General features: G+C 36.7%; 1 protein-coding gene, 4 long non-coding RNA genes and 2 pseudogenes across 9 annotated transcripts in view; 3 read left to right on the forward strand and 4 right to left on the reverse strand.

Annotated features, from left to right (window-relative positions):
• Nucleotides 1-42465, reverse strand: part of LOC107976911 (uncharacterized) — a 97879-nt gene extending 55414 nt beyond the window's left edge. For 2 of the 3 annotated variants that reach the window (XR_010146792.1, XR_010146791.1), the window contains exons 1-4: nt 42331-42465; nt 41132-41279; nt 30925-31151; nt 17178-17347 (exon numbers count right to left, since the gene is read on the reverse strand). This is a non-coding gene — a long non-coding RNA (uncharacterized LOC107976911). Of the gene's footprint in view, nt 1-17177; nt 17348-20203; nt 20624-30924; nt 31152-41131; nt 41280-42330 lie in introns of those variants that run through there. The other variant, XR_008537671.2, reaches the window with a different exon arrangement.
• A 16150-nt stretch (nt 42466-58615) lies between these two features.
• Nucleotides 58616-629174, reverse strand: LOC107966900 (uncharacterized). Of its 3 annotated transcripts, XR_008537675.2 has the most exons (10): nt 628720-629174; nt 541497-541611; nt 536997-537090; nt 435057-435104; nt 386733-386869; nt 367396-367505; nt 282795-282935; nt 210413-210572; nt 208042-208152; nt 58616-61465 (listed from the first exon to the last, which is right to left on the reverse strand). It is a non-coding gene; the product is annotated as an uncharacterized LOC107966900 (long non-coding RNA). The 3 variants fall into 3 exon arrangements; XR_008537673.2 differs by lacking the exon at nt 386733-386869; XR_008537674.2 differs by lacking the exons at nt 58616-61465; nt 386733-386869 and adding an exon at nt 194981-195132.
• LOC100611760 (heat shock protein HSP 90-beta-like) lies at nt 472783-475303 on the reverse strand (annotated as a pseudogene).
• On the forward strand, nt 516051-530080 carry LOC134807097 (uncharacterized). Its single transcript, XR_010146734.1, has 3 exons — nt 516051-516195; nt 517911-518036; nt 529799-530080. It is a non-coding gene; the product is annotated as an uncharacterized LOC134807097 (long non-coding RNA).
• Nucleotides 629175-739997: 110823 nt separating the features above from the next.
• LOC134807218 (protein GVQW1-like) lies at nt 739998-743600 on the reverse strand (annotated as a pseudogene).
• A 69628-nt stretch (nt 743601-813228) lies between these two features.
• On the forward strand, nt 813229-818024 carry LOC104008096 (uncharacterized). The gene is made up of 4 exons (XR_682535.1): nt 813229-813305; nt 813797-813975; nt 816160-816271; nt 817818-818024. It is a non-coding gene; the product is annotated as an uncharacterized LOC104008096 (long non-coding RNA).
• A 110160-nt stretch (nt 818025-928184) lies between these two features.
• On the forward strand, nt 928185-928634 carry LOC735372 (elongin-C-like). Its single transcript, XM_054660597.2, has one exon. The coding sequence runs from the start codon at nt 928212-928214 to the stop codon at nt 928557-928559; it is 348 nt and encodes a 115-aa protein (XP_054516572.1). The 5' UTR covers nt 928185-928211; the 3' UTR covers nt 928560-928634.
• Nucleotides 928635-1153433: the final 224799 nt, after the last annotated feature.

Below are 1153433 nucleotides of genomic sequence, written 5' to 3' on the forward strand. Positions count from 1 at the left end.
AGATTGGACACTACTGCCACATTAAAAATTTCATATTAAGTCAAGCTCTATTTTTTCTTAATGTGTATAGCACATTGGAAGTTTATCACAACAAAATCATTACAAAACTTTACCATCTTTATCTATGCTTCTAACTGAAGCTACATCAAACAAATACAATCTCCCCAGCCCTCTACATGCACATTTCCTTCTCTGTTTTAATATGGAATCTGATGCTGGATTTTTGCCAAAAAGGCTTATGAGAGAGATAAACATTTACCCTTAGTCATAATACCTATTATAACTCTATGGTAGAAATTTAGAGCAGAGTTTAGATGCAAAAAATATATACTTTTTTTTCTAGTTTTTAAAGCCTACATTTCCCCCCCAATTTGAAAACCAGCTTTTTAAATCTTTTAATCTTCTTCTGACCATTGGTCTTATAAAGGGGATCTCCAAAATTTACTGTTTCATAAGAAGCAAAATTGTTTGCAAAGCAGAATTTTTTGATAGAAAATTAATATCAACCTTCCAACATAAAATTTTTAAATCAAATACTAAGATATTAATTTGCATATTGTTTATCAGCATTTGTAGAAATGATACCCTAAATAAATTGATCAAAATATGGTGCTAAATTTAACGGTTGATGTTATAGAAAAAAATCTATGTGCATTTAATGATTGATATTTCCTATTGTCTATAGATTGGATGGCTCTCTGTCATTAACAAGTAGGTAAAACAGTTCAACTGGGTCTGTGTTTTAACTCACTAAACTAAATCTAATTCATGGCTGTGGTTTAGATAAAATAACAGATTTCTTATAAAGAATACTCTTCAGAATTATTTTACAATTGTTCTTATCAATAATAAAATTTATTTCCACAGAATGAAAAGCCTTTGAAATGAATTATCTTTCACTGGGGAAGTCCCTACGTGAGATACAGGACACTAAGGACTCACAGGTAACTTCATAATGTGGAAGTTCATTTCTTTAAAAAGAAAGAAAGGACGAGAAAAACAAAGTCAGTCTTTACTCACAAACACATCAGATACCAGGCATAGAAATGATGTTGGAAACTTTTTACATTTAAAAAATACGTGCAAAGTTGAAATGTGGCACTACTAGAATATTTCTTTCAATTATTTCTCCTTTTAAAAAATACAGAATTTACACACCATAACAAGTTCCTACAGCTTCTGTTACCCCAGAAATAAGGGTCAGAGATTTTGTTTCATATGAGTGGATCCCATGTCAAGTGTTAATGCCTCAGATAGTAGGTCACATATGATATCTATAGCCATTAATTGAGGAGTTAAACCAGCCTATTTTGTATGTCAGATTTTCAATCCTGATTATCTAGCATTTACAAATTCAGATGTACTCTATTACACTGAAGCTATGAAATGCTTTTTCTTAACTTCCTAAAAAGGGTTAAAGGACACTCATCTAAGAAACAACTTACTCTCTATTTGTGATTATTCTCCTCTTAGTCACGATGATTCAAATGATTAATTCCACATGCTGTTTTCAGAAGTAAAAATAACTCTATGAATATAAAAAAAAGTCTATTATCAAATACTACTCTGATTTTGGTCCAGTGTGTTTATCTATCCTCGCCCCCAGTTAGCTTCTCTGTACAGTATTAATACTGTTGCCTAAATAGGACAGTACTATATTATTTTAATAGACTATTGCCCTCTCCCCTTTTTGGCATTTTTTTGAGAATAGTTTGGAAAAGCCTATCATCTTGTGCTACAGGCTGTCGCTCCACAAAACATCACCAAAAGCACAAGAATCGACTAAGCAAGTATTTAAGTATTTAGCACCAAAGACATTACCTAGACATTTTGGGAAGGAGGATGCAGCAAAGACATTGGAGTGTTTCTTTTTCTTTTTCTTTCTTTTTTTTTTTTTTTTTTTTTTTTTTTGAGATGTAGTCTTGCTCTGTTCCCCAGGCTGGAGTGCAGTGGCACGATCTCGGCTCACTGCAAACTCTGCTTCCCAGGTCACGCCATTCTCCTGCCTCAGCCTCCCGAGTAGCTGGGACTACAGGCGCCCGCCACCACACCCGGCTAATTTCTTGTATTTTTAGTAGGGATGTGGTTTCACCCTGTTAGCCAGGATGGTCTCGATCTCCTGACCTCGTGATCCGCCCTCCTTGGCCTCCCAAAGTGCTGGGATTGCAGGTGTGAGTCACTGCACCCAGCTGACATTGGAGCATTTCTTAGCTTTCCCCTGAGTTAATAATGAGTCAGTTGGGGAATATTGTACCAACTCGTGCTATTTCTTCGGGACATTTTCCATTCAGGAGAACTGTAAAGCAACAGAATAAAAATAGCAACTAAAATGATGGCCACAGGTGATTTAGATGGTGATAGAGGGTAATCTGAGTGGCCTAGACCTGAAAAATAGACATAGGTTTTAGGGAGCCTCTGGATTTTTTTTTCTTTTCTTTTTCTCCTTTTTTGCACAACTGTATTTGTGTATCAGAAAGACTGCTCTGGAAGGAATATGAAGAATTAGCTAAAGGAGGAGAGAGTTTATTGTGTAGGCATGATAAGACACGTGTCTGACCTCAAGCAGCAGAGTGGGCTAGAGAAGAATATTATATTGACAAGTGAGATAGAGTTCATAGGATGTAATAATTGATTGGATATAAGAAGGCACGTGGAAAAATGGAGAATTCATATTGCATGACCTTCTCATTGGGGGAACTAGGTAAATGGTAGCAGCACTCACGCACCCAAAAATAAGGAGATAACCCATCTAGCACAAGCATTTCCATCTTAAGGTTTCCTTTCACATTCAGTCATTCATTTAACTGGACCCCAAACATACTCCAATTGTCAATCAACTTGGTATTTGACTGGTTCTATCTGATTAACTGTCTTCATTTGATTAAGTTCTTGTCTCTCCAACATTTCGTCTTACAAAATAATTCTCGATTGTGACCTCTGCATTTCTCAGATATGTGGCTTTGCATCATTTTTTCTCATTTTCTTCACTTTTCCCCTTAATTAATTAAAATTTGATTACTATCTCCTGTTGTTATGTCTGCTTCCCTTGATAAACATTTCCCTCCATGTTGGACATAATGTTGCTAAGAGGGACCAACACAGAGGAGAACAAGTTTTGTTTTGTATTAGCATGGGCATTTGAGACAATTTCAAACCCACATGGAGGCCCAGCATGGTGGCTCACGCCTGTAATCCCAGCTACTCGGGAGGCTGAGGCAAGAGAATCCCTTGAACCCTGGAGGCTGAGGTTGCAATGAGCCGAGATCACACCACTGAACTCCAGCCTGGGCAACAAGAGCGAAACTCCATCTAAAAAAAGAAAAAAAAAATCATATGGAGTTGTGTCCTTCAATTCAATGATCATTAAACTAGCTCCCTCTTACATACAGTGCCCCGGGCTGAAACATGACACAATAATGAACACGACAGAGTCTCCTCTGATAGATCATGGTCTTTTTGAGGCTACAGCTACATAAACTGATCATTTCAATGTAACAGGTCCAGACTATGTAGTATTGGAAAATTGGTGGGGAGGAGAGAAGGCATTCTAGAGACAGCAGAGAGAAGAGATCAGATGACACTTCCAGGGGAGATGTCCCTACTTTGAGAGTTGCAAGATTATGTAGGAATTGGTCAGAGATGTGGCTAAAAGGAACATAAATTTAAGAGAGTTTGATTTAAGGATGAGAGATACTTACAGAGGTGTGGCACAGGAGGAAGCAGAGGAAATTGATGGAGTACGGTTGCAGAGGAGACAGAAGGAAAAGAAACATGAAAACAGATTAACTTGGTAGAGAAGTAAGAACACATTGTACCAAGATGAACAGAGTTCAGAATAAGTGGAGAAGCCAAAGCATGTATGTGGGGGGGGAGGCAGATTTTAGGAGAGTTTCCTTAATTATAGTTTTTATATTCTCTTTGAGATTGTTCATCCTTAATAATGGGGAGGGGTTTGGAGCATTTCTAACACAAGGGAAGATCGCTGGCTAAGAGGAAGAGGGGTAGATGGTTAGGTCCTTTGAGGAGGAGAGGTCTGGGTTGTCATCAGTGATAGGGAAAAAGGCAGTTATCGAACCAGGACATAAAACAAAACTGTTGAGCTCTAGCATGACCTTCCCCCAAACGCCATGCCTCATTGATTAGCGGTGGCACAAATTGGAAGGCTGAGTGATTTCCTTGAAAAAGGGTCAGCTGTCTAAAGGTGGGAATAGAAATCACAGATAGTTTGATTTACCCATAGTTAGAGGATTGCATAAAATATAAAAAGATAAGGGGAAAAGGAATCAAGCACTTAAAAATAAAGCGGGAATCGAGATATTGGAGCTATATACTAGGGACTTGATCATAAGAGCAAGGAAAAGTCCATTTTCTACTGTTTTTGCACAGAAACAAAATAGGTCTAGGAGGGTTAATTCATTGATTACTCCTCTAAGAAGCTAAATAATAACAACTAAAGTATCCTCTGGATGTTACAGGATAGCTCTTAGAAACTGTCAGAATTAAATATACAGGCAGAAATTGTCTCTTCAGTCATGTTTTAACTCTGAGGAAGCTGGAACCAGGGTAAGTCCTCGGACTTAGAGTTCAGAGAATTAATTACATCAGAAAACAAGCAAATAAAACAGAGATATGATAATAGAAATGCTTGTTATTTTGACTATTATTAAAGTTATTTGACTATTATTAATGTTATTTGTGAGCATCTCTTATCATTGCAATTAATTTCTGAAGGCAGATTTTTGCCTGATTCATTTTGGAAATATAAATTGTACAAAAATGGCTCACAAAATAAATGTCTTATAAAAATGTTCAACAAACTATTCTTCAAATAAATAATTAATGACTCATTCATTTATTAAAGTAATAGGAGCCACGAAATATGTTCAATGAAATATTCCTGAATGTTGTTGATTATCCATCAAGACATTCTTGAACAAATACAGGCATAAATGAATGAAGAAATATTTGGCATATGCATCATTTATAAGCTATTCAGTTCTTCTAGAATTAGAACTACTTGTTATTTGTTTGCTTTCTTTTAAAACCAGATAATAAATTCTATGTGTATTTTCCAAGTTTGATTATCATGACACTTTTGGATAAACAATTATAATAAACATATTTTTACACGGAACACACATATATCAGGCAATTACTAAACTGGACATTGCCATTTCCCAAAGAAACAACAGTGCTATGCTTCTCTGAATACAGGTGTACTTAATAGGAACAGACTAGAGACCTTACTGATTTATAAAGAATAATTAACTTTGACATCTAAGCATTGGTTAGATTATGAAAGTTAATCTCTATTTTTTATGATTTAGAATGTAGTTATGTATGGTGGTTGGTACAGGTAGCTCCTCGCAAATAATATTCCAGGCTAGTTAGACAAATTTAGAGAATAAAATGATGTAGATTAAAATGTGTATATTGACACAATTATCCTCACAGGATACTGCTGAGGGGAGAGGCACTTCTCCAGGAAGCCCTCTGGAAAGTTAATGGATCCAATCTTCTGGATTCTAATTCATTAGGTAAAAATATTTAGGACGAGGAGAGTAAAACGAAGGACTGAGTGCTTAGCATGAACTCTTTGCATTTTCTTTAATAGTATTGTACTCAGAACTTCAGGAAAAGCCTGCTTTCCCAGGATTGCATGGTTTAAACAGCTAATCACAATCCTTTTTAAAGTGTTATTTGATGATCTTTTAAAAAATTATTTACTTGACTTTACTTTTGTATTTTATACAGTTGACAATATTATGCTTCTCGCCATTGTTAGATTCTGTAATACTGTGGGGTGGTGGGGGTGTGTGTGTTTACTGTGCCAAGCACAATATTGTCACTATGGATATAGTCACTATGGATATATTTTATTACGTCCATTGATATTTTATTTACGTCATGGAGTTGTGATCTGTTATAATAGATCTGTGAAGCCACATCCCTGAAGAGAGAATCTGGGACCAAGAGACAGGTCTGGTATACCAATTACATATCACACTATCTCTCTTATTTTATTGTATTATATTTTAAATTCTGGGGTACATGTGCAGTATGTGCAGGTGTCTTTCATAGGTAAACGTGTGCCATGGTGACTTGCTGCACCTATCAACCCATCACCTACGTATTAAGCCCAGCATGCATTAGCTATTTTTCCGGATGTTCTACCTACCCTCACCCCCACCAACAGGCCCCAGTGTGTGTTGTTCTCCTTCCTTTGTCTATGTGTTCACATTGTTCAGTTCCCACTTATAAGTGAGAACACCATCTCTTTTTTACCCTACTTTCTCAATTCATGAACTTGTCTCCTTCATCATAAAAAAAAAACTAAAAGCAATATCACCTGAATTTTACCAATAATCCTCAATTCTGTCTCCATTTGCATGCTGTTTGTGGTGGTGTGCTCCCTCGATTAGTCTTTCTCTCTCCTGGATCACATGCTTCTTCTTTTCTCCTAAATTTTTCTCATTCCTAAGCCAAAAATACTCCACCTTGAAAACAAGGAAACGCCAATACCAAACTAAAATACTAAGCCTTCTTAGCTCCAAAGTCCCTTCAGGAAATTTTATTTCTTTTTTTCTCTTCGGAGACAAACTTCTTGAACCCTTAATGCACGCTGGCTCCATGCATCTATCTTGCACACCCTGTTCTTTTACTTCAGCATGCAATGGCTGTCATAGCTCCACTGAAACTGTTCTCATAATGACTCCTAAATGTCTATGTGCGGTACGGACTTCTCTTCTGAATTTCAAATTCAATTATCTAATTGCTCACCTATCATCTAAATAATGTAGTATAAGGAGAGGTGGTATAAACGAAGTATTTAAAGATAAGGAGACAGAGTAAGCAAGTAAAATTATACCTTCGCCATTTCTTAGTTATGTGGATTTGATTGTTTTTACTTAATATTTTTGGGCTTCGGTTGTCTCATATATACAATGGAGATAGTAATAGTAGCAAAGTTATTGTCATAATAAAATATTTTAATTCAAAGTGATTAAAACTCTCACTGGCACACAGTGAAAAACATGATGAATATTAACTATTCTTTTTTTATTATCCATAGGCATGTCCAGTTAGCATGTCCAAAACCCAGTGCTTGATTTTTAGTCTTCGGATATTTGCAGCCACTCAATATCTCCCTCCTCTTAGTAAGTGGTTCATACCATCCACCCAGGAGGTCAATCTAAAATCTAGGCTTCCCCTTTATATTCTCTTGTTCCCTCCTCTCCTCTATCTAAAGGTCATTCCAGGGTACTGTCTTATATCCCTACTTCTTCCTGCTCTGTCTTATATCCCTACTTCTTCCTGACACGTTTTCCAGCAAGCCATCATCTGTGGACTGGCCATTTAGCTTCCAAACCTATCTCATTCCAATTAATTCTCCCCATTGCATGAAGGGTAATTTTATGAGAATGTAAAATGCCTCCTCCTAGCTGAAAACCTAGAATGTGGTTCCATTGCACATAGGACAAAATCAATTCCCTAGCCAAGGACTATGAAATCAGTAGCTCCTGGCCTCAAGCTTCCACTATTCCAGGCCAGTTTTGCTCTCCATCACCATACCCTCATCAGTTGACTTTCAGGATGGCCTCCACCTGCACTGGCAGACTCCAAATTCCAAATGCCCCGGAGGTAACAACAGAAACACTTTCCCCAATGTCTGTACACACAGAGATGAGGCATCTGGAAATTCCTTGAGAATGCTTCAGTCAGGACATTTTCTTCTTAGTTTTATGACCTGAGAGATCTGTCAGTGAAGTATGCCCCTGATGTCCCTTGGGATTTTTAAAGCTCTTAATATGATTATGAATTCTTATAGAACTCAGCAAGCATTTTGCCATGAACACTTTGGCCTTAAGACTTTAAATTTGTTTTTCTATGACCTCTTAACCCAAGCCATCTGTTTCATGTTTATTTGTCCAAAGTAAGATGATGCTTCTTCAATAATCACTTTATTTTCTCAATTTTGCATCTTTCATCTCCTCTTTCTGCCCCATTAAAAATACATTATAAAAATGAAAAATTGATATTTTATTTATGTCCATTAAAAAAATGTTGAATGCCAATGTCCATTGCATTTTCCTTTGGCACGATTGGCTTGAAATGTTTTGCTAATGTGTTGGATGTTATGGGCAACCCTCCTCACTTCATGCCCACATAGAACTTCTAATCCAAATCCCCTATATATGTAGGGTGTAAGGTTCACTTAATGGCTGGGTTTACATTGCTTCTCAATACTTTCCTTTGGGAATAGTATTTTTCTGAAACCACATCTCTAACCTTCACATTCCCAGTGAAAAATAACAGATGCCATGTGATATTCATGTCATTGGAGAAAGGGAGAGAGCACAAGGATAAATGCTCAAGGATATCGATTTAATTTTTCCAGCCATACTTGTTCCACCCCCTCCTTATCTCTGATAGAATGCTATTCTTCCAGTAGCCTTAAAAGCTTTAAAAATTGCCACCCATTGAAACGGAACAATTCCAACTACAACCAGGACTAGTAGGTAGAAATGTCCTCTGTGTGTGGATTAAGTCCTTTTATAGAAAAAATGCTTGAAAATGGTTCTAGTATACCATAAATCAAAGGCTACACATGTGACTACAAATAAATATTCCTCATGGATATTTTATTTGCTTTGACGTTGCCTATCAGTTGCTTGTGCATACTTTCTTAGGATCTTGCATCAAGAAAATGTTATTTGGTGTGGCTATCCTTTACAACACCTTGTGAATTAATTTAGGCAACATGCAACATAACATGAAAGAAATTACATCTCATTAGAACTTCAGTCCATTTAGGACCATGAACAGGTACAAGATTCATAAACAAAATATTCTCCATACCCCAAACTTATTTTTAGGATACAGGTTCATGTCTAAAGCAAACTGTGTTGTAGCTAAATTGGTGATTTTATATTCAGGAATCTGATACGTTAAATAAATTGATTTTTATGACATGCATGTATGAAGACTAATTGACCATACATTGCTAGATTACCACAGAAACATGGCATCTGCTTGAAAAGTCATCAATTAAGAAAATTCAAGAAGTCTTAATGCTTTAATCTGTTCTGTGGTCACTTTTCTTTTAAAGGGCTTATGTATATCAGTATTTAATTAAAGAACTAGGTTGCTCACGTAGAGACTTGACCATATTAGTTATATCCTCTCAAGCTAGAAACCACAGAGGAGTATTTTCCCCCTGCTGGATGGGTTTAGGTTTGGTTTAACTTCAGCATACAGTTCCACGCACAAATTCCTGCCTCTTATGAATTGACCAGCCTGGGAAACTTAACAAAATATTATTAACCTTTGCATAAAGTCCTTTTTCTATATTTTTAACCTCCTAAATCATAACATCTCAACATAGGAAGGAAACGGAAGTTCACAGAACAGCTTCAGGGAACAGAGCAGAATCACTGAAAACAAAGAATACAGACTCACTAAGTTCAGATGGACACAGTGGAAGGCTTGGAGACCCTGGAATAGCAGCCCATATATTTCTAGACACCATTTTCCCCAATAGCTTGGCTGGGAGAAAGCTGTAGCCAGAAAAATAAGAGAAGATTATAAACTCTCTTCCTGAAATGAACTTGACTTCTGGGAGAAATAGCTAAAACTTTTCACAAAATTCAAAGGGGATTGTCTATAGGGGCACCCAAAGGGAGACCTTTGTGCTCACAGAGGACAAGCCTCTCTCTAGGAGTGATTTTATATTATTGAAGAGAATGCTTTCTCTGCTGTTCACTCCCAGGCCCCTAATTTGTTATTCAAGATCCAGTATCTTGTTGATATGTGGGTTTGAGGTAAGTTTCCCAGAGCCTTGGTCACACAGCAGCATCGTATTACCACACCAGAGATAAGGATCATTCCAAGTCTGTGTGTCAGCTTCTATGGTTCTGTTATCTTTCTAACTATGGAAAGGTGTGTTAGAGCCACACAAATAACAGTCAATGAGAACAAAAGTCATAGTGTTAGGAATTTGCCAACTCTAAGGATTGCTCAAGTGGAATAAGTATATTCAAGTGGAATATGCTTTGTATACAAAGCAAACAATAATAGTCCTATTCAATATCTCTGTACAGCTTAATAAAAAGATGAAAAATGTAGGGTGATACATTTGGGGGAAAGGTATTAGAAGTTTTCAGAGTTTCACTTAATTTTCTAATAGAGGAATGAAGATTTTGAATTCCATTTTTATAAAGATCAGTTTTTCACCTAGGGCGAATGATATAAATCTTCATTGCTTTGGGACTTCTATTTCCCAATTAGACTTTATAAGGACTTAGACACTGAAATAATGACTAACGTTAAATCTTCAGCAAATGCATAGCAAATGTTGCATAAACTACTGCGTCCAATAGTATAGGGACTGGCTGTCAGAATTTATAAAGTAAGCTGTTAATAAGCCAATAATTTTCTTGTCTGATTGACATGTCCATCATAATTCAGTTATCTAAGGAAACAGACCACGTGGGATGCATAATCTCACTGACAAAGAGGAGGAGTTGGGGACTAAGCATAGCACACAGGTTTCCCTTTGACTTTCTACTTGACCTTATATTTAATAGAAAGGGCTTTAAACCAACATAGTTGTGAAACATATTGCTGCTGCCTACCAACACGGAGATAAAGGAAGTTTATGTGAATCAATGGATTGTTTTATCCTGATTAATATGATTATTAAAACATTATTAAATGGACATTCAGTAGTAATAGCAAACCCATGCAGCAATAGCTATTTCCTTTGGGCTTTCAGCAAGTATTTAATATTTAATATCCCTGCTGTAGTGCTTATCACAATTTATTATCACTATTTCATTGTGCATACTCTCTACCCAAGGAGAGGTCCTTGAGGTCAGGGACATATCCCTTTTGGTAGTCCTGTCATCTGACACAGTATCTAGTATGCAGTAATTGCTCATTTAACATTGAATGAAAGAAGAGCGAAAATAAGAACTACAGAGCAAGATTACTTGAGGTTTTTTGTTGTTGTTATCCCGAATATTAAATAATGCCAGATTTTTATTGAAGGGGAACAGAAATCTGTCTGTGCATCATTGATTTTCTAGTTTCGGTACTTATGTCAAAATACTAGGTGAAAAGTCGATTGCCAGAGTAAATTTTGTTTCGTGCAAGTTAGAAAGGAAATAACCATTCTGTAGAAAGCCTGCTTTATCAACATTTCTAAGCGAACTTGTAGGGCAAAGTGACCGGGTATATTTAGATAAATTTTTGGCAGGCATACCAACTATTGAAGGTTTACCCTGACTATCATTTCTTAATACTGTGTAGAAACATTGGATCTGGTATACTTATGATTCCCCAAATTTTAGCTACATCACTAGAGGAAGGTCGGAGTCACTGGATCCCAAGTATGTGAGTACAATGTGCAGAAGCTTACAGAAAATATAAAATTATAGTTCAACCTTCAAAAATTATAGTTTCAAAGAGTCAGCAGTGGAACACAAAGCTAGCATTTGACTCAAAGTCCCAATTTCTTATCTTCATACTCAAGAAACTTAACGTTTTCACCAAGTCCCACTTACTGCATGCTATCTCGTCATTCTTTCCCTTATGAAGACTCACATTCTCAAGCCAAATTATTCTCTGTCCCCTTAAACTTCCACCCTTATGGTCATTTCTGTTTTATCTGCTTGGTACTGTCTTCTTTAATATTTCTACATGGCCAACTTCTTCTATTCCTTTGTAAAATGTAAATTGGATGCTCCTATTTTGCTACTTGCCTCAGTATAAAAAATTTTGATGCCTTCTGAATACCCTAATTACTTGCACAGTGTTCAACAATGCACAGTTACTACCTATTTAATCCCCAGCACTTCTTCCTGTTCAGGTAGTAAACCCTTTGAGACAAGTAGTAGCTACTTTTAAATCATCTCATTGCCTCCCAAAGTGGGGTTTTTTTATATGTGGTTGATGTAAGGAAATGTATATAAATATATATTTATATTAGTGTATATATAATAGAAGTAATATAAATATTTATGGAATGAATATCATTTAAAAACTAAGATGGAATGTGAAAAGTATAGGAAATAGAACTGTAAGGTAACACAATAATTAGGATCCCAGATACAAATATATAATGGTTTCTGTATCTCAGTAACATAGAAAAGTTATGTAATGAAGATGACAATGAGTGAAGATCAGGAGAGGTTTGCTCATCTTACATCTGGGAATGAATAAGGGTGCCCCGAAAAGCTGTATGGAAAAGGTAAGTTTTCTGCTGGCTTTTAAAGCAGACAAGCATTGTTTATTATACTTATATGGAATACTTACCACCATCGGAGGTTATACAAACTTTTAAACTAACTGTATTAGGTAGATTTCAGATTATCAACAGCTTTACTATGCAAAGGACTAACTTGATTGGCAGATTTAATTTTTTAGAATAATCAATTTTCCTGAAGACAGAATTCCTTCCTTGTTTCTGTTACTGTATTTAGTGACCAACTCCTGCTGAGAATTACAACCTTCTCATTACATATATTTCTATGAGTATGAGTTCATTCATTTAAGCAGTTTTGTGATAGTGAACTTTTTTACTATAATATGTTGAATGCTTATGGATCTAAAATAAACCAAATTTTAGAGATCTAACCAAAGTTATTTTTAGAAAAAAAAATATTATAAATGTAAAATAGTTGCATTGTATTTTTATAGCTATGCTTTCTGCCAAATCACTAAGATATATTAATTTTTTAAAAGGGAAGTGTGGTTATAACAAACAAGAAATGCCAGCAACTTAAAAATAACTTTTTTAGTAACAGAAAACCCAGGTCTCTTTAACCAACATTATAGGGGTTAGAAAAGGAATGCCAGTTATGCACTAAGGTTTACATATTTTCAAATGTAGCAGTAAAGATGAATGCTATTAATAATTATATGTTATCTTGTGCCATCAGAAAGAAAACAAATGTCTTATAAAAACCATGCTAAAAACACATACAAATTTTATGCTATTTTCACAATGCTCAACTGTATCTTTTTTTTTTTTAGTGAAGCCTTAAGACTGCATATTTAAAGTAATGAAGTTTAGTAATTTATCTAAATAACTTAGTTCTTAATCATCCAGGAAGTAATGGTAAAATATTTAATATATTTATGTGAAGTGGTTAGGCAATTTTAAGTCTATAAATCTAATGCTATACAGATGTTACTATATCTATTCTATTAAATATAAATCTATTTATATGCAACAAAAAATAAGTTTAACATTGACCATTACATAGAAAACACCATTATATAATAAATAGGCAGCCAGGATACTTCATGTATAAAAATCCATGAAATTTGTTAAGCTATTGGATATTTTTTCTCACACTAATCAGATACTTATTTAAGTAGCTTATTTTGTGTAATTTTTTTAAGAATGGTCCTCTGAGTCCAGTGTGAAGTCAGGTTCATTTGACAATATAATAATTGGATTTGCTTATTATGTTCCTGGTCATTCCTGCCACAGTAGACTCCTTTGTACAAGCAACATTAATCATTTAAAAAAGCTGAAAGTTAGAAAGTTAATTAAAGGATTTATTACAGACTCTTAATTTGTCCTAATGAATTGAACCACCATGAAACTTTATTAATTGCAGTTGAGGAATAACACCTGGATATTTTTCCTCATGCCTTTGGTCTAATAAAATCTGTTATCTCTGATTAAATATGTCAGTTTCTTTGAATTATGAAAGAAGGAAAATGGGATTTTATTCATACAGAAGGTGGAGAAAAGTGGGACAAGGAGCTCAGCAGGTGATATTTCAGCTTTAATTCTAAGTCACAAGACCATGAAGAATGATGTGAACTTGAGAAGTATACACCTTAACTCACCCTGAATAGAAATACATGGTATTTGTGCCAAATTAAAATCCATATGGTTATTTTCTTTAAAATCTTCCATATTATCTACATGTAGGGGATAATTTTCCTTAAATTTCAAATTTGATATATTGAATGACCACATATGCTTTGAAAAAATGAAACCAAGAAAAGGAAACTCTTTACATCATGAAGAGATATAAAAATTATTTGCCTCAATTAGATTTAGTAGGACAATGAAATGTGAGAGCCTGGGGAACATTGCACGGTCCTGAATTTGCTGTATTTAGTTTATATGATAAAATGAAAAGTAGACTCTGATGTTTCTGGGGTGAATTCAGAGCTCTGAAGTTTAACGAGTATTTGGAATAAAAATCGCATTCTTTCAAACAGAGAGAGTAAAGGAGTGGATTGAAGCATGGGGCCATTAACTCAGCCTTTACTTCTCAGAGCCTGGGAGAGTCTGATCATATGTATTCAGACATCCGTGTAAGAACATGTGAGGTTGTGAAGCAACACAACAGGCATACATCAGACTCTGACGCACAATCATATTGAGACCTGGGCATATGAAAAATGTGTAGAAGTCATTATTCACCTTTCTGTATTGTGCCTACTCAAATATCTACCCATCCATCTATCCACGTATCCAACAAGTGTCTCTACTACAACCACGGGCCATGAAGAAAGAGGCCTCTGAAATTCTGGAATATCAGATATCAGGCTAAGTCTCCTATTTGCAGGGTGACTTCCTAGACCTGTGGGAAAATACGCGCACACACACACACACACACACACACACACACACACACACACACACATATAGACAGAGTCTCGCTCTGTTGTTCAGGCTGGAGTGCAGTGGTCCGATCTCGGCTCACTGCAACCTCCGCCCCGCCTCCCCCACCCCCGCCCCCGCCCCAGTTCAAGCCATTCTCCTGCCTCAGCCTCCTGAGTAGCTGGGATTACAGGAGCGCGCCACCATGCCTGGCTAATTTTTTGTATTTTAGTAGAGACGGGGTTTCACCATGATGGTCAGGCTGGTCTCAAAAACACCTGACTTCGTGATCCACCCGCCTCAGCCTCCCAAAGTGCTGGGATTACAGGCGTAAGCCACCACACCCAGCCGGGAAAATATATTTTCAATACAAGGTGGGAATTGCAAAGAATACTAACTTCTGGGATATAGCCTAAGTGAGCAGAGGGATTATTTTGAGTTGGAAATAAGTAGGAAACTGTTTAATGGTTGGAGAAGAGGGATGCTTTTTATTGAGTGAAATGTATCCATTGGGTGCTTTATTGGCAGTAAAACATGAGTAATAATTCTTACCAGCAATATGGTCATTAGTGTTAAAAGAGATCATGTGTGCAGACTAGGTAGGACTAGCCAACACGATGCCAGAAGAAGTGGGGAGTCAGACGAGAATGGACTAATGCCCAGGGTGGGTTATGTAATCCCCTGACTCCCTGCTGCTGCATCCTCTGCAACCCTTTACTTGCTCCCAACCTCGTCACAATGCTGTTTTGCATAGAGCTATTGCAAAACGTGATTATTAAATTCTTCATTCAGGTACATAAGTTTCAATACATAGTGATTAAACATCTACTCTATGCTTGTTGGGCACATGTATATCTTCTTTTGAAAAGTGTCTGTTTATGTCCTTTGTCCTCTTTTTAATGGGGTTGTATTTCTTTCATAAATTTAAGTTCCCTATAGATGCTGGATGTTAGACCTTTTTCAGACACATTGTTTACAAATATTTTCTCCCATTCTGTAGGTTTTCTGTTTACTCTGTTGATAGTTTATTTCGGCATGCAGAAGCTCTTAAGTTGAATTAGATCCCATTTGTCAATTTTTGCTTTTGTTGCGATTACTTTTGGTGTCTTTATCATAAAATCTACCATAAAGACAAATGCACATGAATGTTCATTGCAGCACTGTTCACCATAGCAAAGACATGGAATCAATCTAATGCTCATCAAGAATAGATTGGATAAAGAAAATATGGTACACATACACCATGGAATACTATGCAGACATAACAAGGAATGAGATCATGTCCTTTGCAGGGACATGGATGGAGGTGGGAGCCATTATCTTCAGCAAACAAACACAGGAACAGAAAACCAAATACCACATGTTCTCACTTATAAGTGGGAGCTAAATGATGAGAACACATGAACACAAAGAAGGGAACAACAGACACTGAGGACTACTCGAAGGTGGAGGGTGGGAGGAGGGAGAGGAGCAGAAAAAAATAACTATTGGGTACTAGGCTTAGTACATGGGTGATGAAATAATCTGTACAACAAACCCCTATGACATGCATTTACCTTTGTAACAAACCTGCACATGTACCCTCTGAAACTAAAATAAATGTTAAAAAATAAAAAGTAAAAATAAATAAACACTGACTGTATTTTAAGTTGTAGGAACACTAAGACGAATGAATGAGACATTGTTTCTACCCTCCCCAAATGACAGACTCGGAACTTATTCTGTAGATGTGCAGCCTGGGGTGAGAATGTGGATGAGGGATGAACAAAGAGGGCACAGAAGCTAGGGGAGGCAGTTGTGGAGCACAGTATTACATTCTATTATATTCCGTGTATATACAGGTGAAACTGATATCTCTAGGTGGCTGTTGACTGAAATGCAAAGTTTAACAAACTCTACATGCAATATATTCTCTTTTTTTCTAAAAGAACTCACTTATTTAGGAGCACAGTTTCTTCTCAGGTAGATGGGTGGAGTTCTTTTTGCATCCTTACAACTCTCAGAAAAGAAAATTCTCAAGCCACCCTAATCATTAGGCTTTGCTTATGCATGAAAAAAAATGAGATGATAAATAAATGAATTATCTAACTGACAAAAGCCTTTTAGCCATTTCAGATATTCATTTAGAATTACCTGATATGAGACTTCAACAGCCATTTTTGGTGCCAGCATTATATATTACACACAAACACACACACACAAATCATACACACACCCCCACACACCCACACATCATATATACATACATAAGTGAACTGCCTCTCTACGTGTATATGCATGTATATACACATATGTGTGCTTGTGAATGGTTATATACATGAAACCAGAAATTAGAAAAGTGATTCCTCTAAAATCTAATTAAGGACAATCCATGGGGTTCAATTGTAAAGCCCTGGAGAAAAAAAAAAGAGAGAGAGAGAAGAAATGTAAGCAATTTCACTTGATCTTGACCTTGAGTGTAATTGTTTCTTACAATATGTGAACACATGAGTACAAATTATTTTACAGATCAAGCAAGAGGAGAAAAGAATAAGAGTTATGGACTAACCTGAGGAAATATATGGTGTGTAGATGGAGCAGGGAAAATACGAGGACATCAATTGAGTAGGAAAATGCCAACATCGATAGGGATTGGGCAGGATGAAGTGTGTTGCAGGATCGCAGCCACTAATCAAGGATACAGTCCCTGGTGACTTGCTTTTCTTCCCTGTCGAATTTCTGCAAGAAGAGGAAGTTTCAATAACTCAAATCCATACAGCTCATCACTGCTTCCTTTCAGACAGGAAATAATCTGGATAAAAAGGATCCTGAAACACTGGCCTCCTCGATGCTTGCAGAGAATCACTGGCCTCTCCTATTCTGTGATTTGGATGTGACTAGGAGTAATAAAATGGATTTAGTGTGCAAATGCCTCCATCAGCTTCTCCCTTTTTCCCATAGGAGTATTATCAAAAGTTCTTAAATTCTTTTAAATATATAATAAAAATTGTTTTTGTAAATCAGCATAGGTCTTTACTATTCTGGTGCAGGTTTTTCTTCTCATATTCTCAACTCATGCTTACCCTTAGAGATAATGAAGACTACTTTGACACTGAATTCTTTTTTCATTGTTTTTATATATTAAATTTGTCTCTTCAAATAGATTATAAGCAGCTTGAAGCTCAGAATCATTTCCTCAGTTTGGCAACCGATTACTGAACATTCTCAGCTTCTCATGTCTTGTACTTGGCATTACGGCAGAGGCTCCTCAAATAAATAAGATGCTGCTGTAGTTCTCATAATGCCTACCTATATTGATTCTCTTTTGCTAGTTATTTTACAAATGTATTAGAAAAAATTATTTGGTTAATTGCTAGCACACCTATATTGTGGATCAGTAGTCAGTATTTGATGAATCTTAATAAAACATTTTAAAGAAACTACCCAGATAAGTGATAATAATAAACTGGGTGTCCTTATCTCTTGAGATATTATAAATAAGTCTTCACTGTTTGATTTCCTTTGACACCAACTAAGAGTTCCTGATTCTGAGCAAATGAATAATTATTTCTATATTTTGTATGAAGCCTTGCCCTTCTTACAGCAGTATTTTCTCCCTAAATTAAATAATGAGTTTTGCAGGTGTCTTTTATTTTTTCTAGAATGGATATAAATTCTAATATGACGTATACATTCATCAGAAACAAAATTATTGTTTGTAGATACCATATTTTCTTTAGGCACTCCTCCGTCAATGAACTTTTAAGTTACTTCAGTGTCTTGGCTATTGTGAATAATGCTGTGATGACTGTGGGAGTGCAGATATCATTTTAATATTCTGCTTTCAATTCCTTTGGAGATTATATGTATATACATATATATCCAGAAGTGAGTTCGCTGAATCATAGGGTGGTTGTTTTTCAGTTTTTGAGGACCCTCTATAATGTTTTCTATAGCAGCTGCACCACTTTCCCACCAATGATGTACAAGAGTCCACTTTTCTCTAAATCCTTATCAACACTTGCTTTCTTTTGTTATTGTTTGTTTTTCATAATAGCCATTACAACGGGTATGAGGTGATACCTCATTGTGGTTTTGGTTTGCATTCCCTGGATGATTAGTGATGTTGACGATCTCTTCGTATACCTGTTGGCCATTTGTATGTTTGGAGAAATGTCTATTGAAATCCTTTTCGCATTTCTTAATTGGGCTATTTGGTTTTTTGCTGTTCAGTTGTAGGAGTTCCTTATGTATTTTAAATATTAATTACTTATTAAATATAAGGTTTGTAAATATTTTCTCTCATTCCATAGTTTGTTTCTTCATTCTGCTGATTGTTTCCTTTGCTGTGCAGAAGCTGTTTAGTTTGACGGAGTCTCATGTGTGTATGTTTGCTTTTGTCAACTATGCTTGCTTTGGTCAACTATGCTTTTGGGGTCGCATGCAAGAAATCATTGCCAACATCAGTGTCAAAAAACTTTTTTCTATGTTTTCTTCTTAATATTTTCATTTCAGGTCTCAAGTTTTAGTCTTCAATTGATTTTGAGTTGATTTGTGTGTATAGTGTAAGATAAGGATCCAATTTCATTCTTTTGCATGTGAATATTCAGTTTTTCAATACCGTTCACTGAAGACATTGCTTTCCCCATTGATATTCTTGCTGCCCTTGTTGAAGACGAGTTGAGCATATACGTATGGTTTTATTTCTGGACTCTCTATTCAGTTCCATTGGTCTATATGTCTGCTTTTTATATGCAATAAAATATTATCCAGCTTTAATAAAGCAGAAAATTCTGCCATTTTCTTTTTTGTTTGTTTTGTTTTTGTTGTTATTGTTGTTGTTTTAGTATTTATTGATCATTCTTGGGTGTTTCTCGGAGAGGGGGATTTGGCAGGGTCATAGGACAATAATGGAGGGAAGGTCAGCAGATAAACATGTGAACAAAGGTCTCTGGTTTTCCTAGGCAGAGGACCCTGCAGCCTTCCGCAGTGTTTGTGTCCCTGGGTACTTGAGATTAGGGAGTGGTGATGACTCTTAAGGAGCATGCTGCCTTCAAGCATCTGTTTAACAAAGCACATCTTGCACCGCCCTTAATCCATTTAACCCTGAGTGGACACAGCACATATTTCAGAGAGCACGGGGTTGGGGGTAAGGTTATAGATTAACAGCATCCCAAGGCAGAAGAATTTTTCTTAGTACAGAACAAAATGGAGTCTCCTATGTCTACTTCTTTCTACACAGACACAGTAACAATCTGATTTCTCTTTCTTTTCCCCACATTTCCCCCTTTTCTATTCCACAAAACCGCCATCGTCATCATGGCCCGTTCTCAATGAGCTGTTGGGTACACCTCCCAGACAGCATGGCGGCCGGGCAGAGGGGCTCCTCACTTCCCAGGCCAGGCGGCCGGGCAGAGGCCCCCCCCCCCCCCCCCCCCGCCTCCCGGACTGGGCGGCTCCTGCCCCCCCCACCTCCCTCCCGGACGGGGCGGCTGGCGGGGCGGGGGTTGCCCCCCACCTCCCAGACGGGGCGGCTGCCGGGAGGAGGGGCTCCTCACTTCCCAGACGGGGCGGCCGGGCAGAGACGCTCCTCACCTCCCAGACGGGGTGGCGGTCGGGCAGAGACACTCCTCAGTTCCCAGACGGGGTCGCGACCAGGCAGAGGCGCTCCTCACGTCCCAGACGGGGTGGCGGGGCAGAGGCGCTCCTCACTTCTCAGACGATGGGCGGCCGCGCAGAGACGCTCGTCACTTCCCAGACCGGATGGCGGCCGGGAAGAGGCACTCCTCACTTCCCAGACTGGGCAGCCGGGCAGAGGGTCTCCTCACATCCCAGACGATAGGCGGCCAGGCAGAGACGCTCCTCACTTCCCAGACGGGGTGGCAGCCGGGCAGAAGCTGCAATCTCGGCACTTTGGGAGGCCAAGGCAGGCGGCTGGGAGGTGGAGGTTGTAGCGAGCCGAGATCACGCCACTGCACTCCAGCAAAAACCAGTCAGGCATGGCGGCACGCGCCTGCAATCCCAGGCAGGCTGAGGCAGGAGAATCAGGCAGGGAGGCTGCAGTGAGCCCAGATGGCGGCAGTACAGTCCAGCCTCGGCTCGGCAACAGAAGAAGACCGTGGAGAGAGAGGGAGAGGGAGAGGGAGAGGGAGACCGTGGAGAGAGAGGGAGAGGGAGAGGGAGACCGTGGAGAGAGAGGGAGAGGGAGAGGGAGACCGTGGAGAGAGAGGGAGAGAGAGGGAGAGGGAGAGGGAGACCCTGGAGAGAGAGGGAGAGAGAGGGAGAGGGAGAGGGAGAGCTGAACTTTGAAAACAGAAAGTAACTGCCAAAAGGGATTATTTAGGGCACAGATTCCCCCCTTTCATTATCCTTTAGGTCCTCAGTGGTGAGGGCAGGGGACAGGAGAGGAATTCTGCCGTTTTCAGTAACATGAATGAACCTGGAGTACATTCATCAAGTGAAATAATTGAGAGCCAGAAAACAAATAATAACTGATGCCACTTATGTGAGGAATCTAAAATAGTCAAACTTACAGAAGCAGAGCAGGAAATGGTGGTTGTCCAGGGTTGGGGAGAATGTGGAGTTATTAGTCAAGGGGCACAAAGTTTCAGCTATGCAAGATGCCTGAGACCTAGACATCGACTCTATAGCACAGTGTTTATAGTTAACAATACTGTACTGTATACCAAAATTTTTTTTATGAGGGTAGATCTTATGTTAAGTGTCATCACAAAAAAAAATAGTAATATTAAATAAAGACAGTCTTGGGTGCGATGACTCATGCCTATAATCCCAGCACTTTGGGAGGCTGAGGCGGAGGGATCACATGAGGTCAGGAGTTTGAGATTAGCCTGGCCAACCTGGTGAAACCCCGTCTCTACTAATAATACAACAATTATCCAGGTGTGGTGGTGCATGCCAGTAATTCCAGCCACTCAGGAGGCTGAGGCAGGAGAATTGCTTGAACCTGGGAGGAAGAGGTTGCAGTGAGCCGAGCTCGTGCACTCCAGCCTGGGCGACAAGAGTGAAACTCCATTTCAATAAATAAATAAATAAACTTTGGGAGGTAATGGATACGCTTATTGCATAGATTGTGGTGATAGTTTAATGAGTGTCTACTTTTCCCCAAGCTCATCAAGTTGTGTTCATTAAATATGTACAGCATTTTGTGTGTCAATCATACATCAATACAGTTGTTTGAAAAAGGAAACAAAACAATTAATCTTTAAGCTGACTATCAAGTTTCCAAATCCATTTATCTATTGGAAATTATCCCAATTAATTAACTAAAGAGTTGGCAGATTAAGAAGAAAAGCTACTCAATGTTAGCTGGAGCTGTTTTCTTGGAAAGCAGTTAAACTGTTTCTATCTAATGAAGGGAATCGTCTTGATCTTAACCATATCATTTTTTCCCTCGGTCTCTCTTAGAGTTTCACACTTGTTCTCCAGCTATCTTTTATGGTCCAAGGTCAAGGGCCAATTTTCAGGACAATGTTCCATGTCATGACCCATCCACCACCACCACCACCACCACCACCTTCTCCTGAAATCAGAGTAGTTCAGGTAGTCCTAGTTAATTGATTTGATGAATATCTTTGCATTGCCAAAATGTAATCAGTGCTTGGCATTTAGCAGGTGAAACCTAGAGGTTAGCTGAGTTCTTCCCAGTGGAAATCTATTTGAATCAGATTCAACCTCCCATTACGTAGCCTGGGAGGATATATACTTTAAACCAAAGCTCTCCAGGAATTTTTCTTGTTATAAGGTGAATAGTTCACCTGCCTGGCTTCTGTAGCCATGGATACACTCTCAGTTTTTTCCTGTGCTCTTTTAGGGGCAAACCCCTGCCTTCTCACCAGTCTCTACCAGAAGTTATTCAAATTAAACGTCTTATTGTTTTCATACTTTAATTGAAGATATGGACAGTCACAAAATGGGTTTCTTTGCACACCCACCATAGCCACTTGTAACTACAAAGATGTTCTTCTCTTTGTTCTTTTTCCTACTCCGGATCAAGTAAGTTTCTATCCTCATTTAGTAGTTTCCTTGTCTGAAAAATTGGTAGTAGCTAATAACTACATTTTAAAGTGCTATCTGTCACAGCACAGAAGAAAGATTATGTAGTATTCTGGATAATAGCATAGACTTGGATCCAGATTGTTTTAATTTAAGTCCAGAGCCTGTCATTTACTTGCTGTGTGACATTGGGTAGTCTGCTTAACCTCTCTGTGTCTCACCTGTAAAACAACTTCAGGGATTGTCAGGAAGATTAAATGGATTAAAGTACATATAATGCATATGATAGCATCTGGCTTACAATAAGTGCCACAAAAGTATTTACTATTATTACTGCTATTAACATAAACAGACTTATTAAAGTGTCTTCCAAACTCAAATAGTTGAATTAAAAGGGAATCTAATGCAAGCTGCTAAGAAAATATTTTTTCTGAATGTCAACTATAGAAATTCAAAACATACTTAATGAATAACTAGCTATTACTAACTGGCTTATAATATGCCTTGACTGAAAATGATGAGGCGTCTGTCATTAGACAGTTTTAAGATATTTATGAACTGACACTGATGAGATTTGGTCTCATTTCATCATTTATGGCATATTATCTCATTTATTTGTGGTGTGTGTATGTGTGTGTGTGTGTGTGTGTGTGTGTGTTATATGTAACCAAATGCATTTTTCTCTAGAGTGCATTTACCTGAATATATCTTCCCTGCATATTTTTCTTTTTATGTTTATTACAACCCTGCAAATACTTAGGACATGTGCTAACTTTCACTAGAACCACATGGACACTGATATTAATAATGTGTCCATAGTCACAAATCCACATTGGTAATAGGGTTGTGGGCAAAACCTATTTCCAAGGGACTCCACGACTAATTAATATATATGTGTGTGTGTGTGTGTGTGTGTGTGTGTATTTGAGATGGAGTCTCACTCTTGTCGCAAAGGCTGGAGTGCAGCGGCATGATCTCGGCACACTGCAACCTCCACCTCCTGTGTTCAAGTGATTCTTCTTCCTCAGCCTCTTGAGTAGCTGGGATTACAGGCGTGTACCACCACACCTGGCTAATTTTTGTATTTTTAGTAGAGACAGGGTTTTGCCATGTTGGACAGGCTGATCTTGAACTCCTGACCTCAGGTGATCCACTCACGTCGGCCTCCCAAAGTGCTAGGATTACAGGCGTTAGTCACTGCACCTGGCCTTCACGTCTAATTTTTAAAATAAGATCATGCTTCTAGCCAGTTCCTGTCTTTTGTCTATGACTCTAAGAAAGGAATATTAAGCATGTCACAAAGAATAGAATGTGTTTTACTCATAGAGTAATGCTATTGGAGTACATAACAGAGAATATAAATTTGGTGTAATTTTTAATAGGGCTATTAAAATCATTTAAAGTAATATTTTATCTTATTAAAATCTCAAAATACATACTTTATCAAAATAAAAAATAAACTTTCTTTGACCCAGCAATCAAGTATAGTGAAATCTTTATGCAAAGTGATCTTCATTGCAGCTTTGATTTTAAGAGCAAAAGGCAATGTTATGTAGCTATTCAAAAGAATGTAACAGATCTGTAGGAAGTAACACAGAGATTTACTGATAATATGCTAAGCAAAAATGATTTCTGCAGAACAGCATGTACAGTATTATTTTATAGTTTTAAAAAGAATAAAAAGTATGTAAAATACACATGAATATTTATGTAGGGGAGTGAGGGAGGGTAAGCATCTGTGTGAAGGTTCATGCCTAACCTTTAAACACAGAGACTATCCAGAAACGGGTTAACTATAGAAGAGAGGGGAAGTAGAAAACTTTACTTTTTTTGTTAACGTGCTTTACGGTATTTGAATTTTCAAAAATAAGCATGTATTAATTTTATAATCAAACATAAAGCTTCAAGCACACACTATGTTAAATGTGTTTGATAAATCCAGTGTTCAGGGTTATAATGCTTGCTTAGACTAACTGGTTTCACATGGGTACCTGTGACCAGCGTAAGGTCATTGCTAGGCAAAAACACTGTAATTTCTAGAAACAAATAGAACGTTCTACATACAACAAAAAATGTAAGTCATAGCATTTTGGAGATAATGCTGAATCTCATCAGGCACAGTCAACCAAAACCAGGTTCATTTCATTCCCAGAATTTCATCTACATTTGCCAGAGATTTTAAATTGAATAATGGACTGACTGTGCGTGAATGAAATGCATGCATTTCTTTTATATTTCTGAAATAGCAATACAGGCTGAGACCCCAGCGGGGGAGCAGGGGAGCTGGGGGTCTGGGCAACAGTAGAGGAATGGTGTTGTGTGAGATAGGGACTTAATGAGATAAGGGAATATGTATTTTTGTGAGGGGAAAAAACTTCATAACATTTTTCATATGAAACATACACAAGAATAATGGAATAGATTATATCTTATGAAATGTGGCCTACAGTAAGTTACTGTTGCATGTCTTCCTTCCATAGAAAAGGAATGAATTGGAGACATTCACTTATAATGAAAATTGTCTGTATTTTTCTCAATTGAGAGAGTTCATTGAGACTTCATAGAATAGTTTTATTACATATTACATAGGAAGGAAAAAACACAATTTTTTTGTTCCAATAACAACCTTTTATCTAGCTCGACAATGCACTTCCACGGCAGCTGGATCAAAAAAAAGAGACTGCTGCAATTCAGAGTCAAAGTGGAGTTTCTTTTCGAAGTGGTCGTCAACAGCTTTTAGCAAATGAAGGAAGGGCATATCTTTCCGGGGAAAATGAAGCACCCCTTTCTTTGGCCCAAATGATGGTGAAGCTTCTTTTGTTTATTGGTGATGTTTTTTTTTTCTTTTGGTTTTTGTTTGCTGGTTTTTGTTTTTTGTTTTTTGTTTTTTTTCCCAACTGTTCGTTAAAAAGAAGAAAATGAGAGAGAGGACAAAAATGTGAACGTTATGCTATTTAGTGGTCATGCTCTAGAGGTTTTGAAAAAATAGCCATCAGCAGATGCATCAAGATATGACAGGGTTGCACATTAACTATTTTCCTGTCATACCAAGAATTCTGGAATCTTGTATTTTATTGCAAGCTGTCATCTCACCCACATTTTCAAGGTGACCTCAAGTCTTCTAGGTTCTCCTTCTCAAACAATTCTCATGTTTCTAGATTTGAGCTCTTCTAAACACCTCTGAGTATGACCTGAAAAAGTTATTTCTCCTTAAAATATGTCCGACAACTTCTCCTATGACTATCCTGTTTAAACATTCAAAATGACAGTATTTCCACTAAAACCACCTCTTTAACTGATGTTCGAACTTGAATGTGGATTCTCCTTTTGTAACATGGACGTATAGTAGATATCAGTGTGTCTGCTGCTTCTGTTTGTTGCTAAGGTTCATAGGGCATGTTCTCTTTTCCAATACTTTTTCATGAAATACATTTTGTGATTTTTGTCATTGTTCCTTTGTCCAGGGATTCTTTAGGACAATTGTTTAAAATCTAAGCAGTTAAAGCCCGACATTTTGGCTCACGCCTATAATCCCAGCACTTTGGGAAGCCAAGGTGGTGGATCACTTGAGGTCAGGAGTTCGAGACCAGCCTGGCCAACATGGTGAAATCCAATCTCTACTAAAAATACAAAAATTAGCTGGGCATGGTGCCACATGCCTGAATCCCAGCTACTTGGGAGGCTGAGGCAGGAGAATCACTTGAACCTAGGAGGCAGAGTTTGCAGTGAGCCAAGATCATGCCACTGCACTCCAGCCTGGGCAACAGAGCAAGACTCCATCTCAAATGATAATAATAACAATAATAATAATAATATCTAAGCAGCTAAGAAGTTTTAATTTATTTTTGTTGTTTATTTCTGATATCTGGAATTTTATTCAGATTATGTGGGTGGTACGTCTGTACATTTTTAGAATGTATTGAAGTTATCTTTGAACCTAAGCCTATGAGCAACTCTTGCAAATCTTCCATTGCTCTAAAAAAATACAAACTCCTTCTTTGGTTTTAAGTTTTATATGTAAATATTTATTATATCAAGCTTGTTGGTGATATTATTTAAACCTTATTTGACCTTACTTATGTTTTTAAATCTGTTTATTAATAAAGAAACACATTGAAGCTTCTTCTTCTAGTATTATTATTATTATTATTATTATTATTATTTTCTTTAATTTTTACTTTAAGGATACACAGGCAGGATGTGCGGGTTTGTTACATAGGTAAATGTGAGCCATGGTGGTTTACTGCACAGATCATCCCATCACCTAGGTATTAAGCCTAGCATCCATTAGCTATTCTTTCTGATGCTCTCTCTCCCCCAACAACCCCAGACAGAGCCCAGTGTGCGTTGTTCCCCACCATGTGTCCATGTGTTCTCATCATTCAGTCCCCACTTATAAGTGTGAATATGTGGTGTTTGGTTTTCTGTTCCTGTGTTAGTTTGCTGAGGATAAGGGCTCCTACATCCATCCATGTCCCTGCGAAGGACATGATTCCATTCCTTTTTATGGCTGCATAGTATTCCATGGTATAGATGTCCCACATTTTATTTATCCAGTATATCATTTTAGAGTTAAATTCTCCATCAATCTCAAGATGATTTTCCACATCTATTTTGCTTTATGTTGTTTGATACATAAAATTTGTGCCATTTAGTGACTTTGTGGTCATGGTGAGTGGTAGTGATTATTATATGTGATGAGTTTCTTGGTCCTGCTTGATGTTTCGGGCATACATTCTGCCACCGGACTTTTAATTTTCTGCCACTGCATGAGTCTCTTTATTTACATTTACTAATATAACCTATTCCAATCCTTACTTAAAACTTTGGGGGGTCTGGGACTTGAACTGCAGATAAGTGGCTTAATTATAACCTTGGTTCATGACACACCTATATTACCCATTCTAAAGCAAAACAAAACAAACAACAACAACCAAAAAAGCCTTACTAAAGCAAAAAGAACCTGAAAAACTACCCAGCAAATGATTCCCCAGATGCTGCGTTCACTTTCTTTTTCTCACACTCCTCTTTCTCCTCTTACTCTTCATGGTTCTCCTTCACACTGCTTCTCTTTCCCCCAAAGATTTCCATCTCTTTTGTCTCTATGTTTTGGCTTTGTGTTGTGAGGATTTATTTAACTTTCTCTTGTAGGCCACCAACTTGACAATGATATTGTACCAGTTCCTCTATTACACTTTCAAATTTTTAAATTTCTTCTTACCTTTCCAGGAGGTTTTGTTTTTGTTTTTGCATGTGATCTAAGTCTATCCACTTGAGATGTCTCATTTCCGGTTTTCTTGGTCAAAAGTATCTGACTCTTCAATTCATTCTCCTTCTGTTGGATCTACCAGCTGCCCCAGGTGACAGAGACCCTTAAGTATGTTGCTGTTTTCCTTTGTCTATTCACTGTTTTCTGCTCCTCCACCACCCGCAGACATCAGGTTGCTTGTGTTTCCAGGAAGTGGACCCTTGTCGAGTGGTAGAAAGCTAACAGTTCTGTTCTCTGTAGACCGATGAAGCACTTCCTGGTGAAACATTTCTGCTGTTGGAATGAAGTTCCCAGTTTACCCTAGATCAAGCCTGTGCCTTCTGCTTTTTTTTTTTTTTTTTTTAATTTTAAAGGTAGAGGTCAGTTTACCACTCTAGTTTTTCTGTAGTTCCATGGAGATTAAAGTGATCCTAGAATCACCCCCAGGACAGCACACAACTACTGGACACGTGAGGCCATTACCTAAGGACACCAGAGATTCTGTAGGTAGCCATCAAATCCCAGAGAGGGAAGCCATCTTGCTGCCCAGGATGATTTGCCAAGAGGCCAGTTGAAAAGATCACAGTGTTCCTAGGAAGATCACGCAAAACCTGAGATCTTAGTTGGGAAGGCTAAATGACAGTCTGTTTTCATGACACAAAAGGAAAATATCACTAAATAATACTATGGCCTTCCTCTCATGCCAACTCAGAAGGCATTTTCACTCCCATCTCTAGGCCTTTCCAGATCTGGTCTCCTGTGAATACAAACTCTCTTTATATTTTATCTCTGACTTATAATGCAAGCTCCTTAAGGCCAAGAGTGTTTTATCTTTGACTATGTTATGTACAAGACTGATCACAGAGCTAGAGCTAATTGGTGGTTTTATATCATCATGATCATTACTATATTAAGTGTAGGTGTATATTAACCTGACAATTCAAATTTATAGGCTAGATAAATGGAGAATATTTGCTCATTTCATAAAAGTGGTTTGCCCAGGGCTTATTAAATCTCACATTCTTAAAAACATTTTATCAACGTAGAATAGGACTTTTCAACAATACACATTTTGTAAAGTGGAAAATGCAATCTAAGCTGGATTTTTAAAAAGAAAAGTTTTCATTGTGAGATTCCCGTTTATGATTGAAATCTCCCAGCGTTATGTTCAAACAGATTCCATCTTATGGGGTCTCTTGAGTATTCTTCCATCTTTATAATTTAATGGAGTGAGAAACTTCTCCCACAAACATCCTGCACTCTAGGCCTGTAGTCTAATCTCATGCTCCAATTTGCATCCTTTCTTTGCTCTATTAATTGAAATTAAAATAAAACGTGCTCTTTACTGCTGCTGATCTTATAGGTATACATTATAAATTGATAAACAATTTGTAAGAATTCATTTTAATCAAATAATGTATTAGTCTCTCAGCAAAATCCTTTTTTTAAAAAAAATGTTTTATCTTCATCTCAGGGTTTCCTAGAGTCCTTCTTTCGGTCCCTCTGTCATAAGAAATTTTGGATTCTTTTTCACTGGATGCAGATATCTCATTCAACTTGTTTTTGTTTGGTTTTAGTTGGTTTGGTTTGATTATTTACGTCATAGCAGATGTCTGACACTTGATCAACTGTTAGACATATTTTATTGCAAGAAGTACCATTACATGGTGTTACTAAGCAAGAAAAATTACTGTCAATTAAACTGTGAGACATCACTAAGATGGGCCCTGATTTCAAAGATGTTAAAATGTTAAAGTATAGGTGGTCTACAAGTGAAGAAATATGGAAATAAGTATTTTGTGGCTTCTGATGCAGAAACAAAGAACTCCTTTTTTTTTTTTTTTTTTTTTTTGAGACAGAGTCTCGCTCTGTCACCCAGGCTGGAGTGCAGTGGCATGATCTCAGCTCACTGCAACCTCCGCCTCCCGGGTTCAAGCAATTCTCTGCCTCAGCCTCCCAAGTAGCTGGGATTTCAGTCCCCCACCACCATGCCTGGCTAATTTTTTTTTTTTTTTTGTATTTTTAGTGGAGATGGGGTTTAACCATCTTGGCCAGGCTGGTCTTGAACTCCTGACTTTGTGATCTACCCACCTTGGCCTCCCAAAGTGCTGAGATTACAGGCGTGAGCCACCGTGCCCAGCCCAAAGAACTCCTTTTATGTTTGCAGAGCAACGATCAGTTTGATCCCTGCCACTTTCCTTTTCAACCTTCCTGAATTTCTAGAATAGCCTTATCACAACAGGGAGCACATAGCAATGCCTATTCCCACCACCTGTGGGTCCTAGTAAATCTGGTTCCCTGAAACAGGGCTAATCCTGGCAATGTCCTTACAAGTCACCATTTTCCCATATTGACCACAACACTGAATCTTTCTTGAATGACTCTATTTTCCCATCTGGCCTGATAGCCCCTCACTAAACCTGAAAACTGTGCAAAACCTAACCTGGCTTGATGGAAGACCTGAAATTTTGTGGGGTTCTTTCTAGTTCTTTCAGTATGGCAGCTGGGAAGAATCCTGTCCCTTGTACTTCACCTATGCTGTTCTTAAGAGAACCATTTGTTGCCCCAGTCTTCCTATGTCCTACTTTCCTCCTCCTCGGACATCAGTGCCTACTGTCATCAAGGCTGTGACCACTATCTCCTCTGGAGATACATTTACCTGCTGGATTTCCTATACTTAACCTGCTGGATTTCCACATCAGCAGTCAACTCTTCTTGATAGTGGTACCTGAATCTTGCAATAGTCCCCAGAATGCTTGGCTGTGTATTTCTGGAATTCTTTTGAGAGATGGGGTCTTAGTATGTTGCCCAGGCTGGACTTGGACTCCTGGCCTCAAGCCATCCTTCTACCTCAACATCCCAAGTAAGTGGGATTACAGGTGTAATCCTGTGCCCAGCTTGCAGTTCTAGATTTAAAACGAGTTGGCTGTTTTGATGATCTGGAGCTATAATGATCAGCATAACCACAATAATGCCTCTCCCAGACCCATCCACACAAGGTACTAAACTAGCATCCAAAACTCGATATAAATAAAATAAATAAATAACTCACCTTTCCCACACATTTTCAGACTCCAGGGCCATAGTCTCCTCTAGTTAATGTTGTAATGTTTTATATTCAAAACTCAGCTGCCACCACCGAATTATCTCTAATTGGCTTAGATTGAGGTGGTCCATGGATGTCATTGTAATCCCTGACTGGACTTGTGGGTGTCCCTTCTCTCTGTCTTCTGCCTTGGCCTATGAAGTACTGCTGGAACAATGGTTTTCTCTGGGCCTCTGTGAGAAAAGGGAGGAAAAGGAAAAGAAAGACAGAGCTATGAGAGCAACCATTCCTTTGCTTCTTAAACCAGACTTCATAGAATGGAAAATGGGGTGAACACAGTTTTGTCGAAATGAAGTCTGTCACTCTCATTTGGAGTCCATAACTCAGAGTAGAAGAAAGGCTTCATAAGGCAGTAAAAGACCTAGTTTAAAACTGGTAGTTGGTCTGCTTATTTCTCTGATACTCAATTAACCCATTGTAAACTAGGGAAGACTATCTTTCCTGTGTGGACATTCTAGCACAAGAAAGGATGCAAATAAAAATGGCATCATCAATGCAGAAGAATGCTGTGAACTTTAAGACATTACACACCTGTAAAGGAAAGTAATTCATCATTTGAATAAAAATGATCTTGTCACATATTGTTTATTCTCCACCTCCTTTCTTTCTACCCTGGACCCGACACTCTGAACATTGCTGCCAGCTTTGGTGACCTTGCCTCTAGGTGAAGGTGCCTGCATACATACTGTATTCACAGACTGAACACTTGTCCCTGAAGGGCTGGGTTTAAGATAGAAAGAGATGTAAAAAATGGTGGAAATGCCCAAATGTAGAAGGCAAGTTTGAAGCTTCTGCATCTAGTTTGATTTGAGATTAAATGGGGTGCTGTTGATCTACATACCTTCCCTCGCCACACTTAATTTTGAAATGCACTTCAGATCTCATGCTATTCTACAACCTGAACAATAAAACCATGCTGTTTGTAAACAAAGCATTTCACGTATAAGAAACAGGCCCATTGTGCATTTTTTTTCATTTTATCCACATTTTCCCATAAAATCTATTTGTATGCCCACTTTTCAGACTGTTTCATTGCATGATATTTAAGCAATGGTCAATCCTATTTGTGCTACATTTATGGGGATCCTTGAATTTCCAAAAGTAAAGAGGAGAATCTGCTGTTTAGCTAAGAAATCTGTTCAACTTAATACAGATTTTATACCTTCTCTTAAATCCCAGACTGAGCTCTTCTTTTCCAATTCTTCAGAAATGAAGAAGCCCTTATTTCTGAAAAATTTATGGATGCAGTGCATCTCTCTATCATTAAAGGCAGACAGCATCTTTCAGATATAATGGGAATATGAGTCATCACCCTAAAACCTGATCTGGTCCTAATTCAATTAAATCATTACATTCTTGTCTTTCACTGATTTTCTTGCCTACGGAAAGCCATGCAATGAATGTGTTAAATGGCTATTTTTAAATAGTACGTGCATTCAAAGAAGGAGAAAAAACACACACACACCATTTAATGCTAAAAAGGGAAATAAATTACTGTTTTTTTTTTTTTTAACAAATGGCTGGGAGGGTTATAATGTATTAGTTTTTTTTTTTTTCCAGAGGTAATCTTAGATGTGGAGTGAATGAAGTGAAGTCTGTTATCAATCCATAACATCTGCCGCAGTGTCAAGCGATGAAATGGGTGACTCCGGAGCCCAAGACAGCTGGGACGGCTTTCTTAATGCAGGAGGGTATTGTGCAAACAAACAGGCCCTGATACGGTCTATGGTTGTCACAATTATTCAGGCTGGTGATACATCTTCCCGTATTAGCTGCTTGAGCAGCCCTATTTCTTTTAAAAGTAAACTACTGTATAACAATCACCATCCTGGCCTGTAAGTCAGTGAGCACAAATAGAATAAATACCCAAAATAAAAATAAATATAAATTAAAATTTATCGCCAGAGCAATAAACTGTAAAACAGATGCAGGATGAAACAAAACAAGACAAAACACCTGGAGGAGAGGCTGTGGAGAGAATGAGCAAACACAAATCCCAAACCTTACTCACAACAAAACAAAACTCTGAATGAGTAGCAATTTTCCTTACACTTTACAGTGTTAGGGGTTCAAGTGTCTTTCAAGCTAAAAATAAAAACACTGTTTGGGGCATCTAATTTTAATTCATTCTTCTTTTGAGGTTTGTGACCAACATTGTGGGAATGGTAATTACAAATGAGGAGGCCTAAGTATTAAGCATGAGCAAAAGTTCTCTAAAATTAGGAAATGACCTAATTCAGTAATGTATGTACATAAATCTGTAGCTAAAGGAGATGCTGAATTTAATTACAAACAGAATCTTGGTTTCATCTAGCTTTCTAGAAGGCACAGAAATGTTCTGATTCTCGTTCGTAAATTTGTCTTTCTAACACATCAGGAGCCTGGATTTCCAGCTGAAATACAACACCGTGCATTCTCCAATGTATAGCCTAGCTTTGGGTCAAAAATCTAGGGCCTGCTGCAAGAATTACTGTGCACTCAAGTTCTCTGCACACTGAGCACTAACTAAGGTTCATTGGAAAGGAGACTCTTGTGAGGCCTTGAAGCACATCCATTCACACCTAATAATTGTACAGATATGAAAAGTAACATCAGAGAAGTAAAGATTTTTCTAGGAGGCCATTTAGGTTTTGCTCTGTGCTTTATTCTATCACATTAGGCTGCCTTATTCTCTGTTATCTGCATATCTATGGTAGTATTAAAAGTAAGCCATTTTCAGTTTGTGTTAACAAGATGGATGTCTGAAAACTAAATACAACTGGAAAATTCAATCCAAGTTACTGAAGTTTGACTGAGATATATTGATTCTTAAAAAACAAGATAATAAACTCTAAATATCCAATGAAATATTTTTATTTTTAATTTTACGAGGTGTGTACTGGTATAAATTTTGTAACACACATTTTTTAGTGTGTATACATTCTTGATTAAGTCAAGCCCAAGTGCCATGAAAGCTCAAAAATACACAAATCAGTGTGTCTGTAAAGAAGGGTTTATATCTTAATCATTATTGTATTTTTCTCAACACCTCACACAATGCTCACAAATAACAGTTGTTAAATGCTGTTTCAACTTAAGTATCTCTGTTGCCTTTATGTAAGCAAAAATAAGCTCAGTTTCTTAGAAATCACGTGTCAACATCGTGGAATATTTCCTCTCTGATAATGGGACATCATTGCTTAGTCATTCATTCATTCATTTGAGAAGTGTTTGTTGACCATTCTTGTCTGGTCTATTCAGTTCTCCACATCAGAGATAAAACAGACAACCAGCGAACAAGGAAGAAATAGCACCTGCCTTCAAGAAGCTTACAGTCTATCAGAAAAGAATGACATTGAGCTAGTAATTCTAAGTATTACAAAGGAGAAATTTAGGCAGCCACATCTGTATGTAGAAGGAAACTCAACCTGGTTTGGGAGGCAGTGCTATGAAGCCATAGGCCAATTCTCCAAGGAACTACTTGCATTTAAGTTAAGGTGCACAGGCCAATTCTCCAAAGAACTTGCATTTAAGCTAAGGTGCCATAAAACATTTCGAGGTAACAAATGGGAAAAAAATAGACCACACCTAGATACTAATGCTGCCTGTCCTGTTCTTTCATTGAGGAAAGAAAAGCCAAATTAATGCCCAGTTTCAAGTAGAAATATATTTTTGGTTTTGGAAAGAGAGTGTTGGGTTTGGTCACATACAAAAAAAAAAAAAAAGAAAGTCAAGGAAGAAATCACCTGTCGGGTTTAGATATGTAGAGTCAGAAGGATGTAATCCTAGACAAAGAGAAAGGCATGGACATTGGCAAGAAAAAGCACGGGGAGTTCACAAAACGTGTAGGGCTGATCTCCAGCCAGGAGCGCACATTTGTTGTTTAGTGTTTGGTGTCTATTTTGATTGGTTCAAAAAGACTTTGCTGAAATGGCATCTTTCCTGTGGAGGCACCCCAGTCCCACTAATGCTTCTCCTTCCCAAAACACTTACTTAATTCTTCTCATAGCACTTTTATTTTTATAACAGATGTTGTAATTTACTCATTGATTATCCTATTTACTCTCTGTATTTTCCCATTGGAATAAAAGTAAGGGAAGGATCTGCATCTGTTTTGTGTGTTGATGTATTCTGAGCTTCTAGACAGTCCCTGACTTACAGTAGCTACTATAAAAAATTATCGAATTGAACCTAGGGGACCTGACATGTTTTGCTCCATAATTCAGTGGTTCATTGCTGTTGTCCGCCAGGTCAGTCTGACTTGCTGTAGCATATAGATTCCAGCTGGTGGAAGGTATAGCTTTTCCTAAAGCCCTGGGCTGGAAATGGTACAAGTCCTTTGCCTTCAAATTTTATTGTCAAGAACTCAATCACATAACCACACTTAACTGCAAGTGAGGATAGAAAATGCAAAAACCACCAGGTGTGGTGGCTCACGTCTGTAATCTCAGCTCTTAGGGAGGCAGAGGTGGGAGAATAGCTTGAGTCCAGGAGTTTGAGACTTGCCTGGGCAATATAGCATGACTCTATTCTCCCCACAAAGGAAAAAAAAAAACAAGTGTAGCTCCCCTCAAAAGCAACAACCTCCCCAACTTTAAAAAAAAAGAAAGAAAATGCAAAAAGCATATATCCCCAAAGAAAGGAGAGTGTATTTTGATGGACAATTGAGAGTTTCTCTTACTTTGACCATACAACCAAATCACTGAAGGGAAGGTCTCTTCTTCAAAGTGTTACTGCTTCTTTCAACCAAGGCAGAGGTGTTTGTGAGAAAAAAAATCAAGTACATTCCTTTGCCAATATTAGAATGTAACTGAAGGCATTATCCATCAATATTTTGTAAGTATTACAGAAGCAAAATTATGGAAGAGTAGCACATTGGCCTCATTAAAATATTTCAATAGTTAATTATATGCTATATATTTAAGCATTACATACCTCAGATATATTTGTATTGTCAAGAGATCAATCATCAAGTTAATAAATTATGCAACTTAATTTTAAGTATGATTAGCCTAAATTATTTTTAATAATTAAAAATTACAAACTTGGAAACAACATATTTAGAAAGTTACACGAAAAAATTTAAAACCTAATTTCTTTTTCATTGATTCAGTAAAGTTCCCATCATCTCATTTATAGAAATTAGTATTCTAACTACGCTTATCTTTTTAGTTTACAAAGCTAACAATCAAATTGTTACATTTTATACGTCCAGAAGAGCTAAGAGAGCATTTCTTGCCCTCTTAGAATGAGAGGGGAATTCCCACTTAATGAGTGACAAATGTGTGTCAGTAAATCATATGCATGTTGATTTTCCAAATAGCTTGTGAGAGGGGCTTTGGATCTAGGTTAGTCTAAATCCAAAACCAAAGGAAGTTATTCTAAAGAGGCCCACAATTTATTAATTCATTTATTCATATTACTTATTAGACACCCATGTATAAATGTCTAAGTGCTGAGGGGCAGAAACCTTGTCTGTCTTGTTAGCAATGATAGTCTCACTGCCTTAAACATTGCTAACAGGATTATGCATTCAAAAAAATCTTTGTTGAATGAATGAATGAATGAGTGAATGCATGCTTAATGGTTGAAAATTTACTGTGGGCAAATCATTGTGCTGGCTGCTCATAATACTGTGCTTGGGGTAAAACCTTGAGGATATTATATGAGGTCCCTTAAGTCTCTCTCTCTCTGTCTCTCTTTCTTTCTTTTGATTTGAATCCTATACTTCTCCTATGACAAGTCTGATTAAAAAAAAAAACAGTTTTTCAGGATCTAAACATTCAGGAAGTTCCTCTGGTATTTGTAATTCTTTAATGGCGCAATATTTTCTAGACCACTAGAAATGGTGCAATATTTTCTAGACCACTATTTATTTACATAACTAACTCATTGCATATAGCTCATTTAAAAATACCTTTTCAGAGGGAGGTGATGAAAATGGAATTGGGTACTTCAAGGAATCTCAACTAAATGATTATTTTTTAAAGGCAAACTTGGCCTTTTGCATTAGTATTTGAATCATTCAATTTCTATATCTGAAAATGCATTTGCAAGCTTGAGAAGATATGCCTTGGTCTGCTGTTTTTCAAACAATGATTGAGAATCAACAGAGCGGTTAAATCAATTGTGTAGGTAAAAACTAGGTTTTGCAATGAAAGACAATATATTAGAATAAAATGAAATGAAATGACCAATATCAAACTACACTACTCAACAAAGGTATAAGTCTTGCTTTATAAAACATTTTTATGTATGAATGTGTATGTTGAGTCAAGATATAATCTTCATGTTTAGAAACAGAATAATTTGAAAAATATCTCTCATGTAGGCATTGATAATTGATGGTAGTTTGAGAGAATAATTATTTTTCTTCTAAAAGGTCAGGATACTAGCGTTATGGTCTATGGAGGTCAATGACTTGGCAAAGACCTCTTTCTGGTGTGCAGTGATAATGGAAGCCACAATGTAATTGACATTATTCAAAATAGCTCCTGCAGGTGATTTCTTCCTTGACTTTTTTTCATATGCGGCCAAACCCAACACTCTCTTTCCAAAACCAGAAACATATTTTTTACTTGAAACTGGGCATAAATTTGGCTTTTCTTTCCTCAATGAAAAAGGAGGCCATACAGCATCAGTATCTCGGTATGGTCTATTTTTTTTTTTCCCCCATTTGTTACCACAAAAGGTCTTATGGCACTGTCTACATTGGTTGCCCTCCTAGCTTCTCATCATAGACACCTTTGTCAACAGAAATGACTGATTATTCAGGGTATTTAGAACTGGCTGGAATTTGCCAAACTGGGTTTCAAACACAGGTCAAAAATCTATACATGGCCAAAAAAGGCACTCCCATTTATATTCCATTCTTCACTTTTTAGTTGGTTTTGGTCAAAAAGAAAAATTGCTTTAACCATATTCCTATTTGTTCTGAATCTATCTGGGGCTAGATATAAATGACACCTATTTTAAAAGTTAGTTCATGGTGTAAAAGAAACGAGATTTCTCCTTCTCTTTCACAATATGGCTCCTTGCCTTATATTTCATTGCTGGACATAATTATTACATCATTTAGGTCTTAATGCAATGCCTATGTTGCTAAATTGTGATAGCAAGCCACTGATAAAGTCCTTTGGTTAGTCACAGACAGCTTCTGTAGATGTCAGCTTGTATTCACCACTGGTGCCTTTAAGCAATTGAGTTCTTCAGTAACTTTGTATACTCCCTCAGTTAATTAGGGGCTCACACAATCTGGGGACTCACTTGAGCTGATGGATGTCAGTACCCTCTCAGGATGCTAAACAGATGACTCCACAAATTCTGAAGGTGCTTGAGGTGATGCTAGCAGATGTATCTATAGCTATTTTCTAATTTTCACTAGGAAATCCACAGAACCACATATGTTGACTTGAGGGGTCCCAAATTCTCTTCTACCAAAAACTTTGCCCCCCCAACAGTGCAACATGGTTACCACTGTAACTCTATTAGAGATTTACTTCTATGAGTTAGGTATTTATTCCCTAGGTACCACACAATAAAATGGAATTATTTGAAAAAGTGTTAACAATTTATAAAGCATTATCATCTCAATAAGAAGGTACTTGTTTTATTATCTCCTAGGAGGAAGTCCAGTGGTGACTTTATGGAATAAGAACATGTTTTTAGAAAAAAGAAAAAAAAAAGATGGCTTTGGCTCCAGTCCTAGAGATGCAACTTTCTGGCTATGGTACAGGTAAAGTCACCTGGACCTTCTGTTGGTCAGGGGATAGTAAATCCATTTGTTCTAGTCACCTTACAAACAGGGCAGTTGTATGAAATAAGGAAATCAGGACAGTTGCAGAAATGGACATTCCATGATGACCAAGAAAACAGTCTCTGAACCAGAAATGCTTGGGTTCAGGTCCTACCAAGCCACTGCTGATGGAGTGACCTGCTTGTTAACTTCTCTGTGCTCAGTCTCCTGATCGTTAAAATGGGAATGACAATAGTAACTAACGATACAAAGGTGATTGTAAGGGATGAATGAATTCTATGTGAGTCCCTTGGAACAGTGCCTATGACACGGTGTGTGCCACAAAATTGCTAGCTGTTATTAAGTGGGCTTTGAGAAGTGAACATTTAGAAATAATGTAGAAGATCTCATAACAGCTGGGCCTCAGAGTCCCACATGAAGATGAAACAAACTTCATAAACTTGGATGGAGCAAGTATAAACTACCAAACATAATACAAATAAATGTAAATTTTCCTTCGAAGTTAACATATTTATTTTATTATAACTAAATAATAAAAATATATACTTACAATAAATATTAAAAAATAAGTAACTGACTCAGTTATTTCAATAATGCTGCCATTGCTCAAAATATATATATATATATACATATGTATATATATATATATATTTTTTGAGACAGTTTTGCTCTTATTGCCCAGGCTAGAGTACAGTGGCAGAATCTCGGCTCAGTACAACCTCCACCTTCCGGTTTCAAGCGATTCTCCTGCCTCAGCCTCCCAAGTAGCTGGGATTACAGGCACCCACCACCACGCCCAGCTAATTTTTTTTGTATTTTTAGTAGAGATGGGGTTTCACCATGCTGGTCAGGCTAGTCTCGAACTACTGACCTCGTGATCCACCTGCCTCAGCCTCCCAAAGTGCTGGGATTACAGACGTGAGCCACCTCGCCCGGCCTGCTCAAAATATTTTTAGAACTCTTTTCTTGAATTGTCTTCAGTCAGTTTTTGAGCTATCCAAGGAGATCAGTGGTTTTTTGTATGTCAAAGAGATATCTGCATTTCCACATTCATCGCAGCATTATTCAGATCAGACAAGATATTGAATCGACCTAAATGTCCATCAGTGAATAAATGGAGAAAGAAAATGTAGTATGTACATATATAATGGAATACTATTTATCCTTAAAAAGAAGGAAATTCTATCATTTGTAACATGAATGAACCTGGAAGATAATATGTTTAATGAAAAAGCCAGACACACAAGGACAAATATTGTATAATCTCACTTATATGTGGAATTTTAGAAAGTTGAACTTGACCGGTATGGTGGCTCATGCCTGTAATCCCAGCACTTTGTGAGGCCGAGGCAGGCAGATCACGAGGTCAGAAGTTCGAGACCAGCCTGGCCAATATGGTGAAACCCCGTCTCTACTAAAAATACAAAAAATTAGCCACGCGTGGTGGCACACACCTGTAGTCCCAGCTACTCAGGAGGCTGAGGCAGGAGAATTGATTGAACCCAGCAGGCGGAGGTTTCAGTGAGCCGAGATTGTGCCACTGCACTCCAGCCTGGGTGACAGAGCGGGACTCTGTCTCAAAAAAAATAAGAAAGTTGAACTCATCGAAGCAGAGAGTAAAATGATAGTTACCAGGGTCTGTGGGGAGAGGGGCAGGGAGACTGGAGAGATGTGAGTCAAAGGGTACAATGTTTTAGTTAGACAGGAGGAAGAAGTTCAAGAGATCTATTGTACAACATGGTGATTACAGCTAATAAAAATATATTGTATATTTGAAAATTGCTAAGAGATTAGATTTTAAACATTCTCATCACAAACAAATAATACTTATGCCAGGTAAAGCATATGTTACATGGCTTGATTTAGCCATTCCACAATGTATGTATCTGTTAGAACATGTTGTACACCATATATACAATTTTTACTTTCAATTAAAAATAAAAAAGAAAAGAAAATCAGCGATATAATTTAATGATCATACATTATTTCATTGTACTTTTAAAAAATTAATCAGTTGGTATTCCTGTTCTGAGCATTTTTAGGTTGGAATTAAGTCTACCAAATTCGTGCTTTTTATTCCAATGGAAAAGATGTCTTCTGTCTCCAAAGGATTCATTTCACCCATGATTGAACAGCTTTTCAGTACAAGTCCAGATTAAATAAATACTTTAGGTTTTGGGGACTGCACTGTCTTGTCTCAAATACTCAACTCCACTGCCACATAGTGAAAGCAGTCAGAGACAATATGTAAATGAATGAGGATGGCTGAGGGCCAATAAAACTTTATTTCAAAAACAGGTGGCTGGCTGAATTTTGCAGCTCAGCTGTAGTTAGCCAACCTCTGATTTAACCTCTGTGATATTGAGGAGATAATCTGTCTAACATTCAGAATGAGCATTAAATGATGCAGCTTTATACCTGACACATTGTCGGCACTCAACAAATGTCTTTCTTCCCTTCCCAGCAGCTGTGGTTGTAGTAGAAATCACATGTGCTTGCATCCAGAAAACTGTTCAAGTTATGGCACGAATTAACTTCGTAATTCTCTGAGTTTCAGACCTGTCATCTGAAAAAATCAGGCCAACTTTTATCTCCTTTTGAGCTCATATAAAATTTAAATATGACAAAATATGCAAAATTTATGCCACAGAGAATGTACCAAAGATCAACTGTTACAAACTCTCTCTGGGGATTTCCATTTCAAAGTGTTGTTAGAAACCTTGAAACCCAAAGGGCAGATAAATCACTCATTATTTCTCATCAAAAGTAGCAGATTTTGGAATTCTCAATGGTGTTTTTGGTAGAAATCAGGCTCCATGAGAATATATATTTAGGTGTCCCTTTTTTTAATTCTCATAGAACTTTAGAACCAAAACCAACTGTCAAGATGAGCCCATCGTTCTCATTTTACAGGTAAGGAAACTGAGACTCCAAGAGATTAAATGACATGCCCAAAGTCACTCAGCAACTCGGGAAGGGTTCAGACCAGGACTCCATGCTCAGGACTCTCAGTGTAGGAATTTCATACTATAACATGAAGTCACTCTACTATAACTTGAAGTCACCCTACTATAACTGGAAGTCACCCACTTCAGTGGTTTTCATGCTGAGTAAGCTTGAAACAAGTTCTGCACTCTTTAGGCCATCTGGTTATCCATGATCAGATTAGCAAATGCAGAATTACTTAACCTGCTTATATTGCAAAGGAAATGGCTCTGGCCAATCACAGAGTAGGACATTCAGTAAACAGGAAGGGTTTCCCATTGCACCTCCACTGTATCAAATGAGGTATTCGGAGGACAGACTGGCTGACATTCATTGCTTGGGATAGGGTTTCAGTGACATTACTGAACTTGTGCACCTGCATTCCACAGGATCACACCTTGGAGGGCCCATGACACTATTCTTCCCTGCTGATATAACCTAGAAAATGTCACTGTACAAACTATACGGCATATATGGCATTTTGAACACACTGAACAATGACATGACATTTTGAGCTGCTAAAAGCAGAGCTACATGGTGTCTACACTGCACATATCCTAAATAACACCCCTCCCTTGTTCTGCCCTTTCCCTTTCTTTTGGTTATCAATCGTCTTTACCTCCATTACTTACCAAATTTTCCATTTTGTCCCTTAATAAGCTCAACTTTGCTGGAGTTTTTTTAACTGCAAGGTGAGAGCCTCATGATCGCTATAGCATTTTGAATGCACTTTTTCTTCTGCTTCTCTTTCTTCGTTGTTACTTTTCATATAAACAGAAACATAAGTCAGGATTCTCTTCAATCAATCTTCAAACAAGGAAAGATCTTTTGGTTGCTACAATTAGAGTCTTTATCATTTCATTTGAGAGTTAGTATGTATAGATACATATGTATTAGCTACTTAGGACTAAGACATATTTTGCCATTGCCAGCCTATCCTAAGTGCGTACTATATATCTTGCATGTTAAGGGACATCTCTATAAATAAGAGTTTTTAGAAGTATAGTTTTTAAAATGCTGAATGTGTACATTTCTTTATTTTTAAAACTCATCTTTATTTAATTAAACTCATAACATTTAGAGTCCATGGTAATTGAAATGGCTGATAATAAAGTACATTTTCTACATATATATATTATATATATGTTGTATATGAAAACATTTTCTGCCTGCTTTCACATTTTTTATTAAAATATTCTGTTGATTATATTCCCAATAAAAATCAAATGCGTAGCTATGTATATTTTGCAAGGAGAGCAGGGAAATGCACCTTCCTTTCTCACTTACGCTTTCAGAAGATCCAGTATGTTCTAAATATTGGCCCTAATTGACATGTGGTTGAAGAGTTAATAGAAATGTAGAACCTTTGTTACCATTTTATGTCACCTCATATTTTTCCATATGCAAAACTATTTCTGAAAATTTGGAGCTGGAAGGCACTGTGACGCATGTCACTGGAATGACTTGTGGTGAGGCCAAGCTGCCACTTCATCACGGGCTCCCATCCCAACCCACATTTTCCATTAGGATGTTTCCATCAGGATCAAGTTCCTCTTCAGGGATAAGAGCCGACCATCTTGTCTTCCTGTTCTTCATAAAGGCAGCTTGAGAAAGCCCATAATCAGCGGAGTCATCAGTAGCTGACTGAGTTCCTCCTAAATGTATTGGTAAAAGAAAGATCTGTGGGTCATTTTAGTCATTCACTCTGATACCTCCCTATCACAGTGGCTTCTTCTCCCACCTCTCTCTACTCATGTATTTAATATGCATAATATCTGGTACCATTTCAACTTTATTGAAAGGTTTTATGATTATACTCTTGCCCTAAATTTGAAATCAAAATTTTCAATATGTGCAAGAGTACAGAATGAAAGAGGATTTATTGAGATAAATCCAAACGGAAGAAAAAATACATTAATTCAAGTATGCAAATAAACAGGAACATTTTGGGTTTCGGTGATCTAACAAATGTTCTCAATAATTCATTTCAGTATGTAAAGAAGTTTTAAAGGAAAGAAAGGACAAAGTATGGGTATAATTTTCATGAATTCATTCTCATCATTCAAAAGTGATTCTTTCTCTTCTACTCCCCTTGAACCATTATCTAAAGGCTGTCTGCAACCTAAACCTCTAAAAACACCAGTAATTTTAGTGTCAGTATCTACATGTTAAAACTTGTTTTGGTCTAATAATTTGAGATATATTATGGTTCTATTATTCGTAATTTTGGTAGCTTTTTTGTTCTATTAATTTACATATGAAAACATGTTATATGTTTAAGATTTTTATTTTGATATAGATCATTTATTTTATTCAAAACATAATTTAAAATAAAAATACTTTCATATTGCCTTGATCTAACATTCAAGAAGATACATTTGTTATCTTCTTGATAACAAATCTTCTGGTTGAATAATAACCAGAAAGGACAAAAGTTTGAAAACAGAAAATGGTGGGAAATAAATCTTACCAAATCAAAAAAGCCCCAGTTTAATTTTATAAAGAATGAAGACATAAGGCAAAGGCAAATAACCACTCTAATTTAAAATTATATTTCAATTAGCACTTTGTAAAGTATCTTAACTTGCTTTGTCTGACTTGGAAATGAGACAAAAGTTTCTGAAAGAGCAGGCTCTGAAAATATTTATGAATAAGAAAATAAAAGAAAAAAGAACAATTGAAAGCCAATAGGTGCTAAAAAATAAAAAAAGAGAAACATTATAAAACACCTTTTCAAAGGTCTTCTAATGTACAATATTTAAATACAAACAGTAACTAGTGTTACACCAGCTGCTCTCGGGTTTGCAAAATATATCAAAGTACAGCATATTGGAATGAGTCCTGAGTTTCCATTTACTTTATCTATCCAGACACATCAATTCTTTTTACTCCAGCCTGATAAAGTGGAACTGCCGCAGACAAATGAGCTAGTAGAGCTGACATAATGTGTTTGTCACAAAGAAGCGCTGGATAAAAAAGCATGACTTTGATCCTCAATGAGGTTACTATTTTACAGTACCCTGAATTTAACTCTAACCTGATGCCTTGAGTCACCGTTCACTGTTTATTGGCCAAAATTGATTCTCATTTCGTCTCTAACTGTTAAAGGACTGGCTCCTGCAATCCTTATATGAGTAAAATCTCCTATCAACCAAAAATAATACTAATAATAATCATGGGAAATTAAAAGCAAAAACTTGATTGATGATCTCTGTGTGACATTATAAAAACTACCCTGAGTTGGGGACTAGAGGTAAGCAAGCAGGTTGACGACCACTTATCACAAACCCAAGGTGTAATGTTATTATTTTAAAGGAAATTTGATTTGTATTTAAGCAATAATACATACCAGATAATTTCTAGATAATTATTTATGTCTGAATTTAAATGTATCTATTGAGCAAATCAGATACATATATATTTATGTGTATGTGTCTATATGTAATTCTATTCTTTCTTTTTATAAAGACTCAAATATTTCTGAAAACAAAGCTTTTGTTTTGAGTTCTGAATAACATGAAACATTTGCCTATTATACCCCTGGGCTCCTTTATCCAAGCAAATTAATTCAATGGTTTTTCTTTCATTCATCAAACAAATAAAAAATACCATAGGTAGAATCTGTCACTTGTAAACAGACATAGAAAAGAATAAAACAAGGGGTTCCTAGAGACCAATCCTCCAAGCAGATGAGTAAACATTGCCTTGAACAGTCATAATGGGGGAAAACGATTCTTTCTCTGATACCTGATACTGCAGCCTCACACATTTCTTTTCTTCTTCTATTATTATTATTATTTTTTTTAGTTTGTGGATCATTAGCCCAACAAATGAAGAAGTGAATTGTGATGAATGAAAATTAGTACTGTGAATCCAAATTACTGCATTAAACCCAGGCTGGCCATAAATTACATGTTAACATAAGTTGATACAAGTAAGACAGAAAATACTGTCCCTGACAGTGATCTTTAACAATTAAAATATATTTCTTCAACTCAATATTTGGCTGCAATATACTAAAGAAGTTATGATATTCTCATATTGCAAAGTTATATTTAGATTCTACGCAGGGTTCATTATTCCTCACAAATAACGTGCTCACTCATGGTCTCTTAAGTAGATTTTTTGCGGTATATCTTTTGGATTGACTATTATTGATGCACAGCAGTGTTTACAAAATACATCTCCATCCCTTTTCATGATGACTTGAGTTACAGCCATATTTTAAGCCATCCATTAAGCTCTTTTTGTACCCTGCAAATTCATCAGTGGTCTCAATGTCCTACCTACTGGACACACCTGAGTAAGCAGTAGTAGAGCAGAGATGTAGAGGTGAATGAGATCTATTAGGTAAGCAGAGATCAGAAGGACCAGAGAAGCTATAGTACTAAAGAGAAGTCAGGTTTACTGTACAGAGGAGACTTCACTGCTTCAAGCCAAGAAAATCTGGTAACATAGAACATGTCCCTCTGTGCGTACTTTTACCCACAATCAATTGGTGAGATTTGGTCAGCTGATGATTTCCTAAAAGTTCCGTCTGTCCACGTCATCCATGCAGTAGCACAAGATTCATTTTGATCTAATGTCTGAAGCAAGTTCAGATAATAAGATGATGACAAGATCTGAAAGATCAGGCTGGGCGCGGCGGCTCACGCCTGTAATCCCAGCACTTTGGGAGGCCGAGGAGGGCGGATCACCTAAGGTCAGGAGTTCATGACTTTAGTAGAGACAGGTGAAACCCTGTCTCTACTAAAAATACAAAAACTAGCCGGGCGTGGTGGCAGGTGCCTGTAATTCCAGCTACTTAGGAGGCTGAGGCAGGATAATCGCTTGAGCCCAGGAGGCGGAGGTTGCAGTGAGCCGATATCGTGCCATTGCACTCCAGCCTGGGAGACAAGAGTGAAACTCTGTCTCAAAAACAAAAAAACAAACAAACAAAAAATCTGAAAAATCACGTGAAAACTATGCCAAAGAGTTTTGGGAACTTAAAGAAATGCAGAAGTCGGTGTTTGTTGCTGTCCAAGTTCTTTGAGTGTATGTGAGCAAGAGATGCCACTATTTTCCACTGATATTACCTGCATCCAGACTGACGCTAAAGGCTGAGATAAACACAAGCATGCATCCACTGCCCCCATGCAAGTCCTACTCAGTACTAAAGATGGACGCTTGGTAAAAGCCAGATACAAAACATTGCTGCCTTCTGTTAGCCTGGCAGCACATTGACTAAAGATGTTCTGATTGCCCGTGGGGTAGAACAATGAAACAATGAAGCCAGTACGTGCAGAAGCATGTAGGAGGAAGACTTGGGTCCAATGAGGCAACAAACTGCATGCCCAACACATGCTCCAGGGCACTGTGCTAATGCCCAACTTTCCATCTGGTTGAGTGAGTTAGGTCCAGTAAATGAATTCCTTCCAGCTTCTCATGCAGTTCCATCTTTGTCCCCTATTGAGGAACAAAAACATCCTGTTGGTAAAAGCCACTTTCAGTGGTTCAGTGGGTAAAGCTTCTCCAGGCTGGATTTGGGAGTCTGAAATTGTTGGGAAGACTGAAATGGTTGTTCCTAGAAATTTAACACAACTCTGTCATGCCGGCTATCAAGTAGAGATAATAAAACACCGTCTTAAAGAAACTTCTGAGATGAATCGATATTCTTTTAATTTTATAACATTTAAGATTGAGGTCAAGAGACAATATGCAATATTCCTCAAGTTACTCAGCTAAGAAGTGGAAGGGCATGTATATGAACCTAGGTTCTCTTGTACCTACCAAGTTCATCACTTCTGCCATATTTCCTAGCATTCAGCCAAGACAAACTACCAGACATAATCTGGGAGGCCAAAAGGGTGTGAACAGCAGAGAGGGCTTGAAACAATGGAGAAATTCATTCATCTTTATGGTGACGCTATTGTTGAGATCAGCAGTAAGCCAAACAACAAATTTCACTTGTACAGAATGTGAAGAGGTTATTTGTTAATTTGACTCCTTCTCTCTAATGTGGAAATTATATATATATATATATATATATAATTTAGAGACAGGGCCTCACTCTGTTGCTCAGGCTGGAGTGCAGAGGTGCATTCATAACTCATTGCAGCCTCGAACTCCTGGCCTCAAGTGATCCTCCCACCTTGGCCTCCTATAGTGCTGGGGAGATGTGAGCCACTGTGTGAGCCGAAATTACAGATGTGAGCCACCATGCCCCAAATCTTAACATTAATAGAAGGATCATCTCAAAGAAAGTGAGAAACTATGAGGGCATATCAAACTAAAAAACAAAATCTGTGTTCTTTTTAAATTTATATATTCATTGAAAAATATAATTAGGCTCAGTTGAACCTAATAGGCATAGAAAAGATAATAAGAATATGAAAATGCCTTACCTTCAGGAACTCCAAATTCAGGGAAATATTGAATGATAAATGTGACTGAACCAATTCAACAGTTTTAGAGTGAAGTCTGACATCCAGTGGCCTCTCAAAATACTACATTTTTATTGGAGAACATAGATTTTTCCCTTGATTGCCATGCTTGTGTTGCCAATTCTCCACGTAGTATTAGAAAATACTTTATAGAATCTGATCACAGTAGTTAGAAATCATAGAGATTAATGTGTTAAGCCGTTATTCTAGCAGTCAGATGATATTGATAATTGTGATTTGAGTTTATCTAAGGCAATTGTAAGATCCTTTTTTTGACAGTGTTCTCAAACTCTATGTCAAGGAAATGCTTCAGGGATAAAATTGTCACACAATGAAACACTTTATTATATCAGTGACTAAACTCAATGTTCACAGCTTTCATTTTGTGGTACTCAGTGACATGCATAATTCCAGTGACGTTTCACCACTGTCATTCAAGTTCCTAAACCAGAAGAAATGGTGCAATTTAGTTCTGGTGTGGTTAATGAGGCTTAAATGATGAGAAGGGCCCTGTAAACACGGGAACAGGTGTTGCATAAAGTTCTGCAACAAGGGCCAAGACTGCAGCACCCTCCATCTTATATAAATAAATAGAAATGCCTGATGCCATTTCTATACCCCAGATGATACCAGGTCTTGCAGAAAGGTACACTCGCATTTAACCAAAACTTTTTGTCTTGTCCTTTCAAACCAATCACAAGACATACCAAACACTCTAATTTCCCTCCAAGATAGTATTTTTGTGACAAAAAAAATTATTTAACCCTTAAATATGCTTCTTTGTTTTAGATGATTCTTATGATTCTTTTATAAAATTACATATTAGAAACTTTTTTATGTTAAAATGAGTGGATAATGTTAAAAGCATTTTTTAAGGACTATCATGACATACACATATTTACTTTTGAAATCTGCTCATTATACATTGACTTTCACTTAACACAGAAATGATCTCAAAGGTTTTGGATCTCTGTGTACTTAACTCTACATAGCACATGTTTGTCATAAAGCCCTGGGGGAAGAGGAAGCAAGTTGATTAAACATAAATTGTGGCCGACAGTGACATCTTGTGGATGAAGTGATTATGAATTTAACTAAAGTTTCTAAAAGTGGAAATAGAAGTAAACTTTATCATATAAATGTGTTAGGTTCACAATGTTTACTTTCAAGTTGGTTACTTGAGATTTAAAATAATGTGTGTGCACAGAAACAATGTTGCATGTGGAGGTTAAATTTCAAAGGCTCAGAAAATCCTATCTAACTCCCAAGTACATGAAATATGGTTCAAGTTCAAGAGCTTAGTCTTAGAGTTGAACGTCATATTACAGAACTATTTCAACCCAATCATGTTACGGATGAGGAAACTAAGACCACCCCCCACCAAGAGATTAAGTGACTTCACAATAGTCTTGGGGCTACATAATGATCATTTAAGGCTAGAATGAATTTACAGCTAGAATGAATATCTCAGAGTCATCACCAGGATCTTTCTATTACATTTTACTACCTGATACATAGTACACCCTGGAGTATTTTATACTACGGACAGTCTAAACCCCATAATGCATCTATGAGGAAATGAAATCAAGGCTCCAGAGTATAATGCTAAGAATATCTCTTTAGTCGGCTTGGGCGTTACATCCCAGATGGAGTGATCAACAGTCTCTCACCACTTTTACTAATCACCACTTTTACTAAGGCTGAGAAAAGACTTCCATTTCTAAATCATTGGAGTTGACTCCCAAGGAAAGTGGCTCAAGCTGAGTGGAGACTGGAGAAATAGAATTTAAAAAAGACATAAGATTCAAGGATTTTGCTTGAGTTACTGAGGCTTCATATAGTTAGAAACCACATAGATCATTTCTGATGCCTGCCCATTCATTCTTCAAAGATACCCACTTCCTCACTCCACCAGTAAAAACAAAACAGCTCTAAAAGAATTGATCCATTGATTATTAATTGTTCCATTAGAACACTTGGAAATGTTGGCTGGCCCATAGAGAAAGGGAAAATACCCAGACACTCTAACAAGTCCTTGGTGGCAACAGGATTGCATCCTGATGTTAACGTATCTCTTCTTTCCCAAATTTCCATTTTATTTCTACAACCTGTTGTATTTTGATTTTGGGCTCCATCAATCTAGAATAATTGCTTTCACCAAAGTCTTCAATGTCCTCCTATGAGGGCAAATTCAGTGATCTGATCCCCTGCAGTCTTCTCCTCTGTTTTCCTCTTACAATAATGATGCTCTTGGAAGAATGTCTTTCAGTTTTTCTATCTTAAAGTCCTCCTATGATCATGCCTTTTTTGGGCAGTCTACTTATGGTGACTGAATAGAGGAAGTTGGGGAGAAGGTAAAGCTCCAGCTCTTTTAGCCATCTTGGCCTGTGGTAGGGCAACTCCAAAGGACACTGCTCTTTCCAGAACGCTCCACTGAGTTACCCAAAGCTTGGTTGAGTCTGCATCTTAGTTCATCTTTTCTCTTTGCCCGACGCTGCTTCCTCTCCCTCCTTTTCACATGTGGTAATTACTAGTAAGTATTTGGTAGATTATTCCACTTAACAGGTAAGATTAAAGAAAAATAATAGAAAAACCACTAAACCCAGATTTAAACTTGGCCTATAGCGGTCTGCTGATACGGTTGGGCTCTGTGTCCCCACTCAAATCTCATCTCAAACTGTAATCCCCATGTGTTGAGGGAGAGACATGGTGGGAGGTAATTGGATCATGGGGGCCATTTCCCCATGCTGTTCTTATGACAGTGAATGAGTTCTCAGGACAGCTGATGGTTTTAAAGGGTGGCACTTCCTCTCTTTCTCTCTCTCTCTCCCTCCATTCCTCCCTTTCCTGCTCTCCCTCCCTCCCTCCCTTCCTTCCTTTCTCCCTCTGTCTCCTGCCACCATGTGAACAAGGTCCTTGCTTCCCCTTTGCCTTCCTCAGTGATTGGAAGTTTTCTTAGGCCTCCCTAGCTATGCTGAACTGTGAGTCAATTAAACCTTTTTTCTTCGTAAGTTACCCATTCTCAGGTAGTTCTTTACCACAGTGTGAAAATGGGCTAATACATCTGCCTAGGTACCTAATCCTGTGTATCAATTCACCTCTGCAGATTCAGACTTGGCACATGCTCTAAATTTAATCTTATTCCCATAAGAGAGAATGTAAGGAAATGAAGTTATTCAGGTGGTTCAGCTTCTGATCACTACTACTACTTACCAGGGCTGCTTTGATCTTCACACCTGGTTCTAACAACTGCGTGCCTGCTTTTCTTTCTGTAACAATGTTCTAATCTTCATAGAACAAAAGCAATATTTAAGCCACTGATTTTTTCTTATATAAGTAATCTGTGCATTAATGCATCTTGATACCCCAATACGTTTAATACTGTCACCTGGCATTTTTCACATTGCTAATCCTTGAAACAGAATTACTGTTGCAGTATCCCAGTATGGTAATTGGAGATATATTTGATTGGTGCAAAAGTAATTGCAGTTTTTGCCCTTACTTTCAACATTGGCAGCACTTTACTTTTGTACCACCCTAAACACAAACCTGGCACCTGGCATTTCTGTACCTGACTCTGGCTAATTCCATATTACTCGTTTTCCACTCTGCTCTTCCATTGCCCTGCTGTACTCAATCCCTGCTGGGCTGCCTAAGGCTATTCTCTATATGAGTCTAACTTCAAGTCCCCCCATGAAATGTAGCCAGATTTGCTTCCATAGAGGTGTATTCCTTAACAGACCTAGCCACTTACCCCCAAAATATGGCATAAGCTCTAAATATATTTTCCTCTTCTAATGCACCTTTTGTGCCACACTACAATTTAGTCAGCAAATTTCTTCGAAAAAAAATTTTTTTTTTGGCGGGGGGTGTTAACTTTTGTTTTTTGTTTTGTTTTGTTTGCTTTCCTTTGCTTTGCCTTTAAAAGATATTTACAAAGAGCAGCAGAGACCTCTACTGGCAATTCAGGTTAATTCCCTTAAATGCTCATATAATATAACTTGCTGACTTTACTTTCTTCTGTATTGGTTAGTAAGTGGCATTTAGTTTGATCAATGCCATAGTAAATGCAAGCCTGGATTTATGTAGTGTCTTAAGGAAAAAAGGGATTTTACTCCGAATGCCTAGTGCAGAAACAAATATTCACTTTAAAGAAAAAGAAAACTAATAAAAGAAAGCATATATAGTAGATAACTGACAGTTTATAGATAACACAGGCAAAGCCAATGTGCTTCTCCCTATGGACAATTCAAGAATGAAAGATGATTCCAGCGTAACATGCCATCAAAGGGCAAAGTGGATTTACCCTGAATCCAACGAATGCTTACCCGATGTTCCGGTTTTTTGATGCAGCAAAATTTGGACCATTGACAAAGATTATTATCAGTGAATTTGATGAGGTGCACAAAAGATAGTTATGCATAGTTAATATAGTTTCATGAGCGATACATAGTTTTGCCAATAGAACCACTTGACTTTCTAGCAGTCTGCGTTCATACTTCAGATATACCTACTGATATTTTGAAAAGAAAAAAATGGCCCTCAGATCCATAGAGATGTCTGGCTTTGATACAGATTTGGTGGTGGCAGGAGGAAGTCTCTCACAAGGAAAGAAGTGCTTCAAAAACTATAAGGAGAACAGAGAACCTCAAACATGTTGAGCAAAATATTTCAAGGTTCATATAGTGAGTTGGAAGTTGGTTAGTATGTTTCAAAAGAAGACATGCATGCGGCCAAGGATCATATGAAAAAAAGCTCAATGTCACTGACCATTAGAGAAATGCAAATCAAAACCACAAGGAGATACCATCTCACACCAGTCATAATGGCTACTATTAACAAGTCAAAAAAATACAGATTCTGGTGGGGTTGTGAAGAAAAAGGAATGTTTATACACTGTTGGTGAGAGTAAAAATGAGTTTAACCATTTTGGAAAACATTGTGGCGATTCCTCAAAGACCTAAAGAAATAAATACCATTTGACCCAGCAATCCCATTATTGGGTATACACCCAAAGGAATACAAATCGTCCTATTATTAGGACACACATACACATATATTTATTGCAGCACTATTCACAACACAGAATCAACATAAATGTCCATCAATGATAGACTGGATAAAGAAAATGTGGTATATATACACTATGGGATACTATGCAGCCATAAAAAAGAATGAGATCATGTCCTTTGAAGAGACATGGATGCAGCTGAGGCCTTCATCCTTAGCAACTCACACAGGAACAGAAAACCAAATACCACATGTTTTCATGTATACCTGGGAGCTAAATGATGAGAACGTATGGACACACAGAGGGGAATAACACACACTAGGGCCTTTCAGAGGGTGGAGGTGGGAGGAAGGAGAGGATCAGGAAAAATAACGAATGGGTACTAGGCTTAATACCTGGGTGATGAAATAATCTGTACAGCAAACCCCCATGACACAAGTTTACCTGTGTAACAAATCTGCACATGTACCCCTGAACTTAAAATACAAGTTTAAAAAAAAGAAAGTTGGTGAGTGTGTCTTTTAAAATTTTTGAGGAAAGAATATGTGTTTTATATGGTCAATGATCTCTATGATGTGATACTCCATGTACTGCTCCGTACTGAGCCTTGAGCAGTCCCAGACTGCCTTCTACTTTCCATACCTCAATTCTGCCTGATAACTTTTTCAAAGGCATACATATGGGTATGTGGGATTAGAAAACATTGGTTTCTGAACCTTAATCTACTGCTAATACATTTTTCTCCTTGGTCTATCAGCATATAAATTACTTAAAATTTTGAACCCTATTTTGTCATTATCTAACTAGTGACACTCGCTAACTAGTGGCAAAATAACATTCTGAGTAGAAACTCCATCACCTTACATGACTGATGTTTATTATATAATGTGACCTGATCATAATGACGTGTGATAGGAAAAACACTTATTTTTTAGGGACAGTCACTGCCATCATAGATGTTGCCATTAGTATGCTTCTAAGAAGCATTGTTAATCAAGTGGCAACATAAGATATTGGAAAAATTATGGGCTTGGGTATCTATCCTAGCTCCACGTCTTACTTGCTGCATGGCTTAATTACTGAATTTTAGTATCCTCCTCTGTAGAGTAAGAAACATGGATGTTAAAGACACAAGCTACGTGAAGCATAGAAATTGAAGGAGTACTTTATTCATGGCTATAAAATTAATATTAAACAGACTATTTTCAAATTTTATGGATTTAGTATTAGAGGGGTTGGCATAAATGTCACTTTTGATTTGGCCGAGATATTAAAGTATTTATTTATCTAATCAATAGTTATTATTGCAAATAGAAACAAAGTAGTTATCTTTCACTGCTGCCCAAGGCAAGAAGTTAAGCTACTCCTATAGTGTAATTTAAATTTGTAAATTACATTGACTGCTACAATAAATTCCCCAAATCCTGGGACACTTACAAAAAAAAAAAAGGATAAATGGATAAAAAGCTATGATACTCGAGAATAAATATCAGTGTAACTTTTTTGAGAGGTCTGCCTTTCAGAAATTGCAAACAAATTCTAATGATACTCATCTATTTCAAAGAGAAATGACATGAAAAATCTCATAAAATGTTTCACAAATATATTACGTATTAATATCAGTTCTCATTTCCACATAAGTATAATCTTGAAAGTACTCTTACACAAGATACCATATTCTAGTCACATAACATGTCTGTGAGTTTGGCAAAGCAAAATGATTATCCACATAGCACAGTAAAACTGCTGACTGGAGCTGGGGCTTATTTGCTCCTATTCCAATCCCTTTCCAATGTACCACAATGTCTTCTTCAACAGATAAACATCCATGTATTGCTAACAAATAGGGGACCACGGCCCCTATGAATCAATTTCTGCAGTTGATGTTGAGTGGGGACAGGGAAGCTATGGAAGCTCCTCCATGCGCCAATTAGCTAATACCCAGTGAGTCTCTTGGCTAAATCGACTCTGATACCAGAGTAAAAGTCTAGCAAGAACAACTCTGGTGGGGTAAGTGAGAAGGCACAGAACTGCCAGGAGGAGGTTAAAACCAAGAAAAAATGTTCTTGTATTGACCAGAAATATACTCACTTCAACATCTTCCTGATTCTGTCAAAATGAGGATTTGCTGCTGAACTTGGGGTTGACTCACTGTGGGATGATTTTCAGGGCCTCTATTCCCATCAGTAGATTATTTCTTGATGTGCCAATATTTATTCTGTTGTTGGAGGAATTACCTGTAGCTGGTTGTCTCCATTTGATGCTTATCAGGAAGGATTTGGGCCAACATCGTCTGTGCAAGGCTCAGGAGAGAAACCTGCATCTTTCTGTTCTCAGACAAGCCATCGCTGGCGGCTTCCAGGGCTGTTCATTGCATTGGTTTCTGTTCTTCACACTGTCTCATTCATGGCAGTTGAGACATAACCTGCAAAGGAAACTCAAAGAGTATTTGAAGACATTAATGTTCTCTAATCTTGAGGTATTTACAGTTTAAACCTCACAATCTTGCGGGAAGGGAGTGAACTGTCACATCTTTGACATGTTTCAACCCTTTAAGGTTGAATGTGAACATCCCGAAAGGCAGTCTATTCAACTTCCTAATTGATCAAAATTATTTGGAAAATTAGAAGAGCAGAATATGTTAAAGGCTTCTGACTGGTGGATCCCTGACTAAGGCAAAACTACAGCTCAAAATGATGAAATACAAAACTGATTTCTTTTCATCAATATATTTAGTGATTACTGAAATCTCACTTGGCTCCCAGCATTATTTGGTTATATAGACAATATTAAACTGTTCCTATTGCCATGGCGTAGTAGCAATAGACTTAGATTCCAAAAATTTTGGGATCTAGTTCAGTTTGCTGTTCGTTAAATATGCAACCTGTGACCCTTAGTGTGAGTGTATATGCATTGAAATAGAGTGCTGTCATTATAAGCCAGTACGTTTAATTATATGAATGAGCCAGTGTATGTCATTATAAACGAGTATATTTCTCATCAATACAAGAACACTTTTTTCTTGGTTTTTACCTCCTGATGGCAGTTCTGTGCCTTCCAATTTACCCTATAAGTTCTCTCCTTAGTGTTCCTACATTATATTTAAGGATAAAAGACTAAAACCATTGTGAATAGTTTAAAGATCCAATTGTTGATAAGAGGATATGAGAGATGTAGATTTAAAAGGCATCTACTTATAAAAGTTAAAGACACAAGATTAAATTATGTTATCTTTCAGAAACCATTTTCCTGTTGTCAACAAATATTTGTTAAGCACTTACTCAGCCAGGCATTGGACTGGACTCTCAGATACTGTCAGAAACGAGACCAAACCCCTCAATTCATGGAGCTGCAAGTATATAGGGTGCAAGAGAAAACAGCTAAAGAGAGAATTCAGTTGAGTCACTGTCCAACCATGATTCCTCTTATTGAAAATACTGTCTTTCTCTTTTCAGTGGTTCTCAGTCTTGACTGCACATCAGAATCATGGGAAGAGTTTTTACATTTCAAAGACTGAGGCTATTCCTCCAGAGCAGCCTGAAACTAGGACAAAACCCATGCCCTGAATTTTTGAAACTCACTCTAGGTTATTCCAGAGTGCAGCTAAGGTCAAGAACCAATTATCTGTAGCTTAGCACAGTGTCTGCCATATAGTAGGCACTCAGTCACGAAGAAAATTATTGTTGAATATATTAAAATAGATAACTTTCCCAGATATTCCTATCAAATATAGTTACAATTGATTCCTTTTGTCTACACTCAATTTGTATGAAGTTAAAAAGTAAACCTCTCACAAACGATAGTTAAAACAGAAAATGGTATTACTTTTAATTGTGACATAATGCTATTTATAAAAATGAAACACAAAGGTAGACACACATGTACGTATGTAAATACACTCACATATGAAACCGTGATTCCTCATATTCTCTAATTATGTATCACTGACAAACAAAAGAATATTCTTGAAGCTCAGCAAAAAATAATTATGGTGGACAATTTTATTTTTCATCCCATCTAAATATCCATGTCCTGGATGGAAATAATCACGAGAAAGATTATTATTAAATGTTCTATTCATTGGATAATTAACTAAAGTTGTAAGTTAAATTTACCCTTGAACTTTGCCTTTGGCTTTTATGCAGTGATATTAAATTGTTCTGAATACAATTTTGGTTGCCACTATTGATTAACTTCAGGTGAATGTATCTGGAAAAATGATCCACATGGGTGCTTTAATCTCTAAGTCATGGATGAAGAACCAGCAAAATTATTAACAATCCTAGCATTTATATGTTAAAATATACTATTTTTGATAGTGGTATTTGTGAGTCGATAGTATTTAAAACCTGTTAAATTGAAACCAAATATTTGAAGAAACTGTGAGTATATTAGCTACAAAAATATGTACATCAAAACACAGTATTATCAAGGTAAGAAATCAGGATTTGGATAAATAAGCTTTTAATTATATGAAACAAAGTAAAGGCCAGGTGCAGTGGCTCATGTCTATAATCCCAGCACTTTGGGAGGCTGAGACAAGTGGATCACTTGAGGCCAGGAGTTTGAGACCAGCCTGGCCAACGTGGAGAAACCCTGTTTCTATAAAAAACACAAAAATTAGCTAGGCGTGGTGGTGCACACCTGTAATCCCAGCTACCCAGGGGGCTCAGACAGGAGAATCCCTTGAACCTGGGGGGTGGAGGTTGCAGTGAGCCAAGATCGTGCCACTGCACTTCAGCCTGGGCAGAGTGAGACTCTGTCTCAAAAAAAAAAAAAAAAAAAAAAAAAAGTACATAGAAAAATGTACTACTTATTTTGAATAATTTTCTGTGGTCAATTTGCTTCTGTTTCTTCTGTCAGAAGAGAGGAGTACGCATTTTCTCATGCCTTTAAAAAGCATGTGACCTTTGTTTTAATTTAGAAGGGATCCCAGAAAAGGCATAAGAACTTTACCAAAATCTCTTAGTGTCGTTCTTTCGGGAATACAGCTACTACAATATAAGGCATGATACTTTGCACAGAAGTGCTTAGTAAATATTTACTGAATATACAGTCTTTCCTTAAATTAGCATGGTCTTTGCCTTAAGAATGTAAACTGGTTAATGATTCTTTAATAATCATAAGCATCTGGATTGTGTTTCTGCTAATTTTTTTCACTTCCTCAAAAGCCAGTGAATTTTAGAAATGGTACTATGTTTCAAAACTAGTTAATTAAAATAATCTCAGATACCATAGTATTTTAGGAGTTAGTTTATTAGGGGAGGAAGGATATTGTATTGTATAGACATGACCAGTCCTTCTTTTTTAAAGTTACCCCACCCCGAGCCTAAACATTCTAGTTTTTCATTTTCTTTACCTGCAAAAGAGGCATGATGGTATTTATTTTAAATATCATTATAAAGGCAAAATTTCGTAAATTTTTTCACTAATTTTACATTCTATAATTACTCTGCTTTTCTAATAAGCAGGGTTTTTTTTTTTCAAATAATAGATTGTAGGACAAATTTCATCCTGATAGCTCAAGAAAGTATGCTGAGTGGGATGAATTAAACACATAAACACATTAAGGGTAACAGAAGTTAGGTTTCTTACTGTCAGTAGAGGGAGCTGCAAACATGGAACAGAGGGAAATTCAATTTTGTGAGGTTGGACAGGAATTGGAATATTGATGTGATCTCACCTGTTTTACTGTTTATGGATATGTAAAGAAATAAATATAGATTTAAACATATATAATACACATGTTTGCAAAACATGGAGAAAAGATGTAGTAATACCTTAGCTATTAATATGTTAGAAGGATAATAAATATCTTTTTCACACTCACATTTTGAACCATCTTTGAAGGACAAGGGTGTTTGGCAAATGGACATCAATATGTTACCTTTGTTACCAATAAAGCTGTAGAAGAATGTGGCTTATCTGCATGACAAAACCGGGCTTCCAGCTCTGGTGGCACAGCAGGCAATGACTACCCCATTCAGCCATAAACCAAGCTAGAAGCCCTAAGACTTGCCCCCTCCTCACTGCTGAGTAGCAGGGTGGCACCAACTGTGCTTTCTGAGAGTGGGCAGATTCCAAAGAGAAAAGGAAAAAGGGGACGCGTTACAACTCACTCATCATATCAATCATTTCTTCCCAGGAGAAGCCTTAGGAAGCCCAACTGTTCACCTGACAGATGACCTACCATGGTATAAACACAGGAAAAGGAAAGGAGGTGACTAGATATAAAGTATAATAGCTTCACTGGAAATGGTAAGGTGGTTCTCCTTGCTGGTGCTGGGGAGACATTGAAGGTGGCTAGGATGGTATTGACTCACTATACAAGCAGCAGTGAGATAAATGCAATCAATGACATGGGTTTCTGTTGCAGCTAAGCAATGTGTTTGGAATCTTGAATCCCTGATATATGAATTAGAGACACTTAAGAGATTTTTAATGTAAAAAAGAAAATTCAACATAAACAGAGAAGAAATACAGATGAGGCTTAAAGTGAAGGACAAACCAATGTATTTAGCATTTTCATCTTTTAATTTCTTAAGAGTAAACATATTGTATTGACTAAACTATGTTATAAAAATCTTGCTTATTTAAAATTCATGCAAATAAAGTAGTCGTTCTATAATTTTAAGGGGAGCATGGATAGATTGATATTTTGAGGACCATCTGGCCCATCATCTCCTAAAAATTCCTAAAGTGGCACCACCATGTCCCTAGCATCAGTTGCATGAATTTTAAGCCAACTGCCTAGTAATGATGAGAACATTCCAACGAAGCTTGCCTTTTGAATATAATGTGTTAATTGAAGTAAAAATACAGTCACTGTGAATATACAGATTAATCTACAATAACTAAATAAGGGATTTAGATAACAAATGAAAAAAAACTAAATGAAAAACTTCCTATCAGCTTAATATTTCCTTTAATGTTCCTAACAAGACAAAAATTTTATTTGAAAATAAAAAAGAGGCCTTCTTGGGTCATTTTTTCCCCTAATATTCTTTCTCGTGCTTTGGCAGAGTTGACGGTATGTAACCAAGAGCATATTCTTGATTGAAAAGGTCTCTGGCTTCCTTTTGAGTTCAACTAAAAGAATTTGCATGTGAATCGTTCAGAGGCACTAATGCAATCCTGCAGAAGATTTTTTATAACTATATCTTTCCTTGACTTCTATGGAATAAAGAAAGTTATAAAAATCTTATTCCAAGGAAATCAATGAATTATTTTTCAAGCAACAATTCACCACTGAAAAGATCTCCTTTTTAGTGCAAACTTAATAATCATCCTTTCTGATTCCCTTTCTTGCTTTCCCTATGAGTCTATGCATTTAAATTGTTAGGCATAGCTGAGTTTAGGTGAGAAAGAAAGAAACTTCTAGCAATAAATCTTGGTTCCCTCAAATGCTTCCAATCTTCTTGGTTAAAATCTGCAATATGCCTTATCAAAAAAGGGAGTTTTGGATTTTCCCCTTACATTTATATAAATAGTTTAAACATAATTCTTTTCTTAGAATAAACACTTCTTCCTATTCTGGGCCATGGGTGCATCTATATGTTCAATGCGTGACATTTAATCTCAAATCAGTGTGTATATTTTATTTTCTATAACATAGACTATATTAATACTCTCTCTTAAAAATATTGTTCTTGGGTATCTAAATGTAAGTAAAACTGCTTGTTTTAAAATGCTTATTGTTCCATGGGCTATACTGTAAAACTGAGTAGGTTAGATAACTACTGTGCCTTAATTTATTAAACAGTAGACTATTTTGTGTCCTATCTCTCCTAAGCTATACAGACATTCTCACCAGGGCTTCCCTGCTCTCAAATCTTTGCATATTACATTCTTCATTTAAATGCAGTATCTGTCTTTTTATCAAAAATTGTGTGCTGGCTATTTGTACTTTTGTATCCCTTTCACAATAAGAAGAAATAAACTGGAAACTGATGCACAGCCTTCTCTTGCTCTGGACCCCACTCAAACCTGCCAGCCTTAACAAATGAATGGGTCAGAACCACATTCTGTTTGTGGTATATCCTACCTCCAAAATATATAGAGACTCACAAAGTGCTGTGTAATTTTCTTAGTGGCAGATGTGAATTGCTATTACTTGCCCTTTACCTTAGAGGTGACACCCTGGCATACACCAAACCATTGGCCTCTTATGAACCTCATTAATTGACAGGCCTCCTCCTGGTATGCACTTGCTACACCAAGGCTTCTCGGGTCCTCACCACTCTCTATTCACCAAGTCCAGTTGCATGATGTTGTGGGCAGAGCAGACCAGTGTAATATTCTTAGGAAAGTCAAGCTGCCTCAGGTTCCTGGTATCTGAGTATTACAGAAAGGCCAAGAGTTAAAATGGTTTTCAGGGAAGAGAGTTAATGCATGTTGCTCAGTAAAGTACAATGTTTGATCTTTTCTGCACGTGAAAGTAACTTTCATCAGATCAATAGTGCATGAAGTGATATAGGCTTATTGATCAGCAATAGTACCAGGTGCAATAAGGGAAACCATCTGGATTATTTCACAGTAGCTCACCATCATTTACCACGTTCCAATTGCTTCTTTTTAAGGTCTGCATGGGGGTATGTTAAATGAGGATATGGTGAGGCTCACCACCCCAGCATCTATCCATACTTCTGTGGTAGTGCTGACCTCTGTTCACATCTACATTAGTTCATTCTCATGCTGGTATAAAGAACTGCCTGAAACTGGGTAATTTGTAAAGGAAAGAGGTTTAATTGACTCACAGTTCTGCATGGCTGGGGAGGTCTTGGGGAACTTAAAATCATGGTGGAAGGGGAAGCAAACACGTCGTTTTCCACATGGTGGCAGGAGAGAGAAGTGCCAAGCAAAGGGGAAAAGCCCCTTATTAAACCATCAGATCTCATGAGAACTCACTATCACTATCACTAAATGCCCCCATGATTCAATTATCTCCCACTGGGTCCCTCCACAACACATAATGATTATGGGAACTACAATTCAAGATGAGATTTGGGTGGAGAAACAGCCAAACCACATAAACATCCTTAGGTTTTCTGAGGTATAATGTTGCTTCTAATTTACAACTTTGACTAGACTAGGAGAGATTTTTCTTCATGGACTTCCACTTGGCCCTATTAAAATAATGGCTCTTGCTCTTGTAGGTCAGAGAACCACAACATTTGGATCAGAAGGAAGCAGCCACAGGTGGGTCTATAGCCACAGGTGGGTCTGTAGGACCATTTTGAGACAGACTTTGGTTTAAACTCTCCTTATTACCTCCCTAAACCTACCCCCACTCTTGCAAAAATAACTTGAAGATATGTTTGTTCCCTTGCTTTCAATCCAGCTCAGTTCCCATATTTAATATTCCTCAGAAGTCTGACAATTCTCATTTTCCCTTGGTTATTCTATAAATAACACAGACCCTATTAGTGAAAGATCAGAGGGATATTTAAAGACAGTATTTGCAGGGACCTTCAATGTAGCAACTGGCCTACTTTTTAATTAAAGGGCTTCAGATCTGTGAGTGGAATTAGATGTGGATCCTGATAGAAAGATGGCAATATTCTATTGTGGCAGCTGATATAAGCCATCTACTCACCAGATCTTGATTTTTAAAAATATACAAATTAAGTATCATTCTAGCTTATTGTCCATTTGTCTCATGCCTAAAAATGCAGTGATGTATTAGCTATCACCACAGATCGTCTGCAGGTAAAGATGCCTTGGCTGCCAATCACATCTTCAAGCTACCCTGGTATTTACAGCTGCTTTGCCTCTGAAAGTCCACTGTTGCCATTCGGTACCTTGTCATGCTAGTATCCTGTCATCCTCATTGAGATCATAGAGCCCAGTTTCATGTAGCATTTTCCACCAAGAACTCTAGTCACAGAGATTCGTCACCTCTCAAAGATGGTTAAAGGAATGTCCCCTGGGTCTTCTGAGGAAACACAGCTGCATAGTGTGTTCAAAGGGCTTAGTCGATCAACCGTCCTAATTAATCCACTTCTCTGAACCCCTAGAACCCTTCCTTAAGGCTATGCAGAAGAAGTTGTGGCATCGTCACCTTACTTACTTCAGTCCATCACTATGTTCAACATTCAAAAAACCATCATTGCATCGCCAGCTTTGAACTGTCTCAACTATCTTGTCAGAACCCTTCATCTCAATTCATGGCTGAACACATCATCATCAATGAGTTCCCATATGATTCTGCCAGGTGTCCTAACAAAATAGAATCTGAGGTCACTTATGCCAAGACTTTATGAGTTGTGCCATTCCAGAGAAGCAGGAGTGTGAGGAGGAGAATGGATGGGAATATGTTACTGAGCTAGCCACCGCTTTGTAATAAGCCAACTGCTTGAAGTTGCAGGACATCTTCAGAAACGCCATCTAAAACTACTCCTGTGAATCTCCTGTCTGGGGTGGAGGGAGGAAGGGGAGGTTTATCTCCAAGGTTTTACTTCTCATTGCTCAAATTTTGCACTGTAAGATTTTAACTTCCCTGTATGTGTGGGTTACACAGGCATGGTCACCCGGTGAGTGTCAAAGTAAGAGGAAAGCGACACATGGCATGGGTGAGGCAAACGCTGTTGAGTCTGCCTGTGAATGACAATATGGGTCCTTGGCAGCCTTGGTCTACTGCAGGTATAGTCATTGACCTGCTCCCATGACCATGAGAACCACATAAACTTTTGAAGATAACATTGACCAGAGTCATAGCAAGTGTGTAGATCTGGGGTGACACATAAAATGAATCCCATAAGATATCTAAAGCTACCTTGTTTTTGTTTTTGATATTAATGACCTCTGTGTTTTAGCTATGTATTTGTCTTATTTGTCTTCCCCAACACTCTAGAAAGAAGGCATGAACTTCAGCAATTTTACCTCCTCTGGTACCCCCAACATCTAGAACAGGCATGCTACTCAGTAGGAATTGAATAAAACTGCACCAAGCAAAGGAACAGTAATTTTTAAATTGCTGAAGAAAAGATTTTTTCAACATAGATTGGGGAACTACCTAAACTATTATTCAAGAAAAGGGTCATGGCAAAAACATTTTAAACAAAAAATAAAATTGAGTTTCTGATCAACAGGACTTCATGAAAGGAACTTCAAAAGAATATTAGGCAAGGCAGAAAATAATCCCAGAACAAGAGTCTGATATGTTAGTTGGAATGATTAAAAAAAAAAAGATAATAGTAAATAGTTAAGTAAACTATAATAAATATTGATTATGCATTAATAATGTTTTCTAATTTGAAGTGAATAAATATGGATGAATTAACACAAAGTAGAACCTAAATTTTTTTAAATAATATATAACTTAGAAGGAAGCAACTGGCTTTACAAAGGTTTAATCTCCTGAAGTTTTCTGAAAAATTATAGAGATAATGAGTAATATTACATTTAATACATATGTACATGCTACAACTTAAGGGAAATTCAAATATAAAAGATGTAGCATGTATAACTTCAAAACAGTGGAGAGAATAAATGGACTAAAAAAATCCAATCCATGAGAAAGTAAAGAGAAGAAAAAATAGGAAGCTTGAGAAAACAGGAAAAATAGAAAAAAAGAAGATGGTAGGATAGATATATAAGTAATTTTAACACCTGGAAACAGCATAAACTAGCTAATTACAGTAATCAATATTTAAGTTGGATTTAAAAATTAAAATACGATAGAATATTATTTAGCAACAAAAAGGAATGAAATAATGACACCTGTTACGACAAAGATGAACCACAAAAAACGTGTTAAATGAGAGAAGTTGGCTACAAAACCCCGTAGAATATTGTATGATTTCTTTTTTTTAATTATTTTTGAGAAGGAGTCTCACTCTGTCACCCAGGCTGGAGTGTAGTGGCGCGATCTTGGCTCACTGCAACCTCTGCCTCCCGGGGTCAAGCGATTGTCCTGCCTCAGCCTCCCAAGTAGCTGGGATTACAAGCGCCCACCACCAAGCCCAGCTAATTTTTGTATTTTTAGTAGAGATGGGGTTTCACCATATGGGCCAGGTCTCAAAGTCCTGACCTCAGGTAATTCGTCCCCCTTGGCCTCCCAAAGTGTTGGGATTAAGGCGTGAGCCACCGCACCCAGCCTGTATGATTTCATTTATATGAAGTGTCCAGAATAGGGAAATCTATAAAGAAAGACAGTGGATTTGCTGTTACCAGGAGCTTGAGAAGGGTGGTGGCAATGAGGAATGGCCGCTGACAACTAGGCCTCTTTGTGGGATGAAAAAAATGTTCTAAAATTATATTATCGAGTTGGTTGAAAAACTCCTAATATATATAAAAAAATCATTAAACTGTACACTTTAAATAAGCAAACTCTATGTTGTGTAAATTATATATCAATAAAAGATATTAAAATTTCAACTAAATGCTATTTTTAAGACCCTGCCAAGCCAAAGAAACACACTAAGTAAAAGAATGCATTCTTCAAAATAGACTTTGTATCAAAAAGAATTATTAGGGCTACAAAGTGTCACTAAATTTGAAATAAAGATCAGTTCTCCAGGACCAAATAACTATTCTAAATATATGCACCTCTTAAGAGACCCTCCAAATAACTATACATAAAATTGACAGAAATTCAAGGAAGAATTGACAAAATCACCAACAAGTGGGAAATTTTAACAAAACATCTTATTAATAGAAAGATATAATGACAATAATTGGTTATCACATATGAGATTTTAAACAACAAAGTTATGAAGCTGAAACAAAGAGCAGAAGCAATGAATATATATATATACACATACATGCACATATACTATATATATCATATATAGACATACATATATAATATATGTGCACATACATGTGTATATTCATAATATATATAATACACATAGGATGTGTGTGTGTGTGAGATACATACCATAAGTGATGATAGGGAAAAATTAGGAGTACTCTAAGGTACTATACTATACATGAAGCAGTATAGTGGTATTTGAGTGGATTCAGATAAGCTGAAAACTAGTTATCTGTATCTGTAATAATTTATAACTATATCTATAGTTAATCTATCTACTGATTAAAATACACACATACATTAACTTACTCACTGAGCTTAGAGGCCCTAAAGGCAATGACACCCTGTAGCAATATGCATATTAGTCATCAAGATCTTGGTTTCTAATAATAATAAAAGTGGATTTTGGTTATATTGCTACAACACTATATGTTTACTAAAAATTGTACACTTATAATGATCAAAGTTTATGGCATGTACATTTTACTCAATAAAGCTTTTTTTTTTTAATGAGGTATTCCATTTAATAGTGCACTAAATATGGCCTGGCTAAGATTGGATTTTTAATTAAGAAGGGTGAACATCAGCATAAAACAATAACAAATTACATCAAAAGCTTAGTCTAAGGGAGTTAGTAAATATACAGTTTAAGATCAACTTTAATGGAGAATTTGGAACCCAGAAGAAATGCAGAAATTCAGAGTAATAAATGGAGGAAAACATCACAGCTGACAAAATTCGTGAGCACGTTATGTGTTTAAACATAAATAATCTGTGTATAAGTAGATTTAATACGTGTAAAAAAACATACTAAGTAAAATAATGCATTCTTCAAAATAGGCTTTGAATCAAAAAGAATTGTTATGTAAATAACATAAACCAGCTAACTACAAGTAACAATGATGTTGCTAGGTGATGTCTTGCATGTGGGGACAGATGAAAGTGGGGGTCTGGAGTCAGAAACACCACTCAACTTGCTGGAAGGATGACCCTCAGGGGACACGATTGTGCGCACCATCAATGCTCAGAGTAGACCTGCGCCCATGAGAGTACATCAAAAACACATTCCCGACCAGAATGTGGGACGGATGGATAATAGCCCAGAACCAGATGGCAAGTCAGGGCTACAGTTCTGAAGGTAGAATATTGGAAACTTGGATACATTGTGGAATCCAAGGCAAAGACTAAGAATAGAAGTATTCTGGGGAGAGGCTATGTGTGTGCCACGGAGAGGAAGTGGAATATGTATTTCAGAATGTGTGACAATGCCCTTGAGTGAAAGTTAGTATAATAGATGAGTTATCTGAAATCTACACTATGATGGTTCTATTGTCCTATTCTTTCTTCAATAAAAAGAGAGAGACTTTTCCCATTAAGAACAAAGCTTTATATAGAAGACATATTTTTCTTCCCATAATCATTGACTTCTTGTTTTACATGACATATTCAGACAATAGTCAGCTTAACCACTTTTTTTCTATTAGGAAGAATATAATCTCTTCTTGAATATAATCAAGAGAACAAAAATAGTATTACTGGAGTGTTTGGGTATACCTTGTTCAGTGCATTCCAACAGAGACATCTGACAAGTCAGAGAGAAATCCTATTAAGAAATAAGAAGATAGTTGGCTTGTTATAGGATAGCAGCTATATGTGCTTATTAAGCAGCATTCCCCAAAGGTAATAATCTGACAGTTCCTTAATATCACAAAATTTCCCGTACATTTCCTCATTTCTCTATATTTCTCAGAAAATACAGCAACTAAAGGACCCTTCCTCCCTCCCTCCCTCACTGTCTTTCTTTTTCTTTTTCTTTCTTTTTCTCTTTCTTTCTCTCTCTTTCTCTCTCTCTTTCTCTCTCTCTGTCTTTTCTTTCTTTCTTTCTTTCCTTCCTTCTTTCTTTCTCTTTCTTTCTTTCCTTCTTTCTTTCTTTCTTTCTTTCTTTCTTTCTTTCTTTCTTTCTTTCTTTCTTTCTTTCTCTCTCCCTCTCTCTCTTTCTCTCTCTTTCTTTCTTTCCTTCCTTCCTTCCTTCCTTCCTGCCTGCCTGCCTGCCTTCCTTCCTTCCTTCTTTCTTCTTTGTGAGCAAGTGTGTTTGTGATGATGATTCAGCTCAGGAACCCATGGTATAAAAGCAAAGAGTTACTTAGAAGATTTTGTAAATGAAGTCCCTTTGTACTTTGGAGAATATAAGATTTCAGTCACTTAGAAAGCAAGCTATTAATAAAATACGAAGAAAAATAACACTGGCCTCTACAAGTAGAGCGTGACTGAGCATTCTATTTTTCTGCTGTGAACCACACAGATCTAGGAGCACAGACTTTGAAATAGTGAATCTTCACAAAGAGAGGCCCCCAGTAGAAGCGACTCTTTTATTTTATTATGTTGGCCTGGGTTCTGAGTGCATGGTTTGAAAGAATACACATGGAGTAGTTCTTCCCCTGGTACAGTGAAGAAAAGTAGCTAATATTCAATGAAAACAGTTTTCAGAGGATCTTAGAGACATGAATATTTAGGTTTACAGTGTTGTCACAGTTGTTCCAATATAATAAAATAAATATAAAAGTCAGTGTTAAAGTGGCATTGGTGGTGTTGGACCGCTGGTGGTATATTAAAGGCCTGTAATAGGGGTTTCCCACCAAGCAATCTCCCTCATGTAACTACAGCATGCTGCTGTCACATGTGAATAAATTAAGTAGTCTTTAAATGTTTTAAAGTTTGTTCTTTCTCAGTGTGTGTTTCTGACTATACACTACTTGGGAAGTAGCCACCTAGAATAACAATTCATTTAATCTATTTTAATTTCTCTAAGTTTCAATATGGGAACTTGGTCCGATTCCTTAGTAATTGTGTAGAATTTGTTCAAATGATATTATCTTATCAAATTAAAGCAATGGGCCTCTGCTGTTTTCAATACAAGGTAACATGTGTAATGACTGCTCTAAGACATTGGATGGGCTGTAAGCACACACGTGCAGTGCAGATGGAAAAATATAATTACCTGGTGTTTATGAAGAAGATAGTGTTGTAAATTAATTTTGAGCCCAAATAATCTAGCCCTGTTTTTATTATTTTCCATGGTGTCTTTTTATCTATCAACTAGGAAAACATCAATAAACCTTGAAAATAATTGGAGATGATTTTTGTCTTTCTTCTTTCTAATGAGCAAGAAATAACAAAATTATCGAACCTCAGATTTTACCTGCTTTTTCTTATTACCTTATTATTTTAAAACCCTGACTGCTTGCATTGATTGCTAAATTACTGGATATGGATTCCTGTTTGTGATTGGTATTTCCTTGTTGTGAAAACTTCAGACTAAATCAATGAAATAAATGATTTTACATGGCTGTTTAGTATTTCAGTAGAGACGGGGGAGGGATAAAACTCTTAAGAACTAACACATATTAAATATGGAGAATTGGAATATTGTTTATCTAAAGGAAGGAAAAGGTGAGTTCAAAAGCTAAGTCTCAAAGTTAATGAGAAATACATCATTTACAAGCTCCTTAATGAGACTTCCATAGATTTTGCTGTGGGCTTGTCTTGAACAATAACTCATCATTCGGCTCAGAGAACATTTTGCATACCAGTATTTTAATAGAATTTATGTAAGACAAAAATTTTAAGTAAACTGTGGAAAAAGATGTCAGAATAAATACACATTTTTAATAATGAAGTCTATAATGAAGTATTAATCAATAATTGAATTTTAAAGATTATGTTGTATTTATTATCCAATGTTTTAAAGAACAGATGGAAGCAAAGGCAAATAGGGAAATACTTGGTTATGCATTCAACAGCCAGACCTCCAAGAACGTTGTTTATCAAGTCCTAGATTAGGCAGCTAGAGAAGAAGAGGCTGAGACTTCGCAAGGATTAGTCATGATGTGCACCTGGCTGAGGATAGACCATGGCCCCTGTCTCTTAGGAGTTGTTACATGAAGTTCTCCACTCCTAAACCACTTTCCAGATAAACTTAAATCTCAACATATTCCTCAAGTTTAGCTTGGGTCTTCTCTGCATGGCTGGTAAATCTGAACTTAACCAATTAGCTTGAAATATCTTTGAACAGAATGTGGGCCCTTTTATCTCTAAATTCTAGTTCAGATGATCCTGGAAGTAGGTCATGACATTGATCATCATCTTCATGAATGTTCCATTCTCACTTGATCTGCCTCTGTCATGGGCTCAGGACAGCCATATCCCAATACAACGGGCTGGGCTGGTGTCTTTCTTATTGTCAGGTAATTCTATATCACTTAAAAAGGTCTATTCCTGTTTCTTAACATTCTGTTATTTTCTGTAAGATTCTCATTTCTTGGTCTTCTGTTAATTACTGTAACTGTTAAGACTTGTTTCTCACTTAGACTTTAAACAGAGTTTTTGAATAATTTTAAGCATATAAAATTAATATAAACACAATGAATGCCCATATATCCTTCACTTAACTCATAAATCACTAACAATTTGCCACATTTTTATTCTCTCTAGCCCCCCTCTACACATGCACACATGTACATTATATATAACCATAAATACATAGATGCACACATACAAATATGGATATATACTTTTTCTGAAATATATTTAGAAACTTGATGCAGGCATTAAGCTGCCTCCCTCAGAATACAGCTCTTCAGTGCTTAAGAATAATAGCATTCTTCTCCTCTACTTAAGAAAATGAATAATAATTCAATACTGACTTAACAATACATGTGATACTCAATTTTTTCCAACTATCAAAATGTCTTTGATATATGTTTTTAATCCAGATTCAATTAAGATTTATACATCACCTTTGGTTTTTAAGTTTCTTTAGTTTCTTTTAATCTAGAAAAATCCCCTGAGCTACACTCTGAACTTTCTTGATTCATCTGAGTGATTAAATTCAAACTAAATATAATTTTATTGCAAAAACATTAAATAGGTGATATTATATACTTTTTGTAGCATCACATCAGGAAGAATATAATGATAGTTTGTCTCATCGTGGGTGATGCTAAATATGATGACTTGTTTAAGGCACCGTTCACGGCATCATTTCTGCGTAAAAGTGTATTTTTCCTCTGGTATTTGTGTACTTGGTACCTGGTAATTATTCCAGAGAGGAAGTGCTTTAAGGAATAATATTTGAGATAATGATATTAACATATTCTCCATTTTTTTATGTAATTGTTTTAAAATTCATTGGTGTTTGGATTTGGGATAAAAGGAAATAACCCCCAAATGTTTATTTGAGGTGGAAATAAATTCGTTTGTGTTGCGATATGGCTATCCTGAGCCCAAGACAGAAGCAGATCAGTGAGAATGGGAGCATTCATAAAAGCGTTGATCAATGTCATGACCCACTTTCAGGGTCACCTGAACTGGAATTTAGAGATAAAAGCGCACACATTCTGTTCAAAGACATATCAAACTAATTTGTTCAATTAAGATTTATCAGCCATGCAGAGAAGACCCAAATAGAGTTAGATGATTGTCTAACTTCATTTTTTGATGCCATTTTTCAATGAAGAATAAAAACTCATTTTTACTCTTTCACTTGCTTTCTCTCTCTCACTTCTATTTGGTACCATCCTAGATTCAATTATTATTGTTATTATTATTCATACAAATGATGCTTTTGATTGCCAGCTCCAATAATTGAGGAGTCCAGCCGGGTGCGGTGGCTCACGCCTGTAATCCCAGCACTTTGGGAGGCCGAGGCGGGCAGATCACCTGAGGTCGGGAGTTCGAGATCAGCCTGACCAATACAGAGAAAACCCATCTCTACTAAAAATACAAAATTACCCAAGCGTGATGGCGCATGCCTGTAATCCCAGCGACTCAGGAGGCTGAGGCAGGAGAATCGCTTGAACCTGGCAGGTGGAGGTTGCGGTGAGCCAAGATCACGCCACTGCACTCCAGCCTGGGCAACCAAGAGTGAAACTCCGTCTCAAAAATAAATAAATAAATAAATAAATAAATAAATAAATAAATAAATAAATAAAGGAGTCCTGGCACAGCAGGACTGAAACTGGCTTTAGGCACAGCAGCGTCATTAGATGCCCATACATGAAGGGTCACTTGTAAGGCACAGTTAGACAATGGAGCATTCAATATCAGCAGAATTTACTGTCTCTTCTTCCATGGAGCTACTTTCTCCTGTGACGCCATGATTTCCATGCTTTCAAGCAGATTTCAGTCATTCTAGGCTATCCCATCCTATCAGCAACCTGCTGAACAAAGTTGCCACTTTAACAAAATAACAATGCCAAGTCCTGGCATGGAGTCTCTTTGGCTCTCATTGGCCTGACTTGGTTATGTGACCATCCAACTCAAACTGACTTCAGCAAACTAAAAATAATTTTGGTACTGCAGATAATAATAATGTAAAAAGGAAATAACTGTGTGTGTGTGTGTGTGTGTGCAATTTATTGTTTATTGAGTCACACATTTAAAAAGTCAAGGGAAAAATCCAGTTTCAGGTAAGGCATCATGCACCCTGTCTCTCTATGTTTTATTAAATTTACTGTAGTAAAACTGTATATTTTACTAAATTTACATAATATTTTACTAAATGAGCCTGTGATTTCTTGGTGTCAATTGCAATTTTCCAGGAGTCTGTCCCTGCACAAATATAAGGTCAATAGTGAATTGATGTCCCCAATTTTCACTTAAGTATTACAACATTTTGATAACTTAAACTGTTATCATATTTATGTTGTATGAAACAGTTTACCTTGAATTGTATGCCATCAGATTTTCCTATTACTAGGTCCTCTCTTTTTGTAACTTTTGTATGATATCTTTGTTCCTTTGTTTACTTTTAATATTCTATTAAATACTTTATCATACAAATAGAATATAGCTGGACTTATTTTATGCAGTATGAGAATATTATATTTTTCTTAATGTAGAAATTTAACCATTCACAAGTATTTTGAATACTTACATGTTTGCATTTATTCTTGTCTATTTATTGTATTATTTTCCATTTATCATGATTTATAGATCCTCATATAGGGAATGGTATACTAATAGTAAATATTTTACTAAATGAGCAGAAGTTGGAATATGATAAAAACATATAATTGTCAGGTAAAAAAAAATAAGGAAGTTTTTTTTTCCTTTATTTTATTCCAGTGGTTGGAGGAACTAAATCTTGTTTTCATTGTTAGAATGCTGACAGAACTTAACCAAACATACTTTGAGATTTTTCAAGATCTTAATAAAATAATGAGTATATGTAACTCTCTATGTTGAACAAGGCAATGATATTTGAGTATCATTCCACTGCAACTTTTATTAATCATGTTTTGGTTAAACATATGAGTTTGTGGCTACAGATAATTCATATTTTGCATCAGAAAGCAATCCTATTTGAATAATTTCAGTAATCTTCACACCTACATTGTAAATACTTTTTTAAGATTTAATCATTGGTTTGACTATTTATTGCCTCTCATGTCTCTTAAATTCCATTTCTTCTTCTCTTGTATACTTTTGTTTCATTTATCTCCAGTGCATTTTTGATAACAAAGCTTTGTTGGTGACAACAATTTTGAGTCCTTTCATGCTTTATGATAAATGATACCTTTGCCCTCAACTTAAATGATAATTTTTGTGGACAAAATGTCTCGCTCCTAATATTTTTTTTCCACAGAATTAGAAAAGAAGTCAATATCTTTTGTTAGCATCTATATTTTCAACGGACAAATTTGAGGCTAACACTTCTGATTTTTTTGTACATCCTTTGAGTTCAGAAACTTAAGAAACATTTAAGTGTCTACATTTTTTGTTGTTGCTCAAAGGGCCACTTTAGTCTCAAGATTTGTTCTATTACTCAGTTCATAGAAATTCTTCAACAAATTATTAATTCAGTCACAATTATCACTTCTCATCCCACAATTCAATAACCTCATTATATATATATATATAAAATATTATATATACATATATACAATTTTTTTCCTTGTTTTTACTAAGACCTTTGCTATTGGTTACTGGATCTGCTCAATGTGTTCTCCACAGCTTCTCACTTTTATCTCACTTGTTGGGTCCCCATTTTTCTATATTCTGGGAGATTTCTTTGACTCTTTCTTGCACAATGCTAATTCTGTCTTCAGTCATGCCCTTTGACAGAGAGCTGGCTGCTGACTGCAGCTCATTGTCTGAGTGGCTCAACAGGGAGGTTTCCCCTGATGGTGTTTGGGTGAGGAGAGGGAAAGGAAGGTGGAGAAGTGCATAACTTTCATTAGAAGAGACCTTTACATTCGTCATGGAGAATTTCATTGTGTTTCATTGATAACCAGGGTTGTCTTCCTTTTCCCCCACTTCATACTATTTCAGAATTTTAGAATGTACTTCTCTTTTGTCCTTCTTAATCGCCCACTCCCAGACCCCACTTTCAGAATGCCTCCTTCTCCCACAGGCATTTTCTTTTGCTTAAAGAGATATTTTCAGTGCCTTAGTCTGAGGACAAACTCTACATCTCACCATTCTGTATGAACAGTAAGGAGGAGCATGGCTGACCCAGCTGCATGGCCAATAGTCCTTTACATGATCATCCTTGTAGCTACCCTCTGATCAACATGCCTTCCTTGCACTTTTAACCATTCCTCGGAGTTCCTCCAAGGCTTGTTGAGTGCTTCATGAAGAACAGCTCCTATCTCTGCAATGGTTCTTTTCTTTGTTGGTGTTGGCCTATTGTTTTCACAACTCGCTTCTGCCTTAGCCAATCTCATCTGCTCCCTGTCGTCCATCAATTCTTTCAAATATGTTAATAAACTTTTCCTCTTCTTCTTACAGATCTGTTATTGATTCACATGTTTTCTTGTACATTTTCTGTTTTACGTTTTTTTTTTTTTCACCAAAATCTTTGAAGGGGAGGTAAACAGTGACACTCAGTCTCCCGCATTGAAGACCGAGGTTAGCAAGCCTTCTGGATTGGCTGAATCAACTTCAGTTACAACCCCATTCTCCATCTCTTTCTACTACTGAAGTTCTAAAATCTAAAAAACTACAACTTTAAACTCCGTTGCAGTTAGAAGTGGCTATGTGACTCAGTTCTGGACAAGGACATATAAGCAGAAATCTCACAGGAGGGTTTTTGTTCATCAATTAAGAAGGAAAGCCTTGGCCGGGCGTGGTGGCTCATGCCTGTAATCCCAGCACTTTTGGGGGCTGAGGCAGGAGGATTACAAGGTCAAGAAATTGAGACCATCATGGCCAACATGGTGAAACCCCATCTCAACTAAAAATACAAATATTAGCTGGGTGTGGGTGGCACGCACTTGTAGTCCCAGCAACTGGGGAGGCTGGAGCAGGAGAATAGCTTGAACCCAGGAGGTGGAGGTTGCAGTGAGCTAAGATCGCGCTACTGCACCCCAGCCTGGTGACTGAGCGAGACTCTGTCTCAAAAAAAAAAAAAAAAAAAAAAAAAAAAAAAAAAAAAAAAAAGAAAAGAAAGCCTTTTGTCTTTTTCATTCCCCCTTCCACCTTTGCATTTTTCCTTTCTCTTTTTATCTGGTAACCTTCAGAGAGCCAGCACAGGACCTAAACCAATGTTCTAAGGATGGTGGAGTATAAATAGAGAAATGCTCTCAGACTCTGATGGTGTTGGTGAAGAGTGGAATCAATACGAACAATACTTTATCCAGAGGTTTTTTTCTTTTTAAGAGAGGACCCTATTTTTTAAAGCTACTCGTAGACAGATTTTTAAAAATTACCAAAAGCTTAATGCAACCTCAGTAAGGCTTATTTCTTTCTCAGCAAAGCACAACATGTTACAATAGTCAAAGGGACTCTATAACCTTGAGTGGATTACTAAACCACCTATGTTTATTTCTGCTTACAGATTTAATGATAATAGAATATGTCATTGAAATAGATCCCATTGATGAATAAATATTAATGATCAATAAAACATTATTAACTTAATATTGTTAAATTAAAATTTAGATAGTACTATTCCCCAGGTTGGTTTATAGATTCGACACAATCTCTATCAAAATCCCTTCAAACTTCTTTGCAGAAATTGACAGGCTGATTAAAATTCTTATGGAAATGCAAAAGACCCAGAATGGCCAAAACAATCGTGAAAAGAGAGAATGATGTTGAAATTATGCTTTCTGATTTCAAAATTTACTACAAAGCTACATTAATTGAGGCAGTGTGGAATTGGCATAAGAACATATAAAGTAATTATTAATATCACCATGCCACACATCTTTAAAACAACTGGAACTTACTGACACATTTAAATAGAAACAATGCTCAAATTCAAGCAACCCAGGACTTTTTAGTAAAACTTGAATATGAGCTTGGGGAAGAAGCCACCTTATTGCTTCTGTTTATAAGCTGGGCTCTTTCTTGCCTCATCATGTTGTCCAGGTGATACTCCTAGTTGCAAAGAACTTAGAATTGGAAGGTAACTTTCTTCACAGGAGCTTTTCATAAAAGTTAACACGTTAACATTGTAACATGACATATACCAAATAACAATGAAAAGAACACTGCTTGCTGGGCATGGTGGCTCATGCCTGTAATTCCAGCACTTTGGGAGGGGATCACCTGAGGTCAGGAGTTCGAGATCAGCCTGGCCAAAATGGAGAAACCCCGTCTCTACTGAAAATACAAAAATTAGCTGGGCGTCATGGCGGGCACCTGTGATCCCAGCTACTCAGGAGTCTGAGGCGGAAGAATGGTTTGAATCTGGGAAGCGGAGGTTGCAGTGAGCCGAGATCGCACCATTGCACTCTAGCCTGGGCGGTAAGAGTGAAACTCCATCTCAAACAAAAACAAAAACAAAAACAAAAACAAAAACAAAAAAGCAGTGATGAACTTGAAGTTTGACGTCAAGATCCACTTTGGGTGGTAGTTGGAGTGTTGCTAGAGGGCTTTGATGCACAGTAACAGAGTGCTGCAGTAAGTATTCTAGGCAGAGTAAAAACGATGTGGAAAGTTTAATTTGAGAAATGTTAAAATATAAGCTACTTTTAACGTGCCTGCTATTTAGGCACGTTAAATATAAGTCACTAAAAAAACATGGTCTGAATACAGACACAGGTATTATGGTACATATATCCAGAATGGTTACTAGTTTTAGCAGAGCTTCTGCAAATGAGGGTGCTGAGCTACTTTGGATACACAGTTCTGGACATGTTGCACTTGCAGGATATCTGAGAAGTCTCTGTTCTATTGAATTGGTAGGATGGGTCTCTAAACTTGGCCTCAGTGAGGCTAAACAGCTCTTGTTTGGATCAAAAGGAATGGCTTCACATATGTAGAGGATTTATATGGTTTGGATATTTGTCCCCTCCAAATCCTATTTTGAAAAGTGATTCTCAAGGTTAGAAGTGAGGCCTGGTGGGAGGTGTTTGGGTCATGGGGGCGGATTCTTCATGTACATCTTCGTGTCTTCCCCATGGTAATGAGCAAGTTCTCTCTCTTTTACTTCATGCTAGAGCTGGTCTTTAAAGGAGACTGGCGTTTTCTACTCCTCCTTTCACCATGTGATGTGCCTTCTCCCCCTTCACCTTCAGCCATGATTAGAAACTTCTTGAGGCCTCACCAGGAGCTGAGCAGATACCAGCACCATGCTTCCTGTACAGCCTGCAGAACCATGAGTCTTTATATATTTCCCAGTCTCAGGTATTCCTTTGTAGCGATGCAAACAGGCTAAGAAAAGGGCGTGCAGGAAACTTCAAGGTGGCAATTGAGGGTTAGAACGTAACATCATGATCATATGAATAGTATTTTTTGATGGGTGTATCGATATCAAGATACAAATAAAATTTTGTAGGCAGATATCACCTCTTAGTATAATAACCCTGAAATTTATTTGAGAAAGCCAAATAGTAAAAAAAATAAAAATAGTGTTACTATAGTTCTAGGGAAGTGTGGTTTGGTGGGAACAGCATATGACTTGTCATTGGAGCGCTGTGGGTGTACACCTGCTTCCAACCTCAATCGTGTCCATGCAGAAAGGTCATCGTTTTGCTTCCCTGTGGTATTTGAAGGAATTGTTTCATTGCAAGCTATGAAACCCGACTGTTAGAATCCTAAGGCGAAAACAGTAGTGCATGGCCCAGGCACCACACTTCAGGAAGAATAAGGAGAGTCCTTGTCTGAATGGTGACTCTAGGATCCTGAAACTGGGTTCCACGAGTGCCTGTACGCTGCCTTTTTTCAGTGATTTTCTCTGCAGGGTGGCTTTATTCTGTACACTAACTTCACCATATTGGGGAACACACGACTATGAGACACTCTGGATTGATGCTTGTACGGCTTAAGAGCAAAGAAAAAACCCTGTCTCTACTGAAAATACGAAAATTAGCTGGGCGTCTTGGCGGGCACCTGTGATCCCAGCTACTCAGGAGTCTGAGATGGGAGAATCGCTTGAACCTGGGAGGTGTTTTAATTAACTATATTTCAAAATCTCCAGGGATCTTCTGAGTAGATCAGCTTGGGTCACGTGCCCCACAAGCTCCTGCTCCTGCCGGTCATATGAGGCAGGTGGATCAGGCCAGTTTGGGTGTTAAGGTGACCCCTGTGGCCAGAAAGGCAGCATTATGTGATTATTCTACCTCCGGTGGGGGAGAGGGGAAGGGAGAGGAGACAAAACAATGCATAGATTATAGATATTATTTTTATTAGGTCTAATAATAATATGAAGTTAATAGCACTTTTCAGAAAGCTGAGTAAGGGAGATTATGTGAAGGGGCTTTGAAATCTGTAATTCATCGTATTGCTGAGATGGTTATTCTAATATTCATAGGTACTTAAAATAGAGCAGTCACCTTTACTACCACTAGATGGCAGTCAAGTATAATTAGCCTATCAAAATGCTGACTACGCAGTTTCTAAAAATAAGTCTAGAATGAAATCCATTTTTAAGTGGCCTTGAATGAGCCAGAAGGTGAAATGTAAAGCAGTTTAAAGAAAAGTAGCTCATACCTGGAAAATAATATGATATTTCTTGGCTTCAATTGTTTTCTCAAATTCATTCATTCACTCGTTCAAGAAACCTGTGTGCTAAATGGCCACTTTTTTCTTGTTTACTCTTTTTATAAAAAACAGTATTATTAATATATCATTTACACATCATGAAGTTCACCCATTTCAAATGTACGATTTAATAGGTTTCGTATATACAGAGTCGTGCAACCATCACCACAATTGAACTTTAGAACATTTTTGTCACCCCCCAAAAGAATCCTTGTCCTTGTGTCCAGGCACCCCCTCCATCCCAGCCCTAGGTCACCAACAGTCAATTTTCTTTCTCTAGAGATTTTTCAGTTCTAGGCAGGTGTCTTATTTATTTATTTTTATGTTTATTTATTTTTTTGAGACGGAGTCTCGCTGTGTCGCCCAGGCTGGAGTGCAGTGGTACCATCTCGGCTCACTGCAAGCTCCACCTCCCGGGTACACGCCTTTCTCACAGGCGCCCGCCACCACGCCCGGCTAATTTTTTTTTCTTTCTTTTTTTTTTCTTTTTCTTTTCTTTCTTTCTTTCTTTCTTTCTTTCTTTTTTTTTTTTTTTTTTTTTGTATTTTTAGTAGAGACGGGATTTCACCGTGTTAGCCAGGATGGTCTCGATCTCGTGACCTCGTGATCCGCCCACCTCGGCCTCCCAAAGTTCTGGGATTACAGGTGTGAGCCACCGCGCCGGGCCGCAGGTGTCTTATTTTTAACCAGAGAATATAGAGTTTGAGTTTTCTGTTGGACAAATCAACATACAGCCGGCATTTCTCACAGAGTGATGTGGTTAATGTATATGTGTTCTTATCTGATCATTCATTTATTCACTCACTTACTTATTTTGTGCACCTGTAATATATACTAAGGTGCTGATTCTTTGCCAAAGTAGTAAAGTCTGTGCCTTACTGGAAGCTCAGAATGGGTTCCTTGGAGTTGTATGGAGAAGACACCAAAGGGCTGGATTCTGCATTCTCATTGGTTATGTGTTCCAGACAGGTGGGATCTAGCACAAATCTGTGCTTTGAATAATGACACTAATAATGATTAGCATGTATTGAAATATACTGTGGCATACTTGGCAGTGCTCTAAGAGCTTATAGTATTGTGTTTAGCCATATTTAAAAATATATTACATATTAATATCAATCTCAGAAAGCTGCTTGAATCAGATAAAACAAATGAATGAGTTTTGAAAGCTCTGATAAACCATGATATGTTATACCATTACTCTAAATTAATTATACATGTTCAACCTCTATAACTTTAGAGATGATGAAAGTGACGTTTGGGTTTATACAGCTAAGAAATTGAAGGGTCTCTAAGCCCTAAGCATAACCATATAAACTCATCAAAACTCATGCAGTGCATGGAGTGTAAGTTTTATGCTTGTTATTTCAGTTCTCTTATAATAACGAACATGTAATAAGTACTAAATACCTATTTTTAGAATAATTGCATATTTTTGTTCTATACACATTCCACTTCGAAGACTATTGTTTTTTACCTAGTTTTTATCTTTTGTTTCTCACAGCACTTTTTTAAGGAATCTTTGGCAGCTAGGTAAAGAAAGGGGTGCTCTAAATGAAAAAGTTCTTTCTGTTTCTTTCTTTTTTTGACGAAATCTTGCTCTGTCACCCAGGCTGGAGTGCAGTGGCACGGTCTCGGCTCACTGCAACTTCCCCCTCCCAAGGTCAAGCTCTCCTTATGCCTCAGCCTCCCAAGTAACAGGGACTACAGGCATGCGCCACCACGCCTGGCTAATTTTTGTATTTTTAGTAGAGACAGGGTTTTGCCGTGTTGGCCAGGCTGGTCTCGAACTCTTGGCCCACCCACCAATCACACGGGTGATTCGCCCATCTCGGCCTCCCAAAGTGCTGGGATTACTGGCATGAGCCACCGTGCTGGGCCTTTAAATGAAAAACTTCAAAAAAGATATCTCATATTAAAATTCTTTGAGGAAGCAAAACTAGACTCTTTAATATGAAAAATTAGTAATTTGAAAAAAATGGACTGTTTAACAAGTGGATGTTGACAATGTAGTTACTTCTGAAATGTTCAAGATGTACATGAAAGCACAAAGTCTACAGAGAAAAAGAGGTGGTAAACAGACAGCTAAAACAGTACGACAACCTCAAGTTGTTTGTGAAATACAGAGAGGGAAGATCTATGTGGGGTTGAGTGTGAATTAGGAATATGAGTTGGAAGAGTGTTCCTGGAAAACAGGGCCCCTGGGCAAAGTTTTGATGGGCAAATAGAAGTTAGTTGAAGGATGGAGTGAGATTTGAGACTCATTCAAACAGAAATAGAGCGTCCATGAAGATTCAAGTGTGGGAGAGGCATCATGCCTCCTGGGGAGTGAGGTGCAGAGATGGAAGTAAGTTTGGAAAGGCAGGAGAATCCAAGTCATGGAGCGCTTCTTACACTATGCTTTTAGAAACAAAGAGAAACCACTGAAAGACTTCAAACAGCAGTGAGATAGATTCCCATGTATTTTTCAGAAAGGCAAAGTTATGGACTGAATGTGCCTTCTCATCCCGATTCGAATGTTGAAATCAAATCCCCAAAGTGATGGTATTAGGAGGTGGGACCTTTGGGAGGTGATTACGTCATGAAGGTGGAGTCCTCCTGAATGGGACTACTGCTCTTATAAGAAGAGGCCAGAGCTAGCTCACTCTCTTTCCACCATGCAAAGACACAAGGAGAACAGGCAGTCTGCAACCTGGAGCAGTGCTCACACCGGAACCTGCACCTCAGTTGCACCATCTCTAAAGTTATAGAGGTGGAACATGTGTAATTCATTTAGAGTAATGGTATAATGTATCATGGTTTATCAGAGCTTTCAAAACTCATTTTTTTATCTGATTCAAGCAGCTTTCTGAGATTGATATTCATATGTAATATATTTTTAAAATAAGGCTAAACACAACACTATAAGCTCTTAGAGCATTGCCAAGTATGCCACAGTATGTTTCAATACATGCTAATCATTATTAGTGTCATTATTCAAAGCACAGATTTGTGCTAGATCCCAACTGTCTGGAACACATAACCATTCCAGCACACTGCTCTCTGACTTACAGCCTCCAGAACTGTGAGAAATAAATTGCTGCTGTTGATAACCCATTCCGTTTATGATATTTTATTATAGTCACTCAAGATGATGAAGACAGGCAGCTCTAGGGAACACTAGGAGAACAAAATTGAAGGGACCCAATGAAGACAGGGTAGCCAATGAAGATATTGTTATGGTATTTTTAGGGAGAAAGTGTGCATACTTGAATCAAAACATAAACCTATGGAATAAAAATTTAATGACTGAGGACAAACAACACAGGTAGAATTGGCTAAACTTTGTGACTCATTGAACATGGGACATGAGATAAAATGAAGATTCCAAGCTAACACCCGAGAGTTTTGCTTGTTCTACTGGGCAGAAGTTTATACCATTAACCAATACAGGGAATATGTGAGAACAAAACTGGTTCTAGAGGGGCTAGGTAGAGATGACATTGGATGGGATAAATTTGAATTGCCACTGGAATATCCAAATGGAAATATGCTGCTAGAAATTTGATATTAAGGCATTAAGGTGGGAGATAAATTTTGGCTGAAGATAAACTTTTCAGAGATATGTGCATATCAACAATAGCTGAAGTAATAGAGTAGATAAGGCCTATTCGAATACCTTTCCTCATTCATCTTCCTGGCAAACTCCTTGTCATAAGTCTTGGTTCTGCTGCACTTCTTCTATAAAGTCTTTCCTGCCTCTTTAATCAGGCATAGGTCTGTGAGCGTACATGGCGCCCACGCATTTGATACGGTCCAGCAGAGCAGTCATCACCTTGAACTGAAATCGTTTGCTTACATGTCTGTGAGTCTACTGAACTATGAGCAAAGGGAACATAGCTTTTTATATTTTTATTCCCAAACTTCTTCAAGCCTAGCAGAGTTTCTGGCACATAATAGGCATTCGAAAATATATTTAGAATAAATGTTACTCACTAACCTCACACCTGTTAGAAAGGCTATTATCAAAAAGACAAAAGTAACAAACGTGGGCGAGGATATGGAGAAAAGAAAACCATCGTACACTCTTGGTGGGAATGTAAATTAGCACAGCTATTATGGAAAACATTATGGAGGTTCCTCAAAAATTAAAAATAGAACTACCATATGATCCAGCAATTCTACTTCTGGGTTCATTTCCAAAGAAAATGAAGTCAGTATGTCAAAGAGAGTTCTGCTCTCTCACTTTTGCTGCAGCCTTATTCTCAATAGCCAAGATATAGAAATATGGAATCAACCTAAGTACACACCATCCACCAGTGGACGAATGGATAAAGGAATTGTGATTATCACATCTGTATCACATATGTCCGCAGACCCCAGCCTTTTTGGAACCTGGGACTGGTTTCATGGAAGACAATTTTTCCACGAATCAGCGGGTGATGTAGGGGGATGGTTTCAGGATGATTCAAGCTCATTACATTTATTGTGCACTTTATTTCTATTATTATTACATTGTAACATATAAGGAAATAATTCTACAACTCACCATGATGTAGAATCAGTGGGAGCCCTGAGCTTCTTTTCCTGCAACTAGACGGTCCCATCTCGGGGTGATGGGAGACAGTGACAGATCATCAGGCATTAGATTCTCATAAGGACCGTGCAACCTAGATCCTTCACATGTGCAGTTTCCAATAGGGTTCACGCTCCTATGAGAATCTAATGCTGCTGCTGATCTGACAGGAAGTGGAGCTTGGGCAGTAATGTGAGCAATGGGGAGAGGCTGTAAGTACAGACGAAGCTTTGCTCGCTCATCCACTGCTCACCTCTTGCTGTGCAGCCCAGTTCCTAACAGGTCATGCACTGGTACCAGTCCATGGCCCAGGGTGTTGGGAACCCCTGATATATATGATACATGTGTGAGATATATATATCATACATGTAGTGTGTGTGTGTGTGTATAAAATAGAGCACTATTCATTGTCTAAAAAGAAGGAACTCCTACCACTTATGACAACAAGTATGAACCTACAGGGCATTATGCTAGTGACATAAGCCAGGCACAGAAAAATACTGCATGATCTCACTTCTATGTGAAATCTAAAAGAGTAGAACTCATAGAAACAGAGAGGTGAACGGTGGTTGTCAGGGATGTGGAGGAGGGGTGAAAAATTGGGGAGATATTGGTCAACGGGAGCAAAGCTTCAGTTACGCAGGGGAAATAATTTCTGGAGATCCACTGTATAGCATGATGACAACAGCTAATAATAATGTATTGTATCTTTGAAAATTTCTAACAGAGTAGATCTTAAATGTATTCACCCACAACAAAAGCAACTACCTGAAGTGATGGATGTGTTCATTAATTTGATTGGGGTAATCATTGAATGAGGTATATGTAAATCAAATATCATGTTATACACTTTAAATATATTCAATATTATGTCAATTATACTTCAACAAAGCTGAAAAAAGAGAAATGTGCCTAGAACTAATCTTTCTTAACCCAAATCCAATCATTGTTAGAATATAAAATGTGACACTGTGGAAGATAGTCTATTTATAGGCTTTGACACATGTACTTTACGATACCATATATTCTGATGTCAAAGGTCTTGTTTTAAAGTCAGTAGGTGCTTAAAATCCTTAGACTTCTAAATCATTAAAGGAAATTAGGCGCTTTTAAATGGTTAATGAAGATGTTTATGTGCAACTATTGTGATTTGCTCCCTTGACCTTTTACATTTGTTTTATTGTGGATCATTAAAAGGATCTCAAGCAATGCTTTCAAAAACTCTAAGCACTGTTAGCATAATGACTTAGATCATTACTTATGATTTTATCTTTCCATTGAGAAATCTTTGAAATAAACCAAGTTCTTAAAATATTGCCAGCTTGTCTAGAAATACAACTCTTAAGATACCTTGTGATATATTAACTGCTTTTCGTTAGTTTGGTTGCTGGCAAGAATGCAGGATAAACTAGATGCAATTTTAATAAGGAACAGAGAAACTTGATCATTTTTATTCATGGTATTAAGAAAGACTAATGATTATAAATGAAATTGACAAGTGTGATATTTAACATAACAGATATAAGAAGAATGATATTAAAATGCCCTCAAAACACAAGACAGCCTCTGTAGTTACATAAGGAGACTGCAGAGGGTTTGAAGTCCTAGATTTTTCTGATGGTCTTGTCATCTGCGTGGAAAAAGTGCTTTGAAATTCTTGGATGAGAATTTTCAAGTTATAAAGTTAGAATATTTTGCATCTGAGGAGCCATATGATGTGTTTATTTTAGCAATGGTCCTTCAAACTCTCTCAGAAAATTGTGTTTTACTTACTTTTTTCCCTTTGCCCCCTTAGAATAGATAGTTCATAGCAGCATCAAATAAACCAAACTTATCACTTGCTACCTTTTTCCGTATTGTTAACACAGCGGATCTGCATGGTGATGGAGGTTCTGCATATTATTTCAGTTTGCAGTCTGGCTTTTGCTTTCATACCATTCCAACTCATCTGTTCTTAATACTTCCCCATGTGGTAATAGGAGTGGAGCCTGGTGTTGAGGGAAACATACAAAGCTTGTCTGCATCTGTGATTGTCAGTCTCAGGCCATGTAGGAAAGAGTGGACTACTCAAATATGATAACTGAAGAGATCACATGGAAAAATCTATCTGGAAAGGAGTGGGCAGTTTAAGGAAATCAATTTGCAGAAACTGCTGCATCACCCAGGTGTTAATAATATCAGGGAGCCATTATAACCTCAAGACATGGAGATACAAAGTGGAGAAAAGAGTTCCTTGAATGACCTCATTCGAATAACTATGGCCTTAGGTGAAAGAATGCCAAGCTGTCACAGCAGCAAAGGTGCTGAGGGAGTAATCACCCCAACTTTGTTCCCTTGTATTCTCTGGTCTGCTGCCAGGATCCATTGTTGACTGAATCCACCTAAACACAGAGGAGAAAGGAATTCACCGACGCGGTCAACAAAGTCAGAGTGTAACGAGAACGGCAGAGATGGAATCTGGAGGGCACATGGGGGAATAGCTAGCGCATGTATGTACTGGCATGTATGAATGCTAAGATGCATTTCACTTTAAGATTTAGTGATGATTATGTCAGTCAGAGTCCCTCCAGAGAAAAAAGACCCAGTAAAATGGATGGATGGATGGGTGAACAGATAGATAGACAACAGATGATGGATGGGTAGATGTGTAGATATGTGGAAGAGGGATAGGTAGATGAATGGAGCTAGGGTCTGAATGTTTATGTCCCTCACAAATACACATGTTGAAATCTAATCATCAATGTCATGGTATTAGGAGGTGCATCATTGGGAAGTGATACGGTCATGAGGGCAGAATCATCGTGAATGGGGCTAGTATTCTTGTAAAAAATACTGCAGAAGCTCCTTTTCCCCTTCTACCATATGAGGTCACACAGAGAGAAGGTTCCATCTGTGAACTAGGAAGCAAACCTTCACCAGATGCCAAATCTGTTGACTCCTTGATCTTAGATAGTCCAGGCTCCAGAACTATGAGAAATAAAGTTCTGTTGTTTATAAGATACCTAGTTTACGGTATTTTGTTATAGTAGCCTAAACAGATTAAGACAGATGGGTAGAGAAATAGAAATAGAGATATAGAACAATGATAGATAGATAGATAGATAGATAGATAGATAGATAGATAGATAGACAGACATAGAGAGAGAGAGACACAGAGAGATTGATAGATATTGAAAGAAATTGGCTTACATGATTGTGAGAGTTGCCTAGGCAAGTCCAAAATTTATATGGCAGGCAATTACCATGGATAAGACAGAGACACTTGGGGAGGAGATGAAGCTATTATCCACGAATGGAATTCCTTCTTCCTCAGGGAAGTATCAGTTCTGCAAATAAGGCTTCCTTCGAGGAGGACCAAGACAACTAAACACAATCACCAGCCTCAAAAAAGCTTATCTTCCAAGGGGGATAGAGCAAAGGACTCAACAATTAAAACAGGATGTGGTGAGTGTCATGGCAGAGATAAGCCTGGCATGCAACAGAAACACTGAGAATGGGTAACTAAATTTGGCCTGAGTCTGCACTTCTTGGAGGAATCCATATACAGTATTCCCCCCTTCTTTTAGTTCCCTTTGTGTTGCTAAAAAGGAACACTGGCACTGGGTAATTTATACAGAGGCTTATTTTGACTCATGGTTCTATAGAGTATATAAGAAGCCTGGGGCCAGCATCTGCCTGGGTGACAGAGACAGACTGTCTCAAAAACAAAACAAAACAAAAAAACAGAAAAGAAAGAAAAAAGATATTCTGCTGTGTGACATAAATAGAACAAAATAATTAACAGTAATAATAACAATATTGTTAAGCTCTAAATAATGTAAGGAAACTCAACAGCACAAAAGAAGGGTCTACAAAATAACCAGAACCACTAGCTGCTATTGAAGATCCATGACAGAATGTGCAAATCATTCAAGAGAAGCCACTAAAATGATTTGCTGGCTTTAGAGTAAAGAAGACAAAACACTAATAAATCCTTTCAATAGATTCAAAAATAATTTGTAATTTACAACTGTTTCTGTTGAAAACTGTTAGACTTGGGATAATGGATACTTTCTTAATGACATATGTTAGAAAACAGCAGCAAAAATAATAATAATGACAGATAGGTTTCCAATACAATCAGAAATAAAAAATAGTAGAGGAGGAAGAGAAAAAAATGTCTCTATATTTAGACTTAAAAAGGCATGACAATCAATAGAAAAATAATGAAAAATTATAGATGAGTTTGAGTGTGACTGGATGCCAGAATAACATACAGAAATTAATGATTCTCAATGTATTAGTGATCGCAATTTTGTAAAAATAAAAGAAATAAGATTCCTTTCTCAAAATACATAAAGTATCTAGGATTAAACCTAGGAAGAAAAGAATACAGTTTAAAGAAAGAAAGCTATAACATTTTACTGATAGATTAAAAAAGTAATTTAAGAGCAAGAAACACTGTTTCTGAGTGAAAGTTTTAACATTGTAAACAGCATTGAAGCTTTTCATTAGGAACACAACAGGGTGGCTAGTCAATAATAACTGAATTGTATATTTTAAAATAAAAAGCATAATTGGATTGTTTGTAACTCAAAGGATAAATCCTTGATGGGTACCCCATTCTCCATGAAGTGCTTATTTCATATTTTATACCTATATCCAAACATCCAATGTATCACACAAATATATACATCTACTATGTACCCACAAAAATTAAAAAAGAGACATATCAACCTTCGAAAAAAAAAAGAGAGAAAAGTTTCCATATTACAAAGAGCAAATTTCCTTTAAAATTAATCCATATATTCAATCTAACCACCATCAAAATCTCTAAGGGATATTTGAAATGAAATTTTACAGGTTGATTCTGCAGTTCAATCTGGAATGATAATATGTAAATAAATATCAGATGAATTAAACTTAAAAAATGAAAACATTTATTAGACAGAAAATATTAGAACATAAAATGTATCTTTGCCATATTGCATTAGAAAATTCCTCCCTAAATAAGACACTAAATCCAGAAGCCATAAAGACTAATGACAGATAGGACTACGTATAAATATGAAACATCTCCATAAATGGGTTTTGAGGCACAAAGACATGTAGGAAGATTTGTTGGCTATTTAATATGTAAAGAGGTGGCATCCTACTGAGAACCACTCACTTTGGTAGTCCAGGTAGCTAGCAACAGGCACCCCGGCAGACTCCTGTGATTCCAGTTCTTTCTGGTTTCCTGAAGGCTAGTTCTTGGCATCAGGGGTCTTTATTGCCCAGTCATTCTAATGGTTTTGCAAATATCGACTTCTCCATCAAATTCCTTCCTTTTTAACATACCAGGATTATTTCTATTGGTCTGATTGATCCTGATTAATATGAATTTTCTGTGAAGAGAGAGAGACTCACATTTATCCTATTCTCCATCTCAGCAACTTTATAGGACATGAGTGTCATGCTGATAAATGGCGGCTGAGAGGCTGCACCCTCCACTCTGCTTTTCCTCTTTTTCTCCTAAGCAGGATGGCTAATTCCACCCATACGTTCACTTCCATCTTTATCTCCAGCCCCTTCTCATGACATCACCTTATCACACATAGAATAGTACTCAAAGTCTGTCTAGGTCCACTCCAGAGCCCTTCCACGGTACAGTTAATTACCTGGCTCTCCCAAAATATTGATCTTAAAATCACTACTTAGCAGAATTCTCACAGTTTATTTTCTGTGATGTGTGTGCTTGGTTTTTGTAAGCATTAGCTAATAAGCACATGATTCAAATTACAGTTTTTTCTGATACTTCTTTACTTTTTTTTTTTTTTACCTTTGGCTTATAGTTTTACTCTTTTCCATTATTAGGAATTAGGACAGAAAAAGAGACAGGAGAGAGAGAGAAAAAAAAGAAAGAGAGATACGAGAAAGAGAGAGGTAAGAGAGAAGAAAGAGAGGTAATTATTTTCCTTAATTTTTAGATGCCATTTTTGATGGCATGTCACCATTACAAAAAGAGCCCTTTGCTAGACAGAATTCAGAAAACACTCATAGACCTCATTTGATATATCTCTCATCGATAAAGCCTATGTTTCTATTTCACCTCATCAAGAAATCCTAGTAAATTGTAAGCTCATTTCTCATCTTTTATCTTTTTTCCTCCTTCTCCTGCTGGGAAAGCCTTCTAAGTCATTTGAGGATAACAAGTAATAAAAATCTAGTTATTTGATGAAGAACAGTCCATTGGAATGCCAGGCATAGTAGGTCAATAATTACTCAGAAGTAAACAAATTGACTTACTTTCAAACATAGAAGAAGCAAAAGAAAATTTTCTGCAAATTATAAAGAGGGAATATATTATCCTAATTATCCTTCCAAAACATAATGCTGGAAAATAAGTATCTCTTCAGTTGCCATTGTTGGCAATGCAGAAATCTCAAAACAATAGCCTGCATTTTAAACGTGTTCTGTATGTATTATTGATACCTTCCTATTATCTAAAGTACATACGTGAATTATGATATAGAAAGCAAACCTTTTGCCCAACATTAGCTTTTTTTCCCACCTAAAGATAAAAGCCTACAGAATTAAAGGCTATCACATAGCAACCAGCAGAGAGCAGTAGAGAACTTCTCGAGTGCCTGCTGCTAAGCTCTTTGTTTCTGCTGTTTTAACTTTGTGTATAGAACAATCATTGAGCTGTCAGGCTAAATTAGCACAGAAATTCATGGAATCTGTTCAGTCCCAACCACCTCCTTTTCCCAAAAATTGTTCTGCAGTTTACTGTAGCACATTAAGTTATGAAAGGGATATTTGCATGTTCTAAATTAATTTGATGGAAAATATGAAAAGCCAAAGAAAAGCAACATGGCCTTTGAAATTGCTTACATTATTCATATGGGAAATTCTTTAGCATAGGATGGTTCTAAGCTATGATCAAGTGGTGCTAACCCAAGCTTTCTTCTTTAGTGACTTGGCATTTAATATTATGTATGTATGTATTTTGGACTAAGCCTCTTCCGATAAAATCAAGTAGAAAATGAAAACCATCCTAACTGACTTCCCTTTAACATAGTTTTGCATGGCATGATATATTTCAGAGCGGTGTTCTAGGTAAGGAGAGGAAAAAACACAAAAAAGTCAGTCTTAAAAATCCTCAAGTCATTCAAAGACCATGCTGCCCTTGTTCGTATACACATTATTTGCACTGAATCTCCTGTAACACTCTGGTAAGAAATTACTAAAGAAATTTTAAATCCATTTTATTCATTAAATAAAAATAATATCTTATTCTGTCATAATTCTATTCAATTCAATTCCCATCAAATCAATGAAATTAAAGTTATTGTGCTGCTGTTCTGATTAGGCCACAAACTTTTCAGGGTTCTATAATTTTTTTTTTTTTTAAGATGGAGTTGTGCTCTTTTTGCCCAGGCTGGAGTGCAATGGCACAATCTCGGCTCACTACAACCTCCACCTCCTGGGGTTCAAGTGATTCTCCTGCCTCAGCCTCCTGAGTAGCTGGGACTATAGGCGCATACTACCATGCCCAGCTAATTTTGTATTTTTAGTAGAGATGGGGTTTCACCATGTTGGCCAGGCTGGTCTTGAACTCCTGACCTCCAGTAATCCACCTGCCTTGGCCTCCCAAAGTACTGGGATTACAAGAGTGAGCCACTGCACCCGGCCAGAGTTCTATAATTCTTATGTGTATTATTGAGGGGTAGAGAGAACATTGGCTAAAATATTTGAAAATTGCTTGTGGCTTTGATCTGGATACTTAATGTGGTGTGCTGCTGAAAGTTTTATTGCATCTTGAGATACTTGAATGTAAGCAACAGAAAACAACTTTAGCCAATTTAGACAATTAATATTTATTTAAAAGAATACTTCATAGCTCATAAAATCTCTGAGAGGCCTGGAGACCTACCTGGTCTTAGAGCACAAGGAGTCAGGAACCGCACCTGCAGGTATACTATAAACTGGTTTCATGAACACACCTTAGGAATGATATCATAGGCATCAACAATGCGCAGGTTGGAGTGCTGAAAGAGAGCTGCTGTCCTTGCTGTCTACAGAAACCAGCGCTACCTTCTTCTACTGCCGCCATCCTTGACAGAACGGATTTGGTACATTTATGCCTCCCTGCACCTCTAGCTTCTGTTTCAAAGACTGAGGTTGGCCTATTGATGACTACAGCCTAGAACATGTTCCCATATCTTCCCTACAGGGGAAGAGGGGGAGTGAACATTTTGACTGATGCTGCCCTGGTGGTTAGTAGGCTTTGCTACCTCAGGTGCTAATTCATCACAGGTGAAAAGGGTATTCGCATCAGGTGACAGGAGCAATGGCATAGATCTACAACATATACTCCTCAGCAGCTGAAATTCATTTAGCACAGATCTATACATTTCGTACTGGGTTCCAGTAATAATGTAGTTGCTGAGGATACAACCATGAACAGTACAGATCAAGATACTTGCCACTGTGGAGTTTACATTCAGGCAGGGGAGGAAATACTAAAACAAGAGACCACATAAATTAATAAATTATAGAGTTTTGTTGGATAGTTAAAAAATAAATTATAATGATTAAAGTACCTTTAGAGAGAGATGTTGGGGGAGAGAGAGAAGGGAAGGTAGGTGGAAAGATGCTTTCACCTAACCAAACCTATCCCTTATAAAAATAAATCATTCCCTCATCAGGGTCAACTCAAAAGTCTCCTAGGATAGCATAAACAAATCCAAGTTAAGGATTTCTAGTTATGGCCACTTCTTTATTTCAATTATGATTCAGATTCCCTATTCTGTAATGTTATTGGTCCATAGGTCATCATTTTCCTTCAGTAGCTTTTCTTTTCTTTTTTTTTTTTAGACGGAGTCTTACTCTGTAGCCCAGGCTGGAGTGCAGTGGCACGATCTTGGCTCACTGCAACCTCCACCTCCCAGGCTCAAGAGATTCTTCTGACTCAGCTAGGACTACAGGCATGTGCCACCTCACCCAGCTAATTTTTGTATTTTTAGTAGAGACAGGGTTTCACCGTATTGACCAGGTTGGTCTCAAACTCCTGACCTCAGGTGATCCGCTTGCCTTGGCCTCCCAAAGTGCTGGGTTTATAGGCCTGAGCCACTGCACCCTGCCCCTTCATTAGCTTTTTAATGTCTACAAGATCAGTGGTAATGGTTCCTCTTTGATTTCTAATATTGTAATGCATGTCTTCTCTCTGGCTTTTGTTAGTGTCACTAAAGGTTTAAAATTTTTATTTATCTTTTCATAGAGCAACATTAGGTTTCATTGATTTTCTCTATTGTTTTTCACTCTTTAATTTCATTGATTCTGCTTGAATTTCCATTTGGGCTGCAACTTCAAATATACTTCAAATATACATTCTCTACATTCCAAAAATGGAGGGGTAGGCTATTGATTTAAACCTTTCTTCTTTTCCAATGCATGCAGTGCATGCTATACATTTCCCTCTAAGCACTGCTTTTGCTGCATCTCACAAATATTGATGTTTTATGTTCATTTTTATTTAGTCCAAATAGTTACAAATTTATCTTGAGATTTCTTTGACCCATGTGTTAGAAGTGTGTTATTGAATATTCAAGTATTAATAGTTTGGGATTTTCCAGCTATCTTTCTGTGATTGTTTTCCAGTTTAATTCCATTGTGGTTTGGGAGCAGACACTGTATGATTTCTATTGTTTTAAACTTGTTGAGGTGTGTTTTATGGACCAGGATGTGGTCTATCTTGAGGAATGTTAATGTGAACTCGAGAAGAATGTGTGTTCTGCTGATATTGGATACAGTATTCTATAAATATCAACTAGATCTAGTTGATTAATAGTGCTGTTCATATCGTACACATCCTTTCTGACTTCTGTCTGCCTGATCTATTATTTAGACAGAGGGTTAAATTCTCCAGCTGTAACAGTGGATTTTCCTGTTTCTCTTTTGAGTTTTGCTAGTCTTTGTCTCATGAATTTTAATATTTGCTCTCTTGTTAAGTGCTTAGAGCTTTAAGACTGTTAAATCTTCTTAAATTGATAACTTTATCACTATGTAATCCTCTCCTTTATCTGCAACCATCTTCCTTGATGTGGCATTTGATTTGTCTGCAAGTCATTTTGCTACTACAGTTTCCCTTTGACTACTGTTAGTGCGATACATCCTTTTTTATCTCTTTAAACCATATATGTCTACATGTCTAAAGCAGACTTCTTGTAGAAAACAAAGAATTAGGGCCTTTAAAAACAATTACTCTGTCTTTTAATCAGTGCACATAGAACATTCACATTTGAAGTGATTATTGATATACTTGGGCCAATATCTACTATGTTTGTAACTGTTTTCTATTTATGTGCTTGTTCTTTGTTTCTATTTTTGTCTTCTCTTTTTCTGCATTCTTTGATTTTAATTGACCATTTTATATGATTCCATTGTCTCATGTATTTGTTCATGTATTTGCTCTGTCGTTAAGTGTTTAGAGCTTTAAGATGGTTGAATCTTCTTGGAAAATTGATGACTTTATCACTATATAGTTTCTCCTTTCTCAACATATTAATTACGCCTCTTTGAAACAATTTTTTAGTTGTTGATCTAGAGTTTGCAATATACATCTATAACTAATCTAAGTCAAATATCTCTATCCTATTTCATGGGTAATGTCAGCATCACCAAACAAAGTGGTCCCAAATACTCTTCCTCTTTTCCTTATAACATTGCTTTCATTTATTTTGTTTATCTATAAGTAAAAATTACCTAATATATTTTTTGCTATAATTTATTTGGAACAGTTTCCTATTATATCAAGTAATAAAAAATTAAATGATTTTATTTTACCATTATTAATTCCTTCTTTGATGATCTTTTACTTAAAAAAAATGTAAATTCCTATTCTATATTATTTTACTTCTTCCTGAAGAACTTCATTTCTTGCAGGGTAAGTCTTCTGATCATGAATTCCCTCAATTTTCATATGCCTCAGAAAGATTTTATTTCTCCTTCACTTTTAAAGAATAATTTTACTGGGTATGAAATTCTAGATTTTTTTTCTTTCAACACATAAAAAATTCACTTCCATTCTCTTCTTGATTGCAGAATTTCTGATGAGAAGTCCAATGTAATATTTTTCTTGTTCCACTATAGGTAAGACTTTTTCCCTCTGACTTCTTTCGACATTATTACATTTTGTTTGTTTTCCTACAGTTTGAATAGGATATGCCTACGTGTAGATTTTTGTTATCTGTCTTTCTTGGTGTTTGATATGGTTTGGCTGTGTCCCCACCCAAATTTCATCTTGAATTATAGCTCCCATAATTCCCACATGTTGTGAGAGGGACCCAGTGTGGGGTAAATGAATCATGGCGGCAGTTTCCCCCATACTGTCCTCCTGGTAGTGAATAAGTCTCATGAGATCTGATGGTTTTATAAGGGGAAACCCCTTTCACTTGGTTCTCATTTTCTATCCTGCCTGCTGCCATGTAAGATGTCCCCGTCACCTTCCACCATGATTGTGAGGCCTCCCCAGCCACGTGGAACTGTGAGTCCATTAAACCTTTTTTTCTTTATAAATTACCCAGCCTCAGGTATGTCTTTATCAGCAGCATGAGAACAGACTAACACAGTGTTCTCTGAGCTTCCTGGATCTGTGGTTTGATGTCTGTCATTAGTTTTAGTACATTCTTTGCTATTATTACTTTAAATATTTCATCTTCTCCTTTCCCTATGTCTTCTCTTTCTATTATTAGCGTTATGTTTATTTACATCATTTGCAATTGTTCTATAGCTCTTGGATATTTATTTTTTTCTTTATTTTTTCTATTTGTGTTTTAGTCTTAAAAGTTTCTATTAGAATATCTTCAAGGTCAATTATTTTCTCTTTGGCCTTGTGCAGTTCACAGCTGAGCCCATGGAAGGTATTCCTTTTTTCTTTATTTACCATAGTCTGATGTGTACAATTTTTTTCCTAATTCTTTCTTAGAGTTTCCATTCCTCTTCTGACATTACCCACCTGTTCTTTCATGTTTTCTACTTTTTCACTGGATTTCTTAACATACCAATGTTTGTTATTTAAAAGTATATATTTAATAATTCAAAATCTGATTTGTATCTCAGTCTGTTTCTGATGCTTTGTCTCTTCAGACTGTGTTTTTTAAATTGCCTTATAATTTTACTTGAAAGCTGGATATACTATATTGGGTAATAGAAGGTATATAAGCCTTAGTTGGAGGTTTTATGTTAATCCAGCCAGAAGCTCAGCTCTGTCTAATGTTCGCTTACAACTGTAGGTAACAGAGGCTTCCATTTATATTATCGATTTTTTTCTTTCTGTAGTTGCCAGTTGTCTATGTTTTCCTAAGAACTTTCTTAAATAGATTGTCTTTTAGCTCCCTCGGCTTTAATACATTTTCATTTTATTGAAGCCCTACTGATGTGGTGTTAGCAGGAAGGGGAGTAGACATATTCTATAAACTTATGATTAAATCTGGTTTTAGTAGCCAGGAGTGTCTGGACTGTGATCTTCAGAAGTGTTTATTATTCTTTTTCCTCCCTTCTCCTAGTAGAGACGGAAAAGCTATAGGGGCCTGGTGTTCAGTACTTTGCTTTTCCAGGTAGATAAGGCTCTGATAAAGTTGTTTTCCTTTGGGAAATAGACTTTTGTTCAGACAAACACTCTGGGCATAATTCCAAATGGTTTCTTTCCTCTCTCTCTCCTGAAAGCAGAGGAGGTTCTTCTCAGATATTCAACATGGGAGGCCAGTGGAATTACTGGAGCTAAAACCCACACAACTGTAAAACCCCCAAGACTGGAGCCAATCCATGTCCAAGCGAATGTACACTCAGCCCCTAGAAATTTGTCAAAATTATCATTACATTTTCCTATTAGTCTCTTCTCACATTGCTATAAAGAACTACTTGAGATTGGGTAACTTATAAAGAAAAGAGGTTTAATTGGTTCACAGTACCACAGGCTGTACAGGAAGCATGCTGGGAGGCCTCAGGAAACTTAATCATGGTGGAAGGTGAAAGGAAAGTGAGTACATTTACATCGGTGGAGAAGGAAGAAGAGAGAGAAGGGGGAGATGCCACACACTTTTCAACAACCAGATCCCATGAGAACTCACTCACTATCATGAGAACAGCAAGGGGAACATCCATCCCCATGATCCAATCACCTCCCACCAGGCCCCTCCTCCCACACTGGGGATTAAAATTTGACATGAGATTTGGCTGGGGACACGGATCCAAATCATGTAATCATGTCAATTTTCCTATCAGTTTATGGCTCTAGGGCTTCTGCTCCAGGTGAACTGATTTGTTGCTATTCTCTGTAACCTGTCCCTTCAGATTTTGAAGTAGCGTTTACCCTGTAACCTCAATTAACCTCGATTCTTTTTTTTTTTTTAACTTTTCTTTTTTTTTTTTTTTGGAGACACAGTTACACTCTGTCACCCAGGCTGGAGTGCAGTGGCACGATCTTGGCTCACTGCAACCTCTGCTTCCTGGGTTTAAGCAATTCTTGTGCCTCAGCCTTCCAAGTAGCTGAGATTACAGGTGTGCGCCACCATGCCTGGCTAATTTTGTAATTTTAGTAGGGACAGGATTTCACCATGTTGGTCAGGCTGGTCTTGAACTCCTGGCCTCAAGTAGTCCACCCACCTTGGCCTCCCAAAGTGCTGGGATTACAGGCATGAGCCACTGCACCTGGCCTTAGTGGTTAAACAGGAAAAACCTGCCAAAATAATGCTGAGTATGGGCCAGGCGCGGTAGCTCATGCCTGTAATCCCAGCACTTTGGCGGGCTGAGGCAGGCAGATCATCTAAGGTCAAGAGTTCAAGACCAGCCTGGCCAACATGGTGAAACCCCATCTCTACTAAAAGTATAAAAATTAGCCGGGCATGCTGGTGGGAGCCTATAATCCCACCTACTCAGGAGGCTGAGACAGGAGAATCGCTTGAATGGGGGAGGCAGAAGTTGCAGTCAGCTATTGTGCCACTGTACTCCAGCCTGGGTGACAAGAGTGAGACTCTGTCTCAAAACAAACAAACAAACAAAACCAAAAACAATGCTGAGTATCTCACGGTCTCTCTAGAATGGTTAAAGACCAGGTTTTGAGACTCTGCAGCCAAGGGTATGCCCAGGTTACATGCATAACTGGTCCCCTGAAGACAATGCCACTGCTGGGAGGGGTGCACCTCCCAACAGCACTGGTGTTGGTACTGATGCTGACGCCTCTGTCTCTGGAAACTGCTTTCACCTCCATCACAAGTGACTCTTTATGGTTTCTGGTTCTGTGTGTCACTAGCTTGATTCAAAATTGTGGGCAAGTGGGTTTGATAAGTTCAGCCAGATCCTATGCCCATACTTCAGCTGCAAGGGTAGATGGGAAATCACCTTTGTCATTTTCAACTTCTAAAGTGGGAAGCAGGCTCTGTCTTATGAGCTGGAGAGCTTTTCAAATACAGGAGGGAGTTCAGATGCCTGGGATCTCAAAACAAACAGAATTTCACTCCGACTGGTCGATTCACACCTGTCATGTTGACTCTCTTATGTTACAGTAAGTTTGTTAAATAATGGTTTTGCATTTCTTCAGAGTTCAAATAATCCTGGTAACCATTAACTGGCATCAGATGATAACTTCAGGATTAAAGTAGGAAGCTTACAGGGATGCACTGAGTATCACTAGTGGCAGGCTTTGCTTTTGAACAATTCTGAACAGACATTTATTTTTTATGTTTGTAATTTTTTGTTGTTGATCTCTTGCAGCTTTGACAAAATCTGTGATATTGTCCTAATTGTTATTTATTTAGTACATGAAGAGGTAGGCTTATCTAGTGTTCTATTCATTCAAAGAGATCTAACTGGAATTAGTTGAATCACAACTTATTGAGAAATTATTCCACTATCAAGCATCACCTGGCCTTGTTTTATTTACTTATTTTTTTGCCTGCCACTGGTATTACAAAGTACTAAGTTACCCAAACGCTTTAGCTTATCACACAAAGCCTTGAACTATCTCTCCTCAACCTCATTTTTTCAAACTCATCTCTTTCCAATATTTCTGTTCACCCTGCATCCTACATTCTAGCCACACAAAAAACATGGCTTTCTGCTTCTAGCCATTTCCTTCTGATGGACCCTTCTCTCCCACCTCTTTCCACCAATAATAGTTTATTTTTCTTGTATACACAACACCTTCCTATTCCATTTATCTAAAGTAAGGTGTTATGGATAGAATTGTGTCTCCCCAAAATCTGTATGTTGGCATTCTAACCCCCAATGTGACTATGCTTGGAGATAAGGTCTTTAGAGAGATAATGAAGGCTAAAGGAGTTTGCAAGGGTGAGACTTAATCTGAAGGACCAGTGTCTGTATAAGAAGAGGAGAAGACACCACCTCTCCTTCTCTCTTCAGGCGTGCACAGAAGGGCCATTTGAGGACACAGCAAGAAGGCAGCTGTCTGCAAGCTAAAAACAGAGCCCTCTTCAGAAACCAAATCTACTAGCACCTTGATCTGGTACTTCTAGCCTCCAGAACTGTGAGGAAATAAGAGCCTGTTGTTTAAGCCACACAGTCTATGGCATTTTGTCATGGAAGTCCTGACAGACTAGTTACATAAAGTAAGGTGATAAAAAGAATTCCATGAACAAAAATGAGAAGTGACCAAAGATGCAGGAAGAAAACTGGGGGAGGATGCTTGACATATACTAAAAGTGAGATTAAACTTTCAAAAAACAAGCATCAAGTAGACCAAGAAGTAAAGATAGATAAGAATTAAAACTTTAGTGGAGATTTGTATACAGGAGCTTACTAGTGACCTGGGTGAGAGCAGTTTTAATGAATGGTAGGTTTTGGAAACCATCTATAGAAGTTTGAAGAATAAAGATTAAGGGAGGAAATACTAGGATAGTGGATAATTCATTTAAGATGTTTTGATGGAAATGGAGATATGTTGGTAAGTGGTGAGAAAGATACATGTAGGTGTAAAAATAAGAATGTTTAAAAAATAATATTTCAGTTTGCAGAAATCAACCCTACTGTTTTTTTCAAGGTTTATCTTAAACATCTGTTCTTTGTTGATGAGTTACTTTCTCCATGTGCCTCATGCAATCCCCCATAGACTGTAAATTTTTTCACTCTTTATTGGATTCATGTGCTTGTTTGATTTTCCCCAATTAAATAATAATCTCTTTGAGGAAAGAAAAACCATCCTATTTATCTTTGGGACCCTATTGTTGGCAAATGTTATAATGTATGGTCTATATAAGTTTGTAGAATTAAACAATTCATCAGGGTAAGTGCTGAGATGATATGACTGGGGCACTGCTGCCTCTGGTACAGTCTCGTGAAAAAAGTGTAGATGTTGACATTTCCATTTAACAGTACACAGCACCCAACTCCCTACTTACAACCTATTTTGGAACCACTTATGTCTTCTGTAGCTACATTTAAATACTTATATTTGACTTACAGGAAATGTTGAAAAGTCACAGAACTTTGAGCTTGCTTTTATAAAGGAGGTATGGAACACTGGCTTCCCAAATATCACCAACACAACACATTGGTAACACCAAGTTGAACTCACTGCCTGTGTTGCAAGGGATAATAGTATCTCTACTGAGCATTGGCCATGTATTGGTACAGGGGAGACAAGGTAAGAATTTATTAAGAATTGGAAGTTTGGTTTAAGGCAAATCTTTCAATAAGGGGATTTAAGAATGAGAGACAAAAACTGATATATATGGCCAGGCGCAGTGGCTCACACCTGTAATCCCAGCACTTTGGGAGGCCGAGGTGGGCGGATCACGAGGTCAGGAGATCAAGACCATCCTGGCTAACACGGTGAAACCCCGTCTCTACTAAAAATACAAAAAAATTAGCCGGGCGTGGTGGCGGGTGCCTGTAGTCCCAGGTACTCAGGAGGCTGAGGCAGGAGAATGGCATGAACCTGGGAGGCGGCGCTTGCAGTGAGCCAAGATAGCGCCACTGCTGTCCGGCCTGGGCGAAAGAGCGAAACTCTGTCAAAAAATAAAAAAAAAATAAAAAAAATTAAAAAATAAACAAAGAAACTGATATATATATATATATGTATTCTGATATATATATGTGTGACATATGTATATATACATATATATCAGAATTTGTCTACAGGGAATAATAAAGGGTTTGTTTTTGTTTAGGTTGAAATGAAAGGATACCACAAAGTGAATCAAAACCAAACAAAGAAATAAAAAGTCCTAGTAAGTGTAAATACGTGGGCAAATATAAAATATGTTTTTGTTTGTAACACATTTCTTCTCTACCCGATTTGTAGGACAAGTGGATAAAGCAATAATTATAAAATAGATTTTCAACAATTGATTTTCAACAGTGATGCCAAGACACTTCCATGGGAAAACAACCGTCTTTTCAACAAATGGTCCTGGGACAACTGGATATTAACATTCATATGGATGAATTTGGGCTCCTAATTTACAGTATATACAAAAGTTAGGTCAAAAGTATACCATAAACCTTAATGTAAGAGACAAAACTATAAAACTCAGAAGAAAACATAGGAGTAAATCTTCATGAACTTGAATTAGGCAAGGTGTCCTACGTCAAAGAACATCATCATAAAGGTAGATTGACAACTCACAGAATGGAAGAAAATCTTTGCAAGTAGATCAATAAGGGATTTGAATCTGGAATATACAAAAAGTTCTTAAAGTGCAACAATAAATAGATGATTAAAAATAACAGTATTGGCTGGGTGCAGTGGCTCACACCTGTAACTTTAGCACTTTGGGAAATCAAGGAAGGTGGATCACTTGAGCCTAGGAGTTTGAGACCTGGACAATGTAGTGAGACCCCATTTCTACAAAATAAAACAAAAACTAGCTGGGCATGGTGGCATGCTCCTATAGTCCCAGCTACTCAGGGGGCTGAGGTGGGAGGATCGTTTGAGCCCAGGAGGTGGAGGTTGCCGTAAGCCAAGATCATGCCACTACACTGCAGCCTGGGAGACAGAGTGAGACCCTGTCTCAAAATTAATTAATTAATTTAATTAAAAATAGGCAAATATTTGGATGGCTATTTCTTTGAAAAAGATACACTAATGACCAATAAGCACATGAAAAGATGTTCAGCTTCATTAGACATTAGGGAAGTGCAAGTCAGATCCACCATGAAATACTGTATCATAACCACTAAGATGGCTAAAATTAAAAAAAAAAAATAGACAACAATAAGTGTTGACAAGGAGGTGGAGAAAGCGGAACACTTGTACATATTACTGATGTGTTTATAAATGTTACAAGCACTTTGGGAGACAGTTTGACAATCAGAGAGTTATCATTTGATCCATTAATTGGTAACTCATAAATATATTCCCCAAATAATTGAAAACATATGTCACACAAACTTGTGGATGAATACTCATAAGCATAATGTGTAAGCATTACTTATAATAGGCAAAAGTTAGAAGCAACTCAAATGTCCATCACTGATGGATGGAGATATAAAATATAGTATATAGATGCAATGGGATATTATATGGTTTTGGAAACAGATGACATCCTCATACATGATCATGGATAAACCCTGAAAATATGCTAAGTGAAATAAACCAGTAACAGCAGTCACATATTTTATAATTCCAGTTATTGGGATGGCCACAATGAGGAGAATATTTTTAAAACTAGATAATGTAGTTACATGACTCCATAAATGTACTAAAAGTCACCATATTGTACACATTAAACAATAGACGTTATAGTATAATAATTATAATTAAATTAAAGCTGCTTACTTCAACAAAAAATACATTAGCTTGATAAAAATTAATGTACTTTGATAAAATGTTCGTATTAAGTACATCAGGTAGGGACACATCCACCTGAATAACAAGTAATGTGATAGAGAATGTGAATTCCCAAGATCCCTGATAAATTCCTTTAGCTAAAGAATTCTTTATTGACTCTAACTTTTGGAAGTATCAGAGAAACCAGATAGAATGTGCACCACAATTCACAAAAGCTTTTCCAGAATTTTAACATGCCTCCTGAGTTGCCACAGAACATGTGAAACTCAAGGTAGTAGCTATATTTTCTAGAAGAGATGGTTAAGATCACTGGCAGGTCTGTTTTTGAAGACAGGTTGAACAACCTGAAGTCACTTGACATTCATTCAAATTTTTGAGCAGAACTCTGGTAAATACTGTTAGTTAGGAAACAGATGACATATTAACTCTACCCTCAATGCTCTTTAAGTCCAGTGGGAAAGAAGATACACCTCTAAATGAACAAATGCAAAACACACTGCCCTAAATTTCTTGGTGGAAGTATATATCTGGCTTAGTAGAAACACAGAGATCAACATATCAGCTCTGTATGGCTGAGTCAGAGGATGCTTTACAGGAGTCAGTCCAAATTTGAATTCAAGCAAAAGAAAGGGCAAGGGTTACAAATGGGCTACTTCGGGTAGATGGGACACACCATGGGAAATGTGCTGCAGTACAGATTTACTGCTTTCGACAGCAGTAGAGCACAGTGCTTCAGTGTGCAGACTCACTAGTATCCTGGCGTCTTTACCACATGATTGTGTGTCCTTTAGCAGAATGCATCAATCCTCTATGCCTATGTTTCTTCATCTGTAAAGTAGGGCCAATGCTAGCACTTATCTCATAGAGTTGCAATGAAAATTCAATTATTTAATGCACAGAAATCAGTTGGAATAGAACCCAACACATAATATTAATAAATGCTCAATAAATGCTAGTCAGAAGCTGTTACTGACTTCCCCTCTCTTTCTGGACTGTGAGATGACTACCTGACTTCTTAGAGCTAACCACTAATTCAAGAGAACACCCTGGCCGGACATGGTGAGGTTCACGCCTGTAATCCCAGCACTTTGGGAGGCCAAGACAGGTGGATCACAAGGTCAAGAGTTGGAGACCATCCTGGCCAACATGGTGAAACCCTGTCTCTACTAAAAATACAAAAATTAGCTGGGTGTGGTGGCACAAGCATGTAGTCCCAGTTACTCAGGAGGCTGAGGCAGGAGAATCGCTTAAACCTGGGAGGTGGAGGTTGCAGTGAGCTGAGATTGCACCACTGCACTCCAGCCTGGGCGACAGAGTGAGACGCCAGCTCAAAAAAAAAAAAAAAGAAAAAAAAAAGAGAGAGAGAGAGAACACTCTTTGGCACAAAACAAAATTTCAGGTGTATATATTGCATACTTTTTAGGTAAAGTTGCCACTTTAGTCTTTATTTTTCTGGATTTCTTGCCCTCTCCTTCCTTATCCCACACTCCTGGATATTTCGGTATCAGGTAGGCTATAATTAAGATAAGAAGGGCACTAACTTACTCTTGGGAGCCAGGGAAATTTTACTTCAATGTAAGGATGAAAATAATATGCTTGTAATTAAAAACATGTGTTAGAGAATGGAAATGATTTTTGGGTAAGCAAGTGAGAATACTATGTTCTGAGAAACTAGAAATTGACAAGAATTATAGATGTCACTCTCATTTGTTTATGTCCAATCAGAAAATCAGCCCAAAGGAATTAAATGGGTATTAGAATTGCCACAAATCTTTGGATTCCTTAAGAGGTTTGGAAGATACTTCAAATACAGAAATTCGGATGGTCTAAGTTCTTTTTCCCTTTTTTATTTATTTATTTATTTTTATTTTTTTGAGACCGAGTCTCGCTCTGTCACCTAGGCTGGAGTGCAGTGTTGTGATCTCACTGCAACCTCCGTCTCCCAGGTTCAAGCTATTCTCCCACCTCAGCCTTCAGAGTAGCTGGGATTACAGGTGCCCACCACTACGCCCAGCTAATTTTTGTATTTTTAGGAGAGATGGGGTTTTATCAGGTTGGCCAGACTGGTCTCAAACTCCTGACCTCAGGTGATCCGCCTGCCTTAGCCTCCCAAAGTGTCAGCTGTGAGCCACTGTGCCTGGCTGGGCTCTAAGTTCTTTAATAACTACTGAACTCTACACAGATTGAGAAGCTTAGATCAGTAGAGATATTCATTGTTCGATGACTTCCAGCTGTGCTGGAATTTGTGCTGACATTTTAGTTTTCAAGTTAAAGAGGCTAATTTCAGGCGAAAGTGGGTCTTAAGTATATTCACATGAGGCAATGTTTACAGGAATCATAGGAGAAAAATATACTGCTGGCTATTAAAAATTTGTAAGCATTTCCAAACAGCTGGAAGTGAAAAAAAAAAGAATATCCCTACCAACTCAAGCGTCTCCAACTTGAATATCCCTACCAAGAATATCCCTAGCAACTCAAGCATCTGGATGCTGTCCAGTGTTATTAAAGGACTGTGGAACTTCGGAATCCTTATATGTGAACATTTGTTCCAAACCACGGAAACAATCCAAAGAGTAGTGGCTATGCTAGTGCCCGTTTAATTCAACAGTGTTAAGAAGTTACATGGTATGTGCTAAACATGCACGAAGAAAACATGAGTAAGAAACAAATTTCACCCTTGAGAAGCTACCAGTCCTCGCTAAAAACTGGTGACAAAAAAGGATCAATTGCTTTGCATCTTCTTTGTAAGCAAGGACATGGGCAATTAATACAATTAATTCACTTGTATGTATTAATTGATTGTTTTCAGTCAACAGTCTTGCACTCTGTAGTCTTTTATCCTCCCTTTCCTCTAGTCACCACTATTCTACCATCTCTCTTCTACTTCTATGAGAACAACTGTTTAGATTCCACGTATGAGTGAGATCATTAAGTATTATTTTTAATTTGAAAGAGGGACTTAGAAAAATACAAAACCTCTACCTACTGAATAACCCACTAAGTAACCAGAGAAGGTTACTTTTCCATTTTTGAAACTTACTCTTCATCACTAAATTTTGTATCCATTTCCAAAGTTAAATGAACAGACAACCACCAAAAAAAAAAAACAAAAAAACAAAAAAAATGTTAGCAATCTGCCAGTTCATTCAAAAAGGTTACTTTTCCATTTTTAAAACTTACTCTTCATCACTAAATTTTATATCCATTTTCAAAGTTAAATGAACAGATAACAACCACAAAACAACATTTTAGCAATCTGCCAATTCATTCAAAACAGGTATCTGTCAGCATGCAAGTGACAAGGCCAGCTGGCAAACTAAAATTATATCCACTCAATTGTTATTCTGCCACAATGAGAAAAATGGTCTAAAATAACCTAATTATCTGTCTTGTGAATTTTTATTATTTCAAAAATTTTGGGTGACAGCCACTAGAAAAAAATATAAACTATAGTTGACTCTGGAACAACACAGTTTTGGACTGCACGGGTCTGCTTATACGTGGATTTTCTTTCACCTCTGCCATCCCTGATACAAGACCAACGCCTGGCTTTCTCCCTCTCCTTGCCCCATTCAATATGAAGATGACGAGGATAAAAACCTTTATGATGATCCAGTTCCACTGGATAAATAGCAAATATATCTTCTCTTATTTATGATTGATTTGCTTAATAACATTTTCTCTTCTCTAGCTTACTTTATTGTAAGAATACAGTGTATATACATGTAATATACAAAATATGTATGAATTGTTTGTTTTCAGTCAACAGCCTTGCATCTTACAGTATTTTACCCTCCCCATTCTCTGGTAACCACTATTCTATATTCTCCTTTCTACTTGTATGAGAAGAACTTTTTAGATTCCACATGTGAGTGAGATCATTAAGTATTATTTTTAATTTGAAAGAATGACTTAGAAAAATACTTGACCTTTACCTACTTAATTCTTGTTTCCACAATTCTGTGGTTTCAAAGATAACTGTTAACTTGGCTCCTTCTAAATGCACCACTGAATAAGCACTCATTATCAGTGACTATAATCCTAACAGGAAGATTGCTCATTTAAACCCATTGCAAAAGTCAGTAGAAGTTAATAGTTTATATTTGGTCATAGAAACTTTTATAGTGACTGAAGATTTATAGTCATACTGATGTGATTCAAATTCTGATTCCCAGAATCCCCTGTGCCTTTCAGCCCCTGTCTTTCCATTATTCTACCTCTTCCCAAACATTCTTTGGAATAAACTTTTCCTGGGCACTGGGAATATTAAAAGAAACAAGGAGAGGCTAGGCGCGGTGGCTCATGCCTATAACCCCAGCACTTTGGGGGGATGAGGTGGGCGGATCACGAGGTCAGGAGTTCGAGACCAGCCTGGCCAACATGGCAAAACCTCATCTGTGCTAAAAATACAAAAATTAGCCCAGTGTGGTGGTGCGCACCTGTAATCACAGCTACTTGGGAGGCTGAGGCAGGAGAATCACTTGAGCCCGGGAGGTGGAGGTTGCAGTGAACTGAGATCACACCACTGCACTCCAGCCTGGGCGACAGGGTGAGATTCTGTCTCAAAAAAAAAAAAAAAAGAAAAAAAAGATATAGGGGAAGCTTGATGACAGCGTGGTCTCTGAAACTAGTTTCCTTAGGTTCAAATTCCAGTATGAATGACAATATAGATACGTATGTGCGTGCATATATACGTATACACATATATATTTAAATATGTATTTAGTATATTTTCTGAATAACTATATGATACATGTATATGTTTGATATGTTTGTATAAATGCATGTACATTTATATATAATGTATATATCTGAGATAGTTATCACATATATGTAATACATATATCTATTGCAATATATACAAATATATATCTCTAAGTGATATAATATGTACATACATAGATATGTACATAGATATATATCACTGTATATGCATATATTCACATGTAGATGATATTTAACTATCACTATATATACATATATTCACATATGTATCCAAATAATATCTCTCTCTCTATATATATGTATGTGTGTGTGATTTATCAATTATTACAATAGATGGCTTCTAATAATTTTATAATTAATACTAACTGTTAATATCAAACATTTCACACACAAAAGTAAGACCTGCATAATGAGGGCTAAGAGTAGTACTAAATAAAGAGATACATAAAACTACTAGATATTTTAAATTCAAAGGTGAAAAACTCCTTGGAGCTATATTATTTTATTACATTGGTGACACAGCAATTTCCAGGTTTGAGTGAATTTCTAAACTACAGAAACTTACCTCCAGATAAGCACTGTTTAGAATTTTTTTTTTTTTTTTTGGTAAACTCTCTACTTATCTCCAGGTAAGCACTGTTTAGATTTTTTTTTATAAACTCGCTAAAGCATTTTATTTGCAAACTAAAGTGATATAGAAAAATTGTTGTCAATAATTGCTTCTATGGGATGTCAGCAAATTTAATTCATTTCTCCACACAGGCTTATAAACCCAGCTTTTGTATGTGATATGTTAGATCTAGGAAGGTAGAAACAAATAAAATCACAAATAACTTTAAAGAACTTAAGTGGAAAAATTGTCTGTTTATGATTCCCTTATTTTCCCTTTTCTCCCCTTAGACACGCTGGTTCTCTCTCTCTCTCTCCCTGTCTCCTTTTATTTTTATTTTTTCTTTGAGATAGAGTCTCACTCTGTTACCCAGGCTGGTGTGCAGTGGCGGGATCTCAGCTCACTGCAGCCTCTGCCTCCCGGGTTCAAGCGATTCTCCTACCTCAGCCACACAAGTAACTGGGATTACAGTCATGCGCCACCACGCCTGGCTAATTTCTGTATTTTTAGTAGAGGTAGAGTTTCACCATATTGGCCAGGCTGGTCTCAAACTCCTGACCTCAAGTGATCCAACCAGCCTCTCTAAATGCTGGAATTACAGGTGTGAGCCACCGCTGGTTCTCACTCTTCTATTTCTATCCTGCAGGATCACTTAATCGTCTCTTTTGCCTGCATCTGCTTTGAAAATATACACTTAAAGGTTTTATTTTATTCAGTGGAGGAAAGTGAGTTGCTCAGAGCATCAGGGGGAAATGTTACAGAAGAAAGAAGTACCTAGAACTTCAGGCCAACTCATTCAGTACCTCCTTACCATTGGCCTTGGCATCACGAATACTGTTTAGAGGATAAGAAAAGAATCATATAAAACACATATCTGTCATCTCTAAGCGTAATTTTCTGACGTAGGTGATTTTCCCAATGGTTCTAAGACAGATGAGACAATACATACCTTCATAATTGTATCATTTAGAGGAATATACTATAATTCAAAAGCATAAGGGACCTTAGGAGATGAGAAATAACTGACCCAGATTTTCAGCACAGAATTACCAATGACCTGGACGGGTATTTCCTTTGAGTTTTGAGTACTATTTTCTTTTTTGGAAAGTGATGAGCAAATTCATCAACATTTGAAGTGAGGAGAAATAATATACATTGGGAAGAGTTCCTTATATACACTTAAAATATATTAAAATTGACCTTCCTGTAGAGTCTTCAGGATGAATTAAATACTTGGTCATGCCTTACTGGCAGAGAAAATGGTGGTTCAATATGGAATGTTAATTGGGAACTGAAATCTGTTTAATGACCTTCTTTCCCCATCACTATTCAGAGTGAAAGCCTCTCTTATATCTGCATTATTCTCGTGAGCAATTCAGTCAATGAGATACACTGTAAACCTACTCTTCTATGTACTTTTTTGGAGTTCTCCAAGCCATTTGGAGGCTGAGTGATCAATTTCAGAAAGCTTACATAGAAAATCTCCTTGGGTATTTTTCTTAAGTTTTGAATAATTTTCAAATGGAGACAGAAGATCAGAAGAAGCCTGACTTTTATTTTCCACTAGTAAAGCTGACCACTAGATGATTCTTATCAAACTCAGTCTTGATATTTGATATTTTAGATCTTAAGCACTTTTGCTATCTCGGAAATGTTATGACAATGGGCTTAGAAGCTGGCCATGCCCCTGTCAGTATCACTACTGTTATTTTACATCTATTTAAGCCTCACAACAAATGCGTTTCTGAAAGGGAAAAAGTTTTAACTTTTTGAGATACTGGATATCATGGCTTAAGATACTCTGATAATCCAGAATTCTGAAATATACCTTATTCTGAATTGATTAGTAATTATCACTAGTCCTTACTAGATGACATGTATATAAATCAAGTTTGCATTTAAGTAACATCCTACCCAATATCACAATTATTGTAACAACTGACTCATTATAAAATATGCACTATTTTGCCCCATCCCCATGAACTTTTATTGTTTCAGAAGATTCAATGTCTGCTAATTTTGGGGGAACACTATTTGGGGAAATCTCCTTGGTAATCTACAGCAGGAGTCCCCAATCCCTGGCCCATGGCCTATTGGGAAATGGGCCACACTGCCAGAGGTGAGTGGCAGGCAAGAGAGCATTACCGCCTGAGCTTTGCCTCCTGTCAGATCAGCAGTGGCATGAGATTCTGATAGGAGCAGAGCGCTTATGTGAACTGCACACACGAGGGATCTAGGTTGCACACACTTTTTGGGAATCTAATGCCTGATGATCTGAGGTGGAACAGTTTCATCCTGAAATCATTACCCTCCCCCAACCCGCCCCCATCCGTGGAGAAATTATCTTCCATGAAACCACTTCCTGGTGCAAAACAGGTTGGGGACTGCTGCTCTACAGAGCCAGTTCGTAGTAAGAAATATTTTGAAGAAAATACTTCCTTTTAGGGAGATAAAAGAGAAGAGAAGGGACTCAACCAGTCTTACAACAAAAAAGAAACAACATTGTAAGTCATTAACACTTTAAAATGGATTAATTTCATGTGTTATTCAATGCATAAGGATTCATATACACAATTTGTCATTGATTGGAGAAACCTATCAAAATATGTATCTAGGACAGAGAAGAGAGCCAGGCATGGCAGGTTGACCTACTAGTTCTCATTAATTGAATGCATCTATGGTAGAATTTCAGATTCTGCATAACCTGGCTGGGAAACTGTTTTTTATAAACTTGCTTTGACTTTGCTCATCTTAAAACAATTAGCTTCCTAATTGTAGGACTGACTTACATATTTTTCTTATGACACCCAGACAATTTTTTCTTCTTCTAGATTCTAGCCTTTGACATTGGACTCTTGGAATTGGAGAAGACATAAGTAGATCAATAAGTTGGGGATCTTTCTGTTAAAAATAGGAAAACTCTATTCTAACCAACCTATTTAAATGTCTCCTGGACTGGATGCATTGCTCCCCTGATACTAACAATCCTACTGACTCTACTTTTCCCTTTTCCATAGTATTTGCCACCTTTTAATATGATAGAACATATTATTATTAATGACATATTATTATGTCTATATTATTTAGTGGATGCCGCCTTCCACTGGAATGCAAACTTAACAAGTGTGGTACCTAGAAATGAACTACTCTCATCTGTAAGATAGGTACAATAATCATGACCAAATGAGCTTATATTTGTAAAGCCTCTGAAAAATGTCTGCCCATAATAAGTGCCATTGAAGAAACTGCTGCAATAACGTAAGTAAATAAATAGCTCTTTACAAAGAGACATTCTTCTTTAGGGAGAACTAAAATGAGAGAATGGGTGTCCAAGAGGACAAGTTCATGCTCACCCGGTGATGAGAGTTTGATTGCAGAATAAGGCTAGACAAAGGGAAGCTGAACATGACCAAAGCCATGTGACATCGTATGATCCTCGAATCTCACAGTATCTATGTATCTATAATCAGATACATCCCTAGACTTTCCAGGTATGAAAATCAATCTTTTATTCTTCTTTTTCATTAAGTTGTTTTGATTTGATGTCTTTCTTTTTCATTAAGGTGTTTTGATTTGATGTCTTGTCACCTGCAACCCCTAAAACCCTGAGTAATACATAAACCTACCGCTGCTATGCTGCTATCTGAAGTTTTAATTTTTTATTATTATTATTATTATTATTATTGAGACAGGGTCTCTCTCTGTCACCCAGGCTGGAGTGCAGTGGCGGATCACGGCTCACTGCAACTGCTGCCTCTGGGTTCAAAGGATCCTTATGCCTCAGCCTCCTGAGTAGCTGGGATTACAGGCGCCTCCCACCACTCCTGGCTAATTTTGTATTTTTAGTAGAGATGGGGTTTTGCCATGCTGGCCAGGCTGGTCTCGAACTCTTGACCTCAAGCGAGCCACCCGCCTCAGACTCCCAAAGTGCTGGGATTACAGGTGTGAGCCACTGCACCGGCCTGAAATTTTAATTTTATATGCCATTTGTGGGCATGTATTTATTCTAATTTCTTTCTCCATCAAATATTTGTTGAATAAATGCTGTAAACCGGCTATATTGAATAAGTTAGATATGAGCACTGCCAATATAGAGCTTATAGTCTAGTGAAGAAGAGACGGGCTAAATGATTCTGATAATTACTTTAAAAGAATAAGCACAGCATCAGAAAATAAGGGCAGGATATTCACTGAAGATGTATCAGAGGAAGTCTTCTCTGAGCAAATGTTTTTTATGCTACATATAAAATTATAAGAAGGAAGCAGGGGCCAGGCGCGGTGGCTCACACTGGTAATCCCAGCACTTTGGGAGGCTGAGGCAGGAGGATCACCTGAGGTCAGGAGTTCGGGGCCAGCCTGGCCAACATGGCAAAACCCTGTCTCTACTAAAAATTCAAAAATTAGCTGGGTGGGGTGGTGCAAACCTGTAACCCCAGCTACTTGGGAGGCTGAGACAGAGGTATCGCTTGAACCCAGGAGGTGGAGTTTGCAGTGAGCTGAGATTGAGCCACTACACTCCAGCCTGGGTGACAGACCAAGATTCCATTTCAAAAAAAAAAAAAAGAAAGAAGGAAGGAAGGAAGCAATCAGGTAAATGTAGGTGAAAGGACATTCTAGGCTGAGAAGCAAAACATTAGTGAAGCCCTGAGATATAATCAATCTTGGTGTGTTCAAAGGTTTGAAAGAAGGCTGCATTAGTTTAAGCCTAAGTGAGCATTTTGGGGAGTTAGGCAATAGGAAGGTTGAATGAGGTAACAGAGAGAGATGCTCCGTAACAGGCCTTAGAATTTACCAAGGAGACAGGAGGTCAGTGGTGATGGGAAAGAGACAGAAGTGATGCTTTTGAGAGCACATGTGCTTCACCTTGGAAAGAACTGGAGAAATGAGCTTCTATTAAAACTGAACAAAGGGGAAGAATAATGTGGAAACAGAGAGGGGAGTCTGATAACGGAATGCCAACTGAGTGCTTTTAAAAGTTTCTCAATGGCCGGGCATGGTGGCTCACGCCTGTAATCCCAGCACTTTGGGAGGCCGAGGGGGGCGGATCACCTGAGGTCAGGAGTTTGAGACCAGCCTGGCTGACATGGTGAAACCCCGTTTCTACTAGAAATACAAAAAATTAGCCAGGCATCGTGGTGCGCGCCTGTAATCCCAGCTACTCAAGAGGCTGAGGCAGGTGAATCACTTGAACCCAGGAGGCGGAGGTTGCAGTAAACCGAGATTGAGTCATTGCACTCCAGCTTGGGCAAAACTCCATCTCAAGAAAAAAAAAAAAAAAGTTTCTCAGTAAAATAGGGGACACATTTATCCACAGACCCCCAGTCCAGAGACTGTATTGGATATTTTGGATTGGAGACTTTAAACAATGCTTACATTTGTTAAGATCCTCTTGGGAGTGTTCTTGGTAATCAATGAGAAGTGTACCATGCGCTTGCTATGGTATGCCCCTGTTTAAAAGTGTGTGCCACTGAAGGCATCTTGCAAACATTAGCATTGATAGCATAAATAAGTTATACCCCAAATACTACAAGGCATTTTTTTTCTTAAATAGTATATTCACAGTTACTTTGGAAACGATTTAGCTTTTTTGACTCAGATTGTTATAGCATGCATAGCAAATGAACCTAGCATGTAAATAGCATCCAATGTATTCATGACATGATACATTTCCAAAGATATACACAACAGTTCTAACAATGCTTTTGATTTAAGAAATGCTTGGAAACTTGCTTATATAACAATTGTGCCTATTTTGTGTGATTTCCCCACTGAGTTACATCTGTATCTCTACCAGCAAACCACATCCAACCACCTCCATAATTATTAAGTGCATGTGATATACACATACAGGCATCTGGATGTCTTCTTTGAATTTAATTATTTTACAAGAGGAAAATATTTTACAATTTCCCTATTTTTTTTTTTTTGAGACGGAGTCTCGCTCTGTCACCAGGCTGGAGTGCAGTGGCGTGATCTCAGCTCACTGCAGCCTCTGCCTCCCTGGTTTAAGGGATTCTCTCACCTCACCCTCCTGAGAAGCTGGGACTACAGGCGCACACCACCACGCCCAGCTAATTTTTGTAGCTTTTAGTAGAGATGAGGTTTCACCATGCTGGCCAGGATGGTCTCAATCTCTTGACCTCATGATCTGTCTGCCTCGGCCTCCCAGATTTCCATATTTTTTGAAACCATCTGAAACATTTCAGGAACTTTTCTTCTATAAGTATTGATCATGCTTTCTTTCTCCCATACTAACCTGGAGGAGTCTGGTGGAAAACCCTTTCAAATTAGCCTGTTGAATTAGCAGTAGACAATCTTCATATATATATATATACACACACACACACATATATCAGGTATACATATATATGTATATATCTGTGTATATATATGTGTGTGTATATATATATGTGTATACGTGTGTGTGTGTGTGTATATATATATATATATATATATATATATACACACACACATACATGCACACACCTGTGAAAGAGTTACCAGCACTGACTTGGATTGTAGGATGGGCACTAAGAGCCGAATCTGAAAGACAAAGTAAATGAGCCAACTAAAATTTTATAGGGCTGTTTTCTCCTTGGTAGACTGACCCCGCTCATCTCCTCCTAAATGCCAATTAATCCCTTGCTTTCCTTGCTCTATTTTCTAGAAAATACTTGACATGGTGAAAATATTGTATAAAGATTAAATTGTTACCTCTCCTAGGAATTCTGGTACTTCACGAGGATGTGAGAAGACTCTGAAAAAAATAATACACTGCTCGTGATAGGTAACAGGTCTTCACAGTAGGATTTTAAACAGAAGACTCAGGAGGCAGGTAGTTTTCTTTTGTAAGCCCATTGCCTAGACACTGCACACCAGCCTGGCTCTGTTGAAGTAATAAGCAGAGGCAAACTACATCTGAAGATTCTCTGTTTTTTTCCTCTCCCCTCTTCCCTCTCCTGCTCTCCCTGCTACGGTTTGATTGTGTCCCCACCCAAATCTCATCTTGAATTATAGCTCCCATAATTCGCATGTGTCATGGGAACGACCTGGTGGGAGGTAATTGAATCATCGGGGCGGGTCTTTTTGTGCTGTTCTCGTGATAGTGAATAAGTCTCACAAGATCTGATGGTTTTATAAAGGGGAGTTCCCCTACACACGCTCTCTTGCCTGCCTCCATTTAAGACGTGTCTTTGCTCCTCATTCGCCTTTTGCCATGATTGTGAGGCCTCCCCAGACATGTGGAACTATGAGTCAATTAAACCTCCTTTCTTTATAAATTACCCAGCCTTGAGTATGTCTTTATTAGCCATGTGAGAACAGACTAATACATTCCCTCTTTCCTTATTTCTCTTTCTTCCTTTCTTATTTCTTTTTCCTTTTTGCCTCTCCTCCTCTTCCCATACCTTCCCATTCCTTCATTATTTATTTATTTCTCTTCTTATTTTTCTTCCTCTTCCTCCTCCTCTTCTTCTTCTTCTTCTCCTTCTTCTCCTTATTCTCCTTCTTCTCCTTCTTCTTCTTCTCCTTCTCCTTCTTCTTCTTTCTCCTTCTCCTTCTTCCTCTTCTTCTTATTTTGTTGTTTAAGAGACAAAAAAAAGTCAGTGTCTCAGGCTGGGTGCTGTGGCTCATGTCTGTAAATCCAGCACTTTGGGAGGCCAAGGTGGGTGGATCATTTTAGGTCAGGACCTAAAATTAGTCAAGACCAGTCTGGCCAACATGGAGAAACCCTGCCTCTACTAAAAATACAAAAATTAGCCAGGCGTGGTGGCATGAGCCTGTAGTCCCAGATACTCAGGAAGCTGAGGCAGGAGAATCACTTGAACCCGGGAGGTGGAGGCTGCAGTGAGTGGAAATCACAGCACTGCACTCCAGCCTGAGTGACAGTGAGACTCTCTCAAAAAAAAAAAAAGTCAGTGGCTACAAACCAAGTAGAGTTGGCCAGTTTGGTCTTTATAACACAGGAAATGTTGATTACATAATGCATCTTATTGTAATAGAGTTATTTGAAAGCATTTATCAAAATTCATTCAGATTTTTATTTTCCTGAATGCTTAGCACGTAGAATTGCTCTCAGCATAGTAAGTGATGAAAAATATTTTTCAAAGAATTTGAAGATATTTCTGTTGTTTTATAGAGTCAATACAAAATGATGATTATTCTAATTCATTGGGTTTATGATTTTTGTCCTATAGGTAATGTTGCATTTTCATTTCCTTTATTGTTTAAATCTACAATTTATTGTTGAGTATCTACTTTGTGTTAGCCCCTGTGTTCAGTGTTGGGGATACAAACTTTCTTTAAAAAGACAGTTTCTTTTTTGAAGGTACTCACTGTCTAGTGAATGGGACAGATGAGTGAGTATATATTAATATATGGTGGAGATATGAGGTAGGTACTGGACAAATTAGATCACAGAAAAAAGAAATTTGTTTCAGACCAGAAAAGACCATGTAAGTAATTAAGTGCATAGCAGCCTAATGAGATACCAAGTGCACCATAGTCAGTTCAAGCTGCTATAACAAATTGCCACAGACTGGGTGGATTAAACAGCTAAAATTTATTTCTTATAGCTCTTGAGACTAGGAGGCTAGGAGGTTCAAGATCAAGTTTCCAGCCAATTTGGTGCATGGTGAGAGCCCTTTTCCTGTTGGGCAGCGGGGTGCCTTGGTGGAGAGAGTAGAGTCTGGTCTAGTCATCCTTTTAAGGGCACCTACCTTATCATGGAGACTCCACCCTCCTGACTTATCTAAGCTTAATTAGCCCCAAAGGCCACCTCCCTCCCCAAACACTATCACCTTGAGGATTAAGGCTTCTATATCTGAATTTCATGGGGACAAAAACATTCATTCTACAGCAATGTGCAAAATTTTAGAGGCAAGAAAGAATGGGATATTTGAAAATAGTTATAATAATAGTTATAATAATCTGGATTATATGGATTTCATGGACAGGATACAAAAATGATGCTGGTACCATCAACAGTTAATTAGATGATTTTATCATGGTATGTTCACACAGCAGAATACTATATAGTCACAGTTCTCAAATTCTAACCAGGCATAGTAATCCCATGAACAACTTGATAAAACACAGATTCCTGGGCCCCACTTCAAGAGATTCTGATTCAGCAGGTCTGGGGTGGGACCTAGGCATTTGCATTTCTAACAAGATCTTATATAATGCTGCAGCAGGCCCAGAGACCATGCTTTGGGTAGCATACCCAAAATAGTAATCCATAGTAATGTGCATGAATGAACTACAATATGGATGCATCTCAGAAATGTGATGTTGAGTCAGAGAGCAGCCAGGCACTAAAGAGCACAGTTGGTATCATTCTACTTATATAAAGTTCAAAAGTAGACAAAGTTAATCTATGCCATTAAAAGTCAAGATAATGATTACCTTTGGGATGAGCAGGTGGTGAGACTGTATAAGGTACCAGAGAAACTACTTGGCCTTTGGTAATGCTTTGTATCTTTATTTGAGTGCTAGCTACATGCCTGCATGCAGTTTTAAAATATTCGTAAATCTGTATTCATTTTTTGCAATTTATTCATCGTATGTAATATTTAACAAGAAACAATGATGAAAGAGTAGGCAGAACCCAATACACAAGTTACTGGGCACTTGTCTCGTTCTAGATGCCATTACAGACATTGTCAGTGATCCAGTAATAAAAATGACATAGTTATCACCTTCAAATAAATCACAGTTTAATCGGAGAACACAACACTTTAATAAGAAAGATTATGATTTATGACAAAAAATGGTATCAAGTGCTGCAGAGTTTCAAAGGAGAGAAATAGAACTTCTGGTTTAGGAGATCAGCATAGATTATAATGAGGCAATAGTAGTGGAAATGGATCTTGGAATGATGCGTAGATTTCACAATTGATTTGGCTGCATATTTAAAACCATTTTTTCTCTATCCAGGGTCTTTTAACCAAGTCCTCATGTTTCGTTCAAGTGGCATCTCTATAGGTCTTTTATTATATACTCAAGCTTCAACTGACTCTGCTAGTAGTCACTCTCAAGATGAATTTCATATAGCCTATGTTGCCAATAGTTTCAATGGGACTATTTCAAATATAACCTTCAAATTTGGTGAAAATCTACCACTTTTACATGATGCAATGGCTGAAACAATACAAAAAAAATTGGCAAATAAAACCAAAGTGCATTTTACTAATACAGGCAATGGGCTGAGGTATATTCCTGCAGCCTATGTTCAAGGGCACAAAAATTTATTCCTTATTTTATTTTACAAAAATATGACCAGTTATATTGTTAAATACAGCTCAGCTGAGACTACATTGATAGAAAATGACAGAAGAAAAATGCTACAATAATAAATTGTCAACAGTAGAGATGGCCCAAATACGAATATAAAAACATTCAAATTAGGAAAACTCCATGAATAACTTAAAGTCCAAAAACTATATCTCATTGTCCTTTTAAATTAAAGTTCATGGAAATTTACAACAGTGCACAGTACAGTCCCAAACTACCTCATATTCTGCTCAAGCACAGGTGGGAACCTCACTTAGATATGTGGATGTATTAGTTGCTGTAGCATTACACATCCGTGTAAGAAATGGATGAGAGTTCCACTGTTTCTGCATTCTTGCCAGTACTTGGTATTGTTAGCATTTTTTATTGTAGCCATTCTAACAGCCATGTTATCATATCTTGTTTTGTTTTGATTCGTTAGCATTTTCCTAATGATTAGTTATGCTAAGCATCTTTTCACGCACGTGTCTGTTATATTGTCTTTGATGAAATACCTATTCATTTTCAATGTTTAACTGAGCTGCATGATTTTATTAGTGATTTTTAAGAGTTTTAAAATCTATGCTAGTTTAAGTACTTTGTCAGATATGTATCTTATAAGTATTTTTTCCCAATTTGGGGCTTTTGTCTCCATTTTCTTAAAATTATCTTTCACAGAACAAAAGTTTTAAATTTGGATGAAGTTCAATGTGTTAATTAATTTTATTATATGAATTTAAGAAAGCTTTGTCTAAGCCAGGCCCATATAGATTTACACAAAGATGTTCCTAGAAGTTTTTGTAGTTTTAAGATTTCCATTTAACACTATAACAGTTCTTGAATTAATCTTTGGATAAGGTAAAAATATGAATAAATATTCTATTTTTGCATATGTATTTCTAATTGTTCTAGCACCATTTTTTGGAAGACTATTTTTCTTCACTGAATTTCTTTGACATTTTAGTCAAAAGCCAATTGGTCATACATATGGGTCTAATTTTAGAATTTCTACTCTGATTCATTGATTTATATCTCTACTGCTTAGTCAATACCTCATGTATCATAAATTTTAAGCAGTATTAATTATATCACCACTATTATAAATGTAAAACCATTGGCTATATCTCAATATCAAACATGATTACTGATTACTTCAGTCTAGAAATCAGTGTGAGTGCTGAATTTTGTTCTTTTTCAAAATTGCGTTTGTCTATCCTATTAGCTTTATATAATTTACAGTCTATTTCTACTAAAGATTTTATCTCTACAAAATTCATTATCTATTTCTGCCAAAAGTTCTGCTGTGGTTTTGAAGAGAATTTTGTTGAATCTATTTCAAAGCTCCGTTGAAGTTTAAGGAAACTTAGTATCTAAAAATTATTGAGTCTTATATGAAAATATGTGTGTGTGTGTGTCTGCATGCACAAGCATGTGTGTATGTATAAACTACCCACATATGTGTCATATTTATTCATTGGTTTTATAGTTATAAAGAGATCAATTGGTTTTATAGTTATAAAGAGATCAATTGGTTTTATACTTATAAAGAGATCAATTAATCAGTCTTGTACAGGGTTGCTTAGATTAATTTCTAAATATTTTATATTTTATATTGTTACAATTGGTACTATTTTTAATTATTTCAATTTGATTGTTCATTTCCAGTGTACAGAAATATAACTGATTATGTTCTGTTGTTCTTGTGTCCTGTGGCTTTGCTAAAGTCACTTATCAAGTATAGTAGCTTTTTGTAGATTCCTTGATATGTTCTATGTATACAATAATGACACCCAAGAATAGAAAAAGTTTATTTCTTAGTTTTCAGTCTATACATTTTCTATTTCTTTTTCTTGCCTTGTATCATTGGCTGGGAACCCACAAAATGATCTTGAATAGAAGTAGTGAGAATGAATATCTTGCTGTTTCTGAACCACAGGGAGTATGACATTAATTGTAGATTTTTTGCAGATGTCTTTTATTAGGTAAAGGGAGTTAATTTCGATGCCTAGTTTGCTGAGAATTTCTATACGTGTTCTGTTGTTAACATTTAATTGTTAATATGCTAAATTTTGTCAAATTATTTTTCTGTATCTATTGAGACAATGATACAGATTTTTCTTATTAGTCTGTTGGTATGATGATGCATATTAATTGACTGCAGTGTTAAACCAGTCTTGCATTCCCGGGATAAATCTCACTCAATAATTATGGATATTGCTTGATATGATTTGCCAATATTTTCTTGACGATTTTGGCTCTAAGATCATGAAGGATACTGTTCTATAGTTCTATTTTCTTTTTATTTTATTTTATTTTATTATTATTATACTTTAAGTTTTAGGGTACATGTGCACAATGTGCAGGTTAGTTACATATGTATACATGCGCCATGCTGGTGTGCTGCACCCATTAACTCATCATTTAGCATTAGGTATATCTCCTAAAGCTATCCCTCCCCCTCCCCCCACCCCACAACAGTCCCCAGAGTGTGATGTTCCCCTTCCTGTGTCCATGTGTTCTCATTGTTTAATTCCCACCTATGAGTGAGAATATGCGGTGTTTGCTTTTTTGTTCTTGTGATAGTTTACTGAAAATGATGATTTCCAATTTCATCCATGTCCCTACAAAGGACATGAACTCATCATTTTTTATGGCTGCATAGTATTCCATGGTGTATATGTGCCACATTTTCTTAATCCAGTCTATCATTGTTGGACATTTGGCTTGGTTCCAAGTCTTTGCTATTGTGAATAGTGCCACAATAAACATACGTGTGCATATGTCTTTATAGCAGCATGATTCATAGTCCTTTGGGTATATACCCAGTAATGGGATGGCTGGGTCAAATGGTATTTCTAGTTCTAGATCCCTGAGGAATTGCCACACTGATTTCCACAATGGTTGAACTAGTTTACAGTCCCACCAACAGTGGAAAAGTGTTCCTATTTCTCCACATCCTCTCCAATACCTGTTGTTTCCTGACTTTTTAATGATTGCCATTCTAACTGGTGTGAGATGGTATCTCATTGTGGTTTTGATTTGCATTTATCTGATAGCCAGTGATGGTGAGCATTTTTTCATGTGTTTTTTGGCTGCATAAATGTCTTCTTTTGAGAAGTGTCTGTTCATGTCCTTCGCCCACTTTTTGATGGGGAAGTTCTGGCCAGGGCAATTAGGCAGGAGAAGGAAATAAAGGGTATTCAATTAGGAAAAGAGGAAGTCAAATTGTCCCTGTTTGCAGATGACATGATTGTATATCTAGAAAACCCCATCGTCTCAGCTCAAAATCTCCTTAAGCTGATAAGCAACTTCAGCAAAGTCTCAGGATACAAAATCAATGTACAAAAATCACAAGCATTCTTATACACCAATAACAGACAAACAAAGAGCCAAATCATGAGTGAACTCCCATTCACAATTGCTTCAAAGAGAATAAAATACCTAGGAATCCAACTTACAAGGGATGTGAAGGACCTCTTCAAGGAGAACTACAAACCACTGCTCAATGAAATAAAAGAGGATACAAACAAATGGAAGAACATTCCATGCTCATGGGTAGGAAGAATCAATATCGTGAAAATGGCCATACTGCCCAAGGTAATTTATAGATTCAATGCCATCCCCATCAAGCTACCAATGACTTTCTTCACAGAATTGGAAAAAACTACTTTAAAGTTCATATGGAACCAAAAAAGAGCCCACATCGCCAAGTCAATCCTAAGCCAAAAGAACAAAGCTGGAGGCACCACACTACCTGACTTCAAACTATACTACAAGGCTACAGTAACCAAAACAGCAGGGTACTAGTACCAAAACAGAGACATAGATCAACGGAACAGAACAGAGCCCTCAGAAATAATGCCACATATCTAAAACTATCTGATCTTTGACAAACCTGAGAAAAAAAAGCAATGGGGAAAGGATTCCCTATTTAATGAATGGTGCTGGGAAAACTGGCTAGCCATATGTAGAAAGCTGAAACTGGGTCCCTTCCTTACATCTTATACAAAAATTAATTCAAGATGGATTAAAGACTTAAATGTTAGACCTAAAACCATAAAAACCCTAGAAGAAAACCTAGGCATTACCATTCAGGACATAGGCATGGGCAAGGACTTCATGTCTAAAACACCAAAAGCAATGGCAACAAAAGCCAAAATTGACAAATGGGATCTAATTAAACTAAAGAGCTTCTGCACAGCAAAAGAAACTACCATCAGAGTAAACAGGCAACCTACAAAATGGGAGAAAATTTTCGCAACCTACTCATCTGACAAAGGGCTAATATCCAGAATCTACAATGAACTCAAACAAATTTGCAAGAAAAAAAAGTTCTCTTTTCTTAAAATGTCTTTGTCTGGTTTTGGTATCTGTGCTTTCACGGTCTCAGGAAATGAAATACTTTCCCCTATCTGCTATTTTTTGAAGGATTTTGTATACAACTGATATTGTTTTCCTTACATGATTGATACTATTAAATCATTGAAGCCATTTAGGCCTAGATCCTCTTTATTAGATTTCGTTTTGTTGCTTGTTTGTCTTTTAGAAGTTTGATTGTGATCTATTTAGACAGATTTCTTTGGGTTTGCCTTGTTTGGATTTATTTTAGCTTCTTGAAAGCGTCTATAAGTTTATATCTCAAGACCACTTTGAGAAATTTTCAGCCATTATTTCTTCATATGTATTTTAGTTCCATACTCTTTTTTTCTCTCCTTTCTAAGGTAAGTCCTTTAACATGATTAAGATAATTTGTTATTTGTATAAAACGATGATATCATAGCAATCTGCATTTTTATTACAATTTTCACATGTTCTGATCATACATAAGACATATTTGTTCTTACTACATTCTGTGCTTTTTTTCCCCTCACAGCTTTATTGAGATATAATTTATGTACCATAAACATCACCCACTTAAAGAGTACAACTTAATGGTTTTCAGTATATTCACAGATACACACAACCATCACCATGGTTAGTTGTACAGCACTTTCATCACCCTGAAAAGAAACTCTGTACCTTGCAGCAAGCATGTCCTACCACCTAGTTTTCCCACCCTCTGCCCTAAGCAACTACTAATCTACTTTCTGGTTCTACAGATTCCCTGTTCTGGACATTTCATATGAACGGAATCACATGATTCTTTTGCGATTGACTCCTTCGACTTAACACATTACTTGAAACAAAGATGTTAGCTACCATCAGTGTACTTTATGTAAAGTAACAGGAATAAAAGGAAGAAAGACAAAAAAACAGCTAAGACTTAGCCTCTGCATTTTCTACTCTGTAGCTGTTTCAGAGACTAACCAATATAGACAGTACCATTTCAAGTTAGATCTTTTGGATTGAAAATTTAGATCATATTGATAGCTAAATAACCCCAAGTATTCAATATGCTAACAGAAGACAAAAGTGTTACAGAATATTATAACCTGGTAAAATTTCTACATAAAAATCAAAATATTAAATGATATCAGAGGGAAAAGCTGACCTATAATGTAATTGTTACTGCGACCTCAACTGATCCTTTTTGGAGCTCTGGAAAGAAAGTTAGCAAGTAGCTCATTTGTTAGCCAGGCAAGAAAAGTGGTTGACCTGTGGTAATTCAATTAAACCCTGTTTGATTGAAGCAGATGAAGAAATGTGTCGACATTTTGAAACAAACAAACAGAGAAGACTACAGATACTCCTTGACTTGCAATGAAGTTATTCCCCAATAAACTTACTGCAAATTGATAATATCTTATGATGAGTTTATCAGGACATAACCCCTTGTAAGTCCATGAGCATAATAAATGCATACCACTTTTACACCATCATAAAGTAAGAAAAAATTGTAAGTTGAACTATCCTAAGCCAGGGACCATCTGTACTAGCCTTAGTAGATTTTAAATGTTCTTATCACAAAAAAATACTAAGTATGTGAGCTAATGCATATGTTAATCTGCTATAATTAGCCATTCCACAATGTATACATATATCAAACCATCATGTTGTACACCATAAATATATACAACTTTTATTTGCCAATTCAAAAAACTAGTAGTTTTTCTGCAAGAATAGTTGCTCCAAAGTTGAAACAGTGGGAGCAACGTTAATCATCAATTAAAAAACAAGGCAAACAATTGTGAGTGGTTGTCCTTGGTTCTTGATAAACGGACAGATGTGACTAATACTGTTCAGTTGTCATTGTGTATTAGAGTCAATGCTGAGTTTGAATTGGCTGAAGAATTCGCCTCTATGAGTAGTCTGCATGGAACAACTACAGGCAAGAATATTTAGAGACGTTGATAAAACACTCATTCAATAGAACCTGAAGTGAAATCATCTAAGATGCATCACAATTGATGGTGGTGAATGTACATGGTGTAGAAAAAGGCATAGTTGGAAAAATTTACAAAGCTTGTGAAAATGTAACGAGTGTAAGGCTTGCCATTATTCATGGTAGCATTCATTAGCAGATACTTTGCAGAAGACATTTATCTATCAACATATTATTAAAAAGTAGTGTCAATATTGAAATTTAGTCACATTCATGGACTTAGCCATTGTGAATTCTGTAAACTTTTGACAGAAAAAGTTGAATACACTAAATTGTTCTACCATCTATACAGGCAATTTGATGGCTTAAGCAGAGGCAAAGTTTTATTGTGGATTTTTTTTTAGCTTGAAGCCAAAACTGAAACTTATCTTAACAAGAACTGCCCTTGATCAATATTAATGAACACCAAATGTTTTGGGAAATTAGCTTTTGCTGCACACTTGATTATGTTTCTTGATTAACTCAACCCCAAATTACAATGGAAAACTGAGCTTATATGTGAAACTTATACTACAGTAAAGTCATTTCAACAACAATCATTGTTTGAATCATGATGTCATACATTTCTTGTGCTATCAAAAGTTAAAACAAGAAATGAGATCTTTATTTCTACACAAATTTGCATAGAATATATTTTCTGAGCTGAAACTAGAGTTTCAGCGCATATTTTGGCCTCAATGAAAATGCAAAGAGAATTTCCATAATTTACAATCTACTTAGGTGTGAAATTGAGAAACTTTCACCTAATGTTCAGTTGGGACAGATTAATATGCAATGTAAAGCCATGCCAAAACACCAGTATCAAGCAGGAATCTAGAATTTTATCAATGCCCTGAAATTGATGCATATGCTCAGTTAAGATCGTATGCTTATCAAATGATATGAGTATTTGGCTGTAAATATCTGCATGAAGACATTTTCAAAGATAAAATATGTAAAATCTCATTACAAATCACTATTAACTGATGAACATTTCCAACAGATTTTGATTATAGAGAACATTAACTCTGAACTCCAGTTAACATGTTATCTCCTTCAAAAATAATTCCATTCTTCACATTAGTGGATCTGTATTAGCAAAAAATTGTACTGAAATATTATTACTACAATTAGAGTACTATCCATAAAATTTTGTGGAAATTTATTTCTCCCTTCTTAGGTATGTACATAAGAAGCGAGAAATGTACATATATAAGAAGACATAAATAAATAAATTTCCACAAAATTTATTTTGTCTCTTCAAAAGATAACAACAAATTTTGTCAATCAACAAATTGATTTCGTTTTTGAGGTTTCATCTTTAAAACAATGGCTAATACATAAATGGATATCTTGAGCAAGCTTTGGAATGGCCAGTATAAGAGGCTGCCCATTGAGTGGATTATTCTGTTGACTTCATTATGGACAGTCTTCACAAAGCAGATGTCCTGTGCTTCTGTTTCTAGTGGTTTATCTATAAACTACTCCTATAGACCACCTTGTTATCCTATTTCATTTTTTTCTAGTTTTTTGCTAGATTTGCAGCCTTAATAAGTTGCGACTACTCATGCATCAGGTACGTGCATCAAGCCATCTCTTATTTTACATGAAATAGAACCATATACTGACCTAATATAAGCACATAGGAGGGTTTTCTTTCACTGCTGCTTCCAGGGCCCCTCTTAATTAACAACACCTTTTGCTTGGTGCCTGTAAACAGTGCAGATCTAAATGCAGCACAGAGCTACAAATCCCTTAACAAGTCATAGAAAACTCACTGCAAGGTAAGAGATGTGTTGAAAGAGAGCCAGAAAGGTGGCAGGAGCAAGTACCAAGACCATCAGAGCCATCTGTGCTCTGTTTGGATCTCTGGTAAATGTATTTCCATTCTGCAATTAAATTCTCCTATAAACATTCAATTTTACGGTTCAGCAGACTAGGTAACATCCAGATAAAGATGGATAGTTCAAGTCATATAATCAGTGGGGTTGCATGGCCAGCAGCTATGAGCTTCCCAAGAGGTTTGGTTAGCATAATATTGTCCATGTAAGGGACCAGCATGATGTCCTGCAGGACAATAAGACAATCAGTGCCTCTTCAGAGTAAACTGTGACACAGGGTAAGAGAGTTTACCAAGTTTTGAGGAAAGACAATGAAAGAAATATTGTTCCACTCTCTAGAAAGTTAACCGCTTCTGATAACCTTTGTTAAAAGTGACATGGGAGATAAAGCAACCAAGTAACTGTACATCTATTCCCATAGTCTATGTTGAATTCTTTAAATTAAGACTACAAATAGAATTATAGCTGCAATGGGAAACATCAGCTGATAACGATTTTTCATGATCATTCCCCCAAATCTTAACAACCTTTTCACTGGACAAACATGGTCAATGGGGCTGCTTTATGAATCACAGTCACTACCTCTCTCAATTGTCTGATGGTCGCGTAAATCTCAACAGCTCTGCCAAGTCTAGGGTATTATGGTTTCATAACACAGTGAGCAGGGAAGGCGATTTGAGGACCTTCCACTTGGCCCTTTCTAAGACAATCCTCACTCTGTGGGTTATGTCTCACAGCAGTGATTTTGCCAGCTATTAATTGTATCTATTCTCCTAGTATATTTTGGGGCTGGAGAAATGATTGTAGGATGGGCATGTTACAAATGTTAGACATGATCTCAGGCCAAAGCTACACTCATCCTTTTAACTCCATAAACCCCACAGTGGCATTTATGGTCTAGAGTAATGAGTATCAGTTCAGAAATGGTATCTAACAGCTAGAATAGCCGCACAATTCATCGCATAAACCAGGATGCCTTTTAGAGTGAAGACGACATTGACTGGACCAATGCTGTGACAATGGGCATACAGGAGGGCCACCCCTGAGCAGCTGCAGCTTGTGGCTACTCTACTGATAGACAGGCAATCTGGATACTTCCCTTTCCTCTGGACGCAGTTATCCTGATAAATGGGTGCGGTTCCCTGTGGCAATATAGTATTAGGTTGGTGCAAAAGTCATTATGGTTTTGTCATTACTTTCAAGGGCAAAAGCTGCAATGACTTGTGCACCAATTTAATAGAATTTTTGCCAAAGAATCTGTCTCCTTATCAAGGGAGGAAGTGCTAGTTTTGTTACCTGGATTAGAACTGTAAACTGAATAAGAGCAATCACAATCCCACATAGGAAGCTAAGGTGCTTCTGCCCACTAAACAAATAAATAAAGTAAGCAAACACTAACAACAATGAATATTAACAAACAATGCACGTGTGTGTGTGTGTGTATGTGTGTTTGCCCAAAGTATACTTCAAGAGCTGCTCATATATTTTCCCTCCAGGAGCTCAGTGGTTAATTAGCAATCACTACAGATTTTGAAAGCCAGAACAGTCTGAATACCACTGTATCAGCATGGCTTATTGTAGAAATGGAAAATTGTCTGTTGTTTGAGCACCCCCACATTAGCCCTCTATTATTAAATCTAGGCCCTCATTATTTCCACTGAGATGAGAATTTAAATCCCACCATAACCTGTGGACTACAGAGGACAGGTCCCACTACAAAGCTGGATAAGGATGCTGGCGCTCCCCAGTACCGAGGCATTTCTTAATGCCTGTTAAGGGATGGTCCTTCAAGTATTCATTGCAAAGGGGTAAGTTAAGAGAATGGCTGAGCAGGTTGCGAACAATGTATCCTTTCTGTCATTCCCAAATCCCTGGATCTTCAGATTCCTTCCATGAAAGCATGCCAGGGGAACATCAGGATTTACACTCCTTCATTGTAAAGCATATTCAGATGCAGGCTTTAATTAATCCATCCAGCAGACGATTGTCATTGCCAAGTACTCAATAAATTTCCATTTTTAAGGTAGCTCAAATACATTAGGAAACATGTCCTAATCCAAGTCTTACAGTTCACTCTTGTTGCTCTAACACTTTCTGAGTGAAATCCGATGGATTTTTCCAAATTCTTGCCAAAACAAAATGGCGAGATCCTACAACTCCTTCAGTGTTCTTTTGCCAGATGAATCCTTTTGTTTCTGGGGGAGGGGTGGCTATGTGGAGATCTCAGTCCCTTTGTGGGCCTGAAGATAATGAGGTTTAATGAGTTTTGTTCCTATGATAATCATTAAGTATCTCAGCAATAGTCATTGTAAAGTTTTGAAAAGGAGTTTTGTTCTTCTAGTGGGGAAAGAGCCCGAGGTGGACAATAACCTCTGCTAGCAAGGGATATTTTGGAATTTCACAGTTTTTAGTATCTTCTATGTCTTCTAAAATGATCCCATTTCATGACTCAGTGACTCAATCCCTCCCAATTTGTGTCCATAATTTAACCTAATGCTGGGTCTGACCCGCAGACCCTGCCAAACGACGGATGAAAAAACTGTACGTAGACACAGGTTTTTTGCCTGGCTGCGTGGCTAGGGGACCGGGCTGCCCCCAGACACCGAGGAGGGTGCTGTAAAGAGTTAGCAGCCGCAGCCTCGACCAGCCCTGCGGGCATTTATTCAGTACAGATTTAATGTCAAAGGCTTTGAGTCAACACACTTGTGGGTAATTAACATGGTGGCCCCCCCACCCCCGCCCCCCACTCCGCGCCAGTGAGCAGTCTTGTGCACGGATGATTAAAGGCCTAAGTAAACTAACTTAACTTATCTAGATCAATTTCTTTACATCCCCTTGTTATCTCACCTAAGCTTTCAGGCACCAGATAAGAGAATCTGGCTGCCTTCTGCCAAACCATTTCCTGAAGCTTTTGTAAAACCTCCCAGCCTTCCAAGAAGGTTTGCATTTTTCTACAATTTTTCCCACCACCCTGACCGAACTCCTACAACCTAAGATACTAGATGAGTTGATGATTGATGCTGACACCCTATGACACTCACAGTTGAGGTCTGTTACAACTGATCATTGGCCCTACCTGCTTTGCAAGATCAAATATGCCATGGAGACTGCTGCTCGCCCACGTGTGGTCTGCATGGGACATTCATGGTCTTCCATTAACTCTTCCCTTGTGTACATGCTCTCAGGCCTTCTGAAGCTGCCAGCAAATTCTGCAATCTTTACAATCACTGTTGTCAGCATTGTGATTAATACTGGTCACTTGATCTCTAGACATCTCGCCCTTCTCTTGTGCTCATTCCTCTGTCACAGTGGAGATGACTTGAAGTAATTGTGTTGTCACCACATGCCCAGGTTTCAATTTGACCCCAGGGAAACAGTTGTTCATGCCCTCCTCACATATGTCAGCATCCCAATTCTTGACATATGGGAGGGTCTATTTCCGGAGGCAATGTCTGGTAACAGTTATTGTACAAGTCATATTCCCAGCAGAGACAGCATTTTCACTTTTAAGTGGGTAGGTTTAATAAGGAACTATTTTCAAAGTAATGTGCAGGATTTAAAGAAACCAAAAAGTGATAGACCACTCCTCGGGATGGCAACCCCCAGGCCTCCTGATGAGAGTGATGGCCTTGGTTGGAGGAAGTACAATCATCTCATGCTACCCAGCTTGCTGGGTGTGATGGTTAATATTAGGTGTCAACTTGAGTGGATTGAGGGATGCCTTGATGGCTCGTGAAGTGTTGTTTCTGGGTGTGCCTGTGAGGGTGTTGCCAGAGGAGACTGACATGTCGGTCAGTGGACTGAGAGGGGAAGACCTATCCACAATGTGGGTAGGTGCCATCCAACTGGCTGCCAGCGTGGCTGGAACAAAGCAGGGGGCAGAAGGTGGATAAGTTTGCTTGCTAAGTCTTGTGGCTCTCTTTCTTCTTCCCATGCTGGACGCTTGCTTCCTCCCCTCCTGCCCTTGGACATCAGAATCCAGGTTCTTTGGCCCTTGGACTCTGGGACTTGCACCTTTGGCCTCAGACTGAGGGCTACACCATCAGCTTCCCTGGTTTTGAGGCTTTCAGACTTGTATTGAGCCATGCTATCAGTTTCTCTCTTTTCCCAGCTTGCGGACTGCCTATCCTTATAATGGTGTGAGCCAATTCTCCCTAGTAAACTTCCTCTTATATATACATATATCCTGTTGGTTCTGTCCCTCTGGAGAACCCTGACTAACACAAAGAGGATGCAGGAAACATGGCAAACTCACTCTCCTCCTACCTTCTTCTTTCCTGCAAGGGGCCCATTGATTAAGTCCAACTGAAAGCTAGAAGCATGAAGCATGTGGATGCCATCTGCATAAGTCTGCATCCACGCATCAAGGAAGGAAGAGTGGAACTGGATCTGGAGAGGTAAATGACAATATTGCTATCCAGTGCAGATGCTTTCTGTATTGCTTGTGACACAAAAACACACGATTCACCTGATTATTGTGAAAATCTAACACAATTTTAAAAATCATTCAGAAAGTTCTAAAATGAAAACTCCTTTCCTCCCCTCACCAAGTCCACTCTGAAGAAAGAAATCTTTGTAGAGTTTCTATAATTTAGTTTTTCTGACTCTAACTTTTGATGATATATTTAACTATGTTAGATGAAGTTCATCTGAATCATTCTCCTCATATAATTCTATGAAAATGTGGGTGAAATACCATCATTTGAATACTGCTGAGATTAAATGCATGAAGCTAAGCATATGGGAGGGTGGTGGTGTTAAATGTCAGAACTAAGGAGAAAACTTAAGTCCTGACCATTAAGTGTGAGTGCCGAAGCTGTGGTGGTTTAATCAGACTGAGATATGCATCCTAACCTTTAAGAGAATGAGTTTTTAATGCTGAATAGGAACAGAAACAGGGACCTTAAACCACTATGACACAATAATAAGGAGCTGGGACCACTGTAAAAAGTCTGGGCTTTGAGAGAACTGCCCATTTCATCCATATGGATGAGAACAGCTCTGTGCACTGCCCCAGTGAACTGGAGTGAAGCTTTCTCCACCAAGGGCTCTGAATGAGAAAAATCATCTCCCATTATAAGAGCCAGAGTGCATGCTGGACATAAGAATGGCTTCCACATTATACTAACTTGGGTGTGTGGGAATCCCAGCTTGAGAAATTAATGCACAAACTGATTCCAGACTGGGTAATCTTCTGCAGAAAGCTTACAAAGGCCAAATTGTTCCCTAGGGACTTTCTACAATATGAATTGCATGAGGATCCTACATAGGAAAAAAAATACACTAAAGATTCAATCAGGAATAATCATTACAAACTACAAGAGCTGGTGATGTATAATAAGTTAGAATCAGCAGAGACACAAAACAGGAGGATTAGGACCCCAATGAATAAGAAAGAACACAATGCAAGCATCTGTTTCTTTTGGGGTGTGCAAGATCAAACACACCATGGAGCTGTGGTCTGAATGGGACATCTATGGTCTTCCATTAGCTCTTTCCTTGTGTACATGCTCTCATGTCCTCTGAAGCTGCCAGCCGATTCTGTAATTTTTACAATCACTGTTGTCAGAATTGCAATTAGTACTACAGTCACTTGATCTCTAGACAACTCACCCTCCTCTTGTGGTCATTCCTCTGTCACAGTGGAGACAACTTGAGTAATTGCATTGTCACCACATGCCCCGGTTTCAATTTGATCCCGGAAAGAAAGTTGTTCATACCCTCCTCACATATGGCAGCAGACCAATTCTAGACATAGGTGAGGGTCCTAAACAGGAGAATTAGGACCCCAAGAAAATAAGAAAGATCAAAATGCAAGAGTCTGTTTCTGTTAGGGTGACTATCATTTTCCTGGACATGATTTTTCCAGGAGGTGTCTCTGGGGTGAGTCACACTTACTGTTCATGCCCTCAGATCAAAGCTCTTTCTCCTGTTTATTTGATCCAGGCACCTCTACATAGACCCCTCTACTTCTGCCCTTCGGAATCTCTTCTGCCTCTGAAGGGCATCTTCTGCCACTATGCTCCATTCGTTTCTCCCAGGCTACAGTCATTAAGGGGCACAACCTCATTAACCCACTTTTAAAAGGCGTTCAAATTTTCTGGCCCCCTTGTGAGACCTGCCACCTGCATTCCCTGGACTTGCTCCCACCCAGGATTTCTGCATTTTATCTTTTCACCTCCTACCCCCAGTGCCTGGGGAAGTGTGGGGATAGTTTTGAGCACTACCATGGCTAGGAGGTTTCCAGAATTCCTGCTCTTCCTGGCACTCCATTGGCTGCTTCCCATCATTATTTCTTGCCAGATTCTGCCTCATTTTCAGCAGCACTTATGCATAATTTGGAATTTTTAGTGATATCTCTTCCATTGTTTCACTGATAATTTTTTTTTCTTCTTACTTTTTTCTGACAACTTACTTGCCTGATAAACGATCAAATTTATGGCTAAATACCTATATTTACCACTGCCTCCTTACAGATATCAGGGAGGCCGACACCAATGTCTTTGATTCAATCAAGTGACTTTTAGAAGAAACTCATCTCTTAGGACCACATGGATATATCCAGTTTCTTAAGCTGAAGAAAAGTCTGCTGACTGTGTCAGAAAATGGGAAAGACAATTTAATTTGCATATATATAAAACCATACATTGACAAGAAACAAGTCAAACTCAATGAAACATCTATATCTAGGGTTACTCAGGCAATACTATTATCAGCTTAAAGAAAGAAGTCTTTCACAACACCATGTATTGTTAGAATTTTTTTAAAAGGTAAAAAGATTCCTGGGAAGTCTCAATGCAGTTTGATAAATAAAGAATCAAAAGGAGTAATTGCATTACTGATTAGCTTCTATTTAGAATGCAGTTTGCAGAGCTACTTAAGGTTTTGGAAGTAGAGAATGTTATTTTGATGACAGGCTGAAGAACAAGACAGTCTTAAGGATTTGAGCTTTGTAGGAAAGGAAATTGATTTTTAAGAACCGAGGTGATCAAAGGATCTGACAATTTGGAATGCAATACATTTTTCATGAAGAAGCAACATAATATGAGAAATTTAGAAGGATATGAGAATAAGTATTCAGGAATTCAGGAAAAAATTAAAAAGGAAGTCTCTAAATAAATAGAATATTTAGAGTTTAAGAGAGAGTAATTGTGTGATAGATGAATACATTTAAAAATGGAGAATAACACATGGGAGATAAGTAAAGGAAATAAACCTGATAACATGTTTTGTTATACTAAGTGACTGTGTTCTGCCATTCCTTATGTTGTTAGCATATACCTCAGGAGAATGGCAAGCTGAGTATCTTTGCGTTATGCAGAAAAAACATGTGTTTCCCAATGCAAGCATATTAATGAATAAATTACTACTATGTAGAGATATATTTTATAGGAAGTCACTGGAAGATCTCAGTGCTTGTCTTGGCTACAAAACATTTCTTCTGATTCCATATAAAACCTTCAGAGCATAATATATCTATGCTAATATTTTCCTTAAAAATCAGTGACGTGGCTTGTTGATTTTTATCACATTTTATACTGTACTTCAAGAATGAATTCTGTAATGTGAGTCCTCCTGTGTTAATATAAAAGAAAGATGAAAAGACTTTACTGTTCCAATTCTGCAACTCAGATATGTCTTCCAAAAATAGATCTTGGGGTCAAAATACCACTAACTATATAGTTCTCTTTCAAACAAACAAACAAACAAATAGCACCATATTCTAGAGAAATAAATGCCTTAGGGCTATCTCAGGAAACTGAGGTAGAAGCGAGGAATAATATACAGCACATTTAAAATTCATTAACCTCTTTAAATGAAAGAACTGGGTTCTGGAAAAGACATATGCTTGTCAACTCAGCAAGGAACTTGTTGCAATATAAAAGGAGATTGCTTGCATTTTTAAATTAAACTTATGAACTATATTACCAATATATTTGATGGTTACAATTGGGTTCAAATACACATTCTGCCACAGCTATAAGGAAAACCAATGCAAGAGAAAGGAAAACCTTTCATTTAAAATTTTTGCTTGACTAGAAATAGTGTATCTGTTGACTTAAGGGCTAAACATGGTTCGTTAAACTATAGCCATGCATCACTTCATGATGGGTACACGTTCTTAAAAATGCATGGTTAGGCGATTGCATCACTGTGTGAACATCATAGAGTGCACTTTAATGCAAACCTAGATGGTAGAGCCTACTACACACCTAGGCTATATGGCATAGCCTATTGCTCCTGGGCTACAAACATGTACAGCATGTTACTGAACTAAATACTGCAGTCCATTGTAATACAGTGGTGAGTATTTGTCTATCTAAACATATTTAAACATAGAAAAGGTAAAGTACAAAATGCAGTGTTATTATATAATCTTACAGGACAGCCATTGCCTATGTGGTCCATTGTTGATGAAACATCCTTATGTGGTGCATCGCCATTTATATACATTTAAGCCAGACTCCATTCCAGAATGAATGTAGCTTAAAATTCAGATCTACTTGTCTAGCATTATCTCTAATTAATTTTCCTCATACACGCTATTATTTGTCCAACTGCACCACTTACCCAGCTTAGAGCACATTCTGCATTCCGTAGCCTCCGTGGATTGCTCATCTTGTTCCCGCTGCTTGGACCACTAATCTTTCCTTCATTGCTCTGCCCATTAGCACTCAAGGATAAGTAAACTTTACGGTCCACCTGGTGCAAACCTCACTTCCCCCTTGAAGTCTTCATGGATAATCCCTAGAAGCAAATATCTTGTTCTATTTCAGGCTCCCATTTCATTTCATTTGAATTTATCACAACAGGTGATTAATTTTTGCTTGTTTTATAGGACATTGTGGGCATCTTATTTCCTATGCCAATTGGCATAAAATTTCATGGAAACAGTTTAGCCTTAGTCATCTTTATTTCCCCCACAGGCATATAGAGAAAAGATCGCATGTAGTGGGCACTCAGTTGGTAATTGCTGAAATGGTGAAGGTCACCACTTTGTCAAGAATAGAATCAATACGAATATCAGAATTTTCTAACTCTTATATGAGAACTGCTCCATAACATAGGTTTTTAAATTTTTGGTTGATTAAAACTTATGTGTATATATACGCACATATATATACCTAAACACAAATATATATGCACAATATATAGTTACATACATACATATATGTACATATATATGCATATATTTTTTAATATAGGTATATATTTATATTTTACTATATTTATAAAATATATGTATATATTTAACATAAATATATATACAAATATATTTAACATAAATATATACAAATATATTTAACATAAATATATACAAATATATTTAACATAAATATATACACATATAAATGATATATAAATATTTATATAAACATACATATATATTTAAACTACATGAATATTTAGTGGGAACAATACATTTTGCTGCCATGAGGAAAAAAATAAAAAACTCATTTATGATTCTTTACTCAGACTGATGAAGACTATATATAGTCTCTCTTTCTTTCTAAATGTTGCAAAGAAATCACCCACAGAATATAGCATTTTTATAGCTTGAAACTTGAGATTGTGTTAATTAGTGGAAATAAGAATTATCAAGACTTTGTATTTTAATAGCATTTACTTTATTAGTGTATCATTTTTCTCAACAATAAATTAACAAGCAGAGAGGGAGGCAGAACCCTCTAGAAATAAAATATGAATTAGAACAGCAGAAAGAAAGGGAGAAAATGGGAGTGGAGAAAAAATAAAGAAATCAACAATGCAATATATAAATGTTGAAATATCTTGAGTGAATACTAAAATATCAAGAATAAAATAATCCAGACTAATAGCCACTCTGGGGATCTTCTCCTTTCAAACTTTTGAAATGTTTTATCATAGCAAAATGGTTCCCTTAATTGCCAAGAGATAATGATAATTACAAATATTCAAGAGTTTCATTATTAACAGTAATGTTCACATAAGTTGAATGCAAGGCCAACGGAAAAGTCTCAGGGACTTTGCTCTCTTGTCTTGATAAAATTAGATTTTTCTGAATCATGTGAGACACCTGATGCCTGACACATCAACTGAGTCCTGACGCAATGAAAAGAGTTCTTATTCACCTGTCTAAATGCAGACAAATAGTAAAATACGAAATTCGAGGTGCGAGGAAAGTCTGGAAGAAAAGCACTTCTTTCTCTTTACTTTGAAAAGGTGGTGCACTTAGAAAATAAAAAAATAGGTGCTTTGTAGGAAAAGGCGTGCTGTGGAAACTACATTATCGGTATTCATAGAACTTCTTTAGTGGATTCGCTTCAAGTAGTTGTGAAATTGAGCTCATGCTTCAAGGCAGCGAGGAGTATGTGCTAAACCATTGATTTGTGCCTAATAGCAGTTGGATTCTCATGGAGGCAACTTTTCTCACCTCCTCCCTTTTTCTTTCGATTCTGAATGTCTGGAGCTTCCACACATAAGGGGTTGGAGGGAACTGCCCCTACTGCAGACCCTTGGTAGTGGACTCTTCCTACAGCAACATATAAGACGCTTATGGTCCAGGTGTTCAGATGCAACACAAGAGAAGTCTTGTCTTAGTTTTCTGCATCAGATTTATATAATTGTAGTGAAAATATTTTTACAATTAAAATTGTTGAGGAGAACCATTAATCAATAGAGTATGGAAGCTAATATTCACCCTGACATTTCATGGTGTTTTACTTTGCAGTGCATTCTTACCGACCTTTGTCATTTGTTAATCATAAAACTCTGATAGACAAGTATTGATCTTCACCTTTGGCAGATTAGAAAAGTGAGCTTTAGAGAGGACTGGACAGTACAAATGGAAATATATTATCAGGAATCCAGCCACCATTCAAACTTAGGGGTCCTGATCTAGGGTTTTCTTCTACTACATTATGGCTTTGGAGATATTTGATTAATGTGACTAATGAAAATATGAAGTCCAGGTAGTTGTGGGCATGTTGAATTTTACCTTTTTTTCTTTTCTACTCTTAACAAAATGCACTCTATTTTCTATGCAGTGGCAGGAAAAAAAATTTTGGAGAAGGCAAGTAAATTGTACTGCTATTCCCACTTCTTTCTCTGTCATACTTATAGAATTAAAAATTCCTAACAGGTTTAGCCTCAGCTAGATATTATACACAAACATATGATATATTATATAATATATATACATATATAATGTACATGTATATTATATATCTATATGATATATAATATATATTTCATTATATATACATATATATTTCATTGCATCAGGACCCAGTTGTGTCATACATCAGGTGCCTCACATGCTTAAAAACAATCTATATATTTTGTATATTATTTATATATTATATATTACATATTGCATATGTTGCATATATTATGTATATTTATATCATGTATAATATATTATACATTATTTTTATATATTATGCATATACAATATACGTATATACATATATACAACTATATATATTACAGATAATGTATTGTATTGTGATATGTGTATAGTATATATACACATATAATATATAACATACATATTATATTATAGATAATATATTGTGTTATATACACAGAATATATACATAATATATAATACATTATTTATATAAATATACATAATATATAATATACATAATATATAATATATGTATGTACATATATACAATATACACATATTATAGAGAATATATTGTATTATACATCATATAGCATATGATGTATAATACAGTAATATATTATTATATAAAAATAGATAATTTATCTATTTATATAAAATATATACATATTTATGCTAGAGCTTGCAATTTGTTGAATTTTTGTGTGAGTGAAAAATCAGACCTTGGCAATGACCTTGAGCAGTAGGATATAAATAACTCTCACATGCTTAGCATTCCAATAATGGAACACTAGGCATAAATGCATAAGACTAACCCACCTGCTTATGTGGGTTAGTCTTATTGTGTTATTCGTATTATAGGGAATCCACTTTTTATGTACAACCATGATTGTATAGTATGTATATATTATACTATATATTATTCTTATAATGTATAATATATATTGTATATGTATATAGTATACATATATTATATATATATATATATATTATTCTTACAAGGCTATGTGTTTAATTTTATTCCATAACAATGAGAAGTTAACTCCAACACTTATTTTACAGGTAAGAAAATGGAACTGAAGTAATTTAGCTCATCAGCAAAGATCACATAATTAGTAACTGAGGCGGGTAATTTGGCTCGCAAGTTGGTTTGTTTGTTTCAGAACATCATGCTTACGTAGTCTGTCCCCTGTGTTTCTCCAGGTAACTACTATGCAGTTTCCTCCTAGTTTATGACCCTCCAGAGAATGCCCTTTAGCTCTGTAGAGCCCCAGTGTAGAATGCAATTGCATGATACTCTAAAGAGCTTTGCTTGCAGGAAATCATCTTTCTCTATTTTATGTTTTGTGTCCTTATATTTCCTTCAAATACAGTATCTGACATAGTTATTAAGACAAAACTCCTTAAGCTGAATCATACTAGGTGTGGATAATGTGTTACTATTCTTCTGACAGGGAATTCATTTTTTATGTGCAACTATTATTGGAGAATTTTGGACAAATGCTTAAGGCAGAAGGGCCCTCAATTTGTATGGTTGCACTTTTCTTCATGTGTTAAAATTGTTCTTTCTCCACATTTTAACTGGTGGGTACTTGAGTCACTCATTTTGATGGGCCTCAAAGGAGAGCCAGGGGAGGGACTTGTGCTGGAGACTGAATCTAAGAAAGTCCAGTGAGGTAGAAGCTACAGTGTTAGTTTTTTGAGGACATCAAAAAACTGAGTTGGAGCAGGGCAAGTCTCACCCAGGTTACAAGTTCAAAAGGCATAAGCAGACTTGAAAATAGGGAAAACAGAGTGGGTAGAAATAGAAAAGAATAATAGCATGGTTTTAAACACTGTTAGCAGCTTCCTAGGGAGTTTCTGAGACAGGAGTGGGAATATCGACGACTTGCATTTATTAGTTAGTTTGCATTTGTTGAAAGAAGGTTAAGAATATAGCATATGGCTTGTATAGAGCCTGCTAAATGCTGTAATGAAATATATATATTCCAAGTGGGATTTAAAAAATTTGATTAAAACTAGAGATTCTAGTGATCTTAGGAAACTCTTTCCCTAATATCAATGTATCCATCGTACATTCTTAGACAAAAAGTGAGTTAGCTTTGGCATATTTAGACAGAGAGTAACAAAGATAGGGTGAATTGAGTAGAGAAAATAAAAGCAATGTACTCCAATATTTAGATTTGTGTTTTTCAAAGATTATTTCTCTATGAATTATTTGTGTGTCTGCTGATGGCGAATGTGTTATTGGAAGCACTGGGATTTCTTTCATGATGGTTTCTTTTCTAAAATGGTAAAATACAACCATCAGCCATGGAGACCATCTTCACCTCTCCATTAAAGTGATAAAGTCATATTAGACTGATGGTAAGGTTTTTACTTGACAGGAATGAAATTCTGTAATTTCTTTTATATTTTCAGGAGAGAGATACAAATCATATTAAAAGCCCAGAGAAAAGAGTCACTATCATCCAGCTACATGAACAGAGCATTCTCGGGTAAAATCAGTGTAAGTTTCTAAACAAAAGATATTGACCAAAAGCAGTGATAAGTTTCTTTATGTCTAGAAAGCAATTATGACTTTCATTTGAATGGCATGTTGTCATAAATCATTCTTTGTGTTTGTCCAGGATGCCCCAAGAGCCATACATTAATTTTGGTCTTAGCCCAGGACAACTGCACATGCAAGTGTGGAACACATGCCAATAGTTTAATACAAAAATCGATGTGTGCTTTTCATAGAAAATATCAGACACATTAGCCAAATCTTTTGCAGAAGTATATATTCTTTTGCAGATTCTTCATTACTTATTAAATCTCCTGTGTTAGCCAGAAGCAAAAGGGAGTAGGAGTTTAGACAACTTTGGCTGCAAGATTTTCCCACAGGGGCATTCATGAGACTGGGAAGCAATTGAACTTTAACAAAAAGAAAATAATTTTATTGTCTAAGATGGAACCCAGTGTTCCTTAGAAATTTTAAGGGGAAAGAAATAGATGTGGGAGAGAGGATTCAGAGATTCATTGAACAGGGGTGGCGGGGTGGGGAGGGAGACAATAAACAAGGAAAATGCAGAAAGTAAGAAAAAGATGAAGGAAAAGGAACACAAATATCTAGAAATATATTACACTTAATATTTCATCTGGACCACCATTTTCCTCCATTTATTCATTTTTCCTTATTATTTGATCAGATTATCATTTTCTTCTTACCTACTGGAGTCACTATCTAGTTATGGCTCATTTGGAGTGAACAGTAAACAGATCTTAATTCTGCCATTTTGTAAAGACCTTAGTCCCTTGAATCTAACCTTCTTCTTACAAAGTCAGTATATATATCCATTTTCGTAGACTGGAGTAAAGCCAGCCTACATTCTCACACATGGAATTTAAGGAAAGAAAGAGTTTCATGAGAAAAGAAATAATCAACACAGCCCAGAGGTCAAGGAAGTCAAGAAGAAAAATACCCACTGCAGTATCTAGATGGTTAAGAATGGAAAACGTTTACCAAATTATTCCAACAGATTTAGTGAGTTTAGAAGCCTTATTTAGTGAATTGAAAGTTTATTAAAATTTTGTACACCCAAAACCAAACAAATATAATTAAAAAACAAACAAATTAAAAAATATTTTGTCAGGTCAGGCGTGGTGGCTCATACCTGTAATCCCAGCACTTTGGGATGCCAAGACAGGTGGATCAGTTGAGGTCAGGGGTTCGAGGCCAGCCTGGCCAACATGGTGAAATCCAATTTCTACCAAAAATACAAAAATTAGCCGGGCATGGTAGAGCACACCTCTAGTCCCAGCTACTCTGGAGGCTGAGGCATGAGAATCACTTGAACCTAGGAGGTGGAGGCTTTTGTGAGGCTGAGATTGCCCCACTGCACTCCAGCCTGGATGACAGAGTGAGACCCTCTCAAAAAAAAAAAAAAAATCGTCACAAAATACGTAAGCAAATAACAAATTGTAGATAGTATCCGTTAGCAGCAGAAGATATCCGAGTCATGTGGCACCAATGTATGTTTGTGGTGGTGAATCCCTACGGGTCTGCATGCAGCCTCAATTCTTGCCCCCTCGGAAGAAGGAATTTGACTGAGGGGCGTAAGGCAGAGAGATTGAGGCAAGTTTTACAGCAAGAGTCAAAGTTTACTAAAAAGCTTTAGAGCAGAAATGAAAGGGAGTAAAGTACACTTGGAGGTGAACCAAGAGGGCAACTTGAGAGAGCAAGTGCCCAGTTTGACCTTTTGACTTGGGGTTTTATAGGCACGCTTCCAGGGTCTTGCATCCCTTTTCCCCTGATTCTTTCCTTGGGTTGGGCTCTCTGCATGCGCAGTGGCCTGCTAGCCCTCAGGAGGTGAACATGCCCAGTGTGTTTACTGGAGTTGTACACATACTCACTTAAGGCTTTCTTCCCTTCCCAGCTGAATGTTCCTAGCAGCTCATATACAAGTTAAACTCCACCATTTTGTCTCTTAATGCACATAGTTGAGCCCACCTTCCCAACTCCTGAATCTTCTCAGGAAGCTGCTTATCACTAGCTTCAGGTGTTTTCTATTTGCTGGGGGCCTGCCTTTCCCTGGCACTGGCTGTGACCAATTATTATTTTAGAGAGACAATTAACAACTGCCTGACCATCACCAGATCATCTCCTGACATTCCTGGTGTGGCAAGGGGGAGCCATCTCCAGCCCTGATTATGCCTGACTAGCTACATACTATAATATATCCATATGTCTTTCATGATTCGATGAGATAAAAGAGAAGGGAATTTAAAATTTTTCTAAGAAGAATTAGGAAAAATGAAAAAATGCACAGGTTTATTTTTGCAGGACTGAGAGACAGTTATGGAAATCAAAAGGTGTTTGTATCTGTTAATCATTAATAGATTGCCTCTATTCAGACAAATAGGTCTACAGATGAAACACTATATAAACGTATAAAAGATTAAAGATATTAATTTAATTAACATTTTATTAATCAAATTAATATTAATATAATGTAAAGTTTTCTGAGTTGCTCACATGTAACAATTTATTGAAGACCTGTTGGTTTTAGATACTGTTATGCTAAATCATTCTTGTGACAACATCATACAATTTTGTTTTCTGAGAAAAATGTGGTTCATTTTTTCTACATGGGAATGACAGTATTTTATTGCTTGGTTTGCCATTAAACATGCTTTCTTAATGGGCTATCAACTTCCCATTCAGTCTAGGTAGATTTAATTTTCAGTGCCCTCAGCACTCTAATATTCTGACTTTTCTTCAAAGGAAACAGGAGCAAATATTGCATTCTCAATATGCCTTGCACTTTGATCAAAATCTTTCAACCTGACAGATTGAATATACAGACACCAACCAAATGAAATATGACAATACATCTCTCACCTAGGTAAGAAGCCCAGAAGGCCAAACCCCAAGTTCTGCTTCAGTCATCCCTAAACAGTCAAGACTTAATCAATGATGACCACCTACCACTTAAGACAAACTAGAAAAAGCCAAATATGCTCTCCAGCCAATCACATAAGATAACCTGTTTCTCCTTAAGCCAACCTCAGCTTCTCCACACCAACAACCTCCAGCCACAGCATAGCTGAAGCCTTCTCTTCCCCCCAACCCACTATAAATCTTTCCCACACCCCTCTGTGCTTGGAAGCATTGGGCAAACAAAAGTGTTGGTGGCCAACTCCCTTGTCATAGCAAGCCCTGAATCAAGATTGTATTCTCAACTGGATGGGCTTCACTTACTTCCACAAATGTATCCTTAAGGCTATATTAAAAACAAATACATAAACAGGCCGGGGGCAGTGGCTCACACCTGTAATCCCAGCACTTTGGGAGGCTGAGGCAGGTGGATCACCTGAGGTCAGGAGTTTGAGACCAGCCTGGACAACATGATGAAACCCCCATCTCTACTGAAAATACAAAAATTAGCTGGGCGTGGTGGTGGGCGTGTGTAATCTCAGCTACTTGGAAGGCTGAGGCAGGAGAATCACTTGAACCCAGGAGGTGGAGGTTGCAGTGTGCTGTTTGCGCCATTGCATTCTAGCCTGGGTGAGAGGAGTAAAACTCCATCTCAAAAATAAATAAATACATAAATAAAAACTTGCTGAAGATAGAATTACTTCCTCCTACTCCCCTGGTTTCTGTAAGTATGGACTTTTCCATTTTGCCATTTTCTTTCTTCAACCTGTGGAAAAGGAACATGTTACATGATTGATGACAATAGAGATTAGTGCCAGTTTCCTATTTAAGTGGACTTCAGCTATCAAAAGTCATAAGCATGGGGTTTTGAGAATGTCTCTTCTTCTTACAGACTAAATCAGAAAGGTAATGATCTTGGCTAGTAGGCTTGTGTATTAATCAGCTCAGACTACTATAAGGTGCCACAGACTGGGTGACTTACTAAACAACATGAATTTATCTCTCACTCTTCTGGATGCTGGAAGTCCCAAGATCAGGGTGCCAGCCTGGTTATGGTCAAGTTCTGGTAAGGGCTGTCATCAGGTTGCAGGTGGTCACGTTCTTGTTATACCCTCACAAGCAGGAAAGAGGACCAGGTAGTTCTCCGGGGTCTCTATCATATAGATACTAATCCCATTCACAAAGGCTCCACCCTCATGACCTGATCATTGCTCAAAGACCTCACCTCCTAATACCATTACATTAGGGGTTAGGATTTCCACACAGGAATTTGGGAGGAGGACACAAACATTCAGTCCATCACAATCTACAAACTCCAAATTTCCTTGGTGCAAGCATTCAGTGAGTGCTAACTGGAGGGTAAGGGTGTCTTTAAACCTAGAATTCATAAGCAAGTATAGAAGTGTTTTTGGATTCTATCTGCCTAATCATTTGGATGTAGGGAAGATTTTGAGATACATATAAGCACCAGCAATGGGTCCCCCTATTTCATTTTGTTCTATTTTCTGACATTTAAAAAAAAAGAGAGAGAGAGAGATGACTTCATCTTTCTCTGCTTCACAGAACAGCCAATTCTGACCATTATAAATCCTGTTGGGTTCATAAGAAGTTTCAGCTTTGTTGAATAAGCTCTGTTATTCATTTTTTCTCCCAAATGCTTTGATTTTTAAAAATGTGTTCTCACTTTTTTATTCTTTGTAATTTTACAAATTTATAAATTTTGCATCTTCAGTGTGTGGGTGTATGCAAATTAGCTTAATGTGCTTCTTAATTTTCACACTGTTTGCTGCTGTGTTCCTGCTAGGCTGCTAAAACCAGCTTGGGAAAATGTCATTGCTGTTACCTGGGTATTAAGGAAATTATTATTTTTGTCATTCTCTTGTAAGAAAAATAGTCATGTTTTAACAAAACAATAACATGTCTTGTGTTATTTGACTTTGGACCACTGGGTTAGCATGGATGTGCCCAGAGGAACACCAAGCCCATGAGTCCAGCGATGCTCCAGGGACCAGGCAGTGGGGTCTGTGTGTGTGGATAAAAATGTCAAGCCCATGACAGGCATCTTCATATGAGAACAGATTTATTTACTTTGTCTGAGACTTGAGGACATTTTTGTTCTTTCTCATAGTTAATCCCTTTAATATTGATTGGTTGGATTGATTGATCCAGTTTCTGGAAATATATCTAATGACGTATGGAATGATGAGGCAAAAAACAAAAGGGACGATGTTTTATTTCCATGTCAGGCTAATTTGAGAGTTCTCTCTTAAGTGAGGGGAGTGCTTACAAATGATGCCAAAGGTGTAAGTTGCCGGTGAATTTTGCTAGATGATTATGGGAGCATGTTCCTAATGTTCTCACAGTATTTTTTTCCCCCAGAAACCAAACAAAAAGAAATAATGAGGGAAGCAAAAGTATATTTTTAGTGAGACTCTGAGTTGGAGAAAATCTACAAATTTCAAATAATATATGACTACTGCCAAAACCTCTGAGGCCAGAAAACCCCATGTGGGAAGCAGTGACAGTCCTGCCAGGAAGGAGTGGGAGTCATGAGGGGGTGTAGAGGGTGCAAATTTGTTTGTTTCTTGGAACAAATGCTTAACTAGTGCTTATTATGTTCCTGGGATTTTTCTAAGTGACTTACAAAGATGACCTCATTTAAACCTCATAACAACCCTATCAGGTACTATCTTATCTACATATTACAGGTAAACAAAAGGTGAAGTACAGAGAGTCAATGGCGATCACAGAGACTGACAATGAAGATTCCCTTTAAATGAGAGGGCACATGGACAAAACCAATGGCTGTGGAGAGAGAAAAGATACAGAAAGTGCCCAGAGAAACCCAGAGTTGTGCCTGCAGAAAGTACACTTTGTAAGGATATGCAAGTTACCTAGGTAAACAGTTACTGTGCGTGGGTAGCAAGGGCTACAGAATCCATGTGGCTGTACCAGCTGTCAAAGTTCTCCTGAGTCTGGTAGGTTCTGGGAGTCAGAAGAGATGAGGAAGTTACACAAAGCAGGTGGAACTATGAGTGGAGAGTCCCTTGCTGTAGCAACAAATTCCTGACCCCTGTCTTCTCCAAAGGACGTGTCTGCTAATAGTTTTCTAAAAATCCAGTTCATTCAGAATTAAGCAGTGAAACAAGAAAAAAATAAGCACAGTACAATAAAATTGTAAAAGAAAAGTTAAATTGAGCTCAAAAACTTTAAATCTACTATCAGTAGACACACAATAGATGAATATTGTTACCAAAATTTCAGTATGAAGTAAAGAAAAAAACTTTAATGAAGCAATCAAACATATACATAAAAGAACAAAAGTTAAAGACCAGATAACAAGAAAAAGGAGAAAACCAAAAACCAAAAACCAAACCAAACCAAAACAAAAACCTCAGGAAAGGAATTAAAAAAATAACAGTTTACAAATAAAGATGAAATAACAAGCATAGAATGGAATAGATATCATAGGTGTACATAGTGAGTAAAGGAACAAACGAAGGAAACATAACAACAAAAAAAACAGAACTAGAGAAAGTGTGTATAGATAACGAGCACCCAAAGGAGGAATTCTCCCCCAATTGTAGTTTAAATTGTATTTAAACTACAAAAACTTACAAAAGGAGGTTGATAAGCAAAATTAAAAACCAGTTTGTAAAATTTTAAGCAAAATTGAATGACAAATATTGGAACGATACCTATAAGAAAATCAAGGAAATAAATGGTAAGTCAAAGTTTTATTTTCAGACAAAATTTTAGTTAAATTTAATTATACTGTCTAACAGATTTGAATTTTAACAACTCTGTGACTATTCTTCCACTGAGCTCATTGTGAGAAAACACCAGAGGAGAAATTCCTACCAACCAAGAACCGACAGAGAAAACTACAGCAAAGACCCAGTGGTGGGAGCTGAGTATATTTAACTGTAGGTCAATACAAAAATAGAAACCAGAGCCAAATAATCAGAATGAAAATAAGTGTTGTAAACTACAAGAATGTAGAAATGATAGAAGTAACAAAATCATGACAACAGGAGAGAAGATACAAAGTAAAATAAGCCCAGTATTACCTTAATTCTAGTAGCTACAATTAAAATATTTAATTTCTAAATGGCATAGTCTCTACTTTTCTCTCAATCATAGAAACAGGAGTATTAGAATCTCTGTTCACAAGAGTAGATTTGACTATTTCTTATTTTAGTTCTGTCCGATTTTCATTTATATATTGTAAAGGTATACTATTGGATACACACAAATTCAGTATTGTTATGACTTTTTGATAGATTCTTTTATCATTGTTAAATATCCCTCTTTATCTATAATGTTAATTCTGATCTCTTAGTCCACTGTCTCTGATAATAACTGAGCCACTCCAGCTTTCTTATGGCTTGCATATCTACCTTTTCATTATTTTACTCGTATTAAATAAAATTTCTACAGTTTTATACATAAAGCACGTCTCTCACAAGCAGTAGACTTGAGTCTTGCTCATTTAGCCAATGTGACAAACTCTCTCTTTTAATTCAAGAGCGTAGTCTACTTATATTTAATGTAATTATTGATGTTGTTGTGTATAAGTTCAACCAAAATATTCTTTTCCTACATTTCCAATTTTTCTTTCTTTCTCTTTTCCTCCTTTGTGGAGTTCTTTGGATTAATTCAGTATTTTATGTTTCATTTTATCTCCTCTGGCTTTTTGACTCCATATCTTTATATTTTAGTGTTTTCTTAAGACATTATTATATGAATCCGTAACTTATCACTGTCCACTTCCAAATAATATCATATCAATATAAGTATAATTGAAGAAGTTTAAACATGATACTTCCATTTACCCCCTCATTGTTGTCATACATTTTAGTTTCATACATGTGCAATCTTTATAATTTATTATTAGTTTTTGCTTTAGTCAATCATCATTTAAAGATAATAAATGAGAAAAATGCCTTTTACATTTAAAATTGCCAGTGTTCTTTATTTTTTTATTTCATATTTCTTTCTTTATTTATTTATTCATTTCTGAGATGGAGTCTCACTCGGTCACCTATGCTGGAGTGCAGTGTTGCAATCTCAGCTCACTGCAACCTCGACCTCCCAGGTTCAAGCAATTGTCCTGCCTCAGCCTCCTGAGAAGCTGGGACTACAGCATGCGCCACCGCACCCCGCTAAATTTTTATATTTTTCACTGAGATGGAGTTTCACCATGTTGGTCAGGCTGGTCTCAAACTCCTGACCTCAGGTGATCAACCTGCCTCAGCCTCCCAAAGTGCTGGGATTACAGTCGTGAGCCACCACACCCAGCTGCCAGTGTTCTTTAGCCCTTCATGTAGATCCACATGTCAGCCTGGTATCAGTCTGAGAGATGCTTTCTCTAGTATTTCTGTTAGGGAAGATCGCTGAAGATTAATTCTCTTGGTGTTTATTGAACTTAAAGTGTTTCTGTTTTTGCCTTCATTTTTGAAATTGAATTCTGAGTTGAGAGAGTTGTTTTGTTTTGACATTTTAAAGATGCCAATCTGTATTGTCTTTTCACTTGAATTTGTGATAGCAAGATGGAGGTAATTTGTATTATTGTTGTGCTACATATAATGTGCCTTTAAAATTCCATTTGACTATATTTAAATTTAAGTATTTACAAATATTTCATTGTCAAATTGGTTTCAGTAGTTTGCCAATGAAGTGCCTACATATTGTTTTGTTTGCATTAATTGCTCTAAGAGTTCCTGTTTGTGAGCTCTATGAAGATACTGTGTTTCATTTAGGACTATTCCAAATGATTTTATATCAATAAATAATTATTTGTTGAGTGCTTTGTAGGTTCTTGGCACTATTTCTAGGATTGCAACTCATATACAGTGACTATTAAACATTATCCCTATCTTTAAGGATCTCACAGTCTTACTGGGAAATAAGACACATACACTGAAAGCAGTGCATTGCAAATATTACTGCATAAATTATCAGATGTTACTGCATTTGGAGTGCTTAGCATTTATTTATGAATCCCAAGAGATAGCAAAACATTCTTCCTTGTCAGTGAAGGTTAGGAGAAGGGAAACGGTAACCGCTGTTATTGGTATTGTTCTTTTTTTTTTCTAGATTCATGTAACCATTACCAGCAATAGATGTAGGAGAGTGCAAGCCACTGTATTTTCTTTCTTTGTGCTAAAAATCATCTCTACCATCAGCATTAAAATAATAAGAAAATAAAATGAAATAAGATTCAAATAAATTAAGTAAAATAAAATAGAGTGTTTGCCTTTGTCTGCTGATCCCAAGTGCGGCCCACGAGTCCCTCTAGCCTCCCACTGCGAAGTGTTGAGCCAGTCCTGACCAGGGAATAATGTGAATCAGCTGCTTTACCTTCTGCAGGTAATTGATCTTGCTGTCAGTTTTGTGAGTGTGCATTAAGACCCAGCCTGCAGTGTACGAATGCATCTGCTAGGTTGCAGCCATTCAACTCCTTTAGTGTTTTAGCTGAACCCATTTCACTGGGCGTCTACTTTGTCTCATCTGCCCAGAACTAAAGTCTCTCCCTAGACCTTGAGCCTCCTCTGAATCCTAACTTGCTCTGTACCATCATTCCCTCCCTTCTTTTGGCAGAGGTTGGGGGGCTTTTTCCAAAAGAAAGGGATTATGAAAGATGCAATTTGCCTTTATCTAAAATTTTCACACATTCTGATAATTTATGTCATGGCGATGATAAGGTAGAATCAGAATCATTTGAATTCAAGGTTATCTTAACAAGGCTAGTATGTATATTGTTAATTGTGGTTTCCCCAACAATATCTCAACAACTGGACAAATCACTCTGAACACGCATGCTCATTTTGAAGTTTTTATATCTTTATTTACGATTTTTAAAATTCCTCATAGGAAACAAAATTTCCCAATTAGAGAAAACTCTTTTATATACTCAAAGAACATCTTAGCGGACCTGAGACCCCAATTTCTCATACTCCAATTCCCCACAGGGTAACATAATGAGGGTCAGATGTCCCTGTACCCAAACCATAAAATTATGAGACCCAGAAGCCATGAAGAGCACCTGGCACATCTGTCTCTTCTCCAAGGAGAGAGAGAGAGAGAGAGAGAGAGAGAGAGAGAGAGAGAGAGAGAGAGATTTTTGCTTTGCAATGTAAATAGATGCTTTCTGGGACAGTAGAGGAGAAGGTCTGTTAAGTTTTATTACTCTTAGGATGTAATCAGAGACCTTAGAGATAAGCCTTTATGTTCTTTCTTTTCTTTTTTATTTTTTATTTTTGAGATGGAGTCTTGCTCTGTCGCCCAGGCTGGAGTGCAGTGGCTATGATCTCAGCTCACTGCAACCTCCGCCTCCTGGGTTCAAGCAATTCTTCTGCCTCAGCCTCCTGAATAGATGGGACTACAGGTGCATGCCACCATGTCTGGCTAATTTTTGTATTTTTAGTAAAGACAGGGTTTTACCATATTGGCCAGGCTGGTCTCGAACTCCTGACTCTGTGATCTGCTCGCCTTGGCCTCCCAAAGTGCTGGGGCCTTTTTGTTCTTTTGAGGCAATCTATTACATCTAACTTCCATGGCATATTTATCATTCAATTATCCTTTTACCAAGGTTTTGTTTTGTCTTGTTTCCTTTTTTCATTTTTATTTTTATTTTACTTTAAGTTCTAGGGTACATGTGCATAATGTGAAGGCTTGTTACACAGATATACATGTGCCATGTTGATTTGCTACACCCATTAACTCATCATTTGCATTAGGTATTTCCTTTCAAAGAAGACAAGATGGGAAATATTCAGGGAATATCATTTCTTCTCAACAACATCAAGGTCAAACTGATTTGCATGTACAGCTAGTCCCTGGCTTACAATGGCTTGGCTTAAGATTTTCCAACTTTATAACTGTGTAGAATAGAAACACACATTCAGTGAAAATCATACTTCTCTGATGGTGCTTGGCAGTGGCAGTGAGCCACAGGTCCCAGTCAGCCACTCCTTTTCGACTTAGGATATTTTCAATTTATGAAGGGTTTATCAGGACATAACCCCTTCACGCACGATAGAGCATCTGTACTCCCCAAACTGCCAGCATTACATCTCTCCTACTGTCTTGGACATCCTTCCTTATCTACCAACTTATATATCACCTGTCAATCATTACTACTCTCTTTGCATAATTTGCATTATGCAAATGCACATGGTTTCTATGCTTTCTTCATTTCTCCCATGTCTTAACTGTCCGGTCTGAGTTCCCTCTCTCTTTATCTAGGATCCAGCACTGGTCTCATCAGGGTAGATTTCTCAAAGTCCAGAGTGTCTCATCCTCAAAGCTACCAGGGTTAAAACATGCAAGCCTTCAGACAGGCCCTCAAAACCACGTATCTAACATGGAATGCCAAAGAATTATGAAGGGAATGGAGGAAAAACAAAAGAAAGCTTTCATAAGGCTATAACCTAAATTACATGTAAATGGGCGCAATGGCTGGGCATGGTGGGTGGTGGCTCATGCCTGTAATCCTAGCACTTTGGGAGGCTGAGGCGCTCTCTCTCTCTCTCTCTCTCTCTCTCTCTCTCTCTCTCTCTCTCCCTCTCTCTCTCCCTCATTGGAGAAGAGACAGATGTGCCATGTGGGCGGCAAGCCATCCAGGTGCCGAGGCAAGAGACCGAGGGCATGAGTTGTTCCAGTATAATAAAATATATAAAACAACAAGAGTTATACTAGATCTAGATCATAGACATGATTATATATGAATATCATTAATCATTAGTTTGTAGCAATTACTCTTTATTCCTATATTGTAATAATCCTCGCTCTATAATCATAACCTAGGAAAAACCAGGCCATACAGAGATAGGAGCTGAGGGGACATGGTGAGAAGTCACCAGAAGACGAGTGTGAGCCTTCTGTTATGCCCGGACAGGGCCACCAGAGGGCTCCTTGGTCTAGCGGTAACGCCAGCGTCTGGGAAGATGCCCGTTGCCAAGCGGACGGTGGTATAGCAGTAGCGTCAGTGCCAAGGGAAAACACCTGCTACTTAGCCGACTGGGAAAGGGAGTCTCCCTTTCCCTGGGGGAGTTTAGAGAAGACTCTACTCCTCCACCTCTTGTGGACAGGGCTGCCTGCAGTTATCTGGAGGCCTAACCATCTCCCTGTGATGCTGTGCTTCAGTGGTCACGCTCCCAGTTCGCTTTCAGGTTCCATCCTGTACACCTGGCTCTGCCTTTTAGATAGCAGTAGCAAAATTAGTGAAAGTACTAAAAGTCTCTGATACGCAGAAATAATGGCGTAAGCTGTCTTCTCTCTCTCCCTCTCTCTCTCTCTGCCTGGGCTGCCAGGCAGGGAAGGGCCCCCTGTCCAGTGGACACGTGACTCACGTGACCTTGTTAATCATTGGAGATGACTCACACTCCTTACCCTGCCCCTTTTGCCTTGTATCCAATAAATAACGTCGCAGCCTGGCATTCAGGGCTACTACCAGTCTCCACGTCTTGGTGGTAGTGGTCCCCAGGGCCCAGCTGTCTTTTCTTTTACCTCTTTGTCTTGTGTCTTTATTTCTACAATCTCATGTCTCCACACAGGGGGAGAAAACCCACGGACCCTGTGGGGCTAGACCCTACAGTGCCAGGTGCTCTGTATGGCTTCTGGGTCTTATAATTTTATGGTTCTTCCCCTGTGGAACAGGGATATCTGACCCTCATTATTTTACCCTGTGGGGAATTGGAGTGTGAGAAATTGGGGACTCAGGGCTGCTAAGATGCTCTTTGAGTATATAAAAGAGTTTTCTCGAATTGGGAGATTTTGTTTCCTATTAGGATTTTCCCATTAGGATTTTAAAAAATCATTCATAAAAATATAAATCTTTAAAATGAGCATGCATGTTCACTTGAGGTTAGGAGTTCAAGACCAGCCTGGGTAACATAATGAAACCTCATCTCTACTAAAAATACAAAATTTAGCAAGGCGTGGTGGTGCATGTCTGTAATTCCAGCTACCTGGGAGTCTGAGGCAGGAGAATTACTTGAACCCAGGAGGTGGAGGCTGCAGTGAGTGGAGATCACGCCATTGCACTGCAGCTGGATGACAAAGCGAGATCCTGTCTCAAAAAATATAAATAAAAATAAAATAAATGGATATGATGGACCAAATGTTTGTGTGCCCTCAAAATTTATATGTTGAAATCTGAATCTCCAATGTGATGCTCTTGGAGGTGGGGTCTTTGTGATTTGATCAGATCATGTGGGTAGGGTGCTTGTCAGTGGAATTAGTGCCCTTTATAAAAGAAACCCTAGAAAGCTTTTCTGCCCTCTGTTCAGCACGTGAGAGTAAAACAAGAGGACTGGAGCCTGCAACTCGAAGAGGGCCCTCACCAGAATCTGACCACATGGGAGCCCTGATCTTGGGTAACCAACCTCCAGAACTGTGAGATATACATTTCCACTGCTTATAAGCCACCCAGTTTATGCTACTTTGCTGTGGCAACCCAGACTAGCTAAGACAATAGGTAAACTGAAAAGTAAAGCAAGTTATCGTATTTGGTTAATTGTGGACAAAGTATATTGTGTGGCTCACTGGAAGACTATAATAGCATTTGTAATATTTTTATGTGGACAAATGTTGAGTTTTGGTTTCCAAACAACATTAAATATACTGTAGAATGCAATGTTATTGGATTTTTGGGACTTGTAATTTATATAAGCTTAGAAACCACAGCAATTAATTTTCTAATATGAAGAAGTAGTAAGAGGAAAATGCCACATCATATTAGTGTCTGGATAAGTCTTCTTGTCATTAAATACATACATACCAGCATGCATAAGTGTAATTTATTTATGAAATTAGAAAATGCAAACCTGGCAGAAAGCTAACAAAACAGTGAAAGCTACTGTCTCCTTTTTCAAACTCACATACAGCATCTGTCTCTTGCCTTCATTCTCTCTTTTTCTACATCTAAATGTGTGTGTGTAAATTATTTTACATACTATTTGGTACTTGAAAAAAATTACACATGTGTGTGTGTGTGTTTGAGCGGAGTACTTTTATATCAACTGTACCTTGTTACACATTTCTTTTTAAGTGGATACAGGGGTAATATTAATGCAATATAATTTCATTATAGTTTATATCATAATTTATATAACAAAAGAACTATTGGTGAATATATCAGTTGTTTTCTTATTTTTTACAGTATGTTTACAATCAATATCTTTATACTTTGATAGAGGCATTAGTTGAAATTTTCAGCAATAAGATTTTCAGGTAAAGTGGCAATTGCATTTTATAATGTTCACATATTTTTTCAGATTTCCCTCCATAGTATGCAGTAATAGTTACATATTTTCCCAAACACTCACAAAAAACCATGGAGAAGTTAGACAACAGGACTTGATGAGGGACAAATGGCCTTGGATATGGGTGATACTGAGGCCTTTAAGGAAGATATGAACATGATACAATAATTAAATGTTTATGCACATGACTGCCTACGCATAATCACAAATGGAATATCAAACTTTAAATATTAAAAAAGTAATTGTTAACATAAGGGAGGAGATTGAAAAGATTTCACATTTTACACTACTGTAGTGCTTAATTTTTTAGGTGTGTATGCAGTAATCTTACCCTATAAAAATAATTATAGTGATGTAAAAATACGCACTAAAAAAGGCAAGAAAATGGAACAATATGAAAGACAATTTTGAACAGCTGCATCATCAACAGAAGGGCAGATCAGAAAACAAAACTATTCTTTATGAAGAAAAATTGGCTTAATTGGGTAGAATAAATAATGAGACAATATTTAATTTAAAAAAAATTAAAAATTGCATAGCTATGCAGATTCAAAGGGCTTCCTATGTCCAGAAAATTCCAGTCAGGAGAAACACACTCAAATTGTTTTTAATTACAGAGAGAAAGTAAAAATCCTACTGGCATCCAGTAGATATAAAACAAACAAATAAAAATAATGAAAATCTAAAGCAATAAAGATCCTATGAAGGAATGCAAACTAGCCTACTTCACATTTCTCCTTTGCACCTTTTTATGTAGATTATACCAACTTTTGCATAATTCTTTAGGAATAACAGTATTTTTTCTTAGGCAACTAAAATTCTTAGTTGAACAAGGACAGTACAAACACAATTCAAGGTTAGTTTCTTTTCTATAAGTATCTGTTTATGATTCAAAGTTAATAAGAAAAAATACAATTTAAGTCGAAGGATAGGATACAGTGGCTGTGAAGCAAATGGTAATAAGCACGGAGTTCACCTAAGAAAAATGTTAAGTATAAATAATTACTGAAGAATCTACTTTAGCTAATGGATGCTGGGCTTAATACCTGGATGATGGGATGATCTGTGCAACAAACCACCATGGCACATGTTTATTTAAGTAATAAACGTTCACATCCTGCACATGTACCCTTGAAATTAAACAAAAGTTTGAAATAAAAATATATTTTAATACAAAATATAAACAGTAAAACTTCCTGGTAAAATTTAAAAAGGATATTGTAAAAATTACCTTTTGTAAAAATTTTATCTTGAATTTTCAAATGATATTGGCAAGGGCAATGTTGCAGGATGCTTGAAAAGAAAGAAACAAAATACAGTATATTTCTCCTCTTCAAAATGGAAAACTTAAGCCTGGCATGGTGAGTCACATCTGTAATCCCAGCAGTTTGGGAGATTGATGAAGGAGCATCACTTGAGCTTAGGATTTTTACACCACCCTGGGCAACATAGTGGTAACTTTTCTCTACCAAAAAAAAAAAAAAAAAATTAGCCAGGTGTGGCAGCATGTGCCGGCATTCCCAGTTTGGGAGGCTGAGGCGGGAGGATTGTTTGAGGTTGGGAGTTCGCCACTGCAGTGAGCCATGACCGTGCCACTGCACGCTAGCCACTAACAAAATGAGACATTGTCTCACAAACAAAAACCAAAACAACAAGAAATAACAACAATGAAGGAAAACTTCACAAATATACAATGTCACTATTGACATTAATGAACAGAAAAGATAGAAACAATACATCTTACTCTTAAATAGCATAAATACAATGTTACATTGTTATAGGTATGTAACTTGACAATCCTAATATATCGCCAAAAATACTGGATGCAAATGAAGGAATAAAATTATACACTCAAAAGATGACAAGAAAACAAAGAACAGTTAAAACAATAAAATGAAAGCAAGAAAGCAAAATAAACAGAATGGCAAAAAGAATAAACATATTAGTTAATAATGAATATGAATTAACAGAACACTTTGCTATGTGAAATACTGTTACTTGTATTGAAAACCAGTACCTAACTAAATGCCAATTTTAGGAGACCTACTCAACAATGCAACGCCAAACAATTATTGGAAGGTAAACCCTTTGGTTATATAGACCTATTTTACATTATCTTCACTTCTTTATGACATCCTGGAAATAATTTAAAAGTTATAAATATACAACAGCAAAAGGAAGAGGTAATAAAAGGACAGGAGATTTTTAACACATTTATGGAGGAAGGGAAGTAGAGGACTGGCAATAAAAGAAGCAGAAAGTGGAAGCTGGATCCTAGACACAGAGTTCCAAGCCGGATTCTAGATACAGAGCACCTCATTGGGATTCTAGATACAGAGCGCCTGAGTGGGATTCTAGATGCAGAGGGTCTCAGAAGATCCTAGACACGGAGCGCCTCAGCGGATCCTAGATACAGAGCACCTCAGCGGATACTAGATACAGAGCACCTCAGCGGATACTAGATACAGAGCACCTCAGCGGATACTAGATACAGAGCACCTCAGCGGATACTAGATACAGAGCACCTCAGCGGATACTAGATACAGAGCACCTCAGCGGGATTCTAGACACAGAGCATCTCAGCGGTATTCCAGACACAGAGCGCCTCAGCAGGATTCTAGACACAGAATGCCAAGCCAGATTCTAGATAAAGAGCTCCTCAGTGGGATCCCAGACACAGAGCGCCTCAGCGAAGTCGTAGACAATAGAGCGCCCCAGCGGGATCCTGCACACAGAGTGCCTCAGCGGAGTCCTAGACACAGAGCGCCCCAGCGGGGTCCTACACACAGAGCGCCCCAGCGGGGTCCTACACACAGAGCGCCTCAGCGGAGTCCTAGACACAGAGCGCCCCAGCGGGGTCCTACACACAGAGCGCCTCAGCAGAGTCCTAGACACAGAGCGCCTCAGTGGGGTGCTACACACAGAGACATCAGCGGGGTCCTAGACACAGAGCGTCTCAGACGGATCCTGGACACAGAGCGCCTCAAAGGAGTCCTGGACGAAGAGCGACTCAAAGGAGTCCTAGACACAGAGCGCCTCAGCGGGGTCATACACACAGAGGGCCTCAGGGGGGGTCCTACACACGGAGCGCCTCAACGGAGTCCTAGACACAGAGCGCCTCAGCCGGATCCTAGATACAGAGCGCCTCAGCAGACTCCTCGACGCAGAGCGCCTCAGCGGGATCCTACACAGAGAGCGCCCCAGCGGGGTGCTACACAGAGAGCGCCTCAGCGGTGTCCTAGACACAGAGCGCCTCAGCGGGATCCTAGACACAGAGCGCCTCAGCGGGGTCCTACTCACAGAGGCCTCAGAGGGGTCCTACACACAGAGCGCCTCAGCGGGATCCTACACACTGAGTGACTCAGCGGAGTCCTAGACACAGAACGCCTCAGCGGGGTCCTACAAACAGAGCGCCCCAGCGGGAGCCTACACACAGAGCGCCTCAGCCGGATCCTAGACACAGAGCGCCTCAAAAGGGTCCTAGACACAGAGCGCCTCAGACGGATCCGAGACAGAGAGCGCCTCAACGGAGTCCTAGACACAGAGCGTCTCAGCGGGATCCTACACACAGAGCGCCTCAGCCGGATCCTACACACAGAGCGCCTCAGCCGGATCCTAGACACAGAGCGACTCAACGGAGTCCTAGACACAGAGCGCCCCAGCGGGGTCCTAGACATAGAGCGCCTCCCCGAGGTGCTAAACATAGAGAGCCCCAGAGGGGTCCTACACACAGAGCGCCCCAGCGGGGTCCTACATACAGGCCGCCTCAGCTAAGTCCTGGACACACAGCGCCTCAGTGGGGTGCTACACACAGAGACATCAGCGGGGTCCTAGACACAGAGCGTCTCAGACGGATCCTGGACACAGAGCGCCTCAAAGGAGTCCTGGACAAAGAGCGACTCAAAGGAGTCCCAGACACAGAGCGCCTCAGCGGGGTGCTACACACAGAGCGCCTCAGCGGAGACCTAGACACAGAGTGCCTCAGCAGGGTCCTACACACAGAGCGCCTCAGGGGGGTCCTACACACGGAGCGCCTCAACGGAGTCCTAGACACGGAGCGCCTCAGCGGGGTCCTACACACAGAGCGCCTCAGCGGGATCCTACACACTGAGTGACTCAGCGGAGTCCTAGACACAGAGCGCCTCAGCGGGGTCCTAGACACACAGCGCCTCAGCCGGATCCTAGACACAGAGCGCCTCAGGAGGGTCCTACACACGCAGCGCCTCAGAGGAGTACTAGACACAGAGCGCCTCAGCAGGGTCCTACACACAGAGCGCCTCAGGGGGGGTCCTACACACGGAGCGCCTCAACCGAGTCCTAGACACAGAGCGCCTCAGCGGGGTCCTAGACATAGAGCGCCTCAGTGGGGTGCTACACACAGAGACATCAGCGGGGTCCTAGACACAGAGCGTCTCAGACGGATCCTGGACAAACAGCAACTCAAAGGAGTCCTGGACACAGAGCGCCTCAGCGGGGTGCTACACACAGAGCGCCTCAGCAGGGTCCTACACACGGAGCGCCTCAACCGAGTCCTAGACACAGAGCGCCTCAGCGGGGTCCTACACAAAGAGCGCCTCAGCGGATCCTAGATGCAGAGCTCCTCAGCGGGTTCCTAGATGCAGAGCCCCTCAGCAGGATCCTGGTTGCAGATGGCCTCAGCGGGATCCTAGATACGGAGCGCCGCAGCGGGGTCCTAGACATACAGCGCTTCCGCGAGGTGCTAAACATAGAGAGCCCCAGAGGGGTCCTACACACAGAGCGCCCCAGCGGGGTCCTACACACAGAGCGCCTCAGCAGAGTCCTAGACACAGAGCGCCTCAGCGGGGTGCCACACACAGAGACATCAGCGGGGTCCTGGACACAGAGCGCCTCAGCCGGATCCTAGACATAGAGCGCCTCAAGGGAGTCCTGGACACAGAGGGACTCACCGGGATCCTACCAGCCTTAGCGTCTCAGCGGGGTGCTAGATACAGAGTGCCTCAACGGAGTCCTAGACACAAGCCTCAACGGAGTCCTAGACACAGAGCGCCTCAGCGGAGTCCTAGACACAGAGCGCCTCAGCGGAGTCCTACACACAGAGCGCCTCAGCGGGAAATACTACACACTGAGAGCCTCAGCGGAGTCCTAGACACAGCGCCTCAGCGGAGTCCTAGACACAGAGCGCCTCAGCGGGGTCCTAGACACAGAGCGCCCCAGCGGGGTCCTAGACACAGAGCGCCCCAGCGGGGTCCTAGACACAGAGCGCCCCAGAGGGATCCTACACACTGAGAGCCTCAGCGGAGTCCTAGACACAGAGCGCCTCAGCCGGATCCTAGACACAGAGCGCCTCCGCGGGGTCCTACACACAGAGAGCCTCAGCGGGGTCCTAGACACAGAGGGCCCAGCGGGATCCTACACACTGAGCGCCTCAGCGGGGTCCTAGACACAGAGCGCCTCAGCCGGATCCTAGATACAGAGCGCCTCAGCTGACTCCTCGACACAGAGCGCCTCAGCGGGATCCTACACAGAGAGCGCCTCAGCGGTGTCCTAGACACAGAGCGCCTCAGCCGGATCCTAGACACAGAGCGCCTCAGCGGGGTCCTACACACAGAGGCCTCAGAGGGGTCCTACACACAGAGCGCCTCAGCGGGATCCTACACACTGAGTGACTCAAAAGGGTCCTAGACACAGAGCGCCTCAAAGGAGTCCTAGACACAGAGCGCCTCAGCGGGATCCTACACACTGAGCGCCTCAACGGAGTCCTAGACACAGAGCGTCTCAGCGGGATACTACACACAGAGCGCCTCAGCCGGATCCTAGACACAGATTGCCGCAGCGGGGTCCTACACACAGAGCGCCTCAGCGGATCCTAGATGCAGAGCCCGTCAGTGGGTTCCTAGATGCAGAGTCCCTCAGCGGGATCCTGGTTGTGGAGCGCCTCAGCGGGATTCTAGATGCAGAGCGCCTGAGTAGGATTCTAGACACAGAGCGCCTCAGCCTGGTCCTACACACAGAGCGCCTCAGCGGGATCCTGGTTGGAGAGCGCCTCAGCGGGGTCGTACACACAGAGCGCCTCAGCGGGATCCTAGATACAGAGCGGCTCAGCGGGATTCTCGATACAGAGCCCCTCAGCGAATCCCAGATACACAGCGCCTGAGTGGTATTCTAGATATAGAGCACCTCAGCGGATCCTAGATACAGAGCGCCTTAGCTGGGTTCTGGACATAGAGTGCCTTAGCAGGAAACAGATATGAAGCCCTGTCACAGAGGTCTTTGCTATGTTAGGATTGCTTAGGAAAAGGGAAGTGGCAGTGAGGTGTTTGGCAGGACACTGGAATTCCATAGGAATCTCCATAAGGAGGAGTGCATGCCCTGCCTTTCCTGGACACAGTCCACACAGTTAGCTGTTAACTTCATAGAACAAAAGAAACAAAACCCACATTCATTAAAACAAACAAACTAGTAATAAAGATAAGGAAACCCCAAACAGGAAGATCTATCTCTGAAAAAAAATAGTTTCAAAATCTGTGGAGAATCACCATAGCCCTGTGGTAAAACTTATGAATTGTGGTCTGTTCCTTGTACATGAGAGTCCAAATCCTCTTTTATAATTGGCATAGAAAAAATGTATTTGCCAACTAAATGGCTGTATATTGCTTATCTGAGGCCAAATAAACTACACAGCAAAGATGTCAGATCTGGCACAGTAGTTGTGCCTGAAGTTATCATGAAGTGAGTTTGCAATGGTTAACAGTCATCAACTCAGACCATGTGTCCAACATAACATTCTTCTTTTTCAGTGTAAAGGAAATAGCTATTGGTTATTTGGGGGAAACTTCCATGTTTACTTACTACAACATTGCAGTCCTTCCTACTACAGATCCAGCTACCTCTTCTGTTAACTACCTTCATGTTTGAAAATTGGCTTAGATCCACCCTCAGTATCCTGGTTCATGCTTGATTTCTTCTGCTGGTGTACTTTGAATAGTGGTATAGACAAAACTGTGTACCCTCCCAAAATGTGTATGTTGAAGCCCTAGCCCCCAGTGTGACAGTATTCGGTGATAGGGCCTTTAAGAAGGTAATTAAGGTTAAATGAGGTCACAAGGGTGGGGCCCTGATTAAATAGGACTGATGTCTTTATAAGAAGAGGCAGAGACACCAGACAGCTCTTGTTCTCTTTCTGTCTTTGATTGAGTCTAGAACCAAGGCCATGTGAGAACACAGCAAGATGGCCTCATGGTAGCAGGGATGGAGGTTATGCATGGGATCAGCAACATGGACTGCCACTCACCAAGGCTGACCTGGCTATGGCCATGGTTGAGTGCCCAATTTGCCAGCAGCAGAGACCAACACTGAGCCCTCAATATGGCACCATTCCTCGGGGTGATCAGCCAGCTACCTGGTGGCAGGTTGGTTATATGGGACCTCTTCCATCATGGAAAGGGCAGAGGTCTGTCCTCACCGGAACAGACACTTACTCTGGCTGTGGGTTTGCCTATCCTGTATGCAATGCTTCTGCCAAGACTACCATCTGTGGACTCACGGAATGGCTTATCCACCATCATGGTATTCCACACAGCATTGCCTGACCAAGGCACTCACTTTACGGCTAAAAAAGTGCAGCAGTGCACTCATGCTTATGGAATTCACTGGTCTTATCATGTTCCCCATCATCCTGAAGCAGCTGGATTGATAGAATGGTGGAATGGCCTTTTGAAGTCACAATCACAATGTCAACTAGGTGACAAAGCTTTGCCGGGCTGGGGCAAAGTTCTCCAGAATGCCGTGCATACTCTGAATCAGTGTCCAATATATGGTACTCTTTCTCCCATAGCCAGGATTCACGGGTCTAGGAATCAAGGTGCAGAAGGAGAAGTGGCACCTCTCACCATCACCCCTAGTGATCCACTAGCAAAGTTTTTGCTTCCTGTTCCTGCGACATTATGTTCTGCTGGCCTAGAGGTCTTAGTTCCAGAGGGAGGAATGCGGCTACCAGGAAACACAACAATGATTCCATTAAACTGGAAGTTAATATTGCTACCTGGACACTTTGGGCTCCTCCTACCTTTAAGTCAACAGGCTAAGAAGAGAGTTACAGTATTGTCTGAGGTGATTGACCCAGACTTTCAAGATGAAATCAGTCTACTATGCCATAAAGGATGTAAGGAAGAGTATGCATTAAATACAGGAGATCCACTAGGGCATCTCTTAGTATTACCATGCCCTGTGATTAAGATCAATGAGAAACTACAATAGCCCAATCCAGGTAGTACTATAAACAGTCCAGATCCTTCAGGAACGAAGGTTTGGGTCACTCCACTAGGAAAACAACAAAAAACAAAAAAAACAAAAACACTCGACTTGCTGAGGTGCTTGCTGAAGGCAAAGGGAACAGAGAACGGGTAGTAGAAGAAGGTAGTCATTGATACCAGCTACAACCACGTGACCTGCTGCAGAAACAAGGACTGTAACTGTTATGAGTAGTTCCTCCTTCTTTTGTTAAAAACATGTTTGTGCATGTATATGCTTGTACTGAGAAAATATCTTCATTTTATTTTGTTTTCCTTTATCATGTGACATAAGATTTATTAACTTCACATCAGCATTTAAGTATTGTTAACTTTATGTAATAGCATTTGGGTTGGTGATTGGTGAATTTCCAGTTGAATGAAGGATAGTTGTATTATGTTAGGCATAATTATGATCTTATTATTGTCTTTATTTGCAGATTATGTGTGATCTTAGGTGTATGGGTTCAAGCTGACAAGGAGTGCACTTGTGATGGTTAATACTGAGTGTCAACTTGATTGGATTGAAGGATGCAAAGTATTGGTCCTGGGTGTGTCTGTGAGGGTGTTGCCAAAGGAGATTAACATTTGAGTCAGTGGGCTGGGGAAGGCAGATCCACCCTTAGTCTAGTGGGCACAATCTAATCAGCTGCCAGCGAATATAAAGCAGGCAGAAAAATGTGAAGAGGTGAGACGGGCCTAGCCTCCCGGCCTACATCTTTCTCCCATGCTGGATGCTTCCTTCCCTCAAACATCGAGCTCCAAGTTCTTCAGTTTTGAGATTCAGACTGGCTCTCCTTGCTCCTCAAGCTTGCTGACGGCCTATTGTGGAACCTTGTGATCATGTAAGTTAATACTTAATAAACTCCCATATAGATAGATAGATAGATTTCATTGATCTTCAAAAACAAAACAATTACAGTAAATGTGCCTTGATTAGATTTTGATTTGAGAAACATATTTCAAAAAGTAACTTTAATATGGGTATTTGGTGATATAAAGGTGATGCGTCAATGACTATGAAAATAGAATTTAGTTATTTAGAAAACATCCTTTTTGTGTTTTTGATACTGAAATATTTAAAGGTGAAATGACATGATACCTATTATTTGTTGTAAAAAATACTACCAAAATTTGAAAGATAAAAAAGTAAGACAAAAGTAAGCTCTTGGAAGCTGACTGGTATATTGAAGAGTTTTTCTTTCCCCTCAAATTTTGGATACTTGAAAATTTTTATACTAGAAAAATGTGATAAATGAATTAGATAACATAGAGCCAAAATGATTTAAAATATTTTTATAATTGACTAGTGGAGGAAATAAAACTGGGTTATGTCTGCTGAAAAAAGTAGGGAGGGAAATGAAGAGGGTGTGGCCAGTCAGCATGCCCACTCCTCTGCCCATGACATTTGCTTCAAAGATGGGAAACTAATTTAACCTACATCAACTTAAACGTCCCTTTCCAAGGAAAACTGCTCTCTTCCAACCAGGCTGTTAAACTAAGAAGATAGATATCTCTGCCACTATTCATCTTCCCTACAACTCTGAAGAATGAAAAAATACACAAGTCATCAGAACTGAGACTAAAAGATAAAATGAGTCCTGCCATTTTCCCCTGAATCCCTGGATTCTAACACACCTAAAATTACTGTCCCCATATATTTTCTAGTTTTGTTTTTGGTAGTTTTGTTTAAGGTAGTTTAAATTAACTTAGACTACTCCATCACTGGCAACTGTGGAAGACTCAACAATAACTTGACAAAAAAAATTAGCAAAGTGAGTTAAGTGCTCATAAATAGAATGAAATATAACTCATGCAAGATGATTATTTATATCAATGTAGAGATTGATAACTAGACACATAGAGATAGTAGGTAAGGTTCTAGTTCTAGATTATACCAAATATTGGAGTTGGAATCTCTGTGCTTTTTAGATTATAGATCTAAAATATTCTTGATTATGGAATATTTTATTTGTGTTGTATTGACTTTTTAAAATTTTCAACATAATTTTTATTTTAGAAATATAAATTTTTAATATTGAAAAATTTTAAATTACAGGCATACATTGTTTGATTTTACTTTGCTTGATTATACTTTGCACATACTTCATTTCTTACAATTGGTAAGTCTGTGACAACCTTGCATGGAACAAGTCTATTGACATCATTTTTCCAAAGCATGTGCTGACTTTGGGTCTCTGTGTCACATTTTGGTAACTCTTGAATATTTCAAACCTTTCCATTATTATTATATATGTTATATTTTATATTATTATATCATATTGTTATACATTTTTCATATTATTACATCTGCTATGTTGTTTTAGGGCACCACGAACCATGCCCATAAAAGACGGCAAACTTATAAATGTGTGTGTTTTGACTGCTCCACCACCTAGAAATTTTCCCATTTCTCTCCTTGTCTTTGGGCCTCCCTATTTCCTCAGCTACAGTGACATTAAAGTTAAGCCTATTAATAACCTTATAATGGCCTCTAAGCGTTCAAGCAAAAGGAAGATTTGCATATCTCTCATTTTAAGTCAAAAGCTAGATGATTAAGCTTAGTGAGAAAGGCATATTCAAAGCTGAGACAAGCTAAAAGCTAGGCCTCTCATGCCAGTTAGCCAAGTTGTGAATGTAAAGGAGAAGTTCTTGAAGGTAATTAAGTGCTACTCCATTGAACACACAAATGATAAGAAAGGAAAATAGCCTTATGGCTGATATGAAGAAAGTTTTAGTGGTCTGAGTAGATGATCAAGCCAGCGGCAACGTTCCTTTCAGTCAAAGTCTGGTCCAGAGCAAAGCCCTAACTCTCTTCCATTCTATGAAGGCTGAGAGAGGTGAGAAAGCTGCAGAAGGGAATTTTGAAGGTAGCAGAGGCTGTTTCATGAGGTTTAAGGAAAGAAGCTGTCTCCATAACAAAAAAGTGCAAGGCAAAGCAGCAAGTGCTGATGGAGAAGCTGCAACAAGCTATCCAGAAGATCAAGCTAAGATCTTTGAAGGTGGCTACTCTAAAGAACAGATTTTCAATGTATGAAAGGGCCTTCTATTGTAAAAAGATGCCATCTAGGACTTTTATAGCTAGAGAGAAATCAATGCCTGGCTTCAAAGCTTCAAAGGACAGGCTGACTCTCCTGCTAGAGACTAATGCAGCTGGTGACTTTCAGCTGAAGCCCATGCTCATTTATCATCTTGAAATTCCCAGGGTTCTTAAGAATTACACTAGGCCGGGCGCGGTGGCTCACGCCTGTAATCCTAGCACTTTGGGAGGCCGAGACGGGCGGATCACGAGGTCAGGAGATCGAGACCATCTTGGCTAACACGGTGAAACCCCGTTTCTACTAAAAATACAAAAACTTAGCCGGGTGTGTTGGCGGGCGCCTGTAGTCCCAGCTACTTGGGAGGCTGAGGCAGGAGAATGGCATGAACCTGGGAGGCAGAGCTTGCAGTGAGCCGAGATCGCGCCACTGCACTCCAACCTGGGAGACACAGCGAGACTCCGTCTCAAAAAAAAAAAAAAAAAAAGAATTACACTAAATCTACTCTGCCTATGCTCTGGAACAACAAAGCCTGAATTATGTCATTTCTGTTTATAGTGTGGGTTACTGAATATTTAAAGCCCACTGTTGAGGCCTACTACTCAGATAAAATATTCCTTTCAAGACACTATTGCTCATTGACAATGCACCTGGTCACCCAAGAGCTCTGATGGAAATCTGCAAATAAATTACTGTTATTTTCATGCCTGATAACACATTTATCTATAGCCCATGGATCAGGGGTAACTTCAACTTTCAAGTTATATTATTTAAGAAATACATTATATAAGGCTGTAGCTGCCATAGACAGTGATTCCTCTGATGAATATGTGCAGTATAAATTGAACACTTTCTGGAAAGAATTCACAATTCTAGATGCCATTAAGAACATTTGTGATTCATGGGAGGAGGTCAAAATATCAATGTAAACAGGAGTTTAGAAGAAGTTGATTCCAACCCTCACAGATGATGTTGAGGGCTTCAGGATGCCACTGGAGAAAGTAACTGCAAATATGGTGGTAATGGCAGAACTAGAAATAGAAGTGGAGCCTGAAGATGTGACTGAATTGCTGCAATGTCATGATAAAACTTGAATAGATTAGGAGTCACTTGTTATGACTGAGGAAAGAAAAAGTCGTTTGCTGAGATGGAATCTACTGCTGGTAAAGATGCTGTAAACACTGATTAAGTGACAACGAACAATTTAGAATATTATACTAAATGTAATTAGTAAAGCAGAAGTAGGTTTTGAGAGAATTTACTCCAATTTTGAAAGACATTCTATTGTGGGTAAAGTGCTATCGAACAGCATCTAATGGTACAGAGAAATCTTTTTTCATGAAAGAAGTCAGTCAATGTATCAAACTTCATTGTTATTTTGTTTTAAGAAATTGCCACAGTTACCCTGAACCTCAGCAAATGCCACCCTGATCAGTCAGCAGCCGTCAACACTAAGGCAAGACCCCCCAACAACCAGCAAACAGATTATGACTTGCTGAAAGCTCATATGATAAGTAGTATTTTCTAGCAACTCATTATTTTAAAATTAAGGTGTATATGATGTTTTTTAGGCATAACGCTATTGCACATTTAATAGACTTCAGTAGAGTGTAAACATGATTTTTATATGCACTGGGAAAACAGATACTTGTGTCACTCACTTTATTGCAATATTCATTTTATTGAAGTGGTCTGGAAGCAAACTTGCAATATATTTTGAAGTATGCTTGTATGTAGATTCTTAATATTTTGAAAATACGTTCTTTTGAAAGGTGTACACACATTTATATATTAAAGTGGACATTATGGAGCGTATTCAAGTCTTTAAATATATTGTACGAGTTAAATAAATTCCACATTTTTTTTTTGAGACGGAGTTTTGCTCTCATTGCCCAGGCTGGAGTGCACTGGTGCGATCTCAGTTCACTGCAACCTCCGCCTCCTGGGTTCAAGCGATTCTCCTGCCTCAGCCTCCTGAGTAGCTGGGATTACAGGTGCGCACCACCACACCCAGCTAATTTTTGTATTTTTAGTGGAGCCGGGGTTTCACCATGTTTGTCAACCTGGTCTCAAACACCTGACCTCATGATCCACCTGCCTCGGCCTCCCAAAGTGCTGGGATTACAGGCGTGAGCCACCGCGCCTGGCCCCACTTTCTTTATTGAACCTTTTCTTCTGAACTCCAAACTCATACTGGGCTGTGTGCTCCACATCTTAGCATGGCTGTCTTAGGTACACTTACTATGTTTGAAGCTCCTGATATTCCCTTCTCTCTGAAACTGCTCTTCTTGTCTTTCTGACCTCAGCTTTCCATCCTTTGTTATTCAGAAAAAGCCTTGGTGTCCTCTTTGAGTTATTTCTTTTCTTCAGTAATCCCATTTCCTTCTTCAGGTAGCCCTTTGATGAGACCTCAAACATGTATCAGAAATCTGGAGACGGCCTCTCATCTCATCTTCTACCACTCACTCCAAGTCAAGCTACTTTAATCTTTTACCTGGATCATTACAAACGTCTCCTTGTTTTAATCCTTTTCCCCACACGGTCTCTTCTCCAAACATTAGCAAGAGAAATCCTTTCAAAATCTAAGTCATATCAATTTGGAATACACCAATGGTGTGCCAGATGAAAAATCGAAGTCATCACAGTGACCTCCAAGGCTCTAGAAGATTTGACTCTTCCACGATCTCTCCCTGTCTTCACTCTTCCAACTAGACTTGCCTCCAATATTCAAATGTCCTCTCTTGCCTCAGGGCCTTTGCACTGACTGTTTCCTTTGCCTGATATTCACATATCTCTTTTCCCTCCTTCAATCTTCACTCATATGTCACCAATCCAGTGAAGCCCATTACAATCAACCTTTTAAAAATTTTAACCACACCACTAGCATTGCCAATATACCCTACCTGTGTTTTTTTATTAGTATTCATCAACTTAATATGAAACACATAGTTTTTACTTCCATGAGAGCAGAAACGTACCTACATTTTTTTTTCCACTGATTTCTCTTAAGTGTGAAAACAATATCAGTAGATAAGCAGTAGACACTTGGTATATCCACAAATATTTATGAAAAGAATGTATGAAGAAAATATCCAGTATTAAAGGCAAGAAGAATATAAACCCTGGTAAGCATTTTGGGAGTTCCTAGGAGAAATGTACTGTATTAACTGAGGATCAAGATAACATTTTATAAAATTTGCTTCATCAATTAAGTGAGTCTAGATAAAGTGTAAGTTATTTTTGTGATTATTGAATGCAAATAATTCCATGCTATTTATGTGAAACATGACACATCATTAATGGGGAGGAAATGAGAGAAAAAGGGAACTGGAAAATATTTTACCCAGAGGACTTTTTATGGAAATCTTCTTCCAAAGAAAAGAGCTGAAATATGTGTCCCTGAAGAAAAGCAAGATTCAAGATTGAAAGTAAGAAGTATGAGTCCAGTTGGAGAGCTGTGCTAACTCTATATTATATTAAGATCTTTCACATAATCAATATTAAAGGAGTTCCAGAGAAATGAATAAAAATCAAACTGTGGGATGAAGGTCTCTTAAATTTAATCTCTTGAGTGTATAATAGAGACCTCATGGTAAATGTAGTTTTAATTTTAAAAGGCTGTTAGTAGCTACTTAATAGAAGAGGAGAAGTAACAAGAGCAGTCTCTTGGTGCTCAACTCTCTCCTGCCATATTACCCACAAATGTGCTATACAAATAAGGAGCATTGCCTCGAAATAATGTTTGAAAATAGTTACAAAAATAGTTGTTGACCTTTGCTGCTTTCAAGGTGGTCTATTTTGCAGCCCAATTATAATAGTAAAAAAAAAATGAAAGAATTGGCACAGGGCTTTTATATTAGTTGCAGATTTTTTCATGCTGGAAATAAATAAAGGGCTGGCATATTTGTTGAGTGTGCTGACTAGAACTCACAAACCAGATTAATGATCTGTATTTTAAATGAACATGTGCCCCAAGTTCTGTTGTGTCCTGTGTCTGTGTTTGGTCACTATTAATGCAATATGGATGATTAAACTCACTTGCTGAATAGAAAGTTATATATGAAATCAGTGAGATGAGCTTTTGCATTTACTGACAGTATCAAGTAAATCTGTAAAGCTGAAAATTTTGAGAAATTTTGAATATGACCAAAGATAATTGTAGAAAAATTGTCAACCCCGTACATGATTCTAGCACTAAGCTTAGCAAACATAAATTTTAAACTTTCTTCCAAACTGGAAAATATATGGTTAAGAGGTTTTTACATTCATCAACATATTTTTATACCAAATAATCCTTGTATTTTGTATCTTATGGGCAGATGGGTTATCACAATTAAAGCTGAAATAACAAACTACAAGGTTGGCATGAAATTTTTAAAATTTACTAACAAATAATGAGCATTTTTAATATGGTATAAACATTTTTAGTTATTTTGACTTGAAAATTGGTTCCATGCATGAATTCATGCTTGTGAGTATGTTCCTACAAATATGTATACGGGAGAGAGAATCAATTAATATGCAGAGGGAGGCATAAAGTTCCAGGAATTATCTATATTGTGCAGTCATCTATTTTGAAGCAAGTAATTATCAAACACTTTTCATGAGTAATTGTGAGCAATATAATATTGGATATTCAAAGCAAACAAACAAAAACACCTAGCTTTGAGGTCCTGGTTGAGTACTGTTGTCTTTCAAGTGAAGGAACAAGACAATTTCATTTTAAAGACCAAGTAAAAGGTAAATATATGTGATGAGTGCTATGAGTGTAGAAGCGACTTTTGAATAGCTAAGAAAGAAAAGGAATTTATTTCATGCCCTCATATCTAGTGATGCAGAATCTTCCCTAAAGGCATTTTGTCTTAATCACATGCAAAAATCATCTTAGACATCCACATATGCACTTATCATTAGCATATATAAAGAACCACGCAAACATGCTAACTAAAAGCATTTACATTATTTGCAGACTACATTTATACTGCATAAAGTGCCAGTTATTTTACAATATTAACTCCTATGAAACCTGGGATAATTTCTGTGACTTAACTTTTCTTTACGTGTGTCTTACAAAATGTTCATACATATTTGCAGGGAATATAAATGTGTAACACACACATTAGGTGTATGTAATATTTCAGTGTTATTTTGAACTTTACATAAGAATATCTATGTTTAAGTATATAGAAAGTTGATGTAATTTGTGGCTACTGAAGGGAGCACCAAAATTATAAAAAGTCTTTTTTTTAGCAATTTAATAGAATTTTGTTGTTATATTGTTACAATGGAAGCAAAAGCTTTTCCATCTTGAAAACTTAGTAGCTATGTGACCAATGTGACTTATGTTAACTTTTCTTTGAATTTTAGTTTCCTTTTGAAATTTGAGGATACCTACTCATAGATATGAAAAAGAAGATTAAATGGGAAAATGTTTATAGCGCACTACATCACAGGGTCTTACACAAATTACCTTCTCTATAAATGGTAATTATTATTTTTTCCAATTAATTTTCTAATGGTTTCATTATAACTTGAGAAATTAACTTTGAAGTCTTTTAAAAGCTGGCATTTAAAGCTTTTAAAAGCTGGCATTCAAGTGGTCTTTATTGAATTTACACTAAGCTAAGTGTTGGGTGAACTTAGGAGAGGGGATAAGGTGAAGAGGAGATGAGGTACTTTGCTTTTATTTTTGAAAATTCACTTTTAGTGGGAGGAAATACTATTGTATTCATCCATATTTATGAAAAATAAATTGAACATTTAATACTGCATTAAAGCAATTGTAAATCAGTAAAATAATTATGAAGGTCTTTGCTTTTATAGAGAAATATTCTCAGAGGAGAAAAAAGAGTAAGTTCAATTGGCACAAGATGAGTTTTCTAAGAAGCTTTCAAACTCTGCTCTCCAAAGTCCTTCTATGTAGTAAGGTCACAACCAAAATAGTTTTAATTTTACATATTCTTTAGTTAGCACATTAAGCATGTTAGAGATAGATCTTTATATCCTGCATGTAGAGTGTAAGCACGTTCTGGATTTTGTACATAATTGGTATGCCAGGGATTCATTTATGGAACTCATTGAAAATGTTTTAATGTATGAAGTATTTAAAAGATGTGAAGAGTATTTTTAATGTTTGAATTTATTGCATATTTGGTCAAAGTTATGTTTATATTTAGAATTGGAGAGAACATGAGTGACGGAAAATTTGAAAAATGCACAATTAACGTGTAATTTTAAAACATGTTTTAATCCTGAAATCAAATTTAATTTTTAAAAATAATTACCTAGTTGGAAGGCCAGAGGTAAAAATATGTTTGATGTTCGAGAAATTTGATGTCTCAATCTGATCATAAAATGCAGTGAATCCATCTTCTCCTTCTGACCAACCGAAGTAACAGGGACTATATAAAATATCTGATATATAACTTTTCAAACACTGGAAAATAGTCAATGAAGCATTATGATCTCTGAGAGAAGGGAAACAAAATGAGTCCAACCACTGTAGGAGCTTACAGCTAGCAGGTGCTTACAAGTTTTAGTACAGGAAGGAAAAATGTAAAGAGAGCCCAGAGATCTCACTGAATCGAGGAGGCAGAGACCAGCATATGAGGAAAAGAAGGTAGCTGAAATTCTGGACAGAGAAAAAAACAGGAGGGAGCTGAGAAGGAGAGAGAGAGAATGAGAGAGAGAGAGATCCAGAAATCTGCAAAGGGGTTCCCTTAAGAATATTGGGCTGCATATTAATTTGCATATGTATAAGGAGAAATTACATGAGGCTGGGCAGGCATCACCAAAAGTAGATACTCCTTTATGTAGATCTTTTCCATCTGACATCTGCCTGAAGAATTTTCCTTTAACATCTCCTGAAGTCAAAGTCTACTGCCAATGAATTCTTTCAGTTTGCAAATATTTTCTCCCAGGGGATGGATTGTCTTTTCATTTTCTTAGCAGTAAATTGTGAGGATGATACATGTTTAATTTGGAATAAGTTTAATTTAACACATTTTTACATTTTTGTCTTTTTGTTGTTGTTGTCTTTGTTATTGTTGTTGTTTTTTGAGACAAGAGTTTCACTCTGTCACCCAGGCTGTTGTGCAGTGGCGTGATTTCAGCTCACTACAACTTCCACCTCCCGGGTTCAAAAGATTCTCCTGCCTCAGCCTCCAGGGTAGCTGGGATGACAGGCACGTGCCACCACACTTGGCATTTTTGCATTTTTGGTAGAGACGAGGTTTCGCCATGTTGGCCAGGCTGGTCTCAAACTCCTGACTTCAGGTGATCCGCCTGCCTCGGCCTCCCAAAGTGCTGCGATTACAGTCATGAGCCACTGTGACAGGCCTTGTTTTTAACAAATAAATCTTTGTTTTAAGAAATCTTTGGGCTGCACAAAACTATGAACATTTCTCCTGATTTCTTCTAATAGTTTTACAGTTTTAGGTCTGATTCAATTCAAGCATATTTTAGGGTATAGAGTGAGAAAAATGTATATTTTTAGCATACAGTTTTCTAATTGTTCCAGCATCATTTGCTGAAAAGCTCATTCTTTTTCCCACAAATTATCTTGTTCCTTTGTTAAACTTATCATATATGTATGGGTCTGTTTCTGTTTTCTATATTCTGTTCTTTAAACATTTATCAGTTCTTATGTCTGTTCTTAACAATATTGATCTATCTTTATTGCTATAGTTTTGTTGCCTTAAAATTGGTCACAATTTCCCCCTTATCGTTATTTTTTAATATCTGCACTATCTGCAGTGATGTCTTAACTTTTGTTTCCAATATTGGCAATTTCTATTTTTTTCTTTTTGTTCTTGCAGTCTGCTTAGCTATTCATTGATTTATTGATATAAGTTTAAAACCAGCTATTGATTTTTTGTTATTGTTTTTATTTTATTCACTTATTTATTGATCTTTATTATTACCTTTCTGCAATTTATTTTAGATTTAACTTGCTTAAACATAACTTTTCTCATTTTAAATTTAGAACATTGATGTAATAGAATTTTCATACTTCCTAGTAACATTCTTTAATGCAGAAAAATTCCCAGAACCCACAAAGAAATAGGTTTAGTTTGTGTTCTGACCAACGACAGTGGAAAGTTCGTAACACCTGGAGCATCATTTAGAATTCTCACCCTCGTACTGAGGCTCATTTAGCCCTGGACTAAAGCATACTCGGGCTTCACTCTAAGAAAGCCTGAAAGTGAGCTAGAAAGGACCCCACTGATTCTGAGTAAACTGCAAGCCAGTATAAAAGTTAAACGCTAGGTAAAGAACCACAGCGCAATCCAGAACATAAAGCTTACAGTATTCCGGCCTTATTTTAAAAAGTACCAAGGTTAAAAAGAAGTAGGAAAATTTGACCCACAACCAAAAGAAAAATTATTAATATAAACAAATTCACAAAGGAAGATTATGGAACTCAAAGAGAAATATGTTAAAACAGCTATTATGAATACGTTTTGCATGCTCAAGACGGTAGATGAAAACATGACTATAATGAGAAGAAAAACTGGGTCTATTGCAAAACGAACAGAACTCATAGAGATAAAAGATACACTATTCAAAATGCAAAGGCAATGAATGAGATTAACAACACATTAAACAATGCAACAATGCAGGAGAAAAATTAATGTACTTCATGACAGCTTCACACAATTTTTAATACATTGTATTTTTGTTCCATTAACAATATTTTCTAATTTCTTTTATGACATCTTCTTTGACCCAGGGGTTATTTAATTTCCAAATGTTAGGACATTTTATATCTGTTTTTCAATTATTAATATCTACTCTTATTTCCTTGTGGTCAAAAGATATACTTTGTCTTAAACCCTTTTTAATTTACTAAGACTTGCTCGATGGTCTAGAATACAGTTTAGATTAATGCATATTTCATGTGTAGTGGTAAAAATGTATACTCTGCTGTTTTAGGTAGAATGATTTGTAAATATCAATTAGGTCAAGTTGATTGAATATGTTACAGTTTATACAACTGCAATCTTTCTATCTCCTTATTCTATAAATTACTATAGAAGAGTGTTTAATTCTCCAACTACAATTGTGCATCTGTTTATTTTTCCTTTCTGGTGTGAGTTTTTGCTTCGTTTATTTTGAAGCTCTTTTATTAGTTTAATAAATAATTAGGAATGTTCTGTCTTTTGATAAATTGATCTATTTTTCTAAATGTTCCATTGTATTCATAGTAATAGTCCTTGTTCATGCATATTACTTCTATCTCCTAAAGCCCCACACAATTTTATTAATTTTGCCTTAAAGATCTAATTATTTATTAAAGAGCTTCAAAAAATAAGAAAAATACATTTTACATTTTATAGTACATAAAACGTGTAAAATACATAAAATTTATGGTAAATAAATGTGTATAAAATACACATTTATAGAAGGTTGAGAGGACAGATAAATATCTGAGGAAATAAGAGCCAAACATTCTCAAATATAATGAAAATCATAAACCTACAGACTTACCAGGCTCAATAAATCTTGAGCATAAGAAACTCCCCTAAATCATGACATGTCATAATCAAATACGAAAATACCAATGATAAAGAAAAAATCTTAAAAGCAGCCAAAAGAAATACACATATTGAGAGGAACTAAAATAAGAATGGCAGCAGATTTCATGTCAAAAGTTATTCAAAATAGGATATAATGAAATGGCTCCTTGAGTTATGAAAAATTGTCACTCTAGGTTTTCTTTAGTAAGAATATCTTTCAAAAATGAAAGACAAAAATGTTACCATACACATTAATAAGATAGGCTTCACAGATCTGCTATCACTTTTTTAAAATAAAAATATTATCAAATAAAAATAAAATATTATCAAATAGATATTTATAAATCTATCTATCAATAGATAGATAGATAGATAGATAGATAGATAGATAGATACATAGATACATAGATACATAGATATAGATATGTGCCAAGACCAGCTTGGTCGGAGAGACCCTAACCCAGTGGCACTTAGAGGAATTAAAGACACACACACAGAAATATAGAGGTGTGAAGTGGGAAATCAGGGGTCTCACAGCCTTCAGAGCTGAGAGCCTCAAACAGAGATTTACCCACATATTTATTAACAGCAAGCCAGTCATTAGCATTGTTTCTATAGATATTAGATTAACTAAAAATATCCCTTATGGGAAATGAAGGGACGGGCCGAAATAAAGGGATGGGTTGGGCTAGTTATCTGCAGCAGGAGCATGTCTTTAAGGCACAGATCACTCATGCTATTGTTTGTGGTTTAAGAAAGCCTTTAAGTGGTTTTCCACCCTGGGTGGGCCAGGTGTTCATTGCCCTCATTCCAGTAAACCCACAACCTTCCAGTGTGGGCATTATGGCCATCATGAACCTGTCACAGTGCTGCAGAGATTTTGTTTATGGCCAGTTTTGGGACCAGTTTTTGGACAAATTTTGGGGGGCCTGTTCCCAACAGATATGAATCAGTTTTTTCCTGCAGCTGTTTAGTAAACAATTGTCCCATAGCATTAGCAATATACTTAATCCCTATTGGCAAGTACTAAGACAAGATTGAGGTCATAAAATATATACAAATATCTCACCTCTTCTGCGATTCCATCTTTGATTCTTTATATTGTTATTTAAATCCTTGTGCCTAGTTTCCTTAATTTCCTTTTTAGCAAAGGCATCACTACAATCACCTGCAGTTGCTGACTTCACCTTGATTTCCCTCTAAAGACTGTAAGCTTTGTGCCCCACTGTTTATCCACCTCCTTCACTGTGTTCTTCTGTCTGTGCCTCTTCAAAAGTTCAGGGATCTGGAGGACTACAATGATGGAGAAGACACTCTCTTTCTGCCTTCCAGCTACCTAGAACCCGATATTCCCTGTCAGAACTGCACTGAACCTGTTTCCACAACCTGAACAGATCTCTTCCCTAGGTTTGTCTGCTTGGGGTCAGAATACCTCAGTGTACACACTCCGAGGACCAAGAGATATTTAGAGTAAGGGTCTTTGTAGGAATGTGGAAATGACTCCATGAGTTGCAGGATGGAATGGTGGCTAGGATTCAGGTGGTCTGCATTGGCCATTAAATTCTGATAAGAAAGTCTGGGTATTATATGGAATCCTGGCTTCCTGAATTCTTTGGAGGGAATATTTTTCAAGATAAGGGGATAATCCTTATTTCCATTAGTCTGATGTATAACTTTAAATACTTACACATACAGTTTGTGGGCCTCCATTTGTACGCTTGTTTTGAATGCCTCAAATGCTAGGGATAGGCCTGATGGAGAATGTGTCACATTCAGTTATCAGTAATGTTTAGCTTGGTGTTTATTGCACTATTAATGTTAAATATTTGCTGAATAAATGAAACAACTAATAAATAATATAGCTTTAAGACTGTCTCCCTGAAAGAGTTTGCAACCTAAGGAGAATGATAACATGTGGGTTGTGGAATTCAATTACAATGCATACTATAATACATGCTGTATGAAAGATGTTAAGTCCTTTCTGAAATTGAGGTCATTTAGCCAGTATTATCAGGATTCCCTTTTAATTATTTTTAAAAATATATTACTGAATATTTTATCTTTAAGTAGTGAAATCTTAAAAGTATTTTACATGGAAATTTAATTTAAATTCTAGGGAATTAGGTTTTACTGCCTTCTTAAATACAGACTAACACTGTACACATATATTGTAACCTTTTCTTCAGAAATAGATTCCTCTTTAGGAACAGTCTTCATTGCTTTGTGAGTTGTATTTGGGTAATCTGAGCAGTTTTTGAGTTCTCCATAATTTACTTTGCTGACATAAATAATATCTTTTCTTGGATGCTGCTTCTAATTTTCTGTGACTGAGGAAGGCCAATAATAATTCTTCAACGATTAAAACAGAAAGGAGACAGTGGAGGAAACTTAGTCTAATCTCCCCAGCTTTTTAAAAAGCATCTGGGGACTAGCAGCGCTTGTGAATACCTACAGGTGTGTTTGTTTCCTGTTAGGATTCAGGCTCTCACCACAGATAGGGTTGGCAGAAAACTAAACCCTAGATGAATAGGATTTTGGCATATAACAGTGAAATTAATTTCAGGTAGGAAATGGATCTAAGTACTCTGCATTCTCACCCAAGAGCATCTAATATTTTAAATCAAAACCAAATCCAAAGTAAAAACAAAAACACAAAAAGCTAAGAATAATTCAGAGGTGTGTGTTTTAGAACATAGCACATTCATGGAAACATTGAGTCACGGTAAGGCCAACAGATAAGAAGACGATTGCCATCAGAAGGTTTATTACTCACAGTTCCTAAGAGGAGAGAACATGCCACACCATGAGGGGCCACCTGGGGGAGCACCAGGGTGGGTCAGGAGGCAGAGGGAGCAGGGATGCTGCAGACAAGAACCTTTATTGTGTTTTCAGTGGGAAGAATCAGGTGAGGCAAGGTGAGCAGGTTCAGATTTGCTGGTTTGTTCTCCCAGGGTATAGGAGCAGTCCCTGGTTGTCTAGTGTCTGACCTGGAGTGAATAGAGCAAGGGATGGTGGTCTAGAGTGCAAGAGTCTAACAAAGGCAGTGGCTGGGGTATGGGCTCTGGTTGTTTGAGATGTAAAGCACACCTGGGAGAAGGAGGCCACTTGTCCAGGGAGGGAGTTGCAGGGGAAGTGACAGGGGAGCAGTAGGACGAGGCAAAGTGGTATGGTTTGGTTCTGTGTTCCCACCTATGTCTCACCTTGAATTGTAATAATCCCCATGTGTCAAGGGCAGGGCCAGGTGGAGATAATTGAATCATGGGGGTGGTTTCCCCCATACTGTTCTTGTGGTAATGATTAAGTCTCATGAGATCTGATGGTTTTATAAGTAAGAGTCCCTCTGCACAAGCATTCTCTTGCCTGCCACCATGTAAAACGTGCCTTTGCTCCTCATTTGCTTTCTGCCATGATTGTGAGGCCTCCCCAGCCATATGTCAGTGCACTAAACTTCTTTCCTTTATAAATTACCCAGTCTTAGGTATATCTTTAATAACAGCATAAGAACACACTAATACACAAAGTGACACAGGTATACATTGTGGCATCGTCTGGAGCAAAATGTGTCCAGCACATGTAGGGCACATGTTGAAGCATCAAGTTTCCGGGAGCTAGAAACATGGTTAATACCACATAGAAGAACATCTTGGGCTTGTGATGAGATTTGAAATGTGAAGGATGTGGAGGAAATGTTTTCATTGATCTATCTGGGATGACACCAAGAGCTTTTCCCACAGAGTTTACAACTAATTCAGAATCTGTCAGTTTAAGAGCAGAGTATTGAAATTTTTCCTTCTAAGATGTATTGTAGCTCATACACATCCAGGGTGAGTTGTCTTTTCTTAAATTTTTATCTTTCTTGCAAGTATGTTTTGTAGTTCTCACTATTTATCCCTACAATAACCAAATTAAAGACATTTTGATGTTACCTTCAAAATGTCTTTCTTTTGTTCTTAATCCTTGATAGATTTATTTAATAGACTCATAGCTAATTATTCATAATTCTATTTTATTTTTACCCTATACTTCCTTGTGCTTTGGTCCAGTGCAAATATAATATTCAATTTCCATTAGTATTTCATTTTCAGATTGTCTTAGGGAATTTTGTAAGAAAAGATAGAAATCCCTAATATTGAGACATCAGAGATACATCAATTTTAATGTATTATTTCATATTTGGACAAAAGGACTGTCTTTTATCTATGACGGTATTAGATAATTTTGTAGTGTTCTCAAAATTTGAAAAATGATTATTTTAAAATTGTACTGTATTATTCTTTTATTTGTAAAAAGACAGAATTAAGATAAATTATACATTTTTGTGAGCAAGAAACCCTTATATGCAACAAAGAGGCAAATAGGTATACTCCTAAGATATACTTAGTAAAACCATGCTTATGATATCTGGAATATAGAAAACTCGAAAAGTCCACCTAATTATCTCAATAAAACATGTAAAATATTTAAATACCTAAATAAATGTTTTCCACAATTATGAGAGACTAATTTCAATTCATAATTTTATCATTAAATGTCTTTACAGAGTGTGCTAGACATTGGTGAATTTCAAAGAACAAAAATAACAAAGATCCAACAATATAATCAGGAACATTTCATAGATTTTACCCAATAAAATGTTTAAAAGTTAAAATGTTTTTATAACATTTTAATGTTTGAGATAGAGTTTCTATGTGGACAGAAATGAGCATCCTGAAAGAAAACAGAAATGTAGTACAGTTGTTTTTAAAAATGGCATCATTAGAGGGCACTATTGAATGCCTTGTAGGAATTGCAAACTTGAACATATAGCCAAGACCAAAAATTTTATGGCATAAAACTGTATCTTTAGCTATTCTTGATGACATAATATAAATAGATTTAGAAATTATAAACTTTTGTCATCAAACTAGAAAAGGAAAGAAGGAAGAGAGGGAAGGAGGGAAGGAGGAAAGTGTATGGGATGAATCACATTAACTTTAAAGTTGAGAAGCAGGAAAGGGAACAATAGAGGCCTTAATTTGAAAGCATAAAATTTAGGATTATCAAAATGCTGAAGGAACTGAACTAAAGCTAGAAGGAGAAAAAGCCAAAGGCACTTTATCTTTAATTTTAGATTATCAGTATTGTTTAAGTTAGATTTGGAATGTTTAAACCTTGATGAAACAACATCAAACGATCACGTGAATGCCCAGATGCAGCATAGTCTTGTAAAGAAAACACCATAATATTCTTTAAAAAGTTTTGATTTACTTATTCAGTCAGGCAGCATTTATGTATTTACTTAGAACTACGCTGGGTACCGAGAAATTGTAAATTAAAGAGCTCTTGGTTCCAGTGTTTAAGACATATAGAGCCTTTTTGTTTGTTTGCTTGCTTTAGAGTATTAACTAAAACAACTATATAAAAGTATTATGATAGCCATTATAATTTTCTCTAGTGACTAAATACTTTGATAAAGAGTATAATCTTTAAAACTCTATAAGGTGATATTGTTAAGTAGAACTAGAAACTAGAAAGCTCCTGCAGGTATTTAGACAAATCACTACTTTATTTCTTCATACGAAAATCACGTAACTATAATCATTCATGGACATATTGAAAAAAATCTATAAAACAATGGAGATCATTAAGTACAGTTTTAGATAAAGCAAAAATGTGAATATTTCAGTATTTCTGTCACAGAGACATTCTGTACATGATACACCTTAAAAAATAACTTATGGACAAGTATTTCACTTCCTAATCTATCATGTATTTCTTGTGTAGGAATGGGCATAATTCTCAATATCCAAGTATTTTACATGCATATGCATTCTGATGTGCACTTTCCATGGATTGACGGTTTTTGTGTTTTGTTTTGCTTCCCCTACCCACCATCCTTTTGAGTTCTTCTGTTTTCATAAGTCTTAACTTTCTACTCCTCATTCTTTTATTTGCTTGGTTAGGTAAATTATTAAACTTTTGCTGGTGCCTAGTGAGGAGAATCTGTTGAACATATTTAGCTTAATTTTATCTACGGCAATAGCATATATTTCATTTTTGCAGCTTAATAAATAATGTGAATTATAGGAATATTCCTTTACACATACTGGATGCAACTACTGCTCTATAGGCACTTTTATGGGATCATTTGATTATGTCTCCTCAACAGGTCATGTTGCTATTCCAAAATTAAGTGGGGAGACTATGGGAGAGATTATGACGGAAGGTTCTTTTTTCTTATGTTCAGAAAAATTGATTTTCCTTCTCTCTAACTGTATTTTTGTACCCATTAGTGATCCCCTCTTTATCACCCCCTTACCATCACCCTTCCCAGCCTCTGGCAACCATCATCCTACTCTCTATCTCCATCAGTTCAATTTTAATGATCTCATATTTGGTAGCACAATAGGGTGACTATAGTTAACAATAATGTGTTGAAGGTTTTAAAATAACTAAAAGAGTGAAATTTGAATGTTCAAAACACAAAGAAATGATAAGTGCTTGAGGTGAATATCTCAGCTACCCTGATTTGATCACTATACATTGTATGCTTGTATCAAAATATCACATATGCCCCATAAATATGCTAACTATTATGTATCCATAATAATAATAAAAAGAAATAAAACTCGATTTTCCAGTCAGATTGTTAGAAAGAACATAAATAGCCACAAAGTCTTTGTGGAAATAATGACAGCGTATACCTGTACTGAAAATGTGTATTTTAAGAAAATACACACATATTGGACTCAGGATAGACCTGCAGTGTAGTTTGGTGTATTAGTCTGTTCTCATGCTGCTAATAAAGCCATACCCGAGGCTGGGTAATTTATAAAGGAAAGAGGTTTAATGAACTCACAGTTCCATGTGGCTGAGGAGGCCTCACAATCATGGCAGAGGGCGAAGGAGGAGAAAAGTCACGTCTTACATGGTGGCAGGCATTAGATCGTGTGCAGGGGAACTGCCCTTTATAAAACCATCAGATCTTGTGTGATTTATTCACTATCATGAGAACAGTGTGGGGGAAACCATCCCCTTGATTCAATTATCTCCACCTGGCCCCACACTTAACATGCGGGGATTATTACAATTCAAGGTGAGATTTGGGTGGGGACACAGCTCTACCCTGAATTAACTGCATGGTCTAGAAACATTTGCTTGTGGTGCCCGAGACTGTTACATTATGGCATGATAGGATATGATCTCTGAGGCCCCTTGTAAACATTTTCTCTGCTTCCAAACACTTTTTGCACAATGGAAGATACAGTAGCCAAGATGTAAGAGCCCAGAAGGTCCATGTCTTAAATCAAGTAGCCACCATCAATTTAATTAACATTTATAAAGTGTTAATCATATGTCAGGAGTACTAACCTTTTACACTCACTGAGAGAATTGGGTAGAAAACTATTTCTGTGTGTGTGCGTGTGTGTGTGTGTATCTGAAAGTATATAAATATAATTTTTAATTGATTTTCTTTTTGGATAGTAGGATTAAGGGTTATTTTTACTTTATTTGTACATTTTCTATATATTTTAGCTTTTCTACATTAAGCATATTTATCTTTATAATAAGAAAAACAACTTTTTAATATTTAAAAATAAACCATCAACGTAATTTCTTTCAGTAACATTAAGGTCATTAAAATAAAGTAAGTAAAGGACACACTGTCCAAAACAGAAATTTTGGTTTTGATTTAAAATTTTGGTTTCTATTAAGCCCTGAGATTTTAGGTCCAACTAATTTACATGATTGGTATAACTGCTTTGGTAATGAGGGTTCTGGATTTTTAAGTTAAAGATGGTTCAAAGGTTAATTACTTCTTTATGTGTGTTGTCAATGGATAATTACTTTTCTTCTAAAGAAAGTCCTTAAGGCCAAAAGTCAGCCTTTATTTCTCCAGTGAATATGATTTTTTGTTATATAAGATCTGTAGAAAATAAGGTTAGTAAAGACTTATTTAATGAAGGTGTTTTTAAGCAAATGGATTACAGTTACATTCACAGACAAGGCTACCTTGTTAGCATTTGATTAAATGCTTCAATAATCTTTCCATGGTAATGTTTTTCAAAGGAGGTAACTACTAATAGCAGCTGCACATTTATTGTTAATGTGTTGTTAAATTGATACAGAAAAGCAATATTGATGTAATAACTCTTATTCATGCATTCTCTCTCAACAGTACATTTATAATAAATTAAGCTAGTTGACATTCAAAAAGCAAATAATCTAATATTAATTGTGAATTCTTTAATATGCCAAAACCAATTTTTGTTTAATTTTAAATAACATTTTCAATGTTTAATTCAAAATTACTTAAATTTTACCTTCCCACAAAAATGTTTATATTTATTCTCCTTATAAAAAATGTTAAATTCTCTAGTCTAGCTTTTTAAATGAGTACAATTAAAGCCTTCATCAGAAGAAATGAAATTTGCATAAACATACATGCCTTAATAGCCTTTAGTACTGAAACAGAAATTACTCTTTGTCTTGATGTACTGATAACTTGTAGCACAATTATTACATTGCTCTAATGTCCTTATAACTAGATGTTTGTTATTCATCTTTTGTTCAAGTTCATTTTGTTTGTGAACAATGCATTTTAGCACTATCCAATAATTTATTTCAAATTTGTGTTAATTATAGGAATTTAATTCTTACATACTTACTAATCTCCACAAAGTAGAACAGTAAATTTATTCAAATTAATGTGACTTAGAGTAAGCCTACTTAAATCTGCTAGAAACAAGTGTATAGATTTTTTTCAGTGTACATGCAATATTAACTTATTGATTTTATATAATCCTTATTGGATTCTATGTCCCTGGAATTGTGGTGAAGAAGAATAAGACATAGTGAAAAGTACAGTGCTTCGTTATTTAAACAGAGAATCAATCTCTCTTTCTCTTTACATAGCCACAATTACAAAGAATTGCTTATTCTTGCTTATGAAAAAGCAATGAAGCTCACCATCCCTCTGACAAAAATTGTCTCTGAAAATTAGTACCACGTATCCTTTAGTCATAGGAATAAGAGACACTGGACTATGAATTTTGTTTAAAAACAAACAATCTTCTATGCACCTCTTACTTAGTTTTACATAAATAACTCACTCAACCATTAAACTTGGTGGACTGTTACCAAGCAGAAAGTGTCAAGAACATATTGGAAATACACAGATAAGCAAATAGTGTCAGTCTTACACTTTATTTTTAAAATCTCCCACTTATCTCTAGACAATTGACAGAACAATTAAAACTTGTTATAAGGCCTCAAGATGTACGTATGCTTGTTCTTCTGATAGGATAAGAGTATCTGTGAGGTTACATTTTTCTCTGCAATAGGTCAAAACAATAACAATGACATAACACAGACAAAAATGTAAAGATACATTTACAGAAAAGGATACGTGTTTGCTTTGTTAAGAATTCAGGAATATGCTAAATTCTCATCAAAAGAAGCACTGATCTACACGAAGACAGTGTTTTTAGTGTGCGTCTTTGTATGAGAAAATGTGCAAGATATAGTAGGTGGAAGGATGTTCTACAAAACAACGTAGAATAAATCCACTCTGATTTTACAACAAACTTGTTACTTCTGCAGCTATTGACACTATCCCTTCTAAATGGTAGTGCAAATATAAAAATGAAAATTAGAAAAATCAAATAAGGGTCAAATTGTTTAATTATTTATCAGTGGGGCATGGAATTTCCTGAGGGAACTTCCAGATTTTTGCAAATATTAAGAATTTCATTACACAAGTAAGATTTTTTGGGTTATAACCGCTGTAAAATATGTAGACGAAACTACCATATAAGCAGACATTTATGCTGTTTTCATTTTATCTACTATTATATATAATGCTACGATAAATATCTTTCTTTGTGCCTCCTTGCACACATGTATGAGTGTTTTTCTAGCATATATATCCTAAATTCCATCTTTAGGTCACAATATATATGTATTTGAAATTTTACATTATTCTGTCAAATTACCAATCAAAATAACCACAATTATTTCTTTTTACAGGCTGTCTATGAAAATTCTCATGTCCCTACTATCGTTACCAATACAAACTATTATTAGTAAGCTTTAAAATTTTGCTAATTTGATATGTGAAAAAAATGGTATATGATTTTGCTTTTCTCTTTTGATAATTCATAATTGTGACCTACTTTGAAAATGATGAGTATGTATTATTTTGGAATCATCAAAAATTATAATAAATAACTGCCATTGACTGTGACAAATTAGGCAAATTTTATTTTTTTAATTCTAATAATGGTTTTACTATTTTAGATAACTTAATGGTTTAGTCTTTTATCGCATGAAATCAGATTCTTGACTATCTACAATGGTCTTTAAATGCATCCTGATTGAGCAAAATTAGATGTCTGACATTGACTTCTGGGTTTGGAGAATTGTTTCAGGATGCCTCAAAGCTCTTTAATATTTTAGAATTTCTCTATAAATTTATCAAAGGCCAGAGTTTAAAATAAACTAATAAACTAACTCATCTGTTTCCCCCAACAAAAAGGCAAACCGTAAATCTGAGATCTGTATATCAGAGTGCTTCAGTTGGCTTCAGAGTAGGTGTTCAGAGAAAATTTAGCATCACAACTTAGTCCAGATTCCATAGATTCAACCAGAGAAGTCGAATTGGTAGGATATATATATATCCTGATCAATATACACACACGCTCATGCACATATATATGTGTTTGTACACATACACATATTAAGAGATTTATTACAAGAAACTGTCTTACACAGTTATTAGGAGCCGGATAAGCAAGACCAACTCCATAGAGATGGCCAGGAAGGAATGATCACTAGCAGCAGGAACTCCAGGGACATGAGTCAAAGAAAGCTGTTGTTCATAGACAAAATTTTTTCTTTCTCTTGAGTATTCCTAGCCTTGCTTTCAAGGCCTTCCAACTGATTAATTCAGGCCCAGTTTGACTTGTCAGCATATTCTTCTTTATACAAAACCAGCCAATTAGAAACTTTAATTACATTTGCAAATTCCCTTTTATTTCAGCACCTAAAGTTGGTTTGATTGTGGATCGTAGCCCAGCCAATTTTACACACCATGCCATGACCCCTTTCCTTTTGAACCTACAATTAACTTACAAATATGATTCTTTCTGGCTCAAACTGACCTATCCTTTAGGAACTATTGATTGTAAAATTCTATGGGTCAGTGGGACAGATAGTGGAGGGGAGGCCTTCATTCACCTTTCATTTAAACTGTGTTTCAAGGTCCTCATTAACATATTGAAAGTGAGTAATTATCCAGTTGATATTCTGCATGGAGAGTAAGAAGGCTCTAAGCACAATTATTTCAAAATTGAATATTATTAACTATTAACAGAGGTTGTTAATAAGCATATGAAATTGCAGGAAATTTTCCTTTCCGTACCAATGATAAGAATTCAATTTCTCAAGTAATATCTGAATGCTTTATGCTTTTTAATTGACAGATGGGAGAAATTTGGTGTATAAATCTGATGCGATTATGAAAGCTCATATTTGATATGGCATCAGATACATTTATTTTCCATATAAATGAGAAATTGCTATTTATATTTAGCAGTGGTTATGCTGGTTTTCCATCTTTGATCAGGAAGAAAGGGACCTATCATGGTCTAAGTTTTGTGACCTCATCAGGCAACTCTGGATGTTTAAAAACAACCTGATCCCTGAAGTCAGAGTGTGAGAGTTAGAGATGGGGGAAACATCTCATGGTGGATCTGACCATTTTGAATAATGTAATTTAGGTTTGAGGATTTTGCTTTCCCCCCCCAATTCCACACTCTTCTCAATTAGTGACTTTATAATTTGAAATCATTTTGAATTCACTGAGTACATCCATTCCCCACCACCTGCATTCTAGATAAATAGCCTCTGTAAAGATGATGATATGGTGTTATTGTAATAAATTTGAAATAGGCCTTGATGCAGAATTCTTCGTAGGGAAGGGGGGAAATAAACTATGATAAAATCCCAAATCACATATTGATTAGATATATTTTAAAATAAGTGACATATCGTCCTAATTCTGTAAAGCAGACCCTATCAGTTACTTCCAAATGATTTTGGAGGACTTTCCATTGTACCACATTGCCTGTTCAATTAGATGCTTAACCACTGAATTAGTGGGATTATTTTTTCTTCATAAACTTTAGCCCAGGGAACAAATACTTTTAAGGTCAAAATCATCGTGGCTATAATCATTTTGAAGCTTCAGTAGTTTCTGTGTTTGTATGTAGGAAAGACCCAAAACAGTTAAAATATTGACTCTTCTTGTCGTCACCATTAGAGAAAGTTGTCCTTCCATGTATATGAGAGTGTGGGTTAAGTGCTTCATTTTTAATGAGTATGTCAATCCTTCTTTCAATTTGATTTTTGAAGTTTTTAGTTTTGCCGTTAATGGGAACATGGAGGGCCTGCAATTGATATACATACAGGCAATATAACTACCATTTGTATTCCTAATCAAATCTCCCTAAATGCTTGTTTTATGTGAAAAAAATTAATATTATTCCCTGAAAAGCAAACCAGCCATCCATTTTTTTTATATACTCTAGTGTAATCTGTGTTGCATTGACTCTTTTCTACACCACAATTCCAAGACCTGAATTCCTTGTGAAAGCTTCCTCTTGTGATTGGGGGAAAGGTTGGATCAGAAATAAAAAAATCAAGCATAGTCAACTATCTGATCAACATCCATGTAGCATCTGACACACATAGTCGTTCGGAAAGATGCCTAGCAGAAGAGAGACTGAAGTAGTAGGTATTTAGTAGATCTTCTGGCCACCTGGGCAGATTCTTTGGATTTGCTTGTGTCCACAAAGCACCTCTCTCTCTCTACAGACACCAGGGCTTCCCAGTCACTATTACTGCCCCTGTAGCGTAGCACTGCTATGTTCTTCCCAGTTCTTTCATCTCTTCCCTGAGCTAAAGTCATGGGACTTCTCGGGTGCTAACATTGTGCCCTGATTTTTGCAACTAATGAAAATTATTTTTCTTCTTTATGTTACACTTTGCTACAGAGGTTCCAAAATGAGACTCTGCTCCAATGCATTACAGAATTATTCCTTATTACCTTTCCAATCTTCTCTCTAATCCTGTTTGCTACCAAGACATACAAGTTAAGAGAAGACGATTATTTCCACACCTCAAAAATGAGTATAGTGGTGGATGGGGTGCACAGTGGAAATATGTTCTATTCAGATTTCCCTCTCCCCATAGATAACTAAACTTTGGTCCGTAGACCAAAATTTTATGTTTTTTTTTATGATTTTCCATTGTAAGAAGGTATAGTTTTAAAACTCTGTTTTTCATGCAAATAAGATTCCAGTGACCCTGCTCCCTTCGTATTGTCAGATTTGTTTGACACTCACTCATGGACATAGTTTAGGTTCAAGCTATGTCCTAAACTATGCTTGATTTTATTCCTTGGTCAAGTGAGACCCCCAGAGAATTTACTTATTTGACCTTAGAAAATGAATGTTTCTCAATCATCAGCTCTTCTCCATGCATCCATCCACCTCATTTGTCCTTACAGAAAAATGGAACCTCAAAGTCAGAAATACAGAATTTGCTACTGTGCCTCTTTTAAAGTTGTGATTGAGATTTGTCTGACATCTCACTTATTATTTGCCCTCTTTAATAAAACCTGGTTATGCATGTAGGGCCATTTCTTTCTCTCATGCATCTGAATCAAAACAAACAGATAAACAAAACTTAACCTCTAAGAAAATTCAATTCTGTAACACTTATTGGAACAAATGACCTTTGTATCAGATTGGTGCAAAAGTAATAGTGGTGTTTGCCTAAGAATTGATCATCTTCCTAAGAATTGATCATCTTCCTATCTTTGCTAGGAAAGTTGATATAGCATTTCTGGCTGATCTTTAGTTAATATGTAAAATCATTTTGCATAGTTTCTCTAAATTAACATACTAAATTCTACTGCCTCATGTTATTGTCTATGCCTATGCTCCACATCTTTTCTCTATCTTCTTTTCTCTTTTTATTCATTCCCATTGAATGTGTTGCATATATTTTTATAAATCATCTAAGATCATTTTGGAAAGTAGTGGAGTAGGATTAAATTTAATTTCATATACAAAATTACATAATGTTTTAATGTAAAGGGGACTAGACTGGCCAATCCCTGCAGCTTCATAGAAAGTGGATAGTGTGGTGACCTCAGATTCCTGCTAAAGACCTAGGGATCTTAGCAGAAGACATAACAATTTTATATCTGGAGTGTGGGTCCAGGAATAAAATGTTATGCAGAAGAGTTAAAATATATTTTATTTTCTGTGTTTGTTAGTGTTTTATTTTACACATAAAAGAGATTAACTACTGCTATTGAAGCAGCCTCATTGTCTGAGGTATTGCCCAGAGCTCCTTGTCTCACAACCAAGAAAAATAAGGAGCGTGGACACTAAGGGTGAGGTTGGCGTGAAAGTTTCATAAGAGAAGGAGAAAAGTTCTCCACAGTGGAGAGGGGGACATGAAAGAGGATTTCCAACCATGAGGCTTAGTCCGGGGTTTTTACGGACTGGAAGGGGAGGAATGTGCTGACTGGTCTGCAGGCTGTTTTGGAGAAAGCAGCACTGAGAAAGAGGTATGATAGTGTAAAGAGCCAGTTGGAGGCGGAGGTGAAGGCTTGGCCTGGGGTCAATCAGCAGCTGAAGAAAAAGCTTGGCTGGGACCTTCACTAGGGATGAATCAGGGGCTAAAGTGATGATTCACTCCATGTAAATGAAGACTTAGCCTGCAGCCAATTACAAAAAGGTAGACATATGTAAAATAGATGAAAAGTAAGAGACCAATAGGTGAAAAATAAGGAACTAAGGCATGCCAAGGAGAGATAAATGTGTCCAAAAAAGGGTGGAATGTGTTGATCAGGGTTCACAGAATAAGCATTTCCATTCAAGGACATGGGCTCTTTCTTATCTGGGACCTGCAGTTTGATTTTCAGGCTGTTCTTTGTTTGGAGGAGTTTTACCAATGATCCATCCCAACTGGCTTCCTGAGACTGGCTTCTTACTGTGTTCTCTCTTACTATGAACTCTTTTTTTCCAGAAAACATGTCTGTGTAAAGCTGGGTTTTTTAGTTTTTGTTTTGTTTGGTTGTGTTATTTTATATTTCAACTCAAACAATATATTGCAACAGATTAGATACAGGAATAGATTATCCTCTATTATGATATACATGAAAGATATTTGAAAAAACAAACAATTACAGTATTTATTAATATTTTCTGCTTAAAAAATTAAATTTTATAAAATACATTATGATAATTTACAATGGATTTATTATTATTGTACAAAGATAAATAAAGATGTTTTAATTTTTTTGTTTTAATTTATAATGGAGTAAATATTGATAGACAAAGCTTACATAAACAAAAGCTCCTTGGGTGTCTCAATATTTTTAAAGAGTATAAAAGGCCTTTCAGCAAAATGTAGGAACCGCTGTGTCATATATTGTTGCTTTAAATGAGTCATTTATATATTCATCCATTTGACATTTTAAAATTTTACCTGTGTACTCATCAACTACAGAGTTTGTGTCTCTTACATCTTAGTATCATACATAATGCCTATCACGGGGTATGTGTGTGTGTGTGTGTGTGTGTGTGTGTGTGTGTGTGTGTTTGTATTGTCATTGTATCAGGCATGTAAGTAGAAAATGTGTATTGAATTAAAATTATATCAAATTCACCCATACATCAAATATTAATTCAGTGCTCACAATGTGCTAGTTGATGTTCCAGGTATCTGACTTAAAGAAAAGAGATATAAAACCACTTAAAGAAAAGAGATATAAATTCTGGCATTAATGAAACATAATGTAGCAGCAATTTGGCCTTGTTTTCATTTTAAAAGGATTATGGACCTGAAGATACTTAAGAAAGTATCTTCAGAGGTATCTTCTCCATATCTTAAGAAAGCATTTAATAAGTGGAAAAGTTGTGAAAAACAGAGAGAGAATTTGGTCAAATGGCTTTGTAATTGGTTAAATGAAGAGAGCTAGAAATTGATGAGTAGTCCATCTGCTTCACCCAGCATGAAGACATTTTAGAAGCAGATCTTGGGGCTCCTTCCTAAACTCATCTTATTTAACAATTATGATCATGTACAAGTCAGCAAAGAGCAGTGATTAATGAGCCTGGCCTCTGAAGAAAGGTATCCTGGGTGAAATTAAACTGTGCAACTTATAACTTTGGGCAAGTCACATTCCTTCTCTGTCCCTCAATTTCCTCATTTGTAATATGGGGTTAAGAATAGTATACACCTACCACAAAGGGTTGTTTTAAGGATTAAATGAATTATTATTTCTAGACATTACATAAGTGTATGTTCTACTAATTTACAGAAAGTAAATGGTTAGAAGCATATAAATATTTATTATTTATTTAGATATCTGGGAAATTATTATTTCTTAAAATGGCTGTATTAAAAGGATATGATAAGCCATTAAACCTGAAAAAAGTCTAGGTAATACAGGGGAAACAATATTGAGAGAAAGTCCTGTGCTGAAAGAAACTACTGCAATTATACTATGAGCTTTCTGCCAATTATTACAGGTACTTTTCAAAATTTTAGATGACATAAAGCTAGGAGAGACAGCAAGTTGGGTAACAGAATCTAAAACAGTCTGTATAGTTTTGCATATTGGGTCAAATCTGGTAGGATTAAATTTAACATAGAAAAAAATGTAAGTCTTAAAACTTGGAATCCTAAAAGAAGCAATATATATTTCATAATGTAATTGATTGTAGGCTCTGTATAAGACAATTAATAAGTTATCAAAAAAAAACTTACAGGAATGTAGTGTCTTGATCAATTAAAATAATAGTACAACTTTACAGTGGTCAGTCAATCCCTATGCTAATTTCAGGAGACCATTGTACAAGTAGGGCAGAGTTCAGCAAAACAAGTATGAGACCGAGTTGATTTGAAACTCTTCCATTAGGAACTGAGGAATAATAGAAATAGTAATTTACCTTAACTGCGTACCATTCAGTAATCTCAACACATCCACATGCTCTGACACTCAGCAGAGCACTCAGCTGCAATACTCAATTGGGTTGGAAGCCATAACCCCAGATATCCCTGGCTTCTTCCTGACCTCTTCCCAATTCTATTTATTGGCTTAATCAAAGGCATTCCTAAGTCCCATCTTTTTCTTAATTATTTTTTGTTTACAGCATTTAGTTTCTGGGTTCTAATCATTCTGAGACTTTAACAGGATGTGTCCTCTGGAGCTCCTCCTTTCAACCAGGAGAAGTGGAATTTCATTCCTAGTGAACTCTAAAGTGTGACTCCATTTTCCCCAAGGTATAAATTTGGATAAGATAATAGTGGTAACCCCTGAAAGCAAACCTACAACTAAAGGTAGAAGAGTAATGGAGGAGGAAGAGTTTTGATTAAGAACAACTTCCTAAGATCTGAAAACACCTGAGATTAGAGTGAACCTTGTCGGAACAACTGACTTTCCCATTTCTACAGATATTTCAGAAGTTTGTTCTTTCACTTGTGGAATTCTTGAAGCAACAATTTAAAAATCATACAGTAAATTATACAGTCTTTTTTCTGAGCTATTTTCAAAACTTGCGAATGTGTGATTTTACGGGAATTTTTAGAAAGAATTATATGCAACAGATCATGTTGGTTATAATTGTGAGGATCAGAAAATAGAGCTGAAGGTTTACATATAATACGACATGAATATGAGCTATATTTTGGTTGGTTAAGTAAAGTATGGAAAATTATCTTAACAATTCAAGGAAGAGACTGAGATTCACCCAGGTAACTGAAACAGAGTGCATTCTTTATATTAATGATCTAGATAAATGCTTCATTTTCCACTCATTTCTCTGTGTCAAAACATAACTTTATCTTTAACTTGGAATATTTTATATTTATTCATTTTGTTAGGTAGAAATTGATAACATAGTCTTCCAGAAGCAGGTTGTTAAAAGTAATGAAATTGCTTTTAATAAGACAATACATAAATTTAAAGTATCAAAGAGAAGTTAGTCTATTAATACATAAATATGTCATACAAAATTTTATTTTATGTATCATGACCATAAAATGAAATTTATTTTTTTCTCTTTTATCAGCTTAATTAAGAAGTCTCTAACCAAGCTAATATATTAAACAACATTAAGACTAAAATTAAGTAAAAATATTTGATGCCATATATGATTAAAACATGAATTATGCAGAACTACAAAATAAAAAAGCACTAGGAATGGGTTTCTTGAAGTATCTTTCATACCACCTGAAAAGGTTGGTTTTTCTAACATTAAATTTAGAAATGGATTGAACATGTTTGGCAAAAGAGTGAGTCTCTGTCACAAAAAAAACAAAAAAGCAAAAAAACTTTTGGCTAAAGTGTGTGAATGTTCACTTGCTCTCTCTGAAGTATAAAACAACAATTGATGCCAGGATATATTCTATGTGTCAGATTCATTCTGCTTTTAACGTTAGTATTGAGCTCACATAACATTATAATTTTTTTGGTATGCGCACATTTTAAGTCTTTAACTGTGATGACTTTAGAAGAAACATGAATAGAAGCCTTGCCTGTGACAGAGTCTAGAGAACAGCCATTATGTTTCTGTATACAGCATGCACACCTCTATTGAAAGCACTAGTATATGGCTAAACACTTCTATTCTTCTCTGAATCTCCTCCTTGTTTGCAAAATAACAATCTGGCTATTATTAATCAATCTTTGTTGCTAATAAGATTTATATTTCAACCTATGCTATCAACCCTGTTCTGCCTAAAATGCATCCCTACTCTTTTCTAGATACTGAAAGATAGTTTTCTCTTTGGTAGAGCTCAATAGCTTCAGTTCGTTTCTTCATTCAACATGTATCGACAGCCTATATTTTCTAATAAAGCCAAGCACTTTATTAGAAACTGAAGAGACTGTGATCACAGCAATGGCTAATTTTATATGTCAGCCTGATAGAGCTGTAGGGCCAAGATTTGGTTCAGTATCATTATTATATATCATTATTCTGGGTGTTTCTGTGATGTTGGAGGAGATATGCATTTAAATCAGTAGACTTAGAGTAAAACACATTGCCCTCCATAATATGGATGGGCTTTTTCTAATCAGCTGAAGGCCTAACTAGAACAAAAGGCTGGCCTCCCCAAGGAAGAAGGAACCTTCCTACAGATGGCCATCAGACTTCATTCGCAACATTGGCTCTTCCTGGTTCTACAGCAGATGGCCTTTGGACTCAAACTGCAATTCTTTCTTTCTTATGTCTTCAGCCTGATGGCCTAACCTCATCAGATATTCGTCTTATAAGCTTGCACAAGTGTGTAAGCCAACCCCTTAAAATAAATCTGTTCATTTATATCTACAGGCACACACACACACACACACACAAACACACCCACACACAAAATTGGTTCCGTGTCTCTGGAGAACCCTGACTACTACAGGAACCAGAACATGGTCACATAACCCAAATCTTACGGGGTTGGAGAAGACTTCCTCAAGGGCACGGGCCTTGAAATGTGTTCCCAGACATTAAGGAGCTTACTAGTCAGCAGTAGTGACAAATACATTGGTCAATAAATGTAATGAAGAGTGGAAAAGTATAATAATGGATATATACATGTGGATAGAATGATGTATGAAAGTGTAGAAATCTACAGAGATTGGGAGTGATGTTGCTGAAGAGAAGCTGCTAAAGCTTTGTCTTAAAACCAACTAAGACTTTAAGTCCATGGAGAAGCACTTAGTCCTTGTAAGAAAAGGTAGCATCCTGAACCAGGGAAAACAGGATTGACAACACAGACTTGAAGATCAATTAATGATTGTTCTGCTAGAAAATTCAAGGTGGATGAGAAGCAAGTCATGAGTTAAAGGTAGTGGCCCATCAAGCCAGGAGCCCAGCTAAACAGCACACACTCTCTCAACCATACAATGTACCAGACAGGAAAACTCCATTTTAAAGCAATTGCCCTAGTATGCAATATTCCCTTCTTACTCAACTCTATTCTCATCACTTGAGGTCAGGGGTTCCAGACCAGCCTGGCCAACATGGAGAAACCCCATCTCTACTAAAAATTAGCTGGGCATGGTGGTGCAAGCCTGTAATCCCAGCTACATGAGAGGCTAAGGCAGAAGAATCACTTAAACTCAGGAGGCAGAGGTTGCAGTGAGCCGAGATCGCGCCACTGCACTCCAGTCTGGGTTAAAGAGCAAGACTCCAACTCAAAAATAAAATAAAATAAAAAGAATCTAGGCCCCTGCCTCCAGCTTCTTTATCATGGACACTCAGCTATCTTTTCTCTGGTATTTGCCCATTCTTCATTACCCTCCACACATATCTTGACTGGTCCTAGTATGTCAAAGGCTATAGACAATCATGCATTGATTTTTATGTAGTCGACTTGCTTTTCTGGATACTGCTTATGTGTCGAGTCTTTTGTGATATAATTAAGAAGTTGCAGAGTAAACAAAGCAATGGTTCCCATCCTCCATGTCCGTAACAGTATAGTGAATGTTAAAGCCTAAAAAAGAGACGAGGAAGCTTACAGTCATGATGATCAGAACTCGGTTTATTTCTATTTTGATCTATTATCAGAGATGATCTATAGACTAGAACTTTTTGCACTAATGGTAAAGCTAATTATATTCCACTAAATACAAGGAAATAATTCAGAATGAAATAATTAAAATCACTGCAACATAAAAATCAATAGCCTGCCAAACAGGGAAAAAATGCTGTTTAACAGAATTTCCATTTCTAAAGTAAATATTAGAGTTAGAGTCATAAGTTAAGATGATTTATTGTAAAATAACAGCAAGAATAAGTACACTTTGGAGCAATTCTATAAGTAATGTCACAGAATCACCTTCATGAACTAACTAATTAGCTCATTAAAGCATTCCATCTCACTGAGAAGCAGTTCTCCTTGAAGGCTGTCAGCTGTGTGATTGAGTGACATGCAAAATCTCTTGGCATTTTATGGATACGTGATCCTTGGCATTCAATAATAAAACTGCTCTTCTCTGTTTGTAGAAGAAGAGCATTCAATTTTCATGGAAATGTCAGATAGATTATATTGTTTTCTTCTATTTATTTTTATTGTTTTGGTCTGGGATATATTTGAAAGCCTGTCAATGGTGTCCTTTGCAGTTGCTTCAAGAGCCGTAAAACAATTGGTACAATTTGAAAATGCTGATTTATTGTTGATGCCAAAATATAGACATGTTTTTGAATAAGAAATCATGTGAGATTCATAAATTTCCAGTTGAAGATTAATCATTTCAACTTTTGAGTATTTTTCTTTTTATGTTAATTTCTCTAAACTTCTAATAAAATCTTAGAGGTAGATTCTTCATATATAGAAAAATGAAATAGGGTCTCTGAATACATTGTATAGCCTACATATTTGCATGTAATAGTTATTCCATAAATGCTTAATGAGAAATGGAAAAATTGTAGTAATTGCTTAATTAACATATTAATATTTTGAGAATTCCCTTTGCCTAAATTGCTGTCTGATATCGTTCCAATAATTCTAAATGCATTCTCTGTGGAATTTTTTTTGAACTTCAAGCTCACTTGATTTCTACCTTATTTTCTCCAATATTGCACTATTTAACACTTGATCATGATTAATATTAACAAATATTTACCTATATGTCTTAACATTCATTTGAGTTCTAATATATGTAAGTGCAGCGAGGGTTAATATTACAGAAAGGAGGGAGGGAAGGTGAAAAAAAAGTAAAAGCAAAAAAAAGAGTGAGAATGGTAAACATCTATTAAACTTCAGCTGAAATGAAAGGAGGCTCATCAATTATTTATCAAGTCATACATATATTCAACTGTAAATGTTTGTAAACCTACCAGATGCTAGAGTGTAGAGGAAGATACTGATGCCTAAATACTATAGCAGGTGTTAGCAACATTTATAAGTATAGGATGCTATAGGAATATAGAGGAGAGTCACATAACCCAAGTCTATTGGGTTAAAGAAGACTTTCTCAAGGGCATGATGCCTTGAAATGTGTTAACCAGAGGAATATTCGTGAAGGGCTATGACAGAGATTGTTAATTGCATTCAACCTCTAGTTTCTCTTTTACATTTAGTAATGAACTCCTTGGCATTGCATCAACTTTATCAGGGCACATGGCCACCCAGATAAAGACTATGATTCCCAGCTAGAGGTTGCCTACATGGTTAAATTCTCGTTAATGCAATATGAATAGAAATGATGTATTCACCATCTACGCCACTTCCTCAAACAGATGAAATGTGCATGTGATTGTGAACCAGCTTTGACTATAAGGTCAACCACATGTCCTAGGAAATGACAAAACAATATACAAGGAATTCAAGAGGATCTGAAGGATAAGGTCTAAGTACAGGTGCTGTGGGAAAATAGAAGGAGACCATGGCCCAGTTTTGTTGGGGTATGGATTGCTTCTACATTCATCCATTAAGTTGTTCATAATATTTTCTTATTATCCTTTTAATGTCTGCAGGATCTGAGTGAAGTTCCTTCTTTAATTTCTGATATTGGTTATTTTTGTCTTCTATCTTCTCTATTGATCAGTCTGGCTACAAGCTTATCAATTTCATTTTTTAAAAATGAGATTTTGGTATGATTTATTAATTTTCTCTATTGTTTTTCTGTTTACAGTCATTGATTTCCATTTATCTTTATTTTCTTCCTTCTGCTCACTTTGGGCTTAATTTACTCTTCTTTCTCTATTATCTTAAGGGGTAAAATTAGATAACTGGTTTGAAAACTTTTTTACTTAAAATGTAATCCTTTAATTCAATAAACTGCACTTTAGGGACACCTTTACTTTTTTTTGTCCCATAGATTTTGATAAGTTGAGATTCCATTTTTAAACAAAGTGTTTTCTAATGTTTTTGTGACTTCTTCTTCGACACATTTGTTATTTAGAAGTCCCTTGTTTGATTTATAAATATTTGAAAAATTTTCCAAGGTCCTTCAATAACTAATTTATAGTTTAAGTCCATTGTGATCAGAGAATATACTGTATAACTTTATTTCTTTTACATTAGCATGAGGATTATATATTACAAGAATAGAGTGTAGCTTGGCAAGTGTTCTATGTATACTTAAAAAAATACGTATTGTGCTGTTGTTGCATGGACTATACCTTAAATATCAATAAGTAAAGATAGTTACTAGTGTTTTTCAGGTATTCTATATGCTTTTTGATCTTTTTTCTACTTTTTTAATGATTACAAGAAGAAAAGTATTGAAATCCCCAACTATAATAATTACTCTATTTTTCTTTTCAGTTTTATCAGTTTTTAATTTAGGTATTTTAAAAGTTTGTAGTTTGGTGAATACACATTTAGGATTATGTCTTCTAGGTGAATTGATGCTTTATTTATCAAAAGATGTCCCTCTTTAACCCCATTAATATCCCCTGTTTTAATGTATTTTGTCTGATATTAATTTAGCCATTCCAGGTATTTTACATTATTGTTTACATTATATATCTATTTAAATATTTTGTTTTTTTGTGTTATCTGTATCTTATATTTAATGTATGTTTCTTAAAGACAGCATAGAGTTTAGTCTTGCATTTCTGCCCCAAATCCAGTATGCCTGTTTTTTAATGAGGCTGTTTCAATTCTTTGTAGTTAATATAATTAGCAATATAATTGGATCTAAATCTACCATCTTGCTGCTTTCTATTTATTCCACCTGTTCTTTGTTCTTTTTCTCTCTGCCTATTTTTACAATATTACCTATTTTTTTAGTATTTTAATTCATCTTTATTGACTTAATTAGTTATAACTATAACCACAATTATTTTAGTAATTTATTTAGCATTTACAATATGTCTTTATCACAGTCTACTTATTATTAATAGTTATATCACTTAATGTCTCATATAGGAACCTTCCAAGGTGATCCTCCCAGTTCAGCCTTTCCATTCTTTGTATTACAATTTTTACACATTTTACTTTGATAAATATTTAGTGCTATTATAACTTGTTACTATTATGCTTCAAGTCAAGAGTCAGCTTGCTTATTTTCTGTAAAAGGCCAGATAGAAAAATATTTTTGGCTTTTTGAGCCATAATGTCTCTGTCACTACTCAACTTTTATGTTATGGGTGAACACAGCCACAGATAATAAGTGACTGGGTATGGCTATATCCAAACAAACATTATTCATTAAAATAGTTAGGGGCTGCTTTACAGTCAGATGTAAGCAATCTTATTTATTGAAGCAAATCTGCTCTCCCCAAAATTTTCTCAAGTTTTCTTTTTTTTTGAAAAATATTTTTTGCCTTGATACTTGAAAGATACTTCTTCCCCCCCGCCCAATATAGAATTATAAGCTGTCTGTTTGTTTTTTTTTTTTTCTTATTCAATAGTTTGAACTAGTTACTCATTTTTCTCTGGCTTGTGTATTTTCTAACAAGAGTATGGTATAATTCTTACATTTTTCTCTCTGTAAATAATTCTTCCTTCCTTCCTCCTCCCCTCTCTTCCTTTTTTTCCTTTCTGCCTGTCCCTTCCCCCTTCCTCTTCCTCTCTCTCCCTGTCTTTCTTTTCCTTTCAGTTCTTCAAGATTTTCTTTTTGTCTTTCAATTTTTAGGACTTTGGCAATAATATATATTTTTGTCTTTATCATGCTTTGGGCATTCTGAATTTTTTTAGATCCAGGAATTGAGGTATTTGCTTAATTTTGGAAAAATTTTGGCCATTATCTCTTCAATTGTTACTTCCATTATCCACCCACTCCCCAGCCTCTTCTTCTGCATCTGTGATTATGTTCTCATTAGACCATTGGCTGTTGTCCCATCATTCTTGGTAGCTGTGGTTTTTTTCACCATATTTTTTGGTTTGTGTTTTTGTTTGACCTTTTTCTTCATGGTTTTGTCTAGCAGTATTGCTATATCTAAAGAAAAGCCTCTCAACTTTTCTGTCATTTTTTTTTAAATCACCTGTTATTCCATTTGATACTTTCTTAGTTTTCATTTCTCTGCTGAAATTTCCTGCATTGTCCACCTTTTCCAACAGATATCATTTGCATGGTTGCCACTTTTCCTCTTTTTGTTCTACCAAAGGTAAAACCATTTTTGTGATCTGTTTATCCTGGAAGAGACTTGTTCCTTGTTGGAATTAATTTTTTCTGAATTACTTTAGACCTCAGCTAGCTTCAAGAAAAGTTATGATTTTGTAGATCATCTAGTTTTATTCTTGTAGTTAGTGTTAGAGTAATATTCTCTTGTATTTTTTCATATCCTATGTGGAGCCAAAGACCTTCTGAAGTGTTTGAATTATTTCTGAAGGATAGTCTTTCTTTCACATTTTATGTTCCTTCTTTTCAAAGAGCTTATTAAGATTTTTGTATCTCTTGGAATCTTTCTTGACTTTTGGTCTACTTTCTGTGAGATCTTCTTTAATTTGTCTTCTAACTATATTGCTGAATTATTTTTCAATTTCTGCAGTGTTATTTTAATTTTTAATGGCTTTACCCTGTTCTCTAAATTTTGTTTGTGTAGTTTACTTTTTTAGACGTTAATATTTTAATGTGATAAAACAATTTATTGTACTTATTTTGAAAATTTCCTCTGTGAATTGTCTTTGGTTTCTCTACATTCTCTTTTTATGCATGTTTTAATTTTTAAGTACTTTATCAAATTTACATTTCCATCTTTAAGAATGAGGCACTGAAATGCTGACAGAGAGCTCAGATGGTCAAGAACAGAAGGGGGTTGTGGGTGGTCTCACAGTTCATAATATAGCACTTCCACTTTCAACCATGGCTAGTGGTCCAAGTCCAGAGCCTCTGTTGTTAAACGGCTACATAGATTAAATATTTAGTCCTTTTTTGGGATGAACAGAATAGTGTTCTTGTTGACAGGGTAGGAAAAGAGATCTTACACACTAATTGTTTCTCCTAAAGTCTTCTAACTAATCCTTGCACTTTCAGCCCCAATCCACATTTTAGCCATCAATGGCAATTACATTCCAACTTGTGGGCCTCTGAGGTTCTTGGATACACATCAGCTTGCTTGATCTTTTGACTTAATCTCTTGGAGTCTCTTGTTGATTTCCCTTTCCTCACTCTTTCTAAGTCAGGTTCCAGTCATCCATTGAGTTCACAGTTTCCACCATCTTGTGGACATTTCTTGCTGTCATTTCTCATTCTCTTTGACTTTGTGGTTTCATGCATTTTTGAACGTTGTTTCACTGTGATAGAAGTGAACTTTTTGAGTGGAGGTAAAAGTATAGATGTTCAAAATGCAACGAAATTGGTCCTCCAGAGCTGGAATTCCAAAGCAAGGCAAGGGATCCCAGACTTTGTGTTCCTTCATCAGCTGGCCACTGCCCAAGTGTGGCCCTCTGGAAGAGGACACAACCTTGAATGAGGCAGTGCTCTAAGGCTGAGGGAGATTCCCAGTGAGCAGCATGCTAGGGCAGTCAATAGACCCTAATCCCCACAGGTGGGAGATAGGTGCATCATCCTCAAGAAAAATTGGGGTTTCATTGCTGACATCCATCACAGTGTTTATAGCTCCAGGCCCCGTGTCATCTGCATGTTTATTCTTACTCTTTTTCCATTGAAGATAGTACAAGAGGCCCCAATAAATCAAACAGTTTTTAATGCTTGCCAGAAAAGGAGACAGCTGCTTGCAAAATTCATGTATGCTTCCCTTTTAGGCTTAGATATACTGTATATAAAACCAGTCCAATCACCAAAGATCAGCTTCCTTTGTCTTTGAACTGGGGCCAAAGAAGTTAAGAAGTTTCCCAATATAGGCCCTTTGTAGTCAGCCGCTTTCCCTAGAGCTTTGGCTGCAGGCAACTATTGGACTCCTTTATTCAATGTAATGTCATTTGCTTATTCCAGAATTTCAAATAAATGGAATCTTTCAATAATTCTTTATTTTGCTTGTTATCACTCAGCTTAATATTTTAAAGATTCATGCATGCTGTTGGGTATATGTGGAATTTATTTATTTTTTATTGCTGAAGAGGATTCTATTTTGTGGATATACTTGATATGGTTTGGCTGTGTCCCCACCCAAATCTCATCTTGAATTGTAACTACCATAAATTTCTCATGTTATAGGAGGGACCTAGTGTGAGATAATTGAATCATGGGGGTGATTTTCCCCATACTGTTCTCATGGTAGTGAATAAGTGTCATGAGAGCTGATGGTTTTATAAAGGGAAACCCCTTTCATTTGGCTCTCACCCTTCCCTTGTATGCTGCTATGTGAGAAGTGCCTTTCACCTTCCACCATGATTGTGAGGCCTCCCCAGTCACATGGAACTGTGAAACCTCTTTCTTTTGTAAATTGCCCAGTCTTGGGTATGTCTTTATCAGCAGCATAAAAACGGACGAATACAATACTGCAACGTGCTTATCAATTGGGCTGAGGAAAAGCATTGAGTTCTTTCCAGTTTGGGGATGTTATGAATAAAGCTGTTATTACCAATGTTGCATGAGTAGTACATGGTTATTATTTACTACTCTTCTCAGTAAAATACCTTTGTGCTCCCTCACAGCCAGCTACTTTTTTTTTTTTTTTACCATCTCTTAAGAAATATCTAAGCATTTAGAAGAATGAGCTTTGCACTTCAGGCATGCACAGATGAGGGAAACATTTTACTGTAAGGATCTGGATGGTAAATATTTTAGGGGTTTCAGTCCACAGGGTATCAGTTGCAACAACTGAGCTCTGCTGTCACAGCACAAAAACAGGCACAGAAAATACATAAACAACTGACTGTGTGGCTAGGGCCAAAAAAAAAAGCTTATTTATATAAGCAGGAAATGGGCAGAATTTAATCCAGGAGCTACAGTTTGCTGTTCTTATTTAAAATTGCAAAATATTCCTTGACTTACAGTGCAATTATAATAGTGTTTTCATTTGTTAAGTATTCCCAGAATCATGAATTGGACAATAAATAGATGTTAGGAAATGAATGCTGGACTCTACTGTGCAATGATAATTTCAGAGTGCAAAAATCCACTGTATCCATACCAACTGAGAGAATGGGTTCCTCAAGTAAACATGTTTGTCTCCTCTCTTGCCTAACTACGCCTCCTGTTCAAGTTGTTATTGTATACTGCAGCAGTGAAGGAATATTTCTAACTTTGACAAGGATACAACTCATGAACTTTTATGGCATTAAAACTCAGCTCCCTTCAATTTTAAGGACATAGCCCAAGAGATGTGGAGAAGCATTTCCCTGGGGTCTAAACATTGTTTTCTTCAAGAGCAGGTATTTGTGGTCACCTTTGTCCTCTGCCAGGACTGCTCAATGTGTGCCTAGAGACAGAGGAGGGCATGTCTTCTTTAATACATCTGTTGTTTGGGTGTCTGTGTTATGCAGAGTTTTCTATAATGATGGGGCTCAGGGCAGAAGATTCCTGTTGCTTGGGTCTAAATGCAGTACTAATAAAATCAGAATCATCTTAAAGAACATAAATCAGGCCATTGTTCTTTGCTGCTGAATGTCTCCCAGTAGATTTCCATTGCATTTAAAATGAAATCCACTCTCCTTTCCCTGGCACGCAGGCTAACTGTGTGCTGAAACTTGCTGGTTCTTGTAAATTAATCTGACCTCACTGTCTCCCAGCCCACCATCTTCTAGCCTGCTGGCTTTCCTCTTCTGTCTTGAAGAAATGGAGGAGGAAAAATAATCTTGGCTTTCTATGGGAGAAATATTTCTCCTCTTTTCATTTCTATATTTCAGGACATATGATAGTGTCTTGCAGACATAGGTTGTCAAATAAGTTTTTTTAAGTGAAAGATATTTTACAAAAGCAAAGGAAGGAGGGAAGTTTTCCATGGTGATGATATAGTTTGAGCGTATTCTTGGTGGTGTGAAATTTATGTGAGGTTTTAAGGAATGACTTGCAAGGTTAAAATAATGAGATTTATAAGAAGGATATGTTATATTTTAAGGTAATTAGTGATGGTTTCATCAAAAAGATGGAAGAATCTATGATATTTACATTCTTGTGGATGTCTCAGAATTGTATGGTGTTTTGCAGTTTCCAAGTACTTTCACATATGAAATCTCATTTATGCGAGATCCCTGTTTTTCTAGCTTAATGCAGGCCAGGGATGCATAAAAACTTAATTAGAGACAGAAGGAAAATAATTTCTTTTTCCAAGGATCCATATGTGTGCAATGAAAGAACAAAAGGAAGTTTTGTTTTTAAGAATCATCCTAGACCTTGCATTTTTATTCATTTCTGACAATGGAAAAGTGGCTATAGCTGCCAACTCAACAGTCTTTCCAAGTAAGCCCTTGAGTAAGAAGCCAAATGTCTTGTCTGTGAAAAAAAAATATATATATCGGCAGTTAGGCATCTGAATGCCACCTCCAGAAAACAAGGAAATGAACATGTGTGCATTTGATTTAACACTTTAAAATGTGGTCTCTCACATTGCTCTCCCAAGACTCATCACCCTGTATTTTGAGAGTACCTCTGAGTACCAGGGTTCATGCCAATCTCACAACTAAATACATACAAGTGCACTTAATTGTGATTAAAAACAATCACTCAGTCTATGTAGATAACTAAAGTTTTTTTTTTTCTTAGTAGTATATTTTCAATATTTCTAAACTGGCCAGGAGATCACTTTAAAATGAACCAGGCACAGCTTGCAAAATGCCATTACTACTCTCAGGACAAACTAATGAGCAAAGAAAATAGGAATTTCATTGGTTATGTGGGAAATCATTCTATATGCCAGGAAACATATTTATTTAGTATATGTACAGTGTATGAGCTTAATATAACCATTTGATTGAACAAACTATTTACCTAAGTCAACCTTACCATTTCCTCCCTCCACTTCTTAACAGTAGATTTCATCTAATCCTCATGCAAAAAAGTGGGTAATATCAACATTTATTAATAATTATTTTATTGGTTACAATGTTCTATACGTTCTTTGGTCTTTTGAAACTGTCTTTAGCTCTTACTCACTGTCATCCACGGGAATTGCACCACTAAGTTTTAGAAACTGTAGTTTTAACTGGAACATTTTTATTCAAACTTCCTATGGTCACCTGATAATATTAAAACTCTGTGACCTTAAAACTAGAAGGACTTCCAATAGCCATAATTAGATATTACATTAAATCATTATTAATCTCTGCATTCTCTATAAAATGTTTCATTTTCATACAGTTGAAACATAGATTTTCCTTTCTGTAAATTACAGAATTTGCTACCTGTATCATGCACAGGTGAGGCCTTATTATCTATGATCTATATCTGAGCATCTTTGTACCCATCCCCCTTACACAGCTACACAAAATTGAAAACCTATGCAACTTCTTATTAACTTTCTCCTCTGACCTGCTAACATCATCCCTTCTAATCTTAGCAGCACTGGTGATGAATATGTTTTCATACTTTCCTCCATTTTTACATAGTTTGTATGCAAATAATATTTATTATTAAATCAATAACTAACAATGTGTAACTACTTGTTGTGGGAAGTCAGGGACCCCGAATGGAGGGACCGGCTGAAGCCGTGGCAGAAGAATATAAATTGTGAAGATTTCATGGAAATTTATCAGTTCCCAAAATTAATACTTTTATAATTTCTTATGCCTGTCTTTACTGCAATCTCTGAATATAAATTGTGAAGATTTCATGGACAATTGTCACTTCCCTAATAATACTCTTATAATTTCTTATGTCTGTCTTTACTTTAATCTCTTAATCCCATTATCTTCATAAACTGAGAATGTACGTCACCTCAGGAACACTATTGTACAAATTGATTGTAAAACATGTGTGTTTGAAAAATATGAAATCAGTGCACCCTGAAAAAGAATAGAATAACAGCGATTTTCAGGGAACAAGGGAAGATAACCATAAGATCTGACTGCCTGTGGGGTCGGGCAGAATACAGCCATATTTTTCTTCTTGCAGACAGCCTATAAATGGACATGTGAGTAGGAGAGATATCACTGAATTATTTTCCCAGCAAGGAATATGAATAATTAATACCCTAGGGAACTAATGCATTCCTAGGGGGAGGTCTATAAATGGCCGCTCTGGGAGTGTCTGCCTTATGTGATTGAGATAAGAACTGAAATATGCCCTGGTGTCCTGCAGTATCCTCAGGCTTACTAGGATTGAGATATTCCAGCCTGGTAAATTCTAGTCAGACCGGTTCTCTGCTCTTGAATCCTGTTTCCTGTTAAGATGTTTATCAAGACAATACGTGCACAGCAGGACATAGACCCTCATCAGTAATTCTAATTTTGGCTTTGCCTTGTGATCTTTATCACCCTTTGGAGCATGTGATCTTTGTGACTTGCTCCCTGTTCGTACACCCCCTCCCTTTTAAAATCCCTAATAAAAACTTGCTGGTTTTGTGGCTCAGGGTCATCATCACAGTCCTACCAATATGTGATGTCACCCCTGGAGGCCCAACTGTAAAACTCCTCTCTTTGTACTCTTTCTGTTTATTTCTCAGGCTGGCCAACACTTATGGAAAATAGAAAGAATCTACATTGAAATATTGGGGGCTGGCTCCCCCGATAACTAGTGTTGGTTTTTCATATTCAATTCTAAGTTCTGAGAAGCAACGAACTACATCAATCTAATTATACAATGGTTGGCCCATTCTTACCACAGTTCTTGGTACGTACAAAGCAAGTTAGCTAAAAATATTGGTAACATTGTATTCTGGGAATCAATCTATGTATTTTGCCTCAGTTAATTCAGTTAATATTTAGAAAACACTTTTGAGACAGGCTGTTATTATCCTTATTTTATGACCTTAAAAGAATAAAGTGGGCCTGGTGCAGTGGCTCACGCCTATAATCCTAGCGCTTTGGGAGGCCAAGGTGGGTGGATCACCTGAGGTCAGGAGTTCGAGACCAGCCTGGTTAATATGGTGAAATCCCATCTCTACTAATAATACAAAAATTAGCCAGGCATGCTGTCAGGCACCTGTAATCCCATCTACTAGGCTGAGGCAGGAGAATTGCTTAAACCTGGGAGGTGGAGTTTGTAGTGAGCTGAGATAGTGCCATTGCACTCCAGCCTGGGCAACAGAGAGAGACAGTCCCAAAAATAAAAAAATAAAAAAAATGTAGAAACTGAAGAAAAAATTAAGTAATTTGATCAAGACCTCAAAACTGTTTCGTGGAAGGTTCATGAGATATAATGTGTTCTTCATAAATACTGTAATGAACTAATAAATTGTGAAAAATTGCATAAGAAGGTGAAGATAGCTAATTTTGCAATAAATGTGTATAGCTTATAAGTATACATATGTATTCCTTGAACAATGAAGTCTTTCAAAATTAATAGATTACTTACGATGACAATTTGCTGTCTGTAGAATATTGATACGTTCTATTTAGTCTACAGGTAAGAATTTTACCTTCAACTCATCATCAAAATAGGTTAATATAAATAATATAAATTAAAAAACAAATGATTTTGCTCTCTGTATAAGAATCAGACTATGGCAGAGAGATAGTATTAACTGGTGACCCATAATTATAATTTGTACTTTGTAAAATTTTCCTGGAAATGGGAGAAAACTGATTGCCACCTCTAAAAATTCTCCTGCCCTATTATTGTGAATATTTGGAAGGCCTCTTTTTTCTAGGCTTTTTAGACACTCCAAGATCTAATTCAATTTCAAGATTCAATCCAAGATGTACAAAACAAAACAAAGAAATTCTGAATTTATATTGGAGCTATGAAATATTATGCAGAAGCCCTTGTTTCTGTACAGTATAATAATCAATCAATTTCTTCCTAAAGCAGAGGCAACTAACTGCATTTTTCTTTGCAGAAATATGGCATCCTCAATCTGATATTAGAGATTCAGAAACCATAGTTCCATGAATTTGAGTGTCTCACCCAATGTCAATAACTCCTTAGATCAAGTCTGGATAACTAATGTCTTTCCCAATTGTATTTCATAATTTTATTGTCATTTTTTGTAGCTATTAATTTCAGTGATCCATCATTAATATAATTATATTTGAGAATGTAAAAATGTTATATCACTTTACCTGGAGAGCTCTTTAACTTCTTCCAGCTTAAATACTGCCAAAATAATAAATAGGGAATATGAAATACTATTTACTTAAATGGTCTCATGTATATTGTGCTGGGATACACAATATAAAAATATCGCTTGCAGCTGCCACTGTATACACAGGTGATCACATGAATTAGATCTTGGTAGAAACATTTGTTTGGAAGTGCTGTGTGTAGGAAGCTGAGAATTCAAGGGGAAGAAAGTTCTGTTCTTTTTTGCTTTACTCCCAGACTGCTTCTGCCCTTAGCAGTGCCTCTGTTCATCAGCACCAGTGAGTTCACAAACCAGTTCTTTCAATAGAAAAATCATCAATCATAAAAACAAGCAAGAGCCCCTCAAATGCTTGTCACTGTCTTACCTTCTGCTATCGTGGGAGAGAACCGACTCCACTTAGAGATGCAATAATCAGCAACTTTCCTTTGTGGAGCAGATGGTGTTGACAGAGCTTGTTCACAATGGTTGGGTATCACTGCAAATTAAGAACAGAGTCCTTTCTATCTGTTATGCTGCTTTTTGTTTGTTTGTTTTTTATTTTACCGTGAGTTCTCTATTATGTTGCAGGCATGAAACTGAACAGCAATTATAGTTCATTTGTGCTCACAGAATGCTATAATAGAATGCTAGTGTTCTAGATATGAAATTCCATGCTTTACAGAAAATAGACTTAAACTCTAGAATAGTGCCACTTTTTTACTGATTATATTCAAGGGCTCCGCTTTGCCAATAGGAGAGTTTTTTTCAGTTAACTGAGGCTTATTCTTTTAAAAATAATACTAAATCTACTCTTACTTTAAATAAAATATTCCTAAAGTATTACAACATTCCTGGAATTAACAAATGAAATGTATAATGTATTGTGAGTTGGGGTTTAAGTCATGAACAGGTAACATTTTACTAGTTTGAAAATCATGATGTCCTTTGGGGCTACACAGATGTATGAGCTGTTCCTGTCAATTCCTAATGTTCCTAGATTGGTATACATGTTTAGTTGTTTAATTTGCTTTTTTTTTTAGTGTATCAATGTGTAATTGACATACTACAAACTACATATATTTAAAGGGAACAATTCAATAAGTTTGACCCACCATATACTGTTGTGAAACCATCAGCATGATCACGAAAATGAAATCAATCACCCTGAACAGTTTCGTCATGCCCTCCTGCCTTTCCTTCTCAAACAACCACCCATCCCCAGACAACCAGTGATCCACTTTTCCCTACTATAGATGAGTTTGTAGTTCTTAAAAAAATATAGAAATTGAACCATGCAGCATGTATATGTTTTAGTCTGGCTTATTTAGCACAATTATTTCAAGATTCATCCACATTGTAGAGCATGTCTGCTATTTATTCATTTTAATTGCTGAGTATTCCATTGTATTAGCTTTGTGCAAAAATAATTGTGGTTTTTGATCATTTGTGTATGTCTTTTTGTGAACATAGGCTTTTATTTCTCTTGGGTAAATATGCAGAAATGGAATGAATATGATTGATATATTTGCGAGATATCATAAAACCATTTGATATTTTCTAAATATTTTTTCATATTCTACTTAATCTAGAGGCTGGCTACTAAAATTATTTGCTTTTACCATCATTGTATTTTGGCTTTAATATTTAAGTAGTGATTAGAATTTAAGTTGAACTGTAGGAATTTAAAATATTTGTAAATATCTCCTGCTATATTCAAGACAAATATGTGCAAAATTATCTTAATTTGTCAAAATTTTTATTTCAAATTACTTTGACTTAGAATCTACAAAATCTCCAATATATATTTTAAATACGTTTTAAAATTTAAGGCATTTATTTTAGAATGATGAATTCAAAATCAACCTAGTTTAAATCTATAAACACATTTCATTTGAGAGAACTCAATATGTGATCTTTAGGTGATGAAATTATAGATACCATTCTTATAATAGCTCTATGATTCTTTGTTTGCATAAAAGTAATTTCAAAAAGAAACTGACTCTAAGGGATATAAAGAAATACTAGTGAACTTTCCCCTAACAGTTCACAATCATTTTGAGGTATTGTTCTTAAATATATTAACAATAGTTATTAGTTTGATCAAAAAATATCTCATAGTGGATCCACTGAGGATTCCTTAATATTCTTTACTTTTATGTAAAGCATTTGGCAAAATTTATTTGGATTATAATCAAGATTTAGAGTCTGAAGTTTTAAGCTGACAGAGACTCCAGAGTTCATTTAGTCTAGTCTCTTCATTTTACAAATGATTATGGTAAAGGGGCTCAAAATCAAATGATTAATTGGTAGCAGTTTGTTTTCACACATGGCACGTGGTGTTTGGCATTGAAAACTTGTGTTCTGATCGCATATTCTCTTTGAACTCTGTTTTTCTCACATACAAAGTAGGTGATGGGGGGTATGTATGTTCATATCCCTTTTGGCTTTAAAATCTGTAAGACTCAAGAGAGTAAAGTACCTTATTATATTTTCTGGTCTTTGATGAATTTTCATATATGAGAATGATAATCCCTTTGTATAACTGTGAGATAACTTATTATTTTATAAATCCACCAGATATTTAATAGGTAGTTAAAATATGAAAGGCATTATGTTAGATACTAAGAACCATTTCACAGCACTCTGAAATCATATTGAATCAAATAACTTTTATAATATCATTAATATTATTTTTTTCAATTTAGCATCTGGACCTCTATCTGAATGAGTATTTACATAAAGCATGTTATACAAACCTTAAAAATGTGGGGCTGCCCTTCTGAATCAACTGTGATATTTGTTCTTTCAGTTTCCCTGTTGCTCCTGTGGCTTTCCTTGAGTCATCTGCAGAGAATCTTTCTCTGGAATACATTGGATGCAGTTGTATCTTATGCATTGGTTTTATGACAAGGGGATCTGTGGTCAAAACAAGATAAGAAATTTCACCATAGAAAAGGAGGTGGGACAAGAGCTCTGTTCTCTTCATTGATTTCAAATCCTGTAAATATTTTATTAAATTATACCACTCTCAGGACAATCTTCGTATCTCACAGCTTTTGACAATGAGATAGATTTTTTAGCATGTATATTCTTTACATAATTCATTATATTTTGTAGGATTTTTAAGCCATGAAAGAAACTAAGTGAGTTAAAAATATGTATGTAAAATAGTTTTGCATAATATTCATTGGTGTGCAGAATCTCTGCTTTGGTGTTAAACCTACAACACCATTATAAAATAATACGTCTTTTGAAACAGTCTCATCTAGCCTACTGAAGATAACTTTGCCTATAGAGTTGAAAAATTAATACATAAATGACCTTTAACACAAATAATGTTCAACTGATTCCACATTCATGAACAATTCAGCTATTTATTCCACGGGACTTGTTCATGATTAAAGAAATTCAATTCTAATATCGGAACAGAAATCTTGTCACACAACTTCTACCCATTCTTTTCATGGGTTACACATATTCTCCCAAGTGATATCCTAATGGCACATGTAAAATATAGAAAACAGAGACTCTATAATTGTTATTGAGAGATGATTATTTAAATTTATGCCAAACATTTTAAATCTGAGAGTTACCAAGCCATTTATATTTTCATATGTTTCATCTGTATCTGAGATAACTCAAAACCAGTTATGAAAATATATGTCCTAAGGAACAGCCTCCAATAAGCATTTCTCTTCCACTCTGAGGTGATACAGAATGGTCCGAGAGAATGGTATCTTCCTTAAGAAAGAAATAGAAAAATGTTCTAACCATTAAGTGGTTTTTCATATTCTTTAATAACAAACAAAACAAAACAAATGATGCTCATTTTCAAAACAGAGTATAATACACATACAATAAGTCGAATAAAACTATAGCTACAGCTTAATGAATTATCCCAAAGTAGTCATTCATATAACCATCACCAAGATCAAGAAGAAAATACAGATTTTTGCCACCACTCCAAAGAATTCTTTCTATTGTCTCCTTCCCATCTCTATGCCCTGCTGTGAATAAAAGTACTCACTACCCTGGGTTAGCGCAGTGACACGGCTCATGCCTGTAATCCCAGCATTTTGGGAAGCTGAAGCAGGTGGATCACTTGAGGTCAGCAGTTTGAGACCACCCTGGGCAACATAGTGAAACCCCGTCTCTACTAAAAATACAAAAATTTGCCGGGCATGGTGGCGGGCACCCGTAATCCTAGCTACTCAGGAGGCTGAGACAGGAGAATTACTTGAACCCAGGAGGCAGAGGTTACAGTGAGCCAAGACTGTGCAACTGCCCTCCAACCTAGGTGATGGAGCAAGACCCTGTCTCAAAAAAAATAAAGAAAAAAAAGTAACCACTAACCTGACTTTTATGGTAGCTACCTCATTGCTTTCTCTCTTCTCAAGGTTTTTAGTTTTACTATATACACGTGTCTCTTCACACTACAATTTAATAATGTCTGTTTTATCTTTGTATAAATGGGACCATTCTGTGTATTATATTCTCTATTACTTCTTCCACTCAACATTATGTTTGTGGAACAAACCACATTTTTGGTTGTAGCATATTTCATTCAGTCTTCACATCTGCATATTATTATACTGCTGAATCAAGCATGATATATTTGACAGGGTACTAGGTTTGTTTCTCATTGTTAGCTGTTATGAGAGATGCATCATAAACATTCTTGTGTGTGTGCCCTTGGGGCACATGCCCATGTATTTCTGTTAGATATGACCCAGGAATAGAATTGATGATTATAAGCTAATGCAGATTTCATCATATGTAGACAATGCCTAATCATTTTCCCAAGTTGATGCACATTAAGTATGCATGTTCTCATTTATGCACATTCTGGCTAAACACAACACTTGTTTGTCTTATACTTAGACATCCTGTTGTGTATATAGTCATATATCATTCTGGAGTAAATTTGCAATTACATAATGCCTAATGAACATAAGCACCATTTTGTCTTTATTGGACATTGTATTAGCCTCTTTTGCAAGGTATCCATTCTAATTTCAGTACTCTTCCTGCGAGATTATTTTTCTGCATGTTATTGACTGGAAGCATCTCTTCATATTATGGACATGAGTATTTGTCAAGTATTTATAAGGCATATAAATAATTCCAGCAAAACTGTAACATGTTCTTAACATGTTCTTTTATTCCTTTAATAGTGTCTTACTAATTTTTAATTTCTCCAGATTTTCAATCTTTTCTTCTATGGTCAGTTCTTCTTGCATTCTATTTAATGTACCTTTCTACATCTCCTATGTTCTCTTCTAAAGTTCTGTTTTTATGCTTGCATGTCTAGATTTTTAACTCTAGAGTGAAAGTTCCTGTATGATGTGATACAGGAAATAATTTTGTTAATTTCTATTTGGGTGTCAATTTTCTATAGAATCATTGATTGAAAATACCACCCATTTTTGACTACTCTGCTTGGTGAATTTTGATTGTTTGTGAGTATGAGTTTTGGAGTCTTTATTCTTTCATTTTTAAATTTATATTTTATTCTTTATACCATATCACAAACTCTCAATTAATATAGTATAGTTTTTTTAAAATCCTCATATTTTTTGTCTTAAATTCAAAAGTGTCTTGACCATTTTTGGCATGTTCTTCTTCTATATAAAGTTTATATTGATCATGTCACTTTCCACAAAAACCTAATTGGATTTTATTAAGATAACATTAAATAAATATGTAATTTGGAAATACTTAACTTTTTTTGAGACAGAATCTTGCCCTGTCACCCATACTGAAGTATAGTGGCATGATCACCCAAGTACATTTTTTATAGAGACAGGGTCTCACATGTTGCTCAGGCTGGTCTTGAACTCATGGCCTCAAGTGATCCTCCCACCTCAGCCTCCCAAAGTGCTAGGATTACAGATGTGCACCACTGTGTCCAGCTAAATTGACATTTTATAATATTGAGTCTTCCAATCCACACACATGAAACATTCCTCTATTTATTTTAATCTTTAATTTTTCTCAAAAAAGTTTTGTAATTATCTGCATAGATGTTTTGCCCATATTTGGTTACATTTATACATTGATATTTGACATTTCTGACTTAATTTTTAAATTTATTTCATTTTATTTTTACTCTGTTTTAACTGCTAATCTAGTAAATGTGTAAAAATAGTGACCTTATATTCAGCGTAATTGCTACACTTATTAATTATAACTTATGTATTAATTTCTGAATTTTATGTTAATACAAAGATTTTTAATATTGCCTTCCTAATTCTTACAATTTGAATCAATGTCTAATAGCAGCGACTGAGACCTCTGGTTCAGTCTTGAGTAGCTGTAGTGTTAATGTTCTTTTTTGTCTCATTTTTTTTCTCAAAATGAGTTTTCAATATGTCGATCTCAATTATGCTGCTCGCAGAAAGCTTTTTACATTTAACTTTTATTAAGATTTATTAATAAAGTCCCACAGTAATCCTGGTTTGCAAAGAGTTTCTATTTTGATTGTATCTTGAATTTATCTTGGCCTCTATTGACTGGATCATATATTTTTATCACTTTTTCTGATGATGTAGTGGTTACTTCACCTGATATTTTAAAAAAAAATACTAAATCAAACATCTGAGGATTCCTCTAATAAAGCCTCTTTTGCTTAAATACACTAATATTTTTATAAAGAAATAATTTATTTATTGTTAAATATTTTGTATTGGAGCTTTGCTTTTATTTTCATGAGGAGATTAGCCTGGGATTTTCCAGTTCATATGTCCTTTTCAGGTTTTGGTATTCCTATTGTGTTGAATTCATAAATGAGTTGTGTGTGTGTGTATATATAAATATCTACCTACCTATTTATTTATCCATCCATCCATCTATCTATATTTGGAGAGATGAGTGCAGTAGGCAGAATAATGGCTCCCTAATAGCGTCCATGCTCTAATCCTTGGAACCTCTGACTAATGTTACTTTGTAAGGAAAGGGTGACTTTGAAGATGTGATCAAGGTTGAGGACCATGAAATGAGAGAAGTCAGCCAAGATTATTCAGGTGAATTTAATATGACTACATAAATCCTCAAAAGTAAAGAACCTATACTAACCGCAAAGAGTAAGAAAGATGGGAGCACAGGTGGAAGGAGACACGTCTTTGCTGGTTTTAAAGATGAAAGAAAGTGACATCAGCCAGGCAATATGGGCAGGCTCTTACAGCTGAGAAGGGCAAGGAAGTATGTTCCTCCCTAGAGCATCAGGGAAGAAACTTAGCCCTGCTTGATTTTTAACTCATGAGGCATGCATCAGAATTCTGACCCACAGAACAGTAAGACAATATATTTATGCTGTTTAAAGACACTGAATTTGTGATAATTTTTATGGCAGCAATGGAAAACTAATACAATAGGCATTACTTTAAAAATATATATTAGCTAGGATTCACTAATGAGAATGGGTCTGAAATTTTCTTTGCAGAAAGTTCCATAATGATTTATTAAATTTACGTTATAGATACAGAATTCTTTCGATTTTCTGCTTCAATGGATGTGAATCTTGGAAATTTATATTTTTGTGATTCTTAGTGTATTTCATGCACATTTAAAAATTGATTGATACAAAGCTAATCATAATGTATTCTTATGGTCTTCTACATTTCTATGGCATCAATTTATATCTTTACTTCATTGTTAATATTAAAGTCACTAAAGAAATTTCCAAAAATTTGTTTCACTTTTAATTTTTAAAATGATCCAAAACATATTTTAAAATTATTATTGTCAAGCTATAATTTATCTCAATGTTGGTAAGTATAACTTATCTACTTGCTATCTATCTGCTATAATACACATAATATGTTAATATAATAGCAAAGATTATGTGACTTCAACATTTTTAAACACAGTAACAAATTCTTAAAATATCTGATCTTCTCAATATAGACCAAAACACTATTTAATATTCACATATATTCATGGTAATGATCCTTAGCAAACAAGAACTAGAGGAAAAATGATTTGATCTGATGAGTGTACATAATTTGTAAAATGTTGAAAACATTCCTTTTAAGATTGAGAAGTAAACAAAGATATTCATGACCACCACTTTAATTCAATATTATACTGATGGTCCCAGCAAGAGAACATAAGAAAATAAATAAATAAATAACATAGTAAGTGTAGTGAAATTAAAATGGGCATTATTCATGGATAATATAATTGTAAATATAAGACACTTGGAAATGACAAATAAATGTTGAGGAAATTTTGCAAGGTAGTTTGATACAGAAAAAAATCAATTTTAAAAAAACACTATATCAAATCAAATTAATTTTTAATAAAATTTAAGTGAAATTTGAAATATACCATTAAAACATTAACAAAAGGGGTTGGGGGGAGAAAGGGACCAATAGGCAGAGCACAAAGGATTTTTAGGGCAGTGGAACTAGTCTATATGACACTATGATGGGGTATACATGTAATGACATATTTGTCAAAACCCAGAGAATATACAATACCTAGAGTGAACCCTAATTTGAACCATGAACACTGGGTGATAATGATGTGTCAATGTACATTTATCAATTAAAACAAACGGGCCATTCTGCTGGGGGTATTTATAATGGAAGAGGCTATGCATGTGCTTAGGCAGCAAGGATATGGGAAATCTCTGTACCTCCATCTCAATTTTGCTGTAAACCTAGAACTGCTCTTAAAAATGAAAATATTAAAAATTAACATAAGTGCAAAATATCTACAAAGCAATTTAAAAAACATTATAAATTTTTAAAAAATCTAAATAAATAGAAAAATATATACTGTTTTCATGACTTTGAAGGCCTGGAATTGGTAAATAAGAATCAGACTAACATTGATATGTAATTTCAATATATTTCTATCATGTTTGGTCTATGTATATGTACAACAAATTTGAGTAGTGATGTAGAAAATATAATGAATAAAGAATCACTAAGCCATTCTTAAAGAAGACAACATGGGATATAGATATAAAGGCTTACCTAAAGCCATATAAAGATATTGCGGTTTTAATGCAAGGATAGAAAAATAGACAAATTTTTAAGGGGCTATTTACAGATGGATATATAAATGGATCATTGATTTATGAAGAAAAAGCACAGCAGATGTGAGGAAAGAATGGTTATTGCAGTAAATGGTGTTGCATGGCCATTTGGCAATCCATACAAGAACACTGTGAGAGAAAAAAATTCCTTTCGTTCATGCCATACACTAAGTCAATTTCAGATTAATTTTTCATTAAAGTGTGAAAGGTAATCATAAGCTCAAAAAGTTGATAAAAACAAAACTGAGGCCAGGCATGGTGGCTCATGCCTGTAATCCCAGCACTTTGAGAGGCTGAGGCGGGTGGATCACGAGGTCAGGAGATCAAGACCATCCTGGCTAACACGGTGAAAACCCGTCTCTACTAAAAATACAAAAAATTAGCCGGGTGTGGTGGCGGGTGCCTGTAGTCCCAGCTACTCAGGAGGCTGAGGCAGGAAAATGGCGTGAATCCGGGAAGTGGAGCCTGCAGTGAGCTGAGATCACGCCACTGCACTCCAGGCTGGGCGACAGAGCAAGACTCCATCAATTAAAAAAAAAAAAAAAAAAAAGAAAGCAAAAGTGAGAGATGAAACATTATACTAGTATCAGACAAAGTAGACTTTAAGACAAAAAAGTGTCAATTCAGAAGTCATAAAATTATAAATATATATGCATGTAGCATTATATCCCCAAAATACATGAAGTAAAAACTGACAAATTTGATGGGAAAACTCATGCTGCTAAGGAAACATCTATAAAAACCCACATCTATCACTATACTTCAAGGTTAAAGACTAAAACATTTCCCCTAAGAAAGAACAAGATGAGAAAGAGGACAAGCGTGCCTGCTCTGACTACTTCTATTCAATATTGTACTGGAGGCTCTAGCAACTGGCAATTCAGCAAGAAAAAGAAATAAAGGGTACCCAGATCAGAAATGAAAAAGTTTACTTGTCTCTATTTACAGATGACACAATTTTACATTCAGAAAGCCCTAAAGAATCCACATATAACAACTTAGAACTAAAAAACAAAGTTCAGCAAGGTTGCACAATACATGATTAAAAGGCAACTGTAAGCTATATTTCTCTATATTAGAATTAGCAATTATAAATTGAAGTTAATGAATTACTTTCATTTGCAATAGCATCAAAAAGAACTAAATACTTATGAATAACCTAACAAAATAATGCAAGACTTGTACTCCAAACATCTAAATATTATAAAAAAAAAGATAACTGAAAGAAATTATAGGAGCCCATGATGGAATGGACTCCTATAATGGAGGGATGGATGGATGGAAAAGACATCCCATATTCATGAATTGAAAGATTTAATATTGTTAAGATGGTAATATTCCACAAATTGGTCTACAGATCATTTTCAATGTCACACTCACCAAAAATCTTAGCTACCCATTTTCTCACAAATTGACCAGCTGATCTAAAAACTTATATGAAGATTCAAGGAATCTAGAATAATCAAAAGAAACTCGATGTATAAGAATAGCCAGAAATTTCACACTTTATGATTTCAAAAGTTATAACAAAGAAGCAGTAATCAAGACAGTGTGGTACTGGCATAAGAATCAATATAAGAATCAATAAAATAGAACTGAGATTCCAGAAATAAACTCTTATATTTATTGCTAATTAATTTTTGACAAGTGTGCCAAAATAATCCAATAGGAAAATAAAAACCTTCTCAATAAATGATTATTAGACAATTGAATATTTATATGCAAAAGAATAAAATTGGGCCCTTACCCACACCATATACAACAATTAATTCAAAATGGATTAAAGACAATGTGAGAGCTAAAAATATAAGGTTTATAGAAGGAAATATAGGTCTAAGTCTTCATGACCTTGAATTAGGCAATTGTTTCTTTGACATGCAACAAAATAAAAAATAAATAAGTTGTACTTCACAGATATTAAAAACTTCCATGTTTCAAAGACCACCATCAAGAAAAAGAAAAGAAAACCTACAGAAGAAAATATTTGTAAGTTACATATCTGAAAAAGTTTATATCCATAATATATAAAGAACTCTTATAGCTCAACAATAAAAGACAACCCAATAAAAATTGGCAAAGGATTTCAATTCATATTTCTCTATAGAAGATATGTAAATGGCAAATAAATACAAAAACAAATGTTACACATGATTAACACTAGGAACATGTAAATCCAAATCACAATGAGATACCACTTCACACCCATTAGAATGGCTCTAGTGAAAAATACAGACAACAACAAGTGTTGACAGATATATGGAGAAAATGGAACTCATATATTACTATGGGAATGAAAAATTGTGTGGCCCCTTGGGTAAATGGTTTTGCGGTTTCTCAAAAAGTTAAAACATAGCAGTAACACACGACACAGTATTTCACCTTCTATATATATCCCTGAGAGAAGTGATAATATTGGCCACACAAATGTTCTTAGCAGCATCATTCATAAATCCAAAGGTGAAAACAATCCAGATGCTCATCAATGGATAAATGGATAAATTGATAAACACAATTTGGCATATCCATAAAACTGAATATAATTCAACCACTAATAGAAATGAAGTAGTGATACATACTACAACATGGATGAAACTTGGAAACATTATGCTAAATGAAAGAATCAAAGCACAGAAATCCGCATCTTGAATCCTTCCATTAATATTAGTTTCCCAGAATAGGCAAATCTATAGAGACAGAAAGTAGATAAGTGGTTTCCAGGGGTTGGGGCGGGGGGTGGGAAGGAGGAAAGAAGGGAGAGTAACTGCTAATATGTATGAAATTTCTTTCTGAGGTGATGAAACATTCTAAAATAAGATAGTGGTAATGTTTTTAAAGTCTTGTAAATATACTAAAACCAACTAAGTTTTACACTTTAAAAAATAAATTTTATGCTAAGTTAATTATATTTCAATTTTAAAATAAAAGTCTTTGGGATTTCACAGAGGGAAAGTTTTTGTTTGTTTATTAATAATGCATATAAAGCACTATTCAGACAGGTAAAGAATAGTGAAATGGACTAAATAAAGGTAAGAACCCCTGTTCATCAAACACTAAGTACACTTTCAGTGTGGTTACCCTATTTATTTGAATTACAAATTAATTTAATATGTTCCAATTTTCTTTTATTTTAATATTCGGTTAAGCTATAAACTCATTGAGGTCGTTTATTTAATTTTGCTTTAGTTTTGCTTCCTCAAGTCTCTGTAAGAAATAATAATTGAAAGCTAAAATTTGTGAAATAATAATCATTTCATTAACAGTAGCTTATGTTTTTGAGCAATTATTCTTTCCAAAGCTTTCTGAGCTTCTATGTCCATTTTAGACATGAGAGAAATGAAATCTAAAACTTAAAGTAGCTTTCCACATTCACAGAGTCTGTTAAGTGGCAGTCAAGATTTAAATCTCAGTTGTCTCATACTTCAGTCTGTTCTCTTAACTACTCTGCTACAATTTGATGAGTTAGAATTGATTAGGATTCTGTACTCCTTATGGTAGAAAAATAAAATGAAAAAAGCTAAAATAGGAAAATTGATTTGTACCCTGATGGGATTTAATTTGACATGCTCTAAGCATTTGCATGATGGTAGACTTGACTGTTTATGTATATACATCTGTGAATGTGAATGGCTATAAATATAGAAGTAGAAAGCCTCTTTCTCCCTTTTGGTTTTGGTCATGTGGCTTTGCTCTAAAACCAGGTAAAACATTGGCAATATGCAATATAGCTTAGTATTAGCAACTAGAAATCGCTTGGTAAAAATGAGTGGATCAATGACAATATTCACACATTAAATATCTGTTTACAATTCACATGCAGTGTGTACTGACCACACACTGATTTTTCCTAATACATTTTGAACAAATATAAGTGAATTCCTATTTGAATATATACATATAAAACAAAATATGAAGGCCTTTGACGACATACCAGGTGCAAATTTTTTTAAGTGGAGTATTTTATGTTTGAATATAGAACTAAAGTAGAAGTTTCAGGGTTAGTTTTTTAAAAAAGTAAAATTTTAACTGAAAGTCAGCCATTTTCTTTAAAAACATTTCAGTTTTTAAGAGATTCAATTGTTTTTGAATTAGCTGATGAAAAATGCCATGCAAATCGAAGTATCATTAGCACTGCTCATTATTCTGCTTTAACTCTCATATTATATAATCCTGAATATGTTACTTAAATATAGGTGACCTTGTGGAAAATTCAGTATCAGGTTTTATATCAAGGGTTCAATGTTGTGGGTATTGCTTTTAGTAGAGAAATCAACTCCTGTGGAAAAATTAAAAAAAAAAAAAAAAAGGATGAGTATTCTCAGTCATTCTTTGCCTTTCTCAAACTTCTTTCCCTAAGGCAAAGTGTGAACCACACTTTCAGCTCTAAGAGCTATTACTAATTCATAGGACTTCCATTTACTCTTTTAACCAAGGATTGATAGTAATGCTGCTAATGAAATGTCCTGACCAGCTGTGGCTAAATTACTTGACATCGCTTCTATTTACCTAGCCAGCTTCCGAAAGAACACCAAGAAATAGTCATCATTCCAGCAGTTACCCTTAGGACTCTATACTATATTTCTAAGTTAGGTTGGCCAATGCGTCAGCATAGAGACCTGGTGATTTCATTTAATAAAGGAAATCAGCTTTAAATATGGGTGGACATTTTTTTCTGTTTGCACCAAGCTCTTAATGTTTCACAAGTGCTGTAGTGTGCTAGCTACTTAATTATTCCAAATTTCAAGTTATTATCTATGAAGTATATAAGTCTGATTTATTATCTGCTTCCTAAATTTTTATGAGACTTGTTAGCAGAACTCCATTATATCTGACTGACTCCCTGATGTCAAGAAGCCATTCTTGTGAAAATATTTAACATAAAAATGAGCCAACAAATCATGGAAATGGCTCTGCTAAACAGGAAAAACACGGTGAGATGTAAAATATTGTTTAGGACACAACTGCAAATATTATGTCAATTTTAAAGCAACTATGTAAACACCCTATAAAGGAGCTACTTATGATGAAAGCAATATTCTCCAGCTCCTTGGTATCTCATTATGAGCTAATTTTTCCTTTCTTTGCTCCCACTAGCGTTTCAATGATGAGTTCATTGGATTAAGGACGTTACATGGCCAGTTTAAGATCACGTGGTAATTCCAAAGAAAGATATGATATGACTCTGCCTAAAGTCCCCTTAAGCAAAAGAATTAAAGTCATGAAGGACGTCCCATCAACCACTTTTGATAAAAGTTTCAACCATGGCTAGGTAAATGAGCATTCCTAGGATAAAAAGCCTTCAGAGTAGGCTTCTCTATCATTTTTATTTTTCCTTTCATATTTTCTGAGATAATCCACCATTGTATTGCATAAGTTAGTGATAATAGTAATAATGATAGTACAATAAGAATAAGAGTAATGCTGATGTATTTTTTAAGATTCCAAAAGAATGGAGGAAATACATTCTGAATTAGCATAATATTCTTGCAGTTTTCTGAAAATGTATACATTAGAAAAGCAGTTTGGTGTCTCCTATGACTGCTTAACACAAACTTATCTATCCCTTTGTTTTTAATTAGCACGACTCATATTAGAGTCTTGGATAAGGGCCTAGATAATTTGTTCATAGTAGCTTTTAGGTTGCCATATGAGTAAAACTGAATAAGGGTGAAACTTCACAAGTGGATAATACAGGCAAGCAGCTGCTCTCTTTCTCCACAACAGAATGGGGGCTATTTAAGGAGGAAATATTTTATGGTTAAAAAAAAAATCCTAGGGAAGGAAAAAAAATAAATTTTCTTGGACATTTAAATTTTAAATCTTCTTCAAAAAATATTTCTAGCTTAGTTTCAATGCACAAGTACTGCAAAATTCCTTTATTGAGAAAACCAAGTACGACCTTTTCAGAGCATCTACCTCTTTTTGTCTTCTCATAACACAATGCAAGAGCTTTAACTTTAATCCAATATTTGAGATACAATGAATGAGGAAACTAAAAGAGAAAACGGGGCACTGTATTTTAGGGTATGAGTCACTTCTCAAATTTTCAAATATAGGTGTGAGTGTTTTTAAAAAAATTACCTCCTGGTTGAATGCAAATCTCAGAGAATGTACTATCACTCACCAACCACCGAGCTACAGATAGCAGGGCCACATGCAATCTCTTTTGAACTATTTTAAACTTAAAAGAAAGAAGAAACCCTGTAGAATTATACCAGTGTTGACCTAGTTTTACATGTAGGTTATTCCATTTTGAAAATAGAAACTTTGATGTAAGAATGATAGTGTCATTCATACTATATACCTTCTGTGAGAGACCTTGGAGCAGAGGTTATGTGAAAGTTATGACCCAGTCATGGGCAAAACTAAAATGAAATGCATGTTAACTGTTAAAGCTAGGATTTAGCTGAACTTTCACTTGTGGGAAAAGCTTTTCAAATTGTCTGATGACAGGAATAGGGAACACAACCCCCTCTTCTTTTAATAGATACAGCATGGATGAAGTTAGGTTGCGTGTTCTCGAAGTGTTAGTAGATTTGTCAAGGGATGAACTTCTGACTTTGTGTCATTTAAGACAAAAAATTATTTAAATAGATTTCTGTTCAATAAATATTTTTCTTTGTTCATAAAATGTACATCATACATATTTTACTCACATTTAATTTTATCTTAGGGAAATATATATGTACCAATAATTTCCCCCAGATTACCAAACATTTTAATGCATGTAATAATGAACAACTAATAAAAAAAAGTCAATAGAAAGTCAATGGTTAGTTATAAGGGATATAGTTTTAGACTGTAAAACATCAGATTGATTTCAATGTGTAAAGCCAAGAGCTTAAATCTAGAATACATGTAGATAGATCACTTCCCAATTATTTGGGAGGGAGAAGGGTGGTGAGCTGAGAAATGCACGGATAGACTGGATCTTTTAGTCTACGTTCTTTTAAGGCACATTTTAACTTCACAAAATTAAAATATGTGGTTATCTCTACATAAATTTCTCATCTTAGTGAGTTATGTTAATCAATGTTTTGAGAAAGCACTAATTACATAAAATAAACAACTATACTTTTTATATCATTTGAAATTTAGTTACTACCCTGTTCACTGGGTACTTATTTTACATGACATTGTAGAATAGCATTGTGTACCCTACGGTTTTTCTTTCTAACATTTCTTTCCATCTCTTTCTTCCTTTGCAATAGGTTTCCAGATGCCATATGCTTAACTGATTGATCTTAATGTAGCCTGGTGATCACATTCTCTCTGGAGGTGATTGATTTACCATGGAATGTGGCCCTATCTGGCAATAAGTCATGAATGTTAAGAATGTGGCTGGTGTTGGAAACGGTATTCTCACCAATTAAAAGAAAGAAGATAAGGCCTGTCTTTTTTTCTGCTCAATATTAATGTATCTGCATTTACACCTAGAATTTTGGCAGCTATCTTTCAAACAGGAGGAAGTTAGCAAAAGGCAGTCAACAACACCGATCATGGACAATGTAAAATGAAAGAGATGTGGCTTCCTGTGATGGCATTGAACAATTGAATTAACCAGCCCTGTAGGCACTCTGCCTCAGCTCCTTTTAAGTGTAAAAATAAGTCCTTCCACTATTGAAACAGTTTACATCTAGAATTTCTATTATTTCAAATTAAGGCATCATAAGTTATTAACAGTGATTTTAGCAGCCTAGCCATAAACACATTACAATGATTACTTCTGGATGATATCCAGATGGCAAATACACATATAAAAAGATACTCCATACCATATATCATTAGGAAAATGCAAGTTTAAACAAGGAGACCCCAGTACACGCCCAACAGAATGGTCAAAATCCAGAACACTGACAACACCAACTGCTGGTGTGGATATGGAGCAACAGAAAATCTCATTCATTGCTGGTGGAAAGGCTAAATGATACTGCCACTTTGGAAGACAGGTCAGTGCTTTCCTATAAAACTAAACATATTTTGTCATACAGTTCAGCAACCATGCTCCTTGTAATTTACCCAAAAAGAGTTGAAAACTTTCATCTACACAAAAACCTGAAGACAGATATTTACAGCATCTTTCTTCATAATTGCCAAAACTTGGGAGCAACCCAGATGTCCTTTGGTTGGTGAATGGATAAATAAACTGTGGTCCACCCAGACAATGGATGGATCTCTCCCTTCAGCTGATAACGTTAATCCAATATTTGAGATATAATGAGTAAGAAAATAAAATGAGAAAATGGTGCACTATATATTTTAGGGTATAAGCTACACATCTTAAAATTTCAAACATAAATAGGAGAGCTTTAAAATTACTTCTAGATAGGAATGTAAATCTCAGAGAGTATACCAAAGAAATGGGCTATCAAGCCATCAGAAGACATGGAGAAAACTTAACAGAGTAATATGTATTCAGTGGGTAAGATAATGTAACATGTATTCAATGGGTAAGATACTAAGCGAAAAAAAAGCCAGTTTGAAAAGACTGCATACTGTATGATTCCAACTGTATGATTCCATACTGTACGATTCCAACACTCTGGAAAGGCAAAACTATGGAGAGAGTAAAAAGATCAGTGGTTTCCAGGGGGTAGGGAAAGGACAGGATGAACAGTTGGAACACAGGATGTTTAGGATCGTAAAACTAGTCTGTATGACACTATAATGGTAGATACATATCATGATACATTTGGTCAAATTCATGGCATCTACACCAGCAATAATGAGTCCTAATGTAAACTATAGACTCTAGGTGAAAATCATGTGCCAATGCAGGTTTATCAGTTGTGCAAATGCGACACTCTGGTGGAGGATGTTGACAGTGGGACAGGCTGTGCATACATAGGGAAAGAAGCATAAGGGAAATCTCTGTAGCTTCTGCCCCATTTTTCTGTGAACTTCTCTAGAAATAAAGTTTATTAAAAGACAAATACAAACAGTCCTCCATTTTTATGGTTTATACATCTGTCAGTTCAACGAACCATGATCGAAAATATTCCAGAAACAAAGAATTAACAGGTACTGACTTTTTTTTGGTCATTATTCCCTAAAAATACACTATTACTATTTACATAGCATTTACCTTGTACTATAAGTAATCTACAGATGATTTCCAATATATGCAAGGATGTGCATAGGTTCTATGCAATACTACAATATTTTATATAAGAGATTTGAGTGTCTGTGGATTTTGGTATCTGTAGTCCTGGAACAAATCCCCTATGAACACCAAGGGATGGCTGAACTGTATAATCTCACTTATATGAGGTATTTATAGTAGTAACATTCATAGAGACAGAAAATAGTGCAAAAGTCACCAGGGGGTGAGGGGAGGGGAGAATTAGGGGTTTATTGTTAAATGGGAAAAGAGTTTCAGTTTTTCAAGATAAAACGAGATATGGGAAATGCTTGCACAATAATGTGAATACACTTAGCATTACTGAACTGTGCACCTAAAATGGTTAAGATAAATTTGATGTTATGTGTATTTTACTACAATTAGAAATTATATATATATAATTTGTATATATAATTGTATTTATTTACATATAATTGTAATTATATATAATTGTGTATATATATAATTTGAAACATTACTTCTGTTCAGTTTTCTTCTGCATTTTAGGGGTAAGTACTCTCAAGCATACTACTTGTAAAAGCTGTGATTTTTGAATGGTTATGCTGGTAAAATTCCAATTTTTCTTTTATGTTAATTTTTATCCATGCACCTGCAGGCAGGCATAACATGGCCCTATAAGTGAAATAGGCCAGTTCTTAAGTCAAGAGTTTCTTAGAAAATGACTAATATTGTAGATTTCAGATGATGTATTTCTGCATGTTGGAGAGAGATTCCCATGATACAGCACTGTAAAATTACTGACCCAAAAATAATAAAAATGCCTTATTTTATATAAGGTGTCACAACAGTATGGTACTTTCTAAAAGGCAGAATCATACCATATCAATCTTCCATGTCTCCAATGGGTGTTTAGGCAGTACACTACAATAAGATGATTGAGGAGCAACTACATATACTGTTTTACAGAACCTAGGGAGGCCTAGAAATGCCAGCAGACTGAGATCTGAGAAAGATTCAAATTGTCTGTGGGTAACAAAAGGTGCCTCAACAGAGGAGAGAAATTTAGTCTTTCAGGGAACAAAGTGAAAACATTTGCTATCATAAAAAGAAGTTAATAGGCTTAGATTTAATATTTCTTTAAATGTAAATTTCACTAAAATGGTTACTTTATCACCTAAGCGTATTTTAATATGTTAAGCCAATTACTTTTTCTGGGCATTCAAGAGACGGTTAAACGCCTTTAATCACAATATGTTGGAAACAATTAAATGATGGTATATTCCAGATAACTCAGCATGTGCTTGCACTCAGAATACGTAATTTAGAATATAAAACCAAAACAAACAAAAAAGCCTGTTTTACTTATGGGAATTTGAATATATACTCTATATTTATAACCTCGTAGTATATATTTGGTTCCAGTTTGAGCTTGCGGGTTTAATGACACCTTGTAAAAAATAAATAAATAAATAAAGAGAGAAAAGAAAAAAAACAGGAATACATCCAGATAGGCTGAGTACAATGGTTTAGGAGAGATAATTGAAATATAATGCATTCTTACACCTATTTCAGCTTGCGCATTAGTTCTTGGTCTATATCCATCCTTTCTCAATTTCTCTCTCTCTCTCTCTCTTTCTCTATCTGTCTCTCTTGGTTTCTCTCTTCTTTCCTTAAATTCCACCAAAAGAAGCAGTTATATGATAACGTTATTTTTCTCACGATGACATGGAAATTATTTTTCTGTGCTTATTTTGATAACAAGTCAAGATTTTTTATTCACAGATGTCAAAATATATAAAATACACATTGCACCATCTGGACAAGGCTGCACACTTGTAATACACGATTTTGGGAAATAGTATGTCAGTCCTCTACGTTCTAAAGTTTCCTCTGTTTAAAATAAACCCTTGCCTTTGAATTAAGTTATGATGAAAATCTAAAACACCTAGACATTCTCAAGGCCTAGGCCTAGGTAATTTAGCTAGCATGCCTAAGTCAAATCACTTCTACCTAGCATGTAAGATGTTATCATCTTACTTTAGGGTTTTGGCTTAAAAGGTTTTATTTCTACATCAAGCTCAATTGATTCTCTGTCCTAATTTTTTCTAAGGCAGATTGCATAGATTGCAATGATGTCAGTCAAAGCTGATTGGGGTTTTTCTCCTTTTAAAATACCTGGACACGTTTTAATAGAATTTTTACGTAATGTACATCCTAACTAAACCTCTTGTAAAGCATCAAAACAACTTGGAAATTGTAAGCTCTTTTATATGTCTGTTGAGCATCTATTATGTATCATTGCAAAGTTCCATGAATGAGAAATACTAAAATATGGGATATAATCTCTGATCTCAGGCTGGGGCATCAAACACACAGGTAAACAACTGATAAAATACAATATGGCCAGTCAGTAGAGCATGGGAGTTAAAAGTAATGTTTTGACCTTGGCAGTCTTGGATTTGAGTTGAAGTTCTGATACTTATCTAGTCACCTAACCTCAGTTTATTTACCTTTTTTTTAAAAAAGCGACAAATATTTGTTGTAATTAGGAAGATTATAGGTATAAAATACTTAACACAGTATCAGCCACAGTATAGAACTCTATGCCCACCTCGTTATTAATACTATAAGCAGTATTATGATTAAGGCATGCATAAAAGGCTATGGGGGAAGAGAATAGGATGTTAGTGTTTCCCAATTTGGAAATATTAAACTACTAGAACTTTGGATGCGAGCAGGGAAGACTCTTCAGAGGAGGTAAGAGTAAAACTTTTCAGGAAAGACTCTTCAGGGGAGGTAACAGTAAGACTTTTCAACACCCCTGTTGCTTTGCAACTTGAGCAGTTCTAGACATTGCTAATTGTTCTCATTTCTAAGTTATTGTTATATAACAAAATGTATATAACAATTATTATATAACAAAATGTATACAACAGTTTTTGTTATATACAGAAAAAAACCTCACAAGCCTAGAAGTAACCATTAATTGTCTTTACTGAGTTATGAATGAAAGTTTAACCCTTACTGGGTCTTGGAGTCGTTTTACTCGCAGAGGTAATTTCCATGCTATTTTATAAATATATATTTCCTAGTAACTAAATATGATTTTATACTTAGTTCAGAAAACTGTATTTAGAAGTGTACAAACTGGAAATAATTCTCTGGAATGTGATAGCCTTCAGCATCCCTTTCTCAGGCAAAGGCCTTTAAATACATTTCAAAGAACACAAAACTTACGTGGATTGGATAGATTTATGATTACGTGTAATCCTCCTCAGTGGAATTTCTGTGGCATTAACTTCTTTGATGTAACTATCATTTCCATCTCTATCTTTCTCTAAATATGACTGAATGTTTTAATGCAAGTTTAAAAGCTACATTTTTAGGATAGACATCAAATGAGAGGTACAAAAAATTACATTAAAACACAGATTATTTTTAGCAGAATAGAGATGTGATAAAAAGAATAATTGTCTTGAAAAGGGAAGTCTTTAAAAGCACACTTATTAGTTTCCTACTGTTACTGTAACACATTACTACAAATTTAGTGGTTTAAAACAAGACAGGTACCTGGTTTTAATATCTGGAGTCAATAGCTCTAGAAAGGGGTCCCCCTCAGGAAGTTGTAGTCATTACTAGAGAAACAGTTTCATAATCCAATTTTTTTTGAGTGTCTAATGCAAAGCATATGTATATAAGGGTGCTTGCACCAATATACATTGAAAAACATTTATTTTGTAAGTCAAGTATAAGTGCTCTATCTACACTTTATTTCCTATACATATTTGCATATTTTATATATAGAGAGAGAGAGTACATAGGCCTGCAGCAATTATTTACCTATTTATTGTCTAATTGATAATACCTTGTACATTGCTAAGCAGAGCACCCTAGGGACTTAATATATTGCATTTTTATATTAGTGACTAAGAACAAGAACATTCAATACTAAGCTAGATCCAACAACAAAAAAAATGTTAAAGATATTTGCATTTTCCAAATGGGGATATATAAAAGAGCCCATGAATATACTGCAGAGTTCAAAATAATTTCATAATATTTATCAGCTAAAATATATCTTGAACCAAGATATTCTTCCCAGGGCAATCATGAGAAAATTACTTTTTATTCATTTGAGAAAGTATTCTCAATAGGGCAAATGAAGAATGACATCTACCATTGACATCAAATGCTAAAGAAATGATCAGTAGAGAATTCTATAAAGACAGATCGGTTTCTCCTTTGAGTATATCCAACTGATTAAGCTTATAAATTCAAGTGAATATTACTTTTGTTTCTGGAATATATCTGAATTCCAAATTAAAAACTACATCTCAAAGGTAGTAGATATATATTAAATAACCTACTTTCCATCCAAAGACAAGATGGTACTCAACAAAATTTCATGTGTAATGGTACTCCAATTTTGTTCTGATTCTTTTAAAGTATTCTTGGATGATTTTGTCACTGAAAATGTTTGCCAACAATAGAATATAGCAAAATCAGGAGATACTCAAAAGACAGTTATTAATCACTTAATACCAACAATAATGAGTTGTAACACTTTTTGAATATTTGCATTGTACTACTGATGAGAGATTTTATTGATGGTTTTTATGTAGGAAAGTAGTACACAGAAAGAACACAAGAATGAAAAGCCTATGTGTTTAGCTACAAAATGTGAATTGAGTGTCACAGTTCATGAACAACTGAAGAACTACCTAAGGTTAAAGTGGGTGAGAAAGGGCAGATTTACTTGAACAGGTCAGCCATTATTTGTTTTGTATATTGGGCTGTTTTATAAAAAAGTGTTTAAAAACCCATTGATTTAAAATAATATCATTTTCTATTAGCAGGGCCTGGAATATATTGATGAATTAATGCTATGAACTTGCAGTTTCTACAGTGATAACTTTTGTGATACATGTCTACGTTTCTATCGTGTAAAAGTCTAAACGTAGAAGAGGGTCTTTTGCAGATGGATGGTTCCACCCTGCTAATAATTCCAAGATGTCTGCTGTGGTTCATGTCATTCCCCACCATCAGAAGAGAAAAAGAAAAATCCAGGGCAAACACCTTTAAGAAGATGACTCTGGAATTGCACACATTATATTCACACATATTCCATTGGTCCAAACTTAGTCATATGACAGCACCTGGCTAAAAGGGAGTCTGAGAAGTGTGGTTTGCACTAGTGGTGGCTACGTGCCCAGTTAAAACTCAAGGTTTCTTTTCTTAGAGAAAAACACAAGGCATTCATTTTCTTCAGGACACAAATTGGACTTACAAAGTTCTTTTTTTTTTCCCTGAGGAATCATGGCTCCTCTGTTGTATGCAAGAGGGTTGGGAATAAGCATGGGGGTCATTAGAATAACTGCAGCTTGTGAGGGAATTCTACACCAAAGTAGATACAATTAAAGGTTGGGTATCAGAAAAAAAAAGAAATACGTATTTTTCCAGTTGATAAGTAAAACAGTCTTGTTTTCATATGAACTGGAAATAAATCTGTGACTTGAATTTTGTCAAAATTGAAATATAAAATAATTTAAGTATAATATTTTCTTTTCTGCAAAAAATAAAAATGAAACCAATATTACATTATTAATTAATATTACAAATTACAATGAAAATGATAAATACTCATAATCTCATATTGTGGTTTGGTTTCAATTTACATAGCTGCAGGTAAGTATGCCATGGCAGTGCCTCAGGTAAAGATCGTAAAGCTTTTGAAAAACAATGTTAGTATGAGACATGGCACAGGAATACCTCATTTTATTGTGCTTTGCTTAGTTGAGCTTTACAGATATGGCATTTTTTACAAATAGAAGGTTTTTGATAACCATGCCTCAAGAAAGTCTGTCAGCACCATGCATTTAACAGTATTACTATTTTGTGTAACTGTGTCAAATATTCCAAACTTTTTCATTATTATTATATCTATTAAGGTAATTTTTAACAAGTGATCTTTGATGTAATTAGTGGAATCGTTTTGGGGCTTCATGAATGTGCCCATATGAGACTGTGAACTTAATCCGTGAATGTTGTGTGGGTTCTCACTGCTCCAATGACTGGATGCCCTCCATCTCTCTCCCTCTCCTGGGAACACCCTATTCTCTGAAACACAACCAGTTCATAACCCTGCAATGGTCTGTAAGGGTTCAAGTGAAAGGAAGAGTCGCACATTACTGACTTTAAATCCAAAGCCAGAAATGATTAAGCTCAATGAGGATGACATCTTGAAAGCTGAGACACACTGAAGGCTAGGCTTCTTGCTCCAGTTAGCCCCAAACAGTTACTGAAAAGAGGTCAGGAGGTCGAGATCACCCTGGCCAACATGGTGAAAGCCCGTCTCTACTAAAAATACAAAAATTACCAGGGCATGGTGGCATGTACCTGTAATCCCAGCTACTCCAGAGGCTGAGGCACAAGAATTGCTTGAACCGGGAGGCAGAGGTGGTAGTAAGCTGAGACTGCCACTGCACTTCAGCCTGGGTGACAGAATGAGACCCCGCCTCACAAAAAAAAATACAAAGTTCTTGGAGGAAATTAAATGTGCTACTCCAGTGAACATATGAATGGTTAAAAAACAAAAAAGTAAAACAATCTTATTGTAGTTATAGAGAAAGTTTGAGTGGTCTAGATAGACAACCAAGCCAGCTGCAATAGTCCTTTAAGCCAAAGCTGAATTCATAGCAAAGCCTTCACTCAATTCTCTGAAGGCTGAGAGAGCTAAGGTAGCTGACAAAGAAAAGTTTGAAATGAGCAGTGCTTGGTTCATGAGGTTGAGGGAAAGAAGCCATCTCTACAACATAAAAGTAGAAGTGAAGCAGCAAGCCCTGATGGAGAGGCTGCAGCAAATTATCCAGATGATCTAGCTAAGATAATTATTGTGGGTGGCTACAACTATACAACAGATTTTCAATGTAGACATAATAGCATTCTATTGGAAGAAGATGCCATCTAGGACTTTCATAGCTAGCAAGAAATTGATGCCTGTCTTCAAACTTTAATGGCTGACTCTCTCAATAAAGGGTAATACATTTGGCGACTTTAAAATGAAACCAATGCTCTTTTGTCATTCTGCAAATCCTAGGGCCCTTAAGAATTATGCTAAATATACTTTTCCTGTGCTCTATAAACAGAAAAACAAAGCATAAATTAAAACACATGTTTATAATATGGTTTACTAACCATTTTTAAGGCCACTGCTAAAATCTACTGCTCAGAAAAAAAAAAAAAAGACTTCTTTTAAAATATACTGATCATTGGCTATGCACCTTGTCACTTAAGAGTTCCGATGGAAATGTATAAGAAGATTAATGACATTTTCATGTCTGTTAAAACAATGTCCATTCTGCATCCCATGTATCAAGCAGTCATTTTGATTTTCAAGTCTTATTATTTAAGACATACATTTTGTAAGCCTACACTACAGCTGCCATAGATAGTGATTCTCCTGATGCATGTGAGCAAAGTAAATCAAAAACATTCTGGAAAGGATTCAACACACTAGATGCCATTAAAAACATTAGTGATTCGTGAGAAGAGGTCAAAATATCAACATTAACAGGAGTTCGGAAGAAATGAATTCCAACCTTCATGTATGATTTTGAATGGTTCAAGATTTCAGTGGAAGACAGATTAGAGAAATGCAAGTCAAAACCACAATGAGATACCATCTCACGCCACTCAGAATGGCAATTATTAAAAAGTCAAGAAACAACAGATGCTGGTGAGGTTGCAGAGAAATAGAAACACTTTTACACTGTTGATGGGAATGAAATTAGTTCAACCATTGTGGAAGACGGTGTGGCAATTCCTCAAAGATCTAGAACCAGAAATACCATTTGACTTGGCAATCCCATTACTGGGTATATGCCCAAAGGAATATAAATCATTCTATTACAAAGATATATGCGTGCATATGTTCATTGCAGCACTATTCACAATAGCAAAAACATGGAATCAACCCAAATGCCCATCAACGATAGACTGGATAAAGAAAATGTGGTACATATATACCATGGAATACTATGCAGCCGTAAAAAGGAATGAGATCATGTCCTTTGCAAGGACATGGATGAAGCTGGAAGCCATTATCCTCAGCAAACTAATGCAGGAGCAGAAAACCAAACACTGCATGTTCTCACTTATAAGTGGGAGCTGAACAATGAGAACACATGGACACAGGGAGGGGAACAGCACACACTGGGGCCTGTTGGGGGCTGGGGTGGTGGGAGCGAGAGCATTAGGAAAAATAGCTAATGTGTGCTGGGCTTAATATCTAGGCGATGGGTTGATAGGTTGCAAATTACCATGGCATACCTTTATCTATGTAACAAACCTTCACATCCTGCATTTGTACCCCAGAACTTAAAATAAAAAAAAAATTAAAATTACAAAAAGATTTCAGTGGACAAGGTAATTGCAGATGTGGTAGAAATAGCAAGAGAACTAGAATTGGAAGTGGAGCCTGAATATGTGATTGAATTGCTGCAATCTTATAATCAAACTAGAATTAATGAGGAGCTGCTTCTTATGAATGAGCAAAGAATGTGATTTCTTGGTATGGCTTCTACTCCTGATGAAGAGGCTGTGGACATTGTTGAAATGAAAATAATCAATTCAGAATATAATGCAAACTTAGTAGATAAAGCAGCATTAGGGTTTGAGAGGAGTGACTCCAACTTTGATATACATTTTATAGTGCTCAAAGAGCATCACGTACTACAAAGAAATCTTTAGTAAAAAGAAGAGTCAATTGATGCAGGAAAATGTATTATTGTCTTATTTTAAGAAATTGCTGGTCACCAGAAGTTACCACCTTGATCACTCAGCCTCCATCAACATCAAGACAAGAACCTTCCCCCAGCAAAAAAGACTACAACTTGCTAAAGGCTCAGATGATCATTAGCATTTTTTAGCAATACAGTACTTCAAAAGTATGTATATTGTTTGTTAGACATAATGTTATTGCACACTTAATAGACTACAGTGTAATATAAACATATATTTTATATGCATTGGAAACCAAAAATTAGTGTTACTGGTTTTATTGCAATGTTCATTTTATTATGGTGGTCTGAAAATAAAGACACATTATCTCCGAGATGTGTCCGTATTAGTATAAGACATTACTGGAAAATGCCCAGTGGGTTACACCCTAATATTTCAAAAACTCTTGTTCAATGAGCTCTAATTCTTTGTTTTTTTTATTATACTTTAAGTTTTAGGGTACATGTGCACAACGTGCAGGTTTGCTACATATATATACATGTGCCATGTTGGTGGGCTGCACCCATTAACTCCTCATTTAACATTAGGTATATCTCCTAATGCTATCCCTCCCCACTCCCCCCACACCGCACCACAGGCCCTGGTGTGTGATGTTCCCCTTCCTGTGTCCATGTGTTCTCATTGTACAATTCCCACCTAAGAGTGAGAACATGTGGTGTTTAGTTTTTTTGTCCTTGTGATACTTTGCTGAGAATGATGGTTTCAAGCTTCATCCATGTCCCTGCAAAGGACATGAACTCATCATTTTTATGGCTGCATAGTATTCCACGGTGTATATGTGCCACATTTTCTTAATCCAGTCTATCATTGTTGGACATTTGGGTTGGTTCCAAGTCTTTGCTATTGTGAATAGTGCCGCAATAAACATATGTGTGCATGTGTCTTTATAGCAGCATGATTTATAATCCTTTGGGCATATACCCAGTAATGGGATGGTATTTCTAGTTCTAGATCCCTGAGGAATTGCCACACTGACTTCCACAATGGTTGAACTAGTTGACAGTCCCACCAACAGTGTAAAAGTGTTCCTATTTCTCCACATCCTCTCCAGCACCTGTTGTTTCCTGACTTTTTAATGATCGCCATTCTAACTGGTGTGAGATGGTATCTCATTGTGGTTTTGATTTGCATTTCTCTGATGGCCAGTGATGATGAGCATTTTTTCATGTGTTTTTTGGCTGCATAAATGTCTTCTTTTGAGAAGTGTCTGTTCATATCCTTTGCCCACTTGTTGATGGGGTTGTTTGTTTTTTTCTTGTAAATTTGTTTGAGTTCATTGTAGATTCTGGATATTAGCCCTTTGTCAGATGAGTAGATTGCAAAAATTTTCTCCCATGTTGTAGGTTGCCTGTTCACTCTGATGGTAGTTTCTTTTGCTGTGCAGAAGCTCTTTAGTTTAATTAGATCCCATTTGTCAATTTTGGCTTTTGTTGCCACTGCTTTTGGTGTTTTAGACATGAAGTCCTTGCCCATGCCTATGTCCTGAATGGTATTGCTTAGGTTTTCTTCTAAGGTTTTTATGGTTTTAGGTCTAACATGTAAGTCTTTAATCCATCTTGAATTAATTTTTGTATAAGGTGTAAGGAAGGGATCCAGTTTCAGCTTTCTACATATGGCTAGCCAGTTTTCCCAGCACCATTTATTAAATAGGGAATCCTTTCCCCATTTCTTGTTTTTGTCAGGTTTGTCAAAGATCAGATAGTTGTAGACATGCAGCATTATTTCTGAGGGCTCTGTTCTGCTCCGTTGGTCTATATCTCTGTTTTGGTACCAGTACCATGCTGTTTTAATTACTGTAGCCTTGTAGTATAGTTTGAAGTCAGGTAGCATGATGCCTCCAGCTTTGTTCTTTTGGCTGAAGATTGACTTGGCAATGAAGGCTGTTTTTGGGTTCCTTGTGAACTTTAAAGTAGCTTTTTCCAATTCTGTGAAGAAAGTCATTGGTAGCTTGATGGGGATGGCATTGAATCTGTAAATTACCTTGGGCAGTATGGCCATTTTCACGATATTGATTCTTGCTACCCATGAGCATAGAATGTTCTTCCATTTGTTTGTATCCTCTTTTATTTCATTGAGCAGTGGTTTGTAGTTCTCCTTGAAGAGGTCCTTCACATCCCTTGTAAGTTGGATTCCTAGGTATTTTATTCTCTTTGAAGCAATTGTGAACAGGAGTTCACACATGATTTGGGTCTCTGTTTGAAAACCACATGATTATCTCAATAGATGCAGAAAAGGCCTTTGACAAAATTCAATAGCCCTTCATGCTAAAAACTCTCAATAAATTAGGTATTGATGGGACATATCTCAAAATAATAAGAGCTATTTATGACAAACCCACAGCCAATATCATACGGAATGGGCAAAAACTGGAAGCATTCACTTTGAAAACTGGCACAAGACAGGGGTGCCCTCTCTCACCACTCCTATTCAACATAGTGTTGGAAGTTCTGGGCAGGGCAATCAGGCAGGAGAAAGAAATAAAGGGTATTCAATTAGGAAAAGAGGAAGTCAAATTGTCCCTGTTTGCAGATGACATGATTGTATATCTAGAAAACCCCATCGTCTCAGCCCAAAATCTCCTTAAGCTGATAGGCAACTTCAGCAATGTCTCATTATACAAAATAAATGTGCAAAAATCACAAGCATTCTTATACACCAACAACGAGCTCTAATTCTTAGGATTTGTTTTCTGGGCAGAAACTCCTGAAAAGCTTTCGTCTGTGTATTTTCTTGGTACATTAATATTCAAAATACACAAAATTGATAAAAACTAAATAACTTTAAATTTAGTGATCAGTTAATTTTTAAGTTTATTACCAATTTTTAATTCAATAAATTAAAAATTCATAAAATCCACATTTAAACATTTAACCTATTAATTCCAACTGCTAAAATGGGTATTTTTCCCTTCTCAAGTAGTTTTAGGCTTGTCAGACAAAGATTTCAAAGCAGCAATTACAAACATATTTAAAAATTATGTAAAGCAGGCCAAAAGACAAAGAAAAACAGAAAACCTCTAAAACTGAAGAGAAAAGCAACTCTTTACATATAGGTAAACTGCAACGTGAATACCATGTAGCTTCTCAGAGATACAATGGATGTTTGAAAGCAGTGGAGTATTATAGTCAAAGCATTGAAAGAAAACTACTTCAAGCAATAATTCTACACCCAACAAAACCATCTATCAACAGTGAAGGCAAAACAAAGACTTTCTAAGATGAACAAAGACTGATATTATTTGTTCTTAATCTGCCTTACTAGAAGTAGTAGGAAAAGTCCTTCTATATGAAAGAAAATAACATCAGTCAGTAATTCTAATTCAATAAAAAGTACCAGAAAGGGTAATTATGCAGAAATTTTGAAAGACAGAATGAATATATATTTTTTCTTTTATCCTGACTGGTTTAAAAGACAATTGCATAAAGGAAGAATTATTATATAATACTATATTGTTGAGTTTATAATATACAGATATATATGAAACAGGAAAAATTTGAGAAAAAGAATAAGGTTAAATTGTATCAAAGTTTTATGTTTTGCTGGAACTAAGTTACTACTTATATATAACAGGATGATAAATTCAGTTGCTTATTATAATTACTAGCATAACCACTATGAAAATAACTCAAAATTGTCTAGTAAATAATCAGAAATGAAAAAACATGGTACATTAAAAGAAGGCAGTAATGAAGGAACAGAAAAGCACACACAAAAATTTTTTTTTAATTAAGGAGACATTTAGAAAGCAAGTTGCAAAAGAGCAGATGTAAATCCACTCATATCAATTATTACATTTAATGGAAATGAATTAACCACTAAAAAGCAGAGACAAGGCTACAGTAACTAAAACAGCATGGTACTGGTACCAAAACAGATATATAGACCAATGGAGCAGAACAGAGGCCTCAGAAATAATGCCACATATCTACAATCATCTGATCTTTGACAAACCTGACAAAAACAAGCAATGAGGAAAGGATTCGCTATTTAATAAATGGTGTTGGGAAAACTGGCTAGCCATATGCAGAAAACTGAAACTGGATTTTCGAAAAGTAAGGACAAAGGATTCAAAAAAGGATTTTTGAAAAGTAAGGACAAAGTTGAAGGATAAATACCATTTTTAAGACTCATTATAAAGCTATAATGCAAGAGTGATATCATAAAAAAGATACATATTGAAAAGTGAAACAGAAAGGAAAGCCCAGAAATAAACTCCCAAGATAGAGTCAACTGATTTTTGACAAAGGTAAAAAAAAAAAATCAATAATATTAGCATTGCTCAAATATTGGACATCCACGTAGAAACAAAAATAATAATATCACTGTTGTATACTTCACAATCATTACAAATTAAAGCAAATGCATATCGTAGTCTTAAGTCTGAAACGTAAATAATAAAAGTTTTAGAATAAAACGGAAAAGAAAATTTGCCTAACTTTGGGCTAAGACTTATTAGATACAACCTAAAAGTACAATATCTTAAAAAATGGATAAAATAAAATTTGTAAAATCAAAGACATTTGCTATCTAAAATACACTATCAAGGAAATGAAAAGACAAGTCACAGACTGGGAGAATATAAATGTACAAGTCACATTTCCTGCAAAGGTCTTGAATCCAGACTATAGAAATAATGCTTAAAGCTCAACAATAAGAAAATAATAACTATTGTGTACTGGGCTTAATACCTGGGTGATGAAATAATATGCACACCAAACTCCCATGACACATGTTTACCTTTGTAACAAACCTTCTCATGTACCCAAACCTAAAATAAAAGTTAAAATAATAATAATAATTTTATAAAACACAAAATCAGTGAAACACAATAAAACAAAGAACAATAAAATAAGGTATGCCTGTTAAAAAAAGAAAGAAAAGAAATCAAATAGCCCTTAATTATAGGCAAAATATCTGAATAGACATTTTATGATATAATGTAAACAGATGTCAAATAAACACATTAAATATGCTCGATGCCATTTATTATTAGAGAAATATAAATTATAATCACAATGACACATTGCTACATCAAAATTTAAATGTCTAAAATTCCAAAACACTGGCAATCCCAAATGCTGTTTAGGTAGTAGAATATTTGAAACTTTCATGCCTCCCTGGTGGAGATATGAAATAATATAGCTACTTTAGCAAACAATTTGGAAGTTTCTTATAAACACCTGCCATATGACTCAGCATCATGTTCCTAAGTATTAACCTTAGAGAATTGAAAATTCCTGTTCAAATGAAAATCTGTACACAAATATATTTAGCATTTTATTCATAATTGTCAACCATTACAAATAACCTAGATGTCATCTTCAATTGGAAAATAGAAAAACTATAGTAAATTCATACAATAGAATTCTATTCCATGATAAAAATGAACTATGGATTTAGGCAGCAACAATATGGATAAATTTTTAGTGTGTTTTGCTAAGTGAAAGAAGGCAGACTGAAATGGCTGCATAGTATCTAATTCCATATACAAGGAACTTTCGAAAAGGCAAAACTATAAGAAAATAATTGTTAAAGTGTTTAAGTGTTAGTTATATGGTATCTATCTATGTATCTATGTATCTGTCTACCTATTTTAGCAATGTAGAGTGAAATATAAAGTGTGATATCAGTAACAAAAAGGTTAAGAGGGGCAATATTAGAAGTATATTATTGTAAGATTCTTATACTCAGTAATATACTACATGACAGAAAACTGACAAAGATGTGTACTATAAACCCTAAAGCAATCACTAAAATAACAAAGCACTAAAATACAGCTAAAAGCCAACTAAAGAAAATAATACATAACATTTGTTTAATTCAAAAGAAAGAAAAGGGTTTATAGAACACAAGTGGCAGATAGAAAACAGGAAAATAACAGATCTCAAGGTAATCAGGTAATTGCCAGAAAGCCTGTATGAGGATCTCCATAGAAAACAACTACTGAACTAGTTAAAATCACTGGACAATGTTTTAAATTATCTGGAACCTGACCAAAGGGAATAAAGCAAATCAAGAAACATTTATTCAAGATAATCCTCTAAACCTTATTAAAGACAGTGGGGGGCTGTGGCATTTGAACCAAAGGCTTCCTCCATTCCTCCAACTCAGAGTTGCAGAAGTATATTCCAGAGGGACACAGTTCCAATCCCTCCTCCAGAGTCTGCTCTGTAATATAGTCTCCATGTACGGAAATCAGGGGAGTTGGGGCTTCCAAACTTTCCTCCAGGTCTGAATTGTGTATGATGTATTCCAGTGGGACCAGAAGGCCTTTGGAACACATTGAGGAGGAATCCATGTTCAAGCACAAAGTCACAAACAACAAGGTCATAATGCAAGCAATCAGAGAATTCTAACAGCTCCAAGATTCTAGTAGAAGCAAACGAAGTGACAGAGTAACAAGAACACTAAACACAGAGATACATGGAAAGAGACAATTGAAGAGGACCTACTAAGTTCACACTCACCTCTAGTGTTCTGGAAGGCTGTGCACATGTGCTATACTGCAGTCACTTAAGAGCAACAAGAGAGGATAAAAGAGAGGGTACCTGTGAGCTACTCATTCATAGCCAAACACAGGGAGGAACTGTAGACTCCATGAGATATAATTAAATATTTTTTCTTTACTATCAACCCATTTTTTAAAATAAAAGCATAATGCAATAACTTTAAAATGATATCATTGGGACTGTAACATATAGAAATATAATATATTGAACATGATAGCCAAAAGGAGGAGGAGAGTAATGAGAACATGGTGGGGCAAAAAGCCAATGCCATATGGAAAAAGATAATGAGAGTAGGAAATGGTAAATAAGAATATTGACATAAACATTATGTAAAATATTTTCTTCTTTCTTCTCTTAGCTTCTTTAAAAGCCATGAGATGATAAAAAGCAATAATTATAACACTACATCAGGATTGTAACATATATAGATATAATATATGTGCTAACAGTAGCACAAATATGGGTGGAGAGAATAGAACTATATTGGAGTAAAATTGTCACATTTCTCTAGAATAAAGGTCCCATAAATCTGAAGTAGATTCTTATGAGTTAATATGCATGTTGAAAACTCTACAGCTGTCACTAAAGCTAACTCAAAAAACAAAGTACGGTAGAAAATATCTACTTATTGCAAATGAGGGAAGTAAAGGCGCTACAGAGGAAAAAATGTGAATAAGACAGAAAACAAAGAGCAAAATGGCAGCTATAAATACACCAATATTAATTATAACATGAAACGTATAAGTAGACGAATAATCCAACAAAAGCCAGAGATCATCATACCAAAGTATAAAACAACACCAATAAGCTGTCTAAAAGGTAAACTCTTGAAATTTAAAGATTTAGGCCAGGTGCAATGGCTCATGCCTGTAATCCCAGCACTTTGGGAGGCCAAGGTGGGCAGGTCTCTTGAGGTCAGGAGTTCGAGATCAGCCTGGCCAACATGGTGAAACTCTGTCTCTACTAAAAACACCAAAAAAAAAAAAAAAAAAAATTAGCCAGGCATGGCGGCGAGCACCTGTAATCCTAGCTACCTGGGAGGCTGAGGTGCGAGAATCACTTGAACCCGGGAGGCTGAAGTTGTAGTGAGCCGAGATTTCACCAGGGCATTCCAGGCTGGACAACAGAGCAAGACTCCATCTCAAACTAAAAAAAATAACATTTAAATACGTTGAAAGTGAAAAGATGAGATGGAAGGATGTAAGCTTGATGCAAACAGAAAGCATAAGAGAGTGAGAGTAGCTACATTATTATCAGACAAAATAAGTTTTAAGACAGAAATGTTTCTAGAAACAAAGTGGGTCATTGTATAATTAAAGGATCAGTCCCTCTGAATAATATAACCATTGAAAACATGTATGTGATAGACAACATAGTCTCCAAAAAGATAGATCAAAATTGATAGTTGTTTTTAAAAAGGAGACTTTCAAAAATAACTGTTGGAGATTTCAGTAACCTACTCTGAATGATGGAAACACGTACTAGACTTAAGATAAACAAAGACATATAAGACTTGAACAACACTATAGACCTAAAACATACCTAAAGAACATTCCAACCAACACCATCAAATGCACATTCTTCTCAAGTGCACATGAAAGATTCCCCAGGACCACCATGCCATAAAACTGAAATTGCACAAAATATATTATCCTAGATAATATATTTAAAACAATTAAAACTAGAAATCGGCAAGCAAAGGGTTTGGGGGAAATTTCCAAATATATGGAATTTGAAGAACATACTTCTAAATAGCCAAGGTGTCAAGAAAAAAATTACGGGAAATATTAGAAAATACTCTGGGGCCAGGTGCAGCGGCTCATGCCTGTAATCTCAGCAATTTGGGAAGCCAAGGTGGGCGGATCACATGAGGTCAGGAGTTTCAGACCAGCCTGACCAACATGGTGAAACCCGGTCTCTAACAAAAATACAAAAATTAGCCAGGTGTGGTGGCACACACCTGTAATCCCAGCTACTTGGGAGGCTGAGACAGGAGAATCGCTTGAACGAGGGAGGTGGAGACTGCAGTGAGCCAAGATCGCACCACTGCACTCCAGTCTGGGCAACAGAGCAAGACTCCTTTGGGATAAGTTAAAATAATGCATAACACCACAATTTATATGCATTTGAAAATTCTGTTGTTGGTTTCTTATAGTTGTCAATTAGTTTAAAATAGGTAACAACGTTAAAGTCTTCTATATCTGTGTCATTCTGCGTCTTCTGAGAATTATTTGTGAAGACAGAATTAATTGAATATTTATTGGGGAAAGTACATATAAAAGATAAAGGGGGAGGGACAGGAGAAGTTGAGGAGAGCTTTCAGAGGACAGTACAGCTCTCAGAATAAAGAGAGAGAGAAAAAAATAAAGAAAGGAGATTGGGTGGAGTGAGCCTCAGATCACCACACCGTTCTGAGAAAGCTCAGTCCAAGTTAATGGATAATTATTGAAAAGCGCTTGCCAATTAGAGACTTCCTCCGCTGGGCAAGAACAACCCTCTTCAGTACCCTGATCATGTCAGTCATTTACTACCGGCACCCTGGGAGAAATGTGGCCATGACGCTAATCCAACAGTGGACCTGCAGAAGCATCGGCTGGCGAGCATAAGTCAATGTTTTTCACACAGGTTCTCTTGAGTGGCACTCCATCTCCACTAGGATGTGATTACTGGTTTGTACTCTCCTTATTCTACCAGTTACTCAGAAAGAAGTGTTGAAACATACAGATAAAATTGCAGGGTTTTCAAAAATTTCTCGTATCGGGTTTGCTTCATATATTTTGAAGTTCTATTATTGGGTGTACTTACAAGTGGAACTCGTATGTCTTCTTGATACATGGAAACACTTATAGTTTTGAAATGTTTTTCTTTATTCCTTGTCCTGCAGTTTTCTTTTCAGATATTAGTGCTTGATATTGTAGTGTTTACATGACATATCTGTTGCAATACTTTTCTCCTTTATTCTATGTTTATATCTGTTTTTTTTTCCCCTAGGAGATGTATAATTTGGTCTTGCTTTATTATCCTGGTGGATAATTTCTGTCTTTTACTTGGGATGTTAGACAATTTCTATTCAAATCAATGATCAAAATGATTTGGCTTATGTCTACCATCTTCCTAATTATATTCCATTCATCCCATCTGTTCTTTATTTTTTTCACCTTTCCTGCCTTCTTAGGGATTAATTATGTTATTCCATTTTACAACCACTATTGGCTTATTAGCTATACATCTAAGTTTATTATTTTATGGGATGCTCTCAGATACACAATATGCATTTTTTACATATTACAGCCTGCCTTCAATTGATATTATAATTTTTCACATGTAATATAAATATCTACAACTCTTTTCTTCATTTTCTTCCTCCAATCCTCTATGCTATTTTGGTCATTTATTTTATTTGTATGTCTATTTTAAGTTCATTATTTATTTTTGGTGTTTTGCATTAGAATGCTTATTAATTTTTAAAGAAAAATTTAAATCGCATTTCTGGTATCCATCATCCTTTTTGAAGTTCTAAGTTTCCACCTACCACCAGTTTCCTCTACTTTCAACAATTTCCATTTTAGTTTCTTATAATACATTAGTGTTGAACACAAATTATGTCAACTTTTGTTGATAAACGTGTTGCATTTCGTCTTCAATTTTTAAATATATTTTCACTGCACTTACATTTTGAAGTTAACTTTTTAAAGAATTCTTGCCCTTTAAAGATTTAGTACAGTTGTGCTGGCTTTCATTATTTCTATCAAAAAATCTTTGATTTTCCTTATATGTTCTGTAATATAATGAGAGTTTTCCTCTAGGCTGTTTATAGGAAATTCTCTTAGTCACTATTTAGAATTTATCTTGGGGTGTGTGTGTGTGTGTGTGCATGTATTTGCGTTGCTTTTCTGTGGGTGTTTCTGTTTTTTTGTTGTGGTGGTGTATCTGTGTTGTGTCTGTGTGTGCGTAAGTGCTTATTATGCCAGGAGTTTGTTGAACTTCTTAAACTGGTGAGCTTATATTTTTTATCAAATTTGATACATTTGTAGTCATTAATTTTTCAAATTAATTTTTCCCCTCTTGCACATCATTTTTCTCTTTTCTTGTACTTCAATTACACATGTATACAACAACTTGATACTCATTTTACTAAGGTTCTCTCTCTTTTTTTTTTTTCAGGTTTTCCCCCACCATGCTTCATTGTCAATAGTTTCTGTTGGTGTTCTTCAGGTTCACTAATCTTCCTTCTAATTTATCTCATCTTATATTAGCCTTATCCAGTCACCTTTCCAGTATAGACATTGTGTTTTCTATCTCAAAAATTTTTAAATTTTTTCATATCATGCGTTTCTTTCTTCTCATTTCCTCCAAATTACTGAACATAATATAATTACTGTTTTAACATTCTTTCATGCAAATTCTACCACTTCTGTTTCAAGGGATTGCGTTTCCATTTAGTGATTTTTCTCATGATTCTAGATCATATTTTTTCTCATCTTTTATCATGTCTAGTAATTTTTTTATTGGATGTTGTACATTGTAATTTTATGCTGTGGGGTCTTTGGATATTATTGTCAGCCTTATAGAATGTTTTCCTTTGTCTTGATAAGTTCTTAAATAAATTGGAGCCCTGTTAGATCAATTTGAAACTTGCCTTCTATGCTTATTTTTGCAGGTCTACTGTGGTCTTTACTCTAGGGATAGTTCTGCCCTATTACTAAGAAATTGTTCTTTGTGGGATATCTACTGAATACTTTGAGCGAACAAAAAGAGCACTTCCCTCTTGCTGGTGAGAAAACTAATGAGTCATAGCTTTGAGTTAGCTCTAGGGGACTTGCAGAAGTTCTTTCTTAAACCTCATGGAATTCTTTTTTAAACATCATGTATTTGTACATTTTTAATATTCTTTATACTTATGGAAATGCCTAGTAGATTTATGAGATTCTTTTTCTGCATGATCTCTCCTCTACAGAATTTCACCTTGTACACTTCTGTCACTTCAGCATTCATGAATTCCAATTTCTGCGTCCTCAATGCAATGAAACTGCTGGGCCTTACAATGGGACTGTCCATCCTTGTACTGTCGTTCATAATGTGCCTCCAGCAGAAGGGTGATTTTATGGCTTACCTTATTTGGTTCCCCTTTTTAAGGGATAATAATCTGTCCGGTCTATTTTTCAATGTCTGAAAAGGTTGTTTTATATAGTTGCTTGGGGTTTCTAGTTTTATAATGTGAGGGGCTAAAATTGGCCTCTGTTATTCTATCATGACTAGAAGAGGAATTCTGGTATTATTTTTAATAAGCAAATACTGGATTCAAATTAAATGTTCATGAATAGAGGACTGGTTTTAAATGACTGTGGTGCAGCCTACCTGTGAAATTACAGATATCACTTAAAAGAATACAATGGGGCATAAATGTATTTGTATTTTTTTCTACCCAATACATCTTCTTAAGTAAAAAATATCACTGTACATTAATATAACAGTAAAAATATTACTGCACATTAATACATAATACTATATAAACCACTATACATAGTTAACATATATTTAGATATATAAATATATGTATGTATATGTTTAACTACCTTTCTGAAAGAAGGTCCACAATTCCTGAGATGACTGTTGGGATTGGGTAAAAATGGCCTGGATGGTTATAAATAAGGAATTTCCAAGTTTTGTATTATATACATTGGTATTTTATAATATAAGCATTCCTATATTCCTTATAAAATGTAAAAAGTGAAGTAGATTATTTATTCATTAGATTAACCTTGTTTGTGGATAAACTTAAGGACCATTTTGATATTATTACAATATGAAAGGTATGCCTGAAGTATAGTGCAATAATTATTTCTGTAGTTTATAATAGTACTGTATCATCATTACAGTACTAAAATCCCAAAATCTTAGCCATATACAAAACTTATTGCATATTTTTAAGATAACTTTTCATTAAATCTTGTTTCATTTTTCTTTTATTTCCGAATTGTTTTGTTTCCTAGCAGAGTACTACTCAGCATATATCAATGTTCACAAGTAATTGCTTCTGGGTGCTATAAACATTTCTATAGATTATGAATTTTTGAAGAAACATCTATGATTAAAGTTTATAACGGTACTTTAGTTCATTATCTTTAAGGCATTTACCATAAGTGTCTGATGGCACAGATAAAGGTGTCTACTTAGAGTTATTTCTGTTTTATATATTAGGAATGTAAATCTGCAGAAGCTGAATGAGTTTCAAAGTTTTATAACAAACTGTTGCATTTAAAGAGACATTTATGTTCTGGAGTGGAAAATGATTGCACTGATGTTTTTATCAAACACCCTGATAGTTTTATAAGGTAGTCTGACCAACCTATAAAGTACTGCCTTCAATCCATACAACTGATATTAGAGGGAGAATAGCCTCTTCTATATACTTAGCAATAAAAGGAAATGTTCAAGTTGTCTCTTTGTGAATTCCTCAATAACTTCAAACAATTCATGTGGTTTTATACAATCTTCCCAACCTTCCTATTTTTATTCTACAAAACTATGTTGTTGAAAATGCTTCAGGCAGAATATAGCCTAGAATATAACCCTTAGATAAAATGTATACATATACCTATGGTCACGTTCCTTGTAAAGAGAGCTATTTTACTCCATAAACCACCATTATAGAATATTATACCACTATAAGCAAAAACTCAAAATAATGAGAAGAGGTTAAAAATCTCTCTCTATTCATTCATTATTTTTTCATGCAGTTAAAAAAATGAAAAGACTCACTAAAAATTTGCATAGTATCATGCTAATAATTAGGTCCTGAGAGTACCAAGAGAGACATAAATATATAAACATGTAATTATAAGAGAATATTAAGTTATAAAAAATATACAGGAATGTAGAGAAGGGAAAAGTCACGTCTATCTAAATGAATCATAGGGACAAAATATACATGCCGAAATGGGAACAATCAGTGGGAATGTGGCAGAACAAACTACATGTGGAAGAGAATGGTATTAGACACAACTAGGAAAAGAGTTGACTTTGTCTTGCATATGTGCAAATGATAATAATATACATCCACAAACATAAGTGCAACAGTTTAAGGAACTGTGGGACACCCTCTAAACCCACGCCAGCCTCTATCCTTACACATTCTTGCTGGGCTTTTTTCTCTGAGACAGGACAAAGAAAAGGACAGCCCTTGCAATAGTCATAGCCCAACACAGCTGCTTCCAGAAATCCCATTCATTCTTAATATCCAACTATACTTAAGACTATTCTGATATTTGTTTGATATTCAATGATGAAAATAAACTCTTTCTCCACCGAGTTTGCACTTTACTTGTATCCATTACTTGGTAGGTAGCATATTCTGCTTTACATTACAATTATTTTCGTTTCTATTTTATGTCTCATAAAAAAATACAGCTTTCCTCTGTGATGGCTAAACCTGTCTTTTATGTAATATTAGTTTAAATATTTGTTTAATTTAATTTTTTTCACTGACTCTTAGGATATAAGGTGATTTACTGCAATTCATTACAGACTTTCAATAAGTGAATTAAGGTACGGATGGTTACATTAAACATCAAATAAGATAACGTACATTAGGTTACAAAATTAAAGCTCTAGATATTTCGGAAACATATCTACTACCTTTTTTTCCTTGAGAGTGAGCTCCTCCTCTATAATCCATGTATATTCCTGGGTATCAGAAAATAATCTGTCATTTACCATGTTATTTTCTTAAATCATTGAATTACATGGGGACCTTTTGGAAGTCTTGTGTTTTTCTTTGATATCAATAGTCTACTATGATCTTTTTTTATTAGCCGGATGTCATTGAGTTAAGAGAAACATCATCAGTCCTGTCAGCAAGGAAGGAATATGATAAGTGTCTGCAGAGTTCTCATTCTAGAAATTCTCTGTCTCCACTGAAAACAATGGGGCTTCCTGAAATTTGACAAGACCCATTCTTCAAGTTATGAAAAAATAATCAAAAGATCAATGGGAGCACACCAGGCACCATTTTTCTGAATTGAATTGACATTTTACTGTCAATCAATCTTCTGCTTGGGGCACGAAGTTTCACCAAACTAGATAAACCACTGAGGCCCTCTTTGGAATCCATGTAGTACATGACGCTAGACTGATGAAGATGTGACTATAAGTTTCCAGAGATTACACTTATTTTCTAATGTTTCAAATACAAAATTTGACTGGGGTTTGCTATTCCCTGTATGAAATTGCTTTTTTGTCTGTCTACTTAGGGAGACTAATAGTGATGATGATATTCACATCAACAACAAAAACAAATCAAATTGTGTGTAAAATGCACATATCACTCTAAGTAAGAGCCAAAAAAAAAAAATGTGCAAAATGAGATGTTGCATTAGCACGAGGTCAATGAAATAACCGCGGAGAGTCCAGGGGAAACATCAGCAGCCAATGGCCAATTCTATTTGAAGCTGCTTTATTGGTTAGGTACAGTGGCTCACACCTGCAATCCCAGCAATTTGGGAAGCCAAGGCAGGAGGATTGCTTGAGTCCAAGAGTTCAAGGTTGCAGTGAGCCATGATTACGCCACTGCACTCCAGCCAGGGAGACACAGCGAGACCTTGTCTCAAAACAAACGAACAAATAAAACCCAAACAAATAAGCAAAAAAAGAAGTTGCTTAATTGTAAGACAAATTATAACAGAATTTCTCTGTTTATAACCTTAAAAAAAGGTGGGGAGAAATGTATAAATCACTGAAGAATAAATTTATTTCTCATAGCGAATACAGTTTATACTTCTCAATATTCATTATTAATTGTTCTCATTCTATCCCTGGAGATATAGCCTACTTTACCAAAAATCTAAGCTTATAGTTTTTTTAAAAAAATACAGTGAAATATATTATTGCAATTTTGGAAGAACTAAACACTTTCATGGTTTAAAATCCTATTCAGCTTTGATTATTAGGATTACATTCTCTTCCACCATCAATTCTTTTGATATCTCAATTCTGAGGGCTATTTGGGTCATGTGTTAATATTCTTATATGCCTCCATAGCTCTTAGCATTGGATACTTATAAGTTATATAATAAAAGCTTCTTGATTACATCCAAAATATTACTCCACTTGATGTTGTGGTGTAGGATAGAGTGAAAATAAACCATATCTGTGAGACATGAAAACAAAGTTCTTGCTCCACATCATCTATCCATGGCTGTCTATGAGATCTTGAGAAAATTATTTTGTCTTCCCAGTCAAAGAAATGAATGAGAGAGCAGGGGGAGATTTCAAGGTATCTTTTATCTCTAAAATGTTATATTTCTTATCCTTCGATAATATCCAGATTTCTTAAAGACCTTAAAAATGTAGAAAGTTATTTATTGTCATGAAAACACTACTGACTTCTCTTGAACTTCACGTACTATTGCAAAATCTGGATATCTGGATCCATCTCCAAGCCTTATAAAACAGAAACAGTAGATATCAGAGCAGGTATAGAACAATGATTTGTTAGGGTAAAGCTTCAAACCATGATATTATAGACATTCAGGAAATTTAGGGAGTGTGTGTGTGTGTGTGTGTGTGTCTGTGTGTCTGTGTGTGTGTGTGTCTGTGTTTAAAATGCATGGAGGTGCCATGTAGTAGCAACTGTGCATTCTGGGAGCTTTTTGGGTGGGCAGTAAAAGGGTTGATTGGGCTCCTCTTGTCACTCTTTTCAGAAGTTATTCTAAACTGTAACTTATTTTTAAATTACAACTTCTCCAACTCAGAATACCATATGCTGGGTTCCGGGATTTCTTTCTTCCTTCGTTCTATTTTCTTCTCTTGACAGCCTATTTTCTGTTTCTCTCCAAGGACTTATCCAGATTTGCTCCTTGTTTAAAAATTTTATTGCTTCTTTTATATTCATTCAATTATTATATTTTTCTTAAAACTTAACACAAAAGAATGTTTAATCTTTGTTTCCTCCACCCCTCTGGTAGCACACCAAACCTGTGGCAGAGTTGAGTGAGAATTGTGTTATTGTTTTGATTTGGCCACATCTCTCTTTTGGATCAAGTTATAATTTCCCACTTTTTTATTTTGGAAAAAAAATGAAGTTCCCAAGAACAATTCTATGAGAGGAAAAATAAAAGCTTTTCCTCAGCAAAACTTATAAGAAGGAAAAAAGATCCTTCAGATTTGTCTAAAGAGAATATGTATCTATCCATATGTGACCAAGGTATATGAAAGTGTGTGTGTGTGCTTTGGCTGCAATACTCACACACATTTGTATGAATTCACTCTTCATGGTTTTTTCATGGAACAAGAGTTTAGAATGAAGGTTATAACATACATAGAAAGCAATAAAAGCAACAAAATTTTCTTTTATCATAAGCTTACAAGCTTGTAGAGTGGTCAAGATAAATATATGTGAAATGTTAAATAACTAGGTCATCGTTCTCAAATACATGGATTGGACATTCAGAGCAATCCAATTTTCTTATTCACTATGAAATATTTTTCTATGTAAAGAAATGTAAAGATATATCACTAGGTTAATAACTGCATAGTCTTCCATCATATGTGTGTGTATATATATAATCATTTTAGCTTTTGTTGCACATGAGCAATTGTAAAATACAGCTATGCATGACATAATGATGCTTCAATCAACAAAGTATGCGTAAAATTATAACACTATATTTTTCTGCACTTTTTCTATGTTTAGGTATGTATAGGTATACCAACACTTATCATTCCATTACAATGCCTGCAGTATTCAATACAGTCATGCTGAAGGTTTGTAGTCTGGAACTATAGGCTCTATCATGTAGCCTAGGTGTGTAATAGGCTCTGCTATCTAGGTTTGTGTAAGGAAACTGTGATGTTTGCACAATGATGAAATCATCTAACAATGCATTTCTCAGACTATGTCCCACTGTTAAGCGACATGTGACTGTATTTGCAATTACTAACAGCTCTGCAATTAACCTACATATACTAGAATCAGTGGCAGCAGGAACTATAGCAGACATTATCAGTGCTTTATCCGTATTCCTTGGAGACACACCATGTCTGGTCAGTCCAGCCAAACTTCCAACTGCCAACACTTGTGATTCTTTGCCTAAAAGTTCTCTCAGGCTTCGGGAGCCTGCTCTAAGTGTGCATTGAGCATTCTGGAAGTTCCAGGGCATATCATCCCTCCGGGTGATGACAGGTTTCATAGATGATAGCACTCCAGTCCTTCATGCCTTATATGAGTCAGTCAATCTGAAGCCAATATACTGCATATGACCAAGAATTCTGCAATGGGAATGAACTCCAGTTGTCCATAGTGGTAAATTGCTTGGTAACTTTATATATATATTTTTATTTTTATTATTGTTATTACCTTTTTAGAGGCAGGGTCTCCCTTTGTCACCCAGGCTGGAGAGCAATAGTGAAATCATAGCTCACTGCAACCTTAAACTCTTGGGCTCAAGCAATCTCCCCACCTGAACCTCCCCAGTAGCTGGGGACCACTGATGTTCACCACCATGCCTGGCTAATTAAAAAAAAAAAATTTAGAGATGGGATCTTGCCATGTTGCCCAGGCTGGTCTCAAACTTCTGGCCTCAAGTGATTCTCCCACCTTAGCCTCACAAAGTGCTAGGATTACAGGAGGTGTGAGCCACCACACCTGGCCTACTTGTTAACTTTTGTTTTTTGCTTTTTTGAGATAGAGTTTCACTCTTGTCGTCCAGGCTGGAGTGCAACGGTGGGATCTCTGCTCACCGCAACCTCTGCCTCCCAGGTTCAAGCAATTCTCCTGTCTCAGCCTCCCAGGTAGCTGGGATTACAGGCATGCGCCACCATGCCCAGTTAATTTTATATTTTTAGTAGAGACAGGATTTCACCATGTTGGTCAGGCTGGTCTCAAACTCCCGACCTCAGGTGATTCACCCATCTTGGCCTCCCGAAGGGCTCGGATTACAGGCGTGAGCCACAGTAACTTGAACTTGGTAACTTTATTGGCCTCCTTTTCAATCTCACTTTACTTTGCTATCAATGGCTTTTTTTTTTTTCTGGGATCACTTTACTAATGAACTATTTTAATTGTGTCTTGCCATCTACTTTTAATGGAATCCAGAAATGTCTATCATTGTAAACTCAGGCTAAATGTACGGACATCACGTCTTGTGTCATGTGTCTCTGACACAGACAGGCCACAAGTTATATCCGACAGGGACACCTAATTACAAATAGGAACTCTAAAAATTATTTTTGCAAACCTATCTTTTATCCCACAATTCTTTTTCTTAGTGTTACTTTTTTTTTTCTTTCTTGGAATCAATAGCAAAAATGCAGGATGGAAGAATGTTAGAGTTTTCAAGTCAATGCTAGTTTCTAAACAGCATCAATTTGGATTATGTTTTCACTGTCAGCCTCAAATCTGAGAGGGAAGAGCAGAAGCATGAGATAAATACACCACTCATCCCCTCATTTTATCACTTTTTCTTTAATTTTTTTAAAGAATTTTCTTCCCTTTCCATTTTTATTTTTTGCTTATTCAAAAGTGCCTGCGCTTTCAGGAGCATCTCTAACACCAATATTCCGTAGAAATATAATGTGAGCTACATATGGGATTTAAAATTTTCTAGCAGCTGCATTTTAAAAATAAAAAGGTAAAATTAATATTAACGTGTTTAATTTAACCCAACATAATCAAAGATTGTCATATTAACACACAATGTAAATATAGGTATTTACATTCTTTTTGATGTCATTCAAGCCTGCTGTTCATTTTTCACTTATAGTGCATCTCAATTTGGATTAGCTGTGGGTCAGATGCTTCATAGCTACTGTAGCTAATTGCTGCCCTATTGGACAGCACGGCTCTAGAACACTTCTGCGAAACTACCAGAACCTTCTTCATTATCTCTTACTGTGCTTATTTTTTTTCTAAGCATGTATTGTCTCCCAAGAGAATGATAGCAGCAATAAATATGATACCTCTCTATAGGAGGCTTATGAAGAATGCTCACATAAATTACCTAGGAGAGGTACCAGGCTTCACTCTCCTATTTTATTCTCCACTGAGCTGTACAATTAGTGGGTGTTCAAGAAACACTTGATGAAAAAATTAAGTGGTGCATTTCAGCAGACGGACTGGTATGCATGGAGACGAGTGAGATGATCTAAACATGCCTTGCTGACAATAAGATAATAGCCCGCCTGAATAGGGCTGTGGAAAAGCACTTTTCATTTAACTAAAGGAATAAAGAGAAAAATAACTTATTTTTGTCTAGTGGTTTGCATTTCCTGTGCAGGATATATAGCTATAGATACAGATACAGATACAGATATAGATATAGATATAGATAGATATTAGAAACATAAAGAACACAGCTGAATGTGGATTTCCATGAATGTCGGGGATTCACTGGGGGATCTCTTTGTATTTTCATATATTTTCCTTTGGACCAAGGAAAGGTAGATTATGAGGCTGAATGAGGGTTTTTATTGACATGGTGCCTTCTCCTATGACTCTGGATATGTATATATATATATATTCGTATATATACACACACACACATATATATTTGGTGACACATATATATGTATACATATATGTGTATACACACGTACGTATATGTGTATATATGTGTATACACACGTACGTATATGTGTATATATGTGTATATATGTGTATACACACGTACGTATATGTGTATATATGTGTATACACACGTACGTATATGTGTATATATGTGTATACACATGTACGTATATGTGTATATATGTGTATATACACGTACGTATATGTGTATATGTATAGACAGAGAGAGAGAAGTTAAGAGCAATATATGTTTTTCTACATTCATAATTAAGGACACTGACTGAGTTTCAGGGAGTTAAAATGACTTATTCAAGATCCCAGAGCTGGTCAACAGTGGAGGCAAAACTGAGATCTGACTTCTGCCCTATTCTGCCCACCCTCTTGCACCCCTGTTTTAAAAACAAATAGTACATCACCATTATGCCTTTTTAAGGATGTTTCATATGGCCGGCAATTTAAAGTACATGGGTCACATTTTTTAATAGAGCAAAGTGAATGACATCAAGAATACACACAAACTCTCCATATATTTCCAATCAGTGGATCTAAGACCTATAAAATTGTTCTTTTTTGTATTAGTCTGAAGCGTATGGAAAGGAAATTCTTTAGGGAAACATTAACATCCTTTGCTTCTATCATCTAGCACTTCCTCTAGAATTAAGCAAACAACAACACAAACACACTGGCGAGCGCGTGCGCACACACACACACACACCCCACAAACAAAACCAATACATTGTCTGGCCTTACTTATTCATCTTAGTTAAAGATGAATTGCTTATTCATCTTAGTTAAGCAAGCAGTGCTTGCTTAATTGCTATTCTGAAGCAAAAAATGTGGACGTTTCTGGTACTGTGATTACTTCAGCTATTGTTCAAGAAGCACTGAAATTGTTACCCTGAATCTTCACGTCCACATTTTCGCATGTTGTAATTTTAGAGTCACTCAAATTCTCTAATGATCTGATAATGTAGTGTAGTTCACATGTAAATATCAGGTTGCCAGAGCAGAAACTCTACTGTTGAAAAATTATATACCAACAGAACAATTATAACATTTCTATGGAAGAAAGGCCCACATTTTATTTCTAAATTACCCTTGCAACACTTCTTAAAGATTACTTGTTAAGTAAGCAATGCACATCATGATAACAAACATGCGTATATTCAAATAAACATTTACCAGTGGCATATCTGTGAACAAAAGTAAACCTTCAACAATTTGTTGTTGTCAAAGTTTGCTTCCTTATAATCTGGCATTAATTGAATCATGAATCTTTTAATGTACAAGCTGCTATAATTCATTGGTATCGGATTCATTTAAAATTGTCTTGCAAAAAAAGGAAGGAAATAAATTAGCAATAAATATAATCTATGTCTATCTGTGTTCACTAATCAACTGCTATGGCTAGGTGTGAACTTTTACATAAGTTATTTCCTCCTAATTAGAAAAGGAGAGTGGAGAGAGAGAGAGAGAGAATTAGGAAGAAAAATAATTTCTAACATATAATTTGTCTATTGAAAAACTGGTAACAGAGTACAAGTGTAGCTTACTTTATTTTTATGGGATAATACCAGTATTGATATTCTTTACCTTACTTATTTTATTTTTCTTGTCTCCCTCCTACTGTGGTATGTTTAGTTAGAAAATAAATTGGTTTAAAACTTCTGAACTTTGCATTAGAGTTATATTGAAGGCAACAACTCCAATGGGCAAACAGACGTGACTGTGCTTTGTCATTATGCTGTCATCAAAAAATAAAAACTCCACTCCTTTTTATTCATCATTCAGTCATGACAATGGGATTGTGGGAACGAGGCAGTTCCATTTACTGATCTTGCATGTAGCTGCTGCTGTCGTTGCAAACAAGGGAGAAGAGCATGCTGATAAAGCCCTGCTGTTGTCTATGGGTAACATTCTTGTTCTACAGATGCCATAATGATGGTAGGATGTTCTTTATTTTAGTGGAATTAAATCATACTTTCTGTGTCAAAAGGGAAAGGTGAAGTCATCCATGGGGTGAATCACCAAAATCCTAGAAAGAAGCGTGCCTCTCAGAGGAGAGGTGGCTTGCGGTGTGGGAATTGTCCTTAATTGACCTAGGCCGGGCGCGGTGGCTCATGCCTGTAATCCCAGCACTTTGGGAGACAGAGGCAGGCAGATCATGAGGTCAGGAGTTCGAGACCAGCTTGACCAACATGGTGAAACCCCATCTCTACTAAAAATACAAAAAAATTAGTCAGGTGTGGTGGCGCACGCCTGTAACCCCAGCTACTCGGGAGGCTGAGGCAGGAGAATCACTTGAACCCAGGAGGTGGAGGTTACAGTGAGCTGAAATTGCACCACTGCACTCCAGGATGGGTGACAGAGTGAGACTCCATCTCAAAAACAACAACAACAACAACAACAACAACAAAAAACAGTGACCTAAACATGAATGGAGTAATTCACAATTATTTTATTTTACAAATATTTACAAAGATACAGTGTGACAAGTAGTTCGTACTTGAACCTGGGCCTTAAAGAAAGCTGGTTTGGGGGCCAGTTGAGGTTTGTGGTTTCAATCACAGCAGAAAATCTCAGAGGAAGCAAACTGAAGGGAAAGGAATTCTGGGTCATGTGGCCCTGCCCCCTGCCAGCCTGCAGTGTCCTCGCTCCCCTGCCAGCCTGCAGTGTTCTTGCCCCCTGCCAGCTTGCAATGTCCTCTTTATGCTAAACTCTTAGAGGCTTTGGCTGTGTTGCTGTTTTATAGGGAAGGCATATCTCTCATAAAAATAAATGGCAGACTGAAGGGACTGTTGGTGTTCATTTGAAAAGAACACAATATACTACCCAGTATTCTTGGGATAAGTGTAACTTCCCTGTGTTCATGATGTAATCTTCTAGAAAATTAGTTATCATGTAGTATTTGGTTTTCTGTTACTACATTAGTTAGCTAAGGACAGTGGCCTCCAGCTCCATCCATGTCCCTGCAAAGGACACATTCTCGTTCCTTTTTATGGCTGCATAGTATTCCATGGTGTATATGCAACCACATTTTCTTTATCCAGTCTATCACTGGTGGGCATTTAGGTTGATTCCCTGTCTTTGCTATTGTGCATAGTGCTGCAGTGATCATATGCATGCATGTGTCTTTGTAATAGAATGATTTCTATTCCTTTGGGTATATACTCAGTAATGGGATTGCTGGGTCAAATGGTATTTCTTTCTTTAGGTCTCTGAGGAATCTCCACTCTTATAACTGGGAAGTAAATGATGAGAACACACGGACACACAGAGGGGAACAACACACACTGGGGCCTACTGGAGGTTGGAGGCTGAGAGGAGGGAGAGGATCAGAAAAAATAACTAATGGGTACTAGGCTTAATACCTGGGTGATAAAATAATCTGTAAAACCAACCCCCATGACACAGGTTTGCCTATGTAACAAACCTTCACCTGCACCCCTGAACTTAAAATAATGTTTTAAAAATTAGTAGTCATTAAAACAAATCTATATGTTGCTATAGAAATTCTCAGAAAAGAAACATTTAACCTTTGCATTTATTTTTGAGAAGTGGAGCAATGTATGCCTTCTCCCTATCTGATTATTTCCTCTTGGACATATTTCTCATGATAGCTATAGAGCCAAACTAGCAGACGGATTTTCTTTAGAAAGGTTCCTATATGACAATCCCCTGTTCTGTGAAGCATTATCATTTCCACTTCCTAAATAGCCTCCCAGTTGGGTTTGTTTTTATTCAGAAGCACCCGATCAGCTTTCTAGAGGTAGCATGTAAGTGATTTGGAATGTTTCTACCCTCATGTTTGTCCCTAAACTGACGGATTTCCCTCCTGTGGTTAATGGAAAATGGATCCAGAGTTCATGAGCTAATTTGAATTTTTCCTTTTTCCTTTCACATCCATGTTTTAAGTCTGTGGAGGAACTGAAGGCTCGTGGCCAAATGTCAGCACTATTTCAGTGAATAAGAGTGTTTAGTGAAACTATTCCAAACAGCCTATTTCTTTGCCAACCCAATAAAGCATCAAAAAGGCCTCTGGTAACTATAGCAACATAACCACAAGCTGCTCAATTTTCAACACTATTTTTTATATCCCATTCCCCCTCCATTTTGCAGAAAATCAGAAGCTAATGGGACGCAGCTGCCTTCATTTTGGTTTGCTTAGAAAGCTAAATTTAAATTGTGTCTTGCTTTATTCATTTAATTAATAGTGCATCAGGTTTCAACATACAAGCACAATTTATCTGAAGCCTTAAGATTCATGGAGAACACACAACAGAAGAATTTTAGTATAAGACATGCAGGCAAAAGATATCCAACCAGCACTTTGAATTAGTTCATTAAAAATCACTCACAAATAAAACACCTTAATGTATAACAGATGACATGGCATTAGTTGAATAGTGATTAAGATCTAACTAGGCACCAGTTAAAAAGAGAAAATCACATTGATAAAACAGGTAGTTGGGCATGAAGATACTGAAATCAGCTGTCTGGTCTCATATTATAATTTGCTAACTGTAACTATTGTTCCTTATGTCAAAGTAACAGGTTAAATAGTGTTATATCTATCTATCTGTCTATCGTCTATCTATATCTATCTATCTATCTATTGAGTCTCTCTGTATAGTAGCATTCCTCTTTAACTCTCAAATTTAGTGTGAAAGATCCATTTACTTTAGGAACCACTTTAGTACAGAAAATCTATAGAGTTCATAAATTCAAGATTTGGAGTTCTGAATATCTATTGCTTTTGATTTATGTGGCATTTATTATTAATTGTATTTATCATCATCAAAAGGACTGTATCTAAGACACCTAACTCTGGCAAGAACTGTGCACCAAGTAAAAACTCATTTTCTCTAATCATACAATCATTCTTTTATGTTTCGTTTGCTCATCTACCTACTCAAATAGTTATTGAGCAGTTATTAGGTGTGCAGCTAGATATTGCAGATATGGGCGTGCCATAAAATACAAGTTCTATATGTAGACATGTAAAAATAATTGAATAGAGTTTGATAGGTGTTACAAAATATGTTATGCAAAGTATATAATGCAGATGGACCATATTTTGAGAATACATATTTTGCGAATTATAGGGAAGGAAATGAGCAACTTCCCCTGTGAAGGAAAGGGCAGATGAGGAGACGTACTTTAGAGGTATTGATGTTGAAACTGCACCTGAAGCAAGAGTAACAGCTCTTTGGTTGTGCAGCAGTTGCAAAGTGACGGTGGCAAAAAATACGTTAAAAGTGAGAAATTGCAGATTGTGTCTTTGGGGTTGTCCTAAACCTCCATTAATGTCAAAGGATGCCCTATTGTCTGAAAATCTGAAAGGGGTTTTGATCTGAAGAAATTTCCAGGAATTGGGTGCACATCTGTTCAGCAATCCTAATTTGAAAAAGAAACTAATAATTATTATGTATCCTGCATGTATCAGAACAACGCTAAACCCTTTAACAATAACTATGCCTTATCTCAACAGCATTATTTTTAGCTTCATTTGACTTGTAAGGAAGCTGAGATTCCTTACCTCAAACAAAAGGTTAGGGAAATTGTTCAAACCTTGCAAGGGGCAGAGACAGTGTTTACAATTGTTCAAACTTCGCAAGGGGCAGAGACAGGCATGTCTACCTGTCTTCAAAATGAATGCTCTCCAAACAATCATTCCAATGAAGCGGTGTCATTGACTGAGACAAATACTTGAGGCTCGTTGTCTTATGCCAAGGAAATCGAGGATGCAGACACAAAAGAAGTGAGTTTTGGTGTGGAGGTTTAATAGGTGAGCGAAAAGCAAAAAGCTCTCTCTGCTACAGAGAGGGAGGGGATCCACAGTGGGTCTTCTGGTTCCGTGGTGAAATGCACGGGGGGGTTTATAGACCAGCTTGAGGAGACGGTATCTGATTTACTTAGAGCCCAAAAGATTGGTTGGACCAGGTGCCATTTACATAGCACACAAAGAGGCTGGCCATCTCACCCTAATCTTTTATCATGCAGATAGAGTCTGTACCTGGCCATTGTCATGTTGCCTGCCTTTTTATTGCACACATAGTTACAAAAAAAAGGGAAGAGGGAACCTCCATGTTGAATATACCTGGCTTCCAGGTGTCCCTTTTCTATTGGCACAGCTCTGGCATTTGCCTATGCAAGCTTCCAGCTTGCTTATCTATGTCTGCAGCTCAATTTTACAGCCTGCTATTTGTTAGAAAGGAAATGATTTGGGGGCTGCTTTTTATTAAAAAGAAACCTTATCGAGGACTCTCTTACCCTCACTATCAACCTAAATAATTTCTTTTTTAGCTCCTATATCAACAAAGCCAATGTCCTAAAGATCAGAGCTTTAGACACAAAGGAAGGCCAATGAATAAGAAGAAATCAGTGGGAAAGGGATTAAGAATAGCAGTCCCACCTTGATGGCACTCTCAGGCAAGAGGCCCTCTCTTTCTGATGCTGTCAGGTAAGAAATATACAGAAAGGCCGTGAGACAAAGACCTCTCTATTGACAGGCTATTTGATAAGCTCAGGCTTAAAAAAAAATTGTGTTTTTCTTTGTGGTTTTAACCTTGACCAAGTTAACCGATTCATTATATGTGGGTCCTGCAATGCACTGTGCCTTTGAACCCACTTCCGTTCAACGTTCTAGTAACATTGTGGCAAAGGACGTGGTCCCCTAGCTCCTGTACCATCCTGTAATCATGGCTATTTTGGAACCATAGGGGCAGAAAGGAGGTGAGCCCTTTCTTCCTCATCATAAGAGTCACAGATGATACCCCTATAACAAAAACAGGTTAACAAGAGAAAAGCATAACAAATGTATTTGATCATAATTTTATGTGACATGAGAGCCTTTGGAATGAAGAGAACTAAAGATATAGACAAAACTGTCAATTTGTATGTTTAGGTTCAGTGAAGAAAGGACATCCATATCCATGTAGAAATGTGATTGAACTAAAGGGGTATGGATGATCTAATGCAGTAGACGGAAGGGAGTAACCCAGCAGGGACTGCCTGTCTAGATTCTTCTTGGCCTCTCTGAGCAGCATTCCTTCCTCCTGGGTATGGGGCAGGATCCCTCTGGAATAAGTCAAAGAATTTCTTTATGGCCAGCTCTTAGGTAGAAATGCAGGGAAAGGTTCAAGTAATATTTCTGGGTTTTGTGGCTGGCTTCGGGAAGGAGGAATTCCAGTTACTACTAACATGATCCACCTTGGGGAAGAGAGATTCTAGTTTCTAGGGCATACAGGGAGTTTCAATATGATTTTCAGAACTTGGACACTTAGAGGAACATTTATACAAGCCCACTTGGTTTTAATCTTGAATCTGAAGTGGTGGATTAAGACACAGGAAGATCGCAAGGTTCAGACATCAGGCAGCCATTGCATGGAGTCTAGAAGAAGACAGATGTTGGAATCCAGGAACGTTTCCTGCATGAGAGCCTGGAAAGGGGTCCTCTGATGTAGCCACCATTTGCAGGTATGAAAGGCAAGCAGCTGATTTGTATCAGTCAACAAGCAGAGGGGCCATAGCATGAGTTTGGGTTATGGATGGGATACGTGTTCTCAGAGGCAAAACAGAGAAAGAGCTAAGGACAACAAGGCTGAGTTATTAGAAGGCCACCCCTAGCAGTATTGGCATAGTAAGCCAGTTTCCGAGATAGGCACTCAGGCTTCGGATAACAGAATAGGAATACAGTTAAGTGGCTTGAGGTAATGGGTGAAAATTAAGGTCTTAGGAACAACAATTATGGTCTTAGGAAGAGACCAGATTCCAGGTGTGTAAGGCTCCGTATAAGCTGGCTCTAAGTCCAGGAATGCCTGCTAACAGTATGTGGTAGCAAGATACTTCAGAATACCATATATGTTTCTTTTTTCTGGCTACTGGGAGAACTGGCTTCCACTCAAGCCTCCTCGGTGGTATAGATAGCAGTGAGCCAAGTGTTCTGAGGTTCCTTTTACTTGGTAGATCCCTAACTCCGTGTAGAATCAGTTGATGACTGAAATTCAGGACTGGCTTCGTATAGGACTAAGAAAGCAGGGCCAGGCGTGGTGGCTCATGCCTGTAATCCCAGCACATTGGAGGCCAAGGCAGGCGGATCACCTAAGGTCAGGAGTTCGAGATCAGCCTGGCCAACCTGGTAAAACCCCATCTCTATTAAAAATACAAAAATTAGCCAGCATGGTGGTGCGTGCCTGTAGTCCCACCTACTCAGGAGGCTGAGGCATGAGAGTCACTTGAACCCAGGAGGAGGAGGTTGCAGTGAGATGAGATTGTGCCACTGCACTCCAGCCTGGGCGACAGTGCAAGACTCCATCTCAAAAAACAGAACAAAACAAAACAAAAAAAGAAAACAGTGGTGTGGGGCATGTCCACTGACTTAGATCTTTCTTCTGATCCATATCCTGAAAGCACTTAATTGCTGGGTTAAGGATCCATTAAGTGAGGAGCCCTCACCCTGCCTGCCATGTCATTCTCACGGATGCTTGATCTTCATCGGGGCTTTGATATGAGGTCACTGGTAAGAAAACCAGTGCTACCTATATATTTCCTGCCTCAAGACAAAACTAGTCCTAGATTCTGGAAATTAGAAGGGCGGATCCAGTAGGTCTAATTTTCAAAGGTAAGAGGAATGCAGCAGTATGACACCAAACAGATTATCACACCTTCATCAGGATAAGATAAATGCTTCTGACATTTTTATCGTGTTTTCTTCTCCAAGGTAATGACATCCTATGCTGCTGGGATTTTGTTTTGTTGGATCTTGTGTTTTTCTTTGTATTTTTCCCTTTGGTTTGAATGTTCATTGAAAATAAAACTTTCAACATTTTCAGCTCCACAAACCTTCCTTCTTAGATGTGCCTCTGGGAATAAAATGATTTATCTAAAGTTATTTGATTCTTTGGTCACACACATTGGCAACTTCCCATCAAGTAGTTTATATGTTGCTATGTGAAACAGAAGAGGCCCCGTGATACTCATATTTAGATACCTTTCAGCATTTGAAATTGATTTTGTCATGACTAAAATAATCTAATTATTTTGAGTGTCTTAAAAATAGAGTGCAGATTCATGTATGATGCATATTTCAAAAATGATATTTGATGTCTTTTCTATCCTTTTTTTGAAAGGAGCATAGAGAGACTGGGGCATAGGGTCATTCAAATGGACTGATACCAGAAAAGGGGGAAAGATGTGGTTTCTTCAAGGAAGTGACTCCTCAGAGCATCCAGAAGAGAAAGATGAGAGAAGGTCAGAATCAAAGAAATCAAACCTGTTATTAGGTCCAGAAGAAGAGCTCCTGACAACAGAATCTGATATCAAAAGATGAGAAACTGGGTTAATGGTGACCAGAGCAAGAAGCAAGAAACAGAAACAAGAATGAAATAAGAGTGTCCAGCATTCTCAGAGATTCCCTTTCATAGGTGAAACTTGCTTGGTGCTTGCATGCCTAATTTTAAAGCCAGGGAAGCCAGTTTTCTCACATTTATAATGTAAATGTGATAGTATTTTTGCCTTGTGATTAGATTTCAGGTAAGCATGAGAAGGTAGTCATGAATTAGTGTCTTTCTTTTCTCCTTCCTAATAACATGACTTTCTCACTATTTGTTTTACTGAATTAAGTTTTCTAAACTTAGCAAAACCAAGAAACTTCTAGTTCAGATTTCACTTACATTTTCTTTTAATACAACCATCAGAGCAATTTCCAAGAAGCATAATCTGACTTAATGATATTATAATAGTTAGCAAAGTATCTAGATATTAGGCACAGAAAACAGGCTCATTGAATAAACAAATGAACTTGCAACTATATCAGGTTTTAAGTGACTTAAACGGTAGTCAGAGATTTGGCTTCATTAGGCAGATACAGTGTTTATGTGCTACATAGCTCTTGCTTTTATTTGTAAGTCTGTTGAATCAACAAATGTGCTGAAGAAGAGAATAAACATATTGAAATAAATTAATGACTAGGGTCAAACCATTCCATCATTCAAAAGCACACAAAACTAAAATAGATGCAACACCTATTAGGTGCCCACTGTGTGTCAGTTTATGCCTGAATATGTGTGTTAACACTTATATCTTACAACCTTGAGGTAATTGTTATGATATTATTTTCATGTTATGGATGAGGAAATTAAAATGGTGACACAGAGCAGTGAGGCCACTTGCCTTACCAACTAGCACGTGGCAGGAGCAGGTTAGAGTTCCCGTTCCCACGTCTCCTCCCCTCTGTGATGCTGCAGATGTGGGCTGCCCCTGTCTGGAGTCTGTTTCAACCCAGAGCCGAACAGAAGCCAATCCAGTGCCAGGATGCAGACCTCCAAAATGGCTTCCAGCGCTAGAAACACTAACGAACCATATAGAATTTGCTGAAGATTTAGAAGGCAAGGTGGAGGAGAGGCTTTGTTTTTTTATTTTTTCCCTCACAGCAAATTACCTTGCAAACCTCCTTGGATGCCTTTCTTCATCCAAGGATCTGGCCACATTGCTGAACTGATTGGGGCAAGAAGCTGAGTCATGGTTTTCCCTTCCCCTTTTGAGTTCCTGCCTCATGTCACTGACAAGTGCAGCTCCCAGATCCAATCCCGCTCCAAGCTCTCCCAATTTACCATTTTCTCATATGAGGGCATTGCACTCTATCCCAACTCCTCCAAACTTGCTTGGGCCCTCAAAATGGGCCTTTAGTTACTGGAAGCCACTGTCCTCTAAGGATGGTAATATGTTATTTTAAAGAAGAAAGAAGGAAGGAAGAGAGGGAGGGAGGGAGGGAGGGAGGAAAGAGGGAAGGAAGGAAGGAGGGAAGGAAGGAAGGAAGGGGAGTGGACGGGAGGGGAGGGGAGAGAGGAGAGAGGGAGGGAAGGAAGGGAGGAGGAAAGAAAGAAGGGAGGAGGAAAGAAAGGAAGGAGAAGGAGGAAAGGAAGAAATGAAGCAAGGAAGAAAGGAAGGAGAAAGAGAAAGAAAGGAAAGAGAGAAAGAAAAAGAGAGAGAATGAAAGAGAGGTTTTTTTTTTTTCTGATACTAATAAGTACTACTTATGCCAAATCAAACAATGCATAAAGGCCCTAAATTATTTCATATAAATTTGGGGGCTGGGGAGGTGGTTGTAAAGAAACGAACACAAGGCATATTTTCTGCATTGTCAAAGTGAATGCCATTGGAAAGGCAGATATAAACCCCTTTTAAAAAGCGCTGAAGGAAGAAATTTCCCTGACACACCAGCAGGCCTCTGTGAGCTCATACCGTTCTTCCTTAATTGGCTCGGCCAAGAAGCCACTTGCAAATGCAGAGCAGGGTCAGACAGACTCACGTTGGACTTTAGTCATTTTGCAGTGACTTGATCAGGGAAGGAAATCCTAGCATAACTAGCTCATTTCTGAGAGAGACACAGTGGTCCTAATTCCTTAAATGATTTTTGGAGTGTTCAGCAAGGCAAACAGGACATAGGATTACACATTTCTAAACAGTCATCCTATTTGCTGTCACTGTGTGATGGCAGGACATCAAGCTGAATTTACTTTGGCTCAACCAAAGTATCAAAGGATTCCAGAGGAGTAGGCCAAGTAGGCCGTGGCAATGGCTTCATTAGTAAGTTTAGGTAGGTGCTTATGTGTGATTGAATCCTGTCTCAGGATAGATATAGATTAAATATGAAATCAGGTCTACAGGCCTAGGTTAAAGCCAGCACCCTCGGAGTAACTAGATGGGATATCAGAAGAGGGCAAAGCCAATGCCCATTTCTATACACGAAGCTGTTATAAGAAGGGAGACGGGATCTGTTGAGACATTGCCTTAGCTGCTATATCAGTCAAGTCCTGCAAGGAGGCAGTGACCACAAAGTCATTTGTACAGGAAAAGTTTGATATGAAGAACTGTTAACTATTTAGAGGAATTGCCAAATGGAAATAACAGAGAATGCCTAAGACTAGCCTACAGTTGAGGGAGAATGCCTGTTATGGACTGAATTGTGTCTTCCCAATACGCATATGTTGAAGCCCCAGCCCCCTCAACGTGACTGTATTTGGAGACAGGACCTCTATGGAGGCCAATAAGTTTACTTTTTATTTTATTATTATTTTATTTACTTCATTTTGCTGAGACAGAGTTTTGCTCTGTCGCCCAGGCTGGAATGCAATGGGGCGATCTCGCCTCACTGCAACCTCCCCCTCCTGGGTTCAAGTGATTCTCCTGCCTCAGTCTCCCAAGTAGGTGGGATGACAGGTGCCTGCCACCACGCCTGGCTAATTTTTTTTTTAATTTTTAGTAGGCACGGGGTTTCACCATGTTGGCCAGGCTGGTCTCGAACTTCTGACTTCAGGTGATCCACCCACCTCAGCCTCCCAAAGTGCTGGGATTACAGGCGTAAGCCACTGTGCCCAGCCGAGGCCAGTAAGTTTCAATGGATTCATAAGGGCAGGGCCCTAATCCAGTATGACTGGTGTGCTATCCTTAAAGGAAGAGGAGCTTAGGACACAGAACACATGCACAGGAGGAAGGCCCTGGGAGAACGCAGAGAGAAGGAAGTCATCTGCAAGTCAGGGAGAAAGCTGTTCTCAGAAACTGTTTACTGGCACCTTGTTCATGGGCTTTTGGCCTCCAGAACCATGAGAAAATAAATGTATGTTGTTGAAGCCACCTTGTCTGTGGAATTTTGCTATGGCAGCTCAAGCCAACTAACAGAGTTTCCATGGAAAGAATAAACAGGAAAAGCGAGCATCCCCCACCCCCATGACTGGGAATGCCCAGGAGAGAAGGTGTGCGGCCCACTGAACATGAAGGAGTTTGCTGGGTTGTTCTGGGCCACAGCTGGTACTTATCTGATGGCCAAGGCTGGTGGTGGTCAGAGAACAGCCAGTAACATTCACCAGGGGCCACTGGGAACGGCGAATTACTGTTGCAATTCTTGGGAAATTGGCTGGGTCATCTGTACAACTTACTGGGAAGGCACCATGGGCATCCCCTGGGAAACCACCAATAGGGGCATCTGTGGAACGTGTGAAGCCACTAACAGTTCCACTGAAGCCACTAACAACAGTTCCACTGAAGGCACTAACAACAGTTCCACTGAAGCCACTAACAGTTCCACTGAAGCCACTAACATCAGTTCCACTGAAGTCACTAACAACAGTTCCACTGAAGCCACTAACAGTTCCACTGAAGCCACTAACAACAGTTCCACTGAAGTCACTAACAACAGTTCCACTGAAGCCACTAACAGTTCCACTGAAGCCACTAACAACAGTTCCACTGAAGTCACTAACAACAGTTCCACTGAAGCTACTAACAGTTCCACTGAAGCCACTAACAGTTCCACTGATGCCAAACGCAGAGAGCTCCACAGGCATCCTGTGCACCAGCTCAGCACCACAGAGCAAGGAGAAAGAAAAGCACGGGTAAACCAGAAGCCCCTTTCTCCTCAGTATCCTTCCAACACCCTCCATGGCATCCTGCCAGCTGTCAAGGGAGAAAGCTTCTGATATTGCCAGCAGAAAATCAAGGGTGGATGAGGAGCCAAGGAGCAATACATTGATAAGAGGCACACCTTCTGTAAATCTCATGAACAGATCATTTTCTTACTTGCATTCAGGTAGCATGTTCCAGATTCTGGACAGATTATTTTCATCATACACATAGACGCACCTGTTCCTTCAATGGACTGCCCTGACCCAGTGGGTGTGTCAGAATTTAAGCTCTGCCATTCCCCAAATTAAGTAGATGATCTTCAGCTCTGCCCACAGCTATGCAGGAGGCTCCACACTAGATAATCCCAGGTGTATTTATTCTGTCTCTCAAGTTTCTGGAAAATTTTATCAGCCTTGATCTACCCTCTACTCCACTAGAGATTTAATCTGGAAATTTATAACTGAAATATTTTCATAGTTTTTCAAGGCCCTAACATCGTTTTATATACATACATGTGTGCACGTGTGTGTGCACACACATACACCCCTTTTAAATTTAGCTTCTCCTTTCCTGCTCAATAATCCAAATGATTTGGGACATAAGAAAAGCTCCAGCACAAAGCACCTCTGCTTTGTTTTTAATTTTAATTTTTATTTTAATAGTTTTTGGAATACAAGTGCTTTTTGGTTTCAGGGATAAGTTCTTCAGTGGTGATGTCTGAGATTTTAGTGCACTGGTCACCCGAGCAGTGTACATTATGCCCAATATGTAGTCTTTTATCCCTCATTCCCCTCCAAATCTTCCCCCCAGAATCTCCAAAGTCCATTATATCATTCTTATGCTTTTTCATCCTCATAGCTTAGCTTCCACTTATAAGTCAAAATATATGATGTTTGCTTTTCCATTCGTGAGTTACTTCACTTAGAATAATACCTCCAGCTCCATCCAAGTTGCTGCAAAAGACATTATTTCATTCCTTTTTTTGGCTGAGTAGTATTCCATGGCATATATACGCCACATTTGCTTTAACCATTCATTGGTTGAAGGGCACTAAGGTTGGTTCCATATTTTTGCAATCTATAATGCCTGTTTAAATTTTCTTCCTTGGTGATTGTTCATAGGTATCGGTCACCAACCCATCTCAAGTTCTATCATTGCTGAAAGTCTGTCTTGGTAGATAACCTTCAGTTTATCTACCAGGTTATATATATTGGGGGCCTCAGAATGACATGTATCTCTTCTTTGACAATATCACTTAAGGCCATCCTTTCTTTCCAAACTTTTGATGACTATGTCAGAAATAAAATATTCTCAATAGTCATCTTATTCATAAAAGGAAGAAACCTTGGTTCCCATCACCATAAATGTCTCTTACCTCTTTGCCACCATTCATGAAATGTAAACATAATTGATGTTTTAAGTTAATTATGTTAATTAACATGTTGTGAATGCAACTTTCCTTTTATATTTTGGTGGTTAATTTAGTCTTTGGTGGTTAAAAACATAGGCAAAACAGATAGATGGAACATATTAAATCATCCAGGCTGGAGTCAAGATGGCCGAATAGGAACAGCTCGGGTCTACAGCCATCAGCATGAGTGACGCAGAAGACGGGTGATTTCTGCATTTCCATCTGAGGTACTGGGTTCATCTCAATAGGGAGTGCCAGACAGTGGGCGCAGGACAGTGGGTGCGGCACACCGTGCACAAGCCGAAGCAGGGCAAGGCATTGCCTCATTCAGGAAGCGCAAGGGGTCAGGGAGTTCCCTTTCCTAGTCAAAGAAAGGGGTGACAGATGGCACCTGGAAAATCAGGTCACTCCCACCCTAATACTGCGCTTTTGCGATGGGCTTAAAAAATGGCGCACCAGGAGATTATATCCCGCACCTGGCTCAGAGGGTCCTACGCCCATGGAGTCTCGCTGATTGCTAGCACAGCAGTCTGAGATCAAACTGCAAGGCGGCAGCGAGGTTGGGGGAGGGGTGCCCACCATTGCCCAGACTTGCTTAGGTAAAAAAAGCAGCCGGGAAGCTCGAACTGGGTGGAGCCCACCACAGCTCAAGGAGGCCTGCCTGCCTCTGTAGGCTCCACCTCTGGGAGCAGGGCACAGACAAACAAAAAGACAGCAGTAACCTCTGCAGACTTAAATGTCCCTGTCTGACAGCTTTGAAGAGAGCAGTGGTTCTCCCAGCACATAGCTGGAGATCTGAGAACGGGCAGACTGCCTCCTCAAGTGGGTCCCTGACCCCTGACCCCCGAGCAGCCTAACTGGGAGGCACCCCCCAGTAGGGGCAAATTGACACCTCACATGGCCGGGTACTTCTCTGAGACAAAACTTCCAAAGGAACGATCACACAGCAGCATTCGCGGTTCACGAAAATCTGCTCTTCTGCAGCCACCGCTGCTGGTACCCAGGCAAACAGGGTCTGGAGTGGACCTCTAGCAAACTCCAACAGACCTGCAGCTGAGGGTCCTGTCTGCTAGAAGGAAAACTAACAAACAGAAAGGATATCCACACCAAAAACCCATCTGTACATTACCATCATCAAAGACCAAAAGTAGATAAAACCACAAAGATGGGGAAAAACACAGCAGAAAAACTGGAAACTCTAAAAAGCAGAGCGCCTCTCCTCCTCCCAAGGAACGCAGCTCCTCACCAGCAACGAAACAAAGCTGGACAGAGAATGACTTTGACGAGTGGAGAGAAGAAGGCTTCAGACGATCAAACTACTCCGAGCTACAGGAGGAAATTCAAACCAAAGGCAAAGAAGTTGAAAACTTTGAAAAAAATTTAGACAAATGTACAACTCGAATAACCAATACAGAGAAGTGCTTAAAGGAGCTGATGGAGCTGAAAACCAAGGCTCGAGAACTACGTGAAGAATGCAGAAGCCTCAGGAGCCAATGCGATCAACTGGAAGAAAGGGTATCAGTGATGGAAGATGAAATGAATGAAATGAAGCGAGAAGGGAAGTTTAGAGAAAAAAGAATAAAAAGAAAGGAACAAAGCCTCCAAGAAATATGGGAATATGTGAAAAGACCAAATCTACATCTGATTGGTGTACCTGAAACTGATGGGGAGAATGGAACCAAGTTGGAAAACACTCTGCAGGATATTATCCAGGAGAACTTCCCCAATCTAGCAAGGCAGGCCAACATTCAGATTCAGGAAATACAGACAACGCCACAAAGATACTCCTCGAGAAGAGCAACTCCAAGACACGTAATTGTCAGATTCACCAAAGTTGAAATGAAGGAAAAAATGTTAAGGGCAGCCAGAGAGAAAGGTCGGGTTACCAACAAAGGGAAGCCCATCAGACTAACAGCGGATATCTTGGCAGGAATTCTACAAGCCAGAAGAGAGTGGAGGCCAATATTCAACATTCTTAAAGAAAAGAATTTTCAACCCAGAATTTCATACCCAGCCAAACTAAGCTTCATAAGTGAAGGAGAAATAAAATACTTTACAGACAAGCAAATGCTGAGAGATTTTGTCACCACCAGGCCTGCCCTAAAACAGCTCCTGCAGGAAGCACTAAACATGGAAAGGAACAACCAGTACCAGCCACTGCAAAATCATGACAAATTGTAAAGACCATTGAGGCTTGGAAGAAACTGCATCAACTAACGAGCAAAATAACCAACTAACATCATAATGACAGGATCAAATTCACACATAACAATATTAATTTTAAATGTAAATGGACTAAATGCTCCAATTAAAAGACATAGACTGGCAAACTGGATAAAGAGTCAAGACCCATCAGTGTACTGTATTCAGGAAACCCATCTCAAATGCAGAGACACACATAGGCTCAAAATAAAAGGATGGAGGAAGACCTACCAAGCAAATGGAAAACAAAAAAAGGCAGGGGTTGCAATCCTAGTCTCTGATAAAACAGACTTTAAACCAACAAAGATCAAAAGAGACAAAGAAGGCCATTACATAATGGTAAAGGGATCAATTCAACAAGAAGAGCTAACTATCCTAAATATATATGCACCCAATACAGGAGCACCCAGAGTCATAAAGCAAGTCCTGAGTGACCTACAGAGAGACTTCAACTCCCACACAATAATAATGGGAGACTTTAACACTCCACTGTCAACATTAGACAGATCAACGAGACAGAAAGGTAACAAGGATACCCAGGAATTGAACTCAGCTCTGCACCAAGCGGACCTAATAGACATCTACAGAACTCTCCACTCCAAATCAACAGAATATACATTTTTTTCAGCACCACACCACACTTATTCCAAAATTGACCACATACTTGGAAGTAAAGCTCTCCTCAGCAAATGTAAAAACTCAGAAATTCCAACAAACTGTCTCTCAGAACACAGTGCAATCAAACTAGAACTCAGGATTAAGAAACTCACTCAAAACTGCTCAATTACATGGAAACTGAACAACCTGCTCCTGAATGACTACTGGGTACATAACAAAATGAAGGCAGGAATAAAGATGTTCTTTGAAATCAACGAGAACAAAGACACAACACACCAGAATCTCTGGGACACATTCAAAGCAGTGTGTAGAGGGAAATTTATAGCACTAAATGCCCACAAGAGAAAGCAGGAAAGATCCAAAATTGACACCCTAACATCACAATTAAAAGAACTAGAAAAGCAAGAGCAAACACATTCAAAAGCTAGCAGAAGGCAAGAAATAACTAAAATCAGAGCAGAACTGAAGGAAATAGAGATACAAAAAACCCTTCAAAACATTAATGAATCCAGGAGCTGGTTTTTTGAAAGGATCAACAAAATTGATAGACTGCTAGCAAGACTAATGAAGAAAACAGAGAAGAATCAAATAGACGCAATAAAAAATGATAAAGGGGATATCACCACCGATCCCACAGAAATACAAACTACCATCAGAGAATACTACAAACACCTCTACGCAAATAAACTAGAAAATCTAGAAGAAATGGATAAATTCCTCGACACATACACTCTCCCAAGACTAAACCAGGAAGAAGTTGAATCTCTGAATAGACCCATAACAGGCTCTGAAATTGTGGCAATAATCAATAGCTTACCAACCAAAAAGAGTACAGAACTAGATGGATTCACAGCCGAATTCTACCAGAGGTACAAGGAGGAACTGGTACCATTCCTTCTGAAACTATTCCAATCAATAGAAAAAGAGGGAATCCTCCCTAACTCATTTTATGAGGCCAGCATCATCCTGATACCAAAGCCTTGTAGAGACACAACCAAAAAAGAGAATTTTAGACCAATATCCTTGATGAACATTGATGCAAAAATCCTAAATAAAATACTGGCAAACTGAATCCAGCAGCACATCAAAAAGCTTATCCACCATGATCAAGTGGGCTTCATCCCTGGGATGCAAGGCTGGTTCAATATACGCAAATCAATAAATGTAATCCAGCCTATAAACAGAACCAAAGACAAAAACCACATGATTATCTCAATAGATGCAGAAAAGGCCTTTGACAAAATCCAACAACCCTTCATGCTAAAAACTCTCAATAAATTAGGTATTGATGGGACGTATCTCAAAATAATAAGAGCTATCTATGACAAACCCACAGCCAATATCATACTGAATGGACAAAAACTGGAAGCATTCCCTTTGAAAACTGGCACAAGACAGGGATGCCCTCTCTCACCACTCCTATTCAACATAGTGTTGGAAGTTCTGGCCAGGGCAATTAGGCAGGAGAAGGAAATAAAGGGTATTCAATTAGGAAAAGAGGAAGTCAAATTGTCCCTGTTTGCAGATAACATGATTGTATATCTAGAAAACCCCATTGTCTCAGCCCAAAATCTCCTTAAGCTGATAAGCAACTTCAGCAAAGTCTCAGGATACAAAATCAATGTACAAAAATCACAAGCATTCTTATACACCAATAACAGACAAACAGAGAGCCAAATCATGAGTGAACTCCCATTCACAATTGCTTCAAAGAGAATAAAATACCTAGGAATCCAACTTACAAGGGACGTGAAGGACCTCTTCAAGGAGAACTACAAACCACTGCTCAATGAAATAAAAGAGGATATAAACAAATGGAAGAACATTCCATGCTGATGGGTAGCAAGAATCAATATCGTGAACATGGCCATACTGCCCAAGGTAATTTATAGATTCAATGCCATCCCCATCAAGCTACCAATGACTTTCTTCACAGAATTGGAAAAAACTACTTTAAAGTTCATATGGCACCAAAAAAAGAGCCCGCATCGCCAAGTCAATCCTAAGCCAAAAGAACAAAGTTGGAGGCATCACGCTACCTGACTTCAAACTATACTACAAGGCTACAGTAACCAAAACAGCATGGTACTGGTACCAAAACAGAGATATAGATCAATGAAACAGAACAGAGCCCTCAGAAATAACACCTCATATCTACAACTATCTGATCTTTGACAAACCTGAGAAAAACAAGAAATGGGGAAAGGATTCCCTATTTAATAAATGGTGCTGGGAAAACTGGCTAGCCATATGTAGAAAGCTGAAACTGGAACCCTTCCTTACACCTTATACAAAAATTAATTCAAGATGGATTAAAGACTTAAACGTTAGACCTAAAACCATAAAAACCCTAGAAGAAAACCTAGGCATTACCATTCAGGACATAGGCATGGGCAAGGACTTCATGCCTAAAACACCAAAAGCAATGGCAACAAAAGCCAAAATTGACAAATGGGATCTAATTAAACTAAACAGTTTCTGCACAGCAAAAGAAACTACCATCAGAGTGAACAGGAAACCTACAAAATGGGAAAAGATTTTCGCAACCTACTCATCTGACAAAGGGCTAATATCCAGAATCTATAATGAACTCAAACAAATTTACAAGAAAAAAAAAAACAACCCCATCAAAAAGTGGGCAAAGGATATGAACAGACACTTCTCAAAAGAAGGCATTTATGCAGCCAAAAAACACATGAAAAAATGCTCACCATCACTGGCCATCAGAGAAATGCAAATCAAAACCACAATGAGATACCATCTCACACCAGTTAGAATGGCAATCATTAAAAAGTCAGGAAACAACAGGTGCTGGAGAGGATGTGGAGAAATAGGAACACTTTTACACTGTTGCTGGGACTGTAAACTAGTTCAACCATTGTGGAAGTCAGTGTGGCGTTTCCTCAGGGATCTAGAACTAGAAATACCATTTGACCCAGCCATCCCATTACTGGGTATATACCCAAAGGACTATAAATCATGGTGCTATAAAGACACATGCACACGTATGTTTATTGCGGCACTATTCACAATAGCAAAGACTTGGAACCAAGCCAAATGTCCAACAATGATAGACTGGATTAAGAAAATGTGGCACATATACACCATAGAATACTATGCAGCCATAAAAAATGATGAGTTCATGTCCTTTGTAGGGACATGGATGAAATTGGAAATCATCATTCTCAGTAAACTATTGCAAGAAGAAAAAACCAAACACCGCATATTCTCACTCATAGGTGGGAATTGAACAATGAGATCACATGGACACAGGAAGGGGAACATCACACTCTCGGGACTGTTGTCGGGTTGGGGGAGTGGGGAGGGATAGCTTTAGGGATATACCTAATGCTAAATGACGAGTTAATGGGTGCAGCACACCAGCATGGCACATGTATACATATGTAACTAACCTGCACATTGTGCACATGTACCCTAAAACTTAAGGTATAATAATAATAAAATAAAATTACAAAAAAGAAAAAAGCCCTTTTATTAAAAGAAGGTATTTGACAATTAAAAAAAGATAAAATAAAATAAAATAAAATAAAAAATCACCCAAAGTATCCATTTCCTCTTATTAGCTAATGGCTTGCAGAAAAAAATAAGAGATTAATTTTTGAAGGGCATTTTTCAAGGGTGTCTTGGATCCTTTCATGGACATTTTATGGTTTTGTTTTATGGTTAAAGATGTAATACACTTGCGGTTAAAATTTCGAATATTTTTTTGTATGAAGTTTCTCTAAATGCTTGCATTTTGCCCTAAAGACTCAGCATGAAACAATGTCTGTTGTTGAAACTCCTTTGAATGTCTGAAAAACACCATTAGCACTGGCTCTCATCTACTCATCAAGCAGATGTGGATGCACACTGCACTCTCTTTGAGCTAGGTTCTTCCAAGGTCTTGTTAAAGCTGCATGAGGGCCATCTGAAGCCCAAAGGGGAAAAAGCCTTATGTGAAGCTTGGTACCATCTATAAATGGACAGAAAACAGAAGGTTTTGAAATTGCGCTAAACAACAGGTTTATAAGTGAGGATGCTACTGCACTACTGCTGAGAAAGGAACATTTACCAGGTTGCCTTTGATGAGACCAGGATATTTGTAAAGCCATTTTTACTGCAAAAGCACCTGACCCAATAAAGAACTACAGTTCATAGTAAATACTCAGCCCCCATTCTGAGAGTGTCAGCATTTCTGTTGACTTAAAAATACACTTACCCTATGAGTTCCTCCCAGAGGACCCATGACGCCTAGCTGGTAGCAGAAATCTACACAGTAAAGGCAGCATCCAAGGCAACAGTAATTGTACAATATCATCTCTTGAACTCTCAAATAAAGTAGAAGACAAGAATACTTGTTCTGTTCAAATTAATGCTCTTGCTCTGGACTTTCTATTAAGGCTAAGCCTCTGAGCAGTGGTCTGCTATGTGTTTTGAACCTTGTTTTCCATTAGCAGCCATAAAAATAATTATTTAGAAACATCAAATATTTGCAATGCCTTGATCTGTCAAGCAACAGCATGAAATGTAACAATGGCTGTTGAATCTTTTCAAAGCACTTGGACAGAAGGTTGTTTTCCACTCTTGCTGTGTGTGTGTTAAATATAAATGAATTGTGGTTTATTTTCATTCATGCTGTTTATTTACATACATGTGCCCCATGCCAGCTACCTGATCAAGTGCTCCTGTATGAACCTGGATTCAGAGTCTACAAGTAAGGCTGGTCAGTATTAGGAAAACTGTCAAGTCAGTCATTCCAGTGTGAATGATACCTTTCTGAAATCCAGGTGTTTGCAGATAGTTAGCCAAGCTCTTCTGCTACTTGATTTACTTTTTCCTGATACCAATAGATTTAGCAAAAATGTTTTTGCTGCAGTTAGGAAATGTTTACCCATATACTTGTGTCATCAAATTATGTAAATTTGAAACTTTGAAAAAATATCTTTGAAAGCATCATTAATTTCCTAGCTTGAGTGTAAGAGGAGACCTAGACCATTCTGAATGATTCTGGTTCAATAATGTAGAATGTTTATTTTTGCGTTGAGATGGAGTTTAAAGAGTTATTTATTATTTATTTATTTATTTATTTATTTTTTGAGATGGAATCGCACTCTGTCACCCAGGCTGGAGTGCAGTGGTGCAATCTCTGCTCACTGCAACCTTCACCTCCCAGGTTCAAGCAATTCTCCTGCCTCAGCCTCCTGATTAGCTAGGATTACAGGTGTGTACAGCTAATTTTTTGTATTTTTTAATAGAGATGGGGTTTCACCATGTTAGCCAGGATGGTCTTGATCTCCTGACCTTGTGATGCACCTGTCTTGCCCTCCCAAAGTGCTGGGATTACAGGCGTGAGCCACCGCGCCCAGTCTATAGAGTTATTTTACTTTTCATATGTAATATACTGTTGGGAGTTCAAACATGAAGATTAAATGGCACAGACTGATCAGTGTTACATAATAGAGTCCCCACTGCCTATTCTATATGGTACAGATAGAAATAATTTCATATGTTTGGTGCAAAAAAAGACAGTGAGGAAAAGTTATGTATCTTTGAAAAAATATTTTATATGTATGGAATAGAGTCAATTTGAGTAAGAAAAAAATGATACGTCAAAGCACAAACACCTTTAGAAATTAATGATTTATGGATCTGGAAAAGACACAGCTAAAATTTCCCCTCTGTCATAAAGATTATGTTTATTACCAGGTGTAAATGATTTCTTTCTATTTTTGAGGTTCTGACATTTTTGATATGTCTTATATTATAGCTGTTTATGAATGTCTGCTTATTTTGATGAGGCCTTTTTAAAGTATTAAGTTTCACTTATTCAGCCATTCAGCCCATAATTTTTGAATGCCAACTTTATACACAGTGCTAGACATATGGCGGAAAATAAAGACGGTTAATTATGGCTCCTGCCCTTAGTACCTGTTTAAATCATTTTTTGGAGAGTACTTTTTGTTTACTCCCCTGAAAATGTAGCATAAATAGATACTGATAAACTCCAAAGGATAAAAATAATAAATGGACACACCTATTTTTATATGAATATTACTGTCTTAGTCCATTTGGGTTCCTATAACGAAATGCCTGAAACTGGGCAATGAATAAAGAACATAAATTTATTTCTTCACAGTTCGATAAACTGGAAATCCAAAATGAGGATGCCAGCAGGCTTAGTGTCTTGCGGGGGTGCTGCTCTCTGCTTCCAAGGTGGCACCTAGAAAGCCACCTTGGAAGGTGTCCTCCTAAGTTGGAAAGGACAGAGGGCAAATGGTGTCTTCCTAAGTTGGAAGGGACAGACAGCAAAAGGGGCTGAACTCACTCCTGCAAGTCCTTTCAAAAGGGCACTAATCCCACCTCTACTCACCTAAAGGCCCCACCTCATAAAACTGTTGCGCTGGGGATTAAATTTCAACATGAATTTTGGAGGAGGCACAAGCATTCAAGCCATAGCTATTACTCTCTGCATACCTCTCTCCACTCACCTCACCACTCCTGAGAAGTCTAGGGTTAGGGCCAGCACCTGTCCCAGAAAGGTGCCCAGGTCTTCTCCCGAATCTGTTCTTATTACCCAACCTCTTTGACATTCGCATCATATTTGGGCATTTGATATTTGCTTTTATTATATTTATTGTGGGTGGCTGTTCACAAAGTAATTCTCTCTTTATTCTAATTTAATTCTACAAGTTCTCTTCATTGCATTATTAGAGATTCAGTTAAGATGCACTTTCTCTGCCAGTTCATCTTGGTACCTAAACAGGTAGAGCAAACCACAGGTCATTCTGTTGGAAGAGAATGTATTAACCTGTGAACTTGAATAGCTTTTGTTTTTCTTACTGGGAAGGAAAGTCAAATATCCTTCATTATTATGTTCAGTCTGCACCCATCTCTCTGCTTTGTTCCCAACAAAATTTGAAATTTTGACTTTATGTTCTAATTTACATTTCATAGTTCCAGAATTTTCTATATTTATAACTTACTATATGTTTCTTACACTTTTATTCAAATAAGTTTCAAAATGAGAAACTGATTGTGTAAATCTGCACTATTTGCATGTTATTTAACCACTGTGCCTCAGCTCTAACCATCTCTAACAGGAAATTATTTTGCATTCCTCTTTTATGGGGCAGTTTGTTTGTTTAAAGTTAATAAATTTAAAATTCTTAAAATATTATCTGATACATTCTAAGCATTTAAAATGTTAGTTACACTTTATTATCGTTACTAATTTTTAATTAAATACCCCTTTAAGGGATAAAACAACTCAACAAGTAAAAGAAAATAACCCCACTAAAAACTGGGCAAAGGACATGAATGGATATTTATCAAAAGAAGAAATATAAGTGGCCAAGAAACACATGAAAAATGCACAGTATCAGTAAAAATCAGACAAATGCAAATTAAAAGCACAATGAGATACTATCTCACATCAGTTAGAATGACTATTATTAAAAAGTCAAAAGACAACAGATGTTGGTGGGGATGCGGAGAAAAGGGAAGGCTTACACATTGTTGTTGGGAATTTAAATTAGTTCAACCTCTATGGAAGACACTATGGAGATCTCTCAAAGGATAAAAAATAGAATTGCCATTTGACTCAGCAATTCCACGACTGGGTATTTACCCAAAGGAAAATAAATCACTATATAAAAAAGATGCCTGTTCTCATATGTTCATTGCATTACTGTTCACAATAGCAAAGTCATGGAACCAACCTAAGTGTCCATCAATAGTTGACTGGATAAAGAAACTGTGGTCTATATAAACCAAATAATACTATTCAGCCATGAAAAAGAATGAAGTCATGTCCTTTGCAGCATCATGAATGAAGCTGGAGGCCATCATTCTAAGTGAACTAACTCTGAAACAGAGAATTAAATAAGCAATGTTCTCACTTATAAGTGGGAGCTAAACAATGGATACAAAGAGACATAAAAATGGAAATAATAGACACTGGGGACTCCAAAAGAGTTAGGAAGTGGGTGAGGATTGAAAAATTACATATGGGATGCAATGTTCACAATTTGGGTAATAGGTATACTAGAAGCCCAATTCCAACCAGTACACAATATACCCACATAAGAAACATCCACCTGTACTCTCTGAATCCAAAATAAAATAAAATTGAAGAAAACATAAAACAGGATAATAAGTTTGTTAAATTGAAAAAAATACTAGTTCATAAATTAATAAGTTTAATAATGGTCTTCTCATTACTATTATATACTTTCTCTATTTTTACCTTATAAATATAATGCTTTATTGATTCTTTCTCCAAATATTTATTTAACGGTTATTTTATACCAGTTACTTACTTTCTAGATGCTAGGTAAAAAGAAAAGAATAAATAAGGCCAGGTAAAATCGCTGGCTACATGGAGCTTACATTCTTGATTTTGAATGATACAAGTATCTTTTTCGGATAAAAAGAATGATTTTACTTGTTCAAAAATGATGTTTTAGCAAGACCAAAGTAAATAACAAAAAACATGAAAGAAATACATTTTAAAGGTAAACAATGTCATCTGCCTTTTGGGTAGGACCCATGCAAACATGACCAGAGGTCACTCCCACTACGCATATTGCTTATTTTAAAAAAACAAACAACAAACAACAAACAAACAACAACAACAAAACAACCCTGGCTTATTTCACCTGCTGAATCCGTGGTTTTCAAACAGTTGTCTTACCAGCGACATCAACGTCATCTGGAAACTTGGTAGAAATGCAAATTCTAGGGCCCCACCACAGACCTGCTGAATTTGAAACACTGGTGATGGGACCCAGCAATCTGTGTTTACAAGAGCCCTTCAGGTGATTTGGATGAAGTAGCAGAGGGCACAGTCAGGGAAGTGAGGCAAGGTGGAGAAGCTCAGCTTACCAAAATGAAAATCAGCTGGCATGACTGATGCTCGCAATTACCATTTCTATATAGAGACGCAGTTTGCAAAGTCATATAATTTTATACTAGTCAATTTTTACAACAGTTGCTATGTTATTGTATTAGTCTGTTCTCACACTGCTATAAAGACATACTGGAGACTTGGTAATTTATAAAGGAAAGAGATTTAGTTGACTCACAGTTCCATATGGCTGGGGAGACCTCAGGAAACTTACAATCATGGTAGAGGGTGAGAGAGAAGCAAAGGCACGTCTTAATGGCAGCAGGTGAGAGAGAGTGTGAGAGAGCACAGGAAAAACTACCATTTATTATATAAAACCATCGGATCTCATGAGAACTCACTCACTATCATGAGAACAGCATGGGGGAAACTGCCCCTATAATCCAATCACTTCCCACCAGGTTCCTCCCTTAACACCTGGGGATTACAATTCAAGATAAGATTTGGGTGGGGACTTAAGGCTAAACCATATCAGTTATGAAATATGTTTATTTTGAAGATGAGAAAAACTGAGAACTTTACATGTTAATTAAGTGGCAGAGTAAGGAAGGAACACAGGAATCCTGGCTGACTCTCACATTATTCTTTCCATTAAAACACATACTGTGGAAGGTTATTACCTATATGATCAAGCCTTCTAATGAGGTTTCCTTGCAAATCTCTAAGCTAACTGCAGTGGATTGAACATTTGTGTTTTCCCAAATTGATATGTTGAAATTCTAATACCCAAGGTGATGGTATTAAGAGGTGGAGCCTCTAAGAGGTCATTAAACCAGGAGGGTAGAATTCCCATGAATGGGATTAGTGCCCATATGGAAAGAACTCCAAGAGGTCTTACACCCTCTTTCTATCATGTGAGGATACAAGAAGACAGCCATCTGCAACCCAGAAGAAGGCCTTCATCACAGCCTGACCATGTGGGCAGCCTGATCTCAGATTTGCAGCCTCTAGAGCTGTCAGAAATAAGTTTCTGTTGTTTAAAAGCTACCCAGTTTACAGTACTTTGTTATATCAGCCAGAGCTAAGATACTAACTACAGTCTAAGCCCAAATATGATTTTCTTTTTTTTTCTCTTTGAAGAACTCTGAGATTCTAAAAACAAACAAACAAACAAACAAACAAAAACCAAAAAAAACCAAGAAATTGAAAGTGAATCTAAAATTTAATTCAAAATATCAAAGTAATATGCAAAACATTTTCAAAAATCGCTGTGTCATGTTATAATTGGCATCACCCTTTCCTTAAGACAATTGTAACGTATAAGAAAAAAGTACATGGCATCCCCAGGAGGCTTATCTAGTAGATCAGGGCTCTTATTGGTACAACCCATGGAACATGGCATAAGCTTCATGGTTTTTTATGATCTAGGCTCAAAAGTCACATGAGGTCACTTCCGTCACATTCTATGGGTCACTTCTGGCATACTCTATTGGTTAAAACAGTCCAAGCCTGTTTTGATTTAAAGGGAAAGAAAACTGTCTTTATGTCTTAATGGCAGGAGTACCAAAGCTTGTGTAGTGATGTCTTCACTGACCTCAAGCTGCCATAGTCCAACTTTTGAGCACAAATTATTTCCATTTCTCCCTTTTGCAAAACATACTTACTCCCCACTAAGATCCTCAAAGGTCTCCTTCCATTCCAAGCTCAGGCCCAAGGTCCAAGATATTTTAATCTGCATCAGATCCAGGTGGGGCTCATCCCTTCTGGTTCAATTGCTCAGGTATGTCTTCTCTTGGTTTAAAGGCCTATTAACCAAAAAAACAAGTTATTTGCTTTCCATATACTCAACACAAAATGGAGGGCTAGGCAAGCTTTTGTACAACAGCAATACCTAATTCAATTCAAAGCGAGGAAACAGGCCACACATGGCAGTCCCTGGCCTGTAGCAATATTAAACCCAGCAGAACACTCATCAATTACCTCCGTTTAGGGCCCCATATTGCACCGAGTTAGAACCCTGTGACTGCAGGGTCTGTATTCTAATCCTTTGTTTCACCTTCTGAGACATGCTTTCTTTCTCGTAAGAAATAACCCATGTTCACAGATGCAGTTTTTTCAGCCTGTCTCCTGCTCATAAAAATTTAGAGGTCTCAATATTCATTTCAGTTGGGCTGTTCTCTGTCTCTTTTAATCTAACCTGGTAAAATTTCTAAAACTTTATAGGCGTCTTATGAAACAATAATCTACTCCATTAGAAGAAGCCACACCCACACATTTGTTTTGGGTATGTCCTTCTCTACCTTCACTATTTCTGATGCGTTTTTAGGACAATATCCTTCAGATTTTTAGAATCCCTATTGTTTACCGGTGAGGGCCTGCCCAGGCACAGCCATCATACATTTACAAGGCCCCTGGCTTCCTGAAAGTATCTTCATGCGACGGCCTTGGATCTTTGTAAAATCTGAATAAAGGCTTGTATAGTCATAGCCATGGATTAATTTTAATATTTGCCCCAGACTGTTTCCAAGCTTTAAGTTCAGTTCGCTAACAGGAAAGACTGCCACGGATGCTTTACAATGTCCTGCAAATTCTATTAGAAAACTACAAAATGTGTTCTTTTCTTTGATGCTCTCCATTGGCACTGGTCATTGACAGTGAGCAGAAGCTAGATAGCATTTTCAGTATTCTGCCTGGAAGTCCCCTTAGCTAGACTCCAAGTCTATTCAGTACATTCAGTATTTTCCACATTACCAGAGGTGACAGTTTTAGTGTCTTGCTCAAAATTTCAGAGAAAGTAAATTTGCCCCGGAACTACAATGAAGATTACTCTGAGACCATCACCCCAGTGTCTGAGCCCCTCAGTGAACTCCAGCACTTGTTTTCTTGGCTATTTAATCAGGTGTCACTGTCAGGCGTCCTTAAAGATGGAAATTAGATAGTAGAGATTTAAGTAATCACTGCATTTCTAATTGGAATGAAGATGGTTTTTAACTTTTGCTTGAATCCAGAATCATAACATATATTGGCCCTTTTACTGGTTATCTGTGGTTAAGAAGGTATACCTCAGAATGGCTGGGGAATTTATCCTGCATGTGTATACCTTTGCACAAGCTGATTGTGGAACAGACCATTGCTCTTTGCCTTTGCTTTCCAGTTTAGTTACTTTGTTTTCTTTCTTTCTTTTCTTTTCTTTTTTTTTTTTTTTTGAGACAGAGTCTTGCTCTGTCATCCAGGCTGGAGTGTTGGCCAGGCTGGTCTCGAACTCCTGAGCTCAAGTGATCTGTCTGCCTCAGCAGTGGTGCCATCTCGGCTCAATGCAATCTGCGCCTCCCAGATTCAAGAGATTCTCATGCCTCAGCCTCCCAGGTAGCTGGGATTATAGGCACACACCACCATGCCCAGCTAATTTTTCTATTTTTCGTAGATACGGGGTTTCACTATGTTGGCCAGGCTATTCTCAAAATCCTGAGCTCAAGTGATCCAGCTGCCTCAACCTTCCAAAGTGCTGGGATTACAGGCATGAGCCACTTCATCCAGCTCAGTTTAGTTTAAATTATAACTTAATTTTTTCTTTGCCTTGTGGTTTAGTTACAATTATAACTACTATAGATTTAACGAACTTTTAATCTTGTTAAGCCATGCTGGACTCTTATAAAAATACTTTTGGAAAAATTGCTTCTATATTTTAACTAACACAAACACCGTCGTGATATTCCTATAATCAGTCTCACATCACCTCCCTCAGGTTGTTGGCCTCATTTTAATGCTACTTTTAAACAAAAGGTATTTGATTTCTCTTCCTCTTGGCTACCCTTTGCCTAACCCCTAATTTAAAACTGCCAGTTCCTTACATTCATCACTTAAAAAGAAATGCATTATCAGGTAAGAAACTTGCTCACTATAAAAGTGCAGAAACACTTTTTGCTTCATCTTTATTACTGTGGCATGTATGTCTGATTAGTGTCCAGTACTGGTTTTTATAAAGCTCCATGAGAAACAGCACATTTTAAAAAAATTATCCAAGATATTAAACAATATGGATAACATATTTCTTACTCTCCAAATGTAAGTGTGAATCTACTTTATCTGAAAGAAGACAGACTATAATTTAGCAGGTTAGTAGGTGGTCATACAGTAGTAGCATGAATGGGGAGTCATTTTTAGGACACTCGTTTTTGCACAGAAACATGGTGCGGGCCTAGGACGAAATGCATACTTTGTAGGAAAATCAAGCATTGGAAAGTACAAATCTTTGTAGCAGCCTGTTAACCTGTTTGCTGACTTCATTCTTAAACCCTACCAATCCACTGATGTTGGTGTGATCCTTGTTATGCAAATCAGGTCATGCCATTCTCCTAGTAAAAATATGCTAATAGCTGCTCACTCTACTCAAGAGAAAGTCTTTAACTGCTTATTAGTACTCTTGAGATCTGTATCATCTACTGTCCATGCCCCTCTGCTGACACTTCTATTTTTAACTACCTGTTTTTACTCCCCACCACTTGTAACCCTGCCCATGAAAGCGAAAGTGACCTATTTTCAGTATTGTTCAAACAGCTGCATGTCTCCCTTTGGGCCTTTGCATATGCTATTCTTCTTGCCTGGATCCTTCCTCCAACCTACCCTACTTTCAATCATGTTCATGTAATTGGGAGGATTGCTTGAGCCCTGGAGGTAGAGGCGTTGGTGAGCTATGATTGCACCACTGCACTCCAGCCTGAGTGAGAGAGTGAGATACTGTCTCAAAAAACAAACAAACAAAAAAATCCTGTCATTACCTCACATCATGTCTAAAACAACTCAAAATTGGTCAAAGATCTAAATGTAAATTTTCATGACCTTGAACCAGGCAATGATTTTTTAGCAATGAACATCAAAAGCACAAAAAACAATGAAAGAAAAATATTCAGGCATGACTTCATCAAAGTTTAAACTTTTTATCCTTCAAAACACACAATCAGTAAAGTAAAAGGCCACACAGAATGGAACAAATGTACAAATCCTTTATTAGATAAGAGACTAGATTCCAGAACATATTGAGAACTTCTACAACTCAAGGATATAATTTACAAATAAAAATTTAAAAATGACCAAAGGACTTAAGTAGACATTTCTCCAAAGATGATATACAAGTAGCTAATACACAAAAGAAAAGATGATTAACATTATGAGTTATTAGGAAATACACATCAAAACAGCATAATTGAAATTGTAAACCTGTGGAGAAACAGATCCCTTGATACCCGTCTTCCCAGCCCCTGTAAACCACCATTCTTTTCTCTGCTTCTATGAATTTGACAATTTTAAATACTTCATATAATCAAAGCATGCAATACAGTCCTTCTGTGATGGATTTATTTACTTAGGATAATGTCCTCCAGGTTGATCCATGTTGTAACAAATGGCAGTGTTTTCTTCTTTTCAAAGCATGAATACTATTCCATTACATGTCTGTATACATCATATTTTGTTTATTCATCTGTTAATGATATTTGGGTTGTTTCCATATTTTGGCTATTGTGAACAATGCTGCAATGAACACAGAAGTACAGACATCTCTTGAAGATCCTAATGTTAATTCTTTGAATATATGCCCAGAGGTGGGATTCCCGGATCATATGGTAGTCCTGTTTTTAATTTTGAGGAACTTTCAGACTGTTTCCCATAATGGCTGAAACATTTTACATTCTTACCCACAGCATACAACAAGAGTTCCAATTTCTTGCTAATGCTTGTTATCTTTCAGTTTTCTTTTTCTTTTTTGATGACAGTCATCCTAACAGCTGTGAGGTAATACCTCATTTTTCATTCTTGTTTTAATTTACATTTCCATCATTATCAGTGATGTTGAGCACTTTTCCATATGCCTGTTGGTCATTTGTGTATCTTCCTTGGAGAAATGTCCATTCAGGTCCTTTGCTGTTTTGTAATCGAATTAGATTTGTATTCTTTTTTTTTTTTCTAATGAGATTTAGGAGTTTCTTAAAAGAGTCGACTTAATGTCATGTGAATTATACTTCAATTGTTAAAAATTAAAAATTACTTCATAATCTTTTTTTTTCTTATAAACAGGAGGTTGCTAGTGGGATTTAAAGGTCTCATGTAGAATAAATTTTAAAAATTAACTTCAGTAATAATGCTTTCCACTTTCTCTACTAAATTTACTTGACCCTTCTTTATTAAAAATTAAGTACTAAAAGTGTGTAGGGCCATAAGAAAAGAAAAATAGGAAGTGCCCTGAATAAAAGCACTCAGCTGAAGGGGCAACTGGGAGCTCAAACCCAAGCTACTGCCCATTTCCAAGCCACACACCCTTGAATTTGCCAAAAGTAAGAGGTGCTGCTTTACAATTTGCACAAAGGTGCTATGTGATCTAGCATTAAAATTGACATAAATCATGCAGGAGAAAGAGAGAAAGAGACAGATGCTGTTTTGATATCATTTTAATTTTCATTTTAATGCAAAGAGAAATATTATGTCAAACTTAATGGCAAATAAGAGCAGGAGACTCTCTAAATAATAATATGTATTCAGGAGTGGGCATTTCGATGGTAATAAATACGCCATAGTAAACTATGTGCATAGTGAGGGAGTTAAAGGAAGAGAAAGGCTTTTAACGAAAAAACAAGAAGGGTTACACAAGTGCTTCAAATCAATTATCCTTGGCTATAAATGTCAAGAACAAAGGTGACATCAGTCCAATGTTGGACAGGCAGTTCCTGGGCAGATGTCCTCATAGAATTATGCATATACACACACATATATGTACGTATGTATATATATGGACATATATGTATATATGTATACATATATACATAATATGATATGTATATATATATAATTCCTCTTGGATTATATATATATACACATAATATGTACATATGTCTACATATATGTACATATATACACACACATCCTGTGCATGGTTGTGCATGGTTGTGGTTTCTGCAGAGTCTTTTGTGATAGTTCAAGTGTGAGAACCCACCCTTCATGGCCTTCCTCAGCTTCATTTGTTAGGGCTTCACACTAGTGACTCCATTTTGATTCTGACAACTTTTACATTTCCCCGTTTTGATCAAGTTCTTTCTCCAAAGCATTGTTGATCAATCAACTTTGAGTTAGCTTTTAATTGTCCCTTGTTACCAGGATGGACCTCTTTAAGTTTGTTGGCCAGTTCCACATGAGAGGAAGTAACTGGGAACTAGAAATGAGTGTCAAAACCCACTTATTACAGTTGAGCAAAAAGGAATATCTCCAGGAAGTGGCTCTTAGGCTAAGTGTACCTGGAGTCCCTTGTTATGTTCAATTTTTGTTTGTTCCATAGATACTGGCTATCACATCAAAGTGCTGGACCAGCCTTATTCTGTTAGGACTTCTACTTCTGCAGACGTACAAGGAAGAGGTTAAAAGTTTTGAAAAAGGAAATACGAAGTTAAATTAACAGTAATGTGTTTTTGAGTCATGAACCTAAGCTTAACTCCATACATTAAATGATCATGGGGAATTAGGTAAGACCTGTTGTAACCACGTGGCCTGTCTTCTTATTTTATGTATCTGGGTCTCAAATTCCCCAGAGGAATTTATCCAGGTACAGGATGTAGTGTTAGCAATAGCATAGATACTTTCTTATTTAACCAATACATAATATACAGAAATTATATCACTTAGTATCTCATGATTGGGTTGGATTAAAGCAAAGATTGTTCTAAAAAGGAACCAATAGTACCTCTGAAGAAAAAGATACGTTAGAGATGTTGCCACAGTTATTCACCATGTAAGTAAAGTATTAAAGGATCCCCTAAGTCACGTAAAGATCTAGGTTTGGCATGATTCAACATTATGTCAAGATATCCTCAGAAGTTACTGATTATGAAATTTTAATTCCACCATTGTCTTTCCAAGTAAAAACTATAGGCATTAAGTGGGATAAGGGTAGAGTATTATAATATGAAGTCTTTTTTTCGTATCTTGGGAAAAGCTCTCTACAGTGTGAAAACGTCAGCTTCTTACCCTGACTTGCAGTTTGAATGTCTCTGGTAATAGCATCAGGCAATTTGGTGAACTTTCTGTGTGGCTCATGTATCAAGCATGAGACTTGTGTCTTAAAATTCATCTAGTGTTACCTTAGAGGGCTTTAGGATCAGAGCAATTCTGCCTTTTAGTTCCATGGAAGAAAGTTGGAATGGAGTTTCTCAGAAGAATTTAGGATCCAGTCCAGTCTACAGATTGATAAAAATAACTCAAAAGCAATGTAAAAGTCTACAATCCAATAGCAGGTGTACCATAGTGTTTCTTTAGTAACATAATTTTCTCTACACAGTCATCACAATTTCTACCAAAGTTAACAGTAAGGCAAATTTGCTTGTAAAATAAGCTAAGTGTTATCAAATTTTGCCTGATCATTTACACAAGTGCAGAAAGAATAGTGATTTGACTACGTAGGAGTCTCAGGTTTAAAAACCTCTTGAGGCAGCAAAGCCAAACCAAGGCAGGCTTTAAATTTTGCCAGCAGGGCCTATGAGCAATTTAAATACGGCATTCCCATCAAAATCTAAGTGATACAGGAATGTTTTCAATATTATCTTATTAAAAAAAAAGCAGACTCTTATCAAACTTATTCAAAAACTGTATTGTCATAAATATAAGGATACTCATTGATAGTTTCCAAATTTTGAAGGGATTAAGTTGGGAGAAAAAGTAAATGTTTTTATGTTTGTTCACAAAAGCATACTTTCCCAAATTCTTGTAAACACTAGATAGTTTTTTTTATTTTATTTTTCTTTTAATTTTACTTATTTAAGTCCTGGGATACATGTGCAGAATATGCAGGTTTGTTAAATAGGTATACAGGTGCCATGGTGGTTTGCTGCACCTATCAACCTGTCACCTAGGTTTTAAGCCCCACATGCATTAGGTATTTGTCCTAATGCTCTCCCTCCCCTTCCCCCCACCCCCAACAGGCCCCAGTGTGTGTTGTTTCCCTCCCTAAGTCCATGTGTTCTCATTGTTCAACTCCCACTTATGAGTGAGAACATATGGTGTTTGGTTTTCTGTTCCTGTGTTACTTTGTTGAGGATGATGGTTTCCAGTTTCATCCATCTTCCTGCAAAAGACATGAATTAATTCTTTTTATGGCTGCATAGTATTCTATGGTATATATATGCTACATTTTCTTTATCCAGTATATCATTGATGGACATTTGGGTTGGTTCCAAGTCTTTGCTATTGTGAATAGTGCTGCAATAAACAGATGTGTGCATGTGTCTTTACAGCAGAGTGATTTATAATCCTTTGGGTATATACTCAGTGATGAGATTGCTGGGTCAAATGGTATTTCTGGTTCTATATCCTTGAGGAATCACCACACTGTCTTTCACAATGGTTGAACTAATTTACACTGCCACCAACAGTGTAAAAGCATTCCTATTTCTCCACATCCTCCCCAGCATCTGTTGTTTCCTGACTTTCTAATAATCACCATTCTAACTGGAGTGATATGGTATCTCATTGTGGTTTTGATCTGCATTTCTCTAATGACCAATGGAACAGAACAGAGAACTCAGATATAACACCACACATCTACAACCATCTGATCTTCAACAAACCTAACAAAAACAAGCAATGGGGAAAGGATTCCCTATTTAATAAATGGTGCTAGGAAAACTGGCTAGCCATATGCTGAAAACAGAAACTGGACCCCTTTCTTACATCTTATACAAAAATTAACTCAAGATGGATTAAAGACTTAAACGTAAAACCTAAAACCATAAAAACCCTAGAAGAAAACCTAGGCAATACCATTCAGGACATAGGCGTGGGCAAAGACTTCATGACTAAAACACCAAGAGCAATAGCAACAAAAGCCAAAATTGACAAATGGGATCTAATTAAACTAAAGAGCTTCTGCACAGCAAAAGAAACTATCATCAGAGTGAACAGGCAACCTACAGAATGGGAGAAAATTTTTTCAATCTATCCATCTGACAAAGGTGTAATATCTGGAATCTACAAGGAACTTAAGCAAATTTACAAGAAAAAAAATAACCAATCAAAAAGTGGGTGAAGGATATGAACAGACACTTCTCAAAAGAAGACATTTATGTGGCCAACAAACATATGAAAAAAAGCTAATCACCACTGGTCATTAGAGAAATACGAGATTGTTTAAGAGAAACTTTTCTTAAATCTGAAAAACAAAAGCTTTAAGTAAAGAACCAACAATATTTCAAATTAAAACCATACAACCAATATTTGTATTAGTTATTCAATCTCATGTATTACATTTTCATTCTGCTTGATCTTGTTTAGTAGTTTCACAAATTCATCAGTAGCTTCATTAGTGTTCTGGAAAATTTTTACTTACTTCATTGATCTTAAAGTTATTAAAACCCTGTATTCAAGAGTACTTGTTAGACTTTTTCTCATGAATTTGATTACAGGTTTCTTTAGTGAGAAGTCAAAAGTGTTGATGACAAAGACTTATTAATAGAATAGCCATAGTTAAAATTCTGATGGACGTTCATTATAACTAGCAATTGACAAGGAAATTTGGTTATTTCCATGGCATACAATATTTTCATATGACCACCAAAATTATGACTAATGTTATTAGATTTCTTTGAAGTTATATAATTTTTAAAATACTTATTAATAGTATACCCAAGAATGTAACTGAAAGAAGATCCAGAATCACTTGTCATTTGACCACACTTCCCATACAGTTTAACACATCAAAGAAGCCTACTTATTTCATATCTCTATAAAATGAGAGGTACTTCCTTTGAAGTTCTCTGGACCCAACTAGAAAGTATCAAAGTTAATGCTGGTCGAAAAGACTTAATCTAGAACTTTAATACTAGAGAAGCTGCCACAGGTGTCAACAGTTTAAAACAACTGATTGAAACAGTATCACATGTCATTATGAAATAATTGTCATCACTTAATCAGAGTGATAATCAAAAGATTTCAAAACCAATACAGAAAGTTACACAGAACATTTTTGAAACTCATTTTTCCTAAGTAATCAATAAAAACCAATAAATACAATTTGAAACACATGAAGTTACACTGATGAAACAGAACATATTTTTTCTTAAGCCAGTTACATAAAAGCTAAAGAAAAGCCCCTGCTGTGTGACTGCTTCTTCTTATGAAAAATGCACTGAGATAACTGGGAAGTTAAACCTGATGAAAATCTGCGTGAACTTAATCAGACATAGGAAGAGTGTATGTCCAAGGTTATGAGTATACACCACATAAAAGAGGAATGTGAACAAGAAAACTAGTAACTTGTGAAGCGGAATACGTGGCTCTTAGGAAAAGTACAGAAAGTTTTATGATTACATGGAACAATTCAGACATGTCAAGAAAAGCAAAGAGTACAGAATCAAGTGTACTGGAGAAATAAATATTCTCTACACTGTAAAGCTGCAGTTTAGAAGATGTTTGGAAATTTAAAGAAACAGATTCCAAAATTAATCAAAACCACTCACAAATTTTACTAAGATCAGATCAATACTTCAAGGAAATCCTCTTGTTCTAAGCTAAGGGGACAACATATTAGTTTTGTGTCAGTATATTTTTAATATCAAAGCTCAATGTTTAGAAAATTTGTAATTCCCTTCTAATTATAGCCAACTTAATCACACACAAAATTTCTTTCACAAATTCATTTTTCATAAACCTTTTGTGACTTACTTAGACCTTTAGTTTTGTCCTATACTGCTTCTTTTTTTGTTTTGTTTTGTTTTGTTTTTTTCAGACGGAGTCTTGCACTGCCGCCAGGCTGGAGTGCAGTGGTGCAATCTCGGCTCACTGCAATCACTGCCCCTAGGTTCAAGCAATTCTCCTGCCTCAGCCTCTCCAGTAGCTGGGATTACAGGCATGTGCCACCACCCTCAGCTAATTTTTGTGTTTTTAGTAGAGACGGGGTTTCACCATGTTGGCCAGGATGGTCTGGATCTCCTGACCTCGTGATCCACCCACCTCGGTCTCCCAAAGTGCTGGGATTACAGGCGTGAGCCACTATGCCCTGCATATACTTCCTTTTTCTTAAATAACCAGTCATTTTACGTGACGACAAAAAATCTAGCAAATAAGATTATTTCTCATACAAAGGTATTCTCTTTTTTTGTTATACCTTTGTATACGGAATGACATATATAGATATAAAAATTAGAATTTTTGACTCTCAGAAACCTTAATTTCTACTGAAAACTTTAAATATTTTAAATTGTCACATATCAGTATTCTGTAGATGAGAACAGTCTTATAATTTTTAGAGATATATTTCTGCATTCTATAATGTTTATATATATTCATGGACTCAAACACATTATCTTTCTATAAAAAATTAAGAAGCCAAGAAAAAATTTATATTTATTTTAAGCAATGTATGTTTTATTAGTTTATTTCATTTGTGAATAACTCATTTAATGAGTATCCATCATTAACATAACTTTAAGATTTCAAATGGCATTAAAAGTTTATTAATAAAAGTTTATCCTATTAACATTTACCTAGTTTAGGTATTTAACAAAATTATACCTAGTTTAGTTATGAAAACTAAGATATTAAACAAAGCTACTCATTATTTCAAGCTGTCTTTTGGTTAACCATTTTTAGAGCCTGTGAATATCAGGTATTCACTTAAGAAACAAAGTTAAACAGATGGGAATTTTGCTGATAACTCAGAAGACACAGCTGTTTTTAGTAAACCAACAATATAAATTTTTTTTATAAAAGTGTTACACAAATATCATTTTGCTTTTAATAAAGCTGCATTTATAGTTTTATAATCTGTATGTCAAACTTTGACAGCTTAAAACATCAATCAGGGACAATTATAATCATGTCTGACCAGTAAATCCAGGCAAAAATGTATGCTGACAATTCTGAGGACATTTCTATTTTTATGTTATCAACAAATTTAAAACAAGCTAATTTATCCAAAATTAATTCACATAAACTAAAAGACATTTGGTGTAAGTACTAAATATTTTAACAATTAAATGTGTACCCATGTATTTAAGCCAATTTAAGTAGAATTTCTTAAGGGACCTCTGGTAAACTAAGTAGAGATTCTACCATGTAGACACAATGTACAACATATAGTCACATGCATAACAACACCTAAACACACACACACACACACACACACACACACACAGATAGCTTTTATTTTAAAGTTTTATCCAAAAGACATTAACAAATAGCAATATATATTTACCGGTTTATAAAATAACAGCTGAGTCCAAAAATTATATTTTTGACAAAATGAGACCTGTTCACACGGCTAATTTTATTTGCTCTGATAATAATCCTTTGAAGACTGTTGACCAAAATTTCAGGTAAATCAGTTTGATTGGAAAAACAAATTCTTTTCCTTTTTTTCCCCTTTTTTTCAGTTTTCAATTAGTTGAGGGGTTAAATTTTCAAATATTTACATTTTAGCTAGGACTGATTGAATTGCATAAAGAAACCAGTATCTCCAAGAAGTCTCAAATTTTTAGTAAGAAATCTTTCTTTTGTTTGCTAGTCCAGTTGGCTTAATTAGTCAGTGCAGGTGAGGAGGCATTTTAGAAAAGTGTTTTAAAGATTTTTTAAGGGTTTTTTTTTGGCTCCTGCATGGCAGACAAAGCAATTTTTTTTATGCCGGACAGAGTTATATTATTGTCTTGAGCTCAAGATTTTGACTTATTTGATCTGAAAGCCTAACTTTTATAAACATACTAGTTATTTTCTTTTTAGAATATCAATCCTTCGGTTAACTGTTCTATCACCCTAAGCAGTTGGTAGTTAGGCAAACCTAAATTTACATTTCCAAAAGGGATGACTCAGGTGTTTAGGGTTTTGGTTGCCATGGAGCTGTTGTAATTTGTAAAGCCATTAATTTGAAAGCCCTTTAAGATATTTTTTTTCCCCTATCTTGGCTGGAGTGATATAAGCAGTGAGTTTATCTTAATATCAGTAGAAAAGTCAGCAGATTCAAAGTAGGCAGGAAACAAATAGAGAGATAGAGGACTTCGAAGACTACATGTTAACCCTATAGTTGTAGTTTCTAATTCAAGTCAGAAAATCAAGCTTGAGGAGTTTGAATATTCCCCACGATGCTCTTTCATTTAAAAACACGCACAAGGAAAAGCCATGTCACTGGCTGGATTCCCAGAGGGCTTGACATGCTTCAGAATTTTGAGAGTCCCAGTCTATTTCTTGTTAATATCCCCAGAGCAAACAAAATCCTATAAATCTTGTCAGGGAATGTCAGGAGTTTGGAACAGCGTCTTAGACTGTGGTGACCCACCCTAGTGGGTTTTAATTAGCCATTCTGCACCCACAATTTAGAATGTTTATTTTTTGCTCTTGGAAGATTTTCATAAATGAGCAGGGAAAAAAAAAGTAAAAGACACGAATTATTTACAGGTATACATAATCAACTAAAAATAAAACCAAAATAAGTGTGCTCACAGAAATGTTAATACAGGTATGCAGACCAAACAAAAAAAATTAAATTACACATGCAGAAAGAGCTAAAAGTTAATTCACCAGAAAATACATGCCTCACAGACAGAATATAAATTCTGTAGAAGCCACAGTACTCAAACCAAAAGGAAACTTTTTATACCAAAAAGCGTTGCTAATAAATACATAAACTAATGTCTATAGCCGCAAGAGGGATGCAAGATCCTTTACTTAAGGCAACCTTATAACAGAAACAGATCCCAAATAAAGAGGCAAAATAGCTCACCAAAGGGAGGAGGAAGTCTGAGAATCTCAGAGGAGACTCATCAGAGAGAAAAGCTGAAGGGTGGAAGCAGAGCTCTTACAAGGACTCAACGTTTGTAGTACATTGGATTCCAAGGGTCACTAACATCCTAGGTGAGCTAGTTTGATCCCTCCTCTGAAAACTAAAATATATCAAACTTATAAATGAACAGAAAGAGAGACTCTCCAATAGAAAATGGTATTTATTCAGGAATGGGCATCACAATGGGAATACATGTGCCATAGTAAACTACGTGTGTATTCAGAAAAGTAAAGGAAAGTAAGAGATGTCAAAGAAAAATGAGAAGAATTAATTGTTTTGAAACAATTATTCTTGGCTACAGGGATAAGTAATAAGGGTGGTGTCAACACAAGGTTGACCAGGCACTTGCTGGGCAGATGCCCTCACAGAAGTCACAGAAAAGTGTGTGTGTGCATGTGTGCGTGTGTGTGTGTGTGTGTATACACCTGTAATGTTGCAGTAGCCTTTGTGCAAGATGGCAATTTTCAGTCTTTTATAACGGTTCTTGTTATTAGGCATGCAAGCATAGACCCCTCCATTCATGACCTGCCTCAGCTCCATTTGTCAGGGATTGACACAGTAGTTCCAACTTGATTCTGACAACTTTCACAATTATAATTATGAAAATCTCAGAAAAGTGATTGTAAAAATACTTGAGCCAGGTATATGTACATCCTCTTAAAATGACTTATTTAGCACTAATAGAATTAATCACCTAAGTAAATGGATCAGCAGCAACAACAACAAAAAGGAGAATCAAATAAATATATTCATAAATATCAAAGACAACCTGCTTTTGGGTGGCATATTTGCCACAACAGCCACTCTTGTATAAAACTTCATGGCAAATATATAGAAACATTGAATGTATAACAATGTATAAGTTATATGGACATGTGAAAGAAGGTGATAGGGCATTCCAGGAGCTAAAATATACTGCAAAATATCAACTTAAAGTACAGTTTAGGTACAATATTTCATTAAATATGTCTGGCATTTTTACATAAGCTTTAGGCTAAGACCAACATTTTGCTACTTTAACTATATATAGTGACTTGCATCTTTACACAAATTGTGTTTAATAAACAGTAGTACTGTTACTGCAATTTTTTCATCTTATGCACCTTATTTTTTAAACAAAATCAGGGCAAAATCTGAAAACAAATTATTCAACAATTTTGTCGTATGTCAGAAATTCACATAAAAAGGTGTTAACTTAAAATCAAATTATTGGCTGCCTACCATTGGGGTAGACAAAAATGCCAACCATGACTTCTACAGAATCATCTTGGGTTATTAAAAATAATTCTAGGTGTCAATATATTATTTATAAAAGTGATTTTTTTCAACTATTAAACCAAATATTACCTCTAAGTATTTTCTGATCAAGATAGAATGAAAAAAACTGCAATTTTGCATGGATATTTCTTATGACAGTGAAGTAGGTACAAAATTTGTTTTACAATTATATATTGAGGAAAAATTAAGAGACCTATGGACTTCAAAATAGGTGATTTGATGTTGAAATTATGATGTAATATGCAGGGCAGAAAATTTAAAAGATGCATAAGGTTGTATTTTTTTAACTGAACATACCAAATATAAAAAGCCTTTTGAAAGTCTGTCATATATAGCTAGCAAAATCATGGCTACATATGGTGCCTGACAAACTTGCTGTAGGATATTTGCACAGAATATATGCTTCACAAAATGAAAGCACTGAATAGAAAAATCATTTTTGTAAAACACAGTTTTAGTTAATTATCAGCAAACTTAAGAGTTTCATACATTGTCACTTTCACCAGTCAATTTTGCATCAACAGGATATAATTGCTAAAAATCTCTGTAAAAAAGTTTCCATGGTGTCCCCACATAACTCTAGAGCTGTCAGAGCTTTTGATATTGAGTTGGGTGCTAACTGTAACGCAAGCCAAACACACAGTCTTGGCATGGTTGCTCTGGTTTCCATAGAGAACAAAAAAATACTGCTCTGGGAAAATATCTTCCCTGCTTTCCTTCAAATAGTATTGCCAAGCAAGGAATGTCACCAATCACCATTGTTTTGGCATTTAATAATAATGACTAATACAATGAATGCTTTCTGAAACTAAGATGTTATTGGAAAAGAAATATATTTAGTACAGCAATATGAATAGCCTGTGGATACTCTTTCATCCTGTTTTCAGCATTTGAACACAGCCTTGTGCCAGCAATGTGGACAGATATTCGAGTGTTTATTGAGGCTTGTGCTTAATGACTCAACAATCTAGAAACACAAATTCAGTGTTAGTGTACCTCTGGTCAAATGGCAGAAAACATTTCAATAATAATTAACGAAAAAAAACTCTTTAAGCTTTCACATGACTTGTATCAGAGGCAACTTAGAAGAATTATTGAAAGTAACTGCCATAAAGAAATAATTCCATTAGAGATATAAGCATGAACAAAAACAGCACTACACTGATGTGTTACAATCAAACATGGAAACTTACTGGCACTCTTCCACAAGGCCTATAAATAATACTTTCCAAATGTTGTCCAATGCATACAGAACATAATTCTGTAGCATGTGTTTAGATAGTATCTGGAAAAATAATTTTTTTCTTCTAATAAGATAAGCAAAGACTACATTAAAATAAAAAAACACATTTCACTTTATTGTATTAACTCACAATTACTGTCACATGTATTTAATGTACCAACGTTCACTGTAAATCTTCTAGAAAAACATATAGTAAGTAGCACTTCCCAAGTATATTAACAATCAGTTTAGGAGACTAGTGTTCTACAAGCATATTTAAATATATGATGTTTTAATAAAACATCTATTTCTAAAAGTGATGAAAGTTTTATTTATTTTACAGAAGAATAAACCAACGCAAAAAGACAATTATTCTATATATAAATGGAAAAGCTATGAAAATTTATTATAAACTTAAAATTTAAAGTTCTATCATCTTATAAAGAGTGAAAAATTCTCATTTGGCCATAGATATACACATCTTGAATATTACTAAATTTTAATTTTCCCTTTCCATAACCAAAAGAGAAAGAACTATGTGTAAGCAAGCAAATAAGAGCACTCAAGATGTAGACATAAAATCATAAAATCTGCAAATAAAAATGAGAAAAATCTACAAGAAAAGTATAAAGTGGAAACTTTAGCTGTCAAAAACAAATACTGTTAAGCAGAGTTTAACTACTTCTGATGTAATTTGAAGTCAATATGTTCTTTGGGATTTAAATTTGTTAGATAAGTTGAATGCCTTACGCAGGATTTCAGTGAATTCCCGAGGACTTAAAATTCCATGGTTATTTCTTGCTCTACTGCTTTGATACACCTTGCACCTATCTTCTGCCTGATGATCATTATTTGTACCACTTTCTGTGTTAAGGTTGATGAGGAACATAGAGCATTTTGCTCAATAATGAAGAATTTGTTGCTCACACTAGACAACTGTATGTTTTATACAGTAGGTTTGAAGAGACAAAGAGAAGCTTCAGTATGATATCACTCAGCAAACCACTTACAATGGATTGTTAGGCATGTCCATTTTAAAGCTTCCTGGACCAGAACCATCACTACAAATATTCCATTTTTCTATCTCTGTGGGACATTTCTCCAACACATGTTTCATGTGACCTCATCCTCATTCAACTTTTCTGCTCAACTCCTGTTAACTTCCAATGCAGAGTTGCTTCTTGAAAATCAACAGCAGAGGGTCTGATTTATTAATGGGCTTTATTTTTTCAGAGCAGTTTCAGATTCACAGCAAAATTGAACAGAAGGCACAGATATTTTCCATATACCTCCTGCTCCAACACATGCATAGCCTTCTCCACTATTTACATCTCCCACCAGGTGGTACTTTCATTACAATTGGTAAAATCACATTAATATAATCATCTCAAATCCATAGTTTACATTAGGGCTTACTCATAGTGTTGTACATTCTGTGGGTTTGGACAAATATCATGACATGTATCTACCATTACAGTGGCATATGAAGTTGTTTCACTGCCTTAAAATATGTGCTCTTCCTATTTATCCTGCGCTCCCTGCCTAATCATGAGGGCCTCATTTTTATGAGTAGATGTATATATAATATATGTTTCTAAATAAAGACAGTTTACTTCACATATGAATGCATGGGTAATATTATTAGAGTAAATTCTTAAGTAGATAACACTCTAAATATAACTATCATTAGATAAAACACTATATAAAACATATACCCATCAGGCTCCAAATATATAACAATCATATAGAAAATATAACTTAGAAGTCTTACAAATTTATATGTCTAGACAAGGTGGAATAACAAGGACCACACACCATCCTCCCACAAAACACAAGTAGAAACAGGAAAATAGTTACAATGGCTTTCAGATATTGAACAACAAGCAGTGCAGGACTGTGATTTCTGAGAGAAAATAAACAAAGTAAAAAAAAGATCAGTGAACTTGAAGATTTTTAGGCTTAAACATTAAGCAAACAGATAAAAAGGCAAAGAAAAAAATTTCAGGGTAATATCAAACACTCTAACATATGCAAAAATAGATTCTCAGAAAGAGACAAGGGGGAGGGCACGAACAATTCTGAGGGAAAAATATGCAGAAATCTTCCAATATTGATGAAAATGACAAATTCATATTTCCAGAAACAACAAACACTAACATGTTATATACAACATACACAGATACAGACACAAACAGCATATACCAAAGCTCATCATAATTATTTTGCTTAAAGCCAGTAACTAAATGATAGCCTTGAACGTAATGAGAGCAAATAGTCACAATACGTACAGAGGGAAAATTGTAGGAAAAATTGTAAGCACAACTGCAGACTTCTCATCAAAAATTATGCATGCCAAAAGACAATGAATTCATAATTTTTAAGCACTAAAAGGAAAATAGACATATTGAGCTAGAATTCTTTATTTAGCAATAATTTACTTCTAAGCGATGGTAAGGTTAAAAAAAAGACAACACAAAAGCTGAGAAAAGTTTGAGTAGCAAACCACGATGACTAGATATATTAATAGAATTTCTTCAAGTGTAAAGAAAATGATACCAGAAATAAACTTGAACCTAAACAAAGAGATAAAGAGAAGGAAAAATATATAATATATTTTTTGTTATATAAAATATAAAATATATTTTTCTTTTTTTTTTGTTTATTTAAAATTTATTGAAAGACACAATTTTATTCTCAGATAAATAATTTTAAAAACACTTTAAAAGATGGAAAAATGATAATGTCATTCAAGGATAATGCAACAAAGAAACCAGTATTTATTCTTCAGTATGCTTTAATATATATATATTCTTTTCCTAAGAATTTGTAGACTGATGTAGGTACAAAGTTGGCAAATTAAGGGCTGTCGGCAAAAGTCTGCCACCACTTTTTGTAAATAAAATTTTATTTAAACAAAGTCACACCCCTGTGTTCAAGTATTGTCTGTGGCCATTTGGCTTACTATAGCAGAGGTGAATAGTTGTGACAGAGACCATATGGCTGACTAGCCTAAAATATTTACTGATTGACCCTTTAAAGAAAAGATTGTAGACTTAGGAAGTGAGTATGTGTTTCATTTTTGTTTTTAACTGAAACCTCCATTAAAAGAGGAACCTAATTTTACTTCTTATATTACCTGAGAATAACAGAAAATAAAATCACAAAACCAATTATGTCTCCCTCATATACCCTCAACACAAATATATACCTAGTGTAGATTTAAACTTCATATAAAGCAAAATTATTTTGCCAGTGGAAACATTTGAGCTACCCAAATTAGGTTATCTTATAAATGTGCTTAATAATTCAATTATGAGGTATTCTTTAGAAAAGTTATTTTTTAATTTTTTACCAGGTAGATTTAATGAACTTTTTATTAAATAGGAGTTCATATTGTAGCCAAGGTTGTATATGTTTGTTTTCATAGCCATTGGTAACATAATACTTCTTGATGCTTTTAAATGAAAATCCTTCTCAAAAGTCTCCGTGTACGTATAAATTACTGCCTTCTTTTTTATTAACTAAGTAGCTTCATGATCCTGCTACGTGTTTAATATTAGTTATTTAGCTAGACAGCTTCAACTTACAGCATTAGACTTTTAAATATTATCTCACTTTATGTATAATAGAAAATACCTGTAACAGAATACTTTCATTACTCCACTCTGACCCTTTCTACTATTTTGGTCATATATTTTACTTCTGTATATATTACATGCCAAAACATATATCATATAATTTGCTTTGAAGTGTCAATTAGCTTTTAATTTTTAAAAGAAAAATATATTTTAATTGGCTTCAGACGATCAAATTAAAATATATTTTTCTTTTAAAAATTAAAAGCTAATTGACACTTCAAAGCAAATTATATGATATATGTTTTGGCATGTAATATATACAGAAGTAAAATATATGACCAAAATAGTAGAAAGGGTCAGAGTGGAGTAATGAAAGTATTCTGTTACAGGTATTTTCTATTATACATAAAGTGAGATAATATTTAGAAGTCTAATGCTGTAAGTTGAAGCTGTCTAGCTAAATAACTAATATTAAACACGTAGCAGGATCATGAAGCTACTTAGTTAATAAAAAAGAAGGCAGTAAAAGAGTAGAAAAACAGCAAGGAATAGATAGAAAAGTGGAAAAGAAATTGAAAAATGGTAAATTTAAATCTAATTATACTGTTTAAACATAAATTGCAAAAACAGTCTCATTAAGATGCAGAAATGGTCTGAATAAATTTTAAGAAATCAAGTCCCAACTAAATGCTTCCAACAAAAAACTCGGTTAGCTTAAAATTTAAATAAGCTAAAAGTGAAAGGGTGAGGTAGATATACACATTAAGCCTAAGAAAGTTAGAATTGCTGGCCGGACATGGTGGCTCACACCTGTAATCCCAGCACTTTGGGAGGTCGAGGTGGGCGGATCACCTGAGTTCAGGAGTTCAAGACCAGCCTGGGCAACATGGTGAAACCCTGTCTGTACTAAAAATACAAAAAAAAAAAAAAAATTAGCCAGGCGTGGTGGCAGGCACCTGTAATCCCAGGTACTTGGGAGGCTGAGGCAGGAGAATCACCTGAACCTGGGAGACAGACATTGCAGGGAGCCGAGATCACGCCATTGCACTCCAGCCTCAGCAACAAGAGCGAAACTCTGTTTCAAAAAAAAAAAAAAAAGAAAACAAAGAAAAAGAAATACCAGAAAAGTAGATTTAAATGGAACGGTACTAGGATACAGAGAGACATAAAAAATCAGTTCAGCAAGAACATATCACAATTGTAAACGTATATGCAACCAATAAGAGATCTTCAAAATAAGTTAAAAACTGAAAAACCTGCAAGGAAATATAGGCAAATTCAAAATTACATGTACAATTTTAACACTGTCCAGTAATTGATAGAATAAGTAGACAAAAATAAATAAATAACAAGGTTATAGAAGAATTGGAGAACACAAACAACTGGACTCCCTTGATATTTAGAGAAATACTTACCCAGCAGTAGTATAAAATATATTTTTATCTCAAGTGCACATGAAACGTTTACCGAGATAGAACATACAATTAGCATTGAAACACACATTAATACACGGTAAAAGATTAAATTCATACACATCAAAATCTGTCCAACAACATAATTCATTTAGAAATCGATACTAGAAAAATGGCTGGGAAGTGGCATATATTTGGAAGTTACAGACTACTTTTTAAAGTAGCATAGAGTCAAAAAAGAAATAACAAAAAATGAGAAAAAAATTCTAAATTAAGAAAAGTAAATATGAAAAACATCAAAATTTGTTGTATGTGGTTTCAGTTGTGCTTCTAAAAAATGTATAGCTTTAAATGCTTATCTAGACAGTCTCAAATAAATGCCCAAAGCCTTTACCTCAATAAACCAGAACAAAAGAAAAAATAAACCTAAATTAAATAGGAGGAAATTAAAAGCAGAAGCAATGAAATAGAAAACAAATAGAAAGGGGCTGGGTGCGGTGGCTCATGCCTGTAATCCCAGCACTTTGGGAGGCTGAGGCGGGCGGATTGCAAGGTCAGGAGATCGAGACCATCCTGGCTAACACGGTGAAACCCCGTCTCTGCTAAAAAATACAAAAAATTAGCCGCGCGTGGTGGCGGTTGCCTGTAGTCCCAGCTACTTGGGAGGCTGAGGCAGGAGAATGGCGTGAACCCAAGAGGCAGAACTTGCAGTGAGCCGAGATCCTGCCACTGCACTCCAGCCTGGGCGACAGAGCCAGACTGCGTCTCAAAATAAAATAAAATAAAATAAAATAAAAAATAGAAAGGAATATCAATGATACTTAAAGCTGGTTTATTGAAATAACCGGTAAATATGATAAACACGCAGTTAGAATTTTTAAAAATAGGGTGCAAATTACAAATATCAGGAAAAGGGGGCATTTTTACAGTTAATAAAGGAATATTAGAAAAAACTTTAAACCAGTATCTTCTGTAACAGGTGAAATGAGCAAATTTCCTTAAAGACAAAATTTAATGTTTATGATTTGGATGACTCGATGTGGTTAATGTCTATTCTCTTCAACTGATATATAGATTCAACCCAATCCCAACCAAAATGACAGAGGGTTTTAATTTTTTAAATTAAAAAATTAATAATTTGGATAATATAATATAATCTGGATAATATAATAATTTGCATAATATAGTAATCTGGATAGCTGCATAGTTTTGAAAAAGAACAAAATGATAGGTCTCATGTTATCAAGCTAATATGATACAGGCAAAGGGACAGAGACACAGTTTGATAAAATGAAGTAGAAAGCCCAGAAATAGATCACACAAATGCACTCAGCTGATACTTGACAAAGCTGCAAAAGCACTTCAATGGTAAAAATACAGACTTCAACAACTATTGCTGGAACAATTAAACACTCATATTTAAAAATTGTCATTATTTTAATGCATAGATAACATGGTGCCACACTGGGGAAATCAAACATATCAGCTAAGCATAAGTAAAAGTAAAATTCATGGAAATATCCTAACATCCTACCTCCCATCACTTTTAACATTTTGATATATATTTCTCCAGATTTCCCGCAGGAAATATTGATTTATCGATGCATTTCTGTGTCTATAGATTTATCTGTGGGTATATGCATCTGTCTATTTATGGGTCTATATTTCTACCCATTCATCCACCCATTCTTTTCCCATTCATCCATCTATCATCCACCCAAGTATCTGTTAAAAGGAAAACTTTAGTGGAATTAAATGTAAGAGTTTAATTGAACAGAGTACAACTTGTGAATTGGGTGGCCTCCTGAGCCAGATTAGCCTCAGAGACTTCAGCACAGCATGTGGTGGAAGATTTATGGACAGAAAAACAAAAGTGATGTACAGAAAACGAAAGTGAGGCACAGAAACAACTGGATTGTTTGCAGCTTGGCTTTTGCCTCATTTGAAAAGAGCTTGAACAGCTGGCCACCTTTGATTGGCCAAAACTTGGTGACTGGCACAAGAATAGGCTACAGTCTGTTTACACCTCCATTTAGGTTACAGTTCACTATGTACAGAGAAATCTTTAGGCTGAACCTAAAATAGGTAAGGAGACAGCTTTAGGCTAAAGTTGATTGAATACATCTATACACATTTTTATTGTATATTTACTATATAAAAATATTTCCAATATAGAAAGAATGTATCTCATTCCCTAAGAGTATCTCTTATTAACAGCAATATTTCTTTTCTTTTCTTTTCTTTTTTCTTTTCCTTTTCTTTTTAAGAGGGAGTCTCACTTTGTCACTCAGGCTGGAGTGCAATTGTGCGATCTTGGCTCACTGCAATCTCAGCCTCCAGGGTTCAAGCGATTCTCCTGCCTCAGCCTCCCGAAAAGCTGTGATTACAGGCATGCACCACCATGTCCGCTGATTTTTTTTCTTTTTTTTTTTGTATTTTTAGTAGAGACAGGGTTTCACCATGTTGGCCAGGCTTGTCTGGAACTCCTGACCTCAAGTGATCCACCTGCCTCGGCCTCCCAAAGTCCTGGGATTACAGGCCTGAGCCACCACACATGGCCCAGTGATACTTCTTTTTTTAGAGTTTATATTATATTTTGAAAAACAGGTAGGTATACTTATATGCATGTATATCAAGTTGCAAGGCTGTAATATGTATATATTGAAAGTATATGTAATTTTATTTTTATATTTATAAAAGTGAAATGGCACTTCCCCTTTTTATTTTTCTCTAAGTTCTGACAGTGGGTTGATCCCAATTTTCCTAAATGGTTTTTGCCTACTTGAAATCTATAGCATTAATTGATGATATTGCTTCTTTTTCCCTTAGATCATGTGGTTTCACAGTGATTTTTGTGTGTGTGTTTTTTTTCCGCACAAGAATTGCTTCTTCAGCTACATTGTAAGATTTTTGAGGACAGATAATTTTTATAGCCTAACAATTAGTAAAATACTTAGGAAAAATAATTGTAGGCTTTCAAGAATATTTATTTATTTTTGTTTATTTATTTATTTATTTTGAGAAATAAGTCTTGCTCTGTCACCCAGGCTGGAGTGCAGTAGCACAATCTCTGCTCGCTGCAACCACCACCTCTCGGTTCAACTGTTTCTCCTGCCTCAGCCTCCTGAGTGGCTGGGATTACAGGCGCCCACCATGATGCTGACTACTATTTTGTATTTTTAGTAGAGATGGGGTTTCACCATGTTGGCCAGGCTGGTCTCTAACTCCTGACCTCAGGGGATCCACCTGCCTCGGCCTCCCAAAATGTTGGGATTACAGGTGTGAGCCACTGTACCCGGCCAAGAATATTTATTAATGGAAGTAAAAAAAAATTTTTACATTTGGACTCATAAGAGTGTAAATACATTTTTCACAATTTAGTCATGAAGTCAGTGTGAACTAGAGGTGTGTTAAATGATAGGGTAGTTGGTGAATGGATGTATGACTGCTTGGGCTATCTTCCTGCTGTTTGTCCAGATTTCCAAATATACTTGCTTCAAATAAACTGAATGTTAGCTGGAGAAAATGGAAAATGTTTGCAAAAGTTTATACAGAGTTTAAGCACATAACATCAAGTCAACCAAAGTCAGTCATTTAACCTTTAGGAAATTTTTCCTTGTTCATCGGGTTAGCTTTTCCCAGCAAAGAGAATGTTTTACAAGAAATTATTTACCTTATCCCATAGAAAAATGAAATTAAGCAAACTCTGGAAGGAGACTGAAATAATGTGTATTTGTATTTTGGGGACATGCAGAGCGGTAGAATAAAATTCAGACAGTGCCTTCCTATTCTCTTCACTGCTTATTCCATTTCCACCCCTACAAAAACACGGTTTGTTTGTTTGTTTGTTTGTTTGTTTTGAGACACAATCTCACTCTGTCACCCAGGCTGGAGTGCAGTGGCGCGATCTCGGCTCAGTGCAACCTCTGCCTCCTGGGTTCAAGCAAATCTCCTGCCTCAGCCTCCCTAGTAGCTGGGACTACAGGCGCCCACAACCACGCCTGGCTAATTTTTGTATTTTTAAGAAGAGACAGGGTTTCACCATGTTGGTCAGGCTGGTCTCAAACTCCTGACCTCGTGATCCGCCCGCCTCGGCCTCCCAAAGTGCTGGGATTACAGGTGTCAGCCACCGTGCCTGGCCATGATTATTTTTTAATGACACATGCATAATATGCTTACCATGAAAATCGTGTATAGTCCTTCCAATAAGGCTGTTGGGTATGGGTAAACTGCAAATTAAAGAGAAACTGGAAAGAAAAATGATTATAACATATTTATTGTAGGTGGCAAATTGTCCCATTTCAGTGGAGAGGTCTCACTCCCCTACAGGGTTATTTAAATAAAACCTCAAATTATAAAGATCCTTCAATTAATTATATTAATGTTCTATTCCTTAAAAACTGCCTGTTTGGAAACAGCAAAAAACCTCAAAAAAAAAACAAACAAAAAACAATGAAAGAAAAAAATTATTTTGCGCTATTTGGGAGACTTAATATATTTTATTTTATCATCTCTATCTCTCATAATGATGTTATTTTTTGCAAACTAAACTAAAGAAACAGCCTGTAACACAAACAACAGGTTTAGTAGGAACATTTAATTGCCCTTCATTTTAGCAAATGTATTTTCAACAGTCTTGTGATTCAAAGATACAATTAGAATGTTTATCTTTATTTTTTTTTCTTTTGGAAAAAGGTCATACTTCTGGCAGAGAGGAACTGTAATGACTTTTCTTTTTTTTTTTCCTTCTGTATCTGTAGTATGTTTCATCTCCTACTGACATCTAATTGCAAATAAAATTCTCTTTGGGATGCATTACAGGCCAGAAAATTGGTTGGAATATGGATCTTCACTGGGATTTTGCTACATTAAAGAATAACCAATACTTTGTGTCTACATAAAAACACCTTCGGTATGAAAAAGCTCATTGTAAAACACCACTTAAGAAAACAATACATGTTGTGGAAGGAATTTATGCAAGATGGTTAAGATGCTAATCTTTTAGCATCTCATTATTTTATTAATTTCTCATCTATGGTTTCTTTCATGAGATTTTTTTTTCAAAGTAAAAAACACAACAAATAAAAATGAGTTCCTACCTATATACTTACAGATTAAAAAGCTTCAGAAAAGAAGTAACATTCATACCACACAAAATAAATTTCTACACACAAATTGCATATAAATTGAAGAAGAAAACCAAAAATAATTTTTGGGAAGTTACTTCTAAACTACATTTTACATTAGCAGCTGTTAGAAAAAAATCCTGATTGACTTTAAAGAAAACTACAAAGATTTTTTATAAAGAGAAAGGATTATAATAACCTCAGATTTTTGCAAAGGCATCAAGTCCAAGAATGTGAATTTATATCATGTTAAATCATTAAGCCAGTGGCTGAGAGGTTAAAGATATTTTTAGAAATACAAGGAAAAGATTTAACCTTTAACAGAATTTTTCGATAAAATAAGGTGAGTAATTAAAGAAAAAGAATGACAAAGGAAGCAGAACATATATATATATATATATATGTCATATCAAGCAATGCAGTATTTCAGATGGACAGATGAAGAAAGGAGCTTCAGAAGACGGGTTTTCAGAAGACAGTATTTAACTGAATATCAGGTAAACTGGAACATTTGGAGCAAAACAAACTTAACCTTATAAGTAGGTTGTAGATAGTTCCATTTCAACAAAGGGGTAATGTTATGCTACTTAATAAATTGAGAACAAAGAAAAGAGCTAATATTACCATTTTGATTATATTGTACAATAAATCTGAAAAAAGTGAATACAATGTGTAAGTTTTAAAGGAAGAAACAAAATTATCATTCACATATGATATTATTGCCTATGTGAATATATAGCAGAATCATTTGGTAAAATTTTAGAATTAAGAAAAGAGCTTAAGAAGGTTGCTAGAAATATGATTAATATAAATATTAATTGCATTTCTATACAGTGTAACAAAGTATTAGAAGAAAATATTTTAGAAGTTTTTTATTTCATAAACCATATATTTGTGTGTAATTTGCAGTAGCAAATGTATGTTTGTTAAAATAAGTAGTCTTTCAAAATGTACATTATATGTAGTCAAACATAGGCTATATATGATGTATTATGTATTAGATATGTCATTTCATGTGTCATATTATATACAAGTGTCATACATATCTACAAAAAGATGGACAAGACTTATTTTGGTAAAATTTTAATAAATATCTTATTAAGATTAAGTATATTGACCTAAATAATGAAGAAATATGCCATATTCACAAGTATATTTTTAATATATCAATTCTTTACAAATTGAAAGAAGAGTCTATGCAACATTCACCCATCTCTCAAATTTGAGTGGAGTCATTGTTGAACTTGTAAACTGATGTTTAAATGTATACAGAAGAACCACAATGAAGAAGCCAGGCACCTTTGAAGGGAGTAGACATCAAGAGTTATTTTAGCACAGGAATTAAAAAAAAAAAAAAGAAAAAAAGACTAATGCAATAGAATGGAGAGCTCACACTTAGATCTACACACATATGTAAGCAAATAAAAAATAATTCATAATTTAATAAATGGGACTGCAGCAATCAGTTTCTATTAAGGGAAGAATATGTAATTGAATTCTTACATTATAAAATGTTTCTAAATGGATGAAAAATTGAAGTATCAAAACCAAATTTAAAAACATTTGGAGAAAACACAGGTGAATATCTATTATGTGTCAGTAGGAAAGGATTTCTTAAACAGAACAAAAAAGTCCACATGTTAAAAGAAATAAATGATAAATTTGATTCCATTAAAATTGAAGATACCTATTAAGCACAATAAATGATAAAGAACTTTTAAAAATTCACCTAAAGATACTTACTTAACATGTAAGTGATAAATAATTCATATCTATAATATAAAGTATGCACTAATGAAGAATATAACATATATAATCTTAATATATAAATAAATTTATATATTCTATTCCCTCTATTTTCTCTTACAAAATATTGTTCATTGTTTTGAGACACTATTATCCACCTACTGCAGTATCAAATTTGATGGTATTTTGGAAATCTCCATCACGCATTTTAGGATGCACCAATATAATATACCTTCTGTTACAGATCTCCAAAATCTTGCTATTTAACAGAAGCCTTGCCCAGAAGCCAGTTTCAGGCATTATGCACCTCTAACAAAGTAATTTCACTTAGATTCTGATCGCATGAACATAATAACTTCAAGACAATCAAGACAAGGTGCTGATCTTCTGCGGATGCCTCCCTGGGAGGTGAGTATTCTGAAGACTAAAGCCCACACAGGTGAAACTGATTTTGGTATGAGGTGAGGCAGGGAAAAGGGAAAACATGTCACATAGTGGATTCAGATCTTTAAAAGCAGACAGTGCAGAACTGGTATGACTTCAGTTTGGTAGAATTAGCTATCTAAATAAAATATTAATCTGAGTATATCTTTAAGGCAAGAAAAATTACATCACAATTGCATAAACGACACAGATCATTCCTCTGACTGGTTTGTCTGTTCGTTGTTTTGTTTTGTTTGGAATCAAGGATTCACTTTGACTGACAGTAAACAAAAAGGATAACCGGAATACTACCCCAAAAGTATCCTGAATGGGAAACAGGAATGTCCAGTAGAATTAATAATAAAAAACACCTATCATTAGGAATTAGGCCCTCTGGATTCTCATTTCTCCACTAGTTACCTGTGATACTGGGAGGTCATTTGGGCAGCATTTAATTCGTAAATGAATGTCCATTGATCTTCCAAAAGCATTCTGAATTTTTATTTTTTATCGAATATAGCAAAATTTTGAAAAGAGACTGCAGCAAGATAAGAACCAAGCAGAAAGATGCAAACAGGAGGATACTGTAAAAACCTAGCTGAAAATGAGGGTAGAGATCAGGGCAAAGGCAACAGAGATAGGAAGAAATGGTCAGATTCAAGAGATTTTGGTCACAGTAGAGTTTTGTTGGAGTGAATGTGGCATACGAAAAGAAAGAGGAGTTTAAGGTAGCTTCAAATTATGGCCTGAGCACCTGGAAGGGATGGTGTTCTCATCAACTGAGGGGCAGCCTAGAGCAAGAGTGCTTGACAAGATCTGATTGTCTGTGTTAGAATCTTGTCTCTGAAATTGACTGGGATTTTGGACAAGTTAGTTAATTTTTGTGTATCTTGTTTCCCTTCTCTGTGAAAAGGAGTTGATTATATTATTACTGTATAAAGTTGTTTAATCCATAAATGAGAGAATTTATGTAAAGGATTTAGAACAGTGAGTGGTTCATAGTAAGCACTCAATAAACGATATTCTCTATGATTCTCCTGAAACTAGCCTGAGAACAAAGACCCTGCACAAGATCCCCTTGTAAACAAGGAGGCAGTGCTACTGTCAGAGAAGATGTCACAATCCATATGTTAAAGATCACTAAATTTTAGTAAAATCGAGCTGTTGACGTTTACTTCCTGCTTAATCAAATAGTTTGCTCAACCAACCTAGTAATTGGCTACCATGAAATTTGCCTCCAAATGGACTGTGACTAATTGAAACAAAAATGGATGGTTCAGTAGCAAAGCTTAGTCTTAATCAGCATGTCTAGTAGGATAACTTTGAGTTTTTATCCATGTGTTTGAAAACAAATTAAGTTGGAATGTTGTCAAGTCAGACAGAACTGGTTTCCATTTATGCTTCCATGCTTACTGACTGTATGACCTTCAGTTTCCTCAATTACAAATGAGGGTAACAGTGTAAATAATGTCATGGGATTATTTGGGGGATTAAATAAGACTGTAAACCCACTTAGCATAGTTCTATGGCTATCGTAGTTGTTCAGTAAATATTAATCGTTCTGATAGTGATGGTAAGAATTCTGATGCTGATAATTGAAAGCACGGTGAATAGTCATTCATGAACTGATAATCAAGAAAATTACATGAAAGTCATTTTTATAACGTCTACTATTTACCTCTAGCAGCTTTTAAAAGTCTAATAAATGAAGCAAATTATCCATGAGTGTTTAATAGTGGAATGAGGTGCCACAACTCTCACATGGATAAAATATATTAGGTTTTTATTTGCTCCCCAAACAACATGCCTCCACTTTCCTTCCCTATTCTCTTTCCAAAAAGAATAACATATTCAGGTTTACGTGTATGTTAGCATCCTTTAGGACTCTTTAATCTCTTTTTGAAGCACTGTAGAAAGTAATGAGATCCCCAAAGAAAGCCTGAAGGGCCTCTAAATAACCAGAAAGGAATAGCTAATCTCTTACAGTCAAGCCTTGTAAAAAAGCAATTTGTTCATTAATGATAGAAATAAAGCATCTTCACTTGAGAATTAATCCTCATCTTCCATAAAACAAAATCACCTTCTGTATACATGTGAAGAGAAACAGACAGGACTGGAGTCAGTGGGGGTAAATCTTGCATAATACACTAGCCTTAATAGTGCTGCTAAAAAAAGAAAAAAGAAAAAAGAAAGACTGAAAATCTCATTAGCACCTTATCTCATGGAGCACTCAAAGGTAATCAGCAAAGGAGGGGGGTCTTGCAATGCAATTAGTGGCTGTTAAATTTAGAGAAAATTAGAGGGGCTATTCTCTACCCAGTTCCTAGTCAACATTGAGTCACTGGGCTGAATTTTTTAAGGGCTGGTTCATTAAGAAACAATCACAGCAGGTGTAGTTTTCCATGTTAAGACAAGAGCCAGCATTCTTTATGCCTTCAGTCAACCCAGTGGGACATTAAGGCATGCTTCCCAGCACAGCACATTTATTTGAAATTTTTGTTTACCTCTGAACACCTGCAGGACTAGGTTCCTGACATATTAAATATGTGTATCACACTTTGTACTTGAATTATACTTTACACTTTTCTCACTTTAGATGCTGTATTTTTGCCACACATTACACTTATGAAGTGACAATATAATCATTTCCTTGGGCTATTACTTACAGCACTCTAGTGGATGTATGTGAGTGCAGTATTACCTATTTTAAAGATGGAAACACTCACCTATCTGTCTGTCGATCTATCACCCATCTATGAGTTGATAAGTATCTTTTCAAAATTAAGTAGAACAATTTTATTTTCAAGACTCATTTGCTAAACCTATTGTATAAAGTTTTCTGAACTTACAAGGAGGCAAAGTTGTAAAATAAAGAAGATAATACATTAGGTGTGATTCCCTAAAAGCCTTTCATCTTTTTTCATTATCTCCCAGTCTCTTTATTTTAAGATACTATATATAAAGAAATTACTCACTCCCTCCCATTTTTGTCCTGAAATGTGGAGTCATGTAAACTAATTGCTTTAATCTGAAGACAAAACCTCAGTGATCTAAAACCTTGTATGTCTCTGAAATCATGCAAGTCAAAATGTAACTACATATGTGTAAATGATTTGTAAACTGTAAATGAGAAACATAATTTTACATTTCATCTGTGGAGATTATTATTTATGACTAGCTATTTGGTTCCTAGAACAAAGTACAGCAGCTTTCCAGGTGTTTATTGGAAAGAAGTAATGAGGTTCTTGGGAAGAGACATAGACTATTTCAGATAATTAGCATAATTTGTTAAAACCATATTTGTTAATTCCGAGGATTAAAGCATGGGCTGGAAAAATACAATCGCAGTAACATCACAGTGACATCTGTACTAGTGAAGTTACAGAAAAAGGACTTTGTAGACTGAAGAGAACTAAGTTATACTGGGTCTTATAAAGTTTATAAAATACCACCCACTCAAAAAAAAAAAGGAAATTGACACTATAAAAAAATTACAAAACTTCTATAATTGATTAGATAGCTGCATAACAGTTGCAACTTTATATTATAAAAAAGTAATCACCTATGTTTTGAAGATTTAGGAGACATATATTGAATACATTTTCAAAGAACACAAACAAAACTAAAAATTCTTATAATAATGAGAAATAGACCCCGAAGATTTCTAGAGTACCATGACATAAAGTGCTGTTAAATGGCAAACTGTCATTCCCAAAGGATTATCAAATATATGCTTCTGAGGCAACTGACTTTCCCATGTGGGGATAACAGAGGTAAGTTGGGGATAAAATATGGATGATAATGGAGTTAAGTCATCCCTTATACCATAGTAATATTTTAAAAAGCATTAAAACAAAAATATATCAATATTACAAGAAAATATCCACAGCTTGAAGTCTGTGCTCACAGGACATCTGAAACTCTAATAGATAACCTATGATACTTCTGATTTGAGGAAAAGATGACAGACAGAATTGAAAGACACAATAGCCACTGGAGGGTAGGAGGAAGTAATGGCAGGGAAAGGCTAGAGATAGGGAACTCCAAATTCTGCATAGAAGTGTGCTCAAATCTATGACTGGGCATGATTTCAGAATGTGCACTGAATGAATTCAAGGCAGCACAGGAAAAGACCAAACAACTTAACAAAAATTTGAGCTTATACCAAAAGAGAGAATTTGGAGTTTATTGCTGCATATGGTGTTAAGTAAAAATCTAATTTATTGTTTCTTTAATGACCATCCAGTTGCTTTCTGACCATGTACTAAAAATATTATGTTTACTTTTTTGACATGATATGCCACATAGATTATGTACTCTATGTACATCTATTTCTAGGGTTTCTATTCTATTCACTCGTAACCTTGCCACTTATGCTCTAGTTTTAATTATGAGACTTTACTGAATGGTTTGAAGGCTGATAAAGGGCTGTTGTCCTTTGGATTATTTCTCTTTCTCAGTGGTTTCCTTGTTCTTTTTGCAGATTTTTTTCCATATAAACTATAGTATCAGCATGTTTAGTTCCAAAGTAACAGGTTTGTTGGCATTTTTATTATGAAAGAAAGCGCTATATTAACTTAGGAAGAACTAACATTTTGAAGGTGTTGAGTCATGCTTGTTAGGATCAAGGGATGTCTATTCATTTGTTCAAATCTAACATTGTGTTGATCAGGAGTACTTTAAATTTTTCCTTATAAACACTTTGGACATTTCCTATTAACTTTATCCTTAAGTATTTGATTATCTTTGTTATTATAAATGGGGTTTTCTCTACCATTATGTCCAAAAACTAGTTATTGTTTATTACAAAAATGTATTGATTTCTATACATTATTTTTGTACCATGCTATATTCATTACTTATTTTGTTGGTTGAGTTAGTTCTAGCATTGTTTCCCTATGGTTTTTCAGGTGTACTTGTACATCATCTGCAAGTATCTTTTTTCTTCTTCATTAACAATCATGACCCTAATTGTGGTCTCTTATTTAGTTCCACTGACTCATACCTCTAATAACTATGGAAATATTGGGCATCCCTTTCTCATTCCTTGTTTTAGAAGTACCTCTAGTTTCTTTTACTTTTGTTTCTGATGAAGTATAATGTTGGCTTTAGGACTAAGCATGTATATTGCATTGTGTTAAGAAAGCAGCCACGAATTCCTATATTCTTGAGTGCTTTTTTCCAGAATGAGAGTTATATTTTGCTAAAAGTATTTTCAGCATCTATGTAGATAGTTACAACTCGTTCCTTTAAAAAAATCTACTGAAACAATGTATCATAATAATGGATTTCCTGATAGCATACCAACTTTAAACCTTTAGAATAAATCCCACTTTCTCATAGTGTGTTATTAGTTTAATATAGTGGTGGATTTTGTTAATATTTTATTTAGTACATTTGCATCGATATTCAAAAATGAGATAAATCTATTGTTTTCTTTTTAATATTAGCCTTTTCAGATTTAGATAATAAGGTTATACTTGCTTCAAAAAATAAAATAGTAAAATTTTCTTTATTTTCAAAGCTCTGAAGTAATTTCAGGCTTATTGGGACATAGAAGATTGGAAAAATTTCTCTGTGAAACATCTGGGATTCATTTCATGTTAGGTTTCTCCAAAGATAAGAAACCAACAAGGTATGTGTGTGTGTTTTTATATATGAGTATAAATATATAAATAAATAGATGTATTTATATGTTTATAATGCATATAATATACATATAGAGTATATGTATACTTTACATACATATATAATTTTTATATGTACAGAAAGAGAGAAAAAGAAAAAGGAAAAATTTATTACTTTAAATAATTGGCTTACACTAGCACGGAGATTGTCAAGTCTAAACATCTGCAGGGTAGACCAGCAGTCTGAATACCCAGGGAAGAGTTGATGTTGCAGTTCATCTGAATGACACCTGCCAGCAGAGTTCTCTCTTCCCAAGGGAGCTCAGTTTCTTTTCTGCTAAGGTGTTCAACTGATTAGATGAGATCTCCTCAATTTAGAAATGGGTCGTCTGCTTTACTCCAAGTCTACTGTTTTAAATGTTAATCTTATCTAAAAAAACACATTCACAGAAATATATACCATAATGTATGACTAAATATCTGGATACCATGGTCTACCCAAGTTGATACACAAAATTAGGCATCACAGATTCTTTTTATAGAGTAGTTCCTTGGTTACTTGGAAATTGTGAGGTTCAAATACTCTATCTGTAGTTATGTCAATCTACATTTTAAAATGCAATTGTATAGAGGTTTGCAAAGTTTATTTTTTATTATAATTTGAACTTTTATTTTAGATTTGGGGGTACATGTGCAGGTTTGATATTGCGTGATGCTGAGGTTTTGGATGCGAATGATCCTATGACCAACTTAGTGAGTGCAGTACCCAACAGCTAGTTTTTCAAACTTTGGCCATCTCCCCAGTTAGTCGCCAATGTTTATTGATGCCATATTTATGTCTATAAATACCAGATATTGAGCCACCACTTATAAGTGAGAACACTTGGTATTTGGTTTTCTATTCTTGCATTAATTTGATTAAGATTATGGCCTCTAGCTGCATCCATGTTGCTGCTAAGGACATAATTTTATTCTTTTTTATGGCTGTGTAGTATTCTATCGTGTATATGTACCACATTTTCTTTACCCAATGCACTGTTGATGGCACCCTAGGTTGAATACATGTCTTTGCTATTGTGAATAGTGCTGCAATGAACACACACATGTATGTGTCTTTTTGGTACAGCAGTTTATTTTCTTTTGGATATATATGCAGTAATGGATTCACTGGGTTGAATCGTAGTTCTGTTTCAAGTTCTTTGAGAAATCTCCAAACTGCTTTCCACAGTGGATAAACTAATTTACATTCTCACCAGCAGTGTATCAGCGTTCCCTTTTTCCTGCAGTCTCGCCAGCATCTGTTGTTTTCAGAATTTTTAATAATAGCCATTCTGACTGCTGTGTGAGATGCTATCTCATTGTGGTGTTGATTTGCATTTCTCTAATGATTAGTGATGTTGAGCATTTTTTTTATGTTTGTAGGCTGTTTGTATATTCTCTTTTGAGAAGTGTCTGTTCATGCCTTTTGCCTACTTTTTAATATAGGTATTTGGTTTTTGTTTGTTGAATTAAGATTCTTGTAGATTCTCAATATTAGAGTGAAGAATCTGTAAGAAATTAGATATCCAATCTGTATCTTGCTTTGGGCAGTAGGGCCATTTTAATTATACTGATTCTTCCAATTCATGAGCATGTAATGTTTTTCTGTTTTTCCATGTGTCAACTATGATTTCTTTTAGCAGAGTTTTGTAGTTCTCCTTGCAGAGGTATTCAACTTCCTTGATTAGATGTATTTCTAGGTATTTCTTGGACTACTTTAAATGGAACTGTGTTTTTGATTTGGCTCTCAGCTTTAACGGTATTAACATATAGAAATTTTACTGATTTTTGTACATTGATTTTGTATCCTGAAACTTTACTGAAACTTTACTGAAGTCACTTGTCAGTTCCAGGAGGCTTCTGGTGGCATCTTTCTTGGCACAGAATGATAAAATCAGTGAAGAGAGATAGTTTGACTTCTTTTCCTTTTGGATGCCTTTTATTTCTTTCTCTTGCCTGATTGCTCTGGTAAGGCCCTCCAGTACTTTGCTGAACAGAAGCAGTAATAGGGGGTATCCTTGTCTTGTTCCAGTTCTCAAATGCAGCAAAAGCAGTATTAAGTAAAAGTTTATAGTGCTAAATGCCTACCTGAAAAAGTTAGAAACATCTCAAATTAACAACCTAACATTGCACCTACAGGAACTAGTAAAACAAGGATGAACTAACCCCAAAACTAGCAGAAGAAAATAAATAACTAAAACCAGAGGGGAACTCTATAAATCTGAGACTAAAAACATTCATACAAAGAATCAACAAAACTAAAAGTTGGTTCTTTGAAAGGATAAATAAGTATCAATTAAACTACTCCCTACATTAACAAAGGAAAAAAGAGAGAAGATACAAGTAAGCACAATCAGAAAAGACAAAGGTGACATTACAACTAATCCCACAGAAATACGAAAGATTCTCAGAGACTATTATTATGGACACATCTATGCACACAAACTAGAAAATGTAGAGGAAACAGAAGATAGATTCCTGGGAACACACAACCTCCTGAGATTGAAGCAGGAAGACACTGGGACCCTGAACAGACGAATCTTGAGTTCCAAAATTGAATCAGTAATAAAAAGAAAAGCCCCAGACCTGCTGGATTCATCAAATTCTACCAGAAGTGCAATGAGTAGCTAGTACCAATTCTACTGAAACTACAAAAAATTGAGGAGGTGGGTTCCTCCCTAGCTAATTTTACGAAGCCAGCATTGGCCTGAAACCAAAACCTGGCAAAGACACAACAGAGACAATAGCAGGGCAGTATCCCTAAGAAACACACACCACACAAATCCTCAATAAAATACCACCCAACCAAATTCAGCAGCATATAAAAAAGTTAATTCATCACAATCAATAGACTTCATTCCTAGGAGGTAAAGTTGGTTCAACATATGCAAATCAGTAAATGGGATTCACGACATCAACAAAATTTACAGCAAAATCCATATGACTATCTCAATAGACATGGGAAGAACTCTTGATAAAATCCAGCATCCCTCATGATAAAAACATTCAACAAACTAGGCATTGAAGGAACATATCTCAAAGTAATAAGAGCATTCTGTGACAAACCCATAACCATCATCATATTGAACCGGCAAAAGCTAGAAGCATTTTCCTTGAGAACTGGAGCAAGAAAAAGATGCCCACTTTCACCACTCCTATGAAACATAGTACTGGAAGTCCTAGCCAGAGTAATCAGGCAAGAGAAAGAAATAAAAGGAATCCAAATAGGCAAAGAAGAAGTCAAATTATCTCTCTTTGCTGATAATATGATTTTATATCTAGAAAACCCTAAAGACTCAACAAGCGAGGCATCGAAGGATCATGCCACAAAGTAATAAGAGCCATCTATGACAAACCCACTGCCAACATTATGCTGAATGAACAAAAGCTGGAAGCGTTCCCTTGTTTGTTCTTCATAACGTATTTTAACTTCTATGTATGGCTTACTCAACAGTGGGCTTTTTCTATGTTCCTCCTTCCCTCTTTCTTTCCCCCATATTTTAGCTGCATCATATTTACATTGACTCACCATGTACTATTTATACATTAATTTTCCTCCATCATCTACCCTTTAATTTATCTTTAGGGCTATAATTACATATGTCCAAGTGTGCATCATAAATTCTTTTGCTTAAGAATTTCAAATGATCTCTTGTTTAGATAAAATCCACACTCAGAAATTCCTCAAAAAAGGCATGTGGATAAGGAATCCCTAAGTTTTTGTATTTAAAACTGTTTTTCTATAACCTTGATATTTATCTGACAAGTTAGCTAGAATTAAAATTCTTGGTCCACACTTCCTTTCATTGGGTTTTTGTTGTTGTTGTTAAATGCTACTCTACTGTTGCCTTTCTGTGCATATTATTTTTGAAAAGTCTGATTCCAGTATGTTTTCCTTTTTTTCTTTAGATACTATTTTGTTTTCTGTATTCTTTTAGAATTTAAGAGGTGTACTAGGCTATGTCTTGGATTTTATCATTGTGAATCAATTTTCTCAGGTACCAAATGGGTATTTTCAATATGTACATTCTTTATGTCTTCTTTTATACCTGGAAAGTATTATTTAATTATACAATTAAGTCTGTATTTTCTTCTTTAAATAATCTAATTACATGAATGTCATGAGTATTTTTTGGCCTAATTTTCATTTTAACCACTTTCTACCTATTTTTCTTATTTCTTTGTTTAATTTTCATGTTTGTAGTTATTTCACTATCTTATCAATATCTTTCTTATGGTTTTAAGTCTATTCTTTGCAAATCTTGTAATTTAGTCTTAGTTTTCTGAGATCATTTTGTCATATTCTTCCATTTCTTTTCTCTGTTTAATCTATAATATTTACTTCTTCCTTAGTTGTTAAAATATTTGATGCAAGGTGGTTTGCAACATATCCAAATACCTTTTAAATTGCATTTAATTTAGAGTTTTGTCTTACAGCTTTTTCTGTATTATTTCGGCGTGGGGTTTGAAGGGAAATGGAGCAGCAGAGACGTGAGAAATCTTGTTTGCTAATTATTTTGTTTACTTCGCATCAGATTATTATTTTTCTTTTGTTCATTTTCTAGATTTTGGGTGATTTATAAGATTCCTTGCTTATTGATTTCTTCTTCTTTTAGGAGTAAAGTCCAGTTTCCATTGTATTTTTATTATTTGGTGCTGGAACGAGGTGTTCAATGTCCACTGATATCTGGCTGTTCTTTGTTCTGGGTCTGTCTGGACCTACATTTTCCCCCTTGGCTCCATTCTCCTGCTTCACCGTACAGTTGGCAAAGGGGGCTTCCCCTTCGTAGGGGCTTTTGTCTTATAACTTCACATTTTCAAAAACAATCACATCAAATCACACATAATCAAAAGCCCTTCCCCTGTATCAGTGCTCTGATTTACAAGGACATATTTCCTAACAGGGTGGACTTCCCCTTTCTGCTGGTAATATTAGAGAAATTTGAGGCCAGATGCTAGCTGCCTGCTCGTCTCTTCCCTGTGGTTGTCCTTGGACAGCCTCTAGAGCCTTGCCATAAAGACTGGCAGGAAGTGTGTGAGCAGGTGCTTGCCGGGATTTTGTGATTTTTTTAAAATTTTTTATTAATAGTTATTTTGAACCTTTTTCATTTTCTGTCTGCTATTTATGCCAAGGGTACTGGTTTGGGGTAGAGTATCTATCCTTTTGTTAGTTTTGTTTTGGGTGTGTTTGGTGACACAGACAGGTAGCAGCCATTTTCTTCAGCTGTCCAGAGTCAGGAATATATGTGTAATAGCCTATTTTGTATTCTCTATAGACTTATTAATTGCAGTTTTGAGCCTATTTTTTTTTGGTTGTGTGTGTGTGTGCATGTGTGTATGTTTGCTTCAAGGCTGACAATACAAACCTTTAACTTATCAGAGTTCATTTAGAGTCAGTACTGTTCCACTTCACATTTCATCCGTGATACCTTCTTCTTCCTACTTCACACTTTTTACAATACATTTGGCATTTCCCACTTCCAACTTTACACTCCATCACAAATATAATAAACAAACTATATCATGTTGACTTATCTCACCCCAGCATCATTGTTATTTTTATCATATATTTTATTTCTATGTATGTTATAAAATCCACTTTTCAATGTTATTACTTTGGCTTTCAATAGTCTTTTGTTTTTTAGAAAAACTTATAACTAGGAAAAATAATAACATATTTTCTTTTTATATTTACTTGTGATCTTTGTGTTATCTAATGATACAACTTTCCATCTGTTATTATTTTCTTTCAGCCTGAAGAATATCTTTTAGCATTTCTTATAGTGCTTTTCTATTAGCTATTAATTTTCTCAGCATTTGCTCATTTCAAAATGTATTCTATTCATTCCTGTTTCCGAAAGTTATTATTGCTGACTATAGAATTGGGGACTTATAATTTTCTTTTGTTTTATTTTATTTAGGCCTTTAACATTTCATTATGTTATCCTCTTTTCTCTATTGTCTACAATAAAAGGTCAGATATAATTTTTGACTTTGTTATCTCGTATGCACTCTGTCTTTATTCTTTTCCTGCTTTCAAGATTTTCTTTTTCTCTTTGGTTTCAGCAGGGTTTTGCACTGAAATTCTTCCACTAGGACTGGTCATAAACACCACACTGCATCTTTTCTCACCTATGTGGCTCTATGTGTATTTAAAGGGCTTTGACTTGCATGCATTTGAGTTTGTGCTTTGTTAGGAGATCTGTGAAAATCTCAAGCACTTCTTAAGCTTTTAGCCAGCTCAATCTCTGAATTCTGTCTCCCTGTGGAGCTTTGTGAGGGCTTGGATTTAGACTTTGATCGGGAAAATCTTGAGTTTCTCATAGCAAGACCCTTACTCTTAAGGAAAGTCTTTCTGATGTTTCAGCTGGATGCCTACAGCGTGAAGGAGAGGTTAAGGTGGTCTCTTCACACTGGGTAGCCTGGAAATCCAAGGTCTCAGATAATCCTTGTCTTCTAGTGTCTCAATCCTATAACAGCTGGTTAGGCTTGGGTAATTTCACCTACATATGAGCAGCCTATCCGTCAGGCCAATGCTTAAGGTACCCCCTACAGGAGCTTTTGAGCACCCCAACCTATGCAGTTATGTCTGTCCCTCCATTCTGTGCCCCGCTCTGCAAAGTCCGACCACTTCAATTGCCCTAAATTCTGATCTCTGCCTCCTCAACATGTTTCAAACACTGTGCACTGCTTGGACTCCAGCTCGATGCCACAAAGTCAGGAAACTGTCCTAGGCAAAAAGCCAGGACAATTTGGAGACTCACCTTATGAGTTTTCTTTCCTTCAGGAATTACATTTCTACACTGTCAATTGTCTAGTCTCTGAAAACAATTGCTTTGTATTCCTCCAATTTTATGTTTGTTTACAATGGACAGGCTAGTGTGCTACCAGTTACTCTGCTATGACTGGTGGTAGAAGTCCCACATTTTACATTATATCAATGTATTTGCCAGGGTTCTCCAGAGAAACAGAACCAATAGGAGAGAGATATATATGGAAACGGATTTATTATGAGGAATTGGCTCATGCAATTATGGAGACTGAGAGGTGAGTCTGCTGCCTGTAAGCTGGAGACCCAGGAGAAAGCAGATGGTGTAGTTTCAGTCTGAGTCTGGAGGCCCAGGAAACAGAAGCAATGATGTCCAAGGGCAGGGAGAGATGGATGTCCCAGCTCCAGAACAGACAGCAGATTCACCCTTCCTCTGCCCTTTTGTTCTATTTGGGCCTCTAGTGGATTACATGATGCCAGTTCCCACTGGGGAGGGTGATATTCTTTGCTGACTCTACTGATTCAAGTGCTAATCTCTTCTCAGAAACAAGCTTTCAGGGTCCTGCATGGTGGCTGATGTCTGTAATCATAGCACTTAGGGAGGCCAAGGTAGGCAGACCACTTGAGGTTGAAAGTTTGAGACCAGGCTGGCCAACATTGCAAAACCTGTCTCTACTTAAAATAAAAAAAATAATAATAAAAAAATTAGCCTGGGGTGAGGGGACACACCTGTAATCCTAGCTGCTCAGGAGGCTGAGGCAGGAGAATCCCTTTAACCTGGGAGGCGGAGGTTGCAGTGAGCTGAGATGGTGCCACTGCACTCCAGTCTGGGTGACAAAGTGAGGCTCCATCTCAAATACATAAATAAATAAATAATAAAAGAAACACCCTCTCAGACACACCCAGAGATAATGCCTTCTTAGCTATTGGGGCATCCCTTAGCCAGTCAAGTTGGTGGACACAACTAACCAGTAAAATGGCCTACGTATTACATCAGTTTTGGAAACAGTGGTCTTTAGATCCATGGAACTTCTAAAGAACATTGTTAGCCAGAGTTTACAAGTCAAATATTATTTATGAATGCTAGCTGTATTTTATGTACTGTGCTAAGAATTAGAGATAAAGAGACAAAAGACGCAAAAACCAGGAATGGCTTATGATCTTATGTGGCTTATAGATATCCAGGGGTAATTGAAAATAAATGGTTTAACATTTACAAGTGTGAGAACTGGAGGGAAGGAGGAACATATGACATTAAGGGAGGACATAATAAGAAGACCGAATTTATTTCTAGAGTGGTCAGCAATATTTGTGGAGGATACAAAAAAGTAGAAGATATAAGTAGGCGTCAGATGATCCAAGGCCAATTATACCATTGCTATCTCAAGTTTCATATTTTCCACTCCCACCCCAGTTAGATTTCTTACTCCAAAGTGTTATTACGAGGATTAAATGTGTTTATTTAATGCCATATGGTGAACACTCAGTAAATCTGAGTTTTCCTCTTAATTCTTATTTTTAAAATCTTGTTTCCTAGCAAAGGATCTGAAATCTTCCTTATTTTTTGAGGCTGTCTCATGCTAGAAGAGATGGCACCTTGTCAGGTATGAGCTTACCAGTCTGAAGCATGAGACACTTTCCATCTGCCTCTCTCTCTCTCTCTGATCTTCTGGAAATGTATTTATCCAAAGCAGAATGATGACATTTATTTCCTGATACATTGGCATGAATAAAATGTGGTTTCCACGAGTCAAATTTATTCCCCGGGAAGGTATATTTTTTTGTCTTTCACACACTCCATGGCTTCCCACCTAAGCTCCAATAGAACCAAAGCCTTCTTGTTTCCCTGCTTCCTGGGCCAACTTTTTCCAGACCATAATCCTCTTAATTCTTACATTTAACTTCAAATCTAGCCTCTATTTTTGGTAACAATCCTGATCCTGGTTAAAACTTATTTGTGTCTTTTAGATGAGCCCTGGTTTCTGTTAGTCTGTCCGTGATACGGGTTTATGGCTGATTTGCTGGGAAATGATGCCTGTCTCAGCAGATAGGTGTATCTGTCGTTATTGCACTTTGTACCAAAGTGTGGACTTTGTCACACTGTATATATATTTCACAAACCTGTTCTTCCCTAATGGGAGGACTCATTCTAAGATGAGACGCACCACACAGTAAGCTCCCTAGAATGAGAAGTAACAGGATTGATCCTATGTTCTAAGATTTTATGATTCCTTCAATTTCCTTTAATTCTAGAGCAGAAAGATTGTTTGAAGTACCTACCTCTTGGAGAACAATTTCTTTCCCCATACCCAAAAGTGGTAAGGAATGGCATGAAAAAGAGCCTGGTATTTATTTTTGCTTTAATGAAATTGCCAAATTTAACAGCATTATACATCAACTAGAATAAGCAGTCACTAGGTATCTATAATACTTTTCATACTGCTCAAAAAACAACAGTGGTTTCAGAGTTCAAGATTAGGGTTCCAGTCTAAAATTTGCAAGAAGTTATGCGGTTATTTTAGGTAAAACAAAAAAAAAAACCCAAAACTTTATCTCTTTGGATTTACTTTCATGTCTATAAATTTGAAGGAATAAGCTGAGAAGTCTGCTAAATCTAACACTGCCCAGAACTCCTTTAGAAAACCACAGTTCAAACAGGTTGAAGAAATAAAGAAAAATGTTCACTTAACTGCAAATAATAAACTGTCAACCAACTTTAGAAATGACTGAATCCCTTTCCTCATCTTTCTCTTTCTTTCTCCCCTTCTTTAATGCACATCGTGTGAGCTCTGCTTTTCAATATGCTGGTTTTTAAAGAGGGGCAACATTTTTCTATTTGATAACAAAGATGGTTTCATTGCCATTGGTTTCATTGGGTGGTTATAGATATCAATACCAGAAAAAAAATAGAACACACTTGCAATGGTAAATTTTATGTGTCAACATGGCTGAGCAACAATGTTCAGATATTTAGGCAAACATTATTCTAGATGTTTCTGTGAAGGTGGCTTTTTTGGATGAAATCAACATTCAAATTGGTGAACTTTGAATAAAGCATATTGTCCTTCATACTATTGGAGGGCCTCATCCATTCATTTAAAAATCATGATAATAATAAAAAAAATGACTGTCCTGCCCTGAGCAAGAGGGAATTCTCAAGCATACTGCCTTGGACTCCAGCTGGAACTCCTCCCTGAAACTCCACCCTGTGGGCCTTCCCCATCGGGTTTTAGGTTTCTACCCCTCCACAATCTGATGAACCAATTCCTTATAACAATTCTTTCTCTATATATAAGTAGGTATACACATCCTTTTGTGGGAAGTCAGGAAATTATTATGTATTCCCTGACTAATATAACTTTTTCCAAAGAGTCTGAGCAAATGGTTTCAGATTAATGATGACTGAGTTATCATAACTCTCTTGTTTCACAGCCTGAAAAAAGTGCTAGAGCCAGACAAGTAGAGGTCTCAAACTGACCATCACTAGGGCACCTATTATCCTTGATAACTGGGTAGGGATCAGCTGAATTGCAGGTACTGACAACATGGGTTCATCTAAAAGGTAATACATTCAGCCCTCCATATTCATGAGTTCCAAATCAATGGATTCAACCCACTGAAAATATTATAAATAAACGCATAACAACAATAGAACAATAAAAAATAATGCAAATACAAAACAATACAGTATAACAACTATGTAGAATTTACAATGTATTATTATAAGTAATCTAAATATGATTTAAAGTATACAGAAGGATATGCATAGGTTCTATGCAAGTACTATGCCATTTTACATAAAGAAAGTATAAAAATTTTGGATTCCAAAATTCCATGTATTTTGGTATCTGCCAGGGATCCTGAAACCAATCCCCCATGGATACAAGGGGATGAATGTAAATACGGAGAGCAAATACCCACTATACTAAATTTACACTATTTTATGATTCTACTCCCTGATATTTTCCTTGTCTTATAAAACATATTTCTCTCTGCAATGATAAATGTAAGCAAAACTTTGCATCTAAAAATGCACATATTTGAATAATGCAATAGACAGAAATTCCATACCATGTTAGGATGTCTATGAACAGGAACACTTATCCAATCACGTGTTATAGAAACCAAAGAATAATAAATTTTATAAAGACTGAGTATGTATACAATGGAGGTGGAAACTGAATCAACAAAATGAGAAAAATTCCATTAAAAAATTATAGCAAGCATCAGTAAAACTGAGTGTTTTTCCTAGTTCTGATATATATGCTATAGCACCCTATGAAAGTCACTTTAATCATTTTTATTGTCTTTATTTACAAATTAAGAAATACTATACTTACTCTTCCCACCTCTAGAGTTGTTGCAGAGATTCAAGAATGCATGCGAAATAACTTTGACAACTATTAAATCCTATGCAAACATTAGCCTATATATATTTAGGAAAAAAGCTTTTACCTCCTGTATTACTATGAACCTAAGAAGACTCTCCTAAGGAAGGAGGTGAAGTTTTACAGCGGCAAATGATGAGCTAACTCATTGAGTCCAAGCTTATGTTGAAGGTCAAAGGCACTCCATAGTAGCACAGTTTTTCCTAAAATAATACTTGGGAATATCAATTAGCTGCCATGAAAATTTCCTCAAAGGGGTTGAAATGTGCCTACAAAAGACCTGGTAAATGAGTAATTGCATTTTGTTGCCATTACAAGTTATTGCACATGATAAAATCTTCTAAGTAGGTTTTCCATTTCCAAATATTTCACTTAGGCACACACAGTATGTAGCAATTAGACAAGTAATTACTAGGATTTGGGAAAGGGACTCCATAGATGGGCAAATAAAGGAAAAAGTTGAATTCATTAAATTCAAGATGTAATATATAATATTCTCTAATAATAAATTATTCCTTCATATAATCCTTTATCTTTTAATGAATCACTCTTCCCTTGCTTACTCCTAAAGTTTTTCAAAGATGGTACTCACCAAAATACATTGTACTCCAACACATAGAACATAAAAAATAAATGCAATGTCCTTAATTTAACTAAAAATGCAACATACAAGCACTTTTGCTAATAATTACCTTATTTAACTAAATCATATGTGGTCATGTATCTTATATTTGGGAATTTAAAATATCAATATTACTTTTGAGAAAAGAAAAGAAAAGTTAGCTAAAAAAAGAAAAAGAAATATGACTGAATAAAAATGTAGGCCTATAAAAAAGAAGTGAAAAGAAAAAAGATGCATAACAAAACCATTTAAAGCTACATTTTAATGCTGTATATAAAGACATAAAAGTTGTAAATCTTTAAGTTATTCCATTTATTATATTTTGTTTTGTTTTTTAACCATCAGTATATACTACCTTGCCTCATCCTGAAGCAGCTTGAAAGTCATCCATCTTTGTCTTGTGGGATGAATGAATTTCAGTGAGTGGAAGAACCAACACTATTTTCAAATTTCATCTCAGCAAGTGTGAATATGCTGCAGCTGCATTTCCTTGTCATAATTAATTCCTGTTGGAAAACTTCATTACCAGGATTTGGAAGGCTCATGTAGAAGGCTTGGCTTCCTGAGGCCAGATTTAGTCTGGAGCACGCACAGCTGTGAAATTCCAGGAAGTATGGAAGCTGTTCAGGAAATGATGGAGCAAACTTCTACAACACCAGAGAGAATAGTTTGGCAGTTCAACATAGGGGCTCGTAGTCTCCAAGCTGAGTTGTAAGCAGAACAGGAGGAAAAAAGTATATCTTTTTCTTTTGGCTTTGGCATTTCTTTGGATGCTCATTAACTCTCCTGTTTACATCTTTGCCAGGTGGTAAGACCAGTACTACTTTGTTAGGTATGTGGATCTTGCAAATACCTCAAATGTTTTTCTCCATTCAGATTTCTAGCTGTATTTTTCTTTAATCAAACATAGGTGCTATTTTATAATAGTTTAGTTCATGATCCAAATGTACTTTACTTTAGAAAGCAATGTGCTCTCAGAGGCAACATCCTAAAATTCCTAATCCTAAATGTCGATTTCATCTAATCAGAAATGAATATAAATCATAAAGGGATTCAATTAAAGAAACAATAAATAAAGCTGTAGCATACCCATGGAAAATTGGAATAGTAATAATTTTTATTTCAAATATTCTTTACCCTGTTAAATAAAGGATGGGGTTTGGAAAGATGGCTATTGTAAGGGTCAACAGCTCTAGGTGGACAGGGCAAAGACGTAACTCTTCATGCTCCTTCTGGGTTGTGGTTTCTTTTAATGGCATGTCAGGTCACTTGGACTAAGACTCCAGCTCCAAACAATAAAACATTTTGTTCAAGCTCTTTTGAAAATTAACTAAATATCTATCTTATCTGTTCAGGCTGCTATGACAAAATAGCATAAACTGAATAGCTTATAAGCAACATAAATTCATTTCTCAAAGTTCTGGAGGCTGAGAAGTCCAAAATCAGTAAGCTGGCCGAGTCAGCACCTAGGAAAGTCCTACTTCCTCATATAGGTTGCCATCTTGCTGGGTTCTCACGTGGTAGAAGGAATGAGCTGGCTCTCTGTGTTCTCTTTTCTAAGGGCACTGCTATGGTCTCAATGATTGCCATTCATATGTGGAAATCCTAACCTCCAAAATTATGGTATTAGGAGGTGAGGCCTTTGGAAGTTACTTCGGTCATGAGAGATCCATCCTCACGGATGGGATTAATGACCTTATTAAAGAGCCCTGAGTAAATGTGTTCTCTTTTTCCACCACGTGAGAACACAGGTAGAAGGCTTCACCTTTGAGGCAAAATGTGAACTTTTATCAGATAGGAAATCTGCTGGCACCTGGATCTTGATCTTCCTGGCCTCTAGAACTGTAAGTAATAAATGTCTGTTGTTTATAAATACCCAGTCTAAGGTATTTATATATAACAGCTACAAGGGACTAAGGCAGTCATGAATCACCTCCCAAAGGCCCCATCTCTTAATACCATCAACTTGGCAGTTACGTTTCAACATATAAATTTTGTAGGAACACAAACATTGAGACCATAGCAATACCTAAATATTTATAAAAGTAAATTCCTTGGCCATTTTTTTGCATGAAATCTTGAAACCAAAAACATACAAGAATAATCAGATCACTGAATGTGCTGATGACCTGAGTGCTTTTCCAGTTCCTGACCTTGACATTTACACTTTAGTTTAATATTCACTGAGAAGAGAAAGGATTAACAACAGGTCTGTGACTCAACCCCTCTATGCTCCAGCATTCCCTAAGGAATGACTAACTTCAACGAGTCCTCCCATAAGGATGTTCTTATATTTACCAGCGGAAAGATTTAAGGGAGGCATTATCTCTTAAAAAATGGTTTTTAGAAACACTCAGCCAATCTCTCCAAATTTCATTTTATAAATAAACTTTAAATTATGGGGCATTGGTGCTGCAGAATGAGTGTTAGTCACATAAATAGTGGTATCTTTGTAACTAATGGGAGATAAATTAAGAAGCCTTAAAAGGAAAAGAGCTTCCTTTGCGAACAATCTTTCACATGCGTTCTTGAAAACTTGTCTGTTAATCCAAAACTGAAATATGTTCTAATGCAGGGAAAGGGGCTCCTAGAAATGTCAACAAAAAATAGGAAATAGATCAATAGAAATGATAAATAAATATGAAAAAAGAGTTCCGTCTCATTGATAAGACACATAAATGTATTTAAAGATGTCGTGTACTCTACAGATGAGCAAATATTTCTAAAAAATGAGTGTTTGAGGTACATGTGTGGAAGAAAGGCAATTGTTTACGCAAATTCAGTGGAAATTTAACTTGATGAAAGCACTTTGGAAAAATGTTTAGAATCATCAAGTATGAATGAAGGTGTACCTGATTTATGACACAAGAATTCCAGTCACATGTACATAGTTTAGAACAATGCATTAACATATCACTAGGGCATATAGCATAATCCAGTCTGCCTACAATTGGCCCATTGGAGACACCTAAGCGTCCATAGCAATGTCTGGATAAATATGTGTGGGCCAGGTACAGTGGCTCATGCCTGTAATCTCAGTGTTTTCGGAGGCCGAAGTGGGCTGACTTCTTGAACTCAGGAATTTAAGACTAGCCTGGGCAACAAAGTGAGACTCCATCGCTACAAAAAAAATTAAAATTAGCCGGTCATATTGGTGAGCACCTGTGGTCCCAGCTTCTCAGAAGTCTGAGAGACTGGATTGCCTGAACCCAGGAGCTGGTGGCTGCAGTTAGCTATGATCACACCACTGTACTCCAGCCTAGGCGACACAGCAAGATCCCATCTCAGGAAAAAAAAAAAGTCAAATAGTTGAACATAATTCAAAATAAAAATAAAAATTACAGTGACATATATTACCATAGATTACCTTACAAACAAAATTTAAATTAAAACCAATGTACAAAATAACATAGATATATATTCTAATTATGTAAAGTTCAAAAACAGGCAAAACTAAGCTATAATATTTAAAGAAGGTGACACAGTTGATAAAATAGGAATGAAAGGAAGGAAATTTGCAACATAAATGTCAGAAGACTGATTTCCTCAAGGAAGCAGAAAGTTGTGAGGGGTAAAAATGCATTGATGTTCTCTATCTCGCTTATTTCTTTATGCTTTTTTTCTATATGGTAATTACAGAGATTTTCCTGTAGTTCTTTGTATTAATTTTTTCTTATAAGTGTTATGTACATGTATGCTTTATACAGTATTTCAATGAAAAAAAAATAAAAACATGATTCCCACTTTTTAATTCCCTGAGAATACTGGTAAATATTTATTTTTAGATCCCACAGTTGATAAAACATAACACGGAAATCAGACAGATGTTCCCAAGCAGACCTAAAATGTTAGCCAAATATATTTATTAGAGACCAGCTATGTCCTTCCTTTAATTATCCTGGAACGGGAAATGAAGAAGAAGGGGGCAGAATTAAAATAAGGAATGAAAAGTGGATATAAGTTATTTCAGAGTTCATGTGTATGTGAGATGTATAATATACTCTGAGAAAATCGATTGACTTAGAATTTGAAAAATATAAAATATATGACATAATGCACATGAAAAAATGCACATGATAAATTGATAACACATAATGAATAAATTCCTTTGAAAGTATTAATCCATTTATGCTACACTATATTTTCTAGCAATACTTCCTGTTAATCTCAGATAAATGAAAACATAATAATATATAGCTATAAAATAGTGATCATCTCTATGTAAACAATACAAAATTAAAATTGTGTTAATTTTCTTGGGTTTTTAAAAGTTTTATCAGATACAATTTCTAAAATATGCAGTGCTATCTTGTTTATTCTGTAGTTCCCATTCATCATCAAATTATTTCATATTTATTTTTATCACAGTGGTACTGTGATAAAATATTTGAAATTATATTCGTTTATATCTTGACTTCAATATTATAACTTCAATGTTATGACAAAGTTGAGACCCTTTGATTTTTTTTCTTTTGAGGTCTTAGACTTTTCTGAAAGAATCAGAAATATACTTGAGAGCTGAGGGAGATTATTTCAACTCAATAAAAGATAAATGTACCTATTTCACTGGGTTTACATAAAAAATAAAAGAAATAAGTGGGTCTGTTACAGAGTTTAATTTCTATAACTGAGAAGGAAACTGGAAGTTTATATAAGGGTCTTGCTGAGTGCAGTGTCTCATGCCTATAATCTCAGCAGTTTAGGAAGCCGATGTGGGTGGACTGCTTGAGTTCAGGAGTTTGAGAGCAGCCTAGGCATCATGGCGAAACCCCATCTCTACAAAAATACAAAAATTAGCCTGGCATGGAGGCACACGACTGTAGTCCCAGCTACCCAGGAGGCTGAGATGGGAGGATCACTTGAGCCTGGGAGGTGGAGGTTGCAGTGAACCGAGATTGCTTCATTGCACTCCAGCTTGGGTGATAAAGCCAGAATTTGTCTTAAGAAAAAAAAAAAAAAAAGGACAAAAGAAAAATAAAGGAATATATAAGGGTCTTTTTGGTATTTTCTGCTTAGTGCTAGCTCCTTGGTTTAGTTATTCTCAAACCCCAAATGTCAAATTGAATTACCATTAGGATTTCTCCAACTTGCAAGGGCTTGTCAAAGCTGCTCAGGAATCAGTTGTATGTAATCCAACTCACAGGGAAAGAATTTTGAATTTTGATTACAGCTATCAATGCGGTCCTATATTTCCCTTCTGTCTTATTGAAAGATTTTTCCTGACTTCTCCAAATACTGGGCATTTGATAGAGGGTTATTATCTGGAACTCCAAAAAAATTTTCCCTGGATACATCTTTGGACTTAAACTTAATTTTTACTTCAGAATATTTTTATTTGGCATTGTCTCTACCTAGCTGAAGTGTTCTAAAGATCAATTTGTATTATTTCTCATATATTCATAGGAAACATAAATTGTCATCTTTAAGTACTCACAGACACTAATATACTCCCATAAATATATTTTCTTAATATGACTAAACCCAAAATAGCTCACTACAACTATCATCAGTAATTAGGGGCTGTGGCTGGAATGTATAGATTTTACTCCAAAGCTACTCTATCTATTTAAAATTACCTAACACAGGTTGATATAATCAAAGAAATTTGTGAGCACAAACATATAGGTTTAGTCAATTCACATACTGCTATAGAATCCCCGTTTTAAAAATAACAGCAATACTAACTGGTGGGAGATGATATCTCATTGTGGTTTTGATTTGCATTTCTCTGATGGCCAGTGATGGTGAGCATTTTTTCATGTGTTTTTTGGCTGCATAAATGTCTTCTTTTGAGAAGTGTCTGTTCATGTCCTTTGCCCACTTTTTGATGGGGTTATTTGTTTTTTTCTTGTAAATTTGTTTGAGTTCATTGTAGATTCTGGATATTAGCCCTTTGTCAGATGAGTAGGTTGTGAAAATTTTCTCCCACTTTGTGGGTTGCCTGTTCACTCTGATGGTAGTTTCTTTTGCTGTGCAGAAGCTCTTTAGTTTAATGAGATCCCATTTGTCAATTTTGGCTTCTGTTGCCATTGCTTTTGGTGTTTTACACATGAAGTCCTTGCCCATGCCTATGTCCTGAATGGTAATGCCTAGGTTTTCTTCTAGGGTTTTTATGGTTTTAGGTCTAACGTTCAAGTCTTTAATCCATCTTGAATTGATTTTTGTATAAGGTGTAAGGAAGGGATCCAGTTTCAGCTTTCTACATTTGGCTAGCCAGTTTTCCCAGCACCATTTATTAAATAGGGAATCCATTCCCCATTGCTTGTTTTTCTCAGGTTTGTCAAAGATCAGATAGTTGTAGATATGTGGCGTTATTTCCGAGGGCTCTGTTCTGTTCCATTGATCTATATCTCTGTTTTGGTAACAGTACCATGCTGTTTTGGTTACTGTAGCCTTGTAGTATAGTTTGAAGTCCTCCAGCTTTGTTCTTTTGGCTTAGGATTGACTTGGTGATGCGGGCTCTTTTTTGCTGCCATATGAACTTTAAAGTAGTTTTTTTCCAATTCTGTGAAGAAAGGCATTGGTAGCCCGATGGGGATGGCATTGAATCTATAAATTACCTTGGGCAGTATGGCCATTTTCATGATATTGATTCTTCCTACCCATGAGCATGGAATGTTCTTCCATTTGTTTGTATCCTCTTTTATTTCATTGAGCAGTGGTTTGTAGTTCTCCTTGAAGAGGTCCTTCACGTCCCTTGTAAGTTGGATTCCTAGGTATTTTATTCTCTTTGAAGCAATTGTGAATGGGAGTTCACTCATGATTTGGCTCTCTGTTTTTCTGTTATTGGTGTATAAGAATGCTTGTGATTTTTGTACATTGATTTTGTATCCTGAGACTTTGCTGAGTTGCTTATCAGCTTAAGGAGATTTTGGGCTGAGACAATGGGGTTTTCTAGATATACAATCATGTCGTCTGCAAACAGGGACAATTTGACTTCCTCTTTTCCTAATTGAATACCCTTTATTTCCTTCTCCTGCCTAATTGCCCTGGCCAGAACTTCCAACACTATGTTGAATAGGAGTGGTGAGAGAGGGCATCCCTGTCTTGTGCCAGTTTTCAAAGGGAATGCTTCCAGTTTTTGTCCATTCAGTATGATATTGGCTGTGGGTTTGTCATAGATAGCTCTTATTATTTTGAGATACGTCCCATCAATACCTAATTTATTAAGAGTTTTTAGCATGAAGGGGTTGTTGAATTTTGTCAAAGGCCTTTTCTGCATCTATTGAGATAATCATGTGGTTTTTGTCTTTGGTTCTGTTTATATGCTGGATTACATTTATTGATTTGTGTATATTGAACCAGCCTTGCATCCCAGGGATGAAGCCCATGTGATCATGGTGGATACACTTTTTAGAATGGCAATCATTAAAAAGTCAGGAAACAACAGGTACTGGAGAGGATGTGGAGAAATAGGAACACTTTTACACTGTTGGTGGGACTGTAAACTAGTTCAACCATTGTGGAAGTCAGTGTGGCGATTCCTCAGGGATCTCGAACTAGAAATACCATTTGACCCAGCCATCCCATTACTGGGTATATACCCAAAGGACTATAAATCATGCTGCTATAAAGACACATGCACACGTATGTTTATTGCGGCACTGTTCACAATAGCAAAGACTTGGAACCAACCCAAATGTCCAACAATGATAGACTGCATTAAAAAAATGTGCACATATACACCATGGAATACTATGCAGCCATAAAAAATGATGAGTTCATGTCCTTTGTAGGGACATGGATGAAATTGGAAATCATCATTCTCAGTAAACTATCGCAAGAACAAAAAACCAAACACCGCATATTCTCACTCATAGGTGGGAATTGAACAATGAGAACACATGGACACAGGAAGGGGAACATCACACTCTGGGGACTGTTGTGGGGTAGGGGGAGGGGGGAGGGATAGCATTGGGAGATATACCTAATGCTAGATGACGAGTTAGTGGGTGCAGAGCACCATCATGGCACATGTATACATATGTAACTAACCTGCACATTGTGCACATGTACCCTAAAACTTAAAGTATAATAATAATAAAAAAAACAGCAATATACTTGGTATACCAACAGAACTTACATTTTTTCATTTTTGACTGCTGCATTGGTGCTTAAAGCTGGGTGGCATAGACATGGCTATCTATCTGGTAATATCACTTCTCACATATTTGGAGATATTTGAACAAGGAACGTCTAGACTTCATATCTCTAAATTTTTTATTCAAAATATTTCACAACTTTGGACAAAGAATTTTGATTACTTCATTTACACTTGAATATAAATGAGAATCAGGATTTTTTTCAATGAGAAGTTGATGAAGATGAGAGTATGAGAACTGCAGGTTCCAGCGACACTGTATTTTGCTGATATGCAAATGATAAAATAGTTCTTTTTTATTTCAGTTTGGCTAGCTTAAGTAGTCAAATTCTTACTAAGTATTCAATGATAACTTCTTCTTGCATCCTTTTTCTCAATAAAGTCAACATTTTTATTTATATACTATATAAAATATACTATATAAATATAATATACTATATAAAATATATATTATGGTTAATAAGTAAACCTCATCTCTTCAACTGAAAAACATGTGAAACGTTAATAAACTTTAAATTAGTCACTAAATTTCACTTCTGAAATAGCTGTTATCAGTTCCTACAATTATTCATGGTCTTATTGAGTCTCTGATAGGACCTGGGACATACCATTTATTTTATATGGTGATATATTTCATATTTAATTAAACTAATTCTTGGGAATTGAATGACTTAAGATACACTGCACAATTTTACATTTGCCCCTTGGTGATAAGGCAATATTTTCCCAAGTTTTTTAAAGTTTTATTTGTAAAAACAAAGCACAAGAATTTCATATGGTTTTTCATACAAAGCTAAGAATTGGGCTAGTGGCAAGCTTTTTTTCATTGCTACTTGAAAAACCCTTAAAATATTGAAATGTCTACAAAAGCAATAAAATGATCACAGGATTATATGGTGATATTTAATTTTTGTACAAGTTAAATATCACTGAGAATTAACTGTTAGAAGTTTATTTTGAAGTGACATTTTCCTGGAATACCAGACCTTTACAACATAATTAAAGGTTTTCTCATTGTAATAGTGCCATGTTGCTGATATGAAAGCTCTTTAAAATTGTGATTCTATTTTATGTTATTATACATATATAATAATATGTAAGCCATTTATTTTTGTTGTGTTCTTATGAAATCATTTTCCCATGAGTTTAGGTAGTAATATTGTCTTTCCTTTAATAGTATAAAAGAATTAGTAGGGGAAATGAGTGTTGGAAAGTATTTTGAGCAGCCAATCTGTATATTTGAAAATAAAAATGATCATTTCATTCATTCTTCAATGGGAAGTATAATCACTCACCATTACAGTATTTATAAGACAATATTTATCTCTACCGTAATAGGATGTATAGTATGAAAAAAATAGTACTATTTTCTCTTCTATAGCAATAGCTTTGTTTCAACAGGCCTCCTCCTTCCCTAATTAGCTATTTCCACATATTTCTGTTGCCAGAAATTTCTTTATGAAGGTGTTAGTTTTGGATTCGTTGCAAGGTTTAAGACATGATAAAATGCCACAGAATTCATATCATGGTTGTAAAAGAAATACATCGAGACTCCAAAAGGAGAAGAAATTAGGATGAAGCAGGTGGATGCTTAAAATATGAGTTGCCTGAAAATGAGGTGTAGAAGAATCAAAGAACACAAAGACCTACATCTCTCCTTTCACTATTTTAGATAATATCTGTAAATGTATTTTTCTATTTTTCCTTAGGTGTCATTATCAAGGAACAAAGAACTATGAATGGAAATGGATTTACTTCCCTCAGTATTATCACTGTTCATTGACACTGAGGCACATATTTATTTTTTCATTTAAAATTTCTGAAATAGGGATCTATTTTACATTTTATTATTATGTATTCTCAATATAATCTTACATTGGATGAATGTGATAAAAAATGATAAATGTAATTCATTTTTCAGTGTCAAGCTAGTATAGTTTAGTTAAAATAGAAATAACTTTTAATCCAAGAGTATCTGCCAATACTATACATTGAGCTTCCCGCTCAGCAAAGTAGAAAACAGAAGAATATATATAAACACCTCAAAGAGAAAGAAAGGTTAAAAAGAGTAAGATAGGATCATGAGATATTCCAAATGCAGCAAGGAGGTCTAACATATGTTTAATTGAAATCCTAGTAGGAGAAGAAAGAGAACAAGATTTATGAAATAGTTGACTAGAAGATGGCTAGCAATTTTCCAGAAATGATGAAAGACCCTAACTACAGATGAACAGGGTCCAATATATCTAAAACATGATGAATGAAAAAGATATCACCTAGAAAATCATATTAAAACACCAAAAATCCAGTGACAAACAGAAAATTGTAAAAGTCTTTGGAGAAACAGACATACTACTTTCTTTTTTAATTAATTAATTTATTTATTATGCTTTAAGTTCTGGGATACATGGGCAGAACATGCAGGTCTGTTACATAGGTATACATGTGCCATGGTGGTTTGCTGCACCCATCAACCCATCATGTACACTAGGTATTTCTCCTAATGTTATCCCTCCCCTGGCCCCCCAACCCCTGACAGGCCACAATGTGTGATGTTCCCCTCCCCGTGGCCATGTGTTCTCATTGTTCAACTCCCACCTATGAGTGAGAATATGTGGTGTTTGGTTTTCTATTCTTCTGTTAGTTTGCTGAGAATGATGGTTTCCAGCTTGATCCATGTCTCTGCAAAGGACATGAACTCATCCTCTTTTATGACTGCATAGTATTCCATGGTGTACATGTGCCACATTTTCTTTATCCAGTCTATCATTGATGGGCATTTGGGGTGGTTCCAAGTCTTTGCTATTGTGAACAGTGCCTCAATAAACATATGTGCACATGTGTCTTTATAGTAGCATGATTTATAATCCTTTGGGTATATACCCAGTAATGGGATTGCTGGGTCAAATCGTATTTCTGGTTCTAGATCCTTGAGGAATTGCCACACTGTCTTCGACAATGGTTGAACTAATTTACACTCCTACCAATAGCCTAAAAGTATTCCTATTTCGCCACATCCTCTCTAGCATCTGTTGTGTCCTGACTTTTTAATGATGGCCATTCTAACAGGCGTGAGATGGTATCTCATTGTGGTTTTGATTTGCATTTCTCTGATGACCAGTGATGATGAGCTTTTTTTCATATGTTTGTTGGCTGCATAAATGTCTTCTTTAGAGAAGTGTCTGTTCATATGCTTTGCCCAATTTTTGATGAGGTTGTTTAATTTTTTCTTGTAAATTTGTTTAAGTTCTTTGTAGATTCTCGATATTAGCCCTTAGTCAGATGGATAGATTGCAAAAATTGTATCCCATTCTGTAGGTTGCCTGTTCACTCTGATGATAGTTTCTTTTGCTGTGCAGAAGCTCTTTAGTTTAATTAGATCCATTTGTCAATTTTGGCTTTTGTTGCCATTACTTTTGGTGTTTTAGTCATGAAGTCTTTGCTCATGCCTATATCCTGAATGGTATTGCCTAGGTTTTCTTCTAGGGTCTTTTATGGTTTTAGGTTTCACATTTAAGTCTTTAATCCACTTTGATTTAATTTTTGTATAAGGTGTAAGGAAGGGTTCCAGTTTCAGTTTTCTGCATATGACTAGCCAGTTTTCCCAACACCATTTATTAAATAGGGAATCCTTTCCCCATTGCTTGTTTTTGTCAGGTTTGTCAAAGATCAGATGGTTGTAGATGTGTGGTGTTATTTCTGAGGCCTCTGTTCTGTTCCATTGGTCTATATGCCTGTTTTGGTATCAGTACCATGCTGTTTTGGTTACTGTAGCCTTGTAGTAGTTTGAAGTCAGGTGGTGTGATGCCTCCAGCTTTGTTCTTTTTGCTTAGGATTGTCTTGGCTATACGGGCTCTTTTTTGGTTCCATATGAAATTTAAAGTAGTTTTTTTCTAATTTTGTGAAGAAAGTCAATTGTAGTTTGATCGGAAGAGCATTGAATCTATAAATTACTTTGGGCAGTATGGCCATTTTCACAATATTGATTTTTCCTATCCATGAGTGTGGAATGTTTTTCCATTTGTTTGTGTCCTCTCTTATTTCCTTGAGCAGTGATTTCTAGTTCTTATTTTAAAGTCCTGTCTGATAATCTCAGTGCTCAGATTTTTAGGAGTTAATTCATTTCCATTAAATGTAATAATTGATATGAGTGGATTTATATCTGCTCTTTGTTATTTTTTGTATTTTTAGTAGAGACCGTGTTCAGCCATGTTGGCCATGCTGGTCTTGAACTCCTGACTTCAGGTGATCCACCTGCCTCAGCCTCCCAAAGTGCTGGGATTACAGGTGTGAGCCACTGCACCTACTGTATATGTGATATTCTATATCCTTTGTTTTCACTTCAACTGTGTTCACAGGACTTTCACCAGGGGTAGGTTCTATGTCAGTAATTCTGTTTCCATTTATACAGTACAAACAGAGTAGATTAGCATAATTTTTAAGGGCCCTAGGATTTTCAGAATGGTAAATGAACACTGGCTTCCACCTAAGATAACAAGGGGCATTAACCCCTAATAAGACAGTCAGCCTGTCCTCTGAAGCATTTTAGCCAGATATTGACTTCTCCTCTCTAGCTATGAAAGTCCTAGGTGGCACCTTTTTCCAATAGAAGGCTGTTTCATCTACATTGAATATCTATTGTCAGTCCAGCCACCTTGTCTTAGATAGATCTCCCAGATAGCTTGCTGCAGCTTCTGTGACAACACTTGCTCCCTCACCTTGCACTTTTATGTTATAGAGATGGCTTCTTTCCTTCATCCTCATGAATCAAACTTTGCCAGCTTCTAACTTACCTTCTCCAGCTTCCTCACCTCTCTCAGCCTTCATAGAATTGAAAAAAAGTCAGGACGTTGCTCTGGATTAGGCTTTGGTTTAAGGGAGTTCTGTGGCCGCTTTGTTCTTTTATCCAGACCACTCAAACTTTCTCCATGTCAACAATAAGTCTGTTTTGCTCTCTTATCATTCATGTGTTCACAAGAACAGCACTTTTAATTTTCTTCAAAACTTGTTTTCATTCACAATTTGGCTGTTGTCTGCAAGAAGCCTAGCTCTCGGCCTATCTCAGCTTTCAACGTGCCTTTCTTACTGAGCTTAACCATTTCTAGTATTTGATTTAAAGTGAGAGACATGTGACTTTTCCTTTCCCTTTGACACTTCAAGACTGTTGTAGGGTTATTAATTTGCCTAATTTTAATATTGTTGTGTCTCAAGGAACAGGGAGGCCCCAGGAGAAAGAGAGAGAGAGAGAGAGATGGGGGAAAGGCTGATGGTGGAGCTATCAAAACACACACATTTATTGATTAAGTTCAGTCTCTGTTATGGGCATTGTTTGTAGCACCCCAAAATAATGACAATAGTAACATCAAAGGTTGCTGATTACAGACCACCGTATTGGATATAAAATAATAATGAAAAAGTTTGAAATATGGTAAGAATTACCAAAATGGGACCAGAGATATGAAGTAAAAACATGCTGTTGAAAACATGGTGCTCACATATGTGCTCAATGCAGGGTTCCTACAAATCTTCAGTTTGTAAAACATGCAACATCTATGAAGCACAACAAACCAAAGTACAATAAAATGAGGTATGGCTGTATGTAGCTTACATGCACAGTAACAATGCATTTCTATTACTTTACTTCTAAAATAGACAGATTTACACACAGAGTCATTGGCACAGAGTCACTGGCACAGAGCCACTGTCAGAATGTTTATACCTTTTTTACAGAGAATTTATCAAATGGCAGAAAGAAAATCGGAGCTCCGAAAAATCCACCGAATGAACAGTCACACAAGTTGCCTGAGAAGAACAAGCTCAGTTACTTTTTTGAAATTTCATATCCCATAAATAATAACCCAGGAGGGTCAGATAGAGAGGATTAGGAATGTCATCTTAGTGAACAGTAATCCACATGAACACACAAAGCCAGTGGAAAGGGTGGTCCCCCTAATTAGCCTAATTAGGCTTAGGTATCCCCTCAAGCCTAATTTTCTGGGATAAACCCAATTTTATCATGACGTATATTAATATACTGTTGGCTTTGGTTAATTTACACATCTTTAGAATTTTTAAGTAGTCATATTTGAAGCTAACCTATATTTAGGTTATATTTAACCTATATTTTAATATTTACCTTATGTGGTTTTTTAATCTGTAAAAGTCTAATTCCCTTAGTTGGAAACACTTGTTCTCTTTTATTTTAAATTTTGAAAAATCTAAATACTATGAAGATATTATACTCTTTTGTTAACTATTATACTGCTCTACAAAATTATCTGGGCCTAAAATTTGTTTATGAGACACATTTTTATTTTTATTCATTTTTCTTTAATCATTTCTAGTTTTTGATTTAAAGTGAGAGGCATGTGACTCTTCCTTTCCCTTGAACACACAGAGACTGTTGTAGGATTATTAATTTGGCTAATTTTAATATTATTGTGTCTCAGGGAATAGGGAGGCCCCAGGAGAGAGAGAGAGACAGAGAGAGAGAGACAGAGAGAGAGAGACAGAGAGGACTGGGAAAGGCTGATGGTGAAGCTGTGAAAATACACACATTTATTAAGTTCACTGTCTGTTATGGGCAGTGTTTGTGGTACCTCAAAATAATGACTGCTCATTATAATCTATATAATGAGTTATACACATTTTCAATTATTGCTTATACAAATATTTTTATCCTTTCACCTAAGTTTCTAGAGAAGCTCTCACCTAAATATCCAGAGAAACAGACAAATCCAAAGTCACAGCTGAGATCTGCTTACCTGGGACAGATTTCATTGCACCCACGAATGGGTAGGAACACTAAGATGATAGTTTTGATGAATTACTGCAGGGCGACGGTGAACTAATAAGAAGGAGAAGCTCCTGGCAGGACAAGGTCATAGGAAGATTCCACACTTTCATAGGTTTTATTTTGAGAAACCCAACCAGGTTCTAATGGTAAAGATCCAAGAATGTTTATTTCATGGATCTTGCAGAAGAGGAGAAGAATAATCACTGTGGTTATGCCCCAGGCATTCTCCATAACAAAGACCTATTCTTCAGAGGAAAAGCTATAGGAGAGCCTTATCCCAGTAAGTAAGGGTTAAGGGCTAACCCATTCCTGCCACAAAAGCTATAGCAATGAAATAACATTTGTGAATGTCATAACCAAGAGACAGATGGAATCATAGGAATATAGTATACTTTCCCTCCCTCACACCTGACCAACACATCACTAAGTCTTCAGTATGATCATAAAGGATTACAGGTGAAAAATCTGGAAGACAGGAACATAAAGACACAGAGGAAACTGAGGCCTCTGGCACCTAGAGCTCCACCAAACATCATACACAATCTAAATCCTAGAAATTAACATAAACTTTCACATTAAAGGACTGCTTACCTTCATTACAAAAACATGACACATCATGTCCAGTTTGTAACAAGAAATTACAGCACTTGCTAGAAACGAGAAGGAAAAATACAATCTGAATTAATAAAACAAACACCAGAATGAGACACAGGTAAGACACAGATATTGGAAATATCAGAGAAGGAATTTAAAATAATTATGATTAATATAGTAAGGCTAATAGAAAAAGTAGACAACAAGGATGAACAATGGATAATGTGAATAGAGATAGAAACTTTAAGAATAAAAAGGAAATGCTAGAAGTAAAAACACAGTGGTAGAAATGAAGACTGCCTTTGCTGTGCTCCTCTGCTGGTAGACTGTAGCTCCAGCAAACATACTAAAGGGGGAATCAATGACCTAAAATATATGCCAATAAACACTTCCCAAATTGAAATGCAACAGGATGAAAGAATTTTAAAAATCCAGGACACACCCAAGAACTGTGAAAAACTTCAGAATTTAAACATACGTGCAGTGGAAATACCAGAGAAGAAATAGCGAGAAGAGGGCAGGAAGGAAGACTTAAAGTATTAACAGCCAACTATTTTCCAAAATTACAGACACAAGGAACTCAGACAACATTAGGCACCAAGCAGAATTTAAAATAAATAACTAAAAAAACCTTCCCGGTCGCCCTGTTGTATTCAAACTACAGAAAACCAAAGACAAGGAGTAAATCTTAAAAGAAGCCCAGGGGAACACTATCTATAGAGGACAAAGAATATATTGGACTTATTATCAGAAACCATGCAGTCAAGAAGAGAGCAAAGTGAAATATTAAATTGTTGTAAGAAAAAGAAAAGACAACAACATAGACTTCTGTATCCAGAAAATAATCATTTTTCAGAAGTCAAGGAATAATAAAGATATTCTGTGACAAACAAAAAGTCAGGGGCTCTATTACCATCAGATCTTCCTTGAGGGAAATATTCAAATAATTATTTAATGGAGTTCTTCAAGTATTGAAAAATAATCAGAAAATAAGTCAGAAAATTAGTTTCTTAGTCCATTTCAGCTGCTATAACCAACTACCATAAGCTGTGTAGCTTACAAAAAACATTATTTCTCACACTTCTGAAGTCTGGGACATCCAAATTCAAGGTGCCCACCGATTTGGTGTCTGGTGAAGGCCTGCTTTCTGTTTCATAGATGGCAATTTCTAGCTGTATCTTCACAAGGGGGAAGGAGGAAGGAGCCTCCTTGGCCTATTTTATAAGGGTAAAAACCCCATTCATGAGAGCGCTGCCATCATGACCCGATTACCTTCCCAAAGGCCCCTCTGCCTAATACTATCACCTTGGAGGTTAGGATTTTAACATACAAATTTTGAGGGAACGTAAACATTTAGACCACACAGATTTATATAAATAAATAAATAGAAGACTGTTGGAGAAGAAATGAATGAGGAAAAAATAAAGTATTTTGTTTTCCTAAATCTTAATTCATCTGAACCCTTTTTTTAAAAAGTCATAATAACAACTATATATTGTGTGACTACTGCATCTGGAAAAGGGAAATTAGAGACAGCAATGTCATAATGGATGGGAATAACTGGGAATTCTCCATGAAAATGAAGGAAACGTGAAACCGTATATCGTTACTTTAAAGTGGACTTAGATGACTTAACAATGTCTATTAGAACCTCATGGGCAAACACTAACAAATTTTTTAAAGGAACAATTGATATGCTATGAGAGGGGTTAAATTAGAGCATATGAGATATTCACTTAAAACCAGGGAAAGCAGAAAAGGAGGAAAAGAGAAAAACAGAGGACAAGTGTAATGATGTAACAAAAAGAAAACAGTTAAAGACATGATAGATATTAAACCAAATATATTGATAAGAAGTTTTAATGTGAATGTTTAAATATACCAATTTAATGCCTGTAATCTCAGCACTTTGGGAGGCCAAGGCGGGTGGATCTCGAGGTCAGGAGACCGAGACCAGCCTGGCCAACATGGTGAAATCCCGTCTCTACTAAAAATAGAAAAATTAGCTGGGTGTGGTGGCACGCGCCTGTAGTCCTAGCTGCTCGGGAGGCTGAGGCAGGAGAATCACTTGAACCTGGAAGGCAGAGGTTGCAGTGAGTTGAGATCGTGCTACTGAACTCCAGCCTGGCGACAGCATGACTCCGTCTCAAAAAAAAAAAAAATAAAATAAATAAATAAATATATATATATATATCTTGGACTTGTGTGCTTACATTTCCCTAGAATGTGTCTTGTGCTAGCAATTATCTTTAGCACTCTGAACCCTTTCAATATGATGTTACTTATTTCTTTAGTTTCATATTTTTAAATATTTCTTATCTTCCCTTTTACTCTCTTTACTACTTCAAGCTCCCTGAATGAAACATTACTTTTACTTTACTTTATCATGTCTCTTAACTTGTCTCCCATTCTTTTTATCTTTTCATCTATTTCCGATGTCTTTTGTGAGAGTGTGTTTGATGTAGGTCACTACCTTATTTTTTGAGTATATGCACTCTTCTATTCAGCGCCTCCTATATGTTATTTATTTCATATATTTTGACATTTATACTTTTTATATCCATTTCACTTCTTTTTTCAGTTCAGTTCTGCTTAGTATTTGTAATAACTTTTACCTTTTTGATAAGATTTATCATGCTACTTTAGATTCTTTCTTTTTAAAAAATTTTTTGAGACAGCGTCTTGCTCTGTTGCCCAAGCTGGAGTGCAGTGGCACAATCATGGCTCACTGCAGCCTTGACCTCCTGAGTTCAAGCTATCCTTCCACCTCAGCTTCCTGAATAGCTGGAGCCACAGGTGTGGGCCACTATGCCTGGCTTGTTTTGAAACTTAAAGATGAGGTCTCACTGCATTACTTAGGCAGGTGTTGAACTCCTGGCTTCAAGTCATCTTCCCACTAGGGCCTCCCAAAGTGTTGAGATTATAGGCATGAGCCATGGCACCCAGCTAGATTCCTGTTTTATTGTATGTATTCTGGTTACCCTGGCAGGGGCAACCCCACTTGTGATCTTTGCTTTATCGTGCATAAACCCTGCAGTTACACTGCACATTTTCTTTATAAACCTTTCTTCTCTTAGGCCCCCAAGCTGCCCTGGAAATCAATGTTTTCTCTTGGTTTTCAAGAATGGATGTGGTAGAAGGGAGTCTGACTCCAGGCTGAAAGAGTTAATTTCTATTCACCCACTCTTCAGGTTACCCCATCCTCTTTGATCAAAGAATGGCTTTTGGGACTCTTCCCAAGACACAAACGACTTTTTGATGTGGCTGTGAGACCTATTTTTGAAAAGAGCCTGCATGTCTGAAATGCCGAAGAAAGCAGGTGGGTACTGTCAGGGTCAGTCAATCCACCTGCCTGTGGCCATAAGCACTGCCCTCCTGCAGGCTGCGGATGGTGCGCCTCTGAGGTTGCTTTCATTTTTAGGTGGTGTTGTTGCCTCCCTTCTCCCTGGTGGCAAAGCAGCAGGCAATTATTTACTGAAGACAATGTGGAAGAGAGGCAGGGTACATACAGAATGTTCCTTCTCAGGCTATTTGGACCCAACCTGCTGACTCACAGTGTGTCACGTTTGTGTGTGCGTGTTAATTACTAAGCTTGGTGCCAGCTCTTCCACCCTTTATATACCACCCTTCTGTCTGAAACAGGAAGTCATCTTCCTATTTTTTTTCTTTTGGCCCACCTGTTTATCACTCATATCAATTTCTCCTCTTCCACCTGCTTAACTTTCTCTCAAATACATATTTTTAAATCACTGTTGGTGGATACAAGGATTATTGCAGCTGAGTGATTGGATGATCTTTTATTTTGCTCTTTCTTTTATGGATAGAAGCCAAACCACTGAAATGAATGATCAGAATAAAACTTAGAGCTTGTTACAATGTGCTTTGAAGAGCAAAGTCATGATAATTAGCTATCTGTGAGTCCTGAGAATTCTAGATTAATTGCAGGATTTTAAAACTTATTTTTAAGTTCCAACTGTCACTTTTATCAGTTCCAGCTATTTCAGTGGATACAGAGCTCACATTCAGATGGTGTGCTCATCAGCCTTCTATTGGTTTACATTAAATAGTTTGCTCTCACAGGCACCTCTCTTTAAAGCATTTTATAAATGCTAATTAATTGCCAGGCCCTCAGGAATTGTTCAACATCATCATTTTCATCATACACATTAGGAAACCAATACACAATGAGGTTCGAATGCTCAATGAAGACCTCATAGTAGTTGGTAGCAAAGGACAAAGTAGAAATCTCCCAGATTTTAATTTCTTAGCTCAAAATTTTAAAACCATTATCTAGTTCAGTAATTGAACAAGCATTGTGTGTCTTTTGTCACAGTATTCTTGGAAATTGGAGATGTTCATGCTTATTGACAGATATCTTGGCATCCTGGTTGCCACTGGGGTCTAACTAGGCTACTTAATCAAACACTTCATTTGAAGGGAAATTCTCATATACAACAGCTGACTTGCTCTAAGGCTGGTCATCATGTTATTATCCTCCAGTTCCATTACCTTTGTCACCAGCCTTGCCTTTTATTGATTCTGAGACCAATTGCTATTCACATACATGACTGAAAGTCCTGTACCTGGGTGTAAGTATGACCTTTTTGGTAACCTGTGTATCTGAGCATGGTCTTAGGTCATGGAACAAACTGCTTCTGTCTGTTAGAGCCATTTGTCTAGTATCTCTAGGGGAAAGAAGAAGAACCATAGTTATTCTAAGCTAGGGCTGTGGAATATTTTGTTAAATAAAAGCAAACACAATAAAAGTGCATTTCAGGGTTTTAGAACAATTTTTACTCAGAAATGATAGCATGAATATCATTTTAAAAAATCTTTCTAACTCTGTCACTGTAACTGAAAACCTGCCTTAGTACTTTTATTTAACAACTTTTATATGTTTATTTTAGCAAGGAATTTTAAAAGAAACTAGCTATGTTTACTTTTGCTTTTGGCAATAGTTTCAAATGCTTTATTTTGTAAGGCCCTATTACCAATTCACACATTTCTGTAACTCATCATCATAACATTATTCCTAATAAAGCCAGAATAAATACTTATTAACACTCAAAGCAGTAATTGCTATAAATTTCACATGCATAATGGTTTTAGTCCACCAATGTAGGAAGATCGACTAATATAATAAGGAGAAAAGGGAGCAGAAAATTATAATGTGAAAATACTGAGAACAATAGATTAAAGGACACAGCACCAAATTAGGGGTGTTACAAATAGTCACACAATGAAAGAATAAAGGATATTGTGATGTAAAATGTCTAGGAGAGAATGATGCATGGATACATTAGAAGCCGAGAAAGCTTTAAAAATACCAGGACTTGCTTTGTAAAATGTGTTAGCGTTTGTGTATGTATTGGTCTTCCAATGTTGTCTATTTCCCACAACAGAGTTTAGCAAACCTTAAATGATTGAGTTGAATAGGAAGAGACCGTTTGTGCCGAAAATGCTCATATACCTTCAAGACTCCAACTTATTTCATCATTCTGATGACAATCACATTATTATAACATTTTTTTCTTCCAGTATTCAATATAAATCAATGACACTTAGGACTAGTTATAGGGCTAAAGCTGTGGTTCTTTACCTTCACCTGTCCATTTCTCCATTACCCCATCAACAAGTACGTCGACTGCACACCATGTAACGAGTGAGCTACTAAATCCCATGGAGAGAAAGAAAAATATGATCCCTTCACTGAAAATTTTTAAAGAGTAAAGACAAAATTTACATTAAAATAGCTAGTGATAAATACTGTTGACCCTTGAACAAAGCAGAGCTGAACTGCACGGATCCATTTCTGTGTGGATCTTCTTCCATCTCTGCCACCCCGGAGACAGCAAGACCAACCCTTCCTCTTCTTCCTCTTCCTCAGCCCACTCAATGTAAAAAAAGGATGAAGACCTTTAGAATGATCTGCTTCCACTTAATGAATAGTAAATATATTTTCCTTATAACTTTCTAAATAACATTTTCTTTAGTTTACATTATTGTAACAGTACAGTATATAATACATGTAACATACAAAATATGTGTTAATCATATGTTTGTTATCTGTAAGGTCAATAGCAGGCTATTAGTAGTTACGTTTTTGAAAAGTCAAAAGTTACATGTGAATTTTCAGCTGTAAGGGGGCATTGGCACCTCTAACCCCTGCATTATTCAAGGGTCAATTGGACATCTTAAACTCTAAGATACTGATGAGACAAGAAAATAAAATTTGAGAATGAAAAATAATTCTAAACTCCTTTGTATTTTGAAATGTGATCTTATTTGGTAATAGGGTAATTGCAGGTGTAATTAGTTGAAGTGAGATTATGCTGGACTAAGGTAGACCTCTATTTCAATTTGCTGTCCTTATAAGAAGATGATCATGTGAAGACAAAACATTGGAATGAGGACTCTAGAAGCCAAGGAATGCCTGGAACTCACAGCTCTTAGGCAGAACCAACCCTGCTGAAAGGTTGATTTTGGGTTTCTAGCCTCCAGAGCTGTAAGACAGTAAATTTCTGTTGTCTTAAGCCACCCAGCTTGTGGTATTTTGTTAGGACAGCCCTCAGAAACTAATACAAAGAGTAAAACTATGTTTATTATTTATGAATAAAATCCTACAAAATCTACAAAAAAGGTTCTAGAAAACATTTAGACTAGTCAACTAGTAGAATACAATGTCAATAAATTGCATTTGTGTATACTTGTAATGAAAGATCAGAAACTGATGTTTAAAGATACCATTTACAATAGCATCCATAACTATTAAACACATAGAGATAAATTATCAAGCTATATATGTGATCTCTTCACTGACAACAAAACATTGCTGAGAGGTATTAATTAAATGATAAATTAATATAGAGATATGCCATGTTATGGATTGGGAGACCAAATATTAAAGCACCAAATCCATAGATTCAAAATCATCCCAATCAATTGCAATGAGCTTTTTTAAAAAAATAAATTGACAGCCTGATTCTAAATACATATTGAAAATTAAAAGACAGAAAAAATATTTAAAAGAATGAAGAGGGAGGACTTAAACTATGTGATTTCAAGATTTTCTATAAAGTAACAATAAATACAACAGTGTGATATGAGAATAAGATAGATGAATAGATCAATGGAAGAGAATAGAAAGTCCAGGAACAGACCCACCCATATATTTGATTTTCAACAAAAGTACCCAGGCAATTCAATGAGAAGAGTAATCCTTCAACAAATAATGCTGGGAAAACCGAATAATCATAGGCAGAAAAGTAATCAAGACTTATTACTTACCTAAAAACATATAATAATTATTTTCAAGATCCTATTTCTAAATATGAGAGCTAGAACTGTAAAACATCTAGAAAAATCATATGAGAAATTACTTGGAACATTGTATCAGGCATTGTACTTAGATGTATTTCTTTTAGAGAAAATGTGATAAAATTTACTTTATCAAATTTAAATTATTTTCTATTTTCAAAAGAAACTGCTAAGACAGTAAAAGACCCAAGCCATAGACAGAGAGAAATTATTCATGGAATATATATTGATAAAGAGACATGTTTCTAGATATATAACAGACTATTATATTTATGAATATTAATACTAGCATTGTCAAGAGACTTCAATAGACCCATCACCAAAGAAATAAATGAATGGCAAATATCATAGGGAAAACGTTCAACATCATTGGTCATAAGAAAAATGCAAATTTAAGCCACAGTGAGCCTCTACATACCTACTAGAACGACAAAAACTATAAAGGCTAACCACATCAAGCACTGGTGAGGACACAGTAGAGCTGTAACACTCAATCACTCCTAGTATGAACGCAAAATCATGCAGCCACTTTGGAAGACAATTGGATGTTATCATAATGTTAAACATGCATTTATCATATGACACAGCCACACAACTCCACAGATGAAAATGTTTATCTTTACAAAGACTCACACATGAATGTTCAATGGTACTTTGTAACAGCCTTAAACTAGAAAGTTTTCAAATGCCCACCAACTGATGGGTGGCAAAAAAAAAAAAAAAAAAAAATACATGGTATATGCATATAATGAAATATGAATATCCATGAAAAGGAAAGAACAACTCATCTACGCCACAGTATAGATTAATCTTGAATATGCTAAGTAAAGAAGACGGTCATAAAACTCTACAAACTATTTGATTTCATTTATATGAAATTCTTGAAAAGGCAAAACTGTAGTGAGTGACCACTGATCAGTGTTTGCTATGGTCTGGGAGTTGGGGGAGGTGATTGACAATAAAAGAGAGTTTGGGGGGTGATACATACATTTTATATTGTGATTGTGCTGGGTGTTGGGAGAGTTTACAACTGTCAGAATTCATATGATGCACTTAAAATTAGTGAATTTTATAGCTCATAAATTAGACATTGATAGAACCCAGCAAAAAAAAAAAAAATAGAAAAGATTGTTCTTTACATTTTTGTTTTAAGTAAATATTTATTTTTATAACATTTTATTTGGATTTTTATTTTTTCTTTAAGGTAGCCTCCTTATTGCATAAACATCTAGGCACAGAGCATTTGGTCAAATACCAAACAAAAAAGTGTATTGCTCTTATTAGAATCACATAGTATAGTAAATACCTATCATGTTACAGTATAAATACATTAAAATATCAGGTAGTGATAAGTACTATAAAAAATAAAACTGTGTAAGATGATAGAGATTAGCCTCTCTGATCAGAGAAATCCTCTCTGAAAACCTATTTGTATAAAATCTTGAATGAATGGAGGGATAAGTTATGAGGCTACACAGGCTCTTGGACTAGCAAATGTGAAAGGTCTGTGTTAAGAAGTTGCTATGGTCTGAATGTTTGTGTGCACCTAAAATTCATATGTTGAAATCAAATCACCAATGTCATGGTACTAGGAAGAGGGCCCTTTAAGAGGTAATTAGGTCATGAGGATGGAATCCTCATTAATGGACTAGTGCCCTTCTATGAAGAGGACACAGAGCTAGCTAATCCCTGCCCACCATGTGAGCACTCAGCAAGAAGTCATCATCTATGAACCAAGAAGCTGGCTTGCACCAGACACAGAATCTGCTGGTGCCTTGATCTTGGAATCCCCATCCTCTGGAACTGTAATAAATAAATTTATGTTGTTTATAAGCCATCCAGTTTATGCTGTTCTATTTAGCAGCCTAAACAGACTAAGGCAGATGTAGTTGACGTGTTCAAGGGATATTTAAAAAGGTTGTATGGCTTGAGTAAAGTAAGGGAGGGCAGGTAGGGTTAAAACAAAAAGAACCTGGAGAGATGAGCAGGGATTGTATTGCCTTAGTGAACTGGTTTTTTCTAAGTATGATGCGAAGCCATTGCATGTTTTGAAAAAAGAAGTAACAGGATCTACTTTAGCTGAGACCATATATGGAGTAAAAGATCTGCGAAAGCTAAGCACAGACATACAGAAGTCAATGAAGAGGCTACAGCACTAGTCAAAGGGAGAAATGATGTTGGTATTGCTAAAATGTTAGCAGTGGAGGTGGTGAGAAGTAGTAAGATTCAGGATCTATTTTGAAGGTAACACTAATAATTGCTGACGTACCAGATATGGTGGATTGTAAATCACAAAGAGACACCAAATATGGCTTCGTGATCTTTGACCCCAGCAGCAGACAGAAGCCAAGGGCATAGTTCATCAGCACATCTCTCCTTTTTCCTACATCTTCTAAGTCTCCTTCTCAAACATCTTTTCTCTTAGCCTAGTCCCAGGTTTTATATCCCTTCTATTCTAAAAGAAACGTCTTATAAGTGTGTGCCTGCCATAAAACTTGGCACTGTTCTCAATTTCACACGTAAATAAAACTTTCCCTTTTCCTTTTATTTAAACCACTCAGAAGAGTATTCTACATTCACGTGTTCCATGTTTGCTTGTTTTGCAATTTTCAAATTGAAGTGTACACTTCAATCCACTTATGTCTGATTCTACCTCTACTATTGCTGAATCACCCCAGCTAAATTGTTGGGAGGAAGTCCCAATAAATTTTAAGAGGCTTTTCAGTTTGAGTAGCAAAGTTTAGATAGGTTTTATTAAAAATAGCCCGGCCGGGAGTGGTGATTCACGCCTGTAATCCCAGCACTTTGGAAGGCCGAAGCGGGCAGATCACCCAAGGTAGGTGGATCACCCGAGGTCAGGATTTTGAGACCAGCCTGACCAACACGGAGAAACCCGGTCTCCACCAAAAATACAAAATTAGCCATGTGTAGTGGCGCATGCCTGTAACCACAGCTACTTGGGAGGCTGAGGCAGGAGAATCGCTTGAACCCGGGAGGCAGGGGTTGCGGTGAGCCGAAATTGCCCCATTGCACTACATAACAGCCTGGGTAACAAAAGCGCAACTCCATCTCAAAAAAAAAAAAAAAAAAAAAAAAGCCCAAGAGAAGGAAACTGCATACTCAACAATTACATTAAGCTCCACTCAACTTCCTTCTCTTGTCTTCAACTTTGGATTCTCATGGTTTGTTTTGGTCTTATTTTCTGGACTTTGTATGTGGTGCTTCTACCATTTAAGTGTAACATCTTGATTTCACTTGCACGTGTAATTGCATCTAAAAAAAATCCCGCTAGATCTCTCATTATAACCCTGACTTTGGTTTCACCCTTGCTGTGCCATGTGACTTGTGTGGGGGAAGGTGTAGGGGTGGGTCACAGCTCACAGTATTCGAGGAGATCACAGAAGCAAGTTCTCTGAAGAGATATCTGAGGCTAACTTCTTTTCTCCTTCCCTATAACTCAGAAAGAATTGATTTTCAGGTAAACAAAAGCTGAAGATACAGCTACGTAAATTGAGCCTCAACAGTTTTTAATGATGAGGTTCCACATTGTTGCTTCTAGCCAGGCATCAGACCTCTCATATCTACTACCAGTCCAAGCTATATGAGTTAAGTAAATTGGAAGAAGTAACAATTATTTTCAATTTCCAAGATAATTTCCCAGTCAGCATTTATTGATCAATAAATGTCATATTAAACTTTAATTCCTTTAGGGCAACTAATATAAGTTTTAACTATGTCATTTCTCTTTCACATTCATTTCAGTAGGCTTCTGAATATTTACTAAAGTTGATTATCATTCTTAACACAGTGTAAGCCACAGAAGGGAAAACAGAAAACGTAAGAGACTCCCCCTGCTTTACTGATATCCCCAAAGCCTTCCGTTTTTTGTCACGGTTTTCTGGAAAATTAAACTTTCAAAGTTTTACTTTGCTGGGGAAGTTTTTTGGTATCAGCAGCCCTTTTCATCTGTATAATTTTTTTCTGCTTATTTAAATTAAAAGCTTAAGGTGTTGGATTCGTTCAAATCTCCAGTTTGAACCCTTTCATATGTTTTATAGTCACAATTAAGTTTTAATTCATTGGTCTTAGGTCAAGGAAAATGAGAAAGACAAATGTATGACACTGAACTGTAATTCATTATGTAATTTAAAATACTGATACCATTCAGCAATTTTTATATTCACTATTTAGGTTTGAAATTTCTGTTTTTGACAGTTGTGTTTCAGTTATCAGTGGGATATGCAAGTTGTCTCACATTGAAAATGGGTAATGATAGCTTTACCAAGAAATATACAGCAAATGGTGACTGTAGCTGAGGATTTACAGGCAGGCTAAAAACAAGCCTGGATTCACAAGAGATAATGTCTGCAGATGAGCCTCCTTCCAAGTCCTTATTCACTCAACACAAACTGAGTTCATTTAATACTTGCCTCTAGTTAATCTCTGCTACCAACGCTTTGAATAAAAGGCATCCTTTAGGTGTCTGGATGTTTGTTATTCGACATCTTAGTCATGCTAAAGGTGGAAATGGGCTCCCGATGACTGTGTATTGACTTTGTGGGTGTTTGCATTTGTGTGTGCATCATGTGTGTGCTTCATCCGGCCAAGGCTACCCCCTTGACCACTGGGGTGATTTATATATACCCTTTAAGAGACTGAAAAAAGTAGAAAATAACAAAAGTGTGATCAACTTGTTCTATCATAATTCAATAACAACAATAGATAGCAAGATATGTTCATAATTATACTAATCTTCCCTGCCTTTCATGATTTCTCAGTCAGTGGCTTCCCTGGGTCATGGGACAGACTCTGGCCAATGGGATGAGTGGGCATGACATTTGCTACATCAAAGCAAAAGTTTTAAATGCTATTATTTAATCTGGAGGCTTATTCACTTCCACTCTCAACTGTGAGAACAGCATGTTCCATGCAGTGGCAATTCCTCCTGCTTGGATTCTGAAATGCTAAAACATGTGGATCCCTGCCTGCAAACCCACAGGACCCAGGACAACTGCCCTCATAGAGCAGGAGCAAAAAATAAACATGTGTTAATTGTAAGCCCCTGAAAATTTGAGAATCATTTTCCTCTAGGTAGCCTAACCTAGAGGAAAACGACTACTAACAGAGCTGTCAGGGGAGCATAAGAGTCTCTAGACAGAGGAGCCTCTTGAGGAAATCCTGAGATTTAAGAAGGCATACATTTCTTTGGAATGTTATGTATGAAAGGAATGAAGAAGAGATAGGATTAATAAAAGAAGTAAAGAAATTTAGCATTTAGGTGTGTCTTGATTGTTTTATTTTTGTAACTGAGTTATTCTTTTATTTACGTTGGTGATAGCTCAAATATCACTTAATTTTCTAGAGTTCCCTACAACACTTGAATTACATATTCTCCTGTGGTTGAGATGATAATGCATTTTCACTTCCAAAAAGGTACTTTATCTGTTATATGTTAAACTTACATTCCTTAATTATACAATGTCACTTATTTTGTATTATGGAGAAGCAATGCTTTCAAATTCACACTGCCATGATGTTTTTCTAAACAGGACTTGCTTCTGTTCTGTTGTAATCTTAGATAAACAGATATAACTTAGAATAAGTAGAAAGTATACCTAACTTTGTTGCTTTCTTTTGAACTTTTTTGCTTTACCTATGTTACTGTTAGCTCAGGGGAAGAGGCAAATTCTCCAGTGGGGAAAAAAACTTTAAAAAGTTATTGATTTTTAACAAATAGAAAATATATATATTTGAAAGTTTTTAAAATACAGAATTGAATAGAGTTCAATGTAAGGAAACCTCCTCATATTTCCTTTATCCTTTCCAGTTCCCATTGCCTATGACTAACCATTGTGAATAATATTTGAAACAAGGTCATATTCCATACACTTTATTAAGACTATTTCTGGTTTTTTAACATTATGAATGTTGTTCAATGTTTCTACATACTACCCATTCCATTCTTTTATTCTACAACATGGATGATCAGTATCTTCTTTAAACATTTTCCAAATTTCAACAAGTTGAGCTGGTTCTTACAAATAAAGCTGTAATATGCATCTTGGTACATATTTTCTTGCATATTTATGAGATAGATTACTAAAAGTATACTTGAGTTAAAATGTATATACAGTCCTCCCAAATGGTTTATATAATATGTAATTCTGTCATCACTGTTTGAGATTCTTTTACTCTATATCCTCACAAACACAAGCTTTTATAAATCTATAAAAATGTTATGCCAGTAGGTAAGCAATATGTAACATCTTATTTAGTTATTGTTCTTGGACTACTGCTGTGTCGTTCTGTTGATAAGATCTTTGTATTTCTTATTCTGTGTATTCTCTGTTCATATTTCTTGACCTCGCTGCTGAGATTTTGTTTGTTTATTTTTTAGAGACAGAGTCTTGCTATGTTGCCCAGCCTGGTCTTGAACTTCTGGCCTCAAGTGATCCTCCTGCCTCGGCCTTCTAAAGTGCTGGGATTACAGGCATGAGCCACTATGCCCAGCCTTTTGAGATTTTTGAATGTGGATTTTTTAATTTGTAAATCTCATTTTTATATTTGAGACAGCAGCCTTTTGAGTAACCATGACAATAATCTTTTCCTCTAGTACAATTTTGTTTGAACAAAGTAATTTACAAAGATCATAGACCATATAGTTTACAAATAACATGTATGGTGTGTTTTCCCAATAACATTTGCACCACATTTAGGGGCCAACTTGAAAAGGAGACCATATCGCAGGAATGTTAAGAACCCTATCTTAGGAATCAGGCAAATGTATGACACATTTCAACTTTGACATACATTAGCTGTGTAACTTAAGTAAATTATCTAAACTTTCTGATGTTCAATTTACCAGTTTTTAAAATGGAAAGAATATCTTTTTAATTTAGGTTTTTGTGAAAAATATTTTAAGTAAGAAAATGAGGTGTTCTAATATGCATTCCATGTGGGTACAGATATTTGTTTCATAATACTCAACTTTCTATAATTTCTATCCCACTTAGGTACAATGCATATAGATAGATAGATAGATAGATAGATAGATAGATAGATACACATACACACACATATATATATAAAACTGCCACAAAAATCATTACACATGTGTGTGTATGTATGTGTAGGTATATATGTATACACATACATATATACACATATGTATATACATACATAATTATAAGTGTATGTATACACGCATATATACATACATAATATACATATGCATATACATATACATATATATTTATATATAAATATAAGTTTAAATGTATACATTTCTGTGTAATCAAGTAATCTAGAACAAATTCCTTATCAGAGATCACATTGGAATCTTGATAAAACGGGACGGAATAGCTTGAAATTAACTTTAAGCTATAAATTAAAAAATATTTATATACAGTATAAAATAGTTTTACAAACTAGTTTGATCATGGTGCATAAACTTCCAAATTATTATAGCAAAAATTTAGTACAGTTGCTTCAGCAAAATTTTAAAATATATTTTCCAGTGGGGAGATATTAATGTAACTTAGTAGCTTTTATCTAATATGCAAACCCTGTGGCTCTTTGGAATATTGTGTTAAGAATTCTGAAGTCCACAGAAAAGAGAGCAGGGAGTGATTAATGATGCTGCAAGAAGTGTGGTTTGGCAGTCATTTTTTCATGCATTTGATACTATTGAACACAAAGAAAACAATTGTGAAATTTTATTTCACAGATCATTGTTTTAATTGTATTTTTTTCCCACACAAAATTGTAAGCCTTCCATAATTGCTTAGTTAGATTAGGGGTGGCCTCTGGGGTTGGTTGTTAGCTTTTTCCACTAACTGATACTTAGCTTTGTTTTAACAAAATGTCCTCCTCCTTAACTATGTTTCATTTCAAGTCAACCCAGCTTAATTTTATCCTACTAGTGAAATATTGACATAAATAGGGAATACACATAATTTCCAGGGAAAGGAAACTTGTCAAATATGTTAGTATATTATGTCTGCCTCCATGATCCCAGTTCTTTCTACTTAAGATAGTCATATGTGTAAAATGTAATTAAAATTGGAGTTAAGTGAATCAATCTTTTAAAAATGAACAAAAACAATAAAAGGCTAGTTTAAACAAAAAGTCACACCTCTGAAAATAGGGGCATCAAAAAATCTATATTCCTGGTGTTCTCTATATAATACTGAATTATTTAAGCTCTTTTCTAAGAGTGTATTCCAGAGGATGAAAAAGAAGTATCTGTGTTGTGGAACATAGAGGGAGCTGTTGGCAAAGGGATAGTAAAACAATCATAAAATATACAGTGAATTTTTTTATTAAAATAGATTTTTTTTAAAACCTTACTTTCAAGGCATGAATTGATAGTTAAAATGTATAATAGAATTTGATTGAAGTTAATATTTTTGGAAGAAGATTGTGGTAGAAATTATCTTTAAAAAAAAAAGATTTTCATGAAAAACAGGCCTGTTACTATTCAGAACAAGAGTACCTTGGAGAGGATGGAGGCTAATGCATTACATTTTGTTATTTTCACTTTATATTGTGTCCACTAACATGACACTGGGATTTATTTAGAGTAGTATAACTTTGCTCTATTACTTAGATTTAAGTTATTTGCCCACTGAGAAAACTGTAAGTTGTTCTAAGGCATTTAATGTTATAATATTTGAAAGTTACAAATTAATGGGTTAAGTGATATAATACAGGGACAATGTTTGGGAAGGTTGATATCACGGTGATTCATGGCAACATAATTGCCACAAAAATTATTGCACATATAAGACAAAAAAAATTTGGTTGATGACAAGTACTGAAGGCAAACAATATACTAAAGTAATTGAACATATAATCTGAATTTGCACCACTTGGTTAGTTGTGAATTAACCAACATCAACGGCAACATTTCCTAAGAATATACACCATCAATTAGCATTTGAATGTGAATGGAAAAACAGATTCACACAGTAGTAGAAATACAAAAGGAATACATTTTAAAATAGTTTTTAAACCACTGTTCTACTAAAAGACCTATCCAAGGCACTCTGATAAATATTTATTCAGTGCTTGTGACCAATGCAGCAAACTCATGTTAGGAGTATTGGTTTATCATGGCAGGTTGTCAACAGCTAGGATATCATTATAAATGATCTTGTCTTTTCTGTTATAATTCAATAGAACAACTAAGAAGTATAAATGAAACTGCTCGAGGAGAAGGAATTCAAAAGCGGGTTCAGCCCTGGTTTTGAGACAGTACGAAAGTTTGAAGGCGCTATTATTTAATGCGTGTTTAGTTTACTTTGGCATTTAGTCCTCAGCATAACATACTCTGTTAGCTTCTCAATTGGAACAGCCCCTTGATGTGGGCCTTACCCCTTCACTCATTAATAGAAAGTGAGTCTCTTAAGCAGCAGCATTTTGTGACCTGTGTCCCCTCGGTCACCTCTAACAAAATGGTAGGAGGGTGGTTATGCATTCCTGGGAGATTTCTTGTCCTCATTTCCCAGTTTATTTTCAAATCCTGGTTCTAGAATTAACACAAGATTATTACCATATTCTTACATGTATGATCAAAGGTGCAGGGATTTACATACCACAATACCAAGATTTTTATTGAATTCCTATGTGGTTGGAGAAAATACTCATTGGCAGGTAATTTTTAAAATATTGCCTGATATTTGAAAGAATGCTATCAAATATGTTTCCAAGTTCATTTATTCTCTCTCTAATATGGCTCTACAAAACTGAAAAAAAATTATATACAATTTGCTTCTCATCCTGTTGGAAAGTACTTAGATGCAAATGGTGAAGGTATCTAGAATGAAAACCATGTTTTTAATTGCCACTAAATTGCAGACACTCTGCTTGCTGTCATAGGAAATGGTTAAAACAATGAGAAATACATTTGTCAATAAAATATCACTCTCATTTATTTTTGATGGAATGCAAAATGTTCTAACATTAAGGAGGGGGGCTTGGCACTATGTAACACAATTACATCTACATTTACCCTTTGAGTCAGCAATACAATTTACTTTGAAAATACACATTCACTAATACAAAACTATAGATGCACAAGGTTATTTATTGCAGCAGTTTTTTGAATAGCAGTATATAAAAAATTACCTCAGTGCTCAACTGTAAAGGATGGATTGAATAAATATTATAAATACATAGAGTAATAAGCAGCTTAAAGATTGAAGAATATCTCTATGAACTGAACTGATAAGAATATAGTTTTAAAAAGCAAAGCAGCCTGAAAAACGTACGTTTAAAAAAGAGAGAAAATAAGAACTTGACTTTTTTCTCAAAAAGAAACTTATGATATAAGCCAGAAACAATTGAAAATGGGTACGTGGGGAGTGGGGAAGCTGGCAATGGTGGAGCTGAATGGATAGGAGAAAGTCTTCTCTAAGTAAACCAGTAAACCTGACTATGTTATATAATGTTGGCTTGTGAAATAGGTTGTAATTGTATACATTAAAAATAAAAGCAAATGCAAAATAAACATGAAAATCCTAAATATGGATATAAACAAAAATGAAGGAAACTTGCTTTATATGAAATTGATAATATAATCCTTGGAAAACATGTGATTTCTGAATATAGTGCTCCAATTGTACAAATTTAGAATTAGACATAGTCTAAAGAAAAACAAAAGTGAATGAAATTTTGAGTGTTACTTAATAGGTTTATTATGAATGGTAGTATTAACTTGCTGTAGTATTTATGTATGCTTTTGTATAAATTTTAGAATTGAGCACCTGTATAACTATATTTATTGTTTGAAGCCAGGATTTTCGCTGTGATTAAATTAGGAGTATGGAAATAATTGGGGAGAGGAGGAGAAAACTCTTTAGTACTGGATTGGATTTGGAGGTATCAGTTTAATCTTGTGATCTTATACAGTATTTCTTAGCTCTACTAAGTTAGGTTGTCTAGAAGCATAAGACTTCAATAACAGGCCGGGTGCGGTGGCTCACACCTGTAATCCCAGCACTTTGGGAGGCCAAGGCAGGTGGATCATGGGGTCAGGAGATCGAGACCATCCTGGCTAACATGGTGAAACCCCATCTCTATTAAAAATACAAAAAATTAGCTGGGTGTGGTGGCGGTTGCCTGTAGTCCCAGGTACTTGGGAGGCTGAGGCAGGAGAATGGCCAGAACCCGGGAGGCAGAGCTTGCAGTGAGCCGAGGTCGTGCCACTGCACTCCAGCCTGGGTGACAGAGCCAGACTCCGTCTCAAAAAAAAAAAAAAAAAAAAAAAGAAAAAAGAAAAAAAAAGACTTCAGTAACAATAGACACAATAATCATTGATATCTTGATTTCCAAATAAATACAATTCTCTAGAAACTAGAGTGCCATGGACAAATGCCTAATACTAGGACTACGTTAGAGAAAGTACAAGTTGAGCTTGAAACATCTTGTTGTACTATTAGGGAAAAGGAGGAGGAGGAGGAGGAAGAAGAAGAGGAGGAGGAAGAAGCAGAAGGGGAGGAGGAGGAAGAAGAAGAAGAGGAGGAGGAAGAAGCAGAAGAGGAGGAGGAAGAGGAGGAAGAAGAAGAGGAAGAGGAAGGAGAAGAAAGGGGAGAAAAAGAAAGAATAAGTTAATTGGACATGTCAAAAGGAGACTTTCACTGGCCAAATGTAGACAATAAAAGCACTGAAAAAAAAATAACAGATTACAATAAACAAAATACAAAAGACTCCATGAGTCCCCAGAAATGCTTGAAACCATAAAGAAAAGGAAAAGAGCAAGGAAAAGGTAAAAAGAGAAAGCAAGATGGAGAGAGAGAGCAAAAAAACTACTAGCTAAAACATACAGAGTTAAATAAACCACCTTTTGCAACCACAAATATAGTAACTGATTATAGCAAGGTCTGTCAAAGATGTTGAACATTTTGAGTGAATGTTTCTTGGGGAACAGAATATTCACACCATCTCAAAGTATCACTCCATCAATGTCTTCTAATGACAATGACAAAAGAGAACTCTTCATGGGAGAGTTCTGGCCATCACCATCTTAATAATTATCAGGACAAACTGATATGTCTTCTGATGTGAAACAATGGAAAATATACACAGTATCACCAATGTTGTAGTCGCCCCTAAAATGTTTAACCTAACCAATCATAAAACAATCTACCAACCTGGATTATGAAATAGTGGAATAATGACTTCACAGATTCACAAATGCATTCATTTTACAGTTTTGTGTTAAGTTTTCCCTATATACCCTGCTCTAGGTGTAGAGGTTTCAGAAATAGCACATGTCTTCTTAGAACTTATCACTTTACTTAAAATATTACTCAGGGTTACAGGCTGGTAGAAATATACTTTTTAAAATCATATAGTCAGAGAAGACTTTGCTGGTGAAATGATATTTGAGTAGAATTCAAAACGAAGTGTATGGAGCCATAGGCTCCAAGTTTGGCTTATTTGAGGAGCAGCAAATCAGTTAGCAGAAGACTTAAAAAGGAGAAAAGTCATAGAGAATAAATTGCCAGGAACCATTTCATGTAAAATAATCCATTTAAGTCATGGTAAGAAATTTAGATTTTATTCCAAAATTTGGATTTTATTCTAAGTATAAAAGAACATTATGGAAAGAAATGTGCCTCCCCACAAGAAATTCATATCATATAAATAAAAATGATTTCTTGCTGTTTTTCAAATCGTATTTACTGAGAAGAGAATATAAGATGACGTTTATATATCTTAAAATATTTGTTTCATTATATTTATTCTAACTAGCTCAGGAATCAACTATTCAGCTCTCATGCAATTGGAGATTATTAGAGAACAATAAAAGGGTCTGGGAGACTTTTTACATGGGACCATTGTCTTGAAATACAACTAGATGGAAGGTAGGGTACATGAATATGTGAGTGCTTAATATAATATATTGTTTGTTACCGATCTCAAACTTCTGAGAGTTCCTCGTTGACTCATCTTGTCACTTACACTCATTGTTTCTGAAACTGTTAGAAATTTCAGCTGAGTCATTGTTTTCACTATCAGTCCAATTTTAAGAATTTTTTTTGAAATACAAATTATATCACAGTGGAGGAAGTGTATATGACAGCTTTGAATGAAATGTAATAAATAGCCACTCCACTTGCAGGAAGGAGGGTGGCAGGTCTTTCAAGGCCATATTTTACCAAGCATCTCATTTGCTAGTGCAGGCGATTTGGGAGATGCTGGCAGGGGAGGAATAGAAAAATCTCTGAAAATGCTTAATTTCATTTTCAATTTAAGTAGCCGGAGCCTACTCAAAGAAATAGTCCCTGGAGTGAAATTTTGCAGCTGAGAAAGTCTTTCAAGTCTTTCCCATTCTGCTGCTAACGTTCCTTAAAGCAAGAAATAGGCCGTTTGGCTCAGTTCTTGTTTTAGTCGCATCTGAGAGAAGAAAATCCCTCTGATGCTCTGTCCTGTCTTTCCTAATATCTCTATCACAGTTTCTAAAGGTGCTTTCAAGACCAGATGGACATGCTGGTCCATTTATGAGTTTTTCTCAGGGCTAATACTGCCCTCAGTCCTCCCGTGGCCTTTCCACTGAAGTCAGTGGGAACTACATGACTGGATCAAGGTGGGATATATGGCTCCATGCAAACACTGAAAATTTAAACTCTTTGAAAGAAAACAAGAAAAAGCCAGAGGGATGTGAAAAAAAAATGTGATGAAATGGCCTCAGACAAAAACTGGAAGCAAATCAGCAATACCACATACATTTGTTGGGATATCAGATTCTATTTTTGAAGAGATATTAAGAGCTAAGGTAATAAATGTAGTCACATTTGGAAATAAGAGTGTTATAAAGTCACAAATACCATTATGGACAAAATCAGAAGGTCCTTCAGGATATAAAACTTGAACGGATCTAACATTTAGATAAATGGTGATTTAGAGTGGTCAACACTGGACTTGTAGGATAGCGAGATATTATATTTTTAAAGCTCTCACCATTGCCTTCTCTTAGAGAATACAGTACATTTATACATATATAGAGAACACAGTACAGAGAATATAGTACATTTGGAATTTTTTTCTGATCAGTTTGATAAATCAAATTCACAGTCCTGTGTCTTCCTTTTACCTTGTACAAGTGAATAAACTTTTTGAGCTAGTGAGTTACCTTCCTGAAAAGAGGGATAAGCATTTGCTGACTGGAAGGTATAATGTGAGTTTATCTTGATTGTTGTGATTGCTTTGGTAGCTTTCTGCAATTCTGGGGTGGAAGATATGTGTAAAGTACTCTTAATTCTCTGGCTTGTATCTTTTCTAAATTAAGGTTGTTTCCACATTTATAAAGTATGAGTTCCACACAGAGTCTTAGAAGAGTAAAACCGCAATCATTTCAACAGTGCAAAGTTGTCAGGAAGAAAAATATGCTATAGAGTATGTAAACCATTATTGAATTTAGATTGTAGATGTACAATACTCTTAATTTTCCTCTTCAGGACAAAGAGTTGATTACTAAGAAGGTAATAAACCAACAGGCAAACAAACATACTTAAAGATATCAAAAACCCAAACTTGCTGCTTTCAGCTCATTCTGTCATATAATTGAAGGGAAGTAGACAACATTTTCATGTAAGACTAGATAATAGGATGTTGGATTTTTTTCCCCATCACTGCTCCATCCAGTATAGAATTGTGTAGTTCATGCTCTCAGATTTTGTTCCCCTAACTAATTAATTCTTCATCAGATTCTCCTCGACTGAGAACACTACAGTCTCCAGCATCCCTGAGCCCTAGGGGGCATTAAAGTGACTCACAGACATAACCTCACCACCTGATCCACCCTTAGCATTGCCCAAGGTAGTGTGGTTTTATAGCAATAAACAGGATTCCTCATCAAAAGCAGTTTCCCCACCACTGCATATTATGCCAGAAAATCGACATTATAATTCATTCCTTGCAGGCTGAGTTATTTCCTCTCTCCAAAGAATTCTCTAACAAAACGCAGACATGGCTGGGAGATTTATGCCTAAGGTTAATTTCTGAAAATTCACCAATAGTTTGGGAGATTGAGAGCAAGATCTGATAAGGATGGAACAAATAATAGGACTTGAGCCCGTAAATGGGTTGCTAAGACTTAGGAGAAAAGAGAGGGAAGTTGAAGGGAGAATGAGAAGATACCAGAGACATATTTAATCTACCTTATAAGACAAGACATTGTAGTGGAAAGAGGATGTAAACTAAAGAAGAAAACCCATACTTTGTTTCAAATAACTATATTAAAGCAGTGTTTGTGAAAAGGCCTTCTTTCTCAGAAATCTCGTTCATGAGATTCTTGAAGAATCAGCTGGCACGCTGGCCTTTGATTTTCAGTTTTCATAATTGTGTGAAATAGATTTCTGTTATTTAAGCCACCATGTGGATATTTTTTTTTTCTGAGTAGTAAGTCTCAACTGTGGGCTTTAAATATTCAGTAACCCTTGCTATAAAAAAGATATGCCGTAATGCAGGCTTTGTTGTTCCATTTACAGAGCACAGGCAGAGTGGATTTGGCAAAATTCTTATGAGCTCTAGGAGTTTCAGAACGGTAAATGAGCATGGGCTTCAATTGAAAGTCACCAGCTGCAGGCGTTCCTAACAGGGGAGTCAGCCTGTCCCTTGTAGCTTTGAAGTCAGACATTGACTTCTTTCTAGCTATAAAAGTCCCAAGTGGCATCTTCTTCCAATACAAGGCCCTTTCACCCACATTGAAAATCTGTTGTTTAGAGTAGCCACCTTCATCAAAGATCTTAGCTTGATCTTCTGGATAGCTTGCTGCAGCGTCTCCATCAGCACTTGCTGCTTCATCTTGCCCTTTTATGTTACAGAGACAGCTTCTTTCCTTAAACCCCATGAACCAGCATCTGCTAGCTTCAAACTTTTCTCCTGCAGCTTTCTCACCTCTCTCACCCTTCACAGAATTAAAGAGAGTTAGAGTCTTGCTCTGGGTTAGGTTTTGGCTTAAAGGAAGGTTGAGGCTGGTTTGATCTTCTATCCAAAACTGTCTCTTTGCATTCACAACATGGCATAAAAGGCTTAGCTTTCTGCCTATCTCAGCTTTTGACATGACTTTCTCAAGAAAGTCATTTCTAGTTTTTGATTTGTAATGAGAGATATGCCACTCTTCCTTTCACTGAAATACTTAGGGGTCATTATAGGGTGATTAAATGGCCTAATTTCAAAACTGTCTCAGGCAATATGGAGGCCTGAGGGGACAGACAGAGTGGGAGAATGGCTGGCCTGTAGAGCAGTCACAGCACAAACATTTAGTACATTCGCAGTCTTACATGGATATGGTTCATGACACTCCAAAACAACTACAATAGTAATATCAAAGGTCCTTGATCACAGAAATAATAATATAAAAATTATCATATAATAATATAACAATAATAATTTTGAAATATTGTGATACTTACCAAAATGTGACACAGAGACATGAAGTGAGTACCCACTGTTGGAAAAATAACAACAACAGACTTCCTTGAGGGAGTTGTCACAAACCTTCAATTTGTAAAATCTGCAATATCTGCAAAGTAAAATAAAGCAAAGTGCTATAAAACGAGGTATGTGGGTATTGAAATTAAGCATAAGATTTTGTTAGGTAGAAACAATGTTGCATCCTAATGAAAACAAAATGTTTTTGATTCCTCAGTGATCAGAGGGAAATATAGATCTACATAAAATTTGAACTCTTTCTATTAAGAGAAACTATAATCCAATATCCCTTATGAATATAGATGCAGAATCCTCAACAAAATAATAGAACAACAATTCCAGCAATATATACAAAGGTCAATACACCATTATCAAATAGAATTTGTCCCTGGAATGTGAAGTTAGTTTAACATCTAAAAAGCAATCCATGTAATACGTCATGTTAAATGGACTAAAGAACAAAAACCACATAATTATGTCAACATATGCATAAAACACATTTGAAAAAATCCAACACCCTTTCATGATAAAACTATGAACAAACAGGCAATAGAAGGAAACTTCTTGAGCCTGATATATGGCATGTAGGAAAAATTCACATGTAACACCATACTAAATGGGGTAACTGAGTTTCTCTTCCTCCAAGATAATAAACAAAAGCAGGATGCGTGTTTCACTTCTATTCAACATTTTTCTGGAGTCTATCCAGGGCATCATACAAGTTTTAAAAAAGAAAAATGTCCAGATTGAAAAGAAAGAAATAAAACTACCTCTACTTTCAGATGACATGATCTTGTACATAATAAAATGTAAGAAACCCTGTGGAAAACTATTAGAGCTATTAAGCAAGTTCAATAAGGTAGCTAGGCACATGTTCAATATTTTAAAAAATAGACATATTTCTACATACTAGAAATGGACAATCCAAAAATGAACTTAAAAAATTTTAATTGTCAATATTATAAACACAAAATATTTATGAAGAAATTTAACAAACACGTGTAAGAGTTTTATAACAAAACTTACAATACATTATGGAAAGAAATTAAAGAAAACTTAAAAATGGACTGACATCTCATATTTATGGATCAGAAGATTTAATATTTCTAAAAAAGGGTGTACTCCACAAGTTGATCTATAGATCCAATATAATTATCAAAACCCAAGCTGCTTTTAAAAAATAGAATTTGGCAAGCAAATTCTAAAATGAATATGAAAATGCGAGGGAACAAGACTAACTGAGACAATCTTGGAAATCAGCAAAGCTAGATGATTTATACTTCCCAAGTTTAAAACTTCATACATATCCACAGTAATAAAAAAGGTGTGGTACTTACAAAAAGATAGACTTCTAATATAAATAAATGGAATAGAAATAAGATTCTAGAAATAAACTTTTAATTTATCATCAAATGACTTTTGGTAAGAATGCCAAGACAACTCCATTGGGAAAGTACTATCTATCAAACACATGGTGCTGTGACAAATGAATATCAAATGCAAAATAATGAAATTGGACCCTCCTGCATACCATATATAAAAATTAACTCAAAATAGATCATAGATCTACACATAAGAAGTAAAACTATAAAAATCTGATAAGAAAATGTGAAAGTAAATATTTTTGTCCTTGGAATAAGCAATATTTTCTTAGATATGATGCCAAAAGCACAAACAACAACAACAAATGAATACATTAGTATCCACTACATTGATGATCTACAATAATCAAAATTAGATGATCTACAATCATCAAAATTAGAAAACTTTGTACCCAAAGAATGTCATTAAGAAAGCGAAAAGTTAACTCACCAAACAGGTAAAAATATTTGCAAATCATAGGTCTCATAAGAGATTCATACAGATTATGTAAAGATGTCTTAAATTCAATAACAAAAGGTCACTCTGTTATACAATGACTAATTGATCTAAATAAATCTTCTTCCAAATAAGATATAAAAATTGTGAATAAACACATAGAAAGGTGCTCAGCCTCATTGGTCATTAGGAAAATGTATGCCAAAATCACAATAAGCTACTGCTTCATGCCTATTTTATTTTAAGATGGCTAAAATAAGAAAGATAGACAATAACAAACATTGGCAAGGTTGTAAAGAAACTGGAACCCTGATATATTGTTAATGGGATTGTAAAATGGTACAACAGTTTTGGAAAACACAGTGGCAGTTCCTTCAAACGTTAAGCATAGAGTTACCTTATGAACCAGTTATTCCCTTCCTAGGTATATGTCCAAGAGAAGGAAATAAATACATATGTCTATATAACAATTTTAGGAATGTTCACAGCATTGTCATTCACAACAGTGAAAATATGGAAACAATTCAAATGCTTATCAACTGATAAACGATAAACAAAATGTGGTATATCCACACAATGGCATATTATTTGGCAATAAAAATCAGTGAAGTCCTGATACGGTTTGGCTGTGTCCCCACCCAAATCTCACCTTGAATTGTAACAATTCCCATGTGTCAGGGGTTGGGCCAGGTAGAGATAATGTAATCATGATGGCAGTTTCCTCCATAGTGTTCTCATGGTAGTAAATAAGTCTCATGAGGTCTGATGATTTTACAAAGTGAAGTTCCGCTGCACAAACTCTCTTGCCTGCCACCATGTAAGATGTGACTTTGCTCCTCTTTTGCTTTCTGCCATGATTGTGAGGCCTCCCCAGCCACGTGGAACTGTGAGTCAATTAAACCTCTTCCCTTTACAAATTACCCAGTCTTGGGCATGTCTATTAGCAGCCTGAGAACAGACTAATACACGTACTTATACATCAACATAAACAAACCTGAAGATATGCCAAGTGAAAGAAGACCACAGATTGTAAGATTCTATTTAGAGGAAATGTCTAGAATGGACAAATTCATGGAGATAGAAAACTAGATCAATGGTTTTTAGTACCTAAGGGGAGAAGGGAATGAACAGTGATTGTTAATGGGTATGAGGTTTCTTTAGGAAGAGATGAAAATATATTAAAATTAGATTGTGGAGATGATTGAACAACTCTGAATATACTAAGAAAATGTTGAACTGTACACTTTGAAAGAGTGAATTTTATGTTATGAAAATTATACCTCAATACAGCTGTAATAAAAATTACCAAGAGACATTACTCCTGAAATAAAATGTCAGAAGTAGGAATTATTGCTAATGATTTTAGTCTTTATTTGGTGGTTTTGCAGCAAGCTCCTTCTTAAATAGCATTTCATTTAATCACAGCAACACCTCACAGACATGGGAACCCTTATAGGCTGAATTTCATCCACACCCTTCAAATTCATATGTTAAAGTCTTAATACCTAGTACCTCTGAATGTGACCAGATTTAGAGATAGGGTCATTAAAATGACAAAAACCACAACTACTTTTACACCAACCTAATGATGTAGGAGTTAAGAAGAATTTATTTAGGCAGATAGCAAGGGCATAGGAGTCCTCAGTAAGGTCTGCCGTTTAATGAAAAGCAGCCACCAAATCATTTTCTTTCCTAACGAAGAGCAGTCTGTAAAAGTGAGCTGCAGACACAGACAAGCAAGCTGGGAGCTTGCAGGGGTGAATGACAGCAGTTGTACCCACAGGAATATACTACATGGGACTAGGCATGTTCAAAATAGCTGCTCCATCTTCCCTTCTCTTTGCCAAATTGCGTGTAGAGTAAGGAGAAGAAAATATGGCGCTGGGCAGGCAAATACCCTATTTGCATAATAAGATTAGGGTGGGGTGACCAGCCTTCCCTGGTGGTATGTACAAGTTACATCTGCTTGAACCAATCTGTGGACCCTATGTAAATCTGGCACAGCCCCTTCAAGCCTGCCTATAAAGTCTAGCACGATCCACAAGAGGCCAAATTTTCCTTTTGGAAGCCTCTCTCTCTCTGTCTCTCTCTCTGTCTGTCTCTCTCTCTGTCTCTCTCTCTCTCTCTCTCTGTCTCTCTCTCTCTCTCTCGCAAGGGAGAGAGCTGTTCTCCTTTCTCTTTCTTTTGCCTATTAAACCTTCACTCCTAAACTCAGTCCTCCTCTTTGTCTGTCTCCTTAATCTTCTTGGCAAGAGACGATGGACCTTGGATATTTACCCCAGACAACGACACCGCTTCACTAACAGCATTATGATTCATAGCAGGATAAGAGAAGGAGCAAATACCAGTTTATGAGGAAAGAAGCTCAGATTTAAAGACTGCCTATGACAATAAACAACTTCCATGGCTATAAATGATGGGGAGAAAGATGACTAATTTTATATATTTCCTTTTAATCCTCCAACTTACTCTACCATAGACTGAGAATCTATGTCAAGACAGAGTCTGAGAGTTTAAGTCAAGTTACAAGACATTGAGCTTCTTATGATTGAGAGACTAAGTGTATTATTTGTCAGCAAAGACAAAGTGTGCAAGCAAATGCCAGATTTAGTTATATAGTCTGGAAAAGAATTTTGTTTTTTTTTTATGATTTGTGGGTGATCTTTGTGACCTGTGTGTATAGAAATTTTATAGTAGGTAATTCTCAAGTGTGATCCTGCAAAAGCCAACTTTATAAAGTCCTCAAAATATTCATTCTGATTCTCTGCAGGAAAAAACGTGGATCTTGAAGTTAACAAGGAGAAAAAAACTTTGTCTTTTATATCTGCAAATTATTTGACTTTGAAACTCAGAATATACTGAAAATATATAAGAAAATGTTTATACTAAAAAGATAAATAGATGATAAATATCACTGATATATTATCATACAACCTATGTAATAAACTATGTATTCTATATAATAATGTATATTATACAGAATTTATAATTATGTAAGTAAATTATATGTAATATATAATTATAAGTAAGTTATACATAATTTATGTATATGTATAAAATTTGCTGATTGGAAAACCCTGTTGTGGGGGAAATTACTTGTTCCATTCCTGTCATTTATATATTTATATATTAGTTAAAGAGACAAGGAGGTTAGTATATATTTATTACGTTTTTAATAATTCCAATGCCTAATATGACATTTAATTCTAATAATAATACATATGTTATAATTAACCCCGTTTATAAATGGAGAAAATTGAGACTCATGAATATTAAGTGAATTGTCACATGGTACAGACATCAAGAGGTATGGGCTAAATTAAAACTCAGTCTTCTAATTCTTATGTCTATGTGTTTTTAAAAATCTACTATATCACTTTCCAATTAAATATGCATAGCCTTGGAATATTCTAATAATAAATTTTAGGTGTGTCTACAATTGTCATGGTGACACAACTTTGTCAAGAGGACAGGGTGGCTCGAATTTCATCTCAGACTTTTCTCTGTTTGAAAGGAATGTTAGCACACAGCTCACAGGGTTTTTGAAGGCAAATATGGTAACACAGTGTGTGCCATCTGCTATGAACTCATCACAATTGAGTTTCTCTCTTCCCTTCCCCATAAGCTTTATATTCATCAACAGGAGTTGGTAGGTAGGAGGACTTTCTTCAGGATAAATTTAGGAATAAAAAATATCCAGTTAATTAGTGGGGTTTTGTTGTTTTAGTTTTTGTTGTTTCTTTTAAGACAGGGTCTCACTCTGTCACCCAGACTGGAGTACAGGGGCGCAATCATAGCTTACTGCAGCCTCAATCTTCTGGGCTCAATTCATCCTCCTGCCTCAGCCTCCCGAGTAGCTGGGACTACAGTCATGTACCACCACGCCTGGCTGATTTATTCATTTTGTGTAGAGATGAGGTCTTTCAATGTCATCCAGGCTGTTCTCTAACTCCTGGCCTGAAGCGATCCTCCCACCTGGGCCTCCCAAAGAGTTGCAATTACAGGTGTGCACCACCATGCCTGGCCCCAGTACATAGTTTCTAAAGAGAAAGATTTGGTTAGGTGGTCGGTAAGATCCTTTATGGATTAAATAACTATTCATTGTAAATGGTGGACTGTATTAGTCAGGGTTCTCCAGAGGGACAGAAATAATAGGATACATGTATATATGAAAGGGAGTTTATTAAGGAGAATTTATTACATAATCAATAGTGAAGTCCCATGATAGGCCATCTGCAAGCTGAGAAAAAACGAAGCCAGTAGTGGCTTAGTCCATGTCCAAAAGCCTCAAAAGTAGGGAAGCTGACAGTGCAGCCTTCAGTCTGTGGCCAAAGGTCTGAGGGACCCTGGCACACCACTAGAGTAAGTCCTAGAGTTTAAAGGCCAAAGAATCTGGAGTCTGATGTTCAAGAGCAGGAAGCATCCAGTATAGGAGAAGATGAAAACTGGAAAACTCAGCAAGCTAGCTTCTTCTACCTTCTTCCACCCCCTTTTTCTAGTGGCGCTGGCAGCCCATTTGATAGTACCACCTACATTGAGGGTGGGTCTTCCTCTTCCTGTCCACTGACTCAGATGTTAATTTCCTCTGACAATACCCTCACAAACACACCCAAAAACAATACTTTACATCCTTCAATCTAATCAAGTTGACACTCAATATTAACCATCTCATAGACATTCAATAAATATAAACTAATTTCATTGTGAAATTTGTGACTAATATCATAAACAGAGGATAATCATTGAATGTTGTCCTCTGAGGGCAGTAAGTAAACCTATTATCCCCTTAGGGTCTAGCCAGAAAAACTAGAAACTTTCTTCCCCAAGGCAAGTCAAAGAAACCAGAACCCTTTTCCCCCAAAGCCAGCCATAAAAACTAAAACTATTACTCTTTCCCCACACCTTTCTGTATAAAAACTGGCCATAAAAACATTAGCTGATCAACCCAGTTTGACTATTGGTCGTAAGATCCCCATTCCAAAGAGTGTCCTACTCCTACAAAATGAAAACAAATTCATACTCAAAGTGGCCCCCCAGAATACAGACAGACTAAAGTTGCTGGGTTTCCCTACTAAGTCTATCAACATTAGATTATACCCTCTTTATCCAATCATATCTCTACACAGCTACCCATATTTTCTTAAATCTAAGCATAGAAATAGACAATTTCCTCTATATCTTTTATCTTCATTTTGAAGGCTCCTGTGTCAAGTAAAACCATAATCAAATAAATGTATGTGCCTTTCTCCTATTAATCTGCCTCTCATGAGTGATTTTCAGGAAACCTTCAGAGAGTAAAGGGTAAGTTTTCCTTGGCCCCAACACAAGAAATGGTGGTGGAATATATCAATATCTATATGGAAAAACAAACAAATAGCTCAATCTTTATCTCATATCAGAAATTATTTTTAACTGGCTTAGAGCTCTAAACACAAGAGCCAAACCTATAAAACTTCTAGTTTAAAAACTAAAATAAAAAGTACAAACCATAAAAGAAAAATGAGTCACGTATCAGTAAAGAAAATCTGCTCTACAGAAAATGAAAATGCAGACTACAGAATGGAAGAACTTATCTGCAGAACATATTTATGATAAAAGACTATTTCCAAAATACTGGATATAAAGAATTTTTCACTCATAATAATTTGATTTAAAAAGCATAACATAAGATTTAAACTCTGACTTTACCACTTAGTAGGCATATAACCCTGAGGAACCTCCTGGGCCCCTCAGTAAACTCTGAAAGATGTAAATAATAATAATAGAATCTAGTCACTGGATTGCTGTAGGTTAACACATACAAAGCATATATGCTGGGCATGTGTTAAAAAAATAAACACTATCTTTACATAAGAGGGGCTTCAGTATTTTCTGAAAGTTGTTGAGAAGAAAAAGTTTACATTGGCTTTAATATCAGGCATTAAATGTTTGAAGAGTTCTTGTGGGGAAGAGTCAATAGAATTGATATAAGTAGCATTGGTGGGCAAAACTAGTGGGAAATTAATGTGAAACATATTTTTGACTCAAGGTAAGTAGCACAATTTAGGACTAAGAGTTGCCCCTAATCAGAGTGGGTGGGCTTGTTAAGTGGTGAGCCACCTCTCCAGGAAGTTGGAGAACGGGGGCATTCACACTGTGTTTAGCAGAGACCTGAGGACCCTGCACCTCTATGGAAGAGGTTGTGGGAAAGAGGAATTTTATGGTTGCTTTTCCCAGCCAGAGTAACTCAACTTTTTTTTCTATTTAGCATACTGTTTATCAGTAGAATTCTTTTGAAAGGAAGTGTCTGCTATTAAAATAAACATTTAAGCATCACTGCTACAGATGATATTACTGCACTCCAAGGAAGGTTAAACTAAATAACCTCTTAGATTACCTCCTAGTCTAAATTGCTGCATAGCTTGCCCCAGTTTTTCCCATAGGCAAGCATGCAACACAGTCAGCATAGAGTAAAAATATAGAGCTGAGAGAATGCACTTACTATGCAATATCTCTAAATGTGCCTTTCTTTAAGCTCACCTAGCACTTGTCAAGGAGAGGCAGTTTCTACCTTTTGCAGCTTTGAATTTCACCCTTACAGGAGATCCATATTGCTACATTTAGTCTTCCATTTTAGCTTTTGGAGACTTTATTCAATAACTCAACAGCTTATTGATGCACAGTTCTGTCATCTAAAAGCAAAAGTGAAAAACTCCAGGCAATTTTTCAAAGTGCTGCTCCATGTTAATGGGAGGATTTTGAAATGCCACAAGGGAAATCATTAGAAAGAAAAAGAAGGAACCAGATTAAGCCACCCTGGACACTTTTTACATTTTTAACAGAACCCTTTTAAAGTCTTTCCAAATTCTTAGAAAACAAGCACAATTATTTACAGATTCATTATCTTTAGTGCATTCATTTTTTTCATGACTAAAGTACAATACGACTGCAGGGGTTTATGCACACACATTTTTACAGATTTGGAAAATGATATTGCAATCATGGATAATATAAAGTTTATAGTTGTATTTTTTTCTTTGATGACTCAATGGTTTATAAATGTGGATATTTAAGAAAAAAAAACACCACACCCCTCTAACCCATGATAAATGTGTTCCTATGTAAAAATAATATCTGCTTTGTGTTAATTTATATTATGGTAGAGTTTCTGAGACTACATAGTATTACAATAAGCTAAAAGTTTTTCCTCTGAACCACCCGACAATATGATTTTTGGATTTTAAGGATTGTATATACAAAGATTGCAGTTATCCAACCTTAGAGTATTTTAATAGCTTTGGAATAATTTTTCAAGCAGGTAACACTTTGTAACTCTAAATTTAGATTAAAATTATTTGTATGACAGGTTCATCATATTAAGCAACAATTTTCCAGATATTACAGGGCATTAAGAACTGATCAAAGCAGATAATTTGGCATAGTAAATCTTACTATTCCTTAACTTCAACCCATTTTATGGCAATCTGGTCCCAATATGAGCATGTCAAATAACCACAAATGAAGGCAAATATCACCTAACTTAGGAAAACATTTTTCCTCATTCTACTGCCTCCTGGTCAAGTTCCCTTATGTGGCTGACAACATTGGGTTAGTTTAAATTTCTTTCTAGTCAATGGCAGCTGCTAAAAATACAATCAATGACATATTTAATATCAAATCTTTAGCAAAGAGAATAACTACTTTTCCGCCATTAAGATTCTTCCTTACTGGTGATTCAATACAATTACAAATGGTGTGAAAAAGTACTAAAATTCCTAAGCCTTTAGCAGTCTCAGAGTAAATTTTTTTTTAAATTCACCATTCTGTGGATTATACATAAGTATATTTGAAATAGAGAATAATGTAGAACCATATCTCAGGTAATTGAGTGCTTAGACTTCATGAATTCCTTCAGTAGAATGCATCATTACTGTTTTTGAATACTGTATGTGTTATGCTAAAGCAATTCTTTCCACCTGGTTTGGTTTTAACTCCTTTGGATTTGAAATAATGAACTAGAGACCAGCATGACTGGTTTGAAACCTCCAAACACTTTGCACTTAGGCTCTAGGGAATACATTCTAGAACTTGCGGAATAAATTTACAATTAAGGAGATGGACGAAGTGAGGGAATGATACATGTAGGGTTGTATCAGCATTGGGGTTTTAGTTTCTTTTACTACATTTGCATGTTTTATAGATTTTTTATTGATATATTGATTCAAAACTATCTCAGAGTTTACTGGGTCTTAATCCCTGTGATGGACCCTAGAAGGGGAAAACACATTAGTAAATTATGTCTGTGCTTTCATATATTATAGTATCACTTTGAGAAAAAGCATGTAACAGTATAGGATTATCTGTTTTGGATTCTTTGCCAAGCCTCTACTCCCCCATACTTCAACTTCTTTGTTTTCTCTTTACATGTTCCTTTGAAATGAAGGAATTTTAAATCTGGGAAGTGCATTTGTAAATCAGTGGACTCCTCCACACACCATACATATGCTGAGGTCCTTTAATGCAACCAAGATTTACCAATCACTGATCTAGAAAGAGGAGGCTATAAAGATGAGCCAGTGAATGAATTATCTGGGACTCTAATTTCTTTCCACTTCTTGTCATAAATCATTTCATAGTTTGTTAGGATCTTTACCAGAGGTTGACTTGGAAGTGAAGAAACAACAACCAAACAAATAAATGAACAAAAATCATTGTTATTGTTACCCATACAATGGGTGGGTTCTGTTGCTTGGCGAGTATCAACCCAATAATCATAACTTAGGAGGATTTAGCAAGGGGATTTTATTGTGACAGGTAAGGAGAACACCACAGATAGTTCCCAAACCCATGTCTCCCTCTGCTGGGAGCTGGGTCAAGCTTTATAAGCATAGGGTAATTAGGTGTGATTGGATTGGATCTTGCAATGACCTGATGTTGGGAGGAAGTATCCAACTGGACTCTGCCATGGCAGTGATGCCAGAGCTCAATCTGATTGGATATTGGATTCTACCATATGATCTCCCTTCTTAATTTAGTCCCTGCTCCTTGGTAGGGCACTGAAGTTCCCCTTGTGATTATACACCCAGTTCATTTGAGCATACTCAGGTTATCTGACCTGGGGGTCCATGACAACTAAAAAACAATGCACAACTTTGTTACATAAAAGCTGACCCAGATTGGTCTGGTGCTGTTACGTTCTTTCACAGCAACTTGAGAAATAACGTAAATGACAATGACCAAAGTAGTTGAAACCAGAAGCCAAAATAAATGTTTGAGATTTCAACTATCATAGCTATTTCTATGCTTCAATCATACCTACCTTACCTATAAGAGCATTGTAGCACATAAGAGCATGACTTATTTTCCCACTCCTGCACTATTTCATGTGACTTTCAAACTACAGAAGCACTAATGGCCTAGAGAATGATATTTTTGTGTTAGTGTGCACCTGTGCTAACAATTATTATCAAGTCCAATTGATAAAAAATACTCAGAACTGAAATGTCATCTGGACATCAGAAAAATAACTACAATGAAGTCAAAGATTTAATCAACTAAAATTCTTTCTAAATCATCTCCAGTGACTCATGGTTCCATCTGAATCTCCTATTCACATATTACCTACATCTTGGAGATGTTATCTTCCCAGCTTCAGGGAGAAGCTCTCTTCTCTACTGTGGCTAAAGTCTCATTATCCTTAATACTAAAAGCAGAGAAAAGTAACCACCTTACACTTATTACTCATGCCATTAGTGTTATGGGAAGCTGGGTGGTTGTTACAATATTTTTCATCAGAGCTCATTTCTTTCTGTTCCCATCAAATATGCCTTTCTTAACCCAGAATAGCATAGTTCATTGAAGATAAAAACCATTAGGTACCTTTTACAATCTTCTCTACATTGTTTTCAAAATGCACTGGATTATTTGAAATGACTTGTCCAGTGTCAAACAAAAATAATTTGATCAAAGCTACCAAAGAGTTTTATTTCAGTGACTATATAAAAAACAATATATTCTATTCATATTTCTTCCTTTGAACAAAAGCTGGCTAATAAAACTCCTTGTTCATCATAGACATGGTACTTATTGGCAAAATAAGATTTTAGATAAAATGGGACAAAGAAATATTGGATGGCATGGGAGATGGGAGATTAGTAATAGTCCAGAAAAACATGATAAATTGACACCTAACTCTTAAAACATAACAGCCGACCTGATATTGGGATATCTTATTTGTCATGGGCCTGATAAGCCTTTCTTTTTTTCTTTTTTTTTTATCTTAACCATCCTGTGTTTAAATAAAACAGATCACTCTTATGGAAAGATGAGGTCTATTTTCTAGTCAGTGCAGTATAAAAAGGAGTTTCATGCAGTTTTTCATTTCATTCCCCTTCTGAGGTGAACTCAGTACAGGATATTTTCATGGGAATCAATCCAGTCTTTAATGACCATGACTATTGTTGATACAAACAGAAATGTATTTGTTCACAAAAAGGTTGGTTTCCATTAGCAGAACTAGGAAATAGAGAGTGTGGGTTGCATAAAGATCTTGCTTGCTCTAGCTGCAGGTTTTCTTTAGCTCTAGAGGTGCATCCTTTAATTTCCATTTTTCTATACAACAAAGTGTTGAATAATATGATTTACACATATTATTAAATTTAATATTGGATGTTTGTAATTGTTTTTAACTTATATAATAAAATTCTCACAAAAACCTTGTGGGCCTCCTAACAATCTCATTGGTTCACTTCACTGGACAAATGCCACATCCACAGATCTCTTCTATGTAAGACTTCCCTACCTTGGGCTTCTACCAAGATTGCTGAGAGAAATTGCCTTTAATCTTCCTAGAGACACTGTTGTTTGAATGATAGCATCCCTCTACATCCCGCTGTTGTTTGAATGAGAGCAGACATAATATCTTTAAAGAGCCTTTTGTGTGACTGAATAGTACTCTAGAACACATAATTCACTTTCTTAGATCTTAACAAAATGTTTACAATCACACTCTTTGCTTGATCATTAGACTACATTTTTCTGGCAGTGCCCTAGCTTTGATCTTTAGTCAGAAGCCATTTCTTAATTTTAACTATCTGGATAGGCTGAACAGTTTTAAAACCAATGAGTCCACCTGGGATTCTTTCTATATAAAAGTCCTCTCAATTTATCTTTCTCCTCTCACATTTTACTATGAACAGCAAAAAGAACCCAGTTAGGGTGGGTGCAGTGGCTCATGCCTGTAATCCCAGCACTTTGAGAGGCCCAGACAAGCAGATCACCTGAGGTCAGGAGTTCGAGACCAGCCTGGCCAACATGGGGAAACCCTGTCTCTACTAAAAATACAAAATTAGCTGGGTGCGGTGGTGGGTGCCTGTAATTCCAGCCACTCGGGAGGCTGAGGCAGGAGAATCACTTGAACCTGGGAGGCGGAGTTTGCAGTGAGCCAAGATCACGCCATTGCACTCCAACCTGGGCAAAAAGAGCGAAACTCTGTCTCAAAACAAACAAATAAACAAACAAACAAACGAACAAACAAAAAACCCAGTTAGCATCTTGAACATTTTACACTGAAATCATAGCTAGATCACCAGTTCATTAGGCACATATTCTGCTTTCCACATCATGGCCAACAACAATGTTCACAAGCTTTCTGCTACTATAGGAAAATAACCCCTTGCTGCTAATTTCCAATAAGATTTTTCTCTCTTCCCTTTAAACTCTCATCAATAACCTCACCAAAGTCCAATATTCTATAGTCTTTTCCAGATATTTAAAAGCTTTTACTAACATGCTCCTCAAAATTAATTGCCTGGATCCAAAGACCTTTCCATAGTTTAGAGTTTTATTATGGCAGCATCCACTTCCAAATATCAAAAACAAACAAACAAAAAAAACCCCAGAAGCATTTATTTTTCTCACAGTTTCTGTGGGCTAGGAATCTTGATGTGTGTGCTTGGGTACCTCCAGTTTGAGTTCTCTAATGCCGCTATTGTTTATTTCTTAGCTGGGGCTACGGAGTCTTGTCTGGGGAGAATCCACCTCCAGGCTCACTCACATAATTGTTAAGAAAAAGAAACGATGTTCTTCCTGGTCTGTGGAACTAAGGGCATCTCTGATTTCTTGGCTACTGGCTGGAAGTCTCACTCAGTTCTTTACCAATTGGCCTCTTCACACAGCAGCTGGCTTCTCTCAGAATGAGCAATAGATAGTGAATATAAATGGATGGTGCCATGTTTTCCTTTTCTTTTTTTTCTGTCTTAGTTGTTGTTTGTTGTTGTTGTTGTTGTTTGTTGTTGTTGTTGTTGTTGATGGAGTCTTGCTCTGTTGCCAGGCTGGAATCCAGTGGCGCGATCTCGGCTCACTGCAACCTCTGCCTCCCAGGTGCAAACAATTCCCCTGCCTCAGCCTCTCAAGTAGCTGGGACTACAGTTGTGTGCCACCATGCCTGGCTAATTTTTTGTATTTTATTAGAGAAGGGGTTTCCCCATGTAGGCTTGGATGGTCTCGATCTCCTGACCTCATGATCCACCTGCCTTGGCCTCCCAAAGTGCTGGAATTATAGGCGTAAGCCACCCAGCACAGCTGCCATGTTATTTTTTTTTTTAACCCAGTATCAGAAGTGCCATCCTATTGCTTATACCATGTTCTCTATTCTACATGCAAGTTGCTACATTAAGCACACACCGAAATGCATGGCATTATGCAAGAGCATGAATTCCAGGTCACAAGCTAAGTTGGGGCCATCTTGGAGGATGCTTTCCACAATTATCATAGACTACTTTTGTCTGTTTCTGTTCCTGAATTCCATTTAAGTAAAAAAGCACATGTTCGTCATTATTTTGTGTCTGTTTTCTTTTTGTCAACATTAGTTTTTGTTTGTTTGTCTATTGTTTTTAGTTTATCCATGTCACTGTGTGCAATTGCTATTTACTATTTTTAACTGGTACCTAAACTTCCATTGTATTATTATAAAGAAGCTACTTATCCATTCTACCGTGAGTAGATATTTTAGAATTTTTTAAAAGTTTTCTTTCATTATAAATAATGTGAGAATGAATATTTTAGAATATGTTTATTTTAGAATGTGTTTAGAGGAAACAGACACTCATTTTTCTTGGGTAGATGCTTAGAATATAGAACTGGCATCGCATGTTTATTAGACAAGTTTATGTTCAGAATTATTAGGTACTGGCAAACAGATTTCTGAAATGCTTACACCAATTTGAAATTCCACCAAAATATGATATTTCCAGTTGGTCAATATTGTTGTCAAAATGTAATATATTGTTTTTCAAAATATAGCCTCTCCAATGGACATGTCTTCAGTCAACCAATTCATCCTGAGGCTTTATTAAATGCAGACAGGGAGGTGCTTGATTATGTAAATTGACAAAACATAAAAATATAAACAATTCATGGCTCATGAAGATTATATTCTTCTGGAGAAAGACAACACTTTTTTTAAATGAACAAAAACAAAAAAATAAATATTCATTGTCATATAATATGATAGCAGCAGATCAATGTTATGGAAGAGAAAGACTCGGGCAAATAAGAACAGGACTTCCAAAGAGGATGTGATTTTAACGCAGTGACATTTGAACAAAACTTGAAGATAGTTAGAATGAGTCAGGTGGACACTTGTAGGAACAAAGCTTTATGTGGGGGATGGTGCAGCCAGGGCAAATGCCCTAAGGTAGGAGCACACTTATCCTTCTTGAAGATGATCCTATAATCAGAGGGTACCCTGTAAGCACAGCAGAGTAGGCAGAGGAGGGAATAAGAGAGAGATTAGTGAAGTAATGAAGGGCAGGCACATCAGTTTGAGGACATTTCTTTTCCTCTGAATGAAATGGAGGTCATTTGATGATTGGAGCTAAGGAATTCACATAACCTCATTCACATGTAAAAGTCATACTCTATAAGTGATGTTGACAGAATTCACTTTATAGGCAATAACTTAAAGCCACAGTACTAGATGAGATAGGGTTAAGAAGATCATGTAAATGGGAAAGAACAGATGCGGGGGCACTACCACAGTCAGAAGTCTTTAGTGGAGGAGGAGTAGTAAGCATGTAAGTTTGCAAGATAAATCAATAAGAAGAAAATAAATCCATGGAAGTGTAATTTCACTAAAGCCTAGAGAGGAAAATATGTCAATCACATATGGTCACCTTTGTCAAATACTGCTGAAAGAGAAATAGGATGAAGATTAAAATGAAATTTTGTGTGTGTGTGTGGATGATTCAGGATACTGTAGATTTTGATAAGAGCCATTTCAATTAAACAGTGTGGTGAAAAACACTATTGAAGTCAACTGAAGAGGCAAGTGAAAGAAAACAGAGACTGAGGCATAGAGAATCATTTGAAGTGTTCTATTATGAAGAAGAGCAGGAAAACATCAATGTAAATCAAAGAGATAGAAGGACAAGGGTAGCTTAGTATTTTTTTAGGGTAGGTAATATTAAGAAATATTTGTACACCAATGGATTTAATCAAGTAAGAAAGAGAGAAATTAATAATACATGAGAAAGAGGAAAATGTAAGGAAAAAGTCTGAAAAGATACACACATGCACAAAATTGAAATGAGTGGAGAGGAGAGCTGAAATTTAAACAAAAACATTTCTTTCACCATAACATAAGTGAACACAAAGTGCATAGGTAGTATTGCACTTAGTCTGTAGTTGTTGGTATTTTCAGGTAAGATAATTCTTCTCTGCTGACTCTGTTTTCTCTAAGAAGTATGTAGAGAAGTCATTAGCTGTGAAGGATGGGGGATATAGTGTTTGCAAAGAGAGAAGTGTGAGATGGGCATCCTAGAGGGTGGAGAAGGGAACTTGCTAGTAATATAATTTTTTACGGTTGTGTGCCAAAGTGATATTTGTGTCAGAAAACTTGTCCACTTGAAATTTTTGTTCAGAGCTATTAACAATAGAAACAATATACTCTATAATATTTTTCTGCCATAGATTTCTGCTCATGCAAAGATAAGGTGCAGAGTTGAATTTAACCTGGGATAGAGTTTTGCCAGTGAATAAGAAGAGTGACACCAGTACGTTGAAGTGTTGTCGAAGGAGTGTTTTGAATGTTAAGTAATAGATTGTTGTCTATACAATAGAATGCAAGAAGAGTAATGGAGAGTGAAATAAATTTTTGTCTCCATGAAGATGGAGAAATGCTGGCGTGGGGGAAATGGAGTTAGTGAGCTAAAGGAAAGGAGATGGTAGATTGGGAGTGGATTATTTGAGACCATTGAATGGCTGAGTGGGGAATGGATGAAAAATCTAACATTGGACCCAAGGAGGGCAAGCAAATAGAAAACCAGAGTTTGGAGAGTTGATGACTTCATGAATTATGACAGGACTAATACTGGAAATAATGAGGTTATCAATTAATGAAGGAGTATTCCTGGAAAACTGATAGATGACAGCAACAATGAATGATAAGAAAAGTCAAGTCTGGCATTGGGGAAGTCAAAGGAGCTGGGTGTTTTAAAGAAGAAAAAGATCATTTGCAAGTGGCTTTGGGAAACCAAAAGGAAACATGTCTCATAGTGAAGTCCTGAGCCATGTGTCATGCTTGAGAAAACATGGGCAACGGCCAAGCAGGAGTGAACGTGGGGAAAAATGTTTAAAGAAGAACTAATGAAGAATGAGGGATTTTCATAACACAGTGGAAGTCCTGAAATGGAGGTAAAGACGAGAAATTGAATCTGATTATAGAATATGCAGAAAAAATGTATGGGAATTAATTGTAATTTTCATGTGTTATCTGAGGGACCTGGACTCTGCCATTGATCAAGATTAGTAAGAATGAATACAATGATGGCAGAGGTCCTGGAAGCCCAAGCATCCAATAATTGAAAGCTACACATTGCCTGTCTCACCAGCAGCCAAGTACATGGTCACTCAGAGCACTGTACAACTGAAAGCATCTGAGAGGCTGCTTATGTCCCTGAGAGTATTAATTTATTTGGCTCATCCTGGGGTATCTTTGTCCCACCTATGACTATCATGGCTGTGATTGTCGTACCCCTTATCATAGATTTTTTTTTTGAGATGGAGTCTCACTCTGCTGCCCAGGCTGGAGTGCAGTCATGCCACCTTGGCTCACTGCAACCTCTGCCTCTTGGGTTCAAGCGATTCCCTTGCCTTAGCCTCCCAAGTAGTTGGAATTACAGGCATGCACCACCATGTCCCACTAATTTTTCTGTATTTTTAGTAGAGACATGCTTTCACTATGTTGGCCAGGCTGGTCTTGAACTACTGGGCTCCAGTGATCCGCCCGCCTCTGCCTCCCAAAGTGCTGGGATTATAGGTATGAGCCACAGTGCCCGGCCAGATTTTTTTTAATGCATTCCATTGTTTTGCTTGCTTGTTCTTCTCTTTTTGCCTTGTACTCTCTCCATTTCTAATTCTCTCTCCAGTGAATTTCTATCTAAGATCAAACCCAAACATCACCTCCTTGTATGACTGCTAACCAAGGCTTTCTTGGTGCTTATCCCTATTCTCAGAGTGAATTTTCCCATGTTCTGTAAGCGAAGCCTTTGTCCATTGTCCATATTACTTCTTCAACTTGTGTTGTGATTAGCTGCATATAAATGTTTATCTCATTTATTATGACTTATTTTATTATTGCCTTGTTAAGCCTAGGCACTTAAACGGTACTTACATAGTACCTGTTTCATAAATTGTGTAAATGAATAAAGAATACAAGAAGTATCACTTAACTCTATAGTTTACAAAGTGCATACCACAATCTTCGTGACTCATTTTCTCCTTCTTCTCATTGCTTCTCTCCATCCCACTCATTCCTATGACTTAACTTAAGCTCCTGCAAAAGCAAAAAGTTCCTGGCACCCCTCCATATAAATATATCTTTAAATAATATAGATGTAGAATTCATTAGCTACTTGATTCTGAGTCTAACATAGATCTCTAAGTTTTCACAAATTTATTTTGTGTATCCATTGAATGCTGTAGAAGCAATAGTTTAGAATGGAATTAAGGTCTGGAGGAAAATAAATCAAAATATGGGCAAGAAATATAATTGGGAATACATGCTTCACTGGAAAGATACTGCAAATTTATTAATGTTTATTAAAAGTTTATCTACAGGCAAATCATCACTGTGACATCATTACACTTTAAAAGAGTTAATGGTTATGGAATAGTAAAAATGCAGTCTGAGCAATTAAATTACAATGAAAATCTAATCTCAGACTTGCCTTTGTGACTCAAAATCTCCATATTTCCCCCCACTCGTTTTTTTCTGTACTCTTCCCAAGAGCAGAGGAAATAACTTACATTACTTGCAAGAGCTAAGCTTACATAACAAGATGCCTTATAGCCAAAAAGCCATCTGGTCAGCACCCTTCACAGTTAGTAATAATAACTGAATGGTCAGTGCCCAAAGATAAAGCAAAATTCAACATGAATACACTTACTCTGTGCAGGTATTCAAGAAGAACATATGTCTATTGCACTGAGGAAATGCATTTAGAAGAAACTAGTTACGTACATTTAAAGAGAGGTGAAAATTACTTCAGAGAACCAACATTCTGTTCCATCTCCCTCTCACGTCTATGGTTTCCATATAAACTCTTCTGTGAGTTTATACTCCATGGAACTCTGGCAGGCAGCAATCTCTCAAATTTTCTTTGTGAAAAGGTGTATAGCATAGGGAAGGAGAACAAGTAAAAACAACTGAATATGTTAATGATTAACATATTGTTTTAAATTTCAAAGTATTAGCATTTTAAACCATGTTAAGTATATTTACAGAATGTGAACTATTAAAAGCCGATTATTTTTATTATGGTAATAAGGTGACCTTGCTGCCAAGAATCATCTATCTCTGATCTTGTAGTTTCCCCATCATATCTCCTCAACTCTCTCTATCAGCCATCATCATCATTCCGAACCCCACTGCCACATTTCTTTGCTTTCTTTTTTATGTAGTTGTATACATCTTCATGCTTTCCTACATGGTTTTGTTTTTAATTATTTTTAATTTTACACAGATTGTATTTGTTTGTATAAAATCTTTTAGATCCTATTTTTTTCTTAATATTATATTACTAAGATCTGTCCATTCTGGTTTTCATACTAGTATATGTGAACACACTACAGTTAATAAGCCCAATGTCTATTTTACAGATCTTGGGTTATTTATTTTTTTTCTTGCACAATAGCCCATGTTCAATATTTGTCAGTGTTTTTCCTGGATACATAAAAAGGGACTGAAATTAGTGGTGTCGAAAACATATGACTGCTCAACTAAATAAAAATGAAAGAAAGCTACAAAAGGACCAAAGGTGAAAATATCATTATCCAAATATTAAAATAACTACTACTGCATGCACCCAACTTCCATACAATTTCTGATTTAACAAGTAGCTTTCACTTCCTCTTCTAAAATTAAGATCTTGTTTAACTCCATGAAATATTTACTTGTCTAGAGGAAAAGGCAAAAATCTTTGAATCAGCTGAAGCTGGTTTAGAATCCTATTTTCTCATATGGGTAGAGTGATGGTCAGTCTTATTGGATAATGACTTGGCCTCTGGAGTCAGAATTGTTGGGTTTAAATCTCAATTTCAACATTTCCTAACTGGGGACTGTTAACAAGCGTCTTAACTGCTCTTAACACAGTTACTTTACCTGTGAAATGGAGATAGAAAATTGGGTTTGGTCCTCAAAAAAGAGTCACTACACTTTTTATTGGTAAAAAACAGTTTAATAGAAGGATTAGATAATGTAAAAATTAGACAAGGTTGGGTAGGGAAGATTTAGATAAGCAGGCAGTAGCTGGAGAACCAGAGAAACAGCCCCAAAGGACTTCAGCCTTATGAACAGAGCAGGTGAAAAAGTCAAAGCACACAAGAGTCTGAGATTCTGGAGCATCTGGCCCCAAGAAGTGTGAAGAGGGAGTTCACAGAAATCTGAGAACATGCAATGTCTGGCTGCCACAATTGCAAGATAGAAGTTCAGTAGGATTTGATATGCCAGAGCTTATAAAAATGTCTGAAACTAGACTGCGTTTGTCCACACCCTCTGCTAAGAATAATGGACTCTCTTCCTCTCCTCCTTCCAAGTCTTACTTTTCACGGGCTAACTCTAACTGAGAACCATTTAGAGACAAATATTCCGGGAAATACAGTTCTTGGCTTCTCTTCTATAATGCTAATAAGACCTCAGACGCAGAAGGCAATGTTGGTAAATCACAATTCATTACTTATAATATCTACCTTATAAAGCCAACAAGACTAAATAAAATAATTATATGATGGACTCAGAATAACAACTGGCTCAAATAATGTATTCAATGACATACCCATTAGGTCACAAACTCTATTATTTAGTTAAAGTTACTTTACATCTCTAAACTTTTTTTCTTTTGTCTTTCTCAATATACCATATGAATAGTGTGAAATTGTTATTTTTTGACAGGGAGTTCATGTCATGTTTATATTTTCGGACTTAGCTGGTATCTAGGACTTGACTGGTTATAGTAGGCACTTCACATGCTAGTTATCTTCCCTCTCCGAGTTAGCTTGTTTTCTGTTGCTATAACTGAATACCTGAGACTGGGTAATTTATAAAGAAAATAAATTTATTTTTTACAGTTCTGGAGGCTGGGAAGTCCAAAGTCGAGGGGCTACTTCTGAAGAGGATTGTTCTGCTGCTGGGAACTCCCGGCAGAGTCCTGAGGCAGCACAGGGCAGCACATGGTGAGGGGCCTGGAGTGCCAGCTCAGTCTCTCTTTCTCCTTCTACAAAGCCACTATGTCCCACCCTTGTGTCTTCATCTAATCCTAATCACCTCCCTATGACTCCCACCTCTCAAATACCATACACAGATTTCCTACTCTCCTAATACACTTACAATGGAGATGAAGTTTCAACTTGAGTTTTATCAGGGACAAACATTTACACCATAGCATCTCATTCCTCCAGGAACTATTTTCATTAATTAGCTACATGCATAAGCCATGGTACTGGGCAGGTGGGTATGAAAACAATATAAAACATAGTTATTACCATCCAAGAATTTACAACACAGGTTTTTTTTTTTCTTGGAAATGTGTTGTGCCTGTCATGCACCCAGTGCCATTCTGAGGAAAGCCAGCAGGTAATTAATTTAAGTGCCTCAGTTACAATACATTGTGTGATATGAAGAGTAACATGTATATACAGGTCTGAATCTTAAATCTTAATTTTACAGAGAAACAAAAAGATGTCCAGAGAAGCAGTATACCATGGTGGTTCAAAGTTAAAACCTGGAGGCAGAATACTGAGCCAACATCCAGGTTTCTCACTTGTTAGTTATGTAATCATGGGTCATTTATTTATGCTACCTCTGACTCTGTGAGCTAAATGTATCAATAGCAACCACTCAGTAGCATTATAGTGCAAATTAAATTAAGCAATATATGTAAAAATCCTTAAAAAGCTCTGGCACATGATATTCTCCAAAAAGCTCTGTTATCGTTATTACTAATTTCCAGAATGAATGATTGGTACAAAAATAAGTAACCTTGTCACAGGTTACATAGACTATGCTACAAAATAGTTATATTCAATAAGGATGATCTATTTTGGAAGCTTTTAATGGTCATTTAGTCTGTCAAAGAATCCTGAATGTAAAGCAAAGAGAAAGATTTGAGCAGATGGTACAGTAAGATAAGTAACAAAAGTAGAGAGAAAGGGTAACAGAGACAAATAGATGAATGACTGAGTTAGTAAAGTGAAATCATTCACCCTTCATGGTGGGAAGGGTGGCAGGATGGACAGCTCTGCAGAGCTTCTCTTGCATCACTGATCTTGCCACTGAGTGTTGAATGATAATGAACTCAACAAACAGTGAGGTCTAGCTGTGTAATTGATGAAATAATTTCCAATTGTTCCTTGCTCCTTATCATCTGTATGAGAATTTCCAATTATTAGTCATCAACTAAGTTCCTAACAATGTAATGTATATAAATGATATTAAAAGCAAAAAACACTGCACATTATATGAAGTACAATGAATAATAGAATAATATAGGAAAAGGGCAGATACAATATATGGAAATAGTTAGAATCACAGATGCATATCATTATTATTCTTCTGCCAGTCCCTTCGTATCACCACCACTCCCTCAAAAATAGTTTCACCCAACATAGGTTCTGGGACTTTTCCAAGTGTAAAATTTGCCTGGTGGGTGCTATTTTCTGTGATAGTTGAATATGCTCAGGAAATGAACACTGTCACTAAATGTGCCACATGAAGGCAGAAGAAGAATGGACAAACAGAGCTTGAGAAAAAGAATGATGATATTTCATGTGTCCAGGACTTCTGTGATCTTATATTAATTACTGTTGAGCTGATATTAATTATTTGTCTTCATTATTTGTCTAGGCTCTCCATTCTTCAGATCTCAGTGATTATTACAAGATGTAATTGTAAATTACAATCAAGTAGACATAAACTATAATTATATAAATACAAACATAAAATAAACAAGTATTTCAGGGATAGCATCTATATTGGAAAAATAGTGAGGGAAGGGTGGAACTTGGATATCAGACTTAGAATATATTCTGAAGAGGAAACAAAGCCTGTCTTCTTAAACTGAGTTCTTTGAAAAACCAGAGATTTCATCAAGAGGAAAAAAATAACACACTAGAGCATAACATACAATTAATAAAGGTAATATTGTTTACAGCTTAAAGTATTTAGCATCCTTCAGGCAATAATGCACTCCTACAATTCATACATTAGATTTAAATTGCAGCCTAACCATTTAAGGTATATGGAGATTTACATAATTGCAAAGCTATGTTCAAATTATCTTTAAGAATATTTTGAGTTCTGAGAATTGTAAGTTCCTTCCTAACCGGCCACTTAATGCATTTTCTCTTCTCTGAGTGATTTTAAACGTCAAATTTAAGAAAGAATTATTTGCTTTTATGCTAGTATGCCATTTTTCCCATATATCTAATCAAAATCTCTCTTTAAGGCAAGTATATATAAAATGACATGTCACTATTTCCTCTGTGGTGATAAAGAAGAATTATTAGTACTTATGCAGAAGAAAATTAGAGTTAACCATTAACACAGCCGCGGTATGAGGAGTCAAGTTTCTGCTTTAATGCTTAATAGTTGTGTATGATATTACAGTGATAATTTATCAGAGATAACAAAGTTTTTTTTGTAAGTATACCAGAATCAAGTGCCTTTTTCTATTGTTTATAAATTTTTTATACCACTTTAACCATTTTAAATACACAGTTTAGTGGCATTAACTATACTCACATTGTTGTGCAGTACTACCATCCATTTCCAGAACTTTTTCATATTCTCAAGCTGAAAGTCTCTACCTATTAATTAACTATGCATTCTACCCTCCCTCCAGCATTTCATTCATGAATAAAAACACAGAATATCTCACCGTGTGCTTATTGACCATTTGTATATTTTCTTTGAAAAAATGCCTATGCAAGCTTGAGTGTTGTTTTAAGTGGAACATATATACAACTTTTGATTCCAAACCAAGTCTGTATATTTTATATAAGCAATAAGACTGTAATCATTTCAAAGAAACTTAAAGCTAATGAAACTATTTACCCAAAAGCTTAAGTATTTTTTTGTTTTTAAAAACTATACTTTTTTGGTTATTTTTATTTAAAATTACATTTGAAATAAAATATTTTGAAATAAAATTACATTTGAAATAAAATATTTTTAATTAAAGTTATTTTGATAAATATTTAGTGACATGGGAAAATAATCACTTATATTAATAAGAAAAGAACTCATATGTAACATATAAGATTCAAATTTTGTGAAAGAGCATTCAAAAAAATTATATGCTCTTAATGCACATAAATTAAAATTAAATCACAAAATAAATAACAAATCATTTTGAACTAAACAATAATGAAAATGGCAAGTGTTAAAATCATGCAATACAAATGAAGTTTAGGTAGAGGAAAATGTGTAGCTTTTAAGGCATTTCTTCTGTAAAATAAAAATGAGCATTGTTTTACTTATCTCTTTTATTTATTAATTTCTACATAAGAAGCCACCTACAATTTAGTATCTTAGAAGTGTTTCAGCTTCATCTTAGGTTAGCTGGAAAGTGTTTCTATCTTTTCAACAGAAAGTGGTAGGTAATCTTCATAATCAATGCCTTTCCATCATAGAACTGCAATGCCAAAGCAACAAAATAATTCCCAATGTAACAAAAGATTCACCGTCAGTGACACACTGGATGCATGCACTTGCTTACCTGGGGCAGACACTGGACCCCATAAAAGCTTGTGAGAAGAAATCAGTAAAATTTGAAAATTTGTAATGAATTGCTAAGGCCAAGGACCCACTTGAGTGTGGAACCTGGTGGAGTCAAAGACACTGGAGGAATGTGAACTCACAAATCATTCTACACAGAGCTCACAAGGCTTTCCTGAGAAAGACTGGCAGCAAGGTTGGCAAGGTTAGGGGAGGGGAGCAGCAGTAACTATAAGAAAGGCACAAAGCTCTGCTTGGGTCCAGATCCTCTCTCTCCCTTACACAGCAATGACTTCATCACCAGGAAAAGAGTAGCACCCTTTGCATCTGACAGAGCAATTTAAGACAGAACAAAACTCTAACATGGAAGGAGAAAGAAGACATCATAAGCCCAGACCATGAAAGATTCCCTTCCATTGAGCAAAGAAAAAGTTCAGTGGGAAGACTTTACCTCCAAGACCCAGGGACACAGCACCTATGAAGACTGAGGCTGAATCGGAAAAACAGAAAACCCTCCATCTCTACCATGAGGTTAGCAGGTTTTGAGTAGTAACTAACAACAGTATACTGTAGGGAGAGGAGCAAGAAGATTGGTGGAGATCTTCTCTGAGGTGTAGAAATAAGAGGAAAACCTAACACAAGGGTGAAACAGATATTAAGAAAAGTCTTTTGTCAAAAGAGTCCCACCCTAAATGCAAGATAATGCTACAGGAACTGAGAATCATTGTTACCTATGGTGCAGGAGGGTAACTACACACAACAATCCCCAAACCCAGCTCAAAAACAGACCAAGTTAATTCAATAGCCCAAAAAAGGCCTATCAAAAATCAAGGCATGCTCAATCTCAGGTAGACATTATTTAAATCAGTCTCTACTGTCATATACAATATATCCATTGTCAACAAAAAAAATTATGAGACCCACAATAAAGCAAGAAAAAAAAAAACTTATGCTCAAGAGACAAAGTATTCAATGAAACCTGTTTTAGAGACGACTCAGATATTGCAACTATCTGACAGGGATTTTTAAAATAGCTATGACTGAAATGCAAGAGTCTCTTGACTAAGAAGATAACAATACAGATGCACAGATGGAAAATTTCAGCAGAGAGATAGAAACGTAACTAAAAAATTCAATTGAAATGCTAAAATTAAAAACATGATTAAAAAATACATGTTTGATAAACTCCTGGACCCCTTAAGAGAAGAATTAGTAAACTAAAATTAGGTCAATAGAAACCACCCACAAAAAAACAGAAAATAAAAGATTTCTGTAACTTTTTTAAAGAATAGAGCAAAAACAAGAGATGTGAACAACATCAAACCGTATAACATGTGTGTAACTGAAATCCCAAAGGAGAAGAGAGAATGGGATGAAAAAAATTTGAAGGGATAGTGTCCAATAGTTTGTCAAAATTAATGAAAGATACTAAATCATATGTCAACAAAGTTCAGAGGACATGAGGCAGGCTAAGTAAAAACAAAGCACCCAAAACCCTTTTGACACACCATATTAAAAATGCTGATTATTAGAGAAAAAGTAAGTCTTGAGGTTAGCCAGACAAAAAAAGATACTTTATATATGAACAAAGGGAAGGTTTCAGCAGACGTATTATCAGAAACTATGCAAGTCATAAGACAATGGAGTAGTATCTTCAAAGCACACACACACCCACATCCACACCCCCCTACACAAACACACGTGCACACACACACACACACACACACCCCTAAAGTCTCTATGTGCAGATCCATAATCATCCAAAGAATAGAGAAAGCTCCATAAAGATTTTTGAGCCATTGTCTCAGCATAACTTTCTGCTCATCAATAATCTACCTAGAATATCATAGGCACTTTAGTATCCCTGATATCTGATTTCTCCATTCTCGACTAAGCAAGATGGTTAGGCTCTATCTGGGTTCTCTCGGCACTGCACTTCCAGAATAGACCTCAGGCAGAAAGATTTATGAAGCTGGAACTTCATTTGTCTCCCTTTTCTAAGATAGTAGTGCAGTCTAAAAGCCAATGTCTGAAAATGCTTGTTTTCTTTTTATTTTTTCCTAGGTTTCTACTTATTTACAGCAGGAGGGTAATTTCTTTTTTGTTTTGGACTAGATTTAATTTCCTTTGATTTACTCACCCATGGCAGAGGGAGCTGTCTGTTGATCCTTTCACAATTTATCCTCATTATCAAAATTACTGTCATAATTTAAAATCAATTAAAATTAAAAATACGCTGTTTTCTACTTTTATCTCATCTTTTTCTCTAATATACATGAGTAGTAGTATTGAAAATATGAGGTTTGGTTGCAAGCATGTGTAAGAAACTCATCATTTTTGCTTCTCACAGGCAACCAAGGCTTCTCTACATAGGCAAAGAATGGTGATTTATTAGTCTCCAATATTTCAATGAGACAGAATATGACAATTATCTTTGGCTTTTCATTGTTCTGTGCATGTTTCATTCTAACCCTTTTTAATTTTTCTACCCTCATCACCTCATCCCATGTGGAGGACATCAGTCTCAGTCACTCATGATGTAATCAGAGTTGTCCTCATAGACAAATTAATGAGAGGTTAAGTGGGATTTGGGAATTAATAGATCATAGCACACTGACCAGCTTGGGATATCTGGTAATCATTCAAAGGGAGATTTCTTATCAACTTATGTAATTATAGTATCTTCAATATTTAGAGATTCTAATGAGGCACTTAGGTTGATTTTTGATCGTATAATGGTTTGCAGTGTGAATAGCATACGATTGATGGCAGAGAGACATTGGTCCAACACCAGCTGACATTCCTTCATTCTTCAATTTTTTTTTCATTTTTTACCAGACTATGCATGTTACACTAAAATCTCTGTCAATAAGCATCTTCATCTGATTGGAGTAATAATTCCATCATGACAATATATTCATATATTTATTTATTAGAAAAACACCTGTTTGGCCCATAATAGGCCAATAAATTAACTCAAGTCCTTTCACACCCTAAGCAGAAGGTTTATGTTGCCTTGATATAATTCATCCTTGGGATGAACTTTTGTTGAGCAAAAACTCATATATATTAAACAATAAGAAATTAAATAAAAATAACTACTAGATAATCTAGTATGTCCAGCTGTATTGCGAGATTGTACACATGGCATGTTCTCTGTCCAGTTCGGATTTAAGTAACTCAGGTGAAGAAGCTCCCCATGGAGACTCATCCACATTCTAACAGATCTCACTATTATGCAAGAGTTGCTAACATTCTGCCTTGGTTTCTCTTTGCTCTATTTTGTCTCATCACTCCTCATTAAAACAACAAGATACAAACTATAATAACAAGGAGAAGGCTGCCTGGTAGTTACTCACCTTACTATAGACATTTCCACATTGTCACTGGTTTCATTTTTATTTTGAACAACACTCTAAAAGACCTTCAAATATTTCACCAATGGAAAATATAAAGGCTTCCAGTGGTTACTTGACCCCAAATTAATTTCTCTCTTCTTCTTTAATAAAACGAAAAGATTGTCTGAAGCATAACTCTTGGATGCTGACAAATATTATGAATGCTTAACTCAGACGCAGAAGCATTGATTTTCTTAGATCCAATAAAAGGTGATTCTTCATTTGTGATTTGGCAGATAATATACTGTAATTTTATAACCGCTCTGTGTGATCTACATCAGTCATACTATTCAGACTTATTTTGCCAAGCATTTACAAGGTGAAGGTCATTGCTGCCTCTAGGACACAAAGCCCTTGATTCATGGCTTAGAAACATCAAGGTTTTATTTATTGCAATCTATTGTTTGCTGCCTTTAGCCTATTCACAACAGCATCTTTAGTTTATTTTGAGGTTGGCATCTTGAATGATGGTTCTTATCAATAGACCAGCCTACTGTGAAATGTCACATGGAGCTATTGTCAGTTACCTAATTGCTTTAAACATATTTGCATATACACAACTTGATTTTCATCTCTTCTTGCAGAGGGATTATGCATTACAGAAAGAAGAAAAAGCAAAAAGGAAAAAAAAAAGGATTTGAAGGGTTTGTAACTCTGGTTTGCTTTTCATTAAGAATTCAATCTTTTCTCCATACAATGACTCCCATTGGAGCAATAAAAGGATTTACACCTTTAAGCCTTTTTGTAACACTTCTTTTCCATAGCAGTAGTTCTATGCTTAATTGTCATGTACTTTAAGAACAACAAGCTTTCTCTATTATACGAGGCTGTATAATGCTAATTAGTTAATTTATGACAATAAGGTTTATAATGACATTTCAGTACCTTCCCTGTGCCAAGTGGCCAGTTAAAAGAATGGGTTATCAATTGATAACTAAATCATCAGTTGTTTTCAGCAAACCTTTTCCTCAAAGTTCACTTTCGAGATTATTTCTCAGAAAGTCTTTCCCCAAAGTTCCACAGGGAATATTTCTGCCAGAAAGTCTTTCCCCAAAGTTCCACAGGGAACTTCCACTAATATTTAATCATTTCCTTTTCTGCTCAGGGTATATTTTGCTCTTGTTCCTGCGAGCTTTTTGAGAGCCAAAACTCTAATTCTGTGCTTCATCGATCTTCATATTCACAGCCTAAACACAACATCTACCGCATGGCAGATGCTCAATAAAGTGAATGAACTTAAACTCCATATTAATAACACTAGCAAAATCCATATACCAAGAAAATCTCCAGGGAATTCAAATCATGTGGTTCCAATGAGACATTATTAAAATAAATACATTCCTTAATAAAACAAGAATTTCCATCATTCCAGGTTTCTTGCCTTTGTGTAATACCTTATGAAGTCTAAGATCAATCGTTTCCTTGTTTTTGCCCTCATATTTCAGGTTGCTCCATTTTCCTGCTCATTCTTGGATCTATTTTGTGAGGCTGGACTTATTGACTGGTTTGTTAATTTGTATGAATTTTAGCTTACTGATGTTTGGGATAAAGATTAATTCAGTATACATTTTAACTGTATTTTAAAATTCTAATGTCAGTGAGAGAGGTGAAGCATAATTGCTGCTAATATTGGACAGTATGACAAAAAAATAGCATAGAATTAAGCCATATACCAGGTGTACTTAACTGAAATTGGATCCATGAATGGGTTTCAGATAATCCATAAATCCCTGAAATTGTGTTTAAAATTGGGTGATATGGTTTTCAGCAGATTATCCAAAAATTTCAAGAACTACTGCCACAAATCAGATACTCATTGATATTTCCCTTATAAATTCCTCCACAGCTACCTGAGAACAATTTGATTATTTTCAATTTCCATATAATCTCTTGATTAGATCTGTCAAACAGAGGAGGCCAGGCAAAACATTTTTGTAGAAGTATTTGGTGTGCTGAATTTATTATAATCAAGTTAACAGATGCTTGGTCTGTCAGAAATGGGGTGGAATAGGAAAAGACCTATTATATAGATTTTTTAAAATAATACTTTTGTATATAGCATGAGAAAATGACAAGGGTGGCTATAGATACAGATACAGAGAAATATTCTGTTGTTTCCTGTGCCATTTGTAAAAAGACACACAGACACACACACACACACACAGACACACACACACACACACCCTGAAAACTGAAAATTTTGGCACCACTGTCTATAAAGTCAATTGAGACTTTATATTCCAATAATCTAGATGTTTATTTTTATACCGATATTACACACTATCTTGAATGGTGTAGCTTTATAGCAAATCTTAAAATCCAACTTTTTTTTCTTTTGCAATATTATTTTGGATGATCTATATCCTCCACATTTTATATGCATATTAGATTCAGCATGATAATTTCCACAAAAAAAGCTGCTGACGTTTTGATCAAGGATTTATACATTGGATTTATATGTCTGTTTGGAGAGAATATTGTGAAAATATCATAGCCTGAAATGAGTGATCATAGTGTATCTCCAAATGTATTTAGAATCTTTGTAATATCTTACAACAATTCTTCAAAAATATTTTTTCTACAAGTTTTGCATCATATTTTGTTTTATGTTCACTGAAGTATTTTATGAAATTGAATGCTGTAAATAATGTTACATTTTAAAATATATTTCCAGTTATTTGTTGCTAATGTACAGAAAAAGAGTAAATTTTATATATTAATCTTGTCACCCTGTTAAATATTAGGTATAGAGTACATTTTGGGAGAAACCTTAAATATTTTTTGCAAACATTTTGCCTGTGAACAAAGACATGTTTACTTCTTTTTATCCAATATGCATTCTTATGATTTCCTTTTTTACTCTACTCTTCTTGTTAGGGCATCTAGTACCTAGTGAACAAAAGCTATGAGAGTGGACATCTGAGCCTTATGCCTGACCTTAAAAATGTTACTTGTCTTATTGTGCATTCCTTCAATCAGGTTTTAAAATTCCCATCTATTTCTAGTTTTCTGTAATTTTTATCATAAATAAATGCTGAATTTAGTCTGTTTATTTCCACCATAGAGATGATCACATGCCTTTTCTCCATTATGTTGTTAAAATGAAGAATTAATATATTGATTGATTTTCAAGTGTTAAACCAAATTTTTCATTGCTGTTGTAATCTCCACTTAAGTCTGTGATGTGGTTCAAGGCATGCTGCCCCCAAATATGGCACATTGGCATTTGAGAAAACAGCCAAAGCAGAAAAGTCTCTCTCACCTTCCCCTTACCCTTCTTTCTTAAAGCAGATCATAAAACATAGAAAGAATTTTCTGACATTCTCTTGAAGTAGGTCGTAAGACCCTCATGGAGTGGTTTTCACTCTATATGCAGAAGAAAGGAACTCCTTATCTTTGAAGAGAATAATCTGAAGAAGCAGACCTTGCCAAGTTCCCCCCAGTTTATCATCATAAATAAACTCTGTCCTCCCATCACCTTTCTCCATGACTTTCTACCCTTCATCTAACCTAAGCACAAAAATACACGAGTTTCACTGTTACTTGTGGTCTTCATTTCCTCATGGAGATTGCTCTGTCATGCAAAACTTCTATTAAATAAAATTATATACTTTTCTCCTGTTAACTTATCTTTGCTGTTGGTGCCTTACCCATGAAACTGGTGGTGGGTGAGAAATCTTTCCTGAATCATGATATATCAGCTTTTTTAGCGTATGATTGATTACTATTTTCTCACATTTATTCAAAGAAATATACATCTTTGTTCACATGGAATATTGATCGGTAGGGCTTTTTAAAATTTTTCTATAATATCTGGTCTGGTACGATCTGAGGATACTGCTGATCTAATAAAATAAGTGCTCCCTCATCCTCTATTTTCCTTAAGTTTAAATTGAGTTCATAGTGTTTTTTCTTAACTGTTTGATATAATTTACCAGTAAAACCATCTATCTGGTCATGAAATTTCCTTTGTGAGCAGATTGTCAATTGCCAATACAATTTCTTTCCTACATATTTGACTATTCAGATTATCTGTTTCTTCAGTGAGTTTGTGTCTTTCAAGATATTTGTCCATTTTACTTATGTTTTAAATGGGTTGGCATAAAGTTGTTCATAAAATTTACTTTCCCTATTACCATACAATTTCCTACAGTAGCTGTCATGAGTCCCACTTTTATTACTTCTTAATTTATGTCTTTTATTCTGATCAATCTGACTAGAGTTTTACTAATTTCTTGATCTTTTTAAAGGCAAGCTTTTGATTCAGTTGCCTTTATTACTCATTTCTATTTCTTTGATTCCTACTTAATTTATTTTTTCTTTTTACAGTAGTTTAATTGTTCTCTTTTCCCACCTTCTAACAATAATCATTGATTTAAACTTTTCTGATGTTTTTTAAATGAACTTTAAACGTTAAAGATTTCTCTCTAATCAGCATTTTAACAAAATCCCATAAATTTGACAGGTTTTGCTTTTGTTTTCATTCAGTTCAAAATATTTTCTAGTTTTCCCTTTAACTCCTTCTTTAATCCATTAGTTATTTAGGAGTATGTTAGAAACATTTCTAATATCTTTATTATTCCATTTAAATTTATTTCTATTATGATATTAGAGCATAATATATATTATTTCAATAACTTCAAATGTATTGAGCTTTCTTCTATGGTAAAACTTAAGTCTAGCTTTGTGAATGTATCATTTATATTTATATTCTGTTTTGGTTAGGTGGAATCCTCTGTCAATGTCAGTTAGTTGGTGTGTTGTGTACTGGCTTTCATGTCTGCTGTATTATTACTGATTTCTATCTACTTTTCCTGTCACTTGCTGAGAGGGTAATATTAAAATTTCTAATACATATATATAACTATATATATCATACATATATGCTTTCTAATATATATATAGTAGAAATTTTGATATTCCCCTCTCAGCAAGTGACAGGAAAAGTAGATAGAAATCAGTAAGAATACAGCAGACATGAAAGCCAGTGTACAACACACCAACGAACTATATATAGTGTATGAAAACTATATATAATGTTTGATATGTAGTGTATATATTATACACTCTCAGTGTATATATATATATATATATACACACATACACTCTGTATATATATATACATACATACATATGTGTGTGTATATATATATATAAACTCTCATATCTATATATGTATATAGATATGAGAGAGAGAGAATCATTATTTTCTTTGTGAATAAATTTCATAAGAGATTAGTACTTATATCCTAAGGTTATGAGAGTTAGAAATAGGATAACGTATACAAAGCAATTTAAACACTGTCTGGTAACCCAGCACTAAAGGTAATAACGATAAATACTATCTTTATTATTTACATCACCTCTTTCTCAAGCTGCCCATTTACTCTAGAACATTACAAAATTAAAATCATGTATAATATTGGTTTGATAAGGCATGTATATGGAAACAAAAATTTAACAATAGCATTATTATTGCACAGAGACTTTTCAAGGAGCTGAGACTCAGACATTAAAAAAAAGTTGAATTCAATAGAGTAAATACAGACTAGTATAAGATGAATTTTATGGCTGGGAACAAATAATACAAGTGAATCAAGATAGATTATGTAAATGCAATGACAGGAGGATATGTCATCATTTGCTCCAGCTAAACCCAAATAAATAAATACACACATAAATGCATAATAACTTCATGCATTTTATACAAGGACAGACACCAGGCAGCCAGAAATTTGTAAAGCCAGAATCCAAAAGATGAACACAATGTATGAAGTTATCTCTGTGTAAGTGTCTTTCAAAATTTTATACACAAGGAGCTCTCAGGATTTTTCTTGTTTTTACTGCTCTATGGTGCAGATGTTTCTACCATAGGCCTTAAAATCACTGATTACCACTTTAGAGAGCACCATTATCATAAAACCTCACTCAAAGTCGGATAGGGATGTTTTGCATATTGTCTAATCCCTTACGTGTCTCATACCACTCTAATTACTTGAATATTCTTGGCAAGAATATTCAACCTTCTACATCAGTAACTTCTCAACACTTTATAACATTTTTAACACTCTAGGAGATATTCCCACTACATTAAATTCTTCTAACTAAACCAAGACTAATTAATTTTATGATATATTTTATAGTATATAACCACAAATAATTTGATATAATTTTATGGTATATTACATAAGCATATATAGTAATTCTGGATTATCTAAGCTTTCCATTTATAATTATTCAGTGGCTGTTAAAAAGAAGAAAAGAGGCCAGGCGTGGTGGCTCGTGCCTGTAATCCCAGTACGTTGGGAGGCCGAGGCAGGTGGATCACGAGGTCAGGAATTCGAGACCAGCCTGACCATCATGGTGAAACACCGTCTCTACTAAAAATACAAAACTTGGCCAGATGTGGTGGTGTATGCCTGTAATCTCAGCCACTCAGGAGGCTGAGGCAGGAGAATCACTTGAACCTGGGAGGCGGAGGTTGCAGTGAGCCAAGATCGCACCACTGCACTCTAGCCTGGGCGACAAAGCAAGACTCAGTCTCAAAAAAAAAAAAAAAAAAAAAAGAGGAAAATAAATTATGCTATTTTTCAAGTCATTGAACATATATTTTATTATTTGCTTATCAGTGACATATACTTGATACTAAAAATGAAATGCAATAAGATTTGGCCATTTAGAATTCTACTTTTATCTTATCTGAGTGGCAGTATATTTTAAGTTACACCACAAAAGCTATTGTTTGATTACTCGATTATACTCTCTGCCTTCTTGGTCTGTTGATCATTTGTGCTACTGATTTAGTATGTGTGCTTTTGAGGAGATCCCTAGCTTTGAGCAGCTAAGTGTACTTGGTACTCTATGCGGAGAGTTCCTTTTTGCTAAACAAGCATATGAGACACCAACAAACAACAGAAAATTATTCCTGAGTTTATCTAGGAGAAAACCAAACATAATCTGAACAAAGGGAATATAGAAAATTCAGAGAAGTTAGTTTATACTTCAGCAAATGGCTTACATATCTGTATGACAGGAACATGCCTCTTTATCTATAAGATAAAATGACATATCATCTTAAAGAAACAAATGTAAAAGTCATTCCAAATTTTGTTATTTGTCATTCACCTAGTAGGAATAGATGGAATTGCTATTAAATTAGAGAAAGCACAGATTGGCCCTAATATTAAATGTTCTTAAAGTAAAAAGCTAAATGCATATTAAAATGAAAGATAGCAGAAGTGGAATTTACTTCTATAATGTAAAGAAAATGGAACAAACAAATACAAAAGTTTCCACAAGTGGAAAAAAGGTAAAAGTAAAGTAAAAAGTGTAAGAATTTCTAAAGCAACATCAGTATAATCTAGACAGGTGGGATCCAGTCATGAGAATAAGAAACAAAAACACACCAACTAATTGGCGGGTAAGTAAATTCGCTTTTGTTCGTGATTTTTAGAAGAAATAATAAGAATGAATTAACAAAAGGATCTTGGGGTTTTTTTTGTTTTCGTTTTTTGAGACAGAGTCTCCCTCCTTCACCCAGCCTGGAGTTCAGTGATGCAGTCTCACTCCACTGCACCTTCCACCTCCTGGGTTCAAGAGATTCTTGTGCCTCAGCCTCCTGAGTAGCTGGAATTACAGACCTGTGACACCGTGCCTGGCTAAACTTTGTATTTTTAGTAGAGACAGGGTTTTGCCATATTGGCCAGGCTAGTCGCAAACTCCTGGCCTCAAGTGATCTGCCCGCCTAGGCCTCCCAAAGTGCTGGGATTACAGGTGTGAGCCACCTTGCCTGGCCAGATCTTGGGTTTTTAAAAATCATGTAATCCAATTGTGTGCAAGAATAGCTATTGAAATCGTTGGGTTACATCTTTTTAGTGTTTGTGCATATGTGTTCATACTATAATATTTTATGTGAGCTTTGAGAACTCGGATGTGCTTTATATAGTTTGGCTGTGTCCCCACCCAAATCTCATCTGGATTTGTAGCTCCCATAATCCCCGCATGTCATGGGAGGGACCTGGTGGGTGGTATCTGAATCACAGGGGCAGCCTTTTTCCATGCTGTTGTTGTGTTCTCATGAAAATGATTAAGTCTTACAAGATCTGATGGTTTCATAAAGGGGAGTTCCCCTGCACACACTCTCTGGCCTGCCTCCATGTAAGATGTGCCTTTGCTCCTCCTTCGCCTTCCGCCATGATTGTGAGGCTTCTCCAGCCATGTGGAACTATGAGTCCATTAAACCTCTTTTTCTTTTTAAATTACCAGTCTTGGGTATTTCTTCATAGCAGTATAAAAATGGAGTAATACAGTACTTCTTAGAGGTCTACTGGCTCATCTCTTCTGAGAAGAATTTGATGAAGAATAGAGCCACTGAGCACAGACACAGAGCACCAAAGTTGTAAAGGTTCAAATGCAGTAGCTCAGTGGCAGTGGCAGGAGAATAACAAATTCCAGGGGAGTCCTGTGTGACATTTTTAGATTGCACAGATCTGTATTCAGAATGTTATATCTTGGTTATCATCCAGGTAAAGCCATTGTTTATAATAAAACAGGAAGACAAGGCACATCTGAGCCCTGAACTATGAACCTTACTCCTTATCAGTGGGGCAGGAGTCTAAGAAATCTGCTTCTGCAGCAATTGTAGATGGGATGGGCCATGCAGGTCTTCTGGCTTTGAAGGGACTGGGTTGCTACATAAGCTGCAAGAATATGATCTCGGGTGTAAGGATCAAGGATAATGTCCTGCTGTTAAAACTGGATTAGACGGGGGAGATCTGGCTACCAACTGAAGGTCCAATATGTCATTTTGGGCCATAGTTTCTAGGTCAGGAAAAGTTCTAAGATGCTGCTGCTGAATTCCCTTTGGTTAGCTACCTCTTCCACGTGACTAGAATTAGTTCTGAGAAGGAAGTACTGAGACGTACTAGGAAAGAAAATAATATAAATGAGCAGACCTGGCTGGGTAATTTTATGTCCTGTGGGGTGTGGCAAACAAACTGCTAACAAGAGGTGAGAATACAGGGAATACAATACAGCATCACAGGACTTACTCCTCTCCTTTCCTTTTGTAGGTAGCCTTTACATTAAAAATGAAAGTGTGTTTAGAAGAACTCTGTATTAGGGTTCCCTAGAGGGACAGAACTAATAGGAGATATATATATTTATATAAATATACAGAAAATATATATTAAATATACATTTATTTATACATATAAATATGTATTAAATATACATTTATTTATACATATAAATATGTATTAAATATACATTTATTTATATATAAATGTGTACTAAATATACATTTATTTATATATAAATGTATATTAAATACGCATTTATTTATATATAAATGTATATTAAATATGCATTTATTTAAATATATAAATATATATTAAATGTGCATTTATTTATCTATAAATATATATTAAATATGCATTTATTTATAACTATATATTAATATACATTTATTTATATGTAAATATATATTAATATACATTTATTTATATGTAAATATATATTAAGTATACATTTATTTATATGTAAATATGTATTAAGTATACATTTATTTATATGTAAATATGTATTAAGTATACATTTATTTATATGTAAATATGTATTAAGTATACATTTATTTATATGTAAATATGTATTAAGTATACATTTATTTATATGTAAATATGTATTAAGTATACATTTATTTATATGTAAATATGTATTAAGTATACATTTATTTATATGTAAATATGTATTAAGTATACATTTATTTATATGTAAATATGTATTAAGTATACATTTATTTATATGTAAATATGTATTAAGTATACATTTATTTATATGTAAATATGTATTAAGTATACATTTATTTATATGTAAATATGTATTAAGTATACATTTATTTATATGTAAATATGTATTAAGTATACATTTATTTATATGTAAATATGTATTAAGTATACATTTATTTATATGTAAATATGTATTAAGTATACATTTATTTATATGTAAATATGTATTAAGTATACATTTATTTATATGTAAATATGTATTAAGTATACATTTATTTATATGTAAATATGTATTAAGTATACATTTATTTATATATACATATATATTAAATATAATTTATTTATATATACGTATATATTAAATATAATTTATTTATGTATAAATATATATTTTTTAAAAACACATACATTTTCGCATATGGAACCAGAAGATTAAAAGTAATCCACATAAGAAATGCCATTTTTACCAGGTTTCACTATAGGTAAACATTTTCAGAGCCTATAATAATTGCCAGGTACCCCAAATTGCAAAACCACTAGAAAAATATCAGTTCATATTCTAGAATTTGCAATAGACTTAAAGGTCGGTAGGCCATTTTATCATCATAAAATTGAAGGAATTGTAAAATTAAACCAAACCAAGGCTACTGGGAAGTAACAGAATATTTTCAATGATAAAATGATGCAGTTTTATTGGACTGAAAAATAAAGAAAAATAGTAAGTATGTATGGGCTTTCCATTGGATATTTTCTCTTTGAAGAGTTAATAGAAAACTGGGCTAGAAAGGATTCATGACTTTCACCAGTATCCTTGGCTTTCTTGATCCTCTGCATTAGGACCATCAGAAAGTTATAGCAGAGTATTATAGGAGAATATTGAGCTATAATATTTAGTCACTGACAACCTGTGCCATAAAGTTTCCACCAGAGAAATGTGCTTAATGTGGCACGCAGGTGTCCTTGTTTGATGCTTAGTTCTTCTTCTAAAAGATGTCATCTTTCATCTTTTACTACTTTAGAGCAAACTTTCAGATACATTTGTATGCAATATATATAAACCAAAGGATCATATTTATATTAAATTATAGAAGTTTGAAATTTAATAAATTCAGCTCATTTTTTTTTTCATTCTAGAGACCTGGTAGGCAGTAGCACTGGTCTCTTTCTTCTCTGGGATACCTTTTGGATGCTTTTGAATAATATAATGTCCATTAGATCACTTACAATATGAATTACAAAACTTGGACTTGTTATACCTTTTGGGGGGAAGTTAAAACAATAAAGATGTTTCATTAAATCTTGTTAAACAATGATCTCACAGCCAACTCAATAGTTCTGGAGCGAAGAGAAAGGCATAGAAACCAAATTTTCTCCTTTTCCTCACTGCTCTTTAGGGTCGCCCACCATGTCTGGGGTGTTCATGCAGTGATATGACTGATGGGCTCTCCTGAGATGGTATGTGCTGGAGTTAAGAAAGGTAATACTTATCTGATGATTAGACTCCTGTGAGCAAGCATTTCTCATTTATTGTGTAATTTTTAGAGATAAGATTCACAGCAAGGGGAGGAATAGCCTAAGGCCCTAAATGTGATTTCAAGAGTCTGAGTGTGAACAAATGACAGAGCTGTGTAAAGCTACTGAGTTTTGCAAAGTCCTTTTCACAGGAAATTTTTGCAAGACATCTTTTTTTCCTCCTGCCACCACCCCCCTTTCCCATTAATGTGTGAATTTGTCAAAGTGAAATCTTACCCTTCTCTTTATGGAATATAGATAGATAGATAGATAGATAGATAGATAGATAGATAGATAGATAGATACTCTTTCTATGGTGAAATCTCTTTCTGTAGAGAAAATCCTTACTAATTGCTTTCTTTGCTCTCCAGGTATAAACATTCTCTCACATAATTTAAGGTATTATTTTAAAATAGAGTGTTAAAATACCTCTTCCTCATTTTCATTTATCTTATTCAAGATATCAACCACTTCCTGACCCACTCCTGCCTTGCTTCTAAAAGGATCTGTCAGTGTTTGTGGAAATCTGCATTGTTACCTCATATAATGTTAGATGTGCATGTGTGTCATCTCAAAAACACTTTTTTGGTAGTATTCATGTTATTTCCTATGTAGACTCCTAGTGGCTTAAGCATACATTGCTGTTTCTATTTTATTAGTACTCCTATTCTTGAGTCCTTCTCATTGGAATATTCTATACTATAATTTACAGGATGATTCTCAGTTTCTTTTTTTTTTTTCTCTACTCTTTTTAGCCACTTAGTCCTTCTTCAGATAAAGGGACCAATAGTTGCTCACACTCGACTATTCATTTCTCTATTACTTTTTCCACTGTCTACCCTTTTTCTGTTTATTTTTTAAATTTCCTCCATGAACAATAAATCTTACACAAGTATTATCCTGTGTAAACTGTTTCCTATAAGAAATACTTTCTGCTAACATTCTATAAATTCTAGAACCTTATTTGGTCTGAGAACTCTCGTACTCTGATGACTTATTGACTCTGTTCCAAAACTAAATTTAAGTCCACAGCTGAACTAAGACTATTGCATTTAGCCATAACAAGGTTGTAAGAAAGCAATTGCTCCTACTGTGCTGGAGTCAGAAGCCAGCCATACTGCATTGGACAAAGGGGTGAGTGAAGCTGAGCAAGTGGAAGCAGTTAAAAATAGTTTGGAAAGAGATATGGAGTAGGAGTGTGTGTGTGTTAAGAAAAAAATCTTTAAATCTTGTTGGAGAAAAATCAGTATAGAAGAAAAGATTAAAAATATAAAAGAGAATTGGAGTTTTCCATTTCTGGCTCAGATGTAGAAAAATGAAAAAAAATATTGCTCCCATTCTAACAAAAATAAAAAGTAGGATAAACTATAAAATCACAACTTTCAGACAGCTGAGGTCACAGGACAACTAAGTAGCTTGAAGCCCAAGGAAGAGGAGCTCCTCATTCCCCATGGATAAATAACATGTGCAGAATGTCTTAGCTGTAGAAAAACATGGGAAGACCATGTCATAGGCATGAGGGCCAGAACATAACATATGAATTCATAGCAAAATGATGAGTATCTGTTGACATGGGAAAATAGGACCCCCGGAAGTCTCAGGCACAAGGTGAACATGTACCCGCCTGCAGGCATATTTCCATGAACCCCCACCGGGTGCTCATGAGAAAGATTGGCAGAACAAAGATTGGAGAGAGGCTTTCTTGTTGGTATAAATATGGAAAAGGAGAAAGGCATAAACATCTACCCTCCTGCAGGGATTATTCTCTCAAAAAACTTAAGGCTCTGAGAGAAGAGCAGCAAACATAGCCTTGAGGTCCTAGCCATTTCTGAAGGGGTTAAGGTGGAGCAACAGAATCTTCTGAAACTGGGAAAGATTCAAAGAGGCAGAAAAAAAGTGTGGGTACTAGGATCTTCTATGAACACTCTTAGAGGTCTCCTATCTCTGGATGAGAAGCAGGAAGAAACCTGGCACACAGAGAAAGAGGAGAAATGATGAGAAAAATTCACAGCATGGCACACACAGCTGACCTGAGACTAAGTCTGGACCAGGGATGCGGAGAGCCCACCTTGTGCCATGCAACATCAACCTTGGAACACTGAATAATAAGCAACTGTGCTGTACTGTGGGGAGAAGAGCAAGAGCTTGCTCCCTTCTGTGGCGCTGATGTAAGGGGTGGCTTAAACCTTAGAGCAGAGCACACTGGACACACCCTCACACCCTCAGCACTGCAGTCCCTCACCCAGTCTCAATCATTCTTGGAGTAATTTGAAACCAGCAGTGCAAAGAATGTGGCCATATATCAATTCTAGATGAGGTGGATTTGATCCCCAACACTAACGGCCAATTGCAGGTGGAAGTACTTTTTACCTCAGTTTCCTTTGATGTACATAAGATATTTGGCTTGAGTAAAGCATTATGAGACACTCAGCAGCACAGATACAAAATGTAGAAAAAAAGAAATTCATCATGACACATGGCAATATAGAGAATAGATTCACAGATCACCAAATGTTGAAACTATTAAATAGGAAATGTAATCAGATTAAAATGTTGAAGGCTCCATTTTAAAAGATGGAAAATGTGTACAAAAAGGGGAGGGATATCAGTAGAGAGATGGAAACTAAGAAAGGTTCCAATGAAGAAACAGTTTTCAACAACCTAAATGAAACGAACAAATCCCTTGAAAGACACAAAATATCACATGAAAAGAAGTAGAACCTGGATAGTCCTATGTCTTTTAATGAAACTGAATTCCTTGTAAAAACCCTCTGACATATTCAGGTACAGATGGCTTCTCTGACAAATTCTACCAAATATATAAATAAGAATTAATCCCGATTCTATACAAATTCCAACTACATAGGAGGAAGGAACCCTTTCTAACTCATTTTACAATGTTAAAGACAGTGGTTTCATTTTAGACAAATATTCATGAGTCTTAATTTGAAGAATTAAAAATGTCTTCAACATAGCAAAACAAGCCGGAAAAAAAATAGTCATTTTGACAGGTATTATCATGGACATATTGTTATAAATTTCAGGGGTTAGTTTTATCAAACTCTATACAGTCAGTCAATGTCACGTGCTAAGAATAAGGTGAACACAGTGGTTTGAAAGAATACCGTCTTTCTAACCCAGTGGAGACAACGAGTTCCATAAACATGCCAGGATTCGTGGATAATGCTGAAGTGAAATTGGGTGGCTGTAAACCAATAATGCCGCTTCTCCTTTGCATTTTCACTGTTTCTCAGGTATTTTGTTTCTGCACTCAACCTCACATGCTTGTGGGCCAATTTGGACACAAATCTCCAGAGCAAGCCCAGGCACTCTCTCATTAATGACTTTAATCCGAACCCCAAAATATTTCATCAAAGCAAGTTCATGAACTTAAGGGGTTAGCTTTTTAGCAGCTGTTGAACCCTGGACAACATTCTTTCTTTTTTAAGCTTCCATTTCCTCATCCCTAACAGGGGAACAGTTTCTTCGTAAATGTTATGAGAAGGCCAGGGCACAATGGATCACGCCTGTAATCTCAGTGCTTTGGGAAGCCGAGGTAGGGAGATTTCCAGACCATCCTGAGCAATGCGGAGAAACCCCGTCTCGAGAAAAAAATACAAAAAATTAGCCAGGCATGGTGGCATGCACTTATAGCCCCAGCTACTTGGGATACTGAGGATGAAGGATCACTTGAGCCTGGGAGGTCTAAGCTGCAGTAAGCTGTGATCATATCACTACACCCAGCCTTGGGAGGCCGAGATGGGTGGATCACCTGAGGTCTGGAGTTTGAGACCAGCCTGACCAACATGGAGAAACCCTGTTTCTATTAAAAATACAAAATTAGGCAGGCGTGGTGGCGCATGCCTGTAATCACAGCCACTTGGGAGGCTGAGGCAGGAGAATCACTTGAACCAGGGAGGCGGAAGTTGTGGTGAGCCGAGATCGCGCCATCGCACTCCAGCCTGGGCAACAAGAGCTAAACTCCGTCTCAAAAAATAAAATAAAATAAAACTAAATTAAATTAAATTAAATTAAATTAAATTAAAAAGTTATGAGAAGATGTCACACACACACACACATATTTAGTCATGTGTCATTTAATGATGGGGTTTTGTTCTGAGAAATGCCTTGTGAGGCAATTTTGTCATTGGGCAAATACCATATAGTATACTCACACTAACCTAGATGGTAGAGCCTAATACACTCCTAGACTATATGGTAGAGCCTTGTGTACCTAGACTAGAAATGTGTACAGCATGTGACTCTGCTGAATGCTGTAGGCAACTGTAACATAATGGTATTTGTGTATCTAAACATAAAAAGGAACAGTAAAAACATGATATAAAAGATAAAAATTGTATACCTGTATAGGGCATTTACCGTGAATGGAGCGTGTCAGATTAGAAGCTGCCCTGGAGGAGTCATATATGTGGTTCATTGTTGACCAGAGTGCCATTATGCCATGCATGACTACATATATACATGAATATATATATCTACACACACGTATACACAGGTGTGTGTGTGTGTGTGTGTGTGTGTAATCTCCCTCTCAACACTTCATTTAGCTCCATGCCTCTGTACAACTTGGGCTACACAGTACACAGAGACAAATGAGGCTTTGACAATCATGCATTTACAGAATCAATTTTCTCGTGTTTAAAAATATGAACAGACCGTATTTTTAAGATAAGTTTTAGATTACCAGAAAACTGAACAGAAAGTAAGTAGAGTTTCCCATATACCCTCTCATCCTGTTCCTACACACCTAGTATCTCCTATTTATTAATATCTTGCATTGGTGTGGTATGTTTGTTACAACTGATAAGCCAATACTGACACATTATTTTTAACTAAACTTCATAGCTCTAATTAGCATTACCTCTTCATGTTGTACCATTCTATGGGCTTTGGCAAGTGCCTAATGTCATGTATTCACCGTTATAATACCATACAGAATACTTTCTAACCTTAAGAATCTTCCAGGTTCCACTTATTCATCCTCCCTGGCCCCTGCTGGAAGCCCTGACAGCCTCCAATCTTTTTACTGTCTATTCAAGTATAATTTTGCCTTTTCTGGAATGTCTTATGGTCGGAATCATGTAGTATGTAGTCTTTCCAGATTGGCTTCTTTCATTTAGTGATATGCATTTCAGGTTCCTTTATGTCTTTCGTTGTGACTCAGTAGCTCATTTCCTTTTGTCACTGAAAGATATTTCATTCTACATATGCACTACAATTGGTTTATTCATTCACCTATTGAAAAACATCTTGGTTGCTTCCAAATTTGTAATAATGAAGAAACTCATAAGGTTTTTTTTCGATATAAGTTTTCAATTCATTTGGGTAATCACAAGGGAGTATGACTATAGCCTTGTATGGTAACATGACACTGAGCTTTGTATGAAGCTGCCCTACTGGCTTCCAAAGTGGCTGTTCCCTTTTGCATTCCCACCAGCAATAAATGGCAGTTCCCGTTGCTCTATATGGGTGCCAGCATTTTGTGTTTTAAGTATTTTGGATTTTAGCCTTTCCTGTGGGTGTGTAGTGGTATCTCATTGTTTTAATGTGCAATTCCATAATCACATACGATCTTGAACATCTTTTCATAGCATATTAGCTGTCTGTATATCTTTAAAAATTTCTTTTATCAGAATTTTATAGTTTTTTTCACATCAACTTGTATGTATTTTGTTATAGATACATACCTAAGTATTTTGATATTTTTCCAGAGATAATGTAAGTGGATTGTATTTTTAATTTAAAATTCCAACTATTCATCTCTAGTACAGAGAAAATCAGTTGACTTTTGTGTGTTAACCTTGTATCCTGCAACCTCGCTATATTTGCTTATTAGTTACAGGAGTTTTATTTGTTGAGTCTTTGAGACATTCTACATAGAAAATCATGTCATGTCACTGGAGAATAAAGTTTTATTCTTTCTTTCCCAATCTGCATACATTTTATTTCCCTTTCTTGTCCTATTGCATTAGCTAGGATGCCTAGTAAGAAGTTATATTACCGTGGTGACAGGAGACATCATTTCCTTGCTCCTGATCCTAAGGGGAAATCTACTTTCTCACGATTCAGTATGCTGTTTGCTGTAGGTTTATGTAGATGTTCTTTATCAGGTTGAGCAAGTTCCTCTGTATTCCAAGTTTGCTGAAAGGTTTTATTATAAATTGGCATTGCATTTTGTCAATTTTTTTTGTATCTATCAATATGATCACCTCATTTTTCTTCTTTTGTTTTAGCCTGTTGATGTGATGGGTTACTTAATTGTGTTTTGAATGTTGAACCAGCCTTGCATACATTGGATAAATCACACTTGGTTGTGGTAATTAATTCCTTTTATAAATTGTTAGATAAAATCACTAATATTTTGTTGAAGATTTTTGCATGTATATCTGTCAGAGATACTGGTCTTTCACTTCTTTTCCTTGTAATTTTTTTTTCTGATTTTGCTATTAAGGTAGTGCTATCACCATCAAATAAGTTAGAAAGTTTTCTTCGGTTTCTCTTTTTTGGAGGAGATTATTGAGCATTGGTATTCTTTCTTTCTTATATATTCGGGAAAATTCAGTAGGGAAGCCATCTGGCCCTGATGTTTTCTTTGTTGGAAACAAAGAAATTATTAATTATTCATCAGTTTCTTTGATAGATAAAGGCCGATTCAACTTATCTACTTCTACTTGTGTGAGTTTTAGTAGGTATTTCCTTTCAGGAAATTGGTCAGTTTCTTCTAAGGTATAAAATTTATGAGTACAAAGTTATTCATAATATTCCCTTACTATCATTTTAATATCCATGGAATCAGTATTTACCATCTCTTTTTGATTGTGATGTTAGCAAGTTGTATTTTCTCTTTTGTTCTTGTTAGGCTGACCAGAAGTTTATTAATTTTTTGGTCTTTTCAAATAATTAGCTTTTGGTTTCGTCAATTTCTCTATTAATTTTCTGTTTTCGCTGCTATTGATTTCTGCTCTAATTTTTATTCATTTTGTTCTGCTTACTTTTGATTAAATTTGTTTTCTTCTTCTAGTTGCCTAAATTAGAAGCTTATTTTATTGATTTTAGGTCTTTTTTATTTTCTAAAATATTCATTCAATGCTACAAATTTCCCTCTAATCACTGTTTTTGCTGCATCATACAAATTTTAATGACTTGCATTTTTGTATTTATTTAATCAAAATACGTTTAATTTTGATTGAATTTTTTGATTCATGTCTTATTAGAAGTATCTTGTTTAATCTCCATATATTTTAAAATTTACCAACTATCTCTCTGTTACTGGTTAATACTTTAATTCAGTGTGGTCCGTGAGAATACTTGGTATGATTTCAATTATTTTGAAATTTGTTAAGATATGCTTTATGGTTTAGAATGTGGACTAACTTGGTGAATGATCCATGTGATATTGAGAAGAAAATGGTTTGTGCTGTTGTTGAAAGAAATGTTCCATAAATGTCAATTAGATCCAAATGATTGATGGTACTATTCAGTTCAACCATATCCTTACTGGCTTTCTGCCTGCTGGGTATGTTATTTATTCATAGAGAGTTGTTGAGGTTTCCAACTGTAACTGTGGAATTGTCTACTCCATCTTGTAATTGCATCAGTTTTTGCCTTACATCTTCTGGCACTCTTGTTAGGCATACACAAATTAATTCTTGCTATGTATTCTTGGGAAACCGACCTTTGTCATTATGTAATGCATCTTTTTGTTCCTGATAATTTTTCTTGCTCTGAATTTGTTTAGTTTAAAATTAATACAGCTACTTTAGCTTTGTTTTGAGAAGTGTTAGCCTGGTATATCTTTCTATATCTTAATTTCCCTGTATCTTCATATTTGAAGTAGGTTTTTTGTAGACAACATAGAATTGAATCTTTTTTCTTTTTTGTTAATCCACTCAGTTTTTGACTCTTAATTTGATGCATCTAATCCGCTTGCACTTAAAGTTATTATTGATATAGTTAGATTAATATTTACCATATGTGTTACCGTTTTCTACTCACTGCCCTTGTTCTGTGTTCCCTTTTTTGTCTTCCAGTCTTTTTTTGCCTTCTGTGGCTGTAAATAAGAATTTCCTATTATTCAATTTTTTCTCTTCTCTTAGCATATCAGTTATATTTCTTTTAAAAAACTTTTTAGAGGTTGTCCTAAAGTCTTCAATGTACATTTACAACTACTCTAAATCCACTTTCAAATAGCACTACACTGTTTTGTGAGTAGTGCAAGTGCCTCCTAACAGAGTATTCCCAATTATTTCCTCCTACTCCTCACTGTATTATGGTCCTTCATTTCACTGATCCACAAACTATAATGACCCAATACATTGTTATTATTTTGAAAAAAATTTTATCTGTTAGATCAATTAAGAATAGAAAAGTAGAGATTTTATTTTACCTTTATTCCTTCTCTAATGCTCTTTCTTTGTATAGATCCAAATTTTTGACCTATATAATTTCCCTTCTTTCTGAAGAACGTCTAATATTTCTTGCAAGGCAGGTGTACTCAATTCTTGTTTGAGAAAACATTTTTCTCTCCTTTGCTTTAGAAGGATAATTTTGTTGTATATAGAATGTTAGGTGGGTGATTTTTTCCTTGGAGTGTTTTAAGTATTTCATGACATTTTCTTCTTGGAAGGTTCTGTAGGGTTTCTTAAGAGAAGTCTGTTGCAATTCTTATCCTTTGTGTTTTTATTCCCTCTGACGTCTTTCAAGATTGTTCTGCCTTTGATTTTCTGCAGTTTGCAGTTTAATATGTATATGGAATCAGTAGTTATGGTCTCTTTTTCATTCTGATATTAGCAATTTTAATTTCTGTATTTAAAAATCTAGGTGTAGATTTTTTGGTATTTATCCTGCTTAGTGTCTGAGTTTCCTGGATCTGTGGTTTGGTGTCTCATTAATTTAAGCAAATTATCAGCCATTATTATTTTAAATATTTTGTTTCTCCTTCTGATATTCCCATTAGAGGCAGACTACATCTTTTATGATGCCCCTCAGTTCTTGGATATTGTGTTCCATACTTTTTATTCTTTTACAGCTTTGCATTTCAGTTTGGGAAGTTTCTGTTGACATAACTATAAGCTCATTAAGTCTTTACTTCGTCCTGCCGAATCTACTGATGAGCCCATTAAAGGCATGTTTTATTTTTGTTACAGTGTTTTTGATGTCTAGCATTTCCTTTTGATTCTTAGAGTTTCTGTCTCCTGGCTTAATTGCCCATCTGTTCCTGAATGTTTTTCCATTAGACTCCTTAGCATATTAATTATAGCTATTTTAAATGACCATTCTGATAATTCTGAAACCACTACCATATCTGAGTCTGGTTCTGATATTACTTTGATTTTTCAAACTATGTTTTTGCCTCTTCGCATGTTTTTAAATTTCTTGTTGAAAGCCAGACATGATGTATCAGGTAAAAGAATCGGAGAAAAATAGGCCTTTCATTGGAGGTTTTATGTTTGTCTGGCTAGGGTTGATATGCTGCTTATTGTTTGCTGTAGTTGTATGTCAGAGGCTAAAATTTCTTCTAATATCCTTGGTTTTGTCTCCTCTGTTATCTCTGGGTTTTCTTAGAGGCTCCTTCTTAAGTAGTGTCTGAGGCTTGCAGTTCTGTAAAGCCTTGTTATTATTCAGGAGCCCCGCTGATGTGGTGGAAAGGTGTGGGCAGTGGAAAGTGCTCTGTAATCCTATGATTAGAGCTCTGTCATTCAAGGTGGCTGTGCCCTTCTGGCTGTGACCTTCACAAGTGCTTCTCAGGTATTTCTTCTCTTAGGTGAAGCAGGAAGTCTAGTGTGAGCAGAAGTCGGGTACCTCAGTTTCCCCCTTATCTACAGTTTCTCTTTCTGCAGTTTCAGTTGCCCATGGTCAACTGAGGTCAGAAAACAGCTGTGTAGAGTACAATAAGATATTTTGAGACACAGAGAGAAAGACCATATTTCCATAACTTATACTAGAGTATACTGTTATAATTATATTTTGTTATTATTATTAATCTTCTACTGTCCTTGATTTATAAATTACACTTTATCATAGGTATGTATGATAGGAAAACACATAGTATATATAGGGTTTGATACTATCCCTGGTTTTAAGCATGTAGTAGGGGTCTTGGAAGCTATTCCCAGTGAATAAGGGGAACTATAGTATTTTTCTTCCCTCAGAGAAGCCAGGTTCTGGTAAAACCCAAATGGGCTAGGCTCTGGCATAATTGCTTCTTTTGAGGGCAGTCCTTTCTTAAGGAGAACAAAATGTTCCAGGCGTATTTCAAAATAGTTTTTTCTCCTCTGACTGCCTGAAATAAAAGAGGATTTTTATTTGGTCTTCACCCTGAGAATCTGGTGGGGCTCTTGGTGGTAAAACTCAGGAAAGCATAAAGACACTCCTAAGATTGTCCTCTTCTTTGGAGGTTTTAACTCAAACCCATCGAGTCTGAGCCTCTGGTAATTTGTCAGTTACAGTCACAGTACTCCTGTCAGTTCAGCTGCTGGCTTCTGCTCCTTTTAAGCCGTGGCTCTTGAATTTCCCTGTCTCGCCACTTTTAGTGGCCGTAGTTTGCCACGGGATCTTAATTTCCTGATGGATCTAAGAAGAGTTGTTGATTTTCAGGATTTGATTGGTCTTTTTGGTGTTGTGAGAATGTGAGTGATGATTCAAAGCTCTTTACATGCTGCACCAGAAACTGGTGGTTGAGAACTGAAATTTTAGAGCTAAAGGGGAACAATAGATTATAACAATCTCATTTTAAGAATGAGAAAACTTGAATGCTGATTAGATAAATAATATTCCAAATCCTAACTTTAGTAAATTCCTATGATAATTTAATGTGATCAGTCCTCTCTCATTTCTAAATGGCTGCTGTACCAGCTCCTCCTTTATCTTCCCCACCAATCTTTAGGAATAAATTTCATTCAAAATGGCACAATGAGATATCAGTGTATTATAGATGCATGTAAAGTTGAGAGATTAATGAGAGATGCTCCATTTGAGGGTGGAAAAAACTGTTAAAATTTCAATTCTGATTTATTTCAATTTCATTTTCTTTATATTCTGAGTGTTCACTTTATTATATATGACTTGAAAATAAATAAACATGTACATGGGGGGCATACTTAGAAATATTTACTGGTGAGAAATGCAAAGCGAAGAATTCGGAAACCACTGTAAATGATTCTTAAGTTACTGCTAAGAGCAAATAGCATCTGAATGTGTAACTATCAACACATCCCCAGGGATTCATGTGATTGCTTGCTCTCTCATTTAAATACATACATCTACAGACACAGTACTTGTGCAGATGTGAATTGAGTGCATCCTGTCCATTATCTCACATACTACCTCAAGGACTTTTTTCCGTGGTTATTCTCATTATATTGATACCTCTTATTTGCAAGTTCTTCTGTGTCTCAATATCTTAGAAAGGTGTCAATTCCTAAGAGTTTCACTGGAGTGATAACGAGATTGTATGCGAGATAGGGGAAGGGGGTAAGTAACAGCTCAAAAACTGTTTGGATTTGAGTATAAATGCATTGTTTCATTTTTACTGAACTTTTTTCTTCATTTTCCTGCTAATATCCCAAAGGTGTCCTTGGTCCTATTTGTGATAATTTATTTAAAGTCTTCAGATTGCACACATTGAAATGAAATTAAAGATTAATAGAAAAACAAGGCATTGGTGTTTCTGACATAATGATAATAAATATTTTTGGCAGATTTTCTACTATGGATTCTCTTGTGTATTTGACCATGGGACGTTAAATGAATATTGCTAAAATGGCTGTACCTGCATAAGAATATATTTTAGAATGAATAAGGATCTTATAATTTATGTTACTCAATCTCTTCATTTTTAGGTAATAAAATTAGGTCCATAAAGGTTAAGTGATTGGCAAGGTTTAATTCCTAGGTAGTGGCAGAACCAGAAGATAACCTAGGTGTGATGATTAATTTTATGAGTCAACATGACTGGGCCATGAGTTGCTCAGATATTTGGGCACAGATTATTCTGGGTGCTTTTATGAGGGTGTCTGGATGACAGTAATGTTTAAATTGGCAGGCTGAGTAAAGCAGATTGCTCCCTCTAATGTAGGTGAGCCTCACCCATTAAGCAGAACGTCTGAGTAAAACATAAAGGCTGACATCCCCAAAGAGGGGATTCTTCTTTTCTGATGGCCTTTAGAATGAGACGTTGGATCTTCCTGGGTCTCAAGCCTGCAGGCTTTGGATTGGAACTATACCACTGGTTCCTCTAGGTCTCCAGGTTGCTGACTCACCCTGAAGATCTTAGGTCTTATCAACTTCCATAATCACACAAGCCAATCTCTTAGAATAAATCTCCTTATATTATCCTATTGCTGCTGTTTCTCTGGCTATCCTTGACTAATATACTAGGTATTACACTACAGAAGGGACTATTTCTCCTTTTCCACCCTGTGTTACTCTTTAAAATTTAGTATTGGCTATGTGAGAAGAGTCACACTGTGTATATACTCAAGAATCCACAAGTCCTGTAGGCCATGTGCCCTAGGGGTCCTATAGCAGGAATGGGAAGAGGTGAGGTAGTATGCTACAGGGAATAAGATTCATTTTACCTTTATGATTGGCCTGAAAGAAAACGCAGGGTCTTTCTTTAGCAAACTAAGCTCTCAACTGCATCCTAAATCTTCAGACTGCCTGTCAGGACTCTAGTTATTGTGTTAGTTCATATTCTCTGATTCATTCTGGGGATAGGAGAATGTGATGAGGACTTTATTCTCAATAAAATAGATCTTGGTTTGCCTTTGTAAACATTAATCACAATATTTGGATTCTATATTTCTGGGCATGTTTCATACTGTGCATAATATATACACACATATATAATATACCTTATAAAACACACACATAGCTATATATTTATACTTATATATAAAAATATATAAAATATACATGTGTAATAAAGATTTTGGAAGGCTATATTTTACTGATTCCCTAAACATATTTGAAGATAATATTTTCAAGACCTACGTGAGACTACAATAATAGTGTTTAATATAATACAAGTAAAATGATAGTATACATGTAAGAACATAATATCAATATCATCCATTTTATCCCCTTATAAAAATAGTACTTAACACTTATGACCGATTAAAAATTTAATTTTGTATATATTTTGAGGTCTATGTTTTGAAGGACGTATGAACACAAATTCAGATCTTTATATTAATAAGCTATGTTGCATTTAGATCTTTCTGTGTCCTTGATAGTAATTTTCTTTTTTTTTGAGACGGAGTCTTGCTCTGTTGCTCAGGCTGGAGTGCAATGACACACTCTTGGCTCACTACAACCTCCACCTCCCAGGCTCAAGAGATTCTCCTGCCTCAGCCTCCTGGGATTACAGGCATGTGTCACCATGCCCAGCTAATTTTTGTATTTTTAGTAGTGATCAGGTTTCACCATGTTGCATGGGCTGGTCTTGAACTCCTGACCTCAGGTGGTCCACCCTCCTTGGCCTCCCAGAGTGCTGGGATTACAGGCATGGGCCACCGTGCCTGGCCGACAGTAATTTTAAAATAAAAACTATTATAATACTGACAAGTGCATTCATCACAATAAAATAAACTTTATTAATTAAAGATAATGATTATAGGCTGGGTACGGTGGCTCACGCCTGTAATTCCAGCATTTTGGGAGGCCAAAGTGGGCAGATCACTTGAGGTCAGGAGTTCAAGACTAGCCTGGACAAAATGGTAAAACTCCATCTCTACTAAAAATACAAAAATTAGATGGGTGTGGTGGTGCACACCTGTAATCCCAGCTACTCAGGAGGTTGAAGCAGGAGAATCCTTGAAACCCAGGAGGCAGAAGTTGCAGTGAGCTGAGATCACGCCACTGCACTCCACCCTGGGCGACAGAGTGAAACATGGTCTCAAAAAATAATAATAATAATAATAATAAATTAAAAAAAACAAATATCATGATTGTAGGATAAACTGTTGTTAAGCACTTTATGATTTATTTCACAAGCAGCTATAAAAGGAACAATGGAGAGGATATCAGATTTCTCTACGCTATTGTATGACATGGGTCAAAGTATACTTTAGTTGCTTTCACATTAGAGATTTGGTAGTCCAAACTTCATTTCAATTACAAAGACATTAAAATGCACTCAAATCTATTTTGATCTTCATTTGTATTCAAATGTCCATTACAAAGACTGAGGTAGAGAACTGTGGTCAAGACATTTCAAACCAGAGTTCTGTAGGAAGAGTAGAGGTGGAGTTAATACATTAAGTCAAGAAATCTGATAGGTTAATGAGAAATAAAGTCTACCCATTTTCTGCATTAACAGAGGTAAACTGGAAAATTTGGCCTTTTCTTCATATTTAATTAGCAATCTCTTATGAATCTAATTCCTATTGGATTCCACAGCTAACCAAGTGGAGTGAATAAGAGTATCTGTGAATAAGCATCAAATAAGCATCTAGTGGTGGGGGGAGGCTGGGCGGGGGAGTAGGGTTTGAGAGCTGAGCTCTGGTGACGCAGCAGTTTACTCCTCAGCAGGGCAGAGTTTTGCTCAGGTTTAAGAGCCAGTTCAAACTGTTATTAAAAAAAGGAATAAGGTATAGTTACCATAGCAACTGATACACCACATGACATTGATATTTTCCCTCCTAAGAAGAAAGCTCATTGTTAAAGCAACTGTCACACAAACAAAAATCTCCCTGATAAAGTTACTAAAGTTTTAAACTGCTTCCTCAAGGGGAAAAAATTGAATTTTAACAGATACATACATTTAAAATTATCAGGGGACCACCAAAAAAATTCAGAAATATTGTATTATTACATGCAAAATAATCCAAGCTTTTCTAATTGTCATACCCATCATTAGGTGACCTCTCATGAAATGCAGTGATTTACTAGATGTTATGTATGCTTATGTCAGAGAAGAGTGGATAGATAACTGTTTCTCAATAAAGTAATCAAACTTCGGCCCATATTCTTCAACAGATGACTGACTGATTTACTTGAAAATCTTCAAATTATGTGACATTTAATTCTGCCTTGAAGACTTATTTATTTTCTTTCTAAATGCTTTTATGTTATGACCTTTGGGCATCTCGTTATTAGTGAAGTGTCTCATTTATCAAAACCTTCCTCAAGAAAATAGTTTTCAATTTGACTTGATAGAAGGATATCAATAATTCAAAATTGAATCAAAATCATTTATAAATCCTTGTGTTGACTTCCATTGCTCCAGGAATATTTTTCAAAATATTATGGCAATAATAGAAAATATCAGAAGAGATTGTTAGAGAAGAGATGAGAAGAAGACCACGGAATGGGAACCTTCAATATTAAGGTGGTCACAGATAAGCAAAGATGCCAGCCAAGAAGAGGCAGTGGGAACAACCAGGGAGATGGGAGAAAGACAAAATGAATAGCAGGCTTTTGGAATCCAAGTGAAGACTGTTCTTCAAAAGGTGAGTGGTTCACTGTGTCCTGTTCTGCTGAAAGGACTGAGCATTGTGCATTGCCATCAGCAAGAGAGAAGTCAACAGCCCCAGTGACTGACGAGGGCAAAATCCTGACTGTAGTTGTTAGTTTAAGAGAGAATGAGAGGGGAAAAAAAATTGGAGAGCAATTGTGCAGACATTTTCAAGCTTTTCTGCAAAAGGGATAAAAAATGGAACAGAGTTGGTGGATTCAAGAGAGGGCTTTTAAAAACTGAGAGACATAAAAGCATATTTTTATACTATAGGGAATGATTGACGGGATGGGGTGTAGTTACAAACTGAGCGACTAGTTTCAGAGAGATGATGAAAAATTCGTCTACGATGAAATGCCAAAAGGCAGAGAAAACGAATGCTGGAAGTGAGTGTATGTGCTAGTGGAAGTCCATGGGTCTATGGAAGTTTTTCTCCATTTGTTGTATTTTCTCCTTGAAATAAGAAATTAAGTTACTATGTAAAAGTGAGCTGTTGGGAGGATGCAATGGAGGTCTGGAATAGAGCAAGATGTGAAACTATTAAGGAAATTTAAAATTATTTCCAGGTAGCCTTAAGAACTCATCAAGGTATGTGTTGTGAATTTCAAACACACATGGTTTTGTGTGCATGTGTGTGTGTGTGCATTTTGCTCTAGTCATTTTCAGCTAAATGGTAGCAGGTGTGGAGTAGGCAAAGTTAGATTTAACAAAGGCTTTGATTTTTCTAGGTTAGTGCAATGAAGTTAGAGAAGGATGCAGAAGTCATTGAAATGAAGGAAGTAATTATAACTGTTAACTATGGAATCTAAGCTGTTTAAAGCGAGAGAAAACTCATCTTTCCCTTCTACAAAGTGAAGGACAGTGAAAGCTGGAAGGATCAATAGAATGAAGGTCCCAGTGAAGAAAACTTTACAATTTTGGGACCAGAGAGAATGAGCTGGAAACACAGAAAATCACAGAGTGTGAGACACACAGATCTGAGAATATGGAGGGATCGCAGTAAATGGTATGACATAAGATCTAGGTTAAAACCTGATACACTTTACTGAAGCATGGAATATGCTTACACAGAGTGTAACTAAATATTCAAAATGTTGCTAAATGATGCCAATGATTTTGTTTATTGTATTTTCTGATAGTTACTCATCAAACTCTGGACATGACATATAGGAGAATTTGAATAGATATTGGTTGAATAAATGGATGAATGGGCAGGTGGATGGATGGATGACTGGATAAAAATGTTGCTGTACACCTAATTAACAGAAAAATGCATCATAAATTAAAATTCTACATCGCTGAATGATGCTAAGAATCCTTGTGTGGTGCATCTGACTTTGAAATATCATTAACATGCACCAACGGTACAAGAACTCGTCCCATCCTGGATTTTTTCATCTCAACTTCTCTACTTGTGTGCACTACTGAGACATAAGTATCAGTATCTCCCTTCTCAGAAGCTCAGTTGATGGACTCTTAATTTTGTTTTGCTACAGAAATACTCTAGAGTCAGGACAGATGTAAGGTCAGATGTACTTAGGAGTAAATCTTAAGTCACAGATGAACACTAAGAATAAATAAATAACATTCAAATTTAGTCTATCATTTATGGAATCTAACAGCCAGTATCTCTTTCTGTAGTTGTTACCCAAACTAGAGAAAACAATAAAAAGAAAGTATAAAAGATAATTAATTTATCATCCATATACTAACAGTGTGTCTCAAAAATGAAAAGGATATTTTAGCAATTTGACCATGTAATGTGGTTAATACATATTGGAACAAGCCATAGTCAGTTCAAATGCAAGTGTGATGAGACAGTACAAAATAGGAAGAAAACTTAGTCTGTAGGATAAAAATGTCCTTATCAGGCTGTATGTCAAGTAGTGATGTAGCTTCTCCACCTCAACCCACCTCCAGTCTAATGGTATGTAAGGTAACTAGATCAAGCTTCTAGTTCCTCTAACCCAGTGGGATCCTTGCTCCATGGAGGCTACAATGATTACCAAGTCCATTCAGAACTTTAAGGGCCTAAGGAGGCACAGGAAGCAAGTCCACTCACTGGCATTCTTATTTGGCCTAAATATTTGTCTTTTTTTGCTTGTTAGTTTATTGACTGAATGCAATCTTATCATCCTCAAATGTCTTCCAAACTTGAGCAATTCTTTGTATTCTCAAGTATATCAGGCATAGTTTAATGTTGCAGGTCTGATATAGAAAAAATATATTGTAAAGAAAATAATGAAATGATAGATTGTGAAATCAAAACAGAATAACTTGAGAAGCTCAAAATGGGCTCCTTTATAAATGGAATTTCTTTCCAAAACTTCTAGTTTATCTGATACAATATTGTGACTGGTGTGCATTGGTATAATGTACTTTGAATATATATTTAAAAATATTTTTGGATCCCTGAAAACTTTGCTATATTGTCTTCTAGCTGAAAAAGTTGCTGTGAAGAGGTCTGAGGTCTGAGGGACATTTGCCCTCTTGTAAATAGCTTAATGCCTGATTTTTTTTTCTGTAATATGTCATTTTAAGCAGCAAATGTAGAATCTTTACTTCAGAAAAATTATGTTCTCATATTCTACTTTGAACAGCATTTACTGTCATTTATTGGCTTCTCTACCTGAAAGATACCAATAATCCCTAATTATTTTCAATATCGAATAGCTTTAGATTTCATTAATATATTTATCCTTTCCCTTTACATTTTCTCAGCATTTTTTCCTATCATTTTAAGCAAAAACTATTAATGAGAACAATTTAACATTGTTCTCCAGAGAAATTATTTTGGTTCTTTATCTACATCATTAGATCAGTAATTTCTCTTTTTATATCATATATCCATTTTATTTTTTGAAATTTTGTTATTGAATTAATTTTTAGTAAGATGCTAAAGTAGGGAATAAAACAAATACAGAAAATTTCTTCCTGTTCATTGAGTTATGTTTTCCCTTAGGTAGGGCCCTTTGTCTATTATATATCTCCTCCTTCCCTCCCTCCCCTTCTCTTTCTTTCTCTTCTTCCTTCCTTTTCTCCTTCTCTTTCTGTTTTTATTTCTTACTGAATTCTTCCCTGTACTTTATTTATGCAAAAACATAATTTATTTTCATCTTGCTCATGCTTGGGGATTTCTTTCCAAAACTTCTATTTGCTCTGATACAATACTGTGACATTTTAAATGTTAATATTTACAACTCTATCTGAGACTTGCTTGTTTTTCCTCTCTGAGCGACAGCTTAATGGTAATTATTTGTGTTCTATCTACACAGCTCTTAGGAGAAGGCCCATATAATTGCTAAAGTGGTATAATTTTTGTTGCTGTTGTTGGAATATTTGCTTCTGTTCTTACTTGGTAAATAGTCAAATTTTCTTTACCAAGATTCACTTTACATAATTGGAGGGCATATATGATTTCATGGAGGGATATCTTCCAAGTTTCTGTTTCATTCGAAATGTGTTGGGCAGCCCTGAAATCCGTTGTGTGACAGAATTCCTGCTTTATTTTTCTTTTCTTCATTTATCCCAACCTTATTCCCAATACTCATTCCCTTACTACTCAGTTGAAAAAAGAAAAAGAAAGGATGCCCAGACAGTTTAAGTTGTTCCAAATTTGGAAATACTTTTATTTCTTCAAAATTTTTCCCAGGAAATATAAAAATGGTTCACAATCAATTCTTACCAGAATATTCCATTTCTTTCCTTGTTTTGTTTGTTTCTTAATTGGTTGGTTGATTTAATTGGCTTTTTGTATTTTTCTTGTTTGTTATTGTTGTTATTGTGATTTATCATGTTTTTCATTCGTCATTGTGGAAAAGAGGTTCTATGACACGGCTTCAGTCGGCCATTTTAACCTGAACATTTCTCTTTATCTCAGCTTGAAATGCACCTCAAAAAAGGAAACCTTATATTGCATAAACCCAGTAAAATTTCTTAGCCTACTCTTCAAGGCAAGCTGATATTTTATATGAAATATTTCAACAGGATTATAGCTAAGGGTGACTTTTTTATATAACAGTAAGCAAAGGAAATAACTTTTTCCATTATTTTTCTCTTGTGGTAATTTCAATATCTCATTTCATTGCATTATAGTTGCCCTTGCAGAGGAGTTTTTATTGTGTTTTGTTTAAATAAAAAAATATTACGTAACTCAGTTATCTCTTCAAGAGTGCAATTTTCAGGATTTGCTTTACAGCCTCACAGACTAATTTTTTTGTTTGATATTATTTTCATTCAAATCTAAGAAATGGGAATTAAAACTCAGACAGAGATATGAGGACTTCTAGATTTCTTCTGCACAAACCAATCAGAGAAAGTAAAACATAATTCTCCTTACTTTTAAAAGGATTTTTTAAAGTGGCCCCTATGTGCAAGGATTATTCTCCTTTCATTTTCCTGTTGAAATTTATTAAAACTATTTTGAACAAAGCTCTTGATATTTTACTATAGGACACATCCCTACATTAATTCTAAGGAAACAGGAAAAAGGCTCTAACAGCCGTTCCCCTTCTTTACCTCAATCTCAGCTCAGTAGGATATTCTGTTGCTTTTCTTTCTATAGTGCACATGATAAAGAGTTTCAGGGTGATTTTAGAAAACCTAACAGCATCTGGAGGTGTCAGTGTTCTTGGTAGCAATTTGGTTTGAAAGGGAATATATACTGAGGTTTGAACCCACTCAAACTTCAGGTAATCCAAGGTTAGAATTAAGTACAATTTTGTTCAGTACAAAGCTCTGGGTAATGAGAGAACAGCAATTTACTTTTCCAATTCACTAAAAGAAATTTTCAAGAAACTTTAAAAGGAAGGGTCAGGTAAGCTTTTAAAACTCAAATGGTTAATCCAAAGTAACTCTTGAACTCTTCAGTTTAGCTAGACTGCAAAAACTGGACCACGTCCTTAAATATAGAAATAATAGACCAAAAGAAGTCAAGAAAAGAGCCTACTGGTCTCAAGGAGTAGACAACTGATGACAAAGTAAGAAAAAAGTTCACTACAGAAGATGTGAAATGGCTACCTTTATAAGGCATACTTAGAACTTTGCAGAATAAACGCTTTTAAAAATATTTTAAATAATTTAAAAAGTATATATCAGGCTGGGCGCGGTGGCTCACACCTGTAATCCCTGCACTTTGGGAGGCCAAGGCGGGCAGATCACGAGGTCAGGAGATCGAGACCATCCTGGCTAACACGGTGAAACCCCGTCTCTACTAAAAATACAAAAAATTAGCCGGGCGTGGTGGTGGGTGCCTGTAGTCTCAGCTACTCGGGAGGCTGAGGCAGGAGACTGGTGTGAACCTGGGAGGCAGAGCTTGCATTGAGCTGAGATTGCATCACTGCACTTCAGCCTGGGAGACAGAGCGAGACTCCGTCTCAAAAAAAAAAAAAAAGTATATATCAAATTTGTTTCTGATTCCAAGGAAAGGTTCTGAAAAAAATATTTGAAAACTCACAAATGGCCTGCCACAGGGAATAGTTCCCACGGTATACGTGTCACTGAATTGGTCCCCATGATTGACCTGCCAGTTCCTGTAGCCACAAAACTCTGAACTTGTGGACAGATCTATGGCAAAGCAGTGATGTTTTTCTATCCTAGCATCAATACATTTAGGTTAAATATCAAGCAACTGTGCATTTTTAATGGATTAAGTCATTCCTGAGGTTATGGTAAGCAATGCGTAAAAAAAGTAGTTATTTCATTATTCACAATTGGCAAATGATGAATACTTCAAAGGAAAGTTTAGTTGGAGTCATTGTATATATAGTATTGATTTTGAATAATAATTCCAAAGAGTGCAGATGACATGAAAATGTGCAAAGTATATAGCACAAGGCAAATGAGGAGAGAATGGATAAAAGTGAAAATGAGAACAGGGAGCACTGATCCAAAAATTGCATTTGAAGTCTGTGTGATGTAAATAGCAAGGCTGCTGTCTTTACATGTTCTGCAGCAGAGAGATGTCACATCTAATTCCCTATTCAAAGTGGCTTCAGTTCACCCAGCAACATTATCAGTAATTACAAGGAGAAAGAATCACTCACATTATGAAAACCCAGGCTCTGGCAAAAAGGCCTCTGTTAGGATCCAACCTGGTTCGTCCTGATGAAGGACCTGTTCCAGAACAAGAAGGGCTCTTTGTGTTTGAATCAGGTCTTTCCTCTCTTGCTGCTATGCGATGGAGAGTGTTCTGCCTAATGCAAATTCACCAGGGTAGCCCAAGAATTAGCAAGAATTCTACATTTATATTGGAACAATCTCTCCAATTGTGCTTTTGAAAAAGCACTACTCATATAGATTCTTGTTGCTTCTAATTTATTCATTTCATTTCTTCAGATATTGTGGGTTAAAAATGTCCCAAATGAAACTGTTACTGACACATAGATAATTTTTCACTTTGTTAAGCAGAATTCTGCTTTTTAGTGCCTGGTTATAGACTAAACACAATTCAATAGTAAGTGCAACTCAACAGATCCGCAGACCCAGTGGGTTTCCTATTACCCTTTGCTTTTCCAGTATGACAAAACCTCGAAGACTGTAGGTTATTTCACAAAGTTTCAAAATTGTGCAAATGCTGCTTCTAGTAACATTTCTCAAGCTCATTTTGCTGCCTTTTGTCTCCCCAAACAGAGCCTCAACTGCTGCACACATATCATAGCACACAGAACTCTTCTGTCTGTGCAATCAGTAGCAGACAGATACTCTAGACTTAGAAGTCTCCAAGAAAAAGACATGTCATTCACTTCTATGTCACCAGCTTCTGGATTAGGATCTGTGTTGCAGTAGGTATCCTCCCCATCCCCCAACACATACATACTCAACAGAAGAAAACAAAAACCCAAAACTAATAATGTATTGAATGAGTTAATGAAGACATGGAAGAGGAGGAAATGAGACTAATTCAGGAAGTCGGGAAAGACATTCTTGAGAGGGTGAAGCTTGAACTAAGATCTGAAAGAAAGTAGGATTTAACTGGGTGAAGGAAAATGAGGAAAAAAACAAAAGATTTTTCCTGTCCATTAAATTAAGACCCCAAAATCCTATTGACAACCTCATAGGGTTTAAGATAGAGCCACTCATCATAGTAGAATGAACTGGGTCATGGTGCCTCCATGCTAACCTGTGGCTGAGGCTACTGACTTTCAGCCCTCCATTCACGAGTACCGGGTCTCTCTTCTTACAACATCACTTTTGTATACTCAATTTCTGATACAGATAGGGTTCTTTCTTCTGCCCTCGAAAAGCCCCGTTGTAACACCACACTTGTCTCTGTGTTACTATCATGAAGTCCTGTTCCATCAAAGTTTCTTCAGCAATCTCAACTTGATTCCCTTTTAGTTTAACCATTTTCTTCATCTCCATGGTAGTTTCCTATGGATATATTCTGTTATTTGCAGGAAGAACTGCAGATATAACTAGGTACCTACTTCTATATATTTTCCCATTTTCAGTCATACAACTGATACAAGTGATATTCCATCACTCTTCTCTGATTACTGGTTTCTTCACTAAACTGTTTTCTGCATTTCCTGGTGAACAATTTTATTGCTTGAACAAAATGCAGAAATTTCTTTTTGTGAAGGCTTTGCCTGGCCTGTTTGGTGGGGCTTGGGTTATTTGATAGGCTGTGGATCCTGAACACATATTCTCCCTCCATGGGTAAGACCAGAGTTTGCAGGAACACCTTGCTTTTTCTGTCCTCTTGCTAAGAATAAGCTACCATTGCCTTTGAGCAGCCGCCATACACAATAACCATCACCAAAGACTGCAGGGCACCATACATTCACATCCACTCCTGGAGTTTTGGGAGGATGGAGGTTCTGCTAAAATGGCACATTCATGTGGAAATATAATCCCACAGATAAAGAATAAAAGAGGTAGAAGGAAGAACAGGTCAGCATGTTTCTTTGACTAGGGAAACTTAAATTCCTAACTTCAGAGACCAGGCTAGCCCAAGATTCATTTCTGGACCTCTTTTACAATGGAAATTCTTCATAACAAGAAAAACTAAAAATCCGATATTTACTATTCAAAAGTGGCCCCTTTTATATTTATTGTGATTATATTAATATTTATGTTTACTTCAGTATATTCAATATATACACATGTATTAAGTGTTTAGAGTGTCGGGGTTAACACACATGTATAAAATGATACATTATCTGACTTCAGAGAATTTACAATCTACATAAGGAGATATAAATCAAATAATTGCACACACATATGAAATTTCAATATGTAATTATGACTGTGTATAAACAGTAGCTTGGTGAGAGAAGAGATAATGATTAACTCAGGAAGAGAGAAAGTAAGTCTTGAGAAAAGGAAGCTGGAACTGAGATCTGAAGGAAAATGAAAATTAACTAAGTGACAAGATATGTTTTGCAGTGTCACCACCCAATTCTCATCCTGAACTGTAGCTCCCACAATTCCCATGTGTAATGGAAGGGATCTGGTGGGAGGTAATTGAATCATGGATCTTTCCCATGCTGGTCTTGTGATAGTGAATAAGTCTCAAGATCTCTGATGGTTTTATAAAGAGCAGTTCCCCTGCACAAGTTCTCTCTCTTTGCCTGCTGCCATCCATGTACGACATGACTTGCTCCTCCTTGCCTTCCATCATGATTGTGAGGCCTGCCCAGCCATGTGGAAGTGTGAGTCCATTAATCCTCTTTCCTTTATAAATTACCTGGTCTTGGGTATGTCTTTATTAGCGGCATGAGAACAGACTAATACAGTAAATTGGTACTGGTAGAGTGGGTACCAATTTACTGCTGCTGTAAAGATACCCAAAAATGTGGAGGTGACTTTGGAACTGGGTAACAGGCAAAGGTTGGAACAGTTTGGACAGCTCAGGAGAATATAAGAAAATGTGGGAAAGTTTGGAACTTCCTAGAGACTTGTTGAATGGCTTTGACCAAAATGTTGATAATGATATGGACAATGAAATCCAGGCTGAGGTGGTCTCAGATAGAGATGAGCAACTTGTTGGTAACTGAAGTAAAGGTGACTGTTGCTGTGTTTTAGCAAAGAGACTGGTGGCATTTTCCCCTGCCCTAGAAACTTGTGGAACTTTGAACTTGAGGGAAATGATTTAGGGTATCTGGTAGAAGAAATTTCTAAGCAAAAAAGCATTCAAAAATGATTTGGGTGCTGTTAAAAGCATTCAGTTTTAAAAGGGAAACAGAAAATAAAAGTTCAGAAATTTGCAGCCTGATGATGTGATAGAAAAACAAAACAAAACACACACCTATTTTCCGAGAAGAATGCAAGCTGACTGCAGAAATTTGCATAAGGAGGAGCCAACTGTTAATCACCAAGACAAAAGAGAAAATGTCTCCAGGGCATGTCACAGGGCTTCACAGCAGCCCCTCCCATCACAGGCCAGGAGGCCTAGGAGAAATAAATGGTTTCACAGGCTGGGCCTAGGGCCCCCCTGCTCTGTACAGCCTGGGGACTTGGTGCCCTGCATCCCAGCCACTTCAGCCATGGCTAAAAAGAGCTAAGGTATAGCTCAGGCTGTTGCTTCAGAGGGTGTGAGCCCCAAGCCTTGGCAACTTCCACATAGTGTTGAGACTGCGGGTGCACAGAAGTCAAGAACTGAGGTTTGGGAACCTCTGCCTAGATTTCAGAGAATGTATGGAAATGCCTAGATGCTCAGGCAGAAGTTTGCTGTAGGGGTGGGGTCCTCATGGAGAACTTCTGCTAGGGCAGTACTGAAAGGAAATGTGGAGTTGGAGCCCCGGCACAGAGTCCCTACTAGGGCACCACCTAGTGGAGCTATGAGAAGAGGGCCTCCATCTTCCAGACCCCAGAATGGTAGATCCACCAACTGCTTCCACTGTGCACCTAGAAAAGCTGCAGACATTCAATGCCAGCCTGTGAAAGCAGCTGGGAGGGAGGCTATACCCTTCAAAACCACAGGGGTAGAGATGCCCAAGGCCATAGGAGCCCATCTCTTGCATCAGTGTGACCTGGATATGAAACATGGAGTCAAAGAATATCACTTTGGAGCTTTGAGATTTGACTGTCCCACTGGATTTCAGACTCTCATAGGACCTTCAGTCCCTTCATTTTGGCCAATTTCCCCTATTTGAAAAGGGTATATTTATCCAATGCCTGTACTTCCATTGTATCTAGGTAGTAACTAGCTTGATTTTGATTTTACAGGCTCATAGGTGGACATGACTTGCCTTGTCTCAGATGAAACTTTGGACTGTGGACTTTTGAGCTAATGTGGAAATTAGTTAAGACTTTGGGGGACTGTTGGGAAGGCATGATTGGTTTTGAAATGTGATGACATCAGATTTGGGAGGGACTGGGGCAGAATGGTATGGTTTGACTGTGTCCCTACCCAAATCTCATCTTTAATTGTACCTCCCACAATTCCCACATGTCAAGGGAGGGACCCAGTGGGAGGTAATTGAATCATGGAGGCGGGACTTTCCCATGCTCTTCTCATGAGAGTGAATAAGCCTCACAAGATCTGATGGTTGTAAAAAGAGGTGTTCCCCTGCACAAGTTCTCTCTCTTTGCCTGCCACCATCCATGTAAGATATGACTTGCTTCTCCTTGCCTTCTGCCATGATTGTGAGGCCTCCCCAGCCATGTGGAACTGTGAGTCCATTAAACCTCTTTCCTTTATAAATTACACAGTCTTGGATATGTCTTTATCAGCAGCATGAGAACAGCCTAATACATGAAGGAAAGATGGAAGAGCATTCAAAGACAGTAGCATGTAGAAAAGCCCTTTGACATCACTGAAAATTGCAATGGAAGGCAGTAATTCCTGGAGAATTAAACTGTCACATAAAACACAGTACTAAATAAAGCCACAGCAGAAATAGAAATATGCATGCAGGGCCTGGCTGTCCCTGTTTAGAAACTTTATCTTAATCCTACAATCACTGGAAGGACGTTAAAGGGATTTTAAGCCTGTGGTTTCCCTCATGGAAAGATACATTGGCTGCTCCCTGTAGAGTGAGTTAATACTTCCCTATATGGCAACATGGTGGACTAGATATTGTAAATATCCTCTAAAGTATGCATAACATTAAAACATAGCTAAATTTACAGAAAGAAATACAAACTCCAGGTTTTAAAAAAGTGAAAAGGGGAAATGAAAATCAGTGTAACAAGCTCACACTGATGATCCACCTTCCTAGAAAGATTTACTGTTCTGTATAACCTATAGGTTGAATTTTAATGACTTATTGGGAGAGAGAGATAGGAGAGTAATTCTCATGTCTTTGTATGATTCAAATAAGAAAATTAAAAGTAACTAGAAAATATGTAAAGAAATAATGAAATGCTCCTTATCAAGTTGTTCTAAACTTCAGATTTTTTATCTTTTAGCTAACCTCTTACTAAAATCAAATGGTTAAGTTATATAAAATAAACACACACACACACTCTGACACTCACATTCACTCACACACACACACAAATATATATTCCTTAGAAATTTACCAAGGATTCACATTGTGAGTGTCCAAGGTTCTGAAAAGAAAGGAGACTCTTTGATGGATGCCCAACATCCCAGGCTAATTCTTCCCTGAAGGCATTTGGTGATTCTTAAGCAGTGCCTAGGGAGCAGCTAAGCACCGTTTATGAGGCAGCATTTCTCACCTCCTCACACTAACTCCAGCTCCATCTTACAGAAGCTGTATTCCAGGAAAGAATAGCTCCCTTTCTTCTCTCAGCCTACACTCATAAGGTGAAGCTCTACCCCAGGAGTGGAAAGCAGAGAACGCTGGACCACAATTACCCTTGCCTCAGCTTACTTAAAGAATGGAGGCCCCACGTCATGAATGGTGAGCCATGAAGCCCAGAGGCTACAGCACCCTGCTTGTAAGGCACAGATGTTATTCTGAGAGAAGATATTATCTGAAATATCCAATTTTCAACAAAAATTATGAAACATGCAATGAAATGAAAAAGTGTAACTTACACAGTGAAATAAAGAATGATAAGCAATAGGAACGGCCTTTGAGCAGCTATTATAAATATGTTAAAAGAACTAAATAAGCCACGTTTAAAGAAGTAAAGAAGATATAATGACAATGTCTCCTCAAATAAAGAATATTAATAAAGAGATAGTTTTTTTTTTTTTTAAAAAAGGGAAATATATAGAACCTCAGAGAAGTATGAGACACCACTAAGTGCATATACATGTAATGGGAATACCAGAAGTATAGAAGTAAGAGAAAGTAGAACAAAAATTATTCAAATACATAACGGATAAGAAAATTAATATACAAATTATTTATTAAAATAATCAAATATTCATTAATTTTAAAATTATTAAAATAAATTTGTATATTAATTATGCATTATTTATTTATTGACTTAAGAAACTCAACTAATTAACTGTAAGCAGAATAAATCCAAAGATACTCACACACAGATATATCCTGATAAAAATGTTGAAGGCCAATGATAAGAAAATCTGAAAAAGAGCAGGAGAAAAATGACTTATGAAAAAGTCAATCCCAGTAAGATTGGTCAATTTCTTATAAGAAACTATGAAGGACAAAATGCAGTGGGATGATATCTTTAAAGGGCTTTAGGAAGAAGGAGTAGAGTGGGGAAGAATTGTCACCTCAGCCCAGAATCTCATACAGCAAATTCTCATTAAAAAGTGAAAAAATAACAGAGATTTCATTGCTATCAAACTAACTTTATAATAAATACTAAATGAAGTTCTTCAGGCTGAACAAGTGATCCTAGAAAGTAATTTGCCTTTGAGCAGCTATTATAAATATGTTAAATATTTAAATGTTAAATAAATATATATTTATACACACATACATGCACACATACACAGACATACACACACATACACAGAGTGCTGGCAAGAGTAATTGTGTAGGTAATTTAAAACACTGTTAGCTACATATTTCTTATCCTTTCTTCTCTTAACTGATTTAAAAAGCAATTCTATAACATGATATGTATATCACTGTGCTGCTGGGCCTATAATCTATAGCTATTTAATACATTTGCCAATAACAGAACAAAGGAGTTGGGTACGAGCAAAGTTGTATTTGAGTAAAGAAATGACATGATATAACTAGAATTCACAGGAACAAATACACAGAACTGGTAACATTTTTCTAATATAAACTGTATAAATATATACTTTCTCTCCTTTCTTCTCTCAACATCTTTAAAAGACCTATAATTATCTAAAGTAAAACTACAATGATGTACTCTATTTATAATATATAGATGTAGCATGCATAAAAATAGCACAGAAAATGCTAAAAAAAAAAATAGAAATAACGCTCATAGGCCTCACTGGAATTAAGTTGGTGTAACTCTGAAGTAGATATTGATAAGAAACTAGAATAAGTCCTAAGAGAAGGAACCTTAGAAAAAGAAAACTTTAAAAAATATAGTGAACAAATTGTTTATAAATTAAAATGTTATTTACACTTAATGCAAAAAAACCAGTAATGGAGTCAGAGGAACATAAGAAGACATGTGATATGTAAAAAAAACAGAATAAAATGACAGATATAAATCCAAATCTATCAATAATAACACTATATTAGATTATAAGATTCTAAATTATGTAGATTAGATTATAATTATCTCTACAATAGATAATTCTGTGAAAATGTCAACAAAATTCATAAAACTTTAGCTAGATTGTCCAATAAAGATGGATAAAAGGCTCAGCTACTAGAATTAGAGATGACAGAAAAAAATGTAACTGCTGACCATGCAAAAATATAAATGATCATAGGAGAATACAATGGACATGAAATGAAATAAAAGATGAAAATTATAGAAATAAAAACTACTAACACTAACTCAAAATGAAATAGAAAATCTGAACACAAAGAAAGATTGAACAGTAATTTTTAAAACTTTCACAATGAAAAATTCAGGCCCAGATCACCTCACTGGTAAATTGTACAACATATTTAAAAAATAGATTCAGAGGTGACTGGGTGTGGTGGCTCACGCCAGTAATCCTCGCACTATGGAGGCTGAGGAGGGCGGATCGCTTGAGGTCCAGAGTTCAAGACCAGCTTGGCCAATACGGTGAAACCCCGTCTCTACTGAAAATACAAAAATTAGCTGGATGTGATGGCACATGCCTGTAATCCCAGCTACTTGGGAAGCTGAGGCATGAGAATCGCTTGAATCCAGGAGGTGGAGGCTGCAGTCAGCAGACACTGAACCACTGCACTCCAGCCTGAGCAACAGAGCAAGACACTGTATTTAAAAAAACAAACAAACAAAAAAAAACTTCAAAAAATAGATTCGGGAGTACTGTGCAGGTTTTTTACGTGGACATACTGCATAATCGTGGGGTTTGGGCTCCAACCCAAATACTGAACATCATATCCACGTTGTACCCAATAGGTAATTTTTCAACCCTTACCCCTCTTCTACTCTCTCCCTTTTCGGAGTCCCCAGTGTCTATTATTTTTCTCTGAATGTTCAAAATTTTATGAAATATTTAAGGAATAATTAATACCAATTCTTCAAAAACTCTTCTAAAAACTAGAAGAGGAAATACTTCCCAATTTATTCTATGAGGCCAGTACTTCCTGGCACCAAAACCAGTACCCCCTTGTTTTTCCTTCTCCTTACAAGAAAAGGAAACCGCAGAGCAGTATTTCATTTGAATATAGGTAGGAAAATCCTCAACAAGAGTCTAGTAAACTAAATGCAAAAATATATATAAGATGAATTACACATGATGAGCAACTGAGATTTCTTCCACGATCACAAGGTTGGTTTAATAACCAAAATCAATTAACATAATAAACCATATCAATAGAATTAGAGACAAAAACTACATGATTATCCATCTTGATATATGCAGAAAAAGCACCTTGAAAAATCCAATATCCTTATGATTAAAAATAATCTCAACAAATTAAATATAAAATGGATTTTTTTAAAAGCTTAAACTCCATCTACAACAAATCCACATGGAACTTCATACTTGGTGGTGAAAGACTTAAGGCTTTGCCCCTAAATCAGGCACGAGACAAGGATGTATGCCCTTGTCATTTATTTTCAATATTTTACTGGAGGTATTAGCCAGGACTATTGGAAAAGAAAAATAAATAAAATTCACCCAACTTGGAAAAATTAAAACTAAAAGTATCTCCATTTGCAGAGAACACGGTATTTTATACAGAAAATCTTAAGGAATCCACTACTATACACTAATATTATATGGTAATAATTTAGCAAGGTTGCAGGGCACAAGGCCAATATACAAAATAATCAAAAGTATTTCCATATACTAGCAATGAATAATCTGAAAATGATAGTAAGAAAATAATTTCATTTATAATAACATCAAAAACTTAAATATTTAGGAAAAGATGTAATAAAAGAAGCAGAAACTTGTACTCTGAAAACTATGAAACACCACAGAAAGAAATTAATGACATCCAGACAAATCTGAATATAAATAAAATGAATTATTTTATATGATATACTGAATACAATATACTGAATTGACACAAGAAAATAGATCTGTAATCGTTAAACTATTTGCATCTGTAATTGAACATATTCCAATGAAAAATGGTCTAGAAATTTTAAAGGTGAGTTCAGTTAAACATCTCAACATTAGAAAAAATATAAGGCCAATCTCATGAAAAATAAAAAAGGGAGTCTTCCATAAAACATGTTGTGACACTAATATAGGTTTTATTCCATGAGCAGAAAAGAACATTTTAAGTCAATTTCAATTATGAGGTTAAATATTAATATAAATTGTAGCAAAACTAAAAATTAGCCAATACAAAGCAGTTAATATAGAGAAAACATGTAATTAAATCTGGTCTATCAAAGTGATTTATTAATTGGTTTCCATTGGAAAATATTTACATGTTATTCACCACCATATAAACACATAAAATAATGTTTAACCTCAAGAATAATTACAGAATTTTAAGCCAGTGATACACCTTCATAAGCAAGAGTTAGTAAGACTGAAAACTAACAAATTTAAGTTATGAAAAAATGAGAACCCATATACTTACAGTGGAAGTATAAATTAGTACAACCTCAATAATCTTTTAGTTAAATATGGTTTAAAGATATGCATATTTTGTGGCCCAAGCAATTTTTCCCCTAAATCTATGCTACCAGAGAAACTCCTGCAAACCAATACTAGAGATGTGTTTAAGGGATGTTATTAGTAGCTTCAACTATAATAGCAAAAGAGTGAAACAAACTAGGTGTTCACCAACTAGGGGAATAAATTAATAAACTGTGATATATAGAAATACTTTAATAATGTACAGTAATCATTATAACATACAGCAATCACAAACTAGAAAGATACAGGTTTTTCCAGTTACTATGGTTTCAGAACATATTTCTATAATACTTAGTGATGTAAAACAACCATTTATCATGCTCTTGGTTTTAATGTGTCAGAATTTAAACAAAGCATGGGGGATATGGTTGATCTCTTCTCTACTTCGTCTGAAGCCTTAGTTGGAAGACTAGAGGGCTGGGGACCATTATCATCCACAGGCATGCTCACTTACAAGGCCACCAAGGCTGGCTGTCAGCTGATACCTCGGTTACTCTCCATTAGGCCTCTTCATGTAGTCTTGTCACACCACCTACTTTGGTTTCCTCATTTCGCAGTGGCTGGTTTCCCTTAAGCAACCATCCCAATATTGAGGGCAGAATGATTTACTTCAGAAATCACAAAGCATCATTTCTGCTGTACTCTTTTAGTAAGAGCAATCCAAAGTTCCCCACCCAGATTCAGGAGGAGGGGACCCCCAGACATCTCTCAAGAGGAGTATCAAAGTCACATGGTAAGAAGAGCACATAAGATGGAAAAGACAGTCACAGCCATTTAGGAAAACAAAATCTGCCAAACATCTTAATTGGCACAAAAACAATTTTGAGTGGAAAAAGTAATTTACAGCACAGTATAATTCCACTTATGTAGAGGGTTTAAATATAGCATATATACATATGTATGCATATATTTAAACATGCCCACATATATTTAAAGGAAAAAAGGAATGCAATAAAAATGATCAACAAGAAATCAAAGAAGATATTATCTTTGGGAATGTGGGAGGGAGAAATATGCAATTGCGAAGGAATATACAAGAAACCCATCATAATATGCAAATGTTTCATTTCTTAAGTTAGGTTTCATGGGCATTCATTATAGCATATTATTATATGTGGGGGATAAACTCCAAAGGAATTTGAATTTAGTTAGCTATGAGGTATTATGGAAAGGGAAATGCCAAGGATGCATTCTAGGTGTAGCACTTAGAGAGGTGATTACACAGTAATGTCCTGCACACACAAAAAAGATAGATATTCAATTGGAGGAAAAGAAAAATGCCCATAGCAAATATCGAGGTAGACATAGATAGAAGAACAGAGAGACATATACAGACACAGACATTGGCGTAGTTCATCAACTAAAGCCCTTGGATCAGTCTTTACAGGCAATATGATCCTACAAAGAAATCACCAAATTTCTGGAAGTTATCCTGAGACTTAAAATGCTTGTAGTTCAATAATATCATGTGATCATCAAGGTGACACTGCAAAATTTCTGCTCTGATGAGTGTTCGAAGAAATAGAAAGGGCTGATCATTGCTTCAAAAGTGTTTATATTGATAACATGGCTAGTTATTTATGTGTGTCTGTCTGATTTGTAAACAGGTTTCCCCTGACAAAAATATCTTTTCCAGCATTAAGCATGTTGCTGGAAATTTCACCTCCAGAGATTATTTCCATTGGGTACGGCTCCTGAAATTCACTTTTAAAAGTCTTTCTTTGAAGATGCAGAGGTGGAACAACACTTAAATGGGGCGATTCTTTATCCACATCAGTGTCACAATGGTAGACACTCAAGAGTAAGGTCACAGAGAAATAGTCTTCAACAGGAAAAAACTGAGAATACAAAGACCAGAACAAAACCAAAGGGTACAGATTTCTGACAGAGGAACAGATAAAGATCAAGGCATTTTTCTTTCACAATTTTTCTAAAGGGAACATGTGCTTAGCAATCTTATCACAGGGTCAACATATATGGCTACAGATATTTAAACATGGCCAGCCCAAATATCTAAATTGAGTTTAGCAGCATGGGAGATGCTATTTCTTAAAAATATTTAGTACTGTGGAAATACGTGATACAGAGCTTTTTGGAAACCGATTTCAAGTCATATATACACAGTTAGAAAAGTGCCCATGGAATCTATACAAAGTTACATGAACAACTGCGTTGCTTTAGAAAAGGGGGAAAATGAGTTCAGAATCTATTATGTAGGTCATATATCAGTATTAATTGGTTTCAATGGGGTTTGTGTTAAAAAATAGAATCCATCTTCTTTAGAAAATAAAGACATTTCTTCTGTTTACATGTAAACTAGGACAGATTCCTTTATTGCGGATATAAAAACTAGGCTAAAAAAAGGCTACTCAAAAGAGGACATCTCCAAGTCTTCTTTCATTTCTTTTTTATTTAACCTGATGAAAAGAAAAAGAGAAGAAAAATATCATGGCTATAGGTGAGCAATAAAATAGCCATGAAGATACTATCTTCTTACTATCACAGGTTCACGGGTTTTGATAGAGGTATCCCCTTTATAATAATGGTTGCCTTTTGAAATGTATCTTACTGTGAAAATCTTTAGTCACTAACGTGTGTCTCCTGGGGGGCGGGGCATGGGAACAAAACTTGAAAAAGATCACTTCCACATAAAGACAACTATAAGTTGGCCAAGTAAACATGAATTAGATGTACAAAAATTACCAATTTCATAGCAAGACACTAAATATTTCTGTCAAAAGTTGTGGGGTGTTGCTGACTATAATTTAATTAAGCTTTAGCTTTACAGTAGTTTCACTTTCAAAAAAGACCATATGTATATAATATACTTAGTGTATAACTTTTGCCTTTTACACAGGCTTTTCTAAGAAAGAATAAAATACTGGCTGGAAAACCTTTCTTCAGTTATTTCTTGGTAGATTAATCTTCTCCTCAAAGTCCCAATAATAATTGTAATGCCTAATCCCTGAGAACAAGTCACTTCAGGTGGGAAATAGAAGCAGCTTGGGAATTCTTCGACAAGAAGAACCAGATTTAGATAAAAAAAAAATTCACTGTAGTCAAGGCCAGGGTGAAAATTCACAAAGCAAGTAACCTCGTATACACCCAGTCCTAAGTACAGACATCCATATGTGTATGTATGACCCTCCTCCAGCCCTGTGCAGGGGGGTCTTTGGCCAATGCAACACTACCACCTCCCTTATAAGGTCTCTTCTGTGTGGCACAGGAAAAGCCAGCAGCTATATTTTCTTGAATTCTTTTCCTGGGATAGTTTGTCAATGAGGGGAAAATGTATACATTAGGAAGATGGAAAAGAAGCAGAAACTATCATTCTCAGGAGGCTGTTGCAGACAGATGTGCGCAGACTGAGATTCCCGACAGCATGACCATGCACTCCTGGAAGCCACTTGCTAACTGCTGCAGACTGAGGCGGTTAGTGAGAGCTTCTAGGGTTTGTTTGTGTTTTGTTGTTGTTGTCGATGTTGTTTTTTGAGAATTGTAACAACTTCCCAGCATGCTTTTGCGAACTGTTTCAGTGTTTGCAGCTGAATTCCTGGTTGGTGGATCCCTTGCCCTGCAGCACTGGCTTCCACAACCTGCAGAGGCAGCTTCCTTGACTTCTGCTCCTTCAACACTTCCCAAATCATTTCAGTCTCTAATTCTGTGTTTACTCTTTTACACTCAAAATACAGTGAATGTCTTCTCTCTTCTTGACAGAACAATTACTTCTACAAGTCCTAGCGAGGATGAATTAAATCTTTCAAGGGTCCTACTCAATCCGTGGTAAGATCCAACTAGTTCTCAATACCTACGCACCCCAGGATGAGTATCAGTCAAGAACTTGTAATCGAGTGTGTCTAATATCCCTCGGCACCAAACACGCCAGTTTATATTCTCCAGAGTATCACTAGGATTCAATCCTGAAACCGATTTTCTGACTTTCAATAAGATATAATAATGATATTGGGAGACAGAAAGAAGGGGAAGGCTAAGATTTCCCTGAAAGTAGTTTCTAGAAGTAGCAGCAGTCATAGCAACTGAGGATGCCTGTAAGTGGTGTAGAGCCCAGAAGCATTAATGGCAGGTATGGCAGCACAATGTGAGTAGAAACTTCCTTTTTTTTTTTTTTTTGAGACAGAGTCTCGCTTTGTCGCACAAGCTGGAGTGCAGTGGTGTGATCTCAGCTCACTGCACCCTCCACCTCCCAGGTTCAAGCGATTCTCCAGCCTCAGCCTCCCAAGTAGCTAAGACTACTGGAGCACAAAGCCACACCCAACTAATTTTTGTTTTTTAGTAGAGATGGGGTTTCACCATGTCAGGCTGGTCTCGAACTCCTGGCCTCAGGTGATCCACCCACCTCGGCCTCCCAAAGGGCTGAGATTACAGGCATGAGCCACCGCACCTGGCCCAGACTTCTAATTTTCTAGTATAGGGCCACCAGTGTCAGTCCAACAGCAGGACCATAATGTGAATAGTGGCAGTACTATCACAGGCTCACGGGTTCCAGGGACAGCAGCAGCTTCCTGACTTGGGCATAACAACTGCCTTCTCTTCTTTACTCCTCAAACTCCCCTCTGTTCACTGTTTCTTTTTCAATTTTCCCAACATCTTTGCAGAACTTAGTTTAGACTGCCCACTCAAAACATGATAAACTCTATCTTCCACTACCTTCCCAGTATCGAATTTTTTTAAGGTTTGGTTTTTCACAGACTTGTTCCCCCCCGCCACCGCCACCCTTTGGTTCTTTTATAATTGTAAATTAAAATTGTTCAAGCAGTTATACAAAATTATCTGTTGAAAATATATGTGTCCAAACCTGTGCTAGGCACTGATGGAAAATCAATATGGAAAGTGCACTCCTGGTTTTCACAGAACAAGGATTGGGAAAGATACAGACACAACCTGGAAGCACAGCATCTACAAGGCTTTCGCTCAGACTTTCGAGAAGAGACTTCACAGCTGACCTAGGAACACATCAGAAAGGACTTATTTTCAACTGCATTTGAAAGTGTAAGCTAGAATCCCCACTTTCCAATGACCACAATTTAGTTTTATTGACACAGCAAATAAAACCCTTGCCTGGAGGTTAAAGGTATAAATGAAAACATCTTCTCTTGAATACAGGTGGGAACTGTGAATTCATTCTAGCCAATAGAAAATGGCAGCTGGGTGTGTGGCTCAAGCCTGGAATTTCAGTACTTTGGGAGGCCGATGTGGGCAGATCACCTGAGGTCAGGAGTTCAAGACCAGTCTGGCCAACAAGGTGAAACGCTGTCTCTACTAAAAATACAAAAATTAGCTGGGTGTGCTGGCAGGTGCCTGTAATCCCAGGTACTCAAGGGGCTGAGGCAGGAGAATCGCTTGAACTGGGAGGCAGAGGTTGCAGTGAGCCGAGATCGCGCCACTGCACTGCAGCCTGGGTGACAGAGGGAGACCTGGTCTCAAAAAAAAAAAAAAAAGAAAGAAAAAAGAAAACAGAAAATGGCAAAGATGATGTGATACCACTCTCATGATTAAGTTATGTTATATAAGCTTCCACCTTATTAGCAGGCTTACTTTACTGTCTCTTTATTTGTTATTGTCTTTGAAGAGGCAACCTAGCTTGAATCCTACCTATATAAGGAAATGAATTCTGCTAATAGCTGGAGTAAGCTTGGAAACAGAATTTTCCCTGATTGAGCCTCAGGTCTAGCTGGCATCTTGACTGCAACCTTAAAGAGAAACCAGTTAGATTTCCTTGGATTTATGACCTTGAAGAAACTATGAGATAACGAGTACAATGTTTTAGGCTGCAAAGTTTGTGATATTTTGTTTTGCAGCAATAGATAACTAATACACTGACAAAAACTACGAATAGAAAAAATCCATCCCCCCCTTTCTTCTGAAAATCCATATTTTGTCAGGAAGAACCTAATAAAAAAGCAGCTGACATGATGGTCTCGGAAATGCACTTTTCAAACTCTTAGTACAAACATCACAGAACAGAGGGTAGAAAAGTAGACTTGAGGCTTAGAATAAGAAAAACAAGCACAGTCTATCTTTAGCTACTCAGCATCTGCATACATTCTTCTACCTATATTTGAATTCTGAACAATTAAAATAACATTCTGCTTCCAACTCTGAGATACAACAAACACAATATCATAACACCCCCTATTCACACCTCCCTGGAATCCACAAGTCACATTTCCACGTGAATAATCTATAAGCTGAAGACTAAAGACAAAATGATAAAGTTATTACAACCAATGCTTCATATAAACTGAAAGGAGAAAGGAGAAGTTTAAAAAAAGAGAGAGAGACAAATATTAGTGTAAACATAAGAAGGCAATGTGTATGTCTGCCAGACACTGCACTTCTGTAACTGGTCACAAGGGTATAGTTGATTTTAATTTACTTCTTACAGACCCCGTTCATTTTAACTTTACTCTTAGACCCTTGGTCACACATCTGCTGGCAGAAGAAGCTCTTTACATGGAGAGAACCTAACTTTATTCCTGAAAGGTCTGAGTCCTCAGGTGTTCCACCTTTATTGGGTTACTCTGTTGGGGTTTTCTTTACATTAATTTTTTACTTTTGTACATGGAAAAGTTAAGAGACACAAAGAAAAATCCTTCAGTTTTGAACGTAATCTTTGTTGTGTAAATGGTAGACCAGAAAATATCTCTTTGGATACTGGGACCAATCACGTCTCCAAGCACAGTAAACCCCTTCTTTGTTATTTCCATTGCATGATGAGCCCAAATAGCAAGTCACATTCTCAACTTGTAATTCACTGGAAACATTCCTATGTCCCTGTGATGGAAGAATTTCTCCCCTGAGCAAAAACAACCTTAAACTTATGCCTAAATTTTAGAGATAAAAACAAGAATTCCACAGTTCAGCTACTGCCATTGTGAGAGAAGTAACTCTCACACTCACCTGTTGGTTTCTGCATCTGAGTATACTGGCGGTGGGAGAATCAGCATCACTTACTGCTCTTTAGTTTAGAGCATATCTACATCTTGTAGACTAATGTACCAAACTTGAAGGGAATTGTTTTCCAAATGGTATCCGTGACTGGATCTTCATTATGTCATGTAAACATGCTACCATGCCAGCTACTTCTGGGTGATGGGTATAATATGAATGAATTCTATGGGTGTGAGCCTTTTGATACATTATTACTGTGAAATAAGTGACTCAATCTAAAATGATGTTGCATGAGCTAACATGATGACTGAAGCACCCAAAATATCCAGATACAGGAGGTGATGACAGAGCATTGTGAACAAGAAAAATAAGCCTTATCCAAAATACGAATTTACTCTAATGAGGACACATTGATGAGCACTCTCATAGGACACAAATATCTTCAAACTATAGGCTCAATCCATGAGGTCTATCCACATGAGTCTTACCCAGCCCTGCTTATTAAATCTCTTCCATACCAGTCCCTCATCATCTGGCTCACCAGTCGTACTGCCCATGAATTAGCATGCATCCATACCACTGGCCATCTCTCTGTCCAGACAGTGAAAAACCAAATGCATTGCTTAAAATACTACCTACTCAGAAGACAATCAGTGAGTATCCTCAATGGGGCTAATATCATTTATAAACCATGCCTGAGATTTCCCTTCCTTCATCACATACTCATAGGGAATTTTGTGTGGTCACAGCTGTGTGCTTAGGGGAAAAGGCAATGATACAAGAGTAGGTGCCATAGAAATCTAAGCCAATTGCTCATGCAAATGATTTTTTGTCAGGGACCCACCAGGTCAGGGACCTACGCTGGCAGATGCCACTTCAACTCCATACTGTTTTGCTGCTGCACACACCCAACCTTATGGCTTGGAGGATTAGCGAAGACACAGTTCATGATGGGCAGCTCAGGTCTCACAGTCATTAGATGTAGCAGAATAATGGACCCTACCCCTCCAATATACCCACTTCCTAATACAAAGATCCTGTGAATATCTGGTTTATAGCAAACGGGAATTAAGTTTGCAGATGGAATTAAGGTTATCAATTAACCTTGATACAGGATGGTTATCCTGGATTATTCAAGTGGACTAAATGTCATCAAAAGGGTCCTTAAAAGTAGACAGGGGAGATGTGATTAGGGAAAAATGTTCAGAGAGATGCAAGACCACAAGCCAAGGAATACTGAGGGAACTCTAGATGATGGAAAAGGCAGGAAAGAGATTCTCCCCTCTAGCCTCCAGAAATGAACGCAGCCCTGCTAACACCTTGATTTTAGGTCCATGAGATCCTTCTCAGATGTCTGACCTTCAGAACTGTAGAATAATAAACCTATGTTGTTTTAAGCCACCAACTTTGTGGTGATTCATTACGGCAGAAATGGATAACTAATAGACTTCATATTCTATGACCGAGCATCATCTACCAGGGCCTGGTTCTAAGCCAGAAGATGTATCTTAAAATGAAAATAATTACTTTCAGATGAATCAGGAAGCTGTCCATCAGACCTACATATTGCTGCTTTTATAGATAAAGTAACACTTTACTAGTTTACTCATCTATTTTATTATTATATCAGCTTTCTGGAGACAAAAACATTTTGTCTGGCATTTGAACCCTGTTGATTATGACAGGAATTATACCCATTTTGTTTCTGGTGAATCACATCTGGTCTTTGCCACTCTAGGATGCTACCAGTTCAACTGAAAACAGGAAGCCTGTGTTAATTCCGTCAACTCTAACATTATCCATAGCATGTAGAGGAAAATCACCAAAGACTTTCTCAAAGATGCTAGTGATCTCTTCACTAAGTTATGTATCAGTTTATTGGTACTTTAGTCAAGAGTGTCCTCCTGACCCTCAAAAAGGGATGCAGGGCAAACAAGATTAGTCCACTCCAAGATTTGTATCCCCCCCTAAAACTACGGATTCTATCTTTTACATCAGGGAAGATGTTTGCTTCTAAACATCATTAAGTACAAAACATTTAAAGTATTAAAAATTAAAAATAAATTACATGCAGTTGAATCCAGGTTTCAGGCAATCAACTATGGAAACTCTTCAGATAAGTCCTGACTCCTTGAATCAACACATTAGATTCATGGTAAACGCCTTGACAACTTTTGCATAATCTAATATTAAAATCCATCTATTTTTGCCTAACACTTGAATTGATTATCATATATATTTCTCAGTTTTAAGATAATATAAATGAGCAAATATTGCAATTATTTTGGCAAACAAGCCGTCTCTTCCTGGGTTGCACGTTGCACTAATCCTCTTGGAGAATGTTTGGATCTTACTTGAAGTGGATCTAGAGGCAATGGAAGTGATGGAGGTGGTTCCTGAGGTGACCAGGCCTTCCCTTGAAATGCAGCTAACTTGGAGAGATGACTATAAAATGTTCATGGAAGCCTTTCTCCTCAGCCAGAAAAGGAGAGGTTACTTTGGCTGGCAAGGGATGCTTAGGGAGATTTGGGGATTAAAGTGCAGGAAGATGTAGTTATCCCACTCCTGACTTTTTGTAGTCATTACTTCTATCATGATGGTCAAATCAAGTGGCTAATTGGCTTTTCAAAACTCTACCTGTCCTTCATCCCAAGAAAACATATATGATAATGTATATATCTGTGGTACTAATGGACAGCGCTAATACAGTTATCCCATTTTTCCCACCAGCAAAAGTGTCATTATTAGATCAAAATAATCCAGAGTCCCATGTCTGAAGATCTGTCTTCTAGGACTTCATCTCATAGAAATGAATATATAAAGTCAGGAAACAAAAGCACAGGTAGTATTTCAATGAGGATATTTAATGCAGAGTTAGTTTCGGTGCTCTAGATAAGAGAGGACACTGTCCTATACTAGGGTACTGGCAGTGAAGAAATGAAGTAAGTCATTTTTGAAATCTAAGAGACGGTACCTTATAAGAGGGAGGTATGTGGAGAAAGAAATATATTGCAAATAATGAACAAGTTTCTGGGTTAAGAAGTTTGTGTATGACAGGAGTTCAGATTTCTAGATCAAGTAGTCAGGGGTATGGAAAGCAGATTATCCTTGGGGAAAGAAGAGATGATAACACATCCAAATACATATCCAAGAAAAACGTAGAATGGAAACTGAAAGGAAGTCAGAAATGGAAAAATAAATGGACTCATGGATATGAGTCCCCAAATAGACTCATAAATTATACGATAAGATAAACATAGTTGTTTTCTAAAAATTAAACTATAATATGAATTAATATCCCATAGTATAGATACACAGTCTCAAAAACCTCTTTGATTATTAAGCCTTACTATTCATTTGAATCCTTCAATGATTACTATTATATATATTAGAAAAAAAATAATTATCAAGCAGAAAAATAATTGGTAAGTGCTTGTAAGAAAATAATTGGTAAGGGAATTTAGAAAACAATGACAAAGCTGGAGGTAAACACTCCAGGTATCTATCTAACCACTACACAAACAACAGAGTATTGACCCATAACCTTCAAGTGTTATATATTGTATATCAAGTCTATCCATGTTATACATGTAAGCACTTTACCCATTTTAGTTATCTAAATAGCTCTCATTGTTTTGCTTCATTTCCAATCAACTTTATATTTTTTATTGTTGTTTCCATGAATGCACAACTATGTCAAGAAAGTGACTTGTCATGCAAAGAAATACATCATTGCTTGTATTTCTTAATTACACTTAATACTATTCATTAATACAGTGATTATGGCTAATATGAGCCAGTTATATGACATAAATATCATCTCTTTGGGCTGTCAAGAGGAGAATTTTGATGCTTAATACTGATGGATGGATCCTACACCCAGGTAAATTCGTATTTTGGGGTAGCCACTTGAGGGTCAGCCAGCAATCTCTCTATGGGGAATATTCTGACCTCACCACAAGTAATTCTTTCAAAAGTTAATAGAAATTGAAATGGTAGATAAGTTTCCCCTTAATATGAATACATTGTAAAAAAAAAAAAAAGACTAGTGATGAGAAAACACATAGAAGTAAAAAATACCAGTTATTTATATACAGAGATGCTACTGGCTCAGACTGGCAATTTTCCACACACTACTAAGTATACTTGCTATGTCTATTAGTATTCCCATTATTGTTAACAGTTGGTGCCAAGGTAATGCATTATGAAAATTTATTGTAACGCAAAACATAAGAGGATATCTCTAACAGCATTTTTCTTCATCTCTGGGGCACAGTATATTACATCAAGAGGGTATGTCAAATCTGAATGCGCCTAAGCCACAGAATTTGAAGTTAAACTTCAGTTCACCTTTAAAACATATCTTCCACCTACGTGGCTTAAAACATGGCAATAGTTAGCAAGCACCCTTGGCTCCATCCTCCCACCTACACTAGAGAAAAACTATTTTGCACACAGAGGTCAGAGTGACCTGGTAAATGTTACCTGGCAATTGCTGGGCATTTAGGAAAGAAGAAGAAAGTCACAGAAAATGACCCAGGCACAGTCCCTTTGCCTGTCAAACAAGGAAAGACAAGGATTAAAAATAAAACCTACATCATATAAGGTTAAGAACTCCTGTTGTGCTAAGAGCTTTTGAAGCCAGAAAATACCAGAGGCTTGAGTTTATCTGGGATAAAAATGAAAGTTCTGACCCAACATCATTAGTGTCTCACTCCACTTTTGACCGCAGCTCCCACAGGTTCTTGAAAGCAGCTTAACCAGGGTTAGAAGGGCAAGCCCAGGGCAGAAAAAATGACACTCATCCATTTAAACATAATTTAATTCTCTGAAGGCTTTTAAAATAGGTTCTTAGAATCAACATCCTTGAGCACTCCGATTGAATGCAGCTATTTTGGGAAATAAAATTGCTGTTATTGATATTTTCTTCATGAATTCAAGGAGGCAAAAACCAAGTGAGGTGCCTTTTGGCCCTTCTACTCTGTAGTCTCAAATCAAAGCCCGGATGAAGTGGAATCTAATATATTTTGTGTTAATGTGCTTCAAGATATGCTAACATCCACTTTGTGTTATAATAATCTGGTATAGTGTATCTACTTCTACTCTAATAAATGGACTCAAGTTTAGACTGACCTCTAAAAAACATCTCCATTATCAGTACCTCAGCTCTTCATCTTCTTCAGAGCATGTTAGAAAGTTACAAGAGTTACATGAAGTACCTGAGCAGCTAAGTTCAAAGTGTATCCTGAATCCACAACAAATCCTGGGGAATCCTAATCTATCCCTGTTTCTTTGTAGACCTCATAAAATGGCACCATCATAGTCCCTCTTATAAACCCCAAGTATTAGTATCTGAGATAAACTATTCTTAGGCACAAAGCAGTATGTGTTTAGCCAGCTATCACCTAGAACAGATGAATGCTTTGAGGATCTTGAACTTTGGGAATGTACATTTCCATGGAATGGGGAATTGAAGGTCTAATAAAGAAAAGTTTGATAAACTTAGTGAAATAAATGAAGAGAAGCTCTGTAATTCCATAGGTCAGAGGATAAGTAAAAACAAAAACCCATCACTACAGTGGGGCATAGCTGTGAAAAAAATGAGGTGTGCTCTCCACCTCACATTGAAGATAGGCCCCAGATATTTTCATATTTATTTTCATTGAGATAAAATTCATAAATCCTAAGTGTAAAATTCAATGAGTTTTAGCAAATATATACATGTGCTATCATATCAATCAAGATAGAAAACATTGTCATTACTACAGAAAGTTTTTCTTCATGTGGCTTCAATTAGAAAGGTGTCAACACTTTAAACAACAAAAGTTCTGATTTCTATCATCATAGTTTTATCAGCTGTACAATTAATATAAATTTCTTTTACTGTATATAGAGTTTGTGTCTGACTTCTTTTGCAGAGTACTGTTTTTTTATTGCCATCCTTGTTGTTAGTGTATCAGTATTTGTTTCTTTTTTATTGCCAAATAACATTTTATTATATAAATATTCCATTGCTTATCTATTTCTTTGGTATCAAGAACTGGAATGATCTGAGAACCTACCCTTCATGTCAGCTGACAAATTAGGCTGCCACAGTTTTTAAAATGCTGACAGAAGACAAATAAAGGACTTTTACTACTCATGGAAGAACAGGCAGCATAAGTATCACATTTGCATGAGTTTCTCTTCTCCCATCTCCAAGTCCCATGGGTATGATCCCAGGTGCATTCTTGCACACACAAAGAATTTGGGTCTCAGATGAAGAACCCCAAGTTTAGGAATCCCTGATCTTTAACAGGGGTTGCTAGCAAACCTGCTCAACTTTTGCCTTCTAGACATGTTATCTTCAAAACTTCAATCAGGTAATAAATCTGCCCTCTGCCTGCCAGGGGAAACACTATTCTCTGCCGAGGGTATTGTCTGTATAAATATCCTCGAAAAGACAGTGCAGAACAAAAGCCAATTCAAAACATACAGAACTCCATGGAGAGCTCTCTCTTAACACCTGGTGATGGACGTTTCCTAGCATTCCATATAAATTAAGTTACAATGTTTTCTAGTCTTCTAGCTCCAACTCATTCATTAAAGTCCAAAATCAATGGAAGAGCTAACAAAACGCAAGATATATATTCCTTTATCAACTCAACAATTATTTTGGTTCCAGTTTGGAACTAGTATGTTATTTCCTTAACATGTTCCATGAATCAATCATGCCGTGTGTGACTAAAAACAGTTTGACTTTTCCTGTAAAATTTTTATGCGCTTTTTTTTCCTTGTTTATTACACTAGCAAGGGACTATATTGAACAGATGGGTTTAGAACTGATTCTTCGTTATTTTGTTCCCAGTCTTAGGGTAAAAGTGTTCAGTATTTCACCATGTGTGATGTCAGCTGCACATTTTTTCATACATGCACTTTATCAGTGGATAAACTTTCCAATTTATCAGTTTTATCAGTGGATAAACTTTTCCACTTTATCAGTTTTATCAGTGGAAAACGTTCCTTCTATTACTAGTTTGCTTCATACTTTTATGATACATGTTAAATAGATGTTAAATTTTATCAAATACACTTTCTGCATCAATTAAGACCATCGCATATTTTTCTCCTTTTTTCTATTAATGACAGTGATTAAATTTCGAATATTAAACTTTCTTCTATTTCTAAAATAAATCACATATAAGCATACATATGATCTATTGTTTCTACTGCTGGATTTTATTGTTGTTACTTCATTTGGAATTTTTGCAGATCATTTCTTGAATGTTATTTGTCTTTAATTTTCCTTTCTTAAAATATGTGTGTCAGATTTGTCACCAGAATAACATTGTCCTCTTAAAATGTACTGAAAAGTGTTCCCTCTTCCTTTATTTTCTGAAATAGTTTAAGAGTACAGTAATGCTGTGTTTATTTATTTCTTAAATATTGGATACCATTTGCAAACTTATGTGGACCTAAAGCTTTCTTTGCAAAGAGGCATTTAATTAAAATTTAAAGTGTTCCCTCTTCATTTTCTGAAATAGTTTAAGAGTACAGTAATGCTGTGTTTATTTATTTCTTAAATATTGGATACCATTTGCAAACTTATCTGGACCTAAAGCTTTCTTTGCAAAGAGGCATTTAATTAAAATTTAATTATTTTAATAGATATAGGGTTTTTAATATTCTACTTTTTCTTGTGTCAGTTTTGGAAAGTTGTTTGTTTCAAAGGATCTGATCCATTTCATCAAAGTTTTCAAATTTATTTGTATAGAGTTGTTAATAATATTTATTATCTTTTCAGTTCTTTATAATCTGTTTTGTCCATCCTCTATCATTCCTGGTTTTAATAATTTATGATTGCCACTTATTGTCTTCATCAGATTTGCTGGGTAGTTATCACTTTCATTAACCTTTTTTTAGGAATGGTGGCTTCCTTAATTTTCTCTATAGTGTATTTCCTTGTTTCTCTTTAATGATTTATTTAGTTCAACATGCTTTTCTTTTTCTAGCTCCTAAAAGTGGAAACTTATATCCTTGATTTAAAATCATTATTCTTTTATAATATAAACATTTAAAGCCATACATTTATTTCTATGCCCTATTTTGGCTGCATAATATGACTTTTGATAAGTTTGATAAGTTTGTTATTATTTAGTTTAAAATGTTTCCTAGCATTCCATATAAATTAAGTTACAATGTTTTCTAGTCTTCTAGCTCCACCTCATTCATTAAAGTCCAAAATCAATGGAACAGCTAACAAAAGGCAAGACATATATTCCTTTATCAACTCAACAATTATTTTTCTTCTGTCTCACTTAACTCTATCTTTCTTGATGTTCCTTTAATATGCCAGGAAAGATTTTACTTCAAGAATTTTGCTCTTGCTATTATCTCTGCCTGCAATATAATTTGCATTGCTATGGGCTCCCTTCCTTCAAGATATTGCTCTAATATCTCCCTCTCAGTGAGGCTCACTGCTGACCATGCCATTTAAAATTTCAGTGCCATGGCTGGGCCCATGTTTGTTTTTCACCAATACATTTCACTGTTTTAATTTTCTCTATAACCCTTATTTCTTCTACTATTACATATAGTATATTTATTTTTGTTGCTTATTGACTGTCTTCACCCTGAACCGCCTTTACTAGAATGTAAGTCTCCTCAGAATAAGGATGTTTGTTTATATTTTTCTTCAGGCAGCATATCATCAATGCCTAGAATAGACTCTGGCACATTATAGGGACTGAATAAATATTTTAGAATAAATAACAATGTTCAGTTACAAACTGCTCAATGTACTGTAGGCAGATGAGTGATTTATAAACAGAAGAAAAACTGAAATAGCATCACTGAAAGATGCACCTGGATTATGAGATACGTGTGATCATATTTGATTTTGAATTGTGTTTAGAAGAAAAGCATTTTAGGCAGAGAGAATCATATAATCACACCTATGAAGATATGATATGAAGATATATTTTGAGAAATTTGTTTGTTATTATTAGATATAAGGTGAGTCAGTTCCTAGCAATGCATAATGCTAAAGAGGTAGATTTTAACAATAGCTCTTGAAGTCCCATGTCCTCTAAAAAGAAGATTGGAACTATCTTAAAATATTGCCAACAACGTGAATGAAACAAAATTCAAATATAGATATATGTTAGTGATATTAAGGATCTGTAAAACTATTGCCAACAATGTGAATGAAACAAAATTCAAACATGGATATATTTTAGTGATACTAAGGATCTGTAAAAACAAGTGATTATTTTAAAAGTAGTCAGATAAAAAGACTAGTTACTTCAATAGAATATTAACTGGAAAGACAGTTGACTTCTCAGTGGTACAAGACCACTGGATGATACAAGACCACTCGTATTCATTTGCTGAAGAATAATAATTGCCAATTTAATGTTCTAAACTCAGTGAAATTATAATCTAACACTGAAGGAAAATAAGTTCTTTAAAAAAAGGTTTGTCACAAATCAGTAAATATCAGGAAAAAAGAAATCATTAGAAATTACTGACATTAAAAACATAATAACAGAATATTATACAAATCTTTATGACCATATATCTGAGAATTTAAACAAAATGGAAAATGTTAGGAAAATCATAGGTTATCAAAACTAAGAAATACAGAATATCTTAATAGTTACCTAATCATTAAATAATTAAATCAGCAGCCACAATTTTTTTAATAAAGAAAACTACAAGCCCAAATTGATTTCTACCAAATCAAATGGAAGAAGATGGAAGAGGAGAAGGAAGGGGAACAGGAAGAGGAGAGGAGGAGAAGGAAAGTTTTATAACCTAGATAATAAAACCTGGCAAAAAACAGAAATGAGAAAAGAACATTATATATTAATACCCTTAAACAATTTATATGGAAGTTCTTAAACTTTGAATTTAAGAAATCTACCATTCACATTAGCATATAAAAATGAAGAACTTAGGCATAAATCTAACAAAAGAATCTAATAATTTTTAAAAATTGTAACAATTGAGAAAAATAAGAACAAAATAAAAAGTTATATATTGTATTCATGGGTTAAAAAGTTGATACTGTAAAAGTGGTAATTCCTCCTAAATTGTCCAATAGGTGCAATGTTATCTTAGTAAAAATGCCTACTTTTGTTTGTGGTATCTGCAGATTGATTTAAACTTTATGAAGATTTGCAAAGGCCTAAGAGTGGCCACTTTTTATGAAGAATATGGTAAGAAAACTTGCTTTTCTAAATCTCTTTAAAGCTATCATCATAAACAAAACTTTGTATTCTTCCAGGGATAGACAAAAAGAAATTAATGGGGAGCTCAGAAACAGACCTATATAAATACTTGACATATGACAGAGCAGATTAGTGAGGAAATGATGGATTTTTTCAATAATTGATGCTGGGACAATTAAGTGCCCATACCGAAAAAAAAAAATGGAAATGAAATTGAATCCTCTGTCAAAGATTTAAAATATTTCAAAATAAGCTAAACATTCAAAAAATATATAGAAGATATTCACAATCTCATTCTAGAGAAAGGTTTTCTAAAAAGTCACAAAAGCACAGGAAAAGTAAATGTAACTCAATTTAATTACATTAAAATTAAATAATCATATTTAAAAAGATACCTAAGAGTGAAAGAAAACATAAAAGTAGGTAAATATATTTGTAATGCATATAACTAACAAATGACTAGTGTTAATAATATATAAAAGTCCTAGACCATTACATGGGAAACAGGAAACATAATTTGTAAAATAAGAAGACATTTGAACAAGCCTGTGACAAAAAGAAAATTCAATTACCATTAGCATTGCAAAGAGTTTTTAGTTATCACTAAAATGCAAATTTTAGAAACCTCTTATGCAGAAGAATGGGCTGAGTGTAAAAATAAATAAACATAAAAAACCTCAGTAAGAGACAATTAAATAAATGAAAGAATGATATAAATTAATTAAACACAAATACATGCATACACACAATCACAGTACCAAGCTTTCTGAAGATTCTGAAATGCTTAGAAATATCCAATACCGACTATGGTGTATCTCCTTCACTTTAACCTTCTTTTGCTTTTCTCAATTAAGTTGTTAAATTTTCTATTTAATGTCTTACACAACTTTTGTTAGATTTGTGCCTAAGTAATTTATGTTTGCATGGTAATGCAAATGGTATATCTGCTTATATATTTAGAACAATAATAGTAAAATTATAAATGTACATTTGCTATGATCCAACAATTTTACTTCTGGGTATGTACCATAAGAAGTACTTGGACCTTTGGGAGGCCGAGGCGGGCGGATCACGAGGTCAGGAGATCGAGACCATCCTGGCTAACACGGTGAAACCCCGTCTCTACTAAAAATACAAAAAATTAGCCGGGCGTGGTAGCGGGCGCCTGTAGTCCCAGCTACTCGGGAGGCTGAGGCAGGAGAATGGCGTGAACCCGGGAGGCAGAGCTTGCAGTGAGCCGAGATCGCGCCACTGCACTCCAGCCTGGGCGACAGAGCGAGACTCCGTCTCAAAAAAAAAAAAAAAAAAAAAAAAAAAAAAAAAAAAAAAAGAAGTAATTGGACATGTGAACACATGTACAATACATTCAATGCAACAATTGCTGGAAACAACCCTAATATACAATAGCGATAAAGTAGCTAAATGTAGTATATGTATACATGGAATCCTATTCGTCTATGAAAATGAATTAAATATATCTAAAAGTAGCAAAAGAAATAAGTTCTAAAAATATATTACTGAGTCCAAAGAAGTAAGTCAAAAAAATAATTTCTCCATTTATACAGATAGAGTTCGAAAATAGGCAATATTGAATTATATTATTTAAGGATATATGCAGAGGTTTAAAAACTCTCGAAAAATAAAGGAAAGGGTCCCAAAAATCAATATAGTATTTGTCTCTAGTAGAGAGACAAGAAATGTAGACTAAGAGGGCCACAGGAGAGGGTATTTGGGGACTTGGGTTGTACCACTTCTTGCTCTGACTGGTGGTTACATGAGTATCTGCTTTATAAGTCTTATTTAAACTATATATACATGTCTGAATATATGATATATATGATACATCTTACAGTGAAAAATTCTCAGCATGAGGTAGCTAATAGCATACATATATATCATCAAGTTTTATAACTGAGGTGCCTTTGCATTATGCTTTACAAAGTGTTGTTCTGAAAACACCTTATGAAATTTAAATGCAGACACGATGATGATAAAGTTGTGCAGTAGCTGATCTAGCTCTCTTTTTAACCCCTTTTTCTATCCCTTTAGATATGAAACCTATGATTAAATATAACAGAATAATGGGCTGTGTGACACACACAGGAAACAAACATCTCTATGAGCTCTATTTCATTTCTTCTTTTTAGCAAAATGATTATTTAGTGTGAACATTAAACAAGTGCTGGAGGGTGATAAACCTGAAAGTTCTGGGTATATAAAACTCCCATTTTCTCAGTCTTGGATTGCTTTATCGGGGGTGTGTTTAACGTTCCTGCTTGAAAAAAATGAGTGGATAGAAGGCTGTGTTATTCTCAGAAGGGTCCATCAATATTATATAGAGACAGGTGGGACCCACTAATAAGATTGAAGACAGTTAACTACAACTAAAATCATCTCAATCCTCCTCACATAAATCCTGAACATTTCATTTTTTTACTTTTTCTATTTTTGTTTGTTTGTTTGTTTGAGACAGAGTCTCGCTCTGTCGCCCAGGCTGGAGTGCAGTGGCTTGATCTCCGCTCACTGCAAGCTCCGCCTCCCAGGTTCGGGTCATTCTCCTGCCTCAGCCTCCTGAGTAGCTGAGATCACAGGCACCCGCCACCACACCCGGCTAGTTTTTTGTATTTTTAGTAGAGACTGGGTTTCACCGTGTTAGCCAGGATGGTCTCGATCTCTTGACCTCATGATCTGCCCACCTCAGCCTCCCAAAGTGCTGGGATTACAGGTGGGAGCCACTGCGCCCGGCTCATTTTTTTACTTTTTCTAAGCAATCACAATTTAGAGGTGATGTTCGTTTTTTTCTCTCTTTCTTTTTCTTTTCTTTCTTTTTATTTGACAGAGTCTCACTCTGTCACACAGGCTGGAGTGCAGTGGCGCATTTCCATTCACTACAACCTCTGCCTCCTGGGTTCAAGCGATTCTCCTGCCTCAGCCTCTGGAGTAGCTGGGATTACAGGTGCATGCCATCATGCCTGGCTAATTTTTGTATTTTCAGTAGAGATGGGGTTTCACCATGTTGGTCAGGCTGGTCTCGAACTCCTGACCTCAGGTGATCTGCCTGCCTCGGCCTCCCAAAGTGCTAGGATTATAGGCATGAGCCACCGTGCCTGATGGCAAGAGATGATGTTCTTAATTGGTTCTATGCCTCTTATTTCATCTATCACTTCCTATTTCATCCTCAGTCACTGAATTTGCTGACAATGAGTGGATCGATCTGCTTTCTATTCACGTTCTTAATTCTCAGAACCGATCTAAAACTGCTAATTATTAGTATGGTGGTATATTCTATGCATTATGTATTTTGTATTTATGTACAGTATACTATATGATATACTATGATAAATAATATATCCACCTACTTATGTTTAAGTGGTTTAGAGACTGGGGACATGATAAAGAGGACATGCAAGCCTTTGCCTTCCCTAGAATCAGACAAAAAAAAATAGGCAGATTAACTTAAAAGAATATACCAATTAGTAATGATTCAATCAAAAATATAAAACTTGTTAATATAATAAAGAAGTCTGTAGAGTCACCTTAGCTTTAAGGAATTAATATTTAGGCTTGTATTTTAAATAAATATTAAATATGCAAATTATGAACATATCTGAGGGAACAGCTGGTGTTAAAGTTCTAAAGGTAGGAATGATTTTATCATGTTCAAGACACTAGAAGAGCAGAGTGGCTGAAGTTAGCAAATACGGGAGAGGATGAAAAGAAATGAGGACAGAGGAATAGGCAACAGCCAAAAAATAGAAGCCTTGTTGTTGAAACCATATTAGGAAGTGGTTAAGCCTGGAAAATGGAATTTAGTTGTTGAGTTGAACGAAACAGTAGAGGAACTCCAAATAGCAAAGCTTTCTGTTGATTTTTTTTCTACTAGTCCTTAGCCTGTGAAGATGATCTGTGTGGTTTCCCTTAATTTTCTGGGCTCAGACAACCTGACTTAGTTTGTTTGGTGTATTTAGAGTGGAACTGCATGCTCCCTGCACTAGATTCGACAGTCAGCAAATGTGAGACTCATGCATACTAGTGATTACCCTTGAAAATCTCTTAAATCTTTCATAACATAGAATATGCATGGTTGTCCTATCAATAAACTTGTACATTAAGCACTATGTATCAAAAGCCTGAGAACCACTGTCATAGCGAACCTAAAGGAAGGACCAAAGGAAGCTCTATATGCAGATGTTGAACATTCAGAATTTTCAGTCTTTGACAGAATCACCAAATCCCTGAAGCAGAGTGAATATTTCTCATCCTGTCTGCAAGTTTAATACCATTCACATGGATTAAATATGTGAATTAAAAAAAATAGAGGAGTCACCTCTCAAGCTAGGTTTAGGTTCTAAAGAGTGAAATTGGAATGCATAGGTGACATTACACTGTTCTAACCCCCAGGCCTAATCCTCTGTTTCCAACTACCATATTGTAAACTGACTTCAACTCCTGACATTCTTAATAACTTTATTTCCGACACTACACTCAACTCTGTGGCTTCAACTAGATCTTCTGTTACTTCATCACTGATGGCCTCTCTCACTTACATCTCTAACCATTACCTTTTTATGATTACTTGCCCTTAGCTTTCAAATCAGTCCTCAGAACCTGTTGCTCCGAAGTCTACTTCAGGTTTTCTTGCTTTCTCTTTACCTCCAGTTTCAAAATAAGAGCCATCTCTTCTTTGCTTTCACTTTCAGCTTTTTCTAATACAAGCTGATTTCTACAGTATTACTAATCTGAAGCCTAAATTTCAGTGTTATGAGTGATTTATGAACTTCCGATTACACAGATCTATTATCAAGCCTTCTATATGATCTCTTGAAAGCCTACTATACTGTCGACTTGTGCTTTCTTTTTAAAATTGCATGCTTTGCTTTCAGGACACTATTAACTTTACCTCCCTCCTCACTGATCGCTTTTTAATTGTTTGTCTCTTTCATATACTCACCCCTTTGATGTGGATAGTCTCAGGCACACTAAGCCCACTTGCTTCCTAATTATTTCTGCTCTTACTTTTACAATCCCATCCACAAACATCTTCAATGTAATCTCTATTCAAATAACAGTAAAATTTGTATCTTCAATATTGAGAACTTATAAAACCAAATGAAATGCACATTGGATAGTTCTTAATAAATATTTTATAATTCAATATTTAATACAAATATTAAAATTACTGTAAATGACTTCAAAGACCATGTATACAATTGTTTGTGATCTTTCCCTCAAAACCTATCATCCTGCATTCTCTATATAAGGTAATGCTACTATCATCTGACTATTTACTCAAGCAAAACATTACAAGAACAGCATCAATCACTCCTTCTCCTTTAGCCCTCTGTCAAATAGAAGAGCAATCTTCAATTTGTCTGTTTCCATACAAACACAAATAGTCTCATTCTCTTATTCCTACTCCTACTTGTTATAATTTATATTTAACTCCTGGCTTATTGCAATATAGTTTTCCCCTTCTTTCATATTTCTAAATGTATAGTGTCTGTTCAAAGTTGTTTTTTTCTAAAAATAACATAAATTTGGAAGTTATATTACCCTGCTCAAAAAAATGTTAGTAATGGTTCTCCACTACCCATAGAATAATATGTCAAATATTTCAGTCATTTTGCAGTCAGAATGCAGTTTTTATTCCAATGATTTTTCCTATAATTCCTATGGCAAATCATAGGCTGTAGCCACTCAGGCATGCACACTGGTCCTCCAGAATTTTAAACATAATCAGGTATAAAAGGGGGGTAGATTATCTCTTACTGTTAGAATTCTGATGGTCCATAGTTCATGACTTAGAATACATACTTCAATTGTTTTGAAGTTTTATTCTAATAGAGTTCAGACTACTTTTAGTGATTTATGCTTACATATTGCTCAAATAGTCATTCTTGGAAATAATGAAGGGGATTAGAGAAAATTTACCAAATACCCATGGACAGGGAAAAGGGGGATGGGAGAGAATTTAAAAGGCAATATAATAGTATTTTTTTAAAAAGTGGAACATTTGCTATGTGGGCAACCTATTAAAAGTGAATCTTTTTATCAAATAAAAAATTATCTTTGTGAAAACATGACATTTATTTCTAAAACTCTTATTCCATTTATCAGCATTTCTTTAAGAATCACATTTCTTTTCATTCATCATCACTATAAGCTTATGTTTTTCAATACTTATTCCTGAACTTTTCAAATACTCTCACACCAGGTTACAAGATCTTCTAAATAAACCACTAGGATTTAATTTCAATTGAAGCCTCAATGATGATGATAACAACATTTTTATAAAACTCTGAGGCATTGAACTCTGCTTCTGATATTGCTGCTCTTAAATTTTACTGAGCCAGTTTCACTTCTGGTGTCTAAGGAGAGAGCTAGGCATTTTTAGATGCTACATTAACATTTTAAGGCTACCTTACTTAATAGCACCATAATGAACAAAAAGCATTTACTGAGCTTGTAGACAACTTAGCCTATTCCCTCAGTATAGGATCCTTCCCATGAAAACCTGCTGCAACTGGTTTTATAACCAACAATGGCATCTTACTAATTCCAATTCTAATTACTACAGTTCATGCTGTAAACTGCAAAGTAGACTACAATATACATTCTAATACATTTCCCTTATCACCAATAAGCATTAAAAATAACTATCTCACAGTTCTTGTTCATTTAGATACATGCTATATACTAGTTTTATTGCATTCCAGGTCATTTTGATTATTTCCAGAACTTTTCTCCGAGACATACTAGAAACAACTCTAGTATTTGTTTGAGAAGGTGAAAAGGGATTGCTGCTGTTACTTTTTATTCTGCCAGAAATACATTACCTAATGACTCAATAGCAATTTATAAATCAAAGTGACTGTTTTGCGTGCTAAGAAATTTGCTGATAGCCCTATGAACATTCCTCCTATGTTATGAGTCACCTTTCTCTTGCTGTTTTCAAAATTCTCTCTTTGACTTTTGACAATTTGATTATAATATGTTTCAAGGTACTCTTCTTCAGATCGCTGTGTTTAGGTTCTTTGAGCTTCATGGAGCTGGATATCCATACTCCTCCCACTATTTGGAAAGTTTTTAGCCACTATTTCTTTCTGTTCCTTTCTCTCTTCTCTTGGGACTTCCATAACATATACTTGTTTGTTTGATGGTTCTCAGAGGTCTCAAATGCCTTTCTTCACTGTTTTTCATTATTCTTTCTTTCAGTTTCTTTAACTGGCTGATTTCAATTGACCTGTCTTCAAGTTTGCTTACTTTTTCTTCTACATAATTGAGTCTGCTGTTGAAGCTCTCTATTGAATTTTTAGTCCTGTCCTGGTATTCTCCAGTTCCAGGATTTTAGTTTGGTTCATTTTTATGGTTTCTATTTTAATTAAACTTCTCATTTTGTTCATGAATTGTTTTTCTGATTTTGCTTAGCTGTCTATGTTCTCCTACATCTCATTGAGCTTCCTTAAGATGATTATTTTATATTTTTTATCAGGCAACTCATAGATCTCCATTCTTTTGGGATAGGTTATTGGAGCTTTATTAGTTTCCTTTGGTGTTGTTATATTTGCTGGATTCCCCATGATTTGAATATCCTGTCATTTGTGTCTATATATTTGAAAGAGCAGACATCTCTTCCAGTCTCTATATAAGACAGGTAAAGATCGACACTCAATCCCCCTAGACAACAGGAATTTCTCTGGAATTGCAGTAAAGTGATGTTGGAGCTGGGTCACGTGGTTGCTTCTGGGTTCACAGTATGTCTTCAGTTACTAGAGGCTTGGGAAGTGTGGATCCTGCCTCATACCTGGACATGATGGGACTGCCTCCAGTACTCTGGTCAGTAGTAGTGGCACTGGGACAAGGGTCCACTTCAGGATGCTCAAACAGTTGATCTGTTACCAGCTCTAAGGGCAAGTATAGCTCCCACTGTATCCTGGGAGGGCTTCTGCCAGGTCTCTCTGCAGACCACTGGAAGGACAGAACTATCACTGGACCACTGCTAACAGGGATTGAGGGAACCAATGACAAGGCTGCATCAACATCTGCAATCAGAATGAGGTTGGTGAGCCTGGTATCCAGGGCAAAGGCAGGGATGTCTTTTCCCAGGTTCCTGAGTGAATGGTGCTAATGGAAGGACAAAAGCCAAACGAGACTGTAGCCAAATCCATAGGGAGATAGGGCTGTTTCTGGGCCTGTAGCTGTGACTACATGTAGTGAGTGTGCCACCTGCATGGGAACCTGCCTTCTCAAAATAGCCCTCCTTGGTCACAGGCTCCACCTGGGTTTCACTGCCTCCTGCCTAGAACTCAAAGTTCCCACAAAGGCACTTTTCTTTCCAGATGGCTGCCAAATTGTTGTGGGGGATATAAGTGGGGTTTTTCTTATTCTACCATCTTGTTGACATCACTTCATAGTTTTGTTTAATAGTCAATGTTAGATGTCACAATGTAAATTACATCCTAGATAGATCCTACAGTGTTACTGAATATATATGTATATATAATATTCAGAATATATATATATATACTGAATATATATATACTCAGTGTTACTGAATATATATATATATATATATATATATATATATATATATATATATTTCTGAAGATGCTTAGCTCTTCATTTGCCATAATCTAAAGTGTTCTTTCCTATTGCTCTTCCCCAGATTTTTTGTGGGTAAAGCCAGACACTGTTTAAAAATTTGGGATAGAAACTAAAAACCAATCTGGTTTTCAACTGTGTGCCCAGAGAAAATAATAGAAGGTGGAATTTTTCCCAATCCAATATGTTGATAGACTACCCCCAAAATGGCTAGGGCAGGTCGAGTGGGTGCCGGGCAAACAGTACTGTAAACAAAGATCCTCTAGTGTCTTTGTGTCACAGTGTATGAAAAGATCTCAATTTTTTTAAGGACTAGCAGTAAAATTATTTAACATAATCTCATGTCTATTTGTATACTAGAAGAATGACTCCCTAATGATTAGAATTTTAGATTCTGTCACAGGACAGCAGAGATATCATTCACCACTCTGGAATATTTTGTCAAATATTTTAATCAAATATCACAGCAGAGAATAAAGACACACTCATCCCTTCTTAGTTTTTATGATGTAAGAGTTGTATGTTGAATAGTGAGGACACCTTGCTCCTTATAATTGAATTAAATATTTATTATGAGTTTACTACCTCCAACAATTTCAAAATAAAGAGTTTATTCTAAGGTCAATTTGCAAAATACACAAAATCTCTAAGAAACAAAAATCATCCAAGTTACTGAAATCTAGAAATGCACTGTTAATATCATCTTTTGTCTAGATGTAACTTAAATCAAACTATACACACACATACACATACGCACACACATAAACTCATACGTATGCATATATATGTGTATATATACACCTTTCTCACTTGAAATTATGTTACAAAAAAGCATGACATTTGAATATATACACACAATACATTTTTAAAATTTGAGATTAATTTAACAATGTGAAAAAATAATATGTATGTAACATAGGATGAATTTTAATTTTAATATTGACCCCAGGAATCCAAGATGGGTAGTAGTTAGCTTCTTTTTCCTTTTTTAAATGGTGCTCTATTACATGATTATACCGCAATTTGGATACATATTCTTGTGCTGACAGTCAGTTGCTTAGCAGTTTATGATAAAATTAAATATATACCTACCCCATGACCATGGAATTACACTTCAATACATTCATTTAAGAGGAATTAAAATATGTGTCCACAAAATAACTACATAGGGATGTTGATAGCAGCTTCATTTATAACTGTATCAAAATTAATTACTGATTCCTGGGTGAAATTACCTTTTTAAAAAAACAAGATTTTCATTTAGATCCCACTTATAAGCAAGAACATGCAGTATTTGGTTTTCTGTTCCTGCATTAGTTTGCTAAGGATAACGGCCTCCAGCTCCATCCATGTCCCTGCAAAGGACATGATCTTATTTCTTTTTTGTGGCTGCATAATATTCTATGATGTTTATGTACCACATTTTGTTTATCCAGTCTATCACTGATGGGTATTTAGGTTGATCCCATGTCTTCACTATTGTGTATAGCGCTGCAATGAACATACACACGCATGTGTCTTTATAACAGAACGATTTATATTCCTTTGGGTATATACCCAGTAATGGGATTGGTGGGTTGAATGGTACTTCTGTCTTTAGGCCTCTGAGGAATTGACACACTGTCTTCCACAATGGTTGAATTAATTTGCACTCCTACCAACCATGTATAAGTGTTTTTTTTTTTCTTGACAACCTTGCCAGCATGTGTTATATTTAAGTTTTTAAATATAGCATTTTAATAATAGCCATTCTGATGGCTGTGTGATGGTATCTCATAGAGGGGAACAACACACACTGGGGCCTACTGGAGAGTGGAGGGTGGGAGGTGGGAGAGGATCAAGAAAAATAATTAATTGGGTACTAGACTTAATACCTGGGTGATGAAATAGTCTGTACAACAAACACCCATGACACATGTTTACCTCTGCAACAAACCTGCACATGTACCCATGAAGTCAAAATGAAAGTTAAAACTAATTTAAATAAAACAAAAAACAAGATTAAACAATGTATTATAAAATAATAATTTGCTGTATTTTATTTCAGAACTTTCTGAATTCTCCTGAATCTTCACTTGAGATTTTCCAAAGTAATATTGATCACCTTTATTACAGTGTAGCACTTTCAGTTTGTCTTAACATTGGCACAATCTTTCATACAATCATGGTTTGTCTTACCAAACAAATTAATGGAGCTATAATATGGTTCTTTTATTGCTATGTTTAATAATACTATAATACAATTTCTTGTTCATAAATAATTTTCTATATTTCTGAATTATTTTAAGATAAATCCACAAATACAGAATTTATATGAAAAGATAAAGGGATGTTTTATTGAAAATACACTGGTAAATATTACCTAATTATTCATGGAAGGCCTTCATCAAATTATTCCCAAACCAGTAGTGTATGTACATTATATCTCTTCCACCCCAATAATATTCTGACTATTAAGTAGACTTGTTAAACACTTCTACTTTCATCAACAAAGATAATCTGTGGTTGAAATGTTAAATTCCTTTTTGTTAATAATGTTATTCAATATGTTATATAAATGTTAAATATATGTTCATGTGTTCATACTCTTTGCATAGGTTTGCTTGGTTTTAACATTTCCAAGTGGAATCATAATGACATCTAAATATAGATATAGTATTTCTGTGAACTCTCTATTTTACACAGCATTATGTTTTAAGATTTTTCTATATTGATTTAGTTGGGTGTCACCCATTTCTATTATAAATTATATATATACACACACAGACTTTCTCTTTCTCACACACACACCCCAATATTGATTTATTAGTTCGATTATCAATGATGTGGAGACGTATCCCAGTTTCTCCTATTTTAAATAATTCTACTTTGAATTTTCAATTCCATATCTCCTACTGCTCACATACAAGAGTTTCTCATTAGATGAGCTTCTCATTTCACTCTCTTTTTAGGGACTTTTTATGAAAAAATCTTTCATGTAGTTGAATTTTTAACAAACTTGTATTTGCAGTTTGCATTTTGTGCTTTGTTTAAGGATTTCTCCTGTGATTCCATTTCTGGTTAAGATGTGTGCTCATGCCATTATAACCTAGATCAACTAAAAATTATGTTTGTAAGGGCACTGTAGAAATGTGGTTATAAAGAAATCTAAATGAAACAATTTATAAAAAGGGGTGGAATTTTCAAGATCAGATCTATTTAAGTTCAAGATTTACTCCAAGGCTACACTAAGAAACACAGTGTGATATTGCTAAAATTGCAGACAAATAGATCAACAGAACAGAAATATTAATAGATAAGTCACAAATAGACCATGGATATGGTCTTAGATTATTGCCAAAGGTACTACAATTTAATAAGTCAATGGAAGGACTTTTCAATAAAAAGTGCTGGAAAGTCTATACATATGTATTTTTAAAAAAATCTTTGAATCTTATTTTACTATCCACAAATATTAATTAGAAATGAATTGTAGACCTAAATATGAAGGTAAAACTGTGAAGGTTTTTGAAGAAAATGCAGGATAATTTCTTTATGACCGTGGAAAAAAGCAAATATTTTATGGGAAAGACTGAACACGTAATAAGCATAAAAGGAAAAATATTAAAACATATTTCATCAAAATTAAAATGTTCTGCTTATCTATTGCCAATATGATGGAAGTAAAAAGGCAAACAACGGATTGGGAAAGGTATTTTCAATGCATCTATGGGCAGCAAAGGATTTCTGTCTAGACTATTTAAAGTTCTATTAAGAAATCAATTGGAAAGAACAGATAAATCAGTATGGCTGGACTAAAGAATTAAACAATTATTTCACAAAATTAGATATTCAAATATTTAATATATAAAGGTGGCTCACGCCTGTAATCCCAGCACTTTGGGAGGCCGAGGCGGGCGGATCACGAGGTCAGGAGATCGAGACCATCCTGGCTAACACGGTGAAACCCCGTCTCTACTAAAAATACAAAAAATTAGCCGGGCGTGGTAGCGGGCGCCTGTAGTCCCAGCTACTCGGGAGGCTGAGGCAGGAGAATGGCGTGAACCCGGGAGGCGGAGCTTGCAGTGAGCCGAGATCGCGCCACTGCACTCCAGCCTGGGCGACAGAGTGAGACTCCGTCTCAAAAAAAAAAAAAAAAAAAAAAAAAATTGTTGTCATTAAAAGAAGAATAAAATATGACTACACACTCATCGGAATTTAAATTAAAAAGAAAGAAAATGACAAGCGTTAGCAAAGATGAGGTTTAATGGAAATTTCATACATGACTAGAATGTGAGTAAATGATAGAGCCAGCTTTGATAACTCTTTAGCTGATTCTAATATCATTAACCAAGCAAATCCTATTACCTACCAATATGAATCTCAGATATATGTCTAAAAAATTGAGTGTATGCATTTTAAGATGTACACACATCTTTATTTAGAATAGCTACAAAATGAAGTGGCCCATATTTGTATGTAATAGACAATGTAATAGTCAAAGACAAAATTTGAATATTCAAACAATTTTTAAAAAGCTATATGGTATTAAAATAATGAACTACTGATATATATCATGACGATGAAAACACAAAATGTTAAGAGGACACACATCATTTAATATCATTCATAAATGAACAAGAAAGTATTTGTAACACATATAACAGATAAAGAATCATTCACCAGAATTCAATGATTGCTACAAATAAATGAGCAAAAAACAAAACAAATTAGTAGAAAAATAAAGGACAAATACTTCATGAAGAGATATTTTATGAAGAAGAAATGCTATTAACCAGCATGCAACTGAGATTTAATTACTATGGCTATTAGAAAAAATATAAAATAAAACATACTATTTCACACCCATTCGGTTAGCAAAATTAAAATTTCTTTATGCAGTAAAGTTAAAGATATGCACATAATAAGAGCCAGCAATTTCACTTCTAGGTGTATATGGTAATGGCACTTTTGCAAATGTGCAGACAAGGTACTTTTAAGGAGGCTCAGTTCACATATTTACAATGGCAAAATTTAGGTAACAGTCTATGTTTCAACTATGAAAGGATAAATGAAATATAAAATTTGATATGAAGATAAAATTTATTTGCATTACAAAAAGTAGAGTTCACTAACTATATATAGATATAGATCTATCTTAACAAAGACAGATTTGGAAAACAAAATATGAAAAAAATCAAGCTATAGAGTTATGACTAGACTATTATTAACAAAAAAAGTATGTAAATTTAAAAAGCACATAAGGTTTTTGAGGTACTGTGGAGGGCATCATGCTTAAAATACATGAAAGTTGAATTTCTACTTTACTTATATACTTTTCTCTTTTATAAGTATAAAATGACATAATTCCTATACAACTAAACATTAACTACCATCAATTCTGAAAAGCAAGTACAAGGTTGTTTATATGTTGTTTTTTGTACTTTTCTGCATTTACGTTTTGTTCAAAGTAAAAGAAAAACTTCTAATTTTATTAGAAGTACAGTATATTAATTTCCTAATTGCATTAAAATAAAATTTAATTTGCATAATATTGAACTTTCCAGACAACTGACAACATGCCACTCTACAGGGGAATATATAAGCACCAATTCAGGAGCTTATAAAAACTGTTTATTCCCAAAGAAGTCAAGAGGAAACAGAAAAAGGAATGTAAAAATGTGGCTCAAATAGAAAGACAGTGTTATAACCAAATACATCAGTAAACATATTAAGTATAAATGAGCTAAATGGTCCACATATTAAGTATAAATGAGCTAAATGGTCCACTTAAAGGGCTAACAATTTTGGATTGAAAACAGCAGTAATGACATCATCAATAATCACTATACATTTACAAGGCATAAAATCAGAGAAAGATTGGAGTAAAGAAAAGTAACAAAGATATAACTGTCAAATTCTAACTAAAATAGGTAAGCAGTAAATAAATACATAAAAAGCTGCTGTAGTGGTAAAATACTAGGCATAGCTGATTTCAAGGCAAGAAAAATTTCTTGAGAAAAAGAAATAATCGTTTTTTTGATAAGAGATCAATCTACCAAGGAAATACTGTCATAATACAGACCTTCAAAATATTTTTAGCACAGAATTTCTCTTCCAAATAAATGGGGGTAATCTGGGCCAGGCTTATTCCACTTGAAACAATGAACAAATGAAAAATATAAAATACAACGTTTTTCAAGACACAAGACATCAAACAATGAAGAACAGAAATCTCTGAAAGACGTAAATGACATAAGATCTATAATTTCCCTAGCTTGATGCCTTGAGAGAGTTTCCAGGCCATAGTACAATGAAGAGCAATTTAGGCAGAACCCAGCAGACAGCATGAGTAGAGGAAATAAATCTGGAAATCCAGGTGTACTCTCGTAATTAAAATAATGTCCCGCCAAAGAAGTTCCTGTCCTAATCCTTGGAACCTGTGAATATTTTACCGTACATGACAAAAGGAACTTTATAAATCTGATTAAAGTAACGAACCTTCAGATAGAGATTACCTGGATTAGGTGGGTGAGCCCCATTTAATCCCATCAGTCCTTAAAAATGAAGAACCTTTTTCTTCTGGGGATCAAGAAAGAGAATGGGAGAGATGGGAGCATGAGAAGGTCATGATCTGCCATTACTGTGAAGATGGAAGAAGGGGGCCATGAAGCATAGAATGTGGGCTGAAAAAGGCAAGGAAATTAGTTTTCCCCAGAGTCTCCAGAAAGGAATGCAGCCCTGTTGGCATCGTGATTTTAGAGCAGTGAAGCCCATGTTACACGTCTGACCCACGGAAATGTAAGATAATACATTGTCTTGTTTAAAGGCATGTAAAATAATAAATTTTGTCATTTTTTTAATGTCAGCAGTAGAAAACTAATAGAGATACCAGCACAACTAGGGTTTGCAGGGCAGGCTACTAAAACAGAAGATGGTTCCCAGAGAGACAACTGTGAAGAGTATTCAGCTGAGTATGGATCATCGTATATATGTAAAGCAACGGCCCAAATCAAGGGCAGAATTAAAGACAAAGATGTCCAGAGTTCGCAAAGAACCAGAAATAGTGTCTGTTCCCACCAGTCAGACAAAAATTTTATGATTCACTGGCCACTGGAGAGAATGTTTGAAGGTTTTTTGCTTCAGTAGGTGAGTGTAATTAGACCTTCAATTAACATTGCTCTGATACTATCTATAAAACAGTTTAAGCAAAGACTAAAAAAATCAAACATTTCCTAGTGTCCTAACTACATATCAGAACAAAGACAAAGGGTAATTCCAGAAATACAATAATATCCAGCACCACATTTTAAAGTAACAATGTAAAACTCATAATGACTGTTAGGCTTCTATCCAATCAAAATTTGCTGGCATTTGCAGAAGCTGGAAAACGTGACCAATAATGAAGAGATCAATCAATCAGAACTAACTAGGAACTAATATAGATGTTACGCTTAGCAGACATTCAGGCATTAAGTAGTTAACAACTATGTCATTGTGTTCAAAATTTCAGTAGGAACATGGCCGATATGAGAAAGACTACAGTCCAAAACGTCTATAGTTGAATGCTACAATTTCAGAGATGAAAAAATACATTGTATGGTATTAATTGTAGATTATATGTTGAAGAAGAAAACATTAGTGAGCTTGTATACCTAGCAATATAAACTACCTGAAATAAAACAAAAAGAAAAGAGGGTAAGAAAAATGAACAGAGCATCGGTGAGCACTAGGTAGTTACAAGGGGCTTTAACATCAGTGTAGTTTAAGTTCCTCAAAAAAGAGGAGAGGACAACAGAAAAAAAAAGAACCTTATTGAAGAAATAATGGCTTGGGCATTTTCAAATTTGGTGAGAACAGTAAACCCAAAGATACAAAACATTTAATAAGTTTCATGCACTAGAAGCATGGAGAAAACTACACCAAGGTACATCATAATCAAATTACTCAAAAACAATAATAAAATCGCAAAAGCAGTCAGAAAGATAACACTTACTATTTTTTGTCATAAGGATGACAGTATGTTTCCTACCAGAAAAAATGTAAGTGAAAAGGTAATGGAACTATGTTTTTTATTAATATTATTTTATTTTTTATTAAACAACATCATCTTTATTTTCCATACCTTTATTTCAGAACAACAAAAATACACAACATCCAATGTTGTTGTCAAAGCAGAGAGAGACTAGGGCTTCAGGCCCTTGTTTCCTGCATTAGACATAAGGACAGGAGGGAAAAACCACCAGACATCAGCAGAGGGAGCCAGGTGGGATGGGCCACTCAAAGCTGTGAAGGGAGCCATGGGGACGTTATAAAGAGGGCACAAGGCTTCCAAGTATAAATTCCTAATCTACTTCCTTTATGCGAGACACATCCGCATCACACTCAGGAGGTGGGAACCTCATCAGGAATGGCAGCACTGGATTCCTCTGCTGCCACTTTGTCTTCATTGAAACCTGGACCCACCCTGATCTTGCAGTGGATGCCACTGGTGTGGGTCTGGGGATCCTTGAGGGAGATGCCAGAAGACAGCAGTGTGGTTTCAAACAGCAGCACCACCAGGTCCTTGACAGCCTGGCTGTGCTTGTCTGCCTCAGCCTTCTAAAGCAGTGTCTCCACAATGGGGTGGTCGAGGTTGATCTCCAAGAGCTTTTTGGCCATCATGTAGCCCACCATAGAGCTATCCCGAAGTGCCTGGGCTTTCATGATCCACCCCATGTTGGCTTCCAGCTGTAGGTGCTGGTCACAATGTAGCAGTTTGAAGACACAAGCCTATTGGAGAGAGCCACTTTCTAAAACCTCCTAAGATTTATTTCATGAGCTTGCAGAGGTTCTCAAACTTCACTTTGCTTTCCTCCATTTTTTCTCCTCCTCATCCTCAGGTAGCTTCAGACTCTCCTTGGTAACTGAGACCAGGCTCTTCCCATTGAACTCCTTGAGCTGCTGCATGCAGTGGGCTTGGTCATGTACACCTCCTCAAAGCCCTGCTTCCATCCTCGCTCCAGAAAGCAGAGTTGGCAGCCTGCTCTCTGCTCTCATCAGTGATGTCATAGGTGGACTTCTGTGTCTTCTTCATGTGAGAGACATAATCTGATGGAAATTTCATCTAATTTCCAGACTGGAAGGCATGAAAACAGCAGCTCAAACAGACATAGCTGGTTAGTGGAGTCCTCATGGGCTCTAAGCTTTAGGTTTTTAGAGAATGCCTCATAGAATTTCTTCTAGTTGTCCTTGTCTTCTGCCAGCACAGAGAAGAGCTCAAGATACTTTTTTCTTTCCTTTTTTTTTTTTTTTTTTGATTTGTTTTGTTTTTGAAGAGGAGACTCTGTTGCCCAGGCTGGAGTGCAGTGGCCTGATCTCAGCTCACTGCAACCTTTGCCTCCTGGGTTCAAGTGATTCTCCTGACTCAGCCTCCCAAGTAGCTGGAATTACAGGTATGCACCACCATGCCTGGCTAATTTTTGTATTTTCAGTTGAGATGGCATTTCACCATGTTGACCTGGCTGGTCTCGATCTCCTGGCCTCAAGTGATCCACCCACCTTGGCCTGAGTTTACAGGAGTGAGCCACCGTGCCTGGCCTCAAGGCATTTCTTAACAATGTTTTTGCAAATGACTTTCAAGATTTTTCTGTGCTGGAGCACTTCTTGGGAGATGATCCAGGGCAGAGCTTCAAAATCAACAATACTACACATCAAGTTGAGATATTGTGGTATCAACTCCTCACAGCTGTCCATGGTGAACTCCCAATCGATACAGACTTTGACGTTGTTCTTTTTCTTCTTCTTATCAAAGAGGTCAAAGGGAGCCCCTGAGAAGTGATGAACAGCAATGCCCTGAATTCCAATTGACCTTCTACAGAGAAGCGCTTGAATGCCAAGTGGACTTCCTAGTCATTAGTGAGGCTTTTGTAGAATTCTCCATACTCTTCCTGGGTAATATCATCAGAGTTTCTGGTGCAGATAGGCTTGGTCTCATTTAGTTCTTCCTGAAGGATATATTTCTCCTTGATCTTCATGGTTTTCTTTTTCTTATCCTTACTACTGTCATTCTCCTCATCTGAACCCATATCTTCAGTCCTGAGCTTTTCCTCCTCACCTTTATCTTCCTCTTCTTTCTCCCCTTTCTCTTTCTCTGTCTCACTGTCACTGATTTTCTTCTTTCATTCATTCCTTCTCCAAATAAAGAGTGATGGGATAGCGTATGAACTGAGATTGCTTCTTCACTACTTCTTTGACCTGCCTCTGTTCTAAGTACTGTCTAGTCTTTTTTAAGGTGGAGGATCACTTTGGTACCCCAGCCAATGGGCTCACTGTGGTCAGCACCTACAGTGAAGGAATGCCCCGCAGAAGAGTGACTCCCAGGAAAGCTGTTCATCATTGCTGTGCTTTGAGATCATAACCACTTTCTTTGCACAATAAAAGCCAGGTAGGCCCAATAAAAGCCAAAACCAAATTGCCCAATCATGGATATGCGTGCACCAGCCTGAAGAGCCTCCATAAATGCTTTAGTACCAGACTTGGCAATGGTTCCCAAATTATTTATTAAATCAGCCTTGGACATACCAATGCCTGTGCCCAGCAAGTCAGGATGTGTTCCTGAGGGTTGGGGATGATGTCAATATTTAGCTCTTTACCACTGTCTAACTTGGAAGGCTCTCATAGTAAATCTTGTTCAAGGCATCAGATGCACTAGAAATCTCTTCCAAAGGAAAATCTCCTTGTTGAAATAGAAGGTATTGATGATGAGAGACATGGGTTCGGCAATTAATGCCTGAAAAGTGCAAATCTCTACCTCCTCCTCTTCATCAGGCATGATAAAAGGAAAAGGATTATAAGTAACGGAGAGCAAGGGCACTGCATGCCCGAGATGCACGCAGCACCAAGGCTGCATGAGGAACACTACTGGAACAACATATTTAAAATACTAAGAGAAAAAAACAGCATCTTAGAATGTTAAACTCAGTGAATATATCTTTCAAAAGTAAAGGCAAAAATAAACACTTACTTTAGATGCCAACCATGAAAGAATTCACCAGCAGACCCACACGAGAAAAAATGTTGGAAGTATGACTTTAGGCAGATAGGAAATGATGTAAGATGAAGAGATGGGTCTACACAAGAGTCAGTAGCAGAAATGGTAACTACATGGGTAATTATACGAGATAATTTTCTTATTTTAAGGCTCTTGGAAAGATAATAAGCCAATAATGATTTAAAGTGAGGTTTATGACATATGTATAGGTAAATATATAATAATATCATAAGATCAGGAGAGAAGAAAAAGAAGTATACAATTGTAATTTCTTATACTATACTAGAAGTAGTATAATATCTCTTGAAAGAATACTATAAGTTAAACATGAATACCAACAATCCTAAAGCATCACTAAAACCACAAGAAAGAGCAAGCGCTAATAAGTCGCAAAGAAGATAAAATGGAATAATAAAGAGTATTGAATTACTTCAAAAGCAATTACAAAAAGAGAAAAAGGGAAAGCAATCAAATAAAAAAACAGATGGGAGAAATAGAAAACAAAATCTAGATGTTAAACCTACACATATCAGCAATTATAGTAGCTAAAAACAGTTTAAGCATCCCAATTAAAAGGCAGAGATAACCAAGTTGGATTTAAAAAAGTAAGATACTACTACACGCTGCCTGGAAGAAACATACCATAAATTTTAAAAATAGACCAAAAGGTGGCAAAACGGAAAAATATACCATGCTAATCCTGAAGAAAGGAGAGCTGGAGTGGATGTGTTTTTATCTGACAAATAGATTTCAGAGAAATCAAACAAATTCAAATAAAGAAACCTGATAAAGTTTTCTCATGAAAATGGATGCAATTACATTTATTGATTTGTGTATATTGAACCAGCCTTGCATCCCAGGGATGAAGCCCACTTGATCATGGTGGATAAGCTTTTTGATGTGCTGCTGGATTCGGTTTGCCAGTATTTTATTGAGGATTTTTGCATCAATGTTCATCAAGGATACTGGTCTAAAATTCTCTTTTTTGGTTGTGTCTCTGCCCAGTTTTGGTATCAGGATGATGCTGGCCTCATAAAATGAGTTAGGGAGGATTCCCTCTTTTTCTATTGATTGGAATAGTTTCAGAAGGAATGGTACCAGTTCCTCCTTGTACCTCTGGTAGAATTCGGCTGTGAATCCATCTGGTCCTGGACTCTTTTTGGTTGGTAAGCTATTGATTATTGCCACAATTTCAGAGCCTGTTATTGGTCTATTCAGAGAGTCAACTTCTTCCTGGTTTAGTCTTGGGAGGGTGTATGTGTCGAGGAATTTATCCATTTCTTCTAGATTTTCTAGTTTATTTGTGTAGAGGTGTTTGTAGTATTCTCTGATGATAAATATTTTTTATTGCATCTATTTGATTCTTCTCTTTTTTCTTCTTTAGTAGTCTTGCTAGCGGTCTATCAATTTTGTTGATCCTTTCAAAAAACCAGCTCCTGGATTCATTAATTTTTTGAAGGGTTTTTTGTGTCTCTATTTCCTTCAGTTCTGCTTTGATTTTAGTTATTTCTTGCCTTCTGCTAGCTTTTGAATGTGTTTGCTCTTGCTTCTCTAGTTCTTTTAATTGTGATGTTAGGGTGTCAATTTTTGATCTTTCCTGCTTTCTCTTGTGGGCATGTAGTCCTATAATTTCCCTCTACACACTGCTTTGAATGTGTCCCAGAGATTCCGGTATGTTGTGTCTTTGTTCTCGTTGGTTTCAAAGAACATCTTTATTTCTGCCTTCATTTCGTTATGTACCCAGTAGTCATTCAGGAGCAGGTTGTTCAGTTTCCACGTAGTTGAACGGTTTTGAGTGAGTTTCTTAATCCTGAGTTCTAGTTTGATTGCACTGATTTTAATCAAATTTGAGCAAATACAAACATCTTTTTGAAGGGTAATTCATCATGACCAAGTTTTTTTTCCCCAAATATGCAAAGTTGGTTTATCATTTGAAGATTAATGTATTCGCAATATGAACAACCTAATAAAGAAAAAAATCATCATCTCGACAGGTGCAAAGAAAACCAAAACCATCTGATAAAATCCAATGTCCATTTGTATTAAAAATAAAGCTATCAGTCAATTAGGGAGAAAAATGAACTTCTTTAATCTGAGAGTGCACATCTACAAAAAAATCTACAGTTAACATTATACTTAATTGGGGAATTTTCCACCACAGTTAGGAAGGTTTTCCCCACTCTCATGTTATAAAAGAAATCATCCATGTTTAATTCCAGAACTTCTATAGTATTATTTTCTATACTTAAGCTCACATTGTGGAATCTATATTAGAGTATACAATAAAATATCATTCTAATTTCATCTTTTTTAAATAGCTATAAAGATATCATTTATTAAACAGTTCATGTTTTTCCCACTAATTTCACATGCCACCATAGTTATACACTAAATTTCCATATGCACTTGGGTTTATCGCTGTATTTTTTATTCTGTTACATTGGATTATCTGGCTATTTGTGTATCAGTACCAAAATATTTCAATCATATGTTTATGTTTTTATAATTGGTGGTGCAATGTACACACTACTGTTTGTTTTCAGTATTTTCCTCAATATTCTTACTTTTTGTTATATATATGTAAGAACTTTAAAACTAAGAAGTTGATATTTTGAGTAATATTTTGATTTTAGTAAAAAATGCCTATCACTTATTCGCATTTATGTCTGTGTGTGAATTGATTGTTTTCATTTTTTGCTTAGTTAAAAGACATTGTGAATATCATGTATCCTAGGGACATCCATGATAAAATGAAAGAAAAAAAGTTACTTATGACTTAAGACATCATCACTATACATGTGGGTCAATTTGAATCAGACTATTTAGATGAAAATTCAGGTGCTTGTCTTTGAAATTTGACGACACAGATTCTTTCAGATCTGAAGAGGCGTATCTGTTTTAAATAACCCAAATCATTTTTGCACTGAGATGAACTAGTGATTAATGAAATACAAGTCTACAGAGTTGTGCAAATTCTGGTTGATATCTCTCTTTCTCTCTCTCTCTCTCTATGTATATATATATACACACATATATAATTAGTCCCACTTTATTCTTTCATAAAATATTTCTGAAATATTTCTAGTTTGGGATTATTTCACAGGAAAATTATGAATAAATTGTTATGTTCATCGCTGCATTTAATTCCATATTATTCTGGGAAATATCAAATGAATGATTTTATTCCTTAACAAAGAGTGTTGATTGGACAGGAGTTTTGGGTCATTAACTCCATGATAAGTTTGTATTATTCCCAGAAGTATTCTCAGTCTGAATTTAAACTTCAGAATCACTCTTTAACATCAAGGAACGCATTACTTTGTTCTAAATAATAACACTTTCTTTAAAAATATAATGGCTTTAAAATACTAAAAATAGTAAGGTAATTGCTTCTTCCTATTTTATGTTACTTCTTAAAGCTTACAATAAATATTATCAAGGTTTAGCTGGACAATTTCAAGAGTACACATTGGTTTTTTGTTTCTCTCTGATTGATAACAGAGGTAAAGCAAAATACTCTGATTACAATGACCAGATTTTAATGAGCAATTGTCTATTAACAGTTCCCCTTCACTGTTTAAAGACAGACAAAAACTTCACATAACATGATGTGCAGTGAATATTTATTTAAAAAATATAATGGAAACTTAGTTAAATCAACTTCTACCATAGCAAATTTATATTAGTTGTATTCTGTCTCAAGACCATTTAATAATTCCTTTCTAAAAGATTTTAGAAAGGGATAATATTGCTTTATTCTTTTTTTAAAAAAAATTACTATTTAGAGAAGTTTTAGGTTCACAGCAAAACTGAGAAGAAAATAGAGTTTCCACATACCCCCTGCCCTCCCCCCACACACAACCTCCCCCTCTATCAATATTCCCCACCAAAGAGGTTCATTTGTTATAACAGATGACCTATATTAACACATCATCTCCCAAACACCACTGTTTACATAAGGGTTTACAGTTGTTATTATAAATTACATGGTTTTTCACAAATATATAATGACAGATATCTACCATAGTATCATATGAAATTATTTTGCTGCCCTAAAAATTCTTGTGCTCTGACTATTCATCCCTTCCTCTGTGGTGTACACATATACCATGAAGTACTATGCAGCCATAAAAAAGAACGAGATAATGTCCTTTGCAGAAACATCGATGGAGCTGGAGGCCATTATCCTAAGCAAACTAACACAGGAACAGAAAACAAAATGCCACATGTTCTCCCTTATAAGTCGGAGCTAAACACTGAGTACAGGTGGACACAAACAGAGGAATAGTAGACATTGGGGCCTATTGAGGGTGGAAGGTAGGAGGAGGGTGAGGATCAAAAACTACCTATTGAGAACTGTGCTTATTACCTGGTGATGAAGTTATCTGTACACCAAATCCCTGCGATATGCAGTTTACCTATATAACAAACCTGTACGTGTACCCTCAAACCTAGAATAAAAGTTAAAAAAAAAAAGTTCCATGGCAAATAATCCCAGTGACAGATGTCATATTACAAGGCCAATAGGGGGAAATAAAAGACAAGATTCTGACACTGCAGCAAGACTGCAGGCCTAACTCTCTTTTTAAGGAATAGAAGAAGTATAGCAAATAATTAGTTTTCAGATCTTTCAAAGATTACTATTATTGTTGCTTATATACACACTGGTTTTGACAATCTGGCAGGTCCTTATTCATTAAACACATAGCTGTACATGAGTCAGACTTGAATCTTTAATATAGTAAATGAAATAGATCTGGTATCATAATCCTAAAATTTTGAAAGGTAAGAATATTTTTGAAAATGGCAAAAATTAATATCTTTGTTAATTATCTTTCCATTTCTATTATCTCAAAACATCATAACCACCCAAAATGCATGGAAACATATATTTTTAGAAAATACTAAGAGATTTTTTGATAGACCAGTTGACTCCTGGAAAAAATGTAATAAAGCTGTCTTTGTTCTTTGGAAACTATGCATCTTAAGACAGACAGTTTTAATACGGAAAAAGGGTACGTGTGTGATTCAGAGCAAAATCTATCAAACAGAACAATAGTAGATATCAGTGACTAGAATATTAGAATCAGATACACTTTATGCCAAAAAAGGTAATAAATTACTTGTTACTTTAGTAAATGTTTCTGATACAATTAAAGCTTATTTTACTTCAGACGGTCATATCTTAAAGCATAAATATTTTTCCATTTGGAAAGTATTTCACAAGCAAGGGAAAAAGCAAAGCAGATTCCCAAGTAACTCCAGACTTCCTAAAGAATATAGAAAATAAAAGAAAATTAGTGTGTTTTATTCCATCCTGGAGGAGAACTTGCTACACAGAACAAAAGCATTTTTTTTTTTTTACCAGTTGTAGGTGTTGCCTACCCTCGTATCTGATTGTTGTTTACAAACTAAAAGAAAATCTATGTTCAACTCATTTAAAGACCTGCTGCTGAAGGAGACCTACACACTGCTAACTTGATACAAAGTTAATTAACGTACATTATAAATATTGACAAATATGCACAGAATTGTTTTAAAGTTGAGAAAAATTAATGGCATGAAGGAAAAGACAAACAGAAAAACCAGCTGAACCTGAGAGAATGTATATAATGAAAACTTGAATATTTACAGTTTTCTTATGTAAAAATTTAAATTTTTCCTCTAAAAATATAAATAAATGTATATGTCAAAGTTAAAATAAAGATTGTTCTAAAAACATTTGAATAAAATCCAGAAGGAGAAGGCAGAAAATACTGAAGAGAACAAATAGTAAAACATGAAATATAAGAACATTTGCCTAGTTAAAAATTTTTGTCTTTAGAATAAAAGGATAACTTAAGACACATTAAGTGTTAAGTAAGATAATTTCAGAAAAAAAGAAACTAAGGACAGATTACTCGATGCTCTTTATGAAAAGGCATATACAGATGCTTTTGTTCTGTGGATCAAGTTCTCCAAGATAGAATAAAACTATATGTACAGTTTTTCTATCTACCTATCTATCTGTCTGTCTGTCTGTCTACCTACCTACCTATCATCTATCTTTCAAGAATGAATAAATTCCAAATGCTCAGATATAAAAATAAAGTTTACAACAGAAGAAATGAGAATCATGTAGTAATCAGATTTTTCACTTTGTAATACGGAATGATTTTTTCATGGCAAGTTTTTCTGTAACAATAATTATATACCCAACAAAATTATAATTTAAATTTGAAGGAAAAGAACGTCTTGCTCTAATATTAAAGGATTTAGAAAGATTCCCATTCATACATATTTTCTCAAGAAATTTAGATAATATTGTAATGCAGAGAAAAACAGCAAAAAGAATCCAAAGGTATAATGATGAGAAAAAATAAACAAACTATTAAAAAGATAAATTACTAGCTCACAACAGTGGTAATATTGATAAAGTTCAATGCAATTTTTTAAAATAATTTATTTTAAAACTATAAGAATTTTGTTAAAAATATTTACCTATTAATATTATTTTAGATAACTTCCTCAAAACTCAAGATCTAGGACAAAAAATATGTAAACACATACTATGACCTTCAATTACAAAAACTATGAAAATTAATATATTTTAATATCATACAAATACAGCACATTTTATTTAGCCTTTCTCAAGTTAGTAATGTTATTAGCTAATACACATGCAAAAATTACTATACACCAATCTTTGTGACTCTCAATTTGGGACAAATTTTAAGAAGTAAAAAATCCTAAATCAAAAATTATGAAAATTATTAAAACTTTTCAGATATAGCATTAAATTGATTTTGCTAATATATGAAACAATCTATACATTTCCTATCATACTTAACAGCTACCATTTCTCATGCCATCTCTAACACACCAGAGGAGTAAAACAGTATCTTATTTAATTTCCTTTTCTCTTGTTACTAGTAAGCTTGTTAAAAATGCATTTATTGTACTTCCTATTCTGGTCAAAAAGAGGTAGACACATTTCTCTCTATTTGTCCCACTAAGTACAGGGAGAAACTCTAGACATACTTCATAAAACAAGCACAGGCAGTTTCTGAAGGCTGGAAAAAGGAAGGCAAACTGGTTAGGGGCCTTGGGACTCAAGAAACAATCTGACGGCTAGTTCTCTGGACTTTCTTTTTCTTTTGCATTGTGTCTATCTATATAGAAATGGAAGAGACCCTCAGTGTGGAATCACCAACGGTCATCGAGAAAAAAACTCTCAAGAGATGCTTGTTTTCTCTAGCCAGTGAGCTGGAAAACAGGTAGCTGAGTGGACAAAAACCTTTTGACAATCTTTGTTCTACTTCAGTCAAAGATTACCATGGGGGAAAGAAACCCATGCAGCCACCACTACCCCCATTGTCCTCATGGGTGTGGTGTTGGTGTCACTGGACGCTAAGTAGGAAGTTCCCACTCCCACTGCTGGCTAACAGCAGTGCTTCTCCTGTTCTTTCCAATTGGGGAGTGTGGGGAGCAGGCAGCTGGAGAACGGGGTTCACAAAAATCTCAAAACGCTCAAATACATTTTGGAAGACTTCCTATTGAATGTTCTATTACTAACTGAAAATCAAACCACCCTGCACTATTTCTGTTTTGGATATTTTGTTGATGATTGTGCAAACTGAATGTTGTGAATTACTAGGATTTCACATCATGACTAGCACTTCGAAAAAGAAAGAAAACAGGAGGTTTCATCATGGAGGTAAAAATGGAAGAAACAATTGTTTCCATATTTGATGCCTCTTTCTGTGGTGTTCTCATTCCATTGTCAGATCCTAAGAGCCCAGAAAGGTCACTGAGCAGAGTGAAAGGACATTGTGCTGTCCTTTGCTTTTTCTTTGTTGGCAATGCGGGTTTCATTATAAAAGTAACATTCCTTATCTAGTTCAGTTTCTGACCGCTCTTGACCATGCAGCCATGGCTCAGGGGACAGTAGTCGAGTTCACCAACACTTACAGCATCCTCTTTGTAGCAGTCTTGAAATATAATATTTTGGGTGACTCTGAGAAGTTCAGAAGCAGGGCAAAGAGGATCCAGGAAGAAGCAAGCATAAACTGCCTCACTTGACGATCTTTATCTGTCAAAAAAAAATGAGCCCAGAAGCTCTTCAAAAATGACAGTAGCAAACCTAACTTTTCCAGTTTCAGAAATTACCATCAGATTGTGCAGTGCCTGGGCCGAGACTGATGTGACACCCTGAACCATTCTGCTGTCTTCGTTTGCCTTTCTTTAGCCAACAGCGATGGATCTGCTATTTATACAGAACAGTGTGGCTGGAATAAAATATTTCTGACTGCTTCTTGAAATCTCAACATTTCTGCCATTAATAAGAAGAGTCATTAAAGATAATCCTTATGTGATGAGTCAGGAATGGTTAACAGCTGCCGAATTACTTCCAATTCTGAAACTTCTTTTAAAATGTAACATTTTGTTACCTGATGGCAACTGGATACAGTCAGGATACCAGCATTTACTTGTGGGGGAGAGAAGAGAGGATGGAGAGAGAAGGAAGGAATTATGAATATATGTGATGGGTAATATATATAATGTATAATAGTTTCTGTGCCTTTTCCCCTTTAGAGGAAGAAGAGTGGCAGAATAACGATCTGTCTGCTTTTAAGCAAACCCTCCTTATATTTAAAGGCAGCTATTTATTTTTTTTAACCCATTCTAAGATTGTAATAAAAATCAGAGAGTGGGAGGACTAGATCTTCAGCAAGAAATGAGACAATGTGTTCATAATATTCATGAGTATCTATGACATCTGTACTTTTCTAGTATTATATGATGAAGTCAGACAGACCTGGCTCCAGATTCCAGCTCAAATAATACTATGTGATCTTAGTACATTAAATAACTTACCTAAATTCAGTTTCCTCATCAATAAAGTGGTTGTAATAATAACATGTAGCTCACAGTGTTGTTGTAGGATTAAGTGCAATAATGTGTATGAGACAATTAGCCCAGTTGCTGATACATTGTAGACTTTAACAGATGTTACTTGTAAATAATAGTAAACTATGTAACATTATTAGGTTAGTACAAAGTAAAAAATGATTTATAAAGTCAACAATCTAGCATACAATAACCATGTGAGGGCATATACTATTCTCTTTAAGAAATATGTGTTTAATGGCTTTTCCTAAGGATACATGAAATTTGCTCCATCAAATTCATAACAAACAGACAAATAGTGTGTTCTAGATACTATGTCAATCTGACTCTCTGTTTTTGTCCGAACTGTTACTAGCTGCATGACCTCAGGCAAGCCACCTGAATTCCTTGAAACAGGTTTCTCACCTGTACATTAACTATCCTGCTTACCTTGCCTACTTTGGAACTGTGCAAAGAATGCCAGGCATTCACATTGTTATTGCTGTTATGCATGTCAACAGTAAAGACATAGTCCTAATCATGTCTTCTGGGTTTGTTAACCTCTGCTCTGCTGCTCACCTTTCAGCAGAAAGAAATTAAGTAAAGCACTGGAGATAATTCTTCTTGGGGTCTATCTGACTTGCTCTGAACTTCTCACATTCATCTAAAATATTATGGTCCAAGGCTGCTACAAAGAGGATGTTCTAAGTGTGGGTGATCCTAGTAGCTCAAACAGAAACGAAACCCTGATCTCTAACACAGAAAAAGCAAGAAACAGCAGTAACACCTCTCGCTCTGCTCAGGTGACCCATCCGTTATCCTAGGATCTGACTGAAATCAGTCAGACTGCAATCAGTCAAACGGAGGCATTACAAAACTCTTGTTCCATTTCTTTCTCTCTCTCTCTCTCTCTCTCTCTCTTTCTTTCGTTTTGACAGGTCTCACTGTTTACCAGGCTTGAGTGCAGTGATGTAATGATAGCTCACTGCAACCTCAACCTCAAGTGATCCTCTCACCTCACAGCCTCTCGAGTAGCTGAGACTACAAGTTCATGCTGCCACTCCTGCCTAATATTTTTTTTAATTTTTTTGTAGAAAGAGTCTCACTATGTTGCCCAGGTTGGTCTCAAATGCTTCAGCTCAAGTGATCCTCCTGCCTTGGCCTCCCAAATTACTGGGATTACAGGCAAACCTACTGGCATTTAAATCATCTGTTATTCCCTTTATGATGAAAGTTCCCATTCCCTCTCTCTTTCCAAGTACTGTACTAGTAACAATATGAAATTCTAATAATTCAAAACACACTAGGTGTGCATACTCAGCAACAAAATATCCAGAACAAAAATAATGCTGATTAGAATGCCATTCCCTTGTTTCTTCTTAGTAACATAACACTCAGTGGGAAGTTTTTTTTATCATAATCTCCACTCTTCTAAAGATGTGGACTAGGGTTACAGTTTATTCTAGCCATTCTGACAGTCTGACTCAAATGGGGTTTTAAACGATGGTCAGTCATTGGTAAATATCTATTCACAGTGAAAATAATTAATTAATGCTCAATAATTCATTACTTATTGTTCAGGCCATCTGTTTTGGCTAAAGCATCTCTTCAGTTGATTTTGCTCTAAGCATCTGATGTAACCCGATTTTATAAAGACAATTGCCTTATGTTTATTTGTTATAACTCGATTAAACATGTTGTCCCACTTATGTCACTCTAGTGCTCTAGGCTAGGATGCCGATTAGCATTCTCATTCTGTAGAAGGAAACTGAGGCACTTGGGAAAAGAATAAATAAGTGAGATTTGAAAAGAAATGAATGAGAGAAATACAGATAAAATTGAGATGTCTTTTTTTTTTTTTTTTTGGGATGGAGTCCAGCTCTGTCGCCAGGCTGGAGTGCAGTGCCGCCATCTCGGCTCACTGCAAACTCCGACTCCCAGGTTCAAGCGACTCTCCTGCTTCAGCCTCCTGAGTAGCTGGGATTACAGGTGCATGCCACCATGCCCAGCTAATTTTTGTATTTTTAGTAAAGACAGGGTTTCACTATGTTGGCCAGGATTGTCTTGATCTCTTGATCTTGTGATCCACACACCTCCGCCTCCCAAAGTGCTGGGATTAGAGGCATAAGCCACTGCACCCAGCAAATTTGAGATTCCTTGATGTTCACCAATATTGCAAAAAGTATTGATTTAATAAAATATGTGTTAAGACTAATAATTATTGAATGCTTCTTATTGCCTAAAAATCAGGTCATAACAAGAAGGCAGTAAAAAGGTACTCCAAATACAAGATTTTTTTAATAATACATATTACATAGAATTGTCTTTTCTTACTAACCACAAGTTACCACCGCACAAGGTTTTCCATTGCTTCATGCTGTGAGTGTTATAGGTTAGAAGTTTTAAAAAAAAAAGTGTTAATTAACCTCAGTGTTATCACTTCTGTTATTTAGAGAAGCTGATGATTTTTACTAGCGAGAGTCTGGCCTAAAAATGCAGGTGTCTTCATTAACACAGGCTGAGAACACATCCAGTTATCATATTGTTACTTTCCTTCTGAAGGCACAATTTTTATTTTTATTTTCTACTTTATTTCTCTTGCATGTCTCTTAAATATAACAGTTCCCATAACTGTTCATATTTGACATGTATGAAAGATACATCTGAAGAGCTTTACAAACCCCATATTCATGCAAGCCTTCCTGTTATAATTTCTATAAGGTTATAAAATCTAGCAGTGTAGCTCTGTAATTCATCTGATATTCATTGATAGTGGGCAAGTAGCTAAGTTATTCCAAAAAGTGACGGAAGACACTTGCCACCTAAGTGACTTGCTCCCTGCTCCATCCTACAGCATATTCTATTCACATGTATGCTTCCCCAAAATCACAAACTGTTGAACGATGGATTCTCCATGGATCACTGATGATATTCACTGTAATGTTAAATATATTAACCTCGAAGGCCTACCACGTAACAAATGTACCTACAACAGATTACCATCTTAAGAAAAACATATTTTATATCACAATCAGTAACATATGATGTGGTTGTAACAGGGCATTTATCGTAACAATTAGTACATCACATTTATTTATTTATTTTATGTTTTTATTTATATATTTATTTATTTATTCATGTATTTTTTTCTTTTCTGAGACAGAGTCTCACTCTGTCACCCAGGCTGGAGTGCAGTGGCACGACCTCAGCAACCTGCTCCCTCCACCTCCCGGGTTCAAGTGATTCTCCTGCCTCAGCCTCCTGAGTAATTGGGACGATAAGTGCATGCCACCATACCGAGCTAATTTTTGTACTTTTTTTTTTTCAGTAGAGACGGGGTTTCACCATCTTGGCCAGACTGGTCTCAAACTCCTGACCTCAAGAGATCTGCCCACCTCAGCCTCCCAAAGTGCTGGGATTACAGGTGTGAGCCACCACGCCCAGCCTATTAATTTAAATCCTTGTGTTGTAAAAATAATATGACAATTAGTATATAATATGATAGTTTAGTTTGAGATTGATAGCTGTTTATCAATGTAGTGGTTTTATCATGAACACAGACAATAACTGTATTAGAAGATGGCTATATTTTCTCCTGCTTTGTATAGCAACAGATACTTTCTTCTATTAATATTTCATTTGAATTCCAACCATTAAGCCTAGCAATTAATGCCAATTTATGAAAAAGGCACAGTCCCAGCTTTCAAGCAACAAATAATCCGGGATATTTTGACAAACTCCTGATCTCAGTTAAAACCATATTTCTTCTCTTGTCAAGCACAGATAATAAAAATACTAAATTCTACCTTTCTTTAAAATCAGCTGATTCTAAGTATACATTTTCCCTGTGGACCATATCAAGGTATTTGATGGCTAAGTTTGTGTCTAAAATCTATGAAATGTTATGTTAGACAATTACACAAAATAAGATTATGATAATAAAATAAAAAGTATTCTGAATTATTTTGTTCCTTATAATCTAATACACACAAAAAAAAGTAAAATTAAGTCATATGCTCGTGCTGGACAGCAATGCTAAATAACCTTAGTTCTTCTTAATGCTAGAAATTCTTTGGTATATTAATAGTAATTTCTTACACTATATACAAAATGCTTGGTTACTTATCATTCTCTCTTAGAAAATTGAGGACAAAAACAAAAAAACTTACATATTATCATAACCTAGAGAAGTGCTGGCAATGTTTCAGATACTAATACATTTTCATAGAAAAATTAAAAAATAAAATTTTATTTCATTTGACCTCTCTTCAACTTTGATAGTTGACCATCCACTCTTAAAAGCAACTATTTCCTTGGCTTAATGATAACATAATTTCCTAATTTCTTTGTCGTTTGCCTTGGGTAGCACTTCTGTCCTTCCCAACTTTTAAATATGATTTCAGACTTCTTCCAGATACTCTTTACTATCTCTCCTTGGGAAATTAAATTCTCTCTCACAGGAAATTTTTGACTATATTGTTTGATGATCCCAAATTCAGACCACTCTATTAATCTAACCATTTAATTAGTAGCTTCATTGGCTATACTCAAGTGCTTTGAAAGCAAACAAACACATTCAAAACAATATACTTTCCTCACCGAAACAACTGTGCTCCTGTGTCCTTAATATAATTGTTTTAGTCTGCCTTCTGTCACTATAACAGAGTACCACAGACCGAATAATGTACAAAGAAAAGAAATTTATTTCTTATAGTTCTGGAGGCTGAGAAGTCCAGCATCAAGGGCCTGCATCTGGTGAGGGCTTTCTTGCTGGAATATAACATACATGGTGGAGGGCCTCACATGGTAAGAGGGAAAGAGCATGCCAGCTCAGGTCTCTCTCCTTTTTCTTATAAAGCCACTAGTCCCATCACGAGGCCATAACCTGATGACTTTATCTAATCATAATTACCTCCCAAAGGCCCCACCTCCAAATACTATCAACATATTAATTTTGGGATTAAGTTTCTAACACATGAAATTTTGGAGACTTATTCAAACCTCTTATTTTTTTTTAACTTTTAACCTACAACACTCACAGCATGGAGCAGTGGAAAACCTTGTGTGGTATTACCTTTAGGTTAGTAAAGACAATTCTATTTAACATATATTGTGAAAAAAAACACTTACATGTGGAGTATCTTCTTGTCTTCTTCTTATGGCCTAATTTTTACCTTATTTTAAACATACATAAAGTTGTATAAGCCAGAAACCAGGTGGTATCTTAAAAGAGGTCTATAGTTCACATCCATTTCTGTTTAATGTCATCAAGTTCTATTGATTCTCTCTCTTAAATAGGGCTTAATCTGCTCACCTTCCATGCATATATAACCAGCTCCAAATCCAAACTCCATAATTTCTCCTGTGGACCACTACAATGAACTTTAAATAAATCTACTAAAATATAACATTCATCTTGCAGCAAGAACACTAAACATATCCAGAATATTTAAAATATAGTATAGCATAGATATATACCAATCAGAAATAAGGCCAGCCATAAATTACTGGTACAACTGTACTAGAATATACCAACACTGGCTATGATCATATAATTCAAGTCTCTATATAATCTTGCATTTATGGAATAAGTCCATAGTTACAGAAAATTTTGGTGTAAGCATTTTCTCAGAATTATTATTCTGATAGGCCAAATGATTGGGACCAGAAGGAGAATTACAATTGAAATCTATCATACTTATTTGTTAACGTGTATAGTCTATGGTCCCCCAATACTCATTTCACATATGGCAGAGACTCCCTCAGTCTTGTTAAGCACTGTAATTTCATTTCCTATAGTGGTACCCGATACTTAGTAAAGCCAAGTAAATAATGAATTACTAAATCAATGGCTGACTGAATGAATAAATACACGATTATATGGAGGAAGGTTAAAGTTTAATACAATTAAAATCAACAGTATCAACAAATCAATAATCTCGCTCTTAGCTATCATTTTATTCCCATCTCCCACCAATTTTCCTGTATTTCAGTGTCTTAAACTTGTTCACTTTCTACTAAACTCAATGGCTTTACAAGCACTGTTTCTTCTAAATAAATTATAACTTCCTCCTTATTTGACTGGCTAACCCCTAATCACTTCTGCATCTCAGTTTAAATGGCCCTTTATGTTCTTAACTCAATTCAGTTCCTTTATTTCCCTATACCTTACCTTTTGCATACTTATCACAATTATATTCAAATACTTTTTTGTGTAATTGCTTTAATAGCTATTACCTATCAGGCAGTAAGCCCTGTTTACCTATCAGACAGTAAGCATGTTTACCTCAGCCACAAGATAGTGCCTTGCAATAAGAGGGTCTCAATAAGCATTTATTGAAAACAATACATTAATTTAAATGTAAATTAACATTTTCAAAATAAGTTAGTATCATTTCTATACTGACAATGTCTCATAGAAATTAAAACATTTTACAAGTCTACATTTTTTAGGTTTTCCATTTTGGGCAAAAATTAGAAAGGAAAATTATTGCAGGAATTTTTCTAGTATAGAGAACATTAGGTATTTGTTAACATATCTGTGTGTGTGTGGGTGTGTGTGTGTAAATTAACTGAATATATTATTAGTCTGGTAAGAAAATGAGGGAGATCTTTGGAGGTCAGATATTATAAAAATGCATATATCCATGAAAGAACACAAGCACTGAAGTTTTGTTTTCAAGGAGGCGACAAATAATCTTTACATGTGCATGAGATAGGAGAAAATCCCTGGAACCTCACGCAAGGTGGGAATAAACCAGAGAATCACACACAGACCCAAAATAACTGAAAAGCAACAATTTTAATAGGAGAACTAGGAAAAAGCTGTCTCTGGATGCAGAAATTTGGGGAATGTTTAACTGACTTTTCTTCAGAAAGAAGAAAAAACTTTCGGATTTCTATGAGGGCTATGGCTAATATTTATACTACTACATGTGCTAAAAATCTCTATTACAAAAATTTCAATTGACTTTGTCTGAATTGGTAGTAATCCATGAACTTGAAAAATATATGGACCATGGAATTGGCAAATACAAATTTCCTGGGAAATATCATTTGAATCTAGAGCACAAACACACAATTCCAAAGAGTATAAGTTCAGATTTTTAAAAATCTGTATGTAGCAAACAAGGAAACAATTCATTATGAACAGGAATGAGCTGAAACTAAATACCATAGTAACTGGTGTGCTACAACCAAAGTTATTAGAAGTAATACATACAATATATAACATAAGCATATTTTAGCATATTTCCTTAAATAAATAAAAACATGGATGTACTACAGGAGAAGAAGATAATATAAAGTTAGGAATCATATTTGAAAAAAACAACTAAAACTATTACAAATTGAAATATTATTACTGAAATTTAAAAACCAATCAATGGATTAATTAACCAGATGAACCCCCACTGGGAGAAGTAATAGGTGGGCTAAAATACAGGACTGAGAAAATTAGAGAGAAGGCAAGAGAGAGAAAAAAAATAGAAAAATATAGAAATTTTGGCTATCAAACTTAGTTATAGTTTCAGAGATGACAGGCTTGTATCAAAATAAACATCCCATATATAACAATTATAAAATGTAGTAGAAATAGAAAATTACAAAAAAAATTATAAAAATAACCGGAGGCTGCTCTGCCTATTGAGTAGCCATTCTTTTATTCCTTTTCTTTAGTATTGAACTTGATTTCACACACACACACACACACACACTCACACAGACACACACACGAAACCTGAAAGGTGACCATAACTATGCAAAAGTGAAAGGAAAATTGGCCTCTTAAACAAGAATGGCATTGTTCTATAATTTTTCCACTGAGGCCACTTCTGGTCTGCACTTCTCAAGGTGTTACCTCCAGCAAAGAGTTGGAGTCCTTTTTCTAAATTTAAATATCTAAAGAACAGAGATCAGAATTACTAGAGACATCTGAAATTGAGGGAGAAAATCTTGAGAAGAATCCCCATAGGGAAACCTCTAAAACTGGCAAACAAACCACTCTCAAATCCTTGGGTGTTTCCTAAACTTTACAAGTATTGCGGTAATCCAAGTAGGAGAGCAATAACCAAAAAAAATGACAAAACTCAGCACCTATAAAACTGCTGTTTACCACAAAAGACAGAAATTTGAGTTAGTTAGAGGGGTAAGTAAACACCTTGAACTTTCAGATAGAATTCCTAAAAGGCCTTGTTTTAGGAGTAAGTCTATGTCTTTGGAATAAGGTAAAAGTGATCTGACATAATGGAATGTAAATCCAAACTTCGAGAAATGATCAACCTGTAATTTAAATGTCCGCAAGAAGCAAAATGGTAGCTTTGAGAAGATAAAAATGGAATCCCACCCAAATCTCATCATGAATTGTAGTTCCCATAATCCCCACATGTAGTGGGAGGAACCTAGTGGGAGGTAATTGAATCATGGGAGTGATTTCCCCCATACTATAATAGTAATAACGAATAAGTTCTCACAAGAGCTGATGGTTTTAAAAGTGGCTTCCCCCTTCACTCAGCTCTCAATCTTCTCCTTCTTGCCTCCCCTTCCACCATTATTGTAAGTTTCCTGAGGCCTCCCCAACCAAGCTGAACTGTGAGTAAATTAAACCTCTTTCATTTATAAGTTACTCAGTCGTGGGTATGTCTTTATTAGCAGTGTGAGGACAGACTAATGCAATATTTAACCACGTATCATATACAAGGTCAAGTATATCAATCAGAAATAGCTAAATAAAGATGCAAACAATAGAAATATAACACAAGATAAAGAGAATAAGTAGTCAATAGAAACAGACCAAAAGATGATAGTAATGTTGAAAATAAGAAATGAAAACTAAAACATGAAAAGATAATCAAAATGAGTTAAATTTCTCAGCAGAGATTCAAATATTTAAAAAATAAAAATTATAGATGTGAAAAATACGGTATTTGATATGACAGTATTAACAGCAGATGGAGAAGAAAAAAACTAAGATAAACACAAGTTTTACAATCTGAATAACAGAAGTGGAACAGAAACTTAAACTCTAATACAATAACAGAATATCAAATGCTCTAACATCAATTTAATTTGAGTCTCAGAAGAAGAATAAAGAAACAAGGGAACATAAAATAGTATTTGAAGCAATAATGGCTTAATGTATTCACGCAACATCAACTTGCAGATCTCAAAAGTGCAGCAAACCAACAAAAGATAATATCATTAAAATCACATGTAATATCATTAAAATCACACGTACCTATATAGCTTACAATAAAGTTCAAGAAAAACCTTTAAAGCAACCAGAATGTTAGGGTAGGAAAAACACATTTTATATAGACAGAAATAATGGTACAAATTAAAGCTTCCTTTTCCTCACAGACATTGGATGCCATACAACAATAGGTAAAATCTCAAAGTATTGAAGGAAAAAAAGTACAACTGTTATCCAAGAAATTTATCCAGGAAATAATAAAAGATACCTTTTACAAGTGGAAATGTAACTAAATGTTTTAAAATAATTTAAAAATTTTTTTTAATTTTTTTAAATTTTCTAAAATTATTTTTTAGAATTATTTTATTTTAATTATTATCCTTTAAGTTCTAGGGTACATGTGCACAACGTGCAGGTTTGTTACATACGCATGCATGTGCCATGTTGGTGTGCTGCACCCATTAACTCATCATTTACATTACATATATCTCCTAATGCTATCCTTGCCCCCTACCCCCACCCCATGACAAGCCCCAGTGTATGATGTTCCCCTTCCTGTGTCCAAGAATAATTTTAATAAAAAATGGATAAGATGGTACAGAGTTCCCACATACCCTGTCACCTAGTTTTCCCTATTATTAACATTTTATATATTATGGTCCATATAAAATCCACTGCGGTACATATAATACAACTAATGATGCAATGTTGATAGATTATTACTAAAGTCCACACATTACCCAGATTTTTAAAGTATTTACCTACCAAGAGCCAATCAAGGATACCAGATTATATTTAGTTGCCATGTCTCCTTAGACATTATTTTCTTGGCTGTGACACTTTCTCGGAATTTTGTTTTTAATGATAGACAATTTTAAGGAGTATTGATCAGTTGTTGTAGGATGCCCCCTGTTGAAATTTGTCTAGTGTTTTCTCTCACATGTTTCTCAGTTTTGAGAAAGAGGAATGAAGAGGTAAAGAGCCATTTTTAATTACATCATAGAGTTACACTCTTTAAACATAGTTTATTACTGTTGAAATTGACTGTGGCAACCTGACAGAGATCCTTTTTATCAAGTTTTGGTTTCCTGCTTGCCAGCTGCTCTCTTTGTCAGGAAGTCACTATGCAGTACAGCTCTCACTAAAGGAATGGGGAAGCAGGCTGCCCCTCCTTGAGTGTATATGCCTACATAAATTAGTTGGAATTCTGATGTTGTGAGACTTGTGTCTTCTTCATTTGTTTCTAAGCTTATTTACATGAGCATGGACTGAGGGATATTTATTTTATAGCTTGTGTTATAATCTAATACTATTTCATGTTTTGCTGAAACTATTTTGGCTTTGGCTAATGGGAGCTCTTCAGTTGGTCCCTATGTCTCTTTCACATAGCCTTATCAATGTGGAGTTTTTATTCGTTTGTCGTGAACACTTCCAGTTACTTAGTTGTTCAATTCAAGTATAGGAGTATAAGAGTAGAGCAGTATCAGAACTATTAACCTGTATTCTCATGGAAAACTTTATCGACTAGAATGCAGTCTTTATATACAGTTTATTTTGCCATTAGTTTTATAAGCTCAATTAATTATTTTTACTATAACTTTTATTTTAGGTTCAGGGGTCCATGTACAGGTTTTTTATCTAGGTAAATTGTGTGTCATGGGGATTTGGTGTATAGATTAATAAGTTATCCAGGTAATAAGTGTAATAATTTCTTAGTAACATAAGGTCAGCACTTTTTCCCCCACCCCCTTCAGTGAGATGGCTTCATACATTAGTAATAAAGTTAGATTCTCTTACCACAGCCTGTGCTCTTTTCAGGGATACCTGACCTCGTAATTTTTTTTTAATTTTACGGTTTACATACAACAATGTACATATTTGTTCTGTAATATTCTACGGGTTGAGACAATTGCAGTGTCATTTATCCACCATTGCCATATCATAAGGAATAGTGTCACTTTCCTAAAAGTTTCCTATAATTCACCTATACAACTCTCTCCCACTCATCCCCCAAAACCTGTGGAAGATGCTGAACTTTTTACTGTTTGTATAGTTTTACCTGTTTCACAATGTCATAAAAATGAAATCTTACAGTATGTAGACTTTTAACACTGTCTTCTTTAACCCAAGCAATTTGCATTTAAGGTACAGTCATGTTTTTTCCCAGCTTGATAGCTCACTTCTTTTGATCACTGAATAATATTCCCTTGTTTAAATATACCACAGTTTATCTATTCACCTTCTGAAAGACATCCTCGTTGTTTGTAGGTTTAGTTATTATAAATAAAACTATAATTTATGGTAATAAACCATCAGGTGAGATTCTTGGGTGGACATAATTTATCAACTCAGTTGAGTCCAATTACGGAATCATGTGATATATTAGTTTATTCTCATGCTGCTATGAAGAAATACCTGAGACTGGGTAATTTATAAAGGAAAGACGCTTAATTGACTCACAGTCACACCTGGCTGGGGAGGCCTTAGGAAACTTACAACCATGGCAGAAGGCAAAGGAGAAGCAGGCACCTTCTTCATGGGAGGGCAGGACAAAGTGAGTGCAAACAGTGGAAATGCCAGATGCTAATAAAACCATCAGATCTTGTGAGACACACTCATTATCACAAGAACAGCTTTGGGGAAACTGCCCCCATAATCCAATTAATGCCATCTGGTCCCACCCTTGACACATGGGGATTATTACAATTCAAAGTGAGATGTGGGTGAGGACACAGGAAAACCATATCATATGGTAAGGCTATGGGCTATGTTTGTTTTGGAAGAAAATGTTAACTCTTTCACAGTGACTGTGTCACTTTGCATTTCCACCAGCAATGAGTAAGGTTTCCCTCTTCTCATCACTCCCCACCATTTAGTTTTGTCAATGTTTTGGATTTTAGCCGTTCTAACAGGTGTGTAGTGATGTTTTAGTTTTTAAATTTGCAATTCACCAATGACATAGGATATGGTGCATCCTTTCATATGGTTATTAGTGATCTATCTTATTTGTTGGGATATCTGTTCATATCTTTTGCTTGTTTTTTAATTAGATTGTTCATTTTTAATTGTTTAGTTCTAATAGTTCTTTATACACTTTGAACACAAATCCTATATCATATTTATTTTGTAAATATTTTCTTCCAGTCTGTGGCTTATCTTTTGGTTATCTTAACGGTGACTCTTACATAAAAGTTTTTAATTTTAATTAAGTCCCACTAGTCAATTTATTTCTTAGTGACACACACTTGTATAATGTTCTTAATTCTGTGACATCTATTGAAGGGTTATCAAGTATAATCTATTTCATGGTAACTCTTTCTCTGATAAAACTTTATTTATTATCTAGAAATTACTGTTTGATTTTTAACTGTTTATCCAAAATGAAGGTATCTTTAAATAAAATCTCACAATATCAAAATATCTCAAAACAAGTAAATGTAGGCCAGGCATGGTGGCTCACAACTAAAATCCCAGCACATTGGGAGACCAACGTGGGTGGATCACTTGAGCCAGGAGTTCCAGACCAGCCTGGTCAACAGGGTGAAACCCTGTCTCTACTAAAAACACAAAAATTACCCAGCAAAGTGGCATATGTTTGTAATTCAAGCAACTTGAGAAGCTGGGGCATGAGAATCCCTTCAGCCTGGGAGGCAGAGGTTGCAGTGAGCCAAGGTTGTGCCGCCACACTCCAGCATGGGTAACAGAGCAAGACTTGGCCTCAAAAATAACAAAAATAAAAATAAATAAAAATAGTAGTTTTCTTGTCCACTAATTACACAATAAGAGTGCCTTTAATTTCTACTAATATATTTTATATTTTTATAAATAAGCTCACAATATTATGGATTTAAAGTGGAATATTATTGGAAAAGTTGAAATCTTGTTTAGAAATGAAGCATTACCTCCAGACCAGAGCTCCTGAATTCACAAAATAAAAGTCCAAAGATTGAGTTAGATACCTCTGTGTGTGTTAAGATATAGAAAAAGTACAAAATGTGATGATAGAAACACATTTGCAAAGAAAAAAAAAGGAAATACTATAAATAACTGATTAAATTCTCAAGAAATGTTATGTGATATCTTAATAAAATTTTCCCACATACAGAGACATTTGAGACATCTGTAGAGATCCTTTGAGGGGAAAACTGAGTAATTGCTTAACTCAGGAAAATAAATTTAGTATGTGAATACTGATTTACTAACTCAATGAACCTCTGCAGGTTATCTTGCAGTGTTAAGGGTAACTGAATATAGGGCAAACTTTAAATCTACAGATAGTGCATGGAAGGCAAAATCTGAATCCAAATGAACAAAAATGGTATGAATATAAATAGCAAAGTAGAGCAGAGTTCATATTTAACTACGTGCTAAAAAAAGGAGGATATGGCATGTTCCCAACACAAAGAAAGGATAAATGTTTGAGATGATGAATATGTTAATTATCCGGATCTGACCACTATCATTATATGTATCAAAACATCAGTATGCACCCCATAAACATGTACAATGATTATATGTGGATTAAATATAATAAAATAAAAAATACAAAAAAAGGAAAAAAGATATGGAATAGTAATGGTATGGGGGCGGCGTTTACAGATTTTGAATACAATTGGTCATAAACATATAAATCAGAATTAAATGCAAGTTGTTTCGCATGGAAAACAGGTTTTCACATCTTTTTTATTACAGATGAAATGATATGAATTACCATGTATTTCTTTCATACTTGTATTTTTACTCCTAAGTTACTCTTGCAATCTAAAATTTTAAAACTAACCATCATACTCTGTAAGAGATATATATTAAACAATTTCAGGAATCAATATAGCAGTTCATTGAACTGAATGGTTAATTTTGGTAAACTATTATTTTTCTATCAAACCCATGTCATTACAATGTGGAAGATGTCTATATGAATGGTGGATGAGGGCTGGACTTCTAACATACGTGGGTTTGACATGATATTTCCCCAGAGATACCTTTTGGTAACTGATTTTCATTTGGAGGTTTTAAGGACAAAGTGAGACTAGATTTATGATACTGTGCTATGTTTTACTTTAAATAATTACTCATATAATTTATGATTGCTGTTGTTAAGGGATCATTAAAATGATGGCAGAATTTTTAACTGTGTTAATAGTTGTATAGCAAATGATTGAACTGGCTGAGTATTGATCTATATCAGTTGTTAAAATAGTCCTAAATACCAAGATGATAATGAAGTAGAATAGTTTCATTTAATTTTCATTTCTATAGGCATTACCAGAGGCTGAAGTGTTTTTCCTCTCATTTTAGCATCTTTTATATACTCATTAAAATAGCAAAAATGACATTTTAAACCAATAAAAACAGTGTCACAGTTGAACTGAAATTAGTGAAATGTTATCATTGATTTATGAAAAAAAGATAGTTGTATCAAATTTTCCAAAGGTTGTTTTCAGTCTTTAAATAAATTCTACTTGTAGGGATCATGTTGTGTAGTAGACAAGACATTCTCTTATTTCCCATAAATAAAACTCTATGGTAGGATAAATAAATTACTGAATTGATAGGTTATAGTAATCACTGTATCTCTCTGATAAAAACATAAGAAAATTCTTATAGGAAAAATAATGAATACATTATCTTTTCCTCCTTTTACATTCAGAGGAACTTTACTAATATAAAAATCCAAGTGGCAAATGTGGAGCGAGGATATTTCTACAAAGTAGATTAGCCACAACTCTTTTGCCTCCATCCTAAATTGGTAAATTAATACCTGTAATAATTCTAAACTGTGAGACCTCAGAGAGGATTAATGAAGCTACAAAGATAACAGTTTATAAGGGACAATTCCAAACACAGATTCCCATCAAGAAGAGTTCCCAGGGAATAATTCCACAGTTTCTCTAAAGAAGCTACAGAACTAGAGACCATCGGCAACATTCTTAAACTTAAATTAAATTGGTAAGAAAAGAAAAATACTAAAAGAAAATTTTGCATTCTGTATGAAGTGATTTATTACTTATTACATATGTATGAAGTGATTTATACATATGTATGAAGTGATTTATTACATATTACATATGTAGAGAAAGAGTCCTCAAATGAGTCCTCAAATGATATATACTCCAAACAAGTGTGGGTTTTACTCACTTAAATTAGTTTAGCTCATTGACACCATAAAAATACTGGGTTAAAAAGGTGATAACAGTGAAGACAGAGATTTCTAAGACAAGGATACTCAAAAATAGATCTCAGAAAGGTCTATAAAACAGTTTTATTTTTAGTTTGGTTGAAAAAATGTTGTATCAAGACTATCAATTTTCTTGTGTTTGACTTACGTATCCCAATAAAACTAAGAGTTATTTTCTTTGTTCTGTGCTCCTCTACCATAAAATGTCACCTCTAGATAGATATTCATTTATCTTCTTTACCCAATACAGTGTTAGTTTTTGTTTGTTGTTTGAAACTTAATTATTAAAAGTCTTCTATTTTATCAAGAAACTTAATTATTAAAAGTCTTCTATCTTATCATCAAAGCTGTTTTATTTTAATGGGTTAAAAAAAAATACCCACAGCTTAGCTAGACTTCGGTTGTTGTCCTGGTTCAAGAGAGCAGAGGGAACCAGTAAGACATTTAATGGGAAGATCCTAGAATGGCTGAATTATGCACATGTCAAGAAGATGCAAGGGACACTGACAAAGAAAACTTGAGAACTGACTTGAACTTTGAATTCATTACTCATCCCAAATAGTCTGGGTGGCAGAAGTTGAAAGTATTACAGGATTAAGATATTTGAGCATTATTTCTGCCAAAACTATTGGGTGACTACAAAAATTCAGACAAAGGTAAGATACTTAGGTACACAGAGTTAGAAATAAAAATAATCAGAAAAATTCATCAGAGACATCAGTGAATGCATATCATGAAGAAGACAGAATTTAAAGTAAAGCTCATGTTACTAAACAAAACAAAAACAAAACCCAAAAATTTCAGAGAAAGGAAAACACAAAATTCAGAGTTCCTACAAGATATGATTTTAAATATTCAGTTATCTAGAAACTACAAGACATGCAAAGAAATAAGAGCATGGCCCACACTCAGCTAAACAATAGTCAGTAGAAATTGACTTTGAATGAACCCAGATGTTGGGTTTTGCAAATTACCACTTAACATCAAAGAAAATTAATTTGAAGAAATAATAGCTAAATACTTTTCAAATTTTATGAAAAACATTCATTGGAAAATCCAGGATTCTCACATATCAAGTACTATTGGCTTCCAGTTTGCTAAGGCCAGCATGACTTTCCTAAAAGCTTAATGTTGGAGCATTATATTCATGAAGTTACTCATGCTATCATTCTACCTCTATAGAAAATGATAATAACCTATAAATAGAGTTGCTTTAAGCTTCAGTAATATGTCAAGATTAAATTATCACAAGAGAGGAAATGCGGCGGGGGGTGGGGGAGTGGTGGAATGAAACAAATAAGAGGGCTTAACTTCACCCCAGGACTGCAAATCTCTGAAATGATTCAATATTTACAAAAAAACTTTTTTGAGGTTATTTAATTGCATGCTAAAAGAAATCAATCAACACCCTTCAGAGAAATATAAACAGAATCTAGAGTCTTTATAACATTATATACCCAATGTCTAGGATACTATTCAAAGTATCTTGACACATGGGAACACAGGATAATGTGACCCATTTGAAAAGGAAAATACACTCAATAGAAAATGACACTGAAATGACACATGTGTTGGAATTAGAAGTTAAATATTTAAACATAGTTATTTTAATAAAAAAGAAATTATAAAAATAATAAAATATAAATTTTAAAACTAAAAATACAATAACAGAAATAATTGCAGCCTCAGAAAGAGAGAAAGAAATGAGATAGAAAACATATTTGAAGGATTAATGATCAGAAATGTCCCCAACCTAGGGAAAGATTTAAATTTTCATATTCAGAAAGTTCAGCAAATCCCAGGTAGAATAAATACAAAGAAAACTCTGCCTCAGCACATCATAATCAAACTGCTAGAAATCTAAAACTAGTACCAGAGGAAAATACTTTATATACAGGAAAACAATGATTTGAATATCTGTAGACTTTTTAATAATTAATTCCAGACGATACTGAAATAACACCTTAAAAGTCCTGAATGAATGAAAACTGATAAGTAACCTAAAATTCTGTGTTCAGCAAAAATACTTAAGGATTAAGAAAAACAATCTATTTTCCAATGAAGGAACGCTAAGCATATGCTTCAACTGAAGACTTGAACTAAAATAATTAGTAAAGGAAATTCTTCAGTCTGAAGGAACATCATCCAGTTAAAAATGTTATCTGGGAAGAAATGAAGAAACTCAGAAATAGCAAAAGCTGAGTATATATAAAAGGATATTTTTCAACTAGATTCTACAATATACAAATTACTACTTCAAGCAAAAATTAAAATAATATAATTTTACATTTAATTATATACAGATATGTGTCAAGATATAGCCAGATATAAATAACAATGATAGCACAAATGGACTATATAAATGTTTTTTATATTTTAAAGTTATTTTGTAGCTCTAAAAAAAACCCTGAAAGTTTAAGAATATATAGTTAATCACTAAAACAACTGTTAAAATATTTTAAATAAGAGAGAGAAATTTAAAAATACAATTCAGAAAATGTTTACATAGAAGTTTTGCATGGAACAAAAATGGAACAAAAGCAACAGCAAGACAGAAAAAAACAGAGGGAGATGCAGAAGATGGTAGAGCTCAAGTAACTATATAAGCAATTACATTAAACATTAATGTATTAAGAACTCCAATTAAAATTTAGAAATTGTCTGATAGAATAAACAAGAACCCACAATCTACTATTTTCAAAGATAACCTCTAAATGTTGAATTAAATATACACTGAAAGATAACGAATGAACAAAGTAACATCATGCAAAGAGGAAGTGTAATAAGACAGGTGGTTATATTAATACTATATAAAAGAGACTTTAAAAGAAAGTACATTAGCATCGATACAGAGGAGTATTTCACACTGATGAAAGGGTCAATTTATCATGAATATATAATAATAATAAATATGTGTAAGCCTACTAACAAAAATACATGAATAAAAACTGAGAAACATAATTTCATGATTATAATGGATATAGTATCACCACTCTCTCAGTAATTAATAAAACAAAAATCATCGGTATAAACATAAATGCTCTGAATGATACTGTCAGCCACCTTTAACAGACATTTTTAGAACACTACACCCAATACCTTCAGAATACAATATATTCAAGCCTACATGCTACTTTCAGGAAGACAGTTTATAAAACAAGTCAATACATTTAAAAATACTGAACCTATACAAACTATTAATAAGTTAAGCCACACATTTTTATATAATCTATTGTTCAAAGATGAATACAGGAAAATTAGAAAATATACCAAACAGAATCATAAGAAAATATTACCAAACTTTTAAATGAGAAATTAAATGACATACATTTATGTACTCTACAGATTAAGGAAGCAATCACTGACCCAAACAAAAAAGATAAAATCATAAATTTTTAGACCAAAAAAACACATTTTGTATGCCACAGAAAGCAACAACTTTAGAAACAGTAAATTATGCACTACCAAATTAAAAACACTTCTCATCAAAGGACACTATTAAAATTAATAGGCAAGTCACAGGCTAAAAGAAAATACTGGCAAAAATACATTTGACAAGAAACTCACATAGATGATATATAAAGTTATCCTATAATCAAATAATAAAAAATGACAAACCAATTATAAAAGAGAACAAAACACTGAATAGGTGCTTCATAAGAAAAAGAAATATTAATAGAAATAAGCATGGATATGAAGTAGTCAACATCATTAGTTTTCAGGGAAATACAAATTTAAAACCACAAAATGATTCCAATATTCATCTACCAAATGGCCAAAAAATTTTTAAAAAGATGTATAATGCCAAATATTGGGAAGGATATAAAGCAAGAAGAATTTTAATACATTGTGGAGGGGAATGTAAAATGATACAACCACTTTGAAATTAGTTCTGACAGTTTTTTTTAATCAAAACATAACCTTCACTGTGACCCAGTAATTCCAATCCTAGGGCTTTACCCAGGAATGGTAAAAACCTATGTCCACAAAAGGAGTTTTAAAATAATATTTACATCAGCTTTATTCATAACTCCCAAAATTTGTCAACAGTAGTAGATACTATACAGTATTACAGTCATACAATGGATCTCTACTCAGTCATAAAAATTAACCAACTGTTGATACACCTAGCAACATTAACAAGCTTCAAAGCTATATACTGTATGATTCAATTGATATGAAATTCTAAAACTGGCAAAACAAATCTAAAAATATCAGAACAGTTGCTTTTGGAGGTTGATATCTGAGATAGATTGGGAAGAGGTATGAGGAAACTGAGATTATAATAATGTTCTATTTCTTGATAAAGATTTGTGTATTCAGGTATATGCATTTTTTAAAATGCAGTGACTATACACCTAAGATTTGTGTATTTCATTATACGTAAGTTGCATATTAAAAGAAGAGCTCTAAAATGTCTTCTAGTTAATTATATTCATGCTTCCATATTTAGGGAGATGTATACAGATGTCTGAAATTTACATTGAAATGACTTAAAAATTCAAGACGGAATGATGGGTGGATAAAATAATGAATTAGTATTTTGATAAGTGATAAAATGTGTACAGCAAAATGTTAATGGTAAAACATAGCTGTCATATATATGAGTGTTCATATTAATATACTGTGAAGTTTTGTCAGTATTTTTAGAAATTGTATTAATAAAATATTAAAAATAATTTAAAACTGCCTTGTTTGATGACAGCATCTATAAACTACCAAGATGAAATGCTTTTCCGAGTTTTTGGAGGCCATGGCCCAAAATCACACACTGTAATCCCATTGAATGCCTCTCCACAGGTGTATTTAATCTTCGAACTTCTTCACGTGTCAGTTTGTGAGAATAAGTTGGATCCTGGCTTTCCCACCATAATATAATGCCTTCATTCTGATGTAGGACTATGAAAGACACTTTTGTATTTCACTTTTTCATTTGTGTCATATTGAAAAATATTTTAGTTAACATGATGCAAAAGATAATACAGCAGCTAGAGTCAGACAATAATGAACTCAAATGTGAGTTAAAGTTTATCTTACTATCGAGCTAGGAGATCAAGGGTAAGAAAATTTCTTAAATTCTCATTCTCATTCTCTGTGTGTGTGTGTGTGTGTGTGTGTGTGCATGTGTGTATGTTTAAGATTTAGACTGAATGCAAGAATGCTTTTCTTACAGAATAGTTGTAAAAATTAAATGTGATAAAATATAGTAGCACCTTGTTTGACACCTAGTATATGGCAAGTATTCAACACATTTTATTGCCTTTCCTTCATTATTTCATAATGTAAATAATACTTATTTACATTTTCAGACAATAGGCAGTAATTTTCTTATGTGCTATAATACTCATATTTTTAATATGTCTACTACTATTAATGATGTGGGCAAACAATTATGTATTTAGAATGGATCCTCACAACATAAGGGTATCCTGTCCCTTATTCAGTCAAAGAATAACAAAGAAATTATACCTTAATGAGACATTTTCATCAACATGGCAATACCAGTACCAAACCCCCATGGAGAATGCTATCATCAAATTCCAGAATAGCTTTGAGGAAACAGAATGTAGAAATGAAATGTGATAGAAACTCTATTAATAGCCTCATCATTACATTATTAATGTGATGTATTTATCAGACTAAGGCAGATCTCCAGAGATTACAGCATTGTTTAAGAAAAATAAGAATCTATTATGTACTTAAATGAATCTTTTATTTTTCATAGAACTCTAGATTTAGATTACATTGCCTACCCCTTTTAGCCTGGTAACGTGAGTAACATAATTAGGTACAAAGCACTCAGCGTGGAAGTAACGGTGGAGAGGCATAGGAATCTTCTCAACCCTGGGGAGTGTGGTCTTCAGGAGTTAGATGAAGCCTGCCCTTCTTTCTGACTAAGGATAATTAATCTATGCCCATCTCTCTTTGAACATGCACCTAGAACCTGCAGATGAATATGCCCTGTCTGGTTTGTCACCTGTATGCATGAGGCCACATTTCTCCAACTCACTTGATTGTGGCTCATCCATGATGGACACTTCTGCACACACTGCCACATTCCCTCGCTTTTCTTTCTCCAGAGCTGAGAAATGCTGCTCAGCCATGTTCAGGCAGAGGGTGTGGAGGGATGGAAAAAGATGTCACTCATGTGGTGTGTAATGAGACCACGGAACCCCATGGTCATACCCCTCATGTCCCTGCTTCAGGGTGAAGTGGGTCCCCTGGTCTGTTCTATGTTGTGTGGGATCCCATGATTGTGGGTCAATCCTTCCTCACTTCCCTAGAGAGTGAAACTGGCTGAGGCTCTGCTGGCAGGAAATGCAAATCCATAGCTGAATAGATAGAATAGTTATCTGTCACTGTGAGGATGAACCTCACAATAGAGTTGGCTTGCCTCCACATGGCTGGTTGGTTTTCTCAAGGAGCAGTGCTATGTCAAGGGCTCAGCTTTTCTGTCCGCTGCCCAAAACAGGTAGGATGTCCAAGTGCAGTGGTAGTTAGACAGCTCTTGGTAAGTGAGAATCCATGCTGATAGGCCCGTGAATAGCTTTCTTCTCTGCTGTTGTGGCCACTCCTTCAGGTGTCCAGCGTTTCAATTCCAGGGTGGCCAATGATGAGGACTATGTAATGTTAACCAGTCAAGCATTTTCTCTACTTGGTGTTCAGTGCCTCTTTCATGGTGAACCCTCCTGGGTGGACATTAGCATGAGATACATTTCCATACCTTTATCCAAGTCCTTCTTGTTTAATATCCTACTCCCCTTCCCATAGGCCCCCTAATCAGCTGGTGAGGATGCTGGCCAGGGGCAAGGAATCTATGTATAACCTCAAGCCATTTCTTCCAAATAAAGCTGATGACTTACTTATACACTGCTAGAAGCCTTACCCATTGGTAAGTTTTTCCCCCTTTACTATTGTTCAAGATCACCCTAAATTGGCTTCAGTGCAGCCACTGCTCATGTTTGTGCTTTCACTCAGGTACTGACCCAACCCATGCATCCATAAGCCAAGCTCAAGCTTTCTCCCCTTCTTCAGGGTGGTTGTGTGACAGCTCTGTGCATCACTACGTGTAACACTGGGAAGGGGCGCTGGTACAACTGTGGTGGATGCCAAGGTCATCTGTGCTCCCTGCTCATGCATCTTACTCATGTGCTCTTGTCCTCATCAGATTTACTATCCAATGTATGTTCTCCATCTCATAATGGAGATTTGCTGGAGCCAATTAACTTTGTAGCTTTATATGTCCAAGGAATCCAATTCATCATGTACAATTAAGAATGCATACTCATTTGTTGCCTCTTGGTAAAGTGTCTCTGTCAGGGCATGGTAACAAACTAACAGCTGTCTCTCAAATGATGTATAATCGCCCACTATAATTAGGTTAGGTCTTAGTAGTAACTTAGCCTTACTTCAGAACATTGGGGACCACCATTATAATTCCCCTAAAGGGGCTTTCCATAAACTCTACACATCATCTTTCAACACTACTGGCATCTCCAATACACAGTGTCTGCAAGATTATATGGTCCAAATGGTAGGTCTGGTTCCACTACCACCTGGGTCTGCTGCAGGGCCATTCCCTACTCCCAGCTCTATAAAGCTGGCTGTCTTTCAGGTTACTGAGCGTATGGATGAGAGCCATACTCGTAAGCACAGAATAAGATGCCTTCAGAAGCTAAAGAGGACTACCTCTTAGGTAAGCTTTGTACTTGTTTTTAATGATAGAAAACACAAAATGCTACAGCTTGTCTCTTACTTTGGAGGGTATATATATTCTGACAAGCCCCTGATCACTGGACTGCTAAAAACTTTACTGAAGTGGCAGGTCCCTGAATCTTTACAACATCTATTTTCCACCTGCTATAGACATGTATCTTATCAAGGCCTCAAAGGTAGTAGCCATCTCTTTCTTATTCTGCCTGATTGTTACCTGGTGTAATGCCTACTTGACATAGCTGAATTTCCGCCCTGTCCTAACTCTGCTGATCTTTGAGGAGCAGGGTGCTTGCAATAAAAATTCCCCTTTATAACCAGACAAGCTAGGTCCTGTTTGAATGAAGACAGCCAACCAAAGGACTACAAAAAGACCTCAGGCTTCATTATCATCTCATTTCTATGCTAAATGACACTCCCACCAGTGCCATGATAGTTGACAATTGCCAGAAAAAGCCATTAAAGGGCAAAAAGGAAGGCAGCACTCTGGCTCTTGGAAGTTCACCACACATTTCTGGAGAAAATATGAATATTCCTCCCCTCACTTTTAATGTCCAAACCCTTCGTTAGAGAAACCCTATCTCCCCGCACCCATCGAAAAGCTGATTTGTGAGTCATGCTCTTGCTTCTCAATTCCATTGCCATCAAATAAAACCTGCACTGCTTGACACTCACTTTTGGTTTAATGTATTGGCTTCATGACACCAGACGGGGAAGGGCCCCATCTTTTGGGGGACCAGCTTTGTCAGTAACATGATCAGCCTGACGTCATAGATGTAATGAGTTACTATGTTTTGTGGAATGGCCAGCTGGTCAAGATTTCTTTGTGCAATATTATGACAAGGAAAAGGAGAGCTAACTTAGCCCTATGGAAAGCTGTAAATAAACATTGTTGACAATTCCACATGAATGAAAATAGTTTCTTCTCCCCTTTTTAAATAGAACAGAGAAGAATATATTTACCAAATCAATGGCCTCATGCCATGTTATTGAAGGTCTTATTAATTTGCTCTAGACACACACAGAAACTGTAACGAAAGCTACTGCTCAATTCAGGTTGCAGTAGTCTACTGGCATTCCCTAAGATCCATCCGGTTTCTTCAGGAGCCGTACCAGAGTATTTAAATGGAGAAAAGTTAAGAACCGTCAGCACTGTGTCATTTAGGTTTTTTTTGTTTTGTTTTGTTTTGTTTTGTTTTGTTTTGTTTTTTGACCAAATCTTGCTCTGTCGCCCAGATTGGAGCACAGTGGTACAATTTTGGCTTACTGCAACCTCCACCTCCCGGGTTCAAGTGATTCTCGTGCTTCAGCCCCTTGAGGTAGCTGAGATTACAGACACACGCCACCACACCCAGCTTATTTTTTGTATTTTTAGTAGAAACAGGGTTTTGCCATGTTGCCCAGGGTGGTCTCAAACTCCTGGGATCAAGCGATCCACCTGCCTCAGCCTCTCAAACTGCTGGGATTACAGATGTGAGCCACCACGCCTGGCCCATTTAGATCTTTAATGGTGGTAATAATAGTCATGCTCCTGGGATGCAATATTATTAACGACTTACTACCTTGGACTAGGAAGGAGGGTCAGTCCCAGAGGTTTGACATGGCCCTCCCTACTAGGGTAGGACCCAATGTGGGGGTTACTCCAACTGTCTAGTGTATTAGTCCTTGTTATCCACTTGGCCAATGGGGAAATGGCCGATAAATGGGATTGTGAGCCCAGTGGATGTGGAGAGGAGAGAACTTGCCTATGGCTGTCAGTGAGTCCAGCCTGTGACGGCCTCTGCTACCTTCAGCCCTGGCCTGCATAGAACAGCCACTGAAATTTTAGTGATTCTGGTAGCCTTTTTCACCAGCTGGTGAATGGTGTGTCTGATGGTTTTAGTGAATAGCGTGTCATAATACTTAACCTCTGGCAGATCTTCTGCCCTCACCTAATGTGTCCATTCCAGAGTACCCACTTTCCTCATCCTCTTTCTACCTTTCTCTACCCTTCTTCATGACAATTTAGGAAATGACAATTCCTCAAGAAAGGGCTTTTACATTTTCTCCAGGTTTCTAAGGGTCACCCTAGCAGGGAGTTTGCCCCATATGCTGCAATCCTTGCCAAGGTGTTAAACTGTGTTCTGAGAAAGTGAATCCAAGTCCATAAATTTTTGCTTAGCCAGTTTTTATTCCAGTCCCCATTATCAAGCACCCACCAAAGTGCCCCAGGTCCTGCCAATAGGTACTAGCGAGTCCCCGCACCATCTCCTTCAGCATGTAGTCGCTTTCTTCCTTCATCATGCCCGGCACATCTTTAGTGACTTTATGCTGGAAGGTAGCCCAAGTTGCGGACCTGGAAGCCAGGACAGTGGTGGATTGTATTAGCACTAGGGCTGCCGTAACAAAATACTGAAGATTGGGTGGCTTACCAAAAAAATAAATAAATAAATAAAACAAAATCATTTTCTCACAGTTCTGGAGGCTGGAAGTCCAAGATCAAGGTGTTGGCCGGTTTGTTCCTCCTGATACTTCTCTCCTTGGTGGGCGGATGGCCGTCCTCGTTCTTAGCATCCTTGCAGGGCCTTTCCTCTTTGCATGTGCATTGCTGGTGTTGCTCTCTCTTCTCACAAGGCCACTAGTCCTGTTGGATTAGGGACCCCCCATTATGACCCCATCCTATCTCCTATTACAGTCACACTGGGGGGTAGGGCTTCAACACTGAATTCTAGGGAGAAACAATTCAGTCTATAACAGGTCTAGGGAGGGCCAATGGCCTTCTGAGGAAGACATTTGCTTTATCAATCCACAGGGTGAAGTGCTAGCTCCTATTAAGAAGACGTGGGCCACATCTGCAGAATCAAAATCTCCAGGAACATCCATTTAGATGGGCCTGTTTCATTTTCGGGGCTTCATATTTTTTGAGTCAGTGCCTGACTTTAGCATAACAGATCTGCCTTACCTAATGACTCAGGAGGGCTACTGCTCCTCCTCTTTAATACCCTGTCTGCTTCCATATAAGGACCTACGGGCCTCATTCTAAACTTAACAAGCCCATTTGACTTTCACATTAGCCTCCATTTGGTAAAAGCTTTTCAGTTTCTCTTTATTCCTCTGCAGGGCCAATATTATTTGGGTGTAAACTCACAGTTTTGCTCTTCTTATGAACATGACTTTCCCCCATACCTTTCAAGTGCCTGCATCATTCAGCCTGAGTCATTTCACCTACAAGGGCACTTCCCTGTTTTCTCAGGTTACTCTTCATGAAATCTTTTTTTTTTCTTTTTTTTTGAGATGGAGTCTTGCTCTGTCGTCCAGGCTGGAGTGCAGTGGCACGATCTCGGCCCACTGCAACCTCTGCCTCCCAGGTTCAAGCAATTATCCTGCCTCAGTCTCCCCACTGGCTGGGATTACAGGCACACACCACCACGCCTGGCTAAGTTTTTTATTTTCAGTAGACGAAGTTTCACTATATTGGCCAGGCTGATCTCGAACTCCTGACCTTGTGATCTGCCCTCCTCAGCCTCCCAAAGTGCTGGGATTACTGGCTTGAGCCACTGCATTTGGCCATGAAATCTTTAGCAACCACACTCCCATCTTATTTAAGAAACTATCTGTGGCAATTAGAATATTTAAAATGATGTTATCCTTGATACCTTAGCAGCAAGTGAACGAATTCCCAAGGACCATCTCAATGTCTGCCTTGTTTAGACTATTCTTTAGATCACCTCTGTTAATTCACGTCCTTCAAGAAGCATACACCAAGAAGAACATCTGTTATAGTACATTTGTCCAATATTAGTACATTTTCACTGTTATAAAAGAATACCTGAGGTTGGGTAATTTATAAAGAAAAGAGGTTTATTGGGACTACGGTTCTGCAAGCTGTACAATCAAGGCATCAGCATCTGCTTAGCTTCTGATGAGGGCCTCAGCAAACTTCAAATCATGATGTAAGATGAAGGGGGACCCAGCATTTCACATAGGTATAGTGGGAGCAAGGGGCAGAGGGATGCCACACTCTTTTAAACAATCATATCTTGCATGAACTCACAGCAACAACTCACTCGTTACCACGAGGAGGGCACCAAGCCATTTATGAAAAATCCACCCCCATAAGCCAAACACTTTCCACTAGGCCCCATCTCCAATACTGGGGATCACATTTCAACATGAGGTCTGGAGAGGAAACACATCCAAACCATATCAACATTAGATGTACAGAGGATTTAATGGGAGAAACTCACTTGAAGGCAAAGGGGACAGGGCCTGAGTCAGCAGGAAGGTCCTCCAGCATGTAATGCTGTGGAAGACTGAGCAGGAAGAGACTCACACTGCAGCAGAGCTCGAGACAAGGTGGGGTCAGGGTGATTAGGGATCCCCAAGCCAAAGGATGTTCTCTTAAGGCATCCTGTATCCCGTAGAAATGGGCCAGCACCAGGACGTACACCACGCTTAGCCCTCATCCCTGAGAAGCCAACACAGGGAAAACATGTTTTTCTAAATGGTGGTGGATCTCTAGGTCTGTCAGTGACGTAGGCACCCCAGCTCGGTCTCTTGAAAGAGATTAGAACCATGCATTTTCACGGCTACCATGATATCGCTTACAGATGATTCATGATACAAGAAATTTAAAAAAGCAAAGATTTAAACAAATTGGAACAAAGGGAAATTGGGGTGAGCATCATAAGATGAAACTGAACATAAGATTAGTAGGCAAATATATGTCATAAAATCCTGTGGATCAAAAACATTGCTTTGAGACTTGAATATTTGATAAAAAGAAGAAAATATCATTTATAAATAATTAGTTTGACCAACAAAAAATAAAGGTAAGTGGTTCAAAGGAATTAATCTATTCCTAAAACTGAGGGATGAGATATTATCCAAAATGAACAACATGTGCTATAACCATATTTTCAAAAGAGTTGGCTATGGAGTGACAAGTTACACTTGCCAGATACCAGGAAGTCACACTTCTGTTAAGTAGTAGCATACAGGTAGCATAGTTTTTATAGTATGATTTCACCAAATGTTAGGACTTAAAGTATCTAAAGAAATGGATTATCCTACAAATTGTCTTCCATGAACATTATTGAGAAATACTGTGCAGCTTTTTGTGTTTTTTTGTTTGTTTGTTTTGTGTTTTTTTGTTTTTTTGGTTTTTTTTTTTGTTGTTGTTGTTGTTTTTTTGAGAAGGAGTCTCGCTCTGCCGCCCAGGCTGGAGTGCAGTAGCACAATCTCTGCTCACTGCAACTTCTGCCTCCTGAGTTCAAGTGATTCTCCTCTTGTAGTTTTCATTACAGCTGAAGTACAGTAGTCCACGCTGTCAATTAACAGAATATATGCCTGACTTTACCAACAGCAAAGTAAAGGTCAAAAACATGCCTGAGATACTCCTCCAACCTTGGAGGAGTTGTTGAATTAGTTTGGGCAAGCAGAACCAAAACTCGTTCAGAAAGGAATGCAAAGTTCACATCAACAAGCTGACCAACGGGCAACTGAGGCCTCCATGTTTTCTCCCCTTGGGGCAAGATTGCAATGATTTTAACTTTAAATGTGTTCAAGTGCTACTAAATTCGTACTCGAATGAAGCGCCTAGAGAACATGTAACTTCTCATAATGCACTGTCCAGGTTTAATCCTTTAAAATAAACAGGTCATAAAAAGAACGCCCAGGTAATTGAATGGATTGATTCGTTCTGTGGAGTTAACTCTACGATGAAGGACACTCACCAAAAAATTATTTTGACCTTGGAATACTTCTTTTTAAATAATTATTTCTAACAGTAATTATATAGAAGTGCCAGTGATCTCTTCAAGCTACCCCTAAATTCTGATAATAAAACCATATCATCTAACTGCTGTACAAGTGAGTGCTTGGATTGATTCTGTTTTCTAAGGGGACAGAGAAGGATACTTAGCTCGTTTAAAAGTGGTTCCAAATCATTAAGTAAGTGTATAAAAACAAGTTAGTGGAGAAACACATCTCTCTTTATTCCAAATGAAGATTATTATCCAGTACCCTAGAAAATAATTCCTTCTGACTTTGATTCTCGTGGTATCACTGAGGCACTATTTATTTAGCACTGAAAGCCAGAAGTTAAACTCACAGTGAATTTTTCAACCAAAACCATGATAAAATTATGAACAGAGACCTGCCATTGACTGTATGCCTACTGTGTAGCAGGAACTGTGTTGGCCACACATGGCATCTCTTTCTCAACAATACCATGAGATAATTAATCTGGCACCTATTGTATAAAAGAGAAACTGGAAGTATAAGTAATGTCTTTCCCTGCTCTTGTTCCCAATGTGATACCGCAGGAAAGTGAAAGACCCAGGGGTCCAGTTATATCTGGGTCAAAACTCCTGTCCTTTATTTTTAATCCACTCCTATTGCTTCCATTCCAAGCCTTCATAAATATGAGGGCATTTGTGGGCAAATACATCATTTTGCTTAACCACATGACTAAATGTTCCTAACTATGTGTCATTGTCTCTGCTGACCTCAAAATATGTTATGGCATTTCTTAATTCCCCATAGATTGCCCCATTTTGCAATAATTTCATTATCATGATGACATCAGCTTTTGCCCTTCTTTCTAAAGTTACTACAGTCTTCTTGGGCCAGAAGAATGCCAAGCCATCAAATAGAATATTTTTATCTCAAGACATTATATAGGTCATATTGATAAGGATGTCCATCTCAATCAATATCAGCTGTGGCCTGCTGCTTTCCAAAATAAGCCAACTTCTGTGAAATCTCTCTTACTCACCACTCTCTGTCGAACTGCCAGTAGCAGATGTTTTCATCACTCTAAGTTAAACTACATTTTTTTCTTCCTGTAAAATAGTTTAAATGACTCTGATATTCAAACAATGCGAAAGCATTTCTCATCAGTCATACTCATGGTATTTAACTAGAATATCCGGACCCTCTACCTTGACATACTGTTTTTCTTGCAACAGACATGATTCAAGAGGTTAAAATGTGCACAGTGAGAGACAGACTACGCCTTACCAGCCAGTATTGTTTGTGTGACATCTGCAAGTTTTTCTCATTCTATTTGGAGCTCAGAAGAATCTGGAAAGATCACTATGTCTGCATGGTCTTTACACTTGCCTAATAGTAGCAACTTGTTATGCTAGTGAACTTATTAAATGTATATTTTTATTGATAATTTATTTTATGATTTTTTTCATGATTCATAACATTTGTGCCTATTAATATAATATTTGGGTTTATCATATGCATATGCACTCATTAATCTGTTTGATTTCCTATGTTATGTGTTTGATGATGTCTAAGCCTGTGGGATTTGCTCTACCCCACAAAGAGAAAGGTATAACTTCAGGATTCCATTCTTTATTTTGGTTTATTCCCTAACTGCTAATAGTCAAGTGCAAGTACTTGAAAGTTGCAACTTTCAAACTGCTTTGAACATTAGTGGGCTTCCAATACATATGGAATATGCATAGTGAAAAGTATTCCAAATAGTAATTATATGAATGCCTCACGTGTAGGCATTTTATATGTTATATATAAGCAAACATTCATTTCTTACAGCAATGATAAATTATGTAAATATATGAATGTATATAAGTTATATAAGATATAAATACCATGCTACTTCTAAAAATGAAGAAAATTAAGCTCAGATAAATTAAATAACTTGCCTAGAGACACAAATCCAATATATTTCGAATCCAGGAATACAGCCCAAGACTGTTTTACTCTAAAGCTTCAAGATAAATTGGAGGACAATAATAGTCTTCAAAATAATGTCTGCACAGAGGGTTACAGCAAGGATTAAAATAGAAAAGGCATATAAAACTTTATTCAAAATAAAATAATAGTATTCATTTTATATGAATATTTATGACTGTCACTATAAGCTTCTTAATAATTTTGCAATTGTAGAGATAAGATATGTAGAAAATAATTATTTTATAACATAAAACATATTAGCTTTACAAAACACAATGTGTCACCTGAGTTGAAAGAAGGAAGGGAACATATATGATTGGGGAAATTTATGCGTGAAGTAACCTTGGAGGTGGGTTTTGAGTAGATAAAATTTCAAAAGGCATGGATACAGAGCATATACAGACTTTCCAGAAAGTAAGGGAAATTAATTAGTTATGTTTCCCATTGGCTAATTTCAATAATTTATAGGATATTTCAATTCCCTTTGCCCTCTAGCATGTTTCATCTAAATAAGTGCTCTTTAACACTGCTGCTTATTAAAAATCTTAACAAAGAAAAGAATTCCAATTTATTATGTATGTAGAAAAGACAGAAATGACAACAACCCCCAAGGCAACATTTCCAACGCTGGAGAAAAATATAGAGAACATATGCTTTCTCTCTAGGATGGGTGTGATCTAACATCTAAAACACTTTTAACAAGTTTTTGGATCACAGCTAGCTTCACGTACCCCTTGTTTTCCCATCTGAGCATGTGTAGGGAAGGGGCTAAAGAATTAGGTTACATCTCAGATTTTCATCATAGTGTGATAGATTTACAGCAATCACAAAGCCCCAATTTAGGGTCAGGGCTCTGACTTTTTATTGTGCTCTAGGTACACGTCTCCTTTGGTCAGTAGGAAATGAATCAGTCTCTCACTGTTCCTCTCTTCCCATAGATCAGAAGTGTGGGGTTAACGTTAATTGGATTAATTTCCCTGAAGACTTAGAATCGACTACCCTACCTTACCTGAAGTGCCATATTTAATAGAGCTGATCATATTTCAAGCTGGAATACTCTATTGAGAAATGCAGTCCATGTGAGAATTGTAAGTTGCAAGTAAGAGAAATGGAGAACATGGGAAAGGCAATGGGAAGACATGAAAAGTTTTTGAGCCAGGGGAATTCCTAATTAAAACGTTGCAATAGGAAGATTAACCTGGCACCACAGTTTAATTATCCTTGTAACACAGAGGATCAGGACGTGGTGGGTTGCCCAGCAGTAGGAATACCCCTGGGAAAGACTGCCAACAGGATTTAGGCTAGTCACAGTGGGGCAGGAAGAAGCACATGATGCTACGCACCTAGCTTTCCCTTTCCTTTCCCTTCCCCTTTTATGGAGTAAGACCTCCCCAGGCTACGCCCAGTATTTCACTCACTCCCTGAGCAGCAAATCTATCCACCTACTATTTTTGGTCTGCAACTCACTCCCCTGCAAACTCTTAACATTAGCTTGGTATGACCATTTGTGTTTTTCATTTCTGTACCAAGCTATAGACATGTAGATCACTATCACGACAAATGTACACTCTTTACCTTCAACTGGACCCACTTATAGAGAACTTATCTTCAGTGTTATGAGCTCCCTTTCTCAAACTCCACACTGACGGTTTCTTCTGCAACCATTCTCTCCTATGCCATTTTTCCATTATCTCCCACATTACCATTAGCCAATGACCCTAGATTTACTTAATAGAGGAAGTAGCTACCATCTGTCAAAGCTTCATTCATTTTTGTATCCTGACTACAAATGAATTCTTACCACAGTGGTCTCTTTCTTCTTGTAACTAAAAAATAAAACAATTCTCTTTCCTCCTTCCAAGCAAATATTTTGAATAGGACTAGCCTTTGGCTAAGGATTTGAGTAAAGTTCTTTCATGTGGTCCAGAATGTACAGGCAAAACTTTTTATTAAGAGAAATATGGCTCAGTACAGGGAGTCATTCTTCTGCTGGGCACCCAAGTGGCCCAGTTATAAAAGCTGCAGGGGCAGAGAGGAAATGAGAAAAGAACAAACACTTTGATGCAAAATACTGTACTCCATTGGAAAGCAGTTGCCTTGTAAAATATTAAAACATTGAGGAGTTAGAAAAAGCTGTCTCTTCTAATGAGTTTGAGCATTATTATCACTGAGAAAGTTTATCCACAATGAAGAAAACTCTGTGGCATGTGTGTGTGCGTGTGTGTGTGTTTGTGTGTGTGTGTGATTCACAGGTCCCAACAATCAGAAAGGAAGAGAGAAATTTCTATAACATACGCCATGAGAAGGGACCATATCAAGCTCACACCCACACACAATTGATATTAAGATGCACAGTATCCACATACCACCTTCCCTTCACATCTGTTTTTCCATAAATGATTCTTCCAGATTTGGAGTGTCAAAAGTAACAACTCCTATACTCACCGCATGAATGACGCACATGTAAGGTCACTTAGCTTGAATACCAGAGACACAGAGAAGGGTCTTTCTCGAGGATGATATTAATCCCTATGATGATGGGGAGAAGTTTGTTAAAAGGTGACTCTATGGATGGCGTCCCACCTGGTAATGATGAGTGAACAAGTATTTCTGAGAGGAGAGATGCAGATGGAGGATGTGTTAGGGACTAGGGTATGCCCACCAGAGGGCTCTCTGTAAAGACACTGAATTTCCAATGCATGGCTTCTGAAGACAGGAAAAGTCATGCTAATGATAGTTTTAAGAATCTGTTTTCCTTTTCCCATACTGTAATTTATCCAACAAATGTTGTATTTTCATACAGCCTTTTGTGGTGCAGATGTGAAGAATCAGTGCAAAGGCTGCTTGTCTCCCATTTGCCTCTTGGTTCGCTTCTTGGCAGGGGTCCATCCTATCAAGTTGGGAATTTCAGGCCACGAACAGCAGTAAGGTGAGCAATGTGACCTGATGGAGGTGGGAATACTTGGGGGGAGATGGAAGGGGCTACAGTAGTGAAAGTTTAGAAGAAATAATAAGTTCCAAATGTTTACTATTCCCTAGCAGAAGGTAAGCCAGGGGCATGGAGTGGGACTCTATGTCTGCACTCAAGCTTTTATTCCTCACATAAGGGACACGTTTCCCCACAGTCCAGGCCACGTCACCTCTTGCCAGTGTCCTCATTGTACTTTATCACTTCATAAAAACCACCATATATTGAGCGGCCAAGGCAGTGGATCACGAGGTCAGGAGTTCGAGACCAGCCTGGCGAACATGACAAAACCCTGTCTCTACTAAAAATACAAAAATTGGCCAGGCCCACGTGGTGGCAGCGGCCTGTAATCCCAGCTACCTGGGAGGCTGAGGTAGGAGAATCGCTTGACCCAGGAGGCAGAGGTTGCAGTGAGCCGAGATTGCGCCACTGCACTCCAGCCTGGGCAACAGAGCAAGACTGTGTCAAAAAAAAAACAAAAAACAAACAACAACAACAACAACAACAAAAATATATATATTTTCCTTTCATTTCTTTTTATTTTACATGTGAACAATTGCACTTCTATTCAATTAAAAATTATTAAAAAACAATAATTTTTAAAAAGGAGCTGTAGTTTCTTTTCTGCTCTCACAATTTCTATAAGAATTGCCTGTACCAGTCAGTCTCCAAAAAGAAAGGGAAAGAATGGGGAGAATCACAATCAACTGAGCAGGTATTTTTTTTCTTTTCAAATATACCCCCATATTGAGGGGCCATAAAAGATAGAGTGTGTGTGTGTATTTGTGTGCGCAAATGTAGGTGTCTTTGCACATATAGGTGTGCATTCAAGTAACTTGTATCAGGTCAGGGATTTGATCCAGGTTGAAAAGATCAGTCATTTCTACCAGCACTTCAAATCCATTTATTCTCCAGCCCATCACAGTCAAATCTTTTTTTTTTTTTTTTTTTTTTTTTGAGACGGAGTCTCGCTCCATCGCCCAGGCTGGATGGAGCGCAGTGGCGCCATCTAGGCTCACTGCAAGCTCTGCCTCCTGGGTTCACACCATTCTCCTGCCTCAGCCTCCCGAGTTGCTGGAACTACAGGCGCCAGCCACCATGCCCGGCTAATTTTTTTGTATTTTTAGTAGAGACGGGGTTTCACCGTATTAGCCAGGATGGTCTCGATCTCCTGACTTCGTGATCCACCCACCTCGGCTTCCCAAACTGCTGGGATTACAGGCTTGAGCCACCACGCCCGGCCCAAACTTTTAATTTTTGTCTTAAATTACCCTTGCTAAGATCAACCACAACCTTTGATAACCACAATAACTGGTCTCTTCTCAATCTTTATTTTGGTTGAGGCTCCTATGTTGACCATCTCTCCCTTTGACTTCTCATGGATGGGGTACATGACAATCACAGCAGTGTCATTATTTGGATGACAGGATTTGAAGTCAGCCAGGCCTGGGTTGAAAGCTTGGCTCACTTCTTCACAATGTAATATTGAGCACATAGCATGAACTTTAGGACTCCATTGATAAATTTATTTGATAAAACCAATTTTATATGGGGTATCATAAAGGTTAAATAAGAAAACACACACATATCATCATCACACACACATACATATAAAGTAGGTTATACTTCGCTATAATTAGTAAGATTCCTAAATCTCAATGGCTCTACACAACCACGTTAATTTTCTATCTGTGCTACTTGTCTAATGCCCATCAGATGAGGAACTTTGCTCTGCATGGTCATTCAAAACCCATGGTGATGTTGTCCTTCCATCTTGTGGCTATACCCCTTGGGACACTTGGCTTTCTCAAAGGCAGGAGCAAGGAAAGACAGGGTAGAATAGCAAATGGTCTGTTAACTACTTCAGCCCTAAAGTGACACATATTACTTCTGAATGTGCAGCAGTAGTATTCAGTCACACTGTCCCACTTAATTGTTAGGAGGCTAAGAAATTCTATGAAGCAGGTAGAATATTTGGTGAACAGCACTGTTTTTGCCTCAGGGTCCCCTTGTGATCATCAATTTTGGCTCCTCTCCCTTTTAAGTAAAACACATTGGAGATCCTCAACTTCTCCCAGGGATGACAAGCCAAAGTCATATGTACATGCTGAAAGGAAAGTTTGGGATCTCTGGGGTAAAGTCTAAAGTCTAAGTTTCACTTATTTTGCTGAGGATCACTAAATTTTTAAACAAAAGAAAAATAAAAGGAATATCTGCACTCTCCACCATATACAGATAATGGTGGAACAGGGGTAATACTCCAGTGTAAAAAGAAGAGATGCACAGAAGTCACTGAATTGTAGCAAATTCTGAAAGAATGCCGGGTAGATATTTTGAAGCTATCTTAAAGGAAATGGGGCATGTTCCTTGATTAGGCTCCAATTCTGGTTTCTGAAGGGACTTTCCATTTTCCATTATTCTTCATGGCTCTTGCAGCATTCACAGGGTGAGTATTTTTTGGCCTCTGGCTCCTTGATAACAACTGAGATATTCACGGGGGATTTCCTTCCCTCTGGACTGTGCCTAATTACAATATGAGAAAGACTGGCAGCCCAAATATACTTTTAAACTTGAGTATTACATTTTGGTGTATACTTTGTTCTATTTGTTCTATGTGTATAGATCCTCATACACACACACACACACACACACACACACACACATATAAATATACTATATAAACTAATAAATGATATATACATGATAATATCTGATATATACATATATACACATGTAAATATAACAGTACAACTCTCTCAAAAACATAATAACAACTTCATTTTCTCACCAAGGTGGAGTAAAAGGAATTGAATTTACATCTTCACCTGAAACAATTAAAAACTCAGACATGGCCGGTGCGGTGGCTCACGACTGTAATCCCAGCACTTTTGGAGGCTGAGATGGGTGGATCACGAGGTCAAGAGATCAATACCATCCTGGCCTACATGGTGAAACCCCATCTCTACTAAAAATACAAAAATTAGCTGGACGTGGTGGTGCGCACCTGTAGTCCTAGCTACTCAGGAGGCTGAGGCAGGAGAATCCCTTGAATCCGGGAGGCGGAGGCTGCAGTAAGCTGAGATCACACCACTGCACTCCAGCCTGGCAACAGAGTGAGACTCTGTCTCAAAAAAAAGAAAAAACTCAGACACTTTTTAATACTTTGGCCATCAGGCAATGAAGATAGTAATTCCTGAGATAATGGAAATGAGTGATGTAAGCCCTATGCTTCCCCTTATTTACACATAGAGACAGGCTCTTGGCCTCAGCTCTGGAAGAGGAAACCCAGTCAGACGTGACGCCCTCTCAGAGTGGAGCAGACAAAGATGGGAGTCCAGGGATTTCAGGGTAGCACAAGATTGAAGGGCAGGATTCTGTGGAAGAAAGAGTTGTCAAGAGAGAATTCTGGATAGTCACAGAGGTAAACCTCACGTCTTCAGCTGTGTACTGAAACCCTGAGTTCAGGAAAAGATTTAATTGAAACGATTTAAGGAATAATCACAGTGCTCATAGAGGGCCAGAACTAGTTTCTGTTCCCACCAGCTGAGATAGAAAGCCTCATAATTAATGGGGCATAGGTGGAGTACTCAGCAAGTCGGGAAAATTTTCCAGATAACCACAGTTCAGGACAAATCTTAAGAATATTTACAGAAATACAAAAATATCCAATACTCAATAAGAAAAGTCTTTATCTGTCATCAAATTCAAAATGTTCAGGCAAGCAAAAATACAATTATAATGACGATAAAAATCAATAAATCAAAATTTAACAGTGAAATAAAGTATTGTTAAAGGATTGTTATAAATGTATTTCTATGTTAAAGATGTTAGAGAAAAGATTGGGATATAAAAAAATAAAGTTTTTAAAGATGTGAAAACTGTAATGCCTAATATGAAAAATATACTGGATGAGATTAAAGACAAATTAGACATCACAGGGAAAAAAAATACTGAATTTAAAGTGAGAGTGATAAAAACTATTAAAATGAAACACAGCAAAAAATAAAAGAAAATGAACAGAGCATCTCAGAGCTGTGCAGAAATTTCAAGCACCATAATATATATGTAATTTGAATCTCAAAACAAAAAGATAGATGGGGATATAGAAAACTACTTGATAAGCCAAAGATCCAAAGTTTGGCAAATCCCAAAAACAAGAAATATTAAGAAAATTACATCAAGGCACTTCCAAATCAAGTTTCTTAAAAATGGAAATAAAGAAGAAAAAAAGCATCTATGAAAGAAAAATTAAGAGTATATTTAAAGCAAAAGATTTTCCATTGGAAACAATGTATGACAGAGGAGAGTGAAGCAAAATCTTTAAGTTGTTAAAGGAAATTATTGTGAACCTAGAACTGTAGTATACACCAAATGGAACATCTTTCAAAAAAGGATGAAATAAAGATGTTTTCAGACATGCCTAAGCTAAAAGTTTTAATATTATCCTGCCTGCACTACAAGAAATGTTAACAGACATACAGCTAAACAAAATTAGGAAAACAATACATTAACAAAATTAGAAGTTCAACAAAGAGGTAAAAACAGTAAAAAAAAAAAAAGGGACAGGAGAATACATAACTAATATAAAAAATTACTAGAGGGATTCACAAGCAGATTTAATCAAGAAGAGAGAATTGAGAGACTAGAAGGCAGATCATGAGAAATAATCCAGTCAACAAAAAAGAAAAAAGAAAAAGAAAAGGATGAAGAAAATCTAAGAGTCTTATAGGATGCAATCAAGGTAACCAATATGTGCACTATAAAGTTCCCAAAAGGAGAACAGAGAGAGAAAAGAACAGATAGCCCATTTAAAAAAATAACAGCCCCAAACTTCCCAAATCTAGAGAGGACAACTGACGTGTAATTTCATGAAGCATGAATGTCTCCAAATAGTTAAATGTAAAGAGATCTGCATAGGGGCATAGTATAGTCAAATTGTCAAAAGTCAAAAACAAAGAGGAAAGTTGGAAAGTGGAAAAAAATAAAAGCAACTCCTCACATGAGCCCTGCATAAGACTGTCAGTGGATTTCTCAGAAGAAACCCTGCAGGCCAAGAAAGAGTGGGATGAACACTCTTCCCCAGACAAACAATAATTAAAGAAGTTCATCACCACTAGACCTATGTTAAAGGAAAAGCTAAAGGGAGTTTTTCAACTTGAAATAAAAGGACACAAATTAGCAACATGAAAACTATGAAATGATAAAACTCACTGGCAAAAGCTAAGTATTATATATGACTAAATACAGAATACTTTGTTTATTAATTTATTTTATTTTATCTTTGTAGACACAGGGTCTCACTCTGTTGCCCAGGCTAGAGTGTAGTGATGTGACCATAGCTCACTGCAGCCTTGAACGTCTGGGCTCAAGCAACCCTGCTGCTTCAGCCTCCTCAGTAGCTGGAACTATAGGCTGCAACATCATCATCATGTTCGGCTATTTTTTTATTTTCACTTTTGTAGGATAGAGTCTCTGTATGTTGCCCAAGCTGGTCTCCAACTTCTGGTCTCAAGCAATCTTTCCACCTTGGCCTCTCAAAGTGCTGGGATTGCTGGTGTGAGACACAGTGTTCAATCTCCAAACCAGAATAGTTTAATATTGTAGTAATGGTGCATAAAATATTTTCAATTCTAGTATAACATTTAAAAGACAAACATTTTAAAAACTAAAATCGTTTATAAATGGACACACAATGTAAAAGGTAACAACAATAACAAAGTATAGAGGGAGAAATAAAAGTGTAGAGATTTTGTATATGATTAAAGTTGCTATCAGCTTAAAATAGACTATTATAACTAGATGATATTTTATGTCAGCTCTCTGGTTAATACAAATAAAAAACCTGTAATAGAGAGACAGCATACGAGGAAAGAGAAATCAAAGTATATCCCTCCAAAAAATAATCACATAATCACAAAACAAGACAGCAAGAGAGGAATAAAGCCAACGAAGGAACTACAAGAAAGTCAGAAAATAATTAACAAAATGAAATTTACTTTAAATGTTAATGAATTAAATTTCCTAATTAAAATACATAGAGAGTAGCTGAGTGGATTTTTAAAAACCAACTATATGCTGCCTACAAGACACTTTAATTTTAAGAACACACCTACTGAAAGCAAAGGGATGAAAAACTGTTCCATGCAAATGGTAACGAAGAGAGAGCCAAAGTGGCTATTCTTATATCAGACAAAATAGATAAGTCAAAAACTGTCATAAAAGGCAAAAATGTTACTATAATATTGATAAAAATGTCAAACAAAAGGATATAGCAATTATAAATATATATGTAGCCAATATTGTAGCACCTAAACATGTAAAGCAAATATTAACAGATCTGAAGGGAGAAATAGAGAGCAAAATAATAACATTAGGAAACTTTAAAATTCTAGTTTCAATAATAGATAAATCATCGAGACGGAAAATCCTAAGAAAACAGTGGACTTGAACAATGCTACAGACCAAATGGACTGAACATTTCATCCAACAGCAGTAGACTACAAATTCTTCAGAAGCACACACAGAACATTCTCCAGCATAGATCATGTTAGGCTACAAAACAAGTCTTAAAAAAATAGGAAACTTGGATTTACAGCAAATATATTTTCTGACCCATGGTATAAAGCTAGAAATCAATAGATAACTGACTGTATAAGGCAAAAATAACAACAATGTATTACAAGATTTATAACACACATAGAAATAAAATGCTTAACAAGAGTAGTACAAAGGTGAGCAAATTAGAGTTGGATGTCTTAATACATTTGCTGTAATATTCTCATATGTAAAATAGTAAAAGCACTTAAATGTTAACTGTGATAAATTTAAGTTGTATACTAAAGCCCTATAGCCACCATGGTAGGGTGTGGGTGTGGACTTAACAAAAAATTGTAGCTAACTGACCAACAAATAAGCTAAGAAAATCATTTTAAAAAATTAGCTAATCCAAAATATAGAAGAAAAAAGGGAAAACTGAACAAGAACAGGTTATATAGATAAAAAACATCAAAATTCCAGATTCAAATCTAACCATATCAATAATCATATTAAACAAAAATTGTCTGAATACCTCAATTAAATGGCAGTCATTGTCAAATTGGCTAAAACAGCAAGACCCAATAAAATGTTGCCTATAGAAAACCAACTTAAATGTAAAGACACAAATAGAATGAAAGTAAAAAGAATTTAAAAAGAGAATTATAATGTTGACATTAATTTAAAAAATAATCTGGAGTAACTTCATTAATATGGGACAAGGTAGATTTCAGAGTAAAGAATATTGCCAGAAATAAAGGGGCCATATCAAAATGATAAAGGGATTAATTCATTAAGATGATATAATAATTCTAAATCATTCTACACCTAATGAAAAAGGCATAAATCACTTGAAACAAACAGTGACAGAACTGAAAAAATAACTAAAATCCACAATTATAACATGATATCTTGACACCATCCCCTTAATAATTGATTGAGTGTACAGAAAATCAATAAGAAAATAAATGACTGGAACCATACTATGACGTAACTGATGTTTACAAAATACCCCACCCAGCAGCAGTAGAAATGATTACTTTTCAGGTATGTACAAGACATTTACCTAGACAAATCTTATTCTGAATAATAAAACAAGTCTCAAAAGTTTAAAAAGAGTGAATTTATAAAAGAATACTTTCTGACCACAGTGGAACTATATAAGAAAAATATCTGGAATGTCCCTAAATATTCAGAAAATGAATCGTAAATGTCTAAATAACCTGTGAGCCAAAAAAAAGATATAAATAAGGAAATTATAAATTATGTAAATCAGTACAAAATTGTAAACACAATATACCAAACCTTGTTGTATGCAACGAACAGTACTTAGAATATTTATATCACAAAATGCCTATACAGTAAAGAAGAAAGAGTTCAAATTAATAGGCTAATCTTCTCCCATAAGAAACAAACAAGTAAACAAACAAAAATAAATCATTAAAAACAACAAAGCAGAAAAAAGGAAATAATAATCAGCACAGCAAAAATTATGAAAAATCAATGAAACAAAAATTGGTTAAGTGGTATACGTTAAATAAACTAAAAAATCTCTAGACATGCTAATGCATCAAAAAAAAAAGAATAGGCACAATTTTCAATTTACTGAGTGAAAATGTGACATTACTATAGATCCTACAGATTTCAAAGGCTGGAGAAATATACTGAACAGACTTATGCTATTAAGTTTCTTCAATTTAGATGGTATGAACAAAGTCCTTGAAAGATGTCAACTACCAATGCATGTATATATAAAGTATATATGTATATATAATACACATACATGTATTTATACATCTATGCATATATGATCATACATATTCATGTGTATGTGTAAATATAACCTGAATAGCTTCATATCTATTGAAAAACTGAATATGTAATTTATAATTTTCTGGTGGTAACAATATTCTGGGACCACCAGAATATTATCTTCAAGGTAAATTTAACCAACCTTGAAGGATTAACACCAGTTATATTCAAACTATTCCATAGCATTTAAGACAAAGGAATATTTCTCAGCACATTCAATAATATTTAAATAATTATCATATTAGATGGGTACAGTGGATCATGTCTGTAATTCCAGCACTTTGGGAGGACGAGGCAGGCAGATTACTTGAGGCCAGAAGTTTGAGACCAGCCTGGCAACATGATGAAACCCAGCCTCTATACAAAAAATTAGCCAAGCATGGTGGCGCATGGCTGTACTCCCAGCTACTCAGGAAGCTGAGGTGAGAGAATCGCCAGAACCCAGGAGGCAGAGGTTGCAATGAGCGGTGATCATACCACTGCACTCCAGCCTGGGGGACACAGTGAGACCCTGTCTCAAAAAAAAAAAAAAAAATCATCTTCATTATCATATTGAAATCAATTGAGAACATTACAAAAAAAGAAAAGTACAGATCAATACCCCTCACAAACACACACACACACACACACAAACGTCTTAACAAAATTTTGGGAAATTGAAAAAAATATATGAATAAGGCGATTTAAACATCTAAGTAGTGTTTATCCCGGGAATTCATGGTTTGTTTAACATTAGAAAATAAATAATGTATCATATGAGCAGAATAAAAAGAAAAAATAGCCAGATCATATCAATATATGCAGAAAAGCAATTGACAATATCTAACATCTATTTCTAATATTTAAAACAAACAAACAACATCTCTTAGTAAACTAAGATCAGGTAGAATTTCCTTAAATTGGTACAGGACTATAATGAAAAACTCTTTAGCTAACATCATACTTAATTTTTAAAAGTCCCTAAAATAACGAATAAAGTAAGGATGTCCATGCTCACCATTTCTATTAAACAATGTTCTGGAAGCTTCAGCTACTGCAACAAGGCAATATAAATAAATATCCAGAAAGGAACTATATTTTATTTTTATTCACAGACAACAAAATTGTTTCTATAGAAAACGCTAGAGAATTCACCAGTAACACTACTACAACTAAAAAGAGTGAGTTTCACAAGTTTGCAAAATAGAAACAACAGTAACATACAAGAATCAATTGTATATCTATATAGTGACAATGAACAATTGGAAACTGAAACTTAGATAACATTTCCAATAGCATCAAAATATGAAATACTTATGGATAATTCTGATGCACAGAACCTTTATATTGAAAACTAGACAATATTTCCAAGAGAAACTATAGCATATATAAATAAATGAAAAATGTAACATGTTCATTGACTGAATAGCTCAATAATGTTAAGATGTTATTTCTCCATAAATTCATCTTCCTATAGAGTACTTTGTAGAAATTGAGAAAGTGATCTTAAAATTTATATGGAAATTCAAAAAGCAAAGAGTCAAAATAATTTTGAAAAAGATGAACTGTTTGAGGACTGAAACTAATTAGAGATTTGTAAAGCTACAGGAATTTTGAAAAAAAGTGGTACTGGCATAAATATAGAGAAATACACCAATAGGACAGAATAGGGAATGAAGAAAGAGATATGTACTTATAATTTCCCTTGATTTTTGTCAACGTTACAATAGTAATTCATGCTACTTTTAGGTATTTACCTAAAGTAAGTAAAAGCATATTCCCTTATATAGACTGGTACATGAATGTTCACAGTAGCTTTATTTGTAATCCTCAAGTCCTAGTAACAGCCTCAACAACAGGCTAATACAGTTTCTGTAACACAGTAGTTGGTGTGTTGGGCCATCCCTCATCCCCCTTCAGTACCAGGACACTCATTTCAGTTCCCTAAGCTGTGGCCTGCTGAAGGCTCACAGCTGAATCCACACCCAGTAACTTCCCTAGGATTTGGCTAAAGGTAGTTGCCTAGTCCTGGCATCAGCCTATATTTAAAATCTGGCTGATAAAAGAGGGCAAACGGTGAGCACCTTCGCCTCAACTTTGGACAACCCTGACAGCCCCCTAAAGTCCAGGACTTCCCACAAAAGCAGCTGAAGCCTAGGTTGTGAATGCCTCTAATTCTCCATCTGCCCAATCCTTTCTTCCATCCTTCATATTTTGTTTCTAAGAGGATTTTCCCAAATAAATCTCCCACATGCAAATATATCTCAGGCTCTGTTGAAAACATGGCTCTCAGCCACCATGCATCAAGAATTAATGGTGCGCACTTCACTGCCTCAGCTCAAGATGATGTGTAATCATTTCTGCGCAAAGCCCACAGGACTAGTCTCCCAGCTCTGACTAACAGCAAGTAAGATAGGGAATGTGAGAAATAAATGAAACGTTCAGTAAGCCTCTGTTTACCCTTCACTTCCTTGTGTCTAGGGATAACGTCTAATTCCCTGTTGTATCCCTAGTACTTAGTGAAATGTCTGCCATTCGCCAGTATTCAGTATATGTTCCCATTGACTAACAAATGAAGAATTTTAAGAATTGTTTACCTATTGAGTTTAGTACAAAAAAGTTTCCAAAATGATAGTGAAGTTACATTACACGTTTATGTAATTGAAAAAATGGTGTTAAAAAAAGAATTTATTTTTAAAGAAAATATGAGGAATCTTCATTTTAAATCTGTAGAATTGAGATACTGGAAGGCTAACTGGATAGAAATAGTGCAGTATATGTTAGGAGAGAGATCAGGAATTGAGGTTAAATTACCAAAAGAGGTGATAATTGCAATGATGATGGGTGTATACAACTGCCAAAGTTACAGAACTTACAAAAGCTGCCAGTTTAAATATATTGTTAAGTGAAGCAGATGCTTGTTCTCACTATTGGTACTAAAATGTGTTAACTATTCAAAAATAAAATGTAATTCATCTCTATTAAAAATGATGAAGTACCCTTGAGGATAGCTTCATCAGATACATAATATTTATGAAGAAAATGATTTATCTTTAACATTCCCTGATTACCATCACTTGACTGGGCTCACTCCCTCACTAGGCATGTAAAGTACTCATTCTTTATACCAAAGCTAATTTGTGCTTGTTCTCATATTGCTTGGTAAAATGTTTTAAAACCATGCCTGTATGTATGCTATCTACCCGCAGATAATTTGGAGTTTCTAAGATGCTATTTTCTATTTTTCTTACTTTCCTTCAATTTAGTTTTGTTTAAAATTTATACTGGGCTTACTTAATGCCAGGCACTGTTCTAAGCACTTGGCAAATGTTTTCTCACTTAATTTTTATAATAATCTTAAGAGATGTGTACTATTATTTTCTCTTCCTGATTAACAGATGAGGAAACTGAGGCATGGAGTGATTAATTTGCCCAAGACCACAGATCAAGTGATGAAGCTGAATTCAGGCACAAGCAGTCTCACCCCAAGCTCATGTCCATAAATACCATTCCTTGTATCCTTTCTATGTTTGGGCGGTCAACTACATGACCAGCCCTGATGAATCTAAAGGAGCCTAAGGATGCCAAGAAGAGCTAGTCATACTCTACCCTTGAGGATCCACAGGCTTACACCATCCCACAATTCACTGCAGTGTTCTCTACCCAAAAGAGAACCAAAGTAGCCTAAAACTGTCTTTTAGCTCCTTGTAACAAACCCATTAATCTCACAGAAAGAGTATTGCATTGGTATATACATAATGAGCAACATTAGCTAATACCCTGCTTTCTCATCAAATTATATCATAACAATGTCTACTTTTTTGAATTTTATTTTTGAAATAATTTTAGATTGACAAAAACATTGAAAAAATACACTGGGGGTTCCCATATACCCCTTCACCCAGTGTCCCATAATTATAAAATCTTGTATCCCATAGTACAAATAGCAACATATATAAATGAATGTTGATTGGTATGATATGATTAACTAAACTATGGACTTTATTAATATTTCATAAATTTTTCCACTCATAGATTTACTGCTGTTGTTCTAGGTTCCAATCCAAGATCTGGAATTGCCCTTCTTTGCTAGTCTCTTTAATCTCTTCCAATCTGTAAAAAAATCCAGTCTTTAGTTTTCTTTTATGAACTCAACACTTTTGAAGAGTACTGGCCAGTTAATTTGACATACATCTTTAATTAGGGTTTGTTTGATGTTTTATTATGAAGGTTGAATATTCATTATCAACAAGAGTACCACAGAAGCAATGTACCTGTCTCAGTGCATCATATTAGACTGTAGATGTCAATATGTCTTATTACTGGAGAACTGTGGTGATCAAATGAAGGTGACTTTGCCTTAGTTTCTTGATTGAAAATATATTACTTTTTCATTTTTAATGAGTGATTTGAGACTACGCAAGTATCCTGTTTCTCTTCAAATTTTTGCTTACTAATTTGCATCCCTTGGAGGCTCCTACCCAAAACAATTACTACCCCAGGGTTCTAGTGGTGGTTTTCTTTCTTTCTCTTCCTTCTTCATTTATTTGTTGAAATTCTTCATAAGAAAGAGCTGTGTATTATTCACCAGTTATTTATTCATTTGATTTATTTATTTCAGTACAGAATTTTAGATATTTATTTTCTTTGGAGGTTATAGTCCATTATTACTACTACTACAGTTTTGTGGTCCAAAATGTTCCAATTTTTAAAACTGACAACTCTGTTGGTTTTTTTCCTTGACCTTTTGACAAGCCACCCATCTTTTTTTGGAGCATATCCTTACTTTCTGGTACCACAAGATGCTCCAGGCCCATCTGCTATTTTTTTCTGCCCCACCTCTGGAATATACCACTTCTTCAAGATTGCTTTTATTGGTATTTGAGGCTTAGAAACAGAGATCTTGGAATATGCTATACTGAATGCTGCAGAGTGTCATTATTTCTAGGCTCTCTTAGTTGATAAAGCTTAGGAAATAGATGTCTGTATAGTAATTCGGGCTTACATATACACCCATATGTATTTCCTATCTGCCTATTTATCTACCCATCTATCTTCTATTTTCCATCCATCATCTATCTATATCTATCTAATCTATGAATCTACTTATTAAAAATAAATCAAGATAATTCTGATATCTCCAATTCAAATCAAACATCAAGGGTTAATTCTAGCCTTTTCAAGGATGTTGGAGCTTCCTCCAACAGCAAGAATTTTGGCTGTAATTGCTACAATATATTTATTTAGTTGTTCTACCCTAGGGCCTGCTAGTTTTAGAATTGCTAACTCATACACCTGTGAACTAATTTCTAACTTGAATAGAAAATTTATGTATTGTACATTTTGACTTTAGTCTTAAATCACCCAATCAAAATCCTATTTTCCAGTGTTAAGTATGTTCTTTTATTTCCCTATATACCTCTTCATTGTATTATTCTCATTAATACAGTTAGTTCATTTGGTTTGGTTTGTGTTCCATTTTCTGAATATAGTAAAATCACCTGTGGGATATATAATTCTACTGGTTTCAACAAATGCACAGAGTGGTGTATCTACTATCACAGTCATGATACAGAAGAGCTGGATCAACCCAGTAAATTCTCTTGTGCTGTCCCTTTATACTCAATTATACCCCCCATTCACTCCAATTTGTGAATATCACTGATGCTTCTTATCGTTTTCCATCCTATAGTTTTGCCTTTTCCAAAATGTCATATAAATTGAATCATACAGAATATAGACCTTGTTTATATCTTCTTTCACTTAGAAATATGCATTTATTACTCATGATATTTTACATAAATCAATACTTTGTTCTCTTTTATTGCTCAGTAGGATTCCATCGCATGCATGCACGCATAGTTTGTCTATCCATTCACTGGGTGAAGGCTATCATGATTGTTTCCAATTTGTGGTAAACATAAATGAAGCTGTTACAAGCATTCAGAACTCTCAAAGTGCACAGCTAAGAGACAGCCTGATAAATGAATAATTTTGTTGCAAGAATTTGCTGAACTAAAAACTCAATATTGGCAAAGGAGGAAACAATATCAGAGAGGTTCATTGATACCTAAAGCTACAGTTAGAAAGAGAGAGAACTGGGATTGGAATTGACAGTGTCTTTGAGACACTGGCTATGCAGTAGCTATACAGGTCGTGTGAGTGGCTATACAAGCCAACCTAGGCTCAAAATGTGCAGTGATAGGGACTATTGCCTGTGATCACAAATTTTCGCATCTTTTATTTTCTTCAGTTCCGGCAGGTTCCCAGCTGCATTCCTGTTGCTAAGTGAGTCACTCTGAATATCTGAGGTTCAGTGCATTAACGTGGAGCACAGTGTTTGTTTTGAAAGTCATTCGTGAAATAATAACCAATGTTCACCAGCACAATAAGTTCTATGAGCATCTAAAAAGCAGAAGTCTGCTTAATTAATGTGTGTTTCCCCAGGTATATATGAATTGAGAAAATTGTATTGTATCTGAGTCAATAAACACATTAAGCAGCAGCAATTGTTGGAATGAGAACATTAACAACAATGCAGTCTTAGATCCAAAGTTAGACGAGCCCATCAGAGTTCCAACTATTCACAAATGAGAAAAATTGAAAAAGCTCATGCTGCTATGTATATGTCACAAATAATTTGCAAATGCATTATTTTAGAAATCTTACCTGACTATGGTTTTCCTGAAAACCCTATTTCACAAACTTGTGTTAGAATAGGACTTGAGATGCATTTAGAAGAAGTATAGTTTCTTTGGCTTTGTTTGAGGTAGAATAGAAAGAAACACCAGGATATGACATTTAGAAATGGCCTATCTTCAGATGTGAAGAACTGTTTGGGTTAATTTTTTAATTGATAATTTGATGAGATTTAGGGATATTGGCAGTGAAGGGATAAATTGCAAGACATTAAAATTGTGGAGAAACAAGCTTCTGAAATACTTAAAACTGAAATGAATAGTCCTGCAATAATTTCCCCCTCTGATACAGAGGAAAGAGATAATCAATAGTCTGTGTTTTTCTTTCTCCTCACCTGCCTCTCAAAATATCACAGGTTTTCTCATCACAATTGTATTTCACAGGAATGGTGTGAAGATAAGTGAGTTACCATTTGTAAAACACTTTCATGTCAGAGGTGCTACACTTAAAGATAGTGAGAAAGTAGAAAGAAAATAGGTGACAACTTGTTGAAAAATGTGTCATTGTCCATTTATGGATAACTTCAGGGTGGCTCATGGTAAAATCTTCACCCAAAGGTATGTGAATCTATTTGCACAAAGTAGCATGCTGAGTATTGTACAAAGCACACTAAACATCTTTTAAGTCACTTTGAAAATGGCAACAGTCTCAGGGAGGAACATACAGAAGGCTATGCTGCTATGTTGATATATCTAAGACAACTGAGAGAAAAAAATATGCAGGGTAAAATAAACTTCCCATTACAAAAGCAACAAAGAAAAACACAAGTTAAACTTTCCTACATGTACCGCAAATTTAATGGGTCTAATGCAGTTTTTGCTTGTTCTCTAGGGTTCATATCTTCAGTAATTACTGCACTCAACCATTCAGTCTTCCAAGTTAGAATGAATGACTAAGCCATGATTCGTTTTTCTTGCTTTGATCTATCAGCCACTAAATCCTGACATGTTCCCCTCTAAGTCTTCATAAGAGATACTGCTATACTCTTTTACAATTTCTAACAACTCTATAACTATTTTCTAACTGGCATCTTTGCCTTTAACTTATTTAATCCTCTGTATTAGTCAAGGTTCTCCAGAGAAAGAGAACTAATAGAATACAAATGCACATAAAAGGTATAATGTGAGGAGCTGGCTTGCATGGTCATGGAGGCTGAAAAGTCTGCTATCAGGAGGACCAGGAAAGCCAGAAGTGTCATTCAGTCTGAGTGTGAGAGCCTGAGAACCAGGGGAGCCATTGATGTAAATCCCAGCTGAAGAACCAGAGAAGAAAAGATAAGATGTCCTGTGGGTGTCAATGTGTGTGTGGCAGGTCTCTTGAAGACAACATACTATTGGGCCTTAATTTTTTATCCAGAGTGCTGCTCTGTGCCTTTTAAATGGGGTCATTTAGTTCATTTACATTAGAGGTTAGTATTGATATGTGTGGATTTGTTCTGGGTGACAAAGTAATCTGTACAGCAAATCCCCATGGACTTGAGTTTACCTATAAAACAAACCTGCACATGTACCCTTCAACCTAAAATAAAAGTTAAAATAAAAAGATGAGATGTCCCAGCTCAAGCAGTGATGCAGGAAAAAAAACACACATTTTCCTTTATGCCACCTTTTGTTTTCTTTAGATTTTTAACAGATGAGATGATGCCTGACCACGCAGGGGAGGGCCGTCTATCTCATGGAGTTTACCAACATAAATGTTATTCTTGTCCAGAGACACTCTCACAGATGCACCAACAGGCAAGGTTTAATCTGGGTTCCCCGTGTCCCACTCACCATTGACACACCATTAACTATCACACTCACCAAATCTACAACTCAGTCTAATAACTGTTACCAGAATTGTACTGGCCCACACATGTGTGCACTTGCACACTGTTAAAAGAAAAACTTTAGCCAAACTAAATTTAAAAGAGGTTAATTGAGAAAAGAATGATTCATGAATCAGACAGCCTCCAGAACCAGAGTAGGCTCAGAGACTCCAGTGCAGCCACATGGTGGAAGAAAATTTATGGACACAAAAAGGAAAGTGATATACAGAAAACAGAAGTGAGGTACAGCCAATCTGGCTGTTTGCCTTATTTGAACATGGTTTGAAAAGTTGCCAACTTTTCATTGGCAAAAACTCAGTGATTGGCACAAGAATAGGCTACAGTCTGTTTACAAGTCCATTTAGGTTATAGTCACAATGTACACAGAAACTTTTACACCAAACTTAATATATGTGAGGAGGCAGCTTTAGGCTAAACTTGATTTAACACACACCATTCCTGATGCCCACAAAATGACTCTGCTGATGCTTTTTCCCAATATAATCGAATTTGGGAACACTAGTCTTGCAGTCTAACATGTTTGATCTTCCTCACTTGTCTCTGAAACTTGATCTCTTACCTCTCTCCTACTGTGAGCTAAGTTCTATCGATAATGAGGAATTTGCAGTTCCCAAATACATCATGCTTTACTGACATTATGATCTTTGAGCTGCCTTTTCTTCTGTCTGTAATACTATGTTCCTATTTCCTCAAATGGAAAAAAATCCTCATCCTCGTTGGGTGAGGACATTATCTTTTTTGCAAAGTTTCTCAGGACTCAGATTTCCCTCTTTTTTTCTGCATCTTTCTTTGCTATTTTACTTATTGCACTGTATTGCAGTTACCCATTTATCTATGTGTGTAAGCATGTGCTTATGTTTTTCTTTTCCCACCTTGCCCACTGTGAACTCTTTAAAGGAATGGAAGTGTATCTCATTTCTGTACCCCTGGAGCCCATCACAGATCCTGGCACATAATTTATGTTCAATAAATATTTAAGAAAGGATGAAAGAGAAGGAAGAAATACAAGGAAAGGAGTGGGGAAAATCAAGGAAGGGAGGTAAGGAAGGCAGGGGAAGTATTTCCTTTATAACTATGACACTTGAAACTCAAATATATTTTCCCTAGGAAACACAATTATGGTAGCCCCAAATGGGAATTAGATCACAACAAAATTTACTTTACCAATTTGTTTAGTGCATACCTGATGTGTAATTTGCATGAAGAAATGTAACACATGAAAACAGCCCTTCCTTATAAAAAGGAAACTGTATGATGACATGCAAGGCCCAAGATCTGGATTCATCATTGATTGGAAATTTGAGATTGGTAAGATGCTGTAAATAGCCTTGAGATAAATTATTAGGATAGTATACACAAGATGTTTCATTTTCACTAGAAACCATATTTCCTATTTATTGTAACATTTAATCATGTATTTTGTTGTTACATTTGGAAATAAGCTTTGCCTAACATGATAGATTGATGAACCAAATCACGGAGCTATCCTCTAAGGCTTTGTCGGTTTATAAGACAGAATACACTTCTCGAATCTGAAGCATATAAAACATAAATAAATATGTGCATTTTGAAACGCATTTTGTTTCCCTTATCATGAGTGATACTGGTTCCCTAATAGAGGATTCTATTTAAAATACACAGAATATGGAATTAAAGGACCTTAATGTTGATAATTATAACCAGTATTTGAACACGATTTTCAGTAACTATGTCCTTTTGGGGTCTTGGGATATCTTTAGGCAACAATCTAGCATACAAAATATATGATTTTTAAATTAATATTATTGTATTTCTCACAATAAAAGATAGTGCTTGAAATTCTTCTAGCCGGTTCCAAAAGTAATTCTGGACTAAGATTATATAGAAAAAAGAGAAAGTCCTTCTTCCATGTCACAGTTTATAAAATTCTGGGTGAAGATTATACAGAAGAAAGAGAAAAAGTCCTTCTCCCATGTCACAGGTTATAGTACTTCAGTGTCAACTCCTGCCATCACTTTTACTTTCAAGAATTTAAGAGCCTAGCTAGCTGACTAAAGCAATCTTTACATTATTTAGTGAAATTTGCTCACATGATTAAGGAGGCTGAGAAGTCCCACAATCAGCTGCCTGCAAGCTGAAAACACAGGAAACCTGGCGATATCAATTCAGTCTGAATCCAAGGGCCTGAAAAGCAGAGAAGCCAATGGTGTGAGTCTCAGTCCAAAGACAAGAAATGACTAATTCCAGCTCAAGCAGTCAGACAGGAAGCAAAAAGGGTGAGTTCCTCCTTCTTCCACTTCTTGTTCTATTCAGGCCCTCAACTGATGGATAATGTTATTGGTGTTACTGAGTGCACCAATTCAAATGCCAATGTCATCCAGAAACACCCTCACAGGCATATCCTGAAATGATGTTTAGTCAAATGTCTGGGCAGTCCATGATCTAGTCACATTGACACATAAAATTAACCATCACAGCTATGAAGCCTCCATATAAAGTAACTTTAGTGTCTTTCCCATGTCCATTACAAAAAACAGTAAAAAGTATAAAAATTATAGGTAAAATTTGCACACCTCTTTCAGGAATACTGAAAGGAACATACTTATAAAAGTGAATAGCAAGTATTATGGTGAATCACTGAGGAATTGAGGTGACTCACAGAGGAGACTCCTCGATACTCCTTTGTCCAGTTATGATGGTAAATTGACTATAGCAGCAGCCATGGCCAGAGAAAGCTTTGGTGATGATAGTGGCTCATTCCACTAGGCAAGCCACATAGACCAACAGAGTGGGCAGCTGAGGGTGACGAGAATTTAAAATAGGCAGGAGAGTAAGGGAGGAGATAAGTGTTGGCTTGTAAGCTGCAAGCAATAAGAACTACAGTTTATCCAACTAACATTCCTCTTTTTAAGTTGCCCAGGAAGAGAGGCCAGACATAATCTTGGGGGAGCTGTTCTCAGATGGGGTGAATATCCCAAACAAGTAGAATCCAATGTGCAGGAGGTAAACTGCAGGAGGTGCTTTGGTGGCCTCCAGGAGACCAGCCATCTTTAGAACTGAGACACTCCTGTCACCTCTCAGCCTGACTCCTCCTTAGGAGCTGTCCTCAACTGAAGGATGCTTTCTCACACAGGTTCCTCACCTTCTCTGAAAGCAACCCACATTTAGTGAGTGGTTAATCAATGTGGTGATCCAAAGTCCAGCCCCCTAACCTCAATTTGGGAAACATTTGAAGGCTTAGTTCAGCTCATGTGTCAGTGGGAGAACGGTTTGAGCCCTTGTTGAGACTCTGTGGAAATACAAGTTCTCCCTCTGCTTACCCTGTTTGCTTCACCTTCCAATAAGCCACCTGCACACACGTCTTTAACTTGGATTCCATTTCCTGGGGATGGGGAGTTTGACCTACACAGGGAAGTAGAACTGTTACTGACTGCCACGTGCACAATGATGAAGGAAGCATTCTGTATGTTCTCATCACTGACAAAACTAGGGAAGTAATATTGGCAAGAGCAACATTCACTACAAATTTTGGTGCTTTATAGTAAGGTCCAACCTCCTCATTTTGCCTAAGAGAAAACAGAAACCCAGAAGAGGAAAACACTTTTTAAGCTCACCAACTAAATCAGAGAAAAAAACTAGAACCAAAGAACCAGTTTATTTCACATTGGAAAAATTATCTCTGTACTTTTTCCCTTGAGTAGCGGTTCTTAAATCCAACTCTGCATCAGAATCATAGACCAGACTTTTTGTTTAGTTTTGTTTTTATGGTTTTGTTTTAATAAAGATTCCCAGACCCACCCCAAACTTTCTAAATCAGAATCTTTCGTGGGAACTTCCATTAAAATTATATTTTTAAAAGCTGCACAGACAATTCTGATGACCAGATCACTTTGGAAAATGTGACTTAGGGAGTCTATACAAAGGAGTAGTACTAGTCTGCTCAGGCTGCCATAAAAGAGTATCATAAATGGGGTGGCTGAAACAACAGAAATTCAGTGCCTCACAGTTCTGAAGGCTGAAGTCCTAGATCAAGGTGTTAGCATGGTTGGTTGTCCTTGAGGGCTGTGAGGAAGGATCGGTTCCATGCCTTTTCCCTGGCCTCTGGTGGTCTGCATGTATATCTGGGTCCAAATTTCCCCTTTTTATAAGGATAGTGATTATATTTTATTAGAGGCTCCCTCTAGTCCATGAAGTATACTTTCATCTTAACTAATTACATCTGCAACCACCCTGTTTCCAAATGAGATTACATTCTAAGGTATTGTAGGTTAGGATTCAACATATGAATTTTGGGGACACAATTCAACCTATTTCAGGAGCCTATAATGTACAATTATTGTCCAATTTGATCTTTAAAAAAAAAAAGAAAGAAACAGGGGAAAAAACCTAAGTAGGTAAGCTGAGGAAGAGGGAACTGTGGAGAAAAGGATTTTCTTGACTGCACTTGGCCTCTGCTTCGAAGCTGTAGCATATCAGTATTAGGATATGGGTAGGAAGGCTGTGCTCTGTCTTACATTTGCTGGTTTTAGTTCTGCCTTCTCACAACTTAGCAGGTGCACTTCACTCCTCTTCATTATTGTGTCCCTCTCCATTGTTATGGTCAATGCCATCAAATAGGTCCTCATTGTTAAATTAGGCTCCCAAAGGCAAAGATCTTTTTACTTGGATCACTTATATTATGCTGACAACTTTAACATTCTTTGATTTTGCAATGTAATTATTAATTTTATTATTATTTTGCTTTCCATTTGAGCTTTCCACAACTAACATAAGCTAGCATTTACTGATGGTCCAGTATTTAAAAGGTGCTGCACCAAATAGTACAAAAATATGATGTAATATTTAATCTTTATCTAATTGCAATGATTTTACTAACTAAAGCAAAGGCTTAGGACCAATAAATAAGTGTTCAGTCACAGAATTGATATAAGTGATTATTAAGGTCACACACCATTACTTTAAATAGCTCTTGGATTTTTTTTTTCTCCTAGTTTTCTAGACTGTTGTTTTGAATGTCACATCAGATAAGATAAATTTTCATTGCCTCCTGGATATGGTCTAATAAAAGGGTATGGTATCATTTTTGGAACATAATCAATACACTGACATTTTCCAAGAGTGATGTTTCATAGAGATTTAAGACCTAAATAAACAAACAAAACCTAACATGTGGTAGCACCTCTATAATTTAAGAATACTTTTTCTAAAGTCTCCCCGAAGAGTTAATTTTAATTAGTGGCATACTAGAAAGTTAAGGACTATTGAAAACCTTTCTAAGACTTGTGTGAAAGAAAGACTGTGGCTTATTTTCTCAGTCCTTGGAGACGAATAGCCAAATTTGTTTTAAAAAAGGTTAAACTAAAGGAGAATTTAAAAAACAAGTTTTGTTTGTTCTATTAATTGTAAGTTCCTTATGGAAATTTCGCATTCTTCGAACAGACAGAAGTCAGATTGACAAACATCACTGTAGACTTCCTAAAAAATACATTTTCAACATTTTATTTTAACATTGCAATAAATCTTTCCCATCCTGCTGATGAAAGGTAAAGCAATCTCTTTTGGGACTTGTCTGTTGGGTCTTCAACTTGAACAGTTCAGCTTGCCTATTGACTCTCAGTGCAGAGCTTGTTTTGTTACCTAATTCTTCAGAATTAGGGTGAGAGGTAAGAATTGGTGGTGAGAGGTAAGAAGTCAAGCCTAATTATGTTTTCCGACAGCCAGAGTCACCCACCTCCTGGGACCCCTTCTTAAATGGAACTTAGGGGTAGGAGGAATAACAAGGTTCAGGAACCAATACAACCACCATTCAGTTTCTAATTTTATCACCATCCCATCCCTTCTCAACACATTCCTATTCTTCATCCGTAAAAATCCAGTGCATGGAATCCTATGATCAAAGGCAAAAAAAGATAATGAAACTAAGTAGTACATTTTGTTCTCATTCTTTACTTGGCAAGACAACTTGATGTATGCTTGTATTAGAGGATGCAAAGTACACTTCCTTCACCTATTCAGGTTTTTGGGGGAGAGCGACGTTTTTGTCACTGTACAGTACAATTGTTGGGCTTCTGTTTCACATTTACAAATTTCCCCAGGGTGTGAATCCCCTGGGGTGTCAGAGGAGCTGACACGCTTGTCTGCAGAATCAGTTGGCTTTTAAGTAATTTCACCTGGTGCCTTGAAAAATCCTTCCAGAAGTCGTCTGTATCCATTTAGTGAGTTCTGCTCATGGTTATTCGGTGTGGATGCAGATTATGCAGGAAACTGAAGTAGTAGGTGACGAACTGTATATTCCCATCACATGTAGGTATGTGACATAAGCTAAGAAGTATTTGGGAAAACTGACAAAATTGAAGGACTACATAAGCGTTTAAGCTCTAATCGAGCAGCCAGTGATATTATGAGAATGGAAGCTGACAGAGCAACTTTTCTGGCAGGAAATTTTACAGCTTCCTTTAAATTTATTCCAGAAATTATAGGACCCTTCTCCCTCAGCCAAGATTACATTAGGGACCCAAAGAAGCCTTGCTTCTTCACCAGTCTCATCTCCTGGGAGCTCTCAGATCACAGAATTACAGGGTGACACTTACTAGACCAAGGGTCTTCTGGCTGTTGGGCTGTGGACTTGGCATCTTCATCAATGGTAGCAAAGGCTTTCTGGGTCTGGCTTGTGGATATCCCTGTGAGCTAGACAACTGAACATTTCTACAAAAAATAAAGAAGAGAGTAGTATGTTAATATCTTTGAATGAAACTCTCACAAGCACTGCTGAAATGGAAGTCAAAGTTATACTAAAGTCACTGTGTATAGAAACCATATCACCAGGAGAAGCAGGTTGGGAATTTGTGGGCAAAAAGTAAACAGACAGGAAAGCTCCTGCTTTCCAGAGCCTTCTCTGAATAAGTAGGTAGCTGTACTATTCCTTTGGCAAATAGGTGAATTAACTAAGTAAAAATCAATCAATCAAATGACTAATACAATGAGGTAAATTACTGTTATTCTTTAAAAATGATATAAAAGAATATTCCATGTAACTAAAACATATTTTTATTCTGCACTAAATTTATCTTTATAGATAAATGTAACTGTAACTTACATGTTTTTATTCTGCACTGAATTCATCTTTATTTCTTGTATTGACTTTTTCTTCAGTTTATTATATAGATCAAATGTCCTCTCTGGGCCCAGCCACTTTTTAGTATCTTATTGATATCCCTTACTGACACACAGAAGTGATAAAGGTAGTTTGAAAATAAAAAGCCGACCTTGTGTCTCTTTTTTGTTTTTTTTGAGATGGGCTCACTCTGTCATCCAGACTGGAGTGCAATGGTACAATCACGGCTCACTGCAACCTCTGCCTCCCAGGTTCGAATGATTCTTGTGCCCCAGCTTCCGAAGTAGCTGTGATTACAGGCGTGTGCCACCATGCCCAGTTACTTTTTGTATTTTTAGTAGAGATGGGGTTTCATCACATTGGCCAGGCTGGTCTCGAACTCCTGACCTCAAGTGATCCGCCCACCTCATCCTCCCAAAGTACTGGGATTACAGGCATGAGCCACCATGCCCAGCACCAGTTTGTATCTTAAGCAAGGTCTTCAATCCTGTTAGTCAATATTCTCTCCCCCAAGTTGGAAAAAGAAATACATAGAAAACTGGGTTTATGGCTCTGAATTTTGGTAGGATAGCAATGAGAGTGCATATTCTCTTTTGAATCCACACTGGTTACAATAACTTCTGAAAACACTCAGACATTAAACAGGGAAAGGGCAACCTGGTTTTTCACCCTTAGCACTTTAGATGCAGAATTCAGTATCTCTGAAGTCAAGTAACATTTTTCCATGATTCCCTGTGGTCTTAAATGTTTGAGACAGTCTTTTGATAATCAGAGGCAAAACCCAAGGAATCTAAGCAGGGCAGAGCTGCCCCACAATACTGACAGTAGCAGCACTGATTTTCCAGGAACACTTCCATACCATATTACAGCTTTAATATTGGGAGGCCTCCTTGAGTGGTTATTTTATTTCACTTAAACATTCAAATATGCTGGTCACTTCCATTCAATTTTATGTAGCTATTGGCTAGACATTTACTAAATATCACAAATGGGATAGGAACTGTGATAGGTGTCTGAGAAGCTGAGATAAAAGGTTCAGTTCTGTTTTCAAAAACCTCAGAATCTAGAGGAGAAAGGAAAATAACCTAACGATTAGAAAATGACAAGTGCTATAGTGAAGTTACTACAGGGTGCTTAACAGAGGCACACCTACCCCATCCTGAGGAGGAGGATTAATGAAAGACTTAGCCATGACTAAGCCTTGGAGCATGCACAGGAAGTAGTCTTGAGAAGAAGGAATATAAGCATTCCAGTCACAGAGATCAACAAGAAAAAGGTGGAGACACGTGTAGAGTTTTGTATATTGGGAATCTGCAAGTGTATTTATATAATTAAACGATATGGAATGGAGGCATGGATGGAGCAGCAAATAATCCTGGAGAAATGGGCAAGGATCAGATGATGGTCAGATAACTTCAAGGTCAAGAAACTCATAGTTTAGTGTAGGTGATGGGGAACTAAGAATATTTTTTATAAAGACAGTGAAATTATATTGACAGACGTGCATTTTAAGTGACTCAAGCTATGGCAGTGGGCGAAAGAATCTTGATGGACAAGACAGTTTTGAGGACAATGGGGAGTTGATGAGCTAAAGAAGTTACTGTGTAAGTTTAGCAGAGAGGACAATCATATGTGAGAAAGAATTGAGGGAACATTTCCTGGTATCTTTCACTAAGATACTTAAGGAAGAGAGGAGGTAAGACAGGTTTAAGATGGTGAATCTCTTGAGAAGATTGTAATTTCTGCATCAGACATGTTAAACTGGAGATGCTACTTTAGTAGAGGTTTCCAGTAGATTAAAAAAATCCTGTTCTCAGTGGAGATATCAGAGTAGGATTTTGATTAAATTAAGTGATTAGAAGAAGAAACTGAGAACAATGTCAGAGACATAAAAGGAAATCAGGGAGGTTTTGGGGTCCTTGGAAGATGTGGTCAGCTATAACTAATGCATAATTGAAGCAAGAGAATTAGTCAGATGAAAGAGGAGGGCTGGTCATACTCTTCAACTCTCATTTCATAAAACAAATTGCCAAAAAACAATAGGAAGTATATAATTAAAAGGAAAATGTGACCACAGATCACAAAGTTTTGAGAACTTTTTGGTGATATAAGTAATTGGAATAATATCAATAAATGATTAAAAGTAATCACATCCCACGTATATCACAATGTCCAATTGGATATTTTCATGAGACTTTGATAAGCTAATTCAAAGATTAAATTGAAGACAAAAATTAAAGTAACCAAGAAATACTGGAAAATAATAGTAGTATAGACAAACAGGACCTACCAGTTATCAAAATTACCAAGATAAATTATTAAGATATAAAATTAATGCAGTATTAATACAGACATAGACAAGTCGTTAGAACAAAAGAATGGAGAGTCTAAAAACAGACCTATGAAATATGCTCATTTTTATAACAAAGATAGTACTAAAATCATTAAGCAATTATAAACAATTCAATAAAGGGCTTAGGGCATTGTCTTTCCATTAGGAGAAAAATAATAGAACCCTGATTAGCAATACATGCACACACACACACACACACACATATTCATGTATATATATGCATATACTTACATATAATGAAAAGTAATGTCCTTATAGCAGAACAAACTATAAAGTAATATTTTATGACCTTCAGAAGCAAGTTACATAGTGTTAATATCATAAAAGCATTGACAGATTATATAAAATTTTTTAAAAACATGTTCAACACAATATACCATTAAAATTATTTAAAATCAACATAATGGCAGAGAAATTTGAAATACATAAAGGATTAAATTCCTTTAAGCCAAAAATCTCCTAGAAACCAATATGATAGGCAAACCATGCTATAATATATTAACAAAGATTATAAAGGAGAAAGCAACAGTATCACATGGCCAGTGAATATATGGAAAAGTGATTGACTTCACTGATAATCAGTGAAATAAGATATTTTGCACAATGAGATAGTCAATACCAAAGAAATGTAGCCCAGATGTAAGATTCCAGATGTGAATTCTCATTTACTGTTACTGTTTTGTTTTTTTTGGTTTTTTTTTTTTTTTTTTTTTTTTTTTGAGACGGAGCCTCGCTCTGTCACCCAGGCTAGAGTGCAGTGGCAGGATCTCGGCTAACTGCAAGCTCCGCCTCCCGGGTTCATACCATTCTCCTGCCTCAGCCTCTGAATAGCTGGGACTACAGGCACCCACCACCATGCCCAGCTAATTTTTGTATTTTTTTTAGTAGAGACAGGGTTTCACCATGTTAGCCAGGATGGTCTCGATCTCCTGATCTTGTGAGCCGCCCGCCTCAGCCTCCCAAAGTTCTGGGATTACAGGTGTGAGCCTCCACACCCAGCCTCTCATTTACTGTTGATGAGAAAAGATGAATGATTTTGGTAATGACTCGGAAATATTTATAAATTTTTAAGTGCATTTGCCTATGACTCATCACCCCTATTAAGAATATTCATTGAAATATTGTTTAAAACCAAAAGTATTAATACCATAAACGTTCATCATCAGCAAAGAGGCTACATATATACATCATGGGGCATCCACAGCATAGCCATTAAATAGAATGAAGTAGGCCCACCCACACTGATGTGCCACCAGGGAAAGACCTGTGGGATATATTAAGTGATTAAAGAGCAAGGAATGAAAAGCAGTTTAATCCACCTATATCACGTATATACACATATAAATGCACAGCAAAAGGAATAGGAAGATACACACTCAGCGACTGGCAGTTTTTAACTGGGAGATGGCAAGAAAATGAAGGGAGAACAACCCTGAATTATGCAGCATTTATGTAATTTTTTACATATCAGCATATAAAAACATCAATTATATTTGGCAAACTGATCATTGGATTTTAGTTTCGTTCTGAGAAGCTCACTTGTGGTAGTTTGAAGAATGCAGAAGCAACTAATTGGAGAAAATGAATGGAGACACTCTCTCAAGAAGTTGATCTCTAAAGGCAATAGTGACCAACAAGGACAGCAATTAGTAGATAGCATTGCTTTTTTAAAGCAAATCATTATAAGTTTGATGTGTGTTTGTTTAGCTTGGGTTTTAAGCTGAAAATGTAAGTATTCAATAAATGTTTATTATTACATACTGTGACTTAAACAATGCAAAAATTTTTCTTATTAAAACAAATGAAAACCAAGCATCGGAAAATAGAACTGCAGAAGTGAGATGAGGGGGTGGTGTCCTTTCTCATTCCACTGCATCCAGCTCCCCAGAACAACAGATTTCTACACAAAGTAACTTTAACGCCTGACTTTTAAATGTCTCATGTTTTTCTGACAGGCATTATCAACCTTTGCTTTTAATTTTTTTTTTTAATGGAGTCTCTCTCTGTCACCCAGGCTGGAGTGCAGTGGCATGATTTTGGCTCACTGCAACATTGCAACCCCCGCCTCCCAGGTTCAAGTGATTCTCCTGCCTCAGCCTCCTGAGTAGCTGGAATTACAGGTGAATGCCACCACACACGGCTAATTTTTGTATTTTTAGTAGAGACAGGGTGTCACCATGTTGGTCAGGCTGGTCTCGAACTCCTGACCTCATGATCCGCCCACCTCGGACTCCCAAAGTGCTGGGATTACAGGTGTGAGCCACTGCACCCGGTCGCTTTTAATTCTTATAGTAGTTAAAATGTCTGTATCTCAACTTCCTTTTCTCTGAGATTAAACATTTTAACAGCAATGATTTCCCCATGAAGAGTGGGAAGGATGGCCTAGTATAAAAGATGTTACTCTATTGAATGAACAGTTCCTGGAATCCCCTGAGATAAACATGTTGAGAAGTATATTATGTTTATGAAATTCTCTCTAGATCCCTGATTACGCTCTTCCCTGCCCACAGGTGTTTCTTGATATTTGATGTGAGCATTCAGAAGACAAAGTAATTAAATAATTAGACTACATAAAATTAAACTTATTTGGAAGAAGAGTAACCTAGTTTGGGCTGAATTTTTTGTTTTCTTTTTTTGTTTTAATCCGGTTACTGGGAGACGAAACTGTTGTAGAATATAAACCAAAAGATAAGCCCATATTTTCAAATGAACAAAATTAGAATTCAAATACCAACTGTAGAGAGATATGAATGAGCCAAAGATTTGTATTTTGAGTTGAGGACTTAATATCATTAGTTTGTGAATATGTTTTCCGATCTATTATGCATTGTTTATGACTTCAATACTTGTTAGGGGCATATGTTATTCAAAGGCACTAACTGATAACAACGTAATAGACTGAAGGTAACTAGGTACATTTTCTCTTTCTGTCCATTGAGATTTCTTTTTGCCACATGAAGTAGCAGAGATATTAACCACGGATTTATAGGTAATGGACTATGCAGAATAGTATGGCCATGTTTTCCCTGTTATTCTCTATGGCATATTTTACTAATCTACATTTGTTCAGCTTTTACTGTTTGCAGGGCTGGGAAAGTCAAAGCTCCACACTTAGAAGTGAAGACAGTAATGCTGATTTTTTTCTCCCCTTGGGAATAACCCTCTGGCCTCCAGGCAGTTCTTTTAAAAATAGCTTCTGTCTGCCTTGTGTCATTATTATCACAGATACAATTCCCACCCTGACTGTCCAGAACTGAAATCCGTCTTCTGTATTCAAGAGCAGTTCATCTGTGCACGAGTTGCTTTTATGTAAGTCACTGTGGCATATGTCAGCTTTAGTTGTTGGTGTTTCCATAAAGTATGTGCTTTGCATCCCTATTACATAGGATGAAAAAGCGGGTAATAAAAAGTATCTCTGTGCTGCACTATCTTACCTCTACGTAGAACCTATCATCCTAGGTGCTTTTGCCAGCCAAAATAAAAACCAGAAGGAAGGGAATTTTATTCACCTGTGACATATGAATCTCTCATGCAGTCTTTCTATCTATTGTGTTTAAGATGATCCATTGTTTGGTCAAGGAAAATAAAGAGTAGCATCTGAAAACATGGGCTTTCTACTAAAAAGGAAGAAATGGTTACATAAAAGTGGACATGTGTAACAGAAGCCAATACACTTTGTGGAATAGCACAATAAGGCATACACACACATATTCACACACATATAAAATATATATAACATATATACATATATACACATTCATATTCACACACATATAAAATATATATAACATATATACATATATACACATTCATATTCACACACATATAAAATATATATAACATATATACACATATACACACATATTTACACACATAAAATATGACAGACATACATATACACACATATATATAACATATATACACATATACACACATATTTACACACATATAAAATATATGACATATAGACATACATACACACATATTCACACACATATAAAAATATGTGTAACATGTATACATATATACCTATATTCACACACATATTCACACACATATAAAAATATATATAACATATCTACACATATATTCACACACGTAAAAATATATATAACATATATACACACACATGCATAATTTCTTAATATGTTATTGTTTCTGTGAGCCTATAGATTTCTTTCCCCCAAAGCAATACTGACTCTAGAACAGAAACAGAAAATGAAGTTCACTTCTTTTCTAACAAATTTATATAAGGAAGATGAAAAGCATTTTAAATTATATATAAAGATATAGTCAATTGTTTAAACTATTATAAATTTGACTTCTTGGGTCACAGTGGTTTTTAGCCAATAAAATTAAATCAGAAACTTAATAAAAAAGACTAAAGAACTTAATTTTTTCTTTAAGTGTTGGATCTAAACAAACTATAAAAAGGTCCTTAATGATTCTTGAAGCAGCAAGGTTTACATTATCTGTGTTCCCTGTAACTCACAAAATGATTGTGGTTACAGGGGCTCTGATTTTTTTCTAAGCCAGTAGCTTCCCTATTGCCAGCAGGACACACACCATGCCATTGAAGAAAGTAAATGATGTCAACAAAAGTCTTGAGTTGCGCTTTAGATTCATGGAATACTGGGTACCTTGACGGCATCATTATTTCACTAAAAACTCTCTTTCTTAGATTGAGGATCATTCATGGCCATGATGAGAACTTCTACCATTGTCATTCATCGATTTATTCCCTCGTGATGTTATTTTTCATCGAGTGTCTGCAAGCCATGTCCTAGCTAAGTCAAAGTGAAGGAAAAGGACATTGCAAAAGTAAAGAATAATAATAGCAGCGTACAGCAGACAAAAGAAAGCCAGGCCATGATGCCCAACTTATGTGGAGGGAAGAGCAAATCTTTTCATCACACTGTATTGCCTCTCAGACAACTTCTTCAATATCTTAGGATGTTTTTCAAGCAAGAGGACCAGAATTCTAGATTTCTTTTACCGTTTCAGTCTATCTTGGACTTTAATGTTCCATTTTTGTGTTCATTTTATTCATTCTGGTTTCATCGTTCTATTTTGAGCTGGTCTCCCCCTTCTTTTTATTATTAATATACAAATTTTTTTGGATCCTACTTTGTGTCAATGGTAGAGACACAATGCAGAAAGACAGTCCCTACATACAAGTTATTTCTAGTTTAATAGAGGAGGCAGGTATGAATCACATACAGTTGCCTCTTGAATAAAGCAGGGATTCAGGGTGCTGACTCCAATGCAGTTGAAAATCTGCAAATAAATTTTGACTCCCCAGAAGTTAACTACTAATGATCTACTTGACTGAAAGCCTTTTTTTTTTTTTTGAGACAGAGTCTCGCTCTGTCACCCAGGCTCGAGTGCAATGGCGCAATCTCGGCTCACTGCAACTTCCACCTCCCGGGTTCAAGCAATTCTCTTGCCTCATCCTCCAGAGTAGCTGTGATTACAGGTGCACACCACCACACCCAGCTAATTTTTTTGTATTTTTAGTAGAGACAGGGTTTCATCATGTTGACCAGGCTGGTCTCAAACTCCTGACCACAGGTGATCCGCCCGCCTCGGCCTCCCAAAGTGCTGAGATTACAGGCATGAGCCACCACACCCGGCCTGAAAGTCTTAAAGAAAACATAAACAGTTAATTCACACATATGTTGTATGTTATATGTGTTACATACTGTATTCTTACAAGAAAGCTAGGGAAAAGAAAATGTTAATAAAATCATAAGGAAAATAAATATATTTAATATTAAATGGAGGTGGATCATCATAAAGTTCTTCATCCTCATCATCTTTATACTGAGTAGGCTGAGGAGGAAGAGGAGGGGTTGTCTTTGTGGTGGCAGAGACAGAAGAGTTGGAGAAGGCAGAAGAGAGATACAAGGATTAGGCACATTTGGAGTGACTTTTATTGAAAAATATCCATGTATAAGTGGACCCATGAAGTTCAAACCTGTATTGCTCAAGGGTCAACTATACTTATAAAAATTTATAATTACAAACTACTATAAGTCGTATGAGGAAAAGTCACAAAGCAACAAGATTAAATATCAGAAGTAACTCATTCTAGGTGAAGCAAGTAATTTTTCTTTCTTTCTTTTTTTTTTTTTGAGAACGAGTCTTGCTCTGTCACCCAGGCTGGAGTGCAGTGGCGCAATCTTGGCTCACTGCAACCTTCACCTCCCGCGCTCAAGCGATTCTCATGCCTCGGCCTCCCAAGTAGCTGCGAGTACAGGTGTGAGCTACCATGCCCAGATAATTTTTGTCTTTTTAGTAAAGACGGGGTCTCACCATGTTGGCCAGGCTGCTCTCAAACTTCTGACCTCAAGTGATCCGCCCGCCTCGGCCTCCCAAAGTGCTGGGAGGACAGGCCTGAGCCACCAAGCCTGGCCGCAAGTGAGTTTTAAGTTGAGATTTAACCATCTAGAGTTGACTAGAAAATGAGGAGGAGAAAACATTATGGGTAAAGAGAACATTTTTGCTAAGGCTCAAACTTTAGGGGCAGTATGTTGCATTCAGGAAATAAAGAAAGCCAGTGAAGCTGGAGACCAGATAGGAAAGAACAGGGAAAAAGTTGATGCTTAAAAGTTAGGCAGGAGTTAGAGCAAATAGGGCATTGAGTCCATGAATGAATTTGGTCTTTTTTCTAGGAGGGATGAAAAGGTTATTAAGCATGAATGGATTTGTTATTTCCTAAATTTACCCTTTGCCTGTTTGATTAACGAATCTATTACTTCCTCAAATTCATTCATGCTCTGCACCTGAATTAATAAAACCATTTCTCCTTTCTTTTGGGTTGTAAGTGAGTGTCACATCAATCTGTTTTTAGGTATACTAATAACTTGTCTTATGGCTTTTCTTTGCTGGTAGGTTTTTGTTTACTGATTCAATCTCATTTGCTATCAGTCTGTTTAGATTTTCTGTTTCTTCATGATTCAGTCTTGGTAGGTTGTATGTTTCCAGGAATTTATCAATTTCTTCTAAGCTATCCAATTTGTTGGCATATAATTGTTCATAATAGTCTCTTGTTAACCTTTTATCTAAAAAAATCTCTGAGGCATCTCCTCTTTCATTTCATTTTATTTACTTAAGTGTTTTCTTATTTTTTTTCTTAAAAAAGGTTTGTTGAGTGTGTTTATCTTTACAAAAAAACAACTCTTAGGTTTTCTTAATTTTTCTTATTTTTATTCCCTATTTATTTCTGCTTCAATTTTTATTATTTCCTTCCTTGTGCTAACTTTGGGTTTAGTTTGTTCTTATTTTTCTTGTTCCTTGTGGTTTAAAATTAGGTTCCTCATTTGAGATCTGTCTTCTTTTTTGATGTATGTATTTACCACTATAAACTTCCCTCTTAGAACTTCTTTGCAGCACCTCATAAGTTTTTTACGTGTTGTGTCTCTATTTTTATTTGCTTTGAGGGTTTTTAAAATCTTTTTTATTTCTTCTTTGACTGGTTGTTCCATCATGCATTGTTTAATTTCCACTTATTTGTGAATTTTCCAATTTTCTTTCTGTAACTGACTTCTAGTTTCATAAAATTATAAGAAAAGATACTTGATATCATTTCCATCATTTTAAGTTAATTGACACTTGCTTTGTCGTCCAACGTATGATATATCCTGCAGAATGCTCCTTACGCATTTGAGAAGAACCTGTATTCTGCTGCTGTTTGATGGAATGTCCCATATATGTCTGTTAGATCTATTTGGTATATAGTGTTATTCAAGTCTGTGGTTTTCTTATTGATTTTCTGTCTGGATGATCTATCCACTGTTGAAAGTGGGGTACTGAAGTCCCCAGCTGTTAATATATTGCTGTCAATTTCCTCCTTCAGATCTGTTAATATTTGCTTTTTATATCTAGGTGATCTGATGATGGATGCACATATATTTATAACTGTTATATCCTCTTAAAGAATTGACTCATTTATCATTCTATAATGATCTTCCTTGTCGCTTGTGACAGTTTTTAACTTAAAGTCCATTTTGTCTAAGTAGAGCCACTACTGATCTCTTTTGTATTCTATTGGCATGGAATATCTTTATCCATTCCTTCACTTTCAGCCTATGAATATCCTTAAACTAAAGTGAATCTCCTATAGATGGGCATCATATTGTTGGATCTTGTTTTGTTTTGTTTACCCATTTGGCCAGTCTATGCCTTTTGATAGGAGAATTCAGTCCACTCACATTTAAAGAGATTGTCGATAGGTAAAATGTACTATAGCCATTTTCTTGATTGTTTCCTGATGTTGTTTGGTCCTTTGTTCCTTTCCTCTTCTCTTCATGTCTTTCTTAGTGATTTGATGATTTTTACTTTTGTAGTAGTATTCTTTGATTGCTTTCCCTTTATCTTTTGCATATCTAGTAGAAGCCTGGAGCTTCTCTTGGGGTAGTAAGTTAGGGCAATCATTAAGCTCACCCTATTTAGTTCCCCTTTCTTAACGATCACCACCCAGCATCTTCTGATGTCCAATGTCTGAAAATCACAATTTAATATATTTTGTCTGGTATTTTAGCTGTTTCATGTCAGATGATAAATTATCTAGACCCTCTTTCTCTAACTTGGCCAGAAGTGGAAGTCATCTTTATTGCTGTTTCTAAGTGTTACTATTAACATATGCAAACCTATCTATTTCTGATACATTAAAAAATCTTGATTTTTTTATGATTGCTTGATCCCCCAAACTGGGATCTTACTTAAAATCCATCAAATCAAAATCAAATTTCTAAGAATAACAGGTTAAAATCAGGGTTTTTATGAAGATGTTGGTTATATACTTTTTATGACTTACATCGATATCAATATTAAAGTTGTTTGCACAAATTAAGAACAGAAGAATGAATACTAAAAATCCATCTAACTTATTTATCTTCATTAATACAGAAAATCTTGCATAAAATTTCTAAGTGTTAGGTAGTAATGCTCCAGACATAAGACTTTCATTACTTTGACTTTTCCTCAGTATTACGTCTGGGCTTTACTGAAGTGAACTGATTTGGTTTCTTTTAATTCAGTGTATAATAACTTTGTCTACTTGGTCAAATAATCTATCCTTCCCCATACTCAATATCATAATATCTATCACAATTTCATTTAAGGGTTTAAAACAAAGCTTACAGGCCACATTAATTCACAGAGCATCATGAAAGAATATCTTAAGGAAAACTAAAAAGAAAAAAAAAAAGGAGTACCTACTGCCTACTCCCAAGCATTATGCTTGGAGTACTGGCACACTGAATATATTTGGGCAACCAACAACTTTCCTGAAACATGTTGCTCGCATAAGATCTAAAAATATTCTGGTGACAAGTTCAAGTCATTTTATCCCCAAATCCATACATCTATATTCTTGAAAGTATTGATGTCCTCATTACTTCATTTAAACAATGTGGAACTTAGCAATAAATTAGAAGGCATGTATAGTCATTTTTATAGCGTTTCTCAAAAAGCATTACGAGTTTCAAGTATATTTTCTTTCAAATAATCTTGAGAACTATTGGGTCATATTATCAACTTGAATTGCTGTACAGTCTGCAGTGTCTCCTACCCGTCTAAGTGATGATTTATTTCAAGTTTTACTCCATCTGAAGCCAAGATTCAAATGTATAATTCAGTTCAGCAAATGTATATTGAACAACTATTTGCTTAGTGCTTGGAATATAGAAATTAATAAGTCCAGTCTCTATTACTGAAGAACCTACTTTCAAAAAGTTGAGACAGGTACAGAAGCAGATAATGTCAGTGTAATATATTTTCTCCTATGAGAGAGGTAAGCAAGTGGTGTTACGGGAACCCAGAGATAAGGCTGTATGTAAGTTATATTATAAATGGCAAGTAGAAAAGTATTTGATGAAGAGGATGTAGGTGCTTGAGATTTGATGTCTGTTAAAGCACACTTCTTAATGAGAATGTAGGATTATCCAAACATTACATTAAAAAAAAAACATAGTATTATAGCAGTTTGGTTTGACAGCATGTACAAGGCAAGTTAAGAAGTAGCATTAGATTCTCAGGAGAGATAGGTAAGGGCTTTGCAATACTGCTATGTTGTAGAAGAAAAAGATCTAAAATTTTAGCATATGTTATCAAGAAACTGACCTGTCAAGGAGAATTCCCCAAGCACATAGTAATATGCAGACTGGAACTCTCAGCTGAACAAGGTTGTAGAGTTAAGTTGGTTATCTGGAATTCACAGAGTAAAATCTGTTGATTTTGTGGCTTATAGATAACAAGAAATGGTTTTAAGAGAGACTCAATTGGAATAGAAAAGACTGATGTGCAAACTGATTATGGGATGAAACATTTGGGATGTTCACATTTTTTATAGTTAAGGGATAAATAACACAGAAACATAATTTTAAACTAATATATTTACAACTAAAAAAGAACACCTGGGTAGACACAGACTTCTTTCCTCAAACCTTATACATATGTAAAAATGTAAAACTCTTAAGGACTTCTAAGTGGGAGTTACATACAAGCAAATACTACTCCTCTCATTTTGTCTCAAACCTAAAAAGGATAACGCCATGAATATTGTTAATTATTAAATCAAATACAAAACATAAGTCATGAAGGCTAAAATCAATGATACATTAAAATTTAAAAGTAGTTAAGTCACATAAAATACAGGAAAAAAATACAGAATTTTCAGGGAAATAAATACAAAAATAGTGAACACATTAAAAAATGGTAAAAATAATTCTAAAGAACACTCACAGCCAACAGATTCGTGACCAGAAACGCGCAATTATTATCATTAATTTTTCTGTATAGATTTTTATGAGAATAGTCTACGTTTCTAAATAAAAACTATATTTGACAAAACAAACTTGTCTCACTAAGAGCAATACATTACAAATCAACACAGGTGTATTCTTTCCTTTACATACACTTCATACAATTAAACATAAAAGCATCAGTTGTGTGCTCTGAATACTTCTGTACATTAAAATTTTGAAAAATACAATAGAAGAATTTAAAATAGCCTGTATCATAAGAGCTTATAATATTTTTGAGAAAACATTAATATCCACATTTTTATAAAGTGTAACAATAAGTGAATGTCCCATGAGAAAATGCACTTATTGTGGAAAACCATCAGAAGGAAGGAGATAAGGGTTTTATTCAAATGACAAGAAAATCTGACTGACCCAGAGCAGAATAAAGACCACAGGAAGATTAGGGAAAACATCCTGGAATTCTAGTCTACGTCTGTTGCCTAAGGAATCAAGACTGGGGCCATTTGCATGCATCGGACTGAGAGAGATTTTCTTTTTTTTTTTTTTTATTACCAAGAATGCTGCTCCAGTTCTCACTGGATGCTACACAGATGAATGATGTCAGTCTAGAAAAATAAGATCAGTGTGGCCAGGACAGATGAAGATGGCTTCCGGAAAAAAACAAAAACAAAAACAAAAACAAAAAAACACAGTGCACATTCTGACTTAATTCGCGATAACTTTCTGTAAAGTAACTCATCTTGCAAAATTCTGTATGATGAATATTTACTATTTAAAAGAATTCTGTGGTACAGTCTGTCAAAAAGTAAAAACTAACACTGTAAATGATGAATAAGGTTAACAATAATAGCTTTGTTATTTAGTTGACAGAAAGGGAAATATATCATCACTTTTAAGAAATATTACTTTATGTCCCTACTTTTAATTACTTGGAAAAAAGATGATATGAGAAGTAGAGTAAGGTAAACTTTATCTTAAAAACCTTATCTAAAAATAACAGACTTTGTACTCTCTTTTATTAGCACAAAAATACAATATTTTACTAAAGGAAATCAGAAGGTCAAGAACTGGGCAATTCTGGCCAGAGTTTTTCTTTGATGAACCTGGCTGCAGTTTTTAAAAATGGAAACCTGTTAAAGCAGATACAAATTTCTGAAGTATTAATGACTGTCCTAAACATTAGGGGATCCTCCACATGCTAAATAAATACTGCAGTGCCAAAGATAACCCCATATCTAAGTTAACAAGCACATGAGGAACCAGAATTCTGTTCTACACAGAAGTTGGCTACAGCACAGGGAACTTGAAAGAAAAGATGTTAACCCTCCTTTATTTTGAGCAGCTTTGGTGTCTCCCTCTAAATTAAAAATGTCTATAATGTACATTATCATATGTCACATAACATCTTATAAAAACTAACATACATAAAGAAAAATACATGAGGTATAGGAAAACTACTGACTTCTTCATTATTGGTTGTTGGCTTAAGTCACTGATAATTTCTTCACTTGATTTTAACCAAAAGGCTAAGAAACAACGTGGCCATTGATAATTTCTTGGATGTCTTTTTAAAAATGTTCTTCCATTTGTGGAACTCAATATCCCTGCAAAGCTAAACCACAGTCACACATTAATGCTTGATCTGTTTTCTCCAGTATACCAGCAGACTCTAAACTCTGGGACCAGAGCATCCCTATGGTGTATAATAACCGAGAACAGGTCATTCATGTGTCAAACTGAGGGAGACAGGTCATAGAAAATACACTTAGGTTTAAAATAGAAATTCTCACTTTGTGCTTTTTAGGGTTTAATTGCTGCTAAGATGATGCTATCAATTGTATTTTTAGGTACTATCCTCTAGCATGGCACAAGATATATAAGTTTTAATATCAGTAATACTTTGAAGTGAAGTCATCACCATCATCTCCTTTGCCCTCGCCCAAGATGTTCATGGAATTCTAAAGCACATTTTTGCAGTTAGCCTCAGAGTGACCCTGCAAGGGACGCAGCTATGGACATCCAGAGGAAGGCCATAAAACAAAGGGGGATGCCAGTTATGAAGACCTGATGTTATTTTTCTTTTGCCCTAGAAGCTCCAAAAGTAAAATTTGGCTCAGAAAGATAGACAGTTTTCATTGTAAAATTTGTTAGGATTCAATCTTCATCAAAATATCTTCCTTTAATCAGTAATAAAAAAATTAAGAACTTTAAAAGTCCAATCAACATGGGAAAGACACAGAGATACATTTCAACTTGCCCTGCTCTCAGAAAGAGCATAGTATATTAATACATTATATACAACTGGGGGAAATGGAACTCATCTACATTCTTAATAGTTTTCTCTTGTATTTCTGTTCTTAAATGGTAAATCAGTGGCACAGAAAATATTAATATATAGGGATTTATAGTTACAGTACACCAAAACTGGAATTTAACCGATGGTTTCATTGGAGAGGGAAAAGCTGAACTGACCTTGAAAAAACAGATGCACTATTTCATCGAAGAGGAGGGTAAAGTGCATTTCAGGATGAGGAATAGCTGTAAGCTCCTGGTGCTCCTGAATTTCTCTCAGTTCCTTCTCACTTTTTAACCCAAATGACCTTTGCTTGATGACACTTTGGCCATCTTGTAAATCTCAATGTAATCAAATCTACTATTCAATAATTCTAATTTAGAGGGAAGAAAAAGTTTCAGTAAAATAAGCCTTAGTGTGGTTTCCATTGTAGATCTGCAAACAACCAAATGACAACTTCACCTAAACCAGGGGAACACAGACATGAAAAAGATATCTGCCCATCAAAAATAAGAACTAAGATCTACTTTCATTGGGGTTCCCTTAGAAGTAGATCCTGATAGACATTCAAGGACAAGGAGTCTGTTTGGAAGGTGAAAGAACACAGAGACAGGAGAGTGGAGAAGTGAGCCAAAAAAGGAAAAGTTACCAATAAAGTGTGTATTTTCAAGTGAGTTACCATTGCAGGCTACAGGAACTTCATCTTAAAGAAGGAACTCTGGAAGCCAGTGTTACATATGTGCCTTATAAGTAACAAACACAAGCAAAGGGTCTAGATATTTGTATATGAACTTGTTAGTCATTGGTTGAGGGCTGCTCCTGGAACACACATGAGTGATGGGTTGACAGTGTCCACTACAGTCTACCCCTTGCACTGCTTAGATTCACTCATGCACCAAAAGCACTCCACAGTCATTAATTTTTCAAGGTGGTGGTTGGATATAATTCAATTTTAAAAATTGAAACAAAGAGGGTCATAAAAACAGGGGAGCCACTGGGATAAGTTAGAGCCTCATATTGCTGGAATGAGGACAGTTGGGCCTCAGTATCCACAGGTGCTGCATCCAAGGATTCAACCAAGTGGGAATGTGTTATTTTTTTGAAAAAAGAAAGCAAATAAGAATGCAATTTCAAAAATACAAATAAAAAGCCCATACAGCATAACAACTATTAACATAGCGTTTACACTGGATTAAATAATGCAAGTAACCTAGAGATTATTTAAAGTACATAGGACGATTGTGTAGGTTATATGCCAATACTATGTCATTTTACGAGAGTTGTGCATCTGTAAATTTGGGCATCTGCAAAGAGTCCTGGAAGAATTTTCCTGAAGATACTGACAGATGACTATATTCATCATCTGTCTACTCTGTGACATATTCTAAACTCTTCATCACAGAACAGCATTTCTAATAACCTGGTCTACTCACTCAAAGACTGTGGTTTCTGCAGTTGCTGATTTCTAGTTATCAGCAGGCATGGGAACCCTCCAGTGAATCCTCTGGGGTCCAGACATCCTCCTTTCAGTCCGATAATGTAGCGGTATCCTTATCTCCTAACAATAATCAGGGTCAATCGCCCCTTCTAATAGAGTAAACTCCTTTGACTGCAGACTAATCTTCTGGCCCAAGAAATGCAAAGTGACTGGTTGATAAGCATGAACTTTGCTATAGTGGAACCCTTGTGTCTTCTGAAAGAAAAACAACCTCTTGGGAAGCAGAAACTAGTTGCATGCATGAAAGTAGGTCACTGGATATGATGGTAAATGGGGACAATTCTACCTGTATTTCTTAGTTTCTTGGCCTATGTATTCTACCTACTGGGTATAAAACACAAAACAGCTGTTGTTTAAAGTATGCATGGCATTTTGAATGTCAGCATCCAAATCCCACAAGGAATCTCCCTAAGGCAGAGTTTTATTTGTGCCTTTAAAAAGTCTAACATTTTCTCAGAAATCAGTTTCCATATGATGCTGTATATGTTAGGACCAATAAGTCCCATGGTCAAATGTCCCTTGTTTCATCTTCTTCATGTAAGGTGATGATCCCATGATAACAAATGGGTGCTGACCCTATGATAACAAATCAGACACTTTTAGCCCTCTTTGAAAGATACCAGTCCAGGTACTGTGGGCAAAGAAGAATATCTATAATCTCAGAATATGTGTTACTTTAAGCAATAATCCCTTTGTCTTCAGGGAAGATAAAGTCCAATGTACCTTTTGGCAAAGTGGGTGATTGCTCTCCTAAAGAGACTATATTAAGAAAACGAATAGTTTCAGTCTGTGCTGCAGACAAGTTAGATATTCAGTAAATTCAATAGCTGGATCAGCCATAATGAGGACTCAGGTGTTTAGATGTTTGCATACCCTCCATCTTTGACCCCTTGCATATTCTATTCCTGGGCCTGTGTGCAAGCACTATGACAGCTGGGAACAGATACCACTCAATACTTTCCCTGCAGTGAATCTCTCTGATAGGTATTAATATAAGAGACAAAGATCCACTCATTCATGAATCACGTTCAGGTTTTTCCATCCTCCATCTCTTCTGGGCCACTCATATGCATAATTTTCTTGTGTCCTCCAAATCTCCTCTGAGACAATCTAAAAAATAGCATTGTGACCATAGGATGCAATACTGCTGGGCATGCTCAACTTGTGGAACTGACAAACAATTCATGATAGGCATCTCTGGTTGCTTAGTCATTTGATGGCCTTTCATAGGCTGTCTCTGCAAGGCCCTACAGTAGCATATTTCACAGTGGTTTTCTAAAGCTGAAGAACTGTCTTATGCAGAAGTCACAACTTTGCTCTAGAATCTCAGAGATCTGCTCTGTCACTGTCCTACTGGTATTTCTCCAAAATTCCACACAGTTCCCTTATCTCCTCTAGCAATACTGGATATATCACTTTCTAGATCCTAAACAGCAAGGCCGTTTCTACTGTGGACTGAATTCCCTTAACTATTTTTCCCCCAGTAGCTTTCTGGGTATGTGATGTTCTCCTATCCTGAAAGAGCCTAATAAGCACTGTGTCTTTTTTTAGTGGTAGGATTTTAATGATGAAATAGAATTTCCTTCACCTGGGAGGCAATATCTCAGTATGTCCCAGAACAGCTGGCCCTTAAAACCTTTATCAATAAGGCAGATATTTCACTGGTCATTTACTGGGTCCTTGGCACTAATGGACCTAATCAGGTTACTTAAAGAATCCATTACTTCCTTCTCATAGGTATAATTAACATCATAGCATCAACATGGCAATGTTCTCAGATGAGTGCAATGTTCTCAGAATATCCAAATAATCAAGCTCCCTTCACATTGTAGTGCGTCAGAAAGAAACACAGTAATTTCTCTGAAATTCAATCACCTTGAGGCACTACTATGAATGAATGCTCCTGTCTGTTCAAAGTAAGACTTGATCCTTTTGCATGAAAGGTATTGAAAAGAATACCCCATAGAGGGTTCCATAAGCTGCATTGATCTGTTCCAACAAAGATTCAAAATTCAACACAATAGCTAAGATTGAGACTATCATTTGTTGAGTCATCTCTAAATAATATCCTGAATATATGTTATTTAATCTGGGTGCATGTATACACATAGAATAAATTTCCATAACTGGGATCACTGGGATCAAAGGGCGATGAGAAAATCACATATTCTGCCAAATTGATTTCTGTAGCTGTTGTACAGTTTTATATTCCCAGCAGTTATGTAATAAGGGATGTGTATTCTCAGAGCCCCATTACCATTAGATGGTCAAACTTTTAAGAATTATGCCAATCAGACAAGTAAAAAATACCACTTAGTGAAGTTTTATTGTGCATTTCTCCAATTAGGATTGAAATTTAGTATGTTTTCTATATTTAAGGGCTACTTCTCTTTTACTATTATTACTATTAACTGTTTTTTGTGTCTTTTGTCCTTATTTCCATTGGATGATTAGTCTTTTACCTACCAAATTATAGAACCTTTTTACATATTAGTGCAATCAGCCCTTTTTTGATTCTATAAATTGCAGAATTTTACTAATTTTTTAAGTCTGTTCAGGGTGATTTTTAAATTTAAAACTTTATTTTTAATTATGCAGTAAAATTTATTAATCTTTGCATTATAAAGTGTTATATTAATTTTATATTCTATTATCTACTGAAAACTTCTATTGTTTGAAGGTTTTTTTCAGTAATTTTTCTTGGATTTTCAGCATGGTCATATGGTTTTAAATCAATAATGAGAGTTCAATTTTATCAAATGATTTTAACTTTTTTGAAGATGAACATTTTTTTCAGTAAATAATTATAACAAATTTTATTATATATTTTCTAAAACCAAACCATCCCAACATTCTTGGGAGGAAAATACTTCTGATTTCATGTTACATTCATCTTTGTTTTTTATTTGCTGGTTTTAAGAGACAAGGTCTTGCTCTATCAGCCAGGCTGGAATGCAGTGGGGTGATCATAGCTCACTGCAGCCTTGAACTCCTGGCTCAAGCAGTCCTCCTGCCTCAGCCTTCTGAATAGCTGGGATTACAGGCATGCACCAACACACCTGGTTGATTTTTTAATTTTTTGTAGAGATGACATCTTGTTATGTTGCTTAAGTTGGTCTCCAACTCCTGGCCTCCAGTGATCCTCCTGCCTCAGCCTGCCAAAGTGCTGTGCCTTTGAGCCACTGTGTCTGGCTAAATTGCTATATTAATCTTTAAATGTGCTTCAAGTTTTGGGATTCTAATCTTCTATTTGGGATTTTAAAATTATTATTCATAGGGGAGATAAATTTCATTGAAATTATCTTCTTTTCAAAGGTTTGAATTTTCTTTCCATCTATGAGCTTGACTATTCCACACTCCTCCTGTGAGTAGGATCATGTAGTATTAGTATTAGTCCTTCTGTGACTTGCTTATTTCACTTGCATACTGGCCTCCAGGTTCATTCATATTATTGCAAATGGTAGGATTTCCTTCTTTTTTAATGAATGGCTATCATATATATATATACATACAAACATACACACACACATATATACATATAGTTTTTTTTTTAATGATGACAAGCATTGGAGAGGATGTAGATAAATTGGAACCCTTTACCCTTTACGCTACTGGTGAGGATGTACAATAGTGTAGACACTGTGGAAAGCAGTCTCAAGGTTCCTCAAAACATTAAAAATAGAACTACCACATGATCTGCAATTCCACATATGGAAAAATGTCCAAAAGAATTGAAATCAGGATTTGGAAGATTCACCAGCACTCCCTTGTGCATTATTCACAACTGCAGCATTATTCACAACAGCCAAAACAGGGAACCGATCCAAATGTCTGTCAACGACAGAGTAAAGAAAATGTGGTCTATGTACATGTCATTTTTCTTTCTATATGCTCTACAATAAAGGTTTGAAAACTGTGGCCATTGGGCTGGATCCAGAGGGTGGGCTGTTTTTGTAAGAGCCTCAGGATGAGAATTATTTTTACATTGTTAAAAAATTGTAAGTAAAAAAACAAATAAAAGAAAAATCTGTGATAGACACCACTATGTGGGCTGCAATGCCTATATTATTTATTATCTCACTTATCACAGCGAAAAACTTGCAAACTCTTGCTCTCAAAAGCTAAATATCATTAAAATTATCTTCCTTTTAAAGGTTTGATATATTTTTCCTGAAAAACTATTTTATTCTGGTGCTTTTTCAAGGAGATTCAGGTAACTTTCTGTGAACTTTATCATTTATTTTATGAAAATTGTTTTCAGTAAGCTATTTGAGTGAACAAATTGTATTTTTCTAGAAAATTATCCATGTTATCTAGATTTTTTAATTTTTTGGATAGAATTTTTCAAACTCTCCTCTCGATGTCTTTCAATATTTCCTCTTTAAATGTTTAGGTCCCAGTTTTCCTGGTTTGTAAATTTTTATCACTCCCTTTGTAAGTTAGGCAAATTTTTATCTATTCTGTTTATATCAATTACAGTTTGATAGAAAAGCAAATTCACTAAGAATGATGGGGAATATTACATCTCGCTTAGGGAATCAGACTTACGAATTCCTGGGAACATGTCGGGATCAATAGAAAGCTGATTGTTCAGCATCTGTAGGAATCATAATATTGCTCTGAGACAGCAGTGCTGGTGGTAGGAAGGAAAAGTAGAGATGCATTTGTGGACAGTAACAAACATAAGTGTACATGGAACTCATGAAACCTGGTCAGAACCCCCAAGGACAACTGAAACCCTCATCTGTTTCCTACCACCTCCAAATTCAAGAGATGCAGGTACCCAGCAAAAGAAGCTGTTTCCTTAGCTACACGCGCACCTGTCCCAGGACTCAGGGAGTATAAGGGGGATGAAATGCAGGTGTTAGAGGAGCTGCAGACCTGGCTGTGGCCCCAGGCTAAGGTGAGCAACAGACAAATCCCAACATATGTGGATTTCATAATGCCTTCAAAGCAAAATGGCTGCTGCTTCATTTCCCCCTTGTACTTCTCACACAAATTTTTCTTGCCGCCACCCTAAATCAGAACCACAAGGTAAAAAGAAACCTGGAAAATGTAACTTTAGCCTAGTTAAACTGACCCGGTACAAAGATACAGTAGTATATCCCTGTCAAAATGTCAAGTATCTATTCACTCTTCATTTAACAATCCCTAACTTCATAAGATGTTAGTAAAATCGTGATTTTGCATAATATGGTTCAATAACCCTTCATACAAATGCAAACACACTAACCTCTCCCCAAAATGATCTACAAACTCCCAAGGCTAACTTTATCCACCTTTGAGAGATTTCTCTTGTATCAAGAGTCACATTCTCCCTTTGGTTTCCTGCAACATAAATCCTGAGACATAAGGTTATTAGGTGGTAGGGAAATAGAATATTAAAAAATAAAAAATAATTTGATTAAATGTACTCATGTTTTATATCAAAATAAGAAAAGTAATAGATCTAATTATTATAGTCCTCATTTCTGAAATTGATCATGAAGTCATAGCTGGTATTTAATACTTCCACTGTCCATTCATATTCTCTTTACCTCTTGGAAGCAAACAAGAGGCTGAGGTGCCTTTCCTGGTAAAGTGTTTAAAATATTCATTCCTGGCCAGGCATGGTGGCTTACTCCTGTAATCCCAGCACTTTGGGAGGCCGAGGCAGGCAGATCACAAGGTCAGGAGTTCGAGACCAGCCTGACCAACGTGGTGAAACCCCGTCTCTACTATAAATACAAAAACTAGCCAGGCATGGTGACACACGCCTATAATTTCAGCTACTTGGGAGGCTGAGGCAGGAGAATCGCTTGAACCCGGGAGGCAGAGGTTGCAGTGAGCCGAGATTGTGCCATTACACTCCAGCCTGGGCGACAGAGTGAGACTCTGTCTCGGAAAAAAAAAAAAAAAACTTCATTCCTGAAGGCTCTGTATAGTTGCAGTCCTTCTTGCATTGGATTATTATACTTTTTCATTAACTTTTATCATACCATATGGAAGTGTCAAGTTGTGCCCCAGGGAATCTTTTGCATTTGAGATGTACTGTTTCTCACCTCTGTTGTGTCTTAGCAATCCAATTTCTTCCTTATAGTCAGGATCAATCCACCCAGTGATTAAAGTAATCCTCCTTTCTCCTTGTGGTTTTACTGGCTTGAGGACTCCAATGCAGGCAGGTTCCACATTTCATATCCCACTGCTTCCAGTTACATGGAACGATGTGCCCCTTGGTAATGTCCTTCCTTCCTTGTGAATTAAGACTTTTATGCCATATGAACATATATTTGTAGAGATAGGAAACAACAAAAATGTATTAATGACTTATGTGGAGGAACGGAGGAGACACTTCCATTAGCATGTCTTGATTTCCCAGACATATGAACTTGTTCCAGATCTGTAAGATGTTGTCTCCAAGATAGCACTACAGATGTGTCCTCAAAAGGTCATTGCATCATCCTATCAGGGCAGTTATTTCAGGATGATGAAGTATCCTAGTGAGACCAGTAAATTCCACAAGCATCAGCTCATTGCAGGACTTAATTTTTTTAACAATAAAATTTTTTTAAAGTCAATGCTATGAGCAGTATTATGATGGTGAATAAGGCATTTTACAAGATTATGGATGATGGAAATAATCTTGCCTGGGAACTCCAAGTTTAGAGCATGTTCATAGCTCCACCCCACAGAGAAATGTCTTCAATTCAACTCTGACCTTTTCTTGTGTCTGTTCTGGGTCATGGTTTCGTTTCTAAGGTTTTTATTTCTTTATATATTTAAACACTACAATTCCATTTATTTTCTGTTATCCAGAAAACTTTCAGAATAGCAGTTTCGTTGATGTACTTTCATTCATTCTTATCCATATTTTAAATGCACTTTCTTTATATACATTGTTTCTATCATCATAACTAAATTTGTTTATTGTGGACAAAAATAGCATGTTCTTGTCAACCTTCTTGAACTAGATGTGTATATATCCTTTTAGTAATATGGAAGCAAAAGCAGTTTGGAGCCTTCCTATATCACTTGAAAATTATGTATTTAGAATTAGGTTGAAATGTTAAGAACAGATGCACTTGAAAGATTTACTAGGTACAGATTCCAAAAGTTTCTTTACACATAATAGAAGTATGTGAAATCCAGAACCCAGTTTTACAGACTTTGACCATTTTCAAACACATTTTAATTCCGTAATTTTTCTGATATTCTCCCTTTCAGATTTATGCATTAAATTAAGTATTTCCCCTTACAGATGTATGCAATACATATGTACACACACATCACACACACACACACACATACATAACCAATTTAATTCTGTAATTTTTCTGATATTCTCTCCTTCAGATTTATGCATTAAATTAATGAAGTATTTCCCCTTACAGATGTATGCAATACATATATATCACACACACACATACATACATATATACTCCTGCATATATATGTATGTACATATGTACGTGTGTGTGTGTGTGTGTGTGTGTGGTATAATTACTAGGACCCTGCTTATTTCAGGCTTGATAATAAGAAATCCACTTGCCCTGGCAGAAAATGTCACCCACACCCACACCATCTACTTTCTGAAATTTAATATATCCATTTATTCCATATACTTTTCATTCATTCAGAAAACTTTGGGAAACAGTGTATGTATGACAAAGCATAAGAAATTATATAAAATTTTAGAGTTGGTAGAAAAGAAAATGTTAGTTCTGGCTAAGAACTCAGTGATAAGAATTAACCATGTTCTTGACTTATAGCTCACTTATGCTATGTGTGCTTAGAAACACTGAATATCATAAAAACTCAATCAACTGTGTGAAAATGACCGTTTATTCACAGTTAAGTGTTTTAAAGAGAATTGGTCATTTTTATGCTAGTGTCATCTAGATTCCCTCCCCATAGATCCACTCCAACTTCCCCACTGTTGCTACACTCTCAAATCATGATCAAGTGAACATTTATCTTAAGCACCAACATAAGAATAAACAAAAAAATTTCAAACAGTTCTATCAAGCTGTAACTCTGTGGTAACATCATACCACACCCCTGGAATCATTTTAATTCTTAACAGTTATTTCTTGGTATAATATTTACATTCTGGCATTAAAGCAGAAGGTATCGTTCTATTTTCTTTGTCTTTCCAAATTTTATTTTAGGTTCAGGGACTACATGGGTAGCTTTGTTACAGGTGTAAATTGTGTGCTGTGGGAGTTTGGTGTACCTATTATTTCATCACCCAAGTAATAAGCATATTATCCAAAAGGTAGTTTGTCAATCCTCATCCTTCTTCCACCCTCCAACTTCAAGTAGGCCATGGTGTCTATTGTTCCCTTCTTTGTGTCCATATATATTTGAAAATTAGCTCCCACTTGTGAGGACATGAGGTATTTGATTTTCTGTTCCTGCATTAATTTGCTTAGGATAATGGCCTCCAGCTACATCCATGTTACTGCAAAGGCATGATCTCATTCTTTTCATGGCTGCATAGTATTCCATGGTGTATATGTAAATTTTCTTTATTCAGTCCCCTTTTGATGGGCATTTAGGTTGATTCCATGTCTTTGCTGTTGTGAATAGTGTTGTGATAATCATATGCGTGCATGTGTCTTTATGGGAAAACAATTAATATTCTTCTGGGTATATACCCAGTAATGGAATTGCTGGATCAAATGGTAGTTCTGTTTGAAGTTATTTGAAGAATCTCCAAACTGCTTTCCTCAATGGATGAACTAATTTACATTCCCACCAGCACTGTATAAAGTGTTCCTTTTTCTTCACAACCTTGCCAGCAACTGTTATTTTTTGACCTAATAGCCATTCTGACTAGTGTGAGATGGTATATCATTGTGATTTTGATTCGAATTTCTCTAATGACTAGTGATGTTGAGCATTTTTTCATATGCTTGTTGGCCACATGTCTGTCTTCTTTTGAGAAGTGTCTGTTCATGTCTTTTTCCCATTTCTTAATGAGGCTTTTTGAGGTTTGCTTGATGATTTGTTGAACTTGCTTATCAGTTCTGGATATTAGACCTTTGTCAGATGCATAATTTGCAAATATTTTCTCCCATTTTGTAGGTTGTCTGTTTACTCTGTTGATAGTTTCTTTTGCTGTGCAGGTCTTTAGTTTAATTAGGTCCCATTTGTCAATTTTTGGTTTTGTTGCAATTGCTTTTGGAACCTTCATCATGAAATCTTTGCCAAGATCTAGGTCCAGAATGGTATTTCCTAAGTTTTCTTCTAGAGTTTTTATATTTTTATGTTTTATGTTTAAGTCTGTAATCCATCTTGAGTTGATTTTTGTATATGGGGTAAGGAAGGGTCTATTTTCAATCTCCTGCATATCGCTAGCCTGTTATCCCAGCATCATTTATTGAATAGGGAGCCCTTTCCCCATTGCTTGTTATCGTCAATTTGTTAAAGATCAGAAAAAAAGGTTGTAGGTGTGGGGATTTATTTATGAGCTCCCTGCTCTGTCCCATTGCTCTGTGTGTCTATTTTTCTACCACCACTATGCTGTGTTGGTTACTCTAGCCTTGTAGCATAATTTGAAGTCAGGTAGTATGATGCCTCCGGCTTTATTCTTTTTGCTTAGGATTGCTTTGGCAATTCAGGCTATTCAGACTATTTTTTGGATCCATATGAATTTCAGATTAGTTTTTTTCTAATTCTGTGAAAAACGGCATTGGTAGTTTGATAAGAATAGCATTGATTCTGTACATTGCTTTTGGCGTATGTCTGTATGGACAGAAAATGTGAATTTCTCTCTTCCTATTTTGAAGCCTTTTGTCTTTCTCTTGCCTGATTACTCTGGCTAGGACTTCCAGTACTATGTTGAATAGGAGTGGTGAGGGTGAGCATCTTTGTCTTTTTCCAGTTCTTAAGGGGAATGTTTCCAGTTTTTCCCATTCAATATAATGTTGGCTATGAGTTTGTCATAGGTGACTTATTGTTTTGAGGTATGTTCCTTTGATGGCTAGTTTGTTGAGGACTTTTAACATGAAGGGATATTAAATGTTATCAAAAATTTATTCAGTATCTATTGAAATGATAATATGTTTTTTTAGTTCTGTTTATGTCAAGAATCATATTTATTGGTTTGCATATGCTTTGAACCAACTTTGCATGCCAGGAATAAAGCCTACTTGATCATGGTGGATTACCTTTTAGATGTGCTGCTGAACTCTATTTGGTTGTATTTTGTTCAGGATTTTTGTGTATAGGTTCATCATGGATACTGGCCTGAAGTTTTCTTTTTTTGTTCTTTCTCTGCCAGGATTTGGTATCAGAAAGATGCTGGGCTTATAGAATGAGTTAGGGGCGAGTGCCTCCTCATAAATTCCTTAGAATAGTTTCAGCAGAATTGGTTCCAGCTCTTCTCTATATGTCTGGTAGAATTCACCTGTGAATCTGTCTGATCCAGGACTTTTTCCAGTTGGTGGCTTTCTTATTACCAATTCAACTTCAGAACTCATTATTGGTCCATTCAGGTATTCAGTTTCTTCCTGGTTCAATCTTGGTAGGTCGTATGTTTCCAGGAATTTATCATTTCTTCTAGGGCTTCTAGTTTGTGTGCATAGAAGTATTTATAATAGTCTCTGAGGGTTTTTGTATTTCTGTGGCATCAGTAGTAATGTCACCTTTGCCATTTCTGATTGTGTGTATTTGTATCTTCTCTTTCTTTTTTCTATTAGTCTAGCTAGCCATCTATTAGTCTTATTTATTCTTTCAAATAATCAATTTTTGGTTTCATTGATCTTTTTAATGGATTTTCATATCTCAACTTCATTGAATTTTGGCTATTTCTGGCAGAGGGCAAGATAGCCAACTAGATACAGCCAAGTGGAACAGCTCCTACTGAGGAATCAAAATGACTGCCGTGCTTCCTAACAGATCTTCAGAGTGAAGACACAGAAGCTGGCTAATGGGGGAGGAAGCCTAGAACCCTGCACAAGGCTATCATGTACTGGAACTCATTCCTGATCCCCAATGACTCCAGGGTAATGGGTGAGTTGAACTGGCATGGAGCAACCTGCTCTTGCCAAGGGACCTCAGAAATCCCGGCAGGAGGCGACCCCTTAACCACCAAGAACACTCAATTTGGCAGGGAGAGCTGCTTAGAGAAGTGGTAGGGGACATCACATCAGCTGATGCAGAGCCCAGAGGGTTTGGTGCAGAAGCATCTGTAGTGGAACATGGACAGGGTTACCCATCTCCCTAGGCTTGACTTGCTCCAATAGGAGGCTTTAGCCCTAGGGGAACTGTTGGACCTGAACTCTTCAGGGTGGCCTTGCCCATCAGATGGGGACAGTCCAACCTGAGCATCCCTTGGTCTCCTGGCCAATTCTGTAGCCCCAGCCTGGCCGTGTCTGCTTGCATGGCAGCGTCAGGTGCCCCATCCTTTTTAGCACCAGGGACCAGGTTCATGGAAGACAATTTTTCTGTGAACTGGGGATGGCGGGGAATGGTTTTATGATGGAACTGCAATGGAACCATTCCACCTTGGATCATCAGGCATTAGATTCTCATAAGGGGCATGCGACCTAGATCCTGCATGCACAGCTCACAATAGGATTCACTCTCCTGGGATAATCTAATGCCACCAATGATCTGAAAGAAGGCGGAGCTCAGGCAGTCATGCTCTCTTGCCTGCTGCTCACCTCCTGTTGTGCGGCCCCAGACCAGCACCAGTCCAGGGCCTGGGGTTTAGGGGCTCCTTCTCTAGGGGACTGCGTCACAGCTCCTGCACCATTGGACCATGCCTGACTGATGGAGAGCTCCAGTGGGGCAGCCCCCATGGCCATACACTAATTGCCCACTCCCTCCACAAACTGCCCCTAGGCACACCATGTTAGCAGCATATCTGTGTACGAGCAGGCTTTGCCTTCCTTGCCCTGTCAGCATGCTTGTGTGAGTGCACCTTGCCCTGACACTGCTACAGTGGGAGTGCACTTTGCCCCTCCTCCCTCCGCCAAACTGCCATGCAGTCAGAGCCTTGGTGGGCACAGAGCCAAGCAGCCCAACTCCCATCAGCATCCCACCCTTCTGCCAACTCTGTCATGGGAATGAAGTCAGGCACAGAGAACTGCAGACCTTCCCCTGCCCTGAGAGACAAACCCTGCCTGCAGTGCAGAGAGTGTACATAGACTTGTACCCACCAGCAACCTGCCCCCATGCTAACAACACCATCAGTGCAAACATGTGCATGGTTGCCAGTTGGGGCCCTCATACCCTGAGCAGTGCTGGCCCTGCCACTGTGGTGAACACCCACACAGAAGCAGGCACCATGGCACCCACCAGCACCCTGCTGCAGCCAATAAGTATGGACACCACCAAGCTCCTGCTGCTGCTGACACATGCAAACCAGGATGGATCCTGCTGCCGACTATGAAAGATTTGGCTGATGCCACCCATGGAAGTGTAGTGACTGGCAATCTGGGAGCCCCTCAGCCCCCTCAGTGCAGTGGATTCCTAACCTTGAGGTGCCAGAGAACAAAGTCAGGGCTCAATACGAGTCCCCAAGAGTTAAAGCATGCAGTTCAGGAGTTAGGAGCTGAGTACTGGCCCCTGAAAATCTTCTAGAAACAAAGCCAGTTGGCTGAATCCACCTTATACCACAATCAAGGTCATCAAATAGGATAAAAGAAAAAAAAAATCCAAAGGTCAGCAACTTCAAAGACTGAAGAAACATTATCCCACAAAGAGGAAGAGACAGCTTAAGAACTCTGACAATTCCAAAAGCCGGCCTTTGTGTCCTCCAAATGACTGTCCTTCCTCTCCAGCAATGGTTCTGAAAGAGGCTGAGATGGCTGCACTGACAGAAATTGGATTCTGAATGCGGATAGGAATGAAGATGACTGAGATGCAGGAGTATGATGACACCCAATCCAAGGAAGTTAAAAATCACAATAAAATGATATAGGAACTGCCAGACAGGAGATGAGCTTCCCGGCTACATCTAGTCAACTATCTTGGCTGTAATCCTAGCATCCTTCTTTATGCATGGCATGACTTTACAGAAATGTGAAGAAGTGCAATGGTCTTATACAGAGATTATAGGACTTACAGGATTGTGTATTCTTTATCTCTTCACACTAGCTTTCATTGAGCTAGGTAAGTTATGCAGCTGAGTAGTAAGTCATTCAGTTCAAATAAACAACTCTCACAATCTTAGCCTTTCCTCATATGCCACCCTCTGCCCCAACTGTACCTGACTTATGGGGTTGTAATAGCTGCCAAGGTAAAGGAAGAACAAGCCCAGTGCCATGTTTTCTCTTTCAATGGGTTAATGTTGAATTAATCTCTCGGAACAATTCTTGCCTGTTTTCAACAATCCCTTTTCTAATTCCCCTTGTTTAGGTATAATGAGGTAGGATATCAGGAAATCGGTTTTAACATAAGAAATGATTTAAATCAAAATTTAATAATCACATTTTTATCTCTAGTTTAGAACTTACTAGATCAGTCTTAGGACTGAATAGAGAAAATTGAGTTGAGATTAGAAAGTGATAAAAAATTTTCCTTTTTTTCAATATATATTTTCATTTTATCCAGAAGTTAAGTTATATGTCTATAAATTTAATGAACAATTTTGATTATGTAAAAACATTTAGATACCAAAATGTTTATTGTAGAGTTCTGTATAAGAGTTAGAAATGTTTAAAATATGCAGCCCATGTAAAATGTATATACGATATTGATTAATAGAAGTGTGTCTATTTACTTTTGGCTCCAGTGTTGCAATTGGTTAGTACGTGGTACTTATAAGAAGTGTGTCTATTTACAGGAAAAAAAAATCTTTTCTACAATATTACTAATATGGAATAATAAAAATAGTTTGTATACATTATGATCCCATTTATTGTAAAACTATAAACATACATGCACAGAGATGCAACTATATTTACTTATTTATAATCTGCAAGGATAAGCTACAAATTATTTAATTGGTTTTTATTACACGGGTTGAACTACAGCATAATTATCTCTTTTTTCATCTGTAATTATACTACTAATAATGATCTTTTTAAACTTTTTGATATTTTGCATAAGGGCCCAAGATTCAAATGACAAAATCTGACATGCTTAGTGTCAGAACAGCTTTCTTGAAGCTACAAAATTTTATAAATATATCTCTTTAATTTATAATATGGCATAAAAGATATTTGCTATACCTGAAACAAGGTGTCGTAGTCATTAAGTGAGTTCACACATATCCTAGGTCCATGGAAGGTTTGTACTAGACCACCTATTTAAAGTTGGGTATGGACATGCAGTTTTCTTTGGCCCAGAGAATAAAAGTTGTAAGATGTAGAAGAAAAGGAACCATTTTTAGATTCAGAACTTTTCTTTCCCTTGACAGAGAAACTGACAACATTTCAAATAGTACAGTTTCTATCAGCCTGGGTCCCTAATGGAGCAAAGAGCCTCCTGTTGATTTTTACTGGTTATGTAGCATGAGCAAAAATTAAACCTGTATTATTAGAACCCACTAATAAATTTGAGGGTTGATTATTACAAGAGCTCATACTGACAAATACATCATGTAACTAGATTCCTGCTGGAGATTTATATGCTAAGGGTGAAACAACATGTTTAAAAGTAAGGAAGACCTTTTTTTCTTTTCTTTTTATTTATTTTTTTATTTTTACTTTTCTTGAGACAGAGTTTAGTTTTGCTCTTGTTGCCCAGGCTGGAGTGCAATGATGCCATCTCAGCTCACCGCAACCTCCGCCTCCCGGTTCAAGAGATTCTCCTGCCTCAGCCTCCCGAGTACCAAGTAGCTGGGATTACAAGCATGCGCCACCACACCTGGCTAATTTTGTATTTTTAGTAGAGATGGGATTTCTCCATGTTGGTCAGGATGGTCTTGAACTCCCAACCTCAGGTGATCCGCCTGCCTCAGCCTCCCAAAGTGCTGGGATTACAGGTGTGAGCCACCGCACCAGGCCAAAGAACAGAAGACTTTAAGAAACTGTAATATTCTATATTAAAATTAATAATGATAATAAATAATGTTTGTATATGTACAATATTGAGGCACAGTACTAAAAAGATTCTATATTAAAATTAATTATAATAAATAATATCTGTATACTTACAATATTGAGGCACAGTACTAAAACTTTTATATGTAGGTAAATAATTTTATTCATACAGCAATTATTATATCAGCGTTCTTATTGAGAAAACTTAGACTTACAGATATTAAGAAATTTGACCAGAGGAACGTCCCATAAGTGTAACTCAAGCTACCTAAAAAAATTTTCAACACCGTAAAACTAATAGGAACAAATGTTACTATTTAGTTAAATACCAATTCTATGCCATCTGCTGAACATGATGTTTTGTATATTATATGATTTGCCCCTCCCAACACATATCTAAAATAGGGGTAATCATCTTTGTAGGGAAGAAACTGAGATTTAGAGAAGTGAACTAACTCAAGTGATAAAGAGCAGGTCAAAGTTCAAACCTCAGGTTCAACTCTAAATAAAGGGCAGGTCAAAGTTCAAACCTCAGGTTCAACTCTAAAGCCCATGCAGTTTGCACAATATTATGCTAAGTTTTGTATAAACACTTACCTTTACATGATCTGCAGCTGGTGGAAAAACAGGTTTTATAGCAAATTTAATAATGCCAATAAGTATAGAAGGAATGTATTTTTAACCATCTGTACCTAAAATAAGTTTAGCTGCATTCACTGGATTACTCAGTGAAATATTTAGGAGCTAGTATTTCTTGACTCATTAAGGGAAAAAAAAAGATACTATGACATCAGACTTATTCAAAATAGCAATGTTGTGTTACTTTTCTTCCTTTTATCATCAATTACTACAAAACTTGTACTTACTCATATTCATTCATATATAGTTCTCCCAAATTCATGACATATTTGAGGAATTGTATTAACATTCTCCTTCCTTCTAAAACTGAGAAATGTATGACTTTTGGTGTTTAATAATGTAACCTATTCCTGTGCAGAAAAGATCAGTTTTATTTTAATAATTAATATATACTTTATTTAAGTCATACATTCAGAAGTCTTATTTTTCTTTAAAAATTTTAATTCTGGTTACAAATCTTGCTGTTTATTTACTAGAAAATTCTAACAATTTAAAGAGACCATTTATTAAATTCAGTTCCATTAAAAACCTTAACTAATTATATGCCATTAAAAATTAAATCTCATTTACCAATTAAATATTGTCACTTTCATTTTAAAGAAGTGTTCCAATGATCTGAATGATAAAACTTCCCAAATACTTAGTAATTCTTTTAGCCTTGTAAAATTAAACATATAAGTATAGAAACCAAGTTCTATTACATGTTCAATAGTGTATTTTAACTTAATAAGATTTTTACTTAAAATCATAAAACTAGAGCAATTATTTTCTAAACAAGTTTAAATTGGAATCAAAGGCTCCCCATAATGCTAGCAAGCTGAACTCTCTTAAACATTACAAGTAAATAAAATACAAAATGAGCACTTAGTTTTATATTAAAGTATGAATTAAAGAATGTTTAATTCTCCTGAATACTTGTAGACTGAACTTTAAATCTTGGGGTTAATGGATGTTTAATTTCTATGAGGACAATTTCCTCTTGCCTAATGGGGATTACTTATTAAACAATTTTTTTTTATACTGACTGTGACTAGATTCCTTTCATCCAACTTACTAGAACATGTTAAACTGCCATTAATGAAGTGGTTTCATTGTCTGGGGAAATACCTGAGGTTTGTCATCTGGCACCAAGATTAAGGACACGGACACACGTGGGTAGGTTAATGACTGCAAAGTTTAACTGGCAGAAGAGAAAGGAGAATAGCTCTCTCCCTTGTGAGAAAGAGGAGCTTCCAAAAGCAAAATATGGCCTGTGGTGGAGAGCACCAGATTTTATAGGCAGTCTTGAGGAGGCAATGTCTGAGTTATGTAGGGCCCACAGATTGGTTGGAACAGGTGTGACATTTACATAGCACAGGGAAGGCTGGCTGCCCCACCCTCATCTTATTATGCAAATGGACTTTCCACTTGGCCAGCTCCATTCTTGTCTGCTTCTTACTGCACACATGGCTGGCAAAGAGAAGGGAACATGGGGTCGCCATTTAAACATGCCTAGTCCCAGGCAGCCTTTTCCTATTGGCACAACTGCCAACAGTGCCCCCTGCAAGCTTCCAGCTTTCTTGTCTATGTTTGCAGCTCAATTTTACAGGCTGCTCTTTATAAGAAAAGAAAATAATTTGGGGGCTGCTTTTCATTAAAAGGAAAAGCTTGCAGAGGACTCCTGTACCCTCACTATCTGCCTAATCGATTTCTTCTTAACTCCTATATCATTACTCTCTATAACAGGAACTTTACAGCTCAAAAAGATTACTCTGGGGCATTCTGAAACTCGCATAGCCCATGTTCCTGGTCTAGGCATGGAATTTGTAAACTACTTGGCCTACAATAGCACTTGCATTTAATGAAACTATCTTTGACAGAGGAGAAAGGAAAAAACCTGATCAGGAGGGCAGTTAGGGTGGGTCCTTGGTTGAAACCTTTAGAACAAAGAACAGCCTGCAGGCACAGATAAGGGAACTTGCACAAGGGGGCTTGCCTAAGACATGCCCAAGGCTGTACTGATAAGAAAAGCTACATAGGCAACTTGCTCAGATACGCCCACACTGGGAAATTCCATTCCCTGACACGTGAATGGTAAAGGGAACAAAGCTATTATGGAGTAACTCAAGCTAAGGGCCCGCATGTGCATTAGAAGGACAAGGTGGAGCTACCAGAAACTTAGGCCTTATGCAAATGAGATGCCCAGCCCTCACTGGTTTCCTATAAACGCTTTTGCATTCAACTGTAAAAATGGCAACCCTCTTCCAGTTCTCCTCTCCACAGGGGACAGCTTTCTTCTTTAGCTTATTAAACTTTCACTCCACCCTCACCCTTCGTGTTAACACTCCTTAACTTTCTTGGTCATAAGACAAATAACTCTGGATTACTACGTCAGGCAACAAGAAACTGCGACATGGTGGTGCATTGGCAAGACTGTAACACCTTGGCTCTCAAAATATTTACATATTTAATATTTGGAGTTAGTGAAATTCTGTATGTTTTCCATATTCTTTATGTCTGACAGAATATCACACTACAGATATTAAGTGCTATCTAAAGGATTCTGAAAAATCCCAAAACTATGTGGATCTTAACAACTTTTATGGTTGTATTTCTAGGTAAATCCTCTAACTCTGATAAGTTAATACTTAAACACAATGTCAAGAGGTATTACTATTTATTGGCTTTCACCTAAGATGTAGAAAGTTAGAAAGACTATTACTTCCAATATAACAAGAAAAAAACAAAGATAATTTAGAAAATCATACATTTTCCAGAAAATAAAGACCCCAGGTCACATGGCAGCCAACTATCCTGAAATCTCAGGAAAAGTAGGTATTAGCAAGGGGAAATGAAATTTGGACACTAAATCACCTTTTGTAGAGCAGGAGAGAAATGTGCAGCTGTCGTAGAAACTGCTAAGCAGAATTCAGGTGAAGTGGTGAATGAATTGTTAAAGTCTGGCATTAAAGTATGGAACACCTGGAAGCTGTAGACATAAGGGTAATTTATATCCATTTACAGGTTCTTTTTCTCCACAGAACTCACCAAGTGGTGCTGAGAAAAAGTGGTTGTATAAAATTGGACACAAAAGAAATCCTTGCCTGGTGGTGCAGGCTTCAAGAAAGGGAGAAAAGACCACAGTGGAAAAAGCTTAAGCCCACAGCCATTTCTGTATCTCCTATGAAACAAGAGTCTTCATTCACTCCAAAAATGGCAGAAAATCCTCTGACTTATGGAGCAAAGGTAAAAGTTGACTGTGGCTTCAGGAAGGGAAAAGAAAACAGACACGCTATCACTGGAGGAGATGCAAACAATCTTCATTTGCTTAGACCAGTAGAAGTCTCCAATGGTTGGGAGAATTACAGTATCACTGAAAAAGTCGCAAAAAAATAAACAGCACAGAGAACGGAAGAATGGCAGAAACTATCAAATGGTCTGAAACACAGGTAATTCAGATCCAGTAAGAAGAAAGAGAATGAAGCAAAAAAATATGTGAAGAGATTACAATGAATAATTTTCAGAAACTAATAATGACATAAAATCCTAGGCCCAAAAGTTCAAAAAAACCACGGCAGGATAAATACACACACACACACACACACACACACACACACCTGGACACATGATATTCAAACTGCTGAAAACCAAAATTAAAGAGGAAATCTTGAAGGCGGTTAAAAAAAAAAAGAAACGTACAAATAAACAAATAACAAAAAATAATTATAGCAAACTTATCAGAAACTATGAGAGCCAAAGGTTAAATGCTGACAGACAAACATCTGTTAATCTAGAATGTTATATTTAGTAAAAATATCTTTCAAACACTGGAGAAATAGAGACATTTCTAGGCAAACGAAAAGTGATAGAATTCATTAACAGCAGAACCACAGTACAAGTAATGTTAAAAGAAGTTCTTATGGAAGAAAGAGTACATGAAATAGACATTTGCATCTACACTAAGAAATAACTAAATCTGAAAATTGTTAAAATGAAGGCAAATATGACACATTTTTACTTATTGTAATTCTTTTCAAAAATAATTGACCTGGCCAGGTGCAGTGGCTCAGGCCTGTAATCCCAGCACTTTGGGAGGCTGAGGTGGGTGGACCACCTGAGGTCAGGAGTTCAAGACCAGCTTGGCCAATATGGTGAAACCCGTCTCTACTACAAAACATAAAAATTAGCTGGGTATGGTGGTGTGCACCTGTAATCCCAGCTACTCGGGAGGCTGAGGCAGAGAACTGCTTGAACCTGGGAGGCAGAGGTTGCAGTGAGCTGAGATCACACCACTGCACTACAACCTGGGCAACAGAATGAGACTCCGTTTCAACAAAATAAATAATTGACCTGTCTAAAGCAAAAATAGTAGCAATATACCAATGTGTTGTTGATTAGTAGCATGTGAGAATGACAACAATGTCACAAAAGATGTAAAGGAAAAACTGAGGTTAAATGGTTCTAAGGGTTTTAAACTGCATCTGAGGCAGTATAATAGTATTTAAAGGCAAACTGTGATTAATTAAAGGTGTCTATTAAAATCCTACCAAGGGCCATAAATGGATTTTCGGGAGTGATGCAACTCTTTTCTATTTTTATGACGGTCATGCTCACATTATTTTGTTTTTGTAAAATTTATATAACTGTACACATTAAAAATAATATATTTTGCTGTACCTCAATAATAATAAAATAATACCTCAATAAACATAAATAACAATAAATAATACCTCAATAAACATAAATAACAATAAATAGTACCTCAATAAACGTATAAAAATTAAAATCAAGAGGGACTTTTTTTATTCTAACTCTCACAAAGATATGGTGGGGTTGAACATCATTGGAGGGCAAAAAACCACTTTGATAAGATTTACGTTCTTGTATGTTAGAGATTTTAGGTAACAAAACATCCTAACTGGAACTGTGTAGTCCAATATCCCAACTCTTTGTCAGATAAGTTTAAAATTCAAAGGCAGTTGATGGAGGGTGACAGAAAACACAGGAAATCTTCGATATCATAGGACAGATATTTTTAAGGCTCAGGAACAAAGGTTTATATAATAAACTTTTCTTAAAATATATAATTTTAATACATCTATGGGCTTGAAAAAGCGTAATAGTAAAATAAACGTGCAGTTGGACTTGATTCTTACAAGTATGATTCTTTTACTTTCTCCGTAATTTCTTTTTCCTAATTCCGTTTTAGATATTGCCAGAAGCCTGCTCTCAAAGAAGCATACAGGAGTGTGGAGAATCTGAAAGGAGTGGGGTGGGGTAGAAAAAAGAAGGTAATGGAAAGGCATGGTTCTTAATCGTACTCTGACTCCTCTTAGAAGCAAAACGCTTTATTGGAGAGCTGCTATGGGAACTCTGCGTTTAATTTCCTGACATTTCTGAGAATCAAATCTAACAGGTGCAGTTCGATTAACATAGTTTAGTGAGGATGTTGTTTTTCTGGTCTCTTCTGACATGTACGAGAGGCCAGGCTAATACTAAAATCTGAGCAGGTCTTTTGTTAAAACAAATATTCTAAGCCAATCTTCCTGTCAAGGGAACAAATCCCGGTACAGATCACTGCTTAGACTTCCTTCCACTTTCTTCAGCAGCTGGACATCGTACCTCACCTTGGCTGGTGCCTAAATACAGTCTCGGGGGAGAAAAGATGTTTTTTTGTGGTGGTTGTTTTGTTTTTCAGGATTGTACCCCCAGTACCTAGCATAGTGTCTGGCACAAAGCACACGTTAAATATATGTCTGTAAAGGAGGAAAGAAATACACAGATGAATTGAGTAATGACTACTTTCAGTTGTAGTATGTGAGACTAATATTTAGAGGTGGTTACCAAGGATGTAGTCACCCTTCCCAACATCCCTCATGGTTGGCTCTAAGTCTTTGGGGGTCTCTGTGAAACACTTCAAGGAGACAGAGGCACTGATCCTAAATAATATAGTAAGTGCTATAATCAGTCTGAATGTCTCGGGTTTCAAACAATCATATGTTAATTGTCGTAAACTGTTTTGAATAAAATATTTATTTCTAAATGGAAACATATAAACACATCTTCGCTGTCTCTCAAAGGGGAAACGAGAGATGATCTTGGTTTTTGAATCAGGTAGACCTAAATTCTAGTCCTAATACTACTACTTGTTAGCAAGACTGTGAGCAAGTTATTTATCCTCTCTGTTCCTTAGTTTAACTTATCTACAAAATGGAGCTGATAAAACCTTCTTTACAAGATTATTAAAAAGATTAGAGATAAATGATTTACAGTACTTGGAACAAAAAACTTACTAACTTTAAATTGGAACGCATTGCATAGATCTTACTCTTTCCAGCAATAGAGGGTTTGTGCTCTAAATACACTCCTTGTGTGTAAAGAGTAAATCTACCTGTCTGCCTTAACATTTTGTTCCCCGAAGTCAATGGTGGTCATGACCTGATGTTTCTGTTCAGATACAGAAATATATGTAATGACTCTTGTCAGAAAGAATGAGAACAAAGAAAGCGAGAACATGCATTCCCCCTGTGAAGGTATCAGCCTGCCACAGTACAGCTGGGATTTTATTACCCTTTTTTATAGCCTTAGCATGAAGAGCTACAAAAAAATAATTGGCCATATAATTACCAAGTTTTATTTTTAAAAATCTTTTCAAAACCTCAATGACATCAGGAGTCATTGAGGTGTTGGAAAAAAAAACGTGTTTTTTTTTTTTTTTGGCCAGTTTTCCCTTTCTGGTTTTCATAATGCTTATACTTCTCTGGGAGCATGAGGTGAAATGCATTCTTTTACTTTTATTTTTTTTCTTTTTGAGGTGGAGTTTTGCTCTTGTTGCCCAGGCTGGAGTGCAATGGCGTGATCTCAGCTCACCGCAACCTCTGCCTCCCAGTTCAAGCGATTCTCCCGCCTCAGCCTCCCAAGTAGCTGGGATTAGAGGTGCCCACCACCACACCCGGCTTTTTTTTTATATATATATTTTTAGTAGAGATGGGGTTTCTCCATGTTGGTCAGGCTGGTCTTGAACTCCCGATCTCAGGTGATCCACCAGCCTTGGCCTCCCAAAGTGCTGGGATTACAGGCGTGAGCCAACACGCCTGACCTGCCAAATGCATTCTTAAGATGCCTTTCATAATGTGTCAATGATATTTATTCTATCCATACAATATATATATGGGCCATGTCTTTACATTTTCTTTAAAAAGAGTGATATATTTCTTTAAAAACAGCGATATATAAAGTATTTAACCTGATTTACTTTACTGAGATAAGAACTTTGCTAATAAGTAGATAGAAATTTTAGTTTTGAAAGTGTTCTGTACTTTTTATATATCGTTTTTGATAACATATGGTGAAGATAGAAAGGAGTATGAAAGAAGATGGGATGTGGCGATCTGTCATTCTTTTAATATCTTCCTGTTGATCTGGGACCATGGAATATACACCAGTATGTCCAAGGATGATCGTGCTATCTGGCTTAAAGTCAATTAATTTTAATCCAGATTAGTTTAACAATATTGATAAGGATCCAGACAAATTCTATCCAATAGGATGAATGTTTTGTAATAGCAGAAAGATTTTATATCTTTACATTCTCCAATGAAGTCACCACAAACAACAGATGACTATTGATAATTTTTCAATATGGCTAGTGTGAATGAATTTTTAAATTTCAATTAATTTAGATTTAGTTACATGTGGTTTCCTATAACACAGCAAAGATCTAGATTAAACCCTATTTCAATGTTATCTCATATGAAACCAATGAGTATCCCAAGAGATGTTTTCCACTGAGCTTTATTAGGTACTCAACTATAGAAAATAGGAGGACATAGGCATGGGCAAGGACTTAATGTCTAAAACACCAAAAGCAATGGCAACAAAACCCAAAATTGACAAATGGGATCTAATTAAACTAAAGAGCTTCTGCACAGCAAAAGAAACTACCATCAGAGTGAACAGGCAACCTACAAAATGGGAGAAAATTTTCGCAACCTACTCATCTGACACAGGGCTAATATCCAGAATCTACAATGAACTCAAACAAATTTACAAGAAAAAAACAAACAACTCCATCAAAAAGTGGGCGAAGGACATGAACAGACACTTCTCAAAAGAAGACATTTATGAGCCAAAAAACACATGAAAAAATGCTCATCATCACTGGTCATCAGAGAAATGCAAATCAAAACCACAATGAGATACCATCTCACATCAGTTAGAATGGCAATCATTAAAAAGTCAGGAAACAACAGGTGCTGGAGAGGATGTGGAGAAATAGGAACAGTTTTACACTGTTGGTGGGACTGTCAACTAGTTCAACCATTGTGGAAGTCAGTGTGGTGATTCCTCAGGGATCTAGAACTAGAAATACCATTTGACCCAGCCATCCCATTACTGGGTATATACCCAAAGGACTATAAATCATGCTGCTATAAAGACACATGCACACGTATGTTTATTGTGGTACTATTCACAATAGCAAAGACTTGGAACCAACCCAAATGTCCAACAATGATAGACTGGATTAAGAAAATGTGGCACATATACACCATGGAATACTATGCAGCCATAAAAAAATGATGAGTTCATGTCCTTTGTAGGGACATGGATGAAATTGGAAATCATCATTCTCAGTAAACTATCGCAAGGACAAAAAACCAAACACCGCATGTTCTCGCTCATAGATGGGAATTGAACAATGAGAACACGTGGACACAGGAAGGGGAACATCACACTCTGGGGACTGTTGTGGGGTGGGGGGAGGGGGGATGGATAGCATTAGGAGATATACCTAATGCTAAATGACAAGTTAATGGGTGCAGCACACCAGCATGGCGCATTTATACATATGTAACTAACCTGCACATTGTGCACATGTACCCTAAAACTTTTAGTATAATAATAATAAAATAAAAAATAAAAAGAAAATAGGAAAAGAGGTAGCAATGTAGTTTCTTTCTATACCATTGAGAAAATAAAGCCATTGTTAATAAAATCACATACTGAATGGACATTTATTCCTTACCTACTTGACGTCAGATATTGTGCAAGAATCTCTGGAACCACACATAAATATCAGACATAAATCCTGCCCTAAGAAGCATATGGGCTAGTGAAGAAGTAGACACAAACAAGGGAGAGTAATAAATGTTGTAGCAAAACCACACGCTCATTGCTACTGGAATGTAGAGATGAAAATTTTAATTTTGCGTAAAATTGATATGAAGTGGTATTATATTAGGTGAGGCAAGCTTATGACTAGAATATTCAGGAAAACATAAGGTACCTACGTTTTACTCCTTAGCTGGCTATATCACGTTCTAAGACATGTTATTACCACATTTTCCAATGAGTCTCAGCCATTCAAAAACTACATACATATATGGACTTCAAAGATGAAGAACAAAGTTAGCATTAATTTTGGTAAAAATTTTAATTCAGTGGTTTATGCATTAGGGGTACTTTTTCCTACCAGCAAGGCAATATCTTATTCTTATTAAACACACAATAAATGTTTTAAAAGAAATTAATGTGTGGCTGGGTGCGGTGGCTCAAGTCTGTAATCCTGGCACTTTGGGAAACCAAGGCAGGAGGATCACTTGAGGTCAGGAGTTCGAGACCAGTCTGGCCAACATGGCGAAACCTCATCACTACTGAAAATACAAAAACTAGCCAGGTGTGGTCATACACACCTGTGGTCCCAGCTACTTGGGAGGCTGAGGCAAGAGAATAGCTTGAACCTGGGAGGCAGAGGTTGCAGTGAGCTGAGATGGTGCCATTGCACTCCAGTCTGGACGACAGAGCAAGTACTCCATCTCAAAAAAAAAAAAAAAAAAAAAAAAGAGAGAGATAAATTAATGTAGAAAGATAGGCATTTAAATACCAATACAATTTGGCAAACTAAAAAAATCTGTAACTATGGCAATACCTATGTTTTTTCCACTTTATTGAGTTATATTTATATACCATAAAACCCACTCATTGTCAGGGTATAGTGCAATGCTTTGTAGTAAATTTATAGACTTGTGAAACCATCTTCAAAATCCAGTTTTAAAACGTGTCCATCCCCCCAAGTACTTTCTTCCAGCCTACCGGCAGTTCACTCAACCTCCCCCAGATTAAACAACCGCGGATTCTGGCCTCTACACATTTGTCCTCTCGGAGCTGTCCATCTAAACGGAACTTTCGGACTGCTTTGGAATTCTATCTTCTTGCCTTAGTTAATTCAGAAAATTTGAAATCACTAACAACCCTTACAAGAACATGCAAGAAAGGCACTAACTGCGGGAAAGAGCCTTGAATTAGGAGCAGGATGACTTTATCTGCTCTTCATGCTGAGTGGGGGCAGTGAACTTGATTTCATAGTGTGTCCTTTTTACCTGTGTGTATAGTGACTAATTGCTGCAGACAGCTAGCTGCTGTTCAGGGCACACTGCCGGGATGTTGCATGCGCAAACAAATGCCTGTGTATTTGAAATGCTGTCCTCCTCTCTTCTGTCAGTAGCCTTAGAAACCTCTTCATGCTGAGTCAATAAGTGGGGACCAGGAGAAAAGGGTGGGAAACAATAGTTTCCTGGAGTTTGTGCATTGTCCTCTGCATGTACTTCATGCCAGGAAGTGCTTTCTCTGATAAAGTCTTTTTAAAAAGCATTGATTACTCACACTCCCATACATGCACAAGTACACATAAAAAGTCAAGTGCCACTTAGGTAAGAATAGGGACTTAAAGTTCGCTTGGGATTAATTTTTCTTCTCTTCTTTCCTTCCCTGCCCTGCTAAATAAAAGCATGTGAGATATGTCAAAACAGTGTGTCCTACTGTGAGTTTCTTTGTATTATTGTTTTAAATCTTTCTTGGGAATGAGAAAGTCATGATTTGTGATTTGTGATTTAGTTCCGTTCTGATTAATGAGGATTTAAGCTGCAGTTTCTGCTATTATGAATTAAATGTCACAGTTCATTAGAGTAGAGCCAGTTCAGGCCATTCCAAGTTTATATCTGTGTTTCCAACATTAAATATTTTCCTCAGGATTTATTAACTTGGCATCAAGATGTCCCAAGTGTGTCTTTTTTCAATTAAAGAAGAAAATAACAGAGTATAACTTTTCCAGTTCCATTAATGTTCAAGAAGACAGGTGTAAGCTAGAGAAGCAAAACAATTTCTAATGATTGTAGAAATAACTTGAGATAATAGATGTTAGGAATTAACAGACATAAACCAGCTTTTACTTATGCTTATAAGTATAGGATATGTAGATTAATTCTTTCCACCCCTTAAGCCAGATGCTATTTTTTTGGAGACAGACACATGCTGTTTTTAAATGTGTTTGTGAGACTTTGTACTTGGGCTTTACTCAATGTGTCAGTTTTATATTTATGCTGGAAATGTTCATTGTTTATCTTCTTTGTATTAAGTGTCAACTCTTTAAGAAAAATGTAAATATATATACTATAAAATAATTTTTAAATGTTTGATTATATAGTTAGGTGATAATTTATAACTGCGTATTTTTATGTACTCTTAAAATTTTATATATGGGAAGAAAACTCTCAACATTTTTAACCTGGCTGCCTCATGCAAGGTGATTAATATATGAACTAAATAATTAAGAATATGGGCTGGGTTCAGTAGCTTAGGATAATAATCCAAGTTCTTTGGAGGCTGAGGCGGGAAGATCGCTTGAGGCTGGGAGTTTACCAGCCTGGGCAAAATAGCAAGAACCTGCCTCTACAAAAGACTTTAAAAATTAGCCAGGCATGGTGGTGCACACCTGTACTCCTAGGAACTTGGGAGGCGGAGGCAGGAGAATTGTTTGAGCCCAGGAGATTAAAGCTGCAGTGAGCTCAAATTGTGCCACTGCACTTCAGCCTAGGTGACAGAGCAAAACTCTGTATCAAAAAAAAAAAAAAGAATAGAATATGTTGAGTATAAAATTTCAGAGCTTTGACTTGTAGCTATTTCTTAAAATTATATAAATATTTTCATATATTATACTGCATTATATTATCACGATAATACATTACTCACTTAATATTTGGCTTTCTGATAAAATAGGAATTTGATATAAGTACAGAGAAATATAAAATATTTAATGACCTAGAAGCAAAAATAAAAATGCAATAATCTGATTTTTAGAACATAATTAGTATAATCATGAGTCACTTAACCACAGGGATACATTCTCAGAAATGCATCATTAGGCAATTTTTTTGTTATATGAACATCACAGAGTATACTCGAATAAACCTAGATAGTAGAGCCTAATGCCCACCTAGGTTATATGGTAGAGCCTATTGCTCCTAGTCTACAAACCTGTATGGAATTTAACTCTATTATACTCTAGGCAATTATAACAAAATGATAAGCATTTGTGTATCTAAACATATAAAGACATAAAAAGGTACAACAAAAATATGGCATTATAATCTTATGGGACCACCATTGTATATGTCGTCTGTCATCGACCAAAACATCATTACGTGGCACATGATGGTATATCCACAAAGACATTATCTAGGAGAACTTGATAATCTACCAATTCCTGTAACTCTGTGCTCTTGTTTAGACTATCTCTTCCAAAGTTTTTTACATTTATTTTCTTGGACACCTCATGTCATTTTTCTCTTCTAAACTCTTCTATAAGACTTTCATCTCAAAGCTTTTATCTACCTCATCTAAGTCCTCTATTCTGGTAAATGCAATAGGCAACTCTCAAGCCTTCTTTTATTCTTATTGTGTTTCTCACGATTGACTACTCCCTGGTATCTGAACCACTTTGTTCGCTGTTTCCAGACCAACACCATCTCCTTTTATTTTTCAATACTGTGGCCATTTCTCCTGAAGAATTCTGTATGATTTGCCTATTTCTGGTCACTACCTTCCTGATCTACACATATTAGTGGGCCTCAGGGCTCAATTCTCAAACTGTCTCTGCTTTATCTTTTTTTGTTTTTTTTTTTTTCCTTCCCAGTTGCTAATTGTATGAAGACATACATCGTTTGTACAGGCGTTTGTTAAAATGTGTGCGTCACTGCAGATTTAACTAGTTATGTTGTGATGAGCTCATATTGGGGTAGGATGGGCCTCTAATACAATATGACTAATGCCCTTAAAAAATTGAAATTAAGACACAAACACAGGAGAACACTTTGTGAAGACACATGCAGATGGAGGCAATGCTTCTGTGAGGTAGGGAACCCCAAAGATGGCCAGAAAACCATCAGAAGTCAGGGGAGAGATATAAAGCATTTCTCCCTCTTAACCCTCAGAAACAAACAACCTTGCCACACCTTGATTGCAGACTTCTAGCCTCCAGAATTATGAGAGACAATACATTTCTGTTGGTTAAGCCAGTTAGTTTGTGGTACTGGCATACTTCGTGTTATTATGCTTCACTTTATTGCACTTTGCAGACAATTTTGTATAAATGAAAGGTTCGTGGAAATCCTGCATCAAGCAAGTCTACTGGCATCATTTTTCCAACAGCGTGTGCTTACACCATGTCTGAATGTCATATTTTGATAATTCTCACAATATTTCAAACTTTTTCATTATTATTTTATCTGTAATGGTGTTCTGTGATTAGCGATCTTTGTCGTTACTATTGTAATTGGGGCCACCACACTCATCTCATATTAGACAACAAATTAATCAATAAATGTATGTTTTCCATATGCTCCAGGGACCTGCCATTCTGCCACCTCTCCTCCTCTCCTCAGGCCTGTATATTCTTCAAGATACAGCAATACTGAAGTTAGGCCAACTAATAACCCTATAATGTCCTCTAAACGTTCAACTTAAAGGAATAGACTCATGTATCTCATTTTAAATCAAAAGCTAGAAATAATTAATCTTAGTGAGGAAGGAATGTCAAAAGCTGAGGCTGAAAAGTACACCTCTTTCATCAAAAAGTTAGCCAAGCTGTGAATGTGAAGAATAGGTTCTTGAAGAAAATTAAAAGTGCTACTCCAGTGAATACATAAATGACAAAAAAAAATTGAAATGGGCTTATTGCTGATATAGAGAAAATGTGAGTGGTCTGGAAAGAAGATTGAACCAGTAACAACACTCTCTTAAGTCAAAACCTGATCTAGAACAGGCCCTACCTCTCCTCAATTCTATGAAGTCTGAGAGAGGTGAGGAAACTGCAGAAGAAAAGTCAAAAGCTAGCTGAGATTGGTTCATGACCTTGAAGGAAAGAAACCATCTCCATAACATAAAAGTGCAAGGTGAAGGAGGATGTGATGATGGAGAAACTGGAGCAAGTTATCCAGAAGATCTAGGTAGGATCACTGATGCAAATGGCTACACTAAACAACAGATTTTTATTAAACGTAGATGAAACAGCCGTATATTAGAAGATGCCGTTTGTTTGGGACTTTCAGAGCTAGAGAGGAAGTCAATGCCTGGCTTCAGAGCTTCAAAGGACAGGCTGACACTCTTGTTAGGAGAGAATACAGCGTCTAAGTTTAAATTAAAACCAACGATCATTTATTATTCAGAAAATTCTAGAGCTTTTAAGAACTTGCTAAATCTATTCTGCCTGTGGTCTGTAAATGGAACAACAAGGCCTGAGTGACAGCACATCTGTTTATGGCATGACTTAGTGAATATTTTAAGCCCACAGTTGAGATCAACTGCTCAGAAAAATATATTCCTTTCAAAATACTATTGCTCATTGATAATGCACCTGGTCACCCAAGAGCTCTGATGAAGATGCACAAAAAGATTAATGTTGTTTTCATGCCTGCTAACACAACATCCATCCTACAGCCCATGGATTAAGGAGTAATTTTGACGTTCAAGTTATTTAACAAATGCACTTTGTAAGGTTATAACTGCCATAGATGGTGATCCCACTCATGGTTCTGTGCAAAGTAAGTTGAAAACCTGTGGAAAGGATTCACTATTCTAGATGCCATTAAGAACATTTGTGATTCATGGTAGGTCAAAATATCAACATATACAAATGGCCAACAAACATATGAAAAAATGCTCAACATCACTAATGATCAGGGAAATGCAAATCAAAACCACAATGCAATACCACCTTACTCCTGCAAAAATGGCCACAATAAAAAAATAATAGATGTTGACATGGGTGTGGCAAAAAGGGAACACTTTTACACTGCTGGTGGGAATGTAAACTAGTACAACCACTACGGAAAACAGTGTGCAGATTCCTTAAAGAACTAAAAGTAGAACTACCATTTGATCCAGCAATCCCACTACTGGGTATCTATCCAGAGGAAAAGAAGTCATTATGTGAAAAAGACACTTATATAAAAAGATATAAAGTTGTTTACAGCAGCACAATTCGCAATTGCAAAAATATGGAACCAGCCCAAGTGCCCATCAGTCAATGAGGGGATAAAGAAATTGTGATAAGGAAATTGTGATACATATACACACATACATACATGTATACATACACAGGCACCATGGAATACTACTTGGCCATGAAAAGGAATGAAATAATGGCATTCACAGCAACCTAGATGGAATTGGAGACCATCATACTAAGTGAAGTAACTCAAGAATGGGAAACCAAACATCCTATGTTCTCACTCAAGAGTGGGAGCTAAGCTATGAGGACACAAAGGCATAAGAATGATACAATGGACTTTGGAGACTCAGGGGAAAGGGCAAGAGTGGGGTGAGGGATCAAAGACTACACATTGGGTACAGTGTATACTTCTTGGGTGATGGGTGTGCCAAAATCACAGAAATCACCAATAAATAACTTATTCATGTAACCAAACACCATCTGTTCCCCCAAAACCTATTGAAGTTTAAAAAAAAAAGAAGAAGAAAATATAAAAATAAATAGATTTTTAACAATTTTTAAAAAGGAGTATAAAAGAAGTGGGTTCCAACCCTCATGAATACTTTGAGGGGTATAAGATTTCTGTGGAGGAAGCAACTATAGATATAATAGAAAGGGCAAGAGAACTAGAATTAGAAAAGGAGCCTGAAGAGGACACTGAATGGCTGCAATCTTAAGATCAAACTTGTGATGTTCACCTTCCTGTGTCCATGTGATCTCATTGTTCAATTCCCACCTATGAGTGAGAAGATGCAGTGTTTGGTTTTCTGTCCTTGCGATAGTTTGCTGAGAATGATGGTTTCCAGTTTCATCCACATCCCTACAAAGGACATGAACTCATCATTTTTTATGGCTGCATAGTATTCCATGGTGTATATGTGTCACATTTTCTTAATCCAGTCTATTGTTGTTGGACATTTAGGTTGGTTCCAAGTCTTTGTTATTATGAATAGTGCCACTATAAACATATGTGTGCATGTGTCTTTATAGCAGCATGATTTATAATCCTTTGGGTATATACCCAGTAATGGGATGGCTGGGTCAAATGGTATTTCTAGTTCTAGATCCCTGAGGAATCACCACACTGACTTCCACAATGGTTGAACTAGTTGACAGTCCCACCAACAGTGGAAAAGTGTTCCTATTTCTCCACATCCTCTCCAGCACCTGTTGTTTCCTGACTTTTTAATGATTGCCATTCTAACTGGTGTGAGATGGTATCTCATTGTGGTTTTGATTTGCATTTCTCTGATGACCAGTGATGATGAGCATTTTTTCATGTGTTTTTTGGCTGCATAAATGTCTTCTTTTGAGAAGTGTCTGTTCATATCCATTGCCCACTTTTTGATGGGGTTGTTTGTTTTTTTCTTGTAAATTTGTTTGAGTTCATTGTAGATTCTGGATATTAGCCCTGTGTCAGATGAGTAGGTTGCAAAAATTTTCTCCCATTTTGTAGGTTGCCTGTTCACTCTGATGGTAGTTTCTTTTGCTGTGCAGAAGCTCTTTAGTTTAATTAGATCCCATTTGTCAATTTTGGGTTTTGTTGCCATTGCTTTTGGTGTTTTAGACATGAAGTCCTTGCCCATGCCTATGTCCTGAATGAGACTGTTGTGGGGTGGGGGGAGGGAGGGATAGCATTAGGAGATATACCTAATGCTAAACGACGAGTTAATGGGTGCAGCACACCAACATGGCACATGTATACATATGTAACAAACCTGCACGTTGTGCACATGTACCCTAAAACTTAAAGTATGATAATAATAAAATGTAAAAAAAAGAAGACATTTATGCAGCCAAAAAAAAAAAAAAAGAAAGGAAAAGAAAATATATATACCATGGAATACTATTCAGCCATAAAAAGGAAAAAAATAATGGCATTCACAGCAACCTGGATGGAACTGGAGACCAAAATTCTAAGTGAAGTAACTCAGGAACGGAAAACTAAGCATCATATGTTCTCACTCATATGTGGGAGCTAAGCTATAAGACACAAAGCCATAAGAATAATACATTGGACTTTGGGGACTCGGGAGGAAGGATGGGAGGGGGACGAGGGATAAAAGACTACACATTGGGTACAGTGTACACTGCTCAGGTGATGGATGCACGAAAATCTCAGAAATCACCACTAAAGAACTTATTAATGTAACCAAATACCACCTGTTCCCCAAAAACCTATTGAAATAAAAAAATTAAAAATAACTAAAAAAGAAAGAAAAAAAGATCAAACTTGTATGAATGAGGAGTTGCTTTTTTATGGATAAGCAAAGGAAGTCATTTTTCAAGATGGAAACTACTCCTGGTGATGATGTTGCGTACACTTTTGAAATGTTAACAAATGATTCTGAATATTCCATAAAATAGCTGATAAAGCAGTAGTAAGGTTTGAGAGGATTGACTCCAATTGAAAGAAGTTCTAATGTGGGTAAAATGCTATCAAGCAGCATATCATGCTACAGAGAAATCTTTCGTGAAAGGAAGAGTTGATCAATGTGGCAAATTTCATTGTTAACTTATTTTAAGAAACTGCCACTGCCATTCTAACCTTTAGCAACCACAAACCTGATCAACAGCCATCAACCTCTAGGCCATACACTCTCCACTGGCTAAAAGATTAGGACTTGCTGAGGGTGCAGATAAACATTAGCATTTTGTAATCAACAAAGTATATTTAATTAAGGTATATACATATTGATTTTAGAAATAATGCCATTGTACACTTAATAGACTACAGTATGGTACAAACATAATTTTTATATGCACTGGGAAACCAAAAAATTCGTGTGACTCTCTTTATCATGATGGTCTAGAGCCAAATTTGCAGTATCTTTGAGGTATTTCTGTACTTTAGTTGGGCAGCTTCAGGAAAGAAATATAGATTTGACCTGACATGACAGCTCCAAGATGATACATTTAGCACCACCCGCCCGCTGAAATGCAGCCTAGTATATGTAACCGTCCACTCAAATTCCTAATTAGCATTAAAACTTGATCTGATTCCTCCCTCCCCACCGCAATCCTGCTTCTCCCAGGTTATTAGCACCTTAGTAAAGGATACCTAGGTTAGGCTAAGGTAAGAACCCTCAGATTCATGCTTGCCCTGAGTGCTCATATCCAAAACCACAGGCTTTTCTGGCTGTAACTCCCAAAAATATTCTCACCTCAATCCCTTCTCACAGTTCCACCGCTGTCATCGCCTCTGCCACTACAACTCAACACCATTCTAGTCCACATGCCATTTCCTTCACTTGGACAACTGGAAACACAGACAGAATACTGTCTTCCACTGTTTGCCCCTATGATTGATTTTCCACAGAGCAACTGTAGTTATTTTTTAAAAATTTAAGACTTTTTTTCTTTCTCAGCACAAAACCCATCAATGTTTTTTCATTAAACTGTATAGCAAAGCTTGTAATATACTAAAGCAGTGATTTTCACCTGGGGGTATTTTTGATCCCACTTCTTCCCTAGCCCCCTAGAAACATTTTACAACGTCTGGAGACACTTTTTGATGTCACGATATGAGATGGGGGAGCAGCGGGCATCTAGGGAGTAGAGGCCAAGAATATAGGTAAACATCTTACATGGCACAAAAACACCCAAAATGTCAACAGTTCTGAGGCTGGGAAACCCTGTGCTACATGGTCTTGCTCCTCTCTGACTCACAGCCCTTCACCTTCTCCTGGACTCAGTCCTCCCTAGCTGTGTTTTCATTCACTCTTGCTCAAACATGTCATACACAGACCTGCTGCAGGTCTTTTGCTCTTAGTGCCCCGCTGCTGCAACTCTCAGATTTCATAGACGTCATCCTTCATTTCATTCAATTTCTGTTAAAAGTCATCTCTTCTAAAAGGCCTCCTTGACTTCTCCACCTAAAATAGCACCTCCATGATAGCCCATAACTTATTCTGCTTTAGTTTCATCCATTGTTTTCCAATATTTTCCTTTAAGGGCAGTTGATCCTTGAACAAACACGAGTTTGAACTGCATGGGTCCACTTCTACATGGATTTTCTTTTATCTCTGCCATTCCTGAGACAGTAAGACAAACCCCTTCTCTTCCTCCTCCTCCTCACCTACTCAACATGAGGATGACTAGGATGAAGACCTTTACGATGGTTTACTCCCACTTAATAAGTAGAAATATATTTTCTCTCATTATTTTCTTTCTTTTGGTTTTGTTTGGCTCTTTTTTGTTTTGTTTTGTTTTGTTTTGTTTTGTTTTGTTTTTTTGAGATGGAGTCTCACTCTGTTGCCCAGTCTGGAGTGCAGTGGCGTGATCTCTGCTGACTGTAACCTCTGCCTCCTGGTTTCAAGCAATTCTCCTGCCTCAGCCTCCCAAGTAGCTGGGACTACAGGTACACACCACCATGCCTGGCTAATCTTTGTATTTTTAGTAGAGACGGGGTTTCATCATGTTGACCAGGCTGGTCTTGAACTCCTGACCTTAGGTGATCCGCCTGCCTTGGCCTCCCAAAGTGCTGGGATTATAGGCATGAGCCCCCGTGACTGGCCCCTTACGATTTTCTTAATAACATTTTCTTTTCTTTAGCTTACTTTATTGTAAGAATATAGTATATAATGCATATAACATATAAAATATGTGTTAACTGTTTATTGGTAAGGCTTTCAATCAATAGTAGGCTATTAGTAGTTGTGTTTTGAGGAATCAAAAGTTATATGCAGATATTCAACCACACAGGGGTGAGCTCCCCTAATCCCTGCATTGTTCAAGGGTCAGTTGTATTTATGTCAACCAACACTATCACTACTACCACTCCAACTGGAGTATAACATCTTTAATTAACAGCAGGGATTTTTTTTGTTTTTGCTTGCCACTCTACTCTCAGCCCCTGGTACACACACACACACACACACACACACACACACACACACACACATATTCAAAGTCTTCATGAAATGAATGAATGAATTAATTAATTAATTAATATGTTAACTAGTTAATCTTCCATGGCCAGAAACCAACAGAAAACTCAGTTTGGTGAATGAGAGTCTTTGTCAATTTATAAATTGCAGCAGAAGTCAAATAGGACAACCACAATTTTGTAATTGGTAGGATGCCACTTAATTCCCCTGCATCAAAATGCATAGCCTCAGACAATTATATGTTTAGAGAACTTTCCAACTAATCTCACTCATAAAAGTCACTCGATGAGGCCAGGGTATTGTTAAATATAGTGAACTCCAAGTTTCTCTTCAAAGAATCAGTATGTCAGTATGTTCAGCTCTCTTATTCTTTCTTATTCTTTGATTCTCCATTTTAAAGTTTACCTTCCTTGTTCTTTCTCCCACTTGCTTCTAGTTTCAGTAAACAACTTTTCCACTGGTCCTGATCAGTAGTTCACATCTGTTCCCCTTGATCACCTGCTCCATCCTGACACATCCTGGTCACCTGCTTTGACCTGAGTCACCTTTGGTCACCTGCTCTGACCTAAGTCACCTTTAGTTACCTGTTCCTAACCGTCCTTCCCGCCAAACTACTCACCCTGCCACTCTAGCTCAAAACCTTCCCTCATTAAAATAGCCAATCAGAATTAGCTTAGACTGTGTGGTCCAACCCTAGCCAATAGCGGAATGACACAGCAGTAGGGGCTACCTGCATCAGGAATAAGAACTCCTGCCGCTCTGCATCCAGGTGTGCTCTCACCATTGTTCCATCTGCGATAAGCACCCTTTCTGCAGAAAGTAAAAATTGCCTTGCTGAGAAAATTAAATTTATGTTCAAGTGCTATTACTACTACATCTGAGAACAAGCATTTTTCATTTCTAACAGTATCCTAGATCACCCTAATCATTTAGTCTCTCATCTCTATAAAACTATGTTCCATCCCTTTTCTGGCTCATTATCCACCTCTTAGGTAGTGACACCTCCCATGGTACCTTCTGTCAGTGATGGCCAGTGATTAGAGAGACTGAAAATGCCTTAACCTCTTCTTTGAATGTCCCCTTCACTTTCTCCAGTACTTTCCCATAGCACTTTCTAGTAGTGAATGTATTCTTTCTCCTACACACCTGCTATGTCAGACCTGGAGAGGAGTTGACTTCCTCTATCCTTTTGGCTCTTTCCTGCCTTCCTTCTCCTGATAATGCCAGTTTGAAATTTATGTCATTGTATTATACTACCTACTATGCCACTTGGTTACAATGCTTTTCCAGCCCATATAAAATGCCCTCTTCTTTAAAGACTGTACCTCCGTGTACACTCTCCTTCTTTCTGAAATTCCTTTCTAATTTTTGAAACTTTCTATTGTTATGTAGATCATCCTTCCAATCACCCTGTTTGTCAGCTCTTTAACCTACTGACCTTCAATAATCTTGTTTTCCATCTCAACCAGGCCACTCATTGTCATGGTTATATGTTGTCCTTGTAATTGTAAAAATGTGCTTATTTTTTTACAACCTTCAAGAATTCTACTCTCCAAACATCCATGTGTGTCCTCACTTCAACTCTCTCCTCCCAATGACTCTGGCAAACAAACAAACTTGGAGTTATTTTTCATTCCTTTCCTTCTCTTACATTCTACAACACATCTCCAGCAAATCCTGCCAGCAGCATGCTAAAGTTATGTTCAAGATCCACTGTTCACAATCTTCACTCTTGTCAAATTGCTCCAAATCACCATAATCTCCCACATGGTCTCCCTGCATTTGGCATGTTAGGTCTATTCTCAACAAAGAGCAAAACCAATGTGATTACAACTCAGTCAGGTGAGGTCACTTTTCTGCTCAAAATACTCCAATTCCACTGTCTTAGGAAGTTTGGGTTGCTATAATCAAACACCACAGATTGGGTGGCTTATGCAACAGTAATTTGTTTGTGTCTGGGAAGTCTCAGATCAAGGTGCTGGCAGATTCTGTGATGGAAGAGGACTCTTCCAGGCTTGCAGAGGCTGCCTTCTCCCTGTATCCTCACATGGTGGGGAGGAAGAGGTCTCTGGTGTCTTCCTCTTCTTCTAAGAGCACTAAGCTCATCATGAAGTCCCACCCTCATGACCACATCTAAACCTAAATATCTCCCAAAGTTTTCACCTCCAAATAATACCACATTGGAGATTAGGGTTTCAACATGAATTTGGGAGGTATATGAACATTCAGTCCATAGTAGCCATATCATATCACACAGAGCAAAAGCCAAAGTCATAACCAAAATGTACAAGACTTCAGATTAACTAACCTCTCTGATATCTTCCTCTATCAGTCACTGCATTGTGCTTTGTTTTTCAGTTAGTCTATTCCCCAGTGAAGTGGCCTCATTGTCTGGGGTGATACCTGAGATTCATTGTCTCATGGCCATGGAAAACTAGGATGTGGACACACAAAGAATGAGGTTGAGAGTGGAAGTTTAATAGGCAACAGAAAGAGAATAGCCCTCTATCTGCTGCAGAGAGAGGGGTCCTGAATGGGCTTCCGGTCCCGCAGTGAAATGCAGGGGGTTTTACAGTGAGCTTGAGAAGGCGGTATGTGATTTACATAGGTGGCAAAATATTGGTTGGACCAGGTATTCCATTTGCATACGGCATGAACAACTGGTAGGACTAGATGGGCCATTTGCATAGGGTGTGAATTTCTGGTGCCCCCTGCCCCTCTCCTCCTGCTATTTTTTTCTTATGCAGATGGGTTCTCTGCCTGGCTGGTGTCACACTGCCCATTCTTTTACTGTGCACATGACAACAGCAAAAGGGAAGATGGAGCCTCCATGTTAGACATGCCTGGGCCCCAGGTAGCCCTTTTCTATTGGCACAGCTGCCAGCATTCCCCTGTGCAAGCTTCCAGCTTGCTTATCTATGCAGCTTGATTTTTCAGGCTGCTCTTTATTAGAAAAGAAATGATTTTGGAGGACTGCTTTTTGGTAGAAGGGAAGCCTTGCCAAGGACTCTTTTACCCTCACTATCTGCCTAAATAATTTCTTTCTAGGTCCTGTATCACCAGCTCTGTCATAAACACCACAGCCACACTCCCACCCCAAGGCCTTTATACTGGTGTTCTTGCTACCTCTTCCTAGAAAATTCCTCCCTGACATGTCCACAAGGCTCACACTGTCATCTCTCTGATGCTTTAGGACTTTGCTCCAGTAACAGCTTCTCAGTGAGGCTTTCCTCAATTTCCAATTTAAATCTGAAACCTTCCCTTCAACACCCCTTAAACTTTTCTCTACTTTATTTCATAGTTAAATTTCCCAATATTTAATTATATTTTACTCATGTGTTTCTTCATTTATTTACTTTCTTTTTCGCTAAAAAGTAAATGTCACAAGGACAGGACTTTCTGTGTTCTTTGCACCCTTCTCTATTGCTAGCAGCTAGAAACATGCCTGAAATGCAGTAGACACTCAGGGATGAATGAGGAATGGATAATGTTCTTTAATGTTTGTCATAGGATTTACTTTTATACTCCATACTCTATTTTAATAAACCATTTCATGGTTTTTATAAACACCATTATAAAAAATCATTTAATTTGCACTGAAATACTCCAATTTTTTAATGTGAATGAGAAAAAAATTACCTCTATTGTCATTTTTAACAAGGAAATAATGGATAAGTAGTTTTATATTAGGTACATAAGCAAAGACATAGAAATGGGACTATATAGGGTGAATATTTAGAGTACATTCATGGGTTAATAGTGAAATAAGTCTTATTGGATAAACAAAGTATGTTCAGGTTAGTGCCAGAAGCTAAAAAGAGGAGTATATGTTGTATTCAGAATTGTGGTAGCTTTGAATATGTGTCAAAATGATAGGACTCATTTTGGAAATATATTTATTAACTTGACTTTCAATGTGTAACAAGACCTGACCAAGGTGTTATCATAGTTCATTTATTTGATTTTAGTTCACTAGAAAATATTTATTTATGGTTAGTTTAACAGAAACCTGTTGACAGTCACAATTGTCAATGAAAAAATTTTTCATTGACTAAGAGATATAAATAACATTGAGACTTAAATAATGTCCTAAGAGTTTTCCTCAGGGATGACTGGTTGTTTTCAAAATAATAACAATAATTATTATACCATTGATTTCTCTTAGTCAATAGTGTAAAACAAATGGTGACCTTTTCTTCATTTAACAGCTCAAAATAATTGGCTGTATATTAAAAGAATCTGACTGGAAATATGGCTTTCTATTAATCTTATTTATAATATCTGTTTTAGAACTTCAAAGCAATCATTTAAGGGTCAAAACATATTTGAAAAGCAATGGTAATTTTAAAATCAGGCAAGGACCTGGCATTCCTTTTCTTTATGTGTTTATAAGCTAAAACTAGAGCTTAATCCATCTTTGGTCTTGCATGTATCAATGGAATTTATCAGAACAATGAGATATTACAATGTAAGAATGTGATTGATGTAATGACTTTACCTTCTATGTTTGTGGAATTACTTTTTGAAATTATTTCTAAACGCACAGCTCAACAAACTATCACTAAACAAATATGTTTGAAAACTACACCCACATCAAGGAATAGAATCTCAGAAGTCCTTCACACCCTTTCCTTTTTACCTAACATTCCCTATGTAAAGATGACTACCATGTTAATCACTTGATTTTACGGCCTTGCCAAGTGAGCTTGCATGTTAAAACACTATACTCTAGTTTTGCCTGTTTCAGGCTTCACAGAAATTAAATTATATAGAATGTATTCAATTTAGATTTTTGTCTCAATATTGTATTCATGAAAATTATTCTTGCTGTTGGAAAATGTGTTCATTTTACAAGTTGTGTAGTATTCTATTATAGAGTGCTTTTAAGCTTCTGCTTACATCATATTTGTTATTATCTTAATGGTCAAAGCAAGTTGCATGATCAACATAGATTCATGACATGGAAAATGGGCTTCACCTCTTGATGAGAGTTGCTGCAAAGTACTGTGGTCATTTTTGCAAACCACCACATTATTGTATGTATATACTGCTAATTTGATAATATTTGCTTAGGCTTTTTGAGTATAGGTTTTTATAGGAGGTAGAGATATAGACTTCTATTACTTTATGAGTTGGGGAATGTTCCTGGTTTTCTGCAAGAAGCACAACTTATTTACTCTTTTACCAATAATAAACATTTGGATTTGTATCAGTCATGATTGGCTGGGTTACACCAAAGTAACAAAATTCCCCAAGTCTCAGTGGTCTAAATCAATAAATGCTTGTCCACTGCAGGTTGGCCAGTGACTCACCCTCATGATGGCATCCTTGCTCCAAGGTTATTTGGGCAGAGCAGCTGTCTGGAATGTTGACTGGTGTAGCCAGTGGTAGGGAAGAATGGGGATGAAGCTGGCAAAGCATGTGCTAGCTATTAAAGTTGCTACATGGAAAAGACATGTCATTTCTAATCGCATTCCACTGACCAAAAAATGTCACGTGGCCTTGCATGACTTCAAAGAACAATGGAAGTAAAATCTTCCAGAAAAGAGGTCAACTGGATTTTGGAGAAAAGTAATGTAGTCTAGCAGAGACTGTCCTTCATTTCTCCAAATACTTGGTTTGTTCAGGCTCACATAACCAGAACATAATCATCTTCATGCTAAGGGAGAAAATTCAAAAGTTCCAAAAAGTTCCTATTTTGAATTCAAAGTCCACGGTGTCTCCTAACGTGAGTTAATCTCTGTGTCAGGTTAGGATGTGATTCTGCTTAATCCAGAGAACTAAAAACTTCTGTGGAACATAAATATAAATAAGATACTACTAATAAATTCTCCCTTTGTATAAGGGAAGAACAGAACATACATATCAGCCATTAGTCCATAACAATTACTAGATTTTCCTAGGCAGGTACTGAAATTGTCCCTATATTCAGAATGGGTAATATCCTTTGAATAGACTCTGATTCTGGTCTCTGGTTTTGGATTTTTTCTCTATAATCTTACTTGGGCCTTGTATCCTCCCTGCTGGAGGCCCTTAATTTTTTATCATTGTCTTTGGCTTTATCTGAATAGACCTTTGTAGAAAATGCCTTGTTTTCTCTGTGGCTTTCTTAGCTAACTTTCTGCTCATTTGAGCTTGGGGAAATTCCAAAAGTTGCTTCAAGTTTTAAATAACTACATATGCTTTAAGCTGGGAATTTCTTTAGCAATATGATTGTCTCAATAATCTTCTATATTTGATTCCAGTCAACTCCACACGTTAATAGCTACACAGTCCTTTTTTAGGCATATTTCTTAGATTTGTCATCATTTGTTTTGTTTTTGTTTTTTAATCCCTGGGTGTCTCTCTATTTTAGACACACACCTCTCAACTCTATTTTAGATAGTCACCCAGATTCCCATTTGGTAGGCATCTCTTTAATCTCTTTTTCCTAAGATATTTTTATAAATTTAAGAAATGAGTTCTCAGTGTTTTATTAATCTAATCAGTGGTTGTGATGCTTGTTTGAATTGACTCTTGCCAACAGAATAAGTCTAATACAGGTTCAGTTAAAACTCCTTTGCATCTCTGAGATGAAACCAACTTGGTTATGATATAATTTCAGAAAGATAGCAATAGTGGCTTAAAACGAAAGTCATTTATTTAGGCCATGATTTTCTGAGTAGCTCTGATCTGGGATTGGTTTGACTGATCTGAGCTAGGCTATTTTGTGTCTCTGCAGGCAATTTTCAGTTTGGCTGGGGTCTCAAGGTCCTTGCATAACCTTCTATATCTGGCAGTTGGCAGGCTGACAACGGGAGCAATAGAGGTGACTTGGCTATGTGTGGCTCATCATACAGTAGCAAACACAGGTTTGTCCACAAAATAGCAGTACTTCAAGAGTAGCAAGCTCCAACATTTGAGAGTGCTTTTAAGCTTCTGCTTATATCGTATTTGTTATTGTTGCAAGTTGCATGATCAACATAGATTCATGACATGAAAAATGGGTTTCACCTCTTGACAAGAGCTGCTGCAAAGTACTGTGGTCATTTTTGCAAACTACCACATTATTGTATTTATATATTGCTAGATAAATTTGATAATATTTGCTTAGAATTTTTGAGTGAGATTTTTATATGAGATAGAGACAAACTTGTATTACTTTATGAGTTGAGGAATGTTCCTGGTTTTCTGCCATCTAAAATACAGTCTCCAACTTCTAATAGTTCTACATATGATTTTTCAATGTTACAATCAGTTTAACAGGAAGTAACCCCATCAAAAGTCAAGAAGCATGTATACTTTGTGTAATAACAGCATTATTTCTTCCTTATACATTTGAATATATTTGCAGTTTACTTTTAGTTTTTGTTTGCATGATATGTCCTTTTCTATCTTCTTATATTCGAATTTATGTATTCTTTATGTTTAGATGTGTAACTTGCAAATACCACAAAGTTAGCTTTAAAAGCAATCATCCTGATGGTCTTTATCTTTCATATCTTATCACATACTTATATGATAAATAAAAGGGACATTTATCCCCTTTACTTATCATATAGTAACCAGAATATAGTGCTTTCTCTTTTCCTATTTGATCTTGATTTGTCTCATAAGTTGTATGTTATTTTTTCTCTTGTTTCTGGTCTTCTATATAATTAGGCATTTTTATTTCCCTTTTCTTTCCTCTACTTACTTGGAAATTATACATTTTAAACATATTAGTAGCTACCTAAAAAAATACAATGTCCATTTGTCACTTATCAGAATCTAAATTTAACCTGTCATTTATCCTATCACTGGAAAATGTAAAAATTTAAAACACTTTAACTCCATTTACTACCATCCTATTCCCCACTTTGATTTTACACTACTGTATTCCTGTGTTTTAATTGTGTATTTTAAATACAAAAAATAGTGATACGTTAGTTAAATTCACTTAGATGTATGAAGATATGTAGCATTTTTGTTGCTCTTTCTTCCTTCTAGTATCTCTGAAATGTCACATTATCTTTTTATACTTTAAACCCTCACCTTTTGCATTATGTTTACTGAATGTCTGCTGCTTATGAGCTCTTCATTTTTTGTCTAAAATTTTCTATTTCATCTTTATTCTTTCAGAAATTATTACTGAGAATTATTCTTTGGAAGTTATTTGCTTTATTTCCATTGTCTATGCCTTTCATTATTTCTGTTGAGAAGTCAGCTGTTAACCAAACTTGCTGCTCATTTGAAAGTAATCTATCTTTCTTAGGCTGCTTTTAAGATAGTTTCTTTGTCTATACCTCTGGGCAATTTCTATGATATACTTCCTTGTAAACTTTGTTCTCTCTTCCTCTCTTCCTTCCTAACATTCTTACTTCCATCTTTCCTTCCTTTTGTAAACATATTTTAACTTATATAATATCTTTAATTTGTAATATAGTGTATTTCATCAGTTGTGGAAAGTTGATAGTGCCGATCTTGGTAAATATTACTTTTATAATTTCCCCTTATCTTATTGTAGAACTCAAATGATACAAATGTTAGAGCTTCTCACAATATTCTCTTTATCACCAATTCTACATGTTTTTACCATTTTATCTCTTTATGTTCTATTCTGATTATTTTTTCTAAACTATCTTTTAATTTCTTATTTTCTCTTTGACATTCTCTAATGTTACTATCTAACCACTGATACTTCATTTAGTTACTCATTTTCAGTACCACACTTACAATTTTGTCATTTTTAAAATAATTTTTATCTTTCCTATGGAAATAAAAAGATCTTAGTATCATTTTGACCATAGTAGAATAATCATTTAAAGTCTGAGTCTCTATACCTAGAAATCTGGAAGATTTATTTCTATTTTCTATTAGTTTTGCCATTTTTTGCTCATGTTGTTGGTCTTCTTGGGTGCCTGGTTATAGCATATAAAGTGTCAGATATTAAAAACTGTATTTAGCAAAAACTTGAATACTGGGATGATGTTTTTCATCTTATCCCAGTAAGCAAATACATTGGCTACTTTCAGGTAGCTGGTAACTAAAAAAATTTAGGTAACTTCAGATGTCATTTAGAGAACAAAATGAGTCACAGCAAAACTGCACTGACCTCAGTGTGTTACATTTTAAATGAAACTTGTAATCAGCAATCCAGATATTCTTAAACCCCTATGAGAGTGGAAGTGATTGAGGTTATCCAATATTTTACCCTCATCCCTAAATGGAAGTGGGATTAATGACTATACATCTTGGTTCTGTGCACTGCTTCCAATTTCTGTTGCTCTTAAAAACATGTTAAAAAAAGAAAGGAAAAAAAAAAAACATTCACATTCGCTGTGGGAGTTGAGTGTGATGCCTGTACAAGATTGCATTCTCCCTGCTGGAAAGATATTTGCTGTTCCATTGGTTCTCTGTGAGGTTCATTTAACACTGTGTAGCAAATCTCTTTATGTCCAAAAAAAAGATATGCCAGCCCTAGGCATATTACTTCAATAGAATGATTTATAACAGTTTAGGATCTGCAACTTAATGGAGTAAAACTTTTCTCACAATACCCTTAACTGAGAACCAAGTCTACATCAAAATGGTTTTCGTAAACCTCACACATTAACAAGCTTCATTACTTCAGAAATTTGATTTAGGATACTCACAGAAGCAAACAGTAGACCACAAGCTGCACTCAGCACTGCACTACTCGCTAAAATGAAGAGCAGTGTTTTACTGAGGGATGTCCTTGTTACCAAAGACCCATTTATTTACTGAGTGTCAATTTGAGAGAATTATAAGCACTCAGAGAGTCATGTCCATTTTGTCCATTGGGTGTCTCCATCAGCTGGTACATAGCAGATTTTCAACAAATTTCAATGACTGGCAGGAATGCCTTCCTACTATCTTCTATCTATCAGCCAGTAGAACAGACGTCCCAACTCACACAGAAGGGTGTCCATCTGATTTTTAGAGGCCTCCAGGAAAGGCATGCCACCACCACCCCTCAGAAACCTTTTCCATATCTCCCGGAGTCCAGCTGGGTCCCCGAATGCAGTCTGTTCACCAGCTGCTACTGCTTCCCACTTATCTGGCCAGAAATGCACTGGCTATTTTCCATTTCAGCAGGCTCACTCCTTAATCATTTCTAGAACAGCAAAGGGGGTGTTGGAAATATCCTCCCTAATCTCTCTTGCAATATTTAAATGTATCTAATTTCAAAACACTGAAAAGGTTAAAAAAAATCCATAAAACAACTCTTAAATAAATTCCATCTGATGGCTTGAAAGAATCTTTTCACAATGAATTCGTAAGAAGGTGAAAATAGAATTCTCATTTAATTTTTGCTAGTATGTCCAGATTTCACAATAGGATGAGCTTATTTTTGGCTCCAGATTTACATGATTGTTCTCCTCAGCATTTTCTTTCTTCTATTTAGGCAAAGGAAGTTTGTGGCTTGCATATTAGAATTGAAATATTTACAATTAATTTAAGTTGATGTAATAAATTTTAGTTCATTTAAGTTCTTATAATTATTGCCTTGTTGTAGAAAACCTGAGATCATCTGTCTATGAAATTTTGAAAGGCAACTCTAGGGATTTTCAGAAATAAATAATATATACGACATCTCAAAAGAAGTGTTAAAGCTCTTGAGTTACAGATTTCATATCTCAGAAATTTTAGTTTTTACTGGCAATATAACCTGTTTTGTATCCAAAAGATGATGAAACATAGGAAAGTTTTACTGCAAAAAAAATCACTAATTTTATCAACATCTTTGGTTTTTAGTTTTTTGGGTTTTGTTTTGTTTTTTTTTTTTTAACAATAAACGCTCCATGTAAGTGTAGGATCTCTACTTTGTTCATTGATGTATCCCAATCCCTAAAAGAATGCTGGGCACATAGTTAATGCTCAATACATACAGAAATGTGATTCTGTTTTTCCATTTATTTCTCAAAAGTGATTGATTGGAAGTAGGCCTTCACAAGATGGTGACCAGGCTTAGGAAGCTGTTTCCTAAATTTAATTTTATATATATCACAAAATCATAAAACAGTCTTCAAAGTTATTCTGCCAGTAGCATAAGGACTTCCTGGATGTGGGAATGCAGCTAAGTCCTGTGAAGCACTGAACTCTCAGAGGCAATCGGCCTTTGCATTGTTCACTCATTCCTCAGTGAATACCCTCTTCTCTTAGATAATAGCTCTTGATAGGAAAAGCCTGCATTTTCATAACTGGTATGTTGAACACATAACCCAGCAAATTTGATAAATGCAATTTTATTGCTTATTTCTCTCACTACTTTGTAAAAAATTTAAATTAAGTCAACAATGTCTTTTTTTTTTTTTTTTTTTTTTTTTTTTTTAGTATTTATTGATCATTCTTGGGTGTTTCTCGGAGAGGGGGATTTGGCAGGGTCATAGGACAATAGTGGAGGGAAGGTCAGCAGATAAACATGTGAACAAAGGTCTCTGGTTTTCCTAGGCAGAGGGTCCTGCTGACTTCCGCAGTGTTTGTGTCCCTGGGTAGTTGAGATTAGGGAGTGGTGATGACTCTTAAGGAGCATGCTGCCTTCAAGCATCTGTTTAACAAAGCACAACCTGCACTGCCCTTAATCCATTTAACCCTTAGTGGACACAGCACATGTTTCAGAGAGCACGGGGTTGGGGGTAAGGTTATAGATTAACAGCATCCCAAGGCAGAAGAATTTTTCCTAGTACAGAACAAAATGGAGTCTCCTATGTCTACTTCTTTCTACACAGACACAATAACAATCTGATCTCTCTTTCTTTTCCCCACATTTCCCCCTTTTCTATTCGACAAAACCGCCATCATCATCACCGCCCGTTCTCAATGAGCTGTTGGGTACACCTCCCAGACGGGGTGGCGGCCGGGCAGAGGGGCCCCCCACCTCCCAGAAGGGGTGGTGGCCGGGCAGAGGGGCTCCCCACTTCCCAGACCGGGTGGCCGGGCAGAGGTGCCCCCCACCTCCCAGACGGGGCGGCGGCCAGGCGGGGGCTGCCCCCCACCTCCCGGACGGGGCGGCTGGCCGGGCGGGGGCTGCCCCTCACCTCCCGGATGGGGCTGCTGGCCGGGTAAGTCAACAATTTCTTTTGCTCTGAATGTAAGATTGGGTAAAATCCTTAGTTTTTCTTTTTACTATTAAATAATAGATATCATATAGCAATTTTATATCACAAAATATCAGAAAATGTAGCATGATCTACTAATGAGAATGAGACCAGTTAGTGCATTCACACGCATTTCAGTCTTCATTCAACGTTCATACTTCTTCCTCTGTCCCAGTGCCACATTCAGATGCAAACAAGAGAGACCCCTGCCTGGATACAGGGCCTCGCATACCGAAAATCATATGACCTCATGCATTTATTAAAGAATGTATGTGTGCCTCTGTCATGGAGTCTGTCACTCAGTGCTGGCAAAGCTTGATCCATAGCCCTAAACATCCACTCTTGTGATTAATACCATTCAGGCCACAGTGAAGTAGTTTTCCAAATGCCAGGACAATTTAAGAGTTGTATCATTACTGATGTCAGAGATGAACACTACCTGGGATTGCAGGGAATGTTTACACAATAGAAATGCTTGAGTGGCCAGGAGCCTCCCAGCCCTTTAGGAGGCTGAGGCGGGTGTATTATCTGAGGTCAGAAATTCGAGACCAGTATGGCGAACATGGTGAAACCCTGTCTCTACTAAAAATATAAAAAAAGTAGCCAGGCTTGGTGGCGTGCGCCTGTAATCCCAGCTACTCGGGAGGCTGAGGCAAGGGAATTGCTTGATCCAGGGAGGTGGAGGTTGCAGTGAGCCAAGATTGCACCACTGCACTCCAACCTGGGCGACACAGCGAGACTCCGTCTCAAAAAAAAAAAAAAAAAAAAAAAAGAAAAGAAAAGAAAAGAAAAGAAAAAAGCTTGAGTCAACTAATATCATAAATTAGAAACATCTTCCTAGAAGCATTTGATAGACAAGGTTTCTTCTACTCGCAAATACTATTCTTTTGTTGGCCATAAATCTGTTATTAACATATTTACAGGAGATTATATTTGGGTCACTTATCCCTTCTACTCCAAGGCCACCCTGAGATCTGAAAATGGGAAAGAAAGAAATTTCAGGCCAACCGCTTAACCCCTTCCTTTCCAGTAAGAGAAAATACAATTAATTTGTCAAATATTTTCTCTCAAGAAACTATTAACATACTTGATTTTTTTACATAATGAGGTGTTGCTTTCCAGTAGTGCCAAATTTCTATTTTCTTGCCTTCCTTCACATTCCAGTCAATGCCGGTAGAAGTATTCATTAATTTAAATGGCATTTACAAAAGCCAGTTATGCATAGTGAATGAGGACTGTTTTGTAGTAATAAACAGTTCAGAATAGTCTTAAATGTTCAACTGATTGATGGATAGATGATAAAGAAATGAACAGATAAAAATGGATCTAGCATTTGTGAAACGTAATGCCAACCCTTCACAATATTGTATACCTCTGGATATTTGAGAATAAAAACATAATTTATATTATATCTTAAAATATTTTATAAATTTTCCACTATAATGACAATATATTATATTAGGCCCATTACAGTATTTAACATAACATATTATCATAATTTCATTCTTATTTAAATAGTTTTAATAATTTTATTACCTTAAAGTTGCTACAGTCAGCCAAGTGAAGCTTCCCTGAATTGAAGTAATAATTTAAACACACAAAAAATCTGTCCATTATAATTCCAGAAAGGTTGTCTAATTTGACATTCCTATGAATACATTGTTTTATGTAATATATATATATATATATATATATATATACATACATATATATATATATTTTTTTTTTTGCAAGGGAGTCTTGCTGTCACCCAGACTGGAGTGCAGCAGCACAATCTCAGCTCACTGCAACCTCCACCTCCTGGGTTCAAGCAATTCTCCCGCCTCAGCCTCCTGAGTAGCTGGGACTACAGGTGCCCGCCACCACACCCTGCTAATTTTTTTTTGTATTTTTAGTAAAGGTGGGGATTCACTCTGTTGGCCAGGCTGGTCTTGACCTCAAGTTATCCGCCCACGTTGACCTCCCAACGTGCTGGGATTACAGGCATGAGCCATTGCACCCAGCCCGTGATAAATCTTAAATATGGCAAAAAAAATTAACAATTTTACCAAAATAGAGGAAATAACTTATATAAAAATAGATAATATGTAGATAGTGTTTTTATTTTTAATTATTCATCCTAACATTGCTAGCCCAGCTTCTGAGCACCCAATCATGAATAATGGTAGTTAATTCTATCTTCTTTGATCTTGTGCCATCTTCCAGATAAAATCACAGATTTAAACACATTTGTTAAGTATAATCATCTTACAGAATTTGTCAAAGTAGAAGAAGAAAACATTTTATTTCACAGTTAACTTGACGTATAGTAACTTTTAAATATTTTGGCCTATGTAACTGCGGTTTTTGCCATTTAAAAGTAATTGTATTATATGCAGAACACACATATATGTGTGTGTGTTGATGCATGTGTGTGTATATATATAAAATTATGTATTTGTGTGTGTGTGTGTGTGTGTGTGTGTCTAATGAAATCTATTGTAAGGAATTTGTTCATGTGATTATGGAGGCTGAGAAGTCTCGTAGTCTGCTATCACATATGGAAACCCAGAAAGTCAGTGATGTAATTCAGTTCAAGTCTGAAGGCCTAAGAACCAGAAACCATCGATGGTGTAAGTCTCAGCTCAAGCAGTCACGCAAACAGTGAATTCAACCTTCATCTGCGCCTTTTGGTAACTGGTATCTATCATATTGGTGCTATCATAATACTCAGACACAACTGGATTTTAAAATCCTATTACACCTGTTAAAAAGTTAATTATTAAATTCATTTGACACTTTATTCTAATGTTAATGTACAATATATAGAGTCATACAGTGATAATGCTAGAAAAGCCCTTTGAAAATAATTAGGTTTCTCAGCAAGCATTGCCTATCAGCAGAACCCAGGGAGCATTACAAAAATACTTATGAGCAGGCCCCAATCCTAGAGACTCTGACCCTAAAGCTCAGAGGGGGACCTACACATGCAGCCTTTTTCATGGTGTTTGCTTGTTTGATAGTGTAGTTATTTCTCATCTGGCAAAAGTCACACAAGTAGGAAAATATTCTGCCAAAAACAGTGTTAGAAGAAATCAGTAAATTAAAAGAGCAGGACAGAAATTCCCCATGTTGCTTTAAGATAGGAAAACAAGCATGTGCTGAAGAAATACAGTAATTCTTGAGTCTATAAAGAAGTCATTGAGTACTAAGGCTGTCAGCATTTGCAGTCTCACCAGATGAGTAATTCTCCTGGCTTGTGGCTCACAGGACAAATTAGCTGTTACAATCTACTAATAAAGTAATACCTGAATGCTAATTTAGAGAATTTGATTTGCAGTTAGGTTTCAGTCATTTTTCTTTTCTCATAATAGTAATATCATAGGTGAAGACAATGTACATATGTGCATTACTAGAGGGACATGAAAGGGACCCATAATGGAGCAAACACTGAAGTTCTTAAAATGAATACATTCTTACAGTGAAGCGTATGTGCTCTCTTCCCAACATTCTCAGTAAAACAGCAGTTTTTCTCAGAGAATTAAAAAAACTATGCTCAATAGCTTACAGAACAACCCACATTCTTGAGCTCATTTCCAGATGTACCAATTGTCTGTCTGACAGCCCAAAATCCTAGAGATGTCCCTAGCTTGTTTGGCAAACTTTATTTTTAATGAAAGCTGACAGATTTCACTTATAAATGGTCTTAATGATAAAATGTAGCAAACTTCAAACTAGTTAATATTAATATTAACTTTCAGATATTTACAGATGAAAAATTAATATCAGTCAGCCCTGATTTCTATTCTTCACAAATTAATGATTGGTGTCCATTCAGTCTGCTTAGGCAGACACTTTTATAATCGTGGAAACTCCAAGTTGGAGATAACTTTAGAGTCCATCTCTCCAGCCTCCTACTCAATGCTGTAAATGTGACAGACACGTTCCCCAAAACCTTCTGTTCCGCAAAAGCACACATTAAAATAGTATTGGGGTACAAAGCGGCTAGAGAGACTGTTCAAACCCAAACAAGGCAGAGGCTGCTGAGTAATGGAAACAGGGAAAAATCTACAAAGATCAGGAAGACAAAGGCAGAAGAACACGAAGCCAATGGTATGAAGGGGAGGCCAGGGGGAAACAGTTGACCTGGACAGCGCTGCACTTCTCTGTGGCCTATAGGTTCACTGTCTCAGGTGTGCTTTGCACTGCTTGGAGGCAACAACAATTAACATCCTTAGAAAAATCACATGTGAGTCATTCAATTTTTATATGTAATGACACCTTCCCCCTGAAATTAAGGGGGAATTGAGCATGTACTGTCCTAACTTGTATTAAACATATTATAGGCAATGAGGTTACATAGAGAGCCCTATAGCATCCCTTACAAGTACTCTTCAGCCTCTGCTTAAACATTTCACAACTGTTTTTGTGAGCCCTTGCCAAAGATGAACAACTCTAGCTATCAGAGCTCTTTTGAGCCAAAATGTTTCCCGCATGACTGTTGGTTTCAAGTGCATCCTCTGCAGTAGCACAAAATACACCATCCTTTTCCCTTGAGAAAGGTTTGATTATTTGAGTAGAACTTCTTTCTCACATGTGTTAACTTCTGTGTGTGTGTGTGTGTGTGTGTGTGTGTGTGTGTCTGTATCTTTTGAATGTGTTTCATAGCTTTAGGTTGGAGAGAAAGCAGTGCTGAATGAAATTACTACCTAGTCTGTTACAGTTTATCTAAAACTGTGATTACGATAACTTCTTGCTTAAGTCTACGCTAAAATTTGTCTCACAAATCTCTCAAACAATAAAAAAGGAAACTCCTTAAACTGTTGCTTAGTGATTCTTAAACTCAAAATGACTGAGGCGTGTGATATGCCACTCTCTTGAGTTAAGCACCTGACACTTCATCTACTTTCTGAGTAGGGGGGTGCTCCCCAACCCAGTCATCCTGTGCAGATCTTTGGCAAATTCCTGAATTTGCCAAAAGTTACTTCCATTTGGTTCTCTCCATTTTCCTACATATATTTAATCTCTCCCTTGATGAAATCACCCACTTTCAACTGAGGAAAATAGCCCAAGACATTCATTCACTCCACAGATATTTCTTGAACACCTACTATGTATCAGGACTGTTCTAGGCACTGGAGATAGAGAACAGAACAAAATGGAAGAAGAAAAGAAAAGAAAGCAAAACATAAAGGCTGCCCTCATGGAGGTTACATTCTAGTGAAGGAAGTTAAAAATAAATAAATAAGGAAATGAAAGGATAGGGGCATTTCATCAAATGTAAAATCCTATTGGCTATTAGATGCATCACAGTTTTATGCATCTTATGAACAATTAAACTGCAATATTCTATAGACTGTAAGGCACATCTCAATATCAGAGCTGTTCACATGTGAAAAAGTTTAGCTTAAAATGAATGAAATACATTACAATGGATTAAAAATGCAGTCAAGGACTTTCATGAGTTTGCAATTTTAAATAAGATGATGAGTCCCAAAGCTCAGTTACCTTCTGCAACTTTCTCCTTCATACTGGACATTGCAGCCTAAAGATCACGAGGGCATCCAAATTCAACATATCCCAAACCTGCTGCCATTAAAGACCTGAAGGCTTCACTGGGGATCATATAGCTTTTTCCTCCCTCTTCATTAATCAGAAAGTCCTGTCCATTTTAACCCTAAAATGTTTCCAATCTCCTCCATCTCTCCTAATCAGTGTCCCTGGTTTATGACTTCACTATCTCATATTGAGTCTTATTACATTCTACTACCTGGACTCCTTGGTTGCATTATTTTCTCCCCTCTAGAATCTATATTCCATAATGCTATAATACGTATCTCTTTGTAATTCAGGTCTAATCAAGTCACACTTATTTTTTTAAAAAGAACGCTCATATGCTATTTCTTGTTTCAGTAAGAAATTTCCATTTCCTTAGCACAGCAAATATGATTCCTCACGGTAGAACTTCAACCTATGGCTTGAGCTCACCTCAGCAGCTTCTATTCCTCTTGCCTCTCAACAAGATGCCTCAGCTGGGCCAAATTATTGGCTTTTGTCCAAAATGACATTTACTTTCCTACCTTTAATCTGTTCATGCTGTTGTCCTTAACTCAAATCACTTCCCTGTCACCTCCCCCCACACCCTCATGAATGTTTTCCTCACAATTTCTTTCACCTACCAAATCACCTCAGATCATCTGCTCTCTGTCTACTCCTAGGACCTTTATCATACTGATGTTCACCACAATTGATTATACTTTCCTGTCTCCTTCATTAGATTGCACATTCTTTGAGGGTTTCTATTTTTTTGTGTGTTTTGGAATCAAAACCTCAGATTCTGAATCTTGATTCCAATTATCTGAAAATTATATGACCTAAAACTTCTTAATCTCTCTGAACCACAGTTTTCTTATCTGTAGAAATGGTAGAGAAATGAGGATAAAATTTGAAAACAAGGGGAAATTGACCAATCACAGAGAGTATGAGGGTTCTTTATTTTAATAAAAGTAATTTCCAAATGGGCTTTTTAACCCATGGATGTTTGATGTGTAGAGGCAGGAGAGAGAGTGAAGGGAAAAGGTTAGGTGTACCCTGTGTAGTAACATTTCTATGTCTTTCATCAAAGACATGTTATCTAATCTAAGTACTTTTGTAGACTTTTAACTTTTTAACCTAGCAAAATAGAAGAAACAAGTTTTTCAATAAAAAAAGAAAATATAAAAATAATATGAATGCATTCAATTTTTGACTCAAAGTAAAAAAGATATATCAAATTTAATCAAGGCAAACATTAAAAACAAAGCTATAAATAACTTAATCACTAGATAATTCATAGATTGATCACATCAGTGGAAAAAATATACTATTTGCCAACATTTTTGTATGTAATTATTAATAGTATATAATTAATTAATAGTATATAATTACCAATGGTATATTACATTAATTATACACTATTATATATTTATGTTTGCTTTTAGCATTACTACTGATAAATTATGATACGCGCACTCTTTTTACAGTTTGGTTTAATTGTATAATCTAGTCCTTCACAGGCTATTTACTCATCGGCACTATATTAAAATCAGATATAAGTGACATGGATTTGTTTTTTCTTCAGGATACTAAAATGGTATGCTGGCCTTATCAGCAAGGACAACAGTGTCATGACTGTCATGTCCCTTATCATGACATCATGCCTTCTCAACTGTGTTTCCTAAAAATAAGCTGTTGAAATAGAACATAACAGTTTCACCAATTTTATGGATAATTTTTAGTCATAGTTATTTTTAAATTTGCTTTAGATTTTAAATCAACATAATACATACATCTGGTTTTAAACAAATAAAATATCAAGTTTTATACTGCAAGCAAATAGCTTAATCCCCCATAAGAAACCTCTGCTATATCTGTTTTAAGACTCTCTGGGATTGATTACCTTCCCATCTATAAATAAATGTCTATATGTACTATTTGTGTTCGTTAGTAATTACATGTGACTGCTAAGAACCAAACAGTAACTTAAACAACCTAGAAACATGGGCCGGACACAATGGCTTATTCCTGTAATCCCAGCACTTCAGGAGGCCAAGGCAGGCAGATCACTTGAGGCCAAGTGTTTGAGACTAGCCTTTCCAACATGGTGAAACCCCATGTTTACTAAAAATTCAAAAACCAGCCGGCGTGATAGCACATGCCTGTAATCCCAGCTTTTTGGGAGGCTGAGGCATAAGAATTGCTTGACCCAGGAGGCAGAGGTTGCATTGAGCTGAGATTGCACCACTGCACTCCAGCCTGGGCAACAGGACAAGACTCTGTCTCAACAAAAGCTCCCAAAACCGAAAAAAACTAGTAGCATCTATACTCACTGTTAGGAGCTGACGTGTGTCTCCGCAAAATTTACATGCTGAAATCCTCATTCCCAGGACCTGAGAATGTGACTGTACTTGGAGATAAGGTGAGGTGACGAAGGTAAAGTGAGGTATGACTGGTGTCCTTTTGAGAAGAGATTAGGACATGGAGAGGGACACCAGAGCTGCGCACGCACAGAGGAAAGAGCATGTGAAGCCACCTGCAAGCCAAGGAGAGAGGCTTCAGACAAACCCAACCCTGCTGCCCCCTTGGTCTTAGACTCCCAGCCTCCAGAACTGTCAGTCAATAAATTTCTGTTGTTTAAGCCAACCAGTCTGTGGTACTTTGTTGGCCATCCTAGCAAAGGAACATACCACACACATTATTTCCCACTCACATAACTTGCATTCCGGAAGCTGGTATAGTAGTTTGGGGCTAGTCTCGTGGCTTGAGACAAAGCTCTTTCATCTTTCCTGCTTTCGCTGTCTCTACTAATTGATTTTCATGTTCAAGATGAACTTTTCATCTCAAGGTCTCAAGGTACCTATTGAAGCTGTAGCCAGCAAAGCACATTCCAGGCAGGAAAAAAGCAGAAACTTGATAACTTGATAACTGTTATAAAGCCTTCCTATAGATCTTTTTCCAATTTGAAAGCTCATTCTTTCTCTCATGTATGTCCACTGTATTCAAGCTACAGTATGAGATTTGAAAAGGGGTGTAGTTTAGTATATTCTATCTAGACGTCTAATAAACATTAAATAATTATAACATTTATTCCCATAACCTTACAAATTATGAAATGCAGCTATAAGATATGACAATAGGCCTAGAGACGGGTTTTTCAAGTGCAAAGGGAAAGCCCTCGTGGCATTCCCTTCAAAATTGACATTGCTAATGCTCAAGACCTTTTGCGAAACTCTTTAAAGAGAAGTCTCTTCCTTTTATAGATCCAACCAAAGGTCTTGCAGTGCCCCCAAGAGCTCAATTTTTCTCCTTTTCTGCTATGATATCTTTCAACAAGTCATTCTTCACAAAGATATTCAAAAGCTATTCTGGTACAGCAGCTCCAAAAGGGTGGATAATTTCTACCCTTTATTTCAGAATTACAAAAATCTGGTCTGTGTTAACTATGCTAGTGTCTCAGAGTGCAGTTGTCTCTCACCATAATATCTGAAATATTCCATAAGGATAATGGGTGTGAATAAATAAAGGGGGGGAAAAAAATCTAAGATTTCCTCCAAAAAAGAAAATATTGCAAAAAGAGCAAAAAAAAGTACAAAATCTGATTTACTACATATTACATGGGGGAAATCATTAAAATATACATTCTCTTGGTTTACCAAAATTGGTTTAATATTCCACATAACAATAGAATCATAAAATAACTTAAAAATATTTACTGAAAGTATTATATAATATATCCAAGATATGTTCCCTCGAAGGTATTACATATTATTGAAATTATTTAATTCTTATACATACTAATTCTATATTTTCAAGTAATTTTAAACCATATTTATAAAAGTTTCTGAGTTTTTTCCTATGTAAAGACATATTTGTCTCTTTCTCTTTCTCTCTCTCTCTCTTTCTCCTTCAGGATGGAAAACAGACCATATGAGAGACATATTTTGAATCTAATATAAAACTAATGATCTAATATATTTTAAATTATTTGATGAATTTTTCATATATTTCTTTATGAAGAGTAATAAACATAATTAAGAATTTTGTTTACTGTCTGTTTTTATATGTAAAATGTGTTTATTTTTTCTACCACAAAAGAACTGAATATCGCCAACATTTTAGATTACCACTAAAATATAAGAGAAATTAAATTATTCACTAAATTTGAACTCGAACTTCTGGCTAATAGGACGATGTGCATTACATATGTGTATGCCTGTCTATACAAATGGTGTGACCATTTATATAATGAAAATAAGAAAACTTGCAACAATAAAATATTATAATTTGTAGTCAAATGTTTGCAAGATGGTCAGCTATGGAGATAGGTATTTTAATATTTTTTTATTGACTAGAATCCTACTTAAAAGTATCAGATTTTTATGTCAATATATACCTGCATAGCATTTGCAAGGAACTGGTCATCTAATAAAACTTCACCACCAACAATACAGTCAGCCTCCATATTCATGGGTTCTACATCCATCAACTCCACCAACTGAGCATCAAAAATATTTGGAAAAAATAGGTAACTGTGTCTGCACATAAACATGTACAAACTTTTTCTTGTCATTACTGCTTAAACAATACAGTATAACAACTATTGACATAGCATTTACATTGTATTGAGTACTATTAGTAATCTAGAGATGATTTAACATATACAAGATGATAAGCACAGACTACACATAAATACTACGCCATTTAAAATAAGAGATTTAAGCACATGTGGATTTTTATATCCAAGAGGTCAATGTAAAAGTGGACCCCCACAGCTCAAACCTGTGTTGCTCAAATGTCAACTGTATAAAGATTTCAGTCTATCAGGTATCTCTGCTTTCACATTAAAGCTATCCATATATTCATATATTGTTTTATTTTAAAATATCTGTTGTAAACCCATCATTTTTCAGCCCTAGGGCTAGGTTCCTAGAATGCAATGACCAATAAGACTCTTGTCATAGAGGTTGGAATTTATTGCATGAGATGACTATAAAAAAAAAAACAGATTTTTTTGTAATATGTGAGCTTTGTATCATAATAGAAAGGAATCTGGTTCTTTGAGATTACAGAAGACACTAACCTAGTCTAGGGATCAAGCAAGGCTTCTCCAATAAAATACCACCACCTGAGTTCTGAGGTATGAGCAACTGTTAAATAGGAAAAGAGAACTAACAGGGAGAACATTCTAGATAGAGGTAATGACAAGTATAAAGAGCCCAGGGAAGGAGGCAGCATAGTGAATTTGAGAAAGTTCTGAAAGGGTGCCATCATAGCTGGATGCAAGGAAGCACGGGAGGAAAGAGACAGATTAAGAAGACAAGGAGGAGCAAAGCCACCCAGGACCTTGTAACTGAGATGAGAATTTTGTTCTATCCTCAGAGCAAAGAGAAGCCATTGCACAACATGAGTCACATTTGTGTTTCAAAAGGAACAGAAAACAGTAAGGAAACTTTTGTTGTAGTCTAGTGACAGCTGATTATAGCTTTGGATATAGTGGTGGCTGTGAAGACGGAAAAAAATTGAAGAGACGGTCCACCTATTCTATGTGCTTGGGCATTTTTCTAAAAAAATCAATTGACTGTCATGTGTGGCTCACTTCTGGGCTCTGTTTTCTATTCCACTGGTCAATTTTTATGCCACTGCTGCCATATTTAGTTGCTACAGCTTTGTAGTATATTTTGAAATCAGGGAATATGATGCCTCCAGCTTTGTTTTTTTTTTTGCTCATGACTTCATTAGCTATTTGGGGTCTTTTGTAGTTCTATATACATTTTAGGATTTTCTTTCTAGTTCTATTATATGACATTGGAATTTTGATAAGGATGCACTGAATCTGTAGGTCTCTTTGGGTACAATGGAATTTTTAACAATCTTAACTCTTTCAATCCATGAACATGAATTATCTTTCTACTTAGCTGTGTTTTTCAATTTCAGTGTCCAGGTATTTCACCTCCTTGGGTAAATTTATTCCTAAGTTGTATTTGTAGCTGTTGTAAATGGGATTAATATCTTCACTTCTTTTGTATAGTTTGATACTGTACAAAAACTACAAATGTGTGTGTTGATTCTGTAGCCTGCAACTTTACTGTATTTAATTATTAGTTCTAATAGTTTTTTGTGATCTCTTAGGGTTTTCTATAAATAAGAACATGCCATTAGCAAACTGACAGTTGCACTTCCTCCTCTCTTACATAAATGCCTTTTATTTCTTTCTCTTGCCTAATTACTCTGGCAAGGACTTCTAATACTATATTGGATAAAAGTGGCAGGACTGGGCATCTTTGTCTTGTTTTAGATCTCAGAGGGAAGGCTTTCAATTTTTTGCCATTGAGCATAATGTTAGCTGTATTACACTAATAACTTTATCTACCTTCATCCATCTTGAAATTTAAAAAATCTATTTGTGCAAAGAACCATTTACACCTGGGGTATATTAACATCCTGTAAATTAGTGTTCTGAAGGCTACACTTAAGAAACGATGGCCTAAGGGAATAAAGGGCTATAAATCAGATATGCCACCATGCAGATCATCTGAAAAATAACGTAAGATTTTTTAACGTGTCTAGCGTCACAAATTTTCTCACTAGATGATATGCAAATATTTCTCTAAATTACTCTTCAATTTTATTTCTGGCCTAATACTTCAGTTACAATTACAGAGACAATGCAAAACCACTCAAAATTTAGGAATATTGCTCTTCTGGTATAAGTCTCCACATGTTACACTTCTTGTCACCTTTCTTCCTTTTTTCCACATTCTGCTTTGGCCTTAATGATTCCTGCGTGAAACGAGAGAAGTGGAGGTAATTCCACTTGAAAATAAATATGCTGCCTTACCTTATTCTGGATACTTATGTAGTTTACAGGTATAATTATTCTTCTACACAAAAAGATCACTCCTCTCCTCCTCATAAATGAAGGCAATAGATTTTACTTGCAAGAGTCACAAGATCACCCTTCTCCTAACTTCCTAACATCCTGTCGACCAGCAAAAATTTTTTTGCCATTTCATTTCCTTGTACTAAAGCTAATCATAGTGGTTTGTCCTGTTTTATGTTTAAATTGTTATCTTCTAAAGTCATCAATTATTTTTTAACAAAACAACGAAAAGTCGGTATTCTCACCTTTTTATACACTGTAATCAATGCTGTTAGAGACACATGAAATTTGCAGAATTCCAAACACAATGTTGCCTTTTTATTGGCAAAATGCAATTACACAACTAATTGGCTGTTATATTGCAGTGTGATACATGCTTGGCCCACACATCTCCTCCTGCTGGCAATGCAGGAGTTGGTCTACTTCTGCACCCCCTTTCAATATGTTTAATTATTTAAGCCAAGAGAATGGTCACTCAGTGGATGTGCTTGGCAACTCTGAACCACAGATGCTGGGCTCTCACGTTTATCTTTTTTCCAACAAGAGCAATATGGAAACAAGTGCCTAATTTCTTGGCTACAAACACATCAAGCTTCTCACTAGGCCCAGTTGCTGTATTTTGTGGCAGCCACAAATTTACGTTTGTGCTAAATGGCTGATTATCACTTCTGATTATTTTTGATGATGGGCTTCTTGTGGATTGATTTTAATTGGAAAGATTTATTTTGTTGACTAATCCTAGTGCTTTATCCATTTTATACTCTAGTTTATTATTTATTGTATATGTGCCGCTTAATTTTTGCCATGCTTCAGAAGTAATGAATTAAATACAAAGTAGAGAAAATGTGTAACATAACAAAATGGGCATCTGTTATTAATTTACTTCAAAATTAATGTACTCCTCTAAACTTCCATACTTTTTGGTGTGAAGGGCAGACACTGTCTTTTACATGAGAGATCATCTAGGCTAGTTTTAAAAAGAAAGGATGCAGAAACACATTATTACCAAAAATACCTGATGGCCATAGCTGAACCTCATGTTAGAATAAACCAATTATAAAAATCCGAAATGTTAACCCAAGAAAAGAGTAACTAATCTGGAGCTTTTCACATGTGGGCTGTGATGGAGTGAGTGCACCAGCTACAGAAAGTGGTGCAGACACACGCACTAGAGGAGGAAGTGACATGGGGGAGTATCAGATCATATTTTTATGAGAGGCCACCCAAGCTTGAAGGGGCTTGCATACCATCCTGAGGAATTTGGACTTTATTCTGATTGCATAAGCAGTAAAAACCCCCGAAAGTTGTGGTAAAAAAAAGTTTTTAAGATAACTTTTTTGTTTTAAAAAAAAAACATTGACAGTATGGGGGACAGATGGGTTTTAAGGTGACATAAGCAGGAGACACTCCAGTGGTGAAATAATTTCAGTAGGACAAGATAGAGCTAATAAGGGCTTCAGTTAAGACAACGGTAGTGAAAGAGATGATAATTAACTGAGTTTCCAAAAATATTTCAAGAGAAAAATATGGATTACTGAGGACAGCTCGCTGAATGCTTTTCATGACAGTCTTTTCCTCCCAACTCCATGCTAGAACAGCTTGAAGAACAGAAACTTAATGTTAGACCAAGAAATAAGTGAGAGCATTTCTAAGGCCTTAAATTCCTGAAAGGAGAGAACAGGAAAAACCTTCCAATTCTGGAAGCCTGTTAGAGAACAAGGGAGGCAGCTTGAGCTTGCTGGCACCCGTGGTCTCAGAGGAAGAGTGCCCTGCCAGTCTCCACAAGATAAGTCTGCCCTCCCCACCACGGCCCACCCCACACCCCCACTCCTTTAACCAGAGAGGCTTGGGACCTGGGAGCCAAAACTGGAAGGGAGAATTCAATTCTCACAACCTTTTTTCAGTTGAGTTACTAGAAAAAGATGGAAATAATATTAATTTTGGTGGCTTTGGCTTGATCCCAAAAGCCAACATTAGCTTTGCTCCCTAAATAATTCTTGAAGCACATGGAAAATAAAAACACAACTATAAATCATTCAACAATTAATGAAAAACCTAAACCAAAAGAACTTTAAAGCCAGACATTATTTTATTTAAAAAGAAAGACTGATAAGGAATTATGTATGTAACATGAGAACAAAATTATTATGTAAAGATAAACAAAAGAAGAAACAGAAAATTAGGAAAGTGTTTTCAGATGAAATAGAAAAGAATAAAGATGTAGTCCAAAATAAGTAAAACAAATCCTAGCTTTTTAGCAAAAAAAAAAAAAAAAAAAAAAAAAAAAAAAAAAATCTCTTCACAAGCCTGATAGAGCAAAAAGAAAAATCCAAATAAACAGCTTTAGGAATATAGATATGTAAATCCAGAAAGTGTTCCAAGTATCAGAAAAGAATATTCCATGCAATTTGATGGCATTAAGTTTGAAAATCCAGAAGAAATGCTAAATTTTATTGAAAAATGTTATTTGCAAATTTGACCCAAAAATGTCAGAAAATCTAATAAGGCAGTGATGGTGGAAATTGGAAAATTTTCTTTAAATATCTAACAAAAATAGAGAGGTCCAGCATTAAGTTTTGCAGGTTATTTCTATTACAAGTTAAATAACATTAATCTATCTATGTCTTTTCAACTACTGGAAGATATCAAAATATAGTAGGTTCCAAACTCATTTTTAAAAATGTTCACGTCTCAATTCCAGCTATTTTAAATACATATATTTATAAGTGAAATTATAAATAAAATATTTCTCATAAGATTTTAACAAATCAAGTTTAATATGATATATCAATATACCATGACCAAGTAGAGTTTTCTAGAAATGAAAGATGTTTCTAAGTTATGATTTTAGTTGTAGTTTATTAAATTATTATATCAAAATATAAAGAATATGTTACACAAAATATAAAACTTAGCTACCATTCTCTTATGTTTTCCAAGTAAAATAAGAAGAGAATGGCTATTTCTCTATATGACAATGGCTTTTTTAAAATGTGTAAATCACCATATAAAATAGCACATACTTGACTATTTCTGTTCAAATTAGTAATGAGAAAGAGAAGACCTAGAAATCACAAGATATATAATTAAAAACTAACAAGCAGTCACCTTTTAGAATTCTAAGACATTTTGAAAAAGTATCTACATACATAATAAATATGTAAAAGTCTGTACACTTTCTGTAGCAGCAAGAAGCACTTTGAAATGTAAATGGAAAAAAAAGAACTTAGCTCCATAAGATCAAAACCAAAAATAAAAAAGAAATAAAAGAAAAGAAAGGTATAAGGTCTGATATGAAGATAATCACCACACTTTAATAAAGAATGAAAAAAGGCTGAGTAATTACAGAGGAAAATGCCAATCCTACACAAATTAACAATTTCAGTCAGAAACTCAAATTGTGATTTAACTGAACAGAATGATTTTAAAGTTTACATGTTAGACTATAAGTGAGAATTTTAAAGAATAATTTGAAAAAAATGAATGACAGTGTCAGATAATTCTATTTATTTTACAATACATTTTTGGTTTTGTGGCTAAACAAATATGACAGCATTCCAACTCATTTTTCAAAACTTTCATGTTCCTAAATTCTAGCCATATCAAATATATACAAAAAGTAATTTCATTAATATAAATATGAAACTTCTAAATAAAATTTGAACAAATCAAGTTTACTAAATACAACAACATATCATGACCAAATGGAGTTTTCTAGAAGTGGAGGATGTTTTGACATTAAGAAACAGGTAGTTACAAGCCATGAAACACAACTCTGGCAAACATAAATGGAAAAATAATTCATTAATGATATCAGGTGGTACCTATCTCGGGGAAGGCAATAGAATGGGTTTGGAGGTATATATGCAAACAGGATCAGCTTCCAAACCATATGAACATGGGTTCCAAGAAGAAGCCACGGCTACAGTAACTGCAACAGACACACCACAGGCAAAACTGAAAGAGGAGGACAGGAATTTGTGAGTAGGCCTGCAGTGACCTGGACTGGCATAGCAAAAGGCTATATAATAGAAATAAAAATAATCCAGAAATATATAAACCCTGGAGAGGCACTGAAACCTTTGAATAATTTTAGTCCCAAAAATAGAATTAAGTTGATACAGGATAACCAACATCCCCCAATGCCTGCCAGAAGCATAAATATGCGTCTATATCTCCAGAGAAATACGTCATTCTAGGACCAAAAATCTTTCTTCAGTTACTCACACGCTCTATCTAGCACCCAATCAAAACTAAGAATGCACGTGAAAAAAAGACATTGTGACAGAAAGCAAGAAAAAACTCATGGGCACTAAAAACAGTTACCCGAAAAGATTATACTTTGAAAGAACTATATATAACATATATTCAAGAAAATAAGGCATAGGATTAACACTTCTAGCAGAGAACTAGGAAAGAAAAAAAATAACTGAAAGGGAATTTAAAGAACAAAATTACCAATATCAAGAGTTTAAGCGTAGATTTAGTAACACTTAGAAATAACTAAAGAATTAGTTAATAAAAGATAAGTTAAAATATCTAAAAATAAAGCACAGAGAAACTTACGGAGGGAAAACAAAGAAGTATCAGAGATACAGCAACAGAGAATATCTAACAACTGATAATTTGAATTCCCAAAGAAAGAGGGAGAATGAGGAGAAACAATGTATTAAGAAATTATGTTGTTAACTTCTCCAAAACTGACAAAAGGTATCAAGCCACAGATTCAGGAAGTGTATATATATAGCAAACAAAATTTTAAAAATTCTATATATGCATATTTAAATTTCTGAGAACTAGACAGAGTGACCATCTCAGAGCAGCCAGGAATATGAAGACACATCACCTTCAAAGAGTGACACAAACACTGATAACTAATCTCTCAAATGAAAAGATGGGAGTCAAAAGACAACAGAACAATAACCCTGAAATAAAATTACTGTCAAATAAGGAGTCCATACCATGAAAAAGATATCCAAAAGTAAATTAGGGTAAAATAAAGAAATATTTAGATAAACCAAAACTGCGAGAATTTTCCACCAGTAAACCTTTACTGAAGAGGATTCTACAGAGAGAAAGAAATGATCCCAGATGGATGTTCACAGATATGAGAAAAAAATAAAGAGCAACAACAAAATGCATAGGTAGGTGAACTGAAATGAATATTGGGCATGGCAAGCAATAATAGTAATGAGGTTTTCAAATGTTAAATATACAAATTGAAATGTGAAATAAAAATAGTAATTTCTAAGAGTATGAAAGGTAGAGTTAAAGTGTTCTAATATTCTTGCATTACCTGGCAAAAGGTGAAAGAATGTTTATATTAAACTTTGACAAGTCAAAGATGAATAGTTGTTATTTTAGGGTAATCACTAAATAAATAGTAAAATATGCGTACCAACCAAACATGAGGGAAAAATGAATATTAAAAGAAATACACAGTTGATTAACAGGGAGAAAAGAGAAGAGAAAACAGGTAGGACAAATACAAATAAAACAGTGCTATTGGAGATTCAAACCCAAATATATCAGGACTTACATAGCTCTCAATGAAGGACTGCAATAATGAAAAGGTAAAGATTCTTAGGCTGGATAAAAAAAAAAAAATCAAAACCCATCATACATGTTTTAGAAGTAAAACAGCTATAATTAACAGCAGAGACCAAGTAAAAACATGTAAAAAATGATAGATATTGGTATAAGTATATTAATACCAGACAAACTAGATTCAAGGTAGAAATCATTACTCCAGAGAAAGAGATATTTCATAAACATTAACGTTTTGTCAACAAGTTGTAAGTCTAGATATTCATATACCTAGCAATATGGCATAAAATATAAAGCAAAGATTAATACCTAGGAGACTCGGACTAATTCAATATGATAATGAGGGGTTTTAATACACTCCTCTCTGTACAGACAGGACAGACAAAATAAATCAGACATGATATAGAATCCTTAAGCAACAGCGAACAAGTTTGACCCACTGGAAAATGTAGAGCACTACATCCATCTTCTATAGAATACAAGTTCTATTCCAGTGTACATAAAACATTTTTAAAGTAATTGACTATATAGTAGATCACAAAGCTAAGGGCAGCAAATTTCAAATGATTAAAAATATTTAGAGTACGTCTTCTAGGTATAGTACAATTAAGATAGAATTTAACCACAAAAAGATCCCTTTAAAATGCACCCCCATATTTGGAAACAGAAAAACAAATATCAAATTTCTGAATTACCCATGGTTCAGGAAGAAATAAAAATCAAAAAATGTTTTCAAATGAATATAATTGATGTTAATAAAAAGCTTTTGTGTGCAACTAAAGCTTTGCTGTGAGGGAAATATACAACCTTAAATATCTGTATTAAGAAAGAAAGAATGCTGTTATTATCTATCCAACACTCTTAAATTAGGAAGGTACAGATGAATGACAAATTTAAAATTAAATTGTGGAGGAAATAAAATACAAAAATCGAAAATGAATAAAATATAAAGCACACACAATAAAGATAAGCAAAGTTTAAAATGGTTTACAGAAATGCCTGATAACATTTATAATTCTCTAAAAAGTTGATTAGATGGTGAGAAATTACCAAAAAAAAGGAAATTAAAAAAGGCGTCACTAGGATGAGACAGAAATTTAAACAATTATAAATGGATATGAAGAACACACGATACCAATAAACTTGAAAATTATTTCAAATCATAAAACTTCTAGAAAACACGACTTACTAAAACTGGCAAAAGTAATTAGGAAACCTAAACATTGTTGTATTAATATTAAATACATTAGCCCTCTAACTACAACATTTCATAAAACTTCAGCGTTTTAATGATGGTTCTCGAGAGACAGGACCACTAGGATAGACAGAAGGATGAGACAGGATTGTTAAGAAGTGGCTCACTGGATTCTGTATGCCGAGAAATATCAGCATAAGCGGAGAAAACTCAGCATTGCCACTCTGCTAACTGGATATTCAAGGGAGCGGGTTCAGGCCAGGTCCAAGGCCTCAGGCAACCTCTAAGCCAACGGTATGGCTCTCATCTCCAGGCCTCAGGCCCTAGGGCCCAGGGCCGCGGTGCCCAGTCCCTAAGATCAAAGGCAGAAGGAACTGGAACTCTGGGGTTCAAGAGCCGGAGAAGTATAACCTGGCACCAGGAGAGTGGGAATTCACCCTCTTCTGCCTTGTCCTTCCATCTAGGCCACAGCTGATTGGATGGCACCTGCCCACATGGAAGGTGGATGTTCCCTAACTCTGTCAGCCAATTGGAAGGTGCCCGCCCATATTGAGGGCAGATTTTCCACTCACTCTGTGCACAGATTGGTTGGGGCTCGCCCACACTGACAGCAGATCTTCCCTAATTAAGTCCCGGGACTTAATGCCAATCTACTCTGGAAACAGGCTCTCAGACACACCTGGGGCAGCCCACGCATTCTAATCAAATATCAAACGACCTGGGTTTCTTTTTCGGTAAAAGAGAAACCCACCAATAATAGTACTTTACTAGCTATCTCAGTGTCTCCTAATTCACTCGAGTTTACACTCCAAGTCAACCATCACTATCAGTCTGTGGCATAAAAATATAAAGACAGATGAGAAAAGGAAGGTAAAATTTAATCCTAATATTGAATATGGATTTAAATATCCTTTAAAAATTACCAAATTAAAGCAATAAGTATAACAACACATATAATCAACAGATTTATCAAAGAATGGGAAGTTTCATGTTCATTGTAATTGCAACATAATTCACCACATTTACAGGTTAAGGAGGAATCATAATTTTATTATCTCAACTGCTGAAAAGGCCTTTGATAAAATTCAATATCAGTTATTGATTTAAAAAAACAACTAAAATTAAGACTAAATTTCTTCACTTGGATCTAGAAAAAAACCTAGAGGGGTTGTATAAGCAACCATTCTTTCCAACATTTAGTGATCACTGTAGCCACTGCAGTAAGTCAAGAAAGAGAAACCAAAGTTATGGAGGTTTGAAAGTATATTAAAATACTCATATCTGCAGATTGATATATTGTATCAAAAATAATCAGTAGGCCACTTATTAAAAATAATGCTAGTTTAGCAGTTTTGCTAAATACCAAGGTAGTACAAAAATCACTTGTATTTCATATTTCAGAAATATATAGGCTATGAAAAACTTTAAAGATATTTATCATTGCATCCAAAAAATCAAATATGTAAGATAAAATACAATGAAATATATAGAAGACTTAGACAACAATTTACATTACAATTTACACAACATTATTGAGGGTAATCAAAGAAGACCTAAATCAATAATAGTACATATCATATTTAAATATTGGAGAACTCAATAATGCAAGACATGCCCATTTTTCCCAAATCAATATACATTTTGAACGTGATTTCAATCAAAATCCAAGTGTGTATGTTGACATACGTGTGTAAATCTATGAAATAATCCTAAAAAAGATGGAAAAGCCAAAAATGTAGGGGGAAAGGCGTAAATATCAAAATTTGTTTTAAAGTTAAACTTATTAAAATCGTATATTTTAAAAAATATACAAATACATCTATAAAATAAAAGACCAGATCCAAGCATATATAAACCATTTAATTTTTGATCAAGAGGGTGCCACTGAACAAGTCTTTTAATAAATGAGGTTGGTCCGTTGAGGGGGAAAAATGGACCTTAATTCTTACATCACACCATATACAGAAATTAATTACAAGTGATTTCTAGATCTAAATCTGAGGCAAAATAACAAAACTTCTAGAATTAGAATACAGAAAATATCTCTATATCCAGTAAGAAAATAATTGCTAAATAAGGTACAAAATGCAATAGTCATAAAAATATTTAGAAATTGAACAACAAAAAGCCAGAATGTCCGTTTATCAAATGGTACCACTAAAAAAGTAAACAAAGGCCGGGCGCGGTGGCTCACGCCTGTTATCCCAGCACTATGGGAGGCCGAGGCGGGTGGATCACCTGAGGTCAGGAGTTCTAGACCAGCCTGGCCAATATGGCGAAACACCGTCTCTACTAAAAATACAAAAATTAGCCAGGCGTGGTGGCGGGTGCCTGTAGTTCCAGCTACTCGGGAGGCTGAGGTAGGAGAATGGCTTGAACCCGGGAGGTGGAAGTTGCAGTGAGCTGAGATCGCGCCACTGCTCTCCAGCCTGGGCGACAGAGTGAGACTTCGTCTCAATAATAATAATAATAATAATAATAATAATAAGCTGCAGAATGGAAGACGATAGAGTAAGTCCTCACTTATGTACTAGGTTCTTGGCCACTGCAACTTTAAGTGAAACTAGGTATAAAGAAACGATTTGCCCATAGGCTAGGTGATATCAACAAGAATTAAGTGCCTACAGCATATTTCTGGTTGCAAAAACATCACCAAACTTCTAAATAAAGACCCGAAACACTTCTGGTATTAAACACTGGAACAAATATGAGCTATTCGTATATTAAAGAAAGATTTTAAAAATCAAGCAAGATATTTACCCATTTGTTCTAGCTTGGGATCGCGAGTAGGCCGAGCCGGTCCTGGCAGCTCAAGGTGCCAGGTGGCACCCAGTCCTGAACAGGACACCGTTCCATCACAGGGAGCACTCACCCACACACCTGTTACAGGTAGTTAGGCAATGAGCGGGGCAGGAGAGGGCTCTCTCCCACCCGCTAGGAATGTCAGGTGACATCGTTCAGCAATTATCGCATTGCCTCTCTAAAAATGATAACTGGGCAGCCAGGGAGAGAAAATCTCCTCAAGGTCCACACCTGCTAACATTACAAACGTTCATTGAATGCAGGCGCCAGGGAGAGGCAACTTCCTCAGCCCGCCTGTTAAGAGACAAAAAAAAAAAAAAAAATGGCGAAGTATCAGCTTCCGGGGACACATTCCATCGGAATAGGGGAAAAAAACCTCAGAGGGGCGTCTGGGTAAGTGCCCTAAAAACAGTGCGCATGCTCAGTTCCCAAGGGTGAGGTGGGCACAGCGCATGCGGAAAGCCCATCTTAAAGGGAGAGTCTTGGGAAAGAGGCGAGCCTATAAAGTCTCAGGAGCAAGGTTAAAGGCCTCATCTTTCTCTCTTTTCTCTCCACCTTCAAGCGCCCACTTGGATCCCTTCCAAGCGGTCTTTCCTTTCCTTCCTGTTCTAAAGGCTTTTTAGTAAACTTCCATTCTTACTCTGAAACTTGCCTCATTCACTCTGATTTATGCCCCTCATTCCAATTCTTTCTTCTGAGGAGGCAAGGACTGAAGTTGCTATGGACGCATATCAGTAATGGGGTAACTCGGATCTCTGTCACCACTGACACACCCACACTCACTCAGACTGGGACTGTTCAGTCTCGCCAGTTCACTTAATGTGCACATCTCTGGGAGGTGGGGGATACCAGAGTGCCTGGAGAAAACCCGTGGCGGCGTGGGAGAGCGTTCTAACTCCACATTGTGGCCCCAGCCGCATCAACATTGTAACAAAACGACATGGAATGAAACAACATTAATTCAAGGACCTGCTGTATTTGCGACACATGTAATTGACAGTGTTCTTATCCAGAATAATCCTAGTATTTTTAAATCTTATTAATCTATAACAAATACCATTTAGTGCTTTTATTTCTTTCAAATTTTTATTTATGTATTTATGTATTTATTTATTTTTGCCTGCCATGGTATGAGTTAGTCCAAATTTCCTAATACTTCATTTTAAAAAACAGATATGTATTTAATATCTTTATAATCTCTGCTGTATCTGTCACATGACTGTACACAATGGCAAATCTAAACAAACTGAGTTTTATTGTATGTAATTCATTTCTCATTAAAACGGGAGGAAAACATCAATAGCTAAGTAGTAGGTCTGTATAATTAAACACAAATTTTAAGGAGAAAATAGGTTTCTTTGGCAATACAATTAACCAGTAGGAATAAGCAAAACAATAAATGTGCAATATATAATTTCATCATTAAAATAAGACTAGTTTAAATAAAATAAAGCATAATTTTTAACTAAAGAAGATGAAAATCATAATGTTGATTCTCAATCTACAGTACTGTGTAATTTCAGTGAAAGTCCAATAAATTTGCTACGGAATTTTTCAAGTGCATTGTAGATACACTGTATACATATACTTCTATTTTTTGTCTATATTGATGTTTTGACATCTTATAAGACCTTTCTGGCTGGGGAGACAATGTCCCTCCCAGGGCTATTCAATATTTCGAGATAGGAAGGGCTCAGGGAGGAATACGCCTTTGGTCTACAAACTAACCAATCCAGAGCTATCTATACGTCCTCTATCTGGCCCCTACACCCCAGGAGGCAATGTTCCTCGCCTTAATCATCCCAGGGCCAGGGACCGGACAACTAGGGATCACCCCTATTGATTAGAGCCTGCTGAAATTGATCAAACTGGCCAATCCTAAATGGTTTACACTGCCCTGCCTTGCCTGTCCAGTGGAAACTCCAATAAAGATTTTGGCTTTAACCTTCCCTGGGTTCCTGTCTTCTGCCTCCTGACAATCCTGGAGTTTTTCCATGTGGCTGCAACATGCCTCCTGTCTCTAGGAACTGTGAGTATAATAAACTGTTTTCCTGAGCCTCTCATCTGTCTCTTCTTGTGGCCACACCTGATTGGCCATCTTATTAAAAAAATAGAAAATATCAAGAACTTTATATTTAAAAACTACATGGAAATATAAATAAGAATATCCAAAACAATTTTTTTTTTGAGACAGTGTCTCGCTCTGTCGCCCAGGCTGGAGTGAAGTGGTGCAATCTCCGCTCACTGCAACCTCCGCCTCCGCCTCCCGGGTTCAAGGGATTCTCCTGCCTCAGCCCAAAACAATTTTTAAAAAGAATAACAAATGAGCAACTTTTCCTGCTACACTGTAACCATGAAGCCATTAAAATTGAGGAACATTCTATCTATCTATCTATCTATCTATCTATCTATCTATCTATCTATCTCTCTATCTGTCCATGTATCTACATAACTATTCATCTATCTGTATATCTGTCTATCCGTTCGTCCATCTATCTACCTATCTGCCCAGCTATCTACCTAATTCTACATCTATCTATCTGTCTATCTGTCTATCTATACATCTATCTTTCTGTTATCTATCTACCTATCTTTCTATTTATCTGTCTGTCTGTCTGCCTATCAGTCTGATTATCTATTTGTCTGTCTGTCCATCTATCTACCTATCTGCCCGTCTATCTAATTATACATCTTTCTGTCTGTCTGTCTATCTATATGTCTGTCTGTTAGCTATCTACCTATCTTTCTATGTATCTATATGTCTGCCTGCCTATCAATCTGTCTTTCTACCTATCTTTCTGTTTATCTGTCTGTCTGCCTGTCAATCTGTCTATTTATCTGTCTCTGTGTGTGTGTGTCTGTCTGTCTGTGTCTGCCTATCTGTCTAACTGTCCATCTGTCTATGTATGTATGTATGTATCTATCTTTCTATCTCTATTTATCTATCTATGTATCTATGTATCTATCTTTTGGTCTGTCTGTCTATCTGCCTATCTGTGTGTCTGTCTATCTATCTATGTATCTATCTGTCTGTGTGTCTCTCTACCTATCTATCCGTCTGTCTGTCCATTTATCTATCTGCCTGTCCATGTCTGTCTGTCTGCATACCTATCTATCTGTCTATCTGGCTATCATCTATCTGATTTCCTTGATGATATTATGGATATTCACCAGATTTTATAAACATTCTGTGGGACAAATATATTATAAAACAATTGTAACTAGAACAATTTGGTATTAGGACACAAATATAGTAACTGACCAATGGAACTGAGTAGAGTCTACAACATAGACCAACATGTTTTATGTGTGTTCAGTGTATGTGAGATAATTTAGTGTGTGATAGAAATAGCATTTTCAAGTCACTGGTGATAGGACAGATAACTGAATTAATGGCGTTAGCCTAAGTGGCTGTTCTTTTGGAAAAATAAAACAAAGTTAAATTATTATTTTAAAATACTCTAAAATATTCTATTAATATTTTAAAGCATATTTTTAAAAACATGCTTCAGAAAAATCTTTAAAACTATTAAAATTGTGTTAACAAAAGAATGTTTACAAACCTGGAAGGCAGCTATGCTCACCACCAATGTTTACAAACTTGGGATAGGAAAAACCCATAAGAGATAATAAAAATGTAAAAATCGTAACAAATATTTGACATGATCAGACAATTCAGAGAAAATAAAAGAAAAATAACCATAAATACCATATGCTCAACCTTTTAGTAATCAAGAAAGTACAAATCAAAACAATGAGATGAGAGTTATACCAAATTTTAAAAATCAAATAATATCAACTGTAAGTGAGAATGTACATAAGTGGATTATCTCATGTTACTGTGAATTTGGGATTATCTATTAAATGTTAAGTGTCCTAATTCCATAGTCCAAGAAGTCTACTTTGAGGTATCTACCCTAGAAGAATTGTTCATGAATACAGAGATAGGTCCAAGAAAATTCATTGACTGTTACAATAGTGGAAACATGAAAACAACTTCAATGAGACCATCACTGAAAGAACAATTTAACAAACTACAGAATACACATATTGTAGGTTACTATGCAGCTATAAAAATACCTGGAGGTCTCCAAACATATTCTTATGTTTAAAACATAAATCAAGTACAATATTATATCCATATTTTTGAAATCCACAAATATAATACCTTTTTACATTCATATATGTTTGTCATTATACGTACGATTTATCTAAGGACATATACAAAGCTAACATCATTGATAACCTCTGAGAGGAGACTAGAATGTACTACTGTTGTTACAAAAGGCTCTGCAAGGCAATAAATTCATATATTATTTTAATGAGTAAAGAATTCCTAAAATGTAACACTACATCCTGCTTTATTTTATAGCTAGGGGAGGAGCTCTCTCCTCTCTCTCTCTCTCTCTCTCTCTCTCTCATTATGCCATGTCAATAGTTTTCCTCTAATTACTATTACACATAAATAGTTTCTCTGGATGTGTGAGTGGCACTGTAGATCCACTCTCTTTCTGTGCGCTTTATTCTGAATGATTTGTGTTCTGCCTTCTGTGGTCTGTAATATCTCCATGTAAAATCTGAGTATGTTGTGATTCTGCTGATACAATGGGAGGGGAGATTTTACATATCATGTATTTTGCTAGAAGAGTTAACTCCCTGATTGAAATCTAGTAAAAAATAGTTAGGCCAAAACCCCACCTTGTAAAAGTATTATACGTCCTTTTTAGGATGTATAAGCAGTGGGGCATGGTGGATAAGAACATGGCTTTGTAAAATAAGTCACTTCATTTTCAAAGTAAAGGAGTAAAGTACGTATATTCATCTCAATAGATGCAACTAATAATAATACAAGTTGGGAGTTAAGGGACATTTCTTAATCTTGTAAAGAATATCCCTAAAAAAAACCCACAGCCTATGTACTTTAAATGGTACATGAAGGGTTTCATTTAATATAAAAAAGAGACTAGTACTTCTATTCAATCTTTTACTTGAAGCCTCAGCAAATGTAATAAGGCAAGAAAAATAAATACATGTGTAAGAATTTGAAAAGAAATAAAGCAACTATTATTTGAATATAATATTGTATATTTGAAAAACTCCAAATTATATACAGAAAATGTTAGAATTAATAGCAGTTCTTAGAAAATGGTTGGTGTAAGATTAATACACACACACACACATATACGCACACATATAAATAAGATATTTTCTGTAAAACAGCAGCTACAGAAAATACATCTTAAATTACTTTTATATATAATTTGAGATGTCAGATAATATTAGTCTCCTACAGGAAGAATTTTTGTTTCCTTCTGCCAGGACCAAGGCTGGATTTTTTTCTATGTTGGCAAAACAATGCTGAGTACAGCCTGCAGAGCCTTTTAAGTCCAGATATGGAGTGGGGATTGTATTCTAGGATTTGTGCATTGAGAGGGTGGAAAACTCTAACCAAGCTCTTTCAGCACATGTTATCCACCAAGTAGGTTAACCTTGTAGATATCTCCTGAGATAAACATATGTCCTGTTGTGAAAAACTGCAAATCTTGGTTGCATGTAAGGTGAATGAAGCATACTATTCAGAGAAGAGCCATATTCAGGTCATACAGGTTCCTATCTCCTAACAACTCTTGACTCTGACATCTGCCCCATTGCATCAAGTCATTAACAAGAAAGGGCTGAGACACTTAACTGCTTTTCTGGACTATGTACTCCTAGGACTGAAACCTCTCAGTATCACCTGTTCAGGCTCTTTTATAAATTCCTGCCTAGGAATCTGTCACTATTTTGTTGGGCCATGAACACTATAGAGTGGTTTTTATTTTCTATTCCCTCCAGGTTTTTGTTGTTGTTTCTTATCGCAAGAGAGTTACTTGTACTACTACATAATAATCCTTTATCAAGAACCTGGAAATGCCTTGGATATCTTTCCAAATCCTGGTGTATAAGTAGTCATGGCCTCTCTTTCCATACCTAATACTATTTACTCATCCCTTTCTTCTTTTTCCTTATCAATCTCAACAGAGGCTTATCCATCATATTAGTCTTCATAAAATACCAACTGTTTACTCTGGTGATCAGTGCTATTGTAGGTTTGTTTTCTATTCTTTAATTTCTGTTCTTATGTTTATTTTCTCCCCCTTTCCACTTCTTTGAATTTATTCTGTTGAAAATACTAATTTTGCAGCTAATTCATTTTGAGCTATCATTAACACTCACTATACATAGTGATAGGAATCCTTTTCTGTCTTTACTTCACAAATTTAATCTAAACTATTTTTATTATTAATAAAGATGAAAGTATTTTAAAATTCATATGATAATGTCTCCTACCACAAGTTATTTATTTGTGTATTCCAAATTCTCAACTTATGATTTTTTTAAATGTTACATTTGGTACTAATTTTTACTTAATTGCAATATGGTCATTGCATACCCATTTTTAATAATTTATTGACTTGTTCTATGTAAACGGTCATTTGAAAAAATATCCATCTGTGCTTGAGAAGAACACAGGCACACATCAGAGATGTGGGTTCAGTTTCTGACTACCTCAATAAAGAAAATATACAATGTTTTTTCATTTCCTACTGCATATCAAAGTTATGTTTACACTATATTCTAGTCCATGAAATGTGCAATAGCATTATGTCCAAAAAACAGAATACATAACTGAATTTAAAAATGCGTTATGGCTGAAAAATGCTAAAAGTCATCTGAGCCTTCAGTGAGTCGTAACCTTTTTGCTGCTGGAGTCATGACTGGTCAAGGTGGTGATTACTGAAGATTGAGGTGGCTGTGTCAATTTCTTAAAATAAGACAGCAATGAATTTTGCTGCATTAACTGGCTTTTCTTCTTCAATAATTTCTCTGTAGCATGAGCTGGTGCTCTATAGCATTTTACCCACAGTAGAACCTCTTTCAAAATTGAGAGTTAATCCTCTCAAACCCTGGGGCTGCTTTATCAACTAAGTTTATGGAATATTCAAAATCGTTTGCTGTCATTTCAACAATGTGCACAGCGTCTTCACCAGGCACGGGCTCCATCTTAAGAAATGACTTTCTTTGCTCATCCATAAAAAGTAGCTCCTCAGCTGCTCAAGTTTTATTCTGGAATTACAGCAATTGAGTCACATCTTCAGGCTCCACTTCAAATTCTAGTTCTCCTGCTATTTCTGACACTTTATTTACTTCCTCCATTGAAGTATTGAGCCTGTCAAAATCATACATGAGGGTTGGCATCCACTTTGTTCAAACTCCTCTTAATGTTGGTGTTTTGACCTCCTCCCATGAATCATGAATGTGTTTAATGGCATCTAGAAGGGTGAATCCTTTCCAGAAGATTTTTAATTTACTTTGTCCAAATACATCAGAAGAAGTGCTGTCTATGGCAGCTATGGCCTTACAAAATATATTTCTTACATAATAAGACTTGAAAGTCAAAATGACCCCTTGATCCAAGGACTCCATGGTTAGCAGACATGAAAACAATATTTATCTCTTTGCATATTTCCATCAGAGCTCTTGAATGACCAGGTGCATTGTCAATAAATAGTAATATTTTGAATGGAATGTTTTTGTCAACCGTCAGCTTAAAATATTCAGTAAACCATGATTTAAACAGTTGTGCTGTCATCTATTTATAGAGCATAGGTAGAGTAAATTTAGCATAATTCTTAAGGGCCATAAAATTTTCAGAAGGGTAAATGAGCATTGGTTTCAACTTAAAGTCATGAGCTGCATTAGCCCCTAATAAAAAGTTAGCTTGTTCTTTGAAACTTTGAAGCCAGGCTTGGGCTTCCCCTCTCTAGCTACAAAAGTCCTAGGTGACATCTTCTAACAATAGAAGGCTCTTTTGTCTAAACTGAGTAGAATCTGCCGTTTGGTGTAACCACCTTCAATTACCTTAGCTAGATCTTCTGTGTAACTTGCTGTAGCTTCTCCATCAGCACTCGCTGCTTCACCTTGCACTTTTATGTTATAGAGATGGCTTTAAAAAAACTCATAAATCAACCTCTTCTAACTTCCCATTTTTATTCTGCAACTTCCTCATCTCTATCAGCCTTCATAGAATTGAAGAGAATTAGAGCATTACTCTGGATGAGGCTTTGATTTAAGGAAATGCTGTGGCTGGTTTGGTCTTCTATCCAGATCACTCAAACTTTCTCCGTATCAGCAATAAACCTATTTCACTTTGCTATCATTCATGTGTTCAGGAGAGCAGCACTTTCAATTTTCTTCAACAACTTTTCCTTTGCATTCATAACTTGGCTAAATGTTTGGTGCAAGAGGTGTAGCTTTCAGCCTATCTCAGGTTACTTACTTCTCAGTATACTTACTTCTTTCTAGCTTTTTTATTTAAAATGAGTAATGTATAACTCTGCTTCACTTGAACACTTAGAGGCCACTGTAGGGTTATTAATTGGCCTAATTTCTTTTTTTATATGTGGAAAAATATCAAATTTATTATTTTTTTAAATTTTACTTTAAGTTCTGGGGTACATGTGCAGAACATGCAGGTTTGTTACATAGGTATACACGTGCCATGGTGATTTGCTGCACCCATCAACCTGTCATCTACATTAGGTATTTCTCCCAAAGCCACCCCTCCCCTAGCCCCCAACCCCGCTAATTGGCCTAATTTCAATATTAGTATGCTTCAGGAAATAGGGAGGCCCAAGGAGACGGTGAGAGATGGAGGAATTTTAGGTCATTGGGGGCAGTCAGAACACACACAATATTAATTAAGATTACTGCTCATGTGGGTGCAATTCATGGAGCCCCAAAATAATTACAATAGTAACATGAAGGACCACTGATCACAGATCATCATAGCAGATATAATAGTAATGAAAGAGTTTGAATACTGTGAGAATCACCAGAATTTTACACAAACTGAGCACACACTATTGGAAAAATGGTGCTGATAGAATTGCTTAGTGCAGGATTGCTACAAACCTTCAACTTGTGAAAAAAGCAGTATCTGCAAAGCACAGTAAAGTGACATGCAACAAACTGATGTATGCAAGTATATATAATTTCATAGAGACTTATAAATATGTGCATATGGTCACTCGTGTTAGTTATGGTGTTCAAATAAATCCTCTACAGCTTCACTAACTCTTTGTTTGCTTTACTTACAAATAATTATTCAAAGAATGTTGAAACCTCCCACCATGATGATGCTTTTGTCCATTTTTTCTTATATTTATATCAGTTTTGCTTTATTTATTTTTAAAATATTTTAGATGCATGAAACTTGCAATAGTTCGTATGGTCAACACGAGCTTTTGTCCCTAATAATGGATTTTGTAGTTAAATTTAATTTTTGTTTCATGGTAGTATCATTATGTCAGCTTGCTTTAGGTTGGTGTTACTGTAGTTTTGTTTGTTTTGGTCTTTTAAATTGAATCCTTACTTGTTCTTATATTTTAGTTCTGTTTTTTTTAAACAACGTATCATTGGGTTTTGTTCTTGTTTTATTTCACTAATTTTATTTTATTTATTTTTCTTTCCCATGCTGTTGTTTTGTTTGCATTTTAGAACCTTAGAGAGCTCCACTTCCTCCTCCCAGCTCTGCAATGCAATAATGCGTGTGTTTCATTTATGCTCCAGTTGCATCCAGTCTTCCACCTGCTCCTCAAAAATGTTTTGTTTTGCTTTGTTTTCATATTACATGTGCCTCTCTGGGGAGGATGCTTTCTATCCACAATCTCCCATCCCCTTAGACTGAGGTTATGTAGGGTTAGTTTCCTGGCCATTGATGTTTGTTTTCATGTATTGAAACCACATAATCATATTCCCCACCTATGCAGTGCAAGGCATAAGGCAAAACCAAACATTCTACTTAGATATGATGTCATTAGGTGTCTACCTGAAATTTTCTTATCCTGTCTATATAACATGCTCCTGTCTCTAATTAGCACAATACATCTTGACATTAGTAAGCTTCTTAAGTACCAAGATAGTTTCTTGTTAGTGGGGTGCCTTCTTTTTGTGCTGTTGCAGAACATGTCTTTTTTCTGTAATGTATTATTATAGTTCAGAGGAGATTAATCACATATATATTAAAATATATATGTACTTTTATATTATGTACATTATCTAAAGATTTTATATCCTCCATGAAATTTTGTTTAAAATGACACAATACTCCATAGAGTTATATATATAAATATATAAAGACATATTTAAATTCCTCTCCAGACTTCAACAAAGGGTTGCAAGCAAATTTATTTACAGTGAAATGACAATCCAATTCACATATGCGCTATCACCATATTTTAGATTTTGGGAAAAACAATCTCATCAGAAAATATGTTCGTCCTTGTTCTATTCTAGCTGAACTAGGATTTCCAAAAAGGAAACAGCAAAGGAAGTCACTTCAAGCAGTAAAATAAGCAGAATTTAAGATCGGGAATAAATAATTCATGCAAAAAGAAATGCAAGATTTCCATTTTATCTTGCTTCTACATATATTGGAAAGGTTCAATCCAGATCTGATGTACTAATGCAAGCTTAAACCTTTTATCACCTGATATATTTTTTAGTTCTCTTACTAATCCACATAAAATTACTAAATTTGGCACTCTGGATATTTATGATTTTAAACAGACTCTAACTAAAAGCACAATCCTGTTAAGATAGAATGTATTATGTACAAGTTATCCTTCTCCACCAGTATATAATTTTAGAAACAGTGGATTTTCCAGGAACCCCTTTTCACCCATGAATAGGTCTTTGAATGGAATTTTACCATATTGGGACCCTATAACAATTTGTTTTGGGAAACTATCAAGAAACAAGGCCTAATCTCTGTAGAAATCTTTTGAGGCTAATGATAAGATTCCCGCTAGGATGGGCCAGACTATAAACCATGCTGTGATTTCATATATTTTCATATGTGACCTTATATTGTTATTTTTGTAAAGAAAAATGAGTGTAGGCTTATTTTAGAAATGTCTATTAATTTTCTGAAGAGACAGACAATATCAAAAAGATCAACGTATCTACCTCTGTGAAAAAAACCCTGTATTTTGTCCTTCAAGAAGAATTTGCTCTTCATTGGATATATCAAAGGCAAGTCAAAATGAAATAAGCAATTAAATGAAACATCAGAGAAGCAAACACAAACCAAGATATTTGTTCTTCCACACATATCCACCTATGCCGGGCTTTTTATTCCCTTAATATCTGTTCAGCACAAGAAATATGGCTACATTTCCTTAACATCAGACAACCCATGACAGTGGTACAATGGGACCAACAAATGGTTCTCTGGCATAGGCTTACAGCTAACGTTCAAACATATCCTATGATTACAGTGCAAAAGACAACAGTACAAGACAAATCACACAAATAGTGAAGCACATCGAAAGAGTTTAACTGTCATGTTACGAAAGTTATAAAATAGTTTCTTCTTGCTGTTATAAAGGCACTCATGGCTAACCAATAGAAAAAGAAAAATACAGAAAATTAACAGAGGAAGATAATCATTTCTATACTCAACAGCGATCTATGTTAAAACTTGGTTGTAATTCTTTCCAGATTTTTCACTCTTCCTATTTTTCATTGTATGTACATTAGCCCTGGGCCACAAAATCCATTGTCAATGGTCAAGCCAGAGGTAGAAGTCCTTTAGTATTTCCAAAATTTACGGTACTAAATTACTAAATTCAATTCACCTTTCATTCATGTAGAGTGCATCTTTAGGTGTTTTTTCCAAAATCAACACTCAAACTCCGTATTTTAGCATACATAGCACTCTGGAGCCAGAAAGCCTGTATTTAGTGCCAGTTCCTTCATGCATTAGCAGGGTGGCCTTGGTTCTTTAACTTTTCTTGGAATTGAACTCATTGATTAAATTAGTATAAAAATAATACTTACATGTAGTATTAAACAAGTCAATGCTACATGTAAACGTTTTAGAACAGAGACTAATGAATACTGAGCTCTAAGTACTGTTTTCGTTTTTGCGTTAGGATGATTATAGTTCTCGTTTTATTACTTTTAGTTAGTTTTAAGCATGCATGACCCTTTAGCATAGTGTAAAAGCCTCTGATCATGACCCATTTCTCTGCCATTGAAACTGAACTGGCTGGGCACAGTGGCTCACACCTGTAATCCCAACACTTTGAGAGGCCAAGGTGGGCGGATCTCAAGGTCAGCCATTCCAGACCAGTCTGGCCACCATAATGAAACCCTGTCTCTACTAAAAATACAAAAATTAGCTGGGTGTGGTGGCATGTGCCTGTAGTCCCAGCTACTCGGGAGGCTGAGGTGGGAGAATCACTTGAACATGGGAGGCAGAGGTTGCAGTGAGCTAATATCACACCATTGCACTCCAGCCTGGGTGACAAAGTAAGACTCCATCTCAAAAAAAAAAAAAAAAAAAAGAAAAGAAAGAAAGTGAACCTGCTCCATAGTATACCTTCATACTTTATATTTCATAGATGACGTTTGAGGAAGCTTAATTTATAGTTTTCAATTTTTTAGGAATAACAGATTATCTGTTTTTAGTGTTTAAATAATTTGTATATACATATACATATATATTTATTTATTTAATCCCTAGGTGTACAGTTCTTTATCCCTGTTATTCAACATTTCACCAGTATGCATGGATAGATGTATCTTTTATTTTTTCATCTTTTTTTGCCAAATTCACAAAAGGTTGTCTTTACATATTAATCTTTTTCAACCTAAAAATGTTTTCTTTAATTATTTAATTGATAATTGATTTTCTCAATTGATTTTTAATATTTTTCATTCCAAGAGTTTCATAGAAACTGTGCAATTCCTGGACTGAGTGTTTCCTCTCTCCTTTTTCTCTCACAGTGTTATATCTCTGTAGTATTTGTTTACCATCTTCAGTATTCTATCCTCAAGTTTGTTTTCCTATGTTACAGATTTGTTTGTCCACCGTATCAATGAATTTTTTTAATGTCACCAAGGTAATTTTTAGGTTTCCTATTGTATGTCAAAATACCTTATCACCACATTTTATCTTAGATATGAGAAGGAAAGATATTAATTCAGGAAGCTGCCCCTGAAAGACAGCACCTAGGCCAAGCCTTGGGCTCACCTAACAAACACCCTCCACTGCCAGTGGGTTCTCACCATGTGTCCAGAGGACTCAAGAGGCAAGACGGTCCAAAACTCCTTTCCATCTCACGTAGGAAATGGTGCATTTTCTCCCTTCTCTCTTTCTTTCTTGAAGTGCCTCGGGCTACATCTATACTTGATGGAAAGAACTGCACATTACTCAAAGATTGTAAACTTAGAACTGGAAAACCACCGCATCTCCTTTTTAGAGGAAATGGGTGAATCTTAGGAAGATAAAAGTATTTGTTTCTATGGAATATGAAGGAAGAAATATATGTGTTAAAAGGGAGCCAGGATCATTGGGCTATGGGAGATGTTTGCATATGAGTCAACAGGAATCCATTTGCTGGGCTTTGCTAATAGGTGGTTTTCATTTAGAAAGCCCACCCAACCCCAAGCTCAGTCAATATGATTGTGGTGAACCTAAGGAAAGCAAGTCACTCAAGCTTGGTGAATTAGATTCCCCTAGCCCCTAGGCCACAGTGATTGGTTCACAGCTGCATACATTATCATTTCAGAGATTAAAAGTCATCATGAGAATTTTGCTGAACTCTCTGAAACAGTGGCAAATTGCATCTCTGTATGGATGGGAAGCTAACAAGTGAAACTAAGGACTACTGCCGCCGTCTTGCTAGATCATGGAGACTGAATTTGAAACTACCATGGAAGAAAGAGTTCTGAATGCGTCATTTAAGCCATGAATTCAATTGTATTTGAACCTACCCTAACCCAAGTGTACTCAGCACATGAAACAATCAATCTTCTATTTCTTCAGCCAGTCCTGATTATATTGGCTCTCTTTTACATGAAGAATCTTAAATAAAGTGCTCAGCTTAGGCTTTCACAAGAAAAATATAAACATAGAAATGAATAAAAGTATAAATATTTTTCAGATTGAGAGTGATAAGGAAAAGTGCCCCTCCATCTTTTGTAGAAGTCCCTTATTTGTGGTTACTCTAGCATATATTATCCTTGAATGTTCCACATCCCCCCGCACTGCTTAAGCATTTTATGCATTTTATGTGGGGCTACAAATAGCAATAGGCTCTGGCAAGAACAGAAGTCAAAGGAACATTAGTGTGTGAATAGCAAATAACGGAGGCATAACCAGTGGAGAAGGCTTGTGGACAAGCACGTATATATTGACTGTTACAGCCAAGAGGCCTTCCGGGAAATATACCTTGGTTGTGAGGGAGATCTGGCTAAAATATTCTTCACCCCATTGACACTAATCTAGATTATTTGTACACTAATACACACGATCTCCTTTTTTGGTCTTTTCTCTATTCTCTGCTCCTTTTTAGAAAAAGGCTTACATTAATCAAAGTTCTGTCAAACCCCTAAAATCAGATTGGTTATTATTTTAGGTTTTACTTCAGTAAAAGTTAATATAAATATAGAGCTTATATAATTTTCTTTTTTAATTTAAATAATAAAAATAATACATTGGTGAACCAAAGGGGAAAAATGTATTTATATTAGTTAGCTGGGACTGTCATAACAAAATACCATAGAATGAGTGGTTTAAACAGAAATTTATTTCTTATAGTTCTGGAGGCTGGGAAGCACAAGATCAAAGTGCCAATCATTTGGGCTCCTGAGGAGGGCTCTCTTCCTGGCTTGCAGATGGTGGCCTTCTTGCTCTGTCCTCACATGGTCTTTCCTTGGTATGTGTGAGTGGAAACAAAGAATAAAAAGCTCTCTGGTGTCTCTTCTTTTAAGGGCACTAATCCCATCATGAGTGCCCCATCCTCAGGACTTCAACTAATCCTAATCGCCTCAATTTTCCCATCTTCAAATACCACCGTATTAGGGGTTAGGACTTCAACATATATATTTGAAGGAAACACAGACATTCAATCCATAACAGCATTAAAATCATGTTTGATGAAAGACCCCAGACTTCTTTTAATGCTGAAGCAGAGGCAGAGATTCACAGATATGTTTGCTTAACCCATTCAGATAATGATCTTCCATATCATCGTGAGATAATTCTCCAAATTACTGTAGGTATTTGAGTGATTCTAATGTTTAACTGTGAAACAATTGTTTTTTGAAACTGTGCCCAAGCTACTGGGTTCCCAGTCCCATTTTTTCAAATACTGTTTTTAGCTGTTTGCAGCCCTTCAATCCATAGACTTTCAGAGACTATATCTTGCCAGTAGCGTATTTGTCTAAGTATACTCAGCTACACAGGGCAGAAGTGTCAATCATGGAAGAGGAAACTGCTAATTTTTCCCAAAACTTTTCAAATATTTATTCCATGATTGGTTCACATATTATGCACCTATAACTTCAAAAATCCCCGAATATGTTTCATTTAGACATTCTTTGCATTTGGATTTTTGAAGAACTGTTTGAAGTCCAGGATAAGAGAGAGTTTGAGAATTTTATCAGCTTTTAAAATATGCTCTTTCTCTCTCAAAAAAAATTTGCAAATGTTTTATGATGTACATGTACTATTTTACCCCTTGAACAACCAACCTGAACCATGCTGTCTCCCAAAGCTAATAAAGAGAATGTTGGAATCCTGAGGGCCAGTGATGAGAGAGGGGAAGAAGGCACAGTTCTCATTATACTATCCTCTGACTTACATTCCTTTCTCTTTAAAATAACTTAGCATCTGCTAGTGTGCAGACATAAACTAATTTTCAATAGAGTACACTGAGGAAAAACACATAATATTTTTCTCTCATAGCAGGATCAGTTTGGCCTAAAGATAACAAATTTGCTTTTATGTAAATATTTTACAAAACCTTTTAACTTACACTCAATGGGCATTGAAAAATTCCCTGACGCTTTTTTTTTTCATCTTTTGGCATTTAAAAAGTTTGAAATTGCATGAAATATATTTTTCTTTCTGTTTGTAAAAGCACACTGTTCAGAAAGCATATTTCCTAATCAACATATGGACTACATCTTTTCTGATTAAGGGTAATAGAAATTTCCAAGTTCAAGTCATGCATGTTGAATCAAGAATGCTCGAGAAAAACCCTGAGAAATTCAGATTTTAAAAGGGCTTCTGCCTAATGTACCCATTCATTGCAAAATCGAACTTCATAGAAATTATTTTAATTGTATAAATTTGGCTAGACTTCCATGTAAACAGTTAAAGAGAAAAAGATAAATTGGACATTTTCAAAGGAAAAAACTGCAAGATTTGATATTAATTAATTAAATTTATATAAAATATATTTGCATAAGATAAAAAGTAAATATATTTTATATAAAAACTAATTGATGTAAAATATGAAAAGTATCAATCCATTGCATTTCTACAAGGGTACCTTTAAAAATATTATCAAAATTACTTCTCACATCAATACTCAATTTATAAGACTATTTTAAGTTAGGATGAGAATAAACTTCACTCTAACATGCAGAGATAAATATTATATGGAATTATATTATATTTAAAGACCATCCCCCAAATATCCTGTTTGGGCAAAATGTTTTTGTGTGGTTTTAGAAATTTTCAACATAATGTAATTTCAAAATAATAAATTTTTAATCAAAAGGTTGATGGTCATCAACATACCATCAGATGAAATTTAATGTAAATGTCATGAGTAGCCTGAAATCTATCCATGTTCAAGGACAACATATCAAAAGATTCTTAAAATAATTTGATAAATGTGAACTTCTATTTGAGTGAAGATAGTCATTCTTATTCCAGGTCAGCCTTAGTCCTTGGTTACATACTTAGAAGAGATTATTCATAGAAGTTGAATCCAAATAACATCAACAAATGCCAGTTAAAAACTGAAAAATTCATATACTCCAAGAAGTCCTACCCACTACACCCCAAATAAGACTTTTTCCTGTAATGGAATAGACTAGATCTATTGGTTATTTACCTATTGGGTTTTAGTTTAGTTTTCACTTTGACTTTTTAATAATGGCTTTAAATAACAATGCCATTAATAAATTTCATGGTCTGCCACCCCCTACATAAGTACTTGTGTTCTTGCCTATCCATAAAAGTATTTATCAAGACAGTGAAAAAAATACTGTATTTTCTTTAACATACATATCTGTGTGAGAAGGTTAGTTGTTCCAACTTTCAGAATGTCATTCCTTCCAAGGATTCTGGGTTGAATAAGTGCATGTTTATGTGTGCGTTTGTGAACATATGTGCACATGCCTATGTATGTCTACAAAACACACATACACATAAACATATGTAAATGTATACATGGGTATCAAGGTATACATACATATATGTATCTATATGTGGGTGTAATACACACTGTCAATTCTGGTCCTCTGGGAAACCTTTGCCTAGGTGGAATTGGCAATGTAAGAAATTCTTCGGGGTAAATAAACATCTATAAATAATAAAGGGAAGAAAAAGCAGGATTGGGCAAGAGAACCTTCACTCTGCAATGCTAGTGTGACATCATAACAAAGAGAGGGAAGGACAGAGTGGAGAGGGTAAAATAATCTCAGACTACGTTGCAGTTCTGAGGATTTGTCAGCCAGGCTGATGGTGAGACCCAGAGTAAAGATGGCAAGAGTTCTGCATGGCTGAATCTACTATTCCTTCCATGCCCAGTCCCTGTGGGGATTGAGGCTTTGGCCCTAACCCTGTGGTGGTTTCTACAGGTGAAGCTGCTGGATGCTGTCGCTAAGTACCCCCTTGCAGCTGGTCCTCTCCTGAAAGGACATTTGAGTCCTGCAAGCTCAAGGCTGCCATGCACATGCATATGTAAATGGACATATTTTAGGTTAGTCATTGCTCCGTCTTTCTGAAGTGAAGATTGATTATTTATGACCCTCCCAATTTTTTAATTTCTTCCCTGGGATTCTGAAATGATTACATGGATTTTCAAAGAGTGCTATACATTTTGAAGGGAAACGCTAGGTATAGCTATAAATACCTCACATTCTTCAGCAATGTGTATAGAATAGAGATTGTTTTATTTAGTATATTGACCTATTTCCAAGTTGGCTGATAGTTACAACATTTCTTTTTCCAAATAGGGGGATTATTTTTGGAATCCTGTTTTATATGGCTGAATGTTGCTTGTATTCCACTGACCACCAGAAACACAAAGGTGCGCTCTTGGGGGCCTGTGGTCAGAAAGGCTTAGATCACAGTTACAGATTTCAAAAATCCAAGTGACTTATTTGCAATTCAAATCTTCCCTCTAATTCTCTAGCTCCAAAGAGAGAGAAAGAGGGTATGGTGCAGAACCAGCATATAAATTTGTCTAGTGTGAGATCTAAGATATGCACAGCCCCTGTGGGATAGCTTTACATGAAGAGGCAGAAGGGAGCAGTATAAAAATTGTCTTTGTTATGGACTAAATCTTAGTGCTCCCCTCCACCAGTGAATTCATATGCTGAAGCCCCAGTTCCCAATATTCTGGTATTTGAAGGTGGGACGTTTGCTAGGTAATTAGGTCTAAATGATTTCATGAGGATGGGGCCCCCATGATGAGATTAGGGTCCTGATAGGAAGAGAAAGACACTGGACGGCCTGGCGGGGTGGCTCACACCTGTAATCCCAGCACTTTGGGAGGCTGAGGCTGGTGGATCATTTGAGGTCAAGAGCTCAAAACCAGCCTGGCCAACATGGTGAAACCCCATCTCTACTAAAAATACAAAAATTAGCCGGGCATGGTGGTGGCTGCCTGTAATCCCAGCTACTCAGGAGGCTGAGGCAGGAAATTGCTTGAGGCCAGGAGGCGGAGGTCGCAGTGAGCAGAGATAGTGCCACTGCACTCCAGCCTGGGTGACAGAGCGAGACTCCGTCTCAAAAAAAAAAAAAAAAAAAGACACTGGAGCTGGCCTGCTGTCCACAAGATGAGGACACACTGAAAACGGCAGCTTTCTGCAAGCTACGAAGAGAACCCTCTCCAGAAACCAAATCAGTGGGCACCTTGATCATGGATTTCCAGCTTCCAGAACTGTGAAAAATCAGTATTTGTTATTAAGCCACCCAATCTATGTTATTTTCTTAAGGTAGCCCCAGCTGACTAATACCTTCCCCGCACCCCTGGCCCCATATGATAAAAGCAAGGGAGGGAATGAGAAATCAATCATTTCTGTTTGTGAGTGACTCACATCATCTCCTGCAGAAATGGAGATACATAAGTTTCCTAAGTCTGATACCCTGCCAGGAGTGGGAAAAAGCCCAGAGCAGAAAAATGTCATAGAACCCCAAGGCTTTGTAGACCAGTAACACCACCCGAATCTATAGCAATAGAAGATGGATAGACAATTTACTATCTTAGTGTGTTTTCTGTTGCTTATAACAGAAGATCTGAAACTGGGTAATTTACAAGGGAACAAAATTTACTTCTTACAGTTCTGGAGCCTGAGAAGTCCAAGGTCTAGAGGCATCTGTGCTAAGAGCCTTCTTGCTGGTAGGGACTCCCTGGACATCCCAAGGAAGCACAGGGTATCACACAGCAAGGGGGCTTAACATGCTGGTGTGCTGGCTCAGGTCTCTCTTCTTTATATGAAGACAACAGTCCCACTCCCGTGATAACCCATTAATCCCCTGATTGACAAATAGATTAATCCATTCATGAGACAAAGCCCTCCTGACCCAATCACCTCTTAAAGGCTCTCCATACTGCCATATTGGGGATTCAATTTCCCCACGAGTTTTGGAGGGGACAAATATTCAAACCACAGCATGTAGCAAGCAGGCGCAGCATTGTTGAAATTCACTCAAGGTGGGGAACTTGGGGACTGCACTGGTCAACAGTGCTGAAAGCCCTGGCAATATGCATTGAGACTTCTCACCCAGTCTACTGACAAAAAGGGGAGCCTGACTATAATCCAAAGTTCCAGCAAGTGTAACTGGAGTGGGGAAAGTTTGCTGAGTTCATGGTTTTCTTGCCTACTTTGTGTTATTCACACGTTTGCCATCATGCTTCCCCTGGCTGGTATCACACTTGTTTAAAACTCGAACTTCCCTGAACATGCACCATTGAGATTCCTTTTCCTGCCAAATTAACTGTGCAGAATTTCTCCTTAAATGTTATCAAAACCCCTGAAGTGAAAGATTAAATAATCATTCGGTAGATATTGTTAAAGACAAAGGGGGTCTTTAGGCATAAAGAAATTTTTTTTACAGACTCTTTATGGGTTTAAATATTTTTTATATGTTTAAAGCTAAATATATTCTTAAAAAAATTAAAAGATGATGATACTTGGAGCTATGAGACCATCTTGTTTGTTTGTTTGTTTGTTTTTGAGACAAAGTCTCACTCTGTCTCCAGGCTGGAGTGCAGTGGCATGAGCTCGGTTCACTGCAACCTCTGCCTCCTGGATTCAAGCGATTCTCCTGCCTCAGACTCTTGAGTAGCTGGGATTACAGGTGTGTGCCACCACACCCAGCTAATTTTTGTATTTTTAGTAGAGACAGGGTTTCACCATGTTGGCCAGGATGGTCTTGATCTCATGACCTGGTGATCCACCCGCCTCGGCCTCCCAAAGTGCTGGGATTACAGGTGTGAGCCACTGTGACTGGCCAAGACCATCTTTTTTATTTTGAATTGCAAAACTACAAAAACACAAATAAGTGATGACAGTTCATTACATGTTCAAAAGATAGAGCTCACAATTGTTAAAATTTCTTCTTTCTTCTGAAAATCAATATATTGACTGATGTTATTTCATACTGAAGAGAAAAGGATATTTATAAAACATCGTACAACAGTGTTTCAGGAACTTCAGAAAAAATAAAATAAAAATGAAAATTCCCAGCCTTGTTGTATGGTACTAAGAAATCTGAATCATTCCAATAAGCATCTGAATATCAAGTGCTTATTCCAACTGAACTTGTTGCAATTCACCACTCTCTTCTGCATGTGCGATGCAATGTGATTGTGCCTAGGGTGGATTTCTTTGAGCACTGAATAATTTCTTTGCACTCTAGTCTTCAGTGCTGATTAGTTTTTTCTACTTCGACTTGTTCATACAAAGGATGCCTTGACATAAAGAAAGCCTAGAAACACATAACAAAAAAAAAAGAAAAAAAAAGAATTATGCAGTTAAAATAAAATTCCAGAGATTTTCATTAGCACACCCTGTCTATACATAAACCCATATATAGTCCCAGGGAAGGGCTGATATATTTAACTATGTGAGTAAGATCTTTTTAATTAAAGTGAATGTAGCCTTTTGGTCTACAAAATAAACAATCTTACAATAGGAAAAATGCAATCTGTCGAGACATATTTGAGTTATTTTGCAGTAATTGGCTTGGCAACAGCTTCAGTCACAGATTTCTGTTTCACAGATTGCCCCCAAATGAATAAAGGTTTGCTTTGAAATGTAATTAATATTACGTTCAACTGTAAGACATTCTCAGGTTGTCAAAGGAATTTGAAGGAGGTAGCTACAAAAAGTGAACAAAATAAAAGTGAAACTGAAAAGTAAATTAAGTCAAATTAACGCACACAAAGTAAACTGGACCAATACCAAATGCCCATGGCATGAACCACATTTTACCTTCAGTTCAATCCCCTCTCAATGTTGAAATTATGCAGGTGGCTAAGTAATTCACAAGGTATATGTTTATTGACAATGATTGCCTCATTTTATCATTTAATCATGAATGAGTGTGGGGAATGAAAATGCTATTCTATCCTCACCTGACATGAAACAGATCTGCAACAGGGCTGCACTCTGGAAGTTCGGATCTCTGAATTCAATACTCATTAACCAGTATCACTTTCTTCACATTAATAATCAGTCACCTGCTTATAGTAAATAAATAAATATTGAGTTATATGGGTGAAGTGCATCAATATTACATTAGTTGTTTTTATTTTTTATGTAGTTTTTATGTTTTTATTACAATGTATTTCCATCTTTTCTGCAAGTCCAACTGTTCTTTTTTTTTTGGAGATGGAGTCTCGCTCTGTCACCCAGGCTGGAGCTCAGTGGCACGATCTCAGCTCACTGCAGCCTCCACCTCCTGGGTTCAAGCAATTTTCCTGCCTCAGCCTCCTGAGTAGCTGGGATTACAGGTGCACACCACCACAATCAGCTAAGTTTTGTATTTTTTAGTAGAGGTGGGGTTTCACCATGTTGACCAGGCTGGGATCGAACTCCTGACCTCAGGTGATCTGCCCACCTTGGCATCCCCAAGTGCTGGGATTACAGGCGTGAGCCACCACCCCGGGCCTGCAAGTCCAACTATTCTATTTCGGTAGGAGATATGGGCCCATAGGAAATACTGAGAACAAACAGAGAACATACTCACAGTTGGTTCCCCTCAATGGTGTCAAAACTACTCACTATATTTAAAACATCCAGGTCCATGATATCCCAGCAATCAAATATAAGTAGTATTAATTGCATACACTAGAGGAATCTTAAATGTATTTTCTCTCTCTTTTATTAGGAAATCAGTAAAGACATTTGTATTTGTTAGTCCTTAAAGAGTTGACTATGGTAGTTAATATAAATTTAGAAAAAAATGTTATAATTTACAAATGAGAAAGTAGGGTTTATTAAAGAATAAACAATGATTTTTTTTTTTTTTGCATCTGTCTTACCTGGCATTAGAGATGCAGTTTCTTGTAAGCCTTACAATATCTCTTAAAAATATAAAATTGCTTCACAAATCAACAGAAGGTTGGTGATTTTGCAGATGGGCATTTGTGTTGAATAATTATTTTACTCTATGTTCAAATATTCAGATTTTTTCTTATTCACGATTAACCTTGTCTTTTGGTGATGTTTATTGTTATTATTATGTGAACTTCAATTAGCTTCAACCTGTGATACTTGGAAAATTTGATAATCAACACAAAGAAGTTTGGGAAAGAAATTTTGAAGGGAAAGAAAAGGGAAAAGATTGGAAATGTGGCTTACTGTATATTCTAAATCTGGCTGAAAGACCAGCTTTTGAACAAGCTGTTATTTTCCACATGGGAGTAGCATTGCTACAGTAAAATGCCAGATTTCATCCATCATAATGTCATGGCTCATATTAAAATGTCTTCAGGGACCTAAGGGAGGGATGGGCAAAAGACATCAAATCAATTTTCAGGCAATTGCTATGGTTTTCAGAAACTAAGCCCTATGTGATAGTGTTATGACTACACAAAGGGAGGTTATAAATAAGGTCCATACATCAAGGGAGGAAGTAATTTAGAAAAAGAAAGCTGATTTGACTTTTGTGTGAGTCTGAACATATGGTTAGGGCACAGCTGGGTTATCATTCTATACATTCTTACAAGAGAAAAGAACCAAATCAACACTTTGGAGAAATGAACCTATCACCACAGTCTTGAACCTAAAACCCTCAAAACCATCTATCGTTCTTCATCAGTTGAGAAGGACTCAAGGTTATTTTGCATTTGTTTAAGGTAGTATTTAATCACAAGAAAATCCAGTCAAGTATCATTTGATGACCTTGGTAGCTTTGAACTAATCTTTATATGAAGGTGTCTTTTCCATAGAACAGGAATTGGCCCAATTAAGAGAGATCTCTGATGTAGTCAGACTTTCATACGTGAAATTCCTACTTCTTGATTGAGCAGTTCATTGTTAAATCTATAAGCTTTAAAGTGCTACAGCCTATATTTGCCACAGCTGCCTCTACTCTATAAAGAGCCAGTCTGTCTCCCAAGAAGTTAATCATCACGAAATGAGTCTTGGGTGTAAAAATTAGGAAGGGTAAGTGGGGAAGAACCTTGTGAAATTTCTGTGCATTTATTTGACTGGAGAAAAGAAGTTAATAATGTGACATGATCTTACCAGCAGAATAAAAATTAAAATCTAAATATTTGTTATATTTCCATATTCTATTGAGAGACTTTAATTATGGCAATATATAAGATAACTGTATATTCCTTATAAACTATAGAGTTGCAACAAATCAGCATAGAGCATAAAATTACTTCCACCAATGTAATTAACATATTATCCTTGCCATTTAATTTGAAGAAATATGTCTCTATAGCGGTACTAATCTTCACATGTTCTGTTCCTCAAATCATTATGTGTTGGAAGAAACTGTGTTTCAGTTTCCTGACCATCAAAGTACATTAGTGAACATTTCTACCCTAACTGAAGGGAAATTATATTTTAGAGGGTATATAACACCACATTAAACTATGGAAAACAAGGAATAAAAACACGATATGCTTTTTAAAACTATAACATGTGCAGAGATGGTTAATAAGGAGCTTAATTTTGGGGAGCAGCCAAACTACAAAGATTAAGAAAATGAACTGTGTCAAAATTTTGCAATAAGCAGCTCAGTTGTAAATAGCTCTAATACTCAGCTATGCTAGGAAACAAAAGCTATTTCTTTAGACTTTTTAGTTAGGCTTTATTCACATCCAAATCAGGAACTAGGAATCACAGATTCTGAGACGTCAAAATTAATCAAGGAAGTCCAAATAGTTTTGAGTCAATATAGATGTCTAGATTAACTGAGTATAAACAAGGTTCTATTATTTATCACAAAAATGAATGTTTGATGCACCATTAACACTAAAGTAGTTTTTGCTTTGTTTAATTATGGAGTCATTTGTGATTCTTTTTTTTATTTTAGTAGATTGATGCAATATAATTTTAGTCTTGTGCTCAACAGAATAGATTTATTTGAAATGCATTTATTGTGTATATATTTAGTAGCAAATGCAGTACACTGAGTTAAGTACGCTTGAGCCCAGTTATTAATTTATGAAGAAGAGGGTTGGGAAAGAACAGAGCTATTTTACAGAAACTCTTGATAAAATCCTCTGGAAGAAAATCAACCAAGGATCCAACTATTTGGTTTACCATTTTATTAATATATCTATTCTAGGTTTTCTATGTGCAGCAGGAAACCTGTGAACTGCTGGAGTTACCACCATTTTACACATTAACTTTCGGTGCAAGATATTATAACAAGTGCTGAGGCAAACAATAAGAATAATGAGTATTATTATTATTAATTATTACTGCTAAAGTTTATTGAGTATCCCAAGCACTGTGCAGCCCACATTCAGTGAATATTTGTAACAACACTTTGAGTTAGTAACTATGATTATCTCCATTTCACAGAAGGGGAAAGTACGATTTTGAGAGCTTAAAGGACATGGCTCAATTTTACGAAAGTAGTAAGTGTGAGAGTGAATCCAGGATTCTTTGACTCTGAAATGGCTGGCAGTCCCAGCTCCTAAAGAGCCATACCTAATGAGATCAGGGTTATAAAAGGAATATATAACTCAAATTGGAACATCTTGGAAGTCATAGAGAAAAAAATTGAACAATTGAAGGCTAATCATGACCTTGTGAGGAAGTTCCCATTACACTGTTACTGGCATATCTTTGAGAAAACCCCACAGATCTTTCTAAGTTTCTATTTGATATGTGGAAATGTTTCTTCCATCCCTTCGTCATTGAAAAGAATGTTGACTCTTTGGCTAAAATCTCATTGAATGCCTTTCTTATTTATTTATGTATTTATTTTGAGGTGGAGTTTTTCTCTTGTTGCCCAAGCTGGAGTGCAGTGGCGAGATCTCAGCTCACTGCAACCTCCACCTCCTCCTAGGTTCAAGTGATTCTCCTGCCTCCACCTCCCAAGTAGCTGGGATTAGAGGTGCCTGCCACCATGCCTGGCTAATTTTTTTTAATTTTTAGTAGAGAGGGAGTTACATCATGTTGTCCAGACTGGTCTCGAACTCCAGACCTCAGGTGATTCACCCACCTTGGCCTCCCAAAGTGCTGAGATTACAGGCGTGAGCCACCACCCCAGGCCTGCAAGTCCAAATATTCTATTTCAGTAGGAGATATGTGCCCATAGGAAATACTGAGAACAAATAGAGAACATAATCACAGTTTCTTCTCCTCAATGGTGTCAAATTACCCACTATAATTAAAACATCCAGGTCCATGATATCCCAGCAATCAAATACAAGTAGTATTAATAGCATACACTAGAGGAATCTTAGATGTATTTTCTCTCCCTTTTGATTCAGAAATCAGTGTTAAGTGTCTTGGGGAGAAAGGTGTTTTATCTCTACGAAAGGAGCAGTTTTACTCACTCTACTGAAGGTCTCTTACAAACTTTGATATGTTTTACAATTTAAACTTTTTAGGCTACCGAGAAGCATGAAAAAATATATATATGTATATATCTCACTTCCGTTTTCGCTAGGAAACTCAAAAAGTCTATTTTATTTTATATAGATGACCCTTTCCAGGAGTAGGATTATCCTAATGAGTGGTAAGTTACACATGGCTTAAAACTGGGGGATGATATTCTCTCTTAGCTTCTTGGTTGATGTCTTCAAGGCTGATATTGGCAGGTTAAATTTACAGTTATTTTACAGTTAAAGTTACAGAAATGCAATTACATTTGGAAATCTCATTAGGGTTTGCATTTCATAATCACCACCTTCCTCTCCCCTTCAGAATCACACAAAGTCATTTTATTCTCCTTGGCTTGATGGCTCCACTGTCTTTGGTTCTGTCTGGCAGTACCTGCACCTTGGCCCGGCCCTTGGCAGCAGTCAGCTCTTACCCTTTGTTCTTTTAGGCAAGGCTATTTCAGTTCATCTTTGACTGCTGTGTGCCACTCTCTGCAGGCTCCTTCCCATCTAATTTTCCATTTGTTTCCTCTTCAAAGGCTTCTTCATTTTCACTGTTCCAGACTAGATTTGTCTGTTTGGAAAGATTTATGCTCCCCATCCCATTATTCTTATTATAATTTAGCATGCAAGGCAGAGTGCAGCACTGGTACTTTTATAGTAGAACTCTTAAAGGCATGCACATGAATAAAAAAATGAGCAAACACACTTTAAAAATATGCAGGATTTCAGTCGTTTTAATTCTGAGCAGACAACTTTGATCCCGGCAACCCTTGGGATCAGAGAATTTTGTATAGTGAGAATGGTTTCTTAATCCATTTACTTTCTACTCCTTCTAATGTTCCATCCCATATAATTCCTCTATTTTCATTGACCAAACCCTTTACTGCCACCTCATTCTTTTCAGTATCTGTAGTTGAAAGTATACAAATTTAGCTTGGATGAATGTTGAAGAATATGTTCAAAAAAAAACTTTAGACATAGTTTTTCAAGAGTACATTATATGCCATGCACAAAATTGTAAGTTCCTACTAGAATATAAGCTCTGAGAGGGCAAAGATTTTTGTCTGATTTATTCACCTCTCTACTCTCAATTCATGGAATCTTGCCTCCCACATAGTAGTTGTGCAATAGAAAGTTCTATATTTATTTTTTGTTTTATTTTATTTTTTTGAGACAGAGTCTCTCTCTGTTGTCCAGGATGGAGTGCAGTGGTACAATCTCAGCTCACTACAACCTCTGCCTCCCAGGTTCAAGCAATTCTTGTGTCTCAGCCACCTGAGTAGCTGGGATTACAGGCATGTGCTATCACACCTGGCTAATTTTTGTATTTTTAGTAGAGATGGGATTTCACCATGTGGCCAGGCTGGTCTTGAACTCATGGCCTCAATTGATCCACCCACCTCCACATCCCAAAGTGCTGGGATTACAGGCATGAGCCACTGTGCCTGGCCAGAAATTTGTAAATGAATGAATCATTTTTCTTAATCACCTGCCTAACTGAAACCAAAGTATTGCACACATGAGTTTCAGTTTATTATGTCTCTCAAAATACCCCTAAGTAACTACTGCTTTATTTTAGGGGTAATAGAAATTAAACTAGGTATTTTCTGTGTATTATCTATTTTCTATATGTAATTTATAGTCATATTAATAATGAACTGCAAATAAGGAACACTGAGTACATAGCACTTTTTCTTGGAGTTTGGTTAAATAGTAATTTATGTATATAAATGTAATAAATTTCATAACTTGATGTGTAAAATGTGCATACATACCATGGTTATTTACACACAAGGAAAGTGAGTGTGTTCACTTATTCCCTACCTTGCCTAGGGCTGAGTGTGGAGGATAAAGAAATCTAATCAGGGAGACTACCTCTTCTTTACTATTCATAGCATTGACACATTCCTGTTATTTTAGAGCCCTCAAAAATGTACATACATACTTTTGCATTCACTGAATGGAAGTCAGTGGAGATTGGGAAGGAACATAGTCTTCATTACATGAAATTTTACATTCTTAGCAAAATTTTCAAAAGATATTCAGATACACTTGTTCTGTGAAGAATGAGAAAGTGAGCTAACAAGGAAGACAGAAGAAGACTGCATGGCAGTGGAGCAAGAGCAGTGGGCTGGAGGACCTCCCTGCAGGGTTGTGAGACTGCTCTAGTGGCCCCTCATTTACGACAAGTAGAGGACTTGGGGAGACCACAGGATTTCCTGAATTGCCTGAGTGTTAACAATGGAGATAATACCATTAACCCTGTCTATGCAAAAATCTGGCTCTTATAATTAGCCCTTCATTCTGAACTTGGAGGAGTTCATATGCTTAATAAACTTCATCTCCACAACACTGGTCTCCACTGGCGCAGCAAAACCTTGCTTAGGGGACCTTCAGGAAGGGTTTTATGACTCAATTCTACACTAAAAATTTGCCAGGATCCTGCAGGATGGGACTGAAAAAGCATGAAATCTTTCAAATATATGGAATTAATTTCTTATGAAATTTTCTGTTGTCAATATGTTGAGAATTTTTCCTTTTTAACAGTGTACAGTAAGTCTCTAAAAGAGTCAATGGTAACTGTATGTTTGGTAAGAAGGTGTATTTATTTATTTATTTGTTCTTTTGGAGGTGTATTTATTTTTACACTATATGTGTCTTTTTTGAAAAGGCTCAACTAAAATGGTGGCTTAGGTTGAATAATATTTAAGAAAGTGGAAGTGAATTATATTAGGAAAAAAAAAATGCCCCTTTGTAATGAAAACAAATCCTCCTGACCTACTTATTTAAATTTAAATCCAAGACCCATTTATTAGTCTAGTGGTTCTCAACCCTGCTGCATGGAGCTCTTTAAAATTACTTATCTGCAGACCTCACCCCAGGCAAATTAAATTAGAATCTTAAGGTGTGGAGCCCATGTCACAGCATTTTTTTAAAAAGCTCCTTGATGGTTCTAATGTGCAGCTTGGTTTGAAAACAATTGATCAGGCGTTTTCTAATCCATAACTTTCAAAGAAATAGTATTCCAGAAGTTTGTTTGTTGAGCAGTTGTTTACATTTGGGAATACATTTTTTCAAATGAACAATGTTATACATGGTGTTTAATTCCCCAGGCCTTTCCATAAAAGCTTAATTAAGCTCAATGTATCTGAAGCTTAGTACTCTGCTAATGGAATTATGGAACTTAATCACCATGTATAACAATGTTTCTGCAAAAGCAGACTCAGAATTCTAATGGGGAGGGGGAAGAATAGAAAAAGTATCACTGCCTACAGCCCAGCCAGAAATTGCTGCTCTCCTGTTCCCTGTATTGTCCCCGTGCCACCACCACCACACACCTGACTCTCCTCGTAGTCATCTAGGGGGTTTGAGGGTCCCAAATAGTGTGCTCCTAATGCCTCTGCTTTTCCCTCACCAAGTAAAAATTAACCTGCCAGCTTTCATTCCACTGCTGCAACTATTGCTACTGGACAGGAGTCCCTTCTTTCTCTGGATGCAGACATAGCACCTAATTCCCTTGATGTGTATGGGGGATGGGTGGTGGGGGAGTTGTTTGTTTTCTACTCTAATCTTCCTTCTTGCTTTTTTTTTTTTTTTTTTTTTTTGAGACAGAGTCTCGCTCTGTCACCCAGGCTGGCTTGCAATGGTGTGATCTTGGCTCACTGCAACCTCCACCTCCCAGGTTCAAGTGATTCTCCTGTCTCAGCCTGCTGAGTAGCTGGGATTACAGGCGCATGCCACCATGCCTGGATAATTTTTTGTATTTTAGTAGAGACTGGGTTTCACTGTGTTGCCCAGGCTGGTCTTGAACTCCTGAACTCAGGCGAAAATCTGCCCACCTCAGCCTCCCAAAGTACTAGGATTACAGGCATCAGCCACCGTGCCTGGCCCTTCTTGCCTTTTTTAAGTGATAGAGTTGTTTCCCACTAGCAATGCAAATCAGACAATGGATACAAATAATCATTTTTTCCTGTGCTCATTCCTCCCCATGAATTTTTTTCACTTCTGCCCTATAAGCACAAAGTCCATATGACTTATCTTCCAAAACAGGCCACTTTTAAAAGTTAAAGTAGGGGCTAAATACTTGCTCTGGGACAATGGAAGTAAACCAGAACAACCCTCAGTGAAAAAGAATGTTTGTTCTCCCTAAAAATGGGCTTAGGCCACACAAAGGATTGAGATAAGATTCATTAGCATTTTATTATAAATTCTAAATGCTGGCAAGGGAATGTCAGCAAAAGCTTTCAAATAAAGAGGAGGAAGGTTGTAGAGGGGGTGGTATTTCTCTATTAGTCCATTCTCCCATTGCTATGAAGAAAGACCTGAAACTGATGAATTTAGAAAGAAAAGAGATTTACATGGCTCATGGTTCTGGAGGCTTTACAGGAAGCATGGTGCTGACATCTGCTTGGCTTCTGGAGAGGCTTCAGGAAGCTTCCAATTATGGCAGAAGGCCAGCAGGGAGCAGCTGGCTCACATGGTGGGAGCAGGAGCCGGAGAGAGTGAGGCGGAAGGTGCCACACACTTTTAAGCTACCAGATCTCCAAAGAACTCACTCACTATCACAGAGATAGTACCAAGGGGCATGGGGCTAAACTATATATGAGAAATCCACTTGCCATTATCCAGTCACCTTCTACCAGGCTCTATCTCCAACATTGAGGATTGCATTTCAATATGAGATTTGGGTGGGGACACACATCCAAATTACTAGTTACTATTATCAGTGATCTCTATACTGAGGGCAAAGAGGGAAAATAAAATAGGGAATAATCTCTTTATGTATTTTTCCCCTTGCCCCCCAAGTCACCATACAGGCCCCGCAGCTCTGGGTTGTACTGTCATTCTATCATGAGATGGAGTGGATAGGGAAGTTCAAGGGGGCAGGGTGAGGAGTGGAGGAGATCTTACCTAAGGGTAGTGTGTTAGTGGAAACAAAATGCAGAAGAAAACATCCAGAGGAGTTATGAGACATGAAAAGAGAATTTTTATAGTCACGGAGCCGCTGAGAAATATTGTGGCTATTTTAGGAGAGGAGGGCATTCTTTTGTAGAGAATAAAAGTGGGCGAGACCAATCAAATTGAGACCTGTTGATACAACCTGAATGTTCAGAAGTGAATACATAGAGTCTTGGAAAATTGAGAATTTTTTTATATTATTACCACTGTTCTTCATTCAAAAATACTAACATTTATTTAGCTGGGTTTCTGTTTTTTATTAACCAGATGTCTTCCCATGTCCCCTTTTTCCAATTGTATGCATATGGTTGGCATCTAGTTAGTCCAGCCGCACTAACAGTATCTGGTGTCTCCAATTCGACTGGCAGAGAGTCCATCCCTACTTATGTGGACATCTGTTGGAGGACATTTCTATCCCTTTCTATGTAGCAAAGATGGGAAAAGGGAGCAAGGGAAATCAGTGTGTGAAATGTCAACCTCGTGGCATATTGATTTTTTGGATTTATTTATTTGTACCTCTGGGAATCTCACTCATATGACACTTGGCACAGTTACTCATTCAACCTTATGTACTGGGATTTTGAATGTCTTCTGTTTTTGAGCTGCCTGGCAATATGTCCAATATGATTGATCTTGTCATTATTTTCTTTCACTTTGAATTTATGATCTAATGATCAATTTTGTGGCTGGGGAACATTTGAAATTGAGCTGATTTACTCCTCTTTTTTTCGGCCCCATTTTCCTCACGATACTCCCGCTGAGACCTCTGACAACAAAATCACATCTTTGGCCGGTGTAAAAAATTAATTATTAATATTGGAAATGACCGTATTCTGTTATTTAATATGATTACACATAATCTGTCTTTAAAATTTAAAAAAATATAATATTATGTTAATTTTATTAGATTTCTAATAAAAATATGTCAAATGACTACAAACATCTAAATTGGTAGAATGCATAAAAATAATTTCAAAATAATATTCAACTACTAAAAATAGCTATTAAGTAGTTATTATCTGATAGACACTTTAAACTTTTTGTAAATGTTTTATTTAATCTTCATGATTGATAGGGTTCAGGACATGAGGTTTGGATAATAATACTAAAATACACAATCTCAAACTCCATAATCCTAAATGTTGAAATCCCAAAGGATCAAAATCCCTAAAGTCTAAAATCCCTAACATCTAAAACCTCAAAAATCACAAGCACAGAATAGTTGCATCATGTTATGTGGAACTATTCCTTTGGTATTGCCTTTATTTATATAAATTAAGTATGGTTTAAAAAGATGCCTCTGGGTGCCAAGTTGACAAGGTGTAGACTTATGGACTTAATTTGAGGTGCCAACTTGACTGGATTAAGAAATGCCTAGAAACCTCATAAAACATCATTTAGTGTGTCTGTGAGGGTGTGTATTAGTCAGAGTTCTCTAGAGGGACAGAACTAATAGGGTATCTGTATATATGAAAGGGAGTTTATTAAGGAGAATTGACTCACACAATCACAAGGTAACATCCCACCATAGGCTGTCTGCAAGTTGAGGAACAAGGAAGCCAGTGGCAGATCAGTCCAAGTCCCAAATCCTCAAAAGAAGGGAAGCCAACAGTGCAGCCTTCAGTTTGTGGCCAAAAGCCTGAGAGCCCCTGACAAACTACTGGTGTAAGGCCAAGAATCCAAAAGCTGAAGAACTTGGAGTCTGATGTTCGAGGGAGGAAGCATCCAGCATGGGAGAAAAATTAAGGCTGGAAGTCTGCTCTTCCATCTTCTCCTGCCTGCTTTATTCTAGCCTCACTGGCAGCTGATTAGATGGTGCCCACCTAGATTGAGGGTGGGTCTGCCTCTCCCAGTCCACTGACTCAAATGTTAATCTCATTTGGCAGCACCCTTACAGATACACCCAGGTAGGATACTTTGCATCCTTCAATCCAATCAAGTTGACACTCAATATTAACCATCACAGGGTGTTTCCAAGGGAGATCAGTTCATGAGTCCAAGTGGATTAAGTGGGAAAGTATCCCCTCAATGTTGTTGGGTACCATCCTACTGGCTGGTGGCTGGGAGAGAACAAATACAGAAGGTGAACTTGTCTCTCTCTGAGAGGTGGGACAGACATTTCTTCTGCTAACTTGGACATCAGAACTCCAGGCTCACCACCCTTTGAACTCTAGGACTTGCACCAGGGGCCCACAGGGTCCTGCAGCTTTTGGCATCCCAGGGTCTCCAGCTTGTGGATGGCCTGTGGTGGGACTTCTCAGCCACTGTAATTTCATGAGCCAACTCCTTTAATAAATCCTCTCTCATATTTTTGTACACATAGTGATACAGGAGCTGGAAAGAAATTATTTGGGTAGCTCGTCAGGGTAAGAGAGTCCTTGGTAAGGTTTCCCTACTAACAAAAGCAGCACCCAAATAATTTCTTTTCTAACAAACAGCAGCCTGTAAAGTCAAGCTGCAGACATAGAAAAGCAAGCTGGAACCTTGCATGGGTGAATGCCAGCAGCTAAGCCAATAGGAAGAGGCTACCTGGGTGCCAGGCATGTTCGAGGAGGCTTTATCTTCCCTTTTCTTTGTCAACCACAGAGAAACAGGCAACATGGTGCAGGCCAGGTAGAGAGTCTATTTGCATAATAAAAGATTAGGGTGGAGAGGCCAGCTTCTTCGAGCCCTATGTAAATGGAACACCTGGTTCGACGGATCTTTTGGGCCCCGTAAATCAGGCACCGCCTCCTCAAGCTCTTCTATAAAACCCCCTGCAATTCACCAGGGAACTGGAAGACCCACTAGAGAGCCCCTCTCTCTAGTGAGGGGCTCTAGTGAGGAGAGACAGCCTGTCTCTTTTCTCTTGCCTATTAAACCTCCACTCTTTTTTTTCTTTTTGAGATGTAGTCTTGCACTGTCTCCCTGCCTGGTGTGCAGCAGGGTGATCTTGGCTCACTGCAACCTCCACCTCCTGGGTTCAAGTGACTCTCCTGCCTCAGCCTCCTGAGTAGCTAGGATTACAGGCTCCTGCCACCACGCCCAGCTAATTTTTTGTATTTTTAGTAGAGACAGGGTTTCACTATGTTGGCCAGGCTGGTCTCAAACTCCTGACCTCATGATCCGCCCACCTCAGCCTCCCAAAGTGCTGGGATTACAGGCGTGAGCCACTGCGCCCGGCCAAACCTCCAGTCTTAAACTCACTTCTTGTGTGTCTGTGTCCTCGATTTCCTTGGTGTGAGACGTCAAACCTCAGTTGTTTACCCCAGACAATGACACCACTTCAATAGCTTATTGGTTCTATCTTCCTAGAGACCCTTGACTAAGCAGACTTGGTATTGGGGAAATGTAATAGCATTCTTTCTTACTGTATTTCTTACAGCACAATGGAAGAGATCTGTGAAATTATTCTCCTGTAAGAAGGCTGTGATAAGTTAAGTGTACAAGGCTAGTTAATGGTGAGAAATAAAAGTTTAAAAATTAGTTATACCTGGTGCTGTGAAAACAGAAAATCTCTTCATTGTGATGGCCTAGCAATAATCATACATTGAAATGGACAGCATATGCTTACAAAATTTGTAGATTGCAACCACTCTCCGAATACAAGTGCCTTGGGTGTTTTGAAGATCATGGGAAGAGGAGAAAATACAGGTGAAAAACATAAGAAATCTCTCCTGCCAAATTATTTCATCACATACAACTTCTGACCCTCCACACACAGCACCATGTTTGCCTTCAAAAAACGCCTCCTCCAGAGAATAAAAATAATTAGACAAACTCAGTGATCTTCTGAACCAAAGACACTTGCTGATATTGAGGTATATTGAGGTTTCTTCAGGATTGCAAAACACATTAAAGGGTGAACTCTTCTTGAGGAATTTGACTATCAAAGAAGATAAACTTCTTGTATTTACCACTAAAGCTAATGTTAAAAAACTAGCACATGCTGTCCGGGCACAGTGACTCACGCCTATAATCACAGCACTTTGGGAGGCCTAGGTGGACAGATTACCTGAGGTTAGGAGTTCGAGACCAGCCTGGACAACATGGTGCAACACTGTCTCTATTAAAAATACAAAAAAAAAAAAAAAAAAAGCTGGGCATGGTGGCGGGTGCCTGTAATCCCAGCTACTCAGGAGGCTGAGGCAGGAGAATCACTTGAACCTGGGAGGCGAAGGCTGCAGTGAGTAGAGATCATGCCATTGCACTCCAGCCTGGGTGACAGAGCAAGACTCCATCTCAAAAACAACAATGACAACAACAAAACAAAAACAAAAACAAAACTAGCATATGCTTCACTTTGCCTAATGGATTGGCACTTTCAAAACTATCCCCACTGTTTCTTCTCAACTATGTACAATTCATGACCCTAATGGATCAAAAAATCTTATAAATCTCCCCTCCTTTATGTATTAATGACTGGAAAAAGTGAAGCACTTTTTAAAAGCTTATTTGAAGGTTTGGTGGACTTTGCAGAAGGAAAATGGATTTTAATTGAACCTCTAAACCATAGTGATAGATTTGGAATCAAGTGAGATCAAGGCTTCACAAAGTGAATTTCAAGCTGTTACCAATAAAGTTTGCTTTTTCCATTCAACCCAATGCATTTAGTGGAAAATTCAGATGAGTGGATAGGCCACACTATACAGTAAAAATGAAAACTTCAGTTTAAAAATATGTCATTTGCCTGCTTTGGCATTGCTCTCAGCTGATGAAATTCCAGAAGTTTTAGTAAATTAGAAACAAATTTACCTGAAGAAGCTAGAAAAGTTACTGACTGGTTCAGAAATAACTATGTGCATGTCAGGATAAGAAGACATGATTGTTTCTGCCAAATTTGTGGCCTGTATGTGAGTGCATGAAAAATGGATTTCCATGTGCCCAAATAGCATGAAAACATGGCAGAAAAAATGGTAACATGTAATAGGGAATGCTCACGTCCGTGTATCTCAAATTACAGAATTTCAGAATGAGCCGTGCCATATAGAAAATGATGTGAACATATCCTCTGAGAAGAGCCATGCCCTAAAATTAAAAAAAGGAGATATTCATCATGATGCAAGAATTCAAATTTTATTAATGATCATCCAAGTCAGTCAGTACCTCTGTGCAATTAGTCATAGTCTAATCCCTGTAATACACTTATTCATATGTAACATTTTCTTTTTTCTTTTCTTTTTTCAGTTTTTTTAACAGTATTTTAATTGTCAGCATGAATTTTTACTGTGCATTTTATCTTCCTATCCTGTGTATTTCATGTCTGCATCATTTCTATTACTGGAGACACCAATTGTGTAGAGACTTTCAGGGAGTTCTAATTTGTTTTATGCATTTTTTTGCAAGTCTGACTCCATAAAAGTGCATTATCACAATGTTTACTTTGGGTGTAAGCATTGTGCATGTATCTAAAAATGTTGAAACTTCCTCAATAAATACAGAGGTGTCCTTTTTGTACATCAGCATTTGTGAAAAATAAGATTTCTCAAGATCTCAACTTTTTGGATGACTGCATATGTGATGGTGATCTATCACGCTTTTTGATTGATCTCATCAAAAAACAGGTTGTTCCTCATGGTATTTTAGATCACTGCAGTTATAAAGTTGGGTGCACCCAACTACCAGCCATAGTGACATGTATTTATACATTTTCCTTTTTGGCCTATTTCTTTATGGATATGGTTAATCTGTTCATAACTGATATACTCATGTGACTGTCATTAGATCTGAGTGTTTATACGTGCAAAACTAGGTATGTTATTATCACCTATTCTATTGTGCAAAGGGGCCCGTGTTTTTACATGTTTCTCAAATAAATCTCCCTATAAAAGTACAAATATGTATGTTTTAAAGAATTTTTTATTATTCTTCCCAGAACTATATTTTCAGGATTTTGATCTTTCAGGATTTCAACCTTTGAGATTATGGCTGTAGTATTGCATCTTTGGGGATTATAATTGTCTCCTGTTCAAAAGTTCTATAGAAATGGTGAATATGGGAGGGTAAAAGAAGGCCAGAGTAGCTGGAAATGAAAGAGGGAGAGCATGGGACTGGGACTGCACTTAGTAGGCTACGAATCAGTAATTTCTCTTCAGCTAAGTGCAATCAAAAATCACTGTAGTAATTAAGGAGGGGCTGATTTAATGACATCTGTACGAACGAGTTGGAGATAAGGTGGAGCGGAAATAGTGAGGACGTTTAAGAATCTATGATTGCAGTTCAGGTGAGACTTGTGGTTACGTAGACAAGGGAGAGGACAATGCTGGAAAGAGATGGACTCATTTTACAGACTGTCAGAAGAGAAAATAGATATGACTTCTGCTACATTATTATTAGAGGTAAGGATGATATTAAAAATGGCATCAATTATTGTGTCTTGCATAAGTTAATAGATAGCAGTTCCATTTAGAGATAGGAATCTTTGAAAGGAAACCAGGTCACAACCAGGTTGAAGTGGGTGATTCCATGAGTAATAATGTGTCTCATTTTAGATGTGTTGAGTTTGAGTTTGATTTGCTTTTTAAATAATCAAAGTACCACAGCCGCATTGTTGGACATATGATCTAAGCTTAAACAGAAGTTCTGAAATGAAGTTTATATCTATAAATATCATCTGTATATAGATAGAAATTAAAACGAATGATATAAAAGATAACACTGCAAGATGGGAAATGAAATTAGAAAATGAGAGAGCCCAGTACTGTGGCTGGGAGCATGCAAGCATTTTATGTGAGTGGTGAAGGCAAAGCTTGACAGGTATAGAGAAAGAGTGCTCAAAATAGTAGGAGACAAGGACAGGAACATGTTGGTTTAGATAACCAACATAAGTAAGTGACTTTCAAGAGACAGTTCATAGTGTCAGCTGCTAATATGAAATCAGGTAAGATGAGGACTGAAGGTGACATACCTGTTGAATAAGGTGGTATAAGTCAGGTAGAAGAAAGACTGAGACATCTGAAGAATAACCTGATATCTTATATTCATAAACTTCTATAATTTGCTTTTCCATTTTACAATAAACTTGTGAAGATATTTCCATGTTGTTAAATACTTTTCTGGCAGAGTTCTACCATAGTTTATTAAATGCATTTCACATTGCTGGCCATTCCAACTTTTTTGCTACTATAAACAATCTTATAATGACCACCCCTGCAGCTATGTCTTTATGAATATGATTATGTCCCTGAGGCACATTTCTAGAAGTGTAATTGCTAGGTTAAAAGTTTTTCAATTTTTTTCTAAATATAGGGTTATATAATCACTGGAATGTTATTGCCAAATCAGTGCATGTCTAAGTTTGCACAGTCTACTAATGTTTCTTCCCTGAGGAACTAAGTAAGCCTAAGTGATTACCCACGTTTATTATAGTTTAGCCCATATACGCCTCTGAGATTGGTTTTAGTTGAACAACTGTATAAATCTTTAATCTCTGAAAACGATAAATTGCTAATATTTAGTTAGTACTTACTATGCATCACACATTGTTTTAAGAAAGTACATGAGGCCAGGTGCTGTGGCTCATGCCTGTAATCCCTACACTTTGGGAGGCCAAGGTGATCACCTGAGGTCAGGAGTTCAAGACCAGCCTGCAAAACCCTGTCTCTACTAAAAATACAAAAATTAGTCAGGCATGGTGGCAGGCGCCTGTAATCCCAGCTACTCAGGAGGCTGAGACAGGAGAATCGCCTGAACCCGGGAGGCGGAGGTTGCAGTGAGCCAAGATTGCGCCATTGCCCTCCAGCCTGGGTGACAAGAGCAAGACTCCACCTCAAAGAAAAACAACATAATAGACAGATAATAATTTAATTCTGTTAAGAATCCTCTCTTTTCCTTTCATTATTTTTCTTTTGATATTAAATAAAGATAGAGTTAGACTATTTTTGCTCAGTAGGTTGGGTAAATTCTCATGTTCAACTTCAAGCAAAGGTTCTAGCGGATATAAGCTCAAGTAATGGCGGCATCCTATAAGAATGGACTATGAAATGAAGCAGTAGAAGGGAGTGTGTTTGTTCTATGGATCCTACAATCATAAGACAAATGTACATATATCACCAGGTCATGGTAATACCCAAATATCAGGGGAAAGTTCATATAAAAATTTTTGCCAGTGTTTTTCCATATAAAATTCTTTCTGCTGTTCAAAATTATTGGAAAATGGAGATTGCAATTTCCACTATGAATGAGGAAGAGAAGAGGAGAAAGAGAAGGCAAAGAGGAGAAAGAAGAGAAGGAGGAGAAGACAAAGAAATTGAGGAAGGGGACTTGTTTTACTCTAAGTACATTAATTATAAAGAAAAATAAAATAAAATGGGTAAGGGATACAGCAACATTTTTTTCCAACAAGGAAAGATAGTTCAGAGTACGATAATTTCTTCTAAAGAATGTGTTTATTATCCCTGATGGAGGCCAAAGTTGAAAAGCAAGCAGATGGCTTTCAATTCTACACAGGATCCACACCTCTCCACGTTGGTAGTTACAGTATTTAGGGAGAGGGTCTTTAGTGAATAAAGTAAATGAGATACTTGGATGGCATGGAGATACAGACCAATAGTTTTTTGCCAAGCACTTGAAAAACAGAAGATGTTTTAAATATATCCTGTCTAAAATAGAAATCAAAAAATTGTTTTAAATACCACCATAATAAATTAGACTCTAAAGTCTTTATGATAATTATAGCAAAAAGCTTCTGAGGTTAGTTGCTACAAGACATATCTAGTTGATTAGTAGTAAGGAGCAGTGCTTCAGGGCGTGCATCTCATTGTGGTATTATCAAAACTGTCTCAACCACACATTCACATCTCTCTTCTTCTCAGGTTTCCAAGTCGGAAATGGAGTCCTGAATTTTGAAAAACTGCATAATTTGTTTTCTTAGCATCATGCAAGAACATGTTACTTTATTTGCTCTATATTTCTTTATTGATTATTTGTTTGGGTTCAGTGTGCTTTCCATAGTTGTTTTCCTTTATTGGAATTTCCGTGACACTTAGGAATCATCATATTTATGGGAATTTGAGGATGTCTGTTTCTTTGTTTTAATTTCTCTTTAAATTTTTTTTATTTCCAGAGTTTGAAGGGGAACGGGTGATGTTTGATTGCATGGAAAAGCGCTTTAGTGGTGATTTCTGAGATTTTGGCGCACCCATCACCTGAGCAGTGTACACTGTATCCAATGTGTAGTAAATAGTGATAAATACAGGAAAATCCTACTTGGGAAGTCTTCTTTTTTCTATTTGTTTCTTTCTTAAATTTTTGTTTTAATAGTTTTGGGGGAACACTGATGTTTGATTGCATGGAAAAGTGCATTAGTGGTGATTTCTGCAATTTTGGTGCACCCATCACCTGAGCAGCATACGCTGAAACCATTGTGTGGTAAACAGTAAATGGTAAATACAGGAAACCACTACTTGGGGACCTCTTTGACTTGTCTGTAAAATGGAGGAATTTGATTATATTTTATCTAAGTTCCCTTCCAGCTTGAAAATAATACGATACTTATTTCTTTTTCTTTCTACCCTTAAAAAAAAAAACTATTGCTTTTATTCACTTATGATATAAAACAGTGTGGTGTATAGTTCCCAATCTAGAGTTTCAGCTTGTTCAGGCTCCATTTAGAGGTATTAAGGCCTGACTGATTTGCAATGTAATGGTATTCCAGGTATAACTCATTCAATCAATAACAGAAATTGAAAGGCAGTTTCTGAATCTTATATGTATATATGCACGTATATACTTCACACACTAATACTAACATTATGATGAAATGTGTGATTACTACACTTGTCCCATAACTCAAAATTGGCCTAATCACAATTTACATTACTTATTTATGTTGATACAGTTCTAAAGATATTTGACCTATATTTTGCATTTCCTTCAAAGGACAAATTCACTGAGGTTTATATTGCCATTCTCAGTATCAAATAAAAATAAATTGCTTGTCTTTAATCTGTACATTCATCTTGTGAACATTTGCAAGCAGAGAGACTTCCTTATATAGTGAATAGGCTTGGTTTTCTTCCTAATAACATTCTGTGAAACTGAATTTGGTTGCATAATTTCAAATACAGCAGAAATAAGATGAATCTTATCTTTCCTATTCTGAGAGAAGTAAAATTGTTAATCCTCTGTGCAACAGAGTTAAATGGAAAGATTCAGACTGGGAGAAACTGTAATTCCAGTGGCTGGAAATACATTCATTCTGATTTCCTTCCTGGCTATGCTACTGACATTTTAAGTGACCTGAAGTAAATCATACATATGCATAATTTCCCTTTAGTAAGTGAATATTACTACTGAACCTCACAGAACTTTGTATAAGTTGTTAATTGTTGAGAGCCAAGTACATGAAGGCTGCTATAGAATTTTATTTGTCTTATAATCACTTTTTAAAAAATCAGGAATTAGAAACAGACTATTTCACAGTACTGTTTTGTATAAACCATGGTTTTTCCTTACTGTTTCTTTCCTGCCACCTCAAGATTCTGCTCTATGGACCGTCTTAGAGCAAGACATTAGCAGTGAAAATGTTGTGAAAAATATAAGGTACACAATAAGTAAAAAACCTTAATATCATCCATTTCTAAATATGGTATAATTATAAAACAAAAGCTTATTATGGTTTCTAGAAATGAAATTAGTAATCTTGGGAGGGGTTCTCCGTCAAAGAAAGCTTCTAGTCACAATTTCTTCTTCAGAAAAAGCATGCTGTTGGAGAGAACAGGAGGCATCACTTTTACAATAAATTTCTAGCCTTAAGTGTTCAACTTTGGTAAATCATAAAGGCTTTAGGACATGGCTTCACCAACTATTTAAGCTCAAATTCAAGGGCACTGGAATTTGTTTTTCCAAGTCAAGTCAGATGCACAAATAAGGAGAACATGAGAGGCCACAGAGGCGGTAGATATCCCAGTGATATGGTTTGGCTGTGTCCCCACCCAAATCTCATCTTGGATTGTAGCTCCCATAATTCCCACGTATTGTGGGAGGGACCCAATGGGAGATAATTGAATCATGGGGGGCGGTTTCCCCCATACTGTTCTCATGGCAGTCAATAAGTTTTACAAGATCTGATAGTTTTAATTGGGAGTTTCCCTGCACAAGCTATCTTGCCTGCCACCATGTAAGACATGCCTTTGGTCTTCCTTTGCCTTCTGCCATGATTGTGAGGCCTCCTCAGCCATGTAGAACTGTGAGTCCATTAAACCTCTTTCCTTTATAAATTACACAGTCTTGAGGTGAGAACAGACTAGCACACCCAGTAACAGGCCCCTTGTCTGCATGTGTAATCTGTAGAATGGTGTCACTGTGTCATCTCTAGAAGAATAGCGGCATTGAAGGCCTGTGTGTGGGCACTCTACTGGGTTTTCACCAAGTCCTGCACCTTCAGGAAAAAGCCCTTTTGTTACAAAATGAAACGGCTTATTTTTCTGTCCATATCCTATTAACCTCTCAGGAGTGTTTGATTTTTTTTTTTTTTTTTTTTTTGTCCCCTGGTCATGAAGCGCCAATTTCCTTGGCTTTTCTGACAACACAGTCTCCTGATTTTGCTCCTAACTCTACGACTGCTCCTTCTCAGGCCTTGTATCCTCTTTCTCCATGGATTCTTTCTCTACAACCTCACACCCAAGGAATATACTAATATGCTGCTAACCCCAAAGACTAGGCGGCCAGTCCATTCCATTTATCCAGGCTTAGATCCACCCTACCAGCTGCCCATCCACTCTGATATCCTGCAGCCACCTCAAACTCAAGGTGTTCATTAATCTGGCCAAATTGCTCCTTTCTCCTGCCCTTCATCAATCATGAATTTATTCTTGCATTCAGTATCCAAGTGAACAGCCTCCCTTACCGCCTCACAACACAGGTGCCCTCCTTCTCCTTTACCTCTTACCAATTCTACCAGTAGATCACAGACCACTGTCAACCCTTCCTCCTAAGTTTATCTGTAAAGCAGATCAAAGACAGAGCTCTGGAGCTCTTAGAACTTCCTGGTTTTAAATCCCAGGTTTTTGCCTTTTTGGAACTCCTGAGTTTGAGCTGATCTTCTCCTTAAACTTGCATTTCCTCATTTTTTTACATAATAAAATAGTACTTATATTTATAGAATTTTGTATGTGTAACAAGACCCTACACGGAAAGCATTGAGTGTAGCACATACATGTGAGCTATTCTTATGACTAATTCCTGTTCTCCATCCTACCCCAGTCCTTCCCTCCATCTCCAGGCTTTTCTCATGGAGTCACTGTAACAGCCTTCCCATTGATCTCCTGTCTTGAGTCTCCTCCGAGATCCAACCTGTCCTCTCACTGCAGTCAAAGTGGTCCTTTCAAAAATGGAAAGATACTGTGCTCCTCCAAGCTTCCTACCCTTCAGTAACTTCTTTTTGGTTTTCAGATCCATGCAGCTCCTTACCATGGTGCACGAGACCCTTCAGCTCCTGGATCTTGCCTACCATTCCAGGTTCAACTCAGGTCACCTCCATTTTATTCTGCCTGCCTCCGCTGTACTGAAATTTCTGCTTCTAGAATTTGCCATGCTTTTTCTTCCTAAACATGCTATGTCAGGAACATTCTCTTTTCTTTCCTACTTACCCAGGCAAATCCTACATGTCCTTCCCCTTAGTTCTTTTTCCCTATTTTAATTAGGTGTCCTGCTGCATGTTCTCATAGTACCAGCATTTATTACAGCACTTATCTTGTGGTTATGGATTTTTTTTTAAAACAATCTCTCTCTTGAGACTGTTCTGTTCAGCTTCTATCTCCTGTGACTAACCAATGTCTTATACGAAGCAGCATTCTCTTATGCAGAATAAATGGCCTCCAGGGGTAATACAACATGTTTTCAGGCTTGTTCCCTCCATGAGGCTTCCAAGATAGATTTTCTAAAGATGGTCTCCCCAGAGACATACATGGACGGGCTTCTAGGAATGTATGACCCTTATGCCCCTGTGATTTAAACATTATTTTTGTTATACTTATCCTCTTTGTTATTTATGCCATTTTTCTCTTTTGCCAATGAGGAAACTAAGGGGCAGACAAAAAGTTGAGTGACTTTGAATCATTCATCTAAGTAGAAGACAGATGCCTTGCCTCTAGTTCATTAGCGAGGAGAGGAAAAACAAAAAGAAGCTTTAATACAGTAGGTACTAAGAACACCTCTGTCTTGAGCAGATTTAGACCTGCATGGCTTATTTGGGTTTAGGGGTGGTGAAAGAAAGCAGCATTGACACCCACAGGGTCCTGTACTGAGAGTGGGAACAATGTTGCCAAAGGCAACAGCCTTTGCAAGTGGCGAGGGAGGAAAAAGAAAACAGATCAGTGTCTTTAGCAATAACAACACATGTATAGCACAGCGGCGAGACAAGTAAGTCAGAAACACAAGTGTTTAAGAGGCGTATTCCTCAAGAGAATCCTTTTATATGCTTTAAATAATTCTTAAGTGTGAAATGCAAGTTATGCTTGAGCTGCATGTTAGGTATTTTTTCCCTAAAAACCCTCAGACTCAGTTTGAGGACAAACTCTGCATTTCTTATTACTTAACTAGAAGAGAATATTTTAGATATTCTTCAGCTCCGTTAAACATCAGCACTGACTAAAAAAGTGTATGCCTAGGTGGGTGTTGATTAATGGTGCTAAGAACACTTTGTGTGGGATTTTATGCTAATTACCCTTTATACCCTAACCCATGTCAATTTTAACAATCTAAATTAGCATTTTCTCCTAGGACTCAAGAATGTGAGAATTGTGAAATTGGCTCAGTAAGCTGAGTTAGCAGTGAGAAAATTGAGATGTTCTATATTTCCATATTAACATCTGCTACTTGTTCAAAGCGTGATCCTTCCAAAATGATGAAGATATTGAAAGAAAAATGAACGGGGATAGGAGCGTTACTATACACTTTATATTTTTTAAAAAGTGCAATATTTGACATTGTCATCAACAGTTCCAGCTAATAATGCCTGGAATAATGGAGTTTTAGTAAACAATGTTTGAGAAATTGATCATATTATTGTTGACAAATCTTTTAGCTTCTCTGCTATTTGTGGCAATTACATAACAGAACAAACTGTCAAAGACAATCGGTTATGAAAAATATCAGGTTAAATCACAATAATAATTAACTTTTATTTTGTTTGTTTTTGAAATAGCTTAAGTAAGTAGCACAGGCATTTTCAGATGATGCTTTATAAAATAAAATACCAAAGTCAAACTCTTCAGGAGGAAGATTTATAGTAACCTTCTATCCCATAAACTAGAATGTGGACTTGGACATTTAAAAATCGGAAGCATATAAGCATTAGTCGTAAACTGCATGGAGAAGTCTCTTTCCCCATCATCTTAATGGTCTCATCTAGATTTGTAAACTATCCAGTTTCTTGTTGTTATAACCTGAAGGACCTAAGATATATACAACAGTGTTAAGAGGACATGGTATTAGAAGCAAAACTGCTCAGCTTCAGAGGAGGATTCAGCTGCTACTAAGCCAAGGTCCAGCCAAGTGGTGGCTTGGCTGTGCAGATATTGTGGTGACACCTGAACCACATAATAAACTGTTCTCAGGTCACAGTTAATATAATATATGTATCCAAAATTATCTGAGTTGTTCCCTATATCCAAAACGTGTTCACTGCTGACAGGTTTTGAAATCTGGATTCAAGTTAATTTGTATTATTAGTTAGTTGTTCTAGTTTCCCCAGCATTCTGGGGATTACTGTAGTGGGGAGCAAGTCCTCTCTATCTCCCCAGTTTCCAGTGGTAGAAACAAATTTAGAGAGAATGGCTGCCTCACTAGAGACTGATCTAAGAGCTGTGCAAGAGACTGCAGAGAGGTTTGTGTGGGCTACTTTCTGCTCCTTGGAGTTTCCTGGAGGACCCACTGACTCAATGAGGAGTGGAAGGCCAGGCCCTGTGCATGAGGGTGGGTGACACTTTGGGCAGTGTTCAGGTGGGCTACACTCTGACATTCCCTCATTTTCCCTTGTCAACAAAATCACTTGCTGCTTCCCTCCTCTCCTAGGAATGTCCTTCACGGTTGAAACTTCCTCTATTCTTTAAAATCACTTTCTTATTTCCCAGCAATATGTTCATAGCCCTGTGGATTTTACCACCATACAGTTACAATAGAAGTAATTTAGATCATACCAAAACTTAATTCAAGACCAATTTTGAAGACTAAATGTGGGTGTGGCAGAGGGGAAAACAGCTAGAGTATTTTAGGAGCATCTCCATCTGTAACGATCATACTTGAGCATCACAAAATGTATTTAACATAGGCAACAGGTCCATTAGAGAAGATGGACCATTTTCACCCATCCCACAAACATGCATACTGCATTTAATTTTACTCCCAAAGGACAGCAGTCTTTTCAAACCAGAATAATCTGGATTCAAATCTAGTTTCTGCCACTTAATAGTTTCAAGAGCTGGAGCAGTTACTTAGTCCCTTTGGGTTTCACTCTCATCATCTGTAAAGCGGGCATAATGTTGTGAAGATTATGTCAAAGGTTGGGAATAATAATGAGAGACTCTGAAAACGCCTAGCCCCTGCCTGATGCAAGGGAGGTGCCCTGTGAGTTTGTTCTGTCCTGTGAGTTCCTTCTTTCACTGCCACGCTGACCTTTCCTTCCAGCCACAATTCTCAGCCCCTCCAACCAAATCTTTATGTTGCTCCTTATGGATTCTTTGTACTCCTCTTTTACTATACTGTGTCCATTTTTTAGCCACCTTATCTGCTCTGTGGGCTTCAACAAGGCTATTATGCCAATAATATGGTTTGGCTTTGTGGCCCCACAGAAATCTCACCTTGAATTGTAATAATCCCCAGGTGTCAAGGGTGGTGACAGGTGGAGATAATTGAATCATGGGCGCTGCTTCCTCCATACTGTTCTCGTGGTAGAGAATAAGTCTCACGAGAGCTGATGGTTTTATAAATGAGAGTTCCTCTCACAAGTTCTCTTGCTGGCCGCTGTGTGAGGTGTGCTTTTGCTTCTCCTTTGCCTTCCACCATGATTGTGAGGCCTCTCCAGCCATGTGGAACTGTGAGTCCATTAAACCTCTTTCCTTCATAAATTACCCAGTCTTGGGTATGTCTTTATTAGTGTGAGAACAGACTAATACAGCCAATGAGTTATAAATTGTATCTCTGGACCACATATTTTCCAATCAGTCTTGTCTTTTCTTCTCTTTTCTTTTTTCTCTTCTCTTCCCATTTTATTTTATTTTTGAGACTGGTCTCACTCTGTCTTCCAGGCTGGAAAGCAGTGGTGAGATCATGGCTTACTGCAGCCTTGACCTCCCCAAGCTCAGGTTACCCTCCCACTTCAGCTTCCTGAGTGGCTGGGACTACAGGCATGTGCCACCATGCCAGGCTAATTTTTGTATTTTTTGTGGAGACAGGGTCTTGCTATATTGCTCAGGCTGGTTTCAAGTCCTTCATTTCTCTGAAGCCTCCTGGACATTGTACTAGATTTCCTTCAGGCATCCCCAACCCAAATATTTTAATATAAATGGTGTTTAATTCTGTCTTGATTTCCCATATAAAGAGACAAATCCCATTAATCACACCTCCTGAATGTCACTTGAATCCGTATTTCCTTCTTGACTGCCATTGCCACTGTCCTAATCCAGATGCCTCAGCCCTTCTGATTCCCTACAACAGCCTTCTAAAAGGCCTCCCTGATTCGAAGACTCACACGCTTGCGCACCCGACGCCATCTTGAGAATCCCATTCCAATCAGACTTACCTTTCTGTAAGGCAATCATAGCCCTATTACTCTTCTGGTTTAATTCATTAAAAAAGAAATCTTCATTAATTGGGATAGAATTCGATCTCCACTGCATGGCATCGAGGTTCCTTCACACTCACTCTCTGTTCTGCACCTTTAGCTCATTCTTTTTCCTTGGCCTGAAACATGCATTCTCCCCTGCTCAGCCTTTTGAATTCCTGTCTGTATTCAAAGATTCCACTCAGGTCCTCGAAACAGCTATTCTTGATCCTCCTGAGGTAGTATTGTGCTCCCTGGAATTTTGTACATGCCATGATCACAGCATTTAGCCATTTGAAAGAGATTGGATGTAAACAAATCGTTGCAATCAATCTGATGAGAGCACTCTGAAAGCAATATTTGCTTCTGACTCATTTTACTTTCCCAGAACCTGTCACATAGTAGGGATTGGTGTTTGAATGAATGGAGGAATGAATGAATGAATGAATGAATGAATGAATTCAGTTCCTTTCTATCCCGATCTTGGCAAACTAAATTGCATGTGTTCTCTTTCTACTTTTACTTATATGTTCAGGGGCTGCTAGGTATTCCAATAGTAATGAATTTGGCCCCTGTCCATTCTTTTATTAAAATAAAGCAGGCTTCCTGCCAAACCTGACTTTAATCTTAAAAATCTCTGTCTTCAGAATAAACTCTTGCCCTCTGTCCTAGCCAGAAAAACTTCAATCATCTTGCTTTTATTTTGAGGAAGAATTGCTCAATCATTTTTTATATATGAAGATTTCCAACCCCCCAGGAACTTATTAAAAATTAGATCATAGATTTAAAGGGGATTTGATAACAAAATCATTCCCTAATAAATATCAAAATATTACTTAATGCAGTTGTCCTAATTAGGCATCAAAAATTAAGTTTTTGTTAGATACACAACAGATTGATAACTGTACTGTGCTTAATGGTCTGAAAAGTGCAGTGGAATGACCAAATTTCTTAGTATGCCACATACATTTAATGAAGAAAAGTTGCACATCTCTGAACTACATTTTTTCATCATTTTTGTCTAATTTAAACTATATTCAGAACTGTACAAAATGTTGCCATCATTTCTTTCATTGAAGCATTTACACATCTGCAGTTGAAGTTATTTCTTGCAAACTTGATCTTTATTAAATATATCTGATTTATGTTCTGCAGGCTTGAGAAAGGTCAAATTAATTTCATCATCGTTTCACTTTCCACTGGCATCTGTTGTGCAGCATGGTACTGCTGTTATAAATAAGGCTTCCTCCTAAGGAACAACATGGTGTCTTAAATTATATCCAGTGCCACAAATGATTCCAACTCCAGTTCTAATCAGGCTCCATGGCTCTGGCATGTCACACAGGGCTCTTTTGAAATTTGTCCTAATATGTCGTATATTTCAAAGAATTGTGCATCAGAAGTTGACTTACAAGAGAAAAAAACTAAAAAACAGCACAAAAATCATATATCACTCAGGACAAAGAAGAAATTGCAAGAATAAACTGGCTTTGAATATATGCATGAACATATGTTTAAGACTCATAGTTTTGTATACTCTATCATTTTCAGTTGCCTGTATCTGCCTACTGTAACCCATCCATTTTGCCCCAAATCAGTAAGAGCTCTTGCAAGCAAATAAAATGTCAAAATACTTTTCTTGGTGTGGTATGGCTGATATAAATATGAAGATCCTCAAACATGAAGTACAAACGAAATCACCTCAAACTGTGTATCAAACTTTAAAAAGTTGTCCATCAACAAACTGCCAAAAAGAAAAAGGAGAATTAGCTCGACTTAATTCTGGAATTAGTTTTTCTATTGCAGATTTATTATTTTTGCATTATATTTTCCTACTGGTTATTTTATTAATGTAGATAAATTATTAATTTGGCCTTATTATTTTGAAGCAATTTCATCATCTTACAAAACTTTTATACTTTCTAATTCCTTTTTTAGGAGATTGCCTTGCATATTTTCAGCATCAAGACATCCTTTGAACATGATGGCAAATTTGTCTATTTTTCTTCCAATCTTTTTAAATTCAATGCCCGAAATCACCAGAAATTATAGTGTAAAATACCAATCTTTGGTTCTAGCTCCCAAGTGTAAATAAAATGATATCAGTAAATATACTGAATACTTATTGCACTTGATAACTTTTTAAGGAATCACCTTAAGATAAACTACCCCTATTTTAATATGTAAATCTTCTTAAGAATGGGTCTGGGCACAGTGGCTCACACTTGTAATCACAATGTTTGGGAGGCCAAGGTGGGAGGCCCCCTTGAGGCCTAGCTTGAGGCTAGGAGTTCACAGACCAGCCTGGGCAACATAGCAAGACCCCATCTTTACAAAAACATAAAACAATTAACTGGGCAAGGTGGCCTACACCTATAGTCCTAGCTACTCAGAAGGGTGGGGTAGGAGAAGCACTTGAGCCTGGGAGTTTGAGGCTGCAGTGAGTTATGATTGGGCCACTGCAGTCTAGCTTGGGTGACGGAGCAAGAAACTGTTTCTTAAAAAAATAAATAAGAATGACTTATGAATTTTAACAAGTGCCATTCAACAGTTATTGTAACAGTATATTATTTTTCCTTTGACCAAAGACAATAGTGAATTATAGCTGTGTAAACTTATAAAATCAATAATGGGAGAGACAGGAGTCTGTATAGGGCAGAAGAGCTCCACAAAAGAGGCCTATCTTCCACCTGGAAAATCATAGTGATTATATAGGAAGGCCTTCTCTGAATAATTAATTGGATGCAATTTCTTGATCAGCAATTGAATTCCTCGTTTCATAAGTATCATAAGGTTAACTGCAAAATGGGCAGAAATGTTGGTGATTCATGGAATAAGTCCCAAGATGTGCTTGCCTAACCAAAGAATAACCAGAAGTAGACAAAGAAGTGGCAAAATCCAATGGGCAAATAACATACATTTGTTGGAGCACTAAGTAAGCATAAAGGTAACTTTCTACAACCATTAGAATACTGATGTCACTGCCGCCACCATCCCCCTTCACACAGGGACCACCCAGCAACATGGCTTTTAAAAAAGACTCATGAGAGAATTCATGTTCATCATGAATTACTTCAACTGGAATGAAAGGGAAAATTATCGACTTTATGATTGGAAATTAACTGCAACATTAGCTAATTTGCCTGGACATGCTCCCAGCTACCCAGATTATTTCTCAAGTGGAGTAGAGGGAGACAAAAATAAAGGGAAAAAATCATGAATGCTTTGTACAATAAAAGTTGTGTTGACATGACATGTAGAACTCAGCGAGGATGTGTACATGACACCAGAAAGTATCCAGACTGCCAATATACACCATTTATGTACCATTGTAACTATACAATGAGCAGGAATTATGAGAATGACATTAATTTCTGGAACATTGTGTTGACTCTTGAGGCAGGAATTGGAACGTAACCAGAAAAAAAGGCTCTTTAAGAATATGATGTGGCTTAAGAGTTGAATTAGTTTCCTAGAAAGAAACTTTGTCAAACTATTAGGTACTTTTAGCCATTCCCAATTATTTTCATGCCCAAGAAAAGCCACTATAAACCAGACAAGGTAATTTTCACTGCCACTTGGCCAAAGCCTCATATAATTTGCTGCAACTGCCTAAGCCTCCATTTCCTCCTAATAATGGGGCCTTAATCCTGCCCTTTGCAGGGACAGCAGAAGTTATTTATGATCCCTAAAGCACCACTTCAAAGAAGATTCTAGAGAAATAAAAAACATCAAAAAAGCACTTGCACACCACTTACCAGACCATGCAGGACTTCTTTACCAAACTGCACAAGATTCTGCAGCTTTGGGATAAGAGGATTTTTCAATCCATTTTTCGGTTCAACTTTGTCAGAAATGTACTTTTCTATTTATGCACATATTTAAACTGTCTAACATCATGCATCTGAAAAATGACAAAAATGTGGACAAACTTGGGAGGTAAATGAAGAATAATAGCATGGGTGTAACTTGGGAATCCCAATGCTAATAATGAATAAGATGTTGCCAGAAAATGCACGAGGAAATGATCGGAATCTCAGTCCACAAACTCAAGTCTTTTTTAAAAAAAGACATTACTTTTATTATTTACTTTAAATAAAGCTAATATGACTCTGACAACGTATCATACCATTTTCCAAGGACATCTTTTCTTAGATACTATTGTGGCTTACTCTCCCTATAAAAAGTCAGGCTGTAGGAAGCCAATATGGAGCCCATATATGGGGAAATGGATGAAATTTCCAGTTCACCATGCTTTCTGCCGACATTCATATTTTTTATTTTTTCAACAAATCATTTTAGAACCCATTAGCATATAGCATAGAACTTTAGATTGCAAATTTTCCTAGACAGTGAGTCTAACTTCTGGCACCAAATAACTGGTTAACTTTAAGAGAGTCACTCAATTTCTCTTTTCTCAGTTTTAGTTCGGATGGCCCAAATGGCACATCATGAAACTTTATAAACAGCAATTGTGGTACACTGATGTCTTGTCAAGTGGAACACAGACTGGATTTCCTGGGACAGCTAGAAAAAAGCTCCCTGAAGATGCTAAATTAGAGATGGACGCTGCATAAGGAGAGAGATGAAAGGCAAACCGTCTCAGACAGAGGGGAGAGAACATGACACAGCCTGAATGAAAAACAGGGATGCAAATAGGATGAGAGTGAAAGGGCCCCAGGGCGAGTGTGGAGAAGCAGGCAGGGGATAGAAGTGAGAAGAAGTTTTAAAATGGGGGTGACTTTGAACTGATTTAAGCAATAACATAGGCCGGACACAGTGGCTCACACCTGTAATCCCAGTACTTCAGGAGGCTGAGGTGGGAGGATCACTTGAAGCCAAGAGTTCAAGGCCACCCTGGGCAACACAGTGAGATCCCATCACCATACAAAATAAAAATACATTAGTGGACGTGGGAATGTGTGCCTGTGGTCCCAGCTACTCAGGGGCTGAGTCAGGAGGATGGTTTGAGTCCAGATGTTCGAGGCTATAGTGAGCTATGATTGCGCTACTGTACTCCAGCCTGGGTGACAGAGCAAGATCCTGTCTCTTAAAAACAAACAAAAACAAACAAAAAATCAGTCATATGTATTACATAGAAAAGACTGAAGGAAGGCCAGCATGGGAGAAGATAAGAAGCTACAGTAGAGAAGATAGAGAGTGGTTTGTCCAGGGCAGAAGAAGTGAAGATGGCAAAAGTGAACGGAAATGCATTGGACAGGGCAACAAGACAGGGCCACTTTCCAGGTGATTGGAGAGTGGCCAGTGTTGGCCTGAGGGGGGGAGTCCAGAATGACTCCTAGATTTTCATCATTGTTACTGAGCAGGTGGCAAAATTGGGAATACCAGGGGAAACATTTCTTTTGGAGGACAGGGAGCTGTTAAGAAAGCAAGTGTTCCATTGACAAAGCATCTTCATTGTCTATGCCCACAATGTAACCTTGGAGCTTGGTGTGCTCTTCTGAGAACTAGAACCCTGGAGAGCCTGGGGGTCCTGGGATTCCCTCTCTTTAGAGGATCTCAGAGTGGTTCTTCATTTCAGCCTTGTCAAGGAGTGAGGTCAGGTTTGCTAGACCTCACAGGTTAAGACCCACAGAGCTCTCCCTATGTGAACAGGAGGCAGCTTCTTTCTTCTTCATACTTTGCTCAATTGTTTCTGTCTCCTTCCTCTACCTTACATGGCTCAAAGGGATTTTTGCAAAACAAAATCCAGGAAGTATTAGAGTAAATTTCTGCACTGGGCCCTGCTTCTTATCTCCTCCAAGCTATGGAGAAACTGTTTGACAGCACTGTTACCTCTTTACTTGGGAGAAAGGAAATAAGAAACATATGACTTATTTATGAAAGGCCCATATGTGCATAGCAACCCACAAATGCTAAAGGAGCTGAGAAACCAACGAAGGAGGCAGACTAATCTAGTGTGTTGGTATTGGGTGATTTATGAAGGGAACTTACAGACAGAAGCATGGTCTTGGGTAGCTGTAAGACAGGTAGATTTCTGCACTGTTCCTTCCTACACTCAGGGCTTATCTACTGTAGGGAAAGGGTTTATGTGCTCCAGCAAGACAATGAAAGGCAGCCTTCCAGAACAGGTAAGAATGCTATATGCATCATTGTCTATAATTTATGCAATAACATCAGTGTTACTCTGATCCATGTTCTTACCCTAGGGACAGTAAATAAAGTAGGAATCAGGAGGCATTCATGGGACTGGCGCTCATCAGAGGTTAACATGGTAGATTAGCACCCAAGATGAAGTTGCTTTTGTCTCCGCAATGGCAAAAGTAAACATAGATTAATATCCAAAAATATTCAGCTCTGTTGAATATGAAAAGAAAGCATCTTTCATCTCCTGAACCCCTTTCTCTGTTAAATAATACCCCTTAGGGGATTTTACTCACAATTTGCCATCAGTTTTGGGCCTATGACACTTTATTTTCCCACTGAGGGCCCCTTAAAATATTTATTCATTCAATAATTCCAAGCTTACTATTGACTACCCACTCAATAGTAAGCTTGAATGTATTGGGATACTGTCTATCTATAATCCCTGTGTCCTGTGCTAAAGCCTTTATACATCCTCACATTTAATCTTCAACACCACCCTCATCTCCAGCATTCACCTGTGATTAAAGAAACTCAGGAATTTAAATCAGCCATTCAAAATTTTAAATCAGATGTTCATAATTAAAATTATTGGGTTAGGCAGTGTACTTCCTGCATCACCCCCATTCTTATAATCTAGAGAAAGAAAATATTCAAATAGTGAGTGGCATAAGGGAAAGATACTTGGCATGAGTAGAGCATGTCATCGAAGGATTTGTGCCTGTGTGAGATGTCAGGAGGGCTTCCCGGAGGAAGTGGCATATGTATTTTGCTAGTGGAAATCTTGACGATAAAGAGCTGTTGACACACAAATATGAACAATGAAAACAATGGGATTTAAGGGAACTTGACTTTTACTCCACTTTTGTAGTCATCCTTAAATAATTCAAATAATTATACTATCATCAGGTGGCAGTCTAATTAAGTAGAATTGTGGCTTTATTCATAGGGCATGTGCCTTTGAACAGCTGGTTTGAATTTCCTGAGTTCCTTTACTTAGAGGTGGAGAGTGGAGATGAAGGTGAAGCTAGAAAATTAAATGGGATGATATAGAAAGGTTTTCAGCACAGGTCATAGGGATTATAGATACACAGTAAGTGGTAGTTCTCTTTCATCCTTCCCCACTTTGTAAACCTAGTTTTTTTTTTTTTGTTTGTTTGTTTGAGACTGATTCTTGCTCTGTCGCCCAGGCCAGAGTGCAGTGGTGTGATCTCTGCTCACTGAAACCTCCACCTCCTGGGTTCGAGCGATTCTCCTGCCTCAGCCTCCCGAGTAGCTGGGATTACAGGCAGCTGCCACTATGCCCAGCTAATTTTTATATTTTTAGTAGAGATGGGGTTTCACCGTGTTGGCCAGGCTGGTCTCAAACTCCTGACCTCAGGTGATCCACCCACCTCGGCCTCCCAAAGTGGTGGGATTACAGGCGTGAGCCATCGCGCCCGGCCAACCTAGTTCTCTATTTACTCACTTGCAATCAACATAAACTCCTGCAAGACATTAATCTCCATGAAGGCAGGATCTGTGTTTTCATTTCAGATTCATCAGCAGGGAGTTGTTGCTGGATTATGCACGTCTGTTTAATAAATGTACTTGCATGCTTGGTTATTTATTCGCTTTAATAGACCAGGGGCAATTACCGCAACTGACCGTGATGTGAAAAAACACATTTAAAAAAAGAGTATAACACTGATTCTTATTTCTAAGACACAGAAGATAGCAACAAATTGAAAGTTGACACCCGAAAAATGCCCAGGGTTTGACAAAACCTGTGGAAGTATGGTGGCACACACCTAAATTGCCATATTTGTGTTTTTTGAAATCTTAGGCATATTTTATCTTGAGCTTGATTTAAACTGCTTCTTGACATAGTTACTGCTTCTATGATGTAATATGAGTCAGGCAGAATGACATTTCTGGGACTACTTTGTTTTCCACATTTAATTGATTTTTTTTTTTTTTTTTTTTTTTTGGTTAGAGACTGAGTCTTGCTCTGTCGCCCAGGCTAGAAGGCAGTGGCGTGATCTCGACTCACTGCAACCTCCGCTTCCCAGGTTCTAGCAAGTCTCCTGCCTCAGCCTCCAGAATTGATTTTTTTTTTTATTTTAATTTCAATTTTTTTCTGAGACAGAGTCTCACTCTGTCTCCCAGGCTGGAGTGCAATGGTGCAATCTCAGCTCATTGCAATATCCACCTCCGGGTTTCAAGCAATTCTCCTGCCTCAGCCTCCTGAGTAGCTGGGATTACAGGTATGTGCCACCACACCCAGCTGATTTTGTATTTTTAGTAGAGACGGTGTTTCACCATCTTGGCCATGCTGGTCTCGAACTCCTGATCTCAGGTGATCTGCCAACCTTGGCCTCCCAAAGTGCTGGGATTACAGGCTTGAGCCACTGCGCCCCGCCACAATTAATTGATTTTTAAACATTCTCAGAAAACAAGACTCTTTTGAAATATCTCTATAAATGCTGCTGGTGACATTATGCTGTGTCCACTTTAGTGTTTGGTTGAACTTGTTTCTAGCCTTCCAAATCAGGTCCAATAAAAACATATTGGAGGAGAGAAATGGAATATCCCAACCAATGTTTACCATCCAGATCACTTTCAAAGAACAGCTCATGCTAGATAAATGTAAGACAAAACACTGTGCAGCCCCAACTGTTAAAATGATGGAAAACAAATTTCAAGGCATTAAAGGTGGCAGCTCAGAGGATGTCTTTAACCAGATACGTGTAACTTTATAGGTTTTGTGTAAAGTGTATTCGCTTATTTTCATAGATACGTGTTTTTAACTAGATTTTTATCCTTGTAGATTAGTCAAATGTTTCCTAAAATCGAACTGAAGCTTTCAGCGCAGTGATCTGAGGCTCTTTTATGTTATTTTTCCTCGTGAGAAGATGGAGAAGAATTTGTCAGCGTTCTCCATATACTGCTCCTCCAAACGAATGTGAAATCTCCATTCCTTTCGTTAAATACAGTTTAGGGATTCCATTTTGTATCTTTTCTTTAAAATGTTGGGGCTGTGCATGGTGGCTCATGCCTGTAATCCCAGCGCATTGAGAGACCAAAGCGGGAGCATGACTTAAGGCCAAGAGTTTGAGTCCAGCCTAGGCAACATAGCAAGACCCCATCTTTCTGAAAAAAAAAAAAAAAAAAAATTAGCCAGGCATGGGGGTGCACACCTGTACTCCTAGCTACTTGGGAGGCACAGGTGGGAAGATCCTTTAAGCCCAGGAGTCGGAGGCTGCAGTGAGCCATGATGACTACCGCACTCCAGCCTGGCAGACAGAGGGAGACTCTCTCTCAAAAAAATAATAAATTGAGGCCAGGCGCAGTGGCTCACGCCTGTAATCTCAGCACTTTGGGAGGCCGAGGTGGGCAGATCACAAGGTCAGGAGTTCGAGACCATTCTGGCTAACACGGTGAAACCCCGTCTCTACTAAAAATACAAAAAATTAGCCGGGCATGGTGGCACGTGCCTGTAATCCCCACCTACTCGGGAGGCTGAGGCAGGAGAATCTCTTGAACCTGGGAGCCCGAGGTTGCAGTGAGCCGAGATCGCACCACTGCACTCCAGCCTGGGCGGCAGAGAGAGACTCTGTCCCAAAATAATAATAATAATAATAATAATAATAATAATAATAATAATAATAATAAAGTAAAATGTGGAGGTTAAAACAAGGCAGACTATTTGAATGACATCTAGCCAATTCATAGTCATGTGAGAATGGATGTCCAGCCCTCTGGATCTACAGTTCCCAAGCACCTGCAAGCCTTGTATCATATCACTGCTCTGCCCAGTTATCTCCACAGGGAGTGTGCGCTTCCCAGGAAGTACACTAAGTAATTCATTTGGATGTGGGAAAATAAAAAGTAAAGTTCTCTTTAAAGAACATTTTAGCTGTGTGCGGTAGCTCACACCTGTAATCCCAGCACTTTGGGAGGCCGAGGCAGGCGGATTACCAGGTAAGGGGATCCAGACCATCCTGGTCAACACGGTGAAACCATCTCTACTAAAAATACAAAAAATTAGCCGGGCGTGGTGGCGGGCGCCTGTAGTCCCAGCTACTCGGGAGGCTGAGGCAGGAGAATTGCTTGAACCTGGGAGGCTGAGGTTGCAGTGAACCGAGATCGCACCACAGCACTCTAGCCTGGGCAACAGAGCAAAACTCCATCTCAAAAAAGAAAAAAAAAAGACATTTTAAAATTAAGAAATAATTTTGTATCTATAGAAATGCGCTCATATTTAGTGTACAGTTTGATAAATTTTGACAAAAGTGTACACTTGTGTTACCCACACACCTCCCAAAGCACTGTTTCCGTCATTCTAGAAAGCTCCCTTTTGCCCATTTCCAGCCAAATATACCCTTCCCCAGGCAGCCACTTTCTAACTTGTATTGCCCTAGATTTGTTTGGTCTGGATTCAAGCCTCAAATAAGGGGTATCATAGCCTCAGTGCTCTGTGTATCTTGCAGTTAATTTTTTTCACACAGCACAAATCTTTTGAGATCCATCCATCACTGTTGTTGGAGATATCAAATGTTGCTCTTCCTGTTGCTGGATAGTATTCCACAGTACATCACAACTTGATAATAGATCTGTTATTGCCGTACTTGCGTTTAAGTCTACCATTTTGTTTGGTTTCAGTTTGTTCTGCTATTTGTTCCTGTGTTATCTCTTTCCTTACTTGTCATAGATGAAGTTTTATTGTTTGTTTGTTTTAATATTTTACTTTATGTCCTCTTTTGACTTTTTAAAAATTTTGAAATAATTATAGATTCATGGGAAGTTGCAAAAGTAGTAAATGGATTCCCTGTAACAGTAACCTCGCTCCTCCCAATGAGAACATCTTTATGTAACTAGAATATGATATCAAATCCACAATGTCAACATTGGTACAATCCGCAGATCTTATCTGGATCTTACCAGTTTTATATGCACTTTGTGTGTGCACACGTGTGTGTGTGTAGTCTTGTGCAACTTTATCACATGTGTACGTTCATGTAACCCATCACATTCAATAGAGAAATTGCTCCATTACCACAAAGATCCTCCATGATATCTGTTTACAACCAGACGTGTCTCCTTTTCCCCACATACCCAAGCCCTGGCCATCACTACTGTGTCCTACATCTCAATAATTTTGCCCTTTCAAGAATGTTATATAAATTAAGTCGTTCAGTGGGTAATCTTTTGGGATTAGCTTTTTAAATTCAGAATAATTTCCTTATGATTCATTCAAATTTTTGTATTATTACTAACCAATTTTTTTTTTAAATTTTTGAGTGATATTCTATTGCATGGATGTACCACAATTGTTTAAACTATTCACTCTTGGAAGTTCTTTGGACAGTTTTTAGCTTTTGGCTAATATGCCACTTGTATATAGACATAAGTTTTATTTCTCTGTAATAAATGCCTAGGAGTAAAATTGTTGGGTTTCATGGAACGTATATGTGTAGTTAATTTTTTTAAAAAACTGCGAAACTATTTTCCAAAGTAGCTGAGCCATTTTACATTCCTACCAGCAATGTATAAGAAATTAGATTTTTCATAGCTTTACTAGCATTTGGTAATGTAACTTAAAAAATTTTTTTTAGCTGTTCCAATAGTTGTGATACCTCATCATGGTCTTAATTTGCATTTATCTAATGGCTAATTATGTTGAAAATATTTTCATGTGCTGAATTTACATTTAAATATCCTCTTTGGTAAAATGTCTGTTCATTTCACCTATTTTCTAATTGGACCTTTTAAATAATATCTTACTGTTGCATTTTGAAAGTTCTTTTATATATTTTAAGTTATTTGTCAGATATGCAGTTAGCAAATGCTTAATTCTGTAGTTTGTAGTCTTTTTATTCTCATAACACAATATGTTCTAGAACTAAAGTTTTATTTTTGATTACATGTAGTTAATTGATTTAATTTATGCCTCATGGTTTTGGTGTCGTATTTAAGAACTCTTTACCAAACCTTAGGTCCCAGATATTTTCTCCTGTGTTTTCTTCTACAGGTTTGATATTTTTAATGCTTTACATTTAAACATATAATCTATTTTGAGTTAATTTTTGTACAAGGTGGGAAGCTTAGATCCAGGCTTCCTTCCTCGGGCCCCCGTGGATGTCCAGTTGTTCCAATACCATTTTTGGAAAACATTGTCCTCCTTCCACAAAATTGCTTTCGCACATTTGACAAATGTCAGTTGATTGATCATATCTGTGTCAGTCTATTTATGGATTCTCTATTCTATTTCATTGCTCTATGGGTCTATCAGTTCCCCAGTACTACATTGTTTTGATTAATGTAACTATATACTAAGTTTTGACATCTGGTCAATTAATTCCTCTCACTTTCTTCTTTTTCCAAAATTGTTATAGTTATTCTAATTAGTAATTCTAATTACTAATCTAATTATTCTAATAACTAATTCTAATTAGTTCTATTTTTTTTTTCAAATAAGCTTGCCTATATCTAAAAAACAGCTTTACTGGAAATACAATGGGAATTGTATTAAACCAGTACATAAGTATGGAATAGAATTGACATATTATGTTGAGTTTTTTAATCCACGTATGTGTTATACCTCTTCAATTTTAAAAATAGAGACAGGGTCTCACTATGTTGGCCAGGCTGGTCTCAAACACCTACTTTCAAGCAATTATCCAATCTTGACCTTCCAAAGTGTTGGGATTACAGGTGTGAACTACTGTACCCAGCTCCATTTTTTTATGTTCTTTTATTTCTCCCACCATGTTTTGTAGTATTCAGCATACAGATTTTATACATGTTTTGCTAGATTTATACCTAAACAGACATTTTTAAATATTTTCAAAGAACAGTTTTGTGTCTTATTAATTTTCTCTGATTTTCTGTTTTCTATGTCACTGATTTATACTCTAATATTTGTCATTTCTTTGTTTCTTCGTGCTTTGGGTTTATTTTGCTCTTATTTTCTAGTTTCTAAAGATGGAAGCTTAGATTCATTTTTTAGAACATTTCTGTAATATAAGAATTTAATGCAATAAATTTCCCGTTCATTACTGCATTAGCTGCATCCCACAAATTTTTGTTATATTTTAATTTTTATTTAGTTCTATTTTATTTACTTCTGTTTCATTTCCTTCGAGACTTCTTTTTGACCTATGAATTAGTTTGTAGTTTATAGCTATTAAGAATAAAGATACTATAAACATTAATCTACATCCACATGCAAATAAAAATGAGTCTATATACAAACTTTACCTCTTTCACAAACTTCTTGAATCTGCGGTTTTATATATGTTGCCAAATTTGGAAACTTTTTAGCATTATATCTTTAAATGCTTTTTCAGTCCTATACACCCCTTTTCCTCTCCTGTAACTTTGACAATATTCATATTAGATTTTTTATTATTGTCCAACAGATCTTTGTGGTTCCATTCATATCTTTTCAGTTTATTTTATGTTGTTCACACTTGTTAATTTTATTTTTTTAATTAAAAAAACCCACTGATTCTTTTGCTATATTCATTTGCTGTTGAACCCATTCTGTTCGGATATTGTATTTTTCAGTTCCAAAAATTCCATTTGGTTCTTATTTATATCTTCAATTTCTTTGCTGAGAGGTTTTCTTTTTCTTTCCTTTATTTTAAGCCTGTTCCTCATTGCTCCTTGAGGCATTTTTTAGATGGCTGCTTTAAAGTTTTTGACAGACAATTCCAACATACGTGTTTTCTCTGTGTTGGCATCTGTTGTTAATCTTTTGTCATTCAAGTTGAGGTTGTCCTGGTCCTTGGTATAATGAGTAATTTTCAAATGTATACGGGATATTTTACATAGCATGTTCTGAGACTTTGGATGATCTTTCTTTCTTTCTTTCTTTCTTTCTTTCTTTCTTTCTTTCTTTCTCTCTCTCTTTCTTTCTTTCTTTCTTTCCTTCTTTCCTTCCTTCTTTCTTTCTCTTTCCTATTTAAGTGAAGTGTGCAGAGGCAGATTGGGGTAGATGTTTACCTCTGTTGACATCAATGTGTCAACAGCTTCCCACTGCCTCACTGGGCCAGGTGGGGGCAGAAACCCAGCTCTCCAATGGGTGGCATCCACACAGGAGGCAGGGGGGAGGTAACCTGTCCACTGGCACCACCTCCTACCTGCTCATTCAGCCTTGCTGTTGCTGTGTGACAGTGCGACTTCCACTCCTTCTGGGTGAGCTGTGAGTAGCACGACCTCCTCTCATTGTCTCATTCTGCTCCTTTGCTGCCAAGTGTGGGGAAAAGCTCCATTTCCCTCTTTCTTCGCCAACATCAGTGGAGGTGGATGGAAGCAAAGTGCTGACTCTCACAGCCTCACTCTGCTCATTTTACTTCATTATTGTTGCATTAAGGTAAAAGTTCAGCCCCTGTTGGTCCCCCCACTGACACCCCGCGGTGAGGGGAAGCAGACAGCCACCCAGCATTATGTTGTACCACCTTGCATGGCTTTATTCTACCCCATTGCTGCTGCCAGGTGGGGACCAAAGCTCAGCTCTCCACTGGGCTGAGTCAACACCAAGGAAGGGTCAAGGGAGGAGTTACTTGTAGCACCTCATTGCTCCTGGGAGAGAGGAGAAGTTCAGCTCCTCCTTAGATCCCATTGACAACGTCACAATGCAGGAGATGATATCACCAAATTGGTGTTCTATTTCTTCTACATCAACCTTGTACCAGTCCCTTCACTCCAGGAATCAAGGTTTTCCCGGGGCTTTGACACTTATTTCCAGTCACCTGCTGGGGGTTCTAGATTACAGGTTTTCCCAGTGCACCATGTGGTACATATTGTGTCATTTCTAACGTCCTGAAGTTCCTAGTCAGGTTGATTTTTTTCCGTCCACATTTCAATATTCCTGTGTTTGTTTCCTGTAGTATGGTCAGAGTTTTTCAGTTATGACAGAGAGAAATAGCTTGCAATGAGTCTACCCCTACTTAGACAGAACTGGAAATCCCTCTATCCACTTTCCCATTAAGCCTTACTTGTTATTTTGTAGTGGTTGCTCTAGAGAGTATAATATGATCTTTAACTTATCACATTCTATCTTCAAACAATATTCTGCTTCTTAATTAAAAATGTAAAAATCTAACAACAGTATGCTTCTAATTACCAGTCTCCCAAACATTGTACTCTTATGAGCATATATACTTTTTCTAAGAATAATTTACCCAACATATTTTACTGTTTTTTTTTACTTCAGTCAGTAGCCTTTTTAACAGATTTAAAGATAAATATATAGACATAGAGAAATGTTTTAAATTCTTCATCCCCTTTGTCCAACATATTTACTTTATCATGTGTGTGGGTTTAAGAACCATCAGGTCTGTGTTTGGGTTCACCAGAGAAACAAAACAAATAGAATATATAAGGATATAAAAGAGATTTATGATGAGATTGGCTCATGCAATTTTTGGAGGCCAAGGAAACTCATCTGCATCGTTGGCCGTCTGCAAGCTGGAGTACCAGTAAAGCTGGTGTGGTCATTCTGTCTGAGTTCAAAGGCCTCAGAACCAGGGAAGCTGATGGTATAACTTCTAGTCCACTACCTTATTGCTAGCATTTTTATCTTATGTATGTATGATTGTATTTCATATCATAAATGAAGATTCTTGTTATTCATATTATATCTATTTAACTTCCCTCTTTCTATTGGTTAAGAAATCAGTTCTCTAATTTACCAATATAGCAATGGTACTTATTGTGATCTGCTGTTAATAAAAACTTAGAATACAACCCAATTATAACTATATAATTTAATATCATTTAACCACTTGATGCACCCAGTGTCATTTCTATTTGTTTAGTTAATCAATACACTGAAAGACACTCAGTATTGTATTAGATTTTTCCAGGGGCCTTTATGTGTCTTCTGATTCAGACTTAATGTATGAAAAAATGTTTTTAGAATTGATCAGCTTACAACTTCTGCAGAGGTCAAGATTTTCCAACCCCATCCTCCTCCTTGCTTAGCACATTTATAAATCAAATGTAACACATCGTAAGAAGAGGACCTGGGGTATGGGAATGTAGGTAAAGATTGTTTGGTGGCTGGGTAAAAACAAGACACCATCTTTTTTTTCCTTTCAATCTCGATAAACTGTAAGTTTCTAGGGCCTAGGAACTTAGAACCTGGCCCACCATAGGTATTTAAGGAATGTCTAGAAATCTAGAATGAATGTTAATTGAATGGATACATTTATCAGTGAGATTATTAATAAAGAACCCAAGAGGCCAGGCATGGTGGCTCACGCCTGTAATCCCAGCACTTGGGGAGGCTGAGGCCGGCAGATCACCCGAGGTCAGGAGTTCGAGACCAGCCTGACAAACATGGAGAAACCCCATCTCTACTAAAAATACAAAAAATTAGCTGGGCGTGGTGGCACATGGCTGTAATTCCAGCTACTCGGGAGGCTGAGGCAGGAGAATCGCTTGAGGTTGTGGTGAGCTGATATCGCGCTATTGCACACCAGCCTGGGCAATAAGAGCAAAACTCTGTCTCAAAAAAAAAAAAAAAAAAAAAAAAAAAAAACCAAGAGAGGAGAAAAGAATGGTATCTGAGGTCAAGTTCCCCATTTCCCCAAAGCAGACCCTGAGAAGTGGCTGCATCTGCAAGTGACTTATTAAGGAAGTGCTCTTAGGGAAACTCATAAGGGAGCGGGAGAAACAGGTCAGGAGAAGAAAACAGTCCAGCCAGGGCGACATTTCAGCAAAGTACCAGTCTCAGCCTGGCTGCAGGGAGACCTGGAGCATAAGTCATGCTGTGGGATTTTTTTTCCGATTGGAGGCAAGGGTACTGGGCATTCAGACTCTAACTCCTGTACCTGTGCACTCCAAGGGGTAGGGACTGGGGATGTAAACTCCAGTGTGGCCAGATCTTTGAGTGGAGGCTAGGTGCTTTCTGTAGCTCAAGGGAAGGACACCTAACAGTTTCAGGTGTAGGCAATTTGAAACTAAGGCACAAGGATACCAGAAAGAAGCTTATTGAATAAGTAAGTGATTCTGAAAGACCTGAGCAGAATGTGGATTATATCTACTACAAGTGGCAATAGCTACTTGGTAACAAAAAAGAAACACATTAGATACTGTAGGTAGCCCAGTGTGGACAATAGACAGGACAGGGAGGTGTTTTGACAGAGTGAAGGTAGGGAAAGAAAGGTCTTTGTGAAGAATTAGTGTACACTGATATACCAGTTATGCACTTGGTAACAGTAACCAAAGACTCATCAGTATATACTAAATATGGACTTTGTTATTTTTTTAAAATATGTAATATAGGTAGGCAATATACAATATATATAATGTAATATGCAACATGTATATATATGTCTGTATATATAACACAATATGCTCTCTGTATATATATTGTTTTAAGAGATAGGGTCTCACTCTGTCACCCAGGCTGGAGAACCTTGTCACACTCATAGCTTACTGCAGCCTTGAACTCCTGGGCTGAAGCGATCTCCCCACCTCAGCCTCCCAAGCAGCTGGGACTACAGGTGCTCACTACTATGCCTGGCTAATATTGTATACTCTTATTCTTATAACTATTAGTAAAAGTAACCAAAACATATATATTTATCTCATTGACTACAAGAGAAAGTAAAATTGCTTTTGACCAAACCAGTAAATTCTCTTTAAACTCGAAAGGTTTTTAAGATGGAAAAACATTCATGAATAGATTCTACTCCACTCAGTCCCCAGTCAGGTTCATCGTAGACTTCTGGTGTCTTCTTGGTGATGAGATAATGCAATTAGAGATGCCCAAAGCCTGTCATTTCCTTCTTAATAGGCTTCTGGGTTTGCCTACAGCTTTCTTAGCTGGAGAAGACTGCAATTCGCTTGACAGCCATGGGTTATTTATAGAAAACTGGCTTAGAAGCTGCAACCTATATAAAACTGGGCTCTTTTATTTCCTGTATGAAGATGTGTTTGCTGAAAATCTGTATGTGTTTGAATTGTAAGGTGGAAGTTGACATACTGCTTCCCTTTTTATCAGGTTAATATTCCATGTTCACAAAATTGTAAGACAAGTTTTAACCCTCAAAGTTAGCCCTCCCACAATAAGTTATAATTACTATTTTTGACTTTGCCCTGTCACCTTTATTCTTCATCTCTTCTCTCACGTAGTTCTTTTCCCTCTGGAAGGCTGGTTTTTATTCCACCTTTTCTTAAGTAAAGAATTGGATTTAGTTCTAAATCAAGTGATTGTCTAAGTATGGCTGACGCATGCCTGACCAATTTCCTGATCAGGTGCATTAGCTAAACTGCTGTAATTTATAAAGTTAAGGATTAGTACCACTGCACATCAGCTTCTTTCAGTCTTTGTATTATTTAAAGATACAGTTCAAATTGTGTGTCTCAGAACTTAAAAATTTAAACTCTTTAAAATAAAGAGGTTCTTTGAAATCACAGGTTGAAATTTTTTTTGATTTTTTTAAATTTTTAGGTTGATCATAGTCATTGAAGTAAAAGTTTTTTGTGTGTGTGATTACTTTCAAAACGTTAGTTATTCTAAAGTCAGGTAATTTTCTCTCACCTTCCTTGTCTCAAAATGTGCCTAACATTCATTAGAAATGTCTTCCTTGTTTAAGTAGAGTACTGGCATATTTCTGCTTTTTAGATCCCAAATCTATTTTGGACTATTCAATAGGCATAAAGTCATTCTGCTCTCAATTACAGACCTTAAAAGCATGCAAATTTGAATACCCTCTCTAGGCCTAAGGTCCTCATTAGTAATTGAGGATAATAACATGACTTACCCATGGATTTGTGGGGATTAGTGAAACAATGGCAGTGAAAATGCTTCCCCCATGAGAATTAGTATTATTTCAGTCACATTAATCTTTAAATGCAAACAAAATTTGAATACTACTCTTGCCACCATGACCTAGAAAAATATTGAATATTCGTTATTAGATATTTGTGGCAAATATCATTTACTGTATCTTCCCAACTGCCAATGACTTATTGATGGCCTTTATTCAAAAGCAACCGAGCCTCTGAAAGCTATGTTTAAATCTCAAGATCTGCATCACCCTCTGTGACATCAGATTTTCTTCCCCGAGGAGCTGAAATGAGTGATCACCACTTAGTCTCTGTGGTCCCTTGAATGGTGAATATGAAGTCTCTTAATTGTTGGGTACACATGTATGTGAAGCATTGACAAATCTGAGTCGCAAAGAGAGATCAATAAGGTAGAAAATGAGGGGGAAGCAAAAACAAGAAATGCAGAGAATATTTCTGTAGTCTGTGTTACAAATGGCTTTGCTGATCCCTACTTCTGGATCTCTTCGTGCCTCCTGGATGCCCAGAAACTAAGTACTATGCTTTATATAAACACTCCCACCCCACCCACAGCCCTCCTCCTCCTCCTCCTCCTCTTTCTTCTTCCTCATAATTTTTTTTTTGGCCAAAGCTAATTTATGTCCCTTTGCATTACTTGAAAACTTCCAACCACAAAGAATTTATGATAGGTATTTCTTGATTAACCAAGAGATATTTGAACATTTGCAAGTAAGTTTTGGAATGAGAGGAATAAGATTCATATTTATATTTTGCTCACACTAATTTCATGGATCTACTTTGTGTGGATCATTTTTGCAAATTTTGATTAACAGTATTGGCAACACTTAAAAGGTCTATATTACCATCTGTATTTTACAACAAGGAAACCAAAGCTCAAAGAGATTGAATTCCTTTTGAATGTCACATCCATGATATATGTGATTCAAATCCTAGTGTCTTCCAAAAAAAATGGGCTTATCAGAAAAAAAGAAAAAAAAATCCTAGTACCTAGACTTTTTCCACTTAATTATCCTGCAATCCCCCTGAAGGGCTCAATGGAACCAGAACAAAGATTTTATGAACAGTCTTCTTAATTTCATATATATAACACATGGCGGTGCTTGTCATTCAAAGCAAGTGGTGATCACACCATTTATGTTCACAGGATTATAGAACACAGACTGTAGGTATTTCACATTAAATCCGTGGCTGGCAACATTCTGAAGCTACCAAACTTCCCCTTCTCTTCTTTTTTGTTTCGAATCCTTCGTGATGGTGGCTGCCTTACTTGGGTGACTCAGTGAGGCGGATCTTCTACCTAGCTCATGGTGGCCAAAGTACACGGTGCCTCTGATACAACGAGGTCCAACCTGGGCCATATATATTTATTTATTGCTATTTCATAGCATTATCAGGATAATCAATCAATCCACTTTCATTCATTTTGACTATGTTTTGTAGATGTCAAGAGTCAATAAGAAAGCAATGTATAGAGCTTTCTGGTAAATCTTTCGACTCATTATGTTTTCTGGTCAACCCTACTGAGGAAATGAAACACATGCCCAGCAGCTAATCAAGCTGCAATGTTCTCAATGTAACAATGGTTTCAACAAGACTGGTGGAATTAGATCAGATCAAACTGCAATCCTCCAAATGACTAATTTACTTTATTTTGAAATATCGCTACTTCTTCGCCAATTTCAATCCTAGCTCCACTGTAATCTTTACACTCCGAGAACAAACATTATTGCAATATCAAATTTCTGAATTCTACTTGCTTCTTGACTGCATCTAAACCTTCATAAGGCCCCTTTCCCTAGACCTTCATCAGAATCATCTAGCAGAAATCTAAACCCTCCCTTCCCATAAGGATTGCCCTTCCCGTAAGGATTGCCCTTCCCACCTTTCTCTTCCTGAGATTTCCCAAAACTCCACTGAAGCATATTCTCCACGCTGCAGCAGCCAAAGAAGAGTAACTTTTAACTTTACGTGGCTACAAGTATGTTCCTAGTGCTCTTCGGTTGATGGGCTTCAATACGACCAAGACATACTTAACACTTCTTATTCCTTTGAGCCTGATGTCTATATGTTTACATCTGGAGTTCTTGTTTTCTTCATGGTAAATTGCAGATCTCCTTGAGTGAGTAAGGTGCTTACTTATTATTTATTTATTTATTTATTTTTAGATGGAGTCTCACTCTGTCGCCCAGGCTGGAGTGCAGTGAAGCGATCTTGGCTCACTGCAAGCTCCGCCCCCCGGGTTCACGCCATTCTCCTGCCTCAGCCTCCAGAGTAGCTGGGACTACAGGCGCCCGCCGCCACGCCCGGCTAATATTTTTGTATTTTTAGTAGAGATGGAGTTTCACTGTGTTAGCCAGGATGGTCTCGATCTCCTGACCTCATGATCCGCCCGCCTCGACCTCCCAAAGTGCTGGGATTACAGGCATGAGCCACCGCGCCCGGCCAGTGCTTACTTCTTAAAGCCCAAATTTATGCACACTTTAGTGAATATTGATAGTCTATGCCCTAGTTACTACCTCACTGATGGTAGGCACCCCTTCTTTTTCTCCTGACGTTTCTTGGTGGAAGCGATTCTGCCGGTGAAGAAATGGGAAAGGAGGAATGCAGGAACTTAGGCAGGAATTCACCAACCATGAAGTTGTTGCCCCTAGCAATTTGCTTTGTCCTGTTTCAGAAACTCACACATCCTGTGCAAGGCACCTCCAGCTGGATATATGAGAGGGAGTTTTATTTTAGTTATTGTCTTTTTAATCTCTCCTGTACCAGCTTCATACCCCTTTACTTCCTTTATGTATGTATTTATTTATTTATTCCTTCATTCTGTGAAACCCAAAGAGCTGCTCTCAATTCCCACTGGAGACTTTGATAGCACTCAGGTTTTTCTGCAAAGGCCCTCCACCCAGTTGAGGTTCCCAGAGTGACGCTCTGGTGGGAATGTTCTTCTGCTACAGCCACACTAAGCTTTACAGGGGTAGCACGTGAAAAATTAGACACAGAATTATATATTGAAGACTTTATTTTAAAAGCCCCTTCTGTAATTTCTTTTTTCATTTATAATTTTTCCACGTTATTTTAACTTAAAATGCAGCCAACTTTAATTGATATAAGTTCATCCTTATTGATGTTTGGGGTTTCTTCTCGTTTCAGCATACTTTCTCTTGGGGGAAGTTTTTGTTTTTTTAATTCCCTCAGAATTTCTTGAAATATACACCTGTGTTCTTTACAATATTTTATGACTCAATGCAATATTTTATGACTTTGTGTTATTTTTAGTATGAATAAAATATACATTAAATGTTGGAATTTTTTAGGTTTTTTTCTCCTATGAGCTTGTATTTTGATGTTTTAATCATCACAAACTATGCAAAATCTAAACATCTGAGGGAAGGGGTAAAGAAAAGAAAAAGAAAAACCTTATACTAAAACAAAACCACATGGCAACAGGATTTGGTTTCCTTGTGTTGGGGAAGAGGGATCCTACATTTAAAACTTTGATATGTTGATAGGCACAAAATGATCCCATGTTGTCTATTCAGACAAGAGATAGCAAAGCATTAATTGATGGGCTAGTAGCTTGGATTCATTCATTTCATATTGTCTTAATCTTGACTATTTTTGTAATCTGTTAAAGCACAGAATAATTCTGTTATTGTGCAATTTAATGTTATAACCACCTGCCGGGTATAGTTTATGTTTGAAAGCACACCCTAAAGTAATTTGAAGAATTGTAAAGTAATAAAGTAATTTGAAGTATAACCCAGGGTCATTATTATAGTTCATTTGGATATTTACTTTGAGGAACTATTGCTATTTCTAGGGCTGAATTTGCACAGATGCACCAGTATGGGAATGAGGGGAGGATATGAGAAAAAAATTGAGACTATTTCCAAGTGGCTTTGGAATTGGAGTTTGTGAGCTCCCAAGAGTGAGTAACACCCTTCAGTCTAGTTGTCTAGGTCTGGGAGGAACTGTTCAATTTGGCCAGGGTGTTGTAAGAAGTAAACTGAGACTTGTCCAGCATTCAAAATTACCGTATTTCATAAATTCTAAAATGCCATCCTTTTGTGATTTTTTTTTTTTTTTTTTTTTTTTTGCTACAGAATCTCACTCTGTCACCCAGACTGGAGTGCAGTGGCAAGATCTCAGCTCACTGCAACCTCCGCCTCCTGGCTTCAAGTGATTATCCTGCCTCAGCCTCCCAAGTAGCTGGGATTACAAGCATGTACCCACTACACCCAGATAAGTTTTTTTGTATTTTTAGTAGAAACTGGACTTAACCTTATTGGCCAGGCTGGTCTCGAACACTTGACCCCAAGTGATTCACCTACCTTAGCCTCCCAAAGTGTTGGGATTACAGGCATGAGCCACTGTGCCCAGACTAAAATGCCATCCATTTTAAAACAAACTGTTGTTTTATTCAAAACTAAGAAAATAATTTGCTGCTAGACTGTGGAACACATCTTTATTACCACTTATAATCTTTTTATGCTTAGTCAAAGAGCTATTTGATGTAGACATAAGTTTTTAAAAATTATTATTGTATATTATTCTTTTGTATATATTAAATGAAAAATATATGGAAAGTACGTTAGTTAATGTGTTCTTAAAATATCTTCACATTCAAAATTTCTCTCTTTTAAATCAAGTTGGGACCCAAAGGCATCAATATCAGGGGTCCTCCCACTTTGCCCCTGAAAAATAATCCCCTGTTCCATCAAGGTTCTCGCTGCAATATTTCTGCAATGAGTCCACACTGTTATCTCTTATTTCAAGACTAGTTAAAATGCTAGTTAAAATGGCACTTTTTTATCTTGCCAGAATGTATTGACAATAACACGTATTTCCTGACTACTATCTAGGGAACAGAGACTGTATAAGTCCTGATTTAATAAATGTTATATATTTCTAATTCATTATTTTCCTCTTTATTTTTATCATCTTGAGGAGTTTGGAGAATGAAATAACTTCTTAAGAAACATCTTAAACAAGTCAGTTCAAGACTATCTCTGGTGAGAACTAAATTATTTACTACTTTAATTTTCATAAGCTTTCTCACCATTAGTTTTATCTACAGGTAGTATGTTTTGGTTGACCAAAAACTTCAAGTATGTAGTTTTCCTTTATGCACATTTGATTTCCAAATTCTTTGTTTCTTTGTGGAAGAGAGTAAAATAATCCCTGAACTCGGCCATTCTGCTAAGAACTTGGAATGCCTTGTTTTGACTTCCTCTACTGGACTCTGTTTTAGTGTTCAGAGTTAAATTTCCTTTAAAGAATGCTCTTCAGATCCCAGTGGTTTTCCCAGTGAGTTTCTGATATGTCAAACTTACTTTCTCACTTAACATTAAGGAATACACAGGCTAATTGTTAAGAATTACAGATAACCCAGGAATTTACAAATACTATAACTCATATATACAGAATGAATCATACTTACCCTTTAGAACTGCGTGACTTATCACCCAATGTATTTTTGTTTAATTTTTATTTTAAGTTCTGGGGTACATATGCAGGATGCGCAGGTTTGTTACACAGGTAAATGTGTCCCATGGTGGTTTGCTGCACCTGTCAACGCATCACCTAAGTATTAAGCCCGGCATGCATTAGCTATTTTTCCTAATGCTCTCCCTCCCCCAACCCTACCCACCAACAGGCCCCAGTGTGTATTGTTCCCCTCCCTGTGTTCATGTGTTCTCATTGTTCAGCTCCCACTTATAAATGGAAAATACAGTGTTTGGTTTTCTGTTCCTGCATTAGTTTGCTGAAGATAATGGCTTCCAGCTCTATCCATGTCCCTCCAAAAGACATGATCTCGTTCCTTTTTATGGCTGCATAGTATTCTATGGTATATATGTGCCACATTTTCTTTATCCATTCTATTATTGATGGGCATTGGGTTGATTCCATGTCTTTGCTATTATGAATAGTGTTGCAGTGAACATATGTGTGCATGTATTTTTGTAATAGAATGATTTATATTCCTTTGGGTAGATACCCAGTAATGAAATTGCTGGGCCAAATAGTACTTCTGGTTCTAGATCTTTGGGGAATCACCACAGCGTCTTCCACAATGGTTGAACTAATTTACCTTCCCATCCACAGTGTAAAAGTGTTCCTAAGGAAATATTACATTATTTTTTAAAGGTACATTTTAGAGTCAATGAAAGATGTTGTTAGCTCTCCTTCCTGGTATCTGTGCTATAAGATAAGTGGTTCCAAGAAAGAAGTTTCAGACTAATTCTCCCACAAGTACATATATTTATTAACATGGCGAGGCAAGGAAATACAAGTGAAATGAAATCCCTGTTAGGCACCCTGGAGATGAGAATCCCAACCTAGGCCTCCATTTCAAAGGGAAAGGAAAATGAATCACTTCCATCATTATACACTATTCAGACCACGACGGTAATGCCTGCAACATTTCCATCCAATCCACATATCTTTAACATCACTACATTTCAACAATAATTAAAAAAAAAACTATTTCTAACTGCCATCATGCTAATTAAAATACCACTGCTGCCATGGAATGTGTATATCCAATTAGAGTATACATGTTAATTAAATTCCATTAGCTTATAATTTAAGCACAAATTGCATACTATGTAGGAGAATTTTTAAAGAAAATTACAGATACTACAAAATATTTATAATTGGATCAGTGTGTTTCCTTCAGCAAAATGGAGATGCATGACTAGTGGAAATGCCAGTTTCAAGAACCTTGTTTTCTATTTTACTAGCTACCAGCAAATGTTGAGCAAAATGTTTAAAAATGCTTCTCTCTGACTTCTTCTTAAAACTGCAGCGAATATTTTAGAAGAATAAATTGTTCTTCTTTCCTTTGGACAAAAGAGTTATTTCTAGCACTGATAAATACTGCTTAAGAAGCCTAATATTATGAATGGCTTAGGAAGATCTAAAATCAAAAATTGAAGTTATGGAGGTAAAATGTTTGACTTATAAGATCATATTTATCATTTTTTGTAATCCTGCAGGGTCATTTCATTTTAGTAACATCAACCACAGGACTCTTGAACATGAGCCATGCATGATAAACCACAGGAAGTACTGAGAGGCAATGGTCTGTGTCATGAAACTTTCCTCCAAGGAGCTAAAACCTCCAAAAGCTTCTAACTGGGTAAGCACAGATAGCAAAAGACCTAATAAAGAACCACTCTGTCCCTCCAATATATAATATGTGCTCTATTAGGGCCTTTGCTATCTGTGCTTATCCAGTTAGAAGCTGCTGGAGGCTTTAGCTCCTTGGAGGAAAATTTCATGCCACAGAAATGTTATAAATATATAAAACATGCTGTTCTCCTTTTGCCATTTGGAAACAGGAACTTTAAGCTTACAAATCATGAGCAAACAAATGTTTGCCCAGATAATCTCACTTTATATCTATTAAAATGTTCTTAGGAGTCATACATATTTTTGACAATTGTTAAGTAATAGTTTTTATTTCCTGGAATTGTTAAAAGCAGCAGAGTAACCTAGGCCTAGATAATCCTTCTCTCAATATTAAAGATAGTATAAGTTTACAGATTTCTGGAAAATAGTCTTATAAGCCATTGCTTATAGAAGTTTACTTCTGAAAAATAAGCAAATGCCTTCATTTACAAGAAAACAGGCCTATTCTTGCGTTTTCTTGCCCAGTAAGCTCCTGAGCAAAACTATCTCTTGTTTTAATTACCAAGACACCAAAGTTTATTCATACATTCCCAGCCCGCAAAGTGCTGCATCCCACTTTATTATGATTCCTTGGTCAACTCTTCTAGCTATCCTAGAAACTGTGTTACTCTCTTATTATTCCCAGCCCTTCTTCTAATTGTTTTCTACTGTCTACACCACTTTTTCTCAAAATGTGAGGTAAGTTAAAAACTGAATTCCTGTACCCCTTCTTTATACCAAATGATTCAAAATTGCCCTAATTTTCACTTCATAACAAGCTCTCCTAGTGATTTTTCTTCCTGTTAAAGCTGGACAGCTGTTGTAGAGCCCACTTTCAATCCATCAGGTTCTCCACTTTCTACCTCCAAATTATGGCCTCATCTCATTCCTTCCTCTTCTACTCTTTCTCACTGGGAAGACTCAAATAGGCATTTAATCTATTTTCATGTCCTAGATTCATTTTTGGCCTATCTTGTCCATTCATCTAATTGTGGTTCTTAAATTGTGGTTCTCGTCCATTCATCAAAATGTGGGGTCATTTTGCCCCCAAAAGATATCTGACAACATCTGCATATGGGTTTGGTTGTCACAACTAAGGAACACACAGCTACTACTGGCATTTAGTGAGTGGAAGTCAGGGATGCTGCTACATTTCCTACAATGCCCAGGACAGCACCACAAAGAACCCTCTTGCCTAAAGTGCCAGTAGTGCCATGGTGCTGGGGTGAAGTCTTCGTGCCACACTGAGGCACTTCCATCACCTGACCCTGCCCGAATCTGCAATACCAGTTTTTCCAAACTGTCTGTCATGGTGTCCTATTTACCTTCCTTGTAAAACTTTTTGCTTAGTATTATAAAAAAAAAGTGTTTCATGATCTTTCTTCCCCTAGAGAACATGATAAGCATTTGATGCCTAACACCTAGGATAGTAATTTATACATTGTAGCTGTTTATTAAATTTTAATTAGGTTAAGTAGGCCATACTTGCTTGTGTATTATGTGTGTTTGTGTATGTGGGTAATTCAAAAGAAGCAATATATGTAAAAGTGATTCTAACATTAAATTAATAGCTATACAAATATCAATCATTATCCTCTAGAGGACATGAAAAAATGCTTGAAAAAATAAAAAAAAAAAGAATTTCTTTGTATTTAATTGAATTCTATTGGTTATGTTTCCTAATGACTCAAAATGAACTACTATGGGTCATAAATATACGGTCTGTTATTTTGTTCATTTAAGCATATTTCACTTACAATGGTAATTAAAAACTATATTGCAAACTATTTTAGATCATTTTCAACAAAGTAAATTAGACTTGCCACAGGTCTGGCCTGGGAATTGGAATTACAGAAAAATAGAAAATCGAGTTATAAAGCACCTATCTGTCCCAAACCTTTGGGTGCACAAAAATCAGGTATTATTATTTTCAGTTTTAAGTGATATGTCTGAGTCCATGAAAATTTACACACCTGGTCCAGGTTCACAGTGATAATACCTTTCTAGGACAGAATTTAAACCTAAAACCCTCATTCCATTATTGCAGATTATCAAGGCAAAAAAGTCTTGTTTTAAAAATGAGTAAGTTCATAATGTACTCCTCTTCTTAACTTTCTTTTCCCTTTGACTTGTATCATGGTACAGTAAAAAGAGCAGGTTTTAGCCAGAGAAAACCCTAGATTTGAAAGTCAGTGACCTAGGGCAGAGCAGGGATCAGCAAACACTTCATAAAGAGCCAAAAATACATATTTTTGCTTTGCCAAGTGTATGTTCTCTGTTGCCAACGCTGAGTTCTGCTGTGGTAGAGAGAAAACAGTCATAAACGATATGGAAATGAACTGACTTCTCTGTTTTCCAATACCACTTTATTTACTAATAAGGTGGGCAAATTTGGACCCTAGAGCATTGTTTGCTGACCCCTGACAGAAAGAAAATTACTGTACCTCCTCACTTATAAAATGGAGGTGAGAGAGTTCATTTCATAGGTTTGAAGTAACTCAGACTAACCAAGGTAATGTAACATACTTATGAGAGTGTATAGCCTGCTCGAGACATTACATGCAGCTATCATTATGATGGAGGCAAGTGAATTAATGTTTAAACTCATTCACACAATATTCTCTATGGAGCAAAATGCAATGTTAGGCAAGAGCATGAAGGAGAGCTAATTATTTAACTAACAAAAGACTGAGATTATGAAGGAGCTCTAGCCTTAATGATATTCATGTCGAAAGTTTTCTATTCTAAGCTCTATATCTCGAAGATTTAGTAGTAGTATTTTTTCTATAAGAGCAGAAAATTTGAAATGATTCTTTCAAGAAAATACAACAAACAGCCATTGGATTCTCTAAATCTAGGTAAGCTTCATCACTACAAAACAGAAAAAAAGTCTAAGTTTGTATTATAAATTGTTCTCACTGCTAGTAATTACTGAATGCTTCTTTAATGGCTCATAATGAATTCCATGCATTTTTCTAAGAATTATTTTGTTCCCAGAGTTATGTGGATTAATTTATGTATATTTAATTTAAAAATTAGCATCACTTTGGGGATTTGTTTGTGTCCCCTTAACAGTTCATGAATAAATCAGCTACCTTAAGCTCTTTGAAAAATGCATAAATATATAAAATATCCTTTAGCACATTTAATTTGAAAACAAAGAGGAATGAATAATTGAACTTTTGTTGACTTCAGTTAGCCAAAATTTAAAAAGAAAATGAAATGCAGTTGTGAACAGGCTGTATATCTGGTGTTTTGTTCCATACTTTATTTAGAAATATTGTTCAGTGTGATGGTGCGTCTAACCCAACTTAAAATTTAAAATATTTCACATACCTTACCTCTTTTACACTAAATCAATGGATGCTTTTCAAAATAGAGAGCATATTCAGTTGAAAAATAAAAGAATCCACCCATTTTAAAGCTTCCTACTTTGTGAATTAAATTATATGCCCCACATCTAAATGCTACACGCTTCCCTAATTATATGAGGATGTCTGTCTTCAAAAGGCCTTTACAATCTTCCACTAATTCAGTCAAATTATATTGATTGGTAGATGTGTCAGAGTTTCTTTTCTTGGTTTAAGGATATGAGATTGCTTTTTCAAGACATGTAATCTTTTATTAGAGTTTATGTCCAGCCAGGTGGGGTGGCTCATGTCTGTAATCCCAGCACTTTGGGAGGCCAAGGCTGGCAGAGCACCTAAGGTCAGGAGTTTGAGACCAGCCTGGCAAACATGGTGAAACCCCATCTCTACTAAAATTACAAACAAATTTAGCCAGGTGTTGTGGCACGTGCCTGTAATCCCAGCAACTTGGGAGACTGAGGCAGGAGAATTGCTTGAACCCAGGAGGCAGAGGTTGCAGTGAGCCGGGATCGGGCCACTGCTATCCAGCCTGGGCAACAAGAGTGAGACTTGGTCTCAAAAAGAAAAAAAAAAAAAGAGTTTATGTTCATTAGCATGAGAAAATATGGATAGACAGATGGGTAGATGAATAGAAGGGTAGGTAGATGTAGATATAGATTTATATATGTACATCTATGTGTATAAAATAACATAATAAAAGAATGTCCATGGATTTGACTGTACTGATGATTTTTCCAAAATCTTTTGTATGTACAGTTAGTTAAAATTTTATATTAATGATTTTGAGATTAAGAGCTGGCTCCCATGAAGACCAATTAATTTAACACACTCTGTTCTATGGGACTAACTTGTGCCACCAGAATCACTTGGGTATCTTAACATTACATTGCTAGGAAAACAAGGATAGACCATCAGAAAGCCTAGATAACCAACATCGCACTAAACTAAAAACAAACAAAAAACCCTCAAAACTGTGGGTGGTGTGACATTGGTTTTGTGCCTGTGTAACTGGTCTACTTGATATCCTGTCCTGACATTTCTTTATTTCCCACGTTATACATTTGAAACTACTTGTAATTAGAGCAACTCCATTCTATTTTGTATTTATTATGTCCAGTTGAATAAGGGAGAATAGAAGGAGCTCCAGGCATCTCATAACTTTCCCACACCATCCTTATAATTCCTCTCTGAGTATCTGGTTCACACTTGTGGACTCCTGTGAGCTCCATGAAGCAATTTCTATCCTTAGAGTTGCATCAACATAAGCAAAGAGAGTTTTAGGAAAGTATCTTACCAGAGATGGCTTCAAGTTCATAGAATCAAAGAATGTTGCTTAAAGGCTTTAACTAAATAAATAAACAAATAAGCATATGATGTCAAATATTAAATTTTTTAATGCCTAAGGAATAATATATCTTATTTAATAGTCAGAGATCATGTCCCCTACAAAATCCATTTTGCCTTCCCCTAGTAAATTATGTGCATGTAAGTGATTGATTGTCTTAAGGAAGTAAATTTTATTCAAGTAGAGGGTCTTCTTTGATTTCCATTTATATAAAGAGATAAAAGCTCAACATTATTAATGCATATAGAATAAGACCTTTGCAAAACTAAGTTTACACATTATATTCAGCACTTCTGCAATTTCAGCCCTCCAGAAGTTAAGAGGACTTTATTATGACTCAATAATTGTTGATACTTTCCTCGCCGGGAAGTCCTAGAAGGCCTCATTTGCATAGTTCAACCCTGTGTCAATGGAGAACTAAGGAGAGTGATTCATCCAAAGAAATTCTACAAAAACTTAAGTGAAGTACTCTAATTATTTGCTCAATTGCCTCTTTCATTAAAGCTTACTTTTAATAACTTCTTCCAGTGGTCCCACAGAATTTTTCTTTGAAGAAGTTTCATAAACTTTGATTGTAAGATTCCATTAAAGCCCGTGAAATGTTTTGGGGTTGTTTTGTTTTCTTGTTTTTTTTTTTTGGTGGAGGTGTCTTATTATTTATTTATTTTTTATGTCTTTATACTTTTATGTCTACTCAGCCATAACTTATGGATTTCTGTTGCAGCTATATATTACTAGTAGAACAAATCACTCCAATATTGAGTAGTTCAGCAGTCTGAGATCAAACTGCAAGGTGGCAGCAAGGCTGGGAGAGGGGCGCCTGCCATTGCCCAGGCTCGCTTAGGTAAACAAAGCAGCCGGGAAGCTCGAACTGGGTAGAGCCCACCACAGCTCAAGGAGGCCTGCCTGCCTCTTTAGGCTCCACCTCTGGGGGCAGGGCACAGACAAACAAAAAGACAGCAGTAACCTCTGCAGACTTAAATATCCCTGTCTGACAGCTTTGAGGAGAGCAGTGGTTCTCCCAGCATGCAAATGGAGATCTGAGAACGGGCAGACTGCCTCGTCAAGTGGGTCCCTGACCCCTGACCCCCGAGCAGCCTAACTGGGAGGTACCCCCGAGTAGGGGCAGACTGACACCTCACATGGCCGGGTACTCCTCTGAGACAAAACTTCCAGAGGAACGATCAGACAGCAGCAATTGCGGATCATGAAAATCCGTGGTTATGCAGACACTGCTGCTGATACCCAGGTAAACAGTGTCTGGAGTGGACCTCTAGCAAACTCCAACAGACCTGCAGCTGAGGGTCCTGTCTGTTAGAAGGAAAACTAACAAACAGAAAGGCCATCCACACCAAAAACCCATCTGTACATCGCCATCATCAAAGACCAAAAGTAGATAAAACCACAAAGATGGGGAACAAACAGAGCAGAAAAACTGGAAACTCTAAAAAGCAGAGTGCCTCTTCTCCTCCAAAGGAACGCAGTTCCTCACTAGCAACAGAACAAAGCTGGATGGAGAATGACTTTGACGAGTTGAGAGAAGAAGGCTTCAGACGATCAAACTACTCCGAGCTACAGGAGGAAATTCAAACCAAAGGCAAAGAAGTTGAAAACTTTGAAAAAAATTTAGAAGAATGTATAACTAGAATAACCAATACAGAGAAGTGCTTGAAGGAGCTGCTGGAGCTGAAAGCCAAGGCTCGAGAACTACGTGAAGAATGCAGAAGCCTCAGGAGCCGATGCGATCAACTGGAAGAAAGGGTATCAGTGATGGAAGATGAAATGAATGAAATGAAGTGAGAAGGAAAGTTTAGAGAAAAAAGAATGAAAAGAAATGAACAGAGAGAAAAAAGAACAAAAAGAAACAAACAAAGCCTCCAAGAAATATGGGACAATGTGAAAAGACCAAATCTGCGTCCGATTGGTGTACATGAAAGTGACGGGGAGAATGGAACCAAGTTGGAAAACACTCTGCAGGATATTATCCAGGAGAATTTCCCCAATCTAGCAAGGCAGGCCAACATTCCGATTCAGGAAATACAGAGAACACCACAAAGATACTCCTCGAGAAGAGCAACTCCAAGACACATAATTGTCAGATTCACCAAAGTTGAAATGAGGAAAAAATGTTAAGGGCAGCCAGAGAGAAAGGTCGGGTTACCCACAAAGGGAAGCCCATCGGACTAACAGCGGATCTCTCGGCAGAAACTCTACAAGCCAGAAGAGAGTGGGGGCCAATATTCAACATTCTTAAAGAAAAGAATTTTCAACCCAGAATTTCATATCCAGCCAAACTAAGCTTCATAAGTGAAGAAGAAATAAAATACTTTACAGACAAGCAAATGCTGAGAGATTTTGTCACCACCAGGCCTGCCCTAAAAGAACTCCTGAAGGAAGCACTAAACATGGAAAGGAACAACGGGTACCAGCTGCTGCAAAATCATGCCAAAATGTAAAGACCATCGAGACTAGGAAGAAACTGCATCAACTAGTGAGCAAAATAACCACCTAACATCATAATGACAGGATCAAATTCACACATAACAATATTAACTTTAAATGTAAATGGACTAAATGCTCCAATTAAAAGACACAGACTGGCAAATTGGATAAAGAGTCAAGACCCATCAGTGTGCTGTATTCAGGAAACCCATCTCACGTGCAGAGACACACATAGGCTCAAAATAAGAGGATGGAGGAAGATCTACCAAGCAAATGGAAAACAAAAAAAGGCAGGAGTTGCAATCCTATTCTCTGATAAAACAGACTTTAAACCAACAAAGATCAAAAGAGACAAGGCCATTACATAATGGTAAAGGGATCAATTCAACAAGAAGAGCTAACTATCCTAAACATATATGCACCCAATACAGGAGCACCCAGATTTATAAAGCAAGTCCTGAGTGACCTACAAAGAGACTTAGACTCCTACACAATAATAATGGGAGATTTTAACACCCCACTGTCAACATTAGACAGATCAACGAGACAGTAAGTTAACAAGGGTACCCAGGAATTGAACTCAGCTCTGCACCAAGCGGACCTAATAGACATCTACAGAACTCTCCACCCCAAATCAACAGAATATACATTTTTTTCAGCACCACACCACACCTATTCCAAAATTGACCACATAGTTGGAAGTAAAGCTCTCCTCAGCAAATGTAAAAGAACAGAAATTATAACAAACTGTCTCTCAGACCACAGTGCAATCAAACTAGAACTCAGGATTAAGAAACTCACTCAAAACCGCTCAACTACATGGAAACTGAACAACCTGCTCCTGAATGACTACTGGGTACATAACGAAATGAAGGCAGAAATAAAGATGTTCTTTGAAACCAACAAGAACAAAGACACAACATACCAGAATCTCTGGGACACATTCAAAGCAGTGTGTAGAGGGAAATTTATAGCACTAAATGCCCACAAGAGAAAGCAGGAAAGATCCAAAATTGACACCCTAACATCACAATTAAAAGAACTAGAGAAGCAAGAGCAAACACATTCAAAAGCTAGCAGAAGGCAAGAAATAACTAAAATCAGAGCAGAACTGAAGGAAATAGAGACAAAAAAAAAAAAACCCTTCAAAAAATTAGTGAATCCAGGAGCTGGTTTTTTGAAAGGATCAACAAAATTGATAGACCGCTAGCAAGACTAATAAAGAAAAAAAGAGAGAATAATCAAATAGATGCAATAAAAAGTGATAAAGGGGATATCACCACCAATCCCACAGAAATACAAACTACCATCAGAGAATACTACAAACACCTCTATGCAAATAAACTAGAAAATTTAGAAGAAATGGATAAATTCCTCGACACATACACTCTCCCAAGACTAAACCAAGAAGAAGTTGAATCTCTGAATAGACCAATAACAGGAGCTGAAATTGTGGCAATAATCAATAGCTTACCAACCAACAAGAGTCCAGGACCAGATGGATTCACAGCCGAATTCTACCAGAGGTACAAGGAGGAGCTGGTACCATTCCTTCTGAAACTATTTCAACCAATAGAAAAAGAGGGAATCCTCCCTAACTCATTTTATGAGGCCAGCATTATCCTGATACCAAAGCCGGGCAGAGACACAACCAAAAAAGAGAATTTTAGACCAATATCCTTGATGAACATTGATGCAAAAATCCTCAATAAAATACTGGCAAACCGAATCCAGCAGCACATCAAAAAGCTTATCCACCATGATCAAGTGGGCTTCATCCCTGGGATGCAAGGCTGGTTCAATATACACAAATCAATAAATGTAATCCAGCATATAAACAGAACCAAAGACAAAAACCACATGATTATCTCAATAGATGCAGAAAAAGCCTTTGACAAAATTCAACAACCCTTCATGCTAAAAACTCTCAATAAATTAGGTATTGATGGGACGTATCTCAAAATAATAAGAGCAATCTATGACAAACTCACAGCCAATATCATACTGAATGGGCAAAAACTGGAAGCATTCCCTTTGAAAACTGGCATAAGACAGGGATGCCCTCTCTAACCACTCCTATTCAATATAGTGTTGGAAGTTCTGGCCAGGGAAATTAGTCAGGAGAAGGAAATAAAGGGCATTCAATTAGGAAAAGAGGAAGTCAAATTGTCCCTGTTTGCAGACGACATGATTGTATATCTAGAAAACCCCATTGTCTCAGCCCAAAATCTCATTAAGCTGATAAGCAACTTCAGCAAAGTCTCAGCATACAAAATCAATGTACAAAAATCACAAGCATTCTTATACACCAATAACAGACAGAGAGCCAAATCATGAGTGAACTCCCATTCACAATTGCTTCAAAGAGAATAAAATACTTAGGAATCCAACTTACAAGGGACGTGAAGGACCTCTTCAAGGAGAACTACAAACCACTGCTCAATGAAATAAAAGAGGATACAAACAAATGGAAGAACATTCCATGCTCATGGGAAGGAAGAATCAATATCATGAAAATGGCCATACTGCCCAAGGTAATTTATAGATTGAATGCCATCCCCATCAGGCTACCAATGACTTCACAGAATTGGAAAAAACTACTTTAAAGTTCATATGGAACCAAAAAAGAGCCTGCATCGCCAAGTCAATCCTAAGCCAAAAAAACAAAGCTGGAGGCATCATGCTACCTGACTTCAAACTATACTACAAGTCTACAGTAACCAAAACAGCGTGGTACTGGTACCAACACAGAGATATAGATCAATGAAACAGAACAGAGCCCTCAGAAATAACGCCGCATATCTACAACTATCTGATCTTTGACAAACCTGAGAAAAACAAGCAATGGGGAAAGGATTCCCTATTTAATAAATGGTGCTGGGAAAACTGGCTAGCCATATGTAGAAAGCTGAAACTGGATCCTTTCCTTAAACCTTATACAAAAATTAATTCAAGATGGATTAAAGACTTAAACGTTAGACCTAAAACCATAAAAACCCTAGAAGAAAACCTAGGCATTACCATTCAGGACATAGGCATGTGCAAGGACTTCGTGTCTAAAACACCAAAAGCAATGGCAACAAAAGCCAAAATTGACAAATGGGATCTAATTAAACTAAAGAGCTTCTGCACAGCAGAAGAAACTACCATCAGAGTGAACAGGCAACCTACAAAATGGGAGAAAATTTTTGCAACCTACTCATCTGACAAAGGGCTAATATCCAGAATCTACAATGAACTCAAACAAATTTACAAGGAAAAAAACAAACAACCCCATCAAAAAGTGGGCAAAGGATATGAACAGGCACTTCTCAAAAGAAGACATTTATGCAGCCAAAAGACACATGAAAAAATGCTCATCATCACTGGTCATCAGAGAAATGCAAATCAAAACCACAATGAGATACCATCTCACACCAGTTAGAATGGCAATCATTAAAAAGTCAGGAAACAACAGGTGCTGGAGAGGATGTGGAGAAATAGGAACACTTTTCCACTGTTGGTGGGACTGTCAACTAGTTCAACCATTGTGGAAGTCAGTGTGGCGATTCCTCAGGGATCTAGAACTGGAAATACCATTTGACCCAGCCATCCCATTACTGGGTATATACCCAAAGGATTATAAATCATGCTGCTATAAAGACACATGCACACGTATGTTTATTGTGGCACTATTCACAATAGCAAAGACTTGGAACCAACCCAAATGTCCAACAATGATAGACTGGATTAAGAAAATGTGGCACATATACACCATGGAATACTATGCAGCCATAAAAAATGATGAGTTCATGTCCTTTGTAGGGACATGGATGAAATTGGAAATCATCATTCTCAGTAAACTATCGCAAGGACGAAAAACCAAACACTGCATCTTCTCACTCATAGGTGGGAATTGACAGTGAGAACACATGGACACAGGAAGGGGAACATCACATTCTGGGGACTGTTGTGGGGTGGGGGGAGGGGGGAGGGATAGCATTAGGAGATATACCTAATGCTAAATGATGAGTTAATGGGTGCAGCACACCAGCATGGCACATATATACATATGTAACTAACCTGCACATTGTGCACATGTACCCTTAAACTTAAAGTATAATAATAATAAAAAATAAATAAATAATAAAATAAAATAATCATTATTTACTGTAGACACAATGTGATTCTACTCAAGGCAGCTTCATCCAAGGCTGGAGGGTCTGTTACCAGCTTGATTCGCTCACATAGCCGGTGAGAGGGCACTGAACTCACTGGGGCTGAGGGCTGGGGGCCTCTGTTCTACCAGACATGAGACTCTCCATGTGGCCTGGGCTTCCTCCTCTTGTGTGGGTTTGAAGGACAAGTGTCCTAAGACAGAGACAGCCAGGCAGAAATGTGTGTTTGCTTTTCTGATGTAGTCTACAAAGTCACACTGTGACGTAGTCTCTGCATGTCTTAGTGGAGGCACAAACATCTATCCAGGTTAAAGAGGAAGAGGCTTAGAATCCACTCTTGATGGAGGAGTGGCAGGCATCTGGAAGAGCTTGTAGGATAGCAGATACCGGTATAACATTTTTTTTTGGAAATAGAAAGCAGTCTGCCACACTTTCTCTGTTATCATTAAGGTAATTGTTATCCATTAGAGCAATTCAGTTGTTTTACGGAAGTTGCCTCTAACTCTCACTCTCTGAACAGCTCTGGGCCTTCCTTTCTTCACCTCTGGCTAACTAAAATGGCTTTTAAACACCTTTTACTCACTTAATCAGAGATGTGGTACTTACAGTGTTTGCCTGAATTTATCCTATATTCTAAAGACATTCTGGGTCAGGACCCCGTGCTGCTGCTTCTGCTCAAGGGGGTGGGGGAAGTTAACTGTAGGCGCATGCTTTGTAAAGAGAAGAAAAAATGTATTTCTCCTGAATCTCTCTTCTCTTATAGTCTCAAAATATACCAGCGGCTTGAATATTGCACTCAGTTCAGTGGATTAAATGTCTATTATGACAATGCCAAGCTACTATAAGAGTTTAAGAATCTTGAGGGTAGGACTTGGTGTTGTGTTTCATCCCCTAGTTTCTGTCACCAGGAGAGAAGAGCTGGGGAGAATCATTGCTTACTAGGATACATGCATTTTCCTATCAGGATATGAATGACCATGACATTAGGCAAAGCAGCCTTCAAATTCTTAATTCATTCAAGCAAACTGACTGATACTATGAAAATAGCAAAGGATATTTACAAAATGCGCACACTACACCCAGCTGTACAGGCAATGGAATATCTGTCTAAAATGATTAGCTCAGTTTCGTCTCTCGACTGGGGATGTATGCCATTTCTCCGCTGGCTTGATCTGCCTTCTTCAGGCAAAGCAACTTCCTAATTCCGGGTAGGGATTTCTTCCGTGAGGGCTATGTACCTTCAGGGCACCACTATGTTTGAGGCAAGAGTCTTCATGAAATGAAGATGTTGTCAGGAGAGTTAAATAAATAAATACATAAGGATTTTATAAGGGAGCTATAGTTAGACAGATTGACAGATTGTTGAAGTACAATTAGGGCAGTAGCCCCCAAATGACAAAAAGTTTAAAGGTCATCTACCCTAAAATTTTACTCACCCCCCTTCAAGACTTTATTTTGAGTTACTCAAAAAGTCTTTCTTATGATAGTTTCAACTAACTCCCCAAGATAATTCTTTCCAAACACACACATAAAATTTAGTAAATTGTTGACATTTTGGGAATGTAATTTGAATTTTCTTTGTAAAGAAAAAGGCATACTTTATTTAAATATATTACAATTTTTTTATTCTGGCCTCTAGGTATGACATATAGATGCAGTATAAAGAACACCAGTCAAGGAATACTTGCACATGCATTGTGTCTAGCTGAGTAAATAGAACGTTGTCAATATTGTTGGAAATTCCCAGAGGGCATCTCTTGGCTTTCATCCCAGTCTTGCCTCTCTGGAAGTAATTACCATCGTAATTTTGTGCTAATAATTCTCTATAAAAATTAATTGGATCACTTTTTTGTTTAGTTTTGCTCATTTGTGACCTAGACAATAATGGAATCACACAATATAGATTCTTCTGTGACTTTTGTCTTTTTTACTTTTAATATAAAGTATATAATCATAATGTATTTCTATTGTTGTGTAGTTTTCCTTTGCATGATTTTTAATTATGCTACTAGTGGCATCTGGGTTGTTTTCAGCATTTTTGTCTTATAGATAATGTGATTATGTCCTATGTGGAATATGTCTCTTGATGAAAATGAACAAAGACCTCTCTAGGTTCATCACCTAATAGTTGAATTACTTGTTAAAGAATAGATACCTGTTCAAACTTACTTAGTAATAGATGTCTTTTGAAAGAGGTTGTATAATTAACACTCCTAACAGCAGGGTCTATGTGTTCCCACTGATTCATATTCTACCCAACACTTATTATTATGAAATTTTTATTTTTGCTAATCTGGTGTGCAATTTGAACACCCATGATTATTAATCAAGTTAACATTTTTTTCACATTGTTCCCTTTTCCTCTCCTGTAAAAAGCCCATTCAAGTTCCTTACTGATTTTTGTACTTGATTGTTCTTTTTGTAATTGTTCATTGCTGAGGTTCTTTTAATTTTCTTAATAATGCTCTTTTCCAAGTGTATAATTAGTACTTTTCACCTCGATTATAGTGATGAATGATACTTAATATAAAGACACAGCCTTAAATTTTCTTCAAAGAGAAGTTTTTTCTTTTTTATTTAAACCCTTCATCCATTAGTAAGTGATTTGAGGTAGAGATTCAATATTGTTTTTCCATATAGAAAACCAATGTTTCAATATTTATTAAAAATTTATGATTTCCTCTTTTACATAAAATGTAGATTTTGCCAAATATTATGTATGATAAATTTGTGGGTCTGTTTCAGAGCTCTCTATTTGGTTCCATTAGTCTTGTTTAACTATATTACATATGAGACTATCTCAATAACTTGAACTTTATTATTACTCATAATATTCGAAACAATATCCCTCAGCTTGTTCTTTTTTCAGAGGGTCTTAGCTATTATTAGGACTTTGCATTTCCGTATAAATTTTAGAATCAACTTAGTAAGTTCCATAAAAAAACTGTGATGATATTTACATTGAAATTGTATTGAATCTTTATGTGATTTTGGGAAGACTGACAGGGAGGAAATACTGAACCTTACTATTTATCAAGATGTTATGATTCTCCATTCATGGAATTTTAACATTTCTAAAAGTTGTTTGGCTTTGTTTTATAAACTCATTTATACGTAGATCACTTAAATGCAAATTACTTTCCAGGTAATGATCTAATATCCAATAGCATTGCCAAACTCTCTTCTTGATTCTAATTGTCTTATAGAATCTTTGAATTCCATAAAATATAGATTACATACAGAATTTTATGTAAACATTCACATCATCTGAAAATACAGTTGACCTTCAAACATCATGGGGTTTAGGGGAGACAGCCTTCTGTGCAGTTGGACATCTACATGTAACTTTTTGTTTTTGTTTTTTTTTTGAGACAGAGTCTGCTCTGTCGCCCAGGCTGGAGTGCAGTGGCACAGTCTCAGCTCCCTACAACCTCCGTCTCCCAGGTTCAAGTGATTATCCTGCCTCAGCCTCCCAAGTAGCTGGAATTACAGGCGCCACCACCGTGCCCCGCTAATTTTCGTATTTTTAGTGGAGATGAGGTTTCACCATGTTGGCCAGGCTGGCCTTGAACTCCTGACCTCAAGTGATCTGCCTGCCTCGGCCTCCCAAAGTGCTGGGATTACAGGCACGAGCCACTATACTTGGCCTACATGTAACTTTTGACTCCCCAAAAACTTAACTACTAATGGCCTACTGTTAGCCAGAAGCCTATTGAAAACGTAAGTAGTTGATTGGTACACACATTTTGTCTATGAATTCCATACTCCATTCTTACAATAAAGTAAGCTAGAGGAGAAAAATGTCATCAAGAAAATCATAAGAAATAGAAAATGTATTTAGTATTCATTAAGTCGAAGTGGATCATCATATAATCTTCATCTTTATCTTTATCTTCATGTTTAGTAGACTGAGGAGATGGAGGAAAAGGAGGGGTTAGACTTGCTGTCTCAGGGGTGACAGAAGTGGAAAAAGTCTTTGTGTAATAGACCCATGCAATTCAAACCTGTGTTGTTCAAGGGTCAATTGTACATTTTTTCTAATCATTACACACTTTGTCTCTCTTGGCCTTGACTATGGTGGCTGACTAGGAGGAGCTCCAATACAATTCTGAGTAGTCAATAGTGATGACAGTTATCCTGACATTATTTCTTATTTTAAATGAGTTCGAAACACTACACTATTTACTCTACTATTTCATGTGGATCTTTTTTTGAATACCTTTTATTGAGTTAAGGAAATTGCCATCTATTCTTAGCTAAGACTTGTGTTTTTCCGTTGAATTGATAAGTTTTATTGATTTTGCTGGTATAGATTTGTTTGTTTTTTGAAAGGCTCATGTGTTATTTAGCTTTAATCTTTTAATGTGGTGAATTACATTGATAAATGTTTCAATATTGAATCACCTTTCGTTGATAGAATCAATCCAGCTTACTCAGATGGAACTTTTAAATTGAATTTTTGGATTGTTTGCTTATATTTTTCTATTTTTATATTGGCGAGTTTAGCATATAATTTTATTTTGGTATCAAACCAATTTGTTATCAAATGTTCTAACATCATAAATAGGGTTAAGGAGGACTTCCTTTTTTAAAAAATTAACATTTGAATTATCAGAATTTCTATTACTTTATTTTATTGTTATTGTTTTTATCATTTTAATGTTTTGGTAGGACTCCTTTATGGCAAATATTTAATGGTGGATTCAATTTTTCTAATTATTGTAGAACAAATTGGTTATCATTTCGGTTAACTGGGAGCATAGGTCTATTATATTTTCTCTAAGAATGTCGCCTAATTTTTGAATGATGCTCATTCTTCTTCTGTTATTACACAGCAAAAGGTACACTCAAATCTGCACACCCTATATAGACATTTGTAGGAAAAAGAATAATTGTACACACATAGACACATATACTTGATATAAATACATACAGATATATTTATTTTTATAGATATTTAAGGAATAACAACAAAGCCATATTCTGACAGATTCAAAGGCACAGTACATTATCTTTCCTACTATCCCTTCCTCTTTTCTCCTTCTTCGATGTTCCCAATTTTTTCCTGATAATCTCCTTGTTCCACAGCTATAAGGCTGGTCAATAGACACTCCACCTTACTTTACCATTTACCTTATGCTTAATCATTGTTTATTATGAGAGCCACTGTCATTCCCATTTCAGGATTCTGGGTATCTGCATTATGCAAGCACCTCCATTTCATTTTTATTTTAGTTAAAAAATCTATTAGTTTTTTATACAATTTGAAAACATATTTCTGTTCAGTTATTTTTAGTGATAATCAGTCTGTCTAGATTTTAGTACAATATATTTTGTTAAGAAATAGTCATTTACTCAAAATTTCCTGTATCCATTTATCTATTTTTATGCAGTTAAAGATGTGATATATATTTATATTTTATTCAATTGAAGAAACTAGGTACTTGCATAATCATCATTTGTAAATGAGGTGACTACATATTGAAAACATTTTAAATCAGGTGAAAAATATTTAAGAAGAATGTCTTGATTCAAGACAAATATACCTGTACAAAGTCAGCAGCTCACTACTTAAAAGCCATAACTTATTATAAAATATAGTAGAGAAAAAACATAACTCACAGAACAGAAGCAAGGAAAGCATGAATAGGAAAAAATAAGAAAAATTCACAGATTTAAAGAATAAGAAATTGTGGTAAAAACTTAAGGAATCTGTATATAATAACCTTTACTTTACTAGCAAATCTTTTGGACAAAAATGCTAAGTAAAAGTAGAAATAAATTTACATTCTTATAACATAAACCAACATAAAATCATTCAAGATTAATTTTAAAATTAAATTTTAAAAATGATAAAGTGTAGATAAATATGCTGTAAATTATCTGATACATAATTTGATTTTAGTCTTTTTTATAAAACAAATAAAATGTTTACAATAAAAACTACTACACAATTTTGAAAGTACAAATAAAAACATATTAAACAACTACAAAGAGACAAAAGGAGAAATATTCAAAACATGCATAAAAGAATTGTTCAATTTTCCAAATATAAAAATATACCTTGTATACGTTAAGAAAAAGGTAAGTCTGCAATAGAAACTCGATGCAATACGTGAACACACAATTCAAAATTTATCCACAAATGTTCAGTAAAAATGAAAACAAGTTAAGATAATTAAAAAAGAAGTGCAAACTTGAAAAATGATTTTCCCTTTCAAACAGGTAGCAAATTTTAAAATTAATTTTTATAGGAGCTGGCATTCTGATGGTAGAAACTTAAATTATTAAGTACATACTTCTGACAGCACGGAAAAAACCTCCTCTCATATAAAGGTAAACTCAAAATTATTAGAGTGCTAATTTTTTGGAAAAGCAAGTATTATTCTAATAAAGTTGGAATCTGAATTAAATACTAGAAAAATATATAAAACTATATTTTGTACATTATATTATATACATAGAAAACACAAGTGATTTTAGAAAAAAACTAGAAATAATAAGAAATTTAGGTAACTTGTTAGTTAATAAATATTACAGCTTCTCTTATTCATAGAATAAATTACCAAATATTGACACAAAAATCACAATAAAATGTTTACAAAAAGTTTGAATTATTTAGAAACAATTTTTTTTTTTTTAAATGAGACGGAGTCTTGCTCTGTTGCCCCGGCTGGAGTGCAGTGGTGTGATCTCGGCTCACTGCAACCTCCGCCTCCTGGGTTCAATCAATTCTCCTGCCTCAGCCACCAGAGTAGCTGGGATTACAGGCATGTGCTACTAAGCCCGGCTAATTTTTGTATTTTAGTAGAGGTAGGATTTCACCATATTGGCCAGGCTGGTCTGGAACTCCTGACCTCAAGTGATCCGCCCGTCTCAGCCTCCCAAAGTGCTGGGATTACAGGCGTGAGCCACCGCACCGGGCCTAGAAACAATTTTTAAATGACATAATAATATAAAATATCTTACTGGAATATATGAAATCGTATCTAAACAAATGAAAGGCACATCATATTTTTGAATGGTTGGATGAAAAGGCAATACAACAACAACATTTCCCAAATTGTTATTTAAATTTTATATAATTCTAATACATGTCTTCGGTGGACTTTTTTTTTCTTTTTCTTTTTTTTTTTTTTTGAGACAGAGCTTTGCTCTTGTTGCCCAGGCTGGAGTGCAATGGCGGGATCTCGGCTCATCGCAAACTCTGCTTCCCGAGTTCAGGCGATTCTCTGCCTCAGCCTCCTGAGTAGCTGGGATTACAGGCGTCCACCACCACACCAGGTAATGTTTTGTATTTTTAGTAGAGACAGGGTTTTGCCGTGTTGGCCAGGCTGGTCTAGAACTCCTGAACTCAGGCGATCCATCCACCTCGGCCTCCCAGAGTGTTGGGATTACAGGCGTGACCCACCATGCCAAGCCCTTGGTGGGATTTTTTATGTAATTAAGAGTATATTTAATATTTTATGAAATATATGTATGTGCCCAATCCAACCCAATCCAAATAAATCTAGTCAGGAAGAACAAAGAAAAAGATTTTAAAAAACAACAGTGATTATATGTTGGGGAAAATTAACCTTATTAGATACAAGAAGAAAACTGCTAATAAAATAAAATAATGTTTAAACAGTAACTTAAATAATGAAAAATAGTAGAAATGTCAGAAATATACTCACTAACAATATGATTTTAATGTAAGGTACAGGTGATAGAATAATGCAGTTGAAATAAGATGAATAACTTAATAAATAGTGCCGGGATATCTGGATATCCATAAGATGTAATTTCCAAATACATTAAATTCCTAAACACAAATACTAAAAAAAACAAATGTTCACAGTTTACAGAACTATAAGTACTGCCTAGGAGCAAGTGATATTTCTCACAAAGATAGGGAATCAAAATCCCATAAAGAAATAATAAATATACTTGTTCTAATTTCACAGTAAAAATCTAAGAAAAATCCCCTTGTGCTCCCAGCAGTGGGAAGGAAAAGTAACAATTTCCCGATACCCCAGATCATTCTCCACATCACAGCCTGTTCTTTTGGGGGAAGGACTTCACCAAAGCCTTATCTCCATGGGCAAGTGGCAATTGGCCAACTCCAGTTGTTCTAGCCTTTCTACCTCACCTAAGGGAAAGTGACAGAGGCTAAGAAACAGATCTGAGTGTCGTAGCCCAGGGACACAGGCCCACTAAAAAAAAAAATTATAGATTACTTCCCTTCTCTGAGAAGGGAAGGGCTACAGTATAATAACTACAGATTACAACTAAAAGAGCTGCAAGAAACAAATTCAATTTAAAAAGAATTTCTTATGAAAACCCCAAGACAGAGGGGGAAAATATAAGGACACAAGAGGAAACTGATGTCTCTGGCATCTATGGCTACATAAAACATTTAAACAGAACTCAGTTCCTATACACACTAAAATAAAACCTCACACTAATGGCCCATTTACCTCAGTTTCTATTACCTGATACGTTACGTTTGGCTTACGACAAAAAAAAATCACAAGGCATGCTAACACATAAAACAGTCTTAAAAGAAAAAGTAAGCATTAGAATTAGACTAATATATGATGCAGACTGTGGAACTATAAGGTAGGAAAGTTTAAATAACTATGCTCAATACTTTAAGGGCTCTAATAAAAAAAAGTACAACATGCTAGAATAGATGGGTAATATAAGTAAAAATGTAAGTGTGCAAAGGAACAGAAAGAAATACTATAAATAAAAACACTGTAATAGAAATGAAGAGTGCTTTTGATATATACATCAGTAGACGGGACACAGCTGAGGCAACAATTAGAAAACTTGAAGATACAGCAATAAAAATTTCACAAACTGAAATACAAAGAGAAAAATAAATAAGAAAAAATGAAGTGGACTAATCAATAATGGTGGGATAATTACAAAATATTTACCTACAAACAACTGACTTTTAGCTAGGTTGACAAAAACATACACTGGAAAAAGAAAACTATTCAATAAATGATGCCAGGAAAATTGCACAGCTATACACAGAATGAAACGGCACCGATATCTCTCACCATATAAAAAATGAACTAAACATGGATTAAAGATCTAAATGTAAGACATGAAATTATAAAAATTCTAGAAGAAAACATAGGAAAAACTCTTCTGAATTTTGGCCTAGGCAAATAATTTATGACTAAGTCCTCAATAACAAACACAACAAAAGCAAAAATAGATCAATGGGACTTAAACTAAAAAGCTTTTGCACAGCAAAACTATCCACAGAATAAACAGACAGCCTGTAGAATGGGAGAAAATATTTGCAAAATATGCATCTAAGAAAGGGCTAGTATCGAGAATCTATAAGGAACTCAAACAACTCAACAAGAAAAACACAAACTACTCCTTTAAAAAGTGGGCAAAGACATGAACACACATTTTTCAAAAATAGACATATACTCAGCCTACAAACATGAAAAAATGCTCCACATCAGGGAATCATCTGATAAATGAATACTAAAAACACAATGGGATACCATCTTTCAACAGTTGGAATGGCTTTTATGAAAAACTCAAAAAACTATGCACATAAAAAGAATACTTACACACTGCTAGTGGGAATGTAAATTAGTACAACCTCTATGGAAAAGCGTATGGAGACTTCTCAGAGAACTAACAATAGAACTACCATTCAATCTAGCAATCTCACTACTGGGTATCTACTCCCACCAAAAAATAAATCATTATGTACAAAAACAAAAACAAAACTCTGCACTTGTATATTTATCACTGCACTATTCACAATTAGCAAAGTCGTCGAATCAACTGACTTAAGTGTTCATCAACAGATGATTGGATAAAGAAAATGTGGTTATATAATACCATGAAATACCACACAGTCTTTAAAAAGAATGAAATAATGTTTTTCCAGCAACATGGATGGCGCTGAAGGCCATTATTCTAAGTGAAATAATTCAGACACAGAAAGTCATATACCAAATGTTCTCACTTATAAGTGGGAGCTGAACAAGTGGTATGCATGAGCATACAGAGGGGACTAATTGGCATTGGAGAATCCTAAAAGTAGGAAGGTGAGAAAGGGATGTTTGCTGAAAAATTACCTATTACATACAATATTCACTATTGCCGCAATTCACACACCGAAAGCACAAAATTCAAACATATGCAAACGTAAAATGCAATTATAAAATGAAAAAGAGCAGGAGCCTCTATTTCTTCATATCAGATAAAACAAACTGTAAACCAACAACGATCAGAAAGGAGAAAGAAGGGACTTACACAATGATGAAGGGTTTAATTAAATAAGATGACTGAGCTATTCATAATATATACACACACAACATTAGAGCACCTAGATTCATAAAACAAGTCCTTCTTGATCTACAAAAAGACTTAAACAGCCACACAATAATAATGGGAGACTTTAACACCCCACTAACAATGTTAGACAAAACATCAAGGCAAAAAACAAAAATTCTGGACTTAAACTTGAAACTCAACCGGTTGGACCTAATAGAATACTCCACCCAATAACCGCAGAATATACATTCTTCTCATCTGCACATGGAACATATTTTAAGATTGACCACATGCTCACTCATACAGCAAATCTTAATGAATTCAAAAAAATTAAAATTCCAAGTATACTTTCAGACCACAGTGCATTAAAAATAGAAATAAACATCAAGAAAATATCTCAAAACTCAAAAATACATGGAAATTAAATAAATTGCTCCTTAATAACAGCTGGGTGAACAACAAAATATGGGCAGGTATAAAAAAATTTGTATTAATAAAAACAGAGAAACAACTTACCACAATATTTGAATGTAGCCAAAGCAGTGTAGAGAGGAAAGTTTATAGCACCAAATTATAGCCTTCATAAACAACTTTAAAAGATCTCAAATAAACCATCTCACCTCGCACCTAGAGGAACTTAAAAAAAAGAAAATTTAGCAGAAGAGAAGAAATAACTAAAATTAGAGAAGAACTGAATGGAATTGAGTGCAAAAATCCATACAAAAGATCAATGAAGGCAAGAGAGATTATTCAAAATAATAAATAAGATTGATATACTGCTAGTTAGATTAACAAAGAAAAAAATGAGAAGATCCAAATAAGTACAACCAGAAGTAATGAAGATGACATTACAATTGATCCTACAAAGACACAAACATACCCAGAGGCAATTATGAACAACTCTATGCATACAAATTAGAAAATCTAGGTGAAATTGATAAATTCTTGAAAACGCACAACCTCCCAAGATTGAACCAGGAAGAAAGTGAAAACTTGAACAGACCAATAACAGGTTTTGAAATTGAATCAGTAATAAATAACCTACCAAACAACAACAACAAAGAAGCCCAGGACCAGTTGGATTCACAGCTGAATTATATCAGACATACAAAGAAGAACTGGTGCCAATCCTACTGAAATTATTCCAAGAAATCGAGGAGAAGGGGCTTCTCCAGTACTAATTCTACAAAGCCAGTATTAGCCGAATACCAAAAACCGGCAGAGACATAAAGAAAAAAGAAAACTTCAGGCCAATATCCCTGTTGAACATAGATGCAAAAACCCTCAATAAAATACTAGCAAACTGAATCTAGCAACACACCAAAAAGATAACACATTACAATTAAGTAGGTTTATTCCTGGGATGCAAGGCTGGTTCTACATACACAAATCAATAAATGTAATTCACCACATGAACAGAATTAAATGCAAAACCCCTATGATCATCTCAATAGATGCAGTAAATGCTTTTGAAAAAAATCTAACATCCCTTCGTAATAAAAACCCTCAGCAGACTAAGCATCAAAGCAATATGCTTTAAAATAATCATAGCCATCTAAGACAAAGCCATAGCCAATATCACACTGTTTAAGCAAAAGCTAGAATTATGCCCCTTGTGAAATGCAGCAAAACAAGGATACCTACTCTCATTACTCCTATTCAACATAGTATTGGAAGTCCTAGCCAGAAAAATAGTGCAAGAGAAAGAAATAAAGTGCATCCAAATAGAAAAAGAAGGAATCAAATTATCTCTCTTCATTGCTGATGTAATTCTATACTCAGAAAACCTTAAAGATTCCACCAAAAAGCGGCTAGAATTGATAAACTATTTCAGTAAAGTTTCAGGTTGCAAAATAAATGTACAAAAATCAGCAGCGTTTCTATACACCAATAACCCTCAAGCTAAGTCAAATCAAGAACATAATCCCATTCACAATCACCAAAAAACAAAATATCTAAGAATATAGCTAAGCAAGGAGGTGAAGGATTTCTACAAGTAGAACTACAAAACACTGCAAAAGGAAATTAGAGATGACACAAATAAATGGAATAACATTCCATGCTCAGGAGTTGGAAGAATCAATATCGTTAAAATGGCCATTCTGCCCAAAGCAATTTACAGATTCAAGACTGTTTCTATCAGACTACAAATGTCATTTTTCACAGAATTAAAAGAAAACTCTTCTAAAATTCACACAGACCCAAAAAAGTGCCCAAATAGCCAAAGCAATAACAAATAAAAAGAACAAGTCCAGAGGGATCACACTACCCCACTTCAAACTGTACTATAAGGCTACAGTAAAAAAGCAGCATGTTACTGGTACAAAAACAGGCACATAGACCAATGGAACAAACCAGAAATAAAACTGCACACCTATAATCATCTGATCTTCTACAAAGCTGACAAAAACAAGCAATGGGGAAAGGACTCCCTATTCAATAAATGGTGCTGGGATAATTGGCTAGTCACATACAGAAGAATGAAACTGAACCCTTACATTTCACCGTATACAAAAATTAACTAAAGATAGATTAAATATTTAAATGTAAGACCTCTAACTATAAAAATTATAGAAGAAAACCTAGGGAGTACACTTCTTGACATCTGCCTTCTTGACATCTGCCTTGGCAAATAGCTTTTGGCCCCCATAAGCAATTGCAACAAAAACAAAAATTGACCAATGAGGCTGAATTTAACTAAAGAGATTCTGCACAGCAAAAGAATCTATCAACAGAATAAACAGAAAACCTACAGAATGGAAGAAAATATTTGCAAACAATGCATCTGATGAAGGTCTAATATCCAGAATCTATAAGGAACCTAAGCTAATCAACAAGAAAAAACAAATAACCCCTTTAAAAAATGGGCAAAGGACATGAACAGACATTTCTCAAAAGAAGAGATACATGTGGCCAACAAACACATGAAAAAATGCACATCATCACTAATCACCAGAGAAATGCAAATCAAAGCCACAATGAAATACCATCTCATACCAGTCAGAATGACTATTATTAAAAAGCAGATGCTGGCAAGGCTGTGGAGAAAGGGCAACACTTACACACTCTTAGTGGAAATGTAAATTAGTTTGGCCACTGTGGATAGCAGTTTAAAGATTTCTCAAAGAATCTAAAACAGACCTACCAATCAACCCAGCAATTTCATTACAGCAAACAAATCATTCTACTGAAAAGACACTTGTGCTCATATATTCATTGCAGCACTGTTCACAAGAGCAGAGACATGGGATCAACTTAGATGTCATCAACAGTGAATTGGATAAAGAAAATGTGGTATATATACACCATGGAGTACTACACAGTCATGAAAAAAGAACAAAATCATGTTCTTTGCAGCAATATGGATGCAACTGGAGACCATAATCCTAAATGATTTAACACAGAAACAGAAAACCAAATACTGCATGTCTTTTCTTGTAAGTAGAAGCTAAGCTTTAGGTATACATGGACATAAAGATGGGAACAATAGGCACTGGAGAAGGAGGAAGGGAGAGAGAGGGGTCTGGGTTGAAAACTATTTATTGGGTACTATGCTCACTACCTGGGTAATGGGATGTCTACCCCAAACCTCAGCAACGTGCAATATAACCATGTAACAAACCTGCACATGTACCCTTGTGTCTAAAATAAAAGTTGAAATTATAAAAAAATCACAGGATCCTATCAATAGATATAGAAAAAGTATTTCACAAAATCCAACATCAATTCCTGTTAAAACTCTCAGTAAACTACGATTAGAAATTTCCTCAACCTGATAAAAAACCACTACAAAAAATCTACAGCTAAAATCAACCTTAGCTAGATGGTTTCCCACAAGATTCAGAACAAAGCAAGGATGTCTACTCTCCCTGCTGCTATTTAATACTATAACTTAAAATCCTAGATAGTGCAATAAGATAAGATGAGGAAATAAAAGTATACAGATTTGGAAGGAATAAATAACTTTTTCCTTTGTTCACAGCTGTCTATGTAGAAAATCCAAAAGGATCAACAAAATTAATCCTGGACCTAAAAAACAATTACTGCAAAATGGCAGGATGCAATGGTAATATACAAAGTCTAATTGTTTCCCTATGTACCAACATGCAGAAAAGGGTTAACTCAGCAGGCCTGGGTTTCTCAAATTGGGCACTTTCTGATTAAAGGACTGTCTTTGTGACTGGCAATTGGCTGTATCATGAAAGATGAGCTCTGAGCCCTTGAAATAGTCTGCTTGATAAGAGTGTTTTTCTGTGCCTGAGACCTGGGGCCATGATATGCCCGTTTGATCAGATAACATATGCTAAAATTGTAAATGCCAGTTTTTGCATGGTTGAGGCCTTGAACCACATAGTAGCAAACTGATCAGATAGTTTATGCTAACAGATGTGATTTATGGTGAAGCATGCTTTTGCTCAAGGGAGCTGGAGTAGTTGAGGTTCCTCATGCAGGTACTGCATGCCTGCATGACTCATCCCCAATAAAACACTGGACACCAAACTTCAGGTAACCTTCTTTGGTTGGCAACACTTTGAACATAATCACATATTGTTACGGGGAAAATTAAGTGTACCTGTGAGATGCCATTAGGAGAACAATCCTGGAAGCTTGTGCCTAGTTTATCATAAATTGGGTCTTATATGCCTAGTTCCTTTGCTAATTATAATCTCTTTTTGCTGTAATAAATTATGACCATCATTATAATGGCTTTTCTGAGTCCCACGAGTCCTTCTAACAATTAATCTTGAATGTGGTCATGGGGATTCCCAATCCAACCAGCAATTAATAATTAGAATATAAAATTTAAGGCCAGGCATGGTGGCTCACACCTGTAATCCCAGCACTTTGGGAGGCCGAGGCGGGTGGATCACGAGGTCAAGAGATCGAGACCATCCTGGTAAACATGGTGAAACCCCATCTCTACTAAAAATACAAAAATTAGATGGATGTGGTGGTGCACGCCTGTAGTCCTAGCTACTCGGGAGGCTGAGGCAGGAGAATTGCTTGAACCCAGGCAAAGGTTGCAGTGAGCCAAGATCCTGCCACTGCACTCCAGCCTGGTGACAGAGCAAGGCTCTGTCTCAAACAAAAAAAAATTTAAAACAAAATACCATTTGTATTTGCACCAAAAATACTTAGGTGTAAATCTAATCATATGTAGAAGATCTATATGCAGAAAACCATTAAACTCTTATTAAAGAAATCAAAGAAGATATTAATAAATATTTCAAGAGATATCTTGTGTTTCAATAGGACAATTTTATACTATTTCGATTCCATTTTTTTCCAACTTAATCTATAGATTCAGTGCAATCCAAAACAAAATTTCAATAGGCTAATTTGTAGATATTTATAAATTAATTCTGAAGTTTATATGCAAAGGCAAAATACCCAGAATAGCCAACACAGTACTTAAGAAGAACAGCAGTTAGAAAAAATAATGCTATTCAGCTTCAAGACATAATATAAAGCTAAATAATCAAGACATAATAAATTCAAGACAGCCTAATATTGATGAAAGAGTAGACATAGAGTTCAATGAACTGAGTAAACAGCCCAGAAATAAACCCGCAAAAATATAGTCAACTCGTCCCTGACAAAGGAGCAAAGCCTATACAATGGGGAAACATGCCCTTTAAAAAATGTGTGCTGGAACAATTAGACATTCATGTAAATGAATCTAAACACAAAACTTACACATTTCTCAAAAATTAACTAAAATGGAACATAGACCCAAATGCAAATTGTAACACTATAAAATTTTGAGAGGACAGTTTAGGAGAAAATCTAGACAACATTGAATTTGATGATGCGTTTTTAGACACAACACCAAAAGCTTAGTCAATGAAAGACAAGCTTGGTAAATAGCACTTTATTAAAATCTAGTAAAAGATACTCTTAAGAAAATGAACACACAAGCCACAGATTAGGAGAAAATATTTGTAAAGGACATATATGATGAAGGACCTAGGAGAAAATATTTACAAAGGACACACATGATGAAGACCCTATATCCACGTTGAACAAAGACATCTTAAAACTCAACAGTAACAAACCAACCCAGTTAAAAGAAGGGCTTTTAAAATTGGACCCAATTAAAAAAGAACTGAATAGGCACCTTACCAAACAAGATAAAACAGATGGCAAGAAAACATATAAAAAGATGCTCAATATCATTTGTTTTTAGGGAATTCCATGTTAAAACAATAATGAGGTACTCTTACATAACTGTTAGATTGTCCAAAAATAAATTGACAATACCATATGCTGATGATCATGTGGAGAGGCAGAAACTCTTTCACTGCTTGTTGTAATGAACAATGATACAGCCCCTTTGGATGATTGGTTGACTGTTTTTTAACATTCCGCAATCATGCACATATATGTACCCAATTAAACTGAAAACGTGTGTGCACACAAAATCCTGCACATGAGTATTTCCAGCAGCTTTATTCATAATCATCAAATGTGGAAGCAAACAAAATATCTTTGGATACATAAGTGGAGAAACAAAAGGTGGCACATTGATGCAATGGTATATCATTCAGCATCAACAGAAAAGGGGTTGTTAAGCCATGAAAAACATCGAAGAACCTTAAGTGCATATTGTTAAATGAAATAATCCCATCTGAAAGGGTTACTTACTATTCAGTTTCAATTATATGACATTCTGGAAGGTCATATAATTGAAATTGACATTCTGGAATGACATTCTGGAATAGGCTGAACTACAGGGATGGAGAATTGAGTGTTAGGATTAAGACTTTTCTTTCAACATGTTTTGGTTTCTATTTGTGAAATAACCATGTCTAATGTGTTGGAGTTAAATGGATTTTTAAACATGCTGGAGATGCTTCTCATTTTCCAGATGAAGCAGAAAGAGAAATACACTTGGGAAAGAAAAATAAGGGGACCCCCCAAATAATCAAAATCTTAAGATGGAAAATATTTTGTGGTCATCATCCAAACAATTATCAAGAACTGGTCAGTAAAACTCAGGGAAGATATAGTTATACAAAGTACGATAACATGATTTGAAATGTAGATAGCACTCTATAATCCAAACAAATGTCTTAATTTCTGGTTTACCTACAGGCCAACCCGAAACCATATGTGCAAGTTGGCTCTGGAGTTAAGATTGCCAAATAAAAAATGATGCCCATTTAATTTTTAAAAGATGTGTTCCAGATATTGCATGATACATACTAAATATAGATTTGGTAGGGAGATAAATAGATGATAGATATTTTCTAAAATCCATAATTAACTGCAAGTCCTGCATTTTATATGCTAAATTTGGTAAGGTGATTGTAGGGGCAAACATTTCTAATATGAAGTTTCCAGTGATCCAATTGTGGGCACAAAAAGGGTCCACCTTCATCTTGGAAGACAGGGCAAGGCGACTCTCCCTAGCTCCTCAACTGTCTGACATATGAGTAAACTCTGACATTTAGGCTAGGCACTGATTGCCTTCACAGTTCTGGTTGAAAAAAACTGAATTTGATGAGTTTATAGGACACCTAAGGTGAGAAGTCCAGTGAATTTAGGCAAGTGGTGTTTGAATTTCATAATAAAGGTCTAGTTAGAAAATGTTGCAGTCTTTATGGTTCTGAGACAGAGTAGGGATGGGACCCAGTCCCACTCCCACTAACATATTTCAGTCCTACCCCTAGTAAGGTATTTTTCTATACATACCTACTAACCACCAGACATTGCACCAACCCCCACCCTGGCACTGTACCTGCTGACCATGAGACTTTGCAAGCTGTGTTATGAAACTAAGACAAGCAACAATCCACCGTAAATCTTGCACAAGGGAGTTAACCCCAACATCCACATATGCACAAGACCAGCAGAATGATGCATCCTGACCCCTTGCTTCATTATAATACTAAATTCCCACCCCAAGATGGGCTTATGCACCATTTTTTGATAATGCAATGTATGTACTAACATGATTTCTTACTGCACTTGTGCACCCTGCAATCCACCCTGAATGTGCAATGATGCTTGTGTTCTTCATGTTTATTCATGTTACCCTTCTTCAAACACCATGAATGACTGCCCTGGAGGGCCAGCCACAGAATTCCTGCTGCTCTGCTGTCTCCCTTGTGCTCCAGCAGAAGTTCCAACAAAGTCTTGTCTGGGAAACTTTCTCAGCCTTGTGTTAATTTCTATTTCATGAGAGCTCTAGAAGCTGTGGTAACAATGTTGTCTGAATAGTGGATAAGATTGTTCAGAAAGAACATACATAGAGAGGAGAGAACCAAAATCCCCAGGAAACACCAATATCATTGGTTAAGCCCATAGGAGAAGTTCTCCTTACTGGACAATGGTAGCCAGTAATTTGCCAATAAGATATTACCTGTTTGATAGACAGATATACAACAAGCTTAACTGAAGGAAAACTGCACAGGAATTTGGTTTTCTAAAATTTAGTGGACAGACACTAATATTATCATTATAGGTATAAGTTATTAGTGAAAAGTTGTATTATAGTATCCTTAGATTAGAACATAAATAACTCATTTACTGATAAAAACTTCAGTTTTTTTAATTCACACATACAGTAACACTAATTATGAGAAAATTCAAAGCAAAAGTTAATTGTTTATGCTTCTAAACTTAGCTCTTGATGCAATTCAACATAATAAACATTTAACATCCAACAAGATGAAGGAAATGGCTCTCTACAGACATTTTAATAACATGTCAATATTTCTGATCACATGTGTATTCCAACAGACAGAGGTCTTTGGAAACTATTGAACTATAGGGAGATAGGAGAATAAAAATCTTCTTTATAGATCCTGGATAATATTTAACACTATATTATTGAATTATTTTAGTACAAGCAGTATAATGTTGCATGGTGTAATAACTGTCATCAAGTCCTCTGTAGAATAAAAGGCATCAACAGAACATTTCTGAAAGAAAATGCATCCTGGAATCTGCAAGAGCATAAAATATCCAGGCAATAGTTAAATTACAGCTGATTGGCCATTTAAACATGTCTCCAAGAATGATTTCATTTCCTATCTTCTCATTAAATAAGGCGACATAAATTTTTATTGAGATTTTACTTTATAGAGATTATATCAATAACGTTCCGTATGACTTTCATTAGAATTTTTCATTTCTGAGACTTTAAACAAGAGATGTCAAAAGCAATAAAACAAATGCCAGCTTCAATATTTGGCCTAGGTTCACCATATTAAAAGTGTTATAACCCAACCATTTTATCTTCAATAATATATAGTAATGATTTCTTTTAACATCTTATCCTGCAAAGGTAGAAGAAACCAAAATGTCTCTAAACTGTATTTGTATAGCCCTAAACATCACTGAAGAAAAGCATTATTCATCTTTGTAATACAGCTTTATGGCACCAATTTAGCTGAAAGAATGTATACGTGTATATCTTTTATGGCATTTTCACTTCAGAGAATTAGATATGACTTGTTTATGTAATGCTGAGTAAAAAAGAATTTTTTTTCTGGTAGAGAAACTTGCTATTATAGGAAGGCATGGATCTTGACTGTAACAGGAGTCACATCCCAGAAAAGGCAATATTGGGTTCGGAAATATATGGGGAACATGAGTGAAATGTGGGACCAATTTCAAAGTCACATGATGAGAAAAGAGGAAATATAGGAGTATTCTATTAGACCACCAAATGCTCTTCCAGCTACACAACAAATACTCTGAGATGGGGCCAATCGCTAGTGATTTTCCCACACTTTTCTGTCCTTACCTTTATGTTTTATTACAGCAATAAAAAAAACCTGCATTCTCTGTATGTTAGGCAAGAACTGCAGGGGATGATACTAAGAACTTGCTTCTGCCTCAGTGGATTCTGATGCTTTCGTTTTGGATTTACACTTTTTTTACGGTAACTGAAAGCAACAAGAGTTTTAGTATTGCTTCTGTGGAAACCTTGCCACTATGTTTTACTGTGTTTCTTTATTTTATTCTGTACAGCATTAACCCATTTTTTCCTTTTTATTCCATGTGGCTCTTAGGTAAGACTTTGCCAAAGGAAAGGGACAATTACATGCCCCTTCTTAACTGAGCCTTGGACCTTCACTCTGTATTGCCCTCAGCAGAACTCTAGACAGCAGGCCTTGTTTATTTATCATTGCTGTTTTAATTCCCCAGGCCCTTATGATGGAGTACTGTCTTTCTCAGAATGTTAATAGGAACCAAGTGAAAATGATTCCAGTGTCAAAGCAATTCTGGAAATATTTGAAAAGTTATAAAAGGAGTATTTTTAAATTGCAGATATCCTAAACAAATTTTATATTTTAATATACTAATGTACCATGAGATTTTCCAAGTGGGAGACATGGCAAGCAGGGTTTCCATATATGATCATGGGATCAAGTATTTATTCCATGGATAAAAGAACAGAGACTTACTAATGAAAAGCCAGGAAAATGGATGTATCTCTCTCATGTATTCGTCCCTTCATTCATTCTATAGACACTCATTGAGCTTTCTTACTATATGCCAGGTACAAGCATGATAGCTGGGAACACAACAGTGAACAAGACAGGTCAGATGTCTCTTTGTCAGTTGCATTATAATGGAAGGTGAGAAAAAAATTGATACACCAGCCTCTTTTTAAAAAATGTTTATTTTAGGTTCAGTAGTACAAGTGCAAGTTTGTTACACAGGTAACTTGTGCGTCACAGAGATTTTGTGTATAGATTATTTTATTACCCAGGTTATAAACTAGTACTCAATGGGTACATTTTAAATCCTAACTCCCCTCCCAGCCTCTACCCTTAAGTAGGCCCTGGTGTTGTTGCCTTCTTTGTGTCCATGTATACTCAAAGTTTAGCTCCCATTATATAAGAAGTGAGAACATGAAGTATTTGCTCTTCTGTTCCTGTTAGTTCACTGAGAATAATAGCCTCCAGTCCCATCCATGTTGCTTCAAAGGACGTGATCTCATTCTTTTTCATGGCTGTGTAGTATTCCATGATATATATGTAGTACATTTTCTTATCCAGTCTACCTTTGATGGCCATTTTTGTTGATGTCATGGCTTTGCTATTGTGAATAGCTCTGTTATGAACATACACATGCATGTGTCTTTATGGTAGAACAAGCTAATTTTTTAACTTGTTAATTAAACTTTTAAAAATTCCTTTCAAATTATTATGTTAAGACAACTTTGCATAACCTAAGATAATGACGATTTTTTTCTATAGTACCTTGTAGAAGATCCATTGTTCTATCTCTCACGTTTAGATGGTAATCCACTTGGAATCAATTTTTGTGTATAACATGAGGCATAGGCCAAGATTCAATTTTCCATGTGGATATTCGATGAACAAATGTTGAGTGGGCCTTCGTTTCTCCACAGCTGTATCTATATTATATGGTTTGGCTCTGTGTCCCCACCCAAATCTCATCTTGTAGCTCCCACAATTCCCATGTGTTGTAGGGGGGGACCTGGTGGGAGATAATTGAAACATGGGGGCAGGTCTTTCCTATGCTGTTCTCATCATAGTGAATAACTCTCATGAAATCCTGTGGTTTTAAAAACAGGAGTTTCCCTGCACAAGCTCTCTCTTTGCCTGCTGCCATCCATATAAGATGTGACTTGCTCCTGCTCGCCTTCTGCCATGATTGTGAGGCCTCCCCAGCCATGTGGAACTGTAAGTCCATTAAACCTCTTTTTCTTCCGAGTCTCAGGTATGTCTTTATTAGCAGTGTGAAAATGGACTAATACATTGTATACATTAGTCTCTTTATGGACTATCTGTTTTATTGGTCTATTTATTTATGTTTACTTTTCTGTACCTTTATAATAAGTTATTTTGCTACTGTACAATAAAGCTTTTTATCTTCCACTTTTCATCTTCTTCAAGACTATCTTGGCCATTCTTAGTCTTTGAGTTTTGTTGGGATTATGTGTACTATACAGATCAACCTGAGAATTGAGGGTTTTATAATATTAAGTCATTCAATCCATGATAAATCCTTCAATTTATTTAGAAATGTCAAAATTATTCTTAATAGAGCTTGGTAGTTTTTTTATGGGAAGATTTTACATAATTTTGGATTAGATGCATTTATAGATATTTGGTGTGTATGTATAGACATTTGATATTTTGATGCCATTCTAAATGGCACCATTTTTAAATTATCTTCTCTTTGTTGCTAATACATAGAAGAAAACTTTTTGTTTGTTACATTATTGCTGAATTCACTTGTTAAGGTTGTATCTGAAAAATCTTTTGGATTTTCTCCGTGTACTGTATAATATAATGTACAAATAATGAAAAACTACATTTGAATGTTTTCTTTTTCCTTCGTATTATTTTTTGACTTTTATTTATAATTTTTGCTCTGTTTAACCAGATAGAACTTCCAGTTTAATTGAATGGGAGAGGCAGCTCCTACTGTCTCTATTTTATTTAGTTCTGTCATTTAAAACATTTTATATATTCATATTACTTTACTAGGGCTGCTGTGTCAAAATACCACTAACTGGGTGGCTTGAACAACAGAAATTTGTTTTCTCAAAGTTTAAGAGGCTATAAGTCACAGATCAAGTTGTCTGCAGGCTTGCTTTCTCCTGAGGCCCTTTTTCTTGACTTTCAGGCTGCTGTGTCCTCATATGAAATTTTCTGGATGTGTATCCCTGACATCTCTTCCTGTGCTTTTAAGGACACCAGTTCTATTAGATTAGGGCCACCCTAATGTCTTCATTTTATTTAGTTACTTCCTTAAAGACCCCATCTCCACATATAGTCATATTGGGGGTTAGAGGTTCAATATATGAATTTTGAAGGGACACAATTTTGTTCATAACAAATTTATGTATTTTAAGCTATACATAGAAATGTATTTTTAAGCTATGTATAGAAATTTAGAATTGTTACATTGTACTGGAGTGACTCTTGTCATTATTAAATAGCCTCTTATCTCTAGCAATGCATTTTGTTTAAATGTCTACTTTGTCTGATATTAGTACAGTAATATCAACTTTCCCTTGGTCAGTATTCCATGTCACTTATTTTTATCCTTTTACTTTCAATTTTTCTGTAGTACTTAAGTGTTTGTGTCTTCTAAGCAACGTACAGTTTCTTTTTTATAGAGACTGACAATATTTTTCTTTTAATTACTTTATTTAAAGTGTATCCTTTCAATCAGTATTTAGGGTACTGCTTATTTTTAATGTAATGTAGATATATTTTAGTTTACATATACCATTTTCTTTCGTATTTCTTTTTCTTTTTCTTTGTCTGATATCCTCGGTATGTTTTGAACTCCATTTTTTTTTAGTTCACAATACTCAAGATCTGGCTTAAAATTTGGCTCAGCTTCATAGCTTATTGGCTTCGGCTTTCCATTCGTTGACTTCACCATTCTGTTGTTCACTTCTCCAAAACTCAGCTTCTCTTTTTAACTTTTCAGCCTCTTCTATGCTGCATCTGAATCAGCAAATGCCTTGAGATGGAGAGCCATGCCAAATACCAAGGTCATTTGTATACTTTATTTATCTTCAAGATCATGGCCCTTCAATTCTCACTGCCTTTTAATTATTTAATGCCTTAAACTTATTTTACTAATATTATATCCAGATTTTAGTTTTTCTTGGTGGGAAGCTTAGTCTAATAAAGGCTAATCCCTATAGCTGGAAGTTGCTCTGGCTTACTTTTTTTTTTTTTTTTTTTTTTTTTTTTTGAGATGGAGTCTCCCTCTGTCGCCCAGGCTGGAGTGCAGTGGTGCGATCTCGGCTCACTGCAAGCTCCACCTCCCGGGTTCACACCATTCTCTGCCTCAGCCTCCCGAGTAGCTGGGACTACAGGCACCTGCCACCACGCCTGGCTAATTTTTTTTTTTTTTTGTATTTTTAGTAGAGACGGGGTTTCACAGTGTTAGCCAGGATGGTCTCGATCTCCTGACCTTGTGATCCACCCGCCTTGGCCTCCCAAAGTGCTGGGATTACAGGCGTGAGCCACCTCGCCCAGAACTGGCTTATGTTTTACAAGAATCACAGTGACTACTGTGTTGAGAATAAAATAGGATCAACAGTACAAGCTGAGGCCCCTACCAGGAAGCTATTTTAGTAATCAAGATGAGAAATGATGGTGACATGGACATATTTAGTAGCAAAGTACTTGGGGAGAAGTGGTTCAACCTTTGAATATATTTTAAATGGAGACGTCTTTTGGGGTCTCCAAGACCACCCTCATATTCAAATGGTTGACTAGAAGAATTGACAGGATTCAGTATCAGTCATGGTCATAGTTACAGTTTACTGTAGCTAAAGAATCTGTGGCAAAATCACCAAGGAAAAGGCACATGTAGCCAAGTCCAGGAGAAGCCAGGCCAAGCTCCCAAGTGTTTGCCCCTATGGCTGTCACATGTTTAATTCTCTCAGCAACAAAATGTGACAACACATGTGATGTGTTGCCAACCAGGGAAACTCACTTGAGCCTCACTGCCAGGGTTTTTAATTGGGGGCCACCCACATAGGTGCACCGCACCTGCATGCCTGACTTCAGCTCTTCAGAACAAAAGTAGGTTATTCGCCATAAATCACATTCTTAGGACAAACTTATTTGGTCATGCTGGTACAGTATGGCCTGAATTCTCAAGCATCCAAAAACAATCTTAGCAGACAGAGTATTCCAAGGGCTCAGAGGTTATATTCCAGGAGCAAGGACTAGTCCTGAAGACAAGCCTTTCTTTGGAATGTGCAGGGTTTGAACAACCCCCCCTGTAAGGAGCTAACCCTTTCTGGCACAGGGGAAGTTGCCAAAATTTTCTGTTGGCTTGGCCTGAGGAGCTCGGAGCAATAAACTAAAATAGGAACATTGTGAAAAAGTACATTTAGAAGGAACATTCGGTTCTCACGGTGAGATGCGTTGAATTTGAAGGGTCTATTAAACATCCAAAAGGAGGTGTTCACCATGCAGACAGAAGTACAAGTCTGAAGCTGGTGTAGAGTTTTAAACAAAAGATATAATTTTGAGATGATGATCATATAACCATCAGAGTCCATTTATTCACTGAAAGACTGAATATAGATAACAAAGGGAAGAAGACCAAAGACTAGATCCTAATCTATACCAATATTGGAGGTCAGGAATAGGAAGCGGAATTAGGAAAGGAGATAGCGATGTCCTGCAGAACCAGTTTATCTTTTCACTGATTTTTCTCTGTTAGTTAAAGGCCACCCCAGGGGGAAATGAATCTCAGGTACCTCTGATTGTGTGCACGTAACTAACGTGATTCCATTAGGATAATGGCAATTATCAAAGGCAGTCAGAGTTAAGGGCTCTTAAAATTAACAGGATACAAAAGCCTGAGAAGAAGCATAGTGAAACAATCAATGGGATCTTGAAGAGCAAAGAACTAGTCATGCCCATTACATAATATATGTAAAAATTACAAACCATAAAAACAAAAGTTACTGATAAACCCACCATATAATTTTAAAACTAAGTCGTTATTCTTGCTGAAACTACTGGTCCATTTTTACTGAAACTACTGGTGTATTTTCTTCTGGTTCCTTATCTCTCCTTAAGGCAGCCACTTTTCTAAATATTTTATTTAACATTTTTTAGCTATTTGAAAAAACAGGACGGGTGCGGTAGCTCATGCCTATAATCCCAGCACTTTGGGAGGCCAAGGCAGCAGATCACCTGAGGTCAGGAGTTCGAGACCAGCCTGACCAACATGGAGAAACCCTATCTCTACTAAAAATAAAAAATTAGCTGGGAGTGGTGGCGCATGGCTGTAATCCCAGCTACTCAGGGGGCTGAGGCAGGATAATTGCTTGAACCTGAGAGGCAGAGTTTGCGGTGAGCCAAGATTGCACCATTGCACTCCAGCCTGGGCAATAAGAGCATGAAACTCCGTCTCAAAAAAAAAAAAAAAAAAAAAAAGTTACTAAACATTACACAACTTAAAATATGTATAATTTGATTTTGCTTCTTTTGTTTTATAAAACTAGTATCTTGCCATTTTAGTCTTCTGAGTTTAGCTTTTTCCATTCAACATTATTGTTTCTAAGATTCACCCATGTTATTCCATGTATAAATGTATCCTCATTCATTCTGTCTGCCATATAAAATTGTATCAGTTTTTAAATATTTTTTATTGCAATGTACATTTTGACTCTTCCTAGGTTTTGGCTGTTTTGAATAGAGTTGCTATGTATATTCTTGTATGCATCTTCTTGTACACATGTGAAACAATTTAGCTAAAGTGTACTTTCAGAAGCGGTGTTTTTTAAAGTATGATATATGCGTGCTGGTCTTGATGGGTCATTGCTTACATAGAGATCTGTCTATTCATGTGGCAAAACTAAGCTTTTTATATTACAGAGAATGTATATGTTTTAATACCTATTTGTATTATACCTCATCATTTCTCTTCTCTTTCAGTGATTTCCTGGCTACTAGTACTTGCTTTTTCTCTCAAAGACCTACATAATTAACTTTATAATAAGTGATTTCTCCCATAAAATATTAGGAAACTTTCTTAAATGACTATCAGTATATGGGCACTGACGTACTTACCTGTGGGAGTGTAACAAAACAGAACAATGTCTATGGAGAGAATTCAGTAAACTATAAGAAATTCGTTTTGCGTTTACCGTTTTACCCAGAAAACCCACGTCTAGAAGTTTACCTGAAGATACATCTTTACAAATACAAAACAACGTATTCAACATTATTTATAAAAGCAAAATATTAGAGAGAGACAATGGTTGAATAAATGATGGCATATACTAACAATGAAATATTACAAATGTAAAAAGAGAGAGAGAGTGAGACAATAAAATATGTCCAGGAATTGATAACTGAAAAAGAACTAGTACACACATTATATAAGGAATGCCCATTGTTGTGTATAAAACAGGAAAATATTTAAAAATGCATGATTGCTTATATTTGTAAAATCAAACAGATAGACAAAATCAGGAACTACTGAGAAATCATTAATTAGTAAAAATGGTTACCTATGGCAGATAGTTGAAAAAGGAATGGAGGAATAGGAATGTGAGTGGTACTTCTATCAATTTACAGTTTCACATAGCTTTAAATTTTCAACCATGTAAATATTTACGTATTCAAAAATATATAAAACATTAACTCGGCTGGGCGCGGTGGCTCACGCCTGTAATCCCAGCACTTTGGGAGGCCGAGGCGGGTGGATCACGAGGTCAGGAGATCGAGACCATCCTGGCTAACACGGTGAAACCCCGTCTCTACTAAAAATACAAAAAATTAGCCGGGCGTGGTAGCGGGCGCCTGTAGTCCCAGCTACTCGGGAGGCTGAGGCAGGAGAATGGCGTGAACCCGGGAGGCGGAGCTTGCAGTGAGCCGAGATCGCGCCACTGCACTCCAGCCTGGGCGACAGAGCGAGACTCCGTCTCAAAAAAAAAAAAAAAAAAAAAAAAACATTAACTCAAAATAATAGTGTAAAAAACTGCTTTGATCAAAAGCCTGAAAAAGGAATCATAATAGTTTAGTATTAATGAATTATAACACAGGAGTTCATAGTGATAGGCTTAAAAGAAAATGAAGAGAAATGCCAGTTAATAAACATAGACTGAATGATAGACTTAGAAAATATCATTGTGCAATCACCAATATAATATTTGATTCAGATAATTAATGGATGCTAATAGCATTGGATGAGAATTTGTTGGGTAAGAGGGCATTATTCAACATTCACAAGGTGTCCATCCATAAATAATAGCTCATTAACTAGAAAAGGAAGAGGTATTTTTACAATTATAAAATCTGAAAATAATTATTTTACCATTTATTCGTGGTGTTTACTATTGTCAATAATGGGAAAAATTGGCAATATGTGCCTCCTGATATGGTGCACCAGGAAGTATATGACACCTGTGTAGTAGTATTGACAGTATGTAAATCTGAGAAGAGTTCAGAGGAAATAATCCAACAAATTCAAAGGCGTTCTTAAGACACGGTCTTTGAACTCTACATAAATGTCAGTGTCATGAAAAAGCAGTAGAGCTTTTCTAGATTTAAGAGAAACCGCCCCCCCCCCAACAATGTAAAGTGTGATCCTTTCTGTATCTCAGATTGAAACAATGAACAAACACTTTTGGGCAGCTGAAGCAATTTGAATATAGATGGCATAATTAGAAAATATTGGATCATTGTCATGTTTCTTGGTTGTGATCATTGTATTGTGGTTATGCAGAAGCTATCCTAATTCTTAGGAAATGCAGACCAAACTACTGATGAGCAAAGTATCATGACGTCTGCAGCTTACATTCTAATTATTCAATAATCCAATCTACAGATTCTAGAAACAGAGATAGCATCTTTACACAAAGTGACTAATGAATTAACATAGACATCCATTCCATTTCAGATTAAGATAATGTGGCCTTCTATGCCTACTGCAGAGAAATGTGTGGGTATTTTAGCCTGTACATTAGTTGTAATAAAAAGATTGTTTTTTACATAAAATGGATAATTTTATCTTTCATCATTTTCTGCTTTGTTCAACAGTTCAATAATATAAATAATTTAAAAAGCTATCTTTGGTTATTTTTATATTATCTTCTTACAGCCAGTGGAGTGAATGCTATGCACAAATGTAGATGTGGACCCTCCTGGGGCCTTTTTCATGCATCCACCGAGTTTTACATCATTCTTTCCTTGTTCATCTTTCACCCCACACCCCACACGTTCAATCTACCAGAAGATCCTCATCTCAAACTTACCCCAAGAGTTGTTTTCTCCATATCAGTTAACTTCAAGACAACCTTTGCAGTGTATAGGTCAAAAGCCTTGGACTTCTGTCTTTCTTTCAAACACATCAGTTATACCCTCAAAAAATGTCTAGAATCTAATCATCTTTACCACCTCTATGGTTACTGCTCTGATTCGAGACATCAACATCTCTTGCCTCAAGTACTACAAGAGCCTATTGTAATAAGGAGCCTTTTCTTCCTGCTGCTACCACTGCCCCATCACCCATAGCTTATTCTCAACCCAGCACCCAGAGTTATTCTTTTAAATGGTAATTCAGATGGACACTTCTCCTCTTAAAAGCCTCCAATGGCAATTCATCACATTCAGAACAAAAGCCAAAATTCTCCAGTCTCCTGCAAAGCCCTGAAAGTGTATCCTTTATTTCCTCTCTGGGCCCTCTTTCAAACTTCCATCCTATCATCTTTCATTTTTCTCTGAACATCCTGCTCTCCTTACCTTTCCAAAAAACCTGCCCAGCACATTTTTGCTTTAGGGCCTCATGATTGATTTTGTCTCTATCTGGCATGCTCTCGCTCTGGTATCTACATGGCTCAGTGTTTCACTTCCCCTCACATCCTTGCAATTCTCTGCTCAAAAGTCACTTTCTTGGCTGCTTTATTAAAAATTGTAAGACTCCCAGGATACCTTACATTCCACCCCTTTCTGCTTTATTTTCCTTCATGATAACAATCTCCTTTTAATATATGGTATAATTTTGAATCTGTTTTTAACTTTCTGTCTCCCCTTCATTATAATGAAAGCTCCATGTGGGTAGGGAGTTTGATCGATTTCTTCACAGCTATGTATATATTCCTTGTGCTTAGAGTGGTGCTAGCACATTAATAGGCAGTGAAAGCAAATATTTAGAAAATAAGTGAATGCAAATGCATCAAAATGTAGAAATGTGTTGTCTGCCAAATAATTATGCTGGGATTCCACATGAACCACATACTTCATGCATAGGAATAATCTTAAAGCTAGACTATCAACTATAGCTCTGTAATAAAAACAATATTGGTCTGTAGAATATGCTAGAAGTCAGGCAATATATTTTATTTTATTATCTTACTTTCCTGTTATTGTTGTTAGAAATTAGTGTGTACTTGAACAAGAATTTTGATGATAATCAGAAAACCAAAAGACAGAAAGAAAGAGGATATTTTTTGAGACCATAATTGACCATTAGAAATTCATATTGTTGGCGATAAAATCGTAGAAAAAACAATAAGGCAAATAAAGTAATACCAATAGCATGCCTAAATGGTTTAATAGAGGATTTTGCAAATCATTAAGGAAACTGTGCTATTATTGATTCAAAATACATATACTGAGCACCTACTCTGTGTCACTTGCTGTTCTAGATGCTTCTGGTACAATGGGAAAAACAAACAGAACAAGATAAGTTACATTTTTGTTGAAGGCTTTTATTCCAGTGCTGATGCACAACATAGTGAAGAAGATCCACTGTTCTTGAAATAAATCATCTGTATTACCCATTGGAAAGAACTGCGTGTCACAAAATCACCAACTCTGTTTTTTTGGCCCCTATTTGAAACGACACTACCAAGTATTTTTAAACCAAAACTATAGGTATATGTACCTCCCAGGTGCATACAGATAAACTTCCCACTTGGAGAAATGACGCAGGCTGGTGAGCCATCAGTGGATAAAATTATGTAAACTCATCTTCCATAGACCAGTTATGATGATTTTAAAATAACCTCACTTAAAACCATTCCCCAAGAGTTAACAACAGTCTGTCTGTCTCAGAGAAACTTGAGAAGTAACAAGCAATTCATCGTTCTTGGCTGAGGGGGTCACCAAGCAGACAATCACAGAGGCTTAGGGCCGTGCATTCCAGTCTAGTTAGAAGGGTTCCATCAGCCAGACCCTGTCAGCACGCAGCGCCAGGTGTTGAAAATGTGACTGCAGTGAGGTTTCCCTGACAGCACGGGAGAGAAAGAATGCTTTTCACTGAAATTTCAAAGGTTAGAAAATGGATTTTGAAGTCAAAGGCATGGTGCGGGTAAAATTTTCTTTTATTTAACTCTCTTGCTGAATGAGTCAACACATATCGGAGTCATACAACCATAAGGGACACCTTACCCTTCAGAAAGAGGACAAATCAGATGCTTTTATGAAACAGCGTAACAGTCATCTTTGGTAGCGTTTGACAACATATGTATATATATTAAAAAAATGAGTGTTTGCATTTTACCATCTGCTTGTAAAAGGAAGAAAGCCATGTTCCTTCGAGGTAGGGTTTGTCCTAGTTGATACAGGTCTGTGTCAATTTCCTCTTTCTGTTTCTAACAAAAGGAAAAAGCTTTCAATTCTATGCAATGAAATCTCAGTTATATTTTTTTCTTGTGGAAAAAAAGAAGATCATATCATTCATGCTTCTAAAATAAATGATTGCTACTACATTTGTCTGCTAGTTCCTCGTATTTTGAGAGCAATACAAAAACATAACCTATTGGTTGAGCCACTGAGCTTGCTTTCTTTATGAGATGGTATTTTGTAGATGAAGAAAATCTTTCTGAGGGTATTATGAAAAAAGTAGATTCTTATCTTTTGATACTCCTATCATTCTATCATGAAACTCCTTGATGATTCTGCACCTTTATAGCTAAATGCTTTACTAAAGGCAGACAGAGAATGTGCTTGGTAGGAGAAAAGGACTTGAAGAAATTAGAATTGAAATGCTATTTTGATGCATGCTAATGCAAGTCTGTGTGCATGACTGTATTAGGTTGTTCAAGTTCAATTGTACAAACCATTATGTCCATGAAACATATTTCCAAAGACAGCTATATTTGAAGAGAAAAATTACCAATGGTCACACGAGTAAAAAGGGCAAATAGATACTGACTAATTTTATTTTATACCTTTTAAATAAGCAGATTGCTTCTGCCATGAATACAGAATTTAATTAATAGAAGTACTCATTTCCTAACCAAGAGGGAGAATACTTATATATTCTTCTATATATCTCCATTGCCTGCTTTATGAAACTTTGATTCAAGTTCTAGTATTGAATAGCTATGAAATATTTTAATATGAGTTTGGGTCTCTATTCATAAGTGAAGAGTTGTTTCTATAATATGCAATTCTGCCAAAAAAAAAAACAGAAAAGAAGATAATACAATTTTATCTCCCTTTTATTTCCAAGAAAGTATTCCAACAGAGACCAATTTTAATGCAGTTAAATTGAAAGCCATGTCTTTTCTGGTGCTGCTCTGCTGTGAGAAACATCATAGAATTTATGTTGGCATCCTCGTATCATAGGTATTTGCATAATCTCTATTTAAATGTGCGCCTCAAGCATTGTCAATGGGCTAAATGTGTGTTGCAGAAAGCCAAGAACCGATAGTCATTATATGATACATTTCTGACATGAACATTAGGTCCCATGTTTCTCTGTTTGGCAAGTATGAATGTTTACTTTGGGCGTTGGAGAAAATATAAGGTGCTCTGGGCTTTCTACATATCCTTTCATTCAGTAGCAAGACTCATTGAAAGCAAAGTGGAGGAGAGAACTGAAGGACTGGAAGGTGGTTCCACCCAAGACCAGGTCCAAGGAAGCCAGTCCCCAGGTACTGTGCTAGACTCTGTAAGAGTAACATAAGTGATTCAGTTTTTGGTCATTTCAAATTTTTACATATTTCTTGCATTTTTCTGAGAGTACTGTTTTTTTTTTTTTTTTTTTTGAGACAGAGTCTCGCTCTGTCACCCAGGCTGGAGTGCAATGGCACAATCTTGGCTCACTGCAACCTCTGCCTCCCGGGTTCAAGCGATTCTTCTGCCTCAGCCTCCCAAGAAGCTGGGAATACAGGTGCCTGCCACCACACCAGACTAATTTTTTTGTATTTTCAGTAGAGACGGGGTTTAACCATATTGGCCAGGCTGGTCTCGAACTCCTGACCTTGCGATCTGCCCACCTTGGCCTCCCAAAGTGCTGGAATTACAGGCGTGAGCCACTGCGCTCAGCCCTGTTTATGTATTTTTTATTCTACTTAATGCTATTCTTCTGGCTTAGAACTTCCTTTTTTCCATTTATCGAATGGAATAACACCTTTGCTATGTTATCCCTCTTCCTAAAACAATATTTGAAGTACTGTATGTCCTGAATTAATACCTACTAGGATCCCAGGAACAAATAAAGTTCTGAGCATCTCGATATCATAAGTTCATCAATATTAATTTTTACTATGTAAAACAGTGAACCCTGTTATTTCCACATGCCAACAATCCCAACAGTCAGAATTGTAAATTATCAAGAAAAGTAATAAAAAGACCATTCGGGCTACTGAAAATTCTAGTCCTTGACCCCTAGTTTGTTTTCTTTTTCTTTTCTTTCTTTTTTTTTTGTGATGGAGTTTTCTCTTGTCGCCCAGCCAGAGGGCAATGGTGGGATCTCCGCTCACTGAGACCTCTGCCTCCCAGTTCAAGTAATTCTCCTGCATCAGCCTCCTGAGTAGCTGGGATTACAGGCACCCGCCACCATGCCTGGCTAATTTTTGTATTTTTTTTTAGTAGAGACGAGGTTTCACCAAGTTGGCCAGGCTGGTCTCGAACTGCTGACCTCAGGTGAACCACCCACCTTGGCCTCCGAAAGTGCCGGGATTATAGGCGTGAGCCACCGCACCAGGCCCCTAGCTTGTATTTCAAATGGATGTGGCATAGCATTGTATAGTCAGCTGTATTGTGGTAGGTCTCCCTTTTACATTCTCATAATAGCTTGGACTTAATTACATGTTGCCTGTACCTGGATGCATTCCTTACAGAAATACTGAGTGACTATGATGTGCCAGGCATGTAATAGGCAGCATAAAATATTGAACATGAGTCAGACTGTCCAGTTCAAATTCTATTTCCAACACATTCTGCCTATATGACTTTGTGCCATCTATATGACTTTATAAGTCATCTGTGTGCCTTTACTAAATCTCTTTGTTTCTCAGTGTTTTCATCTTTAAATGGAAATAATAAGGATACCTGTGTCAGCGGGTTTTGTGATGAACAAAGGGAATTAGAAGGAATCTACACTGTTTGGGTAAGTAGCAGGCACTCCACCAAGGTCTGCTTTGTTTGTTTGTTTCTAGAACAGTGGTTCTCAAACCATAAGAGGAACTTTTTATAAAATACTAATGTCCAAGTCCAACATCTAGACATCCTGACTTAAATGGTCTGAGTTAGGGCTTGGGCATTGTTCTATTTTAAAAGTTCCCTTTAAAAATATAAATACTTACAGTAAAAAATGTATGTGTATATATATTTATTTTATTTTTAGCTTACTAAATAGTTCTTTGTAGGCCAGGCGTGGTAGCCCAAGCCTGTAATCCCAGAACTTTAGGAGGCCAAGGTGGGCAGATCACTTGAGGTCAGGAGTACAAGACCAGCCTGGCCAACGTGGTGAAACCCCATCTCTACAAAAATACAAAAATTAGCCAGGCATGGTGGTGGGTGTCTGTAATCCCAGCTAATCAGGAGGCTGAGGAGGGAGAATCGCTTGAACCTGGCAGGTGGGGGTTGCAGTGACCCAAGATCACACCACACCACTGCATTCCAGCTGGGGCTACAGAGCGAGACTCCATCTCAAAAAAAAAAAAAAAAAAGGTAAATAAGTAGTTTTAGAAAACTTAAACAAATACATTTGTAGAATAGAACTTCACAGTGATGATGTAGTAAGTACTTACAAGAACCATATTCCAATCTATTTTTTTTTTTTTTTTTGAGATGGAGTCTCACCCTGTCGCTCAGGCTGGAGTGCAGTGGTGCGATCTCAGCTCACTGCAAGCTCCGCCTCCCGGGTTTGGGCCATTCTCCTGCCTCAACCTCCCATGTAGCTGGGACTACAGGTGCCCACCACCATGCCTGGCTAATTTTTTGTATATTTAGTAGAGACGGGGTTTCACCATGTTAGCCAAGATGGTCTCGATCTCCTGACCTCGTGATCCACCCGCCTCGGCTTCCCAAAGTGCTGGGATTACAGGTGTGAGCCACCGCGCCTGGCCCCAATCTATTTTTATACCCAAGAAATATGTAAACTTCCAACTGCAGCCTGAAATAATAAAAAAGAAGAAGTCAGCATATTTCAGATTGAGAAAAAATATATAATTTTAAAAATATATATATTCTAGATAGATAATATATAAGTATATATTCTATATAATTTTAATATAAAATTGTATGCCAAAGTTAATTCTAAATGGTACCTATAAGCCACCATTCTAGACATTAAGAATACAAAGTAAGCTTATAAAATTGCTGCCCTCATGGAGATTCCAAAAACATAAGAAACGTAAAATTGGAGTCCACATATTATTCAATTTTATCCCCAGAAAGTGTCACATTTTGTATCACCTAAATGCTTAAAAATATTTTTCAAATGAATGAATGAATAAATGAATCATCTAGGAGAGACTTCTGATTCCAGCTACTCTCCTGCATACTGTGATTTCTGGCTCTCTTTAGCAACTGCAATACTTAGTTATGCTAAATAGATTTAATGACATGACTTTTGACTATATGAAATCCAATTGCTCTTTATTAGGAGATATCAGCATTTTGTAATAAGCCTTCATGTAGCACCTCATGGCTGCTGTCACCCTGCTAGGCATTTTACAAAAGAAAACCATGAGCACATTCCATTTATTGGGGAACATATTGCCTTTGTGACAGTATTCATGGAAAAATGCCTATGCAAAAAACCTGTTATGGTAAATGTAAACATAAAACAAGAAAAGGCATTCTAAAAGAATGATCTATTACACTGTATTTGGTATATGTCCACACTGATTTAAGGTGTGTCATCTTAAATGTTCTAGTCAATGTGATAGAAGGTTTCTGGGAAAGCTTTTTGCTTTTCTGACAGATGCAAGAGAAATGTAATCATGTTGTCCCTATTCCCTATTCTGAGCTTGAACGCTAATGTGATTCCTGGAGATGCAGCAGCCACCTTGCAGCCACAAGGCAACCAACATGAAAACAAAAAGCCAACACACAAGGTATCAAAGACTTCCAACCTTAAAGGCATTGTTGAAATGCTACATCAAGGCTGGCAGCCAACTGACCACACAATTTTTTATATCAAGAAAAATAAGTGCCTCTTACTTGAATTACTAACTGATTAGTCATTCAATCAGTTACTGATTGTAACTGTTTGATTCAATCAGCATTTATAACTGATAGGTGCCCATAATGACTAGGCCATGGTTACCCACATCACAAATAGTTGAGTGCAATCAATGTAGAATCAAAATGGCAGCTGAAGAAGAGATTCTGTTGACTTAGTTGAAGAAGTGGTAGGAAATGGAAACTCACTGGAATTGGATGGCCAATCTTTTTGAACATAAAGTCATAAAACTTGCTAAAATTTGAGTAAACCATTGATATGGTTGGCTCTGTGTCGCCTCCCAAAACTCATCTTGAATTGTAATCCCCACATGTTGAGGAAGGGACCTGGTGAGAGGTGATTGGTTGATGGGGGCAAGTTCCCACCATGCTGTTCTCATGATGGTGAGTGATTTCTCACAAGATATGACGACTTAAAAGTGTTTGGCAGTTCACCCCTCACTCTTCTTCTCTCTTGCTGCCATGTAAGACGTGCCTTGCTTCCCTTCTGCCATGATTACAAGTTTTCTGAGGCCTCTTTAGTCATGTGGAACTGTGAGTCAATTAAACCAGCTTTCTATATAAACTACCCAGTCTCAAGTAGTTCTTGATAGCAGTGTGAGAATGGATTAATACAATCATAATATGAAAGGAATAAATATCAATGAATTTGATAAACTTGTGAGCTCTAACAATGTTACTAGGTAGCTTTCTGTCAGTTAGAAAAGATTTCCTAGTACTTTATCTGTCAGATTTCAGTTATTACCTGGTCAATTGTGTACCTGTATTTTTATTTGAAAGAAAAATTTTTTTTGCAGAGGTATAGCATGATGTCTAGTATACACATGGTTAAGTCCAGGAGTTACATTGTTAAATGGTTTAGAAAAATCCTAAAGATTTTATATAGGTGTTTGAAGATTTACTAAGTGCTACGTAATTCAAAAGCATCCATGCCTTTTCTGTATGGTTCTGTTTAGTTTATCTTCTTATAACCTTACTTGAGGACAAATTTAATGAACATGTTTAAAGAATTTTAAGACAAAGAAGAATATGTAACATTTTTTTCCATACAGAACTTACTTTGGGACCCTTAAATTCTATATTTTTGTCATTATTATTTATTTAAGCTTGTAACTTCACTTCACTTAGATATCAGAAGAGATAATTTGCAGATTTTCTGATTTCAGACCTAACAAGAAATGAGTATACCAAAGGATGCCTGTATGTTGGGAAAGAAAATGACTGGTTCAGCAAATAGACACTTTTCAAGAAAATATGTTGACTTCCTTAAAAAAAATGGCACGTTAGCAAATCCTTGTGAGTGAACCCACTGACTCCACCCTGAAGTAACCAAGAGTGTGCAGGTTTTCTCCAGACATCAAGACTGATCTCTGGGTCATGTGCTCATGTCAGGTAGTCATGTTATTTGGTTTTAAGGCCACAGAGAAGCATCAAGGCTCATGTAATGAGTGTTGATGTGATTGTGACTGTGGAGTCAGGGTTCCTGGGAATACCACAAGATCCAAATTATCCACAAATAGAGATATTCCCTGATACTCTGAAAGCATGTTATTTGGAGAGGCGAGCTCTATTAAATGACACAAGTAAAAGACAGATTCTTATCATGGCTCTTCCAGGCTTTCTTTGGAGGGACTAGGGCCACATGGGAATGCCAGAAGCCTGCTCGACATCCCCATCCAGGATGCTGGAGAAGGGTTTTCTGCCGACCATGGCTGAGGGGTTAAGAAGAAAATAGAGTCATGAATCTTTTATTTTTCCTATGTTCAGGCCCACTGCGAGCTTTACCAATGTTATTTCATTCTATCCATTGCATTCTGTCCCTCTCATTCTATCTCAAACCCACAGGGTCCACAGTGTTCTTTCTATTTTAGAGCCTAACAAACAACCCCACAAGCTGAGACTCAGAGAGATTACATATCTTCTTCAAGGCAACAGAGCAAGGAGCAGAGCCAGGATTCAAAACCAGCTTTTTTCTAAATCTAAACCTCATTCTCCTTGATCGTTCATCTCCACACTCCCTAGGTCCAGTTCTGGATTTATTTTACTTTATAATAATAAGTCCATATATATGTGCCAGGCTGAGCTCTAAGTGTTTTCCAGCAATCAGTCCTTTCAACAATCCTACATGGTAGGTTCTGCTATTAGCCTCATTTTACAGATACAGTAGCTAAGGTACAGAAAGGTACCTTGCCTGCAGTTACTCGGTTAGTGGAGCCACAGTCTAGTTCCATGTTCTTAACCACTTATACTAGTAGCACTCTATGGCATCCTTTACTTTTTACTTATTTATTGTCTGTTTACTCCATTCCCACTATAATGTATGGAGGTATGACCATACATAATGTATAATAATGTAAGCTCTGTGAGAACCAAGATTTGTTTTTAATCCACTACCTCTTCTCCAGGGCTTAGAAGAGTGCCTAACATACTGAAGATTCTTTTTTGCACATATTTAAGGTGTACAGCATTATGTTTTGGTATGCATATATATGGTGAAATGATTACCACAGGTAAGCAAATTAACCTATCCATCACCTTCCATAGTTACTTTGTGCATGTGTGTGTGTGTGTGTGTGTGTGCTTGATAAGCGCATCTGAAATCTACTCTCTGAGCAAATGTTCATTATACAATATCCTTAACAATAGTTTTCATGCTTTACATCATAACTCTACAATTCATCCTACATTCTGTAAATTTGTACACTTTGACTTCTCCCCAATTCCTCCATCACCCCTTCTTCAAATATTTAAGATTCTTAATCAACACTTATTGAATAAATCATGCTGCTTATTTGGGGACACAGGGAGCTGATATTGGAGCTGGAGATTCTCAGGAGTTAGGTCCAATGTAAGTCAACCTGGGACGCCTGGAGAGAGGTGTTTCCTGCTGTGCATATGGCTGGCCACCAGGGTATTTCTTGGGTGCCCAGACAACAGAATTCCTTGGTGAGAAATCTCTGTGGTGCTTTTTTTGAGCATTATTCATTCTGGCAGGAGCATCTAATTAAAAGAATCATAACCCTTTCGATGGTAGATTTCAGTGGGGTTCCCATAGATCCTTCTCTCATGTGGATGTTAGATTCAAAGTAACACAGAATTGAGAGTTTGACAGCTTATGTTACAACACAAACATATGTGACCTTGGGGAAGTTTTCAGCATCTCTGAGTTTCAGTTTTATCCTTTCTAAATCAGTCTTAATAACATTGAGCTCACAGTACTCAGTTGATAATCTGGTCCACAGTAGAAATACAAGTTCAGTTGTGTCCTGGAATTAGAGCTCTGTTATATCTCATTCCACCTCCTGTTGGGAATGACAGTTGGAACAGCCCGACTTGTCAGCATTATGAGATGGTGAGAAACTTCCCTGATGTTGAGGCAACAGTTTCACCATGGCTGCTCTGTGTCTTCATTCCTGAAGAGTGAGGTGAAGAGGGCAAAAGTCAAGTCCACCTGATGAAGTACAAGGTCATCCCCCGCTAAGAGTGTGAGCAACCTTAGAGAAAGGTAGAAGAGAAACCCCAATCAACAACGTTTGCAGGGGTGGACATAGAGCCAGGGTTAGAGAAGCAGAAAGTATTAATATTTTTAAAATACGATTTGGTTCCTGCCTGAAACCCTGCCAAGCTGGTAAAGAAAATGACAGTTCTGGAACAGTGTTCCTTAACTTATTATTGTCATCCCGGAAACGTTTCCCAGCATTTTCCACCAATCACCTCTGTACTCCTATGCAATGTAAATACTGCAGATATACTGTGTATCTGTGTATTCATTTCCTAGGAACGCTGTAACAAATAACCAACAACTAGGGGGCTTACATAGTCTCTCACAGTTCTAGAGGACAGAAGTTCAAAATCATGATGTTGACAGGACCATGCTCTCTCTGAAGGTTCTAGGATCCATCCCTGCCTCTTCCTAGCTTCTGGTTGTTACCAGCAATCTTGACTTTCCACGGCTGGTGGATGCACCATTCCAATCACAGGGCATTCAACCTGTGCGTCTTCACATCACCTTCCCTCTGTTTATGCGGCCGAACTTCCATCTTCTAATAAAGACACTAGTCATTGGATTAGGGCCTACCCTAATCCAACACAACTTTACCTTATCTTGATTACATCTACGAACACTCTATTGCCAAATACAACCCCATTTTCAAGGATCAAGGTAGGTATGGACATTTGGAAGACACTTCAACTCAGAATAATCTGTTTTTATACTATATTCAGGGGTCCCCAATCCCCAGGCCATGGACTGGTACTAGTCTGTGACCCTTTAGGAACCAGGCCGCACAGCAGGAGGTAAGCAGCAGGTGAGTGAGCAAAGCTTAATCTGTATTTACAGCTGCTCCCCAAGGCTCAAATGACCACCTGAGCTCCACCTCCTGTCAGGTCAGTGGTGGCATTAGATTCTCATAGGAGCATGAATCCTATTGTCAACTGTGCATACGAGGGATCTGGGTTGTGTGCTCTTTATGAAAATATAATGCCTGATGGTTTGAGGTGGAACAGTCTCACCCCAAAACAATCCCCCAACCCCCCAGTCCATGGAAAAATTGTCCTCCATGAAATGAAACCAGTCCCTGGTGCCAAAAAATTTGGGGACTGCTGATATGTGTGTGAGTGTGTGTATGTGTGTGTGTGTGTGTGTGTATACTATATTATACTATATATGTAATATATATATTCCCTGTGCTTTGTAGAAAAGTAATATAATTTGTTTGCACCAAAATCCAGTTTATGCTCCCACGAGGAAAATATTGTCCCCATTGAAGACAGAGGTAGGCACAGTGGGGCTGTAGGTCAAATCTGGCCTGCCACTTACTTTTGTAAAATGTCTTATTTGCACATTCCCATGTCATTTATTTACATATAGTTTATGGCTGCTTCTGGACCATATCTACAGGGCTGAGTAGTTGCCACAAAGACTATCTGGCTCACCAAGCCTGAAATATTTACCATTTGGCCTCTTACAGAAAAAAAAGTTTGTCATACCTTGCTCTATATCAGGACTGAGAAATGGATGTGGAAAAGTTCGTCAGCTCACAGACTGACAACTTATCACATGGTATCTTGGCATTATGATTTCATAATATTCACAGGGCCTGGGGTATTGTCATACCAGGTGTTCATTACTGTGGAACAAAGGAAATTCAGCAGAGGCCAAGCTGATTCCAGAAGGCTATTTAGGTTGAAGGGTGTTTTTAGATATTATGAGCTTATTTGGATTTGATCAGGATCAAGGGTTTTAATATCAGGAGAAGCAAGAAGTATCACAATGTAAGAAAATTGAATGTAAAGTCTGGGTATTTTGCTAAGATAGGAAAAGGGAAAGCTTTGGTTAAAAAACATAGGCAGAAACCATGAAGCAAAGATAAGCTGATGTTAATAAAGCCATAATTGGCAAAAAGACAATAGTATTAATAGGTAGCATTTATATGAAATAATTTTTTTGGATGGGGAGGCTAGGCAGTGTTCTAAGAGCTTTCCACACACTATTAAATTCTCAAACACAAGGAGCTTAATATCATTATAATCATAAAAACATTAGCAGTAACAGAAAAAAGATTCAGCATTTTTTGACCACTCTGAGGCCAAGCAAAACAAAACAAAACTTGTGTTCGCTCATCTCACCCGATAGTCAACACAAAAGACCTCTGTGACTGCTTTATGTGGATTTTATTTTCCACACACCAAGCAAGCAATCAGTTCTGCAGTGGACACTAGCTGGGTGTCCTCTAATTCAATGCAATTCTGATACAATCTACCTGGAGGTAGCGTCAGATCCCACAGGTTGAGGGCTCAGTCTCCAAGATTGCCCTCTCCTTTTGATGCCAATCACAAGCTCTAGATGGCTTTACCTGTGCTTCTGACCAGGTTGCTGTAAATCGGGGTTGGGTGAATTTGCTAGAGCAGCTCACAGAACTCAGGGAAACACTTACTTACATTTGGGTTTATTAGAAGGGATATTACAATGGATACAGATGAAGGATGCATAGGACGAAGTATGGGGCAAGGGGTGTGAAGCTTCCATGCCCTCCCAGGGTGCAACCCCCTCCAGAAACCTCCACATGCTCAGCTATCCAGAAGCTCTCTGAACCCTGTCCTGTTGAGTTTCTATGGAGGTTTTCATTACATAGGTGTGACTATTTAAACCATTGGCCATTGGTGAAACCTTCGATGTCTTCCCTCTTCCCAGAGGTTCTGCTGAAATTCCCAACCTTCTAATTGTGCCTTGGCCTTTCTGGTAAGCAGCCACATCCTGAAGCTCTGTAGGGGCTTCCAGCCACAAGCCAACTTATTAACATACACAAAGTCACTACTTTGAGGATTTTAGAAGTTGTCTGCCAGGAAACAGGGTCAAGACTAAATATATGTTTCATATCACAACCCCCTACTCTGCAATATAACCAAAGCTTAATAATACTGTCTCAAAACCGGCAACTTATTTCTCTCCATTTTACTGATGGGAAACTGATGCCCAGTGAAGATATTTGCACAATATTAGAAACATACTCAGGAAGTGGCAAAACCCCATCTTTGAACCCAAGTTTGTCTGACACTAAAATAGATTTGCTTCATTTTTTTTCAGATGCACACCAGGGGTATAGACAGACAAGCAGAATACACGGTTCAGGAAGTCAATAAAAGTAGAACAAAGTGACAAAAAGGATGGCAAGAGGGAAAAGTATTGCGATTTCTTTTTTTAGAATAAGGATCCTTTCCAACTTGCTGTTATCTTCCACCCCCTGCATGAGCTTCTGCATGAGCTTCCAAACTCTCGCAGGTATGCGTTTGTATATATTGATAAATTCCAATTAAAATAACAGATAAAGACATCAGCTTCCTGTTGAGGACTTCATAGAGTTACGATTTTTTTTTTTTACATCTGATCAAATGACATCTACTGATAGGGTTTTAGACTAATAAAAAATTTTAACTGAAATAGAAATACCCAATTCTACCCCACCATCAATATCTCATCAGGAAAAACATAAAACATTAGCTCTTAGATAAATTTATTTAGCACATACTGAATATTCGTACTGTCCCTGGTAGCTGACCCTGCCCTTCCCTGTTGGGCACAGGCCTGGAGAAGTTCATTTCCACTGGGCCAATCCAAAAGGAATGATGGAGTGGGAAGGTGAGCATCTCTTACCTGTGTCTGATAGCTACATCAGCCTTATAATACCTCTGGGAGTTTTGTTTTGTTATAAAGTTGAGGTCTTACTATGTTGCCTAGGCTTGCTTCAAACTCCTGGCCTCAAGTAATCCTCCCACCTTGGCCTCCCAAAGTGCTGGGATTACAAGTGTGAGCCACCACACCCAGCCTCCTTTGGGAGGGTTAAATCAGAATATATATATAGAGAGAGTAATATTATATAATGTATATATATAAAATGTATATATACATCCTATCTTGTGCCAAGAATTCCTCCATATACTTTATATATACAACATATTACATATATAACATGTTATATATATATTACATGTATATATAACATGTTATATTATATCTATTATATGTATATATAACAAGTTTTATATATATATTTATATATATATATAAAAAATAATCCTAATCCTAATCCTCAAAACCTGTGGATATGTGACCTCAAATGGTAAAAGGGACCTTGCAGTTGTGATTGAGTTAAGGATCTTGAGTTGGAGAGATTGTTCTGGATTGACAGGTGTTGCCCATGAAGTCACAAGGTTCTTATAAAAGAAAGGGGGAGCCAGGAAATATGTAAAGACAAGAGTTGAGAATGAACCAGAGGCAGCATGAAAACGACTTAACCAGCCACTTTTGGCTCTGGAGGCAGGGGAAGGGCCATGAGCCATGGACTGCAGGTGGCCTGTAGAAGCTGAAAAAGGCAAGGAAGGCACTTGTCTTCTAGAGACTCCAGAAGTAACACCGCCCTGCTGACTCCTTGATTTTTACCATTGTAAACTTCTGACCTCCATATTGTAAGATAATAAATGCGTGTTACTTTGAGCTACCAAGTTTGTGGACAGCAGCAATAAGAAATGAATACAAGCCATCTGTATACTCTCCCAGGACATGTCAACAGACATCATGTCCCCAACCTTCTTCACTGTTCACTTAGATGCCCCCGATTCCCCTTCTCACACCTGAGAGAGATGGAAGATTGCCCTTTACAACTCCAAATGCAATTTGTATTACTAAGCAGGAGGCCATTGAGTGTGACACTTTTGAACAAAATTAGTCCGCTGAGGTCCAGATTGCCAAATTCTTTGCCAAATAGGTGGTCTGATGTACTGCTAAATAGGTGGTCTTATGTACTACTTTGTCCAGAGGAAAAACATTGCAGACCTGGATGCATGCACTGCTTCCAGAACACACCCTGTAGCACTGACTCTAACTTTAGTATTGTGCATGGCTATATATTCATTTCAGGAGACAAAATACTATTACCTCCTCCCTCTTCCAAGACTGCATGCTGAAAGATATGAAAAGAAATGTAGTTAGGGTAAAATAGGCGGAGATAAAAACGTAGAAAGACAGCATTTCTGGCTACTTCATAGTTTAGTTCCCACACCATGGAGATGACAGGAAAGGCACGGGAACTCCTGGATTTCTGCTTATTGTAGCCCCAAAACTACACCAAACAGTAAAGCAGGCCAGAGCCTTATTTAATTAGTTCCCCATCAGCATCAGCCATGGTCTTCTATCTCAGGTGCTGGTGTTTTCAGTGTCAATTCATTTGCATTTGGTAGAGATTTTTTTTTTTCTTGAGATGGAGCCTCACTCTGTTGCCCAACTGGAGTGCAGTGGTATGATCTCAGCTCACCACAATCTCCACCTCTTGGGTTCAAGCGATTCTCCTGCCTCAGCCTCCTGAGTAGCTGGGATTACAGGCACGCACCACCATGCCAGGCTAATTTTTATATTTTTAGTAGAGACGGGGGTTTCACCATGTTGACCAGGCTGGTCTCGAACTCCTGACCTCAAGTGATCCATCCGGCTTGGCCTCCAGAAGTGCTGGGATTACAGGCATGAGCCACCGTGCCTGGCCTGTAGAGATTCTTTCAGATGCTACCCTAAGCTCTTTTTGTTAGCCTTTGTTCCTAGTGCTCTTTTACATTTTCTTTATAAAAAATACCCTCATGGAAAGGTGAAAGGAGACATATCAGTCACTATTATATCATCCTAAGCCACAGTTACCTCCCTTTATTTGAATTTATTTTTAAAGCCAAGGGAAGCATTTTTGTGCATGACAGAAATTTGTATGAAATAATCCTGCTAAAAACTTAGGATTTGAACAATTGTGTTCACTCATGTCATTCTGTAAATTCTGGAGCTATTATTACATTGGAAACTTGTTATTACATTTCTGCACTTAAAGCAGAACTAGGTATACAGTGAGTTTGTTTTGGATGACTTCCAAAGCTTTCATTTCTGAAGAAAAAAAAATCTGTGTATCAGCCACAGATAGATTGGCATTCGTAGGATTTCTTTGTCATGACTGAGGTGCATCTGCCCATTCCATTCCATTTCTCTATAACAGGCTTTCTCAATCTTGGTACAATTGACATTTTGACAGAAATGGATAATTCCTTGTCATGGGGAGCTGTCCTCTGCACTGTGGAAAGTTTAGCAGCATCCCTGGCCTTTTCACACAAGATGCTAGGAGCACCCACCCCCACCACCAAATTTTAACAACAGAAAATGTCTCTCGATATTGACGGTGTCCCCTAGGAAGCAAAATTATCCCTGGTTGAAAACTGCTGCTGTCTGAAAATGAGGATCAAAAGGAAATGACGGTTTTGATAGGTCTTGATTCCATTCTGACACTGCCACTTGAAGGTATGTGCTAGCCATGGAGAGAAAATGCCTCTGAGTGAAATGAGAACATTGTTAATTAAACCCTGTAACACATTGGAACCTTGCAGAGCTTCATGCATGGGGGGCGGGAGATCCATTTCCTTTCTTACTTCACCAGAGACTGGCTGGGAACTGGCAGCTCTAGCGAGCGCAGTGATCAGCAAAGATGTGCACCAGCGGGTTTTCAAATGACAGAAGTGCCAGGTGGCTCAGGGCAGAGCCCAGACCAGCTGCAGCTGTGGTAATCACCAGTAGTGAGTCAGAGCTGCGGAAGCAAGCATTACCAGTGATGGTACGGTGAAGGTTCTAACACAGAGACAGAGCTTGCCTAAAGGTAAGTTTCTAAGGCATATAGAAATGTGTGGCTAGTGGAATCTTAGAATGGCCCAAGTGAGCTGCGGTTCCACATTGAACTTAGACCAGCAGAAGAGTTGGCTTGGAGGAGAAACAGGGGCAAAGGGTCAGGACAGCAATTCACATCAATGCTGAGGGTGGGTGATCACTGCCTCAAGTAGCTGAGAAATATTTGAAGGGATGGAAGGAGTTACTTTAAGGAGAGTTTTCATCCCGGATAAATAAGAAGAGAGAATTTAAAAAGCAAGATTTGTGCATTAAAATTAAAATGGGCTCATTTGAATCCTTAGGCTAATGAGAACTCAGAAAAGGTAGGGTTGTGAGCAAATCAATGAACCGTTATTTAAAATGTGTATTTTTAGGCACCGTAAGTGCTACAAATAAATGAATATGGTAGTTAGTACTATTAATAAAAAAAGAAAGTCCTAGAAAAAATTTTAGTGACTTTTCAGTTCATTTCATGTTTACCAAAAAAAAAAACAAAACATCCAAATTGATTAGTAACCCATGGTTTTATATCTTTCTTCATTTTAATAAGTCGTTTCTTAAATGGACTTATGGCCCTATTCTATCAGTATCTATTTGAAGTTCACTTACATACATAAATGTAGTTATTTATCGGTAATTAGTTATTCATGAGATGTGGCGTATGTAGCTTAATATGTAATTAAAATACAATGGGCTCAAACATGACATGTTAAGAAAATATATTAAAGTGTTCAAATAAGTTAGGAAAATCACAGCTAATCAACCTCGCTTAGCACATACTACCAACTATTTAAGTGCTTAATAGGAATCATTAACAAGGAGTGCAAATACTGTAAATGCAAATGGTGGTGATGTGAGGCTTCTTAATATGGCATAGTGGCTGTACATGGTTTATTTCCCTCTACTTTGCTAAATTCAACTAAAATAACAGTAATATAATAATAAGGGCATAAATTCACAAAGGCAAAGAAATAGGGGGAAGAAATCACAACAGTGATAAGTGATTTTAACAATTTGCAAGATGGAAGAATAACTGGTTGGTTTAGAAAAGAAGTTATAACCTATGTGACTACAGAGGTGAAACCAGAAAGAGGCAACTCCCTTTTTTCTCATGGAACGCCCAGATGCTTAGGAACTGGAAACCTGATTTACCTCAGAAGCAGTAAGCCAGGTGCTAAATAAAAACATAGAAATGGTTGAAAATAGGGATATGTAATGATTAGACCAGATGGCTACTCATTCTGTTTGCAGGAGAGAGAAAATTTGAGGAAAAGGGTTTGGGAGTTCAGTGATATCAGAGAGGGTTTACAAGGAGACGTGGGAGAAGAAAAGACAGGTGTTGAAAATAAAAACTAAGTGAAAATCTACATAGGAGACAACTGGGTTCCCAGCTACTTTCCTCCACCCACTTCTAGAACGGAAGTGGCTGGGATTATAGCTCACCTTAACCAGGTGAGCACAGCACAGCATCTGAGTACTAGGGAAACTAAACTACCCCAGTAGAAGGGACTTATGCATATTAACAATTATATTTTATTCTCAGTAAAAAAGCTAGACACTAGCGTATCGCACATTCACACTATTATAAGCCCAGGAATCAATAATCCTTGACCACTTACAAGTAAATTCCAATTCGATTTTTAGTGTCTCACTCTGAAAAAAGATTTTCAGGTTTTTGAGTATAGAAAAATAGAAGCAGCATAAGGATCTAAACAAAGTAGAAGAAATAGAGACAATAATGGGGAGAGGAAAGTATCAAAAAAGCCAAATGCAATTACTGTCATTAAAGAGACAAGATACAAGTATAAATTACTCTGAAGAAAAGAAACAAGAATGAACTTCTGGTAATTAAAAATAGAATACTTGAGTCTTCTGCTTCCAGGAAGATGAATTAGATGTGTTTTTTTTCCCCTACATCCCCCTTCTAACTACAACTAAATGTTCTGGATGTTATATATTTAATAAATGAAAGAGGACTCTGAAATGTGGAGAGAAGAAGGCTGGCTGGTTAGGGAGCTGAAAACTCAAGGAAGAACACAGTGGTGAACTTCCTACATTTGCTTTGTCTCATATATCTCAGACTAGGTGTTGAAGCTGGCAAGCAGCAAATGTCAACAGGTGCAGAAAAATAAAGAACCCCCCAAAATCTTTCTAGCCAAAGGGTGGGAAAGAGGGAGCTTAAGAAAACAGAAGATTTTTAGACAATAACTGCTCTGCTCCAGACAAACACCACAGAGAAACTGCAGTCCTTGCCAGCAAAGGCCACATGGAGCTCAGCCCCTCCCCTTCATCAGAATATAACAGAGTATTTCCAACCCCCATGGTGTCAGTGGTGAGCATGCCTGGAAGACTGGACTTCCGCCCCCATCCAGTGGTTATGAGGTACCCCTTCCTCTCTCTGCTGGGGAAGTGTCATTGGAAGGCTGGTGGAGAGTGAAGGAATTTACCATCTCTTAGCAGAACCACACAATGAATGAGACATTTAAAATCGAACGAGAAAAGACCATTTAACAAACTTCAACACTAAGATGAAATCGATGTTAAAGTTATCTGACAAAGATTAAAGTAGACAATAAAAATGTTTCCCATTGGCCATTTACAAACAGAAATGAGACAAATTAAAAAATAGAAAGTATCAGCAAAGAAGCAGAAAGTGCCAGGAAAAAAAATTACAAAAATAGAAAAGGCAACCATGGAAATTTTAGAACTAAAAAATTTGATCATCAAAATTTAAAACAATCTAAATGGATGAGCTCAAGAGCAGAATGGAAAGGAAAAAGAAAAGAATCTATGACCTTGAAAAGAGAACAACAGAAATGATCAATCTAAACAACAAAAATAGAGTTAAATCAACAGCATCTCAGGAACCTGTGACACTATAACAAAAAATCCAACATTAGTGTCATTAGAGTTCTAGAAGGAAAGGGTAAAATGAATGAGGCTGAAAATATTTTTAAAAATAATGACTTAAAATTTCCCAGATGTGGTAACAAGTATGAATTGTATAGATTCAAGAAGCTGAGTAATCCACAGACAGAATAAATCATAAAAGAAAACCATGCCAAAGCAATTTATAGTAAAACTTTTGAAAACTAGAGAGAAAGAGAAAATAGCCAGAGAAATCATGTTTCACCTGTAAAGGAAAAACAATCCAAATGACAGAGGTTTGCTCATCAGAAACTGTGATTGACAGAAGGAAGTGAAACAATATTTTGCAGTTGCTGATAAGAAACATCAACTGATGATTCTATACCTGATGAAAACATTTTTTAGGAATAAACGGAAATCAAGGCATTCTCAGAAGGAGGAAAACTAAGAGAATTTTTGCCAGCAGATCTACCCTAAAGTAATGGTAACAGAGGTTCTCTAAACATAAAGAAAATGATTTAAAATAAAATCTTGAGACCAGGCGCGGTGGCTCATGCCTGTAATCCCAGCACTTTGGGAGGCTGAGGTGGGCGGATCATGAGGTCAGGAGATCGAGACCATCCTGGCTAACATGGTGAAACCCCGTCTCTACTAAAAATACAAAAAATTAGCCGGGCGTGGCGTGGTGGCGGGCACCTGTAGTCCCAGCTACTCTGGAGGCTGAAGCAGAAGAATGGCGTGAACCTGGGAGGCGGAGCTTGCAGTGAGCCGAGATACCGCCACTGCATTCCAGCCTAGGCGACAGAGCGAGACTCCGTCTCAAAAACAAACAACAAACAAACAAAAAACTTGAAATATCTAGAAAAAATATGCAAAAAGAGCAAAAGTTTGGGTAATTGCAATAGATTTTTTCTGCTCCTGAGTTTTCTAAATTATGTTTAAGGGCTGAAACAAAAATTATTAAAGATACATAATTTAAATGAAAATCATGAAATTATGTAGAGGTAATATCTAAGACAACTACATTACACATAGAGAAAAGTAAAGAGACATAAAGAGAGGTAAAGTGTCCATGCTTCAGTTGAATGTATAAAATGTCGACATCAGGCCGGGCACGGTGGCTTACTCCTGTAATCCCAGCACCTTGGGATGCCGAGGCAGACGGATCATCTGAGGTCAGGAGTTCGAGACCAGCCTGACCAACATGGTAAAACCCCGTCAGTACTAAAAATACAAAATTAGCCGGGTGTGGTGGCACACGCCTGTAATCCCAGCTACTCAGGAGGCTAAGGCAGGAGAATCGCTTGAATCTGGGAGACAGAGGTTGCAGTAAGCCGAGATTGCACCACTACACTCCAGCCTGGGTGACAGAGCGAAACTCCATCTTCAAAAAAAAAAAAAAAAAAAAAAAAAGTCGACACCAGAAGGCTTTGATAAGTTATGAATACATAATAAAATACCCAGACCAATTATTATAAAGGTACACTAAGAGAGATACTAAAAAACACTATAGATACATCAACATGAAATTTTTAGAATGTTCAAGTAATGAACCAGAAGATAAGAAAAGTAAAGAAGGAGTGAACAAAGTGACTTAAGCCTTAATATTTCAACAATAGCAATAAATATAAATGGTCTAAATATACCAATGGAAAAAAATTTGAAGAATGGTAAACGATGACTCAACTATATGTTGTCAATACTTTGAATTTAATATTTAGGTTTAAAGGTAAGAAGATTGAGAAGGTGTACCTTCTCAATATTCAAATAGCAATCCAAAAAAGCAAAGGTAGGTATACGAATAAGCTCTAAGAGCTGAGATAGCTTCCTGAAACGTGTGAAGGAAAATGATCAGAAAAAGAGAGAAGCCAAAGAGAAAGGAACCTGGGTTCAACTGAAGAGCCAGCCTGCTCCACCCAGAGAAGCGCACTTTGTGAGAACCAATGGGAAGGAGCCTGAGCTGCTGGAACCTATTCCCTATGAATTCATGGCATAATAGGTGTTAACAATAATAAAACACCTCTGGACTGTAAAAAAAAAAAAAAAAAAAAAAAAGAATATCTAATAAAACAGAATTTAGATCAAATAAAATTACCAGGGATAGAGAGGAAGATTACATAATGATAAAAGGGTTTATCTACCTGGAAGATATAGCAATTTTCACCGTGGATGCACCCAACGACAGAGTTACAATATACGTAAAACAAAAACCGAGGCAAATATATAAATAAATTTTTTAAATTCACTATTATAATTAGAGTTTTCAACATCCATCTTTCAACAATTGGTAGAATAATTAGAAAGACAGTACAGTTATAGGATAATTTAACAATTCTGTCAGCCAATAGAATTTAATCCACATTATAGAACACTCCATCTAACAACAACAAAAAATACATTTCTGTCAAGTGCCCACTAACATACACCAAGGTATATCAATACATCTGGTAACATACACCAGATCATACCCTGGGCCATAAAATAAGCATTAACCAATTTTTAAAAAATTTAAAGCATACAGAGTATGTGCTATGAGTATAGGGAGATGAAACTAAAGATCAGTAACCAAAACATAACAGGAACATATCCAAACTAAACACCACACTTCTAAATAATCTATAGGTCAGGGAAGAATTCTAAAGGGTAACACAAGACAAATCTTTGTGATAATGAAATAATTCTGTATCTTGATTGTGGTGGCAATTTTACAAACCTACACATGTAATACAATCACATAGACCTACCTACACACATTGTACAGATGCTAAACTCCTAGTTTAGATCTTGTACTTTAATTAGGTAAGATAGAAACATTGGAAAAATTAGGATAAATGGTGCTCAGATACCTGTATACTATCTTTGTAACTTCTGTGAATCTATGCATATTTCAAAATAAATATTAAGAAAAATAGAATAGTGTCCTCACTTTCATTTTTAAGAGTTGTAACATAAAACTAAGGATGACTCTTGAAAAGAAGGGACAGAAAAATGGAAAGTGGGAAGAAAAGGATAAAAAATTATGGATCTATCTCAGAAATAAACATCCCATTTAGTAGGAATTATGGAAACACAGGGCATGAAAAACAGCTGGGAAGGAATCATTGATAAAATAACACCAAAAAATTCCCTGAACTTAAAGGTTCTAAAACGTAAACTCTTACAGATTCCCAGATATATTGAGTACTCACCATAATAATTTTTTTTAAAAAAGCAAGCTGTTAGATTATTGTAAACCATCAGAGTGTCAGGTTACAAAAAGATAAACAGAGTTATCTGAAAATGACACTGGGGATTCAGATATCCTGAAGTGATAATGCTTTATCTTCTTTAATTCTCTGGAGCAATTAAAATGTTGTAAATTATATTATCAGCAGGCATAGACGGAAAATGAAGTCAAAGCTGTATTTCTGTATTGCTTTTCTTTTTTATGTAGTGGGTGAAGGTGAGACCTATTGTAGTATCCACAGATTTGTGTGGTGGATACATAGAATACCAATCACCCTTGGTATTCTATGAACATCGAAATAGGCCTCTTGCCTTTAGTACTATTTCCAATATCTTTTAGATCAGGTCATATATAATTCAGGAGCAAATATTTTTATGCATAGAGTAACCAAATATTTTTCTTTGCTTTTTTGGTCTGGCCTCATCACTGTATTTTCTACATACATATCAGCATTTAAATGAATCACTACATTGCTATCTTGATAATGACTTGAGAATATAACCTAACATGAAAGAGTGAAAGTGAAATTGAGAAGACAAGGTAAAAAGGAAAGGTTAAAAAATGTAAATAAATCTACTAGTTTAAATACAGAAATAAAAGCAGAAATTTTAAAAGATGGGTTGGCACATGCTGGCCAATCCAGAAGAAATATAAATATTAAAATTTACCCTTAGAAAACAAAAGCACAACATTTCCAAGATTATGTGTGGCATATAAATATATAAAATACAGGATTTAATTTGTCTTTCTACAAATAAAAAGCTTCTTAAGTTCAAAGAATTAAAATCTGAATATTTACATGAAGAGCTAAATTTATATTCAACATTTATTGCCTAGGGTTCTGGTAATATTATTATGATACATACAATATATATGCATATAAAATTTGAATATACAGGATTTACACCACAGAAGATTACAATGCCAAAGAGGATTTCAGTATTTATGAAGCCAATAATTTCAGTTTAAAAGCTTGGTAAATATATTTATAGACACAATCAGGTTACAATCTGTATTGCAAACAGCAGTTCCATGTGAAATAACCTAATAAACTTTAAATGTGGGAACATAATTTTACTTTCCATTATAATAATAGGTTAAACATCAGATTTAGGGAGGTTTTTAAAAACATATCAAGGAGGATTTTGTTTTTTAAATTGTGTTCAATGGATTGATAAATAATTCTAGAGGCCATTAAATTTCATTACGATAATACAAATTTTGAAGACTTTTTTACACCACAAGGCAGTAAAATATTGGGCATATAAGTCATGCAGATATCAAGAACTAATTTAAGAATGAAGAACTTCCACTAGAAACATTTAATGCTTATACTAAGATTGTACAACGAGTTTCTATCAGAATTAAAAAGCAAAATTCTTGTTATCAAGAACATTGTTTAAGTAGAATTGCTCAGTTCTTTTTTATAGCATCTGTGGTGGCAGGGAAAATGCACATATTCTTGAGCTTTATTTTCTTTATCTTTTGGGCACTTGGCAAGATTGTATTTTCCAACTTTCCCTGTGATGAGGTGAGACAGATGACTGAATTCTGAGAAATGAAATGTGGGTAGGTGATGCAAGCCATTGATAAGCTGTTCCCTAGCACTTCCCAAATATCTCTCCATGCCAACCGTGTGCCTCTCTCTGCAGATGGGGTGGCTGAACCCGCTATGGGAAATAGGTTTCCTGGATAACTGCAGCTCTGTTTCCTCCCACCTGCCATTCCTCTACACATATTTATGCTAATATGAACAAGAAATAAACCTTTTTCTCTTTTTTTTTTGGTAGTTGGGCAATTATTTGTTATCCTATTAGCTTCACTTGTAACCATCTCATTTATTTTGTAACAAAAAAGTACTTAAAACATTTTAATATAACATGCATCACACTGACACCCACTAGGATGTCTATAAGCAAAAAGACAAATTATAGCAGGTATAGTCAGCACCATATAATTAACATGAACTGCATATTGTATGGTGGCCCCGTAAGATTACAAGGGAGTTGAACAATTTCTATTGCCTAGTGATGTTGCAGCCATCTTACTACAATAGTGCAAAGCATGAGTCACATGTTTGTGGGACTGTTGCTGCAATCAAAACTCCTGTGCTGCCAGTCATATAAAAGTCTATCACATAAAATTATGTAGGATATATGCTTGATAATGATAATAAGTGACTATGTTACTGGCTTCTTTACTATACTTTTTAATCCTTATTTTAGAGTGTACTTATTCAACTTAAAAAAAAAATAAGTTAACTGTAACATAGCCTCAGGCAGGTCCTTCGGGGTATTCCGGAAGAAGCCATTGTTATCATAGGCGAGGACAGCTCCATCCGTGTTTTTGCCTTTGAAGACCTTCTAGTGGGACAAGATGTGGATGTGGAAGATGGTGATATTGATGATCCTCTCCTTGTGTAGGCCTGAGCTAATGTGTGTGTTTGTGTCTTAGTTTTTAACCAAAAAATGTAAAAAGTAAGAAAAAAAATGAACATAGGAAAAAACTTATAGAATAAGAATATAAAGAAAGAAAATGGTTTTGTGCAATTGTATAATGTGTTTGTTTTAAGCTGTTATTACAAAAGAATCAAAAATTGTTTTAAAAAGTTTATAAAGTAAAAAATTTACAATAAGTTAAGATTAACAGATTATTACCAAATTTTAAAAAATTTTTAGCAGTTGAGTGTAGCCTAATTTTACAGTGTTTATAAAGTCTATGGTAGTATATATAATACCCTAGGCCTTCGCATTCACTCACCACTCACTCACTGACTCATCCAGGGCAACTTCCAGTTCTGCAAGCTCCATTCATGGTGAATGCCAGATACAGGTATATCATTTATTTTCTCTATCCTACCTTTAATGTACCTTTTCTATGTCTAGACATATTTAGATACACAAATACTTACAATTGTGTTATAATTGCCTGCATTATCCAGTGCAGTCAGATGCTGTACAGGTCTTTAGCCTAGGAGCAGCAGGCTATACCACATAGCTTAAGTGTGTAGTAGACTCCACCATCTAGATTTGTGTAAATGCACTCTGTAATGTTCACACCATGATGAAATTGCCTAATGACGCATTCCTTAGAACATATCCTCATTGTTAAACAACACATAAATGTCCTGGCAAAGATGAGAACTTGGAATCCCCATGCATTGCTCCTGAGAATGAAAGCTGGGCCACCACGTTGAAAACCAGCTTGGCAGTTCTTCAAAAAGTTCAACACTGAATTACCGTATGATACTACAATCACACTGCTAGGTATATACCCAAAAGAAAAGAAAACATGCTGGTACAAATACTTATGCATGCATCTTTATAACAGCATTATTCATAATAGCCAACAAGTGGAAACAACTCAGATGTTGGAAAGAAAATATTTATCTAATGTGTGTGTGTGCACACGTGTGGTTGGCTTATTTCACTTAGCATAACATCCTCAAATTGCATCCACATTGCAGCATATGGCATGGTTTTCTTCTTTTTAAAATGAGTGTTGTATTGATTTTATATCCAGAAGCTTTGCTAAACTCTCTTACAATTATGTTGGTGCAAAAGTAATTGCCATTACTTTTAATAGCAAAAACTGCAATTCCTTTTTGCAATTATTTTTGCATCAACCTAATTATTTTCTAATAATTGATCTTTAGATTCTCTTGGCTTTTCTTCAGAGCCAATTACATCAATCTGCAAATAACCAAAGTTATGCTTTTTCTTTTTAATCTGTATGTCTTTTACTGGTCTTGCGTATTGCACTGGTAAGGACCTTTAGTAACTTGTTATGTAGAAGTGTTAGTGGATATTCCTGTCTTCTTTCTGATCTTAAAAGGAATACTTTCAATACTTCACCATTAAATATGGTATTTAATGTACTTTTTAATTTTTTCAGTTTATCTTTATCTTTGTGGGTGCATAGTAGCTGTATATATTTATGGAGTACATGAGATACATTGATACAGGCAAACCATGCGTAATAATTACATCAGGATAAATGGGGGATTCATCACCTCAGGAATTTATATTTTCTTTTTGTTACAAACAACCCAATCATACTCTCTAAGTTATCTTTAAATGTACAATAAATTATTGTTAACTAGTAGTCACCCTGTTGTACTATCAAATAGTAGATCTTATTCATTCTGTCTAACTGTATTCTTGTACCTAGTAACCATCCCAAATTCCTCACCAACGCTACCTTTCTCAGCCTCTGGTAATGATCTTTCTACTCTCTATCTCTACGAGTTCAATTGTTTTAATTTTTGGCTCACACGAATCAGTGAGAACACGCAAAGTTTGTTTTTCCATGCCTGGCTTATTTCACTTAACATAGTATCCTCCAGTTCCAGTCATGTTATTGCAAATGACAAGATCACATTTTTTTATGGCTGAACAGTACTCCACAGTGTATATGTACCACATTTTTTTTATCCATTCTTCTGTTGGTGGACACTTAGGTTGCTTCCAAATTTTGGCTATTGTGAATAGTGCTGTAATAAACATAGGAGTGCAGATATCTCTTTGATGTACTGATTTGCTTTCTTTTGGGTGTATACCTAGCAGTGGGATTGCTGGATCATATTATGGTAGTTCTATTTTTGGGTTTCGAGGAACCTCCAAACTGTCCTGCCTAGTGGCTGTATTAATTTACATTCCTACCAACAGTGTAGAAGGGTTTTCTTTTCTCTACATCCTTGCCAGGATTTGTATTGCCTGTCCTTTGAATAAAAGCCATTTTAACTGGGGTGAGAGATCTCACTATAGTTTTGATTTGCATTTCTCTGATGATCAGTAATGTTGAACACCTTTTCATATACTGTTTGCCATTGGTATGTCTTCTTTTGAGGAACGTCTATTCAGATCTCTTGCCATTTTTTAATCAGACTATTAGATTTGTTTCCCTAGATAGTTTTTTGAGCTCCTTATATATTCTGGTTATTAATCCCTGTCAGATGGATAGTTTGCAAACAATTTCTCCCATTCTTTGGGTTGTCTCTTCACTTTGTCCATAGTTTCTTTTACTGTGTGGAAGCTTTTTTTCTGTACTTTTTAAAGAAAGAAATCTTTGATCAGAAATCAGAAATAAATAAGTTCCCTTTATTCTCAGTATTCTCAGTTTTATTTTAAAATTATAAAATAATTTTCAATTTTTTCAAATGCTTTTTCTGCATATATTGATGATTATTTACTTTTTCTTCTATGATTTGTTAATGAAATTAACTATGCAACTTTATGTTCCCATATTAAACCAAATTTAAACATGATACTGTTTACTTACACAACAAACCTGAACCTAAAAGTTAAAAAAAAAGTTGATTAAGCATTAACTATACAACTTTATGTTCTAATATGAAACCAAACTCATGTTCCTGGGATAAACTTAACTGGATCTCTCTCTATATATGTGTATATATTTCTGGATGTGAGGTACCTAGTGTAGTCAAATTCATAAAAACATAAAGTAGAATGACAGTTTTCAGGGCATAGGGAGACGGGAAAACAGAGAGTTCTCATTTAATGGGTATAGAGTTTCAGATTTAAAAGATAAATTCTGGAGATGTATTGCCTAACAATTTGAATATTCTTTTTTCTCCAACGCCTGCTTGTTTACTTATTCAAACTATTATTTAGTAGTTACTAGTGATTGACACTGTTAACTCATGCTGTTTTTAAATAAAAACATATATGACATAAAAAATTAAATAATGTAGACTAATTTATAATTCCAAACAAATGCCTCTTTACATGTTTTATGATAAAGTACATATGGGTAAACTTTTTTTTAACTTTTATTTTAGGTTCAGGTTTTTTATATATGTAAACTGCGTCATGGTGGTTTGGTGTACAGATTATTAATATTTCATCACCGAGGTTGTAAGCATACCACCTGATGGGTTTTTTTTCTGATCCTCTTCCTCCTCCCACCTCCACCTTCAAGTAGGCCCCAGTGTCTGTTATTCCTCTCTCTGTGCCCACGTTCCTCACTGTTTAGCTGCCACTTATAAATGAGAACATGCAGTATTTGGTTTTCTGTTTCTCTGCTAATTCACTTAGGATAATGGCCTGGAGCTCCATCCATGTTGCTGTAATGGACATAATCTTGTTCTTTTTATGGCTGCATGGCACATACACTGTATTCCATGGTGTATATGCACCACATGTTCTTTATCCAGGTACCATGGATGGGCATTTAGGTTGATTCCATGTCTTTGCTATTGTGAATAATACTGCAGTGAACATATGAGTGCATATATCTTTATGGTATAATTATTTATATTCTTTTGGGTGTATACCCAATAATGGAATTGCTGGGTCAAATGGTAATTCTGTTTTAAGTTCTATGAGGAATTCCTACATTGCTTTCTGCAATGGCTGGACTAATTTATACTCTTACCAGCAGTGTGTAAATGTTCTCTTTTTTCCATAACCTCACCAGCATCTGTTATTTTTTGACTTTTTAGTAGCAGCCCCTTTGACTGTTGTGAGACGTTATATTATTGTGGTTCTGATTTGCATTTTTCTAATGATTAGTGCTGTTGAACATTTTTTCATGTATTTGTTGGCCACAAGTATGTCTTTTTTTGAAAAGTTTCTATTCATGTATTTTGCCTCAATGTGAATACGCTTAACACTAATAAACTTAACTAAGGCTAAAATGGCAAATTTTATGTTATATGCTTTTTACCACAAAAAAATTTAAATATTAAAAAACTAAATTACATTTCTCTGCCAAATAAAAGAACATATTTTATAATTAAATTGTGATAATTATACAACTAAGTTAACACACTAAAAGGCATTAAATTGCACACTTTAAATGAGTAAATTATATGGTATGAGAATTACATCTCAACAAAACTATTTTTAGAAAGGAGGGATAGCGAGAAGAAACATTGTCAACTAGCTAGATGATAGCTAGTCACTGGAATACATAGTATTGCAAAGCTCGAGTTATAGTCCCCATCTTAGACTTCAGAGAAATGTGCAAATCTGTTTTTTGGATCATTCTGCTCCCTGTGGCCACTTCAACATTGCTTCTGAAGCAAAGAAAAAGTGTCAAAATGGATTTGACCTTATACTTTCTCTTCTTCTGACTTTAGTCTTCGCTAACCTCCCCCCACACACTGGCTCCCTGATCCTAGAAATGGAAAAGACAGCACCTTAACTCTCTCTCCTCCCTAATCGCTGGCAGTGGTTTATAGGAGCACATGCTTTAAGACAGCTACTTATTACAGGAAGAGCACACACTTTGAAAGAAAAAAGACCTGGGTTCTAATCTTTGCTCATACTTTGATAGATGTATACACTGGCCAATTCCTATTTCTTTGTTTTATATATGTTTATATATGTTTCTTCTCTATATACATATATGTATATATATGTATCTTTGTTTATATATATTTTTATATAAAAGAAATACAACGAGGCTTATGATGAACAAAAATAATAATTACTAAAATATGCAATCACTCTTTTGGCTTTGAATTATATTCTAATTCATATATAATGCACCCGGAGCTCAAACTTTTCCACCGAAACAAACCTGAATTATAAAAGAAAACATCCAACAAAAAACCAACACTGACAGGTTCACTACCACAATATTCATTAGGTTGTGGCTAATATGGACCCACACCCTATGCCTCCTCCAAACCTCCAGTGTTGACAGTAAGGCTCGTGTTTCTATTTTGAAAATATCCAGAGTTATTTTAATGTGCTCCTCTGTACTCCACTCCGTGTCAAGAATCACTTCTAATTATTCTAAAAGTTTGTATCTTCCAATACATATCTCACTCAATCATTTGTATCTTTAAGGGGAAGGAAGTTTTGCAATTTAAAACAAATATTAAAAGCAGTCACTAAACAGTCAAAATTTTTCTCTCTGATAAGTGAATCTTATTTCAAAAAATCATTTTGTGGGATTTTTCCTTTGCAAAGGTAAGATACCCTTTAAAAACATAGATGCAAAAATATGGGATAAGAGGAATAAATTGATCTATTAAAAGAGTAGCAGGACTTTGAGTTTGCAAAGTCACCAGAGGTGGGAAATCTGAGAAAAAGAAAGAACAGGGTTTCTGCGAAGACAATGTATATTCATTGATAATGAATTGACAACGCGTTCAGAGGCTAGGTTTAAGAACAAGACATGGTTAGTGAAGAATTTCTTGAGGCAGCAAATATCAAGTTTATATGTAGCATCAGTAAGATTGGAATTTAACTGCAACAATCCTTTGTCAATTATTTTACTCTTAAACCTCCAGTCGAAGTCTAGTATTAATGGCATTTTGGAATACTGAGGGAAGAATGGCAGTATTTCAAGATTTTGAGTTGGTGACCAGTAGTTAAGTAAAAGGATTCTTGAACTACAGTTGAAGTTTATCTTTGAAACCAGAGAAGTATGGCTATAAATTGGACAGACTTAGAAGCCAGTATGAACCAAACTGTTGCATAATAAATGGGATTCTAAAATAAGATGATATTCTTCTAAGTAATACATATTGATGGAAACATACACACACAGAATAGTATATTTTCAGAAAACTCAAACTTATGGCAACATTTAGGTGTAGAAAATGTGGTATGTTGAGCCACCCTCTCGGTTCTCAAAAAAACTCACTTTCTTTGATAAAGTATATGGATGGATATTAAGTCCCTTCACTGGAAAGTGATAAAATTAGACCAGGTACCATGGCCTCCCAAAATGCTGTAATTCCCAGCATTTTGGGAAGCCAAGGCAGGAGGATCGCTTGAGATCAGGAGCATGAGACCAGCCTGGCCAACATGGTTAAACCCCATTTCCACCAAAAAATACAAAAATTAGCCAGATATGGTGGTGTGTGCCTGTAGTCCCAGCTACTCAGGAGGCTGAGGTGGCAGAATCGCTTGAAGCTGGGAGGCAGAGGCTAGAGTGAGCTGAGGTCATACCACTGTACTCCAGCCTGGGTGACAGTGTAAGACCCTGTCTCAAAAGAAGAGAAAGAAAACTAAAGTGATAAAAATTAGAGCCTTTCACATGAAATTTATAATACAGGTTAGATCTTGTGGTTGGTAGATAATGAATATGCCTATTAACAATTCCTTTCTTCTCTGTATGCACATGTCTGCCTTTCTTCTCATTGAGAAGTAGAGTCTGTTTCCCTCTCTTTGAACATTGTCTGGGTGTGTGCTTAGCTTTTAAGTGGCTTGACAGCTTTGGCTTTTTGCCATTTAGTGAAGTGGACTGCCGTGACATAAAGAAACTTGAGCTAGGCTATTTAAGGATGAGACAGAACATAGAGAGCAAGAGATCCCACCTAGAGAAGGACTGGAGCAGCAGGCATGGGAATAAAACTTCCTTGGTTCTCCAGCCTAGTATAGTTACCATCTGAATGCTGATGTCACTGATGGAGTGACCCCAGCTGATGCCAAGTGGAGCTGAAGAGCCATCCAACAGAACCCTGCTTGAATCCTAACACAAATATTTATAAGAAATGAGAAATGATTGTTGTGTTGCATTAAGCCACTAAGATTTGGGGTTGTTTGTTACTCAGAATTAGGTAACTGAAAGAAAAAATTGTACCAGATATGGGGTGCCACCATAACAAAATCCCAAAATAGATACTTAATGGCATTGTGGGAGGTAGGTGGAAGCCGGAGGTGAAGTAAAAACATTGTTAATGGGGGCCTCAAATTCAGTAAGAAAATTGATTTGGGGGGTTAGAGAAAGGTTATAGTCCTGTGGTAACAGAAGATAGAAAAATACAGAAAATATACCTAACGAACATGCAAATTTGGTTAAAGAGATTTCTGGGAAGAATTTAGAAAGCACCAATTGACTTATTGGAGTTATTAGCTGTGCCCCACTTCTATTTGAATGTATCTGAGTAAATGATCACAGCTAACACAAGATGGAGATTAGTTGGGTCAAGCCAAACCTGACCCAAATTCCTAACCCACAGAGTCATGAGAAAAAACAAATTATTGTTTAAAGCCACATTGTTTTGAGGTTATTTGTTACGCAGCAACAGGTAATTGATACAGATCACCAATGAATCCCAACTGGAGGAATATAATGTTTTCAGGAGGCTGGTTCCCGAGAGTAGTCTTCCAAAGACAGATGGGAGCATATGTGCACAGCTTCCAAATTACAAATGCAACCAAGTACTAATCGGTTGCAAAAAACAACAAGCAACATCAACAACAAGGCCTTTTCTAGGTGGAAATGAACTGTGCTTTTGGATTGTTTATACCCATAATTATGGTTGTGAGGTAACTTATTCTGAACAAAGGTCTCCCCTTTCTCTATCTCAAAGACCTGGAAAAAAGAACCATTAAGCCCGAATAACATTCTGAAGGCCTTTGGGGCAGTCTGACCTTGTTTCTTTAATTCCTGCGAACATCTTTTAGATTGTCTATGTTTTTCTTTGAGAAGAAAATAAAGAATTGCATAGTAGGCAGTACTACATTTTTCTTTCTCTGGCAAGATATGGGCCCAGGAACTGCTGCCTGCCTGCCTGCCTGGGGTATCTAAACGAGTGTCCTAGATAATGATCATCATTTTCTCCATGATTGCTTTCACTAAAAGGGAAAACCAGAAGTTAAATGATTTTTGTAGTCTCCTCTAACTTATAATTTTTCCTGAAAGCTGAAATAAAAGCACGTCCTGGATGACACAGTGGTAACCCTTTTCCATCAGATGCTCCAGTGTTTGAAGTGTCTTAGCCGTATGACCTAAAGCAAATACACCTACTCAGGGGAAAAGAATTGACTTAGAATTAGCCTTTGTCACCATAAACTCACTTCTGATTGTCGAATTATTTTTAGAAGTTCTTTTTTTAAAGAATACATGGAAAAAGTAAGAAGGTGAGTGAAAAAAGTAATAGGGTGAGTAGCAAAAGAAACCACTCAGAGGAAAAGATGCAAATACTCTTCTTAATTTCTTACTCTTTTCCTGTTTGTGTTTGCATAAATTTAAATACAGTTCAGGTCTGGTGGCCTACTTCCTGATCTAATTGCTGTTGGAATTTTTTTTTAAATTAAAAATTTGCATGTCCTCAGACTAGTCTATAAAGAGTAGGAAAGAGGATGAGAAATAGAGAAAGCTAATGCTGTGCTCTTTTGTTCCATTTAATTGCCAACCTGGTATATAAAATATACTTTTAAAAACACACAACAAATACAATTCTTAATATGGTATACATTGTAAGTTATTCTTACCCAGAAATTGGAACTACTACTTTAGTATTTAATAAATACATATTTTAGGAAATGCATTTTTGGGAAATATAGTGTCATGGCAAAGATGGAAAATATAGTTTAATTGACATGCCACTCTGACAAGTGGATCGTAGCTACAGTAAGGTTATGTTGCAGGCTTATTTTTGCTAGTATGAAAAAGTATCATGATAATTACATCTACAATAGACATAAGAGGAGTGACTGTGCTAGGAACTGGCCATTTCTGTCCTGGGAGAGTAATATCTAAAGTAGACCTACAGGGGAGAGAAGTCATCAACTGCAAGATGCTAATGGGGTTAGCCTACAGGAAAAATGGGTATTCTAAGAGAGAAATGGTTTATGAATGCTTGCTTTCTGGAGTGTCAGGAAATTAATTCTTTTAAAAATGCACAATCACTTTTACTAAATGGCAGATATGACACAAAACCTGGCAAGTAATAGATTTGGGAATTTGAAGAGTAACATAAATTCACACATGCCAAACTCAAATTGAGAACATTGCAGTGTTGAACCAGCAGGCTCAAATGATATTTGTATGATCTCTACCACAAACACAGATACATATAATGACACTATGTTCTATGTCAACATTTGCTATCTAAACTGGGGCCTTGAAGGAGAATAGCATTCTTTGCTTAAGGAATATCTCCTTATATTTAATGTGTTTATATTCTTCTTAAATTAGATGACAAGGGACAATTTAAGATTGTCAGAGAAATTGAAAACAGAATTTATAAGGAAGAACTTCCGTGATAAATATGATCCAAAGATGAGGGGAAAAAAACATAATTGGGGATGAAGAAAAGGCAAAGGAATAGAAGGGAGTTGATGATTTGGCTGTGTCCCCACTGAAATCTCACCTTGAATTGTACTCCTGTCATTCTGACATGTTGTGGGAGGGACCCAGTGGGAGATAATTGAATCATGGTGGTGGTTTCCCCCATACTGTTCTTGTGGTAGTGAATGAGTCTCATGAGATCTGATGGTTTTATCAGGGGTTTCTGCTTTTGCATCTTCCTCATTATCTCTTTGCCTGCTGCCATCCATGTAAGACATGACTTGCTCCTCCTTGCCTTCTGCCATGATTGTGAGGCTGTCCCAGTCATGTGGAACTGTAAGTTCAATTAAACCTTTTCCTTTTGTAAATTGCCCAGTCTTGGGTATGTCTATATTAGCAGCATGAAAATGGACTAATACAGGAGTGCATAAAATCTTCTTGTGCAACATGGATATTTTGAGAAAGGTTAAGACACACACACACACACATGAGTTCACTATGTAGCAGATAAGTACACAGAGTAGGCAGCATTGATTAGTGAACATAGCATAGCTCAGAGATATTAATAGATACCAATGATTACAATGCATGGAAAATAGATCTAAATATAACCAATAGTCTCAGTCTCCTGGATGTTAAGATTTAGAGGAGAGAAAAACCTTTCAAAATACAGCAATGATAAAAGAGTTTGCCTTTTACCAACCTCTAGAAGATGTCTTGGAGCATAAGAGCAGAGAAAGTGGTGTGCAACATACTCCTTGTCTAATCACAGTAAAAGGACAAAAACTGTAAATAAATAAAATGGTAAGTAACAAGAGAAATTTAGAAAAACAAAGACAAGGGATAATGCATAAAACATGGTACAAGTGACCTCTCTATAATTGAATTAGTAAAACATGACATAATCCCAGCACTTTGGGAGGCCGAGGAAGGCAGATCACTTGAGGCCAGGAGTTCGAGACCAGCCTGGCCAACATGGTGAAACCCCTTCTCTACTGAAAATATAAAAATATAATCTGGGCATGGTGGTGCACACCTGTAATCAACTGGGCCACTGCACTCCAGCCTAGGCGAAGGAGTGAGACTCCATCTCAAACAAACCAACCAAACAAACAAAAAAATGACAACACCATGCCTGAGGATCCCAGGGATCTTCTGATTGCAGATTTTGAAATGATTTTCAGGGAGTCCTGAGGAGATTGATTCAGATGCTGTAAAACTCTTACATGACGGCTTCAGAACCTCCAAGTTGCACATTTTCTTGTGATTTATTCTTACAGCAAAGTGAAAACGAACTTGCTCACAGTATGAACATAAAGTTTTTCGTGCCTACAGTTCTCTTAGAGCAGCCTGTTGGGGGCCTTTGAATGCTTTCAGCTTGTGTGGAGACCTTTTATAATAAATTGTGTTTTTCATGTTAAAAAGAAAACTTCAAAAGAAGGTGTTAACATAATTGAGGCATGATAAGTTTGACAGTAAGTGTCATTATCAGAGTTCACTGACAGCTTTTTGAAGTAAAAAAAAATGTATTCTTCCTACATAGATATAAAACCTCTTACAGTGTTTAAACAATTTCACCAAATATATTAATATTCTACAAATGTCCCTTTATTCTGAAGGTTACCCAAGTGAAATGATTTTCATGAGATTTGGGTTTTATAAACCTATTGAACAAAGATACAGTACTAGCCGGTATTCAATATAAGGAAAATACAAAAAATTAAAGGATGAGATAAAAGATAAAAATATAAAAATAGGAAAAAAAATTCTCATGTTTGTATTCTGCACATCAGTGATTCATCTTGTACGCTCCTCTCCCACTTTGAATATCATTGCTGCAAGGAATGTGAAAAAGATGGATAACTAAGAATCCAGATAAGTCCAGGGTCAGTCATCCAAAACTTTGCCTAAATTTAGTATAAAATCAATATATGTTTTTCAAATGAATTATTCTTGTTTTTAGCCTTCACTGAAAATATAGCATTTCTTAATTGTGAAATTCATCACTACTATATACAAGATAATAACTCTCATATACTAAAGTTTATATTTTTTTCTTCTTACAGCTTTCTAGATTTTTGAGTTTTGTTTTTATAAAGAAACTGCTAGTGTAAATATTCAATAAAGCAATAAAGAACATGTACAAAATTAAGTAGTGATATGTTGGCAAGGAAATTATGGAATGTGATTTTTTTTAAAGTAAGAGATAAGAATAAACCTGAAAATAACACCAAACTGAAGTAACGTAAAGAAAATCTGCAGTTAGGCAAAATCTCATTTTTAAAGCAGTACATACTACTCTGAAATGCCTAGAAGAAAGGAATTAAAATTCACTAGGAAAAGAAAGCTAGGGAAAAGACATGACAAAAAATTTGGCTCAGATTTTTTTCCCACAAACATATTATCTCACAAAAGGTAAAAATTAGTGAGAATTGATTTCTTTCATATTGATACTCTATATTTTTTAAATTGGATACACTATTATAAGTATAGTGCTTAAGAGCTTCCACCTCTGAACACACAAAGTCAAAGCAGGTGCTGAAATTGAAACAAAAGAAAATAAGTAAATTCATCTATTATGGGGTGAATGTTGGGTTGATAGAGTGGTTCACTGCGGAGATGAAAACAACCAATAAGGCCAGGCTTGGTGGCTAGCGCCTGTAATCCTGGCACTTTGGGAGGCTGAAGCAGGCGGATCACTTGAGCTCAGGAGTTCGAGACCAGCCTGGCCAACATGGTGAAACCTTGTCTTTACTAAAAATACAAAAATTAGCTGGGCATGGTGGCACAAGCCTGTAGTCCCAGCAACTCAGGAGACTGAGGCAGGAGAATAACTTGAACCTGGGTGGTGGAGTTGAGGTGAGCTGAGATTTCACCACTGGACTCCAGCCTAGGTGACAGAGTCTTTCAGAAAAAAAAAAAAAAAAGAAATCAGCCCATAGCTTTGACATCATTTGGTGCAATTTCAGAATATTTAATCTGGTCTACACAGTGTATTAATTTTCACATTAGTTGTAACAACTATAGAATGAAATCTTCCATTATATTCTATCTTTTCCTAAATGGAGACATTAAGTGATTTCATAACTGTCCCCCTGGCCAAATATTAATCAATAGGTCTGGGAAAACCATCCAGAAAGTCAGAATACTTCTCCAAGATAATGACTCCATTGCCATATTGTATCCCTTGTATTCATGAGCATATTAATTCAGCAAATATTTGTTGGTGTCATTGTAGATTTAGCACTTTCCCAGGCACTGTACTTGCACACTGACAACCTTGCAATAGGCACTGAATAAAAATTATTCATAAATTATTAATAAAAACAAATAAGCAAAAAAGACAAACAAGACACAGAGTAAAGACATGGAGTAATTATGATTTTTAAAACTGAGAAAAGTCTAGTAGTAAGATTGTACATACACATGGGAAACTAAGGAAAGATCCAGCTAGAGTATTATGGGACTATGTCTAGTATGGAGAAAAGTGTAAGGAAATAAGTATAGGAAAATATTATTTGAGTCATGGCCCTGTCACTTAACACTGTGTGACTTCAGACAAGTCACTTAAAAATTCTGAATCTCAGTTTTTGATTGATAATGCTGCAGAGAATAAAACCTACTTCCCAGGCTTTTTCAGGAAAGTAAATAAGGATTTCTGTTTCTTATAACGGTGGGTCAGAAATTCGGACTAGTCCTCCTACCAAGGAAATCTGGAAACTGTTTTCCAAGCTTAGATCTAGGAGAAGATGGCTGACACCCAGAGATGTGGGTCTGACCACTGGGGATGATTGTTTTCCAATCTGAAAAGATCAGTGAATAGCTGAGCACCTGAGATTTTTGATACATTCCCAGTGTTACGAAAGGAAAAGTTTGAATATAGAGCTGGCCCAAGTGTCGATGCTGAGAGACCCCTCATGCTTTGTGTTAAGTCTCTGAAGTTTGAATCACTGAAAAAACAAAAACAAAAACAAAAAAAAACACACCTGCTTCAGAAATAGAGGGGCCCAAGCAAGGGATTGCAACTCAATTTCAAAAACTTCTGAACCCCAAAGTGGAGAAGGTGATTCCTGATTGTCAGTGCCCCCTGTGTGTCTTCCAGAAATAAATCAAAATCTACCAATCTCACCCTCAAATTATATCTAAAAAGAATGTTTCAAACAAATAGCTCTGCCAAAACAAGAAACAACAACCAGGTACATGAAAAAATGAGCAAAATGAACCACAAAATAGAAATCGCACAAATGGGCCCATATATTGGGGTTATTAGGGACATAATAATGCATGAAGTAGTGTGACAACTGTGCTTGACGAGAAAAAAGTCAAGTTGAAAATCTCAGAAAAAGTCGACAAGCAAAAAGACGTGGAAAATTTTGAGAAGTTCCAAATAGACATTATTAAACTGTAAAATGAAATAAACCAACTCAGGATATCAAACAATGTTTTAACAGCAGATTAAAAACACAGCACACTGAAGTAATGATCTGGAAATGAAGTCAGAAGAAAATAACCACAATGAAATGAGAGAAACAAAGAAAATTACAGAAGAGGGAATAAGAGACATAAACGCGGCCGGGCACGGTGGCTCACGCCTGTAATCCCAACACTTTGGGAGGCTGAGGCGGGTGGATTACTTGAGGTCAGGAGTTTGAGATCAGCCTTTGCTAACATGGCAAAACCCCGACTCTATCAAAAAATACAAAAAAATTGCTGGTCATGATGGTGCATATCTGTAGACTCAGCTACTTGGGCTGCTGAAGCAGGAGAATCGCTTGAACCCAGGAGGTGGAGGTTACAGTGAGCTGAGATTGTGCCACTGTACTCCAGCCTGGGTGACAGACTGATATCCTTTCTCAAAAAAAAAAAAAAAAAAAAAAGAGAGAGAGAGACATAAACACATAGCAAAAGCCTATAAACAGGGCTTTCCCCAGCAAATATTCTTTGTGAAGACCAATGTGATTAAAACTGTAATAAAAAATTGATTGGTCCTCATGCGGTATTGTGAGTTACTGATAAATATTCACAATGATGAGTAAAGAAGAGACTCTTACAGACTTGCTTATTATCCAGTCAGGGTACGTGAAGTTCTTTTTACGGCATTCAGGCATCTCTCCTCATAGTCAGCTCTGAGAACCACTGCTAATGTTTGCTTTGACCAATGTGTGATTCCTGGCTCACCTTGTATCCACCACTAACTCTTTTGCTTATAATGCTCAGCTCTTTGGAAACTGTTTGTATTAAAACAAATAGTGTTGCCTCTGAAGTTCTCGAAGACCCTTTGTTAAAGGCTGGTGGCATCATTACTCAGGATGCTGCCTCATCTTTTGCACCTCCCAAAAATATTTTTTCCAATGATTTTCTCAAGGTTTTTTATTGTGCTTCATTGATGATGACCCAGAATGTGAAGGAAAGTGTTAGCAATCATTTGATTCATGCTCATGTTTTATGTTTTAATTTACTGTTCAAAATTTTGTAGTATAAAACTAGACCAACATATCTCACCATGTATTTTCTTGAACTCCTTGGATCATTATCAAGAAATTCCTAAATGTAAAAGAACTAATATCCAGAATGTGCAAGGAATTCAAACAAATCTGTGAGAAAAAAATAATAATCCCATTAAAAGTGGGCAAACAGGCCAGGCGAGGTGGCTTACACCTGTAATCCCAGCACTTTGGCAGGCAGAGGCAGGCAGATTGCCCTGAGATCAGGAGTTCAAGACCAGTCTGGCCAACATGGTGAAACCCATCTCTACTAAAAATACAAAAAAATTAGCTGGGCGTGGTGGCATGCGCCTGTAATCCCAGCTACTCGGGAGGCTGAGGCAGGAGAATTGCTTGAGCCAGGGAAGTGGAGGTTGCAGTGAGCCCAGATCGCACCACTGCACTCCAGTTTGGACAACAGATCAAGCCTCCATCTCAAAAAAATAAAATAAAATAAAATAAAATAAATTAAAAAAGGGTGGGCAAATGGAATGAACAGATGTTTCTCAAAAGAAGTATACAAATGGCCAAAAAGCATATGAAAGAATGTTCGACATCATTAATCATCAGGGAAATACAAATTAAAATAACAGGGAGATACTACCTTACCCCAGCCAAAAATGGCCATTATTAAAAGTCAAGAAACAATAGATGTTGTCATGAATGTGGTGAAAAGGGAATGCTAATACACTGCTGGTGGGAATGTAAATTAGTACGACTTTTATAGGAAGCATTTTGGAGCTTTCTCAAAGGACTAAAAGTAGATCTACCATTCGATCCAGCAATCCTACTACTGGATAGCTACCAAAAGGTAAAGAAGTTACTATATAAAAAAGACACTTGCATGTATATGTTTATCACAGAAGAATTCACAATTGCAAAGATATGGAACCAATCTAAGTGTCCATCAACCAAGGAGTGGATTTAAAAAACAGTATGTATACACCATGGAATACTACTCAGCCCTAAAAAAAGAACAAAATAATGTCTTTTGCAGAAACTTGAATGAAACTGGAGGTCATTATCCTTTGTGAAGTAACTCAGGAATGGAAAACCAAACACCACATGCTCTCACAAGTGGGAACTAAGCTATGGGTACACAGAAGCCTACAGAATGGTATAGTGGACACTGAAGACTCAGAAGCAGGGAGGGTAGGAGGGGGCTGAGGGATAGAAAATCACCTATTGGTACCATGTACACTATTCAGGTGAGGGGTACAATGAAAGCCCAGATGCATCTACTATACAATGCATCCATGTAACCAAAAACCATTTGCACCCCTAAAGCTATTCAAATTAAAATAAGAAAAAATAAACTTCTAAATGTGATCACTTCTCATGTGGATCTCACCCCTGCCTTACACACACTGTCTTAGTAAGGAAGATGGATAGGGGCCCATGGGCAAAGCAGGAAGAGCCACCTCATTCAAACAATGGACATGCATTCCTGAAGACCAAGGAAAGCCACTTCATCCACACAAGGAACATGCATTCCTCATGCAGCGTGGCCTAAACAAAGACCCAGGAAAGCACAGTGTCACCCAAAGCATCAGCGATAAGAGAGGAAATTGAGCAGGGGGCCTATTGATGTGGTGGAATGTTGATCTTGAAGCCCTAAGAAATGAAGGCACAGCCATCCCCAGAGGACTGCCTGACTCATGGGGGCAGAGCCCAAGGAGGAGGGGGTGACTTCTGTGAGTCTGGTGGGATGGGGTACACAGGATAAAGGATGCCTGTAGGCACCCCTCTGTACTCAAAGACTGTACAGCAGATGAAACACCCTAGTTAGGATGTGGATGGGTGAGAGCTGACACCCTGATTTACACACACAGGCTATGAGATACATATCTACATACATATATGTCTCCTAGAGATACTCAGGTGTGTGCCTCAGGAGATATATACAGGAACGTTCATACCAGCATCCATCATAATTTCAGAAAACTAGAAACCATCCCAAGGACCAAACAACAGTAGAACAAGCAAGCAGGGAGAGAAGTGGCTCATAACTTTGAGTGCAAGATGTAAGTTCCAGAAGAATATGTAGTTTGATTCTGTTTGTTAGGCTCTAAAAATGCCAAGACAAAATATTATATTATTTACGGTTATAACCATGGTTAATAAATCGAAGATAAGAACAAAGTAGTGATTTTTGCAAAAGTCAGGATAGGCTGGGCACAGTGGCTCATGCTTGTAATCCCAGCATTTTGGGAGGCTGAGGTGGGTGGATCACCTGAGGTTGGGAGTTCACGACCAGCCTAGCCAACATGGTGAAACCCCATCTCTACTAAAAATAGAGAAATTAGCCAGGCATGGTGGCATGCACCTGTAGTCCCAGCTACTTAGGAGGCTGAGGCCTGAAAATCGTTTGAACCTGGGAGGTGGAGGCTGCAGTGAGCCAAGACCAAGCCACTGCATTCCAGCCTGGGTGACAGAGTGAAACTGTGTCTCAAAAAAAAAAAAAAAGAAAGAAAGAAAGTCAGGGTAATGTTTACCTCTGGGAGAAAGGCAGGGAGAAACACATAGAAAGAAGTAAGATCTTGATAATACTTGAGTCCTTAAGCTGTGTGCGAAGGTCATGGATGCTCAGTTTATTACTATGCTTTCATAACTCCATAAATTCTTTGTCTATAGCAGATATATTAATATCAATATTTTAACATTTAATTAAAATACGACTAAGGTATTTCTAGTGAGACTGAATAGAAAGTCTGTCTAGAAATGTACTAGACTCTTGAACAGGATTTTGCAGACTAATAGAATGTATTGAATCAATATACAAGAGACTAGAATACAAGAGATTTAAGGAAACTTTAAGATTCTAAAAAATAACTATAAAGTTAAGTAAAATATGTTGAATTCCATGAGGAATATAGGTGATGCTAAATTTAAACTGTGAGAGATTATGATCAGCTAGAAGGACCCAGGAAGTTTTATTGAAAAATACGGCATTGGAGATTGGCCTTAAAGGCAGGTTCAACTTGCCCATTAGAGAGAGGTTGAGATTATCTTTCAATAGAAAGAGGAAAATTGAGAATACAGTGGAAAGTCAATTGATGTTATATTTAGAGAATAGATGCAGGCGATAGCACAGACATTAATTTTGCATTACATTGCAAGTTTGTGGGAGAGGGTAAATTGGGGTTGTGGATCTAGAAAATTAATCTGGCTGAGATGCGTGGAGGGAATGTGACTTGTAAGTGACCAGAAACGTAGAGATTGCATTTTTCCAGGTAAGAGTAAGAGCTCCAACTGAAGAGGTGGTAATGGAGACTGAATTCTTTAAGATTGTGTGGTTGGAAATAATATTTCTAGGCAGATTTGTGGCTCTGATATTAATAAGTAGGTTAGTAAAAGCTTTGATTTTCTCATGGGGAGGTTAATAAAACCATTCCAACTATTGTAATTCCCCATGCACAGATTTCAGTGATAACCAAGAAACCAGTCTGAATGAATGTAAGCTCCAATCTGATGTAGCCAGTGTCTTATAAACATATTTATGCCCTGTTTTTCTCAATAGGAGGGACTCCTTGGCTTACCTTCCATTGTAATTTTGCAAATGAGTTTAGCCACAATATTTATTTAATCCCAGTTGCCTAATAAAAAAAGAAATCTTTGAGTTTGCCTAGGGTCCATAAAACATGATGTGTCTAAATAAGAGCTAAATGAATGAGAATCTTTGCCCTGGACTTCCTGGAATTGTGGGAGAGAAGACAGCAATGATTTTCCTTTTCCATGGCAGTTTTTCAAATGAATAGGTGCTGTCTTTTCTGATGGTGTCATTGCCAACGTTGTTGAGGATTCCAATGTAAGAAATAATTATACCATCCTGACACTATTGGAAGTAATGAAATGATGAACCAAAAGGGTCTTGGTCTAAAAAATAGACTATTTTAAGATATTTTTCAACATACCAGGAGATGTTTTTGTGTGTGTGTGTATATATATATGTATATGTGTGTGTGTATATATGTATATCTGTATATATATGTGTGTATATATATATACACACACATCTAGATAGAAATATATTCTGTCTCTCTGTCTGTATCTATAGATAGATAGATGGGCAGGTAGGTGGATAGATAGATGGATAGATAGATAGATGATAGATAATGTAAGTAGTTAGTAATATTATTTTATTGATTTAAGGATATAATATTATTTATATTAAACTCATTATTTTACCTTGTAAAATTAAACCCTGGATAGATGAATTCAGTGCTTAAAATCCCATTCAATGTTCAAAAGACATTTGGCTTTATCATTCATCAGACAAATTCTAATAAAAACTATATTAGCATTCACCACTACAAGTGGTCAAAATAGGAAAATATAAATGTTGGTAAAGATGTAGAACAGCCAGGATAATTTTAATATGCCCCGATGTGAAGCTACCAAAATTCCCAATGATCGTGGAATGAATAAACAAACTTTATTTATTCACATGATGAAATATTATGTGACATTGAGATGGGCTTGTTTATGACTATGTGCAGTAATATGGGTGAAACTATTAGGATAGTGTAAAAGTAATTGCAGTTTTTATCTTTTTTTAAAAAAGTAATTGCAAACACTGTGATTACTTTTGTACCAGCCTGATAACAAACATACTTTTCAAGCAAGACCCTAGACAGTATATAATATTTGGCTCCATTTATATAAAGTATAGAAAAATAGAAAAAAGAAAAAGCTATACTGTTAAACATTAAGGTAGTTGTTACTCTTAGAAGGTTCTAACTAGAAGTAGCAAGAAGGGGCCTTCCGGGCTGCTAATAATAGTTTGCTTCTATATCTGGGTGCTGTTATAATAATCTGTGTTCTTAATTATATATATATATGTGTGTGTGTATATACATATAATTTTATAGACATAATTAATATGTAATACTAATTATATATTCTTAATTGTATATACATAAATATGTAAATAAAGTTATTATAAGTCAGTTAAGGTTTTTTTTTTTTTTTTTTTGAGACGGAGTTTTGCTCTTGTTGCCCAGGCTGGAGTGCAGTGGCATGATCTTGGCTCACTGCAGCCTCCGCCTCCCAGGTTCAAGCGATTCTCCTACTTCAGTGTCCAAAGTAGCTGAGATTACAAGCACCCACCACTACTCCCAGCTAATTTTTGTATTTTTAGTAGAGACGGGGTTTCACCATATTGGCCAGGCTGGTCTTGAACTCGCGACCTCAGGTGATCCACTAGCCATCACTCACTTACATCCTCTTGAGGGAGGCAGAAAAGAATCACACAGTCATTTAAAAAATACCTAAAGATGCCTGTAATCCCAGCACTCTGGGAGGCCAAGGCGGGTGGATCAGGAGGTCAGGAGATGGAGACTATCCTGGCCAACATGGTGAAACCCCATCCCTACCAAAAATACAAAAATTAGCTGGGCATGGCGGTGCGTGCCTATAATCCCAGCTGCTCGGCAGGCTGAGGCAGGAGAATAGCTTGAACTCGGGAGGCAGAGGTTGCAGTGAGCCGAGATCGCGCCACTGCACTCCAGTCTGGAGACCGAGTGAGACTCTGTCTCAAAAAAAAAAAAAAAAAAAAAAAAAAGACTAAAGATTTGCGGTGAATCTTATTAAAAAGTGGGATACTGCTTTGACGGATTCCAAAAGGGAGATTTCACTGGAGGATAAATGTGCTATGATCTGAAAGAAGAATAGGAGGAAACTATTTCAAAGGGTAGAGAAAAAGAATGTCAGGTAGAGGGAACAGAAGGCGTAAAGGCCTGGAGGTAGAAGGGAGAAAATCCAGAAGGAAAGGCCAAGGTGTCTGGAGCACAGAGATCTGAAGCTCTGGTTGTCAAACTTTATCACATTACATAATTGTTAGGAGGGCCGGCTAAATCACACACTGCTGGTCCTTTCCATGAAGAGTTTCTGATTTAGTAGGTTTGCGGTAGGTCTGGAGGATTTGCATTTCTAGGAAATTGCCAGGTGATATTGATGCTGCTGGTTCAGAAATTACACTTAGGAAATCACTGATTTACAGACAAGTTAGAATGGCAAGAGGCTCTGTGGGAGCCAGACCACTCGTAGCTTTTAGAGCACTATGGTTTGAAAGTGTCCTCGAAAGTTCATGTGTTGGAAACTCAATCCTCCATGCAACAGTGTTGAGAAATGGGATCCACAAGAGGTGATTAGGTTATGAGGGCTCTGCTCTCATGAATGGATTAATGATGTTATTGTAGGAGTGAGTTCCTCATCTTGGAAGTGGGTTCCATATGAAAAGATGAGTTCTGCACTGCTCTCCTCACCACTTCTTATCCTCTTGACTTCTGCCATCGAATGACACTGCAAGAAGGCCCTGGGCAGATGCCAGCATCTTGTTATTAGACTTCCCAGCCTCTAGAATAATAGGAAATATATTTCTTTCTGATAAGTTGCCACATCTCTGGTATTCTGTTAGAGCAGCACAAAACAGACTAAGATAACATGTTAGGAAATTTGATCATCATTCTGAAAACAATGGAAGACACTAAAGCTGGGGTTGACATAATGCAATATGTTTTGAAAACATCATGCTGATATTGGCACATGAATGAAAGCACTGGAAATCAGGAAGCTATTCTAACACTCTAGGTAAGGGCTAATGGTGGCTTGAACTACAGGAAAGGGGACAATGATAGAGATGCACATATTAGGTTTCTAGGACATTATTTTGTGATGGTTTGGATGGGGTGGTAAAGAAAAGAGAGAGAGCAAGGACAGCTTTTAGGTTTCTAACTCTCAAAACTGAGCGATTGGCAGTAGGCACTGAAATCGGTAATATTGGAAGATCAAAGATCATTGAAGATATTAAACTGCAGTTTTGATTTACAAATCCAGAGCTCTGAGTAGAAAAACATTGACTGTGCATGTACATTTAGGAGTCACCTGCAATTTGGTTGAGTTACCATAGACAAAAAATATAAAGGAAGATGAGAAAAAGACTCAGGACTGAGTCAGGAGAAATTTCCACATTTTTAACAGCCAAGTAAAGTTGATAAGCCCTAAAAGGAGAAGGAAAATGTGGCCAGAGACGGGGGAGGAAAACCAGGTGTGTGTAGTGTTTCAAAAGTCAAGAGAAAAGAAAAGTCCAGTAAGATGAAGACTTTTCAAGAAGTTTATCAAATGGTGAAGAAAATATGATAGAATAGTAACAAGAGAGGAAATTAGGAACAAGGGAGTTTTATGGGTTTTTTAAAGACTAATCAATATTTCTTTTTATAAGAGAATTAAGCATGTTTGAAGGCTAATAATTCCTTACATAATTCTGAAGGTAATAATTAAATTCGGAAGAAAAATAAAAGGCAATGGATCTCTGAAATACCACATTCTCTCTCTCTGTCATATACACACACATATACACACACACATGCACACATTACTTTTGCTAATATAAAAGGGTACCTTGTTATTTGAAATTTCATTGTTGTACTGGTGAGGTTGCATCCTTTTAATACACTCACTTTTTGGGTTTGTGTGAATTGCCTGCTAATGTCCTCAGCAGAGTTTTTCTATTAGCACTCCTTTCTCTCTTCCTGTTTTTGTGAGAGCACATTATATATTAAAACTACTTGTTTGTTTATATTACACATGATTTTTTGGTTTTTAATTCATCCTTTATTATTTTTATTGTACAATGAGTCCTAAAATCATATTTAATCAAAACAATTCATCCTCTTTTTTATTCTCTGACTTTTGTGTCAAGCTAAAAAACACTTTTTTAGATATATTTTTATATATTTTTAAAATATTTTTTACATATATTTTTAAATATTTGTAATATTGTATTTTTTTTTTCGAGATGGGGTTTCACTCTTGTTGCCCAGGCTGGAGTGCACTGGCATGATCTTGGCTCCCCGCAACCTCCACCTCCCTAGCTCAAGTGATTCTCCTGCCTCAGCCTCCCAAGTAGCTGGGATTACAGGCGTGCCCCACCCAGCCCGGCTATTTTTTGTATTTTATTATTTTATTTTTTTTGAGACAGAGTGTTGCTCTGTGGCCCAGGCTTGAGTGCAGTGGCACGATCTCGGCTCACCGCAAGCTCCGCCTCCCGGGTTCACGCCATTCTCCTGCCTCAGCCTCCCAATTAGCTGGGACTACAGGCACCCACCACCACACCCGGCTAACTTTTTTGTATTTTTGGTAGAGACGGGGTTTCACCATGTTAGCCAGCATGGTCTCGATCTCCTGACCTCGTGATCTGCCCGCCTTGTCCTCCCAAAGTGCTGGGATTACAGGCGTGAGCCACTGTGCCTGGCCTGTATTTTTATTTTCTAAATCCAGCTGATACTAATTTATCTAAAAAGTATTATAGAAATTATATATTTTTCTCTAAATTCTTCACCAGTTTTCAAGTTCTGTGTATTTTCAGACTTCTATTTCGAATGTCTAAAATGTGATATCAGAATTGACTTTGCTGACTTTGTGATGCTAAATTGACTTTATCACTTCGGATTTTTCTATGTTCAAGTGGCTATATCCATGCTTTTGGAAAATCCCATGCAAGAAAACTTGACCATTAATTCATAGCCTGCATATTCTTACACATTTTTTCTCTTAGCTCAACTGAAGTCTAAAATTACCTCTCTTAAAAAAAGGCCACCTAGAAAGTTGACCTAAATTTTAGGTACCCATCTGTTTAAAGAAATGAGCTGCATGGAATATTCTATTTTTCTGTTTTCATTATCCATTAGCATTCAAAATGTATACAAGGGTATATAAAACTCATATGTGGAGTCTTGGTAGTTTTAGAGATTACCTTTTTTTTCTCCTTTTGAATCCCTTTTTGGTAGCTAAATAATAACCTAAAAACAGGACATATTTTTTAGAATATTTTCTCTATTATGAGTCAAATAAACATGTTTTAGTTTTTTAAACAGAACAAGGCCAATGACATATTTTAGCAGTCCTACTTAGAAAGACATGTTACATTCACAATTTTCTATAGTTTACTCTTTAAAGGAATGGTATGTAAAATTACACGATAATAATAAATAGATTCTTGTGTAAGATCCAAGAATTACAAATGTGTATAGATTGGAATGTGAAGGCCACTGTGTTTGTCCTCTCTCTTCTTGGTTGCATATGTAACTTGAAAGTTATTTATTATTTGTGTGGATAAACATGTCTGTTTTTGTGTTTTTTGCTTTTTTAAAAATATAAATGAGATCATATAAATACTTTGTTTTTTTCACTCAACAAAGTGTCTTGAAGATTTATGAATAAGTATGGTCATTTTAAATTCTGATTGTCCTGCAGTGCAATGTCAATTTCACTTACACCAATACTAGTATGTCCATTTCTTCATATCCTTGTCAATAATGAATATTGTCAATTATTATTACTTAATGTTTATCTGTTTAATCAACATAAATGATATCCATTGTTAAAATTTTTAATTACTTATAAGAACAAGCATTTTCTTATATATTTTGCTCATTTCTGAATATTCCATTAATTGCTATTTCTTTACCTAATTTTTCTATGTTTATTAGAACTGCTTACATATTTCAGGGACTAATTCCTCTGGTTGATGTGTAGTTTTAAAATATTTTCTCCCATGAGGATAGATCATTTTAAATTTATTGCTTATTTTTTCATGAAGAAATTTTAATTTTAATTTATTCAAATTGGGTTTTTCCTTCATGGTTTAAATTTTGTGTCTTTTATAAGAAAGTGTCCCCAGCTCCTAATATATATATTTTAATGCTTCTATACATTTATGTTTTAAATTTAGCTCCTACATACACCTAAATTTTGTTATTGTTACCTTGGAGAATAAGTATAGGAATGGTATGATATGACTTCTTTGCAAAAATTTTAAATGACTGAAGATTTTCTCAAAATGATCTTTTTCCACAGTATGTTTAAAGGATATTAATTCTGAGTGCTTGCAGAAAGGAATAAGAACAGTCTTGTTTAACAATTTTAAATATTCTGAGGCACTGATATTATATGTACTGTGGTAGAACAAAGACATTGTATTTTATATAAATTTGAAAGAATTTTATGAAAATATATTCTCCCTTGCTAGATATCATGCTTCTGACAGCTGAACAGACCTTCACAGAGCCAGACTGGCCATTAGTACTTTGATTTTTCACAATGCCTTTCTTTATTTAATAGGCCTAAAATATTGATTAACATTTACAGATTCAATTCCAAGCACTTGCCAGAGGTTAGGGAGAGCCCAGAGTGAGCTGTTCGTGCCAGTCAAAGTCTAAGGTGTAATGAAATTCCCCACCGTGCCTGTCAACTTATCCACTACATAGGTCATTTCCCGCATGGTCTCTGGTGTTGAAATAAGCCATTTCCACTTCAAATATTTCATAGACAATGGAGAAAAATGATATGGCACTAATATTGTGTTCTTTACCCTGCTGTGGAGAATTGAATAGACTCCATTATATAGCAATGCTCTTTTGAAAGGAAGGCCTTATCTGCTCAGAAGGACTCACGGGAAACCCAAGGATGGCTGCAGCATCTCAGGTGGACCACAGCAGTTCTCTGCTGTTGGTTTGCTCCCTCATTTCCAAGTTTTAGGCACTGGGGAATCACAATTGACTAACTACAAAAGCCATGAGCATTTACTTCAATTTGTTGATCCTACATACTTACCGATCCAGTCATGTAGGGGGTTGACCTCTGGCTCCTCCTTTCTAATCAATTGCTTTTCAATTCCCCCTTTGCCTCTTTTAAAGATTCCAGGCAGAAGATCTTGAAAACAAATTTGGGACTTTATTCAAGCATTCCTAAATATCACTCTAATTTCACTGATTTTTGGAACTACTTCTTTTCTTTCTCCTCAAAGCAATTGTGTAATTTAGAATTTCACTTTTCAGACATCTTCTTATTCTCTTTCCCCTAAATGATATAAAAATGCATGTGTGATCAAATTGTATGACCACGGTAGAAATCCTGAAACTCACACAGAGAGCAAACTATTTAAGATATAGATCACTTTGGAATTTCTATAAATAAGCAAGTAGAATTTCTACCTAAGGAGTAATTAATGTCACATAGTTTGTAACTGAATAGGGTTATTTATTTAAAGAGGAAAGGTATATTTTAAAAACCTCATCAAAATAAATGGGATTTGCTTTACTGGAAATAGTCCAGAAGGGCCTTTTAACTTCATTAGGGAGACTCAAATTGACTCAATTATTTTAAAGTGCGTGTGCATGTGTTCATGGGAGTACCACATTCGGTTTTGTAAAGAAACTGAAAGATTGAAAAATGCTCTAAAATTAGTCAATCCTTCCCCGCTTTCATTCAGAAATTTTTATTGAATGCCAGATAATATGTTGGTACATTCAAATATTTGGGATTGTCTCAACTTTCATGGATTGTTAAGTGGGAGTAGATTGTTTTTTTAATTAATTTTTTTATTTCTATAGGTTACTGAGGAACAGCTGGTGTTTGCTTACATGAGTAAGCTCTTTAGTGGTGATTTGTGAAATTTTGGTGCAGCCATCACCTGAGCAGTATACACTGCCCCCAATTTGTCGTCTTTTATCCCGCACCCCCTTTCCACTCTTTTCCCTTGAGTCCCCAAAGTCCACTGTGTCATTCTTACGCTTTTGCATCCTTATAGCTTAGCTCCCACTTATGAGTGAGCAAAACGTGGAACCAATCCAAATGGCCATCAATCAATAAGCGGATAAAGAAACTGTGGGGTGTGTGTGTGTGTGTGTGTGTGTGTGTGTGTATATATATATATGATGGAATACTATTCAGTCATAAAAAGGAATGAATGAATGGTGTTCACAGCGACATGGATGAGATTGGAGACTATTATTCTAAGTGGAGTAGATTCTTAGAGGGGATGTATGGACTTACTGCTGCTGTGGCTGAACAGAGGCATTTCTGTCTTTCTACCTAAAGGTTTTAAGGTCTCAAAATCTGGTTAGTAACTTCTGAAGATGCAGCACCACAGAAGCAAACCCCAACAAAAAATAAATAAATAAAACTTGCCTGAGAGGCATGAGCTAAATGTTACTAGTCTTTATAAGCAAATGACCATTAATAAATCCATCTAGCACTGCCCTTATTTTGGATTGGGGCAAAAATTAGGAAATGTGAAATTGTGAGTTTGCTGAGAACAGGACCTACTTCTAACTTAGATCAGACATAAGAGGACAGATTGGAAAGCCACAAGGCAAATATTAGATGCCAGCCCCTAGAAATGTATGTTGCTTCGTTTTGGAGAAAGTAGTTTAGAGATTGCTCAGAGAACTAAAAATAGAACTACCGTTTAACCCAGCAATCCCATTACTGGGTATATGCCCAAAGAAAAATAAGTCATTCTACCAAAAAGAAACATGCACTCATATGTTCATCACAGCACTATTCACCATAGCAAAGACATGGAATCAACCTAGGTGTTCATCAACAGTGGACTGGATAAATAAAATGTGGTACATATACACCATGGAATACTATGCAGCCACACAGAAAGAACAAAATCATGTCCTTTACAGCAATACGGATGCAGCTTGAGGCCTTTATCCTAACTGACTTGGAAACAGAAAATCAAATACTGCATGTTCTCACTTATAAGCAGGAACTAAACATTGGGTACGTATGGACATAAAGATGGAAATAATAGACACTGGGGACTCCAAGAGTTTGGAGGAAGGGAAGGGGGCAAAGGTTGAAAAACTACCTGTTGGGTACTGTGCTCACTACCTGGGACATGAGATCATTTGTAACCCAAACTCCAGCATCCTGCAATAACCCCTTGTAACAAATCTGCACAAATACTCCCTGAATCTAAAATAAAAAGTTGAAATTAAAAAAAGAAAACCCTATTTCCCTAATGCTCACTGCCTAATTTGGCCAACCTATCTAATTCCACTTCCTTCCTTCCAGGATGTTTAGCAGGAAATGCCTCTGACTTTGTCATGGGTAGCATTTCATGGGAGTGTTTGCCAGCTTCCTTCCACTCAGACAAAAATCTTTGCCCCAAATAAACATCGATTAAGTAAAGGAGACTGGAAGTATTCAATTTGCCTTCACAAGGAAGCAAAAAAGCATTCCCTAATATTAAGTCTCCTTAACTGCTGATCTCCAAAAACATACAGATTTCTTGCACCAACACACTCCTGCCATCAAAAAGCAGCCATTATCACAAATGAACAAAGAAATAAGCAAAACTATCAACCTTTCTCAAGTTGTTTCTCTCTTCTGGTATTTTGCCTGTGTAGCATTTGGACTTATCTATAATACAGTCAATGCACTTTTAAGTATGCTGATATTATCAGAACCCAAGTCACCCCCAGCTAGCTATGCTACGGGCATGAATTCTAACTGTTTTGCTGTAGGCTAAATTTGTAAGTAGGCTACAATTGAATGATTGGGCATAGGTGTTTATATCAAATATAATGAATGCAAATTGGTAGTGTCAAATGTATTTAGCCAGAAAGAGAATAAGGTAGACAGAATAGGGTTTTGTTTGTTTGTTTATTGTTTTTGATCTTTGTTTTATTATTAACTAGTTTCAGTAAGCTCCCTGACTTCATGGAGTGGTATCGGCAGCAGTAATGATGGTGCCAGGGGAAACTAGATTTCAAGATGTATAATCTTCCCTATACACTTAGTCATACTTATTCCTGTGGCCCAGGGCAATTATCTTTTTCTCTCCATATCTAAGTCTCTTCATGCCCATAATCATCAAAAGACACAAATAGACAAAGGTCACATTCTGAGAACCAGGAAAGCACAGGGAAAATAAAAATACCACTAGAGATGTTATTAGGAACAAAAGGCCTGTCTTAAACTTTATCAGCACTGCAGCACAGAAAAGTTTATGATTGTGAAATCATTGCTCCAAACATCAGTGAGGAGATAAGGAGAGTTCATACTTTAAGGGAATTGGTTATATGTGGTTGTGTTATTTTTATCCAGGTGGAAATTTTAATACATATTAAAATAATAACAGTTTTTTTTTTTTTTGAGACAGAGTCTGGCCCTGTTGGCCAGGTTGGAGTGCAGTGGCACAGTCTTGGCTCACCTCAACCTCCGTCTCCCGGGCTCAAGCAATTCTCCTGCCTCAGCCTCCCGAGTAGCTGGGATTACAGGCGTGTGCCACCATGCCCGGTTAATTTTTGTATTTTTGGCAGAGACGGGGATTCACCATGTTGGCCAGGCTGGTCTTGAACACCTGACCTCAGGTGATCTGCCCACCTCGGCCTCCCAAAGTGCTGGGATTACAGGCGTGAGCCACCAAGTTTCCTTTTTCTTTTTTTAAAATTTTATTTCACAAATAATAATTGTACATATTTATGGGGTACATAATGTGTTTATACATAGAATGTACAGTGATCAGATCAGGGTAATTAGCACCATCATCTCTGACATTTATTTATATATTTTTTGTTTGGGAAACATTCAATATCCTCCTTCTAGTTATTCAAAACTATATGTTTTTGTTAGCCAGAGCCATCTGACAGTGTTATAGAACACTGTAACTTGTTCTTCCCAACTAATTATGTAAGCCAGACCTCCATTATAAAAGGGATGGTGGGTGTCCATGGTAAAATAATTGTGAGGAATTCTGGGTTAAAAACACTGTTCACAAAAATAGGTTTCTGTGGACTTCTCAGAGCTTTTCATATACCCTCTTTCCAAGACCAGGTACAGCATAAAAGCATTACCAACATGGATTTGGACCATTGAAACTTTTTTTCCCAAAAAAACACCCATTAGTGTTTCAAGGTGCATTTTTAGTTCTACAGAACAAAGTTTAGAAAATATGAAAAAGGATTCATGGAAAATCACTCTTTGATTTCACTTCTGTTTTCCATGAAATAATAAGTCAAAAGGTACAGGATCCCAGGTAGAAACTGGAAACAGTTCGTTTGTTGTGTTTCTTTTATTCTCTTCTCCATCATCTTGGTCTTCATTTGGGAGGAGGGGAGTAGATTCTTAAGTTATTTTTATTTTCTTTGGCTACATGGTTTTTCAAATTTATGTTTCATTAATTTAAAAATATCACTGTAGGGTTGCAGTCTTGGAGAAGTTTAAAAGACAATACTTACCCGTTATTATTACAGGGACCCAAAGAGGTTACAGATGGAAATATCATGTGTATTACTTGTCAGTGATCATCCTAAAACGAAATCCTAGCACAAAAGCAAACAACCAAATTTAACTCTGTTTTAGTAAACCTAGCAGATCATAATAGGAGGAAACTGGATCAGTATGATTTTTCTTTTCCTTTGCATTTCTTATATCCCATGGCCCTACACACACAGACACACACACGTGTACACACGCACGCACGCACACACACACACATTTCCTACATACTTTATCTAGGCTTTGCCATATGCTGGATGAAGACTTTCATGTCCCATCTCATTTGACAGATACAGCTGAATGTTGTTATTCATGTGTTTGTTTGTTTTAAATTCTACCATATTGTTTCTTATCTCTTTTGTAAGTCAGAAAACATGAGACTAACTACATCAAAGAATATTGCCCTAAACATCCATAAATATCTGTTCCGCTGAACACTGGAGCTAAAACAAATTGATTTTACTTCCACAAGTCTCTCTTTAAAATGTGACTGGTTGGGTGCCCCTGGGACTCTTTGCATGTTACAGAAGACTGCTCACGCTCAAGATACAGCAAAATGTTGCCTTTTAGTTAGACAGAAGACAGCTGTGCTGGGCTCAGTTGTGCTGTGCTGTGCTGTGCTGTGCTGAGCTGGACCAGGCTGGGCTGAGCTGTTCCTGGGAGAGTGAAAGTGAGTGATGCTTCCTTGCATCCTGCACTTAGGTAGGCATCTGCATGTTTTCTGTTTGTCCATAATGGTTTTGCTTTATCAGGTAATTGGCATTGTGCACAATGCCATTGTGTACAGATTATAACAGGATCCACAGATATAAAGTATCTGCAAGCTCTTGATGTAAGTCATTAGAGGAACAAGGCCTGCAAGTGATGTGACGGTGTAGGTGCCCCCACCATGCCGGCATCCATCACAGGGACAGGCAGCAGCTGGCTTCTGCAGATCTTCTTCCCAGAGAGCTGGGCAAGGGCCCATCTCCAACTGTCAGAGGTCAGGTAGACATCTGTGCTCACAGTTCAGTGTGGCCTTAAAATATCATCTTCTTTGTTAATTTGAGTATTGCCAGTTGTTCTTGTTTTTGCTATGGTTTCTAATGCAAAAGTGTGATATAATTTTGGGGTCTATAAGTTACTTACATCTGACAGTATATGAAAACTGAAAGTGACCAAATCCAGAAATAGTTTGAACAAAGTCATCAAAGCTCCCAACTCCCTGTTCTGCAAACTGAAGAAATCATCAGTTTTATTAGTGTCTGAGTCACTTTCATCAGACAAAGAGCTGTTTCTAGTTTTGTTTTGTCTAGAGTCAAGACTGGTTTCCAAAGCAGTGAAAAAAGGGATCATTTGCTGTTTATTTTTTTTAAAGTAAGCACACCCAGAATTCTCTTTAAAAATCTTTTTGGGCCGGGCGCGGTGACTCCTGCCTGTAATCCCAGCACTTTGGGAGGCTGAGACCGGCAGATCACCTGAGGTCAGGAGTTCAAGACCAGCCTGGCCAACATGGAGAAACCCCATCTCTACTAAAAATACAAAATTAGCCGGGTGTGGTGGCGCATGCCTGTAATCTTAGCTACTCCGGAGGCTGAGGTAGGAGAATCACTTGAACCTGGGAGGCGGAGGTTGCGGTGAGCCGAGCTTGTGCCATTGCACTCCAGCCTCGGTAATAAGAGTGAAGAGCAAAACTCCGTCTCAAAAATAAAAAAAAAAAAATCTTTATTATTTTTTTAAATTTTAGGTTCGGGGTATATATGAAGTGTTGTTACATAACTAAACATGTGTCACAGGGTTTTGTTGTACATATTATTTCATTGCCCAGGTATGAAGCCCATTACCCAAAAGTTATGTTTTCTGCTCCTTCCCTTCCTGCCTCCAAAGTAGACCCCAGTGTGTGTTGTTTCCTTCTTTGTGTTCATAAGTTCTTATCATTTGGCTCTCATTTATAATTGAGAACACATGGCTTTTTTTTTGTTTTCTGTTCCTGCGTTAGTTTGCTAAGGTTAATGGCTTCCAGCTCCACCCATATTCCTGCAAAAGACATGATCTTATTCTTTCTTATGGCTGCATAGTATTCCATCATGTATATGTACCACATGTTCTTTATAAAATCTGTCATTGATGGGCATTTAGGTTGATTCCACATCTTTGCTATTGTGAATAGTGCTTCAGTGAACATTCGTGTGCATGTGTCTTTATGACAGTGTGCATATGCAGAGCTCTTCTTAGTTTAACAAATATATGAGTGATAAATGTCAGAAAAGAAAACATTACACATCATCTATCTAATTCTAATCAGTGATGCCATGTTTATTTAAACATCCCATTGAAATTTAGTCCAATTCCAGGAGAAGTTGTGAGAAGCCAGGGACTATAAGATGAATGGATGGGGAAATGTCTCAAAGCAAGAGGTGGTCAGAGAACAAGAGAGTGGCAGTTGGTCTTTTGGGATGAGGGTAGGGTAATGGGAGATGTACGTACCATAGTCTACCTTGGTTCATACATAACTAGTCTCTCTCCTATTTATGAACTTGTATTTCTTTAATATTTTATCTATTCCTTTTTTTCCAAGAATAATAATGTTTGAAATTTCTAGAAATTATTTTACATATAGATTGGATCTCTATGGTTTCTTTCCTGTGTTGCTTATATTTTCTCCTTCTCCTTTCCCTTGAGCTCTTGGTGAGTTTTTAAAGTCTATCATTTACCCACATAGTCATGTCCTCCACCTTTCGTTGTTAGTGGTACCTCTTCCAATTTTTAATTTGGCAGCTCTGTCCCTGTCTCCTAAATCTCCAAGGCGTTTTTCTTCTAGAAGATGACCTGAAGGAGTTTAATGGATATGTTTTCTCGACTTTCTTTGGATTGTGTCTCAGAATTAATTTAGGTTTTCTGCTTCATCCCAAATGTTCCTTTCAGAGAGCTGCTCTCCTCCTGTTAGTAGGCTGGCCCCTCGTTTTTGACCTACTTATCCTTTTATAGGCGTAATGGTTTTTATTGTCTTCCCACCCACTGGTAAGCACAGCTGGACTCATTTTCTGTTCAGTATACACACTTCCCACAAAAAAAAAAAAAAAAAATCCTCCTCTCGAGTCTTTATTCATTTCTGGCCTTTCTTCTGAGTGTTGCCACCTGGTTCCCAGTAAAATCCCAATAATTTCCTCCATGTTGTCCTCACCCACACCAGGAATCAATCCAACAGGGAGGCGGCAAGTCTATCACATGGAGGGGAAGGAAGCGTGGCCAGGCCTTGCAGCAGCTCAGCCCTGCTCAGAAGAGCTGGTCTCCTCTGCCATAGCTCACCATCCCTCATCCTTCCCATAAAGGACACATTTGAGGAGGGTGGAGATTTCATCAATGTCACCTCTTTATATTTCCCTTTGGCCCTTTCTGCCTCTTTTACTACTTCCCATCTTTATCTAAGAGGCATGTTAAATTTCTGACATGCTGTAGTCATCATCTTTCTTAATTCCCAGTTTTCCTCTGGGACTATCAGTTGCAGGGAGGATTGGGGGCTGAGGAAGTGTTGGCTAAGTGCTGCCCAGAAGCACCTACTCCCTTGGAATCAGAGAGAGCACCCCATGCCTATTTCCCTCTCCTTCTTTAATTGCTCGTTTGTGGACTGAATGTTTTTGTACCCCTAGAATGCATACGTTGAAGGCCTAACCCCCAAGGTGATGGTGTTTGGAGATAGGGCCTTTGGAAGGTAATAAGATTCAGATGAGGTTATGAGGGTGAGGCCTCCATGATAAGAATAAGAAGAGACATGAGAGAGAGCTCCCTCTTTGCTATGTGAAAACATAACAGGAAGGCTGCTGTCTGTAAGTCAGGAGGAGAGCCCTCTTGTAACTCAGTTATGTGGGTACCCAGAATTTTGAACTTCCAGTCTCCAGAGCTGTATGAAATTAAATTTCTGTTGCTTTTACCACTCAATTAGTTAATTAATTAATTTTTTGAGACCGAGTTTCCCTCTTGTTGCCCAGGCTGGAGTGCAATATCACAATCTTGGCTTACCGCAACCGCAACCTCCACCTCCCGGCTTCAAGAGATTCTCCTGCCTCAGCCTCCCGAGTAGCAGGAATTATAGGCACCCACCATCATGCTTGGCTAATTTTTGTATTTTTAGTAGAGATGGGATTCCACCATGTTGGCCTGGCTGATCTCAAACTCCTGACCTCATGATCTGCCTGCCTTAGCCTCCCAAAGTGTTGGAATTACAGGTGTGAGCCGCTGCCTGTTGTTACGGCTGTGTGAGCATTCTAAGACACACATCTTCTCCATCTCTTTTTTAGCCTCTTAACACTATTTGCTAAGCCTCAAGTGTGCCTTTGACTCCATTCTAGGCAATGAACAAAGCAGGAAACAAAACAAAAATCCTTGCCCTCATGGAGAGCAAATTATAGGAGGGTGCTATGTGACATTAGATGGTTGCATGCACTATAGAGAAAATAAAGTAGGGAGATGGAAATTCAGGGGAGGGGTTGTCATTTTAGTGCAGGCAAAAAAGAAAAGTTTTACTAACAGTGACTTTCGTACAGTGAAATGAAACAAGTGAAGGAATAAGGAGGAAGTCATGTGGATACCTGGGAACATGCTTTCTAGGAATGAGGAATAACAAATTCAAAGGCCCTGAGATAGAAACATGCTTGGTGTGTTCATGGAACAGCAGGGAGGCCATGGATGTGGAGTAGGGTGAGAGTAAGTAGTAAGAAACAATGGATTCAGAGAGGAAATTACCGCTAACCTAATTTCCCCAAAGTATAGTAAATGGTGGTGTCTCTCTGCTCAAACCTTCAATATATTGCATTTGGTTGAAGAATAAATTTCAAATTCATTAACATGACATTTAAAGTCTTGCTCAAACTGGACTTTGCAATATGTTTAGTGTCACTTCTTCACCCTGGTTAATTTGTTGTTCACTCTGGTTACATTCATCATCTTCCCAGACAAACCTTAACTCTTCGTAACTTTCTCATAGCTCTCTTTACCTACCAAAGCTGGCTTCATCCTAAAGGTTCAGCTCAAATGCAACCCTCTGCTAGATGCTTTTCTTCAATGGCCCTGGGTAAATTTAATCCCTACCACCTCTACTCTTCCATAGCATTTTGATTTTATCTAAATTGTAACATGTATTTAATTATTACCTAACCTTTAAACAAATAGTGACATGGCTGTTTCTCCTGCTCAATCTTAAGATTCCTGTAGCCAGTGCCCATTATGCCTCTATATATGTTCATTTTTTTGACAAATAAAAAAGAACTGGCTGAGTGCAGTGGCTCACACCTGTAATCCCAGCACTGTGGGAGGCTCAGCCAGGAGACTTGCTTGAGGCTAGGAATTTGAGATCAGCCTGGCAACAAAGTGAGACTGCCTCTACAAAAAATGAAAAAACAAAAACAAAAACAAAAAAAAACAAACAAAAAAAACTACCTGGGCATGGTGGCACACTCCTGTAGTCCCAGCTACTTGGGAAGCTAAGGTGGGAGGATTGCTTGAGCCCAGGTGTCCAAGGCTTCAGTGAACTACGATTGCCCCAATGCACTCCAGCCTGGGTGACAGAGTGAGACCCTGTCTCTAAAACAAACAAACAAACAAACAAACAAACAAAAAGCACACACACAAAGCAAAACAAAAGCTAACTCAGAACCAATTACTCTTGTAATTTCCCAAAAAGAAAATAGACAACATTTGTTGCAGATTACTTAAATATTTATTTCCATAAGCAAAGTGTCTATAACCAGATGATATCTCAAGTTTCTTTTTATTATGCCAATGCTGCATTCCCACAGACAGTTTCAGATATGTGAAATACAACAGACTTGTTGGCTTTGGTGTTCAAGGTGATTCACACTGAATTGCATACTGGGAGTCCCTAAGGTTCCGCTGTCAACAAGAAGAAGTGTATTCATAGCCCGTTGTCTCTTAGAAGCTCAAATTTAAAAATCCATAACATACCAAACTATTTGAAATCCTCATGCTTTTTTTTTTCATTTTTATTAGAGAGGTAGCTTTAGGAATCAGCATCTGAATCACTGTGACTGTGGATAACCTCAAAGGAATATTGTTCACATTTGCCAGGTAACTAAGGATGCCAGTAGTTTAGATGGGCTGAAAATAATTGACACCTCCTATGGAAGTAAAGATACTTGAGGAAACACCTATCAACGTTCTGGAAGCAGCAACATTTCCGAAGAATTTCTGTTGCTCCCTCTTTTTTTTTTTTTTTTTTTTTAAATTCAAGGGCTTGCTCTGTCACCCAGGCTGTAGTGCAATGGTGCAATCACCGCTCACTGCAGTCTCAAACTCGTGGGCTCAAGCAATCCTCCCCTCAACCTCCCATGTAGTTGGGACCACAGGTGTGACCATCATGCCTGGTTCCCCCATTCTAACTACTCTGTACCAGGCATTGGCCTTGACAGCAAGATACTTGCAGACTATCTCACGCCTCTTAAAATGGGAAAAGTTCCATTTTTAAGGGATTTGGCAGTGAGAATAGCAAAAACGAAAACAACAAAACCAAAGGAAAAGTCTTGGTTTCTAGTTTTTCCCTTCAAAATCCACATCTTCCCAAAAACCAAGACACGAAAATCCTCCTCAGGAGTCTGGAAGAAGCCATGTGGCAAGTTGTCCATATCTACAAAATAGTTTCCAGGTAAGTCACAAGGCATGAGACTTTTTCCCACACAGTATGAATTTGTATTTTATGGTGATCCATTCTTCGCTATAGCATAAGCACAGCTTAAACCTTATTTATAAATACAACCAAAGAACGAGCTCTGTCTTGGAAAAGTGGGAATAGTTTTACAGTGATATTTGTCAAGAAGAGTCCAATACAAAAGGAAAATGAAGCTACAAAACAGAGCATTCTTGCATCACCCAATTTCCTTACAACACGTATGCACACACAATCTCACACACACACAGAATGCTGAGAGATGTCACAAAAATACTTTGAAATTCAACACTAGTAGAAAGAAATGTGTTGTCTCACATTTATTCGAAAGGTATTAGCTTTCTTTCTCAGCAAAATTGAACAAACAAGCTATTGACAAAATATTTTTTAAGAAGACAAAGCTTATTTCAAAAAACTCAAAAATTTCTAAAGTTTTGGTCTCTACTAAATATCTAAGATTAATGCCATTCATATAAAAATGAAAAAATTACCATTAAATATTGATAATTATGGTAAACTTGAGTTTGATTATTAATTTAGGGCTGAACGTGGGGAAGTCATATTTTTTTGAAAGGTTCGCATAATGTTTTTGAGTAGCCAATATAAATTAGGTTGAGCTTTGCAGAGGTAAAGCTCATCAAAACTACTGGAAGTAGCCAGCTATAAGGTAGGATGGAGGATACATCATGAGAGAACTTTTGAACTGAAAATCTGGCAACCTGAGATATAGCGTTGTCATACTCTTTCACCTCTCTGGGACTCATTTTTCTCTAAAAGGAGGTATTTGAACCAGGTATTTTCCACAATCTTCTCAGCTCTAGAAATGTTCTCTTCACATAATGAAGAGGGTAGTGTGGAAAACAATTATAACATGAGTAATGATCATTTAAGACAGGAGTTGTTAGAAACGCTTGTTCCAGCTGGATAGGGTGGCTCATGCCTGTAATCCCAGCATTTTGGGAGGCCAAGGTGGGAGGATTGCTTAAACTCAGGAGTTTGAGACCAAGCTTGACAACATAGTGAGACCCCATCTCTACATTTTTTTTTTTTAATTAGCCAGGCATGGTGGCATGCACCTATAGTACCAGCTACTCAGGAGGCTGAGGCAAGAGGATTGCTTGAGTCTAGGTGGTTGAGGCTACAGTGAGTAATGATTACACCACTGTACTCCAGCCGGGGTGACAGAGTGAGACCCTGTCTCAAACAAACAAAAAAAGAAAGAAAGAAATGCTTGATCCCTGGCCCCATCCTAGAGATACAGACTCAGAGACTCTGGGTAAGGCCCAGCAATCTGAGTTTAACAAGCTCTCCTGGGGGGTCCAGTGCACAGCAAATTGAGAACTTCTGATGGGAGGAACCTCCTTCAATCTTCAGCACTCACACTGCTCATACCACAATGGTGTGAATTAAATGAGATTTGTGTTTTCTCTAGGGCAAGAAAGGAACAGCAGGCATAGGTGAGAGGGAGATGAGCCACTCAGGAGCCCCTGGGACACGAGAGCTCTGGACAACAGGGCTGGGCTGAGTAAAGGTTAGAGATCATTTAGCAAGAGGCTTATGATTGCTTCATGGCTTACAGTGTTCCTTGGTATTGAAAAAATAAATTGTTTTAATGCAGCACTGAAAGACTAGCTTTCAAAGTGCAGTCTGAGCACCTCTTGTAATCTTCTAGACTGGTCCCTGGGCAGACGTCCTAACACTCTTATATCTAGGCATTAAGAGTTTGTTCATATAGTTTTATGAGTAGCAGATCAGTCTCCCTGGTTTCCCACCTGAACCTAACCTGGGAAAAGGAGGACTTGGCTGCAAGGAGATGGTTAAGTATTCCTGCTACTACATACATCAGATCACTTTATTATTTTAAAGTGTTGTTTCTTATGATATTAGAAGGCTATTTTTCAGTGACTGTTGATCTGATTGAGGAGTATGGGTTCCCCTTAGTGGGCTTCCCACTCTGTGATCAAGGCCAGAGGTAATGTACGTATACTATGCCTGTTGTGAGTCAGCATGGCCCATGCCAAACCACGGTAACACTCCAACAGCACTGCTGTGGCCACAGTGGCCCTTGCATCTGCTGACGTCCTGTTCCCCTGTTGGGGCTTTTAGCAGGTCTTACAGGATCTTCTCGTGCCCATCCTCTTCCCATGGATCCACAGCGTCTTATTAGCCCGTCCACATGTTCCACCAAACGCCTCTGAACTTCAAACCCCGGCTCACTTAATGGGTCACGCTTCTTTCCCTGGTGTCTGATTATTTTGTCAGTGGCACAGATTGAGTTCTGCAAATGGAATGAAGCCTCCTACAGGAGTGTTTTTTAAACCTATGCCATTTAAATTTACTTTGGGAAGAGCTGTCTGCACCTACAATATGTTCTTTCATATTTCTTGTCATATTCAGTTACTCTGGGCAAAACATGTTAATGTTTAGTTGTCCTGGGATTAGGAAAATAAAACGTAATATGGTCATCTCTTGGCTCTATGAGCCAAACTTGATGAGTATACCTGTGTATATATGTGTATGTGTTTCCTTTTGTCTTTGGATAAACAGCTAATGTTAAGGCAATTCAAGATAAAGATGTATTTTTGAGGAAGCTAAAGAGAGGAAAACTGTAATATCTTTTGTGAGCTACATTTACCCCAAGGCATTTATCATAAAATGCATTTCGTTTCTGATTACATCACTCTGGCAGCTGGTATGAGGAAGAAACCACGTTGGGAAATTGTCAAAAACGATCACAAGTTTATTTGGCTTCTATCAATTTTATCTTTTTTCTTCTTCTGACCAGAAAACTCTTGTTTCAATTCCATTTGAATGTCAACAATAAAAAAAAAAATAGCAAAGCCTTCATGAGCAAATGTTCAAACTTCAGGGGGAAAATAATCAAAGGACCAGTTATTCCTATGTACTTGCCTAAAGATACATAATACTGTTTGATGTGCACATGCAATTTAATATAACCTTTTACAAAGCTAAAATGATCAGAGCAAGAAAATTCACCAGTTGAAATATTTGGGAAGAAAGTTTTATATTATCCTTTCACTTGAAACTTTTCATAACCATGATATTCCTGGAAAATGTAGAAATAACACTGCTCCCATTTTGGTAGAAATAGATGTTTGGAAATATCTTCCCAGTGTCTTTCATGTTGTAATAGGAAAGAAAAGGAGACAATCAGAGCTGTTTTTCTGTCTGCTAAAGCAGCCTCCTAAATGTAATTTAAAGAGAATAAATATGACAAGTCTAGGTCATAAATCATTTCTAATGATCACTTTTATTTTCACAATGAGGGAACGGAGACACAGGTGGGCAACAAGTCATAGATGACCTTGTAAGCCAGTTGCACCAAACGATATGGAATCCCAAAGGCGTCTTCTTCCTGTGCTTCAGCTACTGGCTTGTATGAGCTTTTTATTTTCGTTATGTCTCAGCTATACATTTCTAGAGCATATAATAGCATGCAACCCAGCAGGGTTTGAATGTGATTAGACCCAAGTGAAGCACCATTAAAAACCAGAGACGTATTCGAATGACATGACATTTTGAATGAGTGCCGAACCCAGTGTGTTTGGCTTTGTGTGTGTACTTGCTTCCTTGATTCTTAAACCGATTTCTTTTCAGAAGAAAATGTGCTTTTCTGAAACAGCTAATAGGATGCTTCATAGGTCACATGCTATTTTCAGGACCAGAGAAGAGCAGTGTGTGTTATGGATGAAGTGAAAAACACCATTTCTGAGTCTCCCAGCCTCTGTAAGCACAGGTCAAGTCATTACCTTTGATTTTACTTTTCAGTTGTTATTAAATTTTCTCTCTTTTTTTTCTGAGTTGACTGTCTTGCAGGTTTCTCCACCAATCAACCTTGATTGGGTCACCCACAATCTCTCTTTGAACTTTAAATGTGAAATAGGCTAATCAACCCAAGCCTTCTATTGCCTGTTGGGCTAGGACCTGGTTCTGTGATTTCAACTCACATCAATCATTTTAATGCAATAGATGTTTATGTGATACACAGAACCCCATGCCAGCCATGTTCAGAGTATGTCTTGGTCAAAAGCCCATATATTATATGTCCTCATAATGTAAATGTAAAAGAATGTATAAGCATGTTTTTGCACACATTTGCTTTCTAGTTTAGCATAATTAGTTGAGCTGAAGTGTTTAATGGTTGCACTATTATGGAAACTATTGACTAGACTATCTACAGTTTTAATTCTGACCATGCAATATATATAAAGCTTTCTCATATTACGGCCTGGCTTCATATAATTTATTTTCTTACTGCCAAAACATGGCTTTCACATTTACTATGAAAGACTTTAGGTAAGGAATGAGAGTGATTGAGTTAATTGTTATATTTACTATGGAGTTGTTACTTCAAACACATTGTGGTAGAGTCGAGCAAAACAGAATGTCCATATGTGAATAACAGCACTACGATCATGGCATGTTAAGATTAGAATTAGGGGAAGGCAGCTAGCATTTGTTGATGACCTTTTATATTCCATGTGTTTGTAGGTTGCCTCTTTTCTGAGCTCTTCTGTCCAATATTCTCATTTTAGAGACACTGATAGTGGAATAAAGTGCATTAATTCATGCTTTTTTACCGATGAGTCAGGCGTGAAACTCCAGGACTCCAGATACAAGCCTAAGTGCCCGGTTCACTACTGTATTCTGCTTCATGTTATCTCTTTTGAAGAAAAGCCTAGTTGGGTTTCATATTTCAAAACTTTTTCTTGTGAAATCTCTCATCCACTTCATCTCTAATTGAAAATGCCTCGCTCTGGAAATCATGAACTTTTGTTGTTTGTTTGATTCAAAATAAATCAAAGTGACTTAATTTTGACCACTCACATGAAGACTGAAAACCTTTATAACCATCATGGAAGTTACAGAAGGTAAAGGAAAATCTTTTACTTTTATGGGGCTGGCAATTACGTTTTTGCATGTGTTTAGCACATAGAATTCTTCTTGGTAAGTGTAAAGTGCTGCATATGTACAGATAACTTGTCAGCTAAAAATGCTTAAGGCTCTAGTCTGCATTCCAACAGGATGTGTGTGAGCAGATGTTTATTTCAACACTTCATCAGTTGAGCCATCACTGTATATTTGGCTAAAGAGTAAAAAGATAACAGCTGAAATGGATGAAGGAGTGAACAATGAAAGACACAATGTTACTCAGATTGCTTAAGAAAATATAGGCAAAAAAGTTTATAAGAATGAGTAAAAGAATGATGAATAGTGCCATCTTTTCATATAGGTGTTAACTCTGTGTTCCTCTTTGAAGAGTTGATTCTTTCAAAGACTTCTCTGAAAAGGTGGCATTGATCATCATCCTAAGAGGGACTAGCAGTAAAGAGGACCTAATTTTAGGATTTCAGGAATACCAGGGTACAAAAACTTCCTGGAAAGGAGAGATAGAACTGACTTGCCAGAGCAAAAGAAAAATCAACATTTACTCAGCGCCTCTATCTTATTGGTTATATGATAAGTAGTATCATATGTGGCATCTCATTCAATATCTAAAACTTTTTGGATTTTTCTTGTTTTTTTTCCCCGTTTTTATGCAAATAATTGAAATTCAGAAAGTTTTGATAACTTACCCAAGTTCAAAAAGCTAATGAGTGTCATACTTAGGACTGAGCTCCAAGTGTGTGTATGATTCCTCATTCAGCTGCATCATGCCACCGTCACAAAACATTTTAGAGATGGTCTTATATAAGAACAAGAGGCAGGAAACTATCTTCTTAGAGCAACAAGTTAGATGGGAAGTACAGTTGCAAGGAAAAAGCGATAGCTACTGTTACAGTCCAGCGATATTATAAATATGTAACACTGCACAGGCTGACATATCAGAACGGATGCTAACCTCAAACTACTGTAGAGAGGTACCAGAGCCTGCTTGCTAGCTACAGCCCCCTAGCCACATATCAGCCCTGTCAATAGTGCCTTTTAAGTGAATTCCCTCTCTTGACAGAGAGCACACCCTAGAGGCTCAGAATCATGTGCAATTCTCCCTTTCCAGAGCCTCTGATGATAAAATACCAGATGGCTTACATAACCAGATGTTTTCCTCATTGTCCTATTTTTCTGTTCACTGCTACTCGGTATACTCGTTGAATTTGTATTTCTTTATTTATCTCCATAAATATTGGCATTTTCTATACTTCCAGCCTCAGCCATCTTCAGTATTTTACCCAGCCATTCCCTTTAGAGGGTACTATTCCTTCCTAAGGAAAGGTGATCCTCAACTCTTCCAAGTCTTTGAAATAGGGTCTCACTCTGCTGCCCAGGCTAGAGGTCAGAGATGTGATCGTGGATCACTGCCACCTCCGCCTTCTGGCTTCAAGCGATTCCCCTGTCTCAGCCTCCCCAGTAGCTGGGATTATAGGCATAGGCCATCACGCCCAGCTAATTTTTGTATTTTTAGTAGAGACGAGGTTTTGCCATGTTGGCCAGGCTGGTCTTGAACTCCTGGCCTCAAGTGATCCTCTCACCTTGGACTCCCAAAGTGCTGGGATTACAGGCATGAGCCACCAGGCCCGGACACTTCCAAGTCTTTATTTATTAAACTAGTGGTACCCAGAACACACGCCATTGCCCCTGCTTCTCCTCCTGTATCACCCGCTGCTCAGATCGGCTTTTCACATCTCCCTGTCATCAGCAAGTTCTCTTTGGTCACCTTTCTCAAAGTATATACTGAAAGCTCTCTATCATTACTGTCAGAGCTTTGGACAATCTCTTGCTACACTAACATGGATAATTTCAGTAGCCTCCAAACAGATCTTGTTGTCTCTACTCTTGCACAGCTTAATCCATCTTCCACACAGCTACAGGAGCACTTTCTCCAAAGCACAGAAACTGCTCATCAGATACCCTTCCCACTTGCTAATATGAACCGTAACTGCCTAGAGGTGAGTTTGTTTCAGTCAGCTTTTTTCAATTCACTGGGAGAAAAATTAGCTTTAATACAAAAAGCTGTGCATAATGCTTTAGAATAGGCAAGGAAAGCAGTCTCTTTTAAAAGCATCTGTCAGATAAAATGCACCTTAGCAATGGCATAAAGAAAACATCTTGCCTGTAGAAGAAATTTATGAGGCAAGAAAAAAAAGATGAAAGGAGGAGCCTATTGCAGAAGTAAATTAGAAATCTAGGTAAAAGAAAAATATCAGGGCAGCACCTCCTAAATTAAACTTAATTGAAAGAGATTAAGCTGAATTAAAATTGATTAGGCCAAGCCTGGCATCATTATGAATTTTAATAATAATAATAATATTCATTGAACACCTAGTTGATATAGGGTAAGACACAGTCCCTTCCCCTGAGTTTATAATCCAAATTAGGGAGGGAGAGTGAGTTGGCTGAAAAAGTAAAAGCGAAATAGACTTCAAGGAAATGAGTTCTAATAGCACTGACTCCATTTGGAGAGTAGTTTAGTGTTGTAATGGGAGTAAGTAACCTCACAGAATGTTAGATTCTTTGTAATTATTTAAGGGAGGAATAAGGTTCTGGAACTTTAGCCAATACTGTAGTTACTGGTGAGGTGAAAAAGTGTCAGTCTGGGTGGAAAAGGAAACAAAAAATAAGGGAAAACAGTATGAGATATGGTAAACAAGGAAGAAAACTGCATTATTACTCCATTTAATGGAAAATAAGGGTTCAAAAAACATGTAGTTTCTTGTAGATCTTTGCAGTATCTTAATTTTCTAATCATTAACTCTATCATATAATTATACCTTGATTTTTTATTTTATTTTACTGCTGAAAAAGTCAATAGCTTATTGATTTTAGGTTTTAAAATTAAGTTTATTAATTTATTCTTTCAATAGTTGTTATTTGGAGGCATGATTTAAAAACAAGTTGAATTATTTTTCTTGTACCTCTTGTAAACACCTTAAAAAGTCTAATTCCAAACAATAGTTCTAAGAATATCTTGAGCAATGACAGCAACTTCAAAATGAATGAGTAGCTTTTTAGAGTGTTACATTGAAAAAACTAAGCTTACTGTGCTTTATTATACAGCCACATTTTCAAAGATAAACATAGACTTCCCAGGGATAGTTTTCCATTGCTAGTATCTGCCTCCTTCTCTTCAAAGATGCACATTACAACTAGCAAGGGTGAGGACGGTGTAGCTTCGTCTCCTTCCTCTCTCAGACGTATCGTAGAGAAGATGGATCTTTCCTTCCGCCATCTCTGCTAATTGATGATGTTTGAGCTCTTCCTTGGGGAAGACATCAGCAGTTCATTCACTGCAGTTGCCAATCATTGAATCAGGTAGAGTATGTTCCCCTCTTATAACGGGAAGCTTTCAGTAAATCAGATATGACGATGGGCATGACTTTGGAGGTATAAAGTGACCAACGTCATGGTTCCATAGCAGGTACGCTTTCCTCTCTTCCCAAGAATAAAAGTGTGCTGCCCTACTCTCAGGAGATTCCCTGAAGGACTCAGAAGAAATGGACAGATTTAATCTAGTATAAAAAAGCATGTACCCATTTCCAACAAATATATCACAACTTCTCAGAGTAGGGAAATACTGTACATATCAAAAATGTGGTGCACCAATCAAAATTACATAAAATCAGTGACGTAAATCATAAACTTATGACTCTACTATCCCCAATGGTATAACGATTATAAAATATTTTTAGATTAAAAATAAGTACCAAAAGATAACATAGGAGACTATCTAGGGGACCTCAGATTTGGAAATGACTTTTTAGATTCAATAGCAAAAGCATGCTTCATGAAAGAGAAAATGAAGTTGGACTTTATTGAAATTAAAAACATCTGTTTCTGAAAGACACTGTTAAGAGAAAGAAAAGATAAGCCACAGGCTGGGAGAGAAAGACAATACTTGAATAACATGTATCTGATAAAGGACTTTGTTTCCAAAATCTACAACCAGCTCTTATAACTGAGCAATAGGAGAACAACCCAATTAGACATGGGCAAAAAATCTAAACAGACAACTCACCAAAGAAGATAGACAAATGTTAAATACACATATGAAAAGGTGCTCAACACTGTACATTCGTTAGAGATTGCAAATTAAAACCACAATGAGATACCACTACACTTATTAGAATGGCAAAAAAATCAAAACACTGACAACATCAAATGTGGGTGAGGATGTTGAGTAACAGGAACTGTCATTCACATCTAGTGGGAAAGCCAAATAGTGAAGCCACTGTCAAAAACAATCTGACAGCTGCTTACAAAGCCAAACATAGTTTTACTATACGACCCAGCAATTGTGCTCTTAGGTATTTACCCAAATGAATTGAAAATGTTATGTCCATAGAAATGCCTACACATAAAAGTTTATAGCAGGTTTATTCATAATTGCCAAAATTTGAAAGCAATCAAGATATCCTTCAATAGGTGAATAGGTGAATGGATAAACAAACTCTGGTACATCCATGCAATGGAATATTATTCAGAGATAAGAAGAAATGATCTATCAAACCACAAAAAGATACAGAGGAACCTTAATTGTGTGTTACTAAGTTTAAGAAGCCAATGTGGAAAGGCTAAATGCTGTACGATTCCAGGTATATAACATTCCGGAAAAGACAAAGCTGTACAGATAGTAAAAAGATTGGTGTTTGCCAGGGTTATGGGGGAGAAGAGGGAAATACCTGGGGCACAGGCTATTTTTAGGGCAATGACACTGTTCTGTATGATGCTGTAATGGTGGATACAGGATATTTTGCATTTGGCAAAACCCACGGAATTGTACTACTACACAAAGAATAAAACCCAATGCCAACATGGACTTTAGTTAATAATAATATATCGATATAGTTTCCTCAGTTGTAACAGATATACCACACTAATGCAAGATGGGAATAATAGGGAAAAGTGAGGGTATGGGGGAGATGGGGTCTATGGAAATTCTTTGTACTTTACCCTCAATATTTCTGTAACCCTTAAACTATCCTAAAAATTAAAATCCATTAAAAACAAATAGAAAATACACTATCAGCTCCAACACATGGAAAACTCTAGTATTACCATGTCCAATATTTCTGAGAATTCCAAAGCCATCTAAATATCTGGGGTCCTCCTGCACAATAAGTAGATGTAGGGTAGTGACACGTTCCCTAACATATGTTTCTATAATTTAGTTTGGCGAAGAGCTTGTCTTTGTTTTGCTTTTTTTTTTTTTTTCAAGAAACAAGGTGTCACTTGATCTTTTGAATAGGTTCTTTTCAAATGTTCTTACCTACTGACTGTTAAAGTATTCAAGGCAAATGATGTTGCCATATTAATACAATTTATTTTGGTTAAAGCAGTTTGCCTTAAGTTGCTAACGGAGACTCAGTGCTCTGTGCAATTGATGGTTGAATGATCAATAGAACACCTAAGGTTCTCATAAAATCCAGCCTCCAACACTGTGACAATGAGCCAGATTAAGAGAAAACTTCAGTTGGCTTTCTGTTGTCTCTCTTACAGACTGGCTTTCCAGGCATTCTAACTGAATTACAATAGACAAAAATTAGTTGACAAAGTCAGCAACATAGACCATGTAAACCTCATGATTCCTTATAGTGAAATAAACAGCGAGGTAAGTACAGATAAACTTTAACATTTCAGTGAGTTAATAAACGAAAAGCCCTTTATTCATGTGAGAGTATAGTCATTGGTATGTGTTGAGAGAATGGATCCACACAGTCATTCAGGGAACCCAGGCTGATGAAGGTTTTGACATTTTCAATGGGTGGTTTCTATAGCAACACTATCTGTTGTTATCCATCCAAAGGATGATGAAAGAGAGAGAGAGAAAAAAAACAGCACGTGGAAAGTTTCTTGGTCCAGGTGTATATCACTTCTGTCTATACCACATTGGCCAGAATTATTTGTTCACATGAACACACATAAGTACATGGGAGGGTGGGAAATATGGAGATTAAGGAAGTAGATGTGTTAAATATATATGATATATAATTATACATATGTATTCCAAGTACATACATCTCATTCATTCTATTCCAGAATTAATAGCTTGTGATGAGAAGACAGGACTGGAATAGAATTGAGGATGAAATAAATAAAATTTAATTAATTAAACAAGAGTAAATCTTTGCATGACAGCATGTCATGTGTTAAGGGATCTGATTAACACAACTTTTTGTAGCTGACATAAAACTACAATTTTTTTTAAAAAAGGAAAGCAAGTTAGTAAACCCACTAAAAATGGACAGATTTCTTTCTCATTTCTTTCTCAACTTGTTGAGGAGAGACATCATAGGATTCTTTCTATTATTTTAAGTTCCATCAAGTTTTTTCTCTCCCCGGAGAGCTAATTTCTTACTGCACTCTTGAGTCATGACAGATAATTAGGAAATCTGGTCAGGCTTTTGCGGTGCCATATTTCTGCAAGTTTTGTATTGTTATAAAATAGCTTCAGGGGAGACACACATACCAAAAAAAAAAAAGGATAATAAGGGTGAGAGCACATTAGCCTAAAGTATAATTTTATTGTTTTCCATCTGTTGTAATTATGAAAATAAACTCATTGGTACTCTGATCAGCAGGATAAGTCATCAGAAAGATGCTTGTGTCTAGCAACATATCTTGTTACATGTTATAAATAAGAACATCTTATCTGTATGGCTTTTTTCCCCCTTAGGAGCAGAGCCATTGCAATCTTCCCACTAGAAGAGTCATTTTTTTTCCCCCTCAAACCAACATAGCTCAAGGGAATAGTATTTGTTTCAACCAAATCATTACTGCATATGGGATTTAGATTTGCATTTGCACATATTTTCAAGGTGACTGAAAAAGCGTTATTTTAAGAAAATAACAATTTAAAAATCATAGTTGGAAGGGTATGTTTTCTCTCCACGTATTGGGTAAGAATAATATGTGTGCTATTGAGTGTGTAGGGGTACTCAGTGAGCATTCGTCAACTAAGTTTTACAGTGACAAACCAACTGAGTCAAGAAAAATAGGCTCGATTCTTCCTCTCTCGCTCTCTTACTGCCTGAACTATGGAAAGCTTACTCTAAAGCATGCGCTGATTATTTTTAAATAGTAAGGGTGATTTCATTACCTTAAAGAGGACACGTGATTAACTGCCTTAACTCACTTCTTGTTTTCTCTAACTTAAGGAAGTGACATAACTGGCATTGATGATGGAAAAAATCAAAAGGAAGATTTTTTTCCTACAGCATCAATTTTATATTTTCCTAAAAAATACTGTGAAAGGTCAATGGCTACTTATCCATAAATATTGTCTTATATAATGTATTTTTCATTACTGGTAGAAGAAGGAAATCATAGAAACAAAAGAAAGTAAATTTTTAGATTTTAATAGGGACCAGTGATTCTCTCAGTTCTTAAATATCTCTAGTCATCAGCCATATTTGAGAACCACTGCTCATGGTAACTCATTAATTTTAGAAATATAGGCCAGAGAGTGAAGTCATACAACTAGGGACTGGCAGAGTGAGGACACGGTGAGAAAGTGGGCTTTTTTGGTTTTTGTTACCTCCCTCCATGACAACACACACACACACACACACACACACACAATTATAAGAAGAAATGTGAGCGCAGGATCTTGTTGCTATCACTCATGATAATTCTAGTTGACATACAGGAACAAAGAGTGATAGGTTTTCTTCACCTTAACATGATGTGAAGGTCCTGCAAAGTAGTGAAATATCTTTCCTAATTTAAGGGACACTGAATGGACTTAACCACTAGCAGAAGGACATCCTAGCAGAGTACTGAGAATTTTCTTTTTGGAGTGTCCCAGTCCATCCATGAAGAAGGCTGCTTCAGTATTTTGAGTTTCAGCATTTCTCAGTTTGGGGTTTTTGAGCAAGGGTTGCTACTTACAATTTTCTAAAGACCCTGACCTGAGTTAGATTTCCAGGGGATTGATGATACACTGAGTGGAAGAACCATCAAGAGTCCAATTGATGGCCCCAGGGAGCTGCAAAGAAGTTGCTTCTCATAGATTTGTTGATTTCAATTTCTTTGAGAGGAATGTGGTCCACTGGACAACTTCTTACTGTTCCTCCTGTGCTCCTGTCCCTAGATCTCCAGAACTCACAGTTTAGTTTTATAATTTTTTTGTTGTTGTTTTCTGAAACGGTGTTTCACTCTTGTTGCCCAGGCTGGAGTGCAATGGTGCGATCTCGGCTCACTGCAACCTCCACCTCCGGGGTTCAAGTGATTCTCCTGCCTCAGCCTCCCAAGTAGCTGGGATTACAGGCATGCACCACCACGCCCAGCTAATTTTTGTTTGTATTTTTAGTAGAGACGGGGTTTCTCCATGTGGGTCAGGCTGGTCTTGAACTCCCAACTTCAGGTGATCCACCCGCCTTGGCCTCCCAAAGTGCTGGGATTACAGGCGAGAGCCACTGTGCCCAGCCTAAATGTGTATTATAATAAATATATAATATTTACAACTTTGTAAACATATGTAAATAGGAGTTGTTTTAGAAAATTGTGGAATTGTTAAAGGAGTCTCCCACCTCAAACCATTTTCCCCAGGGTCTCTCAGAGTAAACAAGGAAATATGAGTTCCTCTTGCTTTGACATCTGGGTGGGGATGAATTAAAGAACATTCCAATGCATAGTAATTACCTTGTAATCAAAGTTAAGTGTAAGGATCAAGGAATTCTGATTGGTGCTAAATCCATTTCATAAAAAATAAGCAATCTCAAGATTTCTCAAAGGAGTGAATGACTGGATAAACAACCAATCGGAGACTGAAGTGAAGTTACAAAGGCCACACGCCTAGGCAAACATCTGATGAACCAAATTACCTCATGAATGGGAAAAAAAGTTAGACAGGACAGAATCCGCTTGCAGTTGGCTAAAAAGTTGGGAATTGTTTGGTGAAGAATAGAAATCACTGGAGGCCTTTTAGTAGGAATATAGCATGGCTAGATTTATGATTTTGGAAGATTTTCTGGCAATAGGAAGTGTTATGCTAACAGAAAATACACAGTGACTTTTAATCATTCTGTCATAATCTCACTGTATTATTCTGTTCTCACATTGCTATAAAGAAATACCTGAGACTGGGTAATTTATAAGAAATGAGGTTTAATTGGCTCACAGTTCTATAGGCTGTACAGGAAGCATGGCATAACTGCTTCTGGGGAGGCCTCAGGGAGCTTCCAATCACGGTGGAAGGCAAAGGGAGTGTGAGGCGTCTCACACGGTGGGAGCAGGAGCACAGAGGGTAGCAGATGCTACACACTTTTAAACACCCAGATCTCCTGAGAACTCACTCAGCATCGCGAGGACAGTGCCAAGGGGGATGGTGCTAAACCATTCATGAGAAACTGCCCCTGGGATCAAATAACCTCTCACCGAGCCCCACCTGCAGCCTTGGGGATTACATTTCCATATGAGATTTCGGCAGGGACACAGACCTGAACCCTATCACCCACTAAAACCCCTGTGGTTTAAAACTCAAAGGAATGTAAAGGGCAAACATGTTACTGAGTTGCAGCAGCCTAGTGCCTTCGCTTTTAACTAATATACATGCTTATTAATGTTTCTCTTTGTGGCTTGTAATTTGCTTTAGGGATGTCTGGCTGCTTCCTCTCTTTACTGTACAAATTGTCACTAGTTCCAGGGTTCTCCTAACCTTCTCTCTTACCTAATGTCTCTCTTCCTCTCCTTTCTTCCACTGTTCCCCAGAATACAAAATTACTCATTTGATTTCCTCACCTTTTAAAACAAACCTGCATTGTTGTTTTACCGCTTGATTAAAATACATTAAACTTTGGAAGATGGAGTGGAAAACATAAAATAATTTTCCATGATGAATTTTTTTTAGAGATGGCATCTCACTCTGTTACCTATGCTGCGGTGCAGTGGCATGATCATGGCTCACTGCAGCCTAGAACTCCTGAGCTCAAGCATCCTCCTGCTTCAGCCTCCTGAGCAGCTGGGACTATAGGTATGCGACACCATGCCCAGCTAATTTGTGTGTGTGTGTGTGTGTGTGTGTGTGTGTGTGTGTGTGTGTGTGTGTGTAGATGGAGTCTTGCTATGTTGCCCAGGCTGGTCTCAAACTCCTGATCTCAAGTTATCCTCCTGCCATGGCTTCCCAAAGTGCTGAGATAACAGCCACGAGCATCACTCTAGGACTTGTCTCATCTTAATATCGAAAAACAACCGCAGTTGACAACTTTATGCATTTCAAATAGTCTTTAGTCCATCAACAATATTTGATGTATTACAAGTTTGGGAACATATCATGCATAAGACTTGTATCCTGTCTTTTCATCTTAACACACATTAACATGAGTGTTGTTCTGGAAATTTTAGTCTACGTGAACTCTCATTGGTTATAGAATCTCCACTAGTGCTATAATTCTCAAACTGTGGCCTCCTGATGAACAGCGTCAGTATGACCTGGAAGTTTAGTTGAAATGTGCAGAGTTTAAGAACCACATACCCTGACAACTACCAGAGCAGAATCACTGCTTTTTTTTTTACTGTACAGCTCCAGTATGGCCTCAGGCAATATTATCAAAGGACTATATGCTAGATCATTGTAAAGATGGTATGTTTTTAATATTTCTATTGATTTCACCTCCCCTAAGAGGAAGACACTTAGTCAATTAGACAATACCTCACTGCCCTATCTATTGTCTGCTCCCCAGACCCCAAGAACCCATGATAATTATTTTCTTGGTTTTAGCAGACTCCTAAGATACAATTGACAAAAACTATATAACTGGTTTTATAATTTTTAGTTTTGTTATAATAAAAAATATAATTTTTCATCTTTTAGTCCTCATGGACATTTGAATAAGCATGTTTAGGAAAAGTCCTGAGATCTCATTCTGCAGCAGTGATTCTTTCCAGAACTGCCAAGTTTGGTTGTGCAGGTTGTGAACTGCAAAACCTCCAGGAGTGCCATTGACTTAGACTGTAGTGTAAATGATGCCTCTTAAAATTATGTAACACAGGAGTCCTGGCTCCTATGTTTAGCCAACAAAGATAGGTGGTAGCAAGAAATATGGGTAGATTTTGACTAATTTCCTTAAAGAAGCTAGGGAGGTAGTATTATTGATAATCTTTATCTTCATTTAAAACGAAGATGCTTAAATAAGGTGATTTTTTAAATACAGATTTCTTAAACTTACTTAGATAAACACAGATTCATTATGAAAATGGCTGGCATTTTATTTGATATAACTTCCACAGGAGTATAATTGTTGAATGAACTGAGTTAATGGACGATCACTTGAATATTTTAGGAGAAACCACTTAAAATGAATATTTTCTTTAGAAATTAGCCTGAAACATTTTGTTTTCTAAGTCTTCTTATTGAAAATTAGGTAACTTCAGAAATGTATGCTGAATAAACTGGCTAGTGTTATACTCCTCTGTGTGTTTGTGTATGTTTATGTAATGTATTCCAAATGTTTATATGTAATAGCATATAACCAATGTTTCCATGAGGCAATTTCCAGGCATGTTTTATATTCATTTCAAACAACCTTTATCCCATTAACAATATTTAATTATACTTATATTGCAAAGCAACTCGATGATTGTCTTATATAACAATACAATTTTCCTTCAGTAGTATCCATTTTTCCCCTTAAAGACCAGTGTGATACTACTAAGTGGTATCCTTTATGAACTAATGAGTCAAGTTGACAGATTGTAAAATGAATTGTGTCAGCCAATCTTGACTGGAAATATCTTTCACATTCACTTTATGAGTTTAGACAGTCTAGTCTTCAGAATAATGCCTGTGTTGAAATAAAATCACCTAAAGTAATAGGTTAAGGTGAGGAGGCTTTCTGATATCAAAATTTCCATATAGAGCTAGTGACTTTGTATATTTTCACAGATGATTGTTGTTTGAGCATAAAGTTTTTCCATAAGGACTCAATTGTGAAACAAAAAGAAATGAAAATGAAAAAAATATTTGTGTGAATTTTTTATATATACATATAGAGAGTGAACATATATATTTCACTTCTTACAGTATATACACATATGTATACTGTGTTTCTAGCTCTGGGTTTGGTCTTCAGGCAAAACTGAGGGCTAATTTATTTTCATTTATTTGTACACTTTCTCTTTTCCACAAATGATTTGTGGAGGTTCACAAAATTGAATACAATACACTGGCAAACACAGACTAAACCAAATAAATATAAACTGGAGGTCAGCGTTGCAGGCTTTGGGCAAGATGCCAGAATTAATCTTCTTAAGGCATGTTTGGACAATTTTGAGCAACCATTAAACAAGATGTCAAGGCTGAATCTATTGTGACATAATTATAGGTTAAGCCTAACATATTTTAGTGTTGTTAGTTACACATTATTAAAGCATGGCCACAAAGACTCTAGTGGAATTTCTTGGCTAACTTAATAGATGGTAGGGTCTTGGTAGTGGTGGTAGTTTTGGTTTATTTTTAATTAATTGTATTCTTATGCTACATAGATCTTGTGCATAGTAAAAAGAAACAATGACCGCTCAGATGGTGAGCAGTGAGACAGGTTGGCAGTTTATATCTAAGATTGGCCATAAGGTGAAAGGTCATTCACCACAGGGTGAAAGGTAATTAGTAATGAGGAGTGATTTCTAGTCCCTGGAATGGAAATACTGAGATATTGTTCCTGAATATTTTGGAAAGTTGCTTGTTATTAGGTAATAAAGTGACTCAACTCTGCCTAACTTTTGTGACACAACAGCTAGATAAAATTTGACTAGCTTCAAGGAGGCTTTAAGCTCTTGCTATATATTATTTCATTCTGTTTTTTAAATTGATGTATAATAATTTTAATAGTTATGATGTGGATAAGAATGCTTCAATATGTAGAATGTATAGTGAACAGATCAGATCAGGATATCATATCCATTGTCTCAAACATTGGTCATTTCTTTGCGTTGCTATACTTTTGAAGTCAGTACATCACTATCTCTCTTATGTGCAATCACCATTCACTCAAATGTCCAACCTCAGGAACACATTCAACTTTGACAGCTCGTTCTTCCACTCACACAACTTCAGCAACTACTCCTAGCAATTCTACCTTAGAAGCGTCTTCCTATTCATTAGAAGACAAATCTATCATCCAGTCTCATTGAATTACAGCTTACTAATCACAGTTCTACAAAACAGGTAGGAACGCAAACAGCTGCTATATATACATGACCCCTGCCTTTTGTTTGTCTTATTTTTTGAATTTTATTATTATTATACTTTAAGTTTTAGGGTACATGTGCACAATGTGCAGGTTTGTTACATATGTATACATGTGCCATGTTGGTGTGCTGCACCCATTAACTGGTCATTAAGCATTAGGTATATCTCCTAATGCTATCCCTCCCCACTCCCCCAACCCCACAACAGTCCCCAGTGTGTGATGTTCCCCTTCCTGTGTCCGTGTGTTCTCCTTGTTCAATTTCCACCTATGAGTGAGAACATGCGGTGTTTGGTTTTTTATCCTTGCGATAGTTTGCTGAGAATGATGGTTTCCAGCTTCATCCATGTCCCTACAAAGGACATGAACTCATCATTTTTTATGGCTGCATAGTATTCCATGGTGTATATGTGCCACATTTTCTTAATCCAGCCTATCATTGTTGGACATTTGGGTTGGTTCCAAGTCTTTGCTGCTGTGAATAGTGCTGCAATAAACATACATGTGCATGTGTCTTTATAGCAGCATGATTTTTAATCCTTTGGGTATATACCCAGTGATGGGATGGCTGGGTCAGATGGTATTTCTAGTTCTAGATCCCTGAGGAATCGCCACACTGACTTCCACAATGGTTGAACTAGTTTACAGTCCCACCAACAGTGTAAAAGTGTTCCTATTTCTCCACATCCTCTCCAGCACCTGTTGTTTCCTGACTTTTTAATGATTGCCATTCTAACTGGTGTGAGATGGTATCTCATTGTGGTTTTGATTTGCATTTCTCTGATGGCCAGTGATGATGAGCATTTTTTCATGTGTCTTTTGGCTGCATAAATGTCTTCTTTTGAGAAGTGTCTGTTCATATCCTTCTCCCACTTTTTGGTGGGGTTGTTTGTTTTTTTCCTTGTAAATTTGTTTGAGTTCATTTTAGCTTCTGCATATTAGCCCTTTGTCAGATGAGTAGGTTGCGAAAATTTTCTCCCATTCTGTATGTTGCCTGTTCGCTCTGATGGTAGTTTCTTTTGCTGTGCAGAAGCTCTTTAGTTTAATTAGATCCCATTTGTCAATTTTGGCTTTTGTTGCCATTGCTTTTGGTGTTTTAGACATGAAGTCCTTGCCATGCCTATGTCCTGAATGGTAATGCCTAGGTTTTCTTCGAGGGTTTTTATGGTTTTAGGTATAACATGTAAGTCTTTAATCCATCTTGAATTAATTTTTGTATTAGGTGTAAGGAAGGGATCCAGTTTCAGCTTTCTACATATGGCTAGCCAGTTTTCCCAGCACCATTTATTTAACAGGGAATCCTTTCCCCATTGCTTGTTTTTGTCAGGTTTGTCAAAGATCAGGTAGTTGTAGATATGCAGCATTATTTCTGAGGGCTCTGTTCTGTTTCATTGGTCTATATCTCTGTTTTGGTACCAGTACCATGTTGTTTTGGTTACTGTAGCCTTGCAGTATAGTTTGAAGTCAGGTAGTGTGATGCCTCCATCTTTGTTCTTTTGGCTTAGGATTGACTTGGCAATGCAGGCTGTTTTTTGGTTCCATATGAACTTTAAAGTAGTTTTTTCCAGTTCTGTGAAGAAAGTCATTGGTAGCTTGATGGGGATGGCATTGAATCTATAAATTACCCTGGGCAGTATGGCCACTTTCACGATATTGATTCTTCCTACCCATGAGCATGGAATGTTCTTCCATTTGTTTGTATCCTCTTTTATTTCATTGAGCAGTGGTTTGTAGTTCTCCTTGAAGAGGTCCTTCACATCCCTTGTAAGTTGGATTCCTAGGTATTTTATTCTCTTTGAAGCAATTGTGAATGGGAGTTCACTCATGATTTGGCTCTCTGTTTGTCTGTTATTGGTGTATAAGAATGCCTGTGATTTTTGTACATTGATTTTGTATCCTGAGACTTTGCTGAAGTTGCTTATCAGCTTAAGGAGATTTTGGGCTGAGATGATGGGGTTTTCTAGATATACAATCATGTCATCTGCAAACAGGGACAATTTGACTTCCTCTTTTCCTAATTGAATGCCCTTTCTTTCTTTCTCCTGCCTAATTGCCCTGGCCAGAACTTCCAACACTATGTTGAATAGGAGTGGTGAGAGAGGGCATCCCTGTCTTGTGCCAGTTTTCAAAGGGAATGCTTCCAGTTTTTGTCCATTCAGTATGATATTGGCTGTGAGTTTGTCATAGATAGCTCTTATTATTTTGAGATACGTCCCATCAATACCTAATTTATTGAGAGTTTTTAGCATGAAGGGGTTGTTGAATTTTGTCAAAGGCCTTTTCTGCATCTATTGAGATAATCATGTGGTTTTTGTCTTTGGTTATGTTTATATGCTGGATTACGTTTATTGATTTTTGTATGTTGAATCAGCCTTGCATCCCAGGGATGAAGCCCACTTGATCATGGTGGATAAGCTTTTTGATATGCTTCTGGATTTTGTTTGAGAGTATTTTATTGAGGATATTTGCATCAGTGTTCATCAAGGATATTGGTCTAAAATTCTCTTTTTTGGTTGTGTCACTACCAGGCTTTGGTATCAGGATGATGCTGGCCTCATAAAATGAGTTAGGGAGGATTCCCTCTTTTTCTATTGATTGGAATAGTTTCAGAAGGAATGGTACCAGCTCCTCCTTGTACCTCTGGTAGAATTCAGCTGGGAATCCATCTGGTCCTGGACTTTTTTTGGTTGGTAAGCTATTAATTATTGCCTCAATTTCAGAGCCTGTTATTGGTCTATTCAGAGATTCAACTTCTTCCTGGTTTAGTCTTGGGAGGGTGTATGTGTTGAGGAAATTTATCCATTTCTTCTAGATTTTCTAGTTTATTTGCCTAGAGGGGTTTATAGTAATCTCTGATGGTAGTTTATATTTCTGTGGGATCGGTGGTGATATCCCTTTTGTCATTTTTTATTGCGTCTATTTGATTCTTCTGTCTTTTCTTCTTTATTAGTCTTGCTAGTGGTCTATCAATTTTGTTGATCCTTTCAAAAAACCAGCTCCTGGATTCACTGATTTTTTGAAGGGTTTTTTGCATGTCTATTTCCTTCAGTTCCGCTCTGGTCTTAGTTATTTCTTGCCTTCTGCTAGCTTTTGAATGTGTTTGCTCTTGCTTCTCTAGTTCTTTTAATTGTGATGTCAGGGTGTCAATTTTAGATCTTTCCTGCTTTCTCTTGTGGGCATTTAGTGCTATAAATTTCCCTCTACACACTGCTTTGAAGGTGTCCCAGAGATTCTGGTATGTTGTGTCTTTGTTCTTGTTGGTTTCAAAGAACATCTTTATTTCTGCCTTCATTTTGTTATGTACCCAGTAGTCATTCAGGAGCAGGTTGTTCAGTTTCCAGGTAGTTGAGCGATTTTGAGTGAGTTTCTTAATCCTGAGTTCTAGTTTGATTGCATTGTGGTCTGAGAGACAGTTTGTTATAATTTCTGTTCTTTTACATTTGCTGAGGAGTGCTTTACTTCCAACTATGTGGTCAATTTTGGAATAGGTGTGGTGTGGTGCTGAAAATAGTGTATATTCTGTTGATTTGGGGTGGAGAGTTCTGTAGATGTCTATTAGGTCCACTTGGTGCAGAGCTGAGTTCAATTCCTGGGTACCCGTGTTAACTTTCTCTCTCGTTGATCTGTCTAATGTTGACAGTGGGGTGTGAAAATCTCCCATTATTATTGTGTGGGAGTCTAAGTCTCTTTGTAAGTTACTAAGGACTTGCTTTATGAATCTGGGTGCTCCTGTATTGGGTGCATATGTATTTAGGATAGTTAGCGCTTCTTGTCGAATTGATCCCTTTACCATTATGTAATGGCCTTCTTTGTCTCTTTTGATCTTTGTTGGTTTAAAGTCTGTTTTATCTGAGACTAGGATTGCAATCCCTGCCTTTTTTTGTTTACCATTTGCTTGGTAGATCTTCCTCCATCAGGCCCTTTATTTTGAGCCTATGTGTGTCTCTGCACGTGAGATGGGTTTCCTGAATACAGCACACTGATGGGCCTTGACTCTTTATCCAATTTGCCAGTCTATGTCTTTTAATTGGAGCATTTAGCCCGTTTACATTTAAGGTTAATATTGTTATGTGTGAATTTCATCCTGTCATTATGATGTTAGTTGCTTATTTTGCTCGTTAGTTGATGCAGTTTCTTCCTAGCCTTGATGGTCTTTACAATTTGGCATGCTTTTGCAGTGGCTGGTACTGGTTGTTCCTTTCCATGTTTAGTGCTTCCTTCAGGAGCTCTTTTAGGGCAGGCCTGGTGGTGACAAAATCTCTCAGCATTTGCTTGTCTGTAAAGTATTTTATTTCTCCTTCACTTATGAAGTTTAGATTGGCTGGATATGAAATTCTGGGTTGAAAATTCTTTTCTTTAAGAATGTTGAATATTGGCCCCCACTCTCTTCTGGCTTGTAGAGTTTCTGCCAAGAGATCAGCTATTAGTCTGATAGGCTTCTTTTTGTGGGTAACCCGACCTTTCTCTCTGGCTGCCCTTAATATTTTTTCCTTCATTTCAACTTTGGTGAATCTGACAATTATGTGTCTTGGAGTTGCTCTTCTCGAGGAGTATCTTTGTGGCGTTCTCTGTATTTCCTGAATCGGAATGTTGGCCTGCCTTGCTAGATTGGGGAAGTTCTCCTGGATAATATCCTGTGGAATGTTTTCCAACTTGGTTCCATTCTCCCCGTCACTTTCAGGTACACCAATCAGATGCAGATTTGGTCTTTTCACATAGTCCCATATTCCTTGGAGGCTTTGTTCCTTTCTTTTTATTCTTTTTTCTCTAAACTTCTCGCTTCATTTCATTCCTTTCGTCTTCCATCACTGATACCGTTTCTTCCAGTTGATCACATCAGCTACTGAGGCTTGTGCATTCGTCACATAGTTCTTGTGCCATGGTATTCATCTAATTTTTTTTCAAGGTTTTTAACTTCTTTGTGATTGGTTCAAACTTCCTCCTTCAGCTCGGAGTAGTTTGATCTTCTGAAGCCTTCTCTCAACTCGTCAAAGTCATTCTCCATCCAGCTTTGTTCCTTCCTGGTGAGGAGCTGTGTTCCTTTGGAGGAGGAGAGGCGCTCTGATTTTTAGAGTTTCTGGTTTTTCTGCTCTGTTTTTTCCCCATCTTTGTGGTTTAATCTACCTTTGGTCTTTGATGATGGTGATGTACAGATGGGTTTTTGGTGTGGATATCCTTTCTGTTTGTTAGTTTTCCTCCTAACAATCAGGACCCTCAGCTGCAGGTCTGTTGGTGTTTGCTGGAGGTCCACTCCAGACCCTGTTTGCCTGGGTATCAGCAGTGGTGGCTGCAGGACAGTGGATATTGGTGAACCGCAAATGCTGCTGCCTGATCATTCCTCTGGAAATTTTGTCTCAGAGGAGTACCCAGCCATGTGAGGTGTCAGTCCACCCCTACTGGGGGGTGCCTCCCAGTTAGACTACTCGGGGGTCAGGGATCCACTTGAGGCGGCAGTCTGCCCGTTCTCAGATCTTAAGTTGCGTGCTGGGAGAACCAGTACTCTCTTCAAAGCTGTCAGACAGGGACATTTAAGTCTGCAGAGGTTACTGCTGCCTTTTGTTTGTCTGTTCCCTGCCCCCAGAGGTGGAGCCTACAGAGGCAGGCAGGCCTCCTTGAGCTGTGGTGGGCTCCACCAAGTTCGAGCTTCCTGGCTGCTTTGTTTACCTATTCAAGCCTTGGCAATGGTGGGCGCCCCTCCCACAGCCCAGCCTCGCTGCCACCTTGCAGTTTGATCTCAGACTGCTGTGCTAGCAATGAGCGAGGCTCCGTGGGCGTAGGACCCTCCGAGCCATGTGCGGGATATAATCTCCTGGTGTGCCGTTTGTTAAGCCCGTTGGAAAAGCGCAGTATTAAGGTGGGAGTGACCTGATTTTCCAGGTGCTGTCTGTCACCCCTTTCTTTGACTAGGAAAGGGAATTCCCTGACCCCTTGCACTTCCCAGGTGGGGTGATGCCTCACCGTGCTTTGGCTCACACACGGTGTGCTGCACCCACTGCCCTACACCCACTGTCCGGCACTCCCCAGTGAGATGAACCTGGTACCTCAGTGGGAAATGCAGAAATCACCCATCTTCCGCATTGCTCATGCTGGAAGCTATAGACTGGAGCTGTTCCTATTTGGCCATCTTGTTTGTTTTTCAAAATCCAGGGCATAACTCTGCATCAGTAGATCTTCAAGCACTATCATTAAATTTTTTTTGTTTTATATAGACAGAGTCTCACTATGTTACACAAGGTGGTCTTGAACTCCCAGCCTCAAGCAGTCCTCTCTTGCCTCAGCTTCCCAAAGTGCTGGGATTACAGATGTGAGCCACTGCACCTGGCCCAATCTTCAAGCACTATGAATAGTTAGGTTAGGCAAGCAACATATGAAGCAGTGAGTGTTTTCATTTGTTTCTGTTTTATTGTTTTATGAATACCTTGGGTAGGAGATTCAGGGCTTGTATGGGGATTTTTGCATATATTTATATGAAATCCATCTTCACTCCACCAAAGCATCTTCCAAGTTGCTTTCCAAAATAACAGTGTTTTTATTCATTTCTCCCATCCCACCTTCATCTGCCTTTAAACCTCCTTGTGGATGGCAAATCAGATGCACTGTTATTCCCTAGAGTCTTGTGTTTTTGGCTCTTCAGAGCAGCCAACTATGTTCAGTGTGGCCCTCGGCAGTAATATCTGGAAAAACTCTCATGTCTAGAGATCTTTTAAAAGTGCTGGAAAGTGGAATGGAGGCTTCTCAAATCTCTGCTGGTGTCCTGGGTCTCTGACAATAAAGGGAAAAACTGAACCCACAGGAATTCTTCCACTGATTACTGGAAAATGCCACAGGTCTCTTTTCTTGCAACATTTTATTCCTCAAACTCATGCTGTTTTTTACCAAACTAGGAGAAAATGAAGCTCCTAGAAGTTATGTTCCATAAAATAATAAAACAGAACTGTGGTTTACATGTTTTACAGTTATAACCATACGGGTTGGGCATGGTGCCTCACACCTGTAAACTCGGCAGTTTGGGAAGCCTAGGAAGGAAGATCTCTTGAGGCCAGGATTTTGAGACCAGCCTGGAAAACATAGTGAGACCCCATCTCTAAAAAATAATACATACATTAAACCATAGGAAGAGAGGTGGCAATTAGTGTAGACACAACAGTCCTAGTACCTGGTAAGGTCACAGGTAGACAGTAACCCAAAGCACCTGCATAAACCTTATGTGAATCAGGCATATTTAATCTAATCCACCAGTCTAGGGAGCATCCACAACATCTGAGTTAATGACCACCTTACCAAAGACAGCACATAATATTTTCAAGCACTTTAACATCTCAGATAATCAATCCATAAAAAGTAGATCCATATTAAGTATGTGAGCTCTTGTTTGCTCCTGCTCTATCTCCCTTTGATATGGTTTGGATGTGTCCCCACCCAAATCTCATCTTGAATTGTAGTTCACATAAACCCCATGCGTCATGGGAGGGACCCTGTGGGACGTAATTGAATCATGGGGGTGGTTACTGCCATGCTGCTTTTCTGGTGATAGTGATTGAATTCTCACAAGATCTGATGGTTTTACAAGGGGCTTTCCCCACTTTTGCTGGCACTTCTTCTTCCTGCCACCATGTGAAGAAGGATGTGTTTGCTTCCCCTTCTGCGATGATTGTAAGTTTCCTGAGGCCTCCCCAGCCATGCTCAACTGTGAATCAATTAAGCCTCTTTCTTTTATAAATTACCCTCTTCGGTATGTCTTTATTAGCAGCATGAGAATGGACTAATATACCCTTTCATTCTTCTATTTTTGTTACATGTTTTATATATATATATATATATATATATATATATAACATATTTGTTATTTATATATGTGCATATATGCAAGCATAAACAATTTATAGCAAATACAGGGACTAAATAAAAATATATCACAATAAGGATGTAGACATCTGGAGTCATAGCTTTGATAATTATGATCACCTTGTTTATTTGAGAATCATGTACATTCATTTTGTAGGTTATAAAATAAAACTAATAGTTTTACCCAGAAGTTCCGATAAGAAGGCTGGCACTGCTCTTATAATCCTTGACATCCATGTTGAGCCCAGCAAATGCACAAAAGTAATAAATAATATTGGGAGCATGCATTCCTACTTTTAGAGACTGTTCTCATAATTAGACAAGTATTTCTCTCTTAAATTCTGTAACTTTCCTCTTTTGAGGACAACATAAAAGTTCACAACAGATGAAAACATGAAGTGCATAATGATCAAAGAATACCTATGTGAAAAGACTTTAATACTGAACTATTTTAAGACTTGGAGGTATTTACAATAAGTATTAATTATAATAAATTCCAAAATTAAATGTACAAAAGAGCTTGATTTATCTTTTTCATATTTATTAGGAAAGATATTTTCCTTAAATTTTATAAGAATATCTTCCATTTTCTTTATGCAGAAATAGATTATATAATAAAAGCTCACTTAAGTTGGGAGCCTAAAGATTTCCTGATATTGGCTGCCTGTTCAAACAGATGAACTTACTATTGCTTAAAAATGACCCTGCAATAAGGGAATTTTTTCCAATGCTCATGTATATTACTTTGGCTTGGATAATAGTCCAGAAAAGACAGTCTATAACATTGACAAGGAAGAAGTAGATATGAGATATGGAATTCTATAAATCCTAGTTATTGTTTTATTATTACATTTCAGTGGTTTCTAGGTTTTAAAATGGTTTATCTGTTTGGAATTTTCAACAGTCATCTTTCTGATAATCATATTTTCCATTTAATGTCATTTTAATCTGATTCTATGACCCTTCCCTAAATACTAAGTCTGTTGTTCTCCAACACAGTGATTATTTAGTGGATGTCAGCTTCTGGAAGACCAAGCAAAAACGAATATATGAACGTCTCTCCTGGCATTCAAAGAATATAATTTTGGGGTGAGATAGAGAGGAGATCCTGAGAAAAATTAAACTCTCTGATTCCAAAATAATTATTTCTCCTGTTCTGTCAAAACCATAATGCTAGTAAGAATATGCTTAAGGTTCAACTTTTATACTGTTTTCTTCATATTTTTCCTTTTTCAACAATTTTTTAAATGTCTAATAAGCAATGCTAATAGGAAGAACAAGTGTATTAATTTGGAAACTGTATGTGAACACTACATATTACAAATGTTGCCTATGTTTTGTTTCATGGATTATATATATACATAATGCATAAGCATGACGGCCTTTATTCAAAATGTGTAAAGCTGATTAAAATAAAGAGATTGATGCTCACCACATAGAACACTCATTTGTTCTTTCAACAATGATTTTCAGAGTATTAGCAAACCATAACTATAGTATGATCCAAGCTAGGATTAAGTAGAACCATCTAATCTAGATTATATCATCATTTTCTAATACATAATATTTCTAATACATACTATTTCTATTACATATGTAATAGTGTTTTAGAGGCAACTTATACTTTTTATCCATACTATGCATATACTCATGTTACAAAGCACTTATATAAGTCAAGTACTTTTAAAAATGCGTAGAATATATAATCTCTTTCAAAAAGTCCCTTACATTAATTTGCTTCATGTCAAATTCTCATTTCTTTCTACCCATATATTTTTTCACATTTTGTGGTTTCTTTTTGGAAGAGAAATCTACTCAACTCTGAGTGATAATCTCCCTACAGATATAAGTACCTAGAGGGAAGAATAGGAATCAAAAGTCATGACAAAGAATAACAAAAATAACTCTCACACTTCACAAAAGTACTAAGTGCATAAATAGAGATATTATCAGATGCGAAATAAATTATTCCCAGTAAAATCAATACTGGCACAATGAAGAGTATAGAGCACTTGGCCTGCAGATAATTTCTTCCCAGCAAATGAATCTGGGGCAGGAAGCGAGATTTAAGGGAAGTCTTTTTCTGACTCTGGAATGCTACCATTTGTCCTCATCACTGAAGACTCAACCTATTTCATCTCATTTGAAAAACTGCTGTAGTATTGTTTTGCACAGTTTTAAAGAGACATTAGTGATTTCTTTATTGATCAGATTAATTTGACAATTATAGAAATAGCCTTAGTGTTCAAACATCATAAAATGACATTAAAACTCCAAGACACATTAGAAATTATTGCATCTTAATATAATAATGATGCAAGAGAAAATTTTCAGAATAGAACATGAAGCCTGTCACTAGGCTGTCCCATTGGAGTGGGCTGATTTTTTTTAAAGGCATTTTTACAGCTCCGTGAAGAATGATGAAGCCTGGATCTGCCAAAATAGATTAAGCAGTTGGTTTGGGAGATAAGAGCTCTACGGGGAAAACATTTAGGTTCCAATTAAGTTTGGATGTCGGCAAAGTAAGTGGAAAGAAGGTCTATGATGCCAGCCCACTGGGTAGGATTTACAGCAGCTAAAGATTGCCTGATAAGTACTAAAATTGCAGGTCATCTCTAAGACTGCTTCGTCTTTGAGCTGAGCAGTCATTCAATTGCCCTTTAAGTGTCACACAATTATTTTCATGGACTCTTAGAGTCCTACCTCGTCAGCTCACCATCTTTCTAACCAATTTGGGAAAGTCCTCTAAATATCCCTGACCACAAGGCTAACCAGCCTTAGTTTAAACTCTTCCAATGATGGAGAACTCACTACTTCACAAAGCTAATAATTTTTTAAATCTGTTTTCTTTAAGTTCTACTTCATATTGAACTTGTTCTACATATGCCTTATACTGAAATGGTTATAACTTAGAGTTCTAATTAATCCCCTTCACACACAGACTAAGGGATTAGATCCTCCACACAGGAAGCCTCCAAACTTTTGAAAACATGAATATTTGCATTTTGGCTGCTCTGCTTACTAGCTGTGTAAACTCCGGTAATTTTTTAAATTTCCCTGTCCAAATATCCTCATCTCTACAATAGAATTAGTAATATTTATTTTATAGGGACAGTTAGAAGATGAAATGCCAGACACACAGTAAGTGTTCAACTAAGTGTGTGCTTAATCTTTCAGTAGACTTCTCCTTAAATCCGGTACTAGAGAAACAATGTTGAAAAGTGCCTTTGATTTTAGGGAGTTTCCTTCATAATGAAAAAGACAAAAACTAAATATGCAGTCTCTATAAATTGTGCCAAACTCTTAGAGGAGATATACAGTGTCGAGGAAGCATGAACAAGCCAGCTAATTTAGTTCAAGTGGGAATAAGGACAGTTTCTGGCAGAAGTGACTTTGAAGGTGAGATCTGATGGGTGATGAATTGACCGAGTGAAAATGATTAAGTTAAAATAGTTGCAAGAAGATAGAATAACATGTGAAAAAAACCTAAAAGGTAAAGGAGTGAACAAAGGTTTAGAAGGCTGTTCAGTATGGCTTTAGTGTAGTATGTCAGGCTATAAGTAGTAATAGTAATAATAATATTAATAATACTGTAGCAGAAAATTTGGAAGAAGGGTAGGTTATGGATGGCCTTCTATGTCATGTTAACTGCAGGAAGTGAGAAACTATTAGAGGATTTCAAGCAAAGCAGCAATATGATGAGATTTGTAGTAGTGGTATAATCAGAGGATGTTTTAGGTGCTGAAGTTCATGGTCCCCATAATGCCTAAGTAGGATGGGGTATATACTTCGGAGCATTTCCGGGCTATATGTCCTATTATCCTTAAAAATTGTCACCTAAGCCATATATTCCATCTTTTTTTCAGAACAGACCCAATTTGCATCTATAGTCATAGCATAATTATTCATACGGCATTCTCCTTTTTTCAAAATGGTCCTAGATTAAATGAAAATGACATGGTCACTGGGCCTGGTCCCCAGATACCCTGAATCTTAATTTATCTCCCATTATTTTAGAGTTCTTATTAGGGAGACCCTAAGTTCATATGCAGGCTCAACCTGCATATAAGAAGTTGTTTTTGTTGTTATTATTGTTTTTAATTTTCTGATTAAGGAAAATATAGGGGTATAATTACACTACCCATTTCTTATATGTCTTATAAGCTACTCAATGGTAAGGAAAATATTTCTATAGTCTAGTAACCCTTATTGTCCTTCTTTCAAAGAAGAAAACATCTCTTGTCCCATTCTGCCAAAGCCAGTGTGTGTGTTTGTGTGTGTGTGTGTGTGTGTTTAATGCTGAGTTTTTCACACATAATCATAGTCTTATGAAATTCGGCTCTACCAAGTAATGGCTGAGTTAAGGTGTAGCCAAGGCAGAGGGTCGTTTCAGTAAATGGAAGAGCAGGTCACTGAAGAAGATCCTAAGTGTTGGATAGACAAGGGACTGTCTTGGGATGATGAAGAACTTCAGGATAGAAGGAAAATCAGAAGTCTGGTATCAACATCTTTAGGAAATGAGGACTATTGATGAAAATCCGCTAATTACAGCAGTGAAAGGGATGAGAGACAGAAAACCTAGAGGATGAGCCACAAAATACCTCTATGACTCAAGTCAAACTCTTAGAGGCAAAAAATAATGATATCCTGTCCAGCAAGCCAAGTTTTTCACAACACCAAGAGAGAAACGTACTCTTTACTGAAGAGAGGAATGATGGACAGGAGTGTATCAGGGACAATTTCACAGAACGGGAGAGAAAACTTGGAAAGAGAGCAGTGACTTTGAGTTAGGAGAAGAGACACACAGAACACAATGGGGATTATAATGGGAGATTGGACAGATGCTTTTGAGTTTCTTTCTTGGGTGCTGGGTCTGCAGAACAAAGACACTGGCACACTGGATTTAACTTTTCTTTTCTTTCTTTCTTTTCTTTTTTTTTTTGAGACAGAGTTTTGCTCTTTTTGCCCAGGCTGGAACGCAATGGTGCGATCTCGGCTCACCGCAACCTCCGCCTCCCGGGTTCAAGCGATTCTCCTGCCTCCGCCTTCTGAGTAGCTGGGATTACAGGCATGTGCCACCACACCCGGCTACTTTTGTATTTTCCATAGAGACGGGCTTTCTCCATGTTGGTCAGGCTGGTATTGAACTCCTGACCTCAGGTGATCTGCCCGCCTTGGCCTCCCAAAGTGCTGAGATTACAGGCATGAGCCACCGCTCCTGGCCCAACTTTTCTTAAAGTTATAAACTACTCAATGTCGTTAAGCCCATGGGGAGACTGGGGCTGTGGAATTAGCCCTGAAGTCTTACAGGATACAGATATGCTTCCTCGGGCATGTCTAACCTCTGCAGAAGTTCAGGTTTCTGATTATGGAGAAAAATCTCCATTGGAAGGAATCAGCTATGTTCTGCCTTTTGCTGGAGACTCTCAGGAAAGTTGTCCAGGGTTTAGGGATATGAGCAAATGGATTCATAGAAAGTATGTAAGGCTCAAAGTGGATGTGAGAGACAAATTTGGGGGCAGCTTCAGATCATGGTCTCTGAAGCCAAACCTGAGTTTGGTTTCTAGCTACATGATTAACCAACAATTTCCTCTTCTGCCAATTAACCACTGAGAAATGTCTGATTGCCCCATGGAGTCATCGGACCCTGACTTCCAAATGTTTGGGAGACACTTAATAAAAGCAGAAATTCACCAGGTAAATGAATGTTTCCAGGGACCTAAGAAAGAAGGGGAGTTTTCTGACAAAATGGAGGATGCACTTTTGATATCTATAGTCTGTATTATGCCAGATTTCCAGAGCCAGTGGTTTCATCTCCAGGAAATTCCTAGACTTATTTGCAGAGGAAGAATGAGAACCCTGGAAAGGTCAACACAGATGCTTCCCTTTCTGCAGAGAAGACTTCTAAACTTCAAATATACAGCTCTTACGGTGCATACATGCCTTGTTACCCAACCAGCATCTCATTAAGGAGTGGGTACTTTGGATAGTTCTTTTTCATTTACCCTATATGAAGAAAACTAAATATAAGGATTATTTCCAAGTCACTCTTGATCATAGTTAGAAACTGTAGAAACATCAAATGTTCTTGGAGTTGAAAATACAGTATGATTGTTTTCTCACCCTAACTTAGCTACACAAATACACCCTAACTTATTTAATAAAATGAAAAATAAAAATAAAAACACAATAGTCTCATGGAACTATATAGTGTGCTTTGTAATTTAACTCTGAGGTTGATTAATGTCATGCTCACAGATTACATAAATTCACCCATGAATCTATAGAGTAGGTAGGCTTCATACCTATGCATATATAAGGAGGAGTCAGCCACACATGAGCAAAAGAGATCTTATAGGTTAATGAATGTCTCTGAGATATGCCCCCATCCCCACCCCCTATTTCCACCATATCTTAGATTTTGAGCTTCTTGAGGGTAGGGACTATGTCATAATAATCTATTATTCTAAGCAACTAGAATGGTGTATATCACATTTAGATGTATTCAGTTAATTCAGGATTGATGGGTTACATCAGTCATTTAGTTATGTATTAATTTTAAAAGCACAGGGCATCTTTCAAAAAATAGAAAAATGTGTGAAACACTAAAACCACCAATTCAAATATTTGTGCACATTTTCATCGTTAATATAAACTCTCCTCTTAATCATTTTCTGGAGATAACTATTGAAATATTACCAAGTGATATAGTTTGCATGTGTGTCCCTGCCCAAATCTCATATTGAAATGTAATTCCCGATGTTGGTAATGGGGCATGGTAGGGAGTAATTGGACTGTGGGTGTGGATCTCTCAAATATGGTTTAGCAGCATCCCCCTTGCTACCATCCTCTTGATAGTGAGTGACTTCTCTTGAGAGATCTGGTCGTTTAAGTGTGTAGCACCAGCCGGGCGCAGTGGCTCACGCCTGTAATCCCAACACTTTGGGAGGCCGAGGTGGGCGGATCACGAGGTCAGGAGATGGAGACCATCCTGGCTAACCCGGTGAAACCCCGTCTCTACTAAAAATGCAAAAAAATTAGCCAGGTGTGGTGGCAGGCACCTGTAGTCCCAGCTACTCGGGAGGCTGAGGCAGGAGAATGGCCAGAACCCGGGAGGCAGAGCTTGCAGTGAGCCGAGATCACGCTACTGCACTCCAGCCTGGGAGGCAGAGCGAGACTCCATCTCAAAAAAAAAAAAAAAAAAAAAAGGGGTGTAGCACCTTCCCCCTTTCTCTCTTGCTCCTGCTTTTGCTATGTGACATGACTGTTCCCCTTTTGCCTTCCGCCATGTTTGGAAGCTTCCTGAGGCTTCCCCAGAAGCAGATGCCTCCATGCTTCCTGTACAGCCTGCAGAACCAGGAGCCCATGAAACCCCTTTTCTTATAAATTACACAGTCTCAGGTATTTCTTTACAGGAATGCAAGAATGAACTAATACACCGAGTTTTGAATGGGATGGAATAAACACACAGTGGAGTTTTCCCATTGGGCTACCTAGAAACCACCTTGGAAGCTATGTAGACTTTAAAACATTCTTTAGCAGAATCCTTTTCCATCTTTAACTTTAGCTTCCTTCTGTTGGTCTCTGCTTCAGAATATTCTTCTCCTGATATGTCAGCTCATACGTTCCAAGTTGGACCTCATTTGTTATGTCTTCCACATTTTTCAATTCCCTGTGGGCCTTAAAAAGGTGTTAATTTTGCCTTAGTCATGACTGGTGTTTGTAACACTCACCCTCACGTATCATCTGCAAATGTTATTAATATTTGGTTTCTACTCAGTCTCAGATCGTTTGAGAAGACATCACATTCAAAGAGCCCTCAATCAATCAATCAATCTGTAGAGTTTCTCTGGACTTATCTTCCGCACTTGAAATGATGTCATATCATTTCTCATTTATCTTTGTCCTGAATGCCTTGTCAACTCTACACTCGTAAAAGAATGCTCATATCTAAACAAATGTGAACTCTAAATACCTCAGTAATTTCAAAGCATCAGGTCCTTTTTGTGTTGTAATAAAATGATGTCACCACAATATCCCTCCTGTGTCTCGGCCTCGACATCATTACATTCTTATCTATCTATTGAGAAACCCAAATTCCCCATACCTCATTTCCCTGCCTGGACACAGGTTGCTGACTGTCATAAATTCCTTAAAAATTTTTTTTAAATTGCTGAATGATACAGGTGGTGAAAGATTTTTCTTTCTTTTTTTTTCTTTTTTATCAAAGATTAAAGTTGAACTAACTGTCCAATGAGCTTATGGATTACTGCTCTCCTACTTTCTGCATACCAGAAATACAGTTGCTTCAGTTTTTCTATAGTCCTTCAACATCTCACCTTCCCATTTCTACAAGACTTTTCAAAAATAATTGCCAGTGTTCCAGTAACTTCATTAGCTAATCCCTTAACACCCTAGTGAGTATGTCATCCAGAGATACAGGAATGATACAACTCAGTAATTTGAGAGGAAATTGGGGTCAGGTTCTTTGCAGCATTTTAGATTTTATTTTTTGCTTTCTTTACCATTTTCATCAAGATCTAGTATTTTTCCACTTTCAACTCTTTCAGGCACAGATTTTTTATACTTTAATTTTTATCTCAAAATTATGTATTTTCTCACACTTTCAACACTTTTGGACTTATACCTAACACTCTTCCTTCTCCCACTAATTAAGCAAACAGTTTCACCTTTTCAGCCACTATCAATAAAGAAGATATTTTGATGTGTCAAGTTATTTTGAAACACTTCTGCCTTTTCTTGTCAATAGCATAGCTACAATTTTCTCTGGATGAGAAATGAAATGAAATATTTATTTTCAATATAAAATCATATACATATCATGTGGTTGCTCCTGCAGTAACCTTTTGAATATTACTCTCTTAAAGTTCTAGTTTCTTGCTGGCATACTTTTCAAACTTTATATACACAATTAATTATTTTTACAATATTTGAATAATTTAAAAAACATTATTTAAAAAGCAGGACAAACATCTCTTTCCTGAATATTTGAACATGTTTTTAAAATCCCACTATTTTAATGTATACCTATTAAATTATAACTGGTAAGCAACTATAAGCAAAGTTACCTGAATGTACATTCTTCAAAGAAATTGTGAATCTACCACATTCTAGAATATACTGTAACTGCTCCAAGACTTCATACAGAAATTCTAAAGTGAAAGCATTTGTTTTATAACTTTGCGTTGAAGCTCTATGTGGTCCAATTCTGTTTAAGATCTAGAAAAAGAACTACTTGTTCTTGAGAATTATTTGTGATGATTTTAACTAATTCCTCTCATTTCATATAAAAGTAACCCAAATAGAATTGCTGGAACAACTACAGCAATAACTAGTATTTATTTTTATTTTATTATTATTATTTTTTGAGACAGAGTCTCACCTTGTCACCAGGCTGGAGTGCAGTGGCGCGATCTCGGCTCACTGCAACCTCTGCTTCCCAGGTTCAAGTGATTCTCTTGCCTCAGCCTCATGCGTACCTGGGACTACAAGTGCGCGCTGCCACGCCCAGCTAATTTTTGTATTTTTAGTAGAGACAGGAGTTTCACCATGTTGGCCAGGAGGGTCTTGATCTCTTGACCTCATGATCTGCCCACCTCAGCCTCCCAAAGTGCTGGGCTTACAGGTGTGAGCCACCGCGCCTGGCCTAGTGCTTATTTTTAATTTTTTTTTGTATTTCAATAGGTTTTGGGGTAGTCGGTAGTGTTTGGTTACATGAATAGTTCTTTAGTGATGATTTCTGAGATTTTGGTGCACCCATCACCTGAGCAGTGTACACTGTACCCAATGTGTAGTCTTATCTCTCACCTCCCTCCTGCCCTTTTCCCCGAGTCCCCAAAGTCCATCGTATCATTCTTATGCCTTTGCATCCTCATAGCTTAGCTCCCATTTATGAATGAGAGCATACAATGTTTGACTTTCCATTCCTGAGTTAGTTTCCTTAGAATAATGGTCTCCATTCCAATCAGTTTGTTGCAAATACCATTATTTTGTTCCTTTTTATGGTTGAGTAGTATTCCAGGGTATGCGGGTGTGTCTGTCTATGTATCTATCTATGTATCTATGTATCTATCTATTTATATCTATCTATCTAAATCTATCTATCTAGCTATATATATATATATATAAGTATAAAATCACCTTTTCTTTATTTACTGGTTGATTGATGGGCATTTGAGCTGGTTCCATATTTTTGCAGTTGCGAATTGTGCTGCTATAAACATGCATGTGCAAGCATCTTTTTCATATAATGACTTCTTTTCCTCTGCGTAGATACCCAGGAATGGGATTGCTGGATCAAATGGTAGTTCTACTTTTAGTTCTTTAAGGAATCTCCACACTGTTTTCTGCAGTGGTTGCACTAGTTTACATTCCTACCAGCAGCGTAAAAGTGAATAACTAGTGTTTAAAACCTGAAAAAAATAAAGTGTGGATTCATAAAAAATTTATCCAATGGCTTTTATTTAGTATAACATTAAAAACCTGTCATCTCACTTAAAGATGTATTATCAGACTAAAAGCATTCACTCTCTAAAAGAAATATACATAAAATTCTAAATAAGAAGAATTTATGGATTTTCACAAACCTGCTAAAGAGCATTTAGAATGCTGAGTAATAGCACTAATTTATATGTGGATGGTCTTTTGTTGCAATCTTATAATCACTTTCTCATCTTCTTTTGGCTAGTTGGAGATATTGGAGCCCATTTTATTATGGTTAATTATTCCCTTATTATTCACAATTCTTCAAATCTGCATAGGTGACAATTACATCATATGATATCCATAACAAATTCAATCTCTTTATGGGTTGAAGTTTAATTTTATAATGAGTGGCTTTTTTACAAGTAATATTTTAATTTTAATTTTAATAAAAGATTGTGATGATACAAAGATTTCAAAGAAATTAATTCTACAATGAATGGCAATAATTTTAGGTGACAGAACATGCTTTAAAGAAATCACTTTATTTCTTTAGAGCAGTTTTAAGTTCACAGCAAAATTGAACAGAATGTACAGAGAATTTCCATATACCTCCTGCTCCCACACATGCACAACCTCCCTCACTATCAATATACCACACTGAGTGGTACATTTGTTACAATCAATGAAACTACATTGACACATCTAAAGCTCAGAATTTACATTAGAGTTCACTCTTGATGTTGTATATTCTGTGTGTTTTGATAAATGTAGTATGACATAAATCTAACATTATAGTGTCATACAGAGTAGCTTTATTGCCATAAAAATTTTTGGTGTTCTGCCACAGCAGTCCCTAACCTTTTTGGCACCAAGGACTGGTTTTGTGGAAGACAATTTTTCCATGGGCTGAGAGGGGGGTGTAGTTTAAGGATGATTCAAGCCCATTTTATTTATTGTGTACTTTATTTCTATTATTATTACATTGTAATACAGAAGAAAATAATTCTACAACTTACCATAATGTAGAATCAGTGGGATCCCTGAGCTTGTTTTCCTGCAACTAGACAGCCCCATTTGAGGATGATGGGAGACAGTGACAAATCATCAGCCATTAGATTCTCATAAGGCATGTACAACCTCGATCCCTCGCATGTGTAGTTCACAATAGGGTTCACGCTCCTATGAGAATCTAATACCATAGCTGACCTGACAGTAGGCGGAGCTCAGGCAGTAATGTGAGCCATGGGGAGTGGCTGTAAATACAGATGACACTTCGTTCACTCACCCTGGGATCACTTCCTGCTGTGCGGCCCAATTCCTAATAGTCCACGGGCCAGTACTGGTCCATGGCTCAGGGCTTGGGGTCCCCTGCTCTACCACCATTTTCACATTTCCAAAATGTTATATAGTTAAATTATGTATATGTGGCCTTTTTATATTGACTTGTTTTACCTGGTTATATATATTTTTGTTTCCTTCATGTCTTTTTATGGCATGATAGCTCATTACTTTTCAGTGCTACATAATATTCCACTGTCTAGCTCCAGGCCAGTCCTTGGGGCCTCAGGCTCTAGAGGACCCAGGGTCCAGGTGTATTCTGGCAGACCCAGGGTCTAGTCCTACTTCAATAAACTCTAGTAATAAGCCAGCCCTGACAAACCAAGATCCCAGGACCACTCCTGCAGACACAGGCACCAAGCCAGCCTCCATGGACTCAGGACCCAGGCGTGCCTGCCGCCATCGATTCAGACTGCAAGTCTGCCATAGTGCCAGGCTATAGGCTCCAGACCCACCCCTGTGGACCCAATCAACAGGTCCACCACAATGGTGCCAGGGAGCTGGAGGCTGCAGTGAGCCAAGATCACACTACTGAACTCTAGCCTGGGTGACAGAGTGAGACCTCATCTCAAAAATAACAGCAACTGTCCAGGCGCAGTGACTCATACCTGTAATCCCAGCACTTGGGAGGCTGAGGCAGGTGGATCACAAGGACAGGAGTTCGAGACCAGCCTGGCCAACATGGTGAAACCCTGTCTCTACTAAAAATACAAAAAATTAGCTGGGCAGGCGCCTGTAATCCCAGTAACTTGGGAGACTGAGGCAGGAGAATCGCTTGAACCTGGGTGGTGGAGGTAGCAGTGAGCTGAGACCACGTCACTGCACTCCACCCTGGGCAACAGAGCTAGACTCCTTCTCAAAATAATAATAATAATACTAATAAATTTAAAAAACAGGAACCACAATAAAATACCATCATGTTGTATTAATACATGATAAATAGAAATCATTTTTATTTGTCAATTAAAACTAAATTTTAAAAAAGAAGCAAGGTGAACATGATGCAATGTAAAAAAAAAAAAATGTAAGTAGGCCTTTAGCGATCTGCTTACAAGGTGTGCAGCGGGAGGAACTGTCCTACAGCCCCATGATGAGGTCTTAGTGTCTGGTGAGCCTCTTCCCCACACTCTGAGCTTCATAAGCTCTCGGGTTCCCTCCCTGAGGTGATACAGGATGGCTGGAGTGGCCTGGAGTTGGGTACATCCCTTTGGCCAGGAGAGCCAGACTCTCATAAAACCCCAGTAGGTTAGCCTCTGTTAATGAGTTTCTCCTGAGAGCAGACCTCATTAAGAAGAGCAGAAGGCTCTGGTGTATTTCAAAATGGTTCCTTTTCCCTTCTCCCTGCCAGAAGCACTGGGGGATTTTCTCTAATATTCACTGTGAGGACCTGGTCGAGCTCCTGGAGGTAAATGTCACAAAATGTGGGAGCCTGCCTGTGACTCAGTCTCCCTGGAGTTTTTATCCTGACTCGTCCACACCGAGCCTCCAGCCATTCATCAGTCACAGCTCAGGTTTTCCCATCCTGGCTCTGTTCCTGCAGAGGCTTCTGCTGGTAGATTTCGGCTTGGGTAAGTTGTGATTCTCTGGGTCCTGTCTCTTTCTCCGATTTTGGGGGCCGCAGTGTACCCTGTGCCCTCATTTCTCTGACAGCTCTAAGAAGAGGTGACAATTTTTCAGCTTTTTAAAAATTTAATTTTTATTTTTAGTTCTGGGGTACATGCACAGGATGTGCAGGTTTGTTACATAGGTAAATGTATGCCATGGTGACTTGCTGCACCTATCAACCCATCACCTAGGTATTAAGCCCAGCATGCATTCACTATTTTTCCTAATACTCTCCCTCCCCACATGCCACCCCCTCCACGACAGGGCCAAAACCAGGAATACCATTTGACCCAGCAATCCCATTACCGGGTATAGACCCAAAGGAATCTAAATCATTCTATTACAAAGATACATGTACGTGTATGTTCATTGCAGCACTATTCACAACAGCAAAGACATGGAATCAACCCAAATGTCCATCAACAATAGACTGGATAAAGAAAATGTGGTACATGTACACCATGGAATACTATGCAACCATGAAAACGATTGAGATTATGTCCTTTGCAGGAACACGGATGAAGCTGGAAGCCATCATCCTCAGCAAACTAACTCAGGAACAGAAAACCAAACACTGCATGTTTTCACTTATAAGTGGGAGCTGAACGATGAGAATTTTCAGTTTTGTACTTACTAGGATGAAGGGGACACTTCTGAGCCTCTTACAGGCCAGACTGGAAAGTGGAAGTCAGAACAGGCTCTTGTAGGTGGATCTTTAAATATTTTGGAAACTCTAGACTTTCATTCCTGACATCCCATCAAGAAGACCCTGGCAACCACTTTATAGAATAGACTTAATATGTAGGATTACATAATATGTATAATTACATGTAATTCCTATTATATATGGTGTTAAGCTGACCATTTAATGTCAATGTCAATTATTGTTTAATAATCAATTGGAACATAAAAATAAGGCTAATTTTAGTTAAATATTTTAAGGTGCACTGAGCACTTTTCCTATGCCAATCTTCAGGATGAATTAATTAGATGATGGTTTCTTTAAAGGTTATAAAGCAGAAAGTGCATGCACTATTATTATCTGATGAGGAAACTGAGATTTCTTTTTTTTTCCTCCCCTTAGAAACCAGAAGACTTAAATACATTCCTGAGAGACTCTCATGAAGACGGAATTAAAATGCTCCCTAACTGCGGATACCTTATGGGAATTCCAGGGAAGTAGATGCAGGTACTATTACATTTTTTCTTACTAATATTTATAGAGCATTTACTGCATCCATTGTGCACTGATACAGCGCTCTGGGGAATTAGAGAAGTGTAAGCTTAGCATGATATTAACTCAGGGATTTATATTCTAGTAGGGGAGACTAGATATGAGCTTAAATGTCTGTAATCCAGGATAAAACGTGTCAAGGAGCACAGGAGAAATGAGAGGAGGGAGCAATGCCCCTGATTAGTGAAACTAGGAAGAAGGCTGACATGAGGCCAAGCTTTGAGAGGGAGCCACTGGTAGGTGGAAATGACCTGGTAGGTGGAATTCACTGGCAGGTGAAGGCAATGACCATAAAGCAGAGGCATGAAGGCCCAGTTGTGCTTAGCAAGGAGGAAGTTACTCTTACTGGCTGCAGTGTTTGGTGATAGTGTAAGAGACAGTGGCGAGTCAGTAGATTGGAGAATATGAGGCAGGGCCTTGAAGGCCAGGCTAAGGCATTTAGACTTAGATTTTTGGAGCCCTGTGGGGCACTGGAGGATTGCCAAAGTTTAGCAAAGATCCAAAAATCTTTAATGTTGGCAGAGACTTGACTGATATCTAGTCTACAATATCACATTTGATAATCTGATAATGAGAGATTCATTAACGTTGCCAAGATTGCCCATGGTAAGAGCAAAAAGACATTACACTGTAAGGATGTACAGTTCTAAATTTAAAATTTTCGGGAGCAACCCCCAATGTCTTCTTAATCACAAATGAGTAGGTGCTGGTAGAGGAACTGATCTCTCAGCAAATAGGTAGAACTAATCCCCCAGTACCTTCATCTCAACAAAGCTTCATGGTCTCATGTAGTTTTTGTAACAATTCTGGAAGATAGGTCTTACAGTTTCTATTTAGTAGCTCAGAACAATATCTTCTGTAGTAAAATGTGTGAATCTGGGTAGCAAAGATGATCTTGAATTAAATCTCTGGTCAATTTCAAAAAAAAAAAAAAAGCATTATGAAGTTTTCAGACCTCACTACTTTGTTCAGGATTTCTCCTCCTTCGACCCTTTGTCCCTTAAGAAAACTAATTCTGGGCTGGGCACGGTGGCTCATAACTGTAATCCCAGCACTTTGGAAGGCCAAGATAACTGGATCACCTGAGGTCAGGAGTTTGAGACCAGCCTGGCCCACATGGTGAAACCTCGTCTCTATTAAAAATACAAACAAAACAAAACAAAAACAAAAACAAAAGCAACATTAGCCGGGCATGGTGGTGGGTGCCTGTAATCCCAGCTACTCGGGAGGCTGAGGCAAGAGAATCGCTCGAACCCGGGAGGTGGAGGTTGCAGTGAGCCGAGGTTGTGCCATTGCAGCCCAGCCTGGGCAACGAAGCGAGGCTCCCTCTCAAAACAAAAAAAAAAAAAAGAAAAAGAAAAAGGAAACTAATGCCTCGGCAGTGTGGGGGCATGAATTGGGGTTGCATGCTGTGCTGAGAGGCAGGCAGGGAAACAGCCTGCCATGAGCAGCAGCCACGCCTTTGGTAATGCCATTCCCTCTGCCTGGAATTTCTTTTCCCTGAATTCACTAAACACACTTATTCATCAAATATGGCTTTCTTCACGTTTTTTAGATTTGACTTTCTCTTCCTAAACTTAAAAAAAAAAAACAAAAAACAACACCAACAACAAAAAAAACTGTGGTATTTCCCCAATGAATACACTAAAACAGAGATTCAAGGAAAATTACTTTCTGTATAGGGTATAAAAAACCCCATTGGGGAAGCAGGGAAGTAACATAGGAACAAAGAGGCAGGCAGGAAAGACTAAGTCTCAGCAAGAGGCATCTAATCCCATGGAAACTTTAGGAAACAGTGTAAAAAGCAGCCCTCAGAATCCTCCTGTTTTAGGGAGGGTGTGTGGCCTGGAGTTTTATACAGCATTTCTCATGAGTCATTGACAGAGGGCTGCTCCCGTGGTCCTGGCTCCCTGGCACCTCTGGCCTCATGCGTGCTGACAGGAGGACTTGCAGTACTAGAGAAAATTCCTCAGATGCAAACATGCAGAGGCAGCAGTTAGACATCAGCCGGGGTACACTGGCTTGGCAGGGGCTGACGGATATGGGCGGGACACTGGCAACATCTGTGATCCTGTGCAATCAATACTGCTGGTTGTTATTATTAAACAGCTAGCTATGAAAGGCCCAAGAGATTGTGGAATTGAGAGAGTGGAATCGGGCCACCTGTCCTCTGGCAGAAAACAGGTAATGAGTTCCATGTCCCTGCTGAGGTGTCATGCTCCAGCTGAGAGCCCCAAGCAGCATATGGAACCATGAACTGCTAGCCTTTTTGTATAGAAAAGATTCTCTGAACCCACTCATCAGCAGGATAAAAAGCATTGGGTTGTCTTCAGCCATTGAGCTGGTAGGTTTGTGTCAACCCAGGCACTCTCTGTGACCTTGTATTGGGCGGGCCTGATTAATTGTGAACAAATGTTCACAGAGACGTCAAAGCAAAATGAAAGGGAAGAGAAAGCTAATGAGCCATAACAGATCCTGAAATAACCTGCAAATGAGTCTGATGCTCCTCTTTCCTTTAAATAATCATGGTTTGCAATGATCAGGAATTTCTGATTATCATTCAGATTCTTAAAAATGTAGAGCTGCACCTTCTTTCTACTCACAGAAGCCTCCATGGTAGCCACCTTGGTTCAACTGGACAAATATTTTTTCAGTCACAGGTGACTATTAAACTGAGGAAGGAAATCCACTTGTCAGTGATGATTCTGAGTTTTGCTAAGCAGTGGTTTAGAATCTTAACTTTGATGTCAAATGGACACAGGTTTTAATTCCTTATCCACCATTAACTGACTTACTTGCTGTGTAATGTTGGGCAAATATCTCATGAACTCTCCAAATCACAATTTGCTTGGCCAGGCACGATGGCTCACGTCTGTAATCCCAGCACTTTGGGAGGCCAAGGTTGGCAGATCACCTGAGGTTAGGCGTTCGAGACCAGCCTGGCCAACATGGCGAAACCTCGTCTCTACTAAAAATACAAAAATTAGCTGGATGTGGTGGCATGCACCTGTAATCCCAGCTACCCAGGAGGCTGAGGCAGGAGAATTGCTTGGACCTGGGAGGCGGAGGTTGCAGTGAGCTGAGATTGCACAACTGCACTCCAGCCTGGGCAAAGGAGTAAGACTCCATCTCAAAAAAAATAAATAAAATAAATAAATCACAATTTCCTCATCTGTAAAATGGGTCCAAGGATGATGGTGCCCAACTCAGAGGCTCATGAGGATTAAATGAAATGAAATGAGTTAAAAATTATTGCCTGAAATATAGGAAGAACTCAATAGAGTGAATGCTAGTGTTTACCTTGTTGTTGAAGTTGACATGGTGGTAGCTGCAGTTGCATTAATGGTAGTGTTAATAGTGCCATTTCCTCCCACTGCTGGGTGCAATGGAAGGACCATGGATTTCGGAGGGACACAATCCTCAATTCTAGTTCTACTGAATACAGCTGTGTGCATGTTTGGGTGTTGGTAAACGTTTTGTTTGGAAATACTTACAAAACATCAAGAAGTATTTGGAACTGAATAATACAGAAAGGCTCGATAAATGTGAGTTTCCTTTCCCTTATCCTTCTTCATTACAGCTTATGTGTATCCAAAGAGGGGCTATTCTTTGAGCATATTTATAAAAGCTTTATGAAAAGTTATTTTGTAAATATCTGTTGATAATTCTAGCATGAGAGAAAAATTTTAAACTTCATTTATTCTGTAAACCAATGGGCCATGTCACTGAGCCAGTATTTTAAATCTAGTTGTGGTTCACTCACAAAATAATTTTTCTCTTAGAGAATGTGACAGAACAAATCTGTGAGTCTGCAAAGTAAGCCATGACCTAAAGTTTAAACGGTTAATAGATTAAACAATCTCATCGTCATAAGAAGCAAAAGACAAGTAAATACACGTACCTTGTTATTGCAGCAGAGGGTAAACTCAAAGTTTCAGGTCTAAAAACCATTAACAGAACGTGAAACGTGTTTTTCCAATCTGTAACTCCTTGGGTCGGAGAACAGCTTTTGACCTTACATCATCACTTCGCAAAACAAAACATTGAACTGCTGGTGAGGAGCAGCTGGCAGAGGACAGTTGTTTTGTTCAGAATCCCAGAGGTGGATCATGCTGGGTCTGGGAAGGGGAAGGCTTTAATGACTCATTAGATGATGGCAACTCGTATTCAGTTGTGTATGGTATACTTTATAATTTTGATGTCTCATTTACATGCTGTGATAAAAGTAGTATTAGGATGTTATTAGAACTAATACTGTCGTGGTAGAGGTTGCTACCAGTGTATAATTATAACTTCATGTTTTCTGAGTGATACATGATAAGAATATATATACAGGTATAAGAATAAATGATATCACTTCTTATATATTATGTTCTTAGATATTCATGAGAATAAACCGTATCTTATAATGTCATGGTAGAAGTTGCTACCATGTAACTTTTACCATGATAATGTAACAACAGTAACATATATTTTCAAATATATGGAATATTTTATTCCATAAAATATTTTATTTTCTAAAAAAATGAATTGTCCATGTTTCCTGCTTTTATATGTGTTTTATCCTAAGCATTTGTTTTTATGTTATTTACATGCATTATTTTATATCTTAGGATGAGATGTAAGATATTTAACCATTTAAAAAGCGATGATGCACTTAAGTGAGGAACAGTCAGGCTGATATGGCTCTAATCTCAGCCATTGTATCTGCCAAACAATGTTGTGGCCTCTTTTCATGTATGTGTGCCCCATTTAGTCCTAACAATAAAATAGAAACTATATATATATAATCAATTTTTTATATATATAGTCAATATATGAAAGCTACCTGACACTCTGAAAACCTAGAATTAAAATCGAGATTTTTCTCTATAACCAATGATCTTTCACCTGTACTAGGCAACTAAAGGGAATCATCACTTTTTCAAATGCTTCTGACAGATTTTTTTTTTTTTCTTGGAGAATAAGTCTAGGTGACATTCACAATTAGGAGGATCATATAGCACATGCTTGAATATTGTTTGTCTCCAACTAGTTATATATGTTAACATATAAAAATATGCACACAGAGCCTACATGTCTCACCTCTGTCAAATGCAAACATGGAATCAAGGCAGCACATTTTTTATTTACTAATGATAAATACTTCCGGGTTTTGGCAAATCTCAAGTGCAAGACGTGACAGATGATACAACTGTGTATCTCTGGTTTACACCAGGAACACCTGATGTACTGTGGGTTTGTATGTCCATGTGCCCTTCTTTACCCTGACCTTCAAATTAAGTGTGGCTGTGTGACTAGTTTTGTTCAAAAAGTGTGAGTGGAAATGATGTGTGTCACTTTGGGCAGGAGCATTTCCTTGTATACATCTGTCAGTCTTCTCTTCTGCTGTGGCTCTCATGAATGCAATTGATGGTATGGAGAAGTTACGTGGAGTCATCACATGGAAGACTACTGCCCTGGCAGGCATGCTTGGCATGTAGCAAACAGCATGTATAATAATTAACTAACAGAGTTTCAAGGTCTAGATTTGGGAATTTGTTCTTAGTGCAGGATAACCCAGCCTATACTCACTAATGAATATGGACATGAAACAGGCTGATCCATTTGTCTCAAAAGTAGCACTTTGAGTAGGCAGACACAGCCTCAATGTTCAGGAATTGCAATCAGGAAAATAAAGGTCAAGTTGCACAATTTTGAGAACACTTACATAGCTTTCCTCTTCAGGCAGTCCTCTGGCTGGTAGAAATATGAAGGAATATAAACTCATGATTAGATTTTCTCATCTCTAAGTGGAAGGTCAAACCTCATAATCCCATTATCAAAAGAGAAGTACAAATAATGAGTGTCTCAGAAAACTCTAAACAGACGAAAGCTATTTTTCAATTACAATCTATTTTCTTACATCATGATAGTTAAATAAAGGTTCCATCACATCCTTGAGATTTTAGAGTGAGTTTCTCCAAATATTCAAAGTCCCATTTCATTTTCAACTTACAAATAATATTTTCATAAGTAAAGAGAAGCTTCTGTATATTTGTTTGCCATATCAGATTAAAACAGTAGTTATTTTTGTTTTTACCCTATTGGGAAGTCTTGTTTGGAATATTCTGTCTGAAACTATAAACTGCATGATAAATTTAAGATTCTCATTTTTCTGCTCTCATTAGGATCTCAATGATATAGGCAGTTCCCTCTTGAACAGCTGAAATAAGGTACAGTGAGTGGCCCTTCCTATTGCCAAGACATATTCAAACACCGTGGACCAAAAATATAAATAGCAATTGCAAATCAGAGCTGCATGTGAAAAGTCAGAAGAACAGACGCACCAATTTGCAGGTGCCATAGTCCAAGGTTAGGTGTACCATTAAGCTATTTCTTATGCAGGTAATTATATGAAGCCTGCTCCGGGGTTTATTACAGCAAAGACTAATTTATATCATTATTAAGGATCCCTTCTTTGACAATGCTGAAAGTGACAGATTTTATATGAAATGGAAAAATTTCTAATCCTTGTCTCTTTTTTTCTCTATGGCTAAGGTTTTCTACCATCTGGATAAATAGTTCAAAGTCTTCATTTCTAGTCACAAGCTTTTGAAACCTTAAGAATTCAAAATTACTCTTTTTATAATTTTTAAAGGAGTAAATTTGGAAGAAAGTAGCATTATGAAATGTCCCCTTTATATTATTTAATATTTTTCTCATAAAAATAAGGCGTTCTTAATTTAGAAATTAAAGGAAATTAATTAAAAGAAAGTTCAAAATATTAATAAAATGATAGCCAACACAAACTGGAAAATTAATCCTCATAAAATAACCTGCAATCACATCATTCAGGAAAACACAATTAACATTTCCCTTCAGTCTTATTTTCCATAAGATTGACCTTATTTTCTTCATAAATTTATACTTTACAACATTTAATTTGAAGACAAATTTATGGATTTAATTATTTGAAATCATAATTTTGAAGGGTATGTAATATTTCATTTATACATACTATAATTATACATTTGTTTTCATTTTCTTACTTAGTCTATATTGTTTCATGTTTATGAATAACCCAATAGTTAATATTCTTGTAGATTTTTCTTTGAAGATATTAGGAAAATCAGAGATAAGATTCTGAAAAGTGTAATCAATGAACTTGAAAAATCTAAGGGTCATGAAATATATTGCCAATTTGCTCTTGAGAAAATATTACAACAAATTACTTCTCCACCACTCATTTATTTTATGTATGTCTTATTCGTTGCATCCATAATGTTCTGAGGTTGAAGACACAATGGAAAATAAGATGAAACTAGTAATGCACCAAAATTTAGCTTCAGGTGATATTTTCCCAAATCCTGTTAATTGTCTTTGGCTTTTTCCTTGAAGTTTCAAATCTAAATGCATTCTGCAGCATCATTCCTGCCACTCCCAAAATTGAGTGAAGTCAATGATTATGAGATTGTATGGATTCCTACCTATATCTAATCACCTTAACCATGTTAGTAATATGAACAAGATATGACATTTGACTTTGCTATTAATATTAGAATTCAGTTTCAAATATAAATAGACCTCCACAATATAACTTTGAACATATTTTATAATTTATATATTGAATTAAATCAGAAATCAATTAAATGGAAAACAAAAATTAGATAAAACAGACAGTACAGCTGGTTCTTTGAAAACATAAAAACTGCTAAGCCTCCAGCCAAGCTAAGAATAAAAAAGGAAACAAATTACTAATATCAGAAATGAAAAAGGATCCTTACAACTGACACCATGAAAAGTAAAAGGGTAATAAAGGAATACAATAAAAAACTTTACGGCCACAAATTTAAAACTGTATAAAATAGACCACTTCTTTCAAAGACACAAGCTTTCAAAACTCACTCATAGAGAAGAGATACCAGCCTGGGCAACATGGCAAAACCGCATATTTACCAAAAAAGATAGAAAAATTATCTGGGCATAGTGGCATGCACCTGTAGTCCCAACTACTGGGGAGGCTGAGGCGTGTGGATTGTGTACCATTAATCTATTAAAAATTGAATGAATAATTAAGGATCTTTTAAAAAGACAGCATGAGGCTCAGATATCACTGGTGAATTCTACCAAATGTTTAAAAATAAATGATATCAATAATCTCTTTTAGAAGATAGAAGCACAGGGAGCATTTTCTCACTCTCTCTGTGAGGCTAGCATTACCCTAATATTAAAGTCAGACAAAGACATTAAAAGAATGAAGAAATACAGACCAATATCCCTCATGAACATATATGCAAAAATCCTCAACTAAATAGTAGCAAATTAATCCAACATTGTGTAAAAATTATTATACCCACAACACCGTAGAATTTATTCCAGATACGGGAGGCTGGTTCAACACTGGAAATTCAATTAGGGTAACATACCACATCAACAGGCTGAAGCAGAAAAATAATGTCATAGTATTTTAGAAAATCTATATAACTGTTCATTATAATTACTCTCAGCAAAATAGAAATAGAGGGGAACTTCCTCAACTTGATGAATAACATGTTTTTAAGACTTACAGCTAATATCTTACTTAATGGTAAGAAATTAGATACTCTTCTAAGATTGAGGAAAAGGCAAGGTTGTTTCCTTTCTTCACTCCTGTCAACATCATAATGGAAGTCCTAGCTAATGCAATAAGATAAGAAAAGGATATAAAATATGTACAGATTGGGGAAGATGAAAAAAATAGTTTTTTTACACATGACCTCATTGTCTATGTAGAAAATAAAAAAAATAAATAAAATAGGGGTGAGATGAGAGTAGAGGAAATCTCTTGAAACTAATAAGTGTTTATGGCAAGGTTACAGGATACAAGATTAATATACAAAAGTCAATTGATTTCCTATATGTCCATAATGCTCAGTTGAAGTTTAAAATTAAAACCAAAATGTAATTTACATTGGCATGAGTAAAATAAAATATTTGGGCATAAATCTAACAAAGTATGTACAAAACTACAAAACCCTGAAAGTAATCAAGCAAGATCTAAATAAATGGAGGGCTATTCTCTACTTACATATTGGAAGACTTAATAAAATAAAGATGTCAAGTAGATATTAACAAACTTATTGTACAGTCTATATGGAAAGGTGAAAGACCAAGAATAGCTAATTTATGGAGAACCAAGTTTGAGGACTCACATAACTGAGTTTAAGACTTACTATAAAGCTACAATGTGTGGCATGGCAAAAGAACAGTCACATAGACCAATGGAATAGAATACAGGGTCTAGAAATAGACCCAGACCAAAAAAAAAAAAAAAAAAAGTCACCTGATCTTTGACAAAGGGGCAAAGGCAATCCAATTTAAATCCAATTTTAAAAAACAAAACAAGACAATCTTTTCAAGAAATGGTGCTGGAATGTCCTTCTGTTAAAAAAAATTAGGCACAGACCTCTTATCTTTCAGAAAAATTAAAATGAACTGTAGACCATGTTACAGACACTCTGATGAAACAGGATGGGCTCCTACCCAAAATTTGGTTCAGATGTTAACACTGAAGTTATGAACAAACATATTATTTCCATATGAGGCATCTGGGGAAGAACAAGGCAGACTGTCCTGCTAGACCAAAAATGGCTTAAGAAAAAAGAAGGGAGACCATCTTGGGGTTTTTATGCTGGTAGGTATGGGGCCTGTGTGATGGGTCTCCAACCTGGGCAGCGGGCTGGGTGGTTTGCACTTTCTGCTGGTACCAAAGGATTGCGCAGCTGGGCTTCCTATCAGCTTGCCCACATGTGGATCAGAAAGGCACAAGTGATGTGTGAAGGCTGTCAGCAGTCAAACATCAAAAACCGGAGTTGAGCTTTTTATTACAATTTACCCCAGACGTTTAACTAGTGGCTGACTCCAATGTGCCTTTAAAAAATTGAATGGAATTTGAAGTCGCATATGTAAGCCTTCATGCTACTCTATGAGGCCTGCAGCCCGCGGCCATTAAGGGAGGGTCCTTTAGAATACTTTATTAAAGGGCTCAGCTTTGTATATTCTGAGAAGTTAAATGAATGCCTACATCACGATCAATAATGTCTGGAACTCTAAAGAGGAAGAGTGTCTTAATAAGGCCTCGTGTTTGGCTTTAGTATGTATAAAGACACATGCAACTTTTATATTTTGGATATCTTTGAGGCAAAAGATTCCCAAAGTTATTTTCTTCAAAGGGGGCAATTGTACACAAGATATTATTGTGGCTACCATTGGCCAGATCAGATAACCAGAGCACTGGCAGTGACCCAAGAGAGTGTAAAAATGTGCAGATGGCACTAATTGTTGACCAGGGAATCCAGTACTAAGATCACCACCTGAAGCTAGCATGATTTTGCTGATCCTTGGGTCCCATCCTTTGTTAGGGACATCTTGGTTAAGGGATGAAAAGCAGTAGCTCTTCACGCACTCCATCGCATGTAGTGGTGGGGATACCACCTGTAAATTATGTGAGTGCCCACTGTTGTCCACTCAGTTGATTACAAGGGGCTGCCCAGGTAACTAAGGTGTTTGGGAGAGGGGTCACCTCCTCCAGCACCATGACATCTGTCAATAGACTGAGGGCAAGGGAGACCACTCCCTCATGCATAGAAATTTGCCAAAGGGCCCAGGTCTGGCTTTATTCTATAGCAAGGATTCTTTGGTAGCATCTATGTTGAGCTTCCATGACCCAAATTATAATGGCAAGCTGAGAACAGAGGGTCAAAGCTCAGAGTATGTGAAAGCCTTGACTTCCCAGGGAGCACAGTACATGACCAGCGATGGCTGCTTTATTGGTATATAGCACGGGGTAAAGGAGGCCAGTTTCTTGGCGTAGGATCCCATGGATACTTGTTGGACTTGATGGGTGGTCCAGAAACTGCAGGAGGTATGAAAGGAGGTTGATGAAGTTTCTATATTGAAGGACTCTCTGGAGACACAATTGTATTGCAATTTGTACAGATTCTATAGTGCTTTGTTCGGGGGAGCCCCCATCAAGGTAGACCAGTCTCAAAGTAACAGCATAAATGCACATAAGTAAAATTTGTAAATGATGAAGACAGTTTTTGCCTTCATGTCTCCAAAAGGCCTAAAAGATGAGGCTTGTTTTAACATTGTGGGTGCTTAAAAGTTCAATAGCTGTTTCTTGACAGTAGCAGGATGGAGCAGCTCTCAGTTTACCAAATAAGCTTCCAGCATCTAGCCAAGGTGGAAGGGCCTTGCACTGTGTGGGGGGTAATGTCCCATTCACATTTTGTGAGCTTCTTTGTAAATATTTTTATTTCCCTAATGAGCTTATCAAAGGCATCTCCTCAGAGTAGGATGCCATCAGTTTCACATCATTCCTGCACTCCTGGAGAAAATTGGGTACAGTTCAGATCTTGCCTGGAAAGGCTGTGTGTGATGGCAAGCAACACTATTCAGGTACCCATGGATAGCTGGAGAAAGGCGTACCATGCCTCTTTGGAGGGGAAGGTAAACTAGCTGGCAGGCTATTGAAGTAGGCACTGAGCAGGACACATTAACCAAATCTACAATAGCAAAATGCTTCCCCATAGCAAAATACTTATCAATAACATAGGCCATGGGAACCTTAATGGGTGAGATTATGGCATTAGGGTTCCTGTAGCGCTGTGGGGAATCATTCCTGTTTTCCATGTTTATAAACAGGCACAACTGGGCTGTTAAATAAAGAGTGGTCTAGCTGGTCTTGTATAATGCATTTCATTGTTGAAGGGCCTATTTTAATTTACATGGAATCAGTAACTCTTTTAGCTGAGAGAGGAGTGATTTTTGTGGTCTCATTTTGCCTAGTCAATTTGTAAGTGTCAAAGAATTAATTTAATTTTAATATATTGCTCAGAGAATCCAAGCCTGCTATGAGATATTTTTGAGCAATGTTTGCCAAGACCATGGAAATTTAGACAAGGTAGTAGTTCCAGTAGTTAAGATGAGACAAATTTCCTTGCTTTCTATTTTATGTCCAGTAACTCCCCTAGTCGTATAGAGTGTACCTTGTTAAATTTAGTGGGATGACCAGGTATTACTGTTATTTGAGCCCCAGTGTTGATAAAGGCTATGTTGTTTTGCCGTTGGTACCTTTCAGCAGATGTTAAGATTAATTCGCAACCTATGTCAGTAAGGTATAGAAGCCAATGAGCAACCATTTATATTTTAGTAAATTTTGGATTACAGTTGGCTCAAATTGTGGACCTCTGTTTCATTTTATTGTTGTTGGTGGTGTTTCCTTCTGATGTCTCCATGTTTCCAGATTCTCTCTCTTTCTGCCTCATGTGTGTGGTTTTTGGATATAGTTTGGGGAGATAGTTCTCTCTATCCTTTTATATTTATATTTATAAATATAAATTTATAAATATTATAAATTTTATAATATTTATATTATAAATATTTTTTTTTATATTTATAAATTTCCTTATTCAAAGAGCTTCAAATCAGTAGCATCAGGGTTAAGTATCTCCCTTAGGGCAATTGTTTCTTTAAAGGATCTAAGGACCCCAGTTTAGACCACGTTTGGATTAACCCCTATTCTGTACCATAAGACTGCTAGGAGTCTTCTTCCTCATAGCCATGTTAATAGAGGTTTGTTTTGTTTTGTTTTGTTTGCAACAGAGGCACAGACAGCAGCAGCAAAGGCATTTGTAGAACCATATAAAGAGCAATCTGCCTTTAGGAGTGTGGCTTTCAGTAACTCAATTCTTCAAATAATGACTGGTCTTCAAATAGTGACTGCTTTTCCTCCACAAAAGTGACTACCCAATGGTCCCATATAACACACAGCGGCATTCCATTGAGAACTCTATTAAATAGGATCCAACATCTGGTAGGGACACAGCACCAACAGTCCCAAGGTAAGACATTTTGCCTGAGCCTAGCATTAGTTGCAGCTTATGCTAAAATTGAGAAATGCAATTAAATCTAAGATACCCAAACAGGTCTGGGCTGAGACACAGGCCCCGAAGTCACTCTAAGAAAGACCTCAGTCCCATACTCCTGTTCTGAAATGCCCGTCAACCAAACTTCTGACTTAGTTCCGTTAAATCTATAACAGAAACTTGGTAGAACTCAGAAAATACAACACAAAGCAGCACAGCTCAATAAGCAGGTTATCCAGCAGGCAGCAGAACTAGGTAGCTAGTCAGAGCAAGAGAAGAAAGACACCCAGGGTAGTGGTCAACTTCAGGACATCTCACTCAAAGAGACAATTATTCTAAAGTGAAGATGGACTTCACCTCAAATTTGACCTGGATGTCAAGACTGGTGACACCAAACACACACCATTAGGGTATGAGAAGTTTTATTACTTACATTGTGAGGCTTTCAGGGCAGAGCATAGCAGACTACCCTTGCGTTGAAATAGCTTGAGAAAGCAGGAAAAAGAGAAAAGCTTAGGGTGTTCATGGTGGAAGAGTCTGGTGCTGGTTTGAGGGTTCCTGAAACCTGCATGCAGGCAAGGGGTTGTGTATTTGACTGTCTTGCCAGTGTCAAAGTAGGGATCACTGAGCTTTCTTATCAGCTTGCCAAGATATGTAACAAGAGGGGAAGAAAGAGGGGTAAGATTTAAAAGCTGTCAAAAGTCAAATATCAAATCACAGAATGAAACTCTTTATAACAGACATGAATATAAAATGTAAAACTATAAAACTTCTAGAAGAAGACAGCAGAAAATCTAGGTGACTTTGGGTTGGTGATGAATTTTAGATACAACAATAAAAGTATGGTCCATGAAAGAAAAAATTGATGATGTACTTTATTAAAATTAAAAACTTCTGCTCTGTGGAAGGGAAGTTAAAAGAATGAAAAGACACACTACACAGTGGGTAAAAATATTTGGAAAACACATATTTGATTAACAACTTGTATCCAAATGTATCAAGAACACAAATGTACTTAGAACCAAATGTACTTAGAACACAACACGGTACAGGCACCGTAGAAGAGAGTTGGGCAGTTTACTGCAAAGCTAAACATAGTCTTACCATGCGATCAAGCAATCATCATGCTGTCAGTATTTACCTAATTGATTTGAAGACTATGTTTACATAAAACCTGCACATAAATATTTATAGCAGCTTCATTCATAATCACCAAAAACTGGAACCAACAAAATTGTTCTTCAATAGGTTAATGGATAAGCAAACTGAAGTACATTCATACCATGGAATACTATCCAATAATATTAAAAACTGTTCTTTGAAGCCACAAAAAGACCTAAAGAGACCTTACACGCATAAGTCTAAGCAGAATGAGGCAGTCTGAAAAGGCTGCCTACTATATAATTTCAATTACAGTTTTTCCTCTGTATCTACATAGGGCTGGTTTCAGGATACTCTCCACCCCTCGGAGATATCAAAATCTACAGGTGTTCAAGCCCCTTATATAAAATGGCATAATATTTGCCTGTAACCTAAGCATATTTTCCTACCTATTTTAAATTATCTCTAGATTACTTATAATACCTAACACAATGGAAATGCTGTATAAGTAGTTGTATTGGTTTTTATTGGTATAATTTTGATGCAAATAAATTGTTATTTGTATTGTTACTTTTTGTTGATTTTTTAAAATATATCTTCAATACAAGATTGATTGATTCCAAAGATACAGAGCCTGGGGATACAGAACCCACAGATAAGCAGGGCCAGTTGGATATGGCATTTTGGAAAGTAAAAACCTATAGAGAAGTAATACATCAGTGATTGTCAGGAGGAGATGGGAGGTGTTCAACAGGTGAAGCACAGGGGATTTTTAACTGAATGAAAGTACTCTGTGTGACTCTGAAAGGTAAATGCATGACATTACACATTTGTTCAAACACAAAGAACTTTATAGCCTTAATGTGTACACATCTTTAAAAACCATTTAGGGTATTAATGGCTACCTGGAAGGAATGCATATTGTCCTTAATGGCTACCAAGAAGGTATGCAGCGTGTCACAAAATAAATATTTCACTGTATTACAAATGTGTAAAACGACCTCAGTAAAGGGGATGCAGGTAAAAGTTGCTGTCCTGAGTAACTTTAGAAATGATTAGAGTCTGCAAAATTAAGGCAAAAAGAACTTGATATAAGCAATGTACTCTATTTGATAAAGTTATTTCTCATGGTGGCATAGCTTAATACTTCTGATACTGCTATATATGTATACCAGAATTAAACAATTAAGTAAATGAATGGCAGATAATAGAAGGCGGGTTTCTCACTTTTGGAGTGGAAATTTGCAGATAAGGACATAAAATGACCCATGTGGTAATGGATTAAGATTGGAGACATAAGTATTAACTCATGTTTACCTTAATATAGGTATAGATGGTTCATACAGAAATATTCACAAATATGTGTGTATACATGTTAGCATATGCACATATATTTCCATGCTCTATCTCCTGAGAGAGTCTAGAAGCCATGATACCTAAGAAATAATAATAAGCATACCTAATGCCCATGTCTCGGTTTATACTACTATTCTCTAATAAGTGGAACCAGGGATCCTTGGAATTTGGTTGATTCTAGGCATGGGGGAAAGAAATATATAGGATGAGCCTGGAGTATCTTGTAGTGCCAGAAAGTAAGGAATTGCTCCAAGAGAAAAGAAAACTCACCTTGATGGGCTATGCCAAAAACAAAACAAAACACAGGAGCCAACTGAAAGAGCTTCCAGTTTGGCTGCAGCTAAAACAATTTGGGCAACAAGATAAATTATGTAGCATTGAATTATTACTGGAAGCATAAGATAAAATTTTACAAATCTATCTTATGTGTAGCCTGTGCATAGTCACTTTCTTCCAGAGAATACAGTAAAATTTTAAAAAGGGATAATAAAGGAACTGTATTTTGGAGAAAGAAGGCAAACATTAGCCCAACCAAGTGCTCAAAGTCAGTATCAATAATGACAAATGATTTTGATGGAATGTATCCTTGCTGTGATGTGATGAAAATGGCACTTTGCCTCTATAAATAAAAGATATTAAAGATATAACAAAATCCATAACCCCAGTCTACCCATGAAGATAACATCATACAAATTGCAACAGAAGAGTGTTCTACAAAATGATAGACCAATACTCCTTAAAACTGTCAAGTTCATTTAAAGCAGGGAAAGTCTGAAAATCAGGATTTAAATACAAATCAAGAATTTTTATGAATTCATATATGTAAATTTTCTTTTCTGATTCCAGGAACATTTAGTTTTTCTATTAATTATTTTTTCTTTTGTTCCTCAATGTAACTAATAATTTTCTACTTTTAGGTATTAGATATTATCTTGTTGACTTATAACTGGATGTTTTATATTTTGTAATCATTTGCAATATAATGCTTTATTTAAAACAATTGCTGGTATATCCTTTATTCAATCATTCAGACAAAATGTATTGACCACATACTATATGCCGAGCAATATGTTAGGCATTCAGAATCAAAAGTAGAAAAGGCTATCATAGCCCCTTCTTTTAATGGGGTTTTATTTTATTAAGGAAAGTAGAGAAACAGATAAATGGACAAATACACAAGATATGTGTGCTTTAAGAAGTAAACAAAGAAGATATTTGTGTTAAAGAGCAAAGGAATTTTGGTGGTGAAAACACCACTAAATGTGGGTGTTTTCAACCGTTCATGAAAACCTCCGACTCCTATAGGTGCTCACTAAGGAATTGGGATGGAAAGAGGAGTTAATCTTTGATGGGCATGGAATATACATGCGCGCGCGCACACACACACACACACACACACACACACACCCGTGTATGTATATATGTGCTCACTGTTGAGAGACTACCAGGAACACACCTATGGTTGTGAATACATTGGGTTTCATTCTTGTTGCCACTAGGGAGACCACACAATATGAGAATCATTGAAGCATTTCAGTGAAAAGCTGTGAGATAGGACTTCTTTAAGACTTTGGCCTTGGTTTAGGTGGTTTTGGTAAAGATACAAGGAAGCAGAGATTTTCTCTAGATTGGAGGATATCAGAAGTCATGAGACAATTCTATGTTTCGGTATGTTAATAAATCTTTTCTAGAAAAAGGCAGACTAGAGTGAGGTTGGAGCCATAACTAATAAATAAGCATCAGTCATATTAGCCAAGAAGTAGGGGCTGTTAAGTGCTATATGGTGTACAGTGACCTTGCTTTTGCCTGTGATTAGACAAAATATGAAGCGGTCTTGATTTCACTCTATTTCATGGTCACACATTGGCCTTCTCCAATGTTGTTGTTTTGTGAGATTTCAACAAGAGAACATCAAGTCCTAGCTGTGAGCAAAATATAAAATATTCATGTAATATATCTATTTACATATACAAACATATAATACACGTATCTCATGATATACACATCTCATCTAAAAAAGCAAGCAAGCATAATCTATAAATAAAGAGAGACATTGGCAAAGAGACTTTCAGATACTGAAAATTCCCTCTTTTCACTACCAATATGCAAACCCCTGGGCTTATCTTGCCTTCAAACTAACAGATACAATCTACTGATTTCATTTGTTCTCTGAAAAAGGAAAAAGTTAGTATGTGGCCTTATTAGAAAATTATAAGAGGCCATGGTAAGAAATCTGAGTATCTTTCCGAAAGCAATTAAGAAAGGTTGAAATTTAATAAGTACATGAAAGTAAATTATTTTTAGCTTAGAAATATTACTCTGCAATCAGAAGAATGGGTTAAAATGGAGCAAAACCAGAAACAAAGTCAAAGTAGCAAGTGAGTCCTGAGGCACTGCTAGTGCAGACATGATGCACTTAGCTGTGCTCCCTGAGTCTAAGTTGTCTGTTTTTTTGTTTTTCGGTTTTTTGTTTGTTTGTTTGTTTTTGAGACAGAGTCTCAGTCTGTCACCCAGGCTGGAGTGCAGTGGTGCGATCTTGGCTCACTGCAACCTCTGCCGCCTGGGTTCAAGCAATTGTTCTGCCTCAGCCTCCCGAGTAGCTGGGATTACAGGCATCTGCCACCGCACCTGGCTAATTTTATATTTTTAGTAGAGATGAGGTTTCACCATCTTGGCCAGGCTGGTCTCGAACTCCTGACCTCGTGATCCACCTGCCTCGACCTCCCAAAGTGCTGGGATTACAGGCGTGAGCCACCACGCCCGGCCCTGTTCTTTGTTTTTAGAGTTGGAGATCTTCTGATCTGGCACTTTAAAGAGAAAGAGATATTCCTTCATCTGCTAGTTTATTTCAAGATGTCACATTTATATTCTAATAGTGAAGAGCTAGAGAGCTCTGATGTGAATACTTTGTCCCCTTCTCGCCCCAGAGCTTTAGTAGGCAGATATAATAAGACATGGCAGGTGGTTAAAAATAGGAGTGAGAGAGAGGAAAGACTTAATATTGTTCCCTTTGTAACATGAATCTCCTATAAATATAACTGAATTCACATAGGTGATCATAATGGCAAAGGTTTAAAAGGCTGGTGGCAGCTATTATTTGATGACAATGCTGTCATTGTGTCTCATCCTCACTTTTTTTCCAGCCATGAGTAGTGCTTCCCTTACTTTATGACCAGTAGGTTTAAATTCCCCTGTAAAGTTTAGAGGGCAACTACCTGTTCATTGTGACTCAGAGATTAAATTAACCATTGTTCTACTTACACATGCGCCGGATGTGTGCAGTGATTTTCTCATTGAAACTGGGTCATCTTCCAGCACTGGTATTTTCTGTAGAGCAAATAGCTTATCATTCACAACTGAGCACAGCTCTGTCCTCATGCTCTTCCTCCAAACTGAATGTCTTGCCTTTCATTAGTGTTCTATGAGTCTAAATTGCCTATTCTTTATATTTAATATTGCAGAAAAATGATTTAAGTAAAAATAAACAAATGTAGTCTTGAATAGCCCCTCTCAAAAATATCTTGTCTCATCAATTTCTGGAGGTGTTAAAACCACTACCACCACAACACCATTCAGTGCCTTTTCTTGAGCCTTCCATTTAAGGAGAGTGAATGAAAGCCTTATGGAATTAAAAAAAAAAACTGTTTGAAAATAAAGTGCCCCCCCTCAACATTTTATTAAATGAACAGAGAGGAGAAAGAGTAGCATCACGAATAGAAATTATGTAAAATCTGGCCAGGCATGGTCGCTCATGTCTGTAATCCCAGCACTTTGGGAGGCCAAGGCGGGCTGATCACGAGGTCAGGAGTTCGAGACCAGCCTGAACAACATGGTGAAACCCCATTTCTACTAAAAATAAAAAAATAAATAAAATTAGCCAGGCATGGTGGCGCATGCCTGTAATCCCAGCTACTCAGGAGGCTGAGGCAGGAGAATTGCTTGAACCCAGGAGGCAGAGGTTGCAATGAGCTGAGATCGTGCCATTGCACTCCAGCCTGAGCAACAGAGTGAGACTCTGTCTTAAAAAAAAAAAAAAAAAAGAGGAAAATCTAATACAAAGTGCCGTTAATGGACAAATGAAGTTGCATGTGTGTCCTGGAAAAAATAAAATTGACCAAAGAAACAAAGTGCCATTTGTCATTGACCCATGCTGATTTGGTGCTTTGAAATTTTACGTCTTGTGAATGATCATTTATTAAGGTAGTGGATAAAGAGGAAAAGCAGCTTCACAAATCTGAGAAAGGAAGGCTCATTTTTCATTTGCAAATGTTAATATTAACAATAAAAATAATAGCAATAGCATGTATGACATGCTAGGCTCTGTGAAAGACCTTTTGTAGGTGCTGTGTTGTAATTTGTAGGACAATAACATAGGATTTTGTGGATGATAAAACGGAAATTTAAAAAGGCTACATAAATTGTCCAATGTAGAAGTCACATGCCTGGTAAATGATGTTCCTTACTGATTTATATAATTGTAGTCTTAGTCCTAATTTATGCCGGTTTGTTGGCATTCAGATAGATGTGGACTAGAATGATTAATTTAATATTTATTGAGCATGAAATGTATGCTAAGTACTAGTCACTAAAAGAAAAGCATGATACACAGACTAAAGCAGTTTCAATAAAATCCTGGAAGTAATTGGGGTGACCACAATGAGATGAAATGGTTTATGAAAGGATATCAGAGATGTGTCAAATCTGGAAGAGGGTTAGAAGGAGTGGCCTTGGCTAACTTTCTGCCCAAGGTCTATATTCCTATTTATTTTCCATCAGTGACACAGCTGAGAGAAAGCTGAGCTCACACTACTGAAATGTTCCTTTAGGAGATAATGGCAATGCCCACATAAGCAATACTCCTGGTGAATAAGCTGTCCTAGTCTCAAGACACAGAGTGTTATAGTGATACTTCCCCCCGCCATCAATTTTGCAACAAATAGCAACGCTCCTTTATTGCTTTAATAAAACAAAAATTTACATGAATAAGGCATATGCATGTACAAGAAATATTACTGAGCGGAGCTCCTGTGTCATTTTTGGGATTAGGTTTCCCAGCTGCCCAGGCACTGATTCATTGTGTGAATGGGTTAGACAGTGCCCAGCCTCCTGACACCCTTTCTAGGAACACTACTGGTATTGAAAACCAGTTTTGTGAGATTCAAATATCGGTCTTTCCACATCACTGCTTTTCCCATTTTTGATCACAGAAACCTCAGAAGGCAGCTCTCCTGATTCCCAGAGAAAAGCTCACCTCTTCTGATCTGGCACTTTAAAGAGAAAGAGATATTCCTTCATTTTCTAGTTTATTTCAAGATGTAGCATTTATAATCTAATAGTGAAGGGCTAGAGAGCTCTGATGTGAATACTTTTCCCTCTCTGACACAGTTATCTTTTTATTGCTGTTCTCCATCATTTCTCTTCCTTTCTTTATGTAATAAAAACAAAGCACTACCTCCCCACAAACCGCCAAAAATGAGATTTGAATGTCTATATTCTCAAAATGTTTCTTTAACACTTATTTCTTTTTCTACTTTAATCAATTTAGAAGCTGCAAAAATTGAAAGCTTTGATTTTTTAGAGTGCCATCTTCAAAAGCCAATTTCTGACATTAAATGGAAATCGTATCCAGCATAATGGCTGGCTTAATACAACCTATTATGTTTATAGAAATCTCTACTTTTATTTCAGCAGTCTATTCGATTTCTGTGTGCATGAAATACACACAGCATTAGAAACACTTTTTAAATTCCAAGTTACTAATTCTTAGAGTAAAAATGATCATTCTGCTTTTGCTGTTTTATTCATGATGTCTTGTAAAAATATAATTTTGAATACATATTGGCTTTTTAGTATGTCCTTTATACAAGGGCTAGATATGACTATGAGTGTCATAAAGGCAATATTTCAGAATGAATCATAAGAATGTTTATAAATGAGCACAGTAAATCAATTTCTTTCATTCGTTCTTTTGTTTTCATGATTTGCATTATTGTATTATCTGTATTTTAGCTTTTTAAAAATAATTTCAACTTTCATTATAGATTAAAGGGTACATGTACAGCTTAATGGATATATTGAAAGATGTTAAGTTTTGGGGTCCAAATTATCCCATCTCCCAAGGTACTGAGCACAGGTATATGCATGAATATATAATAGGTTGTTTTTCAGGCCATGCCTCCCTCCCTCCCTCATCTAGTAATCTCCAGTGTCTATTGCTCTCACATTTATGCCTATGTGCATTCAATATTTAGCTCCCACTTACAAGTGAGAAAATGCAATAACTGATTTTCTGTGCCTGCATTAATTCACTTTGGTTAATGCCCTCCGGCTCCATCCATGTTGCTCCAAAAGATATGATTTCATTTTTTATGGCTGCATAGTATTCTATGGTGTATATGTACCATATTCTCTTTATCCAGTCCACCGTTGAAGGGCACCTAGGTTGATTTCATGTCTTTGCTATTATGAATAGCATTGCAATGAACATAAAAGTGCATGTTTCTTTTTGGTAGAATGAATTATTTTCCTTTGGGTATATACCCAGGGTTGGGATTACTGCGTCAAACGGTAGTCTTGTTTTAGGTTTCTTGAGGAATTGCAAACTGCTTTCCACAGTGTCTGAACTAGTATGCATTCCCACCAACAGTGTATAAGTGTTCCATTTTCTCTGAATCCTTGCCAGTACATGTTGGTTTTTGACGTTTTAGTAATAGCCATTCTGGCTGGTATGACATTGTATCTTATCATGGTTTTGCTTTCCATTCCTCTGATGATTAGTGATGTTGAGCATTTTTTCTTGTTTATTGGCCACTTGTACATTTTTGTTTACAAAGTATCTGTCCATGTCCTTTGCCTATTTTTTAATGAGATTATTTGTTTTTTGCTTGTTGATTTGTTTGATTTCCTTGTAGATTCTAGATATTAACCCTTTGTCAGATGCATAGTTTGTGAATATTTCCCTGCATTCTATAGGCTGTTTGTTTATTCTGTTTGTAATTTCTTTTGCTGTGCAGAAGCTCTTCAGTGTAATTAGGTCCCACTTGTCAATTTTTGTTTTTGTTGCAATTGCTTTTGAGGACTTGACCAAAAATTCTTTGCCAAAACCAGTGTTGAGAAGGGCATTTTCTAAGTTTTCTTCTAGGATTTTCATAGTTTGAGGTTTTACATTTAAATCTTTAATTCATGTTGAGTTAATTTTTATATATGATGACAGGTCAGGGTCCAGTTTCATTCTTCTGAATATGGCTAGACAGCTATCACAGCACAATTTATTGAATATGGAGTCCTTTCTCCACTGCTTATTTTTGTTGATTTTTTTTTTGAAGATCAGATGTTTGTAGGTATGTCAGTTTATTTCTGGGTTCTCTATTCTGTTCCATTGGTCTATGTGTCTGTTTTTGTACCAGTACCATGTGGTTTTGGTTACTATAGCTTTGTAGTATAGTTTGAAGTCAGGTAATGTGATGCCTCCAGCTTTGTTCTTTCTGCTTAGGATTGCTGTGACTGTTAAGGGTCCTTTTTATTTCCACGTAAATTTTAGAGTAGATTTTTCTAATTATGTGAAAAATGACATTGGTACTTTGATAGGGATAGCATTGAATCTGTAAATGCTTTGGGCAGTATGGTCATTTTAACAATATTGGCTCTTCCAATCCATGAGCGTGGAATGTTTTTCATTTGTTTGTGTCATCTATGATTTCTTTTAGCTCTATTTTGTGGTTCTCCTCATAGAGATCTTTCACCTCCTTGGTTAGTTGAGTTCCTAGGTATTTCATATTTTGCAGCTTCAGTAATATATTTTAGCTTTGATTTACATTGGATGATATCATAATATTTTTGTTTTTTACATTATCAGGATTTCTAAATTTCAGTTGTGTTTTCCTTTGATATTATATTCCATTAATACTCATTGTTTAAACTTTAGAATCTGAAACAAAATGTAAAATTTAGTTCAATTCAACACATATTTAGTAGTAACAGCATTTGTTTCAGAAATGTCTTATAGACAGAGAAATAAAAATATTTTACTTAAATCCTCATAATTTTGCGGTGATGGATAATCACACATATATGTAATAAGTGTGAGTGAATTGACTAGGTTCCTTGAATGTCAGCAGTAGAAACTGACTCAGAGTCACATGAGTATATATGTTACAATTCTTGGAAAACTTTAATTATAAATTAAGAAAATAAACCACAATCACAAGTTCTTAGAACTCACAAGAATGAGCTGGCTATTTTGATTAACAGTAACCAAATCATCATTGTAGGCAACGGACAGTTTGAATCTTTCTAATTATGATTTTTTTCAACTTCTAAAACTTAAGTAGATTTTAATCAGAAAAATACTCATGCAATTGTCCTAATTTTATTGTTTGGTGTATAAACCTACAGGTTTTAATACATGCATAAGCACTACCATACTCAGGCTATAGAACCTTTCCATAAGACAAAAAACTTCCCCAAGCTACCCATTTGTCACTCCTTCCCTGAATTCCAACCTCTGAAAATCAGTGATATATTCCCCATCACCATAGTTTTAAAATCCACAAAACATTATTGCTATTGCTTACACTGTCAATATTTATATTGAGCCACATATAGGCCATTTCCATTGTACTGCATTTTTCCTACATTTCAATTTTTCTGTTTAGAATATTTTCCTTCTGGCTGAAAACTACATTTAATATTTTGTTCAATGCATATACAGGTGACATATTTTCAGGTTTAACTTGCCTGAAAATATGAGGTTTTTCCCCCATTTTATATTTTTGTGTTTATTTTCAAGGGATATTTTGGCTGGGTATAATTAGAAGATGACAATCATTGGCTTTTAGCACTTTAAAGATATTCTACTATCATCTGGTTTTTATTTATTTATTTATTTTTCCCAATTCATAGTTGGTTTTTTATTTTTTAAGTTTTTTTATTTTATTATTATTATACTTTAAGTTTTAGTTAAATAGTCAGATGTCAATCTACATGTTGTTCCTTTGAAAATGACATGTCCTTTTTAACTCTTGCTGCTTATAATATTACTGTTACAGTTTGGTTTTCATAAGGTTTGCTAAAATGTGAATAGTTTTATTTTGGATACTTTCCTTCTTTTGTGCTCTCTGTGCTTTTACATAATATTTTTATTGAACTGTCTTCACTACATTAGTCATCTCCTCAGTGATAACTGCTTTAAAGCAATATATTTAGTTTTTATTTTCAATATATTGCATTGTGAGAGGACAGTGTAGTTACAGTTCTAAGATTCTCACGTTTTCTGGAAAATGATGGTAATATTTATGTCATACTGTAATACATTTCAAATACATATTGTAAGTCTGGGGTATGACATAAAATAGTAAAATAATGTCTAATCAATAAGGTACTAACAAGAAGAATAATAAAAATCATTGTGAAAGTAGAAAAGGGGAAAGGAAAATAAAGCAAGCAAGATGAATAAAAAGAAAATAGGAGATGAGAATAACCGCAAATATATCAGTAATAGCATTTTATGATAAATGGGACAAAGACTCCAATGAATAAAGATTATCAGAATGGATTTCTTTTTATTTTTTGAGTTGAAGTCTTGCTCTTGTCACCCAACCTGGAGTGCAGTGGCACAATCTCGGCTCACTGCAACTTCTGCCTCCTGGGTTCAAGTGATTCTTCTGCCTCAGCCTCCCGAGTAGCTGGGATTACAGTTGCCCACCACCACGCCAGGCTAATTCTTGTATTTTTAGTAGAGACGGGGTTTCACCATGTTGGCCAGGCTGGTTTTAAACTCCTGACCTTGTGATTCTCCCAACTTGGCCTCCCAAAGTGCTGGGATTACAGGCATGAGCCACCACACCCGGCCCAGAATGGATTTCTTTAATGCCTTTTTTAAAAACACACCTCGAATACAAAAACACACAAAGACTGAAATAAAAGTTTGGAAAAAGTTATACCACACAAACACTAGCCAAAAATCACTGGTGTCACTATAATAATGACAATCACAGCAGATTTTAAAGCAAAGAAAATTAATAAAGATAACACGGAGATATAAAAAGGGATAATAAATTGGATCAAACAACCAAGAAGACATACAATTCTGAATCTGCATTCACCTAATAATATAACCTCAAAATATATAAAAGACAGTTGATGTAACCAAAAGAATAAATACTCCAGACCACAATAGCAGTGGGAGACATTTAACACATCTCTCATAATGACTGATAAAGCAAAATGACAAGATATTAATGATGATGTACAAAATCTAAAAACGTGGTCAGCAAATTTGACTTAATTGACATATGCACTGGATTGATGGTTGTCACCTGGGCACTATTACCAACAATCGCATTTTCCAGAACACAATTCCCTGGTTACTATTTTCCAAAGAGGAGAACTTTGGAAGATTTGGAAGTCAGAAGTGGAACAGAAGGCAGGTTTCAGAAGGCCATGGCAGCCAGGTGCAGCTTCCAGACCTGAACACAAGTCCGTGCTGCACTCCACAGCACATCATAGGCTTTCCTGGTAGCAGCAGTGTTCCTTTCCGCTCCAGGGCAGGAGGCTGAGATCTTATGGCTGCTTTTCCTAGCTTCTGGCTGGAGCTTTGCAGATCTTCATTCTGCCAGCTCCTCCCACATTTGTGTAAACCCTTTCCCCCTCATTAGTAGCTACTATTGGTGACCTGCCTACATCTCCTTTACTGGGTCAATGCTCTCATCTCCAGCTGCTGTGACTAATGGCACACAGCTCTCCCTTCTCCAAACAACTTCCATCACCTGTAGATGCACGCTATCTCACCCAAAAATTCTAGAGGTGGCTTTTATCCCATGACTGACTGATACATAGATGAAAATCCTGGCTGCCTTGCCTTAAGGTGGGGCAAGTTTATGATGCCATTCATGCCCAAGACTTTACCATGGTACTGAACTGAGGTTAGATACTAAATTAACAGTTAAATTAACATCTGTGTTTGTCCTCTACCCCCAGGTTCTATCCTGCTTCCTTCTCTTTCCTACCAGTTTCTCCTGAGAATACCCTCAATCACTTAGATGAGAATTCTTGTCTCAGACTCTGAATCTATGAAACTCAATCTAAAACATACCTGTAGTAGTTCTGTTTTTCTAATCAAACCAAAACAGATAACGGATTTGGTATTAAGGTGCTTCCAGGGTAACATAACTTTAAGGTTGGGGATTTAGGGCTGATCCTCAGATCTGTTTTGCTTCAAAGGCATCAATGACTCTATTTCAAGTGGTAAATGGAACACTGGGAGTGATGGCCTACAGGGTAAAACACCTATTTAAGTTGTCATCTGTAGTCACCCGAAAGAGTCAACTGGCTATGCAAAGCTTTGGCCGATCAAGTAGCTGCTGCAGTGAAATGTTATGATGGGGATAAAGATTATAAAGACTGTTGGAGAAGTTGCTTGGTTTCTTCTGACGGTACTCAAAAACTTTTAGACAAAAGATGATGAGTTCAGGGCTTGAAGCTCCCAACGCAATGTCTGAGTAAAGAACCAGAAAGTTTCTGTGATTATCCTGAAGGAAACCCTTATCCCTGCAGCTTCAGGGACAAGATCTCTGAAAACCAACCCCAAATTTGGTCTTGCAAATGGCTGAATGTCAATACATGCTGAACTCTTCAAATATAGTTATAAACAATGATTGAAAAAGTGTGATCAGAAAATCTGGGCACATTCTGTGAACCCCTCAGATCCATCCATCTTCCATTGTCAGTAAAGACAGCACATTTTCACTTTCTGAGGATGGGATAGCTCACCAAAAAACACTAATCCTCCTTAAGCTTCCCCTCCATCACCAATCACTACTCATTGCTTGCAGAATTTTAACTAGACTCAAATCTCAGCAGAGTCTACAGGTGTGGAGGCCAAGGGTGACCTGGAAACATGTGATAGGCACATACATATTGCAAGATTTTGCCAATTGATATACACAGATATCTTAAGAATATGCATGAGAATGGACTGTCAGGGTTAAAAGAATGTTTGGACAAGATAAATTTACTGATAAAAATGCACTAACTAGGTAGCCTAGCTGAGATTTGTTAGTGTGGGCATCTGGCATGGTTCTAGCATTTGGCTTAATAGGCTGAATGAAACCAGACCAACAGTGGCCTGCATTAAATGAAACTGTAATGCCAGAATTTCATTGGTAAATTGTAGGTTAAAGTATCTGAAGGCTTAGATAAGAACAAGGGAATGGACTTTTCATAAGTAAACTTCCCCTTCACCTAACTATTCTTCATAGAAAAGGTTTACAGGATATCTCTTAAATCAAGTCTTTGAAAAATACATTGGTGAAGAGAGCATAATTTATTGAAAACCTACTCAGTAAATGGCTATTCTCCACAGGAAAGAAACTAGAGTGAGAGATACTGCCATCAAAATGTGGCTCTTGAATTCAGTGACAATGACGGAATTTTAGAGGGGCAGAATCCCAATGGCAGCTTCTAATCAACAGAGATAGACTGGGCATTATTACTGTAATGAGAATGAGTATTATAACAGATTAACAGAATATTTATTTTTAATTTGTGTATGTTCCAAAAATAATTAATCACACATGTTACTGATAAAAGACACATTGCATATGTGACCAATGCTACTTCGTTGTCTCTAAGTAATATATCCAGTGATAAAACATTGGAGGATTTATTGTGTATATTTTCTAGCAGTGTAATCCCTGTCCCTTGCCAGCCTGCATACCTTGCTAAGATAAGTCGAGGCTTTTGCAGCTATTTTTAGTTTGAAATTAGTTTTAAATGAGGAAAACATTCATCTTGTGATTACTCTCCTCACAGAATCCCAAGCCTGAGCTTTCAGGGAGGTCACACTGTTCCTTTGATCGGATTATCAAAATAATTTAATCCTTGAAGATCTTTGGCAGTGGATAATCTTTCCTCCGAAAGTCTTACAGAATTTGTATAAGCAAAAATATCTTGGTTTAATAAACTGAGATCTGACCTGAATTGTCACTATTTAGAGTCATGGTCCTTTCTCTAATTCTTTTCTTTTTAATATTTGAAGAGATTCTGAGCCAAATATGAGTGACCATGGCCCATGACACAGCCCTCAGGAGGTCTTGAGAACATGTGCCCAAGCTGGTCAGGGTGCAGCTTGGTTTTATGCATTTTAGGGAGGCATGAGACATCAATCAAATACATTTGAGAAACACATTGGTTTGGTCCAGAAAGGCAGGACAATTTGAAGTAGGGGCTTCCAGGCTATAGGTAAATTTAAACGTTTTCTGGTTGACAGTTGGTTAAGTTTGTCTTAAACTTGAGTTTGTTTGCAGTTCCAGAATCCCTTGAATGAAAGGAGTCCTAGGCAAAAAATAAGGTCCCTTTGAATAAGAACCCTACAACAATGCCCAAATCTTGTGTAAATCATCCTTCCAGATTTCCCCCAATGGAACTTACAGCCATTTACCTGCATAAATGAGTATTATAAAAAGGAAAATATACAGGCTTTTGGGGGAAAGCTATTGTGACCTACTAGTGAGCATGACGGCTTTTGGAACTCAAGTAATTAATGGTGGATCCCAAAACAAACTGCATAATTATTTACCTACTTTTGAAATAAATACTTGCATTAGAAATATTTATGAAATTGATAAGATCTCCATATTGGCTCCCTCATATGTGTAATGGGGAACATTATGGTGGGAAAGACCAAGTAAAAAACCTAGGACTGCTTCCATCCACCAAAATAGTAAATTAAACACAATACCACATTTTTTAAGGGATTGCAGATATGGTCACTTTATGAACAAAACAATACAGGTATCTACTATGCAGGTCTTAATCTGTCAAATTCTGCCCAACCCCCACTGCCATCTATATTTTAGAAACAATTTGGTTTCACCTGAAGGAACAACAATATACCTTCACAGCCTTAACTCACCAATATTTCATCACTCTGTCATAATTTAATCTGCAGAAAATTTGATTACCATTCCACAAGAGCTTATTCTGGTCCACTACATTGATGGTATCATGATGGTTATATCTGTTGATCAGAGCCTAGAAAATATTCTAGACATTTTCTTTGAGAAATAAGCATTCTAATGGATGAAATAAACCTACAAATATTTGGGATCCTACCACGTTAGTGAAATTTCTAGAGGTTCAGCGACCTAGGACATGTCAAGATATTCTCTCCAAGGTAAAGGATAAGCTAGTGCATCTGGCATATCCTATCACTAAGAAGCACAATGCCTAGTGGAAGCCTGATTTTCTTATGGGTTATATACTTTATTTTGGTACACTGTTCAACCGATATACAGAGTGTTTTATAAACCTTCCAAGTTTTAGATGAACTGAAAGCAAAAGAAGGCTTTGAAATAGTTGTGGACTGCCACAAAAGCTACCCTGTTGTGTAAGCCATGATACTAAGCATGTCCGATGGTGCTTGAAGTGTCTGCAGAAGATAAGGATATTATAGCAACCATTGAGTAGGGCCCCCATAGAAGAATCACAAAAAAAGGTCAGGCTTTCATAAAGGGGCACTCTGTCTTCTTCAGGTAACTATTTGAAAATCAGCTTTTGGCTTGCTCCAGGGCCTTAGTAAAGATTACCCATGAGCTATCAATTTACCATGCAATTGAAGTTGGCTACCATGAGCTGGAAGTTGTCTGACCAACTAAGCTGTAATTTGGGGCATGCACTGAATAACTACATAATGAAATCAAAGTCTTATATATAAATCTGGGCTTGAATAGGTCCTAAAGGTCTGGAAGGCCTCCAACTACAGGGAACCTAACTATGCAAAGGCCCAACTACCGTGCTTTGAAGTCCATCCCTGGGTTTGTGCTGAGGCCTCACTTCCTTCAGGTAGCTTCCAGACAATAACTGGGAGGTCTCCAACACCCTAGCCATGGGTTGCTTGTCCTAATCAACTAGGTTGGTTTCATTAATAAATGAAAAATGTGATGTTCTGTGGGATTTCATATTCTTTTTTTTTTTTTTTTTTTTTTTTTTTTTTTGAGACGGAGTCTCGCTCTGTCGCCCAGGCTGGAGTGCAGTGGCGCGATCTCGGCTCACTGCAAGCTCCGCCTCCCGGGTTCACGCCATTCTCCTGCCTCAGCCTCCCGAGTAGCTGGGACTACAGGCGCCCGCTACCACGCCCGGCTAATTTTTTGTATTTTTAGTAGAGACGGGGTTTCACCGTGTTAGCCAGGATGGTCTCGATCTCCTGACCTCGTGATCCGCCCGCCTCGGCCTCCCAAAGTGCTGGGATTACAGGCGTGAGCCACCGCGCCCGGCCGGGATTTCATATTCTTAAAACTATATTATATCAGAGGGAAGGAGATTTGACATGATAAAAAGAGGCAAACTATAAAAGGAGAGGTAAAACTATAATATTATCTACACCATGTGAATTAAAAATGTGTATGATCTTTTGTTCTAATCAGAATGGGAAAAAATGTGTTCATCAAATCAATGGCTGCCTATTATGTAACTGAGGACTTTCAAATATGCTGTAGTAATTATACCACTTCTGGCAATGCACTGCAATAAGGGCTACTATTTGATTGAGTTAGAAGTAGTTAGTTAAGAGTTATTCTCCTGGATCCACCCAGTTTTTGAAGAGGTTAGACTGGTTGGTGAAGTAAATGGGCATTGTAGGAATCGCCCCACCTGCAACCTTTATGTGCTGTGTCCTTATATAATCTACACACTCCAGCACATGCACTGTGTGTGTGTGTATATATATATGGATTTATAATAAGTAATTATCTCATGGAATGATGGAGGCTGAGAAGTTCAGACACAGGAGAACCAATGATATGGTTCCAGTCTGAGTCCAAGTGCCTGAGAAGCAGGAGAGCTGATGGTGTAAGTTCCAGTCCAAATACAAAGGCAGAAGACTGATGTTCCAGCTCAAAGACAGTCACAGAAAATTCTTTCTTATTCAGCCTTTTATTCTGTTCAGGCCTTCAGCAGATTGGATGAGAACCACCCACACTGGGAAGGGCAGCTGCTGTACTCAGTCTACCAAATCAAACGTTGATCCCATCCAGAAACACCCTCAAAGATATACCCAGAAATAATATTTCACCAAATAGCTGGGCCTCCTGTGACCCAGTTAAGTGGGCAAGTAAAGTCAGCCACCACATGCACTTCCTTTACACTCTTCTGTCCCTCCTTTACCACATTCTGGGGCAATTCAGGCATTTGTACTTTGTCAAAGTTGGCCATTGTTTGTTTCAAGCTTCTAAGAGCCACCCCAGCAGCAAATTTGCCTTATGCCCTAGTATCCATGTTAAATTATGTGTTATGAGGAAGCACACCTAAGTCAATACCTTTTTTGCTTATCCCAGCTTCAATTCCAGCCCCTGGATGAAGCACCCTACAATCTATCCATGAAATACTCACCTAGCTCCTGCTGGTGCAAGCCACCTGATTCTTATATTTCTTTATTTATATCATCTCTTTATAGGCCCAGCTTGGAGGGCCAGTCTATACTGGGATTTAAACCTACGTATCAGTCTGGCACCTAGGATAGATTTATGGCAGCTTCTGAGAGGGCCACCTGTCCCTTGTGGGACAGAGACTTCTGCAGTTTCTTCTAGGACAGTGTAAGTGTCAGTCATTACGAGGGAAGGGTGGGCCACCTCTGCATATCCAGCAGGTCTAGGGTAAGGCATAAGCAACCCATTCCATGACTGTCATCTAGATGTCCTGATCTCAGTTTTCAGAGTCCCAGGTTTTTCTTCCTGCATCTTGATTTGTCACATAGCAGATCCTGCCTTGGCTGAGAATTCAAGCATCTGTGGAGCTCTGCTGTTGCAACTAAGTCTTCAACCTGCTTTTCATCTGTGTCTGCCCTTCTAGGATAGGATAAGGGCTTTTATACCTCCCACTGGGGCTCTCTGGCTCTCGCACTTAGCCATCAACATCTACTTGTTCAGCCCTCAGTCTCTTATTATCCTTCACTGGAGTCAACTCATCTTGGCAGTAGCCAGCCACCTCTGCTGTACTGATAGCCTTTGCTACCCTATAGATTTCAAATGCCTGTATCATTGAGCCTACAACAGCATCCCTGCTCCACTGGGATAATTTACCACATCACCACTGGTGTAATATTTATTTATTTATTTATTTATTTGTTTGATGGAGTCTCACTGTGTCACTCAGGCTGGAATGCAGTGGTGCAATCTCAACTCACTGCAACCTCTGCCTCCCAGGTTCAAGTGATTCTCCTGCCTCCACCTCCCAAGTAGCTGGATTACAGGCTCCCACCACCATGCTCAGCTACTTTTTTGTATTTTTAGTAGAGATGGAGTTTCACCATGTTAGCCAGGGTGGTCTCCATCTCCTGACCTCGTTATCCGCCCACCTTGGCCTCCCAAAGTGCTGGGATTACAGTCGTGAGCCACCACACCCAGCCCACTGGTCTAATCTTTAATAATCCGGTTGCTATTTTATGTTACCTCAAATGTTCCATCTCACATTTGTACCTGTCCCAAATACCCATCTTACCTCCTGTTATCTCAGACCACTCTTGGCACCACTTGGGCTAGTCCACATCCTCTGAGAAGATTTCAGGATGAGATTAAATTTATGAGTAGTTTGCACAGAAAATGTCTGTGTGAGGGACACAGATACAGAGGCAAAGAAACTTGGGAGAGCAGTCAGACCAAGAATGCATCTCTGATTCTCACCCCTAGTTAGTGAAAGACAGAGGGACAAAGTTTGGATGGAAGTGACTTAGACTCAAACATCTCAGAAATGGTGGGCAAAGATGAAGGGGAGTATTCAAGCCAAAGCTGGCTGCCAGAGGAGTCCTGTGTCTACCTCAATATTCTGCCACCCTTAGTCATTAACTAGGAGCAGCCCATGGGAAGCGTAGCCTTGTTGCAAAGAAAAATCAGCCATATTAAAAATGTGGGGTAAGGATGATGTATTAGTCTGTTTTCATGCTGCTGATAAAGACATACCTGAGACTGGTGAGAAAAAGAGGTTTAATTGAACTTACAGTTCTACGTGGCTGAGGAGGCCTCAGGATCATGGTGGGAGACGAAAGGCACTTTTTACATGGCAGTGGTAAGAGAAAAAAGGAAGAGGAAGCAAAAGCGGGAACCCCTGATAAACCTATCAGATCTCATGAGACGTACTCACTATCACAAAAATAGCATGGGAAAGACCAGACCCCATGATTCAATTACCTCCCCCCTGGGTCCCTCCCACAACACGTGGGAACTCTGGGAGATACAATTCAAGATGCAATTTGAGTGGAGCATAGCCAAATCATATCAGATGGGTTTAGCAATAAATGATGCCAGATAAATGGGATCAGTGATGCCAGATAAATTTGTCAAACCTATTTGGAAAACTTTGATACTATCTGTCCTAAAGCTGAAGATTTACATGTCATATTGTTAAACATTTCTGTCTTATAAATGCTGCGAATACTGAACAGAAGTGTACACATTTCCACCAGAAAAAGATTTCAAACATGTTGATTAGAAGCCTTTTTCATGATAGTCACAAATTAAGTATAACCCAAAGTATACATCACCAAAATAATAAATTGTGGTTATATTAGTTTTTTATTGCTGTTTTAACAAATTCTCATATACGTAACAGATTTAAACAACTCAAATTTATTATCTTATAGTTCTGGTGATTAGTCATCTGAAATGTGTCTGAAATGGGCTAAAGTGGATGTGTGGGCGGGACTGGATTTCTGCATTTTTTTTTTTTTTTTTTGAGATGGAGTCTTGCTCTGTCACCCAGGCTGGAGTGCAATGGCATGATCTCGGATCACTGCAACCTCCGCCTCCTGAGTTCCAGTGATTCTCTTACCTTAGCCTCCTTAGTAGCTGGGGTTATAGGTGCCCACCACCACACCCAGCTAATTTTTTTCTTTTTATTAGAGGCTGGGTTTTGCTATGTTGGCCAGGCTGGTCTCGAAGTCCTGAGCTGAAAGTGATCCGCCCACCTTGGCCTCCCAAAGTGCTGGGATTACAAACATGAGCCACTCTCCCAATCTGCATTTCTTTTTAAAGAGCAATCTGTTTTCTTGCCTTTTCCAGCTTCTGGAGGGTATCCTCATTCCTGGGCTTGTTGCTGCCTCCCATCTTCAAAGCCAGAAACGGCCACTCTAGTCTTTTTTACATCCTCTCCCTCTGACTCTTATTTTTTGGCCTCCTTCTATGTTTAAAATCCCCATGTCTGTGTGTGGTGGCTCAGGCCTGTAATCCCAACACTTTGGGAGGCCAAGGTGGGAGGATTGCTTGAGACCATGAGTTTGAGACCAGCCTGAGCAACATAGCAAGGACCCATCTCTGCAAAATAAAAATAAAAATCTGCTGGGTATGGTGGTGCACCTGAGTAGTCCTCAGTAGTCAGGAAGCTAAGGCAGGAGAATCTCTTGAGCCTAGGAGGTTGAGACTACAATGAGCTGTGATTGCAACACTGTACTTCAGCCTGGGTGATGGAACAAGACACTGTCTCAAAAAAAATTTAATAAATGTATGTGTATGTAGAGTAGGTATAAAAGAATAAATAACAAAATCAAGCAAACCCAAGCAGTATTGATACATTTCAAAATAGTCCATTAAGCATTAAGAATGAGTTTGAAGTAAGATCCCAAAGGATGATTTTCTTGGAAACACAAAACCTCTAGATTTTGAGAAACACCTATTATTTAGTTGTATGGATAAATTAGTTAGTTGTATAAATAAGGGAGATGTTGTCCTGAACATGGGATAGACAGGAAAATGGCTTCTCTTCTATGCAGCTTGTGTGAGTGACACAGTCTTTTAGAGAGCAGTTTTGCCATAGATAGTCGTTTTTGGGTTGGCATTTGCCTAACTCTTTACCCCATAATTGACATTCTAGTCAAAATGAGTTATTTTGAGATGCAGGAAAGATTTATCTTCTCCAAGGGAAAAAAAAGCAAATGTGTCACGGCTTCATTCAACATTGTATATCATCCATCTGCACAGTATAACGTGTAATGTGTGTGTGCTCGGTTACAAAGTCATGGTTGTGTGCCTGGTTACACTTCTGGATTTTTTGTCAAAATATATGGTGCAGCTGTTCCAGGTCTTTTGTTTTGTTTTGTTTTGTTTTTCTAAAAAAAGGACTATGATCTCCTGATGTCCATTCAGTATGTCAGGCAGGAAGCAGTTCACTGCATCTCTTGATCCAGCATCTTCTTAAAAAGTAATATTAAGCCAGGCATGGTGCCTCACGTCTATAATCCCAGCACTTTGGGAGGCTGAGGCGGGTGGATCACTTGAGATCAGGAGTTCAAGACCAGCCTGGCCAACATGGCAAAACCATGTCCCTACTAAATATACAAAAGTTAGCCAGGCATGGTGGCATGTGCCTGTAGTCCCAGCTACTTGGGAGGCTGAAACAGGAGAATCGCTTGAACCCGGGAGGTGGAGGTTGCAGTGAGCCGAGATCATGCCACTGCACTCCAGGCTGGGTGACAGAGCGAGACTCTATCTAAAAAAAAAAAAAAAAAAAAAGGAATATTAAGTGCTAAATAATTCTAAAGGCAAACCTTCCTACAGCTGGAATACCTAATGGAGACATAGTGGCTGTGGCGGGTAGGGAGAGATTCAGTAATTATAAGGGATGTTTTGGAGGCCCGATTAAAGTGAGATTCTTTATAACTTTCTAAAGTAGTCCTTGGTGTCTGGTATGATGTGTTGCCCAATACAAGGACCCATAAAGCTGGGCCCAGTAAGCAGTGACCTGGGGTTTGTCATACTGCAGGGCAAGAATGGCCAGTGGTATACACCCCAGAGTCAGCCAGTGCCTGGTGAGGAAGGGGAGGGATATTTCCTGCTCAACACCTAATTCAGTTTAACTTCTCAGGAAATTAGCAAAAAGCTGTGAGAATATAGTGATGCAACCGATTGCTGACTAATACTGCATGATATCTGTGATAGCTTCTTGAGAAAGAGATTTACAATGGGTGTTTATCATATGGAGAAGACTATCTTTTAAAATCAATAATTCTTTTAAAATAATTCTTGTTTTGGGTCCAGATGTCATGGCTCCTGCCTGTAATTCCAGAACTTGGAGAGGCCAAGGCAGGAAGATCACTTGAGCCCAGGAGTTCAAGTCTACAGTGAGCTATGTTTGCAGTGATTGTGCCACTGCACTCTAGCCTGGGCGACAAAGTGAGACCCCATTTCTAAAAAAATAAAAATAAAAATAAATATATTAATTTTTGTTTCTTTTAAGATACAGTCATTACTTTCTTTGCTTCATTTTGATTTCTTCCCCAGCACCCATCTATTCAATATATAGTACCTGATACTTTATACTTAAATAATAAGAACCTCACAACAAATCCCAGGCAAGATGTAATATTCATACCTTATCTATCCCCAAATGTTGATTATTTTGCTTTTTTTTCTACTTTTCTAAAATGCACTTTCCATTCGTTCTTTAATGTCTTTAGAGGCAATATGTAGACTGTACCATATATACAATTACATATTAATTATTCAGGGTCGTATCAATACTAGCAATTCAAATAAAAACTATTAACACTATACTAAAGAAGTCTATGTCCCTTATAATGGAAAAACATTCGAAGAAAATTTGAAAAGGAAATTAACCAGAAGTTTCAGAGATCTAAACTGAATTTCATCACTTTCAGCCTCTTAGAAAGCTTATCACTTATCTATTAAAAGTAGAGAAATTTTATCTAAAGGAGGAAATCTGAGTGATAGCTTAATACATGCCTTCAAGTCTAAGTTGAATACATTGATCTCCATCTGTTCTCTAATGATGTTGATGACAGAAGTAGGAAAAAAAAACAGATTTATGTAGCAAAAGAAAGAGATTGAACAAAGATATCAGAAAGAATATTTTGTTAAAATAAATCATCTTTAAATATCAAATTCCATCAGTACCCCAAATCCCTTAGATGCCCCTTCCACTCTCCAGCATGACAAGGTCAGTCAAAAAGCTTGGTCTACTAGAGTATTGTATTGTTGAAGGAATCCAAGGTAGTTCATGCCTTGCCTAAAATTATAAGCATTGCATCTAGGCCCTTTAAAAAAATATTCCCATCTTCTGACATTATATCCACCCCCTAAGAAAAAATAAATTTTAAGCCTACTTTTCTAGGTTTCTTTTGATTAATGAGGCATTTGCTTGATAATGACAGATGACTAATGAGAATAAAGCCATTAATTTGATTTATAATTAAGAAATTCACTAGGCTGGGCGTGGTGGCTCACTCCTGTAATCCTAGCACTTTGGGAGGCCAAGGTAGGTGGATCACTTGAGGTCAGCAGTTCAAGACTAGCCTGGCCAAGATGGTGAAACCCTGTCTCTAATAAAAATACAAGAATTAGCTGGACGTGGTGGTGCATGCCTGTAATCTCAGCTACTCGAGGGGCTGAGAGAGGAGAATCACTTGAACCCAGGAGGTGGAGTTGCAGTGAGCTGAGAACGCACGACCACACTCCAGGCTGGGTGACAGAGCAAGACTCCATCTCAAAAAAAAAAAAAAAAAAAGAAAAAAGAAATTCATTTAAATAAGCCCCTGTTCCATACCAATACATAAATTCAAGACTAAAGAAATTTTAACATTAAAAGTGCTATTGATGAATGCTAAATATTGATACTGATAATGATGCTAGAGTAACACAGTATCAGTAGCTTTGTAGGAATTTGTAAACCAGTGCTGTAAGCAGTTTTTGAGACTCTTGAATTCCTCATTTACATTTAATGTTTATTAATCTGTCAATGAATCAGCTCGCCATTAGGAAAGCAAACTTTATTGACTTTTGAGACATAAAAGAGGAAATCTTATGTTAATGATCTACAATGAGTACATACTATTTTCTTATTTAGATTTCTAAATCACTGTGACTATAGAGCTAATTAAAATATTTTAAATTTCACCATTGGAATAAATGTGGATCTATTTATCAGTCTCCCATGAAACATGTGTCTTTTGAAATCTAGTCCACTCTCCCTAAATATTTTGAAAATTTTATAACAACAGCATGCAGTTTTACTTACAATTTATGGGCTTGCATTTAAATTGCATTTTAAACTAATTTGGTTTGTTCTTAAAGTTAATTAACTAATCGAGAGAATGTTTCTTAGTGCAATTGAGATAATAGAGCAGATGTGGAGATTTATTGGCATCTCTTGGAAGCCTCCCAAACTTAGACATTTTCTCTTTGTCATGCTTAACTAACCTTTAAAACCATGTGGCTTTTCAAGAGGAGAGAGACCATTCGTATTTGTTTATAGTGGACACTCAGCAAAAGTCAGATAACACTTTTATATTTGAGTTAATACTCATAGTATTTTCCACCTAAATTCTCTTATTGATGCTAGCATTGTACAAGTCAACTGTGTATATGGGGGACATATTCTTTTCTTAATGATATGAACTGATTATTTCTTTTGCTCAGATATACTATTGCATTGGATTGTTTAATCTCGTTTATGTTAAGTAATATGGACCTGTGAAAAGAAATATCCTTCGTCAAAGCCATGAATCCCACTCTGAGAATGATAGTCATCATGCATCCAGCAACTTTCCTACTCAGAATTCAAGCTCATTCTTTCCTTTTGATGTACTGTTATGGCATGTCAGCGAGGTATGGGAGAGCAACTCTTCTACTGACTAATGAAAAAGGTAGTAAGTACAGGTTGATTATGAGTTGGCTTTATGACCATTATTCCATGAAGTGCTTCACAGGTAGCATCATCTTTAACTCTTGTAACAAAGTAAAATACTGTGTAGTACTGGCTCCTTGCTTGCAGCTGAGGACAATGAAGCCCTGGAAGGATAGGTGATTCGTCTAAGAACCTACAGAGAGGAAATTTTAGACCCAGAATTGACATCTAAGTAGCCTGGATTCAGAGCCTGTGTAACAGTTGTAAATTTAAAAATGAGGCACATGTTTTTCATAGGTATTATGCATAACGCTTCACCTTCTGCTTTTACTTAAAATGGAATCAACCTTCCAATTTCTATAGTCTGCATGAGAATAATTTTAATAGATATTTAATAGTGTACCTGGTTTATATATCTTAACTGAATAAATACATTTCCCTATTATTGGATATTACATTTATATGTGTGTGTGTATATATATGTGTATGTGTATATATATGTGTATATATATATGTGTGTATGTATATATATATATATATATGTGCCTAGAACAAGGGTGCATGAGTGTGTATGTGTGTGTGTTTTCATTATATAAGTACATAAGTATGTTCATACAAATTAGGTTTTGCTTAGGCTGATCTGTTTTCCTAAAATTCTCAGAAGTGGGATTATATGCATACAAGTGTGGCTATTTTTATGGATCCTGTCATCTCTTATATATTTGTCAAAGAAAGAGACAGGCAAAGAAAGATCAAGTGGTTCACATAGTGGGTGGGAAACAAAGACAATGCCATCTGCTAAAGAGCGAGGTATTTCCACTGAAATCACTAGCACGGATGATGTAATTCAGTATTTCAGTGATGTTTTCCAGAGAGTTTAAACACTGTGCAGGAACACATGTGACTAAAACACAGGAAGAACCAGACACATTTCCCAAGCCCTCTACAGCCTGAGAATTTATTTCAGTTTTCTTTTGTCACTGACAGTATATTACTGACACTGGCAAGATCATTGCCAAACTGTGTGAATATTTGTTGATCAAAAGTTCAGATATATAAATAGTATTTTAGCATTGGTAATCAAACCCTTCCAGAGAATAATTAACCTCTCACAATGTGAATGTGGTAAATCAGGGAATCTGCTGTGTTGTCAGCATTAAATGCATCTTAAATTTACAATATTTTTGACTTATGATGGGTTTATTGGGATGTAATCCCACTGTAAGTTGGGAATGTAAAAGAATCATTTTGTTGATGGACTGTGCTACAACATGTTTTTTATATGGGAACCTATTATAATTCAGAGGAAGTAGTTTGATCTGTAGATATTTTTCAGTGCTATAGGATAACTGAATGCGATGTTTGGTCTGTGATTTAAAGTGCAATATATTAGTTATTGAGTAACTAAGAAGGATATAAAGATGAAGATCCATTCATTCCATGCCTTTAACATACAAAGTATTTTCCTAACATCATGGACTGTTATTATCAGGTAATATGTTTCTTTTTCACTACTATACAAAAAGATTGTTTTATATAAACAATATAAGGAACTGTTTATATAAAGATATTTATATAAATTGATCAGTATATGATTTACAGTATTCATAGAATACTTTATGGAATTGTTTAAATTGAAACCATTTAAAGAATTCCATAGAGTAAATATTCTACGTTTGTTGTAAACAATAGAACTTAAAGCATTTAGCTGATACCTATAAAAATTAGCACCATGGGCATCCTGACCCTTTGCAGGACTTCATTATGAAGATGACCGACCATTCCACAGATGCCTAATGGACATCGTGACACATTCATGCCAGCTGGCAGAGAGCAGGTACACAAAAACAAGCCCAAAGTTAAATAACTGTGACCACTTGAACAAATGCTACCTTCTTGTCGAATGCAATGCAAGCTCCTCTTGTGTTTCAGCTCAATTATTTTGCCTGCTATGCCCAGTAGGTGTGGGTCAGTGCCTTAAAGGTCACTACTACCACAGTCCAAATTTTAAAGACTAGACTGTCGTTAGCTTTTGGGTCTGTTATTGTAGCAGAAACAAGCTTACTAGTGGTTTGTGAGCATGCTTTGATACCCCTGTAGTCTTGTTTCATTGACATACAGAAGGCTAACATCCAGAGACACTCTTCTTGGGCATTCATGTGTATCAGGTTTGGTACTCCCACTGTCAGCTTGATAGACCCATTAAATGACTGTGCATTGATCCAGAAGCAACTATTCTTCATTCTCTGCAAGTTGTTGGAGGATTTCTGCATACCATACAGGGTGACAGCTACTTTCTTTCTTTTTGGGGGGTGGGGAGCAAAGATGCTACTCACATTTAAATTTCTTTGCACTCTCTTCTCCATCAGCTAACATTTTCTTTCATTTGTTCTTATTTTCCCCCACTTTCTCTCACAAATATTTAACTCTAAGAACACCTATAAAAAACATATTCTTCCTACAAAGTGTTCTTATCACCGTCAGGTGAGAATTACTTGCTTGGAGATTATGTGTGTGTGTGTGTGTGTGTGTGTGTGTTCCATCATTTGAAACAAGCAGGCAAAGATAGTGACAAAGATGTGACTCCATCTTATAAACTCTACATAAAGTCACTGTTTCACAGTCTGTCTCAATGCATTTTTTTAAGGTCTTCCAATACTATAAAGAATATTTGGGCCTAATATGTTGCTGTTACTCATGCTCAGCATTTCATGATTAATTCTTTTTCTGTTTATCTTCCCCATGCCTGTTTAGTCCACCCTTTGATATCAAATCTCTTTGTAAGCTGCCAGAGTAGTTTGAAAGTGTTTGGGGGCCAAGTTAGCTTAAAATGAATCATATACTAATCAATTACAAAATGTCCTCTAAGGCTTTTCCCCCCACTGAATAATGAATCATTGTAATTTTATACATACATGGACCCATTGTTCTGCTTATGACTCTTAAAAGACAAAAATTTCACAATGTATCACTCTGGAAATTTTCTGAAGCCTTAACACACATTTGGAAGACAGCATCTCTTTCTGACTGCATGACTCCAGAAGTTGGTGGAAACTATTAAACTATACTGGAGCAGCTTCTTCCTGATTCTACTTCATGAATTATTGTTAAGTAGATTTGTGGAAGCAGGTCTGGCCAGAAGTAACATGGTCCATTACCCCAGGAGCATTGCATTTGAATCTAACAGTCCTAGAGGAGTTCCTGTAGTTGTAAACACTTTAATTTGCTTATATTAGTGCAGAATAATAGTGCCTAACCCATGTTCTTTTGAAAATCAAATGAAGTATTATCATAAAGTATATATCACCATGACATAGTTATTACTGAGTAAATGGTAATAATCATAATAATGACTAGAAACACAGTCATTCTCAGTTAGTCCAGAACACTGTAAAAACAGCTTGCTGAGCCTGGTGCCATCCACTCTTTTGAGATTAAGTACATATTTAAGTGAGGCCCAAACTGGGCAATTATATGATGGGTTGAATGGCCAAGACATATAACCCTTAAATGTATATTTAAGCAAAGCCCAAACTGAGCAATTATAAGATGAATTAACTGGAAAACTTACAGAAAATTTTAGAAACAGAAAAACTTTAGATGCAGAAAACATATCTAAATTCTAAAACCTCAAGTTGTAGGGACTATCATACAACAGAGATCACCAGACATCTGGAGGGAAAAATACCCAAATTAAGAGAAAAGGATGAAAGAATTTCATGAGACGAAAGCATAGGAAAGGGACACTTAATGTCATTTTTCTATGAATGTGGTCTGTGAATACTGGTTATACCATTTAACTACACAAGATAATTATTCTGCAACTTGAGAAATCTGACCTAAGAGTTCAGTCTAACTTCCCAAGAGAGCTGCTTATAAAGCTTTATTATGGTGTGATTATGATATAGTTTAGCCTCAAAGTACATATGTGAGGCAATAGGCTACATTTTATAGACTCAATATTACAAGCTCAAGGGGAAAAAAAGCATGGAATTATCATCTAAGAATCTGGGATGACATTTTAAAAATATAAGTGAGTGGTGACAGCCTGTTTATTTTCAGTAGGAGAAAATGTTCCTGAAACTTTGTGTTTGTTCACCTAGAAAAACAATGCATTCCTCTAAACCTTTTGGTCTATCGATTCCTAGAGATAATGTAGTAGACTTGAGGGTGCTTATTATTTTAGGAGATGATAGGTTTAATTAGCTGTCATTGTTAATAGGGTCATAAGAGAAGAAGATGATGCAACACAGGGGAATGGAATGCATCCTTTTTCAGGGAATTGGGAACCTAAAATGATGATTATTGAGCTGCTCAAGGTAATTTCATTAAAGGTAAACATGGAGAATCATTGAGCATTTTCCACAAACTTTTGCCAGGCATTCTTACCCTGCCCTATCCCAATGTCCATTCGCAAATAAAAACAAAGACTTAAACTAGTGGCATTCAATGAGTTTTCACTTCTTTAGTGGTCTGTCGTGAAGACTTTAAAATAATTCAATTATGCTGTACAGAGCTGACTTTATACAAGGACCTAGATATTTGCTTATATTATAAAAGAATTTCTATGTACGGATATATTCTCCTTCAGCTACGCTTTGTGCCTGATAATCCTATTCTTAGGATTATCTTATTTATGATAGTATATGGAAATAAAACTTCCTACAATGGTGTCTCCAGGAGTCCCATTCTCATTTACAAATGTTGCACCAAGGTGTAAAGTATGAAAGCATTTTCAGCTAACAACAAAAGTTTACATGAAATGGTTTTATTAGCAAGATAGTCATTGCATCTGTCCTGTAAAATATCCCTTTGGAATATTCCAAATTTTGACATCGGGAGAGGTAAAAATGATGGAACCGAAGGATTAATTGTTATTCAGAGAGGCCACTTTTTTTTTGTTTGTTTGTTTTTGAGAGGGAGTCTCGCTCCGTCGCCCAGGCTATAGTGCAGTGGCGCGATCTCAGCTCACTGCAACTTCTGCCTCCCGGGTTCAAGCAATTCTCCTGCCTCAGCTTCCTGAGTAGCTGGGATTACAGGTGCCTGCCACTACACCTGGTTAATTTTTTTTGTATTTTTAGTAGAGACGGGGTTTCACCGTGTTGGCCGGGCTGGTCTCAAACTCCTGACTTTGTGATTTGCCCGCCTTGGCCTCCCAAAGTGCTGGGATTACAGGCATGAGCCACCACACCCGGCCGAGAGGCCACTTTTTATAAAAGATGACAAATGCACACCAGGCTATTAGAGGTTTCGGAGACCTCATGGAAGAAGATATGAAAATTGTTTTACTATATTTCAGGGCTAACTCTGTATTTGAAATCATAAGGTTATAAAAATGCAGAGTAGGAGGGACACAACAGTATGTGTGTGTGTATATATATATACGTGTGTGTGTGTGTGTGTATATATGATGTCATTGATACAAAAGTTCAACAAACTTCAAGTTTTAGAAACTACAGCAAGGCATTTCATAACCAAATTATCATGTATCAGTGGTAAAAAGCTAGTGGTGAAAGGCAAACTTAAAAGCAGCAAGAGACAACAGATACATGAAATTCATAAAAACAAAGAAAAAGGTGAGAGAAGGTTTTCACTGCAAACAATACAAATAAGAAAAAAGTAGAAAACATCATTAAAATACTAAAAGAAATAGCCTAGAATTCTATATCCAGAAAAAAGTTTTTTTCAGAAATGAAGATGAAACATAAGCTTTTTCAGACATAGAAAAGTTGAAAGAATGAATCACCAGCGGACAACATTATAAGAAATATTAAAGGAATTCCTTTAGGCAGAGGGAAAATGATACCAGAGGGAAATACAAATTTACATAAAGAACATGAAGAACCAGAAATGGTAAATATGAAAGATGTTTTTCTTATTAAATAAATGCCTTAAAGAGAAAATTGACCGTTTAAAGCAAAAATAATAACAATGTACTCTGAGGTTTAGACAATATGCGCAGATGATTTCTGACTGAGCATGGTTTGACTTGAACATTTTTTACTTTAAGATGGGCTTATAAAGAGGTAAACCCATCATAATTTGAGGAGCTCCTTATGACTTACAATGGGGTTATGGTTTCTACTGAACATGTATTGCTTTTGCATCATCATGAAGTTTACAAATTTTAAAGTGGACCATAGTGAGGCAGGAGAATCACTTGAACCCGGGAGGCAGAGGTTTCAGTGAGCCGAGATCGCGCCACTGCACTCCAGCCTGGGTGACAGAGTGAGACTGTCTCTCAAAAAAAATAAACAAGTAAATAAAAAATAAAGCGGACCATGGTAAGTCAGGGAACATCTGCTGTGTTGCCAGTGTTAAATGCATCTTCAACTTACAACATTTTTGACTTATGATTTTATTGGGATGTAACCCTGTTGTAAGTCAAGAAGCCTCTGTAAAAGTCAAGTGTAGGACGGCAATGGCACAAAAGTTAGGTATGGAGAAATAAAAGTATGAGGTTGAGAAGTTTTTATACTGTATGTGACATGGTATAATATCTTTTTAGAACGACTTTCATAAGTCAAAGGTGCACACTATATACCGTAAAGCAATGATTAAAAGGATACAAAAAATGAGTTAGAGGTAACAAGAAAACAAAGGAGATAAAAAGGCCTTATAAAAAATAATCAAATTATCTAAAATAAGGCAAAAAAAGACAAAAGGAAACAAAGGACATATGGAACAAATGGAAATCAAAGAACAAGGGAGAAGATTTAGTCTAAGGAATGCAACAATCACATTAAAGGTAAAAGTCTCAAGATCTCAATGAAAAGTCAGAAATTTACAACTTGGATCTTTTAAAAATGAAGACCCAACTATATTTTGCTAATTGGAAACTCACTTTAAATATAAAAGCCCACATAGAATAAAAGTAAAAATAGAAAACAAATACTACAGTACCAGCTTCTCAAAAGAAGTTGACCTGGCTGTATTAATATCAGAAAAAGTAGATTTCAGAGCAAAAGGTAATAATTCTCTTTTACTAGGAAAAAAGAGGATTTTGTAGTAATGACAGAAGTATCAATTTGCCAAGAAGAAATAGTAACTCTAAACTTATATGAACTGGATAATAACAGGTCAAGGCATATGATGCAAGAAATGATAGAACACCAGGGAGAAGTAGATAAAGCCATACTTCTCTTTTAATAATTGTTAGAACAAGTAAACGCCAAATCAGTAAGGGCAGAGGAGACTTGAACAACATTGTATCCACCAGCTTAACCTAACTGACGTTCATGGAAGACTCTGACTAACAAAGTCGGACTACGCTTTTTTTTCCCTGGGAGTGTAAGGAATATTTATAATGATCAACCATTTTCTGGACCATAATGTAAATCTCCAACTTAAAAGGATTCAAATCACAAAAAGCATGTCCTGTGATTACAGTATAGTTACAGTAGAAATAAAAAAACTAAAAGATATTTAGAAAATCCTTGAATATCACAAATAAATAACATACTTCCATATATCACCTAGGTCAAAGAGGCAATGGAAAAGAAAATGAAAAAGTATGTATCTTGAACTGAATGATTACAAAATGAAAATGAAACCAAATCTGCGGGATGCAGCCATAGAAGTGCTTAGATGGAAATTTATAACCTTAAGGGCCTACATTACGGGGAATAAAAGAGGTCTCAAACCAATGACTTCAGTTTCTACCTTAATACATTAAAAAATAAAGAAAAAAATGAACTTCAAAATGATCAGGAGAATGGAAACAGTAAAAATCACAGAAAAAATCAATGGGAAAACAGAAAATAAAAACAATCAATAAAAACCTGGTTATTTGGAAAATTCAAAATCAACAATCCTTTTGCCAGATGAATCAAGGCAATAAAGGAGGAAACACGAATTACAAATATTAAGAATTAGATAGAGAACGTGACAAAGGCTTCCATAGAGATTAACAGGCTGATAAGAAATATTGTGAATACTTTTATGCCAATAAATTTGCCAACTTAGTTGAAATAAACAATTTCCTTGAAAGATGTGAACTACTCACTGAAGGGAAAAAATAGCTAACCTGATTAGCTTTGCTTTTCTGAAGAAGTTGAATTGTTTTTAAAAACCTTCCCACAGCAAAAATTCCAGGCCTGGAGGGCATCAGTTCCAACAAGGTAACTGCCAACAAACTTTCAAAAAGAAATAATATCAACTTTGCAAAAATTCTTCTAGAAAATTGAAGACGAAGTAATACTTCCCAACTCATTCTGTGATGTCTGTATGTCTCTGAGACCAAAACGAGACAAGACATCCTGAGAAAAAGAAAAATTACACGCGATATTCCTCGTGAACATATGTAGAAAAAATAAGTAAATAAATTTGTGCAAATAAAACTCAATAATATATAAACAGTAATACATTATTAATGACTATGGTTTATTCCAGAAGTACCTGTTTATTTAACATTTAAAAATCAACATAATGATTTGTAATCAGAGACTAAAAAAGCACTTGAGTATCTCGAATGGAACAGTGAAAGCATTGGATAAAATACAACATTAATTCCTAGTAAAACCTCTGAGCAAACCAGGAATAGAAGGAAACTTTCTTAACCTGATAAAAGACATCCATAAGAAACCCATGGCTAACAGCAAACAACACCCTTAATGGCTAAAGAGTCAAGGCTTTCCGCCTAGAACCAGGAACAAGGAAGAGATGTCTACTCTCACCACTTCTATTCAGCATTGCAGTCAGTTTCTAGTACGTTCTATACTAGTATAGTATAGTTCTAGTATGTTCTAGTATGTTCTATAAGGCAAGAAGAAGAAAGAAAAGACATTTCAGATTGTAAAGGAGCAAGTAAACTTGTCTTTTCTAATAGACATTTGGTTGTTTATGTAGAAAATCCTATGAACCTAGGAAAATAAAACTGGAACAAATTAGTGGGTTTAAATGATTATAGGATTCAAGGTCAATATACAAAATCCAATTGCATTTTGTATACCAGTAATGGACAACTGGAAATGGAATTTAAAAACATTATCACATATAAGAGTGGATCTCAAGTATTTTTACCAAAATATTAAAATAATGTTCTATTAGAAATTTATTTTAAAGGGATATATTCCTCCCTTTTCATGAAAAAAATCCATGAATTATTTTAAGTGATAATTTATTTTGAAAATAAAATTCATATTGCATAAAATGTTACCACTTATAGCATCGAAAATATGAAGTATTTTGAGAAACGTGTGTCAAAATATGAGTAAGACCTGTATATTTAAAATCACAAAGCATTACTAAAGAAAACTGAAGATATAAATAAACCGATAAATATATCATGCTTATTGATTGAAAAACTCAGTGTTGTTTAAATGTCAACTCCCCCCGCATTGATGTATAAATTAATTGGAATGCCAATAAAAATCCAAATTGGCAAGCTTTTGCTAATACTCATAGGAGAACACAAAAGACTTAAATAAACCAAACAACTTTTTAAAAAGATGAGGATATTATCTAGTTTCAAGATTTACAGTCTTAAAAGTGTTGTTCCCAACATGACTGACAATTTCCATGCTGCTAAATCCAGGAGTCATATATCACTCTTTGTTTTTCTTAATAAGTCGCCAGTATTTGACATAACCTATCACTTCCTTCTGACATGCTTTTGTAACCTAGCTTCTGAGATGCCATACTCTGTTTTTCCTCTTGTTCCCTGCCTCTGAGAGTTGGAGTATCGTAGTGCCCAGTCCTTGACTTTATCTTTTGTCTGCTGTGTGTACACTCATGTCTTTGGGGAGCTCATCTCACTGCATGCTTTTAAATACCAAGAATGTAACCAGCATCAGATGGACAGGTGCAACCAGGACCTCGCCAGAGTAGTTCCGACACATATTTCCAGTTGTCTACTTGACATCTCCTCTTAGATTGTTAATGGACATCTGCAAATTGACATGTCCAAACCTATAGTCTTGATCGTCCATACATTTGCTCCTCTGAGAGCCTTCTGAATCAGTTGACAGGAACTCAATTTTTCAATTACTCAGGCCAAAAAAAAAAAAAAGAATCTCACAGTCATCTTTGACTTCTCTATTTTGCACCCCATATCCATCCTTTAGGACACCCTGTTGATTCTTCTTCGGAGCACAAGCAGAATCTGGCCTCTTCTCGATATTTCCAAGGCTGACCCTCCAAGCTGTCACTTATTTGCTTCATTTGAGTTAGAGAAGTTCTTTATAAATCCCATGTTTTAATAGTCCTTTGTCTAGTCCTTTCTTGATCAAAAATTTTATGTCTCTACCTGTGTATCTATGGTCACCTATGTAGTTAATGGTTTCAAACGTGTCTCTCTTTTTTTGCCTTTTGTGACACATTTAAGAAATACCGCTTAACCTGATTTAATAAAATACATTTTCTTCTTCAGCCTACATGTTGGTTTTAAATAATCCTAAACCATTTAGAACTTGTTTTGGTCTGGTATAAAAGAAGGATTGACTTTTCCTGAAAGCACATTTATTGAATATTTTTCTCCTCAAGGCTCTATTGTGATACTATCTGTAGCTCCTTAGTTTAGACTCTCTAGAAAGCAAAGACTGGGCCAGGATTAAGGAGCTAACACTTTATTTGCAAAGTGCAAGCCAAGATAGAGTGAGAAAGAAAGGGTAGTGGGCTAAGGAAAGTGGGAAGCAAGCCACAGAGTGCATTGTCATTCAGGCTAATGCTGTTTCCCAGTAAACTCTAAGAGACAGAGTTCACTCTGACTTCCCTGGCAAGACTGAAAATAGACCCCTTAGACTTGTCTGCAGGAGAGAGGGAGAGGAAGAATACATGCCTGTGTACTTCCTTTCTCCTGTTGGGCCATGGGTCGATGTCCATACCACACAGGGCTAACTTCCCTTAAACGTCTGGGTTACATCCCAGCCTGTTAGCAACGTCTCAGGAAGCCAGATTCCATGCTCTGTGGTAGGTTTTATCCCCATTCAAAAAAAGGCAAACAGGTGGGGTGAGGGTGTCAATTGGCCCATCAAGACAGAAAAAAGGAAAAGGTCCAGGAATTCTGAGAAGGCAAACAAGATTAATGTCCAATGCAGTCACATGTCAAGTTACCTTGTATGTTTGGATCTGTTTTTCAGCTATTCTATTTCAGTAGTCAATTAACTTATCTCTGGGGCAATGCCAAACTATTCTAATAATCACAGATTTACAGTAAATCAAATGTCGGGCAAGTCATCAGAAGCCTTGCTTTATTGTGGGTCACATACATTTCAGAATCAGTTTTTTTTTTAAGTTCCAGATAAGTAAAGCTATTTAATATTAGTTTATATTTTGAGAGAATCAACATATTTGTGATACAGAATCTTTATAGCCTTAAACATAATGTTTTGAGTCTTATTTTTAAACATCTGGAATATTTAGGTTAGATATATGCCCTATGGGTTTTGTTGTAATTGGGAAGGATATTCCTTAAACTCAATTGTTAAATTGGTTGTGTTGATATATTAGAACACTACTGATCGGCATAGGCTGATCTTTACCCAGCAAGCCTGCTAGACCCTTATTACATCTTCTGTATTTTACATATATTCTTTTGGATTTTCTTTCTAGACACTTCTATGTGAATAAAAAATTAGATTGTTCATCCTTCACCTTTTTAGATCCTTTACTGTTTTCTTTAATTGTTCTATCTGAAAACCTTCAGCACAACGTTGAATCAGTGTACTGATAGGAATCATCTTTACCTTATTTCTATGTTCATTTGATCTGATGACTTGTGATGTTTCACAGTTCAGGATTATTTTGATATATTCTACTATCAGGGTAAGGCAGTTCCATTTTATTCTATTATACGAAGATTCTGATTCTCATGAATTGACTATTTTATCAAATGATCTTTCTGTATCTGTTAATATGCTCAAATATTTTCCATTTGGCCTATTAATGTGATGAATTACATTATACGGTTTTCTTATATTTGAATGCATATCGGTAAGAAGTCTATATTTTTGTATTGAATTAAAAATATTTTAGCTGGATTTGGTTCTGGAAAAAATCTCATCCCTTCTAATGTTAATTATATTCTTTCTGTTCAATCCCTCAGAACAAACACTTAGCCTTCTTATCTTATCCTGCCTGGGTTTTGTAAAATTTTTTTTTATTTCTATGGGTTTTTGGGGAACAGGTGGTATTTGGTAACATGAGTAAGTTCTTTATAACCACTGCCTGTTTCTTAATTTCTTAACCACATTCATATATTTTCTATCCCTTTATAGTTCTATGCCTATTCTCAGTGATTTATGTCTGTCTCCAAGCTCATTAACATTTTCTTCAGCTATGTCAATCTGCTTTTAAAGTAATGCATTCATTTTAAAACTTCAATGACTGCTTTCCATTTCTTGAAGCTCTCTTTGGTGCTTTTCCATATATAACTATTTCTCATTCTTTCATGATGGCCTCATTATGGTTTATTAGAGCTCTCTGGCAAACATAAACATTTTTATACTCTTTCAGATATTTTGTTATTGCTAGATCTTAGGGTTAAAAATCTCTCATGTATTATGTCTACTCACTACCCTTCCTGGTCGATGTTTTTCTAACTTGGTTTGTAATTTTCTTATAAGCTTATCTTCCATAGGCGTTAATTTTTGTTTGTGTGTTCCACATGCTCTAGGTTATTTATGTATCTCTTCAAATTATTTTGGTTTCTTCCTGATGTGGCTTTACATATGGCTGTTTTAAACTTGGTAGTATGTTAACTGTTTGACCTGGGATTTCCATGCCAATGTGAATATCAAGAGGGCATTATAAATACTGTTTGCATATCTGATGATGGTATTGGCTTGGGGTTGCAACCGGCATGGAGTCAATCTGTAAAATGATTTATTCATTTTTATTTTTTGTGTAAATCCCAAGGCACATAGCAATCCTTGTTACTGCTTCTCTGGGTTAATGGGAGATGTTTCTAGCTTGTTTTTCATGGCCAAGTAAAATGTTTGAGGTTTTGTGAAGTGCTTAGTTATAGCTCTCTATCTTCTAAGACCTTAAGGATTTTGTAGCAACACCCCAGCCACCATCCCCTTCATCTTGCATCTAAATCCTGCATAATATTAGACCAACACAGCATCAACTGAAGCTTATTACACTGTATTTGAGTTCTTTCTTCAATCGTCTTTGCCTTTTCTTATTTCTTGGCTACATATTTTAAATCAATGTGGTCATAATTTACCCATAATAAATGTATTTAAAGGGGGGAAAGAACAACTCCACCATTGCCAAAAGTCCTAGTCTAGCTGTTACTGCCCAACTTGTCTCATAATTTTGGATTTCCACGTATGAGCCTACTGTGTTTCCATTGCGTCTTAACTCTCTATTGTTTGTGAATGTTTCTGTCATCATCATGTCCAACATACATATTTCTGCCAGTAAGTGCTAATCTTATAGCGTTTAATTGTTCACATCACTTTTCATTTTCTAAAAATACATAAGTTTCTTGAAGCCAGGGGCTGTGTATCACGCTTCTATAGCTTTCTGTCTTCCCATAGTAGTTCTTTAATTGATATCTGCTCCTCAAATATAATAAAAACAAGAATCCTAGAAAAGAGATACTCAAACTTTTTACATGTCAGAGAATATCCTAGAACTTTAACTATATGACAGCATTAATTGAACCCTCACATGTAGAAGCCATGCAGTATGCTGTTCAGATATTCCTTTAGGAGAAAGCCCGTTGCAAGGAACGTGTTGGCTGATAGCCTTGACCTTCACATTGAAGTCGGGTCCCCCCAAGCAGCTCCCTGCCAAAGACCATAGCAGGGGTACAAGACCCTGGCCATTCCTGCCCACCACTGAGCTCACTTGCTGGGCCATATGTGCTCTGGGGTTCTCACCAGCCTAGCTGAGCCTTTCTCTGAGTTGCACTGCAGTCTGAGGCTCTTCTTATCTCATCCCTCCTCCTTCCTACTGCTCCCCATGTCTGCATCATAGTCTGAAATCCTTCTTCACTCACTTCTGTGATCTCTATCCCTTAAAAATCCTTTATCTGATAGCATTTATGATTCTGTTGATCAAGACCAATATCATGGATCCAAAGGAAGATATGAAGACTGTAAGACCAGAAACACTTGCATGATGAGCTATGATAGATAGATCTAGAAATGGTTCATTTGGATAATCTTTCTTAGGCTGTCCCCACTGCTTAGTATAAAGGCCCCATATCTGTAACCTTTACAGATGTTCCCATTAATACCTTCATTTCATATCCAATTACACCTGGCATCTGCTTCCCAGAGGATGCAAACTAGGCCATTGCCTCAACCTCTTCTTCAAATGAGGGAACCAGGGCTTTAAAAGATTAAGAGACATGTCAAGTTTACATAGTTATTCAGTCTAACAGTCCAAATTTGAAGCCAATTTTGTCTGACTACAAAGCCCACATATTTTACCACTACCTGGGAGAAAGTAAAAATAATGTTTCATGGAAATCAACGTCTTGCCATCTGAAAATGTTTAAGGATCACAGTGAAATCATTTTCCTCCTGCAGGGACCCACTTGCAGTATTTCCTGTTCAGAAGGGCTGAATACACAAGTGTTGGTCAGGAGGCAAATATTTAATTTCTATATTCTCTGATTTATGAAAAATCAAAAGGGTAGCATTTGCTTCAGACAGTCACAAGGAACCCAAATGGAACATAAAAGTCCTTCACGTGATAGCATTCATGATTCTTTTGATAAAGGCCAATACAATGGATCCAAAGGAAGGTGTGAATAGTGTAAGATCAGAAACAGTTGCATATCAGCTACGATATATAGACCCACAAATGTTTCATTTGGAAAAATTCTTCTTAGGCTGTATGTACTGCTTAGAATAAGGGAACTATATTTGATTTTTAATACCAGTCTTAGATTACTCTATCTTTATGGTTTATTATATTGAATTGGAACATTTTGTTTATATAACTGCCTCCCTGCCCTCCTACTGCACAAACCTCATCCTGGATATGGACTCACCTATTCTAGAGTCTTTATGCCCTTGGGAGGCAGGGATAGAATTCTTTACTGTTGTACGCATGGAGCCCTGCAGTAGTGGGCATCCGATAAATACTTGTTAAAGGCTTTAAATAAATAGGAGATTTTATAACTGTTACAAAACTTTAAAAGACTGTCCAATGAAAGGAAATAAGTCTCTTTATACAATTACAACAAATTGTAAGATTAGTTGGGTTACAAGCTAAATGGCTATAACAAAGGCATCCTAAAACAGAGTAGACTGAACAAGACTGAAGCTTATTTCTCTACCATCCCAAAGTAAAGACTCCAGGACTGATGGAATAGCCCTGCCACTTTGAGTATGTGGCTTTAATCTCAGAGTCAGATAGCTCCTTTAGTCCCAGACATCTCTAACCAGCAGTAAGGAAAAATTTGACGAGACAACGCACACTCAATTGTTTTAATGGCAAGTCATGAATGTGGTGCACATCACTTATTCTCCATCCACTTGCCTTAGTAGTCACATGGCCAACTTAGTCACATGGTCAGCCTTGCTCACTACAAAATATATCTTCAGCCTTGTGGTGATGCGTCAGTTAAATCTGTATTCCTGCAAGATTGCAAGAGAATGGCTATTTGGGCAAACAGCCGTGTGCTATAACCATCTATAACAAACCACCTTCTAACCAGAAGAACTGAATTAGAAACAAGTAGGTCAGCAGTGAATTAGCAAGCTATCTATTACTGAATATATTTAAGCAGAAACATAATTATCATTTGCAAAGCAGAAATCTAAGATCAATACTATTTTTTCCCATTGGGAGGTTCCAAGAGATGACCATTAAACTCTCCACTATGTGATTTTATGATTTCATTTTATGTCTTATACATTGTAGAATATATTGTACACAGTAGACACTTGGGCAACCTGTTTCTTTTCACACTGTAAACATTTTGAGGGTAAGGACAATGTCTGCCTTGAAGTCAGCCAGTACTTGGAAAATTACATGGGAGACAGTAGAAAAATAAGAGGTAAATATATTGTTGTTGAACAAATGAATTAATGACAATTAAAAATCATGGACTAGAAGCTAAAAAGACTAGGAAATGTACCCATGTTGCAATGGCAGGAAGTTTGGATTGACATTTAATACTTAAAATGCTCAGATTTTGTAATGTAGAATATTTTTACTAAATCTGTGAAAGATATTGCATAAACATGAAACATAAATATATGTTGAGTGTATTTTTGGCATTTCTCAAAAGCTGATAGCAGTTATTTCTCTTATAGAGTCACAGAAATGATGAATTTTTTTTTAGGTACAAAATGACTGTAAACTCATTGTTATACACTAGTATCCCTCACTTTAATTTGAATCTTTGTTCGGCTTATACATTCAAACAGTTATTATTTAAGTTAAAAGTTGTCCCAAATAAAATAAGTTAAAGTAATGTCAGTGTCCCTAGAGGAAAATGTTTTTAACCTTCTCTATGCAACTCAGTATCGGGAAATTAAAATTCTTATCACTTCTAAGACTTACAATGGGGGATTGGGTGGCAGAAGATAGATATTACCAATTGTATATTTTCTCTCTTTCTTCTACTCTCCCTCACTCCCTCCTTTTATCTCTCTCTCTATCTCTCTCTCTCACACACAAACACACACACACTCCTCTCTCACACACACAATCCTCTCTCTCACACACGCACAAACTCTCTCTTCCCCCCTCCCAACTCTCTCTTCTTCTCCCTCTTTTTCTCCTGTCTCTCTCTCCCTCCCCTTTATTCTCTCCACCCCTATGGATCCCCTTCTATTTATCCTATTTGTATGTTCTCTGTAAACCTTCCCTAGGATTATTACCCTATCTTAATTTATTCCTCAATCCTGGTTTGGTCAAGTACCCTCTATCCCCAAAGAGAGCACTGACAGGCTATACAGGATATAGAAATCACATGGAGGCTGGACACAGTGGCTCACTCCTGTAATCCCAGCACTTTGGGAGACCAAGGCAGGCAGATCACGAGGTCAAGAGTTCAAGACCAGCTTGACCAACCTGATGAAACCCCATCTCTACTAAAGATACAAAAATTAGCCAGGCATGGTGGTGGGTGCCTATAATCCCAGCTACTCAGGAGGCTGAGGCAGAAGAATTGCTTGAACCCAGGAGGCGGAGGTTGCAGTGAGCCAAGATGGTGCCACTGCACTCCAGCCTGGGTGACAGAGCAAGACTCTGTCTCAAAAACAAACAAACAAACAAAAAACAAACAAATCACATGGAGAAGCAAGGTAAAGATGAAATCGATGTAAAGGGAAATAATGTCAATTCTTCCATATTTAATAACTGACACAGTCATCCAGAAACAATGTTCTAGATAGATCTCTTGTTAAATTTTGACTGAGAATATTATAGTGTATCGTATACTCATATATAAATACATGTATGATTATTATATTAGTTATAACTCACATGCTGTCTGTTATTCTAGGTGCAGAAGAAAACCATCTCTATGATATTTTATGAAAAATGCATTCTCTGCACAAGTAATAATATCAAAGACTCAGATACAACCTGAGGCAGCAATTCTGATTTTTACACCAAAATCTTTTTAAGATTTTTAAATGACGTGTCTCTTCCAGAAGAATAGGGTATTTGCTCATATATGAGTAATGCTGAATAGTTTTTGGAGAGGTCTCTTGTGAAAAGTTAGAGGATTACTTTGATGTCAGTATCATTCTGAGCAGTAGATGAAATCAGAGAGCAGAACCCATCATCCCATGATAGATGGGGAGGCTACCTATGGCCTAGTGAGTAGATAAATTGGTTACATCATTTAATGTGCACCACTGATGTCCCAAGTCACTGTTCAGAGATACCCTATTTTTCACCACGCAAACTTGACTTCCACACTTATTTAACATTACCCTACCAAGACCAACACTTTACTTTCGTCAGACTTGACCCATTAGTTTGATAATTCCCAGAAAAATTGATGGCAGAGGCACATGCATCATGAAGATTTGCTCTCACATATAATCTGCAAGGATTGCTTGTGTCTAAAAGCAACATCCCGCTGCCTGTCCATGTGTAGTATCTGCCGCAACTATAAAACATTTCCTAGGACCGCAGGTTGGCCTTACACATCCAGATGTCAATTAATAATGTGACCTTAGCTAAATGATTTAATTTTCCTGAACTCATTTATTTCTCCATATGAAGAGGGAGTAGAAATAAGTGATCTATAAAGTTTCTTCCAACTGTTCCATTCCTTAAAGGAGCCCCCATTCCAGGGGCCATGAAGCAGGTCACATGTGATACAACCTCATTATTCACTGCAGTGGCATTCGTTTCTGATGAATGAAATAAGAGTTAGAAGGATATTTTTCTCTTCTGCAGTTGAAAATTCTCCTGCAGTCTCCAACAATGGTTGTGATGTGGCATTGTGTAGAAATACAACAAAGGCAAACCCTCTTAGACATAGCCTACAACGGGGTGCAGGACAGCAGCTTCTCACTCTGGAATTCTCTAAAACTATAGATAAACCCCATCCCACTCCTCCCTCTTCATTAAGATGTCCCACCTTTATACTCCCAGACAACCTGTCCCTTGATCTTAGCCTCAGTCACACTGCAGAGTAATTTTTATGTTGTTTTCCTTCTTCTGGGTCAGACTGTGAACCCTATGCAAGCAGGAAACATGCTTTTGTGGAATTTTTTCCCAATGTGAATAAACTCTGTTGCTTGCCTTCCAATAACCTCTTTAATGATCTCTTTAATGAATGATTTTATGTCACTAGTTATCAACCATGACTGAATGGGGGCCAGGCAGCCCACAGCTCATAGTCTGTTCTGAGTTTCCATTCCTAAAGAGGAAAATTCCATTGGCATGATTCAGCTTCAAAGTTCTGCATTTGATACCTCTGGCCAGCTAGCTATTATTCTTGACCCAGTAAGCTGTGTTTGAGATGGCAAAGAGAATGAGTCTTACATTTGTTCCTTTAAAATAGTGGATACATACACTGCATATTGTAGTTTCTTGCAACTAAAAGAATAATGGGGTTACATCACATGTGACCCATTTTATGACCTTTAGGATGATGGGTCCTTCAGCAAAAGCAAAAGGTAAGTAATGAGATTAAAAAGATAAGGAAATACATATGTGACCTGCCCTCAAGTAGTAGATAGTCTAGTTGTACGTTTTGTTATCTATTGCCCACTTATTAGGAGCAAGGATTCTTCCAGAGAATGAGGAAGGGCCAGAGACCCCTGAATTGCTTCTGGCTCAGTAAGAATTTCTATTATTTGGGGGATATATTTTTTCCCCCAAAGCCTTCTAAAAGTAAGCTAGATTTCAGCGTCCTAACTGAAAAAATGCCCAACCTGTATCCAGCATCCTGAAACCTGAAGCAAGTGGAATGGTAAGCCTTGTGGGAAAGATAACTCCAGGAGTGCCAGGTCTAACAGAATAGCATCAGTGAGAGCCTGGTACTGAATTGTAGTTCAGTAGTTCATTTGTGCTTACAAAGCACAACTATTGAAGAGAACACTGGAGGTAAGAGACAGCTCTCAACAGGACACGTAACTCAAAATCACAGAATGTGAGAACCAAAAGGGACTGATAGTTTACTTAGAAATGCCATGCAGTTGGAGGAAAATTAAGAAGGATTGTAATTGGGTCTTTCACCTGAGCTCTCCGAAGACCACTGAGGCAAATATACATATTGCATACTCAGTTTTTTTGTTGACATGTTTGCAATATAAAATTCTTTTTTAATTTTTTTGAAACAGAGTCTCCTTCTGTTGCCCAAGCTGGAGTGCAGTGGTGCAATCTCAGCTTACTGCAACCTCCGCCTCCTGGGTTCAAGTGATTCTCCTGCCTCAGCCTCCCAAGTAGCTGGGATTACAGGTGTACACCACCACACCCAGCTAATTTTTGTATTTTTAATAGAGACAGGGTTTTACCATGTTGGCCAGCCTGGTCTCGAACTCCTGACCTCAGGTGATCCTCCTGCCTCAAGCACCCCAAATTTCTGGGATTACAGGTGAGTCACTGCACCTGGCCTGAAATTCTTTTATTTTTATATTTCTTATAAATTTATTTTGTAGCTAATAAAATTAAGTGACACAGACAAGGAATTACAAAATATCCAAGTCACCACACCAATTTATGTGAGAATGAGATTAAAATTCTGTCCTCTTTCCACTAAGGTACTTTGTCCTACTTATATTTTGTTATACCAAGGACAAAAAAAAAGTTTCTTTTTCAAATATTTGCTTGGCAGTTAGATCTATAATTGGAGTAGAAGACACAATATTCATACAATTCCTTGGAGTTAAGAAATGAGGTATTCAACTTCTATTTTTTAATTTCTGGTCAAGCCATTCATTTTCCTGGGAGAATTCTAAAGTCAAATTCCATCTAAAATATTATTAACTTGCCAGTTGGTTCTGAGAAATAAGTTTTTAAGCAATTTGACTCAGAGCATGTTCCCACGACAGAGCACTGTCCCCGACCAAAGGTGGTCACCTACTCAAATTCCTGATATCTGGAAGCTAACACACCTGCCCCAGTTTCTCCTGAGACCAGGTTTCTACCGTGCCATGTGGTGCAAAAATTGGATATTTCATTCTCTGCAACATGATCCTTTAGATAAAATTCTGAAAGTCTTTCTTTGTCTTCCTTTTTCTTACACAAGTCCTTGCTTTGCTCTTGTTAGTCTTGTCAATTTCTGACATTATCCGTTTTGGGGCACTCTTCCTACCATCATTGCAACAAAGGAAAGAGGTTTGTTTGTGCAAAGCTGAATCTGTGCATGCCTCGCAGTGGTGCCTGAACATTCTCTCTCTCATTCATATAAAGTACCCAAGTATTTCCCTTACTGTCAAAAATCAATCCAACTGGGGAATATCAGACAATATGTTTGTACAGAAAATGATTAAAATTCAAATGATTGCTTGAATGATATAAATAAATTCAAAATTATGGTCTTACTACATTTATTGAGCTATATAAATGTGTATCTAGTAAAAATACTTCAACAATTCTTCCTTCAAGTATAGAGGCCTTCTTATTTCCCTTTACATTCTATAACAAAACTCATTAGGTATAGTTTCTGTTATAATATCTTTTTAAACTACACTGGCAGCCCATCAGTCCATCCTCTTTTTTTCTTTTCTTTTCTTTTTTTTCTTTTTTCTTTCTTTCTTTTTTTTTTTTAAGACAGGGTCTCACTCTGTTGCCCAAGCTGGAGTGCAGTGGTATGACCATGGCTCACTGCAGCCTTGAACTCACGGGCTCAAGCAATACTCCCACCTCGGCCACCAAGCAGCTGGGACTACAGGTGCATACCGCCACGCCCAGCTAATTTTTTTTTGTATTTTTTGTAGAGATATTGTTTTGCCATGTTGCCGATGCTGGTCTTAAATTCCTGGGCTTATGCCACCTGCCCACCTCGGCCTCCCAAAGTGCTGAGATTACAGGCGTGAGCCACTGCACCTGGCCTTTATTCTCCTTTAAACCATTAACATGTATCTCTCTTAAATAGGCTTAAAATCACAAAGAGGGTTCAACAGGGGATATCAGGGGCTAAAAAATAGTCAGGAAAGGTCTTTCCTTTTAATGTACCTATAAATCATTCTGAACTTTCTACAATAGCAGTAAAAGAGATCACCCTCAATCTCTGTGACAGGCCTTTTTAATCCCTGCATCCAGTAACTACCCATTCATTTAAGGAAGAGTGATGAAAGGATGTAAACACTTCTCAACTATGCCACGGAATGAGAAGAGTAAAAAATCAACAGCGAAATGAAACTACCAGAAACTTATGGAAAAATACACTTAATAGAGGAGACATAACTTTCACCTTATAGTCAGGTACAAGAAAAGGATGCCTATTTTCACCATAAGTACTGTATATTTTACTTACAATAATACAAAACATTATAAAATGATATTTTAAGTTATAACTTTAGAGATAATACTGATATTTCTATGATTGCATACATATAGGCAATTCACTACTGGAGAAATGATTTTCAAAGAGTATTCAGTAAGGTGACTGGATGCAAGATCAATTTTAAAAAACCAATAGCTTTCTTTATTACAGCAAATCAATTAAAATATATAAAGAAACATAACAGTAAAAAATTATAAAATACATGAGCATGATCATGGTGTCAAAAAATGTGCAAGACCTTTATTTAAACACCCACATAATATGACCTGAGAGTATAAAATAATATTTGATTACATAGAAAGAGAAAATGCCCATGGTTTGGAAAATATGATGTTTATAAGGTTTTAATATTTTCAAATTATACTAGGAATGCAATGCCATTCAATTCAAAAATTCCAAAAATTGTTCATGATATTGAAAAGATGAGTCAAATTTTATATGGATTATTAAATGTGAAAAGCTAATCAAGAAGATTTTACAAACTAGCATTTTGGGAGACCAAGGTGGGCAGATCACTTGAGGTCAGGAGTTCAAAATCAGCCTGGCCAACATGGTGGAACCCGTCTCTACTAAAAATACAAAAATTAACCAGGTGTAGTGGGGCAAGCCTGTAGTCCCAGCTACTTGGGAGGCTGAGGCAGGAGAATCGCTGGAACCCGGGAGGAGGAAGTTACAATGAGCTGAGACTGTGCCACTGCACTCCAGCCTGGGTGACAGAGCAAGACTCCATCTCAAAAAAAGAGGAAAAGAAAGAAAAAAAGAATAAGGCAGTGATGGTTCTGCCAGATGTAAAAAAGCATGATAAGGCTATAGTATTTGTAGCTATGATAAAGCGCAGTATTTGTGCAGTAGACAAGTACATCATTGGACCAAAATAGGTATTTCACAGGTAGCTGCAGCATTTATGGGAATCTGAAATATAAAAATGATCGCATTTCAAATTACTAAGTGACAATGGCCTAGTCAATAAAATGCATTAAGACAATTGATTATTTAAGATGAGGAAAATACATAATTTTATGTTGTTTTTCCAAAGACAAAATAAACTTCAGCTAGAACTAAATTCGAAAATAAGAAAAATAAGGCAGCTATGAGATTATGAGAAGAAAATATGGGATATTCACAACATGAAAATGACAAGGAAAAGACTGATACATTTTTTTCATTGCTTGTCTTCCCTAATCAATTTGGTATATTTAATGGTATCAAAATATAAACATCTTTGTAACAAAATATGCCATAAGTATAATTAAAATATAAGAAATACACTGGGAGAAAATATTTTATAACATATAAAGCAGATAATATTGAGAATTTGTAAGTTAATAAATGTATGTCTGTTAATTATATATGAAAGATATGTAAATTAATGAACCTGTGAAACAGTACATTAGCAAACAGAGTAGATATATAGAAAAGCAAATAATAGAAGAGATTTATAAAAAAGTGTTGAAAACCAGCCAGGTGTGGTGGTCCATGCCTATAATCCCATCACTTTGGAAGGCCAAGGTGGGAGGATTACTTGATTCCACAAGTTCAAGACCAGCCTGAACAATACAGTGAGACCCCATCACTACAAAAAATTTTTAAAAAGCCCAGGTATGGTGGCACAAACCTATAGTCCCAGCTATGTAGGAGGCCAAGGTAGGAGGACTGCTTTAGCCCAAGGAGGTAGAAGCTGCAATGAGCCATAATTGTGCCACTGCACTCCAGTCTGCATGACAGAATGAGACACTGTCTCAAAAAAATAAAAGACAAAAACTATCCTCAACTAAACAGACCATCAAAGACATGCAAGAAAAATAAAATCATACAGTAACATTTGCAAAAATGGAGAATAAATGAAGTTTTATAGAAATGAATCTACATTATGAAATACTGTGCTTCATAGCTTTAAAGAGTGAAGTACGTTTCCACGTTCAGACATGAAAAGATCTCAAGGGCAAATAATTTAATCTCTAACAGATCAGATCCCATATATTCTGTGTGAAACTTTTTTCTACTACATATTACACTAGAAACATGAACCAAAAAATGCTGGAGCTCCGAGGAATGATTTTATCTGGAGAGGATGACACATGTGACCCTGCAGCCAGTCCCTAAAATATGACTGAATATTTGACAGTAAGAAAAGTGGTGAATAGATCTTTTCAGAACAGGATATAGTCTGTTCCAAACTTCTCACAATTACATTCCAGTCTTCTTTGTCAACCCCACCAGTTTATCTGTGATCAGTCCCCAATCACCCACTTCACCTGGGCGGAGGTCTTTGATGCCATCTTGCCTTGTACCAATCTGTTCTTCTCTACTAACATCTCCTCCATTCTCCCCTCAGTCTCTCCCTTTCCATTTGCCCAGCTAATTCCTTCTTTTTTTTCTTTTTTCTTTTTTTTTTTTTGAGACAGAGTCTTGCTGTATCACCCAGGCTGGAGTGCAGTGGCAGAATCTAGGCTTACTGCAACCTCCGTCTCCCGGGTTCAAGCGATTCTCCTGCCTCAGCCTCTTGAGTAGATGGGACTACAGGCGCCCGCCACCATGCCTCGCTAATTTTTGTATTTTTAGTAGACGCAGGATTTGACCATATTGGCCAAGCTGGTCTCGAACTCCTGACCTCGTGATCCACCCACCTTGGCCTCCCAAAGTGCTGGGATTACAGTTGTGAACCACAGCACCCACCCTTGCCTGGTAATTCCTTCTTTTAGCCTTAGCTAGGCCGCTACCTTCTTTGTAAAGTCTTTTCCAATCTTCATCTTCTCTCTGAGCATTCTTACTTCCTCATGCTTCTTTTCTCAAATAATCTATGCTACTGTTTAAGATCCAGAATCAAAATTGAACAAAAAAAATGATTTCTAAACTAAAGTCGGCAAAATATTGATAACAAAAAATTAAACTCCCCACATGGTGCATGAGTTTCAATGCACACGTATGGAAAGTAAATTACCGATGAAAGAACCTGAGCAATTCTGTAATATATATGTTCGTTATGCAAATAATAACATGTCAGAATTAGTACAGAAAAGTTATTTACCACCTAACTTTTCACTTGCAGATGAAGTAACTCCACATAAATGGTAAATTTCCTTGATGTACATGCATCAAAATATAAAGACTTTTTTTCTTCTTTTGGAAATCCTGGGAGACTGCTAATGTCTTTTCCCCTTGGTCACATTTACAAATGTTTAAAAAAGTAAGTAAATTTATTTTGTAAAACTGAGAATGTTTTCAATGTCAAGCACAACCATTTAAAACGTGCTGCTGTTTCCCTTTGGACATTTGACTACAAAATTGAGGCTGAAAATGTCCCACAAGTTTCAAATAAATGACAAGCAGAGTCAATATATTTTTTTTCTTCTGTTATTGAGACTTGAAAAGAAATCTATTGCTGAATTGAAAAAAAGAAATCAAGATAACTGATCATCAGTTAGGAAAAAATGTTCATCCTAGTTAATAATACATGTGATATATCTAGTATAGTTATTATTGCATTGTATTGCAACTTAGTGAGGAACATTTCATCCAAGCAAAGGAATTGCAGAGCCCACGTGAATAGGGACTATGAGTAGACAAGGCAAACAAGGAAACTGTATAAGAGAAAAAGAAAACATGAATATATTTGAATGGCTTATATATTCCAGGCATTATCAGGCGCTTTCAATCACCTTATTTAATTTAATCTAGGTTGAGTTTAAATTATTGAAACACAAAATCAATCTATGCAGACTGGGGCCATTGTTATAATTTATGGGTTAGTATCTGATATCTAAACTCTGCAAATCTAATAATAATGCCTTATTCCCTCATGCCCTGTTTACAAGGAATGGGATGAAACTCAGATTCCCAACTGCCAGGAAATAGCCACCAGCTGCTGAAGCATAACAACGTTATCTAGATTTAGACGATGATTGCTGCATGCAAGACATATTTGGGGCCTGTCATATAACAAAGCAGTTGTGTTTGTTTAATTTGTTGGTGGTCTTAGGGTCCCCTTTAGGTGCCTCAGTGAATATGTCACTGGTAGAGACACCTTTCAATCCAGATGGATGGGAAATTAACATGTTGTTAATGAATGACATCCATGGTTTAGCAAGAAAGCAACAGCAACAATTCCAAAACAGTGATTTGAAAGAATTATATATTGATTGCTAGTTGTTAAAGTGGATTTCAATGTACACAATACTAACAACAAAAATCAGTATCTCCTTTCACTTCACAGTGTGCCTTTAAAAACATCCTTCAGTTTTTCGAAGACTGGCCTTTGAATTCAAGACACGTTCCTAATGGTTACTGCCTTAGTTAAGAGTACACAATACAAGTTGGCAGAATAAAGAGCGGAGATTCTAACTAACTGTGATGTTTGTGCATTCTGAAATCTATTCATTAAGTTTCTCCTGACAGTGAACTAATAAATGAAGACTACTGAAGCTAACATTTTCTTTTACCCCCAAGCTCCAAGCCATATGAAAGTGTCAACCCTCAATAAAAAACAAGTTTGTCAATTTTAGCTTCAATATTTTAGTGTGGGGAAGCTAAAATATCCGTAAGACAAAAGAGTATTCTTTATGATTAGGCCAGTAAGAAACTAAAGAATTCAATAACTCTGGCTTACTAGGAACCCCAATCATATTATGAAACAGCTCACCACCTACCTGGTTCTGTTCTCACGGGTCAAAGTGAGACACTCATCACTTGTCACGGGATTGATGATATGGATGCTTTTTCTACAAAGCCCTTCTTAACGAAAGGCATTATAAAAATACAACTTGTTAGTAAAGAAGTTCTATAATGTCACTCATAATTATGTTTCTACATTATCAGAAAGTTATTTTACCTTCACCATATATCTGAAATATTGTTGAGTCATAAATAACAGAATTAAGAATGTTTCATATTCAAGAAATACAATAGATCATCAGTTGTATTTTTTATTGTTACAAGTTTCATAAATATGAGAACACATAGTTTTGGGAATTTTTGTTGTTGGTTTGTATATTTTTTGCTAGCTCTGGTAGCTCTCTTTAAAGAATTTAAAAGGCCAATCTAATCACCCTGAGAAGAAATGTGTTTTATTTTTATCTACTCTAAAATTTAAAAATTCCTTCAATTTTTCTCCTGCAAGGGAAGTTTAATGAGCCATATTTGCTTGTTTCCATGGTATTTCAAAGGAGGATTACTAGCTGAAGCCAAGAAGATGTATACAAAAAAAAAAAAAAAAAAAAAAAAGTAGGGAAATAACAGCCCTTGCAATGAGACAGAAACTTTACTTTTCAAATAAATTCCATAGGTTAGTAGTTATTTATAATCTTTAAATCAGTGCCGACCAATTTTCATGTTATTTAAAGATTGATTTTCGCTCAAAAACAAAAAAAGAATGGTAACAAGAGTACTATCTTATAACATGGTTTGTCACTGCAAGTGCACATATAACCCATCATGATAATGGACCAAAATTCAACTCTCTGTACAACTATGGAATACCTAGAAAAACAAGGATGAAGTCCAGCTTGCATTTTCTTAGATCTGGCTGATAGTATGCTGAGTTTGTGTGTGCATTATAGAAAGCATCATTATGTTCTGTTATCTCTGAACACTGACACCTGTAAATCCACTCTCACTTGAGGGAGATTTTCCCAGAAGCAACTGGCCAACATATATTGTGTTACTCTCTTTCATCTCCAAAGTACATATTAATGACTTGCCTTTCGATTTTGTTTAAGTATTTTGATGATATCTAATGTTTAAAATACAAAGCAATTAAATCAAAGATTTCTATGGTGTCTCATGCAGTGACATTACAATGTCACATTTATAACTTGTGATAATTAAATTCTATTCTGTAAATATTCTCAATCTCTCTTTTACATGTTTAAGACTAGGTAGGTGCATTGGCATGTAAATGGGAGAGCGAGTCTTGAAGTCACATGTGTTGGACATCATAGGGACTATTCTAGCATTTCTGAAAAAGAAATGTCAAGGAGAGGAAATGTTACATTTGTAGACAAAAAGGGTCAAACTCTTTACAATATTCGAAAAGATTTTTTCTGACCCAATTATGAGTAACCAATAGCCCATGATACAGACACAGGATGCTGTGAACATGTGCCCCAGATGGTCGGGCACATGTTCACAGCTATGAATGTATAAATGTATAAAGCTTTGGTTTATACATTTTAGTGGGATTCAAGACATCAACCAACACATGTAAGATGTACTTGGGTTCAGTTTGGAAAGGTGGGACAATTGATAGCAGAGTCTTCCAGGTTATAGGCAGACTCAAAGGTTTTCTGCTTGGCAATTGGTTGCAAGAGTTATTATCTAAAAACCTGGAATCAATAGAAGGGAGTGTCTGGGTTAAGATAAGGGGTTGTGGAGATCAATGTTCTTAAGCAGATGAAGCCTCCAGGTAAGAGGCTTCAGAGAGAATAGATTCTAAATGTTTCCTATCAGATTAAAAGAATCTGTTCTGTTGGTCTTAAGGTCTCTGTTTGGATGTTAATGCTGGTCAGCTAGGTCTGAATTCCAAAGGGAGGAAGGTATTGTGAGGCATGTCTGACCCCCACTTCCCATCATGGCCAGGACTAGTTTTTCAGGTTAATTTTGGAATGCCCTTGGCTGAGGGGAGGGTCCATTGATCAGTTGAGAGGCTTAGAATTTTATTTTTGGTTTAGACTTTCTTAAAGGTAATTCAATACCATTGACTATGTAATATCCACAAAACAAAAAAAAAGTAGAGATCATTAGAAAATGTAAATTTTATGAGGTAATGTTGTGGGAGGGCAAGGTTCTTGGCATTCTGATAGTTTGCTGAAAAAGCAACTGAAAATAAGGTGTTAAAAAGAGAAAAGGCATATGAATTTCTTTAACCAAGCAACTGGAGAGAATTAGATAGTGATTGCCCAATATCCCAGTGGAGCCCAGAAGCTTGTATGTCATTGTGAGGTTGCAGAAAGAATGGGGGCTTGGATCCTGGACAGATAGGCTGTGGGAGGGGAAGAAGAGGAATTGGATGATTGGATCAGGCAGCAGAAATTAATTTGTAAATAGTTATCTTTGGAATTTAAATGATCTGTGTAGACAGTCATTATCTTGTAAACAAGTCTGTTCAGGTGTGGTTGCATTCTAGGTCTTCTTTCCTGTCACAGATTATAAGATAACAGGGAGAGGAACAATAATAATCATTCTAGGTGGGAAGTCCTATCTTTATGTAGATAGTGGTCGGGTCTCTTCCAGCACTTGCTGATTTTGTCTAAGTGTTACCAGAAAGCAGTCTGGATCCAGACCCCAAGAAAGGGTTCTTGGATCTCACTCAAGAAAGAATTCAGGACAAGTCCATAAAGTGAAAGCAAATTTATTAGTAAAGTAAAGGGATAAAAGAAAGGCTACTCCATAGGCAGAGCAGCCCCGAGGGCTGCTGGTTGCCCATTTTTATGGTTATATTTTGATGATATGCTAAAGAAGGGGTGGATTATTCATGCCTCCCATTTTTAGACCACATAGGGTAACTTCCTGTTGTTGCCATGGCATTTGTAAATCGTCATGGTGAGAGATGACAACGTGCTAGCAGCCCTCGCTCACTCTCAGCACCTCCTCGGCCTCGGCGTCTGCTCTGGCCATGCTTGAGGAGCCCTTCAGCCCACCGCTGCACTGTGGGAGCCCCTCTCTGGGCTGGCCGAGGCTGGAGCCAGCTCCCTCTGCTTGTGGGGAGGTGTGGAGAGAGAGGTGCGGGCAGGAACCGGGGCTGCGCGTGGTGCTCGCGGGCCAGTGTGAGTTCCAGGTGGGCGCGGTCTTGGTGGGCCCCACACTCGGAGCAGCCAGCCAGAGACACCAGCCCTGGGCAGTGAGGGGCTTAGCATCCAGGCCAGCAGCTGCGGAGGGGGCGCTGGGTCCCCCAACATGGCCGGCCCAGCCGTGCCATGCTCAAAATCTTGCTGAGCCTCAGCCACCTCCCCGAGGGGCAGGGCTCAGGACCTGCAGCCCACCATGCCCAAGCCCCACCTGTGTTGAGCTCCCACACGGCCCGAGCCTCCCTGACGGGCACTGCCCCCTGTTCAGTGGCGCCCAGTCCCATCAACCGCCCAAGGGCTGAGGAGTGCAGGTGCGTGGCACGGGACTGGCGGGCAGCTCCGCCTGCGGCCCTGGCACCGGGATCCACTAGGTGAAGCCAGCTGGGCTCCTGAGTTGGGTGGGGACTTGAACTTTTATGTCTAGCCAGAGGATTGTATATGTACCAATCAGCACCCTGTGTCTAGCTCGGGGTTCATGAATGCACCAATCAGCACTCTGTATCTAGCTAATCTGGTGGGGACTTGGAGAACTTTTATGTCTAGCTAAAGGATTGTAAATACACCAATCAGCACTCTCTGTCTAGCTCAAGGTTTGTAAACCCACCAATCAGCACTCTGTGTCTAGCTCAAGGTTTGTAAATGCACTAATCAGTGCTCTCTGTCTAGTTAATCTAGTGGGGACTTGGAGAACTTTTACATCTAGCTAGAGGATTGTAAATACACCAATCAGCACTCTGTGTCTAGCTCAGGGATTGTAAATGCACCAATCAGCACCCTGTCAAAATGGATCAATCAGCTCTCTGTAAAACGGACCAATGAGCTCTCTGTAAAATGGACCAATCAGCCCTCTGTAAAATGGGCCAATCAGGAGGATGTGGGTGGGGTCACATAAGGGAATAAAAGCAGGCTGCCGTAGCCAGCAGCGGCAAGCCACTGGGGTCCCCTTCTGCACTGTGGAAGCTTTGTTCTTTTGCTCTTTGTGATAAATCTTGCTGCTGTTCACTCTTTGGGTCTGCACTGCTTTTATGAGCTGTAACACTCACCACGAAGATCTGCAGCTTCACTTCTGAAGCCAGCAAGACCACAAGCCCACCGGGAGGGACAAACAACTCCAGAAGGGAGGAATGAACAATTCCAGATGTGCCACCTTTAAGAGCTGTAACACTCACTGGGAAGGTCTGCAGCTTCACTCCCGAAGTCAGCGAGACCACGAACCCAACAGAAGGAATAAACTCTGGACACATCTGAACATCTGAAAAAACAAACTCCAGACACACCATCTTTAAGAACTGTAACACTCACCACGAGGGTCCGCGGCTTCATTTTTGAAGTCAGCGAGACCAAGAACCCACCAATTCTGGGCACAACGGCACTGATGGGAGTATAGCAGTATCTGGTCACCACCTTGGTTTTGATGGGTTTTGGCTGGCTTTTTTACTGCAACCTACTTTATCAGGAAGGTCTTTATGACCTGTATCTTGTGCTGACTTTATATCTCATCTTGTGACTTGGAATGCCTTAAGCATCTGGGAATGTAGCCTAGTAGTTCTCAGTCTCATTTTACCCATCTCCTACTCAAGATTTAGTTGCTCTGGTTCACATGCCTCTGACATATCAAAATATTCTTTATACCAGGGAGCCATATTTTAAGGTGAAATTGGCTGCACTCCTTCAATGTGCTCTAGGGGAAGAAACCTTGAATTGAAATTAAAAGGAGTTGGTTTCTAATCATAAAACTGTCATTGAGTAGAACTACAAAATCTTGAGTCTCAGTTTATTCTTTTGGGAAATGGTGTTGGGTTAGGTGGTATTAGAATTACCTTTAAGTTCAGGGTAACACAGATGATGGGGGTGAGGGGGAGGAAGTAGCCAGTAAGTATTCTGTCTCTGGTCTTTGAGTACCTGTTTCTCAAACATTAGTGTTGAATATAAAAGTGTTCTAGGAATAAATGCTCAGTGCTGCAAATTGAAACCAGCAATCAGCCAAAAGTTCTCTTAGCAAGGCAATTTATTTCTGCAGAAGGGTGCCACTCACATCAATCAAGATGGCAAGAGCACAGGGAACAAAGGAGAGCATCAAGCTTTTATCTCTGATGGTAGTCCCTACCTCTGTGTCACTCCCCCATGGACTGGGGTCAGACCCACAATCTGAGCTAACCTGATTGACTTCTTGCAAATACTTTTCTAAATATGGAAGGGAAGGGGGATGTGAGGTACAGTGGTGAAGCATGTTAGATGTGTAGTTTCGGGGGAACAGTGGGTGCAGGTAACCAAGGGAACAGATGTGAGTTATTCATTAGAGCTGATGGGAAGGGGGTAGTCTGTTTAACAGTAACTAGGGGCAAGGAGGAACAAGAAAGTTGAGTTTGGGAACAAAAGACAAGGAAGTTAGCAGGCTAAATCTTTGAAGAGAAACTCAGAGAAATTCATTGTATCTTACATTAGGTAAGAAAAAGCCATGAAAAGAGGAATTAATCAGAGTGAAGTATTGTACCTTGATCTTTTCCTTGTGGGCAATCGGGCCACAAAATCCAAAAGAGAGGAGCTGAAGCCTGACTGGCCGGCCACACAGAACTTCGTGAAGATCCCTGCAGAGGCTACAACACAAACAAACAAAGGCATAAAGAAGCCAAATTCACTCAAGAGTATGATGGCCTGTGAGGACATTAAAGAAACCCGGAACCAGATAGTTATTCAAGTGGTGAAAACAGATTTCATTCAGGAACAATTACAGTTGAGGAAAATACTTCAGTAGCATATGAGAAAGGAAAATAAATCTTGGGTACCCCAAACTCATAAAGCCAAGGGGAAAAGTTAAGCTGGAAACTGGGTCATGCAAACGCAAACTTGCCTCCCCCTTTTGGTTCCTAAATAAGATGGCTATAAGATGAAAAGCTACACACCTCCCTGAAATATTTTGCCTGCAAGGAAATTGCTAGTGAGCTCCAAGATCTTTACCCTAAGGTGTTTCTGTTAAAAATTTCACCGTGACAATGTAAGTTGATAGCTTATCTCTACAGATGCAGTCACCCCTGCCCACTTGACACAAATGCATATCTGATCGTTGCCCTGCCCCATTTTATCTATCTTGTCTTATATAAAAAATGCAGATTCTCTGCATTTTTCCTCTGTTCCATTTTCCTATGTCATCTTATGTGTAAAAAAAAAATGCAGATTCACTGGGCCAGACAAAAGCATGAATGACTATTTTTCCCTACCGCCCTTACATGAAAATTGTATACTTCTCAATATCCCACCCTTTCCCCTTTAAATTGGGAGCCCTCAAAATTATATTCCGAGAAAGGCCTATACTTGTCCCTGGAAGTGCATCCTTAACTTTAGCAAATAAACTTCCTAAAATAATTGAGACTTGTCTCATCATTTTTCTTGATTGACACATAGAACTGGGATCAATTCCAAATATATCAAGAACAAGTGGGGGCTGGGTGCAGTGGCTTGTGCCTGTAATCCCAACACTTTGGGAGCCAAGGCAGGAGGATTGCTTGAGTTCAAGAGTTCAAGACCAGCCTGGGCAAGATAGCAAGACCCTGTCTCTACATTTTTTTTTTAAATTATTATTAGCTGGGCACATCCCTGTGGACTCAGCTACTCAGGAGGCTGAGGTGCAAGGATGGCTTGAACCCCAGGAGGTTGAGGCTTGAGGCTATTCTGAAGCATAAAAATGCCACTGCATTTCAGCCTGGGCAACAGAGAGAGACTCCTTCTCATAAATTAAAAAAGAAGAAAAGAAGTGGGAATTTATAGCCAAGGAGCAGGTTGAGGAGTGGTTGGTAGACAGAAAATTACTATTACAACAGAGTAGGAAGAACCTTGTTAAATTAACCTAACAGGATTCTCTTTGAAGGCAGGCCAGGGTGATCACATGTCACCTGGGGCACGGTGAGGGATAAGGAATTGGATCAGATATTAAAGGTGATCAGATGTCAAGGGTGGGGAGTTCTTTCAATCTGAGGTAACAGGATTCTTGCTTCAAGTGGGCTAGGGAAGCTCAGCAAGCACAAAGCCCAAGTGAAGGCCTAGTGGAGAACAGGGCTCAGAGAAGTCAGACTAAAGTCTAGTCAAGGAGAGATGATTTGTTGCTGACAAGTAGTGCAAACAAAAGAGGACATAGGGGCACAAGAATCGTTGATGTCAGCCTCTCCAATGAGGGCAATTCCAACTTCAAAATATCGACTTTGTTATAAGAACGTTCAAAAGAAAAGCCTTATGCAAATATGCGTCTATTAACAATTATACACAACAAATATATAGCTGTATGTTTCAGTTATTTATTTATTTTTTCTAGCAGAAGCAACACATTTCTGGGCTTTAAAGCTCTGTGGATTATACACATTTAAACAAATACCCTCATTAAAAACTCAAATTCCAGAAGCTCTTTGCAAAGAGGACCAGTGCCTATTTGAATATTTCATAGACTATAATAAACTGGCTCAGATTTCCTTGGCTGGTTGAAAGGTTCTGAAGAAAAAAGAAAGGAAAAAACATATTCAATGAAAGTGTTAAATATCCTCCAATATCTGGAGCTAGCAACTTCTCTGCATGGGTTGAGCTGAATTTCAAAACCATTGTCATTCCTAAGACAACCTGTAGTTTTAAATGACTAGGTTGTCAGCCTTTAAGTTTTCTGCATTTGCCTTTTCTGCTTTAGTGAATAGTAACAATTACATCGCAAACAGCATGTTATTTCCAACTGTTTTTTGACAGAAATCTTTGTGTTACAAATATTGCAAACTTGAGTTCATTTGCATGATTCATTTTTTATGTAAATCTTAAGGGTGGAGTTTTTCTTTTAAGACTTCAATAAATTTGGTCTTTAAAATAGTGTTGATTTGTCTTTCTCACACACACAAACACATAGTTGCTAAGCACAAGTGTTAAGGGTTTGTATAGATTTGGAAACAATTTTTAACATACAGTTGTTAGGTTCATATAGCAAGACTTTTTAATCTGGAATTCACTGATTGGGGGAAGGGAAATGATGCATTTAGAAAAAGGAACCAGGGAAATTATATATTCTTTTTTTGTTTTTTGTTTTTTTTCAAAGAACTTGTTCCAACACCCTCAAACTGAAAAAGAATAGATTGAATTTTCTTATATGTAATCAACTGAAAATGTCATTTCTGGTTTAGAAAGAAGACAGAATTTTTGTGTTATGAAGTGCAACGGGCTTGGGGATAGCACAGGATGACCCAGAGCCTTGAAGATGTTTATCTTTCAAGCTGATTTAAACATTTAACAACTTCCGAGTCTTTGAAGATCTAAGGAAAAACCAGTAGGATTAAAGCCTATGTTCCAACGTCTTAAAATAACTTTAAATATCTAAAGTAGCACAAAGGCATTGTTTATTAATTATATCTAGCTTTTGTAGAATATATGTAGTAACATATTTATAGCAATTTATCCATATATATGTATGTGTGTATATACATATATGTGTATATATGTGTGTGTGTACATGTATATATGTTTACTGAACACTAGATATGCAGAAGGCATTGATCTTTGCAAAGAGGAATAAGTGAATGTTAGCTACAAAGGTTTCAGCCCTTGATGAAGAGACTTTGACATTTACCTTAGATTGGCTAAACTTGAGACAGGTGTGTTCATGACTACACACCCATGACCTACTTCTTCGTAGAAGATTGACTTTAGAAAACTCGTAATTGTAACTTCTTTCTCTGCCTCTTTGAGATGTAAATCTTTTCTAAGACTCTTGAAGTTTTATAACCCAGGAATGTCTTCTCAAGGACCTGGGAGCCATTTTTTGAAATGTAATCATTGGAGGAGATAGTGCCTCTGTCTCTTTGTGGGAGGGTAGGCTTAATAATACGTGACCGTTAGCAAAGAGATGTCCTAAGTACATTGACTAACCTCTCCCCTAACATCCTCTTGGACCTTTGCACTAGCTCATCCCAGTGCTTAAAAATCCTCCAGTCCAGGCTTTGGTTTGCTTGGCAGAGATTAGTTCAATCTCTATCCCCTATTGCCATAGTTTTGAATATAGTCTTCCTTGCCTGTTTAAATCTGTCTGGTACAGGTTTTTGTTTGTTTATTTTTCATCCTCAAGGAATATAAAATCTAGAGAAGTAAAAGTCACAGTTAACTTAACACAAGAGCCTTCAGTTAGTTAATACAGGAAAAATCACCCAGGCAGTCACAAAAGAGAGATTTCACTTTGTAATCACAGATACAAAGACTTCACAATAAACATCTAAGCTATACAAATGACTTGAAATGTAATGCATCCAAATTCGTTTATTTTTATTTTGTTAAATATACCTATTTTTTCCTAATGTGATTTAACATGACTATGATGCGTTTACAATTATAGTAGTGAGGATGTATAAAATTGTGAAGAGTTAATGAATACCTAAACAATACCATTTAAATCAACAGCATTTGTCCTCAATGTTTTTCTTCGTGAATTCTTTTTACCTAAATTCTAAAATTAAATTTTGCTGAGTGTTTTCAAAATGTCAACTCCCTGATCATCCAAATTTGCCCTTTTCATTTTATCTCTATAGAATTGGCTGCCAAATCCTATCGTTTCTTAGATAATCCTTTCTTCTACTTAACTATTAATATTACCATTGTTGAATACCAAAAACCATCACCAATTATAATGTTTACTGTAAATGTGAGTGTGTTATACTATCCAACTATGTACATTAACATGCCTTTGTTATTTTAAGACATTCTTAAATAGATGAAGTTGTAAATAACTTCGTTTCCAGGATCTCTGCAAAATTCATTTACCTAATCAACAACTTTAAGAAGCTCTCAGGCCAATAGATTTCTTAACGAAGATCATCAAAAAACTTTGTACTTTACAGGAGTGTTTTAAAACCCTCACTGGCTTCATCCATTAATTCCAGGCTATTATGTTCATAATCTATACTCAAGCCCTATCAGCCCCCAACACCACTTACAGACCTGCTTTACCAGCACCCTGCCCAAGACAACCTCTTAAATATCTATTTCTCTCCTTCCTCTCAGATGCTACTAAGAATCTTATCAAGGTAGTGGCCTCTCTTAAAGCAGTCAGCAATAAACTTACCTTTGCTTTATCAATGTATTGTTTTGATGGTCTTTTGAAGGAGTCAGCAGTTGATACCACTAAAGACCAGGCCTTTGTCAGTGCCTTCCTATCCTGGATTGCTGTTGTAGCCACTTAGCTAACCCCTCATCTGCAGCCTTTCATCTCTTTAGGGTATTCTGCACACCCTAGCTAGACATCTTGTGCAAGAAATTGGGAGAACATTAACCACCAGATAAAATCCAGTTTCTACTGTCTGACCTGAAATATATCCCAAGTTCCCTTTTCAGATTTACCGTCTATCATACCCAATAGTCAAACTCAATTTTAACCAGAAGGGCCAATTCAATTTTCTCTCTCTGTCTTCCTCCGCCTCATTTTCTGATGTTTCTACACAATTTGCTCTCAATCCCTATTTGTATAAATACTACTCAAATTTTAAACATTGTTCAATTCACATTTCAACTAATAAATCCCTTATTTTATCTGTTTGCCTTTTCTGTGGTCTGAATTCTCTACTGTTTTGAAAGTCTGGTGTACAAATAATTGTTGCCACACAATTGGCCCTTAACTTATCACTGCCTTGGACATTTTACTTCTATTTCTCCTGACTGATTGCTTGCAGGCATGAATTAGGCTATATATTGCTTTTTAATTTCCTATGACAAACTAGCAATTCACTTTTTGACCTTTGCCTGCTCACACCTTCAGTATCTTCTAGTTCTCTCTGGTGGAACTCTTGGTGGCAGCCATACATAGAGGATATAGCTCAAGATTGACCTCCAGAGCTAGTGATGGTCTCTGACCTACTTGTCATGCAAGTCAATGTTATCAAATCCATGAATGATACAGAAGGATGTAACTTCAAAGCGTATTATTTATGTATCTTTTCAGACATTCTAATGAACTTTTTTAGCTGTTACATACAATAAACTAAATGAATTTAAAGTGAACAATGTGATAACTTTGGGTATATCCATACATCTTGAAACCATCATAATCTATTACCATAATAAACACAATGAACATTTCCACCACACTGAAAATTTCCTCATGCCTCTTTGCAACCTATTTCTACTTCTTCTCCTCATCCTCATGCAGCCATTGATTTCTTTTCTATAACTATAGATTGGTTTGCATTTTCTAGAATTTAATATAAATGAAATCAAAGAGCATGCACCTTTGAGAAGGAAGGTCTAACTTCTTTCACTCAGCATAATTATTTTGAATTTTATCCATATCATTGCATGTATCTGTAGTTCATTTCTTTATACTGTTAAATAGATATTTATAAATATAGAAGTTTTACCATTCACTTGCTGATGGACACTTGTATTATTTCCTGTGTTGAGCTATTTTAAATAAGGCTGCTATGAACATTCTTGGGAAAGGCTTTTTATGAACATATGATTTCATTTCTCTCAGTCAAACAACTAGAATTGTTTGGCTGAATCACATAGTAGATATATGTTTAACTTTTTAAGGAATCAACAAATTATTTTCCAAAGTGGTTGTGTCATTTTCATTCCCACCAGTAAAATATAAATGTTCTGGTTCTTCTAAATTCTCATCAACATTTCGTTGGGCCACAGTTTTCATTTTAGCCATTCCAATTGATGTGTATGCAGTGTTATTGCATTGTGATTTTAATTTGCATTTCTTTGACCACCAATGAGCTGAACATCTTTACAAGCATTCATTTTCAACTCATCTTTTTTAGTCTCTGTCTGTATAGGACTTTTACATTTCTTAACTGAATTGTTGGTGTTTTAATTACTGAGTTTTAGGAGTTTTGTATATATTTTGGACATAAGATCTTTTTGATCACATGTGAATGTGATTTGCAAAACTTTGTTCTACTCTTTACCTTGACTTTTTTATTCCCTTAGGAGTACCATTGAAAACACAGATACTCTAATTTTGATAAACTACAATTTGCCATTCTTTTCTTTTATAGAACATACTTTGGGCATTGTACTTAGAAATTTAGCCTTACCCAAAGTAATGTAGATTCTTTTCTCCTATGTTTTTCTTTTACAAGTTTTATACATTTAGCTTTTCTTTTTGGGTCTAGGGTCCATTCAGAATCAACTTCTGTATGTGGTACTAGGTATGGATCAAAGTCAATTTTTTTTTTATGTAAGGATATCCAAATTTTCTGGCACCATTTGTTGAAAATACTATCCATTTTTCTACTGAGATGAATTTGTATCTTTGTCAAAAGTCAATTTACCATATATGCATAGGTCTATTTCTAAACTCTCTATGCTGTTCCATTGATCTGTGTATTACTCTTTATACCAATAACACATTCTCCTGATTACTGCAGCTTCATAATAAGTCTTAAAGTCAGGTAGTGTGTATTTCTTCCTACTTCATTCTTCTTTTTCGAATTTGTGTTGGCTATTCTATGCTATTTGCATTACTATATAAACCTTAGAATTTCCTTGTGAAATTCTTAAAAGAGAAACTTGCTGGGATTATGATTATTATCACATTGAATTGATATACGCTTTGGAGAGAGCTCATAACAGATTGAGTTTTCTAACCTGCAAACACAATCTTTCTCTCCGTTTGTTTAAATCATCATTATTTTCTTTCAGCAAGGCTTTTAGATTTTAGTACACAGGCCTTATACATCTTCATCATATTTTTTCCAAATCTTCTTATTTTAAAATTCTATTTGGGATAGTATTTTTTACTTTGATTTCCAAATGTTTGTTGCGAGTATATAGAAATACAATTAATTATGTATATCCATGTTCTATATTGTGACCGTGATAAATACACTTAAGTCTTGTAGCTTTTCCCCCTTCAAACTGGATATCTTCAATTTGTCTTCAAGTCTGATTGTACTGGCTAAAATGAGAATTGGTGAGAGTTCCTTGTTCCTGATGTTAGAAAATAAGCATTTAGTCTTTCACCATTAAGTGTATTAATAGGAGTATATTTTTTACAGATTGTCTTTATTAGATTAAAAAATTCTACTACTCTTAGTTTGCTGAGAGTTTCTATGAAAAGCAGACATTGGATTTTGTCAAATGATTTCTCTCATCTCTTGAAATATTTACATGGATGTTCCTTCTTAATCTGTTAACATGGTGAATACCTTAATAGATTTTTTTAGTGTATTTGTATTATTTATACATCCTACCTGGTCATGATGTGTTATCATTTTGACTTATTGTTTGATTTGATACACTATGATTTTGTTTAGAATTTTTGCATCTATGTTCATGACAGATACTTGTCTGCACCTTTTTTTTTCTATTGATATGCTTTGTGTCTCAGAATAATGCTGGCTTTATCCAATAAATTCAGAAATACTACGTTCTCAATTTTCGGGGAGTGTTTGTGCAGAATTGGTCTTTTCCCTAAAAGTTCAGTAGCATTCAAAAGTGTAACCATCTGAGTCTCGAATTTTGTTGTTGGAAAGGTTTTGAAGTACAAATTTAACTTCTTTAATACACATGGGGGCTATTGTGGATCTCTATCTCTTGATAAAGCTTTTGTAGTTTAAGACTTTCAAGAAATTTTCTCATCTATGTTGTGAAAGAACAACTCTTAACATGAAGTTGTTCATAATATTTAATAATTATCTTTTTTTAAAATGTATCTATCAGCTCTATGGTGATGGCACTACTCTTATTCCTGATACTGTTAATTTGTCTATTCTCTCTGTGTTCCTGCAGAGAAGTTAATCATTTTTATTGCGTTATCAAAGAGCTACCTTTTCATTTCATATATTTTCTTTATTGTTTTGCTGTTTTCTATTTAATTAACTTCTGCTCTATATTGACTATTTCCTTCTCCTTATTTTGGATATAATTTACATTGGCTTTTAGTTCCAATTTGTCCTTAGGTAGATACTGAGAATATTGCTTTGAAATTTTTTTTTCCCTACATGTTTTGTTTTCATTTGTATTGACTTCAAAATACTTTCTAATCTCTATTTTTGTTTTTTAATTTACATTTAAATAATTTAGAAGTATGTTGTTTAGCTTCCAAACATTTGGGATTTTCAAGTTTTTTTTTATTATTTCTTGTTTAATTTCATTGCGGTCCGATAATACGTTTTGTATGATTTAAGTACCTTTTGTTTACTGAGACTTGTCTTCTGGCCCAGACTATTTTGTTTTTAGTAACTGTTCTGCTAATATTTGGAAAAAAGATACTGTTTCCTGTATTCTGTTATTTTGGGGTGGAATATTCTGAAAGTGTCAACTGGGTCAACTTGGTTGAATGTTGTTTGAGCCTTCATTATTCTCACCTATACCCTGCACACTTAATTCTATCAAATATTGAGAGTGGGGTATTAAAATCCCTGACTTTAATCGTGTGTTTTTCTATTTCTCTTTGTAGTTTTATCAGCTTTTACGGAATGACTTGTAAAACTCTGTTATTAGGTGCATAACCATTTAGAATTATTTTGTCCTCTAGATGAATTGACACCTTCGTCATGTTGAAATTTATCCTTGAATTACTCTGGAATTTATTTCTCTGATATTAATAGAACTATCCCTGCTTTCTTTTCATAGGTAATTTTTTGGTATATTTTTTCTTACCCTTTTACTTTCAACCTATTCATGCCTTTATATGTAAAGTCAGTTTTTAATGAGGACTTGCTTTTTATGCTATATGACAATTTCTGCCCTTTAGTTGGGGTATAGAGAGTGCATCATATAATTATTGATAAAGTTGGAATTACTTTTTTCTGTTGGTTTTAATTTGTCGTCTCTTTTCTTTTCTTTTTTCTTTTCTGTTGGCCTTCCTTTGAATTAAATGAGTATTTTTCATAATTGCATTTCATTTCACTTGTTGCCACATTAGGTACAACTGTTTGTTGTGTTATGTTAGTGGTTACTTTTGGATTTGTATAATATGTAATTCATTCCTCACATTCTACATTCATGTTATATCATATCACTTTGCATGTAAGAATCCCAGGACAACATACTTCCATTTTTATCTTCCTAGTCCTCGAACTAGTCTTACCATCAATATACCTATACATATGTTATAAATCAAATAATTATCTTTATTTTTAATTTTTTCTGAATACAGAAACACAAGTGGAAATAATTATCATTTTTGACTTAAAGAGTTCATTCTCTTTTTAAAAAGTAGGCTTATTCTTAAAGAAGTTTTAGGTTCACAGCAATATTAGCAGAAAATGCAGAGCTCCCACATACGTGCATAACTTCCTTCATTATTAACATCCCCTACATGGTAACATATTTCTTATTATTGATGAGCCTACATTGACACATTGTCGTTACCCAATATCCATAACTTACATTAGGATTCACTGTACATTCTATGGATTTGACAAATATGTAATGACATAGATCCCCCAAACTAGCATCATACAGGATAGTTCACTGCCCTAAACAATCCTCTGTGCTCTGTCTCTTCATCCTTCCTTCCACACTACTCCCTTGCAACCACAGATGTTTATATTATCTCCATAGTTCTGCATTTTCCAGAATGTCATATAGTTGGAATCATACAATATATATCCTCTTCAGATTACCTTATTTTACTTAGTGATATGCATTTAAGACGTTCCTCCATGTCTTTTCATGCCTTGATGGCTCATTTATTTTTACCACTGAATAATATTACATTGTCTGGATGTACCACAGTTTGTTAATCCACCTACTGAAGGAGATCTTGTTTGCTTCCAAGTTTTAGCAATTATGAATAAACCTGCTGCAAACATTTATGTGTAGTTTTTCGTGTGGACATAAGTTTTCAACTCATGTGGGTAAATACCAAGGAGCACAATTACTGGATCATATGACAAGAGTGTGTTTAGTTTGTGAGAAGCTGAAAACTGTCTTCTGAAGTGGCTATCACAGTTTGCATTCCCACCAGCAGTGAGTGAGAGTTCCTGTTGCTCCACATCCTCACCAGCATTTGGTGTTGTCAGAGTTTCAGATTTTTGCCATTCTAATATTTTGTAATTGTATCTCACTGTCATTTTAATCTGCAAATCCCTAATGATGTATGATGTTGAACATCTTCTCATATGCTTATCTGCCATCAGTATATATTCTTTGATGAGATGTCTGTTCAGTTCTTTTGCCCAAATATTTTTGCCCAGATATATTTGCCCAAATATTTGGGCTGCGGTGGTTGTGGGGCTGATGAGAAACCACTGAAATTCCTGGGGAAGCAAAGTAGAATTTCATAAGAACAAAATGGATGGAGAGGAGAAAACCTGTGGTGGCTGTGAAGGCCCTGATGCGATGTACGTGAAATTGATATCATCTGATGGCCATGAATTTATTGCAAAAAGAGAACATGCATTAACATCAGGCACAATAAAAACCACATTGGGTGGCCCAGGTCAATCTGCTGTGAATGAAACCAATGAGGTCAATTTTAGAGAGATACCTTCGCGTGTGCTATCAAAAGTATGCATGTATTTTATGTATAAGGTTCGCTACCCTAACAGCTCCACCGAGGTTCCAGAGCTCCCAATTGCACCTGAAATTGCACTAGAACTGTTAATGGATGTGAGCTTCCTAGATTGGGAAATAAAATAAATTATAATAAACTGTTAACTCTTTTCAGTATTTAATACCTGTAGTTCGGTTAGTAATTTTTTCATATATAGCATGTTGCCTGTATGCAGTTGAACTATATAAAGTTCATTGCAAAGGAGATTATCTTCTGTTTTTTGCACAGCAATCAAAGTTGAAGTTTGTTTGCTACATCAACAAATTAAGGATATTTCCACAAACTGAGAAATAAAGATGCCAATTTGTAAAAAAAAAAATCATCATCATCATAAAGATAGTTATTTATATTTACCAATGTGATGACCAATTCTGGTTCTATGCATTTCTTTGTAAAGATCTATTATTTTCCTCTCAAATTATTTTCTTTTAGCTCTTCTATGTGTAACAAGTACTTATTTTATCTTTAACTCCAAATGATATATTTATTAGTTATGGAAATCTAGGCTGACATCTTTTTTTGTTTGTTTTAGTCATTTCAGTAATTTAGTTTTGTGGCTGTACTTTCTGGCATTGTTTCTGAAAAAAAAAAGTCTGCTGTCATTCTGATCTTTGTTAGGTGAATCATTCAGATTTTCAATCTAGGAGATGATTGTTTTTATTAACTTTGGAAATTTGTGCACCATTTCTTCAAATATTTTTCCTAGGTCAGCCCTCTTATCCTTTTTCCTGACACATTCTATTTAAACTGCTTGAAGTTGTCTCACAGACAACGATGTTCTGTATATTTTTTAGTCTTTTTTTCTTTCTGTATTTTATTTTATACAGTTATGACAGCTATATCTTCAAATTACAAATCTTATCCACTATAATGTATGATATACCATTAATTGCCCCTAATAGTAATAATAACTATTTTAATGTCATTATCTACTTAAGACCTGTGTCTTTTTTTTTTTTTGAGACAGAGTCACTCTGTCACCTAGGCTGGAGTGCTGGTGGAGCTATCACAGCCACCACCTGGAGCTCCTGGGGTTGATTCTCAACCTCAGCCTTCACAGTATCTGGGACTACAGGCACCTGCCACCATACCTGGTTAATTTTTATTTTTTGTACAGATAGGGTCTCACTATGTTGCCCAGGCTGGTCTCAAAATCCTGGGCTCAAGTGATCCTCCCACCTCAGCCTACCAAAGCACTGGGATTACAGGAATGAACCACCATGCCCAGCCTCACCCTGTCCTTCCTGAGTTGGTTTTGATGGCCTAGTATTTCTGTTAATTATATTTTTCTGCTTAGTTGCATGTCTAGTACATTTTCATTGAATTTTACTGATTGTGTGCTAGATATTTTTGTATTCTTATAAGTTTTCTTAAGCATTTTTGGCTGGGCGTGGTGGTTCATGCCTGTAATCCCAGCACTTTGGGAGGCTGAGGTGGGCGGATCACTTGAGGTCAGGAGTTCGAGGCCAGCCTGGCCAACATGGTGAAACCCCGTCTCTACTAAAAACACAAAAATTAGCCGGGCATGGTGGCACGCGCCTGTAGTCCCAGCTACTCATTAGGCTGAGGCAGGAGAATCACTTCAACCCAGGAGGCAGAGGTTGCAGTTAGCCGAGATAGTGCCACTCCACTACCGCCCGGGTGACAAAGCACAACTCCGTCTCAAAATAGGTATTCTTAAGCATTTTAGAGTGATTCAGTTTTACTGGGAAATTGATCCTTTTGAGACTTGCTTTTACAAGTTTGTTAAGTGGCACCAGAGCAGTGTTTAGTCTGAAGTTAACTTCCCCACCACCCAGACAAAGCTATTCCAAGTGTTCTGTGCGATACTCTGAATTATGAAGTTTCTCACGTTAACTAGTGGGAAAAGGAACGATTACCAGCCATGACTAAGTCCCAGGGATTGCTCCTTCTTCTCTTTTTAATGATACTTTTTGCAGCCTCAGTACGTGTGCCCAAATGTATGCATTGATCAGTACTCAGCTGAAGGCGTGAAGGAGATCAACTGCAGATCTTCACGTCTCTGTGCGTGCAGCATTACCATTCTTTCTTGTGAATTGTGGATATTTCCATAACCAGAATTTTTGCTTTATCTCAGAAAGCTCTGGGCTCTACAGTGCTTCCCCTTCTTATGTCATAACAAAAACTCTCCCTTGGCCATCAGCTGTGGAGACTGAAGACTCCTCTCATGAAGTTTTGTGTCTCTCATGAATCATTGTCTTTGGTTGCCTGATGTCTGATTTTGTTAAAATAATTTTTTTAAAACGCTTACATTTTATCTGTTTTTTTTTTTTTTCATTATTTCTGGTGGGAACTTAAATTCTGGCCGGTTGAAAGTGTGTCTCCTTTTTAGTTTAAGAGCCAATTCATATTGTATTTCTGATATTCTATGGAAATTGTCTTGTTCAGGGTTTTACAGAGTTTGGACATTGATGGAAACAAAAAAAAATAAAATTCTAAAAATGCAACACCTTTACACTCAGATTGTAACAGCTGTAATTCAGTCACCTATTCTTTTTTAAACGAGCATTTACATGTGAGTGTAAAAACTATTTTAAGTAAAATTCATGTACTTGTTGTTTTTCTCTTTTTAGATGTCACATTTTGAAAACAATAATTTATCAATAGGTCGGTGCAATAATAACAATTTTACTGAAGAGTATATTAGTCGCCCTTCTTTTGTGGAGCAGTTTTGATGAAGTCCTCTCTCAAGACAAAGTCATGATTTTTGAAGCCTTTTCTGAGATCTTGTCCAGTGTGTAATATTAAAACGTGCCTTCATTGCTCATTTGTATCATCTTATACCACGTAAAATTTTTCTTTGCCATAACAACCCTAATATATTTTTAACTTATGTCTAGGTCTATGTGAAACAAATAATTCCAAAATTTTATTCTTTTAAACTACTAAAAATTCCCAATATTTATATTATTATGGGGACTTATATATATAATATAATATATATATATTATATATATATATATAAATACAGTAAAAATAGGGGAGAGTTCAGTAATTACAATGTCAATGCCCCCAAATACATTCTAATAATTAAAAAGTAAAAAGCAAACCCAACCTTCTTTCCATTTAATAGATACTCGATTAATGCAGAATAGCAATCAACTTTTATGAGAATTTTGATCACAAAGCTGCTTCACTTCTTACCAAATCAGCTTCACTGATTCATTATATTTTTCCTCTTTCTGGCCTGCCTGCCCTCCCTCACTCCTTCCCTCCCTTATTTCCTTCCTTCCTTCCTTCCTTCCCTCCCTCCCTCTCTCCCTGCCTTTCTTCTCTCCCTTCCCTCCCTTCTCCTTCCTTCTCCTTCCTTCTCCTTCTCCTTCCTTCCTTCCTTCCTTCCTTCCTTCCTTCCTTCCTTCCTTCCTTCCTTCCTTCCTTCTTTCTTTTCTTCCTTCCTTCTTTCTACTTGCTTTCATAATATTATTTGGGGAGCACTGGAATAATAGCATTGAGTTATCATGAGCGCTCATGATAAAGTGGTACGTAGTACATTTGCGTTCTAACGTAAATACACGTGGTATGAAACCTTCAGAGACTTAGTTGAGATGCTTTGTTCCTCTTTGCTTCAACTGACAGTGCAAGGAACAATTTTAGATTTCTGCAGGTTTATGTCTCACAAACATGTACACAGTGAACAAAATTTAAAGCAATTCTTTAGATAACTGAGACCTTAAAATGCCTACTTCCATCTGACATTTCAAGATAATTTTTTTTAACTTGTAAAAATTGATTTTGCTTAAATTATCTAGATACATGCCTCATCTGTACTCTGCTTTTTGCCCACAAATATATCTTCTTTATTTCTCAGGTCTTTTTTCACTCCAGTCAGGTTAAAGTTTTTGAATTGATTTGACTGATGACCTCACATCTATCTTTACATATTTACATCCAACCAATTATCAGATGCTAAAATGAACTTTGACAAATAAGAAAACTTTTCTCTCTTGAATAGTGGCTGAGCTGTAACAGACTTGTGAATTTAATCAGCCTTAAAATTAGTATGAGTGTGTGTGTGTGTATGTGTGTGTGTGTGTGCACGTGTTGATATATCTATTTAGAGAGTCTCCGGTCTCATACTTTTCTCAGATTTTCATCCACCAAGCAGCTTTGTGAAACAGATGCTGTTTATCATGTCTTTGCCTTCTCCAAGTTGATGTTAATTTTAGAAGTCAATGAGAAACATGGAAAGCTTAAATTCTTCGTCAAATTAAATGTGGCAAAGAAGACATCAGAATGTTACAAGAGTCTATTGGAAATATATCTGCTCATTGGTTCTTGTATAGTCTTCTTTCTGCAGAGATCTATATTTATGCATGTTCCTTGTTTGCTTCCTTAGAAATCTATAAATTATATCTATATCTGTCAGTCTGACAAATGTATTACCTTATACACCCATGGAGAATTTTATCAGGATAATTTTAATGGCCTGTAGCTATTGAACACAGCTGGTGACAAACCATTTCTTCTGTTATTTATTGACCACAGCATTAAAACCGTTTTCAAAACAGTATTCAAGAAAGCCAGAAAATTGGGTACATTGTGTATCTTCTATTGAAATAAGATACTGTTTGTAAACAAAAATATACATGTTCTCATCTTTATAACTGAATTTAAATTTCAGTTAATTAATAAATGCTTTATTATTATGTTTGACTCTGAAGAAATCTTTAAATTTAAGCTTTGAAAAAAAGACATTATAAAATTATATCACTCAGGGGAATGAAAAGGTTAAATAACTCTTATTCCTAACTTTTCACATTCAAAGTGCAACTATAATTTCAAAGTTTTTCAGAATTTTAATCTCTACTGTGTGTCTGGTACTTTAATATGTAATTTAATCTTCACCAAAAAAACTTCATGAAGTAGGTAATCTACTCATGATAGATTCTATCTATCACTATTTTACTGATTAGAAAACTGAGTCTTGAATACAGTGAGTATATTGACCAAAATGTATACAGTTGGCAAATGTCAACTAGGACCTTTCTACTAACAAAGTTTTGTTTTGTTTTGTTTTAATTAGGCAATATGCACTCAGTTATATAATAGAGGATGATTATATAAATGGAACTTTAATTTGGTAAACTGTTTTTAAAAACTAAGGATTCAAAAATTCCTAGAGTATCTATTTTCTTTCTCCTCTTCCCTTTTCTGCTCTGTAGTATTTAGTGGTGTATCATTCTAAGAAAATAAAACTAATATACAAGTTCATAATAATGTTCTTCAAGCACCCTATGTAGCAAAAGCCATAAACCCAATTTATTTCAGAGTAGTTTTCAGATCACTATGTTTGAGAAATTGCTGTGTAATTTCAGAATCAACAGCTAACAGACTTGGCTTATAGGTTTTATTTTTTTCTTATGAGAAGAAATATCATTTAATGTCCACCATCAATTGTAACATTGCACTGAGGTTTTAGTAAAATAATTTGCTTTTACTTTCTATTATAGTCTTTAGAGTGCTTTAATTGGAATCCCATTATTATCTTTTCATTGAATTTCAGTCCAAGGTAGATCATAAAGACAGCTAACTGCATTAATAAGAAGTACTTTTACTATTTCAAAAGTAAAAATATTTCACTATTTTTGTGTCTTGAATATGAAGATTAGGTATTCTTATAAGAAAAGAAAAAAATACTGAGTGACTTCTTTAATCTTTTTCAATCTTATGACTAATTCTTTCTTTTTTAATTAAATATTCATCTTAGGATTAATGATTCCCTTAAAATAATAAAATAATTATAAAATGTATTTGCTCAGGCCTATCGTATTCTGCAATTTCCAACATTACAAATATTTTTTATTCATTCATTCATCCATAAAATATTATTTAAAACCTACTGTGTGCCACCTCTTGTTCTAGAATCTAAGAATAAAATGGTAGAACAAAACAGTGTATTGGCCTGGAAGTTATTAAACAAATGATCATAAAAATGTATTATGATAAATTATGTTAAGTGCTTTGAAGAAAATGTGCAGGAACTTCTAGGAACATGTGTTAAAGAGACCTGATCTGGGGTGGTGAAGTGAGGAAGTTTGGATAGGAAGTCTTCTCTGAAAAAATAATGTTAAAACAGATTTTTTTTAAAGGAATGTGTAATAATTAGGCAGATAAGAAGGGAAACAATAAACTAAAAAGCTTTTGCACAGCAAAAGTAGCTATCAGCAGAGTAAACATACAACCCACAGAGTGGGAGAAAATCTTCACAATCTACACATGTGACAAATGACTGATATCCAGAATCTGCAACAAACTCAAACAAATTAGCAAGAAAAAACAATCCCATCAAAAAGTGGGCTAAGGACACGAATAGACAATTCTCAAAAGAAGATATACAAATGGCAAACAAACATACAAAAAATGCTCAACATAGCAAATGATCAGGGAAATACAAATCAAAACCACAATACAATACAACCTTACTTCTGGAAGAATGGCCGTAATCAAAAAAATTAAAAAATAATCAATGGTGTGGATGTAGTGAAAAGGAAACACTTCTACAGTGCTGGTCGAATGTAAACTAGTATAACCACTATAAAAAAACAGCGTAGAGATTCCTTAAAGAACTAAAAGTAGAGCTACTGTTTGATCCAGCACTTCCACTACTGGGTATCTACCCAGAGGAAAAGCAGTCATTATACGAAAAAGATACTTGCACATGCATGTTTATAGTAACACAATTTGCAATTGCAAAAATGTGGAACCAGCCCAAATGTCCATCAATTAACGAGTAGATAAAGAAACTGTGCTACGTGTGTGTGTATGTATGTGTGTGTATATATACATATATACATATATATATAATATATATTATATATATATATATAAATAAATACTACTCAGCTATTGAAAGAATTAATGGCATTTGCAGCAACCTGAATGGGATTGGAGACTATTATTCTAAGTGAAGTAACTCAAGAATGGAAAACCAAACATCATATGTTCTACTCCTAAGTGGGAGCTAAGCTATGAGGATGCAAAGGCATAAGAATGATACCATGGATTTGGGGACTCGGGGAAAGGGTGGGAAGAGCGTGAGGGATAAAAGACTACAAATGGGGTTCAGCGTATACTGCTTGGGTGATGGATGCACCAAAATCTCACAAATCACCCCTAAAGAACTTACTGGTGTAATAAATACCACCTGTTCCCCAAAACCCTATGGAAATAAAAAAAATTAAAAAAAAATACACAAACAGAAGCCCCTGAAGTGAGGAAGAGCATTGCTGGCTTAGAGAGAAAAACATGCAATAAGCCAAGAGAGTAGTTACAGGAGAGACTGCACAGGGCCTGGGGACCATTCTGTTTTGGAGTCTCTACCCCATGAGCACTGGGAAATCACTGAAGGATTATACCTAACTGATATTAAATATTTAGACATGATTGTATATCTAGAAAACCCCATCGTCTCAGCCCAAAATCTCCTTAAGCTGATAAGCAACTTCAGCAAAGTCTCAGGATACAAAATCAATGTACAAAAATCACAAGCATTCTTATACACCAATAACAGACAAACAGAGAGCCAAATCATGAGTGAACTCCCATTCACAATTGCTTCAAAGATAATAAAATACTTAGGAATCCAACTTACAAGGGATGTGAAGGACCTCTTCAAGGAGAACTACAAACCACTGCTCAATGAAATAAAAGAGGATACAAACACATGGAAGAACATTCCATGCTCATGGGTAGGAAGAATCAGTATTGTGAAAATGGCCATACTGCCCAGGGTAATTTATAGATTCAATGCCATCCCCATCAGGCTACCAATGACTTTCTTCACAGAATTGGAAAAAAACTACTTTAAAGTTCATATGGAACCAAAAAAGAGCCCGCATCACCAAGTCAATCCTAAGCCAAAAGAACAAAGCTGGAGGCATCACGCTACCTGACTTCGAACTATACTACAAGGTTACAGTAACCAAAACAGCATGGTACTGGTACCAAAACAGAGATATAGACCAATGGAACAGAACAGAGCCCTCAGAAATAATGCCACATATCTACAACTATCTGATCTTTGACAAACCTGAGAAAAACAAGCAATGGGGAAATGATTCCCTATTTAATAAATGGTGCTGGGAAAACTGGCTAGCCATATGTAGAAAGCTGAAACTGGATCCCTTCCTTATACCTTATACAAAAATTAATTCAAGATGGACTAAGGACTTAAATGTTAGACCTAAAACCATAAAAACCCTAGAAGAAAACCTAGGCATTACCATTCAGGACATAGGCATAGGCAAGGACTTCATGTCTAAAACACCAAAAGCAATGGCAACAAAACCCAAAATTGACAAATGGGATCTAATTAAACTAAAGAGCTTCTGCACAGCAAAAGAAACTACCTCAGAGTGAACAGGCAACCTACAAAATTGGAGAAAATTTTCGCAACCTACTCATCTGACAAAGGGATAATATCCAAAATCTACAATGAACTCAAACAAATTTACAAGAAAAAACAAACAACCCCATCAAAAAGTGGGCAAAGGATATGAACAGACACTTCTCAAAAGAAGACATTTATGCAGCCAAAAGACACATGAAAAAAATGCTTATCATCACTGGCCATCAGAGAAATGCAAATCAAAACCACAATGAGATACCATCTCACACCACTTAGAATGGCGATCATGAAAAAGTCAGGAAACAACAGGTGCTGGAGAGGATGTGGAGAAATAGGACCACTTTTCCACTGTTGGTGGGACTGTCAACTAGTTCAACCATTGTGGAAGTCAGTGTGGCGATTCCTCAGGGATCTAGAACTAGAAATACCATTTGACCCAGCCATCCCATTACTGGGTATATGCCCAAAGGACTATAAATCATGCTGCTATAAAGACACATGCCCACATACGTTTATTGTGGCACTATTCACAATAGCAAAGACTTGGAACCAAGCCACATGTCCAACAATGATAGACTGGATTAAGAAAATGTGGCACATATACACCATAGAATACTATGCAATATAATATGTTATGCAATATAATACTATGGAATATAAAAAATGATGAGTTCATGTCCTTTGTAGGGACATGGATGAAATTGGAAATCATCATTCTCAGTAAACTATTGCAAGGACAAAAAACCAAACACCGCATGTTCTCACTCATAGGTGGGAATTGAACAATGAGAACACATGGACACAGGAAGGGGAACATCACACTCTGGGGACTGTTGTGGGGTGGGGGGAGGGGGGAGGGATAGCATTAGGAGATATACCTAACGCTAAATGACGAGTTAATGGGTGCAGCACACCAGCATGGCACGTGTATACATATGTAACTAACCGGCACATTGTGCACATGTACCCTAAAACTTAAAGTATAATAATAATAATAATAATAATAATAATAATAATAATAAAAAAGAAAGAAACATGAATCCTTAAAATAAATAAATAAATAAATAAATATTTAGACATTTCTTTCTTATAAGGAGAACTTCCTCACAAGCTAGAAGAAGAAACACTCCCTTTGGCTGTAAATTTTAAAGTTGAACATTATAGACTGTATATCCATTTTGGAGTACAATGCTATCTTTCTATAAGGAAATAATAGTTTAGGATGCCCAAAAAGACCAATTACAATATTCATTGTTTGCTAGCATATGGCTTGGTAAGTCTTTACCAAGAGCAATCAGATTTTATCATAGAGCAATCCAAATTGCTCCATGATGGCTATTGAACACACACATTCTAAACTAAATTCTCTACAGATAATCCATTGACTTTGTTCACCATTACCTTGGGAAATCTGACATTCAGGGAAGTTAGATGGAGAGGCTGATTCTATTCTGAAAGTGTAAGTGTTGAGAATCTGCTGTCTGCAAATACTTAGGCTTTTTCTTCCTCTTCCTTTCCCAGTTGTCTTCTATTTCTTTAACATGTCTTCAAATCATGTTTTCCTTATTCTTTCCTTTTTAGGTTATATTATCTCTATGTTTCTCTATATTTTGGTATGATTTTTACTTCTTGTTTCACTATCTTCTCACTGTAAGTATACTTTTATCAAAATATAATTAATACATGCAAATGTAATGATAAAGATATGTTAAAATGTCATTTAGCACCAAAATGTTACAATAAAAAACAAATCAGTCCCTTATTTTCACTTTTCTATCTCATCTTTCCATTCCCCAAATACAAGAACTTTTGACCATTTAAGTGTTCTCTGGGGGAAATAAACCTGCTAAATATATAAGTAATACACATATTATAATCAATATTTAATAACTTCCAACATAATTCCTATTGCAAATAAGGATGTTAAGCAACCTATTCTGTTTTGTTTCTGTATTATACTACTTACATAATTATAACTTTTAAGTGTAATAAATACTTGCTTCATACATTTGCTTATTTTTTTAGTTAGTTACTAAACCTTTTCATGTATTTTGATGGTTTTGTCAAATACCTGTCAATAAAATTTTCCATAATATAAAACATCAGGTAGGAGTTTTTTAAAAGTTTGTTTTGGTTGTTTACCACAGCCTTCCTGTGTAGAGCTATGCAACTTCCTGATCCATTCCAGATGGCTACTTTATGGTATTATTACATGTTTTTCACCCCCCACCACCCCGGGAATTTCCTTTGTGGTCATATAGAAGCTGACTTCACCTAGCATCTATATTGGATTCCAGATTTCTGAAGCACATATGTTTCTTTGTCTTGGCTTACTCCTTTTTATTTTTAATATGGTTGCTTTCTGTACAAAGAGTGCAAGTGAGATGAAGTGTTTGAGACTCAAAGTTAGAAAATACAGTTTTTGCTATTGTCACAGTTGATTGATAGTTTTGCTAGGTATAGAAGCCTAGGTTTAAGATTATTTCCTTTCACTCAAAAATAAAGCATTAATTTCAAGAGAAATTAAAGCATTGTACATTATCTTCTGCCTGCCAATGTTCTAGTTTAAAAGCTCCATGCCTATTTTGTGGCTGATTCTATTCACAAAGCCTTTTTTATCACCTTTAGATGGTTTTGGGACTTTTATTATGGTTTTCTGATATATCCTGATGATGTGCTTGGAAGTAAACTTTTTGACTTTTTCTTTTTAAAATATTACAAAGTAATAGTTGCCAGTCAAATATCAATAAAAGACTATAAACTCATCTCTCCCTTTCTCATTACTCATAGGTGGCTATTTTCTTTTGACATTAACTTCAGTATTTCTAAATAATAGGTATGCAATCATGTCTCTTGATCTCTATGATTTTCAATTTTAGAATACATGTGCTAATTTTTCATTATTTTCTTCTATTTTCTGTGAACATTTTTAAAACTTCTATTAAGCAAATGTTAAACCTTTCATATTGATTCCCTATTTTTCTATTTTTCCCCTGTGGTTCTTCATTTGTTTGTTTTCTTCTACATTTCAGAAGAAGAATTTATTTACTATGTCTTACAACCTGGCCTTACTACCATATTTAGTTTGTTCTTAAATTATTATTCCTTTTGGCTGGGCATGGCGGTCTATGCCTATAATCCCAGCACTTTGAGAGGCCGAGGTGGGTGGATCATTTGATGTCAGGAGTTTGAGACCAGCCTGACCAACTTGGTGAAACCCTATCTCTACTAAAAATACAAAAAATTAGCCGGGCATGGTGGCAGGCACCTGTAGTCCCGCTAAGCAGGAGGCTGAGGCAGGAGAATTGCCTGAACCGGGAGGGTGGAGGTTGCAGTGAGCCGGGATTTCACCACTGGCATTCCAGCTTGGGCCACAGAGTGAGACTCTACCTCAAAAAAAAAAAAAAAATTCCTTTTAAGATTTATTCTGCTTATTGGAGTTCCTTTATTCTGGAATTTTCCTTTTTAGGTGTTGTGGATTTGAAGCATTCCTTAAATGTTTCATGGCCACCATTTAGTATTTAAGACTGAAAATTTTCTACTTCCAGCAGTGACATTTTTGTTTGAGATATAAGTAGGAACTTGAGGTGTTTACTGCTATAAGTACAGACTTTCATTTTCCTCTTTTGAGTCCCTCATTCACCTCACTGCATTCCAATTTTTCAGTTTCTGGAGCATTTCTGGCTGGTTTCAGAGGTAATAGGTTTGTTTCTACTTCTTTGGAATCTTTAATCTATGGACACATAGCTCTAACTTCTATTAATACACACACGTATTAGCAACCCATATTCATTTTCACTCCTTTTACGTCTTCTTCTTAGCTACCAAAGGCTAGAAGCCAGCTGGGAACTTCATGTTTCAGAATTCTTTAGGAGTAGTGTTCTAATTTCGATTCTACCAATAAAAGCCACATGTTCAAGGTTTGGAAGTAGAGAAAAAAATTACATTTGCAGGTACATGTGTTTTGCATATTACAGACATGAAATTTAGCAGGTAGTTTCCTGGTATTCTATTACAATCCTCCACTTTTGTGCTGAAGTCAGTTGATTCCTGATTTTCTCTCATTCCTGCAATTTTCCGATTTCCTAAAAAGTAGTAATGACTTTCTCTGATCTTCACTTCCTATACTTTTAAACATTTTGTGACTCCCAGTTATCTCTATTAAATCTTTCCCTGCTTCAAAAATAGAAATGTGCCCGGGGGTGCGAAGTCATTTCTCTGTTATTCACCCGCCTTTTCATGTCATACACTCTGCTTCGTTAAAAAAAAAAATCTAATTTCATCAAATACTGAGTTCATTTATCTGGTTCTCAAACTTTTAAAAGTTTTTTCTTTTTCTCATTTTAATCTTATGCTTTTATTAATTTTTTGGATATTTTATGATAAATTTTTTTATTTTTTACTTTAAATTCTGGGATACATGTGCAGAATGTGCAGGTTTGTTACATAGGTAAACATGTGCCAGGGTGGTTTGCTGCACCCATCAACCTGTCATCTAGGTTTTAAGCCCTGCACGCATTAGGTGTCTTTCCTAATGCTCTCCCTCCCCTTCCCCCAACCACCAACAGGCCCAGTGTGTGATGTTCCCCTCCCTGTGTCCATGTGTTCTCATTGTTCACCTCCCACTGATGTGGTGTTTGGTTTTCTGTTCCTGTGTTAGTTTGCTGAGAATGATGATTTCCAGTTTCATCCATGTCCCTACAAAGGACACGAACTCATCCTTTTTTATGGATGTATAGTATTACATGGTGTATATGTGCCACATTTTCTTTATCCGGTCTATCATTGATAGGCATTTGGGTTGGTTCCAAGTCTTTGCTATTGTAAATAGTGCTGCAATAGACAAACGTGTGCATGTCTTTATAGTAGAATGATTTATAATCCTTTGGGTATATACCTACTAATGGGATTGCTGGGTCAAATGGTATTTCTGGTTCTAGATCCTTGAGGAATCACCACACTGTCTTTCACAACAGTTGAACTAATTTACCCTCCCACCAACAGCATAAAAACGTTCCTATTTCTTTTAGCAATTATTTATTTTTTCAAGGAATAACTGAATACCACATTTAAGCCAATTCAGGGTGCATATAAAAAGGTGTTAAACCCTTCAAGCACTTATTGTAGTGATTAAGCCTCACATGGAGTAAATAGTTAAAGTAGTCATTCAAGTAACAATTTCAATAAATATCAAATAAATATATGGAAAATAGAGAAGTCAGTATATTCAATATGACATGGAGAGGAAATTGCAGGGGGAAGGGAAGACTCAAACTGGACCCTTGATAAAAGTGCTTTTGGGAAAGGTAGAGAGAAGGAGGGGCAAGAGAAAGATGGAAAAGAATATACTTGCAAAGCCTTGGAACTAGAAATAATGGTAGCAACTTAGAAGCAGTAAGAATGAAACTGCATGAAATGTAAATGATAAATCAGTTAGATTTATGAGCACAAGGTTACTAATGGCCTCAGAAACCAGGCCAACATCATTTTTCTAAGAAATGGGAGTGGAGAATTATCAATCAGAGAAGATGGCATGATTACACTGTATTTTGAGACAACCAGTTTAGCCTTTGATTTAGCTGGCATGAATGCTATGAGCCTCCAAGTTGCCAGTTGAATTTAAAGGGGATTAAGCTCTACAGCCAAGGGAGGCTCATTATTAGTAAGGCCGTGACAGGTACCCAGAATGCCAAGGGTGCAATTATAGAAAATAAAATGTGCACTAGGAAGGTGAGCAAAAAGCAGACGAAAAACAATGACATTTGTCTTTGTCAAATGATGTATCAAGAAAGTCCATAGAACTTCAGGTATTGGAGTCTGAGAGCTTTCATAACTTTTGTTCTTGATTCCATAGTAGAAACTAAAATGCTGGTTGTTGTGATACAGTCTTTTAAACGTGAGTAGCTCTATCTCTATTTCTTCTGTCTTTAAAGATTCTTAGCCAGTCTCTATGAAATCTATCATTGTCAACACCATATTTACCAGCACAAAAGATTGAAGGCACAGACAGTCTGAGCTACAACCCTGTTAAGACTCAGATAGAAATTAAAAGTGGAAAGGGATATATCGAAGATATATCAACAGTTCTGAGCCTAGATAAGAATGAAAGAAAAATTCAGATTGGAGCTACCAGCTCACTGAAGAATAAGGTCATCTAGTTTTAAACATGTTTACTTGGAGATTTTAAAAGTCTTTTAAAACAGAAAATCTTTTAAAAACTATTTTTAAAATTTATTTTAAATTTTTAAGTGACACATTATAATTGAACATTTTATGGGGTATGCTTTGAGGTTTTAACACATATATGTTGTATAATATCACATCAGGTCGTTAGCATCACCTCATGCATTTATCATTTCTTTGCAGTGAGAACATTCAAACGCTCTCTTCTGGCTATTTTGTAATATATATTACCTTACTGTTAACAATAGACACCGCCTGTGCAATAGAACACCAAATCACCCTATTACTCCTAATTGTAACTTGTACCCATTAACCAGTCTCTCCCCATTCTTCCCTTTCCAGTCTCTGCTAACCACAGCTCTATTCTCTGCTTCTATTATATGAATGTTTTCATTTTACCTTAGATTCCCCATATAAGTGAGATTGTGCTGTATTTATCGTTCAGTGTCTGTTTTTTTCATTTTATATGATGTCCTCCTGGTCCATCCATGTCGTTGCAAATGAAATACTTTTATCCTTTTTTATGGCTGAATAGTTTTTCATTGTGTATATATACTACATTATTAAAAATATGTTCATCTGCTGTTGGCCACTTTGATTCTATATCTTGGCTATTGTAAATGGTGTTGTAATAAACATAGAGGTATAGATATCTCTTTGATACATTATTTTCATTTTTTCTGGATTTGTACCCAGGAGTGGGATTGCTGTATTATATGGTAGTTCTGTTTCTAATTTCTTTTTTAAGAGACAGGGTCTCACCCTGTTGCCCAGGCTAAAATGCAGTAACATGATCATAGTTCACCGTAACCTTGAACTCCTGGGCTCAAGTGATAATCCCACCTCAGCCTCCCAAGTATTACAGCTGAGAATACAAGCACACACCACCATACCTGGCTAATTATTATTATTTTCATTATTATTTTTTGTAGAGACAGGGTCTTGGTTTTTATTTATTCTGTCAAATTTTTTAATTTTTTTTGTAGAGACAGGGTCTTCTTATATTGCCCATGCTGGTCTCAAACTCTTGGCTTCAAACAATCCTCTAGCCTCAGCTTTCCAAAGCACTAGGATGAGAGGAGTGAGCCACCGTGCTCGATCCTGTTTCTAATTTGTTGAGGAATTTTCATGTTTTTCAAAATTGTTCTATTAATTTCCAATCCCACCAAAAGTGTGTAAGTGTTCCCTTCTCTACACATCGTTGCCAGCACTTGTTTTCCTTTGACTTTTTGATAGCAGCCATTCTAACTGGAGTGAGATGTTTCATCATTTTGGTTTTGGTTTTGATTTTCCTGATGATTAGTAACGTTGAGCAGTTTAAAAATACACCTGGCAGCCATTTGCATGTCTTCTTTTGAGAAATGTCTATTAAGGCCTTTTGCCCATTTTTAAATCAGGCTATTTATTTATTTTTTATTTATTTTTGCTAAGTTTCTTATGTGTTCTGGAGATATACCTATATATTTATTTTGAGACAGTGTCTTGTTCTGTCACTCAGGCTATAGTACAGTGGTGCAATCATAGCTTACTGCAGCCTCAAACTCCTGGGCTGAAGCAATCCTCCTGTCTGAGCATTTCAAGTAGCTGGGACTACAGGCGCTTGCTGCTGTGTTCAGTGATCTTTCAGTCTTCATTTTTTATAGAGATGGAGTCCTGATTTGTTGTCTGAACTGGTCTCGAACTCCTGGACTCAAGAAATCTTCCAATCCCAGCCTCCTAAAGTGCTGAGATTATAGGTGTGAGCCACTACACCCAGCCTCTAGGTTTTTCATACTTGTTCATTATACATTTTGACCTTGGTTAGTTATAGTATCTTTGTTGGTGTTGGTGATTATTTGTAAATTATGTCAAACCAAAATTTAATTTATTTGCTGTCTGGCAACTCACAATACTTTACTTCTTCAAAAGCTTTTGTTAACTTATTTCCCTCATCTTGTCCTTTCATATTATGATCTCTTTCCTCACCTGGACCCAATTCTTGGGAGCAATCATATAAACAGAGTTCCAGAATTAGGAGAAAGAAATTAGTGTATGTTGGTGTCATAGAACCGGGAATAACAGCATATAGCCTGCTATTCACAATACATGCATACCTGTACATGTATATCCATGTATGCATGCATGCCTATATATAAACACATACATATATATGTACCTCTCATATATATGTATGCATATAGGGGTGTTTTTATTTGTGTGTGTGTATAGATAGATAGGTAGATAGATAGATGGATGGATGGATGGATGGATGAATGGGTGGTAGGGAGGCTTTATGTCAATGTTTCTGTTTCTAAATCATCTAATCTAAAATAGTGTGCATTTGAGAAAGAGCCTAAATGATTTTCAGGGACACAGAGTAATAAGATTAGATCACAGTCTCAATTCTGCTACCGACTGGTATCCAATGCTTTTTCAACTAGACGAAGAATTCTGAGAAGCTGTCTGATCAGATCTGTTGGGTGGCACGATATGCCCCAGGAGGGTTTTTCACTAGAATAAATTTTAATACAAAATTGATTTAACCAGAAATATGCCTCCCAATATAGACATAAAGTCAAATATCTAAAACTTCTGAGGAAGAGCCGCCCCTCTTACTCCTACACTAGCAAAGAAACTTCTGCATGAAAAAAGGAGACTCCAGTTCAGGACGTTTTGTTTTATAGAAGCATATCATGTCTATAATTTATCTTGATCTCAGTTGTAAAACAGGTTTGGGTTTTCTCGTGTTTTGTTTCCCCTTTTCTTCTTCCACCTTTGCTTTTGCTTCCATATTTTTGGTTACTTTGGCATTTACTAAGAGTGAATCACTTAGGCTGTTTCTCAAACACACACTATTTTAGATTAGATGATTTAGTAACAGGAACATTGACATAAAGCCTTCCTATCCATCTATCTTTCTATGTATGTATGTATGTATCTATGTATCTATATATGTGTGTATGTGTGTATCTATCATCTATCTTGGTATCTATACACACATATACACATATATAAAAACACACTGATATGCACATTTAATGGATGTCTCTATGATCATAGGAGAAGCTGTGATATTCACGTCAAACCCACTGCTTGCCAGACTGGGGTGATTCATCAAAGTGTCAAAATAGTGTAGGAAGAAATAAAAACACAGCCTATGTAAGCTGGTAGCTCTAAACATCAAATTTCCACCCAACCCACAAACCCTACCCAGAAAAAACTTCAAAAGGGTTTTGCTTAAGATGTTCCCCCGCCCCATTCAGGTGGTGTACCGTTAATGATACTGTATTGATTTTGTAATGTTTAATTTAAAAGGGCAGTCAGGCTAGTACATAATCTTGTGTTGAATAAGACAGGGTCATTTATATGGCAGTGCACCAGATGAAATGTAAAAGTACCAATTGACTAACAAGTACATAATTCAAGCCAAATCACATTAGGAGTGTTTGTGTAGACTTAAACAAAAAGCATACCAAGGGACAGTGGTGCATCTCTCCCTGGAAATCAAACTTGCACAAATGATATGGAGTTCTTAGAGTTGGGATTAAGAACTGACCCACTGTGGGAATTCACTCTTGCCTCCTGACCAGTGGTAGAGACTACCCTCCCATGCTTTCTGGTTCTTTAATAGTCAATTTTTAAATTTGGAAAAGGCAATAATAATTAGCCTGTATCATAGACTAATTCTGAGTGTTCATGAAACAGTACACAAAGTCCTTAGCATGCTGCCTGACATATTACAAATTCAATAGATGACTTTCATTCTTGTTCTTCTCCCTTATTCATTCATCCAGCAGATAATTGCTGAGTGTTTACTTACTGCTAGGTGCTGTGTGCCAGGCAAACAATAGATAAAGTTCATGTTCTAGGGGGGAAAAGGGCTGGGGCAATAAACAAGGATATTTATATGTATAATTGTATACATACATAAATTATATATAAATTATAAATCATATATAGTTATATTTAAATTATAAATCATATATAACTATAATTATTATACATATAACACATGTAAAATTATATGTATGTATAATTATATGTTATGTAATATAGTACACATATAATTATATACACATTTATGTATACATATGTAATAGGTATAATATACATATATTATATATAATATATAACATATATATGTTATATATAATATATGTATAATATAAATATATGTATTATATATAATATATAATATATATTATATATGTATTATATATAATATATAATATATATTATATATGTATTATATATAATATATAATATATATTATATATGTATAATAAAAATATATGTAGTATATATAATATAATATATTATGTATAATAAATGTATAATATGTAATTATATATAATATGTAGTATATATAATACTATATATACTATTATATACTACAATGATATATACTCTGTAATATTTGTAATTTAAATTTATATATAATTATAACTATATATGTATAATATATACACATATAATGTATAATATATAGTTATAATTATATATAAATTTATATTACAAATATTATAAATAATATATAATTATATATCTATACTATATAGTTTATGTATGCTATACATATATTATATGTATTATATATTATATATGTATATTATAATATATGTATTATATATAAATATAGCTATAATATATAAATTTGTAGTGTTACAAATTTATATTGTATATATTATATATTAATAATTGTACGTAATTATGTTATTTATATATAATATCTATCTTTGTATCTATGTATCTTTTATATTAATATATATAATTATAATTGTTTATTGCCCCTGCCCTGACTATATGTATATATAGCCAGGTGGTAAAAATGCCATAACAACAACAAAAACACTAAGCCAATACGAAGGAATCGGTGTGCTGGGTGATGGTAGGAGGAGTACGCTGCTACTTTGATAGGGTGGTTAGACAAGTCCTCTCTATGATGGTGACCTGTGGACATAAACCTGAAAAGTAGGAGCGAGCAGGCCCTGTGGATGTCTGAGGAAAAGCAGTTCAGGCCGACAGGGAAGTAGGTGTAAGGCCCTGAGGCTGGAAAGTGCTTTCTTTCTTAGAGTTCAAGTCAAAGTCACATATAAGACAAAATGAAGAAATAATGAGAGGGAAAGAAGAAATTGAAGGATTTTGTTGTTAGAGGAGAAATGGAATTCAAAAGTAGCTATACCATACTCAGCACTTACTATATATGCTCACTTGTTTCAAAATAGGTGCTCAGTAAATGTTTGTTGAGTGGATTTACAAGCAGTTACATTGTATTGCTACAGTTGATTGCTGTAGATACAGTTCTAAACACATTGTATGTGATATCACATGTAATCTCCACTATATAGATTAGTAAGCAACAGTCATATCATCAGTAAAATGTTAAGAAAAATTATTAAAGATAGATTGTGAATATTTATGAAATAGCCAACAGTCTAAGAGTGTGTTTATTTACAGGAATACAAACATTTCTTTCTATTGTTGATAGTCCCTAAATAATCAAGTCTTGGAATTGCAGATGATATTATAATTTCAGGTTGCATAAGAGTCTCATATTATCCTACCTCCATAAGCTGAACAAGTCAGGACATTTTTTACCTAATGAACAAGTTGAAATAGAGCTACTTCAAAAAAAAAATGAATGGAATCAGATTCCACAAATCTAAAATGAAATTCTCTACTTTCTCTCTAAGCACTTTCCCTCTTCAGCTTTTGTAATTTGTGAAATAAAAAGGAAGGGGTCCCTTATATTTCAGGTGCCCAGAATCAACACTGTAATGTTTAAAACTCTTCCTTCTTCTTTATTCCCGTGGAAGTCCCAGCACACCCAGGGCTTGGGTCCTCCCAGTCATGCCCCAAACTATCTCTTTGAGCTGGCCTTTCCTCGCCACATTGAGGTGTCTATATTTTACTTAGCCCTTTAAGACCATTTCTATTTTGACCTTGTAAACCATCACACTTGTGACCTCAGAGAGCAAACTAGTTCTAACTCACTAGTAATCTAGTCAATAAAGAAACAGTTTCCAGTTTTCTATTGAGTTGTATCTAAACTCTTTGTTCACCCATTTCTCAATCAGGAAGCTATGCTAATTTTGTAACTGGCATGGTTCAAGGTTCAGATGTAGGTGCAAAGATAAAGGTTTTATACAAAGTTATGACAGAAAGAACTTTGATTCTCAGACTTATAACTAATAGCAGGATGAATATTCAATAGATATAGTAAGAGATTTAGCTGAATGAGAAGTTAGGATGCTCTTGGAAAAGTTCTGGTGTCAAGTGATATTTTCTGATTTAATAACCACATAATAAGCACATTTTACGTGCCTCAGAATTTACCTGCTACAGCTTTGGTAGGTTCCAATAGGCAAGTGTGGGGTTCTTGCCTTGGAATTGACATTTTGCCACAACGCCGATCACGATATGAAGCTTACCCTATGCACCCAGTAAATAGATAGTTGTGGCTCTGTTGCTAGTTGAGTTTGTCACCTTGAGGAAATATATTGAGCTCTTGCACATTTTTTGGATTAGATCTTCTGTAAATTTTCATGTAGCTCTTAAAGTCCATGGTCAAACTTGAGTTAGATAATCAGAAAATTTCCCTGCATGCTGAATATGTTTCCTTAAGGATTGTTCATAAGATCAAACATTAAGTATCCAGTAATAGAAGATTGGTTAAATAAATTACGGCATATTATTATGATGGAATAACATGTTATTTTTAGTGACTGTAAATCTATTAGTACCTATTAACCATCATTCATTGTTGAATACAAAAACAGCTTGTATTCTCTGTGTTACATATATTATATATTTAAAAACAGTTAATCATACATAGTATTACCTCATTGATATTACATATTTATGGAAGGATATTAACCACAATTAATTTCATTAGTTTCTGGAAGAAAAAATTTCAGGTAAATTCTATTTTTGCCTTTATATTTCCTTCATTGTTTGATTATTTTCACAATGTTCTTGGATCATCTTAAAACTCAGATAAAAAAGCTGAACAAAATATTGGAAAAATAAAATTGACTCCCATTGATTACCAAAATAAACATAAAATACAACCCTGTGATTATGTAAATGAATGTGTTTTCCTTCTAGAAATTTCAGAGCTTCCTCAACTTAGAACAAAAATCCCCTTTCATTCCAATATTAGAACATTCTAATGGTAGAAGGGAGAGTGGATAATGCAAATGTAGATGTCTAATATTATGATTATAGCCTTCTTGTCTGAATTTTAAAAACAATACAGTCATTTTCTGAGGCAATGTAATGAGTTCATGAAGAAAAATCAAATTCTCAATATATGGGTCTCTCACTTTCTTTTTATTTGTCGGTCATAACATGCAATTAACCCATTAAAAAGATTTCCCTTCAATGTCTCATGTGAAATGTGAACTGCTTCATTTCTTCCCTCTATCCCATGTGGTAAAAACCACAAAAGAATCATTGTACCTGAATCCAATTGGCAGAGCCCTTTTCAGTTTCAAAGTGGAACAGTTATTGCTGTTCTATGCCCCCTGCTTGAAATTCTGTATTCCCAATTTAGAGTGTCAAAAAGCAATGCCTAATTATTCTCATAGCAAAGATAATCACACCAATTATGATTTTTAAAAGAACTGAGGAGACAAAAGTATAGATAAGATTCACAAAGACAAGTTAGGGGGCGGGGGAAAGAGTGATTTTACATGTTACCAATCTGAACCTGCATAGTCTTTTCCTTTTGGAAAGAATAATAATATAAAATGTATGAAAGGATCACATTATCCTTATTAAATCCTTTGGAGGCGGAAGATCCGTCATTCGTATCATCTTACTTATTCCCACACATAAGGACCACTGCCAGCCTCCTGTTTGTAGCTGTCAAAACCCCACCTTCTGCCCACTCCAAAATGTATTTAAAAAAAAAAAAAAAGATTAGTGACAGCTCTAAGGAAATGAAAGTTGTGAAAGAAAATATTTTATTCAATCAAGAGAGTTTATCTTTAGATGACTCAATGGAATTTAGTAAAAGTTACAGAGAAACCATGAGTTGTAGATAAATTCCTAATCACCTCCCAAGGGCCTCACTTCTTGATACCATCACATTGTGGGTTCAGGTTTCAGTATATTGAATTTTTGAGGGGACACAGAATTTTAGTCCATAGCACCCTTCAGTTTGCTCTTTGGAATTAGGCAAGAAACAAATTAATGAATAATCAAAACACATATGTGAACTTGTTTCTATTTTACTTCTAAGCATAGGGAAAACTTATGCTACATTAATAATAGTATCACAAATATTAATACAGTTATCTAGATTTTACTTTTAATACCTATCTTAAATATTTGATAATTCACCGTGAGATAGATTTTATTTTAAAATTTTACCTCACATTTTGGATCGTGTCAATCATGGTGATCAAAACAAGGTTGCATTTAATCTACAACCTACTAAGCCTGCAAAAAAATTCAACAAACAATTCATATATAAGCAATATTGTGCTAGAATTTAAATGATAGGATTCCAGAGAATCTGAAGACTCTAAAACTTGCTGACACAGTGGAATATATCGTCACGACAGCACATCTTTTTTCCTGTTCTTTGTTCTTTATTTCCATAGGAAGACAACTCATTTTCTCAGACAATTTGAGAAAACTGCCATGTTAGAAATCCTTTTTTAGAGAAGATAGGTTATGTAAAAAGCAGTAGAAATGTGTATCTTTTTGTCTTAGTTCAAACTATTATAACAAAGTAGCATAGACCGAGGGGCTTGTAAACAACAACAATGTGTGTCTCACAGTTCTGGAGGCTGGAAGTTCCAAATCAAGTTACCAGCATGGTTGGGTTCTGGTGAGGACCCTCTTCCAGGTTGCAGACTGGAAAATTCTTGTATCCTCGCATGGCCAATAGAGGAAGAGAAGAAGAAGCTGTCAGGCCTTTTAGGCACTCATTCCATTCATGAGGGTTCTACCTTCCTGACCTCTTCACCTCCCAAGGGCCCCGCCTGCTAACATCATCACACTGGGGCTTAGGGTCTCATTATATGAAGTTTTGAGGGGACACAGACTTGCAGTCCATAGCACCTTTCAGTTTACTGTTTGGAATTAGGAGAGAAATCAATGAATGAATAAATTAGTAAGAACTTACTGCCTGTAACAAGAACGCACAGTATGGGTTGCAGTGAACACAGGTGGAGACATAGGCGCCTGGCATCATTTTAAGCATCTCTGTAAATGAAGCAAGTGTGTAGTTGATATGGGGGACATTAGTTGACCTCCCTGCTGTCTGAGCTGCAATGATTTCATCCCATTTTCTACGAATACTCTAGATGTCGTCAGAAAATAATGCCCAGAGCTGCCACATGGCTGAGATGCGGGCCTTCCTGAAAGTGTCACACAAAGGGGTTCTCTGAGGACTCCCAGCCATGCACAGATCTCTTTTTCCCTCTCTGTTTCTCCACTCCCCCTCATGCCCACCCTCCTTCCACCCTTCCCTCAAATGTTCTGTAGCTGTCAGGTTTCTTTTATAGAAATGAGTGAAATTATAATGAGACAAGAGTTAGACGTGCTGGAGATGAAAAGAAAGACTTTAAGGAAATAAAAAGGAATTGCCATGCTATTTGAAAGCCGTAAGGAGGAGGAAGGAGGGTAGATGAAGGATGTTACCCTGCTCGGGAAGCTCTCTTCTTTCACATTTGACTTTCAAAAATGCCTCTGATCATTTCCCAGGGAGCTGGTGATGAATTGAGTTGGATCCAAACAAAGCCTTCACAGCTGGGGCTGGAAAACCTCGAGACTCAAAGACCCTCTCCTTCTGGCCCAAATGGTCATAGCCTCTTATGAGGAGCTCACTAGGTGTGACCTCTTCAAGAAGTTTGTCATTGAGAACAGATGCCTTCCCACTTCCGGATTTTTATAACATTAGCCAGTTGTCTGTCGTATCCACAGGGGATATTCTGCTCAGGATTGATAACTGAGGTCGATGCTCTCTGTCCCGGTAGAAGCAGAGTATTAGAGCTTACAAAAATTTAGAGACTTATTGATTATAATAGCAAGCAAGCATTTGTATAGTACTTTACATTTTACAAAATGCATTCATTGACTTTATCATCTTTATTTTTGTTTTTTGGGTTTCTTTTTTTTCCCTAAAAATTGTGTGGGTCGTGTGTCCTTATCATCACCATTTTACAAATTAAAAAGTGGTAAAAGTCACATACTTTGTAAGTACTAGAGCTAGATGTTAAACACAGACCTTTTATTTTAAAATATCTCATTTTATAGCTGAGGCAATTTATGCTCAAAATGTTAAGTGACTTGCACAAGATCTCTCTCAATTCTGAATGCAGAAGCAAAGCAGACATCGAAATCTTGGGCTTCTTGATCCTGAACAAGCAGCCATGACTCCCTATGTTCTGGCTGAAGGAATTGTTTTGGTGTGAAATCTGTGTATTGTTTGTTGAGATAAGGCAGGTCTGGAGTGGAATATTGCAGCTTTAATTCTGAATATGATGAGGTTGAACTGTCTGTAGTGGAGCTGAGTGGAATTCCCTTAGGTATCTGGAACTAGTGTTCATGGAAGATACCTAGACAGGAGATACACACTTGGAATTCACTGGCAGTCAGACAGAAATTTAATCCAGAGGAATGGATAAAAATACCCAGCAGGAGTGCATTGAGCTAGAAGAGCAATGGATTTATAATTTAGTGCTGGAAGATGGCAACATTTAAGTCATAGGTAGGAGGTAATATTTTTGAGCAAAGTTGAGAAGAAATAACCAGATAATCGGGTAAACTGGGAAACAGTTTTTCCCTGCAATCATAAAAATTTTTAAAATCTGCAAATTAAGTTTAGTAACTCATTTGGCAGCAAAGCTTGGCCTTACTGACGTGAGGATGCGTACTGAATTCAGGGCCTTCCTTGATTTACTGTAATAAAAAAAAACCTCAGATTAGAATCACGATCTGATTAAGTGAACCGTAATTCTCTGTCATTCTGAATCTACCCATCTTCTGCAACAACCAAACTAGAGACAAAAGGGGTTGTGATGGTGTTACCTACTTTTGCCTCCGTCGAGACCAAAATAGGGCATTGTCTTCAGAAGTTCTCTCAGCAACAGGTGTTGTGTGTGTCCTTGTCTTTTCCTAACATAACTCTTTGACGGAGAAAGCAAAAAGCCAACACAGGTAATCTGTCAACTCCTGAAGGCAGCCTTTCCAACTCTACACAAATTCAGGAAACAAACATGGAATGGGTTTGAGATAAGCCTGAGCCTATTGTGAGGTTGACTTTAGCTCAGCTTTTGTTTACCAAATGACTCCCTTGAGTCTCATGATAAGGTTCAGGACATGGCACCCCAAAATATGGTGCCTTGTCATTTGAGAAAACAGCAGAAAACACCTTCCCCTAGCTCCTTCTCCCCTGAAGCAAGTTATAAGCATCTATGTGAGAGATGCTTTCCGTGTATCCAGAGAAAGGGAGTGTCCTTATCTCTGAAAACACAGGGACACAGAGAAGAATCTAAACAAACGGACATTGATAAGTCCCCCAGCTTTGTACCATTAGATCATACCCCCTTAGTACAATCATAATTCTGCATGCCTGCCTGCTTTTTCATCAGATTTACCATAAAAATATACAGGTTTTCCTGTTTCTTTGGGTTAATTTCCTTATGAAGTCTTCTGTGGCATGTAAAACATATGAAACAAATCTCTGTGTTTCCCTTTTGCTAGTCTATCTTTTGTTATAGAGACCTCAGCCATAAGCCTAACAAGGGATGAGGAAAACCAACTTTTCATCCCTTACATTCACCCTAACAAGTAGATCTTGGTGGCATTCTAGATCCCCAGAAATTACCATTCGCTCAGGGACACACTAAGAGCTCTGGCTGGATGTTTCCTTCTTACCGGTACACTGTTATCCTGGGTGTCGGTCACAGCTTTCACAGAGTCTTTACTAGAAGTTACCCAATACCTCCCTCTCTTCTGTCCTGGGTTTGTAAATTGATTCAGGTCAGAGTGAAGTGAGGAGTTGTGACTTCAATAAGGTTTCTTCAACCAGGCTGCTCTTGGGCTGGCCTGAACTTTTCTCACTATACAAATTTGGTAGAAGAAAGACAATGGTGCTATGTACTTATGTGACCCTAGGGATCCATGGGAATGCAGTCATAGGTGGGGAAGAGCTAGGCTGTGTCCTGTTATGGTTATTACACACACTGTACCTCTGCCAGCTAAATGCCAAATGTTGGTCTCCAGCAGCCTGGGATCCTGCCATCCCCTCTGAAAATCAGGAGCCCCTTCATCAGCAAGGGTTCCCGTTCAACAGCAGCTCTGAGCTCCTAGGTACAGCTACGAGGGCTGGCTCACTACCTTCACTTGCCCTGGGTATTTCTCAAGATTGGAATGGTCCCATCTTTCTGGTTCCCTCAGAGGCCATAGGCTAGTCTCAGGTGAGTGGTGGGATATAATATGATAAATCCATTCCACCACCCCTTTCTCGGTGGATGTTTGGACTATTTCTTCAATCATATTCCAAAATATTTTGCAATGTTGCCTTCATTGAGACATTTTTAAAAAGAATGCAACTTGGGTTAATGGGATACAGTTTTGGTGGCGCCAGGTTTCATGATGGGGGCTTGTACCTGGTTGCGACCAGGGTATTTTGATCAGGGCATGTATAGACTTACATTGAGTCAGACAGGTTCTTAGAGTTGTACAGTTGATGTAAAACTGCCATAGTTTGTGTATAAGACTCTCAATCAGCCATGGGTATTTTGACCCAAGGGCTGGTTATAGTTAGTACTACACAAGTCACTGCTTACTTCTGTACAAGAAAAGATCTAAGCAAAAACATTTGGACCTCTGCAAAGCAAAGGCCACTGATCAGAGCCAAAAGGCAGGTGATCTGAATTTAAAAGGGCACAGGTGGGTGGGTGGTCTTAGAGGCTTGGCCCAGAAAAATGTGGCCTATCAAGAAAAAGATGGCTACATGGGTCATAACCCTTCCTTCTGGGATGGGACCTCGAGGTGAAGATGGCCTGTGCTAACCACCTTAGTTTTCTCAAAGGACACAGGCTTAAAACCAGTATATTTGGTACCCAAAGCAGATCTTTTGTTAACATCTCCTCTACATGATGAAACTGTTTTAAGAAAAAATCATGTAATAGTAATAATTGTTTTCATTGTTCTCTAGTTGTAAAACAATTCACCAATCCAAAGAAAGAATACATTTATATTTAAAGATATTATTTAAATTCAGTAAGATATTTCATATATGAACCAAAATTTGAACTTACCAATCAAAAATATTTCAACTCTCAGTGGGTACTCTCTCTTCATTCTTTAAAATCTTAAACGCAAATGGAAACTTCAGGAATTGTGTACACAAAATTGAAGAAACTGAAATTACTCTCTTTGTCTTTGCAATCAAGGCATCGTCACTGTTTATTCTAATCTACCGGAAGGGCTGGGAATATAAACAGCACCAGAAACAAGCTCAAACAGTTGCAAACGTTTACAGGCTTGCTTTAAAAAAATAATTGACAAATAATAATTGTATATCTTTAGGGGGTACAATGTTACATGTTGATATGTATACGCATTGTGGAATGATTTCATCCAGCTAATTAACATATCCTTCATCTCACCTGTTTACCATTTTTTATGCGTGGTGAAAACATTTAAAATCTACTCTCTTAGCAATTTTGACATATACAATATATTATTATTAACTTTGCTCAGCATGCTGTGAAATAGATAACTAAAACTTACTCCTCCTCTCTATCTAAAACTTTGTATTCTTTGAAGACACTTCTCTCCCCTCCCCAGCCTCTGGTATCCACATTTCTGTTCTCTACTTTTAAGAGTTTGACTTTTCTAGATTCCACAGAAATGTAAGATCATGCAGTAATTGCCTTTTTGTGACTGGATTATTTTACTTAACCTCATGTCTTCTAGGTCCATCTATATTGTAACAAATGACAGGATTACCTTCTTTTTTAAGATATTCCACTGCGCATATATACCACATTTTCTTTATCAATCTGTTGATGGACACTTAGATTGCTTCCATATCTTGGCTATGGTGAATAGTGCTGCAGTTAACATGAAAGCACAGATATCTTTTTGATGTACTGATTTCTTTCCCCTGTATACCCAAGATTGGGATTGCTGGATCATGTGGTAGTTCTATTTTGAGTATTTTGAGGAACTTCCATATGGAAGTTTCCCAAAATGGCTGTACCAATTTACATTCCACCAACAGTATACTAGAGTTCCTTTTCCTCTACATTCTCACCAGCATTTGTTATCTATCACCTTTCTGATAATAGCCATTCTAACAGATGAGAGGTGATATCTCACTGTGATTTTAATTTGCATTTTGCTGATGATTACAAATGTTGAGCATTTTTTATATATCTGTTAGCTATTTTTCTATTTTGGGGAAACCTCTGTTCAGGTTCTTTGTCCATTTTTAATTGGTTGTTTTCTTGCTATTGAATTGAGTTCCTTATATATTTTGGATATTAGTCCCTTTTCAGATGAATGGTTTGCAAATATCTTCTCCCAATCTGTGGATTGTCTCTTCAGTCTGTTGATGTTTGATACAATCCCATTTGTCTATTTTTGCTTTGGGATTCTATCAAAGAAATCATTGCTCAGGCCTATGTCATGGAGGTTTTCTTCTAATAGTTTTATATTTTCATGTTATACATGCAAGTCTTTAATTTATTATGGTTTGATTTTTTATATGGTGTGAAATAAGGGTCTAATTTCATTTTTCTTCATGTGGAGATTTCATTTTCCTAACACCATTTGTTGAAGAGACTATCCTTTCCAGATTGTATGTTGTTGGCACCTTTGTAAAAAATCAGTTGACTATAAATATGTGGGTTTATTTCTGGGCTTTCTTTTCTGTTCTATTGGCCTATGTGTCTGTTTTTATGCCAGCAGCACACTGTTTTGATTACTATAGCTTTGTAATATATTTTGAAATAAAGTAGCACAATGACCCCAGCTTTGATTTGTTTGCTTTTTGCTTAAAAGAAATGAAAATTCCCTTTGTTATTATATTTAGGGTCTTTTGTAATTCTCTATAAATTTTAGAATCCTTTTATTTTTATTTATGTGAACAATATTATTAGAATTGTGATAGAGGTTACATTGAATCTGTAGATCACTTTGGGAAGTATGAACATTTTAACAATGTTAATTCTTCCAATAAATGATCATGGGATATATTTCCATTTATTTGTGTTGTATTAAATTTCTTTCATCAGTGTTTTAAAGTTCTCAGTATACAGGTCTTTTACCTCCTAGTTTAAATTTACTTCTAAGTATTTTATTTTATCTTTTGATGCTATTTTAAATGCGATTTTTAAATAGTCAATTGTTAGTGCATAGAAATGCTGCCACCTTTTGTATGTTGATTTTATATCCCGCAACTTTATTGAGTTTAGCAGTTTTACCTGTATTTTGGTGAAATCTTTAAGGTTTTCTATATATAAAATTAAGTTGTCAGCAAGATCATTTCACTTGTTCCTGTTCTATTTGGATGTCTTTTATTTACTTTTCTTGCCTAATTGCTCTGGCTAGTATTTCTAGTACTATGTTAAAGTGTAGTGGTGAAAGTGGGCATCCTTGTCTTATTCCTCATCTTAGAGGAAAAGCTTTCAACTTTTCACCATTCAGTATGTTGTTAGCTATGGGCTTGTTGTATATGGCTTTTATTGTGTTGAGGTACTTATTTCTATACCTAACATTAGAAGTTTTATGAAAGGATGTTGACTCTTATGAAATGCTTTCTCTGCACCTATGGAGATGATTGTGTGGTTTTTATTCTTCATTTTTAATATGATATATTGCATTTATTGATTGCCTATGTCAAACCATCCTTGTATTTCAGGTATACAGATTTGCTTTTGAAACATATGTATGTAGATTAGTCTGAATCTGTCAGGGACTGACTATATACATGGGGATATTCAGAATTAATTTCTAGGCAAAACAGAATATTTGTTGAAGAATAAATAAAAATTTGCTAATTTAAAACTTATATTATATATTATTAAAATACTGCATTTGCAATTTTAGTTTAGTACCTAGACTCCAGACAATTTTATTAAATGAAATAGTTTATCACTGACACTGTTTAGAATTGATGATAAATGGTGATGATACCAAACAGACCACCTTTTAGTAAGTTTTATTGTTTTACATAATCTTCTTAATGCATTTTTTATTGCTCAAAACTGGATGGGCTGTTCCCACTTCTCTGTTCTTAGTATGTCAGTGGTTAGGCAATAATTCCATTGTAGAGAAAGGAAAGTATATAGGCCTTTTAAACATTAAGAAGGTAAAAAATACTTGCTATTTTTGCTAATTTATATAGCTAGATTTTGAGTACCATGGCAAAAATTAGTAGAATTCTAGTTTCATATTATTAATGTTTAGCCTAGATAGGAAGTGTGAATGGCAGGTAGCTTTTGGAAGCCTACCCTGATCCAATACTTGTGAATATATAAAAAAGCGTCCCAAGTCTGGGATTTAATATTAGCAAACGTAATAGACTTAAAATTATGTTTTTCTGAGGGTCTCTAACAGTAGACCACCTATCTGGAGAGGTGATTTTTTTTTCTTCACCTTTACCCTTGCTTTCTTTCTGGGGTTATTCTTCAACTGGCCAGAGAATCCAGAACTATTTTACATGGGACCCCTTAGAAACACAAACAACCACTCTTAAGTCCAAGTTCATTCAACTAATCATGCAAAAATGTAGAATCAGCTCTACCTACACCAGTCACAATGCTGAGTCAAGAATCTCCTGGTGCAAAACAATGTTTTTCTCTGTCTTTGTTTCAGTCTGTTTCCTCATGTATTCCCCCAGACTTTTATAGAGGTTAAAAAAGTGGGAACTTTTATAACTTGAGGGTTTTGTTGGCTTTGTCCTCCCAAGGTGAAATTTGCACTTCCTTTAACTTCTGGGGCATTCATGCTGGGATCTGTTTCTAATCACATTTTGAAACAATCAAGGTTGATGATAGACCACAAGGAGAATTGGCTTCCTCTTGCAGGTCCCCATGGACAAGGTCATTTGTAGGTCTCTGGAAAGGTCAGTCAGTCACTTCATAAAAGAGAAGCAATGCTGCTTCACTTGACACAAAGAATTAATGAGCGTTTCGGTGCAATAAAGGGTAGGGACAGGCGTAGTTCAGGAAATTCTAAATTTTCCAAGGTTTCCTTAAGTTATCATTCCAATTTTTTAAAGTCATACTTTTTTAGTAAATGTCTTAATTCTCAGGGAAGACCTTATGAGACTATAAATTTAAGTTAGCATATAATCATGAAATCTATTAACCAGTCTTTCTGATGCAGTAAAAAGAAAAATATCTTAACCTTCATGCTGCAAGAAATGAGAGATTCTTTGGACACACACACATATATATATATATATATATGTTTGTGTGTGTGTGTGTGTGTGTATATATATATATATATACACACACAACTATAGCACAATCACAGACAAGCAGTCTATAACTTCTTTGGAGAATTTAGGAAGTTTGCCATGGCAGTCTTTTTCCATTAGCTTTCCCAGCATTGTTGGAAACAGTCCCCCAGATTCATAATCCTTGAATCCCCTCATCCCTTTGTGCAACTCCGCTGACTTCTCCAATGCTTGGCTTTCAATGGACACTCCATTTTAGGTGACCACAGGTGATAATTAAATTAGTTTCTTCACTGCTGCTTGCTATGAAGTGCCAAGGTCATATTCCCCAAGACTAGCTGATGTTTATTACCTTCAGCTCTAACCAATTCCAGATACCCTCCATAATTTGTTATGTGTGACCACCCCTGGAACCAATTTTTATGTCAATCTAAAAAAGGATTTTTGCTAGCAAATGAACCGACTATAGATGGTTCAAGTAGCAAATAAATGTTTGAAAGAGCTGTTAGGGTGTTCATACGCTTACTGGGAATGCTGAAGAAACAGGCAGAGAAAATTGGATAAAACAGAGCTACTCATACTGAAAATAACATATAGATCCTGTTTTGTGGGGACATATATGCTGCTGTCCCCATGCCCAGGAAACCAGAGGTTACTCTGCAGATGCTCTTAGCTTAGATGCTTAGTGGCCCCTACCATGATGAGATCTTGTTGCCTTATATTTCTAGTTGCAGTTTCAAAGTATATCCAATTGGTCTGGCCTAGGACTCATGCTCAGGGCCTTCTGTGCACCAGGTTATTTGGCGCTGACATAGAGAAGTTTCAAAAGCAAAACAATTAAGTTATTAGTTTCTACATCAGGAGACACATTCTGCTTCCCACCAGACTATGTAAGGTGAGAAATTCTCTAAACATTGGGAAGAGAGCTGCCAAAAACTGGCCAGTGTTTGCCGCATCTTCATTCTCTGAGTCAGCCATGGCGGCCACTCTCCTTCTTTACTTGGGACATTCCAAGCTCCTTTTCTTCTTAAGACCCCCACTCTTCCCCAGATCTTATATTTGGCTGGCTTTTCCTAATCATGTAGGCCCCACCTTAAATGCCACTTCCTCAAAGTGGCCTTTCTCAATTCCCGTATGTAAAGATTCTGGCTGCCTTCTCCCAGCTTCACCAAACATGCTTTACCCCATTACTCAGTTCTCTTTTTTTGCATCACTTATCACCCTCAAAAATGATGTCATTTAGGTGTTTAAATGCTTATTACCTGCCCTTCCCATGTAGCATATAAGTGTCACAAGTTCAAAGACTTTGTCTATGACTTATTCATTTTTCTTGCACCATTCAATCCCCAGCATCAAGAATAGCGACTTGTACCTATCAGAAGTCAATTGGTACTTAAGGAATAAATAAATTAATCAAAGTGTAGGTTTGGAGTTGGCAGAGATTCCAATGGAATCAGAGGCCTGGACTGAGCTGGGATGCAGGACCTCCCGTAACTCCAGTGTGTATTATTACTGGCATGCATTCTTCCCAGCAGAGTGCTCAGCGTAGGGCGTCAGTGCCGGAGCTCAGCCTGAATCTAAATAGTGCGTGATTCTGAGATATTTTGAAAATAGAAAAGACCACATCAATTCTAAGTCTTATTCTCAACGCATGTGGATTTTTCTGCAGGCACCACTTTCTGGCCAATCGGACTACACATTTTATGAGGTATCAAGGTCCTACTGAGTAAATCGTCATTGCAGCATACACTGATTTATGGCAATTTTTGTTGGAATGATGAACTCTGCGTGCCTCTCTGATATATGCATTTGACATGAACTGGGCAGTGTTACAAATGTTAATCACTGGGGTTTTTATCTTTTGTCTTAGGGAGTTGAAGACGTTTCCCAATGTCTCTGAAAGGGCCAAAAAACATGCAAACATCCTAAAAGGTAAGTCCCAGGAATTCTTGGACATGAGACAAGGTTTTAAGGAGTACCTAGAGAAGGCAATTCCCATATCCTGTGTCTAAAATGGCATAAAATACAGTTTATGCACACACATGTCAGTAATTCAATGGTCATTTCTGTTCGAAGCAATTATATTCTGGCTTTGTATTGTCAGCTTGACCATAAGGTAGAAATAAATTGTCCAATCCCGCAGAGCTGAGGTCATAGAACATAAAGACTCTTTCATTTCTGCCATTATCTTAATTTTATGACCTTGGGAAAGTCACTTTACATTCTGAACTGCAGAATATTGTATAAAATAATCTCCAGGGTCATTGTATTCATATTCCTGCTCTTGGAGTTCCAAGAAATGACCTCTCAATTGTCTTCATGGTGATGTTGGTGGGAACCACCACATGATTCTGAGATAAAGTTTAATTTTGATGCATATCATGTCTAAATGCTGGATTCTATTTTTTAAAAAAGTATATATATATATACCTTCCCTGTGAAGTATGAGGGAAATATTTTTCTAGGTTTTTCCCCTCTCAGAGAACTGTTGTGTATTGACTAGAACCAGGTAAATATTTCAGACTTCCATTCTGGATGTGTCTTTGCCAGTGTATAGGAAGCCAGGGCTCAGAATGCTGGCAATGCCTTTTGAAAGCTGCTTCTGATCACTGAGATTTTTAGCTTTGGCACGGGGAGACTTCCCATCATCATTCCTTCTTTTTTTGTTAGTGCTACAGAAAATCATCTCCATTCTTACTGCTTTGCCTTCTCAGTGATTGCAACGTCACCCCTGATGTCACTGTATGAAACTCCTGATCAGCTCTGGCTGACTGGTTTGCCTGAGAAAAAGGGTGAGTCGATGCAAGCAGCTCTGGTTTTGCTTGAAGGGGACAGCAGCTGGGGCTCAGCTGCCAGTTTGATAAGGAACAGGAACTGTGCGCCATCCAAGCAGAAATCTCAAAGTCTCAAGGACTGCTAAGGCAGAGAAAGGCAGAAGACACATATGGCTGGGTTCTGAGCATATGTACTCAAGCCAGGGGAGAAAATTTACGAGAAGGACAGTTTTCCTGTGCCAATTAGGCATCTTTATATCATTCATTTGACAGGCAAGCCTATATCACTTGAGATTTCTAAAGGACAACACGTCTCTCACAGATGGTATAGAATATTTTTATCTCGAAATTCACATTATCTCAGAAGACTGATTATAAAGATGGAACTATAGCAATATTTCTGGGATAAATATCAGTCACACTGAGGGCAAAGCTCTCTTGTGCCCCTCCCTACCCCACTCCGATTGGCTCCATGGAGACTTGAGACCTCTACTCACCCTGGATCTGCTCCTAATATTTATAAATCTTTATTTAATTAAAATCATCAAATTCATTGCAGATGCATCAAATGGCCATTTCAGTAGAACAAAAAAGGGAAGTATTGTTGCAGTTAATTTGCATACTGCAAAGTTTTCAAAATGGTGAGGCCCAGAGATACTGTAAATTTCTACCACATGCTGTTATTATAAAAATAAAAACCGAAATGGACATGAAAAGATACATTGTCCCTCTAGGCATAGACTCTTTATCATGAAGCTGTTCAACTTAAAGCTAAGGTCACATCCAGCATTAGTATTCTATGATTATACATCTTTTCCACCAAACAAATGGCAATTTAAAAATGTGTTCAACTTGCTGCAGAAACACAAACAAAACTCAAGCTTCTTGGTGTCAACTGTAGTCTCACAACAGATTCTTCGAGGAGACAGTGACTTACCTTAGCTACTTTACTCTCAGTAAAATAGCTTTCAGGCACAGCCATACCCACCCTGGAAGTCTCTTCATTTCATTCTCTCTCATATGTTTTTGTTTTTGTTTTTTGTTTTTTGTTTTGAGATGGAGTTTTTTGCTCTTGTTGCCCAGGCTGGAGTGCAATGGCGCGATCTAGGCTCACTGCAACCTCTGCCTCCCAGGTTCAAGCGATTCTTCTGCTTCAGCCTCCCGAGTAGCTGGGATTACAGGCATGCGCCACCACGCCTAGTTTTGTATTTTTAGTAGATATGGGGTTTCTCCATGTTGGTCAGGCTGGTCTCAAACTCCTGACCTGAGGTGATCCACCCACCTCTGCCTCCCAAAGTGCTGGGATTACAGGTGTGAGCCACTGTACCTGGCCTTCATATGTATTTTTAAGTCCCTGTTTTCCTGAGATATATCTGAATTTTCCTCCATGAGTTGATCAAAAACCTGCTTTGCTGGGTTTGGAATTCTAGAGTCTCTTCCACATTTGCTGAGTTTGAGGAGCAGATTTAGAGAGTTTCTCAGGAGGTCTACTTCAGTGGTGATGAGATAAAGGGCTAGAAGCTCTTGTAGTGTGGGTATTGGGAAGTGGAGCACCTGCCCACCATTCCATTAAGCTAAGAGAAAGGTGAAATGAGACTGGCTAAGCGCTTGTACAGGATGCCCACTTTGAGTCTAGCTCTGTTGTTCAGTACCTTAGGAAGGTCCCTTGAACCCTCCGTGTCGCAATTTTCTAAAGGACGAAATAGACATGATAATAATAGAAACTACCTCAAAGAGGTGGTGGGGGAATTAGAGGATTAAAACATGCAAGTGTTTATAACTATATCTGGCATGCAATAAGCACAATGTATATGGTATTATTATGTGATATAGCAACATTTTACTTAAGTGAGTAATTGTCAGGAGCTGAAGCAATTTTAATATTTTAAACAATGTCTATGTGAATAGATATTTCACTCTATTTGTAACCTTCCTCTGTAAAGGTAGTAGGAAAGATAATTTCTCCCTATTTTATTAGTAAAAATCCTGATATTCCCTGTTGTAACCTATGAAGTTAGATAGAAGCAGGAAAATTATACCAATATTCAATAGAAGTTTAGTGCCTGCAATTGATCAGACATAGTTCCCAGTCCAAGGAAAATAACTGAAAAAGCTCTTTTGAAGATTATACTTTTCAGAATTTTATAAGCAGATATTTGATTAAAATCCATTTGATATTATAGTCATGGTGGAAAAATAGAGAGTGTAGAGGGAATAAAGACTTTTGCTTGGAGAAATCAGGGAGGGCTTCACAGAGGAGGTGATATTTTTGGATGACTTTTGAAGGAAAGGTCAGGTTTTTCTAAAAGAAGAAAGAAACAATGGCCCCAGAAGGATATGTCTGATGATTTCCAGATAGATTTTTGTCTCACAGCTAGTCTGTCCTCATCAGTTAATAAACAATGCCTACCACCTCTAGGAATGCTGAGACCTAGATCCAGCCAAATGCACCCTCAGGGTCTGCCCTCTTGGTGTCCTAATCATGGTATTCTGAAGGCTCCATGAAAACACTGGGGTTGTGGTTAGGGAAAAGCTCTGTTACCTAAGGGAGCAGTTACATTTTAGTTCTGTGGCCCCATCTAATATTTGTATAGCAAGGAAAGACATATTAACTTCAACCCCACACAGTGACAGCAAGGCGGGTGATCTCTTGCAAACTAATAGGTAACATGAATCGAATTCCATCTGCAAAGACTTTAAGGTCCACCTACCACTGACTTTTAAAGAAATGTACTGGCTTCTATTGTTTTCTTCATGGTATTAATGAAGCTCCTTTACATCCATTTTCAGCCTAAAGTGTTGAAATTCACCTAGTAATCCAAGAGAACACTATTGGCAGTCAACCCTGTTGCCTGATAAACAGAAGTGCTTATTCTGCAAACATCCTGACCATCATGGTCTCCAAAGTTTTGTTCAATCTGCATTCCCCAAACACTATATGCAAAGTAAGACCATTGTGGAACTACTTTTAAAGTATCAAGAAAATTGTTACCGTCCCAACTCTACCCTTGTGAGATAGAAATACGTAAGAAACAAAGGCTAAGACTGGATTTATTTAAAATAGAATTCAGACTACTTTCTCATTTTTTTTTTCTTCTTAGTATGGAAATGGCTCAACATTTTCTCTTTTCCTCTGGTTTTCTTACGATTTTTTAAATAACAGTTTAAAGCTATGCTGTCCAACACAGTAGTCACTAGCCATGTGTGCTTAATGAGTTCTTGGAATACAGCTAGTCCGAACTGATATATGCTATGAGTATGAAATACATACAGGATATTGAAAACTTAAGATAAACAGGCCAGACACGGTGGCTCACACCTGTAATCCTGGCACTTTGGGAGGCCGAGGCTGTTGGATCACCTAAGGTCAGGAGTTCGAGACCAGCCTGGCCAACGTGGTGAAACCCCATCTCTACTAAAAATACAAAAAATTAGCTGGGCATGGTGGCGCATCCTTATAATCCCAGCTATTTGGGAGGCTGAGGCAGGAGAATCACTTGAGTTCGGGAGGCAGAAGTTGCCGTGAGATGAGATTGCACCATTTACTCCAGCCTGGGTAACAAGAGTGAGATTTCATCCCCCCGAAAAAGATAAAAACAATGAAAACCATGATTGTTTTTATATTGATTACATCTTGAAATCACTATAATTGGTATATGTTGGTTCAATAAAATATAGTGGTAAAATTATTTTTTCCTTCTAACTTTTTAAAAACATGGCTACTTGGAAATATAAACTTACCTATGTAATTCATATTATGTTCATATTGCACAGCAATGCTTTAGCTGTACTCTGCTCTCTTTCCTAATGCCCAGAGAGAATTGACGAATGCTGTCACTACTGATGCAGCTGATTTGTGGGACATCTAGGATAGTTTACAGAAAATACTTTTAGTATATACCTGGATGTCCTGTCAGCTTTTCTCTAACCTGTTAGAGTCTCAGGTATCTCTTAGTCCATGCTGTTTAAATTATCATCATCCCATGAAAACATCTTAAACCCAAATCTCTTATTTAAACTGAAATAACTGTGGTAGACTCTGTGGTCTTTCTAACTGAAATTTCACTTTCAATTCCCTTCTCCCTGCTACTGAAGCGGCGTCATTGTCTGGGGTAAATACCCAAGGTTTGTCATCTCACGCCAGGGAGATCAAGGATGAGGACACACAAGAAGTGAGTTTAAGAGTGGAAGTTTAATAGGCGAAAGAAAGAGAAAAGAGAATAGCTCTCTCTCCTGCATTGAGAGAGGGTCACCAGTGGGTCTTCCAGTCCATGGTGAAGTGCACAGGGGCTTTACAGACTGGTTGGAGGAGGTGGTGTCTGATTTACATAGGACCCAAAGATTGATTAGACCAGGTGTGACATTTACATAGCATACGAAGAAGCTGGACACTCCACCCTAATCTTTTATTATCCAGATGGGTTCTCTACCTGCCGGACAACACGTTGTCTGTTCCTTACTGTACACATAGTTGACAAAGAAAAGGGAAGACGAAGCCATCATGTTGAATATGTCTAGGCCCCAGGTTGCCTTTTCCTACTGGCAAAGCTTCTGGCATTATGCGTGCAAGCTTCCAGCTTGCTTTTCTCTGTCTGCAGCTCGAATTTTCAGGCTGCTGTTTGTTAGAAAAGTAATGATTTGGGGGCTGCTTCTCATTAAAAGGAAAACCTTACTGAGGACTCTCTTACCTTCACTATCTGCCTAAATAATTTCTTTTTATCTCCTAAATCATTACTTTAAACTTTGAAGACTATAGATTTTTAAAACTCTCTTGCTCAGTCTCCACATGTAGCAAGATATGGCCAGATAATACAGTTTTAGACAATGAGACATGGTTGAAGTCAGCTGAGGTATTGATTATGATAAAGTTCTTTTGTATCTGCTAAAAAAGGACTGTTGGTGCTACTGGAATGCCTTTCTCCCTTCTCCTTGTCTCAGATGCAGATGGTTGCCTAACACCAGCGTCCATCTATGCTTAGCAGGAAAGACCAGGAGAATCACATAGATTCTGAGTCTCTCTCCTTGTTCAGCTACTGAATCAATGTCAAAAATCACTCAACTCAGACTTCTTGGACTAAGGGAAAGTAAGCTGCCAGTTGTTAAAGCTGCTGCAAATTAGGTTTCCTGTTACTTGCCGCTGAACATATTCCCAACTGACACACCAAGGCAATTATTTTCTGAGTGTCCAGAATTGGAAACTTGGTGTCATTGTTGACTGCCTTCTCTTCATTAAAAAACAAAATCAATCACTAAGCCCTGCAACTTATCCCCTTTGATATCTGTCCCATGCTTCCTCCCTTTTAATCTTATTCTTGACATGTAAGTACAATCTCTCCTTACATAATTCCTAGAATCATGAAACTAGAGATGCCACTTTCCTCCTCCAAACTTGTTCAATGCCATCTCCATTTCTAATCCAATGATGGCCAAATGGCCTAACCTGGTAAACAATTCAAGGATCTCGACAATCTGCTCATAATCTACCTTTTTGGACTTATCCATTCCCACTAACATATATATACCTTTTATCCCATTCACACGATGTTTCCCAAAGCCTCTTTACATATTTATTCTCCTCCTGCACACCCTTAAGTATACCTTTCCCTCTGTCTGAAATGCATTGCCTCCTCCATGCCACTGTAGAAAACCAGCCTTATCTTTTCAAAGCCACGTGATCTGTTTTACTTTCCTACTCACATTCTTGGATTCCTCTCCCTTCTTGAGCTCTTTGAGTCATGCATACATTTTATTAAGACCCAGGTATAAGTAGCAAACCTCATGTTAGGTACTTGGAATTGAAAGATGAATAAGACACAGCCTTTGCCATCAATAGATAGGCAGAAGAGGCAGAAAAAGATAATTTCAGTCCGCAAAAGTCACTTAGCTTGATCTTGAAGGGTTAGCTGAGAAGGTGCTGCCTGAAACAAAATGAAGAGTCAGTCACCAAGTGAAAAAGCAGGCAAAGTTGTTCCAGGCAGAAAAAAAATACTATGAGCAAAAGCCAAGAGAAAATAAACACCATACTACGTTTAATGAGCAGTTCACCATCCCTCACGTTTTCTTTCAGTTAGTGACCAAACTTGATAGAAATGAAGGCAATTCAATGGCTAAAATGTCCTCAAATTTGTTTTGGTGGCAAAACTGGCATCAAAACACTTGTTACAATACCAGATCTTCCCTACGACTCTCCCATTAGTAATGCTTTGTTTTATTTAAAAGAAAACAAAACACATAATGACCAATGCACATAATTCGATGAAACTGTCAATCTCTCTTCTTTATTTGCACTGTTCCTCTGAATTTTCTATGGAATACAGTCTCCAGTGGGTGTTTGTTGCAAGAAAATAAGAAAAAAAATAAATAGGCATACAAAGATTTTAATTCTGAGTTACTATACAATGAAATAATATATACTTTAAAAAAGACTTTATGTTTTAGAACAGTTTGGGTGTCACAGAAAAACTGGGCCGAAAGTAGAGTTTCCATATATACTCCTGCCCCCCATATGCACAGTCTACCCCAGTACGACATCTCACAGCAGAGTAAAATATGTGTTCCAATCAATGATGCTATATTGGCACATCATTATCACCCAAAGCTCATAGTTTACATTAGGGTTCATTCTTGGTGCTGTTCATTCTATGGGTTTAGGCAAATGTTTATTTGACATGTATCTACTATTCTAGTAATAAACAGGATAGTTTTGCTGTCCTAAAAATGCTCCATGCAGTGATGACTCATCCCTCTGTCGCACATCTAACCCCTGGCAACCACTGATCATTTTACTGCCTCCATAGTTTTGCCTTTCCCAGATGTCAATATATACATATTACAAGGAAGAGATCAATGGCCTAATTCTTACACTATCATATGAACTCGTTTTTGAGGAATGACCTACTAGGAAGGTATCAGTGCTAGCTGTACCAGATGAAGTCTAAAACCTCTGTTGCTTAGCACAGTAAAAGTCTGTTTCTGGCTTACTTAACAAAGGCAGATGTGAGCCTTCCTGCTTAAATGAGACTCTTCCCAGTAGGGATTTGGAGATCCTCTCACTCCTCTGGCTGGTTCCATCTTCTTCATCACATGGCTTCCAGGTCCACCTTGTTACAAATCTAGTGGTTAGAAAATGAAAAGGGGATACTGAGCCTTGTGTAGGTGGCTGCTTCTACACACCACGTTATTTCTGTCCACATTGCTCTGACTGGAACTCACTAAGCAGAAGGAAACTATGGAAGTATGAGCCACATGGAATGGTTAATGAGTAAATTAATTTATCCCAGTGGACATGTGATAACTTTGCACTACAAATGTAAGAGGTTAGCCTACTGGTTAGGAAAATAAAACTACATATAGAATTTGTATTGGTTTTTTCTTTTAAAGGCACTTAATTATATCCATTTATTGATTCACTCATTAATTTCTGTGTGTGTGTGTGTGTGCGTGTGTTTGAGATGGAGTCTCACTCTTGTCACCCAGGCTGGAGTGCAGTGGCATGTTCTCGGCTCACTGTAACTTCTGCCTCCCAGATTCAAGCCATTCTCCTACCTCAACTTCCCAAGTAGCTGGGATTACAGGCATGTTCCACCACACCCAGCTGATTTTTGTATTTTTAGTAGAGATAGGGTTTCACCATGTTGGCCAGGCTGGTCTTGAGCTCCTAACCTCAATTAATTTGCTGGTCTCGGCCTCCCAAAGTGCTAGGATTATAGTCACTCATTAATTTCAACAAGCATCCACTGAGCACTTACCATGAAGCTAGGCATAATACTAGGAGTGATCAAAGTGATGCATATCAGAGAATCTGATATTGTCATTCCATCTGGTAGAGCGTTTGTCTCAAAATAGGTGTTCACTAAGCATTCACTGAATTAATTATTCAATAAATAATAAATGCAACATTGAAAAATGCTCTGTCATAGGGCTACAATAATTGCCACAGAGGTGAGGGGACTGACAGTATTTTATATTGTATTGGGCTATCTGAATTCCAAAAAGCTGCCCTGGGTACATTTTGGCTATTTCTTGGAGAGAGAAAGACCTCATGTACTGATTTGCTTCCACTGTTCATCAATTCCTTAGCTAAGTACTACAACACCTAGAACAATGCCAAATACCAAAGGAACACTCAATTATATGCTTTTTAATGAGGGTGATGACAATAAAAGTTACAAGTCTGGAAAATGAATAGCAATACTATGATCCCATTTTAACAAGCTGGATGGTCCTTCAAATTTGCAACATTTGGGAATTTGAGCTTTTTTTTTTTTCTTTTGCTCTCCTCTTTTTTTTCCTAAAGAGTGTTTCCTAAAAGAATCAGAGGGCTGTTACCATGGAGTATGGCAGTTATAATTCTTTATTGATAATTGATTATTTCTGAAAAATAATAGATTTTTTTCTGGGTGTTAGTAAAGTGACCCTAAAGAGGAAAACCTGTGAATTTGTGGCAAGGGAGCATAGATTGGTCAATTTATCAGATTACAGGATTTTACGAGGTAAGAAATATTATGATATTAACCAATCAATAAATGCTTGTTTTAAATATAACACAATGAATTTAGTTTTGTCATATCTTTTCTTCCCTGTACTATAAACATAGAACAATAACAGATATAATTGGCATGAGATAGTCAATAGGATATGTCTAGCCATGTGAACAAGGTAAACATCTCTGTAGACGCAGAGCACAGAAACCTTAAATCTATAAGAGATGCAGCAAGTCGCAGCCAGGAACATGGCTCCTACCAGGGAACAAGATCTAAAAGTGTTTGATATACACTGGCCTAATATGATGTAGGCCTATGCCTAAAGTCAGGGGTTGGACAGGTCCTTAAAAATATTCAAGCAAGGCTGGAATAACTGAAACTGCATGAGTTCACAACTTCATGAGGAACTCTGGGCCTATATAAGCCAGGAAACAAAGACAAATTCTGATGACAAGAAACTGGGAAAAAGTACCTTGTACTCATGAGTAGGTGTATAGATATCCCCATATCTTCGCAGAACAGGCTCCAAAACCTAGTTTTTGACTGGGGGCTACAGACAATCAATTAGATGAAATATCCAAATTTTTAGATAGGAAAGGGGGATAATTAGAGAAAGAAAAAGTCAAGCAGAATTCAAAACATAAATTTCTTTATTTTAAGAAAAATAAGCCTTTCTAAACAACCATTTCAAATATATAGGAAAAATATATATTTTATGTATTTGAAAATTAATGTACTAAGAGAATGTAAATGCAGTATATAGCTTCTCAGATAACAGAGGCAAAAGCTTGGAGTATAAAAATAACTTTATTAATTCAACAGAATATAAGAGAGAAGAAAATAAAGAAGCAAAGAAAAACAGGTAGTAATCTAAAGATAGAATAAGAAGTTAGAAATCAATCTAGATAAAACAATAAAAGTAAAATATAAGTGCTTTCAAAGTCATACCCAGCAGAAAATAAAATTCAAATATTAAATAGAAAAAGTTAGTAAAACATTAAACCAAGGATACCTGTGGCAGAAATATTAATATCAAGACAAATAGATAATAACTCAAAACACATTATTAGGGCTAAATTAGAAAGTAAATTATATAATAATGAAAGCAGTTACTTTCAAGAAGATATGAACTTTTATGAACTCGACAACATAAAGAGAAATTTTAAAGCACAACTGATAGATATACAATGTAAAACTGTCAACTTTACCACCATTTTGGATATTTTTAAATACCTATCAAACAGAAACAAATTAATCCAGCACAAAAAATTCTTAAGGATACAGAAAATTTGAATGAGAGGATTAGTGACCTTTATATAACAAAAATATATAGAACCCTGCATGCAACCTACAGAGAAAATGCTTTATTTTCAACATTACATTCTCTACAATTTTTATTACATTTGTTATATATTATTTATTTCACAATCGCATAAGCTATAATTACAGAATAGTGCTAAAAGTGATTTTTTTAGTTGGTGTTCTCTTGTTCTTAAATTCAGTGTGAATGCTTTTATGTATAACTTTGCCTTTAGGTTTTATATAATCATCTTAATAGTGTGACTGTTTTTCTTTCATTAGATTTTTTCTTTGAGAAATGAAAATTAATATATTGGTATGATATGTTTTTCTCTTGTGACCTATTAGTTATTTCTGCAATGGATTGAATATTTGTATCCTTTCAAAAGTCATGTGTTAAAATCCTAACACCCAGTGTGATGGGATTAGGAAGTGGGGTGTTTGGAAGGTGATGATTAAGTCATCATGAATGGGATTAGTGTTTTTTAAAAGAGACATCACAGATCTCTCTTGATCTCTTTCCATCATGGGAAGATACAATGAGAAGTTAGTTGCCAGTCTAAAACTCCAAAGAGGGTCTTCACCAAAACTCAATCATACTGGCACCCTGATCGCAAACCTCTAGCCTCCACAACTTTGAGAAAGACATTTCTATTTTCTAAGCCTTCCAGTCTATGGTACTTTGATATAGCAGCCTGGACTGACTAGGGCATTATCTTATAGTGTTTCTCAACATTGAACTATTCTTACATTGCTCACATGAAGCCCATGTTATTGTGGACTTTTCTCTTTAAACATTTATTTATTTATTTATTTTTGAGATAGAGTCTCGCTCTGTCGCCCAGGCTGGAATGCAGTGGTAAGCAGAGATAACTGTAACTTCAAACTCATGGCCTTAAGCCATTTTCCAGCCTCAGCTTCCTAAGTAGGTGGGACTATGGGCGCACACCACCATGCTCGGCTAATTTTCATGTTTTTTGTAGAAACAGGGTGTCATTATGTTGCCCAGGCTAGTCTTGAATTCCTGGACTCAAATGATCTTCCCGCCTCTGCCTCCCAAAGTGCTGGGATTACAGGTGTGAACCACCACACCCAGCCTACACTATTAATTATATATATATATTTTTTTTTCAGATTTTTTTGCATTGATACAAATTTCTTAATTCAACATATATTGATTGCATTCTCTCCTTTGACTGAGAGAGCTAAACTTGAGCTTTGGGCATGTAGGAGAAAGTAACCCTTACGATGTTAGGATATCACATTTAGGAGCATCTCCCTACTCAATGCCAAAATGAGAGGGACGCAAATCGGACGCTGTTGGTACCTCACTAAAATCTCTCTGTCACCTGGCAATACTGTTTTCTGGTGAGCAGATACATTCTTCAGTTTTATCTGGACCAAACACAGCCCAGTCTCCTCCAAACACTTTGTAATGGTGAAGACGCGAGAAAGCATAGTAATACTATCCATTAAGTGTTCAATTCTCCAATTACTTAGTCAGATTGCTGATTACTGGGCTCTCCAAAATTCTTGTTTCTGCCCCTGAAACTCTTCCTTAAAAAAAGTGGATTGCAGGTTTCTCTTCTTGCCTCTCTGGTCTATAATCTTTTCTTACTTGATCCATCCCTTAATTTGGTCTCATTCATTTTAAATGTACAGAAAAGAATAAAATACTTTATCTGTTAGTCTTTCTTATTTCCATTATCTGTGCCAACACACATTCATTTTATTATGTATTTCTTTATTGTCATTTTAGTGAGATTTTCTGAGGAATGGTAGAAAATTGTAGGTGCCTATTTCAGCACTTTGAACACAGTGCTTCTCAATGTAAATTGTAAATGATTGTTGACGAAATAATTGAGATCTTATTCATCACAAAGTTTCTCAATTTGTAAATGGTAGTTCAGAGACCAGAGTATGAGTTGCACAGATATAGTTCCCTATGTTTAGGAAATTTTTTCAAACCAGAAATTTGTCTCGTGGTTGGATTTGAAAGTCAGTTGAACCTAGCTTTTGGCAGTAACAAATAGTTTTAAATAATATATGAAGGTGATACAATTCATTTGAGATAAACATCTGGTTTTTAGTTCCAGGAGCGGTGATGGACTGTTGTTAACTCAGCCATTTTCTCCTACCACCAAAAATTATTTTACATCGGTGACATGGTAGGAGTTCTTAAGAACACTGTTGAGAAAGAATGGGAGATGGCACTTTGGGAGGCCAAGGTAGGTGGATTGCTTGAGCCCAGGAGTTCAAGACCAGCCTGGGAAACATGGTAAAACCCTGTATCTAAACCCCCAAGTACAAAAATTAGCCAGGCCTGGTGTAGAAATTCTCTACATTTTAAAAATGTATCCTTTATGGATAAAGGCTTTGAGGACTTCTGGTTTACGGTCTAACAGATAATGAGCTTGGAAGTTGCCACTCCTAACAAAAAAATATAAAGTTGAACAAACTGAAAAATCACCAAATCTTCTTAGATCCACCAGTGAAGACAAATCCCTGGCCCTCAAATTAGAGACACAGGTGAATACAGAGAACTGTAATTTAATGGAGCAGAAAGCCACAAGCAGAAACTTCCAAGGGAACAAGTACAGGGGTAGGGAAATGAGAACCATAATGGACAAATTGCTGCAGGCTCACTGGACAAGCCTGAGGGTTACAAACTCAGTCACTTGTAAGTTTTTCCTCCAGGAGTACTACCAGGTCCTCATGGAGAACATCAGAAAACCCCCCACCTCCACGATTAATGCAGGAGGAAGGAAAGGGAAGCAACTGAAATACTCGAGAGCATTATGTTCTTAATAATGCCTGCTCTCAGGTGAAACCAGTTAATCACAGCTTCTCTTGCTGGGGTTTTATCAGAGTAGGAGGATAGATGCCCAACTTGAGCCCCCTCTAGCCATTCTCTTCCACCTAAGGAGAAAGGGAGGAACCAAGACGTGCTTTTGAATTCACATTTCAGAGGCAAAGTCTCACAAAATACTGAGACCAAATCACAGGACTATAGAATGCTTCCTCTTCCCCCACACCCTTTCAGCACATTACTAAAGGCCTATTTGTGACAGCAATACCTTTTATCCAGTACATCACGTCTGGATATCAAAAGAAAAAATTACAAGGCACACTAAAATGCAAAAAACAAAGCTTGAGTACACAGAGCATATTAGGCCATTCTTGCATTGCTGTAAACAGATCCCTGAGACTGAGTCATTTATAAGAAAAGAGGTTTAATTGGCTTATGGTTCTGCAGACTGTAGGAAACAGCGGCATCTGCTTCTGGGGAGGCCTCAGGGAGTTTTTGCTCATGTCAGAAGGCAGAGCTGGCGTACATATTTCACATGACAAAAGTAGGACTCAGGGAGAGAGAGAGAGTGGGAGAGTTGATGGGGAGGAGGTGCCACACACTTTAATGAGAGCTCAAGTATCAATGAGGGGATGGCCCAAGCCATTCATGATCCAGACAACTCCCACCAGGCCCCACCTCCAACGCTGAGGATTACATTTTCACATGAGATTTCGGTGGGGACAATTCTCCAATCTATATCACAGAGCAAGTATTGGAACCAAAGTCAGATATGACAGGAATGTTGGAATGATCAGACCAGGGATTTAAAACAACTCTGACTAATTTGCTAAGGGTTCTCACGGATAAAGCAGTCAGAGTTGGCATGCAAGTGTTACAGGAAAGGGGTCCAGATCCAGATCCCAAGAGAGGGTTCTTAATCTCTCATAAGAAAGAATTCAGGGTGAGTCTGTAAAGTGAAAGCAAGTTTATTAAGAAAGTTTAGGAATAAAAAAATGGCTACTCCATAGACAGAGAAGCCCAGAGGGCTGCTAGTTGTCTATTTCTATGGTTATTTCTTGACTGTATGCTAAACAAGGGGTGGATTATTCATGCCTTCTCTTTTCAGACCATATAGGGTAACTTCCTGATGTTGCCATGGCATTTGTAAACTGTTATAGTTCTAGTGGGAGTGTAGCAGTGAGGACGACCAGAGGTCAATCTCATCGCCATCTTGGTTTTGGTGGGTTTTGGCCAGCTTCTTTACTGACAGCTGTTTTATAAGCAAGGTCTTTATGACCTGTATCTTGTGCTGACCTCCTATCTCATTCTGTGACTTAGAATGTCTTAACCATCCAGGAATGCAGCCCAGTAGGTCTCGGCTGCATTTTACCCAGCCCCTACTCAAGATGGAGTTTGTTCTGGTTCACCATACCTCTGACACAAGCACAGATGAGCAATGTAACTGAGTGCATTCTTTCTTCTGCTAGCACTGTGTGTTTCTGACTGTGGAGGCTGTGAGCCCATGAACTTAATCATTCATTTACTCCTCTTGGTCCTGATGTTTGGCTGATGCTTGAAGACCTAACTCTGGCAATTAAGATTTCTTAGCTCATTTTCTGTTTTCTGCCATGGCATTCTCCCAAACCCTTTCCCAAGTTTGCCTTTAAAATTACTTTTAAAAAAATGTAGTGGTGGCCCACTAGCCTGATTTTAATGCTAATTAACCCAGTTTTTGTTTTGTTTTGTTTTTAGCTGGAACGGTATTTGCAAATTTGCAAGATGACTGGCCAGAATTAAGGATGTATTCTGTGGCCATTTAATGAAGATTTGTTGCATGTGAACAAAATTTACTTCTATTGTATTGTCCAAGATCAAATAGGAAATTAAACTTCTCGCTGTATTGGCATTCACAATACAACTAATTACTACTTTCTTCTTATTACTTTTTAATTTGATGTCATTTTAAAGTGCAACCAAGTTCATGATGGAACACACAGATATCATATAGCTCTAATAAAATACAGTCTCCCATTTTTTTCTTTTCATTTTGTGGAAATACTCAGTATTATCCAACAATAACCTATAAGTCATGCTTCATTGCCACTGTATTTTATAATCTTGTGCAATGATATTTTTATTCTAAGCCGTGACAGCATGGCTGAATCTGAAACCAACAGGGTTATATTGCAAATGTGGCCATTTTTCAAAATAGCTGTAGTATAAAAGAGAAATTGATGAGATAGAAAAAGGGACATTTAATTTTTTTTAAAAAAGGGCTGTGTATAATTTGTATTTTATAAACTGTAATTTAAACAATTTACTGTAAAATTATCTTTGATTTCCAGGTTTCTCTGTTTTCTTTGGGATAAAGTCAAATAAATAGGATATAGGGGTGTGTGTGTGTGTGTGTGTGTGTGTGTGTACGTGTCTAGGAAATAGGTTATGTTTTTGCAGTAATCTGATCTCAGAATGCAAATTCAGGGAGATCTCATTTTAAAAAGCATGATTCAACATATACAAAATAATGTACATGAATTCCCCAATTCATTTTCTTTTCTTGAGTGATATAAAGGGTTCCAAGTCATAAACTCTGACGATTCTTCTCTCACCCGTGTCTGCCCACTCACCAGATCCTCAAAGGGTTCCTCCCAATCACCTCTGGCTCCTTACCACTGCATCCTCAGGCACAAAGTCCGCCACCCATCAGGCTCTTTCAGAGTCCTGACTGTCCCTCCTGAGGGAATATTTCCCTTTCTGTGCCTTCCTGTTTCTTCTGAGCACTCCTGGGTGTCTTCTTCTGAGCACTCCTGGGTGTCTGTGTTCATCCTGCCACTCCCCATTGCAGTTCTGCATCTTCTGAGGAGAATTAACTTATCAAGGATTATGGAATGTGGAAAATAGACCCTGTTTCCATGTGGCCCACTTTCAAAATGGCACCCTTGTGAAAGAAAGACAATGGAATAATCAAAAAGCAACTTTGAATGAACTTACTGAATTTCATGGACATTTTCCACGTCTAGACATCTCTTAAAATCTATTAATAGTGTGTTTTAAAAGTTTAAAGGGCAGCCTTTGGTTTTTTTAGTGATATATAATGTGATTTCTTTTCATCAATGGCCCCTTAGATTTGATGAAATTTAATGAGTGCCTTCACCATGTTTTTCAAACACTCAGAAGATATTATGTAACTAGAGCAATCATCCTAAAATTCCTCTCTATATATTTCAGCTCTTTCTTCTGACTGAAATCCTCCTTCCCCAGGCCTGTCCAATATACCACTTTTCCTCAAATACTTTCCCTTTTTTCTATACTACAGCACACAACCTAGAGAAGATGACTTGTGAGAGAGGAGAAGGAACCACACTCAGAGTTCAGTTTGGGGAGGGCAGAGGAAAGAGTAAAGCTTTCAACACTTCATAGGAGTCATTTATATTTTACTACATTTACCAAGAAGAGCGTTTTGTAGCAAGACATCTAATATCCCTGCAATTGTTTTTGCACTTATACTGATATAATTCACAAAGTTCATCATCATATCATTGATTCATTGCTCTGAATTCCTCAAATAACATGGTACTATCAATATAATGAATGGTTTGCTTGCGCAAAGGACTGTGGAACACATTATAACTCTGGTTGCATCGTTTGTTGGTTGGGGAGGTCAGTCAGGGTATTTCCTTTTAACTAAAATCTTCCTCAGAAACTTGACTCAATTTTAATTCTTGCCAGGAAAGTCTTGAATTCCCTAAGAAAAACTATGAGCTTTTCGTCAGTATTTTTGGGAAGTGCTTACTCTAGTCTAATGAAATAAGTTAAAGGAGAGAAATGTGTACCCCTGTATGGCTCAGCAAATAAATGCCAAAAAACCCCCCACATTTACCACAGATGCATAACAAATAACTTAAATCCTCTTTTAATTCCATATGGCTGTGATGTTTCGCCTCAGGGAATTTGTAATTTGTGCCATCGAGGTAAACAGTAAGGTTTTCTTCGGTTTATTTTCTTCCTTTAAAATATATCTCATAGGTGGGAATTGAACAATGAGAACACATGGACACAGGAAGGGGAACATCACACACCGGGGACTGTTGTGGGGTGGGGGGAGGGGGGAGGGATAGCATTAGGAGATATACCTAATGCTAAATGACGAGTTAATGGGTGCAGCACACCAACATGGCACATGTATACATATGTAACAGATCTGCAGGTTGTGCACATGTACCCTAAAACTTAAAGTATAATAATAAAATTAAAAAATATATATATTATAAGTAGCAATGTGAAATTTGCTACTTCAATATTACAGCCATTATGATAAATAAGAACATATGTATCTTCTATGTTTATTCATGAAGAAATTAAGTGGCATTATACTAAGATACACTAATATGGCTATTTGCCAAATTGTATTTTCATGAACGCATCCTCCAAGATATCAAGAGAAGCCTTGCAAGTTACCTCCTCGGTTGAAATAATGACCCCTAGTCCTTAAAAAAATGCTCTTTTCCTTCTTATATAGTGTCTTTGCTCAGCTCTTATTTCTCTCTTGAATCTTAGCTGTATACATTGAAATTGGAGGGATAATTGATCATTACATTAAGCAGATATCTCCTGAGGTTAAACGTACTTCAGGAACTTTGATTATCAGATAGTTTTGGATTTAATATTGTCAATGTCTTAGCAACTTAAACGATAAAATTTACTCTAGAGCTGTGGCCATTTAAGCATGTAGATGTGTACTGTATTGTCATTAGGCAGCCCACTGTTTTGATAAATAGAAGCGTTCCTATTCCTTCAGTAAAACCTACATTTTTTCTATATATACTAGAACTTTGTTACCATACACATTCTAGATAATTTCATCTCATCTATTTTTCTAGTTCATTAACTTTTTCAATATTTTAAATCTGTTATTTAACTATCCATTGACATTTTCATTTTATTAGCTAAAATTTTTATTACTTGTCATTTTTTCTTTTTTGAAATAAATTTGGTCATTTGATATGTGAATCGTTTTTCCTCATATTATAATACTATATGTCTGTGCTATTTAACATTTATTTATAATCTTTATATTGCATTACATGGGGTTTTTGAGTTATAATCTTGTTGTTTCTTATGTAAGATCAATTTTAAGTAACTGTGAGGCCTAGCTTGAACGTTTTCCCCTTATGAAAAGTTTTTATTTCCTTCTGCTAATTAATTATGAGAATTGTAAGGCTGGGACCACTTTATAATGTTAATTTCCAGCCCAGAGTTTTCTGTGACTTGCAGATAGTACACATTAGAACCCGAAACTTCTGTAATAGCACGTCTAAGACCACACATTCCCATGACAGACCACATGGCTTCTACCTAGAGAGCAAGTCAAGATACTCAAGTCTTCCTCTTGTCTTTATCTGCTGGACAGGTGGGCAGCTTTTCTAGTCTACCTGCTCATTGAGGATGTAGCCTCAAAATCCTGGGTTTTTGTGGAAAGTCTAAATGTCAACCAGTCATCTCATCTGGGACCAAATCCTTACCTCGTATTCCCCATGGCCATTAAAACGCTAACTACTTGGTTATCAAGACATGCAGTGTTTTCATTAAAACCTCTTTCTTAACTCATTTTGCTACTCTGTTTATTTTTTCATCCCAGAATATTATTTCCCTAATTTTATAAGCTTAAATCTGCATCTTAATAAATGTTTATTATAATTTATTCAGAATTGCTCTTTGCTTTGTATTGGAGCTTCATCAAATTTTCCAGTATATCACATTATCATAAACAAATATATATTCTTTATTAAGAATGTTCTTGATTTCATTTCTTTATATTTAGTTCTCATAGTCTGGTATCATCATTAATCATCTCATCTCCTAAAACATCTTCTTTCTGGCTCCAAGAAATATGTATACTATTATTCTATGGTGTGGAATTTTTTCCCTATTTTTCCCCCAGTTAATCTCTGGTCTACTAAAAGTGTAGCATTTGTGGAAATCATAGCTGCATACGTAGATGCAACAAAAGGCATGATTTTAATCCACATATAATGAAAATTGGCCTTATTCATTAACATACTATTATACATTAGAATGGTTAAAATTTTTAATGCTGCCTAATTTAAAACTTTTTACTTTCTTCATCTGAAATGTTTAAGAGCACACATAACACAACTTCTGGGTAATGATTCAATATGTCTCTTGACATTTTTTAGAAATGCCACTTGAATTATTAATGTTAAGTATATTGTTGCTGAAAGAAAGGTTAACAATATGTTGAATATCAAGATGCTGGTGTTCTAAATAATATGACACAGGCTATTATATTTCATAATTGCTGTTGAATCTAAATTGGTCAAATAATATATTCAGAGATTATTATAAGATTATTTTCATTTCTGGCCATATTTCATGACCATAGCTATTCCCACAGCTATTTAATTTAAGTTAGATGTGCCAAGTCAAGGATTATTTAGACTCAGATATAAGAAGAGCCCATTGAAATGCACCAAATGTGCCATGCTGTAAAACTAGTATTAGTAGCAAAGAGGAGGGCAGAGTAGTGTGAGAGGAAGGTGAGAGTGGATAACAGGTGGAAATTTAGTGAGCATATCTGTGTTAGAGTTTAATAATATTGGCAATAATTAACTAACTGTCCTTGCATTGTGCAGCCAAAGCCAATCAGAGAGTTAGACTTTTGTAATAGAGATCTAGCTCAGATTTCAGATTTTGAAAAGAATATGGAAATCAGTAACGAACAGTGACATTACTTCTAGGTCACAGTTATCACTGGCAAAGAAATCAAAGAAGTATGTAATAAAGGTCAAAACACAATGAACCAGGTACTTAGAGTTCAATCTGGGCAAGAATCTGGCTGACTGTTTCGGTGGACAATTTCCTGCTGTAAGATTATTTTTGTATTCCTTTGGTCAGGGACCAAACTGATAACAAAAACCAAGACAAATCTGGATAGTTAGGTGTTTTCCAACAGAAATGGAGAGGGGAAGGACCAAGGGCAAAGCTATATAGATAAAAGATGAATGTCTTAGAAGAACTGTTGGAGGATTAACTTGGAGGAAGTTAATCAGACAAACTTCTGGGTCAGCAGGTTTTCATAGTATTGTTGGATTTCCCCATAATCATAATGGACATTTCAATTCATGTAGTTTAAATGTTAAGTCAGCTCATTCAGTTTCCTTTCAGTTACTGTTAGAAAAGGAAATTTTTGCTAATCTATTTTCATGATAATTGTGACATAGCATAAACTGTAGATGAATGTTTTTATAGAGTAAAATGTTCATTTGAAAATGGCCATGGCTGTTTCTTAAATACTAAAGAAAGATATAGCTAGGATATATTAGATAATATAGACTTAATACATGGAATGTATTTTCATGAACAATTCCTGAATTTTTTAAATTAGTACCTATTTATAAAGGTGGGCTTTATGTTTTACACACTATTGTTATAAGAGGTCTATTTTTTTCTCAATATATTACACAACTTATGCTTTTCAGGATTTTGCCCCAATTATCTTTGCTACTTGTAATTGTTTTAAATTAATATATGAAGGTAAAGTTTTACAATGGAAACTCAGTTTGGAAAGTTATACCCAAAGCTTTCTAGAAAGCCTTCTATCTCACAGTTGTATGTAAACAATTATGCCATAGTCCACTTTCTGCTGTTATAATAGCATACCACACACTAGGGAACTTGTGAAAAACAGAAGCTGATTTGGCTCATGGTTCTAGAGGCTGGGAAGTCCAAGAGCACAGTGCTAGCATCTGCTTGGCATCTGGTGAGGGTCTTTTTACTGTTTCATAACATGGTAGAGGGTCAAGAGAGCAAGCAAAAGAACAAGAGAGGAAAAGGAGGCCAAACTCTCATGATAACTAAGTCACTCCCTCAATAAAGGCATTAATGCATTCATCAAGATAGATTCCTCATGATCTGATTACCTCTTAATACCATTACAATAGCAATTAAATTACAAGATGAGTTTTGGCATGGACATAAAGTCATAGCAAATTAATAATCAAATTTTAAAAGAAATGAAGGTATCGGCTCTACATTAATTTGAATAACAGTTTTTTTTGCATTGTGTCAATCTCAATAGGAAACAGAAATCTCCTTATCTGCACAAATCATTGTTTCACTCCTTTTTCCTTGTTTTCATTAATTGTGAGTTAAAATTAGCGTATGAATTTTAATAATAATCTAGGAGGATATTGCCATTTATATTAATAGTCAGGAGCTAATTTTTTAATTAAAATGTTTCTTGCTTGGAGAGGCAGATCTATGAATTGTTCAAAACTTGGGCATAGAAATGCCCTGAATCTTCTTTTGACTTGGTCTCTGCACATGGAAGGCGTCAAAAAAAACCACTGCCTGCTAGGCTGCCAGCTAGTCTTTTTCCTGTCCATTCAAATATATTACTGTTCTATCTTGGCAAATGACTCTGTGACTCACACTAAGAACATTTAGACCTAAAAAACCACCTTCTTTATGATATGTGATTTCAATGTCATATACTCAATATCTAATACCAAATATTAATTATTTTCACATTTGCTAGCGATTGTTGATCTCTAGGAAATGTCAAATCAAGTGTCTCACATGGGAATTCTCTTTAGTTTTGTAGCATATTATTTGCTGGTTTCATGATCAAAAGACAATAATACATGATTGTATTGTTCTTTCTAATTATATTTGTATGAGAGAAATGCTTGTCACTAGCCATGGCCATGGAACTTGCAGTGCCTCCATGCCGGAGAATACTTCCTAACTTAACTGTCACCAGGCTTTGCCATGACTTGCTTTGCCCACCTGCATATGACTGGAAGTAATGCAAGGCACCCTTAGGACTTTATGTGGGAGCGAGGAGGGACACCGTGGGCTTGGCCACTCATCTTTCTGTCCTTGATACTGACAGCTCTTTTAGCCTGGATCCAAATATAAAAAAGAATTGCAAAACATTATGAAAGAATAGACTATTCTACCTACCCCCTCCCCCAAAGGGTAATATTTTCTTTATTATCTTTAAGGGTAAAGGTACACATTTTCTCAGGTCATTTGGAGGGCACTAGGCTGAGTAAGGGGAGAATGAAGACATATTTGGTGAACATTTTGCAGATTTTAAATAGAGAGATTTCGGCCTTTATCCTCTGTCCTCTTGTTTTCCTGTTTTAATGTTTGTGCTAATAATTCTGCTATTAAGTAATGCTAACCTGAAAACTTAGTCAGAGTTCACAAAGTGTATGTTGCATTTTTATTTTGTTTTCAGGAGACAGTTTGCTCTAATTTAAAGCCAATGTCCCAAATCAGTTTAAGAATCCAACTTTGTAAGACAAAAGGTCAGCTTTTCCCACTTTATATCACCGTGGAAGAATAATTCTAAAAGGATAAGGATTGAACTGTCTCTGGGCTTTAATATAAGCTACTATGCTTCAACTGAATGGTTTGAAGCACAGTAAAGTAAGATTATTAAAGGCTGCCACATGCTCAATATATAAGTAATGGGTACATAAGAACATTCTGGTGAAGGGGAAGTTTATTTTGGGAGCAATAAGTTTTTCTTCCCTTTGTGATTTGAATTCTATTTCAATTGTTTTGGTGAAAATAAAAATGCCAGAAAGAATTCATGTGTTTAGCTTGGGAGGCTGATGTTTTAGAAACCTGATGGCTGATTGACAGAATATTTTTCTACTTCACAAATGTCACATGCCCTTATGGAGTGTGTATCAAATGCATGAATTACCTTCTTCATCCTCTCCACCTCTAAGAAGGAAGGGGTAGGTGAGCAGAATCCAATGCAATCACATCTTCCTGGAACACTCTATTTAGCAGATCTGGTAGAATCTTCCTCTGATGAGGTTTAAGGTTGACTGCTTAGAGATGTTTTAGTAACTTTTCAGTCTTCATAAAAATAAATAAAAGCCCCACTCACAAAGGAATGATGTTTGAGAGTCATCTCTAATATTAATAAGTACTACTTATTAGTAAAATAAAATAAGTATTACTGTTTAATAAAATGCAAACTATAAAAGTGAGATTTAACTGTTTGTAACCTTAGGATGAGAATCCAGACCTTCTGTGAGAATGTTTGCAAAGTTTTTTTTTTTTTTTTGCTATTCCCAGCTTCACCCAGCATAACCGTATTACAGCGTGAAACTTCAAGAGGTGAGGAAGGAAAGAGCTACTTTCATTCTGACTTGCTGGGTTGTTGAGTGGAAACATTTGTATTCACCCTTGGTCCTTAAATTTTTATGCACAGCCACTGTGCTTCATCAAGATTCTCCTCTTTATGAATAACTTTCTTCTAGTAAACTTCCAACTATATGGGAAATTTAAGGCATTTCTGCATGTAATTATTGGCAAAATCACATATATTAATGAACACATAAATAGTGGAGAACGTGACTTATAACCATCAAATTGACATTATCTATTTAGGGCTGACAAATAACTATTAAAAACTTGAAGAAAGGTGTAACGATCATGTCTATCTGTCTGTATTACCAAAACCAAAATTTTTCTTCTTTGAAAAGGATAGATGAGTTAACATTTTTCATTTTGCTGTTCCAGACCCTCTACAATATGACCTTGCTTGCTTCTTCTTCTTTCCCTTGCTACATTTTTTTTTCCTTGAATTTAGCAAATATTGCTCAGGTAGCTAATAAATATAAAACACAGCTGGTCTGAGTGCAGTGGTGTTTACAACTAATTGATCACAACCAGTTACAGATTTCTTTGTTCCTTTTTCATTCCCACTGCTTCACTTCACTAGCCTAAAAAATAAAAATAGAGAAATGAAATATATATATATTAATACAACACTACAGTTGACATTAAAGGTAATATAACAACAAATATAAAAAAGGAGAAGTCTTATAATTTATATCTTGTGATGAGAAAATATATATATATATATACACACACATACATATATGAAAAACAGGCTTGCTTACTCAACTTACTCAGTTATCTCACATTTGTCAAATTACACATAGTCAACTTCACACTGATGCATCTGTCCTTCACACTCCCTTGAAATGGCCTAAACATGTTCTACTCCTTCAAGCGCCAGGTCACATCTCACTTTCTCAGCTAAGATTTGCTTTTTCATCTCATAGTGATCTCTTCCTCTTTTCCACAAAATTAAATTGTTTTTTGTATTACTCTGTTCAGCCTTCCATCTTTTATGGATAGACCATCTTTATAGATGGATTATTAATTACATACAAGAAAAAGTCCTATGTCTCCTTCTCTGTAACCTCAACTTTTGTCTTTCAAATTTATCATAGTAGAAGATAATTTAACAACAAAAAGTAGAATCCAAGAGGGCAGAAAAGATGTCATGTAAAATTATGCTCCATCTTCTTTCATGTTTCCTTGGTAACAGAAATGTCTTGTCCACAGATTTTAACTTCCATTTACCTTCCATCTGTGATGCTATTTTACAGTGTTATATACAATTTTGTAAATTTGTGCTTATTCAACAAATCTAAAGTTTTAACAATCTGTCACCAGGTGGTGACAAAATCACAGTGGTACATAGTTTGAGCAATACCAAATGATAAATCATAAACACGTCTAATGCATAATAATGTTACACAATATTATATACATGTAATTTCAGATTCTTCTTGAGTTACCTCCTGTTCTAAATTCTGGAAATACACAAGAGATTCTAAACTCAGGTTTAAAGACAGACTCTTTTCTATTCACAGATATCCACTTCTGTATATGTTTTTCCCTGGCTCAGGGGAAGAGAAAGATACTGAACTCCAAGATTAAGGTGCACCATTCATATATGTGTCAGTTTCTCTGATTGCTCAGCTCTCAGGGAGACCTGAATGTGTCAAAAAGGTTGGCTTCCATTTTCTCTCTCAGTTAAAAATTACTGGCATTCACTTTCTTGGTTCTGGTTAAAACCAACCTTCCTGTCTTTCAATGCCAGGAGGAAAGACGCAGCAAAAACCTTCATTCAAATTTTCCAACAATTTTTTTAAACTCCACAGCTATAATTTAGCAATTAAAAGGAGAAATTGGGTCTCTCATTCCAGGTGCTTTCTCTGATCATTTTTTCTTACTTTTTTGTACTTAACTCCCACTCTACCTTACATGTACCAATTAAATAGGGCCCCGGTCCCTGTCCTTTAAACATACTCCATATTTTTCAGACATGGTACCTTTGTCTCTCTTGCACATCTCATGCTTTTTCTCCTTGTCAAAATCAGAGCATCATTTTGGTACAGCCCAAAATTTACCATTACATAAAATATTTCCTGATGTCTGCTGCTGTTTGAAATTCTTTCCTCTCCTAAAGACTTGTATGTATTCACTCAGTTCTTTAGGACATTTGTATGCTGCCAAGTATTGTATTTATTTTCATAGTCTTCTTTTGAAATCAAAGGTAGCTTAGAGTATAGACAACGTCTAATTTTCTTGATGTTTCCTAGTAAAACTCACTGCATCTGGTTTCTTATTTCTCAAAGAAGACCATCTTGAGTCAATATGAACAGAATTTATTATGTTATATACAGTATGAGTTAGCATTTGAGTTGTGTTGGTTATAGCCACAATATTTTTTAAAGCAGAATTAAACATTAAAGAGAAATTAGGAAAGTATGTGTTATGCATATGTACACACATACACATATATATCGTGTTAAACTGAATATGTTTAGATACAAAGATATGCATTATTGGGCAATTAATTTTACTTTTTTTGTTACCTCTGACACTAAGCAAGAAAATACAGGGAGGAAAACTATCTTTCTTTTAGATTGTGGTCTAATTAGGACTTTATTAATGTTTTGGGGGTAGAATTTAGAATATATTGTGTCAATGACCATATTACATGAAGAAAGAGACATAAGAAGAAATTTGGCCTGGGGGGGGGGGAATTATGAAAGCACTGAGTGATTGACTTGAGGAAAAACAGGAAAAAATGAGTGCATAGAAATCAATTAATAACTGAAGTTAATTATTAAGGGCAGACTCAAGAAGCTTGAATGTTTATATAGAAGGCAAGTGGGTTCAAGTGGAATGATTCCAAGAGAAAGCTACGTAAGTGGAGTAGGATAAATGTGTGATTTTACAGTAAAACATTTTAAATACAAAGAAGTGAAAGGAGAAAAAAAATGCCTATCCAGCTTTTAAAAAGTTTCTTTAATAAAAATGTGAACAAATCACACAGAGAAAATGACTCATTGCAGAATGAAGGGTGAGCCTCAGATCTGTAGGAGTCATCTCAGTGTGTTGACCTTCGTAGATTGAAGAACAAATAGGGAATGCCAACGGGGCATTCACAGGCAGCACAAAAGGAGGCCAAGAGAATGTAAGAGCCATAGCTTTAAGCTACTATTGTGCAAAAACTGCTTTAAAACGACAAGAAACATGGCACTAGGAAAACAAAATCCTGGGCATGATTTGTAAAATGGCTGAAATTACATTCATCTCCATTGTGAAAATTCTTCAAGGCTGCTGAAAACCAAAGAATACGTATGTCAAATATAAGGTTTTTTATCGTTTTTTATTGCCCAAAAATGTACTTAAAATTATTTTTGTAATTATATACTTACATTTGTATATTAGAATCAGACTAATCTTGCTTCAGGCACAGCTCAGTCAATACTTATTTTTGTGATTGTGGGCAAATACTGAAACTTTCCTATTTTGATGTTTTTTGTTGGTAACATAGAAGCAATACTATGCTTGGTGGTGGTGAAGTTCTTAAAGAGTCAGTGAAGCAAATAAGGTAGCATTGTGTACAGATCTGGTCAAGAAATAAGCCTTCAATTAGCTCTATTATACCTTATAGTGCTTTGCAATTAAAAGTTTTAACTCCTGCTTTATAAAGAGAGTTTTTAAGTATATAACTATGTGTTAATTTAGTTTTATTTATTTTTTATTATACTTTAAATTCTGGGTTACATGTACAGAATGTGCAGTTTTGTTACATAGGTATACACGTGCCCATTAATTTATTAAATATGCTTCAGTCCAACTGATTTACTCCATGACTTGTGTTCAGCTCAAGCTCAGAGAATAGACCCCATGCAAATTTAAAGGCCTGGTTTCTTTGGAGATCTATGCCATTTCATGCAAATCCTTTTACTCACCCCCCCACAACAGAACCTCTACACCACCTCCCAACATTTCCACGAATTAGTCAAGAACTCAGACAGATTTTACTATTCAACAACAAGGTGGGGTTGATTGTGTCAAGACAAAACCCATCTTCTAGAATAGAAAGATCTAGGATACAAGCCAACAAACCAAAGTGGAACAGAAAGAGATCAACAAGGAAAACGTTTGGCTTTCAGAGTCGATGTGTAAGATATTGTGCCACAATGAATTACTCATTCTTTGAAACCTATGGGATGTTTGAGCTCTTCTGAAAGAAATAACACCATTATATAAAAGTTAAGTGCTTAAAGCTTCATCATGTATTCCCACACATGTGCACCAATAAAACTGATGAAATATTCCACAGTGGCAAGTTTCTAGTAAGGCCCAGTCAACTCACCCATTAAAATTACATTTGCTGAACCAAAACTTAGCAGCTGGGATGCCATCTTGTATATGCCTCAGTGATTCCATGAACAATATTTACCTCTCTTTAGCTTCATTCATTCAAAATATTATTTTTTACTGTCTGACATATAGTAGATACTCTATAATTAGATAAGATGAATAGCAACTAGAAGAGTTTGAGGAATCATTTTGAAATGTATGTGCTATTTCAGATATTTAAATAATTTGAATTCAAATAGATTTAATTCATTAAATTACTTTGGTATTCATTATTTGCAAGGCGTTCTCAAGGCATCACGGGGTATGCAGAGAAAATGATGAAATTCTTATAGTCACCACGGTAAAAATAATAAAAACAGTGTATCATAACTAGATACGGTTTATCAAAGGATGACTGGAAGGGTTTAATGTTAAGAGACTTCAGAAGTAAAATTATATAATCATATTGAAACAGGCAAATAAAACAATTCATTAAAATTTTTTTTTTTTTTTTTCAGTGAGAACACATGGACACAGGGAGGGGAACAACACACACTGGGGCTTGTCAGGGAATGGGAGGCAAGGGGAGGGAGAGCATTAAGACAAATACCTAATGCATGCGGGGCTTAAAACCTAGATGATGGGTTGATGGGTGCAGCAAACCACCATGACAAACCACCACATGACATGTATAACCTATGTAACAAACCTGCACATTCTGCACATGTATCAGAACTTAAGTAAAATAAATAAATATATATTAAAAATTTCTTTCTTTCTTTTTTTTTTTTGAGATGGAGTCTCACTCTGTCGCCCAGGTTGGAGTGCAATCTCAGCTCACTGCAATGTCTGCCTCCCCGGTTCAAGCAATTCTCCTGCCTCAGCCCCTCGAGTAGCTGGTATTAGAGTCACGCACCACCATACCCAGCTAATTTTTGTATTTGTAATAAAGACAAGATTTCGCCATGTTGGCCAGGCTGGTCTCAAACTCCTGACCTCAGGTGATCCACCCGCCTCGGCCTCCCAAGTGTTGGGATTTCAGGCATAAGCCATTGTGCCCAGCCTAAAATTTCCTAACAAATACAAAATGGAAAGGAATCACATGAATAGGTCATGATCACTACCCAAAATATACAACAAACATCCTGTTTATTAGTGAAACATAAAAGCATTCTCTTTAAAAACTGGATAAGACTCCTGGCTAACATGGTGAAACCCCGTCTCTACTAAAAATACAAAAAATTAGCCAGGCATGGTGGCGGGCCCCCGTAATCCCAGCTACTTGAGAGGCTGAGGCAGGAGAATGGCATGAACCCAGGAGGCGGAGCTTGCAGTGAGCCGAGATTGTGCCACTGCACTCCAGGCTGGGCAACAGAGCGAGACTCCATCTCAAACAAACAAACAAACAGAAACTGGGTAAGACAAGGATGTCTGCTTTCACCACTGTTGAGGAGATAAAACCAAGAGTTCCGGGAGACCAAGACAGCTAGAGATTGCAAGACATGTTCATAGAGAGGAAAGATCAGCTGAAGGAGTTCTAGAGATCAACTAAGAGTCAGCCTCAAGTGTACTGCTAAGTACCAGTCAGTGCGTGTGTTCAGGGAAACGATCTTAAGATGGAATAAGAACCATCTGAAAGTAGTAGGCTTTCACCAAAGAGCTTATCCTGGACAAAATACACAGGATATCAGGTATTATATTTTAAAATAGTGACTCAGCAGTGGGACAGAATTAGCCCTAAACTCACATCTGCTGTGGTTCATCTAACAAAGCTTAAAAGCAAGCATCAAAAGGGTGGCTATATTTTTGGAAGTTTTCTCCGTCAATCTTCATGTTGCAGTTTGATCCCCAATGTTGGTTGTGAAGTCCAATGGGAGGTGTTTGGGTCATGGGTGAATCTCTCGTGAATGGATGAATGCCCTCCCTTAAGGGTGCATAAATTCTTACTCTGTTAGTTGCCTTGAGGGCTGATTGTTAAAAAGAGTCTGGCACTCCCTAACTACCTTGCTTTCTCTCTCACCATGTGACCTCTGCACACTCTTCCTCTTCTTCGCTACTGTGAGTGGTAGCAGCCTGAAACCTTCACCAGGTGCATATGCCAGAGCCATACTTCTTGTACAGTCTGCAAAACTGTGAGCCAAATAAACCTCTTTTCATTATTAATTACCCTGCCACAGGTATTCCTTCATAGCAACACAAAACAGACTAAGACAAATATCAAGCTGTTTCCAAGAAACTTGGTGGTATTACACAAAAAAGTTCAAGAATTTTTTTAAAATATGAGATTATCCAGGACCCAATACTTTAAAAATACACAATTTATGCCATAGTTTCAAAAATTCATAAGCATGCAAAGAAGTAAAAAAAAAATGACACATAATGAGTAGAAAATAATCAGAACTGACCCAGAACTTTAGTGGTCTGACATGTAATGAGCTTAGAAGTCACTCTAATACTCACAAAAAGAAAAACCTGAATAAAATGAAAATCAACAACCCTTATATTCAGCAGAAAACTAAAATCACTAGGCAAACTTTAGCCCCCATATTGGAGACATGGGTAAATACAAAGATTTACAGATTACTGGAGCAGAAGTCCAGGAACAAAGTCCACCACTAAAGCCAGTACTAGATTCATTTTACCTGGGAAATTATGTCCAGCTTTCCACAAAAAGTACAAGGCATACTAAAGACAAAAACAATGTGTGAAGAGACAAAGAAAGCATGAGAACCAGGCCCAGATATGACAGACATCTTGGCATTATCACACTGAGATTTTAAAATAAGTATAATCAGTATGCTAACGTGTGCAATGGAAAAAGTAGACATTATATGAGAACATATGTTTAATATAATCAGACAGATGAAGACTCGATAAACAATTAAAAGAAAATGCTATAAATAAAAACCATAACTACAGAAATAATGCCTTTGTTGGTCACATCAATAAACTGGAAAGAGTGAGAGAAAGAATGAGAAGCATGACTGAACTTGAAAAGACATCAACATGAATTTCATAACTGAAAGGCAAAGAGAAAAAGATAGATTTAATAAAACATACAAGAACTCTGAGACAATTCTGATTAAGTATATGTCAAATAGGAATACCAGAAAAAGAAGAAACAGAGTGAAAACAGAAGAAATATTTGAAGGAATAATGGCTGAAAGTTTTCTAATATTAATGACAAACACCAAACTGCAAATGAAGACATTCACAGATGACCACTCAGGATAAATACCAAAAATATATAACTGGGCATATTATCTTTAAATTTTGGACATCCAAAATGAAGAGAAAATCTTGAAGGAAGCCAAGCAGGGTGGTGAATACTACCTATAGAAGACCGAGGATAAAAATTGCACTGGCCTCTTCAGAAACCATGAAGGCAAAAAGAGAATGCAGTGAAATATTTAGTTTTACAGAAAAATCCAACAACCTGAAATTCTGTATCTGGTGATTTCTTTCTGAACCAAACAAAAATAGAAATTTGTCACCAATAGACTTACTTTTCAAGAACTGTTAAAGTAAATTATTTAGAGAGGAGAACTTCTGAATCAAACAAAAATGTAAAAATTGTCACCAATAGGCTTACTTTTCAAGAACTATTAAATTTCTTAGAGAGAAGAAAATAAGATATGTTAGAAACTCAAATCTGCATAAAGAAAAAAGATCATTAGATAAGGAATAAATGAAAGTAAAATAAAATATTTTATTGTTCTTATCGATCTAAAAGGTTTTTTCAAAATAATAACAGAAATAATATATTCAGTGATTACAGCTTATGGAGAAGTATTACTCATTAGCATCATTTTCTTTTGGCTTGAAGAGCTCCCTTTAGCATTTCTTTTAAGACAGGACTGGTAGTGATAAACATCCTCAGCTCTTGTTTGCCTGAAATGTCTTTATCTCTCCATTTCTCAAGAACACTTCTGCTGAGTACAGTTTTTCTGGTTGGCAGTTTTTTCTTTAGTACTTTGAATATATTTCCTCATTCTCTTCTGGGCTGTAAAGTTTCTGCTGAGAAGTCTGCTACTGGGTGCGCTAGAATTCCTCTATGTTATTTGCTTCTTTTTTCTTGCTGCTTTCAAGACCCTTTCTTTGTCTTTGAATTTGGGCAGTTTGATTATATAGTCATACCTTGGTATCCATGAGGGTCATTTCTAGTATGCTTCCTTGAATACCAAAATCTATGGATGCTCAAGTCCCTGATATAAAATGATGTAATATTTGCATATAACTATGTATATCCTCCCATATACATTAATCTCCAGATTACTTATAATACCTAATAAAAATGTAAATGTTATCTAATTAGTTTTATACCATGTTTTTTATTTGTATTATTTCTGTAATAATTTCTATTGGTGTTTTAAACAGTTTTTTTTTTTTTTTTTTTTTTTTGAGACAGAGTCTCACTTTGTCGCCCAGGCTGGAGTGCAGTGGCGGGATCTTGGCTCACTACAAGCTCCACCTCCTGGGTTCACACCATTCTCCTGCCTCAGCCTCCCGAGTAGCTGGGACTACAGGCGCCCGCCACCACACCCAGCTAATTTTTTTGTATGTTTAGTAGAGACGGGGTTTCACTGTGTTAGCCAGGATGGTCTCGATCTCCTGACCTCAAGATCCACCCGCCTCAGCCTCCCAAAGTGCTGGAATTACAGGTGTGAGCCACCGCACCTGGCCTTAAACAGTATTTTTAATCTGCAGTTGGGTTGAATCAACAAAGTGAAACCTGTGGAAGTAGAAGTTGGACCATAATATGTCTTAGAATAGTCTTATTTTGATGTAATCCCGTTGGAAATTTTCAGCCTTCCTCTACATGGATATTTCTATCTTTCTCTAGGTTTAGAAAGTTTTCTGCAATTTTTTAGATAAGATTTCTATCTCTTTATCTTTTTCTTCTCTTGATTTACTTGTGATGACTTGAACATTTGATTTTTGGGTACTTTCCCATAAGTCCTGAAAGTTGCTTCATTTCTTTTTATTCTTTTTGTTTCTTTTTTTCCTCTTCTGATGGTGTATTTTCCAATAACCTCTCTCTGGGTTCATAGATTCTTCTGTTTGATGAATTCCGCTGTTGATGTTGTCTATTGAATTTTTTATTTTGTTTATTTAACTCCAGGATTTCTGTTCATCATTATTGTTGCTGCTGCTGTTGTAATGTTTCTGTTGAATTTCTCATTGTGTTCAGTTATTGTTTTCCTAATTTCTTTTAATTGTTTCTCTGTATTTTGTTGAAGTACACAAACCTTTCTTAAAACAGTTATTTTAAGTTATTTTTCAGGCAGTTGATATATCTCCATCTCTTTAGGGCTGGTAACTGGTGCTTTATTTTATCTGTCTGGTGATGTCATTTTTCCCTAATTGTCCTTGATCTTCATTGCCATGCATCAGTGCCTGTGCATTTGAAGAAGTAGGTACTTACTCCGGTCTTTATAGACTAGCTTTGTCTGGAAACACTTCAAAGTTAAGCCCATTTAGAGGGTCTGGGTAGGCCAGTGGGCATGTTCCTTATGCCCAGCACCATGGTGGTGATTACAGCACTATGCCATTGGAACACTTTAAGCCTGGGATTACTTCAGTCAGCATGGCTGCCAGGCTATAATCCCATAGCTCCTGAGGCTGTCCCATCACTGTGACGAGGCATGTCCAAAGCCCCATATCCAATGATGTCTGCCTGTTTGTTGAGGTTTGTTCAGAGTCCAAGGCCACTGCAGACTACATATGTCCACTTCATAGGGGCTGTGCTTTCCCACTTGGTGCCAAGGGAGGTTTGGAGACTCAATCCACAGATACCAGTTTAGAGTCAGGAGCCACAGTAGTCTGCCTGGTGTAGCACAGTGTTAGTGTCCGAGACAAAGTATTATGTTTATGTCCTTCTCTTTCCCCAAGTGGACAGTATCTCTCTCTTCATTGTGCTGCTTGGTCTTGGGAGAGGAATGATATGGGTAACATAAAACTGACCTTTCAACCCTCATCAATAAATATTTTCTTATTACTATATTATAACCACGTACTGTAGCATTCTACTTAGTTTCCTTGGCTCTTTTGAAGACGTTTTTATGTGTGGATAGTTGTTCAAACTGATGTTGAGGGATGATTGCTGCAGAGTCCTAAATTGCCATCTCACTCTACTCTCCTCCAGTTCATGGGTAAGTAACATGAATGACAGTAATGGTATGAAAGAAAGGAGAGAACTTGGAAATATTCTGTTAAAAAGTACTTGCAGTACCTATGACATGTATAGTAATTTCAAAGTGGATTTATATTAGTTATAAATGTATATTTCAAACTCTAAGGTAGCCACTAAAGCTCTTTTTAAAGAAGTATAGTTGATATGCTAGCAGGGGAGAATAAATGGAATCATATAAAATGCTCAAGTAAAATTATGAAAGGTAAGAAAAAGGTGAAAGACAAAAATTAGGAACAGAGAATAAGAGCAACAAAGAGAAAACAGTAACAAATATGGTACATGTAAATCCAACTATATCAATAAGCACTTTAGACTTGAATAGTCTAAATCAACTAATTAAAAAACGAAAACTAGCAGAGTAGGTAAAAAACAATACACAACTATACATTGTCTACAAAAGACATACTTTAAATAAAAAGGAACCATTTGATTTTTTAAAAGGGATGGAGAAAGATACACCATGTTAGCATTAATCAAAGGAAAGTTAGAGTAGCTATCTTAATTTTAGGCAAAGCCAACTTCAGAGCAAGGTTAATTGCTTGTGAGGAAAACGGGCATTAAATGATGACAAAGGTTCAACTCTCCAAAAACCTTAACAGCCTTTAATGTGTATGCATCTAGCAGAGTGTCAAAATATGTAAGGCAAAAACTGATAGAACTGCAAGGAGAAAGAGATAACCCTCTATTGTATTTGGAGACTTCAATACCCCTCTATCAGTAACTGACAAATGCAACAGACAGAAATTCAGTAAGGACGCAGTTGAACTCGACAGCACCGTAAATCAACTGGATATAATTGACATTTAGAGAATACTTCACCCAACAGCAGAATACACATTCTTCTCAAGCTTCCATGGAACATTCACCAAAATAGCCTACATTCGGGGACACAAAACACATTTTAAGAAGTTCAAAAGAATAGAAATCATAAAAGTATTCTCCCAAACCATGATGCAATTAAGCTAGAAATCGATGCCTGAAAGATAGCTTAAAAATTCCAAAACATTTGCAGATTAAACAACTTACTTTTAATTAACACATAGGTCAAATAAATCTCCAAAGTAATTTTAAAATATTTTGAACTAAATGAAACTGAAAATGAAACATCAAATTTGTATGACACATCAAAAGCAATACTTAGGGGAAATATATAGCATCGAGGGCATATATTAGAAGAAAGATCTAAAATCAATAATCTTATTTTGCACCCTAGGGAAACCATAAGAAGAAAACATTAAAACCAAATTTAATTTTAATTCTAATGCTCACTAAAGTAAGCAGAAAAAAGGAAAAGATAAAACAAGAGCAGAAATCAATAAAATTGAAAACAGGTAATGGAGAAACTTAAACCAAATACTTTTAAAAATCAATAAAATTGATAAATTTTTGCAGGGAAAGAAAGGATAAAAGAGAGAAGACACAGGCTACTAATTTCAAAATAAAAAGCAACTATCACTACTGATACAATGGACATTAACAAGATAGTTAAAAATATTACTAACAACTCTAGGACCATAAATTGACAACCTAGTTAAAATGGACCAATTTGTTGAAAGACACAATCTGCCAAAACTCACACAAAATGAAACTGAAGATCTGAACACGTCCTTATCTATTTTAAAAATTGAATCAATAATTAATAATCTTCCAAAACAGCACCAGTTTTAGATGGATTCACTGGTTAATTCTATAATACATTTAAGGAAGAGGTTTTATCAATCCTTTACAATATGTTACAGAAAATAGAAGCAGAGAAAATGTGTCCTAATTCCTTGTATAAGACTGACATTATCCTAATACCAAAACCAGATAATGTTATTAAAGAAAGGAAAACTATAGATCAATATCTCTCGTAAACCTGTGCAAAATTTTCAACAACATATTATTAAGTTGAATTCAACAATATATAAAAAGAATTATGCACCATGACTGAGAGGAATTCATTCCAAGTACACAAAGGCAGTTCAACATTCAAAAATTAATTAATGTGATCCATCACATCAACAGAAGGAAAAAGAAAAAGCATATGATTACATAAAAGATGCAGAAAATGCATTTGACAAAATTCAGCACCAATTTATAATAAAACTTCAGCAAACTAGGAACGAAGAGTAACTTGCTTAATAAAGAACATCTACAAAAAGCCTATAGTTAACATCAAACTTAATGATGAGAAAGTAGATACTCTTGCACTAATATCAGGAACAAGGCAAGGATGTCGCTTCTCACCTATCCTATTGAAAATTATGCTAGAAGTTTCAGGTAATGTAATGAGAAAAGGATGTAAAAATTGTATATATTGAGAAAGAAGAATATAAATCTTTGTGTGCGGATAAAATGTCTACCTAAAGATCATGCCACTACCCTCCAGTCTGGGTGACAAAAGCGAGACTCCGTCTCAAAAAAACAGAACAAAACAAAACAAAAATGTCTGCCTAAATAGAAAATCTCAAAGAATTGACAAAAAAAAAAAACAAAAAACAAAAAAAACCTGCTAGAACCAAAAAGCAATTCAACAATGTTCCAGACTATGAGATTAAAATACAAATGTCAATTCATTTTCTGTATACCAGCAATAAAAATTGGATTTTAGAAATAGAAAAGCAACACCATTTACTTTAACACCAAAATTGAAATATTTATATATAAATCTAACAAAATATGTAAAAGACCTATATGAGGAAAACAACTAAACTCTCACAAAAGCAACCAAAGGACTAAATACACAAATATGTTCCATGTCCATGGATAGGAAGACTTGACATTGATAAGACATCACTTCTTTACAATTTAAGCTATAGATTCAATGCAATCCCAATAAAATCTCTACAAGTTATTTTGTGGATTGACAAGCTGATTCTAAAGTTTTTATGGAAAGCAATTGTCCTAGAATAGCCAAGACAATATTGAAGAAAAAAGTCAGAAAACTGACACTACTATACTTTAAAACTTACTATATGCAGTCTTCAAGACAGAGTGGTATGGCAAAAGAATAGACAAATATATTAATGAAACCAATACAGACCTGAAAAAATATAGTCAACTTATCTTGAACAAAGAGGCAAAGACAATTTAATAAAGGATAGTATTTTCAACAGATAATGGGACAAATGGAACCCACGTGAAATACACACTTTGCACCTTTCACAAAAATTAATTCAAAATGGATTATAGATATAAATGAAAATGCAAAACAATAAAATGCCTAGAAGATAACAGGAAAAAATATAGGTAACATTATATTTGGAATTTTTTTATTTTTAAAATAAAGTTATTAAACATATTTTACTTATTTATATTAAACTTAATAATATGGTTATATAAATTAAGGAAGCCATTTAACATTAACAGTTAGCCCTTATTATGGACTGAAAAATATTTCTAGGCATGTTAAAGGAAATAAAAATGTCATTACTTCTTATTTTAAATATTTATTTATGATGATAATTACTGAAAAATATTATCACACAAAAATAACCTTCTACCATTATTTCTAATGATTACACACAAAACCTGTTGAGAGCCCCAAAATTTCTGTGTTTTTTGTTTTTGTTTGTCTTTTTTTCCTATTACTGTTCCAACTTCCAATTTGGATTACTTTTCTTTTTTTTAAGTTCAGGGGTACATGCACAGGTTTGTTACATAGGTCAATTTGTGTCATGAAGATTTGTTGTACAGATTATTTCGTCACTCTGGTATTAAGGCTAGTACCAATTAGTAATTTTTCCTGATCTTTTCCCTCCTCCCAACATCCACCTTCCACTAGGCTCCAGTGTCTGTGATTCCCCTCTATGTGTCCGTGTGTTCTCATTATTTAGCTCCCATTTTATAAGTGAGAACATGTGATATTTGGTTTTCTGTTCCTGTGTTTGCTAAGGATAATGGCCTCCAGCTCCACCCATGTTCCTGCCAAGGACATGATCTTACTCTTTTTTTTATGGCGGCACAGTATTCCATGACGTATATGTGGCACATTTTCTTTATCCAGTCTACTACTGATGAACATTTGGGTTGATTCCATGTCATTGCTATTGTAAATGGTGCTGCAGTGAACATATGCATGCATGTGACTTTATGTTAGAACAATTTAAATTTCTCTGGGTATGTGCCCAGTAATGGGATTGCTGGGTGGAATGGTAGTTCTGTTTTGAGGTCTTTGAGGAATCGCCACCCCGATTTCCACAATGGTTAAACTATTTCCACTCCCATCAACAGTGTATAAGAGTTCCTTTTTCTCCACAACCTTGCCAGCATCTGTTATTTTTTCACTTTTTAGGAATAGCCATTCTGGCTGGTGTGAGATGGTATCCCATTGTGTTTTTGATTTGTATTTCTCTGATGATCAGTGATATTGAGCTTTTTTCTCATATGCTTTTGGCCAAATACATCTTTATTTTAGAAGAGTGTCTGTTCATGTCCTTTGCCTACTTTTTAATGTTTTTTTTCTTATAAATTTGTTTAAGGTCCTTATAGTTGCTGGATATTAGACCTTTGTCAGATGCATATTTTGCAAAAATTTTCTCCCATTCTGTAGGTAGTCTGTTTACTCTGTTGATAATTCCTTTTGCTGTACAGAAGCTCTTTAGTTTAATTAGATCACATTTGTGTGCCCTCATCATGAAATCTTTGCCCATTCCTATGTCCAGAATGGTATTGTCTAGTTTGTCTTCCACACTTTTTATAAGATTGGGCTTTACATTTAAGTCTTTAATACATCTTGAGTTAATTTTTATATATGGTGTGAAGAAGGGGTCTAGATTCAATCTTCTGCCTATGGCTATCCAGTTATCCCAGTACCATTTATTGAATAGGGTGTCCTTTCCCAGGCAATGACTTTTTAGATATAATACTGAAAACATAATCCATGAATTTTAAAAAAATGAAAAGTTAAACCTTATTGGAATTTAAAAGTTCTGCTATATGAAAAAAAAAACTGTTAAGAGATGACAAGACAAATCACATACTAAAAATCTTTGAAAACCACATATCTCTTAAAGGACTGGTATTCAAAATATGCAAAGAACTCATAAAATTCAACAATATGAAACCAAGTAATGCAACTGAAAAAAATTTGCAAAACATCTGCCCAGACACCACTCCAGAGAAGATACACAGATGGCAAACACGCATTTGAAAATATCCTCAATATCATATGTCATCATGAATACAAATTAATACAATGAAATATGACTACATACATATTAGAATGGCTAAAATCTAAAAGACAGACAATGCCCAATGCTCGTGACGATGTGAAGCAATAAAGCTCATTCATCACTGGTGAGAATGCAGAATGGTAAACCACATTGGAAGACATTTTGAAAGTTTCTTACACTAAACGTGTTTTCCATACAATCCAGTCTCATGCTCATTGGTATTTGCCCAAATGAGTTGAGAACATGTCTACACACGAGGATGCATACAAATGTTTATTGAAGCTTTATTCATAATTGCCAAAAGCTGGAAGCAACTAAGGTCCTTCAGTTGGTAAATGGATAAACAAACTGTGGCACATCTAAACAATGTAATATTATTCAGTGTTAAAAAGAAATGAGCTCTCAGGCTATGAAAAGACATGAAGGAAGTAAGTGTATATCGCTAAGTGAAACAAGCCAGTCTTAAAGGCTACTTACTGTAGGATTCCAACAATATAATACCCCTGCAAAAAAACTCCCACAAAACTATAGAGACATTAAATAGTTTAGTGGATGCCAGTGGTTTGAGGGGAGGGAGGGATCAATATTTGGAGCATGGTTGGTTTTTAGGACTACATAGCTATTCTTATATGACAGTCTAATGGTGGATACATTCCATTATACATTTGTCAAACCCATAGAATGTACAACACAAAGTGAACCCTAATAAAATGTATGGACTCATAAGAGTGCATCAATATTTGCTCATCAATTGTGTTAAACATACCACAGTAATGCAAGATGTTAATAATAGGGGAGTTTATGTGGGGGGAGAGGAGTTATATGGAAACTCTCTGTACTTTCTGCTCAGTTTTCTATACATTTAAAAATGTTCAAAAATAGAGTTCTTGAATTTTTGTTTAGAAAATTGACCCAAAATATTATTGATGGCACTTGGTAGACAAAAACATCTAAACAGATTTTGTACTTGTATTTTATATGTTCTGGAAGGTAGAGAAAGATTGATTGTGTTAAGTAGAAACATAGACTTTATAAAAATAATTAAATGTAACTGCTGTAGAAAAAATGCAATGCATGGGATGAACAAATATACTACATGGAATTAATAGGAAATTTAACATTGGAAAATAAAAGATTAGTGAATTTGAAGACAAAATAGAAAGACTATCCAAAATTAAACAGAACAGAAAATGTTTAAAAAATGAATGAAGCATCATTTAAGCTGTGGAACATATTAACTGGCTACAATATATGTAAATTGAGTATGAAAAAATAAGGGAGAAAAAATTGAATAAATGCCCAATAATTGTTTACAAGTTTAATTAATACTACCAATACACAGATCCAAGATGGTCAATAAGCCCTAAGCAAAGAAACATGAAGAAAACAATACCAAGGTGTATATTAATGAAACTGCTTAAAACAAGTTTTAAAGAAAAAATCATGAAAGCAGCCAGTGAAGAAAGGCACATTATATACAAGTGATAAAAAGCAATATGATGGTTTTTATTATGTTTCTGTTATCAACCAATGCAACCAGAATAGAATAAAATAACACCTTTACTGAACAACAACAAAAAAGCTGTCAACTTAAAATTTTCTATTCCTGAAATTATTTTTCAATAATGAATTTGAAATAAAGACTGTCAAACACACAAAAGCTGAAATTTTATTAGATTTGGACTGCAAAAAAAAAAAAAAGATACAGGAATTCCTTTAGCATGAGGAAAATAATACCAGATAGAAATATGATTATCCACATAAAGGAAGAAAGACTCTAGGTATGATTAATATGTCAGCAAACATTTTTATAATGATTCTCATTCTTAAAATAAGTGTAAAATAATTGTTTTTAAAGGCAATAACAATATATTTTAGTTTATAATAAATGTCATAATAGCGTGTATGACTAAAATGGCACAATGATCAAGAGATGTGAAATGGGCATTGTGTAATTCTTTTACTATACATGAAAGTAACCATCAAAAAATATAGCTAATAAACCAAGGAGATTAAATAAAATCATAAAAAAGGAATAAAGGCACCAAAAGACTACTGAAAAAATAACAAACAAATAGTAAAATAATAGACTTAAGCCAAACCATATTAAAAATAACATTAAATGTTAAAGGTCTAAATATTCCAGTTAAAAGGCAATGATCCTCAGACTGGATTTTTTTTATAAGCAAGTCCCAACCATATACTGTCTGTAAGAGATTTGCCACAAATATAAAAACTAAATAACTTAATCAGAAAATGTATATATCAGAGAATATACATTATTATTAGGGTAAAAGGAATTTTTCATGATTTAAAAATCATTTCATCAAGAGGCATAATAATCCTAAGTGTTTATGTACCTAATAATAGAAATTCAAACACATGAAGTGCAAACTGATAGAACTGACAGCAGAAGTAGACGAATTCTCAGTTACGGTTTGTGTGACTTCAAAACCTCTTTCTCATTAACTGATTAAAGAAGAAGGAAAAAAAAATCAGTAAGTATATAGAAGACCTGAACAACACTACCAATCAACTAAATGGAATAAATATTTTTAGTACAGCCCACTCAACAACAGCAAAATATGCATTCTTTTAAAGCATACAAATAACTTTTGAAAGTAGGATATATTCTGGGCCATCAATAAAGTCTCAATAAATTTAAAATAATTCAGCCCTACAAGTATGCACTATGACTACAATAAAATTAAATTAGAAACAAATAGCAGAAAAATATCTTGAAACTACTTAAATGTTTGAAAACTAGCATACTAGTATATAATGTATAGGTTAAAGAAGAAAATCAAAATGGAAAGTAAAATATGTTTTGAACAGCTATAAATTGAAAATACAATATGTCAATATTTTGAGGATGAAGCTGAGGCAGTACTTGGAAATTTATATGACTACATACTTATGCTAGAAAAGAAGAAAGATCTCAAATCAATGGCTTAACTGTCCATCCTAAGAAACCACAAAAAGAAGAGCAAATTAAACCCTATATAAGTAGAATAAAAGGAAATAAGTTCAGAAAAATAAGTAGAAAACTAATACAAGAGTTAATGAAACAAACTATTATTTTTTGAGAAGATCAATAAAATTGATAAATGTCTAGTGAGATTCATAGGAGAAAAAGAAGGCACAAATTACCAGTCTCAAGAGTAAGAAAATAATATCCTTATTCATTCCACAAATATTAGTAAGGAAATATTATGAATAGTTTTGTGTCCATAAATTCAACAACTTAGGTGAAATGTACAAATTCCTTGAAAGACCCAAATTAGAAGAACTTTATGTCTGTGAAATAAATGAAATTTATAGTTTAAAACCTTCCCACAAGAAGAACTCGGAACCAGGTGGCTTCATTGATTAATTCTATCAAGTATTAAATATTAGGCCAGGCTCGATGGCTCATGCCTGTAATCCCAGCACTTTGGGAGGCCGAAGCAGGCGGATTACCCGAGGTCAGGAGTTTGAGACCAGCCTGGCCAACATGGCGAAACTCTGTCTCTACTGAAAATACAAAAATCAGCCGGGAGTGGTGGCAGGCACTTGTAATCCCAGCTACTTGGGAGGCTGAGGCAGGAGAATTGCTTGAACTCAGGAGGCAGAAGTTGCAGTGAGCCGAGATTGCGCCACTGCACTCCAGCCTGGGTGACAGAGCAAGACTCCATCTCAAAAAATAAAAGTAAAAAAAAAAAAATTAAAGTAGAAAATAATAGTTATTCTGCATCAACTCTTTAAGAAACTGAAAAGGAATACTTCTCAACTCATTCTATGAGGCGAGCATTACCATGATACAAAAACCATATGAAGACAGTTGGGGAAAAAAAAACAAACTAACCTCCTTCATGACTTTCTTTAAATTTTAGCAAATTTAGCTACACACATAGACACACACACACACACACACACATATAAAGGACAACACACTTTGACTAAGTTTAGTTTATTCTGAGAATTCATGATGGTTCAACATTAAAATTCAATTGCTATTATTCGCCATATCAAAAGTCAACAAAAATATCACTTTAATAGATGCAAAAAATAATTCGACTAAATTCAGCGTTTATTAATGGTAGCAGTTCTCGGAGGACATAGCTTCCTGACCCTTGTATCAAATTAGGCACCTCTGCTCTGTTTCCATAGCTTCCTATTATTTTCCATACCATAACATTTCTCACACTTTTATTGTTCAATTGCATTTTTCATTCTTCTGTTGTCTGGTAAAATTACTTATATATGACTGATACTCAGTCGATAAACTGTTAATGCAGGTTTGGTTCTTGGCTAACTGGGAGATTCATGATCATATTAACATCATGAGAATTTATAATAGATAATTGTTCATGGGTAGTTTGATGGGCCAGGCAGAGTACTAAATGATTCCCATGCAAAAATTTATTGTTTTACAACTACCACATAAGGCAGGTCATATTATTAAAGTTCTAGTTTTGTTTTATTTTATTTTATTTATTTTATTTTATTTTTCGAGACAGAGTTTTGCTCTTGTCACCCAGGCTTGAGTGCAATGGCACTGTTTTGGCTCACTGCAACCTCTGCCTCCCAGGTTCAAGTGATTCTCCTGCCTTAGCCTCCCAAGTAGCTGAGATTGCAGGCGCCTGCCACCATTCTCAGCTAAATTTTTTTTGTATTTTTAGTAGAGATGGGGTTTCATCATATTGGCCAGGCTGGTCTCAAACTCCTGATCTCATGTGATCCACCCACCTTGGCCTCCCAAAGTGCTGGGATTACAGGCATGAGCCACTGCACCTGGCCTAAAGGTCTAGTTTTAAAGATGCGGAAATAAAGGCACAAAAAATGATTGGCAATGAACCCAAGGTCACAGAGCTGTTAAATAATAGAGCTGTGGCTTGATCCCAGATAATGGTTCCAGAGCTCCTACTTTCAACCCCATCCTTACTGCTTCTCAGGCAGAATAAAGTGCTGATATGGGAAAGGTTACAGAGGAGAGAGAATGGGCTTACCCCTTGCCTTAAGTTTAAACTTCTACATAAGTCAGTCACATAGCTGCTATGTATAAATAGAACATTAATTGGCTACTGTGTTTGCCCTCAATAAGACCAGAGAAAGTACACAAATGCAGTGATTAAGCTAGCACACGTGTTAACAGCTTCTTATCTGCTATAACTGGACTATGGGGGAGGCATTCAGAAGATGAATAAACCATAATCTCTTTCTTAAAAGATCTCACAATCAGTACAAAACCTGAAAAATTTTAAAAAAATTCCACTCCTTTATTCTTCCTGTATTATTTCTTTTTTTTTTATTTTCTTTTTTTAAGAGTCAGGTTATCACTCTGTCACCCAGGCTGGAGTGCAGTAGCACAATCATAGCTCACTGCAGCCTCTAACTCCTGGGCTTAATCCATCCTCCTGCCTCAGCCTCCCGAGTAGCTGGAACTGCAGGGGCATGCCACCATGCCTAGCTATGACCTTATTTTTGTTTTGAATTTGTAAACATTAAAATGACAGTAAGAAAATAATAGTGTTCTAGTTGTCGTTTTTCCCAGTAAATAAAAACAAAGTTTGTTTTTCTTTTGGAATTTGTGATAATTGAAATTTTTCAATGTGAGAAGGATTTAAATTGGTGTAAATAAAGCACAGTCACTTACATGGAGATCTTGTGACAATCACGTTATATCCCTGATCTTTTTTGAAAACGATACATCTATTCAAAATCTCACACATATGCTAAAATCTACATTCCAAGCTCAGCTGTATCACTTGTTTAGAGTCGTAGGATTCCATTTGCCAATAATTTTGCATAATATCCTGTAGACTAGTTAAATATCAGGTGACTTTTTCTACTGTTGCCCTTTTAAAGACACTTGTATTTCAGAGAATATATTATAGACAACAGACCTAATAAAATTACTTGGGGCACCAAAAATAAAAATATAGAAAATATTTCTTAATATTTTCTATATTTCTTAAGAATTGTGAACACCAAAACACATTGAATACTTCCTCACATTAAGAGAATAGGGTTATGGGAGTCAACACCCACACTGATATGTTGTATTTCATTTCTGTCAAATGAAGCAGTTGGGATGATGGTGCTAATTTATTTGATCAGAGGCATGCCAATGTAATTAGATTAAAAGGTGCCCACATTGTCACTACACGACACAAAAATATCTATCTGTATGAATGCAGAATGACAAATGAAATATTTTTAATAGCACAAACAACAGGACAGGCAAAATTGCCTGAGATGCCCAAAATAAAGAGATTTTTCTGGGGCTAAAAGGCCAGAGACAGTATTTTTTTGTTTTTAGAGTTTTGAATCATAATCAGAATGAAGTGACTTCCTAGACACCACAAGGATCTTGATATGAATGAAAGTAGCTGTAGAGTTGCTGCTGGACACTGATTTCAGAGTTGGCAGAAGATCTTGCAAGAAAAGTATATGACTTCTATTTGTAGGGGAGGGTCTAGCCAGCAGGCATCTAACTTTATTTTATGGCAGGGAAGTTTAGCTATCTAGAGCACTTAGCTAGTGGTTTCAGGGAAAGAAGAAGAATAGATTTAGGAAGAACAAAGGATATGAAATCATATTAACATTCTGGCATAATAAATACAGTTGGCACTTCAAGGCTTTGATTTTAAACATGGAGAGATAATTTAGTGTTAGGAAAAAATATTCATCATGTAAACATGACTATAAAGTGGAATTTATTTGACTGCACGTATCTAAAGTAAAAGGCTTGCTAAAATTCACTTATGCCTATTGTACAGGTTCACATTTTTTAAAGGTCTTTGTTTTATTACATGCACATTTTACATTTCTGTGCCTATGTGTATATATTATATATATGATTACATAGTTAAAATCTAGCACCTTCCAGTTTCCAATCTAGCATGTAGAGAGCCTGGAAGGCATCACTCCCATCCTCATAACAAGAAAAAAGCTAAACTGAAAACCAACAGCCCTCTTTAAATCCATTAAAGAATTTAGGTCACAAGGCAAACCACCACCCCCCAATCTAGAAAGACAGGTGAACACAGAAATCACAGCTCTCTGGAAACAGAAGCCACTGGTAGACCTTAGTGAGAACATATACAGGGTAATTGACTAATTCCCGGAGACTGAGCATGGACTCGCTTGAGAGATTAAAAATTCCTGGGGACCCAGCTTTAGGGAGGCCCCCATACTTTGATGACAGTTACCTCCGGAAACCTAGTCAGGTTGTCAGATGAAGATGATGAAGATAGAAAAATCCTCTCTCTCTTTCCGCAGTTGACAGGATTGGCAAGTCCAAAATCTATAGGGTGAGTATATGAAAACTCTGTACTTTCCATTCAGTTTTTCCATGAACCTAAAACTGCTCTAAAAACCAAAGTCTATTAAATAAACAAAATAAAATGCAATAATACTGAATAGAACGTCAGGTTTGGCGTATTCATAGCCTTCTGTCCTGTAGACTCTGATGGTGAGTATCCTTATCGTCCTTGTTTCCAGAGGCAAGAAAAGTCATCAAGACAAGATTTAAAGCTACAGGAATCACCAAAGTGCAGGAAGTGAAAGGCAGCCTTACTTCCTTCTTGAGACTGGCAAGTCAAAGTGGCAGCCCTCTGTCACTTACGCTCTCCATCTCAAAACAATAATCACTCCACTGAAAAATCATTTTAATACTAGGACTGTATTAGTCCATTTTCATGCCACTGATAAAGACATACCTAAGACTGGGTAATTTATAAAGAAAAAAAGGTTCAATGGACTCACAGTTCCATGTGGCTGGGGAGACCTCACAATCATGGCGGAAGGTGAAAGGCATGTCTTACATGGTGGCAGACAAGAGAGAATGAGAGCCAAGCAAAAGGGGAAACCTCTTATCAAACCATCAGATCTCATGAGACTTATTCACTGTCACAAGAACAGTATGGGGGAACCACCCCCATGATTCAATTATCTGCCACCAGGTCCCTCCCACCACATGTGAGAATTATGGGAGCTACAGTTGAAGATGAGATTTGGGTAGGAACACAGCCAAACCGTATCAAGGACTAAATGCTTACTGACAATTTGTTTTACACTGGCACTGTGATAATTGTTTCATATGCATTATTATGCTTGTTTCCTTTTAAACATGTTATAGAATATATGGACACATAGAAAAGTTCACAAATCCTATGTGTACACAGTTAGATAAGCCTTCACAAAATCAACATAATTCTGTCATCATCGCCAGATCAAGAAATAGAACATTACCAGCATCCAAATTCCCCTCTCTTTGTCATTCTTGTCCCTAGTCCTCCAACTACTTATCATTACATACAACTTCTAGGAAGGTAGATTAGTCTTTTGGGACTTTGTTATGTTTTTTTGAATCTCATATACATGGAATTTTATGTACTCTTTCATGTCTGGCTTTTTAAATCAATATTATGTTCATAAATTTCATCCATGCTTTATGTGTGCATTTTATTCATTCTTATTACTGTAGAGCATTCCACAGTATAAATATATGATAATACGCAATTTATTCGACTGTTGAAGGAAATTATAGCTATTTCTAGTTTAGGATTATTGCAATTAGTGTTATGAACATACTTTGTCCTTTGGGGAATACACATATCATTTTGTGAATATATGTATACATTTTTTGATATATACCTGGGACTAGAATCTGGAGTTATAGAGTATGCATAGATTCAGCTTTAGTGAACACTTCTGTGCTGCCTCCAAAGTACTTTCATCAGTTTACACTCCCACTGGAAGTAAATGAGATGTCCTCATGGTATATCCTCTCAAAATTAGGTATTATCTGTCCTTTCATTTTACAGTATTAGTTAAGCAGTATGCTATTTTATTTGACAAATGAAGTTGAGTAGCATTTTTAGATGCATCTTATACATTTGGATATCCTCTTTTGCCCACTTTCCTATTCAGTTGCCTTTTTTTCCTATGGAAATGTAGTGGGGGGAAAAGATGTGGAGTGCCTTTATTTCAATTTAACAGACAGGGAAAATTGAGGTTCTAAGAGGCTAAGGGAAGCTCTAAGGGTTCTAAGAGGCTAATCTCTAAGGGTTCTAGGAGGCTAAGGGAAGCCCACACCACCCAAGCAAGGAAACAGCTGAGAAAGTGATATTCCACAAAATAACTCAATGCCTGTCTTCAGGCTGGGCAGAGGGATCAGCTGCCAGAGAAACCTTATGTGCTGAGCGTCCCTCATGGGACCAGGAGCTGGTAGATAGGAACCTCTATTGAGAAAAACCAAAACCAAAACCAAAACCAAAAAAACAAACAAGCAAACAAACAAAAAACACCACAAAGCCACAAAAACACACTCCCAACATTATTAGTCGTCTTTCTGTTTTGTTTTTGTTTTGTTTTGTTCTTTGCAGCCCAGGCACCTCACAACGAAATAAATCAATAGCAGATGGCCCTTGGCTTGGAAGCTTTTCAATACAAAAGCCGCCATCTATCTCTCTGATTTTCTCAGGTACATTTTTCTTAAATTCCTGGCAGAGTTTAATTAAATGTTTATGAGAATGTTCACCCTCCTCCTGCTGCACAGACAGCTCGGTAGGGATGGAGTTAAGCTCCTTTTCTGTTCAACAGTCTGGAGACCACTGTCCCAACGACGTCACTCTAGTTTGGCTCTGCAGACCTCCTGCTGTCAGGTTCACTGTGGCCCTCCATGACCTTCCAACTTCTACGTTTCCAGGCAGCGGAAGGATACATCTCCTCCCCACTCAGACAGCTAGATAGCACATGTTTTACTAATAAAACAGCTGATAGGCCTCAGGAGTTCTTTACATATCCTGGAAACCAGTCTTTGTTGAATACAGGTATTAAAATGTATGTCCTTCATCTTGCTCTATGGTTTGCCTATTCACAAGTATAATCATATCTTTTGATGGACAGAGGTATTTAATTTGAATATAGTTAAGTTTACTTATTTTCTTTTTCATTATGGTTGTGTGCTTTTGTATTGTAACTTCAGAATACTGCCTACCACACGGCCTTGAAGGAGTTCTATGTTTTTGTATAAAAGTTTTAATATTTAATCTGTATGCTTAACTCTGTATTCCATTTGGAACTGATTTTGTGTATGGTTCAGGATAGAGATCAAGACTCATTCTTTTGTATATGGATAATCAATGGCCTCAGCAATAATTATTGAAAAGAACATTCCCTACTTTACTGAAGGACTACCTGTACATAAATTACCTAGCTTTATATGTATGGATTTCTTTCTAGACCTTTTTTTTTTTTTTTTTTTTGGAGACGTAGTCTTGCTCTGTCCCCCAGGCTGGAGTGCAGTGGCGGGATCTCAGCTCACTGCAAGCTCCGCCTCCCGGGTTCACGCCATTCTCCTGCCCTCAGCCTCCCGAGTAGCTGGGACTACAGGCGTCCGCCACCACGCCCGGCTAATTTTTTGTATTTTTAGTAGGGATGGGGTTTCACCATGTTAGCCAGGATGGTCTCGATCTCCTGATCTCATGATCCACCCACCTCAGCTTCCCAAAGTTCTGGGATTACAGGCGTGAGCCACCATGCCTGGCCTCTTTCTAGACTTTCTATCCTGTTCCATGAACCTCGTTGTCTACTCTTACAACAACATTATAATGAGCAATCATACTTTATTAAAGGTCTTTATGTCTAATATTATGTCCTACAGTCTTTACTAATTCTTTACTATTGCCTTGCCCATTCTTCTTGGTCTTTTGTTTTTGCATGTACATTTTGACATCAGTAGGTCAGTTACCATAAAAACTATGCTGTGATATTGACTGTGATTGCGTTGAATCTGCAGATAAATTTGAGAAAAAAATCGTATATGCAAAATATTTATCTTGAAATCCAATATATTCTCCTCTTTTAATTTAAGTGTTCTTTAATTTTTTTCAAGACTTTTTTTACTTTTTCTCATGTGTGTTTGATCTGACATATTATTTGTGTCTGCCAGGGTAAAATCAGGAGACAGGAACCACACAATAATTTGAACAGAAAAAGTTTATGTACATATATATATATATCTGTGTGTATATATGTACACACACATACACACACATATATACACATATATGCGCATATATTTATATATATACACACATATATCTAGGAATATATATATAAATTATTAACTATAATAGAATTATTAACCATAATAGGGGATTGCAATAATGGGCTAATAATAATTACTAAATGGTGAAGAGACTTCCAAAAAGAATATAGAAAGATCACATATGGGGAGAATACAGTAGGCCTAGGACGACTGAGAGACAAAGCACTCAAAGAAAGAACAGATCTGAGAAAGTCACTCCTCACAAAAGGGCTGAGATGCGGATCTCATTTGAGGGTGTGCCCTTGTCTCACTGGATGTTCGAAAGGTCCACTAAGGGGCTACATCAATGGGACTCATTGCAACACCGCCCTCTGAGTGTAAGGGAGACCATCCTCTAGGAGGTGCTGTGCTGAAGGAAGATAACCTAGCCAATGCCTCACTGGTGGGACTCAATGGAAAAAATTCTCTTTGGGCCAGGAGGAGCATCCCCTGGTTGGGGGTGAGGAGGTTCAGTGTCTCAGGACTGACTGCATAGCAACCTGAAAGGGGATTTGGAATAAGCCATCTGCAGGGAGAGGCTGCACCTCTCTCCATCAAACCCTCTTAGGAACCACTATCAGGTGCTGGGAAAAGTTGCACGGGGTGAGGACTACATGCTGTTGGCCAACACATGTCTGCCCAGATAACCACACTAGATTCAGAAAGGATCAAACAAACAAACAAAACACACAAAAAAATAGCCTTTTTATCCTTCAGGATCCATTCAGAGCCCTCTAATGGACAAAGCTTAATATCATGCCCACTGAAAAGGGGAAAACGTTCTAGTATAACAAGCTGAGCAATGGCAGGTGGATCGTGCTAAGTTCTCCTATTAATGCCACTAGTTTTTTTCTGTAGGTGATTTAGGATTCTGTATCTTAAACAACAATGTTGTCAGCAAATAGTTGTATTTATTCTTTTCCAGTTGTTATACCTTTTATTTATGTTTTTCTTGCCTTATTTAATTGGCTAGAATTTCTAGTATGACATTGAATGTTGAAATAAAACCATGACTGTGAACTTTTTTGGTCTTATTTCTGATTGCAGAGATAAAGCTTTGTATAATTGAACATTACCTCTGAGATTTGCTTTATGAACTTAAGGACATCACCAGTTCCTGGTGCACTAAGACTTTTAGTCATAAATGGGTGTTGAATATTATTAAGTTATCTTTTTGCATCTATTGAGATGATCATAAACTGTTTCTGTTAAATGGGTTCATTGATTTAATTGAAAAAGTAATTTCAACTTATATTCTAAAAAACAAAACAACTTGGTCATGGTGTATAACCAATTTTACATATAACAGAAATTACTTGTTAATTTTTATTTAGTATTTTGATTCTTCATGAGAGCGAATGCTCCTTCATTTTCCTTTCTTGTAATGCATTTGTCTGATTTTTATTATCAATATGTTATGTTGTCTTTGTAAATGATTTAAAAATATTCCCTTAAATTCTATGTCGGCAGCCATGAAGGAATACCACTTGAATTTTCTTTTTAGCAAATCCACTGTGTGGCGCATAGTTGAATGATAACCTTTGGCTTTCACAGCATTAAAACTATCATGCACTTGTGCCAAAAAATCATTATCCCCCATCTACTTCCAGCAAGTGATTGATTACAGGAAGGGTACTATAGCTAGGCCATTCCTATATGAGATGGGGCTTCTCTGATTTTGCTTAGAGAATCCCCATCCACCTGGCCAAGACTTTCTCAGAATTTCTCTGCAGTCCTGAAATTCTTTTTGCCTAATTCTCCTTCCTTCCTGCTCTCCTTTCACAGGGATAAGACCAGTATCCCAGTCTGAAGCCTCTCCCAGCCTATTTCTGTTCCCTCCCCCTCTATCCTTAACAAACATGTTTTTCAAATAAAGTTCTTATAAATCGAATACTGCCTCACCATTTGCTTTTTATGGGACACAAACCAACACATCTATTCTCTGGAAGAATTGGGGTAAGCCTGGACTTACCTTATTGACAAATGAAGTCAGTTATTCTTGGGATTCTCATTATGGAAATGTTTTTGCATAATAGATTCCACTTCTCTAATAGGTTTTGTAGTGTTCAGATTTTCAATTTCTTCCTCTTTCTAGTATGGAAAGTTATATTTCCTGAGACAATTTTTAACATTTATAAAAAGTTTCAAATTAATTGACATGAGGTTGTTTATAACTTTATGTGTTTAATACCTGATAAAGTGATGTCCAGTTTTTCATTCTTGATTGTTTGCTCCTTTTTCCAGCCAGCAATAACCTGCACATTCCCCTTCCCCATTGGTAATTGTTGTGAGAGTGCTATGAAATTTTTTTCTTTATATTTTTCAACAACTAACTTTTGATTTTGTTAATTTTCTCTATTATACATTTATTTTCTATTTCATTAATTTCTCTGTATATTTCCCTTCTTCTACTTTCGTTGTTGTGAATTTGCTGTTCTTTTATCCAGCTTTATTTATATAGTAGAAACTTAGATCATTCATTTTTCAGACTTTCATTTTCTAACAATATTAGATTATGAATCCCCTTCTGAGTATTAATGTATTTTTTCTTATTCAATTAAAAATGTTTTTGAATTTCCCTTCTATTTTTCCCCTTAATTCATGAGTTATTTAGAAGTATATTGCTTAATTTACTGGAGATTAAGAATATCCTAATATTTACTTATCCATTCTTCTTTCTTTTGTTAATAATTTCCGACTCAGTTCCACTAGACCTAGAAAATATAATCTGGAATTTTGTGGGTTTTGTTGTTTTGTTTTTGTTTTTGTTTTGTTTTGACATGGATTCTCACTCTGTCTCCCAGGCTGGAGTGCAGTGGCACAATCTTGGCTCACTGCAATCTCCGCCTCCCAGGTTCAAGCGATGGTCTTGCCTCAGCCTTCCAAGTAGCAGGGATTACAGGCATGTGCCACCACGCTCGGCCAATTTTTGTATTCTTAGTAGAGTTGGGGTTTTACCATGTTCGTCAGGCTGGTGTCGAACTCCTGACCTCATGATCCGCCCACCTTGACCTCCCAAAGTGCTGGGATTACAGGTGTTAGTCGCCATGCCCAGCCGGAATTTTGTGTTTTTAATATTTGTTGAAGTTTGTTTTATGATCCAGCATATCATCCATTTTAGTAAATACCCCATATGTTGAAAATAGGTAAATTCTCTATTGTTAGGTGCAATGTTCCATAAACAGACAATATTTCATAATTCTATTAATCTTTTATAATTAGGTAAACTCTTTAGATTCTATTTGTTAGATCTTCTCTGTTCCTTCTTAGAGTTTTCTCTTTGTTCTGTTAGCTATTGAAGGAGATATATTGAAATTTCCATAATCTGAAGATTTGTTTGATTGTGAATTCATCTGTTTCTCCATATTAAACTTTTGTTTAATATGTTTTGAAACAATGTTTTTGTGAATGTTGATTTTGAAATGTTAAATATATTCCTTTATATATTTTTCTTTACATCTCATAGCTTTTTTTTTTTTTTTTTGGCCTGAACATCTACTATGTTTATAGTATTACTGCAAATTCATGTCAGCTTTGTTTTGGTTAGCTTTGCATGACATATCTATTCCTATCCTTTTACTTCCAATATTTCTGTGTTTTGTATGCAAGTTTTGTTTATTGCGAGAAACAAATAATTTGGTTTTGCTTTTCAATCTAGTCTAAAAATATTGATCTTTTTCCTGAATAATTTAGTTCATTTAATGTAATGACAGCATAGTTGAGTTTTATGTACCATCTTACTATATTTTTAAAAAACTTTGAACCAGTAGACATGTGTTTCAATTTCTTTCCTTGCTGTTTGGCGACTAATGAAACTTCTAAAATTATTTTATTTTCCCTATGTTTATTATATATTTTTGGACCATTCTGTTAGTGCTGTTTTGAGATTACAACATATGTTCTTAATATATTATATTATAAATTTTTTTCACTTTCCTATGAATATTAGAAACTTAGAAAACTTTAACTCCATTTAATTCTTCCAGTTTCTTGCGTTGCTCTTGTCAGGAAATTTTTACATAATTTTAAATTTCATATTAATTAACCATATTATTTTGTATAGTCAAAATTCACTTATATTTTACTTGGATATTTGTCCTATTACTGTTCCTTTTCTATATTTTAGCCCAATTAACTACTATTAGTATTTCTTCAAGTGCAAGCATGCCAGTGATGACATCTCTGAGTTTTTACTTGCCTTAAAACATCTTTATTTTACCTTTATTTTTGGAGACTATTTTTCTTTTGTGTAGACGTTTGAAAAATAATTTTCAGTTATTTTATTATACTATGTAAAAGATATATATCCACTGTCTTCTGGATTCCCATAATTTTTCTTGGAAAGTCAGGAATTCTTCTATTTAAGGTAACTTTTTTATCCCTCCGGCTATTTTTTTTTAATTTTATTATTATTATACTTTAAGTTTTAGGGTACATGTGCACAACGTGCACATTTGTTATATATGTACACATGTGCCATGTTGGTGTGCTGCACCCATTAACTCATCATTTAGCATTAGTTATATCTCCTAATGCTATCCCTCCCCCCTCCCCCCACCCCACAACAGTCCCCAGAATGTGATGTTCCCCTTCCTGTGTCCATGTGTTCTCATTGTTCAATTCCCTTTGCTCTCATCAGTTTTACTAAAATGTGCCTAAGGGTGGTTCTCCATTCTTCATTCACAGTTCACTATGCGCTTAGTTTGAATATCTCCAACAACCTGTTTTTCTGTTTCCCAGTTTTGTGTTCTGGTGTGTGTGCCATGCAGTTAAACCTGTCCATTACTTCCTTAATTTCTGATTTTGTACTTTTGAGGTCTAGGATTTCCATTTGATTTTTAAAAAATATTTAGATTCTCTTGGGCAAGTCTAATCATTTGTTCTATTTTTCTCTTTTCCTCTATTGTCTTAAACATATCAGTAATAGTTATTTTAAAATTCTTATTATTTCAATATCTGTATCACCTATTAACTTTTTCCCATTCTATGTTTTCTCCCCTTGGTATTAAGCCCTATGATATTCTTTCTTAGTGTCATAGATTAAAGATATCACAGATGCTTTCCTGTTTGTCCCACTGATCAAGGAAGTCTGATTCCTTTGTCCCTGAATTCAGACTGGCCCTAGTTATTTGCTTGACCAACAGAAGGTGGTGAAAGTGATATTCTGGACTTTCAAGATTAGGTCATAAGAAATATTTCAGTTTCCTAAATCTCTTCTAACACTTGTAAACTAGCGATATTTTGTGAGGAATCCCAAGCAGCCCCTGGAGAAGCCTATGTGTAGAGAAACAAAGACTTCCATCAAACTACTACCATTGAGTTTACAAGCAACAGCCTGCAGCACTATTTGGTGTACATATGAGAGTCACCTTTGATGCACACCCTCCAGCCTAAGTTGATCTGCCCAAGCTGAAGCTGTGTGGTTACATTGCTTATGCTGCAGATAATAGAAACAATACATGATTCTTGAATGATTTTAAACCACTGAGGTCTGGTGTAGTTTGCTAAATACCAATAAATAACTGGAACATTTGGAATTCCTTATAGCTATTAAATATTGCACATTATGTAAGAGAAAATACAGAGGCTCATGGTAATATTATATTTCACCAGAAAGGAGTCAATCTTTACCAGAGAATAGAGAAGAGGACTAGGTACATTTTTTAAGTGAAGGAATGGGCTGTGTTGAGATTAGATTGCAGTTTTATAAAGCTATTTCCTCTAGCTCAAACCTGTTTGTAAGGCACAGCCCTCTACAGTTCTTAAGCTCCCATTCAACATAAATTTAGGCTTCTGAAAATGAGAAAGAAACTGTCTGTGTGTTGGTATTTTCAAGTGTCAGCCAGAAGTTCATCTGGTTTTACTAACTTATCAATGGCCGTGTTCCTTGGCCGAGCCTAGATTCCCAGTTGGTAGTCCACATCAAGAATCACGAAGTGCTTCCCAGAGAAAATCAGCTGTATACCCTTAGCTTGCTTTTCAGAGGTTGATATGGTTCGACTCTAAGTCCCCACCCAAATCTCATGTGGAATTGTAATCCCCAGTGTTAGGGAAGAGGCCTGGTGGAGGCAATTGGATTATGGGGGTAAATTTCTCATGAATGAGAACCACACCCCTTGGTACTGTATAATGAGTGAGTTCTCACAAGATCTGGTTGCTCAAAATGTATAGCACCTATGCACCCCCCACCTCTTGCCTGCTTTCTCTTTGCCTTCAGCAATGGTTATAGGTTTCCTGAGGCCTCCGCAGAGGCAGAAGCCACTATGCTTCCTGTACAGTCTACAGAACTGTGAGCTAACTAAACCTCTTTTCTTTATAAATTACCCAGTCTCACGTATTCCTTTATAGCAATGCAAGAATGAACTAATACAGAGGTACTCTCCACTCCATAGCTTTGCCCCCTTGCTGTGGTCAAAATGCCTGGGTCTTCCCTAAATTCATATGTTGAAATCCTCATCTGCGATGTGGTGGTGCTAGGAAGTGGGGCCTTTGGGAGGTGATTAGCTCATGGGGATAGAGCCCTCATAAATACAATTAGTGCCCATAAAGAAGAGGCCCCAGAGAGACACCCTGCCCCATCCAACACATGAGAACACAGCTAGGAGGCACTGTCTATGAACCAGGAAGCGAGCCCTCACCAGACACTGAATCTGCTGTGATCTTGTACTTCCTAGCCCCCAGAACTGTCAGAAATAAAATTCTATTGCTCATAAGCTACCCAGTTTTTAGTACTTTGTTATAGCAGCCAGTACAGAATAAGACCATCCCTCTAGTCCTCATTACTTGCACAGATTTCTGATGACTTTACATAGAGAATTATTGTCTTTCATCTGGCTTTTCAAGTAGTTCTTAAGGAGATTGTTGTTTTACAAAATTCTACAGCGTAGCCAGGAGTAGACATTCTGTAAACCGATTTTAATCCTTATAGTAATTAGAGAGAAAGATACTGTCATTTTTCACAATGATGGCTGAGAAAATATCCTCTGAAAAATTAAACAACTTACCAACGGATGCACAGTAACTTGATCAAGGTTCTACAGAAAGTGGGCAAGTCTCAATTCTAACTCATATCTGTCTTCAGAATCTGTGTTTTTAAGCAATAAGTTATATTTTTCTAGTATTTTATTCAGAATATAAAATTCTAGGTAGGCATAGAGTATTTTTTAATAACCAAAGGAAGCTTCTGGGGGGTCTTGGCACTAAGAAATAAAAGAAAGTAAAATATATATGGTAAAAATCCCTCCTAGGTCTCTCGTGATACTTGGTGTTCATGACCCTGGTGTTTGTGTCCCTGTTGTTCATGACAATGGTGTTCAGGACCCTGGTGTTTGTAACGCTGGTGTTCGTAACGCTGGTGTTCATGTCCCTGGTGTTCATGACGCTGGTGTTCATGTCCCTGGTGTTCATGACGCTGGTGTTCATGTCGCTGGTGTTCATGATGCTGGTGTTCATGTCCCTGGTGTTCATGTCGCTGGTGTTCATGTCCCTGGCGTTCATGACCCTGGTGTTCATGTGCCTGGTGTTCATGACCCTGGTTTTCATGTTCTTGGTGTTCATGACCCTGGTGTTCATGTGCCTGGTGTTCACAACCCTGGTGTTCACGACCCTGGTGTTCACGACCCTGGTGTTCACGACCCTGGTGTTCATGTGCCTGGTGTTCATGACCTTGGTGTTCATGTTCCTGGTGTTCACGTCCCTGGTGTTCATGACCTTGGTGTTCATGTTCCTGGTGTTCACGTCCCTGGTGTTCACGACCTTGGTGTTCATATCTAGTGTTACACTGGCGCTTTCTCACTGTTTCTTTCTGTAAACAAAAGGATCTTGTGATTTCTACATTTTTGTCAGAATTTCACAGATTAATGTGATTTTCTATGCCTTTTTAAAATCCCAAATACGAATGGGCTTTTTAATGTAATATACTTGGAATTCTTTAAGATGAGGTTTATCAAAATGAGTGCAGGTGTAAGGCATTTGAAATAGCTTTACTTAGATCAACCCACAGCCAGCTATTCTATCTTTTTATGAGAAAAATACATTCTGTATTATAACCTCTCACTGTCAGTATTCGGCGGTCACATAATTTAAGAGGTATGTATATCTCTTATACTTGCAATGAAACCCATTGACGTTGTTTTGTGAATGCAAGGACACTAACGGCACATATTAAGGACTATAATATTTGACTATTTTCTGAAGTCAAAGCTAAAACATAGCATATAAATTTCATACAAATATGCTATTACAAAGCTCATATACATCATCATCTTTTTGATTTTAAAATGAGAAGTTACTGTGTGTAGTGTAAAAATATATAAAACAATACTTTGGAAATATATGTATAAATACACAGACACACACACACACACATTAATGGTTAGTCTGAAAAGTTGGTAGCTTTCTTTTTTCTAATGCAGGACTTCTAAGACTAGTTCCTCTTTGCCTAGACACTTTACATTTATCTTCACAGATATTTGAAATTCTTTTGACAAGCATTTATTTTTTTTCATTTTACTGTTTCTGGGAAAATGGACCTTTAAAGGACTGTGTCACCTATTAAATGTATTTGCAACATATTCCGAGTATATTCATGGTGTAAGTTGTAAATGGCAGATATCGAGTGAGGAACAGGATAGTATTCCAGGTATTCAGAAACTTACCTGTGCACCATGATGCATTTGTTATCTCAGACATTTGTCTTCCTTCTGTGTTTGAGGTTGTAGGGGAAACAGAAGAGAATACAGGGTATTCCACCCATTGCCCTAGTTATAAGAGACTGAATAACCCTTGTTGCAAAAAGCCAATATCCAATATATTTAAGTATCCTTTTATCTAGTTGAGAGGTCAGTTACAAAGCAATATGTTCTCTCAGAAGAATTTAATTGAGAAATAGAATTGGATTAATCAAGGAGAAAAATTATCCAGGAGAAAAATCAAGTGAGATTACCAAGACAAATTACTGCATAATAGATGCTAAACAAGGAAATGGTCATACGGGCATGGGTCAGAAATGTACAAGTATCTCGTTTGAAGCTCTGCCAGCAAGAAATCAATAACTAAGTGGCAGATTAGGTTCTTTAGGGCAAGAATCTAAGGGCAGAACCAAGGATTTACCTAAAAGAAAGAGTTTGCTAAAAGTGACACATATATTTATTAATTAAAAAAGGAATCTAACAGAAAATTTTCTCTCCCTTAAAAGTTATTTTAAAATTCCACTTTTTAGTATTGGCAACTACAGCTTTACCTATCCAGACTGCTAGAATTTAGATAATGTAATATTCTTGTCCTAGTCCATTAGGGATGTTATTAAAAAATACTATAGACTGGGTGGCTCATGAACTATAGAGATTGATTTCTCAACGTTCTGGAGGCTGGCAGTCTGAGATTAGGGTTCAGCACCATCAGGATCTAGTGATGGCCCTCTTTTGAGTGGTGGACTGCCAACCTTTCATTGTATCTTCACATGGTGGAAGGGGTGAGGGGTCTCTCATGAACCCCCCACCCTTTTTTTTTTTTTTTGAGACAGAGTCTCACCCTGTTGCCCAGGCTGGAGTGCAGGACTGCAGTGGCACAATCTCAGCTCACTGCAAGCTCTGTCTCCTGGGATGAACCTCTTTTATAAGGGTACTAATCCCATGATGAGGACCGCCCTTATTACCTAATCACCTCCCAAAGGCCCCAACTCCTAATATCACTTTGGAGGATTAGAATTATAGTATATGAATTTTGCGGGACATAAACATTCAGATTTCTTGGCATTTTGTGAGTCTCTATGATTGGATTCAGATTCTCCATTAGTCTTTACGGTGGTAGTTCTCCAGTGATGGTATCAGTTTCCATATCTCTGGTTTATCCTCAACCACCCTGTTAGATCTGGTCTTATGTCACTCTTTTTGTTTTAGGTAGAAGCTTTAGAAAAGATTCTAATAATTTGTACAAGCAGAAATCCAGTTGTACTCTAATCTAAATATCTTAACTTTGCTTAATATAGCCAAAATCCAACTTAGCTTATAATGATGTCTCTCTTCCTTCTCTACATCCTAACAGAAATTTCTAACATGTATATAGTTCTAATGCACAAGTTGATTGTAGTTAAATATTTCCATATCTTAGCACTGCTCTAATATTAAATGCTCTTTTAAGATACAGCCCTTAATTATCATTTTATTCTCTTCCAGACTTATGCCCAGTGCTTTGACAATAGCAGACCCACAATAGGTTCTCTAAATGAATAAACAACTCCATTATAGTTGCTCAGCACACCAGACATACCAGAACCTTCTATCTTATTGTCAGAATTTTTATATACTGCCTTTGTGATGACTATGGAAAAGGCAAAAACAATGCCAAATTTGTTTAAGTAGCAAAAACTTAATAAGCCCTTCATGTATGTTCGGTACTGCACTTGGGCTTAGGAAACCAAAATTAAATAGGAGAAAATTGAAATTAGGATAAGGTGTAATGAAGTAATTTTAAAAGATGACCATACTATTTCAGGCCAAAGTTAGAATCCAAAATGTTCCAAATACTTAATTTCTTTTTCCCAAGCTTTCTATAGATAACCTCATCCAAAATGTATTAACAGATTTTTTTTTCATAGTACCATCACTGGGGAAGGAATTGAGTGTGTCTTATTACCCCAGTTAGGAGGAGCCGTCCATGACGGAGAGGCTTTTGCTGTGCGTGTGCTGATAAAAACGTGTGGATATTGGAGCAGGAACAAAAAGTGAAAAAGAAATGGGTGATACAGCCTTCAGCTTCCAGAAATTGAGCAAGTTTGCCCTTCTTTGTGTGTTTCAAAACTTTGATTACAAAACAGTGTCTATTTTTTGTTTTCTATGTTATTCTTTGATATTTACTCCAGCCATTTTTTAATTGGATAAAAGCCATTTTCTCTCAGAGAAATGCTTAGTTAAGTAGCTTGAATAACATTCAAGTTCATGGTTGCTGACTCTGCTGCAATTTAAATAACTCTAGTGGTGTTACATTCCTTGTTTTCTAATGCTATTGTGATCTGTTGGAGATTCATATTTCATATCTGACTAAAAGTCAGATAGCCATGTGTTTTATTAAGATTGTTACAATATATGTTTTAACATTTAATTTGAATTGAAGAATAAATATGACAAACGATAAGGTTCCTAGGAACAAAATGAAATATTTGGCTAGCTCTATAAGCTTACATCATTTGCAAAGATAGATATTTGGGGAATATTTACTGCTTGGAGAGTTCTTTTATGAGACATTTAAAGGAAAGCACTAAAATTTGAGAGGCGTGCATGACGATGTGAGTCTAAAACTGAGTATGGACCTAAAAGAATGGTGTTAGGAAGGTTAGAAACCATACTAAGTCCTGGGGAGAGGCCAGAGAAAGGATTATTTAGAAGAAGAAGATCCCCAAATATTTAAATATCACCTCTGCCAAATCCCAAACTGGAGCTAAAACTCCATATCAGCGTCGATCCCTTCATTTCCTTTACCTACAGATTACTTAATCATCATTGTTTTCAAGGTTTAGAACGGGTTTTTTTCCCTCTTTTTAAAAAATCGTCCTGTACTGTCACCTAGCAGACATCTATCAGCAATGCAGCATCTGGTGTATTACAGTAATGAGAAATTCTCATTACTGACCCCGCCAGACTCATGGCTTCTCAACCAGGCCCCCTTATTGCTTCCAAATGCATTTCTCTAAAACTCAAATCCAGTATATGCTTTGCTCTGTTTAAAAATACTGACAGCTTTTTCTCTTCCTTTTTATCTTCTCCTTCACCTTCCCATTTGCCCACTGTTTCTGTATTAGTCTGTTTTTACATTGCTGATGAAGATATACCCAAGACTGGGTAATTTATAAAGAAAGAAAGGTTTTATGGACTCACAGTTCAGCACAGCTGGGGAGGCCTCACAATCATGGTGGAAGGTGAAAGGCACATCTTACATGGCGACAAGAGTGAATGAGAACGAAGCGAAAAGGGGAACTCCTTATCAAACCATCAGATCTCATGAGACGTATTCACTACCATGAGAACAGTATGGGGAAAACTGCCCCCATGATTCAATTATCTCCCACCAGGTCCCTCCCACAACTTTTGGGGATTATGGGAGCTATAATTCATGATGACATTTGTGTGGGGACACAGCCAAACCATGTCAGTTCCCTTCTTGAAAATTAACTCCAAACCCATTGGGTGAAACCCGGCAAGTTGCGGATCCCTTGGGGGAGGAGAGTGCTATGAAGAGTCAATGTGAGAGGGCCCCAGGGCCCCACAGGGGTGTTGAAGGCTTACAGGTGAGGACAGTGCTGACTCTGTAGGGCAGCTGGTTGTGGATGATAGAGCACAGCGGGACAAGGCAGGTGACCACACAAGGAGTGAAAAGGAGGTGGGCCAGGGTGAGGTGTGGGAGCCCAAGCTGAGTGAGAAGGCTATCTGTGCAGGGCTGGTGTGTGAGGCAGTCCTACACAAGGGTTGGAACAAGGTGAGAAAGGCCACCCTGTGGAAGGCTGTGCACCGCAGCATTCAAACCCAAGAGGGAGATGGAGGCTTCTTTCCCTAGTGATATCTGAGCCCAGGCATGGTAAGGAGGACTTTCGTGTTCAGTAGGAATGAGGGTGGACCATGCAGGGTGTGGGAGCCAGAGGAGGGCAGAGGAAGATGCTGGTGGGGTTGGTGGAGGGAAGCTTGATGGTGGCAAAAAAAAGTTGATACCTATAGACGGATTGAGTGTGTAAGTAAGGGAATGAGAATCATGTTTATTAATGTCAGAGGAGAGAACTGCAAATAGACACAGGGTAGAAAAATAAGCCCTGTGTTACTGAATTGGAGTTAGAGAGGTTGGTATGAACTCAATATATATGTGTAGATAAAGAACAGATGGAAATGTGTGTGAGTATGTGTGTGTGCATATGTGTAAGTATGTATGTATGTACACAGATATAGTCACACATATGCTCCCTATCTCTGTCCACTGAAAAGACCTGGGGAAAGAGACACCCCAGCAGCAATGAGAAGACCTAGTACTCAGGTCTTGGTTAAAAAATAACATTGTCCTCTAAGAGGAACCAGGTTGATTCCAAGGATGGGGCAGGGAAATTGTAAGATGGTCTCAATATATCTCATTTCTAAGACCGAGGAGGTGTGTGCTCAAAAAATGGTAGTAAGGCATAAAAGGGCACAGGGACCCATGTGAAGGGGCTCCCACTGGTCAACTATAGGACAATTTGGGTATCTAAATGAATACTAATAATGCCTTATAACTCACTGAATAAGACTGCATAAAATAGGACTCCAGAAATGAGTTAAAATTCAACAAGGAATAGGAAATACACATCTACAAACATGCCTCCCTACGAAATAATTACTGATTGCATAGAAGTCAAAAAGTAACTTTACAGTGACAAAGCCTAGCAGATCCCACCTTAATGAAGGGATCGACATTAACATCAAGAGTTTAGGGACAAATCAAAACCTCGTGAGCTGCTGGATAAGACGGAATGAGAAGAACCCACATATTAGGTGGATGCAAATGTAATTACAGTTTTGCCATCACTTTTTTTTTTTTTTTTGAGATGGAGTCTTGCTCTGTTGCCAGGCTGGAATGCAGTGGCATGATCTCAGCTCACTGCAACCTCCACCTCCAGGGTTCAAGTGATTCTCCAGCCTCAGCCTCCCGAGTAAGTGGGACTACAGGCACGCACCACCACACTCAGCTAATTTTTCTATTTTTAATAGAGACAGGGTTTCACCATGTTGGCCAGGATGGTCTCAATCTCTTGACATTGTGATCCACCTGCCTTGGCCTCCCAAAGTGCTGGGATTATAGGCGTGAGCCGCTGCGCCTGTCCTGCAATCACTTTTAATGTCAAAAACCACAATTACTTCTGCACCAACCTAATATTAATAACTTCAGTAAAATTCTTATCAAAGATGCATCACTGAACCGTAATCATGAAGAGATGCCAGGAAGAACCAACTGAGGAGCATTCTATATGGTAACAGCCCTGTGCCCTTCAGAAGTGTTCAAGTCAAGGTAAAGAAGGAGAGTCTAGGGAACCAGACTGAAGGAGTTGGAAAGGAAGTGGTAACTCAGTGCAGCAGGTGATGCTGGACATGGTCCTTTTGCTCTAAAGGGCATTGGCAAAATTTAAATGGGGTTCGAGGATTGGTTGGTAGTAATGTATGAATCTTAATTTCCTAGTTTTTCTGGTGGCATTTGCAGGGGAATATCCTTGTTTGTAGAAAATGCAACTAAAGTATCCAGAAGTTTTCCCAAAAAGATGGTTTCAGTGAGTCTAAATAAAGCATGTGTGTTAGACGCACATGCTGGCCCAATTTACTTTTTTAAACTTACTTTAAACACGCACATCCTACTCTCCAGCCCATATTGCATATCTTATACTGTCTCTTTGGCTTTGATCATGCAGTTTTACCTAATTTTCTTCAACTTTTTCACTTGGGAAACTTTTTGCTCATTAAAAATCCAACTTGATGGTGACTACTGTATAAAAACGGGACTCCACTGGTTATCTCACATTGTTCTTTTCTTATTACATACACTACATTCTCTTTCACAAAGTGGAAGTTAACCCTGAGATTGCAGTGTAATAATTAGTGTATGTTTGTTTTCTCCTTTAGAATGTAACTTTTCTTTTTTTATTATTGATGTAGCATTAAATTTCCAGTGCATAGTACCTATAATATCAGATATGTAGTATATACTAAAACATGTTTTGAACAAATGAATGTTCTGTGTCTACCTGAAGTGTTTTGTTTGCCACTGCTATCAGCTCCTCAATCTGCAACAGTAACATTTGAATTAGGTGAGTGTGCAGATATGCTGCTGAACAAAATTGTAGATATCAGTAAATGTTTTAACATAGGTGATATTTTAAAATATATTTTAATATCTTATGCTTGAACATCATAAGGGAATCCACTGTCTTATCCCTTTACTTGCTGCCAACAGCTGTCATCTCCTAGCGTATCCCTCAAGTTTCCTTCACAACCACAAATAAATCGAGAGATCTCAGCATCCTCCTCAACAGTCACCCTGGGATTGTAGAGGCCAGTGACTCTCAAACTTGCATATATATCAGAATCACCTGAAAGGCTTATTAAAACACCTGGGCTCCAATCCTAGAACTTGTGATTTAGTAGATATGGGGCAGGGCCCCCAAATTTGTATCTCTAACAAGTTCACAGTTGATCCAATGCCACTGTCCTGGCAATCACCCTTTGAGGATCACTGATCTACATGTATTATATTGAGGTCAGCTAACTCTGACCATGACTCACATTATTAATCCTCTCAGTCAGTGTGAAAAAGGGAAGACTTCACCAAGGTCAATCCTTCTTTCCCAGGCAGTCATTTCCACTGGGGAAGCAGAGGTCATAAACAACATACAAAGCCTCCACTTTGTTATCCCCAGATGGTTTCATCACACCTTGCTTTAATCTCGTAACTGACTTCCCAGCTCTTCCACCTCACTGGATGTGGGTTATGTTCCCTGACCTGAAGCCCAGCACTCCTCTCCCTGTCCACTTCTCCAGACCCTGCTCTAGCGGAAGCTGACTTTTCTTCCATGGTCTCAGAATCTTAATATCCAGTGAGACTGTGGCATCCCAGGAATTACTCTCTAGTATTTTTATACAAATCTTGACTTCTTTAAGGCTCAAGGCCTCTCTAACTGTCCAGCTTGATCATCTACATACTGCCTCACTGAAAACGTTGAATTGCAGTATTTATTTTCACTGGCGTGTAGCTATCACAGAGGGAGACTTCAACACCTAGGCTTTTTGCTTGCTTCTCACTTTCATCGACAATTTCTACTGCTATTCAGTGATTCTAGAGAAGCTCTCCCCTACTTTATTTCAGATACTCTCTCCTAAAGCAAAGCACTGTGTCTCGTCATCTCTGAAATCATGAAACCATGCATATAATTCTTTGATAACAATCTTTCAGTATGCTTCATTGCCACTTAGTATAAAACTCATTGATGCATCTACCATCTTCCCATAGAGAGGAATTAAAGGACTTCTTTGATTTTATAGACCTTCCCCCTTCCCCTTGTTCTTGTCTTACTTTTTCTTCCCTCCATGTATTAAATGCTAAATTCTCACACTTTTTTTAAGCTCACAGCTTTTTATTTTTCAGCATAAATTGACAAAGTATCTCGTATATTTATGGGATAGAAAGCGATGTTACAATATATGTATACAATGTGAAATGATTAAGTCAAGCTAACTAACATTCTGCCATCTCATATACTTACCATTTTAGAAGATACAATATGCAATTATTAACTATAATCACCACACTGGGCAGTACAACTCAAAAAAGTTATTTCTCCTTTCTAACTAAAACTTTGCACCCTTTGACAATATGTCTTCATACCCCTGACTCCCCACACTCTGGTAACCTTCATTCTACTCTCTGCTTCTATGGTTTTCATTGTTTTAGGTTACACATAAAAGTGGGAATATGCGGTATTTATCTTTCGGTTCCTGGCATGTTTCACTTAACATAATGTCCTCCAGGTTTATCTACGTTATCATAAATCACAGAATTTCCTTTTTTAAGCCTGAAGAGTATTCCATTTTTAGTATACCAAATGCTCTTTATCCATTCATCTTTGGATGAACACTTAGGTTAATTCCATATCTTGGCTATTGTGAATAGTGCTGCAATGCTGTAATGAACGTGGGAATGCAGAGATCTCTTTGATATATTGGTTTCAAATCCCTTGGATATATACCCACAGGTGGGATTGCTGTATCATATGGTAGTTATATTTTTAGTTTCTTAAGGAATCTCCTTACAGTCAGTTTTCCACAATAGCTGTACTAATTTACATCCCTACCAAGATTGTACCAGGGTTCCCCTTTCTCCACATCCTCACTAATTTATCTTTCATTTTTTTTTTTTTTCTGAGGCAGAATTTTGCTCTTGTTGCTCAGGCTGGAGTCCAACGGTGTGATCTTGGCTCACCACAACCTTCCCTTCCTGGGTTCAAGCGATTCTCCTGCCTCAACCTCCCAAGTAGCTGGGCTTACAGGCACGTACCACCATAGCCGGCTAATTTTGTATTTTTAGTAGAGACGGGGTTTCTCCATGTTGGTCAGGCTGGTCTCGAGCTCCTGACCTCAGATGATCCACCTGCCTCAACCTCACAAAGTGCTGGGATTACAGGCATGAGCCACCATGCCCAGCCTGTTTCATCTTTTTGATCATAGCCATTCTGACATGTATAGTGGTTTTCATTTGCATTTCCCTGGTGGTTACAGATGTTGAGCAATTTTTTTGTATTCTGTTGGACATTCATATGTCTTCTTTGGAGAAATGTCTATTCAAGTCCTTTGTCCATGTATTAAATGGGTTATTTGAGTTTTTTATATATTTTAGACCTCTGCCACATCTCAGATATATGGTAGCAAATATTTTCTTCCAATCTGTGGGTTGTCACTTGACTCTGTTAATTGTTTCCTTTACTATGCAGAAGCATTTTACCTTTATGTAATCCAGTTTGTCTATTTTTGCTTTTTGTTGCCTCCAGTTTTAGAGTAAACACCCTCCCTGCAAAAAAATTGCCTTGCCAAATGTCATGTAGTTTTCCCCCTGTGTTTTCTTCTAGTTGCTTTTGAGTTTTAGATCTTACATTTAAGTCTTTGATTCATTTTGAGTTGAATTTTATATACTGTTTGAGAAAAGGGTTCAATTTTATTCTTCTGTAGGTGAATACCAGTTTTTCTGGCACCCTTAATTGAAGACCCTGGCTTTTTCCCATTGTATCTTCTTGCCACCTTTGTCAAAAATCAATTGGCCATATATTGGTGGATTTATTTCTAGACTCTCTATTGAGTTCCATTGGTCATTGTGTCTGTTTTTATGCCAGCAACATACTGTTTTAATTACTATATTTTTGAAATATACGTAGTATGATGCCTATAGCTTTGTGCTTTTTGCTAAAGATACCCTAGGCTACTCGGCTGTTTTAGTGATTCTATTTGAATTTTAGAATTGTTTTTGCTATTTCTATGAAAAATGACACAATGCAGTTTTGATAGGGATTGTATTGAATCTGTAAATTGCTTTGAATAGTATGGAAAATTATAACAATATTCTTCCAATCCATGAATATGACATATCCTTTCATTTATTTATGTTTTCTTTAATTTCTTGAACAAAAATATAATATATCACGTTAACAAAAATGTGATATACGATATTAACAGCATGAAAGACAAAACTGAATCTCATTAGATGCAGAAGAAGCATTTGGCAAAAATCCAACATCCTTTTATGAAAAAAAACTGTCATCAAATCAGGTGTAGAAGGAATGTACTGCAATGCAATAAAGGCCATAAATAACAAGCTTACAACTAACATTATATGCAATGCTGAAAAGCTGGAAGCTTTTCCTCTAAGATGATAAATAAGACAAGGATATCCACTCTTACCCCTTCTATTCAACATGGTACTAAAAAACCCTTGTCAGAGCAATTAGGCAAGTGAGAACAATAAAAGAAGTCAAAATAGAAAGGCAAGAAGTGTGCCGGGCACAGTGGCTCATGCCTGTAATCCCAGCTCTTTGGGAGGCCGAGGCAGATGGTTCACTTGAGCTCAGAAGTTCAAGGCCAGCTTGAACAACATGGTAAAAACCCATCTGTACAAAAAAACACAAAAATTTGCTGGGCGTGGTGGCAGGCGCCTATATTCTCAGCTACTTGGAGGGCTGAGGTGGGAGGATCGCTGGAGCCTGGATTGCATCACTGCACTACAGCCTGGGTTAGCTGGGTGACAAGAGAAACCCTCTGTCACACACACACACACACACACACACACACACACACAAAAGTGAAATTGATCTTGGACTTCCTAGCCTTCAGAACTGTGAGATATAAATGTCAGTGGTTTAAATCTCCCAGTATGTGAATTTTTTTTTAGCAGCCTGAGCTGATGAATGCAGTCCTATTCTTACACTGTGGCCTTTGTCTGGTCTCTACAGAGAGGCCCACGGTGCCCTGTGATGTCTTTCCTCTCCACATGGCTGCACCAGAACTGCAGTGGCACTCAGCATCATGTGGCCTCTAGTGTCTCCAGTTAGCTCCCAGGCCTGCTACAGTCCATCATCCCTGGCCTCACAGAATCTCATCATGTGCATGTCTTTGGGCACCAATGGGAAATCTACACTGAGAACACTGTCACCCCTCTTTTGTGGAGCACCCTCTCTCAAGGGTCCTGCCTCACACATCCTAACTTTGCTGACAGCAGAAACTCTGCACCCACATAAATGCCTCCTCAGCTCAGGGAGGGTGCTATGACCTTGATAGGCTCTGCCATCCTCTGCTGCAGTCAGGACAGCACCCCAGCCACAAAGCCAAGCCAGATGGGAGATGCACCTCACACAGTTTCCTTCTCCCTAGAATCACTGTCCTGCTCCACAGGAAAATTGTGACTTCGTATATTTTGTCCAGGCTGAGAGAAACCCAGTATCAGTTACTCAGTCAAGTCTGGCTACAGAAATGTGTCATTGGATTCTAACCCTCCTTTGGCTCCAATCCTTCCGGTGTCCATTTTTGCAAATTTATCCTTTTTTGTAATTTTATTAGTTTGATAGAAGAGAGATTCTGTACTCTGGTTTGTCTCTGCCATAGTCCACTAGATGACTCTAATTATTATTTTAATAAGAAACGTTGATGCTATTTTATCAAGAGTATTATTTTCCATGCGTTCATAGAAAATGGCATCAAAGGTGTATACAATTTCATTTCCAATTTATTTTGGTCAAAATCTATAGATATTGCTCGCCTTGATTTTTTAAAAATTTAATTATGTATAAACGTTTGAGAAACCTGCCTAATTTTGTTTTCTTACATAGTACCTATTTTTAATGCCTGGCTGTTTATAGGATTTTTTCTTTGCCACATAACATTTGTTTTTAAAGAATCTAGGCATATACCTCTTTATTAATTTTTTGGCAGATGATAAATCTTAACAACCTTCATATACCAATCTCCCTTTTACTTAGATAATGCTGAATCTATTAAATCTTTGACTATTGCTTTTTCTCAGATGTTTTTCTTTATATAGTTTAAACCCATGGCATATTTTTGTATGTAATTGGTTCTTCAAGTTTTGTCCTTTAGGAGTTCTCTGAGTGTTTTCTGTGCATTCTGATTCCATGTTTAATGAATAAGTCTTGTTTGTGACTGTCTTCCACATAGATCTTCATTCTACTATTGACCTTTTGATTTCCTCAGGTATACTTTCATCTCCTTCTTCATTTCAACCGGATGACTTTTCATGTCTATATTTTACCTATTGTCAGCTGCATAGTTCTAAGCAGATAGGGACCTTGCTGTATAAGAGAAAGTGAAAATTTAAAGGCAATATAAATATAATAAATATAACAAAGTTAACAAAAATATACAGGTTATTATGCAGCAGACATACAATACGGAGTAACTTGAAATAGAGAATGTCTCCCATTACAAGAAGTAGAGCTGGCATTTAAACAAATGGAAGAAAAGTTCCAGCTGAAGTTGTTCAGCGTACACTCGTTTTTGTTGCCTTGACAATTGGAGCTCCTAACACTTTAAGCATTGCAACAGCCAAGTCATGATTATGATCAGGCAAATAGAAAAGGAAAATGTAAATAAAGTAGACAGTAATAAGTGACTGAACAATATGTTGTCTAGAGCTCCTTTGGGATTTTTATTTTTGTATGTGTCAACTTGGCTGAGCTACAGTCTCCAGTTATTTAATCAAACACTAATCTAGGTGTTGCTGCTGGTATAATTAAAACCCCTAATCAATTGACTTTAAGTAAGTGAGATTATCCTGTATACTCTAGGTGGGCTTCATTCAATCAGTTATATACCTTAAAAGCAAGGTTCAAGTTTTTCCAAGAAGAAAACATTCTGCCTGTGGACAGTAGCTCATACATATGGCCATGAGTTTCAGTCTGCACAGGTATTCCCTTCTCCAGATGGCATTCTCTGTGGATTTCAGATGCTCACAATTGTTCTGTAAGCAAATTTCTTGCTATAATATCTGTGTGTGTGTGTCTCTGTCTCTCTCTTTTATATATGTGTGTGCATGTATGTGTGTGTATATATACATATACTATGTATAAATTTTATATGTACATTTATTTTGTATATGTAAAATCAAGGTTATGCACCTGTCAGAATACACACACACACACACACACACATACACACACATGTATGTACTAATTTGTATCATATATTTCTGTGTGGGTATATACATATATATGTGTGTTTGGGTGTGTGTGTACATAAAATGCTGCTTCTCTGGCTGAGCCTGTACTGATGTCTCTATCTTAAGAAAAGATCTTGGGAGGAGGTATTTGGTTAGGTTTTTGGAAGAAGGGATGGTTGTTCTGCAGATAGTTGAGATTATGAGGGAAAAATTAGGATTCATAATGAAAGAATTAAATTATAAATTATACTTGCACATTCAATATCTTCTTGAGGACAGTATTTATTATTTCACCCCCTGACTTTGATGAAGCCCATGTAAATAATATAGCAATTGCTGGATCTACACATTGGCGTAGCTGGTGTTACATGAAAAAATGTTTTACAGGGAATAGGTCACTTAATGTTACAACACATTACTGCTTATTTTAAATGATGACACATCACATAATGCAATAGCTTTCTTTTGACTACAGGAAAGACTTCCATTTTTGTTGTTATAAATAATATGGGAAATGGTCGTCACTTGACAGATTTTCCCATGAGCCTTCTGTGCAATTTTTTGATGCATTAATGCTAGATTCGTTAACCTAAAACTTAATTCATGAGGCATGGTGGAATGAGCTCTAACTCTTATATTAATTGTCAAAATATGAATTTGTATCATTAATTTTCAAAAGTTATTTAGAAATCCCCAGGGGTTCCAAGAAGCCCACACTGTAGCCATATTTTGTGAGCAATGAGTAGGGATCAAGCAGATCACTTCTATTGATGTAACTTGGAGGTTTGGGGTTAGACTTGAGTTTGAAGTCCAACTCTGCTGTTTATTACCAGGATAAACCATTTAGAAAACTATGTCACAGTATCATTATCTGCAAAAATGCACAAAATATTTTTATTTTTACCAAGGCTGGTGCACAGTGGTGTGATCTCTGCTCACTGCATCCTTGACCTCCCGGGCTCAAGTGATCCTCCTACCCCAGCCTCCTGAGTAGCTGGGACTACAGGCATGACCCACTATGCCTGGGTAATTCTTTTTTTTTTAAGAGAAGGGGTTTATCCATGTTCCCCAGGTGGGTCTCACAAACTCTTGGGTTTAGCTAACCACCCACCTTGGAATCCCAAAGTGCTGGAATTATAGGCATGAGCCACCACACACCACACCTGGCCACAAAATATTTTTCTAGATTCATGTGCTATATAGATTAAACACAACAGTACAGGCAAAGCTTTAAAATAAGTGAAATATATTCCCTTTGTTTTCTATAGGACTTCTATAAGCTTTTATTTGTAATGGAAAAGCTGTCTTTCTGGTTCTAAAGTGATATTCATCTATGTAGATTTTTTCTTTTTTTCCATACAGACTTTCGCTCTTGTTGCGGATCTCAGCTCATTGAAACCTCTGCCTCCTGGGTTCAAGTGATTCTCCTGTCTCAGCCTCCCAAGTAGCTGGGATTATGGTATAAGCCACCATGCCTGGCTAATTTTTGTATTTTTAGTAGAGACAGGGTTTCACCATATTGGCCAGGTTGGTCTCAAACTCCTGACCTCATGGGATCCACCCACCTCGGCCTCCCAAAGTGCTGGGATTACAGGCATGAGCCACTGCAACCGGCCCTATGTAGATCTCTATCATGTGGCAAATCTGTCCATTTTTCCTGTGTTTTGTGTTTTCCTGATATTCCTTCAGTGGGTATTAGGATCACATACATACTATTTCAAAGTTACAGTGGTGCATCCAAGATAGCTTTAGGCTCTTCCAAACTCTTGAGAGAAGAGTAAAAGGAAGAGAGCAAGGGAGGAAACAGAGAGGTAAATTAGTGACACAATAACAATAAATATTTTTCTCCATAAAGCAGAGAGAGCCCCACTTCTCTGTTGTTATCAGGGCCATGATGAATAATCTTTGGCCATATTGTAGAAGATAAATAGAGGTCTCATTTCCTCTTGAGAACTAACTACATAGGTTGACATCAGAGGGATTTGCTGGATCTGCATGAGAGAGAATTTCCAAGCCTGTTTATTTTTAAGCTGTTTATGCAAAGCGAAGGTGATGTGTTCATCAGAATAGTGAGGCATGCTGCGTTAAGGCAAGGCACAAAGTTGCCGCAGCTCACAGTAGCAAAATTTGCTTTCTTGCTCTTGCTCTTCTTTCCCATGCATAGGTTCTAGGGCAAGGAGATTCTACGTGGTGGCTCCCGGTCATTCTCTTTATGAACAAATACAGGCACAATCTCCAAAGTAGGAGAGAAAGATGGAGACTTACTCACCATCTCCCATATTTCATAGTGAATATGGCTCACAGAACACTTAACCTCAAGGGATCGGGGAAGGGCAATCTCGTGTGTCCATAAGGCACTGAATACTGTGGGCAATTGTAACACAATGGTAAATATTTGTGTATCTAAACACAGAAAACGGGTTAGTAAAAATATAGTATAAAAGATAAAAAATGGTACACCTGTACAAGGCACTCACCATGAATGGAGCTTGCAGGACTGGACGTTGCCGTGGGTGAGTCAGTGAGTGAGTGGTGAGAGAATCGGAAGGCCTAAGATGTTACCATATACTGCTGTAGACTTTATAAACACTGTATGCTTAGGTCACACTACATTTATTTAAAAAACTTTTTTAAAATAATAAATTCACCTTAGCTTAATATAGCTTTTTAAATATATATATTTCAATATATTTAGGGGTACAAGTGGTTTTTAGTGACCTGAATGAATTGTATAAAACTTTTACTGTATCCATAACCTGAATTGTGTACATTGTACCCAATAGGCAATTTTTCATCCCTTACTTCCCTCCTCCTTTCCCCTCTTCTGAGTCTCTGAAGTTCATTATATTACTCTGTATGCCCCTGTGTACACATGGCTTAGTTTCCTCTTATAAATGAGAACATATCATATTTGGTTTTCTATTCCCGAGTTACATCTCTTAGGATAATGGCCTCCAGTTTCATCCAAGTTGCAGCAAAAGATATTATTTCATTCTTGTTTATGGCTGAGTAGTATTCCATGGTATAAACACACCACATTTTCTTTGTCTGCACGTTGGCTGATGGGTACTTAGGTTGATTCCATATATTTGTGATTGTGAATTGTGCTTCAATAAATATATGCAATATTTATGCAATTACTTCTTTTCCTTAGGCAGATACCCAGTAGTAGGATTGCTGGATCAAGTAGATCTGCTTTTAGTTCTTTGAGAACTTTCTATACTGTTTTCCATAGTGTGATACACTACAACATTGTAACAGGTATGATATCACCAGGCAATAGGAATTTTCCAGTTCCATTGTAATCTTACAAGGCCATCATTGTATATGCAGTCTATATATCATCGACTGACTGACTGTATTTAACACTTTATTTTATCTCCGTGTGATAAAATATCACTATTCCATATTTCAATTGAAGGAATGCTTTTTTTCATCATGCAATAACTTCTGAACACTATGACTTACTTTTGGTTGGAGGGCTTGTGAATGAAATCTTTACATTTCATTAATTCCAGTTGAATGATTCTAAGCATAATTCTTACCATTTTTGTTTCATGCTTGTGTATTATTCAGTTTCAAATCAAAACAGCAGATAGTACCTATGGAATGGAACACAGAGAGAGAGAGAGAGAGAGTGCACTGGATATTTGTTCTGGTGATAAAACAGAAAATTCTCCGTAATGTTCATTTGATCACCACTCATTGACATGACAGTTCAGTCATTAAACATCAAAAATCAACAAAGTATATTCTAACTGTAGGATATTTTATTGTTTGGACAGTGATAAAAATAATTTTGGCCAGTGGCTCATGCCTGTAATCCCAGCACTTTGGAAGGCCGAGGTGGGTGGATCACGAGGTCAGGAGATTGAGACCATCCTGGCTAACACAGTGAAACCCTGTCTCTAGTAAAAATGTAAAAATTAGCTGGGCGTGGTGGTGGGTGCCTGTAGTCCCAGCTACTCAGGAGGCTGAGGCAGGAGAATGGTGTGAACCCGGGAGGCGGAGCTTGCAGTGAGCTGAGATCGCGCCACTGCACTCCAGCCTGGGTGACAGAGCGAGACTCCGTCTCAGAAACAACAACGACAACAACAAAAAGCAACAACAAAAAACAAAACAAAACAAAAAAACTCAAACTTTATGAATAATTTTACAAAAATTTGTAGGGGTCAACTCAGTTGACAGGAATCCAATGTAGGTAAGTGTTTCTGACATGTAGGTTGTGTTTTTTTTAAATTATTTACAATAGCATTATGCAGAAAGCAGAAGAAAGTAAATCATAGTCTTCTTTGCATTAATATATACATTTGAAGTCATAACAAGATTATCTCCCCCTGCCTGTTTAACTTTCTAGTCTATATGCTTATAGACTTTAAAAGAAAATTTAAATCTGATTAATTGAAGTATACATTTGTCTACAGAGAGTATAGCATCAGTGCCTGCATGGACTGGGATATAGTCTGGATATTTGTCCTTGCTCAAATCTCATGTTGAATTATAATCCCCAATGCTGGAGATGGAGCCTGGTGAGAGTTATTTGGATCATGGGGGCAGATCCCTCATGGTCTGGTGCTGTCTTCATGATAGTGAGTGAGTTCTTGCCAGATCTGGTCATTTAAAAGTGTGTGGCACCAACCACCCCACTCCCACTCTCTCTTACCTGCTCCTCCTTCACCTTCTACCATGATTGGTAGGTTCCAGAGGCCTCCCTAGAAGCTAAGAAAATGCCAGCACCATGCTTCCTGTAAAGCCTGCAGAACTATGAGCAAATAAACCTCTTTCATTTATAATTAACCTCATCATTAAAGGTATTTTCTAGTCAAATAAAGGTACTTCTTGTTTATACCTTTATATGATGATGGCCTCAAAGATGATAATGGAACTGGAAAATTCCTATTGCCTGGTGATGTTGTACCCATTGGAATGTTGTAGTGTATCACATTATTCTTGTGTTTGTGGTGATGCTGGTGGGAACACAGTGAATACACCGCCAGTTATATAAAAGCAAAGCACACACAATTATGTGTAGTACATAATATTTGAGAATGATAACAAGTATTTAGTATTTTATAGTTAAATAAAGGTATTTCTTTACAGCAGTGCAAGAATGGAGTAATAGAGACCAAGTGTGGTCTTCTTTCCCACAGAATCAAATATAAACACTGGTTCTAGTGTCAACTTTCTTAATCACCAACTAACACTGTGTGATGAGGGAAGCTCAGAGAATAGTAGAGCATTTAAATCCACCTCAGGTGAGAGAATTGAAACTAAGAGATGATGCCCTGATTTACCCACTGAGTTCATGGGTCTAGAAGGCTAACTGTATCCTTTTGAAAATACTGATGCTAGAAGTGATTCCTAATTGCAGACTCAGGAAAGCCATAATGCCTGGTTGCCAATAGTCTTTATTATTCATTCCATTAATGAAATCTGTATTTCTAGAATGTCAGACAGAAGAGTTGAACCCTATTTATATTTGCCAAATAAATTTTAATACATTAAAATAATTATATAGACTAGCATATTGTTTTTATGCTAATCTCTTCTTTCTTCATATTCACAAGTTACATTCATTCTCAAGCATATGAAAATCTGAATCATTGGTGCGTTTATTTCAAAACGAAACTTTCTTATGCACTCAGGGTATGTGTACAAATCATATCAGATCTCACATTTTGTTTTGAAACCAACTCTATCTTTATGCTCTGCCAGCATTAGCAGTGAGTGGTTGCAAAGTCTTTCAATGATGTGAAAGCAGCGTGGTGAGATTGAAGGAGCAGTGGTGACAAGATCAATTAGAAAGGCACCATTGCATCTTTGTTCTAGACACAATATATCTTCCAAGGTAATCCCATACTGCAAAGGCATCACAAAGTCTTTGTCCACTTATTCAGAGAGGCAACATGGCTCAGTGGTTTGAAATAACAGGCTTGAAGATCAAGGACTGTGAGTTCGAATGTTATATTTAAAAAGAAAAGCAAAAAATGTTGCTTGGGCTTTTTATACCTTTAAAATGCTTCTTTAATATCAGGTCCCATTTATTCTTTCCTTTTCTGTTATTGCTCAGGTGGCATTTGTCATCAGGTCATGGATACAAAAGTAAAAGTCAGGGCTGTCCCAACGACTAAAAGACACCATACGAGCATACAGAGATGGAATTTGCAGAAGCATTGGCCTCCTCCTTGTTTGATTAGCACCTGGAAGATTTTCAAAATAGTTGAAAAGTAAGTATTGGTTTAGTAGAAGGAACTGGATGCAATTAAGAAAGAAGGATCAGAAATCTGTGGTAAAAACAGTGGGCTATTGCAAAATTAAAACTGTGGGGCTGTTTAATGCTAATTTAAATTGGGGGGCTCTGTCCCAAAGGAGATGTATATTTTCTTCTCTATTTCTCTAACATTTTTAGAATAAGTTATTTAAATATCAAATGCCTTTTTCAGATTATGTGCAAATTTTACAGTGTTTTACTAATATCTGTAATCATACATTATTTTTTCTTCTTCATGCTTGATGTGTTATTTCAACACTCTAAATTTCATCAAATTAGTAGTGAAGAAACTACTCAGTAATGGCATAAGTTGAAATAGAGCCAATAAATGCTCAGGAAAAATTAGGTTCCATGGTTTCTGATGGATCAGATTTGTAATACTACTCTATTTATAAAACCAGGCCAAAGCACTTTCTTCCTCCAACAATTCCTATAGAGAGTAGGTATCCTGCTGATATCCTACAGATAGTTGGAATTGTTTACAAAATCATAACATGTATCGTGCAAGATATGAGAGGGGTCAATGATAGGAGGAGGAAGGCTTTGCGTCTCCAGCCCTCTGGCACATACACCATCCTTCACACCATGGTTCTGAGGGCCCAGCTCTAGTCTGAGCTCAGGGAAGAGAAGAGTTGAGTTTTGAACTGATAATTACATAGAAGTTTTAAAACTGGATGGGACTGAAACTGGTTATACCTTAATGAAATGATTACACTTGCCTGTCTGTTTCCCCACCAGACTGTTCATTCTTTATTGTTGGGCACCATATTGTTTGCTGTAAATCCACAAGGTCTTTCAAGACTTTTCAGCCTGTAAAAGTGGTGGAGGAGGGGGTAAAATGAGAGATTGTACCCCCTTCCTCTAGAGAGTGTTTGGAAACAAGTTGGAGGCTTTTAGTTTTCTTTTTGGATGTCACAATGACTGGGGGATGCTCAAGGCATTTGGTTGGTGAGGAACAATTACTCTAAATGGCCTGCAAGGTAGTGCCTCACAGTGAAGAAACAAATGGATGAATGAGTGAATGAATTTTTCCATTGTTTCTATAATAAATGTAATCAACATTTTTCCAGTGATAGAAAATATGGTTTCCAGAACAAATAAAAAGATATTTTAAAGTCTTCAAAACTCAAATATTTAATATAAAAATAAAGCCTCTGGTAGAATTTAGCTGTGAATGGGAGAAAATTTTTGCAATCTATCCATCTGACAAAGGGCTAATATCCAGAATCTACAAAAAACTTAAACAAATTTACAAGAAAAAAAAAATAACCCCATTAAAAAGTAGGCCAAGGATATGAACAGACACTTCTCAAAAGAAAACATTTATGCAGCCAACAAACATATGAAAAAAAGCTCATCATCACTGGTCATTAGAGAAATGCAAATCAAAACCACAATGAGATACCATCTCATGCCAGTTAGAATGGTGATTATTAAAAAGTCAGAAAACAAACGATGCTGGAGAGGATGTAGAGAAATAGGAACACTTTTACACTGTTGGTGGGAGTGTAAATTAGTTCAACCATTGTGGAAGACAGTGTGACGATTCCTCAAGGATCTAAAACTAGAAATACCATTGTACCCAGCAATCCCATCCCTAGTTATATTCCCAAAGGATTAAAAATCATTCTACTGTAAAGACACATGTACACATATGTTTATTGCAGCACACTGCACAATAGCAAAGACTTGGAACCAACCCAATTGCCCATCAATGATAGACTGGATAAAGAAAATGTGGCAAATATACGCCATGGGATACTATGCAGACATAAAAAAGGATGAATTCATGTCCTTTGGAGGGACATGGATGAAGCTAGAAACCATCATTCTCAGCAAACACAAGAACAGAAAACCAAATATGTCCGGAGTTAGTTCTTTCTGGTGGGTTCTCGGTCTTGCTGACTTCAAGAATGAAGCCACGGACCTTTGCGGTGAGTGTTACAGCTCTTAAAGATGGTATGTACGGAGTTTGTTCCTTCTGATATGTCCGGAGTTTCTTCCTTTCTCTGAGTTATGGTGGAATAATTGAACTCTTCCTTTCTCTGAGTTATGGTGGAATTGAATAATTCGTGACTTTTTCCTAATTCTCCTTAGTTCTTCTAGAAAACACGTCAACAGATGTTTGAGACTCCAGTCCCCATGATCTGAGTCGGGGTCCCAGTGGGGATCCATACTGGGGACGGCTTGCTGACCGGTAGGAAATTTATCCCTGTCTTTGGTTGTCATTCTATCATTTACTTGACTAAGATACCGGGTATCTCCAAACTCTTGGGCTGCAGCTAAAGCCACATTCTTTTCATTAAAGGCCAGGGTTTGACCTAATAACATGACATCTCTCCAAGTGAGATTGAAGGTTTCCCCTAGACCCTGTAGGACATCTGTATACTTATCAGGATTATCTGAAAACTTCCCCAGGTTTGCCTTTATCTGCTTTAAATCAGAGAGGGAGAAAGGGACATGTACCCAGGTTGGGCCCAATTCCCCTCCCCCTACAGCTTGAAGGGGACACAACCGATAGCCAGGGGGGTTTCGTAGTGCCTTGGAGATTTCCTTGCTTGTTTCCTTCTGGGTGGGGGAGATTAGAGGAGGTTTATCATTAATAGGAAGGGGCTATAGGGAAGCTAGGATATGGAGGTAAGCTGAGAGGTCCTCTTGTGGGATGTAAATTGCAAGCTTTGCATAGTTGTGGATTCTCCTTCAATGAAAAGAAAGCTTGGACATAAGGTATTTCACTCCATTTGCCTTCTCTCTTACAGAAAAGGTGAAGCTTCAGGATAGTGTTGTAATTATACTTCCCTCAGGTGGCCATTTTTCCCCATCAGAGAGAGAATACTGGGGCCAGGCCACAGTGCAGAAAAAAAATGAGCTGCCCCTTTTTCAGGGTTTGTGGGTCAAATTGGTCCCAATGGCTTAGGATGCATTTCAAGGGTGAGGCTGTTAATGCCTGAGTGTTTCCCATCTGAAAGAAAAAAAAATGGCCGTAGTTTTGGTTTGTTTGTTTCCCACCCCCTGCCCAAGAACCTGCAATGGTCCCTGGACCCTGCTAATCGGAATAGTTGCGCTCACTGACGCAGCAGCAGAAACACTAGTTTTCCTCCTAGACCATGAGGAGGACTGAGGAAGGTTGGATTTAGTGGCCCTTGCTGATGCATTCTTGAAAACCTGCACCCTTGCCCATTCTCCTAGACCACAAAGAGGACCAAGAAAAATCAGATTTAGTGACCGTTACTGACACATTCTCAAATACCTGTTAGAGTCCTAAGCTTTCTCCTGTTAGCATTGGGACCTTTCCAGTGTCCTATAAAGATGTTATGCCCCAAAAATGAAGTGGAGGGCCATACCCTGAGGGAGGGAAGGGATCTCCAGGGTTGGAAGAGTGATGCCTTTTGTCCTCACTTCTCATCATATGAATAGGAGGGATATCATTTCTGAGGCTCTCCATATCCTAGCTTCAGGAATATGCTTTTGTTAGGCCTGCTAGTCTGAGAAGGGATCCTAAAATTCAAGATAGTCCCCCCTCAGTGGGGCTTTGGGCAAAAATTATGTCTTTCTGATTGGTGAGCCTGGGTGCCTGAAGAAGGGAACAGAATCCTGAGGTTCATACTAGAAATCATTCTTATAGGAGAAACTAGAAAAGCACCAGAGACAGGGAGTGGTTTTTAGAAGCAGGACTAGCCTCAGAGAAGAGAGCCAGGAGGAAATTTGTCTGACAGACATTAGGACCCAGGAGGCAAGGGTCAGGATAGATAGGATAGATGGGCGAGTCTCACTTAGGTGACATGACTTTGAGAGTTCTGCTCATGGCTACAGGGTCAACCAACTTTTTGTTGGGACCCCAGAGCTGAATGGCTTTCCTCTCTGTCCACCCTTGGCTCAGCCCAGAAGTACAGGAAAAGCACAAGCTGGTTCCAGGCAAACCAATGCTCCCAACTCTGAAGAGTCAGGGGTTGTTAGAGAGCCCTTTCCTAGAAAGCCTGACGCCCGTGTCTTTAGTCTGGTAGCCACACTATTTGCTTTTAACTGGCCGACAGGTGCCTGGTATTCAGCCCCTAAATTCTAAGGAAAAATAGGACAGAATAGCAAGTGAAAGGGGTCCGATGGTACTCACTGCTTGGCAATGGTCCCTTTGTGGTCAACAAGATGTGTCCAGATTTGGTTCCTTCCAGTGGGTTCTTGGGCTCACTGACTTCAAGAATGAAGCCACAGACCTTCGCAGTGAGTGTTACAGCTCTTAAAGGTGGCACGGACCCAAAGAATGAGCAGCAGCAAGATTTATTATGAAGAGCAAAAGAACAAAGCTTCCACAGTATGGAAGGGGACCTGAGTGGGTTGCCACTGCTGGCTGGGGTGGCCAGCTTTTATTCCCTTACTTGTCCCCACCCACATCCTGCTGACTGGTCCATTTTACAGAGAGCTGATTGGTCCATTTTACAGAGTGCTGATTGGCGTGTTTACGATCCTTTAGCTAGACACAGAGCACTGATTGGTGCGTTTTTACAGAGTGCTGATTGGTGCATTTACAATCCTTTAGACACAGAGTATGGATTGGTGCATTTTTACAGAGTGCTGATTGGTGCATTTACAATCTTTTAGCTAGACACAGAGTGTTGATTGGTGCATTTACAATCCTCTAGCTAGACAGAAAAGTTCTCTAAGCCCCGACTCAACCCAGGGAGTCCAGCTGGCTCCACCTCTCGCAAACACTGCATGTTCTCACCCATAAGTGGGAGTTAAACAATGAGAACATGTGGACACAGGGAGGGGAACATAACACACCAAGGTCTTTCAGAGGGTGGGGGGGATAGAGGAGTGATAGCATTAGGAGAAATACCTAATGTAGATGACAGGTTGATGGGTGGAACAAACCACAGTGGCACATGTATAACTGTGTAACAAACCTGCATGTTCTGCACATGTACCCCAGAACTTAAAGTATAATAAAAAAAAATAATAAAGCCCCACCTTGTATGGATCAAAAAGGTAATCTACTTTGCCATCTTCTGCAGTCCCATTTTAATGTAAATGTTTGTTTGTTTACTGGAAGACAGCATATTTTTAATCAACTAAAAATACAAATTCTGTCCTTTCACCGTACCTCTCCAAGGATCTCCTCGTAGTATCTCTCACACATATAATGTCCTAGGAATAAAACTGATCCTGTGTGCCCCTCCCTTTCCCATTTAACCTCTCTCTCTGTCACTTTCCCCCCTCTTCTGTGGTATCTTCAATAATCCTAAATCTAACACGCGTGTGTGGTTGCTATTAGGAGAGCACAGATCCAAATAGAAGCATGCTCCATGTTTTATTTTGTTGCACGACGCATTCAGCTTATTGCATCTGCATGATTGCTGGAGCCTCTGAGAATGCTAATTTTCCATCTTATTCTTCTTAGCAAAATGTGCTCAAGGAAGAATGTAGCTGCCCAACCCATGGGAAAATCAGAAGATAGAGTCAGGAAGCTGAGAGGGTTAATGTCTCTGTAGCAAAGTTGCTAGTATCTTCTGTGAAGTGTCAATGTCTTGGTATTCTTTTTTTCCCTACCAAAATTGTGCACGTATGTGACTCCAGCTTTCCTTACAAGGGGGGTTGTGACCCCCTGAGGGCCTCCATCTGTCTGCCTGGAACATGTGGTCTCATCAGTGTGGCAGTTCACTGTGGCTAGAGCTCATTAGAGAATGTGCTGACATTGACTACCGGCCCCTACGTTCAATTCTTTTCTTGAGGCTCCTTGTCTTATACATTGAGGGAATCTGGGGTATAAAAAAAGAAAACAAAATTTCATGTGCTTTAAGAGACTCTGATACAAAAACGTAAATCACAAGTGGCTCCGGGATAGGAGATGGTGTGACTTCTGAAGCTGAACTTGAATAGAAGACAAGTCTATTTTAAACATTTCTTTGTTACAAAATATTCAATAGACCTTTCCCCTTGACCAAAAGCTACCATCTCCAACTCCAAATAAATAGGTAAGTATCTGGGTATTCTCAAAGTATGTCAAGTTAAAGTGTTTTGTGTTTTTTTTTTTTGGTCAGAATCTGAAAATCCATATTTTTAGTCACATCTGATTCAAAGCATGACTAGAAATAGCATGAGTGCTGACATACTGGGACATTTTAATTCCTAAAACTTCCAGCTGGAAATTCAGCAAAAACTGTTCTCTTGGCACTTCCCAAGAAACGTTGCAGTTTCAGAGCAGAAGGTGAATCAGAATAAAGATTGGGGGATGCACCACCACCACCACTAAAATGACAGTAACAGAAAACAGCTATTGAGATGTTTTGGTATCAAAGGTTCAGCTTTTATTTCATAGTGTTTTATTTTTTAAGTTGCAGCAGGAGAGCTGTCTCAGTTCCTGAGACTACAGATGGATAAAAACAGATTTTGGGAAAGGTGGAATCTTTCTTACTTCCTGGTTAGAAAAACCAGCACCAGAGGGAACATTTTCCATTATCCTAAAACCTTTCATTCCCTGCCCATGTGTCCCTGGACAGCCCTCACCAGTGAATTTGCATTGCCCCTTGGTGTGTAAACAGCCCTCCCCAAACACATTTCCTCCTCCCCAACAAAGTGTCCTGTGGAGACAGGACGTTGGCTTCCTTTACAGCTCACGAAAGCTCTCCTCCCAGCCTCCCTGACCGCTGGCTGTTCTCCATGCTCTGACAATGACAGCCCATAGCTGGATTTTCTAAGAAGAATCCAGGTTTTCAATGCTCTGTTCTCCTTGTTGAAAACTGCGTTTGTACATGGTGTAGCACAAGCCCTGATGGTTACTTTGTATGCTAGAATCCCAATTCCAGTATTTATGAGACCCAGCTTCTTGCCTCTTTCGGATGCTTGAGAAACCTTCAAGTAGCATTGTACTCTGTAAGTTTGCCTTTGCATTATTGTCCTGTCTGTGCATTTGGAAGCAGATTTGAGCCTGACATCTGTGTGCGAGTGTCTGTGTGTGTGTGAGTGCATGCCTGTGTGTGTGTCTGTGTGAGTGTATGTGTGTGTGTCTATATGTAAGTAGGTGCATGTCTGTGTGTCTGGGAGTAGGTGCATATGTGTGTGTGTGTGTATATCATGAAAGGGTGCAAGTCTGTGTGTGTGTGTGTGAGTGGGTGTCTGTGTGTAAGTGTGTGTATGTGTTTATGTGTGGTGAATAGGTGCGTGTCTGTGTGCGTGTGTGTGTCTATGGTGAATGGGTGCATGTCTGTGTGTGTATATATATGTGAGTGAGTGGGTGAGTGTGTGTGTGTGTCTGTGTGAATAGACGAGTGTCTGTGTGTGTGTGAGACAGTGCATGTCTGTGTCTATGTATAAGTGAGTGGCAGCATGTCTGTGTGTGTGTCTGTGTGAGTGCATGTCTGTGTGTGTGTCTGTGTGTGTGTCTGTGTGTGTGTCTGTGTGTGTGTGTGTATGTAGCAGGGAGTAGAGGAGCTTGGACTGTGGGTGAAACATGATAGAATATAATACATGGAGGTGTCACGGGGGTTTTCTATAAGATTATCTGGTGAAGTGAAATGTCACAGAGCTCCCAAAACAAATATACTTCTCCAACCAAACACATCAATTGCTCAGTGAAGTCCTATTTTCTGTCTAGGGAAGGGGGAACATTTCCCAGCGGGGTAAATCGTAATGGATCACATGACGAGATAGCACAGTGGTTTCCTTAGGAGGAAATGCTCTGGAAAATTAACACTTTTCGGTGATACACAGAACACGACCCCCCATCCTTTGCCCTAGAAGGGAGAAGTCTCTCTGCAGGCAATACAGGCTATGCGGAATCTCTCCAGTAACCATTCCTCTAATGTGGCAACGCCGCTGCTACCCTGGGCTCCGAGAGCGCAGGGCTAATTGTACGGTGTCAGATGGTAGGTGTGTCCGTGGTACGGTTTTAAGAGGCACATCAGTGCAGCTTTATACAACATAATAGGCGCTGATTAGGCAGCCGCGTGGCGTGGCATCGGCATGTGTGTCGCAGACTGTTAGCTGCCCGCGCTGGGGCCCACTTGAGCTGCAGAAACACACAATGGTGCCTGGGGAGATGGCGGCTGCAGCTCCAAATCTTTTCATAGGGGATTAGCTCTGGCTCTGGGGAAGGGTGGGGCGGGAGCAATTGCAGAATTCTCCTGCGAGGCCTGGCAGACGACCAAGGGCGACATTCTGGTCAGCTCTGACTCCGACCTGAGTGAGACCCTTTTGTCTGCTGCACTCCCTACAGCGGGCGATTCTGCACCTGCGTGGGGTCCGGCAAGCCCGGGAGGCCAGTCTCCTATTCCCAGGCAGCCTGTGTATATAGGCTGCACACAGTGTGTGATGATCGTGGAAAGCGGGACTGTGGAGCTTTGCTGTTACTGCTGACAATATTTCCTGCCTCCCCGTCGTGTTCTAACCCCCCTGTCTCGCGTGGTACCAGTGCCCAGCTGCGGACCAAGGCTGGCTTTCCTCCTCGTGTTTCCTTTACGCGATGTCACCAATCCCCAGTGCTTGTTCTGTAAACGGTTGGGGTTTGGTTTTGTTTTTGTGTTTCTGAGTCACACCCTGCTTTCCATTTCCAGAGTTACACCCCTAAGCCGGCCCCCCACACCCTCATGCCAGGATTCCAGGCCCAGAACCTACAGCTGCCAGAAAAAAATGCCTTCAACAGCAAGTGTCAATTCTGCTGTGACCTGCACTTCAGGCTGTCCAGCAATGACCCGCTCCCCTCCACCACCCCGTCTCATCTCTCAGTAATTCCCCAAACAGAGCTTCTAGTGCTGATAGAAGGGGCTGTCTTTCTCTCTTGTACCTATAGTTTGCTTGCTTTCCATTTTGCACTTTTGCCCTCGTTTCTTTATTCTATCCTTGGAATATTCTTTATTTTACCTTCTGTAAAAGCTACGAGATGCACTATCTACTCAAGATCTGTCTCTGTTAAAATCATCTTTCCTGACAGTCATATTGTTTAGATTATGGGCTGGAACCGTGTAGACTCTCAGTGCCTAAGTGGCTAAAAAGAAAAGCCCTGGCCCCAGGTAAATCCAGGTTAGAATCCTGGGTCTGCAGGAGACGGAGGTTACAGTGAGCCGAGATCACGCCACCGCACTCCAGCCTGGGCGACAGAGCTAGACTCCATCTCACCAAAAGAAAAAAAAAAAAAAAAATCCTGGGTCTGTGTTCTGGTCTATATCTCAGCTTTCCTATCCAGAATATAGAGAAGATCCACAATTCCTCTCAACAGGATTTCATGGGATAACGTAAATACCGTGCCTGACATGTGCGCAATTAAGAAATGTTTTCATTTGTTTTTTAATAATTTCAACTTGTATTTGAGATTCCAAGGGTCCATGTGCAGGTTTGTCCCATGGGTATATTGCATGACACGAAGGTTTGTGGGTGCAAATGATCCTATCAGCCAGGTAGTGAGCATGGTACCCAGCAGGTAGTTCTCAGCCCTTGCCCTTCTCCCTCCTTCACCCATCTAGGGGCCTCTAGTGTCTGTTCTTCCCATTTCTCCGTCCATGAGTACCCGACGATTCACTTTCACGTATAAATGAGAATATGAGCTATTTGGTTTTCTGTTCCTATGTTTATTTGCTTAGGATCATGACCTCTGGCTGCTGCATCCCTGTTGCTGCAAAGGATATTATTTTGTTCTCTCTTTTTTTTTTTTTTTTTTTTTTTTGAGATGGAGTCTCACTCTGTCACCCAGGCTGGAGTGCAGTGGCATGATTTTGTCTCACTGCAACCTCTGCCTCCTGGGTTCAAGTGATTCTCATGCCTCAGCCTCCCGAGTAGTTGGGAGTACAGGTGCACACCACCATGCCCAGCTAATGTTTTTTGTATTTTTAGTAGAGATGGGGCTTTTGCCATGTTGGCCAGGCTTGTCTTGAACTCCTGACCTCAGGTGATCCACCTGCCTCAGCCTCCCAAAGTGCTGAAATTACAGATGTGAGCCACTGTGCCCGGCCTATTTTGTTCTCTTTTATGGCTGTACATTATTCCATGGTGTATATGTACCATTTTCTTTACCAAATCCACCACTGATGCACACCTAGGTTGACTTCATCTCTTTGCTATAGCAAATAGTACTGCAATGAATATATGAGTGCATGTGTCTTTTTGTTATAACAATTTCTTTTCCTTTGGATATACACCTAGTAACAAGATTGCTGGATTGAATGATAGTTCTGTGTTCTTTGAGAAACCTCCAAACTGCTTTCCATAGTGCCTGAAATAATTTACATTCTCACCAATGGTGTATAAATCTTCCCTTTTCTACATGGCCTTACCAGCACCTGTTAATTTTTGACTTTTTAATAATAACCATTCTGACTGTTGTGAGATAACTTCTTATTGTCTACTTAGAAATTTTTACAGCATCTCTGAGCCTGGGTTGTACTTTGTTATTTATTAATAAATTATTTACATATGGAGATCCGTGTAAGCCTTAAGCAGCCCAGTGACAGAAATCAGTGACCATACATCTCTATCCTTTGACGTTGTCCCCAAATCACTTAGCATTCAACTCTACACAGAGGCAACATTCAATATATATTATAATGCATGTCTGGCTGGTACTAAGAATTCACAAGTAGAAAATCATGTTCTATTGCTTTCTGTATTAGAGAAGAGTTATTTTGCCCCTCCTATTTTTATTTTACCACCTTAAAGTCTACACCAATTATGGGAAAGAGCTTATCTGTGTATGTGCTATAAAATTCAAGTGTTCAATGCAAAATTCAGCCACACTCCATTTTTGTTTACTCCTTCAACCTTTCTTCATCACATCTCTAAAATTAGAATAAAGGTGAGAGGACTTTAAAAATAAAACTAAAAAATATATCTAAACTAACTGTGAATTATAAATCAGCCTTTATATGTTGTTTTTATTGCTTTCTGTATTCATCTTCATTTTAAGTGATGATATCATAATATTCACTAAGATACGAGATTTTCTTAAGTTGTATATGTTTTTCCTAGTCTTGAAAGTCTACTCTAGGTTTACCTGACCGCTAAGGCTGCCACTTTACCATTGTGCTTATGGGATCTACTCTTTTATTAATAAAAATAATACAAATAAAAATAGTCAATAGGCATTAAGCACTTACCCTCTTGACAGGCATTGCATTACTTTGGGTCTCCAAGATGGGATTAGACATGCACAAGTTTTACTGAGAACAACTAAATAGCTGTGAGGGATAAAAAGAAGGAAAGCAAAGAAAAGAGAAAGAACCTTTAGAGAGTGGTGCAGATTGGGTAGAAGAGTCTCAACCTGTAGGACAGTTCTAAGAAAGTTGCAACCAGGATGAGGGGAGGCCTCAAGCCAAGTTGCTCCTTAAAAGTATTCCTCTTCTTGCAGAAATTGGGCCTGCATTTAGACCTTTGTTGAACACGGGGAAAGATCCAGGCAGTCAGCCACTGGAGGCACCTGTCAAATATGTTTCCTGTTGTGGGAGATCTGAGAGCTGCATTTTCATGGCCACCATATGCATGCATTCACTTCATTTCACAACAGATAAAAACCAGAGAGTTGATGCAACTTTCCCAAAGGCATGCCACAGATGAGTGACATAACTAGATTTTAGCATACGCTGTCTTATTTCAGAGCCCATAACAGGTAGGTAAGTAGGTAGGTAGGTGGAAAGATATAGATGAAAAGAATATGTAAAAACCAAATATTTATAGTGTACGTAATATGCAAATATTGAATTCAAAATGTGATTCTTTTTTTAATAAATGTCATAAATCATTCTTAATTCCCCAAATTTGTCATACAAAATCATGGTTATTACTTTGGAGAGTGCTTGACTTTTGTACCAAATGGTGACACATTTGAGAAGACCAAAAAACTTCAATCTCTTCTCTCTTTTTTTATATTTAAAGTCAGCACTTGCCTATATGATAAATGGTAATGTCTCATTTTTAAATACATGAATAACATAGGAATCTCCTGAAATGGAGCTACACTTTTATCAACCAATTTCCTATTGAAAATTCTTTTTTTCTGTGGAATGATCCTTCAGGAGTACCAATAATTGCCTGAGGGTTTTTTTGTGTGGGTAGTTGCTGTTTTCCGGCTTCATTACTACATTGTATGCTTCTGTTGACCACTTGTATTAGTTAGAATAAGGTAAGATGAGGTAACAAAGAAACCCAGGTATGAAAGGAGACAGATGTACAGAAATGTCCTCTTGCATGTGATTATTAAAGCTCCTTACATCTTGTGGCTGTGGCAACTCCTATAGAAAAAAAAAAATCATTGTGTTCCACAATTAGGAGTTTTTTATGGACTAGATCTAGATGTGGAACATGGCCTTTTTGCTTCCATATTAATTTATACAGCCACAAAAAACTGCATGGAAGACTTAGAAATATAGTCTAGCTTTAGGCACAAAGGAGGTGTCAACAAGTTTTGGCTAGCTAGCTGGGAGTCCCCGCCAAGTCATGTGGAATATTCTTGTAATGTCATCAGTACTCCAAGTTCTCCAAATTAAGATTCCTTTTCATCTTAATCTTCTCACTGTTAGGCAGGTTCTAAAGGTCCTTTTGCACATATAGGAAGCCTCACTTAAATATCTGGTTAAAAAGTCATGACTTTTTTTTTTTTTTTTTTTTTGAGACGGAGTTTCACTCTTGTTGCCAAGGCTGGAGTGCAATGGTGCAAACTCGACTCACCACAGCCTCCGCCTCCAGGGTTCAAGAGATTCTCCTGCCTCAGCGTCCCGAGTAGCTGGGATTACAGGCACACGCCATCACGCCCAGCTAATTTTGTATTTTTATTAGAGGCGGGGTTTCTCCATGTTGGTCAGGCTGGTCTCGAGCTCCCAACCTCAGGTGATCCACCTGCTCAGCCTCCCAAAGTGCTAGGATTATAGGCATGAGCCACTGTGCCCGGCCTTAAAAGTCATGACTCTTACTAAGATCATTGCTGCTCTACCCCAGAAAATCTGGTTCATTCAGAAATAATCTTCATTTTAAAATGTTCAGAATAGACAATTAGGGGCAAAAGCCTTATCTCTCTTTTTTAATTACCATTTTTGTTCATGAGGGTATTTTGTAAGGTGGCAGTGTGACTATGGCCCTTTCAGGTTAAGGATTCTCTGCTTCTCTTTTATCATCACCTCATCACCTTAATTCCTTGAATGTTGGAGTGGCTACGAGTGATTCAGCAGAATGAATGCTTAATTGGAAGTTAGGAAAGAGGGAGCTAATTTCAGATGTGCCGTTTCTTTGTCACAGAAACACCAACAAGTAACTTATCTCTCTTGGCTTGTGTACCCTAATCTGTAAATGAGAATCTTGCCCTTCTAATTTTATAGAGTTATGGTGGGTAAAGTATGAATATGCTTCGGAAACCAGGGCTCAGATGCCATGGAGTGGCAATCTTTGTTATACTTTCATCAGAAGGTACTAGATGAACCATGCTCTTTTATCACGGTTATGGACAAGGCACTATGGAGTAATAAACACGAGTTAGGATCCAGAAGTTAAATGTTGAAGATAAAAGAAACAACCATGAAAATATGATAAAAGATAAAAGATAGAGCTTCAAGGAAAATATGAAAGCAATCACAAACTAAAACCTGGCAGAGCTGAAAGGGTGTTAGAGATAATCTTTTGATTAGCAGGATGTGAAATGAATTAGAGGAGTGCCTCGCCGATCAGTTCTGCAGCAGTCTCTGGGCTATGCCTTGAAGTACCCAACTCTGCTGGAGCTCCCAACCCCACACTGAATTCTTTGTGTATATGCCTTGGGTTTCATAAGGTTAAAGGTTACCTTAAAGACCCCAGACCCTGAACCCTCAGGGAGAATCATGAGGGAAGCCATGATGCCAATTTATGATTAATTTGAAAACCAAACTTTTGCTGTAACTGAGATTTCTTATATTAGTAGCAACATATTTTAAAACATCCATTGGTTTGCAGAGGTTTTATGACATCGTGATGTGTGGGCACAACTTGCTTTGCATATGAGCTAACAAAAAGTTCATATGGTCCTTAGAATGTGTGATAATTTGTCTCATGAACAAATATGAAAACAAAATGAGAGCACTGGCCAAGACTACACAAATAACTGCACAGTGTTCAAGATTGGCCAGCTGAACAGTGCATAGACTGCATGATTTAGGGGTGCTGGGATCCTGTTAAACCACAGGTGTGATTGCACTATAATTATTGGTGATTTGTACTTTTTTCAGGTTTTTTAATTTTTCAAGTATGATACTGACATTTTTGTATTTGAAAGCTGCCAGCACAGAGAGACAGAAAATCCCCACAGATATTGGAAGAAAATTACATTGTCTAACACTGAATAATATCACTTGCATTAGTTAGGATTATGCTAGATGCTGGTCCAAATAAACTAAAAATATCGATGCATTAACCCAACAGTAGTTTAGTTCCCACTTACGTAAAGTCCATTTGGCAGCAGGATGGAATGAGGACTCTATTCCACGCAGCCATTCAGATACTCAGACTGCCGAAGCCTCTACCATTTTTCAGTACAAGCTTCCACAATTACTCTGGGTATCAATATCTATTCAGCTGACAGAGAGACATGTATATGGGACATTTTTATGAGTTAGACTTGGAAGTACTTTCTTTTACTTTCTGCCCATTCCATTGGTCATAGATCAGTCAGATGACTACACCAAACTGAAAAGGATGGTTTGAAATGTACCATATTTGTACACTTAAAAGGCAAATGAACATTTCTGAAGATGAACTACCTGACTCTGTTTGACGCAGGAACTTACATTTGTATAGTTCTTGTATCATTATAGATCTCTTTCATCTGCTTTGACTCACTGGATTATAAACCGCCCTGTGAATTATTTTAGTCTGCATCCTTATTTCAGCAAAAAGAAACAGAGGTCCAGTGGTTATGTGAATTTCCCATCATCACATACCTGGTAATTTGGGGATCTAGGATTCAGCTTCAAGTCTTCTAACGTCAAAGCCCGTTTTCTTCCTTTATGTTGCCCTGTATACTTCTCTTTGCTCTGTGTTTTAATTGGAAAGAAAGAAAAAAACACGGGAATTAATGAATCCTGCCTTAATGTTGCTTACAAGAAAGCATACAAATAAAACTGCTGAGAAGTAATTACAGAACAGCATAGAGACAAACATAGCATAATATATTAAAGGCCAAAAGCAATGAGATTTGGTAGGATAATTCATCTAAGGCTACCACACATATAGCATTTACTTAGTCTGAAACCTGAGCTTTCTATCTCAGTTTTCAATAAGATTTCTTGGAAATAGAAAATATTCTAAACATAGTTCTGAAAGCTATTTCTTGTCCTGTTCCTAAACATGGATTCCACAAAAAACTGATTCAATTCCTGGGATCTGATATATTCTCAAACAGTGATTCATGGAGCATGCTAAAAGAAGAACAGTTCTGGAGGATACAAGAAAAAAACTCTTATGAAGTAAGAAAAAAAATAGGTTTAATAGTTTTAGATTTAGCCAACGTATATTGAGTACCTAATACACACTGGACACTGCAGATGATTTCACACATATTATTTTGTTTGTTCAAATGCAATTACATAGAAGCAAAATAGGATTTGTATTGTCTGGAGATATAAATTATTTATTATCCTTGGATCTCTTTAGTATGAATAAATGATATTTGGCTTTTGTGTTTTTGCAGGTTATTGCAAACTTTCCAAAATTTTGCTGTATTTTTTCATAAAACCTTAGATCTTAGAACAAGAAGATATATCAAAAGGACATCTGGTTTACCCCTCTATTCTCAGGAAATGAGTGGTGTTTTCCTATTCACTAGCCGTGTTACCAGGAGCCACTCACTTTTCTAAGCCTCAGAATCTGCATATGCTAAATGGTAGTTCTAAAACACCCTCCCTACCTTCTGTGCCGATAGCAATAAGCATCATATGTTGTGTTTTCTAAACTGTAAAGCAGTATGCAAGGTATATATCAGATAGTGCTTGATCACCATTTAACAGAGCAGATGACTGAGGCTCAGAATGGTGAAAAGGACTTCCTCGGTGTCACAGAGTCAGGGAGAAGGCCATGGAAACTTAGATTCTTTACTTCCAGGGCCACCTTTTTTGACATCAACTTTAGCTGCTCCATATTCAAAAGACTTGAACAGAATTTTTGGTTTCTTTTGATCTTTCCCACGATTAAAGTAGGTAAAATATCAATGTGGAATCATTTTGTTCAGTGGATAAAAGAGAGAGAAACAGCAGCCTCCCCTGATATTGTAGTGAGGGGCTGGCTCCAGGAACCATTGTTTGTGCATTTAAATCACAGAAATCTCAAGAGTGCTCAACTGAGCTCTATTTGGTAAATCTCGAACAAGACTTGCAAACACAACACACACACACAATTTAGGAAATTGAAGACCTTGCATTATTTTCCCAGTTACTAGGAGAATGGCCCCAATTTATATTGGGGGGGTCAAGTTCTACAGGCTCATATGACATAGTTTTTGCCCCATAATAGGATAATTATTAACTCCTTATATTTTCATTGCAGCTAGTGTCAAATACATATATATAAAATATAATATATAATACAAATATATATATATACGCACACACACACACACGTCTAAGGGTCAACTTTGGGAATTGATTTCATATTCTAGTAAGAATGAGCAAGTAACAATTTGGAACACAGAATTTTGGCTGAACAAAGAGACACTCAGGGCAGGCTTTTTTAATAAATGGGGGGAAGAGCAGTTGTTAAGTGTGCCCAGAATCATTGTGGCATCAGGGGCATTTTGATCAATTAAAATAACAAAGTAATTAACACCTGCTGTGTGTTACAGTGGGGAACAAGGTAAATTGCCATTCTCTTGGAAGCTTCTGGTTTCTACAAATCCTGCTCTGAAGGAGAGGCACAGGGAAGGTCAATGTGCTCACAAGTAGGTCTCTTGCCAGAAAGAAGAGGCCTACAGAACATGTTCACAAATTTGAATATACATGTATATCTGTTCTTGCACCCTTCCAAGGAGATTTTGGTCTCTATAGGATGACATTTAAAGGCTAGGCCAAATAATACTTAGCTCTTCTGGACAACATCTTTTCACTCAGATGTGGTATTTTTATGTATTTCAAAAAATAGAAGTTCCTTCGATGTCAGTAAACAGTGTTTCTCGAAAACCTGATGTTAATGCCTGGGTGTGTACTGTCAGAATTCTTACACTGAAGTCTGAACTCCACAGAACATCAGAATGTGACTTTATCTGGAGACAATTGATTTAAAGAGGTAATTAGGTTGAAATGAGGGACTGAGGGTAGGCCCCAATCAAATAGGACTGGTGCCTTTTAAGAAGAGATTAGGACACAGAGATGCACAGAGGAAAGACCATGTGAAGACAAAGCAAGCAGGCGGCCATTCACAAGCCGAGGAGGGAGACCTCAGGAAAAGCCAATCTTGCCAACAGCTTGATCCTGGACCTCTGAACTATGAGAAAATAAGTTTTCTGTTGTTTTAGCTGCAGAGTCCATGGAACATTGTTGTGGCAGCCCTCGCGAATGAACACACCTGAATTCCAAAGAAGGATACTGCCTCTGAAGCTACAATTGTGTAATTTTGGTTGAAATTATTGTCATTATTTGAAAGATTCCTCTGTGTTAGACACACAGGAAGATGTGTGGGTGCACAAGCGGAAAGACAATGCCCTGCTGCCAGGATGTTAGCAAGTTAAAAGAGTCTGCTATCTCCCTCCCAAAGGCGGAAAATCCATTAAACCAATGTACTTAAGAGCCCATTGTTCCGAAAACATTCATTATTAAAATTGTGGGATAAGAAGGGAAATGAAAAAGAATAAGAAACTATCAGTTTTACTAGTAAGCAAAAGACTGGATTTTGCATTATAGTTGAAAAATCACAAACTTTCTAATCTGAAAAGCTGATGTTTTGCCCAGACTATAGCATTATCTACTTGCCATGTTTTAGATACATTTTGTCTTCTTTTGGGCTCCGATTTTCTCTCAGACCCTTCAAGTGGTGATTGTCTCTAGCTTCTGCCTTTCCACTTTCACAAATGAATATTGTTATGAATATTATGGCTGGGTTTGTACACTCTTCTACCATTGCTCACCTGCTAGCTGACTGGAAGAGTATATTTTCCTGCAACTTGCAAAAATACATATTGACGTAAGATTGAAAATCATTAAAAGGGAGAAAAAGAAAAGTCAGCTATATTACCACTCTCTGAAAAAAGAAAGTATGGTATTTGGGGCTGTTTTCTCTGTTGTAGTGTAGGTGCACAATTCTGTTTTATTTTCCTATATTGGTATCATAATTGTTTTATGCCCTGATTATCAATGGATATTGTATCACTCATACTTTCCATCTGTTGAGTAGTGATTAGGACAACTAACCAAATATTGCTAGTTATCCCAAATTCACGTTCATGATAAGATACCTGGTCCCCCAGGGTTTGGGTGGGGCTGTAGGTTTATTTTGGTGAATGAAGTGTCCGTGAAAATAATTTGTGTCATTTCTGGGCAACAGCACTTATGATTGGCATCAAATCCACCAAAGCTGTTTTCCTTTCTGCCATGGAACTAGTGATGATCAAGGTAGTGCCTTTTCTCTTAGTCTCTGTTAATTTCTTATGGCTGATATAGTGAACCACCATAAACCTGGTGGCTTTAAACAACACACATGCGTTCTCTTACAGTCTGGAGGCTAGAATTTCAAAATGAGTATTATAGGGCTAAAACTAAGATGTTGGCAGAGCTGTGCTCCCTCTGGAGGGCCCAGGGAAGAATGTGTTCCCTTTTACAACATCTAGAGTTTGATTCCTCCAAATCCTTACCTTTGCATGATGAATCCTTACAATCATGGTCTCTTTCTCCATCTTCAAAGCCACCATCAAAATATCTTCTCTCTCAGATACTGCCTCCCTCTGCTTCTATCGCATGGCCTTCTTCTCTTCTGCCTGTAGTTAAATTCTCTCTTTACTCTCTCTTATAACAATACTTTTAGTTATATTTAGGGCCCACCTAGATAACCCAAGGATAATCTCCTCATCTCAAGATGCTTCATGTAGTCACATCTGCAAAAACCCTTTTCTACGTAAGGTAATATTTAGAGGTTCCAGGGATTTGGACCTGGTTATCACTGGGGGTCATAATTCACCCTACTGCAGCCTGCATCCCACAGTGAGGAGAAGTGGAACAGAATTCCCATCAGCCCAACATAGACGTGTGTTGTAAGCACTATATAAACCTGTATTTCTATAAGCCACTAGGATTTGGGAGGTTGTTTTTGGTGTTATTGTTACCACAGAAATAACTTGGTACATATAGACCAAGAATGGTATAATTTAATATTTTTCTACAATTTTACTTTTAAATGGCTGTGTCTTTTTAAAGACTTCCGTATAAACTATATTTTAGTTAATTTAATGACTAAACTATTGGATTTGGCATCATGTCTAATATTTCCATGAATATGTTAATAGATAAACCATTGAGTGCATCTCTGATTATCCTTTTATGGAAAATTTCTAAGGAATTCCTGGATCCAAGAGTACATACACATCTAAGGATGTTTCACCTACGGTGAAAGGACTTCCAGAAATGATTACGTCCATTGACACCTCAAGAGTAGCATTTGAGCAGAACCATTGATTTTAACCCTCTCTCAGGGAAGGCTTTGGAAAAAGAAAAGTAAATAGCCTGTAAAAGTTTTAGCTAGTTCAATAAGATAAACTTGGGATGTTGAAGCAATCAATGTTATGTGAAGTTTCCGAGTTGTTTTAGGGGTTATACTAAATGAAGCAGAGGTCCTATTTTATGGTTCTATTTCTAAACACACCTACCCTGATACATTTCCTGTATATAGAAATGTGAAGAGTGTCAGGATGAGGTGGGGTAAATGGTGAGTACAGAAACGACCTTGGTGAGAAAGTAAACTTGCTCAGGTAGAAAGGGTCTGATTGAAGATGAAAACAGAATTAACATGTATTGATCACATTTCACGGGAAGGCCCCATGTTGCAGACTGTTGCCTATATTTTCAGTAGCTACTCTTCTTTTCCCAACCCCTTTGTAACTTTTGAATGCCTTCCACTTTTGTTTGCGGGACTGGCTCTGTGTTTGGAGGGAGGGAACTGTGTCTGGCCAATGAAGTGGTGACTTTCTCACTACCCCATCCATCACTGGGGTGGAGTAACTGACAAAACACAGTGACGCAGCCCCTACCCCAGCAGGAGCTGGGCGTGTCATCTGCCCAGGCACCTGATCTTCACTTTCCAGGGCTGAGAAAATCCAAGAGCCCTAGAAAGACAGATGTCGAAGGAACATGCTGCCAGGCAGAGATAGCAGTCATTTTTCCATAGATTGACTATGTCTGCTTCTGTCTGCCTCCCAGCCCCCCATCCCTTTCACACTTTCCAGTACTGTTTAAAGCCGTCATTTCAGGCTTTGTCTGTTTGATCGCCTGTCCCCTTTGTCAGACCCAGGGAGCCATTTGGAGGCAATGGCAGTGGCCATCTGTGCTGCTAGAATGAGGCTCTTTTTTCATCACTTACCTGTCTTTCCCATTCCAGAGATTCTTGGCTTAAGGGAGGCAGGTACCTCACTATTCTGGGCACACTGCCACCAGCTGGGTGGGTTTCAAATCTTGGGCCGGCCTTTCAGGTAGGAGGCTCTACAGGGGATTATGTTTTCTTGGCATTTTTTCCCTCTATCCCCAGAGCACTGAGATTTTAACTTGGCTGTCCCCATCGGCTTGCTCTAGTGAACCCTCCACTTTAAGGGATTTACTCTTATCCTAAAAGTCAGGCCAGCCAAGGCAAATGAGATTCAGCATCATCTGAACAATAGGGAATGATGAATGGGCTGCTCTCCATTTCCTGGGGAAAACAAAGTATAAATCCAAGCTGAGGAGTGGAATTAGGATTTAGCACAGGGTTTTCCAGATTTCAGAATACTCTTAACAGATACTCAGGCCTGGAGACAGAGCCTCCAGTTGGTGTGTGCCACTCACACTCTTTTAGGTTGTCTTGGGTCACATGTGCTTTCACTTTAAGTAAAAAAACAAGCTCGGAAAACCAAAGTCTTTCACTTTTGGGCCAAATAGAGGGGAGTCTGTTTTCTAAAAATGTACCACCTGGGAAAAATGAACCTCACATAACCCAGAAACTACATGAGCGCAGCAGTTTTCTACCATGGCTTAATTTTCTCTTTGAAAATATTGGCAAAGATCAGTACAATTAGTGGTAAGATTGGAATATTTTAACATCTCAAAGCTATTTGGTAGATAGAAGGACAGCATGAAGGTAACCTTTGCAGGCCAAATACAAAAATCCAAGTTGAAACTTGGGCTCATGACTTGTCCCTATCTCATGAGCGATCTTAACAAGTTACTCAAACTCCCTCTCTCTTCATTTGTACTTAAACCAGGGAAAGTAATATTTTTCTCCTCCCTAGCTCATGGCAAAATCATAAGCATAAACGTAATTGGCCAGGTGCAGTGGCTCATGCCTATAATCCCATCACTTTGGGAGGTGGAGGCAGGCGGATCACAAGGTCACAAGACAAGATCGAGACCATCCTGGCCAACATGGTGAAACCCTGTCTCTACTAAAAATACAAAAGTTACCTGGGCGTGATGGCATGCACCTGTAGTCCCAGCTACTTGGGAGGCTGAGGCAGGAGAATTGCTTGAACTTGTGAGGCAGAGGTTCCAGTGAGCTGAGATGGTGCCATTGCACTCCAGCCTGGTGACGGAGCTAGACTCCATCTTAAACAAACAAACAAAAAAGTAATTAATGGTTATGAAGACCTTAGAAGCATTGCAGTATCATAAAAATGAAAAAAATGTATTATATGGTAATAAATCCTTAGTCATCTAGACAATTTGAATTAGAAATTGATGCATAACAGAAAGACACACTACTAAAGTTTACATTTGTACTATATGTGAAGAAGTAGTTCGTTAAGTAAATCGAAAGGATAAACAAATTTTAGAAGCATGTTTACATCAAATATATGTAATTAAAAGCTCATGAGTAATTATTTAAAATAAAAGGTGGGAGATCTCCAAATTAATCATCTACTGGCACAACCATAACTTAAAAAGATAACAATTTATATTAAATAAATGCAATCAGCTATCATATCAGCCCTAGATATTTATTAGGGTTTTTTCATCCCTTTTCCCCATCTCCATTTTAGAACTTGGCTATAATATAACCTGTCAATTATATTTTTGTTTTTCACTGAGTGCAAAGGAATCTTGGCTCACATTTTAATGAAGGATGGATACCTATAAACATGCAATGACTATTATTGTAAAACATGTGATGGTCATAGAGAAAAAAGAGCATTTAATTCCCACAAATGACATTTAAGTTGAGCTTTATACATGAGTACAATTTTAGTAGTAGTGATGGGAAAAGAGCAGTTTTGTGGGAAAGCGTGAAAAGAAAGCTTCTAAGAACATGATGTTTTCAGAAACTGCCAAACAGCTCAACTCTGTTGGATAGTAAGATACAAAATAAAACAAAACAAAAAAACAGATAAATAATAAGAGACACTTTGAAAACCACAGAGCATGACATGGATCCATCTTTCAGTGCCATGTTGTGGAGTTTAAAATTTATTCTGAAGAGATCAAGAACATTTGGATATATTTAAGAAAAAGTGTTCTATAATGAGACTTGTGATTTTGGAAAATCTTTGGAATGAGACTTGAGAATGGTCTCAAACACAGAGAGAGATTTGGAGTTAGGGTTAGGTCAGGGAAAGCAGCAAGAATATCTGTGACACACTTAGTTGATCAAGTTTTGAGGCTAAATTAAAGAAACCCTAATATGAAGCCATTCATCAAAATAATGACATGTGGGGTGTAGTGGCTCATGCCTGTAATCCCAACACTTTGAGATGCTGAGGGGAAAGGATCACTTGAGCTCATGAGTTCGAGAGCAGCCTGGGCAACCAAGTGAGACCCTGTCTCTGCAAAAATAAAAATAAAAATTAGCTAGGTGTGGTGACCTGTACCTGTAGTCCCAGCTACTTAGAAAAATGAGGCGGGAGGATCACTTGAGCCCAGGAGGTTGAGGTGGCAGTAAGCCCTATTCATACCATGGCACTCCAGTCTGGGCAACAGAGTGACACCCTGTCTTTAATAATAATAACTGCATTTTTTATTTCCTATAGTATGAAACAGAAATAATTGAGAATATATCTGTATAGATATAAACAGAGCTAAACATATAACTTGTGGTCATTAAAATTAAGAATATTATTTAAGAAGTGTAGAGAATCACAGGAATAAGGGTTGAGAACACAACAAAAAAGCTTGTTAACAAATGGGAGGTAAAGAGGGAGAGTCAGTGAAAGAATCCAAGAAAAAAATCTTTAGGGGAAAATTAAAAGCACAAGGTGCCTGGAATGTTACTGATGCCAAGGAAAAAAAGCATTTAGGAAAAAAACAATTTTTTTGGAAACTCAGATACCACAGAGTCTGAATCCAGTGAGGCTTAGGCCATTAGCATAAACATAGAAACATTTATGACCTTTGAAACACAGTTTCAGAGGAGACAAAGAAGGGACAAAATGGATGGCATGGAGCAGAGAAAATAGCACAGGATTGCATGATAAGCACTGTGGATAGCAGGCATTTTCCTCTTAAAACCAAGTTCAGAGAATGGAGGATATGTACTGAGGATAAAGAAAGAAAATCAGAGGAGAGGGTAGGACTAAGGATTGAAGAGAGCTAAGAGATCAAAGAGATGGTTCATAAAGACACGTCCTTCAGAAAGTGAGAGCAGATGGTTTTACGTGTTCAGGTGCATGTGCATGTGGAAAGAAAAATTGCTTCAAATTTCTTGGTGTTAGAGAAAAATATATTGGTACTAAAACTATTGAGTTTCGAAGTAATGACAAAGGAAATTGGAGGACTTCACATCAGTTGTACTTGCTTTTCTTCTTTAAAATGAGAGCTAATTGGTAGGAAAGGATGCAGGAAGGGTAGTTTGGGCATGCCAGGATGATTAGAAAATACTCAGACAGTGGGCCGAGCGCAGTAGCTCACACCTGTAATCCCAGCACTTTGGGAGGCCAAGGCAGGCGGGTCACGAGGTCGGGAGTTAGAGACGAGCCAGACCAACATGGTGAAACCCCATCTCTACTAAAAATACAAAAATTAGCCAAGTGTGGTGGCATGCCTGTAATCCCAGCTACTCAGGAGGCTGAGGCAGGGGAATCGCTTGAACCTGGGAGGCGGAGGTTGCAGTGAGCCAAGATCACACCATTGTACTCCAGCCTGTGCAACAGAGTGAGAATCTGTCTCTGTCTCTTTCTCTCTCTCTCTCTCTCTCACACAGACACACACACACACACACACACACACAAATAAATAAATAAATAAATAAAAGAAAATAGACAGTGGAATGGGCAAGGGAATTAACCGGGGATTAAAAGTAATAGTGACAAATAGCGTCTAGCTCATAGCTGATGTGGAATCACATGAAGTCCTTGTATTTTGTTACCCATATCGATTTTTTTTAAAGTAAAACATGTTCGACATGAAAATATGGAAAGGATTATAATACAAAGGAGAACAGTGTTAACCACAATACTACCAAATACAGATAAATGATCTTATATCTCAATGTATCTATTTATCTATCTGTATCTATCATTTTGTATACATGAGTGAGTGTATACTAATATGCTATTTTTTTAAAAAATTATATAAAAGTGATCTTTTATTACCCAGGGTCGTGGCAGGGAGAAGATGGCATATCACTCAAATGTGGTGATTGAGGAGAGTCTAAGAAAGTGTCCATTTATAACCATACTGGTAGAGTAAAGTAACCAAGAAAAATTGGTGAATTATCCAAGGCTAGTCACAGGTTGGGATGAGTGAGAGGACTGAGGGAGTAGGGAAGAGCTTTCAGGAAACTCGTAAGACCCATAGCTTTACAGAGGGTCATTCAACAGGAGCCTTGGCCACTGGTAGTGATGTAGCCATTGCTGACCCATGCCTCTGGAGAGAAGGGCTGAGGATATAAGTATTCTGAGAGATTTCTCCTCCTACCCTCTCATCTACTGCTGATGCCTCATACTGGCTGACTCCAAAGAGAATTCAGAGCACAAGTGAGTCTGGGTGATGCAATCCATGGAGGCTGTCTCCAGCAGGGCGGAGATGGGTGGAGTAGATCTGGAGGGGACATCAGAGAGGCAACAAGTACCACATGTGTTTTTTAGGATTGGAATTTAGCATCCCTGAAGCAGAACCAAAAAAAAAAAAAAAATAGTTGGTTGAGAATCGATCTTGTATCTTAAATCAGAAAAAAAGGCAGATTTTTTTAAAGGATAAGACAATAAAATCTAGAGTACTCAGAGATAAGCTTGAATAATTCAGATCATAGCTCAACATTGTTCAAGAGAAAAGTGTTCAAATTCAATAAGACCAGCAATTTTTTTTTTTCTCCTTGTCATTAAGAGTAGGTAGTTGAAATAGCCTGCTGGACCTAGGGGCTCTTTTCTGGAGAATTTCCAGAATTATTTGGAAGCAAATGTAAAGACAATTCTGGTATGAAGTCATTAAAATATCCCAGATTAAATGGAAGTAAGACCCTGAGTATTGTTGTAGATGTACTTTTGTTTCATATTTTTACTTTTCTGAATCAACATGTGTCTTACAATAAAAATAATGTTTCTTTTTTTCTTTTCCAAAATTGGTTTTTATATTTGTGTTTCCTCTTACAATCAAAGACACTTTACCACATAGGAAGTGTGGTAGTGGTGAAGAAGTTATAAAAAACGACAACCCAAAAAGTCTGAGATTGACGTGATAATTACTAAAACAAACTTTCAATCAAAATGCATCTGAATATTCTTTTGGCAGGTGCTTATTTATGTAAATTGAATGGAAGATGAAGTAAGCAGATTGCCATTTAAATCTTAATTAAATTAAGACTTTTAGAGTTCTCAATAAATGGGACAAAACTAAGCAAGATGAGGGAAAAAAATTAAGAAGCAGCTTTGCTCAATTTTTAATATATCACTTGCAGCCCAAATTAGAAGATGAGGAAAAAGAGATAAAGAAGGGTCCTCTTAAGATTCACTGGGGGCATTTTTGAAATTGCATCAGCGATATTTGTACCATAGCCATCCACTCCACTATTATCTACAACATAACCCCACAGTTTTCAGGAAACTCCATGTCATTCAGCCATGCATCTATTAGAAATGCAAAGCATTCTTGCTAAGAGAACTCAGTGTAAAAGGGCAATGTTGGAATTGGTATATATTTGGGACAGAAACCTTCCTTTGAAGTCCACTGGGAATCGTGGGGTAGATGTCATAATTCTAGTCTCTTAACCTAATCAGGTTTCCTCACCCTATTCTAAATACTTGGAAACTGGCAGATTTTATGGTTGCCTTACATAAAATCTGTGGTAGTTTCTCCAGTATGACGGTTCTGTCGTAGACTTTAAGTAGCTTTAGAAGATATCTGTGTCAATCTTTTATATCCAAAGTTTAAATGACTTATGCTCAATAAAATGAATTCAGCATTATTGTACACACTGCTTTATACAAGCCTCTAGGGTTACAGAGATAAAATCTGCAGTGTTTCCCTGTCAAAGAATTTACATTCTGTTATTAGAAGCAGTTATGTAAATAAATAAATGTCACACAGCGTACCACATGCTATAATTCCAGCAGAGTTCAAAGTCCTCCAGGAGAGAAACAAAGCAGGAAATATCTGACTTTATCTAGGAATAACTGCAGCAGATTCTTAAGTGAGATGACATAAATTGAGTCCTAAGGAACTTGAGTGAAGTATGATTTTTTAGTCTCCAATTCTAAGTACATATTGGATTTTCTTGTTTCTCTTCTGCACTGGTAAAAATTCTTATTGAGTTTTTTGGAAAAAAAAATTAAGTCAGAAAATTACTCTAAAAGCATTTTCATATAAATAATTGCGTAATACATTCAAATCATTTTTAATATAAATAACTTAGACATAGGTCTACCAATAACAGAGAATGGAGACATCTTGAGAAGCATTAAAATTTTACGTATTATTTTTAGTACACCTGAATTGGAAGTTTTTGTGCCGAAGTCTTATATTAGGACTTGTGAATGTATGTAAAGGCACAGAGACTTTGACTCCTATGTGCTTTACATGTGAGAAAGGGAGACATAGACACCCAGGAATAGTCTGTATCTAAAGTAGTCTGTGAGAATAGTTAACATGTAGGCACAAAAGAACTATAATCTGGTAATGAGAGGAGAGAGAATTCTACGAAGGAGAACTTAAATGTTTCTTGGAGGAAGTGAGGATTTCTATTCACATTCACACTGAATTGTTTCCTCAACCATAGTGACAGGATAATCCTGGTGATAAATTTTTCTGATCTGCATGTGTCCAGGATCAACTGTGAAAGATCGCACATTTATCAATGGAATATCCGTGGTAATGTGCGCAAACTGTAAGAAATGCAAGGATGCGATGGTCTCACGCTGGGATCAATATGGCCTTGACCTCAATGAACCATAGAATCTGGCTACACTAGGATGCCAAGTCACACAGATAGGCCACAACCTTTAGGAGTGGAGAGAGAGCCAGGTCTTTGTGAATTATGCATAATTTGCAAATTATTTTATCTACTCCCAAACTTCTAATCTACGACAATGAATGGGTGCACATCTCTCAGCAGATGTGATTTTTTTTTCAAGCTGGCATCAAGTGAAGAAGATGAGGTGGTATCAGATAAGATGCTGCTACTAGTTGGCTAAACTAAATAAATGCTGAGGCTTAGGTTTATCCAAGTCTTGGGTTTCTGCCCAAACCTATTTATTTATAAGCATTAGTGGGAAATGCAGAGGCTGCGTATCTCAGAAAACTGAATTTACTAGACTAAGTATTAGGTTCCATATGACTCTACAGGAATGTCAAATCTTAACAGTATCCTCAACTGTAAAATGGATTCAATTGGTCTGTCAACGTTCATGGAGTAGATTAAAAATGTCTGAATGAGTGACTTTTAGAAACAGCAAGTAGAAAGTGCCATATAATGCTAAATAATCTTATTAAATTTCAAGATGCTATGGCAAGTGGCACCAGGTAAATGCTTAGTACATTAGGGCCTATTTGATTTGCATTTAACTTCAAGAAAATACAGTTTTTGAAGTGATTTTGTTTCTATACACTATAGCTTCTAAAGAGCCATAAATCTTGTTTGTATCTCTGAGGTTCTATGAAACTCTTGATTGAAATGAAATGTATCATCCGGCTTCTGTGTTGATTGTACTTGAGCAAAGAAAGAGAGTGAGTAGATTCTCCAGAATGCAAAGTATGTGAGATGTAGTTGCGTTTTTCTAATGCAAAATTTATTGCCTATTGCCTTAAGAAATGAAAGTATCCTTTCCTATAAAAATGCGGTAGGGTAACCTTCTTTTGTCTGGAATGAAAAGACACAATTATAAAAGGCACAGTTATAAAAATAAACACACAATTATATTCACCAAATCTATTAGCAAATATTGTACCCTGGACCTAGTTTACCACTATGGAGACAATGAAGATGTGTTTAACTGCAAGACACTCATGTGCCTATTCTGTGTTCTAATAAGGAACGAGATTATGGATTTCCTTTGTATACTTTTTTGAAATAAGTAGCTAATCTAGTTGCCACATAAATGGTAGTTGTCCTGGAGTGCCACCTATAACTACAGTGAGTAAATGAGAAATGAGTCTTTGCTGTATCTAGCCATTAAAATGTAGGGGCTTTCTGTTTCTATAGCATAGTTGTGTCTATACTGAGCAATACTTCACCACTAAACTACTTTTTTCTTTTCATTAGAAGATGAAATCAACAGATTTTAATTACTTACATTAGGCATGCAATTAGTTTATTGTCCCCTTCAAGAAGCTTTAAGCAAGGGAAGAAAAGATGAATGCTTTAGAAAATTTCCAATTAATTCTCTCCCTTTTTTGGAAATTACGCTTGCTTTCTTCGTCGTGATTCTATAGAGAGGTCCTCAATGACTCCTTAAAACCCAAGTTTCAAATAGTGGCTTCCTGGACAGAACTGTAGGGACTGCTGGAAAATTCTGCCATTCACCTCCATTCCCAAGGACCTTGTAGACACTGAAGAATCCCACCTTCAGGTAGAGATGGGAATAGCATGAGCAGGGCCATTGTCACAGGGGTGTCATCTTTACAAACACATAGGGTCCACCTAGAAGAGGTCCATGAATGGCTGAATGCTCTGCTTTCGCCATTTTGAAATTCTCACTAATTTACAAGAATATGTGTATTTTCAGTTTGCACTAGGATCCAAAAATTTTGTAGCTGGTCCTGATTTGGGGCAATACTTTGCAATCATTGGCAGTGCATTTTCTATGGCGTACAAGACATGTTAACATCTTTGACAGATCTCTGTCTCTGTTTCCAGGGATGTTGGCTGCATTTTGATATAAGGAAGCAAATTATTGTCTGCTCCAAAGAGGTTAGGGAACCTGAGGTTTAATACATCCTGTATAAGCTCACTTCATCTTTGGTAGTTCCAACCTGAAGGAGAAAGAAGGGACTAATATCTGCCTTGCATTTGGAATTGCCAAGGCCTAGATATACAGATACAAATGGTTTTCAGGGACCCCACAATATGGGATTTCTTTAAGTTCTACCATTAGTGAGTACAGTATTACTCCGTGCTGGGCTCCTTAGCATGTCAAGCTGCCAACTCAGCAACCTCATATTGGAGCCCACCAGTAATTAATGGCGCTAATATGAAATAATGCAGAGTGAATGAATAATCATTGTAAACAAGAAAAGAAGTTAATGCAAGTTTTACTTTTACTATACCAAGTGCATTTAAAATTGTTTGTTGTTTTCACCTCCATGTGAGTTTTTGCTAACTGTGTAGCCTCAAACTCATGTATTCAATGCATCAGGTAGTTCCATCTGTTAAATAAAAGAAGGTCTATCCAGGTTGCAATGAGGCATCAAGTTTCACTCTGAATCTTACTCATATAGAGCTCTCTACATCGAATTTATCCCTGCTCCTCCCCTAGCCACACCTAAAATGTTTTGCATTTCATTTGAATATTTTGTCTCTCTCAATAAACAATAAAAACATCAAAGGTGTTAACATCTCTTGCTATCCAGTTGATTGAAGAGCAGGAATGCAATGAATGAATCTTTCCATTGTCAACTTAGGAAAACTCTGAGTTAATAAACAGTGAAACAAATCTATGAAAGTTTGGCAGTAAAACAATATGACTCAGTTGCCAAGTCATCCCTGTATTTTGTTTTAATATTTGTTTAATATACAACTGCACCTAAGAATAAATCCTATTTGTTAAAGTGAACTTAATAACTTTAAAGAGAGAGACAGGTAAATATTTTAGACAACAGAACAAAGGATGGCCATCTGCCCATTAGTAGGCACTAAGCAAATGTTTAAGGAATGAATAGCTGAACAAAAGTTATTGCCTTCACTCAGCAACTATGACTAAAAATAATGATGAATACTTCTATAGTATACCACATGGCGGAAGCATTGTTAAGTGTTTTCTATGTATAATCTCAATAATCTTTAGAGCAATCCTAAGAACAAGTGAATATAATTATCCTATGAGGAAACTGATGTAGAGAGAGGCTTAGTAATCTGATTATTGGTAGAAATAAGATTTAAAGCTGGTTATTGGTGGAAAAAAGATTTAAAACTATGCAGTCCCTTCAGTCTGTGGTCTTAACCACTGGGCAATGATATCTGGGTAGATTTTGTTGTTGTCAAAATATTCCCTATCCTTTCCCACCAGTCCCATTCCTATAACATCATCATATTTCTCACTTCATTGAAGTCACACTGGCCATATGACTTGCTTTGGCCAATTAAATATAAATGGAAGAGATATGTGACACTTCTGATAATTTAAAAACCATCATATTGTTTTTAAAACTATGTTTTTCTTCTTCTTAGATACAAGCAGTGCCTTAAAGAAAAACTATTCCTTCATCTAGATTGGGTCCAAGAATAAAAAGTCAAAGATAAATTATGATAAACTTCTAATGTTAGAAAACAAAATAATTCTTTTTTTCAAGCCACTGAAATATAGGGTATATTTGTTATGACAGCATAACTTAGCTAAATAATGCATTGCATTTTTTAAGACTGCATAAAATTTTACTAGATTTAGTAAAATTTTGCTAGACTTAATTGATTTTGCATAAAATCAATTGATAATTCTGTGTTCTGTGTGTTGTGTCCTACAGTCTGTAGAAATATTATTTTATACATAGAGATTAACACAGAGTCCACAGAAGGGGAAAACAGGTGGTAAAATGTGGAAAAAGAGTGGACTGGAAATCAGAAATAAAAAATTTGACTTGAATCAATTGCATAACTTTGGGCAAATCACTTAACCTCTCTAATTTTTGGTTTAGTCATCTGTAGAATGAGAATGCTTCATAGGAAAGCCATATTAGGAACATTTTAGCCTTAAAATTACATGCATAGTAGATTCAATGCAAAGCCAATAAAAATCCCAGTAAGCTATACCATAAAAAATGACAAACTGATGATAAAGTTTCAATCATATGGCAAATGACCCAGAATAGCCTACACAATACTAACGAAAAAGTTAGAGAATTGACACTACCCTTACTAGACTTACTAGATACCCATAGTAATCAAGATAGTGTAAAACCAGTAAAAGAATAGATGTATAGAACAATAGTATATAGTAGGTAGTCCAGAAATAGATCTAATCAAATGTAATCAACTGATCTTTGACAAACAAGCAAAGGTAATTCAATGGAGAAAATGTAGTCTTTTCAACAAGTGATGCTGGGACAATTGAACATTCATATGCAAAAAGCACGAACTCTAGAAATAGATCTGACATTTGTCACAAAAATTAACTCAAAATGAATCATAGACCTAAGAGCAAAATGCAAAATTGTAAAAGTTCTATAAGAAAACAAGAGAAAATCTAGCTGAATTTGGCTTTGGCAATGAGTTCTGAAATAGAATACCAAAATGATGATCCATAAAGGAAAATATTTGTAAGTTGGGCTTAATTAAAACTTCTGAAAAATACACTGTGAAGAGAATGAAAATACAAGCCACAGACCAAGAGAAAATATTTGTAGAAAAAAATCTGAAAAAGGACTTGTATCCAAAATATACAAACCACTCACAAAACTCAAAAATAGCTGGAGCAGTTAGGCAAGAAAAAGAAATAAAAGGCAGCAAAATAAAAAATAAAGAAAGAAAATTATCTCTGTTCACAGATAACATGACCTTATGTAGAAAGCTCTAATGATTCACCAAAAGGAAAAACTACTGAAACTAATAGAATTTAATAAGGTTGCACTATATAAAATAAACACCCCAAAATCAGTATTTCTATATACTGAAAATGAACAATCTAAAAATAAAATTAAATAAACATTTTAATTTACAATAGCATCAAAAAGAATAAAGTACCATATTTAGGAATAAACTTAGGCAAGGAGGTTCAAGACTTGTACACTGAAAACTACAAAACGTTTCTGAAACAGATAAACAATTGGAGAGATAGTTCATGTTCATGGATTGGAAGACAATACTTCTAAAAAGTCAATACTACTCAAAGCCATCTATAAATTTAACACAATTTTCATCAAAATTCTAACAGCAAGTTTTTTGCAGAAATTAAAAAAAATTCTAAAATTCATATGGAATCTCAAGGGACCCCAAATTGTGAAAACAATCTTGAAAAAGAAGAACAAACTTGGAAGATTTGCACTTTCTCATTTAAAAACTTATTACAAGATTACTGTAATAATTAAAATATTGTAGTATGGGCATAACAACAGACACATAGATGGATGGAATAAAATAGAGAGCCCGGTATAGTCCCAGCTACTTGGGAGGCTGAAGTGGGGGAATTGCCTGAGCCTGGGAGGTAGAGGTTGCAGTGTGCTGAGATTGCACCATTGCACTCCAGCCTGGGTGACAAAGTAAGAACTCATCTCAAAAATAAATAAATAAATAAATAAAAATTAGCCCAGAAATAAACACTCACATATAACTAAATAACTTTTGACAAGGGAGCCAAGACCATTCAATAGGGGAAGGAACAGTCTCTCAATGAATGGTGTTGGGAAAAGTAAATATTCACATTAAAAATAATGAAGTTGGACCCTCACCTTACACCATATATAAAAATTAACTGATTTTCTCTTGTGGCAAGAGCAGCTAAAATCTACTCATTTATCAAAACATACTGAATGCAATACATTATTATTGACTATAGATCCTTGTGTTGTACATTTGATCTTTATACTTGTTCATCTTACATATCAACAATACCATAATGTTGTATGCCTTAGATATACACAATACATTCTTTTCAAAAGTTAACTCAAAATGGATAAAAACCTAGACACCTAAAGCTACAAAATCCTTGGTAGAAAACATGAGGAAAAAGCTTCATGATATTGCATTTGACAGAGATTTCTTGAATATGACACGAAAAGCACAGGCAATAAAAGTAAACACATTGGACTTCATCGACGTTTAATTGCATCAAAGGACACAATCAATGGAGTGGAAAAACAACATAGAGAATGGAAGAAAATATTTACAAATCACATATCTACTAAGGGGCTAATGTTTAGAATATATAAAGAACTCCTATGTTTCAACAAGAAAAAAAATCAAATAATACGATCAAAAAATGGGTAAAGTACTTGAACAGAACTTTCTTCAAAGATGATATACAAATGGATAATTAGTAAATAAAAAATGCTCACATTACTAATCATTATAAAAATGCAAGTCAAATGCAAGGTGTCACTTCACACCCATTTGGATGACTATTACAACCAAACAAAAAACAGAAAATAAGTGTTGGCAAGAATGTGGAGAAATAGGAACCCTTTTGCATTGTTGGTGGGGATGTAAAATTGTGCAGCTGTTATGGAAAACAGTATGCTGATTCTTCAAAATTTAAAAACAGAATCACCATATGATCCAGCAAATCCACTTCTGAGTACATACCCAAAATAATTGAAAACAGGGACTTGAAGAGATACTTGCACGCTCATGTTCACAGAAGCATGATTCACAGTAGCCAAAAGGTGGAAGTAAGCCAAGCATCCATCAAGAGTAGAAAGGATAAAGAAAGTGTGGCCTGTACACACAATGGAATGTGATTCAGCCCTATACAGGAAGGACATTCTGACACGTGCAAGTGTGAACGTGAAGGGCATTATGTTAAGTGTAACAAGCCAATTACAAAAAGACAAAATATGGTATGAACCCACTTATATGAAGTATCTAAAGTAGTCAGATTCATAGAAACAGTAGAATGGTGTTGCCAGGGATGAGGTAAGGAGAAGTAGGAAGTTGTTCTTTAATGAGAACAACTATATAGAGAACAACTATATTGTTTAATGAGAACAACTGAAACAATATAGAGTTTCAGTTTTACACAACGGAAAGGTTTCTAGAGATTGGTTGCACAGTAGTGTGATTAAACTTAATCCTACTAAACTGTACACTTAGAATGGTTAAGAGAGTAGTTTTATATGTTTTTTATCACAATTAAAAAAACGAAATGATAAGAAAACAAATGATGCCATTAAGACATGGATAATGTTCTGAGCAGAAACCACCCCACCAAAGAAGATACACAGATAACAAATTAGCATATAAAATATGTTCAACGTCATTTGTCATTAGGGAATTGCAAATTAAAAGAAAAACGAGATACCTCTGCAATGATTAGAATGGAAAAAATAAAATAACTGACAATATGGATTTCTGATGAGAAGATGGAGTGAGAACTCTCATTCATTGCTGGTGGAAATGCAAAATAATGCAACAGCTTTGAAAGACAATTGTTTGTTTTGTTCATTTCTTACAAAGGTAGGCATAGTCTTATCAAAAAATCCAGCAATCACATTTCTAGGTATTTATACCATTCAGTGGAAAACTTACTTCCACATCAAAACTCTAAAAATGAATGCTTATGGCATTCATATTCATAATGGACAAAACCAGAAGCAAACATGATTGTCTTCAATAGGTGAATGGATACACAAAGTAGAGTACACTTCTTCGATAAAATAGTATTCTGCAGTACAAAAAAAAAAAAAGAAAGAAAGAAAGAAAGAAAGAAATGAGCTACAATTCCACAGAAGAAAAGAATTAGTCTTTTTTTTTTTTTTTTGAGGTGAAGTCTCGCTCTGTCACTCAGGGTGGGGTGCAGTGGCGCGATCTCTGCTCACTGCAAGCTCCACCTCCCGGGTTCATGCCATTCTCCTGCCTCAGCCTCCTGAGTAGCTGGGACTACAGGCGCCCGCCACCATGACCAGGTAATTTTTTTGTATTTTTAGTAGCGACGGGGTTTCACCGTGTTAGCCAGGATGGTCTCGATCTTCTGACCTTGTGATCCTCCCGCTTCGGCCTCCCAAAGTGCTGGGATTACAGGCGTGAGCCACCATGCCCGGCCCAGAATTAGTCTTAAATCCATATTGCTAAGTTGTAAAAAAGCCAGTTTGAAAACGCTACGTACTGTATAATTCCGAGGACATGACACTCTGGGAAAGAGAAAACTATACAGACAATATAAAATCAATGGTTTTTCAGGGCTTTGGAGAACAGAGGTAAGGACTGCACAGGGAGTTTTTAGGGCAGTAAAACTATTTGGTGAGATAATGGAATGGTTAACACATAACATTATACATTGTCAAAATCAATGGAACTTTCTAGCACAAAGAGTAAACCTTAATACATGCACATTTTAAAAATAGGAGGTTTGGGCATTCCAAGAAGGAAAGCAGACTGTCATGAGAGAATCTAATTGTATTTCAAATGTATGAAACAACATAAGTTAAGGGGACATGAGAGAAAAGGATCAACCTAAGTAACAAACCTGTAAGACTAAAGCCAAAAGAACTGAGCATAAGCACTACACTATAGTTAGTTGATAAAGTAGTTTTCCAAGGCGGTACTGGGGAATTGGTTAACAATTCTGACACTGCCATACATGTATTCTGGAATTGAAAGGTTAAGTAGATGGTGGATGGTGGGAGGCAAGTTTCTTATTTTGGGAGTGGGAATTTAGAGAAAGACAATGGAACAAGGCTAGAATGATCCATATTGGAATGGATTAGAGTTGGAGACTTCAGGATGTGCTCATGTTTTGCTTAATTTAGATACAGATGGTTACAGATAGAAATATTTGTAGATTCTGGGTATACCTGGATTAATATACACACATGTATTTTCTTGCTGTCAGCTGAGAGAGCTCATTAGAAATGGCATCCCAGTAGCGACCAAGTCCTAGCACCCAAACCCAGATTCCTAATTCTGATTCTCCAATGAAATGAACCAGTGCTCCTTATAGAAATGGCTAGCCCTAAAACTATACAAGATGACCCTCAAACATGTTGTACTGCCAGAAAGTAAGGAAACGTTTTATTACATATGCACACTCACACACATATACACACAGACACATTCATTCACAGTTATGGGGAGTACATCAAAGGACCCAGAAGCCAATGGAAAGACCCCCCAATGGCTAGCCCTAAAACTATACAAGATGACCCTCGAACATGTTGTACTTCCAGAAAGTAAGGAAATGTTTTATCACGCGCACACACACACACACACACACATACACACACAGACACATACACACACAGAGTGATTGGGAGTACATCAAAGGACCCAGAAGTCAATGGAAAGGCCTCCCAATGGCCAAAGTTGAGACAATTCGAACAATAAAATAAATCAAGTACCATTAGACTATAACCCAAAATATAAAATAAATATACAAGAGTCCACATTGATATACATAAGTGATTAAATAAGAAGTTTAGGGGAAGAGAAAATCTCATATGCAGAAGAATTTCAAATAATTAATGTAGACACCCTTACCTTCATGTAAGGATGCAAATGTAAATCCTCACTCTTCAGACGAGATTGGGCATGTTCACGGTGGTACGGCCCTAGATTAAATCATCACTCTTCAGAGGAGATTGGGTGCGTTCAGGGTGGTATGGCCCTAGAAGAAACCCTCACTCTTCAGGTGTGGGTTGTGCACAGTGACTTCCTTCCAAAGTGTATAGAATAGAGAAGGGGAACATCGAGTAACTTTCCAGTGAAGAAATCTGACAAACACAACCTCAGCCAGGTGATCAAGGTAAACCTGAACAATGATTTGTGATGGTAGTGGTATATAGCTTTGATGTGATAGGATGAAAGTGACAATTTTATCTTTGAGATCTTTCTCCCAGTAACCCATATCCCAGTCTAATTACGAGAAAAGATCAAACAGATTCCGATAGAAAAACATATCACAAAATAGTTGTCCAGAACGCCTCAAGACTCTCTAAGTCATCAAATATAAGAAAAGTCTGAGAAACTGTCACAGCCCAGAAAAGCGCTAAGGAGACATGACATGTAACGTGATCTTCTGGACGGGATCCTGGAAGAGAAAAAAACTTTAGATAAAAACTAAGGGAATCTTAATAAATTGTGAACTTTGGTTAATAACAATGTATCAATATTGGTTTGTTAATTATAACAAATGAACCATACTGATGTAGGATGTTAGTATAAACCCCGAAAATTTGAGACAGGTCTCAGTTAATTTAGAAAGTTTATTTTGCCAAGGTTGAGGACATGCACCCAGGACACAGCCTCAGGAGGTCCTGATGACATGCACCCAAGGTGGTCAGAGCACCCAGCTTGGTTTTATACATTTTAAGGAGACATGAGACATCAATCAACATATGTAAAATGAACGTTGGTTCAGTCTGGAAAGGCAGAACGACTAGAAGCAAAAGTAGGACAACTGGAAGTGGGGAGGCGGCTTCCAGATCACAGATGGGTGAGAGACAAATAGTTGCATTCTTTTGAGTTTCTCATTAGCCTTTCCAAAGGAGGTAATCAGATATGCATTTATCTCAGTGAGCAGAGAGATGACTTTGAAAAGAATGGGAGGCAGGTTTTCCCTAAGCAGTTCCCAGCTTGACTTTTCCCTTTAGCTTAGTGATTTGGGGACCCAAGATATTTTCCTTTTTCCATTAGTAATGGGGATAACTGTGTGCAAAGGGTTTGGAAACTCTCTGTACTATCTTCTTACTTTTTCTGTCAATCTAAAAGTATTCACAAACTTTCCAATGAAGCTGGAAAGGAAGATAAACTCCACAGGAAGATACAGTAATTATATATGGTTCATTTTTCACATTCCAAAGCTTTCTTTTATTCACATTGTGAACAAGTGGTGAGAAATAACCTATAACTTTTGAAATCATCCAAGGCAATTCTATATTTTTTTTCTCCTGAATCTGATGGGCAGGAGTTCTCATTGAGTCAAACTAAGTATTTTTAAGAAAAATTGTTACTTTAAAAACAGGTCAATTCTTAAATTCATAAAAGCTATCAAAATTTTATCTATAAATTATCCTAACCTAGCGAGAAAATATGTAAGTTTTCTCCCTCTACAAATCTGAAACCTGCATTAATCAATCTATAAGCCTCTTGCCTCCATCTCCCCTCTTCCATTTCTTTACCTAAGTGGACAATCTGAAAGTTTAATGTTTGAAATATTGGCATCTAAGCTCAAAACCCCTCAGCACTACCACTAGTATACATATGCACTTGCTGACAAAATGCAAAATAGGACCACAATTGTGAATCTATTGTTAACCTCAGCATCTTCTGACAGTGGCTTTCCTCTCTTTAGGGATGGCAGTTTCCCAACAGTCAGATGCACCTGTTCTACTGAGATTTTTTGCATTTATTATTTCAAATTCAAGAGCTTATGAAAATAAGTTCGTATACTGTCAGGCTCAAAAATTAAGTAAACATTTCCCTTGTTCCCAATGTGCTTTGCTTCTAATATATTGGTCAAAAAGGATGTTTTCTTTTTATACATATGATCCCTGATTATTGCTTTTGTTTGGGCTATGTTTTATTCAGCAGATTATGAATATGGTTTGATATATTCTATTTTGCTACGTTAATATCAGGTTTTAAAAAGAGATATATTAGTTCTGATTCTCTGTGTATACATAATGACCAGATAAAAGACAGTTCACTTAATGTGAAAAGTCAGGCTTTAGTTTTTTGCCATTTTGTAACTTCCTTTTAAATTGATGTCACTAGATAAAAAGTGAGCTCTACGCCCATCTCTGTAGGGACTAAAGTAAACTGTGGTTTTATATCAGATGTGTGTCACCATTTTTCTGAGAACTACATTTGGAAGACAGCCAAGTGGATGGAAGGAAGTCCTGAGATTTAGAGGCTGGACCGCCTGGCGTTGAGTCCCAGCTCAACCATTTGCTAATTGGATATGTGTGGATGTCTTAGATCTTAGCTTCTCCAGTTACAAAGATTAAAAGAGAATGAAACTTAGTGGGCTGATATGAGCATAAATTGAAACTGTGCATATTCAGAGCATACTTCAGTGCCGGACACATAATAGTTTTATGCCCTTTTGACTTAAATTACGTCACAAAACAATGAACAAATGTCACCTCCTTGTAATCCTCTGACTAATCTTCGCCCTTTCTCTGTGCTTTGGAGAAAGCTGAAAAAGTTTCCTGTCCCAAAACTGTAACTGGGCACTATGTCCTTCGGTCAATTCCATCCACACGTGGGGCATGGCCACTCACCCCTTGCACTCACACTCCCACCAGCTTCTCCACCTCAATTTCCCCACTCCCAGCTCTTCCCACGTGCTCCGAATCATCTCATTTATAATTAGCTAGAGGTGAAAAGGTTAATTTTTGTATTAAAAAAACTTAATATTTTAACACATCATTGCCTTTGATATTAGTGCAGGCAGTGTACTGAAATCACTGAATCCATAATGACCAGACTGGGGAGTGAATTTCGAATTTGATGTCCTGTCCTGTGTGCATTTCAGTCTACCGTGTACTGATACTCCCTGCGATATGATCTGAAGTAGCAAAAGTTCTGCTTGCTTACTCAGTCCTGGAATTCTAGAAAACTATGTATGTTCTCACACATCTTTAAATTTTTCAAATATAGCCTTACAAGTTATTTTTTTCTTAAGAGATAGTATATAATGATGGATTCATAATTGGAATATCTGTGACACAATGTGTTAACTAGGTCTTAGTGTTTATTGAATCATGCACACTCAATTTGAAAGAAATTACATTAAAATTTGTTTGTTGTTTTTCTGCAATATGAAGAGAAACTGGGGGGGAAAAAACCCTGTAGCCCATGAGAGCATTTTAATTATATTTAGAAAAATCAGTGTCACTCTACTGCTTCAGTTGTTCAAAATTCAGAATATTTAACATGTGCTTAGCTTCACTCCCGTTAGGAATATTTGCAAGATGGAGGAAGACAAAAAGACCTAGAGGATCCTGAAGCTTTCCCCCACCTAAACAGTGTCCACAGATACAACTTCTTGGGTGTTCAAAATTTTATAAGCCAGTTAAGTATGCTCTAATCACATTTGGAATGGGTGAAAGGTATGGTTTCCTTTTGAAAACAAGAAAGGTGATTGTGAACTCAATTGAACACAGATTGTGAACATTTCCAGGCAGTTTTAGAAAAGGGTATGGGTCTATGAACTAACGAGGGCATTCTGCCGCTTGTCAAGTCTGTCTCTCCTAATGGCATATGCAAAAGTGGGAAATGAAATCCAGATACATTTGTGGACCCACTGGATACACCAGGCAACAGAGTCAGGCCAGAAACCTGTTTATTACCCAGTTCTGCTATGTCCCCACTGTGACTGCTGGATTTCAAGGCAACTTGACTCCCTCAGGATTTGTGTCGGCTCAGAATCAGGAGTCAGTCATCACAAATAGCCTACCTCCTTTTCTGAAAGGCACAGTTTCTCTACCTGATGACTTCAGCTCCCTTTGAGAAAGAATAGAAGGAGGATTAACAGTATACATTCATGACAGCAGAGCAGATTGTTTTCCTGAGAGAACCCACTATCCTTCCATCCTGCAGAGGGTGTCTCCAAGGTGGTGATGCTTCCCTCACCAAAATACTCCTTCATGCTTCTTTGGAAAGAATGTCCTGTGAGCTCTCCTAGGACACACAATGAGGAGGTGGATGAGTCACTCACACATTATAAATCTACTCCAACATTCCTGTTTCCCTAAGCCTTTACATTTATCCTTCTACATTATAACAAGGAAATACGACATCTCAGCTTCCTTTGATGTAGACTAACACGGAGTCCAAGTTTCGTGAGCAAATCATGAGAGCACTTCCCAGTTGCTTAAGCTAACATATGGAATTCAGAATCTCTCATGAGGACAACCATATTGATACATTTGGCCCTTCCAAAATTATTTTCCTTCCACCATGGACAAATACACTTATATTCCATTTCTGCTCATGTGTCTTAATTTCTGCTGATATAAGCTAACCACATTTTGCAATTATTTCAGAGTATAAACTGACCCCTCTCATGTCACACTTAGTACTCATTTCCCTTGTTTAGGTTGGACCAGAATGTGCTATGGGTCTGGAGGCTGTGTGGATCTTTTGAATATAAGCATCCCTTGCAATGTAAGGTTATTACAGTATCCTCAAGCTAGGAGAAGCTAGCTTCCTCAGAGAGGGGTTGAGGAGAAGTATTTGCTGGTGAGGAAGTCTTAAAGGAATTTATGGGGATGTTCAGATACTCAGATTCATCTGAATCCACCCAAATTTCTTCATTCCAATTCTCAGGGAATCATTCCTTTTCTATTAATGATCTAACACTCACATAAGAAATTGATAAGGATGAGAAATCAAATTGATTCATAAAATAAAGATATTATTTTATGGTAATCATAGAATTCCCTTTCTTAGCTGCTCTTAACTGTACTGGAGGTGTTTATTTGTATTCTACCAATTCTCTAATGTAATCAAAATAGGTAGCATACTCCATAGTGCCAACAGCAATATTCCCACCATGAGTCTTTTGAAGAAGCCACTTGGTTTCCCAAGGTTTTCTATTTGACAGGCACAGAATTCCAGGGACCATTTGGGGCTTAAGACTTACCAAAAAAAGTCCTCATTGTGGATACTATTGTAGGTTTTAGTGGATAATGAAAGTATTTTAAGTAAATGCCAGTGTTCAATTCATCATCTCTCCCCAGAAGTGACATATCTCAGTATGTTGAGTTTTGTAGGCAAGTTATCTTTTGGCTTAGATACTCTGCTTACAATCAGAATTTTACCACCAGGAAGTGAGGCTTTGGCTTTGAAGAGGCACAATGTAAAGTGTTTGACTAAGTGTGAATATCAGAGAAAGCCCAAATTTCTTGTATACTGATTATAATGCATTAATTAAAATGTGCTGTCATTTAAAAAGCAAAGTCACTGTTGCTGAGCAGAAAATGGGAGGTTAAGCAAATACAATTTGTGTCTTTATTACCATCCTCAAGGATCATCAAAGACTTCCTTATGATGTTCTCGAAGGCTCTGAGCTTGCTGACTGTGTACCCTTTGTCTTACTCTACCAGGTTCATTCTTTTTCTGACCAATTTAAGGCTTCAAAAGATTATAAACAGTGCATTTCAGGAGAAAAAAGACATTACTTTGCATCCTTGGCATTTCTAGTTATCTCTGGAGTCATTCTGTGTTTCTATTTAGCAATGGATGTATGTTCAGTTTCCTGCTTCTTGTACCCTTCTCTTGTATTCCATACCTGCTTTCTTTCCATTCCCTGATGAGAAAAAAAAAAGTCATTGCATCCCTTGTTTCCAGCTGAAAAGTAGAAAAATATACAACTGTGCCTGTAGACTTGATTTCCTCTTGGTGATCTACTGCAATCAGGAGAGAATTCTTTTGGTAAACAAGTCTTCTAAGGAGGCCGCTCTTGATAACACATAATTCTCATCAATGTCCCTTTTACATAGATTACTGAGGAAAATATAACATGCAGTCTACTATCTCCAAATAGTTTTATGCTATCAACCAGGTTTCTCACCAAAAGACAATACCAATTTACTCCCTTGGATTTTTTAAAGCAATTAAAAATAAAAGAGCATATAAACAAGTTTTAAAATTGCTTTATTACAAATGAAAAATATGCAAAGCATTGAGGTCAGATTATATAAAGGAAAAGATAGAACAGATTTGCTGTATATAAGCATTATTACTAGAGTATCCTCTGGAATTATAAGGAACAGTTTCTGAGGTCTCATGATCTAAAGTATGATGGTTCAATCAAAACTTATGTAATCTAGTCTTAGAGATGAAATCATAAAGCTTCCTGGGTATATTCATAAACACAGAGTCCTCAGAAACAAGATGTTGAAAATGAATCAAAAATAAATATCCCCATTAGTTAATTTTTCACTGCCACCTGCCAGACCTTCATTATCTCTTAGAATACCTTACAATGTGTGGTTTCAATGAGCTGAGAATTTCAATTTTTTCCTACATATTTTCTGGGTTTAATTAGCATTCAGTACAGTCCTTAACATGTTGAAGACTGGTATGGTAACGGGAAATATGCTAACTCTTTCCAAATCCAGGGACATAAAAGTGTCTTTAAACACATTTAAATAAAATTTAAATACTTTAAAAACTGCAACCCGAAGTGTGTGTTTTTAAGAGCCATAAGTAATTTAAGAGGCTCACTGTGGCTTTGTCTTGAACAGATGCCTGAAAGAGAATACATCTAATGGTGAAACAGTGGATGATGAAATTACGTATGTACTTATAGTACTTATGTTTTTCACTAACTGTTTATATAACTGCTTTTTCACTTTGGGATATTTTTCATGGTGTAGGTTGTGATTTTATCTGTTTGCTTTTCTCTTTTTGGGTACAATGGGTTATTTAGCATCATTTTCAAAAAATCAGTTGAGGGGTGCTCATTTAAACAGCCTTTTCTAGTTGCAGTATTTGTTCAACTTGTTCTCTATAAAAGCTCTTCCTGTAAAGCAAAGAAAGGAAATAATTTGGGGTTTGGGTATAGGAAAGGGAATCTTGTGATATGAATGGGTATGGAACAAACCAAGTGAAATTTAAATATATTAGATGGGTTTCCCCAGAGATTCTTGCTTGGCCTTTTTGTGGGGGGTGGGGGGTGGGGAAATGTATCAAAGAATTAATAATAGTCAGTAATACTAATAGAAACCAAAATGTATTATAATCTTTTACTTTGAAAATAAAAGTACTATCCCCAGTGCTTTATATACATTTATATACATAATTATATTTAATCCTCATGGATTAAACACTTATAAAATAAGTGTTACTGTTCTCTTTTTACAGATGAAGAAACTGGGGTACAGAGAGGCTAAAGAGTTTTTTCATAATCACATGGTCAGAGTGTGGAAGATTCAAGAAAGTGGTTTATTTCTGTATGACTGAAAACCTTATGCAATTCATGATGCTCAGAGCAGTGAGCAGTAGAAATAAGATTTAGTGTAATATTTTACAAGGGCTGAAGGTAGAGAAGGAAACAAAGGTGAAAATATTAACAGAAGCAATAACAATAAAAATAACCACTAGAATATTGCCATTTAGGACAGTTAGGGGCCAAGAATCAAATAGGGACTTTACATAAAGTATATTTATCTTCCTAACCATCCTAAGGAATGGTATTATTATGCCATTCTAAGACCTCACAATTAAAGTCAGGAAAATTAGGTATCTCTATCAAAGTCATACAACTAGTACGTTTCAATACAGGAGTCCAGCTGTGCTCCAAAATCTATACTTAATCTTCCGCCCCATTGTCAGCTATACTTCTGTACTTGTGATTTTTATCTTAGAAAATTATCCTCATGGAATATTTTTTTTAAAATCCTCATTTAACATGACATTTATATAACACAATCATTGGAGGTATCATTATACCTACAGACCTACTTATTTCATTCTTTGCAGTTAAAAAAAAAAGGCTTTTTGAAAATAGTGAAGAAAGGCTGGCCACGGGTGTGGAAACCTTCCATATAAGCCAAAAATCTCTTAATAGGATACTCATTGGACAAGGACAGAAACTATTATATTACCTGACTGAAATTCTGGGACTTCTGGTAATGCTACCAGAAAATAGAACAAAAGAAATGTGAAGTTACCCTTAGGGGCCCCATCAGAAATCAGGATTCAATATGAAGAGTAGCATGAAGCCTAAACTATTTGATAGTCACCTAGAAATACTGGTGCTACAAAGGGTCAGAATCTGAATCAAGAAGAGACAGACTGTTTTTCTAAAGCTTTCTTAGAGGTCTGAAGAAGAGAATCCTTGAACTGTAATGTTAAATGTTTGGATGAAAATTTCTTAGGTTGCATCTGTGAAGCTTTTCATTTTGGTTCACAGAAAAAAAAGGTATGTATTTGTGTATACACACACTGTATTAGCCTTCTCAGGATGCCATGACAAAATATTATAGACTATAGGGCTTAAACAACATAAATGTATTTCTCACATATCTGAAGGCCAGACATCCAGGGTCAGGGTGCAGAGTGGTTGGGTTCTGAAGAGGGCTTTCTTCCTGGCTTGTAGATGACCACCTTCTTCCTAGTGTGTGCTCACAGGCTCAGATAGAGAAGGTGAGGTCTATGGTGACTCTTCTTATAAGGACACAAATCCCTTCAGGCTGGGGTCCTGACCTGGTGACCTTGTCTAATCCTAATCACTTCCCAAAGACCCCATCTCCAAATACCATCACATGGTGGGGTAGGAGTTTAATATATGTATTTTAGGTGGGCACAAACATTCAGTATACACACACACACATACATATACACATGTGTTGTTAGATAAAGCTTGATAGAGGTGTATATGTATATATATAAAACATATATATAATACATAATAATTATATATTTTCCTAGTTATATATGCAAAAATAGCTTTAGAATCAGATATAAAAATAGAAGTGATGTCATCTCCTTTTACTCTTTACTTATATATAGCACATGACTGTTTTCGAAACAGCTGGCAGAAGTGTTACTTTTTCTTCTTTGTGTGAAATCAGTCAGTTGTTCCTAATCAGCATTACAGACAGGCTGACAGCAGAAACGCCCCAAACTGAGCCTCTTGTGTCGCTTCAGGGGAGACAGAGCACACCAGACAGATTTATCTTAAGCTTTGACATCTACTGGACACTGTTGCAGCAACCCTTTCTAAAATTCAGTCACAATGTACTTATTCAAAAAGGTATTACATAGTAATTTTGCTCCCAGCAAGCTTCTATGGAAATATTATTGACATGTAAAAATGTGTATCTCCGAGTATGTTCACTCTATTGTTATTTACATTAGTAAAACGTTTGAGGTGTCACATTGTAGGGAATGTTTAAACCATGGGGTAGCCATATTTCAAAAAAATGTTAGGGAGTCATAAAAGCAATAATTTTATTTAAACACACAAGAGAATAGAAATAGAAAAACATCAGAGGATGAGATCAGAAAAAGAAGCTAAACTGAACACAGGCATCTTACTTCCCCTCCCACCAGAAATTCAGTTTAATGTCAGGTTAATCTTAGAAAAGAATCTCATAACTTCACTGGCAACCAAGGGAAGATATCAGTGGAAAAAAATTTCTGAGAACTTCCTAAGAAGTAGAAATGAAATGAGATCAGAATCACAGAGAAGAAAAAAGGAAGAAAACCAAAATCCAAAACTCATTTAGGAAGAACACTTGGTGGATTAAGAGCCATTTCAGGGAAGCTCAAAGCTCAGATCTAGAGCAGGGACAGGAGGGAGGCATGTGGAAATGAAAAGGAGAAATGCCATTGGACAACAAGCTATTGATTTATCCAACCTCGACATATTTGGACTGATCATGGGGCAATGCCAGTGTGTCCACACATGACCAAGGACAAAAGGACAAGCTGTGCTCTGAGATCCCTCAGGAGTCCGATAAGGAAGAGAAGCCATTAAGTCTGTATTAGTCCGTTCTCACACTGTTATAAAGATACTACCCGAGACTGGGTAATTTATAAAGAAAAGAGTTTTGTTTTTTTGTTTTATTTTGTTTTGTTTTGTTTTGAGATGGAGTCTCACTCTGTTGCCAGACTGGAGTGCAGTGGCACGATCTTCGCTCACTGCAACCTCCAACTCCCTGGTTCAAGCGATTTTCCTGCCTCAGCCTCCCAAGTACCTGGGATTACAGGTACGCGCCACCACGCCCAGCTAATTTTTGTATTTTTAGTAGAGATAGGATTTCACCATGTTGTCCAGGAGGTTCTCCATCTCCCGACCTCTTGATCTGCCCGTCTCGGCCTCCCAAAATGCTGGGATTATAGTCATGAGCCACTGCACCTGGCCAGGAAAGAGTTTTGATTGACTCAGTTCCACATAGCTGGGGAGGTCTTAGGAAACTTACAATCATGGTGGAAAGCAAAAGGGAAGCAACGCATGTGTTACTTTGTGGCAGATGAGAGGGCATGAGTGAAAACTGCCACTTTTAAAACCATCAGGTCTTGTGAGAACTTCCTCACTATCATAAGAATAGAATGGGGGAAACTGCCCCCATGATCCAATCACCTCCCACCAGGTCCCTCCCTTGACTCTAGGGGATTACAATTTGAGATGAGATTTGCGTGGGGACACAGAGCCAAACCATATCAAAGCCCAACACAGGCCTTTCACCCCCATCACCTTATACAGGCTCTTGTAGTCAGAACCAACCTCTACTAAACCTGGTGAGGCAGATTCTCACACACACAACCTGGTATCCAAGAATTAAAAACTCAAACACATTAAAGAGAGGTAACAAATGGGCAACCAAGGAAGCTATGTTTTTACTGCAAACTAAATATTTCAAAATAAATTTAGCTAATATTCTTCTGAGATTTGTGTAAAATATGGGAATTTAAACATGTTTTCAAAACAAACAACTCAGTTGAGTTGAATTGCTGAAAAGGTACAGCAATAAAACCAATTAATTAATGAACTAGAATATCAAATAAAACATTTTCCCATCATGTAGCATATTTTCTATAAATTAAACATAAAGTATAAAAGAAAGCTAAAGAGATACATAGAATGTATCCAGAAATTCCAATGAACCCTTCAGAAACAGAATATTTTGAAAAGCAACACTTATACAGTTAAAAACATAAGAGAGGCTGGAAATAAGACTTTGAAAAAAGTTAAATCTATAGAAGATTATGCAAATATTTTAAAAGGACCAAATGAAGCTTTCAGGAATTTTACAAAAGTAAAATATAAACCCTCAATGGCTGGATTAAATAGCAGATAAATACATAGGCCAAAAGAGTTAGTAAACTGAAGGTTATAACCCAAAAGAGTAAGCCTATAAAAGTCAAAGAAAACAAAGAGATAGAAATACGTTCAAAAGAGGTTAAAAAACAGAAAAGTCAGGATGAAAAAAAAGAATATCAGAGTTCCAGATGGAAATTTAAAAGAGAATGGGGACAAAACAATATTTTAAAAATAGCAGCTAATAATTTACCTAGAATTGTTGATGTTTACCAATCTTCAAATCCTAAAATCTCAACAAAACCCCAGCAGGGTTTTGTTTTTTTGTTTTTTTTTTTGGGTGGGGGGTTTGTTTGTTTGTTTGTTTGTTTTGAGATGGGGGGATCTTGCTATCTTATCCAGGCTAGTCTTGAACTCCTGGGCTCAAGTGATCCTCCCGCCTCAGCCTCCCAAAATGCTGAGATTACAGGCACACCCATCCCCCAAGTAGGGTCTAAAAAAAAAAAAAAAAAAAAAAGAAAGAAGAAGAAGAAAAAAGAAAAGAAGGCAATCCAAATACTTATACCTAACCACATCAGTGAAGCTGCAGGGCACTGATGAAGAAAGGTTAAACAGCCACAGAGACAGAACACATCACCTACACTGAAGCAACATCAGACTAGCAAGTGACTACAAAGCAGGAACAGAGGATAGAAGACAGTGGAATAGTATCTTCCATGGAGGAAGAGAGAATAACTGTGAAATTTTATTTCTACATCCTCCAAAAGTATCTTTCAATTATGAAGGTGAAATAGGTAATTTCAAACAAAGACCGAAAGATATTTGCTACTAGCAAAACTTCAACTTCTGCAAAGGAATCTAACAAAAAAATTCAGGCACAAAGAAAATTATTTCAGATGGAAAGTCTAAGATGCAAAAAGAAAAATCAACAAAGATGTTAGAAAATTTGTAGAGAAATCAAAATGCACATTGACTCTGTCAAACAATAAAAATTTAGAAAAAGAGAAACAGGAGAGAACAAAAATACTAGACCACAATAGCATATGAATTGAAGAGAATTGATTGGAGACAAAGCTTTCTAAGGCCTTTTTGTACTAGTTGGGAGTGAAGTAAGGATACTATTGATAAAACTTAGACTTTGTTAAAGATTGTACAAAATTATAGTCTCTAACTTCCAAATACATAAAAAGAAATGAAACAAGAATATTTGTACAATCAATATGAAAGTAAAAAAAAGGTGAAACTATTACACAAACAGCGTGACTAGAATTAACAATAATGTATTTTATATTTCAAAAAAGCTTGAACAGAAGATTTTGAATGATCTCCCTACAAATTATAAGAGGTGATGAATTTCCTAGTTACATTGATTTCATCATCATACAATACATACTTGTATTGAAACATCACATTGTACCTCATAAGTGTGTGCAATCATTGTGTGTCAATTAAAAATAGAATAAAACTTAAAAAACAAAAGGAGCAAGAAAAGCCAGACAAGTAATGAAAAACAGGCTAGGTGCAGTGGCTAATACCAGTAATCCCAGCACTTCGGGAGGCTGAGGCACGAGAATCACTCGAACACTGGAGGGAGGTTGCAGTGAGCCAGGATTGCACCACTGCACCCCAGCCTGAGCGTAACAGTGAGACTCCATCTCAAAAAAAAAAAAAAAAAAAAAAGGAAAAGATAATGAGAATGAAAAGATATTCAATCAGAAGAGAATTCAAGGAAGGAAGAACAAAAAAAAAAAAAAAAGGAAAAATCAGGAAAATAAGAAACCATTTAATAAATTATAGAAGTCAAATAAAATGAAATGGATTAAAAGTCCTAGGTAAAAGACATTCTCTGATAAGATTTAAAAATAACTAATTGATATTTCCAAATATACACTGTTGGATTTGAATTACCAATATTTTTTAATTTGGGGTTTTTTAATTGCATGCTCCTGAATGGTATCACTGAACTGTAATTTTCGTTTTTCAAACTCTAGCTACCTGATTTTGCTAACAAAATTATATTAGATTTGTAAAATGTGGTTCTTTTTTTTCCCACTCGAGAGAGTTTGCATATTATTGGAATAATACCTTCCTTAAATGCTTGATAGAAAATGCCTAAAACGTCATATGGGCCTGAAATATTTATTGAGTTGTTTCCTTTGGGGGAGGGTAATATTTAACTATTAATTAAATCTCTTTAACCTTGACACATCTGTTCAGGTTTTTTACTTCTTTTTCAATATGCTTCAGTCAATTATATTTTCTTGGAAATTACCATTTTTTTCCTATTTTCAAACGTTGTCATATGGGTTTTATAAATTTTCTCTTGTAACATTTAAAACTTCCACCCCAGCTATAATTAATCCTCCTTTACATTTCTAATATTCTTTATCTGTGCTGTCTTTTGATCTTTGATTTGTCATGCGAGAGATTTATCTACTTTATTAGTCTTTGCGGGGATCAGCTTCCTCCTTGTTGATCCTTTCTATATCTTTATTTTCAGTGTAATTAATTTTAGCTTATATCATTATAATTCTCTCTCCTCAACTTTTATTGGCTTTACCTTAATCTTTTACCAAGGCAGGGGATTCTTAGTAAGTGTAGGGAAACAGGCAGGTCGGAGCTCTGCCATTCTGCTACTTACTTGCTGCAGAGAAAGTTGTGTGCTTCTTCCAGAACTTGGTGATCTTGTGGTGTATGCAGAAGCAGTTGACATCCTTTTTTTCTCTGTCATCAAATTTAGAGAAAACAAAACCAAAAAATAATATAAATTTATCTGGGATGAAAAGTTGCCAGTTTAAAACACTAGTTCAGAAAGCCAATTAGAATGTGTGTAAATTTTAAAATCCCAGTATGAGCTCATTTACAGAAATGATCAACCTCTAAGCACCTGGACTAAACTTTAATATTGCTTAAAGATGAAAAATGTTCTTTTAGTACTCATTTCAAAATTATATGTTTTATAAAGTATGCATTCAAAGAATTTCTTTGACAACTTTTTTTACTAAGATGGTATAGGGTTATATTAATTCCACAAAAGAAGTCCATAGTTATATCAATATAAAGGGAATAGTCTGTTTCCATTCGTAAAAGAAAAATAAATGTTTGGTTGGTGTGATGTTTTTGCAAAGATTCCTTGAAAGACATTTTGTTAAAACACCATACAAATTAAATTCTTAAATTAACATTGATACCCCTTCCTTAAGGGAAGCATATTTAAAATTAAATTTGTGTGCGATTACCTCAAACATAGCCTTATTAACAGCCACCTAGATGTCTGTGGGTTTTCATGCATTAAATTTTTGTTCCAGATTATTCACGGTTTGTTAATTGGTGTGATAGTTGATGAATATTGATGGTGCGTGTTGTGGAAATAATTTCCATATGAAAGGGGTAAGAGCATTTCCTGCCCAGGCAAAACTCCGAAAATTAAAAAAAAAAAAATTGAAAGCCTGAATTTAGACTATGAGCTAACCTTCTTATTTATCTCTTATTTATCTAATCTATCTTAAGGATTCTCTACAACCAGTCGTCCCAAATGTATGTATTCCAGTTTATAGCGGAACACTTTAATGATGTCCAAAACAAATTAGGAATTTAATTTATGCATTAGGGCCCTGTTTAAAAGTCTAATGTGGAGGTTAAATGTTTGTTTTATTTAAATGAGATGTTCTGGCTTTAGAAAAATCTACTAGATTTAACTAAACTACCATGTTCTCAGATGTTTATTTTTCTTATTTTACGACAGATACGCAGACTCAGCCAACATGTTTGTAGGGGGAAAACCTTCATCAACTCACAGGATCTTTGTTAGCAGGATACAATTATTATTTTTCAAGTTGATTAAGCCACAGATTACTTTTTTATACTAAGTAGTTTTTAAAATGTGATGAAATTGGAATCTGTTTAATGTCTTTATTATCACAGAGTCACACACTAAATGTTCAATAAATACTTGTTTTGAATTGCTCTCTTTAGTTTTCTTAAAAAAACACTTGGACACTGGTAGATGCTATTCAGATGTTATCTCATTCCATCTTCATCAACACCACTAGAAAATCATTATAAACCTAACATTCTGTGTGATGAAACTCAGACTTGAAAAATTAAGTTGTTCATTTTTTACTTCCAGGATTGTCTTATTTAGGGAGTCATGACCTTCTTGGAATTATAAGTGGAACACAGAAATTGAGATATTCTGCAAATATTTCAGCTATTTTATCTTTTGGACTTGCAAAAACAAGAAAGGAGATTATTGTATGACACAGGCTCAGCATCTTCTTTCCTTGAAATTGGATCAGACTTTCTGAGGTCTCCTCTTTATTAATAGTATACTGCTTATAATTGCTTGTTAATTGTATACCCTCAATTACTCCATCATACTCACGGAAGAGGGGATTAAGAGCCAATGGAAAAAGGAATTGGGGGGAAAGGAATGTGCATTACAGCCACTTCCCTAGATCTTGCATACATTTTGGCAGTAAGACCCCCTATTGCATAGCTGTGCTTGATTTATGGTCAATTTGCATTGTTTATCTTTGCTTTTTTTTTACTACAAAGATTCCCATCAGTTCACATGCCTTTTCATTTTTTAACCATATTCTAGTTCCTTCCCATTTAATGCTCTATATACTTTTTCCTTTAACCACTAAAAATTAATCAACCCCCATAAATTAGACCCAACACAGCTACTAAGTAGTTGCTCCAGGACTCAATTTTCAAGTTTAATTCCCTTTTCAAGGCAGAGGTTCTCTGGAGATATTAGTCCTTTGGAATCTAACCATATGCATCATTCTTGATGAAAATATAACTTAATCTTGTTTTAAAAAATAGACTATTAGCAAGAGGACTAGTGCATTTCCACATATTCTGAAACCATATGGGTTTGCAATAATTTAGGCACCCTAGACAATTTCTGAATTCCAGACGTATACTTTCTTGTCCCCACTGTGTGGCAGCAGGTCAGTACCTCCTAAAATCCAACCTTTTCCCAGCCTCGCCTGTCTGTGCCCAATGAGCTCATGAACAAAGTGGTGTTGGTGGCAGGGAAGCCCAGCAAACAGACTGTGACACATCAAGAGTGTTATGGGGCTGGGCGTGGTGGCTCACGCCTGTAATCCCAGCAATTTGGGAGGCCAAGGCAGGTGGATCACCTGAGGTCAGGAGTTTGAGACCAGCCTAGCCAACATGGTGAAACCTCATCTCTACTAAAAATACAAAAATTACCCCAGCATGATGGTGGGCACCTGTAATCCCAGCTACTCAGGAGGCTGAGGCAGGAGAATTGCTTGAACCCAGGAGGCAGAGGTTGCATTGAGCTGAGATCACACCATTGCATTCCAGCCTGGGCAACAAGAGCAAAACTCCATTTCAAAAAAAAAAAAAAAAAAAAGTGAAATGGATACTCTTCTGAGTGTCTATAACTTGCCAACCACAAGGACTAAAAGTCAACCTCCATTACGGTGCCATGCCCTGAGGTCACCAGCCAGCCACCTCAGGCAGGATGATTATTCTGCACTACTTCCATCATGAAAGCAAAATTCTTTACTCTCACTTGTGTAGTCATTTATTCTAGTTATGGATTTGCCTCACCTGCTAGACTTTTTTTTTTTCCAAAACCACCATCTGTGGATTTTGGATTTACAGAATGCCTTAATCATTGTCGCAGAATTTTTGGCTTCTGACAAGGTAACTCTGTGGCTACCTGACAAACCACTTCAGAACTTAGTGGCTTAACAAAACAGTCATTTTATTATCTTTCATGATTGTGTGGTTGACTGCTCCAGTGGGTAATACTTCTATTCCGTCTAATGTCAGTTAGTACTTTGGTCACTGGGCATCTCAACAAGGCTGGAATATCTAAGATGTGTATCACTTACAGGTGGTAGATATCTTGAAAGCTGGGGTCAGTTGTCAGGCTGGGCTTTTCTGTCTAAGTAGGATCAAATTATTCCTCATCATCTGGCCTTTCCATGCAGTCTCTCCAGAAAGGTGGCCACATTGCTTAGATGACAGATCAAAACAAAAAGAAAAAGGTTACCAGGTTTTCTTAAGGTTTAGATACAGAACTACTTCAGTTTGTTTAAAGTAATTACATGGCCAGCACAGTTGTAGGAAAAGGGAAAATAAACTCTGCCTCTAAAAGGGAGTATAAAGAAAGAAACAAAAACAAAAAAGTGACATCTTTAATCTACCACAGGGAGAAAGGGATTCAAGGTAGAATAAACAACATTTAGGAAAAAAAGACAGACATAGTGTTTACGAGGAGAGATGCAGGGAGTGGACAGAAAAGAGTCATATGAATTGACGTTAGCCCAGAAAAATACATGGTTTTGCAAGCCTCACTTAGGCAGTGGGACTTTATTATAAATTATATGGAAGGAGGCCATCCAATGATTTTAGATTGGGAGATTAAATGAATAGATTTTTCACTTTTGACAGGTCATGCTGGTTAGAATAGAAAATGGTTTGGCAGGGAGCAGAAGTGAGGCGGAAAGATCATTGAGTATACTGCTGTAATACTGTGGGAGAGAGGCGGTGGTTACTTGGAATCAGGTGGGGACATGGCAACGGAGGAAATCATTCTGCTTCCAAAGATATTTAAGAGATAGAATCAACAGAGCATTATGTTTGATTAAATGTGGGTATACCAACCTCTGGCTTAAATCACTAGGTGGACGATAATGTCAGTTATCAAGACAGAGAACCTGAGAAGTAGGTTTAGAGGGGAGTAATTATTACTTCTATTTTGGGTGTATTGAATTTAGTTCCTCAGAGATATTTAGATGAAAATGTTAAGCAGACAGTAGGCTATTTGGGTGTGGAGCCCAAAAGAGATCTCTGGGGATACGGAGTTGGTAAAATCGAGCACTGATGATAATGACAGAAAAGTTTATGGATGAGGATACCTCCCACAGGGAGAATGCAGAGTAAAAAGGAAAAAAAAAATCATTTACTATCTATCCCCTGGGAGCCTAATCATTTAGAGGTTTAGTGGGAGAGGAACTTCATAGATGTTTAAAGAGCAAAAGCCATGGAGATCAAGGAAAGCTCCAAGGGTATGTGATGCCCTAAATATGAAGGAAGAAAGTGGTGTAAGAATATGAGTCTTAGAAAACCCAAGAAAACCCAAAGAAAGGTTTTTGGGGAAAGGGTTAGGTTATGAGAGAAGGAGTACAGACAATTACCAGCTGAGAGTTGGATAAATAACTGCTACTAGCAGTGCCAAGAACTTTAAACGTGACATTGTGTCTTACATATGCACCAACAAGTTTTCCTCCAACAGTTTCATGGATGCCAGCAGAAGATATGAAACTCTTAGGCAAAGTTGGACACCATGATTATCCCCACAATTGCATCATTCCCCAAGCCCCAATTCCCACAGGTCAATGAGATAAGGGCTGGGTGACACCACCACCATAGCGAATTTCGTTATAGCAAAGGAGTCCTGAGTTTGGATTACCCGAATTTCAGTGGACAGTAAGCATGTTTGTTCTTTGCTCTGAAGTGAGAGGCTATCTCTGTCTTCCAAGATTAGTCACTAAACAACCATCTTTGAAAAGACAGTCTGCAACAAAAAGCTCTGCTCACAAGACATTCAGAAACACGAAAGATGGTCGAGAATTATCTCCTAATACAAGACATTCAGAAACCCGAAAGACGGTCGAGAATTATCTCCCAATACAAGACATTCAGAAACATGAAAGATGGTCGAGAATTGTCTCCCAATACAAGACATTCAGAAACACAAAAGATGGTTGAGAATTGTCTCCCAATAAAGGAAGCCCAAGAAATGGATCATTGGCCGAGTAAAATAGGCTTACAGATCATTTCATCTTGATAGTATGCTAAAGGTTTGTGGATATTTGGGATTAATAGAATTCAGATGTCCAGAATATCTAATAGAAGTTCCCCCACTTAGAATGTTCACTCAAGTAATTTAGTTTCTGTTTGTTCACAGGGATTGTCAGCTATAGTGAATATATCAATGACTGCTTTCTGGAAATGAATACATGTTGGGTTGTATAATGTGGTGCTAGAGGTTAAGAGCACACATTTTGGTGGAAGACTGCCTGTAATCAATGAATGGATTTTACTGCATCTAAATTAAGGGTTTATATTTAATAAAGGTTACCAAATAGGTGATGAACTGGTAGAAAATATTTTTAATATCTGCAGTGAAGAGGGGGTTAATATAACTTCTCAGAGCAGCAGGAAAAGGTAGGCTAACCAGTAGACACACAGGAAAAGTTATGATAATACAAGTTACAGAGGGAGAAATCTAATGGCTTAGAAATATTAAAAGAGAAGTGCTACTGAAGTAATGATCAACAACATTCAACTGAAAACAATGAACTATCACTTTAAGCCCATTAGATTGATAAAAATTTGAAAATCAGAATATAAAAATGGTGCCGACGTGGAGAAACTAGAACCACAAGCAGTGTTGATGGGGTAAAAAGGATGCAGCCTTCTAGAAAGACTGGCGCTTAGGTAAATTAAATACGTTTGTGCATATGATACTGTTTAGCACTCCATCTCCTTGTATAGGGACCAGAACAAATCTCTCACAATTTCATAAAGAACTGTGTATGAACAAGACTATTCTTAGGGTATGTGGGACTCCAGCAAATATTTTTGGCAGAATTCTGATCTGTGTACACAATCCGATCAGAAAATATATTTAAAACGTCAGGTGTCTACATGAGGACAGTGGCTTATTATTGATGGTTTGGAATGATGAGTACAGAAGAGGTTCTCAAATATTCCCTTTTTGGCTAATTAGTGCATGTGAACATTCGTCATACTGTCTAGGTACCATCTCTTCTAGTTCAGATCCAATAATTATCTCTTCGTGTTCATGATTGTCAAACATGCTATTTCAGTCTATTTCACATCTTCTGCTATGAGAAAAAGGAAATGATTGATATTATTTATAATTCCATGACTCTTTGGGGTCTATTTTATTGAAATAATATAGATCTTGCCTGTGTGGTTACAAAATTTCAATTATTTAATGCTGGTTACATCATGACTCAGAATACTATGTCATTAGTTTTGCATTCATTCCTCCAAGAATACTGGTATCCAATGGCTATATCAAAGGTTTTACTCTACTGGATTGATAATGTCCACAAATTCAAGTCTTATATTATGCAGGACAACATGAATGATAATTAGTTCTCTTTTCATGTTAAAGTTAAGTTGTTGAACAAAAGCATGGAATGACACATCATTCCTTCTCCTGATCTTTTTGAGTCAAATCACTGTGTTCCTAGGATGTGATTTCTTTCAGTGTTGACTACACCTCTGTCTTCCACACACTGCCCATGGTGGAAGGAGGCCAGGGGCCCATGGACTGAGTGAGAAGTCCAGTACCATTTTCTCAAGGCATGTCTGTCCTTCATCAGTCACTGCTTAAGACCAGACACACAGAGCAGGATGTCAACCTATTGATTGTAGGCAAGAGGCAAGAGAAAAGGCCTGTTAGAATTCTGGATCAATACTTTATAAAGGTCTCAAATGCCCTTGGAGGAGATTGGCATTGCCAACCATGGAGCACTACCTGATATGCAGAGCCCACGGCAGGTGGAGAGACCGTTCTGGGTGCCAGCAGTGGGGAGAGGCACCTGGGTTCACATGCCCCAGGAAGAATGAGTACAGGAGCTCTTCAGGACAACTGGTCAACCTCACAGGCAAAATGGAGAGTCAGAAAGAGCCTCAAAAGGAAGAAAGGGGAACTGGGATCCACGTAGGTTATGATCCAGTCTCAGGTCACCAACCTTGATACACTGCTGACCTGGTTGGTCCCAGGCACCATAGGAGGACTTAGGAAGTTCTGGAGTCTGGATGTCAGGACAGGAGCAACTGGACCTGTATCTAAGGGCATTACTGTGTGGGAGGGCACGCACCACAGTTATGGGTTCACAGGGCTACAAGCAGTCTAAGGAAACTTTGTAAGCAAAAATGTGGTAGATGCAAACAACGAAATATAAAGTGGTCCAAATAGTAACAGATACACATTCAGTAGTAGCCTAGTGTATCAGACACCCATTGACTATTACTCCCAGTTTTTTTTTTTTTTTTTTTTTTGATCCATCCCTAGAAAAACTTTAGTCACTGCCATGGCAACCACTTTCACACACACATCAAAGAAATGTTCCCAGGTGCTACTGGACAGTTCCTAATCTTGGCCCATACAAACAAAACAAAACAAAAACTGTTTCCTCCCTGGGGCTTCTCTGAAGCTCTGGTAGGAAGTGTCTACAGAAAAACTCCCAGCATGATGCAGGTGCATCCCCAAAGTACTGAGAGATCAGTGCCTGAAGGACCCCACTTGGCCAAAGGAGAACAAAAGCCCATAGAAAAATAAACACTTCCATTTTGATCCCATGGGCAGAAGATTCTGAGATGCATTTCATACAGCTTCTAAGAAAGTCTGGAGGAATCAAGGGCCCGTCACAGGTAGATGTGGAGGTAACAGGCTCACGGACCAGCCTTGCCTCTTCCTCTGCTTATCTTTCTGTTCCTCCCACCAGTGCCCTGGGATCATTCCCAGATACACATCTGCATAGAAGCCTTTGTCTCAGGCTCTCTTTCAGGACAACCCGGGCTACGACACAAGACACATGGGCCTTTGTGTTGTTTGTTTATTTAAAAAAATTTTTTGACTGAAAAAAAAATTATAAAAAAGGGTGAGCTGTATAGTGCATTCCTACTTAAATGAATGCAAAGCACACCAAAAAAAAAAAAAACTCACATATTTTGAAGGATTGTTTTTAAGCCACATATATATTTAAAGCATTACAGTCAATACATTTGAAGGGTAGGAAAATAAAAGGAATTGGGAAATAAAGAGGAAGGAAACGAAATAATGCTGATAACAAGCTGAGATCTGAAAAATTATTTACTCAACTCAGTGTCCCTGATGTCCAATATTTTATGGAAAAAGAGAGAGAAGCAGAGAGAAAAAAGAAAGAAAAAAAGGATATGTCTCAAACAAAAGACAATATCTTATGCCATGAAATATTCTTTAGCTTTTTAATGATTTTGAGGAAAAATACACACTTAAGAAAACAGAGGAGGGGTATATGACTTTCCAAAGGACAATTACAGCTATGCCTCTCCAGCATCCTTCCCTATTTATGGAAGTACCAGATTCTTGTTTGCTGAAGTATCTTGTTAGTCACGGGTTTACACTCTGGATGCAGCATGGAATATTTGGAAATTTAGAAGAGGGATATTGCTGCCCTCCGAAGCCCAAACCATCGATGTCATTTCATTCTATTTATTTCACCTGCTTATGTATTGTTTGTGTCTGACTTGCTTGCTGGAAATATTGCTTATTGTGGTTGAGGGAGTAGAACAAGGAAAAGAGACATCCTGTTCCAAAATTAGCAATGCTGCCTGGCTTCTTCATATATAAGCATTCTACATTTTTACCCAGCCTCTCTGGGTATTTCCAGAGCTACTATAATTACTTTGCCAGCATTTTTCACATTTGCATCTTTCCTGCTTGTTTTTTTTCTTAATGTGTTAAATGTTATCAGAAAGGAATCAGGAAGAAAAAGGGCAAAAGACAAATAAATGTGGCCTGTGTTTCCCGATGCACTGGTGAGACGTCCAGCTTCAGTTTGATCTTTGGTTAAATTTCCTAACAGGGAAAGGCATGTATGATGGCTGATTTGGCCAAGACTCTGTTTCAGAGAAAACAAGGGAAACTTTGGGTTGAGAGGGATAATAGAACTTCCTATTCCCATATAAGTGGCTTAAGAGACAACATAGAAAGAATGTGTATAATTTACAACAGCTGGATTGTCTCCCTGTAATTTATCCTTGCCCCAACAAATTAAAGCCTTTTCTGTCATCCAAATGAAGGCAAGGAGCCACATGTGTGAGCAGCATGAATGCCTGCGCCGGGAGCTGAGAGCTGGAAACCCTGTGGGACTCTTCCCAAGACAGCTCGCCCCTGGCCATGGGGCTGCCGTCAGGACCACAGAGCCTCTTCTGGGTGATGCTTTGTTCCAATCACTCATGTCTCTTGTCCCTAAAATTCAAGTCTCATCGCTAAAAATGTATAAGTTTAGAAAGATTTTTTCAGCCCTTTTCAAATTTGGAATTTCCCTGCTAACAGGCAGGTGACATAAAATTTCAGTAAGCTCACTTTAAGTATCTTAGGGTTTCCTCATAACTTTCTCTCCCAGGGGAGCACCAGGCACCTGAGACAATTATGGGATGACAGAAAAAAAACAAGAGTTTGTAAGAAAACATACTGCCATAAATCCCACCTTTGCTGCTTATGAGTTGTACAGGAGACAAATTTTCAAAACCCTATGTGGGTCTCCACATCTACAAAAATGGAGGTCATATGTTTCTGTCCCTTACACTTAGGAGAGTGCCGGGCACACAGTAGGGTTTTCCATTGTTATTTCTCTTTCTTATTTGCTACTGTTCTTCCTGCCTTAATACCTAGGAGTTGAAGCTTTCATTCCTATTGACAGAAGGCATATCTAAACTACTCATAATGCAGTTCCTTATGTTCTCCTCCCTCTTAATCTTTTTAAATTAACTCTTTGTTCATTACTTTTGGGGATGGGAGCATGGAATCTTTCACCACTACAAGAGAATGAGTACCCGACGTTAAAAATTTTAAAATAGTCTATGCCTTTTTAAAACTATGAAAGGGATGCTATAATAATTATAAAAATTATTTCATCATATACACAATGAAATAATTGTATTTTTCTTTCTTTTCTGCCAAATTTAATCTGCTGTAAAATTATTTCACCATATACACATTGAAATAATTGTATTTTTTTTCTTTTCTGCCAAATTTAATCTACGATAAGCCTCTACTTCCCTGGTTGAGAAAAAAATTCAGTCTCCATCACTACCAAGTCACCTCCATCTCTTCCACAGTGTAATGCAAGAATACTGGGCTTCTATGAGCAGGGCAGGGTTGGAGTCCTACATTCTCATTATTGCTGCATGAGGCATGGGACCCCACTGTCTGGCAGGCATTGGTACTCTGAGTAAGAGTCGCAGAAGCTCCCCTTTCTTCTCTTAAGGTCTCAGTGTTTCCTCCATGCCTGAAGCCCTGCAGCACCCGGGCACTCATAATCCCTGCTACAATTAGTATTAACTACGTCTTGGCATGGCGAGATGCTTTCCAAATTCTCTCTTCCTAGGCTTGGCTTGCGTTTACCTCTTACATGAGTTGATAACGACGATTTGAGGCCAAGACCTCATAACTCAAAAAACTAAACACAGCTACATTTTGGGGGTTGGGAGAGGAAAAATAACTTCATCTCCTCCAAGTCCTTCTAAGCTCTTAAGCAAGGAGATGATACATAAATTAATCTCTCAACATGTTAGCTGATACTTTTCTCATCACTTCTTTTTCTTTGACTTTTTAAAAATTATGCATACATAATAATTATATATGCTTATGGGGTACATGAGTACATGTAATATTTTGATACAGGCATGCAATATATAATGATCAAATCAGGGAAATTGGAGTAGCCATCATCTCAAGCATTTATCAGTTCTTTGTATTAGGAACATTTCAATTCCATTCTTTTTGTTATTTTAAAATATACTATAAATTATTGTTAACTATAGTCACCCTATTGTGCTACTGAATATTAGCTCTTATTCATTCTATCCAACTGTATTTTGTACCCATTAGCCGTCCCCCACTTTATCCCACACTCTCTATTACCCTTACCATCCTCTGACAACCATCCTTCCACTCTCTCTGTGAGTTCAGTTTGTTTAATTTTTAGCTTCCACATATCCCGCACATAGAGAGTGGTAATCTACCTATATGTGAGTAGATTTTAATATGTTACCTCTTTGATATTTTTATCAAACTTCCTTGTAGTATTCTTTTTCTAAGGATATTAAAGTTGAGGAAATTAAAGTTTAGAAAGATTTAGTGATTTATTCAAGTTCACTAAGCTAGTAAATGATGGAGCAAGAATTTAAACTCAGGATTGTCTAATCAAAAAAATGGCGTTGTTTCAATTACATCATGCTATACTCTAATCATAGAATTATGATGACCACTGCACTAGTCAGTGTTTTCCAGAGAAACTTAACCAATAGGATATATATACACTGAATAATATATTAGACATATATTATTACATATATATTATACATATATTTTATATGTAGTTAATATATATCTAATATACATATATTAGATATATAATGAATATATGTGACGTAATGAATATATAATGAAATTCATTACAAATAATTGGCTTAAGGATTATGGTAGATGAAATGTCCCATGATCTACCATCAGTAAGCATTAAGAACCAGGAAAATCCATGCTGTAAATTCTAGTTTGAGTCCAATGAGACAAGAATAATACAGGATGGTTACAGGAGGATAGAACATTCTAGACAGCAGTTTCACATACTCGCAAAAAGGAAACTGTTGAAATAGCTGCATAAGTTAGGGGCCAATAAGATCCTCACAACCAGAGTGTGGGCAAAGCCGACTAAGACAAACTGGACTCAACATGACACTGGATTTGGCCTAGGTTTCACCTAGGACTTCATTCTATGCTCATTAACATACTAAAGCACACACCCATCAGTGACATGATAGTTCCAGGATAATATGGTTTGGCTGTGTCCCCACCCAAATCTCATCTTGAATTGCAGTTCCCATAATCCCCACGTGTCATGGGAGGTACCTGGTGGGAGGTAATTTAATCACAGGGGCAGTTACTTTCATGCTGTTCTCATGATAGTGAGTGAGCTCTCATGAGATCTGATGGTTTTATAAGGGGCTTTTCTCTCTTTTGCTTAGCACTTCTCCTTGCTGCCACCATGTAAAGAAGGACGTATTTGCTTCCCCCTCTGCCATGATTGTAAGTTTCCTCAGGCCTCCCTAGACATGCTGAACTGTGAGTCAACTAAACTTCTTTCCTTTATAAAGCACTCAGTCTCAGGTATGTTTTTATTAGCAGCGTGAGAATAGACTAACACTTATATTTTGTGTAAAAATAGGTGACACCACAGCTATGAGAAATTTTTATCTTTTTCCAGGAATCTTCATGAATATTCCACCCCCTGGTTAAAGAAACCCCTAGAGGTAGAAGCCCCAGACTTGATCGTGTGACTCATTCTCCTGAATATAAAAAAAAGTGTTTAAAAAAAGTGTATAGTTTTTGCTTTGCAATAAATCTCCATACTTTGCCCATTTTCTGACTCATTCTTCATTTCCTTATTTCCTTATTGTAATGGTGTCAAGAACCTGGGCAGCGGCTGGGATTAAGATCCTACTGGCATTTGGGGGCCTCTCCTAGCCTATCAGTGTCACAGAGGCCTGAGAACCAAGAGTGCCAATAGTATGATTCTGAGTCCAAGAGTATTAGACTGATGTTTCAGCTCAAGCAGTCAGGTAGAGAGAGAATTTAATCTTCCTCTGCCTTTTTCATTTTTGTCCTATTTAGGCCCTCAGTGGGTTGGATGAGGCCCACATACATTTGGCAGGACCATCTGCTTTACTCAATCCACCAATTCCAATGCTAATCCCATCTAGAAACATTCTTGGGGCATACCCAGAAACCATGTTGAACCAGGTGTCTGGGCATCCTGTGGCCCAGTCAAGTTGATGCAGGCAATTCGCCACCACACCTATCATCCTTTCAATGTGACATCTGATGCAGGTGTGTCTGTGGAAGAAAGTCTCAGGTCACTTCAGGTGTCATTCTTTCAGATTCCTTTTGACTTAAATTCACAGTTAGAAGCTTGGAAATACATCCTCACAGGTTTATACAGGCTTTGTTTAAAGCAATCTGACTGTAATCTATTAGATGGCAGTATAATCAAAAGGAAAAAAATAACTTTTCTTTGTTCTAAAATAAGTTTCTTGACATCTCTTAAGAAGTGGCAGACCAGGAGCAGTGGCTTGCTCTAACCCCAGCATTTTGGGAGGCCAAAACAGGCGGATCACAAGGTCAAGAGATCAAGACCATCCTGGCTAACATGGTGAAACCCCGTCTCTACTAAAAACACAAAAATTAGCTGGGCGGGGTGGCACGTGCCTGTAGCCCCAGCTACTCAGGAGGCTGAGGCAGGAGAATCACTTGAACCTGGGAGGCAGAGATTGCATTGAGCCAAGATCGCACCACTGCACTCCAGCCTAGGGGATACAGCGAGATTCTATCTCCGAAAAAAAAAAAAAAAAAAGAAGTGGCAGTTATTCCTGAATAGAAAATCTTTAGGTCTACACCAAAAGTGTGTCCCATTGCCCTTTTGAAATGGCCCACGTATAATATATTCTTACATGGTTGCTGCTACTGTCACTCATGGCTTAGTGTAGTTTGCCATGGTGTCAAATTGGTATGTTGATCTAGTGTCTGAAAAGTATGTTTTCCATGGTCCAGGTTATCCATGTAGAGTTCTGTGAGCACCCTAGATGGTAAGACTTAAGTACAGTAGGTAGTATGGTGTACTACTTAGAAGTTCATGCAATGGAGTCCATTTGCCTAGGTTGTAATTCTGGTTCAACTACTCACAAGTTGTGTGCCCTGGGTAAATTATGAACGATTTCTCAACCTTTATTTCCTAATCTCTAAAGTACTGGTAATAATAGCATCAACTCCATAGGTTTGCTTTAGCATCAAATGGGGTCATGAACATAATTTATATAGGACACTTTGATAATTATATGTTTGCTATGGAGAAAAAAAGTATGAATTGCATATTACTACTGCTAGTCCATCTGAGCCCTACATTTCTGTAGCAATTCACCTGTTCAGAGATGTTCTCTCCTTTAGGTTTATGCCGTTGATTTCAGATCAGCTTTCTACAAATAGAAATAGCTGTCCCTTAAAGCTCTATCTGGGAGTACCTTGCAGGCTTCTCAAAGGTCATGTGTAAAAGGAAAACCTGTTTTCACTACAAAGGTGGCATCTTGTCCCTCCTGGAGTGAACTTTCGTGCAATTTCTAATCTAGTGTCATTGGCTTGGTCTTTTCTGCCACTTTGTATTGTCCTCAAGCCCTGATTAGAAGACTATAAAGGGATCCCCTCCTCAACCAAAAAAAAAAAAAGGAATCAATTTTTTGGCTCTCTTGAAGCTGTCAATTTTTTTCCTTAGTTCTTAGTTCATGCTAGAGAGGCACTGGGGCTCATTATGCAAATTAAAATGACTTATACATAACCCAAATCACCTTAGGTTATACTAACGAGCCCTAGATAAGAAAGAATGAACATAAAATTGCATCAAGGGTATTTAGGAATAACTGCCCAACTAAACGAATAATGAGGTAAATTGCAAAGGGAAGCTATGGAGTGATTTTTAAGGTAATATTTTACACCTTCAATCACTTTTAAAAATACATTCACCTGCTAATGTGTAGAGCATCTGCACTGTATGTGTGAGGAAGAAGCCTTTCTGAATATTGAGCAATGATACTGAGCTTGCTGAGTTGTGGGCTTGATCAGAAGAGGATAATTGGCTTCTCCAATGCCAGTGTTGAGGGTCAAAGGGCACCATTCTACCCTAAAACTTGCAAATTTGGTGACTACAGATGTCAGTGAAAGGACATTTCACTGTGCCTCACAGGAAGGGAAAGTAGTGAAAGCACTGACTTTTCCAGCAACGCATAACTCTTCTCCAGTCCTGTGGGCCAACCTAACCCTATGGGGTGGATCTTCCCTGCCACTTTGCATCATCCTTCCACTCTAACCCTATGGGGTGGCCCTCTTCTACAGGATTAGAGAAGAGTTATGTGTTGCTGGAAAAGTCAGTGTTTTCACTAGTTTCCCTCCCTGCGAGGCACAGTGAAATGTCCTTTCACTGATATCTTATCACTACATTTGCACGTGAAACTGTCCAGGACTCAACCAAGCAGAGGAGCGTTTGCTAAATCTACAAAGAACACGGAGAAGCCTGAGAACCCCGCCACTTCAGGAATTCTCAGTTTGGGGGTTGCCTGTAATATCCCTCTTGCAGTATGTGGGGAAGGGTTCCATTTCTGAGAAAAGAATTTATCTTAGATAGTTTAAGCAGTAAGACACTTATTATTGAATGCAGTTTGAGCATAAATGGTATAAAATGAATTAGAACCTAAAGTATGAGGGTCACTGATTGGTCAAGAAGTGAGGAGTGAAGTCACGGGCAGGGAGATGAAGAGATTGCATTCCTGTGCTGAGTTGACTCCTGGGTGGGGGATCTTTAGATCAGTTGGCGTCATTTGTTTTGCTAGAATTCAGGATCTGAAAAAACACCTTAAACAATTTTTAGGTAACAAGGTTCAGTGTCAGAGATTCTGTCTGTAAGAACAATGGGGAAGCAGGTGGTCAGAGTGCCATGTGACTCCCGGTTCGTTAGCTCCAGCAGGGAAGCAAGTCAAAGAGAGCTAGTGCCCCCGGTTCAACGCCTAACTAGAATTCTGCCTAAAGCCCAGCTTGTAATTCTCATTAACCCTGCGGGGGCAGCTTCATTCCCAGGAATGATTCCCAAAACCACATTGCAGATCTGAGTCACCAAAAACTATCACGTGCTTCTACCATGATCAAACAGCTGTAGAACCAGGGAAGTACCAGCCAAGCTGCTGGATCTGCACAACACTGTTCCTGCCACAGTCCCCTCTAAATGCATGCCCAGGTCCTGCCTCTCTCGTTTGACTCCTTCAGATGCAAGATTCCAACAAGGGAATCTTCTTGACAACAGTTACAGCACACCTAGGAACCCCAGCTGCAAGAGATTGTCCTATAGAGAGTGTTACAGCTCTTCAGGCTCTGTGTACTAGATACACTCTCCATATATATTAAATGAGCAAGTTTATAGAATTTGCCAAAGTGTCATTGAAAATCACAGCTGGCCCTGACCTTAGGGAGTACGTTTCAAAGAAAGGAGTAAGTAAGGGTATAAAACTGATGTTTCTTGAGGAAAGAGTAGGCTGTGGGAGGCAAATAAAGCCATCCACATAGGAGGGGAAGGTATGTTTCCAAATGTGAATTGCTACAGGAGTGCAGGAGTTACCCTTTTTGTTTTTCACTGTCTGCTTTGTGGAGGTCTTACATGAAGCTTCTCTTGAAGTTTCTCCTATAAACAATTTCATAATGGTGTTTGAGTGTTTGTAATGGCTGAGAAGAATGAAATTGCCCGCCATTCTTACCAGTAATGTTCTTCTGGATGTGGCAATATACAAAAAGTGGTCTTTACAAGGAGTTATTTTGGAGATATTTGCAGGAAAGCACATTTAGGCACAGGAGGAGGGGATATTGTGGGGGGACATCAAGGATGAGCATTATAACCATGTGATTAGCCATTTTAACGTTAAATAAAATCAATCTACTACATCAAAGGTATTTAGGAATAACTGCCCAACTAAAAGAAAAAAAGTACATCTAATAAGTGTGGAGATTATAATACGAATAGCTAACATCTGAAACAACAGCAGAGTAAGGAAAGATTGTGGGTTTTCAATCTAAAGTTAGCTCAAAATGTGAAAATTTTCTGCAGTCAAATTAATCTTGAGAATTCTCAAATTATTCCATAAATAGATTTTAGTGTGTGGCATATTTGATTGCATGTAGGCCAAGATTGCAGCTCTTATAAACCCTAACATTATAATCCATTGAGCTAGACCAAAAGAAGAAACAAAAGATTGTACTCAGATGTCTGGGCATTCAAACTAATGCCCTTTGGTAAACCACCACATTCTAAGAAGTCAATAGATGTTAGATGGGAAATATTTAAATGTTCCTGCATCCCTGAAGGGATTATGCAAATTTTTATTTTTTATTAACATTAATTGGAATGTATGTTACTGTTTCTTATTATGAAGACTGTTTAATTTTAATACAATAGAGTTAAATCTTAGAAGAGTTACAGAATCAGCTCTAAAATTATCATGTGCTTATGGAAAGACACAACTATGTAGAATGGAGGATGGAACTTTAAAGTATTGAACATTCTTCCTGATTCTATCGCTAATAAACCCTTAGAATAAGACATTCTTTGTGTTTCTCTATATTTTAGTTTCCCATCTGAGAAATGGGGTTACAGCCATAGCTTCTATCACCTAATAGCTTATTAATGTGAAAGTTCCAATGCTCTTGCCTGCAAGACATCCCTGAAGCTGGCTGCCCTTATCCTTCATTACTTATCTCAATACTCGCTTCTTCAGGTGACCTCCGATCTGACTGATTTTTTTAGGACAGACTTGATTACCTCTATTAAAGCTTGGGTTATTTACTCAAACTATTCGCTTATTTATCTTCAGTCTAGAAAGTTCCTTGTGATACCTGGCTCTTCTCCCACTTCCTAGTGCAATGCTTGGTTAATTGTAAGTTTTTTGTGCGTTCAAGGAATAGAAAGCAGAGGAGTAAAATCTTAGAAATAGAGGGAGGTGATTTTTAAATTTCTGATCCAGCATTCGAATCTCTTTATAATATTCTTGATACATAGATTACAGCCTTTTGTAGTCAATAAAATGGAAGTACCTATTTTGGTACAACTTGTTATTTCTTTCTTAAATTAAATGAATGGTGTTTCTCTCTAACTTCAAAAATTATTTATCCAAGAAGATTTTATTGAGCACTTTTTAGCTCTATTCTAGTTAATGTAAGACCTTGTCCCTAACTTCAAGAAGCTCTCAAATTAGTAGAGAACAAAGGACATCAAGACAAGTCATTATAACACTTATGTTTACCAAGCATGATGCAAAAAAAAAAAGTCTGTGCAGTAAAACCAAGGGTTTGCCTAAATACATTGCTTCCAGACGCACGTTGACTGATGACCAGTATATTATGTAAAAACTCTTGCCAGATGGCATTCCAGATGTATTTATTCAGAGACGAATAAAAATAATAACTGCTTATTATATGCTAGACAGTGCTCTAAGCACTTTATATTATTAAATCATTTTGTTACTAGCACAACACTTTGAGGTCAGTACTGGAACCAAAAGAGGTTAATAACACGTGCAAGTTTCTGCCGCCGATATGCAGCAAGGTCCGGATTTCCATGGTGGCAGTCTGACTTTTGAAGTTTGCACTCTTATCCACCTTGCCATGCTGCAAGAGAGAAGTCATTTCTACAGGCGCTTCATTTTCTTTCAATGTCCATGTAAATATAAATGCACATATTCTGTTAGTACTGAGGCAAAAGCAAAGTAGAAAGAACAATATCTAGCACTTTGGGAGGCTGAGGCAGGCAGAACACTTGAGGCCAGGAGTTCAAGACCAGCCTGGCCAACATAGTGAAACCTCATCTCTACTAAAAAGAAAAATTAGCCGGGCGTGGTAGTGGGCACCTGTAGTCGCAACTACTCAGGAAGCTGAAGCAGAAGAATTGCTTCAACCCAGGAGGCAGAGGTTGCAGTGAGCCAAGATCATGCCACTGTACTCCAGCCTGAGTGACAGAGTGAGGCTCTGTCTCAAAAAAAAAAAAAAACCAGCAATATCTAGAACTAAATAAATGTAGATTCTATGTGTTGATATGTTGGAAGTTGAATAATTGTTGGAAGCCAAAGATTGTCTGGAATTTACAGCTGAGACTTGACTGAAGAGAGTAACCATATTAACACCATCCTCCATTTAGGGTCACACAGAAGATGAACTAAAGCAGAATCCACCAAGGAAGTAAGGAACTCTAGATGGCCCAAGGTCAGAGACAATTCTCATAGTCACATCCATCAAATGGTCATGTCAGTTGACTGCTGGAGACAAAGCTGGATGCATACGCATGTATATCCAACACACACGCAAGATATATGGAGAGATTCCATCCATTATTTTGAAACACATGTATTGAATATCTCATGTTAGTCAACTAATGGCCATGAGAAAGGTCAGAGTAAAAAAATCAATGATAGTTATATAATAGCACCCAAGATTCTGGTACCCAGAGAACACAGGTCAAGTAAGCAGCACCTCATTAAATGACGCTTGCACAAAATCTCTCTTTCTACCTGGTGTGCACACGTTATAACACCATGTGTCATACTGTGTATACGTGATGTTTTAGAAACAGAGATGAGGCAGGAGCTTTTAAAGCTACACAGAAAACTAAAAACTAATGTAATTTTCTCACGATTGTCCTTCAAATAGTATATCTCCATGCAGACTTTTAGAACCAGCTGAATTGTTCTCTTGTCATATAGATTTACCCTTGATGGACATTAATACCTCATGTATCACTATCGTATTCATTCTCTTCTTCATGTATTCTAATCGATAATATCCCCCTTCACATAACCCAGGATTGAGCACAATACTGCACGCATTGGTCTATGTGATGCCCAGAAAGCTGACTTATTCATTGACTCCCTTACCCTGTTCTCTTATTGCAGCCCAGGTGAGTATTTGCTAATATTACCTGATGCAGGTCCTGTTAGACCATATTGACCTTACAGTCTTTTTCATACAAATTATTGTTAATCTAGGTCTCCCTTATGCTATAACTTATTCCATCTTGTTAGGTTTAGCCCATCTTTCTGATCCAGGGTGATGAAGAGGGTTGGTTGGTGCCTCTTTACAGTGACTTTATTAGCAAATCAAACGGGTAAACTTCTCAGCTTTCAGTCATTCATAAATTTGATAAGCAGATCTTCACTATAAGTAGTTGCTAAAAATGTCAAGCCTGTGATAATTATGGCTAATATGCCTTGAAACATTTGGAGGAGGAGCTCAGGATAGGTAAAAGGTTTATTATGTCTATATTTAATGCAATTATGAATGTGATAATTATTATTTTCTCATTTTCCTCTCCATTATTTGTTCCTTAATTCTCCTTACCTGTCTTATTTTGGTTAATCAAAATATTTTGCTTTTCCATTGCATTTCCTCTACTTGTTTCTTCCCCAAATTGCTTTGTATTTTTTTAAACATTTTTTCTCTAGGATTATAGTACAGATATCCACATTAGCAAAATCTATCTTGGCATTAATATTATATCACTTACTGATTAATATAGGAATTTTACACCTCATTCTTTCTTTCATACTCTTGTTATCATGTTTTTCTACTTATATATTTAAATTCATTATTTCTATAGATTATTTATTAGATTCGTCATATTTTTTTTTTTTTAAATCCCAACTGCTAATTTCTACATCTGGTTCATCTGAAGGTCTATTTTTACAGACTGATTTTACTTTTTGTATATCTTCTCATTAAAAAAATTAAATTATGGATGATATATTGGTGAGACTGAATTCTATTATCTTTTTCAAAGGAATGAAGGGTTTCATTCTAGTAGGAGTTAAATTACCACAAATCAACTTGAACTGGTAGATACTTTGTTTCAAACTTTGTTAAGGAAGGTCTATTCTGTTTTTTCCCTTAATTCTTGTGTGACTCCTTTAGTTTTGTATGTGGTACTCCTAACTCTTTTGAGAGTTCAGTGAAAAGCTCAAAACATTTTCCAAGCCTCTGTAACCCAGTGGGACCTGATTTCTTATCATACTTCCGTCTCTTGTGTGGTGGGGAGCTACTAAAATCTCTTTCCACTGTCTCAGCTTTAAGTGGCTCTTTTCTCCTGAGCCCCTTGGTGTCTCATCTCACAAATACACTGTTCAAGGTTTAAGGTATTTGAAAGGTATTTATAGGACAATTTGGGGGTTCTTCCTTCTGTGGTTCTATTCTTTCCGGGATTCCTTCTACCCCTCTCAATTTCCAGCTACCTTGCATCCCCTGACTTTATCCTCTACCTCATCAGGCTAATAAAATTGTGTTTCCATAGTAGATTGTATCCATCCCTGGTAGGGGGAATTGGGGATTGTCTTCAGGGGAAAACTGTGTTGCCCAGATTCCACCCATTGTGTTTTCCTTCATTCAAGAGTCAAATCCTTTCCAGCTTCTATCTGAATTGGGTCATTCTCCAATGCCTTCAAACAACTTTTTAAATATAATTGTTATTAGTAGAAAACTGCCCAGTGCAAGCGACTCTGAAATCACTGAAAATTGAAACCAATGATATATTCTAAAATACAAATGCATTTTATCTAAACAATTAATTATGTCTATAAAAGAACACAAGGATCAGATGATACTGTGAATAGAACTGGCTCTGAATCCTAACTTCTATGATTGCAGGAAAGTTACTTCATCTGTAGATTTCATTTCTAAGGTAGCTATTTTCCCAGGAATATTGTGAGTCTCAAAAATATTAATTCCTTATCCCATCCCATGGTTAAGGGCAACTGAAGAAGATTGAGTTTAACATTTTGAAGCAATTTGAACACTGCAGAGGAGACAGAACCTCTCAGAGTTAATATAGCTCCCCAGGTTGCTAAAGCAACTGAGAGGCTTATGTACTGTAAGAATATGATTCGTTCAGTTCTATAAATAACACTGCATCCTTGCACTTGGCATAGCTTCTTTTTTGGGAACAGGGAGGGGAAGGAAAGAATGTCAAGACAAATTTACTTTTCCAAATAATTTTTAATGAATAAAGGTGATGGTACTAATATGTCTTCTCTCATTTTCATTAAGTCCTCTTTGAGAAACAAGTTAAAGGAATAGAAATTTGTGGGTCCTTTAGAAGCATAAGTCACACACACATAAAAATGACAGCAAGAGTTGTTTTTTTAAAAAAAACCATAATTATTTTTCTATTTCAGATATATCTTAGAGATGGGTCCTTAGGTTGATTGAAGCCAGTAAGCGTGTCATATGACCCCTCTTTTACTCAAAATATTTTGTTTTCCAAGCTATAGATAGTGGTACTTTCTAGCTCTCTCAATTTGTTTTTTTGTGTTATCTGTGTAGTCAACCATTGAAAAACAGTTTTTAAAGTATTGCATATATGTGTATCTTATTTACTACTAGGAGAAAATTCTACTTGTGAAATGTTGGATATTGAAGCTTATAAACCAGATTTGGATTTGTGATAAAGTTTATATTCCCAAAGTTTTGATGTCTCCTATTCCATGATTTTGTATATATATGTATATATAATATATATACACACACAAATATATATATATGTTTATGCATATACATATATACTTATACATATTCATATATACATATATATATGACTTTACACAATGTAGACATGAAACTAAAATTGAAAAGGAAGATAGGAATAAAGCATGCACGTTTTCTTACCTATACTTAGGATTTGTGCTTAAGTTTGGGCAGAAAGGGGTGAGTAAGCTAAGACAGTGGTTTTGGAGTGAGAACACTGCACTCTTCAGCAATGATACTTTTCAAAAGTCTTTGAGGATAGAAGACATACTAAACTTACTAAATTAGGCAGAAATGCAGGTATTTCAGGTAGGGATGATATGCATGTGAAAAACGAGGAAGGAAGGAGACAGGAAGGGAGGGAAGGAGGAAGAATAAAGAACATGAGATTATAAAACTACTGTAATATTAAAAAGGTGAAGTAGTATTACATTATGAGACTAGGTCATGTCATAAAAAAGAATACTCTTAATGATCAGTCAGCTGGGTTTGAATCTTGATTCTGCCTAATTCTTGGTGAAATTATGAAAATTCTCTGAGTTTTAGTCCTCATCTGTAGAAATGGAAATAATATCCAACCCCCACATGTGTTTCAATGTTATGGTGGAGATTAAATTAACTGGTGTGAGAATATGTGCCACAATATCATATGGCAAATGTCCGTAGGTAAATTGCAGAGGAGTGATCAAATCAGTCAACCAGACTTCCACATTCACTCTTACTTAGACATAGGCTTTTGGCCTTTTTTTTTTTTTCTTTTCAGAGAAAAACAAAACAGGCAAACAAAAAATCTGACTCCGCAGTTTATACAGAAGAATTACTTTTTGTCCAATACGTAATTATCCTGCAATATACAGATATGTCACTAATGTTGCTTTAGCATTTTATATTTTTTCAATAAACAAGTTAACATTTTTATTTCTAAATGTTAGAGAGGAGACTGAAAACAAGCTGCTGCGAAAGATACTTTTGAAATTATGTGTTCTGACAAGGATCAGAGCTAAAGAGATAGCTAACAGTTATTAGCGTTCAAATCCTCAATGATGTCCCAGGTGGTAAAACAATACATGACCCAATTCATCCACCCATCCCTTTGATCAATGCAATGGAAGGTTTAGCAGCAGTGTTCACTGGAGATGACCTCATATAGATGAGATGTGCTTGGTTCATCCCTTCTGTAGCTCCATTTTACTGAACATTTATTGACCTTAAGAATCTTATCTATATAACTTCATATAATGCTGTCAATAATCCCCTAAGGCTTGTTCCTTCTTCACAGGGGAAGCAGCTGAGGCTCAATAAAGTTTCCCAAAGTCACACTACCAGCAAGAGTTGAAGCTAAGTTCAAAATCAGACAATTTGCCCATCAGAGCTCCAGAGTGGCATATACCTTCCCCAAGTGGACTGTCATGGAAATTTCTGTGGTTTCTCTCTATTGGATGAAGGGATCAGAATAACACATGCTGGCCTTTTTTTCTACCTGTTTCACCTTGGCTCTTTTAAAGTGTTATAAGTTGGAGGTATGTGAAACTAAACACAAATGGAGTCTTTGAATGAGAAAGCCAGCTGCCAGGGGACAGCCTCAGGAATGTGTGAATGTACTGAGGCTTTGTGAATATGCATGCTTCTCCCTGCAAGTCCGGAGGGCTTCCAGATACAGTACTTTGCCCACATTCACTTGTCTCAAGATAATTGTATGTGTACACTGACCTCAGGTGTTTTTGTTTCTGTAGCAATAGTCAGATGGAGGTTACCTATTACCCTTTCCCTTGACTTCTTCTCCCTCGAATGCAACCTGAACTCATTGACTAAAAACTCTGAGTCTGTGCCCAGACCCCCAGTGGCAGCAGCATGTGAGTCCTTAAAAACATGGTCTGAGAATATCCGGACACAGATTCACCAGGGAAAGGCTTTGTCCACATCATAAAACAGATGGTTTCAAAGAAAGACTATTTTTCTACGGATGATTAGTGATCAGAATGGACACCGGATAAGTTTCTCAGAAGAAAGAGAGATTTTAGTCTGAAGGCTAAGAAAATATTGTCTGTGTAGATGCCTGTATGTTTGCAGGCTTCAGAACTTTAACCTTTCAGCATACTTTGCAACCTCCTATATTACTTGAAAATTTCATGTTCTCCAATGTAATTGTTTAGAACAAAAGTAGTACTGGACACCTCCATAAGGTTAATTGGCACAAACTAGGTTTTCATAAAAGGAAGGAGGAAACAATAAGTTACGAAAAACTTCTCAGGTTACCCATGAAGGAGTAAGTTAAGGTATTTCTATTTAATGGTTTATTTTATGTGCAGATCCACTTTTATTCATTTGTGTTTCAATACATATTTGCTGGAGATAAAGTAATGAATAACACTGTACAGTTTTGCCCTCTTAAAATGAAGAGACAAGTAAATAGACAATTACATTGCAGTAGGATGTGAACTTTAATAATACAGCATGCCTTGATAGGCCTTCAGAGAGGCCCCTGAATCAAGGATAAGGAGGCTTTCTTGGTGGAAATGGTGATTAAAATGTGCTTAAAGAATAAATAGGGGCTAAGACGGGCAGATCACGGGCTCAACAGTTCGAGACCAGCCTGGCCAACATGGCAAAACCCTGTCTCTACTAAAGATACAAAAATTAGCTGGGTGTGGTGGTGGGTACCTGTAATCCCAGCTACTTGGGAGGCTGAGGCAAGAGAATTGCTTGAATCTGGGAGGCAGAGTTTGCAGTGAGCTGAGATCATGCCACTGCACTCAAGCCTGGGTGACAGAGCAAGACTCTGTCTCAGAAAAAAAAAAAAAAACTAGGAGATTTACAGAGAAGGAATCAATGGGAAGGAACACTGTGAGGAGAAGTCAGTTCCGCTTTGCACATGCTGTCTTGAAGGTGTCTCAAATACACACTAATAATAGCTCACATTTCTGCTGAGTTCTGGGAATGTGTCAGACAAGTTTTAAATGTTGTCTCCAATGCTCTCAACAACCTAAGGAGGTAGATTTTTTTTATCGTGTTTTAATGAGGTTGAAATAAATGTTTGTGAGTCATTCACATATTGACTGTAATGGAAACGATGGGAGGGTGTGAGAGTGCCCAAGGGAGGTACAAAGTGAGAGAAGAAGAGAATCATGGAAGGTCCTGAGGAAGTTCACCCAGGAGACAGAGGCTGAACAACTGAACAGATGGAAGACAAGCCAGGACAATGCCCTATCATGGAATCAAGAAAAGAGTTGGCATCAAGAAAGCAGGTGTCATCATCCAGCATGCTGGAAGAGAAGACAGTCACTCTGAGGGCGGAGTGTGGTTGCCGGGAGTCGGAACATCTTCCAGGGAACTGAAGGGAGGACAGAAAGTAAGGAAGGAGAGACAGGAAGGAGAGCAACTTTCCTCTTAAGAAATACCAGGCTGAAAGGAGAGAAGAAAGAGAGGGCAGTACGAAAGTGGAGCACGGGATTGAGAAGCTTTGCTGGTTTGTGTTTTTTAGGTTGGAAGAGACCAAAGCGTATTTACATACTGAGGATGAGAACGGCAGGAGTGAAGGAAAGGTTGAAGAAGGAACAGGGGAGAAAGTGGAGGTACCTATAGGAAGGCATCTCAGGGAGCCAAAGGAGGTGGGAACTGGATGCAAGCAGGGCCTTGGCTTAGGCTGGGAGGAGGAGGAACGATTCTTTAATACAGCCGAAAGGAAGGAGAGAAGGCTGCACTGTGGACATGGGTAGATTGCTATATTCAGCTCTCTCTGCCATAACCCTCACTCCTCACGTAGATTGATAAAATTCAATCCCATACAGCAGGTCCTCCAATGTGGTCATTTCATTGCACAGAGTTTCATTACAACATTGATGATAAAAAAAATAATAATAATTCTTTGCTTGGGCCACTGTCTGTGGAGTTTGCACATTATCCCCACATCTATGTGGGTTTTCTCTAGGGACTCCAGTTTGCTCCCACGTAGCCAAGATATGCATGTTAGGTGAATTGATGTGTCTAAACTGTCCCTATCTGTGTGAGTATGGGTGTGTGTGTGAGTGAGCCCTGCGGTGGGATGGGGTCCTGTTCAGGTTGACTCTGAACTGTAATAATTGGGTAAATAATTCTCTGACTTGTTTTTATGAATCTTTAAAAAATACGAGTTAGCTCACATTTAGTTTAATGTTTAATGTTAGAAGGGTTTTGGTCTTTGTATGGACGTTTGGTGTTGTTTTCGTGGCCAGAAATATGCCACAGAAACGTAACTTGTTTATATCAATTAGTCTATGGAAAAATTAGTTTCACTCTACACAGTTTCATTTAGAGTTGCAGTTTTCAGAAACCTATAGACGACATTAAATGAGGGCTTACTAGAATGGATTAGTTAACCAAAACTACCCCAATGTAATTGAGATTCACTGAGCTGTTTAGCTGTGTTTGCTTCTTGTTCAGCCAGCCACATACTAGTTAGTATTTGCTAAAAATAGCAAAGAACATTTTAAAAAATCAAGGGTGAGCATAAAATTAACATATCCCAACACCTCACTTATTCATATTTCTGGCTTGGTCAGCCTTCTTAAACATTAGGAAATATTGTCAGGATTTTCCACCTGCATTAATATGTCAAAATCAGGGGGAGTGAAGAAGTTTGGTGACTTAGATACAGCTTTGAAACAAACAGGTCTACACCGTCTTGGTTCTTGTATTGGAATCCTTTTTGTTCAGCGTTGCCGCTGAAGTTATTTTCGGAACATCATATGGATTTTTCGTTGAAACATCTGTGTTAACTTTTATTATCCCTGGTCTGTTTTGTAATTTTGGAAACAGATATAAAAAATCGCAACCCAAAGCACAGTAATATAGTGGGAAGCATGCTTCATAAGTCAATTGAGGAATTTAATAATCTCTTTAGAAATAAGCTCTGCAGCTATGAGAAAAATGTGTGGGTTAAAGGCCTTCCAATTAAGAAAGGTTTCTCTGTGGATTTATAGGCTGGTGGTTCACTCTTCCTGTTCGTGTCTCCATAGCAACTGTCAGGTAGATTTTCTGCTGCTTGCTAGGAAGTTGGAAATGTTGAGTCTGGTTGAGCCTTTTCAATTCAGTGAAGCTTAAATGAAATTCTTTGCAAGGAACTGGCATTTAGCCTGGGTCATTTATTCATATCTAGAAGAAAAAAAATCAATTATAGTAATCAAATGTGCAAATTTTTTATTGGGATTATTTTTGGTACATATTTTGTGCTGTAATCTATTTTTAATGGCAGGGTACTAAAGGTTTGAAGGGCTGCAGCTGGCCTCTTCGCTATCTGATGGCTTGTGGCTTTAATTACAGCCCAAGACATAGGAAGGCATGCCTTTTTCTAGTATACTTTTGCAAGCTATAATCACCCCTGGTGATATTCAGAAGCAAACTAGGATCCAGGAGCCTCATTAGGTTGAGACACCTATATTGCAGCAAATACAATGTACAACCTTTTATTCTTTCATTTTTCCTGTCCTGTTGGTTATTTGAACTAAAGCTTTGGAAAATAAATCATGTATAAGCCACCATTTAAACTTCTTTGGAGTATATTGTCTTCATTTTCCCTTCAGATTAAACCCACTTGAGCATCACTCACTATGGTTAATTTCAACCCACATTGACTGATGCCTGACAGCTCCACGTAGGATGGTCTCCTTTAATCCAAAAAAAAAAAAAAAATCAAGCATGTAGGTGGGCAAAGTGAACTCTTTACATAACATACAACACATGCCACACAAAGGGAAGATATCTAAGGGACCATGCTTAGTGCGTTCTTTTGTTAGCATCTTTTCTCCCTGGCAGAGAAACAGCAGCTTCTACAGAAAATAAGTCACAGTCCTTATTTCACACAGTGGTGCTATTTTTATCTCCCAACTCCCCTGTGGATATTTATTATAAGATATATTATTTACAACAATGGCTTTAGATGCATATTTTAGTTCATTTTGTTACATTCCTCCTTTGTCATTTGTATACCATGCCTTTACCTATTACAACGACGCTTCTTACGATATATTGTAATCGACTGCTGGCAGGAATACAAATAAAACTGAGAAAGAGAGAGAGGGAGGGAGATTAAAAAAGTCAGAGCTGAAATGTCCTTTACTTACTTGCCTTGCCTTGTCTTATTTTCTTCCTCTTTGGTCTAGAAACTGTGCTTTCTTCTATTAAGCCAAATAAAAACTTTCTGAGAAGAGCAATCGAAGCTAAAAGAAGCTCACTCTTCAGTTGCTACACTAGGAAGTGGAAATGAAGTTGCTGGGTTCTGCTCTCAACTTTATTTACTCTAAAAGGTGGGCAATTTTCTCTTAAAATAAATCGTACTTGGAGTTACATGGCTCAGCCAGCACAAGATGCATCTATGCCCGGGAGCTGAGAGTCAGAGAAAGGGGATGTTCCATTGAGATCTGGAGAGCTGGACAGGAAACAGACTTGCTTGGTTACAGCATACACTAGAATATCCACATGCATGGACGGATGCATCGTTTGATCGAGCATATACTGGAATATCCACATGCACAGACAGATGCATCGTTTGACCACAGACATCACTGGGACTCGGCTCTACCACTTGTAAACAGAGCCATCCTTAGTAAAAGCATGTGGTGGAAGCCTCTTGCTTTGGGGAAACAGAAAGACAGATGTTGGCCGCCACCCATCAGAGGCAAACGTCAGGCCTTCCTTGCTGCCAGCATCTATATGTTGGGTCAGAGCTCTCCCTTCCTCCACCTGCTCCTCACTCCAGGCAAATGCCTCTGCTACCTCCAGTAGCTTTGGTCCAGTATGTGATCAGGCTGTCCCTGAGCTGTCCCCACGGCCAGGGGATGGGGGACAAACCATTGAGGAGGTCACTGCCCTATGCTACTCCTTAGCTCAGTGCAGCTTTAATTCAGAAAAGGTGCCCTTTGGGGCCCTCTCTGTGTCCTTGACTTCCAGGCCTTATGCCCAGTCCTTGAGGCTGTGGCACCTGCTCCATGCACTCGCGGCCTCCAGGCTGCCCTGAGCTCTCTCCTTCTAGACTTTAGTTCCTGGGAAAATGGAGACCTCTTCTGAGTGGGCCTCAGAACCACTTCTTTGGCTTTGCAGTGAGATGACTTTCCATGGACTATGCCTCCCGCCTACCCAGCTCCTGTCCTGCATCTGGCTCATGGCAGGCATCTTGCTTAGTGCCACTGAGCTGAGCTGCAAAGACGCTAGGGTCCCCTCTTCCCTCCGCTTCCCCACCTTCACTCCCAGTATCCTGGCCTGATTTTTATCTTTCTCTGTGTAAGGCTGTTTCCTCCAGTCCCTCTGCTCTGGCTTAGCTCATTCTTCATTTTCCCGGTGACAACATGGCAGGGTCAGGAGTCCTCACAGTAGTCAAGCGTCCGCTCCCTGCAGTTCAGATCACCACCTCTTCCTGCCACTCCCCAGTACCCACACATCAAGACTTTGTGTAAATACCAATTCAAATGTTAGTTAAAATCTCTCTTTACCCCTGGCAGTTGTCCCTCAAAGGTCTCCTTTCAGAGCTGTAATGATTATTAGCAAGTTACTTACCTTCTCTAAGCCTCAGGTTCTGAATTCATGAAGTAGGTATAATTGTGTATAAATCATATTGCTGTGAAGATTGAATTAATTGATGCATATAAAATCTGTAAAGGAGTGGTTGGCACTTTCTAAAGTGCTTGATAAATATTAGCTTTTATTGCTGTTCTTTGTGGGGTTTTTGTGTGCAAAGAGCCGGAGCTTTCAAATCCTACAGATATGTGTTTGAATCTGTCCTCCGCCATTGACTGCCTGTATAATTTTGAGTAAGTTTTAAAATTTTGCTGAGCCTGTTTTTCTTCTAGTAAAATGAGGGAATTCAGACCTGCTTCCTAGGACTGCTAAGGGCATTAAATGGAAGGAGGCCTTTGTGTTTTCTAGAAAAGCAGTTCCCATCACCCCACAGTAATAACTGTTTTTTCTCCTTCAGCAGGTTGTTTTTTAAAAATTCTAACTTAGTATTCTTTTTTATCTTTAGCTCCTCATCGGGTGCCTAAAACACTTACTCATAATCCTCCTCCATCTTATTAGCTCTCTTCTTGGAAATGATTTCCCTTTCCTCTTTGATCCTTAGCAAAACCTCTGCTGCATCCATGCCACCCCTCTTAGAATACCAGAAGGCAAGTGATCCACCTTTCAGCGCCTTCCCCCTTGCAAAGCTGGGTGAGTTTTTTTGTTTGTTTTTGTTTTGTTTTGTTTTGTTTTTTTGAGATGGAGTTTCGCTCTTGTTGCCCAGGCTGGAGTGAAATGGTGCGATCTCGGCTCACTGCAAGCTCTGCCTCCCAGGTTCAAGTGATTCTCCTGCCTCAGCCTCCCGAGTAGCTCGGATGACAGGCATGCACCACCATGCCTGGCTAATTTCGCATTTTTAGTAGAGACGGGGTTTCTCCACGTTGGCCAGGCTGGTCTCGAACTCCTGGCCTCAGGTGATCCACCCGCCTCAGCCTCCCAAAGTGCTGGGATTATAGGGATGAGCTACCGCACCCGGCCTGGGTGAGTATTTTTAAGAGGCTGCTTCTAAAAGCAACACAGTGGCTCCCCTCACTGGGGTGGGATGCCACATCAGAATGAGGGCATGTGTTAGCACAGTGCAGAGAGTAGTGACTAAAAGGGATGCCTTCCAAGCACCTCTCACCCCAAGGAGCCCACTCCCAACTCTAAGCATGAAGCTGCCCCACTGGCAGAGGTGGGAAGTGCCCGGGATATCTTATGTCCAGTTTCTCCTATCTCTAGCCTAGTTTCACATTTGAGATTTTTAGGGTTTTTATTTTCCTAGCTCCTCAATCCCAGATGTGGTCCTCATTCCCTTGCTATGCCTGCAATCCCTGCAAGTGTAGAATGTGGAATTATTCTTGTCAAATCTGCCCCTTCCAGATTGGCTAACTTGAAGATCAGAGCTTTCTGCAGAAGAAAAGACTTCCTGGCTCAATGTGTCAGCTCCGTTTCATGTAGCTAGATCTTTCAATTTGTAGCATAACCCCTGCAGCACTAGAGAGAAAAGATGATATGTCTGAAATGCTGAACTGTGGTCACCCCTGTCTACCATTATGTTTCCACAGGCATTTCTATAAAAAGCTGCAAAACCAAGGGGTCTCAGATCTGACACCTGAAATGGCTGCAGTCACACAAAGGCACCCCTTTTCACATCCCTTGTTGATTGACCCATCCCATCCTGCTTTTCAACACACAGCCCGTAACTCTATATTTAGGGCAATGGCCAGCCATATGCTGTATACATGTTCCAGACACGTCTCACTCCTCTCTTGGATGGCTTCCCCTGTGAATTTGGTGTTAAACTCAGGACTGTGTTCCTAGCTCAGCTCAGCTGCTTATCGTGTGACATTACACACTTTTCTGGAGCTTTCCTATGTTTCGTGCTCTATAAAATAATAAACAATAGTGACGGCTCTTATATTGAGTGCTTTCTGTCTGCCCAGATCTTATTTTAAATGTGTCCTATGTGTGAGTTTCTGTGGATGCACCAATTCCTTTACACTTCACCACAGTCTTATGAATGAGATGTTATTGCAGGGAGGAAATGGAAGCAGAAGTGCTCCCAGGTAGTAAAAGGTAAAACTGGAATTTGCACTCAGAGCCTATATGCTTAATCCTAAGTTACTTTGATTTCTTTGAATTTGCAGGTTGTAATATATGCAACTACAATCAATTCTCATTATTCACAGTAGTTATATTCTATAAAGTCACTGCAAACTCTGAATTAGCAAATACTGAACGCTTGCGGCTAAGAGAAATACAGGGCTAGCTGCCCATGAGTGTCTGATTACAACGTTTTCGTCAACTAATCAATACGTGACCTTGTTTTGCGTATGTTCTTGTTTAAAGCCGTTTAATATACATGTCGATGCATTAACATTGAACTCATGGCCCACAGCACCAAAACTCATGCCTGAAGAAAGCTTATATAACACACAGATTTTCTCCAAAAGGCACACCACAGCCTTCTTGCACTTAGGGACACTAGATAAGACTCCAACATTACTCTTGGGGGCCATTTTAAACAGTAAAATCACTAACAAAAGGCACAAAACCATGAAAAATAGACCACGAGAAGGAGACTTGTTTACAGTGTGAGAACTGAGACACAGGTACAGCCTCGTGCCTTATTCAACCTCACCTGGGAAGGCAGGTGGGCAACTTTAGATTTTTTGGTTTGTTCTGCATTTGTTTGCAAACTGCTGAAAAAGCAACAGTGAGTATTCGTTTGGAGGGTTACAAATAAATTTCAGTGGGTAGGTGAATTCACAAATATGCAATCTGTGAATAATAAAAATCTCTACATATTAATGAGGGGAAGAACATCTCAGAAGATCTTAAAACAAGATCTTCTTCATTACAGAATACATTAGGATATCCACATGCATAGATGGATGCATCGTGTGGCCACAGAGTTCACTGTGACTCAGCTTTGCCACTTGTAAACAGAGCCATCATGAGTAAAAGCCTGTGTTGAACTAGGAGTTAGATTTGAGGGGAGCATAGTAGAGGCAGGGGCTCTCCTACTTGCAAAGGCACAGGTCTATTCTACTGTTTTTCTGACTGAAAAAAAAAAAAAGGAAATATTTTGGTCACCTCTTTGCATGAGGGATGAAGCTTTATCTCTCAGAAATACCTGTATATCTTGACTGCTCTTTTCGGATTTTAGAAACATGTTTTCATTTGTGGATACACAGTCTCTGTGTCTACGAGTTATATTTCTCTTTCTCGGCAATGGATTGGAATGGCATCGAGTAGCAGATACTAAGTCGTATTTTCTCTGGGGAGAAGATAAATGACTGGTAAAATAAAACAATGGAGATTACTCCATTCCCATCCCATAAGCTAGCTCTTGGGATTTGTAAGCCAAGAAGTAGAAGTGGCTGAACTGGGGTTAGAGGGAAGCTAGGTTCCTGGTGTGGTTCTTTATAATCTTGCTATTCAAAGATGGTCTGTGGACCAGCATCAATAGTGTTACCTAGGAGGCTGCAAAAAAAAAAAAAAAAAAAAAAATGCAGATGCTTAGGCCTCCCTGCAGATCTGCTGACTTCAAATCTGAATTTTAACAAGATCCAAGTGCACTTCCTAGGTACATGAAATTGAGAGAAGCAGAGCTTTGCAAAACCAAGCCCACATCCCAGCTTGCCATTGCTTCACAATACCATTCACCTGTGAATTCTCTTCTGGGCTCTCTAGTCATCTCTCTGACCACAGCTTTTGCACAGTGCCAAGGTCACTGGGACCCCACTACAAAACTCTAGAACCCTCTGTGGCTTTTGCACCAGGACACCACTGAGCCTTCTTTCTCTCAGCGGCTAGTTGTGTTCTTTATCCATGAGCAATATCTACAATGAAATATTTAAGTTACAAAATAGCTCACTCGGCCCTCTTGATCAACCACATGGTGTTCTCCTTGTCATAGGTCCTAGAGGTCAAATTGTGACTTTCTTAGTTAACTAACTCATAGCAGAATAGATGTATGAGAGTTTAATATTTCAAATTTTTTAAAATCAAAGTTGGACCAAGTTTTTGTCTAACTCAGACATCCATGACTCTCAAAACTAGACTATCATCAAGGATCAGAAATTCAGTGCAGATTCTTAACTTTAACTTCTCTTATCTACAGTTTCCCAATCTGTAAAATAAATGGAAGATAATGGACTCCTTTCTATTTCACAAACGCTTTATAAAGATCAAATTAGAACGTGAAGAAGTACACTCTTAAACATGAAATGCTATGCAAATGCCCATTATAGTAATTGCCATTTCTGGTAAAGATAACACAATATTAATACTCCTAAAAATTCAACAATTTACTAATACACAGGAGAATATAAATGTATATATTCATTTTCAGGCAGAAAAAAGTTATTAAAATTTTTGGTGTTACATTTCTGGAATTGCCTTTTGACACGTATAGAATCAGATCACATCTTGTAGCCATTTAGATATTGCCTTTGACAGTGACTGCTGGTCGACTGGAACGGACAGAGAGACATCTTGGCTTCTTTCTGAAGTCTGAGGTTCTTAAAATGCAATGAAAGTATTTGGGCCATTTTGAATGGAAATGTCATTCTTGATATTTGTGAAACCATCAGAGACCAGCAAACCTTCTAAAAATCTCCTTTTTGTGTTGCCCTTGCAAAGCACGAATGGTTGTCACATTAAATACCCAGTCATGCAGTCCTTCCCTGCACAGACAGCAATATATTTTCCAAGAAAGCTCATGGGTGGCTGTAATGGATAACCTTAACTCCTCTCAGATTCAAAATCTGACTGGCCCTCTGTTCGCAAAGGTTAAGTAAGATGTGTGCCATTTGGAAAGCCATTGAATAGCTTCTGAACACACAACCCTTTAACTCATATTGGTTAATGAAGAGTGGTCCCTACTGCATAACTCATTTCCTTCTGGTAAGTGAGGTGTTTGGTGGGGCACGCTTACTTGTCTGAGCCATTAGAAACTAATTTATGCCATCCTGCCTCTGGAATGCAGTGTAACCAGCACATCTGGCTATGTCTGCTCAAACACTGAGTGGTGCCCAGTGGAGTGAAGGAGTGTGGAACGCACCACCCAGAGCTGGGAGCTCCGGCTAGCAAGCAGTGGGTTCATCACTGGAGATCACAGAACCTAAAGGCTTGGGGTTTATTTTTCCCTCTTTCCTTAATACCCAGGAGTATTGTTTCCTCCTGGATACAATGTGGTCTACGGCTCTGTGTTCCTACGCAGCATGTTACCCCCATGTGCCCACAGGAACAATATCCAGAAACTGCTCAAATCTGTTCTGCAAAGAGCAGGCAGTAGTGTCTTCTTTTTAAAACTTGACGCTGCCTTCTTTTCAGTATTCTTCTTTTTAGCTTTTAAGTTTGATTCAAAATGAGATGTCTAATAAGAACTTTTAAATAAAAAATGTCTTAACTGAAAAATAGTTAGCATACAACTACACCAGAAGTAATAGCATCATATCAATAACCTTAAATTATATTACCTAACATTTAATCCTGTTAAAAGGTTGGCCTTCTCTCCTCAGAGAAGTTTTAGTTTGTTTGTTTTGTTTTATTTTGTTTTGTTTTGTTTTGTTTTGTTTTGAGACAGGGTCTCACTCTGATGCCCAGGCTGGAGTGCAAGTAGCATGATCTCGGCTCACTGCAACCTCTCCCTCCTGGGTTAAAGCAATTCTCAAGCCTCAGCCTCCTGAGTAGCTGGGATTGCAGGTGCGCACCACTACACCCAGTTAATTTTTGACGTTTTTAATAGAGGGTGGGTTTTTCCATGTTGCCCAGGCTGGTCTTAAACTTCTGGCCTCAAATGATCTGCCCGCCTCCGCCTCCCAAAGTGCTGGGATTACAGGCATAAGCCACCGCACCCAGCCATCTCAGAGAAGCTTGATGCCAGGCACTGAAGATTCAAAGATGGGAAAGATCCGTTCCTGACTTTGTAACGGTTACAGTAGAGCAAAGACCCAAACATAGATTGAATAGGGTGTTGGGTGCTATGGTAAAGATTAGTAACAGCTGCTATGGAAGCAGAGAGAGAGGAAACTCACCTAGGGTATCCTGGAGGCCTCCTGGAAGAGAGGCTGCTTGTGGTTTAATAGGATGAGTAAAAAAAAAAATCAGAGGAAGGACTTAGGAAAGAAAATGACATGAAAGAGTGACTGCACAGGCAAAGACACAAAAGTGGGAAGAGCCTTCATGTGCAACAACAACAAGCAGCATGGAATTACTAGACACAGGCATCCCTTTGGAGCATGAAGGAAAGTGAGGGTGGAGAGGAGGGCAGAGGCCGGGTCAATGTCATGTGAAACAGTTTTGATTGTCTTTAGTCAGTGGGAGCGATGGAAGGGGATTGGGTGAGAAAATGAGAGTTTGTTGTTAACATTAGTGCTCTGCCATTACTCTGTGGAGGATACAGATGGGAGCCAAGACCGGAAGAAGAGAGAGAGAAAGAGACCACTGGGGAAACTAGTCACCCAGATAGGAGGGAAGGAGGGGTTCATTTTGTTTTGTTTTGTTTTGAGACGGAGTTTCCCTCCTGTTTCCCAGGCTGGAGTGCAGTGGTGTGATCTCAGCTCTCTGCAACCTCCACCTCCCTGGTTCAAGCGATTCTCCTGCCTCAGCCTCCCGAGTAGCTGGGATTACAGGTGCCCGCCACCACACCCGGCTAATTTTTGTATTTTCAGCAGAGACAGTGTTTTGCCATGTTGGCCAGGCTGGTCTCGAACTTCTGACCTCAGGCAATCTGCCCGCCTTGGCCTTCCAGAGTCCTGAGATTACAGGCGTGAGCCACTGCGCCTGGCCAGAGGGGTTCATTTTAGAAAGCTGAAGTCGGAAAGAAGACAGGGCAACGAATTCAGAAAATAATTAGTAGGCAAATAATTGTCAGGTTATTGAGTGGTTTTGAACGGGTGCAGAAGGAGTCTTTTATGTATGTATGTATGTATGTATGTATTTATTTATTTATTTATTTATTTATTAATTTTGAGACGAAGTCTCCCTCTGTTGCCCAGGCTGGAGTGCAGTGGTGCGATCTCGGCTCACTGCAAGCTCCGCCTCCCGGGTTCACGACATTCTCCTGCCTCAGCCTCCCGAGTAGCTGGGATTACAAGTGCCCGCTACCACGCCCGGCTAATTTTTGTGTTTTTAGTAGAGACAGGGTTTCACCATGTTGGCCAGGATGGTCTCGATCTCTAGACCTCGTGATCCACCCGGAGGAGGGAGTCTTTAAGGATACTGTAAGACACTCTATAAGAAGGTCCTGGTGTTTCTTAAGCCCGTGGACAGATGTGCTGCCATTTATGGAGATGGAAAAGCAGGAAGGGAGAATAGGTAGCGGGTGGTTGGAGACCATAACTTCAGCTGGGGGCTGCAGAACCTGTGAAACATCCAAGCAGAGCCGAGCACTCAGATGAAGCTTTAAGTCCAAAGCTACAAGGGAAAGCATAGGATATAATTGTAGGACTTTTAGAAAAACATAGTATTGCTTGGTGACTCTCCTAATTGAGTATCTGAATGTTTCAATTCAATATTTTTAAAACCAACTTAAATTCTCCATCCTAACCAGTATGATAATAGTATGCTTATCATTTCAACATCTGTAATTCTTCTATTTCCTTCAGAGTCTTTCTTAATTTCTTCAAGGGTTAATTTTTTTTAAAATGAGGTACATTTTGGTCATTAATGTATTGTTTATTTAAAAAACATAAAACATGCTCCTTTGTTATTGAAAGTTATATATAAAAAAGGAGAGCATTCAGCATTTAAGGAGTGATTATTTATATTTCAAGTTTCTGGTATTGTTCTCTTAAAATAAATCTGACTCCATTTCATATCCAAATAGCAAAAACAAAATATTATTTGCCCTACCCTGGAAGGTTTCATGTTATTTGGAAATATATGTGACTTGATGGTTTTCTGTGTGTGTGTGATAGTTCAATGACTTTTTATTAAGAACGATTCTTCTATTCCCGTTTTAACATATTCTTTCAAGTATCTTAGAGGATCACCAAAATATTCTCCTAGACATCAATGGCAAAGTTTATTATAAAATATTTCAGCTTCTGCATTTTTTTAATAATAGAAAGAGAATAAGTGAATCTATAACACTTGTTGCTATGGTAACTCACATATTTCTATATTGAGAAAGAACATGGAAATTTCTAAATGCATTTTTATCCTTATGACATATGTCTCTGTATAGACAAGACCATATACTTTGAGTGACTTTAAGTCCAGGAGACTAGGAGATGCCTTCTTTTAGATATTTCATATTAACTTTCCTGCAGAGACAGATGCCATCAGACCTGGGTCTTGTAATTAGTTGGCATATATATATTGTACACATGGTTCAAGAAGAAAATTGATTGCTGTTATTTTAAAGTAAGATTGGAAATTATCCCTAACAGAATATTTATGCTTTAACTGTTTATTAAATCTGTTTAATTTTTGCTTTAACTGTTTATTAAAACTGTTTTTTCAAGGCATTTCAAATTTGAAATTTATTGGTAAATAAATCATCTGTCTGCCTGAACCTTAGCCTAGGTTGGCTCTAAATCAAACATGTTGCACGTACATTCATTTATTAAGAAATGTTTATGACAACTACATTTAAAATCTCTGCTAGATTTATAATCTGGAGGAGGTGACAGTCACAAGCAGATCGTTATACAAAATATGCCAAATGATATGTGCCAGGAAGGAAGTATAAACAGGTATCATTGGAACACAGAGAAAGGTCATTAACTTAGCCTGAAAGCATCAGGAAAATTTTGGTAGGAAGAAGAGTAGGGAGAGGAAAGAGAGAGAGAGAGAGAGAGAGAGAGAGAGAGAGAGAGAGAGAGATGATGCCTGAATTAAGTCTTAATGAATGAGGCTCACCCTATAGGATATTTTTGTCTAAATAAAAATGAATACTTATAGAGACAACAACTAATATTAAATACTAATATTTAACAACTACCAGAAAATACCCTTTATGTACCCACAAAAGCAGCTCTTTGTGCATGAAGGAAAAAAATCAAGGGAGATGCATGATTGGGTAACAAGAGTTCAGTTCAGTTTATTGAGTTTCAATTATTGCCAGACATGACCCAGAAACAAAGGTGGCTCCCAAGGCGTTCACCTTGTATGAAACTTAAACAAGCTTAGAAAGGAGTTATAACCTTACCCTACAATCGGACTCCTTAAATACAGCTCTATTTAAGTAGAATTTCACTGAAAACTAATGGTGAATAAATGTAAATATTCAGAACATTTATATAATTTAAATCTTTTCCTTAAAAACTGGGATGGGTGAGAAAAATCAGAAAACAGAGCAATTACATTGGTAATCAACCTGACGAAATAACTCTCTCTCTTTTTTTCCTTTATCTTTATTTCTTTGCTGTTGTTGTTGACAACAGAAACCATAATGTCTACACAGGTAAATGAGAAATTCAAATGATCCGAAAAACAAATTAAAAGTAAGAACCAATGGACTAGACTGTAAAAGATATGAGAACTATTTCTACCTCTGCTATTTATTAATTTGCAATATGGCTTCGGCAATGCCCTTGCCTCATGCTATGATCTGAATATTTGTGTTTCTCCAAAACTCATGTTGAAAGCTCATCCCCATTGTTGACATAGTAAGACATGGTGACTTTAGGGGGTGATTTGGTCATGAGGGCTCCACCCTCATGAATGAGATTAATGCCTTTACAAAAGTGACTTGAAGAAGGCTCCTGCCCCTTCCCCCACAAAAGGAGGCAGCAAGAAGGCACCATTTAGAAACAGATGACAGCCCTCACCAGACACTGAATCTGCTGATGCCTTAAAATTGCACTTCCCAGGCCCCAGAACTATAGGCAATAAATTTATAGTGCATATAAATCACCAGTCCAAGGTATTCTGTTATATCAGCCTGGACTGATTAAGACACCCCATAAAATCAGATACTAGATCTAAGCTAGGCACAGAGGAATCAAGAATGGGGGTGGTGCTTGACCTTGGGACACATATAGTCTAGGGTAGAGATAACAGGAAGAATCAATAGGGCAATGAGGCTGCTGTGGAACAGAGAGAAAGGAACCTAAAATCAGCCATTCTATGACTTCATTTCTTTACACCAGATAAGGCCATATGAGCAGTTGGGTCATTTCACCTGAAACTTACCAACTCATTACAGAATGAGGTACAAAGTCAGAATATTTTTTTAAGTAGAATTATATGAAATGTTACTCTTACATATTTATAATATTTTAAAGGCTGTGGAGGGAATATGCAGAAACATCAATAGAACAAATTGAAAGTATAAAATGTTCCCCAAATAGTACTTTTATTATAAGTTAAAGCCAGCACTTCAAATCAATAAGAAAATGAAATATTATTTAAGAAATATCGTTAACCAACTGCATGGCAACTTGTCTGAATTAAATATTTAAATATGAACATGAAAAACAATTCCATAAATGTAAAAATAATGTGAAAGACGTTCTATTTTTTGTTTTGTTTTGTTTTTGAAACAGAGTCTCACTCTGTCATCCAGGCTGGAGTGCAGTGGTGCAATCTTGGCTCACTGCAACCTCTACCTCCTGGGTTCAAGTGATTCTCTTGCCACAGCCTCCCGAGTAGCTGGGATTACAAACACCCACCACCAAGCCCAGATAATTTTTGCATTTTTGGTAGAGACAGGGTTTCACCATGTTGGCCAGGTTGGTCTCAAACTCCTGACCTCAGGTGATCCTCCTGCCTCAGCCTCCCAGATACTGGAATTATAGGCGTGAGTCATCACGCCCAGCCGAAAGATGTTCTAAAATGATATCTATACCGGAAAACTAACATGGGAAGAAAAAACCAACAAATAGAATACTTGAGTCCATAAAATTTTTTAAAGCTTCTGTGACATAAGATTTAAATCATAAAATTTAGAGATTCCACAAACTGAGAAAATAGTTAGAAAGTATATGTTAGGAAAAAAAATCTAATGTCCTTAATGATTCTTAATGCATAATATTTTTTACCTATTTATTTAGAAGTTTAACTTTTTAAAATTGCTAATACCCAGCATTGGCTTGCCTGAGAAGAAAGTATTTAATACACTACTCATAGAGGTAAAAATTGATAAAACTTTCTGTAGGCTAATTTTGGAATGGTAATAAATAGTCCTTGCAATATGCAAAAATGTCAATGCAGCATTCCCAGCTTGAGGAACATATTTTAAGGAAATAACTAAGCATCGATGTGTACAAGGAAGCAGTCACAATGATTTTCCACCAAGTGTTATTAGTAAAAGTGAAAAGAAACACCATCACCCAAAATAGCCAAAAATAGATGACTGAGTCAGTAAATGATCATATACAGCTTTACATATGTTGTTATGGACTGATAATTTTATTATATATATTGATTAAATATTGATAATATTGATTATCAAAAAATATTAGTGACCAAGCCACTACGTAGAACATAGGTATAATATGCCAGTACATAGAATAATAGTTATAAATGTGCCTACATTTTTGGATTTCTTAAATTATCTGCTATTCTGTGATAACCACCATTGACTGCTTATATTGCAGTTTAAAATGTATTTTGTATCTAAAGCTGTATTGTACTATAGAGGCCAAAGACATGGAGAAAAAGTAGAATCACAAAAATGGAACAGGAGACACAATGGTGAAAAAGATTTATCAATATATCAAGGGTCCTCCGGAATAGGAGAATTCCACTTGGAAGAGATTGGTATAGAACAAGTAAAGAAAAGCAGAAGTTGGAAATAAGTTTCAGGTAAGCAATAAGAAGAACTTTGCATAAGAAAACATGGCAGGAGTAGGCAAAGGACAGGAGAAGAAGACCAAGTTGAATAACATATTGATGATTAATCTAGGCTTCTGGCTTGGAAAGTCAGTCATACAGTAGAAAACCTAATCTGAAGAACAAAGATGGAGTCTGAGGAAGACAGGAACAAAACTTCCTGAGGGAGAAAATGTAGAATGTTTTAGGAGCCTTGGAACAAGTGTTGGCAAACGATGACAGTCCTGTTTCTGTATAAACTGTGAGTTAAGAATTTTTAAATGGCTTTAAAAAATTAAAAGAGTAATATTTCTTGAAATGAGAAAACTGTATGAGATTCAGATCCCACTGTCAATAAATAAAGTTTTATTGGAATAATGCCATGCTCATTTTATGTTGCCATGGCTGCTTTAGGTCCACAAAACAGAGTTGAGTGCTGTTAGTAGCAACACATATCTCACAAAACTTAAAATATTTACTATCTGGCTCTCCACAGGGTTTTCTGACACCCCTCCCCCTGCCCCAGTCTAAAGTGTAAAGGAGACATTAAGGAACATGCAAATCTTTAGGAAAGACATTAAATAAGGATTGCCCTCATGAAATCTAGAGTATAGGAGATTTTGAAAACTAAAATAACTATTATTCATGCTTGAGAAGATGTAGAAGATGTATTAGGCAGTTCTTGTATTGCTATAAAGAAATACCTGAGGCTAGGTAATTTATAAGAAAAGAAGTTTAATTGGCTTATGGTTCTGTGGCCTATACAGGAGGCATAGCATCGGATGTCTGCTCACCTTCTGATGAGGCCTCAGGAAGCTTACATTCACAGTGGAAGGCAAAGGGGGAGCAGACATATCACATGGTGAAAGCAGGGGCAAGAGAGAAAGTAAGAGAGAGAGAGAGACAGAGAGAGGTAGGGGGATGCGCCATACACTTTTAATGACTAGATCTCACAAGAGCTCAGAGCTAGAGCTCACTTATGACCAAGGTGATGGCCCAAATCATTTGTGATCCAAACACCTCCCACCAGGCCCCACCTCTAGTATTGGAAATTTGGGCAAGGACAAATATCCAAACTACATCAGAAAATGAGAATCTTGTTCCAAACTCAGCCCTATCACCCACTAGTTTTGTGACCTCGGGCACGTTGCTCAATTGCTTCAACTTCAGTGTCCTCGATTATAAAATGGAAAAGTGATTATATCTACTTCATAAGAAATTTGTAAGGATTAAATGAGGTAGAATGAGTAAAGCTCTTGGCACAATCACTAGCATAAAACAAGTTCTCAAAAATTATAGCTATTATTATTATCATTCTTTATTATAGGCATGTAGTTAATGTCATGGATTGTACTTTTATGGATATGAACTTGAAGGAAGTGTTTATCCAGGGGCAAATAGTAGTCACTGACATAGAACTGTTCCACTTTGCTTATAGCTGCAAAGTGTCCAATATCCAACATACCCACTCTGCTTACATATGGCTTTAACTTTGCATTCAGAGGGATGTGCTCTATAATGTCCTAGCAAACTACTATTGCTGGCTTCCCCACCAACTTAAGAGTCCCCCGCCAGCTCCATTCCACCCTGATGACACAATCAGTCCCACATTGTCTCGAGGGTCTGTTGGTCCAAACCCTGGTATTAAATGTCAAGTATAATCAAGTCTCTTTGGCTTTCAAGGCTCAGAAATCCTCCCTAACTGGCCCAAATAAAAAGTTAAGTTTGTGATAAAGTCATACAACGAGCTTAAGAAAGTGAAGTTCAGGCCGGGTGTGGTGGCTCACGCTTGTAATTTCAGCACTTTGGGAGGCTGAGGTGGGCGAATCATGAGGTCAGGAGTTCAAGACCAGCCTGGCCAACACGGTGAAACCCCGTCTCTACTAAAAATACAAAAAAAAAAAAAAAAAAAAAAATTAGCCGGGCATGGTGGCAGGCGCCTGTAATCCCAGTTACTCGGGAGGCTGAGGCAGGAAAATCGCTTGAACCCGGGAGGTGAAGGTTGCAGTGAGCCGAGATCGTGCCACTGTACTCCACCATCTCAAAAAAAATAAAAAATAAAAAATAAAAAAAATAAGTGAAGTTCAAGTGGACCTTATAGGAACTAGAAAAGTATCAGGTTCCAAGGAGCCTAGTTTCTCAGCTTCTCCATTCCCTTCCCTCGGGGTCCTGATCTTTCTTCTCTTCCTGCTCTCATTAAAGATGGGATTTTTCTGTTGATTGTTTAACTTACACATAGCAACAGGTGGAAGCCAACTCACTGTGTCTACCATAACGTCCTGCTTTCGAGTCCAACGCTAAGGACTGGACCACTCCTCATACTACTGGGAAGAGGATGACATGCCTTATCCCAGGAAGTGGATTCATTGCTCTGATCCAGTCAACTGTGGAGGGCTGGGTGAGTTACAAAGTTACTTCTCACTCCCTATGGCCTTAAACGGGATAAGTAATGTTAGGTAAGGGGAGAAGGTGGTAACGTGTATACTACATTTATGTAGACCTTTCCTTCAAGCCTCAGCTCCAGCCACCTCCTCCAAGAAGCCTTCACTCACCACACACACTGATTCACATGCCCTTTCTCGACACGCCCAGAGCATATTGGTTATACCTCAAGGCTGAATAAGTTCACTAAGGATAAAGTTTCCCCTTTATCCCTTGGGTCTAGTCCACATTTTCAACATATTATATGTTTAATAAACACTGAATTGAAAGAGTTAATTAGTATAAAATGAATAACAAGCCATTGTGGGGTGAAACACAGACAAAGTTCAATAGGTATATGAAAAAATATTCCACATCGCTCATCACCAGGGAAATGCAAACCAAAAACCACAACGAGGTATCACCTCACCCAAGTTAGGACAGCTATTATCAAAAACACAAAAAATAATAAATGCTGGTGAGGGTGCAAAGAAAAGGGAACTCTTATATATTGTTGGTGGGAATGTAAACTAGTTCAGTCCTTATGGAGAACAATATGAAGGTTCCTCAAAAAACTAAATGTAGAACTACCATGTGATTGAGCAACACACTACTGGGTACATATCCAAAGAAAATGAAATCAGTATGTCGAAGAGACATCTGCAATAAACCCCATGTTTATTGCAGCACTATTCGCAATAGCTAAGATGTGGAATCAACCTCACTGTCCATCAACAGGTGAATGAATAAAGAAAATGTGGTATATATACACAGTGGAATACTATTCAGCCGTAAAAAGAGTGAAATCCTGTCATTCCCAGCAACTTAGATGAGCCTGGAGGACATTATGCTAAGTGAAATAAGTCAAGAACAGAAAGATAAACGTTACATGTTGTCACTCACGTGTGGAAGATATAAAGTTGATCTCACAGAAGAGAGGAGTAAAAGAGTAGTTACTAGAGTCTGGGAAGGGTGGAGGGAGCAGAGGATACAGAGCTATTGGTTGAAGGATATAAAATTACAGCTGGATAGGAGAAATAGGTTCAAATGCTGTCTAGCACTGTAGAATGACAATAGTTAACAATAATATATTTTCAAATAGCTAGAAGAGAGGAGTTTGAATGTTTCTAATACAAAAAGTACTGTGTTTGAGGTCATGGTTATGCTAATTATCCTGATTTAATCAACATACATTGTGTACATCAGAACATCATTATGTACCCCATAAATACGTACGATTATTGTATTATGTGTCAATTAAAAAATAACTTTAAAAAACTAAAATTGATTAGGTAGATGAGAGACTAGATATTTTTAAGGATGTTCAAATTAAATTAATTTTTAACTTAATTTAAGGAACTGAACTGCCTTTTATAAACCCTAAATATATGTGCATTATATATATAATATATGAGTGTGTGTGTGTGTGTGTGTGTGTGTGTATACATACATATATATTTCAACTTTAGGAAAGTAAATAAAGTTAGTGATGATAAGAACAAATAATTTCTATATATTAAAATTGTCCCATTGGGAATGCAAGACTGGTTCAACATTAAAAATTCAGTCAAAGTAATTTACTATAACATGCTTAAGAAGAAAAAAGGTCACCTCAGTGGGGATTCCAGAAACATGGCAAGCTGGGAATAGAAGTTTGCCTTATAAAGAGTTTACCTATCAGAAGTATACCTGATAAAAAGCACCCATTTATATCAATAGATTGCATATGCTCAATGAGGAAAAACTGAATAATTTCTCTTAAGATCATGGGTAAGGCAAAAATGTTCTCCTACCACTCCTATTCAACATCATACTGGGAGCATTAGACAGTGTAATAAGCCATATTAAAAACTTCTCAAACAAATCTATAAAATTACTCTGAGAACTATTAAGTGAATTTTAGAAAAGTCACAGAATACAAGGATAATACACAAAAATAAATATTTGTGTATGGCAGTGGTGAAGAATTGGAAATCTAAAATTTTTAGTTAAACTTTATGTATAATAACACCAAAACACAACAATACTTAGGTATAAGAAAATCTAAAAATGTGTAGAATTTCTGTGCTAAAAACTACAAAACACCATTTAAATAAATCAAAGAAGGTCTAAATAAATGGAGATACAAACTGCGTTTGAGGAAGAGTCGGTACTGTTACGATGTCAGTCTTCCCAAACTGAACAATTGGTTAAATGCAATCCCAGGCAAAATCCCATCATATATTCTTGTAAATATCACCAGCAATTATAAAATGTATATAGAAAGTCAAAGGAATTAGAATCGAGAAAATAATTTCTGACAAAGAACTTGTATCCGGAATACATAAATAACTCTCAAAACTCAACAAGAAAACATCAAACAAACAAAATAAATTTTGAGAATGGGCAAAATATTTGTACAGACACTTCACCAAAGAAGACATACAGATGGAAAATGAGCACATAAACAGATGCTCAAAATTATTAGCCATTAGAGAAATGCAAATTAAAACAACAATGAAATACACATTTCATAAAAAAAAAATCAAAAAAACACTGACGATACCAAATGCTGACAAAGATTTAGAGCAAATGAAATTCTCTTACACTACTGGTGGGAATGCAAAATGGTAGAGCAACGGTAAAAAACAGTTTGGCGGTTTCTTACAAAGCTACACTTACACTTACGATATGAACCACTTATTCCAGTCTTCAATATTTACCCTAGCCAAGTGAAAACTTACTTTCACACAAACACCTGGGCACAAGTGTTTATTGAAACTTTATTTATAACTACCGCTGATTGGAAACAATCCAATGTCCTTAAATCAAGGAAAAGATTATGAATAGAAAATGAATGTTTTCCATGCATACAATGGAATACTATGCAGCAGTAAAAATGAATGAGCTGTTGATTCATGCAGCGACATGAATAAATCTTAAATGCACTTTGCTCAGTGAAAGAAGCATGACGCCAAAGTCTAAATAGCCTGTGATTTATTATGCATGACATTCTGGTAATGGCAAAACTACTGTGGCGGTTGCCAGGATTTGGTGAGGGGTGAGCCGGTGGATGAAAGGACTGGCCACATAGGGGCATCACAAAGGCAACGTTTGGGTGAGAGATTGTTCTGTATGGAAATGTAGTAGTGATCGTTACATGACTACGTGTCTATCAAAACCCTTAGAATTGAACACCAGAAAGAGTGAATTTTACTCCAGGTGAATAATTTTTTAAAAATTTTCCTATTGGTCAAGAAATGAAAAGGTTATAAAAATTATATAGTAAATAACGTGTATTATGTAAATGTATAATTCAAATAGGGTCAGTGTGTGAGGTCAGTATTGCTGAGAGCATCATAATTGATCAGTGTTTAAATTTTATCAGAAAAAGTAAATACGGCAAATATACAAAGAGACAAATTGATAGGAATAATATGTGACTGCAATTTTCTTCAAAAATAAGCCTGTGAGAATGTATGCAGTGTAGCAAAAACCAAATTAGTCTGGATTGACCCAGTCATTTGGACACATATCACTGGTAGATAGATTTAAACGAAAAATTCCTAATCTTTCACATCAGCTAATTCATAAAATTGTGAGGATAGTCTACTGCACATTTCAGGAACATCTTAGCCAAGAATTTGGTCATTATTATAGAAATGTGCACTGATTGAGACATTTTTGGCCCTACTGGTAACACAAGGCATCCTTATAAAGAATTTGTGAATGCTTTGAACTGTACCCAGCTGCTTTCTGCAGAACAGAGCGTGCTCCACCTGCTAGTAACCTCAGGAGGTTACTACAGTGTTTTGCTTTATAGATTATCAGTCTGTTGTACTACCATTAGGGTTGACAAGGGTAATATCCCACCGTGATTTCTTTTTCTGACCTCCAGAGATTATAAAATGACATTCAGCAGATTTTAGGTATTTGGAACATGCTGGTACTGTTAACCATTATTTTCTTTTTCAGTTGCAAAGCTAACTGGGTAAAAATTCCAAAGACTCTACCCAGGTTCCTATAAAGCAGTAATATAAAAGTGTGCTTCTTTTTATCCATCTAATGTTCTTCTCCTTTTTAATGGTGAAACTATCCTGTGCACTATTTCTCTATTTATAGCCCAGACAATTCAACTCCAGGCAGTTGGTTCTATTGAAAGATAAACAAACTCCTAAGAAACCCCCACTGGTTTGTAAATGGCCAATTGTGCTGACATGACAGGCTGCAGGTGACTGAGCCCATCTGGGGATGTTGCTCATTTGCTACCGAGCTTGGACCACACAGCGTCTTTGGCCAAAGAGCAGCTGGTGATCTCAGCAATTTTATCTCTTAACAAAAAATCAAAACCAATGGCCATATACACAGGTTACAAATATTGGTTGGGTTTTTATCTGATATACCAAAGTCCAAAATACCATCTTTACTTCCATTGCCTAATCGGCTCATTGATCTTTGAGGATCATTTAGAGGATTTTATTGAAAAGCCTTGCCTTTGAAAATGTGACTTGGTCCAGTTGGAACAGCTTCAGGCATCTCAGCCTCACATGCCTCCCTCTCTCATTGCTCCTTTCCCTAGTCTTGCCTGACCACTGGGGCAAGATCTTGTACCTTCTTACTTAAATAAAGAGGATAAAGAATGGCAGCTCCTCTCTCAAGAGTGGATTTCTGCATGCCCTTTTTCCATTTTCCATTCTAACCCATGGTTTGCTTGGATCTTCATATCACCCAGTTAATAAACTCACATCGGATCTTCTTGACTGCCGATTAATTAAACACATTACTATACTATCTGGCTACTTCTTTGGTCACAAGTCCATTCTTCCCAATTGTATGTTGACTGCCTCTCATCCAAGGCTTTAAGTATCAAGAATGTCTACTGGCACGCTAACATCTTTCCAAGGTATGGCTCAATCCAGGGCACAATTATTGTTCATAAAGGAAATGGAGAAACTGCCCTTGAAAAAGCAAACAAGGAAGAGACAGTTACGATATAGTTGGTGTGTCTGGATATGGTACTGAAACAATCCTTTGTGATACTGAGAACATTTTTAGACAGAAAACGGAGAAGTAATTTATGGTAGCAGATGAAGGTGACAAGGTATTTTAGGGTCAAAACACAGAGGAATTTACATGATGGTGGGAGTCCCTGAAAGTTCATGGCACAAAACCAGCGCCTTCAGATTTCTTTTTATATAAGAGTGTACTTTGGTAGCAGTACGAAGGCTGGGTTTGAGACAGAGATGACTCTGGACAATAAAACCAGCTACTGGGTTGCTATCATAATTCAGGAGAGAGGATATACCAAGAGCAGTGGGAGCAGAAAGAAGTATCTGCAAGATTTTAAGAAGTATTTAAAATAAAATCCTAGGTTCTCAGCACCAAAAAGAGTCTACATAAGAAATAGAAACATGGACTTGGAACAAATTTTAATAACGAAAATCCCAGAACAAAAATCTACTGTCTTTTCACTTTTGCTTAATAATTAAGATTACTTACTGGAGATGACAGAAGACAGTTTAATAACAGTGTACAAACACAGAATGAAAATAAAATGAATACTAATCAATTGTTAAGCTACTATAGCTCATAAGAGGAAGAATTTAGATAGAGTCTAAGATTGAAGATTGGATGAAACCTTATGAACTTTTAATCATCAGCATTATTAAGCAGTCATGATAGGGGTCATAGCTTCTTATACATCAGGATGTATAAGAACACTTAGACTTTTCTGGATAGTGAAATGAAAAGGAAATGAATTACACATTTTTAAAGACAAATTCTATTATTTTTTCATTTTATTTAAATTTATATTTTTATATAGCATTTCAATTTTTATATGTAATTATATAATAATAATTTTATTGTTCATTTTCCAGAGTGTTAGTTTATTGATTTACAATCCTATGCTCCATATTAAGGCCATGTTGTCCTGATATCTGTCTCTGCTGGTTCAAGGGAGTAGCCAGACACAACTTCTAAAAAATAGACAAACACACAAAAGTAAAACCATAAACTTTTACAGCTGGAGGAGGTTTCATGGGGTAAGCTATGGCATTAAGAGTCAGCACGTGATATTCATCATCTTCCTCCACTACTACTCATTCCAATTCACTCCAACCTTCAGCTCTGCTCCTGTTGGTCTAAGTTACCTGTCTGGCAAGATGACCTAGACTTTTATTTTGGAGGAATCTGATCCCCTGGCCATCATGTGCTTCTTGGCTGTGGTTGTTTCAACTGACCACTTACAGATGTCACAAGGCATGAAAGCATCTGGAGGTGTTCCAGTAACTCTCATGGATTCTGGACTTCTTCTCTCTGCCCCTATACTATAGGAGTGACCCTCTACGTGATAATCAGCATCAATTCCTCCTGTCAATATAGTAATTCTTTTTTTTTTGTCCCTCTACTACTGGCATGAGGACCCAAATGGCCCTGTGGTAATTGACTTAGGTTTAGTGGAATCCTTTTTGTGTCCCCTGAAGGAAGAATACCACTCCCATCAGGAACTAGGATCTCTAATCCAGAAACACCTAGAGTTGCATGAATGGCAAGCACAGTCTCCAAGTGACTTGATTAGAATTAATAGAGAGAGGATCAACTTCTGTTTCCTTCCTTGGTTCCCAGATGCAGGTTTTTAACTGTCAGTGACACAGCACCATATAACAGCATCTTGTGTGATAGCACTCCATCTCACAGGGTATCCTCTCCATACTGTGGCTTAGCTTTGCCCTTAAGAAGATTCCTTTGTTGCTCTATTAGGGTGTCGGCTTCCGGTGAGCCATTTATGGGAAGACCAATGGAACCCACAGTCATATGTCCACTGCCCTACCTCCTTTGGTGTATAGTGGATGCCTTGAGCTGTCTGACAGTGTGGCTCAGTCACTGCAGTCAAGGGAGACAAAGCCATGCTTAAGATATGGATCATTCTCAATAAGGATGAATCATAGACAGGTAGATGGTGTCTAATGTTAGCAGCTTGTCACCAAGTGCCCAGATGGTCTCCTTGAGGGATTGTAGGGGCAGGACTTTCAGCAGCAATGGCAGCTAGAATCAGCTCGGTGAGATGCAGTTGATGGCAATTAGGCTATCCATGCTTCCATCCCTGCCAGCATGACTCCTCTGTTTATGGACAAACAAAGGGGCCATGAGAGCAGAGGCACCTAAATGAGACATCTTGTTCACCTGGTTTCCAGCCTCTTCTTGGGAATAGGCGTTCTTTGGTGGCCACTGACATGCAATACAGTGTTCTGCACACTTTGTGTTCATGTCATAGGTCCATCCACATACCTCTCCTCAGCTCTCCTCTCCAAGCCACTCACCACTCCCTGGAGTCCATGTGTATTCCTACCTCGGACAACTTCTCCCTCCAAACAAAACACATGATCATACGTACTACTCAAAGCACTGCTACTGAGAACATTTCTCCTAATCACCATATTTCAAGGGCACCCCTGATAGGTCATTAGTGCAATAGCAGCTATTTATACCCTTGCATTGACAAACAAGCTCACCTGCCTATCAGCTGGCAATGGCGTAAAGTGAGGTAAGGCATTAATGTGACATCAGACGTGGAATCTGAGCCACTTGTTTCTGTAACTTATGTGTACTCTCAGGACCTGCTTGGAACCAATTCTGGATGAGTCATTTCCACTGCATGGTGGATCACTATTGCGCCTACTTCACCTTATGACTTAGGGTTATGCCAATACCAGCTCATGATGAATAACTCAGGTGCCATCATCGATTCATGTTGCCTGGTTGAGTCTTCATTATCTCTTTGGGGCCTGTAGCATGTTAGTAGTTGCCTATTAAATTACATGGCCGGGGCAGGCCTGGTGGCTCACACCTGTAATCCCAGCGCTCTGGGAGGCCAAGGCAGGCAGATCACGAGGTCAGGAGTTTCAAGACCAGCCTGGCCAACATAGTGAAACCCCCTCCCTACTAAAAATATAAAAATAAGCCAGGTGTGGTGGCGGGCACCTGTAGTCCCAGCTACTCGGGAGGCTGAAGCAGGCAAATCACTTGAACCCAGGAGGCAGCGGAGGTTGCAGTGAGTCGAGATCGTGCCATTGCACTCCAACCTGGGTGACAGAGCAAGACTCCATCTCAAAAAAAAAGTATATGACCCAGCTTCAGAATCCTGTAGTTCTCTACCACCACTCCCCTACCTAGATTTTTATCTACTGTCTTGGTCAAAATTGTCGAGAACAAATAGTGTGGATGGACGGATGGAAGGATGGGTGGGTAGATGAACAGACAGATAAAAGATAGATAAGAGGAGAAATAGATTTTAAGGAACTGATACACACAGGCAATGGTGGGGCTGGCAAGTCAAAATGTGTAGGTCAGCCCCAAAATTCAAGTAGAATTTCTATGTTGCAGTATTGAGGCAGAATTTCTTCTTCCTCAGGAAGCCCAGTTTTTGTTCTTAAGGTGTTCAGTTGATTGGATGAGGCCTTCTCAAATTATGGGAAGTAATATGTTTTACTTCATGTCAACTAATTGTAAATATGGAAATTTAATACAGAAAATACATTCACAGCAACATTTAGACTAGTGTAACAACTGGGCACCATACCCTAGCCAAACTGACATAAAATTAATCATGAGATCCACTATTTATAGCTATAAAACCTTCTCATTTATCAGGCTACATAATCTATGCAGAAGAACTCTTACATCTTCTATCAAAGTTCTCCCTGGGATAGTCTGCTAAGTAGCCTTAGGGAAGGACTGGGGAAGTTAAGTTGTACTCTATATGCTTTCTGTCACTTATCAGGGCTCTTCCTTTGGGGCCTCAGATTCTCTTTCAACAGAAGGGCTCTGGGTTTGAGAATTTGCTCAGGTCTAGAATCAGAGGAAGAGCTCATGATTGTCAAACTGTAACAGTTGATATCTGCCTTCTGCTTCCTTGTCCTTGATATCTTGTTTCTGTTATGAAATCAAGTCATGCCTTTGCTGCTGGTCCACCAGTCTCACACATTGGAACACTGTGGTCAGTTAGCCATCACCACAGAGCTTTGTGAGTCAAGACCCCAGGAGCCATTCTGGCTTTGCTGCATGTGACAGTGAATATGTCCATCTAGCTTCAGGTGGCGAAAGGCTGTCACTTGGCCTTGAATATTTTAGAATCTTCTCATCCAAATGACATCTATGGATGCCCAGTTTCAAAGGACATCTAGGGATCTCCCAGTATCAAACCTGACCCACAAAGGACAGTCACCCCTGAGCTCTCTCCATATATAAAATAAGATTGAAGACAAAAAGAAGTATGTCACTGGTTAATATTTCTGTGACAAAGGTACGATTTAAACACCTGGCTGAGTGTGGAGAAAATGATTCATTGGCTATTATAAAGTGAGTTGGGAGTGCTTCTATTCTATGTCTGTAGAGGTTCCTAAGATATTCCTCTCCCCTGAAACCAAGAAGAAGTTACTGCTTACTGTCTCTCCTCATTTGCTAGCTGAAGGATCACATTTTCTTTCCCAAGTAGCATCTAACTGGTAGCATATACAGTGATAAAAATTGGTTAGGTATGGAGTGTGAAGGCAATTTTAATACTGAATTTATTTAGTTCGGAACATTTCTTTTTGTACATGTAAGTGTAACTTAAACAAATCAATTCCGACTGATTAAACTCACTTTACATGGATAATGTACCGTGGACACTCTTTCTACTCGGGTGCTTTCCCCAAAGATCACAGGAAGAGCATTTAGATGTTCCTTTTGCATGTCACCCTGAAACACACAAAATCCAACAGATTCAAAAGGAAACACTGCATTAAATTAATTCAGCTTCAAGTTCAAAGGCTCATCATGTATGATAAACAAAACCAAAGGAAATGATAAGATGCAGTGTCACATTTCATTTAATATCTAAATCCACTCACAACAAGGTAATATTTAATTCACCAGAGCCTTGCTATCTGCTCATATGGCATAGCCCCTTAGGGAAAGAAAAAATCTCAAAGAACCTGGAGCTGGCAAATATAATGTGAAGTTATGAATGATTTAGAGCAGCGGTTCTCAACCTTGGCTGAACTTTATAATCACCTGCGGAGTTAGTAAAATCCCCAGTTCTCTGGCCTCACCTGAGACTAATTAATTCAGAATTTCAGGGGTGAAGACCCAGGCATCAATATTTCTTTAAAGCTCCCCAGGTAATTCTCCTGCACGAGCAAGGCTGAGATCCTCTGATTTAGAGAGTGGTTCTCACAGGGTTGGTAGCCTTCAATGCAGCTGGAGGGCTTGTTTAAGCTCAGATTACTGGATCCCATCCCTAGAATTGTGGCATGAGTAGGTCTGTAAATTGTATTTTAAACAAATTCTCAGGTGATGTTCTTGCTGCTGGTCCAGGGACCACACTTTGAGAACAATTATTTTAGAAGAATCCAGTAAACCTCAGAGAGGAAGTAGATCCTGAGGGACTGCCATTGATGTGGTCATATAAGAAAGATAAAACATGCTTCTCAGCAATTCTGTGGGAAAACAAAACAAAGCTAATCATCTATATGTGAGTTATCTAGAAAGATAAGCTGGTCTAAATAAATAAATGTTCCAGTTTTGGAAAACCGAAGTCCTGTAGAAGGAAAAATTCAACAAGCATGAGAATTTAAATATGAGTGTGTGCCTGAAAAGGAGAGAAGAACATGATTCTGATTTATAATATTTTAACCAAATAAGAAAAGGAGGAAAATCTAAGTCTTAATTAAGTAGGCACTCTCAGGAACAATTTTATAAGTGGCTTCTATTACGAGCATTAGTGGAACAAAACAAACCAGCAAATATGCCTCTAATAATAATGATGATGATGATAAATTTAAATTGGTCTTGGAATATATTGCACAAGCTATATTTGACTTCTTGTGTCTTCATGTTCTGTAAATGTAAACTGTTCTGTAAATCTGAAATATTGCATAACATATAACTAAGCCTCAAACAGAAGAGGAACTGTTTTATGTATTGTTCTGTTCTATGTGAATTAGTCCGTTTTCATGCTGTGGATAAAGACATACCAGAGACTGGGTAATTTATGAAGAAAAACAGGTTTAATGGACTCACAGTTCCACATGGCTGGGGATGCCTCACAATCATGGGGAAAGGCGAAAGGTATGTCTTACGTGGTGGCAGACGAGAGAACGGAGAACCAAGTGAAAGGGGTTTCCCCTTATAAAACCATCAAATCTCGTGAAACTTGTTCACCACCACAAGAATAGTATGGGGGAAACTGTGCCCATGATTCAATGATCTCCCACTTGTTCCTTCCCACCACACATGGGGATTATGGGAGCTACAATTCAAGATGAGATTTGGGTGGAGACACAGCCAAACCATATCACTATGCTAATACCAAGAATGAATAGCATTATCAGTATGGCGCCTGCCACAAAGTAAACCCAGGGAAGAGAGCCATTAAGCACATGCTGATGGATGGATAGACAGCTGTGTATGGGAATAGATGTTTTCATCTTGAACTTTGAGGTTGGTTGGTTGGTTGATTGGTTGGTTGGTTGGTTAGTTGGTTTTCTGGCACATATTATGTATGAATGTGATGTGATTTAGTCCAGGGAACTCTAAACTGGTTCTCAAAAGAAGACTTCCTGGACTTGCCTTCTCTGTCACCCAGTCCACAATGTCATTGATGTTCATCAGGAAAGCCAGAATCTCAGGGAGGACAACCTGACAGAGTCTACCTATAGGGAAGTGACAATGAGACAAGACAGGCACAGAACTCTTTGCTGTGAGAGAATCCATGCTTTTGGGAGACAGTTCTCCATGGGTCTCTGTACTTCTGCACATCTTATAAACAGAGACACTGGCAACTTCTGCTTCAGACTATCTTTTCAGGGATGTTTGTGTAGTGAAGACAGATTGTTTCCAGGAGAGGGCAGATTTGTTTGCCCACTAATATGATAAAGATAATGGCTCCCTCTGGGGCAAAGATGGGAGATGCTTGATGGTGGCCCTTTTAAAAGATTGGGATTTCCTAGGTTTGGGGTTCCTCAATTCTGACACAAACCCAGTGTATGAGCAGAAGCTGCCTGGTCCTACAGTCAAAATGAAGTCCAAAGGAAGAGGAACTGGTGTTAGCACGGAGCTCTGCTGGCTACGGTATTGTGAGTGATAAAATCCTTTCTCTTTGATGCAGGAGATTGGAGTCTTCTGCTGACATCAAGGAAGCTGTGTCAGGCTAACTTGTTGGCTTAAAGTAAGTTAAATTTCAGACCTTTCACTGTGTTAACAAATACCAAAGCAACATCTGTGCATGCGTGGTTAATGTGACTATGTCATAACAGAAGAAAAGTAGGGAAAAAAAACAAACTATGAATAGGGGCCATGTTGTTAAAGAAATTATGGTACAGCCCAACAATGGAACACTATATTGCCTTAAAGAAGAATGTCATAGACATGTAGATACCAACATGGAAATAAATTCAAGATATTTTGTTATGTTAGCAAATATATTATATATTACATTGAAATTATTATAAAGAAATTAAACTGAAAGTATTTACCCTAAACTACTGCCAATGCTTCTTGGAATTTTAGGAAAAATTTAGTTTTGTTTTTTGTATTTTGCAATTATTGCATTGTTTACTACACAATTTCTTTTCCATTTCAAAAATAAGAAAGACAACTTTTAAAAGTACTTTTTAAAATGATTTAAATAAAGGTTAATGACAAACTAAGAACGTAGTTTCCAGAAGCAAAGACTCCATTTCCCCTTCACAAAAAATCTCTATCATATGACCATGTTCCTGTCAATGAAGTATTAGCAGATGTGTCCCGTGTGCCTTCCACTGAGTATATTTGAAGGGACAAAGCATGTCTTTTTTGCCCCTTCCTTTTCCCAGGAATACAGACTGGATGGCTGGAACATGGGCAACTAACGGGGCCATGAAGCAAAAGCCACATATTGAGGATGGCAGAGGTAAAAAAAAAAATCAAGAGACTTTGGAATCCTAACAGCACACAGTGCCATGCCTGCATAGCTTTTCCTGAATCCAGACTTCCAGAACAAGAGAGAAAAATGAACTTCAATTGCTTTTAGCTACTGTTATTTTAAACTGTGGGCTACTCTAAGCTGAGCCATACTCTAAAAGTTACAATGGCAAAGGATCAGGCCTCTATTTCAAACACTGGTTCCTAGGATGTTGGCAGAATAAACATAAATGCAGTAAGAATATCACAACTAGCATACGACTTTGGAAGGAGAAGAGAAATACTCCGTCATAATTTCTGAAGTCCTAGCAGGACTCTGAGGCTTCTATCACTGTTTACAGAAAACTAATATCCTGCTGATATCATGACAGAAGAAGTTGAAAAGGCCTCTTTTGAAGCTGTCTTCCAGAATGTAGGAAGTGAATCACACTTCTCCGTTCATTAAACAGGTTGCATTAACTTCCTAGAAGACCAGAAAATTAATACAGAATAGAGGAGCCTACCCCCCAGTGAAAGGACATTTAATTAGTAGATCTATGAGAGTTACTTTTCTAGCTAGAGTTTTTCAATTTGGAACTTTTCTGAACAGCTATTACACAATCTTAACAAGAATGTACAGAAAATCAATAAACTGAAAAGTTCAATGTAGTATAATATGACTAAACTTGGAAATATTGTGCAATGCGGCATTATACTGAGCTAATCCTAGCAGATTCTTTTCTTGTTACTACAATCCCTCCTAATGCATTATAGTCCTCAGGTAATGTACTTTTACTTTAAGGCAAAGTCATTTCTGTGCAGCAGGGAGTGATCCCTTGAGGAAATTTGATCTCAAGTCTTTTTTTTTTTTTATTTAAAGCAAAATGAATGTCAGGTAAAATGTCTAGATAACCCCTTGAAAACTCAGAACTCATGCACACTGAATAATTGCTATGTGAAGTAAAGAATGAGTAAATGCATGAAATAGCAAATACAGCAGGATTGTTTTCAGATCAGTAAACTGTGCATAGGTTATGCAATGCTAGGACTAAGACCATTCTGGAGCACAGGAGTGTATGATTTTTCCCATGGATTTGTGAAGGAGAGATCAGCTTTTAAGATTTCTTTTAGTGGGGAGGGGAGTTCTTTTTATTCTTTGAATTTGGGAGTTGGATCTCAAGATCATCCTGTAATAGTCAATGGGTCCTAAATCCAATGGCATGTGTCCTTTTAAAAGACTCACAAAGGAGGCCAACCAAAGAGAAAGAAGCAGTGTAACTATGGAGGCAGAGATTGGAGTGATGTAGCCACAAGCTGAGGAATGCCAGCCACCACCATTAGCTGGAGGAGGCAAGGAATGAAAGACAATTTCCCCTAGAACCTCTGGAGAGAGTGTGCCCCTGCTGACCCCTGCAGTTTGGACTTCTGGCCTCCAGAACTCTGAGAGAATACATTTCTCTTGCATTCAGCAACAGGTTTGTCATCATCTGTTCTGGAAGTCACAGAAATCTAATCCACCCATGACGCCCATGAAGTAGATACCATCTTTATTCACATTTTACAGACAAGGAAACAAAAGGAGAGATCAGCTCTTAAGATTTTTTTTGAGGGGGATGGAGTTCATTTTATTCTTTGAATTTTGGAGTTGTTGAATTTAACCTGCCTCTAAAACTGGCATGCTTGTCAATTTCATCCATGTGTGACTTTATGAATAACTGGAAATTCAAATGCTCTCAGTTGTGGATGATTTCTTTCTTCTTTCTCATCTATCAATAACAACCCCCCAAAATGTTAAGAAAATTTTGACGTATTCTATTCAAAATGTTCATCTGTTTGTAAATTAGCATAGCCGTGCCATTGGCTAGATCTCAAGATTGTCCAGGCCCACTCAATGTGATGCCCCTTGATACAGAATGGACAAAGAAGCCAGGGTTTCCCAGGCCCACCTATTAGGATAAGTCAGGAACTAAATTAGCTGGTCCAGCTTTTGGAACTGACAGCGGAGAGGTCAGAAGGGAAAAATACATCATGTGTGGGGTAGAGTTGACTCAGATCATGACTACCACTGGTGTCTCCCTGATAAGGCAGACAAGCAGAAACATCTGGAGGTTTGGTTCTGGCCAAAGAAAAAGAACAGTCAGAATGTGGAATGCAAAGTATACAATTATTTCAAATCATAGCTGGAGGTATCCAGAAGTATGGTCCAAGTGACTATAGGTCGGGAGTAGTTGTCCAGAACCTGGAAAAGAGACTGAAAAGGTGAGACAGCCAAGAAGACAGGCATTCTCAGGCAGGCCATCAGAAAGAGGCTCTGGAACAGGGACAGGAGAGATGCTCCCTCAAACTCAAGTGGTACAACTTGAAGAATCCTGCTCCAGAAACCCCAACATCGAAACGGAAGTTACCTTTGGTTGGGAAACAATGGAAGACCCCAGTGGAAACTGAATCCTGAGACTTGGGACTCAATATGGCAACTTAAAGAAAATGAGAAGACTTCAAAAAATAAGTTGAAAAGAAAACCAAGGGAAAAAAGTAGAAGGGAGAAGGAAAAGAAAAGGAGGGAGAGTGGGAGAAGGAAAGGAGAAATATTTAATAATCCTTTATTACAGGCAAGAAATTGTTCCAGCTATGCTACTTGTATTCACTCATTGAATCTTTACAACCCCATTTTAGTGAGTTGAATGGTGCCCCAAAGAGATATATAATGTTCTAATTCCCAGAACCCATTCATTTTACACTATTTGAAAAAAAAAATCTTTGCATATATAATTAAGGATCTCGAGATCATCCTGAAATAATCAATGGGCCCTAAAGCCAATGGTAAGTGTGCTTTTAAGGGACTCACACAGGAGGCCAACAGAAGAGAAAGAAGCAGTCTAACTATGGAGGCAGAGATTGGAGTGATGCAGCCACAAGCTGAGGAATGCCAGCCACCACCATTAGCTGGAGGAGGCAAGGAATGAAAGATGATTTCCCCTAGAGCCTCTGGAGGGAGTGTGCCCCTGCTGACTCCGGCAGTTTGGACTTCTGGCCTCCAGAACTCTGAGACAATACATTTCTCTTGCATTCAGCAACAGGTTTCTTATCATTTGTTCTGGCAGACACAGAAATCTAATCCACCCATAAGGTAGATACCATCCTTATTCACATTTTACAGACAAGGAAACAAAACCTCAGGTGGAGAGAGACGCCCAAGGTTATCCAGCTAAAAAGTGGCAGGATGAGAACTGGAAGGAATTCATGCAGTCTGGGTCCAGAACCCACACCCTCAACCCCTATACTAACTAGATCATTGATTCACAAAACAGGAGAATTACTCAATGTATCATCTCATGCTGTAAGGAAGCTGGAGCTGCCTCCCTGCTTTCATCATGGCCAGAAAACAACACAGGCTGGAACTTGCAAGCTGTTAGTGACTTTAGCCAAGAAACTGGGAAAATAAAAGATGAAGAAATGATGCAGGCGGGAACACTACTGCTCCAACAATGAAACATCTCTTAGGAGCTCTCTTATTATCCTATCTGCCTAACATAATCAAAGAAGATTTAGATTAATAAGCATGATGATTGGGGTGTAATCCACAGCCAGATAATGATAAAACTATGAATCCAATATAACGTTTTAAAAAATACCAAAAATAGTATGATTATATAGATGTATCATCTCCTTTGTCAGAAATACAGTTTATCTCAACATTACTGAATAGACTCAGGAAAGGATAAAAAATATGTACGTCACTTCTGTATCCAAAATAGAAGTAAAGATTAGAAATAAGATGTTATACCAGAACTGAAACAGATGGACTGGGAATTATGGGGCATGAACAGCACAGGTATGGAGCTCTGTGTGAAGATTCAGGAGCCCTGCAAGGAAGTGCAGAGGGAAGTCGTGAACCTCATGTGTAACTCAGCTCTCCTTAGAAGCCATCTGCTCCCTTGAGACACTTTTTTTCTCTAATTCCTTCTTCATCATGTCCTGGGCCACATAATATACCTCCTTATCTTTTGATATTCATGTGCATGAGTTGGGGAGTGGCCAACGGTTACTGGTAACTATTTAACAACCTAGCTCCCCACAACCAGAAAGCCTAACATGTAGTGTTTGCCAATGCCTATGGTGTAAATACTCCCACCATGGTAAATTCACGCTACCCAAATGCCATAGCTGAACCATCACCCACCATTATATACTGTTGCCACCATACAGATACACTAGGCATGAATAACCTCAGAGCATGTATAATGGTAAAACGTACTAAAATAATCAGAAAGTGATATTCTGAAGATTTGTTACTTCTGTTATTTAATACGACTTATTTTATTATGCTTATATAATTTTTAATTTTTGTGGGTACATAGTAGGTGCATATATTTATGGGGCACATGAGATGTTTTGGTACAGACGTGCAATGCATAATAATCACATCATAGAGAACGGGGTCTCCATCCCCTCAAGCATTTATCCTCAGTGTTACAAACAACTAAGGGTTTTGGTTGTAACACTAAGATGCTCGAGTATAATCACTTATACCCTTTAGCTGTTTTAAAACGTACAATTATTATTGACTATAGTCACCCTGTTTTGCTATGAAATAACAGGTCTTATTCATTATTTATAACTTTTTTTTGTACCCATTAACCATCCCTACCTCCCCGCCACCCCACTCCTACCCTTCCCAGACTCTGGTAACCGTTTTTTTACTCTTTATATCCGTGAGTTCAATTGTTTTTGGAGTTTTTGTTTGTTTGTTTTTGAGACACAGTCTCACTCTGTCACCCAGGCTGGAGTGCAGTGGTGTGATCTCAGATCACTGCAACCTCCGCCTCCCGGGTTCAAACAGTTGTCTTGCCTCAGCCTCTCAAGTAGCTGGGATTACAGGCACACAGCATCACGCCCGGCTAATTTTTGTATTTTTAGTAGAGACGGGGTTTCACTACATCGGCTTTGCTGGTCTCGAACTCCTGACCTCAAGTGATCTGCCTGCCTTGGCCTCCCAAAGTGCTAGGATTACAGGCATGAGCCACCACGTCTGGCCCTGATTTTATTTTTAGATCCCACAAATAAGCGACATGTAAAGTGATAGGTAATGTTCTCACTTATTTGTGGAATGTTTGTCTTTCTGTGTCTGGGTTATTTCACTTAACCTATGATCTCCAGTTTCCCTCATGTTGTTGTGAATGACAGGATCTCACTCTTTTTAGTGGCCGAACAGTACTCCATTATGTATATGTACCACATTTTCTTTATCCGTTCATCTATTGATGGACACTTAGGTTGCTTCCAAATCTTGGCTATTGTGAACAGTGCTGCAACACTGCAGATATCTCAATATACTGATTGCCTTTTTTAGGGTACACACCCAGCAGTGGGATTGCTGGGTCATATAGTAGCTCTGTTTTTAGTGTTTTAGGGGACCTCCAAACTGTTCTCCATAGTGATTGCACTAATTTACATTCCTACCAAAACCGTACAAGGATTCCCCTTTCTCCACATCCTCACCAGCATTTGTTATTGTCTGTCTTTTGGATATAAACTACTTTAACTGGGGTGAGATGATGTCTTTTTTTTTTTTTTTTGAGATGG

This window comes from Pan troglodytes, chromosome 8 (genome assembly GCF_028858775.2).
Source record: "Pan troglodytes isolate AG18354 chromosome 8, NHGRI_mPanTro3-v2.0_pri, whole genome shotgun sequence".
Lineage (NCBI taxonomy): Eukaryota > Metazoa > Chordata > Mammalia > Primates > Hominidae > Pan > Pan troglodytes.

What these genes read in the sequence shown, in the direction of transcription:
- LOC735372 (XM_054660597.2), top strand. Translation starts at nt 928,212, where the DNA reads ATGGATGGAGAGGAGAAAACCTGTGGTGGCTGTGAAGGCCCTGATGCG.